Genomic DNA, 1,112,899 nt, shown 5'->3' with positions numbered 1-1,112,899 from the left:
ACTCTTTCTTCTGCTAGTGTATATTCAGTAACACATACATACATATTGATGGCATGTTTACAAGTTTTAACCAACTCTGGCCTTTTATAAATATAAAATTATTTGTCTGCTTCAAGCATTTGAATGCATCTTCCCTGCTGTCTGGTCGTCCTTTCAGAAACCCAGATGCTTTATTAAATGTCACAGTTGAAGGACAAAATAAATGACAACTTTCTCACCCTCAGCATGAGTTTGGGTCTTGCTTGGTTTCTAGTGTGCTCAAAGATATTCCTCATAATAGCTTAGAGACTAAGAGTTTTTTTTGAGGTAAATACAAGATGATTAAAGCCTTACTATCTCTATCCATTTATGATAGCTTTCATTGCTTAAATTTGAAAAAGGTAAAGGGAAGAAGATAGTGTTTTTCCTCTTTTAACAGTTTCCATAGTCTCCCTAAGCTGTTTTCCCCCACCCGTATTTTCAAACCAGAGTTTGAATTCATTCCTAAGCAACCTGTATCACCTATAGGAAGGCACTCCTAGAGCCTCAGACATGTTAAGATGACATATCTTCTCCACTGATCTGAGTTTTTTCAGTGCATGCAAGTTTTTCTTTGTGAGACGGTTCACTGTTCATCACGTAAATTCCCATTTTTCCACAATAAAAGAGAATTCCTACCAGAGAATATATATTGATGGTCATTATCAGGTCTACCCAGCAAGAATTCAACTCACAGGAAGATCCTAATGCATATACTCTCCAGCTTTTGGATCCAGACTCGCTCTCCTACTTCTGTATTTTATGTGGTTTCAAGTCATATGACAACTTAGTTTCTTCAAGTCTGTCCATTCCAGGGAATAAAACTTCAAATGACATTATATCTGGTTTATATTGGGATGTAGCAACATTTACATTAGCTGACTACAGGTTCTGTCAGTTTTGCAAGAAGAATCCATTGAAAGAAATCAGAAAAAAAAAAAAAAAACAAAACCAAACCCAATCATAATCCCTAAATACACCAAGTTTGTATTGGTGAAACAATAATATCTGACAGTTCCATGCTTCCAAAATTTTCAATATTCAGAATATTTAGGCAACCATCTGTCAACAAATTATGTAAATAAGTATTCAGCTTTTGGTAATAGGGCAGGATGGTACATTTTGAAGTTTATCTTTAAACCATTAGGATTAGCTTAAAACCCAAAGCACTCATTTTACCCTGATACCAGCCAAAGATACAAAAGGCAGGGGGAAAACTGAAAAAGAAGTTTTTTTCTTATAGGTCTTTTGTCAGCTAGTTGTTAGGGCAGAAACAGTGTGCAACTGTTATCAACAGATCTTTGTTCCATATCCATTTTAATTAATGCACACACTTTAATTAACTATTTGAAATGGTATCTGTGCTTTCTGAAATTTCAAGAAGTTAACCTTAGTCAGTTTATTCCAAACATCTGTTTGACAGCTTGCATGATTTTGCCCCTTTATGTTCATTTGTGGTAAGTATATCACCATAACCATAATTACAGTGTGCTCAGGTTCTATTTTTTGTAATACCTGTTTTGCAAAAATATGTTAATTTACTAGTAATTTAATTTTAAATCATAATTTTAGAAATGTCTTTGGTAAATAGTATAACAGAAAAACTTTTGTACTAACATATTCTTCCATTCCTTTTTTCCTTGCAGACCATTTCTTCTGAAAAAGTATTTCTCTTAGGTGTAGGTGTAAATTTCCAAAATTTCCATTGTGGCTAATAGCTGCAGTTCTTCAGCAACAAGTAATCGTGTAATCCCATTCTCCCTTCTCATAATAGGCCAAACATTCCTGTTTATCAACCCTTTCAGAAAAACATCTCAGCACAGTCTTTCTTCATTAGCTGTTCTGTTTCATTCTTTCTGTATGTACATGCATGCACACATTTACTGGGTGCTTATTTTGGATCCATGTTTGGATAAGGACCAGCTTAGCCTGACTAAATGTCTTTCTCAGTGATGTTCTATTCTGTTTACCTTAATAAATTGAGAGTAGGATGCCAGGAGGAAATTCCTCAAGTTTGAGTACTGGTATCTCCTTGAAAAATTATTTTCTCCTTTAAAAGCTCAGTAAATTTCTACAGCAGCTCTGATCATGCTTGCACAAATTCCTAAACCAGATTTTCACCAATTGTGTCAACCTTTACAGTCTTAAATGAGTATCACATATATTTCTATGAATTCTATGTATAACTTGTGCCAATAGGATCACAAGGAAGACAAAAATAGTTGTTTACTAGCCTTTGCAGTAAATCTTTTAAAGAATTGTCTGATCTAGAGGGAGCTGAACTGCAGGTGTTTATGTTGGTTTATTGTGGATATGTAGATCCACAGAACTTTTGAAATGTAGACCTCTTTTCTATATTACCTAAATTTAGACACAGCATCTTACCTATAGGCATCTATTTCTAAGAAGCTTAGCCAGAACATTTTGAAATCGAATTAGGTTGTATTGAGATCTAAATTTATCCAAATCTTCAGTCTGAACATTCATGGGAAAATATTTGTGAGTTTTCGATTGGTTCTTGCTCTTAATTGAATTAGAAATACTGCAGAAAAAATCTTTCGGGCTTTTCCCATGCCATAACTAATATAAGAAAAATAAATAAAAAGAAATAGCAAGCTTCATTCTTTGGAAAAGGTTTTAGCTAATTTCATCTAAAATTAAGTGCAGATAGTTCCTTAAATATCAGGAGTGTATTAACTAATGTAACACTAGATTGATATCCATGTGTTCTTCTATATCTTTGATCCATCCTGTAATTCTTTACCTACATCTGGTTTTTAGCAGTAGAAATAAAAATTCTGGTACCTGTAGACTGCAGAGGAATTCTGCCATCTACATCATTAAGATGAGCCTTTGCATCTGCCTTTATAAAGCTTGCAGGTAGTATCAGCTTTGGAGCTCTCTTCAATGGTTCCTGAACATTTTACCTGGCAAAGTTCACATTCCATTTAATGTTATGGAAAAGGCAAATACTCCTAGCACACTTATTCATACTTCTGTCTTCCAGCTTGAGAATTTGTTTCATACAAGGGTCTGTATGAGAATCAGAGAAGGCAAGCCAGGCAGTGCATAGAGGAGCAGAACGTAGCTGTCTACCACATGGAAGATCTGCCTAGCTGAAGGACCAGGAGCTGCTTGCTTGTTGAATCTGAGGATGTTGTCTGCTGTGGTAATACGAGCCTGAAGGTCTTTTTAAGTATATGAAGTGTATCCATAAACTACTGCAATACAGTTAATTCAGTTCACAAAAACAATAATCATGTTTAAAGTAATTTTATTGGTTAGGAAGTTTTGAAGCAAATTTTCCCTCCTCTCTTCTTCTTTTCCACCTGTGTATCCTCCTCCAGTCTTGTACTACTCCTGTGCTATGCATGGCCTTTAAGTATCTGACTTGCTGAATGCTTCAGGACTGTGTTTGACAGTATCCAGGGCGATTAAACCTGACCTTCCTGTGGCCTCCCTGGAAACATCTGAGTAATGCTAGCTACTGTATCAAATAGGTGGGGCAAGGGGGAAAAGAGGCTACTTAACTAGCTTTGGCAGCCTAAATTCTCATGTCATTCCTGTAAATGAAAGTTGTTGTTCTGTCAAATGAGATATATGGTCTCACAACAAGCATCATTAGAATTCTGGGTTTCTGAACATCCTTCTTTCACAATATTTGCAGAGCCTTTTATGCTTTTAGACATTTTAATTTTATTTTCCAAATGCAAATACTAGTCAAATCATTGTCTCCAAGGGTTTAAAATAATTTTAGACTCTAATTTTCATGCAATTAAATGTGAGTTATGCCTCACAATAAATTTAGATAATGCTGTTGAAGGGAATAAATAAAGCACCTGGATGCAAAAGTATTGTCACAGATTGACAGTTCCAGCTGCTTGGGAGACATTTTTGATTACTAAAGTATCAAGTCACTTAAATAGGTGCCATTCTGTAAGGTTTTATCACCTGCAGACATTAGGGGCAGAATGAACTTTTCTTAAGCAAAGGTGATCTGTTAAAATACTGGTTTTGATTTGAATTATACATTCTGTGGTGGTCATTTTTAATGGAAACTAGGTCTGCCTATTACCTTTTAAAACCTGTCTCAGGCTATTACTTGCTTTCAGCCTGGTATTCAGTGTGTCTTGTATTTTAATGTTCCAAATTTCCTTCTGTCATATTTGATGTCAAAATTAAGGCCACAGTTAAGCCAGAAATTCAAAACATCAGTCTCTTACACTAATTGGTTTCTTGTCAGCCATCAGAGTCTTACAAATGTGAACCAGGACAAGCTGCTTTAAGATTTTGCAGCCAAAGATTGTATTTGATGTGCTTTGGATCACTTCTTTTGCATACCTGATTTCATGCTTTTCATATTAACCCCTTGTTGCCTTCCGGCAATGCTGAAAATACTTGGGCCTGTTCCATCTGATTTTACATCAGTAGGATTCTTTTGGTAGCTTTGAGGTAGACTTTAAACACTACATGGTCTTACATTTACTTGAAACCTGTGTTACTTTGCTGACTACAGCCTAGGCTGCTGCTCAAACTTTGTATAAAACAGATTATTGTTATATGCCTCTGAAAACAATACAATAAATATTTTCTCCATGGCCAACACACTCTGAAGCAATAAATACTCTGAATGTAACTTTCCAGTAGCTCACTTTTGTAGCAGAAACAATACTGACTTTGTAGCAGAAACAATACTGACTTTGACATGCTAAGTATGGGGATTCTTCCTGTATTGCCATCTATGTGTTCTTCTGGTCAGTTACTTCTGTCATTGAAAAGGCCAGCCCATACATCTCACATGTTTGAAGCCAGTTAGAACTGAAGCTCTGAAGCAGCCCTGGTGGCCTTTGCAGATTCCTGTGCAGGCTGCCAGCATCTTTTCCTATAGATCCCTTGGAGTCTGGTCATGAACATGGCAACCAAAGGAAACAGACTTTCTTTGTGAGGATTCCAAATCACAACTGCTCTTTGGATAGCATATTAAAAAAATAAATAAATGCTATATTAAAAGTAAAAGCCTATAGCTATTTCCTTATTTTGCCTTTTCAAGGTCTGGAACATTACCTCAGCTTAAGGTAGAGTGTTTCATGATGTCAAGAATTTTCCTTTTGTGGCAAAGCTTTTTCTTCTGATACACAGAGTTCCCCTTCTGTAGAGTAGCACTCACTGCTACACTACTGATAAATGTTAAAAAACAAAATGCAGGGTAAGGTTATTCAGCACCAACCAACACATCATCCAAAGAGCATTTTTATTTTTGAAAATACATCTATATTTGTGCCATCTGCTTTTGAGAACCTGTTCAGGTAGGTTTAGGAGTACTGCCAAGTTAGATGTCTGTTTTTCCAAAGCAGTCAGTCAAGAAAGGTAGGTTGTATGAAATGCCTTCTAGAATATGTACTAGAGAAGATTAACTTGTTCCTTGAAACTGTCATCCTAATGTCATTTTGTTGGCAATCCTTCAGGATGATCTCTGTATATAAATACTTTATTCTCTCATTTCAGAAATAAGGATGATTTTTTTCTCCATGACCTACTAAATTGGGCAAGGAGACAAAATTTCAAATCCTATTAACAGAAAGTTTCAAAACTGGAACATGAACTGAAACTATGGATCACTGCCGCTGTGAATGAAGAATGGAAAAATCTAAGAAAGGGAAAGATGTAATTAACAGCAATTTAAGTTTTTATCTACTTAGGTAATAGGAATTAATACGGGGCATTTGTTGCTAGTTTTGACACACCCAAGCTATCTGTTTATTTCATCTTTCCCTTTTTTTGTACTAAGACAAATGCTGGATAAAAATGCATGTCAGTCTAACTTCATATTCAGATAACTGTTCTAGATCAATAGAATAGCCTTTAAATTATTCTTCTTTTGATCAGTTTAGAAATAGTCTTGGCAAAACAAAGAGATGGAAAATAATGATCTGAAAAGAGAACTCCCTGAACTGAAGAAAATACAGATCTCATGAAAAGTTAAATCTGTTCAAATCATACATTGCTAAATGGATTATCTTCACCTAGGGCTCTTAATTTACCAGTATTAATTGTTGATCATACCTAACAACCATGTACATACTAAAGAACTCAGCCTGGAGTATCTTTCTTTTGCATGTTATCATGTTAAAAAATTATATTCTCCTGGGGGTAAAGTCAGAATAAAAAGCCTAAATGTTATTCACTTGCATTTTAAAGATGCTAGTTTTCTTAAACATGAAGAATTCTCTGTTAAAAACTGGGCTCCAAAATCCGAATGAACAAAATATTTAACATGAAACTCAGCAGTTTCACATTAATAGATCCTGGTTGACAGTGTGCGACTTGGACGTTATTGATTACAGCTCCAATGAGATGTACTAGCTTTCATACAGTGTACAAGCAACATGTGCAGGCAAGCCAGATGCAAAATTGAAACATTATCTAAACAGAGTTGATTTCAAATGTTTCAAATGTAAATAACCCACTGGGTGGTCCTTGAGACTGTCAGCAGTCATTATTTTCTGTAGCGTAAACAGGGCTGTCAGCTGGGATTTGTGTCACAGAGATAAAAAGACATTCTTCCTTAGCAAAGCCTAGGCTGTTGTTTTTAAAGAAAGTTGTGCACCTCCATGATAGATGGAGAATACCTTTCTGGATTTTAATGAAAGTGTTTTATAAGCTGTCATGGAAACCAGAATAGGTGTCTGAACAATGTAGACTAGGAGGTAAGTAAAGGTTAATGGAATTACCAGAGTAATGGAATTACCAGAGTAATAAGCCTTAAAATTCTGACAGATCTAAATAAATACATAATTTCCATAGATGCACTCTGTTCATTCTTCAAAGTTTTCTGCAGGTAGCAAAAGGTAAACCAAGAAAATAGATACCAATAGACAGCAAATATATAACTTTGGATGAAAAAAAATCATTGTATGTTTGAGACTATTGCTTGAATTAAAAATATGAACATGATCAGTTTAGGTGATCTGAAGTATTAGTTGATCATAAGGATTCATACAATGGCGTTAATACTTAAATTCTCTAATCTGATTCAGCTATTACAGAAGAGTATTATTCCACTCTCTGTCTCTACTTAGTTCAATGGCAACTGAGCAAGTAAAGCATCTTAACGAATCTGATCTGACATCTCTTAAGAACAAAATTAATTATGTATCACTGTCTTCTGTATCAGCAGTCACCTCTTCATTTTATAGCCACTGAAATCTTCAGGAACATTGCCATTGGCTTCAGTAGATTTGGGGCAGTGGAACACATCAGTGTTTATTTCAAAAATTGATAAAGATTTTTCCAACTGATTTCCTGGAAGAAAATAAGATTTTCAGGTTTTCCTCAAGATCTTTTTTGTATTTTCTCCTGGGATTGCATCATCAGGGATCTACATTTCTGTAATTGTCCTGTTCGTTGCTGAAAAACTAGAGGACTCCACATTCTACTGAACCACAAAGATGTCTTCTTCCTATGCAGATATTTTCTTGGTGTCTGAGGAACTGAATATAGATTCTAACTTCCATGATAGAATTATCCTTTGCAATCTGTATTTTTACTTGTTTACATGGTTCAGTAAAAAGTAAGCGGTCAATTGAAAGCACTAACAATGTGGTTAATCCCTCCTGGTGCCTTGGGTCCTGAATAGGTATTACATCCCTCAGTACTTTTTGGAATAAGGAAGGAAAATGGAATCATTCCTCTGCAGTGTGACCTGAAAGTCTAGGGAAACAATGTACATTTTAACGTGATGAGTGAAAATTGTGAAAGGACTTTGAAGATCGTCTGGGCTACACAGAAGTCTGCACTCTAATCCTTTTGTAACAGGAGTATCATCACAGTTACTTTAAACTTAAACTGAATCCTATGGTTACACTTCTTTGCTCCCAAGTGGCAAGATAAACTCTGATGTATTTGACACTGCAAAAAAATGTCTCTTCATCTAAGAACCTGTGGCCAGTGATGTGGAATTGGCTTTCTTCAAACAGTCTCTTATGCAGAGATGCATGCAGGAAATGGTTAAAAAGTCAAGAAATCTTTATTCCTCTCTCTTACTTAAATCTTTATCCTTTGCTTGTAATGTTCTGCATGGCCTGTGTAGTGTTGCTTTCATGCTTGTCAGATTGCCTGCCTGCAGTTTTACCTTTCTCCCTCATTCAGTGGGCTCCTCATTTCCTCTCAGGCAGTGGACACATATTCACCTTTCTTTCACAAGGGGATTTTGTATGGTCCTTTCAACCCTTGCATTCTTTTCTTGGAAAACATAAAACCTCATCATAGCTGGCATCCTGAAACAGCATCTTCCCTTTTAAATCTAGCGCTTGTACTTAATTCTGAAGTTGTCTATAGTTACCTTTTTCTCACTACAAAACCTTTCAATTTGCATACCTGTGTAAAATAATATTGTGGCATCCCACTACTTTCTACTGCTAGAAGGAATTTGAATAATACCGCATGTTTTTGTTTTGTGTCAGAATTAACTTTAATCTAAATGACAATATATCTTAAACAGATCCATAGTTCAACAGATGAGGTTAGCAGATATTCTGAGTGCAAGGAAGCTAGAAGTGTCTTTGTCCCATATGTGCTTCAGGAGGTACAAAACAATGAGCCTTTACTGAACGTATATGAAACTTACCCAAGTACCACTCAAACGATGGCCAAATGTAAGTAAAAAGATTGTGAAGAATCTTACAGGACTTCGTACTGAAACAAGGTAACCTTAAGTGAAGTACTGCACACACAGGGATGGCAATAGTATCTGTGCTTTGTGAAACAAGTCAATGTATGTTAGTATGAATTTCTGCTATTTATGTGGGAAAGGTGAATGTGTTAATTAGTATTTATTCAAATCTATTTTTCCCAGCTCATGAATTTTAGCTTCATCAGAATAAAGGCTGTACAATTATAAGCTGAGCATTCTATAAGCACTTAGGCCAACCATCCAAAGATCTTTTGCCCCTTTTACCTGAGCACCACCCCACGCATACAGCTATCTGCCTACCATGTGCAGACCTGCTTAACTGAAATGATGACACAAGGGACAATCCTTGCATAAGGATTGAGAATTGTATGGAGGCAAATGTCCCAATTTCTGGGTGCTGAAATGGGAATGTGTTCTTCTTGGTATGTGGTCTTCTCTGATTCTTTGAATCACAGCTGTGGTTTTTGTTTTTACCAAAAGTCAGTTTTTCAGCAGAATGGAATTTTCCACAAAATACACCCTTTCACAAGAATTGTCTATTTTTTTTACTCTTTGAAAAAGGAAGTGGTTACATTTACGTCCCACACCCCCAGCCCCAACCCCCTGTCCCGTCCCCCCCCCAAAAAAGAAAAAAAAGTTGAAGGATAATTTCAATAAAAATCAGGCAAATTTAATTTTTCTTCAAATATGTTTCACGTGTTCCAGCCCCTTGAGACTTTTCTTCTACAGTTCCCAGTAGTTTTGTCATCCTGCAGTATTTCTCTAATTTTCATACATATTGCTCTTAGCTTTGTGTATATGCATTTCATGGCTGTTCCAAGCAAAGAAACTTTACTGAAATAAAAAGGGATTGAAATCCTTGCAGTACAATGTGTGCATGAGAGATACAGAAAGCTGTAAATGTGCACTTTGTGGTGGTAGTTCTTTCTTTCCTTTTTTCTTCACCTGGCGTTACTTTTCTTCCACTAAGAGTACAACAGTCTAGTAATTGTCTGTGTAAGAAAAATGCAAACTATCCCCTATGCACTGACGTGTCAGATTTAAATGTTAGAGGAAAACACACTGAAGCCAGCTGAAAATGTTGTTGCAGAGAAAGAATATTCTTCTGAGTCCTGATATTGGGTATCTTTTTTATAAGTATTTATTTAATTTATTAAATTAATGTCGGAAAGCTTTACTGCATCACTAGGTAATAAAGTAGAGGGACTGGGTAAGATAAGGGAACATTCTGTGTAGCAGTTTTTATGTGTGTCTCTGCATGCGTATGTATCTAGGAGTAGTATTTGGTGAAGAAATATTTAGACTGAACCTTGTTGATTGGATTATATTGCATTTTGCCCTTTCCATCATTATTATATTATTAGCTAATGTTTATTTTCATAACCATTCTTTTACTACATCTGTAAAAAAATAAAATCCTGCTTTGAAGTTCAGGATTATATTGTGCTGAGAATATTAGAAATTGGCTAAAGCACAGCCATGGAGGGAGGGGGCTGAGCATGGGAATATTAAGGCTGAGTGGAGCAAAAGCTAGAGATGTTCTGAAGCCCTGGTCCCATGATCTTTAATAACATAGCTTAGTTTGTCTTCCACTCCACAAACAGAACCACTGATTTTCTCTCATGAGTAAGATTTAAAGGGTCAAAACTCTTAACTTGACACTGGTGGACATATTGGCATCATTTTGTTTAATCTACTGAAAAATTTATTTTTACTCTGATTCAGAAGAGAAAAATGAGAAGAGCAAACTCCCTACATAGTCACTGGAAAGAGGTAAGTGCTCCCAGGGAGCCTCTTAGGCAGTGTCACTAAAATGAGTAAAGCAGACAGCATAGAAAATGTGGTTCTGAAATATAACCGTACCATGTGGTTCTTAGAAAGCTAGACAGAGACTTGGGTGCATGTTAAGATTAGTCAAAGAAAGATAAACTTATGGTGGAGTTCTTGCTACTTTCTTTTGGAATGTTAATAGCCCAAATTAAACAGTGGAGAGTACTCCAAATACCAGAGCAATGAAGAAGTTTACAGCAGCGATAGCAGCATTTGGAGTATCCATATTTTTTCTCAAGGTCTGCTCACTTCCCATGACTTTCAGATTACTTGTATATAGCCAAATATAACTCAGGGTGCAGATACGATGGAGGACTGATTTTGAGTGCCTGGGTATAATTCCTTCACTGATGTTACCCGATGAATCCGAAACAGAACAGAACCAAATAATATTGCTTTCTATTATAAGAAGTGTATTTTGTCCCATAGATGACAGGTTAGTGCACTCAATCAGCAAGGAGTTCAAGTGAACTGGCACAGAAAAATTCCCCCGTTAAGTAAGAATAAAGTGAATTTCTAAAGTCAGCATAGAAATTTAAGTAACCTCTATTATTAAAATTATGTCGTCTCTGGGTAAAAATAGTAAGTTTGTTCTCAGAGTCTGACAACCTTGTCTTTTATAGTCCTGAATTGAGGAGTTACATGCAGCTTTCACTTCAGAGTGGGCATGAGAGAAAGCACCATCTCCTTAGGCCAGAAGCTGAAGTTTTGGTCACACGTTTTTTGCAAACAGAAGTGATCAAGAACCAAGCTGCCAGGCTGGAAAAATGGCAAAGCAGCAAGCAGACAGATAAAAGCTGGGCATTTGTGCCCATCCAGCTCACCAGTCTGGCCCTTGCTGCGTGCAATCTATTGGTTGAGCCAGCCTTGCTGCTTATTGTTCCCCATGTGCAATGTGAGGAATATCATGTGTTTAGAACACTTCATACATGGAAGGAACTAAACACAGGCACATTTGAAAAGATGGAAGTGTATTTCAAAACCACTCCTGTTAGATTCTCCATGTTGGTAACTTGGCAGCAAGGTTCAACTTACTGCTTGTGTGGAGTTTTTTTGGACGAGCAACTTATTTTAGGGGACAGCACAGTAATATGCTGAGCTTCCTTTGGCCTCTATGGTGTTAAAAAAACCAAAAGCAAATTAGCTGTAATGCTGCTATGTGTCTGCAAAGTAATCAAAGCTGTATCCTGGAGAAGACTTGCCATCTTGGGTAAACCCCAGCTGTCCTGGGCAGCCATCACTCCAAAAGCAAACCTTTGACCCCTTTATATTTTCATAATTATATGTATGTTATCAAAAAGAAGCAGGAACATGGGAAAGAAAAAAGTTTAAAATAAGTATCTGTACTGTGGGAGTATGGTGGGGTAAAAGTGGTGAGGGCAGCAGCTCTCCTTCACAGCAGAGTGCAAGTCTCTGCAAGAGTCTATTGCATACGTATCCATATCATTTAGAAAGGCACTGTTGCCTGAGCATCTTCCTGGCTTACCCTAAAGCAATCTGAGAGCAAATAGGCCATAAAAATGGCCTTAGTGTGTGCTTTCTAGGTCCAGAGCCAGTGGGAGACCAGGCTAAGCAAATGCACCTTCTAGTTTGGCAAGTTTGGGTGCTGTCGGCTGGTAAGAGTATACAGATGCTACATATCCTAACTTGAAACATCTGAGGAAAGTAGAAGTAACACATGAACGATGAATATGGGATAGGAGGTTCTCATGCAGAAATGAAAAAAAGAGAAGGAAAAGGGTAATTTTTTGCTGCTTTTCCACTGTGGTCCTACAAGTCCTCTAGTAAATGCCGGAATGTAAAAAATATGAACCAACCAACAAAAAAAAAAAAAAAAAAAAAAAAAAACACACAAAAAAAAACATCATCAGAGACTAGATTAAAACAGTTTATATGCTAAAAAGGTTTGATCCAATTGCTCTTGAAGTCATAAGGAATTAACTTGAGAGAGTTTCATACTGAATGCCTAAGGACATTCTTATAATAAATGAGCTGCCTCACTGAACAGACTTGAAGAGGTTGGGGTAAAGTGAAAAACATTCATTTACAGAGCTGTGGGCTAATGTACCAACATTCACAGAATTACAGTGATCACAGCCCCAGGCAAATCACAGATTAAATATAACATCAATGTCAGCAAGAGCAGCAGTGGGCTCTACATTAGCTCAAGAGTAACTATGTTTACCATCTTCTTACCTCTTGGGTTTTCTTTCTAATATTTTAAATGTTCTAAATCAAATTAATTTCATTTGGACAACATGAGAAGCTGATCAAGGCTTCTTGATAAGCATTTGTGTGACATAGAAGACGCTACTGCCCAGATACCAGTTCCATCATGCGTATGGAGCAGGAGGAGTCAATGCCCAACTTGTGAGGGACAAAGGGAAAGGAGAAAGGGATATGTCACTCCTGGAAGAAGATCCTGTGATTCCAAATAAATAGAGAGGATAAATAAGTATCGAACCAGCTGAGATGGTTTTACCAGTCTGCTTCAGTAAAGAGTAGCTTCAGTACCACTGCCAGAGAACACTGGAATTTGTGAGAAAATGAGAGGTTGGGAAAGGAAGAGAAAGCTTGGGAAGAAGCTGTAGAACAGAGAGCGAAAAAGGATTGTATCAGAAGATTTGCATCACCAATTAACCACAAATATTTTGTGGCTGATGTGTCAGCCTCATTTTGGGAGTTGTCTTTTAGGAGGAAGAACAGTCCATGTGCTCTCATAAACTAAAGATAAATGGAAGAGATGTCTGTTGTTCTGTTGAGTTACCAGTGATATTAAACATCCTTTTGTTTCTCCTTATCCTCTTCCCATAAAGCCAAAAGCATAAAATTAGCACAACACAAACATTAGCAAGGCCCCCACACGCAGGGATTACACAGAAATCTGTAAAGTGTTCTACTAAGCCAGAAACATGGTCAAAACTTGGAAGCCCTGTCAAGAAAAGTGATGTTGCAAGCAAGGATGTTTGTAATGTTTGATAGCAAAACTTTCCCTCCTGTGTATTATTAATAGCGGCTCTGAGTGCTGGCCAAGGTGAGCGTGCCACAATAATGGTATGAGCAATAAGTAGAAAGTGTTCAGCAGTGAGCAAATATGTAAGCAATAGACTAGTAATCCCAAAGAAGCAGTTCTCCTTTCAGCCTTTGTGCACCTATCCCTAATGTGTGTGATTTCCAAAACCTATGAGAAAAAAGTAGAAAGTCTTAGTCAGATGTCTTCACATTCCCTGTCCTGGAATTCCTCACACACACACTCTCTTCTGGCATATTAGTTCAGTTCCTTTCAAAGAAAATTACACTTTAAAGCTCAATACAAAATTTAGGACACAGGCAAGAGAGGGAAAAAGTCAATTATTGTTACTTTTCCTCTCAGATGCTTCTGTGTCACATCACTACTATTATTGCAGGGGCCACACCTACCTACGCAGACATTTTCTTGGGAAGAGAAGCACAAAGAGTATCTTGACATCTCAGATGGTTCTGTAACTACAGAAAATTAACACAATTCATTTGCTTACATGATCTGATAGTCCTTTCTGCACATTTATGTGATGTTAAAATGCTAACATTGGTATGAGCTCCATAGATTTTAATTTGCTTTTGAATTTTTGTGTTTACCTAGCCATTAACTGTGTATCTGTACTTCACATTAGGGAATAAAATTTACCAAGGAAATAATATACAGAAGAGATAAAGTCTTATGAAGGAAGCAAATATTGAGTATAGTTTGGCTGCCATTCAAAATTGCTGAATTCTGATGCCTCAGTTCATTTCAGTGGGTGCCTTGCTCTCAATCGGTCTAAGCTGTTGTCAGTGGTAGCCAGCAGAGTAATAGCTAACTTGGCTTTTGACAGATAGAGCTTCTTGCTAGCCAGCTGTGTTAGTAAACAGTTTTGAAAGCATTTTTATCTACTGTTACATTGACAAAAACTTGCAATCATTGAAATTGAAAGTCTGAATTAGAAAGGAATCTTGCATCCTCCTTGTCTGTATTGTCAATGTATAAATACGTTGCATTTAAAACAGCATTTTTTGGTTTGGATTCCTTCTATTTTCTTTGAACAAACACTTGTATATTTTATTTGCTTTGAGCATACCATGTGTAAATGCCATTTTTTAGCATGGCTAAGTAATTGTTGAGGTTTTGCTCTTTGTCACAAACACAAATATCAGTGAGAAAAGTTTAAATGACCTCTCTTGAAGTTTGGATTTTGTCCTGAGTTCTAACAACTAACATCTGACAAAGAAAAGTAACTAAAGAAATGTATCTTTCTCCCACTGGAGTCAAAGAACCAAGCAAATAGTTGGAGAACCTAGGGTCAAGGTTCTGGATAGTTGCAGTAGCAATCTAAAATGCTGTATAGGTGAAAGATATATTCCATTTCTTTTGAAAAATACATTTAATGTACTTAAGTCACACTAGACTTTAATGAATGCTTACATTTAACAGAGAATTAAGTTTCTTTGCTGAATGAGGGCCTAAATGAAATCATTTTAAAAAATAAAAAATAAGAGTTTTCTAGTCTTGTAGATTTTTCATCTCTAATTAAGATATTGGGGAAATTGTAAGTTTTTTATTTTTTTAAGGAGAAATAGACAAAATTCAGAACAAGAAATTGTTACTTATTTCTGATTTCTCCTTCCAGGTTTTTAAAAAGTAAGCCCCACAAACTTTGAAAACAGAAAGGATAAAAACAATCCAGAAGAGTGCATAAGGAGTACAAGCAAGGAAATTACTAGAAACAGCTGACCTTAAACCAGTCTTTCAGAATGACAGGCTGCTAAAGTTAAAGGAGCAGATGGACAAGAAAAGAATATCAAAGAAAGGACAGAAAAAGTACTCAGCCTTTGTTTTAAGTACTTTTAGACATTTCTCCTGCCGTTGTGTTATTGACTTAAAGAATAATGACTTCCTTCGCTTCCTAATTTCTATAAATTATGTTTTTTTTACAGGTAGGACAATGTCAGCTTCACCATGCACAGTGTTTACAGTTGGGAATGTTTGCAAGGAGAAAAGATAACTTTATCAGATTACTTTTCGCAGGGTTTTTTCTGCAGATCTCCTAGGCAATATAAGGTTCACTGTTGAAAGATTTGGGGTGAAATCATGGCCAATGGGAATTCTGCCATCAACTTCAAAAGAGTAAGATTTCATCCTTGATCTTATTTGTTTAGCAAGAAAGTGCTTATTTTTCTATTCTTTTTTTTGTGCACAAACTGCCAGCTTTGCATGAAACAAACCATCCTGATTTCCAGAGGGCCTTTCAAAAGCCGGGTGATTGCCAAAATTGCAAATCCAATTTGTTCACAGATTGACCAGTGTGTGATCATTCCAATTATATTTGGCACATGTCAAGTGGAAGAATCAAACCTCCCTCTTTTTGGATCACGTATACACACTTCAAAAAATAAACTACCAATATAATTAGCTGCTGAAATGCTTGGCAGGTTGCCCTGAAAAAATCCCCACCAGAAGAAAACACACTCCCTTGATTCTCCCCAAGCTTGTTCTTCAATAAGCTACTCAGATCTTGTCCCTTGCACCTGCACTGATTAATGTAATCCTCCTGACTGCCTGCGGGTACCCCCAGAAACTAGTTTTCCCACAAGTGAGGTCCAGGAACTGTGTTCCATGAGAGCTGGACAATGTGGCAAGATCATTCCCCCCCTCCCTCAGTCTCACCCTGCACAAGCTGCTGGTTAGGCCCATCTGCACATCAAATGTGCTTATTGGCACCCTATTTAATAACTGTGTTACAGGTCCATGTTGAGGTTTTCTTTTTGTGCGTCAGTGAAAATGTGTGACCCCATCAAGCTGCCTGAAACCCTGTGTAGGAGCTACTTTTTCTAGCAAACATCTGCCTTACCTCTTAAAAAAGGTCCTTCTCTTCTGCCTTTTGCCTAATCCTGCCAAAAGCAAATTCACTGAGCATGTTACTTATTTTGTTGCTAGCTTGAAAGGCAAAAGATCTTCCTTTTATTTCTTTATCATTTCCATTTTCCTTCCCAGTAATTGTCATGAGAATAGCTTCAAAACACTCAGAAGCTGAGAAACAGAAAAATACAGTGCTGAAGAAGGAAAGCCAAATAGCAGGTAAATGTATCATGAAACACAAGCTTATTCAGTAAAACTACATTTTTGAGAAGAGTTTGGCAAGAGATAAAACACACCTTTGGGCTTTTAAAGCCAGTTTATACTTTGTCATCAGAACACTGTGGACCGTCCACTGCTTAATCTTTAAAAGACATTACTTCTGAAGCTGATTCACAGTCCCCTGGTGCTCTAAGTTCCACTTTGTGCTGTTAACTCTCACCCTATTTCTACAAACCCAAGTCTCAAGATTATCCAGATCCTGACCCTCCTCTATGCTTGAATGCTTCTTAGTGTTCTTTTTTAGCAAATTTTTTAAGGACCCATTTTGAGGGAAGACCATCAATTAAACTATTAAATCAGCAACATCTCATGACCATTCTCTGTCAAAAAAAAGCCCTTTTTAGGTTGAAGCAACACCTCACTTTCTCCCTAGTATTTCTGTTCTGACGATCACTTTCAATTTTATACATCTTGTCCATCTCAGTTCAGTTCTCATGTAGAACATAATCAAAGGTTACTGCAAGTGTTCTAGACAAGTCTGGACAGTTTATCTCTGGTTCATCTCCCTTACCCAGGAACAGTTTATCACAAAAGCTGCCAGATAAGCCTTGCGTTATCCATATTTGGTAAGTATTGTTGCACTTCTTCCATGTCTTTATTTATGTTTTTCTTCAAAATTGTTCTGAATTCATGAATACTGACAAATAGATCTGTAGATGCCTGGTTTGTGTTTTTCTTTCATTAAATATAGATAGTAAGTTTATTATTCTCTAGTCAAAAGCTACCACAGTCAGTGTGATGGGTGTATTTTTAACAGTTTCTACCAGACTTCCAGCTCCACGTGCCAGTTCTCTCAGTGTCCTGGGATCATTTGATCCCTCTGGCTGAACCATGGTGAACTATTGAAGACTGTCTGCCTTATTGTATACAGTAATGTTCATATCCATAATTCAGCTCTCCCCATTTTCTATCAAATATTCCCATTGAAAAGTGATGAACCACTTCATTTTAGAAGTTTCTCAGCATGGGAAAATTCAATTCTGAATTTATGTTCACATACATCATCTCATGAAATTGTGTGATATTGCTACCCAAAGACTGCATTTTGGGGAGAAAAACAGTTACACTTGTAAGGATATGCAAACCCTAACAAAAATCTTATGAAAGTAGTTTTTAGGCAGGAAACCTTGATAGCTAGTAAAGTAATAGATCTCCCTCACTCCTTTTCATTTACAAACTACTTAAAACTGAACAGATTAAAAACTTATTATTAACATCTTCTAGAGGACGTTGTGTGTTGTGTTTCTGCTTTTTAATGTAGCAATCCTTGCTTGTATGTATGGCATTGGGACACTGCTCTTCTTTCTAAACCTGTATTTCTGGATGTGTGCAAATCAGCCCTTCAAGATTGTTCCAGACAGAAACTTGGCTTCCAGACTCTTGGTGCAGAGGAGAAAGGTTTTCTTTTCTTCTTGCTTTTGACAAAAGTAGATTTGATAATGTGTAAGCCACACCACTGGAATGCAGTAAATAAACATTTAAAAGACCTATTAACAGGCTCAGCCAGTTTGTTTACCTAGCTCTAACTCAAATGACCTCAGTTTAAATCACAGTTCAGGCATTCAGCTGTGCCCTGAGTTTCTGCATCCTGCCCCCTCACAAGGACAAAGGAACTGAACAAAGAGCATCACAACATTTGGGAGTATGCAGGAGCAACAGATACAGGGGAGCACCAAAGCCTCAGGACCACATTTGAGCGCAGAGGGCACTGTAGGCACTGCTTACACTGTACCCAGAATGTGAGATTCTGGGCAAGGAGACACAAATCCACCCATCCCAGAAGTCAAGCTATTGTAATGCTCTACTGCTATTCTACTCTCTGCTCATTTTTATAAGTAGAAGGAAATGCAGGCCACAGAGAATGAAGGTAATGGACCCACTATTACAGAAATTCCCCATTGTTCTCTCCTTTCAAAGGGATAAGGCAAGAACATTGCATTTCATGCTATGAAATTGTATTGGTATTCCTCAGCTGCTGGGTTCCTCCAAGCCCCTCCTGGGGTCAGTGCTATGAATATCCCCTCCAGCACAGCAAGCTGAGGCAGGCAGCAGCCAGGGATGGCATTTGGCTTGGAGAATGTTTAGTTATGTGAACATCAGCTTTCGCAATCTGATTCATAGCCTGAATGAAGGTTGCGAGTTTGCAGGCTGGTATGTGGACACATTCAACACTAGATTATAGCTTTACCAGCTCTTTTGCTTAACTTGAAGAGGGTCAAGTTACAGTGAACATAAAAACTCTTTAGAATCCCCTGTGCATTTAAATTTCTCCCCTTCCTCCCCATTCCAAGTTCCATTCCATTAGGAATCCATCAGGAGTCCGTGTTTTAGAGAGGTAATGAAGAAAAAGAGTTATGCATATATTGTTCCTCCATGGTCACATGAAATCTGTTACTTTAATTGTCTAAAGAAGGAAAATACTGCCTGCTTTCAACTACAGAGTTAATCAAGAGTCTTAAAAGTTTTGTGTAGAAGAGAGGAAACCCCCCCTGTCCCTTCTCCCTCTGTAACTTCAGCACTAAACCAGTCATCCAGCTTTGCTTGGGCTTGTGCCTGAGGCATCCAAGAGCACTCCATGGCCTCATAAGGAAACAGACATGACTGTAGGACAGTTAGAGTGGCCTCACAGTGTCTTAATTCAGTTCATAGCCTAAAATTAAGGAGAGTTAATTGAGACCACAGCTTAATGGAAGTAGAGGTATGAAAAAGACTTGAAAAAATACCTGGTGCAGACATATGTAAATAAAAGGCTTCAAGTACTTAATAATCATAGTGTTTGCATCACAGGGAGGATTTTCTCGTAATATTTACAAGCAAATGGACAGTGTTTGTGTCAGAAGTGCACAGCCTAACCTGAAACAATGCTACTTGTGTTTGGTTGGGGTTTTTCCCCTCTGAGAAACTCTTCTTCTTCAAATATAAAGCTGTAATTGTCTTATACGTCATGGTTTCCATTTATAGCAAAGTCAGCATAGCTCCTTAGTGCTGTTTAGTGGAAAAAGAGAAAGATTTGGTTATTTAAACAGGAGCCCAGTCTCTATGGGATGTGTAAATTGTGTGTAGTTTCATGAGTAGGCATGCAGCTTTTATAGCTAAAACTGTTGATGAAAAGGGCTACAAACAAACAATGAGACCATGTATGGGGTTGTTTTAGATTAAGATTTGCTTTTTGATTAATTGTTGTCTTCTCCAAGAACAAACTGAATGTAAGGACAGATCCTGGCTCCTCCCTTATGCTCTTTGCAATGCCTTGATACAAGGTGAGATGCTGACCTGAAAATATTTGGATTTACTTTGAGATAAAACACTAAATACCTTATTCTCATTTTGATTGTTATGGTCCTAACAGATATGCCAAATGATGCCTTTTAAGTGTTAAAACCAGTCAACACCATGCTGCAGCCATCACAGTAATTGTCCCTTGCCAACAGAGCCAAAGAAATGTATAGACAGTTCACTGGTCCTTTTCTGAATGTGAAATGCTTCATCCAGGTATCAAGCAGAGAATGGTGGGTGCTGTGAGGACAAAACTAACCAAGCTGCGTGTACCAAGGTGAACACAACACTAATGTACATTAACATCAGGTTAGCACTGGGAGAATATATTTCATAGAGCAGACACTTTGAGCTACCAACCCTGTTCCCCTTCAAAGGCTGAACTTGAAAACTAAAATTAATAATTCCACTTGTTTTATCGACAATAGAAATACTTCTTCCTATCAAGCTTTCTCTCTCACAAATCTTTTTCTTTTTGTTCTACTGAAACTAATGACCTTATCATCTGTGCTCTTCTAAAATCCTCTATCACTCCTTTTTTCTTTCAAAATTGTCTAATTCCTTAAAATAAATGAAATATACTCAGAGCAGTTGTTCTGTTCTCAGCTTTTCTCAATCCATTCTTGACCTTTTTTCAATTCAGATTTTCTTCTACCTCAGACTCAAAGAAAAACTATTTATCCCAGGTGCTGCTTGTTTATTTCATCTGTGTAGAAGTTTGCTGAATGACACACAACCAGGATGTTTATATTTTTTTGAGGAATTTCATTATTTAATAGTATATATAACCTGGACTTCTTAAAGTATAAGAAAAAAATGAACAATGTTTTCACAGCATCATAGAATTACCAAACAGCCCAGGTTGGAAAGGAATTTGAAAAACTATCTGGTCCAATCTTTCGTGAGGATAGGAGTCTAGATAAGCCTAGATGTTAGTTCCTATAATACCTAAGGATTATAAAAAGTGGAAATAATGGGAATAATCTTGTAAACAGAACTGCCATTGAGTAGGTAATGTGATGTTTGATGTTTGCTGTTCAGACTGTCCTTTATAGGCAATGAAAACTTTTGCACCTTCTGTCACTGATGATCAAAGATCTGGTTGTGTAGTGTATTAAAAGAACCATCAGTTATCATTTCTTTTCAAAGGAGCATTAGTCTTGTGTTTCTAAACTGTTGGTTTCATGCAGTAAAAAAGCCTTTGGAGAAGTGATTATCCCGGGACCTGATGTTCCATACTTGGTGATGCATGTGCTTCTCTGCATGTTCTGTTGGAAATCTGTAATGTCACTTTTCCTGTTGTTGATCATCAGTATTTTTTAAGAGGACACGAAATTGAAGTATATGTGTTTAAGGCCTTATTAGCACAAGAATATTTCATGCCTGTTAGCTGTTAGTGTAGATATTCTTCTCAATTTGTATCCTTTCTGACTTACAGACTTGTTATTTTTTGCTATGTTTTTCTGTGATAATCACCAGGTTAAGACATTTGTCTCTTCAGATTTAGGTTTCTTTCTAAGAATTTCCTAATCAACCTCTCTTCATTTGGCTTCTTTTTGTGAATTATAAATACTTTGTCATTATTTTAGAAACTAAAGATTATGTCTAAGTGCTTAATTAATAACTTGGTTTAATGGCTGACCTCTAAAATCTGGGTTGATGAAAGTTTACGGCCAGACTAATACAATTACTAATTTGAAGGTGGAAATATTGTCATATGTTTAAAAAAACACTACTCAAACTAGGCATTAATCCAACCCAAAGCCATTTAATTTGATTCAAACTGTCTAGGTTTTATGACAGTGGCATTTTCCAGTTGTAATCAGATTTTAATTCATCAAAATGCACCCACCTGGTATTCTAGGTGACATTTAGTGGAGCAACAATGTAATGGTAAAATGTGTCTTCCTGAGGATGCAGACTTGTGCTGTCATCAGAGATGATAACAACACCTTTAGCTGGGCGGGCAGCCAGGGGCAAGACTGACAGCCAGGGGCAAGACTGAAAGCCAACTTGTCCTCGTCCTGCGTTGGGGAAACAGAAACACCTACTGCCACAAAGTATTTTCTATCTGATTAAAAGTTGAAATCTTTGCCTAGGACTCAGGTGGGCTGAATAAAGTTTATAAGGAATTAGGTCACTCACTTCCATGCTCTGGGAATCACCTCAGTGATTAGAGGTCTGTTATAAGACCTAGGATGAAATTAAGAATTTGTTCAAGAGAGACTAAAACTCAAATGATTTTCAGGGAAAATGGCAGTGGTGTTATAGTTTCATATTGTCTGGGCTGAACAGAGCTTCATGGTGTAATCAGGCTTCCCTGTGTTTTAGCTGTTCCCCCTATTCTGACAGCAAACATTTTTCTCTGAAAACCAAGTAGAAAAGATTTCCTTGTGACTGGTAACTGATTCTAAACAGTACAAATTGCAGGCAGGTTTTCAAAAGCATTGTCCGTCAGTTCAGTCTACCTGTGACTTTGGAAATCAAAAACATTTCCCTCCCAGCACTCCAATGACTTCCATGAAGCTGTTTAAAAATCCCTGACTCTTTTCAGGTCACTGGCACTATTCCATGGATCTGAAGTTAAGCTCACATTGTCTTACCAGACCAAGAACATTCAAGTGTTTTTTGAATCAATAGTTTTCCCATCCTTTCTACATGCAAAGTGGTTCTTTTTTCTCTTTAGTTTCTCCATAAATCTTAAAATACTGTCAAAATGGAACATAATTTGTATTCATTGTGCTTCGCATATGTTTCCCAAAGGTGCCAAAACAATAAACCTTGGATAACAGATAAGTTATTGCTGATAACTCAACCAAGAGATATATGACAACTGTGATAGCATGGTTTGCTCTTAGCAGTTATTTGTATTCTCTGAGAGATGGAAACTACCTCAGAGCCTGGGAACACAAAGCCTCTAATCCAGCTGTTAGGAAAAGACTATAGATTCGCTAAACTGCCAGGCCATAGAGATTGCTTATCTCTTTGTCATTTCACTGGGGCAAAGGCAATTATTTCTGTCAAGCCTGGGCACAGGTTTCTCTCTGAAGGAACCTCAGATGGGGAGCACTTGATTTCTCCAGGGAGAAATATAATTGATCCTATTCATAAGCAAATAACTAAGTTAGTAATTAACATGAGAAAAGCCTGTATGAAGCAGATGGCAGAAGGGAGAAGAACTGGAACCTCAAGTGACCACTGAACAGCAGGGCAAAGGCATGTGGATTTGCGGTGACAGCCTCATGCCCTCTCCACCTACATCCAAGGTCAACCAGGCACAAGCTGCTTTGCTCAGCAATGTACAGAAGCCACATCCTTGTGTGCGGCTATCACTGCTGTCAGTGGAGCAGCAGGAGAATAAACTCGGTGCACAACTGCCCGGACCCATGGTGCTTAGCTGAGCAGTCCAGGAGCAGGCAGCATCACCACGGTCTGCCTGGTGCGCACTGAAAGCCGGGGTATCCCTGAGAAGATGTGCAATACGAAATTCAAAACAGAGCAGGCTTATTTAGTCAGCAATATGTTTGCAATAGCACGAATGGCTCCCTGGTCATAAACATGTGTAGTAAATGCTTTCCAGAGACCAGCAGAGTAACTACACATCCGAAAACCTCAAGGAATGAAAGGCACCGGGATCCCTCCCAGCCGTGTAGTGTTACAGGCAACACTTAAAAAAACCACATCCAAGTTTAAAAATAAAGCAAATAAACAAGTAAGCATGTCACCCACCACCACTCCTTGGTATGTAACCTCTTACTGAGAAAGGAATTGTCAGCAGAGCTGGTTATTGAGATTGCCACACCAGCAATGTAGGTTGAAATTCACAACATGTGTTTGGAGATTGAGGTACCAGAGCTACATATCACCCAGCTGAGCTCCTCTGATAGCCAGAGAAAATGCTGCCCACCACATACCCAAATCATGTACTGGAGGAGACTCTTCCATGGCTAAGACAGCTGAGAACCACTGAGATGCTCTGACATCCCTCACTAAGTTTGGGAAGGGGGATAGAGATGGGATCTAGTGCCCTTACATAAAGCCTAATCTGGAACTTTAGAATACAAGGACCTTTTGTGCCTCTTCTTGCCCTTCTTTCTATTTAACTAGCAGACTTCCGCTCAGGAAGAGCCTCTGGTACAGTTACCAGAAATCACAGGTGCTGGCAACACAATTACTGTGACAGTGCAAGTTCCCACAATGTCACAATGGCTCATCCCACTGTTCAGCCCACCAACATGGACTCGTTTGCTTTTACAGCACATCTGGTTCTGTGATCCCAAGTTTGAAAGAATCCTGTTGTGAGATCTAAACCTCCAGAGTATTTTCTTTGTGCAGAATGGCATGAACAAAGGTCTCTGGATTTTGCATTAATTTCTCTAATCCCAAGTGGGTATGAGTGGGAGAAAAGGAGGATTTTTTAGTAGACATATCTTAGTTTGGGCCGTACCTTGCCCTATTCACATTGGCTCCCACAGCAGTGTGTTTAAGGAAGGGACTGATGGCCCCAACTCCTGTGCTGCCCATGAACCGCTGCTGCTGCACTCCCAGACAAGCACAGCTGGGACACCCAGGAGCCCCCACTCCTCGGGACAAGCAGCTTGGTGCTAGCCCTTCCCTCTTGTCCTGAAATATCCAACATAGTTCCTCCCATGCCACCAGGAATAGCTGGTGGTGCAGTACAAGGCTGTAGGTTACATGATGATCAGACCTGGTCCTCCAGCTCAGCAGTAGCTTCCTCAGGGGCTGATGCCTTGCAATACCAATGGCAGGGGTCTCAAAGGGTAAAGTGAATTAAAACCAGCTTCCCCAACTCGCCAAAATGGGATTGAAAAAGGAGAAATGCTGATTAAGAAGAAACTGGTGTTTGTGACTTATACTTGTTGAATACATGCAAATAAGAAGTGCATCAACAAGAATATTGTTTCTTAGTAGCGCTTTAAGTTATTTCATAACTTAGATACTCTAAAATGTGATCTAGCACACTCTGCCTGCACCACCTCTTATTTGCATTTAGTAAATAAGTCTCTCCCTGACCATAGTGCCTTGTGGAGGGGTGAGCACAGCCCAAGCAAACCCAGCAGAGGCTGGGCCATCACTTGCATCCAGGATGGGACACTGCTCGTGGGGGATGCCTGGCTATCTACAGACACCAAGGGACAGATGCCATCACCAACACTGCCACAGGACACACTGCCTCAGCCTGCAGAAGTGCAGGGTTTGAGCAGGTAGCTGCCCTGCTCTTCTCTGAGCTGCATTGCATGGCTCGTGTGTCCTGACACCCGTGTTGATGGGAGCAGCATGAGAAAAAGAGGATAAACAACATCCTTGCAGGCATATAATAAAAAACCCAGTAACACTGGGGTTAAATTTAAGGGGTTCTGGTCTTTATTTTGCCCACAGAACACACAGAAACACACCAGCACTCTTCCTTAGACATACTCTGAATTTTTAAGCTGTTGTGTAGTTTTAATGCTGATTAGTCCTTACAATCTTGCACCAGCAGTATATAATGTAGCAACAGTTTCCAAGTTAATAACATCTAACTCATATAACAAAATAAACAATGATTATTATTTACTGCAGGAATAATGTAAACCTAATGTCTCAAGACCATTATATTTCGTAGTCTTCATTTCTGAACTGAAGGGGAAGGCAGTAGTGACTCTTCATAGGAATGCACAGTAAACAAATATTTGGATATGAATTTTTAGCCCAGCAGCATGCCCCTGCAGGTCCAAATTCTGGTAGCAGGTTTAACTTTAGAAAATAATAACTCATCAGCTACAGAGTTTTAGCTTTTTGTGAGAAGTAATTTACTTTTATGTTCATCTCAGTGAAAAAGTTGCCAGTGCAGCCTTCATCAGAGTGCCACCATGGCACTGTTTGGAAAATACAAGTGGTGAACAGCATGTAATTTCATAGGAGGAAAAGGGTGTAAGCAGAGTTATGACAAAAATTTCCGATTCTGGTAAAAATCTGCAGTATCTAAGTAACTCAGAATCATGTTCCATTGGAAACAACGTAGTGCATCAGCATTTATCTGTTTCCACAGATCGTGACCTATTGCATTTCCCAGTCACTTAAGTGCCCTTCCACAGAGTTCAGTATTTACCACCAGGGACAGAAGTACTGGCTTAGAGTTCAAACCTCTCTCCGTTTGGAGAGACAGCGAGATACACGGTTACCAGGGAATGCAATACTCGAAGATAGTCCCTAGATGTCACTAAATACCACGGCTGGTTTAAACATAAACCAAGGCGATTTGCAACAGATGAGCAGTTTTAGTTCTGGAGACACCATGCATTCCCGCTAGCTGGAAAATTGCAGCTTTCAATTTTTTTACTTTCTTTCTCATTTCGTCCTTTCATTTCGGCGGTGAAATAATCACATGTTGAAAATTAGGAAAGCTACAGCACGCTGAGCTGCTTGAGTACCAATTCTAGCTGATGGCTGGGTTTGCTCCTGCACTCTGTCAGACCTGTCAGGTGGCTTGTGTTTACAGGAGATGACTTGGGGCCCGTCCCAACAGCTTCTCAACCAAGAGGGAAAACTGCTGTTCCTTCAGTGCTTCTGGAAATCCAACCCTTCATCTATCTTGTATGAAATTACTTTCCCACTGCAGCTCATCCACACTTTGTGCTCTTTTCTATCTCAGAGGTGCCTGGTCCCGTAAAAGCCACCAAGGCTGAAGCAGTGGAGATCAGCAGCTGGGTAGTGTTATATGATAGTGTTTTCTGCCCTGTCCCAACACAAAGATGCTGGGACCACACTCCAGCACTGAAGCCAACTGATATGGAGCAACCTGTGCTCATACTTTCTGCTCTCTCCAAAGCACTATGAGCACATGCAAGCTGCTGTTTGGTAGCATCCCCCCAACCTGTGATAACACCCCTGAAAATAATTTAGAAGATTTCTGGTTGATGCTGACCAAGATTATGTCAGAGACTGTTCCCACAAATCAGCAGCGTGGGTAACCACGCTGCTGCTGTTCATGAGACTGTGACTTGGCACTGCTACTCCATAGCTGCAGAGATACTGTATCCTTGCGCTCTCCAAACAAGGAATACAGAAAATGGATGGAGGAGTGCCTGCATTATTAAAAATGTTGATTAAACATTTAAACCTTTTCATTGCTCAGAAGTGTGAGGGCTACACATAGCCGTGCATGTTCATTATTAGTTGCTTTTTCAACTGTGTTTTCAAACATTCTTTTATCCAGCAGCTAATCCTTGGTCTTTCCTGATAACATTTCTTTTTTAAAAAGCTTGTTATGCTTTCCTGGTTTAATTATATTCTCTGTGGAATTACATCTGTATATTTTCTATATATTTTCTGCAGACAACTCCCCTCCATATCAAGAATTTGAGTTAAAATGCTGCCTTTGATGAGCCGTAGGCCTATGGAGAGGATTTTCAAAGGTAGGTATGACAGGTGATATTTTTGATCATCATTGCCTTTACATTGCAGTACTATAAATTATGCAATACTCAGGTATGATCTACACTTGCTGACGTCTAGCATTTCCTTGGACTCCAGAAGCAGCCCAGAAGGAGTGACTTTTTTGGCACAAAATGTGTTAGTTAGCCAAGTGGCTTTTTCCTTATAAAAATGAAAAATACTTGCAAACATTAAAACTCTCCCAAGTAGAGAAGAGATTCTGTTTAAAATGAAGAGTGAGAAGAGAATTTAAAGTATGAAGGAAATGCAACCAAAAAACTCTCATAGGGTTTGTGCTTACTGAAGAGGCTCTAAACCGGAAACATGATTTACCACTAAATCCCGGTTGCTGTTGCTGTTGCTGCTACAGTCCCCCTCTTATCCAAACAGCATTGGCTTCTCTGCCAGAAAACACCAGAGTCTGAGGGTGTATGCTCAAGGTCAAGTTATCCAGTAACTTTCTGCAGGGTACATTAAATCATACCTGAACCTAAACTGTCTTGACAACTTCAGTGCTCTGTTCAGCACACTGGGATGACACAAGTTTAGCTCTCTTTAAACTTTTCTTCCTTATCCCTCACCAGTAATACAACTACCTCTGGTTGTGTTTATTTGGCACCACTGGAGCAAAGACCAGCTAGACCCAGACTTTTGACAAGTCTGGGTCTAGGTGGACAAAATTAGAGCAGTATAACATAATTCTTGTATTATTTCTGTATCAAATGGAAATAAAACAGTACAACAAATAACTGGGAAGAAGCAGGCATGGAGCAAATCATTGGAAATCAAAGCTCATCACATACATAGGTGTGGATTTACTGTAAACATCATCACTGCAAGAGTATACACAAAGCATGACTGCTTACTGCTCTCATGCCATGATTCCCTTGGGACACTATAATTAGAATCATAGAATCATAGAATAGTTAGGGTTGGAAAGGACCTTAAGATCATCAGGTTCCACCCCGCCTGCCATGGGCAGGGACACCTCACACTAAACCATCTCACCCAAGGCCTCGTCCAACCTGGTCTTGAACACTGCCAGGGATGGAACCTTCACAACCTCCCTGGGCAACCCATTCCAGTGCCTCACCACCTTAACAGGAAAGAATTTCCTCCTTATATCCAATCTAATTATTAATAGTAGCTATTTTTTTTGCACTATAACAATGCCTAAGAATCCAGCCACAAGGCTGGACTCGGCTGCTCTATGTGCTCTGCAAACAGGACAGAGAGCCAGGTTGTCCCAGTCAGTTCTGAGGCCTTCAAGGACTCAGCACTGCAGCTGCTGATACTCTGCTGCTGTTAATCCTGGCTCACCTCTTTGTGCCTAGGGCAGCACTCATGAGGCATCTTACGAGCAGCAGGGCAAGCCTGATGGTGTTTCTGGGGGATCTTGATAAGGTGAGATGGAGGCATCACAGGACAAAGTAAGTTAGTGATTGCTTTAGAAAACATGAAAAGTAGCTAATAGAGACTTTCATTTTTGGCTGACTGAGGAAGGCTATAAAAGAGCAAATATGTCACTAATGTATTAGATATTATGATGTTGCAATAATTGAGATATAGTAGAAACCTGAATGAAAATCTTATCTGGTTGGATGGACAGAAAAGATCTACCTTACAGATTTAGAGAGTCACAAAAATTCAGGGACAAGCTTGGTATAAACATATGGATCCAAAGTCATGGAAGAAAACCAGTGCTACAGGTCTGAGTAATAGGGAAGATGAGTTCCCAATGACTATGGGTGAAGATGAAGGAAGACGTGTGCAGGGGAGTGTGTGTGATGGGCTGTACTAATTTTGACACCTATATATTTCCAGGAGATGTGAAAAGACCTGAGCTTTGATTTTGGGCAGGCAAGAAAAGCTCCAGAGCAGAGAAGAGAAATTCTCAAGTCTCCAGCATACAGTTGTGTTCAGGAAGGAGATTACTTAAAATTATTTGTGTCTACATGTTTGAAAAATGACATTATGTGAGAAACCTGAGGTGCACTTGTGAGCTGGTGAATGCTGCCAGCTCCTGCAGAGTGGTTTGAAAAGATCACCAGACATTGGTAATTGTCACTCTGGCACGTTTACATCCAGTTCTCTGACAACAGCCAGTCACAGACACTTGAATATGGGTTGAGACTCTCTACATTTCCCCAGGACTTCTCAGTCTCCTACTTACTAAAAAAAAATTGTATTTATCTTGTAGCACTGCACAAGTTCAGACTTTGTTCTTTCATTCCAGCTCATTTTGTTCATCTGACCATAATTCAGGATGCAAAAGGTTTAAGAAATCTGTCCCAAAAGTTTTCCTGGTAGCACATAAAATAAATTATATTTCATATTTTGAATATGTAGTACAATGAAAAAATAAAGAACAATGCAATGTAGTTAGCATACAAAACGCACATAATAGAATGATAAAAAATATGCAGTCTATCATTGTCTAGATATTTAATGAAAGCAGCCATAAAAGTAAGAAGAAAAATACCCTCACAAAATTAATGGTTACTTTAATAGGGTGCTATTAGGGCAGTACATCTTACTTCACTTAAGTAACTTTATAGTTTTGTAGTATTTACAGATAAGAACAACCACATGAACATACCTAAAAAATCAGCACTGGACCTCTTTTTCATTATCTTAAGGAGTAATAGAAAATTATCTTAGTCTGTATAATATAGTGGATATGATGATTTTAAATCAATGCAAAGAAGGGAAAATGATATCTCTCGGCTATATAGCAATCAACCTGGTTTTCTGATGTTTTGCTCACAGAAAGCTCCCGGTCATTCCCATCTCCTACAGAATAATCAATTTCCCATTAACCAAATAAAAGCTGTGATGGCAGAATATGCGTACAATGGTTACCCATACAAGCCTACAAACTACTGCTCATGTTACCTTATTTTAGCACTAATATTGTTTCCTATGTTACCTTATAGTAAACACACGCTTCAAGTAAGATAAAATACAATGCCTTGTGCTGAAGTATGTGTGAAAGATCATGAGGCACAAGGAGGTACTGTTAGACCCAGGTAATATTTCAGGAAGGATTTGACATTTCAACTGAATAGAGGCAAAAGCACAAGTATGTGTTGTTTCACAGTTTTGTCTTCGCCACCTTCCTGCCCCTCCCCAACATTTTTGATGAGCATGTTTCAAAAAGTGTTTTCCAAACCCCTGTGGCTTTGGGAATCATGCTACCTGTGAACTGAGCATCTGACATCAGGGACCTGTAACGGATTCTGGGAAGTGTTTTTATAAATCCTGAAGACAAATTTCAGTTCCTGAACTGAGACAAAAATAACCAGCTCCACAAGTACAGGTAAGGCAACACGTTGCTATGTAACAGTGCTGCAAAAGCTGAGCAGAGGCTTCAGCAGCTCACAGGCTGAGACACTGGTATTGCATGAGAAGCAAGCTCCTGCCTGAACAGGAGTTTGGCCTCCATAAGGTTCAATGTATGTCAAGGCCCCATCCTTGTGTTTAAATTTTGACTGCTGCGCCTGGATGTATGCCCTCCTTAGAGATGGTCCAGAGAAAGGCAGTGAGAATGATGAAATTCTGGAAACCTCTATCTTAAGTAAAAAGCTAGATTATTTGGAATGAGAAGAGAAGATACAAGAGACTTGCAAAGAAGGGAAGAATCTGTTCTCTGTGCTCATAATGAGCTGAGCATGCAAGTGTCCTGAACTGCACCAAAAGGAGCATGACCAGAAGGTCGAGGAAGACAGGCTGAGGGGGTTGGGGTTGTTCAGCCAGGAGAAAAGAAGGCTCCAGGGAGACCTTAGAGCAGCCTTCCAGTACCTAAAGGGGTCACAAGAAATCCAGAGAAGGGCTTTTTACTAGGGCAGGTAGTTACAGGACATGGGGGAATGGCTGTAAACTGAAAAAGGGTAGATTTGGATTAGATATAAGGAAGAAATTCTTCACTATGAGGGTGGTGAGACACTGGAACAGGTTGTCCAGAGAAGTTGTTGCTGTCCCATCCCTGGAAGTGTTCAAGGCCAGGTTAGATGGGGCTTTGAGTAACCTGGTCTAGTGGAAGGTGTCCCTGCTCATGGCAGGGTGGTTGGAACTAGATGACCTTTAATGTCACTTCCAATTCTAACTGTTCTATGAGTCTATATTATGTGATTCTATACTGTGTTGAAGTTGCAGGAAAAAAGTCAAGTTTACCATTAGGAATTTTTTTCTAATCATCACAGTTGTGAAGCACTGACTATGTGGAGGTTCATGGAGCCTGCGCGGTTAGAGGTGGCTTGACAGAGATGTCTCTGAGGAGAGTGGGATAGATCAGACGACCTCCTCCAGTCCCTTTCAAGCCTGGGAATAATGATTCTATGCTTTAATGAATGATGTCAAATAATTTCAAATTTAAACTGTTTCCACATTCCACTGGAAATATTGTAACAACTTGACACCACCTGTATGTTTAAAGAAAAAACCCTAATTTAATCCAAAGAAAATCAGTTTTAACTACAGTTTGCTTCTATCTATAGTGGCTGCTTTTCTTTCCAAATTGACATCCATATTATTAAAGCCTTATTAATCACTGTAAAATATGGTAAAGAAACTAGAGTTTTACATAGTTCTCTCATTAAAAAAAAATAATCGAATCCCACTAATCTCCCCCCTTATCCTTTACCACTGTTACCTTTCTTCTTTTTCAACAGCCACACACTGTGAGTGCTGTAATTTGTATGTGTGGCACTGCGTTTAATGCTGGACTCCAAGTCCTTGAACCAAAATCTTTCTGTAGGCAAGACCAGACATGCCACTTTGAGACTTCTAAAAATCTGGGATCAAAGGCACAGCAATGTACTGCCTTTCCACCTGATTGCTACAGTGACAAATCAGATTTGTCTTTCAGTCCCAAATTTACCACGTGAAGTGTACCAACATAATAAAAATTTCATTAAGCAGCTTTATTTTTTCCATATAACCAACTTCAAAGGAAAAAGAGAATTTGGAAGAACAAGTGTATGATATAAGAAAAAAAGATACTCCAAATGAAAGGATACTATGGAGAACTGGGACATTCCTTTGCAGAAGTATTAAATGCTTGCAGCTGAAAATTGCTCCGTAGCACTGAAAATAAGGCTAGCATTAATTAATCAAGATAACTATTTTCTAAATATCATTTATCAGCACTAATCTGTAAAAACCTTACAAGGAGTAACTAATTGCAGAGTTTGGCCTTAAATATTTCTGTTGCAGTAATGTCTTTTGCCTTTTATGGAGAGACTGTTTCTCCCTTCGTAATATTACTATCGACAGGAACCAGCAATGAGACTGAAAAATGGCACAGATTAATTGAAAGGAGACCATCTTGGAGCATTGCCAAGAGTGACCGAATTTTTCCTGGTTTGATTTGGGGAAATGATAACACCCTTTAGTTTCCCATTAACACCATGCACAGGGTGAGGCATCCTAAGAACTGTTCAGCCCCCGTCAAACCCACTGCAGGAAAACAGCTCAAGTCCCTATAAGCTTATAGACAGAACATTCACACTGATACGTGCAATCCTGTTAACTCAGGTGACAGAAGACTGATTGCATCAAATTAGATGAAAGCAAATATAAAAATTTCTCACAACTTGAAATCCTTTTTTATTCCATAGTGTGTTGCATCTGTCTTGATGAGTAACATGCAAAATAAATCCCAACTTATAAACTTTTAATTAAGGTGGTGTTTTTGGGGGGATGTATTTCTTTGCACTGCAAGAAAATGTAATGGTTTGTTCTTCACCGTAATTTCTGGTGTCTTTGTTCCATACTATTTCATGCCCATTGGATAAAACAAAGTATTAGCTAGTGAATATAGGGCCATATAGTAACCTAAATCCTGTCTTTCTGGTCAGGTCTGGCTTCTAGGAACAAACTAACTTCCATTTAGCCTTTTCATATCCTTGTAGTTGCAAATAAGACATATAAATACGGAAACAAAACTTCACTTACATTTACGTACTGGAACCTTATTGCTTATGTCTACAACAAATCCAGAGAGTAGACATCTAAGGTTCATAGCCATTGAACTTACATCTAAAGTGACATTTAGACTTCTGATTTCCATCTGCTAAAATATGTGCTTGATACAAAATCCCAACTAAATTTGAAGGATATCAAGGGTGGAAAATACTGTGGCCTAGGGGCTCAAATTCAGTCCATGACTTCATTTTGCCAGGCATGTGAGTACGTGCTTTATTTCATGTTATATTGGATAAACAATTGTGGTTAATGTTTGGCCTAAAAATGTTTTTGAATAGTCAGCATTTGGCAAGGATTAGTTTCCCCACCTTGAATATATCCTATATAGCCTGCTTTTGGTATTCAGAAAAAAATCAGAAAATACACCAAAAATTGTAAAAGAGATCTTGTGTGTCACCCAGAGAGTATCCATAATATATCTGGTCACAAGATACAAAAGAAGAGGTGGAAGAGTCATATTCAGTTGCAGAACTTTTTGAGATATTATAGGTACTGCACTGGCCAGTACAAGAGATCTCTACAGTGAAATCACCATGCCTTCTTTGCATTTAGGATTGACACTCTGTAGAGCAATTTTCTTTTACACAGATCAAACAGAAGGCATATAATATAGTCTGGGTGTAGTAACTACAATTTATGTCATTTAGTGTTCCTGGTGAAGCAAATCACCTCTATTGTAATAATACAGGCTTCCAAGAATTTTGACCAAAGGTGAATGGTGTTCATTGAAATTATTTTAAACATTGCAAACAGCAGGTTATGCATGCTACTACTATGGAGGAATTTCCTGTAATTCAGCCATGATCTGGTGATACTTAGGTTACTTTTGGCCCAACTCTCATTAGGAAACCTGATCTTCAGTGAGTAGCTTTTCTTGAACATTGTTCTGACATGTGCAATACATTTTCTGCCATGCAATTCATGCATCTGATACAAGATAAGGAATCAGTTTTATGCAAGCTGGTTCTGGTCTGTCGGGATTTTCTACTACTCAGGTAAGGTTGATTTTTGTTTAAAAAGCTAACATTTTGGACTTTTGTCTGCCCCCCAAAGTTTCAAGGGTCAAGCCATTCCCCAGGAAAGCAGTATTATCAATTTAACCAGGAGACTTTTACTATACAGGAGGTTGTGTCAATCTGTTTGTTCTCTTTCTGCTATTTTCAAGAGTGCATTTTGGTCATACTTTCTGGCTTTTCTCTTAACATATAAGTCTTAGACTTTTCTGGTTTTTAATGAGAGCTTGTTTTTTTTTTCATAATCCAATGACTTCCATATTTGAGGTTTAAGAAAGCTATCAGATATCAGGAAACCTAAGATAAAATTGTAAGACTTGTTACCACTTCAACTGCATGTAAAAACAGAGATAAGCTTGCTATGGATGACTGACTTTCCAGTCTTTCTAAAATCTTATTCCAACTTGACACCAAACCGTTACCATTCAGCCTTATCGCCAAAGGAATTAGTATGATCATCACCTGTCAGAGCCGTATTTATTATGGAGGTAATTTATAGCCTACCCTTGTTTTCCTGAGATTGGCTGGAAGAAAGAATAATTCAGAATTACTTTACTTTTATCTTATTTTACCCACAAAACACACAGTCTTACATTTTTATATGGTCTTCTGAGTTTAGGTTACCAAGTACAAACATGCCTGTCCATATTTTTCATTTTAGCCAGTCCTGCTCTCCCTGCACCGTTCTTGCTGGCTGTGAAATTCTGAACCTTAAAAATACTTCACATTTTTTTTGTTTTACTTTCTGAAGTTTTTAAAAAGTATTTTGTTACTTTTACTGATGCTTTTCTCTATGGACAGAAATTTACTTATATGTGCCTGCTAAAATTGAGGAAGCAGAAAAGATAATAAAATATGCTGTCCCTTTCATGAGAATTTCTCCCATTACAGATGTTCTTACTCTAATGATTTCCTCTAGAGCAACCCCTGGACCCAACAAAAATTGTTCTGCTGCTTGGCTTTGATGAGATTTATGGAGCAGTGGTAAACATCTTACATTCAAAGGAAGGAAGAATATTCTGAGTCTGGGGAGAGGTCACTGGTGGTGTGAGAAGAGATCCCTCTTCCCTGAGAGGATGGTGGCCACTGAGATCACAGGGTTCTGAAACAAGGAATTCAGATGCCGTCATTATGGTGACCAACTTCAAATCACCTGCCAGCTTCAGAATAAGAGGTTTGTGGTTGCAAGGCAGTTAAACTATCTCATTGCTAGGTTAAACTATCTCATTGCTAAAACTATGATGTCCCCAAAGGTGGCAAAGAGAGCATAACAGATATCACCTTTGGCCAGAGCAAAAAGTACTTTGAGAAAAAACTGACTTCAGGGTCATTGCTCCTTACTCTAACAAGCATAGCAACCAGTACAAACTGTATTGCTTAGATGTAGAACAAACAAACTAGAAGTATTAAACAACAATGGTATCCCTGGTACCACACTAAATCACTGAGGAGATCTGTTCTTGCTGTTAACAGAACTTCCCAAACTCTGGGTGGACTTTCCACCTCAAGCTTTATTTACTTTAGATTGTGAGTTTGCCTTAATGTGAACAAGCTAAGAGGCAAGGTGGGATGGCTTCCTCTCCTCCACCAGAGACAGTGATGGAGGAGTTAATTTCTTTCTGTACAAGGGAAGCAGTAGCCTCCCAGGTATTTGGACATTTGTTATGTTCAGAACAAATGAATGAAGAAGGTCCTCTAGCACATAGATGAGACTAGTTCTGACATATTGTTCCTGAGACGGCATGACAAGAAATTCATAAAGAATTCAAATGAGAAGAGCCTTAATTAGGTTCTCTGTTTCATTTTTTTCTAATAGTTCCTAATTTGCATTGTGCCTTTGCAATCAAAGCTAAGCACTGGGCTGATGTCCTAGAACTAGCCATGACAGCTCCGAAACTTCACTTTTCTGAGCAGTCTTAGAATCCAATCACTATGCCTGTATAGTTACTGATATTTTTCCCCCTGTGAATTCCTTTGTATTTAAGGACATTGCATTTCATCTATCATTTTGCCATTTATCATTGTGGAATTCTTCTTCTACAGCATTCTGTATTCACCTTTAATTTTGAATCCACTGAATAATCTCTTAACCATTGCAGACCTTCACCTCACTAATAATGCCTTTATTCCAGGCTAATTCTGAAGATGCTGAACAGCAAAAAATCCAATGCTGATCTTCAGAGGTTTCTGCTGACAGTTGTGATCTAAGCATTTGTTCTTATCCTTAGTTTGTTCAAAACCAGATCTTCATTCTAAGCCAAGAAGGAGCTATTATGTCTAAGAGTCAATGGAGAGGAATATCACCAAAAAGTTTTGAAAATTAAGGGACATTGTAAGGATCAGTTCATCCCTTATCACAAATTTAAGCTTTTGAAAACATGACTTTCATATGCCAGACACCAAAAAAGGGCATTGTAAGGAATGTAAATGTTTTGCTGACATATCCTTTTGCTTACCGTTGATATTCCTTGTTAAGGGTACCTCATCTCACGGTGGCTTAAACCCCTTTATCACACAGCTTCCTTTGCTCCTCCACTACTATGCTGGAAACTTGTAACTTTGTCACAAATCCCAGACTCCTAGCACAAGAGCACCCAGCTCCTGAATCCTCTTAAGCCCGGGTTTCCCAGGTCCCTGTTTACACCTCTGCTTCCCAGGCCCATGACTCCCACCCACCCTAGATGTCTTACCTGGAAGGGTTTTTCCTTGCTTTGCTCACCGAAATCTCTCTCACTGGAGAACTTCTCCTTTCCATTTTAAAGGGAGGCAGGTAACCAGATAGTTAGGATGGTTAGGATAGTTTCACCTTTAAGTGAAAAGATACATTTAGATACTCTCAATCAGCTCTATAGTATACAGCACTGAGTAGGAATGAAGACACTCTAAACCATTCCTGCTGGTTCCCATTTTAGGTACTTACAGATGTCTCTGTTAGCAGTCATCTTCTGCATTACTGCAGGACAGACTCTTTTGCAATGCTACTTCTGAAACTCCTCCTGGTTTAATTTCATCCCTTCTCAGGTCAAAAAAACTGGTGTTAAGAAAAACCAGTTGCCCCCTGATTCAGAAGCTGAGTATCAACTCTGAACTCATGTCTTATTGTTGCAACTATGATTTTAAAAATTACATTAATATGTTCATAATGCTACTGCTAATAGAACTTTCATGTTGCAGTAGTAGAAATGGATGTTATGGGATAATACATATAAAATATTCTTCAGATAAATAAAATATTAGCTTCTGTATGTGAGACTCTGTAGAATACAGATAAATGAAGTAATAACAATGAACTGAATCAGAAACACATTTTCATTCTTCCAACTTGCCTGATAGAAGGAAAATAATGAAAATCTAAAGAAGGTAGAATCAATAGAATTATTTTCAGAAACACTTCAGTGTGTTTCTGATAATCCCCTCAAATAAATTGATACTTTTTCAGCTCCTTTCAACTAAACTTTGCTTCCCATTTGGAGCCATGAGCCATGCTGATCCAATGCTGCTTGCCTTAGTTGCAGGAGTACTCTCGACAGCCCTTTTAAATGATGCCCCAATGGATTATCTGAACAATTTCCCAATGAAGGCAGTGAGTAACCACTGAGTGCTGAGGTAATATAATTTCAATAAATCAGTTCCATCTGAAATGTCAGATAATGGCCAAACCAGATAATGGAAATGGAATACAGCCATATCCCTTTGCAAAATGCCAGTTTAATGTGAAATAAAAGCTATTAATCCTTCCCACTCTCTAAATCACGTCAGTTGAAACAAAGCAGAATTTGTTGATGTTGAAATTGTGATGAAGGTGTAGATTCAGGGAAGCAGGTAGGTAACAGCAAGTTGAGTGGTGTGATACCTTATCCCTGAAGGGAATATGGATTGCCTCTCTCCTGGAAAGCACGCCTCTCTCCTCATGTACCGCATGGGGACTGCTCAGCACTCTGAAAGGTATTGGCCCCCACAGTTACATACAGGTTGAATGGCTTAAACAATGACCAGTGAATGAAAGATTTAGTCTCTCCTCTTTTAACTGGGCATGGAGGTAAAATAAGCAGGGTCAAACCAACTTCTCTGATCTCCAAAGGGAGTTTCCTAAGTATCTGGTTATGGTGTAGGAAACAGGGTTGAAGATGCTTTCTCCTTTTCCTGGTGAAAACTGTCATCAGTCCCCAGTGAGCAGCACAAACTGCACAGGGCAGAGGAGTCAGCTAGCAGAAGACTCGTTAACCTAGGGCTGTGGTTAGGACACATCTCTGGAAGTGGTAGGTACTAATGTGAGCCATCTCAGGTGTTGGAAAACATGAGCCATCCCCTCTCCAAGGCAAGCAGCTGGGTCATAAACTGCAACTGGAAGTGATGTTGTGGCAGAAAAGTTAGGGGGCCACTCAATGATACGAAGAAGAGGACACAGCCGCTGTCCCCTTCATCCAAGTATTTGCCATGGGCCCCCAAATTTGTCAGTGTGGGCCCTCCCAGGAAAATTGTATAGGAGAATATCTGCACTAGGGGATGGTCCAAAGATGGCATGGAGCTGCTGAGATGGCACAGTTCTGGGACATCTTGCAAAACTGGATTAATGAGTCCTCTGGGTGCTGTATGGTCATCTTATTTGTCTTCAGGAGTAGGGGCTTTCAAAAAGAGGGGAAGATGGGGGAGGAAAGGAGGTTTGTGGTTCACAGCTTGCAGTTTAGGTATCTGAAAGCTGCCCAAGTGCTGGTTTGGTTCTCAACCCAAGCTGTGCTGTGAATAGCAATCACATCTGAAAGTTTAACACTATACAGCAAGACCTGAGATGACAAGAAATGAGCTCTGTGGAAGCTGGAAGCCATAGCAACATTTCAAGGCAGAAGACAGTGTTAGAGGTGCAGAGCATGAAGACTGATGGTACTCAGATGGGTAATTGTGAAGTATAAGGAAGAGGCTACAGTGTTCAAGCTAAGAATTCATTTTGGCAGTACAGATAAATAGGAAGAAACACGTTTTTCAAGCTGAGATTGGAAAAATAGGAACGATATTTGGCAAAGTTTTTGCTTTGGTAAGGAAAAGGAGACAGAAATGGCTTGTAATGTTATATTGGTAACATTATTGCTGCCTAGTAAAATCTGTGCACTCTTAACCAGATGTTTGGAGAACAGACAGTAAATCCAGGCATCATTTCCTAAGAGCCATTAAAAACCTACTCAAGTAAAAGAAGTGAAAATTAATTTGATTAGATTAAATAAGCAAGATGATGCCTAACGTTAAAGTGAATATGCATTCAGACATCTTCCCAGATGTATAATGCAAGGAAAGGTTTACCTTTGCCTTGAAAACAGCATGATGACTCAGATATTGCCCTGGCTGAGAAGACAAAGTGGTCAAGGGAGCAGTGGTGGTCTCTGTGATTAGGATAAACTCAAACACTAACATTCTGCTCTCATCGCACTTTTAGGCACAAAAGCCCTGTTTTGACAACACAGTGCATGGTTACAGACTTTTTACCATCACACAGCTTGTTGGATGAGCTGGGATCACATGTGCACTAGTGCAGCATTTCATGGGGCACATGTAAATGGCACAGGAGAGATTAATTTAATCTGTCTTTTAAATGGAATTGTGCTAAGTACACATACATAGGTTAGCATAGGAAAGAAAACCAGGCATTTCAGCATGCACCAAATGAAATTGCTGCCCCTGAAATAGCTCCCTTTGGAGGGCCTCAGCAGGATAATGGAGATTTCTGCTGCAGGAGGCACTGGTGGGTGGAAGGTTCCTATAGAGCATGCAAAAAACCCCACTCATCCTCTTTTTCTGCAAAGAACAGTGGTGTGGAGGCTAATGATGCATCAGATCCTCCAGCTTCAGTCAAACATGTGCATGACTGTAGTCAGAGTCTTGAAATCAGGATAAAACAGACTGTAGAGTGAAATAAATGAAAGCAGAATTTGACTATACATCAAAGTTTTATGCACTTTGCTCTCTAACACTTGCATATTCTTAGGAAACTAATTGTCATTACCTGAGAAAGCAGGAAGTTCAGAAAATAAGAAACACTAATCACAACAAATTGATTTTAATGCATCTAAAAATAAAAGGCGCAGTACTTGTCTCAGATATAGCTGCAGAGAAACTGATTCATTGCACTTAATATAAAATTGAAATTCTGGATTAATTCTCAAGGGAAAAGGAGCTAAAGCAGGATCACCACAGCTCTCTCCTTCAGTGTGCCAAGGTAACTGTATTCCTGTAGCACTGAAGTTTGGCAACAAGCTGTGCTGTGTTTTGCTGCTGTATTTGGTTGAAGTTTCTACCACGTGTTCCTCCAGAAGCTAATTAAGCTGCCCTCAGTTTATTCCACTTTTCCTTTCTGACAAAGAGAGGTGGTAAGTCCATTGGATTCCTAACTGTCAAGTGTCATGACATTCAATTACTTACTAATTTTGGCCATAAGATTCTTAGAAACCTTTTCAGCTCCAGCAGTCAATGAAACAATGAAAGGTCTTGTTAATGCCAGAGTTGTCTGATCTTCTTCTCCCACTTAAAACCTTCCATAGCAGCACATTAATTGTCATTAGTCAGAACAGAAATACCTTGTGCAAAAAAAAAAAAAAAAAATGCGAAAATGCCTAAGATGCCAAGTTAATCACTCAAAAATGAACAGATTCCCAATTTTGGTGGTATAAACCCAGCCAGACAGCTCGTTCACTCACTCCCCCCCTTCTTGCCTTCCCCCTACTACCAGAAGGGCGAAGAGGAGAATCGAAAAGAATGCAACTCCCACAGGTTGAGATAAGAACAGTTTAGTAACTAAGGTATAACACAAATCACTACTGCTACCACCAATGATAATAATGATAAGGGAAATAACAAGGGAAGAGAATACATCACCTCATCACCAGCCAACCGATAACTCGCTGCCCCCAGCCCGACCAAGCACCCACCCATGCCTCCTCCAACCCCCAGTCCCACCCCTTCCAGGTAACTCCCAGTTACATCCTGGGCATGATGTGCTGTGGTATGGAATACCTCTTTGGTCAGTTTGGGTCAGGTGTCCTGTCTCTGCTTCCTCCCAATTTCCCCTCCTCCCTGGCAGAGCATGAGGCTCACAGAGTCCTTGGCCAAACCAAAACATCCTTGTTATCAGCTCTGCTCCCGAGCTGAAAGTCAAAACACAGCACTGCACCAGCTACCAAGAAGGAGAAAAATGACTGCTACTGCTGAACCCAGGACACCGATTTAAGATCACCTGAGTAACTTCATGCAGTATGACACAGCCTTTAGATATACGACTACTTCCTTTCCCCCCTACTTTCTCATGGGAAATCACCTACATTTGGGATATAAAATAGATTTACTTGAAAACTTAGGATGGAATGCACCTCTGGAGGTCATCTGGTCCTATTCCCTGCTCAAGGTAGGGCTAACTTCAAAGTTAAATCAGGTTGCTCAGGACATTGCCCAGTTGAGTTTGAGAAGGTTGTAGGAATCAGTAGATCCCTTTTCTTCTCCCAGCATATTCAGGACTGAAAGGGATCTCTGAAAAACTGAAGTCCAATTTGAGAAAATTTGGAAAACTAGAGGCGTTCCAAAATAACAACAGACTGCCACTAGAGATCAAAACATGGAATTAGTTACCTAGGGTTCTACCAGCAAATAATTAAACCTGAAAATATCATTCAGGACAGCCTGCATGGCTTTACAGAAGGCATCCAGTGAAACGATACTATCTTTTTTGGAGCAGCAGGTAGTTAAAGAGAAGGCAACTAATTTTTACAATATAAATTTACTACTACAGCATTGTATTTTAAGGCAACTATTTTTTACAGTTTTATTGCTGCAGTATAGTACTTTAACAAAAATGTGTGCATTATATGTGGAATTAAGAGGACGCATATCAAATAAACAAAAGCATGCTCAGTGACAGCTCTTCGAAAATAAATTGTTGATGGAGAGGTATCCATTAGCTAGACAGTTGCTAAAGGGATATCAGTTCTTGATCTAAAGGTTTTTATATGACTGGGATGGTACAAAATCATTGCTAGTGTGTTTGCAAATGACACAAAATTGTCAAGGTAGTAAATAAGAATAAATTTCTCTTATATAGGAGTTAAAACTATAGAGAGAAATATTTCAAGTTTCACAAAATGTGTTTCAGTTCAGTTGTATGCAAGGTAATATCGGGAATATCTACAGTCTGGAAGACAGTTTTAGAAAGTATTGTTTCAGAGAATGACTGGATGTCATCTCAGACATGAGATGATCAAGGCAAGAATCAATCTTGCCTCACACACAATAAAGCTATTTCTAGAATATTTCTACCTGGTTTGGTTTCAATATTGAAATAATGGAAAGAGTTCAAATGAAACTTTTAAAATTATTCAGAGGCTGAAAAAAAATGGTGTGGAAGAAAACATACTGCCTTTTTCAGGAATAAAAACTGAAATGTGACTTAGTAGGCAGAGGCATAGGAAAATAATTCTGATTCTGGGGAAAGAGACCTTTTGATCTGACAAGCAAAGTCATGGTAAAATTATTTTTTGTCAGCTGAAGTTAATTCATTCCTGGTGTTCCTAGCCAAGAAGGTCATTAAATACTGAAGCTCTTTGGATGGAGGGATGGTAAGCCTTGGGGTGGTTGCAGAGGACCACAAGCCATCTCCCTCCCCACAGATGAGTGACAGTCAAGAAGGCTCAGATTTGTCTTTGCCACATTAACAAGACATGAAGCCTGTATTAAGATAATGTGTCCCCCTGAGGTTCCCTGGTAGAAACAGCAGCTTGGATTCAAATGCCTACATCCAGCTGATTACTGGTGTCCAAGCTCCAGCAGGAATTTCTGACAGATTGGACTGGAGGCACCCAGAACATTGTTTATTCCTTTTCCTCTGCAGCTTGTTTCAGAGATCTGCAAGCTGCTCTGGTACTCTCAACATCTGAATATTTTGATCAGCTCTCTGACAGCGCAGGAGCTGCAAATACCAATGGGAGCTGCCTTCCTCTTTGTTATGGTTTTCTTATTTAATTTCTTATTTCTGCAAGGCTATGAGAATGGAAATACATTTGCTTATGCAATCATAATGTTCAATGTGTTTGCATGCAATCCAATGAGTCATAAGAAATAAATGCTCACAATGAACAATACAGTAGTTTATTCTGGGTTTAAACTGCATTAAAAGATGATGTTACCTTACACATATCATTTCCCTGTCCCTGGAGGAAAAGGGACATCTCTCAGCATCGTAGTTTTGGAGCCAGCACAATCCATGGCCCTGTGCTGAGCATTCCCATTGTGTGCATCAGGACAAGCACCTTGGGATTTGGTACCCTCTATCATCACAAAGCAGTGGCTTGTTTCTCCACATCCCACTGCCAAATGGGATCAACATTTGATATTTTAGAAAAAGTTTCAAAAAAACCCAAACACAACAGCTAGCAATGTTGGCAGCTGCCAAAAGACTCTGTGTTTGCCAAACCCCAAAGTGTCTCCCTCTGGCTTCTCCATAAGAGATAACCAGGGTGTTGAAATCACAGTGCTCCTCACAACCCTTCCCTCTCCTCTAGCCCTCTCAAATCACTTTCTGCATTTTAGGCAATCCTGGTGTTAAGGCAGGGCCCTCTTTCACTCACTGGCCACCCTGCATAAAGGTAAAACCCTGGTGTAGCAAAACAAAGAGAATTAGGGTCTGAAAGGGAGATTTGATTGTCATTCAGCTAAAACAGCCCCCATTTAGTTTCTCAGTAAGGGTTCGTCCTTTTTGACCCCATAGGGTGGAAAGGAAATGTTCACTTTTAATTATTATTTGCCTTCAAGAGTTAGATTTCAAAAATGTATTAACTCAAAGCCAGGGACAAATCAAACGTTTAAGCCTGAGAGTCAAAGCAAAACTGAGAGTTTGCAAATGAAAACAGAACAAGCAATCCCAAAGTCTTCAAAACAGCTCTGAGCCTACCCTGAAGCTCTGCTCATCCCTAAATTCTGGTACACGCTGGAGTTATATTGCCCCTTGTGTCCTGTCTGTGGCAGCCTCATAAAACTAACCAGGAATTTATGCCAGATTAAAAACAAGATCCTTTCTCTGCCTTACTGAATATTACATTTGGGCAGAAGACAATACCTATTGCTAAAGAAACACAGAAGTTGTATGAGAGGTTGTAATTCAGCAGGATTATATTTAGAGAAAGAGCTTAGATGTCTTAGGATTTCTTTTCTGAATGCTGTGAAATATAATTTTCATGTCCTAAAAGAGAATTAAAAAAAATGTCCCTCTTTCCTAGTAATTACTTCTGCTCAAGCATTATCCATTACCAAGGTGAAAGAAACTCTGAAAGAAGTAGACTAGAAACCTTCTGAGTACAGTCTTAGTGAACTAAAGCCAACACTGACTTAATTTCGTAGCATTTTCCAAACTGTTCCAGTTAAGCACCAAATCCTGTGCTTTCAAGTGTGTGATAATTATGGATGCCCAAATGGAAACATCAGGTTTTGCTGGTTTTAAGTCTTACTGTGTCCTTACAAAACAAATTGAAATTTGTAAGTAAAATAACTGAAAATTTGAATACTGTTGGCTGGGTACTGCAAAATGGAAATGGCAAAGATTAGTGAGATGGTGAAGATCAATGAATTCCCTAAAATTTGTGATCTAAAGACCTGATTTTATAAAGTGCTTCAAATCATGTGGACAGAAAAGCCTGTGTATTTTTACATATATACCTGGTAACATGGAACTTCAGGGTCCTGCTCCAAGTTTCTCTTATTTTAAACCCCAAATCATATGACCGTGATACACAAAGACAAAAGTTACTGCAGATGAAGTTCTGGAGTCAATGAAGTCCCAATCACTTTAGAAACCTTGAGAAAAGCAGATCAAAATTCAGTATAAAAAATCAAACCTTTATGCTATTCTGATTGTTGCATACTGTTATTTGTGGTAAGTATAAAGTGCCATAAGCTATTTCCCTGTTTAGACAAGATAGTTCTTTAATATCTAAAAAAAGTAAATTATAGCAAGTTATGATCTGAGATGAGTTATAGTAACCAGAGTTTCATGGGGTTTTATGTTAAAAGCTTCTCTTTCCCCTTGGCTTTACCCTGCTCCCTGCTGCTACAAGAGGAATATCAGATTTTCTGAAAACATGTTTAAATGGGATTTGGATAATTCATCTCCTACAGTTTGGCTGTGCTATGCTGATGATTATTTCATGCTTTGACCCCATCATCCAGAGCAATTATTCATATTTAGGGAAACATTTCAAGCCAAGCAGCTGTTCAAGTTTACTATGTAGAAAAAGGGAGGCCTTCTCTTTCTTTAACCTTTCCTACTGGCTCATATTTTGCTAGGGAGAGTAGTCTGAGAAAACACAGGGATTTTTTTTTAACTTCAATTTTATACTAAACAAGTTTAACGTACTATCCACAAATCAGTTTCGATTTATTCTAAGCATCTGTAGAATAAGATGAATGTCTTCCACCTCAGTACCACAAGTTTAAATAAGTCATAAATCACTTTTTGTTGGGGTTTGGATACACAATAGGTCAAACTGTCTTAATGTTTGTGTCAGTCTGTCATAAAAGCACTTACAAAAATCTGAACCTTTATACCTCCTCCCCCCATCCAAAAATCTATATTTACTCAATAATCTTTTTTTTTCTTTTATTTGTTGCTCGCCCTTGTGAGGCAAAACATACGCAACATCTATTTTTAGCTTTGCCTTTGACAGAACATAGTTTAAATCTGAAATGTTTAAATGAAGTTATGATGTCCATAGAAAGTCTTAAATACAACAGTGAATCTAATGGATTTTTGGAACAAAACAGTGAAAAAATAATTTGAACTTTTCTGGTATTTGGCAGTGTAAAGTCATTTTGATGGCTTTGTCCATTAAAATGCAAATTAACTCTTTCCAGAGTTTTGTTGCCTTATAACTTTTAGATTTACTGAGTTAAGTAGCTGTGTAATAAAAGTAAACATCTGAGGTTGTACTACAAATTTTGTTGTAAAACTGCTTTAACTGTATACAACTTTACTTTCAAAATAGCCCTGATTAACTGTTGGAGTTTGTGAGTTGATATTTCTTTTTACAAGAATATTTTCTTTCATGCATTGTTAGTGTAATTAATATAAATATTAATCGCTTTGTTGCAGGGTTACAGCATGTACCCCTAAACCACAAAAACTTTTTGATCTCAACCGCATTTCTGTTAGATGAATTGTGAACTTGGCTCTTCAGGCAGGTTTTCAGGATTGGGTGGTCAACAGATAGCACAGTAACTTCTGTCAGTGTCTCTGTTTTGAGTTTTTAAAAGTCATAATTGTTAGGGTAAGAAAAAAATATCTGCATTTGATTTTATAAACAGGGTATTCCAGACCAGCTCCCAGCACACTCTAGGAATTCTGATTGGGAAATTTCTGCCAGCCTACCACACAGAGAGACAGAAAGAGGAAACCGAGTTGTTGATAGGTAATAATCTTCCTCTTATTTTTTTTCTAGAAAAGAAAGCTATGGTCAAGTATCCCATAACTATGGATGTCCCAAGCAACTAGAAAATAAGTCTTGAGGTATCTGCGCCTCAGGAGATGGTGATTTTTATGTGTTTTCTTTTTTCTTTCTTGCTCTGATTGGTATCAGCCACAAGTAACGTGGATAAAAGGACTACCTGTCCTTCTTGCCACTGAAACTTGAGTAACGGGTCAGACCTTATCAATAGAGCTTCTCAATCACTGTGTAAAGAGAACAAAATTCATGAGATCCTCCTAAACCTTCTCTTCTCTAGGCTAAACAGTCCCACTTCTGTCAGCCTTTCCTTATAGGAGGGATGCTCTCTTACTCATCCTTGTGGCCCTTCATTGGACCATGTCTCTCTTGTACTGACGAGCCCAGAACTGGGACAAAGAAGGATTACCTTCTTTGTCCTGCTGTCAATACCTTGTATAATGCAGCTCCCTTCTGCAGGTCCAAACCTTGGTTGGCCTCTGGGAATTCACCCAGGCTGTTCTTCCCACTCAGATTTAAGAGGAGAAAAAAAATATTTCCTTCTGGAAGCGGTGTTCTCCAGCCATGTTTTGTTAATGCCTCCAGGGAGGTGATGGCATCAGGAACATACATGGCATATGGGGAATCAAGCTCAATCTGACCAGGGCTCGACAGCAGCAGGAGAGATGAGTGAGGCAGAGAAGAGCCCTAATGCTAAACACCTTCAGGCACCCCAGTTCTTTGCGGAGACACCTTCCACTAGACCAGCAGCAGCTGAATAATGGACAATAATCAGTTTCTTAATGGGACATTTTTAAAGCAAAATGCTTGATACAGTGGTATATGAATAGCTTTGTGGACTTGAAGGCTAAGCCAATTAAGTGTGATCCTTGATAACATAGAAGCAGATTTGCTGGCATTAATCCAATCTTATTGTTTTCCAGCAAATTAAAATAAGTAGAATTTTATATTAATATATTAATAATTTAAGAACAACCAAATATTGTGAATATTATTTTAATATTTAATAAAGAAGTGGTAGAATACTTCTTTTTTTTTACTTTCTCTGTCAAAATAGAATGTATGACATTTTTCCACATTAAATCTGATAACAGTCTGTTTTTAAAGTTGTACTTCTGTTTCTTGCTGAAGTGATGACAGGCTGTCATGCACATAGAGCTTAGCCAGGGTACAGTCTATCTTCAGCATGAAGACTTGTCCAACATACAGCCTTAGAACTAAAAACTATGAAAATAACAGGTAACACAGGTATAAAAAAGAACAGATTAGGTTTTACTGAATAAATGAAATTAATTTGTTTGCTTGTATCTGTCATAGAATAGTTCTATCACTAATATATAGAACAAAGTAAATAGTAGCAAAATCACTTACTCTGTCATTTCATTACATGTCATTATAAAATGTCCTGTGTTAGGTTTTGAATAATGACTAATGTTTTGTAATACCTTAATTTTCAGATGACATGGTATATTTCAGTTCAATTAAAAAAAAACATTTTCATCCCATGCAAGGTCACAAAAGATATAAAAAAATTATTTCAGGATAACTCAGACACATTTTATTGAATCTAGCCTTCAGTTATATATCTATCATTGCTAAGGCAATAGCAGGATCACGGTGTTGCCTTTGTAAGATTCATGCATAAAAAGAGCTCTTAACAGTGATGGATTCTTCCCAGAGGTACAGCTAATATTGATCTGCTCCTGGTGGCACCCCAAATGCACAAGATACTTTCCAAAAAAGAAAGGCATAACTTCTGTTGCTGGACAGCTTCTTGCTGAAGTTCACTGAAACCATGCAGGGTTAGGTGGAGGAGGGGGAAGGAAAGGAAGTCTACCTGAGAAACAGAGTTGAGCAAACCTTGCATCTTGGGTTGATCCAGCTGGCCTCCAGGAAGAAAAAGTACGTTCACATCTGACATAAGACATAGCACAGTAAGAAATAACCCCAGCAGGGCACAGAGATGCTTGTGTGAGAGTCAAGGGCACATGTTAACATGTGGATGGTTACCAGCAGGCAGAAAATCTGGGAAACTTGTTGAAATCTCTAGTACAATCCCCATTCTTGGAAATATGCAAAACTTGATGGCATATGATCTTGAGTGACATAATCTAATGTTGAAGCTGGATCTGACTTTGAGTCCTGCAAGAGTTAGATCAGATGAGTTGCATCCTAAATGGTTGTGTGATTCTGTGAGAAAGGTAAGATAGCTTTATTTATTCAGCCAAATCTCAAACAAGATGACTAGGCACCCATTCTGTGCTCTGGACACCTCCATCACATGTTGAAAACCATGATGCCCACAGCAGCAGAGGTGGGCACACTCAGCTCACTCTCTTGAGTGGCACTGTTAACACAGGGATGCAAACATGCCAGGAGCATTATCACTTGTGGGGTTTGCTAGTGAGGAAGGAGTGGTACCTGAGAGGAGGGGAGAGTAGCTGAGAAGATGGGGACTCTTTAGAGGGATCACCCTAGAGCAGCTTTCCTCTGTTTTGTACAGATGAAGCAACATGTTGAACGGTTCTGCTGATCTCTGCTAAGACAACCCAGCAGCTGGGTCAAGGACTGGATCAGGAACTGGGTAGGACTTCACAGCTTTAAGGTAATGCCCTGCATTCCACCAAAAAGCTTATCAGAGACACCAGCCAGTCTTAGCACACAGGTCTCTATGTGCTGCTGGGGTGCAGCTCCGCTTTATAAGCACCCACAGCCTTTTGCAACAGCTTAAGCTTGCAGATGGTTGCAAGGTGCAGCACATATCAGCAACCTAAGCTTCAGTGTGATAAAAGAAAGATAACTGATAAAGACCACATGGGCAAGGAAAGGGGAATGACCTCAGCAGGGGCTGATGGAAAAATCTTGCATCTGCTGGATCCTGACCTTTCTGCGCTGAGAGTCAACCTGGCTGAGTTTTGATGGGCAAAACTGTTGTCCTGTTGCCTCTGCTCAGCCTGCCTGCCCTACATCTAGACAGCAGCCTGAGGCAGAGGTACCTGTCAGACTCGCACAGATTGCAGCTGCCTTTAAATGAGCAAGTTGTCACACCAGCAATGGTGTGGAGGGTAGCTCTAAAGCAGAGGAAACTGAGGCAGGTTACTGATAACACTGATGGAAAAAAGGAAATTAATGGCTGAACCTGGTCTGTTGCCAGGCAAGCCCCAGCATATGTACAGATACATATAATAAAATAATTGAAAAAAAAATTACAAAAAAAAAAGAGAGGAATTATAGCAAAAATACTTAAATTGCTTTTATTTCCAGCCCAATCAACAAATATGTTCATTTTGCAAAACCTGTTGGACTTCACGCTAAGTGATACATCCAGAAAACCTGCCCATTACTGATCCTGTACAATACAGACTGAGTTCATCTTTGAATGAGTGCCCAACCCCATGCATGACTTTGAGGTATAACGGAAAAAAAGATGAGTCATTTGTTCTCAAACCAGTTTCCTCACTGGGAAAATATTCCTGTAGGTCACACAGTACTTATTTACTCAGTAAATACTATGACAGTGAGATTTACAACCACGTCATCAATAACACTGATTGACAAAGAACTTCCCCAAAGCTCTTTTATCTCCAGACAAACATGATACATGCACAAAAGGATGCAGTTAGACATTTACAGCTGAGCACGTGTGTTTGGAGCAGGGGTAGGTAGGGAAAGGGGGAGGAGTGCATGAAAAACAACACTTGAACTATTTTTCCCGTAAGATCAGTGTTTGGAGCTCCCTCATACTTGTTTTGAATAATCACTTACTTGTTTCATCGGCTGCTGAGGGCTCTTTTGATCTTTTAGAGAATGAACCGAAAAGGGATTCCTCTTTTAGAAAACTTGGGCAATTCTTCACACTCAAAACTGCACATGCTCAGTTCATTATTTTGTCTGTACCGAATGAACTAGGTGATAGCTCTCACCGGATCTGGTTAAGGACCATATTAATAATTTTCCCTGTTGTCTGAATTCACCCACTCCACATCCACCCTGCAGGAATAACAAGGGGAAAAAGGAGAGCTTGGTGGAGATAAATGCAGCTGCTCAGATGCTCCTTTTTATGGAAGCTATCCTGTATTCCATGAGTATCTTTTCCTGTGTCTCATAATGGCCATAGGATTTTATATTTATTGGTACCAATTACGCTTGGTCTTCTTTTCAATAAAACAATTTTCCATTGTAAAATGATCTTGTGTCCAAGGAGAAAGTTTTGTGGGTCCCAGTTACCTTGGAGAATTTTTTCTCAGGAAAAGAAGGCCTAACAATGCCATTTCTTCTTTCTTTTCAAATACTGGCTTTTTATTATTTTGGGTTCATAATTTAGATTTATTTTTTAATTTTGTATCATATTCAGGTGTATTTTACACTATATTTCACCAAAATATCAACTGAATACTAAAAAACACATCTTACTTAGACTCTAGAGAAACACAGAATGTTAGTTATGTTTTCTGGCCATCCTTAATACCAAACTTTTTGTCATTATCTGCAGCTGCTGAATCTACTGGTCTCTTTTACTCTGCAGGTTTATGCTGAATCTTTGAGCATTTCCTAAATACCCCAGTTCGGACAGATTAATATTGGAAAAAAAACCAAACATTTCCTCTAAAGGCTGGATTTTTTATGCAGTCAGTGCACAGAAGGAGCTACTCACACCTGCACAGGGAGATTTTGTGTGTCTTTCTTTGGTGCCTAGCCTGAAGAAATGCAAGACTTGTGGAGAGGGGTTATACCTTTTATGGGACCAACTCCATGTAATGAAGATTTCAGAAGATGCACCAGCTTTCTTGATCACCTATATAGAGAATTTGGGGTTTCTCCTTAGAGGAGAATTGCCTCATTAGGCGTGGACAGTTTAAGTGCAAACTGAATTAAGCAGCCAAGTCCCGGCTGGTAGACACAAAAAAAGCCTTGAAAACCTCTGAACATGCACACGAACTAAGGAGAAAGGCGCAAATGGCTTTAAAAATAAATGCCAGGTTGCACCAGCTTCATGATTTCCAGGGTCTGGCTCCTGCTGTTCGAACTCGTGGATTTGACAGTAATACAAAAATTGCTCAACCAAGCGTTTGCATCTTGCAGCCTGTCTGGCATTCCTTCAGCTTCGCTTCTAGTAAAGCCTGTTCCCCATCACTGAAGAAGCTCTAGAGAAACAGGGACTTTTTAACACACTGCAGAGCTTGTGCCACCATCCAAACAGGCAAAGACATCTACTGCAGCTCTGGCAAGCAGATGGGGTGTGCTGACAGACATCTCAGACAGTGCATTTACAGTGCTCTGGGGACTACTGTTTATTCCCAGCTCTGGTTTTGCAGTGCCAGTGGCTGGGAGATGAGCTGCTCTGGGGCTGCAGCACCTGACCTCCCTGGGAGCATTGCAGGCCATGGATGTGGGTCCTCTCCTGAGTCACAGAGGGAGAAGGAGTGAAGCCAACCACATGCATCTGGCTGCTGTGGAAAGCAGGGAACACAGGCAACCAGAAATGGCTACACGAGAAGAAGGTCATTGTAATGCAGTGGTGGAGACATCCTTAGTTGGGGTAAGGGAGTTTGTGGCCCTTCCCATAGGTATATGATTCAGTCAATGGCACCTATAACTATGTAGTGCACTCACCTTTAGGAATACTTACCAAATTGCATCCATGTTTGAGGCCCTGAAAGTGTCCAGTGTGATGCAAGTGTACAGAAACAAGCAACACCAGCCCCAAAGAACCATGGAATAAGTAGTTAGGTTACAGCAGGGTAGGGTGCAAAAGAGAGGTCAGAAGGGAAGTAAGAAATGTTCAGAGTGATGCATCTAGAGGCAGAGTAGAGATGGGGGTGGGGCCCAGATCTTCTAATTGTGTTTAGTGATAATTTTCTGTGAAAAATAAAATCGAAGAATTAAGCCGGACTGCACTGTATCTGCCTCATTCTGTCTTCTTTCCCTTTCAGATATACTTACTGTACACATATAAAGGCACTGAGAATACCAACAACACTGAAGAGGTGATGCCGAGTTAATGACTGTATCAGTACTAATACATGTAAGAAAACCAGATGTAAGTAAATCACCAGTGTAACAGCACAGACACACACAGACATCCACACCTATTTGTGTTAGGGCTTGTATACGTGAAGAGCCACAGACTCATCAGACTTGGGTTATGACCGATGTGCAGGGGGAAAGCTGGTGCAGCCCAGATACCCAGCTGGCACACCCGGGCATCCTGATTTCCCAGGCAGCCGTGCTGGAGCCGGTGGCAATGCTGTGAGAAAACCACTAGATGTAGATGCAGTGTTAAACTGTCACTGGTCCAGCAAAACGTGGTATCTGTCTTTAAGGAAAAATTACCTTTCAGTTCCATGAGAGGGGGCAGGTGCTTCTAAACAGAAATTAAATACCTTTTAAACGTTATAGTGATCTTGGGATTCATAACAATGACAAGAAGTGCATTGGTTGAGGGTCTTCTAATAATGTCTTACTTGTTCAACTTTTTTTTTAGAAAAGCTTCCTTATCTCTGTTGCATTATGGCCAAGTGCCATGCTGTATCACATTATCCTCCTTAAGTTATCCCCCATTCCCCCTCCAAAGCCCTCATCCCTCCTTGCAGCATGGTCACTGAGATTGCTTTGTCAGCTCACCAGGGCAGCACTCAGGGCTGTTCCTGCTGCAGGTACCACTATTGTGCTCTTCAGTGAGAGCAAAATATTGAAAAATAAATAGTAGGTAAATAATGGTCCTGTCCTAAGGTAATGAGGCTCTTTTCCTGAATGCAGATGAGGAATTCATCAAAAGGAGAAGGCTAATGTAAACTCCTTAATGTTTAAATCATCTAAATGGCCCATGAGAAACATTGCCTGGTTATACTCTGCCTCGGGCAATAGGGGGGAGCATCAGCTAATATAAATCCATCAGATCTAGACCAACACTCAGCAGCGCTGGGCTGAGCCAGCAGCTCAGCAGGTCTGTTTGCATGAGGCTGGCATGGTCAAGGAAAACAGTCTGTTAAAAGAGTCCCCTGATTGCAGTGGGCCAGGTAAAAGGCACAAAAGTCTATTGCCAAGTGCTCATTAAAGCCAGGTCCATTCACTTTCTTTCTATTAAGAAGGCACTTCTTAATTCATATTCTCCATTTATTTTCTAATGTGATATAAAGTCAGGGTAGTGGGTTTGCCCTGCAGCACTTTCCTAGTGTCTGAAGAGTAGCAGAAAAAAACATTTAGAGGGGAACAAAAAATACAATCACTGGCCAGCTGGTAATTTTCTTAAGAGAGTAAGCAAAGAGGAGAGGCTGCCTGCAGGCCCAGGGTGCTTGAACGAAATGGAGCATTCCGGGAGGCTGAGAATGAATAAAAATTGGCAATTTTCAAAGACAAACATCAGATCCAATTTATAACAATGAAGCATCAAACAAAAATACAATTTAAATAGAACCCAATAAATAGTTATTAAAAGATGTTTTGCAGTTTTCTTACTCCTGTCAATTCCTGGTATCACTGGCATTCTTATTCCTGAGCAAAGGCATCACAACATCCACATCACCAGCTCAAACAGGGCCAGGAGGCAGGTTTGAGCACTGGCCCACCAATTATCCAGCCTGTTTAACTGTTAACACACTTCCAGGCAGGGTTTGGTATATGCCAGATAAAATTTTCCCAAATCCTGCTTGAGCAAGGTTTGGGAAAGGCCACGTGCAAGGGTTGGTTCCCAGAAGACAGCATGGGTGTGACTGCATCAGGCGGGCTTCCTCTGCTTAGTCTTCCAACCTACACCTGGGTTTTGCACCCACAAATTCCTCTACATGCTGTCACACTACACTGCAGGTTTTACAAACCTAACAGCCACCCTCCTGTCACAAGAAAAAAAGGAAAGAATTAAAAAGTAGTAGACAAAACCCTCACATTTTACAGGCATTTTTAGCTGGAAAAAAATCCTTCCAGATATAATAAGGATGTCACAGGAGCACAAGCTGGGGTGTTGAGAAAGTGCAGGTCAAGCCCCGTGGAAAGTATCCTAGCTGCCTCTCAAACTCCAGGCCAAGGACCTGTTTCCAAACCTGTTTTGATGGGCCAGATGGATGAAGCCTTAAATCCCAGTGAAGAAATGTATGGTTGCTCTGTAAATACCGTGGCAGAAATGAAATGATGCACATGAATAAAGCTGAGCTCAATCTCACAGACTACAAAGCTGGGAAAGAGTCAGGAAAGGTCTCTCTGCCTTGGGTTGGGTGGACCTGCCTCACTGACACTGAACCATGTTCAAGCAGCTGCTGGGCAGCAACTGAAATCATGGTGTGGAAACTGTCCCTCAAGCCTAGGGTAACACTTTGCATTGCAGAGATTGAAGGGCACCATCTCTCTGAGATGAATGAGCCACAAAAGCCAGTTGGCTTTTTCACAATAAATAATTTTGGCAAGAATGAGTTTTTGTCCAAACAGAACTCTTCACAGCATAAGATTTTTCTTATTTTCTGAAAGTGTTGAGTGACTTAATTGTTTTTCATCCTGTATCTTGACAAAGCATTAGCAAATAGCTACTAAACTGTTTACATGCTCAAATCTCCGTCTCTAATAAATCAATGGGAAAGACATTAAGAAACATTGTGACATGTTCATGAGAAAGCACAGAGAAAAATAACCATGATTAATGACAATTTCAGAGACATTAAAGAACATGGTTTGTGTTGAAATATTTAGGATTTTAACACTTAGCTCCTAGTGACAATGTTGGTATGTGATCAGCTTTCTGAGACCTGCTTTCAGGAGTTATCCACATGCTCAGTGTTTGCTGTTGCCTTCAAAGATTATAATCTCAGTCAAGCAGAGACTCATCTTCTTGCATGTTTGCAAAGCACTTGCACAACTTTGAATGTCGCTGAAGTTAGAAGCAACAGACCCATCAACACAAAGATCATGCAGAAGATAAAAAGAAAAAAAAATCAGTCTTTAAACTGCATGTGAGTGAAAATATGTTTCCAGAAAGGAAAGAGAAAAATGCATAATATAATCCAAGATCCACATAATGACACAATTTAGCATCTCAGCAAGCTCCTGGCCAGCTGTGTAGAGAAGTACATAAACACATTATGCCTACATCTATATCTGTGTGGCAGCAATATGTGTGTACAGCCCTGAGCTAGCCTTGCTCTGCCTAGTGTGGGCAGACAACAGCAAGGAGATGGCTGGGATGGCTGTGCATGCTCGCCATGGGGTCCTCAAATGACCAGCATTACCTGCCGCTCTGTTTTCTTTGCTCTTGCTGTCTGGGCTCAGCCGTTTACAGTCACAACACTGCGTGCGGTTTGCTCAATGCAAAAAAAAAGAAAGACATTTCCCATTCTAATGTACTTACTGCAGGAGGGTTTGACCTGTTTGTGAACTGTAGGGCATGGCTACGGGAAGGACATTCACATACACAAAAACTGCATCTAGGACATTTGTGAAGCTGTCTGTGCCTTTCCTGAATATTTTCAGGGGTCCAAAAGTGAGAAAGGTATGTGCTGGGTTGAGCTGGGATAGAGTTGATTTTCTTCCTAGTAGCTGGTGCAGTGCTTCAATTTGGCTTTAGTCTGAGAATAATGTGATTTACTCTCTTACTAGTGTTAAGGGGATACAGTTATACAGCTCAGTTCTGTGTCATGCAAAGGTACCAAAGAACTAGCCAAGAAGCTCTAAGCCATATAGACATCATATTTCAGTTGGTCTAATACACCTAATGTGTCATAGAGGTTGGAAGGCAATTCAGGTATCTTGGTGTACTGCTGTAGTCTGATGGGCAGACACATGCTACTATTGAAATGGGGAAGGGTTGGAGGAAGGAAGGTATGTGAATTACTCAAGATCAGAAAAATACCTGTGGTGGAGCCAGTGTCCCAAATAGCACCCATGCACTCACACACCCCACCCTCCCTTTGCATCTGTGCAGAGGGAAGAGGAGAGGGGTCAGCAAAGCACCCAGTGAAGGTGAATAATACATTGATATCTGCTGGAAAACCATGCTTACAATTTGGTGACAGTCACCTCCTCAGTGTGATAAACCCACTCACAGACGTCATCCCCATCCTGACCTTTTAAACCTGATGGTAAAAGGCAGGATAGCTCAGTTCATTACTGCAGGTGGCTAATGAGATCCAGCACCTAGAGACCCCTCAGATGTGCTGGGGAAAAGGTCCTGCCCTTCCTGATCGTTTGTCAGATATGCTAAGTGATTCTTACCCAATACTCACAGCAGGAAGCAACCAAATGTCATTAAAGCCTGTCCTTACTGTCCAGAGACAACTGTTTAACGGAGCAGGTCACAGGGGCCGAGAGAGCTTTTAGACATTGCCAGGTGAACGACTGAAACAGCACCAGCTGGCAGGAGACAGATTTCAACCTGTGGCACAGAAGGGGAGGTATTTACTGGGTTTACTGAATCAAAGAGGAAAGATACAAATGGTAAAACTAGTGGCTTCAGCAGAAAATATAGACCAAAAGACCAGAGGTCCCTTAGTTGGGGTTACTGGGGGTGCTTGCAGCTGATGGGTGCAGTGTTCCCCAACCCCTGACTCAGGGGAAGGACTCAGGGCTAAAACATGTTTATTGAGGTGAGGGCATGGATTAAACCTCCTTCCATACTCATACAGCTGGCTTGTTACATTTTAAATGCAGAGACTTTTTATTAATGAATTGGATATCAGAGCCACCACCCCCAGTACAACCGCTGCCTCTATAGTGTTCACTATCGTGGTAGCCCTTGCTTGACCAGTCTCATCATACCCCATGGCACTCCCTGATGCACAGTGTGGTTCCCACTGGAACCTGGTGAGCACAGCAGAGTCATGACACTGACAGAAAGGGGGAAGAGCTGTTGCCTTTCACTGTGCTGGGCACAAACATGGTGTGTGTGTTGAGCTGTAGCAAAACCACTACACTGTTGGCAGCCACTTGAATGCCTCAAAGCCCCTCCTCATCCTGTGGACATCCCAGAACACTCACCTGTACTTTGTCGCTGACCCACATTTCAGAGAAGCAATTTCTAGCTTGGTTTCTCCTCTGCCACACCAGAGCCTTCTCACCCAGTTTACCTGCAATGCCATTTGAATGTGTGTTCATACTGCAAGCCCAGTAGGATGACAGGAGGTAGACAACCTGCCTTTGTGCTGAGGGGGGGTTTAATTTTAATATCTTGGAAATTTCGCAGTGTTCTTCTGAGTGTGGCTGCCTTTCAAAACGACGAAGTCTTGAGTGCAAAGGGCTGGATTATATCTGCTGCAACCTGCCATTGCTAAGTGCAGTTGACCTCTTCTGCACACTCCAGTTCCAAAACACACGTCCTGTCACTCAGCATTAAAATTTCTTTTGGCACACAGTGTTTAACAGATGTGGTATATAGATTTTCTTAAAAAATACACACATTCAGCTTTTCCTGGGGAGTTTTCACATGTGATGAGTCTGTTACATGCCAGTTATTTAAAACAAACCCAACAAACAAGTGCCAAGGTAGAAGAAAAATGACTTGATGTGGGACCTCATCAATTCATGACTGAAACCTGTAGTTCTTGCAGAAGTTTTAGCTCTGGTATGGATGAGATGCTGTTTTAGCCTCCTTCCTGTGTGTCCGTGCACAGACATTCAGAGCTCCACAACTATCCTGTGAACACTGGGACATTCCCACCCCATCTTCACTGCTGCCTCAGGTTTTTCTCTGACACATACCCTCCCTGCTCTCCTTCAGGTGCCATTGTTTTTTGCCTTTCCCTGCCTGATCTCAGCCTCCATGCTGTGCTCTCCTGCTTGGCACCTGCTTCCCTCATCCCTGCTACATTCAGCATGCAGAAGAATGATGGATGGGAAAAGTCTACAAGCATAGGGGATTGACTGTGGACGAGCTGCTACAGCAGCTGGCAGGAGACATCAGGTCTCCCACACTATGTCTGCTGGTTTAACAGGAACTTTGGATCAAATACAGACAGGACTTCCTAGGTCACCTGTTTGCAGGTGAGACTCGTCACACATGTTGAAGATGCTGGTTTTTTGAGCTGTACAGTGTCCTGAGTGATGTTAACAGATTGGTTGCAGGGAGAGGGGACTGGGGTCCTGAAGGCTGACACTGCTCACCACTAGTCACCAAAGCAGTGGGAACCACCAGGAACTGCCACCACGGTAAAAAACATCACAAGAACAAACAATTCCCACAAAACTGTAGCTTACTTTGCTTGGAAGAATTGAAACACAGTGGTGGACTTAAAGATAAAATAAATAACATATTAAATTGGAGTCATCATTCTTCTGCCAAAACCTCTGCCTGACATGTACTGTTTAACATGTGTTTATTTTCCTTTGGATGAACATGGCTTCATAGTCCTTAAAATGCTCCTGCATAAAATAAAAGCATAATATGCAAAACAGCCTCTTGAAGATGTATTGAAGATACTTACGGCATTCTCCTTCTGTAGACAGTGTCTGTAGACAGTGTTTGTTTAACCATCTTTATTCGCAATAATTAACTGTTGCTATCACTATTCTTTTTAGAACTGATTAAAAGTTGTTCTGTACTTCTTTACCAATATATTTTTAAGCCACCCAATGCTTAATACAAGTTTGTAACCTGCAGGCTGAAGTCTCATGGAGACTCGTGCACATGAATAATTCATAAACTAAAGAACAGTGGCTATTAACATAAGTAAAACTACTTGAAAGAGAAAAGTAACTCATGCTTGAATTCCTTGCAGGAATTGACCTTAATTTGCTCTTAAAATCTAGGCTGCCCTATTAGGAAGCTTTCTTGTCTGTTTTTTTTATTTAGTTTATATAGGTATAGGAAACATGGATAAAAGAAGGTCTCCAAACTCTATAAACCTTCTAAGCTAGACTGAGCTTTCATGAAGGCTGTAACTCTGTGGACAACATCATAAACCAAAGTGTTTCTCTACCTCCTTCACAGCCTCAATGTTCAATAGTTTTTGTATGACTGTGAGGAGGCAGAAGAGATGACTCAAATGCCATTAGCGTTTACAAGACGGTTCTGTGAAGCCTTAAAAGCAGGCACCCATGTCAGTGAGGCTCAGCTGTCACTGTGCATTTGCATTCATAGCGTAAAAAGCAAATCCCTGATAAGTAATTATTTATTCCCTCTATTTTCTTTAAACAGAAAGAAAGCAGAGAAAATTTTAAGGAGCAATGAAACTGAACTCAGCTGTTGCATTCACAAAGTGCCATGCATTCATCTTGCTCTTAAAAGCTGTAGGGAAAAATCTGATAAGAGTACAGCTCTCCCTCCTTTCAAAGTAAACAGTGAAATATAAACTGGATTACTTTTCATATCAGGAACATGTCACTGGTGTTTTCAGGTGTTCAGCCTGATTATGAGTTTTGGCCATTTTATTCCAGAAAACCTCCACCATTTCACTGGATTCAAATTGCAATGGAAGTAATGCTGAGGTGATGTAGCCTAAGGTCCCTTTTACTTGCTATGTGGTAGAGAAACATACTAAAAGACTGGCTGTTTCCCTCAGAAGTTAAAAATTTGCCAGTTGTAAATGTGACTTGAACACTTTTAAGAAAAATCAAATTTTATTTTTTTTTTTGAGTCATTTACCATCTTCTTACCATGTGAGGTGTCTGTAGCACCAGAGAACAAGACTGACTGCAGCTACTCACTGCAGCATGAGCACTCTCTCCCTTCTCTTGGAACTGGCAGCTCATTAGCAGCCAGTTTATCAACTCTGCCTTTCCCCAGGCTTTTGAGCCCTCTGAATTCTTCATGGTCTTCCTGCCTTAAGATAACAAATCCATAATTTTTTCTACACAACAACAGGGCATGAGATTCAAGGGATGGAAAGTGAATTTTGGACTTTGATCAATGTCTTGGATGAAGTTTAATAAATTTTATGGATTGAGATGCATTCCTGCACTTCCACCCCAAAACTCCCTCAGTTTCTGACAGGAAAAAGTATTCTTCACTATATTCTCCAGGTTGCCCCTCAGTTGAGGACATTTTTAATACAGAAGGTGCAGGGTGGCCCAATGTTCCTTAGCTCCATGCATTATAATTTTGTATCTTCACCCAGGTTGCATGGACGAAGCTGTGCCTGTGTCACCTCCTTCAAGTTAACAAACTCAAGTTATTTTTCTTCTCTGTTGTCACAGGAAACATTTGTAAACATTGCAGGACACAGGAATGCAGCCTGGCTTTCATCTGTACCTTATCAAGGTGTCCTGGCCACTAAGCTCTGGCAATGGCTGCCCTGCCACTGTCTACCTTACATCCCTTGCTGTGCAGTCCTGCCCAGCAGGATGGGCAGACGGGGGCAGGTCTCCCCCTGCACGCCCTGCTTCATGTCAACATCTTCACTTTGCAGAAGCAGCACTTCCTCCACAAGGCTTAGCAGGCTCTGCCCACCACTAATATCCAGTGAACTCTGCAAAATTAATCCTTTTTTAATTGTTCTTATGAAGATTTGAGTAAGGGTCTAGGAAAACAGGTTTGGAAAGACATTTAAAAGAAAACCTAAACAATTTGCACAGAGACGAGACTGTCTGAATATATTCCAAGGTACCTTAGTCCAACAGCTGCTCCTCAGATGCCGATGGGTCTGGATGAGGAAGTAGTGCTACCAGTCCACCTGTGGGGAAACCCTGATTCAGGCATCCGATCACTTATGGTACCCCTGCCGCATAAAAAGTGGTCCTAGGTGGCCATGTGCTTTCCACGTAGGCTGAAAGGCCTTTTATCATATTCTATAAATGCATCCCCAACACCCAGTTTAGCAAGCTGGAAACACTACTGGAGCTGGATAGGTCTTATGGTTAAGGAAGAGCAGAATTTGCAGACCCTGACTTATAGGCCCCTGGGACCTTGCTATCAGCTTGCCCTGGGTTTTTCTAGTACAAAGTTGAGCTTTTGAAGCTTCCTTCTCCTTCTGTGCTATGCCCCCTTGTACTTCAGTCAGCAGGGCTGCATGACAAGGAGCAAGCAGAGCAGCCTTGTAAAGCATGAACCATCAGAGCGTAAGTACCTTGAATAAACAAACTGTGAGGAGAGAAACAAATCCTGACTGACTTCTTGCATCTCTTGACGAAAGCAGCATGTCCTGGCAGCCTGCATGTCTCTCAGCTCCAGAGGGATTAGCGTGGTGTTTACCTGCTCTTTCCCAGGCTGGGAAAACGTTTGATCTTGCTAATGTGTACACGAGTTTTTGACAGTTGCCATGGCACAACAGGAACTTTGCCTTCAGTCTTGCTGTTTGTAACCTTTGAGGACTAACCAGCCAAGCTTCCTGACAGCATCAAAATGCAGCTTATTTTAAATTAACTTCCAGGGCAAAAAGGGCTGCTTTCAAACGATCAGACACTGACTGAGTCAGATATTCCTCTGTCAGCAAGTTTCAGCTTTCTTTCAAGGAGAGGAAAAGGGTTTTCTGTTCCCAGAGAGCAGGGAACTGGATGGTTTTTGGGGAGCTCCATGGAAGGAGCTGGAGCAGGAAGGGTGGCACTGCTGTGCCTGCACCTGCACTGGAGGAACAGGGAAACATGTCCCTCTCCTGTGGGAGTCTGTCTGGGTACTAGTTCACTTTACTTTGTGCATGGTATTTAATACTTGTCTTCTGGTAGTAACTAATGCTCCATTGTGTCCCTGGGTACTTTGTGTAAAGCCCTATTTAATCACAATAAAGGCAAGATGCTGCCAAGAACATGCAGTGGGGGATTGCAGAACAAAATCAGGAACATTTCCTGGTGTTTCACAGCTAGAATAAGAGTGCACCTACAGCATCAAGTACATCACAGTAAGGGCCCATAGCACCGGTGCCTGTGTAGTCTTTTCTTCATTCTATCTTCACGATGCCCATCTTCCTTCATATACTTGAAAACCAACATATTAAACAGGATTTATATTAGTTAGGTAGCAGAACTAATACCAGCTGATGTGGTGGTTCGGCAGTGAGTTACGTACCACAGTTGAATGCCTTCCCCTAGCCCACACCACCAACAGTGTCCTAGTGTATGGGCAGTATATTTGCTGTATGAAAGCAGGAAGCAGCTGGGGGAGACCTTCATGATTGTGTGGTGATGCCTTCCCTTGCTGTGGGATGCGAATAGTCTTGTGCACACAGGTGTCGACATGTCGGCTATCGCACAATTAAAACTCAGGACTGAAATAAGCCTTTGCTTCAATTTTCAGTTTGTGACATGCTGATCATAAAGAATGAATAATGCAAAAAAGTAAATAATTAATAAAAACCTCTATTTGCTATTTCCAGTAAATGGTGCTGTTGTCTAAATGAAGGCAATGCTGAAAGAAGAAACAATATTGCCAGTGGTAATACCCCCTGTTTTTAATGGCTCCACTTATCTGGATCTTATTTGGCTTGGAACAACTGGAGTAACTAGTTCTCAAACATTAGCATCAGCACTTAAATTTATCAAGCTCTGAGGACTATCTGTTGAGATAAACTCAGTCTACCCAAAGTGGCAACATTAACAGCACTGATGGAGCCTCAAATAGAATTGGCAACTCCTTTGCAGTGCTAAATAAAGTAACAACAGAAAATTCACACCGTGGCTGGTCGCTCCCCATGCAAACAAACAAAATTCCCACGGGGCCCCTTTTCAGGTCCTAAATGGCTTGGTGGATAGGAAACAGCAAGATATGTCCCTTTTCTGTCACAGCTAAAAGTCATGTCCTGGTTCAACCCCTTGCTTCACCTTCATCCCCATTAAAAAATTTTGGCATTAGTTTTCTAAATTTGGGAGAGGAAAAAAAGGAGGGGGTCAGAGACCAAAACTGCTCCCGTTCCCAGTCTTTAATCTATCTCTTTCATCACTGCTGCTTCTTCCCTGGGTTTGCACAATGGGGTTAAAGCCCAAAGATGTAAGAAGCCGGATACTGGTTATTCTATAACTTATCCAGAGGTACAAGCTGAGATGAATAGACCTTTCTTAGTATTGTTCAGTGCTGGTGGTGAGTTGGAGGGTAAAACTCTACCTTTCTTCAAGGAATTGCCTGTCTTAGCCTATGCTAACCGTAGCGTGCATGGCAAAATGCAGTCTGCCTCACCTGGAATAACCATAGGTATCCTACAAATACTTTACCACGCAGCAAGCACACAAACTACCCAAGCACCTTTTTACAAGCTGTCTTTTTACTGCCTGGAGCCCTGATACCTAAAGAAATGAACTATTACTTACTTAAATGGCTCAATAATTTTGCAACAGATGGCTAGCAAGTTAAATGTGAATTCAAGCAATATGAAAGTGGATTCATATTCTTATAGCTGGTTCAATAACACTGCTCAAGCTTAATCTGGAACCAATCATACTATTTATTTTCTATAGCGCGTGATTAAATTAGGGTTTTTTTCTTGTTTGTGAAACATTCACAATGGACTCCTGTTTCCTCTCAGTCTGACTTCTGATTAAGTGCCAGATAACTTACACAAACTAACCTGTTCGTGAACTGTCGATTTAGACTGGCTAACTAAGCTGCATGGCCTGGCTCCAAACTGCTGATTGGAAGCTTCTCATACAAGTCTCTTGTGACAACAGATAGCACGCTGAGGTTCATATGCCTACTTATAGGCAATCGCCAATATCTCATTTCAGGACTGCAGTGAGCTTGCCACTTGGCCCTCCTAGCACTTTGTAGGCTGTGCCAGTGAGGCCATTGTGAAAGTACAGCTTGTACTTTCCAATAGAGGTTTTGCAGCTAACTTCTACAGCTCACAGTAAAATAAACACGTACACAACTTGTCTGCCTTTTCCAACTTTGCCTTTAGCCAGCATAAATTTTTTTTAACTGAAGGATCATATCCTGTCAGAGACAATAGTGAAGCAACATTTCTACCATAGACAGGGTTAGAAAACTCATTTACTACCAGACATTTGTTCCTTGTGTGATTTTAATAAAGTAACATGTCTAAACAATAAATATGAAAAGCTAGCACAAGGATTGATGGTATAAGAAAGCTTTTTCATTAGAAAGCACCAGAAAGCACTTGTAGAGAAAGGACTCCTCTTGAATTCTAGCAAGTCTGTGTGTGAGGGCTGTGTGTGACTAGGAATTTTAATTAATTAACCAATGGGAGAAGATTGGTAGAGGCTTTTGTAGACCCTTGTTATTGATCAGAAAGAAGACAAAAAATGAAGGAAGGAAGGAAAGTAATGGGTAATGAAACAGCAGAAGCAGAACTTGGAGAAAGAATAATTCTTGTAAAAGTCATCAGATAGAAGGTACAGTTAATGGCTTTCCATGTAGGACACTAGAAGGCACCAGTGAGAAACAACTGAGAAATTGATGTACAAGAAGTTCAAGGAGTCCAGACAAGAAAATCTGGGAACTGGAAGTAGTTTGCAGAATGTAAAAATACATATTGTAGGGAAAAACAAAATACAGTTGAATAGCAATCAAAATCGATCTCTGGTACTGAAGCATTTATGCTAATGAGAAAAGAGAAATAAATACCAGACTGCTGAAACCTCTTTGGTACTGATGATGGTATAGAAAAATATTACTTAAGAAAGATTGCTAGAAAAGATATTAACAATACAGGACGACAAATATTATACACAATACCATATCATTAGTAGTGTGTATAATACACAAAAAAGCAGAACATCATTAAGGAAGATTTTCAATTCCCAGATATCAATTAGAGAGGAAAATCAGATACCTGGTTTGATAGCCAAGAAATTTCCTCATCAGTGTACAACTGAGAGACAAATTCCAGAGCAAAGAAGGGATTTGCATCTGGTCCTGTTAGAACATTGAATCATAGAAGAGTTAGGGTTGGAAAGGACAACATGAGGCTATTGTAAAAGTTCTGGCCACAGATCAACACAGATCAACAAAAAGAGCCCTTATTAAACATTTTCCAGTTTCAAAAGGGGAATGTGTAGGATACAGGAAGAGCTAATGAGTGAATTCATTGGCACTAAGGAGTTCAGAAAATTGAATGAGACTTGGAAGATAGAGAAAAAAGGTGTTACTAAGAGCTTCATACCAAGAAAAGGAGAAAAATGTAAAGAAGGGTCCTAAAATTATTTAGGTAAATGACCACATAAAAATTTTGTTGGGAGTAGGTAAAAAAAAAAAAAAAAAGAAAAGAAAAAGAGCTTTTCCAAAATTCAAGGTAACTCAGAGATCACATCTTAAAGCTGACTCTATAGCTCTAGGCAGCTATTCTGTAGTGCTCATCCCTGTATTACATGAAGTCTACAGATACCTTTGAAATTCATTGTGATCTTTATTTAATGGCTATTCTGTTATTCTATTTTCCTGGATGACAGGAAATTTTTCTGGGTGATTAAATATATTTTAGACTCCTTTTCGTCTTACAGCACTTATTCAAAGTGTTTGAGATGTTTCTGTAGCTTCATTGCTCCTCTTTCATCCCATAGATCTTGGACAGAGGTCACATCCACGGCCAGAGATGGTGCTAGAGCATACTTTCTTTTATAGCTTATTCCAGATGTCTGTAACAAATTTTGGTGGCCTTCTCCACCAACCAGATGGGGAGAGGGCAACCAGTTGAAAAGGTGTAGAACCTAACCCAGCCACAAGCTCAGGTGGGACTAACTGGAAGGCTGCACATTCCCTTTAAGTCTTCTCTTGCCTTTGATCTGCTGCTGCCTTCTGGCTTTGCTATGTAATAAGAATCCCACTATCTTTAAATATTACAGGTTTCTGCTGCTCTTTCAGCACTTCCCTGAAATTACTGAAGGATCACAGTAGCAATTTATACAAACGGTGGAAGTACAAGCTACAGTCCCCGTTTTCTTTCATTTTCACCGATTGTTCAATAATTCATGTATACTCAAGATTTCAAGTCACTTTCAAGTTCTATGACTGATAGGGTGTGGAGCTATAATTTACTTACATGAATTTTTCATTACCTCCTTTCCAGTGAATTTGGAGAAGGTATCTCAAAACTTCAATTCCTTAGTATTTTGACAAGGATCCAGTGACTGAGCTGAAATTTTACTTCAATTTAGCATGGAAATTCTGTTCATCTTCAACACCAAAAGATATTGTATTGTCATTTCACTTATTACCTTCCACTTACAATGAGTGCTTCAGATGCATTTGGCTAGCCTCCCAGTGCAAAGAAGGGCAAAATAAAGCATCAGTTTTTAAAATACAATATTCATTACAACACATGTAGTCACTATGAACGGCTAATGTGGTCAGAAATACATGTTGGTCTTGATTTACAGATATTAACTCATTTATTGGTATTTAAACAGAAAAAGTACTAGGTAGACAAGGATTGGTATAAAAAAAGCACTCACCAAGGCTCAATGAAAAAAAAAAAAAGTTTTTTATCAATATTTTATTTTCTGCCATTAGGGATGCAAGATCGAAAATCTATCCCTTAGGTTTTATCAAAAAGCCCTACTGCTTTTTTTATTGTAACATCTTAAAAACGTACATCCCTTCCAAAGTTTCATTTCCCTCCTATGCTCTGCTCACTCCTAACTCCACTATCCTCCTGCTCCAAAGCTAGTGTGGCTCTCCCTCTCTCAGAAAGACCCTCCTCTGAAACTCTTCCTCTGTGCTAACACTTTGCTGACTTGTGCATACCCACAGCAACATTAGTGCTGCTCTCCAGCTGGGTCAGGCACCCTATAAATTTACCAAAGGGTTGGTAAATTTATAGGTTGCCAGAGTTTAAGTTAGGTAGGTCTGCAAACCTCTACATGCAGACACACAACCTGCACCAATCCTACGCCAGCTAGTGCAAAACCTCCCTCATTACTCCAGTCTCTGGCAGCTCCTGCCCTTACCCAGTAAGACAAGCACCCTGAAAGGCAGCAGGCCATGTAATGTCTTATCTTGTGGAGTTTTATGACAACTAGCTACAAGGCAGCAGCATGTGAACGATAATCCCCAGAACTGCTGCAATGGAAGGCAAATCTGGAGACTGCAGTCCAGTTCCCAGAAGAGATTGCCTAAGAAAGGAAGGGAATCAGCAGTGACATTTTTTTAAGAACAGGTTAGACAAATAACTAACAGGAGTGGCAGAGGCAGAGATAAATAAACCTGCCTTTGGGCAGGGGGAGGGATTTGAAGACGTAGTACACTCTCTTTCTCCTCTGCTTTCTATAATTTGTCTAGGTACACCTATTTTTGGCTCCTTTCCTAAGCCTCCCCTCCATGCCCACACTAATTTGGATGACAAACCAGCAGAGAAGTGCTGGAATAGGAATCAGGATGGGCAGGGCATGTTTTCTTTTTCAGTATTGCCTTACTGTTTGACTTCGAGTTTCAACTGCATGAAAAAAGAATAAAATAAACACTAACTTATGTGAAGAATTACTGCAGTACAATGCGAAGTACAGTCTCAGAAATGTATGTATACAACGCACAAATTCAAACTGGCCTTTGCAGTGCAGTGCTTTTCATATTTTCCAATAGGCATAGCAATATCTCATCCCATACATTTCACTTGTGTTGAAGCAACTTGCAAAAAACCCCTCTGAAATTGCAGGGAGACTCACAAGCAGTAGTGAACAGCTGCCATTTTGATTAAATTCACTCCAAGCTCAAATTGCAGCTAGCATCTCTGAAAAGCAAAATCAAAAAGCCTGGGTTGGGAATGAGTTAGTTAAATCAAGGTGATTTCTGGTTAGGGCCCTTGCCCCACTCTCTTTTCTCAAGTGAGCCCTCAGCAAATCCAATGCTTCTTCCTTGCCAGCCCACTCATTTAGTCTGAATCCCCCAGTATCCAGAATATTCAGGGCAAGGAGCCTTGATAGTGCAGTAGCATTTTAAAGGGATTGACTTTTTTGGATACTTCTCATGATAGAGACTGAAATATCTTTGAAAGTAATACAATTTTTAATGGAGAGAAAACTGTTACGTTTCTTCACGAGGGAAAATTTCTGAAGAACTTGGAGAAGTAAAAAGAAAAAACCCTACATGTATAAATAACTTTCAGTTGAAAACACAGCTATTGGCAGCCTTGGTAAAAAGCAGGGCTAGCAGTCAGTAAGCAGAAATGTAAATTCAATAAACATGTCTGTGAGTACAAGCTGATAAAGAGGAACTGCTGTAACCTGCCTGTAAATAACAAGACTGTGCTTCAGGCTGAGTTAAGGGAAGAAGCAACGTATTTGCATTACTTTCTTACTGTACAACCAAACATAACCCTTCCAGATTTGCAAAATTTCAGAGTAACAGGCGGAAATAATGTAGCAGTCCCACAAACTGTGCAAGGAGAAAACATGGTTGTATATGCCTTAGAAAACTGGATTTTGTATTTGCCTCTATGAATCCTCCCCTCATCCATCCCAATACCCTGCCCAGCACACCGCTGCCTGCTAGACCACCGCTGGCCTCCAATCCCTTGGTCCCTGCTCCCTACTCTATGCCACAAAGGACCTTGCTTGAATGATTCAGAAATAACAAAATAAGGGTGTTTCTGAGTAGAATGTGAAAAACCACATGAACATCTACTGTGAAAGGAGCTCTTAAGTCCTCCTGAGGTCTTCACCTATTTCCATCCATTCATGTTAGCTGTGGATCTGTCCCAGGCTATCCGTTAGCAAACTCCTACCAAAGTAGGATTAAAAAATATATATATATTGTAGTGTCATGTTATAAAGTTGGAACTTGGTTTGATTACTTTTGCAGAGCCAAATTATTACATGTGTAAGTACTCTAGACTTAACATCCTCTCCCAGCAGGGTTGGACAGAGGGCACTGCCTTTTACAGTGTCACTTTTCATTTCCCAAAGAGATATTAAGTGGGAATGAAAATCACAACAAGCAGCATGAACACTATTCACCCCAAAGTCCATTATTTAACATAAGTACCTTTTGCTGTTGATCAGTAACTCCAGCACCCACTGTGAGCACAGCTGAAAGTCAGACACAGAGTTTATATTTTATCAGTTTGATTTGGTTGCTCCAACCAGTCATGCTATAAAAAGTTATGCAATAAAAGCAAAGGATGATCATGGAACAGAGATATAACAGAAGTCTAATTCATTTTCAAGTGCTATGGAAATCTAAAATCACTAAAATGCTGGTTTTCATCAACATTTTAGTAACTTTAAACTGTTTTGGTTATCTTTGAGTTTGCCTCTGCAGAAGGCAAACATGACTACAGATCCCACTTCTTTTTGTGCCTCCTTTATTCTGGTAAAATTAAATGATTTTTTGGTTTGACAAAAGAAACTGTCTTCCTTTAATGTGCATTGTCATTTGTGCATTTCTGAAAGGGCAGATGCCAAGCTCTGGCAGACCCATAATCAGAGCTGATAAAGAAGGTGCTAAAGGCCCATTCACAATATAACTAAAGCTTTGTCTGTCATGCTTTTTGTTGCATATTAATCTTCAGCCATGGTATTGTCCTGCAGTCATCCTTATAGTTGAAGGATGTACTCTGTGAGAAAGCTTGACTATGGAAAAGTTACCAGTTGTGTCAGGAGTCCTCCTGGGGAATAATGCTCACAAAAAAGAAATATAAAGTTTCTACAGTTGCACTGAATTGTCTGTTTCTCCTTGGTTAAAGGAAGGAATATCAAGCAAATCTAGGGAGTAATGATCATTAAATCATAGAATCATAGAATCACTTTCCTCCTTACCTTTAGTCAGGTTGTGAATTTGAGAAACCAGCCAATTGAAATTTCTTTGCACACATCTTCTGAAATGCAAAGGCAATGCAAATGCAATTCCAGATTTTGAATTTCACATCATGTTAAATATTTGGATCACTCTTTCAGGCCCTGTTTTTGTCTGTATGTCCTGTTGATCATTCTAGCATAATCACTGAACCTCAGTTTCATTTTGGTATTTATAACTTTCTAGGTATCTGCAAATGGAAGTCCTCCCTGGTTCCTTTTGCCTTTAGTTCCTCTTTCCTTTTGTCCCTCATTCCAAGAACTGAAGCATGGAAAATCTTCCTTTGGAAACAGGAATAAAGACACTAATTTAATTTAATACCAAAACCATGGACCAGAAATATATGCCAGACAGTGTGTGATTTTCAGGTACTTTCTCCCCCTTGCAATGCTTCTGCCTCATTAAAAACATTAATTTAAAGGAAAAGCCTGAGGGCTCAGCCGTTCCTGCACACAGTATACTGGGCTGAAAACGAAACTTAACAAACCCTTGCTTCCAGAAAGCAGTATATTGTTGATGCCTGCATGTTTTGTGGCCTTACTCCAGCAACACATTGTACTGCAAGCAGATACTCCTATTTAAATGAGGCAACTCAGAAGTGAATGTATTATTATTGAATACACATAGGAACAAAGAAACATCCTGACTGGTTCTTTACAAGCACTTGTGTATAGGTACAGTCCTATGACTGATGTTTCTATACCCATGCACTAATAGCCAAAGAGATTTTCACATTTGCAAGGGCTATTGGAGAACATCCAATTCACCTAGATCTCATAAAAGCAGTAGAGTGATGGCTGATCCTGGGCTAGCTCTTAGGCTAAAGCAAGCTTGCTTATCCTTCATAATGATGTTCTCAGAAATTGCAGGAGGAGTTCTATTAAAACATATTTGGCCAAATAGACCAGATTTTCAGCCAGGTGTAAATATAGATTAAAGTCTTCTTTTAGAGCATCATAATTACCCAGTAAAATGTGCAGACCTACTTCCTCCAGCTGAAAGAAACACGTATCTGCTTTGCAGCCACAAAACGTTGGTTTCTCTGTGTTCTCTCATCTTACTGTATTTTGACTCAGCTGAAGAGTTTCCCTCTGGAAGCAGACTCCCCAGCGAGACTTGAGCCCACTTGTGACACAATTCATAACCAAGACTTTTCAATCCATGCATCTTATTCTTTCCTTTAGCTTTCAAAGAGCAAAGCCTTTTTGATAGCAGTTTTCTGGAAAAGTAGGTAAGATTCACAGTGACCCACAGTGTGAATGTACCTGTAGATAATCACATGAAAGAGACGAGATACTCCCATACCCACCACTGCTCTCCTTGATGTGGTCCTGATGTGCGCAGTCACAACCCGCACTCCTACCCCTTTCTTTCAGATCACAATGAATTTTGTGATTCTGCATCTGGAGGAGCTGCCAGGATGCCCTGATCTGCCCCAGTGGCAGCTGTGGGAGGTAGGTGTGAAGGAAACAGCCTCAGGCATGGATCTGCAGTTACTGCTGGCTACAAAATCCTCCAGTTTACAGAACCGTGGGAAAGATCCCCTGCTGCCTGGGTACAGATATGGGCAGCATATCTCAAAGGATGGATAAAATAAACCCTCTTTGATGGACAGTTTTATTCAACTTTCTTCATCAAAGACTAAAGATATAACATGAATACCTAAGAAAGTTATATCAAGGTAACGAGCTGAAAATAAGCTTGCTTTAATGAGATGGATGTAGTTGTTTGATTATGCTCAGTCATCATTTTCAAACCTTGATCTTAATTTCCCTTCACATCTCAGGCTTTCACTATATAAGGTCAAATTTATGTTCCTATGCTCCCCACTGCTCTCAGCTTTCCAGGTTGCTTTGTAATTTACTTTTATCCTCCTGTGGGTTAATCATGCTTTTGCTTGTGTCTTCTGCCAGAAATTATTTTTGGGTCTCATTGCAATTTATTGAACTGTGTTCTTCCAGAAAGTGACTGATGACTTCAGTAAAACTTAGAAGTGGTTTATAACCAATAGAAAGTTTTCTGTGACAGAGAAATAACTTCAAGAACCACAACAGCTTTGGAGGGCTCTACCAAACACAGCTTAAGGATGAAACAGCTTGAGAAAGAGCATGTTACACAAATATTCAGTGTCACTTACATTCACAGGGTATTTCTGGAAATGATGCCAGACAAGAGTGGCATAGACACCTACGACAGCTGAGAGCAGAGTGCCAGCTAGGGCTGGCTCAAGCACTATAGCTTCTTCCAGATACCCTGGGAAAAAGGGCTGGGTGGGATCAGTCCAGACCAGAAGACTCTGTGTAGGACTGACACTGTTGAAGAAAACTGTTGGAGAGACACAGGTAACAATGATTTTCTAGTTTCAGGGTGTTTGCAAAAAAAAATCTTCTCTTCTGATGACCACTTCAGTGCACTATTCTCACAGGCAAGGAGATCACAAGGCAGAGGCACAGATCCTGTTTGGGCTTTGATCAAAACCAGGTCTTATTCCCACAGCAAGACTGCTTCAGCCAGAACAACCCATTCTGACTGTCCAGTCCTTGTCCATCAAGTGATTCACAACTTGTTGTTCACTGGCAGCAAACTGTGTGAAGATCACTACTCTATAAATGCAGTGCAGACTGTCCACTGGAGAAAAGCCCTCAAGCTAGGATGATTCTAGCAATGAAGGGTTTTAACTGAGCAGTGGGTCTGACTTCTGATGGGGAAAGATGCTAAGGCACAGTGCAATGCTTTAGATGCAAGGATGTGGCCATACCAGCTGCAGGAGTTATGGGAGAAACTCTCTCCTAAACTCTCTGTGAGCAATGGTCCAGGAGAGTAGGTTTTCTCTATAGAGTTAAAATTGTTGGATACTGCACAAAACTGCAGTTAATCTACAAAGCCCAGGATCTGTGGATTCATTCAGCCCACTTCTCTATTAATTCTACTGCAATATTGTGAAATAGTCCTGAAGCAATGAAAGGCATGAAAAGTCTGGTTATAAGCAGGAGAATTACCCTCAGACATGAGGCATCACATCAGGAAAGCTCTTACTTTTCCCTTTTCTCTAAAGCTAAACTTCTTTTATGGTGTTATTTTGCATTTGAGTTAGATATGGATGAAATTTCTAAAGCATTATCCACTGCCACTGCCACTGTCAGTTTAACGTGACTCTCTCTGCAGTTACAAATACAGGTCAGTTGACATGTGGCAAAAAGCCAAGCCCATGGCTCATGTGAATCGATCCTTCAGCTTTCACACCAGCAGGCAAACAGTTAACAGTCACCTCAGATGCACCCGGAGAAGGAGCTGCATTTGAAAGTCTTCTTTAAAGAATAGTAAATTATTTCATGGTATTGTGCTTTATGCTCTAAAGAGCCTTTTTTTCTTAAATGTCAAAATATAAAGAATAATCAAATATTCTTCATATAGAGGAGTGGGTTATAAATAAAGCTGTGCCAAAGTGTTGACTCATAAGCTTTTAAATGGTTTTTATTTACAGTCAGAACAATCTATAGAATAGACTTTACTGTGACAGGACTTTGTACTACATTGTTAACTAGCAAAATCATTTAAAGGATCACATGCTTGGATCTGTATCAGCACAGGGTGATCTTCTCCTTGCTTCAGGAGCTTAGAGAGGAAAAACAACAGGGTAAAGCTTTTTTGGAAGCATTGGCATATCAGTAGGGTGCAGTTACTATGATATACAATGCACAGTGTGGTACAATGAACAAGCTGTCTTACTGTTTATCTCACTTATAGCCTCTCTACCATAAATGTTTCTTGGTAAATTACATCTTCATAATCTTTATGCTATCTGTTATTTCATAAAGAATTTTCCTCTCTTAGCTGTTCTGGGCAATTCTCCTTTAGGCATATGCATTCAATGTCATACAAAATAACTCTGCAAGAAGTTTTTGTAACTAAAAATTTGTACCTCCTCCTGGAGATGACCAGATGTGGAGCTGCTTCCATCTCTACCAATGACTCATTCCACGATCAAACTTTTCTTTTTCTTTTCTAGTAATGATTTATCTTGACTTTTTAGGCACTGTATCCACTTTTTGAGTTCTGCCCTAGATAAGCATGGCTTTCCAACCATGCTGGGACAGAGCAGCAGTCCTTTCTTATTCTGTTTCACTGCTTCTTCTTCTGTTGCTTTCCTTACTAAGTAAACAAAGTACTTTCAAAAGATGGTGTTAGGAACTGAAATCTGTAAAACTGTGAGTCAACAGAGATGTTTCTAATGGCACACTATGATATCTCCCTCCACACACCTTAACCTTCCCTTCATCCTTAAGCAATACATTACCTGTTGTTTTTTTGTTCTTTCAGAAGTGATAATCACCTTCTTATCTATCATCCCCCATGCTATTCCTGAGGTTCAAACTGCCCAGGCACTCTCAGTTGTCTTAAATGATTTACATATCTAATTAAATACAGAATAGCTAGGATTTAGCTCTGAAGTTTGCTGTTTCTGGTTTATATCCAAAGAAGGACTTGTGTGTCTGAAACCTTATCTGCTTCTTTCAAATACAGAAGTTGTTCTTATAAAAGATTATCCCCCAGCCTTGTCATTTTATATGTTTACAGTGGTAACAGGATGTGGAGGACAGAGATGGGATCCAGAAAGAAGGTTCAGAGAAAGGAATATGTGAATGAGATCTCTGAGAAGATGGAGTTCCACAGTGGCAATGTTTTTACTCACACTTTGCTTGATTATCTGGTTAGAATTAGCACTGATAAAATTACTCATTGAGTCTGTGTGGGATCATAAAATGTCAAAAGTGAAGAATAATAAGCATCTTGGGCCAGGATTTTTCTCTTCACAGGATTTTATCTGATGTTAGCAAAGCTTTAAAAAGTTCCAAGCTTATGAACTTTCCCCAGCAGAAAAATGTGTATTTTTATAATACCGACATCAGAATTCCTTCTGTAAGTGACTCAACTCCCCTGTCTGAATTTGCAGTGAGATAAAGAAAACAACCCTATGTCAGTGGCTATTTGGCATGATTAAAGTGTGTGTGGGTGTTTCTCCCTTTGGTTAGAAAATGTTCAGAGCAGGAAAAGATAAACTTTGAAGATTAAGATTGTTTATGAATAGGTGCAAAGCAATGACAGCAGACCATGATCCTTCAAATTAAGAAAAAAAGAAAAAAGGTTTTCAGCCAACATGTTCATTGACAACAATTGTACAATTTCTTTTTAAAAGGCTAAATGTTTGTTGAGTTCTTCACTTTGATTTGGGTGTGCAGCAACAACAAGAATCAAGCTTATATTTGCTGCATAAAATGATGGACTAAATGACCACAGAGAATTTTACCTAAAAAGCAAAAAAAAAAAAAACAAACAAAAAACAAACCCAACAAACAAACCCAACAAACAAGCTTTAAAAAGTTCATTCTGACAAATTAGCTACAAAACCAGTTATCTCAAAAATCACTATTCTGGTATTTTTAAAATCATTGCATAGGAATACAGTCTCTAGACAGGGGAGAAAATGGTGTGGAAAGTACAAGAAAGCTTAATGATATAATCAGCAATACTTTGTCTATTAAAAATACAAACTCTAAGCTCCAACAAAGTTTCAACAGTGTCTGAAAGTGACCATAGGCAAGGGGGCAGCCAAGCAGCAAGAATGCTTGCAACCCTGCAATTAAAAACCAGGACACATATCCAGTTAAGAACAGAGGAACTGTTCATTTTAAGGAAGGACTTTCAGACAGTGGATGCATCAGAGAAAGTGATCAGATAAGTGATCCTCAGAGCTAATGGCAAAACTGGTATCAGCAAATAAATAATAATGTGTTTCTCGAAACAGAGCAAATCAGCTCAGGGCTGGTCCTTCCATTAAGCCTTCACTCCTGCTCACCACTTAGTATTCAGCAGGAACTCCATGATGGCTAAGCAAAGCAGAACAGGGTAATTAAATTGCTCTTTTCTCTGCCAGAAAAGAAAGAAGTTATTGTTCCAGTTTAAAACTTCCTATTGCTTCTTTCCAGAGGCTGTGTTATAGAATCATAGAATCATAGAATAATTAGGGGTGGAAAGGACATTAAGATCATCTAGTTCCAACCCCCCTGCCGTGAGCAGGGACACCTTACGCTAAATCATGTCACCCAAGGCCTCGTCCAACCTGGTCTTGAACACCGCCAGGGATGGAGCATTCACAACCTCCCTGGGCAACCTATTCCAGTGCCTCACCACCCTAACAGGAAAGAATTTCTTCCTTATATCCAATCTAAACTTCCTCTGTTTAAGTTTTAACCCGTTACCCCTTTTCCTATCACTACAGTCTCTAATGAAGAGTCCCTCTCCAGCATCCCTATAGGCCCCCTTCAGATACTGGAAGGCTGCTCTTCAGAGACATCCTGATTCAGGCAAAATTAAAGCCCTGGAGATTAGAAGCATCTTTAGTTCTGTATTTATTGTGTTTAATTCACTGTGTCCTGGAGCTGGTCAGTCAGCTGTCCGCAGAAGAGGTTCTGGGTGTCTACTCCTCTGCTTCCTCCTTCAGAAGCATCTATTGCCTCTTATATCTTTATATCTATCTGGTAATTATAACTACTTCAGAAGTTTTGTTCCTGGCTTTCAAGGTCAGTAGTTGTTTAAGGTTCAAATATACTAGCACAAACAGTTTTGCCAGTGTGATTTCCCAGAACTTTTTTTCCTATTGCCTGATGTGGCCCCAACTGCAGGGTCTTTTACTTCCCTTCCCTCCACCATAACCCCACCCAGGCAGGCACTCTTCATGTCTCTCTGTTTCAGTGTCACACAACCCATCCTCCATCCCCAGCAACATCTTCAGCTCTCCAAACGCCAGCGTGTCAAAGGACAGCTCATGCAATGCCCGTGTCTGAGTTTGGTGTGTGCCAGTCACCTGGCCAGTTAGTACATGGTGATGGCCAGCCAAGCAGACAAACCCCTGCCCTGCCTCCTGGACTGGGTCCCCCCCAAGCAACACACCCCAGCTCTCCTCCACGTGCCAGCCAGATATGTAGGCACACAGGATCATGACACTTCTTTCCCTCTGTCAACCGTATGGCCAGAGAGCAGTGGAATTTTCATGTGTTTCTCCCTTAGTAACCAACCTAGAAGTGGGTTCTGATTTGAACAGCCTCTAACAGGAATGTGGAAAAACTACCTGCACAGAAAAAGTTCACAATATTGAGATTAAGTTGTCTACCATTAGTTTCTGGGGTTAATAACCCACTGCAAAGAAGAGGGGAGGTACCAGCTTGCAAAGTGACTGTAGATACCTGCTTGATATTTTCAAGAGAAAAGCTGATTTGACCTGTTTTTGAAAACGTAAGAATATTATCATGCTGTCAAAGAGGAAAAATGAACAGACTATATATTAAAAAAGAATAGAATGTATTTTATGTAGATTATACATAAAAAGAATACATGTAACAAAACCTGGGAAATGCTATGAAATAAAAACAAGATAGTTTTACCACAATTACATAAATTACTTAGTGGGCAACTCTTACATTGTAATCTATTGTGAAGCAAGTGAACAATTCAACTCAGCTAGTTGGATCATTCTCCAGTCTTCAGTTGTCCTGCTGGCTGTCACATATTTGTCACACAGGACATGCTGGTCACTGAAAAAACACTCAGACAGGTGGGAGGTGGTTTTTCTGGATTATGGATTATTCACAGATGTGTTTATGGATACTTCACAGGCTCCAGTCCAAGCAGGGTTTGGACATTGAACTTCAAGTTTTGGGAAAAGCAAAATTAGCAAACTGGTGACTGTTATTTTGTTTCTTGGTAAAAATACTTTCACAGAAAAATAATTATTGTATGCTTACATTTAGATGTAAATGTATTTCTGATGTTATGTTTCTATTACATTAGAAATAATTCACAAGAAACATAGAAGTATAGAATCACAGAACAGTTAGGGTTGGAAAGGACCTCAAGATCATCTAGTTCCAACCCCCCTGCCATGGGCAGGGACACCTCACACTAAACCATGTCACCCAACGCTCTGTTCAACCTGGCCTTGAACACCGCCAAGGATGGAGCATTCGCAACTTCCCTGGGCAACCCATTCCAGTGCCTCACCACCCTCACAGTAAAGAACTTCTTCCTTATATCCAGTCTAAACTTCCCCTGTTTAAGTTTGAACCCACTACCCCTTGTCCTATCACTACAGTCCCTAATGAAGAGTCCCTCCCCAGCATCCCTATAGGCCCCCTTCAGATACTGTAAGGCTGCTAGGAGGTCTCCATGCAGCCTTCTCTTCTCCAGGCTGAACAGCCCCAACTTCCTCAGCCTGTCTTCGTACGGGAGGTGCTCCAGTTCCCTGATCAGCCTCGTGGCCCTTCTCTGGACTTGTTCCAACAGTTCCATGTCTTTTTTATGTTGAAGACACCAGAACTGCACACAATACTCCAGGTGAGGCCTCACAAGAGCAGAGTAGAGGGGCAGGATCACCTCCTTAGACCTGCTGGTCACACTCCTTTTAATGCAGCCCAGGATACGGTTGGCTTTCTGGGCTGCAAGCGCACACTGAAGCCAGCTCATGTTCATTTTCTCATCGACCAACACCCCCAAGTCCTTCTCCGCAGGGCTGCTCTGAATCTCTTCTCTGCCCAACCTGTAGCTGTGCCTGGGATCGCTCCAACCCAGGTGTAGGACCTTGCACTTGGCATGGTTAAACTTCATGAGGTTGGCATCAGCCCACCTCACAAGCGTGTCAAGGTCCCTCTGGACCTTGACATCTGGGACATCTGGGTTTAGAGGTGTGTGTAGAATTTTAAAAGCTTTTAAGGCTACTTGAGCCAAAGTTCTTTGATTTTTTAGATGAAAGCAGTCTTTAAAGCATCTATTAAGGCTTTTTGCATCTTTCTAGATATTTTGACATACATTCCATTTTTCTATTATTCTTACTTCTTTCTCCTGAGTCTCTGAAGTTCTGTATGTGAGCCAAGCAAATTACTTAGTCCAATTGATTAGAAAAAAATCTTTCTTTGCAATATTACTGTATTCAAAAACACCTCCAAAGACACAATTGTAACACCTGTAGGCAAGCATCATTTGAAATACCTGAAGCGAAATGTGAACATGTTTTCAGCCCTGTTAATTATTTTGGAATATGAAAATCAGGAAGAGTTGCATTGTATTGTATGCTCCTTTCTGTGTGATTCATATCTTCAAATTAAGCATTTGAAAGCCTTGCTCAGTTTCAGGTTCCCCTTGCCTAAGTACTACACAATGCAGTTTCTAGCTGGCAAAATTCAAAGGGAAGAAGACTGATGATATAAGATGGTGAGATTGCATAATCCTGTGAATGTCTCTTTCATTTCCAGAATGAAATGTCAGGCTTCATACAGCAGTAAATTATTACTAGGTTTTAACCCATCAGAGCAATGTGAGTTTGAAAGCTGTAGCAGCCCAGGGTGGTTGCAGGAGTTGGGCTGTTGCAGGGTAGGAGGATGTCTTGTTCTGCCTTCAGCGCAGCAGTGCCTCTCTCAGGAGCTGACGAAGTAATAAGAGCAAGATGAACTTGGGGGGTATCTGGGGGCTCCTGCTCACAGGTGCGTGGTGGAGGCAGAGGACAAGCCTCTGTGCAAACTGCTTTTCATAATTCACTGCATTTCAGCCTTGCCAGCCCAGATGTGAGTGGTGGGCTATGAACCCCAGAGTGGATGTAGACCTCTGCTATCAGTATCTGGCAGAAAATCAAAAGGCAGAGAAGGAAAACCTCTCATAACAGCTGACACTTGTGTGTGTGATGCCAAAAAGGCAGTGCGACGTACGGAGGATATGTGCTGTGTGACACTTGATGGTCCTGGGATCTTTCTTTTAGGTCAGCCTGGATCTGTTGCATCACTTGGAATGAACTTCTTCCTTTTTCCCATCATTTATCTCATCCTTCAAACTATCAGTTCCTCAGCACACTTACTGTCTTTCATCAGGTATCTGTGCATAGCCTCCTCCTCAGCTCCTAACATCCTCCTGTGCCATCTCAGCCTTCACCACCCTGACCTGCAGACCAGAGGGACTGGGTAGCCACCCTATAGCTCTGCTGCCTTTATTTCTTCTCCCACCACATCACAGAGAAAATAGATTTGTGACCTGCTGAGGCAGTGAGGGATTCCTATATGGAAGAAGTTTAATAGGTGGAAAACCACACAAATGCAAAGCTCACAGAAAATAAACTGCACAAATAGAGGTTAATTTTGCATCCCAGGACACTATCTTGATAGCAGCTACGGCACTAAGCGCTTCTGCAACCTTTTCTGAAGTGGCTCCTTCAACTGTCCCTGCTGCGTACAACTACTTATTAACATTTGGTGAGTCTGTAGGGAAATGTGAAATTAAAAGTCACTCTGGCTGGTATGCACTGATGAGAAAACATGGTTTTGAATTTCAAATAAAGTTTGTAGGACTGCAGAAGACTCATATAAGCAATTCCCATATTAGAGGGTGTCTTCCAGGGAATCAATTAGCATTCCACCACCTGTATCCCCACCACTGGAGAATTCAGATGTTGACAACTGTTGTCATCTCTTTACTTACTCCATTTACCTCTTGCACATCAAGTTTTCAAACATGACTGCTGTTTTCTCAACACCAGCCCTTTTATTAGTGATAATAACAATGCTTTGGTGACAGCAATTACAAAGCAGCCTCTTGAGACACTTGGCAGTCATTTCCTTTGCACTAAACGTATCAAGATGTGTGGCACCTACAATTTGACCAGAAAACAGTCCAAAAAACTTGCCCACAGAGCTATGTAGTTCTGTATCTATAAATTAGCAGACATCAGGGCAGTGATGGGGAGCCTGCACACAGGCTCTGCAGGGCAGACACACACCAAATGCAGCACAGGCTGGCATCAGCATCAGACAGGGGCTTTGACAGTGCCTCCTGGCAGGACAAGGACTATGCCTGTGTGTTGGGGATGAAAAGGAGGAGATATTTTTCATAGCTACTTTCCATACTGCACATTTCTCATGATGGTGTCCCAGACTTCACTTGCTCACAGCCCAGAAATCCAACCGTCTCCTGGGCTGCATCAAGAGGAGTGTGACCAGTAGGTCAAAGGAGGTAATCCTGCCCCTCTACTCTGCTCTTGTGAGACCTCACTTGGAGTATTGTGTGCAGTTCTGGTGTCCTCAACATAAAAAAAGACATGGAACTGTTGGAACAAGTCCAGAGAAGGGCCATGAGGCTGATCAGGGCACTGGAGCACCTCCCCATATGAAGACGGGCTGAGAAAGTTGGGGGTGTTTAGCCTGGAGAAGAGAAGGCTGCGTCCTAGCAGCCTTCCAGTGTCTGAAGGGGGCCTATAGGGATGCTGGTGAGGGACTCTTCATTAGGGACTGTAGTGACAGGACAAGGGGTAGTGGGTTCAAACTTAAACAGGGGAGGTTTAGACTGGATATAAGGAAGAAGTTCTTTACTGTGAGGGTGGTGAGGCACTGGAACAGATTGCCTGAAGTGGTAAATGCTCGAGTGTTCAAGGCCAGGTTGGGTGACATGGTTTAGTGTGAGGTGTCCCTGCCCATGGCAGGGGGGGTTACAACTAGATGATCTTGAGGTCCTTTCCAACCCTAACTATTCTATGTTTCTATTTTTTTCAGATCATTTCTGAACAAAGTGCAAGGTCTGGTTCTGAATAACAATTTTGTGGTGTCAGAAAGATCTTTGCAAATAAATAAGCTAAATCAGTAATGAAAAATACAATTTTATTTTGCTGAATAAAATCATACATGCCAGTTATGTTTTTCCTGTAGATTCTTAAAAGGAGCTCTGCAAATATTATCTCAAAAATTTATTTCAGGAAGAGAAAGGATGTAGTTCTCAAATCCTAGGCTATATTACAGATTTATGGAGATACTTGACCAGGACACAGTAATTATTTTGAAAGTAAAATTCATCTTCTCCAGTACTTACCCTTCTTGCACCAACAGAATCTTTCCTTGCCCTTCTCTCCTTTCCCTGCACACACCAGCAATCACTTTCATCAAGCTGCCAAGGTTTTTCCTCTTTGTTTCTTTAAACTCTGCTATGTGTGTGAGGTCACATAGGATCAGATTAAGCACCAAAATATGTTTTAGTAAACAGAATTTGTTTTCATCCTTCAGCTCCCCATCCACTGTTACAAACCAATCCTTCATTCCCTTAAGGCAGTATCTGAGGAAGAAGTCTCTGTATAAAAGACTTTCAACTCATGTAGGCTCCAAGGAATAAGCTGTCAAAATAATGCATTGAAGGGGGGTACATCCCATAATGCTTGTATCTATTCATATCACAACAAGGTTTATACTCTATGAACTGCTTAAAAGCTAATTCTGAATATTTTTTCTCTTTCAAAAAGTAGAATTTAGGTATTTTAGCTCACTACTCAGTAACATTTTAGCTACTCAGAAAATGCAATGGTAGAGGCACCCATAAATTTGAATAAGAGGCTCACAGACATATGGGACACCTTTTGTCATCCTCAGCAGGTCAAGCAGCTCCCTGGACTGTTTCATTTTCGTCTCAAAGATCAAAACGTCTATTTGGCCTGTGTTAGCAAGAGTTTGGCCTTGTTCCTTCATCTCCACAAAACTTTGCACTGTCTTTTATGTGCTATCGCAACTAGGACAAATTGTCAAACTAACCCAGAACACTTAATGACATTTTTGTGAGCTAGAGTAGCATCATTTTGCCTTGATTTTATAGAATCATAGAATGATTTAGGTTAGAAAAGTCTTAAGATCATTGAGTCAACCATAAACCAAACACTACCAAGTCCACTTATGTCCCTAAACGCCACATCTACATGTCCTTTAAATACCTCCAGGGGTGGTGACTCAGCCACTTCCCTGTGCAGCCTGTTCCGATGCTTGACAACCATTTCAGAGAAGAAATATTTCCTAATATCCAGTCTATAAATCTTTCCTGGTGCAGTTTAAGGTGGTTACCTCTTCTCCTATAGCTTGCTACTTGGGACAAGAGACCAACACCCACATCACTACAGCCTCCTTTCTGATAGTTGAGGTTTTCTTTACATGTATATCAGTGGGTTTCCTACAAGACAGAAGGCCAAGTTAGCCTTTGCTTGATAAACTTCTGAAAACACAGCAGAAACAGAAAAACTCATCAGAAAATCTGGCAAGTTAGAGTAATCTATTAGCATCATACACAGATCTAAGTGCCTTAGCATTTACCCTCATTGGAGCCTTTCCCCAGTATACACTGTGATTACCTTTGTAACAGCATACTAGGTGGTCCCGGGCTTTGCAATATATTTGCTTGCACTGTTTGAACAGTCCCTGGCATGTGGGTCCCGGTCTACTAGCAATCCCCCAAACTGTCTTAGGGTATGGTCTGGCAGCTGGCTCACCCCACAGCAGGCTGCATGCAGTCTCCATGGTTGGGAGGATGGGCAAGTTCAGTGCCATGTGCATAGGCTGCCTTAGCTGGTCAGCCCCAATGCTGGGCAACTCCAGCACATTTAATTCACTTGAGTAGATTAAGCCTGTGGGCTCAAAAGTTTTCTCTCTGCTTTTATAGCTGTATATTTTGACATAGGACGTTATGTTACAACACAGAGAATGTTCAGATCCTTCCAGCCCTCTGGAGCAATATCAGTGTCCCTCTTCCAGGCAGGAATTAGAACTGTGTCGTGGTTTAAACCCAGTCAGGCAACTTGTTCACTCACTCCCAGTGAGTGGTGCCGGGCTGACAACAATCGAGGACAACAATCCCCCCCCCCACCGGGGCTCTCCCCTTCCCTGCTCCCGGAGGAACGGGGAGGAGGATCGAAAGAGTGCAACTCCCACGGGTTGAGACAAGAACAGTCCAGCAACCAATGTACAACACAAATCACCACCGCTACCACCAATGACAACAATGATAAGGGAAAATAACAAGGGAAGAGAATACAATACCACCGGCCAAGAAACGAGTCCCACCTGGAAGCCCCGTGTCCTTCCAGGTAACTCCCAGTTACCCCCCACCCCGGGCATGACGTGCTATGGTATGGAATACCTCTTTGGCGCCCCGTCTCTGCTTCCTCACGGCTTCCCCTCCTCCCTGGCAGAGCATGAGCCTCACAAAGTCCTTGGTCAGGGTAAACATCACTTAGCAACAACTGAAAACATCGGTACCACCAACACTGTTCCCAGGCTGGAAGTCAAAACACAGCAGTGCACCAGCTACCACAAAGGAAAAACATGACTGCTACTGCTGAACCCAGGACATAATCCACCCCTTATTCCATACCATTCACATCATGCTCAGAGTCCATTCGGTCCATGATGTCAGGTTCCATCTCTTGTAACAATCTTTCAGGGCAGGAAAGGCTGTGTGCAGTAGTGGATCGTTGCCTGCTGATGCTGGTCGTTCCTTTACTGCGGAACTCATCCAGTTCTATCAAAGTTCATTCTCTGTTGGGATGATGGTTGGAGGGAAGTCAGGGCCAGTCGCTGGTGACCTGAAGACATCTAGTTGATGGGCTATAAAAGTATTACACAGCAGGCAACAGCATACAATTGAGTTCACTGGCTGTTTTCCCCTAAAATCAAATCCCCTTGAGGTATACATCGGACTTCCCCATCTTCCCGCATTACCCACCAAGTACATCCAGGTCCCTGAGCAAAAGCAATCCCACGAGTGGGTTTGCCTTTACCTGAAGCAGGAATAACCCAGACTGTCTTCCCCAGCAAATTCTTCATATGCACCATGGGAACTTTGTCCCCCTCTACAATATGTAAATGTTCTGAGTGGGCTGGGCCAGCCCTGTTGGCAGATCCTCGGGTGTTGACCAACCAGGTGGCCTTTGGTAAGTGCGTATCCCAATGCTTGAAAGTTCCGCCACCTATTGCTCAGTGTAGTTTTTAACAGCTCATTGTACCATTCGATTTTCCCAGAGGCTGGTGCATGGTAGGGGATGTGATATACCCACTCAATGCCATGCTCTTTGGCCCAAATATCTATAAGGTTATTCCGGAAATGAGTCCCATTGTCTGACTCAATTCTCTCTGGGGTGCCGTGTCACTACAAAATCTGTTTCTCAAGGCCCAGGATAGTGTTCCGGGCAGTGGCATGGGGCACAGCGTATGTTTCCAGCCACCCGGTGGTTGCTTCCACCATGGTAAGCACATGGCTCTTGCCTTGGCGGGTTGTCGGCACTGTGATATAGTCAATCTGCCAGGCCTCCCCATATTTATACTTCAACCATCGTCCTCCATACCAAAGAGGCTTTAACCGCTTGGCTTGTTTAATTGCAGCACATGTTTCACACTCATGAATAACCTGGGCAATAGTGTCCGTTGTTAAGTCCACCCCTCGATCACGAGCCCATCTATATGTTGCATCTCTGCCCTGATGGCCTGAAGTGTCATGAGCCCACCGGGCCAAAAATAATTCACCTTTCTGTTGCCAATCTAAGTCCATCTGAGCCACTTCAATCTTAGCCGCTTTATCCACTTGTTGGTTGTTCTGGTGTTCCTCAGTGGCCCGACTCTTGCGTACATGGGCATCTACATGATGTACCTTCACCACCAGGTTCTGCACCCGGGCAGCAATATCTTGCCACAGTGCAGCAGCCCAGATGGGTTTACCTCTGCGTTGCCAGTTGCTCTGCTTCCATTGCTTCAACCACCCCCACAGGGCATTTGCCACCATCCATGAGTCAGTATAGAGGTAAAGTACTGGCCACTTTTCTCGTTCAGCAATGTCCAGGGCCAGCTGGATGGCTTTCACCTCGGCAAACTGACTCGATTCACCCGGTTGTCTTGGTTGGTGCGATATTGCCGCCGGTGCACTGTTGTGGTCACAATTGGCACTTCTTGTTCTTCGAGTTTCAGCAACCCCACAGCAGAGGGATCTTCTGAGAGACCAGGCAAGGTGGACAGCTGCTCAATTTCCTCAGTCTCCAAAGCAGCAATACCAAAAGCCCACCGGTACCCTTCTGGGTCTTTGAAGTACCCTCTCTTGAGGTAGTCTATGCCGAGGATGCATGGAGCCCCTGGACCAGTCACAATAGGGTGCTTTTGCCATTTCCTCCCAGTCAGGCTGATTTCAGCCTCCAGCACAGTCAACTCTTGGGATCCTTCTGTCACTCCAGAAATATAGATGGGTTCCACCCCTTGACAGCTTGATGGCATCAGGGTACACTGTGTACTGGTATCTACTAGAGCCTTATACTTCTGTGGGACTGATGTGCCAGGCCATCTGATCCACACAGTCCAGTAAATCCGATTGTCCCCTACCTCCACCTGGCTGGAGGCAGGGCCCCTCTAATGGTCGTCACAGCGTTGGACACTTAAGTCGTGGTAAAAGGGATTATTCTTCATTATCACAGGAGCTGGAGTAAAATCAGCTCTTCCACTCCATCTGGGAAACTGCTCACCAGAGACCCAGAGACCGAAGCCGTAGCTCTCATGGGACGATCAGTCTTGGCCCTTGCTCCCCTCTTCAGTTCACTCACCCGTTCCTCCAAAGCTGAAGTAGGTTTTCCATCCCACTTTGTCATGTCTTCTCCGTGATCCCGCAGGTAAAACCATAGGGTACCCCGTGGTGTATACCTCCTGTATCTCCTCTCTCGAACAATAGGACGCCTTTTGTTAATAGCCGAGACGTGTGTTGGTACACGTGAGGAGCTGGATAAATCAGATAGATCGTCCCTCAATTGTTTGAGGTCCTGGGACAGTTTTTCCACAGCTGAGATGATGGAAGGGGTGAGATTGTCTTCGAACTCTCGGAGTTTATGAACCATTTCATCCACTGTTAGTGGTACTATGTCATTCCAGGTTACTGTTGCCAATGAATGGGCATATGATGACGGTGCATTCCGTGTAAGTTTTCGCCACATGGGTCGTGTACATTCAACTTCATCTGGATCTATGTGTGTATCCCCGCTATTCGGCTTGATGTGATAGATCACCTCTACGATAGCTGATTCCCTCAGAGACTGGATGCCTTTGTCCATAGTAGTCCACTTGGCCAAACGGCTCATAACATCGTCCTTGTATGGAAACCTTTCTTTCACAGCTGCCAAGAGCCGCCTCCAAAGGCTGAGGGACTTTTTCCCTCTTGCAATTACTTTGTCAATTCCCCCTTCTCTAGCAAGTGATCCCAGCTGCTTGGCTTCTGTACCTTCTAGTTCGTGACCATCGGCCCCATTGTCCCAGCATCGGAGTAACCAGGTGATGATGTGCTCCCCTGGTTGACGGGTAAAATCTTTTTGCATATTCCGCAGCTCGGTTGAGGTCTGAGGTCAAGAAGTTACCTCTTCTTCTTCTTCTTCATCATGTGATGATGACTCCTGATCAGATTCTGGACCGGGTGGTGAATTCATTGTTTCTTCATCTCGCTTCACCCTTCTTGCCTCTTTTTTGCTTGTTCTCTTGCATACAGAGGCAACCAATATTGGTACGAATTGGTCCTCTGGTTTGGCTGGAGTGATTATCACTGTGGTTTGAGTAGCAACTGTACTTGCTGGTGGGGGTGGTGCAGCTGCTGTGCTTGGAGCTGGGGTAACCGCGCTGTCTGTTGCAGTCAAAGCTTGAGCAGCTGCTGTACTTGCTGCTGTGCTTGGAGCTGGAGTAGCTGCGCTGACTGTTGCTTTGCCCTCAGATCCACAGACATTCTTTTCCTTTTGAAGGTGCTGGATAGTGTTGAACAAGGCCCTGTAAGCATAGGCCAAGCCCCAGCACGTTGCCATGATTTGTCCATCTCTGCTATGGCCAGAATGACCACACACCTCACTTAAGTGTTTTACTAATTCTTCTGGATTTTGCAGTTGGTTGGTAGTGAAATTCCAAAGTACTGGAGGGGCCCACTGACCTAGATACTTGCCCATACTATCCCACACACCCTCCCACTCATGACTGTCCAGGCTCAGGGAAAATCTCTTGGTCCTCCTACATCGTCATTTGACCCCAGACAAGACCCAAACCTGACTCTGCTTAACTCTTGAAATCAGTCGTGGGCAAAACACACTCTGTATGCGTGCTAGCATGGTGATTCCCATCACCATCAGCAAACAAGTCTCAACAGCATTAAAAGGCCATTCAAAAACTTCAAAACTCTCAAATGTAAATGGTCTGGGGGGAAGACTGGGAGGGTAAAAGGATGTCTCCTTCACAGGTTGAGCACCTGAGAAGGAGAAAAAAGATGTGTAATTGCTAAGCACTTCTATTATATACCTCCCAAAGTATGAAGGTGGTGACCACACTGGGAACATAAGCCAGATCAGTTTCATGATCAATGATTCTATTGTATTACAAGTCATTACCATAAAGTACAACGAGACAAAAACCTTAGCCCAAGCCCCACACTTGAAAAACACTAATACAGCAAATACCAGATGGAAGTAAGATATGATATACTGAAACTGTGAGATCAAGAGGAGCGACCTTGAGAGCCAATAAATCAGCATTGTGACGAGTGACTATTAATCCGGACAGATCTGTCATTATCTCAACCCCTTGTGCCCCACGTTGGGCACCAAAAGAACTGTTGTGGTTTAAACCCAGTCAGACAGCTTGTTCACTCACTCCCAGTGAGTGGTGACGGGCTGACAACAATCGAGGCCCCCCCCCCCCACCGGGGCTCTCCCCTTCCCCGCTCCCGGAGGAACGGGGAGGAGGATCGAAAGAGTGCAACTCCCACGGGTTGAGACAAGAACAGTCCAGCAACCAATGTACAACACAAATCACCACCGCTACCACCAACAACAACAATGATAAGGGAAAATAACAAGGGAAGAGAATACAATACCACCGGCCAAGAAAGAGTCCCACCTGGAAGCCCCGTGTCCTTCCAGGTAACTCCCAGTTACCCCTCACCCCGGGCATGACGTGCTGTGGTATGGAATACCTCTTTGGCTAGCCCGGGTCAGGTGTCCCATCTCTGCTTCCTCCTGGCTTCCCCCCCTCCCTGGCAGAGCATGAGCCTCACAAAGTCCTTGGTCAGGGTAAACATCACTTAGAAACAACCGAAAACATCGGTACCACCAGCACTGTTCCCAGGCTGGAAGTCAAACCACAGCACTGCACCAGCTACCACAAAGGAAAAACATGACTGCTACTGCTGAACCCAGGACAAACTGGTACCCTGGAAGTTGCATGACAAAACCATGTTAGCCTCAGCTTCCAAAATATTCTGTTCCTATTCTACTTTACCTCATACGTTAGTCAGCCCCCAGCATCAGTGGCTATAAAAACAGCTTCATAGCATCACTCTGCTGAACCAAATTAATTGCCAACACAGACTGTGATTTTGGCCCTAAATTTGAATTAATCCATTATCAATTAATACAAAGGTAATTGCAAAGACAGAGGACTTTTCTTCAATCTTTCTAACAACTCCGTACATTGAGGAATGCACAATCTAGAGCAGAGAAGCCATTAAAGGAAAGGATGCTTCATGTCGTAAGTCAGGAGGGAGCTAAACCCCAGGTTTATGAAACCTCTAGTCGAAAGAAAAGGTGCCAGTGAAGCAGCGGGACTTCCACCACAGGACAGCTACAGCCCCACCTCTCTCTGGTTATCAGTCTGTCACCCAGCTCTGTGGGCTGCCCCTCCACACCGAGCACTGGACCTGGGAACACTGGCTGTGCTCACACAGGTCTGCAGAACCCTCTGAAACAGAACTGGACACAGTAGCTCCCCTGTGCCAGTACTGCTAATCCCTGTGCCCCAGTAATACCCCCAAGCATGCACGGCCTTTCCCTCCACACTCCAGCATCTGTCTCTGAAGTTGGTAAATTTGTTTCCTGCCATGTCGCTCTCCTTTCACAGCTCTTCAAAACATTTTTCAGGGCTGAAGGCTTTGTTTGTTTATTCAAAAGAAAACTGATCTCACCAAGCTGAACTGTTCCTGGGGGTGTGTAATGACATCCTGATGACCGCAACCTGTGAAAGTGCTTATACTTGTTCAATTTTAATCACATGAACTGCCCTGCTGAAGTCAATGAGACTACACTCTGGGCACACTGAAATGCATCTGTTATTTCAGGGATTGCTACTACATCTGGTAGAGAGAATTTTATGTGTGTGTGTGGCATAGCAAAGTATCTGGTGCCCATTTGCAGTGAGTATTTCAAGTTGATCTGTAAGACTGATTGTTCAAAATGACAATAAAGCCCAAACTGGGTGGCAGCAAGTTATACCACTCTAAGGAAAGAACCAGAATACAAGCATGGTCTTTCAGCCATGACTCACTTTGGAGTCACCACGACCCAGAGAGTTTTTACCTGGGGACATTTTCCATACTCAGATGAATGCAGAGATTATAACTGCTCCTGTAGCCTCTAAAAAAAAATCCCATGCAATTTAGAATAAGTCAGTTCAATTCAAGATAAAAATAAGAACCCTGGGCTGCAAGTCCTTCCAAATGTTCTAAGCCATATACCTTTTTCTCCCTGTGTAATGGTGTCACATGCAGAAGAGTAAAGAAGCACTGCTGGTGACAAATGTAAGACAGTATCATAGTCCTGCTCCTCAACCTCAACATCATTATATTGGCACAATTTGAAACTCTATATAAGGTCTGAAAAACACTGGATCAAGCTGAAGTTGCATTTTTTGTTGTCAAATAACTTTTCCCAGATCTGTATGTCATGTAAATATAGTTTGAGTTATGCAGGCCAGCTTTCCATCTAAATGGTGCAGAAATTGAGTATTGTAGGCATTTTTTAAAATGGCAAGAGTAAAATGACTATCTGCTAGACACTGTTATTGCTCCATTTACCATCCAAAAAATGATTTCCAGTTTTATAGAATCATTCAACACTGTTTTCACTGTAGAAGTTGCACACTGATATTTTCTATTGTGCATTATTTCTAGCTGTATGAAATAAACAGCACTTAGGTGGTCCTTTTCCTGTGTTGCACCTTTCCTAAGAATTGTTTTTAAACTTCTACAGCAACCCTCTTCCCAGTCAGGTATTCAGCCACATCCCAGAAAACACTGTTGGGTTAGGTAAGGATATTAGGGAATCTGAAGTGCTAGCAATAGACAACAGCCAGTAAACACAAGCATCACTTTTGCTGCAGGAATTTGATGCTGTACTAATATAGTTCATTAAAGTCCAAAGCTAAGAGATCACACCTTAAGTGTCAGATTATGGTGGAATTCTATTTTAATGTCAAACCCCTGCCACCCTGTGCTCCACTGCATGAAGACTTTGCCTTCTGCAATCTTTATGGCCATTCTTTGAGACTTTCCTTAAAACTTGTCTTTGCTAAGCTTTCACATTTGTTTCTTATCTGTAGTTACAGCGGGATTTTCAATTTTATTTTTTTTTATTTGATTACAGTTTTTATTTATTTTATTTTATTTTGCATTGCTCAGGAGAATTTCTGAAAGTTTCATTAAAAGAAAATCAGCAAGTAGTGCAGAGAAAGCTGCATGGTCAGCACAGGATGAGCCAGTTAAGCACAATGCAGGCAATCTATAACTTGATGAAAACAAGTGTACTTATATCAGGGGGAGACAGACATGGCAGCATCCCTGCCAGATTCCTGAGTACGCTCTCTAAGCATCCATTACTGGTTCCTACCAGCAGTAGGACAGTGGGCTACTTGGATCTTTGATCTCACCAAGTATTGTCATTCATATATTCTTATTACATCCATTTTTCTCCTATAACCCATCCTTCTCTTGTGTTTGTTAAACTATGTTTCCTACTTTCACAAAGCAGATCACTTATGTGTAACTTATACCACCATTATATATATCACCTATGAATTTAGCTGAGAAAACAACCTGGGTTTCATCCTACTCAATTATGGGCTATATTACACATAAATTTTTCAGCATCTTCTAGGAGAAAACAGAAAATCTCTTTGAATATATGACATCCTCATATGACTTGCATGTGTCTGCACCCCATTTAAAGGTGCGCATTGCCCTTTTACGTAAAAAAGAACAAACGGAGTCTTGGTCATATCTTCTAGTTAGACTTCAGGTAAAGAAAAGTGAGCAAGTAACTATTTAAAGAATGTCATTAATAACTGTGGTCAAATAAACCATGATTAGCAAACTGACACCTCCTGGAATTTTTCTTTACTTTTTTGTAGTGTATACTCACTCAGAATGTCTTTAAAGGCATCAGTTACCTGAGCCTTTCACCATCTGAAGATCCTCTGTTTCTGCAGGATTTTCTCAGCTAGCAAACCTAAATTCAAAGAATTATGGAGAGATGAAAATGGAATGGTATGGAAAAACCCCCACACTATGATGACATCACTTTAGGACCATTAGTCGATCATTTTGAAACCCAGCTAAACAAATAGCCAAACATAAAGCGTCTGATTTTATTCTTTTTGTTACAAATTTCAATTTCTCAGGATTAATAAAATACAAAGAAAGAAATTGTGAAGATGGAAACATAAATATTATTCAACGAAGCAAGATGTAATGCATTCTATATATTTTAGGAGGCATTATAGCCTGTATAATAAGGACTTCTGAAAGAGGTATAAGGAATCCAGGGCCGCAGCAGCCTGGAAAGAAAAGGCTGAGCTTAAGGCCACATGTAAAATAATCATTGACTGTCTATGCACTTAGTGTAATCAGGCAGCTATAATTTATCCTTGCATTTAAAAGCCAAGCCCTATTCGATGTATAAGCTAACCCAGAAGGACAAAATATTGCTCACTGCATGAGCAGCCCTGTTGCATCCCAGGTGGTTCCTCCTCTTGAAGCCATCTTATGGTGAAAGTGAGTAAAAGCCCTTTCAGCAAAGAAACAGAAATTTAAGACTTGACAAGTGGAGACATAACAGACAGAAGAGAGAGAGAAACCCACACTCACTGCCAGGGCAACATTATCTAAAAATACATATAACCAGAACAAACACCAAGATTCTGATTCTAAGCCTGCCACAAGCCAAGGCACAGGAGCACAGACTGCTCTGTTAGATCTGCTGTCATGCCCTCATGAAGAAAAAGAAGAAATATCTCAAGCCCTTTTTCATGTTTGCAGAACAGTTAGCTATGGGCCAGTTGGTTGTAAAGAATGGTTATACAGGAGCTGCCCTCAACCCCCTTCATTTTTGTGACATAGCCACTGACCAAAGTGTCTTCTTGGTGTTCCTAGGAAAGGAGTGTGATTCTTTAAATTTCCGAACACAGCTGTTGTTGGTTTTGTTTTTTTTTTTTTGGGGGGGGTGTTTGGGTTTTCTTCTTATTTTCTTATTTTCTGTGAGTAGTTCTGTATCTTGCTGACATCTAGCAGAGTGGCAGGGTATCTGCCAGAAACACAAAGCCTGGAGATCTTCTCTTAGGACCTCTCTTTTGAAGGAGGTGGTCCAAAATGACAAGCTATGATGATTCTCAGGTGGAAAATTTGTTAATAAAAATACCTCTGACTCATTTAGCTTTATGAATTTTGGAAATACATGCAATTAAAATGCACAAAGCTCACAGGGTATGTCAGCACAGACCAGTGCCTTAGCTCATGCTCAGTGTTGCAATGACATGCTTACACCACTTTGGAGTAGAGCTAGTCCTTGTCTGCCCAAATCAAGCACGGAAAAGGAGAGCAAGGTGTCACTGACCCCATCAGTTCAGACATGCCTAGGTTAGGCAACAAGACTGTTCAAATGGAGACGCTTTTATTTTGCTATTTGCACGGCAATTCACACCTTGGTTTTCTACAGAATACCTTTTCCATGCAGACACACCTTTAGACATAGAAAAGAACCCTCAGGTGGACTTCCAAACTGGTCAGCCATGGCTGAATTCCCAAGGTAGAGAAGGGTGTAGGCAGTAGCTTTTAAAGCCCTCAGCTAAACGGTATTATTTTAATACTGATACAGTCCGCAGCCTGCAAGACTGTGTAAGAACTGAAAATGATCAGCTCTTCTGTTTTAAACTCAGGATAATCCAGGACAAAAAAGCCCCCACAAAACCCAGCCAAATAAAAACCCAACTAAAACCAACAATTGTTATATTGTTGCTATGGTTACTTGCTGAAACTCCTGTTCCTGTGTTATTTTCACAGAAATTCAGGGCAGGAGTGTGTCAATGGTGCCTGTGCTGCACCCACACACCAGTGAACTTGGCAGCTGCACCAGCCAAGGGCATATTACACAATTCCCCAAAGTCCTGACCAAAGGGTGAAGAGCAGCTACAAGACAGGAGCAGTGGTGTGGGAGCAAGGTGTGATTGGAGAGCCTTCCCGGCACACCACCAGGGCTACACCCAGCATCATCCTCCAAAGGCTTCTCCACCCAGCTTCCTAAAGCAGGCATATTCCCAGAAAAAGCTGCAGATATTTGCCTAAAAGCCCATCACCTGGGCAATCCTGATGCTAGTAAAAGAGGCATTACAAGGCATGGTTCATATTATAATAAAACAGATGTCAACAGAAAACAACAGGGGGGCAGAAGGGAATAACACAAGAGGACTAGCTCAAGCAGAAGTCTACAGTGTTGATGTTACACTGGGACTGAGTTCCCTAAGCATAGCATCTGGCACCATTTGAGTCACAACCGGATGTATAAAGTGGCCTCACATAGCCATCAAATATGGCACATATAGTGTGTGATCTCCATATCAGCAGCTGGAGATCCCACGGGATAACCCTGAAGCATCTCAAATGGAGCAGGAGGCCTGCATCTAAGCACCTAAGTTCAGGTGGGCTTTGTGGTGGCCCATGCAATTCTCTAATGATTGTGTTGACTAGACCTCTATTGGCTATGGGTGCAGTTTACACTCACTGCACCTACACTGGGACACATAACATATAGATTTATGCTGAACCCCACTGGTACTGTTAGGTGTGATGAATCCAGACATGGAGTCAGCATATGTGCATACATAATAGACTATCTAAAATGTATTGATAATAGGATTTTGGACTCTTCTGGTCTGAAGGCTCACTGAACACAATGAAGACATGGACGAAGACTAAGTGATGTAGACAAGGACCAAGTGATGTTTTTTCCTTTCAGCTTACATGCCAAGTTTTGAAGATTTAAGATCAAACACACAGCCCCTGTTAGAAAGAGCTAGTTTACATATCTGCCTTGACAACATAATATACCTTAAGTGGGCTTTGCACAAGCCCATCAGATATTATTTCTGGTGGTTGCATTCCAGCAGAGCACTGCATGGATAAATAGCTCAAAGGAAGCATTGTTCAAGAAGAGTGTTCAGCACCTTGCACTAACCTCAGCTACTTTGATACAGTTAAGTGATAAAATGATTAAAGCCAACTGCAGTATTTTAAGATTTAAAAAAAAAAAAAATCCAAATGACAACAGAGTTTTCCCTCTTTTATCCTTTTTCTTTTCCAACCCACATGCCTGGAAGAACTCCTTGTACTTGACAAAAACGCACTGTTTCTGCTGGCTTGTGAGAAAGCTGAGATCAGTTCCTAATTAAGGTGGAGTTGTCAGGGAACCTCTGTGTGTGTCCTCGGTGACCATAGACCAAATGGCCACAAGCTGCTCTACAAACAGTGAGCTAAGGATGACCAACTTAGCATGCCTCTGCTTGCAAGCAAAACAAAAAACTTCAGTGGCTCCTTACAATGGAGTTAGAATTTCCCATATCATGTTTTTAAACTAGATCTGTTCCCAGGGGTGAATGATCTAACAGAAAGGAGTGAAGAAACCACCTGGAGGATGAACTGGATTGCAGCTGTACTGAGTGGGGAGTCCCTGGCAGCATCCTGCTTCCAGGAGCAGAGCGGGAAGGAAGCTGCTGCCGTCTTTGGAAAGGCTCTGAAGACACTCTCCCTGCAGCACAGCACACGTGCATATCCACACATGTCCTCACCGTGCTTTTGGAGAAGGGGGACCAGATCTGCCAGACAGTGTGAAATCAGAGGCTTTAGGTCAGTTTCTTGCTGCCACCAGGGGGGAAGCCAGGCCAGAACCTGCTGCTCTGGGGGACACATGGGTAAGGTAATCAGCGCAGCAGAAGTGGGGCACATTCATCCACCTACCTGTTAGGAGCTGTATGGTACTCTGGTATACTTTTATCAAACAGGATCCAGTCCAGGAAATCTGAGATCACTTGGAAGTGCAAATCAAAGTGCTGTGAAAGGGGATGATCAGGAGATTGGATTGAAAAACCATGCCTGAACTGAATTAACATTGATGCTGACACAGCAGTGGATTACACCTATAAGTGAGCTCTGTGTGCATGAGTGCTCTTTGCCATCAGATATGGCTCTTTTCAGACTCCATGTTATATTTAAAAATGGAAAAGCAATCTTCACAGCGATCTCCTACTAACGTGTGTGTTTTTCAATATACATGCTATCTGCTCTTGGAGAGGTCCTGTTTTAAACACCGAGAACGACTCAGCTGTTTATTTTTATTCTCAGAGAGAAACTGATGACTTCTGTTGCAGACGAGACTCTCTCTGCAGAGCAGGATCCCGGTGGAAGACTCCAAGTGTCCTGGGTGGGTGGCACAAAGCACACTCTGGTCCATGACATGGCAGTGATAGTGGCCAGCTGTTCTCTGCAGGGGAGCAGGGAAGCATCTGCTCTCCTCCTGGAACAGCCAAGAGACACAGAAAGGGGAGAGTGAGACAGGACCCCAGCTGGGGAGCCATAAGCACAAAGGGAAAAGCAAATGCCTCTCATCAGGCCCCAGTTAGCACAAGCGTGATGAGGGAGACCACTTCCCCTGCAGGCTGCTGAAGGCTTGGCCAAAAACAGCAGCAAGGGAGCGACAGGATGAAGAGAGGGAGTGACAATGGAGAGTAAGAGCTGAAAGGGAGAAGGTAGGGGAAAAGGTGGACAGTGGGGCTTATATGCTCTGAAACCAAACAAAATACCAACCGCATCTGTCCATAAATGCATTTCAGTCTTCCCTAGTGCAAAGCTTTAGTCCAATGACTCTGCCAATATTCTAATACTCCTTACCCCAAGCCACGCATTGCTAAACCAGGGATAAATATTGTGTCTTACTGGCAAAGAAGCAAAACCTTGCTGCTGTTGTGCTGTCAAACACAGCCCCTATTTCCATGGGCAGTGCCCATTATTTGCTATGTTGAACCACGAAGAACCTGGTGCTGTGTAAACAGTGGTCACAGGCCAAGCTTCAGACCTGCACAGTGTTACGCCACTGCTGTCCATGAGACCCTCAGCGACAGGCAGAAGAGAAATATTTCATGTACAGGAGTAGTCCAGTTTCAAATGGAAGGAAAATTCCTATTCATGTGGAAGAAAATGCATTCATCACTGCAGAAGGTCAGGACTGTTTGGAAGGTGAGGGGATACTGATGTGGATCAGAGACTTCAAGTGGTGCCCTCACCAAGGGGTAAATTTTGGTAATGCTGTATTTATACTCACCAACTAGAAACTCGAGACCCACAGTAGGTAATGGCTCTGTTAGCAGAAGGATTTGGAAGTGTCACTACTTCAAATTATGTGTAAAATTGTTTAAGTGTTCATTAAAGCATTGACTATTATCTGTCTTCTTTCTCTGGAAAAGGAAAGATTTTGAGTCTTTTTTAATTCCATGCTGTGTGCAGCAGTATGGAAATGAAAGTTGATTTTGCCAGCTGACATCCTTGCCAATCAGCCCTCTTCAATCTCTAAAATCCTTTAAAACATAATAAGTTAATTTTGTGACCAATGTATAATCTCAGTCTTCCAAAAATAGTATTGACTCATAAAGGGCAGAGTGCTGACCTTAAAGCTCAGAGATGCAACCTAGCTCTTTGATATGTCATATCTACTATTCAGTAGTGCTAGAAATGCCTACATAATATTCAAAATAGATATATATCATCTCAAATAAGACAATAGTAATTCATTGTGTGCATGCTTTGACTACAGTACTTTCAAGCATCTAAGAAGTTAAAGATTATACTTTGACAATTTTGTTTAAATTATTAAAAAATAATCTAATTAGTTAAGTGATAAGTTAATCTCTTTACAGCATTCATCTTCTTCAAAAAGCTTTTGTAAAGGCTCAGTAAGTACTGACGTCTTTGGCTAGCTTGACAGGATTCAAGTTATTTTTATTTCTTGAGTGATTGTATCTCTGAGCAAACTAACTTGCCTGGTGCTGCGTGTCCTTATCTCTGAAGCCAGTGGGGACTGGAGCTGTTTATAACTTAACAACATTCAATGATACATCATACAGAAAGTCTTCATTTTTGCATGAAAAATGATGAGGAGGATATGCTGTTATTTTTCACGATCTGTAGCCTATCTCTTCACCCCTGCCATGTGCATACAATTTAAGTTGGCTGAAGCAGCAGGCTCAGGAGGGAAGGAAAGAAAGAAAAGCTGGGAACACTGTGGTCTGGCAGATGACTTTGGTGTTCTCAACAAGTCTGTGCAAGCATCAAGTGATTCACAAATGCTTCAGCAAACGTTGGCTCTGCTGAAAGCAGATCAAGGGTAGTTCCAAGCACCACAAGGAAACACATGAATCCAGAGCTGCTGCTGTATTTGCAGGTGCTCCTGGTCGGTACACACTCCTCAGAGTCATGCTTTCCCCCCCGAAAGCTGCCCCCATTCAGCAAAATGTCCTCAAGGGGTGGACTTTGCCCTTCCAGCCTCAGAGGGGTTTAGCTCAGGAAAAGAGACAGTGCTAATCCGACCACTGCCTCATCTTTCCCAACCATGCATCAGGGCTGACCATGCCAGGTGCTGAGTGCCCACACTGCACACAGACACCTGAAGACTCAAGAGGAGACTCAAATTGTGAATAACCAGCTGTGCTAGTGCCCGTTTGCATGGCAACTTCCCCTCTGGGAAGGTGCTTTAGTTCAGTCTGGGTGGGATGCTTGCCGCTACAAAATTGGAAGGATCACATTTGCTCTGTAATTGGGGTCATTGGAGAGCCACACACAAACAGGGTGCACAAACCCCTGGATTAAAAAACTTCATAATTATGGGATTTTGGAAATATTTTTTTTCTGTTAATCCAGAATGCTAATAATGAAAACTATCAGTTCATGCATTACTGAGCAACAGCCCTAAACCAAAGGATTTAGGATTTCAGTTAATCTTTTTTCTACAACATACTGCATGACTTGAGTTTGTGTATTAATTCTTATCACTTTCATAAGATCATAAGATGTTGGGCACAGATCCTAAACAGGTCAATGAAATAATTAAAAATTTTCATGTGATGTGAAAAATAAACCCCAAAACCAACCCATAATATTTAATCATTAAATTATTTATAATTTAATCATTTAATCATTTTAAAGGTGGTTCTGTGAGGGGGTGAAGTTTTTTTTGGGGGGGGGTTGCAAATGTAGTAATAGAGGCCATTGTCTAAGGAGGAACTTAATTTGTAATTACTACTGCAGTTACTCTTTAACTTTCCATAACAAGAAATTAGTTCAACTAGGTGTACATTACAGGTCTCCCTCTCAGTTCAGCTGCTACTAACATAACAGAGACTTTCTATTCAAAGCCAAAGAGCAATAAACTGAGCTTATTTTTCCCTCCAGTGAAGGCTGACTTTCACTGGGGATAAATAATTGCTTTAGACTGTAAATAAACAGCACATCACATTTCTTTGTGTGTCAGTTGATTTTAATATTGATATAATTTTCTTATTTTGTGCCTAAGGATGTTCTAGGTAATTTCCAGACCAATTCAATACATGATCCAGAAGCCTAAAATCTATATAGAAAAATTTCACAAATGGATCATGGTAAAGACTGAAATTAAATAGGTGTTCATGAATATCAAATTATCAGATATTAATTTATATTTTTTTTTCCTTGTTCCTCTTGTTCTGTGAAATCTGTTGGGTCTTTATATAATCCATCCTCATAACTATTTTTACTTCTAGGCCATAACCTGCTCTGGTGTCACAGCTGACACTGCTTGGAGCAGGAGGTTGAACTAAAGATCTTCTAAGGTTGCATCCAACCTGAATTTCCGATGGTACGATCTGTACCAACTCCATTTATCCCCCTTCTCTGAGCAAAGTATGCACATCTACACTGTTGGATCACTCAGGTCATGGGGCTGACTCCAATGCCCAAGGTATACAGGGGCACCAGCAAGTGAAAGCAGACCACTGCTACCTATACTACAACAACAGCAAATCTACACCCACCTCAAGCCCCTCCGTCCCTCTGCCCCAGACTTCTGTGTTACTCCTGGGACAACTGACATATCTGTGAGCAAGACAGGGGTCATTTTGTCCAAAACATCTGATAAGCAAGGGTTGTACTTAGTCAGCCAGGGTAAACTACCAGTGCTGCACACCACAGGCTGCCTGTCTGGGCGTGCAGGGTGTAGAAGATGAGGGGCAGAAGGAACCAGACCTGGGGCAGCCACATCCATGCAACCCTCTGGAGGGGCTCCAGAGGAGAAATCTCTCTGAGCAGCACCTGTGGAACTCCTGTGTCCCAGAGAAGGGCAGCTGAACGTCCCCAAAGTGGAGTCAGTGTGGGAACAAAGGGACAAAGAGCTCGCCTTCCCTCCCTGGCCTACTCATACACATCAGGTCACAACCCGTCCCTTGGTTTAGCTCACCATCATGAAAGCCAGGCGCTAGTAAAAACCCAAAAGCCTTGGGCATCTACTTTAAAAAAACAGTAAGTTTTTCCCTTTTTATTTTTCTCTATGAAAGATATCTTAGAAAGCCTTAAACATACTGCTTGGTTTATAGAAAGGATGCCATAAATAAGGCTCCTGTACCAGCTGTACTTGCAAAAACAGAAAATAACAAGAAATAGGTAGAAAAATGTTTTCTGACAGGTAAATTCCTGGCTGGACACTGAATAGTCACATGGGATAAATGATTAAAATCTCCAACACTTCCATCTCTTTTCCATTCATTGAGTCTTCTTTCTTGCAGAAAGAAACAGGAGTGGCATGGGAATCCTTGCAGTCCAGCAGCCAGAAGTGGACATCTCCCATCCTAAGCTGGGGTTGAACATCTTGTTAGCACCTGAGTTAATGTTTGCAGGGCAGGGGTGGAGCTGTTTGTTGAAGAATCTGGACCCTGATTCCCAGAAAAGCCCTGCAGTACAAATAGTGTGATCCTGTCCAGAGCTGCCACAACACCAGCATGATAGGATCTGACTGAATCTGTAATTTTGTTTAATGTAGCTGTTGCAACATAAACCTAACGAGGCTTGAATACCAGGGCTTATGTTTATTTGTTTTGCATAGCTTTGGAATTGATATAATTATACAGAACAGCTAAACCATTTTACTCTCATTATCAAAGATGTTATTTAATCTTCAGAGTCAATTAGATGAGTAGAAATCTGTTATCACTTTCAAGATAAATGCCTGTAAATCAAGAATACGTAGTCAGGTCATCCCACAAGTATTGGGAACACTCTTCTGTTGTTATGCAGAGCTTAGGTGATGTTGGGGTGCATTTAGGAAGCAAAGGGTATGGCATTCATGAGTTTTGTTGGACATGGCCCGACTTCACAATGTAAACAACTGTGTCAGAGAACCCACTTACAACACAGGTCTTCCCAAGCTTAGTTAAAACACAGCTCTGTAGTGTAAGAGAAACTTACTCATCTGCCTAAACCAAGCAGAAAATTATCAAATAGACTCAGCCAAACTCAGCATTAGTTTATGTATAAAACTGTTGCATATTACAGTGAAAAGCTAGAGATGGTCAAACAGACAATGAATTAAATTTATACTGAGGACTCAGCGTTGCATTGGTGGGCTCACATTTACTCTCTGGCCTGGAGATAAAAACAGATGTGATTTCACCACATCTACACTATTTAACTCTCTTGTTAGCCAAATAAGATAGTTGGGAAGAGCCAATAGCCTGTGCTAACTCCTAAAGCTAAGCAAAGGAAACATACATACAGAGCAGACTGCAGGCTCCCTTTTAAGCTTGGAAGATATTTGCCTTTTACATCTGATCTGAACAAAAGCCCTTTAGAAAGTGACAGGACAAACCACCACACCTCAGAGACAGAGTGACTGATGGCTATTAAATGTAGAGGCTTGTCCTTGGCAGGGAAACTGTCTTGATAAATTAGTTCATTTTCCCATCTGAACTCCAAAAGGAGCTCTTGCATCACAGTACTGAAGGAGATCTGAAAATACTTAGAGGGTAAAGCAAACAAGCTGTTTGCTGGTTTGTCTAGCTGTGCTAGAAACACGTTTATCAGTTTTCCCAGATTTGCATATTTCTTGTGCTTACAACAGTAAAAAGCAATCACCCTGGGGAACCCTTAGACCGCCTGTACTCCAGCAGTCTCCTTCAGCTATCACATGTTCATCAAGAACTAAACTGCAGACCCACATGCTAAGGAATATGGGAAAGACTTTAAGCTCCTCAGAATCATAGAAAACCACCAGGCATCTCAGCAGTGGCATGGAAAGGCGATGTGCAGACCTCACTCACCAGTAACTGCTAGAGAGACCATACAAGATCTCTTCCATTAATATGCATTAATATATAGGAAGATAAAATGTTGTCTTCAGTCAGATCTTAAAAGATTACATAAAGAAAGAGGCTAAACTTTGCAACCACTGATAAGGAAAATTGAGCAACTGCTAGCTGTATCTTCAGAGTATTTCACAGACACAAGAAATCCTTAGGAAGGAAGCAATCACTATCTCATCCAACTTACCATTAAAATCTTAGACAGAAGATGACAGGCTTTGTATGTTGCACGTCCATATGTTACAAGTTTTGGCACTGTGCTCTGCAGGTGATCTCTGCAGTGTTACGGTGTTTGACTGATAGATGCATCTCCTGAAGCACTAGCAGCTGTGTCCATGATAGATAGAGTTGGACAGTTACATTTAAAAGGAGCTCTATGATGAGCAGTGATTTTTTTGTGTTTCCATCTTCCTTGCAGCCAAACAGATTTTGAGAAGCTGTCCAGCTCAAAACACTGCTAGAGCTTAGTAGATACTGAAAACGTAGAGCATGTCTGCTGCCATCTCAGAAAAATATATCAAAATTGGTTGCTGGATGGGATGGGGCTTGGAGCAACCTGGTGTAGTGGAAGGTTGCTAGGTCATAACAGCGGGGTGGAACTAAATGATCTTTAAGGTCCCTTCCAACACAAATCATTCTGTGATTCTGTGATCTCCAGAGAACACCTTCACCATCATTGAAGGTGGGAAATTTTCAACCTTCCCTATTTATATCCTTCCAACTAAAAATTCACATGGTATCCGCCACTTCCTAGATACATGGACCCTAAATTATAGAATTACTATCTTCTGGCTACTATCTTCAGTAAATTTCTAATTAAGTAAGCAAAATAAACCCATTGTCATCAGCAGAATCTGAGTGACAATGAACTACAGCACCCACATTACAACTACTGTGCTGGGAAGCAAGAAATCTGATTTGAAACCTTTGCTCCAAATCAAGGAAAGAAGGAAATGGCCTCACGCACTTGCCAGTTGAGTAGCTCAACTATTGGGATATAAATTATATGTAGCAGACAACAGGCAGTGCTCTGTCACAAGTCCAGTAATCGGTGACCTTTCATAGGCTTCCTAATCTGGCATGTGTGCTCTGAGAGAGCCCATGTATGAGAATGAGCAGAAGAATTCACAGGACATAAGCAGTCACTAAGTCTCTCAACTGCTAGACCACAATAGATCCATGATGGTGTTTGAACCCATGGGTAGACGTGTTAAGCCTTGGCACCACAGCAACAAAGACTTTGCCCTGATTGATTTAGGCATCTACAGGGCAGGGAGACAGCAGAGAGAGTTTTGAGGATCCCAGTGACACACAGATAGAATCATAGAATAGTTAGGGTTGGAAAGGACCTTAAGATCATCTAGTTCCAACCCTCCTGCCATGAGCAGGGAAACCTCACACTAAACCATGTCACACAAGGCTTTGTCCAACCGGACCTTAAACACCACCAGGGATGGACCATTGCTGGAATTTCCTTAAAATAACATGGATATGTAAGGCTTTAAACCCTTTTTGGGTTCACCTTTAGATTAGGTGAAAGGGCTTTTCCATGACCAAAGCTAGCTACATATGAGAGTAGGCTAACAGTATTTTCCCAAAGGAAAATTCTGTGGATTAATATGTTTATGAGTGAGAGGGATTGTATTAATGCTGCCTGTAAATGGATAAAGTACTTAAAGAAGTGCCTTGACCTCTCCCTGTGTTGGGTGAAGTGACTGTGTATGAGTTTGGTTGGTTTGTGAAATGTTTTGCGACCACCAAGGGATGCAGTTTTACAACTGTAAGCTACGACTGCGGTTACAGGGGAAGACTGTGGGAACATTTATCCAATTTATACATGACAGAACCAACAGTAAGAACCTTTTACTGAGTGCAGAGTTTACTTTAGCACATGTAACATATGTTCATTCATAAAAGACTTCAAAATTGAAAGGGTCTTACTCTGGATCAAGCAGAGTTGTTCAAGGAGTTAACTCATTTCCTCTGCAATGTTGTAGCTGTATTTTACTGTGAAAACTCTGGTTCTTCCCCCTCCTTTTATATATCATTCAATTAATTTCATCCCTCAGACAGCATGGTAAATAGATCAGTCTTTTTTAATCACAATATTTTATCTCACCATTTTAATACACTATTACATATGTTAGGTACCAAACTTCGGTTGGATTTTCTTTATTTTTACATGTGTTAGGCATGTCAGAGGTGTTATTAAAAAAAAAAGAAGTTACTTAGTACACTTAGATGTACTGCAGGGACAAAAGGGCATAAGAAGCAATGGAAGCATGACATTGCTTATATCTTCTCCATTGGCACTGCCTGGTGTAATGCACATTGCATTTGTCCTCCCTTTAATCTCTTGTTCTCACTGTGTTATTCCATCACTTTTCTTCTGCTCCTTATTATAATAAGGCTCTCCATATGTCAACTGGAAACTGAGATGTAAAATACACAGCCCTGGTTTGATCCATGATGGCTCTTCAACCTGGAAAGTGGTACACATGGGATTTGAAAAATAGTTCTACTAAAAAATAAAGCCACCAATGACAATTATGACTGATGTATTTTAGGACGAAGATGTTTTCTGACTAAGCTGCTAAGCTGTTTAATGAAGCAAACAACCTGGAACTACAGGGGTGGGAAAGAATGCTAAGCAATCTGGCAGTGGTGGAAGAGGCTAAAAGAGGACACAAAACTGATGGGGGACTGCCACTATCAAACTTTGCTATATAGCACTCGAACCCTGAGTCTTCAAGTTTTACCTGAAGATGTGCAGGCATGCATCTTCTACCGTACAGAAACTGAGAGTGAATTGTGACCCTCACTGACTTCATCTCGAAGGCCTGAAAGTTCCCTAGTGGAGACAGCTGGTTTGAAACTGTTTATTTCCACTTAGTGGGTGCTTTACATCACTCAAATGCAGCAAACAGGACACCCAGTGGCACCGCTCAGTATGTCACAGCAAGACCAAAGCGCTCTGATCTGGGCTGCTCCTGCTTTTCAGGCAACACCTGAGCCCAGGACTGAGAGCTGCTACAGGGGAGAGATCTTAGTCCTGAGACACAGGATGTGTTGAGGATGTCCAAAATGGTCTTCTAATTTGTGTTGGGGCTTGAGCTTCCCCTTCTCCTCCTCTCTTCTCCTTGCCTTTTACCTTCCACTGCCATTAACTCCGCTTTTGCCCTTTGACCACTATAAATCAAAGGAGTGTCACTGACATGGGGAATGAGGTGGGAGCAGTAGACAGCAATGACCTAAGCGTTGCTTTGCACGCTTTATACTTTTTACCTGCAGTCACATTGCAGTAGCTCTCATTTACTGGCTTTCCAGTCTCCAGCAGCAAGAAAACGTGCCCCAGGCACATCTCTTATTAATATAAACAGTGTGAGACACAGTCTGCCATACCCCACTTAATATTCAACTGTTCTCTATTTAGTGATAACTTTAAATACCAACTGACTCAGATGTGTTTCATAAAACACCCCTTCCGTGGAAAAACTCACGGTGTCAGCTAAGGCTTAGTGTGTGCAGGATTTGCTTCTCTTGCCTTATGCATTGATGCCAGAGAGACACTGATGCCAACTGACAGGCTAAGGGATGGGTGCTGCTGTGTCTGGTTTTATTCAGTTTTATTGCTCCAAGCCTGTGCTGGGCCAGGGGCAAAGCTGGTTTGCTTGGGGTTCTCGTAATATGCTACCTTTCACTCTGCTTTCCAGAAAGAAAAAATGCAATGGCTCTCTCTTCTTTGAACATTGTAAGAGTGTATCCATAAATATGAGCTAGCTCCAAGATACATAAATATTTCAAACATAAACATATTTTAAACTTAAGTGTATTTGATATGTGACCTAAGTACATTTGAAACTATCACATAACAGTGCAGCTGCTATGTTAATGTATCTTATCAAAGGGGAGACAAGGTTGAAAAATATTGTTGATCACAATGTTTTCTGACCCTGGGAAGGCTCTTCTCTGACTCTAAATGTCATTGTTATCACCCAGGATTCACAAGAAGTATCTCACATATAAAGAAAGGCGACTGAAAAGGGTTGCTGTGATTTTTCATGAGAAATTTCTTGTGACATGCACTTTGTAGAAAAACAACTTTCACATTTTCCTCTGTCAGTGACAGGGGGAGAAAACTGGTTGAAAATGAAAAATGTTCTATCAAAAGTGTCCAGGTTTATCTTTCAGGCATGCCTACAAAACCTAGGGAATTTTATGTGGAAGGAAAATATTTGTTTATTTATTTATTTATGTTTAAAAACATTATTTCCATCCAAAAGAATCAATATTTTCAATATTGGTTTTGCATATCAACTCTAAACACAAAGCTATTGTCTAGTGACAAAACTATGTATCTGCTCTTACTAGTGGCTTTTGCATGTGGCAAGGAATGAATAAACAACTTTGATAAAGAAACTAATTTGAGTTGCTTAATAAAACCACTCTTAATGATATTCATGTGTATTCAGTCTTCTCATTATTTTAAATTAATGCAAACAAAACATGGCAGAGAGTTTTTTTGTAAGCTTTTAAAGATAAATAGATACAAGGTACAAGAAATTGGAACAAGCATGAATTAAAATGCATGGAGGCATGTGAATATATATTGTTACATTATACAGTGTCATAAAACTCCAAGGAAAAACCTGAAGGAAAAAAATTAGGACAAATTTGTCAATATGGGAATGGGAATGAGACTTTAATCTCATTACTAAATTCATCTATTGGCTTATTGCTAAGACTCATTGTCAGAAGGAATTAGCCTTCCACAAAGCACTTAAATATGTAACAATATCACATACACTATTACACATCTGTGTATGAACTGCATGTAGGAGTTCAGACCTACATGCCTAGGAACATTTAAGGCGGAATTAAGAGGAACTAAGTAGAAAACCAGCAGTAGAACCGTATTGGCAAGAGAATCACTCTGTGCTCATAACACTCAAAAATGACCATACAGCGCCCTGCAACGTGCTTGGGAAGTTGGCCCATGTCTTGCATGGTCTCTTGGGCAATAACCCAATGTTATTAAAACCCAGTGGTTTTAAACTAAAAGAGGGTCAATTCAAACTTGATATAAGGAAAAAGTTTTTTATGATGAGGCTTGTGAAACACTGGCACAGGTTGCCCAGGAGGTGGTAGACGCCCCATCCCGGAAACATTCAAGGCCAGGTTGGACAGGCCTTTGTGCACCTGGTCTAGTGGAAGGTGTCACCACTCATTGCAGGGAGTTGGAACTAGATAATCTTTAAGGTCCCTTCCAACCCAAACCATTCTGTGATTATATGATTATATGAACCCTAGTATGGTCCTGATAGCACACAGAAAACATGGAAATATCCCCACAAGAGGCAGGCATGTGCCAAGGGGAGTGCAGCTCTGCTGAAAACCCAGCTGCTCAGGTCACACGTCAGTACTTTATACATTCGCATGCCTGAATGAGCATGACGTGGATGTCACTCATGCAGCTCGACTCTTTGGTGATGACACAGCCCCTGCGTGCAGACATCATAGCAGAGTTCTGTCTGGGTAGTCCCACTCTTGTCAGGGAGTATAGGCACAAAAGCTGTTGCTTTCCCATCCAAAAGCAAAGCAGCTCCATGCACCAGAGGCTCCCAGGGTTGAAGAGGGGGATGCGCACCCAACATTTTGACCTATACTTTCTTGACACTAATGATGCTTGGTAAGATTTCTCTCCCACCACATAAGCAAATTGTCCCTGGTGGCAAAGTGGTGTATCCTGAAACTTCGTAACGAGGACAGGGAAGCCCATAGCTCATTTTTCCCTTTGTGGACTTGTTTGCCACAATTTAGTGATTGTAGAGACCAAGTGTGAGTCAATCACCACAAAAGCATTCTGATATTATAATCCCACAGAAGTAATTTAAATGACCCACAACTATACGTGAGAAACTTTGCAGCTCTAAACTGGCTTTTGTTTTCTATATAAGTAGAAAAGTGATCTCTAAGTCAGTTATCAGTGACCCCAGAGGAGGTGCATCTTACAGGAGATCACGAGTCCAAGCTGGATGCCCAGGCTGCCCCAGGTGATCACCTGTGTCTTTCGTGTCTAATTTTCAGGTGTTTAAACTACATCCAGTGGCTTTGACCTGCCTGCTGGGAATCGCCAGCCCCAGACGCGAATTCTGCCCCTATGGAAACGTATGCCCCGTATTTTCTTAAGTGCATTCCGTACTCGGGAAGCCGAAGCGACCTCCTTCCCTAAAAATCACGACGGCGGGCGTACCTCTCAGCATAGTAAGCCTTACAGGCTGCTAACGGAGAGGCGGAAGGCGCCGGCGGACCCCTCCCAGGCACAGCTCCGCGGTGTCCCGGTCGGAGGGAGGCTCCGGTGTGCCCGGTGCCGGCGCAGGGCGGCTCGGGGCCGCCCGCACGGCGCCGCCATTGGCTGTCCCCGGCCGGCGGGGCCGGCGCAGCCGCGGGCGGGTGCGCGGAGAGGCGGCGGGGCGGGAGCGACCGGTAGCGCGCACACGCAGCGCCCCGACGGCAGCGGCGGGTGCGCGCGGGAGCTGGGCCCTCGGCGGGACGCCCGCGGTGTGTTCGACCCTTTGCCTTTTTCCCTTCTTTTAGTAGAGTTTTTCTGCGGTGTTTTTCTTCTTTTCCCCGTTCCCAGCCAGGACTGGGAGCAGGACCCGCGCCCCTGGAACTGCTATGCCAACTGAACTCCGCAGGGCCGTGAGAATGCACGCCATCTCCGACCTGCACTCCTCCCTCACCCTGCGGCTCCTTAACAAGGGGCCCGAGTACCTCCGCAGGCAGATGGAGGCCAGCAACCCCGGCAGGAGAAGTGCCGTGGAGAGGCTAGCAGCCGATAAGGCCAAGTACGTAAAAAGCCAGCGGGTAATCAGCACCACGCAGGAGCCCGTCATCGTGCTGAGCTCAGCCTCGGAGAGCGGCAGCGAGACCTGCTCGGTGGAGAGCCAGAAACCCAGCAGGGACTTCGGGAGAGGGAAGGGCGCGAAGCCGCTGGAGCTGTCGAAGGCGGTGTACGCCTGCCGGGCGCCCCTGCAGCACGCCCCCCCCATAGCCAGGCGCAGCACCCCCAGGAGGCAGATGCGGCCGGACTCCCTGGTGATTTACCGTCAGAAATGCGAGTTCGGGAGAGGTCAAAGCCAGGACAGCTCACGGGGGAGCTTGGTGAGGAGGATCTTCCAAGGGTCTGTAAAGGAGAAGCAGCTGGCTTCCCCTGAGATGCCCAGAGTCATGGAGGACACCGCAGCCACCGAGAGCAAAGAGACTCTCTCAGAGAAAGATAGTGACCGTGAGCTGAGCAACCATGGAGCGGAGCAAGCCATGACTATGAGCACTGAAACACCAGGGGTATGTACAAAAGAGCATGAGGGATCCTCAAAACTGAGTATACCTCCTGAGGAGGTCAAGGAGGTGAAGAGGAGAGGTCTCCATCGCTCCCAGTCGGACATCAGCTCTCGCTATTCCAAGTCTTTCTCCGAGTTTGATACATTTTTCAAGTACTGTGGCCTGGATCAGGAGGTCATCGAGGATCTCGGGAGAGAGAACTTCTCCGTGGTGTCCGACAACATCTCCTTCAAGATCCGCAGCATCAGTGTGGCAACGTCCGAAAGCGACTTCACTAGGCACAGCGGGGACGAGGGGCTCCTGGAGGATGAACTCACAGAGCAGGTCCCGAGCAGCACTTCTGTGATTGAGCGCAATGCTCGGATAATCAAATGGCTGTACACGTGTAAGAAAGCCAAGGAGGCTAACAAAATGATCCAGGAACTGGCATGATGGCTTCTTTCAGCATGCATTGCAGCCTCAAGGTGTGTGCAAAGCCTCACCCTGTTGATTTATGTATTTCTCTTTCCTCTTTAGCAAGCGGTTGGCTTTTCTTAGTTTATTTTAGTCTTTTCATGAAGACTAAAGGGAACTACTTTGTACACAAAGTGTTCCCATACAGGCTTTTTGCAAAGCAGAAATCTATGTTGTTACAAAATACAAACAAATACATGAGAGTCAGAGTCAGTGTCTATGAGGGATGTCTGGCTTTTGCAGATTCCTGCTTTGTAAATAGCTTGTTTTCTCCAATTTCTCCTATATTAAATGGTAGAATAAAAAGTTAGAAAAATGTTCAACCCTTAATTGCAGTTGCTTAGATAACAGACAGAACTGAAACTATTACTAATTAGGTGTACACTGTATTCATACTACACTGCTACAGTTTTTCTCTCCTTACTGTCCCTCACTGTTTCCCTTCCCCCTTACACATAGGCACCCCCAAGTATCAGGAAGGCAAAGCAGAGTCGGTGCTCCTGCTAGCAATCCTATTTCCTCTTCACCTTTCTGTTGGAACCATAAAAGTTTGCTCCAGGTGAAATGCTCCCTTGCATTCACAGGCTTTTGTTTTCTGTCCTGTTTGATTGTAGTGTATTTGGCTCCTCTGCAGTGGGTTTTGCTATGTGGTTTGGCACTGGTAGCTGGAAATCCGTTGTGATGTTTGCCTTGGTTAGAGGGGTACTTCAGTGCTTTAAACTAGAGATAATTATTACAAATATGTGGCATCTAGACTTGGAAATCAATTACTTCGCAGACAGAAGCAGAACAAATGTAGCCCTGGTGAAAGTCGATATCCTGGTTATAATAAAAGCGGTGTTTATTCTCCATCTGATTTCCTAAGAAAGAACTGTATTCATGGAGCTTTTGGTATTGATGATCTAGTCGATAACAGGTTTTTTCTCCTTCCAATATGTGAAGCCCTTAGGATAGGTACCACAACTTACAGTGTGGCATTTAAAAATTGCATAAGTAGGTCTTGATACGAAGGAGTACATGTATATTTTCTGACAGTTCGTAATTGGTGTGTAAGAAGAGCATTATTTAGTATAGATATTGCTGTTGACAGAGCTTGTGGGCCTTATGAACGTAGAGAAATAAGTAGTGCTTGAGCCTCTTTCCTGTATGGATGTGGGACTGTCACTTCTGATTCCTTTAATCTATATACAGCAAGAAACCATGTACTTACTTTGAATTGGTTTTAATTATGTGAAATTTGGATCACATTTAAAAATTGAATTTTTCTCAAATGCCTGTTTTCTTCCTGCAAGTTGAGGGAGGAGGAAGGGGAGGCAGGGAGAGCCATTTTCACACAAACATTTCAAGCCCTTGTAGATAAGAAAGGTTGTCAGGTATCCAGCTGAAAGCTTAAAGAAGTGCTGTTATGTAACAGATCCTTTCCCAGATTACCTTAGAGGGAAGACAGGGCTCTCCTGAAGTTAGTAATTTCTCCTTTCTCATCCTTCTTTGATAAAAGGCCAGGGAGAGTCACAAAACAAAACGATGCAGGTGGCAGTTTGTGAAGCTTGTTGCTCATTGCAGTTGCTGGCCTTGCTATACACGCAGGATGGGAGGCAGATTTCACCACAAGCAGAAACCATGCAACAAACCCAACCATATTTCCTTGAAGGAAACCAAAATAAAAGCCTGTTCACTCCTAAATGCCCTTGCTGGGGGTAGGATCCAGGGCCAGAACCACGGTTATCACCGCAGAGCCTGCTCAGGAGGGAGCAGTTGGCCCCGTTTCCCCATCCATTTGCACAGTGCTAAGCATTTCCAGTGCTGCAGCTGAGACAGGAGATGCTGGTGACCACCCCAGGGAGCATACAGTCTGCAGAGGAGGTGCTTCACCAGGGCATTTTTTGGGCAGAATTTAAGTTGAGAGTTGTTATCACCATGTGGTTGCAGAATGAGTCCTGTAGTTCTGATCAAAATGTTCATCTTTTCTTTCAGCCCTAGTTTCTTTGACAATGCAGCATCTAGTTAAGCATCCATGTGTTTTCACTTTATCCACATATTTGGCTCTGCTTAGTTTGCTTACTGTTTACTAATGGGAAGTGGACTCCTGTGCTGCATGAGGCAGCAATGTGCCTTGCTTTCCCAGGTACATCCTTGAAAGTTCCTCATTTTACACAGAGGCTTGAAAATTGTTGCACCATCTGTGGAAAAAAGGCAGAAACCTGTTTTCTAAAATGCAGCCTTCATTATGTGTAAAACGTCTTTCAAGAACTGCAGGGCTCTTACGGGCCAATGATCATTCCATTCATATTTTATGTTCTCCGTTTAATTTTTCATAAGCTCTCTGGGACCTGGTGAGGCACCGTGTAAATAAAACAGCTATTTGAAGGGTCAGGTTCCCTAACACGTTTCATCAGAGTGATGATTGCAGAGTCTGAGCATGGGTGGAGAGCTTCAGAAAACTGAGGTCCTCAGTGAGATGGGCATTGCTGCTTCTCAGTGGCATGTTGCCTGGATTAAAACTCTGCAGTTCAGCACCTCTGTCAGTCCCCCAAACTCTTAAGAAGGGGGCTCACTCTGTGTCCTTCTTCCCGGATTGAATCAAGATTATTCAGCCTTGAGTTTCTAGTGCCATTCTTATATGGATGTTCATTATTCAAGCGGAAATCTCCTGGCAGGGGAATTTACTATGTTGGCAATTGCCATAAGCAGCTGAATAAAAGCTTTAGAGTATCACTTTATGCTTGTCTGATGTGATAAATAATAAATGACACTATTTTTTCTCTTTCTTCAGAATGCTTGACTTGGAAGTCGAACAAAACCAGACACAGGAAGAAACTCTTCTCTCATCTAGCTCATGAATGCTTTGTCCAAGTTTAGTATTTTATTATTGCTTCCTACCCTCGCCCGCCTTCCTCTTACCACAAACACAGGAGCTTCTGAGAGCACAATGACAAGTAGAGATTGTGAACTGTGCTCCAGCAAGGCAGCAAGAAACGAAAGCTCCTGTAAAAGCAAAGCATGGCAGCAGCTGCCATCCACGGTTAACATTCAGCATCAGCTCACTGCCCCAGGATGCTCTTCCAGGCTGTGACAGAAGGTCTGTGTTGTGCATCCATCTCTTTCCAGCAATGAGTTTGTCAACAGGAATGGGGGGAGAAAGTGGGAATGAAGTGGCAATGACCTCTGGGTCAGGCACTTTCTTGCAGACAGACAGGCTCCACCCGGATGTTCAAAGGCTCTGTCTTGCCAGGGCTGTTTGACCAGGGCTCATTCTGACATCATTAGATGTTGTTTGGCTGGTGAGGACTAACTGTGGCAGCTTTATCTGGGATACTTGGCAAACATGTTGTAAGCTAAATCCCTGCCAAGCCTCTCTTTCTCTGAGAGTATTCAAGCCAAACTGGAGTACCTTGTATCTATTTAGTTTGTCTCACAACTTGCTCAAGCCAGCGGGGAGGAGAAGCCTTTAAAACCCTGCCCCAAATATTTTCAGGAGCATGTTTCCAAGAAACAGGTAGTTAAAAGTAAGGGAGTGTTTTGCATTGTTACTGCCTTGCTGCAAAACAGTACAATTCACATGTACACAGGCTCTTCCACTCTCTTTGCAATACGTTTTCAACTCTGACATTGCAAACATTGCAAGGTTTGGCAGGTTGTGGTTTAGCACATTTAATTTTATGCACCATGAGTGAGCAGTGTGCTTAGGAAACTGTATCCCAGGCTATGTATGGCCACACTTCTCTAGCATGGCTCTGATGGCTCTGGAGTACAGGCTGTGCTTAGGATGTGCAGGACTGCATCCCTGTGCTGCAAGGCAAGAAGTCATGTCAGGGCACAGCAGTGGCAGCTAAATGTCCTGGTAGAGTGGAATGCCCAGCATAAACAACACCTTGCTCACTATCATCAATAAAATGCTTCATTTGGACTGGCCAAGCTAAATGTGTTTTAAAAGCTGATAAAAAGTACTTCAGATCACCAGTGTAGTGAATGAGGCCTCTACAGTAACTCATGGAATTTGCTGGCTGTGCCTCAAACATTTACCTCAGTCTGTCATTGCTTGCTAAAAAATGTCTTGCACCAAAGCATTTCTTTGTGGACACTGCAGACCACACAAAAATGCAACACTCCCACACCCCCTGCCAAAAAAAATCCCAACAGTCAAAGCCAAATCCTTTCAGTTGCACCAATGCCCCTCTATGACAGCTGCACAGCTGGCATAGCAGTGACTTGACCTGAGAGTGCTGCAGAGGTTAAAAGTTTACTTTTTACGATCTGACTGTCAGATCAGCAGCAGGAGGAGTCCAGAAACACCAACTTTCATTCTCTGCATTCCTGCTTGCAGCATGGCAGCTCCCACCGCTGCCTCTCCTGACCCAAAACAGCTGCTGTCACAGCTGGGTGGATGCTGACCTCAACTGAGCACTCAAGCTGTGTTTCTGAAGTGTTTGCCACTCCTGGTAAATACATCTGGAGGAGCAGAAAGGGCAAGGGTGAGCATCAAAGATTAAAACATTGGTGGTAGGAGGAACCTACGACAATGTTGTGCACTGGAAGAGTTTGACCTTCAGGTGCTCATCATGCAGTGTAGTTGACATCAGTTAAATTCACAGCAAGACCATCTAGGCTCCATTTTTATATCTGTTAAATGTACTTGGCAGTTCTCAGTTACAGACATGGTCTGGGAATGCAGAGCATTTGTCTTCATTTTCTAGTGTTGTGTACTAAGGTCTACATATCTGCAGTTGTTGGGATGGATGGATAACAATTCCAGATAAAATAATTGTTGAACCTGCTTTCCACTTGGGAGAAAATTAAATAGTTTGCTTGAGTGAGCTTCTGGAAACTTAAAAGGAAGGTAGTACATAGGGATATGTTTATTAAATAATGAATTTTCTATGTATATTTGTTACATTATTATTAAAGGATGATTCTCAGAAAAGTCCAACCCAAGATGCTGCTAATGTGGTAAGATCTGTGCACCTAAGGTGCAGTTTTTTAAGGGATGAGGTCTAGGTTTATTAGTCAAGAATACAACTTGGCATATCTGTTCTTTTCATGATCACTTGGCAAAGTGCTGTACTACATTAATGTTCATATGCATTTGTCAGAGCTAAGGACTGTTTTCTTTGAAAATATGGATGACTGTAGAAAGCTCAGACTGCAAGAAAAATGTTTTGTGTTACAAATCACTGCCCTGCCACTGAAGAGTGTTATTTTCTTTTGTTTTCAAGAAAAAGTTTGTTTTCAATTTCAAACTTCTGTTTGTCTTTGCTCTTTTAGTTGAGCAGCTCCCAAAAGTTAAGATGAAAGATGTGTGGGTCGTGAGTTTTCAATGTTAGAAAGAAATAATGTTTAATTTGCTTGAAAGTACTGAGCATCAGCCTTTCTCAAAATTGATGGCGGTTTTATGGCAGAGGTCAGAAAAATCAGAACTGGCCCCATAATGAATATTTTTTAACCCCTCTTTTTGTCTTTATGAACAGGTCAAGTGTGGTTGCTGTGACTTTCCACACTGATGCATGGCAAAATTTCCCTGACTTTGTTCAAACTCCAGTAGGAACCCCGGTTTATCCCAGGTATCATTTACTTCAGAGACCATGTGGTCCCATCTAAGATCTTCCCCTGACAAGCGGTAGATTCCCTTTATTCAATAATAACCTCTGGGTAAGCCAGTAACCTACCTTTCCCAGTATGCCAGAACCAGCATAGATGACATCGACCATAGATGACAATCCTTCTTTCTCTGTACATCTTGGAAATGAATAGTTCAGTACTTTTTCCAAAGAGTAGGAGCTCTGGGTTTCACTCAGCTCCTGTTGGTGTTACATGTGAAGTCTTTTCCTTCCAGTCTTTTGGGAAACCTAAAACTGGGGCTGAGGGCAAAGGCAAGTCATAAATTGAATTATTTTGTTTGATTAGAATTACGTAAACTAAAACAGTCAAATGGAGTGCAAGCATGCAGTGCTAAGTGCTGTTTCTACCCAAGTGTTTCAGGGTGCTCCAGTGCTGTGATGAGGGCAATGTCCATGGCTGTACTGTAACAGGCAAAAGGTGCAAAGTCTGGGTTTTATGGCCTGGAAACAAGTATTTGCAATAAAGGCATCAGAGAGAGACTGTAATCTTTGCAATATATTGTAAATATTACTGTACAGAAATCTATAAGCAAGAAACAGATTGTTCTATAATACATATATTACTTTTCTAAGAGATATGAGTCCTTGTATTTGGTAAAATGGGCCAAACATTACACTGATGGGGATTAAGCAGAAACTTTCTCCTGGGAGCAGGTTGTGCCATAATTGCCTCCTGTGAAGTTTCTTACATCTGCTTTTGAATCCTTGGAAATGGAGTACTGGTCAGATCTGGTATGGATGTTTCTACGTTGCTATGTTTATATTCCTGTGAAAGAACCTGTGTGCTACTGAATGCATACAAATAAAGTTATCACTCTGAAAGTTCATGGTTTTTTTTTAAGTATACTTTTCTTTGCTGTCTCTATTAGGGTACTATTATTTTAAAGTTAGAATCTCGTTAGGAAATTAACTTCTCCGTGAGTGCAGCTGATACTAGACTGTAAACATCTGAAAGTGCAGTGCTTCCCTGGGCCATAGCCAGACCCATGACTGAGAGCTTAAGCAGGTAATCTTGTAAGGAGGTGGGATGATAACTGTTAGCTCGCGGTATCAGTAAATGTGAAATATGAAGCTAGGGCTGTTCCACAGTATTCTAATATTTTTCATCTCAGAATATGGCTGAAAAAATGGACAGTTTATTTCTGAAGGGTAGTGGTTCTTTTCCAGACTTCAGTATTATATTTGGTTTTACTCACTGTCAAAAGCTATAGTGTGCTGCAGGCAATACCCCATTCATCACAGCCAGTGTCCGAAGCAGCAGGGAGTTTGAAGATCTCCTTGGAAAAAAACATTATCTCCAGAATCTTATTAAAAAGCTGATGTTTGGCTGGATTCTATTCCAGGAAGAATTCAATATATGATGCTAATTCCCTGTGAGTGTACTTTGTGAAGAAAGCAGCAGAAATAATGGTTGCATACGGTGAGCTTTTACCACAGGCCAATGCACTCCAGTTGCATAACTATCATTTTGGTATGGTCTAACCTGCTCAGACACAAGTGTTTCACTGGCCAGCATTTGAACACAACTGGAAGTAGAGCTAACTGGTGCTTGCTGTGCAGATTAGGCTCTTCCACAGAAAAATAAGAGCAACTTTATCATCACTGACATGTAGCCTTCCCCACACAGGCCCTGATTAGAATCATAGAATAATTAGGGTTGGAAAGGACATTAAGATCATCTAGTTCCAACCCCCCTGCCGTGGGCAGGGACACCTTACGCTAAATCATGTCACCCAAGGCCTCATCCAACCTGGTCTTGAACACCACCAGGGATGGAGCATTCACAACCTCCCTGGGCAACTTATTCCAGTGCCTCACCACCTTTACAGTAAAGAACTTCTTCCTTATATCCAATCTAAACTTCCCCTGTTTAAGTTTTAACCCGTTACCCTTTGTCCTATCACTACAGTCTCTAATGAAGAGTCCCTCTCCAGCATCCCTATAGGCCCCCTTCAGATACTGGAAGGCTGCTAGGAGGTCTCCAAGCAGCCTTCTCTTCTCCAGGCTGAACAGCCCCAACTTCCTCAGCCTGTCTTCATACGGGAGGTGCTCCAGTCCCCTGATCATCCTCGTGGCCCTTCTCTGGACTTGTTCTAACAGTTCCATCTCCTTTTTATGTTGAGGACACCAGAAGTGCACACAATACTCCAAGTGAGGTCTCACTAGAGCAGAGTAGAGGGGCAGGATCACCTCCTTCGACCTGCTGGTCACGCTCCTTTTGATGCAGCCCAGGATACGGTTGGCTTTCTGGGCTGCAAGCGCACACTGAAGCTGGCTCATGTTCATTTTCTCATTGACCAGCACCCCCAAGTCCTTCTCTGCAGGGCTGCTCTGAATCTCTTCTCTGCCCAACCTGTAGCTGTGCCTGGGATTGCTCCCACCCAGGTGTAGGACCTTGCACTTGGCATGGTTAAACTTCATGAGGTTGGCATCAGCCCACCTCACAAGCGTGTCAAGGTCCCTCTGGATGGCATTCCTTCCCTCCAGCGTATCAACCGAACCACACAGCTTGGTGTCATCGGCAAACTTGCTGAGGGCGCACTCAATCCCACTGTCCATGTCAGCGACAAAGATGTTAAACAAGACCGGTCCCAACACTGATCCCTGAGGGATGCCACTCATTTACTGGTCTCCAGCCAGACACTGAGCCATTGACCACAACTCTTTGTGTGCAGCCATCCAGCCAGTTCTTTATCCACCGAGTGGTCCATCCATCAAATTGATGTCTCTCCAATTTAAAGACAAGGATGTTGTGTGGGACAGTGTTGAATGCTTTGCACAAGTCCAGGTAGATGACATCAACTGCTCTACCCCTGTCCATCAGTTCTGTAGCCCCATCGTAGAAGGCCACCAAATTGGTCAGGCAGGATTTCCCCTTAGTGAAGCCATGCTGGCTGTCACCAAGCACCTTGTTGTTTTTCATGTGCCTTAGCATGCCTTCCAGGAGAATCTGCTCCAAGATTTTGGCAGGCACAGAGGTGAGACTGACTGGTCTGTAATTCCCTGGGTCATCCATTTTCCCCTTCTTGACAATGGGGGTTATATTTCCCTTTTGCCAGTCGTTGGGAGCTTCACCTCACTGCCATGATTTCTCAACTATGATGGCCAGTGGCTTAGCAACTTCATTCACCAGCTCCTTCAGGACCTGCGGATGGATCTCATCAGGACCCATGGACCTGTGCACATGCAGATTTTTAAGATGGTCTCGAACCAGATCCTCTCCTACTGTGGGCGCAAGGTCTTCATTCTCACAGTCCCTGTGTCTGCCTTCCAAGACTTGGGTGGTGCGGTCAGAGCCTTTGCCAGTGAAGACTGAGGCAAAGAAGTCATTCAGAACCTCAGCCTTCTCCAAATCCTGTGTAGCCAGTTCTCTCGAGAGCTTCCTGAGGGGGCCTACGTTCTCCCTAGTCTGTTTTTTATTTGCTATGTACCTGTAGAATCCCTTCCTGTTATCTTTAATACCTCTAGCTAAGTTTAATTCTAACTGGGCCTTAGCTTTCCTAACCTGGTCCCTAGCTTCCTGCACAACACCCCTGTATTCTTCCCAGGCTGCCTGTCTTTGCTTCCGCTTATTATAAGCCTCTTTTTTTTTCAATTGAGTTTTCCTCAGCAGCTCCTTATCTATCCAAGGAGGTCTCCTGGCCCTCCTGCTGCACTTCCTTCTGGTTGGGATGCAACACTCCTGAGCTTGTAGCAGGTGATCCTTGAATATCAACCAAGAGTCTTGGGCCCTCCTGCCCTCTAGGGCTATACCCCATGGAACCTTCCGAAGCAGGTTCCTGAAGAGGCCGAAGTCTGCTCTTTTGAAGTCCAGGGCAGTGAGCTTGCTGCACGCTCTTCTCACTGTCCTGAGGATCTCAAATTCGAGCATCTCATGATCGCTGCATCCAAGGCTGCCCTGGAGCGTCACATTTCCAACGAGCCCTTCCCTGTTGGTGAGCACGAGGTCAAGCATGGCACCTCTCCTTGTCGGCTCCTCTATTACTTGCAGAAGGAAGTTGTCTTCCACACAATCGTGGAACCTCCTGGATTGCTTGTGCCAGGCCATACCGTCCTTCCAACAGATGTCAGGGTGGTTGAAGTCACCCATGAGAACAAGGGCCTGTGAGCGTGAGGCTTTTCCTATCAGTCTATGGAGTGCTGCGTCTGCAGGTTCTCCTTGATCAGGCGGTCTGTAACAGATCCCCACAGTAATGTCTCCCATAGCTATATTCCCTTTAACCCTGACCCACAAACTCTCTGTGGACTGCTCACCTGTCCCCAGACACAGTTCCATACTCTCCAGCCTATCCCTAACATAAAGGGCAACTCCCCGTCCCCGCCTGCCAGGCCTGTCCTTCCTAAAGAGCCTGTAACCTTCCATTCCAACACTCCAGTCATAGGAGCCATCCCACCATGTTTCTGTGATGCCTATTATATCATTGATTGACTGATATTAGTGCGACATACAAAGCAAGTCTGGAAAAGAGTGAAAATTTGTGGGTTGCCTCAGCAATTAGTAAGATTAAAACTGTCTCACAGATTTGATTGGGTTTCACAGCTCACTTCGATAATCAAGAACACCAATTTTATGTTCTTTTTCATAGGTTGTAATAAGAACCAGAGGGTAGCAATCGTCAGCAGTTACCCATAAAGCCATGTGATTATTCATCAGGTGATGATCAACATGAGATAGCATGGAACCAATCAGAGCCAAGATTTAGATGCACGCACAAAGAGGCAGGCACAGCTGAGCACGCTAAGGGGAATGCTGCTCTTACTCTTTCCTGTCAACCCAACCTCTTCTTACATCACTGTTTTTCTCACTGAGTAGGAAGTCTTAACCACTTCCACATTTATTCATCAGTTTGAATTGCTCATCTTACGCCATCTCCAATAGTCCCTTTCTGTGTTTACATTTCCAGTGAACTCATTCATGTGCCAGTCATGTTACACAAGGCACTATTCCATCTATCTTCATCCTATAGTCTTTTTTCCTGAATAATGTTCCCATCCTTCTCAATCTTCTACCTTGCTCAATCTGTTGCTACCCCAAGGAAACTAAAAACCAAGTAAAACCAGTCAAAAAATGAATGAGTTGCATAGTGAAGCAGAGGCTTACTAGGTAAGAGACCAACTCTCCAGTCCTTTTTCATGTACACAGCTCTTCCTGCATAACTTAGCATATAATTTTTCATTGTTTTCCTCATTGATACTTGTTTGTAACATCATCCTTGGCTTGGTTTTAGGTCTTTTAGATGGTAAGTTTCTTACAGCTGTAGTGTGACACTTTTTTGTCTGCAAAAAGCTTCTAAGCACAGCTACTGAAAAATCAAATGCCAAATCACAAATATTTGCACAGTGAAGTAGAGCTTAAACATTCTAGGAACTTCAGTATGGCTGAATAAAAAGAACATCAGGCCAGTGAAAGCAACTTGGGCAAGCTTTGCCTGAAGGAGTTACCTGTGGGACCCAGCACAGCAAAGTATCTTTTAAACTTTTGGGAAAGATGCAGCTCACTCCTTATTTCTTGAGGACCAGCCCTCACTCAACGTTTATTTTATGCGGGAAAGTAAAATTAAGAAGTAGTTTTATCACATAATAAAGTCAAAGAACATCAAGAAGTGATATAGTCTATCAGGTTTATCTACAAACACAAGTTGAGGTGACTCTCCAGGCATCCCCTGGGTTTAAGAACTCCCTCAGAGCTGCCCCTGTCTGATGTGGCAGCAATGAGAATAGGTCTCTGTTCTTTCTCCCTGCTATAGGAAAGGATTCAATTCCTTGATGTTAGTTCTAATGCAGAGGCTGAAAATTGTGCAGTTTTTGAGAATAAGCTTTAAATGTAACCGCTGAAAATGGGCTAGTAGTCTGCATGCTCCAATTTTCCTGAATTTTTATTTATTCAGGTGATATAATTTCACTACCCTACAGTTGTTTGAAGAAAGACTGCCTCATTCCTCCAGAGCATGAAACCTCCATAGATCATCTTATATTGCTCTAAAACCATTGCAGAACTGAAGTGAAGGGATGGTAAAAGGACTCCTTTTCTGCCTGCTGATACAAAGTCTCGTTATATACTATTCAACATGATGGTTTCCTTCAATGGACACTTTGTCTAAAATCCCTGTTTACAGCTACCTATATCTGAGTTAAACTATCACCAGTAAATTCTGCTGATGTTCAGATATTTACAGAATAAATCAGTGTGTTTTGTGTTCTGTTAGCATCTTGTCTTACCCAAGGACAATATTAGACAATATTAGCAACAATCCTCAAATGTAAAATTTATGCACAAATGCTGGAGTGCATAAGCTTCTAACTCTGCTGATGAATCCACAGTACATAGGATAATGTGGCAGATTCCTTATGGAAAAAAAAAATAATATGATGCAAGAAAAATTCTGTCCCACAAAATTCAAGGAAACAAGGAAGTTATGTAAGTTGATGCATTTCCTGTCTTTCTTTCATCATGTACATAATATGTAAATCCTACACTCTGAATACTTAGCCAGAGATTTAAATAAACCAAATGTGAAAAAGGGCTTCAAAGTTATCAGCCCATTTTCCTCAGAGAACATTAAGAAATGCATTTACAGTATATCTAGTGGTTTAGCAGAGCTGGCAAGATCTGGGAAATTGCAATAAATAGCAAAAGGGATGATTCCTCCCAGAATAAAACTCAGATTATGCCTGCAGTTGGGAGGCACAGGATACTATGGTTTTAATTGCAACTATGGATTTAAATCCATTTGTAATATTTTAATTCTAAAATAAAATTGATTAAAAAATGTTGCAAACCTCTGTGTTCACAATTGTACTTCAACAGTCCTCTCTGTGTTTAACTCAAATCAACTTGCCACAGATTTCAGCTGGACAGAAAGGCAGCTGAAAAGATTTGAAGCTCTGGAACATTTATTTAGCTGTGATGGAGCCACAGAATGAAATCCCCCCAGATGCAATGTCCTTGCAGTTGAGCTAGTTACCATCTGTCAGCTGCAGATACAGCCTCTGAAGGGTGCTGAAGTGCAAAATAACACACCCTGGCCACTTCCAGTCCTGCTCTAGTGATTTAGCACTTCCCTGGGCATCTTTTCAGATTATTCTCCATGTGGCAGGAGACGATGAAGGAGTGGAGACTGCTGTGAAAGACATGCTATGAAGAGAGGGTGGTTGACCTGGACTCTAAAATCACTCACTAGAAGTTACTGTCTCAAGGATAGCTATATCAGCTTCAAGGCCTATGCCTGCTGCGTAGGTACAATGCATACCTACATACATAGATGACAGGGTTTCTTTTCATCTAACTGAATGTTCTGCTGGTTCAAACAATCCTATATTTGTCCTAAATATATTGAAAATATGTTTCCATCTTGAGTCTAGCTTACTCATTTTGGTCAACATTCTTATACATATGTATCTTTTTGAGGTATATGAGGATACATTTCTTTTCAAAGAAAACTTTTTCATGGTTCTATAAACAAAGTTATGATCCAGGTTAAAGGCATCCAAACATTTAGGACTGTTCAGTTACTGAATCTGGACAACAAACAGAAGGACACCAGTTTTCCATTCTTGCATTTTGCTTCAAGCTTGGTCTTCATCCAAATTCACAGTTCAGTGGAGGAGGCAGAAGTTCTGTGAGGAACTTACAGTGTGTGATGTGTCTGGCCATGGGTAAATGCTATGTTTTGATGTAGGTGTATAGTATGTAGCATGACAAGGTCCTGGCCATGACTGAAAAACATAAACATTGCCTGGTACAAATATTTCCATTATTAAGAGCCGTGCTATGTCAATTTCCTGCAGCCTTCACAGCCTTCCCTAACACTTTTGTTTGTTGTGGCTAACCTCAAAGACACAGCTGGAGACAAACTGATGGTGGTCTGCATAGTCAGGATTATACCTTTCTCACTGACCAAGGATGAAACATAAAGATGACAAATTCCATCAGAGCAGGAAGTAAACATGGCTGGCTCTGAGTGAAATCAAATGGAAACAAAAAATATTCAGACATAAATTGATGTATTCCATAGGAAAAAGTGTGTTGCATAGCAGAAAATCCATCAGAAGTAAGAGCAAAGCTGGCACAGCTAACCAAGGAGGTGAAAATGAAACCAGTTCAAAAAGGATTCTCAAAAAATTAAAAACACGAGGGATGAGGTGAACTGGAAAGCTTCCAGACTGTGGAAAGAAAATGTAGCTGTAATGATAATGATGGGGGTCTCAGTTGTGTGGAGCAGGCAAGAAAAATGCATCAGGAACAAAATGAAAGATTGCATATTTAGGTTCCTTGTAAATAGTTGGGGTGGGTCCACTATTCTGTGTGAGTCTAATGAGCTTTTGCGGTAGAAGAAAGCTGATGTGAGAATCATTTTAATGAGGTCATAGGGACTATATGCTGACTTTATATGATGTTGCTTTTCAGGCTCAAATTATGTGTTAATGAGTGAATTAACTTCTGGTAGCAATTGCAGCTACAAAAAGCCTTGTGATACTATAATAAAGAAGAGGGGGTGCTAAGGTATTTGGTAACATCTTGGTCTGCTTGACATGGTGTAACATTTCAGAAACACTCACAACCTTTCTGAGTCATAATTCTCTTTATCAGAAGTATCTTGGAGCCAGTTTTACAAACAGATGCTGGTGCTAAGGGTTCAGCCACATGACTCAGCAATGGCAGCTGAACCTGCCAGGACTTGTCCTATGAGCTGCCGTGACTGTCCAGGTGTGTGCTCTGACCTTGCTCCAAACAGGAGCTGATGCAGCCCAACCTGTAGGAAGTTTACAGCTAAGGTGTGTTGCTTCATTAGGAGGGCAGGTTAATACAAACAGCATCCAGCAGCACAATACATCTCACCTAAATTTAACACCCTGAGAGCTCTGTCTGCAGTGAGTGAGTCATCCCATCTTTACATTTATTTGGCTATGAGGAATGAATCACTTCTGCAGCTAGCTACCTGTATTTCAATGCAGATTATAGAGGGGGACTAGATGAGTTTAAGATAAACTACTAAACTTTGACCAGCTAAACTTAGACAAGAGCAATGCCACCCCCAACTGATGTTCATAACTTACAGCATTGTGAATGCAGCACCTGCCTGGAGCCATAAAGCCTAATGGGATTTTTAGGGAGGGACTGTCATTTTCTTCAGTCCTTTACTGAGATAAAACCTTTTGGTCAGAGTGGCTACTGGTTCTGAAAATCCCTTCCCAGGTGTGGCTGCAACAAGCTTCTGTTTGGCGAACTTCAGATTTGTCCAAACTGAAGTTCCCTGGAAGAGATGCTGCAGAGCTAATGCGGTCGTTGGCAGAAGGTTCCAATGTGGCAAAGGATATCAAGTGCCTTCAGGGTAGATGGGGCTCAGGAAGTGGGTCACAACAGTGGTACCCTAACATCAAGAGGAAGTGTAAAATGTTTGCTTACTTCTCTAGGAATAGGCAAGTTAGTTAAAGATAAGCTTAACATTTGGCATATTAATTAACTTCCATGGAGTGCAGCTGTCTATAACAAGTTCTTTGTTGCCTGCTCCCTTCAGTCTCTTCTTAAAGTTATTTTAAGCTCTCAACCTGCAGGTTAAAGTGGTGCTAACTAACTGAGCCGTGGTGACGTTTGGTATACCACTTTGACAGAGAGCAACAGAAGACAAATCTGGAAAGCAAGATGTATGCTCCTATTTCAGAAAAAAGCTGGGTCTTAAGCCAAAGAATGAAGCAATTGCTGGAAAGGCAAGGGAAAGCAAGTCAAGGATTGATTACAACTGCCTTTGTATTTTTTTCAGAATGAAAGAGGAAAGAGCGGTTAGTGAAAACAATAGTAAAGGTGTTGAGAATCCATAGGGGAAGAACATGTGAGTCATAAGTGTACACAAACCTAGATATCTAAATGGTAAGGCTGGTCAAAATATTTCCAACAAAAATATTTCATAATGAAACTTGAGTTTTATTGAATTCATGTTTTTCACAAAAGCACTGAATAAATTCACCCCTACTTCAAAAAAAAAAAAAAAAAAAGAAATTTTACTCTCCAACAACATTACAAATCTGTGGAAATCAATATATTTTTCCAGGAAGAACCACAGGTCAAAGCAAAATGTCACATACATAGAGAGGAAGCAGAATGCCCAGAGCATCTGGTATACATAGAAATAGGCTCATTTTCAGGGTGGGGTTGGTTTGGAAGGGGGGGGTCACAGAAAAGTTTTATAGACTCAATTATTACTTGTTCATCTGAACTGCAAGGAGGAAGAAACAGCTTGAGAGTGCATTTAGTGTGTAACAACTGTTTGGTTTTGTTTGTTTTTTTCTTATAGGTAAAGGCTAGAACTGCTTTGACAAAGAGTTTTAGAGAGCTCTCATTATACCATTAATCCAAAACATTCTGTACTAGCACTACTGAGTGCTGGCACTGTACCCCCTTAATCTTAACATTTCAGTATATACATATACTTTCTGAAATCTATTAATATTAAAGTTTAGTATTTGTTAGCATTCCAGTCAGCCAGATATGTTACAGGCCATTAGAGTGCTATATAAAGATTTATTACATGTATACGCTTATTTCAGTGGTAATGCACTGAAAAGGAAGCTTTCATTTTAACTCTAAAATTGGATGATACCTTATTACGTGAACATACAGCTACTGCCACTGTTAATGTGTAACTAAAAGAAAGATACTTTGGAACAAAAGTATCTGCATTTTTCAGTTGTGCTGCTGTCTAGAACTTGTGATTTATATGTGCTGTGATAGAACATTTTGTATTTAACAACTACAGTTTGCAGCAGAGAGGGAAGGCAATTTGAATTTTAGCTATATCTTTTTCGCCAGTGGTCTATTTCTCTCTCTAGATATCACTTTATCCCTACTTTTATAAAAGGTAGGTCTGTCGTGAAACACTCTTGAATCATCCAGGAACCCTTAATAACATCCTCTCGGGTTACTAAGCAATGCTATCTTTATTTCTAAGTGGAAAACTGAAGAAAAAGTAATGAAAATTCCATCAAAACTGAGAAATTACATGCTGATGTTCAAGGGAAAAAAATGTTATCTCTGAAAGGGAACTGTAAAGGAAAAGAGGGAAAAATAAAATTTAAAAAAAAGGAAAAGGGGAAGGAAGGAATTGCTGACAGCATTAGGCAGGAATAAAAATGACTAGGAAATAGGAATCCACAAAATGCTTTAAAACAAAGCCTATGACCCATTGGTAGCTCAAGGGTGTCACGTGCTGAGTTATCCTCCCTAAGAAATGAATAAATGATACTCTTAAGTCTTGCTTGTATGCTTTTTATAGAATGCTTGTGAAGTAACTATTTTACAATTAGCTCCTAAGTTTGTCCATCCTCAGCCCTCTTTCCCCCTCACATCTGACCCTTCAATTTGTCACTGTGCTTATAATGAAAATAAGGCTGCTCACAAGGTTATGCAACACTCCCCAGGGCATACACTAGGCGTACCTGAAAGTCATGCCCTGTGTTTGCCTGAGGCATTAGCTGCTCCTCCCATAAAGGGGCAGAGATTGCATCTGTTTGCAGATGAAATCTATATTATTGATTTCTGGCCATCAAGGTTCATGCAGATGCTGTTTGCTGAAACCCCAAGGCAAAGTATGAATTGCAGCACCAGGTAGACACCAGCCAATTTTTCTTGCTTCTACCATTTTCTTGCACTAGCACATTAATTTTTTAGTCTGACTTTCTGCTTTGGAGATATGTCTATGTTGTATTTCATATAAATATGTTTTGAATCTTGAGATTTTTTCATTGCTCTTCTAAATACACTAGTCCCCTATACTCTAACAGTCTGTGAAAGGTGATCAAAGAAGGAGCTGAGAGGAGATATTTTAAAAGGGAATTTCTGATCAAAGGAATGAAAAAAACACTGTGATGAGAGATATGTGATGTTTTGTCATGAGAGAATTGGCAGAGAGGGAATAATGGTCTATATTATCATGAAAATAAAGATTTGTAATAATAATATTTTAAAATACCATAATATCTCTTATTGTATAATAAAAATTGACCATCAGCTATCTGATAGCTTTTCAGCTCTTTTCCTCAGCATTTCAGACCTAAGGGTGCTTTCCTCTTTATTGTACATTTAATTCTTTCTCTGAGGTCTCCTGAACTAGTTAATTCTGAGGATAAGATACTGGACTAAATGGATCAGAATTTTTATTTTGTTTGCTTTAGAAAATCCACACACATTTTGAGGAAGAAAACTTGACTAAATTGACAAAGATTAAAAGTTGTGAAGGGCAAAACATGTAACTGGGACAACTTTCAGTATTTGTGTGAACCCACCAGGAAGCCACTTACTTTGCACTAGGCTTTGTGGTGTAGGAAGTACATCCACACAGCTTGGATCTCACTCAGAGCTGTAGGATGGTGCTCTCTGCACAACACAGGAGTGCCTTCAAACCCCCTAAGTGCTCACACTGCTTGAGATGGCACAAACACAAACCAATAGTTTATTTGTAGCAAAAGCAGTTTACATTCTAAGAGATGTAAAGTGATGACAGATGGCTACAGTACAGATAATGAGCACAAGTTAAAACAAAGCAAATATTTTCCAAATACTGCTAGATACCTTAATTTATAGTTGGGCAACTTCATTACTCAACCACAGTCCTCACTAAAGGCATTAATGGTTGTGAAAGTTCTTTAATTCTGAAAAAAAAAAAATAAAAAAAGGAGAGGTCACATTTTGTTGCCTGAACACAAATGTAGAACCGAGCCTTTCAAAAGTGAGCTGGGTTTTTTAATAGATATGATTCAGAAAGGCTAACTTCACACAGGTTTGACAGTCCGGTGCTGAAACCAAGTAGGTCCAGATAGGAACCCATCCCTTCTAGACAATGTGTCTCCTGTAGTTGGTAACTCAAAATTTTGAGAGTTTTGGTTTGGATTCCTGATTATAATATTTTAAATATAGGATCAACATGTACTCAATATTTAGGTTTCGGTGTAGGCTTTCACTGTTCTTTCAATGCTTCAATATTAGCAGTGCTGGAAGGGAAGTACATTATATCATCAAATGATTGTATGGATTTGAACCTAGCTTTAAAAAAAGTCAATAGGAGCACAATTCACAATGACAAATCTTTCTAATCTCTTTTTGATAAAGTTTCATTCTTCCGAAAGATACAAGCACACAACAGAATTATGAAATACATCTACATTTCTCCTTTCTTTCTTACATTTCCTTTTATTTTGTTCATATTTATTTTTTTTTTGACAGACCTGTTTGTAAACATGCATCCCTCATCCAATTTCTGACATATCAATCAATAAAAAGTTCATAAAATCTGAAAACCCTAGCAACAACCTGAAACATAAAACAGAGCTGCATGTGGATTCTTTCCTTCTCCAGAGTTAGAAACGCCATTCACTTTTTGGAGAGCAATATGAAAGAATAGAAGAATAGGCAGAAAAAGAGGCAGACACATAAATAATTTTAAAACATGACTAATGTTCTAAATCATTAAATGATGATTTTATCATGCCTTTGTCATATCTCTTTCCATTCAGTTTTATGCTTTGCCCATTAGGAGCAATTTCTTTCTAGAATTCCTCAGTGACTTTCCTGAGAGTTTCACTTCTCTCTTCACTGAGAAAGAAGAGCTGACAGACCAATTACAATATCACGGATTTCCCCTAATTAACACTGTCTGGTTAGCAATTAAAATGAATATCACAACACAAACATTTCTGAAGTTTGCAGATATTAATGATTTAATAATCATTGTGATATGTATAGCAACTTCCATGTGTGTTTACATAACAGAAGCACCAGAGCCTGCTGAAGTGGAAGATGATCTAAATCATGTTCGTAATTAGGCAGTAAGCCAAAGAGAAAGGGCAAATTGATAAAGTCTTCACAGTATTCATATACCCCTTAAATATTAGCTAATCACAGGGTTATTGGTATGGAATATATCACACTGGCAAGACAATAAAAGCTTTTATCTCAAAACTATAAAAAAATAAGATTTTCACCTTAGGAGAAGAAAATTTTATCAAGCAAATTCAGCTGATCCTGAATATGAATGAGTTTAATTTTAATTTTGTACTGTGATGCTGATGCTGTGAAGATCAAAATGCTGGAACCACTAAAACACTTGGTTTCAATGATTTTGAAAGGTTTAAGCTGACAATTTTAAGAGCTTTCTTCTGAAAAGTACCAGCACACTCTGTGGCCACTGAGGCTTCTAACCTCACTATCAGGGAGAACTAGGACTGCAATTTATTTTTTTTCAAGAGAGGTAGAAACAAATGTAAAACCTATTGTAGAACCTTTAGGGGACAATGATGACTAGGATTACATGGCAGAATATTGGATTTGGCATTGTGGGGATTCCCTCTGTGTCCCATGAATCAAAATGAACTTTCCACACTCATCATTTGGGATGATGGAAACATAATGTTGAATGCTCTTCTCTGGAGTCACATAAGCCATAGACCATACGCAGTGATGCTCTTCTGAGGACAACCAGTTTTGCTGTAACTGAGCTACCATGATTAACCCACAATGCAAATGAGTCTAAAAAGAAATATTTTTTCTTTTATAGTTACTAATAAATGTACCTTTTCAGTTTGCCCCTCTATTTGCTCCATGATTCCCCATATAAAGAGTTTATCCAATTCTTAGTCTTTGCTTAGAACAGGAAATGTGAAATGGGGATATAGCCTTTAAACTCCAGTTACTTTTGACAACTTCCTTGATACTTGGAATATGTCCTCAAATTTTTTGCTTGCTTTCCAGAAAGAATGTAGGATTTGATGTGTCCTTATCACAGTAAAAAAATCAGCATTTCCATGCAACAGGAAAATCATTTAAATGTCTTTGAGTTCAGTTTGATTTTCTCTGGGATATTCAAGAACCCCCATCCACAGTACCACAAAACGATGCTTTGAACATTCCCTTTACTCACTGGTACTTTGCTTAACCAATTAAAAGCCCTCAAATGTATATTCACTATAAACAAGAGATGTACAAAACCTAGGTGCAAAGCCATACAATACCTGCTCACTATGTTAGAAGCAATCTTCCTTTCTTTTCCAGCTAAGAGTTGATTTATCCTGATCTTACTTGAACAGCTGCTTTTCTGGTGCTCTGCTGCAGGCCAGGCACTGTTTGGAGCTGCCAGGCGTTGCTCATGGCACAGCAGGCGAGCTCTGGCTGAATGCACCTACAGCGCTTTGTAATGGTTGTTGTAAACCCATTAGTACAAAACAGTTGAGAAAATGTCCATTGGCAAAGGGCAGATACAACTGGCAAATGTTTACTTCAGCAAGAAGATGGAGATCTTGCCCAACCCTCTTTAAATTCAGTGAAGTAGCTCTTCAGAGAAGGGTTTTTTTTATTCCTTCCCTGTGAGAAACTGCAAATATACGAATTCACCACACCCCAAGAAAACTTAGAGCCTGTGTTATTTGGCTGGAGCCATTTATAGCTATACAAGAGAAAACATGGTTTCATAATGCCATCACTTATTCACTCTCTCTTAGCAGCCCCAGCTCATGAAGAAATTTAGGTCACCCAGATAACTACACTCAATCTCTCTACCAGCAAAGCTGGCATTTAAGAACTCACCATTAATCATGCTATATAATATTCAGGTATGTGTATGTTACAGTGCAGAGCACAAGCATGTACATACTAGCAATGGCTAATTAATAGGAGGCATGTAAAAGAATTAAGCAATAAAATACAAGGCATTCCAAGGAGATCAGTGATTCTGGGGGGAGTTTTCCAAAATCTAGGACCAATGACAGGGACTTGAACAACACATGGAATGCAAAACTGTTCACAAATTGTACTGTAATCACCCTTTGTATCTTAGGTAAAGATGGATAGATACATGTAAAATTATTACCATGGTTATACACCTGTACTAGTCTTTCACTTGTACTAAGCTCCCAGGAATGATGCTGGACTGTCCCACACAGGCACACCATACAGCTGGGCCACTATTGCACTTGGGTCCCCATGCAAGAAAACTACACCTGCCCCAGAAATACCACTTTGAGTCTGCAAAGAAATGCATGTCACCCAGCTGCACAAGGAATAAAAGCTTTTTTTTCTGCACATAATTCAAATCCTGAGGACAGGAAAGACCATCTTCCACTACCACCCCGGTGACACATCAGTCTGCAGAAAGTGTGTCACCTTGTGATGACAGATGGAATCGAAGATGACTTCAGCAAGGGCACACAGGATATTCCCCATGGGATAAGTGGTTCAGTAGGGTAGGTGGACTTGTGTCTGAGTGCCTGTATGAGAAGTGTGAAAAACCAGTGAGAACTAGTGCCCTTTTGAAGTCCTCATTTCAGCAGGACTGCTTCCCCAAGCATCATGTGCTGCTGTACAGATCAGGAACATAGGTTAGGCAAACTGTATGCAATCAGAAATTGATTTCCACATAGGCAGGTGTTTTCAATGAGATGTAACATTATGCAAAGACTGAAAAGTATGTCCACTCTGCAGTGTGCTGTTATGACATGAGATGAGGAAATCAAATACAAAGAGAGGATAGAAAAGAACTGTTTTATGGTAGGGAAAGTGGCTTGGAAGAAGTGAGAAAAGCAATGAGTGAGTATCAAGACCAGGCAGAAGTACTAGTGTTAACGGGTTTTTATATGGCATCTTCATACTCAGTCTTGGAGTATGAGGCAAGCATGGTGAATTTGTGATATATATTGAGATAGTGTCCGCCTATGACAGCATTTAGTTTGGAAAGCGTCTCTGATATCCTCAGAGAGTTATTCTCAATTGCAGAGCATGATGCATATACTCTATACTGGGCAGTGAGTCAGGTGTAAGTCTGTATCCTCTTCCTCAGCCAGTCCCAGCATCCAGCATGACTTTGTTTGTGGAAGGTGGCCTTTTGCATCTTACAGTTCAGCACCCCTCCACTTCTCCTTCAGCAGGTGCTCATCCAGAGCACACAGATCCAGAGCACACAGATTTACATAAAATGATTGAACTGATCCCACAAGTGAAGGCCTCCAGAATTTCAGTTGTGCTCTCCATGCATTCATTAGTACTGGTCACTGACATAAGCACTATAAACCTCCTGGGATATCAAATGTTTCTGTTCCCTTACCTAAAGCTCCTCAAACCATTTGTGCTTTGTCTCACCTTTTCCCAGCCTTGCAAGTTCCGGTTACAAAGGACAGCTTGTGAAGCAAGCACCTGGGGCATGGGGCCAGTGCCAGAACAGCTTTGCTGTGGGTGCCTTTTGGGAAAAGGTTTCATGCCATGTGTTAGCAGCACAAATTATGCAAGATCATTTTGCACAGCTGTGCTGGATATTTGAACCAAGCGCTCAGGCAGGGAATGAGGAATGTTCAGGAATCCACCTTGCCTCTGCCATGCCTCCATGTGACCACTGCCTCTAAGGTTTGCTTCATAATCCGTTCCTGGGCTTTACCAGCAGAGACTTAGCTGCCCTCACCCACTGAGGACCGTGTAGTTCAGAAATAGGAATCGGAGAGGGAGGGTGCTCTGATGGACCTCATGCTTACAAAAGAGGAGGAACTGCTCAGGAATGTGAAGGCCAGGAGCAGCCTTGGCTGCAGCAACCACAAGATGGTGGAGTTCAGGATTCTGAGAGGAAGGAGAAAGGCAAAAAGCAGGATCACAATCCTGGTCTTCAGGAGAGCAGAGTTTGGCCTGTTCAGAGAGCTGATTAGAAGAATTGTGTAGAAAGCAATCTTACAGGGAAGGGAGGTCCAGAAGAACTGTTTGGTTTTTAAGATCATCTTCTCTGAGCTCAAGAATGGTTCACCCTGATGAGCAAAAAGCAAAGGTACACTCCAGCCACTCCTTACTGAACTCAAGCATAAAAAGGAAACAAACAGGAGGTGGAAGCCAGGAGAAATGCAGGGATGTCTGAACATGCAGGGACGAGGTTACAAAAGGCAAAGCCCACTTAGAGTTAAATCTGGTGGGGGACATGCAGTGCAACAGGAAGGTCTTGAAGGGTTATATCAGCAGCAAGAGGAAGACTGAGAAAAAAGTGGGCCTGCTGCTGAATGAAGCAAGGGACCTGGTGACAAAAAACTAGGTAGTCAGTGTGCCTTCTTCACTTTGGTCTTTACTGGTATTGGCTTTCAGCAAGCCCATGGCCCTGAGACCAGTGGGAAAGACTGGAAATAAAAAGACTGCCTTGCTGGAGGACGATAATGTGAACACACTGGACAGACCCAAGTCCATGGGAGCTGATGGGATGCACCCACAAGTGCTGAGGGAGCAAATAGCAAGGCTACTTTCCACTGTCTTTCAAAAGTCATGGCAATTGGGAAAGGTTCATGAGGACTGGCAGAGCAAATGTCACTATGACCAGGAATGGTCAGAAAGAGGATATGGGGAACTACATCCCTGACAGCCTCACCTCAATCAATCATCTTAATGGAGCAAATAATCCTGGAAAACCCTTTCCAAACACATGAAGGGCAAGAAAGTAGCTGGCAATTTGCTACTTTTGAAGTAACAAAGGATTTTCAAAGAGGAAATCATGCTTGACCTGATAGCCTTCTACAATAAAACAAACAGCAGGTGAGGCAGTGGGGGGCAGTGGATGCTTACATTGACTTCAGCAGGGCTTTTGGCACTCTCTCATAACACCATTAATAACTTAGGTGTTGGGACAGCGTGAAAGCTGAGCAAGACTGCAGATAATACAAAGTTGAGAGAAGTGGTTGATTACCAGGGATTTGTGCTGCCATTCCAAGGGACATGACCTGAACAGGCCAGAGAAATGGGCTGACAGGAATCTCACAAAGTTCAGCAAGGGAAGTGCAAAGTTCTGCACCTCAGGGAGGAAAAGCCCCATGCATCAATAGACTCTGGGAACCAACTAACTGAAAAGCAGATCTGCAGAGAAGGACAGTGAGGGATCCTGGTGGACAACAAACTGACCATAAGCCAGCAATGTACTACATTTTTGCTACAAGGATTGTAGCAAAGAAGGTCAAGAACCCCCAGAGGTGCATTAAAAGAGGTGTTGCCAGCAGGTCAGAGGAGGTGACCCTGCCTTCCATTCTGCAGCGGTGACACCACATCTGAATCCTGTGTCCATTTCTGGGCTCTCCAGTACAACAGAGACATGGACATACCAGAAAGAGTACAACAAAGAGCCATGGGGATGATGAAGGGACTGAAGCATGTGTCCTGTAAGAAGAGGCTGAGCAAGATGGAAGTGTTCAGATGGGAGAATGAAAAGTTCAGGGGGTCTTATCATTGTGTAGGGTGTAAAGAAGTGTGTGGGGTGTCAGGGTAGAGACCTCCACATATCCCTTCCATCTTACCTGTTCTATGATTCTGGGAAGACAGCAAGAGTAAGAAAGCACATTTTTTAGTCTGTCCACCCAGAGAAGAAGAAATTGGGGTTCCAGTTCACATGGCAGCATCTACCCAATGAGCTTATCCATTGACTTTAACATAAAGCTCAGAACAACATGCTTGGCCCATACTTCTCAGAAAAATTATGACTACCACTAGTCATAGCTCTCTCAGGCTTCCCACTGCTGTAAGGGAAATGACATAGCTGAAGTGGATGTGATTATAATAGGTGCTGTGCTGCTTTGCATGGAGAAAAAGAAAGCCGCATTTTCAGAACTAACATCACTGTAAAGCTGGATGATAAGTTTGAAAATTCCTCTGGTAAGAAGCATATTTGAAAAGAATGCCAAAGCATGGCTAAAACTGCTTAATTAGATAAATTTTTGTCCCACTCTGTGGTATTAATTACCTTTGTCATCCAGTCTATTATTGTATGTTCTGAAGGTCAGACTTCAAAGTCTTGCTTTAGGTTCTTTCATTTGTTCAAAAGTACCTGGTCTCTGCCAAATTCCTTTCTGCAGAGGTTTTATCAAGCATTTATGAAATTTATATTTGGCCTGTGATTTTTCTTTTCTAAAGCTGGGGGACATATGAAATTCATCCAATTCTAATTAGTACTTTAAATGGGTCATTATCATATCTGAAATATCTGAATGAGGTTCTTGGAGCTGGCATATCTTCTCAGAGGGTGGCATATTCAGATGCTTTACTTAATATGGTTACAATGCAAGAGGGAGCTCTGTAATGTTCCCCAAAAGTGGTGCAATGCAGAAGGATGCATGCTAGACAAGGACTCCCTGGGGAGACTCAGAGCAAGCAGATGCCTAGCATGTCCACACATTGCAAGGACATTTTTGTTTCTTCAATAAATATACATGGTGTCAACAAAAAAGGCAGAGGTTTGGGCTCATGCCTTACAGCAGAGGCAAAGACAGAGCTTCTCTGCCCTCCTCTGCAGTCACTCGGGAAGGAGTAGCAGCATCTCCACAGCCTGCTTATAAGACACAGCCCAAATCCCAGCCACCTCATTGCAAAAGTGATTTCTTCTTGCCAGACAATAACAGCAGTGAAGAAACCCTGAAGGAAACAGCCCTGACAGTCTTTTCATGTTCCTCCTGCATATTTACATGTGGTTTTCCTCCACTCCTTTTGTGTTTTTCATGGTGTTTGGTCTTTCTTACCTTCCTGCTCTGGATAGAGAAGTAATGCTCAGTGCCAGCCTCTGCTGATGATCAGACCCCTTTTCAAAGTCCTTCTAAATCACACCAAGCAATGAGCAAGCCATGTCAACTGTTATGCCTTACCACCATACCGTGATGTATTTTTGAGGGCCTGGATCCTGGGTCTCTTATTTTTTTACCCATGTTGGATTCCCAGCTATGCTGCCAAAAAAGGGTTGAAAATGAACAGGGAGACGGTATCAGTGCAGACAGTCTTCCCCTACCTGGTTCCTGCCTGCTCATTTGGGTAAATGAACTGTGTGTGATCCTCTACTGATCTTACTATATTCTGCAAAGAAGTATTTTTTACCCACAACTACTTATATCATGTTTAGTTACTGGGTGGCAATCTCCAATATTATATGTTATCCCTGATATGGATAGGCAAGTCTGCATACAGAGCAGAGTAAATAGTCTACTCAGCACAGTCTCCTGCAGCCCTCTGATAAAAGGAAATGTAAGCAGAGGTGCACCTTGACCAGCTGGAGGTATGAAATGTGTTTTCAGGAGCTCAGGTTGCAGCCTGTGTAAGAGGTTTTCTTGTGTAGTGGTTAGATCAAGCGTCAGTGGCTGCTGTTCATTGGTGCATGTGGAATTAAAGGCAGTGACAGGTTAAAAAGGAAGAAGGAAACACATGGGACAGAGCAAGGAACTGGTTGATGTTATCACTCGGCTGCAAACAGCAGGGCAGGGGAGGGAGGGCTGCTTGTCCCAGTTAATCCAGCCTGTTGCAGATTCAAAGTGGCTCCTCTTCCCTTTTAACTCCAGTTCCCAGAGCAGTGAAACAAGGAAAAAAAAAAAAGTAGAAGAGATCTGGAGGTGGGCAAGGCAAATTAAGTACAGTAATGGAAGAGTGTCCTAGAGAGAGCAAGGAGAGTAAACTGTAAAATATGTTCTTACTCAAAACATGGTTAGTTTTGCACCCTGAACAGCAATTCCCTGTTTCTTCCAAAACAAGTTTAGTAGCATTCATGTTAGGGGTGGTATCACCTTCTGTTTTCTCCATACTTACCTGCATTAGAATACACAAAACGCAGCAGCAGCTAATGTTTCAAACCTGAATCCAGCCAAACAAACACAGCCTTAAACTGAGGCACATCGTTAGTCCCACCAAAGTCAACAAGCTATGGATTTGATTAAAATTTAACAGGTACATGAAAGCTTTGCTAGACTGTGATCTCCCAGTTGCTTTTACTTGCTAATTCCCCAAAGTGTTGAACAAATGGTGTACCCTATCCTTCTCCCAGGCTAAGTCTGCCTGCCAAGCTGTTGTCTTCAGCCTGGGAGAATCCAAGCACACCCATCCGTGCACACGTCATTGCTGAAACATGCCCTTGCCTGGGACCCTGTGTGGGTTACTGCCTTCTCACATCCTGCTTATCCCAGCTGAAATGAGCCAGGGTTTGGCCTCAAGCATATAATGAAGGCCTATTTTGGTTTAAATACTGTGGCTTCTAAGCCAGCTCACTTTGAGTGATTGTGGAATCAAAGAATCATAGAATGATTTGGGTTGGAAGGGACCTCAAAGATCATCTACTCTGACCCTGCTGGCACAGGCAGGGACAGCTTCTACTAGACCAAGTTGCTCAAAGCCCCATCCAGCCTGGCCTTGAACACTTCCAAGGATGGGATAGTCACAACTTCCCTGGGCAAACTGTTCCAGTGACTCACAGGAAGGAACTTCTTTAATTGAAATTTACCCCCCTCTTTCAGTTTAATGCCATTCCCCCTTGTCCTATCACTACATGCACTCATAAAAAGTCCCTCTCAGCTTTCTTGTAGTCCCCCTTTAGGTACTAGAAGGCTGCTGTGAGAAGTCCCTGGAGCCTTCTTTTCTCCAGGCTGAACATCCCAACTCTTTCAGCCTGCCTTCATAGCAGAGGTGCTCCAGCCCTCTGATCATCTTTGTAGCCCTCCTCTGGCCTTGCTCCAATAGGTCCATGTCCTTCTTATGTTGGATGATGGAGGTCAAGGAGTCTGCACTGAGCCAAAGGTTTAGGAGGGTGGTAACTTCTGTCTTGGCAATGATGCTGGAGATGGTAGCCTCTCCATCCGGCACATGTAAGCCCCAGGGGAGTGGCATGTTAGCGGCCAGGAAGAAAACATCTTGGTAAAGCTGTAATGTTATTTTCATCCTATAGTTAAGGGAATAATCCACAGACCATTCTTTTTCTTGGGCAGAGAATACACTCACTTGGCTTTGTATTCACTTTGTGTCACAAATTGACAGTGACTCCGAGAACAGGAAGATTAGGTGTGGGTGCCTCTTCTGCAGGTGTAAATGTAGGCAGAGTCTCTGTTGCCAGAAGCCTCCTCTCTGGAGTCAAGCCATGAAGTACAGTCATTATTTCTGTTCCTCCAAGATATTTAATGCTCACATGTACTTGAAGAAAGGAATATTTCCCAACCACAGGAAAATTACTGTAGGTGTGGACTGAAGCTGTAAGTTCCATTCATTCACAAGGCAGCCTGTACAAAACGAAGCAGGTTGTACAGTTCCCTTAAGCTATATATGTCCTGGGCTTCAAAGCACGTACAGGAAACATACCTACAAAAATACAAGGATTTCTGAAGCCTCAGGTTAAAAAGTGTATTACATGGCTTATTGACTTGGTGTATTATGCTCAGTCTAGCAATTTTGTACCATACTATGCAATTAAAAATGGCGAGATGCTAGGGGAAATTTAAACTGTCCTTCTCAAAGAAATACCCACATCACGACACAGAGCTGGCTTTGGGCATAGGCAAAGTAGGGAAGAAGATTTCTGGGAAGGCAAGTCTGCCATAGTTTAGCAGTGTATATTCCACAGCCTTGAAAATTCCTTTAACGTGGGCTGAATTCTGGATGCTTTTGTTAGGGTAAATTAATCCAGTCTTATGGTAGGTGCCTTATGTACTTGTCTCCAGTTACTGCACACAGAGCTGGGGCCTGGCAGTCTGGGCAAAATTCTCACCCCTCCACTGAACGTGGGCACTGTGGGTTGCTCTGCCTATGCATGTCTTAGAGTGGGTGTGGAAAAAGGCTCTTGTGGGTGTGAGGATGTGGAAAGCCTTTTTTTGTAACTTTTTCAAGTAAGCAATCAAACAGAAAAAAAACCTCTGTGCATTGTGGTTTATTCCGAAACTGCTGAGAAAATCTGGATTGTTTCTGTCTTTGGCTACTAAACTTTATTAATGTAGCCAAGCAGAAGAAAATGCAGCAGTAAAGTGTTTTAAAAGCACTGTTCTCTTTCTCTCTGTTATTTTCCAAACTACTTTCTTCCTTTCTGACTGTACTACTCATTAGACTGTATTTCAAAGACCACTAATCAGGCTAAGTGCCCATGGCTTGCTGGGAGAGATGTGGTTTAGGAAGCATACAGCGCACAACCCCATTTTAGCAGTGAGATGAGGTGGGGCATTCCAGGGGTAAGCACTTCCAGGACTTCTAGATGGAAAAAATGCATGCATTTCCTGAAATGCTGATTGCAGCGCACTTGCACAAGGCTTTCTGGAAGGCAAGAATGCAAGCCTGGAACTGCTATTCATCTTTCACAGCTCTTACTTCTCAAATCAGACAGTGTAAGTATTAGATATGGGATTAAAGAAAGAGCAATGGGGAGTACAGACCTAACTTTGGCCATCAACCCCATGTTCTCTGACCTCATTGCGGCTGCCTGCTGCTGTACCGTCATTCATTCAGCCCCTTCAGTTCCCTGTACCAGCAGGTGCTAGTCCAAGATGAAAAGAAATCACAAGAAGTATACCTTTTCTGCACTTACTAGAAACATGGAGAGGTATCAGGTCTGTAAAGAAATGTGAATAAAGACAGATTTTTTAGCTTTCTTCCTGCAACTTATATCGTGATTCAAGGTATTTTAGAGAAGCACACACAGAGAAAAGGATGACCTTCATCCAGACACCACTCAGTCCTTTGCTTGCAGAAACAAATGGAACAAGGGGTTGCTTGTTGGTAGTTGTTTGCTTATCCAGTCACTGTCAAGACCTGTTTGGATTGCCCTATCCTATTGAAGTAGCCGTGTGTTTGCAGGGCAAAATAGTATTAAACTTTAGCACTTCTAGAGTGCTTAGCATTCACCAGGACTTCACAAATATGAACTGAACTACAGCCATAACACTGATATGTGAAGTAGTGAGCTGACACCAAGGTAAGATAGCAAACGCTGCCTTCCCCGTCCTACAGATTGATCACACAGCCTCACTCAGACCGACCATGTCAAAACAAGTTTCCATGATCGTAAATCTGGACAGTGGTCCGAATGTAGTGCAATGATTTTATTTATGTTTTGGGTTGGTTGTTTTTTTAATTTTTTTTAACAGTCCATTTGGAGAAACAGCAGAAACATCACTTTCTGTGGGCAAAATGACCTTGAAAAACAGGAGCCTGGCAGTGGCAGAGGAATATGCCTCTCAAAGAACTTGCAGGAACAAATCAACCACAAATGAAATAGAACTGAAAAGCAGGGAGGATGATAAGGGTAGACTTATACCAAAAGATATATGGACACAGTAACCTCCGTGTGCTGCAGATGGGGCTCTGCAAAGTTCCGCAGTGACCACATCTGTCATCACCCAGTTCTTCCAGGGTATTACCTGAGAGCCCAGCTGCTCAATGTGATTGTCTTAGGACAGGGGCAGTGGTAGCCCTGAAGACTGTGATGGGGTAGAGAAACTGTCCCCATGTATGACAGAGACTGTATCATCTGATATGGGTAAATACCCTCTGGAGGGTGTTACCTGGGGCAAACAATGTAAGGTAGATTCTTCAGCCCTCCCTCAGTCAATTCACATCTGCAGAATAAGCAAGATGCTTATTCTACCCTGGTAATGTGTTATTTAAGTGCATTGGAAAGATGTCTCAGTATTAAACTACATAGTTGTAAAGTTGAAAACTGGCAGCTATCTCAGGTCACATGTTTCTGTTTTCATGACCTAATTCATAGTAGTTATGCCTATGAATGACCTGTCAAAATATGTAAAAGGAGAGACAACTAGCTTAAATTCTGTGTCTTATTACTGGTTACAATAACTATTTGATCATTGTCTTTAAATTGAATATTTATTAAAGGCTTCTTCTTTCCTTAATTTTAAGGGTCTTCTATTTTCAAAGCTTTGCTGTAAGACCTTTTGACTAAGGTATCTCCAGTAGCTCTGAGGTAAGCACTTTGGATGCAGAACAAGGTTGATGTTAATATTACTGAAGTGCAGACTTAAAGTTGTTCTCCCCATTTCTATAATACTGAACTCTGCTGCAAGAAAAGCAAAACTTTATATTTCTAAGCATACGAAAAGGTATGCTGTTCAGTAAAACAAGCTGCCTATCAATCACACAAACTGGAAGCAGAACATCTGCACTTTGCTATGATGGAGGCTTAATCTGACTCCACTAAGAATGTCTAACTAAGACTTCTTTAGCTTACTTGTTTGCACCGCAAATGGAATATTTTTGTGTCAACTCAATTAAGCTTTCTGTAAGTAAACGCAGGACATCAAGTAGTCATCAGGATCTGGTAGACACTAAGTCCCATGCCAGGCTCCTTGTGAAATTAATTACCAGTTCCTTAGGACTTTCCAGACAGGAGTTTGCTTCTGTTTTCTCTCATAGCAAGGCTGGACTGATAGGAAGTGAACAAGCAATAGCTTTTTATCTAAATCTCTGAGCTGTTGCGCTGGCATGCAAGGGAATAGTCTTTGCTCAAATCAAACAAGCAGGCCAATTAAACTGGTAGATTTTCCTCTTTAGAAAAGCTGTTCCCATACCTCTTTCTCTAAGTCACAAGGCTGTAACCTAAATGAGATAAGACTGGCTCCTCAGTGGGTTTGCCTTTCCTGTTGAGATATTGATATGTTCCTGCTGCAAAAGCATGGGAAACCAGGTCATTTTTTAGCTAATTTTTGTCTTTGGCAGTTAAGACCTTCTCATGTAAGGTCACTTCACTTGACTTGCTGGAGCATGCAATAGCTCCCTGATAATTTTTGTGAAGGAAATAGAGTTCTCTGATAACATGAGCTGTATCGTAAGATTTAACACTACGCTTAAAAACCTAATCCTCAAGTTAAGTGATTATGTGGAAATCTCAGCTCATTAAAGTAATAAATATTAGCTTTGTCAGATGTCAGTGCTGTGGAGGAAGGCTTGAAAATGAATACTGAAAACCGCACAAGCCATGAAATTAACACAAATAATTCAGACTATCTAATATATATATTTTAAAAAATATAAAACATCAGACCCAAATTTCCATAATAACAATGCATGCCATATTTTCTTTGTGTGTGCTTTCATTTTTAAAGAAACCTCTGAAAAGCCATTGATGCCTGTGCCTAAAAACATTAAACACTTTTCTGTTAATTGCAGACTAGTAGGAGTATCACACTCTTTCTTACATTGGTATTGCTAGTGTTTATAAAGGGGTGAGGTGTTGCACTTTGGAAAGACAAGCATGAACCAAAATAAAGTCCTATTTTCTTTTTTACTTTTACACTTAAAAAAAACAGTTTAATTTCTGGATTTAGTTAGACTTTGTTCTCAAAACATTCATGGGCACTTTAATCTCTGCCCAAATCCTTTCTTATCCTGCAAAGGCCTTTTGCAATTTAAGACTTTTTCCACTTTTGAAAAGCATTTATTCTTGTTCTGCATGGATACTTATTTTAGGTGGACATGGGAATGTCTTTCTAGCTCTGTGTCTTTTTACAGGGAAGCCTAGATGAGGGGAGAGCAACTCTAATAAGAGGCAGTACAGACACATCTGGGTTGAGCACAGCTTTTTTGGCAGCTACTCCTGCACCCTTTTGCCAGTTTACCTGGTGGAGATTCTGCCTTCAGTTTCAGATCCTTATCCACATAGAGAAGTATGACTGCAGAAATTACCTACCTCTCACCAGAATTTATTATAAAGCTTTTCCCCTACACTACAATTTTTTCCAGTTCTTACCTGACTTGGCTCTGCAAATTTTAACATGTTTCCCTTTTGTTTCCTCCAGCCCTCTCCCCCAGCACTTTTCACACATTTAACATCACCCAGCAGTAGCTGTCATCACAGTTCAACGGGACCATTATGAGGCTTAATTTACGGTGGCCAAACTGGCTTCTCTGTGACTCACATAGCCTTAGGAGCTCACATTTTCTGGTACCTGGGATAAATGGGAAAGGAGGGGAAATCTTTCAGTGGTGTCAAACTGCTGGGTAGTAACTTAGCAGGTTATTTGTGTTTAAGAGGTCTGATATATGTATTGACAGCTATCTTGGGCAACTTGTACCTTGAGAAAAATGCCCCTCAGGGCTGCTTTGAGAACCACCTATATATAGAAGGACTCCAAATATAAGAGCAGTTATTAAATTCATTCTGCATGGGCATCATACCAAGAAGTTTTGTTTTACAGCAGTGCTACCTCCAACAGTAGCTGACAACAGAAGACCATCAGGGATTGAAAGCCATATCACAAGGCTCGGAATAAGACTAATGAAAAATGGCATACGGTTGTCTGGGGAGGACCTTTCACACTCTCCTAAAATTCTGTAAAATTTGAACATAAATAATATGAAGTCAACATCATTGACCTTCTGAGACAGAAAGCCACACTAGTGATGCTAATCTATTCTAAGGATTTCCTCTTCTTTTCATCCCTTTCCCTTTGATCTTGCATAACGAAATCTATTCTAGGCAAGTCTCAATTACCTTTAATGGGTGTCTTAGGTGATGCTAGTGGCAACCTTGTAAAAAAGTACTTTGAGAATTCAAGAGAGCAGTCAATTTTAGTAATGAACTGTAATATATTTAAAGATCAGTAAAATATCTGTGCTGAAAACCTGCTGTGGTTTGTAGTGGAAATACAACAGAAATCCTGTTATCTCCTACTTAGTTGTGCATATGCTGTCCCCACAACAGGCCAACGCATCTACTGAGCTCTTTGAAAGCAAAACATTGGACTTCTGCCTGGATTTTCCATCCCTGAAAAAGGCAGACTGTGTCAAGGTAAATTTGTCAGGGCCAGCTTGAAATAACATCAGGAAAAAGTCTTTTCCACAGAATTTTTGCTCTTAAGGTCTGCAGGCAGCCTCTCATGACATCCCTTAGGTCCCATCTACCTCTCTCCTCCAGCGATTCTTTCTAAGAAGGTCTTTTGCCACACTTGCTTCTTCAACTTAGAAGTGTTACCTGGGCATAATATGAGGATTTCCTCTTTTGTCCAATGGCTTCTGGCTTTCCCAGCATCCAGAAACCATCGAGGAGGAAGGTTGCTCTTCAGCACACATTCGAAAGTCTGATTCTTTGGGAGTATGGAGCACTTGATTTTAGTCCACAGACTTCATAGGTGATCTGTGTTTCTGCTATGCTTGACATGCTCAGAATGATGCCTCACTTACAATGCAGAATCAACACATGCGCAGTAGGTTTGATACTTCCCAGATGGGTTAAGTCCATTAGGTATATACTGCACTGAAGCCTGCAAAAATATTTCTGTCAAGAAAATCCATCTGTCACAGCAGGCCCTGAAATGACCTTCCCAAGAGTCAGTGTCTAAAAATGAATTAAATTTTCACTACCTTTCTAAAAGGCCATATGAAGCCAGGAGACCAAACCCTGAAAAGAACTCAAACTCAGTCCCAAACGAGTCATCACTCTCCTTCCAGTGGTTATTTGTTTATAGCAAGTAACGGTGGAGCAGTAACTGTGGTCTCTTCCCTGTCATACACCCAGCTCTGCCATAGAGTGATCATGTTGCCACGCTGGAAAAAAAGCTGGGGGGAGAGTGTGTCTTTTATTTTCTTTTTCAAGGACAGTCTTCTGGGACATAAAATAGTATTCCTTGCATGTATTATCAAAAATGACACAGTTCACAAGAGTCACCAACCACATTTTTTGCCAGCAGCCTGCCAATTGTTTCTAATTTGGAGAGCAGCCATAAATGTTTCAACTACTGGACCTGTTTCAAATTTTTATGCTCCAGCCCTGTCAATTTTATAGATTTTATGGGCAATGAAAATACCTGACAGGCTCGGGACTGAATACTGACTTTGCCGTATCCCAGTTTATTCGTATTGTGCCCTCACAAAGAGTGCCAAGGATTAGAATATCAAGAGCTGTATAGTTTTATTCCCTTCAACTCTCAATAGTCCTGTCAAACCCTATAAACTGACAGGCTCACACCGTTCATTCCTTCATCATCATTTCACAGAGTTGAGGCTAAAGCTCCCCTAACACTGTGGCACCTCTCTTGCTCTGTGGTCCAATGTGCTCTACAAAGGTGGCTAGCTTGGCCAGAATGCTAGCTGCAGAGGAACATCACAGGGATGCACTGGCACCAGGGGGGTGCCACATTTGAGCTACCCCTGCCAGAAAGCATATTCCCAGCCTGGCCCTACAGTCCCTCCCTGCCATCCAACACCTCACAGGTCAGAAGCGAAGTTACCCAAGATAGCCGCCAGGCTTCATCACCAATAGTCAACACAGTAGGTAATACTAGCACCACACTGGGACGTGAGCAGAAGCCCTCCAGAGACCACACCATGTTCTCTCAGTCTGATGAATCCAGGCTACTGGCTAAGAAGATAAAAAGAGGCTTTATGCAGATCCTGCCACACATTAGCTTCATGAGGTGGGCTGCAACGTCATCTGCTGCTACTAAAACAAAGCTGGTTAACCACAGTGAGGCATCCACAAAACCAGAAAGCAGACAAACACCCTGGATTCTGCAGAGGCAATTAAATTGCATGCCCTGTAAGCTCTTGTTATTATAATCACTTTTGATATGAACTGTGAAACATCCACCTGGCTTTCATCCCTAACTCTGTCTGGTGTTTGAAGTTGAAGAAGAAGTGATGTTTATTCTGGGCTAAAAGACAGCTTTGTTCCAGACCAGATGTCTCATTCCCTGCACATATGTCAGCCCTGCAGGTGATATCACAGACTCAAGAAACAGCAAGTTTTGGAGCAATTTTCAAATAGCAATGCAGTGTCAAGGTATACTCAGACAAAATAATAAAGTGCCTTTTTCTGCCTCAGTCACAGCAAGTTTTGAGGGTTTTTATTCCCCAGACAGTGAGTTATATTGTGCTTTGTCTTCCATCACTATAACTGAGAATAACTCCACTTACTTCAGAAGGAGGTTTCACATCTATATGACTAAGAGTGAAATTTTAAACCAGCACATGGATATACTGGATGTTTGAAGGAGTTGGCTGGTTTAACACTTTAGTTCTTCAGGGACTGGCTTTAGATTTTCCTGTCTCTGATGCAGTGAAAGCAAATCCAGGCTTTCAATGAGTAATTTATGAATCTCGGATTTTGAGGGACAAGTTTTACTCCAGGGTTTCACATGAACATTATATCAACCAGATGTAAACAGCAGGAAGTGTCCTTATGTATTTAATCCAGCTGTTACATCACATAACACACCGGCTGATTTTCCCTTTCATCCATCACAAACAGTAACATCCTCCTTCTTGATTCTTTTTAAATCTATTTTTGGTATCTGTTATTTTTTTTTACAGCAACAGCTCACTGTCATTGCAAATATGGGTCCTCCTCAATTTGTGTTTCTTTACAAGTGGGTTAAGTTCAGATATTAAATTATGAAGAGTGCCCCAGCTGCTCCTGTCCTGGTTTCAGCTGGGCCAGCAAAAATCAGCACACTCCAAATACTTGTAGGTAAAACTTTGCTTCACCTTAAGCCGTATGACTGTCATAAAAGGGTAAATTATTATGGTCCAGATCTACGAAAGTGCCTAAAGAAGAACTTACCAGGCTTTTCAACACCAGAGAGCCATACTCCAAAACACTGCCTTATCCTACAAGGATAGGAAATCTTTTGGTGTGGCATTAAGTTACATCTTTCATATATACAAAGTGGTTCATCTGTCTTGGAAGTAAAGCATTGCTCCACATCCACAGGTGAGCAAATCCACCAGCCAAGCTTCCCTCTGACAGGTGGGAGCTCTGCACACTGTGCCACTATCACATCCAGCATGCTTCACTTGTGGGTACCTGGGGACACCTTGGGCCAATTTCTGCCACAGGTCCAGAAACAAACACATCAACTATACACAAGGCAACACTGGAGCTAGACCCATTAATAAGCAAGGAGAAAGGCACAAAGGTTGCCACACAGCACTGTAAAAACCTTTGGTTATGGATCTAAGGCACAGCATAAACCACAGTGCCCTTTTATAACTGTGTTGCTGGCCCTGTGTTAGATGGAAATTAAGATCTCTTTTTAAAAAGTTGCATCTTCAGAAGAACCATAACAGAATCAAATAGTCAAGAATAAATTCCCAATCTGTTTCACCCACCTCCAAACTTTAAAAGGTCAGAATTTCTTATTATCCTCTCTAAAGGGTCCTACTCCTGACACAGAGGAGTAAACTATTAATAGTAGGTAATAAATCCCAGTCACAAATAACTTTGATTGCTTTTGCTTTATTTTGTAATCTGCTTCCATAGTACCTAAGTGGAAAAAGCAGATAAAGTACTTTTTTTTTTTTTAAAGAAACCACAAATATAATTCATCTTCTTTAAGCATTTAAGGAACCAGTCTGCTTCTCATTTTTGTTTTAATTTTTTTGAGTTCTCTTCACTTTGTCTTTGCTTACCAGTTTCAGGGAGCACATGGTGTTTGACATGTTAAGCCAAGAAAAACTCACTCTGTGATGTCCAGCACACACATTCACAAGCCAAAATCGTGTCCACAGCCCAAGTTTAGGAAGAGTTTATTTTTTTGCTTCATACAAAATGTTTAAAGAGTATTTTACTTCACACATTGAAATTGGTAGAAACGTTGAAGTTTGAGTACAAACATACAACCTACAAGTAGTTCACTTTTCTGAAATATGTGTGTGGAGCTGGGGTATGCTAACAGCCAGCACAGAGCGGATTCTGCTGCCCCTGTTTCTCTTCTATGGAAAATGACGACATGTTCAGCCAAGCAATTATGTCCATAACTTTAACTTTTGACCTAAACTACATGAAAGAGAGGCAGCATAGCACAGTGAAGAGTAGACACATTAGTGCTGTCTTTAAGTTATATTACAGAGGATGACAGTAACACAACCATCAGAGGAATTAAGGATGGAAATACACCATGTTCAAAGTCCATAGATGGCTTGCATTTTGTGTGCAGGCCTGTATCACATTTTTACAGGTATCCTCTCTTCTGCTAATAAAATAAATTTCTGAGTATGAATTCTAATCCAGACCATTACCTTCATTCTGCTATGTAGTAACCATATGAGATTGCTCGTATGTGCATGTGCAGAAGTCTGCTGAATTAATGCACCTGCATAAGCAACTTGCTGTGCACCCACTGGATCATCTAATTGTGTGCCTGTCTATTTTTCTCTACATTGTGATCTTTGTTTGAAAATCATATATTTGAAATCACTGGGAAATTTTCTGCAGACAGCTACAGTTTCAGAAATTCGTAACTACTACCTAAGAGAAACACAGCAAAAGATTTGAATTACATTTAAGTGCTGGAAAGGAAACTTTTTGTTCTCCACTGTGGATTAACATATTGTATAATTCAAGAAATAAATGCATACAATTCCAGAGCTTCTAGTCATTCCTCATAATGCAAACAGTCTGCACACTCTGTCAACCAAGCTATTTCTTATTTCCAGGATTCCTTTTACAGTGCTACTTGCTCAAAAATTGATGAAAGATTACTTATAAAGGATAAGAGCGTTGGAGACAGAATGTTTTCTTGCAATTTTCTTCACACTTTCAGGTACTTTATTTTCCTGTTCTTACAGCTAAGAATGCCAAGATGCAGGATGAATGAATAAGAATACAACTTGATGCAGAAATATGAGGAGTGTTTCACAGAAAACATGGCACCCTATCAATCATCCAGTATACTCATCTCTTCCAGAAAACCTCATTCATTCATATCTTAATAAATAATCCTAAAATCAGCATTATATATCCTAAATCAGCACATGTTAAGATGAAACTATGCGCAATTACCCCATACTTAAGCTGTAGGTCTGTAGGTCACCTTTTTCCTTTATAACTTGATATACATCTATAATCAGAGGGAGGTCAAGCAGATCTGTACAGATTAGAACTTGCCTGAACACAGCCTCAGGTATTATACCACTTGTACAACAGCTATATGACTTTCCATGTGTAATTAACTATAGTGTTAGTGCTTAAAATTAGAGCTGTACTCATATATCCTTCATAAACTCACAAAGCTGTATGTGTAAATGGCTGACAGGTACAATTGCCATGACACCGGCAGGTGGTTCTCTTTCTGAACCTGGTACAATCCTGGTCTTCAAGTGACTGGTAATTAACCAAACAAGTCTCCCAGATGAAAGGTGAAATCCTAGCTGTACTGCAGCAATGCCAAACTCACATCAGGATGGCCAGGATTTCATTTGGAAAACCGCATTTACGTTCTTGAAAGAGAACATATTGAATTTCCTTCTTTAAAAAGATCATTTGCAGCACAAAATTTATGTACCAGGTACTACCCCATCCAGTAACCTTCCTGTGGTTACTTCCACTAAATATTTTTCAGACAAAAGCAAAAAGGTTTGAAAACAAACCTTTGTTTGTGATGACTGTGCAACTAAAACAAGAATCAACAGAACACAGGGAAATCAAGGTAGGGAAATGTTGGAAGAAAACCAGACAAATAATTGAGGTACCTGACTTTTCAGATGTGGTCTGTGCCACTGAAAGCCAGCCCAGATTTCTTATTAAATCAGTCAGATAGATAGAGGATATTGTTTCTCCCTGTGAACCTCAGAAAGCTCATAACTTTAAACCATCAAGGCTGCTACTAAAGACCCATAATCCAAATACATTAACCTATTACTCAAAGGTTGACTTAGGGAAGAGAGTAAAATCAAAGAAAGAAAACATAAAACTTGTCACATAAAACCTACAGCCTTCATCAGATGTATTTTACAAGGGTCCATTCACTGAGTGATTAAATTGTTTGGAACATTTGTGTTAAAAGTAAACTACAGATTGTCAAACTCTCTTAAATTTTCAGTAAATATACAGCATGATGTTTGTAGATGGGCATTTGAGTTACAGACCATAGAACATGTTTTTATCTAACTGTTACATGCTAGCTTCCCCTCCCCCCAACAAGAAGTCATGGGCAATTTGTCACAAAAAATTTTTTCTTGCCACATGATGCATACCTGACTATGTCTATTGTTAAATTTTGGTGGTGTGTAAATGGACTTACAAATAAAATGAATATGAAATGTGAGATTTCCTCCTCATTTTATGCATTTAGTATGTTTATTTTGGAAATTCCTATGAGTTGGGTAAACAATTAAAATATAAAATGCCAACAATCTGTAAACTGCATGAATCAAAATTATCTTTATTGCCTTAAGAGCAAATGAAAGGTAAGAATGAGTATCATCCTTGTTAGTACCAAGTAGTTCAAGAATCCAATTCTTCTCTTTGTCAGTTTTGGAAGAAGAAACAGATACCACCAAATGGAAACTGCAGTTCTTTTTTCTCTTCCACTAGAAATCAAGCTTCATATTACTTTGTCTGTCTCAGGTAAGCTCAGTAAAGAGCAAATATTTCTTTTCACTCGGTCTCTAGGTAACCATGAAAAAAAGCTGTACAGTTCACAGGGGAGCTGAGTTGTTCCAACTGCAAGGGAAGATATTTTGTGCCATCTCAAACCTGTAGTATATTATGGGCGAAAAAGTGATCTGGAGGCCAAAAACATGGGATGATTTTCTGTAACAAGCCTCTACAAAAGTTAACTCGGGGCCCATTAATGAAGAAGTATGAACTTCAGTGCAGGTTACCACAATTAGGGTATGGCTTTCTGTGCCTCCAAGAGGAAACCAAAACCTTCCACTTAACAATCAGAGTTCAGATCCAGTATTGCTGAAATAGCTAAGAGGCAGAAGAAAACATTCAACAATGCCTAAAGCAAACAAGAGGTCCTGGTTTGCTGTAGAAGGCACACATAGTCTATTACTTTCACAATGTTCTACTCAAGGCCAAAGCCTTACTTAGGCAAGTATGGAATCACACATACTCTTTTCCATATTTCCATATTTCCATCTCTTTCTAATATTTGTACCTTTTAATTCCAAACCTGGCATCAGTTCAGTGCTGATCAGGCAGCAATTAAACTATAGTCTAAAGTTACCATGAGAAAGAGAAGAGATTAAGAGAAAATGTAGAGTGTAAAGAAAACTGCTTGCTCTTACAGATGCAGGAAAGCCTTAAAAGTATTTCAAATGCTGGAGAACTTTAATAATGCCAAGATTTCTACAACTATGGTGTGGCATGGCACCCTTTCATTTGGGTGTAGTATAAACAGATAAAAGTGCTTATATGCTTGGAAGGTAAATAAGATGTATGGTACTCTGTACATCGACACAATGCCACCAATGCCTGAATAGGATTTATTTCACCAGGTCTTTGTTATCCAATAATCATCTACCTTAGCCACTTGAGGTTCCTCTTCTAGTCACCAAGAGAAAGTCTTGCTGTAGTGGGAGGTGATAAGCATTCGTCCTCCACCTACATTAGACAAAATAAGTTCAGTTGTTTTCTGGAGGTCCTTATTCTTCCTTGCTGACTTTGAGGGAAGCATGTTTTTCCAGAGTGTCTCTCTGTTGACAGTAAAGGGAGCTCAAATAATGAGCTGAGCTGGAGATGGCTGAGCCATATGAAGGCTCATCTTTCCCTGTGAGCCCTGTCCCCTATGCCTCACAGCAGAGCTGTGTTACTGACCAGCAACAGCTGCCCAAGAAAGTTCTAACGACATCCTTCTTCTAATGCACAAGTCGTTTGCTGGAAAAGTGCTACAACATCACAGGAAATGTTACCAATATTTGCCCAAATAGTTCTTTTTGCTGTAATTTTCAGTGCTGATTCCCAGGTAGCTTTTCTGCTGTAATATCTAGCCAGGAAAAAAGTTTCCTGTAGATTTCTCCTTGGTACCACATCCAGGCTTGCAGCCATTTTAAGGCAACTATCCTGCTCTTGATAAAATTGCTGAAGGAGCCAATTTTCCTGTTAGCAAGGGACTGAAAAATTTCAGAGAGGTGATGTAACAGTTTACAGTCAAATATTGGATTGTGTTTAAGTGCTGAAACTTAAGAAAATTGGTCTTATAATTATCTTCTGCTTTTCCAGATCCCAAGTATTTTATAATACATCTTTCTACAGGACTCTCACTAGGTCATACAAAACAGTTTCACACTCTGTACACTCAACTTTGAGCAGGGAACATGAACATCTGGTTTTTTGTTTAGTAGTCATCAAACCTGGCTTTTTATCTTTAAGAGAAAGACAGATTGGCTGCATCATAAAACAGAAAAGCAGTGTTATTGTGATCACAAATTTCATTGCTTCAATCTGCGCATATATTGTTTCATTTACTTTCAAATTTCACTGACAAACAATTCATTACTGCAAAAATCAAGCCATCTCTGTGAAACAATCTGCACTATTCAGTTTCATTGTGCAGCAGCTGGGAATGAAGGCAATTTAGATTGCTTAACAAATGGACAAATTCAATCAGTACAATAGCAGTAGAGCAATACTTCAAAAACCAACAATAACACACCAGTTGTAACTCTTACTATAAAGAAGGCATCTTAAAGGAAGCCAGAGCCAGGACAACAATCTGCTCAGGAGTTTTGATTCCCTTCAAGCAGAGCCCTTTTATAGTCTGTTCATTGCAAGAAGATATTGGCAGCTTATAAGTCTCAGCTTTGTGAAGTACTGCCTATCCCTGGTTTTCAGTGAAATCCGGATAGAGCTCATGGAGCAGTGTGGCTTCAAGTTTCCATTAACTGCAAACAAACGGGAGGCAAACAAATAGAGGCACTTGGTCTGCTGAGAAGAGCCAAAACATATTTCATTCTCCAGTAACCAGGAAGAATGGAAGAATATCTGCTAGATTGTGCAATTGCAGTCAAGAGGAGAAGCCACAGCAGGACAAATTGCAACCATTTCAGTTCAAAGACAGGACATGGCAATGGCAACATGTGGTAATGTAGCTGAAATCCAGCTGGGCCGATGTATGAAGCAGTGGCATCACAAATCAGTACCATTCAAATTGTAGTGACAGAAGTGATGTGATGAGAGGTAAAGGGAAGTGTAAACATAACCATATTTTGCCCTTTTACTTAAAAGATCAAATGTAAAAGTCAGTTCCCCAATTTGTACACAGTGTAAAGTCAAGCTCCAGGGTTTTGTCTTTTCAGCAGCTGCCTTCTGCTGATGTTCTTAATTATGGAAGGGATTCATGAGCGAGTTTTAGGTAAGTTTGGACTCGTTTTAAGTGGTTCATTAGCTGCGCTCATCCCTCACTATGAAATCCCACAGGATGAAGAAAATGGCTCTGCTAAATTTCAAAGGCATTAAAGATAACCCAGCCAGCCTAAGAGGCATTTTTCTTTCCAAAGAATAAAACAATGTTTTATCACTTTTGTTGCTGTGTAATATATGACAAAGCTGCAGACTGACTCTGATTGCAAGGATGGCTCTCAGGAGGTACACTTTTGCTTTACCAGGGGTATACTGAACCTGCATTACACAAAATATTGCATGAAGTTCTATAAAAAGGTATAGACTTTCTGGAAGAAAGGCCATCATCCAGGATAGATGCATAGAACTGTATGTAGCCTAAGCATTTATTACAGAAGAAATCTCTAAATCTCAGGCTATGAAAGCTCCTGGGCAGCTCTGCCATTAAGAGTACCAAGGCTAAGGTATACTACAGATGCTCTTGTTTCTCAAACTCAGAAAAAAGGGATCAGATGTTTGGCATCTCCAGCTCTGTCTGTACCAGCGAGTAACATTGGCCAGGGACCATGGGCCCTGAGGCTAACTGGCAGAGCACAACTTGCATCTGCATCAAGCTTCTTCCCTTGCTCATGCTGATGTTTTAGGAACAGTCCCTGACAGATTCTGTCATCCAGGATGTGCCTGGGCATTCCTCGTGGGACAGGTAGTTGGTGCATGCCAAAATCCATACCAGGGATTAGGCTAACATCCAGTTTTGCCAGTTGTCTGCCAGTGCTGGATCTTGTGCCCTAGTCCTGATTTATTTACTATTATCACCTTAGCTTCTATTTCTTACTACCAGCCCAATGACTTCAGATGCTGTTCTTTCCTCTAAATGGAATGGACCCTTTAGCAGCTGGAAGACAGAGATTACAGCAACCATGCCAGTGCTGTGACTAAATTAATATCACATCATGCCAGGGGGAGCAGGCATGATCTCCAAAAGCAGGAGGAGGCACCTGTGGCCTCAGCTGTAACACAACCACCAAGGTGCACAGCTGAGTCGTCTTGGTTTCAAATCCTCTCGTTGGACAGGGACAACCACAAGTATCTGGAAGTAATTTCAAAGTCCCTTCTCCTTTGGATGTTTATTTTTTTCAGACACTTATGCAAAGTGGTGACAGTGAAGGAGTCAGTACAGTGAGACTATCTGGGTCTTGCAGCTGTTACAGCACTGCTAACACATAGCAAGAATTCCCCCGCCACTGAATCATCACTATTTAAAATCAAACTTTTAAAGGAAAAACACACAAAACTTTCACTGAGAACAGAATCCCACCCCTCAAGCAAGGCACAAGCCATTGTTTAGTAAATAAGCAATCAAATTGTCAAATCAAACCATGGCTTAGCTGTATTTCTTGAGCACCCAAGACCATAAGTCAGAGCAAGTTAGAACCACTCACTAATTAAGATTTAAGCATTTCAGACTGCAATTACTTAAATAGGGGGATCACACTTCTCTCCTCATAGTAGCTTGTCACAGCAATTAGTTTAGAACTGCAAAAATACAGACATTTTTCCTCCTTATGCCCTGGGGAGTTCCCAGCAGTTAATGTCTGCAGTTAGTACAGCACAACCACTGGATGGAAGGTAACTTGTACCAACAGCTAGAGACAAGCCTGAAGGGAGCAGAGCAGATAGGTCCCATCTGAAAAATCCTGAGCCCAGCACCTGCCCTTTGCTCATTGGACTGGGTTAGTGCACACTGGGCAGGCTAAGTGCCACACAGCACTGATTCAATAGGTTTTATTTTCCTGCATGTAAATGCAACTACAGTCCTGCACACAGCAGTTTGTGACCATATGATTTTATCCCATTCATCATTGAAAAAGAAGATATTTCATAGATCTTCAGAGCTGCGTGGGAAGCTGGCTGAATATATGTGAATGCTGCTGATCATCTCACTAGCTGCTCAACACAAGATAGAGCCCATGGGCAGCAACCACACCAACTTCAGGGGCAGAGCTTAGATATTCATCCCTGGGCAAATGGCCTGGTGACAGGATCAGCAGGCTGTGGTGCAGAGGATAACAGATTTCACTTGCCAAACAGCTGAGCTGTCACCAGACTGCAAGCTACTAAAGCAGTAGTGTGAGAGAGCTACTTTTGAAAGGCAGAAGATTCCAGCTCCCTCAAGCATATTATCCTTGAGTTGGAAAGAGACATGCTCTGTCATTTAAGGCCTGCCATTCTCTGGCTCAGCACAAGCTTAGTGTTGGCTGACCCCCTACTCTTAGTCATACACACTTATCACCATCAACCTGCCTAAGCCAGCTCCCCACACTTCTCCTTCAGGACTGTGGGGTGGCCACAAGTGAGTATCAAATCTCAAGTTGATCTTCTCAGCTGAAAATTACCTACTGTGTCAGCTGAACCCCTGAGTTTCTGAGTATGCAGCCACATGCACTGATACTGCTGTGTCAGTCCCATCCCATGCTGGAGTAATTTCAAAAAGGTCATTCCGTCCATTTGGCTAGTGAAATATTCCCATCATATCTTTTCTGGCACAAGACAAGCATTTGGAGCATGCTCTAATAACCAAGCAGCAATTAATCTTTAGAAAATCCCATTGCTAACATTTCTGTATGCCTGAGTTGCTGTACCCATATATAGCCCGTAAAATGAAATGGCCTGATTTTCAGAGATGCTCAGCTACTCCACATAAGTGCCTTTGAAAGGCAGATGATTTACAAGGCTGTGCTGTTAAGCTTGTTAGCTGCTGGCTCTAAAGTTTAGAAGGCTAATCTAAACTGACAGAAATAGGAATTTTGCAGAGGGACCATCTTAGAGGAGAAATATTTTAAATAAATACACACAGAATCTATATAGAGAGATTGTTACTTGTCTGGACTATCAGCAGGGTTTGCAGTTCTATAGGTTGTTTCCACCAGAGAGAGAAACTGATAAAGAAGTCAGGTATTTCTTACGTGTGGTTCCATTTATCCACAACGGCAACGACAAAAATGCAAGTACTCATGTTCACTTCATGACACTGATTTAGCAGGAAAACCACTAGACCTGTAGTCCTCTTTCCAGTAGCCCATCCAGTAAAATGTGACCTCTCTATAACTGGAGACAAGGAACTGCTTTTTCTCCTCCATCAAAATACCTTTACTTTGGAGCCCCATGTGTGGAATTAAACAGTGCAATAAAGTTCCTTTCTCCTTGGCAGAAAGCCCCTTTTCTGCCTGCCCAAAAGCTCCAAGTCTTTCGTTTTCTTAGTACTATGCAACAAACATCAGTTTTCTTACTGATTGTCCTGTTTTGTTCTCACACAATCAAACATGCCTTAGCATGCGCCTTTTTTATGGAGGCTGATTGTTTCCACTGTTATCTGCCAAAAAGTATAGTTCCTTGTCATCTGAAAGAAGCAGTGGCTGTTCTGTCCCTGCTTCTGTGCCCACACAAATCATAAAAAAGGATCTCACAGGCTTTGCTGTGCCCTGGATGAAGACCTCTAACCAGATTCTTCCTCTGTGTGAGATGTCCTCCTTCCTATAGATTTTCCAGACAAAATTCAGAACATTCACTGACAGCTGCAAAACCAATTCAGGACCATGAAAAAAATAATTGTCCTGAAGCAAGAAATGAAAAAAAAATAATAATTCTAAAATCCCAGTTTGGGCCCAGTCTCTAAATCAGAGGGAAAGGCAGCAAAAATTATGGCTTGAGTGGGGCATTTATTTCCTTTTAATGACTAAGTGCAGAGACTGATGTTCTTTGTGATAAGGGAAGTTCAGCAAAATAGCAAACTGATGAGTAACTTCACTACTATGCCTGCATGCTCCTCAAAATTTTAATTATTCCAGTGAGTAGACAGAATATAATTTATTCTTCCCATGAGACAGAAGGCAGAGAGCAAGCTCTGTTCTTTTAATTCATTAATCTAGTAATCTATATTCCACTTTTTTGCAAATCAATTTTATCCTGCATAGAAAATGTAGCCTGGCAAGACTTCACTTCAGTGTATGTGATTTTACTAATCTCTCAGAAATCCTTGACCGCTCCACTTTTCTTCAAACATCAAAGCAGAGATCATGGCAGATGCCTTTTTTTCCTTTTGTTAGGCTGGAACTGAAATACCCCATGAGTACATGCCGTGAAATTAGGACGTTGATTTGGTAGATTTTAAGATTTTGCAGATCTCCCAAACCTTGGTTTTGGGGGTATATAGCAAATACTCCATACACATCTTTTATTAATTGGGTATTTTTAATGTTTTTTTGCCTCCTTCAAGCACCCCTCTACAAACTGTTATCAATCTCTTTTACTTCTACTACCAGACTTGCTACACTTCTGAATTTTCTCATTATACAAAAGTAAATGTACATGCATCCAGTAACAGTTCTTCATTTCTGTCTGCTTATCCTGTTTGTGCTACACATTAGAAAAAAAATACAGAATCATCTTGAGAATAAAGTACAGTTTCCTGCAACGGTGGTTATAAGAAACTGCAGTAATTGCTTATGAACCCCAGTCTTCTCATTTAATTTTATTAGCATCAGAGGCATTACATTTGCCCATACTGTTGTTAATCTACTTGTTCAGAAGCACAAACTGGCAAAAGAGCATCTCATCAATCCAAAGAATGACACAGCATCTCAGGGTTAGAATAGTTAGTCTGACCCATAGCTCATACTGTAGAGATTTTGTGATTACTAAGATCACCATAACTTCAACCATCTTGAGCACAGCTTAAGATCATGCCAAAGACACATTCACAGATGAAACAAAACTGAGCCTTATCAGGCCACATAGAAGCATTTATTTTCTGATTGAAGACTCTTTTTCTGGGTATGCATTGAAAACACTATGTATTTTCATACTCTGTCATCTAGGCAAGATCTTTAGATAGCTAATTGATTTAATTACCTTTCATGCTTAGGGAGTCTAGGAAATTATGATTCCTGGGCCTGTTTTCAGAACAAGGCAAAGACACGAATTCTATATTTCAGCCGGGGTTTAAATCCCATGTTCTCATTTCTAGAGCCCTCCATACATAACTGCAATTGGATTCTTGTCATCATGCAGGATGTGAGTAGTTACGTACTCAGCATATCTAACATATTATGGAAATTGTTTACAAGCTATATGGTCACGCTATAGTAAGACAGTAAGTAAAAAAGGAAATTTCTGTTGGTCTGTGACTAACAGTATCTTCCAACATATCAACTTTGTACTAGATAATCTACTGATCCTCCTATATGAAACTTCTGCATTACTTTTTTTTTTCAATCATCACATACATGAAGAACTCTTAATGGTATTTGTATATTGTAGCTCCTGGTCCACATTCAGCTTCTTGCTATATGTGCCAATCATATGTAAGTTAAAAGGCTCATATGTACTGACATTTCTGCAGATGGTACAGTTGAGAGGCCAAGATAACAAATGGATGTAAGCATGCAAATAATTCATACCTTAGTTGTTCTGCTTTAAATAATTCATCAGCATTCAAACATGGTAGGGGACTTCTTACCCATTAAAAAGACGTGATGTTTACTGTATGCCACACTGGGGCTCCACAAGCACCAGAATCTCCCTGTACATAAACTGGATAAAAAAGACTGGGCTAGATTAGATGTAAGAGATTAAAAAGAATATGAAGAAAGAGAGAAAAGATTAAACAAATGAAAAAGGAGACCATACTAACTAGAGGACAGCAGGTACCTGATGTGATGGTCAAAATAAGTCTCACTTTTGATATATTCTTCCCAATAATGATTTTAAGTGACCAGAACATTTCAAAACTTAAAGAGAAGATGCACCTCTTAAAGGTCCTCCTATCTTTCCTATCACCTTGTCTGGTTCTCCCCTCTTCCCACTGACATGCCTTTTCTCTCTTTTTCCTCGTCATATTCAACTTGAAGCATAAGTCCCATTTCAACTTCTGCTCATCAAATACAGCAAATGCACAAATATGCATTTTATTAGTCTTATTTTTTATGAGGATAGCTGCCTGATTTAGGATTGTGAATTCCTCATGGAAACAACTATACCGGTATATATCCACATAAGAAAGAACTAGCATAGAGATGTTGGTATAAGCAGCTTTAAATAAGTACGCCAGTCTTTACGAGGACAAAATTACCGCAAGGAAGCAAAACTAATGTGACAAAAAATATTGATTTCAATGGTATTGCTTATGTGAATAAACCTCTAGATTGAGCAATCTGTTGTGCAAAATGGACCTGCTTCATCTTGACTAAAAAGAGAATGCTGTGAGTTGCAGAGTTTTAAAATCTCACTGGACTGTCCTTACAAATAATGCAGTTTTTAGAAGAAAATCCAGCAGTGATCCTTTGCAAAATTGTCCTGGGTTCAGCAGTAGCAGTCATTTTTCTCCTTCTTGGTAGCTGGTGCAGTGCAGTGTTTTGACTTTCAGCTCGGGAACAGAGCTGATAACAAGGATGTTTTGGTTTGGCCAAGGACTTTGTGAGCCTCATGCTCTGCCAGGGAGGAGGGGAAGCCAGGAGGAAGCAGAGACAGGACACCTGACCCAAACTGACCAAAGAGGTATTCCATACCACAGCACGTCATGCCCAGGACGTAACTAAGAGTTAGCCGGAAGGGCTGGGAGACTGCAGGGTTGGAGGAGGTATCGGTGAGAGCTTGGTCGGGCTGGGGGGGTGAGTTATCAGTCGGCTGGTGGTGAGATGATGTATTCTCTTCCCTTGTTATTTCTTTTATCATCACTGGTGGTAGCAGTAGTGGTTTGTGTTATACCTTAGTTACTAAACTGTTCTTATCTCAACCCGTGGGAGTTGCATTCTTTTCGATTCTCCTCTCCGTCCCTCCGAGAGCAGGGGGAGGGCAAGAAAGGGGGGGAAGTGAGCGAACGAAGTTACCTGACTGGGTTTAAACCACGACAAAATACACCAAGACAAACATCTGATTGTGTTCTCTTGGTGCACTCTTATCACTTCCAATTCTAAATTAATAGAGGTGCATTCTGTACAACAGCTACACGTTCTTCTGCTCCTAGCAGAAACCAACACTGTTAACTTAGGAACTATGTGATTAAAGTGAGTAAAACCAGTTACTCTGGAAAAGAAAAACAAAAAATCACATTTATGTGGACTTCAGCTGTTGTAAGAAATGTTTTGATTTCCAGAAGTATTAGAAATGGTACTCAATACCACGGACAATGCCCCTGTATGTGAAATAAACCAAAATGGAGGAACTGGCAAATTCCATCACACTAAAGAAAATATCTCTATTATATCTCAAGGTATTATTGTTAGATTTGGATACAAGAAATAGATTTCGTTAATACAAAACTAATGTTACACAGAAGTACACCAAGTTTCAGAATGTAGAGCATGTTATATATGTACTACGGGCATTTAACTTACAGGTGTTCCATCCTGTTTTGATTAGGTTTTTGGTGTTTGATTTATCAGAGAAGATCATTCTAACAAGGACGTAAAATCTTCCTACCATTTGTTCACATGACATTTGTGCTTCTCATGTGCAAAATGTGGGATCATCATTTATAGGTAAAGGAACTCTGAATTATCCCGCAAGAATGAAAGAGATCTCCATCTATTCATAATTTATTCTAGTCCTGCTGCTAATTTTGGCAGTTCAGCCATTAGACACAGTCAGACAATAAAAGCTCACAGGATGGTGCCTATCTGTTGAGTTTAGCTCTTTTGCAATCGAGGCAGCAATATTCTTTTGTTAAGTAGGGCCAAATTTTGTGTACTGTGCAAACATGTTTTTAGGTCATCTATGTGCATTACCTGCTGTTGAAACAAATATAATCTATATATAACCAATGACAGAATCTAGCATTTTATCTCCAAATAATATATGCGCACTGAGCTTCAGAACCATGTTTAAACATGAGATAATAAGCAAAATACAATCCACTTTTAAAAGATTAAAGGTATTACAACCCTTACATATTTTAGCATTTTGTCCTTGTAATCACAATTATAGTCACAGGTCCAAATGAAAATTAACTGTATTAACTGACATGCTGACTAGAAGCTGACAGAAGTTATCAGTTAGTTATCAGTCAGCCTGATATGCACAGAGGTTAACACTGCACTATTGTGCTGATCAGTCTGCATTTCCAGTTCCTTTTTTATTAAAGAATTTATAGGGAACTTTTGACAGACAGTTCAACCAATTCTAATTGGTAATGCCCATTTTCACCTCTAAAAGTGAATATCCCATGGTTTTGGTCTTGGTCCATGGACAATTTTTAGGCAGCTTTCCCAATTTCCTTGCTGACAATGCTGACACAACCCCTCTTGTTTTCCCTTTTGCAGAAGTTAAAAGTACTTCTAGCACTACTCAGCCTGACAGGTACAAGACAAAGCCGGAATGCCTGATTTATCGCAGTAAACTGGGACATAAAATCATAGAATGGTTTGGGTTGGAAAGGACCTTCAGATCATCTAGTTTCAACACCTATGCTGTGGGCAGGATGCCACACCTGAGACCACATCACCCAAGACTCCATCCAGCCTGGCCTTGACCACTGCCAGGGACGGAGCATTCACAACTTCCTTGGGCAACCCATTCCAGTGCCCCACCACTCTCACAGTAAAGAACTCGTTCTTTACATCTAATTTGAACTTCCCTGTCTAAGTTTGAACCCATTACCCCTTGTCCTATTGCAACAGCCCCTGATGAAGAGCCCCTCTCCATCATCCTTGTAGGCCCCTTCAGATATTAGAAGGCTGCTATAAAGTCTCTCTGAAGCCTTCTCTTCTCCAGGCTGAACAGCCACAACTTTCTCAGCCTCTCCTCATACAGGAGGTGCACCAGTCCCCTGATCATCCTCATGGCCTCCTCTGGACTTGTTCCAACAGTTCCATGTCCTTCTTATGCTGAGGACATCAGAACTGTACAGAATACTCCAAGTGGAATCTCACAAGAGCAGAGTAGAGGGGCAGGATCAGCTCCTTCGACCTGCTGGTCACGCTCCTCTTGATGCAGCCCAGGATATGGTTGGCTTTCTGGGCTGCGAGCGCACACTGAAGCCGGCTCACATTTAGTTTCTTGTCAACCAATGCCCCCAAGTCTTTCTCCACAGGGCTGCTCTGAATCACTTGTCCACACAACCTGTGGCTGTGCCTGGGATGGTGATGCCCAACATGATTACAAGCAGTGGGAACACAAAACCTTGCACGTGGATGCTACTTCCCATTTTTCCTAAAAGATACAGATCCCTTTCAACACTAAATTCAGAAATGCAACTTCTCTTGACTTTTTACACATACTTTAAAGTGCTTTAGAAATGCAGAAGGTACAGGCTTGCAAAATGCGTTAAACTTCCACACACAATATTTTGCGGGAGAAAATGACTAGCATTTTTGCTGGGACTTTTACTGAGCAAGGCTAACCCCACTGTGATAAAATCTCATGGCAGTAAGAAAGATTCAGGTTAGGCATTTGGGCATTTTTTTTAATGACAGGGATAGTGAGGCACTAGACAGATTGCCCGAGGACATTGTTGAATATCCATCCCCAGAAATCTTTGAAAAACTACAGTTATACCTGATCCCATCTTGGGGCAGCCAGTTGAACTAGATGAACACCTGAGGACACCTCCGTCTTTATTCCCATCAAATACTCTGCTCTGCAACTTACTATGAGAAATACCAGCAGAGCAAACTCCCTCAGCCTGACTGAAGCATGTCCATTGCATCTGACAAGATGCTGTGGACAGTGGCATGGAATTCAGTGCAACAGTGGTTGCGATCACATACAGACATCTCGAGCAGCCATGCAGGAGCTCGAAGCCACATCAGCCAGGGTGGATTGCCTCTATTGGCAGATCTTCACCCTGATAAGCATGAGATACAAGCCAAAGGGACAGACAAACTCAGTATCAAATGGGGAGGAAGGATTGCCTGTAGATTTTGTAAGAAAAACACTGACAAATTATTTGCAAACGCATGGTCATTCTGCACTTTCTGCACAGCTAGAGTGCAAGACATATCTAGATTTTGGCTTTTTCTCATCAGCTTCCTGCAGGCTTCATTCCAACATGGATTATAGAATTGAAGAGGAACAGCAGGCTGGGAGACATCTATTAGGACTGAAGAGCAACAATCAGATTTTTCAGAGGAAGCATAAGAAATGCTTCATAGGATGCCAGTAATGAGCAGGAAGCCTGCACCATACTGCAAGTTCTTCAAAACAGTGTCCAGAAAGTGCTTATTGCATAACTTTTCTATTACAATTAAATATAATCATGATGATGGCAAGACAGTGTTTAATTTTAGCACCACTAGATAAAATACAGTTGACAAGTGGTCACTCTCATGTTGAGAATATTTAGTTTTCTTTATAAATTGAAACACTGTGTATAGTTCCTACTGATTATGTATTTATATCCTGAACAGATAGATTTCTTTATCATCCTAACTGGTCATCTCAGCAAGGACACTAAGATTTGAAGAACCCTAAATAATTAAATATTAGGACAAATGAGTATCACCTGGGGAGGTTGTCATTTCCACTCAAAGTATAATATAATTTAAAAAAAAAATCATGTTGGAGTGTATTTCATATGGCCTGAAAAAGAGAAGAAAGGAAATATTGCCTGATCCCCATGCTGCTGCAAAAGGGAGACAGATAAGAAATATCAGCAAATTTACACTGCCAAGGCAAACACTTTAACAGAGCCTATGATGCATGGCCAAAGAATTATTTATTAAAACCAAAGATCCTCTATATGAATATGGTATCTAACATCTAAATATTTAACATAGTCTGGTTTGAATACAGTATCTAATTTATGGCAGGCACCAAGGAGTTTCTTTTCCAAGGCAGGATTTCTGACCTGTCCGATGACTGTTCCTAAGATAAAAGACTGGGTAGTCAAAGAAGGATTAGAGTCACATTTCATGAAAACAGAAGGAATTTCTCAACACTAGCAGAATGCATCTTGTATGACCAAGTACAGCAGTACAGCTCCGCCATGAAAGACTCATGAATCCACAGAATGTGGCTCCTTCTCTGACTCCTTGCTCTGATCTCTTTGCTATTTGCACCAGCAATTAAACTTAAAAAAATGCATTTTAATAAAATGTCAGAAAACAAACATCTTTCAGTGTCCTGTATGCACTTTGTGAGGCCTGTAACCTTCCTGTTGTCAAGGTCAGCGGCCTCATTAGCGTTGCAGTGGCTGAGCTGTAGTGAATAAGCCAAGTTCACAAAGTCTTTTACAAATGCAGCTGGCTACAGCACTTCAACACTTAAAAAAGAAAAATAAAAAATGAGGCTGCTCAATAATTAATTACTGCTCCCTCAGTAAAGCAGCTATGAATTATTTTAAACAGGTTAGAGTGCACTCAACCTAAACATTTATTTTTGCTTCATTCCTTTTGAAGCCTCTAGAGGTTGTGCTGTTGAACACAGTGGGTTTCTCTATTTTAGACTAAAAAAATAGCAAGGGGGGGGGGGGGGGATCAAGGAAACATGTCATTTCTTGTAGACTAACTGCCTAAATTCCTTAGCTGGGCAAATAAGAAATAAAGCTGTGTACTTTTGGTTTTGGAATTACAACATTCAGTATGAACACTTCTGACTGTGATATTGATATATTAAGCTATATATAGACAATGAATAGAGATACATAACCTTCACTAGAAATTATGTAAATCCAAGTAAGTGAGCAAAATCTGGTGACAGCTGATGCCATGAAAGTGCAGAGTTGCAGCAAAAAAAGTATTTAAAAGATGGAAGGAGATGGATGTAGAGACCTGGCCTGATGGAGCAAAGTCTGCTTTACATATTTGGGACTTTTTTTTCTTATGATTTTGTACTGTAATCTACATGGATGCAAACTGTACAAATATTCCAGTTTTTCTCAGGTAGACTTTACATCACAGTTTTCTGCTATCTTTTTCTTTCTCAAAAAGTTCAGTATTTAAAACCATGAACATTCCAACCTTGTTCTGAAAAAAATTGTCAACATTGGATCAAATTTTTTGGTGTTGCCCCCTCCCCCCCAACAATAATCAAGCAAATTAAATTCAGCTTTAGTGTACTCTAGTTATGCTTTCTCCTTTTTCTCCTTTATAGTAAAGTTTGCCTCAAAGCTTTCCATGTCTCTGGCTTGGGGCTGAGCCATACTCCAGATCTATGGCAGACTGACTCAGGTGAGGTGATGCCTTTCTCTGAAGAAACTCTGCACTTGCCATTCTGCTGACTCAGCAAGGCTGCAAGTCCTAAAATTCAATATTATGCAAGGGAATATATCACTTCACAGAAACATTTTAATAAGAGTTTTAGAAAAAGGCTACTAAACTAAGGTTCTGATAAAAACAAAACAGAGACAAGAAGACAAAGCCATGACATATAGAAGTTATCTTTAAATTTACTATTTCATCGTATGCTTAGACATTATTCTGCTGCAACAATATATTGAACCTTTCCTGTTATTAATTCATGTACTTTAACAATGACAGTGGTTATTTGCTATAATTATATATACGCATACAAATGAACTGAGATAGGAATTTTCTCCTTTTTTTTTCAGTTTGAAGTCTTAAAGCTTGTATAGCTTTCAATTTTCCAAAGACTGAGCTTTCAGCACTTTCTGCAGTAAGCATTCCTATCAGGAAAGGCTCAGAAAATGAGGGACTGAGTTATCTTTTAATGTCAGACCGGTTTCTGTGGGTAAAACAGGTTAGTCTAGGGTCCAGTAAAGTATTATTGTGTAAATCTCACAAAGAAGGAGTATGCAGATGCTCCAGCTCACACTGCCAAGTGCATATGCTTCACCAAGAAGGGGAAAAGGAATGATGTCCTATAAGACAAAGAACAATTGTACAGGAGACATCTGAGTGTGCTTCAATAGAAGCTAGCTGCATGTTGTCCAGCCATACTTACGTGTCAGGAAGATATTTAATATCTTACATGATTGCAAAAGATCATTTGCTGAATTTCGTATTGGATAAATTTCAGTCTTTTTTTAATTCTTGTGAGAGAAAACACAGTTATGTCCCTGAAACACAGGAATGGGAGTATAGACATCAGGAAATTCATACTGGCTGTGCCTCAGTGGTTTTGTGAAAGGACAGTCATGCACACCATAGATGAAGCGAGAGCAGTTGTTCTTAAGGTATCAGATTCATATGAGCTTCCACTATAGTAAAAGTTTTGCTTCTTTCCATCATCACATAGCATATTAGCTCAAAGGATGCATGGCACAGAATCCTGATAAAATCACACTGGTTTGTTAGGTGTTAGGTATTAGGTTTGCCAAACACTAACCCACAAACTTGAGATAGAATTAATTTCTTCTGCCAAAGCACTTAATCTAAATGCTGCCACAATTTAATACGGGGAATGTTGATTTGAAGGTTGCCCAGAAAAAGGATACACACAAATATTTATTCCATTAATCTAAAAGACACCAATATTACAAAGTTATTCCAATAAAATACTTGCCAACTGTGCAACCATTTCCCCTTCTCTCCTCCCTCCCTCTCCCCCTTCCCCCCAGTGAGGTGCATGGAATCAGTAGAAAAAATCCTCCCAGCCCAGCATGGAACATCAAGTAAGAAAATATGAAATCTTTAATTACAAAATTCCTCCTTCAGCATTTTGCTGAAATTATTAAGGGATTTCTGTGAACTGCAGTTGTTTTCTTTGGCATGCAAGTTGAATCTGGAGGCTTTACACTCCTTGATAGAAGTGGCTGTTGAAAATAGGGCAGAAATAATGAGGACTAAAGCCCACAAGTTGTGGCAGGCCTTTTCACTGAAAACTGAAAGGGGGAGGCAGGGAACTTCTTATGAGTAATGTGTTTCTCATGTTTTGGAGTAAAAGAAATAATAGAGAGATGCTTGGAAATGCCATGAAAGATCTCATCAGAACTGTGAAAGCCACATAGCACTCTATTTGGGCACACAAAAGAAAAAGATTAGTTGAAAAGAAATAAAATTCTGCAAAACTTGGGTCCAGTGTTGCAGTATCCAAGAGCACAACCCAGAATATATGTTTTTTAGTACTGCTTGGTTGCTAATTCCAGCACACTGAGAGGTGCACACAACCCCTGTGACATATATACACCAAGACAGCAGCAGGCAATGGTCCATGAACATGAGCAGAAGCTGGGAATCAAATGTAGTTCTGCTCCTGCAGGGTCTCTATATGAGTCCAAATCACAGGGCTTCAGATTCTTGTTTTATCTTTGCTTCCGCCCATGCACTACCTTTATCATACGAATGGAGTCTACTCTTCCTTTATCCCTTCTCCCACCCAGCTCCACCTCCCAGCATCATCTCCTCAGAATACCCTTAGCCTGAAATTTAGGATACTGTCTTGGGAAGAGGAACCACAGCTCAGAACCACTTTTATAGTTATCACCTCCCACCATTTTTGCCACCTTTAGCTGAAACTTAATGGAAATGCATTAAGCTATTGCTGTTCTGAGGATTACCCATAGGCCTTCAACTGTGATTTTTCAGACTTCTGGAGGATGATGGTTTGGGAAGTTCTTTTTATTTTCTTGTATTTTTAGAAGGAAAATTTGTCTTTCCATTATTTCCCTGCATCACAAAGAGCAGCATAACTGGAAAGCCTGTAGTGTGATCGCTGAGAATTAAAATCAAACATAGCAGAGAATAAGAAGAGATCTAATAACAATACGATACAGAAATGGAAGCACTGGCAGGTGGGCAGAGAGTCAATTCCTGAATAGTGACTACTGTTAGGTCAGCGTCTTTCTTGAGGTCCCTGCTCCAACCTAACAGCTCTCCTGCCTGCAAACAGTGGACTGTGTCTGAAAATGTTTTTTGCTAGAAGATGGGAAATCAGTGACACCAAGCCCAGTGACATGGGCTCAGTGATATCAAGCAGACAGGCAGCGAGCAGCAGCAGCCCTTTCAGGAGCATGTGTCAGAAACAGCAGAAGACAGCACTTCATCTGCTTGGCTCTGCGAGCCCTATCTCCATGGAGAGGAAACCAGTCACTTTCTAAGATTAAAGCCACCCCTGCTTAGTATTCTCTGAGCAGGCTTTGAGGAATACACATACAAGATGGCAAATTCCACATGCTGAATTGACTTGTCCCTTTTCAAAAATAAGGATACTATGAACTGTGTGCATGCTGATAGTACTTGCGGAAAGCAGAGATATCACCCAGAGACCACTGGGATGTTCAGACATGCACCAAGCCACAGTCAGAGGAGCACCTGGCCAGGCAAGGGAGCGTTTGGTGGTCTATACCTCCTAGGGTACTTTTCCTCCCAGGTTGGGGATGCACACATATGAAAAGGTTACAGATGCAGAGCAAAGCACCTGCAGGTCCTGGTACTCTGTAAGAACATCTAGTAATTTCAGTCTTCATTCTGTCCCCACACTTGCTGGCAGCAGAATCACTCCAAAACACAGTACTAGCAGTCTCCATCAAGACTAAGGACAACAGCAGGCAATGCGCTGCTCTGTGAACTTTCCACTGTTAACCAAACCAGCACAAAGCAGCACTGTCAACATGGGGTTAAGCATTTCTCCCCCTATTCTCCCAAAATGTCAGCTTACCCCGTAATTGCCATTTCTATGAAGCCTGCAACTTAAGAGTTCAGTGCTATCCATGGTACAGTAGAGGTCAAATCTCTCCCAGAACGATTTTCTTACTACTTGAACTAAATGACCACTCTCTGTTTCCCTTTACTGGCTGCCCTTTTATTGATGAGAAAGAAAACTCATTTTTAGAGTGACAAGAGAACTATTTTTCTCCCATTTATTGTAGTATCAACCTGAAGAAACTATTGACATCAATAATGTTGAACATCATGAGAGAGGAAAATCAGGCCCCGGTGGTTCACAGAGGATTTAAAGGGATCACTAGTTCAGAAAAGATATAATGCAATTTTCTGTGACACCAACAATTGTACCTTTCTACCAGCAAGGCAAGCTTCTCTTTCAAGAATGGATTTCAAAATGTCTTTAAAAAGTCAGTATAGCCCAGGCGTCTCCTGGTGAGTGCTCGTTAGCAGGTGGTTTAGGTTAAGTAAATGAGCTAGAAGAAATCGGTTTGTCTTCTCATCTCCAATTTCAAGAAAGGCCATTTAATTAAAGTCCACCTTGTGAGGTGCTGGGCTGTCTGTAATGCTGAAATCTGCTTATTTGTACAAAATCCTGCTGATAGAGCTCATATGTTTAAGCAAAACCAGTTCACTGGAACATTTTTTAAACTAGTGTTCATACACAGAATTATTCCATGAGAAAAAAATGATTTTTCTGGTTCACAGAGTACATTTCAACTCATTCCTGAACTGCAGAGTCTACAATAGATACTGCCCAGAAACAATGAAAAAATCCAAAGGATTCTAGCGTGACATGCTGAAATAAACCCAGACCTTCAAGAGCTGACATTAGTTGTGTGTATTGTGAACAGCTGTCACATAAATCATTCCCAATCTTTGGTCTTTAGTCCCACATTTTGTTCCTTTCTAGCTATTATTTTTGCTCGTTGTTCAAATTCCTCATAATAAAATCAAACAAACACATCTTTTTTCTTATCTAAGGCAATAAATTTCTTGGCCTCTTGCTATGCATCTCAGCTGCCATGTCACCACTTCATTTAACTTCACTCAGCCATGTAAGAAATCTAAGACTGTTAAAGTCATCTTAAAATATTTATTGGAGGTTATATATTTATTATTATATTATATAATGGTCTATATCATATATTGCATATATTATACAGAGTATATGTATATTATATATAACATATGTATATGTATGCATATTATATAGCATATCTGATATAGACCATTATCTAACAATATAATTTATATGACATAATAATGCTTTATAATTAATGTATCATACAGATATAATTAAAAATACAATTATATTTTTGTTAATCTCATTGATTTTTAACAATCTGTTCATATCATATCAATTTCATAAAATATTTTCTGTCCACAAGGCATTTGCCTTAAAAAAAAACAAAAAAGGAATATTAAAAACCTTCTAATTTATTGGCATTTATTAGCAATGCACTTTGGCTATCCATTAAATATTCATAGAATCATAGAATCATAGAATAGTTAGTGTTGGAAAGGACCTTAAGATCACCTAGTTCCAACCCCCCTGCCGTGGGCAGGGACACCTTACGCTAAATCATATCACCCAAGGACGTGGGCAGGGACACCTTACGCTAAATCATATCACCCAAGGACTCATCCAACCTGGCCTTGAACACTGCCAGGGATGGAGCATTCACAACCTCCCTGGGCAACCTATTCCAGTGCCTCACCACCCTAACAGGAAAGAATTTCCTTCTTATATCCAATCTAAACTTCCCCTGTTTAAGTTTTAACCCGTTACCCCTTGTCCTATCACTGCAGTCCCTAAAGAATAGTCCCTGCCCAGAATCCTTAGAGGCCCCCTTCAGATACTGGAAGGCTGCTAGGAGGTCCCCACGCAGCCTTCTCTTCTCCAGGCTGAACACCCCCAACTTCCTCAGCCTCCCTTCATACGGGAGGTGCTCCAGTGCCCTGATCATCCTCATGGCCCTCCTCTGGACTTGTTCCAACAGTTCCATGTCCTTTTTATGTTGAGGACACCAGAACTGCACACAATACTCCAGGTGAGGTCTCACGAGAGCAGAGTAGAGGGGCAGGATCACCTCCTTCGACCTGCTGGTCACGCTCCTTTTGATGCAGCCCAGGATACGGTTGGCTTTCTGGGCTGCGAGCGCACACTGAAGCCGGCCCATGTTCATTTTCTCATCGACCAGCACCCCCAAGTCCTTCTCCGCAGGGCTGCTCTGAATCTCTTCTCTGCCCAACCTGTAGCTGTGCCTGGGATTGCTCCAACCCAGGTGCAGGACCTTACACTTGGCATGGTTAAACCTCATGAGGCTGGCATCAGCCCACTTTAAAAATCATTTCCACAACTCATATCGTAATATTACTTGGCTCCATGACTGGCAAACTGGAATTCCTTTAAAAATACTGACCATGCAGATCAGGGTGCTGACACTAAATCTTTTCAGTTGCATCATATCTCTACAGATAAACAGGCTTATCTATAGCAGGGGGAATTATGCTCTGGATCTTCACTGGAGTGCAGAATATAGTTTCTTGACATATCTTTTGGGGGATATTTTTAAGCTTGGTCATAATCAATGATACTTTTACAGCACAGAGCTGCAAAACAAAGTGCAAATCTGCAGCTGTCTCCAGCACTCCAGTTAGTGAGACTCATTATGTAAAAGTGGATATTCCAGCAGAATTTCTGTTTTATTTATGATGCCAAGCTCGACCCAAAGAAATCAGATCCCTTTGTTTTTTTCTTCTTTAACAACAGAATTTAGCTACTCATGCACAGAGAAAAATCAAAACGTTAACAAAACACCTTTTACCTTTCAGGACAGTGTTTGCTCTGAAGTGTACAAAACCACTTGGAGCACTAGATCATTCACCAAAATCATTTCAATGAGTTTAGTTGTACAAAACCCACTGGTCTTATTAGGTTTTCTTTTTTTCCATGCTGTGGAGCTTTTCATTAGTCAATGTGCCGGGACAAAATGTATCTATCTCCATCTATCCATGTATAAGCCTGCTTGATCCTGCCAAAGGGAGCATAAATATCCTATCACTCAAGAATGAGAACAAGTGGTAAAAATAATAAAAAGGAGAGCCTGCTCTAATAACAGAGGACAATGGACTAAACGCTTTCTTCCAGCACTTTCAACAAAAGTCGTGAAACACTTTAATTTCGTATTACCTCTCTGAAAAAGGAGCCTCTCCTTTTAAACCTGAGACTTCATAATGCCTCACCAAAGGGAAGCGCAGGCCAGTATTCCCCAGGCAAGCACCTGCTGCAGCAGTTCTCACATCCTCTCACCTCAGGATATGGCACAAGTCTGTCACACCCCCTCTGACAGCCTCTAGTTTAGCCATTCCTCCCCATATATACATGCACACATACTCCTTCCTGCCCAGCTTACAGGTAGCACTCAACAGTGGCACTAGATATTTATGCTTAGGCAACTAAATTCTCCTTTAATGGGCTTGAGGGTTGGCCAAGCTATCCTCTGGCTCTGCATTAACTAGATCTGTATTTATTATAGTGGAATCCTTATATATTCAGTTTGTACATGCATACAAGTTGACACTTATATGTAAGTGCCTTAACTTCTGAACTGAATCCCAGTATGCGTTCTTAGGTGTAAAGCTTTGGACAAAGTAGTCTCATCATTAACTCAACTTATACCTTTGAGGTCCTAGACAAAAGCATGATTCAGCTTTAATTATGCTATTTTTGTAATGTGTTTTGAAATAATTTGAAGGCAGAATACTTCTTGGTTTTAGTGTTAGGAAACAGGCTGCAAACTCAGAAAAGAAATGACGATCCAAGCCAAAAGTAAAGGGTTCACTATTCCTTTGTGAGACAGATGTGTTAAGAAAATAAACAACAATATTTGATTGTAATGAACAGCTAGCAGAAAATGGTCAGATTTCCCATCCTCTCTGGTACAATTTGTAGGAGACCAGCTGTGAGCACCTGAGCTCGTCTCCTGAAGGGTACTGTTGTTCCTTGTCCTTGCTGCAGCTCATCAACGTACCTTCAGGAGGCTAAAATGCGAATGTGCTGTAACCTCCTCTGGCCCTCCTTTCAAAATGCCACCTGGTGTAGCATCAGCAAGTCAGACTACAACTTACATGCTGTCTGCTTTAGCTCTTTCCTAATGAAACCAATTTAAAGATCAAGCCCCAGCCTGTCAATGAAACCCAAAATAAAAGGTATGATTATTGGGCAGGAACAGCAGCTGCTGTGAATTAGCCAAGAGGACTAGCCTTTGGCCCTGGTGCTATTTATGTTTGTGCGGAGTCCAGAGGGTGATGCCAGTGGGGCCAGTCCTTGCCTACCACAGACGCCTAGGGAAGCACAGCCCAGACTTACGTGTTTAGATCTGACCAGTCTGGCAGAATGCTTCCCATGGCAGGACTGTTCTTCTCTAGAAATTTTCATCTCCTTTCCTTATGTAAGTTGATTAAAGAAACCGTGATTCACTTGAGTTTTGTTCCACTGTAAATAAAACCAAAGCCTTAACCACAAACACTTTACATGTGCTATTTAGCAGTGTCTAAGCTGTATCTCCAGTCCGTTCTGGCTGTTTGCAACTAATCCAAGATTCATTTATTACCATTCCATGTGCCTAACACTATCCTGCTGATCTATAGAAAAAATATACATAGTAAGCAACAACTGAATATTATAAAAGGCTCCCACTTTTGCTGTTTAATGCATTATCTGACTCATATATCTTCGGATTACCACAAGGTTTCTGGAAATTAAAGTGCGGGAACGTGACTTGCATGGTACACAAGATTTTCTGGTAGGCTTGCAAGGTATCAAAGGATCAGCTCAAATTTGTGTAAGATGTAGGTCTAATAAGTGGGAAAATGGGTGTCTGGTTGTTTAACTGCTTACAGCTGGCGCATGCATGCTCTCATTTCATGTACAAGCACTTTTAGTACTGCTGTCGCAGGCTGAGAGAGTTGGGGTTGTTCAGCCAGCTCTGAGACCTTAGAGCAGCTCCCAGTGCCTAAAGGGGGCCTACAAGAAAGCTGGAGAAGGACTTTTTACAAGGGCATGTAGTGATCGGACAAGTGGGAATGGCTTTAAACCAAAAGAGGGTAGATTTAGATTAGATACTAGGATGAAGTTTTTTCCTGTGAGGGTGGTGAGGCCCTGGCACAGGTTGCCCAGAGAAGCTGTGGCTGCCCCATCCCTGGCAGTGTTCAAGGCCAGGTTGGATGGGGCTTTGAGCAACCTGGTCTAGTGGAAGGTGTCCCTGCCCATGGCAGAGGGGGTGGAACTAAATGAGCTTTAAGGTCCTTTCCAAGCCAAACCATTCCATGATACGAAAATATTTCTGCTTTTTTATTCTTTCGGGGTAATGTTAAAGTCAAACAAACAAGACACAAAGAAAACTTTTAGCACTTCATCATTCCATAAATGAGACTGATTCATAAGCAGACCTTGAATTTCAGTCTCAGAAGCCAAAGTGTGAAGCAGAAAATTCCCAGGGCAAGAGGCTTCAGCACCACAGCCTGCAGTCCTATCACCCACTGCTGCCATCTCTGCACATCATGTAGCAACGTGTCAGATGTGCACAAGGGAGTTGCCCTAAGCCCTACAAAACCCCTTTAACTGAACAGATAAACTATGTTCACGCATAAGTGAGGTTCAGTTTATTTTGTAAGCAACTGTCAACCTAAAGACAGCACTGCGGTCAAAGGTAAAGGATTCATTGGACTGCAATTTGAAATGTTTGTGGAATAACCTCAACAGAGGCATTGACTGATACAGTTTCCATCCTCCTTTTTATTTAGATTTTGTCACTAATTAATTAGAAATAAGCAACATCAGAATTACTCAATACACTCTTTTCTTAAAAAGACATGATTAAATAAAGCATTTAGTATATCAACAAGAACATCACAGACATAACACATTGCATTTCAAGCAAATGCAGGACAAGGTAAAATTTTCAAAAGCATGCAAGTCTCACAGAGATCTTATAGGGCCAGTTAGGAAATGTAACTGGAGTTCCTAAAATTATGAGTGGCAATTTCCCATTTCCCAAGGGATCTCACACCACACCAAATAACTTCATTAAAGACAAATAAAAAGGATACAGAGATTGGAATTTGACACTTTGGGAAACCACTCTGACAAGTGTGTAACTTATTGCTTCACTGTGGAAAATTTTGACCAAGGTTGACCTGAAAGTAATGTTTTGAAACAAAATCTGGGCTTATTTCAATGGCAGGCTTAATGGGCAGGTTTGGGGAGAAGCAGGATGGTGTACATAAGAGGAACCTAAGAACTTTCCCCTTTTAGTTACTAGGGCTACCTATGAGGGACAGACATTAAAATACATAAAATTCATAGCTCCTACCTAAAAATCTGGAAGACTTTTCAAAAGAAGTCATAATTCTTCTGATGCTATCTTTCGAGAAATCTTAGAACTCTGGGCAAATTCCAGACAGGTGGATGTCAACAACAGTCAGGTACTGATGAAGAAAGATAACATGTAGGCTAACTGCTTCAGAGTAACATAGATAATTGGTATGGTGGTTTTTAATCAACATTTAATTGAGTACATGCTTGGAACTTTTCAGGTCAATTTGAACACTTCTAGAATTTGTGGATCCCCTTTTCCCATCCTGTCTAGTATATTGTTATCTTCAGATATGAAATAATTTATTTTTAAGTTACTAAAACAAACCTTATAAACACAAATTTGTTCTTGGTAATTATGTTGACTACAGGACAATTTTAGCAGTAACCTGTGGCAGTGGTTACTTAATTCACTCTGACAAGGGGGAAAAAAATGATGCGTCTGAATTTCACCACACTTATGCAAGGTTGCCATGGTGTCTCTACTCCCTGAAAGCCAGATCTGGGGGAGGGCTCTCATCCCAAACATACCATCAGTCCAAACCTACTTGGCTGTCATCACTTTCAGTCTCTGTCAATAACTAGTAATAAGGTACTTTCATAATTCTCCTTTCCATGTTTATATAAAACATATTTCTGATGTGTATGACATAAAGGGTTGTGCACTAAGGTTTATACCACTCCTTAAAAGTCTGCAAAGAACACTTAATTCTCAACAGATAAATGATCTATTTGTTGTCAAGTATCAAGCTACTCATTCGATGTTGTCTCTAACAAGTGTTTTGTTTACTGTCTGGCCAAGTGCTAACTCTGCCTGATATGCCCTGGGGATATCAGCATTTCCAAATCCAACTCTTTGGAATATGGCTTAAAATGCTTTTCCTATAGAAGACAACCAGGTGAATACATTTGATTTTTAATGGAATCCCTAGAGAAAAGGGCCAAAATGTAAAGGCATGATCTCAGATGACATTCTGATGTTCCAAATGCAATTGTGAAGGTAGATGTTTTAAATATCTGTGTTCCAGCTGGCAGAGCTGCACGAGTGTCAATAGCACTTTGGCCAGTGGACCATAGGACACCTTGAAATTACTAAGCAAATTAGCAGTAACTGGAAACGCATGGGGATTTCTTCTGTATCCTTGTTCCAAACATAGTACTTGTCAGATCTTATATTTTAGCATGATAATTGGTATATTTTGCTTTTACTTATAATCTCCCCATTTTCCAAAGCATTATCAAAGCACCTGACAGGCCAGAGAGATTGTATTCACACAAGGAGGCAGCACCAGACAGGGTGACTGGTTCACCTCGGCAGTGTGCAGGGTGCCAGGACAGGCTCAGGGTACTCTGGACAATGCAGAGACCTTCCAGAGCTAACAACAGAGACTGTCAGATGAGACAGTCTTTCCTATGTCTCTTTCCTATGGGCCATTTGCTGACCAGTGCACTCTTCACCATAAGAATTTTAGAAAAAACCTTTATATTTCAACCTTATATTTCAAAAAACCTTGTATTTCAAATTCCTTTACATTTCAACAGCTATCAAATCCTGGTTTAGGCTTTTTATCCCCAGCTACTCAAAATCATAAGAAGTAAGTTAAAGTGTTTGGGTGACTAGCTTAAAAGCATGATATTTTCAAAACAGTACTTTGTTTCTTGTCTTTCTTATATTTGTCATCTGAATTTTGAGACTTGGGACATAGAGTTGAAACTTTTTCCCTGCAAGAGCTTTCTTTAATGCCATGTATTCGTGTGGGTACAAGTTTTGAGTTGGTGCATTAAAGGTATGCCATTAAAACAGAAGTAGCGGGGAGGGGGGGTTTCTTTGGTTTGAAAGTTTTCAGCAGTGATAAATCTCTCTAAATCCTATTTCTGAATGAATGCCTGTTTAAAATTAGTGTTGTTCAATGGTACCACAAAACATTGTGAAAGCCCTGTGGACTCCTAACCCTTCCTTTTGGTGGGAGTTCTTACATGCAGTTTAAACATAAGCAATACTAAACACATCTATGTTGCAACTTCCAAAGTGCTGTTTTTTTCTTTATGCTAACTTTTGCTTTCTGCAATATGTTATAAAAGAAACATTCTTCCTGTATATCTCACAGAATTTTGATTTGCTGTTCTTTCTTGGTGCTTTCCTTAACTGAAATTAAAGAAGCTATAGTCTGCAAAGCATTATTTATTTCTTGTTCATGAAAACATAATGCCCTTCTAGGCTATCTCAGTGGGGTGCACTGTGACTGCAATGCACCAAAAGCCCTCTGAAATTAAAATCAAATAAACAAACTGGGTTTACATTGAAAAAAACAATGGAAAATTCCTATTAATATGAGAGAGCGAGCTTGCAGAAAAGGTATGTTCCCTGTTCTTTGCCAAACTTCCCACTTTCTTTCTGCTCAGCAAGAAAAATAGCCCTGTTCTTTGTTTTCCTGATCAGTGACCATGTTATCATAATGTTTCTTTGTTCTCTACGACCATAAAATGTTACAAACAAGTAACTTAGAAAATTGGTAATACTGCAGCTGCTCCTTGCAATTGCTCTCACATCAGAATGTATCACTACTAGCCACATAACTAAGCCCCAGTGTTATAGAGGAAATAGCATTAGCCTGAAATTATTACAAAAGTTTTCAGGGTAAAAGGGACATTTTCATCTCCCACAGCTGAAATAAGGTGATCACTGACTGTGACCAATAAAATAATAATCTCAACTTCATCTGTAAGCCTTTGGTAACATAACAGGCAACTCTATTCTATTTGCCTTTAAAATGCCGGCACAGACATCAGTCATAAATCAGGGCCCTTCTTCTACAAATATAGAACAAAAATTATAATCTTTGCGTCTAAGTTCCCATGTTCTAAGTATAGGTATTACTTAGTGATGACAAATGTAAATTTGGCTTCCTATGTGCTTTGCACGACACTCTCTAAAATATGTAACTATGGCAGTGATATCAAGCTACATCTGTCTGCAAAAGGAAGTCCCTAAGGTAAGAAATTAAACACCTCCAGATTTTCTCTAAATGCCTACCAGCCCACCTGTGATTATTTCTGCAAGTTGAAAAATGAAGACAAAACACACCACTTCCATTTCATTAAATGAGGAAAATTACCCCAAAATAAATTTAGATGACCAGAGGGGTTCAGAACATCCATCCCGTTCCTTTAAGGGCTTGCTGGGTAAGCAAACCCCTCTTTTTTTGTTGTTATTGTTTTGGGGGTTTTGGAGTTTTTTACCAATGAGCATGTGTTACCTGAAGTGACCCATATGGAAATTCCCTACCTTTATAGAATGGTCCAATGACTTGGAAAAGTCTCCAGAAGCCTCAAATTTGGAACACAATTTACACAGTAGGTCAGGCCAAATCCTGTCACATCTCTGAAGGATTTGCAATAGCAATGGTACAGGTAAGAAATTCAGCACGAGGGCAAAAATATTTTATGCAACTGTGCATATCAGCATCTAGAGCTTTCTTCTACCTAACTGTTCTTGTGCAGCTAATCCAGTGCCTTAGAAAGCTTTAGTGCACTTGGTTGTATAAAGGGAAGGTTTCTTATCTCTATAGTTTGCAATTAGCTCTCTCTTTTCTAAAGTCTTCTGCCTTAGTAAATTCACACCCTCAAAAAATTGAGTTTAAAATAGACATAAGATATAAAAACACTTGCTGAGATGCCAGGAATTAATCTGTGCTCAGAGTGTTTCTCACAAGAGGTTATCTCTTTGATCCTCCCCCTGACACCTGGTTGTGGCTAATACTTGAGCTACAGTGCAATACACAAAAGGAATGCAGGACCCAACATTCCCAAAGTTCCATAACAACAAAAATGCAGTCCACAAACACATTTTTGTTTAAATTGTTTGAATACTCACAAACATATTGTGGAAGCTGCTTTGTCTACAGGTAAGGACTGCAGAGAATGAGTTCCCAAAGATAAGCACCAGGAAAATTAAGTTCCTTCTGCAAGTCCTATTGTGTCTGCATGAGCTTCTTTTAGGAGTTACATCACCTCTGAGTGATGTTTTAATGCAGTGCTTGTCTTACTAGAATAACTTCTATTTCTACATGCAGAGAAGTCACTTTTAATTAATCCCAGACATACAGATAAACCTGCTCAAAATGAAGTCATTCCCCACGTTTGGCAGTACGTTTCCCTGAATAATGATTGAGCTGCTCAGTGAGGGGCAGAAACCCACTGCATATTGGGGAAGTGGACCAAATATTGCATTACAATAATTAAACAGGTTCAATGAGCCCAGTATTCTAATTCAACAGAAAGTTCGATGCCAGTTTCTGTTGCAAGGTAGCTAAGAGCTTATGTTAGATACTTAAACATGAATTAGCATGCCTGAAACAAGATATCTGTGCTAGTAAACAAAATGAGTCCAGAGACAAAACCATGCAGTGAGCCTCACACCCAAAGAGAGAAGCTTTCTTCCAGTCCAAAACAGGGTCTTAGTTGCTGGGATGTGATGGTGTGGCCTGTGATGTTCCCTGAACTATACCTCAGTGTCATTTGGAAGACTTACATGTCTGACTGTGTCCAGTCCTTGGAGAGTTTACTAACATAGATGTAGCTTATGTTTCTAACTTCAGGAAGCATATTTTTAATTGAATCCATTTGTTGATAAGTGTTTCTACAGAGCCACAGTACACGTTCAGGTCTTTGCTATTTTAAGGTGTCTTATGCCAAGAAGGATGCGCTGACTCTGAAATTGTGTTCAGGAATTGCCAACTACTACTTGATCTGGGTCAAATATTGCCAAGAAAACATTCTAAGAATTTAAGTATCAGAAGACCTAGTTGCTATAGCCAGGAATACACTCTGGTATGGCGTAATTTATGAATATAGATGTAGCCAGAGACGCTGCTTTTATGCATACATATATGCTAATACTAGCTACAGGCAGTCAAACACTACAAAGGCAGGGCTTCGTTAAGTGATCTTGGTCCCTATGTTCAATTTCTACAGAAAAATTAGATTCAAGAATGAATTATATGAAAAAAAAAAACACTATAGAACATCATATTTTTCTGTACAGGGTATGTTCTCTAGCCAGGGCTTTGCATTAGCAACAATAAAATGACATAATTGGTCTTTTTTAAAGCTAAATATCTGTGTGTACATTAAAAAAATAGATGGTGTACATGATGTCTATCATAAGAAAACATTTTGAACACAGTAACATATAAAAAGAACATCTTAAGATTTGGAGGTGTCAAATCAAAGTGTAATGAAATCTCTGGGAAAACTGATACATACTGCAGTAAATGCAGGCACTAGCAGCAATTTTAAATATCCAGTAACTCTATCAGCTAAGTGGGAATTTCTCCAGACTTGAAGAAATGTGTTTGAGAGCCAAATTCACTCCAAAGTATTTTTTAAACTGTTTTTATAATCATGCCAAAATACCTGGTGTAAAAAGAATCAAAATATAGGATTTTCCTACTATTATTTGTTTAAAATAACATTTGTTTAAAATATCATATACACTGAAGACAAAAGCAATATACATTGTCTCTGGTTTTGGCATATGCAGTTTTGTCTTGAGTTCTTACTAATTTTAATATAAAAAATACAGTTTTTATGCCAAGCCTTTTTTATACACCATATCATATCAACCAACAGGAAAAAAAAAAGATATAAGTTACAGATTTTAAAATTTCTGTAATAAACATTGTGGACTGAGAAAGGGTCCTGAAAGAGTGATTGGATCATCTGACCCAGTAGAGTAGAACAGGTGAGAACTTCTAAAATTAAGACATGAAATTGTATTTCAGAACTGCAGCATTTTAAACGTCACTCCTATAATCTACCATAAACCCTATTATAATATACTACAGCCTATCCTTCAAACACTGTGTAACCACTAAGGGAGTACTAGTCAGCTGTCCATGTTCAAAATAAGATGATGTATTGAGTAAAACTTTGGAGTGGTTTTTCCTGGCTCTAGCTCTCTTCAAGGGATGGAAAATGCTTCCTAGATGTGCAGATTTCATATAGCTGAAAAGTTTTATTGCAGGACAGAACTGTAATCCAAAATGGGTTTGACAAATTGGAGAAGTGGTCTGAAAACACAGGTACAAGTGCAGAATATTGCTTTTCTGAAGTAAAACTCATTTGCAAAAAATACAGGTATGTATGTAATCAAGTACATACTCTCAAAAAAGGGTTTAGCACTGAAACCAACATTAAGATGAAAAATCAGAAGTGCCATGCTAGGGGAGGAAAGCTGTAGTGGCATCTATAAACAGAAATATGCCTCTAAAGACGTAAGGAAGTAATATTTCTGTTCTACTCTGCTTTGGTAAGACCTCATTGGACCTAATTTGGGTGCCAGCATTACAGTAAAAGCATAACAACAAGCATGCAGTATAAAAGCTACCCACTACAGTTGCTCCACTGGGACACCTTTTTGAGTGTGATATTTAACTATTTTTACAACCTTAATTCCATAGTGTTTGCATGGAAGCTGAAGAGGATGTGAATAACACTCACTGCAACAGTAATAATTTCTTGTGTCCACTGCTTTTTATGAGTGCAATAAATTGTATAAACATATAAACACTGCTCCCTGTCTTAAGTATTTCTCCAAACTTGAACTGAGTAGCAAATGTACTGCCTTCAGCAGGATAAGGCTAGAGCTAAAAATGAAGCAGATCCAAAAAATGCTTTCATTAGCCCAGAAACCCCAAATCCTCAAAAACTTTTGTTAGAAAATTCATCATTAACTAGATTGCAAATCCTTCTCCTCAGATTAACTCACTTCACTTTTATTTTTTCCATTGATATTTATATTGAAAATAGCAATAAAGAAATAATGCAGTTACTTTGAATCCTATTTCTGTCAAGAGAGAGACTTATCATTCTGCTTGCCAAATGAGCAAGTTTCTGATGGTTTTTTTCTTTGTTCAGGGCTCTGAAGCACTCTTGATCTGTGGGGCAGTGATAAGAGACTCCACATTCTTACTTTTTGTTGTGTAGACCTTTGACAGCTTGCAGAGAGAGGCAGTTACAATGAAAAGCATGTTAGCACACTGAGCATCTCTCTCCATTGTACTGTCTTGAACAAGCCATTTCAGTTCTCCATGCTGCAGTGTACCGATTTGTACAAAGGACAGACCATACTGTGTTGTTATGCAGGTACAAATGCTTGTGGCTTCAAACATTCAGTAATGTCATAAATTTCACTCAACAACTGCCAACTACTTCAGTAAAGGCCAACTGAAGCACTGAGAAGGAAACACATTCACTTTGAAATGTAAATACAGAGAAGTGTTAAGTTCTCTTCAGGTGAAGAGGAAGATTATTTCCCTCTCTCCCTCTTGGGAGTTTATAGATGCTTAGCATTTTTCAAGTTTTTGTCCAGTAATAGCACAAAAACTGTAAATACAGGGCAGTGAGTGAGCGAGCGGCAGCATGAGTCTGAATTGCCAACAGGCTTAAACCACGACAGTTTCTGACCATCATGTGGTCCAATGCCCCTGCTCAAGCACACACAATTTACATCACTTACCCCTGTCCCATGCAGTCTCCAGGCTTGGTCAGAAAGGGGAAACACTAAGACTCTTTGAAGTGCCCTGAGCTTAACCGTGGCCACAGTTCTTATATATAAATGAAGTATATATAAATCAAATACAGCCATATACTGGACTGTATAAGCAAAAGTATAGTCAGCAGGTCAAGAGTAAGTGGTTATTCTGCACTCAGCACTTCTGCAGCTGCACCTGAAATATCGTGATTTCACTTTTGGCCCCCAACACAACAGTGACAAGGACAAGTCAAAGAAAGCCCAGTGGAAGGTTACTTCATTGGTACTTCAATCCAAAGATCTGGAGCAACTGATGTACAAAGAAATGTTGAAGGAACTGCATTTGTTTAGCTTGGAGAAGAGAAGGCTGCAGGGGGAACTTAGTAAAAGTCTTCTTTCTCTGAAAGGAAATTTATAGCGAAAATGGAGCTACACTCTTTTCAGAGTTGCACATTGAATGGACAAGAGAGGATGCAAGATGCAATAAGGGAAATTCCTAACACATATGAGGAAAAAAAAACTCTGCAGTGAGGGTAACTTGAACAGGATGCCAAGAGAAATTGTGTAATCTCCATCCTTGGAGATACTTAGAACTCAGCTAAAAACAGCCCTGAACAGAACCCATCTACCTTCAAAGATAGCTCTGCTTTGAGCAGGAATCTAAACTAGATAACCTTTGAATGTCTCTTCCAAAGTGTGTTTTTCCATGAGGCTGATTTCAAATATTTACCATGAAAACAGGCACACATGTCTAACAATCATTTGTCTATTTACCTGCCAAGCAGCTACTATAGTACAGCATGAATGTCAATGCACAAGCACAAAGAACTTCAGAGGCAGGATCCTGCCTATGGCTCACAAAAAAGTGTTAGGCCTTGATAATTACTAAAACTCTACGAGTCCATCATAATTATAACCTACTGTTAACTGATACTATGCAAAATGTCTGACTAACAGTAGAAGTCTTTAAAATTAACTAGGACTGGACTAAAGACAAAATAAACAAGCTTTGCAGAACACTAACACTCAGGTTTTACAGGCAGAGAAATTTATGTCAGGGAGCAGCAAGAGATGAGGCCATTCCCTAAGGAAAGATGAGCTAGGAGCCCAGGGAGACTGCACATCCAGCAGTGCCTCCAACTAACCAGGGCACAGCCCCCGAGCATCACTGCAGCAGTGCTGGTAACAGGGTGTAAAGGCAGTCCCAGACAGTGAGGACATGAATCAGGTCCGTGGTCCCTCCAGGGACTATCAGGAGATTAAGGACACAGTACTGGAGACAAGGCTGTATCAAAGGTCCAAGATCCACCCAGGAGGCAGGAGCAGAGACATGGCCTTACCACAGCACAGCTGGGGCCAGGACTGGATGCCCAGACCTCAGCTGAAATGGAGCCCCCAGGCAATGGTTGGGATTAAGTTGAGCAGGGCCGATACTGCCTATTAGTGCTCTCAGAGCCCAGACAAACTCATGCTTTAAAGGTACATCTTGTCTAAAGCTATGTAATTAAAGTCTGTAATTATCAGATCATGTTAAATAAAAAAAAAAATGCTCGGTGGATCTGAAGGCCATTACCACAATGGTGAAATATATTTCTATCAACAGAAAAATAACAAGAGAGTGCGATCCCATTAAATAAACTTTCCTACTGCTCAGTAATAAATCAATGCATTACATCTAATATTGACAAGATTCCTAAATTCCTGTGTTTGTAGTGGTATTTCACAAGTCAGACCTATTCACTATAATATCAGAAACTGACTGACATCTTGACTTTTTTTCTCCTTTGCAGCTTGTGCACTGTGGTCACACAAAAGAAATTGAAAATGCCGTCTGGGCCAGATTCATTTCAGTAGAGTACACATATGATAAATTTGACCAGCTGTCATAGATTTCTCAACTTATTTTAGAGTAACTTCAACAATGTTATATAAGCTTCCCCAGAAATTGGAAACACTCCATCAATTGCTATACTTAATTCCAACAGATTAAATGTTGAGCACCAGCTCTGGCACTGGTTGGAAATGTGACTCTTACTGTATCCCCTACACATGTCAAAAAAACACTTCACATATCATAGCAGCATCATTCCTAGCAGTAGGAAGTTCTTCCTACCCTCCATACTATATATAGATTTCCATATTCATCTGGTACCTGAATCTGGTCTTCCTTGAAAGCACCTTCACTTTTTATTCACTTTTATCCCTGAAATCTCTGTGCTATGAATTTCCATGACACAGCCCCAAAAATGAAAATTTGAATGAAAATTTGTTAGTTTGAGTCTATGCAGAACTTTTGCCATGAAAATAAAGCAATGCTTCCCACCATGAGATGAAGTTATTGCCTGTAAGGGTGAGCATATGGGTAATGAGCTAAGAACTGCTTGAAGTTTCTTTTAGCAAAGATCACAAACTGACCAAGTCTTCTATAGTTTAGCAAATAAAACTAGATTGCTGTTTCCTAGCTACTTAAAGCTCCTCTATGGCTTACTGTTATTATTGTTGTTACTGCCCCATGAACATGTATAGCCTACCACCAATTTTCATCTGGAAGGTAGGGAGGGAAGAAGTCTGTATTCACTGTAGGCACCAGCACTTCTGCTGAGTTTTTTCAGGTATCAGAGAACACACTGGTTCTAGAGCCCCATGTGCCACAACTGCACAAGACGATTCATCAGCTGTCTGAAGTATCTTGCCTCCATGTTGAGGCAGGAGCATGTTTATAGTAAGCCCATGTGGCAGAGTTTCCAGCCCCACTATAGACCTCAGCACTGAGTTTAAAGCATGCCAGAAGCCCTCGCTCCTCTAGGAACATTGGTGCTGCTGCTGCTGGTTTTCCTTCTGGGCTTCCAATGCATAAACATGACATTCATTCACTGAAGAAACTTTGCAGCAGTGCAATTGAAAGTTAGATTTTAACCATTTAATTGTTATGTTTCTTGACAACTGAAATCAGCATACTTTTTACAAAGTATTTTTTCAGTCATGCTTCCTTCAGGACACTGGCTTTTCTCAGTGTGAGCACGTTATCATTCTGTGATACTGGTATGCTGGAATCCTGATTTCCACATTTATTTACAAGAGTGCTTGCAGTTTCCTGAGAACAGAACCCAAGGCACATGGCCGGACCACAGTTAATGATTTATCCTCCACTCTAACCTCCTTTCAACAAGTCCCTTTTCAAAGTGACACTTGCCATTCTCTGGTGGGGCATGTGTCTTTCCTGGATCCAGCCACTCTCCCTTGCAGCCAAAGTTGGAGTTATTCTTTGACTTCCTTCCCTACAGAAGGAGCAAAGATATCTTAATGCCCATGTCACTCAGCCTCCTTAATTTCTTTCTTCATTCCTTAGCAACTACTCTATTAAATTTAAGTTTTTGCCAGTACTGTAAAAATCTCTGCTTATCTTTTGGAGAATTTTGTGCTCTTAGCATCAGGGACTGTCTGGAAAGCACAAGTGTACAAAAATGAATCAAACACATTATTATTCTTATTAGTCTCATAGAATCACAGCAACTACAAAAGACCCTAAATTCTTCTATTCCACCATCATACACCAAAGAAGGATCACCTGTTCCTGGATTATTCCTGGTAGACATCTCTCTAACCTATTCTTAAAGTTCTTCAAAGAAAGCGATGCCATGACCTTCCCTAGGCAGCTTTTCCATCCTTTTACTATTCATATTGTTATAAGCCTTCCATGGTGTATCACCTGAATTTTCTGATGTAATTTAAGCCCTTACATACATGTATACACAGAGAACAAATAATTTATTTGACCTTTGCTGAAGACCTTTACTTATTTGAAGTTTGGCACTCATTTTGCTGTCTTTTTCCCCTGACAATCCTCTCTTCTTCATCTAAACAACTCTTGTTTGTCTAGTATTTCCCTGTAGGTTATATTTTCCAGACCTCTGGTCCTTTTTTGTGGATCTCCTCCTGAATTTCTTGTTTTCTTCTCCCACTAACTGGAAGCCTCTGCTTCTGCAGAAACTTCATTAACGCTGTGTAAAGACAAAGGATTACTTCCTATGTCTTGCAAGCTGTACTTCTCTTCATCTGGACATCTTCATCGAAATGGGGTGCATTAAGTATGTAGCGATCATCTGTTTGTGCAAGGGAGTAGCAGGATAACAGGTCACGTCCATTGGCTTTCTTTCATTAGCTCTTTCTTAGCCTCAGGTTTTTCTAGCATTCCATTATTTGAATTATGAAAGAAAATCACAGAGTGAAGTGCTGGACAAATTCCAGTAAAGATAAGAAAAACTGTAGCACTTGATACTAATACAATTGTCAGAGGCTTTTTAAAGCCGATAATAAAAAGACACAGAGAGGTCTGAGTTACAATGACACATACATAACTGGAGGTTTTGTTAAAAAAAACCTGAAACTTAAAGATGTGTTAAAGATGCCTGTTCCCTTCTGGGTATGTAAGAACTATGTGCAAGGAGCTCTGCTGGGAAAGTACTAAATCATTGAATCATAGAATGTTTTTGGCTGGAAGGGACCTTCCAAGATCATCTAGTTCTAGCCCCTCTGCCATGGGCAGACACACCTTCCATTAGACCAAATCACTCAAAGCCCCATACAGCCTGACTTTAAACACCTCCAGGGACAAGGCAGCCACAGCTTCTCTGGGAAACCTGTGCCAGTGCCTCAACATCCTCAGCATAAAAAATGTCTTCCTTATGTCTAACCTACTTAAACTTCCTTCAGTTTAAAAACATTATCCCTTGTCCTGTCACTACAGGCCTTTTAAGTATTGAAAGGCCGCAATAAGGTCTCCCCAGAGCCTTCTCTCCTCCAGGTTGAACAGCTACTACTTCCCAGTCTTTCTTAACAAGGAGAGGTGTTCTAGCCCTGTGGTCATCTTTGTGTCCCTCCTCTGGACCTGCTCTAACAGGTTCACATCTTCCTCATACTGGGGTCCCCAGAGCTTGATTGCAGTACTCTGGGGAGGTCTCAGGAGTGGAGTAGAGGGGGAGAATCAACCCTCTTGACCTGCTGGCTACAATCACTACAGCTGCAAATGAAATTTAGTAGAATCCACACCTGGCTAAGGCCCTCTATTCTAGTTTATACTGAAGAGAATTACCTGAACACATCATTCCCATGTGACTAGAAAAATAAGCCCTTAGGATCTGGCAGACCAAAAGAAATACTGCTAATCAGACTAAATAACCAACAGAAATGACAGATATCTTGGCAGCAGTTGAATACAATTTCAAAAATGAATGCTATGAAAAGATGTCCTCTACTATTTTTGCCAAGTTTTTAATTAAAAAAGTGAGTCATACTTCATGTAAATGTGCTTCCTAATTTTACTGACTCACTGGATTTAGTGAGCAGGAAAAGAAACCCGTTATCTGAAAAAGTTCTGACTTTCATACTCTGGTTTAAGGCCCATGGGCTAGACCTGTTAAACGAGACTGGAACCTAAACATTTGACAGCAGTTTCTGAAAATGGGAACCGACATTTTAAATGCATATCTCTATGCAGAGAGCTAAACTTTTATAAAGGGCATTTAAAATTAAATATAATTGCCTATAGCTTATCAGTAGGACTCCATCAGGGTAGATGCTCACAGAAGTCTCCCTTTTTCTGGAGCTGGATCTTTGCTTTGGAGCCACAGGAATGTAGTATCAGAGATCCACACCTCAGCACCATCTCTTAAGCACATGCATAACTATTCTTCAAATACTAGGCAGGACTCACTCTTTTCTTTCAAAAAAATGCCAAATTAGGAAGGGCCCAGAAAGCAGGGAAGGAGGCTGCACTGCCTACTACTCCTTGCTTTATGGGAGTATTAATAAGGATATGCATGTTGGTGGAAAAGGCTATTATGGTAGTGAGTGATGTAGAAAATTCTTCAAGTAATTAAAAGAGAATTTGCATTTATTTTCCTCCTTTCAGCTGAAGTTTAATAGCTCAGTTGTCAGCTACAATATTTGTCAACAAGTGAGATAATAAACTAGGAACCAGAGATTTAGAGAAACAGTTTAACTTCCACATTCTGTGTCTGCATTTGCATGCTTAATATTTTCTAGTAGCTTGGCCAAGAAAAAGTGACAGTTATGAACAAAAGAAAAGCTTAACTATGCCCTGACATCATCTGGGAGACTGCTGGTTGGCAGGGAAAAATATTTTTTGCCAGGATCCAGGCTAACAATTAACAGTATAAGCAGCCAAGTGCTCTGGCTGTAAAGGTTTACACCTTTAGGTGTAAATATAGTCTGCAGGTTTCAGCTTGGGTGGGTACAAGTAGTGACACTACAATCATCTGAGAATAGCATCTGATCATGGAAGTATGATACACAGAATCACAGAATCATAGAACGGTTTGGCTTGGAAGGGAGCTTAAAGATCATCTAGCTCCAACCGCCCTTGCCAATGGCACACATTCCACTTGGGCAGGCTGCTCAAAGCCTTGTCCAGCCTGGCCTTGAATACATCTGTAATATGTGTCACATATTACAAATGCAAATACTGATCATCCTGCCCTAAGTTACTTCTTTGGGAGCCTTTTTCAAATGGCATTTTCACATTCTCTTCATGAAGTTGCCATACGAGTTTTACAAATTTGAATTGAAGCACTTTAGGTCATTCACTGTTTCTATTTCATTCAGTTGTTTGGTTTTGTTTTTTTTAAACACACAAATTCATAAAGTAGTAAACCAGTTCGAAGTCTGCCTTCCTGTGACTACGTAATCTGAAGTGCCGTGGATGACTTACATTGATTCTGCATTTATATAGTGGTTCAATACCACTATAATTAGAAGGATTTATTCCATGAAATACAGTAAGCTATATCTGAATTAAGTACTTGATTAAATCTCTTCTGAAACATTTGGTGTTTAGACATGCTAATAATAGGATAGCATATTTAACATTGTTTAAGCACTGTAATTCCCACACTGCTGTTCTTAATACACAAACTGCACAGACCTACCATAATAAAAATACCACACACCTAAACAGCACTTTTCTCTGTGAAGGATGCCTAAACATTTTATGAACTATCCATCATTCTTGACTACAGATATAAAGGTTTTCTGGAGTTGCCTTTAGCATTTCATTAATAGTAACAGCTCAAGTCAGTCTGAGTCCAGAAATAATATCATACTACCCAAAATGGGCAACAGTTTACACATCCAAGATAATGTTATTTGAATTAGGCTCCAAGGCTGTCAGTCTCTTGAACTCGTATTTCAGCACCTTCAGAAAACGGCATGGATTATTTCATAAGTAAAATTATTTAGGACTATTCTTTCTATCAGCCATTCATCTTTACTGGCACAATAACCTTCCTCTCATTTTGGGGGTCTCATTCATTGCTAATTCCTGGGCTGTATTATCACTTCTGGATTGGATAGTACTCACATCTAAAACCTGAATAAATGGCTACTGGAGCTGCACTGTTGGCTGATTCATCTGAATGAGCAGGATCAGACTTGCACAATCATCAGCGCTATCTACAATAGTCCAGTTTCTTCTCAACATGCTGGATCGTTGAAAACAACTTGATTGCTGGGAGTTGTTAATAACACAGTCTGAAGTGATTTGTAGCAGCTACAAAACAAACTTACTGAAAAAGACAGCTAATACTACTTTAGAGTTCTGGGTTTTGTGGTTCTTTTTGTATGTTTGTTTGATTTTAATTTGAATTCAAAACTTTTAATGACAATTCCTAAAGAGTATAACATGCTTGACACTTACATGCCCTTATGCTAACACATTTCTTAATGCATACGGGAAGTGGCATTACTAAGAAGGCATGTATGACATTTATTCCAGAGGAAAGGCAGCTTTAAAGCAGAATACCTATGCTAGATCAAGCCATGTGATGGTGGCTCATGGAGGATTAAGTAACTTAACCATGGACAATCAGTAAGATAACAGCAAAATGAAGACAAAAATACAACACTGTATATATGACAAATGCAAACCAGCCTTCAAAGAGGTAACTAAATACAAATAATTGATTAAGAACAGAGTATTACATATCTTTCTGTTGCAAAAGTAGACCTGGGATACAACATTTAATTTTAATGAAAAATCCGGGACTGTATTTATTATTTAAAAAAAATCACAGTTCATTAGAAGTTATTTTCTGAGGACATCAAGTTAATTAGCTATGGTATTTGTATGTAAACAAGCCAGTGCAGATTTTCTTGCTAAGTATTTGCATGAGCTCATGTCTGCAAGTTAAGTGAAAACCTAACAACAGAAAACTTATTTTTGTTTCTAGATGAGAGAACATGGTGGGACATTTGTCTGAGACATCAGACACCATAACAATTATCAGCGTCGTTTCAGAGCTCACTGAATCTGGATGACATCTTACTGGATTCCTTTTATGCTTAATGCTTACTTGTGATTAAGGCTGTGTGCAACATGTAATATCGTTTCTCCCTTCAAATTACTTTAGTGCATTTCACTCTCAAGTATGCAAATGTCCTTCATAACCTATAAAGCTTCAGGACTGATTCTTCAAGGGCTTGCACCTTCATAGCAATAATTCTCTTCAAATATAACAGACACCATCACAGTCTTGAAGATATTTCTGTGCTAGTCCAGACACTGAAACCTCCCTAAACCCATCTCTGCTATCTAATCTTGACTCCTGGGAACTATGGATTACTTGAGGATTACCATCACATCCCATGCACACTGGAAATTTGCCTTCTAATCTAGAATTGCCAAGAAGCTTACAATGTTCAGAGGGAGACAGAAGACCAAGCTATTCAGTAGAATAAGAGACTGTATTTTCCGAAACTTTACTAAAATCATCAACTCATCCAGGTAAGTGAGTCTGATTGCAAAGGGAACATCCCCCATGACATTTCTGGCCTGCTTCCTCCTCATACACCATTGTGGTACCATTAAGAGAGTTATTCCTGATTTACTCCGGTAAGCAACCTAAAGAAGTGTGACTTTTGATTCCAAATTCATCTGGTTTAGAACTTGTCAACCCAGGTTATTCAGCTGATCTTAAACAATGAGAAAGTAACTGAAGCCCAAGGCACAGGGGCTGGAACTTGATGATCTTAAAGTCCTTTCCAACTCTAACTACCCTATGATTCTACGATTTTATGAAGCAAAAGAAGTTCCATGGGCAGAATATTCAGTCCTCACAAGCAATTACAGCACTAGTACTGTGTAAGTGTAAGCAAAATCATCTCATTTCAACTATACACTGGAAATAGATGCTCTTCAGCACTTCTTAACATTCAAGAGGCAATAGGAGCACAGCTTGTGAACAGACGTTGCTGTTTGTCCCCTCTATTCACACCTGCCCTCTAAACAGCAAACCCTCAGTTCTGAACTAGTTGAATATGTCCATAGAAAAGCCCTTTGAGGAATACTAGCAATGCTGCACAGCACAGATGATTCCTATTTCCTGCCTCCTCAGTTTGGAGTTTAACTTCCAGAGTGGTTCCTTAATTCACTGTAATATATTTGGTTCCATGATATATGTAATTAGACAATTTGACATTAAGAGAGCAGTTTAATCATCTTGTGCCTTAACATACTTTAACAGTTCAGGCATGAGGTGTTTGGGTTTACCTCTATTTTACTTTCAAATCATCATATTGTAAGCTTTAATCAGATGTGTAAAACAATACCTGTGATACTGTCGAAATATTTTCTTCATTTCACCATAAATATTATAGTCCAAGTCCTTAGGTCCCAACATATAGCTTTGGGAAGCCAGCTATACCCTGCAAGATTTGGGAACTGGAATATTCTCTGTAAGTTGTAGAGCAACAATAAAATGCCTCATATTGTTATGCAAATGAAGGCTTCAAATAAGGCAAGTACATTTGTATATGCTAATATCCCACTTCTGAGAGATTTGCATGTGATTTATGCCAAGCATGTTTTTCGTTGAATCACTGTCCTTGGAGATGTACTAGCCTAAGAGTTCATGCACTTCCTACACCTATGAAGAGGGTAGCTAGTGTAGATAGGTATTCAACAGGTCTGCTCTTGTTCAACCTGAAAAATCTCCTTCTGCATAGACACAGAAAAATTTCTGGAGCATAGCTTTACATTGCCCTGGAGAATCTTCCTGCTATCCCCAGACATCCCAGATTCTCTTCCTTCCCCTAGTGAAGGGATCATTTGAGCTTTACCATGAGTCTTCTGCTCTTGCTGGCTGTGTCAGGTGTCAAGGAACCTGTCTCATATGCAGACACATTAGTCACCAGACAGGAACAATAAAATTGTTCATACCTGAAAGAAGACAGAAAATAAGCAGGTATTATCATTAAGAATCAAATGGAGATATGTCCTGAAATACAAAGGCTCACATAAGGATTTTATTTTTCTCTCTCTGTGCACCACTGCCACCAAGAAGCTTACAATATCTTATAAATACCTCCTAAGGACTGAAAAGAAAGGCATTGTCAGGAAACAGATATGACTGCAAAGTCATTTTGACAGGCTTTGGAAACTAGAGTTTGAAAAATAATAATAACAATAGGATTTTTTTTAGATAAAAGCAAATCCAAGGACAGTCCTGGGAAGGCAGGGTTGACACACCACATGTTTTGCTGGATCGAGATTGTGAATGCTTTAAATGTGAATAAATGCTTATAAGAGTTAAGAATTATTATTGCTGCACATTGATAAAGAAGTCCTTTTCTTCTCAACAGTACTAATAGCATCTGCAGTGCTGAGACTCATAAAGCATTACTGTTGGCTTTTAAGATGATTCACAGGCCTATTTTAACAGAGAGAGGTATCTTAGCATAGTATTGGGAGTCAGCAGTTCGTCCCTTCTGATCAGGGCTCTGATACAAAATTTTCTTTATAGCCTTGAGCAGTTCACTTCACCTTTCTGTCTCATACTCCACATCCTGAAATATGAAGATACCATATTCACCTAACAGTAAAGAAACATCGTTTCTCTCCTCCAAAAATACTTCCCTTAGGACATACCTCACCTCAAAGTCACATGGGAACCAAAAGTTATCCTGTGGATTTTGAACCTTTGAGACTGGGTTAAAAGTTTTCCTGTCCTGCATGCTACAGAATCTCTCCCCACAGAAATACTTAGTGGCAAGATCAGAACCTGGATCCTCATAGCACAGACCTGAATGTAGATAATATGGATGCTTAGTGAGCTTCTGCTTGAAGGTAGAAGAAGAGTCCACTTAAAAGACAATACAGATGCAGCTCTTGCAGTTGGGAAGACCGCCTATGTTCCTATGTGCCTATGTGTCAAATGTCTACTGTATGACTTTATACCCAAAAAGCAGGTAATTCTCATTCTGCCCCCACAAAATAGCTCTTTATATTCTTTTATTGTGAACCCACAAATAATGCTGTGGCTTTAGCCCTGTAGAAAACTCTACGGTGTGCTAATTCAGTCAATGCCCACTTTGTTTTACAGGAACCTCATCCATGGCTCAGAAGCATATTCTACAAAGGAAATTAGTATTCCTTTGTAAATCACAGCAATATTAGACACATTTATGAATAGTTTAGGAATTTTACTCCACATTTTCTTAACCCTTAAATAGTCCATTCTTCTATTCTTTAGAGGTCCAATGTTTGCATTTACTGCAGAAATCCTACCATAGTAACACAGATCTAATGACTCATCAGCACTCATGGAAGGTTGACAAGTTACGGGATGCTCCACAAATGACACCATTGGCAACCTGGCAAGTTCAAATGAGAATATACTGGATCTTACTGGGAGGGAGGTAGTTATCTAAAAACTAATCACAATGAGAAAGATAGACATTTTTTCAGAAAAATTATCCTAAATCAATGAACACTGAGGACTGGGGAAGTTTCCCTGAGCAGCTGGGAAGTTCTATACAACTATATCTATGCTATATCCCTGACCTGGCATCTCAAGTATATCAGGAAAGAAAAGGGAATTGCCAGCATCAAAAATTCTCATCCTTCTGTTCCTCTGCAGTGGATAATGACACCAACCAAATGGTCTAAAAGGTTTAGACTGCTGTGAAAGGAGAAGTGCAGCTGTGATCTCTCCTCCCAAACTAACACTGCAAATTCATCTCTCTGCAGTCTTTTATTTTTTTTTTTTTGTTATTTTTAATTAAATGAGTCATACAGCATAATGTCTCTACTACTCTGCTTCAGAGCTGGAAATGAAAATTTGGTTCATAAATTCCACAAATGTTCCCGATCATAAAACTGCTTCAAGCCCCACACATGCAACAATTTGTTTAGGCAGCTGAGGAGCAAAGGAGTGGAGCCTTTGACCTTCAGACCATTTGTAATCATTCAGTCAGGAAAAGCTACATTTAGCCTTTGTTTAGCTTGATGAACCTCTAATACACATTTTTTCATGGGAGGGCAGATTCTACCTCAGAGTAATTATAAGCTTTTTCTATTAGATTTAGTTCTATTTCTCCAGGTTCTGGATGTTTATCACAGAAAAACACGGTACACTTAAATGCTTCATTTTTTTTTTCTAATCTCATGCAAAATCTATTCTAAAAATAATCTCTGTGATTCTCCTTCATTCAATTCTTTGAATAATTATTTTTACTGGTTCAGAATCCACTATTTCTAATGTATACTGTTGCCATCTAGTGTCAAAAAACAGTGGTGCATTTAAAGTTCTATTTCCCATTTTATGGGGCTAAGCACATATATCTCCACTGATCTTTAAATTAGTTTGATTCTCTTCATATCCACTCTTTTCACCTTATCAACCATTTGTGATAAAAGCCACCCAGCTCCTACCATGTCTACTACACAACTTCTCCAAGGTCAGATAGTGGGAATCAGTGCTTTGGCTTCAGTTCCACTGGGCTACCTCGGCATTGCAGCAGTTTGGAAACTCAGTGGTAACTGAAATTGTTCCCCAAAAGCCGGGAGGAATATGGGATGTCCTGCTGGAAAATGAAAGGTGATCGTAGAGGGAATGAATGTCACCTAACAAGACATATTTACAATGCAGACATTTACCTTTTAGGCTCCCTGTCCAGTTATTGGAAAGATAGAGGAACTCTCGGGGAATACCTAATCTCATCCAAAAATAGACGTGTAAAACAATTCAAATTACTAATGTGCCTTAAAACTGCTTATTAACCCTCTCCCCGTCTCGACACTCCCTCACTCCTCCCCCCCCCCCCCCCCAGCGTATAGCCAGCAGCAGGTAGCAAGCTCAGGTGGAGATATCTAAACTAGAGATGGCTAAAGCCAGATGAGATGAAACCCTCCTCAACTCACTCTCATGGGGTCTGGAAAGAATTTACTAACTGTTCAAATTTGGACTTGAGCCTGTCATTTAACAGCCCTGTTCTGAATATTCCTCATGAGTGGTAATGAGATTTCTGAGTTATGTGCTCACTGACGGCACCTAGTATCCTCTAAATCTTTCCTAATCATTTCAAGAGAGAGCTAGAGAACACTGAAGGAGGAAGGACAATTTGATTACATTACATTATTGATTAAAGTGAAGATACAGCAAAGCTGCCAAGACAATCCCCTTAGACCTGGAACCCCAAAGCACAATACAACCCATTAATTCATCATAATGGCAAGTAACTAGAGAACAGGGATACAGTTGTGGTATTTAGAAATATTTAGAAAAAGCACAAAGGGTTTTATTGGGGGTTTTTGGTTTGGTTTGGGGGTTTTGTTAAGCCATCAGTTTTCATAGAATTGAATCTATATTAAAAGAGAAATTTTGGCTCACCACAGCCCACTGGAATCTTGCCACTGATTTCAGTGATGAGGACTGCATTCTCAGTGTTCCTGCTGCCTACCCTATGAAGTAGCTACAACTCATGGAGCACATGAAGAAGAGCATACAAGATGAAAGCTTAAGCCAAAAGAGAGAGTGTCTTGGAAAGAGTAAGATTCAAGAAATGTGCAACTTTTTCCTCCCTTTTCATCAAATGTTCCTGTCTAACTATTAAATGTACACTCCCAGGTCTCATAATTCCCATGACTCTCCCCACGTGTGTTTAAATTTCTGTTAACACAGTTAGTTCTGCTTCCATATGGCACAGCAGTGGCACTCAGTTGCTGTGATTAACTCTAGGCATTGGCTGAGAAAGTAAATGAAAAGGCATGCTTTCTGCTGAAGCAATTTGTCAGTGAAGTACTGCAAGCCATATGTTTCTCTATCTTCTTCCAAATATTTGTGCTGATGTTGCTAGAAAGCGACTTCATCCAAGGAAAGGGAAACACATGATAGATTGTCCTGTGATAGATTAGTGGACGTATATAGCACTTGTCTAATGCATTTTCATCCTCTGAACTCAGTGCTTTACAGCCACTGAACTGCTGCTGCTACTAGAATTCACCAGGCTATTCTTCCCACCACCAGGACTGCCAGTTTGTGGGGCCCATTACAATCCTGCAGTGCTGGAAGCTGTGAAGGTTTTGCTAACATCTATCTCCTGATGGACTTTATGCTCAAAACATATACATACTACATTAAATTGTATTAAAAAAAAAAAAAAAAAAACTTAGAACGGATGGCCTCAAGTAAGTGTAAATAATTTCAAATTGGTTTAAATTAAGTACATTTTCTGATATGAAAATAAATTCTCCACAGACTTACTTGAAAAATCCTGTCTTTATCTCTTTAAGTCTATAATTAATCTGCTGCTTCTCTTTCTACTGCACTTGTATCAGCTAGGATACAATAAAAGGTGAGAATAAGGATGCACTGGTCTTAGATAAGGAGGATAAACCATACAGAGCACTCTGTCATCTGTCTCATTGCTCCTTCTTCACCCATGGGAAGGTTTTGTGAACTTCTGGATTTGTGTTACAAGCAAATGCAGGTAGCTCAACATCCTTAACACTGAAGAAGGCTGCTAGACCAGAACATTCCAAGCACAAGGCGACCCAGGTCTCAAGAAAATCATGCCACATTGCTAGCCATGTTGACTAATCAGTTAGAGCATGATTATGGGTGGAAACTGCCTTCAGAATCCTCATGGGAAAGCACTGGATTCACAACAGCATTGTCAGTACTAATTTACTTTCTGTAATCCCATGAAAAGTATTAAGAGCTGTTTGTTCCAGAAGTGCAGCTGCTGCAAGAACTGTGGGATGTGATTGAGGCTGCATTGAGAAACAGATAGGAGCTATTTCAGAAGCACATAACCCAAATCTCGCACCCATAGCCACAATCACTGGGCTCTATAACCTGGGGGGTCCACTAATTCTGGGTACTCGTATTTTGGCATATAGCTTTTCCAGTGTGACAGAGACATAATGTTACAGAATAACATAGCCTGTATTCAAGAGATGATGCAGTTCCTACTTCTTACACAACAACAGCAATTTGGGGACAGTCTTCATACCGTCATATTCTAACTGAAGTTACTGAGCCCAGTTCATCTCAGAGATGTAATCTCTGCAGCACCACTTTATTCCAGTTAATGTCATAGGATTAACACTCCCTAGAAAAAGTTGTTTCCGTAAGAAGCATGGAAGTGACCACCAAAGGAATAAACACCCAAAATGGTAGTTATATCCATATCATATATGAAATGTCATCTGTCACTACAGGAACGCAACACAGTCCAGCTTTAAGGATTAAAAAAACACTTTTCCCCTGACCCTCTTATCTCTGTTATGCCAAACACATTTTGGTCAAAGACCAACTCTGGAGCTGAACGCTCTAGTATCTCAGTTATAAATTACTTCTTTCCTCATACTATTTATTTAATTAAATGAATAAAATATAACTATGCTATAAAATAGAGACACAAAAATAGTACATGGCATGCATTTACATTTTAGAACTGTCAACAAATTTAATCAGGAAATTATCTACTTAATATAAATGAATACAGGAAAGCAATTAACTGTTTTTAATTTAGCAACAAATTGTAATATCTTTCAGACAGGTAAATCAGAATTATGTGCTAACTTTAATGATCAATAAGTAACTGATGCATCCTTCCAAAGCTGAATAATTAATGTAAGGGTAGAGGTTAACAGCAAAAATTAATGATCACTACAAGCATTAATATGTTCTTTCAAGCAAATTGATTTATATGTGACGAAGATTCCACAGAACAGAATTCTATGGGGTACAATCCTGCTACCACTACCTACACAAAATTCCTTGTATTTTCTGTTGTTTTCACAACTGCTGAAATCACAGAACTGGACCTTTATAACAATCATAGAATATAAAGGATCTGACTGGGCCACCTTTAAGCAAGTTAGCTTTATCTTTAAACAAATTGGCTACATCTTCACTGTATTTTATAGAGTGCTCCAAATTCCAGTTCATCCCAAAGACATACTGTTAGTGAGTAGGAGTGACTGCTAACCTCCCCCATTATATGAAGTCTTCAACTTTGGGAAGGTGAAACAATCACATAACGATTACTAGAGACAGCCCATCTTTCTGACTTACATACTGCTTTCATATGCAGCCTGCCTTCTGGTTGTTTTCCATGAAGGATACTTACAAATTGTACTTCAGCTTGTCTTCGGAAGCGCAGCTGGAATATCCAAAGCCTGCAGAGTGTCAGATCCATATAGCAGGCGATGTGTTCTGCCTGACATTTTAAGCACTCTACACTCTCAGCTTCCTTTGGGGGACACTAGTGGCATACATCTGAGATGCTTGTTACATTACACTAGATGTAAATGAATGCCACTTTATCCTAAAATTCATTTTCCAGCTGCTTAATATGACATTGTGGATGCAGTGATTTGGTACTATTTTGCTTTCTCAAAGGGCCCACAGGATGATCTAGATGCTAAAAGCCATCTCTTCAAAAGAGCAGAGAATGACAACAGTCTGGGGAGACAATACTGTCCAGGGCAGCCTTTTTCTCAGATCAGAACTGGAAAGAACAAAAGCCTCCACAGAACCAAGAAACCAACTGAAAGGAGACAGACCACCAGCCCACAGCCATCTGCTGTGTGCGTGCAAGTCCTCTGGGATTTTACTGAGGAGCAGGGTGGGGTATACACTGTCTGAAATTAAGAAAGTCACAGTAGGAAGAAAGAGCAGAAGGAAGGGAAGAAACAAATGTGAGTCAAGGAAATGTGGTTCCTGTTCCATTCTCAGAGTTTTAAAGACATTTATTCATCCTTTGGGTACAAAGAGGCAATCACTGCTGAAGTGTTATGTTCATTTAACTATGGTGTTTGCAGGAGAAAAATGTGTAACTGATTCTTGCCTCTAGATGGTGGGATGACTGTACACCTAGCTATGCAATGCCAATCTAAATAGCATTCCCAATGCTATCAGCAAGACTATTCACACTGTTTACTGGTATTTGTTAACATAAATTCCCAATTTGAAAGGCATATTGCTCACTTCCTGCTGTTTCTCTAGTCTAATATGGGTGTTAATGAGTCAGTTTTATCTTAACTTACCAGGTTTTAAAAATGATTTAATTCTTTGCATATTGCTTGTGTTCAACTAATGAATGAAATCTACATGACTTCCAGCCCTATGTACTTCTGAAAATGACTATGTTTAGTTTAATTATAATCTTCCTTTTTCTATCATCAAAATATGAGGAAAAAAAAATTTGTTACACACAAAGCCTTTAACTGTTTCCTAAAAAATCCTTCCCATTTCATTACATTTTATATTTAAGCTATCTATAAAATCATAATTTCCATTAAACATGAAGAAATGCACACTCAGATGTGACTCTGAATAAAATGCTGCTTTTGTTTCTTCCTTCTTACAAGGCAAAAAAAGAAAAAATAAAACCAGCAAGAAAATAAACCTGAAATCTGCACAGATCTTTCATGACTGTTTCTACTACTAAACTGGCACTGAATTTAACTATGAAATTTAGAATTGTAGTTGCAAATATGCAGTTGCTTTTCTTCTGTATAAACAAGCCTGATTCATTTCCTTGAAATAAAGGTCAAAATATTCCTTGACTCCCTTGGGGCTTGGATGGCATTCAAGGAAGGCTGTCATACAAAGTGGTGTTCATATTCATACAGTAATCAAAGAACAAATAACCAAATGCAGTAAGTTCAACCTATAAAGTAAACCTATTTTACTGGACAAACTCACAATAACAATAAAAAGCTACCATTCCATATTCTTCAGTGGGAAATGTGAATTTAGGGATCACAATTGTGACCACTACTATGAATAAGGTTATAAAAGTATATTGTGCTCCTATTTCACAAAATATATTACTTTTTCAGACTTCCTCTGGCTAGCGCTTCCACAGGGAACTCTTTACAACCACAGATCACAGAGGATTACTAATCACGAAGGCTACTAATAATGAGGCATAGGATTTCTGATCATGTACTAATCTCAAGCAGATTTTTGAGTAGTTAAATTAGCTGTAAATATACAATATATACACCATATAGAAAAACCTCTATAATAGTCAACTTTCAGGTTTGGTTTCACTCGTTAGAACCACTTATCTTTGCATCTTTTCAAGAAAGGAGAAAATTATTCCAAACTCCATCACTCTAACACCTTACCAACTAAAGGCTTTGTCAGCTTGCTTGCGGTTTCATGTCTGGGTCAGACTGATAAACCATTGCTGCCACTCTCCTTCTGCAGCACTGCAAATTACTCTTTTAAAACCAAACAGCATTATGTTATTTATAACCACAATGTCTTTCTAAAAAAGCCTAATAAGCAGGCTTACATGTGCACAAAGACTAGAGAAAAACACTGACTTCCAGCTACTGCAAGGAGGTGGTGCATTTTAAATATGACAGTGACTCCCTCTGGCCAAAGCCATGAACAGCCTTGAGCTTAATAATGAACTCTCTTTGAAGAGAAAGCCACCACAACTCAGAACCTCCTGAGAAACGAGAGAGTGAAAATGTGAGGTTTCAAAGTAATTACAGGTCACCTGGAAAGGATGAAAGCATAAACTGTATCTACCCATCTATCTTTCACTATTAATGGCAGCCATATCTCAAAGAAAGCAGCCATTAAAATCCAATCTGATACACAAATGTGGATGATGACTCAGTGCTCCAAAGCTGTTAAAACACCACTTCATGTCAAAAAGTCATGCAATTTTGTTCTTGTTTTAAATCCTAGAATGAGGTAATAAACATAACCCATGCTACTAACTACATTTGTAATAAAAACAGAGCATCAGGGCAAAGGCTGCATCCCATAGAAGCAGACACACACACCAGAAGAATTTACAATGCTCCAGTGCTCATCATGTGATTACCCCCAAACCCTAATTCTGCTATCTACTTCTACAGAAATAACAGCTTTTATTTCTGTAGAAATCTCTCTCTCTCCTTCTTCCTTGTGCCCCTACCTCTCACCAGACTCTTTCCCTCTTTTACATCGTCAAAACTGCAAGAATATAAGACATGGAAACCGAAAACGACGAAAGCTCAAGAAATTAAGCTGCTCAGTTCAACATGCAAAATTTACCAGAGACACATTTCCAGTAAGAAAGGAAGACTTTCCAGTTCTGAAAAATAACACACGTATTGTATCAAAGTAGTCAAGAAATTGATTAGGTTGTTTTAGAAATTACTCTGGAGTCTACTGTGTCAGTGGAAAGAAACACTAATTTTAAGTCTCCAATCAGGCTTTTTATTATACAAGACATTTTCTCTTTCCTTACTGTGCATCTGCAGTTCAATTCAGAAAGCAGACCTGAAACAATGTTTAGGAAGCCAGAACTACATTTCTTTGACACCATTGAGCTGAAGTGCAGGAACTGAATGTATGTGTAAACCACAAACACATATATTTTTATCTTGAATTGCTGTAAGTTAGGATTCTACATCTCACATAGGTGAAACATTTAGATAAAAATGTGATTGTTGGCTTCCATTACAATTATTGATTGATTTCTCACACTGATTCTTTTCTCACACTATCATAAACAAGACAACGTAAGTTGACTAATAGAGCTGTTATTTAAGGGTGCTTTACCAGTATAAGCAAAAGCTAAGTTCAGTTTGGGTTGTTTTTTGTTTTTTTTTTCATCAAAATGCTTTTGTTTTTATTTCCTAAATGGCCAGGTTTATGCAAGTAGTGTTACTGTTACATCAGATACAGCTTCTGCTGTTGAGATAAAGACATTATCAATAGCATTAGTAATTGGTTTTATGCAATTCCATTAAGCAGTGGTTATATCACAGGCATAGCTAGATGGGACAGAAGCGCACTATAGACAGATGTTGCAATTACAAGTAGATATCCAAAACAAGGTCTGTAGGGAATTTCATTCTGTTTGTTAGACCACTTCTGCAACGTAATCTTTAATTCTTAGCGGGTCTTTCCACGTTCCTAAAGATCCTGCTTGTTTTCTAACATCTACGAATTTATGATAGATACACTCTATTCACTAGAGAGATCCTGTTAGTTCCAGATTTTTCCACCAGAAGTTAAATTTACAAATTACAATTTCTTGTTTCTATTTTTCTTTTTTCTCTTTTCTTTTTTTTTCTTTTCTCTTTTCTCTTTTTTCCTTTTTTCTTTTTTCTTTTCTTTTTCTTTCTTTTCTCCTTTTCTTTTCTTCTTTTCTTTTCTTCTTTTCTTTTTTCTTTTTTCTTTTCTCTTTTCTTTTTTCTTTTCTTTTTTTTTCTTTTTTCTTTTCTTTTCTTTTCTTTTCTTTTCTTTTATTTTCTTTTCTTTTCTTTTCTTTTCTTTTCTTTTTTTTTTCTCTTCTCTTTTCTTTTCCTTTTTTTCTTTTCTCTTTTCTTTTCCTTTTTTTTCTTTTCTTTTTCTTAATAGACACTCTATTTGCATTTTCTCAGCTCTGCCACTTCCGCAATCCTCCACAGGTTTTCTGCTAGTATCTTTAAGATAGCTTACTGTTTAAGTAACCCAATTTATCAGGTCCAGACAAACTGATGAACATCTAATTTCTCTGTTCTCTAGTTACCTTTCTCTGGAAACCTCTATTTCTCTCCATCTCTGCCTGCCTCTGGAAACCTAACCTTTGCAGCTAGCAGTTCTGTCAGTCATCTCCTTTAGCTGAGCATTTTAGTAAACACCAAGCATATCACTCTGTTGAACAGTAGACTGATAGTTCAATATTCTTCTAAGCCTTCCTAGTATCTCTAGTAGTTTTCATTCATTTCCCTGCAGTGAGATTCAACTACACCATATAGCCCCCTTCATATACTGATTAAGCTTCTCTTTCACATTAATTATAGATTTCTTTGTTACAACTCTTCCTATGGGAAAAGCTGAAAGGAAGAAAAGAGGAAAAGGAGAATCTTTCTCCTGTTAATCCTATAGATTCATTTTATATCTATTTTAATTATAACGATATTGTCTCCAGTTTTGATCCATTTTGTCCTTGGGCCGCATGTCTCTAGTTTTTGCTGCAGCAACCACTTTCTTTGAGGAACATATTTGAAACCACTGATCCAAAACAATTTATTGGTTGGATGGATGTATACAAATAAGGCAAAAAGCTGGTAAGTTATGAATAAGGCAAGTCTGCTTCTAAAACTGCTTTTTTCTCATGTAAGGTTTCAAGCAGAAGGTTAGAAAATCTCTTGCCATCCTTCATTAGCATAAACCCAATGAACCTCACTTTTATAAGTAATTTCTTACTGATTTCTACAGCATGAACTGCCATGATATTCCACCTCCTACAGCAGATTCCTAAACTAGTTTATTTTCTTAGCTATCTCTCATTTATATAGGCAGAGCTCACATTCTGTGAAATTTCTTTCCCACAACTTAGTTCTGGCCTCACATTTCCCCCACTGCGAGTGAGTTAGTTGCAGTATCCAACCTGTCATTGATCAAGCAGTGTAATTTCTGCTGGTGTCCTAGTGCTTTCAATTAAAGATTTATCTCAAGATATGGTACATGCTGCTTTTCAGATTGTTTCTCTGGAGTTAAACTAAAATCATGTTTTTCACTGCAACTTCTCCTGTTTTGCCCTTAATGTTATTTCCCAGCAAACTGCAACCTTTTTTTTTTTTTTCCCTAGAATCATTACTAGTTTTCAAAATTCTTTGCCCTATACTATATAGCGTTTTTCCCACCCAAAATAAATATGTTTTTTGCATTTGCCAGCAAACTACTGTAATAAAATATATCTCATATTAAAATTCTACATCCAACACTGGTTTGTGTATCGGCTGGAAATAATTACATCTTTGAATGCAATTGTTAATAACCTACTGTATATCTGTGAATTCAATTTTTCACAAAGCTCATGTAAGAGGTTTCTTTTCATAAAGGCTTTCCATTATCGAGGGTCTTTGGAGAGCAATTTGTCTTATTACTTCACATCTCTGTGGACCAGGAAGAGCCAAGAGGAATCCTGGGACTGGCGAGGCAGAGGCCTCACCATCCAGGGCCTGCTGCATGGGGCAAGCAGACAAACGCAGGCTCACAGATGGTGGCCAGGTTCTGCCAAGGTCCAAGGTCAAGCTGTGAAGTCAGCATGCAGGTCTAATGGGGGTCCAGCTCAGCAGGCTGCATGGCCAAGTCAGGCTGGGGAACTGCTCTCCACTGTTCCAATGATGAAGTGGGATGCCCTAGGCTGTACCACCTCTGAGCTGTTCCTGAGCCCGAGCAGCCAAGCCTCCAGGAAGGGGGATGCTCTTGTATGTGCCTACAGTTATCCTAACATGCTTAAATACTTATCTTCTCACAATCTGGGAGAGTGATAAACCTAATGAAGGAAGAACAGCATCATGACCTTTTGTTTTGGCAGTACTGATGATAAAGAGTTAATAAAAATAATGCCAACCACAAATGAAATTTCTGAAGAACTGTGTAATACACAGGAAATCACACATTGAGTAATATTTTGGCCAATGATACTTTTGTCTAAGCTTTGCTCTGTTTTCCCAGATTGGGAGCTCTCCTGAAAAATGGAACTATAAAGCAACTGGCTCCTTGGAAAAATGACAGCTGCTTGGATTATGTGTTCTTTTCCACTTTGTTTTGTTTTTTTTTTAACCTATAAAATATTATGACTTCTGTGTTCATTGTAGTAATTAGCTCCTTTCTGCTGTCTAATGATTTTATCGCTGCTGTATCACTTTCCCATTTCTTTTTGTTAGCATTAAATGTTGCTAAGTAACTGATCAGGCTGTGGTATTATATGGCATAGCTACTCCATTCTTTGAAATATGTATAGAGATTACTCAGCAAAATGAAAATTACTCTCCTGAGGGAGAGAAGGCCATTTACATTTATCATAATGTACATTTTAAGAAAAGGTGAAAGGGAATCCTATAAACATGACGTCTACTTCCAAACCAGGTATCTCAGGAAGTACTAATACTGATGAATATTGTTTAACTTCTCCATGAGGTTACCCTAAACCACACTAAGTAACACATTTATTTTGCTTTTAATCATGTGTCTCAGCACTTACAAGCAAAGTAACCTAAAATCAAAATAGATTGCCTTTCTATCAGTGCAAAGTCATTTAGGGAATTCACCTTTGCTGTGACTTATTAAATAAAAATCATACTCTAAGTAATTTAATAGAGAAGATGGAATTTTCCATTTTATTTAGGTCTTCTAATTTCATGTCAATGTGGCAATGATCTGGTGTCTCACCTGTACCACACACATAGTCCTTCTATCAACAATAAGGGTAACCATTCCAGCTGCAGAACAGGAGACCACATGGGTTTAATGCAATATTGACTTTACATCCCTCTGACATAATCAAAAGTAATTAACAGCTACACTGCAGACCAGTTTGTTCAATTGCGACTGCAAAGGCTTAAACTGCTTTAGCATTAAGTAAAATGTAACAGAGAAGGTCCAGATGAGGACTGTAGCACCAGAACAGAAAAATCCACATAGAATTTTATGAAGAATGCCTGAAACAGAATGCTGTCAATCATTATTAAATTACTCAAGAATTGTTTGAGCTGCTCAGATTGATTAGAATAGTGTTCAAAGTTTCCTCATTTCCTCCTCAAAGTTTCAAGTTTCTATTATGTTATTTTACTATTTCACATCACCAGAAAATAACACATTCTCTTTAGTACATTTTTAACATAGACTTGTGCTACACGTAAAAAAAATATTTCAAAATAACTGTCAGTCTTCCTGGAACCTAAATACCCCAGATGAATTTTTTACAGGTAGGAGTTTGGACTCTTGAGATTGCAACTCTTCTTTCCACAGGAAATACATCTAAATTTGTTCATTTGAAAATGTATTAGCTTTTGTTAAAAAAAAAAAAAAAAGAAAGAAAAAAAAGAACAAAAACCCCTCACTAAATATAAAATACTAAAGAGCGAAAATACTTCTGTTAAAGGGTAGAGAGATCTTAACTTGCCATAGAGGAGATGGCTTCACACTAACTGTGAGCAACAATCACTTTACATCTGCTTGTTGATTAGCACAGGATTTCTAGAGGTTTGGACTGAAACCACATGTACACAGAGTCTTCTAATAAACGGTTGGGTACTAGAAAACAACACAAATAAAACCCTCACCGTTGCAGCTCCCTTTATGTATAGCTAATATAAACATGCTGAAGCCAGCAGGTCAAAACCTGTAACAGCTGGGTATGAGCAGCAGCGAATATTCACGGAAGGGAGCTCTCAATTATTAAAAGTACCTCAGCTATTGACGACTTTATTAATTGAGCAGCACACGCCAAACGAGGGGGCACAGCAGTCACAAGCCCCGCTAGCCCCGCCCCCGCGGACCAAAACATTGACACGTGCGCCTCGCTCCCCCCATCACGTGACGTGCCGGGCCAGTGACGCCACCGCGCCCCTTCCTCCAATGGCGTAGGGCGCTGCCGGGTAGCAACAAACGCGGCAGCCGACAGCCAATCAGCGTGGTGCGGGGCGCGGCGAGCGCAGCCCCATGTTACTTCCGTCAATAGCGGCGGGGCCGTGCGGAGGGGTGGTGCTGTCGTGCTGAGGTGAGGTGAGGCGAGGCGGTGGCCGGCATGGCCGGGGCGGTGGGGTCAGCGGTGAGCGACACGGCGTGCGAGGGGGGCGGTGGCACCGTGTGTGTGAAGCGTGCGCACGGCCTGGCGGGTTTGGGTCTCGGTCTGAGGGATGTGTGCAGCTGCAGTCGTGTGGGACAAGGTGTTAGGGTCAGGGCGGGCACAGGGGTTTTGGAAGGAGCCGGGGCTAGGAGTGAGGAGCAGTACGAGCTGGTGGAGGTGTCTGGAGCCTGCCTGGAGGAGTAGGGTGGTGGCAGTGTCGATAGGCTGCATGGGAACAGGAGCAAACATGGCTTCACTAAGGGCAAGTTGAACCCGTCAAATTTGGTGGCCTCCTACAGTGGTGTTACAGCATTGGTGGGTAAGGGAAGAGCCACTGATGTAATCTGCATGGGTTTTTGCAAGGCGTTTGATGCTGTCCTGCACGACATCCTTGTCTCTAAAGTGGGGGACACGGATTTGACAGAGAGATGACTTGGTGGTTAAGGAGCTGGCTGGATGGTTGCACTCAAAAGAGTTGTGGTCAGCGGCTTGACGTCCAAGTGGAGACCAGTAATGAGAGGTGTTCCCCAGGGACTGGTACTGGGACTGGTGTTGTTTAATGTCTTTGTCAGTGACTGTCCCGTGTTCAGTTATTTTTCTCGTTTTAGTAGCTGATGCAGTGCTGTGTTTTGGCTTTAGCCTGAGAACAATGATGGTAGTACACCAGTGTTCTAATCGTTGCTGAGTAATGCATACTCCAATCAATGACTTTTCAGTCTCATGCTCTGCCAGTGAGGAGGGGCACAGGAAAGCCGGGAGGAAGCAGAGACAGGACACCTGATCCAAACTGCCCAAAGGAATATTCCAAACCACAGCGTGTTATAAACTGGGGGGAGTTACCTGGCGGGGCCGAGATTGCTGCTGGGGTTGGGCTGATATCAGTTGGCAAGTGGCAAGCAATTGTATTGTGCGTCACTTGTGTTTATTGTTGGAATTTTTTCCCTTTTTAGTTTTATATTATCTCCCTTTGTTGTTTCCCTTATTACTATTACTAGTGGTAGCAGCAGTGGTTTGTGTTATACCTTAGTTACTGGAGTGTTCTTATCTCAGCCCGTGGGAGTTACATTTTTCAGTTCTCCTCCGGATTCTGCTGGGAGCAGAGGGGAAAATGGAGGGGAGTGAGCAGTTGCGTGGTTCTGAGTTACCAGCTGGGCTTAAACCATGACAGGAGCATGAACAGTGGGATTGAATGCACCCTCAGGAAGTTTGACAATGACACCAGGCTGTGTGGTTCGGTTGATACACTGGAGGGAAGGGATGCCATCCAGAGGGACCTTGACACACTTGTGAGGTGGGCCAATGCCAACCTCATGAGGTTTGACAAGGTCCTGCACCTCAGTCGGGGTAATCCCAGGCACAGCTACAGGTTGGGTGGAAAATGGGTTGAGAGCAGCCCTGAAGAGAAGGATTTGAGGGTATTGGTTGATGAGAAAATGAACACGAGCCGGCTTCAGTGTGCACTCACAGCCCAGAAAGCCAGCCATATCCTGGGCTGCATCAAAAGGAGCGTGACCAGCAGGTCGAAGGAGGTGATCCTGCCCCTCTACTCTGTTCTCTTGAGACCTCACTTGGAATATTGTGTGTAATTCTGGGGAGAGGTATTCCAGCCTTCTGATCACCTTTGTGGCCTCTCCTGTGAAGAGAGGCCCAGAGAGTTGGGGTTGTTCAGCCTGGAGAAGGCTCTGGGCACACCCTAATACCTAAACGGGGCCTACAGGAAATCTGAAGAAGGACTTCTTACAAGAACATGTACTGACAAGACAAAGGGGAATGACAGAGGGTAGATTTAGTTTAGATATTAGGAAGAAGCTCTTTCCTGTGAGGGTGGTGAGGTGATAAACCAGTTTCCCAGGGAAGCTGTGGCCTGCCCTGTCCGTGGAAGTGTTCAAGGCCAGGTTTGATGGGGTTGTGAGCACTCTGGTCTAGTGGAAGGTGTCTCCACCCATGACAGCAGGGGGTGGGACTAGATGATCTTAAGGGCCCTCCCAACCCAAACCATTCTACGATTGTACAGAGTACATTCTTTCCTCAAGGTAATCATTTATTTTTTTTTTTTTTTTAAGGTTAAAGAGAAAATTGAAACATCCACAAAAGTTTCACAATACAATACACAAATAATCTTGCTGCTTCTACAGAAACCATGCCGTTTCTGGGGCAAGACTGGAGATCCCCTGGATGGAGATGGATTAAAACAGAAGATGGATGGAAACGATGTGAACCCTTCAGTCCTGCACTTGAGGATGGGAATAATCAGTTGAAGGATATCAGTCACACTGTGTAAGTTTGTGTTTGTTTTCTTTTCTTTAAAAAGAAAAATAAAATGATTCTGCATGAGTTAATAGCAGGTGGGAAGCCAGAGAATGACTTAATATCAGGCTGCAAATGTTTGTGGTAAATGATATCATCTGCATATTCTGGAAGTATACAAATGCAACCATGTGTTTAGTTTAGTTAGACAGACAGGAGACCCCTATGGAGATTGTCTGCCTCTTGTAACTGCTTTGCAGGTTGCCTGTTTTAGGCAGATGGATCCCATCTTATGTTGTATGTCCTAAAAAAAAAAAAAAAACAACCCTGTCAAGTATTACTTAAAAGCTAAATTGCAAGTGCAACAGGCATATTTAAATGTTACCTGGAAATGAATGAAGACTTTCTGTTGACTGGGTGTTGGATTAGGACTGTTTGTTTAAAGCAGTCCAAAATACACAGTAATCATAATTTTAAGGTAATTCTCTAACACAAGATATGTCTGTGTATGCTGCTGTAGAACAGGTGAGAAAGATATGTTAAAAACAACTAAAGTAATACTTGTGGCAGATGCCCACAGACTGGTGTGATACTGTGATTGTCAGTAGCTCTGTCCAAACAGACTTCTGCTTGGTTTCTCCATGAAGAAGTAACTCTCAAGGATAGCCTTCTTGGTCTTAAACTCCAGTGTAATGTGCTAACAGTGAGGAAAGGGAACTTTCATTGTTTTGTTTTTAGTCCAGTAAATCATACAGTAACTGATCTGATTCAGAGGGAATTTACTGGCAAAGTAGGACTTGCTGTAGTTGTACACCTGTGTATTCTAAATTTGTGAAATAAACTTCAAGAGGGTTATCAAGCAGTGAAGAATTGTGAATCTTTTCTTGACCTGTTGTTACTGCTTTTTTTTTTTTTCTTTTTATTTGTCAATGATCTTACTTGGGCTTATTTTTCTATATAGTCTAGCCACTCTGGATACAAAAAACTGCATTGTCTAGAAGAGTGTTTAGTAAGCCTCTGACACAAAAGTGGCCTTAAATACACCTGAAAAAAAATCTTTTCTTTCCTCTTTTGTATATCTTTAATATAATTGGCAAATGAAAGGAAATCTAATTTAGCTTTCATAGCCATTTGCAGTTACTAAGTAATTATATCTTGTAGGTTGCTTCAATTAATATTGTTTGGCAATTTGACAGAAGTGATCAGTATCTTTATGGGTAACATTAAGACCTTTGCTCTTCTGAACCTAATTAAATAAATATATATGTTTTCAGAGATCAAAATGAGGTATTTTTATTGCTTCTTCAAGCAAGAATACTAGATTATCCCCCCCCCCCCCCTTAGACTTGAAAGAACTTACTAATGATCTCCTTTGGAGTTGTCTTGCTAGAAACTGTTTTAAGTTAACTCCTTTGGGGGGGGGGGGGGGGGGGTGGCCAGGCAGGACATGAGCATTAGAGGTCAGAGGACTGAAATAGGTACATTAGTTTGAAGGGACTGGCTGTGAAGTGCTCTGGCGGGGGGGAAGCTTTCATGTTTTGGGTTTCTTAGGCTAGTTTGATAATTTACCAGAATCTCAGACTCTGGGACCAACCTAGTGCGTGGCAGATGCCCTCATCTGTAGCAGTTCCTCATCTTCATCTTACTTACCGCTTACTTAGCGAAGCCAAACCACACCATTGTCTTTGGCCCTGTTTTAAATTTTATGCTGCTTATGTCTGTTCAGTTAAAAATGTATGTTGTCAGAACTTAGACTACAGAATTGAAATTGGTATTTCTTGGCAATGTAGCATTACTTAGGAGTAATTTCGCTACCACTTGACCTTCCTGTCTATGACTACAACTTGAGCTTCATATCTATGACTTGAACTTTGGATCTATGAGTTAACCTTTGCTGCTAAAAAGCAATTAATGTTTATTTGCACAGTATTATAGAACCCTTTAGGGTGGAAAGGACATCTGACTATCATCTGGTCTAAGCACAAAGGAGGACCAGTTGAGGTTGGATTGTATAAGGCCTTGCCCTGTTGAGCTTCATGCATTTCCAAAAATGGAAATCCCTCTGGATTCATATTCTAAGTTCCATTACCTTCACTGTGATTTTTTTTTTTATTTGTTTGTTTGTTATTGCGCTGTCCCTACCCCCCAATCTCAAAATTTCTCTTATCACACACTGTGTCCATTACCACTTGACTTATTACTGCCCATCTCCTCTAACCTTAAAGTCTAGCTCTATCTTATTCATACCCTTATATTAGATATTGACAGTGATCAGATTTCCCTCCACCACCACCTCAACATTGAACAAGCTCTGTTCTTACCCTTGTGTGTCATGTGCTCCAGTACTTGATCACCTTGATAACTCCCCACTTGACTTGTTCCAGTATGACTATGTTTTATTGTATCCTTGAGCCCCAGACTAGGCACAGTACTCCGGATGCCATTTCTCATGTCAGATGAAGGAGGGCGATTACTTCTTTCAGTTTGTAGAATATACTTTTGTTAACTGGGACTAGGGTGCAGTTGGCCTTGTACAACACAAGGGCACACTGCTGACTTGTGTTCAGCTTGTTATGCACAAGACCTCTGCCTCCTTTTCTGCAAAACTGCTTCCTATCCAGTCTATAGCCAGTATATACCTGGGCATGGGATTCTTCTGTCCTATGTGTGGGACTCTGTATTGAAGTACAGCAGTGTACTGTGTCTTGCTGGCTGGTTTTGTGTACCATTTTAAGCTATTTGGAAACAGTTATCTATGTATATTGGATAGACAGCTCAGCTTAGGATGTTTGTTAACATGATGTAGCACTAAGTCAGAATGAGGCTTGATAAAATTCTTCCTTCCTTGTGAAAGAAGCATAATAAACAATACATAAATACTTACTTGTCTCTTCCTAAACTGCCCTGTGCAGAGGGATCATGGTGTAAGCTAGTCTGGCTGTCCTAACCCATTAATAAATAATATTTTTCATCAAAATATTCTGTAGAATCACTGCTAAAGGTAGTACTTGAGTATTTCATTCTAGGGAGCAGTTATGGCAGTTTCCTTTAAAAAAGAAATAAACTCAAGATATGTTGTTGACTGAAACATTCTTTTACTTCTGTTCTCTCTTGTGAGAGAAAATATACCTAGTTAGTTACTTGCCAGGCTTTCTTTTATCCATTACAAATACTTTCTCTTCAGAAATTAAGAAGATTGTATCACCAACAGATTCACAGATTAACCTTCAAGATGTAAATAATTTACTTGAAAAATATGTTTCTTTTAAAATAGAAATTTTTACCCTATTATCTTAATTATCCAGTGACGTGATGAACCCATTTGATGAATTAATCAAAAAGGGGGTGGATCCAATGATTGACTGATTGATGGCTTGGCTTCACGAGCAAAGATTTGGGAAGGGCTTTAACCACGCTTACTACAAGCACGATGACCAAGGGCATGTGGGATATCCAAATCTGGTTGGAAAAAAAGGCTGCTTAGGCAATCAGGAAGTGTCCAACCATGACTGTCAACTCCTGAGCAGTCTCGAGCTATCCATGCACTGGTCCGCCCACACGCAGCATTGGATCTGCAGCTTCCCATGCACCTTGTCACCTGCTGTTTAGACCCTCGCCTGTCCATACAGACAAGTGAGAGTGAGCCCTTCCAGCCTGCGCAGTGGATTTTTTTTAGGTGAAGCACAGCTTGCGCAGAACCGGCCCCACCCTTTACACCTGAGGTTTAACTGCCAAGGCCTAGTTAGCTAGGACGGTTACAGCAAAGTCCACAGGTCATAGGTTTTGTAAGAGTGCCCTTCTCTTTGATGGAAGACCATACAAGGCTAGACGAGCTCCGTCAGCCTGGGTTTGAAGATAGTTTTCTTGAACAAACGGAATTATTTGTGCAGGGGCAGTTCAAATAATTTGAAATAATGCTGCAGTATTTGCACTTTAAATTAGTTCAATTTATGGAAACTGAGGTGGGAAAAAGGGGACCCTCAGTTCTGCAGCTCTTATTTGGATAATTAATGGTATGTAACAAGTGGAGAGTGCCTTGCATTCAAGGTATGCAGGAGCTGAAAATGTGATTGAGGCAGTGCTCACTTAAGTTCTGTGGTCATGACTACCTGCAATTTGTGCCTATAAATTCTAGCACAGATATTTATTTTCAGTGCCATGGCACTGAGTCCTGGAAGCTTGATGGGGGAGAGAGCAGCACTGCCTTACAGAATTGTATGTAAATACTTCTCAGTAGCCTGCAACTTAGGTGTAAAGCAGTTTTATACTTTCTTTTAAGGTAAAAGAAAGCAAGAGCCATTCTATTTTGGTTCTACAAAAATCTATGACTAGATTTCCATGATGGTGGTAGTCCTCTTTTTGTGTGTCAGGCTCATATGAGCTGCTTGGGCTGGCAGGGTAATTTAAGCCTGGTGTCTGTTGTCCAGTTCTGTGAGACACAGTGTTCATAAAAGTGGTTTTGGCACTGGAAAGAAGTCCTTAAATTTGAATCTAGTTTTAGATAATTTTGGCATTTAACAAATATTCTGTAAGGTTACTTGGTGCAACTCAGGATTTTCTATGGGTCAAGCCGTAAATGGCTTTCAGTCTCTTCTAAAACACTCAGTGTGCTCCTGTAGGTGATTGCATGACTTGAGATCATTCCTTCGCTGAGAAAAGAAGCAATAACTCAGAACAATTGGAAGGTCAGATAGCCCTGTCTAGTTTTCCAGCATTTTAAGTGTCATACCAAGAGGTTAAATACTGCTATGAAATTACTTTTTTGAAAAAGCCAGAATTCTTGGATGCTTTATGTAGGCTACTGTAGTCCTAAGGACACCAGGTACTTTGCTTTTGTAAGCTTTAGAATAATTTCTTAAGTGTATTATCAAGACAAGAAAGTGAGAATAGCTGTGAATTGGCAGTATTAAGGATGTATTTAAATCTTTCCAGGTGCACTCAGATGTCATGTGTGGTATTATGGTAAAAACATTAAATTAAGGCTTATGTTATACCATATGGCAGGTGCAGCGCTTGATTTGGTTTCCTGTAGCTTAGCTTGGTGTTAAGGGGTTGCTTTTGGAAATGGTGGAGCAGCTGTGTTACCTACCAAGCAGCTTTCAAGGTTTCTGGAAGGAAGGCTAACATTCTGGGGATGTGCATGTATTTCTGTCCTGTTCTGCTGATGTCTGTGGTACTGTTCTTTTCATGGTAAGAGACTCAAAATTTGTTGAGAAGAATGGTGATGGTTACAGATAAGTAGGGAAGGACTCTTCATGTAAGGTGGGACAGAACATGAAGTAAAGCCTCGTATGAGCAGATCCTCAGAGGGACCAGTTAAATTCATCCTTAAAGTGACACGAAGAATTCCAGGAATGTCACAGGTGAATTTGAATGTCAGCAGAGGTGTTTGAAATAGCCCTCTTCATCCTCAAAATTCCTTCTATTAATTGACTGTCCTTAAACTGCCTTTTTTATTTGATGCTTGAGGAAGTGCATGTTATTGGGGGTGGGGAGAGGAGCTTTAAATCACTTCAGGAATGTTACTGGTCTGATTTGCTTTCTAGGGACACTTCCTCTCCTCTCTGGGAACAAAAGAAGGAATCCTGCCAGAATAACCTTCCTCTTATAATCCAGGCTTTCAGGAATGCTGCCTCCCCCACTCTCCCCATCGCACTGTGTCAATGTGCGTGGGTGTTTCTGTTCTCCCTGAATTATATTGCAGAGTATCAGGCCATAGCTCTCCACTCTTTTCTGTTGTTAGGATAATAAAACTGTTTGGGCTTTGGGCTCTATTTCTGATTCTGCAGCAACTTCTCAGATTCTGCAGTAACTTCTCACATGATGACAAGGTGATTCAGTCAATATGCAAAAACATAATTAATTTAATCATTTTAATGAGCTTTAAAAGAGAATTAATTTGTGATAACTTTGGAAAAATCCAAATGAATTGGACTGTTAAGTAATCAAAGTAACTTGTCAGTGTTGATAGTCAGCTTTTGTCAGTTGCCGGTTCCTTTTCTTCAAACTTTTGCTGTTTGACCAGATACAATGTTTGGCAGTGTTGCATAGAATAATGAAGTCATTGAGTCATTATCCTCTGCTTTAAAAATGGTAGGACATGAACTAAGGCCCTCACTTTGTATTGAGGTCTGTCTGGATGTAGAGGTATGTTAGCTTCTTTCCCAGGATTTAAACCAAAGACAAAACCAATTTTCTATTTCTGAATCTTCTTAACTTGTGTATTTTTGAGTTGATAGTATTTACTGATTAGAGCAATGGAAAAAACAAGGCTTTTTTACAGTGTTGTTTAGTCATCCTCTCTAACAGATGGTTCAAGCCTTAAAATTTTAATTGTAAAGCTAGTAGCACAGGCTAATAGAATTTGTTTTTTTGCCACTTAATGCCCAAATACAGGTTATTTCAGAATGAACTGGTGTCTTTCAGTTTTAGTGTTCAGCTGCTGCTAGTGAAATTTGAAGTTACTAACTAACATTGATAAGTAGATTCATCTGACAAATTCAGGTTAAAAAAAAAAAAGTAATGAATGGGAGGAGTTTTATATATAACCTTCTGGTCAAGGAATAATAATGGCAAAATCCAGTAGTCCTGCAGTACCTCAAACTTCACTACTTCGTATCCTTAGTTATATTGGCTATCTGTGCAAGAGTGGCCTTCATAGGAAGTATCTTTCTTCTCAGTACTAGAAAAATGAGCACCCATTCTTATCTGTATTGCTGGTCCTTCTAATTATCTGCAAAAATGGAAAACAAAACTTTCTGAAACTGCAGACTTCATGTAGCACAGACAGCTTTTAAGTGTAAATGGATTTTGGAAAGGGTAGTTTATCCAGCAAAACGTTTTTAATAGTTTCTTTGTGTGTGTGTGTATATATATATATACACTATCTATATAATTATTCAGTATAGTACTCAGTGTTAGGGTTCATAGTTACCTGTCAGTGGCATGAGTAGGAGTCTGACATCTACATTACATACAGTGTTGTGATTTAGGCATTTGACTTTCTTTGCCCTCAGGTTGGCAGTAGTAAGAGAGATGCTTGTCTTTGCTGGCTTTCTGCCTGTGCAAGGATGTGCAGTAATTCTGTGTTGACTTTTACCTGTGTGCACAGTTTTTCAAGGCTTGGTCCCTTTCACATAATGAACTTTTGTACACCAGACCTTTGCAGACAGGCAGTTACCCACTTAGTACTGTCTCCTTAGCAGTCCTTCCTAAGTGTCCGCAATGGCTTATTAAGGTACTCATTAGTAAGATACTGTGGTGTGTTTAATAATTTTGACACAAAATTCAACCCCACTAGGAGGAAAAGAAGACAGCTTCTCATAAGATATGTGTTGCTGTAGACCACCAAGTAGGACATCATCATTAAAAATATAACTTTTATTCCAGCTGGCAGACTTTAATACAGAGGGTTATGAGCCATTTGCATCTTAAATATGTAATCACTGCTGTTTTAATTAGATGTGTTTATTTCAGCATCATAACTGGTGATGGTGAGGATGAAGCAATATACAGTACTGAAGACTGTGAGTTTGCAGCCAAGAAAAGGAAAAAAGATCATTGTACGAATAACACACAATGTAAGGCTGGTTTTTCATTTATTTTAGGAGACTTCTGTAGGTTCAGCAAAATTGTATAATAGCCATTAATTTATATTCATCTATAGAGTAGCCTTCTATGTTTACTTCTGTATTGGGAACAAGTTCTTCTGTCAGAAGTGGTTAAGTCTTAATTGAACTATGGCATTGATCGTCTGTTGTGTGGGGTTTGTTTTTTCCCAAAGGTAATTAATTTAAGAATAGTAATTCCTGAATAATAAATGTCTTCTAATACTAACCACTATTTTGTGGACTAGTTCTAGATTAAATTATTCTGGATGCTTTTGGGAGCTTCTTACAAAAGCAGCTTTATAATTGGTGATGCAACTTCAGAATCAGTTAATAAATAAATGCATTTTGTAGTAATACCTACAGCTCTTGGTGAAGACTTCATCAGTATTGAATTTCTGGAAGAAAAATTATCTCCATTATTTGTATATTCCCAAAATTGTAACAGAGATGGTCTTGCAGAAAGCTGCAAGCTTCCCCAGGCTTGTCTGAGCTTAAAGTGTTTCAAAAGTTTCAAGTGGCTTATATTTAAGAGCGTGCTTTCATTTGATGCCATGCTACAGTTCTGCAAGGTGAAGGTCTGCCTAATTGCCTTTATTAGTCTTGTATAATTGTCTTCTTTGCAGTATTCTGCAACTCGTTCAACCAAGTGAGTACAGAGCAGGCACCTTTACAGAAGAAAACAGATTAGAGGGGTAGAGTAGTCAGGAACAAAAAAGTTGTCTGTTTCTGTACTTTACTGGCTTAAGTGCTAAAGAGCCTGTTTGGTTAAAAAAGATGAGGCATTTCGTAGGAGAAATTGACTGTTGTTGGTACACAGTCGACAGAAGTTGTGTTACATCTGCCAGTTCTGTGCCAACTCCGATTTATAAAATTACTTAATTCTTCCTTTATTTTTTTGAAGTATGTAACTTCTGAAAATTTGTAGTCATTCTCTTCAGCCTTTATAACTTCCTGTGTTAAAACTGTTTTACCATCACTCCTGTCTTATGAACCATTTTATTGGGCATGGTCTGTTTTGTTCAACTTCTTTCTAAAGCAGAAGCCTAAAACTGCTTATATTTCTATTTTAGGTTTTTATCGTGAAAAGTGGATCTATGTTCATAAAGAAAGCACCAGGGAGGTAAGTCCTACATGCAGTGGGTCAATTCCTACAATCTTTGTGCTTCTCAATCAACAAAATAGGGATGGTTACAATTAATCATTAATCCCTTCCAAGTGTTTGTATAAATCCAACAGCTTAGAGTAAAAAGTTAAGTAGCAGAATGAAAAGTAGCAAGGAATGAGCATACTTGAACCAAAAAAATTCAAAGCAACAATTTAAGCTTATCTGAAACTAATTTAGAGGGACTGTAATTTTCCTTACAGCTTATAATCTTTCTTGACTTTGAAATGGCTGTTTCACAACTAGGAAAGTTGTTTTTCAAACTGGATACTGAATTTTAGGGCAAAATGACAAGAGTAAGAAGGTCTTGATAAGAAACATGTGAAACATGCCATGCGAGAGCACTGAAAATAAAATCAAAACAAGCTCAGGTATACATCTGAAATGAAATAGGAAATGCTGTTTAAGTCATTTTGTCATAATGCTACATTGAGAAAGGTAGAGCTAAAGTTTCATAGAAATCTGCTTCCTGCTGTTCAAGGAAATGTACTTCATGTTAGCATGTTTAAGCCTAACTGTTCAGCCAGAGAACAGCCACAAATATTTAAATTTCAACATTACTTTTGTTTTCTGTAAGTGCTAGTTCCTGCTGTTAGCCAGCCAAGTTGTGCATGTTCTAAGTATGCAGCATGCTTGGGTCTTGGATGAGCAAGCAGTGCAATCATAAATTCAGTCATTAACCAATAGGCAGCAATTACTACCGCTCTTCAGTGGGTAGTTAACTGTCTCCTGTTGCTGGATTTCATTGGCTTGAATTGTACTGCTATCTTTTCATCACATAATTTACCGAGGAAGTCTGTGTAGGAATAAAGTTCAGATAATTATTTATTCCTCTCTTCCCCTGTGCTGATGAGCCATACTAGCGCGCTGCCCTGCAACTATCTCTATCACCAATTGTAGGGTTTTTTCTAGCCTCTTTATGTTCACTCCAAGTCACCCATGTGGCTTTGTAGCTCTAACTATACTTGGCTTATGTGACCCCATGTCATTTTAGGCTGCTGCTACCACCCTAAGTAGTTCCACAACTGAAGCCTCTAAAACTTCCATTTTCACCTTAAGTCACCTGTGCAGAAGTTATCAAAAGAAAATGCAATTGCTCTTGGTACCTAAGAAAAATTGTGCCTAAAGTTTTAGCACACAGAAAATAAATTGTAGGTGTTGAGACCATTTGTTTTTCCAGCCCCAGGTGCAAGTAGCTGTGTTCTTACCCTTAAATATGAGCATAAACTCAGACAGTTAATGCTTACAGTTGTAAGCTCAGGCTGTTGTACAAACAACTCTCCCTTGTGCTGAGGCAAATGGGGAATGTGATTGCCATGAAGAGAGTGCCAGCGCGTGCCCATGCCATAGTAGAGTAGATTCCCAGGGCACTCAAATAGCAGTGATTAGAGATTGCATGACTAGTATGAATTTAAAGGCCTTGCTGTTGAGTAATAATGCCTATGCACCTGTTAGTACCAAATAGCATATCTGGTTTCATTTGTTCTACAAGAAACTAAATAAATCTTTAGTCTAGATCCATTATATTTCCAGGGAACATGGTATACATAAGCATTAGTTGCATAGAAGAGTGCTTTATAGAATATTTTCCTCAATTTTATCTTTGTTTCTCTCCATTTAAAGTGTGTTTATTCTTCCTCTCAGAGACATGGCTATTGCACTTTGGGAGAAGCTTTTAACCGCTTAGACTTTTCAAGTGCAATTCAGGACATCAGAAGGTTCAATTACGTGGTCAAAGTAAGCTCTTTATTTTATATGCCTATTTTTAAAATGCTTTTGCTGATGTGCCTATGTGTATAAAAGAAATAATTTTGCCCTGAACAGCAGATTATTTGTGATTGTAATACCATGTTCATATGTAATTTATACTGATGACACAACTTCAAACTGAGCAATTTTTCTTTGGTGAAAATTCATTATATTGTTCTGTGAAAGCCTATAGCTTGAGGAGGATGGTGATGGGCAGTGTGATGTGTATTTACAGGGAAACACTGGTAGTAGTTTCTCTTGTCATTCATCAGTCTGTGTGGTGAACTCTCTTTAAAGGCAAAATAATTCCTATACAACCCAAAATAGTAAAGCATAATTCATCTTAAATATACCACATTTTAAATGTGTTTAAAATAGCAATTTCCAGAAGACTCTTTGATTTGTAAATATTCTGCAGTTTGTTTCTTCCGAAGCTTCTTAACAGTCCTGCGATTCATGGAACACTTAAGCTAGGATGAGATATAGCTGCCTTTACCTTTCTTAATATCCCTTAAAGTTGAACCTCCACCCTTAATTTCCTCTGTGTCTAACCAGTTACTCCTTGGAAGTACCTGTTGTGGGAGATACTGATCTTTCTCTAGCCCAAGTTTTTTGTCTTCTAACTTGAGGTAGTAAAGTGCTTTTTCCAACTCTTAGAGAAGCTCAAAATGTGAGAAGTATCAAGACTACAATTCAGTTCAGCGGTAAGGCTGTTCACAAATTATGTAGTGATTGGAATGCATCCAGAACTTGAAGAGGCACAAATTAAATAAACGTATCAAGAGAACACCCTTACCACTAGGTCGTAGAGTATTTGGAGAGAAAACACTTTCTACCTATCCTTGTAAAGCTGGGACAGTGTATTATACTTCCACAAAAACAAGAGATGTGGGACCATAGGAAACAAAGCAAAAAGGATTTGCTTCCAGGCCAGTGGGTAGGGTGCTTGCTTGTTTTATTCCCTTGCAGTTCTGTTTTTGATATATGTAGCATTGTGCTTTAGAACATTGCCTTGTTTAATGCTGTTTTGGGAGCAAAAACAAGAACCTTGATCTTTCCCAAGGCTTTTCAGCCTCAAACAGTAGTAATTAAAAAAAGCACCTAAAGAAGGTGATTTGCGTTATAACTTCAGTACCAAGTGTCAACTTTAGTGCCTCACTTGAATGATGAATATGTAGAATGAATCCAGAACTAGAATTTTATGTGGTTTTGAGATGTTGCAGTTCCTGAGCTGGGTTGCTCAAAAGATTTGGTGGGAACAAAGTCTAACATTGACCAGCCCATTGACTGGTTTCTCCTCTGTTCATTAGCCAGGCTTCAAATTGTTGAGAAAGGTTCAATACTTTAAAATTCAGAAGTTTGGTGTTGTGATCCAAACCGCTCCTACAGTAGTGGCAGATGTGAAGAAATGAGGATGGATTTAAAATAGCAGGCATGTTTCCAAAATCCTTTTGACATTTTAGAATTTATTTGCAAATTCTTAAATTTTTTTTTTTGTTTTATGGTTACAAAAACTTAACTATGTCTTTGCCTTGGTTTCTCTGAGGTGATGCAGGCCACCTGACACAGATGTACAGAAATGATACATCTTAAGACCTTAAAAGTTACTGAGCTGCTAAGAAATACGATCAACATGAATGACAGCTGCTGCTTATTCTGTAGCCATAGAACTTGGTGACTTGAGAAACATTTGTGACGTTGTATCTAACAAGTTACGGCATCTGTAATCCAGTCCAATCTGTAGATGTCAGTAATATGCGAAGTTGCAGCAGATTTATAAAATCATCCCTTAATCTGCTCTATCAGGTTTTAAGCCAGTTTGCAACTGAGAAGTAGGTCATCTCATGCCTATCTGCTGTACATAAGTTCTCATTTACTTCCCTGAAGTTTTTAGTGGTGGTGATGTTTTCTGTAGATCTCATTTAATGCAGTGCAGCAGTTCCTATTGCTTTTCCTCTAAGAGTTATTCTTAGTTATACATAAACACAATAATAACAAACTTCTACGTGTGTTCTGCTTGTTTCATTTAAGATAGCAAGATATAAATCAAGATAAATATCAAGCCCTACTGGATAGCGTTTCTTTGATCCCAGACCACAGAGAGGATTCATTTTGATTCTCTAACTATTATTAAATCATTACTAAAAGTTAAATAGATATCTGCCCAGTACTCTTTTAAGGAGGGATGTGAGGGAAGGAGGTGGGATCAGCTGTTTTTCTATACTTGTTTGTGCTGTAATACAGAATCATAGAATGGTTGGGGTTGGAAAGGAGACCACCTAGTTCCAACCACGCTGCTGTGGGCAGGGATGCCTCACATTAGATACAGTGATCATTTCTTACCTGTTAAATATCTGATACATTAAGTTGGATATGGTTGGTCTTTTTAAAAGATGTTGCCATTTGAATAAACAGTTGATCCAATCAAAGTTAAACTCTCTAGTAGACAACATAAGCCATGGCTATGCACTGTAAGACTGAACTCGTGTCAGATGCTTGTACTCATGCACCTGGTAAAATTGTCCTAATCTTGCCATATTAACCTTCAGTGAAAAGGAGCTCTTTATTAAAATAAGCCAGGTGGAATTTGTTTCTCTGATTTGAACTTTAGTCTGAGTCACATAACTGAATTTTTTAAAATTAATCCAGAGAAATGTACGTACTTGCTTGAACTGGCAAACTGCCAGGGACCTCTATGTGTGCTCCAAATTATTAATCAAACTAAAAGTCTTTGAAAATGCCAATATAAAGGTCCTGATATCTAGTCTCAAAAACTGTATAAATAGATTGCTTATATTTAAATACATCAGGAGAATTATTCCCTCATTTCATAGCACATAACGTTTTGTCAGGGAACATGCAGAGAAGCCAGAAGGAACGTTATTAAATCAGGGAGAGAACAGGTGTATTCTCTCTTCTTCCAAAGGAAAATTAATGTTGAATGTACTGTCAAAGCAGTGTTTTAGAAATGAAGATACAAAATAATTTTTGGCAGGCTTTGTCCTTGTCTACCTCTGTGCCAGTAGTTGATGCTACAGAACACAGATCTGCAGGTTAATGTTTTGAGCACTCTGTAGGGGATGCTATTTTCTGCTCCCTGCTTTCCCTTTCTGATGTATTGAGAACACTTGTTCTGAACTCAGCATTATGAATAGCAATTGTAAAGCTCAGTGCCACACTTTAAATAGTCCTTATCAGCTGCAAAACTGAATCTAAAATGTAAAAAGCAAAGATGTCTGAGTGGAGCAAGGGCTGCCTCTAGTAGATATAGCTTGAAAGGTGTGGTTGCTCCATCCCTGGTAGTGTTCAGGGCCAGGTTGGATGAAGCTTTGAGCAACCTGGTCTAGTAGAAGGTGTCCCTGCCCATGGCAGGGGGGTTGAAACTAGATAATGTTTCCAACCCGAACCAGCCTGTAATTCTATGATTCACATGCAGCAAGAACTTAAGCTATTCTGGTTACTTGCACCTAGACCATTCCCACTGCTCTCACTGTTCTGGTCACAGTGGTTTCAGAAAGAAATGTGTGGGACAGCTGGGAGACCCTTATTATATAGTTAAGGGAATGTTACTAATACAGTATGTATACTGGTCGTTATTAGATTACTGTGGTTTCTTCTACCAGCGACCTGAATGTATGAGTAATACAGATTTTTTTTTTCCCAGTTTAGATAAAATACATTTTGTATTTTACCTTTCCATTAGTAGAATGTAGTGGACTAAGTCCATCACACCTCAGTTTGACCAGTATGATAGTTTTACTCTGAAGTTGAAGTCAGGTAGTTGGTATCTGTTCAGGGTGATGCTCCTTGCAACCCAATCTGTCAGAGGGTTCAGGACCTGGCCACATCAAAGACCACATTTCTGTCAGGAGCCTCTATAACAAACTCCCTCCATTGTTTCATTACAGCTTATAAGGACCATACGTGTAGCACTGCATCACACATGTAAACAGTAGTATTTGTATTTGAACATTTTGAAAATGTACATCTCTTCATGAGTTGTTAACGGGCTGCCACTGGGAATGCCTAAAGCTTTCCATGTTTTTCCTCACTTTGTTTTCTGAACTCCGTAGTCATGTTTTCACAAAATAGGGTTGCCATGCTTCAAGCTGTTGTAGGTGAATGTACATACTGAAAGTGTTTTGAAGACCTCCTTTACTTGTGTCATTCCTCTGACTCTTAATTCTTTGTCCTAGCTTTTGCAGTTAATTGCAAAATCTCAGTTAACTTCGCTGAGTGGTGCAGCACAGAAGAACTACTTTAACATTTTGGACAAAATTGTGCGGAAGGGTAAGACCTAAAGTTTTGTTATCTGGTTGTTTGGATTTAATCACTGTGACTGAAGTATCAGTTAGGCTTTTTGTTTGTGGTTCCCCCCCCCCCTTACTTCATTACTATTTTCACATTGTAAGACAACAAAATAGCAATATTAACTTAGTGAAAGATTTCAGACTCGCATTCCCCCAGTTGCATTAAGTTGTTTTCTCTTGATTATTGAATCACGTCTGTTAAAACAGATTGCTGCTGTTAAATGACAGTTAGATTCTATTCAGAAACTATTAGATGCAATTAAATTATACTCTTTATGAAATGTGAAAGTTTTTATATTAGCAACATGGGGTTTCTTCAGTTTGCATGATGCACTGAGATTTAAAGTACATAACTGCTTTTCTTTGTTTGTTTAAAATAAACCAGCTATTGCATAATATTGAAACATTTCTGATAACCACACTAAATGGAGATGTAATAACTATCAACTTTGAACAGATGAAATTAGATTTGTAAGTACTTGTTCAGCATTAAGTTTATTAAATGTATAGCATGAAATCTTAATTGTTGAAACAACATTAATGAATGTCATGGTTGGAGTTAGGGCAGCTGTTTGAAACAGCTGAGTTGTAATGATTTCCTCAAAAAAAAAAGTGTTGATTAACTTGACCTAACTGTATTACCTGGATTAACTCAGTTAACCAAAATTGTATTTTTTGTTTCATTTTCCAGTCATGGAAGACCAATATAATCCACGATTAATCAAAGATCTTCTACAGGATCTGAGTTCTACTCTCTGTATACTGATTAGAGGAGTAGGAAAATCTGTGTTGGTAGGGAACATCAATATTTGGATTTGCAGATTAGAAACTATCCTTCTGTGGCAACAACAACTGAAAAACCTTCAGATGAACAAGGTATGTTATTAAATCATGCCAGAAAAGTAATTGGAGGGGGGGAATTATATTGAACGTTGTTCACTCACAAATCATGAACCAAAGTTTCATTTGTTTTATTTGGCTTTACAAAGTAATATAAACTTATTAAAATGTAATCAACTTCATTTTTTAATGTTTTACTAGCTCTTTTCTCATGAGAGCTGCTGCTGTAGTGCTGCTTTGTGATATAGATGTCATTGTTTTCACCCAAATGAATTTCAAGATGTTTGTCTATGGTTTACTACTTCTTAGTAGAGCAAACATAGAGAAAAAATACAGATTTTTAATTCCAAAGGAAATGTTCTACTACAAAAAAAAAAAAAAAAGTAATAGAATCATCGAATGGTTAGGGTTGGAAAGGACCTTAAGATCATCTAGTTCCAACCCCCGAGCCAGGGGCAGGGATACCTCACACTAAACCATGTCGCACAAGGCTCTGTCCAGCCTGGCCTTGAACACTGCCAGGGATGAAGCATTCACAACTTCCCTGGGCAACCCATTCCAGTGCCCCACCACCCTAAGAGGAAAGAATTTCCTCCTTATATCCAATCTAAACTTCCCCTAAGTTTTAACCCGTTACCCCTTGTCCTATCAACTACAGTCTCTAATGAATAGTCCCTCCCCAGCGTCCCTGTAGCCCCCCTTCAGATACTGGAAGGCTGCTCTGAGGTCCCCACGCAGCCTTCTCTTCTCCAGGCTGAACAGCCCCAATTTCCTCAGCCTGTCTTCATACGGAAGGTGCTCCAGTCCCCTCATCATCCTCATGGCCCTTCTCTGGACTTGTTCCAACAGTTCCATGTCCTTTTTATGTTGAGGACACCAGAACTGTACACAGTACTGCAGGTGAGGTCTCACAAGAGCAGAGTAGAGGGGCAGGATCACCTCCTTCGACCTGCTGGTCATGCTCCTTTTGATGCAGCCCAGGATACGTTTGGCTTTCTGGGCTGCGAGTGCACACTGAAGCTGGCTCATGTTCATTTTCTCATCGACCAGCACCCCTTCTCCACAGGGCTGCTCTGAATCTCTTCTCTGCCCAACCTGTAGCTGTGCCTGGGATTGCTCCGACCCAGGTGTAGCGCCTTGCACTTGGCATGGTTAAACTTCAGTGTTACTGGGGAATCAAGAAATCAGAAATAAAATATTCAAGGGGCAATTTAACAGGGTTATTCATTAGCACAATTGCTTTTTGTAAAAATGGAATAATGACTTCAGCATCTGGAGTCTGATCATGTGACTGTTCAACGCATGTGGCATGCACTGTTCCAGCTTTTTATAGTGGAAACTTCTGATGATAAGCAGGCATTCTTTTTAATCTGTCTGGGTTGCTCCTGGAGGAAGAAATGGTGCAAGATACTGCTCACAGTAAAGTCATAAACCTGTTTGGTCTGTTTTCATCTATGAAATTTTGAAATTGCCCTTGCTGTGTGTGCCAGGTATCTGAATAAGACAGCTGATTTTGGAATAGAAAGGAGAAATGGGGAACCCAGTCTCAGCAGTTTTCATATGCCAAGCAACGACAGCATAGACAGTTTTGAGACACTGCCGTTGCTGTATTTGTTTCTTTTCAGCATGACACTTCCATCTGAGCTTTTTTACATTGGTTGAAATAACCAGTGAGATGTCTTGCATCTGTAATACTCATATTCCTGAACAGGACGACAGTCCCAGAGATGTATATAACATGTGAGTGACACAATGGAAAGTCTAGTCTATAAGTGAGATGAATAGTTGCGAAATAAACTGATGGAAGTCAGAGCCTGCTGGAGTACGGTTGCTGAGCTGCCAGTGCCTTATGATGGAACAGCTCTGCCGGGTGTGGCTGGCAGCTGTCCACACTGCCACCTGCCCTGCTGGGCTTTGTGCCTTCTGGCAGTGTAGGCTCCAGATTCAGTCATGCAGGAGTTGTGCTGTAGGTTACACCCTTAAAGAGAAAGTTCAGCAGAGTTTCACTCCCAATGAAAACTTTCTCAGATCTCTAATCTATCACACCCCCCTCCACCCCCCTCCACCTTGGTTTTCTCCATTTATATATGCTAGGAACTATCTCCAGACTCCTCTGCATGTGACTTTCATAATGCTTTCATTCTGTATTTCTGTTTTTCAGTCCTACATAGAATCCTAGAATGGTTTATATTGGAAAGGACCTTAAAGATCATCTAGTTCCAACCCCCCTGCCATGAGTAGGGACTTCTTCCAGTAGACCAGGTTGCTTTATACTAAATTCTTTAGTTGTCTTAAGGCAAATTGGCATTTGCTCTGTTTCATAATAAAAATTGAGAAATTGTAGTTATCCTACAAATTATAAATGATTAGTGCATACCTTTATTATAGTTAGGGGTTTAGCATACTTCTCAAAATCAAATTGAATATATCATAGTTTTCAAGACCTTATACTCTCGAATTATTTTGAGAAATGTTTTAAAATTATTTGAAATGTAATAATTTAGTATATGTTTATTTTAACAGTAGAAAAGCTGTAAGATATTAAACTGCAGCCTGTAGCTCCTTCTGTACCTTGAATCATACAATTTTCAGCAACAGCAGTTAGAGAAGAATGGTAGCCAAGTGATAAAGTATCACAGAATTAACCATAGATATCACTCAGTGGTTTTGTACAAACTGAAGTAAGACCTGAGACGCCTCTATGGGAAGGATCTTATTTGTACCTTACACTGAAGTTTTTTAATGAAAAGTCTTCAACTTTTACTTCCAGCAAGTCAACAATGGTCTTACACTTATCGATCTCCCTCTTCATACACTGAGAAACATCTTACACAGGCTCTCTGATGGCTGGGATGTTATTACTCTGGGTCAAGTGACCCCAACTTTATACATGCTCAGTGAAGACAGACAGTTATGGAAAAAACTCTGCCAGTACCACTTTGCAGAAAAGCAGGTAATAAACTCTATCAAAATGCATGAATTTTGCAATATAGTATACTAATGAAGTGTGAACTTGCACTTTTTGAGATAAAAATGTAATGGTGTGCAGTAATGGTGAAAATATTCTGTTTTGGGGGCTTGTTTCTTACTGAAAACGGTATTCAGCATGTCTGTGAGGTGAGGATAACTTTTGGGCTCTTTCTTTACATTATTTAAAAGATTGTCTACTGTAAGGTGTTTTGTTTTAAACCACACAGTCCCCAACAGGTGCAGTAGAGGATTATCTCTAAGGTGTTTCTTCTTTTAGTACCTAAAGTAGAACTTGTTTTACTAACCAAGGTAGGCAGACAGATTGCTCAAACTTTGAGACTACACAACTGTCTGGTCAAGCCAACATTCTATTTTTGCATAAAAGAATAGAACAGACGCTTGAGATTTTGAAATTAAGAACACAAAGGAAAATGGTACTTTTCTGTCACTTCGTCGTAAAAAGCGTTGAAGTAATCTAGGAATGCCTCCAAAACCATTTTCTGATGGTAATATATAATGGGGCAAAATCAGACAACACCACAGTTTTGAGGCAACTGCAGTTGTTGTGTTTGTTCTTTCCAGTGTAACATTTCTATCTGAGCTGTTTTACATTGGTTGAGATAACTGATGAGTTAATCATCAGTTCTTCCTCATCAGAGCTGGAGGAAGAACTTCAAAAACCTAGGACATTCCAGACAGGAGGAAGTGAAGACAACCATTCTTAAATCTGACAGGTTAAAATGGTACCGTTTGGTCAGTGACCATCAGATTAAGTATTACTCACTTCCATCTTTCCTGTTACAGTATCAATTAACCTAATGTACAGTTGACCCAAATAAGAATTTGGTTAGATGACGGGATTTGGAATGAACTTCATGGAGACTATAGACAAAGGCAAACTGAAAAACCTTCCTTCAGAAGCAGCTCAGAAGAATGCAAGGTGAAGTTATGAGTATAAGAAGTTTTAAGTTTAACGTAGCACTTGAGTAGATTTTGAGGCTAGATGAGGTAAGCTTTTTGAACAGTGACAAAACTGGTGGAGAGGTAGCTGCTATACTCAGGTAATGCTGGGGGAAAGGTAATTTAAGCATTTTATTAGAAGCAGCTAACCTTGTGCCTTATAAGGGGCACTTGTACATGGTGTTTTCAATGTATTTGTAAATATCCATATTCAGTTTCTCATTAGGTTATTAATGATAGGCATCTAATGATTATGTTTATTTTCCAATGCAAAATTCTGCTTTTTCTGTGTAAAAGTGTCCTACCTTAATAAGCTACAGAGTCGCGGTAGGTTGTTTTTCCTGTCCTCTGCAGTATATTGTTGAACTATTTAACAACCACAAAACTATACTTAATAACTGAAGAGCACGTGGGGGGGGGGGGAGTACTCTACCCAGGGAAGCTATTATGAAACAAAGCGTATCTGAAATCAGAAGGGCAAAGCTATTATGCCCATCTAGGCACTGTCTTCTGAAAAAAGAAAGCCTTTAATGTATTGAGTATTAATCCAGTGCAAGTAGAACAGAAGCTTTTACAAATGCATACTTAGTAAACCTTGGCTGTGTATTAAGCTGAGAGGAAATAGCTCAATTATGCATCTTTACATGTAGATTATGTCCTTGAAGTACATGTATCACTGTTATCCTCCTAAAAAGGTCATAAGTAAATATGAAAAATAATCATGTATATACTTTAATATGAAAGAAAAATCATTATTTAAATCTGTTGTTATTGTCTTGACAGAAAACCACTGTTTGTAATGCACAATCATTTTTTTAAAATCTTACTCCTCACTTTTTTTAATATAAAATTAATTTCTTACCAGCTATAAATACTGGTTTTGTTATTTGTCTCTTGACTATAATTAGAGTCATTTCAAGACAGTGGAGTTGATCAGTTGTGTATGGCCTACTTTTTTTCTTGGCAAATATGCCCCCTCCTATTTTTAGTGGTTTACCTTTTTTTTTTTTTTTTTTTTGTGGCTAGGTGTCTTTCACTGCTTTGCAGATGTATGATGTCAGATCACTAACTTCAAAGAATTCTAGTTACAAAAATCCAGTTTAACCACCTTTTTTTCACAGACCTTTACCTGGGTTTACTATTTTTAATGGTTTAAAAAATATATTAATTTTATGTCTAGTTTTGTAGGCATTTGATTCCATCAGAGGAAGGTCACATTGACTGGAAGCTGATGTACTTTGCACTACAGAAATATTACCCAATAAAGGAACAGTATGGGGACACCTTGCATTTCTGCCGCCACTGTAGTATTCTGTTTTGGAAGGTAAGAGCTTTGAAACAGATAGTCAGAAATAAGTTCAAACAGCTACTGGTAATCATCTGAAGGGAGAAGTAGTAAGATCGTCTCGTCAGCTTTCTCATGTGAAATGTGATCAGACAACTAATATCTAACTTCTAAATAATATATAAAACTTCCATATAAAATCAGTATTAAATTCCAAAGTTGTTCTTTATCTAGCATTCTTATCTCTTGGTATCTGATAACCTCAGTACTTAGAATTGCAAGGAAAAGTGACATGTGGAAAGAGTTGCGCTCTGTGTCTTGTATCTGTTTAACCTCAGGCAAAGCTGTTAAGAACTTACATGAAGTTAGCAATTTTATGACGTACCTTTTCTAATGATGGCATTGCAATCCATGTGTCCCTAATGAGAATTTATTACTATGCTACTTCTACCATATTGGTGTAAAACTATTTCTATAGTCTTTTTTCTGTCCTTTATGAAGCTTGGAGGAATGTTTGAAACTCCATTCAAATACAGTGATTTTGATGTTTACCATGCAGCATATTCTGTTTTACAGGATGATTTTAATTTCTCTAGGACATTTTCATGTTTAGCTGTGTGTGAACACATAGTCCTGCTTTTACTTTGTGTTGCACCATAATCTAGCCTTCTAGTTAGTGAGACTTCTTTAATTTTACAGCTGAAAGACCAGATCTCTTAGTACTAAGTGGGCAGCAAAGAGAAAGAAATGTTTGAGAAACCTATTTGATAGAAATGAGTTGTTCTTGTATTGTCTTTCTGTGATTTTTAGGAGGAGTTGCCATGTGAGTGTGGGGTGTGTTGTTTTTTTTTTTTCTTTTCCTGTAGAAAAAAAACCCTAGTCTGTTTAACAGGATGAGCTGGCTTTCATACAAGCAGCATGTTACTGAATTGTGTTATCTTTAAACTGAGTGTTCTTGATATCATAGGAGTTCTTCCAGGTACTAATATGTTTTGCTAAATTAATAGTAGGAAGGTAGGTAGTCAGAATTGGCTGCTTTTGTGAAAGGCTTGGGCATTTGCTGAAAAACCTGTGTCAAGGATGACTAAGAACTATTGATGACAATGAAGTAAGTCTTAAAAATGTTGCTCAGTATGTAAGTTTTCTCTTTGAAACTGGAAAGATTAGCACAGAGCATGGATGCAGGTGGGAATTTCTGGTATCAGATTTGTTTGGCTCATCTGGCTTTGCTGTGTAAAGGGGTAATGCTTTCTAGAGTAAATTTCTCTCGTTCTTATTTTGGTATAATTAAAAGCATAGCACTTTAGTATTAGGAATGAATAAAATGTGTTTGGCATTAAATGTTTAATTTTGGAGGTGGCATGTGCCAGTAAGAGGCAGTGAACCTGTACAGGCAGATATCTCGTTACCTTGACTACTCCAATCTACTACTGGAATAATAGCACTCATTTTGTGGTTTTATATTTTTAGGGAAACACAACAGAGTAAGTTCTGAAGGTACTTTGTTTGGATTGGTGAGCAGTACCTACTAGATCACCATTCCAGTGCTGACTGCCTCATCCTGGAGGTTTGGACAGGTCTTAAAAGTGATGGTGTGGTTACAGATTATGTGCTTCTGCATTAAAATTATATAGCAGGTTTTTAGGATTGGCTGTTTTAACAAGAGCACAGTCAGCAGGTTGAGGAAAGTGATTATTCCTTTTCACTTGGCACTTTAAATTAGACTGCACCTGGGATATTGCATCACTAGGAGTTCCCAGTATAGAAGACACACTGATAAACTGGATAGTGTTCAGGTGAAGGCCAAGTAACCAGGGAGGCTTGAGGACCTAAGCCTGCCATGAGAACAGCTGAGCAAAGGAATGGTGTGACCACAGAGGTTGTGCAGTTTCAGTATCATACTTGATTAGACAGATTATTAAACACATATGAGTGGTTGACATATAATTGTATCTATAATGTACAGATTGCTGTTCTCAGCTGAAGATTTTACTCTGCCTAATTCCATTGGTGTGAAGCAAATCAAAAAAAAAAGGAAAAACAAACTTTAAAAAAGAAATCGGTTACTTTACAGGGAAGAGTAGCAAGTGTTTGAATCTTTAAACGAATGGAAGCACTGGGTTCTTCAGGTAGTTTGTGATATGTAAAAAAACAGTTTCTTCTTTTAATGGCACACTTAAGAAATTGGGCAACTTTGGCTTTCAAGGGCATTTAGAAGAACTTCAGAGAGCTGAGCATTTCCTGATATTGCATTTTCCTTCTCCCCCTCCCCCCCCCCCCAGCCTTCAAGAACAAAACAAAACATTGGAATAGCTGCAGAGGAAAAAGCACTTAAGGGATCAGGGCATGGAGAAGACTGGCAGAGGTTAAAAGTAATTGGCTGTGTTAGTGCTAATAAGAAATGTGACTGGTCTCCATAAATTATTCTCAGAGATGGAGAAGGGATGAATAAACATGAGACTACTTAGAGAAATTATTTAAGCTAATGAGCTTCCTTGGTGCACATAAATTGTAGAAACTAGTTGGTAATCTTAGGCTGAGAGTTGAGTTTCTAAGCAGTGGGATTCAGAAATAGCCTCAAAGCACAGGCCTAGGTGGTGATAAGAAGCCTTCTCATAGGTTTATGAAATGGATAATATAATTGCTGGCAACGTGAGAGGGCTACACACAAGAAATTCTTTCAGTCCTGCATTTTGTGTCCATTTAAAGAAGGCGTTGAAAAAGAAAGGACTGATGGCTACTGAATTGAATTAGCACACAGCTGAAGTAGGGAAATGACTTTTCACATTCCAGTTGGCTATAATAATGTTGCTGTTACTTTTAACAAATCTGTAAGAGCTTTTCAGGAAGTGGCATTTGTATTCCTGCATTTGTTTAAAACCTGTGAACATAGTAATGTTAAATACAATAAGGAGACTCCTAAATTCGCTGGGGAAAATAAAATGCTATAATAGAACATCTTGTTCTTTTCAATGTTAAAGGAAGGAATGATTATAAAAACCTCTTTGTATTAAATTACTGTCTTTCAGATGTAACTTCTTGGATTTGTCTGTGATGAAATTGGGGAAAAATATATAATTTCAGTAGTGTGAAAGTAATGGCAGACTGATTATTGACTGATGCTTCAGTGAATGGTTTTTGTGTATAATATTTCTTCTGTTCCACTAGGCAGCATTGCAATTATGGGCAGTTCTTTTATTTTCTTAGCTCACTCAGTAGTACACTTCAGTTATCCCAGAGGTGATCACAGACACTGAAATACCTTTTCTTCATTCAGTATCCTGGGCTTTATGTGCAATAGTGAGATGGTTTTACATAAGTGATAATGCTTCACACTTGGTTTTAGTCTTCCTGGGGCTTGTGCTGGTTTTGGTTCTCCAGCTGCTTGTGATTTGCCACAGGAATAGAAGACTGTTTCTAAATGGTGTATGAACAGTAGCTTCAGTAAACTTTAACTCTGCTTCTTTTACTTTATGGCTCTCCTTCCTGCTTCCTTGTTCACGATCTCAAAGGACTACCACCTTGCTTTGTTACTCAAGGTATTTCCTGTGTGTCTCGTCTGTTTTCATTGCTGACTGTTCTGTCATGTCAAAGTGAATAATGTGTCCATTTCTAATTGTTTATACTGTTTTTGCTTTGATTTTTACTTTTCCCATGTCAGTTTAGCAGCAGGAATACTTTATTTCTTGTTTCCCTGTTAGATAAGTTAATGCTGGCTTCCCATCTCAGTTATTCATCAGCTTTGGTTTTTTATTATTGCCATATTCCCTGTTAATGCCATTTAAACTAGGGACCAGAATTCAACTTCCAATTAATATATGTGCATAGTATCAGTGACATCAGCCAGATTTTGCTGAGAAGTCAGTTTATCTGCAGTGTTTAAAAACTCCCTAATGTATTTCATTCAGTATTTAAATCTTAACTGAGGTTCTTGTTACTCTTTTAACTTTCTTTAATGCAAAGGTACTAAAATTGATTTTATTCCATGTGGAATGCTGTAGTCCTACATACCTTTAGGAAAGCCGGTTCCCAAACAGACTGCATATGACTTGGGAGAGTGGGGAGAAGCAATTATAATGTTGCTTTATGAATGAAGAAATGCTGGAAATGATTACACAGCAAAGGACTATAGCTTCAAAGGTGTTATGGGAGCTTCTTAATGTCCAGTTATGATAACATTTGAGGAGGAAAACAAACTACATTTACCAGTAAACACTCCTGGTGCATTCTCTTGTTAATTTAGAAGAGTTCTGTTTTAGCTTTAAGTAGGTGCACTGAAAATCAATAGTATTTGAACACTATTTATTAAATGTAGTTTCAAGGGAAATAACATCCATCGTAATTACAGGGAAGTTGTGCTGCTGCTTTTCAGTCCTTATCACTTTTTTTTTTTTTCCCCCACGATAAAATTACTGCTGTTCTTGATAACTAAAACCCCCCAAGAACTGATCTTATGAGATTTTTGTTGGGCCTCAAATCCTGACTGAGCAGAGCTTTCGGAAGTGTTTTTATGATGATGTGCAGAGTGAAGCAGATACCATATTACAAATTCTGTCTAAAATATTTAGCAATATAAGCAAGCACTAAAAGCGGATAAATCCTAGCTTCTTTCCCAGAATCCTGATTCTAATGGTGTGTTTCCCTGGAAACTGGGAAAGTAATGACAAGACATTCACATGGCAATGGGTAGAGAAGATGATAGTTCATTAGCAGCCACCTTTGCGCATGTTTCTTGCTGTGGTGAATCTTCCTTGCAGTGGTCATCTCAAGATGAAGGTGTTAGGCTTCACACTTCTGGTCTTAGTTTCTGTTCTTTCTGATCTGCAACATGCCCAGATAGGCAGTTCTACGTGGGGTCTAATCTATTTGTCTGTTCTCTTGTTTCCTTATTTGTTTTTCCCTCTGTCATGAATTGAACAATTGGTTCTCAGGTGATGTTAAAGCAATTATGCTAAAAAGTGGGAGGCTGAGGATGTGATACCACATGATATTTTCATGTAGTATAGACTTAATGGCCAAATACAGATAATACATCTATTAAAAGGCTGAGTAGTATTTAGAATTTATTTCACCTAGTGTACTTTGGTGTTGCAAAGACTTTGGATGGGAATGTGGCATCTTTGACAGCACTTTCTGTATGTAGGTTTCCAAGTGAGAAAACGGTTTTGCTTACAGGTTCTTTCCTTCTATTAACTGAATTGCATGTAACTTCATTTCCTGTGGAAATGAAAGAAGTGAAGACTGCAGTGGTCTGCAATCTACTCACCATGTATTTACTCTAGTTTTCTTGCCCCACATGGTGAATTCATCAATACTGGTGGGAAAGGGAGAGAAACCCTTTAAAAGGGGTTGTTGTAAGGTTCAGGAACTGTCCTAGGAAGGATTATTGTAAGGAACTGTAAGGACAGTTCCTGAGCCTTAACAACATTGCTGATCCAGGCATTCAGCCTCTCCGCTGAACTGTGGGGACCCTGTTAATACATCTGTAGCATTTCTTTCCTTTAGAGGGTCCTTTCTAACATTTCATTTGATGGGGAATTTGAATCTTAAATGGACAATTGTGCTGAGTTCAAGTTTCTGTAATATTAAAGGAAGCACTGCAGACTTAGTGAACTTGTAATGGCAAAGCCTTTTCATCCTGTCTGTCTTCTGTATTCCCAACTTGCCTAGATGCTAACACCTGTTTTAAGGCAGTGCTGTCAGGTGGGAAAAAGGGAGGAGTGAAACAGGGAGTGGTGGGAGGAACAAGCAATGCAGAAGAACTTTAATGACTGGGACTTCAAACACGCTGTTCAGGAGTTCTTTCAGGAAGTGTCTGCTACTCTTCCCTTTGAAAGCACAGAGCTCATTTTCTCCCTGAAGTAGCAGTTGATTGCAGATTTTCATTAAACAGATAATTTAGGTTCAACAAAACAGCTGCTCTTTTTTATTTTTAATCAAAAAATAATGGATAGGGAATATGAGAGGTTTTTCCAAGTGCTCTAACTCAGATATTCTGGTTCTGGTAGGATGAGAGAGGTTGGATTTTCTTCTGATATCTGAAGCTCCCCAGCACTACCACAGTCAAACTGGAAAGGCCTGTTCTCTTAATTGTTTTAGACTAAGCTGTTAAAGACAAATATGGTGAATTCTTAAAGTGAGTTCCTATCAGTTTGTTTCCAGTGGAAATAGTTGCAACTGCCTAGCTGTGAATTTTTACCCTTTTTTTCTTTTAATTGGGTGTGGGGGGAGACTGTGAGTGTGGAAAGAGAATTTACTGCTTTCTCCTTTATTCTGCAGGATACGGGACACCCCTGCACAGCCAGTGATCCAGACACCTGTCTCATGCCAGTATCTCCTCAGCATTTCATTGATCTCTTCAAATTCTGAGATGTTCAATAGCTGTTCTCCTGTGTTTGTGGCTATTTCTGTGAAGAGTCAGGCAGGCTGCGTTATGCTTTTTGTGCAATATATTTAAGTGTAATGTTCTGTTGTAGTTTAAAACAAAAAAATGATGTGGAGGGAGATTACCAGACAGGTTTATTTGGTGTATTGCTTTTGGGGAGGAAAGAGCTGAGGAGGAGGAGACACATTAAATAAATTTCTTTGTCAGGAAATCCACAGTGGACTTCTTTTCAAGTCCAAGAAAGACCATTTTAATCTCAACTTTAAATCCATTCTCTTGGCGCCTTAATAGTTGGCTAAAATTATGTGAGGGAGTTTTGAAAATGTGATGGAAGAGCTGAGCTACTTTTGCAGGGACCAAAGGAGGAGTTTTCTGTTAATCCTTCTTTTTTTACGACGCTGTTTTCAAAACACCTCCATGTAATTTGCACTATATTAAGAATAAGCCAATATTATCTTGGATTCTTAATATATCAGTTACCAAGGAGGCATTAATTATTGTGAGGTAGTGAATGAAATATAGCTGTGGTTGTATCTGTTGTTGGACCTATGAATGAAGGAAATCAACTAGTCTTTGTACATATATTACACAAAAGCATTTATTTTTCTTAAAGACTTTAATAAGCATATAACCTATCTCAGCACACCCTATGTAACTTGAGATCTGGGGCTACTGCAAAGCGAGATTTTTTTTTTTTTTTTTTGATGGTAGCTACAGCCTTCATTTATATTGTTTGTCTACAAATGCAACTGCATTAATTCATCTTCTAAGAAGAAGACATTACTGAAATTCATTGAGAATGGAGTTGCTCGTTTCTAGACTGGTACCATGGCAGGACATTCTGCTACCACCAGGCACCCTGACAACTCTTTACAAGCTCTGGGAAACTGAGTGTCAATCTGAGCTGAAGCACCTTTGGCCAAGTTAATCAGATGCTAAGTTCTCCAGGAAGCTGTTTTCTTCTATCCTGTAGAACAAAATTAATTGCTTGGCTCTAGGCAGGTAAAGGAAAAATTAGGGAAGTTTTGGATTTGTCAGTGAAACTTAACAAATAATATGTAATTTACAGAAAAAAATAAATCATATACTATATTCTGCACTTGCTTGGTCTGAATCTAGTTTTGTACAGTGTAATATATCACATTTTTATCTACTATTCATAGAAGTTTCCTGTGCATAGAGATGAATCAACTTGAATGTGTAAGATCTGTAGTAGCTGGGAATGGAACGAGCAGCATACAAGCAGTCCACGTGAGACTGTTGGGTAGCAATTGGTTGAGTTAGCACTTTTTTTTAATAGGATAGCTGGACTAGGCTGTGCAAGAGGAGGAAAATATTTGTTTCCTCAGGAGAGGAAACTACAGCCTTACCCATTGGTAGATTTTTCAGTACAGGGTTTTATGTGGGGTTTTTTGTTGGGTTTTTTTTTCTTTCTGCTATGACTACAGTAATGATCAGGTGTGGAGCTAATGACATCCATTCTTACTCCAGTTAATTCACAACAGTGCCACATGCCTTACTTTCCTAAGCACTGTGGAAGCCACTGGATGTGGTAGGGAACCAGCAGCTCTTCAACAATGATTTGCACCCCATTTCTTTAATTAATATAATGGTTAAATAAACCATTACATGTAGACTTGCTTTCCTGGCTGTTATTACCCTATGTGACCCAGGTAACCTTGACAATGGATGGTGATGGCTGGTATCCATTAATCACTCCTTTAACATGGTTACAGTTTTGCTACCCTTAACAAAACTCCCTGTAAGTATTATTATGTAGATGCTACCTGCTACCTCTGAGAGCTTTAAAGAAAGGTTCTAAAGTCAGGATCATCTCCCTCTACCTCCTGATGCAGCCCAGGATACCATTAACCTATTTGGGGCAAGGGCCTACTGGTTGGCTCATGTTCAACTTGGTGGTCACCAGGGTGCTCAGGTCTGAAAGCCAGCAAGATGAGTTTTTACACCTTTCTTCCACATGAAAAAAACAGGGGTGAAGAAACCTGTGCACACATGCCAAATGGCACTTCACTGCAGGGCTATCACAATTTATTTTTAATCTTAAATATTTTGAGTGCAGAATCACACTGTAATGAGCGCTGTTAAAAGCTTTTAACACTGGGCAAAACTGAGTGTTGGGACTAGTTCCACAAGCTGCTTAACTATTTAATGAATATATTTCTTAGGTTAGGCAAATACCAGAGCTTGATTAAAAGTGACTGCATGGTCTGAAGTCATTGGATGCATAGAAGCTAGATTTTAATTATGTCACCTAAGCAAGTCATGTTGATGGATTGTTTTGGTCTCTTCAGGACAATAATTTTGGTAATGCCTCACTTGTAGTAAAGAACGTAATTTGACAACTCTTTATACCAGTACTTACTCGTGTTAACCAAAGTGTTTGCTGTAACTGATGACTAGGGTTATACCTTAAAGTAAAACCTCCACTCTGGCCTCCTGTGTCCTGGCTGTTACAGGCAGAGTCAGGCAGGTGTGCTCTCCTAAAGCAGTTGCAGTCAGCTAGTCAAAGTCACCCATCCAACCAAAATGAGAAATTACTAGTTTTAGGGATAATTTCCATGGAACCATTCTTCCTCAGGCATTTCAGCTTAACCTGTGCCACTCCCTTAGAATACGTAAATTTTTTCCAGTCCTCAGTCCCTGTTTGATGTTCAGGTACTCACCTAAGAGAAGCAAAGGGTCAGAGCATCACAGCCCACTGCAGGCAGCACCTGCCCAGCTGTGTCGCAGCATAGTGACCATGTGCAAGTACTCCAGCATATGCCTCTCTAGGAGAGGGGATTACAGCCCTACCTCCCCTTTTCCCAGTAAGTGGTCCTGATAAAGAGAATTTTTCCCCTTCCATATGTTGGGCATGAGTAACTATTACTCTTCAACTAAGGTTGCCAATTCATTAAAAAGATACCACTATTACATATGGAAAACAGTATCAAATATTTGGAAATGGTTGGCAAATTACAGTATTAGCTGTAATAGGCTCACACATATATTCTGAGACTAAGTCTGCAAGGCCCCTTTGGCACAGCTTCTGAGTGTTCAAAAGAGGAATACTGGGGTAGGTCTCACTCATTCCAAAACTGGCAACTTCTAAGTGATGCTTAAATTTCCAGATTTACAGGCTTAGAGGTAATAAAACAGACAAACAAAATCAACCTCTAGCATGTAATTCCTCCCCTAAGGGGAAAAATAATGTCCTGACACTAATAGGAAATTATCAGGGATTTCAGGGAAGGATGGGGAAGGCTCTCTGAGATCTCAGGAATGCGTGAGAGAGCAGAGAAGAGGAGGTGGCTGAGAGTACAGTCTTTGAAGAAGCTGTTTGGAGCTGTTTAGTTCAGGTATAACTTCAATAGTTTAATCCCACCATCGCTTAAATTCTTGCTGCAAGCTGACCTACTAATCCTGTGTTTAAAGGCACAGTCTTCTATCACCCACACTTACCTGCTAAATTTTTGATCAATTAAGTTTAATTTATAGGCATATTAACAAGAATGGATCTGGAGAAGTGCTTGCTGTGAGTTACAGAGCATCAAGGTTAAAGGCATCCAAATCCTTCATTTTGTCCCTGTGCACAGGGGACATTCTTTCCAGTTGCTCATCATAACCAAAAATCCTGTTCTTGAATAGGATAACCAAGAAAAAACACTAAGAAAGAGGACTAGCTGTGTGTTAGTTCTGGTTCTCTAAAACACTAAACCTCCAGCCTAATAGTAAATATTAACAGTAATTCCACCGGTGTCCCCCGTCATGTCCCCCCCCAACACTCTCAGATGTTCTGGACTGCTTAACTTTTCTTTATACTGTGCTTCATTCCTTTATGCCAGAATATCCATCTGATCCTTCACATCTCTTAGAAACCTCCCCCCCATCCCCAGTGCAGCTGGGTCTCACCACACAGGTCAGGAGCCCAGATCTTCCACCGTGGCTGAAGCTGCTAACAGGCTGTCCACCTCGACCACAGCACTTGGTTCAACACACAGCAACAGCCATGCCATGCAGACAGGGGCAGATGCTTCAGGAGACAGGTGAGTTTAGAAAACAAGAAAGAAAAGCAAGTATATTTCATTAAATCCCTAATTTTCAACATAACCCTCCCTGTGTGCAGCATTCCTGTATGTGTAGTATGACTCTGGGAACCTTGTGCTCCATCCTATCGAACAATGGTTTACTTCCTAATGGGAAATGATGCTTGACTTTGTTTTCCTTTGTTTGTCCTGTCAAATGTTCAAAAGATAAAGTGTTTGCAGGCATTAAACTGAAGGAAAGTCTGCTTCAGAGTAGGTGTCCATCATGAGAGGAACAGCAAAGATTATGTCTCTATGTACATCGGAGAGGATGTTTGCCTATGTGACCCAGAAAAAGCTAATAGGGGACAAGTACAAAAGCCAAAGCAAGGAGTAATTATATTAACTATTTTGCACTAAGAATGCTTTAGCAGCAAAAAAATAGTAACGTACCAAGTACAGTATTTAGATTCTAGATACATGAGTCTCCCTCTTCCTTTCTCCAGCACAGACACACTGATGTTTTCTCTGCCACTCCAATACCAGAAGCATTTTGCAGTGTGATCTTGTGGAGAATCGTAAGGCTTCTGGACAAACAAGCTGTCAAAGACAACAGTATTTGGGGGTTTGATATGGAACTGGTGGAGCAAGTCCAGAGAAGGGCCACAACGAGGATCAGCAGACTGCAGCACCTTCCATATGAAGATGGGCTGAGAAAGTTGGGGCTGTTCAACCTGGAGAAGAGAAGGCTGCGTGGAGACCTCATAGCAGCCTTCCAGTATCTGAAGGGGGACTACAGGGATGCTGGGGAGCGACTCCTTATTAGGGACTGTAGTGATAGGACAAGGGGTAACGGGTTCAAAGTTAGGGGAAGTTCAGGTTAGATGTAAGGAAGAAGTTCTCTACTATGAGGGTGGTGAGGCACTGGAATGGGGTGCCTAAGGAAGCTGTAGATGTCTCATCCCTGGCAGTGTTCAAGGCCAGTTTGAATGGAGCTTTGAGCAACCTGGTCTGGTGGAAGGCATCCCATGGCAGGGGGCTTGAAACTAGATGATCAGGTCCTTTCCAACCCAAAACATTCTATGATTCTGTTTCAAGGACAGAGATAAAAGCTAAGATAGACCAGAAGACTAAATCAGAGCTGGTTTACTACATACCTCAAATAATTAAACCAGCCAATTCTCAGAAAAATTCTTTAAACTCAACTATTCAGTCTTCTCAGTACAAGGGGTTAGAGCAACTAAAAAGCAAAACATCACTGATTAGTTTCAGTAGTGGACAAACTTGTTTACAAAATACAGCTAGGTATTTTTCTCTGCAGTGAGTAATGCTTTTTCTTTTCCAATAGCAAACTCACAGTTCAAAATGTTATTAAGCTTTCACTAGTGTAATCTGGGTCTCAAAAGCATAAAAACTGAAGTGCCAGCCAGGCTTTTGCCAGATTATTATGGACTTGAAAAGATTATAGTTGCATCTTTCAGTAAATACTAGACAGAGAAGGAAGATTTCCTTCCCAAGTACAGAGCAGGCATTCCTTTATTCAGTACTAGTGCTAAGATTTAGTAAATATCATCTGAAAAACCATCTTCTCCTTTTGTTTACTGTTAATATTTCATGTCATTTTCTATTATTTACACCCCTGTTTTCTGATTGTTTTCATACTCATTATTTTGAAACTATAGAAGCAGCATCTTTTCCTGCTATTATGCTGGTTGCACTTAACAATAAATGCAACTCTCTCAGTTTCTAAACTGTATTCTTTGCCTTGCTGTCTGATTTCCTGTGTTGTATGGTGCAGAGCAGTCATGCTACAAGAAATTGAGAGACATAGACAGACATCTAATGATACACACCTTTGCAAACTACCACCAGCAACTTAAGCCTTTTAGGACATTATTTTTCTACTTCATAGTGCTGGTTTCATTTCCCAGCTATCAAGCATTCTAGGGGAAAAAAGTAAAAACCAGTAAGAATCAGACTGGTTTGGGCTGGAAGGGACCTTAAAGCTCATCCAGTTTCAACCGCCTGCCATGGGTTGGAACACCTTCCACTAGACCAGTTTGATCAAAGCCCTGTCCAACCTGGCCTTGAACACTTCCAGGGACACAGTTCGCACACTCTGGTAAGGAACATTTTGCCTAAATGTTCCCTGCTTATTTAGACAACAAGAAAGCCAGCAGACCAGAGTGGAAGAGCAAGAAGTGGACAATACGCTTTTGTCTATAGCACTTGACTGGTAAGAGGGCTGCATTTCACTTTTGTCACAGTCCAGGACGTGCAGGTCTCACCTCGTTATGGGGCCCACATATGCAAGAGCATTCCAGGTCTTCCAGTTTACATGTAGCTGGTGAAATTTAGGGAAGGAATGCTGCTCTGCCCAAGCTTTCATAACAGCCAATAAATGAAACAAAAGTAAGAGTAAAGTTTAAACGAATAAATACCAGTTAAAATATTTGCAGTTTGTCAAAACCAATGAATTCTTCCCATTGTGAAAGCAGTGTGTGATGCTTTAAGTCTAGGATGCTGCAGCTTCTGAGACAGCGTGATTTGGACAAACATAGCTATTACTTCCTTGGCGGTATTCTACAATGATGCAAGTAACAGCTATGCAGATGGAAACAGATTCATATGACAAATAAAACAGGACAAAAAAATTATCAAAGAATAAGGCATTTCAGTTCAAACTAAGTCTTTATTCATATGGAAAATACTACTTTTCTTTTTGCAAATGATGCTAATAAATAAAAATACTCAGAAAGAACCTTGCTTAGAGTTAAATGAAGTGACTAGTTACAGCCACACAAAGCTTTTAATTCCCGTTAAAACCACGCCAACAATCATGCAGACTGGCTACAAGAAAGCAATATAAACTATATTTTATTTTGTGCAATCTTATCATACAGTCTTAATGCTACCTTCTTCTAAACCATTTCACAAAGATTGAAATGCAGTTTCAAAACAAATATTAAGGGACATATTCTACACTTTTAATCCACAACAGAGCTGGGTACAGCGTAAACCCATAAATGTATAAGAAGTTAAGCATCTAAAGAAGGTAAAAGAAAGCAGACCCCATTCTGAAAATTCAGACATGTTTATAAACATAAGAGAAGGAAAGCTCACACCCATGAGTTCTCAACAGACAAATACATTATTAAAGCATAACAATAAATTATATTAAATTTTATAACGTTCACCCTTAGAATGGTTATTTCTGAGGAAATCTCACTTAAAAAGCACACGAAAATGTTCAGCACTAGGAGCTAAACTAACTTTACATATCTCAGTTTCCCACTTGGATGCAATTTTGTTTTATAACAGACTTCAGCTTTGTGATCATATTTTTTATCATATCAATTTAAAAATAAACTGAAAAATGTTGCTGTGCATCAAACACATCATCAAGGTGAGAAACAGGCACTTAACAGTATAATGTGCAAGGCAAAACCTTTACTGGTCACAGTATAAATAGTTTCTTCAGGAGGGAAATTAAAGTTCTCAGCCCATATTTGAGAGCAAAATATTGAGGGCTGTTAGCAGATTTTTTCCCTGTTCTTTTACGTCAGCACCAAGAACCAAACTAAATACTAACTTATGCCTTAGAGGGTATTCCATAAACTATAAAATGCAGCATACTTTACCCAAGAATACTAATTCCTTCCTATAATTAACCTCAGCATATGTACTTGCCAATGGCAACTACAGAGTTTACTCACAGACTAAATGATGCAAGATAAATGCTACCCCTTTCTCCTCTATTAGTATTTTTTCTAATACATAATGCCAATTTTAGAAATATATTTGCCACTTACAAGATCCTGTTTTGCAGCACAGAACACTGATGTTCCTTTACATAAACTTAAGAACAATGTTTTTTAACATCCTATTAATATCAGAAAAAATAACAAATATTTTGCTACTGTTTCCCTCCAGGCACATCTCAACAGAAACCTCAAAAAAAAAAAAATAGCTATGCAGGAACTGCAAGGCGGAAAATTAGACATGAATTTGAAGAGAGAGGAGAAAGAGAGCTAAGAAAGGAGTAATGTGTCAGAAACAGAAACAAGGGACAAGCTCAGAAGAAAATTGCATGCACCCCTTTTCATCAGTGTAAGCTTCTTGCAAAAACACATGTAACAAGACATCCATTATATAAAGGTATAGGCTTTCCTGAAAAATGCTGATTTTCTCTGAAATGCTAACCTGATCTTCCGACCGTACCGGCCCTGTTGCTAGGCAGTCAACAAGTCTTCAGTTCGGTTACACCAGCTTAACAATCAGGAGAGAAAAGGCCTGCTGATCATTTCTTATGAAACTTTTGGTTTCATTCTTTTTCATAAATGTTAAAGTAGTATTTATATAGGATATAAACAAAATGGAAACCAACTTTGGATCTGGCATCAGCCTCACTGCTAATGAGAGACAATATGCTAGAAAGAGGCACTTTTAGTATTCTTATATACATTTCAAACCTCAAGTTTAACACTTCTCCTTCTTTTACCAAAAAAAAAAAAAAAAGAAAAAAAAAGTATCAGTAGCTAACAAGACAGAGCTTTATAACAATGCTTCGGAAGTTGTGTGCATGCACATAGTAGTAATGGCTCAGTTACTCAGTTACCCTGAAAACACCAGAGTATAATTCAATCACTGCTTATGGGGCAGGGCAGGGCAGGAAGGAACAGCACAGTACAAAGCCAGAAAGTTGTTTGTAGCACAAGGACCAGCTACAGTAAAAACGAAAACATGAGCCCTCCATAAGAAGCAACTTATCCCTAGATTCAGGACTACAGATACTGAATATTGAGATCTTCTTATACTCTACTCACTGCTGCTTTCCAAATTTTCAATCATTTTTGGCATAACATGCATCTTAAAAGCTAAGCAGCTTAGCTTTGTCAAACAACGTTCAATATCAAAACAAAAACACCAAAACAAATCTCTGGAAGACCCCATTTGACCTGACTATTGGTGAAGATCCTGTGATGGAAGGAGTAACATTAGAATAGTATTTTCCCATTTCATACACAGTATAGCACATTGTGACAGTTGAGCATCTCGTGTGCACAAGCTGAAGCATATGCTGAGGCTGAAGATTTGGAAAACAGTCTACCATACAGTCTTAAGTATAAGCATTCCCCCTGCAAGTGACAGATCAGTATTCTTAGTTAAAAATGGACAGCATCAAAACTCAAATTTTGAGTGGCCCTCAAACACCAGAAAAACCCCAAGACCTCAAGCCAGTAGAAGCTCCTACATAAGGCAGTCAAATTTACAACCAGTGTATACATTCACTAAGGAATAACATTTATGGTTTTTTTTTGGTAAAACCAACAATCTAACATACTGCAGTCTGAATGTGAAATATAGGCACAAAATAGATTCTCTACTTTTCTTCAGTGTGGAAAACATAGCTATTTAACAATGTATTAAGAAAATTTACTATCAGGTGAGCAAAAATTTGTAACAATCTGAGTAAAATAAAGTACTGTATAAAGGTGCAATATTGAGCAGATTTGATTTTGGTTTAAACATACAAGTAAATCATGGAACTCTTCTCTTCTTATCAATAAAGTATTTCATACTATCAGTATCATTCTAGTTCTTCCCAATTGTCTGTAAGGTTACCTTTGCTTTGACGTCTAATACTAACCAGCTTGCCAGCTGATTTGATACTCCACCTAGAACTGTTTCCTGAGCTGGCCAGGTTGGTGTATTTTGTGGAGCCTTTGGTTTCATCTTCCCAGCCTGACCAGGCTGTATAGTCACTTAAAGCAGTTGCTGCATCACTGGTAGAGTCAGCAGCGGTAATCTGCGGTGGTTCCCATCCCTCAATCTCATCAGGTTTCCTAGATGGGACATTCTGCTTTATCACCAAACTGTCCCAAAAACCTGGCTTCTTTTCAGACTTCATCTCTTCCTTTAACTTTAGGTTTGTTCTAGAAAGTAACAATGATGAGGTGATTAATGCCTTCATTTAACAATGCATGTAATAGTTCTTAATAAACATTTGATTGATTTATTATGTTTTACAGTAAGGAATGCTAATCACACAGCTTATGACAGCACATTCATTACTGTCAGCTTCAGGGAAAACTTCATGCAAGCCTAAACACAGTAGAATCTTACAGTGATAAATCATAAATCGCCTGAGTATGGCTGTTTCCTATTATAAAAGAGCTTACTCCCCACCACCACAGGGTGAATTGCAAAGAACTGCCCTTGAGAAATGTATGAAGCACTAAAACAATTTAGGACTTTAACAAAAAAAAAAAAAAACAACCCCAAAACAAACCCAGAGATAGGACAGTAGAAGGAATACGAAAATGTTTTGTCTACCACCAGCTTTAACAATCACTCACTGTGTTTCCTAGTTTCATACACCTGTTATCACCTTGCCAGTTCAAACTTATACCCTTAAAATAACTGATGTACACAGTATTAAGACTTTAAAGATATCAACATTTTTTTCATAACAATTTGCACTGTATTTTGAAAACAGCTGTTTTGTATTTCTGGTAAGAACTCCCAAAATTCTCCTCCCAAAACCAAGAAAAAACAATCTTTGTTGCAATTTTTCTCTCAAAGAGACATTTGAAAGGCTACTTATATTATTACATTTCTTATCCCATTAATAACCTTCAATCTGAATTATTTCTTATCCCATTAGGAACCTTCAGTCTGAATTATTTCATATCTGCAGCATGGAGTATTTAAAATACAGAAGGTAAAATGCTTGCCCATAAGTTGATATGCTGGGTTGTGTAGGTAATCAAATAATGGACCACAGGGAAAGGGTGAATACCAGTGGTGAAACACACGACCTTCAGGGTTCAATGAGCTAAACAGCAAACTGAAAGCATCATCTGCTGATAAATGCCTCAGCCACAAATAAATCATCACCGAAGTATTTAAAATATTTCTATTAAAAGAGCTTTATCCATTAAAGCTTGATGCTATCATATTTAAATAGAAGCAACTGAACCAATACCTTTAAAATTACTTCTCCTTTGCTGAATTTTGAATGTAGGATTATTCAGAATTTCCATCTTGCTAAAGCCAGCAAGACTCTGAATGCTTTTCTCATATCGTGAGTAGCACACATGAAAAGTTGTATTTTTCTTTAAAAGTCCTGGTATATAGTTACAGGAAAATACCCCCAACCTTAAAATACAGGCAGTTTTCATAGTAATGCTAAAACAGCTTTCCACATTTGTGGTACCTCTGTTTTCATACTTCCACTCTATTCATTGGGTTGATTCTTACATACAGCATCAATTGCAAAAGACCCTTAAAGCAACCTAGCATCTTGGTAACACTCATAGCATTGTACAGGCAAAGTAGCTGGGAACTTCTGGGAAGTTTTATTGAACAGGTTCAAATGAAAATGGAAACGTATGTATTTACATTCTAATTTGTTTATACATATCTACTTGCACTCTGAAACACCTAGATTTCAAAGTAAACTGGAAACAAAATATATTACAGCAAGTCTTATCAAAGCTAATATTTGGCTGGAACAGGAATACTGATAAGTGTCACATTTTTTTCCTGTTTGTAACCAAGGTAATTAGGTAGCACATGTAGGTAAAGCCTACCTATACTTGTAACAGCAAAACATTCTGTCTTGGGAAGAGGTCTGTGCTGTAGCAGAGCTGTTTCAAGTAAACACCTCAGTTTCAACAGTGAACAAGTGCACATCCTGGTATATAGCTACTCCACTTAAGCTTTTTAGGTGTAGGCAAGACCTCAAAATAAGAAGTAAAGCATGTAAAAAAAGGGATTTGTAAACTCACCAGAATTAATCCTGAAAAAGAAATGGGGAGGTTATGGTCCTCTTACTCAAACTTTTACTCCTTTTCTACAGTAAAAGATTATTATGCAGCTAAATTCCCTTTTCTTCCTGATAGACTTAAAAACCATCCTTTCCTAATACAGCATGCCTGACTCATTGTAAGCTTAACAGACACGCAATTTTGAAATGCACATAAATCCTGCTCTGCGATTTAACTTTCAGGAGTTGAACACTACTTGTTCTCAGTGTCTATCTTAACTATTTTGCACAGCTATTTCCTATTCCAGTTTCTGTATTTTAATAGCAGAAAGACCAACTGTTTTTACTCACCCTTTGGATTTTGGAGACTTGCATCCTGCTAGCAATTGCTGTTCATCATCTTTACTGAACATAGATGTCACTTCCTTCCAACCCCGGAAACTTGCACCTTGAACCTACACAGAGAAGTAAACATCCTCATGAATGTGAATTACAGAGTTACAAGCACAGAGTAGGGCTATCCTTGCTGACTCTAGGTGGCTGACAGGCAGCAGTGGCACTGCCTCTGCTGGGCTATGTTGCTAGGAGCACAGTGGCTCTATACAGCTTGCAGAGGTTGGCCAAAGAACAGGCTGGGTTAACTGCAGCAAGAGCTCTTTCCTGCTGAGCACAGAGTATAAAACCTTGCTGGTTTGCAGAGGCTGGCAAGTGATGTTGGTGAGGACAGCTGGGCTCCTGGATGCTATTCTGCAGGCACAAGCTGCTGGCTCCATTTTAGTATATGACTCCAAGAAGTGAACCTAGACAGCTTAGGAAACAGGCTAAGGAGCTGCGCTAAACAGATGAAACACTGCTAGAAAGGGCCACAACAGACAGGACTGAATTATGAAACTTTTAAGATTTAGCCTGCTTTTCACTCAACACTCCTATTTTCAACTCACCAAAACTACATCTTCTGGCCTTGCAAGCAAAAACCGCAAGAGCACTGGCTCACCAGTGACATGTAACACGTGGCACTGGTGCGCTACAGTGTGTTCTCTACATTTACCGCAACCATTAAAAATATAGCATAAATTACCTTTTCAATTTTGTTAGAGGTTTGATTCGCTCTTCCCAAAGTGGAAAGAAAAGGTATTGGGGTTTTCATTCTCACAGCACACTTAGGGACTCTAATAGAAATGCATGCATACATGCATGCTGAACACATGAATATGAAAGTTGCTGTTCTATCAAGCAGGGTCTAGTAAGAATGGCAGCATGACAGTCTGTCAGTAGTACTTGATTACATTAAAAAATGCAACAATATCTTATGATGTATAATAAACAATCAAAACAAAATTGTAGTTGCCAACATGAGTGAAGGCTCATTCATCACCTATTATTATGCTTCATTCTTTTTGAAGAACTTATTGGTGCATATTAGTATCAACTTGACATTTACATTTTAATTGATTACAGTTTATAAACGGTACAGCCACACAAACGTGTGAAACACCACCTGCAAATTGAGCACAAACACCCGACAGGAATATAGTGTTACTGCTAACCCTTCAACTCTTCAGAAACCCACGATCTCTACCACAGGAGTAAACCAGCACCCTTGTTATCGCACATTAGTCATGGAGTATTTCCATCTCTTGTTCTCCTGTTTCACTATGTCCTGTACCTTCACTTCTCACCCACCTTTCCTACTCACATCTCTGAACCACCTCAGCTGATCTGACTCAGGAGGCATAGCAGGTCCTTTTTAGGATTAGGAGGAAGGTCTGACACAGACTCAGTTTCACTTTGGTTAGATACAAACAAGTATCCATCTTTGGGCAAAGCTCTGGAGAACTCTGAAGATGGAAGGCTGAGCAAGCTGAGAATAATTTCCAGCTCTTGTTCATGGGATACGGACAGACTAGGTACACGAGAGCTAGGTTCACCACAACCACAACTCTCTTAACTGCTCTGCTCACCTCCTCCTAAACTCATGCCTAATCTTACCATAACCCACAGCATTCCTCATGGCTTCACAAGAAAAGCAACAGTTTCTATATATTTTTTTTTCACTGTGAGAATAAAGTGAGTGCAGATTATAATAAACAAACCCTTACATTTAATTTAATGTTTATTTTTGATTAAGTTAAAAATATGTAAGCAGTGAACTTCAATTTGGTGTCCCTGTGGCAGACTCACCATACCCTTCTCACAGAAGACTGGTACTGTCAATGGTATAGAACAGAACCACACAAGCTGCTGGTGATACCTTGCTATACAAAATTCTTGTGCTTAAGCTAACAGCCCCTCCAGGCAGTACTCAACATTTAATGCTTCTGTGGTGTAAATAATGGTCTAAACCCTCAATCAAGGCCTAATGCCATTATCTGGTTTTGTTGTTTGGTTAAATTCTGTAACAAGTTTAACATGAGGAACTGTAACTCCGATTTGGCTTCGTTTCACTACAAGGCACTTCATCTACAACAAACTTTCAAAAACAGGAAGAATGCCCAAGAAGTTACCTGCTGAAGTCATCTGTTTAAAGAAAGAAAGAAAGGGGGGAAAAAAAGAAGAAACTCTAGAAAGAACTTAGCTTTTCATCTGTTAAAAAACAAACACTTCATCTTCTGTTCTCCTACTCAAACTCTACTATTTCAGGCCTTTTGGGAAGAAACATTTGCTACCGCAGGCAAACCCACAGTTAGAAGCAGCACATAATTCTTACTGCTTAAATCCTTTAGGTCTTTAAACTGGAAAAAAGGCCCAAATATACATCAGTGATCTAATTTATACCTATGCATGTCTCTCTTCACTAATGATGTTTCATCAAGCCACTGACACATAATAAGTCTGCAGGTTAAAACAAAACCAAAACAAATAGCCAGCAACAAAAAGAAACAAACAAACAAAAAGGCCCCTAACAACAAATAAACACCTTGTTACTGTTTTTCAGACAGCAACTTATTACAGAGAACTAGTTTATTTTAAATTATATGTGCCTTTACAGAACAGCATTAATGTAAGACTATTTGGAGAGAAGCATTCATACATACACTTAATGCAGAAAAAGACTCGGTGTAAAAAAAGAATACACCTACCCATACACTTCCCTTTAATCTAGAACCTCATGCATACTTCACTGATACAACTCCAACCTTTGCTGCAGTGTTTCGGACACCCAAGCAATCCTCCAGCCAGAAAAACAAACAAATGCCACCAAAACCATCTCCTAATAAAATCATATCAATATCTTGCCACAAGCTTTCCATATTTTTAACTTCAGATATTTTTAATCATAGAATAGTTAGGGTTGGAAAGGACCTTAAGATCATCTAGTTCCAAGCCCCTGCCATGGGCAGGGACACCTGATACTAAACCATGCCACCCGAGGCTTCGTCCAACCTGGCCTTGAACACCACCAGGGATGGAGCATTCACAACCTCCCTGGGCAACCCATTCCAGTGCCTCACCACCCTCACAGTAAAGAACTTCTTCCTTATATCCAATCTAAACTTCCCCTGTTTAACTTTTAACCCGTTACCCCTTGTCCTATCACTACAGTCCCTAATGAAGAGTCCCTCCCCAGCATCCCTATGGGCCCCCTTCAGATACTGGAAGGCTGCTAGGAGGTCTCCACTCAGCCTTCTCTTTCTCCAGGCTGAACAGCCCCAAATTTCTCAGCCTATCTATCTTCATATGGGAGGTGCTCCAGTCCCCTGATCATCCTCATGGCCTCCTCTGGACTTGTATCAACAGTTCCATGTCCTTTTTATGTTGAGGACACCAGAACTGCACACAATACTCCAGGTGAGGTCTCATGAGAGCAGAGTAGAGGGGCAGGATCACCTCCTTTGACCTGCTGGTCACGCTCCTCTTGATGCAGCCCAGGATACAGTTGGTTTCTGGGCTGCAAGCACACACCAAAGCTGACCCATGTTCATTTTTTCATCGACCAACACCCCCACATCTTTCTTCTCAGGGTTGCTCTGAATCTCTTCTCTGCCCAACCTGTAGCTGTGCCTGGGATTGCTCTGACCCAGGTGTAGGACCTTGCACTTGGCATGGTTAAACTTCATGAGGTTGGCATCAGCCCACCTCACAAGTGTGTCAAGGTCCCTCTGGATGGCATTCCTTCCCTCCAGCGTATCAACCGAACCACACAGCTTGGTGTCATAGGCAAACTCGCTGAGGGCGCACTTAATCCCACTGTCCATGTCAGTGACAAAGATGTTGAACAAGACTGGTCCCAACACTGATCCCTGAGGGACGCCACTCGTTACTGGTCTCCAGCCGGACACCGAGCCATTAACGACAACTCTTTGTGTGTGGCCATCCAGACAGTTCCACCCATCCATTTGTGTGTGGCCATCCACCAAGTGGTCCATCCATCAAATTGATGTCTCTCCAATTTAGAGACAAGGATGTCATGTGGGACAGTGTCAAACGCTTTGCACAAGTCCAGGTAGATGACATCAACTGCTCTACCCCTGTCCATCAGTTCTGTAGCCCCATCATAGAAGGCCACCAAATTGGTCAGGCAGGATTTCCCCTTAGTGAAGCCATGCTGGCTGTTACCAACCACCTTGTTGTTTTTCATGTGCCTTAGCATGCCTTCCAGGAGAATCTGCTGCAAGATTTTGCCAGGCACAGAGGTGAGACTGACTGGTCTGTAATTCCCCGGGTCATCCATTTTCCCCTTCTTGAAAATGGGGAAAATTTAATTTCATTTAGCCTGATGCTGACTAACAGATATCTTTAAGAACAATTATTAGAGACGTTCTATTCAGCATCAGGCAGATAGTATGTGCAGGTCTCCAGATAAAATTTACAAGCTCTGTACTCTTTCCCCCTGGATGTAAATCAGTATGTATATTCCTATTGTACCATTCCTTCAATATTTCCATAAGTAAGTAGGCCCACGATGGATCCATGGCATTTGGTAGGTATATACAAGGGTAATAACTACGTAGCAGATTCTAACTGATATATTCTTCTCTCTACTAGTCCTTAGTGGAAATGTATACTAAACCTTTAAAAAATACTTCCCCTGTGTATTTATTTGGGGTTTCCAAAGCAAGCACTGCCAGGTTCATCTACGTAAGAGCATCAATGTCTAAGCAGACCATATTTTGCTAATATCTGATAAAGCTTATTGCACAAAGCCTATTGCATATTAAATGCACTAGTCTGAAAGAAACCCTTTAAGTGCAAGAGTAAAACCAGGACCTCTGCCTATTACACCAGCATGGCTCTTCTGAAGCATCTTTTCACTCAACTGAAAAGGAGAGAACAGCTCACTCTTGGTAGTCTTCCCAGTGGTACAATACTTAAGAATATAAACCTTAACAAAAAAGGAGGTCAAATACTTATTTCGCACTTCCATAAGCTTTTTTCTAACTACTGTTTACGGCAACAATCTTTGTGACTACAGCTGTCACATAACTTTGTCATGTGCTACAAAAAGAAAAAAAATTAATAATAATCCCTCAGAACAGTCTGCTGCATTTCTATATCTCTTTTCAGTGTCCCTTAAAGACTTTTAACCTTCTGATAAGTACAATCATCACCAATGCAGCTGGAACAGCTACAAACGTATCTGCTGGGAGGTACAGGCCAGGAATGAGATCTTCAAGTCACCATTCTCTAAAACCATCATTTTGACATGCAGCAGCTGCATAGCCAGAAACTGCTGGGAACCATCACAGAAAAGGGATTAAGTGAATTCAGACAGCAGATCCTTAAATGGATACCCTCTATTCAGAGGGATGCACCCTCCAATATCTCAAAACAATGATTCTTGATGTTGGGAAAGAGGACCTAGAGACTAGCCAAGCTGTGCTCTTCCTTGAGCAGCATCTCCCACTGCCACAGCCAAGGATAGACTGACAGAGCAGATGGGCCAGTGTCTTGATTCAGAGGATTTCTTACATTCTTACAGACCACATGGAGAAACACCCAGATCCCAGACCAATTAGCTTACTTGAAACGGATGTCTAAGAAAGGTCAGTAAGTAAAGAAGAGATGACGTTTTGGTAAGCTGACTCCTCACCATACCGGAGGTTTATTTTATGTAAAGAGAATGGAAAGTTATGCAAAGTGTGAAAATACAGTACTGGTATGGTGTAAAGCATCAAGCTACTTGCAAAAGTTCTGTATTTCATTTTTATGATGGAACTGTTTACACAAAAGTACTACTCCTAAATTTTCAAAAGTTTATATACATAACTGACTAGCTTGTATCCTCAAACCTTTAAAGTTTTTCCACATGGCAGTGGAAAAAGAAATAATTCAACATCCAAAGTTCACAGACCCATAGAGTCTTTACAGCTGGAAGGACCTCTGGAGACCATACTGCCCAAAGCAGGGTCAGCTTGAGCAGATTGCCAAGGATCACACACAGCCAGGTTTTGAGTATCTCCACAGCTGGAGAATCCACAACCTCTCTGGCCAACCTGTTCCAGGGCTTCATTACCCTTATGGTGAAAACATTTTTTCTGATGTTTCAGTGATATTTCTTCTATCTCAATTTGCACTCAAGAAAAGAGCACTATTAAGAAGGACTAGATGTTAGAAAGTCAAAACATTTAGAGGACCATGTTGAATGCTGCAGTCTACAATTTTTCCAAAATGCCAATGAGAAACAAAGCAGAAACTTCTCAAGATGCCATTTCAGTATTCTGTGACATAGGATTGCACACTGGTCTCATACCAGTTTGACTGCAAGACCATAGAGTATGCCCATCAGAATAGCCATTAATAAAGTTTCTCCCACACCTTCCATTTCAGATTGTGAAAATCCATGCTGCACAACACCATGTGCAGTCACCTAGAAGGATCAGTAGAAGTGAAACCACACATATATTACTCCATCAACTCACAAACTACTGTAAAACCATCATCACCATCTGCACCAACAGACACCTAAAAAGCTCAAGCCTAGAGCACAGATTCTTCCCATTCAGTAGAGGAAATTCCAGTTTATGAATTACTCTTTCTCCACTATGAGAAAGCTGCCATTTAATTAGCGTATCTTCTGACACTAGGAGTACAAGTAGTCACTTCTAGAACACCATGTAAAGGATGCAGTCTGTATCCCTAGTCTGCTGTTTCTCCCCCTCGCTACCCATCCCACTTCTTTGCCAGTGCTTCAGTATTTGTGCCCATCTGTCAGGAAGATTCCCAGAGAGAAGTCTCACGAGGTGACAGATCTGGTTTTGCTGCTGAAAAAGGCAGTCCCTCACCTGCTCACATTAATACTGCCTTCCTTACCCTACTGTTTTGTACTTCTGTGATGATGTGAAAATAAAGTCTAACTCACTAAGCCAGCAAAAATTTAATACATTCATTTTTGCATTCTTTTGGGTTTGTGATAAGAATCAGCTCATAAAAGATGTCAGAATCAGTCACCAAAGAATGTGGAAGTGAGAGGCAATAGTACCTTTTCGTAGCAGCAACTACTGTGTCAGCTCAAGCACCCTTCGGAAGTTGCAGCCATCTATTCACTTTCTTCCATATACGTCTTAGTACATACAGTAAGGCTTCCCCTAAAAGTTTCACTCTGTAAGCTCAAGCTTTATAGTAAGATTTTTCTGCATTTTTTACCCATATTAAAGTGAATCAACAGTACATAAATTGCATATGTTGACTACAGTTTTTCTTTCTTTAGCTAAAACAGGGAACAAAATGTCTACTGACATTTTACTTTATATACATATATATATTTTACTTTATAAACTGCCCCAGAAAGGGACAGCTCCTCTTAAATTGGAGGTCTACTACAGAATTGAAAGGTTTTATTACCAAAAAATTACTTTAGATGTACCATATTTCACCATATCAACAAATTCTAATATTTTACATGACATTTAGCTTCCTATACTAGGCAAACAGGCAAGGAAAGTCAAAGTCAAAGAGTCTACTGGCAAACAGTAAAGCATCACCAAGAAGACTTTTCAGGTAATTTTACTGTCAAAGGTACATAGTTCATTATTAGATCCCTACTGGGGGCAAGAAGGTTCATGGAAAATTAGGCTAAAATGCAATGAACAAGGAATACTAACTAAATAAATAACTAAAACTAACTAATAAACTAAAGCAGATCAGTCCTAAAAGCAAATTTTAAAAGTACATTGCACAAAAAAGCATGTAGATACAGATGAACATAAACTAAAGAGGAAGACTAGATGTAAATTTAACTGAAAACAGTTAAATCTGTCCATCAGGTGGATGTGGTTAATATACACAAACACCATATTATGGGGAAAACAAACAAACAAAAAAACCCACAGAAGTCAATCAAGTCAAAGAATAACAGCAAAGATTTGGGACACCATGTTACAGGTACACGACAAGCTGTCTACATTTCAAAGCAAGAGATTCGAGTAAGTTTGAATTTTACTGACTCTAAAATGGTACTGCTTTATGCGTGGGTACCAGTATTTTCAATATATTCCTGTTAGACTTTCTTACTTCCCAACTGCCTGGCCAGGAGGGCTCTGGAGCACAGAAGTCATTCTCTGTAGGCTAGAACAAGCCACATAACAGTCTTAGCAACCAAAAAGAGAAATTACAGGGGATTCTTGCTGTATACCTGCAGTGAGAATCAGCATGGTTAATGCCATTGTGCATTTAAGCAGCTAATCCCTAAAAAGTCACTACTCAGCATGTATGAAATGATATTTCCAGAAATTTATATTTTGGCCAAGTTTTAGCAGAGCTTCACAAGTATTTTCACAGAGGACTGGCAACTGGTGAATCAAAACCCTCCAGCAAAGTAGCAGCCCTCCACAAATCACTTGCAGAATTTTCTGTATAAAAGTAAACAAAAAGAATGGATTTTCCTCTTGACCTTGATTGAGAAGAAACAGTTGTTTATTCTACGGCTTCCCTCCTTCCTCCCCCTGAAAAAAAAAAAAATCAACCTAAAATAAAAAGATAGACATGGAATTTTCCATCTATACATGCCTCACAGCTAAACAATGTTACAACTAAGTGGTTTGTAATAAAAAAAGCTTGTTCCCACATTATAGGAAACCTATTGCTAACATGCAAGAATTTAAACAACAGAAAGGTAAAAAACACCACCTCCTTCCCCCCCCCCAAAAAAAAAAAAAAAAAATTGTCTTCCAGATATCAAAGCATTTGAGAGCAGAGTTCTCAACCATCCACTGGTCTGCACACCAACAGTTATCCTGGTGCGCATAAATTGAAACTCCAGAATCTGGCCCTACCAGAATGTCCCAACATCTCCAATTTCATGACTAAAAGTACATATTTTGTTTCTCAAAATTATCTTATTCTTCGCAAAAGCTGGCCTAATGACACCTGTAGATGTAGTCTCTGCTGTACTTTTAACTCAGAATGCAGGTGAGACCCCCAAGATTAGCTTTGCAGAGGCCAAAGGGCCAGGCACACCATGAGAATAGGTTCCAAATCCCTCTGTTTTGCAGAGCACCACTAGGGGGTTCACAGTTCCTCACTTAGAGATGTCATGAGGCTTTGTAACCAGCTATACCAGCCTTCCAGGAGAGCTGTGAAGGAACTAGAAAAAAAAAATCAGCACTGCGGTTAGCCTGTCCTCACTGGGCAGCTTCCTGCATGAGCAGGAACTAAGACTATTTTCAAACCTCCACCTCTAGCCATTAAGACTAGCTCCCACTTTTGCACCTCGAAATCTAGGCCAAAGTCTTTCCTCTGCAAATGGGCATCATGACTGCCTTAAAACTCAGGCTTTAAGAGACCAGGAAGGCTGTCTCCCTAAAGGGCACACATACCTTTCATCCACTGCCATCTTCTTCAAGAACTTTGTTGTTCTTCCCCATACTGCTTAAACATGAAGACTGTTTTATCTAAGACATGCATACTGAAAAGGCCACACATATAATTCATCAGTCTTCTATCAACATATTAAAGATTTTGGAATTTCTAGAATATCATTGTGCTGACAACTTCTAAGATGACAGAACAACCAAATAAAATACAAAAGTGCTTTCAGAAAAAACAATACAAAAAAAAATAAAAAGATGAGAAGGAGAAGGTGCTTTTTCGTGAATACATTTTTAAGACAAAAGGACTTGACTTTAAAACATAAAAATATCACAGCTCAGTGGTCTGTTTAGTAACTTTTTAAAGCCAAGACACACTCTTTGCAAGCCTTCCTGAATGACTAAGTAAAGGCCAGAAATGTTTCCATATAAAATAGATTACTTTTAGGATTCTTTTCCTAAACATTCATCATCCAGCATGATTTATGTTTTCATAAAAAAAATAATGCATTTCTTCTAAAAAGAAAAAGGTATAGTACAATCTGACTTCTATTTTCTGTGAAAATCATGCTGCAGCTGAAGTAGAACAAAAAGAGGTAACAGACAGATGTTCAGTTTATACATATTAATGTAAAGTATCCTATTACACTAATGAACCTATTTTTAAATGCTTTTCTCTTTACCTATGGAATTTCAAAACAAGCTCTAGCATATCGTAACAACTTCTAGTTCTTTCATCTTCTACTCGTGTATTTTAAGAACATTAAAAAAAAAAATCCTGGATGCATATCAAGGTAAAAAGAAAAAAAAAATTTACTTGTATGCCTACTTTTCTTTTCTGAAAGTGATATGAGATAAAGTCCTTAACCTCTTGTGGTCAGAGAACCAGCTGAGCTACACAGAATGGAATAAATAACTCGTCTTTTCTACTTTTCATGTTTTCATTGTTGGCTACAGCTAAAGTTTAGTGCTTCCTTAGACTTCAGTTATTCCTGTGACATCTTATTTTCATTTTGTGTTTTAATACCTATCATGGGGAAGAAAAAAAAATTAAGATACCTTTCCCTTCCCATTAATGAAAAGAAACAAGGCAGCTTTCTAGCTAATACTGCACTGCTGATACTACTTCAATGAGAATTCCACAACCAAGGACCATACTTAATTATAAAATCATCAGTGAAGAACATAAATACACTCCTTAATCAGGCTGTAAAAACAGGTAACTTCCTAATATCCATTGACTGAAAAATATATAAAATGTTACACTTCCAAAGAACATGTATTTACCTTTGTTGCAAGTTGTGACACTGAAGATGAAACTTCATCATGAAGAAACTGGTCTTTATTCTCAAAAAAAGGATAAAGACAAAAAAGGCCCACAGTCAGTTTTGGTTGGACAATTACCAGCGACACATTTTAGAGTATTCATAAATGCTTTTGTTCTGTTCAGCCCATCATAAAAGAAAATTGACAAAATGTGATCACAATGAAAAACTCGGTGAACACCACTACTAAAAAAGGAAAAGTGAACAAAACTACACTTAGAATGATGAAAAATGTTGCACCAGATGCAAAAACCAAAACCAAGCCCTCACAAAACCACAAACCCCACACCCCAAAGAGAGATCAAGAAAACACCTTCATCATAACAATTTTAATACAATTAAAATATCTACGCCAATTTTCTGAACACCATACTAGGTGATGGTCTACACAGTCTCTGTAGGCTGGGGGGAGAGGAAGCATTACATTTACTGAACTCAAGGACAGACTTTGGCCCACATCCTGTCCCCTCCATTTAAAACTGAAGATTTCTGAAGAAAACCAGAGTACTAGAGATTCTTGAACGTAACTCCGTAGGGCAGCATTTCTGTCCATCTCTAGATTAAGCTGGCGTCTTAGTACACTCAGGCTATTCTACTGCTATCAATGTTCTTCTCAAGACTGAGCAGGTAAGATCAGTGTCAGGAGTACTTTAAAGGCCAAAGAAAGATACAGAAGTGGGGCATAGCATACAGAAATTATGTAATTTTCACTTTCTTCAGCCTGTGTTTTCATAAGAAAAACACTACTTTGTTTTTTTTGCTTTATATATAACTGCAAATGCAAACAGTCCCCAAGTACAAAACAAGGCCAGCTATCTATAACTGAACCAAAACACATAGTATCCCAGCTCCTACACATTACCACGTAGCTCCTTCACTTTGCTAACACCATCAGAAAGAAGTGATAAAGTCACCATGAGAAGCATATTTCTAGTCATGTCAGGGCCCAGAGCTTTGTCTTGAGCGAAAGGCTTCAAACCCCATGCATCTTTTTTTGTTATATTTATTTTTTAATATTAAAAAAAATATTTTTATTTATTTGCCTACTAATATTTCCACTTACTTTATAGGCAATCCTTTATATTATAAGAGGGACAAGGATAGAGTTAGGAGCATTTCTAGAACAAGTATAAATACCATCACACTATAGTTCAATAATAACTGTGTGTTGAAGTAATCTGTAGATAGATAGCTTTACTTGTTGGGGCAGAACACAAAGTCAGGAACTCCTATTATCCAAAATGAGACTATTACTTCCTGTGGATCTTAACAAGTTATTTAACTTCTGGATTTTGGTTAGCGGTCTTTAACGGAGGATATTATTGTAGATAGGATACCAAAAAAGACGAGTTAAGACCTTTCTTCTCTAAAATTAAATTAAATTAAGCCCCCCTTTTCTCTCTTTAATTTCTTTCACTTTAAGAGAATTATTGGCAATGTTTTAGACAGAAACCCACACACATACCATTTCAGCAGTTTTCTTGTTTCTCCTCAACTGTTAGCTCTCAAACTTTTGGATTAAGTTGCAAAGTTTTAGACTTAACACGATGGCATTTCTGCTTGGACACAGGGTGAAAGCTAGAGAACACTTCAAATCTTTCCAGGGAGAAAAAAAAAAAAAAAAAAAAGCAAGAACTAGAAAAGCCTCAAGGGGAAGTATGGTAAGAGGGTAATTCATCTCAGACATCCAGAGCTGGCAGAGCTACCATTTCAACAACCAACAATATCATCTCCAGAACACACAAGACACTGTTGGTATCTCCCAAAGACATAGCACCTCTTATTTTAATTCTTCCAGCTCTCCAAATATCTTAAGAAGGATAATAAAAATATGAAAGCGCATAGAGATTTCATGCTGTACTACAAAGAAGGGGAAAAAGTGGATGTGTGGAAGCATACAGCCTCTAGCAAGCCAGAGCACAATGAAGTAACAGTGTGAAGCAACTTTCACAGTGAAAATTTATAGGGGAAAATTGAGAGAGGCAATGAGCACCTCATAATATAATGCCAGCATAATAAAATGTGAATACCATTGTTGATAAAAGATGCAATTCACAATAAGTAGACAACAAAAAGAGGTATTTATTTGCTTTAAAAGTGTGACAACTAGGGCTGTGTTTCTGTGCTAATGCAGTGCTGCTTCTCATGGTCATAGAAGGTGCTGCCTCATAAGGAATGAGACAGTATCCTGCAGTAACTATGCTTGTGCAGCAGAGGCTGGTGGTAAGAAGACAACACAAAGTTGAAAGATACAAAACACAAAGATTAAAAGATATGAAACCGTCAAGAAAACAACTGGTGTGAATGCAATATCTAAAATGCATTTTTTTGAGCAGAAGACCCATCATGTATCCATAGTATCCTTTTAAGGTACGCTGCCTAAGAAAATGAGACTTGGACAACAGTAGTGTGCTTGTGATGTCCATCTTTACATTCCATGTCCTCACTGGGAAGAGTCAAGGAGAAAAGGCAAGAAGTCATATACCACCCACCTTCACTTGTTACCCACAGAATAATTTACATTTTTTAGTGATACACATTAGTACACCCTCTCCCGATAAATATTCTCTACTTTTGTTACCATTCTGAGATGAGGGAGACTACAATTTGGTTTTTCAAATCTTATTAAGGGGGCAACCTACTGTACAGCTACACATAAAGAATGAAGATGACTTATCATGCTCCCCAATATGCTGCCCTTCAACACTTACAAATTATCTCAGTGTATTTTAGTCTGGGTGGTTTACAGTTCATTTTTTTACTTCACCTTGAAAGAAAAATATAGACCACATTATAGTATTTAGTAACTAACAGATGAATAAATGCCAACACTAGTGGGAAATGCTGATCAGCAACTTGAATAGCCTTCCAGTTCTGGCAGGGGAAGGCTGGTATGCACAGTGTGTTTTCATAAGGAAACAAGTGCCCTTTTGTTGGACATACTGCAAACCATAAGGTACTCAAGGGATTAATTCAACTAGCACACAAACCTTTTTGTACAGAGATCAAAATTGTAATCTACTTCCCTCAGCTTCCTTTGTGGTAAAGTAATTAATTAGACTCTTTAGATCATTCACTTTCATAATTCAGGCCAAGATAAGAAACACTGGACATCAAAGTGTTAAGGCAAATAATAGCATCACCTCACCCTGTATGCCCTTTTTTTGCTATAGTCCATAATGGTGTATTATTGATTTTCTCTACCCATTTGTGGAACCTTCTTATCGTACACACACTAGCTGTCAAAGCCAAGCACATGTAAGAGTAAACAAGCTATTATTAAAAGAGAAGGTCCTTTAGGTACAAATTCTTGCCCTTATACTGACCTATTATATCCTCTCTGGCTATCATCACATCCCATCAAGGACTGAGTGTAATTTAAAGTCTAGGTTATCATGCCTGTAAGTGAAAATTAGATTATGAACCACAAACGTATCATTCAAGTGGGAAAAACCCCAAAACAAACTCAAGAGATACAATCCAGGGTTAGAATTTAACAGAATTGCCAGTATCCCGCAAACCTCATGAAGTAATTTAGAAATAGAAGACAGGAAGGTTAAAAAAAAAATTAAAAAAAAAAAATAAAAAAAAAATAAAAAATCACTCAGGAAATCACAAACCTGAAAGTTAACCTCTGAAGCTGGAAAGAGTCCCAAAACACTGATTACAAACCAAACAGTTGAACAACTACATATACACAGCCTGGCCAGAAACAGCACAGATTCGGAAGAAGAGATCACACTGCCAGATCACCATCTTAAAATAGAGCTAACAAAAGAAACCTTTTCCTTGGGTTTGAGTAGGGTCTTGCTGTAACATCAAATGAAATGAGCAGATGTCACTCTGCCTAATTTTAGAACTGAATCAAAACCAATGCAAAATGCCCTAAAACATGGGTGAGAAGAAAGTTATCAGTTGAAGATCAGTGGCAGTGAGCCTCATTTTCTTCATTGCACCTATAATACACACCTGGAAAAGATCAATGTGTGACCATATGCTTTCTAAGTCAGGAAATTGAGGCAGCAGTGATCAAATATAAATGGGCACTGAAACCAGTATACTGTTTTGAACTTTTAACATTACTGAAAAATAAAGCTGAACTATACCTGAATTCTCACACCAAGCTTAACATCCTCTTTGAGGAAAAACAAAGTTTGCAACTTTAACAAATAGAGGATGCATTACACAGTCATACCTAGCTTTCTTCTGGAACACGAGACTATGAGTCCAGCAAACATAACTCCATGCTAAACTGTGAATTGCCTCTGCTTCCTTCTGGCAGAGGTAGCCTCGACTGAAATCAAGATTTCATTAGTCTTGTCCGTATTTCATCTACTGATAGATCTCAATCTTCCATTTTTGTGTCCCTAAAGCAAGTAACTGAACCAAACTAGCCATCAGGGCAGATGGTGTAAACTGAAAATTTCCTATTACTATCATCAACAAAAAATGTTAACCTGGGCATTTCTGAAGTCTGTTCATGCTCAAGACTATTTCAGTATTTTAAACTCATTTTTCTCTTTGATAGAAAATACTTTTCCACTCCAGACTGCTCACTACACTTAAACCATCTACATTATGACAATAAGCCATTTTAAACAGCACTATGACTAAATAGTGCCAGTGACTCTTATCCTGAATGTTTCTTCTGCCAGCCTTGGGCAAAACTGAAAATGCTTTGTCCATAAATTAGACATTAGGAAGAAATTTTTTACTGTGAGGATGGTGAGACACTGGAACAGGTTGCCCAGAGAAGTTGTGGATGTCTCATCCCTGGAAGCGTTTGAGGCCAGACTGAATGCGACTTGGAGCAACCTGGTCTAGTGGAAGGTGCTCCTTCCTGTGGCAGGAGTTTGGAACTAGATGATCTTTAACATCCCTCCTAATCCAAACTTTTCTATGATTCTATGATAAAGAAAAGGAAAATTTAAAAATCTAAGTATGTTAATTACACTTTCATCTTGAGATATATTAAGTAGACAACACTAATTTTGAAACATGCTTCTAAAATATAATTCATCAGACCACTGACTTTAAAAGTCTGGACTGCTATTTCAGATACAGCCAACAACACATCCAATGAATTTAGAAATGTTTCCATCTTCCAGGCCCTAATCTTTGTTAAGTACCTATTATTCAACAGACTGACTGGAAGATGAAAACCAGATTTCATATGTTTACATCTTTCAAATTAGTATTAATACTGAATAAATCAAAATTAAGATGATGCTCTTTCCTTCAGCATCCACAGCTGTCAAGAACTCATTTAGCATTTTTACAAACTTTGTTCTATTCAACCACTTCAGTTATTGCTTCACATTCCACTACATGTTAAAATAGACTAAATTATTTCCGTATTTTTACTGTCAATTGATACAAATGGGCAAACATACTGGAGAAGATTAATTTCAGAATGTAAGTATTTACATAAGAATACTTTTGTAGTTCTGCATTTTATTGGCATTACAAAGAGAAACATCAGAACACCAGATTCCAGTGCTCTCTGTTTCTACATCAATACATGAGGTTATTCTATTAATTGTTCACATTATTGTGCATCTCCGTAGTAAGTGGTTATAACACTTCTTACGCAGACTTTGCTTCTCTGAAATATTTTTGGGAGAATTTTACTAAAGATTAAGCACCTTAAAAAAATTTAAAAAGCTCAGCTCATTAAGAATTTAGTTTTACCCAACATACAATCTTTCAAATATGTTTCAAGAAATGGAAACACCTGTATTAAGATCAAAATACCATCAGTGTCATTGATGAAATAAAATTAAAGTCAAATAATTAATTTTACTTTAGTTGCTGCAATAATTCAAATATTCTAGTGAAGTTTTCAATTTTCATGAGATTTCTGACTGATAAATCTGATAATTATTTTTAACAACTTATTCATACTGGAAGTTCGTATTTCCTTTTTTCTGATCCAGAAAACAAACCAACAGATGCTTACTCAAAAGATAGTACCTGACATACAGTTTTTATTCGGTCATGGCATTTGCAGTTAAATTATGTATCTTTAAAAGTACTTGCATGAGTAATGGCAATATTTTCATAGTATAATTTCCGCAAAACAGGTTGAACACATTATTTTTGGTTATAGTATTCACACAGACCCATCCTGGAGTTCTTCACTCCAGAACCAGTGGCAAAACTTGTTGGCAATGTATATCTCTGATGATGACAGAACTGAAAGATAGTCTACCTGGCAATGTGTTCAGTGACTTCTAAAAAGTCTACTTAAGTTACAGATGTCCTCATGCAATCTGGCAAATAGTTTCTATCAAAGCAAGAAAAAGAAATATAAACCTATTTTGCCAGTAAAGAATTAATGAGATATAAAAGATCAATTCTTTTTCAAAGAACACATTTTTTTAGCTCATATATAAATAGTAGCAAGTCCAGCACTGTTAGGAGAATATGGTGCCAAAACACCTTGCAAACCTCCATGAAGACACAACAAATAGCTTAAGGAAAGTGGATCTCAAGCAGTTGAGAAGATAGTGGTTTTGTAGATCAGTAAAAGGGGATAATTCTGTATTAGACTGGAGGAGAAGACAGCCATGGCTCACGACAAACTGAGGCAACCGGAACTGGTAAAGCAGAACTGGCTCGAGGAAAGATACAAGTGATAAAAATGACAAATGGGGGAGAGGAAGGAGATGTACGAAGGAAAACCTTGAAAGCAAGGACAGAGATTTAAATGTAAATTTCCTGAGACAAAGGGAGGCCAGCTGAAGAAACGGATATCAAAAGATGAGGAGGACTTAAACTTCATGCCATAAGCAACAACATTCAGGTACGGGATTTGCAGGGACTAGGGGATGGGGAAATGCAGCATAAGTATTAAGAGCTGCAGAGGAAGTAATCACCACCAAGATGGGAAGTGAGGGTCTGCACAAGAATTTCTGCTGTCTAGACAGAAAGAAAAATAATAATGTTACCAAAAAAAAAAAAAAAAAACAAAAAACCACACACCCGAACTTGGACTTTTATAAAGGAAACAGCAGTAAAGTATCGGACACAAATTCTCTTTTGCACAACAGATAAAAAACACTGACAACCTCCAGCTTACAGGCTTGACTGAAAGAAAGAGATACTGATGTTGCCTATAGCTGGAGGCCAACCATACAGTAAGTGCTTTGTAGGACTTCTAAGAGTCAGAATAAACCCACAGCAAGAGGATAAGAGTTGAGAAGATCTGATCCAGGTCAACTGTGTAAAGATGATGGTATAAATGAGGAAGTGAAGCACCTCAGAAATGAAAGGGATTAAAAAGAAGAAAGCCTAAAGCCCCAAAAGATACAGTCAGCTCTGCAGTCTCCTGGAAGACTGTAAGAAAGAAACAGGACCCACTCGAGAAGCTGCTGAAAGATGAACGTGACAAGAAGGAGGAAAAGCAAGAAAGGCAGGGCAAGGGAGGGCTCAGGAAAGTCTCTGCTGTCAGTCCCACAAGCTAATGCTCAAGACTGATGACAGAATACAGGTGATGGATTTTAGCCAGGAAAATGTCACTGAAATGTCACAAGAACAACTCTAATGAAAGGAAAAAACAGACTAGCAGAGAGAAGAAGGTATGAAGGAATTACAAAAGTACTGCAGGCAGAGCCTGAGACACACTGAAATGGTTAGAAAATGAAGGAAAGGCATTAGCTGGATTAACACTGTCTGCTTTATTTTTTAATTAAAAAAAAAACCTCATTCAACGTATTAGTAGAATATAAGAAATGCTGCTCAGCTCCCACCCATTCCTGCACGGCCTGTCTGAGTTCGACTCATTCCAAGATGAAAGCCAGTATTAAAATTGTACCACAGACTTAAACATCTTCATTAAAATAGATAACTAAAATTCTATACAGCCAACTTTAAAACATCCAGTGAGCAAGTCTAAACAAAACTCAGCATAAAACATACTTTTAAACATATTCTCTTTGAACATAACAAAAAATACTATCAGGGAAACAGATCAAGGCTAAGGATCTGAAATATCTTTACATGAAAGATAAAGTTGCATTAGATAATACAGGTCAGCCTAACAACCTACAATACAGATGTATTTTGAAGTTGAGTACCATTTTACATCAGAGCTAAGTGCAATATTGACACAGCATTGACATCTCTGAGAACTGACGAAATGACACCAGGATTGCATGAAGGAGAACTTCGCATGACTGCCACAGCATCGCCTTCCAGAAGCCAAAACTCAACATTTTTCCCTTCCCAAAAATATAACTACGGCTTGAAACATAATGACTATATTACAAAAACTGAATGCAAGTTTGGCGTGCATCACTGCACATTTCTGGCATATTTTGAGAGACACACACACAAAAAAAGGCACATTAATTTCATTTCATAACGTGTGTTATTTGTGTGTGTTAAGTTGCCTTCATATATTAATTGTAACTTCAGCCATTAAAGCACCTTCATTGCATGAATTAAAAACTATTTATGCTTCAAAGCATAAATTAAAATTAACTTCTAAGATTCAGCCTAAAACTGTCTGGTCTAAAAAAAAACCCATACACATTTATTTACACAAGTACTGTTGTAAAATTTACTTGTCTTTCTTATCTCAGGAAACACCTTACTGTTTTAAGTAAGTGTTAACAATTCAAAGCACTTGTATGTATGCAGGAACTTTTGCTAAAAAGTGGACAGAGGCTGACAATTCCCTCCCATTGCAATTTTCATGTTCTAAAATTTGTTTTTGTTCTCCCCGAAATAAAATCAAACCATTTTGTATTCCACAAAACCAGAACTGTCAAAGCTTCTCTTTTCAGATCAAACTAAGCTTTTCTATGTAAAAATTATAAAATTCTACAAATTCAAATGTCTGCTTGAGTAAGCCCCCATCAGGCTTCACAACCAAGATGATCAGAATTTCTGTACAGTAACAAAGGGTGCTTTGGGTTGTTGTTTCTTGGGGTTCGGGGGTTTTTTAACTTATAGTAGCCTAGCTCTTTGTTGTTGTCTGTTCCTGCAATGTCCTAATTATTAGGTTGCACAGTGAGAACTTCTTCACTCCTTCTCAGCTTTAAAGAAGCAGCTTATAGCACCAACATCTCATTACTCTGGAACACTTTCAACCTGGTCTGTTTTAATGGCACAGATGCGACTATCCATTTCTTTCTTTTGAAGTAGAAACTTTTAGCATTATTTATAGCTTGGATAGCACAGGCTTAAGGATTTTCTTCCCATTTGCCCATTAAAAATAAAAATAAAAATAAAGACACAATATAGCTGTTGAGGAAAACAACATATCACAAATCAAAGTAAAAATGTGATGACTGTGGTTCATCTCTTTTACCAAATGATATATCAGAAAAGAGGAAATTAAATCTAACAGTAGATTTCTGCATGAAATCTAATGCTGGGGTTTCCTAAGTTACTGAAAAGCACTCAAATTATCCGGATTTTGGCTTTCAAGACAGAAAAATAGGGAAGCCCTGGATTCTTTTCCTCTTGATGAGGTAATCCTCCATTCACAGTCTAAGCAGGCTGTACCATGACAGCTTAAAAAGAGCAGAGGCTGAGGAAGACTGAAACTTTCTCATGTATAGCTAAGGTACCAAGAGAACTGCCCCCTCACTCCTCCAAGCTCTGGTGGTGCTACTGTCCTCCAAAATCAGGGGCCTGGACAACAGGTCAGGACGCAGCAGCAGCAAAATGCAGATCATTACCAAATTCCGCTACACATTACTGGATTTTACTCTCTTGAAGTCATTTTATTGGGAGCAAAACCAGGTTCTGATTAAACCTCAAAGATATCAAAGACTAAAAGGAAGGTCCTAGAAATGAATCAGCTATAACAAGCAGAACGAGCACCTCACACTTTCTCCTTGACACCTGTCCAAGCCATGTTTTAGACATACTATAACTACAGCTGACCTAGAAGCTGCCTTTGGTAGATCACAAATATTACAATGACAATCAAGTGTCCATAGTTTTCAATATAGTCTATCCTTTCTTAAAGCGTACATACACTCTAAGATAACTACTAATTTAAATATTTTGAGGGAGGGGTTGGGGTTTTTGTTTTGGGTTTTTTTTTCCTCTCAGTTATCCAATCTTCTTGACTTTAACAGACAAAACAACTAATAGCTCATGGTCTCCACTTTCTTTGCCAAACTACACTACAACCTCTCTAACTTTTCCAAATCCTTTATCTTATATTTCATTTAGTGCCTTAGAATAATTTGGTTTTTTCCCTGCCTCCTCCAATACAAAACAACATCTTTTATTTTCCAGTGCCATTGGTAATAGACATTGAGGGAGTTGGAAAGGACTTTTCTTAAAATTTAGGAAAATGGCAAATCATTTGCACCAGAAATTATTGTCATCATCACTACAAATTGAGACTGCTGCTAATGGAAGAGAGGTCCAGGACAGTAAATACAATTGGACAGGACAAAAACAAACAAACAAAACCTCCAAACCCAAATAAAAGGAGGAAAAAAAAAAAAAACACACCAAATCAACAAACAAACAAAAAAAACCACAACCAACATCTGTTACTAAAGTAGAGAATTGGGAGAATTGTCAGGACAAGACACGATTCTGAAGAATCATTTTCTGACTGGGAGGCTAAGGTCAAGGAGCCTCAAAGAGGATTTGGAGTATTTGTGATACAGAAGAGCAGCAGTGGGATTTACTAACCAATTTAACTAATTTACTTTTAGTGGGAAGCTAACCTTTGGTGTGCAGGGAGGTTTTCAGGAGGTTGGCAAGTCTAGGAAGGCTGTGGATAGCAAAAGCCAGCAGCTTAGTGAAAGCAGTGGAAGCTTCCAAGCACCTGAGGTAGGAACTGTAGTAGAGAGAAGTTAGATGTTGTATGAGAGTCTGTGAGAGATACTTCAGGTGGCCTCCAACACCACAATCACTCTTCATTCCCTGAAGAGGGTCTCCAAAGTTAGCATCTGTTCTTCCACTCTCATAGGAGAAGATCCTAATCATCCATATGATAGCTGCTGCCAAACAAGTAGCAACAGCTAGAATTCTAATGCAAACTGTTCAGGGCAGTGCAAACGAGGACTGGGGAGCAGACCAATGATTTTGCTCACTGGAAGATGGAGGGAATAACAGATGCAACTGGGAGAGGCAGCTGCCACACATGCTGACAACCCATAGCAGCCAGCAACCAGAAACTCAAGCAGAAGGTAGATTATCCAGATGCCTACTTTGCTTGGAAGAGCTGGAGTGCAGGAGAGTCACAGGGCAGTAAACTAGGTGGGTTTTTGTACTTTCTTTGGAATACAAATCTCACCAGTTTGTGGCCCTGAGCAACTGCTTGGGCTAGGTATGCCGGTCTCCTGCAATTTCTCATACATCTACAGATACTCTGTGGCAACAGAAGATCAGTTCGGCAACAAAGAAGTACTGGCCCATGTAACAGGCTTCCGAGCCGGATTGATGCCTACTTGTTAAGTTTTTGAAAGCAAGTCAACAAAAATTCTTTTAGCAGTTTTGCCTGATACCCAACCCATACCCTCCTTATCAGGCTGTATTTATTAGGCAACCAGTACTTTGAGAAAGTCATCGCTGATATTTAACTTATCATTTAACAATGAAAGCTTTCGAATAAGGTTAGGGCTTTTTAAAGATAGCCAAATACCACTACTGAAACTATAGAAAAAGCAATCCTATCAAAACACCAGTGCTTCACACAAACACGCACACATCTGCAAATGAAGATCATGTTCTTGCAAATTACCGTTTAATGTATTGTGCTTAACAGACGGGTTGCGGAGCCCCTGCCTAGAGCTGGGAGAGAAAGTACCCTGCGGTATGAAGCCACTGGAATGAAGGACAGCAAGTCTCAGCAGTGCCAGAGGCCGGCTGCTGGAAGAAAACAGGGCAGGATAGACCAATAAGCACCCCAAATTATGGGGTGAGAGTTGCACGCCCCGCGCAAGCACCCTGTTCACCAGCCACAGCCAGGCTCCCGGCATATCCAGCGGTGGGAAAAGTGATTACTCATGCAGCCATAGAGGAGCGGGAGCACGGCGCGGGGCCGAGCTTCACGACCCGTCCTCGGCCGCCGCGGGGCTCCACCGCCGCCGTCGGCCGTCCCCACCCGCCGCCGGGCTCCGCGCTCCTACCTGGGGTGCCGAAAAGGCGGCGGCGGCGCAGGCGGCGGCGGGCGGCGGGCCGCGGGGACGCGTCTCCTCCTCCTCGGGCGAGTCGTCCAGCAGAACTTTGCTGCTCTTGTTGAGCTTCCACATGGCGGGCGCGAAGGTGGCGGCTCCCGCCTCCCTTCGTCCCGGCGGAGAGGGAGCCAGGAAGCAGCGGGTGATGCCTCCGCGGCCCCGGCCGGGGCGGCTCGGCTCGGCTCGGCACAGCACGGCTGTCACCCGGCCGGGGGCTCCCGGGGCTGGAGGGAAGGAGGAGCGCTGCCTAGCGGTGCCGGGAGCCCGCCCCCTGCGAACGCCTCGCCCGCCGGCCTGCTAGCGGCCCGGGCCCCCCCACCCGGCCTGGCGGCTAAGGGGAGCCGGGTGTGAGGAGGATCCCGCCCGCAGAGGCGGGGGCGCCTCCTCCCCGCTGTGCCGCTCCTCACCTGCCACCGCTCCCTGCTCGGGCCGCCTCTCACCGTTGCCGCGCTGCCATATTTGCGGGGCGGGGGCAAGGAGGGAGGGAGGGGGCTTCCCCGTCACTCCGGCAACCGGCGCGGTGCCCGCCGAGCTCTGACAGCGCCGGGCCTCTGGCGGGGGTCGGCCCTCCCTTACAGTCAGACCCTGGCAGCACCCCGGGTCTTGCCCCGCAGGTGAAGAGCCCCCGCAGCCTTCTGCTGGCACGGGAAGGACCCCAGGAACAAGGTCCCCCTGAGGGCCCGTTCAGGTCCCGCCGAAGAGGGGCCGCAGGGTGCAGTGGGTGGTGCGGATGGCTCTGCCCAGGCAGCGGTGACCGCAGAATATCGGCGCGGGGTACTCTGAGGTGCAGTCGAGCCTGTCCGTGGTGCTGGGGCAGCGGTACCCCCACGACGCCAGAGGCGGCCCGACACCACCTTAGATGGTCCAGAAGTACCAGCCGAGCCCTCCCCGCCACGGATTGGTGGGGTGCACCTCAGGAAAGGCAGGCTCTTCAGCTATGCCCCGCAGCCTGGGCCGAGACAGGCACCGCACGTCTTCCCCTTCCAGCCTCCTTCGTCGCGAGGAGGCCTGCAGCCAGGGCAGAAAAGCCTGGTGCATCTAGTTGGGAGTCCAGTGTGTCCCAGTAGCTCCCAGTTAAGTCGCTGAACGGTACGGATTTAATACCCTATGTACCACCTGGTATTTTCAACATGTCTCGTTTCAAACACATAGAAATGGCTTCAATGGCTTTGAGCAAACTGTCCCTGCCCGTGGCAGAGGGGTTGGAACGAGATGAACTTAATGTCTTTTTCAACCCTAGCCATTCAGTTATTCCATGATTCTATGTGCTACCATACTTTTTCATAAAAATCCCCACCCAGGCACTCATTTATCCATAATTTTCAACACGCAGTTAAGGTTAGATGCCCAAAGAACCATGGAAGTATACTAAAAAGACATTTTTGGTTGTTCTGCTTGCTTAACATTACTGTGATTTAATGAAAGGCCATAACCCTCAAGCATCCCTCAAGAAAGACACACAAGTCTTCTTTGATTGCCTGATCTGCTTGGGGGCCACACAGCAGCAATTTAGCCACAGCAATGCTTTGCTGAGGGTGTTTTCATCTGCAATGTGCTCCTACCTGCTAAGCCAGGAAAGGGCTCACCCCAGGGCTGGAACACCATCTCCCACAGGCTGGTTGCTCCATGTGCCACCCGTGCATAAGGAAAGTAGTTTTAATTCCCTGTCAGTGGCATATGGACACCCATGGAGTCAATTACAAATTAATGAAAAAACACCACTTTTTCTGTAATAAAACACCCAAATCCGTAACCATGAACTTCAGAGGCATTATGGCTTCAACTATAATCTCGCTTCTGTACTGATTATGGATTTCTGTAATGGCTTAGGAATGCTGTGTAGCTAACTATAATTTATTACCTAACTGCACAAAAGACACATTCACTTCACTTGAACCTGAAATCATGGAATTTACACCAATTTAGTTTTAGACCTTGGTCTTGAAAATGAACTTTACAAAATGATATTGATGTGCATAAAGCAAGTGCACAAGTGTTTGAAGGACTGGAAAAGCCTATAGTTTTACAATGTTTACACATAAAATCCTCTTCATCTCATTTTCAATTCCATCTCCTGCAAGACTAAAACCAGAATTCCCTTTCACATCTTCTGTTAATATTAACCACATCTCAAGAGGGTAAGAGATGAAACACATTTCAGTTATGAATGACAGATCAAGTTTAGTATGGTTTTCTTCTAGAAAGCTGGGTCAATTTATAACTAGATCTTTAACCTCTCATGCCTTCTTCAAATTTATAAACAAAAATATTCAGTAGGCAGAGCTGAGAGTTTATAATTTACTTTGACACGTTTGAGTAACTTTAAGTAGCAAACAACAATTTCATTTGATTTGAGTATTGTATTTAGACCACTGAAAAGACCAAATAAGTTTCTTACAGTTACCTGAAACACCATCTCTACCATTAGGCTTGAATCCTGCAAATACTTATGATTCTGCTCAGTTTTGTTCTCACAAATAAATCCATACAGCACTCCCAATACACACAAAATTAACTATATGGCTTTGGTCTTTTTTAGTTATATTAAGTTTTTAATTTGTTTCCTTAGGTTTTCTCTTAAGATTTGGATTTCAGTGTGAAATCGTGGCGCTGGTCACTAAAAATCAATCCAGTTGACCTGAGAGAGGTGAGAATTTCAATCCACATTTTCTATTTGTCTCCAAGACCCAAGGCATGGTTGAGCCTTGCCTCTTGTTCTTCTATAAAGAATATTACTTTCTGTTCTACAGACTTTGTGCTTACAAATGTATTATTTCCTCTTAAAATTAATTATACACATATAATCCAAAGATTTTTCCAGAATAATAATCTAACATCCACAGACTGGAACTGCCCAGGATGAAAAAGAATACAAAACAAATACAAATTTTCTTCTTCTAAGCAACTACATTGTTATGTTTCTCTCAGTTGCATGCAGAGAAAGGCTGTGAAATCCCCTTTTAGGAACTCCTTGCATGGTGTTTAAAATGTTATGGACATCTTTATAAATATCATTATGAGGAAAAATTGATGATTTTGTTCTGAAGGCTCATCCTGTCTCCCTTAAGACATGCAAAACAGAGCAGGGATTAAAAAAGAAAGCAAGAAAAGTAACAGAAAATGCAGCCTTTGTCTCTGACTCCCATGTTTCATGTTTTTGAAAGTGGGAGGCTGAACTGTTTTGGAAGCAAAGCCAGACAGCATGATTTTAGCAGACACTTCATGGCCTGGCAAAACTTTATGCTACTGAAAAACTTGTTCTTCCTTTCCTCTTTTATGCCAGGCTCTCACCCAAGAGAGAAAAGGGTGGAGTTCTTTTGGCGGAATACACCAGGCTTTCAGGAGGCAGAAAGCCAAAATGGGAAAGGTAGGAAAGAGCAGTAAACAGATGATCCTCTGCATCATACCATGTAACTGCATGACTTTTAATGGCTTCAGTGTTCATCAGTGACTTCAGGCTGCAGGCCCTTTGGATGCTGCCATGCTGTCAGGTACGCACACAATATTTTCAGGTTCTTTATCTATCCCGATAGCCCTCAGGGTTTGCCTTGCAAATCCTTGTTGATATTCATGGTGTCACTCACTCATCTCTTCCACAATCAGTATTTTATGCAAGGGTTCTACCACCCTTTACAACCTTGCCATAGATGCCTGTTCTGAAATTCTTGCAAGCTGTGCAGAAGTGACCACAGCTGCAGTGCTGCTTCTCTAAACAAGAGGTAAAAATAAGCCCAGGAACAGTGAGACACACTGCTTTGGAGACCACACATCCACCATTGCTGCCCCACCAGCAACCTCTCAGCTGTACTTGGCACTCAGAGTGTTTAACCAAGCTGTTGGAGACTATTGCCAGCAAGATGAGGTTCATCGCTTCCCAGCAGTGCTGGGCATGCATCACAAGCATTAGAGAGACAACCTTCTTCTCCCACGGTGTCCCACTCTTAGTCATTTTATGGTGAAAACTGTCTTTATGGCAACTTTTCTAGAACATAGCACAGGCATTGGAGTATCTGTATATCCTTTCCTGGATTCCTACCACCATTTAGAAGCAAGTGTTTTTCACTTTCTGGAAGCTGATAATGCCAGATACCTACGCTGGAATTCATCCTATGAAATTTTAAATGCCTAGATGTCTAATCTCAGTTATTCTCCCTTTTGAATTGGTGGACAAAAACACTGTGTGGTTTTGTCTTTTCATCTTAGCTCTCTTAGGTTTTTGCTGTAGGCATCTAGTGATAACCATACCAAAATTCACAAAAATAAGCAATGCCAGGGCTACATCTTCCAAAATGCAAAAGGGGAAGAGGTTCAGCAACTAGGAATAACAGAGTCCAGGGAGGGCAAGACTTTTTTCTTTGTGTTTTCCCCCATACTTTCCAGCAGCTCCCTAACAATACTTTAAGCTAAAACACATGTAATATGTATGAGGGAATACAAACTGTGTGATATGATGTGCAATTTTAATGCATATAAATTCTAGATGACTACAGTACATGAGTTCTGCAAGTCATCTCAATGTCTAAGCTTACTCAAATAAAATATTTCTATTTCACCCTTCTATACACATGCATAGGTCACATTTATTACAGAAAAACTGTTCTAGAGCAATTTGAGGAAGATTGCATTTTACTTTTTTGGAACTTTGTGTGATTTTGGAACTTAAGTGCAATTTCCAATTAATGTAAGTGGTAAAATATAGCAGTTTTAGGAGCCAGAAAACACCCTAAAATGGTCTAATCTTATTTTCTGAACTCTTACATGACTATTTTAAGCCTTGCCAATAGAAAAGTGAGGTCCAGCCCTGTAAGGGGAAGGAAATCTTTTGTCCCTAGCCAAACTCCATTCTTATTGATGGCAAAACCAATTTGATTTAAAATACTGACATGTACAAGAAAGCTGTTTGTGGCCTGGCATATAACTTACTCAGTATGGTCCTTTGTCCAAAGAAAATATGTAAGAGAAAAGCAACATACTTATGGAAAATATACATATTAAAATAATTGACAGTTGGTTGAATCAACTGGAAGTCAGTTCAAGAAATACAAAAAGTCTTAGAGGAAACATATTCAGTGCATTTAAATGCATGCTAAATTAATTTATACTCTGTCATTACAATTTATTATAGAGATTTTATGTCCCCAGGGATGACATAGCAAAAATAGAACAAGGCCTGAACTGATGATAACGATTTTTAGACACAGAAAAATGCTCCTATGAATATAGACTGACACTATGCTTTAAACCAGAAATCAGTAAGAAGAAATGGAATAAGCGTATGTAGAAACAGACTGGAAAGGTAGGTAGACCAAATAGAATTGCTTCTTCTTATCAGCTAATAAACAAGGAGGTATTCATTTAGTCGAAAAATAGTGCATTTATAAGTGAAGAGGAAACAGATATTTTTCAACTGCAAATTCACACTTTCTGAAACAATTTCCAAAGAATGTTACCAAATCAGTACTCAAGAAACAGGAAATTTATGGTAAGAAGAACATCAGGTTAACACAACTAAAACCAAAAAAGCAAACACAATGTGTAAGACTCAGATTTCAGGAAATATACTAATTTTCACAAGCTAGATGTTAATAATAAAGCTTTATGCAAATATATTCCATTATTTTCTTCTACAGGATTTCTTGCAGTAGTGTAAATCAATTCTCTACTGGAAATAGGATATTAGATAAAGCATACCACTGGGACACGCAGCCTCTCTGGTATTGCATTCCTTTTCTTTTCCACCAGTCTTTTTCCAAACTTTTTCCTAGGAACAAAAGAGTTTAACCAAAATGACCTGAAACAGTGCTGTTCTCTGCAATGCGTACACTGGATTGAAGTGCACTCAGAAGATTGCAAGTACTAAAATTTCATTGTGCACAGGAAACAAATGTCATAGTCTGATGTGAGTGTAGTCCCCATTTTTTTGAGGTGCACTGCATTTTGTATTGCGTTGGTGTCATGGTTTAAACCCAGCCATTGGTCAGAAGCAGTTTTTCAAGATATTTAGTTCATTTACAGTTTTGACTTATCAAAACCTAATGAAAATGCAAAATTGTGAGACTAACTTTTGAATATTGAAACCTCAGTGTATAGTGCTCATGAGAGAGATAGCCCAGACTCACACAAGAATATTAAATGTAATAGAACATGCATCATCCTCTAGATCCTCAGTGATCTGCTTTGCAGGAGAGCTAGTAAAGAGTTAAATTTAAAGAAAACTCCCTAGCATTTCATTTGAGTCAACAGTAAAACTTTAGTAGCAGATTTAGGCCTTCTCTGCCTGGAGAAGTGGTGATCTCAACCTGATACACCAGCACTCCAAACAGGCCGAGCACTTCTACTGCAGATAGGGACTTCTGGTTTTTAGTTACACTGTTATCTGAGCAAGTGTATTGGGGAAAAAAGGGGACTGATTTGCCTACACACAGCTATCTTAACAGTGCAGCTGCTCTGGCCATGACTGACATCTCTGTACTATGGCGGTATGACAGGCTATAGCAGAGAAAGACTCAGTTTTCTTTGGAGACACAGTTCATACCTGTTACCTTACAGTTTTGGTCCAAATATACAGCACAAGGACTCTAAAGAGTGCAAAGGTCACCTCCATGTTCTTTCTTTGCTCAGAGGGTTATGAGGCCAGTTCTCACAAAAAAAAAAAAAATCTGACAGACAGAAGAAAGTGATTGGCAAAGAAAAATACTCCAGAAATACTCCAGTTTAATGCTGCTTCTGCCGGTTGACATTGGCAGTGGAAAGATAACAAAGGAAACTACTCATTGTGGAGGGAGAATCTCAAGACACCAGTATATGACTCTCCTGGGGCTAATTATTCTGCAAGTATTTTGCAGTGATGCAGTGAGCGCATAAGCTCTCACTAGACCATGCAGGAAGGAGCTAAAAAGTTTTAATTAAGTCCTATTTAAACCATGTTAGCTGTCATTCTCCATTTTAGTGCCAGCTGCTATCCAACTGTAACCAAACCTTCCGGCCCTCTGAGCAAAGAAAGGGCTGGAGTAAAAAAGAAATACAAGGAGAACAAAAAGTTGATTTTGGGGGACAAGAAAGGTTAAAGGAAATGTGTGGAGAAGGGCAGCCTCCAACACTAGCAATCGCTCCTGGAATGTGTCCAAGGAAGTGATGGATGCTGCCCGCCAGTGCTCTCTATGTTGACATGAGAAGATGAGAGACTAGAAGCAGGTGATGCAGTTGGCACTGTCTCCCTTTGCGTTTTCTTCTAGTGCCATGAAAGGCTACTTTGGCCATGACTGGGAAGACACTGATGAATAGGTCCTGTGTTTATTTGCCATTGTGTAACAAATGATCATTAATGAAAATGTTTTGGAAGAATAAGTGTTCTTCAATCTAGCCAAGACTGAAATACTGCTCTGCAGTAAGAAAGCCAGGGGTTTTTATAACTCACGTGTGACTTAAGAAGAATTTTGTTTACTTGTAACTTCTACCCTTTCCTGACATTTAAAGTGTTCCTTATTTGCTACATTAATAACGGGCTTTGGACATGATAAAACAAATTACATGCTTCCTTTATAGTGCAGTTTCAGTGCAATGATCTGAAAGTGCTTACTTATGTATTAATGAATTAATCCTGAAATATGTATCTCTCAAATAATATCTTCATATCTGGAAACTACATCTTATCTTTTTGCCTCTTTTTCAAAGTTTGCTATTACTGGAATCAAACAACAAATCGTGATTAATAATAAAGTGCTATATATACTGGAAGCCAAAATACACAGATTTTTCTAGCAAGCTTTGTGAAATCTGTTACTAAGCAAGCAGCAATTTCCTGACTTTGCATTCTTGCTGTTTAGCCACTAGCCCACTTTCTTTCCCAGTACCACAACTACACTAGCAAGTATTGTTGCAGAAGTCAAGTAGTCACAGACTGCATTTCTACAAATACCGTTTTTTAAGAGATCAAAGCCCCAAATTCTTCTCGTCTGAGTGATACAACCTCCCCAAAGCCACGTAAGCTTTTATCCAGTCTACAGCCGTATAAAAGCATAGATGCTGCCTCATTTACATTTTTCCTAACAACCTTCCAGTTCCACAATGTCTTGTTCCCTCAAAGCAATTTTCCTGTTGCAGTTTTGATTTATGTTGCTATAGGATCAATGTGATATGAAAATTTAATATTTGAGAAATACTTTTTATTTCTCCACTGCTAGCCCAGACTGCGGGCAGGCAGACATTGCAGACATTGCCTCACATAAATTGAGAAGACACTTAAATACCATGGTTCTGTCGGGAGAGAAAGAAAGAGTATTAATCTCCTCACCCTAGAGAGAAAGGAACGTGTGAAGCTATTTATGGTGCAGCTGTAGAATAGCCACATTTATGAGGAAAACAGAAGAGATGCAAACCTAAAGAATGAGAAGAAATATTGCTAAAAAAGACAAACATCCTTTTGGAACAGTTAAGGAATACTTGCTTTAATATGGCTGAATCAGGCAAAAAGTCCATTTGCCTCAGCCTCTGGTCTCTGACAATGGTGTTTAAGAAAACAAAAAAGGTGCAGAGCAAGTTCAGGGTGATACTTGCCCTGGCATATCCTGCCAGCATCAGCTTCCTATTCTAGAGGCCATATCATCATCTTCGGTTTTAATAAAACCGCGTGGACTTTTCTTCCATGAGTTTTCACTATGGATTCTGCTTTTTACAATGATGCAAGTCCCACACAGACAACTTAGCTTGTAAGCAACAGAATAAAAGGAATGTTAATAGCATGATAGTGTGGGACAAGGTTACCCCCAAAAATCTAGTCATAGTCCTATTGGTGGAACAATGCCATCTGCTAGAAATGTTCCCTGTGTATTGCCACAGGACAGCCCTGTGCCCATCTGAACAGCCCCCTAGTTTCCACCTACTTCTGCATACAGCCAGAGTGCCCAGCACTCGGCTATGTGCTTGCTTTAGCAAAGACTTTCAAAGTATGATGGAATTTATAGTAATTTTTCTATTGCTGGCAAAGGATAAAGGTCTAGCCCAAACTACTAAGCATCTCATGTCCTATTGTCATTATAAGATACAGACATATAATCTATTAAACATTTCACAATCTTTAATCTGTGAATATGAGAATGCCAGTAGAATACAGAATCCAGAATTTGAGAAATATGCTTGGTTTCTAATTTACACAAGTATAGAATTATACATCATACAGAAACATATTATGGAAGCATATAATTTTAGCTAAATCATAGAATTAATTATAGAATGGTTGGGTTGGAAAGAACCTTAAGATCATCTAGTTCTACCCCTCTGGCGTGGGCAGGGACACCTTCCACTAGAGCATGTTGCTCAAGGCTTTGTCCAACCTGAACTCTGCCTGTCCTTGAACTCTGCCGGGGATGGGGCAGCCACAACTTCCTTGGGCAGCCTGTTACAGTTCCTCATCACCCTCGCAGTAAAGAACTTCTTCCTTATATCTAACCTGAACTTCCCCTGTTTAAGTTTGAAAAAAAGAATGCAGTCAAATGCACTGAGAAATTAAAAGATTGAAGGGAATTGGAAAACTTAACAATATACTAGCTGAGCAGCAAAACAGAGCCAGTTGTGTGGCACATGGAGTTAGAGTTATGTCTCATGAAATTGCATCCATATATTTTCCATAGAATTCAGTAGCATAAGACTTGCTATCCATGGAAGTTGAAAGTTCTAAATAATTTTAAAGCATGTTATGGTCACCTCAGTGTGAATCTCTTACTCAGAACAAAGCATTTTGCAATTAAGAATTTCCTTACTATACTTTGGAAATCTTGAAAAAGTAGATTAAGCTATATTTATCCCTCATATTTATAGTCTTGGTTTCACTTTGATTACTTTGCTTCTGAAGTAAAGTATGCAAAATTAAATTAAAGTGCTTTAATTCTGGACCAGTGTCCACACAGGATTAAAGGGAGCTGTATTAATATACTTCAAAGTCACACCTGTAGTTAGTTCAGAACATTTTCCTGAATGTGCCTACACGATCAAGGCTGGTGTGACACACAAGGAGGGGAAACTGCTGTAGCCCTGGATAATGACAGAGTAAGAAAAAGGCCTGTAAATATTTCTACAGAAGTCATTGCCAATTTTTTATTATTAATTAGTTTTCTAATAAAATATGCAGGAGTCAGTAGCATTTGCCTAAATTTGCCTAGAGTATTTGCCATTCCTACCAATTTGCTTTAGCACAAAACAAAAATGTTCCCACGCACAGGCCAAGATGCTTTTTATTCTATGCTTAGACCAACTTGCTGGAATCTTGTCTTCATTGACATGGTTAATAAAAGTTTTCATTGACTTTAGCAGAGGAAAAAGAACCCAAAGAAAAACTTTTAAAAATCCTATCTGAACACTGAGGCAGCTCTCACTGGAGCTCCAGCCCTTGGAAAATGCTGGTCCAGTTTTCTGAGGAGGTTTGGGTTTTCTGTCTAGTGCTGTAGATATAAAAAGTAGCCAGGATTAGAGTTCATAGCAGAAGCATGTCCTAATCATGACATTTTTGTTAAAGTTAGTCCTTGGACACCATCTCATAGAAGCAATTCTATTGATTTTTTACATACTTTATCCAGTTGTGTAGATACATTTTGGAAACATAGATAGAAGTTTATGTGGCTGGCTGCAAATTTGCTTGGCTCTAACCTCACCTTTAATTCTTCTCAAACCAGGACTCAAATACAAATGGGTTCCCAAATCAACAGGTTTTCAATATTCAGTTGTTGTTGGTCATTGTACTCAATACACTACCATGTAAATCCAGCGTGGATCACCAAGGAAACCGGCGGCTTGCTGCCTTACAATTTTCATAGTGTATCTCCAGTGAGACACCAATCTACAATAACTGAGATTTTCCCCTTTTTTTACAGCACTTAAAATTTTAGTTCCAAATGAATTTTTCCCCAGGCGTTCACTTGTAAAATGCTCAGTCATACTTGACAGAAAGGTTCACTGTAAAGCAGATACAGGTGAGATGATAGTTACTCTTTAAAAGCTTATGTGCTTTGTATGTGTTATGCTTAATGTAGGTCAGGTAACAGAGATTACGTCCCTTATATTTGGGAGTAAGGGAATATAGAGTTTGCTTCAGCCACAAGGGGTTTATTCCAATCTAGGAATTCAGTTTAGGCTAAAGCTGCATGGATTTATACTGGCTGAGAATTTGCTTATGCTGTAAGAAGCCTACTTTAATTTAGAGAGTTCAGAGATTTTAACAAAGGCTTCAATTATCTTCTGGATGTAAATTTGCATACCAGTACTTATTTCTCATAAGAATTTTGTAACATAAATTTGCATAGTTTTTATTTAGATTTAAAAGAATGTAATTTAATGTTTTTTTCATAGCTTTTCCTTCCTTTACTTGATCTGCTGATGGTGAGTTTACATGTTAAAATATTACAGTTATCCCGTAAAATCACTTTTTTAAATTCCACCATATCCTCCTCCTGGCTTTAGTAGTCCCAGTATATAATTTGCATAAATCCTTTTGCTTTTAGTATCATGATAATTTACTATCCAGTGTAGCTTTACATTTGGTCAGGAATTTACATCTATTGCTAGCAACAGGAAGCAAAACCCCTATCAGTTACTTGGGATCAAGAAATTCATATGCTTCAGGAAAGGTGAAGATCAATATCAAAACTAGTAAGTTTACTTTCCTATGAGGACAAATGTTTAGATTTATGAATAGCATTACAAATAATTCCCTGTTGTCTGTTATGTGGTTGTATAGAGCTGTAATCTCATAATCCTGCTTCTGCAAAACTGTTTTTCAATCTTCATGTTAGATTTGGCAATTGTTGATCTTGAAGGTAAGCAGCTGTTATGTGTGTGTGCAAAGTCAGTCATTCTGCCTTTAGCTCTCAAGAAATATCTAGTAAGTAAAGTTTCTTTTGTCTTTCAAAGCAAATAACATCTGTTTTTGTGGGGAATGAATGCCACATGTTTTAGTCATCCTGTGCAAGGTTTCTGGGTGAGTTCAGCAGAATAGGAGCCTGCAGCTGATCAGTTTGCCACTGCCTTTAAAGGCAAATACTGAACTGTTTCAGATAGTGTGGGATAACTCAGCTATCAAGCCACCAAATTAATCAATTTATACATGGCTGATTTTAATGCTTCTTTTGTTTTCTTTGCAAAGAAAGAATTGGCAACCTAATGCAGTATTGTACCACATCTTTCTTGTTTAAGCTGATGAAAACCCAGCAGCGAGATAATTTCATTGGGAAGGCAGCATATCCCATTAACCTAAGATTGGGAGCAGGGTACCTAACTGAGCAGCAAACTCCCTAAGCACAGGGTTTGCAAGTTTCCTGCACTGCAGCATCCCTGGGTTTAGCAGCACATGGTTGAGGTGAGACTGGAGGCTGGTGCCTGCCTTACATCTTTTGCAGACTGGTATTAAGAAGGAAACCATCTTATTTCTGCTAAGTTCCTTCAAATAGGTTTTGGTTGTCTGTCCTGCAGTGTCTTTCCAGTCTGCACAGATACAGTAAGGGTGATGCCATCGGATGGGTGGCTCAACAAGGAGGCCCACTGGTGGTACAGCAATTCCCAGTTTGGTCAGTGACCAGTGTGCCCATCTTAACCCACTGCCAGTATTCCTCATGCTGTTGAGAAGAGGTGCCCAAAAGGCAGGACTTGAGCCCACAGAAATAAAGAATTTCTCCCATGACTCTTCTATAAACCTCTGCCTGCTGCCTATCAGAAGTCATGCTGCCTCTGTCTTCACCACCACTGCAAGAAAGAATGACATTTTTTTAGGGGGCATGTACTTGAATCTATAAAAAGTTATATATTTTTCTTTTTTGACTTGAGCCTTGTATACTGCAGAGATCTGGAAGCATAATTTTATTGTGCAATAATTTAAAAGTTGGCCATTATGTTCTCTCTGACAATAAGCATAACAATAAGTAGGCAAGCAAAACAGAAGATCTTAACCTAATTGCAAAAAAAATCCAAAGAAACCCTGCTAGTCATAAGTATATGTAGAGATTTTCTCTATTGAATGACCCTGCTGGGAAATGCCTAAGTAAACAAGTTAATTACACCAGCATATAAATCAATAGATCTCATCAATAAAAATACCCATCCTAAAACTGACACCCCTCTACAAAAAAAAGTCACTGATGCTTCTCCTGAGAGTCTGTGGAAAAATTAATATGACAGTAATAAAGCCTAGCTTTCACTATTCAGTACAATCCCAAGCAGGGGTTATAATGTGTGCAATGAGTCAGGGAATATGTCACAGAGATTTCATGCCCAAAAGGTATTTGGGCTTTTTGTTTACTTGAGCTTTTTTTTTTTTTTTTTTCTTTCTGAAGGCAGGAGAGGTTACTAATGTTGCTTAGTCTTGGATGAGAAGCACCATGTCTAACTTGTGCCAACACAGCTGCAGAGTGACTTAGATGGTGAATATTCCTTACTCACCCTGTATTGGCAAGGCAGCTGCATTTCTAACTGGTTATTCCTAGATATGCTTACTAGAGATGCCAATTATGATGAATTACACTTTAGAAATGTGATATAGTCTAAGTGAATATTGGTTCCTTGGGAGCCAATAGCCCACATGATGTCTGTATGGAAGAGTTCCTCATTATTCCAGCAGAATGACATCTCTCCAGGTTGTACTGGCCTTTCTCTGGGAGCACATGTTGCTCCTGAAGCAATATTAGTTAGATCAGCAGTACAAAATATCCTGATTGCAGGGTAAACATCAATTTTTACCAGTTTAATTAGTAAAAAACAGTGGCTTTGCCAGTAAATTTCCTACACTGATAAAGTGATACTTGGCAGATTAGATTAGTCAAGTGCATTGGCAGGCAGGACAGAGTACAATCTGTAGTACCAACGTGTAGTACCAGGGTAAGACACTTCAAGGGTAAGCTTCACTTCTGACTCCAATTCTGCAACTACAGGATAATGAAGGAGAGTCGTCATTGCAGCAATCCAAAATTTCAATCTCAGAATGAACAAAACGACTATTCATACTAAAGGAGTCACATTTTCTGTCAGCTGGAATCTTTACTTGTTTTTTATGCCTTTGTCAGAATCAGTGTGGTATTGTGCTATAAATCTGTATGTTGTTAGGTTTAAAATAATCTGTAAGAAATCTGTCATGCTCATTACTATTACCCTTTTTGTTATCTGCTATCTTAAAATTTCTGTGAATGAGTAAGACATCTATGAGTATGTAATATTATAAAATGCATAAATATGCCAAGAAAATAGTTTTGCACTGTGTCTTACTGTAGCATTCATCTCCTAGAAAATGGAAGTGAGTGTTTTTTAACTTTGGCATTGAAGAATGATTTACAGTGCCTTACAAATGCAGTTTCTAAAAAAAATTAAGATGCTCTTCATCACAGTTAGAGGCACTCGTATTCAAAACTTTCTTGCTGATATTTTTGACTTCTGTGTGACCAGTAATGCTTCTTTGTTAATTATAATGTATGAAAAGAGCACTTTATGAGAACACTGCACTGTCTCAACCGAAAATCTGAGAGCACAGTGCATCTCCTATGCTATCAGAAATAGCAGTCCATCATGATTATTTTCGCATGAACAGAAAACAAACTCTTTTGTAGCATTTGCTTTTCAGCTAATGAATATCTTGTGAGGTTAGGTGCGTTTCAAGAAACGTGACCCTACATGTTATTTTTCTTGCTCATTACAGTGGTCAGTAGCTCTTTCATATAATCACAGAATCATTCAGGTAGGAAAAAACCTTTAAGATCACCAAGTCCAACCATGAACCTAGCACTGCCAAGTCCACCACTAAAGCATGTCCCTAAGTAGCACATCTACATGTGCTTTAGATACCTCCAGGAATAATCACTTCTCTGAGCAGCCTGTTCCAGGGCTTGACAGCCCTTTTTGTGAAGAAATGTTTCTTAGTATCCAATCTAAACCTTTCCTGGCACAACTTGAGGCTGTTTCCTCTTGTCCTGTTACCTGGGAGAAGAGATCAGCACCCACCTTGCTACAACATCCTTTCAGCTAGTTGTAGAAAGTGATAAGGTCTCCCCTGAGCCTTCTCTTCTCCAGGCTAGACAACCCCAGTTCCCTCAGTTGCTCCTCCTAGGACTTGTGCTCTAAACATTTCTTTTTAAGCTATTACATAGAAATCTAAAGCTTAGCACTGCCAGTGGCTATGCTGTTGTTACCAGGCTGCTGCAACATAAAATTTGAGTCCTTTAGGGAGGTTTGAAAATTGTGGCTTGAAGCTATGAAATTGTGGATGAAAACTGTATTGAAGTTTAGTGAGGTCTAACTGAACTGGCGTTGCTGAAAAGATTTTGGATAATAATTTAACTTATGGTATAGTAACAGAAAAAATATGTGTGTTATTAAGTTTAGGACATAAGCTGTAGAAAGCAAAACAAAAGGAAAGGTAAATTTTGTATTTAGTCCAAAATTGCTGTGTATGGTGTATGATGTGACCTGCAAAGTGGCCGAGCTACAAATTTGTTATATCCAAATACAGTGTAACAGAGCAAGGTAGAAATGTCAGGGTTGCATATCCTAGAGCTTTGTGTGGCCCCATTTTTCCTTAAATGTTGATCTGGGCATGGAATAGCATGGGGTTATAGGAAAAAAAAAAAGTAAGAAAACCAACACAAATGAGCTGTTATTTGATGTACTTTTCTTCTAGGGAATCATTCAATTTGTAAAAATACATTTTTCTGGTGATAAAAATACTTCATTAGTCTAGGTTGGTTTTGATCCACTTACCCTTCACCCTCCCCCACCTCCCTCCCACTTGCAAATACTATCAGGATTGAGAACCTGGCTTTTCTAAAGGTCTGCTGGGCTATGTCTGCAAAGCAGAGCTCCTGACCTCCAAGATCTCATAGCAGACCTGAGCTGCTCATCCCAAAGTGTGCAGCAGGCTTGCCTTCCTTGTGCTTAGCTTTCCACAGAAAGCACCCCCATACCTGCAGGCTATAAGGCAGACACAGCATGGCTCAGGCAAGCTCCCTACGAAGTGTGAGTTCACCTAGCAGCACATAGAGACACAGCCTTCCAGAGACAAAGCAGAAGTTCAAGATGTGCGCAAAGGGGGAAAAGAGGCTGAAAAAAAGCCCTGGGCAATTGAATCAAAGCTAGAGAAAAGAAGGGCAATCACAGCCTCAGTATTACAAAGCACCTTATTCTGCTCCCTTACAAAGCTGGAGCAAGAAATGGAGATGGAGCAAATCTAATCAAATCTAGAAGAATACTTGCTTAGTTCTGAAAGAGGGAAGAAAGCAGATCAAATGAACAAACATCAGAGAATGAAAGTTCAGATGACAAAAATGAAATACAAAGTGTTTACTTATTTGTTATTACTGCAGGTATTTATCTCCAGTTTACACTTTGTTTTGTTCTGTCACTCTTACCAAATCTTAGTTCACTCACTTGCAAAATGAGTGTACTACTTACTTAGCAGAAACCTCCCAAATATTAGTAGCTGGGTTACATTCATTACCTGGATCAGTGTTTCAGAAGCACTTTTTGAGATTTCTGAGTAACAGGCGGAGGAGAGCCTCTTTCATTGCTGTTGTTGCTACTCTGAGCTTTGGTGAGGTCATGTACTAGGGACAGTGACCCGTTTCAATCAAATTCTGTGTTTGTCATGTGGGAAGAGTTTGACTGAGAACTTGCAGGGTTTAGCCATAAATGTGAGCACAAGGAAGGACTGTATTAGGATGTTTAAGGAGGGAAAAAAGGATGATGAATATTTTAAGATCTAGATATTATTTCTTAAAAAAAAATAAAAATAGAAATCCATGCTTAGACACCTAAAGGAGGTGGAATTTAAAGCCACTGAACAATTCCAGATGTCACTATTTTCAAAGGAAGCCAGGAATACTGTAGCCCCCCAGCACCCGGAAACAACTGGCCTGATACTTATCTATGGAATCAAGTAAGCCATTCATTCAGTTTTGAAGATGCTGTCTGTAACATCTGGATATCTGAAACACCATGAACCTCCCCAAACCCTTTATTAGTAGCACTTAGCCTTTTCTAAACCTTGGAAGATCTGTGAGACAGCTTTCAGTAAACAGCAGTAAAAACATGAGGAAACAGGTTTCTTCTTTTCTACATGGTGAAATAACTTCCTAAATCTCATTCTTTCAGATCAACAGTTGGCAATGCTCTGGTAGAAATACTGACTGCCAACATAAAAATGTTGGGCCGGAGTCAGCAGACCCAGCACACTGTAAATATTGAAACTCATGGAAAGAAATGCAGCGTGGGAGTAATCTTTTACTCCCTTCTGCATACTTCTAGGCACTTTCTGCCCTTTTGCACAGCTGTGAGGGGTTGAACATAAAGCAAAGCTCTGTTGGAGGCTGCGAAGCAATGCTGGAAGCGGAGCAGAGCAGGTGGCTCCATTTGCTTGGCTGCCAAATAGTTTAAAAGGTACCTTTAGCCACAGTGTGTGGGGTGGGCATTAAATGAGATCTGTGTTTGTACTGCCCAGAGTATGGCTGAGCTAGGATGCTCATTGACTAATAATGCAAGGTGGAGATTGTCAGCCCTAAAGAGACCCTAGACCACCCTCTTAACCACTGCAGAGACAGCCTGGGCTCAGGGAGGCATCCATGCTGGGTCAGGCAGAGGGCATCAAATTAACTTTCAGCATATCTTGTGTACAGGGGGCATCCAGCTATTGCAAAGATCAGAATAGACACTCCCTGAGATTTATATACCAATAAATAGAAAATACCCTTCTGCCTCACAGGTACGTCCTCCATGTGGTCCTTTCCTTCAAGGCTTAATAGTCTATGGAGAATAAAAGAGCCAGTGAAATGCTTTACTGATTTCTCTTCAGTTCCTGATAGCTGGTGACTGAGGTAGATGACGCCACCTAAGTGAGCATATTGTACCTCTGTACACAGATGACTGAATTAACAGCAGTAATGATGCATCACGCGCACTCATTTCCTGCCAGCTCAAAGAGGAAATGATATGTGTTGGTTGTAGATTAAAATACCACAGCAAGCCAATCCAAACGGATCACCAGATTAACCTGATTACCAGTATGATGTTTCCTTCTTGTGTCATCAGATCCCCTTGGTTTTAGCTTTTCCTTGTATTTTGGGGGTTTGTTTGTAGAGCTTAATAGAATTTCCCAAACTGCAAAAAGGTGAAAAAGAGAAAGTATGTATTTTGTTAGTATGTTTTGTTGATGTAATTGTTAAAGTCTTGAAAACTGCACTCCCAGCCAATATTACCAGAGAAGAGCATTTTCTAGACTCAGGTTTAGCCTTCTGTAGGCTCCACCTCAGGTATTCCTGCAGGAACAGGACATTCTTCCTCTCACAGTGCCAGCTGACAGAGCAGTCCTGGTGTCTTTGAACATAAGCAAAAAGGGGATTAAAACTTCCAAAATGAATATGATGGGTGAGACAAACCAACCAGGCATGTTCATTGTTTCGTTACATGAAGCTAGGAAAAAATTCAGTGGAGGTGTGTAAGTACTTTGTATTGAATTGCATTAAAGCCTGAAAGAGCACCCTCTTTCAGTACAAAAGGTTGGGTTACATCCAGGAACAAAAGAAAACACAAGGGTGTTTTTTTTATAAGGTAAGATCTTTTTCTTAGTGGGGTGGTAGTTTTATTTTTGGTAAAGGTCTACAGGATATCCTCCAGGGAAAGCCAAAACTAGAGCTATAAGAGTGTGCCGGGCAGTGAGTATGGTTTTAGAGCAGGAAGGGAACCAGATACACTCAGAGCATGCTGATAATTAGTGCCGGATAGGAAATAGCAGAACTAGAGGTTGTTTGGGTTTTTTATAAATATACAAAATCCAATCTGTATTTGCATTTGTGTTCTACCAGAGCTCATGAAGTCTTCATCTACTATTAAAAATTGTCCCTGTCGCTGAAGGACCAAAGAAGCCTTCATACCCATGGCAATCACACTCACACAAGCTGCAGGATTCTGGGATGACAGCTCTGAGCAGACAAGACCAAGAGAACAATTTCTCCCCCATTGAAGGTGTGGTGGCCTGCCCACCAGCCTGGCTGGCAAGGGGTGGGTCTCAGCTCGCAGGGCAGCTCCACGCAGTTTGAATAGTCAAGGTCACTGAGCTAGTCTCGGAACCCAGTGATTAGAGAACCTACCTTGATCTGAAAGGAAGTAGAAATCATCCAATCCACTTTACAGGACTCTTTCCCACTCCCCAACTGTATATAATAAAAGTGCTTCTGTGACTGGGCAGATGCCATTCGTTCTTATGAAAACAGTGATTGAAAAGCCAAACATCCACACAACCTTTCTTATCTCACATCTCCAAGACAGATTGTATGAAATACAATGGCTGGTTCTCTTTGCAATTTCAGGCAGTAATTGAGCCATATTTCAACACATACACACACACTTAGACATACTTTATCAAGGTTTGTATTGTTTCTGTACAGTTTTATCTCTGCACTATCACTGTATTGCTTTCATAAGTGCAGTGAGTGCAAGGGAAACCGTACCCCTACAATGGTGTTACCATCTTGTGTTTTTCAAAATTAGGATTTAGTTACACCTCGTGTGAAATATGGTGTGAAATCCCTCTGAAAAGACAGGTACAAGAGCAACAGACCACAGAGGAGAAAGCAGTGAGGGTGGGAGTGCCACAGTTCAGTGATGTAAGAGATACTTGTGGGTTTAAGTCTTCTTGTTACCACCCCCCCCCCGCTATTTCTACTACCCGTCATTCTCAGGGTCAGTAGAGGGACTCAGAGAATTACAATATATAAACATAAACCTTGAAGAAGATGTCTTACAGGGTTTTTTTATGAAACTTGAGGTGAGTGGCTTGTACCATAGGCACTGAGATTCCCTTTATACAGGCAATAATTTGTGCAATAACAACCGTAGGACAATTGATGTCCTGTAGAATCACCTGGGGCTACTTTGAGTAAATTCACTAAAGAAAAAAATGTGATTTTTCCCCATCACCTTTAATAATAACTTTAATATAGTTCAGCTTTCTGTGAGTACCTCAAATGAAAATGGTTTACTGTTTTTCAACTAGTCTGAAGCATCTATTTCCCTTTTAGTGATCCTACATTCCAGAATATGACAACCTCTGAAGAAACTTTTCTGCAGGAAAGATCCGTGCAGCCACTGATGAAAAGCAGTTTTCCATCACAGAGCTAACAGCAGCTGCAGTGGGTCACACCAAAGGTCTAGCCTGCTGCTGGCTGACAACAGCCAGTAGCTGTTCCTCAGGGGAAAAGTATTACAATATAAAGTGCTTTTTCTCCAAGTATACCTTCCCTTCAGCTTCCAGCAATCTCATTCTTAATGAAACTGTTAACCCTTCTCCTGCAGCAATGCACATTTACATTTCAGTTTTCCAGTGCACAAAAAAAGTGTTTTCTTCTTTTATTTCAGAAATTTGCCTGATGACTTCAGTGAATGCTCCCTGTTTCTTGAATCCATGCTGTTAATGGCTTTAAAGACTGCCCTCAAATCTGTCATCACTCTTACCTCTTTCAAGATAACAGAGTCCCTTTAGATGTTTCCATTTCTGCTTTCTATGGCATCTTTGTGACCATGGTCAAATGTTGCCATCAAAGACAGGCATCATCTCCTGTACCAGGTTCTGTTCACTATATAAGGTGGAAAAATGAAACAGTATGTGGTATTCAAGATTCAGCTACACCATGAATTTCTGTAATGGCATAATGTTTTCCAGTTTGTTCTCTAGCTATTTCCTAGCAAACCCTAATTTTTCATTTCTGTCTGATATTTCATTACCATTATACACAATGAATCCTGGGGCTCCATTATCTCCTTTTACTGCTTAACCTTTTGCATGCCTATGTTAAGAAGTGAATCAAGCAACTCACTTCCTAAAGAACAACAGTAGAACAACCTATATTAATATCCTAAGGAAACACCTTAATTAGTGCCTTAGTCTGTCCTCTGGCATGTACCCACAGATAGCAACCCATAACACTGCTGGTGCCCTCAGTGCTACTACATCTGGGGTGCACAGCCTCAGATTCATCATATGCCGTAAGCTATTTACTTGTATCAGTTCTGCCTGCCTGCATTCAGAGATGCAAGGGGGCTATTGGATGCCTCTTTAGGGGGGAGAGAGGTATAATTTCTAGAAGAAAATAGATTCCAGAAAAATGGAAATATGGTAAAATTAGAAATACCTGAAGTAGCTACATGCTGGCCAAACCCACACTTTATTCAGTTTTTCAGAAATTATACATATCTTGGATTAAATGAAACTATAGACATTGTGCAGATAAAAAAAAACCTATATATCTATATGAAATAAGTATATTTTTTTTTTGGGTTATGATGAATACACTTTGTATTGCATTCATAGCTATGAGGAATGTAAAGTTACTTACATATGTATTGTACTTGCTAAGATGTGTCTTCAATAATAGGAAAAGAAACACTGAAAACAAGGCACAGCTGTTTCAGTGCCTGACAAAAGGAAAGGTATGATTGTATATGTAAATAGGTTACAACGCAATAGAGGGGAAAATTTTATTTCTATAGAAGCTAGGAAAACAAATATGCAAATATTCTAAGCTTTCATTTATACGTTAATTATACTGTAAATAAAATCAAATTATTATCTCATTGTTTGGTCCAAGAAAAAATGTTTCATATAGATGTTTGATTTCGTTTTTTCTTCAAATCTCTGTGGCAGGTGAGGAAAGAGAACAGGAATGGGAAAAAAAAACCAACTTTTCTCTGAGAACTTACCTCTTTTTCTAGACTCACAGATTTGTGTGGGATACCCCACCCATAACATTCTTCAAAATAAACAATGTAAATTTAAACTGTTAAGGTACACAGTTGTAGAGTGAATGGTGAGGAAAATAATCCCATACTGAATTTTGGCCTTATGAAAAGGGATTCAGAAGAGTTCTTTACATGTAAGGCGTTACAGGGCAAATGAAAAGCAGAAATTAAATGTATATTTTCAGCATATTCAGTATGTATTTGGGCTACTTCCATAAAAGTAACTGCAGGTCTGCCAAAAAACTAGAGAGGGAGGAGGTCAGCCTCAAATATCCTGGCAGGACTGATGGCCATAGGCCCAATCAGCATCATGCATACTGAGATTTGCAAGACGGAATGTGTGTTCAAGGACAGGATCTGTTTCCCTGCAAGAAACCCTGCACATCAACCCCCTCCCACGAGCTCCATGAAGGGCTAGTAGCAGCAGCTTCCCCTCCCTCTGCCACAGAGTTGACAGTACTTTCCACTTTGGTGATGGGAAACTTGGCTATCTTGATGCTGCTGGAAGACCTCATATTGCCTGCCCTCAGGGCTCCTCAGTGCTTGGAAGGTCTCTGAAACAGCTATTTCAGAACATTATTTGGGTGTACATCCTCACTGGATGCTCCTATTTCAGAATACGAGCTCCTTTTGAACTGACTGTTACCCACATTCAGAACTAATTCAGAAACAGTGTGGCTGCATGGAGACTTAAAACAGCTATTAAAAGTTTTATATACATACATGAAAAAATACATATATATACTTTACGTATATATATTCTGGAATAATAATTACAGCTGTAATTTCTGCATCAGATATAGTTATTCAGGAATACCTCTTCCAATGTATTTCCACATGGAAATGAACCCTGACCATTCTACCTGTATTTTCCTCAATCAGGTGAAGAAAAATCCTTCTGCTGAAGTCCTGGGAAATGAAATGAAAACCCTTTAAAATAAAACACTGCTCTAAAATGCAGTTATTTTGACAATACATCAATCAAAGGTACCACACTTTATTTCTGGGCCCTGAAGACATGAATTCTGAGCTGTAGTTTTTGTTGCGTCATTGAGTTACTCATTGCCCTAAACTTAACTAAAGATGATTCATGGGCAATTAAAGTATGGCAAGGAACATAAATGCCATTTAGGATGCTGAAATAATACAGGAGGTTATTTCTTTGACACTCTTATTCAGATTGGGATTTTCAGGTGCTGACAGTGGGTGCTGGACCCTGGTTCTCAAGGGGTAATCTCAGGCTGTGTACTTGGGTCTCAATATCTCACTTAAACCAAAATTACTTGGTTGTTCAAACACCCCACTACGAGCCAGCAGGTTTCTCAGGCAGGGAAACCCAGGCAGCAGGCAGGCGTTGGCTGAAACCCAGGCTCACCAGCAAGGCAGCATGGATACAACCAGTTTAAACCACACTGTGCAGCTCCTGTCCCCGTGCTCAGGAACAATTTGCTGAATTTCTGCAACAGTCTACAGGCAGTGCAAAGCAGGCAGAGTCGGCTCTGTCCCTTTGTGCCTGAAGGGCACTGCCCAGGGGGCCCTTTTTAGCTTTTATCTTCCATGTTTGCCCTATGCAGCTTCACAGTGAGGTGCCTACAGGAACAAAAACACCACTGAACCAAAGGAGTGAACCTTCAGATGTCGGTATGTATAGTTTGGTGTACTTATTCCGGTAAGGACCAGTATCAATTCAATGCATTTTTTAGTAACAAAATATAAAGACAAGTTTCTGAAAGAGTGAAAGATATCAGTGTGTAAGCTTAAGGTACTCGGGCAGCTATCCTTTTTCCGTACTCAGCAGTCCCTTGAAGGACAAGTCAGAGAAACTGCCAAGCTGAGGTGCTCTGAAGTGCTTTCTAGAAGAGACTTTCTGACCATTGCTTGTTGATGAAGATCACTTAGCTCTCAAACAGGTGCTTTTACAGCATGTGGTATAAACAGCTCTCCAAATATTTAGGCCTGTAATAAAACTATAGCACACAGCAACAAGAAGGCTGAACTTTCCCTAACTGTACACTCAAAAGGTAAAATGCTATGCCTGTCAAAAGACACGTCAGGCTGTTGGGATTCTCGTAGTTGCTCGTAGGCTCTCGTAGGGCTCGTAGGCTCTCTTAGAAGGCCAAAGGGTTATAAATAACCATGAAGTTAGTCTATTAATTTCTTTACCAACCCTGGCCAAAAATAGGCCACTATTTGTAGAAGAGAGATAAATACTGAGTACAGAATGAATAAATTGATATTGAGAATCAGGAGTTAATGGGTATTGAAAATGTATAAATTATAGATATGAAATAATTATGCAAATTATATTCCTTCATCCAATCATTTGTATAGTGGAAACTTATACGTTATCTTACAGGGTGACTGCGGTGGCGAAAACAGTCTATTGATGTAGAGCCTCTAAGTGCTAGAAGTAAACACACTTCTGTTATAAATGACATCATCTTCCTTTCAGGAACCTCAGAGCTTTTAAGTAACATCTTCAGGTGGTCCTTGGACATATGGGGATGGACAATCTGAGGCACAGAACTGGCATGGGATGTTAAGTTCTAAGGTTTCCTTCCTCTGAAGTCCATTTACCAGTTGCACTGCTAATGGCAATGCTTGGCTTATTGCGTTCCCATGCTCATCACCCCTAAGCTATCCACTGCCCCCAGCCTTGCTGTGCTCCTCAGATATGGCTGGACAGTTGCTCATACAAACGCTTTCAAACAGGTCACTAACCCAGTTTAGTTAAAGAAGTGTATTAAATAACTGTGGAAAAATAGTTTACTATTGCAGAATTTATCCTTTTATTTGCTTTTATTTTTTTTTTAATAAGATGATTCACTTGGTGGGAATGCATGGTGGCAGGAGCAAGCACCAGCAAAGGGGCTGGGAACAGTGTAAGCCCCCCAGCTGCTGTAGGCTACAGAGGTGATGTAGAGGATCTGTGCTCTCCACATGAAGGACTCATTGAGTCTTTCTCTGAGTATATGAAGATGGCAGTCGTGCTCTGAATGCGCTGCTGAAGCATTGTATTGCAGGAGGTTGGGTGAAATCCAGCAAATATATCTTTGTTTTTCAAGCTGGTCACACAGAATTCTCAGTGGGTTTTATGGTTATGCTGGCTGCTCTTTCTTCAGACTAAATGAGCAAACAATTAAATATCCCACTGCTCAGTCAGACCTAAAACAATGGCAGTGGCTGCCAAGGACAAGGCTAAACATAAACACTAACACGGGGAATTAATTAGTTTGGGGTCTATATGTGTGTGTGCTTACAGAACAGGCAGAATTTCAGCAGAAAGCCATTCAGACAAGGAGAATCACATTTGTAAGTGAGAAAGAAAATCAGAAGACCACTTTTTGGTCAGAATGCTAATTGAAGGTCAGATTTGGAAATACAGAAAGGGAAATTGGCCGTGTATGATCTTTGTGCTTATGAGAACGTTATTTGCCAATAAACATAATCAGATCCAAGAAACAGCTGACTGTCCTAATTTTCTTCTATTGAGGAGGGTGCACAAGTCACTGCACACAAGGCAAGTGCTTGTGATGGAAAAGAAAGAAGGTACAATACCTGATCTGTTGCATTTCAGGACTCTACTTGGGTATTTAAAAGTTGCACATTAGCTTGAAATCAGAAAACTTTGCTATCCTAGCTCTGAGCTCTGCTGAAATCCCTATAGCCCTGCTGCAGCCTGGCAGCACTGACGCAGCCCTCCCTGCAGCCCGGGCCAAGGCACAGACTTACTCATCACTCAGCTGTGTTCAGCAGAAACTCAATTGCTGAGAGCTGTAATGGTGGAGAACCTTTTGCTACTACATGGGATTTTTGGGTGTATTTCTTGCATGTTGAAACAAAACTGTAGCTCATACAAAAGGCTTTCATATGAAACTGGGATGAGGTAACTTGAAAATAGGACGATTTCACTGTCTACCAGGTACCCTGCCAACACCTGTAACGCATTAGCCATGTGCATAATGAAGGTAATGGGAATTAAAGTGTAGGCAGCACAGGACTTTACTGGCTATAAGAGACAGGAGCATCCCCCACCTCTCGAAGGATAAATGAAGCCATCTTGTACACCAAGATCCTATCTCCTCCGCAAGAGGAATGACAATCAATCCATGGCTTGTTTGATCTGGTTGTGGATGTGCTAATCATCAGTGTGAGATACCAAACCACTAACAGGTCATTATATTTTGTTATGCTTATAATGCAAAAGATTCTCATTAGCAAAGACTTCAAGTGCCCTTGCCTCTATCACCCACAGCCATCTTGATCGCATAAAATGACAGCTCTGCCTGCAACAACTTCCTTCCCATGGGACTAGTCTGAGATTAATTACTAGTTTTAAGGGTATTGCGTAACACACAGGCTTCAGTAGGTTAAACAGCTGCTGGAAGCTACCGTTCCTCAGGTTCAGAATGGTAGAGGTGCCCGAGTGTTTTCTAGAGCAAGTGACCACTGATAATATTAATATATGACATTAAGTAGCAATGATGGCTGAATTGTTCTTGCTGAAATGTAATGAACACAGAGGAAGCATTTTAACAAGGAATAAATGAGCAGTGAATTCTAAAGTAATCCCTGGAACAATTATTACCTTGCAGAGGCTTTCCTTTTCTCTTTCATATTCCGAAATCTAATTACATTTTTCTGATTTTCCTCCCTTCTTTTTCCAAATTCATACTCCGTTTACCCTATCATTCTCATTCCTGCTTAAAACTTTCTGCTTCTTTGCACAGTTCTTTTCAACAAAGGGGGAGGAAATCCTGTGGTCCCTCATTTTACTACTCCTTTGTAGTGAAATCAGGAGAAAATACAGCAAAGAAGGAGATGGAAGCACTCTTAAGTTTCTGCTAACTACTGTTGTCACTGACATTTATGTTTGTCTGATTTACACACGTTCTCATTAATACAAATAGTAAAGGGGAGAGCTCAGCAGTGAAGCTACAAAAGTTTACAAGTTGTTTTCACGTGTTTATTGCTTTGTTAAAACCCAGCCCCCCCAGTGAGCTTCACAGATTATTCCTTGTATGCTCCACTGACAGCAAAATGTAAATGAACTGCTACAATGGAAGAGGTGGAATCTACAGAGATCACAGTGTTAACACGTCTGTGCTCCTGGTGACAGGACAGAAAAGCAGCAATTTAGTCATCGAATGAGTAGTTTTTCTGCCAATGAAAACCTTACTGATCAAAAGTTGTACAAGGCTATATCCAAGAAACATGTGCCACAGTCACTAATTCTTGAGTACAGTACCCAGCAGTACCAATCACTCAAGTGAATGGAAACAATTTCTTAAAAAACTAAACCAAACAATCCCCTCCAAAAGAGAAAGAAAGGAAAAGAGGATGTGGAAACACACACACGCACACACACACACAGTGTTATTTGAGGAAAGAAGTATCAAACAATATCAAAAATATTAGCATATAAAATAGGAGTCAAGAAGAGCTCTCCTACTGCCCCCTATGTGGCCCAGGAGCTGTAAGGGAGATGACATCCACAAAATAAGGAAAAAGAAGCTTCACTACCTGACGTTTCCCTTCTGTAACTAGAAATGGAGACTATTTTTCCCTTTACTCCAAGAAAGATGGAATTCAGAAAATCTGTGTGGTTTTTTTCAGCTTTTAATCTAGATGACCTTTCCCCCTTCCATCTACAGCTCATGGCCAGATCATGGTATTTTTTTGTGTCTCTGCACAACATGCTGGATCTTCAAAGAGTGCCAAGCACCACATGGAAGGCAAGTTTACTTTCACCTGCATAGTTTTCAGGGTAAAGGTAGGTCTTGCCCCAGATTATACCCTACACTCCTCTGTGAGCTGGCCACACTGTGAGCTGCTTGTGGGTGAAATTCACCCACAGAAACTTGACTTTCTAGCCCAGAGGTGACATCTCTTCAGGCAGCATCTGTAGGAATCAAACCAAACTGGTTGGATAGGCTGCAGGTTTTGCAGGCAAGCAAGCACACATGGGTTGGCCAGGCTGCACTTACACTCGCTGTGCTGTCAGTTGAACATACAGAAAGAACATGTGTATTTTACCAGTTCCACACAAGTCATTAGATCTTTCTTTGCAGTTACCAGTTCATACCATGCTCAGAAATTCTGGAATAAATAAACACTGCTCAGGCACTTCCAGCTGTAGGAAATGGGTCTCAAAATAGATGCCTCAAAAGCCATCTATTCTGAGTTCTTGAGCCCTGAGCAAGTTTAATTTGTCACTCATCACATTAGATTGCAAGGCAGTCCAGGCTGTTATATGGAATTCCACAATAGGAAAGATTTATGCGTATTCAAATACAACATCTTCAGTCTACTGTGCAGCCAAGGAAGTCAATGCTTATTTATCACAGTCTCCTGATACTGGTTCAAAAGGCCATCACATTACAGACAGAAATAGAGATACAGTCTGCTTTCCCATCACCACAAGTCAACAGCGATGACAAGCCCACTGGCAGACAATTTGAGTGTTCTCCTAAGCCTTTCATCCCCAAACCAATATTTCACTGTTTTGGCATACCTGTTGCATGGATAGAAGGAGATATCCTGAGTTTATTCAAGGGCACTTTAAAGTATCGAGCCTTTTTTTCAAACAGTGGTCCCAGCACAGGCTGGCTTAAAGCAGCTTTCCCATCATGTCAGACCAGCAGCTGAAGCCTGTACCTCTTCACCGACCCTCTTTCTCCCCAGAGGCATATGTGCAGTCAGGAGGATGAAGCCAGTCTGACCTCAATAGTTGGTTGTTGGAGAAGGTGATGCTGGTTAACACAGCTCTTCTAGGTGTCTGATCTACCCTGTGCATCACTCTTGCACTCTAAAGAAACTGCTCTACAGAAGGAGGGTCAGGCTTTTCACACAGACCTGATGGTTTCCCGTAGAGAGTCCAGTGTTGGCTCAGGGGAGAGCACCTACAGAAATCCTTCCCAGAAAGAGACCTACTGCAAGATAGGAACTATGATTTATTTCTCTGACTGGAAGAGAATTTCAGCCTTGGTCACTTAATGCTGATTTGACATACATATGTCATATATCCTGTGTTATGCTCTGATCTTAGAATTTTCTAGGGGTTTATGCAGGTCTATATTTGCACATTTTTAAGCAAATTACCCTTCCAGAGTGACAGTTTGTTATAGAGAACAACAACTAAAATAGCAGAGTGCAGGCCAAATTACTGGGCCTCATAGGAAGGCTTAGGCAGGTAGATTAGGATTTGGTTCTAACCCCAAATGCAGGAATTTGGGTATTTAATTGTAGCACAGTTTTTCATGTCAATGTGCCAGGAGCAAAAAGTGTCAAAGAAAGAGGCTGAGAGAGCATGGACAGTATGGCCTCAGGGGTAGCACAAGGAAGAGAGGAGATCTGTTTGGAAAACATTTATTTAGTTCTACCATAATTAGAAAAATAAGAATTTGTAATGGTACAGCACCTAATTCAGCTACATGATTATACTCCTGCACTAAGTCACATTTTGCTTCTTGACTACAGAAGTCAAGGAAAGGGACCCTCAGGTAAATAGTGTACATCCCTCCTCTTGTGTCTGCTGGAAACAAGGACAGCACCAAAGGTGTTCTCAATTCACATCAGCCCAAGGCACTCACAACAATAGTCTCTAAGGAAGCAAGATGCAGGTGCTTCCTTTCAGGTCAGATGGGGCTATGGAGCTGCTGGAAGATGGATTTCACTTGTCATCCTCAAGGGAACTAGTCCTGATTCACATCGATGTAACCGAGGACATCACCACACTGGAGATTAACAAGCGATGTTCATTTAACTGCTTAACAGTAATTGCCCAAATACATTTCACTTACCAATGGGAAATACAGAGTAGCTCCAAATAGGTTGTATGCTTTCTGCTGAAAGTTAGATGATTTTATATTTGCCATAGAGTAATAGTGTTCAGATTAGCAGATGCTCTGCTGTAGATAACACATAGTAAATTCAGAGAATACCATGCCTATAAATATGTAATCCTGAGAGCAACATCAAGTTCAAAGGCTTAGGAAGCAACAGAAATAGGTTATTCAATAATTAAATTTAATTAGGATTCCCATCAGAGTGGAACAAAAGAAATAACTAATAATCTTATGCTAAGTAAACAGGGTAATTAAGTTTTCATGTGTTTGTATATTTAGAAAACCCTTCAGCTGTGTCAGGTGAGAGGGTTATGCTTTCTTCCCTGAACTACTGCATTTAAGACAAGCTGTACCTTGGAAGGCTTTTTTACTAGATAAATGGAGAAACTGCTAGGTAATAGAGAAACTGTTGAAGGGTCCAGATGGTTCTTTGATGCAGCTGTTGACCTGGTGAGGGCAGGAATCACAGATCCATGCTGGAGGTTCTCAGCTTCTTCCTCTGCTGTAGTGTGCTGGAAAAGTTGCTTTTATTTCCTCATTGTCGTGGTTTAAACCCAGTCAGGTAATTCGTTCGCTCACTTCCCCCCCCTTTCTTGCCCTCCCCCTGCTCTCGGGGGGACGGAGAGGAGAATCGAAAAGAATGCAACTCCCACGGGTTGAGATAAGAACAGTTTAGTAACTAAGGTATAGCACAGATCACTACTGCTACCACCAATAATAAGAATGATAAAGGAAATAACAAGGGAAGAGAATACAACACCTCAGCACCAGCTGACCGATAACTCGCCCCTCAAGCCCGACCAAGCTCCGACCGATACCTCCTCCAACCCCGCAGTCTCCCAGCCCTTCCGGCTAACTCCCAGTTACCTCCTGGGCATGACGTGCTGTGGTATGGAATACCTCTTTGGTCAGTTTGGGTCAGGTGTCCTGTCTCTGCTTCCTCCCGGCTTCCCTTCCTCCCTGGCAGAGCATGAGGCTCACAAAGTCCTTGGCCAAACCAAAACATCGGTGTTATCAGTTCTGTACCCAGGCCGAAAGTCAAAACACTGCACTGCACCAGCTACCAAGAAGGAGAAACATGACTGCTACTGCTGAACCCAGGACACTCATCTTGAGGCATACTTCAGTTCCTGTTTTGACTTTGGTTTCTCTGGGCTGCTGTGTGAGTGCTGGTGGTTTTCCTGTTTACCCTTGGAAAGCAGCAGCTCACAGATGCTCTTTCTGAGCCTGCCCTGCCTGTGCCTCAGTGCGGCGGGCTCATGCTGTGGGTGCTCTGGTTTCTGCCACACCAGCCCATAAAATGCCTTTGCCATGTCTCATGACTCCTTTAAACAGAAGAGAGCTGCAGCTTTAGTATGTCAGGATGTTGGGGGGTTTCACTGCATTTTGAAGGGGTGTTGATTTTGTGATTTTATTGGTAGCTCCAAATCCCCATCCCATAGCAGTTCACTTGCATTTCTGATTGCAATCTTAGCAAGAGAGTGGGCTTCCATTTTGAGTTCTTATAGATAGATATACCCCCCGCACACACACTATATGTTCATATATGGATGTGTGTGCATGTGTATAAGTCTTCCAGGAGCTGTATATTGGAGGTTTTGGATAAATAGTGCATGGATGGTGGGCAGGAAGGAGATTCAAAAACCCCTGACCTTGGAGCAATTGGGCTCACTTTCTTAACCTTTCTGACTCGGCTCAGCAGCTCCTTCCTCACAGTGCTCTGGGAAAAAATGTAAAACTTGTGAGGCCCTGAGTAAAATTAAGTTGCAATTTGCTCTCTGCTCTTCAATTGCTTTTTACAGAAGTGCTATCAGGTGAAGTAACCAGTGCTCTAAGAATCTATACATTCTGTAATGTTTATATATTACATTTATAAGAAGCTATACATCAGTGTTCTAAGGTGAAGTAAGCAGTGTGATCAGCTGTGCAGTGTTGGCTTGTTTTCCACTGATATATACAGATACGCTATAGTATATAATATACACTATATATGTAATACATATGCTTATATATGTAATATATATTGAAATAAGGAGGCACAAAAGTACAAAATGTAATCAGTTCTAAGTAATGTTAAGTTTGATGGCTTTGTAATGGAAAATAACTGCGGTACTTGAAGGTAGTTGACAGTTTCAGGCCCTCAGGTCCTCAGCACAAAAGGTGTGAGAAAAGCAGAATAGAAGGACAGGACCCGGAGTATCTGGGACTAGCAGATGTCCAGGGTGGGCACAGATAAACTGACTGATAAGTAAAAGGACAGGATGATTGCTATGCTTGAGGTGTTAATAAACCCATTAAGCTGGTGTAAGCGTCTACTAGGGAGTATCCGGGACTAGCAGATGTCCAGGATGAGAGCAGTTAAACTAACTGGTAAGTAGAAGGCCAGGATGATCGCTATGTCTGTAATGTTAATTAAGCTTGTTGGGAAAAGTAAACGACCCTTAAAGACCACCACATTTTTGTATGCATGCCGGAAACTTTTTGGAAAATGATGTAATATTCTCAGTGACCATCTAAGGATGACCTGTACAGCAGTCCGGGGACACACGTTAGGAGGAGCTACCCCCCTTGTCCCCCAGCGCCGCAATAAAGAATACCTGCTTGTCAACTTGAAACTCTGCTGGCAAGTTTGTTCCTGGAGTTTTCTCCGAATCAATAGACATATATAATATTTATATATGTGTAATAATAGGTTTATATATAGAGAGATAAATTTTTATATCGTTATTTATTGCAATACACATAACATGCATATAATGCACGGTATATCTATTATATGTACCTATTATAATACCTACTAATATTATTATGCATAATAATACGTGTATACATAAAAAGCTTAGCTGAAATATGTGATCTGGCAGGTTTGGCTTGTGCTCTTGCAGTGGCGGGTAGTTTTGTTACTGATTGCAGTGCAGCGTAGCTCCTCAAGAGGAGGCATGAGGAGAGCAGAGGTGCCTTAACATTCCTTCTTATAGAATTTCTAAATGAGAAACAGCACTGTGGTGTCCAGCTCTTGTTTCTCTTCATTTTAATACTGTTTTTCCACTGATAGCATTTTCTGGCTAAAATGTATTGATGGCGATAACAGCAGCTCTTTTAATGTTACCACTGCTCCCCATGCCACCTCCTTCAGTTAAATATTGAATAAAGATTTTTGGAGGTGGCTTCTTCCTGGGGAGTGGCGGTTAGTAGGAGATTTCCCTGGAAGTGGTAAGATTTATGTCCTGGGATATAAATCTCTCTTCAGTGCCACGAAGCTGTCTCGGTACAAACATCTGAAGAGCTGATTATCTGAAGTACTCCAAAACTGTTTCTTGGGCATCATGTGCTGTTTCATGCTTTCAAGACAACATCTTGACCATTGCATTTGTTTCTTATGGGAACAAAATCAGAATTCTTTAAAAAAAAAGCATGCTAATTGCTACACAAAGGACAGTGAAGTGGTGGCCAAAACTTCAGACAGGAATTTTCAGAAATAGCTTTAGGCAACTGGGCATGGGTAGAAATGTGGATTGCCAAAAGCAGTGATTGATTTCCCAGTCTCCAACCACAACGACACGCATCTAATCACGCTAGTCTATTTTTTTTTTTGTCTTTTACTTTTGTGTTTGTGTGTTTCCATGGAACTACTTTCATGAATTTTATGACAGATCTTCCAGTTTCTTCATTTAAATTGGCAAAATTCGAGGAATGTGGTTTTTTTTGGTTTGTTTTTTTCTTTTTTTTTTGAAGTATCTTGAAAGTTCATACTCTTACAAGGACAAGGCAATAATAACACATAAAAATATGGATCACTAAATAATGTCTCTAATTTTTTCTTTCTTAAGAAGCAACCCTACAACATAAGGAAAAAATCAGTCTGTAGAACCCAAGAGTTAAACAGAAAATTATGGGGTTTGTGGTGCCATTTGATGGCAGATTTATGTGAATTTAGACCCAAACTCAGTGAAGTCAACACTGGGACTACCGTGGTCAGGCAGACCTTCTCTGCTGTCTGTGGAGTGTTTTCACAGTGGGTTGATGCATTATGACTGGTGAACACCTGCTCTCTCTTAGCACATTTAAGTAGATCCACAGGACATAGTAGTCGGAAAGCATCTTACTGATAAATGAAGTCAGACAGGAGAAACTTGCAGAGTCAAGACTGAGCAAACAGCATGGACTACCAATTAGGTGCAAGCAAGGAAAAAATGAAATCAGTTTTGATGCTGAAGGGCTGCCTTGTTGAATCATTCCCTCTGGTAATGAATGCTTCAGGGTGCTACCAAATGCAATGGGGTTGAATCAATGTGAGTAAATGCTGAATTTTTTCAAAGCCATCAAGCAATGTTGGAGCTTTTATATTAGGATTTATATTTAGGTTTGGTGTGTTTTGAGATACCTTCTAGCTTTTGTCCTGCAACTGCTCCCCACTTTATATTCTATGATGTTCCTTAGAAAGGATTTTATTTTTTAACAGCTCCATGAAAATTATGTTTCATGGAGTCACCCTTCACTTCAGCATTTCTCCCTGACAAACTGCTCCTAAAGAGCAAATTTTCATTTGCTCATATGTTAATTACAGAGAACTACTCTTCCCCATCCCCTGGGTTGTACCACTAAGTGTAAAAAGGCCCTTCTTGGTGAGTCATGTACACAGTTATATACTTAGAAGGCCACTAAGTATATAGAGAAACTTGTTAATGGGTTTTAGTTTTGTTACTTTGAGTCCTTCCCATAATAACCACCTATATATTTTGCCTGTGGGTTTGATCCTGTGATGATATGTGTATTATACAGGGGGGAACTTGGCTTACAGCTGCTCTAGGACTATCTTAGTGAAGAGGTGTTGTCATTACAGCTGTGTGGTGGAGGGGAGAGTGCTGAGTTTGCTCTGAACATAAACCAAAACCTCCCAGTGATGCTGCAGGTTCGCTGTGGAGTGAGAATACTCTTCTGGCAGGAGTAGCACAGGTAGGTGTGGGCTTGACCTTGTGGTGGTTCTGCAGCACCCAGAATGCTCAGGGAGGGTACGTGTGGCATTTGCGGGTACTCTCAGCCATAACATGGCAAATAACATCTCTCACATGGCATTTCGATAGCATGAGTTTGGCACACAGTTGCCAGGAGTCTTACTGGGGACCACCATTTCTATGGATGGAAATTACTTGGGGTGTTTCTGACAAAAGAAGCAATTGGTTTTAACTCTTCCTCTCAGGGAACTTAAATGGAGAGATGGTGCTACACTGCAGGACCTGAGACTTTCTACATTATTCCAATTGATCTCTTCCTAGTTTGTGGTTGTTTCAACACAGAGGAATTTCTTGAGCCTTGTGCTTCCATAACGGATGTTACAGAGGGAGACATTTGAGCTGTTAACAATAATTAAAACAGTTAAAGAAACATATTGGTAGCATAAGCATATGTACTTAAATCAGCATTGTGCTAGATGTACTAAATCTAAATGTTCAAAATTGGAATGACAGTCCAGAGTGAATGAAAACACCAACGCTGAACACCTTCCTCCCACCTTTGTACACAGAAGTACTTCAAGAGCAAAGTGAAAACTCTTCACCATGAAGGTGTTGAGGCACTGGCACAGGTTGCCCAGAGAAGCTATGGCTGCCCCATCCCCAGCAGTGTTCAAGGCAGGTTGGATGGGGCTTTGAGCAACCCGGTCTAGTGGAAGGTGTCTCTGACTATGGCAAGGGGGTTAGAACTGGATGAGCTTTAAGGTCCCTTCAAACCCAAATCATTCTATGATTCTATGGAATCCACTCCAGAAATCCCCTCTCCTGCCTGTTGTATAGAATAGATTTGCTCTATGGCATATGCATATGGGTAGGATTTACAAAGCTGCTCATCATGCCTCTAGACTTGATGTAGTTTCTGTTTCTATATATTGCAAAAGGAGCAAATCAGACCACTGTAAAAAAGCCTTGCCCTCATATTCAGTCCCCCCAGCATTTCCTACAGTAGTAATAACTATGTATTTCACTGCATGCCTCCTGCAAGCACATTAGCAGACAGAAGGATGTATTACATGTGAAATCAGAGTGGGAGACTTCAGCACACCAGAAAGAGCCTTACCCAGGAACTTTTGCATCAAGTTTATAACCTCTGCCTACTTCAAAGATATTTAGAGTTGTTTCAAAATGACAGAGATTACCTTATTCCCATAAGGTGTTCCACAGATGAGGCAGTTTTTGGCAGGGAAGAGGAAGATGATTCATTTGGCTAAACTGCTCAGCCTCATTGTATGCTCAGCTGGTAAACAGCAGTCGTACCCAGACAGACTCCCAAAGAAGAAAACACCTCATTGCTTGTAGAAAGGAGGAAAAATTTAATTTGCTAACATTTTTCCAACCCTAACTATTCTATGATTCTGTGATTACAGTTTTCATGGAATATAGAAAATAAACAGCAGGTGCTAGGAGTTGGTTTAGTCTCATTTTCAAGACTGTTCTCTTCCACTTCTTCCTTCATCTGTTAAGCACAGATGCTTAGCAGGGGTTGTCTGAATCCTTCCTTGTTCCTGCTTTGTGAAAGTTTCCTGATTTGGCAAAAATAATTGTTCATTAAAATTTTTTTTGTAAATGCAGGAATTTGCACAGGTGGATTTGTGAACACAGGCACGTTATGGGGATGGTTTAAGGATCTAGTCTGGAATTCTGCCCTCAAACACCTTGCAGTAATGGATATTCAGATTCAGTTATTTCAAAGAACAGGGCTGCGAGGCACCAGAGATTACATAAAATGAAACATGTACATCATTTTTATGGAAGAGCCTCAGTAGGCAACATGGAAAAATGATGTACAGTGAATCAAAGCAGATCCTGAGGGCACACTAAGCTCCAGACCCACTTTCTCTCGCAGCATGTTGCTGGCTGTGGGATGGCTGCACTCACATGGGGAGCTCATTTATACTGACTTGACATGTTGGTGAGGGCTTTCATGGAGGTAATCACCTTCACCAGGGCAAGGGCATTGATTGTCTTTTGCAACTATGGTAAAATGATGCCAATTTTTAGCAACAGATATTTAAATCTAAACTCTTCCACATGTCCAATTGCAAAAGGCATCCAGTATTTTCAGAACACTGGGAAAAACAGTTCTGGTCTGGTGCTTGCCCAAGTCCTTCGAGTTGTCTTAGAGCTGGTCAAAAGAAGAGCTGGATTTCAACAGGAGAGTAACAGGTAGGTGGAACTTTTCACTAAATATTTTTATCTTCTTTTCTTTTTTTTTTACTGGTTCTATTTGCATCCAAATTTCTGAAAGAAAATATATAATTTCTCTGCTCTTTTGATCTTCATACATTTCCCCATACTGGTCATGTGGGAACACTGCAGAGGAAACCTGCAATAACATTTTGTCTGTCACTGATCAATAGCACATGAAATAAAAGCTCCATTCCTAAATATACCAGGGATTTCTGCTATCACATTAACTTTACTTTACCTTACCTTAGGCATGATATTGAATAGTAGATAAACAAAAATAATCAGAGTAGTGAATTGGACTGTGTATCTAAAGCCGAATGCTAGAACTGGGCATAAGATGGACAAGTGGAAAGAGTGAAAACTCCAGGATGGGAAGAAAAAACAGTACTGAAAAGAGCAGTTATTCACATAAAATTATTATACTATTGCCTAAAAATGGACATGTAGGTGCAGAGTTTATGAAGTTTCATAGCAGAACAGTTACATTACAAGTGGCAGCATCCCTGCTCACTGTTAGCGTGTTTATAGAATGATCACAAAATCACAATGTTTTTTGTTGGAAGGGATCATCCAGTTCCAGCCCCTCTGCCGTGGGCAGGGACACCTTGAACTGGACAGGGTTGCTCAAAGCCCTATCCAACCTGGCCTTGATATGTTAAGTATGAAGTATGAATATCTTGGAATATATCTTATGTACCTGAAACTGGGCTCCTGCACCAGTCACCTTCTGGTCAGCGGAGTCTCATACAGAGATCTGTGTGAAATGCCTCAGTAAAGGGCTTGCCTTGCAGATGTGCAGCTGTGACTGCTGAGACCAGATGTCCAACGATGGAGGCTTGCAGTGGGTCCAATGACCTCACATTGCTGGGGCAGGGGGAGGCACGTGTAGACATGTGATAGTTGCCTCTATCCACCACCACCCTGTGCGATGGCAGACTTGCTGAACTGAGCAGTCAGTTATTTGGGTATTCAGTTGGGTATTCACTGGAGATAATTATGTTTGTTTACCACTAGCAAATAATTTTCTACAGAGCAGAGACAAGATCACAGCTCTGTCTCAGAGTTTATCATGGAAAGGGGAGTTAATGAAATTTAATAGATTACTGATGCTGAAGTCTGCTCAGTCTGCTCTTACTGTTTAATTACATTTGTTTCAGGAGTCACGGCGAGAACAGTGCTGGAGATCTGTGGTTAAAGTTTTTGGCCTCATTTCCCACTCTAGCTGTTTGCGTACAATCATGCTCCAGCTCCTGCTCCCTTGGTATCCCCCTGTCCAGCTCTTCTGCAGCAGTGACCTGCTTATCCTGAGTCCTGCTGCTGGAGCACCTCATGGGGCTGTGAGGTGGCCAGAGCTGGGGACACAGCACTCCTGGAGATAAGCTTGGTGCCACCTCCAGCCTTTGTCATCCTGAGACAGGTGCTTTGACTGCTGGGCTCTGGGGATGAGCAAGTGTTGGCCCATGTGTTGGCTGATGACAGGATAACCAGGCACCCCTGAGCCTCCTGTGCAAACCAGCTTTATCCACAGTTAACTCTGCAACACCACGGTCCGTGTTACACACCCACTAAAGCATCACCAAGCTGGGCAGCTGTAGCTTTGCAAGAGTGCTCTGGCACAGAACATAAGGTATGTCAGTGAAACAAAACCCACTTGCTTTTTGTAAGGCAGCAAAGGTGCATGCTGCAGGCATGGTGCCCACAGTCAGTGTTGGTGAGGAGATAGTTGGGTCCACGGGATTTATCAGCTTTCCTCTCTCCAGTTTGCTCAGTCATTCTGTGCAGGTCATATTTTCTGCACTTCCTATTTGTATCACTTTCCTCTGAGCTCTGTTTAACTGGCCCACGTCTTCCTTGAAGGGTGGTGCTCAAAATGAGACACAGCGGTCCTGCTGGGCCCTCATCAGCACAAGGCAAAAGCAGAAGGACTCTTACACATGCCCTGCAGCCTCCACCCCCACCCCTGACATCCCCATGGGATTGCTGCCTGCTCCCCCAAGGATCTGACAGTGCTGCCTGGTGCTGTGTTTCACTCCATCAGCCTTGTGCTGCTCCTCACCCTGTGTTCACACAGCTGATGCTTTTGCCACAGCATCACGGGTTTTGTGCTTGTCCTTCTTGAGTCCCACAGCTGATCTGAGAGCACTTTGCAGATTTCAGATCGTTGTGAATTCTGCTCCTGTTTTTCGGCTCCTGCAGACCTTCCAAGGTTGATGTTTTATGCATACCCACTCTCATAACATGAGTCATTAGTAAAAATATCAGGCAGCCCCCATTCACAGCAACGTGCTGCAGCCCCGGGGGGGCTTCCCCCCCCCCCCCCCCCCCGACACTCTTTCTTTGTAGACTTTTGGACAAGATCTGTAATCTCATTACTGTGGTTCATTTGAGTGCTTTCCTCCAGCTTGCGTATGAGAATGCCGTTTGCAACCATCTTACTGAAGTCATTATGATGCTTGCTCACTCACTTATAATATTGTCTAAGAAGGAAACTCGGTTGGTTGCACATGGTTTATTCCTGGTAAACAAGTTAGCTGCTGTTTATCCTCTTATTTTCTGTGGGTTTGCAGATAGCTCTGATTATTTGTCGAGTTTTGTTAAGTGTTTGCTGAGCACCGCTGAGTGGCAAGCTGATCCTAGGCTTTTCCATATGAAAGGTATTTACCCTTTTTTTCAGTCTTCTGACATCTCCCATCCTTCAAGAACCTCAGCTACAATCACTCATGGCTCTGAAACTCTTTCAGCCGAATTCCAAACCACTCCAAAGTGAATTTCTTCAGGCCCACATGATAATAGCATAGTTATTATGTGAATGCTTGTTCACCAGCTGTAGCACCTCTCAGTTAAATGGAAGCAAATGGATTCTGGTACTAAAATATTGTTTATGTATACTTAAATAACCATATGACAATTATATTAATTAGACATCAGAACTATTAGATATCACTGTTTCAGACTTGGTGTGTATGAAGCATCTAAGACACTGCAGAATTACCTTCCAAAATTATCTAATACAGCACGGACATTTTCAGCAAAGTTAATGGTCCAAGTGATTTGGTTGTTTCTTTGTTATCACTGTGCAAGCACAGTGATAATTTTCCTGCTCTTTTTATTAGGAGCTACTGGCAAAAAAGGCAGGAAAAAAATCCATTGCTCATCTTTGGCTTTCCAGAAACACTAACAGGTCACTGGAGTGGCCTGTCAAATTTTCCTTGCTCATTTGCGTGGAAAGTAAATTGGGGCAGGAAACCGTGTTTAGTACATGTATACCACAGCAGGGACACCTTGGGGACCTCTGCAACAAGAGTAGTAGATGTTCATTCATCAGGGACTGATATCATCTGTGGCTTTAGGACACTTAACACACTATTAATGCAGCTGGAGGAAGGGAAGACTGCTGAGTCACTTGCAGATGGCTGTGGAGTCAGATGACTTAAGATCTTGGCAGGTTTTGATCTTTTCTCAGGAGCAGAGGATCTTCAGCACTCAGGAGGCCATCACTTCTATTCAAGAGAACTTCATCTTAAGCCACAGGCCATTTTTTTTACTGTTGTATTCTTGCCTATGGCAGCAGCTCATATTCTTCCATGCAAAGGCCAAGGGTCTCCAGCTCAAGTGCCTGATGGTATCAGGCAGCTGAGGGGCTGTGGTCAGCCAGAGTAACCCATTCAGCCCAAATCAGGGCAGGTGTCTGCCTGGGGGAACCAGCACCTGGAGCACACAAATCCTGCATGGGGAGCCACTGGCTCCTCTCCCACTGCCATCAGCAGAGCAGAAGCATGAGAAAAAGGAAATACTATTACCTGCCGATTGCAGGAGAGGAATGAAACAAGTACTGGAGGTCCTCATCAGACCAAAATGTAGAGCTTGAGCTGTGTGCTCCATCTCCCTCTCCTCACCCTCTCTTGATAAAGTGAAGTGAATGATTTCAGGTTCTTGGCACCACCTCAGCTCACATAACACAAAGCGCACACAGCATTTTATTTACAGTGCAGCACAGACCCGCAGATAATTCACCCTGAGTGATAGTACTCAATTACTTAGAGATGCCTGTGTTGAAAATAAATGACAATTTTTATTTATGGAGAACTTCTCACCAGTCACTGGGATTAAAGAATATAATAACCAGTAACATTTTACTCCAAACATTGTGTTAACAGGAAGAATACCATAGTATAGGCATTGACAAAAGAATATTTCATTTAAAGGGCTGTTTGTTAGATTATGAGTTCATGAAATCCAGTTTTAAAGGAACCATGAAAATCTAGGTAAAGCACAGCTCACTTCTTAATCAAATCTCAGGGATGATAGTGAAGCTTGTGAGTAATATGAGGTGGCCTGGGGCTGGAGAGAGTTCAGGGCTGACACATGCAAGATCGTTTGCTGTGCTGCTTCATACATCTTTCAACATGCATTACATGATGCTGGCATGTGCAGTGTCTCTAACACTACTTCTGTCTGTAAAAGACTGCAGATGACACCAAGTTGAGTGGTACAGCTGACGTGCTGGATGGAAGGGATGCCACCCAGAGGGACCTTGACAGGCTTGAGAGGTGGACTTAAGTGAACCTCATGAAGTTCAACAAGGCCAAGTGCAAGGTCTTGTCCCTGGGTTGAGGCAATCCCCAATATCAGCACAGACAGGGGGATGAATGGATTAGCGCAGCCCTGTGGAGAAGGACTGGGGGGTACTGGTGGAAAAAAACTTAACTATGAGCCGGCAGTGTGTAAAAGCCAACCATATCCTGGGCTGCATCAAAAGAAGTATGGCCAGCAGGTTAAGAGAGGTAATTCTGCTTTCACAAGATCCTACCTGGAGTATTGCATCTAACTCTGGGGCCCCCAGCAAAAAAAGACACGAACCTTTTCAGGCCGGTCCAGAGGAGGCCATGAAGATGACTGGGGGCTCGAGCATCTCTTCTATGAAGACAGGCTGAGAGAGTTGGGCTCTTTCAGCCTGGAGATGAGAAGGCTCAGGAGAGACCTTTCTCAGGAGAGAGGCCTTTCAATATATAAAGAGGGCTTATAAGAAAAATGGAGAAAAACTTTTTACTAAGGCCTGTAGTAACAGGGCAAGGGGACACAGTTTTAAACTAGAAGAGGGTAGATTTAGGCTTGACATTAGGAAGAAATTCTTTACTATGGGGGTGAGGAGACACTGGAACAAGTTGCCTTATTATTGGCAGTGTTCAAGGTCAGGTTGGATGGGGTTTTTAGTAACCTGGTCTAAGAGAAGATGTCCCTGCCATTCCAAAGGGGTTGGACTGGGTGATCTCTGAAGGTCCCTTTCCACCCAAACTGTTCTGTGGTTCTGTGCTGCTGTTCATGACTGTGACTTTGTTGCTTGGGAAAACCAAGTGTCAAGAGCCATGTTATTTTTTTGCTGTAACAGCAAGTTCAGCTTGACTTTTGGTGGTGAGAAATTTGATACGTAAGCTGATCAATTTTGGCTTGGATTCATCTTAGCTAGCTCTGGGAAATGAGATGCCTGTCAGAAGCACAGACAAAGTAGGGCCCTTCCATAATCAGTGGAAAGAAAAAGGTCAGGACAGAGATGCGGAGACTTACTAAAGCTCAGCTGTACTCTGGTTGCATAGGCTGGAAGCAGCGACTGAGGGGCTCTTGTGGCATCAAAGGGTCATGGTAAAGCAAAGGTTTTGGTGCCATTCCTCCACCCTTCCTCTCCTCACCTGCAGCGAGGATCTCCCATGGTGCAGCTGCAGAGCACCAGGGGGAGCAGAGCACAGTCCCATGCATTTTCTTTTCCCTTAGAGCAAAGTTTGCTTATTAGAAAGAAATATGGCTCAGCTATGCCAGGGAAGGTACGTGGTGGTTGAGTTATTCATGGGCAATGATGATTCTGTTCAAGCTTTCATGCATTTTGTCTTTATGTGCCACCACCCCTGTTGGGCTGAGAGTTCCAAGTTCCTGCAATTCATTTCTGAAGAACACAGAGTGAAGGGCAAACCAATTTGTTATTTGCCTTTAATTTTTTTTTATGAAGATTAAAATCCTTTCTCAGCAGCAGGGTCACTCTGCCTTCCTATTTCTTCCTTACTCTGCTTTAAATAACTGCAACAAGATACAGCCAGGAAAATTGCAGGAAAATATGAAAGAAACCCCAGACATTAAAATGACTTTCACGCAAGGAAGTCATCCACACTCCTTCAGCTCATCCCAAAGCACCTTTTAGGCTGCTGTCAGGGTGGAGGTGGCCTCCCCAGGACCTCTTTCTGTGTTTGTGGAGTGAGCTGAGAGAACTGGCAGACTCCAGTTCTCAGACAGACAACCTCCCCATCTCCTGTGTAAGCCGAGGTAAATCTCACCCATCATTTCTGAATAGAAGCATGTGGAAGTACCCACTGAGACTTAATTCAAGCGCTCATTCTGCTTGACATCAGACACCTCCTCTGACCAGCCTGTGTCCAGTATCTCCCTTGCATGATGGACTTCTTCAGTGGGGGAAACATGAAGTTCCTAAAAGCTTTGAAAATGTGTGGATTAGTGAGTTTAGAGCACTTTGCACTCATAAAAAAGACCACTTGCAAAAATGCTGCTAAGGAGGTGAAGTAGCACCTCTTCCTGGGACCTTTTTGGCTGGTTTTATGCTTACACTTATTACAGAGACAGGGACATTCTGATTCAAAATCAGTGACACACTGCAGCACAGGATTAGGCACCTAGTTAAAACTGAGGTGAACATAGCCTTAGGAACCCCATTAATCTACTGTTTGATTGAACCACCTTTCAGCTACCTTATTAAACTCTGATAGTTGTAGAAGAGTAATGAGAAAGTAATATGAAAGACAAGACTGATTTAGGGCATTATTTTTTGTTGTCCTTGAGTACTCATAACTATAAGGGGAAAAGTCATGTTACCCAAGGTAGGAAAAGATGTGACAAGCGTTAATATCTTTTTTTTTTAAATCACTAATATATTCATAGGGAAGTGCTATTGCACTACACAGCTAAAACCATTTCTCAGCTAAATCCTTGTGGCCGCATTTGACTGGAGCCAGGAACGTGAATTATCACTGACACACGGCTCTGCACTGATGAACTCATAGTACACCTTGTGATTGGAAAGACAATGCAGACATAGAACATTTTAAGAAGGAAGTTCCCACACAGCGTCAGCACCCCAGTTTTCTTGGCGGTATTAATTACCATTACAGCAGCACCTGAAACCTCAGCTGAGGCCAGATGTCCATGCATCTGGCACTGTAAAAAAGCATGGTCTAAAATGAAGGGCTCCTCAGCAAGGCACCAGTGGCATGAGGGTTATGCTACCAGAACGACCCCCAGGCCATGTGGTACTTCCATCAGGGGCCGTAGTGGATACTTTATGAACTAGATAGCAGCTTTGTACAACATGGAACCTCAGGGTAGCTGAAGGACAGAAGAGAGCCCACCCAAGAGATCTGGCTCTTCAGATTGAAGCCTATCTGCTGAATAAAAAGACATGCACATAATTTAGGGGTGGAAGAGTTAATATTCTTGTTAGTGTTCTGTTCTTAGTTTGATATGCAAACTAGAGGCTCAGTGGCATGGTGACATTACCACAGCCTAGTAAGTGACAGAGCTTCTTGATAACTAGTGGTACTACTTGGTAACTACTTGGTAACTACTCCAGTTTTCCTTCTTGGTCTACGGCATATTTGGAAATGCACAATCTACAATGCTATAATCTCCAGTTTGAGAGATAAATAATGTTCTAGAGTGATAATTTCACTGCAGAAACATAATTTCCAGAAGATGTGTGGAAAAAATGTTAGAGATGTTGCCTTCATTTTATGCTTTCCTTATTAGTAAATGAATGTCACCTTGAGTAGTTGTCCTCAATAGCTACTGTTGTCTGTCCTCTGTCTTCTGTCCTGATGAAAGAAGACAGAAATTCTGCTTCAGATGACTGTGCATATATATGCAACAGAGTTTTTCCTAAAATATTCAAGTGAATATAATAGACTTCACGTAGCACAAGAAATCACGCTTGAATGCTCTCTGATATTCACTAGCAAAACCATTTATCTCAAACAAGTCTCCCGTCCATGCTACATCTATTTGAAGAAAATACCAACCATGTTTGATTTTCTGATTATTTAATGCATTCTTTTCACTTGCCTTTAGGACATGGACTCAGGTATACAAACCAAACAGCTACATTATCTCTTGGGATACCTTCTCAGAGAATAAGATAATTAACTTGATGTACCAAGACATCATTTAGCCTAGCGAAGTTACTGCTGTTAGAAGTGGATTAGTTCAGTTAAAATTGTTTGGCGTCAAGAGATATTAACTTATATCTGCCTGATATTAGAGGTAAAACCAATCTGATAAATTTTATGAAATGGCTTTTGAAGTGTATTTGTAAAGAAGGTTTAATATTTACTAGCTTAAATGGTACTTCCAGTTAAATATTTCTACAAGCTAGGGAAGGTAAAAGGTAACTCCTGGAGCGTAATTCCTCAAACATAACAATTTATATGCCAAATGAAATCCATTTCTGCTGATTCTTAAAAGCTCTGCAAAACTAAGTAAAGCAGCATTAACCTCCCCAAGCTCACCAGGCTCCTGACTTGAATCAGCATTCAATTGTTGATGAATTGCCAAAATTTTTGAAGCAAAAGCCATATACAAAAGTACAAATACGTTTTAAATGTAAATACTTTTTGGGGAGATCAAGGAAGAGATTAAATACCTCAGTCTGGCAAAGGATATAAGGATGTTCCTTAACCCCCATTTTGACCTCAATAGGACATAAACATATGCTTGAAGTTTGCCATGATCAGACCTTTGAAGAGTAAATTTGCAGTCAGGATTGGGAATTGCAGCATGGAGCAGTGTCCGTGTCCTGCATAGATTTTTGGAGCCTAGCCACATACTGAGCCTGCAGGCTGGACCTAGATGTCTATAAACATGGCAAATGTATGTAGGGTCCAGGCACATGGCACACTGAGCACAGGGATGGGGACAAAATTAGCTAGCTGGCAACTAGGAGGAAAACATCTTTAGCTTGTCCTCATTGTGTATTGGGCCCCTTGCTGTAGCAGATGCGGAAGAGGGACAACTTCATATGGTCAGCTTCCTTTAGAAGTGAAGAGCCCATGGGACCATGCTGGTTCTTCTGAACATGCTGAGCAAAGGCAGAGCACCATGGGCTCCTTTGTGAGTTGCCTTTCCTTCCTCTGCCAAGGAGTATTTGCTCTAACAAATAGCAATCACTGTGTTCCTGAGACCCATACCTTTACTGAGCCTCCCCACACTTCATTTGTCTATTGCCTGTGTTGTCCTTCTGTCATTTTCAGTGGTGCCAGATAAAACTTTCAAAACTGTTCAAAGCAACTCTCATAGAAAAAATACATAGCCCTCAAGAGTATCATTTCCATGATACAGTAAAATGGGAATGTCCCAGTGGTCAAGTTATTAATTTTTCTATTCTAGTATATCTTCTTAACATTATACTGTTATTACTCTTAGCTTTTATCTAACAGAAGAGTTCATATTAGCATAGTAATGGTACTGAAAACAGCTAATGATCTTACATTCTTGTTGCATGGGGGCAGATCAGTTCACAGCAATGCAGCTGCCCAAAGTCATATGCATTGATTAAAAGGCCATTACCATGGCATATTGAGGGTGGTGGGGAGGTCACACTGTATATCTTCAATCAGTGTGATTAAATGCTTTCCAGAGTTATCATTCTTACTTTTGTCAAATGCATCAAGTATTTTGTTTCATTTCTTGTAAGTGAAGGCAGAATATTCCATAATATGATTTCTTTTTGTTTATTTCAATATAAGCAGAAGGCCACACAAGATGGAGGTAATTTGTGGCTTGGTATTTTACAAAAAATGACCTTGTAAACACTGATTTTCTCATCTTCTTCAGTGTAACAGCAGTTGTGGGGGGTGGAGGGACATTTCTTGGAGGGTGTGAGAACTGGAGACAGAGGCAAGAACAATTTAAACATTAAAAAAAAGTAAAAATTTCCACCTGATTCTATGCGTGGTTTGTAACGTTTCAATGAGTAATCAAAAGGCTTCAAAATATTCAGCTGTGTAGGATGCCCCTTAGTGGCTGAATATAAACAGTGTTGACAGAAGAAATAATTTTAAACAGAGGAAAAAACTCAAAACAATATTTGTATTTAGTAACTGAGAACAAAGGTTTTAAATGCTAACATATGCATGAAGAAGCTACAGAGCATCAGAAACAGTTGGAAAAATGCAAACCAATAGTAAGAGAACATTCCTGAATAAGCTACTGCATCAAGTGAGTAGAACAAGAAAGCAAGGGAAAAGGAGGGAAAGAAAAGGTCATCTCTATCTTTATTTTAATCAGAATATATATTAAGGGTTGAGTGGGCTTTGCAGAGGAATATAAGTAGATACTGAGCGCTGTAGCGAAACCCAACCTATTATTTTTACTGATATACTTTCTAGAGTAGAGAGTTTCTGTACACAACTAGACAGTTACCTGGTCTGCTGTTGCAGAAGGCTACCAGCCTGTTCTACAATACACAGACATTTAAACACAAAAGGCATCAAGAAATGCTTAAGATTCAATAGGAAATATTAGGGTGCACAAATTCTGTTATCCACACAAATGTACATATCAAGTTAGATAGTACAGAGAGTCTATGAGACATTATTTTTACTTGGTCTAACTCTTGTAATAAGGAATATGTTGCTTCTAACTTTGCCTTTTCAAAGTCAGTCTTTGCATGTCAATTAGCAAAAGCTGCAACAAGGTGACACTAATGAAGCATGGCACCCCATCAATCTGTTTACACCTACTCCAATTTTAACAGTATTTTATACCTTTAGATCTCTCTCTATGTATACACTGGATAACAAAAGGAGTCCATTGTATTTACAGACAGTTCATCTTATCTGGAAATCTGATGCCTCTGCTTGTCATTTTTCTTTTTGTCTTTCTCAAAGAAGTCTGTAATTCTTCCATCTTTTTAACTTTGCATGTAGAAATCACAGCTGCAAAGTGTCTCATTACTGCCACACCAGCAACTGAGGCAGAAAAGCCACTCATCAGCACTGTGACATAAGCCGTTACTTCTTGGGTCACATCCCAGTGCAGCTTAAAGGGTCAGGGGAAGTCTCTTCTGTTGAGTTAGCTGGTGTGTACTGTAGCTGGATATACTGATCCCAAACATTCCCAGTAGCAATGCTGTCCGTTGCAGCACTGTGTCTGATGAATTGGTAGCAAGTCTTCCTGCAGCTTGAGTCTACGGGAGAAACACGACAAGTTATTACACTCTGATTCAGCTGAGTGCAACACAAACGTGGGTCTTTGAACCTACAAAAAGGTAGTGATTTAATATAGTATGACTGCTTTCTGCTGAAGAGTATTTGGCACACTTTGGAAGGCCCCCCACTTCCTCCTGTTTTATCACTTTGAAAAAGAAAGAACACATTTCTGAGATGATTTTTCTTTCATTTGTAACTCAATGATTTCAATAACTTTAATGGGGTTCCCTCTGGTTACATGGCTGAGAGGGATAGCTGAGTCAAGCATGGAGGCTTAGGCCAACCACGGACTTCCTTGTTCTGTGAAGTACAAAGATCTCTTTCTTCCTGCAGATTAACTACTGACACACTGATGCTCCCTTGAATGTTAGTTACTAATTCAGGGAAGTAAGGCTAAAAGGGATCGGTAGCATCTTTTATTAGCTCTGCAGGTAGGACTAGACCAAGCAGTTTTAACACAGTCTCTTTGTCAAGTCTGACAAAGAAGCAGGAAATGCCAATCAAAGTAAAGATAAAAAAAAATAACTATTTAGTGATTACCTGAATAACAATCAGAAAAGAAATTAGGTTACTGTTGCTTGCCTAGTATATGTGATACACTGGACTACCCAGAGATCAAATTATAAATTCCTATACATATTAGCACCGTGAGTTAAAACATATCATATGTCTTTCTAGTTGCAGCATTTCTTATCTGAAATGATGACTAGGCCTCAAATAGTTATTTTGTTTATGCTTTCCTTTGCAGTCCATGGGCAGAAGGCTTGGCACCACTGTGACAGATTCCAAGGAGCCTGATTGTCACTTCCAGATTCCAGGTTTTTTATGTGAGCTTAAATAATCAGAGCTCTGACCTTGATAAATGTGGCTGACAGTGTGGCTACTTCAGCAGCAGAATAAAGACATTCCAAATAAAATTACTGTAAATATCAGAAGATATGCAGGGAGGAGTGAAAGAAATTCACTGCTAGGACTGAAACACAGCATCCTTAGCTCAGCCTCTCAACTATCACCTCTCAGCTACTACATTCTATGATTTTTGATGCAGAGCGGTGAGATTTTCCAACAAAAGGGTATACACTCCGTAAATATCAAAACCTGGGGTACAGCAAGGAAGATATACTTTGGTATACATATTTTTGGGCTTGTTTATTCTCAATTATTTATCACAGAATCATAGAACAGATAGGGTTGGAAAGAACCTTAAGATCATCTACTTCTACCCCCACCCACCATGGGCAGGGGTAACTTCCACTGGACAGGGTTACAGGGTTGCTCAGGGCTCTGCCCAACCTGGCCTTGAACACTGCCAGGGATGGAGCATTCACAACCTCCCTGGGCAACCCATTCCAGTGCCTCACCACCCTAACAGTAAAGAATTTCTTCCTTATATCCAATCTAAACTTCCCCTGTTTAGGTTCTAACCCATTACACCTTGTCCTATTGCTACAGTCCCTGACAAAGAGTCCCTCTCCGGCATCCTCCATCCATCTGAAAGCCCCCTTCAGATACTGGAAGGCTGCTATGAGGTCAGAGAACCTGAGCCTTCTCCAAATCCAGGATATCTGATTTAAAACATTTTCTATGCATGCTTTTATTTTTTTCTTCATATAATGATTGATGGTCTGGTCCCCCAGTGTTCCAGAGGTCAGTACTGACTGAGGTTTATCATAGCCATAGAAGCTGGTTGAAGTGTTTCATTGACAGCTCATTTGAGTCGCTTGGGAACCCAGCATCCTTCCCATTAACATTTTCCTACTGCCCCTAGCACAAAAAGCCATTGCAAGAGAAAATGATGGAGAAGTAGTTTCTGTTCAGGCACTGCAGATAGATAAGCTTCTTTCAGGTGTTCTGCATTCAGTATTCCAGCATGATACCAATTATCAAGAATTATCATAATTCATTTACTTTTCAGCAGAGGCTTAATTAAGACTTCTTTGAGTTGTTATGCAAGTTAACCCACCAGAAGCCCATGTTCCCTTGGGTTGGTCATGCAATAATTTGAAATCAAATCAGTCTGAGCAAGAGAAATACTGCTATTTCAAAGGTCTAATTAAAGGCAGAGAAAAAGACAGAATTTTCATACCTGTAACAACCTCATATACCCAGGTGTCATTCTCTGGAGAGGAAAAAGCATGGTTATGGCAAGTAGAATTTCAGTCCCTACAGTATAAAACACACAAAATATTACTACATCTCAGGTATTCTTGTCAAATTGACCTCTTAATGAAACATAAGATTAAGTCTAATATGGTTCACTACAATGCCAAAGCGCTCCAAGAGGCACAGTATGCAAACATTTTTTCCTCACCTGATGATCTTTTCCCTCGAGCCCTTTAGATGCTCAGGGTCCTAGGGATATATAAAGCCCAGCTCCTGTTGCATAACCTGTCACATGGGATCTGTCTGCACCGCCTAGGTGTTGGCAGAGCTGTAGCTCTCCTGCCTGGGGCCAGGTATGTCTTGCAATATTGGAAAACTCTCCAGGAATGCCTAAAGCTCATTAAGAGAGCAGGGTGACAGCTGGGCCTAAGCCTGCTTTATAGATAGCACAGGACATAAAAAAGGAGGTCATAGCATTTTGTGTCGTGAAACCACAATGCAAATAGGATTGGATGGCTTTTATATAACTTAGAGCATATATTTATACCCATAGGATGACCTGACGGGGTAGGAAGCTTAATGTGGTCATGACCCGAGTTAAAAAGATGTGCTAATATAACAGAGTTATTTGGAGACACATTTGAAAATGAATTCTTTTTTTTTTGTCTGATAGTGTTCTCTTTTACTCAGCATATTGCCCCTTTTTCTACTGCTAAAGCTTTAACACTAAAAATACCTAATCTAATACTTATTATTACTGTTATTACTCCTTTCTGTTAACTGTGATTTATTTTCAGTAGTATAAGATGGATTCAGTTCTGCTTCTGTGATCGTATAATAAACAATGTGAGAAGAAGTGGTAAAATATAATCTAAAAAAAAATTAATATCTCCTTCTTTTAGGAGTGTCCATGAGTAGACTGTGCTGAAAAAGCTCCAAAGCTCCTTTTCCCCATTATCAATACATGCACCTTTGAATATGGATAGCAAGGCAGAATTTGGCTCCTGTTGCAGTCATAATTCTAAACATGTAGGGTAAAAATCTTTAGGTGGTAGTGCACCAACATGAGCCCACATCAGTTTTTATCACAAGTGATAAAAAAAGTGATCCACACAGAACAGTGTGGATTTATATCCCTTTAGTCTCTGCCACAGCAGCCTAAAGCTCTCTGAGAAAAATTCATGCAATAAAAAGAGCAGAAACATGAAATGTTTCTACCTGGAAAAATACTCTACATTAGGTATTTCACAACAATACTGCTTATCAAGAATTCCCAGAACTTCATAACATATGCTTCATTAATGTTAGATAAAGGAATGCTGCTGCTTTCTTCAGAGGCTCTGGCTTGCATAGCACACACTGGGCAGAACTCTTTTACCTCTCGCTGCACCACGTTTATACCATATGAACCCTGTCAACACCAGTGAAGCTGTATCTCATTCACAAAAAGGGTCACTTGAGTTGAACTCGTCCTATAGCATCACTGTAAATGCTAAGAGCAAGAGACTGGGGACCTGCCAATCTGTTGGTTATTTGTTTAAATATGAACTTGCACAGTGATCCCAAGCCAAACCTTAAGCACTGTGTAACTTAGCTACAGGAACTACTGCATTAACAGGAAACAACATAAAACTGGGAGCTGACCAATGGTAATGGAAAGCATAGCAGTAATTACAAGTCACTGTACCTGCCCAAATGAATTTGGGATGAAAATCTATGCTATAAAAAGGCAAAGGCTTTTTAATTCTTCTTGTTTCTCACCATATGACCCACACTAATTTCCCGCACAACCAGGAGAATGCCTGGTCTTGCTGCCCAGAACAGGACAAGGCTAATGCTCTGGAGTCCTGTTATTCTGGAAATACACAGCATGCTGAGTTTCCAGCCTTTCCTGTGTTCATAGGAAAATGTACATACTGCAGTATCAGAGTTTCAGGAGTGGCAAAAAACATGTTACTAACAATTTCTGTCACTTTCTGTGTAATTTTTTCCATTCAAAGAACAGTGGTGAGATTCCTGTGGCACAGCATTCAGGAAGGGAGAGCTTTCCAACCAAGTTTCTTTGTGTGAACAATAAAAGGGAAGGGAAAGAGTATGCCTTGAATGCCACAACTGTCTCTAAAAATGATTTCTTGGCCATACTCAACATATCTGAATTGCAGAACGCTTTCCGTAATTGCAGGTGTTACCCAAATGTGTATTAATGTCCTGGGAACTCTGAAAGAATAACCCTCCCAGGCTGTTCGGGGAGAACCTGGAACAAACAAGGGGCTGCCTCAGTTCCTTCTGAAGTTCAAGACCCTTGAGCCCTGGCTGCCACAATACACAGATGACCGTGCCCCTCCGGCCAGGGGAGCAGCTAACAGAGGAGGAAAAGCACCAGCAGCCAAGGGCTCTTTTGGCAAATACACGGGGATCCCATGTGTAACACAGATGGCTTGCCTCGTTCTTCTACTAATGCCTTCATTGCTTGATGAAGGCACTGTTTTCTAGTAGGCATCAAGCAGATGAGAATGCAAATGAAATGCTGACATCTTCCTCATCCCAGAGTTAAAGACAATGGACACTTTGAACCCAGCTGTCAATATCCACCACCTTGTGTTCTTCTTCATCAAGAGGAGAAATCAGTAATGACATGAAAAGCTTTTCTGCAGTAATCCTGTGCCTTTAGGACCAGCAAGGCCTGCTTCACCAAATGCAGCAGGAATCAACCAACAGGAACAACTCCTCTTCACACTGTTAGAAGCCCTCCTGGACTGGCACTCCCTGAGAAGCTTTTTGCGCTGCCTGTGCTGCCTGCAAGCATGTCCCTGCCTCTCTGGAGCATGGTACAGGGACACAAGTGTGTCACCCATCACAGCTCAGTGGCAAGCAGCAGGGCAAGCATAGTAGCATGGGGCCCAGGCCTTTGACAGGTTTTGTAGCCCACCCTGAGACCGTGTTGCTGACCACCCCAAGACAGATGCCTTGGATATTTAGGTTCAACCTACACTGTAATCATCCCAGGACTTGTTTTCTCTATGTGCCCCAGGCTTTGTTAGCTTCTCTGAAAGAGACAGCTACTTTTCCCATCATCCTGAGTTCACTTTCAGAACCTTAAATAAGTTATCCTCTAAAATCAGGCCCAGCTCCTGGTTTTCCTTGCTGCCTGTGCTCCTTACAATGATTCTTATTTTTCAGTTCATTTTCCCAGCTCTTTTCCAGCATATTTACTTTTATCCTGACAAAATGGCAACTACATCATTTCCCTCTACAACAATATTTCAGTGGTCAGCAGGAAGAGGGGTTATGTGGGTTCCTAGGTGAACAGCCTGGGTGCAGCAGGGTCAGCCCAGAAAGTCCCTTGCAGAACGTACACAAGTTGTACTGGGACCTGCTCAAGCTGCTGCTAGTGGTTCCTGCTTGTGATGCTGTTATTGCTGGCCAGGGCTGGTGTTTGCTGACCAAATGCTACGCTCCAAGCATGTGTATTATTTGGGCTCCAAGCAATAGAGGTAGAAGCAGGAGAAAGGCAGGTAATTCTCCCACTGCTGCAGTCACTTCCTATGAGAACCCACTATAGCCACATTACTGCCTTTGCTGGGGCAAGGCCACAGGAACAGCAGCGCAAGAGCAAGAACAAGAGACCAAGGAGGGGAAAATCCTCCCCCATGAGCAGCGGGATTGGGTACCCGCAAGTGCCATGGGAAGGCAGGCTGCACACCTGCAACAGGAGGCTGATGGCAGCATGCAGGCTAAGGCATCAAAGGACACGTGGTGGCAAATGTGCATGCTTATGGGCATCAGTTTCTTGTGACCCACTATATGCTCAAGTGGTTGGAGCTGATGCCTCCCGACAGCTTCTGCTCCTACCTGATGGGTAAAGATTGCAGGCAGGACACTGCAGGGCACTGCCTACGTGCGGTTGCATTTCTGAACAATAAAGTAGCTTAAAGCAAGAATCTCCACTGGCTTCAAGGGTCATTAAGCTTGATTTACCCTAGGCCTTCCACACTGGTACAGGGGCAGCATATTAAAAGAGTATTTCCCATAAAGCATACACAATTTTTGTTCTGTGCATGGACAACAATAGCAAAATGTATTCTTCTGAAGTCATAATATTGAAAATGATTTAGATATATAACTAAAGTACTTTCCAAAATTCACCATCCTTAAAGAGGTCAGGGTGGAGGAATATGGGCAGGATTCTGAACCTACCAATGGCTTCCACTGTGGCTTTTTGCGCAGGATAGGAATAATCACAAAGTGCTGTCCCTGCAGGGAAATAAACAAAACAAACCATATCAAGAAAACAAGTCAGCAAATCTTCCTCTGCACACAACTGTATAACTAATCCTGGGCTTTTGACTTCAATGGTGTCGTGGCTTAAACCCAGTCAGGTAATTCGTTCACTCACTTCCCCCCCGTTCTTGCCCTCCCCCTGCTCTCGGAGGGACGGAGAGGAGAATCGAAAAAAATGCAACTCCCACGGGTTGAGATAAGAACAGTTTAGTAACTAAGGTATAACACAAATCACTGCTGCTACCACCAATGATAATAATGATAAAGGAAATAACAAGGGAAGAGAATACAACATCTCATCACCAGCCGACCGATAACTCGCCCCCCCAGCCCGACCAAGCTCTGACTCATACCTCCTCCAACCCTGCAGTCTCCCCAGCCCTTCTGGCTAACTCCCAGTTACATCCTGGGCATGATGTGCTGTGGTATGGAATACCTCTTTGGTCAGTTTGGGTCAGGTGTCCTGTCTCTGCTTCCTCCTGGCTCCCCTCCTCCCTGGCAGAGCATGAGGCTCACAGAGTCCTTGGCCAAACCAAAACATCATTGTTATCAGCTCTGTTCCCAGGCCGAAAGTCAAAACACTGCACTGCACCAGCTACCAAGAAGGAGAAACATGACTGCTACTGCTGAACCCAGGACAAATGGTTATCAGATCTGAGAGTACATCCTTGCAAATCATTCCGTGCATTACTTAAAAATTAAAGGTAACCTAAAAGGAATTTTGCCTAAAAAAAACAGCAACTAAACCACCAGCTTTGTAGGTGTAACAGGATGGGCACAGCTCACAGAAGGAAGAAATGGTCCTGCCCCAAAGAGCCTACAATCCATGGGGAGGCAGATGGATGCCACCAGATGGAGGATCCCAGGAAACAAAGAGAGTATATTGGTTGACATGGGAGGTAATGTTCTCAGCTCACTCACAGTCAGATTGTTTCCAAATTGTTGTAGGTGGTGCACCAAAGCACAGTGTTAAGGAGGGATGTGAAGGTGGTTAATGAATTTTAAGATGTTAAGGCAGGCAAGGAACAGGAACAATGTTAGTCATCTTGTTGCATTACACAGTAATATCTTTACGGTGCACAAAAATAGGGGGATGTATTGGAACGTGGTGATGATGGAAGTAGGAAGTACTGTCAATAAAAGAAGACTGCAATACTGTGCAGATGAGCTGACGCACAGACAGACAATTGCAGATAGTTCAGTCCTCAAAGTCACCCAAGGTTACAGACAGGCAGCAGCAAGAGACCGTGTTGGTGAGGTTTATGGAGTTACTATTGAAGTAGCAGCTTAAACTACTCATTTATTTCCTGGTGAGAATTGACTCGTTCTCTTCCCACAGCTCCATGGCCAAGCAGTTAGTCCTGTATTTGCAGCCTGCCTACCCATAGCGCCTTGATGCCATTGAGGGATGAAATAATAGAAACTGACACAAATTTAACAGCAAAAGAATAGCAGAAAATCAGCTGTCTTTCTTGAGCAACAGCTTTATGCCTTGCTGCTTCTGAGGCAGGTTCAGAAATCAACCAGCACAACATGTTACCAGAAAAGCTGGAACACGATGGGCTGTGCTTGTTGGCCCAAGAATTTTCTGGGTGCATATTGGTGGGAAGATTTCTCTATAACAATTGTTCTGGGAAGGATCACATCTGGCAGGCAGCAGACAGACTTTCAGTATAAGTGCAGAGTCACAGTTAACCCTGGAAAGAGATGGCAGCAGAGCTCCCTTTTTCTCATGAGTGTAATGCACTGTCTTGCAATGATCCCAGTATTCAGAGCACGTACCAACCACTTCAGTAAGGTAGCACACTGGAAGTACACATAGTGCAGTCCTGACAGTTTCTGAAGAAGGTGGGTATCATCATTTAACAATAAGGCACTTTTCAGCACCAAGACACTGATGATCCAACTAGGGAAGCCTATGAAAGCTACATCTGTGGATATAGCTAGAAACATAAGACTCACAAGACACATCATTACTCAACAGCATATCCACTCCTGTGTTTGTGTGTGCCAATTAGCTGCTATTAATCCAAGACCATGTATTATTTGTTGCTTTACAGGAGTGACATACAATGGCTGCTATTTTGCAAAGAAACAAGGCATTAGGCTCTTAGGCTCTTTCCTGTGAACAGCCTGTAATTTTGTTTCCATTTAGAAGAGGAGGAGCAAAGAGGGTGAGCTTGTGAAAAAGAAAGGCATATCCTCTCACTCTGCTCCCCAAAGGCCACTGAAATCAGTGTCTACATCAAGACACCCACCAGATATCGGCTCCCGTGCCAGGCTGAACAAGTGTTCATGGCTAGTCAGTCCTCAGTGGGTGCTTTTCACTGTCAGAGTTGATACAACAATCTGTGGCGAAAACTCTTTATGTTGTGTCCTTTGCTGCTTCTGTGGCTGATGAGACAAAAAGCTGGACTGTCAGACTCCATGTCCATGGGCATCCCTCACTCCCTCTGCAGAATGTCCCAGATCATGAGCTGCTCCATCACAGCATCCCATATATCTTCTGCAGCCTGATACGCAGTGTACAGCCATACTGACCTGCGTAAAGTTGTAACCTGTCCATTGTGCATGTACACACAGCCGAAAGGCTACCGAATTTAAACCACTTATTTGTAAAGAGCTGGACAGATCATTCCCAGAAGTTCTATATTGCTACTGGGGAATTTTATCAACAGTAAAACTGTGCATGTGGGCAGGTGCATATGGAACTAACTATTGAGCAGGGTTCTTCTGCCTCCAGCTCTATGTATGTCCCACATTGCAACCCTATTACCCACGTGCCAAATCTTCACTGTGAACCACACAAAGGAGAGAGCTTAAGAAGCAGCCACCCGACATGTAATTCCAGAACTGCAGGTATTTTGGTATGGCAGCTGAAGACAGGTAAGGCAATGCCTGTGAATGACTGTGAGGCTTGGCCATATTTTATGTGTGAGAAAGACCCTAACATAGAGTATCCTGCACTTTTCTGTAGCTAGGGACACTTTTGATTTGTTTCAAAGCACAGGCACAGTGTGAAACAATAGCTGCAGTAGGGATCTTTGGGGTACCAGGACTCTGGAATGGAAAAGGATTCATTCTAAGAAGATAATATAGACACATTCAAAGCATGACCATAATTTTGGTTTAAATTCTAAAGCACCAATTTACAACAACTTCGGTCAATCATTTGTCTGGTACATCTCTGTTCTTTTCAAATAAAACTTTCAGATAGTCAAAATGTGTGGGTTACTATATTCCATATGGCTTTATAAATTGTGAGTCATGAATCCTACAAAGGCACCTGATCCACCTTCTAAACAAACCTGTAGAATCTTCTTTTTGGAAAGGCTGGAACTTGTTCTACATGTGATCACAGTTAAAATTAATCTGGAGCTATTATCAAAATGTAGGGTTTTGTTGACATTTACCGTTCTTGCATAAGCAAATGCATAAGCAAAACCATCAAGAGATTCTGAAGTCTTCCTTAGCAGTCTGCTAGGTAGGAAAGTTACTTACGTTTAGCGGTAATTGATATTTAGATCTGCAACATCAAAAAATCATTTCTAATTTAGACACTGTAAATGCTTTGGTCCCTCCTTGCAGATATAAAGGCCTGAATATATATTACTATATGCTGTGTGTTGTCAATGCCATAGGCCAACTAAACAGTCCACCCCAAATTCTGATTCCACAGAAGTTCTATCAATTCTCTTGTAAGACTTGAAACTGCAATATAATAAATTACTGGAGGCTTCCAAGTATGATAGGAAATGCTTCAAAGCTTTAAATTAAATTACATAGCTTTAGTGGGAACCTGGCTAGTTGAGTTTCTGATATCACACACCTTCTGACCTGTCCCCTCGTTTTGTTTCCCTGTAGTTGCCTTCACATTGCTGATTACATATGGTTCCCATCTCTTACTATCCATATTCCTATTTAAATGTCCTAATGCCTTAAAGAGACATCTATTATTTGTGGCATGGCATTGTGCCAGCACGGTTGTGGCTATTTAACATGATCAGTAATCTATTTTTAGGTGTAATCCTGCATAAAGGTACATGACTTATGTTGTGAACTCTCTAGGTGAACACTACGAGATACTTTCATCAGCATAAGAAGAGGGTAAAACAAACTATGTGGGCAAGAAAGCATGAAAAAGATTTTAATCAAAAGAGCAGCATTTCTATAATGTTTATTTTTTCATTAGTCAGTCTTCATTCTGATTAAGTGCTGTGGCTGTCTGACTGTGAGGCCAAGCAGAAATGATTAAAACGGAATTCAAATTACCTAGGAGTGGAAAACAAAAAAACAGGGACAAAGCAGTGAGCACTTGTACTTAAGCATGACGAACCGCACTTAGCAGAGTTCTCTCTTAAGAGACTGTATTTCTCAGGGCACAACACTGACAGCCCACTAGGACCAGATGGTATTCACCTAAGAGCTCTAAACCAACTGAAGGATAAAATAACACAACTGTGAGCCCTGGTGTGTAACCTCTCACAGGGAATTGCCTCAGTGCCAGGCAACGGGAAGGTGGTGAAATAGCTAAGTTTTACAAAGGATTCCAGGGGTGATCTGAGGAACTATAGACCAGTGAACCTGATGTCCTTGTTCAGCGCATCAGTAGAACCACTGCAAGGAAAAGAACGAGCAGACATATGGAAAAATGTATAAGGAAGCACCCCATTAAGCTTCTGTAAAGGAATGACATACTTGACATACTTGGCTTTTTTTTTGTGAGGAACTGGCAAACAAGCAGACAAGGTGTACCAAAGTGCATTTTTAAAAGTAATTGGGAAAACAACCCCCACACTTTAAAAGAAGTTTCATGGGCTAAGAAGATCCTCATTTGAATGAATAAGCAATTAAAAGATATGAAAGAAAAAGCATGAATGCAAAGTTTTCTCACTGGAAGGAAATCACTCAGACGATCCTATGGAACTTTGTGCTAGGATCTGTGCTACTCAGCAAAGTCTTAAATTACCTGGAAAAGGTGATGAATAATGCGGTAACAAACACTGCTGATTCTACTACTTTTATCACAGGGACTAAAATTGAAAGCTGATGGTGCAGAGCTGCTGAAGAGCACTATGATCACCAACAACTTGTGGTGCACGCAATTACTTGAACTGATAAGGACCATTCAGGAATGAAGTAACAGGTCTATGAAGACGTCAGCTCAGTACCCAGTAAGGGGTCAAAAAAGCAATTGAATTACTTGGAAAGGACTAGAGAAAAAAATCACAGCAAACTTCAAAAAAGGCATGGTGAACCTGCATTTTTAATAATATGAGCAGTTTTGGTCCTCCCATCTCTGAAAGGATGAAGCAGACTCGGAAGAGATACAGGAAAGGGCAGAAAGGATATAAAGAAAAGTAGGCAAAGTTTCTTCTTTACGAATGAGCAAACAGGACTCTTCAAGTTGGATGTGTCCTTTTACTCTTCTTCCCTCTTTCCTTATCTCCTCTCTACATCTTCCTGTCGATCTATATTACTGTGTTTTTACCCAGACCTGGAGATAAAAGGGAGGGTTTCAAATATAAGCTTCTGGGATTTTCTTTCCTCACTCAAAGAGTTAGAGAGAGGGCTTCCTCCAATCTTCCTATGCTCCTCCTCCAAGGCAGGAAATGCAGTTCACTGCCCCAGGTACGTAAAGGAAAAAAACCCTCCATTGAGTTTTTTATCTCCTTCCTGCATCACAGCCTTAACAACAGACCTTCACTATCAGACATTGATTTCTCCAGTTTGCATGCAGAGAGACAGTTGTCAGTACATTGCTTCTCTGTGAATTAGGAACCACTGGGACAGATTGTCCCACCTGGAAGTTACTTTCAGAGTTGATTGCAAACTCCTCCCATTTCACAGCATACAGAAATCTCAGCCAACTGCTTTTCCCAGATGGCAAAGTTGCACTACTAGATAAGCATGGTTTAGTGTTACCTCTCACTGGGAGTTTGTGTCATCAACCGGAGCACAGATACTACCATAGTGAGGGGGTGCAAATGCCCTGGCTGCTTCATCACAAAATTTAGCTCTAACCAGCTTTTGACTGATAGAAAATTTACTCCAGCTTGAGGGTAACGTTCATGGATTCCCACTCATTTGAGGCAAAGACAGATACTCAGTTACTGGGAAATGCACTGCTTCAATTCCTAGCTCGTACCACTTCAAAGACCAGCGCACAGTTCACTTCAGGAGGAGCATGGCTGAAAGCTGCCCCTTGTACAGGCTCTACAAAGACTTTCCACGAGGTGGGTACCAATGCATTCCTATGAAACTTCTACACAAAAGCCTTTCCCTGCTAGAGACAAGCACGGGAAAGGCTTTTGTTTTTTACACTGGCCTATAGGAAATGTCCAATTATGCATAATCCTCCTTTGCTTGGTTCCCTACAGTCAGAAGCACTCATCTTGGTTAACTTAGTGTCACATATTTTTGTGAACGTTAGAAACTCTGTAGAAGGCTGAATGTAGCACTGTGGAAAAAAGACTGACAGTCACTATAAAAATGCAAAGCACAGCCAAGGGAGGGTGCTTTAATTTCAGATAGTTGTAAAATTGCTTAGCAAAGATAGTTGGGAATTTGTTTGTGTTTCTTCCCAAATGCAAAGCAGAGGTGAATGGCTGTGTACTGATAAAGCCATCTGTCTTGTGGGTGCCTGGAGGAAGCCTCTGCACCAAAGCAATATTGCCAGTTTTACAGTTAATATCCTGGTGCACAATACTCTTGAGCTGAGAGTTGGACCACAGTCATTTCCGCCGCCTTAGGGCATACCACAGAACAGCATGCTCAGTTGTAATGAGTCTTGCTCACAAGCACAGGCTGCCAGATTGGGAAGGGGAATGAATATCCTTGCAGGGCATAATGGCAATGTAAGCACACCATTCTATGCACTGATATAATATCCGGGTCCACGGACTCAGATTTGAACCCAGAGAAGAACAGCAAATGTAGGTAGAATGCTTTATTTAGATACATTTTTCAGATGACTTACTTATCCTGGTGTGTTGCTTTTGGCTGGTGTAGAGTTAGTTTTCTTTATTGTAGCTGTTATGGGGATGTGGTTTGGATTTGTGCTGGAAACAGTGTTAATAACACAGGGATGTTTTCATTATTGCTGAGCAGAGTTTACACACAGTCAAGGCCTTTTCTGCTCTCACCCCACAAGTGAGCAGGCTGGGGGTACACAAGGAGTTGGGAGGGGACACAGCCGGGACAGCAGACCCCAACTGACCCAAGGGTTATTCCAGACCATGTGGCATCATGTTCAGCAATAAAATCTGGGGGAAGAAGAAAGAAGGGGAATCGTTTGGAGTTACAACATTTGTCTTCCCAAGTAACTGTCATGCATGAAGGAGCCCTTCTTTCCTGGAGATGGCTGAACAGCTTCCCGCTGACAGGAAGCAGTGAATGAATTCCTTATTTTGCTTTGCTTGTGTGGGCAGCTTTTGCTTTACCCATTAAGCTGTATTTAGCTCAACCCAAAAGTCAGCTTAGGGGCTCAAGTGGCAAAGTCTGACCTAGTATGGGTTTCTAACCAACAGTTTACAGTTTTTGTAGTATTACAGGACTCTTTTCAGACTTCTGTTTGACTTCTAACAAAATACCATGCAAGAGACTATTGTATTAAGCATCTATGATTTCTGGGTACTGGTAGTTACTATGATTTTGATCAGCCTTGGACAACTGGAGCTGCATCAAGGTGGATAGAGAGGACCCTCAGTTATTATCTGAAAGACTAATTATCCTCTTAAAGATACTTGCTCAATGCCATCTCACCTTTGTGACTTTCACCTCCAGAATTTCCCACCACTCTCATTTGAAAGTGCAGCCCTCAAGTTATCCACAAGAATGTTGTTAAGCACAGAGAAGAATGGGTCTGTGCATCACCACTGCAACCTACGATGGCTCCCTTCTTCCCTCCTGTTCACATCACCTTGGTAAGTCATTATTGCCAGTTGCTTCTCAGGATCTGCAGATGTTCAGGTTCTCATCCTACGGTACCTGCAAGGTAGTTTGAGACTGCTTTTCACTCTGTGAAACAAGGTGGAGCCTTGCAAATGATGAAGAAAGGAGACGGGCATGGGACTTCAAAAAACATAGAATTGTGGAATCGTTAGGGTTGGAAAAGATCTTAAGATCACCTAGTTCCAACCCCCCTGCCATGGGCAGGGACACCTTATGCTAAATCATATCACCCAAGGCCTCGTGCAACCTGGTCTTGAACACTGCCAGGGATGGCTGCTCCAAGATTTTGCCAGGCACAGAGGTGAGACTGACTGGTCTGTAATTCCCTGGTTCATCCATTTTCCTCTTCTTGAAAATGGGGGTTATTAATTGCTTGAAAGAGTCCAGCGCAGAGCTACAAAGATGATTAAGGGAATGGAACATCTCTCTTATGAGGAGAGGCTGAGGGAGCTGGGACTCTTTAGCTTGGAGGAGACTGAGGGGTGACCTCATCAATGTTTACAAATATGTAAAGGGTGAGTGTCAGGATGATGGAGCTAGGTTTTTTTCAGTGATGTCCAGTGATAGGACAAGGGGCAGTGGGTGTAAACTGGAGCATAGGAGGTTCCATGTGAACATCAGGAAAAATTTCTTTACTGTGAGAGTGACAGAGCACTGGAACGGGTTGCTCAGGGGGGTTGTGGAGTCTCCTACGTTGGAGATATTCAAGGCCCGCCTGGACAAGTTCCTGTGTGATGTACTCTAGGTTACCCTGCTCTTGCAGGAGGGTTGGACTTGATGATCTTTTGAGGTCCCTTCCAACCCTTAGGATTCCGTGATTCCGTGATTCCCTTTTTCCAGTCATTGGGAACTTCACCTCACTGCCATGATTTCTCAAATACGATGGCCAGCGGCTTGGCAACTTCATTCACCAGCTCCTTCATGACCCGTGTATGGATCTCATCAGGACTCATGGACTTGTGCACGTTCAGATTTTTAAGATGGTCTTGAACCAGATCCTCTCCTACTGTGGGCCCAATGTCTTCATTCTCACAGTCCCTGCGTCTGCCTTCCAAGACTTGGGTGGTGCAGTCAGAGCCTTTGCCAGTGAAGACCGAGGCAAAGAAGTCATTCAGAACCTCAGCCTTCTCCAAATCCTGTGTAGCAAGTTCTCCTGAGAGCTTCCTGAGGGGGCCTACATTCTCCTTAGTCTGTTTTTTATTTCCTACATAACCGTAGAATCCCTTCCTGTTATCTTTAATACCTCTAGCTAAGTTTAATTCTAACTGGGCCTTAGCTTTCCTAACCTGGTCCCTAGCTTCCCGGACAACATCCCTGGATTCTTCCCATGCCACCTGTCCTTGCTTCCACTTATTATAAGCCTCTTTTTTCAATTGAATTTTCCTCAGCTGCTCCTTATCCATCCAAGGAGGTCTCCTGGCCCTCCTGCTGCACTTCCTTCTGGTTGGGATGCAACACTCCTGAGCTTGCAGCAGGTGATCCTTGAATATCAGCCAACAGTCTTGGGCCCCTCTGCCCTCTAGGGCTGTATCCCATGGAACCTCTCTAAGCAAGTTCCTGAAGAGGCCAAAGTCTGCTCATAACATTCAGCTATGCCTTTGTGTCTCACTACCTTGACTAGGGCACATGAAATGTTTCTGGCTTGATACTGAATTTTGATGTTTTTTGCTTCTCCATAAGGGAATTGGACTGGGAGAAAGGATGATGCCAAGGCATTTTGACAGAAATGCTGCTTTTTTCCTTAAGGCTTCCAGTGTAGCAGAGAGCTAAGGGACCTTTCAGAATCCTGCAAAGTGCATTATGCGGTAGCACAGAGCCAGAATCTGGGAGCTGGAGCCTTTATGCTCTTTATATGTGAAAGCTTTATACAGCCACAGGTCAGATTCTGGCTAGAGCAATTAGACTTTCCTCAAAGCAAGAAGCAGAACAGCATTCTCCAACTTTATTCACACTGAGGAAACAAATTAATGTGTTGTCCTGAATATCTCTTATCCTTGTCTCTTTTTCTTTTTCAATTACTAGTACAAATCACTCCAATTTTCTCTTCTGCCTTTGAACTGTGGGCTCCTGCAACTGGTGCAGGCGTGGTACTTCCAGTTGCAAGTTGTTTTAAAATTCTTTTTCTTTCATGTTTAGCTCCTGTATGTCGTGGTTTAAACCCAGCCAGACAGCTCATTCACTAGTTCCTCCCTCTACTCCCAGAGGGACAGAGAGGAGAATCGAAAAGAACGCAACTCCCACGGGTTGAGATAAGAACAGTTTAGTAACTAAGGTATAACACAAACCACTACTGCTACCACCAATAATAATAATGATAAGGGAAATAACAAGGGAAGAGAATACATCACCTCATCACCAGCCAACCGATAACTCGCTCTCCCAGCCCGACCAAGCACCAACCCATACCTCCTCCAACCCTGCAGTCCCAGCCCTTCCGGGTAACTCTCAGTTACATACCTGGGCTGTGGTATGGAATACATCTTTGGCTAGCTTGGGTCAGGTGTCCTGTCTCTGCTTCCTCCTGGATTCCCCTCCTCCCTGGCAGAGCATGAGGCTCACAAAGTCCTTGGCCAAACCAAAACATCATTGTTATCAGCTCTGTTCCCAGGACGAAAGTCAAAACACAGCACTGCACCAGCTACCAAGAAGGAGAAAAATGACTGCTACTGCTGAACCCAGGACACTGTACTAACTGGCCCTGCTGTGGTTTTGCTGGTACTGTGCTTCTATGTTGTTATTACTCCATTGTTTTTCCACTGTGTAGCCTTGGGGCCAGTCCGTGACACAGCCTTGACTAAAGGGAACAGTGAGTGTGATGAGCAACTACAATGAACTGGGAATCCCACTGGTGGTTCTGTCTCATAAGGATCCTCCTGAGAACCCATTCCTGTCTCCCTCTGGACTGTGACAGCTCTGGGCAGAAAGTAACTGGGACTTGTCGTTGCCATTTCTAGCTCCAACAGAAATGCTATCACTGCCTGCATGATACCGACTGCAAGCTGGCACTCCATTAGCAGCAGAAATTGGGAGATTAGACTGAAATTTGCTTAATATTGCTGACAAATCCTTTCACTGGTCTCCAGCAATAGCTCAGGGTTTAGACAGTTACAGTTGATATTGAGAGTGAACATGCCTGTGCTTTGGCCTGGAAATCTGCCGAGAGAAGTGCTTCTGTAAAAACCTGAAAATTTACATATCCCACTGTAAAACTGTGAATGCAACTTCCCAAGTAAACTTCTAAGTCTCTAACCTGTTCTTTTTTTTCATCAGTAGTCAATGAACTTATTGCAATGATCCTCCATTAGTGGCTGGAATACAACACAACAGAAAAGGACACACTAAGCACCTTAGTTGTTAAGGTTATGGAGCACAGCTTGCAGGAAAAGAAAGAAGTAAGAACTTCCTTTGATGTTTAAAATAAGGAATCTTTTGCAACAATTATTTTAACTAATGCCAATCATTCCCTGCATGCAACAAATTGAAAACACACAAGACAAATCTTGAGAGGTTGTTTACTTTGAATACTTTTCAATTATTCTGTTTCCCCTTACGCATACTCCAAAATACAGTTCTATAGTTTTTTGTACAGTGTATTTAGTTTGGGCTCTTATCCATACCTAAAAAATTTAAAGTTTGTTCTTGTAGAAAACTGAAGAAATACTTGTTGACAGCAGCAGATAACCATTACACCTTGTGCTATTTAGATTCATGTGAAGTCGCCTAGTGCTACAACCTTATGATCAAAACAAAACCAGCATGTAAGACAATGAAGTACCTGTTAAATACATTAGTAATCCACTAGATTATCTCAATTTTCTCTTTCCAAAAAGGAAGTATAAATAGGGAATCATGACTGAATGATGCTATTTCTCTTTGGATCCCATAAAGATTAGTACTAGTACTTGACATCATTCAGCATTTTAGTAATGATCTGTAAGTAAACATAGAATCATTGCTGGTAAAATTTGCAGATGACACCAAGATTAGCAGATAGTCAATATTAATGTGAGCAGTACAGGCACACAACATAATCCATCATTTACTGAAACAAGGGGGCACAAAATCACAAAATGGAATATAGAAACCTTTAGAATTAGATTTAAATAATGTTAAGTTTGATGGCTTTGTAACAGTAGCATTGGAAAATTACTGAGTTGCATGATACATAGAGAAAAAAAATAGAGTACAGCTAGAGAACATACTGAGAATTCTCACAAGATAAATCGTTATAGTTGTGACATAGTTTAAGAAAAACAGTCTAGAAGAACAGGACACAGGGATAAGGAGTGTCCAGGAACTGCAGGTGTCCAGGATGGGCTACAGTTAAACTAACTGATAAGTAGGAGGATAGGAGGATTATTATGTCTCTGGTGCTAACGAACCAATTAAACTGGTATGAGCATCTACTGCGCATGCTTCAAAGGCTGCCAGAAGTGATGAAGATTGTTGGAAGAAGTAAACGACCCTCAGAGACCACCACCACAATTCTGTACGCATGCGGGGAACTTTCTGGAAAATTATGCAGTCCATACGTAGCCTCATGAATATGTATGTATGCCCAGTGGCTATAAAAGGACGGCTTGTGTGGCAATGGGGAGACACACGTTAGGAGGAGCTATCCCCCGTGTGTCCCAGTGCCGCAATAAAGGATACCTGCTTGTCAGCTTGAAAACTTTGTTGGCAAGTTTGTTCCTGGAGTTTTCTCCGTATCAATTTACTAATCTAGACACAGGCAAAGGAAACTGACATTAATATGGTCAAACACAAAGTGACATTTAAGAACAAGAAGTATGGAACCAGAGAATAAACCCTAGAAAGCAAAAGACTTCAAGAGTACTTGTTTACTGTGACAAATAATTCAAGATGGACTCCCTATAAAAAACTATGGCTTATAGTGGACCCACAAACAATGAAGTAGTGAGAAAAAAATGACAGAATGTACAAGAGAGCCACAAAACCAATTCGGAGGCTGTAGAAAATGCCTTAAATAAAAAAACTTTAAAGGTTTACAGTAGCAAAAAGGAGGTTACATTATAGCTGGTCAAGGGCCTAGAGCACAAGTCTTACGAGGAACAGCTGCGGGAACTGGTGGTGCTCAATCTGGAGAAGAGAAGGCTCATGGGGGATCCTATTACTCACTTCAACTACCTGAAAGGAGGATGGAAAGAGGAGGTGGCTGGTCCCTTTTGCCAATTAACAAGCAATAGGACAACAGGTAATGGTCTCAAGCTGTGCCAGGGAAGGTTTATACTGGGTATTAGGAAAAATTTCTTCACTGAAAGGGTAGTCAGGCATTGGAACAGGCTGCCCAGGGAAGCAGTAGAATCACCATCCCTGGAAGTGTTTGAAAATCATGTAGGTCAGGCCCTTAGTGACATGGTTTAGTGGTGGACTTGGCAGTTCTGGGGTAATGGTTGGACTTGATGACCTTAAAGTTCTTCTCCAACCTATTTTATTCTGTTCTATGATTGATGCAGCATTCACAAAACTTTCACAGACAGAAAATAGTGGATGAAGAAAAGCACACCAAGAACTAATGACTGAAAGTTAAATCTAGACAAATTCAAATTTAAAATAAGGCATGTATTTCTAACCATGAGAGTGATTGAGTACTGGAATAGATGATCAGAGAAGGGGACTAAGTCTTCCTTCCTCGATGTCTTTAAATTAAGCTTGCCTGTCTCTGCAGAAGACTTGCTTTAGCAAAACCCACAATTTGTGCTTTTGTCAGACTGAAGTTACTGGTCTTCACCCTGAAGTAAAAGGAAAATTTATGACCAGGGACCTACATGGGGTCAGAGAAGATAATCTCATGTCCTTTTTAGTCTTATCCTCTATGAATCTATCAATTTACTGAGGGAGGTCAAAGGAAAAAAAACTTCTGAGTGATTTTTGCCATCTGAATAATGTGATCCATAGCAGATGGTAAATCATCCAGTAATAAATATGTGTCAGAAACTATCAAGATGAATATATTCTTGCAATGCCTTCTAATTTAGAAATTTAGAGTTATTTAATATTTTACACATTAATTTTATACTGGGTAATTGAATTAATGTGAAAGGGTTAAGCAGACAGGCTAATGAAACACTGTGCCACGTACTTAGCTTAATGTGGTTGGAAAAATCATTGCACTTTGGTCTGTCAGTTAGCAATCACAGGTTTAATTGAATAACATGTCAAGTATTTTAAACTGTTTGCCAATGTAAATAGAATCCAGCACTACAGTAACGGTAATAAGCTAAGACGCCTTCTCTGAATTCCAATCAGATTTGAACAGGACCTTCATTTTAAGCTCCAACATGCCAGACAGAGATCGAACAGTTATCATTATGGCTAGAGAGTTAGGTGATTACCCCTGTGATTCTGTAAAAAATTTATTTGCTATTGATTTACTCTCTAGAACACAGGTAATGGGTAATCAGTTTGATACTCCTAGCAATGGTTACTCCTCTGTGCATTTACATTCACTTCCACTTCATTATTGTGACTTGGAGGAGGAATAAATCACACAGCAATCTTTTACTGAGTCTTCTGTGAAATGCTGGAGGCCACTTTGTGCATGATCGCATGAAGGGAACAGGAGGAAGAGTGGGAGAAGCACCTCCTCAGACTGTTGTGCGAGTTCCAAGCATATCTGTACAACAGCTCCTTACTCTTCTCCTTCTCCCTTTTACCAGTCCCAGGCAATGGCTTCCCAACAGTAAATATGAAAGCAGCTAGGAGAGTGGGGTCATATCCCTGTCAAAGTTGCTTGCCACTGCCAGATCAGCACCAGAAGCAGGCAATGTTTTGGTCGTGCAACACATACTTTCCCTTTCTCAAATGCAGTAAATGATTTTTCTTTTTTTTTTTACAAGATCCAGATGCCTGCAATGCAGATGTTTCTCACTTACCTGTTTATGCTCCCATAACAGTCAAATATGCAAGTTCTTCTATATATACTATTGTTCTTACCCTAAAACAGATGTCTAGAAGCAGTCAGTTTTATTGGGCTGTACAAGTATCTATTTCATCCCAGTGACTATAACGTTCTTTAGGCAGCTCAGATGGAAAAATCTACACTGTAGACATCTGAAGTTAGGAGAAATTAATCCCACCCTGCATGTTTCCAAGCTCTCCTTAGGCAGATGAACACTGCCTCCACCAAAGCGTCTACTATGGAGAACCAGGTCCCTGTTTTACCAGACTGATCATGCATGCAATGTAAAATTATTATGCCATTTTTAACTAATCAGCAGCTTTGCTTACATATTCTATCATATTTTGATTATAGTTAAGTCTATTACGCTCCCATAATGCACTGGCACCTCAGATGTAATAGAAATTCGTTGTGTTGGGTGCTGTGCAGCAGGCCAAACCCTGCATCAGATTGCTACTAGTTTAAAAAGGGAGAAAACAGATGAGAAAGTAGGCAGATTGATGTGGGAGTACCCAGATACAATAAGGCACCATTAGTCAGCAGAGTAGGCAGTTGTTTTATCACACTACTGACCTAGCTGTTGCCAAGCTTCTGGGCAGCATCATGGCATAGGAGAATTTTAAAAATGAAAGGAAAACAATAGCAAGACTGCTCTGCAGAATGCTGTGGGAAAAAGCAGAAATGTGTTAATCTGAAAATGTGCCAAATGGGTGATGGAATCTAGTACCACAGGCTGAGAGGATGGAAGAATCACCTGTGCACTGACTGAGGGACTAAGAAGACTGGCCAAGATCTTGAAAGTAAAGAAAAGCAGTCTGCAGTTGATGCAACCTATAGCGACCTAGAGTTGATGCAAAATAAAAGAAGCTTTTGAACCACAGATCCACTCCTTCTCTATTTTTGTGTAGTCCCCCTCAATCGTTTTTAAATAACATTTATTTATTTATTTATTCTGTATTCTAAACCAGGATGTAGCATTGCAGTAGTAATGTAGAAGAGAGCTACAGCTTTCTTATTTATTTTGCCAATGTATACAGCTCATTAAAATGACTACAAACTAGTAATTCTACAAAGTTAAGCATGTACTTGAAGAATGACCTTGACTGACTCTGGTGCATATACATTGTTTTCAAATGACCACAGAATATATAGTTTTTTCCTAGATTGTTAAGAGATAGGAAAAATATAAGCATTTGTAATTTTCTGCTTTTCCTTTATATTTTATACTGTATATATGTAGTGTTTTCCCCCCAAGGTTTAGTTCAGCATATATCTAGCAGTTTAAAAATACAATTTTTTTCATCTAAGAAAAACATGTATTGAAATTGTGAAATACTGAGACTTTATAATTAGCCAATTCAACAAAATTTACTTAGATGCAATGCAGAAGATAAAGTAGTTACCAGTGAAGCTAAATTAACTGCACAAACATGTGCAATGCAGCTCTCCATAGGTGCAATCTAGGGATGAAGCAATTCATCACAAAATCTACCTAGCTATAACCTGAGGTTGGCCTAAATATTCAATAGAATGTATTTTTCCAGTGTTAAATTTTGCTGGTTTTTTTTTCATTACCACTTTTTGTTATTATACTTAGCCTGTAGCATACTGTACCAACATAACACACATCACTTTCCACTCTATGTCTGCGGACTGCTTTTATGATATAGCAGATGGTACTGGGTGAAATATGTTTTCTCTGATCAAAGACTTAACCATTTCCTGCCTTCATGCTGCCACTCACCAATTTTTTACTTCCTTGTCTTTTAAGTCTTTTTTTTTTTTTTTCCAGATGCCATTTTAGAGTTTCAGTCTACTGAATAGCAGCCCCTTGCACTGGCACAGGGGAGAAAAAACAGCTGTCATAGAAAGCACATTAAGAAATTTATAACTCTACATGATAGTTAAAATACTATATGAAATATTGCACCACTTACAAAGAAGTAAAAATCTTTAACATTAGGGACTGATTCCCACATTACATATCCACAAAAGGGAAGAATTAAGGTCTTTCTTACCATGTACCTATTTACAGAGATGGCTTTGAACTCACACCCTTATATACAAGCATTTCATGACTACAGATGCCCAAAACAACTTCAGCATCTGTGGTTGTCTTTGTGTATGCAGCCCAGGTAAAGGAACCATCACCTCCTCAGACCCTGATTTCTTTCCCACTGTGCTGCAATTCCTTCCTTACTGTGTAATGCTTAATTATGCAAACCAGAAAGTGAACTCTTGAAGCCACATGCAGGCTTCTTTCTAGCTGATCCTTACATTCTTCCTACTGTTAGAGCCCATGTATGTTTTAAAGCCAAGATTTTAAAATTCTGTCTTCCCAGAAGTTTGAAATATGCTGGTAACAGCATGTACATGATACAGTTTAGTCTGAAGTTCTCTGATGCAAAGTCCACTAAAAACCCCTCTTCCATGCCTCAGAAATTCCACATGACACTGCACATTCATTAGACTGGATAATGCGGAAGAAGGAAAACTGTAAAGCCATCTCCTTTGCCATTTAGAAGTTTAGCATGAAAATCCAAAGTGATAAATGTTTAATTGCTGTGCTGAAGAAGCCATGCATAGTGAAATGGAAAACACACTGTGTTCACTGGTGGATATTAATTTAAATTTTTCAGTTTTCATATCCCAGCCATTATGGTTACATCACTTCTCAAATAAACCATAAAACGTGTAGGGAGATTCAGCACCATTTCTTTGAGAGAGGAAGCACAGAAAAGTGGCCTGGTATTAAAACTCTGGTGTTTGAAATCTTTTTGACTGCAAATAGGATGTTAAACACCAAACCAAACAATCCTCCCCCCAACCTATACTGGAACCTGGGGTTGTTCCTGCCCAGATGCAGGACTCTACACTTTCCCTTGTTATATTTCATCCAGTTATTCCCTGCCCAACTCTCCAGCCTGTCCAGGTCTCGCTGGATGGCAGCACAGCCTTCTGGCGTGTCAGCCACTCCTCCCAGCTTAGTGTCATCAGCAAACTTGCTGATAGTACACTCAATTCCCTCATCTAAATCGTTGATGAATATATTAAATAATACCGGTCCCAGTACTGACCCTTGAGGCACTCCACTGGTTACAGGCCTCCAACTAGACTCAGCCCCATAGACTACAACTCTCTGGCTTCTCTCCTTCAGCCAGTTCGCAGTCCACCTCACTACCTGATCATCCAGACCACACTTCCTCAATTTAGCAGTGAGGATGCTGTGGGAGACTGTGTCAAATGCTTTGCTGAAGTCAAGGTAGACCGCATCCACCGCTCTGCCATCATCCATCCACCGTGTTATTTCCTCATAAAAGGCTAAGAGATTGGTCAAACATGATTTCTCCCTGGTGAAGCCATGTTGACTGCCCCTCATAACCCTCTTATCCTTGATATGCCTTAAGATGGCACCAAGGACAAGGTGTTCCATCACTGTTTGGTATGTTTGTTTCAGAAACAAATGCACTCTTATGCAACTGCATTTATCTACAATGACAATCTACAATTTATATGCTTGAATTTGGTCCAATTTTCTAAACTCCCCAACATCTCAGATTTTACTTTATCCTCTGCTCTTTATAATCCCTCTTAGTGTAATAGTGGCAGGTTTGATAAGTGTAAGATTCAGCTTCTATCGCAGGTCATTTACAAAGACATCAGATATCACTGACTCTAGTTACGTTCTGAAACTGTTCCCAGGCTTTCTTTGTTATGACCAGCTGATTTCTACACACAGAATATAAGGCTCTTACAGTGGATTAAGTGAATGGAAAGAAGAGAGTCTGAAAGCAATCTTTTCCCCATTATTAGCCAATTCAAGCAAAGTATATTGATGTGAGAAATTTTACTTACAGCCTGAGATTAGACTACTGATAGTACAAAATATTTCCATTTGTCAAAGATACCCAAATCTGCTCTTCTGTATACAGCTTTGTAAAATTCAGAATAATTTTAAAATTCACTTCAATATTATATGAAATGTCCAAGCACCCTAACAGAATCATAGAGAAATTAAGGCAGTAAACAAAGCTGTGAGACAAGTGCATGAGTACTTGTGAGATGAGTGTGTGAACGTGTGATAGCGTGTGTTAGGCTGGATTAGTTGGTGAGCAGATCTGTAGGGCAGGTAAGAGGGCCCAGGATCCAGGCAGGGATATGAGAAAGGCTGGTGGCCTGTGCTGGTATTTAAGGGATCTGTGAATGGTAAGCTTGTGATTCCAGGAAGTGAAGGGCATAAGTGTTTTCACTCATGAACTTCAATTCCAGTCAGCCAGAGAAGATGACTACTTGTAGTCCTGTCAGGGTTACTCATGGGTGGTGTTGTTAAAGGTGGTGCCCTGCCTGGGGCAGACTGTCTAGTCAGCCATGTGAGTGTCGTGTATGTGTCCTTGCTCATGTGGTAAGCATCACTATAGCCTGAACCTGGAAACATGAAAGCCGTAGTTTCTTCCACTGGTGTGGGACAGAGAGACATCCCGGTGTCCAGGTGCACCAGCCTGGGATTTAGAGGACATGGAGGAAGAATCCCTAGGTCCTGTGGTCCACATTATAGCGTTCCCCAGCAGTCACTTGAGTATCATGAAATGCAGGTACTATAGTTGTTTGTACGGTTCCAATTTGACCTGATTTGTATTTGTGTTTCAAAATACTGTTTAATTAGATGTTCTCATTTATTTTTTCATACCCATTGTATACAACAGATGCTGCTTACCTAAGAAGTATATCCTGTTTGTGCAGTTCCTAGGCCTTATCTACTGCAGGATGTTCAAACTTTAATCTGAGGATGAAATTATTAACTTCCTGTGGGGTCTGTCAATAGAATACCTAAGTGCTTAACATTCAAGTGGCATTTTCTTCTTTCTCCAGATGTAGGACTAACATACACAGCATCTCAGTGAAACGTCACAGCTACAGTTCAGTGCCTATGTGTTAGCAAGTCAGGAGCATTAAAACTGGGAACACACCATTAGTTTCCCCTCTGCAAAGTCTGTTTTAAATATCTTTCCTAGCAGATACAAACCAAGTTCTCCAGAGTTGCACACAGCCGCCTTAGCCACACCTAAGACCACTTTTTCTGTATCTGCAATCCTTTAGCATGTTACTGAACCCCTTTTAACTTCTTGAATTAATGAGAAAGATGTATGATTGTGTTTTTCTTACATGTTTTTGGCCATCACTAAAAACAATGCTTTGCAATAGAATATATCACTGAATATAATAATGAAAAAAAAACCCAAAGCAAAAAAGCCATATATATATAAATATATATTTATATAGTCTTGTTGAAGCATATGTTGAAGGAGATAAATACGTTGCTCCTATCCTATTCATAAGGAAACTAAGACAGAGGTATGAGAAATGGTTTGCTTTGTACCACCTATCAGGTGAATGACTCAGCTGAGAGAAGAGCCTCTCATGAAGCATTTTTTAATTCAGGATTTCAAAACATTTTACACCCATGGATATTATTTACCGTATCGTCTACACATGGATAAATTCAGTTGCAGAAAGACTGAAAAATGATCAGTAAGAGAACCCAGACCCATAATTCTGCAGTCAGTGAAGCACATTTCATTGTAACAGACTGGGACATGGAGCATTTCTGAAAATGCCATTCAAGTTTCTGCATAATTCCAAACAGTTCCTACATGACTCCCATGTAAAAATGGATTTATTTCCATAATTTAGTTGTTTGTGCAGTAAAAATGGATTCCACAGATGTATTGTTGCTTAGATTTTAATATAAAAATATATATTTTTTTTCAGATAAACAGATATATCAGATAAACAAGAAAAGTCAAGAAATAAAATCTCCAGAAACAATCAATTTATGAACAACAAAAAAACACTACACTTTTAAACAAAGTACTTGATACAGACTTTATCATTCCAGCTAAGTCCCTTATCTTAAAATGAAATGTACATAGTAATCCAGCTGAAGACTCAAGACAGACAACACGCATACTCTTGACCAACCATCAAAAATCACATTTAGTTATACCCTGTTTATTGTCTTCTGGAGTTTGTAATACAGAAGAATAATTTATTTACCTGAAGGTGTAGAATGTGCATTGACATTGCTCTTCCTGAACAATTGCTACTTGGTTAAGAGTTTGTATATTAAATTTTAACCCAGTGCATATGGACACAAGCAAGGGTTTATTTCCTGTTCTTCACAGGAAGGATATCTGTAATCCAGTAGTGAAACAGAGACGTGATTATCATGGTATGATCTGAAACAAAGAAAACACATTCCTCCTGAAATACCTTTACAACGTTTCTGAACATTAAAGACCTGTATGAACATCTGTTTCCATTCCATATTAGCATTTTAGTAAAACCAATGCAGATATTGGAGCTTAAAGGCTAATACATATGAATTTCTAGATAAAAGGTACATTTTCTTTTAGGAGGTCAGTTACTTGTATAGAAAATTATTTTGGTTCTATTCTGCAATGTCCTATTTGTATGATTCAATAATTCATTAAAAAAAGGAGATCCAAATGGCATGATCATATTGGTAAGGCTAAAGAGTGCAATCTTCTCCACTCCTTTCTGTCTGCAGAGTAATTTCACACATTACTATTTCACTTACAATAGCACTCAGAAGGCCCAGTTGAGAATGAGTTGTCTTGTACAGACAGCTGCATTAAAACCTCAAAATGCCACGGTTTCTTAATTCAGAGATTATCTATGTGACTTTATTTATTTTTAATGACAGGACATTCTACAGTACTTATCACATAATATCACATTTAAAATGATTCTGTAATGTTATGCTAATATAGCTTTCACAGTTAATTTCCTTTTCTTTGAATGTTCATTCAAAATTTAAAAAAGAAAGGAAAAAGTATAAATTTAATAATTTTAGGACCTGTGCATTGTTAGCACACAGTGACCGTATTACTTCCAGTCTGCAAAATGTACCCCCTCACTCCCCACAATGGAGATATATATATAAAGGACAAGCCTCCTAAAAAAGGGAGTTAAAAGAAGCTTCTAGCTCTTCTGTGAGTGATAATTTCCTAGGCAACAAGGGAGGAGTATATCTGAGACTTGATACTAACCAACAAAGGGAAAATGTTAATAGATAATGGAATTAAGTCGATGAGTAGAAGCTAAATGAGTTAATAAATAGGAGGTAATGACTTTTTTTTTTTTAATTAGGTGATCACCTATGCTTTAATAATTGATGTGAAATGGGAATTAAGTAGCCCTCATTTCAAAAGATACAGTTTCCAACCAGCAAATGGAGCATTACTTCCAATGACAGCTCTTCTCCTCTGCTCACTGCACTGTGCAGGGTCATGAAGGTCTCTGGCTTCCTTTTGCAAATGGCCACTAACTTTCTGACAGAGATCAGCCAAGCCCCCATCTCAAGAAATGTGTGTCTACTTGACTTCTAAACATTCTCTTCCCTGCACTTCCAGAAGACTTTAGGTAGGGGTAAGTACCTTTTGTTAAAGACCACCCAATAAATGGAAATAGTAATACGACATTTTGTTCCTTTTTACAGTCTGTTTTAATCTCCTTGGGGATTTTCTCTTCCTACAATATTTTTTCAGACCCTACCACCAACCTTGTTTGACCTTTATTTGATCTGACTGCACATATTGGGATGTAGGAGCTTAAGACAAAAAAGAAACTTTTTTCTTCATTGTTTCTTTTGGTTGAACCCTGATTCCCAATATGAATAACATGCTAATAGGTGTGAAGGAAATACCAAAGCATGATCTTGAAACAGTGTTTTTAAATTTGTGGTCTGCAGACCTTGGGCAGCCCATAGCTTTACTCTAAAGGGTGTGTAAAAAGTTGCTAAGAAAAGCAAATTCATCAACAGCAGGCATTAACTTGCCAAACTGCCTACCGCCCAAGTAAGACTTGGCTGCTCATATATATATATATTTATATATATATGAGGAAATAAAAGACATATAATGGTATGTTAACTTTGTGAAGTTTACTAATGGAAAATGTACACTTATATGAAAGGGAGAGATCACATCTCATTTTTCTCCTACTCTTTCCTTCCTTGAATTAAAAATAAAACTGAGCAAAACATAACACCCATTATGCCTTTCATGCTGGTATCTTAGAGTAGAATCATAATCATGGGAAAAAGGGTTAACATAATGCTCCTTGAACTACCAGGAAGAAAATAGGTTTCTTTTGTAAAAATACACCTTGCTAAAATTAAGAAAAATTGTTTTCTTTTCATCATGCTAATAAGAAATGACCTTTTCTTCTAGTACGTCATGCCCCAGTAAAAACAAACAAATCAGGAAAAAGGCAAGATAATCAGAAAAACTTGTAAAATAGAAAATAGATTACTATAGTGGACTGTACATCTTTATAAACAGCCCTAACCTGTATTTCTATAATAAGAACTTGAATTTGCTGAGACAACAAGTTTTTGTAATAACTCTTTTATCACCTGATCACTGGGAATGAAATTTAAAGTTAAAAAAAAAAAAAAAGGGCAAGATGACCTATTTTTGAGCCAAAATTAGGGAAAAAAAGGATAATTAAAAGCCTTATTCATGGTAAAATTTGAGAGCACTATGTTCTCATTCACTGGAATTAAAGAATTACAAATAGAATGCACTGTTAAACTCTGCTGAGGCAAATTATTATCTACCAGGTGTTTAAATATCCTTTAATAATTTATATCAATGTATTTTCCTCTTTCTTATGTTGTTGTATCTCATGAATATCAAATCAACTACTACTGTTACAACACCATAAACTTGGAATGAATTAGAACTGAGCCTGGAGTGACAACGGTTCCTAAGGAAAAAAAGTCAAATGGAAGAGTAACTACTTCAGGCTGTATTATCAAAAACATGGAGAAATTTTAAAAATCACTGTTCTGGTTTTGTCTGGGACAGTAATTTTTCTTCCCAGTAGCTGGTGCAGTGCTGTGTTTTCAACTTTGGTCTGAGAATAATGCTGATAACACACAGATGTTTTAGTTGTTGCTACGTAATGTTTACCCTGATCAAGGACTTTTCAGTTTCAGGCTCTGCCAGTGGGGAGGGGAACAAGAAGCTGTGAGGAAGCAGACACAGAACACCCTGCCCAGACTAGCCAAAAGGGTATTCGATATCTTTCGATTCTCATCCCCATTCCTCCGGGAGTGGGGGGAGAAAAGGGGGAGAATGAGCAAGCAGCTGTGTGGTTCTGGGTTGTCAGCTGGGCTTAAACCACAACACATGCTCAGTGTATAAACTGGGGGGAGCCACCCAGAAGGGACCAACCGCTGCCTGGGTTGGGCTGGGTATTGGTCAGCAGGTAGTGAGGAACTGTATTGTGCATCACTTGGGGTAATTGGGTTTTATTCCTCTCTCTTTTTTCCTATTATTATTATATTTTATTTGGTTTCCATTACTAAACTGTTCTCATCTCAACCATGGGGTTTACATTTTTTTGGGGGGAGTGAACAAGCAGCTGTGTGGTACTTAGTTGTCAGCAGGACAGTCACTCAGAAAATTGTCTTTTACTTTTCAAGAGACACATACATAAAAAAATTAGGGTAGTTGCATGGATTTGTTTCTAATTTTCTTCTTTCCTTTTCTCTCTTCAGTTTGACATGTTTTGCTATATTAAAGTAAACAGAGCAGCTTGCCTCAAGGCTGCAAAGCTAAACAATATTCCCACTGTATTGAGCAGAATTTGGATAGCACCTGTAAAGAATATCCTGAATGTGGTCACTTCAATAGTTCCATTTTGATTTAATCAACAGAAGCTGAATTAGGTCATTTAATAAAGGACCTGATGAGTCCTACTTAGTTCGCAAATGTGTATTAGATCCAATGAGACTATCTGATTATAATTAAGATCATAGAATCTAGGCTTGAAATTAATTATTGAATGCACAGAAGGATTTTGGTCCATGTATCTGTGGATATTTCAGATCTATCAATCAGAACCTCAAGGGTTGTCATACTCCATATCAGCATTTTAAAGAATACATATGCACTTCTGTAAAAGTGTCCTTTTCAAAATGTGAAATGTGATCAGCTATGATTAATGCTACAGGCAGGAATTCTCTCTTTTCTGTCTTCACAACGCACAGCATGTAGTAGGCTCCAGTTCTGACTGGGATCTTTAGCCAGTATCAGTAAATTATTTAATGATATTGCAAGCAGCAGTCTCTTTGAATGTTACTGCTAAGCGTCTGATGGCTATGGTTATATTTACTCTGTTGCCACACTACTACCAGCTCAGTCATTACTTGTCAAAAGACTTGGTCACAATCTAAAATGGTTGAGATTCCCTCATGCCATAGCAAGTGCTCTCAACTGTGATTAAATTCTTTGGGAGTCAAGACAATTCAGCACACCTATAGATTTGTCTGATGCTGCAACAAAAGTGCTAATGACAAGCAACAGTGACTTTTTAAACAAAGACTACTTGTAAAATGAATTGTTATACCTTCAATGCACCATGTGCTGATCCCACATTCACTTGAGGAACTATTAACCATCCAAGAAGAAATTCTACTAAAATTATAGGGGTTATAATAGAGAACAAAAGAAGCATGAGTGAAATCAGACTTGTGCCTCAGGGATGAAAAGATTTAGTAACTGAATAATTTTTCTTTTTATGAATGACTTTCTAAAGTATTTTTTATAAAGAGTGACTTTATGTTTTTACATAATCAAATTTTTTAGAAACTTAAACCAGAAGTTCGTATTTAAACAAAACTAAATCTGTAAATCAAACTTTGGCATGCAAAATTGATGTGTTAAAGAAGCCACGTAGGTGACCAAGATGAAATGATGAGCTTTATTGATTCTTATGCATGGAAAATTAATGTTTAACTGGATGAGTGAAATCTCCAAGATAAACAAGTTAATTCCTGTGATTTAAAAAGTCCAAAGAGAATGTAAAACAATTACAACTTTAAAAATATTGTTTTAAGAACCTGAATAATTTTGTAATCTATAGGTGCTGCAAAGTATGAAAAGTTTCTATACTGATTATAACCAAACAAGAAACAGTGAATCTCATTGTATTTTCACTGGGAATTATGCTTTCAGATCTTGTATAAGCATATATTTACCACTATGTAACTACTTATAGCTTCTTAATAAAAAAACAACCAACTGGACAAATCTGAATTTTAATCCACACAATAAAGAACATCAGAGAATGAATGTAAGTGAATGGGTACCTACCAGGAGGCATCATGGATTGTTCTTGGAACTGTTTCAAAGCATCCTTCAATCTCTCAATATCCTGTAGCAATACAAGGGATTTCAACCGATGTAGAAGTGTCACATCTGAGGAAGAGATGGTGCGAGATTCAAGATACTGCAAAAGTTCTTGGGCAGCTGCTGCATTTACAGCAGAATCTGTGCATCTTGATTTATCTGAAAAAAACAATTGGAAAGCCAGATTAAAAATGTTCAGTAAGTACAGAGAATATTTGAAATTAGAATTTCTTTTCAAAGACAGCATCTTCCTTTTTACTATAATGTACAAATATCTGACACTAGGGAGCAGCTTGTTCCTCCCATTTTTTCTTAAATATTAAAACAATGGTAAGAGGACAAAGTATCAAATTCCAAAAGTAAAAAGGACTCTAGTATTCATACTGATTGGAATGCAAGAGGAATCTAAATTTTCAAGACTAGCACAGTAAGAATGTGTAATGAAGAAACTCTGCTGTGGCCAAAGTACTGTGTTTTCGCTCCTGGCACATTGTGTATTTTAAAAGTATACACACACGTGGAGATAGGGAGCAACTCTGCTGCAAAGCACTTCTGGAGGCATCTTGTAATTGTACTTTTACATTTCTATTTAAAGAGCAGATATTACAGCATGTATTACAGCAGAGAAGGACACATATTATTTCTACAGTACTAAAGCATAAATTCATTCTTCCATTCCAGTAACAAAGTCTAGTCTGTCCCTTTAGCCAGGCTCATTTTAATTCTTCTGTTTTTTATCTGCAAGCCAACTGAAAGGAACAAATGTTTCCAATTCACCTTTCTGATGGAAGTAAAAGCAGTATAACCTACGAGACCATTCGAAAATGCTGCTAAAAGCAATATCTTCCAATTTTGTCTAAAGAAAAAATGGGGGAGTGTTCAAGTCACTCAATCAGAAAAAGCAAACAACATAATGTCAGTTCTATATATAAACTGGGATTTGCCTAACAAGGAAGTTAGTCACACTCTGATTTATGGATGTGACATCTTATCTGCAGATGAACTTACTTTTACCTAAGAATCTCTCTCCCTGGAGTCCAAGGTCCTCACTGGCTCAACCTTCTGATCTGAAAGTTTGACACTGGGGGTCTGCCAAAACCTGAATCTGACTTCTAGGAAAGCTGGAACCTCAACACTTTTTCTTAGAATTATGGAAAACTGACCAAGTTTCTGTTCTGGGTCATATATTAACAGCAGAACCGTTAACTGAGTTTGCAGTCTTGCTCAGTTACTCTGGAATTCCACTACAGCAAATGCATGTAGCTTAGCATACATTTAATTAGCCATACAACAGACGTAGCAAAATTCTTATTTTTGGTGATGGAGGTACACTAGCCAGACAGTAGGATGGATTTCCAATTCTAGGCTTAACGTGAAGACCTGACACAGCAGAAAATTATCAGTAAGCAAAAAAATTCTATGCATAAATCTTGAGAAGAGAAAATAATTAACATGAAATCCCTGATGTCATTTTAACAGGGTTTTTAAAGTCATTCTGTAGTCTAAAGATGAATTTTATGGGAATGGATGCTGATAGCTCTGACTTAAGATGGACTCATACAGATAGGTAAGCTGTTTAATATTCTTCATTCAGCTTCACAGAGACAGTCAAGGCCATACCCTTTGAAAACTTTTTCACTGTTTTTTTTCAGTTTTACAAGACAGTTACCATTTTAAAGCTATGTTCTGAGCTAAGCATCTAAAGCCAGGTTGCCCTTAGGAAAACATATTTAATTCTACATGATACCAACATAATCTGGTGTATGTACGTGTAAGTACTATAGCACTTACCGTTAAAAATTCATTATCGCTGAAAAGCATTTAACATAACCACCATACAAGCAGCTTTTAGGAAGGCAACAAAAGAAAAATAGAGTAGGAATTTCTCTGATTTTAGTGGCCAGATGAAAATTCAATGCATCATTAGGGATAACATCCACGCAATCCTTTCTAAAGTGCTACGGAATGTGCATTGAGCATCAATTTAATCTCATTCACAAGTGCTTTATGCCAATATGCTTTCCCACTGCTAACAGCTTCTTCCCCTTTCCTCTTGGATGCTGTCTGTCTAGATTTCCTTATATTTTTCAAATCAATTTCCTCCTGGGAAGCAGGACGTTCTGAAAAGTAGGTTGGTTCAGAGATAGTAAGGCTGAAAGTAGTGTAGGATAGCACTTATTGCCCTCATTTGAAGCTCTCTGAAAGCAACCAATCCTTCTGGATGATTGCTTATAGAGGAACGAAGAATTTGTTCCATTTTAACCATTACACTTACCCCAAGTGTGCTGGAAGTTTTAAAAAAGAGCAAAGAATATTATGTATATTTTCAAAGACAGAGAAACAAAGAGATTATGACCACTGTTTTTCATATTGATGTGGATTCTTACATATTCATGTACACACCAAAAAACAGGATAAATACGAAGTACTTGCATGTCTTACCAAGCTCAAAAGGGACATTTCTCTATTAGATCTGCCCCATTCTACAGGAACAATAACTGCACATCTATTTTCCCCTACGTGGTAATAAAGAGAAAGAGTGGTACATACTGTCAGCAAAATAAATTTGTTGTGTTGCCTGCAGGAAGTCCAGAATACTATCTGTCTTTTCAACTATGTCTTTTAAGCCTGCTGCTTCTTCTCTGTTGTTTTTGGTTGGCTGATAAGTAAAATCCACACCGGTAGTTTTTGTTACCAAGCCAGCTGCTCTCATTTTTTCTTTCTGTCGCTTCTTTTTCATTTTCCTCTTTTTGTTTTTGCTTATTTTGGGACTGTCTGTCTGCTGCAGCTGTAAATTATCTCGAACAAGAGTCTCTTGCATTCCAGAATCTGTTTGTTCTCCACGTAAATTATTAGAGTTTTGTAAGCTGCTCTTTTGTTTCTTCCTTCGAATGCGCTTTCTCTTGGTTTGTCCCTGATATTCCTCCTCTGCAGATTTAAAAGAGACATGATAGTTGTAAATAAGAAGATCTGTAATAAGCATTTTAGAACTGCATACAATGAAATATTACTCCCTTCAAATTCTGTGACATTGGACTGGCTCTAACCTTATTTTTATGCTTGGAATGCCTTTTAGTACTACAGTGTCAAAGCCAACTTTTATGAATGCATTGAGTAAGAAGTCAAGTTCTTCTCCCTTCTGCTTTCAATAAAGACTGTACTGTCCTTCATGCTACATACTTGACATCACATTTACTTTTTCAAGGCAGAAAATAAAGCTCTGTACAGAGAGTGAGGTCAAAAGAACTGCCAGGACAAAAAACAGTACAGGCAAGCTGAGGCACATGGAATGACGGAGCTGCCTCAAGAGCCCCACAACACTAATTGGTAGACTTGACCAAGAATGCAAGAAGAATGCATATGATTCACAATAAAAGATGACAGCGTTTATATCTACTATATCCCTCTACGATAGTGCTGTGCCTTAAAAACACGAGATGTGTTTCTGATTCTTCTACTTTCTCCTCCTTAAACATCTTCCTCCTTTGGGATATCTTAATGCTAGCTTTGCTTTGGACATCAACTTTATGGGGAAAGCATGCAAGGCATCAGTGACCTTGGCAAGTAATCTCTGATCTCCTTAACAGCCTGTCTTGGTCTGTCATTCCCTTGCTACATTATAATTTCCTTCCTAGCTAATTCTTCAAAAGGCTCAAATGTCATGGGAAAGAAGTCCCTCCTGCTCTTGAAGACAGCTTTCATGCTTCTTTACTCAGATCTTATCCCTGTACACAGAGCCAGAGTTCTGAAGTCTTCTCTGACCTTGAAATGGCTGCCCCTCCCACACGCTCACTTCTAAGTGTAAACCCTCCTGGCACTAGCAAGGGAAGACTGCCAGAATCCATCTTCCCTTTACTGCAGTGCTGCTGAAGTCCATATTCCTGCCTGATTAACTGAAATACCCTCTTTCACAACCTATCAAACTCCTCAGACATTTAAACAATCATGGAGCGCAAAATGCCAGCGTTGCTCTAAAGTCTTGCTCTAGGAAGTTAAGCCATTTATCCTTTCCTTAGCCTCTACCTGCATGTTTCTAAATTCCTCAAAGTGCTCTGAGCCCTGTGCTCTTATTTATCTGGTTTTATGCCAATCCCTTATTTACCTAGTTTTACGCCATTCCCTTACGGTCAAAGAATCTTTGTTTGACACAGAGCAGGAGAGATACCTGAAGCCCAATGTTTATTTCCAAATGGTATGCAAAATCGCCTGAACCGCCTCTGACATTATCGGTTTGTTTGGTTTTCTCATCACTCCTCCCCCTACCAGTCTTTGCCTCTATTTTCTCCATGGTTGGAGGCCCTCTGTTTCGTTTCTGTTTCTTTTTCTGTCTTGAACTCTGTCAGCTCTGAGCCACTTTTTCTCTTTAAATATCACTGCAAGACTTTTAGTTCTTTAGCTGACAGATGACTCACTGCAAAGCAATCTTCCATACTTTCTATGAAGAAGGCTGCACAAAAATAAATTTGCTGTATTGTAATTGAACACCACAGCATGTTAAAGACACACCAAACGTCACCTCATACCCACAGAGTGGAATGTTTTGCATGCATGGCATTTGAGCTAAATATCTTTTTACATGATTTGGACATATGGGATGTGGGAAAAATAACTTCTGTGTCGTCCTGTAGGAATAAAATATCAGAACTGAAGGCAGATATGAATGGTGAAAGATGCCATAAACAAAATATCAGTGTTTCATCTTAAGATCTAATTTGGATTTTCATGTTATAATAGGTGAATTTCACTGTAAACATAGATATATTGTTCTGTGAAATTTCTCAGTCCTCTGTTAACCTGAACCACACTGTTTGCTAATAAAGCTGCTCTAATCTGTGCTCTCAGCAAAGTGGCCCAATGTACTCTTTAAACATCCATGAATCACTAAATCTCAGCAAAACTACAGTATGTTGTGTTGCCAAGAGCCCCCAGCTAGTTTGAAGACACTTGAAAAAACTGGTGCAGAAGGCAGAACAGGGCTTAAGGTGAGTCAAATCCAGAAGTTGGCTTATCCTTGGTAGCTCAGGACAGCAGAAGGTCTGAAAGCTGTCAAAAGGCAGAATGAATGTAGTCTTCTGATGTGTATGTTATTAAGATAAATACCCAATGAAAGGGAATCAGAACTGTGCTAAATTTTCTCCAACACAGAAAACAAATCAAACACAAGACTTTACCAAGTTCTCTTGAGGACTTAAACTGGCATTCCTCTAGCAGTTTTTGTCATTCTTTGCCTCATATTTTAGTATCTCTTTAGTATCTACTGCTTCATGCATGGGAGCTCCTAGTGACTCAACATCAGGAACAGATTAAATTAGAAGTTGACAAATGGCAAAGCAATGCACACAAAAGGGATTAATTTGAACAACTCACTGCTAGGATTAGAGTGAACTGTTACCAGTTTGGGAAAAACAAAACAAAAGCCAGACCTGTGCATCCATATGGAAAGCTCAAGGAAAACATTTGCTCAGTGGGTATCAGTGAGCAAAACAGCAAACACCTTGTTTGCATACATAAGAAAGAGGATGGAAAGTAACAGGAAAAATATTCCAAACCTTATACAAATCTGTTGTACTCTTCAAGCTTGTAACACTTGTTTCTTAGCATAATCCCAGCATAGTTACACTCTGGCAGACAAGAGAAGGACTCTTAAAGAAGATATCAGAGAAAGAAACTTCAAAAAGATTTGTATGATTTGACTTGAAAGAAAGAATAATAACATGGGCTCTGTCTCTGTCTCCTCATGCAAGAACAAGGGGACATCTAATTAATCTGAGCAGTTTCACAAGCAAATAGAAGAAAGTACTTGTTTTACAAACAGTTCAGTTAGCTTATTGAATTCATAAGTGTGTGGCATGCACAGGAGTCCAGGTCTTAGTGGGATTCAAGAGCTGGTTGTTTATATAGCCACAAAGACTACCTGATTATAACAGCTATGCTAAAATATAACTAAGAGTTGTACAAGAAATATAAACCATAATGTTTAGGTCACAGCCCACACAGTGATCTTAACAAATTAAATGTTCTGTGGGATTCACCTCCCACAACTTTAGCTATCTGAAAAGAAAACACTTAGTGCATACTTAGACCTATGCTCCCTCTGATAAACCAAGAGATGCTAGCATCTTCAGAAAGCAATTTACCTCATCCTAAACCAGCTGGGATAGAAAAGCACCCTGAAGGTCTTCATCTCTTTCTTCCTTTCCTTTAACTTCAGAGGAAATGTAGACAATGAATTTGGACTAGATGCTTTCAACAACTGACAAGAATCAGTCTCTTTTACAAAATTTAACAATATGGAGGATGGTGCTTCTTAACACGAGTCTGCTCATCACACTGATTTTTACTAACAAAATCCACTGTTTTATGAAACAAAACCAAAACTGATTCTCTACACATTGAACTAGTAGGGAAGCCTAAAAGAATGTCACTAGGTATAAATTTTGTTCCAGTAATTTTTCCCTCTGTATGAAGAGGTTTGCTATGTCAAAGCAGCATAATTGTAACGAATGCAGGGACTATATGCTACATAAGCAATTTTAAGGTGCTGAATACACACACAACGTCGATAGGAGTATCAGCTTTTGGACTACACTAACTTATAGCCACACCTGCAGCAACAGCTTGTCCTAATTCCACAAAAACTGATGATTTTTTTTCCTTCTTTTCCATAATAGCCTGTCTCCTCTCTCCCTCCTAAGACCTGCCTCTGCTCCACAAGTGCCCTAATTTATCACATAATCCAATTATGCAGGAGCAATTGGCTTTAACCTGTTTAGTCTGGACCTGGTGCCCTCTCAGACTGAGCAAAGTGCCTTCCAGACAGAATGCCTATATACATTTTCCAGCCATAGTCATAAGTTCATAAGGATTTATTTCAGCTTCCTGACGTTTCCTCCATAAGAACTGTTCAGAGTTTAAAATAACAGATTTTTTTGGTGTTTACTGGTTTTGCTTTTCCCCTTTCTGGATTGTTTTTGTCCAGATTACTTTCCTGATGCAATTGACCATGCAGCTGCACAGTCACGCTAGCCTGACTGACAGAATGATGTGGAAGTGGGAATGAGCTGCCTGAAAAGGAAAATCAGCACCAAAAGAAAAAAGTCATCCTCTAACTGTCTATCTCATCTGGTTTGAAACATTAAAAAGTTTTCTCCATGCAAACTGTGTGTCTCCTTAACACACCAAAGGCAGAAATATGCCAAAAAACAGACTTGAAATGAAACAGAGGATTCGGTTTCTAGATACTGCTTACTGAATTTTGATAATGAAAAGTCAGCACATCCAGTTTACATCTTCAAGGAAAACCAGAAAATAATAAAAATAGTGATTTACATTAAGACTCTGAAGAAGCTGATTTTTATTTATTAACTTCTATTATATTAGCAAGTTAGTTTGTACTTATCATCAAGGCAGCTGGAGACATGAATAGATCAAATCCAAAGCTAAGAGAAACAGCTGACTGTGGGCTGACTCCCATTCAGACTAACCGTCAGCACAAACACATTGGTGGCAATTCTGTGACTGAAAAGATGAGCTTCCTCAAGTATATCTGTATTATTTCAGTTCCTTCAGACAATGTCAGATGGAAACACTCAGGGATAGCATCACAGAAGACAATGAACAGTGGGAGGCTATTTACTTAGGTGTTTGCAAGTAAAAGGCAGATAAAGTTCCACGGTGTGTCAAACTGATATATGGCTTTGGGTATCTGAGAATAAGCTGGTAATACTAGGGATTTTTGAAAATCAGGTCCCTAAATATTAGTAGAACAAGCCTTTAGAACAGCCCATTAAAAAAAATAATAAATACAGCAGACCAAGGAAAAGATAGTCAAAGAATATCCTATGAGCTTTAGAAACCTCTGTTGACTCCAGTCAATACTGCAGCTGGCTCTCCTGCTCAAGGACCAAGTAAGTCCCACAGTAGGCTTTCCAGATGTTGCTCACAGTAACTTTGCTCTTTTGATCAGATGAAACAGGACGTATGACTGCCCTACTTTTTCACCCAGATTAAACTCTTTTCTTCTCCCTGATATACTGGATGGTTTTCCCACGGTGTACCAAGCAGTCAATGCAGAGGAATTTAATTTTGGTTTAGGATCTTGCAAGGGAAAAAAATAATGGTATCTTACTTGGAACTAAAAATAACAGCAGCTATAACTTGGCCAAGAGTGAAAAGCTGTGGCTAACAAATGCAATAAAACGTAATGGCTCATTAGAATAAAAGCCAAACTGGAAAGATCTCAGGAGCACAAGATGACACTAATATTTTTAAACTTTTTTAGGAAATTGTTTCAAATCATAATTTGAAGTCAGAAGAAAGCACACTCCAAAGGTCTTAGTAATCTTTTGACATCAGAGAAAATTGCAAAAGACTGGACAGGGATAGGGACTATCTCTTCTTTGAACATTCATGCTATGTCTGTATATTCACAAGTGAAGAATTCATATGAAACTAGCAAATGCTACATAGCACAACAGAGTACTACCTCTTGGATTTACCACAAATCCAATTAACAGTAATGGCAATAATAGTTAAAGGCAGATATCATGGTCTGCAACAGTTTTTAATCCTAAATGTTTATCTGACTGTATATACCTATGAATTTGCCTTACTTATAAGCTATGTCAAACTTCTGCTGTAAGAGGAACTGTACTTGGTCACAACCAACATCTACCTAGTACTATAACATTTATCAGGCAGCAGTCATAAGCTGCATTCAAGCTAAGGATTTATACATTGGTATAATGATGTTTCTTCTTTTGTACTTTTTACTCTAATAATTGCCATTGCTTTATTTGCTTTTTGAATGCTGCTGAGTGCTGAAATGTTTTCACAGCTATTTATCATACTGCAAAATCTTACTCCTGCTTGGCAACAGCTAGTTCTGAGCCAGCCATTTTGCAGGTGGGTTTTGGCTGGTTATTTTTTCCTAAGAAAATCACTTGACAACTATCTAAAATGTGTTTCATGTCCAATTTTTGAAAGATCACTCAATGTGAGATCATGCTGCACCCAACTCTTGTCTTTAGCGCAGTCAATATCTTTGTAGCTATCAGGACACCTTCGGACTCCACTCTTTACTTGACCATCTATAAAACTCAAGCCTCCAGCTGTGACCTCCCTGTTTTGAGAACCACTGCATTCTGTTCATTTACCTATTCTGGGACTTTGTTTCTCATGCTGTGTCCATGTGCCCCCTGTGAAGGGCTTGATCAAAAACTTTGTGGAAATTCAAGGAAACCACATCTGCTGTAGCACCCTTATCTACATATTCCCTGGCTCTTCAAAGAATTCCAAGATACTTAGACATTTCCTCTTTGCAAATCTCACACTGATCTCTCCCATGCAGATCACAGGTTTCCCAGCATCCACAAATCTTATTTTGCATTATAATTTGTGCTAAACTGCCTAAAGCAAACACCAGGATTACAGGTTTGCAGGTCCCTGATGATTTAAGAACTGTTTAAAAAAACTGGCATCACACTATCCAGCCACAAAGTCTCTGATAACATGGCAATTTGAAAAGTAAGTGGTTATGCAGCACTATAAGTAATGTAGGCATTTTAATTTCCCTTGAATTCTTTCAGAAATTTTAGGTGAATAAAATCTGGTACCAGTGATTTTATTGTTTCTCTTATTGCATGACCATTAAATCACTTCAGTTTAACATATCCTCTGAGAAAGCCCAAGAGTGTTCCAGCATGGGATTCCTCACGATTTTTCCCCACAGATAACATCAAAGAATTTCTTTAACTTCTCTGAAACAGCCCTCTTTAAGTACTCCTTCTACAGCACAATCATTGGCTCAGAAGACTTTGTAGCATTTGCTCAAATATGCCTTAGCCTGTCTTACCCTGTTTTTACATTTAAAATATGATTTGGGTGTGAATTGAGCTTTTTAAAGGACATCAACTTCTTTGTAACAACTTCCTTTACTCTGTTGTCTAGCTCTGCTGTTTTCCTTTCACTTTTCCCCAGGGCTTTCATGACAGGTGGTGGATGCTGGCCTCGAATATCACATACGGTGTCCTTAAGTAGCTTCCACACCACCTGGTACAGCTCTCTTATCTTTTTTAGGTTCTTTTTAGCAAGTATCTTTATTTTTGTGTAATGTCCCTTCTCAAAATGGATCACAACTGCTGTGTTTTTTTTGTTGTTTTTTTCTGTTGTTGTTTGAGTAGGATGTTGAACCTAATGCTTGCTGTAGCCATGTGCCTCTTGTGAGTCAAACTCCATCCAGAACAAAGAGCCACATTTCCTCTCAGAGCCCCACTAACCAATGCCTTGGGTATGAACTTTTCACAACATCCTGATGTGAACACACATGGAAGGGATAAATGAACAGAGATAAATGGAAGATCCCACTACCTACCCTCTGCTGCTTCTCTGATCTTTCAGCACACAGCAGTGAGTGTTCACAATCCCACCTGGATATATGATGAAAGAGACTCCGAACTTGCTTTGCGTTTTGATATGTAGACTCAGCCACTCATACACTGACCTAATGCATCCAGGAGATACTAGAAACCATTCCAACTAATAAATTAATTTTTACAATAACGTTTCAGCCTCCTGCTACTTCATGCAAAAAGCCATGCTTGATGAAGCCCCCAAGGTTTCTTAAGAAGCTTTTCTGATACAGATTCTGCATCCTTCAACGAATTAATTTTTAAACAAAAGCAAATATTTTGACCTCTTATTGATCTTTCACATTATTTTTTAAATTTCAAGCTCACTGTCTTCATTCATTTTGTTTTTTTTTTTTGGGATGGTGTGCAAACAATCTGAATCAGTCACCACTGTACAGAGGCATCACACAGCACTTCCTAAATGGGCTCAGGGGCTCCTCTAAACCACTGTTGATTCAGTTACAGTATCTCTGTGAGGAAAATAAAATCACGGAGCTGAGTACATTCACAGACATGAAAGAAGAACAGATTCAATGGCAAATGGTAACTCTTTTGAAGGCTACTCAATCAGAAACGCTTAAGGATCCTAAAGCTGTCTATGGAGTTTCTACAGTTCAGCAGCCACAAAGACTAATTGCTACTAAATACAGAAATCGTCTTAGTCTTTAGCTAATAAGATTACACCTTTGTATTTGAACAGAAAGCATCACCATGAATTAGAAGAGGAGATTTGTAATGTTTATATCAAAAAACCCTGGAAACGTTTTGAACATTTCATGTCATATTTACACTTAAACCCTCTGATTTTCCTTTAACTTTGCAGGACACAAACACACATTCAGAGTTTTATTTAAAGTATTTCCCCCCCTCCCCAGAGATGGTTTTCAACCAATGCTTAAAAAATCCAAAGCTCTTCCTTTGCTCAGAATACAACAGAAATGATAAGAAAAGCTGCAATCTTAAAATCCCGTTCAGCATTAAAAATTTTCTTTCCAAATCTACCAGCTAAAACAGTGTAAAGCATAAGAAGTTATTTAGACTGCAAGACCACAGACTATTAAATGATAAGCAATCTAATGGAAAACTGATATCTAGTTTTCCCCTGTGATAAAGCAGTATCAAAGAGCAGAAACTACAAGTAAAATCTTTTGTACAAGAGCTATCCAAAAGTACACAGACACTGACATAGTAAAATGAAGATACTCAGCAACAAAACCCAGCCCAAATTTATCAATTTCAGTTATCAAATATTTAAATATGATACCTCAATTCAATTTCTGCAGCATGTCATAACATTTTAAACTTTTTACACAGCATCCAATAACCTATCACATTTAACCTCACATATGAAAGAGCGGCCACAACCCCAATTTATTACATAGTCCTTTCAGTAAAATTCTAGTTCAAAACACTTTGGGAAATGAAAGTCTGAAAGAATGTAAACCTATTTTAAACTATTTCCTTTATCTATGTATCTTTGGATCTTAACTCTGATCTGAATTAAATTTAATTACATAGTTTCTAACCAGCTTTGTAAAACCATGGATGTTTGAAGAAAAGGGTTCAGCTTATTTTTATTAATCACAATCTAAATTAATTACATTTTAAAGAATAGTTGAAAATATTAATGTAAGTAAATTCTTAATGACTATGAGCTCTATGTTAACCTAATTGTAAATATGCAGAAAAGTATGCTATAAAAATGAGAAAAACCACAGGGAAGATCTAAACAGTTGTATAAGCTGGTAATGTGCCAAGTTGTAATAGATGGGAATCTGGTGCCACAGCCATCCCAATGATGTAGGTTTACTTTAACCATGTGCTGCACTGCAATGGGGCTCTGCTGTGGCCAGAGCTGTGAGGTCAAACTTCTCAAACCTTTTTCCCCTCCCACAGTGAACCCTCCAAAACAGCTTTTAAACAGGAAAGATAGGTTTTATTAGAATAGACACTACAACAGGTGATTCTGGGGGAAGAAAACTCAATATGAGGAAAATTAAAACAATTTTAATGTAGATACATTATAGTATCTACATCTTGCCTACTACATTCTCATAGATGAATTCTCTTTGCTTAGGCTTGCTTTCAGTCCAGCACATCAGCGAGTTCCAGAGTTGCAGAAGAGCCTCCAGTCTCCTTTGAGTCTCTAGGGAAAGTCCTTCTGAAGCCTCAGTTCCTGCTGTTCTCAGCAGACACCTGGTCTCTGCTATACACAGAGCTTATTCCTTGGCCACCATCATGCTTCCCCAACCTGTCTGTCCTTTATGATCCAGAAAGTTATTCTCTCTCAGCAAATGCCTCCTCATATCCCAAGAGCTCCATCCTGGCTCCTCTACTGGGCAACTACAGCTTTTCAAAAAATGAAACATTATATATGACATAAACATGTGATTATCCATAATAAATGGAAAAAAAGACAACAAACTGATACCATCTGCTACCCAAATAAATGTTTGGGCAGTGACTGAAATAATTGTTACATGTTCTCAACAAGAGATCACATATACTCTATCTTGCTAGGGATTAATCCCACTATACATCATCAGCTTTATACTATTAGATCACCTATTTCTTGGCACAGCAAAATGCAACTGTAATAACACCAATCATTCAGTCTTTGTAATTTCCAGGATTTCTTGTGCTGCTTCCCAAAAGAAAAACACTTAAAATGGCAAAGCAAGCACAATGACTTGTCTATTCAGCTTCATAAAGTGTCAAGTTCTTTTTAGTTTCCATTTAATCCATTGAAAAATAGGAGTTGCTCTGCATCTCACTGAAGCATAGTATCTTCTCTTGAAAATAAGAGCGACTTTCTTATTGTTCTTCAGTTATACGCCATGGTCTGTGGAGTACCCCTGCTACGATAAAGGCAAATGTGTTCATCTGTCTGTACTTGACATTATATTTCATACAAAGTTTAAAATCTGTCATCTGCTTGCAGAACAGTTTTCATCACATGCTGCACCCCCAATCCCAATTAGTGGTGATGCTATTACTTTTTTTTTGCTTAGTGCACTGCCTGACATGTCCAGAAACTGAAAATTTAATTTTAATTTCCCACTTCATAGAACTTTAGTATCAATAGCTGTAATTCACAGGCTACACATAATATGCCATAATATGCATACCCTTCTTTGGTATATCTATATGTGTACTTAGAGGTTCATTACTAATGAATCTCTCACATGCTTTCATGAACTGGCTGATGTATACTACTATTAACCCCATTGGGAGGAAGGTAAATCCCCTTGTTGAAACAAAATGCCAGGGAAGGAATAAAAAGGCTCTCAGAGCTGATCCTGCCACAAGCATCTAACTTGAACCCACAAGCTTTCTTGCAGGCAGGATGTTCTCCAACAGTGAAATACCCAGCAGCAGGTATGAAATCTGTGAGAGGAGGAATAAATCCAGGCCTAATAAGCATCTCTCTAGGGCTTAATGATGTTTCCTTTGTGCATCTTCCACAGTCTAGACAATAGCTTTGGACAAAGAAATTGTGATACAAGTCATTTGGCAGCTCTGTCAAAGCTCTGACATAGGAGGCTACTGTACTACTGTGTCACTGAATATAGCCTGGGACAGACTATAACTTGTAAGTACATCAAGCTGTATTGGGTACTGTCAGTACATATGGCATTGACCAAGCAGTTAGTTTTGAAGACTTTTTGGACTTAGCAAGGTGTGGAAACAGTGTTCTCATGGGAGAATGCATAATTGGTACACAAACTCTGAATAATCCTGAAAGACAGCAAGGCCATGAGAGGCCCAAAGAAGCTTAAGCAAGCAAGATAAGAAGAAGCTGGAATTCACTGAGTTAATAAGAACTGTGGACTGTTGGCAAGCTTTTGAGGTCAAGTTCTCACACCTGTGCTTAACCAGTTATATGCTAGTCACTAAGGGTCTTCAAGACATGTATCCAATCATAATATGCCAAATCACTGTAAGTGCATGTAAGAAATAGTATATAAGGAGTTAAGGCTTTGTAATAAATTTGGCAATCGCTTGATCACATTGATCATCTCTGCGTTGTCTATGACTCCCGCGTCAACAGTGAGGACAAAGTTTCAAACACCTCCCTCTCTCCGCCAACCCATTTTCTCTGTCTTAACTCTAAATTGACTACTTCCAATTTGAAAGAAGGAAACAAGTGTAACCAAGCAATGGTTTAACCCTGATGGACCTGGATAGCACAGCAGTGTACTTTGCTGTCCCATCAATCCTTTCAGACTTGTTTTGCTCTTTGTGACCTTTTAGTAGTAATTAATAACAATATAACAGTTTTACACATGATTAGGACAGCAGAGGAAGCTCAGGGCAGACCAATACCTAAAGAGGTCCAACAACAAATCTGCAGAGGGACTTTTACAAGGGCATGTAGTGACAGAACAATGGGGAATGGCTTTTTTACTGAAAGAGCCATTAGATTAGACATTAGAAAGAAATTCTTTACAATGAGACTGGTGAGGCCCTGGCACAGGTTGCCCTGAGAAGCCCTGGCCGCCCTATCCCTGGCAGTGTTAAGGTCTCTTTGGACAGGGCTTTGAGCAACCTGGTCTACTGGAAGCTGTCCCTGCCCATGGCAGGGGTTGGAACTACATTATTTTTAAGGTCCCCTCCACCCCGAACCATTCTGTAATTCTGATTATTAAGCCAGTTGCACAAAGTGAACATGCTGGATGTTAGATGCAAGGAACACCCGTGTATACAACAGATACCCGAGAACAGTTTTTCAATTGGTTTAAGCAGTAACAGCCTCTTTAACTAACAAATGTGTCTTGTGGAAAAGAGAAATAATCTCATTGCAAATGCAAAAGTTTTGCTAGAGTCAGAAACTGAAGCTTCATTTGGCCTTTTTCACCTTGAGAACACACAAATTTTTAGAGCTGATGCAGACTGGCTCAGTAGGTCTCTTAAATTTAAAGAGATGCGTGTACTTCCATAATAGTTTTATATTTTACATGACTGTTGCTGTTCCTACCTATACAAACTATCCAAAGGCTTTTGCACTATACTACCATTGCTTCTACAGCTACATCACATGCTATTCAGGAAGCGTGTGAAAAAACATTGCATATGCATCAACCTGAGTATTTTCTGTGGGGACACAGGAGACCAAAATTGCTTTCCTGGAAAACAAGAGTCTTTATACAAAAAAAGTAAAACCTTATATGGCTGCTTATTTTCTGAAAAAGTGCTTTTAAATAAACACCCCAAACCATAACCAACTGGAAAAATACCCCAGAACAACCCAACCCAATGTACTATGTTTTATACAGTTCCTAAAGGTTTTATGCACAGCTCAGCTCAGTTTCAATTCTTTCCAAAGGACAACTAAAGAGATGCAAAATGGACCATGAGAAAGCGAGTCATTTGCTTAGGCACTGATGAACAATAAAGAGAAAGCAGGGCAGAAACTCAACAAAATTAACTTATTTAAATAAAAAATAAAGCCCAAGAAAGCTGCAGGAAAGTTCAAGCTCTCAACACATCTCATTAGCAAAACGAAGTTTCTTAGGGTTTCACTGGAATGCTACCAATGGTTGTTAGGTTCCCCCTCCTGACTCCTTCATAAAGCTATCTTTAATCAAGCTGGACAAGAGACCACACAGTGCAGGTTTCTGTCTTCTCAAAGAACTGGTGGTTTGACTTTGGTAGTCAGTTCCTTTGTTCACAGGACTTTTTTAATTCTGTAATACTAAAGAGTTCACAAAAACCTTGCAGTAACATGACCAATAAGCAGCAGCAACAGCTTGAGGTCCTCTAGAGATAAAGGCCCAGAGCCCTGATCTCTCTAAAGCAGGACTGGGAATAGGGGCCACCTAGATGGAACATGTGTCCTGCTCTGTGGTGTTGGCTATTTCTCCAGCTGAGCAACATCATGGGAGACTGCAGCCTGAATTTTACTCCTCATTCATTCTCTGTACGAGACACATGCCAACCAGGACTTCATACAACATTCACTTCTGTTGCCTTATACTGTAGCAGGTACAGAGAACTTCCACTGTACTAACAAGCACAGTGACACAAAAAGCTGGCAGAAGTTCACCAGAAAATAGACCACAAACTGCTCAAAATAATTCAGGGCTTTCCATTCACTTGGCTTTAAAATAAGTATTTCACTACAAGCAAGTTTAAGTGTATGGAATTACTGCCATTAAAAAAGAAGGTATAAAAAAAGGATGTATAAACCCCTTGTAAATCCATGTGAACTAACAGATAGTCAATAGACTAAAAAAAACAGTCAATGAAAGTTTATACAGCTTGCAATAAAACTGCTAGAGGCTTTTCACTTTAATACACAGTTAATCATGAACGTATTTAATCAAACAAAAATGCTAGACTTTGTACTGGCAAAGTACAAGCACTGCAGTTGATCACTACAGAACACTTCCAAGTAATTTAACCATTGCATTTTTATTTAGATATTTTTCTGCATATGTACAAAAGTTATAACACCATCTCTAAAGCTTTTGCTGAAATTCCCTATGCAAATCTATGCAGTTTTGCACTAAAAGTGTGATGTTTATTTTCAAAAGCAAATATTTCTGATTATTAGTGGATGCTGAATACCATTACAATTTCTAGAGATATGTAAAAAAACATCCAACTTAACAGTTTTTCATTCACTAAAATACCTTACAATCTTCTTGAAATTAGAAACACAGATAAACATATATGTAACATATGTGAAGGAACCACTGCATATAACATATGATAACCTTTCATCCTTCCTTGATATATTCTTTCTCCTTTTCAGAGAAAAAAAACCAATTCGCATCCTAAGCTGTATAATACTTGGCATCAAAGGGTCCACCCATCAATGACATATTCAAGATTATAGTACCTAATTTCAGCTAAGCAGCATTTCAGAATAGACTATAAGTACTTCACCAGGCACCTGTATGCCTTAAAACAATCATAAGCAAATATAGTTAAAGAATCAACGAAGAGCAGAAAAAACAAAAGGGGGATCAGGAAAACAGGGGTTAGAAGGAAGCCCAAACTAAACACAAAAAGCCCAAGAAAGAGTGAGTTAGTAATGGAGGAAAATGTGAGATTTCCACTGGCAAGTGCTACAAAGGAGATGCCAAGAAAATCTGTCATCTCCTTTATTTTAAGGGAGAGAAAAGCTGGAAAAAAAGAAGATTAAACCTGGATCCTGAGCTGAAAGAGGAAGAGCTGTATCGTCTTATTACTTTAAGTCTTCCTGTCTATCCTAAGGCTACGTATTTCTATTTCTTAAGGAGCTCTACCAAGCACAAATTAACATTTTTCTCCTCTACAGTGTTCACCTATATACCAAATAAAGAATTGCTGAACAAAGAATCAGTCAATCCTTTCCTCTGGCAGGAGAACATGAAGCATAGACACTATGTTCTTTTCAGTAAAAATACTACAGTTCAGCTAAGGCATTTAACTGGGATGTACAAACTACCATAATACCCACTTCCCTTTCTGTGGTCACGTAAAAAGAGACAGGCTCCTCCAAATGGTAAGTCTGATCATAGCAAGGTTTTATTGTCATCACTTGTTATAATATCACTAGATGCTTCTCTTCTCTCTAAATGAGCAGTTTAGAGGAGAATTCTTGTAAGTTTCAGTGAAGAGGTGGAATAAAATTAGGCTCTGGCACAAGTCTGTTCTATTGCAGCAGTTCAGCGTATGAAGTGTTACAGACCTGCAGACCAGCCCTGCAGTTTGCCACAGTTGCTGCTTCTTTGTGCTCATTTATCAACACCATCTTAATTTCAATCACATTCTTATATGCATATTATTGTTCATGTCTTTATACATTTGGGCTTCCACAGCAGAATCTTTACCATTTTACATTGCTTGTGATATGAAAAGTGTGTTGATTCGAGCATTCAGTAAAGTCAAGCTCCCTGGGGAATGTCTTAAAAAAGGCACACACTGAATTCAGCTACCTTGTCTCTAACACCAACAGAACTGTTTATTAAAATAGCACACAAAGATGTTTGAGCTTACTGTGTTAGCATCAGTACAGATAATGGTCAGAGATAAAGACACAAAGGAATAACTAAAATTGAAACCAGATAAATAATGAACTTAAAATTTAATGGAAAACTAACTTCAATTTTTTAGTTAGGTATAGAAGAACTAAGGCTTTTTAGTATATTGAATGAAGGCAGAAAAAGAATAGTTGCTACACTTGGGCACTAAGAACTATTTGAGATAGTTTCACTTTATTTGCTGCTTCCCCTAGAATGCTATCTGGGTAACTACAGACAGAATTCCTGTATTTAATGATAGTCAATTTTCATAAAGTTTCACAGCAAATAATTTTTATATCAACTAAACAGCTGCATACCTTTGTCATTCTTGGAAATCGTATCTTACACATCATTTTATAAGCAGAATAACAAAGCACTTTATTAAAAAAATATATGTAACAAAGAGTTGCTTCTAACTCCTCATCTTTAGAGAGACTAAGAAAAGATGTTTCCATTTGTAAATATTCAAGAAATGCTGATACACTAATGGAGTGCATACTAAAAATATTACCATAATTTAACAGCCTGTGATCATATTGCAAACCTAAGCCATACAGATAAGCAACTACCTTAAACAATTTAAAAAGAAGCATGAATAGAATTAAGCTTACCATAATGAAGATGTATTTTTTTATTAAATGTTTGTTAGGTTCTCTTTAAGGTGTTGCAACCATTGCGGCTCCGTTAAGATATTCAATCTAGTTAGTCTATTATTCAAGCTATGATAACAAGGTTTTAATCTAATATTATAACTGACATTGTGACAGTGCAATTTCTATTTGCCAGTGAAAAGTAAAGCAACAAAATACATTTGTTTTTTGCGGCTATCTGTGCCAGGATGGTGATGTTCAGTTCAGTGTTAAATTCACACCTTGATCCTCTTTCCACATCACCCACTGAGACTAATGTACTAAATGAATTTGAATTGGTAGAATCTCTTTCTAGCAGTCAGGACTTCAGGTCACATGTCATTTTTCATCCTGTTCTACACACCTTGAAGTTGAACTTACCAGTGAATTAGATTTATGTTGCATTCTCTCAATGCTCCTAGCATTTATGAATAATCCCCTGTAAAAAAAGCAACTTAAACCTTTCATTCATGCTTATTAGATTAGATTGGTGAAAATTTGGTATCATCCGCCTAAGGAAGCAAAAATAGTTGCGTAAAACTGGTTCTGAGTTCTCTCCTACTCCCTCAGTATCAAGATGCAGAGAGTTTGCAGGGTGAGGTGTATGGAAGTCTTGCCAAGTATCATCAACCCACCCTGAAATAAACACCTCTGAGAAAGTAAGGTAACTTAATTAGAATCATAGAATCATAGAATCATTAGGGTTGGAAAGGACCTTAAGATCATCTAGTTCCAACCCCCCTGCCATGGGCAGGGACACCTCACACTAAATCATATCACCCAAGGCCTCGTCCAACCTGGTCTTGAACACTGCCAGGGATAGAGCATTCACAACCTCCCTGGGCAACCCATTCCAGTGCCTCACCACCCTCACAGGAAAGAATTTCCTCCTTAGATCCAATCTAAACTTCCCCTGTTTAACTTTTAACCCATTACCCCTTGTCCTATCACTACAGTCCCTAATGAAGAGTCCCTCTCCAGCATCCCTATGGGCCCCCTTCAGATACTGGAAGGCTGCTATGAGGTCTCCACACAGCCTTCTCTTCTCCAGGCTAAACAGCTCCAACTTCCTCAGCCTGTCTTCATACGGGAGGTGCTCCAGTCCCCTGATCATCCTCGTGGCCTTCCTCTGGACTTGTTCCAACAGTTCCATGTCCTTTTTATGTTGAGGACACCAGAACTGCACACAATACTCCAATTCTTATGGAATAGTGGAGAATCAGCAGAACAGGTATGATTTCACACGTGACATTAGACCAGCTAGGCCAAGACTGGAGATGTAAGACTACTGTTTAAAATATCTGCATAAAGAAAAGGAGGGAAGTGTCAGATGTTGGCATTGGCCAGCTACTGTAAACTAGCAGATTCATTCACATCAGTACAGCTGTGCTGGTTGAACCAGCTGAGAGTCTGAGAACACTCAGATTACACGCAGAGGAGTTTGTGAGGAGGAACATCATCAGCTGGATACAAATAATCTAGTACTGTGAACCACAGATGCAGCTGTTGAAGTGATTTGCTCTTTATCAGGAGAGGCGGTATCTTTGCCCTAATGCCTATTTGCATAGCTGTATACTGCCAAAGCAGCTGGGGGCTGAAACTAATGGTACATAAATGCAGCAAAACAATACACAACTTTGGCAACAATAAGAAAAACTGCATTAGCTTTGGTCAGCCAGAAGAAAATGTAGTTCATAGCAACTGAGGATTCTTGGAATGCACTGACATTGCCTCTAGTGCATTTTGACTAGATTACAGCAATAAATCTGTGTATGCTGGTATTTCTGTCTTTTGCTATATCAACGTAACTTCCATTTTTTTTCAGCCCTCTGGGGGGTGGGACAGATTGCTGGGAAAAGAAAGGGTGAATGAGGCTGATGCACTGCATGTGGAACACAAATCATGTAATTCTGGGCTATCATGATTCTACAATGAAATAAGGGACTTCTCTGCATCGGTCTAGTACACAGAAGGCTCCAAATAGAGTTCAAATTACTAGCAAGGCACACTCCAGTCATGAACTAATTTCTACTTGCAGCAATAAAATAGAAGTTAGACAGCATGAAACTAGCAAATAATATTATTTAGCAAAAGTGTTGGGAAAGGGAGATGGATAGAGGATGATATTTAAAGCATCCTTCAAAGGCATGGGTTGCAGTTGCCTAGAGAGGGTCAGTACTTCAGAAGACTGCTACCTTGAATTTTGCAGAGTGCAGTAACAAAGGATGCAAGAAATTTCCCAAGAGGAGACTGAATGGAGACACACTACTGCATCAATGTGTGGCTGTAAGCCTGCAAACAACCAGAAATTACAATAGCTGCTATAACAGAACAACAAAAATATGAGGTCATTGGGTAGGCCCAATTCTGACTTTCAACATGAGACAGCAGCATTTTCTGTATCTTATACAAAACAGTTACATAAAACTGTTTTAGAAAAAAAAACAACAACACAAACCCATAGTTACTACTACTCCCCACACATTCTTTTTCCTGCTATCTTAACTGTCCTGGCCCATATTTCTAATCAGCCATACCGATTGTAAATCCTTTCATGTTAGAATCAAGCTTTCTACTCTGTTTTTAAAGTGTCCAGAGTATTTAATCAGTACAGCAATATATAACAATAGAAATGCTGCATTCAAACAGCTTTCACCTTCCCCTGCTCCCTTCTTTCTTTTTGAATGAGAGACTTGAAAATACTGCATTGGAACAAATCTTGTTAAGAGAGAAAGAGCAACATAAGACCTAACTGCAAGAGAATGAGCCAGGATCACATTCTCGTGCTTATTCACAAATGTGTCGTCTCTCAGTGGGTATTTGGGTCTCAATATGCAGGACAGCAACATACTGCTTTGGTTCCATACCAACATGTTCACAAGCAATAGCAGAGCAGTGGAGGTTATGAATTTACATACAACCGAACATACAACTGATAGCCAGAATGAAAATATCATGTATTATTAATAGTGATCAGAAACCTCTCCAAGACCTACAAAACAAATTTCCTTCTTTTACAGGTGGCGAACTGAGATACAGAATGATGAAGGCTTTGAGCAGCCAGAGACCAAACCGTAAGATTACTGACATGCCTTTCCCCTTAATCCAGCACCCTCTTGGCCTTACCTTGCTCCATGATGATTTAAGTACAAAAGCTTAGGTCTTGATTATGTTTTTGTTATGAAATAAGGAGGTGAAAGTACTCAAACAGTGTCAGATATTCAAAGTGTTGGGTGTCTGCTCAAGTGAGGCAGTAATTATAACAGTGCTGGCTTTTTGCAGAGATCTAAGGTGGTTCTTGGCACCACTCTCTATTTCTTACCCTTTCTGATCCTTTGCCTACTGTCACTATGACGACAGGAAGCCTGCAACACAGCTGCAAGGAGGGAGAAAGGGGGAGCACACTCCAGCTGAGAGGGGAGAAGGCACTCAGTAGGTGGGGGGCAAGAACAGAAAAATGATACTGGAAGCTAAAATGAGGCAGTCAAGAAAGAAGAGAACAGGAGGCCACAGGTGCCTCTTCGTTCTGTGAGGCGCATCTGTTAGATTAAGGGATGATCAACCAAAATGTTTATCATCATTGTAATGTAAAATGAAACAGAAAGCAAGAAACAAATAATGCAAGAGAGATAAAAGGCCTTAACTCCCTCTCCTCCTTCTTCATGTACTGCCACCTGACCAGTGGAACCTACTTCAACCAAATTACTTTTAGATTTATGGACATGTAAACAAGACCAGATTCAGTCTGAGGCCCTGACTGTATCATGGTGGAAAAAGAAGAAAAAGGACAAGAGCCAACATAGAAAGTGAAGGTAACAGCCAGAGTAAACATATCTTATTGAAAATGCACTTGTCGGTGAGTTCTGACTCTTCTTAAACACACACCTGCCGTTTTTTTACATTCTTTTTACTATGTTAAAATATAAAGGCATAAACCAGGATTAGGAGTACATTGTTTTCTGCACTACAGAAAAGCATAGGAATGAAATCTCATTTCAGAGGTACATTTCTGTTACTCAAGTATTCAAGTCTTTCTCAGAAGCATGCAGAAAGTTAATTAACACTTACAGCATCTAGAAGTGTACTTGTTTACAGTTACAGAAATACAAATCAAAGATCTTTAATAAAGCATTACTATACAGCTATGGACTGCTAAAGTAAAGCATTACCAATGTATCATATTGCTAAACACTTTATTTTTTCCTTAATACATTTTCAGCATTTACAGCCTTTTGTAACATCACACGTAAATTTGGACTAAAAATCTGGGGCAGAATTCTTTGCCATTCCATTTCCAAAGACATTTTCCACAGGTGTTTTGGGTTTTGTGGTGGTTTCTTTACTTTTTCTTTTTCTTTTTTTTTTTTTTTTTAGTGGTCTACCAATGTCATAATGTTAGAAAGTATCACACAAGAACTACTGAAGCCTTCAGCAACGTTAAACAACTCCCAGGCCATACCATGAAGCATGAGTTCTGTAACAGTCCCATATGCTTGCGGATATATTGGCATTTAGGAGATGTAAATAGTAACAGAAAGTGGTAGTTGGAAATGACTGGTTTCTACAATGTATGTAAACCTAGACTAGTGATTCATACTTACAGTTTAAATTGATAGCCCCATCCTGTGTTTAAAAACCCTCAGAGGGCAGCAGTGAATTTCACAGTCACATTCAGAAGGTTAAGACTTGTTTGTTGTGAAATCAAGAGAGGTGATTACTCGATTCTAGCTGGCTGCTTGACAGATCACTGAAATTGCTTTTAACACTGCTGCAGGATATGGTAGTCTGCAGATATTTTCTGTTAGTGACTGATCAATCTACACCTACCTCAAATGTTTATAATTTGTATCACATGCAGTACACTAAAGAAAGGTTTCCAAAAAAGAAGTCAGCTAGCTTTTGCAGCATGGTACATCAGCAAGCATTTCCTTTTAAGCTTACATTTCATTCCTTGGTGTCATTTTCAAAAGGAAACCTTCTCCTGTTCAGACAGAACAAGATTTTAAAATTTTCCAGAGCAATATTTAATTAGATAAGTTGATTTGATTCAAGTCTTTCTCACCCTTGCAGTTTAATTCCAGTGATGTAAGTCAAGTGATATCGGTCGCTGTAAATGAGGGCACTAGCGGGTCCAGATTTTTTTAAATCAAGCCTGAGATAACAAATGATTAAATACTTTATCTTTACTCTGAAAATAAAAATGCTTATTTAATCTTATTCAATTTCAGAAAGAAATCTGTGGTGATTTTATCTGTTAGGAATGTCATTGCATCTATCAACAAGTACAAGGTCTGCAGATAGGATGTTCAAGGAGGGAACATCTCAAGTACAGAATTCTTCACCAGCATCTCTACTTGTAGTGGCATCTTTCGCTATAACTGGTTCCCAAATGTCAAGTACACTTAATCAGAAAAAGAAACTGGCTGTAGAGGAGAAAGTTGCTTAGCCTCACAGACATCTCCCCTTCCAAGTTATTGATTAATCTAGAAGCACCAGCAACATTATGGAAAGGCTTATATTAACAGCCTTAACAGAGGTGTCATTGCTGCTACAGCTTGCTTTCTGAGGATGACATACACAAGAGAATGCCTGAAGTTTTAGGAGCTCAGGAAAATCTGCCATTCACAAACTGGCAGTGAATTTGTGAATTTCTACAAGGACAAACCTGAATTACAGAAAGCTATCATCTGTATTCTTATCACACACAAAGATACTGCTTTTATAATAGTGACATCCAAACTGGCAAAGAATTAAAACCAAAACATCCCAAATTAACTAGATGAATTCATTAATAGAAATAAAAAAAGACTTAGCCTAACCACTAGAAATACAAAAGAGCCAAAACCCCATATAATCACTGTTTCTTCCTTGCTGAATTACTGAAAACTGCTTGTAAAAGTAGTAACTCTTTTAAAGATAAGTTTTCAACCTTCAAGGCCAATCATCCATACTAGAAAAGGAAAGACCCATGATAACAAGTCTGAGGAAAGGAAAAGAGCAAAACAAACATTACAGCAATAGTTCCAAAAGAAGTTGAATGTTGGACAGGAAAAGTATATTTATTTTTATTTTTAGCAAGTTGTAAGAAAAATCTGGACATCTGCAGCTCACATTAACTTCCTGATGCTATCATTTGAAATATGATTTGGTGCATCTGTGTTGCAAGGCACTATTCTACTAAGTTAGGAGCTGTACTTTAACATCTCATTACTTGGAGATGATTGCTTAACACCTTTCATTATTCAGGCATACTTAATGAAGTCTTAAATTATATGTGATTTTTATCTTTTTTTTTTCAGTGGAATAAAACTGGACCAAAAGAACTTTATTGCTTTTCCTTTTCTTTTTTTTTTTTTTTTTTTGCAAATGCAGAATTCTTACCCGCAAATTGACGCAGTTCCCTCAATTTGCCTGTTTTTTTTCAACACATGGACTTCTTGAAACCACAAATACTACATGCAGTACTGGAGTTCATATGATTAAAAGAATGCTGTGAAAAGGGATATACATAAAAGAACTACAAAAGTGACTTGAGGATTGAAATAAATATCTTCTAGCAATACACAAGTGAATCTGTTTATCTAATCAGGAAAGATTGATGGTGACTTGATTACTATGCTGCTTTGGGGGAGGAAAACACTGCTTAACAAAGGCTCTTAACTCAAATGGAGGAAGGCAGAAAAAAGGAATTTTCAAACTATTACCGTCCACCACCCCCCCAAAAAAAAAACCTGCACCCCCCCCAAAAAAAAAAAAAGAACCCACAACAACCCAAACAAACCCAAACCAAAACAAAAACACCATGGGGAGGCAAATTTACTGCTAGAGCAAATTACCAGAAAGTATTAGAGCCTCTGTGACATCTTTGAAATGTGCATGGTAGTGGGAGGTGTCCCAGCTCATAGCAGGGAGGTTAGAACTAGATGATCTTAAAGGTTGCAAACCATTCTATGTTTCTATTTCTTTCTCCATTTCAAACACAAACTGCTGAGCTTCATATGGGGTAAGACCTTTCCAGAAGTACAGAAGATTAAATTATATGGTCTGATGATCCCTCTGGTTTGAAGGCTACAAAAAGATAAATAATACTTCAGTTTCATAACTGGTGCTACTTACCAGCCAAAAAGGTTTCCTGCCAGCCTTAGCTGCTTAAAACATATTGCTCCCCTGGTGTGGTGAGTATATCAGTTCTGTAATGTAGCACATTCTCAACCACTTGCCAAGAACGTAAGGAGTCAACACATGATTCATACTAGCATCTCCTTAACAACAAACACAGGCTTAAACATTGTCTTCCTAAAATGGCTGCCTTAAAACTTAGCTGAATCAAGGCACTGAAGACCAAGTTAAGAGGCTACCTGATTATGCCTTTACCAAATTTATCTTTTGCTGATCAGTAAGTCCAAACATTTTTGCCATCAGAACCAAACCCCAGGAATGCAGTAGTTTTTACAAGGTCTGCTGAGGATCAATCCCCAGTGTCACAGTTTTTCACTAACATGGCTAATCATTTCCTGGGATGCATCTCATTTGAATAACTCTATTTACCCGCATGTAAATGAGAGAAATCTCTAAATTCATTCCCTCACCTTGAACCTCCTGCTGCAGTAATAGTGATTCTTTTCAGTATTGTCTTGACAGAAACAAATAAAAGCAACAGCCCACAGGCCAGCTACAGTAACAACTGACTCGTATGCATCTATCATGTAAAACTGCACTGTCTCAACCCAACAAGCAAATTTAACTAGGTGAGGAACTGTCCCACGGAAGCACCACCTTCCACAGTATTTCAGGCTTGCCAGCTACCAAAAGGTAGGAAATAAATGGGTTGCTTGCTTTTATTTCTCTAACTTGACATCTTCCCAGCATGGGAATGGAGCATCCAGGCTGGACTCTTACTTGTAGCTAAAACTCTGTCTCATAACATGGCCATTAGCAGCTAGGAAAAAGCATAGTTAGGTCTTGCTCCTTGTCTATATAAAGGGTTTAACCAAAACTGGGTAGGTTATCATCAAGATAGTAACAACAGGATATTATAGGATGAATACTGTACTGAAGTTCAAACATATGAAGGAAGAAATGAAACTTGACAAGTACAAAAAGACTGAGTTATGAAATTAAAAATTAGAAAAATAGCCTAAGAACACTTTTTTTTTGAATTCTCTTCATCTATTCTTCCAGGTGCCCTCAGCTACTGCATATTCCTAAACTCCTGTGTGCACAGTCTTTTTATTTTTCACAGTCTTTGGGTCAGGAATTTGCTCTGTCATGTATCTAAACCCACCAAATACTACTTTGTGACTACATAAGAATATGAATTTAATATTAAAGCACTTGAGAGAGAAATTATAATTCAGCACACTGTTTTGTGCACAAATAAAACAATTTTATATGTTATATTCTATGATTATAGTTTAAAATATGCAAGAAGAAACATTGCTGGAGAAAAAAAAAATAACAGTTTCTCTTTTAGAAGGAATATGGTTACAATTTTAGCTTTCATATTTTAATACAAGATACAGTATTTCCTAATGTTTGCTTATATTAAAATAAGAAACAAGAACTCCACAATCTAAGTTCATTTTCTTAAACTGAAACTCCAAAACAAAACAAAACTAAGCTACAGCTTCCTAGTAAGTTAAGGAACATGTAATGTTTCTTGGATTCTCCTTTCATACAGAGTGCCTTTTTAAACATGATGATGTGTCTCTAAGTGACTTTTGAAGAAATATTTCTCAATAAATAGATAATAAAAATAAATTCATTTTGATGTCTGATTTAAGAGCTTTAGGCTATGGGGATATTGAGTTTATGACCAGAATTTGACAGGTGATAACTTCCCTGTAGCTTGAACATTATACATTTTTAATGCCCTTGTCAAAAGTATAAAGTTTATTGCTAAAAGGAAATTAGCAATACATTAACAGGTACCAAAGTCAATATGAAAATCATGTGAAAACCAAAAGAAATTAACTACACTATTTCCTCCCTTGACTGTTTAACTCCTGTTACCCAATTCAGTTGACAGAAGGCTGACATGATCACACCATCTTAATGACTCGATTCCTCCAAAACAGGCAAGGGAGCTTTAAATAATTAGACACCTAAGTCTAAGAATGTTGGATAAATGTATTTTTTATTTTCTTGAAAGACAAGGCAGTCTTAGATTCTTCTTCTCATTGCTACAGGATCATCAATCACCTGCTTACGTGAAGAAAACAAACCTCAAAAAGCAGCTTTATTCCCACCACCTCTGGGAAATTTATGAGAGAATTACACAAGGAAGCCAAGACCCTTCACAAGACTTGAAGCCCCAATGCCATTAGTCATTTACCCATGTGTCACGAGGGGGCTGCGTAATGTTAACACCATAATTAGTCACAATTTATTTGATGCAACAGAAAAAAAGTATTTAAAAGTACTTGAAAAATTATTTGAAGTGCTAAAAAAAACATGCAGAGACAGATGGAGAAAGACACACTGAACTGAAATGTTCACAGAGACCGGCTTTGCCTTTTTTTTTCTCTCTTGTTCAGAAGATGGTTGGGACAAAATTAGCTGCATCCTGACAATATCAACCATGATGTATCAATTAGTTTAAAGAAAAGTAATAATGGAGAAGCCCAGACATATTTTAGAGCTGACAAGGACTTATTTTAAGTTATACTTGTAATTAACTTCAACTTCTAAATAACTCAAAACCAGTTGATGTTTCAATTCATAGTCTAGTGACAGAATATTTAATTCTTCCTCAGATTAATTTAACAAAATGTACTATCAGCAATGGCATATCTATTCTTCTTGATAATCTTGTCATACTAATTCAGATAGACATGGATTTTCTTTTCCTGATTTATTGAAAAGGCTTAACAAATCCCACTGATACATAAAAAAAGTTACACCTGAAACATGTTAATCCCAAAATGTGATCAGATTATTTTTATTAGACAAGTCTGATAACAATGAAATTATTTTCTGAATCAGGTTTTCATTTGTCTGAATTTCTACAGAATTTATTTGCCCTATTTCTAGGTCCAACGACTAGAAAAGGCTAACAAGAGAGCCTTTTGTTACCCATATATACAACATGTTCCATTTTCACGAAACACAGCAGAAGATAGCCTCTTAACCTTCAAAATATGTCACATAGACAGTAGTAGGAGTAAAACAATGCAGCACTAGATCTGCATTTCTGCCTTATGGAGCTGCTTCTTTGGGAACACCTGTGGCACTTCTAAATGAAACAGAATACATAGAATGTTCATACATGCAGACTCCCTCTTTTTTCTTCACTGTCAAAAGCTCCCATTGGGGCTTTCTTTTATCCTTTCAAAAAAAGATCCACAGGATATACAACTAAATCTAGGTGATGTACAAAATAAGCAATCCACAGTGTGGTTGCCTGAACTGTTCCTTTAGTATTTTATGAGCACCGCCTGAAATCACAGCCTTTGTCCTGCAAGAGATTTTATGTATTTGAGACATAAACACAAGTAAAGTTAACCATGTCCCTCAGCCTTGCAGGATTAGCACAGATCTTTAATTCTTTAATCCATATTTAGGCAGAATAAATAATAAGGGCCTTAAGCTGCAGCAAGAAAGATCTAGCATTAAAGGGTAGTGAAACACTAGAGCAAATGGAAAAGGGCATATAAAAAAAAATCTATGTATGTGGGGTTTTTAAGATCAAATTAGGAAAAATACCTGGCAAAAATGACATTTACAGTCAAACCTACCTTGTAAAGAAAACAAATTAAAAACCTCCAGAGATCACTTAGAACTTCATTTTTCTGGATTCTGTGATAAATTGTAAAGTCAAGGAACAAACCAATCCAAACACAATTCTCCCAAAATTCTAGATGCATTTGTTAACGGTTAAAGTGGCTGAAGTCCAAAACCTATCCTTCCTGAACACTGAGACTAGGATCAGCTAAGAGAGATCACCATCCAACAGTCAATACTGTCACCAAGCAACACCAGAACAGTACTTACTGCTATCATAGTTGAGTAAGTTTGTTTTGAAATACTAGAGGAAAATGCTAACTCTACAAAATGAGCAAGTCTCGTCACTGTTCAATAATCTATCCATTGTAAACCCAAATATTTATATGACCTTAAAAAGGGACAATATAACACAATCCTGAATTCTAGTCTACTTTTCTGCTGTGCAATATATCAACATATAATATGAACCACATACGGATTTATTCATAGATTTTCAACAGCAGCTGTGTAAATTTCTCACAGAACTTCTGGACTGAAACCTTAATAAGGATATACCTCCTTTGCAGCAGTGTTCAGAGGCTTGTGTTCTAATGCTTTAGAAGTCACTAAAGTTCCCCCCCTGTACAAAAGTGAATGTTACAGGTCTATTTAACTACAAAGCATGATGAGACTTCATTTAGTTTTATTAGCATAATGCAGAAGAAGGAGAATATCCCTCTAATATTTGAAAGGAGATCACATCAAAGAATAAACAGAGATTATATGGCATGGAGAGAAAGGGGGCTTCATTATCAGAATAAGCAGCTGGAACTGATTTCTGTGCTGGGAAACAGAAACCCAACAAACTGTCCAAAGAGAACTATGTAATTCAAAAAATTTACAGACAGTATTGAAACAGACTCTGGATTCTGAATATGAATCCTACCTAATGTAAAGAGAAAAGTACAACCTGGAAGCTGTGCTTTAGAACAGATTCCTATCCATAACCCCAACAGTATCAAGACTCACTGTTACGTTGTTTTGATAAAGTCAACTTCTCACTCAACCCAAAAACCATCTTTAGACCATTTCACCCCAAGAAAGAACATTCTTGATGTGCCACCAGTCATGCTGTACTTTGTTTCAGTCTCTTAGGCTACTTTGATAGTTCTGCTTGTACTCAGGTTCAGAATGGAGATCAGAATAGAGTGCAGACCCAATTTCCAAGCCAGTAATTCACCCTTGTGGGTACTGCTTTCAAATGCAAGGAGCATTTGCCTTTCTGTATCTGCAGGTTGTATCTCTGATTTTCCTTACAGTTAGGCAGTGTCCAGGTTGAAGTAGATATAGTTGTTCAATGAACACTACATATCAAGTGTTTTACTTCAGCAAGCTCGCCTGGATATTTTGTTGGCTGTAGACTGACTGCCCTAGCAACAAATGACAATGATTTTGGACAAACATACACAGCAGCATCACAATTGAAAAAAAAAAATTAACTTGTCTTATCTAAGCTTAGGACTTCCTTCTAAGACAGACAGAATTCATTTAATTCTGGCAACATCATTCAGAAAGCCATGTTTCTAACTGATGCCAACTTAGAGCCCACTTCTTTACAGATCCCGCACTGCTTCTCTTGTATCTTTTGACAACACTAAACACTGGTTTTGAAGTTACCTGGTCACAGTTTCTCATCAGAAAGCTTGTCAATGCTAAAGGTCTGGAACCTCCCCTCATCAACTCCAATCAGGCAAATGCCTGTTCTAATTGGAGAGGTAAATTTGGAAGGTTGTTGTTAAGACTTTGCCCAATTCCTCAGAACATCAGATGTAAGACTAATTAGAACAACTATATCTAACATTTACTCTTAAAAGTAATATGGCTGTAAGCAGGCATAATACGGCTATACATGGGGCACTTCAGCGGGAGGAGCTGAAGACTTTGTCCTCAGTTAAACTTTATGTAGCTTCAGTAAGCTGAGTGACACTGTATGGCTATAACCAAGTGAGGAATTTGGTCTTCAAACTCTAACAATGGAACTGACACTGTATGGCTATAACCGAGTGAGGAATTTGGTCAATGGAAACCAACCCATAGGGATGCACATCCTCATTTTGCAAAAGAGTGACACCCACTGGCAGCAACAGTTTAAATAAGTAATTGTTGCAATCTGGGTCTACTTGATAAGAGTTGTTAAAAAGTTTCACTTGAGAAAAATTCATCATAGTAACAACCATACACACTTACCTGTTGAGTCAGCACTACTCTCTGAGGTTTCAGAAGCTGAAATTCTAGCAGCATCTGGAGTATCTGCAATGTAACCCTCTGGAGGAAGATTCACTATGTACATTCTCTTTGGAGGCACAACTGTATTGTCACTACCTACAAAACAGAAAACATAAAGCATCTGGCTACTGATTTCAGTATAGATTTTCTCAAATGTTTTCCCAACTACAGCAATGATAATATGTGGTCTCAAAAATCCTTACAGATAAAAAGAAAGTGAGAGAAAGTCAGGTTTAGAACACTGAAATTATCCTATGACAAACAAAACTGCACCAAAATCTGCAACAGCTACAGTTAAATACTACACAGATTAGCTCTTCCCATCAGAAACATTTTTTCTCCTTGTGTCAGACAAGTTTTCTACTCCAATTTCAGAAGAAACTTCCATTTACAGTGATATTTTAAGAGACATTCTACACATTTTTCCCCATCCAGCATGAGCAAACACTGCTTCTTTACAAATTGCTTTATAAAAGATGGATGGGGAGATTCAAGCTGATTATAAAGCCATAGAAGAAATAGGAAAAGAATCACAGAACTGTGGGTTGTTGCAGACCTTTTAAACATAGCCTATGCTTGTTTCCCCTTGGCTGCCCAAGCATCTCTTCATCTTTTCTCTGTTTCTTTCTGTGTCTGTATGTGTGTGAGGGAGGTGGAAGTGTGTCAAGCACCAGTTTTCTAATTACTCCACTGTATAGGAAATCATCTGTGATGATGGCAGTAGACCATTTCTGTGGGACTTCTTCCCCCTCTAAAAGGTATTTAAAAATGCATTCAACTTTTTATTTGCTCACCAGACAAGAACTAACTCTGTTGGAATAACAGACGCACCTCTGCTCCAGTTACACAAAACCAGTCCAAATAGCATATTGTATTTTTTTTTTTTTTCTCAGCAGTATATCTCAACCACAGGGAAACAAAAAGCTTTCCAGAAGGCCAGGATGTAAGGGTGCCTCCAGATGCTGCATAGCAATTTCAGACAGTTCAGTGTGGTGGTTTTTTTTGTTGTTGGTTGGTTTTGCTCCATAACCCAACACAGACACAGAACTAGCCTTCCCTTCATAGGGGACATCACAGTATCACAGTATGTTAGGGATTAGAAGGGACCTCAAAAGATCATCTAGTCCAATCCCCCTGCCGGAGCCGGAACACCTAGATAAGGTTACACAGGAATGTGTCCAGGTGGGTTTTGAATGTCTCCAGGGAAGGAGACTCCACAACCTCCCTGGGCAGCCTGTTCCAGTGTTCCGTCACCCTCACTGAGAAGAAGTTTCTTCTCAAGTTTAAGTGGAACCTCTTGTGTTCCAGTTTGTACCCATTACCCCTTGTCCTATCATTGTTTGCCACTGAGTAGAGCCTGGCTCCATCCTCGTGACACTCCCCCTTTATATATTTATAGACACTAATAAGGTCACCCCTCAGTCTCCTCTTCTCTAAACTATAGAGACCCAGCTCCCTCAGCCTTTCCTCATAAGGGAGATGCTCCACTCCCTTAATCATCTTCGTTGCCCTGCGCTGGACTCTCTCCAGCAGGTCCCTGTCCTTCTTGAACTGAGGGGCCCAGAACTGGACACAATATTCCAGATGGGGTCTCACCAGGGCAGAGGAGAGGGGAAGGAGGACCTCTCTCGACCTACTAACCACCCCCCTTCTAATACACCCCAGGATGCCATTGGCCTTCTTGGCCACAAGGGCACAGTGTTGGCTCATGGTCATCCTGTCGTCCACTAGGACCCCCAGGTCCCTCTCCCCTACACTGCTCTCTAACGTCGTTTCCCAACCTATACTGGAACCTGGGGTTGTTCCTGCCCAGATGCAGGACTCTACACTTTCCCTTGTTATATTTCATCCAGTTATTCCCTGCCCAACTCTCCAGCCTGTCCAGGTCTCGCTGGATGGCAGCACAGTCTTCTGGCGTGTCAGCCACTCCTCCCAGCTTAGTGTCATCAGCAAACTTGCTGATAGTACACTCAATTCCCTCATCTAAATCGTTGATGAATATATTAAATAATACCGGTCCCAGTACTGACCCTTGAGGCACTCCACTAGTTACAGGCCTCCAACTAGACTCTGCCCCATAGACTACAACTCTCTGGCTTCTCTCCTTCAGCCACTTTGCAGTCCACCTCACTACCTGATCATCCAGACCACACTTCCTCAATTTAGCCGTGAGGATGCTGTGGGAGACTGTGTCAAATGCTTTGCTGAAGTCAAGGTAGACCACATCCACTGCTCTGCCATCATCCATCCAACGTGTTATTTCCTCATAAAAGGCTAAGAGATTGGTCAAACATGATTTCCCCCTGGTGAAGCCATGTTGACTGCCCCTCATAACCCTCTTATCCTTGGTATGCCTTAAGATGGCACCAAGGATAAGGTGTTCCATCACTTTCCCAGGGATGGAGGTGAGGCTGACCGGTCTATAGTTACCCGGGTCCTCCTTCCTGCCCTTTTTGAAGACCGGAGTGACATTTGCTTTCCTCCAGTCCTCAGGCACCTCTCCCGTTTCCCAAGACTTGGTAAAGATGATGGAGAGTGGTCTAGCAATGACTTCTGCCAGTTCCCTCAGCACCCGTGGGTGCATCCCATCTGGACCCATGGATTTATGGATGTCCAGATTGCTCAACTGATCTCTAACCCATTCCTCATCGACTAAGGCAAACCGCTCCGTCGACCTGACTTCATCTAAGGTCTCAGGGGTACAGGGCTCTTCAGGACTGCCTGCAGCAGAGTAGACAGAGACAAAGAAGGCATTCAGTAACTCTGCCATCTCTGTATCTTCTGTCACCAGGGCACCCATCCCATTCATCAGTGGGCCTACATTGCCTCTGGTGTTAGTTTTACCTGCCATGTATTTGAAAAAGCTCTTTTTGCTGTCCTTGACCCTTCTCGCCAGGTTTCATTCTAAGGAGGCCTTAGTCATCCTAGCTGCCTTCCTACATCCTCTAGCAGCAGCCTTATATTCCTCCCAAGTGGCCAGCCCCTCCTTCCATGACCTGTAAACTCTCCTCTTCCACTTGAGCATACCCAGCAATTCCCTATTTAGCCACGCAGGTCTCCTGGCCCTCTTCCTTGACTTCCTACGTGTCGGGATGCTCCGATCTTGAGCTCGGAAAAAGCAATCCTTGAATGTCAACCATCTTGGGCCCCTTTACCTTCAAACAGCCTTGCCCACGGGATTTCCCCTAGCAATTGCTTGAAAAGGCCAAAGTTTGCCCTGCTAAAGTCCAGGGTTGCAATTCTACTTGCTATTCTACTAGTCCTACCACACAAGATCCTGAACTGTGACTGTGAGGCCGCTCTCAGCTGCCTGTAGAAGGCCTCGTCAACTTCCTCACCCTGATCTGGTGGTTTGTAACAGACACCCACAACAGTATCCCCCCTGCCAGCCTGCCCCTTAATTCTCACCCACAGATCTCAACTCGCTCATCATCTGCCCTTGGACAGAACTCGGTGCATTGTAGCTGCTCCCGCACATAAAGAGCAACCCCACCACCCTTCCTGTCTGGCCTGTCTTTCCTGAAAAGGACATAGCCCTCCATGACTATATTCCAGTCATGTGAGCTGTCCCACCACGTCTCTGTAATTGCCACCAGATCATAGTCTCCTGACTTAACACAGGTTTCCAACTCCTCCTGCTTATTTCCCATGCTGCGCGCATTGGTGTACAGACATTCCAGGGAGCGAGCTGAGCACACCGATTTCACCCTAGGATTATAGGAGGCCTCCCAGTCTTCATCAGTTCTGGAGTGCTGCCCCACTGGGGCAAGCCCAGCAACAACCCCATCCCCCTTCGAATCTAGTTTAAAGCTCTCCAAATGAGCCCTGCTAATTCGTGCCCCAGCATCCTTTTGCCTCTGTGAGATAAACCTTTCCCACTTGTCATTGTTCAGACTGGTGCCCTATAAAACCAGCTGTTATCAAAGAATCCAAAGCCCTGCCTGTAGCACCAGTCTCGAAGCCAATCGTTTATGAACTGAATCTTCCCATTCCTTCCCACATCATCAGTGGAAGATGGAAGGAGTGAGGAGAAGATCACTTGAGCCCCAGACTCTTTCACCATCCACCCCAAGGCCCTGTAGTCTTTCTTCATCCCCTTCAGACTGCAGGAAGCAGCTTCCCCCCCACCTGTCTGGAAGATCAGCAGTGGGTAGTAGTCTGTCGGGTGCACCAGGTTGGGGAGCACCCTAGTGATATCCCTGATCCGGGCTCCAGGCAGACTACACACTTCCCTATGATGAGGGTCAACTCTGCATATCGGGCCCTCTGTTCCTCTCAGAAGGGAATCCCCTACTCCAATGACCCTTCTTTCTTTCTTATCAGAGGCATCTCCTTATCAGACATCTGCTCCTTTAAAACACATAGCCAGAACTGGTTAAGATAGTATCTTTGGCAGGTGGACACAAATTAACTTCCTTACACCACAAGCTTGCTTGAATATCCCAGATGATCTGAATCTATTACGAAGCTACTATGATCAAACTAGTAACTAAACCTTTAAAATGAAGTCCAGCCCAACCCAGGACAGTCTGATAGAAATTTCTTGTTAGGCATCTGTTTCTGAGGTGTAATTGAACTATTACACATTGCATGCAAATACATAATTTAACTATACACTGTCATTTCTCAGTGAGCACACTTCAAAGAGTTCAGTATGACTGATCATTTTAGATATCTATGATGAAGTACATTTCAGAACATTCAAGGTACTTTTGAAAAGCTACATCACAGCTGTTTTCATCATCAGGATGTAATTATTTTGTTTTGAGAATACATTAGGAAGTTACTGCTTTTTCTTGAACAAGCCAGAAAATTTCAAACTGATATTGATGATGCTTATTTTAAAGGATAAGAAAGGAAAAGAAATAAATAATACAGAAAGATGAAGATCAATTACATGATTTGGAAAAAGATCCACTAAAAATTAATGTGGCATAATTCTTCAACAGATCCCTTTCTATGAAGATGATGCCAAGTCACTGAACTGGCAGTACTTGCATTGATTTCCACCCCCCCATCCCGGTTCATTAATGATGAAGTGCTAATTGGCAACAGTTTTAAATTACAGGGATGTAAAAATACTCCTTGAGTTACTTCTTTCTGAACAATTTTAATTTTTCTGTTTTTTTTCCCCAATTTGAATTTAAATTTTGTAAAGCAAAGATTGCCATGAGAACTTTAAACTCAATTTGCAGCAGTCCTGCCTAACTCAAATCCCTTAATTTTAAAAGGAGTAGATATATTGGGATAACAGCTTCCCAGGACAAAACAGTTATACACGACAGAGTTTGGGGAAATATCTGTAAAACCTAATCTTACAAAGAACAGTAACAACTTTTACTATGTAAATGAATGATGAATCAAAGCAATTTCAAGTTTAAACAGGAGTCTCCAAAAACCATATTTATTCACTCCATCTGCATCTTCAAGTAGTCTGCAAACCATAAATCAAGCACTAGTCTTTGCTAATCCTGTGCAAGTATGTAAAACCAAACTGCTATCATATCATAAAAAAAATATACACACAACTGTATAATCTCAGTGTATCAAATCTCCCAATCTCAAACTATTAAATATAGACTTTTCTTGGCCTGGAGCCATAGTCTCCTTAGGCTGAGATTGCTTGGGTATAAAATCATAAACATTGCTGCAAAGCAAATGCTTAAGCTTATAAAAATGTGACATAAAAAGTTTTTCTTTGATTAATGAAAGTAATCAGATACTGGAGATATTCAAGAATACTCTCATTTCCAATAGTTAAAAAGTCATGAATCCCATTTTTGAAGTTTTATTTTATGGAAGAAAAAAAAGCATCTAAAGGTTACTTACAAAACTATAAAGACAACAAGCATTACTCTTAAAGGCAAACTAAGAATACAGAATAAATATTTTGAATTGTCTCCTATACATGTTCTTCTCCACGATATTCCCCACACTAAGAGATCCTTTGCATGTAAATCAACCTTGTGCACAGAGTAAAGAAATGCATCTAAACTAGTTACCAAGGTTGCACCTGTCAGTATGTCAGTAAATTGCCTACCTATGTTATCCCTTGCTATCCTACTGCAATCAAGTATTGGGACTTTTAAGAAGGAGCTGAGGGTAAAGCTTCCAGCCACGTAAGGCTGTCAACCGCCCAGTCTGTCATTATCTCAGGTAGATGCAGGATATTTTATTTTAAGGCTAGTTTTCAGCATCCTTAAACTTTCCCCTACCTGCAGCTCAATGCTGGTTGTTGTGGTTTAAGCTCAGCTGGTAAACCGGAACCACGCAGCCTCTCTCACTCCCCCCACTTCCTCCCCCTGCTCCCAGAGGGATGGGGAAGAGAACTGAAAGAATGTAACTCCCACAGGTTGAGATAAGAACAGTCCAGTAACTAAGGTATAACAGAAATCACTGCTGCTATCACCAATAATAATAATGATAAGGGAAATAACAAGGGAAGAGAATACAACCACTCACCACCCGCCGACTGATACCCAGCCCAACCCCAGCAGTGATCTAACCATTCTAGGTAACTGCCCCCATTTTATATACCAGGCATGATGTGCTGTGGTATGGAATACCTCTTCAACTAGTTTGGGTCAGGTGTCCTGTCTCTACTTCCTCCCGGCTTCCCCTCCTCCCTGGCAGAGACTCAGGAAGTCCTTGGGTCAGAGTAAACATTACTGAGCAGCAACTAAAAATATTGGTGTTATCAGCGCTGTTCCCAGGCTGAAAGTCAAAATCACAGCACTGCACCAGCTACTAAGAAGGAGAAAAATGACTGCTACTGCTGAACCCAGGACAGTGGCAGATTACACTAGCATGGTTTTCAGATCTCCAGAACACAAAGCAGGCTTAGGCACACCTCAAATGCAGAGCTGGCCAGACTTGTTCGTATAATCTTGGTCCTTTGCTTTCTGGTAAGCCTGATTAAACCCTGGGCAGAGACTGAATTGCTTCCAAGTTTCTAAGGTGGGGTGACCCTGGCTAGCAGCCAAACTCCCCTTACACGGGATGAGGGTAAGGTACAGAAAGCATGGGAAGAACAGGAATGAGAGAGCTCATATGTCAAAGACAAAGGAGATCTCTTACCAACTACTGCTGTAGGCAAAACAGACTTGGAAAAATTGATTTAATTTAGTGCCAATTACTCAAAATATTTATTTACTGACTCAGCCATTGGGAAACAGAAGCAAAAATTAAAAACACAAACATTAAAACACTTCAGAAAAACACCTTTCCTCTCCACCTCATGTTTACTCCCAACTTCTCTCTTCCCAGCTATCACCTCAGGTTACACTCAGTCCCTGCAGTGAGGCAGGGCAAGGCGGTCTTGGAAGCTGTTTACAGTATGCATGTAACAGCTTCTCTTTGCTGACTCTTCCTTTCTACTCTTCCCCCGTGCCAGTGGGGGTTCGCCAGTGGGGGTTCTCCGTGGGCTGCAGTCCTTCAGGAGCATTTGATCAATCACAGAGCACCTCCTTTGCCTCTGTTCCTGCTGCTACTTGTCAGTCCTTCTTGTTCCATCCTCTCTTGGAGTGTTCTCTCCTTTCTCACACACGTTTTTCCAGAGGCACCATCACCTCTGCTGCAGGGTTGGGCTCAGATGTGCCCTGCAGTGGAAGGGTTGGATGCAGCTGGAACTGGCTGTGTCTGGAGAGGGGCAGCCCCAGTGTACGCACTCATTAGAGCTTCACAATGGTATACTTAGATCTCTTCTTTCCCATGAAGAACTTCTCTGCAACTCAAATCCTTGGTAACCCACTGCTGTGCTCCCACAGGGCAGGACTCCTGGAGCAAATATATTACTCAAGTCCAGAACTCCGCTGGAACATCTTGCCACCTCCCCCAAACGACTGTCAAGTCAGCCTAGCCTGACCACAACTGCGATGTTTCCCACAATATTATCCCCTGGGAACACCCAGCTATCACCTCTCCACATGGAAGAGTTCACTCCGCAAAAGAGGTCTTTACAGAAAAGTGAAAGATGAGTTCGATGTAACACCTTCTACAAAAGTCATTATTCTTAGTAGGCACTTACTGTGTGGTGTTACAAAAGATGTAGCATGGACAACAGTAAGGCTCTAAAAAGGTACGTTATCTCCTTTAAGAGGTTTGTATTAAAGTATATTTGTACTTACTACATAAGCTAGAACATGACCATCTTCTAGCTATTCCTCATTTTAATTACATTTTATTACTGAGACTACAACCTGAAAACCATGACAATCCCCAGTGCACACATACAACCCTTCTTTATTCTTTACACAATATGGATCCAGTATTACTTTCTCCCTCATTGATTTGCAAGACAAGTGTCTTTAAAGACAATGCACATGCAAATCACAGGCAAGAGAGTTTTGTCTCCTCCAAAAGACCTTCATAAATTTAAGTGTAGCAAAGGTGGTATCAATGACTAATAGCAGAACATACACACATTGAGGGTCTTCCTGACCTGTGGTACTGAAAAATAGGTACTTTTCCAGTTGATCAATGTGAAGGCATTAATAGTCCTTCACCACCATGAATGCTGTAAGAAATCTGTTAATCCCAAACACACTCCGTTGCCCAGTGTATATACATTTTTGGTCTGATGATATCCAAGTTCTTGAACATCAAGCTATAGTTAGTCTGTCACAGTAGGTACATCAGAGTAACTTAAAGAACACGAGCTGTTATATGGTGTGCAATCATCCTCTGCTCACAGGTTGACTTTTACAGGATTGTTTTCCAGTCTCAAATCAACACACACAATACAGTGCTTTCCACAAAGTCAGAACCTTTTAGCTCAAGTAATCTTCTGTGAAATCAGAAAGTACAATCCTTTTCCTTGGTGTACTGCATAATTCCTGTTGCTTGACCTTAGCCTGTTGCTTGACCTTAGCCTTTGGCAGGATTCTCTCCCTCAATACTAGGTATGTCACATTGGGTAGAGAGAAAAAATTATGGTAATAATAAACAACCTAGCAAAGAATGGACAGTCACTGATTTGTTTTACTCAACATGATAACCATCACATAGTAATGGAAATGTTGTGCTGCTTTGCTGGGTGATTGGGATAGCTGATGAATTATTTCTGTACAAATTCACTATTGCAGGTAGGAACTTCCCTCTCACAAAATTATGGAAATCCCTTTATGGAGAGCTAATAAATATAGTTTACTTTTACAGTCTAATTCCTTTAGCTTGTTTTAATACCTCTAGTGCACAATATTAGTAATTTAACTAATAGAAAAATTTCTCTCATCTGCAAATATCCATCCCCTCATTACCTGAACTTTACTGGAATAAGGAAAGTCACTCAAACCACTTTGGCTTAAGAAAATATACTCCTTCCAAGGATTCTTCATCTCTTTCTAAATAATGTCCATAAGACATTCAGTAATATCATGTTACATTAGTTGCTACTGTTACATATTTTATTGGCACCAGTACCTGTAACAGAATACTGAAAAGGTATTTTCATCTGCAGAGTTTCTTCAGCTTTAGAATTTTGAAGATGTCTGCTATTCTACTTTAAACAGTAAATTTACCTGTACACCAGGTAAAACTTCAAAGCACACAGTTCCATCCTAAAGGGCACAATTACATAGATTCAAACAACAAATTAATGCAAAAAAAAAATAATAATCAGGTAATTAAATAGAGCCATTTTCTCTGGCTCTGAAAGTCCACAAGCAGCGAACTGTTGGAGAACACCATGGAGAAGTAGTACATTATGCTCACTTACTTTACTGCTATACTCTCTTTGACACACTGTGGTCACTACATACTAGTGGAGGCAACAGTACTCATGTGTTTTTGTTTTTTTTTTTTTTTTTTTACTTACCTTAATTTCTGCTACTTTATTCAGTTATTTTTAAACAGGAAAAATCTGCTATCCTTTGATGTTCAAGAAATAGCATGTTTCCACTGCATTCCCAGGCTTATTATAATGTTTTAATAATAATAATTAATAATAATAATAGCCTAGCCATATTACAGCAGACTGTTCCAAATCCTTAGGATATACATGTGCCGTTTATGTCTGGTAGCATGTTGTCACTCAAGTCAGCTCACTCCAGCCTCCCTTCTGACACTTCATATTACTAGAACTGTTTCACTTCATTAAAAAGAGAAAGTCTAGATAAAAAGAGAAACCTCCAGATAAGAGGTTGCTCCCTCTTCTCAAATAATGGAAAGGATTATGAAGTAAATGCAGTCAGGAGTTATGGGAGTCTTTCCTAGGCATTCCTTTTTATGACTTGGTGACTCAGTACACTTGATTAGATAAATAAAGCTAGGTCTGCAAGACTTACTTTTGACTGAAAATTTCTTTTTCTACCCATAGCCTTTGGTTCCTTGGCCTGTGATGACTTCCACCAGTTATCACATAGATGAGCAAAATGATTTCTGTTTCATCCCACCACTGTATGATCATCTGTAGCTAGTCCTCGTGACCACCAGGCTTCTCAGGAGCTCAGATGAGTACAAAGTTTCAGTAGGCAAATCCCTAGGGAGGTAATGTTTGCCTATGGCTTCGGGTCTGGAACCACCTCCTAAGCAGCAACCCCCAGCTCTCTCCCCTGTAGAGCATGCAAACTGAAGAGAATGCAAGAGGAAAGGAGTAGCTGACTGCCTGCCTTACAGTTCATCCCTTCCAATGTACTAAGATAATTACATTTTCAGTGAAACTAGATACAGTCATTCAGTGCTGCCCATGGGTTTGGTGGGATGGATTCCCAACCCTTTTCAACTAAGCACATTGCAATATTTCTTGAAAGAAGGGTTTACTTAATATTTGACAAGCTACATTTCAGCCTTCCTGTTCAAACATAAGTATGATTAGAAAGGAGGGAGAACGGAAAGAGGAGTAATGACAGCATACAAATGACTGATGATCCATACACTCATCTTGCATTAAATGTCTCAAATACTTCTACAAATATTGCCAACTTAAGTTGCCTTTTTGTTAAGCCCTCTGTACTTTCGAAAAGCTGCCTACATTGGATTTTATTGATTATGTTTTTAAATACTTTTTTGCAATTCAAATTAACTTTCCATTTTATTAAAATCTACTGTACTCAAGTTCAAACACCTGTGACAGGTCATCTTGACAATTCCTTATTTCTCAAAGCTGTCTCATTTACCTCCTCTACAGGCTCAGGTAAGTCTTTCCCATACAATAGCATTTTACCACACTGTCTTAAACTTTCTTTCACTCTAAAGGTTAGTAGTTTATTTCCATAAATACATTTGCGCTTCTTACACTTTTGATGGCTATGTATTTATTTCAGTGTAGATTGCATCTTCAGTATAAAACTAACATTCTCTTCCACTCAATACCAGGCCTTATCAGTGCCTCATGTGTATGAACAGCAGGAATTCGATTTTTTTCTTAAGACCTGAGACAGGTGTAAGACGACCTAAAAACTAATAAAAAGTTGTTTTTTTTTCCTATTTTAAACTATGCCATACATCATTAAATATACCTATATAAATGAAAACAACAAAAGCCAAACCACAAACAAAAAAAACCAAACAAACAGGTAACTGTTTTCTTTTGCTTTTCATACCTTACAAGCATTTTTTTTTTGCTTGTTTATTTAAAACACAGTTTTAAACCATTCTGGTTTCTGTTAATATTTCCATTGGAATAACTGCAAGTTATCAATTAAATTAATGTGGTCAAACTTGTGGAGGGGGCTTGATGCTCAGAGGACTAGAGCATAAGAAGAAGTAAACAACTTGAAAAAAATCCTCAGTACTTCCTCATCATTGTCTTCTTCAGCTTGATGAAAAACAAAGACATCAGAAGGAAATTGAGGTCAATAAAGATATACCCATTTTACAAAGCCTAAAGCTGAGATGGGAAATCCTTTAAAAAAACACAAACAAAAAAAACAAAAAACAAACAAAAAAAAGAAAAACCCCCAAACAATTAAAAAAACCACAAAAACCGAAAAGAAAAGAACCCCAAAAAACACCACCACACAAAAAAGTCAAACAAGAGAACTCAAATTTACTTCCCTTGGCACCTCCCACATGTACACTAACTTCAAGGGATTTTTTTGACACCTAGAAACGCTGTATTATGATCTATTTTATTGGAGACAGGAGTTAGCATCATAATAACCCAGCCTCAGTTTCATTACATCAGAAGTGGCAGACATTCTTTATCAGACAGAATAAAAGACAGATTAAAAAGAGAAGTAAAAATCCTTCTTCTTCTTGTTCTCACTCATCATCTGAGGAGGAATTTTTACCTATGAACCATTAAAACATCTACATTCCCTTAGAAAAGTAATGAAAACAAAGCAAAATACAAAGAGAGACTGAAGCAGGGAAAAAGCCCTGATCAAGAAAACCAAGAAACAGAACACTTGCAGAGCAGAATCTGACAATAGGCAGGTGGCAATTTAAAGATTACAAGACAATCAATTCAAAAAGTGGTAACAAGCTATTTTATGTGAAAGTTGAATATACGAGGTAATGATGAAATCAACATTCATCTAAGTATTACTGAAAAGCTCCAGTGTCTCATATGTCCTGGTGTATGATTATAGGCAACACTGTGATTAAGTGTCTAAGAATTCTAGCTGCATAAACAAGAGAATAAAGCTATCTTAAGTTAGTACTCAGCTCAATTATTTCTTCCAGTGCTGCAGATCTTATTTGTTCAACACACTTTTCAAAAGCCAAATACATCCCTGTCAATCTATCTATCTATATATTTTGAATAAAAGCAACAACACTGAATCTAAAAGACCATGTGTAAATTGCAATTAGTTAATTACCCTCACTGATTAAGTGATTATGTCATTACTGGGACTTACCTGGAACTAGACCAGAAAACAAACAGATGTGCTCATCAGAATAGAAATAAACAAAGTTTAAGGTTTTGAACTCACACACACACTTTTTTAATTCTATAATTGGAATTCATCAGCAAGAGCCCATTCCTGTTTGCATACAAAAATAATGCAAACTCCCAGAGCACAAAAAAATATGAAAAATCATTTTCCCAGAACATAGTTCAGTACTAAGTCCAGATAAGCATTTCCACTTTTCAGATAGTGGTTACAGGGTACAGCTGGTAGGAAAGACAAGTAGGAAATTAGTATGTTAAGAGCAGAAAACATGAAATTTGACTCAGAACAACTATGATTTTGACAATGGCAGCATAAGTAATAAACTCCCTAGTGTAAATGGGAACATGAGAGGCATCTCACACAGCCTGTTTTGTCATCAATACACCAAAATTACTATGCTACAGTTTGAGCCACCTCAGGACTGTCTATCAGCCCTTCTCTAGTTGAAACACGACCATTTTATTAAGTCCATACACAAGCCACCTTTGTTTCCTTTCTCCAGATAATTAGTTTTCCTGCAGCTGGCTACATTTAGGTTTAGAGCTTGTTTACACTTGCAGCTAAAGCTGGCATTTTCTACTCCAATTAGGCAACTGCTACATACTAGATGAACTGCTTGTTAAATTGCCTTCAGTTATCGCAGAGGCCAGCAAATTTCTCCATGACAGCTAAACTGTTTGAAATGAAGATGCAGAAGAGCAGAATGAGTGAATGTATATACATGAGAACACTGGAAAAGGTAAGAATCTGCCAACTAGCAGGAAACAGGTAAAAAAAAAAAAAATATATATATATAAAGTAATAACAAAAAAGCATTGCTAGGGGAGCTGGAGACTGAACTACAAGGCTGCTTCTGTCACAACAGAAGTTACAGATATTATACATGCAGCCCATTCACTCTGAGCGGAGACAGGGTTTTTTCTCTGTTTGGAGTTTGTGCGTCTGCCCCCCAAACCCCAGATCTCTACATTCCCTGCAAGCACGCAGCTACCAGCTTGTAAATCTGCTTGGGCACTATTTCTACCACAGCCACCAGAGGTTGGTGTCTTCAGTCAAATACTCACTTCTGGATCTATCTGTCCCATTTTCACAGTAGAATGCCACTGTAATACAGCATGTAATGAGAGAATTTTTTAAACCCTTGAGAGAATAATACAGGAGCGTGTGACAACACTTTGTTGTATAATAATTATAAACTCCACTGCTCTTTAGCTGATTCACAATAGACAGCTTTTCAGAGTAATTAACTAAAAAGAAGCAGAATTGCTTAACAGTTCTGAAGCTGTTTATTGCATTAGGTACTGCTAGAGTTTAATTTCTCAAACACAGGCACTTCATCAATTTGATCAACTAAAAGCCAGGGCTGTCCAGGCAAATTTTTTAGACAAGTTCTGTCTTCTAGGCACCTCTGTTACAAGTATAAGTTTTCTATATGGCTGCAGAAAGACAGGATTAAGATGAGTAAGGATGCAGTCCAAGTGTCCCAGTGATGATGTCTTAAACACAATGTACAGTCAGCATTAATAACTTTAATAGAAAAATTAAGAGGGACAGCAAAAAAACACCTATGAAAATTACACAGCTGCACTTTTTTTTTGACAGGAATTCCGCAAATAGGATAACAATGCTGGGATATTTCACAGTTGATAGATATTTATTTAATGAATATGGAAAAAATTGCATTTTATCTATTTATACAACATGTTTTCCTTTGTAAAAACAACCAAACCCACTAAAACTTAGGAATAGTAACGGTTGAGTATTTTTCTGCATTACCTTTTACTTAAATAAATGAAGGAAACAAAAAAAGATCAAATAGGTTGTCTCCAAATGATCCAAGACACGAGGCTTTCTGCATTCCAGTTCCCTTTTTCAGAATTAGGGAAAAGACAAAACCCAAAAGTGGAACAGCATGCTTTACACTATATATTTACATATATATATATATATATATATATACATATACACACACATGCTTTATTCTATATAATTTATAGAAAATTTGAATACTATACATTTCAATTGCATACAATTATCCTTCTTCAACAACTCTTACATTTTAGTTTTTATAGGGAAGATGCTAAATATCAGTAAATCCCAAGTCCTTTAAAAAGCAGTTATAATTCTGGCCAAGAAAAAGGCCTGAGACTAAGGAGGCCATTAAAAGAGCCAACTTTACATTTTGCAAGTATCTGGTCAGAAGCACATGTTTATTTGAATATATAAAGGTATTAAAAATGATTGCTGAGATTTTAAAGTATCAACAGAAATCACATAACTGCAGATCTCAAGAGAAATACCCTCCATGAAATTAATCCTTGTTGCAAGTAGATCCTGACCTATCAAGGGCCAGAAACAAACAAAACCAATCCTCAGAACAAAACTTAGCCAAAACCCATGCCCAAATGAGTAATTCATCGTTAGAAATGCTTTCTCAGTCTTTTGCCAGACACTATTTTTTTTGTGCGAGTTTTTAAGCATTTATAACACTGGACTTGGAAGCATCTTTGCTAGCTTAGGGAAGAATAAATTAAGTCCTCTTATTTGTAGGACATTTCAGTTTTCTATTTCCTCTTTTAATACTTTGCCTGCCAAGAAGGCTCAGGTTTATTACATGTATGTTTATCTTCAAATAGTTTAAGGTAATAAAGCTGGTTATCTAGTCCCTCTTAAATTTTACGTTGAAGCAAGAAAAATTGTTTTCTTCCATCTTCTAAAATTAAGAACTATAGCCTTTGCAATGGAAGAGTGAAGTTCCTCAAGGGGAAAAATAGTTAGCAAGGCCCATCTAATTGCCTTGGGGTCAGAAGGAGCTCCTATTTTAGTCACATTCATTTTTTTCCACTGATGGTAGAATAGCATAAAAACAAAATGCTATTTAGGACAATCCAAAGGGAAAGTACATCTTAATATGCCCTTGAATGGCAAATTTGGCCACAGGCAGGTGGTTGGGTTTTTTTTGGGTTTAAGTAATTTAAAATAAAAAATAATTCTATTTTCAAGAGATAATACATAAGTTATTTGGGGTTCAGAAATGTGGCACCTCCCCCTAATTTCTCAATACCTAACAGAACTACCACCTTGCTAAAAAAAAAAAAAAAACAAAACCAAACAGCACTCAGAAGATCACTCTGTAGTCACAAAGAACAGTGTCCTTCAGATTTCTCCTTCAATCTCCAGTTATTCTGGGTCTTATTATAAGCTTTAGTTCCAGAACTATATGAGGAGCTTTATGGAACAGCTCTTTCTGATATTAAATTATTGATCTTCCAAAATTAAATGAGAACCAGTCACTAGCATGGGTCCTGATCTTCTAAATACTTAAGCATCTCAACTTCAACTTGATCTCAAAAAAGGAACATAAATGCAAATATTCACAGGATATCAGAGTATGGTCTTTAAATTTTATGGGCTTAAATCCCTATTATGCTTCAACAGCAATGCTGCAAACTGCATTTCAATAAATATCAGACTCTGGGGGGTGTTAGCTCATGCAAATCAGTAATGGTATTTTCACAGTTTGAAAATAACTGTTAAAGGCAAGTAGAACAATGTGATGAGTTATACTAAAAATTGTTACTTAATCCTAGAAAATACTTGGGACTTAAGTCAACTTCTTTTCAAAGAAATCCTAGTTTCTTATTGACACTAAATTAAATTATTCAGTACATTTTGTAGGACTGAAGTAATCACTTACAAACTAGAAAGCAACCTGTATCCACACACAAAAATTACCTAATTTTCCATTGTCCATCTTAGACTACTGCTACTGAAATGATCAGCTGTTTCCTAATTATGCCTATAAGTTTTGGTGTACAAGAAAAGTTACTTAAAATACTACATGATCAAAAAAATTCAGTAAATGCCTTCATGTTTTTCTTCATGGAAGACCACACAGCTCATTGCTCCAAATCTTATAAGCTTTTCACTAAAGATATATTTTCAGTGCCCAATGCTATAAAATCACAATGTGTATATGACTATTCATGCAGGACCTCCTTAAATTTAAATGAAACCACAGTCAGAGAAGAACAGTTAAATTATCTGTTGGTTTCATAGATGGTAACTGGTTTCTCTTTTTCCTACAAGTTTATCACTGCAACCCTCTTCAAGGCATTTTTTTGTTTTGTTTTTCTTAAGTATACATTTGTAGAACATCACTCAAGGCAGAATCCCTTCTGTACTACCATAGGATTTGCTTGCCTCCAGCAGAAAACAAGCTCAGTCAGTTTGCTGTTAATTTTAAGAACATTCTTGTTGCTTCACTGTGAAAATCCTAAACATGGAACTGTTCTTTTTGCTCCATGTTTGTTCCCTTTCCCATGAGCTACATTTTTACCTGTATTAGGATTCTGAATCAAATGCTTTTGTTTAATTAACTTGAATATTGTACTAGGAACCAGGTATAAAAACCAAAATAACAAAATAATCAGAAAATTTATTCCCCCCCTACCCCCACACTTCTTGTTTGCTCCTACACCCCCTCATGAGTTTCAACTCCAGCTGACTTCTGGCCTTATAATTCCATTCCAGCATACTCAGGCTGTATTTTTCTGTATTTTTCTTTGGTAGCTAATAAATACCCACTCTGACCTTCTCTGTACTTCTTTTGTGTTGTAAGGGCCCAGAACTCCCTCTTAACTGTTTGTACTTATGGCAGGTCTCTGATATCACAGAGTTGTTCATCCAGACTATTGTGAAGAAAGAGCTGCATATGAAAGACCTTTAAGAAGCCACCTCCAAAAGGGCTCACCTCACATCACTCAGGAGCTCCTTTTAAGCTGAGGCTTTTAAGCAGCTCTCAGCCTGAGCTAGACTGCAGCCATGCCTGTGCCTGGGCACATACCCTAATTGATGCACACTCTGACACAGACTTTCTACAATGGCTTGACCTTGGACCTGCCTTGTCACCATAGACTTGCCTGCTGTTATGGGACAGCTGCTGAGCCTGGTTACTGTTACCACACATGCTCTGCTGTCTTTTTTCAGGTACTGTAGGACCGCTTCCATGGTGCTGGCACAGCTCCTGTGCCTGTCTTGACCCAGCTAGCGTTACCTCACTTTCTCCTTGCTGTTCCCTGACACATCTGAGCTCAGTCAGGCATTCTGCCACAATTGCTTAGCTTTCTGCATATCAAAATGAGCCATTCTTGTGCTTTGTAGAAGGTTATTCTTGAAGATCAACCAGCTCACCAGAGTTCCTTTGTAATTCAGACAAGTGCTCCATCTGATGCTACCAAGCAGAACCCTGAACAAGACAAGTATCTGTTCTTAGGTAGTACAGGGTTGTCGTGGTTTAAACCCTAGCCAGACAGCTTGTTCACTCACTTCCAGTGAGTGGTGCCAGGCTGACAGCAATCGAGGGCCCCCCCCCCACCGGGGCTCTCCCCTTCCCTGCTCCCAGAGGAACGGGGAGGAGGATCAAAAGAGTGCAACTCCCACAGGTTGAGACAAGAACAGTCCAGCAACCAATGTACAACACAAATCACTACCGCTACCACCACCAACAACAATGATAAGAGAAAATAACAAGGGAAGAGAATACAATATCACCGGCCAAGAAACGAGTCCCACCTGGAAGCCCGTGTCCTTCCAGGTAACTCCCAGTTAACCCCCACCCCGGGCATGACTTGCTGTGGTATGGAATACCTCTTTGGCTACCCTGGGTCAGGCGCCCCGTCTCTGCTTCCTCCCGGCTTCCCCTCCTCCCTGGCAGAGCATGAGCCTCACAAAGTCCTTGGTCAGGGTAAACATCACTTAGCAGCAACTGAAAACATCGGTACCACCAGCACTGTTCCCAGGCTGGAAGTCAAAGCACAGCAGCGCACCAGCTACCGCGAAGGAGAAAAACGACTGCTACTGCTGAACCCAGGACAAGGGTTCTAATCCCACCACTCATTTTGCTCACTTCTTTCAGGACTTTAGTCTCCTGTCCTGGGCCACATTTGCAATCCTTGTTTGTTTGTGAGGTTTAGCTGAGCACCTCCTGTAAAGAAAGCTTTTTGTACTCTCAGGAAAAACACCTTTTTATTTCAAGCCAGTTTAACAACCTCTTTCAGTATTGGCAAAATTTGGGTTTAGATGAACTGCAACACAAAGCAACTCACACTTCTATATATACTTGGTGCACAGAGCCTTTCACCCACAAGTAATAACACAGCTACCTCATTTTGCAACTCCTCCATCTTTTGGCATAGCATCCACATTTTACAACCCATCTGAAAAAGGACTTTTACTTATCTGTCAAAATACTCATGTACCACTTTGATTGCATAAACAGACATAAAATAACGCTCTTCAGCAGGGTACATACCCTAACAGAACATAGTGCCTGAACTGACGTTTGACTTCTCTTGGGTTTATGCTCCCCATGGGCCTTCTGTTGCCACATGAGGGCACGACAAAGCACTGTATCACGTATTCCCACTAATGTTTAGGAGTATCTCTAATAGCAGAGTTCTACTAGTATGAGTAATTTTCTCACTATTCCACAGACATTTCACCAGAGACAGTTACAGGTTATACTGAAGTTTTATATTAGCTGCTGCTGAACGCTGCATTCATGCACATACACTGTTTCTTGCCTTTCACAGGACTTAAGCACTGACCTCAAGTATTTTAGGTATTAAGTACCACTAGAGCTTGTATTCAAGTTTTTCTGTTGGTATCAATAGATTAAAAAAGTAGATACTACACTGTTCTCATGACAAGTAATTATATTTAAAAGTGTATTATCAGAAAAAAGACTATGTAGTCTCACCTTGAACTGATTTGCAGGATGTATCAGTTGATGTGCTAGCATCTGCTGAAGTCTGAACATTGGATTCTGAGTCCAGATTTCCAAGAACAACCTCCTCTTTTCCACTCAAAGTATGCACAAAAGAAGATGATGAAGTTTCAGCATAGAGTCTTTTCAGTACTTTTCCTATGAACACTGTGGGGTAAGAAAAAAATATTTTAAACAGAAAGAAATGCAGTGTTTTAAAAATAACTGGAGACTTTAAAAAAAAACCCAAGTAATTGATACAAGATAGTTTCCCTCCTATTTCATGCAAGTCTGTCTTCAGTAGTCCATACCTCTCACAGGCAAAACTGAAAATAGTACATTAAGAGTCCTAAACTTCAGTCAGAAAAGCAGCTTCAAAACCCCAGAGTTCACTAGCAAGGTTACATTTAAAGTCTTCTATTTGAATACGTTTTGGCAATAAATTTATGCAGTACATTTACAGACTAAACATACATATTAATTTCTTAAATTTCTTTTAAAACCTTCCTACACAAGTGTTATAAGGCTGCTCAAAATGCAGGTCTCTTCTGGCACAGAGGCACTGCAACTGAATCACTCGTTAAAATCAGTAAACTACAACTATTCAATCACATGGAAAAACTAGAAGTAGACAGGAGCAGAAACACATGGTAACCCAATTATTTCTACAGAATTAGCAGTATTCTTATACGCCTCTTCCTCTTATGGGCCCCTTTCTGACGACACTGGCAATCTGCTACTAGTTACTCAATGCAAACATCACTTGATTAAAGAAAACTAATACACGCAAATAATATGAAGACGATAGTTTTGTTGATGAGTATATGTATGCATGCACATCTCAAACACTTGAAGTTACATATAAGAAAATATCAAGTAATACTAAGAAAGTTTTTATCTATTGCAAACATCCCCAGTTTCATGAATTCTAATCAGTCAAGCAGATATTGTGGGACGGGAGGAGGAGGGTTAGAAAAAAGAAAAAAAAAAGAAAAAAAAAAGAAGAGAGAATTGAAGAAAAACATGCTCTCTAGACTCCAATTTTAATATACAGTGTATGGAGACTATACAAGCAAGTCCGTGCAGATTCTTAACAAAGCAATTTTGCCAAGAGAAAAGGACTTACAATGTTATAAAAATGGCTCCTACTGCAGCCTAACAGAAGAACATACTATCATCAGGTAACTGTCTTCAATAAATTGCTTTCCTTTACTACTGAATAAAATCACCTTCATCCTTGAGCCACCAGTCCTGATGGACAAACTTTGTCTCCGCGTGTATCTTGGTGATATGCTTCAATAGTCATATAAATGACTATTTATGGGGGAGAATGTCTTGTTAGACATTTTTTTTAACTCTTACAAGCATACATGAACAATTTTTGCTTGTGTTCAATCTCTTGAATAATCATAATATCATAAAAAAATCAATCTCTTGAATAATCATAATATCATAAAAATCTTGAATAATCATAATATCATAAAAATCATGAACACTTTTTGCTTGTGTCCAATCTCTTGAATAATCATAATATCATAAAAATCAGTGACCTTATGAAAGGCCTATGGTAAGGTGTAAGCCTGAAGAGATACTTGTGCAGAAAGCTTGTGAAGCCTAAATGTTAGTTTTTCTACACATCATTCAGTGACATGAAAATACCTGTGACAAGCTGCAATGATGCCCTCCATCAAGTAAGCAAGCAAGCACAATCAATTTTGAGTTATGGGTTAAGACTGCTGTTCAAAGACAGACAGACACTGACACATTACTATATTCTTTTCATAAGATTCCCTTGCCAGGATATTCTACAGCTAGAAAAACAAAATCCACAATTGCTCTCCTCAGAGGACAACTAGAGAAAGTAGGTAGAAACAAGCAATATAATAAGACGAAGTTAACTGCCCTTTGCAGATCTCGAACTCTAAAGCAACTTATCCTAGAAGTTTATCCTGGATCCTTTCCCTGAGTACTGCTACTAATATTGCAGCATTTTAATGAACTCCAGTAGAGCCGTTACTAAATGTCATGGTTTGATGCTGGTAGGCAGCTAAGCCCCACACAGACACTTGCTCACTCTCCCCCATCCCACTGGAGGAGACAACTTGTGGGTTGAGATAAAGACAGTTTAATAGGTCAAGGAAAAGCCATGCACACAAGCAACACAAAACAAATTTATTTACCACTTCCCATCATCAGGCAGGTGTTCAGCCATCTCCAGGAAAACAGGGCTCCATCACATGTAAGGGTTACTTGGGAAGACAAATGGCATCATTCTGAATGAGCCACCCTTCCTCCTTCGTCTCCCCTTATTATATGCTGAGCATGATGCCATATGGCATTGGATATCCCTTGGGTCAGCTGGGGTCAGCTGTCCTGGCTGTGTCCCCTCCCAGCTCCTTGAGCAGCCCCAGCCTACTTGCTGGTGGGGTAGGGTGAGGTGCAGAAAAGGTGGCGACTGTGCAAGCTCTGCTCAGCAATAAACAAGACATGGTGTATTATTAACACTGTTTTCATGACAAATTCAGAAAACATAGCACCATCGTAACTGTTATGAAGAAAATTAACTCTAGCACAGCCAAAAGCAGTACATAAATTAACATTCAAGCACTTCTATTGAGGAAGCTGTTCTTCCAAGCAAACGATTGAGATACTGATGAATCTATATATGGAAACACATTTTCTCCAAATCTGCTGAGAGAGCCAGCCATCTCATAGCTACAGTGGAGTTTATGCTCCCCATCTGGAAATATGATTTCTCTAGTTATCTGTTCAGCTATCCCCACCAAAAAATGAAAATAAAAATCACTTTTTCTTTCCTTTTTAAAATATAGGGATTATACTCACATTATACACACATTAGCATTGCTTCAGAAAGCAATACAAAACCAGTTTGAAACATTCATTCCTTCTCATTCACATGGGGCTCTCCCATCTCTAATACTTATTGCTTCAGAAAGCAAGCTGAAATAAAGCCTGCCTTTGGAGGCTGTGAATACTGAGGAAATTACTCTTTCACAAAAACCTCTCTTGCTTAGAAAGAAGTATTTAGATCAGCTGCAGTGATCTTCAGCAAAGATGTGGTTTAGCTGCCAGTCCAAAGCAGCATCCAGTCATACAGGCTGGAGCTCTCAGCAGACACAGGAAGAAGCAGCTGGGTGCAGTGGGAGAGTTCTTTACTGATGCAAAGCTTTCACACCTGTGTCAGCGCATATCAGCACTGCAAGGTTGGCTCTTAAGACAACTAGCAATTCCCAACCACCACAGCAGAATGGAAATGATCAGCAGTGACAGGTAGGCATCACAAGGTCCCTGCTTAGAACCTGATGTATTTCAAGCTTCTGAAGACAGCAGGAAGCCATGCATCCCAGTACACCTTCCTTGGGAGAATGAAGGAAATGTTGCCACTAGAAAGCAGCTGACAAAACCTGACTGATTCAGTCTGAAGTATTTGGAACCCCAAGTATATATATTCTAGCCTGAAGAAGAAGAAAAAAAAGTATCTTCCTGCAGCCCAAAACTTTTTGAACAAGTTTGTCCTGCGTATCAATGAACAAGAAAATTAGGCTCTGAGGAATATCTCTCCTGCCATACTCAGCAACTTCACATGCTCCAAAGAAGCACTCTGCAGTTAAGAGACTTGGAGCTGAGCTACCAAAACATTTTTCAGATGACAGAGGATGCTCTTTCCTCAGGGTCTTATTGCTGCAATTACTTAAAAAAAAATAAAATTCTGTGATGTCCATGAGCATTGGCTTAACCACAGGAGGTTGGTCTTGCCTGATGCTACAGAGCAGTTGTTCTGCCCTAATGAAAATGATGCTTAACCTGATGTCTTTGGCACTATGTGGGATTAGAAATTAATCCATCTGGTAAAAACTGCTCAAAGCCTTAAAAATAACTACCTCTTGACAGGAGATTAGCAGCGTAGCAAATTCAAGGAAAAAGATCCACCGTCAGAGACATATCTAAGCTATAGGATTTCCAAAGTGGAACAAGACTTGCTCTCACCATTCCTGGGGCACAGCCAAGTACATATGGTTATTTGCTGCTGTTATTTTCCAGTCAACATAACCAATGGAGGATCTGTGCAGATTCATGTGGGCTTTCAAGAGACCAATCCGGGAACACTTTTCCAAGCAGACTGATGTTTCAAAACAATCATACACAATTGAGACATGTTTTTAAAAAGACCTCAAGAAAAGATGAGGGAGACCGCAAAAGAATGAGGGATACACTATCTGGAGTCAGAAGCAATGAAAATTGCCACGTGTAGATACAGCATTAATGCAACAAGGTACGAGGCAGCAAATTTAATATATTCTACTGGATATGTTTTTGAGGACATTCTTGAAAATTGTATTCACATATTACAAGACCTGGTGTTCCAGTCCGGAAGAAAAAGAATACTTTGAGGTGAATTATCTCTGGAACATTGCCTTGAACCAAACAGGAAAGAAATGTGAACAGCAGTAAGAAGCAAATTACACGGGAAAAAAAGGAAGCCTTGTTGCACAGACTACTGCAGATACATATCTCAGAACAAAGTAGCCTCTGGAACTAACAGATGGAAACCTGGAGTGAGAGAGGAAAGCAGATAAACTAAGCTGTTTAGGGGCCAGGGATGGCAGTGATGTGGATACAGCTGAAAGCAACACAGAATGTTTATTAGCATTAGTTCTGCATTGCTTTCAACTCTTCTTACTTCCCTATAAAATCTTAGACAGCAGATGGTAATCCAGTAAGTTTTATAGGGAAAGAATTAATGATAGGAAGACTCCAGTTCACCCAAACTACTGTAAGTCTTTAAAAACTACCACAGCAGCTTATCGTGTCTCTATTTCTCTGAGGTTTAATTGATAGCTCATTACTTTCAGCCTACTGAAGACTAAAAGTGTTTTCCAAGTTCTTCTGCAATGTGAAGAAAAGTTTCCTCATAGCTATATGTTACTGAAGGAAGACATAGCTCTGAACATGTGACATGTGACAACTGGAGGAAGCTCTACGCCTCTATGTTAGATGAGATGGCCCATGGACCACCATGTTTTGGAGTTCTGCGTTATGATAGCAGACTTAGTTGCTATTTTAGTTCCAAATAGAGTGGATTCTTCATTGCTGATGACTCCAGAGTCCAACCACAAGTACAAATAAAACTGTAAAGAACTTTTTGCCACATTCAGTGTGCTTTTTCACGTCCAGGAATTTGACAGGCCTTCAATACAATGGTAGATTATTAGCATTGAAAACAAGACACTGAAGGTGAATGAAGGCAAGAGAAGCATTAGACTTTTTATAATCACCATCTAAAAATGACTTTGTGTTCTGAATCTACCTGGATTTGATAGATATCAGACTGTGTGTAAACATGTATGTGGTGGGGGGGGGGGGGCAAGAGTTGTGCATGCTATACCAGTTTTGTGGAATAGATGGAAAACAGTTCAAGATTATACAAAGGAAACTTCACAGTGTTAGAGCTAGGCATATGGTCAAAAGGACGTACTGCACAGTAATAATATTAATAGAAATACCTGGCCCAAATCCTGAAGGTTTAAAGACAATCTTTGCTCCTTTGCTGTAGGGAAAAACCAGGCTCCAGCAACACTGTTTCCATTAATAAGATTATGAAGATTAAAGAGAGAAATATAAGCTTATGGACCAGTGGTTTTTTTTTTAGCCTTTTGGATTTGGAGGGGCTCCATACTTAGGGGGACAAGCAAACATTCCTAAATGGAGATTACTAAAATGGAGGTGACTACAGATGAAATCTTGTGTTTCAGCAGTCATGAGAGAGACTGAGCCACTAGTGTGATGGAGGTCACATACTATGACAATGTGATTCAAGACACTATTTGGGCAAGTATTTTTTTAAGCTGAGACAGGAAAATGAACAACATTCATACATGAGTCTCAAGAGATCTCACAAAACCCCCTGTACAGCCTTAAGCTGGCTGTGTACAAACCAGCTGAACTCAAACCTAAAGTAGACATGGAGAAAAGCTTTTACAATAGCCAACAAGGCATAGAACAGCAAGGAGAGCTTGCGCTGTTCAGTGCAAGCAAACAAATGCCAAAAGAATTTTAAAGGGTAAGATTATATTAGACCATGACACAAAAATATTAGAAACTAATGGTGAATGAGAATTTCCAGTCTCAACACACTGATGAGCATCTAGAAGTATTGTAACATTCTACTAAACGAACAGGGAAAAGCAAAACACTGTAGAGAAGTCTCTTATATTGAGCTCTAACTCCTACAAACACTGCAGGGCTGACTGCAAAAAGAAAGGACTAAAACCAACTACACTGAAGACTGCTTTTAATACTATATTCTTCGTAGATCACTCCAGGGTTCCTTACATTTGGTTACTGACATGTATACAAACTAAGCCAGAGACCAGATGTATGTGATCATATTGGATCCTTTTATTTGTTTAAAAAAAAGTAGACAAAAAGTTATCTTAGTTATGACAAAGGTCACCAGGGAAAGTTTTCCTAACATAATGGTGGATCTGTTACAAAAAGCAGATTTTGTACATACATTATACATACATACATTATATGAATGATATATTTAGGCCACTGTATGACAATTTAGACCAAAAAGAACTTAAAGCTAGCAAAAAGGAGTAATCACATGTCAAACAATACCAGGTGAATTGACTTTCATTAGGTAACACTACGAGGGACAAGACAGACATTCATAAAGGAAAAAGCTGTAAGTTATACCCACTGCTTGGCTGTTGCTTTTTTAAAAGCTATAAAAACCACGTCATCTTAATGCATTAACCAAGACCTCAAACTTCACTTTCTGCTTCAGTAGTTCCTAAGGCACAGTCATGCGTAAGGACAATTCGCAAAAAATGCATAACATGACCCATTTAGAGCATTAGGAAAAGATTTTCAAAGTATCATAGCTGAATGGTTTGGGTTGGAAGGGACCTTAAAGATCATTTTGTTCCAACCCCCATGCTACGGGAACGGTTGTTATGGGACACCTTCCAAGAGACCAGGCTGCTCAAAGCCCCGTCCAACCTGGCCTTGAACACTGCCAGGGATGGGGCAGCCACAGCTTCTCTGGGCAACATGTGCCAGTGCCTCACCAGCCTCATAGGAAAGAGCTTCATCCTAATATCTAATCTAAATCTACCCTCTTTCAGTTTAAAGCCATTCCCCCTTGTCCTACCCCTATATGCCCTTGTAAAAAGTCCATCTCCAGCTTTCTTGTAATCCCCCTTTAGGTACTGGAAGGCCACTCTGAAGTCTTCCTGAAGCCTTCTCATCTCCAGGCTTATCAATCCCAACTCTCTCAGCCTGTTTTCATAGGAGAGATGCTCCAACCCTCAGCTGTAGCTCAGCTTCCTCACATTAATCCCACTGACATCAAATTTCCCACTTAATAAAAGGAAGCGTAATTTGGCTTAGTGGCAAATAACACACTTTTAACAGCCAACAGTGGATGATTTTAATTTGTAGAGCCCTTGTGCATTCATTCAAATATAATTATATTTAAACACATGAACTTTTCTCACAGCACTATCAAGAGCCTATGCCATTTTACAGTGAAGTAAGTGGGTACTTCCATAGTGTCAAAAAAAAAAAAATAAATCCACTGAGGTCTTGTGTCTCAGACATAGAGGGCTGTAAACACAAGACAAAGAGAGTAGCTGGTATATTTCTGTAGCTGGAACAGAATATATCAGTTGGAAGGGACCTACAATGATCATTTAGTCCAACTGCCTGAAGCAGGAAAAACTCAATCCTAACAGATTTACAAACATGAAATGCCTACATATTCTAGTCTTGTCTTTTTATTTAATTTCAGAAGTGAAACAATTTTACTTTCCAGCTGAAAGCATGCAACACTATGAAAATACCCAGCCTGTATGTAATTGAAAGCACTAAATGTTCCTACTGTGCAATGAGCTGAAGCTACACCAGAAGATGTATCTTTCCAGGAATTCCTCAGCGACAAAAAAGAACCAGTATTTTCAGAAATGAGGACAAGTTACAATAGGTACAAAGTAGTTCCATAGGTAATTCTTGACAACTCATGTGTGGAAACAGTAAAGTGCAAATACATCAGAAAAACTGAAAAAGCACCAGGTCTCTACTGTCTGACATAATATAAACAAAGCAAAGTATAACTCCAAGAAATAGAGTGTAGAACACATGCTGGCTTGTGATACAAATTGTGAATATCCAGAATATTTCTACTACAATTTTTTGAGAAGATTAAAAAGCCTCTTTCAAACAAATGCACTGTTTGGCAGCTCTGTATTAAATTGACACCGCTGACTTTCTTATGTACATAAGCAGACTACCCACAAACACACATTGGAATAGCAAGGCAGATTTATAAAGGGTCTCCTGGGGTTGACAGCATGATTAAAACTCAGTTAATACCACAGACTATAAGAAAAGCATGTTGAATAACTAAACAAAGTTCTGAACAACATCAGAAGTGTTCCTGTCCAGCTGAGTGTAGGAGGCAACAGTTTCCTCAAAAGCACTTATGTGGAGAACACTTGCCACGTACTTCTGGCTACTTGCCATGCATACTGTAAGCACCCCCACCACATTTCTCAATTGGTTGCCTTCTGCCTACTCAGATCCAACTTGGGCAGCAGCAAGAATAAAAATCAGTGGCATCAAGAGCACTGAACACATTAGAACTCTGTGAAGCTTGTGCATTGCCCTACTTGGTCTATCTCTCCTACAAACATAAGTTTTCTAAAAAGGGAAGAGTCAGGAATTTCTTCTGAAACCATTCCATGTACAAGATGTGTTAATACACTATTTCTGCTAAGCAGAAGAAAAGAGCACAGCAGAACAGAAGAGGATGGAAAGAGCAGACAGAATGATAATCCACATGAAGAACATATGGACAAGGCTTCATTAAAATGTTCAGTTCATCTTTGCTAGTGCAGAATTACTCTCTGATATTCAAAAGGATTTAAATCCTTGAAGTTTCTTTTCTTATGAAAGTATTACATCTCCTACAGAGGCCATGAAAGGTGGTCATAAAAATCACAGAATGGTTAAGCTTGGAAGGGACCTCTGGACATCATTTAGTCCATTAGCGCAGAGTAAGCTCAACTACAGCAGGGCCTTCCCTAGTTGGACATTACAGTTTCATTGCCTGGATAATCTCCTCTTCCCTAATCACAGATGGACAGTCAGCTCTTGACCAGAGATGCTCAAGGGGACCACCTGAAAAACTGGCTCTTGAAAGAGAGAGACCTGGATTTCATTAGGACCCAAAGCAACAGGGTGTAAAAGCATTTTAAGAGACTGCTACATACAGAGAATGTTAGCCAGACTGCCATTTTTACCACCTAGCAGCTGGAAGACTGATGATAACTTCTGGCTAGGAGCTACTGTCCATTCCCTTAAGCCGCTCCCCACAAACATACTTGCCCTTTAACCATACAGGGAAGAATTTCTTGTTTTAGGTCTTCTGGATTCTTTCTGAAGGAGTTGCTCAGCTGGCCAAACTGATGGAACAAAGGTCTTCGCTCCGTATTTTTTTTTTTTGTCTAATACACCGTGATTCTATGTATAGCTCCGTAAGTCTCAAAAAGACAAAGGCACCTAGTTATATTGCAGAAGCTAGGGGCACAATTCAGGTAGCATTTATGATGCCTAATTGTAAGCACATGCAAAGCATTATACTCTGTTTTTACACATCAAACAGTTCTTCAGATACCTAGCGTATTCAAGGCACCAATTCTGCCAAGCAGTCACCTCGTGTCTGAGATGTACTCAATACAGATGATACTGCAATGCATATAAGCCCTCATTATAGTCAAAGGAAATCAATACATGGTATCTCTGAGGATAATTAGATTTATTAATCTTGACCCAAATTTCATAATACACATGCATTGCTCCCCAAAAAAACAAAACCTCCAATTATGAACCCCCACAGCCAAAACCCCACTAGCAAAACAAAAAAGATGTAGCTGAAAGCTCAAAGACCCCAGAACCATTGCTAAAAGTGGCAGAGACCAGAGGCCTGGATTAAGTCAAGAGTATGTGTATGTGCACATCACACACGTTCTAGCACTGAGGGCAGTGACTAGCTTTTTAAACGTTAACTTCATGAATCTTTGAGTAGAGATCACTTAGCTGCAGAGAAGATTCCCAGACTTGAAATATGGGTTCAACAGCTATCAACAGATTAACAAACAAAGTAAAATAGAGGAATTAACTAGAACAAAGCATTCCACAGCAGCTGAACAGGCTATCATTTTCCCATTCCTCCTTTCCAAAAATGTTCAAGCTGCACAAAGATATGAGAAAAAGAAACAGCATGCAGTGACATGCAATTACATCCTGTATAGCCTGAGAGTTCACATCCTAAGTGTGTATCTTATATTTAAGAAGGGATGCTTCAAGTCAGAAGAAAGAAAATGGAAACATAATTTTTCTGCTATGAATGAGGTCAGCTTTACCAAGACTGACATACTTCCATTCTGCCATAGATAGAGTATGAGCAAACCAAAGCAAAGCACTGTCACCGGAATAACAAAATTTGAGCTATCCAAAAGTGGGGAGAAACATGAAACATGCAGAATTCTAGCTGTGGTGAAAGTGCAGTTTCATATAAATAGGAATGGGAAGCCTCCAATTTTACAGTATTTTGCTTTGCGTTCAGTCTGCAAGCAACCCTTATCTTGCATTGAAGTGATGGTAACAGGCTCTTAGGAGGGCAGCTAAAAGACAAAACAGGATACAAGTAAGGACATAAAATTCAGGCTGAAGCTGGCTATCTATTGGAAGAGGTACTTGTAACCAAACACAGAAGCTAACATCTTACATGATCTTGTGTTTGGTCAAAGAAGATGACATTCTGCAAATTATCTACATCTTCAGTTTTCACACATCAGATTTAACTGCATGTATCTGTGTATTTATAGTCCTTGCTTCCAAAGAGCACTATTATTATCTTAAATTCTTTCTTGAGAAAGATACAAAGTAATTTTTCAGCTTCAGATTTCAGAGTGAAATTCACTTGCACATTAAGGTCAGAGAAAGCACTAGGCTATCTTGTCTGAATGACTGGAAGAAGTAATTTTACGCATATACCCAAACTGAGACCTAACAACTTGTGTCTTAATAGTTTAAATTTAATTCAAAAGACTGAAGAACCTTTAGGAAGTGGAGGAACTCAACAGCTCACATTATTCCCCCCCCCCCCCCCCCCCCCGTGCTTAATTACCTTTAGCATAACACACGCACATGCTGTGTTTATTACATTTGCAAAGCTTGAGGCTTTTTTGGCCTTGGTTGTTCTTCTGCCTCTCCCTACTATATTAAGGAATCTTGTATTACATAGTAATTTGTTTCCTGTAAATATCTCTCTACAGGTTAGAAACTCTGATTCTGATGAGTGCCTTGGTCTGGAAGGCACAGTCTCTCAGCCTCATATACCTTACTTTTAACTATCTGCCTTTGCAAAGAAAGCACTTTTTGAACAAAGCCTGTTTGCCCCATTTCCCCTGCAAGCTATTATCATCTGGGTCAGCAGATGTCAAGGAGGGTGGGCTGCCTGTTTTTCTTATTTCTGGAACTACAAAACTATGGAATTAAGACTGAGTAGGAATGCCATGGTGAAATATTGATATCACAAATTATTATTTTTAACTTGACTAGCTCCTTACACAATCTTTCAGTTCTACTAGCCTCATAAGACTTGAATGACAGCTTAAAGGGAAAAAATTGTACAGTTTTTGACACAATTTCTACATACAAGGTGGGAATGGTCCTCTTTTCCAGTTTTATAACCATTGACACTCCATGTAACATAGATTGTTTTAACTGCTAAAGCTATTATTGCATATTTAGTGGGATAAAGGAGAACCCACATGTACTGTTTGAGAATCAAATAACAGAGGGATTTACCTGTATTCAAGGTCACATGAATTCTGTGCTTGAAATATTAGCTATCAGCTGTCTGCGTTTCAGTATGGTTGCTAACCAGAACATCACAGGGAGCTGCACAAGGAGCTTAGATGCTGCTACACATCTCATGTGTAATACTAGCTTCGCAACATCAAGGTTTGTCTCAAGACCTCTGACATTCTCACTGACACAGCATATATTGGTGTTCCATGTACCATTAGAATATAAAAAACAGATGCTAATTGCCTACACTTTACTCCTGTCATTCTTCATTACAGCTGGAGAACCACATAGCATAAAAACACGCCAGTTTTCTGCTCTAATATTGTAGTCCATAAAACATTGCTCCATTTATCTTTCCAACTAGGGCTGATTTTTAAAACATATGGAAAACCACTTTGTTATCCAATACTCGGTAATATACCATTCTCCGACCTTTGAGGCAACTTTTGAACAAGAGCAACTTAAGTATATAGCACATGTTAGTAGGGTAGAAAGGAAGGAAAGGAAAATAATACAGTGATTACATATCCCACATTTATGTATTCACCTAAATTAAGGCGTGAGTGGCAATGGGAGAGTGATTTACCACTCAAAGATTGAACTTTGTGCATGCAGGCCAACACAGTTCAGAGCAACTGCAGATAAAAACCAGTATGTTATTCACTACAAAGAGCAGACATTTGTTTTCTCTTCTTAGCTCAGATGAAATGAATTCAGCTTCACCAAGCACAATCTCTGTGCCACACTGCAGTTTCAAATCAGTAAGAATGGTGTTAAATCTGTCAGCAAATTCTGCATGACTTTGTAGTTCAATGAGAATCTGACTAATAGATCGTGCCATCCTGTCTCAACAAAGGCTTTAGAGATCTTTCAGTAGGCCACCTTAATTGCAGCCACAAGCTCCCAGACATCTCATAAACTTGACAGAGATGATAAAAAGCTATATAAACATCACAGTGAGAACATCAGGCTTTTGTTCTAGCTGTTCATAAGAACCCTGTCTGCCTTGTAGAGAAACCTGGGAAAGTGCTAGGAAAATACAGCATCTTCACCATTATTTCAATTTGTACGTGCTATCCTTTGTTCTAAGCATCTTTCACAATACTTCACAATACATTTCTCATACTGCACCATCAGCCTGATCTTACCCAGTGTAATTAAACAGACTTCTCTCAAAATATCTAAAGATATCTAACCCACCCTTAATAGAGAAGCTCAACTTTGCTGAATATTACTATTAATAATTATTATTAATAATAATTCTGGCTACACGATGTTGGGCCAGCTCTAAACCATGACTGTAAGCAACTTCTTTTTCCTCTCTCTTCTGAGACAGATTTGGGGGGGAAAGAAGAAGCAGGGAGGGTGCAGCTGTGCACTTACAATATCACTGGGCACCAAGGCCAGCTGCCTGCCAGCACTGTTGGAATCTTTCTATATTTCAGAAAGTTTAAATCTTACTGCAACCTAAAGAACTTTTATCCAGATGCAAACAGCATACAGCTTGAAGTGAACATGAAACTACACCACATACATGGGTAGTAAAGTTAAATGTTATGGCAGATGCTGGGGTTAATATGGAAAAGAGACAGATAGTACTATAATGGCCTAAAGCACTGCCATAAGAATAGTTGAAAACAGTTTTAAAAAAGTAATTTGGAGTTCAGATTACTGAAGAGAAAAAAAATCTGGAAACTTTAAAGAGACAGCTTGGTCCCTCTGCTCTTATGAAACTAAAATATACTAAAATATAAACTCAATATACCGGAATTTACAAAACAAACCATGAAGCTGGCAGGGGTAATATCGCTGAGCACACGCAGAAGTTCAACAGACTGTGTGTCATTTAAGTTTAATTTAAAAGGAATCATCGTAAGTTCATATTATATAAAATACAAATACAATTGAATGTCTACATAGCCTTCTTCAGGGAGTAAATGTATCATCCTTTGAATATTTGATTGTAACATAATATCTAGCAATTTTTGTAAGCAACTCCACATATATGTACAATACAAATCAGTATTATACCCAATTTCCCATCATTAAAAAGGACTGTATATTTCAATGAGAGAGAACTTTTTTTCTCGTTCTAGTCATAAAGGAAATCTTAATGTAAGCTATTAGGCAACCCTCAATAGCAACGCAAACTTCCTAGAGAATAGTTTTCAATCTTTTGAACTAAAGTCAAATGAAAACACAAGATACCACACATGCCTACCGGAAATCACAAGCTGCACTGGCCTCAGCTGGGGTTGAGTTAATTTGTTTCATTGTAGCTAGTATGGGAGTTGTGCTGAAAATATGGGATTTTGGATTTGTGCTGGAAACAGTACTGACAGTACAGGGATATTTTAATTACTCCTGAGCAGAGCCTGAACATTGCCAAGGCCTTTCCTATTCCTCACTCAACCCGACCAGGGAGTAGGCTGGGGCTGCTCAATAAGATGGGAGAGGACACAGCCATGACGGCTGACCCAAACTGACTCAAGGGATATTCCATACCATATGACATCATGCTCAGCATAGAAAGACAGGAGGATAATAAGGAAGAGAAGGGCATCCAGAGTTACTTGTCTTCCCAAGTAACTCTTACGTGTGATGGAGCCCTGATTTTCTGGAGATGGGTGAACACGTGCCTGACAATGGGAAGCAATGAGTGAATTTCTTGTTCTGCTTTGCTTGTGTGTGTGGTTTTTGCTTTACCCACTAAACCATCTTCATCTCAACCCACAAGTTGTCTCAATTCTGCCCTCCCTATTCTCTCCCCCAGCCCACTGGGGAAAGCAGCTGTGTGGGGTTTAGTTGCCAGATAGAGTAAAACAAGGAGACAATCTTAACTTTAGATTGAATGCTCTGAGGTAGACCATAAATTCCAGCAATTTACTGATAAATTCAAAACTAGTGTTGACTGAAAGGCACTGCACACTGATTGTTTAAAAATTTAAAATAATTCCAAACCAGCACACCAAAATGGCAGCTCCTTCCCCACCTACAACCTTCAATAAACAACACAAGTATGTACACTCGTTACTAAAAACATCCTAGTATGTTTAAGCAGAATCCTATCTACCTCTTGTGGACCATCCCGCCTCACTGGAAAGCAGGTAAGAATGGCTCCAAAGCGTAATTTCTAAAAAGAAAACAACTAAAAACCCCAACTCCCTCCCCCCTCCAAAAAAAAACCCAACCAAACCAACAAACAAAACAAAAAAAACAACCCCCATCCACCCAAAACACAGAACCCCAAAGGCCACATGGTATCAGGCTCCACATATTCAGCTATGTGTAAACATGAGTTACCCTCAGACTTTATAAATACATTGTATCTATTATTTCTTCCTCTCCTTTCATTACCATTGGACTTTCTTCTTGGTTAGGTTTCTCATCCAGACACAATGTTGAATTGAGCAACAAAAAAAGGCCTAATGTTCCCCCACACTTTCCCAAAGGTTTTAATGGCAGAGTCAATTACACTTGGTCTAGTGCAACCTCTACATTTAATCACAAACAAGACATCTGTGATTTATTCAGCTACAATCCAAATACAATTTATGTCTTTAAGCTGAAATAAATCACTACTGAGAGCAACATACACTGTTAATTGTTTGAGGGGTGAGATACCTCTCCCAGAGCAAAAGAAAATAATGTTAGGCATCAAATTCCATTTCTAATCAGTATTTCCCTTACTGATAAACATATATGCATGAAAGAAAAGACATCCACCCTAAAAACCCTGGGTTTTATCCTTTTTTTTTAAATTTTCTTTCCAGAAAAAAGCCTCAAAGTATTTTCCAAAAATTGAGTTTAATTCCCTCCCTCAAAAAAAAAAAAAAAATAAAAAAAAATTCAAGGTTATTGTGGTTTTTTTTTGCAAAAATGAAGCTGTTTAGTATTAGATATGGCCATTGAAAAAGCCAAACCAACAAAGCAACAAAACCCTAAAACTAAGGGATTGCCATCTCATTTCAATCCTTATTACAGGTATAAGCTTCCTGCCCCAAACAGATGAAAACAGCACTCCTCTATGCAATATTCTCACTGTTTAAACTCCTGCTACTGTTGTTACCCATGACTATGAATTAACTGTATTTAATTTCCAGTTTAATCTCTCAAATAGGAAGTCCCTGTAGTACCACTAGATCCCCCTTCGTACAGCATGCTGACTTTTGTATCACTTCTTACTAACGGTTATGGTCAATAATGTGTCCTACACCCATACCAGTATCTTAACTCTACCTTTCAGCAGCTGGAGCGCCATTCTGCAATCCTTTACGACAGCATTACCTTAGGGCTCTACAAACTTTCAAGAATGAGTACTACAGCCTTAAAAATGCAACTGATGATGTTTTAGCAGCTATAAATTCTGAATTCAGCTGTTCTGGAGAGGATAAACATCCCGTCAGTAATGCATATAATGACAACTGCTAGTAACCCTAGCCCTGTTATCAATCAGTGGTACATGAGCAACTAAAAAGCCCCACAAAACTCAAAAACCTCTGCACTCTCAGAATGCACCTGCCCAACTCTTTCCTTACAAAGTGCATTTCACTTACCTGCACTGCTAACTGTCTTTCTGCTATTTAGTTTCTCTCTATTAACCACTAGACCCAAGACCTACAAGCTGTTGATCATCCCTTTATTCTGTATTATAGTCCAGCTGAGTACAAAATAAAAAAAGTGTCAGTGATCACTTGTAATGCAGACAAAAGTTTTATCTTCAGCATCTTTGACGTACTCCTATAGACAGCAGCAAAATCAATCTTCAAGAGAAGCATCTAAACCTTTTTCAGCTTTTTTTGCAGACACCTGTCTTTTTGAAAATGTATATAGTTTCACACAACATAAAATCAACAATTTCCTATTTGCTATTTGCTACAGAGGCTGACCAGATGAGGTTGTAAACTCTTCCAGTTTTCTTACTGCATCCCTGGTGACCACATGGCATCACGTCATTCTATTCCTTGCTGTGTTTTCTTCCCAATCTTAAGTCATCACTTCTTAGAGTGGCTGAAGAAAACATGAGTGTTTCATAACTCTAGACAGTAAACACAGTCACTCAACATGATAATTTTAACTTTCTCTTCTACCCTACTGAAACAAGTAGCTCTGTATTTGCTGATGGGTTTTGAACAGTTAGAGTGCTTTGGAATTTGTTTCCCCCCTTCTCAGTTCTAGAGTCACCATTTATTTCCAAATGAATGAACTCACTCAACTCCCCTTCTCCTACAAGACATCAACCTGAAATCCTCTGGTTTTCCTCAAAGGAAGTAAAACTAGAAGGAAAGCAGCTGTTCCATCTTGTCAACCTCTTATAGTGCAGCTGCATCTAAAACACAGATAACACTAGTCTGTTTTTATATTTCCTTCAAAATTATCACTAGTTGCAGTCAGCCAGAGCAAGCAGCTTCAACTTTAACCCTTGCTGTTAAGTCTCACCCTCATGTTGTTCTCACACGAAGGAACCGAGTTTCAGGACGCTGGAATCGTTTGGAAACTCAGAAGCCAGCTACAGTCACTACAGTAGGCAAACATTCAACTCTCTTACAGCTCAGCCCTACTCAACACCCCTTAAGGAGAAGATTTCACTTAAAGAACACCTGTATTTTCATTATTGCATTCTTATAAAGCCATGTCTTACAAAGGCAAACCAAACAGACTGACGTTATGCGTGGATAGAGGAAGGCTTTGCTTTTCTTTGCCAGCACGGTACCATAGTTATTTCGGAAATGTGCTAACTCGCTTTCTACAAGCCAAGCTCCGCGGTCATTAACAACGAATACACACGCACACCTGAGAAGAGGCGCTCATCTTAAGGCACTCTACAATTAAGAGAAGCAATTATTTACACTCCCTCCCCACGCCCAGGCAGCAACAGGCAGCACAGCAAGAGCCCGGGGTCCTGCAAGGCCGGGGGTACCGGACAGCAGCTGCTAGGAGGGTTCAGACACTGAGGCCGCGCCCCTGTTGCCTCCCCCGCCCCTTCCCCAGCTTCACCTCAGGGTCCCTCCCGCGGGGAGGTGGCTCCAGACCCCCTCCGCCGCGCTCCCCACCCGCGGGAAAGCACCACGGTGCGGGCGCTGCCGCTAACCGCCGCCCTGCAGGCTCCCACCGCGCCCGGCGCAGAACACCGGCCCCGCCAGGTCTCACCTTCCCTCCTGCTCAGGGACATGGCCCCTGCAAGCGGCCCGACCTGGCCCCTCCAGGCGACCGCCCCGAGCTCGCGCTCCTTCCTGCTCGCAGCCGGGCCTGTCCGTCACCGGCGCCGGCGGCGCGCCATTGGCGGAATGGGCGGCAGGGGCGTGCCCGTGGAGTCGGCTGGGGCCGCGCGGCCCCGCCTCTCTCTCCCTCCCGCCCGCCCGCCCGCGGTGGCCGGCGCGGTGCCCGCGGGCTCCGGCAGGGGGAGCGCGGCTGCGCAGAGGCCGGCGGGCGGCGGCGGCGCCCCGGCGGGGTGAGTGGCGCCGGGGTGATGCTGGGCGTGCGGCGCTGCTCCCGCCGCCGGTCCCGGTCCCGGTCCCGCTGCCGGCCGGGCGTCTCCTTCACCTGACCCGGCAGCCCCCCGCGCAGCCCGCGCCCGCCGCGTTAATAATGCACTAGAATGTCAGCGCTGAAAAAGGTACCGAGAGGCCGAGGGACAGGAGGGCAGAGGGGAGGGGGCCGCCGTCGGGGCTCGCCGCTCGCGGGATGCCCCTCTCCACTTCCTCAACTCAGGAACGGGGCTGCCGGTGCCGCTGGGACCGCCGCCGTCGGGGACCGGTGCCTCGGCAGCGCAGGGACGGCGCGCCGACCGCGCCGTCGGTTGTGGTGTCCTCTCCCAGCACCGGGGCATCCCGGCGCCGCGCCGGCCGTGGTGGGGTCTCTCCGTGGCGGGGTCTTGCCTCAGCACAGCCTGGGCGGGACGGTCTCGCGGCGGGGCCAGCTGCGCCGTCCGCGGCGTGCGGAGTAGGGGAACGGGGATGGACGGACGGACAGACCGATCTTCGGTGCGGCCGGTTTGGCCAGAGAGAGCGGCGGGGCAAGGGGTGCTGCGCGCGGAGCCGGAGTACCCGTGGCAATTTAAATTTGGGGAGTGAATAATTCTCGGGGCTGCCCCGCGAGGAGGGGCCGGGGGAATCGGTGCTGCGGCCGCGCCGCCGCCTGCACTTATAACCGCTTTTCCCTTCCTGGCAGCCGCGCCGTGCCGCGGAGGACACGGTCACTTCGAAAGGGCCGCGCTGCGCCCCTCGAAGGGAGGGAGGCGGGCGGACCCCGCGCCGGCTCCACGCATCTTCCATGCAGCAGACGTGCAGGGCGCGGCGCGGCTGGGGAAGTCCGCGGGAGCGGAGGCTGGCGCAGGGCCCGCTCTGCGCGCGGTCGCCTGGGCTGTCGCGGGTGGGTTTCCCCTTGAGGAGAACTGTGTCAACGGCCAGCTTGGCTGAGTCCCCTCGGCCCCTTGAACCACCGTCTGCCGGAGAAATAAATGAATTAACCGGCATCACCGCAAGAGCGCTGCGCGGTCCAGCTCTCCAGCTCTCCCCTCGGCGCGGAGCCGCGCACCGCCAGGCGGCCGCCACCTCGGGGTGGTGCGAGAGCGGCGCCCCCCCCCCCCGGCTCTGTGCAGTGCAGGTCGGGGAGTGGGGGGAGTCCTCCGGGAAGCGGGGAATGCGGTATGGACTTTCTCCTACGGCCCCTCTTTCTGCCGCCTTCGTAACCTAATTCTGACACTGCCGGTGCCCTAGTTCCGATAGCGGTGCCGGTGCGATGGAGCGAGGCAGTAACGCATCTGCAACTGCTTCGGCCCCAACTTCCCTGAAACTTCCAAGGGTTTCTAATCTGCAGCAGTTTGCTTCCGAATGTGTTTCAGTACGGCACAGGCTCACACCAGCTTAATGTGCCTTGGGAGCAGATGGTATTTGAATCCCTTCCAAATTAAAGCACTTCAGGACGAGATCAAGTGCTCCAGTCACTCCAGGTGGTGTGAACCCAAGAACAAGGCTGAGAAACAAAAGTGCCCTTCTCGATACTGGAGGGATTTGTCTTGTATTACTGGGTGCTTCGGAGTGGCATCACGAGCAGAGCACTGGCAAAATTTGAAACACTGGGTATCTGTAGTCATTTAGGTAGTAGGTGGCTGCAAGCAGGCTTCCTGCTAGGAGGAAGGGTCACCTCAGTGGGACCAAGTGCAGGTCTGAGTGCATGTGACTGAGTAATCTCGTGTGGGGTCTTAGTTGCTGAATGCTTTGGACCGTAGCTTGTGATATGTGAGGGGTGCATGCTGGTTGTACGGGCTTGTGTTTGAAAAGCAACTCCGTGGTAGAGCAGGGGATGATATTATTTTATAATGCAAATGCAGTTGAGGCATCAGCCTTTCACATCTGTGATTAGCTTCATTTCCATCTTTGCATTTTATCTGGGAAACAGGTAAAATAGGAAGAGTAGTGGTTTTATATTTCTGTGCTTTCAGCAATAAAACAATTATACTTCTATGTAATTTCCAGATGGTTTGCACAAAGCATTTTCTTTCAGAATTACAAGTTTTAATTTTACTGCGTGTAGCTATTTTTACAGTGCTAACCAGATTTTATCATTTATATTTGAAAGGCTGTGTCCCTTCCCTATCATTTTGCCTGCCTTTCAAGATGTCTGATATGTGGTTAAAATGGACTCAGATGATGATTAATATTTTTATGAATTACAGTGTTATGCATTGGAGATTTAATTCAGAGTGCTGTAGTCAGATCCTGTGTGATCTGACATAATATTCCTAAGTTAAATGCATTTATTACGCCATTGTGCAGTTATACACAAAGTAAAAACTAGGACTGTCAAATGAATTTATAGATTCTATTTTAGATTATTTTTAGCTTTTCATTTTAGTACTATAAAGTGCTATTTGCATTTAGTTGCACATATACCTGCTTTGCTCTGTAATGGTGTAGGGCTTACCTCGTTGTTAACTTTTCAGAATTTCCAGTCCCTCTGAAATGAGTTTAAATTTCTGGTACAAGTTGAAGTTACTTTTGGAGTGAAGTCATAAATACTTCAAACAAACATTTAACAACCAGCAAACACAGACTGCTTTTGAAAGAAGTATTGAGGAGAGTGTTTTGTCAATGGAACACATAAAGCCACACAGTTGAATCCAAGATTTGCAGGATTGCTTGTAATGTTCCTAATGACTTAATGGACTGGGATTTCACATTTGTGCAGGGCAGTCTCACCAGTAGTAATGGCGATATTGCTGGCTATGCCAAGCTGTTACAAGAAAAAGTTACCAAATTCAGACAAAAATGTCAAGAAGGTACATTATGGCTAACTAAAAGTTATGTTCTGATAAATTCCAGTATATGGAACAAGTTAGTTTAATATGAGCTGGTAGGTGTGATAGGAGAAATGTATCCCCGAATAGGGAATTCATACCTGATCCTGAGGAAAACTTAGATACTCAGGTTCCACTGTGCCTAGCATCCCGCCCAGAGGGTAGCCTCTGCAGGCTTTCTTGAAAATCACCTGTCCTGGCCAAGGTACCATGTCACAACAGGTTTTTTTCTGACAGCAGATGTTCTAATAGGAAATATATATAGTGCAGTATGAATGACTAAATTTCAGTTTGATTGAGAGCTTTGGCTAAATTACGGACATTGGAGTATTTATTGGGATAGTTTTGCGTGCATTAACAAAGGCAGTAAAATGTTATTTTACACCTGCCTTTGGCAGGAACTTTTTTTCCCATTTGCAGTTACACGTAGTCAAAGCAATTTCCTTGTATAGGTATGTTAATCCTATGAGTAGTTTTGGTAATAAAAAGAACATTAAAGTAAACCCCTGTTTTTTTCTAAGGTGCACTGTGTTGCAGAATGACTCTAAGAGCAGAACCATAGAGCCCTGGAGGACTGTGCGAGCAAGGCAGGGGGTGGCCCCCACAGGTAACCGGAAACAGGACATGGGAGGAGAATGTGGAGGAAGCTGTGTGGGGCTAACCAATACTGTTATGCCAAGGAGGAGTGGCTGAATACCACTCCTATATATATGTGAACTGTGTCACAAATAAAGTAGAAGTTTGCTTATCACCCATATTGGGTTGGCCTGTCTGCTTCTCCTCGCCGCTTACAGTACTGTTGGGATGTATCAGACTTTTCAAACTATGTCAGTCAAACAAAATCAGCTGCTTCAGTTCTACTCCATGAACAAGACAAGTCTTATTTGCTGCTTTGGTTCATCACTACAGTGAATTTATTTATTTAACCATACGTAAAGAACGAGATGAGTACTAATGCAGAAAGTTAGTGTTAGCACATCCATTATTGAAGAGAGAGTTTCAGTTCATACATAGAAATGTATTATATAGTCCAGAATATCCCAGCTGAATTGAAAATATTCTGTTTGCTAAATGGGTAGTTATGTTTGAAAAACTACAGGGGAAAAAAAAAAAAAAAAAGTAGTTCAGTTTGCCTTGCAAAAATTCATAGTCATCCACGAACCATATGGCTTTCCTAACTCTAGTAGAGAAATATCGCTCTGCATAGCAGATACAGTATGTCAACAGCTATGATCAAATATAAGTAGAAGTGGGCATGGATGAATCAGAACCTTTTTTAAAGCAGAGACCTGTTGAAGGCCACAACTTCTCATATTTCAGTCCATATATATCTCCATTTTGGAATTATATTTCTCGAAACAGATTATCGCTCATCACAGCTACTTCCTGTGGTAGGGGCCAAAATGATTCATTAAAGTAAAGTACTCTACCATGGTATTTATTTAGGAAATGTCAAGTAGCAGTTTATTCATTTAGTACATGCTCAGCTGTGTTGAGAGGATGGAAATCACCGCACTTAGATTTCTCAGTGTTTCTATGCATGCATAGATATTTGGTCTCACTTGGCTTTTATCGGTTTCTCACTGTACTTTTTAAATACTTCTTTTGTGCATAAAATTTACTTATCTTCCAAGCATTTTTATTCTATGTTTGTCATGTTTCTCTGTCCTTGCCAGTTTGAAAAATGAACAACAAATTGCTTCCAATATGGCATCAGCCTTTAGCCCTCTTGAATTTTTTTGTCATTTTATAACCATATAGTCTTATGATCTAAAAATACTTTCTTTCCACTTTTGGTAGTCAATATACTATACACCTGCAATTAGCAGAGATGTGTAAGGTATACCACAGATAAAGGCTTTTATCTCAAAGGAGAATTGGCATCTGTTTTATTTGGTAGATGCTGCTACCACTGTGTGTAGATAAAGCAGATAAATTGACAGTAATGAAACATGTCAAAAATATGGCCAAATACATACATAAATCCAACAAGGCAAAAATCAGACATTTAGGGATTCACGCTGTCCATATGCACAAGTAATGGAATTCTAGATTCCTAGAGTGATTTGGGTTGGAAGTGACCTTAAAGACCATCTAGTTCCAGCCTCTGTGTTGGACAGGGACACCTTCCACTAGAACAGATTTCTCAGAGCCCCATCCAGCCTGGACTTGAACACTTCCAGGATGGGGCATAAAAGAGAAATATACACCAGAGGTTTCTATCTATAGTTCCTTATCTTAGGTCTTTCGTAGCTGTTCCTTCTGCACCCAGACCCTTCTACGACTCTCAGTTTTGTAGCTTCCATCTTAAATATTCTCTTAAAAAAGTAAATTAGTTATGTCAAAGGAAAGAGCATTTTAGGGTTGTCAGATTGACCTGAGCTCAGTTTGAACACAAAAAGTTGTCGCAAGCCGAAGTTTGTTCTAGCAGATGTAAAGGTTAAGTCATGATAATGAAGTTGAAAACAGTTAGGAAAGCGTAAAAGTAAGAATCACAAATTCAGGGAGAAATTGGACACTGGTCTCTTGTGGAGTAGTCATTTGAGGTGTCTCTGATACATATTTCATCTTGGAAGCTGAAAGGCTGCTTGTGTGGTGTTCAGTCTCTGGAGTGCTGCCTTTCAGATGGATCAACTCTCCTGCATTGTCCTGGACAGTAGCAGGTCAGTACTGAGAATAACAATTAAAACCATTTATTTGTACCATGTCTTTATTATCTATCTTCTTTAATTTAGGTGATACTGTATTTTCAATAATCCCTAAGGCATGGGGAAAAATGCAATTAATTGTTTAAGCTTGTCTGGAATCTCATTGCCCTTATCATACCAGGGTGTTCTAATGTGTTTCCTACATGAGATTTATTTTTGTGCATTGGAAGTCACCTGAATTAGTTTCCTGTGATTGTTTACTTCTTGACAGTATGACTTGCATTGTAAGACTTCTTAATGCCTTAATAACATTATGCAAATGACATATAATAAAATATCAGCAAAGTCTCTAGCAATTCTCGAAGTTTCACAACTGGGTAGGCTGGTGACTGTTCATAGAAATCATATATGGTATTACTAATGATGCATATAAGCAACTTGGCCTTTCAGGAAACTTTTTCCAAATAATTTCACTCTTGCAAGGTCATTTTTAGAGATCCTGCAGCTGCAGGGGTACAGAAGTATCTTACTGTATGATTGTGTGTTTTACTGGCAGTGAGGAGTTGAAAGAACTTCCCATCTTTCACGCCTGCGTTCTAGTTTCACAAGTAGCCTGTAAAAATAACACTGAACAAATAGCTTCAATCGCCACAAGTGGGAGGCTATTTTTGACTCTCTTTTCCCCTCCTGAATGACAGACAGCAGAGAGAGAATCTCAAGTAGTTACTACTCCTTTTATTTCTTACAGAGCAATATAAAATTAGGGGGTGGGGGGAGGAAGACAAAAATCGCAGAGGATCTTCCATTTTCACATTGTTATTGATTTATGGCTTAGTAAGTCATTTGGATGTAAAGCTACAGAACATGAACACTCTTCCTCTATTGAATTTGTGTAAACAGAGGCCAAGTAAGATAAAAGACAACACTTTTGCTTCATTCATGAAAAGTGAAAGACTTTCCAAAGAGCATCAGTATAAGGCCACCTTTATTCTCTGCATAACAGCAGATTTCACTTTAAATGAACAAATACATTCTTTAGTTTTAGGGATTGATAACAATTATCTTCCCTGATGAGCAGAAAGGAGAACAAAGTTTCCTTTTCTTCTTTTGATTTACTTTCCTTGATCTTGCAGCCTTTCAAATACTGCATAGTTGAAGATACAGGAAGAATCTGGGCCTTTTTCTTATGCTAGAAGAGGAAATGAAAAAGCACAATCAAGTTTCTTGAAAAGAGTATGCATCTGTCTGAATTCTTTATCACACCCTTAACCAGGCTTCCTCATGATAACACAATATAGAGGAAATAATATGTAGACTTCAGAATGCTTTTTTTTTTTTTTTTTTAATTGGGATATGAAGACATCGCATAGGAAGATGTTGCGTACGAGTAAGAAATATTAATATCCTCTAGCTGGGAAGCCTTTGGGCTCTCATTGGTAAGAGTGACACAAGCTTCACCTTCCCTCTGAAGGAATATTCAAGCCCTCTGATGTTTTTAGCCCTTGCTAGCTGTAGGACATGAAACTGATCCTCTTTTTGATGGTGACTTGTGGCTTTGTTAACCAGCATCTGGCCTGTTTTTTGGCTATTTTGGGGTTATCTTTGCCATAATGTTGTACTTAAAGGTAAGATATTTTGAAAATATGATCATTAAGTGTTCTTGCTACGCATTGTATACACTATAATTTGATTTTTATTTCAGCCTGATATTTTGATATCACCTATTTGATGGTCTGTTTACAAATCGTGTTATTTAGGAATAGCTACTAAGGTTTGTATTCATGCCGCAAATATACAGAATTAGTTTTCAGAGCTAGATAAGTTACTGGATTTAAAAGAGCCACTCTGATATTTAAGAGACTCTTTTAAAAATAACTAATGTAAGCATTTTCTTAGTAGCTTAACAGAATTTTAAATTTACTCTTCCTTTCTGGAATTCAAATGGATAAACAGGACTCCTGATTTTTCCCTGAGAGTTTTAGTATGTTGAGTAATTAAAGTGTTACATATAGACCAGTCATGACTCCTTTACAACAGTTTATTTAAATGGTGGTGCACTAAGATTTGTAAATCAGAGTGATTTTGTCACAAGTTATCTGCATTATATGCAGAAAAAGCAGCAGTACCTATGAAAATGCAGCGTTACATTTGCTGCCAGCCCCTGGATTGCATTGGATTCTATAGCATCTCCCATCTCCATGCACATCAGCCTTTATTCATTATGCAAGAGGTGAGTAAAAGTGAATTATTTTGATGAAGCTGAAGAGGGATGCAATTAGTTATGACATCCTGTAGTTTTATAATAATATGGATAGTAAGTAATTCGATAGTAGTTTTCTTAAATGGTAATTTAGAAATTACTACTCCAAAATCTTGATGTATATTACACTTCTAGAAGAGAAAACTTGTCTCTCTTATTTTTTAGTCTTATTCTTCCTTTTGTAAAGTGATGTATTCTTATATTGCGTTGACCTTTCTTAGGAAAACTTGAACTATCTACACTTCAAGATTTCAGCTGCAATGAGATGTAGAAGGTTCTGTATTACTTCAGGAATTCAAAGGTACATACACTGACCTTTGAAAATAATGAAATAGATGACTGAAGTATTACAATAGATCTAAATAGTTAAATTCAATGGTTTGAAGGTCTGATATATTTCTTTTCAAATTAAGAAGTGATAGATTAATTTTGGGTGCTTCCCAAAGTTTTTCTCTTTTTTTTCCTCCTTAAAAACATTTCTCCACAGCTAAAATAAATTAGTAAAGGTTAGATAAATCAGTGGAAATGTTCTTATATCCACCAATAAAAGATCTCTTATAGTATTATTGTATGTTCATTCTTGAGGTCATTTATAGTGCAGACAATGTTCTTTTATATTGTTTGGGTTTGAGTTTTCTTTCTGAAATAGATTTCATTCTTTTTCTTAATATTGTATTTCAAAATAGCATTTTAATATTTTAGTGCTTTTGGAGATTGTACATTCCTTATTAAATGTCTCATCTGATACATTAATATTTTTAACATGTACTGTGCTTGTGATTTAGAGCAGGGTAAAAGTCACTCTCAAATACTCTTGTTGCAGATAAATTATGAAACACACTTCCTTTGCTAACCAGTGTCAGGCCTCTGATCAATTGCTTATGAATTTAAATTTCTTTTTACTTTCCAAAACTGTCTTGAATTGCTGTCCTAAAAATAATGCAGAAAAAGCAAAATACAAAGCAGAGAAGTGCAGTGTATGCCAGGCTTTAGGATGCTGCTTTGATCAATAAAATAGAAAAGTTTCTCCTATGTAACTATATCACATTCAGACTGCAGTCTGTTTCAGAAGCATCTGGTTGTAGGTAACCTTCTGTTTCGTTGCATACCCAAATAAGTAATACATTTTATTTTAATTTTCATTTTTTAGAAGGAGAACAAATGCCTTTTCTAAACTTGTTGGATAGAAAATTTTCTATGTCTTTATTAATTTATTTAAATTACACTCCATTATTTTAAAGACTTTGTGATATGCTTCCTAATTTGATGGAATTTCATTTAAAATGTTCTGACAGATGTCCATCTGTTACTCCACAGCATGTACATGGACACTGAAACTTAGCAAACTAGTGTGATGCCCAAGAATCAAGAGAATGTGTGAAGACCTACATTCTGATTACAGTGTTGAAATGAAATATAACATTTTGCTTCACTGCTTGGAAGATTAATTGTTCAAAGTGGAGCTTGTTGTGTTAATATTTGCATATTCCTGCACTTCTTAATTTGCAAGGTATCAGCCAAAGGGAGAGCAGACACAAGAGCAAGCCCAGGTTTTGGAAGGGTTTAGGGAAACGTCGTGATACAATTTGGCACCAGAAGAAAAGGAGACAAATGATCAGGGATATAGATGAAAGGGAGTATACCAGTAGGGTAGTACAGGGGATGACTATTTTGGTGTCTTGTCCTGGTTACATGTAAAGGGCAGGAACAAGCTGCACAACATCTCTTTCCTGAGGTATCGTGCATGTTTCAAACTGCATCCTGAAAGACTGACAGTCTAAAATATTCTCATGTGTACAAGATGAAACTGCACAGACTATAGAAACAGTCATCAGCATCATAAAGTGCATCTTGATATGTAAAAATGTATAAAAGGGGCTCAGCTGATATGAGGTAGCTGCCAGGCTGTGATTGTAGTTCTTTACTTGGAAAACAGATTACCCATAAAATAGGATAACTTGTCAAAAAAACCCCAAACAAACCAGGACATAATTTATTGCAAGAAAATGTTACACTGCTCTAAATTTCAATTGCATAATTGCACATAATGATGAATAAAGTTTGACTCTTTTCAATATCTTTCATGGAGTTGTTCCAAATTACCCTGAAGAAATACCTCACTTGTTATTATCACGACTTGCCATGTAAGCTGCATTCTTCTTGACCAATGGAACAATTTTTTCCCTATGTTTCTGAGTTTGGCGCACAGGAGCAAAGTATTCTTGGCAGCCAGGCTGTTCCCATGTGAATTTTTCTTGGAAAGACATCAGTGCGATTATTAGTCTTAATATTTTTTTCAGAGCAAAACATAAAACTGCCTTCTCCAGCCTTGTCCTCCCTTTGTAAATATGTCCAGCTCTTGCAATCACTGCCACTCGCTAAAGATTTGCAAGAAGTTCCAAAGTAAACAGCAATATATGGGCATACAAGATGTCCCTGTTATGAAAGAATTCATGGATACAGTGAAATATTAGTTAGTAAAATCCTTTTGATGTGTTCCTTTAAAGCTATCTATGCAAATTGAACATCCAGTACTACTATTTTTTAGCTGTAGCTCCTAATGCTGTGTGGTTTGATGTAGAGGATTTTGTGGTGTTCTTTTTAATTGATCAATTAATTGTTCATGTATTTTTTTAACACAAACCTGTGCTGGCCTATATACCATAAACCTGTTAGCAAAATTGACTGTATATATAAGCAACAAATTCTGGTAACATCTAAGCATTTATATACCTTCCACAAACGAGAGTGGAGAAAGGGTTAATACTGCAGACCTAACAGTAACTTTTCTACACCTTTAGTATCCTTAGATTTCACAGAAATTTTAAAAGTACTTTAGACATTCCCATAGGAAAAAAAAAAAAAAAGAAGATAAAAGAAGTGACTAAAGTATAATGAAAGAAAACAACACAAAGTGGAAAGTCAGAAGATAATGTGAATGAACAGTACTGAGCAATAGCAAATTAGTATTCATAGAGTCATTATGAACATGAACCTAATAATAATTTCACTTTTTTTCATATGGAGGCAGGTAATTGTTCCTAAGTACAGGGAAAACCTTGTGAAGTGAAAGACTAAAACAGAATAGAACTGATTCCTGTAAAAACTGAAATATAACTTACTGGTTATCGAAGGATTTTTTTTTTTTCCTCATGTGTGACTTAACATTTTTATTCAGAAATCAATGAAAAGAATTTCCTGGAATGTTGCCTGTTGTCACCAGGAAACAACATTTTCTTGCATTTCCTTGATAATAACATTTTCATTGGTTTTCTTTTTTTTTTTTTTTTTTTTTCCACAGCAGGCTACTTGAGAATTTCAGCTGGTGCCGAAGTGATAAATTTGTGAATTCACATAAAAATACCTTCCATGTGTTTGCGCCTGAAAGTGGACTTTGCTTAGTTTCTTGATGCAGTAAAAGGGGCTAACTGAAATCTCTGTTTCCATTTGTGGTATGGTCCCTAAAAAAATTGTAGGCTTTCTCTTGCACACTGGCAGTTTATTTGCTTTACCTGTGTTTGATTCTGTGCCATTTGGGAGAGTTGGGGGGTGAAGGAGAAAGCAGCATCCTCCTTTTTGACAGGAGAAAAAGTTTTGATAGCACTGGCTTGCGCTAGTGGCTAAATGCAATTTGGCTGCCATTTGGGACCCAGCATCATTTGAGGTGCTGCAGCATCTCCAAGAGGCCCATGCATACAGACATGGCTGGTACAGCACAGGCTGGTTGATGTCAAGATCAGGGGCACCCAGCACATCTCAGGGGGCACCAGCTCCCCAGGGTGGCCTTCCCTAGCAACTGCTGAAACGCTTAGGGCTACGTTAGGGACTCTAGGTAACCACCCTTCTATCCTTCAGCCATTGCTGCAGAAGGATCCTACGTAACCTGTGGGTCATGTCTGACAACTTGATACATATCTGCCAACCTTAGGTATCTTGAGGTTTCTCAAATAACACAAGGCATCCATATGTAAGCAGCCAAATCCTGCACTGGATGTGTGGTGCCATCACACCAAAAGGAGCTGTTTAAGAATCTGTACCTAACTGTACGCATTGACTTTGATGGAAACAACTTAACTGGGAAACAAATTTGGAACCAATGGAACCTAGAGATTTAAATGCATTTGTGTTTGTTATTTCATGTAATGAGTGCACATGTAAAGTGCTCTCCAGATACCCTTGTAGAACATTGAGCTGCCTGTGTGCAAATTTGAGCTGCAGTTGCTGAGACTTCATCTTATTTGTACTTAGTTTTTGCAAATTAGCCTCCTTGCCGGTGAAATCTAGCCATCTCAAATATCTGAAATGTTTGAATTTAGACATTTGAGTTACGGGTGAACAAGGAAGGTTTTTCCACTGCACTCAGACCTGAGTTTAGGTGCCAGCTGGTGAGGGCATCCCTAAGCACACACCTTGCAGTGAGCAGGGCTTTTGGTTTTAGCATCATATTTGGGCAGTGTCATATTTCAGTTCTGTAAGTAAGCTGTAGCCTTACCTAGAAAAGAGTGACTCGAGTGTATTAACTCTTTGAGAAAAATGTGCTTTTTTTTAAAAAAAAAAAAGTAAAACAAGTAATTTGGACAAAGCAAGTATGGACATTTTCAAGTCCTAAAGAGTGAAGACTGCCTACAACAGAAGCTGTATTTTTTCTCTTCAGTATGTTGTATACGAGCAAATAATCTATCTTGCTATTTTTATTGTAATGGAAAACTGGGAAACAGCATTTTCTTCTTGCTCTTGTCATAAATGTAGGCAAATACCTCAGAACGCAGGTCTGGGATATATGCTTACTGGTGCCTGAAGAGAGAGTATTGCCAAATATTTTCCTCAAGGTTTGCAGTGCCCTTTGTTAGCCTCCCCTTCCACTGAAGGTGTGTCAAGTGCCTGAGACCAAAACTTCACTGCACAGGGTGTCATAGTAGCGCTTGCCTGACCAATTGCACTGTTGAAGCACATACCACCTTTGGGGCTTGTGGCTGACTGTATATTGTCTGCAAGTGGGCAAGCCCATTTTTTGGTGGTGTCAGTGAGTTCCCCATCTTGCTGACCTTGCTGAGAGCTGCCCCAGTCACTGGCATAATGGGAATTACTCGAGTATTTTGGGCCATTCCTCTGTTGGCACCAGACAAGCCTGAAGGAGGTGCCTGAGGGCACCTTAAGATCCCTGCCTTCTCCATCCACGATTATTAATGTCTTCAGGCTATATTAATGCTGAGCAGCATGTCGTATTTCACTGCCAAACCACAATTTGCCTCACCACTTGGACACCAACTTCCCTTCAGGTAACAGTGGAAAACTGCAGTCAGCTTCCTCTCTGCTGATCTCCAGTAGAGATCGAGAAGGGGGACAGATTTAGTATTTACCCTGAACAGGACTGCTTGTGCTACTCCATCATTTTTAGAAATTTCCTTTGAAAGAGCTGACAAGGCGTGACCTATTTTAAATACTGCTTCAGAAGATGAAATTATTTTTGGTTGAAATGAAATCAATAAGCAGTATTTAATATAATGCAAAGTTTAAGTGAGCTAAAAAAAGTCCAGTGACCCTCAGTATTTATTGTATGTGTCAGGACTGCTATGACAGCCTTTATTAGCTAATTAATATCCCCTTTCTGTAAATCAGACAGCTTACTAAATCCAGCAAAACCTTCTCACTCTGAAGTCTTTCAAAGGCATGAGTGCAGGTGTGGTATCTCCTCCTCTATTCCAGGATTCCCTTTCTCCTTCGAAGTACCTATTGCTCAGATCAGCAAACCTTGTTCTTCCTGGATTTCTCATGTTCATCAGGAAATCTTCACAATCCTGGTCCGTGCAGCCCACCAAGTGGTCTAGTAAAATCCTGATTTGTGCCTCCCTCACCTGTGCTGCTATGAACTTCTCCATACCGGTACTGCACGGCCGAGCTTTGTGGGCATCGGGTTGTGTAAAGCAATACACTTGCCTTGCCTTACAGAGATCACCTTTCCTCTGCCCTTGCTCTGATAGTCAAAGGTCTCAGAGCGGGTTGTATTTTCCCAGCAGAGCAGCGTTTTTTAGTTCTTTGTAAAAAATAATGCAGCTCTCCCTTGCTAGCTTTTCTCCTGCCAATGCTTTCCTTTGCTGTCTCCTTACCTCACCATTATAATTCTAATGCTGTTGGTTCTTTTGTTTGCTGTATTGAATATTTTCTGAAATAAATAAGAACATTGCTTACATTTGTGAATAGTGCTGGTCCTGTATGTGTGGTACTAGGAAGTGTTGCTTAGCAAATTCTGTGTCTCTTTGTGAAATATGTTAGCTCCTTTTCATAATTTACACTGTTATTTCTCACAGTATTTGATCCATTTTACATACTTTCAAGAAATGGATTTTGAAGAAAAGAGAAACTGTGATCAGGTGGACACATGGACCCAGTTCTTTCTTTGAGACATTTGTTGCTGGGTATGAGATCCAGCTGACTAAATGTGCATATTGTAGGTGCCTCCATCTGGGCAGTAAGAAGCGGTTACCAGTACTTCTTAGTTCCCTGTGTGGCGAGTGGAGTGAGATGAGCAGCCCTAAGGGGTGATTGCAAGCTCACTCTAAAGCAGTTTTGCTGCATCACATCTGAGAAGTTCTGGCTATGTCAACACCTGAGCTGGAGATGGCCAACTCAGAGGTAAATTCCACTGGGGAAATCTACAGGTGGTCTTTTTTTCATATATTCCAGTAGAATTTCAGTTCTAGTGTTAAACGAATCTTGAAGGAATTAATCTTTTACTTGTAGTTTCTCACTGTTGCTAAAGATGCTTTTAAAATCAGCATCTGTGCATAAAGACAACTGATTTTTCATTAGTGTAAGGCTGCAACTGAACCCACTGTTCTTACACATTGAATTCTGCAGGAAGCTGAAGATTGTGCCATAGCATTGCATTAACTTCAAGTTGTATGTCCTACCTCATGCACACCCTTTTGTCATAGCAGAAAAAAGTCTGATTTAGAGTAGACCCACAGAAGAGCAGGGTTGGGATTTGTGTCTTCTTTTTTTTTTTTTTTTTTTTTTTTTATCATTAGGTACATTTTTTGCCTGATTTTCTGCTTAGTGATTCTACTCCTTGCTGAGCAACAGGAGGTTAAGATGTAGAAAAAGGCTGTTTTGGAGCCTACTTGGAACATGCCAATAATAGCAGTTGCTGGTAACGATTCTATTCCTTATGAGTACATGACATGCTCCTTCTCTCTTGTGTTAGAAGCTTTAAATGTTAGTAGCCAGGAAGTGCCAGCTTTCTAATTGCTGCCTGTAGTTTAATACATAAAAATATCAGAAGCATAAAAAAAAAAGTAGATGGGTAGAGAAATGGTGTGCAATTAAAAATTAAGGAATATAAGGCAGAGGCAAAAGTGTTTACTTGGAATGCCTTATACGAAATGCTTTTGGTTCGAGTATTAGTAAGGGAAGTTTAGCAGTTATCTTGAGAAACATGCTTGTGTTCCCTCACCAGCTACATTTGAACTGGGGAGCTTTGATCTTTAAGCTGATCCTTTTGACAAGAAGATTTTTCATTTCTAGGTAATTTCTGATTTCAAAATGCTAAAAAGCAGAAAGCCATATAGCGACCTGTAAATGCTATCTGAGTCCATAGTGCTCTTGGAGCTTATGCCTCCGGCATTTACTTGACTGATCTGCTGTTGGTTTCCTAAGTGGCAACACAGCACTGTGTTACCTTTAACTTATCCCAGAGTTAAAATAACAAAACAAATAAAGTGTAAGAGAAGTTTCTTTTAAAAGAAAGAACAATTCTTGCACATTTTAATTCCAGTGGAACTTATTTTGGCATTTTTATAAGCTAAACCTGCTGCTGACCATTAGAATGTTAAAGAGAAAATGATTATGCGCATCATTATGTTCATACCTATTGACTTTGTCAGTAGCAGATATATCTGACAATTTTCAAGGTTTTTAAAAATCATTTTAATGAATGAAGCCCTTATTGTTGGGATTCAAAAGCACATGAAGTTCTGTTTTGCCAGACTGCACACACTGCTAGTTTTAGAGGTGATACAGTTTCTTTCAAACTGCGTAAATGTTAGAAGGTTTCAGCTGAAGATTCTTGGAATAATTCAGAGTAAGACTTTTAATATATAAAAGTAAAAAAAAAAAATATGCAAAACGTTCTGTAGTTGGATATTTTTAATACCTAAAAAGGCCCTAATAGATATAGGCATTGCTCCGTATGACACTTCTGTAAGTCATCCTAGTCCTACTGAGTTCAGCATCCTCAACTGGAACATAAACATGTTCATGCATAAATATGAGTCTTCTCTGTTGTCCTGTAAGCGTGAAATCAAATAAATTTTGTGGTTCTTGTATTCCGAAGGCATTACGAATCCAGGACTTTTTGTTCCTACATGGAGCCTGTATGCTTTGTGTTTAAGCTGCATGGGCAGGTTACATTTTTTGTGTCCAACTGACTTCTAAACTGGTTTTGTTGATTTTGATTATGGAATATTTAGTTTAGCCTAGTTCTGCAGGGTACTGAGGGAAAAGAAGATAACTGTAATACACATGACTATTCTTCCAATCCTCATAAACATTGTCATTATTAATTGTATTCTAGTACTGTAGAGATACATAAAACATTTGCATTTTTTTATTCATAAAGAGAAATAAGTAATAGATGTATAGATTGTATAGATTAACTATATTGTATATATATAAACTATATTGTATAGATTAACTATATATAGATGTGGGCGTATCTATAGATCAGATTTAAGCAGATAAATAGTACTTCTTAGGGAAGATGACTGTAAACTTTTCTTCTGCACAACAGTAGCTTGTATGCATTGTCACCATTCAGGCAGTAAATTCTTCGGTTAAAAGTGTTTCACTGCACTTTTGTATAATGTTCACTTGCAAGGCATCTTGGTGTTTTCTACCAAGCTATTAAATGGCACTGTTGTGTGTATCACTGTCCTTGCTTCTGTCAGGCTTCTTTTCAGTTCTGAGAGCATAAATGTTTACTTTTGAAAATTGCATTCTTTATGGCCTATTGCTATGATCAGCTCTACAATCTAGCTACAAATTCTTGAGGGTCAGTTCATGATTAAGATACCTGAATATAGTTGTCTACCTATAGATGAGGAGATTCAGCTGCATTAATTCAAATATTTTCAGGAGCCCTATGATATTCCTGGTGCCTCTCAGCTACTATGATAAAGGACCCCAGTCCTTCTTAGGTCCTGTGTAATGTCTCCCAGCCTTAGGAGAGCTCTTGAATAAATACGCAGCGTCAGAAGTCATTAGACATCTGTCTTTATGCACTGACTCAATCCCTACATGCCTAAAATCCTGCTATAGTGCATGGAGTTCTGGTCAGTATAGCAAAGGCAACTGCAAAATTCAGCTGGTCAGCCACTATGTGGGCAGTGAACTTAAGCTTCCAATGGTTTTCAGATGCTTCAAGTTGCCCAAGATATGTGCATGGGTTATAACTTACATTGCAGGACCTAAAGAGGGTATATATTCTTTAGAAATGGCAGTTGGAGGTTAGGCGTGATATCTGAGAGCAACTGCGATGACACTAGACACTGGTACATGAGCAACTGAACTGAGCACTGATCTTAGGCACCATTGACTGTACTGGAGGTGTAGACACTTCGATAACTGCAGTAACCTGCATTGTAGGTCTGTGAGTTGAGGATCTGGCTATTAATTTAACGTAATTTTCTTGTTTGGCTACTTTTCTGTGGTAACTCAAGACTTCATTGTCAAGCATATAAGAGAAACTAGTAGTCTATCAACTGAAGAACCCCTTCCCATAAACTAATATTTTCTGCTGTTTGGCCTTAAAATCTTATTCATGATTTTTCACTTGAAATCCAAACAATACCATTTCTGTGCCTGCTTAAATCTTTGAACAAGCCTCACTAATTTTAATGGACAAACATACAAGCTGGTTCATACCTAGGACTATGATTGGCAAGTCATGTCTACAAGCTCTTTATTGAGTCCTTTGTTGACCTTCCACTACCAAAATGTTGCTTCAGTTTCATGAAGTCCAGAACTTGGAAGTGTGGGAATCTGATATATATGGTAGCCTTCCCATCAGAGTACAGCTAGGGAGCATGAACAGAAACCAGGTCCTAAGTAAAACTATATAATAACCACAATAAAAATACCTCACAATTCTGGATCATTGAAGGTTTTAAATGTGTTTTGCAAATCTTTATTAATGTCACAACAGAGTGAAGTGTGTATTGTTAGCTTATGTCCATGTCCGTGGGCATGAGTAGTGAATAAAAAAGAAGCTATAAACTCTTCCTGAGACATTGGGAAAATCATTCATACAGTTACCTTCTACTTTAGCTGGATAGTAGTGCTTCTTCTGTATTCAGTGGGGAGCTGGGAAGCTATGCTAGCAGGGAGGGTATTGCTGTTTAAAATGGCAAGTGTGGGGTGGTTTTGCAGCCAAAAATAATGTCTATAGGGACTGAGTGCACACTTATTAGCATTTATCACAATGTGTGGAATTCATACAGTGCAGATGTCTCCATCTGAGCTTGTTGCCCTTGCATTTCTTTACCGTCAATGGAGGTCTAGTCACTGTAAAGTACAATTAATCTCATTCTAAAGTAGGTGTCTGAATAGATCAGACTGACTGCAAAGGACGCATGAGGGTGAGAAGTTCAGATGTAGAACTGAATCTCATCCTACCTGTTCCGTGGGCAAAACTGCTATGATTTAGTCTTTAAAAATATACTTTTAACTTTACTGAAACGCAGTTAGCACACCAGATGTAGAAGTGTCTCAGAATAAGTCTGTTCTAAGAATTTACCACAGATTGTCATATCAGAATTTTTATTTAATTAAAAATACTGAATAATTGTTCCATTATTTTACGCAAACATAAGGTCAATACCCATTATGTCTGTGTGGGTCATCTGGTGCAGCAAGCACCGGATAAGCAAGGTGATAAACAAGGTTTCACAGTGGAGGACTGAGGGAAATTTCTAGGGCTTATTAATTTCTAGGATTTCTACATTCTTCCTTAATATGATCTCTTGGAACTTTGTTCATGCTCCCTACCTATCTAATGCAATACCAGATGCCCTTATGCAATGATGCTTATCTCCAGCTGGCACTTAAGGAAGGTGTGATCCTCCCTATAGGTTCCGTGTCTTAGCTCCCATTGTGCAGGTGACTCACTTGGGTACTGGTGCCTGAGTGTCTCGGAATGTCATTGAACATAATAAATGGACAGTTAATGGGATTTGCATGACAATTAAGGTCTGTAAATTTACTTGTCTACATATAAGAAGGTGCCAGTACACTAGGTGTTTACGTTTTTCTGGTGAATTGATTTATTCAGCTCATCATTTAATGTAACAAAACATGTATAATCAGGAGATGGAGGAGAGGGTCAATGTCGTGGTTTAAACCCAGTCAGGTACTACCTTGCCACCTCCCTTACTGCAAAGGCATCTAAACTTGGCAACCTCAGAGTCGAAAGTCATATTTGTTTCCAAAAATACCTCAAACAGCACTGGACAGCTGCATTTAAGCAGCTGTATTGATTCCTGGATCTCACCTGAGTAGAAGAAAAGCTTTATGCTAAGCATATCGGTAGGCACATATGTGTAAAAACTGATGTCTGAATCTTTTAAACTCAAAGTTATCCTCATCTAGAAGAAAATCATATTCTCAACAATAAGTTGCCACATAGAGATTTTCAGAGCAAGCACAGATCATCCACACTGGAACAACACAGATATCCTGACCTGAGCTCTCATTCTCATCCTAATTATCTGTAGTTTCATCCTGCCCTCTTTCTTTCACAATTATGTCCAATTTTCTTACTGGGAAAACACATTAGTTTTTTTTTAAAGTGAGTAGGATTTATGGTATATTTTTTTGTTATTCTCCAGAATCAAATGTTACATCTACAGCAATAGCTAGATATTGACATTGTAACTCACCAATTAATCCAAGAATTATTTTAGTGGATTTTGACACCTTTCAAAAGACTTGGAGATTCCAAGCAGATCTCTATGGAATTCAATTAGTGATAGTAATTTTCACACAGCTTTTGCTGGTAGGGAAAGTCTAAAGAGTCAGCAATACAGCAAAAAATTCTTTGAAATTCCATTCCATATTCAAACAGTAGATAATTTAAATATGAAGAAGAAACATTATGTTGCTAATTCACACTTAAGTGGATGAATATTTAAGCCTTATGTTTGCTATGAAACCACAAGTGGTGCATTGTGGGATATCAATTGCAACAGCAACTGATTAAGTGATTCATGTGGTGTTTTTCGTAAGGAATAAATGCTCTGAGTGTGGCCAGTCAAGCCACAGAACTCAGATATTCTGAAACCCACTCAAGTGATGTAACTACAAGGCATGTATTTAATACCTTACATTTTAAAATCAGTCATAAAATGTTAGTGCTTAAGCTTAGAAAATTTCAATTGTAAGCTATGTTAATTGGGAAGGGCAAGTCCATTAGTACCAATCTGGATTTAGTACTGATTCCAGAGACCTTACTCTTACTAGTGAAAATGCCAGGCAAGAAAAAAGGCCAGAAGCAGTCTGCCAGTCAGGGACTCCACAGGAAAGGCAAATAATAAATGGTGGGAGTTACAGAAACAATAATGTGAGTCATGTTAAGAAGCTGTGTGTATCTAAGTGGAGCAGTGGACAAGTGTGTGTTTGCTTTACCTGTAAGTCTGCACAGCAGCCTTATATTCACCATCACCATCAGAAGCACTGTAAATTGCATAACTACATGAAGGGGTGGGAAAGCAAACTGTAAGGTAGTATTTCTTCTCATCCAAAAGGTGTGAAGCTGCATGAGGGCAATGTAATAAGCCCTGCTGTGTCTGTGAACAAATATGCTAAACTGCAGTTTTTAGTGTCTTTTCTTGCCACTTCTGCTGATGAGCTTAAGAGCTTGGCCAGGGTGTATCTTGGGAGAATAGCAACTCATTGTGCATATTCAGAAATGACATGACTGGCATTTAAGAGGTAACTATAAGGAATTGACTAATATTTCAAATTGAATGTGTAGAAAAGAAGCTCTCTGTTATGTTATGACCGCTGTGGAATTTATTCTAACACTTTAGTGTCTGTAAACTCATCAAGGCTTATAAAAATGTCAAATGCAAATATCTTTTTGGATTAACCTATTTTCTTAATTCAGGCACTTTGATTTCTGTAGGGGAGGATCACTTCTTTGTCTTGTATTTATGAAGAAATTTTTACTTGGTGAGAGGGTAAACAGATTGGGATGATGGTATGTTACAGTCACCTTGCCCTCACTTAGAAAAGATGTACATAAATAACTAAACAGAGGATAAACCAAGTTGCCTGTTGTGTGCAATTTGTAGCAGTTTCGTAGTTTCTTATGCTATTAGTGTTATAAGACAATACTGTGATGGCGTTACTCATAAATGCAAAGGGGAGTTTTGTTCAAAGCCCCAGTCCTGATATTAATATCACTGTGAGTCTTACTGGTCCACATATGGATGGGTTTGTGATTTCATCTTTTAAAATCTGTCAAGCATTGTTGTCTCTTTCCAAGAAATATTTTTAGATCAATTCTATTAAATGTTTTAGTGTCTCTTTATGTGATTGCTTTTGAATCTAGGCATTTCTGTCCTAAACAGCGAATGAAAAGCAGCCTAGCAATGCAACCTCTTTGCTTGCTATTCAGATTTTCTTTCTGAATTTACATCGGTATAATAAGAATATAAAATGAAGATTTTGAAATGCATAATGGATATGAGTATGGTAAAAAATTACTCTAGAAGTGTGAATAGCTGTTGTAAAAATCAAGAGTTGACAAAAGAAACCTACATTATGTTAAAGAGAAGTAGTTCAAAATATGATCAGATTATTAAAAGAGCATAATGCAACACTAAGGTTCATCAAATGAGAGCTTATACTGTCTACAAAACCTTTCATTGTATGGCTTGTGGCTCTATTCCTCTTTCTGCCATTTTCCTTTTTACTTGCTTTTTTTTATCACACTCTTAATCATCCATTTCTCTACTCTTATCTGCACACCTTTGTCTTTCAGTTCTCATAGTTGAGCCATGCCTCTGCTTCTGGGAACTTCTCTGTTAGCAGTGCTTTTCAAAGAGCCTGTGTAACCTCCCAGAGTCTATGCTATTGGAAACACAGCTTTCCCAGCTGTTAGGGACTTGTATTTCACTTATTTATGACCAGTTGTCATCAGCTGTTTACTCAAGATAGCATGTGAGAAGCTGACTTGAGAAGGGAGTGAGGAGCCAGAAGAGTGGTGGACATGGCTGCGTTCAGAAAGGCCCATTGTAATGGCCTAGACTTTTAAACATGCAAGTAATTTCATTCATATAACTGGTCTATTGATTTCTATGTGTTTGCTGCTAAAGAAAAAAAAAAAAAGACTTTCCTGAACATGGAATAGTTCAGGAGTTTCACAGAGTGATCAAGTGCATCTTCTAGTCAGGAGGATGTCAAAGTATTGACTGTTGAAAGCTAGGAGTATGTCTCCAGATAAGGGTCGATCTATATCTTCACTTTTCTGAAGTGTATTCTACTAACCATGGGTGAAAGCAGGGTGCTAGTGTTACATGGGCTGAGGTCTGAGCTGGTGTAGCCATTCTTGGCTTAATCTCTAAAGGATGTGAGCATTTGGTCAAGTACTGAGTTAGTAAAAATCTTTATATTTGCATTAAAGAAATTAAAGCACTTTACATAAATTGAGTTTCTGTCCTACTGTCTCAGAGTTTTTTGAAAGTAATAAGCATGTTAGGGACTTACAGAATTTAATTCTAGTCTTTAGGAATGACTTAAATAAAACAGTGTCATCTTCCCAGTCAATAGCTTTGAAAACTGCTCATCAGCAAGGAAAGTAAATTATCAAAACTACTTTAATTAACGTATCCTATGTAAGCCTTTGGCTATCAGACTTTCGCTGTCTAAATCTGTAATTACATATTGTTATCCCTTTACAGATTAAAAGGTTATTCCTGCTTTGAGCTTTTCAGGTTGTTTTTTTGGAGCATAGATTTGATTTCCCTGTTAAATTTTAGAGACTGAAGTAATGTCTTTTTTTCTTCCCTCCTGGGAAACACTGAAATATTTCCTGCTTGCAGTTTCAACCCCCTCTTGCACTTTTCACTGAGGACTTCATGAATCTCTTCTGAGCAATTCTGGATGGGGCCTAGACGCTGGATATGCTCCTGTTGTTTCCTTTATCTTGTTCTCTGAAGTAATTCAATGTCCTCTTGCATGTATGCTTAGTGAAGCATGGCTGCTGTTACCCTTAGCAAGACTGGAGTTTCCTCAGTCATTAAGATGGCGTTATGTACAAGGTGACAATTATTTATTTTTTTTGCATTGAATGGATGAAATAGGAGTCCTTTTTGTCATAGTCACTGTGTAATTTAAGGTTGTATCCTAAAAGTTTATTCATAAGTGACCAAATAAAGGCATTTCCTGTTTCTCAACTTTCAGATGCCTGACTTCACAACCTAAAATATTTTATTTTCATTTACTTTCCTAGATCCTTTTGGGCTAAAAAAAATGGTTTTATTTTTTATAGACTTTGCATCAGCAGTATGCTACCACACACCTTCATGCTTAAGAATGCCATTTATCCAAGAGAAGGAGAAGGCTTTTATTCTAGTTAGACCAGCCATGGGGAGAAGAGAGGTAATAATTCAGAATGGTGGGAAAGGCCTTCAGCAGTAGCATCACACAGATACCTGGGTGACTTTGAGAGGCAGTGTACCTGCATGGCATAGTTTTGCTGTATTTCTCTTACCCTTATTTATTTCTATTGCAGTAGTGCATATGTCGAAAGGTCTCGTCTATGTTTGTTTCTCACAATCTGTGTAACACTGTCTGAAAGAAGCATTCAAACTGTAGTGTCTGAGGTTACAAAACAAGTGTCTTCTCCTCAAGGTGACACTGTGCCAGACAAGGTTGTGCAGTTCTGCTTCTTGGGACGCAGGCAGGATTCAGAGGACCTGCAGACATGAAGCTGGAAGGAAAGGTACTCTGCTTCTCAGAGCCATGCAGCTTCCTCATGGCCAGAAGAGCAGCAAATCAACAAGTAAATAGGTAAACAGATGAAGAAATAAAAAATGCAGCAGAAGCGTTTGATGATGGTTAGTTATTTTCTTCCTTTCCCCCCGGTGTGGCTGTTCAGCTGCTCTAGTGACATGATGGAACAGGCGTGCTCAATAAACAAGTGTTTCACTAAAAATGACTCTTAGGAGTACAGCATTGAGGACTGAAAAGAATCACTTGGACCAGTGAGATAACATCTAACATCATCATATATCTTGTTAAAACTGATTTTAAGTCCTGTTTTTATTCATTGTTGGTGATTTTAATGTTTGTCCTTGTTTTGTATTTTGGAAAGCTCTTCTACATCTTTGCAACTCCAAGTGTTTAAAGTGAACCAAATATTTTTTTTTTGGCTATATCAGACAGCACTCCCCTTCCTCACCCAGCTCCATGCTGTCAGGATGCTTAAAGTATTTTTTGAGGAAGTGGAAGACCAATATTCAGTTCTTACTATTCATAGATTTAGTGGCTTAACTTAATTTGTCATTTTCACATCACTAGTCAGTGCTCAAGATAAAAGACTATTAGCTGTTTTCCCCACTTTCATTAAAATATCACTCTTATCTTGAGAAATGGTTTTAGGAACTCAGTATTGTTCCAAGTAAAGTATCTAAGTTATCAAATTGTTCCTAACTAAAATTAATTCTAAAGCAATGTATGCAGAGTAGAAAAAAAAAGTTGAAGAGTGCTATCAGGCTGACAACAATGCCCTGTGCTATCTGATACATAGACAAGAAATGTCAGCATTCAGTGATCTTCTCCAAGTAAAAATGAATTTTTTTCCAGGGCAAGGCAAAAAAGTACCTCCATTATTTATGTACCTTCTGAAGTTTGAAACCTGCAGAAAATTATGAAGAGAGCATTTCAAAGGAAATGGCAAACATTTTATATTGGAAGTTAATACATGATAGGAATATAAAGGTTACTGCTTCTTCCCCATTCGGGGAAGGGTAGCTACAAAAGGGTAGCACTGAATATAGACATTACTTCTATTTGTGGAATTATCCACTCAAATGAATTAACTGTCAAAGTTAGTTTCTTGTTTGCAGTTTTGGGACCACACACTCTCAATGCTGCTTCAGCTTCCTCAACTTCACAGTACAGCTTCTTTCTTAGCTCCCTCTAGGCTTTAATTGCATCAGGATTCCTCTCCTAGACGTTGCGATTGATACCACAGAGTCCTCTGTCCCATTTTTTTCTTTTTTCCAGGAGTGTTGACGGTAACTTGATAGGTCTAATTCATACTCTTTCATCTTGTGAGCAAGATGCATCACTATCAAAGAAATCCCTTTTCCTCACATGTTCAGTGTAGTATCATGAGAACTTACAGTGTTTCCATTATCATTTGGCTTTCCTTCTCTTCCTTTTGTAAAAATATTCTATCCTGTCTATAAATATTCCAAGTCTGATGGTGCTTCTGCTAGGTGTCACACTGCATCCACCACTGGTAAACGCATGCAAATGGTCTAGCCACCCACTTGAGGCACTGCAATTGGGCAGGTATGGTAACCTCTTATGGTTATGTTATAGGACATGGTCTAGAAAAAAAAGATGACACTGTGGGTACAGATAGATCTTCACCTATTCACAGAATTTAAGGCTGAAAATACTACCATGAATACTTAACTTGCCTCCTGAATGTTGCTGGTGAGCGACCAATCAATAATTCTCAACCCATGCTCCTCTCAAGACTGCCAACTCATGAAAAACTCATGAAAGTCTGAAATTAAGAAGTCTACTATTGCATCTGCCAGAGCAAAATAAGGCATTTTCTGGAACTGCTTACCAGTGACTGCCACCCATCAGTCAGCAAATAGTGGGAGCTTCCTTCCCTAAAATTTCATCCAAGAATTCCTGCCTCAAGTCATCAAGTTCTTGAAAGAAAAGAGAAGTTACTGTTTTACAGAGAGAAAAGGAACAGAAGTAGACATGAAATGGGGGGGGGGGGGGGGGGGGGGGGAAGAGAAGAGAAATGAAATAGATGATTTACTTTTCAAACAAGAGGAATTAAGACAATAGCAATGAAGTAGTCATACAGAGAAGACGGAATAGTCAGATGAATTTCCATTTCTAAGCGTAACATGTGGCCAGTGCTGATTAGGCAGGTTTAATTAGTCTCCAATCTTTTCTTCACCTGTTCTACAAGCCTCTCTTCCTTCCGTATGTAATCTATCATTACAGGGAGTGCAACAAGTACAGCTGTGTTCTGCTTATCTTTTCTATACATTAACACACATAAAATAGTGCTAGAGGATAGCTCATAAATAGAACATTTTCCACTGCTTTTTGCTTGTCCTTGTACTGCAGCCTAGGAAAAGAGAGGAGTTTTACAGTGCACTTTGAAGGTTAACAGACCTGAGCTTTCAGAAACCTTGGGGGTAAGTGACTCCCAATCTGAGCCCCTGTCACAAAAACCACCTTTTCATTTATTCCATAAAACCACAGTTGAGCATCACTGCAGATCTTGGCTGCAGTAAGATTTCACAGGGACAGAAGCAATTTCTTAGGTGATATAGTCCCAAATCACACAAGACATTGCATGTTGCAGCAAGCATTTGGCTTCCACCTGGAAACCGATTGTATTTTCATTATGGCATAGAAGAGATTCAGGTGCTTCCTGACTTTTTCTTCGAGGTTTTGAATTTGGGGCACAGGACTCTTGCTATGAACTCTGAAATGTGCCTATCTGCTTGTGACAGGAAGTGCTTGTGTAAGAGTTTCTTCTGCTGGGGAAGCAGTAAAGCAGGGTATTGGGATGGCATAAACACTGCCAGGTATTCATCAGCTTTTTTGTTCTGGGCTGCCGTTTCAAGTGATGATTTACAGTCCCACTTCTACCTTCCCTACTCTGCCTTTCCTATTTTATCCTGCTTCAACTGTGGATCTTGGAGAAGGACAGATGTTCATCCTCTTCTGCTATAGGGCTGTTTGGTCAGACCAGGAAGTCTCAGTCTAAGGCAATACCCTCAGTGTGGTGACCAAGATACTGAATAACGGATTTTCTGCTGAATTTGAAGTCTGAAGTGTAGTGTCTTTTGCACTCAACCTAAGGTTCTCTGAGGTCAGTGAACAGTCTTCCACTGGGTAGAATGGCCTCCGGATGTGGCCCAGACCCATCAGCTAGAAAGGATATGGCTATGTTTTAAGAAGCAGGCAATTACAGGTTAAGTAGTCACTTTCATTTTAAATAAATGAAAACTAAATAGGCTAAATTATCCTCTGGGGTCATTCTGTTGTTTTCAGTGGAGTTATACCAATAACTGATTTGACCCAATATTTTGTTTATAGGAGGGATTATGAAATGCTAATTTTATTGGTCAAATTAGTGAAAACTAAACAGACTTCAGCTTTGTTTGTATGGTTAAGCAATGTAATTATGAATGCTGGAAGAGACAGCTCAGCTTAATGTGGAATACTGAGCTCTAACTAAAAATGTATAAGTGAAACACTTTGTTGGGAGTACATACTGTACGGAAACTGGAACATATTTTTGGACAGCATCCCTGGCTTTGCAAATCAGATGCTAAGATTCAGCAAAGATGAGTCTTGAAGGTAAGAGATGCTTTAGCAGAAGGAAATTGTAAATTGGGTGTTAGTCATGGATTGCATTGCCCTGTGAATGAAAGTTCAGCTGAAGTAATTCAAAATTAATGAATATATTTAAACCAGTTCTAATTCAGTATATTAAAGGAATCTACTGGTTACTTAATTTATTATATGAATGATACTAACCTGAATAAAATTGCCCATGTTGAAATGGAGTTGTAACTGTGATTGATTTTCTTCTTATTGCCCAGTTTGGCCAAAGCCAAATCCTGGCATCATGTCCTAATACCACCCTATAGAAGATCCCACACAGAAGCAGAAATTAACATAAGCTTACATAAGCAAGTCACGTTATCTAAATTCCTATCTCTTTTAAAGCTGATTTGTCAAGACTCAGTAGAGAGCTTGGTATATAATGCATTATGTATACTAACATAACATGGCCGTTTCACAAAATATTTTAAAACAGACCACTATATGTTTTGCAAAGGGAATTCTATCAATAGGGCAAAGCATATTTTTCAAACTGTCAGTGTTTGATTGCAGGTTTGCCTTTAGGTGCTTTTGAAGTTATTAGAAAATACTGAGAAGACAGAGTTAGCTACGTGAAGATCTGGATAGGACCTCTGAAGTGGAATGCTAAAAATGAAAATGTGTACTCTCTTTTGGTTTTTCTGTGCTTATGAAAATGTGCCCAATAGCATTTACTAGAAGTAGAGGTGCTCCACTAGCTTTTGTCATCTAGCTGAATAATTGTGGTTTATGCTGATGTATAGCTCTGCTCAAAAAACCCCTACCATACTCATCAGAATTGCTAGCAAAGATGAATTGTGTGACTACTCTTCTGGCTAATGTCCGTTAGGGCAACCACACAGTTCTCTTTATAGATTCTATTACACCCCTCACAGGTAAGCAGTGATTATATTCACCCACCAAGCCTCCTACTCTCTCATAATATACCTTTAGCTCGCTGTCAAAAATATTTCTTGAGTTCAGGTGATTTATTTTTGATCAGAAGGCATTCAGAAGCGATTGGGAATCCTTTGTTTTTATTATACAATTTTTCTTGGTAACCAGTGAGGAGAGGATTAAGATATTAAGCCTTTGCCTCTGTGTGAAAAATTTATAGTTTTACAGCCTCTTTTTCTAAAGAGGACTCTTGGTGGTATTATTATTATTTATTATTATTATTAAAGAATGACAATAATACAATTTTTTAATTACTTCAGCTGAACCTTTATTTACAGGGCAATGCAATCCATGGTGAACACCCATATTGCAGCTGTTGTTGTATTATTACTATTATTCCTATAGAGAGGCCTGTATTAGCAGACCAGAAAATGGTTGGTGATTTTTTAAAAATATATAGGCAATCATCTATACTTAATTATATAAATGAGTAGCAATGAGAGGTAGGTTTGTATAGTTCTATGAAGTTTCTGGCCACGAGTCCTTGCTTAAGATTGGTGACACAGTTATGGAATTAATAGCATCTCTGTCCCATTTCTGATTCCCCTGGAATGAATCCTCCAGGTGTCAGGTCTGATGCCTAGTCCTGTGTCTGGATGTAAGCTCAGCCTTTAACCTACATTACGACCAGAATCTAGGTGCTGTTCCAGCTCTTATTCCAGTTATTCAGTTTTTATTCAAGTTGTCTGTTTGAAGGGTCTGGATTCTCCATTTTGTTGTTCTCTAGTTACTGTGTGGGTAGTATTTAGCCAGTAAGACAAAACATTAGAGGAAAGTAATTTACAGCTACAGCCAATTTACATGTTTATCTGGTTATACACTATTTTATGCTGCCCTTTGCGGACAAGCCAGTGACTTATTTTTTCAAGGGATAAAGCCAATTAATTTTAAGAAAGTTAAATATTTTTAGTGAAACATCTCCAAACTTCTTCTGGCATTTCTCAGTAATTTTGCCTTCTCCTCTCCCCTCACTACCCTGTCTGCTTCTTTCTTCCAGCTATGGGTCCCTTTGGACCTAGTTCAGAAACTGGGATTTGGGTTAGCCCTGCTTAACCCTGCTCCTTCCCTGATACTTTTCCTTCCCCAGACCTTTGCCACTGCCTCCTCACTGCCTGTTCCTCCTGGGGCCCAGTCTGGGGAATTCCACCTGAGTTCAGGCACAGCTGGGCCTGAACTCAGCTCAGGCAAAAGTTTTTCAGGCAAAAGCCCTTATTTTGTGCCAAACATCTCTGTTCTTCAGCTGACCAGTTAGCCCAAGAGTGCACCACTAAGGTAATGGCCAAATAGGCAAACAGTTTGCCTGTTAAATACAGGAAAGGACCTTAAGTTACATACAAGGAAAGGACCTTAAAGTCATCTAGTTCCAACGCCCCTACCATGGGCAGGGACACCTCACACTAAACCATATCACCCAAGGCTCTGTCCAACCTGGCCTTGAACACTGCCAGGAATGGAGCATTCACAACTTCCCTGGGCAACCCATTCCAGTGCTTCACCACCCTAAACAGGAAAGAATTTCCTCCTTATATCCAACCTAAACTTCCCCTGTTTAAGTTTTAACCCGTTACCCCTTGTCCTATCGCTACAGTCCCTAATGAAGAGTCCCTCCCCAGCATCCCTATAGGCCCCCTTCAGATACTGGAAGGCAGCTATGAGGTCTCCACTCAGCCTTCTCTTCTCCAGGCTGAACACCCCCAACTTTCTCAGCCTCTCTTCATACGGGAGGTGCTCCAGTCCCCTGATCAGCCTCGAGGCCCTCCTCTGGACTTGTTCCAACAGTTCCATGTCCTTTTTATGTTGAGGACACCAGAACTGCACACAATACTCCAGGTGAGGTCTCACAAGAGCAGAGTAGAGGGGCAGGATCCCCTCCTTCGACCTGCTGGTCACACTTCTTTTGGTGCAGCCCATTTAACATCAGAGGCTTTTGGTTGCTATCTGGTGTCTGTGGGACAATTAACTGGAAGTGTTTATTCCTCTCTGATGGTTCAACTCGTCAACTTAAAGCTATGGTTTGACTGTACTGCACTTAACTAGCAGTGAGTCCACTGTCACAGCACAGACTCAGACTGTTTAGTTGGGAATTTTCAATGTTACTTCATTATTGAAACCATCTCATCCAAATAAAAATGATACCTAAATAGAAGATGTTTCACTTCTAAAATAGTCCATTTTCAATAGTTTTGACTCATAAATGGATTGATTTTTAAAACTTCACTGTGGACTGCAGTTTCTTTCCCCCAGCCCAGGAAGGGTTGATGTGGTATTTTTTGATTGCTTATTTTTATAGTTTTATTAGGCTTTTTCTTAAAGTTGACAAGAAACTGATGCAAGTGGCATCCTTCAGTTGTCATTTAAGTCACAGGCTAAGGTACAGGAGGAAAAGCTTCAACTGGTCTAGCAAATGAAGGTTATAATGTGATTTCCAGGCTAACTGGCACTGCAGTGCAGTGCTTAAAATCCCTTTCAGCTATGATATTAAAGTCTCAGGGGTGCCATCGCGTTGCAAAAATGCTGGTAAAAGGATAAAGTTACTTGGTGTTTTGTTCTCTCATCTTTGTTCTTTGTAGCTCCTGGTAGCCTGTGGAAATTAATACGCTGGAATTGAGAGTATTGCTTTTTATTCTCTCTGTTCAGAGAGATTCTTGTCCTTTCTTTCCCACATCTCTTTGAAGAAAGAGGAAAGGCAGAAAAAACTCACACTTCAGTGGGCTGGCTAGATTCAAATACCAGCCATTGTTGGCCTTTCATTGGTGTTCAGCAATCATTGCAAGATTGTTTTGGGAGCCCCTCCAACACATGAATTTGCAATCTGCTGATACATATGCCATGGAGTTGAAAGTGTTTTTCATTTATGAGGAACCTCTGAGCATCGTTATGTTTCCTGCATTGGTTCAGGCCTCTGCCAGTGTTACCCCTTATATTTCAATAGCAGAGATGAGGCATTGCTACTGCTAGATACCAAACTCATTCTACAGACGAACCTACTGTATGTGTGTGTGAAACATTTCACTACTTCTGTAATTACAGTGTCAAAAAATATAGTATCTAAAGAATTGCCATAGCATCCAAACCCGTTTCAAATGTACATACAAGGTTATGCTACTACTCATATACTCACAGTTCAGTGTTACTAAAACATTGTCGGAAATGAAGCATTTCCAAACCATACCCAGGGCATGGTCTCCTTAGGGTCCAGAAGATAAAGAGTCTGAAATGCCTATTAAAAAATAAGTTGCCTTAAGAGTTCTATGAATCTTAAAAGTTGGTTTCTTTTTTTATTCTGAAATAAAAAATAAGATGGCGTAAAGAAGTTTGGTTTTCAAAAACACCATCCTCAGTTTCAGTTCTCTTTCTTCGCGAATGGGAACCATCTTTGTATTCTTTTACAGCGAATGTTAAAACTGTGGTGGTTTTGGGGTGGAGACTGTGTGCATTCCACCCTGAAATCTACACAAGAAAAGGTCATTCCTATCTTTTTAAAAGACTTACATTCATTTGCTTTCCTGAATAAATGGTCCCAGATATGACTTAGCAGTTGTACAGTAGCAGTGATATGGAATTAAAGGTTTCCATAAAATGCTCTGGATATGCCTAAGCTAGCAGTAACTAAGCCTTGCAAACTACTATCAAATAAGTTAATACAGAACCCTAAACAAAACAGGCATTTTAAAGGTTTTTCGAGACCCAAGACACATGTGCTGAGACAATAGATACAGATTTATAGCTACAAGGACGAGCATCTTCACTGATGCATAGGGATCTTCCACAGTAAAAGAACATAGTTGCCATAATTACCTTGAATGTTTGTGAAATTCAAATAAGCAAGGGAGGCCTAAACTTGTAAATTCTTACATTCTCCAAGCACCTCCTGTATGGAAAAGATTGTTTAGGAGGAGACTGGTTGTATTAATGAAAAGGCAACATTGCAATGACCTGGCATTGTAGAAATACATTGTACTTATGATTGTTTTTACATTCCTATGGAAATATGTTCTATAGTTAATAAGTTTGTTGCAGAGAAACATTTTCAGACACAAAAATGGTGGCCATCCAGCTTACTCATCTGCAGTAGTGTTGCAAGCTCAAGGGACCTCAATTGTGAGCAATAAAAATGTGCCTTAAAGTTTCCAAGATGCTTACTAGCTCTTTTTCTAAGCTCTTCATCAATAAATCAATTGAAGTGTTAGATGGTTACTTGAGCAAATGAGAAGGTAATGACTCAGTTTCACTCTATGCCTAAGAAAAAGATGATTTTTTCAGCAATTAGCAGTTTATAGCCAATTTGTTTCTCACTTCTGTGTGCTCCGTCTCTCAAGTTTGGATAACCTTTGCTACCCAGTACTACTTTAGCCTTTGGTGGATACACATGGATAAATAGACAAACTACTCTGTAAAAAGAATTGAAAAACATCTTCTGCCTTCCCTATTAGCAGTGAGAGCATATCTTTCCAAACCCTACATTAGAACAAGTTATCATACAGAAGGAGAAAACTTTAATTCACAAACATTGCTGTTCCCTGTTTATACTTGCCCTTTCTGACACATAATACCAGAAACACCCAGGAAGAACTCTCAATTTGTAGTTTTGCTTCTGCTTGGGTCAAAGTCTAAAATAAAGCCCAAATGTATTATCTATTTTGAAAACAATTCCCCAGACTGCCAGGTTAAAAAATGAGCTTATATATGTCAATAACATTTACATTATTATATCTCATAGCTGTAAAACACCATCTGAGGGTGAGATGTTTTGCATTCCCTTTTATCTCCTGTATTTCCTACTTCAACATTTCCTAAGTTTTTTGTTAGATGAAAGAGTAGTAAGCAATTAGTAATGTATTAGCTGAAAGTAACATGAAAACATCACGTTGGTGGATGTTTTAGTGTTCAGTTCTTAGACACATTGGTTGTATTTGTCTGAGTTACTACATACCCTTTGTCTTCAAAGGGAACTTTAACCAAATGACCCTCTAAAATTACATTGATATTTTCCTGAATCAGCAAGGGGTCTAGCATCAAGCAAGGAATATGTACAGCATTGAATGTATTTTTTGATTCATAGGTTCATACAAAAGCTTTGATATAACAACTCTTTGGAGGAATTCAGTTAGTGTTGGCAGTTTGGAGGAATAAGAAAATTCAGGATTAACAACTGGCCATGCATACTCCTATGAGAAATTGTTCTTTATAATCCTGTTGAGTTTTCCTAATTTTTGACCCAAATAGTAGTAAGTTAATAGTCAAGGTAAAATTGGCCAGGTTCTTTGTTACACAAAGGAAATGTGTGCTATGCAGATGACTTAAATTAGCACGCTCACTTTAAGGCACCTTTACCAAAGAAGTACTTTGAGAGATCTGAGAGAAGCACCTGTAAAAGCCATGTGCACTCTCATGCCCAGCAGTGCTGTGCTTGTTTTTCAGTCTTGTCTCCCAAAAGCAGAGTCCTCAGTCCTGAGATGAAGCCATAGAAACTTTATCCATCACCGGGGGTGAGGAGAGAGTGTTTTAGAATTCGATATTAAGTGGCTAGCATGTTGAACCAGGCAGCTCTTCAATTAGCTCGGTGTGAAGCCGTATAGAACTAGCCAAAAGGGATGCTCGGTGTCCTAAATAGATGTGACCTACATTTTAGACCTCTACAAGATTTAGATACATATGGCAGGGACCTCCCTCTGCTCTGGATTTGAATATATTAACTTCTTATAAACATGTATGATCACACCCTTTCTTCCTTTTATTTTATTCAGAGGTTTTATTTTGAGGTAAAACCATTGTCCTACTGTGTTTTTTGGTTCTGTTCTGAATCTTGGATTATTCACAAAAGCCATCATTTTGTCTTTAGTTTCCCCTCCTGCCTGAAATCAGTAACTACTCTCAGCTATTTTTTGTGCTGAGGGCCTGCTGAGGAGTTGGGGAGCACTACTAAATAAATCAAATTTAAATAAATTAACCCAGTTAATGCAATCTTATCCAAATAAATCCAATTTGTTATTTAAAACAATAAGTAATAGTATAAAGGATGAATATAAATAATTACATCAAAAATTATTAATGAAGAACTACTAGTTTTGATAACATTGTTTCTCATGCTATCTCCAAGCCTATCTCCAGAGCTGAGGGGGAGAGGGATGAAAGGCTTTCACACAGTGGGAGACCTTTCCTCCAGGTCATGGGGAGCAGGAAAGCCTGTTCTTGTCCTGCATACCCGTTTCTGATGGTTGTGGTTTTGAACTTCAGCTGCCTGGGCCTTGGTTTCTTTCACTCCTTCACAGAGCAGCAGCCTGGAGATAGCATGAAATGCTGGCTCTGAGGCCAGAGGAGAAATGAGATGCTGCAGCCCTGGGGCAGCCAGGTGCTGAAAGAGCCTCTGACCTCCTCCCCACCACCCTTTCTGCCTGTGAGCCCCTCTTCCCCTGCACTTACGAGCATTGCCTGCGGGGATTAGACCTAAAATCCAGTATTTCAGCCCAGCAGGATGAGTGGTGGGTCTTGGAGGAGGGGTCACATGAGGTGCTGGTGGCTGCCACCCTGCCACAGGGGTCAAGTCCACCCTGTCCTCAAGTCTGTGGGTCAGTCCACCTGGTGTTGTAAGTGTAGGGCCAGGCTGTGCTCACCCCACTCCTGGCTTGCTCTCCTCTTGTTTCTGTACTTCAGAGCTTGTCTGGTGGGCTTCCTTCCCAACTCTTGGTAGACATGGGTCTGTGGACAGCACAGTTGGTTAATGCTGGTGTTGTCATTAACTACCCTTTGGGTGGACATACTGCTGTTGGGCATCAGATCCTATGCTATCTGTGTTTGGTTTTTCTTGCCTCTGAGAAAAAAATTCCGAGAAAGCCAAATTGTTGCTTTATCCTGTAATTCTGAACTCTTCTTCCCATGTAAGACCGTCCTGGTAGCTCAGGTAAGCTGATGCCTTTTCTCTGTGAGCCAAAGGGGGAATAAACACTGAGAAAGAATGTAGGCCTCACTGGATAGACTAAAACTCATGGGAAGCATGCATGAATTCTCCAGCATCATACAAACTGACTTGGTATCTACAAACTGTTTATTAAGCTAAGAGAAGAGGAGCTGTAATTCAGTGTTCAGTGGTGACAGGCAAGGCAAACTAACATTTGATTTCTAAAGGCTATGGGAAAAAAGTGTTTTACTGGTTTCTGAAGAGGAATGAACTTGTTTTAATTTGATTAGATTCAATTTTGCTAAAGTAAAAGTGCCCTATTTCTACTGCAAATCAAACCAAAGATCTTAGCTTGGGTTTAAATGCCAATATATCTAACACAAGTGGGTTTGGCTGTGTCTACATTGCTATGTGCAGAACTCAGTAGATCAAGACTACTCTTGCTGCATATCCACAATTCTTGCTTGCAGCAGCACACCCTGAGATCTGCTCTGATGCAGCCCTGTATTCTGGGAGGAGAGAACTTAGGTGCTCCTTTTATTAAAAGGTGACCCCATCCCTCAGGTGCCCTTACCTCAAGAATGAGTGGTTCTGAGTCTTCAGCTGTTGTCTTTGCCTTTGGGGTGTTGTGGCTGAGAAGATGACTCAGTCTGCTTTCTTGTAGGGATTTTTGAGTCTTTCTGTATGTTCTTGCACGGGTTTCTACCGATACCTGAGCATCATCCAGGACACATGGTACCCATCCTCATGCCAGCACTGTGAGCGGGGGGGAATGCTATTGCAGAGGAATTGTGGCACAGAAGACTGAAGTCTTTGGGCTCGCTAAGATGCTATGGCTGTTAAATACCAGTGCACTCCGAGTTTAGCACTGCAGTGCATTAGGAGTGTTTTGAAGTGCTCTCAGTAAATGGAATTACAGATCTGTAAGGCAGCTCTATCCTTAGTGTAGCCCAGTCTACAAAGGGTGTATGTAAAGAGCTAAATCTTCAGAGAGCTGTAGGCAGGAGATAGGCGTGCAAATCAAAAAAGTCCTAAAAGATAAAGAGTTTCTGTTGGTGAGGCTCCACCTGCTCCTAGGTGTTGAAGTAGCCTTATTTATAGGGAGAATTCATGGGAATGTTTCCTGGAACCCACATTTGCCACTACCACGTGGGATTTATCTGGGTGTTATTTGAAAGAAAGGACATACTTTTGCAGTTTTGCAAAGAAAAGCAGCTCCAGGGCTCATGGCTTAGCACTTTGATCCCCAAAGAGAAATGAGTTTCTTCCACTGTTTGCTGGAAAGCTCCTGAATTCCAAAGGAGAAAGTAAAATTCAGCCATTTCCATGATCTCCAGTAAGTTGCTTTAATGTTTTGGTTTATGTGGGACCTATCCTTAGGTCCCTCAAATTTCTTTAGATATGGTGTAGGAAGCCTAAACACTGGCTCTTGGATGTTGTTGATTTGAGGTGTCTGGACCATCATTTGGAGAAGAGCTAGCTGTCTGTGCTATGTCAGGCCTTGATCATGTCCTCTCAGGTCCACGTTATCAGCTGTTTCTTCCCGTCTCATTTTGTAGCTTCTTTCACAGATGCTTGGACAAATAACTGCAAGTGGGTCAGCATCCTATTCCTCACATCTGCCCAGGGAACCCCTCAGGGTTCTGCTGGGGATAATCAAATTTTGCCATGAAATTCAGCTTCTGTTGTTTCCTCAATTAGTATACCAAGGGCAGGGTGTGAGTACACAACACAATGAGCCTGAGTTATGGCGCACTGACAAGTACCTGCTTGTCAGCTGAGTTGCCGTGTTGTTCAAAGTGTCCCCTGGACACCCCTAGAGCTTTGACATGCATTAATTTAACAACAGCACAGTCTTTCAGACATGATGCCTGCTGATGCATGGGTCAGGTGTGTGGGGCACACACAGATAGGGTCACCTCTATAGGTCTGATCCATTTTAGGTATCTCAGATTCACTGTGAATGTACTGTATAGTTTTACCATGTGGATTTCTGTTAGTGAATTTCCAAATGAAATTTAAACAACCTTTCCAAATAGATGCACCTTTATACAAAACTTGTCTGACTGCATTGCTGAATTTATTGATTTGACCAAGGAGATACTAGGTATTAGAACCATTCTTTAAACTCTTTTTCTTAGCTATATGACATTTCTTTTTCCTATGGTAGTATCACATTTCTTGAGTTGTGTGGAGTGTTCAGTATAGTAACACATTGCATTTTCCACTCAGTGGACTTCTGATTACCTATGTTGCCATGCTGATTATCCTAAACAAGCTCAGTTCTTTCCTTAATCTAATTGCTTATATGAGTTTCCAACAGATAATGTCCATCCTACTTGTGAATGAATGACAAGGTGATTCAATTACTGATTGTCTCTCTTTTCCTGTATCTTGCATGTAAGAAGCAAAAGGAATGCTATAAACATTTGCAGGGTATGATGGCAAAGCTGAATACATCAAAAATGTTTTCCATAGTATGGTTGTTAACATGCAGCATGTGTCCTTGTGCTTGCTTGTTTCATGCAACATTGCTGTGCTTAATTAAATTAAAAGCTTCTTGGAACTGTGGTTTTATTTTTGCCTTATGCATACATCACAAGAGCTTAAAACTTATTCCCTTTTTTCCTCTTTCTCTTGTTTGCGTTGGAGTCTTCTGCATTTTTATCACATTTCCCCCATTGCTATTAATTTCTTACCTTAAGGTTTCTCATCCTCCGAAGCATGAGGATGAGAAGGTCAAGTTCATAGAATCATAATATCACAGATTGGTTAGGGTTGGAAGGGACCTTAAAGCTCATCCAGTTCCAACCCCCTGCCATGGGCAGGGACACCTTCCATTACACCAGGTTGCTCCAAGCCCTGTCCAGGCTGGCCTTAACACTGCCAGGGATGGGGTAGCCACAGCTTCTCTGGGCAGCCTGTGCCAGTATCTCACCACCCACAAATTCACCCAGTGTGATGCTGCTGCTGGGGTGGGTATTCCAGGCGACGCTTGTCATTGCCCTTGCAGTGGCATTTCCGAAACCTTCCTTAACTTCGCCTTCTTCACTTGTCTGCCATGCAGTGGCAGCCAGAACAGCCCCAGGTGTGTGTGGCCATCACGTGTTCTCCTGTGGCCACTGTGTGTGCCGCCATGGCCATCATCGCGTGTGCCACTGACCACTGTGTGTGTCTTCGTGGCCATTGCATACACCCCCGTGGCCATCATCACGTGTGCTCCCATGGCCATCGTGGGCGCCCCGTGGGTCGGTGCTATGGGGTGGCTGTGGCCAGGGACGCACACCTGCTGGGCAGAAAGCAGCAGTTCACATCCCAGAGGGGAATTGGCTGTGCCTGACGGTGCGCCTGGCCGGCTGGCAGAAACCCCTGCGCATTAACATGTTTTCCAGAAAGCTCTTTGGCTGCTTGCGTGCAAGGAAGTTTTTATGGCTGGTACTTGGCTGTTGCAACAAGCTAACGAGCAGAGCAGTGCTGTTAAAACTGGAGGCAGTTATAGCGCTCGTGGGAAGAAAGGCACCGGAGCTACCAGCATTACCGCAATGCCCTCTAGTGCCGGCTTCCCTCGAGTGAGAGCGGTCATGGGGAAAGCTGCTTTCATCCTCGCCTCTGCCAGTACAAGGGAGCCCTCCCCACAGACCATGCCAGGAAAGCACCGGCCTCTAGATGCCTGACCTTTTCCTGCCAGGAAAACATTTACATGGGAACAAAAAAGGGTCTGTGAGTGTGTGTTATCTAGATTAAATTTCTTTAAAGTTTATTTCTTTCTTTCTTTCTTAAATGGGCTGAATAATTGTGCAAAATTACAATAGTTTTCGACTGCAAGATTTTCTTTTCACTGAATTTACAGCTCAAGAAAGAAAACCTCTGAGGCCAAAGTCCATTTTAAATGTCCACGTGCTGTTGGGATTTGATTTAGTTTTATTACATTTAAAGAATCAATATGTTACTGTAATTCGGAAAACACTTGAGCTGAACTAAGTGTAGGAGTTTTTTAGTTGTTAATTCCTTAAGTAACAGTGTTGTAAAGTACAAGAGCAGGACCTGAAGTACAATTTTATGGTATCTGGTGACAAAAGTCACATTACACATTAAACCACATTAGCTGTAAATAAAATGTCATACAACACGCATACAGTAGATCATTGTGCAGCTCTATAGGTTTCTTTTTCCTTCTGTGTTGCTCTTTGTTGGTTAATATTTCTGTAGACTCTGTTTTATTTAAAGGTATATGTAAAACTGTGGATTAAAGTTCATTCCAAAACTCATCACAGCATCATTTACAAATCCTGTTTGAGCCATCTGCTTTCTAGGTGTTGACCTATGATTACACATGGTGAAAAATGAACAGGGAAAGTGAAGATGTGATGGATGCAGTAGAAAATGCAATTTACATTATTTATCTCCCATACTTTAAGAACACATTTCAACACCAGAAGTGTTTCTTCAGGAATTAAGGTTGGAAAACAGGAATTCCATAGAAAGAAACTTGAATATACCAAAGGAAATTAATCCGATGTTTTCCAGATGCATGTGTCAGATTGGGTGAAGCTTATTGTTTTTTTATATATTATAGATCCACTAAATTTGAAATGCTGAGGGTTGTTAGTTTTAATGGCTTTCAGTTCCTGATTTGCTTTGCAAGTAAGTCACTGGCCATTAGAGCAGGCTACTTCTCTTTGCAGTTATAGAAGCAATTAAATCACCAGAGAGCCTTCCACTCACAGGCTATGCCTGTGATGTAAATACATGTCCTTGTAAGGAGGAAGATACACGTCATCCTATGTAAAGTAACCCAGTAAGAAATACGTTATGAGTGATTCATAAAGACCATGACCTTTTTCAAGACTAGCAATTTAAATATATTTGGTTGAATATACAGCAGCTGTAATCTTGAAAGCTATCTTCTTTATGCCATTGTTTTCTTGTCTCATATTTCTTCTGTAGCTTGTCTTGCTGACCTAAATGAAAATCCTAGTATTTTCAACGTTCTTTTCCTAGATGCTTAACTACATAACTAACAAATGCTGTGGTTTCTCTCAAATAGACCAGCTGCAATCATGGAATGACCTCTAAAATCGTGCTTTCAATTCACCACCTCTGTGTACGTGGCGCCAGTGTTATTTATCCTCATGGCCAATACAAAGAACCTTTTCCCTCTGGACTTGCATGCCATAAACTTCAAATACAGATCTGTTTATTTACTTCTCCTGTTGTGTTCAAATCCAGTCACACAGAAATTCACCACCAATCCAAATTACAGAGAAAACTAGGCCCATTAGTCATTCCTTTACAAAATAAAAATAAATAGTAATCAAGCTTGAAATTACTCAAATGGAGGCTCTAGTTAATATACCACTGATAAAAAGCAAGCAGACATTTTGATTTTCCTAAAGCTGGTCATCTGATAAAGGTTTAGTAGTGGGAAAACCACAGCAAAGAGAAAGAGTATAGAGAAAGATCTATAATAGCTTCTGAATTGTTACATAGCTTGTAATGAGTCAGGCTGGGAATGAAACAGCTGGGAGAGGTCTAAGAGTTGCAAGTGTAAGAAGGTGAGCAAGGAAAACCTCTTTTTTTCCCACTTGGAAACAGAGGAGCATCAGCTAAAACTTGCAAGTGGCAGGTTTGAGACACGTAGAAGATGAGGGCTCTGCCTACAACTTACAGGTAAATTATGATACTCCTTGCTGCAGTATCCTTCAGGTGCCAGGAGTATCAGAGCTTTCAGCTTGGTCCAGCTGCCGACATCTTCTGGCTGCTCTTGAGATGCCCATGACACTTCGCTGAGGCTGGTGCAGGATCTGCAGTGGAGCCCATGTCTAGGGAGGGAGCTAGAGGCCCTGTGGCATGTCACTGGGCACACAGCATCGGTGGCTCGGGGGTCACGGACACCCCACAGTGAGTGCCAGGAGTTTGGAGGCTCTGATGAGATGTGGCAGGTCAGCTTAGTGGGTGTCTTGCTCACTGGAAAGGTGAAATGCTTGTTTTGCTGGAGCATGGGTAGTGGGTAGAGGAGGAGAATCTAAACGGTCTTAAAATGGAGCAAGAGCTGCCTTGTGACATGAACCAAAGAAAAGCTATTGAGTTTTATATCTGAGCAGTGAAATGAGGAGAAGCATAGAACCTGCAGGTTTTGATGCCCAAAATTCCTGCTGGGTTGCCAGGATGTATCAAATCTGAAGCATTTTAGATAGGATTAGCTAGCTTTATGGGGTGGGGGCAGTTTTTTCCCATTTCTTTGTGGCAATTTCAGTATGGGCTTTTTCTAGAGGGTGGTGCTGATGGTGAATTGCTGCTGGCTCTGCTGGTGTGCATCTCACCTGGTGCCAGATTTCTTGACTGTTCAGCCTGGAGAAGAGAAGGCTGCGTGGAGACCTCATAGCAGCCTTCCAGTATCTGAAGGGAGGCTATAGGGATGATGGGGATGGACTGACTATTCATTAAGGACTGTAGTGGTAGGACAAGGGGTATCAGGTTAAAACTTAAACAGGGGTCGTTTAGATTGCATATAAGGAAGAAGTTCTTTCCTGTTAGGGTGGTGAGGCACTGGAATGGGTAGCCCAGGGAGGTTGTGAATGCTCCATCCCTGGCGGTGTTCAAGGCCAGGTTGGACAGAGCCTTGGGTGACATGGTTTAGTGTGAGGTGTCCCTGCCCATGGCAGGGGGTTGGAACTAGATGATCTTAATGTCCTTTCCAACCCTAACTATTCTATGATTCTGTGATTCTATGACTTCACTGGTGCTGAGGAGCTGCTTCAGGCCACCACGAGGGAATGGAAACCCCATTTTGAAAACCCCATTCTTTTAGCAGCAAGCATAGGGAAAACCAGCCTGTGGACCTGCCCCCCCCTGCCAGCACACCAGGACATGCAGGAAGGGGATGGGGAGGACACCCTCAAGGTGAGAGAGCAGATCTGGCTCTCTACAGCCAATGGAAAGACTCAAGTGTGTTTCATGTCAGTGGCCAAGACTAACAGAATTAAATGATGTGAACTGATCCTGGAGCTGGTCCTTTTTGTCAGCTGCAGAAGCCCAACCTGCTTTCTAAATGCCACCCCTTCCTCACACACTCAGATGCAGGGAGCCAGGGCCTAATTTGCTTCCTGGATCTCAATATACAGCACTTTGGCTTGCACAGATATTTCTGGAGCTGTATGCGTGCTCTGCTGTGTTCTTTGCCATTGTCTCTCTTTCATCTGTGTGTATGGAGGAGAGGATTGATAGCTTCCATGTGTTCACTCTGCATTAGCTATGGCCCTGTGCCCTGAAGAATAGAAGTTATGGGCATAACTGCACATAAAAGCAGACAAGAAATGCCTCTTCAGTAAGTAACTTGCTGTTACTTACCTGTGCAGTTTGCATGTTTTCTGCTTACAGTGACCAAAGGAGAGTTTTCCATCACAAAGCCAGAAGTGCATCTATCTTTAATGGTTGGCTATAGCCAGTCTTACTCCTTCTGAGTCCCAAATCCTCTCTTACTGCAATGGCTTTATATTTACTGTGGATTTCATGAAATGCTGTAAGAGGGCTGCATGAGCTATGAACTCCCTTGGAGAACCACATTGTTTGACTATTGCTACACTTTATTTTGCATATATTTTCCCTCATAAAGCTCTGCACAGTCTGTAACTTACACTAATACTAACATTATTTTAATGCAGTTGAAATTGAAATGAGTTACTCCAGCAGTACCGGAGTTTAACTGACTCTCTGTTGAATCTGGCTAATGCTTTATAAAGTAGTGCATAATTTGGATCAATATACAATGACTCCAATTTGCAGTTTATGTTATGCTTCAAAGTTTTCATAAACTGTCTTTATATTCTTACGTTTTCTTTTATAAGTAACCAGCCCTGTATATGATGCCGAACTACTGTTTATTATAAATAAACATGAAATACATGATCCTAAATTAATGCCAAACACAAAAATTAGCTGCAAGACTAGAGTTTTCAAATGGCAGCTTGTTTTAAACACTCAAAAGATGCATAACCCTTTTTTGGTAAATGTCCAGCAAGCTGCAATAGAAAAGTGACTTGCTGAATTTGTCATAAATAGTCAGGCTTCATCCCGTGCTCAAGTAATATAATCTAACTAAAATATCATGGTTCCTAATTACTTACCTGACAGAATTTGATGGCACGTTTGCAGAGCTAGAATCATGGAATCAGTTAGGTTAGAAAAGACCTTTAAGAACGTCAAGTCCAACCGTTAACCTACCACTAAGTCCACCACTAAACCATGTCCCTAGAGGCTAGTTTTGCCTTTTTAAACTCTAGCTATGTGGCCTGGAGCTTTTGTGGGCTGATTTAGTCCAGTTAGCTACAGCTACTAGATTGTGTAAGTATGTATATATGTGTAACTGTATATATACAGAAGCTAAGGCACCTGTCACGGAATTCAGCACTACTTCTCATCTGTTTCTATGTGAGCAATTCTCCCCCCAGCTATTATTCAGTCAATGAATGTATGATATCATGTGTATTGTATGCTATTTTCTTAAGCTTCAAATAAAGAAATCAATAAATAAAGTTCTGAGTTGGATTTACCATTGCAGATTTAACCGAGAGTATGCATAAATATACTTCTTATAACTTTTTTTTTTATATATGTTTCCTATATATGCAGGAAGATTTGTAAAGTACAGTTTGATTACTGTGGTAAATGGTGCCACTCACTCTTCCTTTATAGAGTACTGCATTATACCACACTAGAAATGCTAGCTAGTTTGTGTATAGACAAAGGCACAGCAGACAGCAAGACAAGGCTATTTCACCAGAGTCTAGATGAAATCAAGCACATAGCGTATTTGTCCCAACCACTAACTAAACAAAAACTCTCATGGGGCTTTAAAAAAACTCTCATGGGGACTCTACACTGAAAGGGACAGAAGCACTCGTCTGCCGGCCAGACCCCGTCTCAAGGGAGGTGTGTTGCCTACCGGGGGCATGGTTCAGGGATGTCGCAGAGAGGCTGCCTGCTCTAGTAAGTCCCATGGACTATTAGCCACTTCTGGTGATCCATGTGGGTGCTAGGGATATAGATAGTAGTAGCCTGGGGAACATAAAGAAGGACTACAGAGTCCTGGGAGAGGTGGTTAGGGGCCCTGGAGCTCAGATAGTCTTTTCATCAATTCTCCAGGATACAGGGTAGGACCTAGGAAAAGGTAGGATGATTAGGCAGGTTAATAAATGGTTAAAAGGATGGTGTCATAGTCAGGGGTTTGGGTGCCTTGAACATGGGACCCAAGTTTGTAGGCCAGGTCTAGTGGGGGATGGTGGAGCTGGTCTGATAAAGAAGGGAAAGAGCAGTTTTGGTAGGAGGCTTGCCAGACTGGTCAAGGAGGCTTTAAACTAGATGTGTTTGGGGAGGGGGGCATCATTCCATCCCAACACACCCAGTCAGTTGCCAGCACCTATAATAAATGCTCGGAGCAATGTAGAGATATTCCAGCTGCTCCAGCCAATGAGCTGGCTTCATTTGGAGCTCGGCTCAGATGCCTCTATACAAATGCCCGTAGCATGGGGAACAAACAAGAGGAATTAGAGATGTGTGCACGTCTATGGGGGTATGATATAATAGGCATTGCAGAAACATGGTGGGATGGCTCCTTTGACTGGAGTGTCGGAATGGAAGGTTACAGGCTCTTTAGGAAGGACAGGCCTGGCAGGCGGGGAGGGGGAGTTGCCCTTTATGTTAGGGATAGGCTGGAGAGTATGGAACTGTGTCTGGGGACAGGTGAGCAGTCCACAGAGAGTTTGTGGGTCAGGGTTAAAAAGAGAGCAGCTATGGGAGACATTACTGTGGGGATCTGTTACAGACCGCCTGATCAAGGAGAACCTGTGGATGAAGCACTCCATAGACAGATAGGAAAAGCCTCACGATCGCAGGCCCTTGTTCTCATGGGGGACTTCAACCACCCTGACATCTATTGGAAGGACGGTATGGCCCAGCACAAGCAATCCAGGAGGTTCCTCAATTGTGTAGAAGACAACTTCCTTCTGCAAGTAATAGAGGAGCCAACAAGGAGAGGTGCCATGCTTGACCTCATGGTCACCAACAGGGAAGGGCTGGTTGGAAATGTGACTCTCCAGGGCAGCCTTGGATGCAGCAATCAGTGAGAAGAGCGTGCAGCAAGCTCACTGTCCTGGACTTCAAAAGAGCAGACTTTGGCCTCTTCAGGAACCTGCTTAGGAAGGTTCCATGGGATACAGCCCTAGAGGGCAGAGGGGCCCAAGACTGTTGGTTGATATTCAAGGACCACCTGCTACAAGCTCAGGAGTGTTGCATCCCAACCAGAAGGAAGTGCAGCAGGAGGGCCAGGAGACCTGCTTGGATGGATAAGGAGCTGCTGAGGAAAATTCAAATGAAAAAAGAGGCTTATAATAAGTGGAAGCAAGGACAGGTGGCATGGGAAGAATACAGGGGTGTTGTCTGGGAAGCCAGGGACCAGGTTAGGAAAGATAAGGCCCAGTTAGAATTAAACTTAGCTAGAGGCATTAAAGATAACAGGAAGGGATTCTACAGTTATGTAGCAAATAAAAAACAGACTAGGGAGAATGTAGGCCCCCTCAGAAAGCTCTCGGGAGAACTGGCTACACAGGATTTGGAGAAGGCTGAGGTTCTGAATGACTTCTTTGCCTCGGTCTTCACTGGCAAAGGCTCTGACCACACCACCCAAGTCTTGGAAGGCAGACGCAGGGACTGTGAGAATGAAGAGCTTGCGCCCACAGTAGGAGAGGATCTGGTTGGAGACCATCTTAAAAATCTGCATGTGCACAAGCCCATGGGTCCTGATGAGATCCATCCGCGGGTCCTGAAGGAGCTGGTGAATGAAGTTGCTAAGCCGCTGGCCATCATATTTGAAAAATCGTGGCAGTGAGGTGAAGTTCCTGACGACTGGAAAAAGGGAAATATAACCCCCATTTTCAAGAAGGGGAAAATGGATGACCCGGGGAATTACAGACCAGTCAGTCTCACCTCTGTACCTGGCAAAATCTTGAAGCAGATTCTCCTGGAAGGCATGCTAAGGCACATGAAAATCAACAAGGTGCTTGGTGACAGCCAGCATGGCTTCACTAAGGGGAAATCCTGCCTGACCAATTTGGTGGCCTTCTATGATGGGGCCACAGAACTGATGGACAGGGGTAGAGCAGTTGATGTCATCTACCTGGACTTGTGTAAAGCATTTGACACTGTCCCACACAACATCCTTGTCTCTAAATTGGAGAGACATCAATTTGATGGATGGACCACTCGGTGGATAAAGAACTGGCTGGATGGCCACACACAAAGAGTTGTGGTCAATGGCTCAGTGTCCAGTTGGAGACCAGTAACAAGTGGCGTCCCTCAGGGATCAGTGTTGGGACCGGTCTTGTTTAACATCTTTGTTGCTGACATGGACAGTGGGATTGAGTGCGCCCTCAGCAAGTTTGCCGATGACACCAAGTTGTGTGGTTCAGTTGATACCCTGGAGGGGAGGAATGCCATCCAGAGGGACCTTGACACGCTTGTGAGGTGGGCTGGTGCCAACCTCATGAAGTTTAACCATGCCAAGTGCAAGGTCCTCCACCTGGGTTGGAGCAATCCCAGGCACAGCTACAGGTTGGGCAGAGAAGAGATTCAGAGCAGCCCTGCAGAGAAGGACTTGGGGGTGTTGGTTGATGAGAAAATGAACATGAGCAGGCTTCAGTGTGCGCTCGCAGCCCAGAAAGCCAACCGTATCCTGGGCTGCATCAAAAGGAGTGTGACCAGCAAGTCCAAGGAGGTGATCCTGCCCCTTTACTCTGCTCTTGTGAGACCTCACCTGGAGTATTGTGTGCAGTTCTGGTGTCTTCAACATAAAAAGGACATGGAACTGTTGGAACAAGTCCAGAGGAGGGCCATGAGGATGATCAGGGCACTGGAGCACCTCCCGTATGAAGGGAGGCTGAGGAAGTTGGGGGTGTTCAGCCTGGAGAAGAGAAGGCTGTGTGGGGACCTCATAGCAGCCTTCCAGTATCTGAAGGGGGCCTCTAAGGATTCTGGGGAGGGACTATTCTTTAGGGACTGCAGTGATAGGACAAGGGGTAATGGGTTCAAACTTAAACAGGGGAAGTTTAGGTTGGATATAAGAAGGAAATTCTTTCCTGTTAGGGTGGTGAGGCACTGGAATAGGTTTCCCAGGGAGGTTGTGAGTGCTCCATCCCTGGCAGTGTTCAAGGCCAGGTTGGACGAGGCCTTGGGTGATATGGTTTAGTGTGAGGTGTCCCTGCCCATGGCAGGGGTGTTGGAACTAGATGGTCTTAAGGTCCTTCCCTACCCTAACTATCCTATGATTCTATGAAAAAAACCCTCTAACAGTTATAGAAACCCCGCAATGCACTGAGCAAGTCTCATGAGAATCAGAAGACCCTGGCTCCTTTCATTAATTTTCTGAAGGGGCATTCAGACTTGTGCTGATGGAGCCGGTCTCCCAGGGGAAGGGAGGACAACTGCTACATCATTTTGGTTCTTGGGGTCGTTGGGCTTGATTTCTGCGCTATCATTTTCCTTCCCCTGTTTGTATTGTGAACAGCAATCCCCACAAAACATGCTCCAGCTGAGCTCTTCAAAGACAGTTCCTTTGTATCAAAGTCCAAATTGCTCCATACCTTAAGGCGATGGGCTAGAAATAGAAAGTTATTTTGCAGCATCTGAGGTCTCCCACCTAAATTCTAGAATTTATAAAATACACATTAATTTTCCTGTGGGGTTCATTCTGATAATACGCTTTCCCACTAGTACAAAGAAAGTGTGCCAGAGAGCAGACCCTGTTTCTAGCAATAAAACAGCTGCAGCATTCCCAGCCACATGGAGTGATGTTCAGTTCTCTCTCCTTGTCGGAAAGGGCTCAGCTACCCATCTTCCAGTTTGCTGGCAGTTGGTCTGAGCATCTTAGTTCTTACTTTTGGAGGAAATCCTTTAGCAAAAAATAATTTAATCTTAATGAGGTGAGAAAGAATGAATGGTAAAGCTTGCTGTTGGGGGTACTTGTCTGAGCAAGAGAATAATGCCTGTATTGTCACCGCGATTACAAATGCTTAGTGCTCCATATTCAGTAGTTCCATACACTACAGGAAGAATTAATAGTCAACTATCCCATTCTATGTATTTGTCCTTCTCTGGTCAAAAACAATAAAAAAAAAACAAACCCAAAAACATCAAGAAAAAAGAATTTGGCCATGCAAGCTGGAAGATGTGTAGTAAGAGGAATCAAGCAGTTCATAATAACAGAGTTCACCTCAGTGTCACAGGATGCTGGTTTTTTGAATCTAGTCAGCTATGGCAACAACTTAAATCCTGTTTTGTCAACTCCTGTCAGAGTTTGAAGGATTCCAGCTATATTTTGTGGGAAAGAGCTACCATAGGCAACCATGTAGAGGGGAAAATTCCAGCTGGAAGTCTAGCAGCCTGAAATTGAGTGTCTAAGAGAACAAAGGTTCAGGTCATATTGCTCCCTCAATTATTTCCACAGCCAAGACAATGCCCCTGCTCACTTCAGCAGTCTCGTGATTCCCATTTTATGCACCTGTTTTCATGAGTTTTATAGAGAAAATGCATTTGTAGGTCCCTAATGGAGTTTTCCTGGTTGCAGTGGGCAACCAGTGAAGTATTGAGTCTTGCAGCATCTGAATCCGTAAATATGTCTCCCATTTTGCCTTCCAATCCACCAATAAAATATATAGGACTCAGCAGGCAGTAAATATATAATATCACAGTTATGCAAAATGCAGAGTTGCGTATTAGGGAAATTATTTTAAACATATAGAACAGAATCATAGAACCATAGAATAGTTAGGGTTGGAAAGGACCTTAGGATCATCTAGTTCCAACACCCCTGCCATGGGCAGGGACACCTCACACTAAACCATATCACCCAAGGCCTCGTCCAACCTGGCCTTGCACACCGCCAGGGATGGAGCATTCACAGCCTCCCTGGGCAACCCTTTCCAGTGTCTCACCACCCTAACAGGAAAGAATTTCTTCCTTATATCCAATCTAAACTTCCCCTGTTTAAGTTTGAACCCATTACCCCTTGTCCTATCACTGCAGTCCCTAAAGAATAGTCCCTCCCCAGAATCCTTAGAGGCCCCCTTCAGATACTGGAAGGCTGCTAGGAGGTCTCCACTCAGCCTTCTCTTCTCCAGGCTGAACACCCCCAACTTCCTCGCCTGTCTTCATACGGGAGGTGCTCCAGTGCCCTGATCATCCTCGTGGCCCTCCTCTGGACTTGTTCCAAAAGTTTCATGTCCTTTTTAAGTTGAGGACACCAGAACTGCACACAATACTCCAGGTGAGGTCTCACAAGAGCAGAGTAGAGGGGCAGGATCCCCTCCTTCGACCTGCTGGTCACGCTCCTTTTGATGCAGCCCAGGATACGGTTGGCTTTCTGGGCTGCAAGCGCACACTGAAGCCGGCCCATGTTCATTTTCTCATCAACCAGCACCCCCAAGTCCTTCTCTGTAGGGCTGCTCTGAATCTCTTTGCCCAACCTGTAGCTGTGCCTGGGATTGCTCCAACCCAGGTGCAGGACCTTGCACTTGGCATGGTTAAACTTCATGAGGTTGGCATCAGCCCACCTCACAAGGGTGTCAAGGTCCCTCTGGATGGCATCCCTTCCCTCCAGCATATCAACCAACCCACACAGCTTGGTGTCATCGGCAAACTTGCTGAGGGCGCACTCAATCCCACTGTCCATGTCAGCAACGAAGATGTTAAACAAGACCGGTCCCAACACTGATCCCTGAGGGACGCCACTCGTTGCTGGTCTCCAACTGGACATTGAGCCATTGACCACAACTCTTTGTGTGCAGCCATCCAGCCAGTTCTTTATCCACCGAGGGGTCCATCCATCAAATTGATGTCTCTCCAATTTAGAGACAAGGATGTTGTGTGGGACAGTGTCAAACGCTTTACACAAGTCCAGGTAGATGACATCAACTGCTCTACCCCTGTCCATCAGTTCTGTGGCCCCATCATAGAAGGCCACCAAATTGGTCAGGCAGGACCATGTTCACTGTCATGCTTGATCCGTGTTCACTGAGGGACACTAGAGCCAGAGAGGCAGCAAATGGGATAAGCATGGTGGTGGCTCTGACTGGGAACCTGGAAGCTAAACTAGTAAGGAGAGGGGAGAGAGCATCTCTTGTTATCCACAGGCCTGGCAAGTGGCTGGTCTTGAGCATATTGACCTTAATGTTGTGCCTTTCTAATATAGGCAGTAACAATCTTGCTCTTCAGCTTGGACCATTGCATTTCAGTTCAGACTCGCTGAGAACTTGTGGTGGTTATGAATATCAGTCTCTGCCAGATTCTTTTGCATAAATAATCTATTTATTTACCCCTGGCATCTTGCTGGGGTTGCTGGGTATATGTCGCTTCTTCTCATCAGATACTCCCACATCAAGCAGACTTTAGTGTTTCTTCATTATTCTGTATTGTTCATTGCAATTAATGCTCTTCCGATCATTACTTATGTGCTATGCTTTATTTTGGATGTATTACCCCACATAAAATACTGTCAGTGAGGACTTTCTGGAAAAAATTTAATTAGTTAGAAGTTCAGGTTTATTGGAAGAAAACACAGTTCACATAGGTGGTTTGACACATCTCTTATTCCTGCCTAAGACTTCACATTTCTTCTGTATGCACATTGTTCAGCTGTTCTGTCAACAGACAGAATGACTATGGTTGGTGTTTTTTATTTGGTGATAGGTCCTTTTAAAAACAAAACTCTGGACACACTGAATGAATGTAGCTTACATTGTCCATGCTCTCAAAGCAAAACTTTGTACAGGTTAGGAACTTAACCTATTGGAACATCATACTTTCAAAATACCTTTTGCCCTGCTGCATGGAGACTCACTTTCCCAAGAGCTTGCAGCTTTCCTTCCATTCCTGATTTTTCTCAGAGATTTGTCATGAGGATGACTTCCTGGGAATAGATCTGTTCACAATGAGTGAAATTTTTGTAGGCTGGTCATGGTGTTGCAAGTGAGAGCACTCTTGAGATACAACATGAACACAGCTTGAAAAGTCAAGAAAAAACTCAAACCCAACTGCTTAAGATTCCTCATGCTGAAAAAAAGAAAGTGTGCTGTTTCTGAAAGAAGCTCCTTGGAAATGGGAATGAACTGTTTAGGGATCATCTTTTCCTTTGAAAATGGGTTAAGTATTGTAAATCCTGCAAATTTTCCAGCAGTTCTGCTGTACCTTTGTGAGTTCTCCCAAAATGTGGCAAATGAAGATAATCTAAAGTGTGATGTATTATTTTTAATTTTTACAAAATTACGAAATAGTCTTTAACTGTTACAGAAACATTTTAATGGAACACAGAAACAGAGTTATCTCCCCATTTTATTTCATAATGCAGATAAATTAAGAAAGTAATTAAAGTGTGGCTAGCATGGCTACAGAGTTTTTGAGGAACAAAGACTTTTTCACTCATTAAAAAAACTGACATAGAATATACGAAGGTATTTTAATCAAAAGTGCTGAGATGTAATGAATTGAATCAACGACTCTCTTAATTTGCTCCTTTATTTTCATTATATTTCAAAATTAATATTCTTTTTTAAGCAGAGATGGTCTTCCCAATTTTATACTCTCTGAGAATACTGGAAAAACTGACCATAAATTGGAATTTGTACAATGAACTGTCAGTGAAATTTGGCTTTGTTCAGAGGTCTGAAGTAAGAATTATGCTACATGTAAGTCATTGTCGTGGTTTAAACCCAGTCAGGTAACTCATTCACTCACTCCCCCCCTTCTTTCCCTCCCCCTACTCCCGGAGGGATGGAGAGGAGAATTGAAAAGAATGCAACTCCCACAGGTTGAGATAAGAACAGTTTAGTAACTAAGGTATAACACAAATCACTACTGCTACCACCAATAATAATAATGATAAAGGAAATAACAAGGGAAGAGAATACGACATCTCACCACCAGCCGACCGATAACTCGCCCGCCCAGGCCAATCAAGCACCGACCGATACCTCCTCCAACCCTGCAGTCCCAGCCCTTCCAGATAACTCCCAGTTACATCCTGGGCATGACGTGCTGTGGTATGGAATACCTCTTTGGTCAGTTTGGGTCAGGTGTCCTGTCTCTGCTTCCTCCCGGCTTCCCCTCCTCCCTGGCAGAGCATGAGGCTCACAAAGTCCTTGGCCAAACCAAAACATCATTGTTATCAGTTCTGTTCCCAGGCCGAAAGTCAAAACACTGCACTGCACCAGCTACCAAGAAGGAGAAAAATGACTGCTACTGCTGAACCCAGGGCAGTCATATTACGGCCTCTGTAGACAATGAGATTGTACAACTGTAAGTTAATGCATAATTGATTTTATCTTGGAAATATATACTATTGCTCTTCTTTGTATAAGATGAATGGATGTGACAGACAAAATACTGTATTTAAAAGACAAAAGACAAATCAGTGTCCTTTGATTTCCTCCCTGTTGTTGTGATAAAATCTGGTGTTTTTTTTTTTTTTTCCTTATTTCCTCATACTGGGGCTCTAGCTAGGTTTCCTGATTTTCTCCCACTGAATTTATGGTTATTTATTATGAGTAGTAGCAGTTGTATTACCAGCAGACTTCACCTTAAGAAACCCATCTGGAAGTGTGCATGTTCTGCTGAACCTGGCAGGCAGCTAACAATCAAGCAGTGGCAAATTTTTGATCTCTTTGAATAATAATTATACTAATAATTGTATTTAGAAGAAAAATGGCAAAATGGTAATAAGGGTGTGCATCCTTTGTTAAGGAGATGCACACAGGAACAGCAACTATGTGTACAACAACCTTGACTCTTCCAGGCACTCCTGTTTTTCCAGCATCGTCTTTCCCTTTCTGTGGCAGAAGTAGCTGAGCTGTCCTTGATGTCTCAGCAGAAGGCAGACAGCTCTCCATGAAAGCCATGAGCCTGCCTTGGATGATGGGAATCCTCCAAGCTTTTCCACATTATCAGTTCTGGGTAATTTTCACCTCCCAAGAGTTATGGAGGAAACAGCTGAGGGAGCTTCTGAGCCACCAGTGTGAATCCTGCAGAGCTAAGAAACTTCCAGAGACTTGGAAAAGTGCTGATGCAATTCCTATGTAAGGAAAAAAAAAAAAAAAAAAAGAGAGAAAATAAGACCTAGAACCCCCCATTTGCATGAATACAGATTTTAGTATAATATTACATATTATAAGAGTTAGCTTGGAAAGAGCCAACAGAAAGGATATGTTAACAAACATAAATAATGCCAGTCGATACGGTTTGATGGCAAGGAAGTCTTGTCAAATAAATCCATTACTTTTCTTTGACAGGATTGCAGATCAGTTGATGAAACAACTGTGGGGATACAGAAACAGATTCATTTCTCCAAAGTATTTGGCTTTATATTGCAGGGTATTTACATTAAAGCCTACAGCTGTGTTAGGAGGAATAAACAACTGTCTCATTTACAGGTTTGACCATGTATTTTCCTAGAGAGGATCTGCAGAGACTTGTTACTGACTGAAAGCTGCTCAGTGATTTTGGCAATGTTCTATATGAAAACATGGCTGGTAAAGTGTGAGGAAGGCACATAGATGCTGTGAAATTGTGTGAATTCTTCTACAAATAGTTTTTGTTCAAAATTTTTTTTAATTAATCTAAGCGCAATATAATGAATTGAGAATGAAGACTGAAGGCATACCAGGAAACAGTATTGGGCAGAAGCTGAGATGGGCACAATTTGGTCCTGGAGAGATTCTGATTAGACAGAAAAGGATAATTTTTCACAATGAGAACAATCAGCCATTTCACAGTAATCTCCCCAGGGAAGTGGTGGACTCCGTAACATTGGACACTTCTGAGATCTGGCTAGACAGAGTGATGGGCCATCTAGTCTAGGTCATGTTCTGCCCAGAAAGGTTGGACCAGGTGATCCCTGAGGTCCCTTCCAACCTGGTATTCTATGGTTTTATGAAATTTTGTCCCTAATGGGAAGGGTGGCCATCCAAGTGCTGCATTTTTGCTGGTGTCATTTCCCAGCAGATGTGTAGCTGCTGGTGGAAGATCCCAGGGGGTCTGTCTGCAGCAGCAGAGGTGCAAAGCTCTGTGAGGGGCATTCCAGGAGCATTATCTGTTGCTGTGGAAGGGATGGTGGAGAGGTTCCCAAGTGGCTGAACACAAATCCTTTAGCCAAGTGAAGGGGTCTGACAGGGGCATGCTTTGTTGCCTTGCAGGCAAAGGCACAGCAAGAACCTGTAGCTGGAAATTAAGGCAAATTAACATGTGCTTTTGTGTGGGCCTTGGGGATTTATCCACAGCTTTCCATGTAGAGCTTGCAATGTGAACATCAGGCCAGGTAAGATGGATGATACAGCAGGATGAAGCAGATAGTAAGGCTGAGGCTATCCACCATATTTACTACTCTTCTTTTCCAACCTCACAGTACCTGTGACTTTTATGATCATGGCAGTTTTCTTTCCAAATGTGCTTGTTACATCTCTAAAGATGTCCATCCAAGAGGTGCATTTTGCCCCTCAGGTGGGGTGTATGGCATTTCTCAAAGTGACAGTGTTACTCTCTAGCTCTAGGAAGAATTTAAAATAGAAGTAAACATGACTGCCTTTCTTAATAAGATAATACAAAGTCCAATCCAAACCCCCTTGAAATCACTGCAAATTGATTGATGTTTCAAATGCTGCAAAAAAGCCTAGCGAAATACAAAATGGATTATGCTAAATTCTGAAAAAAAACAATAATGAGATGTATACAATGATATGCATTTGAGGTACTGCATATGAAAGGATATTGTAAATCTCTAGTAGCATACTTTCAAATGTAAATATTGATATGAATGCTTTTTTAAAGCAAACGGTTATACTTGACAGCAAAGGCTGCAATGGGATTTAGAAAAATTCACATTCATTTCTGTGCATGTAGGCTGGATAAATGTGTGTAAATAATTATAAATATTATAATGAAAAAATCTTCCATGCCTTTCATCATGTAACACAAAAGAAGCAAAATGCAAACCTGAGTAGCAGGTGACTGTAATATTTAAACCAGGAGAAATAAGCAATTTGTTTTCAAAATTCAGGAGGCACAGAAGTCTGGCATGAAACGTGTATTGATAAAATAGTGTTCATCTAACTACAGTGGAATCATTTTCATTTATTTTGAGCCACAGAGTACGCTGCTGTGGATCCTGTGTAGTCAGCCTTTGCAGTCAATGGAGAGAACAGGCTTTCAGAGATGGCTCATCTGTCTTCCATAGAAACCCATCTGGATCTCTCTGTTAGGGTGCCTGCTTCTTTCTGTTGCCTACAGAAAGCACGAAAACGAGTCATATGAATACCACATGCTATATCTGCAGCACCTATACAGCTGTGGTGGTTTGTCTTTTTGCTACTGCCAGTCTCTCTGTGGCTGTTCATGGTCCCTGCCGTCTGCCTGGTGGGCTCCTGCCCGCAGCATGGTCTCATCTCTGGGACCACTGCTGTGAGGAGATGGGCTCACCTATTGCAGATCTTGGCCCAGAGCTGTTGTGTTGCAGCAATGCTGCCTGCCTGCTTTTAGGTTTTCCTCGGGGGCACAGTCACTTGTTTCTAAACAATCTGTTAGTTGTGCGTCAGGGGATCTGACAGCATCATCGCCAGCGGAGGAGTTAAGGGTTATATCCTGGCAGTTCTCAGTGTTCACACGTACCCTACCCATACTGTGCCTGTTTTTTTAATTTCTGTACCAAAATCACAGGTCTGTTGAAGGACTCCGCCTATGGAGGCTTCAGTGGTCATTTGGGAGGCTGCAGAGTATGAAGAGATGTGAGCATGGGGAACAAAACAAGGAAGGAGTGCTGGTAGATACCAGGCAGCTTTTGTTGGGTGTCAGGCAGGCTGAATTACAAGAATTCATATTCATGCATAAAATGCTGCCAACTTTTGGATTTTGCTGTCATTCTTCATCCAAATTTTACAGCTTTTGAGGAAGAAAGAAATTGGTCAGGTAGAGGTACACAGCGACAATGAACTAGTGGTTGTAAAGGCAGCGCAGTTCCCTGGGTTAAAGGAGGGTTTGGTGGCGCTTCAGCACATTATTGGGAGCCTCTCCTCTGCGGATGGCTTTGGAGCTTGCTGCATCAGGTAGAGCTGTTGGACTACTGTTACTGTAGCGGTGGCATCCACTGCTTTCCTGATCTGTCCTCATAACCACCTCTCTAGTACTGAAAAGGTCTTGGTTTACTGGGACTCTCAGACTTCTGTCCAAACCTTTGGGTGCCTTGGCCTGACTCTTGGTGGCACTCAGACACTGCTGAGGATTCAGAGGCCAAGGCTGAGGTCTTCTCTGGAGGGCTGAACTCTGTGGTGCGGTTCTTGCCTGGCAGAGCTGTTTTGAGACTGTGCTGCAAACAGCTTGTGCAGAATTCCTTTATATTTCTCCCATGCTGACTGTTCTGTTTTACTCTTCAGGGGCTGTGACACTTTCAGTTAAGGATAGGCAGGCTCCTGGTAAAGACATTATTACATTAAGCAGACTTTATTCTTAGGGAAAACACGAGGGAAGAGGTGCAAACAACCCCTCATACATCAGTATCTCCTTTCCTTGAAACAAAACAAATGATGTAAGGTTGCAATAAAAACCATAAGCAAGGCTACAAGCTTGCAAAGTGTTCATGAAATAAACCAGAAATGTTTGAGTTCCCCATGGCAGATCCCCAAACTGTCATATTTAATGTCTACCATTAGATCAGTATGTTAGTTTACAGGCATGAAGGGAGAAGTGAGCTAGCTGAAAAAAATATGCAGTGTCATGTAAACATGTATTAAATGGTATGAATGGTAAGAGCAGGATGTGCTGTGCAAAGTCCATATACCAAGGCAGAACAATGAAGATTGATTTCACTTTAATTTTTGTATGTTTCGCATCAATATTATGAATGGTTTGTTTCAGTGAAATAAATGCATTGAAATGTTCTGGATGTTAAAAGCTCCCCTTGAAAATACATAGGGCTGTTTTGTCAGTACGTTGGCAGTACATTGCATAGTGAGTTGCTCTTTGTGAATCTTTGTAGCAACTTCTGTCCCCCTAATGTGCCTACGTCAGAGCTCTCTGTTTGTTCAGCATTACACATTGTTAGGGCTTTTAGACATTGTCTCTTCTGTCACTCCCCAGACATATTCATTTAAATATTTTTCCTTTGTGTGCTTGCATGCCTTCCTATAAAAATATTTGTATTTTTCAGTAAATCTCACACTTCCAGTTAGTTGAGAAATTATGTCAGCAGAAGTGGGAAGTTGTCACTAGAGAATGGTGTCCTGCAGCTAGAGAGCCACAGTTAATGTTGAGGCATTCGTTAAATGTAAAAGCATTTGTTAAAAGTAAATGTAAAAGCAGAATAGACAGGCTCTGAATGTGGGGCATGTATGCTGTGACAGTAGTTACTTCCAGTGACCTCCCTGTCTCTTACACTAAAGGATTAATTATGTAGATACTCCCTCTCCCCACTTTCTCTGTGCATTACTACAGCATTTTCAAAAAGCTGCGTTGTATGTGCGGCTCATGAATGAATCTATGCATTTTAGTCACCCCCTCACTCACTGCATCAAAATGTGAGCCACTCTCCATCTGGAGTAAGGAATGGAATATCATTCCTATCTTGGCTGACAGCTGTGAAATACATCCCTCCGTCTTTCCCATTTAGTCTGCAACCTCCCCTTAAATTTTAGTATCCACTCCAATTGCACAGTACCTTAGACATTACGGTGATGGCTGCTCGGTGACAGCTGCTATAGAAAGTCCTAATACAGATGGATTGTTCTCCTCCATTCACTCCAGTTCCTTGGTTTTATTTTCTTCGATTTGACCTTCATTTTTAAACAGTGTCAGGCTTCTTTTTTCTCTTCCCAGGGATGCAGGAGCTTACATACTAGAGATCCTACTCATGCAATATCCTGTCTATAACAGCTTCCTCAACAGACAATGAAACTCGCAGTTGCTGGACTTGTAATTAAATATGCCTTTGTGGGAGAATTTTCTGAAACTACTTACAGCTCCATTTAATTTTAGATAAAGAGCATATAAAATAAAGAAAATATTAATTTTATATAAAGAGGATACAAACTTGTAGGCCAATGCTGTGTAGACTTTATATTTTGCAAACAAATAGCTACAAAAATGCTTAGCCAGATAAATGTGTAGTGTTTCTTTTCAAAATGGTTTTGTTTTCTGCTTTTGCAAGTCAATAAATGAAGTCCCACCAGATTAGCTATATTTCTCGAATTCCTCTGTAGCTTTTGAAAATTAGAAATCATCCTTCCTTGCCATTTTTATCCTGAGGGAACTAAGCTGCTTGAGCAGCATCAATAGGTGTAGATACTTTAGCTCCTATAGATGTCATTTTGCTATGAGCAGTTTCAGAAAAGAATCCATCTTCTTGTTAGAAAACATACTTGGTGCCAAGCATGTGCTACATACACCTCCTTCTGCCGTTTGCCTCGTATCAGATAAGATAAAAGACTGGAAAAGGCCCAGCTGAGAAGTAATGCGCACAAACAAGTGGTCCAAGCCAGGATTCACCCCTGTTGCCTCCACCTGCCTTCAAATAATGTTTTCTCTGCTGCTTTACTTCTTTTTTGATCCTTGCCATAGTCATCCACTATGGACTGCACATTGCACCTAGATTTAACTCTTTGCATCCAGGTGACCACTACTCTCCTGACTTTATTTTGTGCTTGCTTCCCTCCTTCTCCCAGGTATTTTCTTGTCTGGTGAGCAGTGTAACTGCAGCCTTCCTTCAGTCAGTTTTTACTCTTGCATTTTGCTTGCTAAACTCCATCCATGCTCCCTCGTTCCCTGCTGAAGCGCTACCCTGTTATTCTCTCTATTCCATACTCTTCCCTCTTCATGCTCACTACTGCAGCTGGTAGTATTATGTGATACAAATAAAACAACTGATTAACTGATTAGCTCTTTTCTCTCTTTGTGAAGCAGTTATATAAACTGATTCTATTTGTTGTCAATTTATGCACAAGCCTTTGCTGAGCAGTTGAGATACATATTTTCTAGTCTGTGGGTACTTCACAAACTGCTTACTTTGATTATTAGCTTTTCAGTGTGCGATTAGTCATCTAAATCACAGGGTATCAGTACTGCCAACTTTAAACATTACAAAATCATGAGTCAGCCTCAAAAAATCAGGAGATTGTTTAAAAACGATGTGGTTTTTTTCCCTATTAAAAGTACTTTTGCAGGTTTTTGTTTTTTTTTTTTTTTAACTTGACTTCTTTAGGTTTCATTCACTTCACATTTCCAGGTTTTTCTTTGCAAGTGTGGATTATAAAACTTTTAGTAAAGGAAGTTATCTTTATTTTGAAGTCTCCTGATTTAATGATCTGATCCTTAAGAAGAAATTGTGGAAGATAAAACAAAAACACAAGAGCTGACAGTGCTGTACTCTACTTTCTGTTATCTTACTGAACGACTGAAAACTATGATGCAGAAAATAAGGAATACCAAAAAAAAAAAAAAAAAAAAATTGGGATAGCAATTTTCCATTTTTATTTAAATTCCATTAAAAATCTTCACACTAAAAAGTGCTAGGCTCCAGTTTTCATTATTGATGCTCCTGCAGCCTTTTGAGGAAAAAAATATTGCCTATAGGAGGCTAACTCACTCATATGGGCAATAGATCAAGCCACAGAAAAGTCTGTGCCACTCATAAGTAACCAGCCATCAGCCTTTCACGTGAATGCCACTGTTAATGCGCATATATAATCTTAGCAGTGATGGGCTGCCATCCTTGAACAGCTAAATCACTTAGGCATCTTTGTGCTTTAATGTACCAAAAGAGTTCTCCTAGTTCATGTGTGACCAACCTGTGTTCCATATGTTACTCGCCAGGACAGCTCACATCACTCTCTCCCCGTGGCCTCCTTTCAATGGTGATGGGGGATTTAACTGTGTACCAGATATCCAGCTTGCTACCAGCCACATCTCTACCCCTGTGGTCCTCAAGGAAGAAATTAACCTTCGCTGCCATCAGAACTGGCTCATTGGTTCGTGACTCACTTTGGTGTGACAACACCAGGCAGAGGGTTTCTGGGTTTCTAGGTTTGAGGGCACCAGACAGACAGTGTCTAGGTTTCAGGTTTTGAAGGCACCAGAGGGCGTCTGGAGATGTAGCCACTTTTTTCCTTCCTTGTGCTCCATCCCATTCCTCCAAGCTGCTGATGCTGCTTCCATCACCAGGACTCCACCAATATAATAGTGGAGGAGCACAAAAGGGCAGTCTGCTCTGAGAAAAAACTTTAAATATGACTGTGAGCCATCTGTCAGTTCTGAACTCTGTTAACGTTTTGGTGTTGCTCATTACAAATCAGAAGGGAGGGTCTCTTGCCTAAGAGAAAGTATGTTTATACAAAGTCACCGTTACAGCAGGTAATCTAAGTAAAAATAATAGAAATTTGCATGAAAGCAAGGTAAATGTCATCTTTAACTCATCTTGAATTCCCTATAAGCAATAGCAGGTGTAGCAAAGTTAAAGGCACAAAACCTGAGTTTAAATCCCATGGAAGACCAAATCCTTTTGCTCACACAGATACCTTCTTTATCAAATTCCCCTAATCCCAAGGTAGTGTTTGCTTTCAAAACTAATTTTCTCTATCAGTGCATCTTTCTTTAGAGGAAAGACTATTGAAGAATTGTAAAGAATGATTAATTGTCAGCTTTGAAATACCTAACTGCTGTACCTTCCTGAATGCATCTTGGAAACAAACTGAACCTAGTTTTTGAGTCAGACTTCTTCATCCCTCTAAGGCTTGATTTGTTTTTTTTACCTTTTGTTTAAAAATAGGAATAACGAGCAGGTCCTCAGATATTCTGAAGATAAGGCTGCACAGCACACCCAGCCAGCAAAGAAACCCAAAACAGTCTATCCTAGTAATGGACAAGCCTTCATGGTGCCTATATCTGAAAGTGTTCCAGTACAGATAGGCCAATTTAAGACATATTGTGATAAATAAGAGGAAACATGACAGTAGGATATTTTGAACCATCTGGCACACCTGTGTCATGGATCATTAAAATGCCAACCTTTTTGGTCAAAACTGAAAACTCTGAAGATTGTTCCTAGCCTGAATGATAGCCAGTGAAGTCTTCAGCAACTTCTGAGTATTATCCATTCTCTACTCTCCAGCAGATCTTTTCTGTCCACACTATTGACTTTTCTTTAGCAGACACCTGAATATCCCTATAGGTAATTCTAGCTAGAACTCACCTCCTGAAATCTTCTGTTTAACCCCTGGTACTGCAACGCTTGTCTGTACTTGACAGTAACAAACTTTGGAAAGACTTGTATGTCCCTCTATTTCTGGCATTTGTGTGAGAACAGGTTGTAGTCATCCCAGTGCCCATCACCAGCAATGCATGCAGTTTAACATTTCCACAAGTTCAGCACTCATTAAGGTGGCAGCAGTCATAAACAAACTACTTTGAAGACTGGGCAACTTTTAAACTACTTTTCCAGTAGGCAAAGTAATTTCAAGCATTACAGGCAGGGAAGTACCCCCAGGTGGCTCAGTCTTTTACACCCAGGTAGCGGTGTTCTTGGAGGGCAGCAGATAATACATACACCCCTGTAGCACCTTTCCTCTCTTTACTTGTAAGATAAATATATATATATCAGGTCTTGGAGGCTGGCAAAGACAGCAGTCTTTCATGACTGTGGCCCCCTGACAGGCTCCAGGATTATCTTCCCTTCCCAGTCTTGTCCGCACTACGGGTCTATGCTCAGATTTTCTTCTGTTGCTTGATATGCTCATCCTTCAGCAACCACTGCCTGTTTTACAGTTCTTTGTGGGCAGAGCATTTTTCATCTGGCTCTGAGGCACTCCTGATGGCTTTGACAGAGCTCAGCACCTCCTGGCACACCTTAACTAGTTGTTGTTTGGTGTGAAAGTCAGGGATTCCCCATGCTGCAACATGCCTTCTCACCATGTCACGGAGAGAAGGGCAGGCTGGTTGCCACTGTGCTCCTCCAAAGCCACCCTCAGGGTGGTGGCAAGAGCCAAAGCACTGATTGAGCCCTGTATTCCACCTACCACTGGCAAAGCATCACTGCACTAGAGCTGGTTCCAAATGAGATTCAGCAACTTGCATTATGGTCACCTCCCAAGTGGTTTCTCTCCCTCTCACATGCCAGGTTTTTTACTTTGCATCAGAATTTATTCCCCTATTACTCGGTCTTGACCAGCTGTGTCTCCCAGGCTCCTTGATCATGGTAGCAAATGATGTTGTTTAGCAGCCTCCTACCCACCCCATTCAGTTCTTCTCAGTTTTATCTCAGCAGCCTTTCCACATTATTTGCATGAGTAGCTTAGTTGAGTTCAGGTAGCAAGTGCTATCACAAACAAGTCACCACAGTACCTGCTTCTAGGCTGGAACGGAAGGGCTAAAGATGCTACATTTATAAAAGCATAAGGTCAGTGTGTTGGAACTGCCACTGTTGAAAGTGCCAGTATGGATTCATATAATTTCCCTTTGAAATCAGCGTAAGGTGTGTCAGTGGGGACTGTGCAAGGTGCTAAAAGTAAATATAGCCATAAGAGTTTCTTTGGGCACATCTGAACTGGGGGATTTTCAACTGGGGGATTTTCAGTCCTTTCAACTGAGTACTCAGGCCAGACCATCACTGTTGGACGGAAACCCAAATGCAAAAGTAGAGAGTGAGCCATTATGTGTTCCTCTCTGCTCTCCCATCTGGAGCATAGGATCGGGACTTCTGCATTAGCTTTAGAGCATTTTTGAAAGAAAAGAAAAAGGAAAACAAAAAGAGTAGCAAAGGAGAAATCTGCTCTGTTCTTCTCTCTGGATAATGCACATTAATAGTGCAGCTGCCAGCAGTGCTTTGGATCAGACTAGATCTGAACTACAAAGAACTGTTAAAGATACTTTAAAGAACTGTTTCTCATTTCCTCTTCCAGACAACTGTCTGGTTAATAAAAGAAAAATAAGGATTTTTAAAAGTGAGTCTGTGTATTACTGGTTTTAATGATGTGTTATTGCTGTCCTCTGGCATCTTGCATGGGATGTAGAGAAATAGGCACCAGGTACATTAGTTATTTTGTAACTACAGCCCTGGTCTTCTGTAAAACAACCCTCAGGAAAGAACAGAGATGCAGCAATATATGATTAGACTGAGAACGGAGAGCTATAGTGCCTTTGTCGTGTATGCAGCGGCTTCTTTCAAGGCATGAGGAAGTCTTGTAAATCACTGCATGTGGAAAATAGCATGTTAGCATAAGGTAATAATCATAATCTCTGATAACAAAATGAAAGACCATTAATTTTAACATTATAATACTTACTGAAGAAGAAGTTTTCTTGAGGTCAAAGTGCAGACAATAGAATGTTATTCCATTGCCAGAATTTCATAAGATACTGTGAATTTATCTACAAATGAGACCATATGCTACAACATCTAATCTTAAATTCAAGAGCAAGCTGCCTAAAGAAAAATGATCTTTGTTTGCAGTACAAGGACAAGACCAGCTTTGGAGCAGCTCACTTGTGAAAGATGGTAGATGCAGCCAGGGAAATGCAGTTAATACTCTTAAGTCCAGACCCAAAAGGATCTTAAGTCAGGTGCCTGTCTCTGGGAGCTGAACTCACAAGGTGTATCTAAGCCCTAGTTTATTATGGAGTAGCTTCCGTCCCTGGCAGCTGAGGAAGTCTAATTTTCAGCCCTTGGAGGTGTAAACATGAGTCATAATAAGTCTTGTATCTGCTATGGGTTATTTTAGAGAAGAGCTCTGCACTGCATTTCTGTTGAAATTCAGCTACTCTACAGGAGAAGATAAAGATTTTGCTGTCTGTTCAGGGCTCTCCAGGAGCAAAAGTGTGTAGTTCTGAACCCTGCTTCTAGCACTGCCTTGGGTATTTTTATTTAGATAGTCATTGAACAAAATCTGGAAGCCATCCAGCAAAATTTCACTGCCTCAAATATTTTCTCTAAAGAAAAAGGTAGGGAACTGCTTTACCAAGTGATGCCTGGTCCTTGGCCTGCCTTTTGCTTTATGACTGTTTCACATATGTGAATGTCTTTTATGTATAATAATCATTCACTGTCTCTGGCCAGTGAGACAAATGGCAGAAATGCTACTAGAAATAGCATATTTCACATATATAAAGTCTTTCAGTGATACGGCAGTTTTATAACGTCACCCACATTTCATAAACTGCACATAAATTCCTTTGACAATCTCATAAGAGACATCCACTTTGTCAGACATAATTTCTGAGCTTCTTTTATCCTTACAGAGCATAGGAGGGTTTTTCACAGGAAGGAATCATTCACACAGAGTAGTTTCACTGTCCTGGGGGCTTGAAAAAATTCAGGGATGTTTTAAGGAAAAATGACAGCCTCAGTATTAGGCAAAGATAACTTATTGGAACTTGAATTTGAGTTTCAATTTTAAAAAGAAATTATTATTGCTATATCAGTACTCTGAGAAATTATCTTTATACCCATCAAAGTGTAGTTTAGCAGTATGAGCATTCCAACATGGGTTCCTTCCAGGACTGTTTGATGTTGCCAGATCTGGTCCCTGATTTTCATGGCACTGAGCAAAAAGTTTCAGCTGAAAACTCTCCTGATTCTGTCCATGTCTCCAATTCTTTCAAAGTAATTATTTACCTTTCTGTGAAGTTTTGATGTAAGTTGAAGTTCTAAGTTTTCTCTCAAGCAAAGCAGTATGGTTGTGACTGCCTCAGCTCAGCCAGGCAAGGGAGTCCCTGGCCTGGCCTGCTTCTGCCTGCTCGTTGCCTTCACACCTCCACTAAGGTTATTGTTCCCACAGCTGTAGGGTTGTCCTGACTAAAAGACTTGGTTTTACTTTTAAACACCTCACAAAGGTGTTTACTGTTGAAATCAGTTTGTTTAATCAATCTTGTTTAACTTAGGGTGAGATCAGAAGAGAATGTTGACCCTACCTGTTTCAAGGCACTGGTCCTGCTGATGTCAAATGCGGTCAATATGCTCTGTCTCACCTCCTGCTCATTCCTGACTGATCATCATCCTGGCCCTCTCACTGAGGCCGGGACCTAGCTCAGTAAGCCAGCAGAAGTTAATTTCTTTCTTTTTTTCATTTATTTCTGTCTTTGTTTTCTGCCAGCTCAGTGAACTGAATGGGCTCAACATCAGTCTGGACAAACAGCCAAATGAGTATTAAGAGGTGTCTGGGCAGTGGATGAGAGGAGTAGGTCAGCCTCTTCTACCAGCAGTGTTAGCTCACCTCATCTCTTCTAGTCACCTCCCAATACTCCATGCTGCAAGTGGGGCATCTCAGCAGCTACTGTCTCATGGTCTGACAGCTGAGCTGCCTCCAGTGCAGATGTAACTTCTGTGACAAGGACAGTGTGGGTAGTGAGGGGCAGGAACCGCAACAGCCTTTCCAAGACTGACCATCCTCAAGGCTGCATGAGAGCCCTTCTGTTTTCTTTCATCCCATATACCTAGCTCACTGGGTTGAACAGGTTTTCTATGGACTTTCTAAAATCAGCATTCACAATAAGCCCTAAATTATAATCATGCATTCCAGATGCTATTTTGGATTAAACCAGCTATAAAAGGATAATTTTGGAGAAGGAGAATGAGCAGGTGAAAATACTGAAGTTATAATGACATCAATAGACTTAATTGTAGCATTTGCTGCTGTGAAAAATATAAGGCTGTCTAATCAGTTAAAAAATGTGGGAAGACTAAGGAGTTACTGTTTTGTCTATTTCCACTACCATTTTTAGTGTTTATTGGATAATTTATCTACGATACCATGTAGAATGTAAAGGTGTATATAGAAATATATAAGCTAATTGCGTGTTTGGGCAAAACACAGACTGATAATGCTTTTCTGAAGTATCAGAAAGCATGAAGAATTCCAGGGTTTTAGGCTGTACATTTATATTTTCTGTGCTCTTCTTATTTATCTTATCTTATTTATCTAATCACCTCCTTGAAAAAACACCACTACTCTGTTGTAGTGTCCTTCACAGTAGTAAATCAGAAATTTTATGTGTAAACTACAAGAACAAAAGATTATTGTTCCTAGATGTTGTTATAACAAATGTCATCAGTAATATACTGGGTTAATTTGAACCATATCCAGACTAATTTTTATGCTCTAGCTGTTTTTGGTAATGATCGTTTTGCATCACTTGGTAAAGCCATGTTTGACCATTGAATTATTTGAACTTTATGGGGTTTTGCTTCTGCACTTGTGGTGTTGGGCAAAACAACAGGGAGCAAAGTTCTATCCTCCACATCCTAGGAATGATGCTGCATGTTGTTTTTTTCTGTTCTGCATTTCCTACATTGTTGTAGCTCTTTAGAGAGTAAGGCCAAGTTCTCATCACATTTGCATTAATGGACATAAAAAATGTAGTAATTATAGCCAGCACTTGTTTAAGAATGATAAATAAGCCAATTACATTCCCCCTTTCTCTCCCCGTCCAAAGCATTCAGATAAAATGCACACACCTAAATGGACTAAAACCCATAAACGTATGTATGGGAATATACACTATATATTCCTATTTTCCTTTATACCCTAGGCAAACCTATCCTCTTATTCCAAGTGCACCTGCTCAGTGTAACTGAGTCATCAGAAGTGGTGTTGCTGTTGGTACAGTTCTGGAGTTACAAGCATCCTCATGGGACTGCTTCTGCTGTAGTGAGTGTTATCCTCCAACTTTTCTCAAAGCAGTGCCTGAAGGAGGAATTTTGCCCTTAGACACTAAACATAAAAATACTGACCAGGTCTTTCAGAACATTCATTTACTTATATGAGCAAAAATTTGTAATACTGCTGTGCATCTATATAATATATATATGAGGCACTAATAATTAGAGGTCAATACAAGCAAATATAGAAACAAGCATAGTGTATTCTACAGTTTGCTTGTTTGAAATGTTGAAATTTGTTGGGTATTCAAAGTAGCAGTAATCAAAGCCTTCTTTGTGGATTTCATAAGCTGATGAGTAGACATTTAGCTGTAATCTTCTGGTGTCCAGTCTGGCATTTCTCTTTCTCAGAAAAAGGCTCCAGAAGTGTCGAAGATTTAATAAACCATGCTCAGGGCCACCATGAAGTGGCTGGTACTTACAGGCTGTTGCAGAGAATGCCAAACATATGAACTGCATAGGTGCTGATGACAGCATCATAGTTTTATAACTCTATGAAATAGCAAATGGGGACAGTTATGCTTTTTTAAATGCAAAAATGCTTTTTTCATTATGTACTTCTGTGTTGAATTTTTCAGCTGAAATATATATACACATTGGTTTTGAAGTTGTGACCCAGACATGTATGTGTGAATGATACTAGATTTATTCATTTACTAATAGTTACTAGTAATAATGTCTATGCTGCAACCTGACTAAATGCTAAAGCATATACTTTAAAGTTAAGCATGGGATTAAATGTAGACATACTGCTGAATCAGTGACTTGTGAATGGGTATTAATCACAACAAAGTACTTAATTGTAATGAGTGTCTGCGTGCTGAGTCAAAAAGCAAGCACATGATCCCTGGAGTATTTATTGTATTATTCTAAGGCTAATTAATACTACTCTGTTACATGCTTACTCCAGTGATATGCCAGTTTTTGTGAGTCTTAGTTGTGCTGACATTATTGTGCAAATACCTCAAACAAAGTCTTATTGCATTGTTTCACCCCTAATGCCTCTTGTTAAATCTGTAACCACATTCAGACTTTCACTTTTCCATGTTTTTAAATGTCTGATTTCCTGCAAAGAATGCCAAATATCTGTTTCCTGTTTCCAATTGTTCAAATTCGTTGTTAGGAAAAATGACAAGCACACAATGCATGTCAATGAGGAATCCAGTGCTGCTGAGTGGACCAACATTCATATTCATGATATTTTCTTTGTGATGGAGAATAGAACATGTCATATCCATTAATTTTAATGGGCTATAGCATCAATTAATTTTTTTTTTAATATAAGTGAGTAGGAGAAAGGCCTTCAAACATATTTGCATCAGTAACACAATGTAGAAAAAACTAAGTATTGCCTTTTATGATCATATACATAATTTTGCTATTCCTCCTGGTCTCATTATGTTAGGTATGGAAAATATGGACAGTAAATAACAGCTCACCTTTGAAAGGCAGGAAACTTTTACTTAGCTGCCACAAAAAGTCAGTGTGGCATTTAAAGGAGCATCCTTTCCTGAAGCTGGATCAAAGGGAATACCCATAGGTATTGAAGTAGTAGTTTATTTTATTTAACACTTCTTCCCCCCCCCCATTTGCATTGATATGAATTTCCATACTGTGTCACATAACAATAATGTTTCTGTTCTAGCTCACAGATCACAATATTTCCTATTGGTGTTGTAATGATTTTTGGAAATGTCCAAAGACTCCAACCATTTAATAGCACTATTTCATAACATTCACTCCAAACACTCCAAACAGCAAATTAGCTGCAGCTACCTCATGGCTGTTTGTGTGTTTGAATAATAAAAACCGGTCTAAGGCAGTCTGAAATTCAGTGGGATGTTTCATTAGCTGCACAGAATATTTGTGTAAATAAAAAGGCCACTTACACTTTGGAGTCTTGGCTGGTATCAAACCAGAATTTTTGGTAGCTTTTTTAGTAGTGTTTTGGCTAGAATAAGCAATACAAATAGTGAATGGCAGAGCCCCTTAGTCTTTTATCAGGACAGCGCAATGGGAACAGGCTGAAGCAATTTCATTGTGAATTCTAGGTTCTGGTCTGAAGAGGGAGAGTTCAGTACATGATAAAAACGAGTTGCTGGTGTTTACCAGCGATGAGGTAACGTCAGTGCTGATGTGTCTGAAGATGGGAAGACCCACGAGAATAATTAAAATACTGCAGCAGGAACTTCTGTCAATGGAGATGGTTTGGCTACTGGTCAAGTGCTCATTCTTTCATATTTTCGGCAGACCAGGCTTGTCAAACAGACTGATTGTATAGTGCAGCATTGCGTGACTTAACCTTTTCTTCTCAGGAGGTGACATTTCCCTGAAAGCAACATGAAAGGAGGAATTAAAAATAAACAGGCTGTAAATAAGCTGTTTTCACATGGATAGCCAAGACAGAAAGAAAAAAAAATACCTCTAAAGCTACATTTATTTTAGTTTGTTGTTAAGAAAACACATATTTAAAAACTGTTATTCCACGTATACGTTTACCAACAAAATATGTTTCCCTACCCTTCTACCAGTTCTTGTACATATTTCTCTGATGGCAGATGAAGGCTCTAAGAAGTGTCACAAAAGAACAGTAAAAGATTTGTCTGGGTCAGAAAACCAATTAACTCTGTGCAGCCTCACTGCCCCTTGCAAGTCTTATAAAACCCCCAAAGCATACAGAGCTGAAGAAAAGGGTAATTGTTTTGTTATAGGTGAGTACTTAGCATGCTGTCCTGGGATGTGGTCAGCACTTGTCCAAATACTCCTCTGATTAATTCAAAGTGAGGTGTCTACCTTCAGTCTTCCTTGTTCTTGGGAGAATGCAGTAATCCACTCCCATGCTCTAACACTGGGGACATTTCTCTGTGAAAGTCATTCTGCATTGTACAAAATGCTTACATGAGTTTTAGTAAAGAGACAGGAACTTAGCAAGTCCTCTGACTGCTCAATTGTAGAGTTCTTCGTGATCTAACTAAAATGTTGCTAATTGTGTAATATCAAGGAAGTCTTCACCAGAGAGGATAAATGTTATCTCACAATAACTGATAATGGCAGCCCTTTAAAAAAGCTGGGCATCTGTGGCGGGTGATTGACATGCAGCTGTCTCCCATACTGTAGAGAAGTTGTGCCTCTGTTGCCTATTGCTTTACATGTCAGGCAGCACTGTCATTTCAGTGTGCAGTTTAAGACTATCGCCAAGTGTGTACCAGGTCTTTGATGACTGCCAGCTTTGTAACACTTCTGGGGATTCCTGAGGTTCCTCTTGGCTCCTTCCACAGCACTGGAGGAGCATCAACTGCAGAGAAATAGGCACCTGTGTGCGTGTTTGACATCTATGTTTTCACCTTTATAGGCATAAAAAATGCCCTCTCTGTGTTTGCATCTTTGGGTTGTCTAGTGGTATGTAGACCCTAAGCTGATTAAAGTTTAGAGCAACCTATTGAAGCTACATAGATTTAACGGGGGTATCATCAGCTCACAGGTTGAAACTGCCCTGATGCTATTCCCATTTTGTGTTCTCAAAAGCTGCCTGCACAAATTATGCATTCTCCCTCCTCAAAACTCCTCTCCAGAAGTGTAACTGTTCAACTGGAATTGAAAAAGAAATTATAACCTGCTTACTGAGACCTATCCTTGTTCCATCCCACCTCCAGCAAAATTTCCCCAAATGACTGGGCCTTGCAATAAGCTATTATATTGTTCAATATTGAATGAAACATGGGTAATAAAGACAAATTTATGTCTTAAAGAGAATGCTATTATTTCTATAAGAATGCCTGCTTTTGGGGAAGGAGGTGTGGGTAGTCGCTTTGTGTTCTGAAATCTATATCCCCCTGTGCTATCAAACATTGCCAAGGGCACGAACAAGGCACAGGCATCCTTCTCTGTTTGTTCTCTTTGCATGGAAGATTTGTGTAACCTCAATCTATGAAATAAGTATTCCTAAAAATAACCTTTCCTTCTCTGTTTTTCTGCCGTCACTTGCAGTTGTCCATCAGGAGTGAAATGTCCCAGTTCCGTGCATGCATGAATTCTATACTGTGCTGCTACTTCAGTTTGTGTGTGGGGCCAAAAGATAACGAAATGGACTTAACTTGCGTGGAACAGCAAAGCAGTCATTCCCAGTTTTCAGGACATCTTTCACTGGGCCAGGGGAAATGGCCAGATGAAACTGCAGACATCTCATTCATCTCTGCAGTTGTCCCAGCAAGGATGGAGTGTGCTACTTATGTCTGGAGTCTCAGTTTCTCCAAAGTGACAAATGTATAGAAGCTACCTTTAAAGGGTAATACCAGATAGTTTTAATAGATAGCCTCTGATCCAAATGCAGTGGGGACTTCAGTTTCTTCCACTTACAAAGGTGACTTCTATTTTGTAGCTATTTATAAACTTGAAGTTGGATATAATAAATAGCTTCTAAAAGCAACCATATGTCATAGTTCAGCTGCTAATAAATTACAAAGTATTAGTTAACTTCCTTGCTAGTTCAAGTCATGATTCACCATTTCTGGCACAGGAGTTATTCTTTGATTCACAGTGGGAAAAATCTTTTATACCAGGACCATGAATGCAGGTAAACTGGCTGTTTCTTTTTTAATTTTTGTTGTGGTAACTTTTGCACTTAAAACATCCTTTCCCACCATACTCACAAGTTTTAAACAGAATTTCTTTCTATATTTGTGACTCCTACACACTAGAATTAAAGAGGCCATTTGGGAGAGTTTTGTTGCCAAGTCCTAGCACAAAATCATGAACTTTAATTTTTAATGAAGATTAGTTTATTTCTAACAGAGATGCAGGGAAGGACTGTTAATCTATTTTACGTGTTTAATGGATTTGCTTCTGCAGTGCAAATACAGTTAGCAAAATCTTTTAAGATCTGTGTGCCTCACACAAATATCTTAAAGACACTCCAGAGCAGTGAAGAGAAGTAACACTTGGGATTCCCTGGCATTTACCTCATATATATTATTATTATCTGAATAATCTGTACTTTTGAATCACAGAGTTATGGATGTTAACCATTAAAAAGACTTCTTGTGACAAGCCACAATACAAACATATTTCACAACACTGCCAGACTAAAACCTGAGGGACCAAGCCATGGCTGGGTTTGTTCAGCAGTGTGTGGGTGAGATGCAGACCAGGAGACATCTTAGCTCTCTAACAAAACTTTCCCCTCAGTTCAAGAAGGACAGGGAGCTGCTGGAGAGAGTCCAGCGCAGGGCAATGAAGATGATTAAGGGAGTGGAGCAGCTCCCTTATGAGGAAAGACTGAGGGAGCTGGGTCTCTATAGTTTGGAGAAGGGGAGACTGAGGGGTGACCTTATTAGTGTCTATAAATATATAAAGGGGGAGTGTCACGAGGATGGAGCCAGGCTCTACTCAGTGGCAAACAATGATAGGACAAGGGGTAATGGGTACAAACTGGAACACAAGAGGTTCCACTTAAACTTGAGAAGAAACTTCTTCTCAGTGAGGGTGACGGAACACTGGAACAGGCTGCCCAGGGAGGTTGTGGTGTCTCCTTCCCTGGAGACATTCAAAACCCGCCTGGACACATTCCTGTGTAAGATTATCTAGGTGTTCCTGCTCCGGCAGGGGGATTGGCCTAGATGATCTTTTGAGGTCCCTTCCAATCTCTGGCATACTGTGAAAACCTGTCAGGGGTAAAGTACTGCCCAGCGAGGCCCCAGGGTCATGGTACAGGCTGATGCCACCAGGTCCAGCCCTCTCCCCTGTGGACAGGCACCTCCACTTCTCCAGCACTGGTTTTGGTGTGCTTGCTGGTGACTGTTGCTGAGTCAGGAGGATTTTTTATCTCCATGTAGGCTTGCTGCAAGCTATTGCAGCCCCAGCCAGATCTGCCTGGTGGGGAATCAGCCCTGAGCACTTTGGAAAGAGCAGCTTGGCGTGTAGGATCTGAGCTGATCCATGAGGAAGACTAAGATTTCTACTCAGGAGAAATAACTGAGAAGATGAGAAATCTCTGCAGCATGGATGGTGGCAGTGATATCTGCAGTGCATATGCGTGTATGTGCGCGTGCTGACAGCTTGTCAGCCGACTCCAGCGAGTGATAAGTGAGGGGAGGTAGCCAGGACCTATCTGCTAAAGGGCTTAAAATTCCCTAGCCTGAAAACATTTACTGTGATTTGCTGTAGCCTTGCTCTACACTCACTTTATCTTCACCATTTTGTTGTGTACCCTTGTGACACTGAGGTAACAAGAATAATACCAGGGCATTCTTTTCCCCAGGAAGACTGCTTTCATATATGCAGCTTTATTGTTTATCCCTACCACTGTAGTACCATGATCTCCAACTAGGAGACCTCACAGTCTAGACATTGCAAGGCAAATACATTGTGTAGAAATAGATTACTGCAGGGGGAAAAAGGAACTATTATCATGTTTTGTATTTTAGAGAATGAAAATGAAGGTGTTTGTTCCACTCCAATATATATAGCAACCTCTAGAATTTTTATTTGCTCAAAACACAATCAGATATGTAAAGATGAATAAATCGTAACAACTCAGTATCTCAAGTGATCCATTCCATAGTCCTCTTGAATTCAGAGGTGTAGCACAGAGACTGAGTTAACCTCTGCAGTTGCTGTAGGACATGCAGGATCTGTGCTCCTTGCAAGCAGTAAACTCCTGAGGCAGCTGGTCCAGTCAGCAAATAAGTGTCTGTCCCACAGAAGGGAATATCTGACTGTTGCTACCCATTACTTCCTTTTTGTGACCTGTGAACAAGGCTCAGTCATCTCCCAGCCACTGGAAATCACTAGCTGCCACTCTCCACCTCTGTTTTTGTCAGTCTCCAGCTTTGAGGGTAGTCACTGGCCATCCCTCCATCAGCACAAGATCAGATTTGGGCTCTTGCTCCTGCAGAGTCTCTGTGGAGAATTTTGATCAACCTTTGGAGCATTAGTGATCTGCTGCAGTTACTTCTGCCTCATGATCTACGTGATCTACACCAGAGACAGAGTATCTCACATTTAGGTATTACCATTAGGGAGGAGATGCTACTGCTGCTCATGGTGGTAAGAGGCAGATGAAATGTTTATGACTTCTGGTTTACTTCAAAACCTGTTTCTCATGTCCAATTCCAGGGCCAAGTGAATTTTCTTATGCTGGTTGCTTTATGCATAGTGCAATGAGTGTACATATGATGAGTTGGTTAGGAATACTTCATCTGAAGGGAAGTTGAAAATAGTTGGTTTAGTCCCAGAGTTATCCTCCTGTTCATTTGCTTTTGGAAAAAGAAATAACAGCATCAGCTGAAAGGTCTTGATCTCTTTCTCCCAGCAATGTTACCCTGGGAGGGGCAAAGTCAAAATCTCTCAGATTCAGAGCACTTTTGAGAGCATCATCCTCTCTCGGATCCAAAGAACTTTGACATTGCTTGTTCCAGGGTTTTGAAGGCCTAGTTTTGGACAATGTTGCTATTATTTAAACAACCAACAGAAGCTTTACCAGTAGACCTGTATTTATCATGCTGTGTTTAGTCTGAGGCATCTTAAATAATTTGTGGATTCTCTTGTAAGTGAAGCCAATTACGATAATTGAACCTGGAGGTCACAAGTGCATGGATCTTGTTCTTTCAATAAGAAGAGTAAACTTCTGAAATGTGAAAAATATAAAGGAGTTTTTGCTGTTGCTGATATATCGTTCTCAAAGTGTCTAAATAATGAAGAAGAAATCAAAAAGAAATAGGGCTTGTGCTGTTGCTAGTGCTGCCACTTATTTTCCTATACTATCAAATAGGGAAAAGATTGTCTTAAGGAAATATTTTGGATCAGTCCAGAGCTAGATGTGCTGTTAATTCCAGAGTGCATAGCGTTTTTTTCCCCACAGGCTTACCTAGTTAGTCAATTTAGTCTCTGTATTATATTCTCATGAAAGCTATGTGTGGGGATTATACTTCAGAGGATAATTTTTAAAAGTTTCATGTTTATAAGTACTTGTTAATCATAGAACAATTATAATTAGTTCATGCTAAGGCAGATTCATGCTAACATGAATCTGGAATGTGTCATACTGATAATCATGTTTTCTTTCCTGGGCCATTAAAAAAATTAACAGACCTGTGTTTTAGCTTAACTTTGCATGGGGACTTGGGTAAAAAGGAGTAATGAAGCCAAGGACAGTACATGGAGCTCAGCTGTGCTATCAGGGGTCATCATAACACTATACCTTTTCTTCTAGGGTTGTTTTCCTTATTTAGATTCAGAGATACCAAATAGATTATGCAGTCGGTGAGTTATTCATTGCTTAAAAGTCTGTCACTTTTAGTTGAGAACTCTGCTAAAGAAATGTTGCTCCTGTTGTTGGTGTCAGTGCTTCCTTTAATCACAGAAAGGGCTTTAGAAAATTTCCATTTTTGAGATATAATACAACCTGAAAGAACACATATTATTAGGGTGCTGCAATGTTTTCAGAATATTTGTAAGATTTATCTTCCTTAACCCAACATTTCCTTGGATACAAAAAGCAAAGGAGACAATATATGTATTTAAATGTGATAAATGCATTGATACAATATCAAAGAACTTGATATATGGTAAATGCAATTTAGCATTTTTCAGTGTAACTTGTGCTTTTGACAAAATCATCATGTTTTATTGATGTTATTGGTATCTAATTGGGAATGGTAGGCTAAGGTAAAGGATGGTAAAAGGAGAAAACACTTTTGCTCAGCATCCCACAAATCAGATGAATCATTAGCAACTTCTGTTTTGACGTTAAATCAGCACGAAGGTTCACCAGTATATATGTGAAATTGGATGTTGAACAACAGCAATCTAGTAAAATCTGGAAGAAACATAATTGGACAAGTCTGGGCCATCTCGTCAGAATACAATGAAATCAACTGCCAAGACAGGCTTCTTGCTCTCACTGCTGTGGGTGGGAGACATTTTGGCAGAAGCTGCCTTTGCAGCAGGGTGCAGCTCATCAGGAGCTATGGTGAAAGGCTGTTTCCTTGGGAAGGCAGAGGAGCTGACAGCTAGCAGGGAACGACTGAAAGGTCTTGCAAAATCTCTACTGTTTTCAGCAGCATGAGATACACATGAAAATTGATTAAAATTGTCTGCTTGCGCTAGCTTTGCCATTATAAGCAGGTGACACATGAGGGCTTGGGTAAGTCCTGGGAGGGCAGGTCCCTTTAATCCCGATGCTCTCTTCCTCCAGAGTCAGATACTTCAAGGACTGATTTTACAAGTAACTTGGAACTGTTGCCGATGCCAGTGTGGTTTGCATCGGTAGCAGCTTAAAGTGAGACAGAATAGACCCACTGGTAATCTTAGGTTGCTTTTGTGTTCTTACAGGAACTGAAACAATAACAGATATTTGTTGATACACTCCCTACATACCCCTTTAAATGCATAACTGAATATAGTTATGCTTGTGAGAGAGAGTGGAATGAAGTTCAGATTTAGCTTCTTGTAGGTTGAATCAACTGCATATTGTTAGGAAGCTGAAGTCAACAGCTTGATGCAGCATTTCAGCACCTGGTTGCATGAACCCGTCTGCTCGGAAAGAAGAAATATGGTAATGCTGTAATGATAAACCTGTGATTTATGATGGTTTCTATCACCCAAGAGCTTGCGAACAGGAAACCTTGCCTACTTTTCATGCCCTCTGAAGAAGATACTTCTACAGACTTGTTAGGTAGTCGACTGCTGTGAGCAATCAAATTCTCAGTGCTTGGCATGGCCAAAGGACGTATTCTGACTTCCCAGTCTTTGGCATCACTGGATTTCTAGGATATGAAAAGCAGAGATAAATACCATAATCTCAGTTTCGGACCTGAAATTCAAGTTGAGGTTGCTTCCTTCTGGCAAGTTAAGAACCACAGTATAAATCCTTGTTAACATTTGCCTTGAATTTCACCTGCAGAACATTGAGAATCATGAGTTGGGTGTTCTGTAATTTTGGACCTGTGAGACACTTATTTTCAATTGACTTACTTTTCAGCAGAAAAACATGTAAAAGGACAAGGGAAACAGTATCCAGCTCACTTTTCTATGGCCATCAGGAGTCCAATTATAATTGGAGCAGAAAGCAAACATATTAATCATTCAGTACTGCAACTTTGTGCAGCAGATCCTTTTTAAGTGAGTAGATATCCATTTCATAAAGGTATTTTCCCATATTAGAACCATTTTGTTTCACATGTTTCTGCTTCTCTGTAAGTTTTGGATTCGTTTTTTAATTGTGTTACAGGTTAGTACTTTCCAAACTTAACATGATTTTTTTAGGAATTAATTCTAGTTCTTGTTAAAAGCAAGCTAAAAAGGTATTGCATGGTGAACACTCAGAGGATCCAAATGTTTTATTTTTATGAAAGGAAGGAAAGTTTCCAAGCAGACATATAAAAATATGAACGAACTTTAATAGATTGTAAACATCTATGTGACTGCTCTGTTTTCTGTATACCTGCATTACATATAGCTACAAGTAAAAATCTGGACACTAATTATGGCAAATATATATGTCTCTAAGCACAGCAAGCTGTAGTGAAAAACAAATGTAAGCAGGTCCTGATCAACGTCCACTAGCATCAGTTAGACTTTTTCAATGAATTTGAGGAAGCTTTCAACTTGGCACCATGAGCAGACTGTGTTCCTGATAAATGTGATTGTGTAACTGTATGCTGTAGACCAGAGATAATTTGGCTACTGCTAGGGAAGTACCTTGATGTTAAGGACATACCACCTGCTGTATTATTTATTCTGCTTCTGCATCTATGCATCCAGTTTTAATTTAGTATTGCAATGCCTTAGTTCCCAGCTGAGAGCTTATAAAACAAGTGAAGGTTAAATCATCAGTTAATGTAATTGAAACCTGTTTCTCTTTTGCTGAGGAAAAAGAATATTGTTCTAAAACTATATTCTATTCTCTCTGTTTATTTCCCTACATTTGAATCCCTCCAGTTGCTCCCATGTTTTGATTTCTACAGCAGAAATCATTCCTTGTCTGATTTGGGTGAAGATTCTCACTCAAATTACCTGTGCAGGTAAAGTTGCAAACCACAACCCCCCCCCCAAAAAAAAACAACAACAAATCAAACCAACAAACAACAAAAAACCCACAACAACAACAACAACAACAACAAAATCTGGGGATTATCTGTGAAATTAAAAAAAAGCTGTGAGCCATAAGGCATTTTAAGGAATAAACTGGGGATTAGAGCATGCAAATGAATGAAAGGAAAGTAGCGGGGGAAAGGAGAGACATGTTGAGGGAAAGGTGAAAATTTTGCTGAGGAATTCTCCTGTCATTTTCCCTATAGAGAAACAGAGTGGAGAGAAAGTGGGAGGAGAGCAGTGTGAAGAGGCTCTTGGATACCATGGAGATGGGTACAGTGTAAAAATCTGTATACTGTAGATAAGTAAGTGGGAGGTTGATATCAAACTCCTACCAGCCAGAAACTGGCTTTGTGCAGGGTAAACATGTGAAAGGGCTGGGGAGAAGGAAACATTGTTTTAGCTTCTGCCATACTGTTTGCCTATTTAACACTTAAGGGAGAGAAGGGAATGGACAAATAAATGCTTTTCCAGCTTATGCTTTTTGGTATGACTACTCTCTTACCTATATACAGTCTACCAGGAAGGAAAAATTATGTTCTAGAGCTTTTTTTTTCCCCATTGAAATTATCTCGCTACTCCAGACCTGCTTTTTCTGTCTCTTATTTTAATTTGTCTTGATTTGATTAACTGGCTCCTCATAATAAATTCATAATGCTTCTCCATGGTTCGTGAATGTGGGGAAGAAAATGTGACAGATTCACTAGGAACTAAATGTTACTTTATGTCTGAGTAAGACAGTGTTTTTTTAAATTCAGTCTTTGTGTTACACTGCTTTGAAAGAGTGTCTCTGTTCATTTGAGGATTTCTTTGTTCTCTGCTTCTAATTTTTATGCTTTTGATGCCTGTAAGTCTCTGCTGTTATTTATATCCATGGCCATAAGGCAAATGCTACAGTGTGTACAATGTAACATTGTACCCCTGAGAATTATTGGGGTTTTTAATTTTAAACTGTAAGAAACACTGTGGAATGATGAATGTGCTTTTCAGAAGATTGTTATTCGTGCTATTGATTATTCTTAAAATACAAGCTGCCTCTGAATCAAGGTAAGGCAACATGACACTTTGGTTCAAGTCCCCCTTTATTCCCTCAAATAGTCTGCCCTGAAGCAAACAGGCTAGCTTTGAGACTGCTTCAAGTGAGAAGGATTTATACTTAAGGAAGCAAATTGTGTAGACCCAAAGAGATGAGAAAGGATGGTGATTAGCTGGTATAGCTGAGCATGCAGAAATTTGGAAGTATGGAATGTCCACGTGTTCCTCAGCTTGGTCTGCCTCCTGCCGAGATTGTTTCTGCAGGCAGGAGCCGTAATGTCAAGTATCTTAACTTCAGCATGGTGGGAGCTGCTTAAACAGGGTTGCAACAGAGTGAAGTAAAAGACCGGTGCACATCTTGGAAATAAGTGGCTGTGAACCTATTGTACATTTACCTTCTTCCCTCAAAGTTTGTGGACTTTCAAGAGTGGCCATGGGTAACCCACAGGGTCTTAGGTCATGTCTAGGGAAGGAGGCACTCATCTGGCTTTCCTCCAGAAACCCTGGCAGTGACAGACCTGCACCTCTCCAGGACAGAAGTCTACACGTGTGTGTGTGTGAAAGAGTGTTCTAGAAAGAATTTGAGGAAAATATGGTTCTTAGCAAGATGTAGGTAAAGTAATGTGACAAAGCCCCAAATGTGACCATAAGTTGTATTTGCAACAAAGCAGTTTCCTGCTATTGTGGTTGATATGTACCTCTGGGGATCTGACTCTATTACCCTCTGCCTAATAGCTGGTGCTTAAAACCAATTTGTTTTCCCTTTTATCCACAAGCTTAACTTCAGAATTGTGCCAGAGCAAGTGAATTACATTTGTAAGAGCTTACATGTAAATGCTGTGCTTTCAGTAGAGTTTAGAAGAGTTGGGGGGCGATACTGTTCTTATCTCAGTCAGTTCTATCCACTGTTTTTTGTCCAGGAAAGCTTTTTTGTCCACAGACTGACTCTTCAAGTTATAATGGCAACAAAAGCTCGGTTTTGCGATGTCCCTGCCTCTGCATGTGTGCATTCAGGTGGAACCATGGTGCAGCAAGTTTCTTAAGACTTTAATTTGTTGTGTTTTAGGACACACAAGCCAAAGTGTCCATCTCCCTGGGGTTGCTGGTGAATGTATTGGAAAAGTCCTGCAGGGTGGGATGGGGACAGTGCCACTGTAGGGGTGCTGTGTCTGAATCTCAGCTGTCTCATCCCTAGCTATTAACCTTGGCCAAACAGCAATAGCAGTCTTTGTGAAAAACAAAACCATCTCTATTCCCTAAAGTGTTTCCAAAACTTAATGCAAGCTGTGGTGGTGTTTGCAGTCGCCCAGCATTTCCAGACAGTGGTTATGCCGTCTGTAGAACCTACCTTTAAGGGTTCATATTGACCTCCAAGATAAAATTTAAAGAAGAAATCTCAGAGCATGATTTTTAATTGACTTGTTTTCAAACATGGAAAAGCATTTAAATTTCAAGCTACAGTTTAACTGATGTTGGTAGCATTGTAGAGGTTGTAAATTATAGATTTAAAAGTTTACAGATTAAAATAAGGTCTTGAGTCCTTCAAGTACAGGTGACTGGCTTCTGGTAGGAGCACCGAAGCTGATTACCTACACCAGAACAAGTGACTTCAATGTGTAAATCTGTGAAGAAGGGTGAGGTCCTGCTATAAGAAGGGACCAGTGATGATAGGGGCTTCTGCAGCGTTTCTTGCTGTCTACTACCAGTATCTCAGCATGGTGGCCATAGTGGACCACAAACCTGGGATCTTCCCTGTCACCATTCCCTTGAGTTTCCTACTTAGGTTCTGGAGTTTTATATTGTCTGCTGGAACTGGCTATGTGAGGATGGAAATGCTGTGCTTTGAAGTTTGGTCCTGAGCGATTTATAAAAAGATAGGTCTTATTACCCTGGGGCTGTATGTGCAAAATCACAGGAACAGCAACATCACTGACTGATAGCATACTCTCTAAGTTGGGCATATTTAATTATGTTCTTACGTCCTTTTACTGAACTTTTTAATACTGTAGTCTACGGGAGAGGGTGAAACTAACATTACAAGGAGGTAGTAAGCAGTTAATTTTGTAAGACTTCTCCGTGTGCAGTTCCTAATAAACAGGGTTCACATTTGCATTGCATGATAGCTAATTTGGATGCAGTATGAGAACACAAAGCTTGATCAGATATGGACTCTAGCAATCATTGGCTCTTGTTCATATGATGTTCAGATGTTATGTACATTAACATCTGTTTCTTTGTTGCAACAGGTTCTGCCTGGCATACTGCAGAAGCATTGCTGTATTTTACCTGACAGGAACACAGGTAAACCTTTTTCTTAATGATTAATATTCTAACATGATTTGGAGGAATGCAAACATGAATTGGATAATATTGAGAAGCCTTGTTTGCTATTTATGGTCACTGAAGTTCTCTTCAAGGGAGTGACAACTTGGTGGTTTTGATGAAATTACCTTCATTTTTGTGCATTCTGTTAACTTCCTGGAGCTGTTGCTGTTGTAGAGACTGCTATCAGGTCTTGCTTTTAAAGGTATTTGTATGAACCCCTGAAGCATCTCTGTTGTTAATTATAGAGTTCCAATTTTGGCAAGAAAGGGGTTTAACGCTGAAGCCTGCAGTCTGGTCCTGTTGATTCGTAAAGGCGTTAAGCACTGAGTCTTAAGCATAACTCTGACTGCAGATGAATGCTTGCTTTATGCTTTTCAGAGACTAGAGGAGTAGACTAAAGGAGTAGACAGAAGGAGTATCACTAGTGATGCCTTGCTATTGTGCAGGAGGAGACTTAAAGTAATATGTTTGTGGCCAAAACAAATCAGTTGTTGAGAACGGTTACATGGACAAGAAGAAAGTGATGATTTAATTTTTTTCATTATAGGGAAATAATTTTTTAAAAATCTTTTTAATAATTTTAAAATTGGGTGAAAGTGTTAGCATATGCAATTGTGAATTTGGTTTAACAGACTAATTTCAGAGAAGTAGGAGGAACAATATAGCTTATTTTTAATCGTAAAACATATGTGATTGATTGCTTGCGGCTTCTAAGGCATCATTTCCTCTTTCCCAATGGCTAACATTGAAACACATCAGTTTGTTTCTTGGCTTGCTATTACTTGTATTTCAGGCACTGTCTGAGTTTGCACTAAGGGTAATTGCACAGAGAACTTGACAACTGTGTTGAAATGTAGTGTGACCTGTGGTTACCTGCAACTGCTCAAATGAGTTCTGCATTCAAAAATCTCGTTTCCATTTTCATCTGTGATTATGGAAGAAGTACCATAGTAAGACAATTAATAATACATGTCTGCTAGCAAGAATTTGAAAGTTCATAACCAGTGAATAGATTAGAGACTTTGGCATTCACATTTATGTCAAGCTTTCCTGAAAACTTGACTAAGGACTCATGATATAATGACCTCAGCCCAATCTATGTGCTCCCGTGCTGATGTCCCATGCTGATTGTCTTATATTTCAAATAAAAGAAAAAAGAAAAATCCAGGTTCCTTTGACCAACTCTTCTTGACTTGTACAGATATGTATACAGTGGATATCAAGGCTAGTGTTACCTGAAGTGATGGCCTGGAGTTGGGCAGTAAGACTGTGAACACTTATCTGCAGAGGGAGAAACATGCCTTTGTAATCAATATCAAGAAAGCCATTTATCTAAAATCCCAGTCACCTTCAAAAGTGCTTCCATTGGGGCATAAGAGAAGGGAGGAGCTTACTAATGTAAAATTAGCTTTTGCAAATTTTGAACTAAGATCTCTGAAGAGAGAAAGCCTATCAGGTTTTGGTATGTAACAACTGCTGTACAACTCAAACATGCTTCGGTATGAAAATAACTGTAACTTCTGTTGCTTCTGTGTGACTGCTGCAGTTAAGTATTTCTATGGCTACCTATTATATAGTTGAGAGTTGCCAGCAGATGCAAAGTAAATGATGTCAGTATTTCATTTTCCACATTTTCTCCGTTCATGATGTTTAAATACTTGGCAGTGAGAAGAAGACAGATTTCTGTACTGTGGATTTTTCAGCTTCTTTCTGGAGGAACAATTGAATTTTTGAGTATTATTCATGGAGTCCATTGAGTTCATGAGATACATGAACCATTGACTTGTTTGATTATGTCTGAATCAACTAGTCCAAACTAAGAAGGCATTAATTACGTTTGTAATAACACACATTTGTGCATAAATATGGAACAAGCTATTTACGTTCAAATATATGTATCTTGTATAATCTTGTCCAGCTCCATTCTCATCACGTGAGCCAGGAAAAATTGCCTGATTGCAAGCTGTAGGTCTATGTCTGTGGTCAACAGCTGCCATTTGGAGGACTTTAGCAATGTGCAAACTTAGGTGTTCTTCCTAATGAGGAGAGAAGGATAAAGAGAAATGGAGTAGGGGCAGGGATGGGGGAAGAAGCTTAAGGTGAGACCTCCGAAATCATTAGGGAAGAGCACAGATGCTGCAGGGAGTAGGGATGTGTAAAAGGGGGATATACAACAGTAGTTTCCCTACTTGTTTATATCTATTTAACAGTTCAGGCATGGCCAGGTTGGGGGTCCTGGGCTCCTCAGTCAGGAGTGCCCCCACAACCAGCCTGTTTTACAATGTCAGCACAGGAGCTGAGCCCCAGAGAAAGAATTATAGAATCAACTGGGTTGGAAAAGACCTTTAAGATCAAGTCCAACCATTACCCCAAGACTGCCAAGACCACCACTAAACTATGTAATTGAAGGACTCATTTACACAGTTTTTGAACATTTAGAAAGAAACAAGCCTTTGGGAATGATGGGGCCATTGCTGCCAGGCCATTCCTTTATCTGGCTGCCCTTCAGACCTAGCCTTACCTTGATTCTTGGGGAATATATACAATTAGCCTCAAAAGTAGTATGACCCCAGATTGTCAGTATGCTAGAAAATTGCTTGTCCCTGTGTCCCTTTCTACACCGTGTAAAGAGTTTGAAGTTGCAAGATTTACTCTGTCATTCTTGATATTCTGTATTTGTAAACTGGAGAAAAGAGCTGTGCATGGAAAAAAAGATACATTTGAGTAACTATCACCTTCCCCTGGTGACAGTACTTCTACCATGAACTTTTGTTCTCAGCGCTTATAACTTGGCTGTAAAAACAGAGCCTTTCAAAAGGGAGGATGAAAAAAGTAATTCAGCTATTCCACAGCAATGCAACTTGGAAGAAGGCCCATATTTAACAAGATGAGTTGTTTCGAAGGTTAAAGAATGATTCATTTTTCAAACATGTAAAACATTTACAAAATCTCAATCTCTAAATAAAGCTGCTAGTTGACTGCTTGCATTAAGCTTTCCTAATAGTGATGTTTCATTCCTTCAGTGTTATTTGCAGCTTTCCATTAATCATAAATGTATTTTCATTACTAAATTAAAAGTTCATATGGCATACACTGGCATAATGCATGCTCATTATCATGTTAACTGATACCCAGAACCTCTATTTGCCACATACTCTGTGCCTTAAGAAGCAAAAGATCTCAGAGCAGACACCTTTATTCAGCATTTACTTCATAAATGCCAAGACAATAGTAGAAGAACTTTATTGCTATCCTTTCTCTGTTTCTTTCCATCTCCTGTAACTTAACCAGTCAGCAACAGCTGGGATGCATTAGCAATTATAAAGTTAATTGGAAGCAAAGCAGTTACATGCTCTGTACAGGTGTTACTAACAAGATCATAAGGGGAAACAGTGTGAAGGTGCTAATGACCTAGTGGGGAGCAGCTTGATTATTTTTCTTGAATTATAACCATCTCTCTCTCTGCAGCTCCACCTGGGAGAAATAACCCACACCTTTTGATGGACATCTACCACCCTCTGTGTACACATACAGCCAATACTAATTTCCTTTATAAGTATTTCCCAGCAACAACCCATCCCCTGCCTACGGGAACTCTTCAGCCAAGACAGAAGTCCCTCTTGTTACTGCATAGTCACTTCTGTAAACCTTAAGCAGATGCTAAGGCTGTTCTTCCCCACTTCCTTCCCCCTTAGCAAGTTTTTTAGTTATGATAATTGTGCAGTAAAACCTGACTTATCAATGGGACTCACTAACAAAACGTACTCTGTCCAATATTTACCATTACTGCAGCTGTTAAATGGACATTCTTGCGCTGTAGAGATGCTGATAGTTGTGTGCCTTGTTTACCGCTGTTTTGTTCTTGATCCACAATTATTATTTTCTGTCATGCAAGGAAATTGCACAGCTTCTGTAGTATCCTTTCCTGTTGTAGCCATGGGTTTAATGTTGTGGACTGCAAACTTGCGCTCATTTTTTCCACTGAAGATCCCAAAGGAAGGAACGAATCAATAGTCACTAACAGTTTCTTTGGTTGATTTGTTCTTTGATACTTTAAGCTTGAATTTACCCTATCATGGAGAAGTAGAATGTAGATACAGTAAACATCATCTACACCTAACGTACTGACTTGGTTCTGATAAATAGCTCTTTTAAACTTTGAACAATACTCTTTCAAATAAAGAAAAAAAAAAGGGAAAGAAAAAAGATTTGTGCTGATTTATGCTGTCTGAAGTTTCTTCATCACCCATTTTCAGGTCAGCTCTTGAGTGATGACATTGAACTTGCACAAGATGTTAAAATCTTCTTTATAATAATTCTCTTTTGTCCACTGTACATTGGAAAAAAGGTGTGACCAGTGTTCTGCTCTCTGCAAAGAATGAACGATATCTTTTTGAGAGAGCGGTACTTACTTTATATACAGAAGCAGGAGTTTGATAATAACTAATCTCTTCATTGGGTAAAGTATAGCCCAAGACAGCAATGTTTCATTCTTCGCTTGTTTGCTTTTCTTCCTCTTGCTTGAAGATCAAATACTAAACAGGAGAAAAATCTAAGAGAGTATTAAAAATAATTCTTGCATTAAAGTTTACTAAATTGGATAAGAAAACTAATATTGCTTTTATTCTTAACTAAATCTACAACTATATTGTGGATTGGTGCTCAAAAACAATGTGTTTTTTAATTAGCACAGTTACTAGAAATACAGTTACATTACTTACTAACTGCTAGTTAATTCTTTTGTATATATATTTACTCAATTGTAATGAATGTTTGTAGGAACAGCCATCCAAATGACTATGTGTATGTATGAGCTTACAGCAGCCAGTTTGATTTCACAGAAGGAATTGCAAGACAGTGTTCAGAAACCAAAGTCCTTTTACAAGAATAATTTACCATATTCACGAGCATGTAATCTTCCATCTGAAAATTTTGAAGTACTTAATTAATTGTGATGAATTTTTGTCCTGTGGCATTGAGATAAAAAAATTTTATTCCTCTGTTTTGTAGACACGAAAGTCAGATTACCAGCTGGTACAATGCAAGAATATTCACTAGGGTTATGTATCATCCTCTTTAGAAGTTCTTTGCTTAAACTGAGATTGTCCTTTTACTTTCAAGACATAGCTATAGATTTTTAAACAGTTCTTGCAGGTTTCACCTGCTGTCTGCTTTCTGAGTTCAACATGTGTGTTCTCATTCAGATGTTCAGCTGCAGGCTGCCTGCTGATACTTTCCAGCCTGGTTTCCATGGAAATGGGAATTAGAGGGTGAAAATAAAGCAGAAGTAAGTATTCTCTTAATCTTCTAGTTAATCCGGAAGTTCTTACAGCTTGGTACCAAGGTTGTTTTGCTTTCAGCTGGCTTGGCATACAATGCCAACTTCTGAAAAATAAGAAGTAAGACCTGCCAGGAGAGCTGTTATGAGCAATATTTGTTACCATAACTCTGTAGAGGTGTCAGGACTCACCAGAAGAATATGAAGAAGGGAGAACTGGACTGTGCAAGCATAAACTGATGAAAGGGTGCGAGTCAGAGGTGATAACCTGTGACAGAACTTCTTTCAAACATGGCTTGCATTGTGGAAAATGCTGACAGGAATTAATTGACTAGTGCTGCTTGACCCCGGGGAGGAAACCATCCAGTTAGGAGAGCATCTAATTTAAATACTCTGGGCTGAAAGTGAAACCAAGGATACCCGCTAATGCATTCAGAATATAATTTAGGGCTCTCATGTTTCCCTAGGCATTCCTGCTCTCCTTTTTTTCCTTCACATTACTGGCACTACCAACCAGCAAAGTCAGGATTGTGGGGCAGTCATTGTACAGATGGGGGTACAGTGGGATATAATTTCTGCTTATTGCGAGCAGCATATTCTTATATGCACTCTTCTGCTTTTCCTCAGTGGCTGAACTCCAGCTATGGCTCTGTGTTAGCCTGTCCTTGGGAAGAGAAGGTCCAGGATCTTTAGGCCAGATCTCTTTCTTCTATCTTGGTCAGAAGTGGCCAGTCAAGTTAGCATGGAGTCAGGAACGGGGAGGGAGCAGGCATACATTATGCCCCAAGGACAATGAGCTATACCTACCTCTTTCTGACAGAGGATTTTTTGGCCTTTCCAGGCCTTTTATTCAGCTTCCTCATCCCCACTGCTGAAAACTTCCTGATATGTATCCTGAGCCTTCCTTGTGGCAGCTTAAGCTCATTAACTTGTGTGGACAATGGTTGCTTCTTATTTCTCAGATCCTTGCAAATATCTTTTGTATACCTAAAGACTATTCATCCTGTCTTCCCTCTAGTTAAATTTTGTCATCTGGGTTAGCAAGTTCCACTTCTTTCCTCTTTCATGTATGTTGCACTAGCATGCCTCTAAACCTGGCATGTTTTGTTTGTAACTTATTGAAATAGGAGCCTTTTTTCACCCCCTGGATTTCTTAAGAAGAGAATACATGTGGTATAACAGTTCTCTAACATGGCACGTGACAGTTCCCTAAACATGGCATCATCTTTGATAAACTAATGTCCTATTTTTAAAAAACAGAAAAACTGTCATATACTTTAGCCTGTGTCGTTTCTTCTTCCAGAAGACTTGGTTGACTTGAAAAAGAAATGCTTTTTTGTTTGCTTGTTACTATTTAATACCAGTTCAGTTCTGGAAAGGGGACAGTAGGGATGAATGTAATTTGAATAGCTAAAACCAGAAGGTTTGAGTAAAGATACCAAAATCTTTTATTCTAATATTTGAGTGGGTGGGATTTCACTTCCTGATTTCCTGATTCTCTTCCCTGCACCACAGCCTACAAGATGAATATAAGCCTATTGCCCAAACTTTGTTTTCCATTAGGGTTTTTGTTACCCCTAGCTTTTCTCATATCTACAGAAGATCAGCAGTACAGGCAGCATAGCAGTAACGGACCAGGGCTTTGGTTCCACTTCACCCAGGGATTATGAATCAGGATAAGCCATGACTGGCACTGAAAACCAGGTAGTTTGCAGTGATGCTAATAGGAAACCTGCAGGCTGTGAAAGAAATTATCTTCTAAAGTTAGTTTGCATCTTCTGGGTCATTTTAGACTTAGTTCTGCTAGATGTTTAGCTGAAATAAGGAACTATTAATTTTCAGTCTCAAACCAGCCAGAAGACTATCTTGTCTTATTTGATTTGTATCTAGGACTTTCCAGCTTAATCCACTAAAATATGGTCTCTGTGGTGCAGAAATATAGGCAGTTTGGGGTAGACTCAGATCTTCAAAGGGGTCAAGTCTATTATATCAGGATCAATAGGTCCTCAGACTTCAGTATCAAGACTTAGAGGCATTGAGCTAATAAACACAAATAAAATAATTGGACAGGGCAGACACATACCCTTACTCTGCTATGTGTGAGCATGAAACTGTTTTAAGACTTCATCTGGTGAAGATATCTGTGCCATTCTGCTTATGGAGTAAAAAGCGTGGTCACAGTACAGTGTGCTGGTGTTCGAGTCTTTGCACAGTGTCCTAGTTGGCTGTTAGCACAGTATGAAGTCCTTTTTGGAGTTCAAGTTCCTCTGCTACAACTAGTTCCTCCTGAAAGTTCCTCTTAGTACTGTTCTGAAAAGTCACAGTTGTGTTTCATCCAAAACTATGTAGTCTTAAAAAGAAAAGACTGAGCAAGAGATTTCACTGATGTTTAGATGTCAAGTTAAAATTTCCAAGATAAATAAAATGTGCTCCCCTGAAAGGTGAGTGCTGACTAGTCCCTGGGCTCTCAGGTCTGGATATAAACGGTTAGCTGTAAAATAGCACTTTCACAGCAGTCTTGCCATCATGAGTAGGGGGAGCAGGGTCTGAAGAAGGGGCTCTTATTGAGTGAAGCTTAATTCTAGAGGCAGAAATGTGAATATATGTGTTTGCAGTCTCTTTGCCTAACATCGTAAGAGCCCCTGTGGCTGAAGGTGTGTAGGAAGGAAATTTTCTCCAGAAAACAGCATTTCTTGCAAGAAAGCTTACTTGACCTTTATTTCTGGAATGTTTTGTAAAACACTCCCCGTGTGTACAGCTAAGTCACTGAAGGAAGAGAGAAGTGCAAATCAGCAGCAGCAGCAACTGCAGGCAGCTCTGGTAACGGGTCATGTTCGTACTGTGACTAAATACTGCTAAATGAAAGCACTATGTAGAATGACTGATTTCTATATGTCAGAGTTTAGGATTTTTATTTTTTAGTGCTTTCATTTATTTGTGAAATGGTTGCCCAGGCAGTATATAAGTCACACGGACTGAGGGGGTGTATATGTGTGTCTCAGTGTACTATACACATGCACTTTCTTGCAGAGGAACATAGTTTTGAAGTCCACTGCCAAACTGTATGATTTGGCCAACACAGTCCAATGTGTGGGTAGAGTTAAAGAGCATGTAATTGAGCAGAGGAACTGAAAGATAGACTCATACAGTGAGTGAGGTAAAATGTTAGTACTGTTTGCTAGAACCAGTCAGTGGTGTGGAGCACAGGGAATTAGTCTGGATCTCAGAGGAATACAGCTGTAATGCTGGAAGAGCCTTGGATTCATTGGTTTCACATGGGTAGAGTAGACCATACTGATATTTCATTACCAGATAATTTTTTGTAGGCCAAAAAATCCTATTCTCTCGCATTTTAAAGGTCTCAGGGTGCCTACACAGAAGTGTCTGCCTTCCCTGTTTCAGTAGTGTCTTGCTTCTCTCCAACTGCTTTGAGGAAACTTGGAAGAAAAGACAGATCTCTTGGCTGGTATGCATTAATCGTACATAATTCAGTTGTGTAAAGTATAGAAGTAATAGATATGTATTATTTGCTATTGATTTCTTAACATGTTGGTTGTATTCCTTTTTCCCTTAAATCAAAATTCAACTGTTTAAGAGGATTTTTGTCATAAAAATATGTCCTTTCAAAACCTAGGAAGACTCCCTGTCCTGAGAGAAATAAGCAGTGGAAACAGCATCAGAAGTGCTTTCTCCCAGGTTCACTTCAGCTGTATTGTACTCCCCAATTTTGAGGAAGGTCCTCAGGGTTCTGAAGATTAAAAGGGATGTGGGAATAATGGGTTTTGTCATAAAAGCTTTCTTACAAAAATAATGTAATTGGAAAAAATAAGGACTAGAATTCACCTTGCTAACTTCTAAAAGGAAATCTGTTTCGAGAAACTGTGGTTTGCTTTATTATGTCTTTCTCCACTACCACACCCCCATCCACCACCCCTTTTTACTAGAAGAGTGTGAGAGTATGGAGGATTGGGTTCTGTATCTAAGGTGCTCACAGTGTTAGATAACTTCTGTTTTCGTAACATGCCCGAACAATGTTTTTCTGCTGTATGGCATGATGCTTAATTTGGAATAGTCTGTCACATGCTTTGGGCTTGTATTTAACTCCCTAGGATTGAATAATAGGTTTGAAAAGGTGTAGCATACGACCCTCCCCATGATTAAAATCATGAGAGCTCTCTTTCCTTCCAGCTGTGCCTTTTCCAGAAAAGGACATCCCACTTCCACTGACGTACTAATGGAGACCTCATTCAGACGTACCTGTTTTCTTTCAGCTGCCTTTATTAACATACATTTTTTCCTGCCCTTCCTATTTCTTGTATTAGCTTGTGGGATGGGAGTACTAAAACATACATTTCATTATCAGAACATCTGAGCTGTTCATACTTTCCATTTAAAGATAAACTACAGTGATTTTCTCTGTGCTTAAAATGCTTTTCCTGTGCTAGAATGATTTTATTTCTAGTATTTCTGTATGACGTGGTTCTCCTGTTGTTTGGATACTATAACATAATAGGTACTATAAATAACAGCTGCTAATGTCTACAACCCTGCACAACAGGCAATAATTTAACCACTTGTCTCCCTTCATTCACAATGAGAAATACCAAACGCTTCCACACCAATAATGTATACAATCCCCAAAGCTGTTTGTGATGCTCATTGTAGAAGTATGTTATGGGAGGCAGTGCTGCGCCCTTTGCACTTGAGATTAAACAGTAGCAAATGCTTCCACACATGTGGCTTAGTTGTCTCAGTATGACTCTGCATTGTGTATGACATCAATTGTATCTCCAGAGAATCTCTCCCAAACTGCCAGCCAAGATGAGTGATGCTGTTAGGCAGGGAAAAGCAGAGGAAAAGCCTCTGCTGTGCTGAGGAACAGCAAAACCTGTCGTATTAGCTTAACCTTCTCGAGTCAAAGATCACTAGGACAGGAAAGAGGCAGAGAAGGTGAAGATGTTTCACCATAATGGAAGGTGATCTTTCAGTATACTTCTGCGACAGTAATTCTACAAGGTTAGGTACATGTTGTTACTCATAGATTATACTGATTTTATTAAAAATCTGTTTGCTAGACTCAGGTAGCTAAATGCTTAAGTGGGGAAATGTGAATTTGTAGTTGACCAAAGCTGCTGTCCCAGGTTCTTTCAGGTCTTACCTGGACACAGCTTCAAACTGGGGAAGAAGTGGGAGGTAAGAGTACAGTACCAGAGAAACTACTAGAAGCATAGTTCACAACTGTGCTCATCTGACAGCAAACCCCAGGGATGAATCATCTGAAGATTTTCCATGGTCTATATAGGAAACCTAAACTTACTGGGGAATAACCACGGGGGCATTTGCAGTCTGTCTTACCTTATATAATGGCTTCTTGAATGTCCTTTTTAAACTGAGGACTGAATCTCTCTACTGTACCATTAAAACTTTTGGTGAGCCAGGAGCCTCCATACTGAACATGGGCAGAACAATGCTGGAGGCTTCAGCTGACAGAAGTTTAATTCATGAACCACCTTCACAAATATATTTGGAAGTTGTGAGTCACAGAAATCAGCCCACAAGGCATAAGAAATTACATCATGGTTAAGCTGTAGGTGATTATAAATGTAAGGGATGAGATATTACATAAGCTTCGGGGAAAGGGAAGTATATTTTGAAAATGCTTCAAGTACTTTTTATACTCATTTGGAGAGCAGCTGTAGGAAGCAATATGAAACTGAAAAGCCTGAAGTAGAAGGACCAGCATGGTGTGGATTGTTACTAATGTGTGTTAAGGATGCGTCTTTTCTTTTGCTCCCATAAAGACTTAGAAGTCATGTTCAGTCATGAGCCCCTCTGTGCTGGGACTACAGTGATCCATATTTCATATACCTGAGTATAAGACTTGCTGATGAATTGTATTTGCACCATATATATACATATATGTATGTATATATAACAATTCTTAAAAAAAAAATCATTGGAATTTGTTGCCCAGTGCTGAAATTTCCTAATTCTCTCCTGTTTCTATGGAAACTGTAATAGTAATATGACACAGTAAACAAATGCACTGTGTTATAAACCTCCTCTTTAGCAGGACATTAATTTTATTCTGGTGACAGCTACTGTACATTTGACAATCCAAGTCATATATTTCATTTTCACCTGAAGATGTGTCTTCTAGCTTTGGGGGGTTTTCCTTTGGTCTTTAATCATTTTCCTAACTCAGTGATGGGGTAGTATGTGCCAGTGGTTAGTACATTACTGCTAGTAATACTTGTTAAGCTCACAGGAGAGTACTTAGTAATGTTTACAAAGTGCTTCAGAAACAGGAAAACCTTGAAGTGCAGAAGTGCACTTGTTGCTAGCTAATGCAGAAAATAAAACCCTTCTTTTGCCTGTGATTCTTTTGAACATACTTATTCGGCATGGTCTTCTGGGGCATAGCTGGAAAGGCATAGTCTGCTGTCTAAGAATAAAGACTGTGCCTTTCGTGGAACAAACTGTATCTCACAAAGTGGAGTGTCACCTTCAGCAGCAATGCACAATTGCAGTCCTTGGAGTATTTTGAGATCTGTGTATATTCTGGACTGCCAAATGCTGCAAGGAGGCTGACCTCCACCTACCCCTGCTCTACTTGGCAGCACTGGCAGGTTGCAAGGCAGGAGCATGCAGTGCATCCCCTGCAGTGCTGAGGACAGTGTGTCTTGCAGGCACGTGCATTGAACCGGTGAGCTTGAGTCAAGGAGACCAGCAACAAAATTCCTGTATGATTACCAATTTTGCCTTCTGTTTTAGAAATGAACCTTCCTTCATGTGAAACCATTTTTAAGATGACTTACTGCTGCTGAAAGAGATAGTCAGGTTTTCAAAGATTAAAACTGTGTATGAATTCTTCCAAGTGGCTTAGAGAATGATATACCTATGCTGCACTTCTGGAGTGGTTTATGGGGAGTGAAAAAGTCAGAGTTCTAACAGCCAGAGTTAGGGTGGTAGAAGCCTAGCTTGTTTTGGTGTGATGAAGAGGTTACTGGCCCTCAGTAACTGGGTGTTTACTCTGACCTCTTCCTCTGGGCTGCAGGATGGCAATGAGTCAGTCACCTTTATTTCCATTTGTAACGCTAAATACACTTCACCAACTTATAGAGAACTTCCATGAGATAAGTGAGATACTTTTTCTTTCAAAATCCAACTGATAGCTTTATTTAATGGTAGGTGCTTTTAAAAATGATCTAGAGAAACTGATGGGGATGGGGCAGGCTAAGAAATAAAAGATCTTGTTCTGAAGAAACACGAATCATCATTCAAAGCCTTCCTGCTGTTCTGGTGGTGGTAGGAGACACCGAACCCCCAGTCTGTGAGGTTGTTTTTTTTTTTTTTTCAGATTCTTTAGCATTATTCTGAATATCATTGTTGCTACAGGGAGTGAGATAGTCTACCTGAGTCAGAAACATTCATTAACCACCCCGTAATGAGCAGGGACATCTTCAACTACATCAGGTTGCTCAGGACTACATCCAGCCTCACCTTGAATGTCTCCAGGGATTTGACAGGGGCTCTTCAGGTACTTTCTCCTACTTCAGAGGGAGGGAGCCTCCCAAGCTGAGACAAGCTTCATCATCACTATGAACTCAAGGTGCTAATGAAGGCAGATCAGCCTGCATGAGGAGAGAACGGGATAGGTTTTGAAGGGGATAATCGTATTTTATCTTGTGTTTTCATAGGAGGCAGATTGTAAGCCTTCATTATGATTGTCTTTCCATTTCTTGGGTTAACTTGAAAAACAATAGATTGCATCGTACATCAGTCAACATATAAAGGGAGCTTTCAAGAAAGACAGAGTCTTTTTATTGAGGCCTTTAGTGGCAAGGCAAGAGGCAATGGCTTTAAAGTGAAAGAGTGTAGATTTAGATTAGACATAAGGAAGAAATTTTTTACAGTGAGAGTGGAGAGACAGTGGAGGAAGAGAAGTTGTGGATGCCTCATCCCTGGAAGTGTTCAAGACCAGGTCACATGGGGCTTTGAGCAATCTGGTCTAGCGGAAGGTGCCCCTACCCATGGCAGGGGGTTGGACTAGGTGACATTTGAAGGACCTTTCCAACCCAAACCATTTTAAGGTTCTATGGTTTTTCTTGGTCTTGATTGGGCTTCATGTTGCTTGAATTAAAATTCAAAAAAAGGGTAAATTCTGAGATAGGTTTGACGGTTTGCCCTTTTAATTGGTGAGAGATTCACCTTCATAGTAAAAGGCAGATTTTGGCCTTACAGTGGACATCTTCAAAATCTCAACCTTGTAGCTATGAAGATACTACTCTATCCTTGCAGACATTACAAGTAATAGTTGCTGGGCTGTATTCATTGTTTTCTGTTTTTCTACTGAAGTAATTTATGTGTGGAGAGGCTGTAGTTATCGTTCTCCTTTTTAAACTCTACCGTTTAAGTCCCTGTGGAAGACATCCTATGCCATTTCATTAGTTTTATTTTGTTGAGTTGTAACGCAAGTGCATCACAGATCACAGATATGTTCTCTCATATTTTGTGTTTTCCTTTTCCTTAAGGCCTTTCATAACTCGGGATAGTCAATAACTCCAGTCTTCTCCCATGGTGTTAGTTCTTTTTATCCCTTTTATTTATTTGTTTTTTTGACGGCTTTAGCACTTTATTAACTACTTTGCTGATTTCCATCCCTAATGTTTTGCAGTTCCCTATAGGATTTTATGTGCTTATTATTGTGTCTCTAATTATTGTGTCTCTAGTTTTGCTGCCTTTCTTTCTTATCTTCGAATTTTGTTCTCTATAAGTTACCTGAATTTTTATTTCTGTTCTTTTACTCATGTAAGAAACTTCTTACGTTGATATTGATAATATTTACAGTTGAGTAATGTAGTCTTTTGGGCTGGCAGATTCTTAGCTATTTGACATTGTGCAATTCTCGGAAGATTTCTCTGAAAAAACCTTCTAGCATATTGTCATGCAAGTTATTGATAAATTACTCTCAAGAGTAAACTACAGAGCATCCTTAATTGTCACAGACAGCTTTGCTTGGCATTTTAGAAGAAATATGGCTTCCTACAAAATTCTGTCATTATTTAACTTGATTTTGTTGCCTTGTTTGATCTTTTGACTAAGGTATAAATGCTGTACATTTAGCTGTACCCTACCCTACACTATTCTTATTAATTTCAGCCTTGGAACTTTTAACATGAAAGCTTCATTTATGTTATAGTTATTGACTTGGGATGCACAGATAATGCTGGAAGTTCAATGGTCAATGAGTAAATGATAGTAAAAATCCCCAGTCTACGAACTACAGTGACCTTTGATTATTTCTGCATGTTATATTTTCGTAATGCAGCTACCATTCCAGTGATAATCTTCTGTTTTTGTTACTTAAGTGTTTTCAATTGAATATGTTCACATTCAAATTACACACTGAGAAGTAAATCTGTAGGAGTTTAATGACTCTGTTTTCTTATGCTATACAAAATAAACAAATACAGTTAGGCATATTGCTGCAGTGTGGATTTTGAACATTAAGGATTTTATGTAAATGAATTAAAGGGCATATATGCATATAGTAAAGGTTGCATAATTGACTTTCATCTATTTTTTTTCCTCCTGCAGATTTCTTAATATTAAAACCTAATCAACCTTTTTTCAGCCTGTGTGTGCTAGTTATTTTTTTTGGAGTGAAGGGGCCTGGAGAAACTGTAGTTGAATTCTAACTTCTTGAGGTCTTTGGAAGCATTTACTTCAATATTTTTTTTAATTAAATTCTCTATTGGAATTTAGGTCTGACTACTAGTTTGCAATCCCAAAGTACCTTTGTCTTCTGTCAGTCGCGTCCAGTAGTGCTTCTGGGGAATCTACTAATGTAATATTTTAAATTTCAAGGAGTTTGTGTTTTCTCAGGATTACATGGGGTTGGGGGTTAACAAATGCAAAGATTATTTCCAAATGTGTCTGTGTGGATTAAAATGGCATGGAATTGGCTCCTGGGCTTTCTGTCGTCACAGATAATAATGGAAAGTATATGCAGGCCTGACTCCTTCCCTGATGAGGACCTGATATATCAAAGCACTTGAAAGTGTGTTACTTCAAGGGCACTGGTGAAAAATATTATTGGCAGAACGATGTATAATGGAGGATTTTGAATAAATTAAGAACAAAAAAAAATTAGCACAGGAGTACACTGACTGTGGTTGAAGAAAGTTACAGTATTGGTGATAAAAGAAATTAGAGGGTTTAAATGAGTATTTCTATTCTGTATTTGACCTTTCAGGTTGAAGGCCTTGTTTTATGCAAGTCAGTTGGACTTTCTGTGCCAGAGATATACATGGTGTTTAGAGGAGCAGTGAAGAAGAAGAGGGTTTTGGCATTATAAATGGTGTTCTTAAAACTGATGTTAGTACATTAAAGTTCAGCTGCTTGTCCTTTTTAACTAATCTTGGAAAAATGGATGGGCATGCAGAAAGGAAGGAAAAAAATCCCTTAAGATTTGAGTAAAATGCCTTGCAGTACACTTAGAGCTTCATCTTTGGCTTTTCAGAAACAGGGGTGTATTTTGGTTGAACCGGATGAGCATTGCTCCAGAGTGAAAGCATGCAAAGTTCTTCAATTTATCGGAGAAAAGTAGAACAAGACACTGCATATAGGCAATTCTTTTTCCGTGATAAGGACAGTGATGGAAATGGCCAGTGGAATGCCCATTTTCCACAGCAAATTCTTCAGCATTGAACAACTCCTGCTCAAATCAGTTTTGTCACATACCTGGGTTGACCCTTTCAGCTCACAGAGACGAGGTCTCTTGAGTCAGAGGTGTATTTCTAGAATATGTGTGAGCCATGCACTATGATACCTAGCCAAATGATAACCCTTTTGAACAGCAGCCTCCCTAGCCTTTCTGACTTTGGTTTATGGGAATTTGCAGGGTACTTGTCATTCAAATATCTTGGTAATGCACTTCGGGTAAATCTAAAGATCTGTGCCACTTACTTACTTGCACAGCTGGATGTATGCACTGATTGCCCTTAAGACTGTAATTGCTGTTTGCCAATTTTGCTAAATATAAAACTAGATGTTAGGTGTAGTGAGATAAGCACTAAATTTTAAAAATATTGAATTGTTTCCCCTCTCTTTATTATTACATCTACATTTTTTTTTTTCATTATGTGTAAGTTTTCTGCAAATGCTCTGGGCATTGGTGTTTCAGTGGACAAGATGCAGATGCAGCTGCCGATAAGACCACTACATAAGAACTGGTGTATACCTCCTTAAAAGGTCATGATTTAGACAACCAAGTTGACTGGAGTTTTTGTGTAAAATGTAGATGTCTGTGGAGAAATGGAGACTGAACTAGTGATTTAATGATCCTTTTCCAGCTCTTTGTGAAACGGTGAACGGTATGTGAGATGCTTTTGTAGTAATTATGGTCTTCGGGATCAGGCCAAAATGCTTTCTTTATCACACCCTGTTACCTGTAGAATGTAGCCTGCATATTCTCCTGAAAATTACACTTAAATTACTCTTATTCCCAGCTGTCTGTGACTTCAGAGCTTTTAACTTTTATCTTGATATTATCATGGATGGATCTTTCTGCCTCTAAAGTGATCATTAGTTATGCAGATGAACAAGCTGAAGAGCAATTTCATAGCAGTGCTTTTGAATGAATCTGGATGTTAAGTGCACTACAGAATAACAGGATGTCAAGCTATGCTTCACTGAGAGGTGCAGCTGTACACTAGAGCCATCCTCCCCCCACACCTTTCAGAGATCCTGCATCACAAAATACTCAAAACCTTTTATAGTCTAGTTTTACACGAGTAAAATGTATGTGCTATGTTCTAAAGTATCTAATAGCTGAATTCAAAGTCAAATTTTAAAAGTATGCAAATATTACATGCTTATGATGTGTATGATTGTGACTTCCATGGGATTTAGTGTGGAGGTATGTTACTCAAAGCATGAAGAAGTGTTTCCTGAGCAGAGTAGTGCAATGTTTTTCCTGTTGTCTATGAAAATTCTGACACTGTTACAGTGGGACTTTTAAAATAATATTCTAGATAAAGAAGGGCTCAGGTTGCTGAAGAATTCAGGTCCGAAGTTGTTTTAAAAAAAGAAGCCCTAATTTTTTGAAAGTATTTTTACTCCATAAGTGCCTCGCCTACACAAGAGAGTAATTAAGCAAACAAACTATATTGCAATAGCAATACATTTAGTTGCATTTGGTTCTATTTCTAGGAAAATATCAAACATGGTAAATCAGAAACATGTAAATTAATTTAATCAGATGTGAGAGCAAAGGTATGTCTGTTAAATGAACTGTATCATTAGAATTTGAATCAATATTTCTGTAGGTATTTCTCAGGAACAATCCATGCAACCAGGTAAAGTTGTACAGGTTTTAAGTGGGTTCCTGACAGGTTACAGGTTTTCGGCGCAGGTGGACATTTCAGGATCGATTGTTAGGTCTTATTTACTTAATAGTTCCTGGGGATGTGTGCGATTGGTGGACATACATTTGATTTCGCATTTGAGAAAAATAAGTGGGAAATGAGGAGAATGTCTTATTTTCTGTCAAAGGGGAGTTACTTTATTATAGACGTGATTATGTTTTGTAAACTTAATGGTCACTCAGTCACAAAAGTTCAGTCTTGTCATAAAAGTGTAGCCTTGCCAAGCACACCCAGAGTAGAAAAACAGTAATCCCCACAGTTGATGTGTTGGAAAATAACCTGATAAGGCTCCTAGGCTTTACGGATTTTGTAAAATAATTTCTCTTCCGTGCAACTATGAAGACCAATTCTCCTATGAGTTCTATGCCAATGAGCTTGTCGTTTAAAAGTGAATCTACCTTTGCAGGCTGGAGGTATTGGCAAGGCAGGCTGCAGTATCATGCATGGCAAAAAGATTAATTCAAAATTAGTGCAAACCATGATTGTTGACAACCTTTTAACTGAATTTTATAATGGGAATGATAATTTGTGCTTCGGAGAGTGGAACTTTTAGACATCATTAAAAACTAAAAGCAATTACAGTGACTCAGAGAAATAAATACAATAATTTAAACTAGAAAGGATGATGAGGCAGTAATTGTCTGTGAGCTGTGCTGCAGAGGCACTGCAGGTGGTACGAAACTACTCTCTTGGAGAGCAGGGCCAAACCCGAGCTGCCTTTGTACGTATGCTGAGAGTGCGGCAAAGGGAGGTCAACTGGAGGATGAAATCCGCTTTCGGGGGGTAGCTGAAAGAAGGACACATCTTGAATTACTTATGTTCAGTCATCAGTTTATTTCCCATAGTGCCAGTTCTGGCCTTTGATAATATCATATTTCAGCAGTGATATTAGAATCCAAAAGTGAGAAATTAATTAAGAGAGAGAACAAAATATTGTTTTTCTTTGTACTGTAGCAGTCCCAAAGGTCTTCTGGAACTTCTGATTACTCTTACTAATGTCTCCACAAACTTACTGGTGATGGCACCACAAATTTGGGCTCACGTTGCCAGAGTTATATGTGCAGCTGCCTCCAAAAGGGCACTGTTAAGAGGGGCTTGGCTGCCTGTCCTTCCCCTGCAATCCTAAAACTGATGTACATTGGTGCGGACATGGGAAGAGCCAGTCCTGAGCTGGGCTGATGGACCTTACGCTCCCACATCACTAAGCTTGTGGAAACACCTGTGCAAGCACACAGTTAAGAATAACAAAGAACCAATCCAGACTAAAACTCACTCTTGCATCTTGTATTAATTCCCAGCTGTGCAGCTGCAAGTCCCACTGCGAAGCCACAAGAACCAAATGGTCAAATGCTGGTGTAGCAGAGCTGCCTCTCAGCAGTACTGTACTATCTCTCAGGCAATTCCTAGACATGGACAGGTGGTGGCAGAGGTAAAGGAGAAGACCCATCAGCAGCTTCCTGGATGTAGCAACCTAATTTTGGAGCAGTTGTCCAGAGCATTGTCTGGACAGGTTGTGCGTGTTGGCCTCACAGTAAAAGGATGTTCCCTGACGAATTTTACATACTGGTGTTGATGTAGCACAGATCTTTGTGAACAGAACAGGCAATATTGGGATAGGTTGTTTATAACCTATGGCCTAGGACTGAATACCAACGGGTCTTTGTGCAAGCTAGATTTGGAGGTTCTTGCTGTGGTACTAGAAGAGTAATCTTGAGTATCCTGAATTCCTGACAGTGATCGGAATTATTCCTTCTGTCTCATTTCCAAACTGTCCCAGCTATGGTTTTCCATTTCAGTGCTACTTACTTCCTTAGTTACTCTCTATTTCTCCTTGTCAGGCTCCCTGCTCCTGATTTGCTCCTTGCTGAGGAAGCCTGATTCTCCACCCCTGAACTTCCTGTTGCAGTCAACACTGGTGTTCCTCGGAAACCAGAAGTGCTTTGAACCCAGTTTCTTACTTTGGCTGTTCTTAATAAGAGTATATGATTCTTGGAGGGGAAGAAAAGATTTCTAAGTAGTGATCTGAGCCTGCCGAAGCCAAGTAAAGCTTCATAGGTTTGGATTAAGGCAGGAAGTGTTAACATATTCTTGGTGTTCGCACTGCACTAGAAAGGCTGTTTAAGAAGTTGTATATCTGTGTGGAAAACTTGGTGCCTGGAAGAAAAGGTCACAACCTCTTGGTGATCACATACACATATAATAATGGGCATTCTCGACTGCGGGCATTCAGGTCTCTCAAGAGAACCTTAAAATATGAACAGGATACGCATATGCCCTGAATTCCTTCTTTCTTCGCAGTGTTCACACACACATCTGAGATCTTCATGGTTACTCCGATAAAAAGGCAAATGAAGGTGACAGTGACCTACTGAAAGTAGAGACTATATTATTCTAAAGGTCTTTTTCAAGTGGTAACTTTGTTAATGCCATATATTCTGTACTGATCTTTGGCCATTTCCTTGGCTCAACCACTGTTTGTGTGTTCTTCACCAGAGTTGTTCAAGTGCTTTCATCTTCCTTTTAATAGTTGGATCTGTTGCAGCGAACACTCCACAGTGCCATCTTGGCACAGCCATAGTGCCTCTGCTGGAACTGGGGGGAACTTGGGATTTGAAAAGGGCATGGATGCTGAATCACCCACATCTTGAATGGTGATGAAAAATAGTTACAGTGATTTACAGCTTGCTTAAATTTTATGACAGTAGTAATGCTCTGGCAAGCATCTGCGAGAACAGGCAAGGATGGATGAGCAGGACTGGGAAAGGACAAGGTTAGATCCTGCTACTGTCCTGCCAAAGCAGGGGAGTCCTGTGCCTCAGTGGTTATTGCATCTCCTCCAGAGATTTCCAATTCTGCCAGCTTCTTCCTCAGCTTCTGCCAAATGAACTTAATTAAAACAGAAATAGATATTTTGCAGTGGGGCTACATGTAGCTACCTCTGTAATCTGAGGAAAATGGCAAAATTTCATGTAGACAGACAATTTGGAGGAACTGAGAAGGCAGCAGTTTTTCCACTCATAGATTTATTGCTGCAAGGCAGAAAATGATAACCCTGTCACGTAGGCCAGTGGCATATGGGTTAGTCAAACTATTTCTGTGTGATCATTGAGTACCTTGGTGATCATTGCAGAATTAGGGCAAGAGACCTTTGTGTGTAGAAAGGATTTGCCTACAGTTAACTTTTTAGTGCATGAACTGTTTTCTCCCGATTGCATTACAGAAATGTAGATTAGCATGTACAGAAATTTAATTAGGTTGTTATCATGAAACAAGATACAAATGGGAAATATGTTTTTCAAATTTCTGTTTAATGCTTTAATGCAAAATCTTTCAATGAAATATTAACGCAAGAATATTTTTCTTGTTATCTCTAGTATTATTTCTCTGCTACCTGGGGATAGAAGGAAAAGGCTTATTATTGTTATTCCAGTTAAGGTTCCATACACATTATTCATGACAGCACCTTAAATTTTGAATATCTTGGGGTGAGTGGAAATTATTAACTCGTAATCTGTCCTGTTAGATCTATGCCCAAAAGCCCAAACCATGTAAGGAAAATGCCAAATGCAAATTTCTTTCAGTGAAATCTTGAGGCCTGAGGAGGAAGGCATTTTCCTCCTCTTACTTTAGTTTTGTCAATTAATATAAGTATCTCTCATCATGGGAATTTTGTGGAGTCTTCCGAAGAAGTGTTATTACAGCATGACTCTAGCAAAAAGCAGAGGCAGCAAACATTATTAATTCTAGTGTTCACAGTGCTCTGAAAGTTGAAATAAAAAAAGGAGTCAGCCTGTGAGAAAGAGAGGCTGTTTTTATTTTCAGTCACATTAGAGATGCAGCTACTTAACCCCTTTGCACACATTTGCTATGTATGTACACAGCTGGACCAGAGAAAACCTCTTCAAGGAGGTCTGGATGGGTATCAGTGGCACAGAAGAAAACATTGTCCTTAATTAAAACGTGACCCTATGCAAAGTAGGAGTCCCATGGAGAGCAAGAGTACAGTGAGGTTATAATTAGCATAAACACTCAGTTAAAGTGAACATCAAGCATAGGAAAATTATATATAACTGACTGAACTCTTGAAAATCAGGTTGTTAAATCATGTTTAGTGTCTGGGAATTTGATATTTTACTGTAGTTCAGTTTTTGCCACCACCCCCACAAGAGGCCAATAGTCTGTTTTTTTACTTAAAACATCTATTGCTACTGCTGTTCCTGAAAGCAAAAAAGTGCCCTTTTATGATATTTGACAATCATATTTGCAACACTTAGTCCCAAAATGAGAAGAAATTCTCTTCCATGCCTGCTAGTTCAAGCAGTGCTTCTCGTATAAAATAAAGTCATAGAATCATTTAGGTTGGAAAAGACCTTTAAGATCATGGAGTCTAACTGTTAACCCAACACTGCCAAGTCCACTAAAACCATGTCCTTAAGTGCCACATTTACATGTCTTTCAAATACCTCCAGGAGTGTTGACTCAACCACTTCCCTTCACAGCCTGTTCCAATGCTTGCCAACCCTTCCAGTGAAGAAATTTTTCCTAGTATCCAGTCTAAACCTCACCTGGAACAACTTGAGTCCCATTTCCCCTTGTCTTACTGCTTGTTACTTGAGAGACCAACAGTCACCTCACTCCATCTTTCTTTCAGATAGTTATAGAGAGCAATGAGGTCTCCCAAGACTTCTTTTCTCCAGACTAAAGCCCAGTTCCCTCAGCCGCTCCTTGTAGGACTTGTGCTGTACACCCTTCACCAGCCTTACTGCCATTTTCTGGACATGCTCCATCACCTCAATGTCCTCCTTGTAGTGAGGGGCCCAGAACTGAACACAAGATTTGAGGTGCAGCCTCACCAGTGCTGAGTACAGGGGGACGATCACTACCCTCGCCCTGCTGGCTATGCTGTTTCTGACATAAGCCAGGATGCTGTTGGTCTTCTTGGCTTCCTGGGCACCAGCTGGCTCATGTTCAGCTAGTTGTCAACTAACACTCCCAGGTGCTTTTCTGCCACTCTTCCCCAAGCCTGTAGCATTATATGGAGTTGTTGTGACCCAGCTGCAGGACCTGACATTTAGCCTTGATGAACTTCATAACACTGGCCTGGGCCCATTGCTCCAGCCTGTCCAGATCCCTTTGTAGAGCCTTCCTACCCTCAAGCAGAAAAACACCCCTGCCCAACTTGGTGTCATCTGCAAACTTAGCGAGGGTGCACCAGATATCTTGTCCAGGATATTAAACAGAGCTGGCCTCAATACTGAGCCCTGGGGAGCACGAGTTTGTGGAAAGTCTGTGTGGAGAGACCATTAGCTTCATTTTGGGAGTAGTTCTTGTCTTGGGTTTTCCACTTGCCTGTGCAATTGTCAGTATCTCCAACAGGCTGTCCTTTCTTTCTCCTTCTTGCATATTGTGCAGCCTTTAGCTGTTTGCTAACTAACAGCGCATGCTCTGCCTCATTTGTCCATGGGAAACATGTCTCTTTTCCTTAAAAAAACCATGAGAGATTCCTTCTACCCTATCCTTTTCTCATCTCAGCTTCTTGTTGCTGTTGTATGTTAGTGTCAGGCACAAGCTCCAACTTGACCTAACTTCTCTGCCATCTTTGGCAGTGCTTCCTAGGAGGTCCTAACTTCTGCCTGTATTGAATGGAGAAGTTTGGGTTATTGGAAATCCCCTTGCTGAAGTATGAATTCATAATGGTGGTCTAAGAAGTTACTTAATTCTGTCATTGCTTGGTGATGCAAGAGCTTTAGCGGGCAATGCACTACTTTTGACCACCCCTTCTTCAAGGTAAATCCTTGAGAACAAGTAATTTTTCTAACCCTCTTTTTTTTTTTAGTTTTGTACAGAGCAAATAATGCTTGTCTTGGATGTAAAGCTTCAGCACAATGCCATTTCATTCAGGGGTGTTAGCTGCAGCTTTGTGTTCCTTCAGTAAGGAAATGACTTCTTCAGCTCTCTGCTGGAAAGCTGAATTGGTGCTAGATGAGTAAGCAGTGGTAACCCAGGACAGTGCATAACAGACAGCAAATTAGTCATGAAAAGGCCCAGTGCACAATCTAAAGTAAGCTGTTGATCACCAAGTTGCCTCACTAGTAAAAATAGATCAAACTTGTGAAAAGGTCACCATGCATTAGCTTCCTAAAGTATAAAAGGAGACTGGTGTTGGTTCTGCACACCTGGTCATTCCATGTTCACAGAATCATTAAGGTTGGAATTGACCTCTGGAGAACCTCTGGTCCAACCCCACTGCCAAGGCAGGGACACCTAGAGCAGGCTACACAGGAACATGTCTAGGCATGTTTTGGAGAGGAAAATTCCACAACCTCCCTAGGCAGTCTGTTCAAGAGGTCTGCCACACTCAATTTAAGAAGTTCTTCCTCATGTCGAGGTGAAACTTGTGTTCTTCCAGCCTTCAGTGCATCACTAAGCAGTCGCAAGTTGCACTGAATTAAAAACATGTCCTGAAATAAATCATTCTAGAATCACCCTTTGTAGTATCCAAACTACCTTGAATTGGCTAGTCATTTTGCACAAACTCCCTGCAGGCTGAAATGAATCAATACATTAACATGAGCTTGCAGACTTAACACATCCACACAGGAGGTATCATCGTCATATGAGTTTTCTTGGTAACAGAACTACCAAAAGCCTTGTGTTTCAGACCATGTCCTTGCACATAACAAGATACAATATATTTTAATCAGTGCATCAATTAGCCAAGAGATAAAGGCTGTGAACTACTGTTCTTGACTCATATCTGAGATTTACTATTCCTGGTTTGGTCCAAATTGCACTTCTGAACGTGTGTCTGCTTGCCTTGCACACATGAACAGTGGATTAATAACAGGTTTTCACATCTCTCCATAATGCTTATTTTTCTAGTCAGAACTAGCCTCAAGTTCACCAATAGATGGTGTCGAAAGTGCTCATAATTCTGTAAAGATTCATTCAGATCATAGCTTTACTGTAGATAATTCTGGCCTGGAATAAGTTACGTAATTTGATAGAAGCTTTTTATTTGGTAAATTAAACAAAAATACATTCAAGTATCTTCACTAAACAAGTCATTTGACAAAAAGACTTCCTTTTACCTCAGCCATTCTTTGGTGCTCAAGCATTAAAGAAAAATTTTTGGAATATACTATTGTACACAGCTGTTTGGTAGGAGGAAGTGGGGGCGTCTTCAGTGAAACACATACGTTTTGCATGCAGAGACTACTATTTTTGTTGTGAATTAATATTCAGTTTTGTTAAAGTTAAAGCGAATAAAGAAGAAACAAGTGCTGTGATGAACAGATTCTTGACAGTTACCAGTTCGCTGAAAGTGATTTCATGACTAAATGTCCTTGTTTAGTATATAGCCTGCACAATTAATGGCAATGTGTACCTCTCAGAGAATAACATGAAATCCAATATGAGTCAGGGATTTATTTTTTTCCTTTCCAATATCATGCTGTTATGCTTTATTATTCCTGAATCTCTCTGTCATGAAATGTGAAATTAGATTTGTTTGGTTTTATCTACTCGGCATTCTTAAGCTTTGTGACATAGAATCTACAAGTTGAATGTAAATGTTCTTTATATTCATTTAGCACTTCAGTAACGTAGTCTTCAGTGTATAAAAGAACCAGGCTTACAGAACAGAGATCAGACAGAATGAATAATAAAGTATGCTTTCTTTTTAGAGGTGAAATGAGTAACTACTGTGTAAGTTTAGTAATTGTAACTGTCTTGCTCTTACCTGATTTTCTCCCTCCTGCATTCTGTCAGGGATTGTCTTTCTCTAAGGTAGCAATTTGCACTCTTGATCACTGAATGCTGATCTTATAATGCCACTGGAAAATGGGCAATACTGAAACAGTCGTAGAAATATCATGACTTGGGCACTTACTGTCTTGTTCTGCTGTGTCCCTTTACCTACTGCAGGAAATGAGGGGCTGGGGGGAAGAGATGGTGCAAGGGTGTAGCCTTCCTGTGAGCAGAGCAGTCTGCAAAGATTTGTTCCTTGTTCATTTGGAGTCAAAATCCTTACAAATTGCTCCACCTGAGGGCAGAGAAAACCTTTTAGTAGACTAGGGTCTACTCCAGGATTTGGACTGCTCCAAATCTGTAGAGGTAGATTAATACCACTTGGCTAGAGGAAGGTAATTTTGATTCATGGTGTAGACAAAAGGATTTCAGTCTCTTCAGGGAAGCATAAGCCAGAAGATTTTCAAAAAATGAATGTGCTTTCTAACCTGAAACCCTTCTGTAGGCAATCTGAAAGTGCAACTGTGCCTGGGCATTTTTAATTAAAAAAACCCCAACATTCATAACAACATATAATGCACTAGCACTAATATGCCATAATTAGCAATTAAGTCCATTCTCATTGCACATAAGAATGACCATGCTGTAAAGCCTCTCTTCTCAAAGTTGTTGGAGCTCTCCCCCTCCGCTATTCTCCTTGAGCAGGAGACCATGTCTGCCTCCATTGTAAATGATAATAGACCTGGTGGGAATTGCCTGAATCTGCACTTGTTTTCTCTTAAAAAAGGAAAATAACATTTTACTGAAGACCATTTCTCCTGACTGCTCAGAAGCAGTGGCCAGGTTGCTCATGGTGGTGGTTGCTCATGCTTCTGTCTTTTCTGATGCTTATATAGCTTGAGTTTGCTGTTTATTTTGCTCATATTCTCACTCTCCCAGTGCCTTGTTAAACATTTTATGCCAGACTGATAAATAAGAGTTGTCTGTCCTTTTCATCCAGCCAGATATGTCTTTAAATGAAATACCTGCTCTGAAGGAAAAGAAAATTGGGAACTGGAAAACAAGTCAGCCTTTCAACTGAGCAGCAAACTGCAGTCATATGTTTAAGGACAGATTTTAATCCCAGTCTAAAACCACAATTCATCTGTATTTTGGCACGCTTCTGGCACAGAAAGGACCAGGAACATCAAATGCAGCTTCTGAAAGAGCATTTTTCTGCTCAGGCGCTTGTGTGGTCCTCCTGACTGTGACCAGACTCATCATAGCTCCTGACAGCTGGACTGGTTATTTCACAGAACTAAAACAGATTTAAAAGCTTTTCCTCATGCTATTTTTTTCCCTTTAATTCTGAACTACTGAGTTCCCATTTTTCAATAATATATATAAAACAGGGTCTTACTCTTTTTTTTTTGTTTGTTTGTTTGTTTGTTTTTTATAGAAATGAAAATTTTGCTTTCATGGCACTTTTTAATTTCAAATAAGTCAGTTTGGACCTTTGATATGCATTTTGCAGTCAGGGTAAAATATGGATATTAAAGATGGAGTTGGAGGTTTAAAGACAAAAATATCAGTAATTCTGTTGATTATGAACCCAGAAGGTCTATTGCAATTGCCCTGATTGATCTTTTATAAAATGCAGTTCATGGGATTTCTTTTAAATAATATTTACTTGAAATGGACTGTAGGCAGGAAAAATATCTGATTATGATTTAAAAATACACAGCCATTTTAATAAGAACTATCCCTTTATCATTGCGTTCCCAATGCACATCTGAGCCAGATACTGAACAATAGTTTCATCTAGTACCATTTCAATCCCCAGTAAAACATTTTGGTATCTATTACAAAAGCATAAATAATACCTAGTGCCTTTATGGAAATTTATATTACTCATTAAGCTGAAATTATTTCATATTTCCTGATGTCGTGGTTTTGTAGTTTTCAGTCAAATAGTCATTTACTATCTTTGTCTTTACGGGTATTTGGGTTTCCTGATAATGGCTTTGTTTGGAATTGCAAACTTTTTAGTTTTGAGAAAAACAGGGCAAGACACTTGGGAAGTTCCTGACAATAATTGTAGATCTTTTACACTGAAAAATGTGAACTCATTAAATTTAACATACAGTATGCAATTATAGGCAGGAGAGAGAGTGTTAGATTATTGGTTATAGTTTTTCTTCCTTTTTTTTTTTTTGCCCCTCCCATTATAGGATTGATACCGTTTCTAGGGCTCCAAAGAAATAGCACAAACAAAAATCCAATTTTTTCTAAATAAAATATTCTTTAATTGTTTTTCTCAGTAAGGACATCTTCCACCTCCACACTAATAAGCATTCTTCTGTGCCTCAATAGCTACCCACTCACTTTTTCTCTTTAAAGAATTGACTGTCCCAATTACCATTGAGGATTTTCAGTCTCTCATTAAATTCAGAGCAGCAGGCAATTTAATCAGGTGGTGATCAGTGTAACATTACAGAAAATGACCTTTAGAAAGTGTATCTTACAAATTTGGATACTCTGTTTTATCAAACATATTCTTACTGTTTAGTTCATTTACAGTTCCCTTTGGGGGAAAAAAGTGACTTGTAGACAGCTCCTGTGTATGCTAAAAAGTACAAAAATACGTTTCTCTGTATTATTTGTCTTCAGTTTGAAGTGTCAGCTCTTGCACATCAAGCAAATATGAAATTTCTCCCCATTTTGGAGAAGTTTAAATCAAACATGGAGATCACTGAGGACCTGGGACATGGGCTACAGTGTCATTACTCAGGTGAAAGCCTGGCTTCTTTTTTTTTCCTCTAGTCAGAGTATCATTTCCCATAGTTGCAGAGAAGGAACCCTCTTGTAGATGGAGGTTTTACGTTTCAAGTTGTGACTCAGAGTATCCCCGTGGGCTGTGGAGCGGAGCTCAGGCATCCGTGGGAGCTGCAGAGAGTGGAGGGTGGTGCTGCAGCCGTCCCAGCATTCTGCAGGGCTCCACAGGCTCTGCAGCATGGCTGAGGACACTGCGGCTCAAACAGCTTCTGGAGAGCCTTTTTCCAGAAATCCCTGGAGACTTAGGGTATCACTCTGTTAAAACGTGTGGTTTGTCTAGGGCCAATATACAGAGTACGAGAGCTGCCAGGCCAAAAAAAACCCCACTGGCATAGCGGGGTTCGGCATGGTGTAGCTGTAATAAAGTATGCTAAGCCATTGGTGCCTGCGTTCGCTAGAGTTGGTAAATTATAACTATCCCCTCGAGATGAGCCATTGCAAATTTAATTTAACAAATTTAGTTGTTGTCCTGGGTTCAGCAGTAGCAGTCATTTTTCTCCTTAGTAGCTGGTGCAGCGCTGATAACACCGCTCTTTTCAGTTTTTAGTTGTTTTAACATGTTTTTAGTTGCTGCTCAAATATTTAGTCTGACCAAGGACTTTGTGAACCTCATGCTCTGCCCGGGAGGAGGCGAAGCCGGGAGGAAGCAGAGACAGGACACCTGACCCAAACTGACCAAAGAAGTATTCCATACTACAGCGCATCATACCCAGGATGTAACTGGGAATTACCCGGAAGGGCTAGTTCACTGCTTGGTCGGGCTGGGTATCGACAGGTGGTATTGTATTCCCTTTCCCTGTTATTTCCTTATCCCTTATCATTATTATTGGTGGTAGCTGCAGAGGTTTGTGTTCTACCTTAGTTACTGGACTGTTCTTATCTCAACCAATGGGAGTTAACATTCTTTGGATTTTCCTCCCCGTCCGTCTGAAAGCAAGTTGGGGGGGTGGGGCGGGAGGAAGTGGGGTAGTGAGCAAGTGGGCTGCGTGGGTCTGAGTTAGTGACTTCACTTAAACCACAACAGTTGTGTAGTACGACCAAGATCTAAAGCAACTGTATTTCCCATATTGTATTCAGATCACAAATTCACAAATTTGGGGGTTTCTTTTTCTTTTTCTTTTTTCCCTGTTCATGAGACTAGAAATACCTTAGCCCTTAAAAATTCAGGAATTTGAAGCCTGACCCATAAACTCCAAACCCTAAAATAGCTCAGACACAGGGCTCTTTATGGGTAAACCAGACCAGTTAAAGCTGTCCATTCATATGACATTTTGAGGCTCTATATCTAGAGTCTGCATCACACAAGGTGAATAACAAGCTGAATAGGTAGGATTGGACTTCTAGGAGAGTGCATATATTGCCTCTTCTCCTCTAGCAGTAATGCAAATTGGGTGTATGCCCTGGGCTATAAGATCCAGTGTATTTTATATTTCTTTCTTAGGCACTAACATGCTCTGAGGATATAAATATCTTTTTCATATTATATTACACTGAGTTATGTAGTGCGACATTATTGAGCGCTGCCAGCTAGAGAGGAAGATCGGACATCCTCTTCCGTGCATGTTGATTTCTGAACTCCTTTAACAACATCATCTGTTTCTTCAGATAGGCCTCTCCAGCATAGCTGTATTGGAAATGTGAAAGTGTTTATGTCAGAGAAGCAGGACTACAAGTACATTGTAAGAGGCATAACCGAAAGGTGTCTTACAGCAGTTCTGTCTTAATTTTGATGACAAAATCTGAATCAATTCCATGCATAAAAAGAATGCCAGTTTCATGAGATCAGAATTAACGAAGATACACCAATTTCTTTCCTCTGTAGATTAAAGAAATGAACAAAACCCACTGTGCCAAAATATGCATCCCACTTCTATCCTTTCCTGTATATCCTGAGTACACACCCAGGAAGAGAAGTTGACAGTGAAGCAGTATTTAATAATCTTTCTGTCACAGTTATTGAATAACAAAAGTTTTCTGCAAATGAACCTCAGGAGAGAGACCAAACTCAGCAGTAACTAAATGGAAATTAAAAACCAAAAGAGACAACTTTCAATGGCTATTTACCTAAAAAGAAGTGAAATTCTCTGTGCTGTCTTCCAGATTGAAAAGAACTTCTACAAAATATGAAACCAGGACATTAAAATACTAGCCACTGATTTTCAAACAATACTGTAAGTTCTTGAATATTTTAGGGTTCTGCTTTGAGCTGTTGTCTCTAAGCAACACAACAGGCAATGTAGCAATGTTTCATATGACTATAAAATATATCTACAGTTCTTTTCACCTAAATAGTGAAGTTGCTAAACCTTTGGAGACACCTATGTTAAACAGTGGATTAGTTGGTAAAACCCAGAAGATTGATTTTTTTCATTCGTCACTATGAGACTCAACTGAGAACGCTCCTCATCAAAAAACAGCATTGAAATGGGGGAAAAAAAAAGGTAAGATTAAGAAACAGTACACTTTTAATACCTTACAGCACCTGAAATTATCAATTACTTTTTTAGAAAAGATACTGTGTTTATTAGAAAGTGGTATTAAGGATGCATCCTTATCATAAGGATAAAGATGTGAATTACTGGCTGTGTAACAAAGAGATGAATTGAAGAAAGGTCTGGAGGGAATTTTACAGATGTCCTAGTCATGAGAAACTTTGCAAAAAGCTTGTGAAGCTGCCCACAGATTTGAAGCTGTGAGAAATCTGAAATGCCATGGATGACTGTGACACTGCTTAAAATTGCTGAGGTTAATGGGCTGCATGGTGGCTATTATGAATGTCACTTAACTGCACTGCTTTTACAGAACAGAGTTTTCCTCTTCCAGTGATGTTAATTATGAAGCATATGTATTCTGAGACAGCATAATGGATGCTATTGTTCCATTTGTGAAAACACTTGATGTTTATCGGTGCTTAAGGGACAACATGCTGCATAATTCTGCTGTACTTAATTTTATATTGTACATAATATAGCACCACATTTTTTGCTTTCCAGTAGAACATCACAGTTTTCTTTGTCACATTAGAACAGTAAAAAACTGTTCTCACTTTTATTATGGTCAATGAACCTCATTCAATACTTGTGATTTTGGAAAATGAGTGAAGGCTTTCTTCAGCCTGGTGAGTATTCTTTCTGAAGAGTATCAGTCTGATCTTCAACATCTCAAAGTTTCCAATTACTGTTTGGTTTTTTTTTTCCCACCAGGTCTCCTGTCTTTTATCCCCTGCAGAACTAATTTGGACTAAATCAAGTCATAAGCAAACTTACCAAATATCATGAAACTAGTGCCATGGGCACAAGAGCTGGTAGATGGCAACAGCTACAGAGGGTAGAGTTCTAACATTCCAAACAGTCTTAATTCCTACCTCTTCCCTTCTTTTTCCTCTGGGCAATGTAGAAGAGAGGCTTTCAGGTTTGCTCTGGATATGTATATATGGATGTCTTAATAAAGAGCATTGAAAATTTGTATGTGCTGGTTTTGGTATTTTGTTCTTGTTGCCATGAGCAAATGAAGGCAGCAAAGACCTCTTTCACTGATGTGCGTCACAAATCACTTTCTACAGAAAGAGAAGATTTCGTCAAATATTTGTTGCCTCTGTGTAGAGAGATACTGCTCTAAGGTTTGAATTATTCCTAGATTTTTCCTGCTGCCCCCTAAACCCCATACAATTGATGCTGACTGTATGAGATGTCTTCTTTCCCCCCACCCCATAACCCACTTTCAACTTACTGAAATGTCTTGGATTGAGAAAGATTTTCATTTACTATAATGACAGCAAATTTTAGAATATAATAGAGATTGACTACACTATTTTAGGAGCTGAAGATCCCTTTTTTTCTACAACGTGTAAATCCTACGAGTTTTTAGCAGGTTCAAAGCTTAAGTAAAGTACGTATTCCAAAAGTTTTGTCATTTGAGCTGCATTTAGCCATTTCTGAGCTATTGTGAATAAAACATTCCCTACCTCTACCTTAGAAGCAAGGAAGCATTGATTTGGAGACAAGTGCTTGAAGATGTGCTCTACTATTCATCTCTGAGGTATTAAATTACAGAAATTCCTGTAACGTTCCTCTCCTTCATGCCCATCCCTAAAAAAAAAAAAAAAAAAGCAAACACATTTTCAAGAAAGCTTAACTTAATAGTATTACAACAGTAAAATTCACAGCTACTGCTCAGGTCTGTCCTGTGAGTACTTCCAGACTGGATAAAGGATAAAATTCTCTCCCCACAGTGGTGTGGCAAAAAAAGGCAACACTAATTACATATTGTGACAGATTGTTTTTAAAGATGTACCTCACAAAAATGGTGGATATAGGAAAAATGAAAATAATAGTTCAGGAAAAAACTGTGGAAGCTGTTGATGTTAAGTATGACTAAAGCACTGCAATTGAGGAAGAGCCCCACTGGGTGCTCCTTATGCATGCTCTTAGTAATTGTGTGGCTTTGGCTTCCTTTGAATGATCTATCTGCAAAGGTAAAAAGTAACCAAAATGCAAATTTTGTTTTGTGAACTGAGAAATATCTTTCAGCCTCTTACACATACACCTTTTGAAAATGTCTTTTTAATCCACAGTTCTAATTTGGCTTGGACTCAGTCTTGTGTGACACATCTCTGAAGTTGTTTTGATTTAGAAATATATATATTTAGCTTAGTACTGGCTGAGAATTATCTTATGGTCTATGTAAGATGGATGCAGTCCCTGAAAAATGCCATTGGGATAGACAGAAAGCTATTCAATCTTATTATTTTCAGAAAAAGATGATTTTCTCAGCCCAGTAAGGCTTGTCTTGATACTTCATTTAGAAGGTTGGCCCCATTAACCTGCATGATGTGCAAAGTATGAGCTAATGCTGCTGCTGGTGTCAGTGCTCTTTTGGATAGAAGAGGCTAAGAGCCTGCAAAGTGCAGACTTAGTTTCCCTTTTATTATCATTGGAAGGAGGCATGCTCTGTAATGGGGCTCTATAGGGGGAAAAAAGTTCCCTTCCCTCCCCAGTCCCATTAGTCCAGAACTGTTGCTTCACCAGTGCAGATGTCCAGCTGCCTAGCTGGACTGAGGCACCAGGCTGCCTGCCCTGGAGTCTGTAGCTCACTCTAGAACAGAATAGTTATTTCATTTGGAAAGGACTTACAACAATCATCTAGTCCAACTGTTTGATCAGTTCAGGGCTGACCAAAAGTAAAATCACATTAGGAAGGACAAGCATGTTATTATTTACTGTAGTGACAGGACAAGGGGTAACGGGTTAAAACTTAAACAGGGGAAGTTTAGATTGGATATAAGGAAGAAATTCTTTCCTGTTAGGGTGGTGAGGCACTGGAATAGGTTTCCCAGGGAGGTTGTGAATGCTCCATCCCTGGTGGTGTGCAAGGCCAGGTTGGACAAAGTCTTGGATAACACGGTTTAGTGTGAGGTGTCCCTGCCCATGGCAGGGGGGTTGGAACTAGATGATCTTAAGGTCCTTTCCAACCCTCACTATTCTATGATTCTATGATTCTATGATTAATGGCCTGTATACTTGCATACACTTAATGTGTATGTATTTCTCTTGAACTCCTCAAAGCTGAACAGATTATGACTACAGTTCTTTGAAGGAATGAAAGGTCAATTATAAAACTGTGGGAATAACAAAGCATTTGTCAAAACACTGTGCTGTCAATTGTGCGATTGAAATGGTCATATGTATCCTTTCTTTTCCTGCCTTCTTGGTTGTATTGCCCATGTTGTCACTGTAGCTCAAATTCAGAGGCTGTGTTCTGTGCCAAGTGCTTCGATTATGCGTGGAGTCATTGTGAAGACTTGCACCCTGAAAGTTTCATTAAATTGTGTCATTCAAGAAAACTATGTTAGGCCCAGACATGTTTGGTGTTTAGGTTGATGCTTAGGGAAAATCCCATCAAACAAGGTAACCCTGCTGTCTTGAGCAAAGCAGGAGAAACCTTGAATGTTCAATGTAAGAATTCAGAAATGGGCTATGTGTTATGAAATGTAGAAGCACATATATTCATTTAGTAGTTTTTGAATGTTAGGATGGTAAATGATAAAAAAAGATTAAGTTCTTACTGTTATCAGGACACAAACTATAATGTAACATGACATTAATTTACCTCATTCAGTGGGTTTTCAATGTTTCTATATTGAAAGCCAGTGATGTGAGACTTGTTTTCTGTGCTACCTTTTGTGGAACCCTTATTCCAAGAGCCCTGGGACTCTGGATCGTAAGAAAATCACTAAGCTCCTTCTAGTATCTGCAAAATCTGACATTTTCTTCTGTATTTATTTCACTAATCTCTGTCTCAATTCTGTGCTGAGTCTGTACAAAGTCACCGAAGAGGCAGGAGCGGGATCTCCCAATTGGCAACTGGTTCCCTGGTATCTGTTTTAGATCAAGAGGCTACAGGATCTGACTTTGTAGTTCCTGGAAATATATAGTCTCTCCAAGCATCCGTCTCCCCTCTTATGAAATAACAATAAAAAGAATATATTCACAAAGGTATTTCAGGGGTTAAGGAATCAGTGTTTTGAGTAGCTGAATGCAGAAGTGCTTTGTATGATTAAGTACAGTTTTAATTAATTAGCTTAGGATTTTGATAATGTTCTTTGTGAGGTCCTGCTGTGGTTCATTTAGAAGAATGCTGTGTGCTCTTCCCATGGGAGTGTAAAGGATGGTGTGCCCAGAACATGACCACAGCCCACATCTCAACACATCCAAAAGAGGCTGGACTCATTAGCTACTATTGAAGTTCAGTTACTTTGTATGTAAAGATGTTGGAACCCAGAGGAAATATTGGTGCTGTTCGGCAGGACAGTGTATGTGACTGTCCATTATTTAATAGTGACTGCCTATTTTCCTGGTGTTCCTTTTGGTCCTTGAAACTGATAGACCAAATACCTGGCTTGAAGTATATCTGCTATAATTCTTGGCATATAGTATCCTGAAATAAAGTTTGGGGGTCTTCCCAACTGGTTCTTTGCAGCCAGCTTGCATCCTTATTTGGGCTACTTGGGGGATGTCAAAGGGATACAGCATGAGTCAGACCCAATACCCTAATTCCTATCTAACTGATAAGAAGTATAAGTAGTTGTGCAAATTTGTACACCTACACAATAACGGCTTCATTTTCCAAGCTGCTCTTCTGGCTGAATATTACAGATAAGGTGCTATTTAGAAATGCAGTACTGACTGTGATGGGTATAAATTGCAAGTAACCATGCCAAGGGCAAGTATGGGTCACTGTCCTTTTACATTTCAGGAGCAAAGAGAAGTCTTTGGTGAGCATAGCTGTTCTTCAGTAAATGAAAGACAGAATTGCAGTCTCTTTTATGATAAACTCAAATAATCCATGTGCATGCCAATCTTAGATTTTGGAGGCAGCACCCTTCAATTGCAGGGGCAAATGTGCATTTGGATAAGAAAAGTAGACAGCGAAGTGTAAATTTTGGCAAGAAAATGTTGCCTGCCCTGTTTTTTCACCTTAAAGAGGAAAGGGAAGAGAGATTATTTCTTGATACAGTGTAGATGTATCTCTTCTTCCAAGCTGATAAGCTTTTGCAAGGTGTTACTGCTTTCACAGAATGGTTGAGATTGGAAGGGACTACCAAAGGTCGTCTAGTCCAGCCTTCCTTCTCAGTCAGTGCTCTGAGGCCACCATACTTAACACGTCTCAAGTATTTGAGGAATTTTAGCCACAGAAATAGTTCCCCACTGTCAGACAATCAGGACTCTCTACTTGTAGGTGAGTAGTCACCTCTGAGCCTTAAATTTAGCCTCTTGACCAGTGCAGATGCGGAAACTCAGGTCCACTTTTAACTTTTCTATACTTTGTATCGTTTCACTTGTGCTTACCTTCAGTTGTTAGCGCTGTGTCTGCTGGCTAGCATGATGGAGCCTGATTTCCAGACTATGGCTTCTAGATGCTATGGAAACAGAAATAAATATTTTTTACCTTTTTTTTTTTTTTTCTGTATTTTATATTATGTAAGTGCACTAGTAACAATGCATGGCACCAGGAATGCAGTAATTGAATGTGCTGTGCAGAGCTTACTCTTTGTTGCTTAGCAATTAAATGTATGCACGCAGCAGCAGCACTGACAAAAATGCTAATAAAAGGTGACAAGTTATATCGCCAGAAAAAAATTACACAGTTAAGGAAAAAAATCTCTGACGAGATACAGGAGCAGCAGCAAATGGTACATACTCACAGATTGTGTCCCTCCTGAAGATCTTCAGGTACCGGCCACTAGAGGGGCTGAGATGATGGGAATAGGAGGTATTCACATTTATAGCATGGGCTACAGACACACAGTTGTGCAAACATCATGGTAAGGCTTTTTGTTGTTGTTGTTGTTCCTTTATTATTTGTACATATTTTTTATCTGTAAAATGTCTAGAAACCTGTTCTGTTTTCTTTGTTTCATTCTCTTTCTTGGTGTTCAGGTTTGCAGATTTTTCACAGCATCTCTTTCAATTGAATTTCTGACTTTCCTAGCAGATCCTTCTGTCACAGTATAAGGTTTTATTTATATAACATGATGCAATCTATCATGTTAATGTAAATAGATTTCTCTATAAAGATGGTTCTTTAAGAATACCAAAATGCTTGTTTTTCCTTTTTTCCCCTTAATTCAGAGGAAACATGAACTGCATTGTAGGCTGCAATTTTCAAAAAAGCTCAGCATTTAAAGACTCCTTTCTTTCTGAGATTTGTATGTTTAACCTTTCGCTCCTTCACTCTCATCTTTAGTCTTCTTCCAAAATTCTCTGTCACTTGTGTTGTGCTCAGGAAATGTACCACATCTTGGACTGGCTAATTCTTATTAAAACACTTGTTTTGCTGTGGATAAACGTAGTTGTCAGGCTTATTTTAGGGCTTTTTCTAAAGCAGTTTGACACATTGTTGCATGAAATTCTTTTCATTACATTGAGAATCATTTACAGGCTGGAAGTAATTGCCCTTAAATTGTTTATTAATGTCTTTGGTATTTAGCAAATATTTCTAGTTATGTGCAGTATTTCAATTCTTTTTCTTCTAACAAATTTTTTGTTTTAGAGGTTTTCCTCATTAGATCTCTGCTCACCAACATGCTGATTCTGCACTTGACAGTCTGCCTGCATAGTGAATTACAGTATCTGGGCCCAATTTTGATCTATTTATATTATAGCCCATTTCATTTTAACTGAATGCAAGTACTAATTTGGCCGTACTTGCTTTCAGAGTTATCTCAAGTTGTGCCAAATCATCAGACAGTCCATTTGGAGTTTGGCGGGCTTTGCTGAAGCTCCTTCATTTTTGGTCAAGTGCTATTGAAAAGTGCTATTTTTCAAACAAAAGTAGCCTAACTTTTCACTTAGTTCAACAATCCCAGTTTCCTATCCTGTGCCTTAGCAAGTGAGATGGACCCTGAATCAGTGCAGAGCAGATTGTATTCTGTGTAAATAAAATTAATCCAAACTTTTTTTAATTCAGGCATTATAACTTAATAAAAACTCAGTAAAACTAATGATGAAAAATCAGAATACCACTTCTCTTCCCTGGCTGATTTTTAGGAACGTATCGGTAGAACAGTAATTGAGATAATTCTGTGCACAGAGCATTGCTGTCAGAAAATGCAAGCAGCAAAATTTAGAGAGGTTTTTTGAGCTAGCTCTCCTTATGTTCGCGTCACTTGTTATGCTTTTATTTTTTTTTTTTCAAAAAGGAGTCTTTTAGGAAGAGTTAAGCAGGCAGGAATTATTCCATACAGGTGAAACTGTATCTCAACCCCAAACCAGCTAGGGTAAGGAAATGATAGTGCAAGCTAGGGAGCAGAAAACAACAGATCATTGTGCTAAAATATCTTGAGTACATTTGATTATGATCTTTTTAATAAGATGGTGTACAACTTGCTCAGGACATTGAATCAAACACCTGGAAGAGAAAAGGTTTAACTCTACTGGGATGATACAAACCCAGATTTCCCCGATTTCTTTTTCCCTCTTCCTTCTACTCCAGTAAATGTTAATCATGCCAATATAAGCTTTGAGAGAATCACCTTGATTTGTGAAATGCTCTTCTCCGAAGAGGAGAAGCTATTTCCAAGTAAACCTGTGGTATCCCTAAGTAACAAAATAATTCATGCTCTAGAAAGATTTTTTTAAACGTATTTATGTGTTCCTTCTTTCCCATGTTGCCTGCAATGACATGTAAATACAGTGTATGCATGTGTGTATATATGTATGTGTGCATAGATAATGGAATGTGGAAAAGCAAATGCTTTACAGAAATGTCTGCTTAAATGTCTGCCTGAAAATGCATGCAGTATATTCTTTTTTAAGTAGCCTCCTCCTGGTAGTGCTTTCACTCAGATTCTCACCATTCCCATATAGTGTTCTGTAAATACCCTGTGAGAATGACTAGCAGGGAGGATGATCTTGCATAACAGGCAGCTGACTAATTTAGACCAGGAACATTGATCTACAATGACTGAAATAATCTCAGTCTTTTTCTGATTTTGGCATTTGAAGTTTTGGGATTGCACTCATGGATACTTCTGTAGCTCAGTTTCCGGAAGTCACTGTTCACATATTCTACCATTTTCAGATGGTATGTTCCTGGCACATAGAGAAGGCTATGTTAATTTTTTGTAAATTACCTGTACCTTATGCCACTTCTTTAGATATATGCCATAATAGACTATCTTCTCCATCTTTCCACATATGTTACCTTGTCCTTCATACTTTATTCACCTGAATACTGTCCCTTGACCTAAGCTATTCTTCTCTTTTATCCGATTAGATTAATTCAAGGTTTCAGAAAAAGGCTGCCTCTAAAAACTCACTGAAATAATGAGTCTGTTGTCCATCTCTCTCTCCTCTATCTTCTTCAGTTTTGGACCACCCAAGTAAAGACTGGGACTGTGGGGTATTTCAACAGTACATTAATATGCCACTTCTGGGGACACCTAGACCCCTGGTTTTTGAGACACTAATTTCAATTAATGCCGGACACTGCAAAGCCAGACACTGCAAAAAGGCAGGACTTGCTCAAGGGCTGGTCTGTCCTGAGTCTGAAGCCAAGGGACGAAGCTGAGCTTGCAAGGTGGGATTGTCTTTGAGCATAAATGATTGCTAATCAGTAGAGCTGCTTGGAGATTAACTCCAGTGCTTTCATTTGATTGATACTCAGCTTTTATCTATGGCTGTTTATACAGATACAGTGCCATTGAATAATATGTGTATGTGTTTGCAAACACATGTGAGTCCACAGGGCTCTTTGCCACTATTGAGTTTGCTTTTCATCCATGCTTTTGCATTTCTGTTTGAAGAGACCTTAAAAAACTTCAAATACACTGTTATACAGATGCTACATAAATAGACATGTATCTTATATTCTTTGCTACCACAAAAATATGACTCATCACTGCAACTAATTTTGTATTGAATAAAGGTGAATTGGATCTGAATTCCTAAAGCAGGAAAAAAGTTAGTGAAGAAATTACTGTGTAGTTTGCTGGTTTTGTTTTAGGCAATGAAGCCCTTAAAAAAACCCAGTGCTTCATAAATATATGCCCATTACAAAATCCCCAAACCCAGAACTGCAGAATCTGTTGCCTCTCCTTCTGTTTATTTAGCTTTGTATTCTTATTGCAAAAATACGTACTTAATGGGTAAAGCAAAGAAAGAGAATATGTTAAGAAATGAGTAACCAGGTCTGCAATTGAACTTCATAGGAAAAGGAACATTCATTTTTTTTCTTTTTCCCCACAAACATGTCTTGCTTACAGTAATCAGCTAGGCAGTTTTACACAGGTTCACATTAGCTGCTTATACTTAACTTGCAGAATGCATCATTATGAAACAGGTAAATTTGTTTAAGTCAAAATTTTCTCCTTTACTAAAAAATCACCAGGACAATGTGATGGGTAAAATTTAGAACATTACTGTATAATAAATGAGTAATCTGAGAAAATGTAATGCATAGACAACAGTCTCTCCTTGCTGTACTGTTGCTCAGATACACAGCTTGTCTGAATCTAAATATATTGATTTATAAAAAGTGCATATTTGGTGATACATACCCTGTCAGCCTGAAAACAGTGAACAGGAAGAACAATATTGATATAACTGATTGCCTATTTGAATAAGCCCTTACAGAAGTACAGTAAGCTGCACTGGAATGAAGCTTTAAAAAAATGACATTGTGATACGTGTTTTGGCCTGTGACTGAGAGAAAGGGGAGTTCAGAGACATCCACTCAAAGGCTTTTTTAAATTTCTGATCAGTGGAGAAGAGGAGCTTTTCTATGAAATAGCTTGGCACAGACCTGACATCCCAACAATGGAGAGTATGCAGTTAGACTTGCTTATCAATTTTAATGTGTGTGATTTGGTGCTTTCAGGCTCCTTAACATAATTAGTATGTTGCTGGAGATATTTGTTCCATCAATTGTTAGAAAAGAGTAGAATCATAGAATCATAGACTGGTTTGGGTTAGAAGGGACCTTAAAGATCATCTTGTTCCATCTCCCTGTCATGGACAGGGACGCTTTCCACTAGACCAGGTTGCTCAAACCCCTGTCCAGCCTGGCCTTGGACACTGCCAGGAATGGGGCAGCCAGAGCCTCCCTGGACACCCTGTTCCAGTGTCTCACCAGCCTCACTGTGAAGAGCTTTCTCCTAATATGTAATCTAAATCTCTCAGTTTAAAGCCATTCCCTCTTGTCCCATTACTACTTGCCCTTGTAAAAAGTTCCTCTCCAGTTTTCTTGTAGGCCTCCTTTAGGTACTGCAAGGCTGCTCTAAGGTCTCCCCAGAGCCTTCTCTTCTCCAGGCTGAACAGCCCCAACTCTATATGAGAGGAGCTCCAGCTCCAGCTCTGATAATCTTCATGGCCCTTCTCTGGACTCGCTTCAACAGGTCTGCGCCCTTCTTATGTTGAAGCCCCAGGTCTGGATGCAGAGCTCCAGGTGGGGTCTCACAAGAGCAGAGTAGAGGGAGAGAACCATCTCCCTTGACATGCTGGCCAAACTCCTTTGGCTTTCTGGGCTGCAAGCGCACATTGCTTGGTCATGTTGAGCTTCTTGCCAGCAACACCCTCAAGTCTTTCACTGCAGGACTGCTCTTAATCCATTCTCTGTCCAGCCTGTAGTTGTGCTTGGGGTTGCCCCAACCTTGCACTTGGCTTGGTTGAACTTCATGAGGTTTGTGCTGGCCCACTTCTCCAGCCTGTCAAGGTCCCTCTGGATGGCATTAGTTCCCTTCAGCATGTTGACTGCATCACACAGCTTGGTGTTGTTGGCAAACTTGCTGAAGGTACATTCAATCCCACAGTACTTTGTTCTTTGCTTAGTAGAGAAAGTCTTGCAACAGAAAAGATTGTAAACATCCTTTTTGGTAGCCTTGCCATTTAAAAACATTTATTTAACTTTGTATTAACTATTGATGCTGTTTGCTGCTGAATATAGATGTGTTTATCAGTGTATTAGTGGGAAAAACTTTGGTCATCTATTTCTCACAAGATGCTAGTGGTAAGGAGTTCATGAACCCTTTCTCTTTGGAACCCATTCTCTTCACCAGAATGAGAATAGCCTTCAATCTGTGGCATTTTATGGGTGCCACAAAATCAGTCTGGCATGCTTATTGTTGGAGAACATTCAAAGAAAGAGGTTTGGGGGAAAGCTTGGGTTTATTTTCAGCTGTTCAGGCCTTGCAGAAGGTGAGGGAGCTGAGGCTTGCTCCCTTCCAATGGAAATCCTTGCCAAGCTTGGAGTGCTGTCCTGAGTACATGCTGACCTGTGGATAAATAAGACATGAGTCTCAATTACACCATTTTAACAGATGAGGGAATATTTGCCCTCTAGATGGAGCTGTCCACTTGTGTTACAGCAGAGTTGACTACAAGCGTACAGACAGAAGATGAAATCTTTCCCCTGGAAGAACGGTCAGCAGAGCCCCGCAGCCAGCAGATGCTCAGCTCAAGTATATAGGATAACAATTATAAACTCTCCTCTGTCTGTCTTAGAGATGTGGGTATGGTAGAATAGGCTACAGGGCAGATTTCCCTGTTTATAGCAGACTTCTTTCCCGTGCTTCCATCACTGGCTGTTTTCTTGCAGGCTTTCTCTACTCCCTCTTCTTGTTCACAGCTTGTGGCTCACTTTGTCTCTTAGATCTTGCAGGCCTACAAAGTTGCCATTTCCTCAGCTTCTTCCCTGTCTCTTTAAGTCTATCTGCCAGCTGTGTTCTATATGATAATGACTTTTTTTATAGCTGTGTTTTCTCTGTACTGTGTACTGAATTGTTATGATGACGAGTCTGCACCCTATGTGTCTGTGCTTTAGGTAAAGCAGAGGCATGTCTTTTGTATGCTTGTAGCTTTACTTTGAATAATTTCTAAAGTATAATTTATAGCTTTACAGGTAATTTGATCCCTAACTTGGATTAATTTAATTGGAACAAGGTCTGTGTTTGTCTAAATATTGTCCCATTATAAATTTTCTTGTTTACGGATTAAGATACTCTGCCATATCTTGTAAAGCTGCAGCTGATGCCCTATGTGAAACCGTAATTAGGGCTGACTGGTTCCCAAGAAGCTGGGGCTGTGAATTTTCATTGCACTGGGTATATGTGTTGAAAAACAGAAGAAAATATGTATTTGTGCCAACCAGCTTGTAACGTATTTTAAGTAACTTAATAGTTGGTACACAGAGGTCACTTTATTTTTTTGGCATTTCTCCCAGGAGAGAAGACAGGAGCACAAGTAGCTAGGCAAGAGTAACAGAGAACATCTTAAAAGTCACAGCAGCACCCTCCCAATAAATATCAGCTTTTTGGTATATCACCTTTCAGTTACTCAGCTTTTATAAGCTCCTGCTAAAATGCTATTCTACTTTTGCCAAAACCTGGGCACACTTGCATTTAGTAAGACTTCATCAGAAGGAAAACCTCTTTCACATTCTTATTTATTTTGAAAACTTTAGAGCAGAGAATTGTTCAGAACTATTCATATCACTTTCTATGACTGAAATAGATAATGATGACTTCTTTGAAGGCGTGAAGTAGTTGCCCTGTGACATATTTGTCCTTGAAGACTGGAGATTTCAGGCAGTGGATTAATTTTTAAACCGCAGCTGAGTCCTTTGAACTTCTAGGAAATACTTTCCTCCCTCTTCAATATACCTAGTTGCTGTAAATAGAAATTATGCGTGAAAAAATGACCACTGCTGATTTGTTGTTTCATGCGACATTTAATGCATTGGCCAAAGTCTGTTAGTCTGAAAATGAGGGATTACAGGAAAAGCTGTTTTTCAGATGAGCTGAGAAAGTAATGACATAGCAGACAGTATTCAGAGTTCTTACAGGTTGGAAACCTGATTTGAATACTAAGTGAAATTTGCATATCTGTCTTTTAGGAAAGCATTTATGATTTTGGTAAGGCTCTGCCTGTGACTTTTGAGGGTCTTGTTTATGTACTTGGGGCTGGCAATGCTGGAAGAGATTATGTGCAACTGAGTGTTGAGGGGGCTATATATCCTGATTCAGCAGTAGGAACAAGCCTCTGATGGCATTGCTTCTTTACCAACTATAGCTATAGTTCAGTGTAATTTCTGCTGAAGGTTTCAAGTATTCTATCTGCATGTCCCGTTCCCAGTGAGCACTCTACTCTTCCTGAAAAAAGAGGAAAAATGTTCTCAGTGAAACTTTCTCAAAGGACCTCACTGAGAGTATAAAGAGTAATATTAAGAACTTGGACCTAAAGGGTTAATGAATAAAATCAGAGACAAGGGAAAGCAAAGGGAAATAGTTGAACTGATAAAATGTGCATTGATTTACCTCTGTCAGATATGTCACCTGGTGACTAGAGGCAATTAGCTGTAAGGAGGTATTGAGGGGAAAAGAGGAAGAATAGGCTACTTAGAGGTAGGAGCAGTAGCCAGGGTGGTTCTGGAAGCTTTTCAAAATAACAAGCAATAGCAGGGAGCATAATCACCTGTCATGCTGGGAGGAACTTAAGTAGAAAGCTACCTGCAGTAAAACAGTAAAAGTAAGAAATGTTTTTAGTGACTGTCAAGGACACAACCACTGGACACAGTTTTAAAGAACAGTTTTATGGTATACCAAAATGACAATGAATTCAAGAAGTATTACAAGTCCTAGCCAGTATGACATTTATATACAAATACTGAAAGGAAGAATCATACTGATTACTGTAAGATAAAGCAAAATAAAAACCAACCAAACAAATATGTATAGCTATTTGTTATTACAACATAGAGGGAATCTAATCAGGGAAGATGAACTTTTAATTTTCTTGGAAGTTGGAAGATTTACAATAATACTAAGTATTCTTCAGAGTTTGTCTTGCTAAATCCATAGCTACTGCTTCTCTTCTGGCATCCTCTACCACATTTTCTCAGTTTCGGCTTTGCACTGGCCAAGAGCAGAGAGCTGTTCCACACACACTGATGAAGATGGGGTCTAACAAAGCATTTCCACTACAAGGTTTCTGCTGCAATAATTGACCTCACACACAGATGTGTAATAATAATATACCTCAGCTAAGAGTCTAAACTTAAAAAGATAAAAGCAACACTGCTAAAAGGCTTATAAACCAAAGAGATTTTTTTTTTTTTGTCTGAATAATTTTGGTGCATTTGGTGAATTTTAATGCTTATGGAAATGAAAGATTTTCTTGGAAGCAAAGCAAGTGTAGGCAGTAACCATAGTGACTTCTACACATAGCAGCTTTGCCAGTGTGCTTCAGTTCTAGTCTGCAAAATCCTAGTTATCAAACATTTGTAGGTTTGTATAGGCCAATATCAATGAAGGGTTGATGAAAGAGGGCTTTTGTCCTTTCATGAAAGTCTAGAATCAGAGAAACACAACAGTCTTTTGCCAAGTGTCTCACTGAGGTCAAATCTAAATTATGAAAGCATCAAGGGTTTCCACTGTGAATATTTATGTTATTGCTGATGCTTTTCCTTTGCATGCTGGCAGGGTTAAATAACCTATTGGTGATACTGCATTTTTGTCATATCATTCTCTGGCCCCTCAGCCACACTTAAAGAAGAGCCACTTGACAGATGTACTATAATATGCTTTTCTGAGCTACTGCTAGAGGATTTTACTTCTTCCTTACCACTGTTAATGAGTCATCTTGGACACATTGTCTTTCTTCAAGAAATATGAAACTTAATAGCAATAATCTACTGAAAAAATATTTTGACTATTTTATTTTCTATGTCAAAAATAACTTCCCTATTTTTAGTAGTCATGCTAAACAGTCCTTTCACTGCCCATTTTGATTGCCACATCTTATGCTAGAAAAAAATAGAATTAGAAGTTGTAGTACGTGATGGTTTGGGAATTTTCTTTTGGGATGGAAGCAAAATGGAAATGTCGGCTGATAGAGAAGGCAAAAGATAAGGCCACCTGCCAATGTTTAAATAGCATTCAGAACAAAGAAAAAGGCAACATTATTGCGAAATTATTCTATATTACATTGAATGTTGCAGTATTGATTATTGTATATAATTTCATTAAATTTCATTCCCTATCCCATGTTGTGAGTTTTTATTCTGCGAAACAGGAAGCATTAATATAATTCAGTTAGACATCAACCCACACAGCATGTTTTGACTTCAAAAGGTCCAGACAGCTGTTGCAGTGCAGCATACATTTAATATTGGGCTTGAATAGTACTCATATTTGTATACTGGAGGTATGACAAAGCGTAGATTATGTGAAGCAGAATTTTTTTTACATGCTGGACAGTCAAGACTACATCATTATTAGCAAATAGACTGGAAATATTAAAAAGAACTTGTAGGGTATCTACTTCTGGCTGTGACTTGGCGGCAGCACTTCTGCTTGGAACCTCACATCAGTGAAATGTTCCTTTGGGCTTGCCAGTCCCTGTGAAAACCTTGAACTCTGCAGCTGCTGACACAAGTCTCTCTCCGCCTTCCCCTAAGTCCTGTTTATCTGCTTTTCTTTTTCCCTGATGCTTTTCTTCTTGGTTTCTTACACAAAACCAAATCTCAAAGGCATAGTTTTCATATTCCCTGGGCTAAAACCTCAGATCCTCCTTTCCTCTTTGAGCAGGAGTCCAGCTTGTATTATAACTGAAGTAAAAACAGTTAAACTCGGTATAGAGGTAAGTAGAGGAAATCTTATTCACATTATTTCCAGGAATTCAGACTTAATTTAGTTGGAGTATTTTCACCTCAAACTGTATGACTGGATCAACCAGAAGCTTGATCGTGGTACTGTTACCTTATTAATCTTAGTACCTATGGCTGATTGTGAAGAGTAGCTTTTTGCAGTATAGATATATATGTATAAAGAGGGTTTGCCTGATTTTGAATTTCCCAGCAGATAAGAGAAAACTATTATTGGTTATTTACAGTGCTTGTGCAAACATGTAAGCATTTACGCCACTCGCTTAAGACTTAAAGCCTCAAACCAAGATGTTGTAATTCATCATTACTGAAGTCAAACGTGGAAATGGAGGTTCTAGCTTCAGAGGAAATGAATGTTTTCTCCCCTTACAAACTGCTGACATGAGCAGGTCATAAGCCTATAGTGTGGTCCCAGTGTTTTTCTCTGAAATGCTGCTACTGATCACATTGACAAACTGCCGATACAATTGTACTGCTTGAACATGTATTAGGTTCTTCAGCTTTTCAGGGGAGAACAGATTTCTTGATTTTAGATTTAGCCAGAACCTGATCATCCTTTGGTCATCTTCAAATCCTTCCTCTTTGTTATTTTTTCTTTCCATAGATTTTAGAATGATTTCTTAGAGCAGCATCTTCAGTTTTGAAGTGAAGTCTCCTGGCCATTTTTCAAAGATGCCAGGAATGTGTAAAATCCAAAACCACATAAGAAAAGATTGTCTCATATCACTTGTTCATCTACTTGAACTTCTTAGAAAATTGGGAAAGAGAAGGGGAAAGGGAAGTCAAAGCAAGAAACACAGGACTGCAAATGAAAGAATTGTGTTTGTCATAGGACATACATCAGAAAACAAGACGATAGAAACATAAAAAACCTGTCATTTATCACACGTCACTGGTAACTATTTTTATCCCAAACAAAAAGAGCTCAGATGGTCTGCACAGGTATTCTCATACCAGTGGTTTCTGAGGCAGTATTACCTGAGAAATGTATTTGTAGGTTTGTTAAAAATAATGCTCCTGCTATCAAGTTTGTTAAAATTTAACAGTGAAAAGTTGAGATACTTCTTAACTGTTGTAAGCTTGCACATCTCTACAGGGAGAGCAAGTGTTTACTGTTTATTTTTATTTTCTAATAATAATTTTGAGATACCAAGTTCTTGGGTATACTCTGAAAATGCTACTGCAAATAAAAGGCTGGAAGCTCTGAAAAGGAACAAAGAGAGGGTAGGCTATTAAGCTTCTAAATTAAGCCCTCTGGAGATATTAGTAGAAAGAAAACCATGAACTTTTGAAAGCAATCTCATTGTCTTTAAAAGAAGGCATTAATTGTACTTTTTTGTGTTATTGTTGCTATATGGTCTTTCAGGATTGTCTTTCTTCTTATCAGTATTATTGCCATTCTTCAACCCATACACAGAAGTGTAGCCAGAAATTTTTGCAGTCTTGGCTCCAAATGAGCAAGTGATTGTTGTTCACAAAGCTGGCCTGCACGCAGATACATCTTCCACCTTGGGGATACCTGAATATAAAGAATTTCTGACATGCTAAATTGCAAGAATTGTCTTTTTTTCATGTCATAAGTTTATGACCATACCATAGCTTTGCTGGTCAATGTTAGGATGATTTTATAACCTTAATCTTCAATGAAGAAAACTATTTCCATAAATCACCTGTCTGACAACAAGAATGTTTTGTCTCAACAGTATAATTTATACAGAATCCTGATCTGAAATGCCCTAAGAATTAGATTTATAGGCTATGAGGATGAAGCCTCCTAACCATCTGACCTTTGGCACTTTCTACCAGGCACCATACAGTATCAAGGGCTGCGGTAAAAAGGAGTATTTCGTTACTGCTTTTAATAAATAGTATTTTGCCCAAACTTCCGGCCCACAAATATTTCAACTTATCTTCTTTTCAAAGCAATGGGGAGTTCCACTAAAAAGAGAATAACTTAATAAAATGCACAGTTTCAAATGCTGAATGACATCAGACAGAACTTTTCTATCCATTTCTTCCAATCTCCCAAATAACGGTGATTTATTTACAAGGGTCACTAGATGCAAACCATGGTTGTCCCTTATCGGTCTACAGCTGGGTTAACCAGGCTTTGAAAAACAAAGACATCCTCCTCCCCCTTAAAAATTTTAACCATATCTGCTCTCAATTATTTGAATATTGCTATGGAAATGAAAAATATTTGTTTTCCCATCAGAACATGTCACTTTTTATTTGGTAGATTTTTTTTACACCTGTATTCCTAATGTAGTGTGAAATTAAAATGAACATTCATGTTTTCTTTGGGAGATCAACATTACAGCTGATGATATAGAAATGAGCTTATGAATGGGGCTTTTTCTTGATTGTTTTAGCCATTAAGTAATAATTTATTGTGATTATTATTATTAAGAATTTACTTAGGTGTGATACTGGCAACAGATATTTCTACCTTTTTGTTGGGTAATAGGATTTTGACAAGTAATTAAAAACTACAGATTATTCTTCATCATTATTATTATATTATGGCAAACTACATTTAGCCTTATGTGGCTGAAATCTCCCTTTGGAGTTTTCCATGTCTTGTTGAAAAGCAATAGTGATAAATCTCAGAGATTTAAGGAAGAATCTTTGCTTAAGTACAGCAATGTGATGCATCTTGTAGTAATGTCTGTTCAATGTGTCCAATCAGTTAGGTTCAGCTCCTCAAGAGATTTTAGACAGTAAGTAGACCTGGCTAAACTGAGGAGGATGCACTTCTTAGTCCTTCTTGTTCCTGGCTTCAGTAACTGTTTTCCTACTATGTTTCTGGAAAAGGATGACATGCAAAGATTCATTTTATTTGTACTGACTGTTGGTTGTTTTCAGTTTAAAGGAAAGCATTGCAATTCCTGTTAGTATATTTTTTTCTTGGTTTTGTATTTCCCCACAGGTGTATTAATAAGTAAGTAATAAGTAAGTTACAGTGACACTTTACTGGAGATGACAGGGTTTCTTGCAACACAAACCAGCAGACAAGCACATTTAATTGAAGCAGTTTGTTCCACCTCTGTGTTAAAGAAACAACCTACTGAAATACAAGTAGGTGTTTTAGAAGGTAGCATCCTCCTTTCTCCTGCCTTTCAGAATGGAGTTTCAATAATCCATTGGTGGTTTATGACTTAGGTTTTAGTTCTAATTTGTGGAAAATCTTGACATTTTAAAGTAGATCCAATCTGCTTATTCTCTGCCCAGGAATGTGCAGATTTATAGACTGGCCTTAATGCCTAGAGAGATTTAGTTTCCAAGTATGCAAGCGAGAATAAGCCCAATGAAAGGAACGCCTATAGGAATTTCAAAAGTGGCCAAAGGACATTTAGAGTTATGTTAGGCTATCTGAGGGAGGTTTATCATCCCAACTGTAAAGAAAAGACATTAAGAAGGGTAGAATATTCTGTTGTGTTGTCTGCAGTTTGGTCCGATGTCCACTGCTTGCCTAGAATTAGATGATGTGGCCTATGACAGTCTCCCCCCAGACTAAATATAACAGCTTTCTTTTCACTGGGGTGACTTGTTCTTTCAGTATAGTCCTTCAGGCAGTCCTAAGACAGCAATATGTATGTGGTATTCTCTCATGTATATCCTTACACAAATGGGAAACATTTGGGAGTGATGATCCATTCTCTATAGCACTCTCTCTTACAAAGCCTAGAGGCCTTTAAGCAAAGATTAGAACCATCAGAGCATCTTTCACTGGACCATGTCTAACACCCTTTTCTGCATAGGAAAGCTGTGTTCTAAGCTCATCACTGTGTGGTAAGCTCAAAACTAGTTTAAGGAAAAGTGGTGAGATCCTTTGGCTCAGATGTTAAAAAGGTTATTGTTTTAAGAAAATGCACACGTTACTACTATGTCCTGGAACAGTGTTAAAAGTTTTTGCACATTATCAAGGAAATCGGATATTTGTTTTTTCCAAAGGCATGCTCAATTTGATGGGGCAGTGATGAATATTCTTTTTGCTATTTTCTGTTTGTTTTGTGGGTTTTTGTTTGTTGTTTTTTTATTGCTTTTTTTGTTTGTTTTGTTTTGTTTTTTCCTATTTTATCATCTTTTAGCCAAGAGAGAAACTTCTGGACCATCAGTTACACTCACACACACTTCCACTTTCTAACTGTTTCTTGTGTTATCTTTATCTTTTGTCATGGAAACACATGTTAAATATTTATGCCATCTGGACACACAGAGTGTATGCTTTTCTGCTTCCACCCAATATTGAAATGAAGGGGTTATGATCCCCAGAGTCAAAGCTGCATTTATGTCTTTGCCTAGGCAGCATATCTAGCGACAGTGGCTAGTGTTCTTTTGAAGATGAGCAAAGGAGGATGGAGAGAGGGTGAAGGAAAGCACTTGCTAGTGTCTGAATTGCTATTCAGTGCTCTGAAATGGCTTTCTCCATTGTTTTCAGTCTCTGAGGAAGTAGTTCTCTTGAGGGTGATTTTAGAAAACCTGTTCACTTTTCTGCTTTGACAGCATAGCTGTGTCTTGGAACCATGGATGATGCGCTCAAGTTTTGTTTTCACCCCATCTAGACCTGATGTGAGTCACTGTGGTGGGAATCAACTCTGCAAGAGTCACTTTTATTATTAACATTTGCATTGCTTGCCTTTGGGACCCTCCCTATGTGTAATACAGACATTACTAAAGGGTGGCCCCTGTCCCAGGTATACTACAAAGCAGATGTAAGCTTTAACACAGGCCATCTGCAATGGAGAGGATGGTTTTTCAGAAGTGAACTCTCTTCTGATGGAACTACTCCTGTGGAAATGTGTATAAAGTCATTTAGGGTTTTGTGCTTTTAAACTTTAAAATTTTCTCCCCCAAAACCCCAGCTTGACTGTTGTTCCATTTTGCAGTGTTCAAGCTCTAATGTGGATGGGTCCTAATGTTATGCCTCTCTGTCACTGTATGAGGAATTTGTTTAGATGTAGCTCAGTCTGTTCAAAGCAGGCCTACATAAACCCAGATTTATGGAGATCCTGTTGAAAAAATGCCCTCAGGGGAAAAATGCCCTTAGGGCCTTTTTTGAAACTGGTGACTTTCTTTTGAACTTCTTACCAACTTCTGCTAGGAAAAATATTAAATGCGAAGTTCTTAAGCAATTTGCTTTAGCCCCTAGGCACAAACTAGTTCCCTGTGGAAAGGGTGGAGAAGCAAGTGAAGCCTTTATCACCTTTAACTCTCCTCATGTTAAAGCAGGCAGATGGAAACTAATTTCAGCTAACTGCATCGTAACATTTCCCAAATATGTATATTTAATGGAATGGTTTCTCTTAAGAAAACACTGATCTGAGAAATTAAATCCATGTAGCTTGAGCACGAAGCAAATCAGTCTAGCAGACTGGATTTCAAACAGTCTAAGGATGTTTTGTTACAGAGTTCATTTTCCAAGCTACTGTGACAAGCAGTTGCTAATTCTAAAAATATTCTCTAAGAGTGGGCTAATTTATGCATCACTGAAGCACTGGTCCTTTTTGCTTTGCATTTGCAAGGAAAGAGGATATGCAGTCTTTATTATTTGTTAAAAAGAAACTGACAGCTACATTTCTGAGCTGAGAGTGATTTTGTTCATATCTACCAGTACCCTGTAGAAGGCATTTTAAAAGGTGCCACTGCTGTGTACTTATGGTTTATTTGCCTTTACTACCTCTCTAGGATTTTTTTTTCCCCAGTTTTTTTAATGAGCTCCACCAGACAGGTTTAATGTTTCCTTTCATATCCAGCCTTTTGGATGATTATGCAGGATTCATGATATCACATCAGCAGAAGCTGCTATAGATTGATGGGACCCCATCAACCACCCTGCCCACTCAATATTATAAAAATTTATGTCGTCAGTGGTCATGACGTTGGGTAGGAAGTTGCCCATTTATGGATACTAGAGCAAATGATATCATCACAATAGGTGGCTCCTGTCTAAATAGGATCATTTGTGAAATGAGATTACAGGCATTTATCTGGGAAACAGGAGACAGAGGCACCTGCTTTACGTAATTGATATCCTGGGGAATTATTGTGTACAATAATCAAGAAAAATCTTCATTTCTAATTCTATTATGTTGGAAAAAAAAACCACCTTTTTTCTGCCTGCATAAAACAAACCCCACTTCCACATGGAATAAGCTCCAGACCATGTTTTCTATTATGCTTGAATATATGGGACATGCATTGCAATCCTATGCTTGCCACACTGCTGCAGTATACTTGTTTTGCAGAGCTCTGTAGCAGGCTAGTCAAAGCTGTGACTAACCAGACCCTTGGATACATACTCTGATCTCTGGCCTTTATTTTTACAATGAATTTGATTTGTTCATTGATCACATATTTTTTCTGATTTGTGCGAAGCTTCATACTCTGTGTCTGGATGCTGACTGCAATACAGCAATAGTCTTTGATACGGTAAGTCAAAGATGACTCATTTCTTACTCTTGTGCCTTCAATTTTTACTTTCTACAACACCATCTCATCAGGTAGAAAATTATGTGTTAATTAATGTTGAAGTAGTTAATTTTCAACAGATGCTCTTCCCTTCCCTCCCCCCAGTACTTTGCACCATGTTATTTTTCCTCCTCATGAAAGCAATAGGTTTCAACTGTCTTTAATTAAAATGCTTTTGCTCTATTATTTTTAATAATATTGCTGACATTTTTTCCTAGTCTTTAATTGCAACAATAAAAAAAAGAATAGATCATACACACAGATTTGGAACTTAACGTGATGCTAGAATACGACAAGTTCAGTTCAATATTAACCTTTATTACAGTGAACACAATTGGAAAAGCAAGAATCTTTTCGGGGATTTATACTTTGGATAAAGTATAAGGATTTCAGTTTTCATTTGAGTATTAATACAGTCAGATACATCCAGTTGCAAGAGCCTTTATTTTATGTGAAAGCAGTGGAGAGAAAATGCCTTGCAATAAGACAGTTTTCTTTGTAATGCAGTGTGCAGGAGATTCAGTAGTACTCCTTATCAAGTGCACTACATGAGATAAGAACAGAAAACGCCACATATTTGCTGCACAGTGGTAGGAGCCTTTACATTATAGAAATGTTGCTAACAAAAATGCTGTCGAAAGGAAATAATTCTTTACAGAGGTTTAAAATAGTGTTGTGATCACACACATAGTATGCACTCTTTTGGATAGCTAGCATGAATTTTACAATAAGGGTTAAGATATGATATAAGAATTACTTGGAGAAACCTATCTTTAAGCAGAGGTCTGGAGGATCACTAGGTTACTGGGTCTTCCTTAGTGAGATTCATTCAATCCTGGCTTTAGAATCAGCAACTTTGCAGCAAGTGGACAATGTTCAGATGGCTTGAAATGTTTTGGTATGGGGAGTATTCTCTGCATGCATTTTTTATTTCCTCCCATATCTTAAACTTTTCAGCAGTAGAGGTTTGGGTTTTTTTCCACCTTGAGTGCCAGTCCTTCTAGTTTTGGGTATACCTATCAAATAAATGGGTAAATTTGTATTTGCCAGTAAAGGTTTTTGATGTTCAGGTAAAATAGCTCACGCTTTAAAAGTTTATGCAGGAACAAAGCCAAAAAGGAAGAAAAGTGCAGTCTGTATGAAATCAGAACAAAGGTACAGCCTAGCTGTTATCAATTCACAAGTTGTAATTACTGTTGCTTTTTCACTTCTGCGGAGAAGTTTGAAGGTTTGATTTCTGTAGTACCAGTGTGATTATTTTACAGGCATGCATTAGTATCAGCTCTTGCTTTTGCTCATTATTAGTTAATGGATCCATATCTGTCATGTTTCCTTGTCATTTGAGACAGCCTGCATCCTTCTTATTTAGCAACAAGTGATCAACGTGATCATATAGTGCCCAGTGCAGTACATTTTAAAATGTATCTTCTGAAATGTGAAAACAGTTAATGCATATTTACTAGGTGTTTAAAATCTCTGTGTCCAGCAAAGCTGGTGACTGCTGGCATCCTTTTTTGAATGAAACATGATATTTTAAAATGCTAGAAGGCAGGTGAAGGTACTTCAGCACATGGACCTATTAAACAGCAGCACTCTGCCTGACATTACACTTTGCTTTAGCAAAACCCCCACAGAATAAAAGCTATTTGGTTCTAATAGCTACATAATTTGATCTGTTTAATATGTTTCATGGAAGTTATTTCACTGTAAATGCCTCTTAAAGTGATCTGGAAAAATTAAGGTATTTCCACAGATTTCATTTATGCATGTTACACGAAAGCTGAAGCAAAGTGCCATAAACTGAACGTAGAGGCCAAATTACATGCTCTGTAATACAGGCACAGAACTGTTATGAAGATTAGCTGATCAAATTTCAAATATTGAGCAGTTTGCAGGGTTCATCTTTTAGAGAATAAATAGAAAGAAATGATTGTGTAGTCACTGCTTTTTGTAGTCCTCCTACTGATTTGGAATTTTATTTTAAAACACATTGCACTAATAATTTTCTGCCAGATTTGAATCTCTCATAATTTCCTACACAAGGAAAGCAGGTTTGGCAGCAGCTTTTCAGAAATAATAAAATAATTTTAATTAATAGGAATAACTGGAGTAATAAGCATGCCGAAGGGCATAGAACTGAAAGTATTCCATACATTAAGCACAAAACAGTATATACAGTTCTTAAATGAATTAAACCGATATAGAGAAGGAGAGATGCCCATAACATAGATAATACAGTGTTTCACTTTTGCTTTATTTCATAAGTTTTTAAATTATGCAGGAGTCATACAACTCTATGACATAGATTACGTCATATTAGTTATGATCCATAAATTTTCCTATTATTTGTTGGATTCCATTACTGCCAATATGTTAGAAATCTTAGCCATATTTTTCTGAATAACTTTTTGATCTATATGCTTGGAATTTTTTGTTTCTTAGCTACTTAATTTTACGTTCTTAACTTTGTCATTGCAATGAGTTATATAGTTTATAATTCAGTTCTGGTTTCAAGGAGAAAGGCTTGAATTTCAGCTGGAGTACATCAGTAAAAATCACAAAGAACTGGACTTCTGTACATTCAAGTTTCACAAGTGTAGTATAAATGAGAGCCGATAGATGTCTTTGATGTGAATATAAAGGGAGCTCAGTGTGCACACAAAGGAAAGAACAGGGGATCCACATTTTTATGTTTTCTAGTTGCTATCAAAAATACAATCCTAACAAATTGTTCTAGAGCAGTAAGGAAAATGAGCTGGCTTTTTACAGTAATTTAAAAATGAAGTTCTGTTCATTGATAAGAGCTTAGTATAGCACAGGGTCTATGAGTGCTAGCTTCATTTTCTTTGAATACCATAGACAATACATATTTTCTTTTTATATATACTTCAGAAATTCTACCCAAGGTCAGTGCAAAGGGCAGGGCAAAACCACACATCCTTGACTGGAGACCCCATGGCTAAATGCAATAGAATTGCTTTTAGTTTCTCATTGTGTAATATAAAATATTCATATCTGCGACAATGAAAGATTTGCATGGTTTGGTCCAATACAAATTATATCTGTCAAATAATTGAATTTTCTTTGAGAGATGCGCTTGAAGAAATATATTAAAGCCTGAAAATTACACAGGACAGGGTGAATGCCAGCAAAGCATACAGAACACAGCAAAATAGTTCAGCTTAGCAAGCTATTAATTCCACTTAGCAGTACATTACCAAGGTACAAATAGGGTAACAAGTCTGTTACTGTCTGACAACCCTCACAGTAGAGCATTTAGTGATATATAGAGAAAACCACATAGTAGTTCATAGATTTCTTTTACTGAAGGAAAGTGAAACTTCATCATAGTCACCATTAACATCTTAAGAGAAATAGTGTTCAATTAATACATGTTTCTGCAGTGTTTGTGGTAGCAGTCATTACTTGCAGTATCAAAAATCACAGATTTAAAGGTGACCATTGCCCATCAAAAGAAAATGAGAAAGATCCCAAGCAGAAAACCACTTAAGGATCATGCATTTCCATGCAATTTCTGAGAAAGGCATTCTTGGTTATCAGGTTCAAGTTTTAGCTGATCTGTATAGTAATGTATTGTGAAAACAGACATATATTGTCTGTCCTAGCAGCTCTTACCACTCTGTCTTTTGACACGAGAGCAACAACATCCTTTATATATTTCAGTTCATTTTCTAGGTGACTTGCCATCATCAAATCCTTGGTATCTAGGGCTTGATCATGCTTCTGCTGAAGCTGATGGCAAAACACTTACTGGCTTATCTGGGATCATGTTAAGGGCAACCCACCATTTAGTAATAGAGGCCAGAAAACAGGAGGCTGCTTTCTCACTTGTCATATCCAGGTACAGTTTTCTGTGGGCAGAAATCTCACAGCAGTTCACAAAAAGGAAGAGCTCTTCCAGACCTCGTGTGCTTCACCCACGGAGAGAGGAGGGGCAAGGGCAGGCCAGACACGTCAAGATAAATGCTCCTGTTACATAGTGCATGTGATGGCGTAGCTGGGGAGCGTGTGGCTTAGGACAGCCAGCACTCCTCAGGCTGCCCAGCTGGGAGCAGCATGCCTCTCTGTAGCATCGCACCCCTGCTGCCAGGACTCTGGTGGAGTCCTGTGCTTTGAATGGAGGATCAAACAGGAATACAGGTGTTGATGACCAGATGTTAAGTCAGCATACAGCCACGGTAACTCCTGTGCTGTGGCTTCTCCTTTGCATGATGACAAGGAAACACAAATGGAAGTAGTTCATCTCTTGTAGAAATTTTGTGGCAGGGTTGGAGGGGCAATGAGCTTGGCATTGCTTTGAGGTGCGGGTCCCATTCAGTGTTCTTGGTTTTGAGGGAATTGGGCTTTTCCTAGGAGATTCTTGTTCTTAGAAAGCTCTTCTTTGTGCTGTCTCTCTCCTTTTAGAGACAAGGCCTGGGTTAAGCACCTCCAAGCCTCACATACCTAACCGTTCACAATGGCTGCATGGCTAGGAGAACACACAGAATTCAGGGATTATTCTATACATTTCTTCAGAGGTGGTTTTTAATCCACATTTTCTTCATTTATTTTTAGTCCTATAAATTTGATCAATGGCTTTTTAAGTGGGGTACTGTCATCTGAGCAATCCTTGCATCTAATTTATTTTCCTTCCCCCTGCACAACTGCTGGTACAAGTAATAAGCAAGAACTAAAAGAAATTAAAGGCATATTTTTTCTGTTCATGTGGTGTGTTTGACGGCATTTTGTATCTATCCTGCCTCACTGCTCCCTCAGTGCAATCATTTGGCTTCTTCCCATTTGTGCAGGCAATGCTTTCAGTAGCAGCTGAAAGGAGACAGCGTCTCAAACCAAAAGGAATAATACTGTAATGTCATAAAGATTGGCAGGTTAAATAGCTGAATCTCACAGAGAGTTTTGATTTTATTGATTAAATGGAGTCATCATATTTTTCTCATAAATATGTAGTCTGTATACATTTTCATAGAGTTACTAAAAGCTTAAATTATACCTTACAATTAGACAATTAATTTGCGCTATTGCTCTGAACTGCCACCTAAGTATTTATCTCCCCCATATTTTAGCTGAAGTTTTGTCACCATCTCATTATTCCTTTAGCAGTTCACTTCCTGCCCACAGACACTTGTTGCTTCCCACTCCCTGCCCGAAGTACGCCCAGTTGTGCTGACTTGGCTGTTTTCTGTGGCCACACTCCAAACCGCAGCTTTGACAAGACTGGCTTTTTCAAACTACGCAGAGAAAAGCTGAACAGGGCTTTTTTTTTTAATTATTTTTTAATTGTTTTTCTTTCTTGTATGCATGCATAGTTCCATTTTCTTTGAATGTGCCATTTCAGAGCTCCATTTTAAAGCACACCAGATCACTTGTTGCAGAACACAACTTGAGGTTTTTGTGTCTGATAGAGGAGAATATCTGGAGCTATGAGTAAGACTAACTTCCAGTAAAAACCTCTTAGATCTAGACCCAAAGAAATATTAATAAGCTTCAGCTTATTAACCTGAGCTAAATGTTGGATTCCTAAAATAGATCAAATTAATAACCTCTTGTAAGAAGAATAGTATCTGCAAGATTTTTGCAACCAACTTTGTTACAGTGTCTCTCTTCTAAATGCAGAGCAGGATGGTTCAGTTATTGTATCACTTCCATCTAGCAACTCCTATAAAGCAAATGAAAAAGGAGGACTCATATTTTCTATAGCAGAAAGCAAAGGTGAGTCCCTGCCCCTAGCATTTACAGTGCAGCTGTCAAAATGGCTTCAGCAGGGTGATGAAGCAGGTAAAATCCAAATTTAAGATGGTGAGCTAACAATGCCAGCAAACCCACTTAGGTATAATTTTGTGTGTGTGTGTGTAATATGTGCTAGAGAAGTTTTATGGCAGAGGACACTTTTCAGCAAAGGATGTAGTAGCATTGTGTAGTCTTCTGGGTGTTCTTTGGGTTTCCTCCACAGGAAGGCAGTTCCATGACCATGCTCTAAAATTCTATAGATTTTGGTGCTTTTCAGACCTTCATGAAGCTTCATGGTTCTTACTAAATTCACATCAATATTAGGATTGTGTCTTATAATGTGATGTTTCCTTGTAAAGAAAGCAGTTGTAGTAACAGTTTTGGTGCACTAGATGAAAACGATTGATCTTCCCCTTGGTTTTAGTGGGCTCTGGGATAAGGCCCTGTGGGAAAAGGGAAATGCCTTCTAACGTGGGAAGCTCCCTTTTCTGGGACTTTCCATGTCATTTCAGCTTTCTGTGCTTGGTGTCCCTCAACACTAGCTGTAGTACTAGTTTCATGGATCCCTCATGCACTTGTGCTGTGAGTGCCTGCTTCTTGTTATTCTCCTGATTCCCAGATGGGACAGAGCTGTCTAAACAGCAGCTGCTTTGTATTAAACCCCTCAGTGTCTGACCTGAGCACAAGGGTTTATGGCTATGTCCATGATTCAGCAAGCATGAACACACACATATATATTTATTATAATATAATCTTGAAATTCACTTCTGATTTCTCTTGTTCACCTAGAATCTCATGTCTCCTGTACCTCCTGATCTCATACAGGAATGCTGTTATGTTTGAGCAGAGGCAGGTATTTGTATGCACACACACATACACACAATCTCTTACTTTTAGAGAGTCAGAAAGAACAGTGTCTTCTCTGAGATGCTGCCAGATAACATGGGCCACAAAAGCCAGGGAGGATGCTAACAACTGCCAGGTGCCTACCCTCACTCAGCTCATTGCCTCGCACTGTGACTGTGCATACAGAGCAATCAGTAGCCAAGCCTGACAGTGGAGCTTTACTGATGGACTCGAGTTCTGGTCCTAACTCTTTTAAATGTGGGGGCACAATTCTCAGATAAGCCCTTTCATTAACTATTTACATTTTAAATAACCAAATCAGTAAAAGGTGGATTTTGGACTAATAATCATTGTATAGTGATGGGATTCTGAAGTGAGTAGCGCTGTTGATAAGTAGAATTTCCAATCTTAATTTATATATGAATAATTAAATTACTTCCCCAAACGCTCGTGCAGGACTGCAATTTAACCAGTTCATAAATACTTCAGACTTCACTGTTTCAAGCAATGATGCTATTTATTCTGATCTTTGAAGGCCAGGCCCCTGTGGGACAAATATGTGATTTTTCAGAAAAGTAACAAGACAGTCATCCTGGCTTTTTACCTGATTGATTTCTCCGATTCAACTATTTTAATCTCACTTATATGCTCATGCCATTAACAGCAGATAATAGAATGATGATTAGACATTAGGAAGAAGTTCTTTCCTGTGAGGATAGTGGGGCAGTGGAATAGGGTGCCCAGAGAATCTGTGGCTGCCCTGTCCCTGGCAGTGTTCGAGGCCAGGTTGGAGTGGACTTTAAGCAACATGGTCTGGTAGAAGGTGTCCCTGCATATTGCAGCGGGGTTGGAACTGGATGAGCTTTACGGTCACTCCCCACCCAAACCACTCCATGATTCTATGAAATCGCTCAGATATTTGGTAAAAAATTCTAGGATATATACATTATTCTCGATTAAAAAAAAAAAAAAAGAAGAGCAGGATGAGTTTGTCAGTAATTTAGACTGTGCTGAAAACCTTTTGGGTTGTTAACAGGCCATGCAGTTTCTTTACAAGTCGTTCTTGGATGATTATACTTCCCCAGGTAACAGAAGGCTGTCTTATCTGAAATAGAAGTGTAGGAGTTGCCCACCTGATGTATTTAGAAAGCAATACCAAAATAAATTGATAGAAATTGCATCTGATGTTGTCCATAAATGTTCCTGTCTGTGCTGAGGAAGAGGTAATTACCCTCACAGAAGGGCAGGCATTTCCACTGATTCACTTCTGCCAGTTTGCTGGAACTCTGAAGACGCCCAGTGAAAGAGACACTGCAGGCAAAAACCACTGAAGGCACCCAGGGAACCTGGCCACTAATGCCCTCAATTACAAATCTCTTCTTCAACCATATTTTCCATTTCTTTAGATTTTAAACCTAAAATTATAACAGTAGTCAAGTAAGAGAAGACTTAAAGACATAATAAAGAATGCAGATTTGCATTAGTTTCCAAAAATTAAGATTTTGAAATCAAAAATATATGGAAAATACTGCCACTGCTGAGATCAGGTTTGAAACTATTGTAAGGAAGTACTTGAAAGTGAAACACTTTTAACACATTCTGCACTTACTTGTATTTTATTTTTGAAGCACTGAGAAAACCAGCTAGCCTGAAAGGTGTCATGTGTGCCCCACTGCATTGAACATGAGGATTAAAGAGGTGAGATCACATCCACAAGTAGCACAATCAACTCAGATATTTAAAATTGTATTCCAAAAGAGTACTGCTATAATGTTAATTTAATGGCACAATTTCTATTTTACTGATTTCTGTTCCAAATTCCATTAGCAGTTAGGTGTCAGGAGATTCAATCATTGTATTTTTTTCTTTAGCAATACCAGTTTTCTGAATACAATATGAACATTTCCTCCCCTGTCTCTTAAGGGTGAAATGAAATAAAAATATAAAATAGATAATATAAATTTATTTTTTTTTTGCTTTCTAGAATTTTCATTCATGTTAAATGGTCGTAACAATTAAGTTTAACTGTCTATCTCCAAACGGGTTACTTTGAAAATAAAGGAGGCCGCACTTGAATTTCCAGGTAGTGCAGCATTAAGAATCCAATTTGGGGTAGTCAGTTATGAAAAGAAGATTTCCATGGAATTGCAAGCTGGGGGACTGCATAGCTCCTTGATCATGTGGGTATGGCACCTGCGCCCCTTCTCCAAGCGAATTCAGACAAAGCTGACGTGCTTGAAATGTTTTCAGAGATATTGAATTTTTTGAACATATCAAAACGGTATTTGGTATTGAATAATAGAGATTCATCCAAACAAAATGTTTTAAATTAATGTTTTCGTGCTTAAATTTAAGTGGTCTTATTCATGCAGCTGTGATGTGTCATGAACAGAAAAATAACAATTGAGAATTAGATTCCTAGCTACTGTTTCTGACGCAGAAGGGGACACTGTGATTACCGTGCTAGCAGCTGTTCTCTTCAAATGAAGGACACTCTTATGGAGAAATTGTACAGAATATGAGAATAGTAAAATAAAGATGTGTCCAATTAAAGGGAAGCAGGGATCTACCAAACCTTCCCTAAACCTACAAAGATTCAGAGGTCTGACTTAGTATTCTATAGATTGTTTTCAAAACCATGTTTTTGTGATTTTCATTTGCTTTTTTAGGAAAAGGTTATAGGTCCTCTCAGTGAAATCACTGGGGCATTGTCTTGTACGCAAAATCAGATGTGAGAGTACCCTCATATCCACCTAGAAAACATAAATGTGGCTCTTTCTGCTCAACACATTGCCACCTAAAGCTACAGCCTTGGCCCTTACTGTCTTGTGAAAAACATCTCTTAAAAATCACATTCAGGGGCTTAAACTAGGAGAATTATTTGCTCTTCATACATTCAACACCAGGTTAGACAAAATATTAATGAGGATGCTCATGGAAAGTTTTAAAATGCATGCTCTAAAACACCCTTTGTTTTCCTCTCACATTTTATGCATCAAATGGGAGCTGGACAAATCAGGATTATAACAACCTTGTGTCAGCTGGAAATGTTTTCTGGAGACTTTTTTATAGCTTTCTTTTCTCTCTATTAAGAGTAAAACAAAAATGGTGTTGCATTGGAAATGCCAAGGTTAAATAAAAACAAGAGCTTAGTATACTAGATACTGGACAGATGTATTGTGTTAATAAGGTATGAGTAGCATACGCTGTTGAGGGAGGGAAAGAAGTGAGCTCGTTGTCCAACAAGGAAGCATAAATCTGAATTGAGAGCTGAAAGATCCTTATTTTCAGCAAGATAACATTGACTGATGTAGTTTAATAAGTACATGTTTATGTATCACCTTCTTGTAAAACCTGAGATCTGGTTTGGTGGACATGTTAGTGATTTAGCACTTATATGAAGATCACCTTTTTAATCACTAAGGCATTAGTTTAAATTATTGCATGTTTACATGACTGTATCTAAGGCTTAGTCTGGAGAATTGATTTGATTTGCCTGTGTGTTAGCTTAAACTAGATTACTTATTCATACAAAATGGCCCGTTTCCCACCTACTCTGCTCATGGTGTTCTGCTTTCACTTGTCACTGGTGTACTACAAAGGTTAAATGAGCTTTTCCAATACCAAAATCAGTTGTCTAGGCAGAATGTTGGAATCAGTTTCCCTATGCTGCTATCAGAGTCTTGCTAGATAACCTCGAGCAGGGAAGGCTTTCACTGTTTTCAGCCTGCAGAGATAACAAGGAACACTGTATTTTCCACTAAGCTCTTTAAAAAGTTTTTGAAATATTGCTGTTATGAAAGACAGATAAAGCTTCATCTGTTAACGTCTTCTGTAATTCTAAGCTGTGATTACAAACCTCTACAATTGTGATTTATTTTTGTACTTATGACTCCCTTTTTTTTTAGGAAAAATTTCTTCACCAAGAAGGTGATCTGGTATTGGAACATGCTTCCCAGGGAAGTGGCAGAATCACTGTCCCTGGAAGTGTTCAAAAACTGTGAAAACCTGTAGATGAGGCCCTTAGTGACATGGTTTAGTAGTGAACTTGGCAGTCTTGAGTTAAAAGTTGGGTATGATCTTGGAGGTGTTTTCCAACCTACTCAATTCTATGACTCTACAACTGTATTCTATGATTCTGTCCAGGCTCAACGTCACTCCTTCATACCCAAGTCCTCTGCTTCCCACACTTCATGTGGCACAGGCAGATGGGGAACAGGGGTTGGGGTCGGTCCATAACACTTCCTTCCTGCTGCTCCTTGCTCCTCATGCATTTCATCTTTCTGGATAAACTTGCTTCTGCATGGGGTCTTCACAGGCTGTGGCACATCCACAGGCAATGTGGGTATGTTCTCCGCCATGGAACTCTCCAGAGGCTGCAGGGGGACCCCTGTCCTGGTGCCTGCAGCTCCACTTCCCCTTCCTTCTCTCACCTTGGTTCTCACAAGGCTCTTTTCCTCACTTTTCCTTCCTCGCTCCTCACTTTTGCGCAGCACTTTTTGCCCTTTATTAAACACACTTCCCCCAGAGCACCATTGCCTCTGCTGCAGGGTTGGCTCAGCTGAGCCCGGTGATGGGTGGGTTGGAGCCGGCTGGAGCTGGCTGTGTCTAGCACAGGGCAGCCCCGGCCTCTCCTCACAGCGGCCCCTGGAGCCGCTGTGGTCAGCGCCTGTGAACCTGCACCCGGTATAGTGCTTTTTTATTTTTGGTTTAAAAATGTTTAAAATCAAAAGTTCTTAATACATCTGATTATCACTGTATGGAGCAGCAATTTAAAGAGCCTTAGGTAACACGGCTGGTGTGTAGGTAATGATGTGTAGGCAAACCAAATAGAAAATTCAGTAATGCAAGTTTTTTCTGCAGTGGGATCCTGCCTTTTCCTCATGAGAGGGAAGGAGCATAGGGCAGACCTGCATGAAACATGAAACTTTGACCTGAAATGTCAAAGTTGTCCTGAATTTCGTCTGTTTAAAACCTCATCTATTTTATTCTGATGACTTTGGGGGTTTTGTTGAACTGATTTTTAAAAGTGACACAGAAAATTTCCAGGTGAGGAAACCCACTTTTTAATGAAGTATTCCAAAATAGCTGTGTTTTGGTAAATTTGATTGTGCTTCAGTTCATAAAAATTAAGTTTTACTCTCCTGTAGATACTTCAGAGAAAAATCCTCAGCCTTGACACTGTAGATCAACTATTTCCAAATATTTCAATATCAGGGAAAATGTATTTGCAGAAGCAGTAAGATTCAAGCCTTTATTTTTCTTTTTGTCCATCTTTGATATGGTCCAGACCATGAGAGATTGTACAGCATCCAACATGGTAAAAATCGGCGGAAATGGTCATAAGAGCAGCCTATATGTCTCTGTGTCTTCACCTCAGCCCACAACAAGGGGAGGAGTCTTCCCTTGGTGCTACAGAGGAGACCAGCTGTGGTTGCTCACAGGGAACGTCTCCCAGCCTGAGGAGAAATGCCTCACTGGCAGGCAGCTAGTCCACTTGCCTTCTGGGCACTGCACAGCATCCTATCTTCCAGGAGCTTCTCTTTGAAGGAAGTGCCAGGCAACATGTCTCCTCCTTTGCAAGTGTAGGTCTGACCATGTCCCTGGATGTGCATTGCTCTGCAATGTATCGTTGTCGATTATTTTCCAGATCACTGTGACTATAACTTGATACCAATGCTGAGTTCCTTTCCATACTGCAGGGAAGGAAAGAGACCAAAATGGTTCATTTCTTCAAAGAGGTACCACAGTAACGTCAGAACTATGCACTTGCATGTTTTTAAGATTTCTGCTGTCAGTGACACTTGTGTAAGAAGTCCACAGAAGCCTAAATGTAGCCTTGTGTAGCCTACAGATACATAAGAATGAACATTGTGCCTGTTTAAACTATGATTTATATGAAACCAAGCTCAAAACAAATATGCAAGAAAACTATATGATTCCAAAAGAAAGTCAGACACCAAGAAAAAGTGTGGCTGTGATCTCTTGGGACTATAGTGATGACAGGAATGTAGATAATACATGCAAGCAATATGTATAATCTGTACAGTCTGTGATGCAATTAAACTATCTGAACAGACTCACTCAGGACATAGTACAGTGTGATCATCCTTTTTAGCAGGCAGATAGTTATGCCTTCTGAAGAAGCTGTCACCATGTTATTCATGGTGATTTATTGTTCTGTGGTGTTGAAATGCAAGATGTATTGTGCCTATTTTCAGTTAATGCCTTTTCTTTGTAGGTGTCTTGATTTATCTATATAGCATTCTTTTGATTATTGCTGTTGAGTAGGTAATCAACATACATTTTTTTCTAAAAAATCTCTGATTTTGCTGCAGATCTGTTGAGCAGTTTCAGTGGGATTGACCATTTCCTTAGTGCAACTTTTGATTAGATGGGATTTTTCATACCCCTTTTCATCAAGCACAGATCTGTTATATACAGCAGTGAAGAGATAATAATGAGGAATACAAGAGAAGGCTGCTCTATCGTGCAATGATGGCAGGAGATCGATATGTGGGCTTTGGAGAGCTGTGGTCCACAGTACAGAAACCTCTGCCTTGAGCAATTCCGCCTGTGAAATAGCAGTGCTGGTTTACAGCCAAACATCTATTTATTTATATATTTATTAGTATCATTCATCAGCTTTGGCTTCAGGCTTAGACAAAAGCCACAAATTACCATAGATTGCCTTTCATTTGTTAAACTAAATCATATTCATTCAGCCAGAATGCTGCAAGAGAAGAAGGAAAATGTTAAGAAAAGTGACTCCTGAAGGTAGACTAATAGCATCTATACAGACAATTAAGCTTACAAGGAGATGCACATGGTGCAGACTTACTCTTGCCAAAGTTTCATGAGCAGGCATCTCCAGATTCTGGACAAAAAGGTTGCACCACACTGTGTCAATCTGTGCTTCTAAGGCTGGCTGTCTCTTAGATGCGTGGTCATTCATTAATATCAGAAGCTTTGCTCAGGCAGAACTACTATGCAACATATTGTGCATCGCTGCTCCTTGCTCAAAGTGCTTAGGGCTAAATGCAGCTCTGGCAGGAGCATTAATGTGTTCATTTTCTACTTTATTTTATTTTAATTAAAGAAAGTAGTAAAGTTGTTTGAAGCAGCTTGCATTAAATACACAAAATGCAACCCCCCAGACAAACTCACTTAAATATTCTCACAATCAATATGTTGTATGCCAAAGTGGTAAAGTAACTAAAGGGAGACTATTGCACTATGCTGTCTGAATGGATTTAAGAAATATATTGTAAAGCTGTTTATATTTACAAAATGATCTCTCCTTGTAATTATGATGTGCTTACCAAAACTCACTGTGCAAGGTCCTTGACCTTGATCCGTTGCTGAGAATGTATGTACATAGATATGTGTGTGTACGTGTAAGTATACACATATATAGGAACAACTAATGTGAACCTGTTGCACGCTTCAGCTACCTGCCCCAGTCTTCATCTGAGAACACCTCTGAAGTGAGGAAAGATCGTTACCCTTGTTTTAAGAATTAAACAGAGGCTCTATCTCTTCTCTCATGTCCCTTAAGAAGCCTCTGGCAAAGCATGAAATTAAACCCATTATTCACCAGTCTCACACTACAGCCATAAACACTGACCTGAATGATGGACACACTGCAGCAGTATTCAGTCTTTCATAAAAGTTATTCACGATTTTCATCCCACATCCATTAACTGTGTGTGACAAAATTCTATGACAGCTAGCACAACCAATGCGTTTTCTCCAACAAGTGTGCTAAAATTTCATATATCCTGTGCTGACTGAGCCAGCCTTGACTACCCAGGTAATTTGAATCTCTGGAAAAATTGGGTCTGTATGCATCTGCGAGGAGAGAAGATCTGGCAGACATCTGTGATCTCACCATTTCTAAGACTGAGATTAGGAATATTCAGCTGTGATCCCTCTGCAATATGACTAACATAGTCCTGGGACCAAATAAATTGTGAGGACCGCTGACATTTGATATACAGACCTGAACCATTTGAGTCTGGGAATAGATTTGCCTCTTAGCTGAATATATGTATGGAAGGGTCTTTTCTGGTTTGTCTAGCATTCAAGTCATCTTCATACATGCATAAGCATGACATTAAGTCATTACTGGGAACTCAGTGTGTATTAGTAATGTCATAATCATGCTGAAGTTCAACCACTGTATAATGCAGATATGTGCTTTTAGTGCAATAGTTTTAATATCAAAGAACACACCTATAACTGTGATAAAGCATTTTTGGGTTTGGCTAGCCTCTCATAAAGTATCACAGTTAGTAAAAATAGGTGTTAGGCATGCTTCATGGATAATAAAATCTTTATCGGGTATACTACAACTAATTTTCTCCGAAGATATGTCAACACCATTCCATCTAATTTAATCTGCCATTGCAGTAATGTATGATCATGGTGTACACATCAGCAACTGTGTGCCAGGTGGTGCAGTGCACTCTTCCTTTCTAAGTGCTACTTCCTGGTGTCCCTTCACTCTGACTTTGATTAATAAGTAGCACAGCTAGTGAAAAACATTAATAATTTCCCATTCTCATTACCTTGTTTGGGAAATGGGTAAGGGGTACAGGAAAGGGGAAAAGAGACTTCAAATTATTGTATCCTTTTCTGATTTTCCAGCAGTGTCTGTAAGTAATCAGGAGGAGGGAAGCTGTGATCACAGTGAAGGATGTGAAGCTAGAGTATTTGAGGTCACATGGCTCTTTTGTCTTTTCCTTTAGGTGTAATACAGAAGAGTTTAAGAGATCCCTAAAACAGCAGCTTAGCATTATGTCCTTCAGAAAAACATGCTTTTGTTGGTATCTCTTACTCCTTGAGTAAATTTTACTTGTGTGAGAAATGGCCTTAACATCACTAAGATTGATTATGTGGACAAGAATGGCACATATAAGCAAAGGTATAAGATGATATTAGTGGTTATCTGAAGCCCAAAAGTTAATTGCACAGGCATTGCATTAGTTCTCCTAAGAACAAAAATAAATCCTTTTTTAAAAATTTCTTACCCTCTTTAGAAAAAATCAGCAATGTTAACTATTTCTTATCATCTTATACATATCTTCTAAGATGTTTCCCTTTTGCATGTGTATCCATCAATTTTAACTTTTTTTCCAGGAGTCCTTTTGCAGGCAGAAATGTATCTGTGATCCTGTCTGTGAAAGAGAAGCAACTGTAAGCAAGTTCGCTGCTTTCAGCCCTGATGCATAGGTTGGAGAGCCTGTAGTGTAAAACGAGCATCTGTGTATTCACCCTCTTCTGAGTTCCTGTCTTTTCACAAATGCTAAAAATTACATCTGGACATGAACGAGACACAGTTACTCCAATTTTCATGTTTTCTATCAATTTTGGCAACTGACTGGAAGATGCCTTGCTTTATGAATTAAAGGATTGCTTTATTAATTAAAGGATTGTCTCTGTTTTTAGATGCATTCTGATGCAAATCTACAGAGAGCTATAGAATCTGTCTGCATCCTCTGGCAGAGCTCTAATGCCTGGATGTTTGTTATGAAGATCAGAACTAATAAAACCGATGCATCTTTTTAAGCCCTTAATTCTTTTTTAGAGCTCAGAAGTCTCATAGTTTTTATCCATTTCTTTAATCCTCATCTTCCTTGACTAAGCAGCCTTAAAGCAGCTAGTTGTTGTGGAAGGGTTAGACACCACGATGGCATTGTGGCACACAATGCACCAGGAAAAGACCTCATTATTCTGAAGGACCTTTTATGGAGCCTGACATGCGTTTTCCTGAAGCAGTCCCCAGAGAGGCTCCTAAAACTGCAAGGGCCTCCAGCCAAAAGTTAACCACAGTTGTCAACTTTAGTCTGCTTGAATAGCACATGCAGGAATGTATTTAACTTGTCTGTACCCCAGGTGATGAGGCAGTGTGACAGTCCTGCTCTTTGGTGGAAATGAAGCAGAAACTATGTGATGGGGAAGCTGCTAACTGATAATTTCCCTGGCATTTTTATTTCAGTAGAAAAGGAGGTAGAGTTATCTCTGTCACTGGGGTAAGGGACATCTTTAGGAGAGGACCTGAGGGCGCTGAGGTCAGTTCAGCTGGCAGGCACTGTCCCTGAGCTGCTATAGCCAGGACTGGGTAGAAAATCAGGGAACAGCAACCCAGCTTGCGAAGCTACCAGCTGACACAGGTCTCTTGATCCCATAATGAAAAGAGCCCTCTGCCTCTAGCTTCAGATCTGGCATAAGGAGATGAGCCTTTTTTAATGGATTCTGTGTTTTGGCTCAACTTCTTAAGAGGTTCTTAAGAATAGTCTCTGCAGCTGCATGCTGTGAGTCTCTTGTCCATTTGAAGTAAGAAGGATGCTGAGCAGGTTTAGAGCATAGTGTCTTATCAAAGCAACATCTCCCTGCTACCTTTAATTCTCCCATGGGCACCTTTTACACAGGCCAAGACAGGGTTCTGAATATGGACAAATATTCATATGAATGCATAAACACTGCATCTAAAGCAAGTGTGAAGATGGTACCAAGAATTAACAGCACATTGAGTAGAGCTTTCAATTATTCATTGACAGCCTACTTATATTCCTTTTCAGTGTTATACTTAGAAGTGTAACCATGCGTTTTCTACAGATTTTATGGATTAGAAAATCATAAAATTAGCCAGTCCATAAATTAATCCTGATGTAAGTAACTCATCTATAAAATGGAAGCTTCCTATATGGAAAAGGAATGATTAATTTTGTTTTCCTGGTTAAAAAAAATCCCTCAGGTGCTTTTCTGTTTTCTGCTGAAGCTGAAATTTTTTAGTCCTCTGACAATGTCTTACGCCCTCCAATATGTCTTGTTTCTATGGAGACACCAATGAACTGCAGCTTGCATTCTTCTGCATATCACAATACAAGGTTGCTTCAGAATTTTCCCTGTGCTTCACTCTCTTCTCTGTTAATTAGAAATTAATCAATAGGTTCGGTGCTCTTGTCTCGTACACTTACATATGCATGCACAGACACATATGATCCCTGTGACTGTGGGCCAGCCTATAAACACAAGGTATACTTTCAAAGTTTTATTTTACGGAACAGTACATTTTGTCTTGACACTTATAAGACCATAATTCTAAACTGTATGGGGGGGGGGGGGGAAGATGGATATCTTGTATGCACTAGATGAGATGGGAGGATTTTATGACACTTCATGCTTTTTAATAATGCGAAGGACATATGGAGTTCTGGCATGTCCTTAAAGCATATTTTTTTGATCTTTGAATTTATTCTCTTACTATAATCTGAGTTATTGTTTGGCTTCATTGTATGGCCTCCCTCCTAACTTTTATGTGAAATTTAATTTCCCCCTTTATCCCTCCCATCCTGAATGGTGTGTTATTTCATGGTGGCTCTGTAGCTCTAGTTCTTCAGGCTGTATCTTTCCTTCCCTGTGTGTGCAAGGCTTCCCCTTTGGGACAGTGGAAAGTAAACACTTGCGTGGCAGAACACAAAGTGTTTGCAAAGAGCACAAAAAAGAAATCATGTAAATTCCTTTATTATTATTAAAATGCACTATGAAGTAAACAATGTTTTTAGTTATTAAGAATCAGTGAGACTTCAAGTTGTATGCTACTGTTAGTGAGCCCTTTGAAGTCAGTAACAAGCCTTTTCTTCCTGCAAGGTAGTCTCAATTATTTTCTCCCTGTTAAATTCAACAGGTAAGAGAGCAGCAGGCTATGCTGGTGCCCTGAGCTCATATCATACTGACGTTCATTTCCAGTAACAAGTCAAAATAGCATTTGCAGAGGCCTCATAACTGATAAATGTTTACGTAAACCAACTGGTGATGGCAACAGATTACATCTAATGTTCAGTTTATGGACTCGTGCCAAGGTGTATGCTGAGTAACTTTTTTCTCATTTCTTCGTTGTGCTACACAGCTGTGTGTCTCCTCTTGCTGTCTCATATGCTGATTGTTGTCTCTTCTAGACAAAAAATATATTTTTGTCTTCCTTTTTTTTTTTTTTTTTTTTTTCATTTTTTTCCAATTTATGGAATTATGAAGTTGAACTGTAGTTTTTAAATGCTACAACAACTAGTAATCCAATGAAAAGCAAAGAGTTTTGGTAATATACTCACTGCTGAACTAGTATTTCTTTCCTGTATGTTTTTATATATGTTTATACGTTCATACATACAGATATGCGCATATGCTTGCCTTTTGTTACCATTTTTATAGTTAAACAGAAAAGCAAAAAGTACAAATAAGGGAGTTTTTTTATATGTGGTTTCAGAAAGAATGCTTTGTTTGAATGCTAACCGTATCCTGGGCTGCATCAAAAGCAGCGTGACCAGCAGGTTGAAGGAGGTGATTCTGCCCCTCTACTCTGCTCTTGTGAGACCTCACTTGGAGTATTGTGTGCAGTTCTGGTGTCCTCAACATAAAAAGGACATGGAACTGTTGGAACAAATCCAGGGGAGGCCACGAGGCTGATCAGGGGAGTGGAGCACCTCCCCTATGAAGACAGGCTGAGAAAGTTGTGGCTGTTCAGCCTGGAGAAGAGAAGGCTGCGTGGAGACCTCATAGCAGCCTTCCAGTATCTGAAGGGGGTCTATAGGGATGCTGGAGAGGGACTCTTCGTTAGGGACTGTAGTGACAGGACAAGGGGTAATGGGTTAAAACTTAAACAGGGGAAGTTTAGATTGGATATAAGGAAGAAATTCTTTACTGTGAGGGTGGTGAGGCACTGGAATGGGTTGCCCAGGGAAGTTGTGAATGCTCCATCGCTGATGGTGTTCAAGGCCTGGTTGGACAGAGCCTTGAGTGACATGGTTTAGTGTGAGGTGTCCCTGCCCATGGCAGTGGGGTTGGAACTAGATGATCTTAAGGTCCTTTCCAACCCTAACTATTCTATGATTCTATAAATATTTATTGCACTCTCAATTTATTTCAACTGTTCAGTATTTTTGTTATCAGACAGAAAGTAAGGTTTAACCTTTAAATGGACTAGAGCATTACTGCTTTCTCAAGGATAATAATGGTAGCTATGCAAGCTAGCACATAATGGTTAAATATATCCTTGCTTTTCACAGAAGCTACTGGAGCTGGAACAGAGATGAACATAGCTTATTAAATATAGCTCTTATGAAGACTGCCCTATAATTACTGTGATTTTTCTTTGTATCATTATGATCATAGGCTGATGAAAACAATGAATCGTGTGCTTTCCGGAGGCCAATAACTATTCAGCTGCATAAAGAGATCATACCTAGAGTAATAAGCCTTTTAGTTTTCTTTGAGTAGTCTATGTAAATAACACACTACAAAGGTTAAATAGGTCTTTTTACCAAAGCTCTTTCTTTCACTGATAACAGTTAAAAACTTACAGGAGAATGCTCCAAAGAGGACCAAGAACACTTCATTCCATACAAATCTCATACATATCCATGAGCAAATCTTTTGATGCTCTTTAATTGAGGCTAGTTTTTAATGTATAAAAGGGGATCTGCTGAATATTTTTCATGTCTGGAAGTGTTTTCTGAGATGAAAACCTCAGACTGAAATGACCTATATACCCAAAATGTTATGAGTGCAAAAGTGCCCAGTTGTCCTTTGCTATCAGCTCTGACACTTCACAGATCCAAAATAGATCCAGGGACCTGGATTCAAGTATTTTTCCTATTTTCTAACCCATGAGAGATTTCCATGCTTTTGGGTACTAAAAGGAGAACAAATAGCAAGGGTGTGTTCTTGTGATCTAAATTGTCTCCCCAGGTCTGTGTTGATATGACTGGAAAGGCAGAAGACCTTGACATAGCTGCTCTATGTCAGGAGTAGCAAACTTGAGTTTTTTAGCAAAGATCTTGGCCAGTGCTGAAAGTCCATTGTTTTCAGAAGTCCTTGCCTGAGAAGCTTTCCCCGTTGTGTATTTACTGATAATTAATGTTTCAGGGGCCAGAATTTGGACAGTTAAAAATGTAGTTGCTAGTGTCTACTCAGTAATGTAAGATAATAATTTTATTTTCTTGTTTTCAGATTTTGTGAGACAATTGAGGTGCATTGGAATGGAGCAGTATTAGTTTCAGACTTTCAGTATAAAGAAAGTGTGCTTGAGAACAATCAGTAATTTCAAAGACAAATTTACGGTTTAAAAGTCATTGCTGTTCACTGTTGTGCTTGTAGAGATGGAAGTAGGGACAGGCATGTCTGAGATCAGGGCTGGATACCTGCCTTTTTCAAGCAACCTTCCTTCTGCAAACCAAGCTAGCTTTATACTAAAGACATTAGTTTCGTTGCCTTGGCTACATGTACTGGAAGACTTATCTGAAGCCTCACGTTCCTGGTGGTTGTTATACCTTCTCATTTCTAGCCTAATTTATTCTCAAATGTCTGTTTGCAGGTCACCCCTAACTATTAGGTAAAATAAGTCTTTTCCTTGTGTATGTTTATTTGGTTTTGATGTTTAACAGAGAGACACTGCTCGTGATTCCCTTAGTTATGCTGGAAACGTATTTGAACTGTGTGTCTGTTGTACATTCATATAAATTCACAGTATGTGTGTCTATTTAAGTAAATAATATTATCTTCTATTTAATATTATTTGTTTGTTATCATGTACCCTCCTGGACAGCTTTTAAGCAATGTAATGGTTGTATCAATTGCATGGAGTTAATTCAAATATCTCAAATCTGTAAGGGTAAACTACGGTATGAAATAGGGATGATGAAAAGATAAATAGAAAGGAGAATTGAAGTAAATAGTTTAAAACCCATTCTGAAACAAACCCAAACTTTCCTGTAGGTTTGGCTTAAACAAGAGCAAATACACAAGCAGTCAGCTTTGCTATGCCAAGGTTTCCCAAATGGCTTGCAGGTAATGCCACAATTAAACATCAGTCAATTCTACAAATAATAACTTATTGAAACCAATTAAAACGAACGATTTTGACAAATGGGCTTTTAGGCCTTGCTTAGAAAACTTGGCTGATGACACATTCTAGTTGTCCAATGAACAACTACAATGATTGGTCTCTGTTTCAGCCTTATTTAACAGTTTTATTAATCGTATTAAAGAAAGCAAGTGAACAGCATGTTAATGAAGTCAGCAGATGATGTAAACAGCAGGAAACAGAAAATAGAAGATACTTAGAGATTAGAAACATGAGCAAGAGGAGTCATCAATGTATCATATTCAGATTGAGTAAAAAGAGAAACTAATGCAGCTGGGATAAATTAGTTCAGAACTGATTTTTTATGTCCAATACATATTAAAATATACAGAAATATACACACTAAATTACAGTAATTTTTCTTTTTTTTTTTTTCCCTTGATTGAGGAAAGTCCAGTTTGCAATCAGCGTAATACCTAAAAGGGCAATTCTGTCTTTGGAGGAATATGTAGATAGATTGTGTAGAAGAGCAGATAGGTAATTATAGAATCATACAGTCAGCTAGGTTGGGAAAGACCGTTAACATTACCAAGTCCAACCTTTATTCCAGGACTGCCAAATCCACCACTAAACCGTATCAATGAGAGCCTCATTTACACAGTTTTTGAACACTTCCAGGGATGGTGATTCCACCACTTTCCTGGGCAGCTGTTCCAGTACCTTTTGGTAAATAATTTTTTTTCTAATATCCAATCTAAACCACCCTTGGCACAGATTGAGGCTGTTACCTCTTGTCCTACCACCTGTTACCTGGGAGAAGAGACCAACCCGCACCTCACTATAACCTCCTTTTAGGTAGTCGCAGAGAGTAAATTGCTAAGTTAAGTTTTGCACAAATAGGTGGATTGTAGGAGCAATTTGCCTTTGTTCAAGAAACAACAAATAAAAATCAGTGTTTGAATGACTGATTTAAGAGGAAAGACTGAAATGTAATGACCGAGCAAACAAGGAATGGAGAGGAAGACTAGTATAATCCTCATGCATTAAATATCTATAAGCAGAAAAAATATTACTAATTTAGCATTACCACTAATTTGATATCATACCAGGAAAATGTTCTTTATTAGGTGAAAGCAGCCTCTTACCATATTACATCAAGAATTAAAAAATAAATACTTTGAGGCTGTAAAGCATAACCTAGTGTCAATCAATGGAAGCCTGAAATAGGCTGTAGGCTGACACTCACTGGCATATGGAAATGCTGAGTCTCTTCAACACCCCTCAGCATGAATGTGTGTTGCAGAGTCCTGGAATTGTTAGATCCAACGTATTATTTTATTTTATTTTTTTTAAATCCTCTCCTTCCCTAACAATATCCAAATCATAGGAGAGGAGACTTCCCAAGTGCTCCATTCAGTAAGCCCAGTCCCACACAAGCTCTAAAATACTTCCCCTTCCCCAGTGTGGTGACATGCATGCTGCAGGTAGACTGACAACTGCCTCCTCCAGTTAGAACCTAAAATCCAATACGCTTCTGAGCTTGTTTAAAATGTGACTAACTTGATCCTCAGCTCATGCATTGTCAAATCCCACTTGGTGAGTCTTTTTCCTGTTCCAGCTGGAGATGAGCCCATGCTGGAATTTTGGAATCTAGATTTTATGTTCCAAAACTGAACAAAGTGGCTTGGACTCATTTTCAGCTTTAGTCTCCCAAACTGCAGTCATGTCTGTAAGTAAAATGCTGAAACACTAGTTGTCTGGGAAAAATGAATGAGTGATGATTTTAAGAGAGATGCTGTGGCTACTCAGTGCAGTAGCTTCCAGCTTTTTGGTGCTGTTCCCAGAAATGCTTCAACCATGCCGAGGAGCTCAATTCTCTAATTAAAAAAAAAAAATTGTATCAAATATTTTTCAGCTTTACACTCTCAAATTAAAGCTTAAAAACCTCCAAGGAAGGAAAGGAGGCCAGATTGGAGGGGGAGGAGGTGAGAGGAAGGAAGCGGGTGGAGAAAACCACTATATTCCCAAGATGCAAGGAAAGTTGAAAAGTAGAAGAAAAAATATATTAAATCAGTGTAAGCTAAGAGGTAAGTTTAAGGCATGTTTTTACATTGAATGTATGTTTTGTTGGGGTATTTTTAGCAGTAAAATTCTATATACTTTAAAAACATTTCAAATACATTGAAGTGAGGTAATTGCTTTAATTTCAATTTCTTCTGCTATAAACTTGATCTATATTTTTATTAAGACCTATCAAAGGATGTGTTGTGCTGGGATTTTGCTAATTTTCTGCTGTTGTTGGTTAAAACTGTCTATTACCTTACCAATAACCTACATGAAGTGAAGCAACATCCCATGGCAGCAGGCAAGGTGTTTTGTTGTAGAGCTCAGCTGCAAAAGTTAATTGTTTATGGAGATTTAATGGGCACCATGCTCCTACTTATCTACCTCACTGTAATTCAGCAGTGGATTGGTGTAGCTTAGGAAAAGAGCCTCTGAAGTAACAGATTTTGATATAGTTAGGAAGATAGTTGACCTGTGTTCTTAACTTGAGATCAGAGCCGTGACTTACATTGTTTATTAGCGTTGTTGCTGTTGCTATTGCTACTTGGTGTGCTGCCTATACAGAGGTGGTATAAGTTAAGTTTTGATCAGAGACCGCATGCCAGCAGCTGAATAGCAAAGTCTGGTGCACTTAAAAGCTCATTTATTACTGGTATGTTTGTTGCTATACTGCCAGGAGCCTGCCAGAGATGCAACAGAATAAAAATATCGCTGATTAATGTGACTGCTTGTGTTGTAACACCATGTGGTACTAAAGACTTTGTCACAGATGAGTTTAGAAAGGAAGGGAACAGCAATCTGGAAAAAATAGAGGCAGGTATAAGGAGGTTCTGCATAGCTGTATCAGAAGGGCAGAATGGGCAGAATGGGGAGGCAGAGATATTCCTGTGCCCTCCAGTATATATCTAGTGCTTACTGCATATATGGACCAGGTTGTTGGCAGCACTTTTCTCTTTGAAGGTTGGGAACAAGGTAGGGCAAGTGTGTGACAGCTGCTGTAATGGCAAAGACCAGAGCTCTCAGTAGTTGGTGAAGAACAATACAGGAGAGGGGGTTTGCAAAAAGTGTTGCCGCCTTCCTCTCTGATCCTTATCCAGCTTCTGCTGTGTCTTGTCCTTGCAGGCTGGAGGTAGTACTGTGCTTAAAAGCTTGTGATGTCTCAGTTGTTCATGAATTTATCCAGTCTTGTTTTCTAAGCTGTTTACATTATTGATTTCAGAAAACATGTTATAGAAATGGGTTCTATAAATTAATCACATTGTCTTTGGTTTAGGCCTCCTGTTTGAGGATTTTACAGATTGCCTCAAGTGGTTTTACTGTGAAAAGTTAATAGTGTATCTGTGCTTATCATTACCACCTTAAGATATCTAGTTATAGGCTGAAAAATTGTGGTCTACTTAGATTCTCCTCCATTCCATATGGTCATCCTCGTCCTGCTCTGTACATAAAATGTGTAGCTATGCTATGTTTCTTCAGTGATTCAGATGAAAATGTTAGTGGTTTGCTGCCTCCTGAAGACATGTCTGTCTAATGACTATCTCCACTGGATTCTGTCACCATTTAGCCTTCCTTAACTTTTCTAAATTTTTTTTCAGAGTTGAACTGGATGCTTAAATATTTCTACACATAGCAGTTACATAAATATATGCATGGCAGCTGTGCACTTGAAGTTGAATCTATTATAGATGAAGAGCTTGAATTCCACAGTATTTGTACTATTTTTATTCAGGCACATCCCGAGAATTTAGTATCAAATGGCCTAATTCTGCTCTAACTGACATTAAAGACAGTAAGTTAAGCCAGAAACTCCTACCAGACTCCATAGGATCAGGACTGGTCACACCTACTAGAGAACAGAGATTGACACCACATTCAGAAATGTTCTGAATTGTGCATGGAGTTAGATAATAAGAAGTGCAATCTTTTGTCTTTTGTAGGAGAGGAGACTTGGGAGAAAGGTAACCACAATGGTACTGAGGACTGCAATCGCAGGATTGAGGAGAGCTAGAAGATGGTGATGGCTGAGCAATCTTACGATGGAGGAGAGCTGTGAGGAGTAGGCAGGGAGGGCTGGCAGGCAGCCCAAGAGTAAGGGGAGTGAGAACAGAGCCCTGCAGGCAGGCAGGCAGGCAGGCAGGCAGCAGCTGCAGTTGCAGACCCCCAAAGGCGGCGGGGGTGCCACTGCATTAGCCAGATACTCTGATGTCAGAAATTCTTCAGACATCCAAAAGGCCTTGGATGACTATGAAGGTGAATAGGAATTTGGCATCCCAAGGCACCTGTGCAATTTTCAGCCTTAAGGTGGCTCAACAGAAATAAAGGGCAAGGTAGAAATTCTGCAGGACAGACTAGACAGCTGATGATTCCAGCAGTCTTTATTTTGTTCTGTATAGATTAATGGAAAGCATTTTCCTCAGATATCTAGAAACCATGACCTATATTTTAAACAGAGTATTAAATAAATAATTAAATGGCTATTTAGTCACAACTCCGTCACCAGACAAAATTATCCAAATGAGGAATTAACCATAATTATATTCTTCCCAGTACCTGACATTTGTTTTTGTTCTTTTCCTTGTGTGGACATTTTGAAGAGGAAGGGATCCCTTTTAAGATGATACTGTTTAGTATGGGACTAGAATTAAAAAAATGTTTAAAATAGGTTCTCTGTAGCACTATCGAGAGTTACCTTCTTTGGACATTTTCTTAAAGTCAGATGATTTTGCTCATTGCTAATGCAATAGGATAGAAGTGGAGGTACAATCAGGTTGTTAAAAAAGCCAAATGTGAAAATGACTCATTTACTTGGAAACTTGCAGCAGCCCAAACAAGTTGATGTGTTGGTATTGATACATCATTTACCAGGTGTGTTGCATCAGCTTCACTTCAAAACAGATGCTAGACGTAGAGTGTCACGAAGAAATTCAGGCTAGCGTTAAAAATGTTATGCTTGGCAGCACTTCGGGAAGAAAAGCTGCCTCTGATACTGCTTATTAGAGGATTTATACAAATGTGCAGAGAGAATCTAGCGAACTAACGGCAAACTGAAGTAACGTGTTATTGCGAGCCTTGCTATATCCTCTAGCTGCCCTCGCTAGACAGGCAGTACCTCTCTGACTCTGACTCTGTCTCTGACTAGGACAAGGCAAGTCTTAGCAATGCTTCTACTTCAACAGTTCACACACTCCAGTATTCAACCAGATGCAGCTGGGTCAGATTGAATGGAAACACAATGTTTTGAGCAATGTCAGGCTCTTTGACATGAGTTTTGCCAACAGTTCTGCTTGTAACTGGAAATACTAAAGGTTTTCTCAATGTATGATGCTAAATTCTGTCCATTTCCTAGATCATGCCAGAAGTGCATCTTCCCCCTATTAATATATGTGACCTATCCTTATTAAGTATCCATAGATGCCTAATTTTTTCACTTTCCAGACAGTGTGTATTCCTCTGTGTTCACTAGGGTTAGAAAATAGATGAATGTGCATAATGGTGGAGAAAAGGACTAAAGACAAATCTTTTCTTTTTAGAAACTGATCCAGACTGTCAGAAGATGCTATGCATAAGGCATAGTAGATTACACTTCACTAAAGGTAGAAAGGTTTGAATGCTGAGTGGATTGGAAAAAGCAAAACATAATTTCTTGCTATTTTCTTCCCAGCCAAAAAGTCCCAAAAGATCTTCTATTCTCCACAACCATTTCTACCCCTGTAGGGAATGCCTCTGTCTCCTCAGGCAGCCCTTCCTGTTTCCCCAGTAGGTCCTTCCTGGTCAAAGAAACTGTGAGTGCTGCTCTGTAATCACAGCAGATGTTAGGAACCCACAAAGTTCCCAATGTGAACTTCATCCCCTTGCTTTTCATCACTGCTAGGAACACAGACAGAAATAAGGCCAGGTCACTTTATTGTGATCACTCTTATTTCTGAAGACATTACTTAAATATTACTGCATAACAAAGTGTATTAAAGTGTCCAATCTGCACTACATTTTTCTTCATGGTCTTTCACATTCAGAGGTGTAGTTCAATGCAAATATGATGTGTGGTTCTCTGTTCTGGCAGTGTATGGGCACAATGTATTCCACTGTTGGGTCTGGTTTGCTTCCCTATAGGACTTTTTCCTTGAAAGAGTGTAAGTTGGAGTAGAAGGGGAAGCAAGAAGTACTGAAAATTGTTTACTATCTCTTAGAAACTAAAAATGTTTATTTTTACAGAATAAATATTTCTGAAGTCAAGGAAGAAGCTTTAACACACAACTTGAGAGTAGTTTTGCCAAATTTATCAGCAGAAGAAATAACAAGTGCTCTAAATAGTAGCTTTCATGTATCCAAGAGGAGCTGAGTATTTAGTTGTAAAGTGACTTTCAGATTTTGGGGAAATGTACTGTTATTTTCTGTGGTTGTGACACTAACATACCTATCAATATTAAACGACTAATGACAGACATCCATCCTGACTTTTATGGCCATTCAAGATGCACTCCAGTGCCCTTTTTCCCAATGCTCTTGTGAGCTCTCATGAGCTATAAATAGGCAGGAAAGTGATTGGCATTGTAAACTGAACTTGTGGGCAAGGAAGGGATGGATTTGAAAGAAGTTCTGCTTCTTAATTCTCTTACAGTATCTATGCTTTGATTTGGATAGATGAAGGAATCTGCTCTTGGTTTGAATCAGTGAAGAAGTATTGGTTGCCTGGAATAAAGAGGGAGTTAACTTCTGTGATAGTTTCCTTCCCCTTCAGTGTAGCTTAGCATGCTCAGGTAGGCCACAAGAAACTGCAAATTCCTTCTGCAAAGGTAAACTGTGTAATGAAGAAAGAGAAACATATTTTGATGGGAAAACAGCTTATGTACTATTATCATTTTATGCTTCTATAAATGGAATAATAAAACAGGACTGAAGTATCTTTCTGACCATGCAGTGACCTCTAAACTTTATGTACAAAAATGAGTTGTTTAAAACACTGGCCAATTACCTCACTCCCCAGTGGCATTCAGTAAAAGAAGGATTAGACAAGAAAAGGTTGACTGAACCTTCAGTTAATAACCATCTTTAAAAAAAAATAGGTTGTGGCTATAAGCTTGCTATATTATTACCATCTTTATTTAAAGAAATTGCCTTGAGTGGAAAAGACTTTCCTTGCCAGCATTTGCCCCAGAAAGCTGCCTTGTACATGTAACCACAGCACAAACGTTGGCACAAAGTTCAAGATTATCAGGCAAGAAATACTGTATTGACCTCCAGTGCCAAAGGTGTCTTTGAGCTTTCCAGTTCTCTTGTGGCAACACAATCATGTTTTGGGTTTTTATGCTGGGAATGCATGTTCAGAAGATGCTTTAAAGTGGAATTATTTGATAGAATCTTAGAAACTGTTGAGTTTGAAAGGCATCTCTGGAGATTTTCCAGTCAAAGCCTACCTGCTCAAAGCAGGGTCCTGAGTGGGTTGCCCATGACACTGTGTCAGTCAGGTTCTGTGTATCTCAAAAGATGGCATCTCCAAAACCACTCTGGGCAACACACTCCAGTGTTTGATCCGCCTCACAATGAATGTTTTTTCTAGTTTTTAAGTAGAATTTCCTGTATTTCAATTTGTGCCCATTGCCTCTTGTCCTGTCACTTTATACCATTGAGAAAAGTATAACAGCAGGACAGTTAATTTGTAAACTGTAAAAAACTTCATTACTTGCAAAACAAACAGAGGAAAATATAAGAAATAAAATTATCATTATTATCATTACTCTGTTCTTTAAATCTGGAACAATAATATCCACAAAAAATAAAAATAAAAAAAATAAAGAAAAGCAGACTGAAATTAGTGGAAAGTATATGTGATGAAAAATCAGAACTCAATGCTTTGCTTACCTATTGGTGCCTTTACAATCCTTCACTTTCAAAGTGCTCACTGAACAAGTTCAAAAGGTCACTGTCGCTCAATTGAATTCAATGCCATTCTAAACCAACTAATTTATAAGACTAAAAATCAGGTCCTGTGTAATTTTGCAGCAGTATTTCTCCTTTGTTTCAGAATAACTTGTGAGCTGGATTATCCCAGTAGCTTTGGTTAGAGTAGATGCAATTGTCTCTATCACCATACTTTAGTCAGAAATATATCTCGCTACAAGAGAGTTGAGTGCTCATTCTCTCTTGGAAGTAAGTATGGAAGATTAAGATCTAGGACAAAAGCCTTCAGGTGTGGCTTATGACCCAGGAAGTTAACCCCATCATGATCCACTCTTACATTTAGAGCTAAGCATGAAGGCAACCCCTGTGCATTATTTACACAATATTAATGCCAGTAAATGAGTAAAGATTTTGACTGTCCTCCAGTACCCATTCCGTAATACATGTTTTACTGGGGAAATCTATTCAGAATCACATTTGTTATTCTTGACAGTAACCTCTTTCTCTGTCATCTATTATGAAAAACAGCCAACAGTTTTTGTTACTGTAATTCATGAGCTTAGGTCATTCTTCGGGGCTATACATAGTGCAAAGGATAAATAGTCAGTATGGTTTCTTTCATTGCTGTGAGCATTTTGGCAGCTGCCAGTGTTTCATCAGAGTAGTGCTGAATAAGACTATATGTATTTTGATGGCTTGCACATATTCCAGTGATCTTTGAATGTAAAAATGCATATATGAGTGTGCTTGATTACTGTCTACAAGAAACCCCTTTATTTAACAGATTAATAATTTCTTAGTCTTTGAAGAAGAATTTAAGGTAATCCCATGCTCACACAATGGGATGAACATGGAGAATAGTCAATATTTATTACAGGTAACTTTTGGAGCTTTGCTTAATGTGGCAGGGGTAATAATGCCTAATTTCTGTTGTCTCCCTTTACTGCCTGTGAGAGGTTTACCTCTGGCTTTCCCCAATGCCTGTAGAGGGAATATTTCAATTCCGTTTTATGGACATGCACAGAGTTAGATGGAAACACCTAAAATTTTTTAAGCTGCTAAGATTCTTGGTAACTACATTAACAGAAATATTCATGTCACTCTGCAAAACTTTCTGAATGGAGAAGCGAGGTGCAAGTTTATTTCAAAAAAAACCCACCTTTTCATATGGTTGTAATTCCACTGAATATTAACACTGTCCTGATCTCAGGTGTAAGCAAAGGTAGTGTTCTGCTCAGCAGTTTAGAGTGCCAAAGATATGTAAGTCTAATATTAGGCAGAAGTCTCTGGAAACTAAAATGGTTTAAGGTTTTAAGATTTATCTCTTGTTGCAATACCACCATCACCACAAATGATAACATTTTTCTCTAATAGCTATTAATATTTTATAAAATAAGTAAAGGGAGATGAGGCACTCTTCTCCAGTGCAAAAATTGTTTTAACTTGATTTTTAAGGGCATGAGTCTTTTATAATCTGAATTTGTCTCTTTCACTATGCAGCACAAGTTATGCTTCAGAATTGTGTTCATCCTGTTTTCCTGAACATAATTTTTCTGTCACTGTGCTACTGCCAGTGAGTATAATAGAAGTCCTTTTCATGTGTGTTTTTTACTGATAAATAATTTGGATAATATAAATGAGATCACAAGGAAATTTTTGATGTTTTTGTGTATTTATCTTTGCAGGTGTACTTGTATTAATGTCAGATGTATTCTGACTCATTCACATGCATTCTGAAAAGCTTGTTTCCTGATTCAAATATATATTGATATATATCAGTGAAGCAAAATGGCGGCAAAATGTATTTTGAGCTGTTTTACAAAGCCAAGCATCTAAAATGATCAAACTAGATCAAATTATCAAACGAATTCTATGAATACATCTACTAAAATATAACTTTGAATTGCATGTTTTTGTGTGGGAGCACATTTTTCTGAGTCTGTCTGCCAGACATTAATCCAACTGAGCAACAGTTTAGATTGGCTACCTCCTATAAGCTATTGCATACTTCTGTGGAAGCACTGACTCTATGAATGCAATTAAATACAAAAGGCCTGGAAATTAAATGTTCTTTTGTCAAAATTAATGCTAAAGCCCACGCTGAAGACCCAAGAGCATGATAGCAAGGACTGACATATCATACTAAGACTCATTTTTACCAACTATAATTTCTTTTATAAATTCTGGAGTAACTTGCGACTTACTCAAATTTTTGAACTAGTTTCCTTTCAGGTGAACATTTCCCACTGGTTCCTTTATATGTGGACTTTCTCTAGATAAAAATGTCAGTGGAACAAAAGAAGGGAACATTCTAGCTGTGAAAGAATAGGAATTATCTGTGAGAGTGGGAAGCTTGAACATCTTGGAAGTTTTTTTCCTAATGCTTTTTAGCATATTTTGCTAAAAAGCAGATGCTTCAAATGTGAGAGCCAAAAAACAGTCATGTGACAGGAACTTGATAGAACAGTAAAAGCTGTCAAAGCTAGCAAAACTGTGTAAAATATATGTTTAAGCAGAACATGATTTCGTGCTCTCTCAGCAGTTTAGGCATGTCCTTGCTGGTCTACTGTTTAGAAGTTTTATTCATTTTTGGTGCAAAAAAGGGCAGTAAAAAAGCCACTGGAACATAATGGTTAGTAATTTTTTTTTAACTCTGTCATTTGTCATCTTTCCTTCCAATCTCATCAGCATTTGAGTAGAATAATTGGCATAACAGGGTATAGTTTTAAAGTAACTTTATTGTAAAATATTCTTTAAAACAACTCCAAATAAAGATGTCTGTGGTAGACACCCAGTATATCCAGGAAACATTGCAAGCATGTAGTAGAGGGCTGATTAATAGGATCAGTAGATAAAATAAGCACTTAGGTACAATGCTTCCAGATTTCTTGTAAAAATATAGACATAAGGAAAGTAGGCAAAAGAATTCAGAATAAGATTTTAAACAAAATCAAACCAAACATGTACTACTGCATATGCTGTATAAGCATAGATGCTACTGGGAAAACAATTGCTTCATCATCATTGGTTCAGTCAGTCAATGGATACTCGAGACAGTAAATCAGTGGAGTCTGTCATTATAGAGAGCTCATTATGAAACAATTTCAGAGGTTAGATGTAAAAACTTGTCATATGAGTTTAAGTGAAGAATAACTATTAACTTTTCAATATTCATCAAAGGCACAAAGGCCATGTTTAGGTTTTCTAATGGTTATGAATAAACTGCATTTTTATTACTTATCACTCCTAAATAGCATTGTTACAATTCAAGCAATAATTACAAAATGTTGATGACACCTCCTGAAAACTGAACTGACTATGCAGGATTGCATGTATTTGCTTCGAAAGAATGATAGACTCATCAGTCTTGAAGGAAAGTGTATGCTGAAAATATGAAGATATGAAATAACCAGTTGTGGAGCTTCAGACATTAGGGGGACTTGATTTCAGAGAAGATAGACCAGCTATGAATCTCATCATTCACAGCTCAGAGAACACTTAAACCATCTAGTCTCTCTTACTGCACTGCAGGAATTGTCACCCTGGTATGTTTTCATAATGCTTTTTGCAGTTTATGCAAAGGCATTTAAAGGTTTCTATAATTTTTATAGAAAGATTATTCCAGTAAATTTCACTGTTAGGTATGGCTTCCCAATAATCTCAAATTAATCTTAGCTCAGCTTCTCCAAAAGGGAGCAAACAAACAAAAAAAAAGAGAAGATAACAAGTATTATAACAAGTATTAGTAGGCAAGTGACTTCTTACCTCCAATTAAAAAGAGTGGAGGCACAACTTCATTGTTACACCTTCATGTACATATTGTTACACCTCCATGTACATTATTTTTCTTAGAAGCACTGGCATATATTTGAAAAGATTGATTCACTTTTGTTCGCAATAATGGTTCAGACTTCAGCTTCGAGAAAGTATGTACCTGTATCTTTCAGTGTAGCAAAATTTGCTCTACTAAATTTCATGTGCTGGTGCTCTTGTGTTCTCATACATCCAGTGTGGTGTCTGTGCTAGTAATAGCCTTACATTTGTTTTATAGTTTATGGCTATCAAGACAAATTTTTTTTGTGTAATAAAGGCAATATGCACTTTCCAGTTCTCTAAAATTTGTTATATTTTGTGTCAGGTTTCCTTACAATAACCATTATCTTTGACATGTAGCCTTATCAAATGCTTCCTGAAAAATGCATACCGTCCACCTTACTTTCTTCTCTCTAACTGCAGCATTATCTTCAAAGAGTTCTATCAACTTCTTAGTTATGCAAGACATTCCTATTACACATTCATATTGGCTCACTCTAATGGAATTAAGCTTTGCTTAGTGCTCCCTTGCCAGTTGCAACAAAATTGTTCTCAATATGTGTTAAAAATATTAATCTAGCTGGTGAATATATATTTTACTCTATCTCATGACTTATTTGAAAAGTGGTGGTCTCAGCCTTTTAGTTTTTCAGGACCTGGTTTTGCCATCACAGAGTATTGATTGTGAAAGCTCAGGAAATGCTTTGCTAATTGGAAACATTAGTAAGCAAATAACAGTCATGTACTTTAATGACAGAAGCACAGAAGGAAAACAACAAATTTCAGAGGGTGCAAGAGGAGTCTAGAATTCATGATAAAATTCCCAGTGTTAATCAGAAAACTACAAGAACGCTAAAGAAAATCGACCTTATAATACTGTAAGTATCAGACCTTTAAAACTAAGGTGCTGGAAGCTAGGAGAACTTAAAAAATATAATAAATAAAATACTGATTTCCCCTCCCCCCCCAAATAGAAGGGTACTGTTTGTTATGTTCATTATTTTTGTGCCATAGGCATAATTGCATTTTAATACTTGAACTGCATTTATTAGTAGATTACCAAATTAAGTACTTGTTTGGAATGAAATGCAATATATAGATATAAAATTAGGATATTAACTGTTTATTAATGGTGCATCATCAAGGCTGTTACCAAACTAACAAATATATAATCCTAAATTATAGAGTTTAATAAAAACTAATACAAAATGGGAAGTAAAAAGAGGCTTAAAGACGCAGTAAAAATAGGAATAGTCTTTTATATCTCTCTGAAGGCAGCTTACAACAATGCAGGCATTATATGGCAGAGTGAAAAGGAGTAAAAGGTAATGATATCCTTGCATCTTGGAAATGGAATCATACTTTTGCATCTGTGTTCATCTTGGAGGGAAGAAACATGTAAAAAAGAAATGCATATTTTTTTAGGAGATAGAATATTATGCTAAAAACCTTCTTTCAAAAGTCTAAACAATCTGAAAAAAGCATGTTTGTAGAGACTGATTTTTTTTAATTATTATTTTTTTTTAATATTGGAGAAATGTTTTGGTTCCCAATGGCAAATGGATTTATTATGATAGGTGTGAATTTGATCTCAAAGAAAAGTTAACAAGACTTCAGAAGGCTGCAAATCGTAGAATCATAGAATAGTTAGGGTTGGAAAGGACCTTAAGATCATCTAGTTCCAATCCCCCCACCATGACCAGGGACACCTCACACTAAACCATGCTACCCAAGGCTCTGTCCAACCTGGCCTTGAACGTTGCCAGGGATGGAGCATTCACAACTTCCCTGGACAACCCATTCCAGTGCCTCACCACCCTTACAGTAAAGAATTTCTTCCCTATATCCAGTCTAAACTTCCCCTGTTTAAGTTATAACCCATTACCCTCTGTCCTGTCACTGCAGCCCTTAATGAATAGTCAATCCCCAGCATCCCTATAGGTCCCCTTCAGATACTGGAAGGCTGCTATGAGGTCTCCACGCAGCCTTCTCTTCTCCAGGCTGAGCAGCCCCAACTTCCTCAGCCTGTCTTCATACGGGAGGTGCTCCAGTCCCCTGATCATCCTCGTGGCCACCTCTGGACTTGTTCCAACAGTTCCATGTCCTTTTTATGTTGAAGACACCAGAACTGCACACAATACTCCAAGTGAGGTCTCCCAAGAGCAGAGTAGAGGGGCAGGATCACCTCCTTCGACCTGCTGGTCACGTTCCTTTTGATGCAGCCCAGGATACGGTTGGCTTTCTGGGCTGCAAGCGCACACTGAAGCTGGCTCATGTTCATTTTCTCATCAACCAACCCCCCCAAGTCCTTCTCTGCAGGGCTGCTCTGAATCTCTTCTCTGCCCAACCTGTAGCTGTGCCTGGGATTGCTCTGACCCAGGTGTAGGACCTTGCACTTGGCATGGTTAAACTTCATGAGGTTGGCATCAGCCCACCTCACAAGCGTGTCAAGATCCCTCTGGATGGCATTACTTCCCTCCAGCGTATCAACTGAACCACACAGCTTGGTGTCATCAGCAAAATTGCTGAGGGCACACTCAATACCCCTGTCTGTGCCACTGACAAAGATGTTGAACAAGACTGATCCCAACACCGATCCCTGAGGGACGCCACTCGTTACTGGTCTCCAGCCAGACATTGAGCCATTGACAACAACCCTTTGCACGCAGCCATCCAGCCAGTTCCTTATCCTCCAAGTGGTTCACCTGTGTCAAATGCTTTACACAAGTCCAGGTAGATGACATCAGCTGCTCTACCCCTGTCCATGAGTTCCGTAGCCCCATCATAGAAGGCCACCAAACTGGTCAGGCAGGATTTCCCCTTAGTGAAGCCATGCTGGCTGTCACCAAGCACCTTGTTGTTTTTCATGTGCCTTAGCATGCCTTCCAGGAGAATCTGCTGCAATATTTTGCCAGGCACAGAGGTGAGACTGACTGGTCTGTAGTTCCTTGGATCGTCCATTTTCCCCTTCTTGAAAATGGGGGTTATATTACCCTTTTTCCAGTCGTCCATACTATAAATCACACATACTATAAAGCACTGGGAAATAATCCATTGATTATGTTGTGGAAGATACTCAAAACTCAATATTTTGGTGAAAAGTGGATATTGTTGTCTTGCAGAACTTTCTCAGTTGACAAATAGCCACATTGTTGTCTAAACTGAGAACAAAATTGGTATCAGGAAATTGAGTGCTGTAACTTTAGCAAATTATAGATCTTTCTTCCTTCCCACTTCAATCAATGGGGATTCTCATCTGCTGAAGTACAGTTAGTGTTGTTCAAAGAAACATGTTATACTTAGATTACATGGGAAGCACAATTAAGACAAACCTAAATTATCCACATTTGCCTTTTACTTATCACTTTAGAATTGTAGATTTGTTCTGATATTACTTAAAACACAGACATAGCATTTTCAATAGGATGGCTCGCTAAAACAATGAAGCATCACTGTTAGCTTTTTTCTTGGTGAAACAGGTTATGTGTCAGACTCTTTTCACAAGTAAAAAGTGATAGATCAAGAGGAAACGGCTTCAAGTTACACCAGGGGAGGTTTAGATTGGATATTAGGAAAGATTTCTTCACCAAAGGGTTGTCAAGCATTGGAACAGGCTGCTCCGGGAAGTGGTAGAGTCACCATCCCTGGAGGTATTTAAAAGATGTGTAGATGTGGCACTTGCGGACTTGGTTTAGTGGTGAACTTGGCAGTGCTAGGTTAATGGCTGGACTTGATGCTGTTAAAGGTCTTTTCCAATCTGAATGATTCTATGTTTCTATATACCAATCAGTTTAGGACATAAGTAATTTCATCAGAAATCTCATCAGTTGTTAAGGAGTGGCATGTCACCTGGAGATTTTTTCTTACAGGGTTATTTTGTTGTTGACCTCTTATTGTCTTTGAGAAAAACAGGGAAAAAAAACTGAAAGGCAAGATGAAATGTTTTCTCTTACTAAATATTTAACAAATTTGAGTATATACAAGCATGAATTCTGATTCAACCAGATGCTTTCAGATCCGTGTCATGTATTATTCAGACAGTGGAAAACTGTTAGAACTGGATGGTTTCATTTTTTCTAAAAGATGTTGCAAAACAGCTTCAGACAACTGACAACAGTCATTAGAGATGGTCTTGTTTTTTCTATTAAAGATATGTGCTGTGTTAGTACCTAAACCATTATGCTAGTTTTAATATAAAAGCAGTTCATTAAGTTCCTTACAAATTTGGCTTACTCAAAAATGTATATTCATGATTTTTCAAAATACTTTTCAGTGAAATATTTAATTTGCTGTAAAAATCTCCCTTTTGCTTCTGTTTACCACCTGTAAAAGGAATGGAGAGACCAGTTGATAATAATACCATCAGATCTTGCACTGGCAGGGAAAATATGGTTCTTGTTAGCACATTATGCAGTCTCAGGAGTCATCTTCTGTGTAAATGAATGTAGTGGCCCTGAAGGAAGCCAGACTGACAGGGCTCTTTACTCAAGTCTTCCATTCAGGCTATGTGCAGTGCAGGGGGCACCCTCACAACTACCCTTCTTATGTCCTGAACTGAAGCAATGAAAGGCAAATCACTGTCCATGTTGTCTTTTTCCTCCTCCTCAATGGATTTTTTTTTTTTTTTTCCTGGGGGTATCATTAGAGTGCATTTGTCAAATTATAGCTCTTTGAAACAGGAAGAAATCTAACTCATTCTTGTGACAGCTTATTCCTTGCTGCTGTTTTTCTAGGGTTTTGTTTTGTTAGAGTTAAGATGGTGAATAGCAGGAACTTTCATCATCTGGAATAGAGAAAGGACTCCAAACGCCAGTGGATTTGACCAGCTGCTAGGGAAAGTCATACTTGACAGATTGGTTTTGTTCTGGCCATGGATTTTCCAATGCCTGAATATCTTTAAAAGGGAGATTCTGGTTTGGGTCTGTGTGCATACCATACATTCAGGAAACCCAGGCTTTGTCTGAACAATAAATTTATTGGGGAAACATTAGCAACCTGTTTTAAAATGTTCTTTTCCTAATAACTTTAGAGAGCTCCCTTCTGCATTGTTATTACATATATTACTTAATGCAGACAGAATGATTTTGCCAATTAACTGAGTGTCCCGGGTTCAGCAGTAGCATTTTTTCTCCTTCTTAGTAGCTGGTGCAGTGCTGTGTTTTTGACTTTCAGCCTGGGAACACCGCTGATAACACCAATGTTTTTAGTTGCTGCTCAGTAATGTTTACTTCGACCAAGGACTTTCTGTGTCTCATGCTCTGCCAGGGAGGAGGGGAAGCTGGGAGGAAGCAGAGACAGGACACCTGACCCAAACTAACCAAAGAGGTATTCCATACCACAGCACATCATGCCCAGTATATAAACTGGGGGCAGCTACCCAGAAGGGTTAGATCACTGCTTGGTCGGGCTGGGTAACGGTCAGCGGGTGGTGAGCGGTTGTATTCTCTTCCCTTCTTATTTCCCTTATCATTATTATTGGTGGTAGCAGCAGTGATTTGTGTTATACCTTAGTTACTGGACTGCTCTTATCTCAACCCGTGGGAGTTACATTCTTTCGATTCTCCTCCCCGTCCCTCGGGAGTTTTGAGAGAGCAGCTGCATGGTTCTGAGTTACTGGCTGGGCTTAAACCACAACACTGAGTTAGTTTTGGAAACAGAATGGGCCACAAGCACCTAGCTGGATTTGAATAATAATTATACTACTTTAATGCCATGAAAAGTATTTATTTCTGAGGCTTAATAAAACATCAGTATAAATTATCTAAAAATTGGAGTGGTGATATAGCCTCCTGACATATTTGGAATCAGAGAATTTGTTTGGTTCTTACAGAAACCTTTCTTTACATTGTTGCAGTTTATTTGGATATGAAGTTTCAAAACATTGTTTTGCTTAGTAAGTAAAAGGCAAAAAGTACTGTCATAGTTTCTATTACTAGACTTTGTTTGTTTACTAAAGTTTCATGTTTATTTTTTGAGAGGAAGGAAAAAGTTCACTGAATTCAACAAGAACATTGTAAGAGGAAAAGGGTCCAAGAAAGTGAAAACATTCGTATCAATACTTTCATGTATCACTTGCTCTTTTCTGGCTAGCCAGCAATTCTTGTAGCTGTTGACAAACTGGAAGAATCCATTTAACTCTTTCAATAATTATGCTTTAGACCTAGTGTTAAAAAAAAATTCTTTAGTATTTGAATAGAACCATAGCTATTAACATAGGTGAAGCCTTTCAGTTAAAATCTTCATCTTGGTAGTGATTGAGATTGTTTTGAGTTTCTTCATGAGACATGTATAAAGAGGCTTGCACTCTCCTTGTTCAGCCAGAATATGCTCTTATTTGAATTTTGTAGCAAATGTACATTAAAACAAGCTCTTTACTCAGGTTGCACTGTTCATCTCTACACTCTTTTTAGTTATGTCAACTCTTCCTACCTGGTTCTCTGGCCTTTTTCAACCTCTTTTTCCAGGGATGACAATTACTTCTTTTTCATCCTGTTATAGCTGTAGCTTCCACCAAGTTAATCAAGAACATTGATCTTATGTATGATTAACAGAAATGCCTGTATCATTAACATAAATAGTGAGAAAAGTTCAGAAGTTTCATTGGAAGATATTAACTCTGTGGGGAAAAACAGAAAGTGAAAACTCATAAATTTAAGATGTAATCAATTGTTTTGAGTTTTTCCTGTGTGGAGTCTAAAGAATCTCTGCATGATTTCTTTGGTGGTTTTTTTTTTGGTTTTTCATTTGTTTGTTGTTGGGGTTTTTTTTGCGACTGTGTCCTGGGTTTAGCAGTAGCAGTCATGTTTCTCCTTCTTGGTAGCTGGTGCAGTGCAGTGTTTTGACTTTCAGCTTGGGAACAGAGCTGATAGCGATGTTTTGGTTTGGCCAAGGACTTTGTGAGCCTCATGCTCTGCCAGGGAGGAGGGGAAGGCGGGAGGAAGCAGAGACAGGACACCTGACCCAAACTGACCAAAGAGGTATTCCATACCACAGCACGTCATGCCCAGGATGTAACGGGGAGTTAGCCGGAAGGGCTGGGAGACTGCAGGGTTGGAGGAGGTATCGGTCGGAGCTTGGTCAGGCTGGGGGGGCAAGTTATCGGTCTGTTGGTGCTGAGGTGTTGTATTCTCTTCTCTTGTTATTTCCTTTATCATTGTTATTATTGGCAGTAGCAGTAGTGATTTGTGTTATACCTTAGTTACTAAACTGTTCTTATCTCAACCCGTGGGAGTTGCATTCTTTTCGATTCTCCTCTCCGTCCTTCTGGGAGTAGGGGGAGGGAAAGAAAGTGGGGAGTGAGCGAACGAGTTACCTGACTGGGTTTAAACCACGACAGTTCTTTTTGGCGCCCAACGTGGGGCACGAGGGGTTGAGATAAAGATAGATCTGACTGGATTAATAGTCACTCGTCACAATGCTGATTTATTGGCTCTCAGTTGTTCTTGTTGATCTCACAGCTTCAGACCGTTGTAACTTACTTAGAGCCGGTATTTGCTGTGTTAGTGTTTATCAGGTGTGGGGCCTGGGCTAAGGTTCTTGTCTCACTGTGCTTTATGGCAATGGCTTGTAATACGGGCGGGCTCCAGCAGCAGGGCGGGACGGACGTGGCCGTGGACTTGTACCTGGCCGTCCGGCTGCTCTTCACCGTCCTGGCCCTCACCCTACTCTCCATCTTCGTGAGGCTGCGGGGAGCCGAGGGGGAGCGGCCCCGGGAGCCGGCGGCTGCTGAAGCGGCCCGGGAGAGCGGCCCCGGGGACCAAGCGGCGGCGGGAGCGGGGCCGGAGGCCGCGAGGGGACGGCTGCCGGTGGAGGAGGTCGGGGCGGTAGAGGAGAGGAAGGAAGCGGCTGCCGAGCAGCGGGAGAAGGCGGCGGAGGAGCCGAGCCCCGCGGAGGAGCCCTGCCGCCGAGCCCCCCCGCGACGGCCGAGAGCATTTCCCGGAAGCCGCCCGCCGAGCCCCAGGAGGATGCAGGAGACCACGCAGCATTTCCCAGCAAGGCAGAGGAGGAAGAGCTGGACTCAGGAAAAGAGAAGCTGGTGGTGGGAGAGCCGGCAAGCACAGCAGCTACACCAGCCCCAGTGACACAGCAGCTGCACCAGTGACAAGTACAGCAGCATCGTTTGAGAGTTCTGAAGGTTTTGAATGGCCTTTGGGTACCCTTGGGACCTGCCTGCTGATTGTGATGGGGATCAGCGTGTTGGCACACACACAGGCTGTGTTCTACCCACAACCATTTTGTCTGATCTCAAAAGTTAAGCAGAGTCAGGTTTGGGTCTTGTCTGGGGTTAGACGACGATGCAGGGGGACCAAGAGATTTTCCCCAAGGCTGGAGAGTCATGAGTGGCAGGGTGTGTGGGACAGTATGGGCAAGTATCTAGTCCACTGGGCCCCTCCAGTGCTTTGGAAGCATTGGAGATGGAAGGCAGCTGTATGGAGTCCCCAGCAACAAGCTGCAGAAACTGCTGAAGGGAACAGTGAATTATTTTGAGCCTGGTGGGCCCATGGCACTTCAGGCCATCAGAGCAGAGATGCAACACAGAGATGGACTCATGATCGAGGGGTGGACTTAGCAATGGACACTATTGCCCAGGTTATTCACGAGTGTGAACACTGCACACAGTCTCTCCTGCTCTGGAAGACTGTTACAAGAGATGAAGCCTGACATCATGGACCAGATGGACGCAGCAGCTTTATAGGGACTGGTCCATGCACTAAGATAAGAGTGCACTGAGATAAGAGTGATGGTATATTGAAAATGTGGGATCTGAGCACGACATGAATGGTATGGAATAAGGGGTGGATAATGTCCTGGGTTAAGCAGTAGCAGTCATGTTTCTCCTTCTTGGTAGCTGGTGCAGTGCAGTGTTTTGACTTTCAGCTTGGGAACAGAGCTGATAGCGATGTTTTGGTTTGGCCAAGGACTTTGTGAGCCTCATGCTCTGCCAGGGAGGAGGGGAAGGCGGGAGGAAGCAGAGACAGGACACCTGACCCAAACTGACCAAAGAGGTATTCCATACCACAGCACGTCATGCCCAGGATGTAACTGGGAGTGAGCCGGAAGGGCTGGGAGACTGCAGGGTTGGAGGAGGTATCGGTCGGAGCTTGGTCAGGCTGGGGGGGCAAGTTATCGGTCTGTTGGTGCTGAGGTGTTGTATTCTCTTCCCTTGTTATTTCCTTTATCATTCTTATTATTGGTGGTAGCAGTAGTGATTTGTGTTATACCTTAGTTACTAAACTGTTCTTATCTCAACCCGTGGGAGTTGCATTCTTTTCGATTCTCCTCTCCATCCCTCTGGGAGTAGGGGGAGGGAAAGAAAGTGGGGAGTGAGTGAACGAGTTACCTGACTGGGTTTAAACCACGACAGACTGGCAATGCCATTGTACGGATGGCATCATTAAAACAGGAAAGGAAACTCCATGTTTACATATAAATGATGGTCGTTTTGCTACAGTAATGATGAGGAGTGCACCATCACATTAGAAACTAAGAAGTTTTAATTTTTAAGATTACATTGATAATTTTAGAAGTATGAAAAAGGTAAAATCAGCTGCAAATGCTGTTAGGTCCATTTTCACACCATTCCATTAATTTTAATAGAATTGAATTTACTTGCTATCACCTTCCATGCCAGAGTGGATGCTCAAAGCCAGATACCATTAGAAATACATTTTTGAGCATAATTTTTACATTATAAAAGCAATGGCAGCATATGGCAGGGTAAATGTGATTTATAACATGAGCTGCACAGAATATTTTTTCTTATGAGGACTTCAGTAAATGTGCTGACATGGACTGCATAGCATTTTAAGTTATGTAATGAAAACCATGGCATATTGTGAGAATGCACCTTCAGAAATAATGCATATATAGTTTCAGAGACATGGAATTTGCCCATGCTTTTGAAGCCAAAGCACATCAATATGATTTATGTATCATCTGCATTTGCCTTCAAAGTTTTGTCAGGATTTTTGTTGTTCACACCCATCTGTATCACTTTTTAAAATTATCCTTATAAGAGCAAGCCACACACTTCAGACATGTAACACATCAAACAGCACTGTCCTTTTTATCTAGGAGGCATAGTGACCCATAATTAGTTTTGAACACCTTTGCAGTTTCACTCTAAGCATGATTCTCCAGAAGACTTCATCCAGTCTTTATGTCTCTATGCCAAAGTGCCGGTTTGCTATCAGTCAGCCATTTGCAGGATTCAGACCAGAAAACAAAGATGATTCTAACTGAATGCAAGAGCCCTTGTGAGGATCAGCACCTTGATGGTCAAGGTACTGGCCCTTAGAATATGAATACTGAGTCCTCAGTTTGATCCTGAGTGCCACGATCCATGTGACACTAGACTTAGTCTCTTCATACTTTTCTCTCAGCTGTAAATGGGACAGAAAAGAACCCAAATAATACAGTTGCAGGTGCTGGGTAATTATATAAAACAGCAAGTAAGTACTATCTGTAATTTCTAAAGACGCTTGCTGATGTCAAGGTCTCTATTATTTTTGAACCTGCTATGCTGCATCACAGATTTTCACTGAAGAGCTGAAGAATTCAATACCCATCTGAAAGCAATCTCCCTTTAGTACAATATTTATCTTTTTCCTTGCTTGGTATGCTTGAAGGATTTGTAATTGTTTTATTACTTTCTACATTAGTTTGACATATTCACCTATTAAAGGAGCTTTGTAAAAACTGCAGGGTATTACAAGAGAGTTTTCTTATGGTAGCAATCAATAACCACACAACTGCTTGAGAACATTGCATTTCTCAAAAACACACTCTTGAAATCTTAAGGTCCTTTCCAACCCCAACTGTTCTATGATTCTATGAAAAGTTTTCCATTCAGAATTTTGCTAAGTACATCTATGTCTTCCGAAGAGCCATACTTCACAGTTCTTTGTATGTGATGAACATCACTGGTACTGATGCTTAGACCGTTTGTAATGAACAAGCAGAATATGTCCTCTATAAGGTTTTGGACAAACGGGCAAAATTTAAAGCCTTCTGCTGTCTATCATATTGAAAGCTTATAAATTTGGGAGAAGAGGGAGTGTTGCCTTATGGTTTCTATATCTAATAAATTGAAAGACGTAGTGCATGGGCAAAACCTTTGTTGTTGTTAATGTAGTGTGGGTAGACTGTTATGAGGAAATCTAGACAGATTATTAAAGAAAAGTGGGAAGAAATGCCCACATATCTTCCATTAATGTAACTTTAATAGATCAATCACTTTGTAGAACCACTGTCCACTCAGGAAGGCAGCTTGTGATCTATTTTGCAAATCTACCAACTCAGATCACATTCACAACTCTGGGTTTTGCCATATGGTTGGGGATCTCAATAGCTATGACCACTGCTTCTGCTGTTGAAAGATAAACCAGTAATAGCAGCAGGAACCGAAATCTGTCTTCTTGTGGGTGAATGAACTCGAATGCCATTTTGTACCTTTCTGTAAATGACTGTACATTTAGAGGCAGAGTAAATTCACATTCATTCCAGTGTAAAACCTTTCATTACCAGTTTGGTTTTCCCGAGTGAATTCCAAACATTTGTAAGAGGTTTTGAGTCAGTATTCATCAGTTTCATTCTCAAATTGCACAGCCACTGGAGAAGAATAATCCCTGAATATTTTGCAAATCCTCCAAAGCTTTGAACTTATATTGGAATTTTCTTATCAGTAAAGTCAGAAAACTGATTAATCCAGCCAGATATTTTAATTGTTCTGCTAATATATCAGTTACCAAGTCATAGTATCATACAGTTTGGATGTTTTTAAATATTCATTAATTCAAATACCAGTTTTTGTGGAGAGCCTTTCCTTAGTCAAATGACTTTTCTTTTTTTCTTTTTTCTTTTTTTTTTTTTTTTTGTAGCAGGGGGACTCGTCTGCACATCTACATTTATAAAAGAATCATAGATATGTCTGGTTTGATAATCTCAAACCCCAGTACCAGGAAATTGTTTTATTTCCCCCTTTTTAAAAAGAAGTTATCTTTAAAATGTTGGATCAAATTTTCAGTTTTCCTCAGCATTGATCTGACAGGGAATTTTCATGACTGAGATCAAAAGAATTTGTCTCTGAAAGGATATTTTCTCTCTCTATTTGCTGTTATTCCTGCTAGTTTGTTAGTGTTCAACTGACAGCTTTCAACATTCTGGAATTGCATGTGTGCAGCATTCTTCTCAGTGCTTTATGTTTGCAGAATATTTTACACTGGTGCACATTAAGAAGGGATGTCAAGTCAGCATACCAGTAATTCAGTTCTCTACAATTTTTTGCAATAATCCGTAACATCTAGAGCTGGTGAGGAACCTGAACTCTTTCATCATAACGATATTCTTTAGATTTTATTTGATTTTTTTTTTTAAAGTATGTGTTTGGAAATTAATGCTAGCTATGACAGCCTTTATTGGGTATACTTCAAATGGATTCTGGTTGACTTGCCTCCAAATGAAAAGTGTGTATGTAAAGGCCAAATAATGTAAATGGCAATTCATAGCAGAAAGCATTATCTAAGGCACTGAAGTAGAGTTCTAGCTGTGCAACTGCACAGATTGCTGGCACAATTACAGGTATCTGTATTTTAAGGCAGTACGTTATTTGTTATCCCAGCTTGGACTCCAGCTTTAGTGCTTCACAGTAGGTTTACTGCTCACACTTTCTATGCTTTCTTTGCCTGGAGTTTTTGTATCACAGATACTACTGCACCTCTTTCCTTTTTGAGAGCAGCAACATGAATGGAGAATCGCATGGCTGAGTAAATCAACCTGTAGGAGATATAGGACATACTCAAGCAAGCTCTTCATGTTGTACTTGTCAGTGGGTCTGTTCTATAGTTTGTAAAAGATGTTATGTTCCTCACAGTAATGAGTACTTTCTATCAAGCTTTCATTGAGAACTGAGAGCTGTATGGGAGCCCAAAATTAACAGAGCTTTGAGGTAGTGCTGCCTCAACCTTTTCCTTATAAAGAGGATCCAAATGGCTTTGAAGTTCAAAAAGCCAGGTTCCCTTTGGCTGTGAACTGGAATAATTAATAAAAGCTCCAGAAAACTCCAAGTGGCCAGGTGAAGCAGAATGGAAATATAACAAAATTTATAGATTGATGACCTCCTCCCTGTGACCTTGCAGGATGATTTTTCCTTTCAGTTATTTCCTTGCTTCTGTGTTCCTGAAAACTCTGACAATGCTTATTGGTCCTTGGCACTATCTTATTGGTTTGTTCATAACCCTTTGCTGATCTTAGCAATCATTCAGACTCTCTCTGAGCTGCAGCACCTGGGTGTGCTCTCTCTTTGCCTTTTCATGTCTCTGCCCTGCAGTAACTGAGGCTGCTGCATTTTCCAAAGAGACATGCAAATTCTGCTGACTTGTAGGGGAAACCACCAAGCTGTCACTCCTTTTAAAGGAATGAGAACAGACAAATTTAACAGGTTGATCAAAAGCAAAGAAGCAGTTTTGCAGATATGTGGACAGAGTGACAATGAAGAGTCCCCTCATGATTATACCATATAGCAAGTGTGTTAGTTGTATACACTGTATGAAGTTTGCCATGTATGTGACTATATGTATCCAAGAGTGATACTAATCTATTAATGTGTATATTTGTATATTGATTGAAGTTACATAATATATTCTGTTAGGAGATACTGTGAACAACTTAAAATGTATAAAAATGTTTAAAAGGATATCAGAGATTCAGAAGACACACAGTATCAAAGGGATAAAACATTAGCTCTTTAAAATGATGATGCATCCTGGAAAAGCCTTCTTGACTTGTGGAAGTTCACTTAATTTCTTGCCACTTAATGTAATTACTGATTTAGGCACTGAGGAACAAAGAAGCCAGTTAAAAAAAGACTTGGGGTAGACACCTTTTCTCCCTTCTCCTCAGGCCTAACTCAGCCTGGAGATCTCTCCTGGTGTCTTGGCCTCCAGTCCCCTTGCTCCTGCTGCAGGGCACACTCACGCCTTTTGGGTGTGAAGGAGGATGGGCTCAGGACCTCATCACTTCTTTTTGCAATTCCTTCCTTCTTACTCATCAGCTCTGCTTTGGTGGGGACCTTTCATGGGAACCCTTCCTCCCAACATCCCACATGGAGCAGTGACATGATGTTTGCCATGCTGCAGAACCCTGATGCTTGTGCTCAGTGCGTGCTGTAAAGTCATTGTTTTTTGCATACTAATCACTGTGGAGACCATTTAGTGATAGCCTGTCAGCTTGTTAAGTGGTCACATCTCAAAGTGGCCTGAGTAGAGGTGGAGTGGATGGAGCTGAAACTGAAGCCTTAGTTGTAGGAAAGTTGCTCAAAATTACTTCTTTTAAAGGTGTGTTCCTTTTTTACACTGCAAATTTGTTTTGGCTTGCTTACTTAAGAACTTATTTGTTATTAAAAAAATGCCAAAGGTAGGATGATCTTTGAAATGATCTCAGAAATAGCTAGAAAAAGCCACAGGCTACCATTTGCTTAATGTTTCCTTGGTTTTCAGTGGAACTAAAATGTGGAATTACTGTTACAGCAAGGGCCTATTCAGGTAGGATAAAGATACGTAAGCATGCAAGGCAAATGTCTAGCATCAATGACTGTTCTTTTAGATGATGTTGTTCTTCCAGGCTGCCCTAAAGGTATATATCCCTTTTAAAAATGAGCATGTCTAATAATGTTAGAATAGCTATAAAATGACTTGAATTTTTTTTTTTTCAGACAGGTCCCGGTGGCATTAGTGCTCTCTTCCATAGGCATAGTTTGAGTGCCATCTCTGATGTTGGTCTTCCAGGCCAGCTACCTACTGCCCCTCTGGGCTTTCCTGAGTAATAGTGCTTTGTTTCTCCCATCTGAATATCTGAATTACACAATCCCTGTATTTCAATCAATAACGTAAGCTATGTTGCAGAAACTTAACAGGGTGTTTTGTCTCAGTATAGTAATTGAGTCATATATCCACCCAGTTGGCCAGGTTTTCCATTTGTGTTACTCAGCAGAACTCTACTGAAATTTATGAACTAAATTAATAATAATAGCTCAGAATTGCCACAATTGTTTAATCAATATAAGTGTTTTTAAAATCCTTACTACTATATTTTATTTTGTCAGTTAAAAAAAGGAGTAGACATTGCTTTATTTGAGGCATAGTCTTATATTCCCATTTCAGTGTAAGGACCAGATGTCCTTGTGCTTTATAGCCAACTGCTGTTTTTTTGTAGGCCTTGTATATTGGTTTACATAAACCTCTTCTGAGGCAGGTGTCTTCCTTTTAGCACGGTAATTTCTGATTTACTGAATCAGACCTAAATTCTCGGATGCATGTGAATTGTCCAGAGAAATCCAATTGAACCACGTGAGGCATGTCCTAATGCTCATTGTTCATTGGTATGCATGAGCTCATTCAAGGCAATGGCAGTGCAGTTCTTCCAGGTGCCAAGAGCCTTCTGTTCATAGGGAAGTCAATAGAAGTGTGAAAGGTCTCATCACATTTGGAGAGTGAGTCTACAGACATTATCCATGTGCACACACACGCACTCATGAGGTTTCCAGTTTCTTGCCCAGCCTTACACTGGGTAAGTAATTTAAGCCATTATCTGGCTGTGCTTTCTACAGTAATTCAGACATGAAGAGTTCTCTCCAGTGTTCTTGGACATTTAGTAATACTTACCATGGCAACATTTCTGGTTATTGCAAACTTTGTCACTTTGTGGCATTATATTTATACTAAGCAAAGCACTAAGCATGTTAGCAATATAAGATGCTTGAAAATTATTTCCATGTTGCCTGTAATTGTCAGTACTAGTAGGTTGGCTGTTCACACTTGAAAGCTTGTGTTCAGTAATAGCATAGCTACAGTGGTGGTTCCTTCAATATTTTACGCTAGCCCTAAGCTTAATCCTTTTGTATAGCAAGTGCATTTGGCTTCTGCAAGGAACTAGTCTCCAGATCAGTCTTTCATCCTTAACCATGTTTAATAATATCTGTATAAAGACTTCATAAATGTATAAATGTATTTAAATCAGAAATAATAATTGAACAAAGGAAAACCAACAAATCTTTCTAATCTGCTCTCCTAACTTGTGTTGTTAATTCTGCACTGCTCATTTCTGTGCTCTCCAACCACTCTGTATGTTGGCTAGCACCATCTGTTTTGTGACAGCAGAAATTGTGCTAGGAATCTCTCTGCATGGGGCTTGACTTTTCCCAGTCTTCCATGGAGCAGCAAATACACATTTCTAAGTACTGTAAAATATATATGATGCATTGCTCGTTTATTTCAAACAACAGCAAAATAGTATTCTCAGACTGTGAAGATAGGATCCAAATTGATTCATTCAAAAAATGTGAGTATTCTCTGTAAGACAGAAAGTTATGTATTAAATTATTTAAAAATTGGATATTAGGAAGCAGAGATGGGAGACCATTTAGGAGAAGTGGAGTTGAATAAAAGAAGTGGTTAATGACTGCAGAGGGGAAGCACACCAACAAAATCCAGCTTGAATAATACTTGTTTGTGGCTGACAATGCTTGCTTTGGGCACTCTTACTAGATGTTACTCTTGTGAAAGTTTTAACATGTGTCTTGGAACACTGGAAATTAGACATTGGGGTTCAGCTTCTTAGTTACATTCTTAAACAGTAAAAAATAATATCAGTTATATTCGCCCTTATTTTAAAGTTTATATGCTGCAAAGATGCTACAATGGACCACAGTGGATCTGGAATTCAGGAATAAGCTTATCTAAGTGTGGGCTAAGCCATTCTGAGGTGGATGCTGAACCTGGAAATGCACAAACTAAAATAAAAGTATTGTTATCTCACTGTCAACAAAAGCAAACATTTTCTTTGCTTTCTAGGCCGCTGTATGTTACTCACCGATTGTATAGAGGTGCACTAGAAATCCACAAAGTATCTGCTTTCATCAAAAGTGCTAATCATTTGGTACTTTTTAATATAATAACCTAAGGTTTTAGAGTATAGTTTTTCCCAGGAAAGACAGCATGCCTGTTACCACTTTCTTTTCTTTTTTCTTTTTTATTTCTTTAAAGGATGATTGTTTTTGTGACTTAAAAGGAAAAAAGATTCAGTGCAAATTCAATATTTTGAAGCAGAGAAAACAGACGTTAAGCGAGGACACGTTTGAGTGAAGTGTCCTCAGGAGAAAACATGCTAATAGATGTTCCAATAAGAGAGGAAAGTTGGCCAGCTATGAGAGAGATCATAAATAAAATAATATTTCTTTTTTGTGTTCCACACAACCTTCTGCTATATTACTTCAATATCTGTAGTGCAAATCCAAAACATATTTTCTCTGTTGGTTGTTCATGATCAGATAAGAGAAGTTTATGTTACAAGAGAACATAAATATCACAAGATCATCAAGGCTAAAGGTGAAGACAAGTGTTTTATGCCTTCATCTAATCCTGTCAGGGTGAGATTTTGTTCTTGCAAATAGCCAATACGATGGAGACTAATAATTGTACTTTTCATTTAACTATCATTTCCCTGCGGTCTTTAAAGCACATATTTCCATGTTGTAAGTATGAAAAAGGCAATGGATTAGTTGTGCAAAATGCTTTAAACTGTAGATTGTGAAATGCCTCCCAGGAATGTGTGGGCTTCTGTTAAAATCTTAGTTCTGATTAACAACAGGAAAAGAGTTGTTTCCAGATGCATAGGGAGCGATGTCTCTTTCATAATGAGATATTTCAATGGAAGAACAGTTGGAGCATATTCTGAATATATTTAGTTGCAATCTCACCTGCTAAAGTATTTAGCTATTAATATGGTAGTTAAAATTTTACCTCTGATGTTGTGAGATAGAAAGCTAGCACTTAGTTCTGAAGCAAACATCTTAAAATGCTTAAGCTGGAGCTGCTCTTTCTCTGACCACTGTTGTGTAAATATATACAAAGAAGTCAGAAAGAAAAGATGTTTTAAAGTTAGATTTAAATGTTTCTTATAATAAACATTTATCAGTATGAATGTCTTCAGTCACTTGGGAATTTTCATTTCTGTCCTGAACTGATATCCCAGGATGTCACAAAATATGAAGTTACACCATTTTGACAGATCTTGATATGCCCTTAAAGTCATATTGAACTTTATTAACATAAAGTTACCCAAATTTGTATTTCTAAAGTCCTCAAAGAATGCTGTATAATTTGCCACAGCACTATTCTGAAAGGAGGGTATTCTAGATCCAAAATATCTGTGCTATGCTTTGTTGAAGGAAATTAGTCTTCATTGAAACTCATAACATTATATTAAAATTCCTTGATTTGAACTGAATTCATATCTAGGAGGAGGTGATCAAGCCTGAGGACATAAAGATTGTTCTATGTTTATTTAAGTGTTCTTATTACTGTGATCAGTTATTCCATAATACAGCTTTATGAACAAATGGATAACTTGAGATTGCACCAACCTTTATGGTTAAGAGTTATGCACAGGTATAAGTGTGAACAACCTAACTGGAATTCTGAAGAGTGATCTGAAGGTGAATAATCCAGTTTCTGTTTGTGTGCTCCAAATACATATGTGTAAGTAAAACCACACTATTGTGACACAGTTCCTTTTCAAAGACGACAAACTTGGAGTGTTTGTGAATGAGTAAGAAGAATAAAAGAGTGTGCAACATCTTTTATTGACTGGTTGTAACAGTGACCTGATTAGTTTTTTCTGTCTCTGTTATCTGCAGTGACTCTTAAAACTAAAGTCTAGCAAAGAAAGCCTAAGATGTCTGCATAGTAGAAACTGCAATGTTAATTTTTAATTCAAAACACAATGTCTTTTAGACAGTCTGAGACTAAAGGCACTCTCTAAAGGAAAATGCTTGTTTTTCCCAGGCTGTAAGTTGGGTTTATTTAGTAAAGCTAGGTCTGCATATAACAGAGCAGAAAATGTCACATTTACTTTGCGTGCACCATGAGCCAGCCAGATGTGTGAAGTAGTTCTGGTTACATCTCCATGACTATGTCCAACCTGGTAGTCCACGCTGCATGGGATAATGTATTTATTGGGTTGTAGCATCATTCCTTTCTCCTGTAGACCTGCCTCTATTACTCCAGGATGATGTAACTGTCTGTACTGGATTGCAGAGTTTAATATAAATTTATGCTGGGAAAAAAAAGTGTCAGTACAAGGAATTAAGAAATACTAGTAAAGTTCACAGATAGAAAACACATCCAGTATTGATGGAGGGCCTCATATTCTGTCTGAATGTGCTTCTGAGGTTTCCTCATTGTAGCTCCAGATGTCAAGAGACAGAGACTAGCTAATATAAAACCAGAGAGCACCGCAATTCTAGAGTGAAGTATGGAAAAATTTGTGCCAATATCATATGATATATATGTTCAGTGTTTTTTGATAGGAACATGTTAGCAGAGCAGAGGTGATACAGAGATGATGAATAAAGATGTAAATGGGAGTCAAACCCTCTATGCTGAAGAGCATACTTCCTGCCTTGTATGAGGGAAGTCGGTTCAAAGCTGACTGGCTTATTTCAAACCAAGATGTAGGAAAGGAGGGATAATGGAAACAGAAACACCTGTGTCTTTGCAAAATTGGAGGTACAAAGGTGAGTAAGAAAATGATCGGATCTGATCCAATTGGCAACATCTCATAATACCCTATAATCCATCATAAGGTAACTATGTGAAGCATTGGAGGAACAGGAACATGCATGAGATAAAGCCTGCCTTTCCTTGGATTAGCAGGCTGAATGAGTCACTAGCATTGCCAAGTTAGATCAGGTGGGAGGCATCACAGCAAACTGCCAAATGCTTTTGAAACAGCATGCTCATGGGACTGCATGGGCTCCTGACTCACAGCATGTGTTGAAGCACTTCTAGCGGAAAGACAGTGCAAATCCTGCCGTTGCTGAGAGATAAGCATGAGACGAATCTCATCCACTGCAGGCCAGCCATACATCCATTCCTATTAACACATTCCAAGTCATCTGTGTCCTGACCAGTTACCCTGTAAATAATTTTTATGCAGTGAACCATTCCAGCTCTTGCATTCCTGCTCCTGGATGATATGAGTTGCAGGTCTGATGAGGTGAACTCTACCTGTCCTTGGCAGACACTGTTAATGAGGATGACTTAATGACATCTCCCTTTGATACCGTCACTCTGTGCTCTGTGTAATAGTAGCTAGTCATGAATCTGTTTTCAGAGTAAATTTATATTGATGATGTAGTTCTTTTAAATGGTGTTCTTCAGCTTTATGTTCTGTTCGTCCTTAGTCTTTCTTTTTTTTTTTTTGCAGCCTTGTTTTTGTGGTCTTATTTCCTAAGCAGGCTTGGTTTATGTGATCACTCTGTCTAACAATCCCTTCCCTCATCATTATGAACCCATAGCTAAAGTTGACAGAGGAATACCTCATTCACCATGGCAGGAGAAGGTAGACTGCAAGATGGATTGAGGCCAGTTGTACGATGTTCAAGAAGGCTAATTGTCTGGTCCTGCACCTGGATCACAGCAACCCCATACAATGCTGCAGGCCTGGGAAAGAGTGGCTGGAAAGCTGTGGAAAAGGACCTGGGGCTGTTCATTGACAGATGGCTGAACATAAGCCAGCTTGTGCCCAGGCAGCCAAGAAGGCCAAAAGCATCTTGGTCTGTACCAGAAATAGCGCGGCCATCAGGGCCAGGGCAGCGGTCATCCCCCTGTATTTGGCACTGGAGAGGCCACACCTTGATTACTCTTTTCAGTTTTGGGCTCCTCACTACAAGAAAGACACTGAGGAGCTGGAACATGTCCATAAAAGGGCAATGAAGCTGAAGGGTCTAGGGCACAAATCCAATGAGGAACAGCTGAGGGAACTGGGGTTGTTTAGTCTGGAAAAAAGGAGGCTCGAGGGGACCCTATCGCTCCCTACAGCTACCTGAAAGGAGGTTGTAGCAAGGGGGTTGTCAGTCTTTTCTCCAAAATAGCAAGTGATAGGTCAAGAGGAAATGGCCTCAAGTTGCCATAGGGGAAGTTAGGTTGGATATTAGGAAAAATTTCCTCACCGGAAGAGTTGTAAAGCATTGGAACAGGCTGCCCAGGGATGTGATTGAGTCACCGGTTCTGGAGGTATTTAAAAGATGTGTTGATGTGGCACCTAGGGACATGGTTTAGTGGTGGATTTGGCCATGCTAGGTCTGTGATTGGACTCAATGATATTAAGGGTCTTTTCCAACCTAAATGATTCTATGATTTTATAGTTCTAAGATGGGAGGGAAGAGTAGCTCAGTTAGAATAATTTGTATATGTTAGCACTCAAGTCAATATTCACAATGTGTGTGATACTCCATGCAAATACAGTGCATGGAGTATCTTGGTGTGATGTCAAAGTTCAAAATGCTCATGGAAAGTGTTGTTAAAAGGTCTATTAGGGAGGAACATACAGGCCACAGGAATGAAACAGGGAGACTGCAGTGTGAAATGTGGAATTTGAGTAGAATACAAAAAGGTGCTGTAAGATGGAGGTGTAACTGGGGAGACATGGAAACATGATGTGCATCTTAAAAGAGATGGTAGAGATAAGGATCATGGGTGGTGAGAAACAGGCAGTGGGGAAGGTGGAATGTTGAATGTTAGGATGAGAGTCAAATTGCATAGCTACATTATTGTTTAGGCTTCAGATTTAAAAACAAACAAACACTTGGATATAATTTTTGATCTTGTCATAAGAAGATATTTCTTTAGGTAGCTACAACTGAAAACCAATAAAAAAAATTGAGATGAGTAAACAAATTACACCAAAAGTTTGAGGTTTATGGTCTACTGTATGGAATAATAAAATCTATACAATTTGTTTTGTATCCTTCAGTCTTAACTTTTCTATTAAACACAGAGCTAATAAACACTGATAAATACAGAACTTTAATAAGGTTAATACTGTGATCTAAGTGAATTGTTAAATAAATAGGTTGAAGTTTACTACTTCTTCCATGAAATTTTATTTTTAGTTTTGAATCAGAAATATATTGTTTCCCTTGTACATATACATTTTAAATACATAGCCATACATGTTCCATTTACTATTTTGATGGTGTCAATTAAACTTTAAAGCTTTTTTAAGTTTTCCATATGGGCTATGCTTGTTTTTTACAAAATTCATTTTATTCTTCCCTGTAATAATTTTTGAGACTCAAACAACTTCATGATTTACATAGCACCGATAGTGTGCATGGCAATCTGTGTAGATTCCTAATCTTCACTGTCATCAGGATAAGTCCCAACATGGAAATTTTCAATCAGCATTTTCACTGACCAAGATGACTTTCCCCTTTGCTGTCCCTGCCAAGAAGGAGCCATATCTCAGATAATCTCCTAAATTCCTTTATTCTTTCCTGGACCTCCATCCCACAGCAGCAGGTCATTGAATGTGACTAACACGCCTACTGAAAAATCAGAATTTGAGTTCATTTCTGTCAGTTCATCTTGGCATGAGTGAGGGAAGTTACCCTGGAAATTAACAAAGAAGGTGCAGCAATGTGATTGCATTAATGGCAAAGAATAGCTGAGTCAGGCTGGCTGGTTGGGTTTTTAGTTGTTTGGTTTGGGTTCTTTGTTTTGGTGTTTTGTTGGTTTTGGGGTTTTTTTTTTTTGGTCTTTTTTTTGTTTGGGGTTTTTGTTGTTGTTTTTTTTGTTTGTTTGTTTTTTTTCCTGTCCTGGAATAGTCTGTTGGAAAAAGCTTTTCAGAGAGTTCAAAACAAGGCACTTATTTCAGTAGAATGAATTGGCTGCAAATCTCTTTGCTTTGCTTGGTCCCTAAAACCACTGGTGGAGGTGAGGATGATGGTGCCAGCAATCTCAGCAATCTGATTCATGCATTAGCTCTTCTTTGAGGACAGTGGTCCAGGGTGGGATGTCCTCCTCAGTCTGAAACTTTGGGGGTCACTTCTCATGTGCTTCGATGCACCCGCCGTCAAACCAGGAAGATTCTCTAGTCCTGCCATACCAAGAGCAGATATTTCCTTGGGTACAAGGAAATACTGATCTCAGAATCTTCTCTTCTGGGTGGTAGTCTGAAGAGACATTCTTCATTTTTCCACCACAAGCTCAGAACCTTGTGGTGCAACAGGGAGAATCAATTTACCCATTTCTTACATTATTTCCTCACTGCTAGTATTTGAGCTTTGACTCTTGTCTCCATGTAGGACGGAGAGAGAGATTTTAAAGCATTGATACATTGTGAGACTTGTGTGTGGAGAATGGTAACGATGTGTTATACTTCAAGCTAATGCTGCACATTATAGATTGTGAGTATGGGGACAAGAAATAAAAAAATCACACAATTTCTTTCATTTTTTCCTCTTATTTTTCATCTGAGCTAAAAGAAAGGTTACAGGGATTTGTCTTGTTCATAGTAAAGTGAAAGTTAATTAAATACTTTTCAAAGGACTATTGAAATACTCAGATTAAAAGCTCCAAATATGGCAAGTGTGAGGCACTCTTATTATTCATTTATTTCAAGCTGCTTCAGGATATATGGAAAATTCAGTTGTAATTTAGAAAAAAACAAACTAATTGCAATTTAGGATCAATTTTTATTTTTTGGGGGGAGGAGGGGGATGATGACAGGGTCATCTTTGAATTGAAAAACCAACCACAAAAATTACAATGGCAATTAATGAGCAGAGTTTTAGTGATGTTCAGTGCTTCTAAAAGAAAAAAAAAAAAGAAAAATTAAGAAACTGCTCTCTTGCACGCTCTAAATTATATAGAAATGCAGCCTCAAATTTTCTTTCTGCTTTTAAGTCACTCTCTTTATCTGGGCCTTACTGTCTTTTCTCTGGTTGAGTTGATCAGAGCAGGATACTGAGGATAAGAGTGGTGACAATGCATCGTGCTTGCTTAGTCTGGAGCTCTAAAGATCTGTAAGACTGTTTCCAGTGCTTGCCCAGTCTGAGCTATGCAGTGGTTTGTCTCAGTGAGGAACTGGCCAGTTGACCTTTTCCTTAGACAGTATCTCTTTGCCTCTGGCCAAGGGAAGCCCAGAGTTGAATTCTTTGTCTTGGGTGACTGCTTTCTGTTGTGAAATAGCAATAGGGAACAAGTTCTGGACCGTGTTGTTATGTATTAGCGAGGTTATGAAATGAGGTTTACAGATCTAATATTTATTTTATTAATGTTTTAGAGTTCATCTTTGAATATCAATATAGAGGGTCAATATTTATGAGAGATGTGTGTGTGTTTCCAGATTGCTCAGTGCTGTGGTTTCTGAGTACATGAGGTGCCGAAGTTATCAATTTGACTGTGATGCCAAATTAGACTGTAATGCCCTTGAGTATGTTTTCTCTAGATCAGGCAATAATCTCCATGATTACGGGCTCTGTTGTGTATTAATTGACCATGACTTGTTATGCATCCTAAACTGAAGATGCATAACCTATTTCAAGGTCAGTCATCTCCTAGCCAAGTGTCTCAAAAGGGTGAATATTGATGAATTCCAGTGTTAAAGGCAGCTTTCTCTTTAATAATGTAACACCACTCTTACATGCTTTTATATAACACATCCAAAGCTTGTCTTCCTTAGATCTTCTTAACACAGACATTTGTAGCAAAATTTTCAACTTTTTATAATTAATGAAGAGAGACAATAAATTATTAACTTTTAAACTATGACTAAATGCCTTTGCAAATGGCTGTTTGCTGGGGATGTGCAATTTTAATTGTGCTCTGCTGAAGATGTCTGTAAAGATGTGGAATATTAGTTGTGGTGTCTGCATGGAAAAGAAGAAATTGTACAGTACAAGGAAAAAGAAAATTCAGAATATGTAAGAGGATTTAAATTAGTGGGCACTGGAAATCAAGCAGCTGTTTGCATTATAGTCTTGTCTTCTAGCCATTTTAATGCTGGTATATTCATAGAATCAACAAGGTTGGAAGACTTTTAACATCGTAAAGTCTAACCATTACTTGGCTGGACTGCAAAGTCCAGCACTAAACCATGTTCCTAAGTGCCTCCAGCAGTGGTGATTCCAGCACTTCCCTAGGAAGCCTGTTGCAATGCTTTACCCTTTTGGGGAAGATTTTTTTCTTAATATCCAACATTATTATAATAATCATAATTTCCTAATATCCAGCATCTAAATATCTCTCCTGTAGTCAGGGACACAGACCTGGTCACAGTATTCAAGGTGCAACCTTATCAGTACAGGGGGATTGTTATTTCCCTGGTCCTGCTGCCATACTATTTCTGACGCATGCTGAATAGCACAGGAACAGTCACTGGAATAGAACTTAATATGAATTAGAAAAAAATAAAGTCATATAAATGGACTAGACAGGGGCAGATAAGATTAAATAATTATGAATAGTACATGAACTAGTATGCCAATATTATTGTTTCTTCATTTACAGAAATTTACTGTTGAATTGTAAAGTATTCAAAGTTCTTCCTGCTGTTGTAGCTGAACTAGAACAAATACTGCACTCTACCTGATACTTTGTGGGTAGCATAGCACTTCTGTCTTAGAGGAAAAAGATGAATGAGGAGCTGCTTCTGTGCTTTTGACGGATGAATAATATCTTATATTCTGAAAGCTTCATTTTTCATTGCATTGCTCATTTGATGTTTGTTGTTTAAAAACTGTGCCTCATGCATTTTTAAATCATTTTGTAGCATCAACACACAAATCCCCACAACACAGGGTTACAGCTGAACACCTGTGTTTTCTAGCTGTATTGGGCTAATCCAAGCCATGCTGTTTCTAAAACCAGATCGAGCAGTACTAGAAAACTGGCTCTATATACAGATATAATGTCCAGTTCTGAAGCAGTGCGGACCTGATACTGTGACTCTTTACTCCCTTAGACACACTTTATGTTGCCAGCTCAAGTATGTTTAGCCAGATGCCAAATGAGGCTGCAGCTGAGAATAAGGTTTTAAGAGAGAAACTGTACAAACTAGTTTTCTCTACTATTTTTATATTTTCTTGAAAGAAAAAAACTGTGATAATATTTAGTGCTGTTATACACTAGCTTCACAGGGTTTTCCTTGAATTGTATTGAAGATTTTGCAAGATGTATAAAAATGTTCTTTATGATTGGAAAGAATACAAATCCCCAAATGAAGAAGTTCCTGAGAACAGCTATTTCCCTTAAATGATTCAATAGTCTGCTCATTTTGAGGTATATTGCAACTGGGAGACAAACTATATTTTTAGAGAAGGAGGTAGGAGGAAAGCCTTGTTATTATATCTGGTATGTTCCTCATCCCCCAGTTCTAAAATTAAATCCTTGGTTGGAATTTAAGCTGGATGCCTGAAGCTGGCTATAAAAACCAGAATTTCTTCGTCCTTCTGAATGAACTAATTTCACACAATACTGGTATAATAGAGATGCCTGTACATTGAACTGATCCCCTCTGCTGTCTTTTATAATGAAGGTTGAGAAACAGGTAGGTGGGTTTATGTTTGCCTTCTTTCAGGTCTGTATATCAGATGAGATTAATTTTGCCCTTAAAGTGACTTTATTTTCTGTCTTCATTGTGAGGCAACTATCTTGCATATGATTCAACATAGTCATATACATTTCATTATATGAATCAAACTCTATAGTGTTTGTTGCACAATAAAAAAAGACCCCTCCCCAATGTAAATTCAAAATCCAGTAGACTAGCTGGGGAAAGCAGTTCCTTTCAAGGTCATTGCTTGATTTAACTTCTTATTCTGTACACTGCCCATCTCACCTAATGAATTATGTTTAGCTGTCTGCAGAATATATTGTTCCTCTCCTTTTTCCCCTTTTACATTTAACATCACATTCATTGATAATAATAATGTCCATAAAAATATATAGCCATAGAAAAATGTTGCATTCTTAATAGGGCCAGATATTTTGAGCCTAAATATTCACAGCAGGATTTCAAAATGGATGTGATTTCTTCAAAGAAATCAGATAAATACAGCCATAACACAGTTATTTGTGGTTGGGCGAACTTTTCTCTCTCATCTCACTGAGTATTATTTATCTAGAGGCCTGAGGAAGCCTGTGTATAAGAGTGTGCCTCATCGAGGAAGATCCTATGCATGGATGTTTAATGAAGAAATTTAGTAGATAGGTGACTTTCATATTGGAAATGAAAGACAGCTTTAAACTAATTCAGTGATAATGGGAATTGTATGGCTTTTAAGCCATTCATCTCTATGATGGGATGCTTCTAGCTGTGTGAAGAATGGAGATGTTTGGCTCAGGTTTATCACGGAATGTGAGCTAACCAACAGCCCAGATGGCTTCCTAGGGAAGTATGCTGAGAAATACCCTCCTTGTGTATTCTACAGCTTCTCAATCTTACAACTTTTGGGTGAGTGTCTTAGATCCAGTGCCCGCTGCCATTCAATGAGTAGACACTTCCTAGATAAAGGGATGATGATTGCCTTGCCATATCACTACCATGACATTAAAATTCTTTAGGTAAGGAAGTAGTTGAGGATGAGTCAGGGGCAAAGTGAGTCCACAAGAAGACTCAAGTAATACTTACGAATAAGAAGGACAGGAAGCCAAGCTTACAGAGAAAATGAAATTCATAGGTGGACCCATTACAAAGTCTTTTACTTTTTCCTGGAACAAAGATAAACTGCATGTTTCCTATTGTGGCTGTAAGAATACACTGGGGTATCATCAAAGGTCAGTGAAATAACTTAGTAAGTCCAACAGTTTCTACAGTGACTGATGCAGGTAACAAGTGCTGAGGCTACACCTATGATCTTTGACAGTGGACCCCTATGTTATCCTCCCTACTTTTTTTTTTTTTTTTTGTAATGTATTAAGTATTCTATGAGTCTGTGATTCTACGATTCTACTGTGGTAAGGTGAATTCTCCAAATCCCACAGCAGTGTTTGCATTTTCATTAGTCAGAGGATAATATAAAGAAGGTTGAGTGCAGGGACAAGAAAGTAGATATTTCTGCTCCCAACTGAATGTCCTTCTAACAGAGATGCAGAATCATATTGCCTCTTGTGTCTTAGCTACATACCTCTGTGAATTTTTTAATTCTTTACAATTCAGTGCAACAGCCAGAATGGGACCAGTATTCCCCCTCTATCCTTTCCTTCAGCCTGATAAATGGGTTAAGTTCCTGCGAAAGGAAAGGTGTGACAGCAAAATCCCTTTTCCTGAAGAAGGCTTTGGAAGAGACCTGTTTTCCTGCTTCTTGGATAAAGGCAATCCTAGGCTGGTTTAAAAAAGATGAAAACAGTTCCCTTCCTTTTTACTCATCAACCTTGTGTTATCAATGGCAGTTGCCACTGATGCTGAGATCTTATTGCTGAATTAAAGGATTTTAGTGTCTGAAGTGAGCTTTGAGCATGTCTTTCTGGGCGTGTCTACTTATTCTCTGATGAGAATGTAGCTGAAGAGATAATGGTTTAGAAACTCAAAATGGCAGCAGCATCTGCCCATTAATGGCTCTTAGGCAAACAGCTTAATAGTTTTATGACACTGTTACTATAATACAGTAGATTTTTCACTTTTTTGTGTACCAGTTGTATTTCCTCTTCTATGCTCATTCCTTTTTTCTAACAGAAAATTAGATAAAATAGAACCACTCTGACTTTCCAAAGTATGGCAAGCGAATTCTTTACACCTACATATCCTAAACTGAAAACAGAATAAAAGTCTTTTAAAGTATAGTGTGTTTATTGTTAAAAGCCAAACAGATCTTTTTTCCCAAGTAGTTAATGCTAATGCACCTTGCTTTTATTTCTGATAATAAAGAATATAATTACCACAGTAATGTAAATCAGATTTAGATACTATGGGACCAGATGGCCCTTATTTCAGCCAAGGTAGTTGGACTGTGAGAGGTGACTCCAGAGGTCCTTGCAGATTAAATGGTGGCAGTCTATAACCACTACAGAATATTTTGGCAAAACTTCTAAAGCACCTCACTTTCCTGGATTTTTGTGTCTTTTTTCTTTTTTTCTTCATTGAACACATGCTTCACATCCCTTCCCCATAAAGTAGCTCTTTAAACTTTGTAGATGATTGCTTTTATTTCCAAGGCAAATCACTGGCAGCTGTTGCAGAGTGATTCATGGGGTCTACTTTTAAACAGTGATGCCTAATCATTATAAAATGATCAATCTGGGGTTTTATTCTGCAGAGGGGACTTTCTGTGCTATGAAAAGGCATAAAGCATGTGACAGGGATATTTTGGTATGAGAATATAACAAATTCTCTGTCTCGTAGCTTCTTAGATTCTCAATCTTCCCCCAAACCTTAAACAGCAGCATATAAAGCTTACTTACAGAAACTGTAAGTTGCTGACACATCTGTCCTGTTCTTTATTTAGGGTAAGATTGTGCCTGTTGGCATAGCCTTGAGCAAGAGGTGGTGTGTGAACTGCATCATTGTAATGCCAGCCTAGGGAAGCATGGTGACTCAGATTTTCCTCTGAATCACATTTTCCCTTCAACTTCTTCCTTGCTCTGAGGGAATAGTAATTTACTTCTGGAAATTAGTATCTCTCTGCAGTGGCACAGCTGTTCCAGCCAACAGCTCTGGAAAAAGCCTTCAATCTCCACCTATTCCTCTATATGTTTCTTCTGCTCACCTGTTTCAAAGATACAGCTAGGTAAAGTCTGCTATACTCCTACACACACAGGCCTAATATCTTGGTGGTTTGCATAGGGCTCTAATTGCCGGGTTCTTCCATTCTTGTGTGGGTGCACACTTGCAGACTAAACCCTAGAGAGAAGATTCCAGATATGATATAGCAGCCTAGAGAAAATAAAAGCATTTTATATTGGCTCAGTCATCCAAGAAAAAGAGGACTGATAATTTGGAAATTTTGCACCAATCCATGAATTTAACTTTTCTTTACCAAACAGCTTATAGTTTTGTACAGGAAACAGGTTCAGTCCTAATGCAGTCTCAGACAGAACCTGTCAGCCTCCCCCTCCCTGACTTTTGCTAGTTTGAGTGGGAGCTTCTTGACATTTTTCTTGGTGACATCAGCCTAAGGAGGTTTGTTCTGCCATTGCTTCACATGACTAGCACATCATCTGTGGAACTGATTGGGCATCTAAGAACTTACACAATTGTAGTAAGGATGGCAGGGTAGCTGAATACCAGTTATCAGCACCAATTATGTTATAGGGTATTTAATTTTTTTTATTTTATTTTATTTTAACACATCTATGCAAAACTTCAGCAGCTCAGGTCTAAATATGATGTACTGTTGCATCTTGAGTTTATTTTGATATTATGCTGCAGTATCAATCACCTTGCTATGTAGGACAGCGTTGATGAATGAAGCACACACACCACTTTAAAATTATGATTTACTTAACATAAGTGTATAGTAACAGATAACACTTTGTAGAGGATATCTGAATTTCAGAAGCAAGCTGTGAAAATCAAACCAAAAAACACTGATTTTCCTCTGCTTAAGGAATGTCAGGCATTAATCAGGCGCAGCATCCTAAACCAGCAAAGATACTGCTGGAGCAGTGCTCTCCCTGTTTTTTCATTTGTGCTCATTCTTGTAGGGGCTATGATCTTATATACCTTCTTTTTTTCTCCTTTGAATTTTCATTACATGTAGCCAGTTTTATGTGTTTTTGTTTATGGTTTTTATTTTCTTTGTTGTGTTCTAAAAGCAATGCTGAGCTCTCCAAGTTGCAGTTCTTTTAGGAACATTTGCAGTATGTGCTTCCTCCCCTGGGCCTCAGTGTTATACTGAATCTGTTCTCTCAAGACACCTGTTATCACACTGTGGTTTTACTCTCAAGGACCCCTTCTAGAATACAGACTTTATTATAACCATACTGAGCAGTTACTCGAACAAAACTCTGCAAGGCTGCTGTTGACCATGCATCATTGCCAAGATCCAACTTGTACTCCTGTTGTAACAGAAGAGTCACTACATTCATACATACAACAGTCTAGACCTCAGTGTTTCATCTTTTGGTGGATAGTGATCATTAATGTTTTTACATTTTGTACTGATAAGGAAGCATAATATTTATTTTACTACAGAAAGAGGAGGAAACATAGAAATATTTAGGATAAGGCTTTTTTTTTTTTTTTTTTTAAGAGTTAGTGGAGCCCTGGGGGGATAGCAACCCTCTATGACACAAATGCCCTGCTTGGTATCTCCAGTGTATATAAATGTTGATAACTATTCGAAGGTTAAACAGAATGCTACTATAAATTGTAACGTACTTTCTAGCTTGTTTGCCAAATAGACCTGATTCAAGCATTGCTTCAACAGTGCAACATTTTTTCTACTTAACTGTGTTCTGCATCTTTTTCAGTTTGAGATCATTACCCTGATGGGGAATCAGAAAGAACAGAGAATGCTCTTTATTGTATTAAAAAAGTTGTCATGAAAATCTGTGTGCTGATTACAGGTTTGTTTTTTTTTTTAATAGAATACGCGATGGTGCAGTTACAAGAGGTTTGCATGAAACACCATGCCATATAATACAACTGTGCTGGTGGCAAAACAGCACCTTCAAATGTGCTGGTTTCAGTTGCTGGAATTTTGGGGGGTTTGGTTGGTTGGTTGGATTTTTATTTCGACTTGATCTAGTTTATAGCTTTCTTAAAAGGAACGGCTTTTTAGGTGTAATAATCTCTGGAGGGTTTTACCAACTCAGGAAACTAGAGGATTGACACCCTGTCTTAAGGCATTGCCTACTAACACAACCCAGAAAGAGGTACATCCTTTTCATGACATGCTGTTGGCATTCCCATTTACTTTGTGGTTACTATTAAAGCCCAGATTTCTATCAGCCAGTTCTTGCCTATCAGTGTGTTCCCCTATTTATATTAGTGCAGATGTTTGTATCAATACTTTGCCTACTCTCTGCTGAATTTTATCTTCTGAAATTTGAACGCACTGAACTTTGTCAAGATTATTTTAAATTCTGATGCTATCTGAAAAAATGCTTTTTGTCTCTGGAGTGATATGAATGCAGATCATCTGCAATTCTGTAAATCGTTGTGGAAAATGTATTGTAGTCCCAGATTTGGGCCTGCAGTGAAGACATCCTACAAGTTTGGTGACTCCAAGTTTGATAATGGCAGGAATGTTTAGGGTTTTTTTTTCCACTGTTGTGTTTCTCTGTAGTAGTGGTTATATTCAGGTTATAATTAACAACAGTGTTTATCAGAATTTGCAGCACTATCACCAACAGTAAAGTCATTCTTACATTTCCTGATCAGCAGGCAATTGATTGGCTTTATTACACTTGGCAAATTCTTACTAGCTGTTTATAGATTGTCTTATTTTCTTTTATGTCTTATGTTTTGATAGCTTATTTTGCAGTATTTTGACTCTCGAAGCTAGATTAATATGTTTCTAATTTCCTCAGCCTTTCTTTTTCCCAGTAGATAGAGATGTATTTGCTGCTGCTTTCTGTTTTTGAAGGGGATCTCTCTGGTTTGAAACTGCTTTTGGCTACTTAGAAAAGTTCTTTACAGTTATTCATTCTTTGAAGCCTGGTATGTCTGACATTTCAAGATATTTTTCGAATTCTTTTCCTTTTCTGGCCTCCTGTTTAAAATGCATTTAATTTGGTAGCTAGTTATAATTATTTTTTCTGTGTATGAAAACTGATGGAAAGTGTTAAGCACTTCAGACATCTCTGTGTATTATCCATATTTTTGTCTTATGTCCAATTAAATAATAGCCTCTTCCTTTCTTTTGTCTTCCCATGACTGCTTAATATATTTAAGACTTTTTCCTCATTGCCTTTTATGTCTGTAGGTGATTGAAACACATTTTGCACCCCAGTCTTTTGATTTTTATACATACGGGGCATGTAAGCTATCCATTATGCTTATCACATTAATCATGTGCTCTTTTTCTGTTTTCAGGTTATTAAGAAACTACTGATGCACTTAGAATGGTCTCTTCATATTTTTTCTACACACACTTCAAAAGGCAGCTGCTTTTGTGTATTCAGTGTAGTTTCTTTCATTAGGTAGTGGCTCTCGCATGCTCATTTATCCTTTAGGTTATCTTCTTGAAAGATTTTATGTGGCTTTTTTCCTCTTTTAATCTGTTTTGGTTGTTTTTTTTTCACTCAGAACAATGATTTCAAATATTTCTTTCATACAGTAAACTTCATTACTTCATGGTGACCCTGTATTAGCTCTGCACTTCCAGCTGATTCCCCTGTTAGTTAAAACTACAATGGGTCCTCCCCAGTAGCTTTTTCCATCTCTTTAAACTTACTGGACTTTTGCACTAAAAATTTGATGAATTATGTGTCCTAAAAGAAGAAAAAGAAACAACAAACCAACAGATAGTCCCCCAAACCCCTATGTATTCCTTGGCATTGACTATGTTTTCTCTTGCAAGGTCAACCCAGAGACATTCAATAGGTCATTAGTTCTTCCTGAATTTCAGAATAAGTGTTCTAGGTTTGCAATTCAATACCTCCTTGCCCAGTCTTATTAAAAAGCAATTTCTTTCACTGTATCTCTGTTATATTTATGATATGCATAGATGCTTTTATGTTTTCCTTACTAGTACCTTAATATCTGGCATTTGCCAGAACATTCAGATAAAATTCCATTATTCATACTTTTTCTTATTTCTCTTATAGCCTTACCTACTATGTCTAATTTCTGTTTTCTGTAATTACTTATGCTCTTCTTGCAACCGCTTATTACTCTAATAGCAAGACATCATTCATCTGCCTCATACCCCAGCTAAAAACTTTCTGCTTCCTGTTAGGTACTTTCAGTTATCTTGTGGTCTTTAGGGAGATTCTTGAGATTTAGTTTCCCTTGGGGTTAACATGGGGATTGCTTGGTTGTTGGATTTTACTGGCACAATGTTCCATTGTTTCTAGGTTTTAAGCTTAATAAGCATGAACAATCATTTTGTCTGTCTTTAAATCTTCTCCTTAAAAGGGTAAGGTATATGTGTAGATGGCTAATACTGAGCTGAACATCTGACATAATGATACAAGAAACAGCAGGATGTTAGAGGTAGCCAAATGGGAGTAATTTACATGTAGATGATCCATCCTGTCCTTTGGTGACATTCAGAAGATGGCTACATGACAGACAGCGGGACAGTATGAGTAATGAACAAAAGGGAACTACTAGGTGAACAGAACTGAGGATCAAAGCAGGATGTAGCAGGGCAACTGTAACAGAATCACCAATAAGGGTAGAAAGTTAGCAAAACCAGAGCCAGTGAAGAAATGGAAAATGGAGTGGGCTCTTTATTTGGGTGGTACAAGGGATGAGTTTGATAAGAGAGTTGGGGAAGGGAGTATAAGATGAAGCAAGTTATCTACTTAGAGCTGTTTTGGGAGTACTAGTTGAGCATCTTTCTCATGATGAGTGCAGTCTGTGACAGGACACTGTATCTGTTGCTGCTGTGGCCATGCTGGTGTCTGACTGCCTTTAGCAGCCAAGATGCTTGCCCTAAGGCCAGTGAGGGACCTCCTAGAAGAATGGACTGGACATCCTAACAGAACTCTTTTAAATGCACTGATCTCAAGGTTGTGAAAGTCTGTAGACTTTGCAACTTCAGCTCAGCAGCTAGGGAAGGGAGAGAGACACAAATTTGATCAGACTGACAGAAAGAATGGGTATGTGCTTTGGGGCAGCCAGCACACAGTACTGGCACATAGCCAGGCAGCAGCTATTAAGAAGCCTGGGAGAAAGACTGGGTGAGTTTAGGAAAATATAGGTTAAAGAAGAATGAAAGGAAACTGAATTACTACATGAGGGACTGTTGTACAGGATGGACCTAGAATACACTAGTAAATATGTAAGGAGTCAGGACATAATTGGAAACAAAAAACAAAAGAAAAATGCTTTCATAGCCCCCACTTTTGGAACAATGTATTTCAAATCCCTGTGGATTTCCTCTGACACATTTTTTGGTGAAGAGAAATTATTTATTTAGCTTCCTCTTTCCACAGTGAATCATCCTAATCTTTCAGGAAAATAATCATCACAAACTTTAGACTTGAACTGTGATAAAAATATAATTTTTTTCCCATTGCTTTTCTTTCAAACTTTATCTGCAAATTATTTCTATTGTTCTGACTTGGCACTGATAAAATATCACTCTTATTCTCACAGAACTAACATCATCTGCAAATTATCTCCTTTGTTCTGATGTCTTTTCCATAAAATGTTCATTGGCTTCACCTATGACAAGCAATCTTTGTGTCATTCATTTGGGTAAAGATTGTAGTATGTGTGCATCACAGCTCTAGAGCTGTTATTGTGCTGATCCCAGATGAAATTTTCTACTGTACTCTAGTGTGCTGTGTTCACAAAAATAAAAACAATTAGGAAAATAAAATTTTATTGTCTAACCAAATGTATTTCACTTAAAATTCAAACCATCTTGTAAATGTTTGGGAAACATTCAGCAGTTTCTAGTCATGGAAAACTCAGTTTTAGCCTTCATGCTTACTTGCTGCCATAAGATAAAGTAGTAGTGACCCCATCTGAACCAGACAAATAAGGAGGTAGGAGCCAGTGGCTTTGATTCACAAGGTTTTGACACTGCTGTGGTTGTAAATGGTACCTTTGTCCCTGCTGTCTTACCTGCTGGCCTTGGTAGCCTTGTCATCTGCATCTCTTCTCTCTTGTGACCTCAGGTACTTCAAAAGCCTATCTGTTGTCTGTATGTCATTCAGTTCAGAAAGACTAGAAGACTAAAAAAGACCAAAGCCTGAATGAAAAAGACCAAAGCCATCCATGCAACTTGACACACTAGAGGGCATCAATCTGACTTCAAGTCATTCTCTTTTAGCTCAAACAAAACCACAATCAGCATCCCTACTCATACGTCACTGAAGTTGCTCTTCCCTTAACCCAGAAAGACCGCTTTATCTGTTTCTCTGTAAAAAAGGGTCAGCATGGTTAGATCACTGTTAATGTTCTGAGAAGCTGCAGTTAATAAGTAAGTCTCCTTGTTTTCTTTGCAATTTCGTAAAGCAAATTCTACTGTTATGGATAAGAATTGCTGAAATTTATTACTGAAGTGGAAAACTAAAAGATAAGGCATAATGTATCTTAAACAAAGTTGCTTTTTAATCACTAAGTTTACACAGTAGCCATTTTGTGTCTTTTTTCTTTGCTATCTCAGAGTGCACTACAGTTGAGCACAGTAGCTCCATATACTGTTGCTTTTTCAGGGTACAAAAATGGTTTTGATGACTTTACAGATGCTGCTCCTCCCATCTATATTATCATCTTCTTTTTGCCTGGCAACTTCCTATGATATATGGTAAAATCCATGAGAAAAATCAGGTGTTATATTGTGAATAAAATAGCTATTCATGTCAGCCTTTATGTGGAAAGTTTAGTACATATTTGCATGGAACACTTGTACCATAAACTTCATGCTACATTATTTTGTAGACTATATATGAAAAAAAAAGAAAACCACCCAGCTTTGAAATTCTCTATCATATATTGATTAAACTTATTAGGTAGTTTTTTTATTTTTTTTAATATGCTTTTGTCTTTATAACTGAAATTACTAAGATCTGCCCTAAAATGATCTAAGCTAGTTTTCCATGCAGCAGCAACAACAAAAATCTCACTTTCAAGTGTGGTTTGTAAGACATATGCTGGGATCCTCTGAGGTATGTTCACTTCCCAGTAACGTGAAGTACCATTTGCTGTCCCTGTGGGAATTGACAGATATTGAATGTCAAGCCTGTCACTTGTCCATTTGTACATTTTTACTTTAGGATTGTGTCATATGGGGGAGGAATGAAACTGAGAGAATGGAAGAAAAGTGCATTTGCAGGAAAGAAAATACTTTTCTCTAGAGAGACTGATATATTTTTAATTGCAGCTGTAAAAAGCACTTGTCTGGCATAATGGCTTTGTCATGATGCCTTGCATCAAAGAGCGCTGGTTCTACAGCAGCCTCTGCAACCTGAGAGAAGCAGTGGTAGGTGCTTTTGTAGCCTTTGCAATCTCTGTGCCCTTTGTGCCTGGGTGACTCAGTCGCTTCAAATACCTCTATCAGTTTGTGTGCGTGCACTGCACGCAGTGGACAGCATAACTTTGCCTTGCATTCACCATTGCCTACAGGCATATCCACAACTACATTCTTACTCTAGATAGCATGAGCACTGAAAGGAAGATCATTACATGTATGCTTTCCTTCAGATGACAGGGAAGACAGTAGGTTATATTAGAGATGGAATATTTTAAATAGATAGATCTCTTTTTCTGTCCAGTATTCTTCTGGTAGCTGGCAGGAATCTGAGGTAGGTGTTATCAAATTTAGGCATTAGTGCCTATCGGGTTTTCTAATGTAATGACTGCTCTTTATGCCATTTTGACAACACTTGAATGTCATGATTCCTGTTATATGAACACCTACTTTATTTCTCAGCCAATGCAATCTAATATATTAGTATGGTCTCAGTTGATTTGTAACAGTGTTGTTTTTGCTTTATGATGAGAGATTAAGCAAATAAATTTAATAAGATTACTCTCATAGAAGGGTATGAATTTCCAGCAAATAGGATTGTGGAGCTAATTTTCTGCAACCAGCCCCTCGACCACCTTACCTAAAGAAAACACTGCTGGTCAGCATATCAGCTTTCTTCATGCCCCTTCAGGAAAACAAAAAATGACAGTAAAGACAGAGACAAGCAGATAGAGACCTAGTCTGTACTCAAGGAACAAGAAGCCCTTTTGTAGCTTTAATAATGACCATGAACATAATTATATAGTCAGAGCAATCCCAGGCACAGCTACAGGTTGGGCAAAGAAGAGATTCAGAGCAGCCCTGTGGAGGAGGACTTGGGGGTGTTGGTTGATGAGAAAATGAACATGAGCTGGTTTCAGTGTGTGCTCGCAGCCCAGAAAGCCAAGCGTATCCTGGGCTGCATCAAAAGGAGCATGACCAGCAGGTCAAAGGAGGTGATCCTGCCCCTCTACTCTGCTCTCGTGAGACCTCACCTGGAGTATTGTGTGCAGTTCTGGTGTCCTCAACACAAAAAAGACATGGAACTGCTGGAACAAGTCCAGAGAAGGGCCACGAGGATGATGAGGGGACTGGAGCACCTCCCGTATGAAGATAGGCTGAGAAAGTTGGGGCTGTTCAGCCTGGAGAAGAGAAGGCTGCGTGGAGACCTCATAGCAGCCTTCCAGTATCTGAAGAGGGCTTCTAAGGATGCTGGAGAGGGACTCTTCATTAGAGACTGTAGTGATAGGACAATGAGTAATGGGTTAAAAAACAGGGGAAGTTTAGATTGGATATAAGGAAGAAATTCTTTCCTGCTAAGGTGGTGAGGCACTGGAATGGGTTTTCCAGGGAGGCTGTGAATGCTCCATCCCTGTCAGTGTTCAAGTCCAGGCTGGACGAAGCCTTGGGTGAGATGGTTTAGTGTGAGGTGTCCCTGCCCATGGCAGTGGGGTTGGAACTAGATGATCTTAAGGTCCTTTCCAACCCTTACTATTCTATGATTCTATTATTCTTTTCCTTCCTTAAGGAAATTAAGTATTTATTATGCAGGAGTATTTATTTCTTACACCTTTGGCTGTGGTTTTGACCTTATTTTGTCCATGAAATTAGAAACAAATGACCACCTCTGATACCAGAAAGCTAAGGGAAGAATTTTTCTTTCCAGTATTCTGCTTAAGATGCTATTATGCCCTGGCTCATGTACAGGTTTTCAGAGAAATATAGTTTACTGAAAGATTATTATTTCTTTTAGTTCTCTGTGAAAATGTATGTTAGGACATTCTGACCCATACCCACATGACTATAATGCCTTTATCCTCCAGTGACCACTTGTTCACATTCAGAAAAATCACAGTCCTCTCTCTAACTACTTATTGAACAGTAAACTGTCAACATAAAAAAATAAAATCACTTGATGATACCCACTGGAGACAAACAGTGGAAGCACTTACAAGAAGTTTTGAGTGCAAGGCATTATTTTATGATTAGATTTTAAATGCACCAGAGTTTTGTCAAACATACCTAACTCACTCAAGCACAGCGCTCTTTTCTTCAACTTCAGAGAGAAAGGAAAATGCAGCGGCTTTATGGGGGGAACCATTATGTTAAGCCAGTCTGCCTGGCTGCTAGGTTGATGATAGGGAAAGAGTGACAGCTTCGAATGATTAGACAGCACTGATTATTTCACTAAGGGCCAAAGGCAGGGACATAACAGATTGCAGCAGCCTTTTGCAGTTTACTTTTTCATTAAAGCAGCACAATCTGATTCCTCCTGCTTCTCATTTTCTACCTGAGAAAACTCTTTACAAAAATAACAGAACCAGTTTGCATCAGACACAGCAATAAACGTATCAATAATATTTAGGAACCTTCTTGTTGGATGGTAAAAGCATGAATTTGCTTTCATAGTATTTAACATATTGCAGGTTTCATCATGCTTGTGACAGACAACATTACTAAATGTTGATTTCTGTGAAGAAGGGCAGTGATGTTTGTTACGTATTCCATGACTAGGGAAAAAATCCCCCACAAAATCAAAACATACCAGATTTTGAACTTTACATAAGGAAAAGGAACAAATTCTGTATAAAGCTGGATCAGCCATGTTTCAGGATTTTGCTGTGTCAGAAATTTTTTTTTTTTGTTACAGATACTGAACTGTATGAACTGGTGAATAACTTTTATGGAGTCCTCCCTTGTATCCATGCTCTTTTTATGGAACAGCTTTCTGGAACTGGGCTTTTTCCATGGTATACATGGTCTTATGTTTTCATAGGAACTATATGGCATCACAGAAGTGGCTAGGAAGCTTATTTGCTGGGGAGAGAGGATGCCTGAGAAATGGGAGCAGCCCATTGGTTGCTCATGATCAAACTAATCAAACTGTGAAAATAATGTTTCCTTTTTCTCTGATAAACTGAAGTTAAACATTTCAGCTTCATCCAAGCTTGGTGTAATTTAAGCTACAAAATGTGTTGTGGTTTAGTTTTGCTCCAGTTGTATATACAAGCAATTGCTGAAATGCTGAACATGGATTTCCATTGGATAGAAATTCTGATATGTGTTAACTAACTTACCTTGTAAGTGATGCTAAGTACCTAGTACATCAATGAATTAAAATGTTAATTTAAAACTAGTCTTAATATGTACAATAAATATATTATCAGAAGGAAATATGGCAATATAATTCTGTTCAAAGATGTGAATCTAGAGGCATCCTGGGGACGAAATCTGTGTCAGAGGCAGCTTCATTCCCATTGTCCTACTGAAGTACTAATCAAATGACTGGTAATAACAGAAGCAAACTATTACTTTGCTTAGTACAGGTAAATATATGGTTGTGTGGTTATATGAAGATAAGACTGCATGTTTCCTGCCTACCAGATAGAAAAGAGGAAGCACTTAAAGGAACAAGAAAGAAATAGTTGTCATATAGAAATGTACAGTAAAGGTCTTATATTTTCTTGTGGATGTGGGTTGAAAGTTCTCCAAAGGACAGTCAAGGTCTAGAGAAATGTTCTGAAGAACAGTGATTTCTGTTCTGTTAAAAAAAAAAATTACTTTGGTTTTTCAATATTGGTTAAAAAGTACTTTGAGATCACTAATTCTCTGCAAATTTAAGGGATGCAATCAAAGAAAACATTTATAAATGTGTTCTGTTCTTTAATCAAACTGTAATTAACACCTGGTACATATCATCCATTATACTAAAATTCTGCTGAATATATCGACTCTGATGACTTGTTACTACAAGATTTGCTAGTTCAAAATTATGTTTATGCTGAACACTCCAATGCCACATTATATTTGGAAAGCAACCACTTTTTCCATTAATGCTGGAACTAATGAAAGTATGTTATACGTTTGTGACCTACGTTCCTATGGTACACTAGCCTGGTCCTCCCTCCTCCTGTTCCTTATAAATAACCTTCCTCCCACCCAAGAAAAAGGAATAAGGAAGTCTTCACTTCCTCTGTAGCATCTGCTAAGCCTCCCTATTCACAGTATGCTTGGCTCTCTCCCACGTGCCCTAAATCCCAGCTGCTGGGGAAGGAGCAGCCTGTATAATAGCTGATTTCAACATAATACTTATGCTGATTGGGAGACCGAACAAATCTAATAGTTGCTGAGCTTGCATGGCTGCCTTTCCAATAGGGGTCTTAATTTGGGTTTCTGTTTCCTCTGCCCAGATGCCAGTATCCTCACATCTTTTAACAATTTCTTCTAAGTGTCAAGCTTCCCAGTGGATGAAGGTGATGGGAATAGTGTGTAGGAGAGACAGAGAATTGCCAAATGGTCAGATAGTTTAGTCACATATATTTAATCTCCTTATCAAAGCAAAATTTAAAAGGAGAATGAAGTGGGAGCAAGGGAGCAGCTTGTATGTGTGTCCTGGTCCACAGATGGACTTCAGGTTAATGGCACATCAACACTGCTCTGGAGACTCCCCAGTATTTCTGGATTTACTCTGAAGCAACCCCATTCCTTCTATCCTATCCAGATCTACCTACAATTCACCCCTCTCTGATTCCACAATTACTTCCCCTACCCATGCCCCACAGTCACTTATCTCTTCTTCCACAGTGTGCCTGCTCCTGCAAAACTGTGTTGCCGGCCTTGGTCCTATTTCCTACCCCAAACTCCCAGTTCTGTGATACCAAACCTTTCCACCTCCACTTCTCCTATGGGATGCTGCTGAGCTCAGCATTCCATCTACCTATTTCCCCAGCCAGGTCCAGGTACTGCTATTTACACCAGTATGTCTGAGATGATGCATTGCCCTTATGTTCTGGATTTATTCCGAAGTCACTTGGACAGACCTGTTGTCTGCTGCAACATGTACCTTTCCCAGGGCTTCTTGCTTGCTTTGCGGATATCGACGTCATGATTCTTGCAAGGATAGAGACCTGTTCACAGAGGAGAAATCTGCACAGAAATGACAGTGAGCACTTGTGTGTGAGCCCTGTAGTGATCAAGAAAGGAGTGCTTACTTTACAGGAGAAAACATAATGGGTTTGACAAGTAATACACAGCAAGAAGGCCAAGAAGGGATATGATTGCTCTCCATAAATATATCAGGGAGGTAAACGGCAGGAAGAAAGTAGGGTGATATGGTCTAAATGATATTGCTGGTATAAGAATAAACTGTCCATGAATAAATTGCAGTTTGCAATTTAGTAGGATGGTTATAACCATCGAAGACTGAGGCTCTGAAACAGCATCGTAAGAGCAGGAGAAACAAAAAGAGCCTACCTAGGCTTGGGTGGAATTTGTCACATCATCAATGAGGCTAGGAGAAGCTCAGTCTCAAAAGCACTAGCACTGGCACATCACATTTTCATCTGTAGTGCCCTGCCTCACGGCACACTCCCACACAGGCCAGAGCCAGGTGGAGAATTCTAGAGGGTTCTTAATAAATGCCTTGAACACTAATAATATTGCTTTCCTTGGTGGTGTATCTATCTATTAATGTAACCTGTTATCATCTTTGCCTTCTTTTCTCCAGCAGCTGTGAAATGATTTGATGGTTTTAATTATTTTTCATAATAACCCCCAAATTCCTCTCTTGATTAGCTTCCTAGATGAGATTTCCATTTAGTACATATTCTCTAACTTGGTGTTTGGTTTCCTTGCTAATTATCTCACATTTTTTCTGTGTTAAGCTGCATTTGCCATCTGCTCAGCCAGTCACAAAAAATAATAGAAAACCTTTTGAATCCGATTGCATTCTCTTTAATTACTGTCTCTGTCTCCAGTTGTGTTATTACATATTGGAAGATCTTGGGCCAAATAATTGATAAAAACCAGTGAGATTCCTTTGATTTTGGCTGAACCATGGTGACACATACTGAGATCCTGATCTTTCACTTCCTAATGTTGTATATTTTAAGTTCTCCATCTTTCAAAAAAATAAATGTCTGAGTCATGCTTCTCTCCATCTTCAAACACACTATTGCTGCTGTGTTTCCCACACTTAGACTCAGCTCCTACTGTGAATGAGTATTTCCTTTAGCCATACCCTGAGTGTACTCTCTCCAGGGAATTCATAAGAAGTTAGCAGCACTTCCAGACAGTCAATGTGAACTGAGCATTCATTTGTGGCTATGCATATGTGAACTTCTGCACATGTTTTGCAATGCCAAGTGCTTACAACATTAAAAAAACAACCCCAAAACCAAACAACAAACCACCTTTACATTCTCATATGTATCTTTTCTTCTTTTTCTAGCTCTACTCTTTTCAGCTTCTCAGTGTTTATGAATACAATTTTGCTGCAATTATTTTAAGCCTTACACTTACTTGGATTCTGTGGTGTTTGTTACCTCCTGGTTGAAAAGTACCTTATTTGATGAAAAAATATGTTCTTTTTATGAGTTGGTCTCTTCAGTCATAGATTCTTGTTACCAAGCTCCTTCTCACAAAGTCCATTCTTAAGCTTTGTACATTTCTGCATCTTTTGCTAGATTCTATGAAGGAAAATCTCTTTCATGATAGGCTGTTTTATTTCTAAATCAGCTGAATTGTATTTTGGAGCTATTGCATAAAGACACCTACCATGCAAACTATGGAGTACTGATCTTTTCACTGTGGAAAAGTGTTTTGTATAAGCATAACCCTCGTAAATTGTTAGTTCTAGCAGTGTGACTAAAATTTCATGGGAAGGACACAAAGTCATAGGGAACACAGGTTTAATGCAACATTTGATCTTGTGCATTGGCAAGAATAATGCTCTTATCAAAGGCCTTTTTAAAAACAAAGTTGGGGCTTCTAGTTACCTGCCCAAGCAAGCTGAAGAACTGTTTATAAACCCACCTGGATTTCCTCAGGGCTACCAGTTCTTTTGTATTCCTAATTGTTGTTTGTACAATTGATGCCATTGATCTCCATTTTTCTGCTTCACAAAAAGAAGTATCAGTTGAATGGTAATTGTAAGCATCACATTCAATGCCTGCAACTGCAGGTAATGCCAATTTGGGGTTTTACCTAAAGCTTTGTTTGAGAAATAATTTCTTCTCTCCTCTCAAATATAATTTAACTTTTTCACATGAATACTTGTCTTTTCCATTTTTTTTAATTTAATTATGCTGAAACTTATCACATTGGCATAATCAGAATATGTACATTGTGATCTCTCTTAATGGACAGAAAATAGGGTAAAGAGGAAGGAATAGATAATATAAGTTTCCCTTATTTTTGATATAGAAGCATTTAAGGCTCTCCTTAATCTGGGCCAATTTCATAGCAGATGCATTTCAGAAATAAAAAAGCACTTCATTCTGCTGAAATCAGTGTTAATATTTACCTGTTTGCTTTTGTAGGTTTTGCATCCTGTGTAATTATGTGAAAGGATGTAATTTCATATCCAGAATTGTATTTTACTATACTGAAAAATCATCTAATTATTTCTTTATTTAAATGCTATGGGACCAAATGGAACTAAAATTATGACCCTAGAGAAAATCTTGTGTGCCTTCAGAACATGAAATGATAAAAAAAATATGTGCAGAAGTATTTTATGAATATTCTTAAAGTATGCAGATTCTTCCAGGTAGTTTAGATGTTAAATGATTTATTTTTTTTTTTGGATTGTTATTAGCAGCATAATACTAGGATGGACCACTCACACCATAAAATTTCATGTAAGCTGAAGAATTTACAGATCTAACAGATAAATTTATGTTATTACTAGTGGCTCATAATTAGTTCCTGAAGACTGTACAGTTATTAAAAAGGCATGAAACATTAATGAAGAATTATATATATTGTGAAAAGTGTTTCTGCTTATAGTCTACCTCAGCCTGAGGTACTCAAGTCAAGCAGTGCTTGTCCAATTGCATCATCCAATAACTGAAGTAGTTTAAATAAGAAAATAACTTAGGTATATAGTGCTGCACTATAGCTATGGTAAATCATGTTGTTCCTTTTTTTTTAGGGATGAAGTACTAAATCTAAAAAACATTTCATACCTGTGTATGTCTGTTTTCTGTTGATTAGTAATTCCGTGGTGTTTCTGTGATTAAGACAATTTAGCATTATAAACTACTCATTTATGACATTAATTTGTGAGCAACTTCTGTATAATTATTTCTCATTTTACTGTTGAAAGTTGAATCATATTTTTTCTTTACTTGTCTCTTGCAAGTAATTCAATATTATTTCCTTGTTAATAATAATCTCCTTAGTCTCAAATTTTCAGGAATTTACCCCTTAGTTACATCTTGTAAATTTGATGGAGGCCAGTAAAACTGTAGAAATCACATACATGCATGTTCATAGTCTCTAAATTCATGCCCAGCCCTGCAGATAACGTCACTCAGGTGACTGTTTAGGGATCAATCAGCAGCATTTGCTATGGTTATCTAAGAGAAAAGGCTGCATTAGCAACAAACTTCTTGTGAGTGAAGCAAATTTTCTCTCTTTTAAATGTTCAGGCAGAAAACCAAAATGAGGATGGCAGTTTCTTGGCATAGACTTTGAACACTGGATCGTGAAGAGAAACTGCTCAACTGATCTGTGATTTTTCTTTTTCTTTTCTTTTCTTTTCTTTTCTTTTCTTTTCTTTTCTTTTCTTTTCTTTTCTTTTCTTTTCTTTTCTTTTCTTTTCTTTTCTTTTCTTTTCTTTTCTTTTTTTCTTTTTTTTCTTTTCTCTTTTCTTTTCTTTCTTTTTTCTTTCTTTTCTTTTTTTTTTTTTTTTTATGTAAACTTGCTTCCAGTTTCTTCTTAGGGCATAGAGAAAAGTTCTTATTCTAAGTCTGAAAGAGACACAGTAAAAATGTCATTTAATGAATTTGGAACAGAAAAAATGGTAGCTCTCAAGAACAGGGAGAAATTGATTTTGCTTTAAACTCAGTTGACTGTAAGAAATTACAGGCACTTAATATGGACTAGTGTCTTTTCTGGGCTTCTGCTTTTTTACTGTCTCGAAAGTGATGTGCAGTTATACAATTTCATCTTACTTTTGACACAACAAAGTGTTTCATTTCCAAAAGGCAATAATGTGCAGATGGGGCTATTAACAGTATCCTGCCCTTAGGCTAGACTGGTCAATGAAATTTGCTGCAGTGATGATAATGCCAGTGATTTGTACTTAATTAGCTGAGTATTTTATACATTAATTTAATCTGGAGACTTTTATGAGGGTTTTAATATATTAATAACAATGTCTAAAATACTTGCAAGGCTTGTGCTGACATTCTAATTTCAGTGATGTTTAAGAATCGGACAGAATCATCCCATATGAGTTTGGGTGTTTGCACTTGAGGTTCCTTGAAGTTTCTAACCCACACATAGAGGTCTGTGCTAGTTAGCAGTTACACTTCTGGCACAGTGCATATCAATGATTTTTATTTCAACCTTAGGGGTCTTTTCAATGATTGTGCTCTGTACATAGACTCTTAACACTGCAGATCTGGCTTAACACTGCAGATCTGGCTTTCCTTGCAGCTAACTATTAAAGAAATCACCAGACCATTACGAAAGGATAAAGGAAGTGAAGGTCAAATCAGTGGTAGAGGATGCTAGCTTGCTGCAGTAATCTAAAAGGTGAGGTTGCCTGAAAGAGGTACACATTGCTGTGTATATGATGCACTGAAGAAAGAAAAGGGACTTCTACAGTTGAAAAGAAATAATAAATTTAAATCTGCTGTTTCAGCTTTGCTTTGGGCTGTTTAGTGTTGAATTTATGAGTGTTTTTGCAAAACTATTAGAATATTCTTCAGTCACTGATTTCCATATCTCAATTTTAGCTTCATGAAATATCATTAGACTCTCGACTTCTATTTTTTTTATTGCAATTCTTTTTGTCAAAGGATGTGTCCACAGTTCTGTTTAATGTTTATTTAATTTCAGTTGGAATTTTGGATTGGTTTTGTTTATGAATGTTGATAATGAATGTTCATTATGGAAAACTTAATGTATAAAACATTTATACAATCATAGAATCATAGAATAGTTAAGGTTGAAAAGGACCCTAAGATCGTCTACTTCCAACCCCCCTGCCATGGGCAGGGACACCTCACACTAAACCATGCCACCCAAGGCTCTGTCCAACTTGCCCTTGAACACCATCAGGGATGCAGCATTCACAACTTCCCTGGGCAACCCATTCCAGTGCCTCACCACCCTCACAGTAAAGAGCTTCCTCCTTATATCCAATCTAAACTTCCCCGTTTAAGTTTGAACCTGTTACCCCTTGTCCTGTCACTACAGTGTACATATTTCCAGATATGCTCAATTTTGTACCTTGTTCCAGCAACAGGGCTTAGCCAGGTATGAATGCTCAGTCCACCAGAACAAGTTAGGAGCTTGGAGCTGAAGTTCGTAGTTGTTTTACAGAAATTGAAACTTTTTTCTGTTTTGCTTGACTCACTAGAAAGTTTCTGTTACCCCAAATCAATCATTATAGAAAATAATGCAAAAGATAAATTTAAGCACTCTTGTTATTTTGAGCTTAGGTCTCAGTCCTGCAATGAGGTCTTTGTCCCTTTGTCATGGTTATGATAGAGGTCACATGTGTGTATATCCAGTGAGATGAAAGCATTTGAAATCACCAACAGTGCAGACTGGGTTTTCTTCAGAGAATGTTCAAGATGGAAAGGGAAGCATATTTTTTGTCAGTTCACTTTTATATTTTTCATATTCAGTTTATTAACACTTATTTGGCAGCAAATGCCATATAGGAGAAACAGATTTTTGTTTCTTTTTTTTTTTTGTTAAATCAAGTTTAATGTTTCACACTGAATTTGTGTTTCTTGTATATTTGCCCATTCCCACCTGAAGACAGCATTTCAGATGGAGAACAGAGATTATATGGAAGCTCTTCTCCTGAGGTATGCAGATGCATTTAGAAATACCACTAGTTCTCAGAAGTTGTTAATAGACTAGTCAAAACAGAAAGACTTACAGAGGATGGCTCAGTGCTCTAGCAAACAAGCTTTGTTTCCCCCAGCCTGTATTTAAGAAGGAATCTGCAGTGGATTCCCCCTCAGGACAGTAGGAAAGGCTTATACAACAGATCGCTCCTTGAGCTATAGTCTCCAGCTGTTGGGAGACATTGCCTGGCATGTCAGAATTTGCTGCTGTAACCTCCTCAAGTAGTCACTTAGGATGTGAATCCACTGCATATTTGGGGCTGAAATCCCTGCATATCCACTGCATATTTGGGACTGAACGAGTTCAAAGCTTTAGTCATGTGTCACAGTCTTTTTGTGTTTGAGTGCTCTTTCATTAGGAGCTCAGAAGTGTATCTGCGGTAGTGAAGTCTGGCTACACCCTGGCCTGAGTCGGTACAGCTGGTAGGTTAAAGGGATTGGCACTTCAGATACTGCAATCGGAGTAGTGCCCAGTTCTGGCCCCTGCCCACCCCTACACCATTATAAGACACACAATTTGAAAAGTGTCCAGAGGATGGCCAACAAGATGTGTAGCTGGAGCATATGATGCACATGGAGACACTGAAGAGGCCTGGATTTGTTCAGAGAGGAAGCTAAGAGGAAAACAGAGCTAATTGCTGTCTGCAGCTGCTTAATGGGTCATTACAGCCATATGGAGTCAGACTCTTAATGGACATGCACAGTGAAAGGACAAGAGGGAACAGGTGATGCAGAAGGGAAATTTCAATTAGACACAAGGAAAAAACTCTTCATGGTGAAGGTGGTTAAACACTGGAACAGTTGCCCAGAGTGACTTGATTCTCCTTCCTGGTGGATTTTCAAAACTTGAGTGGGCAAGACCCTGAGAAATCTAATGTTACTTTGAAGTTGACAGTGCTCTGAATTGAGGGATAAACTCCTAATGATCTCAGGAGGCCTCTTCCAACCTGTACTATTCTAGGTTTATATACATTACTGGCTTTACATGAAGGATGTCATTCAACAGTCTTGCCCAGGTGTGGATACATCCTGGACTTGATCTCTTCCCCCTTCCAGTGGATACATCATATTTTTTTGTACACCCTTTGTATTTAAAATTACCTCCTTAAATCTGTCAAGTCAACTCCCCACTCAAATGCTTTTAAAATCTAATTGAGAGAAAAGAAGAAAAGAGTGAAAAAAATCAATTTAACCTTCAAAGTACCAGAGTATCAGACTGTGTGATCTACTCTATGACTGTGCTGTCCTTTTCTGCATTTTTTGCCATGTATTTTTAGCTCTTTGTTATATCATGCTCAACTTCGATTTGTTTGTTTTTATGATGCTCTGAGATTATTGGTGAAATCTCTTTAAATGAGCAAAGTGAGAGAAGAGGGAGAAAGGCAGAAAGTAAAGGAATAACGATAGATAGCCTACTATCTACTAGTAGATAGGCTACTTTTGCATTAGTATACTGTTGAGATTTGACCATGAACCTACAGAACTCCCAGTGGCACTTGCATCAGCTCCAGGGGCATTTTGGAGTGAGCCTCTGGTGCAGATTGTCTTCAGTTTTGTATTTCACAGAGCTCTCATGGGTCCCCACTCTCACCATTTTTTATCCCCAACCTTACTCACAATGGTGTTTTTCATGAAGATGCCACGATGCGATTAAGGGGTGGTAAGTTTCTTCCCCTCAGCTATGGGGAATATGACTCACTTTAACCTTTGAATGTCAAAGCTAGCAAAAAGAGTGTAAAAATGAGCAGATAAACATGTAGGTTTGCTCTGTGTAAACACATCTTCTGGTCTTTTTTAGACTCATTCAGGTTATTTGGACTCTCCACTTTGATACTGTGCATTTGAAATGGGTATCAGAAATGTGCTAAAGCACATAAATTGTGTTGCTGTGTTTATGACTGCTCCTCTGAAAAGAAAGTATTTGTGTTCAGATCACCAAGAGAAACATTAGTTGGTTTCTTTTTTTGCCTTTTCTTTGAGTGGTTTATAGTTTGCTTTTTATTGCTTCAATTATTTTTGTTTTCCTATGAAAATATTTGATTGTCTGATCTCATAATTCTTTTCTCAAATCTCTTTTGGCATGGTTAATGCATGGGCAATGTGTAAAATCCATATGGAGAAGGATCGGATGTGCAAGTATTGTGAATAGGTTCTGGCAATGCTTTGAGCATGAGCCTTATATTTTTATCTGTGGAAAAGAATGGGCTTTTAGTAGTTGCTTTATACATTTCATTGGATGTCAGTTCATTTGCTCAAAAGGAAACAAAGTTTGCTGCCAGGCTGGTTGATTTTCTTCTGCTTTATGCTCACTCTATTTTAATAATGGCTATTCTGTATTCTATTTTTGTTTAAAGTACGTTCTTTCAGTATCTGCCCTTCTCAGAGCTACTCATTCCGCATGCTCTCACTTTCCCAATATAGCCCAGCTGCTGATCTCTTGCAGGCAGTGTCTTTTCCTATTGTATTTTTCGTATTCACCCAAACTCTAGTAGATACTTGGTTTTGCTAAACCCAAGGCCTGATGCTGGGCAGTAAAAGGCCCTTTGTTATGAACAGTGCAGTTAAAAGGAAAGATTAAAGAAAGCTGAAATTGCAAACACAAGGAATCTCATCCTGAGAGTGGTCATACAATAAGTGACTAGCAGTGAGAGGCAGGCAGGAAAGTAGGCTCTTATGTTCAGCAGGAAACGCTTGTAGAAGTAGTTTCAGAGGGATGAAATACATTTATTAGCTATATCCACAACAGTTCCAAACAATTGTTGTTATTGCATTTTTAGTATGTTCTGCATGATGTACAGACAGCTGGTATTTTCATGTGTAAGCACTATTGTTCAGAAGGATTAAAAATAATAAAAAAGAATAAAAAAAGGTTTCAGGATAGACAGATCTGTGTATATATGCACACACTCATAAATGTGTGTATACATTTATATGTATAACTGCATGCTTTTCTTCAGACTGCATAACTTGAGATATTTTTTCTTTATTTCTTTTATGACAGTTTATGGAAATAGGCCCAAACAATATCTGAGTCCAAATATAGTTGCTTTCTCTTCCTATTATACTACTTGTCAGCAGTCAAAATACTGTAGGAAATAGTGGTTTTGTGTAGTGTCATTTTGCTTATTTTTACCACTTCATAGTTTCAAACGGTTGTAAGGAGCACTTGGATTTCACTTGCTTTACATGGATCATGTGAATAGGACTCTTACTGCAAAGGCAGACCAACAAAGTATCCTTGACTTCATTCTTATGTTAGCAACTGCTTAAAGTACCTTTAGTGAAATTCCTGTATATAAGGATGAGATGAGATCTCATTTAAATCCAGAAAATAGTGCTGCCCAAAATTAAGCCAGTGGCATTCTTAGAAATATATGAACGTTGCAAAAGTGTAAATATACTGTTCTTCCTGGCAGTTGAAGGGCTCAGGTCATGCGCTGTATGAGGCACTTACAGCTTTAAGATACAGCTAAGTTGGAAAGATTCCAGGGGAAAAAAGGCTAGTTGTTTTTTGTAGGTGTCTCTCAGTGCCTTACCTACATGGATGACTGAACATGGAGTGGGAGACCCTCCATGGGATTTGCTATAGCATCAGGGTGGAACAGAGGAGATGAATGTGAATGAGAAAACCCTAACAGACATGATAAAATCTTGCTGTTTATGCTACAGGTCTGTCACGCTGCCATTTCAGCTGATGGTATTGTGCAATGATGAGATATCATAGAGTCAGAGAATCATAGGATTGGTTAGGTTGGAAAAGACCTTTAAGGTATCAACAGGTGGAAAAAGCTACAGATAAATAAAAAGATGTAGGAGAAAAAATGAAAAGAGATAATGGAAAACATAGTTCATAATACAGCTTTTATTGGCACAGTTATAGCCATGTATAGCCATGTTTAGTTGCTAATATTGGATTAAAATCCTGAAAATGATAAGAAGCCTCACAGTTTAGCCTTAAATTATACCTTGTTTTTCAGCTGCAGTGAATCTCAATATAATTTATGCCTACCCTATGTCTCTAAGCGTCACAGAGTTCTGTTTCACCGACATCAGTACAATGATATAAAGAGACATTGATGAAATAGTGTCAGCCTCAGCTGCATTTCTTGCCATTAGAAACAAAATCTAAAGCACTATATGCTATATATCCTTTCTGGACCTTGATCTCTTTTTTCATGGATCTTTAAATTATTACTATTATGCATAAATGAAAGTGGAAAAGAAAAAGCAAATCAAGAATTGTTTTCTGTGAGGCCAACCATAATTCTCTGTTAGACAAAAAACATTTCTAGCTTTCCCCTCACGCACTGAATTCTGAATTCAAACAGGCAGTAATAATAAGTAATTAAATAACAGGGGTATCTTTTTTTCTGGCCATTCAGTAAATAGATTTAGACAATGATGGATGGAAAAAAGATAAATATAAGCAATAGAGAACATATGTTTGTAATTAAGATTTAGAATACTACAGAGAAGGGTGGCAGCAGAAAGTTGCTGCCAAGGATTTCTGGTACTGTTCCATGAAAAGAGACATGATCTTTTACACAAATGAAGTGGGAATACGAAACCTGATGTTTTGATTTACAAAATGATGTGGCATTATTCAATGCACAAAACCTGATGTGGTATTATTCAAGGGATAGTCAGAAGGGCTGACTGCACCCCTTTTCTGAATGCAGTGCTGAGGTGACAAGTCATCTCCAACACTGCATCTCCCGTTTCCATATTATTTCTTGTCATACTGTCACTTCCATGTATCTTGGTCAAAACCCATCCAAGTTGGACTCCATGACCTGGATAAATCATAGAATCATAGTCTAGTTAGGGTTGGAAGGGACCTTAAGATCATCAAGTTCCAAACCCCTGCCATGAGCAGGGACACCTCACACTAAACCATCTAACCCAAGGCTTCGTCCAACCTGGCCTTGAACACCATCAGGGTGGAGCATTCACAACTTCCCTGGGCAACCCATTCCAGTGCCTCACCACCCTAACAGGAAAGAACTTCTTCCTTATATCCAATCTAAACTTCCCTTGTTTAAGTTTGAACCTGTTACCCTTTGTCCTATCACTACAGTCTCTGATGAAGAGTCCCTCTCCAGCATCCTTAGAAGCCCCCTTCAGATACTGGAAGGCTGCTATGAGGTCTCCACGCAGCCTTCTCTTCTCCAGCCTGAACAGCCCCAACTTTCTCAGCCTGCCTTCATCTGGGAGGTGCTCCAGTCCCCTGATCATCCTCATGGCCCTCCTCTGGACTTGTTCCAACAGTTCCATGTCCTTTTTACGTTGAGGACACCAGAACTGCACACAACACTGCAAGTGAGGTCTCCCGAGAGCAGAGGGGCAGGATCACTTCCTTTGACCTGCTGTTCACACTCCTTTTGATGCAGCCCAGGATACAGTTATCCCTGTTGAGAAGCCAGTGTACTTTAAAGTGTGGTTAAATATTAAATATCAGCCAGTATTCTCTTTAAACTGATCCGAAATAGTAGTAATACTGTGTTGTCTTAGTTTTATTGCATTATAAAGCTTGCATGGCTACTTTGAATTGTAATTTCTTCATAATGACAATTTTTTATCTTTCATCTGGCCCATATGTTGTTTTCTTTATTGTAGTTCTTTATAGTATATTTTATTGTACTTGTTCAAGCCATACAAGAAAAGTGCACATAAAGCAAGGAATGGTGAACATGTTTAGCAGAATAATTTACCTTTACTCAATTTAAAATTGAATGTTGAACTCAGCTGTTTGGAGAAAGTATGTTGGCATTTACATATCTGGTTTATTACTTTTAGTTTTACTTGTCATTTAGGTTAGACAAGAAAAAACTCTCAAAATAAAATGAATTTTATTGTAGCTAGGGGGAAAAAGAGCTTGTGTTTTCATGATAAATTAATTTCTTCAGAAGATCTTTCTCATGACCTATTTTGTCAGCAAGTTCTTGTATCTGGGAAGATTACTTATGTTGGCTAGACCATTTCAAAATGATAGAGTGAGAATAATAATATAAATACAGGTTTTCCTTGTTCTATTGATTTACTGGGTCCCAAATCTCTGAACAATCACCCATCTTTGTCATTTTACTTTTGAGAGCAATGACAAAGAAGTTACATGTATGAGTGTTTCCAAAGAACGAGCATCTTTGTTAAGTGCAGCTGATTAACAACATACTCATTGTTAACAACATAAAAAGAAATAAGTCCTGCGAAAGTATCAAAGTATCATTGTAATACTTTAGATGAATCACGTATGTAGAGTCATAATCCATTACTAGGAATTATGAGAAGAAGTTTAGAAATGTATTTGAAATATTTTAATGTCCCTGTTCCTGTTCCATCCAAACATGCAGTACCTTAAGCACTTTCATTCAGATGTCACTCCATTCAGCATGGGCCACGCATTATCACTGTTACAGTTGGTGGGAGACTTGGATCAGGGAACTGGTCTTACTAAGACTTGATTTTATTCTGTTATTTTTTCTGAAGGACTGCGAATTCCAACTTGCATATGGGTCAACAGACAGTGTTTTCATTGCAGACAGGCAAACTGCATTCTGGGCTGTCAAGATGAGTATCATCAGCAAACTGAGGAGGTTATTCTTTACCTCTGGTGCTGGTGAGTCTACACCTGGAATACTGTGCTCAGTGGTTGGGGCTCTCTGCTTCCAGAAACTGGAAGAAATTGGAGGGATCCTAGCAAAGGGCCCTCTGGTCAGAATAGTTGAAGGAACTGGGGATATGTAGTCTGTTGAGGTGAAGATCCACAGCAGACAACAGCAATTTGAAGAGTTACAGACAGGATGGAACCAAAGTCTTTTTGGTGGTGCAGGGTGACGTAACAAGGAAGAATGGCCACAAACTGCAGACTGAGTGATTCAAGTAGGACCCCACAAGGCTGATGCACCACTGGAGTAGGCTGCCTGCTAAGGCTGTGGGAATCTCCATCCTTGGTGGCTTTCAGACTTGATTATCAATGCCCCAGCTGAGCTGAGCCTGTGTTGGTGACAGTCCTGCTCTCAGTGGGAGGCTGGATGAAATGGCCTTCAGAGGTCTGTTACAATTGACATTTCTCCCTTTCTGTGAATGCTAGTGTGAAGACGTAGCCTAAGACCTCTTACAACATAAAAAAGGAATGTGTACTTACATAAAAATGATTTACTGATGTATCTCATGCTGAAATAGATTTCTAAGGCAGGTTAGGTGCTGTTTCTTGTCATGAACTGGAAAGCCACCTTAACCATTTAAGACTAGTTTAGCTTTTGAACGTTAATGCTGAGACACCCAAACTTAGTTGAGCTGCATCTCAGCCTAAGCAATGTCATTTCGCCTGGTGGAGTGGTAAATTTTTGCACTGTTGTCATGTCCTTCATTGCTATTATCTGCATCCAGAACTGAAATTAGAAAGTGTTCAGATTAGTAAACATGTTTAGTATTGAGCTATATTCCTGAAAAGTCTTTCTTACCATGATACAGCAATATCCTTACAGAGAAAAGACATTGTAGTAAGTTTCAAAGCATAGTTTCTTTACAGGATCCTGAGATTTCTGTATAGTGTAAACCTAAAAGTACTTGAATGTGATGTTTTGTATAATTTTAGTCTTGGAAACTTAGAACATACAATGTTTTAACAACAACCATAGAATGTACAGGTCTAAATAGACTTAATTATTTTTCTCTCTCTCACACGCACACAGAGTGGGTCTGTGGAAACCAGTGCTCAGTGCAACTTCCATGTCATGTTCATGTGTCCAGCTGAAGTGGTTGTATTTTTATTTGTCACTCAATCTGTATGTGTCAAGCACAACAAAAAGGGTATCTAGCCTTCTCCCAAACTACAAACTACAAATAGGGAAGTTCATAAACAGGGGGTTACTGGTGAATCATCCACATCTGCAGACGGCTTCTTACCATTGTAGAGAGACAGGCATTGCTGTCAGTTCAAAATGATTCCCAGCCTCCTCTGGAAGGCACACACTAATGTACTAAAAGATACAGACATACCCCCCTTAAACTCTCCCCAGGTATGCTGAGGTAGGGGAAGAAAGACCTAGCTTGCCCAGGAACATGGACCTTAAACAAACACCTGAAAAGTCAAAAAAATGGTAGGGATAGTGCTTACGCCTAACCAGCTTTTGGCCAATTTTCTGGTACCAGTCATAGCTGCAAGCCTTATTTTGCAGTTAGGTTGCCTACCCTGCTGCAGATGTGCAATATTGGCACTAAGTTAGGTAGTGAGGAAAAGAGGGAAGCTAACAATTCATAGTGTGGAGTAAGGACCTTTGGAAGATGGTGTTTAGAGCTGAAAAAAGTCAGGCAGATTCTTTGAATTGTAACAAAGCAGTGAAGCAGTTGTTAGCAAGACATAGAGGATTAGGAAAAAGTCAGAAGTTCAGAAACCAAGTCTCAGCTTGTTCTTCCTAATTAATCAGGATAATAAACTGCACAGAGACAGGCAGGCCCTCTCAGTAGAACCTCACAAAGTCTTTGAATTAAAAGGGAAAAAAAAAAATCTTCTGAGCTGCTTCCTCTGCATCACTTCAGATTGTGGCAAGAGAATTTTTCATCCAGCAGTGAAAGAAACAGGCCTGTGCTACCTGAGACTTTCCATGCTTTTCACTGGGTGGGGGTTCTCAAGCTTGCCGTTAGGGTGGTCTGAGTTTATCAGATCTGCTGAGGATGTTGGCTAGTCTATCAAAAGATCATTCAACTAAATGTTTCATAGTGCTGAACTGCCTTAAAATCAATTCCTCTATCATGGAACTTTATGCTGTTTTAAAAGTTGTGATCCACCTATCAGCTGCAGAGTTTCCTGGATAAGCATATATTTTTTCCAGTTCCTTTCCTTCATGCACACTACAACCCCTGGCCATACTAAAAACCCAATGATTAACATTTTTAAAATATATGAAAGACGTAGGGTCAGGTACCCTACAAGGCTCCTGTGAGACAGTCTCCTGTCTCTGTGGGGAAAGTACTTCTAAATAACTGGCATGTCACCATGACGCTATAAAGGTCAATCTACTTATTAGGGGTATGTATTTCATATTCTAGGTTTCTGCCATTATTTTTTTTTTTTTTGCCTTTGACTCCAGATCACAGCCAAAGTCGAATCTCCTATTTGTCATTCAAGGGGAAAAATAATTTCAGAAAGCTTTTGAATAAATATCAGGCATGTTAAATTGATTTGTATACTGAATTTGTGTAACAGTGTCTCCATGCACACGTGTATGTTTGTGCGCATGCTTTCACATGCAGATATATATTTGCTTCAGCATACCCGTTGCTGTTAGAGATGTAATCTTTTTCAGTTGTGTGTTAAAAGGGAGATTTGAGAGTTGTGATTTAAAATATACTGTGCTGTCTTGCTGTAGTAGGACTTTTCCCAGTACATCAGAATTATCTGCCAACTTGATTACGTTCCCTGTGATTTCAATTGATTCTGGTATTTAGATTCTAAACAGAAACTTTGTATTACAGATTGATGCTAACACCTGAAAGTAGCTCAATCTCGAGGGATACTTTAAAGCTTCTCCTCCATGTGTGTATAAATGTGTACGTTATGCAAAATAAATTTCATGACAGCCAACTTCCCAGTGGTGGCGTGTGAATAGAACAGTAATTGTATATTTAGAGACTGTTGTTTGTTATGATGGAGTTTTATTTCCTTCACTTCTATACTTGAATATTTTGCAGAGCATAACTGCACATTTACATTGACTGTTTGTCTTCTTTTGCCTGGGAGGGCTTGGAAGTCTTTTATGAGAAAGAAATACAACAACTCTGTCTCTTATGGTTTGCTACCTCTAATAATAGAATATTAGCAGACTTAGACTTTTTATTTGAGTGGCTGTTGTCATTGCAGTATTGTACATCTATAAATACAAAAAAAAAGTCATGTAGAAGAAGAAAGTCCTGCTACGTGAATACATTCAACTGGAGTCTGTGAAGGTGCCAGTTACATAAATGTAGCTAAACATTTATATAGTTCTGTTTTAAAATTCTTCCTACAAAAATTCTTTTTTGAAAGTTGTTTTGCAGCTGTTTAAAAATGGGTACTGAAAATACAATTGCACTTTTCATGCTTTGAGTTCTATAAGTTTTGTTATATTTGTATGCAATTATGCCAGATTTTAAAATCAAGAAATTATAATTTATCTCTTTTTTCTTTGCAGAGTCACAGTGTACACTCTGTGGGGAGCCTGAAGGTGAGCATGTTTTTCTAATAATATTTTTCAGATGAGCTAGAGGTGAACACTTGACTCAAATGACACACACGTACAATAGCCTGGAAAAAGTATCTGAATGATGAGAACCAGTGAAAGACATTCTTCCCTATGTTAAATATCAAAAATGAATTGAATTAAGCTGAGTAAAGCACAGTACATGCTCCAGGCAGGAAATATCTTAAAGGACAAATACTCCATTAGAGCAAAAATTGAAATATTTACTTCATACGCTTTTGTGTGTTTGTCAAACTAATTTGGGGTCAGAGACAGTGTGAAGAGACATTTACGGACATCACTTTGAAGATGGAAAACAAAGAGACTGGACATAGAGAAATGAGAACATGTTTTCATAATTGATAGTACATTTACAGATAACTATGAGAGGCTAACACTTTTTAGTAGATGAAGTGAATAAATATTACTTCTGAAATAAAGATGATTAAGCAATAACTGTTTTTCAGTGCAAATACATGCCCACGTGAAGGTGTTTGGTGTTTTATTTTGTTTGTATTATTTCCAGGTGACTAATTAAATGCCAAGATGAGACCCACAATTTACCTAAATGAACATGACTTTTAAAGTAGGCCATTACTGAAGAAAATCTCTTTAATTTATTTATTTATTAACCTTGGTGCTCTTAGAAGGAAAATGTCAAAAAGCTGTCCTTAGTTTCAAATCAGTCATATAGAGTCTTTCTAAGAAACATAGTCCAAAACAGCAAATGCAAATGCAAATGCTGGAGCAAAGTATATTAATAAAATAAAAATAAAAAAAAACATGATAACAACAATAACATCAACAATAATAATGATAACAATAATAATAATCTAGGGTGTTCCCAAAGTAATTCAGTTTTATTATCTTGAATAGTTTCTGAAAATAAAAGAAAAAATTTGGAATTTCTGACTTTTCTCTGGAGGTTTCAGAAGTCTGAGATATTCTGTGGCTTGTGCTTTGCATTTTTGGTATCTGAGGCAAATTTTAAGATTATCAGTTAATGGTAGATACCATTTGCCTCTGGGTTCCATTTTTACTCCTTTTCAGATAAAAAAAAAAGTAGAATTCAAAGTTTACTATGTACGTTAATATATGTTAGTGTATCAAGATGAATTGCCAACTTGTAGGGCAGATGTGCCATGGTGTAGGCCTCCTATATTAATTCCAAGTAGTAAGCATAGACTTGTACATGGAATAGAAGATCTGGAGAAACCTCCCTCACTTGGGAGAAAGATAAAGGCTTCATATCTCACCCTTTCTGGGTTCCTCTGAAGCTGTTTGTGCCATTTATTGAAAAAAAACCCCACAGGCAGCTAATGGTGAGTTTCTGAACATCTACCTTCTGCAAGAAAGGTGGCAGGATGGAAGTGTATTGCAAGCCACAAATTCTGGTTGTGAAATTGGTCAACTGCAGTCTTCACTGTTCTTGTGATGGTTTGTCCTTTCTCTAACCATCACTCCCCTTTCAAAACAAGCAGTTTGTGCTGCACTTCAGGAAGCAAATGCATTTGTCTAATACATGTTGTTGCAAAGCTATGGGACAAATTGCGTATGTGTAATATAGAGCAAAAAAATAACAGATATGGGAGGGATCTGTGTCACAATACAGATTTTATGTTTCAGCATTTCATTTCACCTGTAGAATTTGTAGATGATTGTGTGTTGTGTCCTCCTTTGCAGCCCATCTAAAGGGAATGAGTTGGGAAACACTGAGGTCTCTAAGAATCTGCCTTTTGTATGAGCTGCAAAGGCTTGTGCTCTGTTTCAAAAATCATGGGTTTATGGGTTTGCTCTGAGTTATTGACAAGCACATCAGCTACCATTCTTGTCAGTCAGAGATGTTTGAAGACCAAGAGGCCTATTTGATACTGGGAGGAAACTAAAGCTGTAGGAGGCAGAGCTGGTGTTCTGATAAATCCCATTAGTGTAGATGCTTTGAGCCGCTCCGTCTTCTGGAAATGCAAGAGCAGCAACGGCGTATTTTCAGACAAGCAACAACAGTGGCCTTTGCAGAAGGGATTTGCAGTTGACACATTATGTTGGTATGGTAAACACTGTTGGGTTGGTTTACCTTTTTTTTTTTTTTCCCTGGTTAGATTTTAAGTGAGGATGGCATGTTATAAACACATCTAGCTCAGTCATTGTGGCAGCCAGCGTACTCTGTTAGACTGATGTAGCCATGAGAACTTTCAGGAACAGTTATGCCTATTAATTCTCAAACAGAAGTTTCTGTTCTTTCTAACCCTTGGTATTGCTTCACAGAAGTTTTTGAAAGGACCATCCTAACAAATGTAATTTTCTGTATTACCAAAGCAGTGAACAAGTAAGTTTGATGGCAGCTAAGATTTCAGTATACCACTCTGCCTTCTCAAAGCCTGTGCAAATGGAAGCTTTTCGTCCAGTCTTTTTTAATATCCTTCACAACTCCAGTATTGAGTTACTGTTTCTATTCATGGATTTTGCCTCTCTGTTTTACGATTATTCAGTTTCTTTCCTTCTTAAAGATGATCGGGCAGTCCTGCACAATATCAGTACTTCTCAACATTTGAAAAAATAGACACCTCTACACATTCTTTGATAGCACAAACTTTATCTGAACACACAGATCTGGAAGGCACGGTATTAAAAAGGAATACCACTGAAGCGGGATGTTTCTAGTGAAGTCTGAGAAGAATTGATACAATGTCTGACTCTGTCCAGCATTTCAATCTGTTGCGTGTTTCAACAGAAGAAAATAAGGATGAAGATACAACTTGTTTCAGGTAGTCCTTTAGCACCATCTGCTAGTGGCAGTTAAGGGAGACAAAACACTGGGAACGCTGGCCTTTCATCTGACTCTCTGTTGATAGGGTGTCCTGGGTTCAGCAGTAGCAGTCATTTTTCTCCTTCTTGGTAGCTGGTGCAGTGCTGTGTTTTGACTTTCAGACTGATGTTTTGGTCTGGCCAAGGACTTTGTGAGCCTCATGCTCAGCCAGGGAGGAGGGGAAGCTGGGAGGAAGCAGAGACAGGACACCTGACCCAAACTGACCAAAGAGGTATTCCATACCACAGCACGTCATGCCCAGGAGGTAACTGGGAGTTAGCTGGAAGGGCTGGTGGGCTGCAGGGCTGGAGGAGGTATCGGTCGGTGCTTGGTCAGGCTGGGGGGGCGAGTTATCAGTCGGCTGGTGCTGAGGTGTTGTATTCTCTTCCCTTGTTATTTCTCTTATCATTATTATTATTGGTGGTAGCAGCAGTGATTTGTGTTATACGTTAGTTACTAAACTGTTCTTATGTCACCCCGTGGGAGTTGCATTCTTTTCGATTCTCCTCTCTGTCCCTCCGGGAGTAGGGGAAGGGCAAGCAGGCAGGGGGAGTGGGTGAATGAGTTGCCTGACTGGGTTTAAACCACGACAGTTCCTTTTTGTCACCCAATGTGGGGCACAAAGGGTTGAGATAACGACAGATCTGTCCAAATTAATAGCCACTCTGAATGCTCAGAGTGCTCACAATGCTGATTTATTGGCTCTCAAGGTTGTTCCTCTTGATCTCACAGTTTCAATATATTGTGCCTTACTTCCATCCGGTATTTACTGTATTAGTGTTTTTTAAGTGTGGGGCTTGGGCTAAGGTTTTTGTCTCATTGTACTTTATGGTAATGACTTGTAATACAATAGAATCATCGATCATGAAACTGATCTGGCTTATGTTCCCAGTGTGGTCACCACCTTTATACTTTGGGAGGTATATAATAGAAGTGCTTAGCAATTACACATCTTTTTTCTCCTTCTCGGGTGGTCAACCTGTGAAGGAGACATCCTTTTACCCTCCCAGTCCTCCCCCCAAGGCCATTTATAGCATCATTTGAGAGTTTTGAAGTTTTTGAATGGCCTTTTAATGCTGTTGAGACTTGTTTGCTGATCATGATGGGAATCACCATGCTAACACACATACAGAGTGTGTTTTGCCCTCGACTGATTTCAAGAGTTAAGCAGAGTCAGGTTTGGGTCTTGTCTGGGGTCAAGCAACGATACAGGAGGACCAAGAGATTTTCCCTGAGGCTGGACTGTCACGAGTGGCAGGGTGTGTGGGATAGTATGGGCAAGTACCTAGGTCAGTGGGCCCCTCCAGTACTTTGGAATTTCACCACTGAACAACTGCAAAATCCAGAAGAATTAGTAAAACACTTAAATGAGGTGTTGTATTCTCTTCCCTTGTTATTTTCTCTTATCATTGTTGTCGTTGGTGGTAGCGGTGGTGATTTGTTGCTGGACTGTTCTTGTCTCAACCCGTGGGAGTTGCACTCTTTCGATCCTCCTCCCTGTTCCTCCGGGAGTGGGGGGTGAGGGGGGTGCCTCGATTGTTTCCAACCCGGCACCACTCACTGGGAGTGAGTGAACAAGCTGTCTGGCTAGGATTTAAACCACAACATAGGGTCAATGTTCAGGACTTGTGATTTTAGTAGCTGAGATAAAAAACTGTGGAAATTTGTTTGCACGTCCATGGGAGAGAAAACCCAGGTTGATGTTCTTGCAGTTATTAAAGCTTTCTCTCCTGTTACTGTGATGCTGATAGCAATTTCCAATTTATTTAGAAGTATTCCATGATGTAAATAAGATTCTCTGTGTAGAAGCCCCTAATGCATTATGGCAGTGGTAGAATACACTGAGCAATTATGCAAAGACTCTTGAGTAAGTAGCAGGCAGTCCTATGTACAGTTCACTTTGTTATCTGGTACTTCTTGGTCCTGTAATCTAAACACAGACTGTAGCATTCATTCTACTGGAGATATTAAGTGGCAAATGTCCTTTTAATTCCACAGCATTTAGTAATCAAGTCTGGCCCACCATGCATTTTGAAAGATACCAATATGCGCAAAGGCTATGACTAACAGTACTCTCTACTTTTCTGGGATCTATATTCACTTTAACGTCATAGAAAAAAGACTCATATTTCATTAGGAACAGTTCAGTGAAGATGTCTAGTTAGGATGATAGTTAAAGAAAACAATCAAAATATGAATATTTGTAAGGAATGAGGTGGAGAGTACAATGCAGTACATCCCCACTTGTGCATGCTAGAACTATTCTAGCCTGAAATACTGAGTTGAATTTTTGCTTACCTCTACTACCAGAGAGGAATATACAGAAGAAGTTAGGAATCTAGAGGCGCATAGTAAACTTTACAAGATACATAAGGAACAATCCCACATGAATGAATATTGACATGGTTTACCTTATGTAATTTAGAGAAGGTACCACTTAAAAAAAAAAACAACAAACAACCAACCCACCAAAATAACTCTACTGCATTTTTCTAGTACTATGGTAAATGAAACATCCCGTTTTCCATGGGAACATGGATACCATGTGTTCCAGTTTCTTAGTATATCCAGACAATGTAAACACTGAAGACTGAAGCAAGTATAACTGCGAAAAGCATGTGCAGTTGTGGAACTTGCTGCCACAATGTGACTTCTGAGATTGACCTCTAATTCAATTAACACTGGATGTTTCAGTGAAAAGCAAGAATGTTATGACAGATTTGGGATAGAGTGAAGTGCAGTTGTAATCGGATTCTTCTTCAGTATCTCAGATCCCTTCTGGGAAGTGGTATGCACCTACAGTTTGAAGGCCATGTAGTGACAGGACAAGGGGAGATGGCTTTAAGCTGATAGTGGGTAGATTTAGATTAGCTATTAGGTAGAAGTTCTTTCCTGTGAGTGTGGTGATGCATTGGCACAGGTTGCCCAGAGAAGTTCTGGATGCCCCATCCTTGGCAGAGTTCACGACCAGGTTGGACAGGGCTTTGAGCAACCTGGTCTAGTGGAAGGTGTCCCTGCCCATCACTGGGGGGTTGGAACTAGATGATCTTTAAGATCTCTTCCAACTCAAACTGTTCTGTGGTTCTGTGAATTAAGTTTGCCTAGGTTGGTGGTAGATTTGTTGGCTTAAAGATTGTGATGGCAACCTCAGAACAGTGACTTTCTGTTAATTAGTAAAATAAAAGTTCCGTGTAAAAGGAAAGTTTAGATGAGACATATTTATTAATGTAACTCAAAGTGAACACTGTTGGTTTTTTATTTTCTTAAACTCGTTCAGAAGTTTGAGAATCCTCTGATAATCATATATTATCTCTCAATAAATCCAAGTGTCAGAAGCTTGGTTTTTACTATTGATTTACATTTTCAAACTAAGATGCCAACATAATTTTTACTTTCTCTAAGAAATTAGTTTATGTAAATTTTTAGCCAAGTTACAGTAATGCAAGAGGATGTCACTCATTTACTTATGCAGAAATTTATAAAAAAATAGGAGTTTTAATCTGAATAAAAGTTGAGGATGGATTTAATTGATTTTGGGGTTTTTTTTAGTAGCACACTTTTGCAATCAAAACACATAGTACTGTTGAATTGTTTGCATTTGCTTGCAAGACACATAAAATATTCAATAGAATTTGGCAAATACAAGAAATACAAATAAATGACAGTGCCAACAAAAAAATCTTACCTTCCTTGAGGAAAAAAAGTCTTTTTCAGGTGTATCAATATTAGAGTGGGGCTTCTCAGCCTGCAGAAGAGAAAGCTGCGTGGTGACCTCATAGCAGCCTTCTATCTGAAGGGGGCCTATAGGGATGCTGGGGAGGGACTCTTCATTAGGGACTGTAGTGACAGGACAAGGGGAAACGAGCTCAAACTTAAACAAGGGAAGTTTAGATTGGATATAAGGAAGAAGTTCTCTACTGTAAGGGTGATAAGGCACTGGAATGGGTTGCCCAGGGAGGTTGTGAATGCTCCATCCCTGGCAGTGTTCAAGGCCAGGTTGGACGAAGCCTTGGGTGAGATGGTTTAGTGTGAGGTGTCCCTGCCCATGGCAGGGGGGTTGGAACTTGATGATTTTAAGGTCCTTTCCAACCCTAACTATTCTATGATTCTATGTTTTATCTCAGGAGCTACCAGCTTTGGGTTCTTCTGTGCTCTGGTTAATACTAGTTAAGGTTTGGGGAAAATTAAGTCTGTTATTTTTTGTATTGTTGATGGAGGGGGTTAAAATAAAGAATCCGAATGGTAGGTAGTTCAGAAAAATACCTTAAACTTGGCAGTATGTCTTAATATTGATGATGTTCCATCTGGGTAGTTCTGGCTTTGAATATGAACATTTCCCTGGGTATCTAGTGGAAAACTATTACAGGCATACTAATAACTCTAGGGAATTTTGCTAATCTTCATTTCACTAATCTTAGCAATCCACACAGAAAACTGGCAGTTTTACCACTGTTAGCAATGACTTTTAAGAGTCCTGTAGTCTTTTTATACTTATGGTGTATTTACTAGACCAACAGTTACAATAAAATCTGAAGTTTTCTAAGGAAGCAAAGTCCATTTCAGAACACATTTTCCTGATTTTAAATGAAATCTACTTTGCTGAATTTTATTATTGCTTCTTCTCCTGATAATTATAAAAATATCACAGTTGTTTGTTCAAAATGGAAATTTTCTTGTTCTGTATTTGTAACACTGAAGCAGTTAAACAGATTACTGTTCCTGCTATCAACATTAATAATAATAATAATAATCTGAAGTGATTGACATAAGGCTGCTTTTATTCAGTAATGTATGAAAAAAATTATGTAAATGATGGGTCAAGGTCTTTGATCTTTCTGCTTTGACACGTTTGTATGTCAGCACCTTGGTTTTGGGCAATGCTCAGGTTTGGGTGCCTGTGTGAACTTCCTTGTTAACAGTTAAATAGTTTCTAGTAAAATCACTGGTAGTATGAAACCTCCTTCTGTTCCAAGAATTGCTGATCAACCTTTAATTTCTCTAATATTTTAGCTGCTGCTCTCAAAGTAAAGTGATTTGACTTTTCCTCTTCATGTAAACTTTTCCAAGTTGCATAGGAATGTGTTGCTATCATTCTTTACTGTGTAGTCTGTAAAAATTGACTATTTCTTTAGTCTTTGAACAAAAGGAAATATGCAAGTTAGTTACATAAGATATTTTGCTTAAATAAAATAACCTTCAGAATTTAGACAATGTTCAAAATTAAATATTTCAAATCTCTTTCTCACTAGGCTAATCTGTCATATTTTACTCATTAATTACTTTAGGATAACCAGTTATAGTATACTCACAGATGCATTAGTCTTGAACTGTGCTAAGTTTTATACAAAATGAAGAGGTGAGATGTGTATTGTGATTTTTAGCAGAGTTACAGGATGCTTTGATTCAAACAATATTGAACAACATGTTGCTACTATATTTTCATGTTACCTGCATTTGGACAGACAACAAATGCTGTCTATAGTATTCCTGCTGCTTTCTCTGAAAGATTTAGTTGCAGAGAAAGCCCTCAGTGGCTAAATATATTTGAAATAGTGAAAGATTTAATTTTGAACTCTTCTAAATTATATACTTTACTTTTGTATATTTTGCAAGGTTATACATGGCATTAGTAAAATTAATACTTTTGTCTATATTCAAGGAATAAAGTTCCTATAACAGGGCATAAAGTTACCCATGTTATTTAGTTGTATTTAAATCAGAAACGGGATACTTAAAGGACTAGGGCCTCTGTAAGTTAAGTTTGAGATATAGTGATCTCCATTTTGGTAGATTTCTTTTGCAGAGATTCTTCTGTAACTGAAGATAAAGGTCCTAAAATAAAAGATCTCAGGTGCATTTAAAAAAAATAAATTATTTTCTTTACAGAAATGTTTTCCATGCCTTAAACTGTGATTTATATTCAGGCTAAACTAAATTCAGTGTTCAGCTCTTTCTATTCCTCATATGTATGGGGAACAGCTGTACTCAAAGCTACTTTCTCGTCCTTTTTTTTCTATCTACTGATTCACTCTCCTGGATAGTGCAAATAAAAAATAGAACAAAACAAGCAAACAAAAACCTGATTTAATTTGAACAATAGGATGTAATCCCAGATGCTGAAGGTATTATCTGTACATTGATTTTACATTGTTGTGATTGAAAAAAAACCCAAACAAAACCAAACGCAGGGACCATCTCATCTTTCTTGCTCCAATATGAATAAATAAATGAAAAGCTGATTTGATTTTAGGGGGCAAGGGTGAGAGGTGGCCTTGAAGGTCATGGTCAGCACACACTTAAGACTGTATGCAGCCTCAGTAACATTTCCTCTACCCACAGTGAAGTAAATTGCATGTTTTATTTAGTGCTACAGACTTCAGCATTTGCTGGGGTAGGGACCAATGTGAGTAAGGTCAGTGCAGCCTAGAAGATGCTGATGTTTTAAATTTAACTTTGAATAAAATTATGTATACATACAAATTTCTTTTTTTCCATTTTTCTTATTTTGCTGTTTAGCACTTTTTTGTATTACATGAAATGTCCTGTTTTTAGTATGCTCATGTGTGCCAGATTTGTTTGCTGTATGTTAATTTCTGCAGTAGCATGTTTCTCTTAAAGATGTTATTTTACTTGTATCATAAATGAGAACATTTACTTTATAGAGTAAACTGTCTGTGGTTTCCCTTAGCTTCTAATTTTCATGCTTTGCAATGCTTGGGATTTGTGTATTCTTTCAACTGTAAAACTCTTTTGTGCATATACATAGCAGATCTCTTTAAGTTGAACAGTATTGTCTCCTGAATATTGCCTGCAGCTTCTATCTTACTTTATATTTTAGAAAGATTCTTCCATGCCTTTGTAGGATAAGAAACATAGTGGATTTCTGCCAAAAGAACATACAGATTACTTTTTCTAAAGGGAGACCAAATTTCAGCATTAATTCCTTATTTAAGTTAATAATGATTTGACCAAGTAAAGTTGAAGTGGCAGATCTTATGGTTCACTTTTAAATTCTGCAGTGTATAGCTTGGGGTGGACAGCTTGCAAGCTTTGTGTGACTTTCACCACATCATTCCCTGGATCTCTCCCTTAGTCCCATGCTCAGGGCATGCCCAGGTGGTCCACCTGCCTCTGCAGATTGTTGGCTGTAAAAGTCAAACATGAATGAGATGCAGTGCTTCATAATATCATGGGATCTTCTGTGTGCAAGACTAAGTTACTGTTTCTCAATCAGTGTTTAATTTTTGCAGGTGGGGGGAAAGTCTTAAAATAAAAATCAATGGTTGTAAGGTTCGAGCAGCACAGCTCTAACAGAAAACAAAGAAAAAATTCCCTTCTTATCACCACACACTGACCTTCAAGATCAAATATTTGCAATTCATCTTTTGAAACCCTATGCACAAATAAATTATATGATTATTATTTCACACATGTACACATTCTGTTCTGACTGAGCAGATAATGAATGATTTTTACTTTGATTCTGGATCATCAATCTGGAAAGGTGAAGAAACAGTGTACTAGGAAAATGAAGCCTTTTCTGAAGCCAAAAACTGCATTAATTTAGAAGAGATTTCCATGCAGAAGGAATACTGACTTCTCCTAGAATGTACATTTGCATAAATCTTAGATAACTTCTAGCAACATTCACCTCAACAATGTACGAAAATCCTGAGCTCTTATGCAGAGCTACAACTGGTATTAGTGGAAATATTATGTAGAAAAAGAGCAAGGACTTTCACAGCAAAGAACTTCAAGAAGAATTATTCAGACTTCTGTACCTGCTGATTATTTTCCAGCAGCTTTCTTTGCAATTTTAGTCACTGGCATCAGCACACACCTTCTAAAATATTAAAGCCAACATTTGTCTGTGATAATATGTGACAAAAAAATAACTTTGATTATGTGGTTAGAAATACTTTTTCATATCTGCTGATTGTCCATGAAAATTAAAAATATGATGGCAGCAATTCTGTTAATAGCAATTAGTTTGTGCAGCTGAATGTTAAGCAACAGTGCTTGTCTCTGAAAAATATTTCTGAAAAGTCTCGGTGTGGTATTGTTCCAGTGACTTGTAAACCTGATTTCCAACTGCATCTAGAGGCATGTCCTCCACTGTGCAGTTACTAATCCAGTGATAGATTTACAGGTTTTAACCCCATACAATATAACTGAAACTCAGTGAGTCAGTGGGTTCTCTACCTACAGCTAATTTTTCTCAGTGGTTCAAATCAACTACCACTGTGTGCCTCAGCGTGCTTAATAAAAGGAATAAGTAGTTACATTAATGATGCATGAAGGTCATGGTTCAGACTTTGTTTTACTTAATGTAACCCTTACAAAGATAAAGGGACAATTTATTCTATCATATATAGGACTTCAGACATGGTTTAATGTGGATGAAAAAGAGGTGTATTTTTCAGTTTAGAATGGACTCAGTTTTTAATTAGAAACTGTTGAACTCAGTTTCACTAATGTCCATTATCAACCTTTTTTATGAGATGGACTAATTATTACAACATGGAAATAATCCTTCTTTCAGCATGTGTGGAGACAGTAACTTCTCAGGGTTTTATTTTTTGTTAAATTCTCATGATACCATTACATTTTCTGTTTGTCAAGTGTATCATGACAGTGTCCTTTTTAAGAACTGAATGTTTGTGTTTGCAAATCAGACTCCATTCTGAAAAGAAACTTCTTAAACTGTTTCTCAGCTAACAGTGTCGAGATTCCATCTCAACAGTCTTTGTGCTTTAGCAAGGGAATGCAAAACCATATTCCTGATGTAAATTATTGTAAGTTATCGGTTTCATGAACTGAAATAAGCCTCTAAGCTAATGTCATGAACGGCACCATGGAGATTTTATTTTTGCCTCAGTAATCTTCAGTTCATCATATTGATATATCGGAAAATGAATTCCTTTACTGATAAAGAACATGTGGGTGTTTTCTTTTTGCACTTGTTTTCCTTTGTATTTACTGTGTATAAGTTACTTTAAAAATATTGTTCCTGCTAGACATAGTAATTTTTGCTTTTCTGGCCATAGTAGCGTATCTCATAAAGTGGTTGTTTAATCATTTCAATATTTGCCTTGTATTCCAGAAACAGCATGGGGAGCTGGAGGATATTACGGAAGCTAAGCCAAAATATTCTACTTTTTTAGTCTATGCTAGTATGCTAGACACTTTAAGGTCAAGAAAAGTCCATGTGCCATATTCTGGCCTTTCTGATTCTTGATACCGTAAGGTTTACGTGTGTATTATTTTCTCTAGCTGGCCAGCTGCTTAAACCCAGCTTGGGAGAGGGTTTCTTTGAATGATTTATTTCACATTGTAAAAATGCTTATAGAAAAGAACATGCTATGAACTTTGGAGGCACCAGTAATTTAGGAATTCTGCTTGATATCAGAGGTCTCTGACTGTAAAACTAGGTTCTGAGTGCCCTCTGGTTTAGGTATGGGGCTTGTTTATACTTTATATTACTGAATGTCTTCTAATTGATCTAAAACCTAAAAAAGGTAAAGGAAGAAATGCTTACTTTAGACACAAGGCTAACAATGTATGGGGTTAAACTTCAACTACCATAAATTTAGTTGTTGCACACACAGACGGAGAGATATTTCTAAGGGCAAACTCAGCTTTTTCAGGAGTCGGAATTCCACTTTTGGTAAGCAAGCAACAGATTCACTGACTGATGGAGGACTTCAGGTAGCAAAGGGATTGAATTCCACATAACAAAGGAGAAACCAGAGTTGTGGAATGGAAGTTTGGGTTTTAGATGGTGGGAATTGCACAAGAGCAGAATTGTGAAACCATAAAGAACTTCTGCACTACCATCAAAGGATGGTCAAAAGCAGCAAGGAATGAGTGGAGATGTCTATCTGTGTTTTATTTTTATGACACAGTGTAAGCTGCTTTTCTTGTTCTGGATCATGAGTTACGTCACAATAAGGTAAGTGTGATTTATATGCAGAATCTTCGTAGATCTTATTTGTCTATTAGCATTCAACGTCTTTAACCTTGAAAAGGTGAAGTCAGATTACCCACAACCCAAGGCGAGACAAACTTTTTCCTGATCCCCCCAAACAACATATCTGAGCTCCAAGTTCTTATCCTGTGAGGTGGTAGCAGAGAGATCATGGGAGGAGATTAAACACACCCATTTATCTTACTGGGGAAACCAAATACAACAGCAGCATCTAGGAGAAAAGATCAACTGTGAAGGTAATAGAGAATGTAACAGAAGACAAACAAACTCCATCATTGGAATTCTTGCTCTGTTCCATTGATGCAGTTTTTCCCAGCCTCACAGCCCCCAGATGTTGGTGGGTTTATCACCTGCAGTAAATCTGCTGCCATTTTAGCATTTTAATGTCTGTGGAAAATGTTCTCTTCTAAACTCTGTATTACCTTTCTGCCATGATTTCTTCATGCTAGCAAGCTCCAGATTTGATGTGTCTGAATGACTAGGCACCCCAAACTGAAATTATTAACTTGTTTGAAATGGAAAGGCTAAAGAAATTTTGCAGTAGGATTCTTCTACAAGACAGGTGAAGCCAAAAACTTTGTTCCTGTAGCTGTGCTCTATTCATAATATTATCTTTTAGAAAGATCAGCCTCTGAATATGAAGACATATAAAGACTTGTGCAAGATCTGGCTTACTTTGCAATAAGTTTTAACTAGACATTGATGAATCAATCATTCCAGCTCACACAGGAAAGAAACAGGCTATTTGTTACTGCCTCAAAGAATGATGGAGAGAACAGGCAAAAGAGTTGGAGGAGGATCCGAAGTGGAACATTGACTGAAACAGAAAAAAATTACAGTCCTAGCTGACTGTGTAGTTGGATACTGCTCCTGCTGGCTGATTGCAAAGTCTTCCGATCAAAGTACACTTCATATTGGGTCTAAATAACTAGCATTCTGTAGCAAACGTAAGATATCCTTACAACTAAAAATGAGATTACCCATTAACATGTGATGAATTATATTTTCAGTTGAATCTTTAAAAAAACCCAAACTCTAGAGATGTAAATACAGTACTTATAATTAAAAAGAGATAGGAATGTTCCATATTGTATTTTGGGACACTTCTACAGATCCATTAGTGGATAATATATCATATTAAATAATATGTTATTGTAGTTAGAAAAAGAAAATTTTACAGTCAGTATATATGGCTTTCGGTATATCTTTTTTTTGTCAGAAGGTATTTTTTCTAGAAAAAACTTCTGCCAGAGAATTAAGTGGTTCTAACTAAGAATTAAAAAAAAAAAAAACAACAACAAACAAAATTTGGATGATTTCTAAGGTTTAAAAGCTGTGGTAGTAAGCAGTGCAATTAAACGCTGCAGTTTATTTCTGAAAGATACATAAGAATCCCAAATAAGGGCATTTTTTGTTGTTTATTAACAAGGGGATTTTCTAATTATTTATTTTTTTAATGTAGTAAAAATAATGTGTCATATTTTAAGCTATTGCAAATCATCTGTGATCACATCACACAACGTTATGCCATTCAGTAGGCAGAAATATGACTACAGTAATAAAAGGTTCTGAGGTGGAACCTACATATATAGCTAATTTTAAACACCTAATGCTTACACTCAGGATGTTTATACTCGTTTTGTAGTGATTATTTGGTTACTAAATTCTAAATTTCAGATAACATATAGTATGTTTTAGTTAAGTTGGGAGAGACCTGCTCAATAAGCTTTATGATCTAAACCTGGCTCAAATGTATCCAAAAAAGAAATTTGTGAGTGGAGGTGACACTATTTAGCAGAAGCAACATTTCAATGTAATTTGAAGGAATGAATGATAATTGTTTTCATACTAAAATGTGGGAGCGCAGCAGGCCAATTCCAGGAAGTGCCAGGATCTTCCTCTCTTATTGGCTTAGAAAGAGATAAATGCATTGTAAATATTCACATCTTTGATGTTCCTTATAGATCATTTTTCACCCTGTGGTAAACATCTCTCCTGTCTCACCCTGAATTTAGTGCCCTACGTCTCCACACCATTCTTCTTTCTGTTTCCTTGCAGCATAATGCATCATACTCTGTCTACTGTTAATATATGCATGGTGGAGGATTTTGTTTCTTGTTTGAACAGGTAATACATTGATTAATAAATGCTGCATAATTTATTGAAGAAGTCATTGCTCATACGGTGATAAGCTTCCTTGCAGCACTGAACTTTTGGCAAGCTTCTTTCTGACTGTAATTTTTGATGGGTAACATTGATAGAGCATCTCTCCTCAGGAGAAGTGACTATAATTAAGACTAATTTTAAAGAGGTGACCTGAAATTCTAATTTGAGGTTAATTTTCAAAGAAAAGGTCAGACTCATTGAGAAGAAAACTGATACAAATGTAGGGATTCAGGTGACAATGTGCTCACTAATGTTTTGTAAAATAAATATACTCAGTAGCTGATTGACAAGCTTGCCTTTAGAAGATGTGAGAGACCCTTCAGTCCCTATTCCACTTAGTTCAGAAGAGGGAGACTAAAGCTTAGTCCATTTTACAGATAAATGCCCTGGTCTGGTTTATAGGCTAACGCAGAACAGGTCTCCAGTGGCCTCTCCAATAATTCTCTTTGAGACAGTAATTGGTTGTTTATTCATAATGGTACGAGAGAAATAGATAAACATGTAAACCAGAAATGGAAGCAAAATTCAAAACTCTTATGGTTCTGTTTATAAGGAATAAAAATGAAAAGAAGAAGTGCATGGAGACAACAGCTCTGTTCAGTGAATTATTCCATTTTCATAATTTCAATCTCTTTAATAGTTCCTATGATTTACTTCTTTTCAGTTTAAGATAAGTTAATGTGGATAATAAGATCTAAAGCATGGCCTCCTTGTATGCATCTCAACATGTTTAAGAGACATTTGCAGAAACATCACGTTTCGGAGAGACTGCACACTGGATTACTAGGTGTAAAGTCTCACTATTTACAAAGGCAATTTTGCTGAATATTATTTTGAACAATAAAAGGAGAAGCTTATTGTGCTAGTTGCCAGTTTTCTGAATGGAGTTTATGATGCTGATATCAGTCTGTCTGGTATGGATTCTCTTTGACAGGCAGCTTCCTTTAGAGTGTGACACTGAATCTACTGTGCACACTGAGGTGCTTGAGTATACAGACCTGGCTAAAGCAATAAGGCTGCTGGTTTTTGGACAACTGCCGCACCAGCCTCGATCTGTACAACCTTCATCAGCTCCCAAGGGTTAATTTCAAACTGGGCATAAAGCAAGTGGCTTCCCACAATGGCTGACTAATCCAAGTCTGGCCACTTAATGTGATTTTTGTGCTTTCAGTGTATGTGAGAAACAAAAAGACAGTACTCTGTTCTTTGACATGTTTTGTTTACCCTTAAGTCAATTTGTGTCTCTTGCCATTCTACGCACTTAGTAGTGAAACAGCCTCGATCCTCAAAACACATCTGTATGTTTACATCAAGTAACAAAGGTGAGCTCAAGGGCTGCTGTCTGAGTGCAGATCAAAGCTTCACTGAGTGGGTTGGTTTTCAGTTTTGTTTTTGGTTGTTTTTTTCTTTTTTGTAATGAGAAAAAAAAGGTGCTAATGTAAAGAAACATTATTTCTTTAATTAAGCATATAGCAGAAATTAAACATAATTCTGAACGGACATACTAGTTTCTTAAGTAAGCTTGATATCCAAATTCATTCCATCATTTGTCTCTTTTCTCAAACTGATGCACAAGAGAAGCCTGGCTAAACTGATCTAAAAATTATTTTCCTCTCTTCCCTCTCAGTTTTCCTGTTTGTCTTATTTCTTCCAAGTAGACTTCATAAAAATCTAAATCACACAACCGAGTATTAGGACTTGTGATTGTTTTGTTTACTATTTTTTTTCCAGGTCTGTACACTTAAAGGATAAGGTAGCTCAATGGGTGGACAGAGAAGAAACTTGCAACAAGAGTAATAATTTCAGACCAATATATAGTTCCAAATTTTAGTAGAGAAAAGTAGTAAATATTTTTAAAACTCCTTCATATCATTCTCTGCTTCCACTGCCTCTTCCCCCTAAATGCCCATGAACTGCACTCATAATACCACCACAAGTGTCATACGTTAGAAAGTATGATGCTTGACAGAATTGCCCTGGAGTCACAATTACTTGGGTATGTGATGATGAATGAAAACTGCCACAGCTCTCAGAAGATCAGCAACAGACTGGCAATTGTTTGATCAACTGTGCAATCCCTATTAAAGCTCTGGTGAGACTGGAGCGTTTCAGTAGCTTCAACAGTTACAGGATACAGGCGTGTCAGAGATTTGGCTGTTCCCAAAGCACAGTAATGATGTGGAGAATTAAAAACCCTCACTTGCAGAATTGCAGTTGCCATGCTGTGTCCGGAATGCATATAACCCCAGGATAAATATTTCAGTAGCTGAGGACGAGCAAACTACCTATCAACACCTTTTCTAGAAGGTGAAATAATCTATTCTAGGAGAATATCCAGAACTGGAAAAAAAAAAAAACCAAAACCAAACCCCAAACCAAAGCAGGATAGAGGAAGGAAGCACCATGGGAGCACCAAAAATACTGCTGGTGCAAGACCACATAGAAGCTGGGCTTCTAAGTTAGTCAAAGGATGATTATCACAAGACACTTATGCATTCTGCTGTTGACCTACTGAGCTATGAGGAGAATGACAGCCATCTTCTGCAGGCTCTCAGGAGACATTCTGAAATGCATGGTTGTCAGGTCTTGAACCAAGAGCAGCATGTGCAATTTCAAATACAAAAATTCAACTGTGAAATTGCTGGTTAGTGTCAACCAGCAACCTAAGAAAGGTTAATACATTATTTGCTTAGGTGTCTGCTCAGCTGTGCAATTGAGCACATGATTTGCCTTAAGCAGTTAAGTTTAAATATTTCATTACATTTCAATAATAATCGGCTGAAGCCTGTGTTGGCATTTTTTGTTGAATTAGGTATTTTTGTTTGACAGCTGTGAAAAAAGAAATGTTATTTATTTCATAGATCAATAGGCCTGCCCCACCTACCATTGAATTCCTGTTGAAAAGTATTGGCTTGGCTCATAGTTAATTCAGCCTTAATTGTCAAGAATGTAAAACTGACTACTAGAGTGAAGCTAAGTGAAATGGGATGATAAAACTGGGGATTTGGGGCTATCTATTGGGAATTGCGAGGGTACATGTATGCATCTCTTCTGTGCTGTATTTGAGTAGTCAAACTGCCAAAAATAAACATCTTAAAATGTTAAAAACCCAAGGTATCTGAAGTGGGACCTGTTTATGAAATAGTTTCTGTATGCAAACCTCTATTTTAAAAGCCTCTTTCCATGAGAACATTGCTGCTGTTATTAACTGACAGTCAGGATGCTTACATCTATGTTATCAAACTAGTGCATTTTCTATATACAGATATCCCATGATACCTCCAAAAGTTAATGCATCCTCTGTAAACACAGAGAATGAAGTTTAGTTTGCTATTGAACAAAGCCTCCTTTCAGGTGTCTTTGCTGTTACAAAAACAGTCAAAGTCTCTTTTTCTTGCAAGAGGCATTCACACAAAAGCATGTATGTATCTGAAATGAGTACTTTTATCACTGTAATCAATTTTGAGTTTAATATGTTTAATTTAATTCATTTACTATTTAATGTAAGACTTCTGTGGTGGGAAGGATGAACGGTGAATGACCTGCAAAACTCTTCTATTTTAACTGTACATTCTAAAAGCATTTTACAATCAATTGTATTTTTTTTGGCATGAAAACTGGCATTCTGGAAATATTCTAGCATTTGATACTGTTTTCCATATATACATCAAATTCTTTTGTGCCTACAGCTGTGTCCATAACTTTCAGTGTGACTCAGTGTACTGTATGTGTAAGTGGCCTTAGTTTTAAATGGTTTTAGTCTAAAAACTTATATTCTCATTTTAGACACAAAACACATCACAGCTATAACTATTACATCACTTGAACATTCGAGTTGTACTAATATTTACCTTTTCCTGCAAAATGATGGTGAAATAGCTGAGGAAAAATATTTTGACCAGTTTTCCTACCACTTGCTCACACGTGCTATTTGTTATTACCTTAGGTTTTTATTTATTTTTCTGGTCATTCCCAGGAAAGCATCAGGAAAACGTGTTCTGCAAGGGGAGCAGCTCAGGATGATGACTTCTGTCGTGTTAGTTATGGATGAAGATTTTTGATATGTTTTGCCTTTTGCATACTCTGTTTTGTACACCAATCCATCATCTTGTCCTCCTCGTCCCTTTAGTCACTTAAAGCAGTTCCTGAAGAATGAGCTGCCTCTCATGAAAGAGCTACAAGCTCTTTTTAAATTTTTTTAATAAACTCCATAGTCTGGAGGATTCCTGGGAGGAATTCTGAGGAACTTGTTTTTTGTTATTAATCTTTATAGATGTTCATAAATTTAATCCTAGACTTGTTTCCAAAAATTAAAGTTGTTTACTCAGCTGCAGCACAACTTACCAGTGACAGAATTAAAAAATGAGTGGACCAAATTGCTTTAAAATGCAAAATATGGTGACCTATAAATTAACCTTAAAAATATAATTCAAAAGGGTATTTTGCTCTAGATGTCTGGTAAAGATAAGGACTGGAAGAACATGTAAACCCTGAGCCCCATTCCTAGTAAGTCCTAGTGGGTTATATATCTCTGCCGCATACTGCAAGTAATGGTGACTCTCCTCCACCCTCTGCACCTTTCATCTCTCACTGCTGTAGGCTATTCATCATCTTACAGATACAGTTATTGTCCTTCTTTCTCCCCCAGCTCTTCTCTTTTTGTTGTCATCTTTTCTCATTCCTCAGCAACTTCAGGATTCTTCAGACTCACCTTCAAACCTTGTATGTCAAGCCTGCCTACAGCTTGGCTCACACTTGGCCCTGCTGTGACTTGTTTACTTTGATTTAATTAAAATGCACCCATCCAGAACTCTGGGCACATTACTGACTGCCCGCCTTGCAGAACCTTTAATTTCTGCAGTATTTTCACACTGCTTTCTTTCTGTGCCTGGAACAACCTCCGTCTTCAATTACAAGCAACCTAAAATTTCTCCTTCAAAATCACCTTTGAAGCCTTGCTAGGATTTAAGTACCAAACCCCAATTTTTACCTTCTTTAGCCAGGCAGGAATTAAATTTATTTCAGTCGCTGAAGAAATAAACTACAGGAGTTAGAAGCTTTATGCCCAGGTCAGACTAAGTCATTATTTGTGGATTCTTTTTTCCTGATGGTGTTAGGATTTTTATGCTAGTGTCAGGAGAGTACCTTTATCATATGAGCACTAATTCCTGTGCTATGGCTGAACAAAGCCTGTTGTCCTCTATTATCTAAGAACCATTCTGATGGGAAGATTTAGCAAATGGAAAAGTGTGTCTTCCTAAGTGAGCAAGTGGTTAATCATGTTCAGTGATTTAAAAAAAAAATAAAGTTGTGACTTCCTATATACAGAACCTTGGCTTTATTCTTAAATGCCAAGAACATCAACATCACTCCGTTAAAAATGAACAACTCAATTAGGAACCTGAAAAAAGGGAATTTATTAACCTTTTGGATGTATTTGTTTTTTCAAGTAAGGGACCTTTCTTATCCCTCTTTATTTCTTTTCTTATACAACTGTAGAATCAACTAGGTTGGAAAAGACTTTTATTTCTCTCTCTGTTTCTAGTTCTGCCCTCTAAGCTCTTTCTCATCCTTTCTTCTCACTCCATCCTAGCACTACTCCTACTCTCTGCATATTGCTCATGTATTCTGTTTTTTTGTTTGACGTTTTGTTTTTTTTCATACTCTATAGTCATAATCAAGCATACTGCAGCTTGCCTGCCACTACAAACAACAAAGAGAAGTAACTCTGTGTGTAAGCAGTTAGGGCACAGGGGCAACTACAAAACAATGGTCAAAATGCAGGTCAATTTGCTTTTGTTTCCTCACCAAGTGGGGGACCCCTGAAGCAGCACCCAGGCTAAGGCACCCAGGTGGGAATGCAGCCACTGTGGAGCTTGGTCCATGCTAGAGGATCACTGAACCCACTGTTTTCACATGTATTTCAGGGATTCATGCAGGCGTAATTCACCACTGTGCTTTGATCCTTCACACAGCAGCGCAGGAGCCCCAAGCATGTTTTATACGGTGCCTCTGGGTCTATCACAGCCCTATCTTTTTAAAACACAATTGTTCTACTTATTTAGCATGCAAGACTAACAACAATTAGTATGATATATACGTTTTTCTATACCCCACCTGCAAGTCACTTGTGTGTGTTTACAATCCTTCTTGTCCTTCTTTCGTTACGTTCCCACGCCTTCAAGACCGATGATCTTTGTTTAAAGACCTCTATGAGGTGAGATGAATCTTCACTGACTGTAAAAGCCATGACAGAAGCAGACATCACAGAAGACTGCCGATATCAGCTCTTGGTCAGAAGAATCCCACCCTCGGCAACTCTTCCAGTTTTCTTTGAAATGTGTTCTGGGAAGGCCTGGATCATTTGATCCAGCAGTTGCTCAAGACCTGATACTGTCTGGATTTCCCAGTTCTGCCTCTGGAGCCTCCACAGAGACTCCTAATGCTCTCATTTTTGTGATTAGAGAGGAGGGAATGTTTCTTGCTTATACATTGCTGGGTGACAAGAGTAATCACTGATACTGGAAGTAAGTGGTTTAGTACTTACAGGCGTACTAGGATCTTAACTCAGCACTTTGGATATAATGTGGATTATGCTTCTAGGTTCTCTAATAGTAAATGCTAGAAAGTATTTTAATTTTGGTTTCATAATTTAGCAAGACTTTAGTTCATGATCAAAATATTTATCTTCAGCATGCTTGATTCCATATTTCTTCTAGCGTATGTTACATTTCTGTTTATTCAAGTATGACCTAATATTATGGGTTTGAAACCAAAAATGAGGTCTTTTTATTAAAAATATTTTTATTCTATTCAGAGAATCACAGAATGGTTTGGGTTGGAAGGGACATTAGAGATCATCCAGTTCCAACCCCCATGACATGAGCAGGGACACCTTCCACTAGACCAGGCTGCTCAAAGCCCTGTCCAACCTGACTTTGAACGCTGTCAGGGATGGCAGTGTTCCAGTGTCTCACCACCATCATGGTGAAAAAGTTCTTCCATTTATCTAATCTAAAGCTACCTTCTTTCATTTTAAATCCATTTCCCCTTGCCCTATTACTGCTTGCCCTCATAAAAGGTCCCGCTCCAGATTTCTTGTAGGCCTCATTTAGGTACTGGAAAGCTGCTGTAAAGTTCCTTGGAGCCTTCACTACTCCAGGTTGAGCAAGCACAACTCTCACTCTGCCTTCACAGCAGGGGTGCTTCAGCCCTCTGGTCAGCTTTGTGGCCTCCTCTGGACTCACTCCAACAGGTCCATGTTCTTATGTTGGAGGCACGAGAGCTGAATGCAGTACTCAAGGTGGGGTCTTGCGAGAGCACAGTGGAGGGAATCACCTTTGAAACCTCTGTGACTGAAGAAGAAATTTTATTTCCTACAGGTTAGAGCATATTATATATCCATTTGGTAATATATAGCCAGCCAATGTGATTAGTTATGTAGATCAAACAAGGGAGATGTTTTTAGCAGTAGAGGTTGTGGTCTAACGAAAGCTCAAATTTTTATCAATTCTACCCTATTTGGATTCTGTTTTTTTTCTTGTGTTGTAAATGAGCACAATTTTATTTAAAAGATATTTTCCTTTTTAGTGCATGTTTTGAGGTTCTAAAAATTTTGCTTTGTTTGTTCTTGACCTGCAAGTAAATAACTTTTTTCTCAAATGTTTTCTAATTATTTTGGTGTTTGTGTACAAAGGCCAATTAAAGCAGTTTTGGAGAAGCTGGAAGAATTTATTTCAGAAGCAAAAGATTCTTCCTGCTAATCTTTACTCTTCATACAAGCTCTGGGCTTGAGCATCCTGTTCCTCAACATACAATCTTAACTCCTTCCAGCTCCCTTACAGCGATATATTCTGACATTGAAAACTGCAGAAACAAATTCAGAGTACAAAACCCTTTGAAATATTCAAAATGCACAGTATTTCATCTACTTTTATAGGTATTTGCTCTATCAGCTGATACTACAGTTACCTTCACAAAGGCTTTATCATATGAACAATGTTTCATTCCATTGTTTACTCACATTCACTATCTTTTCACCTGCAAATTCAGCTGAAAGTTTGACCAAAGAAGCAAAGCAAAAATTTATTTTAGCTTGACAAGAAGGGTAAGTAGCTGCCATTTAAGTCTCTTAAGAGAGAAAAATGGATTGGACTAAGTAAATAGAATATGTTCTGAAATCCTTTGTATACAATTTAGAGTTTTTATTAATATGTTTCATCATGAATTTAGTTGTTTCTGGCTCTATGAGATCAGTCAAGGTTATTTCAGTTTAGTGTCTTCTTGCTGGATAAAGCTCAGTGGCAGTGCCTACACTGGTGTGCCTTTGAACACAAGTAAGACTCAAAATCTACTGGACAGGGTCCACAGTGTGGCTTGGATTAATTGTACCCATTGGTCTAGATGAGTTTGTTAACTAATCACTCTTACTGTACTAGCAGTGTACTAGGACAGTGGCAACCCTCTGACTCTACACCCCAGACATACAATTTTGTTGCTTTACTGTGTACCATCATGAAGACTTTTCACATTCCTTAGTCTACTTGAGTAGTCTAGAAAATATATTTGTGTCAAAAAAGTTCATAAGATCATAATCCTTTATTTTTCTCATAAATCTCAACATAATATCCAGCCTAGTGTGAGACTGCGGTAATTAAACTCTATACTGAAAGCTATGTGCTTCATGGATCACTGGATATGCTAATTATCTTTTACTAGGATTGTCACCTGTATTTATGTTATAGTAAGCAATGGAATAATTACATGTACTTGGCAAAATCAGAAGTTATGAAGGTATTTTAATTATGATGTTTTGTTGTTTTTTTTGTTGGTTTTGTTGTGGTATTTTTTTTTTAATAAAACTTTAAAATCTGATTTTTTTTTCTGTGCACAGCTAAATGAAACCAAAATCTTAATCTAAGTAGGTCTGCTGAGTCTTCTGTTCACTTAATAAAGTGTATAATTGCAAAGTATGACATGTTTTCAATCGCAGTTCATTTTACATGTCCTTTTATCTTTCTCTAAGTTGGAACAAACCGTTCAAAGCTTGAATGGAATAAACAGATCTATTTTGTGTAATTCAATAACTGCTGAGAGATGGTTCATATTGCACAAGCTCGGATGTTATCGATACTGTTTTTCTTCACTGCCATGGTACAAGAGTACTAACTTAATGTCATGAAAAAATAGATTAACAATTGTATTGCAATAGTTTTCTCATTTACAACAGTGGGTTTTAGGAGCTTCTTTAATTTTATTTTAAATTTTATTTTTAATTTTTATTTAGCTATTAGATGCAAGCAGGGAAAACAGGCAACAGAATAAATATGTATGAACATCCACTTCCAATGTTGCCAAATTCTTGTTTGTATTTTTTCTGAAAATAACATAATGATAAATGTGACTTCCTTGTCCCAACTTCTTTAAAAAAAAACAGAGGGAGAGTTAAGCTTGTTGCAAAATTAATACAGGAAAATCACAGGAAGATGTGGAAGGTAAAAGTAAGAGGCTACACCTGTCTGACCTCTGTATGGAAATAAGCAAAAGTTTTATAAACAATAAAAATATTAGGTCAATTAGAACCTATCACTATTGATTATATTTTTCCCCTAAAAGACTTTGCAATTTCATGATAAATAATCAAGCTATTAATGTTATTAAGTGTAATTTACCATAGGTGACTTTTTGATGTTTTGTCACACATTTGTGTGAAAAATGATTGTTTCTATAGAATTTCCAGGTGAGGAACTTCTCAGGAAGCTATACACAGACTGATGGGTTTTTTGTTTCTCTCTTGGGTTGCCAGAGAGTCAGCTCCCCCAAACTGCAAAACAAAGTCTGGTCCAAAATTCCAAGTGAGCTCACTGAGAATGCAGATAACAGAAAGTGAAAAAGAGAAACTTTGCTTTAAGCAAACTAATGCTTTTTAATAGAAAAAAAAAAAAAACATAAACAAAAACAAAACAAAAACAAAAAACACAACTTGTGATGATATTCTGATTCCCTATTTGTCTACTTCAAAATGCTGTATTATAAATCACAAAGCTCTTACATGCTTTTCACTCCAGCACAATAACAGCTTACCTCAGTTCTGCCTCTGAAGGGTCTAGATATTCTTCAGCACTTAGAGGTGTGTGGATGGTTTATCTGTTCAAACGCAGGTATATGATTGGAGTAACAATGCAAATTTTGAACCATGATAAAACTCTTTATGTACACACACCCCTAAGAGAATCAATATGTCTTCAGAAGGACGCAATTTAAAAATAAAATTCCACTTTATTTGTAATAAAAGAAATGTCTCTGGTGGTTTCCCTGGGAGCAATGATGACCTTTTGGTTCTAGCTGCGCTACATCCACTCCTACATAAATTTGAGTACTTTGAGTATTTTTCAGATCTTATATCTTTTTATGATCTTTTAGGGTTTTGGGTTTTTTTGTTGTTTTTTTTTTCTCAGTTTCCTGTTCTGTCGTGTTGTATTTACCAGTCTGCCCTATTTTGTTTAAGAGTCATTGTTCTTTCGTAAATGAAACAATGCTTATTTTTGCAGAAATGTTACATATGTAGGGAAAACTACAGGAGTCCCATTATTTTAGCTTGAGATGGTTGTTCTGAATCAAGTTCTACATCAGTAGGAGTTTTTCCCCTTTTAAAGTATACTATGTGTTTATGTAAAAAAAATCAAAGCCTGATTCTTGAGCAGGATATCCATATAGCAGCTGAGTAATCAATATCATGCTGAAGGTCTTGGTTTGTCCACGCTTCTGGACATCAAAACAGAGCTCTTAATATTCAGAAGTGGAGTGGAAACATATGGGACAGGCTGATTTAACTTTGTAATATGCCTTCATTTTGATAAAATTGTTGTCCCAATTATCTCAGAAAGTTAGGTAATGTCAAAGATGAAATCCACAACCTTGTAATAGTTTAATGTGATGGATTTCACAGTCCATTCAATACTGTATTGTTTCATAGAATAATATAATCATAGAATATTTAGGGTTGGAAAGGACCTTAAGATCATCTAGTTCCAACCCCCCTGCCATGGACAGGGACACCTCACACCAAATCATGCCACTCAAGGCTCTGCCTAACCCAGCCTTGAACACTGCCAGGTATGGAGCATTTACAGCTTCCCTGGGAAACCCTTTCCAGTGCCTCACCACCCTTATGGTAAAGAACTTCTTCCTTGTATCCAATCTAAACTTCGCCTGTTTAAGTTTGAACCCGTTACCCCTTGTCCTGTCACTACAGTCCTGAATGAAGAGTCCCTCCCCAGCATCCCTATAGGTCCCCTTCAGATACTGGAAGGCTGCTAGGAGGTCTCCATGCAGCTTTCTACACTCCAGGATGAACAGCCCCAACTTTCTCGCATATCTTCACATGGGAGGTGCTGCAGTCCCCTGATCATCCTCGTGGCCCTTCTCTGGACTTGTTCCAACAGTTCCATGTCCTTTTTATGTTGAGGACACCAGAACTGCACACAATACTCCAGGTGAGGTCTCACAAGGGCAGAGTAGAGGGGCAGGATCACCTCCTTCGACCTGCTGGTCACGTTCCTTTTGATGCAGCCCAGGATACAGTTGGCTTTCTGGGCTGCGAGCGCACACTGAAGCTGGCTCATGTTCATTTTCTCATCGACCAACACCCCCAAGTCCTTCTCCGCAGGGCTGCTCTGAATCTCTTCTCTGCCCAACCTGTAGCTGTGCCTGGGATTGCTCTGACCCAGGTGTAGGACCTTGCACTTGGCATGGTTAAACTTCATGAGGTTGGCATCAGCCCACCTCACAAGCGTGTCAAGGACCCTCTGGATGGCATTCCTTCCCTCCAGCATTCCTTCAATAACAGCATTGTCAGCAGAGGTTTTCAAAGGCAAATTTACCATTATATTCTTCCCAGTCTTTAATCGTCTCATTGTTTAAGTAAATACTTGAATGTCTGCAGCTACTAAGTTGGCATCTCCAGCTATAATGGATTCATCCCGGTGATTCAAATAAATTAGAAGCTTGAGGTGGCTTCATCCATAGTTGTTAGTTTAGAAATCTCATGTTAAAAGTGGTATATATTACTTGCTCCTACTTGATTCATCTGTAGTGGACAATATTAAATGACAATTCAAATAGATGACATCAAGGAGAAAAGTAATTCAGTCCAGCCTCTGAGCTCTAGCAGGATAAATTATACCTAAACAAGCTGTGCCAGCAATATATCTGTACTTAAAAACTTCCAAATACATGATTCCTGATTTCTTTTACCCCAAGAATTGAGAAGTTTCTTCTCTAGGGGAAACTGAGAAAACTTTGCCACTGAACAAAGCAGATCACCCTTTTGTTTATAACACATTTTTGCCTGTTGAAAGAATGTTACTCAGTATTCTCATTTTTAAACTAATAAAATTCTATTGCTTGAACCTTTGCTCACAGGTTATATTTTCTACTTTTTTTTTCTAAACTCTTTTACTGTTCTCTGCAATTTTCTTCACTTTATCTCCATCTTCCTTAAAATGTTGCTGTGGGAAGAGGACACTTCAGTACTTGGAGCTCAGTGGTGCTGAATTGAGCACAATTATTGCATCTTTATCTGCTCAGCTGCTGCTTTACCCTTTTACTCTGTGTGTTATGACTGTGTTTGATTGCTGTTTTCCAGCCTCAACACTTGGTGCTTGCTTCTACTGAATTCCAACCAGCTACTGAAATTTCAGTCCTAGTCTAAAAGTAATTTTTATTCCAGTCTCCAATGTGCTTAGAACCCCTCTGCACTTAATGTAGCAATCAAATTTGGGCTTGTCTTTGTCATTACTTCAGTGGAACTGATTAAAATGCTTGGTAGATCTCAGCCCTTACAGTCCCCAATCTAGTCCCAATTGAAATCCTCTTCCAGTTTGACAGCAAATCATTGATAATTGTTTGCTGAGAGCAATTTCTCAACTGGTTGTCCACCCACCTAATGGTGATTATATCACTTGCATTAGCCTATTTATGAGAGTATTATATGCAATAGTGTCAGAACTTTAACTAAAAGTCAGGATATATCATATCTACAACTTCCTCTTTATCCAGTTAGCTTGCCACAGAAAGAAAGTAGACTGGCTTGACATGATTTCTTTTTGACAGACACATATAGGTTGTTTTGCCATCTTCTAAGGATTCACAGATATAATAGGTTTGCCTCAAAGTCAAGCTCAGGAAGTGCAGGCTGGATGAGCAGATGGTGGGGTAGACTGAGAACTGATTACATGGCAGGTCTCAGAGGGTTGTGGTCAGTGGCACAAAGTCTAGCTGAAGACCTGTACCTAGCTGTCCCCCCACCCAAGGGTCAGTACTGGCTATGGTATTATTTAACTTATTCATCAATGACTTGGATGCAGGGATAGAGTGCCTCCTCAGCAAGTTTGCTGATGATACAAAACTGAGAAGAGTGGCTGATACCCCAGAGTGCTGTACTTTCATTCAGAAGGATCTAGACAGGCTGGAGGGATGGGCAGAGGAGAACCTTTTGAAATTCAGCAAAGGCAATTGAAGAGTCCTGAACCTGGGGAGGAATAACTCCATGCACTAATACAGACTGGGTGCTGACCTGCTGAAAAGCATCTCTGTGGAGATGGACCTGGGGAATCCTAGTGGACAACAAGCTGTGGATGTGCTCTTGTGTCCAAGAAGACCAGTGGTATCCTGGTTTCCATTAGGAAGAGCATTGCCAGCAGGTCGAGGAGGCAATCCTTCCTCTCTAAGTAGCTGAATAGTCCTGGTGAGGCCCCACCTTCATTACTGTGTCCAGTTCTGGTCACAAAGAGAGACATGGCACTCCTGGAGAAAGTCCAGTGGAGGACTGCTAGAATGATTGGAGCATCTTTCCTTGAGGCAAAGCTGAGGGAGCTGGGCCTGTTCAGCCTAGAAAAGACTCAGGGGGTACCTGATGAATGTGTCTAAGTATCTGAAGGGAAAGTGTCAAGACAGTGGGGCCAGATTCTTCCCAGTGGTGGCAAGTGATAGAGCAAAAGTCAGTAGGTATAAACTAGACCACAGGAAGTTCCACCTGGACATGAGGAAGAACTTTGTTACTGTGAGGGTGAATGAGCATTAGGAGAGGTTGCCCAGAGAAGTTGTGGAGTCTCCTTCCCTGGAGATAGTCAAGAGCCATCAGCACACAACTCTGAGCAATGTGCTCTGTGTGACCCTGCTTGAGAGGGAGGTTGGACTAGATGACCCCCGGTGATCAGCCATTTTGTGATAATGTTTAATACTTAACTCTAAAGTTATTAATTTGACTAGGTGCTTCTCTGTTAGCCCTGAGAGGTTTTTGTTTGTTTAGTTTTTTTCCTTCTCTTACAGGTCCTTGATAAATGCTTACTAATATTCAGAATTACAATGGGTAATTTCCTAAAAACTCCAAAATGAATATTTTCAATCTCTGCTCCAGTGCTTGCATTTGACTGATCCACATCTTTTTTTTTTAATAGTTTCTTCATCAGTGCATTCTAGTATCCTTGTTAAATTAATTCTCTTAAGTGGATCTTCACAATTTGTAATTTGTGTGAAGATTTAGGAAAAGGCAATGAATAGTTTAGCTGCCTTTTTATAATTTGAAATTTGGTCTCCATTCACACTTGCATTCTTCTGTTTTCATCATTCCTGTATAATTATGGACCTTTTGTATTGCCTTTTCTTTCTTGTTCTAATAGTACCTTTTTGTTGTGTTTTTTTTTTTTCACTTTAGCATTTTTGATTTCATGTAAACTACTCTTTATCTTCTGTGATATGTGCTTGTTATCATATGTTTCTATGCCCCCTTTTCTTCTTTCAGATCATCAAAGAGCTCCTGGCTCAGCCAGGAAGATATTTAACTTTGCTTCCTCTATTTCCTTCATATACATACAGTTTGTCTTTGTGCATTTGATAACAAAGAGTGCCGTCTTGCTAATGGGAATATTTTCAAACTATATGCTCAGATTAATTGAAATATGGATTGCTGTTTTTCTACACTTACTAGGATGTATTCTACTAGGATGTATTCTTTGAGTAAGCTAATAAATATTCAACTTTGTTTTCTTTTAACTAAGAAAAAGCAAGACAGGTTTTGAAGTGTACACACAAAGATGAAAAGCATCTTGTCGCATTAATGATAGCAGAAACAGCAAAAGATGCAGCTTTCAGCAAACCAAGTGACTTAGATTAGCAAGCTGATAGTTGTTTGAGGTTTTCTATAGCTATTCACAAGAACATTCAGTTCTTCTGCACTTGATATTTTGGTCCAGAAAGTATCAAGACTGGCTTAGCCAATTGGCTTGCATTTTCTGTTCCCAAAGGTTAAGGCTGTCAGCAGGAATTAGAAGATATTACCTCTCAAAGAGACAGATGCTGTCAATCGCATTATCAGTTACTTTCTTTTATGTAAAATAGCAACTCTCAGCAACTGCAGAGCCTGGAATTCAGTAGGAACCAGCAGCTGGAAGATGTTGCCTTCATTAGTGCCTCCGATGATGCTGTCACTCCTAGTTCTTGGTCTTGTATTAGCCCTGTTTCATAGCACCAGCTACCTCTACTTTCTCCAGCATCTCTATCTTAATATGACTACTTCAACTTTTTCTTTTATGAGACATTTGAGGTATTTGAAGTCCATTATCCTTATTTATTTTATCGAACCTTCTAATTAATTAAAATATTAATTATAATAGCTGTTTTCCCAATTAATTTCCTCCCTCTAGATCCTCAATTCTTCACTATTAATTAAAATTAAATCTGACGTAGCTGCAAGCTGGATCAGTTAAAGGGAAGCTCTGTCCATCCTTCTTTACTTCCCAGACCTCCTATAGTGATATTGAATAAACTGGACTCTTCCTTCTTCCTGAATTCAGAGGAAATATACTTCTTATGGAATATAACACTTTCTTTTTTTGCCTGCCCTTAAAAAATTAATCGTACCACTCAAGTCACTATTGCAGTTCTGTGATTTGTCTCACAAAGAAATGGTGAACATAATCTTTCTGTAACTCTGGTGGTTTAGTAGACAGATAAAACATTCTGTCTGAAGAGAAAATGATTTCACAAAGAATTCCAGAGAAGAAGTATGTATACGAGGGTCTAGTAGAACTTTAAAATACAAGGAGCAACTTGCCTGAGTCAGGAAATAATTTGAAAGCTGCAGAGTGTGGGCACTAGTTATTTTTCAGTCAGCTGAAACACTTTCTTCTCTATGGGAAAAATGTTATCATGCAGCAGCAGGCAACAATACACTTTATTTGAGAATTTTTGCCAGATAGCATTGTAAGGATTTCCAAAGCTTTATATAATATCTCCCCATTTATCTTGATGCTGTTTGCAAATGCAGTAAATTCAGAAAGCATTGCTGCAGTATTTTGTGTGAATTTATTCCTATTCTTTCATATGCTTTTTTGAGAGTTAATCTCAAAGTGTGACTATCCCTACTCTGATTGCTTAGTTTTCTTACATTCAGTCTACTTTTGTTTCCACAAATGGCAATATTTATGGTGAAAGACATCATACATGTTTCTTCATAAGAAATTCTCAATAGGTTTTGATTCTGCTAGACTTAATCTCATACGTACTCATTTACACAGATTAGAAACCTCTTTGGCTCTACTTATATATATATATATATATAAGTGTATATATATTTATATATATATAAACATATATATATGTTTATACTAGTTGATATATAAACTTACCAAAGACAATTTATAATCTAAATAATTATCAAAAGCAAGGGGGAATATTGTTTGTGATTTCAATGCTTGAAGTAGGAAAAGTATTCTAACCATTAGGGACCTGCTAAATCACTCTGAGAAAAACACTGGGAGAAGCCAAAACTCTGGGAAAATTGCCTGCTTCTTGCAGCTCCTAGATGATGCATTTTTACTTATTCTTTCTACAAAGTGTCACAAATGCAGTTTTTTTTCTTTTCTGATACCTAAATTGATGCAGTGGTGTCTGCTGTTGAGAAATGCTGAGCTTCCTCAGCTGGAACAGAGGGCACTGGTAAGGCCGCTTTGAGTATCAGATGGGATACATAAAACAGAATTCTCTGAAGGATTCGCTCCTTGGCAGTTCAGATTGATGTTAGTTGAAACTTCTGACTTTTTTTCTCAGTATTCCTCAGTTTCATGAATAAAGTGGGGCATAAAGAAAAAAAACAATTTGTGAAATACTCAAACTCGAGTTGAATAATCTGTGAGGCTAATAGCTACAGATGTTTGACTGCTCAGTGAGACAGTAGAATATTATCTAGGAACATGTTAAGTGAGCACCCACCATAATGAGTTCTGAGTGAAGCCAGAACCCTGTGGAAAACAGAATCAGGTCACGTAATTCAGAGCAGTAAAGCTGGGGCAGCAAATTGAAGTACCCCAGGAGCCTTTAATTCTTCCACTTCCTATTGAAAGGCTCATTTATGAAAATAATGGTCTTTAACGCATTTTATGTGTGTGTGGACATATTTGCAGCTGGTTGGTTGTTGTTTGTGTTATAAAGTCTAATTAACTGTCATGCTGTTCACTTTTTTTGATGGAAATAGGTTTGGTTTTTTTTATTTTTGTTATGTGAAATGGTATCTTTTAGTACCTTTACAGACTATCAAGCAGCTTGTCCTAATTTTCACTGTGAGCAATAGATTCTGTCCAAAGGGAAAAACAAACAAAAAAAATCCAAAACAACAACAAAAAAAAAAAGAAAAAGAAAATAAACAAAAAAACCCCACCCCACAGCTGATATGTCAGTAGGAGCTGTAAGCAGCAGCTGTGAGCTGTGGACACATACTTGAGCCTGATGAACACTCTAATTTATTAACCTAGGAATGCATACAAAAAAATCTTCCAAAGAAAACACTGAAGTGTGGAAAGGCATGTCTTCCCTCACTGTCCTCTCCTAAGAGAGCTGTTGCCAGTGCTTGTGCCAGCTTATGAAGTCTGGCAATTGGTTGACAGTGTATGGCTTGCTGGACCACAGGCCTAAGTAGAAGAAGATAAGATTATCTCTACCACTTCAGTTATGAGCATAGGCTTTTTCCTTGACATCTATTTACTCTATGGGGGAATCATGCTCACCATAATCCACAAGAGAGAAAGCTGGGGGAGGAGCACTGCAGATAACGTGCCAATATGAAGCAGTGGGACCAAGAAATATTCTCATAGCAACCTCACCATGGTATGTAGTACAAACCTAAATCCAAGCAGGCAGTTGTGCATAAAATAGCAAAGAAACTCAAAACAGAGCATGTGGGAAAATATCAAGGGTATACTTCAGAGAGCACAGTTCATTGTGTCTCTTGCCTCTGTCAGATTGAACATCCCTCTTCTCAGAGCCATTTCTGAAATACTCTGCAAGACTGAAACACAGATCAGAAGTCAGGTCCAGTGAAATCAACTGCTTCCTCCAACAAAGCAGTGCAGAAGAGCCATCAACAAGTCCTTATGAAACTTTGCTTTAGAAATACATTTCCTCTGAACTGTGTGGGAGGGATGAGTAATAGGCTTTCACTGTGTTTCACTCATATGCTCTTTCATCCCAGAATGGATACACAGTAATTTTCTGGAATCTCAGCAGTAGCCCAGTTGCTTTGCAATTCATCAAAATTGGCTATTCTTTATTTAAATAAGTATTAACATTTCTTCATAGGACTTTAGATATGAAGTGTTGGCATACCTGTGTTTAAATATTTACTAGAATTTTCATGTATGTTTTAAAATATTGAAGATCTGTCAGATGAGAGGCTAGACAAAACTGTTGCTTTGGAACCTGTGAATAGTATGTGCTATGTTGGAAAATCATAATTTACCTAAAACTTTGGTGCAAAGTATTTCAAATGCAGAGATTATCTGTCTTTATTCCTAAAACTGAGATAATTTGAAACAGAAAGTGAAGAATTGTTGAAAAGGGGAGCTACCTAGTTATAATTTCTCTGAAAAGAGTTAGCTATGAAGGTCATGTTCCCTGAGGGAGTTGCATTTCTTTCTCGTGATTTATGCTTTCCCCTTTCAGGTATTTTTTTACTTTCTCCTATCTCATCACAGTAGATAATTCCATTCTGTCCTCATCATACCTGATTATTTCCACCTGTGCATATATATATGCATATATATAAATAAACACACACATGTATATCATATAATATGCATTCATATATACATATATAGATACATACACCCATTTACGACAGACCACTTTAGTAACTGGCCTTAGACTTTTAGTCTACCTACAAGTTGGCTGTTGGATCCCAGGTCTCCCCAGTTAGCAAGTGGCACAGACAAAACAGCCCTGGAGGCCTGAAGCCTTGCTCTGGTTGCTTTGATGCAGACCTCTCATCCTATTTGCTATGTAGTCCAGCTTGATGCTCGATAGCATTCACCCATGCCCACTCAGAACAGAGATGCATCGACACAGAAGGTAGATAAAACAGGATTAAATGTGTATATAGAATAAATTGTGGTAATAAAGCACAGAGCATGGTCACACAGACATACTGTGCAGTCCCCTATTTCCAGCTAAATGACCCTTTTTATCCCATCTACCTTCTGTGTTCCCACTCTGATACCTCCCTTTCTCCACCTTTAGTCCTTCCATTAAACACCTCAAAGTTCACACTTTCCCACAATCTCTTTATCTCACTCCCAAAGTTTTACACAGTCTCCAAAAATATTCTTCCCTGACAATTCCACAGTGAGTCTCCTCATAGGCAACCACCCCATTCAGCATGGAAGGTGTTCACACAAGGGTGTTTCTTTCATGGGGTCATCTTGGAGGGTTTCACCCCAGGACTATGTGCTAACCATTCCTGTTGGTAGTCTTAGGGAGTAGGAGATCCAGTGAGACACTTTTGACTGGTTAGGTTACTTGGGTTCCTCTACCGGGCATTGCTTCTCCAGTCCTTACTGAGGTCTTTCTGTTTATGCTGATTAACCTTTGATAAAGCACTGGAAAAACCTTCACCCTGCCCACAATATGTAAATAATACTGCTTTGTGGGAAAGAAGTTACCTGTTTTCATTCTTTGAAAGATGTTGTCAGTACACTACTGGGTTGGGATTTTTGCTAAAATCTAGTACTAAAAAATAGATTACAAGCACAGAGAAGATTTTTCGGAAGTTTTAACAATCAAGAGTTGATTACAAATATCAAGGGTAAGAGTTCTCTAATCTCTCTTTCAGTTTGCAGTCTTCTGTGGTGGTCTAGTATTTCATCCAATGCAAAGCCATTGTGTTCTGCCTAAATTCTGACTCCTTAGTACTTGTGAAGTCCATTTTCCATGGCTGAAGATTCACTAAATGTCCAGGATTAACTCTTGCTATCTAAGTCCTATTTAAGCTGTATCACTTTAACATGCAATGACATTTCAAGGTCCTTTACACAAGATGCTCGTTCATTGAATACTGTGATGTCTAGTGCTGATCAAAATGACTGAGAGCATAATGGGGAAATAAGTGAGCTTCCCATTCTGATTTAGGTCAAAGGAGAGTTAGTACCCTTGGCGGAGTTGGATGCAGAGCACAAGAAAGACTGTGATATCTGGAGAAGAAATGACAAGAAACCTGGCCACATGTACTCTCAGAGAATGTAGGGTGCAATCAGGTCTATTCAAACTTCATTAGAGTGTTTAAAGTGGGCTACACAAAAAAATCTATTTGGATTTGTACTGAAAACTTGGAAGGCAAACAGTGTGTATTAATGACAATGAAATATAATCAAAGAATGAAAGTATAAAGTTGAGCAAAGCTTATATATATGTATATATATATATTCAGGCTATTAAAGTTAGTTCCTGAAGGTTAAATACGGTTAGAGAAGAACCGGTGTAGAGTGGGAGCAACATAACTATTAGTTACATACATATGTTAGTACACACTTGTACAATACTGTCTGAAATCCGTGTAGAACTAAGTTTCAGTGTCTGCTGTGATTGAATTCCAGACTGCATACATATATGATGAACAAGAGTTTTTATTTGTTTTTTGTTTTGAGGGTTTTTTTGTTCATTGTATGGACAAATTCCCATCAAAAGCTTTAATGCTTACTTTAAGTTATTCCTTAACCTAAAAGTGTATTAACCTAAAGGTGTATTCAGCACTCACACCTAACGTGTGAACTAATGGAAAAAATCAGTGTCCTTCAAATACTTCTTTAGTTTATAGGAGAGAAATATCTACTCCGGAAAGCAACACTATTACTTTACAAACCGTCCTTCACAGGGAAGGTCATCATAAGATACTCAACACAGAGATTCATAAACTGAAGCAGATGAAGATGAATTTTACTTTGGTTTATAGAAAAACATGAACTTATATCAATCTTACAGGATGGGTAAAGCATAAATCTGCAGCAAAGAAAGGCCAGTAAAAAGACCAAGTGTAGTAAAGAGATTTATCTTTAGACGTGATTATGAGGTAGGCAACAAGTCAGTAAAATGAGAGATGGTAAACTTCTATTTTTAGGACTGAGAATTTGGGAAGTTAAGGGGGGTGAGGAGGGAGGGAGAGAATGAGTCTAGATAACTGGTGCATTAAAGAGAAAAAGATGAATTCTGTGATGCTTTGGAGCCATTTAGTAGGTTTGTGTATGAAAGGAGAAAGTTAAAAAAGATAAAAGACACTGAAAATTCTGGTCTAAGCCAAGGGTAGGTATGTGTGCTGGTGCTCAGTGGGGAAGCAGGTAGAAGGAATTAATCTGATTTAATATGAGGTTTTGCAATTTGGATTTTTGTATGAGAATGAGTTGTACAAGAAAATCATCATAATCAAGGAAGAGAAGGAAGAGTGTAACTCATCTGACCTCAGCTTTAAGATAAGGTAAAATTGTGCCTTAGGGTTGCCTGTTTTTCATCACTGACTTTGAAGAGAACCTAGATGATGAAGGCAGATGCAATGTCTGTATTAGATATCTATATTTGGTCAGTGAAACACCCTATTCCCCTCCAACCTGCATTTCCTATGCTAATTTTCATTTATGTAGTTCATCTTTGTAACCTAAGGAGAAAAAACATATGAGGCTAAGAGAACAGGTGCTGAAATTTTCATGTGTTTTCAGCTCTTTAATGAGTGTAGTCTGTATCAAAACTGAATCGTGTGTTACAGTGCCCAAAGCTGGTATCTTCAGGCCAAAAAAAAATAAAAAAAAGGAAAAGAGGAAAGCAAAACCATAATCTACTCATAAATGCATGGCCCAAATCCTGTGTGAGAAGAGAACCCTTGCTAAGACACCTGCACCACAACCGTTTCCCATTTTCCTCTCCATTTTCTCAAGCTATGAGCACACAGACAGTTCCACGAATAATTAGGGCTCCTGTCAGCTGCTTTGTTTTGCTCTGGGGGGCAAAGAAGAGTTAGAAGAAATCAGGAAAACAGATATAGATTTTCAGTCTCCACTGTACTAAATAAAAAGTCTATCTGTGTCTTTGCCGAACTTAAAGAGGACATGAGGTCTGTAGATGAATATGAGTACATGTTCAACAACACATACATCGTGCTGAAGACCTTTACATGTAGTATTACTAATATGTAATTATACAACTAGAGTGTTAAGACAGACTGAAATTTGTGATGGGCTGTTAAAAAGTTAAGTAGTAGTTATACTAATTTTTATTAGCTTTCCTTCTGAAATGAATTTCAGAGCCCCTCGAGTATGCCCAGTCTCTTTCCATCTCCAAACTTTCTGTTTTCACTATGTCAAGTCTGCCTCCTGTTGTTCTTTCCTTTTATTTCTTTTCTCACACATTAAGAGTATGTGACACCACTGCCAGTGAAACGTGTGGAGAATTTAGAGTGGCTGTGCTTGGTAAGCCCAGATACTAAAAATATTACCCACTTATGCACCCCTGCTGTTACTTTTTTTTCTTAGCTTAAGGATATGTGGCTTTGCTGTCACTGTGGTGCAGTGTAATGGAGACAAAAGCTGGTTGTCCTGCCCTGGTCAAACAAAAGATTTTTACAGATGGTCCCTTAGGGATGTTGTTACTGGGACGGCCAGCTTGGGATTCAGCAGATATTCTGGCAACAGTGTGGGTGGGAACGGCTCCACCTGCCACACTTCTCCCCTCTCTCTAGCACCATGTGCTGCACAGCATGATATGGGGACCAGGACTGGAAACAACCTGAAGAAAGAGACTGTCACTCAATATCCTGATGTCACAAGCAACCATGTCACATAAAACAGTAAAAGTGTGGAGTTACACTCCTAAGCTGTGGTAGAATCTGTTTCAAACCTGTTTAGCGAGATGCTCAGAGTTGTTCAGGTGCTGACTGGAGGGAATGATGAGTAAGAGGCTAGAAAGGTGATAAATTTATTACTAGAATAAGTAAGAATAAGGAAGTAAGAGGCTGGGGAGAACGAATTGTAAAAAGCAATGAAAGCACAAGGGTAATGTACTGAAAGGTTTGACTTGGCAGAGAGCAGGCAGGGTGAATGGATATGCAAACCTTAAATGCTCTGAACAGATCCACCTTTGATCACTGTGGCAAACTTAAAGTTTGCAAATATATTCAATTGCTGACAGTTTATATCTGATTATTCACCACTTGCAGTGAATTGGGAAATAGCAGCATATTTATAAAATCTTTTTTGCAGGTGAAGTCATTGTGATAGTTCTGTATTATTGTGATAGTTCTGTATTATTGGGAAGCTTTTGGCAATGTGAAATCTGAGGACAGAAATAAGAATTGTACCTTTCAAACACAGGAATAATTTGTTCCTTTTCATTATTTAGCTCAGGTGAATTATCCCCCCCTTCATCTCCCCAAATATAAAGATTGTCAGTATAGATAAAAAGAAAACGCATATTATCCTAGCATTTCACCTTACTTAATTATCTTTTCTTTAGTGAGGTGTTTAGCATGGAGATAAACATTCCATATATTATCTACACAAACAATAACGTAAATTAGTATTTATTGTCAACCTAACCGTAAAAGGTACCAATTTCTCCTCCATCTTTTAAAGATGCTTAGTGAGATGTGAAAACTTTTCTCTGCCTTAAACTCTTGTTCACAAATTCCAGGGAAAAATACAGCTTCTGAGTTTATCTTTCTTTTTTTTTTTAATTTTCTTTAATGACTGAAAACTTATCTCCAATCAGCTATTTAGTTTTCAGACAGTTAAGACAAAAATAAAAGCCCTTCTTAAGTATAAAGAAAATTTCTTGGTAACAGGATTGGTCTTTATGTTGAAAAAGTACTGACCAATGCAAGGCCTGTTTTGTTTTAATGGCCTTAGTCTAATAATGTGGTTTTGCTGCTGGAGTTGTACAGTTTAATTCCCACTGATCATGAACTTAGGTAGAATATAAGTACATGCTGTGTGAAAAAAAAACACCAGAACTGGTCTTCTGAGTAGGTCAGTGTTAATGCTGTAATCATACAACCCTCTGCCCATGTTCTGTCTAGCTCACAAATGTTATGTTGTCTTGATACCATCCTTGAACCATCTGTTCAGTCATTCAGCTGTAAAACGAATGCACATTCTATAATTTGCTTAAGTACTTCTCTTAAAATTGGTAACATTCATGTCTCCCTGAAATATAGATTTCCATTTAAAAAAATAATAATTATCTAATTGATTTTTTTCTTACTTCTGCTTTGCAAAGAGCTTTGAGGTGTAGCACTGCTTCTGTAATAGTGTTTTTAAACGTGCCAGCATAAGTCTATTGGGAGTAACTAAGTGTAAATATCACTAATGAGTAAACAAGTGTTTCATCCAGGTTGGGCCATACCAGTGTAGGGAATGTTTAAATCCTAGAAGAAAAAAACAAACAGGAAGTGTGGTGCTGCAAATTATTTTTTTTGCTTTGTGAGCTATTTATTTCCAAATTGCTTGCAAACCACATTATGAATTTGTCTTTTTCAAAATGCCAGAATGTTGAAAGGTGATAAAGCAAGAGAAAATACTTGGGGTCAAGGAAGCAGTAATATTCATAGTGATTCTCTCTTATTTATAGCATGAACAGATGAATTTAGACTCAGTTTGCCTATTTGTATGTCTGCTACTTAAATACTTTTCATTGGTGTTACAAGTCTGTCAAAATAGAAAATACAGTGTGAGGTACAGGATTTGGGCTGGTTCCCTGCTTGTGGGTGACCTTATCCCAAGTTTTTCATTGTGTGTGTTGCTTAGTCTCTTTGTCTTCACAGTAACAGTAGTTGTCCACAGCCATGTATGTTATGAACTGGTCATCTGGATTCCTTATGTTGTGCAAATCCCATGCCTGGAAGCTGTATCAGATGCTCTCTTTGATCCCTTTCTGTTCACTTTATACCTGTCCTCTCTGAAGTGCTTCTGGTCATTGCAGGATCTGAAGAATGAAAACAGCCTAAAACAATCCTATGATTTTAGCCCTGACTTCTAATTAATCTCTGTTTTTATTCCCATAGAGATCTATGATCAATTCCTAGAAGGCCCTATAACTCATATAAAGAGCACAAAGAATTAGAATGCTATGACAACATGCTGTAGCAACAGGGAGAGAGTCCAGTTCAGCTTTCAACTTTTGCCAGCGTTTCCATAAAAGAATTTATTTGAAGTTTGTCACATACTTGCCAGCTAACTTTCCCTCCTACAGGAAAAATCTTAAAGTAACAATATTTTCTTTCAAAAAGCTATGTTTGGAAGCAAAATCATTGTGGAGAACTACTTTGCACAGAATAGCCTGTGAACCAAGTATGCTGGGCTTATGTGACTGTTTAACTGTCTAATGAAAATAACTGTCACAGGTAAATACCTCCTAGCATTCCCTAAGTGAAATTTTGCTCACTTTCCAAAGGGAAAATATTAAGGACAGTAAGAAAGTGTCCTATAACTGCCACTAAACTTTCAAGCTCAGAGTTTGGTTGTAGTCATGGCTTCTTCATCCACTTTTTTCTAGCCCTCTGGGTGCCCTGATTTGCAAGGCAAGAATACCCAAGTTTGTGACATGGTAAGAAGTCACACAATGCTTTGTCCAAGTCTCTGTTTCAGATGACTTCAGAGGTCAGGATCTCATAAAGTATTACATAGTGTGGTCATGATTCAATTTACATGCAGCCAAAATCACTTTCCCTAATATTTATTAGTTGTTCTTAAAAAAAAAATATTAAAACTAAGTAAGATTTGAAAACTCTGACAAGTCAGGATTTCAGACTATTATCCTGACTCCTGGTATTTAACCTTAAACACAAGAGATTAATAAATTATGCTCTCTCCTGGCTACTTATCCACCAAATTTGTGTTGCTTTTATTTATATATTTTTTAACTAATGTAAGGCAGACTAATATTTCAGATTATGTAAAATGTATGAGGCTTTAGAAAGGTTAAGTTTCTAGTCAGCTTTCAAGGCTTTACATCATTTTAATGATGTCTTATTGAAAGAAAGAAACAAATCCTGGAAGGAGTTTGAAACAATAATTAACAGATTGAAGGTGAGAAAAAAAAAGAAAAAATATTCTGCAGCCCAGGACCCTCTCTGGTTAATGCTCTCTGTCTGAGCCACGTTTTCCTCTTCTTTCAAGCATGTATTTCGTATGCTTAATACAGCCCTCAGACACTCCTGGTTTTTACTGGAAAAAAAACTTGACAGAGTATATTCACCTCTGTAAAGATCACCTGTGCCTCACTCTTAAGCTTCTGAAGTCTGAGAGAAGTCCTAGTCCTGCTGAACACAATAGGACTTTGGCTGCTGGCTCAAATGGCTATTTTGAAAAATTCTTTACGTTTTGCATGGGTGATCAAAGTTGTGCAACAGTAAGACTGACAAGGAGACAGTCCTGCTGCGACACTTGTGCTATAGCTCTTAGAAGGACAAAAGCTTAAAATTGTTTCTTACAGAATTCAGAATAGTAGAGATTGTCTTTGCACATATATGTTATCAATAAATACATTTGTTTCAACAAAGAAGCCTGGAAAATGTCAAGCCCAGAGGGTGAATATTTTAAAATGATGATGTGAAAACAGGAATGAGATTGGAAAATATTTTACGACCTCTATTATAGCAGATTCTGCCATAGTAAACAGTATAATACCTTGCAGAAATTTCATTCTACTCCAGCCTGTTCTGAAGAGATTTCAGTAACAGTCTGGCTAGTTTGTTTGTTTTGGTTTGGTTTGGTTTGGTTTGGTTTTGTTTTGTGGTACAGGAAGACTACACTAGACAAGGCCCTTGTCACTGAACTGGCCATTCATCAAGATCTTAACAGTGTGGCATTTCACAAGTGTCTGTGCAGTTTACAGTGCATTATAGATTGCTTTTGTAATTGACTGTTGCTTCTTTGTCATGACAGACTGGAGAAGAGATGAAATAGGGTACAAATAACAAAAAAAAAAAAAAGGAAAAGATAACATTTATGTAATCAATAAGCCATTAATAAAATGTTAAAAAGATTTTCCTTACAGCAAGATTGTATGGCCTATGATAACTTTTTCACATATCCTGCCTAAAACAGACTCTGCAGACTCTAGGTTGAATTAGGTAATCACCTTGTGATCACCTTTCCCTTATCTTTGTTTATTCTTTCAAAATCACAATTGTAATCCAACCAAAAAGAGGCAATAAATTCCAAAAGATGAACTGTCTTTTCATTTCTGCGTGTGCAAGGTCCCAACACAGAAGGACCTCCAAAAAAAATCAAACGATTGACGCTAATAAAGACTGATAAAACATCCCAGCACTCGATCAACATCCTGCGCTGAAATATGTTTTCAAAGCTTCCTCTTTGCATTACCTTTCCAATTCTAAAAAGGAAGAATAAAAGGCATGATAGTGAAATATCATAAAACCTAAGGGATTGTTGGAAAAAGTTACTGCTTATTTTTAAAATGAAGTGTGAAACCTTTAATAAGGTAAAGGTATTGTGAGGTACATTCTAAGAACTGGAGAGTTGCAGATAAACCCTGAGTATTTGAGGGAGAGACTGGAAGGAAACCAAATGTCTGAATATAGTCTTGCCATATGTTTGTAAGGCACTGTGGGTGTGATGAATACCTAACAACTTTTATTTAAGGACTGTTTCACCAAGGTCACCTTTCTGGGTTGTTTGCATACCATTCAGGTGTAAGTGTTCAGGGAATATACTACATTACAGTACCTGATGCATAAACTTTTGCCTTTTACATAATCTATCATTCCATTGGTGGTATAGTCATAGTGAAATTCTGGTTAGCTACCTTTGTAAGAAATTTTAAAAGTAAGGCTGGAGATCTACTCTTGTGTAAGAATAAGAAGAAGAGCTAAGATGTAAAATCCTGGCTGAAGTGCAATTATTACATGTTTTGACAGGGACTTAAGTGGATGAAAGACCTCTTACCAGGTTTTAGCTGTCATTCTAACTGCATTCAGGTTTGGAGCAGAAAGAAGGGGCTTCACTGATGTATCTGCATGGCTGTTAGGTGCTTTGCTGCTAATAAGCATGCCTTTGATTTATATAGATGGAAAGTACATGTGATATGACAGCTATTTTTTTTAACATATAGATATAGAACCAAACTATATTCTGTGAGTCAGATGAAATTTAGATTTTTCCCCTTGAACAGTCAGGACTCTTTCTGTCCAGGATGCAGTGAATAATAAATAATATCCAGGGTTTGTTTCTTGGTTTTCAAATTAGAGGTGTATTTTGGTATGATATCATTAAACAGAATGAAAAGTTAATTAACAATAACAGATTAAATTTGTATATATTCGTTAAATACTAGTTCTCAGCATAGATTTTGCAAATATTTTATGTAGCTGTAAAGTCTGATCACAGTTCTCTTACCAGCTCTTTCTAGATTACTAGGAGAGCTAATAGATTACTGTCAGGATTTGAGCCCAGTTCTGAAGTGTACTGATTTGAGAGTTGTCTTCTAATTACAAATACTAATATTGCTGGTAGGAATGGCATCTAGCTGTGTGGCAATTCCCTTGTTCATTGTTCTGACATTTCTAGACCTAGTATTTCAGTGTGCACCTGTGCTGTGTCCCTAGTGAGTTTATGAACTGCACAGCTGCTCTTGTTTGCTGTTAACAAGTCTCCCAGTCTCACGCAGTTTTCTGTTGTGTGGAAGATTGCTAGATTTTGATCAGTGACTCTTTCTCATCTCAGCATTGAGGACTAATTGACTATTTTGTTGTTAACTGTATTCAGCCCTTGTCTCAAAATAAAACATCATTTCTTGTTTTAGCTTGCTTATGTTTTAGCTTGCTTTATGTTTTAATTCCTTTTTAAGAGTCTGTCCTTATTTTTGTTCCAAAGAATAACTTTTGTTTGGTGACTAATAACGTCATGTTTAGTCAATATGATTCTTAATATCGTTGCTCAGTCTGTGTTTTATGGTAGATGATGTTCCAATCACAGCATGTGCCCTGTGTCCCGTGTGGCTGTCCTTTATTTAAGTAATTTTGATCTTCCCTGGTGATTAGTTTTGCAACAAATGCATGACATTATGCCACTTTGGCATAGCCATGGGTATCTCATGATTAGAGCACTCTAGGGTTTTCTGCTGTGTAGGCAGCACTCTTTTATGCGGTTTCATGACATGAACACTGTTACCACCCTGTGTCTGCATCCAGAACTCTTTGCAGTTATGTTTGAGATCTTGCAGAAGGAGATAAGACATCAAGAGAATTGGAAAAAGGCAATCACGCTGCTTGACTGTAAACAGAACAAAGAGAACAATCTGGCAATTGTTGTCAGTTAACATAAATCCTCAGAAAAATTCTTGAGCAAAAAGTCAATTAGAGTAGAGGAGCAAAGCACTAGCTGTCATGTATCTTATATTTGATGCAGTACTGTCTAGGATACTTTTATTAAGAACCTGGATGATGGAATAGAGAGTGAGTTTCTTGTATCTTCATATGATCCAAAACTGGGTAAGACAGCTCATACACTGGAGGATGGGATCAGAATTCAAAATGATACTAACAAAGTGGCAAAGCGTGTGAAAATATACACCAGGAATTATTTACTGCAGTGATACACAATGAGGACAGCTGCTTTAGTGGCAGTTTTTCACAAAAAGATGAGCATGAGACTACAGTGCTATGAAAAATTCAAGCACAAGGCTGAAGCATAACTTACAAGATGTGTGAAGTAACCCTGTAATCAGGAATAAATAAAGCATCTGGTAGACTAGCCAACTAGAGAGCTGCGTTGTACTTCAAGAGCTATGTGGGCCAGTGAAGACAGTCCAGAAGAAATTAATGAGATGGGTTACAGTTCTGGAAAATTTGGACTATTTTGGTATTGGAAAACACTTTAAAACGGCAGTCAACAAAGAACTGTCACAGATTTCTTAGTAAGGGATGGAACCTCCACTACTGGAAGTTTTTAATATCTAGGCATACAAATTGGTATTGGAAACAATGTACATACCATTTATTTTACCTGGGGGCTAAGCAGATAAACTAAATGACCTTCGAGCCCCATTTTTCTATTCTGTGATTATTAAGTGTAAGTTCAAAGTTTTGATCACAGATGAATTAGACACTAAGTAAGTGGTTAATATGTGTTCATGGGTCATTACATACATAGAGGTTGACAAAAAAGTCAGGGGTTAGGGGGCTGATTCTTCAGGGCCAGAGAGCCTGGGTGACCCAGTGCAGATTGTCCCCTCATCTATGGAGCATGTTCACACGGAAGCCTAATGCAGACAAGGCCAGCAATCAATCAGGTCCAGGGTCTGCCCATAGGTTCCAGCCTGGAGCAAAAGGAGATGTAGCCAGAAACAGGGCTGGAGTCACGGCTATAACATGGGTCCGAAGTCCATCCAGGAGGCAGGTCCAGAGACAGAATGAGCACAGGCTGCAGCCTTTGTCCAAGGCACCCATTGAGAAGATGAGCTACCAACAGCACAGGTCTTGGGATCACCAAGGAGACAGGATCAGAAACACCCACACACCCACAGCATTGCTCAGAGGGGAAACTGAGGGCTCTGAAGTGAGCTGAAATGGGCTCCTCCTACCCCGATGGGGTGCTGTGCAGATTGTTGAGGGCTGTTAGTGCCTTCAGGGGCCTGACAAAAGCAGTCATAAAGGACTGTGCATGATTTCCATTTGTTCTTGGTGAGGAATCCCGGCTTGATAGACACAGAGGTGCATTGTAATTATCATACAATCTCTTCTTATTTCAGAAACAAGAGGTTTAAATTCCAAGCACGCAATTCTGTATTGTATACATTAAGCATATTATTTTCATAAACTAAGTTGTGTAGTTAGGAATATTTTACTAAAGCTAAGTAAGCAACAATGTGTTAAGGCTTTTGTTTGACTTGGACGGTTTTGGCAAGCCTGGTGTAGTTACCCAGATGGAGTTGTCAGTGTTGCTGATGTTGAGATATTAGCTAATATTTGTGATAGACACTGGTGGAGGAATTAGAATTCTTCCATTGTCTTCTAACCAAGTCACTCTTATAGCTTTTTTCTTATCATCTGACCTTGTTTGTGCTTATACGTCTATCAAGGAACACACTCCTGTCTGATTTTATTACTTATTTTAAAGATAGGTTCTACCATTTTCCCCCATATTACCAAGTAAATTCAAGGAATAAAGGAAAAACTTATTTAAGAGCAGCAGAATCAGGACCTTGGAATAATTTAGCTGGCAGAATCCCACATCAACTGCAACTGAATTTATTCTTGAGTATACTAATGTATTTGAACCCTTAAATCCAGGATATTATATTATTTTTCTCTTTACTAATGCCGTCCATGCACTACAGTGGTGGTCTTTGTCATTTTGGGGGTTTTATTTTTCCACTGAATTTAGACTAAATATTCAATCAGAATATGAAAGTTTTCTGTTGGATGGTTTGTATTCAGCTTGAACTACTTGGTGTCACCTTGACGATAAAACTGGGATAATGTAACAGGTGCATATTGTCTTGCTCTTCCTCACTGTTTTTCAGATGTTATGTTTTGGCATGTTAGTGACTGTCAAGGGAATATTATTGATCTGCTGAGACCTCTGCTTCACTCACATTAATTTGACTATTCTTTTGTGAAAGATGAGTTCCTTACAACTTCCCATTCCTAGCACAGTATATTGACCGGGTCTTTGCAGCTGGAATTTAACATTATTTAAACTGCACCTCTAAATTACACAGTTTTTCTTTCCTCCTAAATGTGTTCCTTTCTTTTTTTTTTTAATTCTCCCATCATAAACAATTTAGTGAATAAAAATCTAAATATATAAATAGTTAATTTACTTTGAAAATGCATTTTAACTCATTATATTTGATATAGCAGAAAAAAAGCAAAACCTTTTGTCATAAAAAAAACTTAAAAATATTTTAAGGAATGAGACAGAAATGAACCAATTGACCTTTTTATAAGAGGAAATGAATTAGTGGATCCAGGCAATACTATATTTTCAATCATATTTCTGAAAGAAAAATCCGATAATTTTATTAAGTTGAGGAAGGAATAGAGTGGAACTCAGTAGGGAAGTGACATGCTAAATGCAATAGAAAACTGGCAGGCATCAGTTAAACCTGATGTATCCAGTATCCAGAACATGATCTCCGGTTTCCTTCCTTTAATTTGATCTGTGATTCAAAAAAGCCTTTCATATCATCCAATTTGAAAAATGCACTTTTATCTTGACTTAATTTAATGGAAATAGCATAGATTTAAAAACTCTTGAAGACACAACAGTCATATAATCCAAGTAACCTAACTGTCCTTGGTTTAAGTAAAGCATTATTTCTAAAAAGTCTTAATTTGTGTCTCAAATAAATTTTACTTAAAGAACGAATGAAGCTCTGCTTTGAACATCAGTTTTATATTTCCCTGTAGTTCTCCTTATTAATACTCCTTTATATCTTTGAAGTAGTAAGCAGATTCAAGAATAAACTGGTTTTTTATCTGTGTTCTAATTTAATGTGGAATTCAATAAAGAGGAAACAAAACTTGGTGGAATTTACCACTCATTTCTCTTACCTGCCTTATGAGGTGGCTTGTGATTACCTTATCTCTTACCTGTTGTGGGAAAGACATTTCTTCCAGAAACTTGCACTACTCTGGTAATGACTTAGGAGAGTTAGCTACTATACAGACCCACATGTAGGACCTAAAATATATAAAAATCCCCTGTGGTGCCTTCCAGAATCACAGAACCAATGGTGTGTGAATTTGGAATGAAAAGAAGGAAAATGAGAGTGCATGTGGAGGAACACATACAACCGAGTGAGGTTAGCGTTCAGATGGTATGAAAAAAGAGTGATGATAGTGAAAGGTCGAGCTTTTGGAAGCAGAGAAACAGTGGCCGAACATATGTGCATGACTGAGTGACCACTGTTACAGTTTCTGTACAATGCTGCAATCAACCTTGACATCTTTGTGACCATTAGGAAATTTCTACAAATAAAGTATTGCACGTACAATAATTTTTGCAAAGTCTTGTACAGACAAAACTGTACCTTAGAATGCCAGTAAGTAAATTCTTAACTCTGATTTTAATCCTTAAGAGAAAGTAAAGTCAGACCTTGTGAAGAAATAGCACTGAATTCTGGAAGGGAAAAAGTTTTCTGTCTCAAAGTAGTGATATCATCTCTCTTGAAAGGAATGTGTTTCCATGGACATTGACAGAGTATGAAAAGTTAAAATTTCAAATGCTCATTAATGTAATCTAGTTTTACACTTCAGGTGATACTGTTCTGAAAGAAAAAGATATCTTTGGAAGTCTGTGGAATATAACTATGCAAATACATGCATAGTTACATAGGTAGGTACAGATATATTTCACTAGCAGAAGCTCTATGAGCCCAAGAAAAGAGACATCACGTTTCTGTCTACGCTAAACCAATTTTGCTATTTTCTTTGCTATCACTGAAATTTGAAATTATATTAGTATAATTATGAGTGCACTATATGGGATGTGCTCTTGCTTCCATATAACTCAATGGCAAAATTCCCATTAATTTAAATGGCAGTAAGAAAGATCCCCAAATGTTCCCATTAAGCTGTTCACAAGCTGTGCCTCCTTCATGTTAACCAGCAATGAATTTAGTCAGTGCAGCTGATCCTTTCACATTAAAATAATAATAAACAGATGTGATGACAGCCTGCCATTTTTCATTCCTTCAGTCAAATGCCTGATGTGATGGACTGTGTGATTTCCTCATTTAATGAACTGCCAGCTGAAGATGCAAACTCTGTAAGAGACACAAATCAAAAATGTTCACAAAAGAATCTTTAATGTAATTTAAGAAATATTTTAGTGAAAATGGATTTGTTCATTGGCTTCCTTTTCAGACAAATACCTTGTTGAGTGTTGTATGTTTAAATTTAAACTTGTACATTTGAGAGAAGGAAATGGAAGAAGGAGGACCAACACATTCAGCTGTTTTTTTTGAGTAATGCAACCACATGTGCTGTATAACCAATAAGTACAAAAATTCAAAATAGTAGAGTGGCAGCAGACTTCGTTTAATACAGATTCATCAAAAAGTCACAGGCATCATTCTACTTTTTTCCCTAATTTTCATGTATATAACAGATTTTTCTCCCTCTGTACATTATGAATTACGTTAGGTCCAGATTACAGTAGTCTTCTCACGTGTAACTGTAATCTGTGGAACCCTTTACATATTTGGGCAGAGAAAAGAGCAAATCTTCCTTTTCTTCCATGGCAAATACTGTCTAAGGCTTTTTCCTCCTTCTCTTTTGAACCCTTTACTCACATTTTTTGCTTTTGAGGACACTTAAGAAACTCTATTATTTTCCATTAGCCAACTGTTCAGAAGGAAAGGACAATGAAAATGTAATATTAACATGTCATGACAGAAAAATTGTTAAAATGGTTTTACCAGAAACCAGTACTGTTTTTCAGATAGCCAACAATGTTCATTGTAATTTGATTTTACTTTTTTTTTTTGCCATAAAACTCTTGTAACTTGATCTATTATAAACTACATAATTCTCTGCATGGATTCTTTCCTGTCATGCCATCATTTAAAGTTTTCCCTGTTCCTGAAGAAAACAGGCTATGAATCTGTGTTACATGGAAAAATAGCTTGAAATCAGCCATCTAGTTGAAAAAAGCAATCCCTGGATGCATCCCTATATGTCCTTTACCAGTAGAGCCAGTGCACAGTTTTAGAAACCATGGAATTTGATGCAAGATGACAAAAAATCACAATGTCTTTCCAAAAGACTGATGCACAGATATAAAATCATGGAATCAGAATCGTTTAGGTTGGAAAAGACTTTTAAGATCATCACATCCAACCACTAACCTAACACTGCCAAGTCCACCACTGAAACATGTCCCCAAGTGCTACAGGTACACACCTGGCAGTGGCAGCAGCGCCGACTCTGCTCGAGCGCAGAGAGACTTTAGGCAGCTTTCACTATCACTTTATAGCAATGATGGAGGACGCCTATCGTAAGTGGTACATGTACTGTAATCTGAACCCCCTGAGGTTCACCACAGCCTCACTGCCCCATCTTGAGCCAGGATTTCCCAGAGGACTACCACAGGCATGCTGTCCTCACCACATTTGGAATGCAAAAATCATGCACATAGGTTTTTGAAGAAACATTCATAGCTGAATTGTGGCTTATAGCATTGTACTTTTAAAGAGATGCTTTAGTACCACTTTTCAACATGACATTCTTTGTTCAGAAACCCTTCCTTTTACAAAAGAGATTTCAACACAAGTTTTTACTAGTAAGTAGTAATTATTTTCTTACTAATTCCTATAAAGTTCTATATGTAAATCAAGATTAAAAACTTACGAAAGAAGACCTGTAAAACTTTGATCCTTGAAAATCTTCCTCAATTCTGTTTGGTTTAATGTGTTGGTTTTTTTTTTTTTCTCCCATATATCAATGCTCAGTGCTCGGCTAGATGAGCCAGAAAACCTCATTTGCTCGGATAACAAAATATGACCCTGAAACAGCATGTTATAATTGATTGAGGGTAGAATGGCAGCCTCTTTTTTGCTGACATGTTATAGATAGGTTTATTGTTTCAGGAATAAATACATACTAAGATGCCATCTTTGGGGTTGTGACTTGACCTGTTTCTTTTTTAAAGAATGTGATAGAAATCTGCTCATTAATGTTGCTTTTCATTTTCTACTCTCGTTTTCTTTGAGAGTGTTTTCACAAAAGGCAGAAACATTGACCCATAGCTCTTTGACAATACAGGTTGGCACCGAAGAATATTGCTGATATACTACAACAAATGCTACTGTGTTAAATACATTGAATTAATAATAACTCTAGCCTGAAAACTTATGGAAGCATTTCCAGGACCTAACTTCAAGCTTCTAAGTGTGTGCTTAAATTGGACAGTTAGCTTAACTGTGGCTCAAATATCATCAAGAAATAGATCTGGTCTCCCCAGAGCTAGGAGTAGGAGTCTAATTTAGGTACCTCTTCTTTCTGTTACCAGTTTAGGGAGTCTGGATACCTAAAAATAAGCATTGTGAACACCCCACAAAGGCCCAGTTGAAAACTTAACATTTGACAAAACCAAGTAAATTAGTTGTGTTATTTGCAGGTTAAAATAATCCCCCTCTAGCTATTGCTGTGATTGCTGAGAAGCTTTAAAAAAAGCTTTCTGGCTCAGGTATTGTCCTGATGCTCATTTGCAGTTACTAACATCTCTGTACCTTTTCACTGAGGACTTAAGTGTTACTTAGCTATGATTTCACAATAATAATGCAGAAGTTACGATTTAGAGCACTAGGAAGGTCATGTAGACTCCATAAGTAACACAATAGCATTATTCACCTGTTGTATCCCACTTCACTGTGTATTAGTTCCACACTATCAATCACTGTCATGTGGGAAAATTGAAGCACAAACCACTCAGAGACACATGCTGTTCTACCAAACTCCGATTTGCTTAACCCTGCTACATAGTAAAAGGTAACACATTAGGTATAATTGCTGAGTTGAAGTAGTGAAATGTGGCGAATAGTAGAGCTGTCTTCTCTGTCAAGGGAGAAGGATGACCCTCAGGCTCTGACTGGGTACAGCAGTCCTAACCAGGGCAGACATAGCTGAATCCATTCTTCTCTCTCTTCCTCTGCTCCCATTTTTGCACGGGCTGTTGTTCTCAACCAATCTTGTTACCTCCATTGTATTTTCAGTTTATTTGGATTGTTTGTGTGTTGAATGTATATTCTTTGTCCCCTTGTCCCGTAAAATGGGTTCAGCTCATTCCTTGAAGTTGTATTCCTCTGACGACTATTAACTGACTATTTGTGGCTTGTGTTCATACCCTCAGGCTCTCTAATACCATACCATGCTTGTCTCTTAAGCTTTAGTTATCATATCATGCTTCAACTCTCAAAGGCACCCTCTATAATCTTGTGATTGCTCAATCAGCAAGGGACCCCCAGTAGGTATAGTACTACTGTAAAAACACATTTTTGTATTTTTCTCCATCTGATCCAAACCAGAAAATTTATAAGAGCTAACATTACTTGGTGATGCAGAAAAGTCCCAAAGACAGCATCAAAACATCAATTGACACTTTTTCCTGACAATTTCCTAATCTCCTTGTGTTGCTCATGACACTATATAGCCAGACTGACATCAATATTAAGAAGTGTTTTCTTCACAAAGAAGATCATTATCTTTGATTATCACATAAGATCATCCTGATTTTCTGCATTTAAAATTGGTAATAGACCTCAATAATCTTATCAGTAATCCAAGGGATAATATTTAGTATGAATCAATACTTATGGGCAGAGGTACAGCAGATTTTATTGTGTCCTTAAAAACAACGTGGTCATTATAGTAACACCTGTTACTATATGGACTGCATTTTTGCTATATATATTACATTCAGAAGACTGTATTTATTTTTTTTTTTTAGAGATGAATATATAGGATATATTCAAAACCTCCATGTTCTCACACTTTTTGGATATTCTTACTTCAGGCATTGTTCAGCTAACAAGGCCTTTTTAGGGGAAAGGAGGCTGCTTTTACAGGATATGGCAGAGTAACATTAGACAGCAGCTCAGTTTAGTCTTTCCTCTGGTACAGTATACACTGGATTAGCCATACCCACAGTTTTGAATACTGCCTTAGTCATTAATATGCTTTCAGTGTCCATCTTTGAAGAGTTCTGTTACATGAGACATACCTGACTCCCTCCAGTACTTTGTACTTCTTTGAGACATGAAACACCCATAAAATATTAGGGTTTTTTCTTTAATATTTTTTCAGTTTGACAAAAACTGGTGGAATATATTGGCAGGATGGAACTTGTGAAATTAGTCAAGCATAATGTTCAAATAATTAAGAAGAACCCAGTATGCTGTTTTGTAACTTCCAGTGTTCATTTGTCTAGCCAATAGTGGATGGCTATTATATCCTGGAAGTTTCTGTCATGGTATAATTGCATGCTTTTACTTTTATAACTTCTTCATCCTCAGAAGAACAGTGTTACTTGGGCTTTAGTTGGGTTTTTAATGCTTAGAAGGCTGTGTGATGTTACCATTTAAAATATTCAATCCTAGTTGACTGAATATTATATGATTCATAGTTTTATTTTCATGTCCCAGCAAAAAAAGCCACAATAGCTCACTGCGTTTAAAGGACAAAGATTTTGTTGCCTACTTGTAGTTTTTCAGGACCTTTTTTGTTTTTTTTTGAACAGTGGCTTTATAACTCATTGGCAGCTTGGTATGAAATGAATTGGACTTGAGAGATTATGATGGGGGCAGAAAATTATTTTGCCACAAGGAAAAAATATGGAATGTGAAACACTTAATAAAGCCCCTATGAATGATTCAGCCTATTGGTCAATAAATACACAGTGCCAAAGCTAAAATATCTTGGTTTTGTTTTCTACTTTAGTTTTTAACAAACACTGAAACTGTCAGATCATATAGTTCATTATGCTGGCAAATAAATACAGATTGCCACAGCTAAAATACCCACGGGTTTGTTTTGCACTTGATTTTTTTAGGAGAGATTTGCTGTTGTTTTTCAATAATACAGTCTCCTGGTTAATAAAATATTTCAAAATATTTAGTTAGCTGTTATTATTGTTCCTCAGTGTTTAGCCTCATAGAAAGACTTTGAGTCTCACAAAATACACAGACTAGGCAGACTGACATATTAATACTTTCATACCAGGGAAGAGAGTGAATTTAACCAGCCAAGATGCATAGAATATTTTTAGTTTTTATCTTCTACTAATATCGATTAAAAATTCCAGAATACCAAATTGTCGCTGGTGGTAACACTCATAACATAGTTACTCAGCTGTTTTGCTTACCTGATTCTTATTCTTTCTGTAAAGTGTATTTAGGGAACATGTTGGGGGGTTAAAAAGGACCACTGCAAGCTTGTTTACAAGATGTGGAGCTCCCACATCAGTTTCATTTTAGCCTTTTTCAGGCTTTCAGGATGATGGAAAAAGAAAAAAAAAAAAAAAGTAAAAAGAAGATTTTCTAGGCTATGTAAACCAAAAAGCACCACACTGGAAAAGAGAACTGTACGTAAACACATTTCCAGGCATGATAAAAGAGCAGGGTGCAGCAAGAAAAAGATTTTATTGCTCTATAACTTTTATGATCAAGTACATGTGAATGCAGTAGCTCTACATCTTCAGCACAAATGAATGCCATACCCACAATTCCAGCAACCTTTATTCTATTGAATTACTTCTCAAAGCTTCCACCTCTCTCTTTTCATGGTCTTGCTGTTTTTTTTTTTCCCAAGAGAAAATAAACAGAATATGACATGACCTCCCGTCTTTGGCTGACTTTTCTTCTCCTTTTACCTTTTTCATCTTGTTGAGAGAAGTTTCTCCTTCTCTTTTCTTCTCTCACCTTTCCACTGCTTGAATTTCTGTATCATTCATCTCTCCTTTGTAAGATCATACCTATTTTAATACCTAACTTTTCATTACTTGTCACAGGCTGTAAGAGACAAGGTTTCCACTATTTAATGGAAACTTCTAACTCCTTGCTAATTCTTCTTGATTTTTCTGATGTTTTTGCTCTGATGTCTTTCACAGAGTAATGCTTGTTTTAAGAGTGACCTTTTTTTTAAACTACACCTGCACAGCTCTGGGTACAAAGAGTTTTACTTCTCACCTAGCAGACAGATGTGATTACAGTAAGCCAAGAAGTCCTGATTCCACCAACCTAAGATATACCTACAACTCGGAATCTGCTCTTTCTTCTTAGCTGTGATTCCCACAGGTGGGGAAGCTATTTACTTAGAGCTAGCTAATGGGAGAAACAATCACAAGAGCATTGATTGACTTCAGGCTGTGAATAGCTGGAGCAATGTGTGTAAATAGGATATATTTATTACTGTCCTCTGCTGCTATTTTAAGACTAATGCATCTTTACTGCTTCAAAAATGCAATCTCTTTCAGAAATCTGGTGAGCTTTTCCTACTGCAGTGTGTGATTAACATATAAACTATGTTTTTCATGTGGGCGTTTAAATCTGGCAGTCTGCATGCAAAACATCCCTGAGCCACAAGACATCTCTAAAAGCATATAAAAGACACTGCCGTAGTCTGAACATTTAATTTCTTCTGATGAGTTACTACTGCAAGAGTTTATAAAGAAAATACCCATGCATACGTCCATTTAATGCATAAAGAGAGCGCTGCCACAGAACAGCATCATGCCAGTTCTTGAGTAAAAAGCAGCCTGGGTGAACATTAAATGTGGGTTAACTGAATTAACCAAAGGAAATATGGCTGTGGTAGTGAAGTTCACACCTCCATAACCTGTCTAAAGTGCTCACACTGTCAAAGTAATGTTAGATTTATTCTGAGCTAAGACAGAAAATGCCACAACTTTTCCCTTTTTGAAAATCAAGCTGTGACAAACAGGATGCCAAATGGATAGTCTTTTCTATTTCATCATGATTCAACACTGTAGATATCTAAAGATGTAGTGCTGAGCAGAGATTGTAATCAAGCCCCTCAGTTGGATTTATCGTGATATTTTTCAGCTTTGCAAAAAAAAAAAAAATGTTTTTTTCTTCAATTGTTTTAAAGTTATGATAAATAACACATAAATGGATCTTAAAAATGCTTGTCATAAGCAACAACAGTCATCCAACAAGCTTGATTTTCATTTCTGTGTTTTAAGAACAGAAAATTTTCTCATGGGTTTCACAGTTATGAGAATGACTGGTCAACTTACAGATTAGGCAACTACAAATGATAATTCAGGCCACAGAATTAATAAATGTATTTTATAAATATTCCACAAGTTTAGGAAAAGTATTTCTATTTTTTCCTGTGAATTATTACTGACAGTAGAAGGCTATATAAGAAATAAATACTAATAGACAAACCTATTACTGGAAGAAAAAGCAAATGTTTAAGATTCCATTGGTTTGGAGGAAATGCTACCTGGTTCAAATATTATTGTCTAAATAAAATCCCTGGGGAAAGAAAAAGAAAGTCATTGCTTCAATAGGGGTAAAATATTCTTCCCTCTTTTTCTCCCTTCTTGCTATGAAAAATGCATGCTGGAGTCTGCTTTCATGCTATTTATGTATAGATTCTAAATGCTTCCCTGTTCTAGCTCCTCAATAGTGAGGTTATCTTTGAGCTACATTATGGACAGCTTTGACAGTTGCTTTAGTCTGGCAAACAGTCTTTGGGACTGGGTTTCTATAGGGAACAAAATAACACAGGTGGACTTGCAGTACTGATTTTGTGACTAATTTCTGAGGAAGTTCTGAGTAAAGAGTGTTTTCTACCTTGTTCTTAATGTTAATTTCCCCTTTTGGCCAGCTTAGCTATAGTTCTTCTCTCTGTGGGTGGGAAAACTCCCAGAAGATCTGGGAAGATTCCTCTGGTGATATCTGTAGGTATGACCCTTCGATTTCACATCTAGTACAAAAGAGTTAAAATAAGAATGGTGGTTTATACACAGCAGAAGAATCTGATCCAAATAAAATCCAGGATGTGTTTTGAGAGCAAAGCTGTAGCTTGAAAATATGTTGGTTTAGGTCAAACGATGGAATATTTTTAAAAATAAATCTTTTTAAATGCATCTTATAATTAGGAGCTCTATGTAGTTGCAACAAGGCTGATACAGAGTTCAAGGAGCTTTCAATTTTTCCATTTGTTATCTCTAGTTGCGAGAACTAAATCTTTTTTTTTCTGTGAAATCAGTGCTTAAATTGCAAGAAATTCACATGCAGTGGTACAGGATGCAAACTAGACAGAAGTGGAAAACATTTTGTTCTAGGGTTCATGAGCCAGTTTTACCCCCTCTGGGTACAGACTCTGTTTCAGGACATTTGAATAACAGTATAAAAAAAAAAAATAAATGGGTTCCCTTTGTAGCTAAATGAACTATGAATTAAATTTGTTATCAGATGACCAGTAGCTGCGAAACATTTTCCAGCTGAGTAAGCTAATAAACCTATTTACTCTTTCTGCACCAGCAAGCACAGGCCCATTAGCTGCAGATGCCTTCGGCAATATTCTTTGACATATAGAAGGTCATTCTCCTTTCATTGTCTTCATATCTTTATAGTTTAATGGTTAGCAAAAAGAACAGCTGCAATAGTTCTACTGAGTAGCTAATTAGTGATTTAAAATTGCAGTTGTAAGATTTGTATCCCCTTTAACCTAATTCTGATGGATTAGTGCTCTATATGCATTTACTTTGAAAACTCTTGATTTAAACTGAAATCACCTGTGCTAATTTAAATTGTCAGAGGCTTTATTAGAATTTGGTAGCAAAAATACCTCACACATCAAAAGACCTTGCTCTTGTTCTCTTCTTTGCTATTCAGCATTTGAATGTTCATTTACAAGAACCCTGTCACATGGTGGATCCTGCAGAAGCTAATGGGTGATTTCACTTACCATGTCTTTTGCTAAGTACTGCATACTTTCCCCTTTTCTAATGAAATGGCAAGACAGGTTTAGTTTTCTAATACATTTCTCAGAAACTGTTGCACCCTTGTAAGCTTCCGCTGTACTAAAATGAAAATGCATTATTGCATTTATTGCCAGGATGCCTGTGTTTTCTTCAGCAATTTCAGTTACGGCTGCCACACTCATTTTCTGTGCTCTCTTGCAAATATTTCCCAGAAGGATGCCTCCTGTTCACAGTGCAAGTTCATGACACAAGAAACATCAGCAGGAGACAAAAGAACAGACTTCATTTTTGCTTTACAAGAGAGATAAATTTCATGATGTTTTTCTTGTTGAATCTATGGAGTGCTGCTTCTGGACCTAGGAGTTGTTCTGCTTGATCAGAGCAACAGTTGTTTTAAATTCATATTCTACTGCAGGGAGTAAGATACCTGAAGGAGAAGAACATATTCTTACCCATGCCATGTAGAAAAAGCTCTACTGCATGTTCTTTCTTTTCCCTTCTAGGGAATTTTTATCCTGCCTGGTAATATCCAGTAGTTCCTATTATTGCCTCTGTTTTCAATTTTATTTCCTTTTTATCTCATTATTATGCTATATAAGCTCCTCAAGCTCAACAGAGGGATTTAAATATCTGCTTACATTTCTTTGGGATTCTCAGTTTTCATTTCACGCCTCCATTTGAGTAGAGTGATTTCCAAATTTCTACAGTTCTACCACGCTGTGGTAGAACGCTTCTGTAATTGCTTGTACCAGGCAAAGGGTGAATACTCATAACATGTCACTTTTACTAATGGCCTAAGATAAATTTCATTAATAATTATTGTTATTTTTACTGTTAGTATTGATAAAATTTACTAGACATACCTTGAAGTTAAATGATAATAAATCCCTTTTTTCATTCACTCATTTTTCTGTGTTCTTCAGAGATGCCCAACTGTTCAGATTTCAGCCAGGGGGAAAAAATTGTTAACTAAATTAAAACTAAATTAAAATTAATATTGACAGTGAACCTTGAAACCAGCTGCAAGGGACTTTATGTCATCAGATGAACCTTCCTGCCTTAAGGCAATTTATTCTGGAAGAAATATGGCTGGTTATATTGTTTCTTGTTGCTGCATCAGTACTGGGCCTTGCTATAGATTAAGAAATCTTTACCTTGCGTAGCCTCCATTTCTGTGTGGTCTTTGAGCTCTGCTGGCATCGACTTTTTTTGAATGGAAATGCTGTCCTTTCTTTGGGTTGCCTCACAGCTTTTGGCATACTTACTTTGATAGCAGCAGAATATGATCCCGACTTTGCTTCTGGTTTTGCTTACAGCCTCTTCCTGGTGTTAGTAGGATTCAAGTGATTGGTCTTGGTCAGATCCTTAAGCTGTTGTTTCACAATTCTGTGGTTAAAGTAGGTGTGAGGAAATTGCAAATACTTAGGCAAGAGGTATATAACTGTATGGCATAGTAAAGTGTTTTTCAATGCCTTTAAAATTCTTATCTCAAGAAATATCATTTCTTTTCTACAAAGAGTTTGAGTTTGAAGAGCTCTTCTATAGATGAAAACTCCTGTTTATAAATACATAGGTCCAGATTATTGTAAGAGCTCTACTGACTTCAGCTGTCTCCATCAATTTCCGTTCTCTGCAAACCTGACCTCTAGACACAGTATTTGAAAGCTTATATTGTTGGAGTTGTTGTTCCATACCATACTTTATTCTGTTAAACAGTTGCCTAAGAATCTTATTTTCTGAATTGGTGACCAAAATGCCAACAAACAATTCTTCACCCTTCACATCTGGGGTGAGTACAAAATCCCAGAACTTCCATTAAAAAATATACCAAATAACTGCTAATGTAAAATTTTTGCACTGAAGGAGCATTATTATAGAGAAAACAAAACATGTGAGATCAAGAATATACACAAACCTTGAAATAATAAGTAAACCTTAAAGCGTGGTTTAAGAATAAGAATGGAGGGACATTATAGAGGGACATTGGCTACAGTATTCTTGTTAAAGAACCTGTCTCTTCTGCTCTGCACTTTCATGTAGAGAAATTTACTGGTGCAAAACAGTTGTTTCACTTACATATGCATAGTCTTGTCATTCTTTAAGCAATTTTTCATAAGAATATTATGCCAAAATCTGAGTGGACAGACTGGGTCTTGAATCAATAAGACGTTTTGCTGTGTACCTCGTGACCTGTGCTGCACCTTTAATGGTGCCTTAGAAACACTGTCAAAGACCTTCACATTCTAAAGCAAGCTTTCTTTGAGCAGAATTTCGAGCAAACAACACTTGAAAACGGAAAATGTCAAAATGACTGGGCTAAAATTACTAGTACTTGTCCAATGATTTCCCCCTGGCCTCCTTGTCCTTGCAGGGGTCTTTTCTTCCCCTCTTGCTCCCAGCCCAGGAACATTTCAGCCAAGTCCTACAGTGCCTCAAATTGTATGCAGTCCCTTCTTCATAACTAGGAAAGTTTCTCTTTCCATGGAGCCAGGCTGGGTTCCTGTGCTCTGACAGGCATACTGACCACGCCATCAGCTGCTTGAGCCCTCATCACTCCTGTCCCTCCTCCTCTGGCCCTGTGCTGGAGAACTGTCTCACAGAGCACATTTTTACACTCTCCTGGAGAGGATCAGCCCTGCCCTTTCTCCACACACTTCACCAGATGGATGGTACAGCCACCAGAATGCAAACAATGGCTTTCTTCCTCTGGCCAACCATTGCCTATTGAAAGAATGCATCATATAAAAACAATAAATAAAATAGATATTTTCTGTCCCAGTCGAAAAATTTTTAAGGAAATTTCAAAAGACAGTTTGGGGACCAGATGCTGAAATTGAAAATTATACTATGCTTCCTTTTCTGAAATCCTTACACTGACATTTCTAGGACAATCCTAGCTTGTCTTATTATGAATATATTACAATATTCACAACTTCTGATTCAAATTTAGCTTTTTTTAAGTGTCTGAGTCCCATATATAGGCAACAGAGAGAAGCATGTGTCATTGAAGACAATCACAAGGATCTTTCCCCTCTGTTGACATGATGGTGCTTACTTCCAGAGGAGTGATTCACTAGGTGTAAATTAGGGAGCTATTCAGTGTTTGGCTTTCTCTGGGGACCAATTTGGACTAAAGCTAGGCCTCCTTACATGAATGCTTATTTTTGTCACAGCATTGACGTTCACTGTCTCCACAGCCTTCCTCCTGGAGTTCTTGGGCTGTGGTATGACTACTGATGTTAAACTGATTACCAAGATGATCCCTCCCCAAATAATGTCTTTTGTAACTTTGAAAATTTCCATGGCATGATTTACCATGCAGCCCCACAAATTGCTGCACACCCAATATTTTGTCCATTATAGTACCAGATCATAAATTTAACTCACTGCTCCTAGAAGCCCCATGCTAGGTTTCAAGACAAAGCTAAAGCCCCACAGCCTGACAATTACCAATGCCCTGCCAATGTCGTTTTGGTTTAGCTACAAAAAATTGAATTTCTGTACTTCTGACACACTTGAGCACAGGTTTTGTGTGGGCTGTTCACGCAGTTTCTATTGTTGCTAGAGACAGTTTCAAAGTCCTTTCCAGTCAGAAAGATCATCTCAGTTTTCATATGCGTTCACAGCAGCAGTAATAGGCTGGTGAAATATGGCTAACTGGAAATGTAAACTTTATGAGCAGTGTCTGAATTTTTAGCTCAATGGCATTAGATAAGACAAGAAGGGAAAACAGGACTGTTGAGTTTAACATGAAATAGACCTCAGGAGTATGTCCTTCATTCTCCTTATTTTTGTTTTATTTATATTTACTGAACTTTAAGAAAATGAAAAATAAATAAGTGTTAAACTAGCATCTTCTATGGGTTTGCATCCCTGAATGCAATGTTCCAACCCCCTGCCACACCAGAATTCTGGAGGAAGGGAAAAATATATTCTCTTAATTTCTCCAAATCCTCACCCTTCCTATCATACCATGGGTTTTGTTTGGGTTCTTTTAGTAATAAGTCAGATTAAGGACTCAAAGGAATAATGACCTGGCAGAACTCCCATACAGACAAGAAAAATACTGTCATATTGTACCTGAGTTCTTAATGCAACTTTTGTCCTGCTGATCTTTGCAGTGACTTCCTTTCTGATGCACCAAAGGACTACTTAACAATTGTTTTTCTGTTGACCTTAGTGAAGACTACCTGCAGCATTCCCAAGCTTCACCTAGACTTCAGATTTCTAAGAAATCAAAAGTTACATTCCTGAGCAGGGTGAAACTTTACGACTAAAAATAACTATAGCCACGTGCATAGAAATAACATCAGTGGTGTGCTTAGAAACAAAATGGTAGTGTTACTAGTTGCTTATGACTTAAGATGAAAGAGCAAACCAGGGCTTTATTTCTACAGCCTGTGTGTAAGCAAGGAATAAATTACATTTCAACTTTATCTTATAAAGCAGGTGTAAACTTACGCCAGAACATGCAAAACTGCATATACGCAAAGCCCTTTTTATGTCCATTGCTTTTGCTATGGTATTAAGGTTTCTGTCTGACACTGTTCCTTTTGGTCTCAAGTTGCTTTGAATTTAATGAGAAGCTTCAAGGAAGAACCACACTGTAATCTATAAAAGAAGATTTTGTTGTTTTTTGTTTTTTTTTTCTACACAAGTGCTTCATTTAGGTTTTAGCGTTTGCCACAGTGCTTCCCACAATTCTGTGTTGTTCTGAATTGTGATATTCAATTTGCCTTTTTTACTCATTTCTTTCAGTTTGGTCTAAGCTGAATCAGCACAGGAACTGTGTGAATATGTAGTCCATTATGTATCTTCAAATATTCCTTCATGTGAGCTTTGAGGAGCCTTTTAAACTTACTCTTCTTTATATTTTTAAGCTATCTGTATTGCATTGAAATTCCTCTTATGTTGACAGAGCAGAAAATATATAGGTCCACCACTGGCTGACTGGCAAGGACCAATCTAATATTAATTCACAGTATTACTAGTAGATCCCTGTAATAAACAAAACATATGTTTTCAGAAAAATAGGGCAAGAAAAGAACAACACAGAACAGCCAGTCTATCCCCTGCCTCCACAAGATTGGGGACGCTGAACAGATGTATGGTCTAACATGGATTTCAATGCTTCCAACAATGGAAAGGCCATAACATCCCCAGTAGTTCTGTTTCTTTGCCTCACTATCCATGCTGTTAGAAAGTTCAGCTGTTAGACCCAAGTCATCCCTGTTTCAAAATAAGCTCCTTAATTTTTGCGTATGAAAGTTGAAATTGATTCTTCCTTCCCTTCAGCAACAACAATTCATGCAATTGAAAGCTGATATTGTACCCTGTTGGTCTTATCTCTGATAGACTTAAAAGCAACTGCTGTTTCAGTCTTTTTTCATAGGTCATGTTTTCCAGAGTTCTGATCAGTCTCTCCTCTATACTCTATTACCTTGTTATATCTGCACATGGCTGAGGACCTAACCTGTTCTGGATGTGGAAAGAGAATGACTTTCCATGCCCTGTAGCTTATGCTCTTACATATGTGTCCCACTATGATGCTTATTTTTTCCAGAAACAACATGATATTGTCTACTCATATTTAAGTTGTGCTAAACTGTAACTGTAATAGCAAGCACTTTTTGTGTAGAGCAGACACTTGACAACTTGTCTTCTATCTAGTGTCCAGCAATTAATTATTCCCTCCTTAGTTCATTATCTTATACTTGTCCTTACGGAATCCAATCCTATTTTGTTTACTTTTTCCTCAAGAAATTTCTTTAGTTTTTCAAGATAATTGGAAGCCTGTCTTCATGCTGTCCCAGTGATGTGCTGTCCCACCTGACAAATTGCCGTCACCCATTCATCATGAATGGGGACGCTCCATTTCAACTGTGAACTACTAAGTGCAATACAAGATTTTGACTTTCCATCAATTCTATCTAAATTAATTTCATCTAGAACGTGTCTTTTACACTGTTTGATAACATTGTCATGTGGGCCAGTGTCAAAAGCCGTACGAAAGTCGATGTAAAAGATACCTAAGTTTCCTCCTCTCTTGAGAGACTATTCTGGTGCAAAAAGAGATCAGACATTCAATTCTAGACAGACTAAATATTGCCTTGTATTCTTCCTAGTTCCTGTACACCATTACTTGTAAAATTTCTCCCTTATCCAGGATTTCTAATTAGTACAGCTATATGACTAGTCCTGTGCTCCCTGCCTTCTCCCTTTAAAGGTTTAAGCCCTGTTTTCCCTTTTTAACCTCTTAACAGCTAGTCCATTCTCCACGAGATCTGAAGTAACCTAGTAGCCTATGATGTGAAATAAATGTTCCTATTTGTCCTACGAGCCACAGCTACCAAGGAGCAGTATGCTTCTGCCATAGCAGAAACCTGGGAGCCCTCTGCTCCAGGTATTTGTCTCTAGTTACCCTGGGCTCTGCTCTGGGTCTAGCCAGAATGAACAGTACACAGCTAATCATAGAAAGGCATAAAAAAAAACAATCCTTGGATTAAAAGGAAAAAATTTCTATAACTAACAACTATATGTTTGTCCTCCATCTACTTATAAATGTCCTGTAAGAAGTTGTTCTGCAAATTTTCCATAGTTCTACTCAACGTTAGTCCAGTTGTTTTCAGCTCTGTCTTCAGGTATAATAAATTGCCCCATGGATATATGTCTTTCTTTGTTGGTTCAGGAAGGAGACTAAACGTTCCGCATATACTAAATATCTAACTCTTCATAGGCTATATGCAGACCAGTAGTATTGCTGGGAATAGGCAAACACTTCCTGTATTCCTTGATCTGGCATTCTACGTCTTTTATTGTTGCCTTTGTGCGTTGTATTACAAAGGAAAAATTTAATGTGCAGCTAAAATCTAGGAAGGCCAACCTGTGCTATGCCTGTGTGTAGAAAATGATTTCTTTTTTTTCCTTGAGACTCTGAGAACTCCCAGATTATGAGCATTGCTAAATGTAATGCAGTATCTCAGTTTGATTTTTTATGCTATTTTTAATTCCAGCACCTACTTTAAATAAAGTACTGTGCACCAAAATACCAGGTATCATTTTGAAAACTGCCCTCACAGTTAGGGTTTGAAATAGTATATATTAGTTATAGAGATTGAAGTGATTTCTGATTTTTGAAGTATTTTATATGTTACTGATTGTAGTTTTTCCCTTGGTCAAAATTGAACAATGTTATTTGAGAGAAAAATTCAAAGAAAGATGAAGCATATTATTCTCCCCCTTTTTTTTCCTTTTCTTTCTTTTCTTGAAGCATTTTGGTTCCTGGGCTCAGGGATGAAGTTTGGAAGAATATTTGCACAATCATTCAGCATTTTCAAGTTCTTTATATGAATTTTTCAGATCTTGTTTCTAACAGATTCTGTAATAAAATAATTACTTAAATGAAGGGAACCCCTTGGGAAGTAATCAGAGAGGTTGAGGGCTCTCTGTTTTGCAATGCCTGATCATTTTATCCATTCTTTGAGGAGATAGCCCATCAAATGTAGAATATGCAGCAACCCAGATGCAAAGATTCATTTATATGCTTTTCCTGTGTATGTAATCAGCAACAGCAGTGCTCACATACCAGGACCATGCACCATGATGGTGGTGGTGGTGAAAATCTGAGATTCAACTGGGAGCTCACACACACAGCTGTCTCACTGGTAGAAGGGTGACGTGATCTCCTTTCAACAGCCTTGTCAATAAAGTGATATTGATAATAATCCATCTTAAGGTACATGCGCAGTACTGAAGACATTGTTAAAAACTACGAGTCTTTACGAGGAAGAGAATTAGGGCAGATACATAGGTTATGCATCTAGTAGCTGAATCTAGGGGCAGAAGGGAACTGGGACAGACCCAGGAGTAGTTTTCTGGTGAAGCAGCTGGACCTGTACGTCACAGGTCGTTGCTCCATTGGTTTAACTAGCCTGGCACTCTCATTGCCATAACATCCAGCTGCTGTCTCAGGACACAGTGGCTGCCTGCAAAGCAAAGGCTTAAAAAGGAGAAAGGAGTTGTCAATGTCATAATATCTCTGTGATGAGAAAAATAAATATATTTTATATTTATAATGTGTGAGGAGGAAAGGAAGAGGCCAAGACTAGGCAAGCCTCATAAGGAAAGAAGCAGTAGAAGTACAATGTGAAGAGAAGTATGTGGGGACAGATGGTGTATGTCCTTGGGACCTCAAAGGTTGAGAGCAAACTGTACTTCACCATTGCTGCTTCTAATGGCTTAGAACCCATTTTGTTTGGTTGTTTTTTTAGTAGAGAGCTGAATCTACTAAAGTAACTTAGGGCAGATATGATAAGGATACCTTCAATCATAGTTAAAGACATATCGATGTTATCAAATTCTTGACACTACAGAAGCTTGGGTGAAATACTATTTGAATTTATTTAAAATCCATTCAAGAACTGGAAAGCTGTACATTTTCTTTAGAATACAGAAAGACTTGAAAACCAAGTCTTGTAGTGCTGTCTCAGAACAGAAAGAGAAAGGTAAAAAATTCAAATTCATTTAAAGTTGTATCTTTTCTGAGATTATAAAGCCAGTTCTGAGAAACCGTCTTGCCTGAGGCTGCTGACTTCAGTTTTCTCTCATCATTAATCTTTCTTACATTGTGTGTCATACTCAGTTGCAGTAAGACAATTAAACTAAGAAATGGGAAAGATAGATAGATATTATCCTCTCCACTTCATGTCAGTGCAGTAGTTTTTTTAACAACTAAATTGTTGCAAGATTTGTAGGACACAGAAAACATAGCTCCCTTTCATGAAAGTAATTTCATTCATAATAAGTGTGTGAAAATGACTGGATCTTCCAGAATCTTTCTGAGCAAGAGTAGTAAAATTTACACGTCTTACAATTTTAACAGCAGATCCTCTCATAAGGTTCAGTTGTATCAGGTTAAATGCTAAATTTTACACCAAGACAAGAATCAAAAGTTGTTTAGACTGCTTTTCTTCCTTTTGTTTTTATCTTTTTTATGTTGTAACCAAAGTTCCTGATAGGCACACTGTAACATAAAATTAGAAAGTAGTGCTACCAAAATAGATTAACATTGCCAATAAAAACAAGTGCTACCAGAGGGTTTCTTTGAGTTTTCTAAATTGCAGGATTTATTTTATTTTGTTTATGGATGATGTCCAGAGTTGTGAGGTTGTTTTGAGGGTTTTATTTTTATGGCTCTCATATTATCAAAATTAATGTTGCATGGAATTTCATATTCATAATATACCCAGATGAGAAGACATTGTTTCTACAAAGTTTAACCAGTTCATTTGGATGAAGATCTATTTCCATATCAGAGTTGGCTTTAAAGAAAGAAAACAATGCAGCCTTCCTATTGTGTTAAAGTAAACTCTAGAATATATAATAAGTAGATATGGTAAAATATGAAAGCGGGTCTTCGTAGTTTAGAAAAGATGAGCTCAAATTATCCACTGCAGACCAGACTTTGCAGTTAATTTCAGAATATTCTGGTAATGTAGTTTATATTCTTTTCCTTCCATTTTAAACTGCTGATTTTTAAAGACTGTTCCCAGAGAACAAAGCAGTTTCAATGCATTTTCTGTGGGACAGCTTTTCAAAGCTGAAGGTGGTCAAAGTGAAAGAGGCCCATGACAATTTGGCTGCTTGCCTGTTTGCATATCAGGACCCCAAATTAACTTGTGGCTCACAGGTATGTATTCTGGGTTTAGAGATGGTGATTGAACTGTTTGCTCTGTTTTACCTGTGCATCCATGCATTTTCAAGACCAGGTTGGACAAGGCCTTGGGTGATATGATTTAGAGTAAGGTTTCCCTGCCCATGGCAGGGGGGGTTGGAACCAGATGATCTTAACGCTCTTTCCAACCGTAACGATTCTATGATTCTATGATTCTACAGTAATGTTCAGAACAGTCATACCTAGGATTTAGGTTAAGATTAAATAGTTGTGATTTCATCTAATAGTTCAACATTTAAAATCTACAAAATTAAACGCTTTTGGTGGTGAACCATGTCCTGCACTGGAGTGATTCCACTGACTTCAGGGGGTTATATGATGAAATAACTTTCCTCCTCTGGTTATATTCTACATGAAAAATGTTGAAAGCATAAAGCTGTGCTGAAAGCATGCTAAACCAATCAAGTGAAGCAATCAAATCTGGAAATGCCTGTGGGCAAAAGCCAGATCAGCCTTTACTTTGTTCCCTTGTGCATAGAGATTTTAATTACATTATCACAAACTTTTCCCCCTGAAATCCTTTCTCCTGCTTCATGGTCTTTTCTTTCTGAATTCAGTGCAGACTTTACCCCTGTGAAATCAAAGGGAGTCCTGCAGTCGTTTCTGATAGAGCTCTAGTGTTTATTACTGAAAACATTGACAACTTTTTTAAATCACCATTTCAGAAGCTGGCTATTGCTCAGTAAATGACACATAAGCAGCACATCATTATGCAATTGTTATTGTGTGCTGCCTTGTGTTATAGACTGTTGACCCATTCTCATATTCTTTTTTTTAAATGGTAGAAGTTCCTTTGTCCCTTTGTCTCCATGCTGGCCTCTTCCGGTGGGAAAAGGTCAGTTAGTTAAGAAAGCAAGTTCTGTGAATTATATTTTATAGAATCATGGAATAGTTTGGACTGGAAGGGACCTCAAAGATCATCAATTTATTTGTTCTGATAAAGGCTTCCTCCCAGGAAAACGTATTCAAAGAAAGCAACAGCTTGGCATGATGTGGACCTGTCAGCTTGGGCCCTGAAGCATAGCAGCTAAGTTCAAATGGCTTTGGACTACAGCTATTAATCTTGAAATGGCTTTTTAGCTCAGATGCAATGTGTCATGAATGCGTCTCTGCTACTTCATGATCCTAGTCATTGTGCGTGGGGTCAATAGGGGCCTCTACAACATGCTTGCCTTCGCCCCCATTTCTAGCATGCTTAAACACAGGCACAGGCATGCTTCTTGCACAATGCCACATAACTTGCTTGGAATTTATGAACTTTCCTAATTTCCACCACTTTCTTTAATAGCCTGGCTAGTCCATACTTCTCTTCATTGCATGAAGTGTGGGAACCAGTGAAATGAAGTACCTATTTCGTGATTTGAACTTTTGTAGTCTGTAGCTTTAACATAGTTCTTATCTTCTTTCAGGCTCTTTATGCTGCTGGTAGAGAAAAATACATTTTCTGTCTTTTTTTTTTTTCCCTGAAACCAAATCACATCAGTTTTAAATTAAAAGTTTCTTTAGCATTTTTCCCTTGAAGTTGTCTTTCACAAGATAGGCCTATGCCAGAATCCATCTATATACTGAGTACTGTGATACAACAGGGCAAAAGGAAAACCTACACTTGCTACTCCTCTCATTGACATCACTCTTGAGAAAACTCAATAAGAGCAGGACTGTGGCTAAACGTTTTCAAAGATTTAATTAATTTTAGCACAGTCTCTTCAGACATTGCCACAGGCTTGGAAAGGTTCAACTAAACATGAAGTTTGAAGAGGCACTAATGAGAAAATAAAAAAAAACCAAACAATCACCATTTTATTGTAGCATAATTTTTTAGCATATATGTTGACTGATTATCTTTGAAATATTAAGATTAATTTTTCTTCATTTTCAGAGTACACAGAGCAGTTTCAGAGCAGTTGTCAGAGCACATTATGTTTCTGAACTAAGATCCGCATGAGAGCTAAAATACCATTTTGCAATGGAAGCTGATTTCCTTCATGTCTACATTATACAGCTGGTACCCCAGAAAGGATATTTTTCTGAGTCCAAGTATTTGTTGACCTGACGTAAACTTTAAACCTCCTGCACAGTACTCATGTATAGTGACAAAGTGATCCATTTAGGCTTCAGTGTTTTAAAAGCTCTGAGTTATCTGTGAAATTATTCTTTGAAATACCTTGGAAGCAGAATAAATACCAAACAGCATTACTTACATTTGTGTTGTTTTACTAGTGTAAGCCTTGAATTCTGTTTTAAGACCAGCGCCTAACAAATTCCTCATGCTTTCATTCTAAGACCTTAAGATTTTTAGTCCTTATATTGGAAATATATTTGCCTTTCATGTAGAAACTTAATTTGTGGGTGTTATTTGGTTGTGGTTTTCCAAATTAACATTTTACAATTTAATGGCTGCTTTTTTTTTTTTTTTTATCCTTTGTTTGTCTTCTGGGATATAGAAATGCTACATTCCTCTAGCACTAGTCAGTCGCTCTTGTATACCTATTTTGGAGATTACAAACTGTGCCAAATCTCTTCTGACTTTTCCTTCTGGAAAGGCATTATCTGTCAGCAAATTCTTGGGCTTGCCACATGGAAATCCTGCAATTTCAAGATTTTTTTTTCCTTTTAAGTACCTAAGTAGACTTTTTTTCCCACTAGCTTTTGAAAATCTAATGTACTTAAAAGACTCAGCTTGTTTAGTATAACAGGAACTGTCCTAATATTTAGTAAGTCACTGAGTCAGCTTTCTTGTATAAAGCTCAACTTGGTACTTCAGTGCTCTACATGTCAACATATAAACATAGTTATTTAGCCTTTCTGAAACCAGGCAGGGCATCAAAGGCTTGAAGGACTGCTTAATAATAAGTGCTCAGTCTTATCTGACAAAAGGCAAAAAAGACAGGAGAATGAATATGAAAAAATATTGTGGCTTGGCCAGCAGAAGATAATGAATGATATATGAAAGACCAGATCAAGCTGCGCACAAATCTGAAAGCAATCTGACATGAGTTAGAGGAAGGGAAGTTGATGCTGAGGTGAAAATGAGAGAAAATTATCTTTTGTTTAGAAACGCCTGCTGATTCAAGAGCTTATGTTTATAGAAATCTCAAGGAAAAAGCAAAGTCACTAAAAACAGGGAAAGTATGAGAGAAAAGGCATTTCCAGAACAACAGAAAGAATGAGATCAACTGAAAAAATCTTACAACACAAAGAAGCAACTTCCGAAAGACATGTCATAGTGTTTGACATGAATAGCGGCGTGAAGTGGAATACATGAATTTCACACGATTTCTTGCCTTTCTCATGCAGAAAGCAGATTGAGAAAGGGACTGCAATAAAACTGAGCAGATACATTATTTTGCAGTTCACTTTTCAGGAAACTGCTGGGTTTTTTTTTAATTATTTTACTTTCTGGTATAATATTATCAAGCCTCCTCATTTGCCTGGTGCTTCCCTCCAGAATTGCGTCAGAAGTTTTCACAAATGTCTCAACATTACATTAAAAAGTTAAGTTTTATTTAGCATATTTTTACTTCATTTATTGTATGGTTTTTTGGTCTGGAAAGTTTGATAGCTTGAGAGTCATGGTATCACCATATCATGATGTGTATCAGGTTATTACTTCTCCTTAGTTATGGAATACATATGTTCCACATTAATGCTAAATAAATTTAAGTTTCAAATTTTCGTATGGAAAGAGAGTGAGATTAAATGCATAGGTTGGATTCCAATAGACTCTCGAAACTGCAGAAACTATTTAGAATCATAGAATGTATTGGGCTGGTAAGGACTTTAAGATCATCTAGTCCCAGCACCCTGCCATGGGCAGGGATGCCTCACCCTAGACCATGTCACCCAAGGCTCTCTCCAGCCTGTCCTTGAACACTGCCAGGGATGGAGGATTCACAATTTCCTTGAGCAATCCATTCCAGTGCCTCACCACCCTTACAGTAAAGAACTTCTTCCTTATATCTAACCTGAGACTATTCTGATGAAAAAGGGAGCATGTTGCTCAGGACTGTGTCAAGAGGGCTCCTGAATATCTTCAGGGAAGATATCTTCAGGGAAGACTCCACAACCTCCCTGGGCAACCTATTCCAATGCACAGTCACTCTCTGAGTAAAGAAGTTCTTCCTTATGTTCAGGTGGCACTTCCTGTGTTTTAATTTCTACCTTTTGCCCTTCATCTTCTTGCGTGGCACCACAAGAAGAATCTGGCCCCATTGTCTTCACACTCTCCCTTCAGATACTTACACACATTGATCAGATCCCCCCTGAGCCTTCTCGCCTCTAGGCTGAACAGGCCCATCTCCCTCAGTTTTTCCTCATAGGAGAGATGCTCCAAACACTAAATACTTTTTGGTCCTTCCCCCAAGTGACAAGTGATAGGAGGAAAGGCAACAGTCTCAAGTAGCTCCAGGGGAGATTTATATTGGATATTAGAAAAAAATTCCTCACTGAAAGGTTGTCAAGCATTAGAACAGGCTGCCCAGGGCAGTGGTTGAGTCACCACCCCAGAGGTATTTAAAAGATGTGTAGATGTGACACTTGGGGTCATGGATTAGTGGTGGAGTTAACAGTTAGACTTTATGATCTTAAAGGTCTTTTCCACACTGATTCCATGATTCTAAGGTGTTGCCTATTCAGTGATCAGTCATGCATCATTTAAAAAGTGCTCCTGAGCTTAAAAATGTTTGTAAACATAGATGTAGACAGTTGTAGACAAACATAGTTGTAGACAGATGTAAAATGTCAAGTATATTAGGAAATTTGTTCTTTCACTTCTTTCATGGCTAAACCAGCCACACAAGTGGAAGTCACTGAGGAAAGTATGAGTAATGTTTGTATTGATGTTTCTGAGAAACTTTTTCATTTATTTGTGTGAGTTTGTTTTATGTATGTACACAATGAACTTGAGCGGGATTCAGCAGCTGTAGCAGTCAAAGTTACAGTGTCCCTGTAGATACAGAATGCCTTCCTCAAACCATTGGGACTATCACAAATGTGGTGAGGACAGCATGCCTGTGGTGGTAATCCTCTGGGAAATCCTGGCTCAAGATGGGGCAGTGAGGCTGTGGTGAACTGCAGGGAGCCCAAATTACAGTACTGATGATAGGTGTTGTCCATCATCACTATCAAAGTGCTAGTGAATGCTGCTGCTAAATGCTGCTAAAATCTGCACTCGAGCAGAGTTGGTGCTGCTGCCACTGTCAGTGCTGCATCCATCACTGCAGGAAACCGGGGCTGGGATTTCAGCCATAATGTACTTTTAAGTTTCCTGATGAGAGCTACTTTGGAAAGCATTAATGTTCTGATCTCAAGATGGCTGTATGCAGTTGGAGTTTCTACAGCAGTTTCTGATGTTATTTAAAAACCCTGTATGAGTTTGGATAAACCAGTCCTGAGGCCATGATTATACTAGGAAGCATGAAGAAGACAGCTTGTTTGGGATCAGCAGAACGAGAAAATGAATTTATGATGGCTTTCAAAATGTAAGGAAATGGGGTTTGGAGATTTTTTTATTTTTAATTGGTGGTTGTTTTTCTTTTTTTTTTTTTTTTTTGGTTTTGTTTTTTTTTGTTGTTGTTTTTTTTGTTTGTTTTTTTTTTGGTTTGGTTTGTTTTTTTTTTAAAGCAAGACATTAGTAAAGAGATGAGGCAAGCATAAATTGTAGAGGAAGAGAATCAGAGCATGGTGCAGTTAAAGTGGCCAGGGTCATTAAATCCCAGATTCTTCTACTCTGAAGTATGTTATCACTATGAACATACTAAAGAAGCTCAGTCAAGCCAAACTAGACAAGGAGGGTATGTTAACAATCAGCTCTCTCCAATATCATAAATACTATTTATATAACCTAAAGGTTTTATATTATTAAATGAAATATGAGCATTTATACTGTATAGAAGGTGGTGACATTTTAACCTAAAAGCCCTGCTAAATACAGCTTCAGGAGCACAGAATTGAAACTAAGGACAATATATTTAATTAATATTTGTTACCCAAGGGGAGGGAATCCCAGAAAGTTGGCTGTGTCTTAAGAAAGCTTTTTGTTTTAGTAAGCTCTTTAGTAAATCTCAAAGTGTATTTTCCTCCCTTATCACGTTGTTTTGAATAGAATCTTTTAAGGATAATGTGCGTTTGGTAGTATTACCAGCTTTGTGCTTTGGTAGTATTACCAGTTGTGATTATCACAACTACTATGTAAGGATAAATTTACATCTGGAATAACAGGATTTTAGGTTTCCCACTGGCTTCTTCTGCTAAAGCATATCACATAGCAGGGGAGAGGCTGCATTACATAAAAGTGCCTTCTGTGTGAGCTTGTAAGACTGATTTCTATAGGTGCTTAGGTGTCTGGATGGAGAAATTTGTGAGGATACAGCAGGCTGCAGAAAGCATGTGCAGCAGTGTCCCAGACACTGATAAGCTCCTGTGATTGGCAGTCTGACTAACTGCAAGAACTGATAAGCGTGGGGCACCAAAAGTAGGCCACATCTGGCCACCTGCCTACGCTGACATCAACAGCCACTTGTGTAAATAGGACCACATTTAAGAGGGTGCTGCTGCTACATGAAACTAGGCTGTAGGGTTACATGCAGACCTGATGAAATGAAGGATCTTTTAAGGGACAATGTGGAAACCCACCTAAGAGCCCTTATGTGCTGTTACCACCTCATGCCTCTGCACTAACAGCTGGGGTTATCCTCCCAGCCATGCACTAGTGGTAACTGTGAGTCAGTGTGCAAGCGCAGAAGTGAGCTGTGTGAGCAGACATGCATGGGCAGTGTGAATGGTTACCAGCTATCATTAATAATAGTTGGATTCTATTAGTTCTTGTGGAATAATATGAAATGAAAAGGCAAAATATAAAGCTACAAGCATCATCCTGTACAATTGTACAATGATTCTAAAAGAGTGGAGAAAGCTATCAGTGAGTTTTTACACTAGAGGCTAGCAGGAAAACGGTTGGTTTTGTCCAGGACTGAGATCTTTGAAACGGCCAGTTAAAACGAGGCTATCAGATTTAGCAACTGCAAACCAGCTAATATATGTCTATATCATCCCCATATTATTATTGTGGCTATCTCAGATCCACATTCATATATGTAGATTCTTTTCCTTAAAGATATTTTCGTGGTGAGATTCAGCTCCAAATACTTATACTATAGGTTATGTAGGGAACCTTCTAAGCATGCACTGTATTTAATGAGAGATTTTTTTCAATGGAAAGAGCTGTTCTAACTATTCATCTGACCAAGACTGATTTCCACTTTTTGATGTAATTGATTGATTCAATTTCCTCATTGAAGCTAATGGAAGCTCAGGCACCTAACTCACACGAAGACACCTCTACTGAAGAAAAGTAAATTTTTATCCCATTCTTAATGATGTCATAGTAAAGAACACTGACAAAATGAAACCCTGGTTAACACCGCAGGTGTGATCTGCCTCTCTCAATCTGATGCAAATTTTAATCGATAGATTGACGGTACTAGGTTTGTTTGTTTGTTTTCCTTTGAATTATTTCCCAGAGTAAAAGTTCAAACAAGCAGTGCAAGTGAGCAGTGGGTGTGTGACATGGTGATTCTACTCCTGTGAATTCCTGAGTGCCACATTTATGCTCTTTTTTCTTCTCATTGGGGAAATTTTCACATGAAAGGTGTACATTCTCATTAAAATAATAACCATGCAGTTAACAGAATTAGTGGTAAATTAATGTAATAATATGTCAATGAATCATAGAATCATAGAATAGTTAGGTTTGGAAAGGACCTTAAGATCATCTAGTTCCAACCCCCCTGCCGTGGGCAGGGACACCTTACACTAAAAGAAAAATAAGAAAATAAGAAAGAGTATGAAAAGAAATTTTACTACAGTAGGTTAGGGGCACAGCGGCAGGATAATGATAAATTGTGCAGACCCAAGTCTGGTCAACGGGACTCTGTAAGAGTTGCCTACTGCAAAAACAGCTTTTTAGTTAATAATACATATAATTTCCAAAGATGAAGGAAACTTTCCCCCTCTAGAGGCTAATGCAAAGAACTGCTTACCTTCTCCTAGTTGACCCCCTGGATTTAGATTTGGGTAGAACCACATTAAACCCAAAATCTGCGTGGAGCCAAACTCACAATCCAAATCCAGTCCTTGGCATTATATGTCAACAGTTTTCACTGACCTGATTGTCAAAGCTATAGTTAACTGTACGTTAACTTCTGGTTAATGCAAAGCCATTTCACACATAGAGGGGGTGTCAATGACCAGCTGCAGTGCAGTGCTCCACCTAGGCATGGATGAGGAGCCAACTGAGAGTTTATAGCTCAGAATTTCAGGGTTGCAGGGACAGGTGACATTATAGTGGAGTCTGCTACAGGCTGCCCAACCAAGAAGGCTGAGCAGATGAAGTCCTTTGCAAACAGATAGAAGTGACCTCACGTTCAAAACCCCTGATCCTCAGAGGGCTTCAACCACCCTGATATCTGATGTAGGGACAACACAGCAGGGTATAAGCAATCCAGGAGATTCCCGGAATGAGTTAATGATAACTTCGTTCTCCAAGTGATAAGGAAGCCAATGAGGAGAGGAGCTATGTTGGACCTTGTGCTCACCAACAAGGAGAACATCAGGCTCATAAACATCTAAGCAACCTGAAGGTGTACAGGTCCATGGGACCCAATAAGGTGCATTCATGGGTCCTGAGGGAACTGGCAGGTGAAGTGGCTAAGCCACTAGTCATCATATTTGATAAGTCATGGTGATCTCGTAAAGTTCTGACTGACTGAAAAAGGGGAGAAGAGAAGGCTCCAGGGGGACCCTAGAGCAGCCTTCCAGTATCTGAAGTGGTACTACAGGAAGGGTGGAAAGGGACTTTTAGGGCATGTAATGACAGGACAAGGGGGAATGGCTTTAAGATGAAAGAGGGTACATTTACGTTAGATATTAGGAAGGAGTTCTTTCCTATGAGGGTTGTGAGACACTGGAACAGGTTTCCCAGAGAAATTGTGGATGTACCATCTCTGGAAGTCTTCAAGGCCATGTTGGACAGGGCTTTGAGCAACCTGGGCTAGTGGAAAATGTCCCCATCCATGGCATGGGGGTTGGAACTACATGAGTTTTAAGGTCCCTTCCAACCCAAATCACTGAAGATTCTATGATCTTCAGCCACTGCAGATGTATGCTTGCTCTTTACTTTCTTCTTTGTGACTAGCCTAATTTTCTGAGTGGCTGGACCTTGCTCCTTTCTTCCTGTTTAGAATCATAGAATCATAGAATAGTTAGGGTTGGAAAGGACCTTAAGATCATCAAGTTCCAACCCCCCTGCCATGGGCAGGGACGCCTTACGCTAAATCATATCACCCAAGGCCTCGTCCAACCTGGTCTTGAACACTGCCAGGGATGGAGCATTCACAACCTCCCTGGGCAACCCATTCCAGTGCCTCACCACCCTAACAGGAAAGAATTTCCTCCTTATATCCAATCTAAACTTCCCCTGTTTAAGTTTTAAGACGTTACCCCTTGTCCTATCACTACAGTCTCTAATGAAGAGTCCCTCTCCAGCATCCCTATAGGCCCCCTTCAGATACTGGAAGGCTGCTAGGAGGTCTCCACGCAGCCTTCTCTTCTCCAGGATGAACAGCCCCAACTTCTTCAGCCTATCTTCATCTGGGAGGTGCTCCAGTCCCCTGATCATCCTTGTGGCCCTTCTCTGGACTTGTTCCAACACTTCCATGTCCTTTTTATGTTGAGGACACCAGCACTGCACACAATACTCCAGGTGAGGTCTCACGAGAGCAGAGTAGAGGGGCAGGATCACCTCCTTCGACCTGCTGGTCACGTTCCTTTTGATGCAGCCCAGGATACGCTTGGCTTTCTGGGCTGCAAGTGCACACTGAAGCCGGCTCATGTTCATTTTCTCATCGACCAGCACCCCCAAGTCCTTCTCCACAGGGCTGCTCTGAATCTCTTCTCTGCCCAACCTGTAGCTGTGCCTGGGATTGCTCCAACCCAGGTGTAGGACCTTGCACTTGGCATGGTTAAACTTCATGAGGTTGGCATCAGCCCACCTCACAAGAGTATCAAGGTCCCTCTGGATGGCATTTCTTCCCTCCAGCGTATCAACCGAACCACACAGCTTGGTGTCATCGGCAAACTTGCTGAGGGCGCACTCAATCCCACTGTCCATGTCAGTGACAATGATGTTAAACAAGACTGGTCCCAACACCGATCCCTGAGGGACGCCACTCGTTACTGGTCTGCAGCCGGACATTGAGCCATTGACCACAACTCTTTGCATGCGGCCATCCAGCCAGTTCTTTATCCACCGAATGGTCCATCCATCAAATTGATGTCTCTCCAATTTAGAGACAAGGATGTTGTGTGGGACAGTGTCGAACGCTTTGCACAAGTCCAGGTAGATGACATCAACTGCTCTACCCCTGTCCATCAGTTCTGTAGCCTCATCATAGAAGGCCACCAAATTGGTCAGGCAGGATTTCCCCTTAGTGAAGCCATGCTGGCTGGCACCAAGCACCTTGTTGTTTTTCATGTGCCTCAACATGCCATCCAGGAGAATCTGCTCCAAGATTTTGGCAGGCACAGAGGTGAGACTGACTGGTCTGTAATTCCCCGGGTCATCCATTTTCCCCTTCTTGACAATGGGGGTTATATTTCCCTTTTCCAGTCATCGGGAGATTCACCTCACTGCCATGATTTCTCAAATATGATGGCCAGCGGCTTTGCAACTTCATTTGCCAGCTCCTTCAGGACCTGTGGATGGATCTCGTCAGGACCCGTGGGCTTGTTCACGTTCAGATTTTTAAGATGGTCTCGAACCAGATCCTCTCCTACAGTGGGCGCAAGGTCTTCATTCTCACAGTCCCTGCATCTGCCTTCCAAGACTTGGGTGGTGTGGTCAGAGCTTTTGCCAGTGAAGACCGAGGCAAAGAAATCATTCAGAACCTCAGCCTTCTCCAAATCCTGTGTAGCCAGTTCTCCCAAGAGCTTCCTGAGGGGGCCTGCATTCTCCCTAGTCTGTTTTTTATTTGCTATGTACTTTTAGAATCCCTTCCTGTTATCTTTAATACCTCTAGCTAAGTTTAATTCTAACTGAGCCTTAGCTTTCCTAACCTAATCCCTAGCTTCCCTTTGTTTAAGAAGACATGAACTTTATTGACTTCATGACCCAGGTGTCTGTGCACATCCACAGTGGCTCCTGAGCTCTCCTGCCCAGTTATTTGTTTTTAGTGAAATAAGATTGAGTCTAACTGTGGAAGTTTAGCAAAACAGAGATACTCAGATCCTGCTTGTGATATCTATTACTTAGAAGCAGGAAGAAATATTTTAGAAGCAGGAAGAAATAATTTATTTTCAAAAGAGTATGATTTAACATTCATTTATCTTCTCCTAACCTTTCTAAGCAGGTATCAGTTCCCAGAGATGGTTTGGCATTTCATCATCCCACTGACAATGCCATGGAGAGTCCTTAATGTTAAATGATTTAAATGTGTTCTGCACCTTAAATATGTTTTCCTGTGCACTGTAAAAATGATCCCTTTCTTTTGGCATTGGTACTCTGCCAATGAGTGTCAGTGGCAGCTATACCCTGCTTTGATATTTTACTGTAAGCACAGCGCTAGGAGTACCATGCGAGTGCAAGTCAAAGGTTGTGTACTGGATTTTGCAGTGTACACCGGTTTGAAATATGAGGAACAGAGCCCTGCAGGCAAGGTATAGACAGAATTACATCTTGCTAATCAGCCTTAGGAAAAAACAATTATCTTATTGGCCTGAAAAGCTTGTACCTTTGCCAACATCTGTTTTAAACTGAGCTGATGAAATGAATGTGGTGTGCCAAAGATACTACTTGCTGAGAAGTATGCCCTCTTTCCCTTTTAAAAATCATACCATGCTATGCAACTGGAAGTCAACTTTATCATCAAATCAATCTTTTTTTCTACTTAAATCAAAGACTTATAGTATGAATTGGGAATGGATTGCATGAATATAATTCATTGCTAATTTCTACTGTGGACATGCCAACTGTTTTGCCTTAAAAAGAGGATGGAAACATGCTTCATTTGTGTGTACTCCACTTCCATTTCATATTCCTGCTGTTTGCTTAGGAAGTCTTATGTGTGAAAATAAAAGTGAGTGGTGCCAAATCAGGGCAATTCATCAAATACATGGAATGGAGGCAAACTGGATTCCACCTGACCAGGTTTACTTAGTTGAAAATCAGTCCAAGAAACTGCAAAGTCTTCTCAGCAATAACAAAAAATGTTTTTCTCCTCCCCATGAAGTCCATAGAGGAGTAGAAGAAATCTTGTGGCAGTCTTTCAGTCACAGAAAAGGTTTCTTTCGATTATAACTGCAGTAATTGCATGTATTGAAGTCTAGCAGGGAAATGGTACACACTGTATTTATCTTTATATGGGAAACTTTACATTGCCAGCCTATGCAGTGTCAGTTCATATCATTCTTTGTGAAATGTAATGATGGAATTGGGGCATGTGGATCATGATTTGTGGGTTCAATATACCATAAACTATTCTGGTTTCAGCTAGCAAAGTAGGTCTGATTTGATTTAACAGTTCACAAAGGACACATGTGCTTGGGTGACAAACTACCTTGTTTTCAGTTAGTGTAGATTGACTTGTTAGAAAATAAACACAGCTTCAATTTACATCATTAGCTTAACATAGAATATTACAAAGCGGTGCTGTTTTTATGCTGAGACAAGTGCCTAATTAATTTATTTTATCTGCATTAGTTTCAAGATATAGCATTTTCACAGTGATTTCTGCTGCAAGTCAGAATATGTACATGTGCTTTTCAGTACAAGTCCCACTATTTTTGGTTTGGGTTGCTTTTTTTTTCTTATAAATCCCAGTGTCTGAGAAAATATGGTTTCACTGCTAGAGGAAGAGGACGTTTTTTTCCTCCTTTCTATTTCTTGAAATTTAAGTTTCTGCATCAGAATACCTTCCTCAATAAAATTGCATAGAACAGATGTTTTCAAACACATTATTGCTGAGGCACGGTGTGTGCACAATGCCAGCAGTTTGGGCAATTCAAGAATTACAATTTTTTTGAATGATCCTTATGTGGCTGCATCCAGTCTGTTTTCAGACAGCAGTGACTGCATAGCTAGATACTCCATTTATGCATAATATGGGCTTGGTAGGGTTTTTATGGGTTACTAGGGAGCAACAACATTCGCCTCTCAGGCTCTGGAAGGAAAAATGCTGGAATGAGTTTTTCTTTCTGCTGTACATTACAATAAAGTTTGTTATGATCATAGAATCATAGAATAGCTAGGGTTGGAAAGAACCTTAAGATCATCTAGTTCCATCAACGCTTGAGACCCCACGTACTGGAAGTGTTAGGTAATGCATGCTGTTCACTACCCTGGATTTCAGAAAGTAATTCAGTCAGTTATCACATTTTGGGTTGTTTTGTTTACAACAGTAAGAATGTTCTCAGTCCTCAGGAAATTTCTGTCATTTAAACAGTTGTAAATTATTAAAGCAAAGCACATTTTCCTCTTGTTTCCAGTAGAAGTTATATATCGAGGAGTTCATTGGTAAATATTTTCCCAATAATTTCTTAGAGTTACTTACTGTATTACAAGTTCAGGCTTTCTTTGGCCTAAACCATTAATCTAGAATCTTGTACGCATTGATTATTGCAATCAGGAAACAATTTTTTTTTTTTTTTTTTAAGATAAAGTAGTTTAAAAATGGTGCTAGAAGTTCCTAATAAAGTGCATAAATTGCCCAACAACCTTTTTGCAGGCACTGCTCCTAAATACATTTAATTCCTATAAATGCCAAGTGAGCTTATGTGTACACATGTCAGGGTAAATTGGTCAGTCACAATCTGCTTGCTGTGCTTTTCCAAGAGAACATAGCTACTGCATGCCTCTGCCATCCCACTTGTGCAATGATGGGAAGAAAGACAATCTGAGGGTTGCATATGCTATCACGGCGAGCTAATTGGGAACTGGTGGACTCCTCCTAGCAATGTGCTCACATCCCTGTCTTGCATGACAGAACGCTACCTACAGAAGGGGGTTTTGGCTATGAATGTCTGAGAATTAGCCTTACACCTTGGTAATGCAGTAGCAATCCTAACTGATCTTGTGTCCATACTTTATCAGAGCTAACTACTCTTAGTTCTGGCTACAGATTTACAAATGAATCCCTGGGTATAACTCCTCAGAGTTACTAAACACATACGTTCTGTTAAGAACATGGAATTTCCAAAGCTGGGACAAAGTACTTCAAAGACAAAACTGTGAATTCTGGTCCCAGTGCAAGTTGGAGAGGGATCATTCTGATGCCATCAGTGCTACTGGTCTGCCTTCCCACTCTCTCTTCAGATGGGAGTCAGCCAGTGAAGCCCTTGTTTACGCCTTACAAGGCCAAGCAGGAATACTTCCAGTTCTCTTTTTTTAAAACAGCTAATTTTTTGGGAAAAAAAAAATATATGAAAGAATTAACACTAAGATAGACAAAATTAGGTCTATTATTTTTTGTGATCAAGAAAGAAAATCTTATTTTTAAAATGGTATAATCTAAAAAGCATTCTGCAGATTTCTAAATATTGTTCTTATGTACAATCTCAGAAGAAATGCTTACACTGAAGATGCAAGCTTCTGAGACCATAGGTTCATTAAAAAATACTAATTCCTATTAAATTCCTATTTAATTCCTATTTTATTGCAATATGTCTGTCTTAAATTATTTCTCATAAGTGTTCAAGACTTTCATCTTCAGATCTCATTTTACATCTTTACAAAACTGTGGAAAGCAAAATCTCCATAATGTAATGCTAAGTTTTCTGGTTTTGCTTTTCATATATATATCTATATATATATATATATATATATATATATGACTCAAATTTGATGTTGATGATAATGTGATATTTGGTATCAGGTTTGGTTTTGAATTTTCAGATTTTTTTAATATTAAATTAGTGTTAAAGATTATTTTTCACTGTTTTAATTTCAGATTTGGATTCTCTAACAGGGCATGCATTTCCAGGTAAAGTGGACAGTTAGATTAGATTATGTTCTGTGTTTGGTCTGGGTTATATTGAATTTATTGAGTTTTCCTTTGTGGGGGGTAAAACTTAATTGGTGTGCTTCTGACAGCATTTTGTTACATGTCAAAATTATACTATTAGAGTTTTTTTAAAAATTCAGATAGATGAAGAAGTAGCTACTACATGCACTAGTTTGAAGAATAGAACTGAAAGTCTGCTTTAAATGTTAACAGTGGTATCTTTAATATTAAACAATTCAAAGCAGGGAGAAGCATTAATCCAAAATACCAAATCCTAATGAAAATAATTGAAGTTAATTCAAGCTTGTACATGACTCTGTAAGGAAAAAAAAAGAACCACCTCTTAAGGGAAGCTAAGACGCAAGAAATACAAGGCTGAATTTCTAGTTCTTTTACTAGAAATATATAGGAAACAGGTTTTGAACAGCAAGAACATAATTTCAGTAGAGAATTAAAAAAGGATGAGAACACAATTATGTTAATTTGCCTGTATGCATCCATTTCTATGCTGTGTGGAAATTAAAAATTATTCACTCAATTAAAAATTTTAGAATCTTACAACTATAATTGTTTAATAATTCAAACATTTGGGGTTGGGAATTTTTTCACAGAAATATAACAGTGGAAAAATTGGTGCTCAGTGATCACGTGAACTTCTGTGTTACTTGAGTAAAACTTTTGGCACAGGAGGAATATAAGTGAGCATTCCATAAGATAAGGTAAATCTCTGCTGCAAATGTGCAGATACTTCCTCTACTCAAAATTCTCTTGCATAATCCTCCAAATGAATAGGTTGTGAAAGCTAAGGAATATTTTTTTGTACCCTAGATTCAGTCAAATTTTGTGATTGTATATATCATTAGAACAATATTAGTCTTCATTATGTAGTTGGCTTCTAATGTGTCTATTTCATAATATAATATTCCTCCTTCAGTTTTTGTTTAAAAAAGTATTCTTTAAAATCTATGGGACAGTAGATTTATTTTTTTGTGGTTTCCCAAGCATTCCTTCACTGTGGCATTAGATGTGCTGCAGGAATCTCAGTAGAACAAATGATCAAAAAACTATTAGAAGTTTATTATCATGAAATTTGTGTGCAGTGTGGAGCAGATCCAGATACAGAGTCTGTCAGAGCTATTTGTACTCAAATACAGCAGCAAACAAGTGATGTCTGTGTGAGATGTCAGAAGATTGTAAGGGCAGATTTTGCCATTTTCATCCCAGATGAGGAGACTATGCGTAGTCTGGTTTTCCTTGAGTAAGGATACTCATGGTACTGCTTTATAGGTCCATCTTGTAAACATGATCTTCAGAATTGCTGTCATATATATGCATGTATAAACAACATAGACATTGAGACAAGCAGTATCAGTGTATTTTTTTTTTCTTTTTAAAAATTGAGTCTTCTTTTGTTTTTACACAAATATTTTGTGTTACTAGATAGTGCTGTCATGGCGTGTCCCATTCTTACTCTGAAGTATGACAATCTTAACATAATGAGAATGGCCTATACTGACATCATCCTTACTGTGTATGGAAAATGTCCTGAATTGCTAGACAGGTAAATTATATGCCTGCATTACCTTCCAGGTGTAGCTGTACACAAATGGCCTGTTATGTAGCACAGATGTAATAGAAGAGTATAGGTAGCTGAGAAAAATAAAAGCCTGGAAACAGGGACTTGACTTACATAGATCTTTGTTTGGAGACTCACTGTATAGCCATGCCACTGGACAGCTCACAGAACTCTAGTGAAAACAGTTCCCATTTCATGATTTGCCAGGGTGGAGACATACACTTTTCACACACAACTGTAAAAGCAGCAGAATGTCCTGTCTTGCTTTACTCACTTGCATTTAATAATTAAGTCATGACACTATTCTGCTAAAATATTGTAGACTGTATATTTAATTACAAATGTAGCTGTATTAAACATTGAAAGGGATGCTTATGTATCTGGTTATACTGGAAAACACTGAACACTAAATCTGTCCTGATATCTGTGTGTAAACGTGGTAATTCTATTTAACTCTAGTAACTCTATATGAACTTCAAGACACAGTAAAAATCAAATGCTTCTTCAATAGCAATTACTTAATTAGATGAGATACGTCCAGATGATCTTAGTGTATTAACAGGTGGTTTGGATCTCACACTGAACACAAAGCAAACTCAATTGAGATTTACAGTTATCTCACCTTGGGAAAAGCACTCTGTCTGAGCTAATCCAGCAAGATTCATTAGCAAGACCTCTAACGTACGGTGATCCAATAGTTTTTCACATGACCCTTGACCGAAAGCAAAGCATGAAACAGCTCCTTTCCAAAAGTCACATAACTGTGCTGGTGCAATGCTGAGTGGGTGCTAACCCCAGACAGAAAGCTAAACTTCTGACCTAATCACACATTTCCCAGGTGTTTTGCATCCAGATGGCTTCAGATTCATGTGAGCTCAATTAGGATGTAACTGCTTGGTGAATTTCAGGTGAAGTACTTTCCCTATAACCACTGGCCACTGTATCAGCTTCCCCTGTGTTTTCTGTACATGTGGGCAATCTCTGCTACTTCAGAGACAGATCAGAATATAAACCACACCAAAGTATCTGTCTGTTTTTTATGTGAAAGGAAAAATAAATTTTTTATAACCCTTGCAGTTGATTAGCTGAAACCCTAAAGTATGAGATTTGATTATAGTCATTGTCTTAATGCAGAGCTGCAAGTGTTATGGGCATGTTGAGAACTTCCAGAACCTGGATTAAAGCATCTCTTTTACAATGATATCTAATCTCGTCCTAAAGCTCCAAGCGATGGCGAGTCCACCAGCTCCCCTGGTAAGCTGTTCCAATATTTAATTACCCTTAGTGCTAGGAAATTGCAATGTTGTGGAAAGGTTGAATTTGTCTAATTTCAGCTGCCAGTCTTCCTTTTGCTATGCCTTTGTCACTAAGACTGAAAAGTCTCCCTTTTTCAGATATGTTTTCTGAACAAGTGTCTATGAAATACTGATTTGCAGTGTCGTGGAAAAGGATCCACATAGAAGTCTGTGTTCCTTTTCTGGCTGTGCCACCTGGCTTAATGAAGTTATTGCCTTGATCTGCAAACCTTGATCCTCCATATCTTTAGATTATCACAATTTTAACACCCTTATGACTACTAAACAATTATAGTTAGTAGTCAAGACATCTCTCAACTTTCTTTCTGGTAAATTGGGTATGTTGTACTCTTTAAGGCTCACACTGTAAGACTGGTTTTCTGACAGCTGTCCGAAGAACTCTCCGTTTTTCTCAAAAACTATAAAGAATATGTTCATGTAGAAATTTTGTAAATGCTGTATATAGAAGAAAAGTAAATTTGTATTTGTACATTACACTTCCTTTCTCACCCTTCCTTTTTAGGCATTTAACTACAGTGCACAACTGCCAGCTCAGGTTGCAGTGTCCGTGTCAAGCAATCCAAGTGGTGATCCCAAAATTTACCTAATAGAATAGGAATGAATGGTTTTCCTCTAGTTTGATGGGGTTAACATGAGATAAGAGGAGGAAGAGAATGCCTCTTTTGGAGCACAGCAAATCTAGCCTCTTCCAATCTAGTTATACCTCGGTGGGCACCTAGATTTGGGTGATCATTATTCCAAAGAGAAAGGAGGATTAGCTAGCATATATGTCTCTAGGGAGCAGGATGAAAAAAAGGGATAAAGTCTTCAAAGTCTGTAAAGATATAACAGTTTTCCTGACTTTCAGGAGCCTGCTAAACAAAAAATGTGGTGCTGGTAGTCCCTGTAACTGAAGGCTTTTTCTCAGTCTTCTTAAGCAAGTTACCCTTATTTCCTTAGATAATTACATTCCTTCATAATCTCACCCATGCCTTCACGGTAGAACCTTGAGAGATCTGGGTTCCAGAATTATGTTTTTCTATCTAACATGTAAGTGTGCCACAAAACTGGCCAGATTATAATGCATTTAAACCGTTCCTTGGGCCTTTGTCTCACAGAATAGAATCTTCCATGGTGTAGGTCTTTATTCCCAGATGTTCCCAGTCTTCTATTTATTTGCTTTATAACACATTTTGGTGGCAGTAACTTGTCCAAGCTGTTGTAGTACTTTGTCCAAATAAATTATTTGCTTTCTTTATAATTTTTTTTTCCCCTCAGTAGTAAGGAAAAGATGGTGTTTTGGACTCTAGCTTTTACTTGAAGAATAAGTTATGTATTTTATATAACAGACTTAATAGTAAGACTTTGGATAGATGCATAAAACTGCAGTGTGTATAAAGGCCAAACTGAGGGATCCCTGGCTCCCGGGGGAATTTCCTTAGGAATACACTGCTTATGAATTGTGTCTGCAGCAGCATAGCTCTTTCATTCATTGCATTCCTTTTCCGTGCAATGGCCCAGATATAGAGAATGGCTCTCTCACAAGTCCCTTTGTAGACAGAGAAAATACTAGTTGGGGTTTTCTTTAGATATGAGCTCATGCCTTGGAATTGCAAAGGCACCAAGGTATTTATTGCTACACTGAGTTATGCCCATTCAACTGCATATCTAATAGCTGTTGTATGGTTTTCTTTCCAGTGGCTGTGAAGCGTGCTTGTGAACTCTTGTTCTGATTGCATATGTACTAATTAGCTGCTGTCCGAGTTAGGACTCTACAGTAGATAATCCAAATGCACCTTGTGCCTCTGTTGAATTTACTTCTAATTCAGCCTTGGCACAGAGTGTTTTCTTCTTTCTTTACTAGTACCCCAAGGTATCCAAACTTTTCAGTAAGATTTACAGACTTTGTTTTTCATTTTGTTAATGATGAATTCTATTTTGTCCAACTCTTCTAAATAAGCTGGGGTTTTACAGAATACCTCAGGGACAAATCTGTGACTGATTATTTATTCTAACTGTTCTTCATTGTGGAAGATGTAATGCTAGATTTCAACTTCAAAATGCTTCCTTTTTTGTTTTTGAAAGTCATTTAACAGTCTAGGGAAAAGGCTGTTGTCTTCAGCACTATTGGTAAACCTAAGAGAGCTAAGTGAAATTAGCATTCTCAGGTCTTCATATAATAGCTCTAACTGTGATAGGAATTTTGTACGTGCAGTCCTCTGGGAAGTGTTTAGAGAAAGAGGGTCTCAAATGCTAATCAAATGTGAACAAAAATATCCATTTTAATTCCTGGGTGTATCTGATCAAAGTAGTTGTTGGCAACCTGCTCCTTTTCCAGAAAAAATAATACCTTGTCCATATAATAAGCATCATTTCACAGGTTAGTTAATAGCCTACTGAACTGTGCACTTTCCCATTCACAGATCTGCTAGGTCTAAAAGTTAAATGGACGTTTCATTCATTACATCAGTAGAGGGGCTTTGTGGCTGAAATCAAAGTTTATCTGAAAGCGTCTGCTCAACCGTATTATTTGCAGTTACTGTAGTATTGAGTCAGAGGTGCAGAAAGTCTCATCTTTATCCTTTTTCTCTGCCTTTGCCCAAAGCATGTCTAAGGTTGGGCAGATTGTTAATGAAGAATGGATGTTTTAGAACAAATAACATGGAGTGGTATCTAGTACAAGAATATCAACAACAGAATATCAAAATTTAACATTTTTTTTATTAGAGTTGACAGATCTTTAAAGAATAAATTTTGGAGATGTTATTTCATAGATGCTTTTGGCTATCCATCCTCTTGATTTTATCCAGGCAAATGCCTGCCCAATGAATTGAAGTCTGGAAAAATGATTGTAGGTTTTTTCTTTCCCTCTAACCTTTCTACTGAACTCTAGTGACATTATTTTTGATTTACACCAAATTCAAAGAGAGCAAGACATTTCAGCTTAGGCTGAGTACATGCTTGATTAAAAAAACCCAACACTAAAAACATAAAATGAAAGACATCAAACCATAATGGGGTGAAGTATGATGAGCTAGTAGACAAAGCAAAACAGATCACTCGCAGTTGAACTCCCTTTGTTCTGTAAAATTCAATGGACAGGGCTACAAAGAAGAAATAAGCCTTCTTTCATCTATTACACTTCATTTGGTATAGGCCTTATCAGGTTTCATAACGTTTTTAACTGTTAATTTCTTACACATCTCTGTTTGCACCTTGACTTTTTTGTCTCAAGTGAAAACTGTAAGGAGAAAGCTTCTGTGTACAATATACTTCTTTTGCCTTTAGAGTCTTAATTAGGATGTAACTGTGCACAGTCGTGCTGTTCAAAATATCAGGCTGCCAGATGAACCTGTGGGTAGAAAACTAAGTACTACGTACCAAAGTGATAAGTCTGATATGTGGATTTGCACTGGGGAGAAAGACTTAAAAAATTATTTCAAAGGGATAGAAACTTATTTGCATGTCACTGAGCAAACCTTTCCAGGAATCTGGATGCATTCAGCATGTGTACTGGGGAAGCTGAGCTGGGGCATGCACAGCGCTATGTTGTATCCCTGCTCCAGAACGCAGACTTAGTCATGGAGTAACAAAGACAGGAAAACAGACAAAAATGACTAATTTTGCAGGAACTTGATAGTTGTGTGAATTTCATTATTTAAATATTAAGTTATCTATCCTCAATTTCACCTCTTCACCTTTAATATGTGGAAAAAAAAAAGGGGGGGGGATACAAACTTTTCTTGAAAATGAAGTAATTTCAGAATTAGAAGGAGCTGTATACTCTTTTAAAATTAAGCGTTCCCCACAGACATGATGCTGGTGCTTTGCGACATGAGTTTATTTTAAACTTTGGATTAGTTGATCTCATTTCTTTAGTTCTTCAATATGATTTATAATTCTTCTACAAGAACTGTATAAATAGCTCTTGGTAGAGAGGCACAGATACTACCACTCCTTACCTAGACATTTGTATGAGTTATATAAAGTCTTGATGAGTTCTGCGTAATTCTTGGTCATATCTAATATCAAGTTAAGGATTAATTTTTAATCATACTTTTAATTTTTTTTTTTATATTTTACTAATTATTATTTATAAGTGTTCTGGGATATTTCATGCTAAGGGTACAGGAAGAATTAGAGTACTTACATACCTCATTTGTTACCACCAAACAGAATTAAAAGGAAATAAAATTTTAGAAAATAATAGCTTGGACTTAGTTAGGTACTGCAGAGCTACATGATGTTTTTCTAGTTTGCAAATACATGAATTCATGGCTTGATTCTTCTTTAAATAGTCATTTCTCTTTAGAAAAATCTGCAACATAATTATTTGAAAGCTGCAAGGGCAACAGTAATTATGACATTGGGTTTGTCAAATTACCCCGAATGTTCTATTAAGGCAGTGATTTGTCTGTGCTGTCATTCAACTATTCTTGCTCTACATTTAGCCTGTGCTGCTGCTGGAAATTGTTTTGAGCCTATTATGTTGTTGAAAATCTTAAATAGCCCCTGCACTTCATAATGTTAACAGAACCAGGTCAAAAGAAGACTCTGAATTGTTAAAGTCTCCTTGAAGAAATATATTCAGATGTTCTAAACTAATTCTATAGTCCACAGGAACTCATACAAAGAAAGATATTAAACTGGAATTACAGCCAAAGGCAAATCCTTAAGGAAGATAATTTAGATTTCAAATTGAAAAGAGGACAGCCATGTTGGCTCAAAGCATAAATTTGACTTAATCTGCCAAAGTGTGGAGTTGTTATAAATTCTAACGTATCTATGAAGTATTGTGTTTAGCTATTGAGCCTTCAATTTTAGTTGAAAACTTTGCCTCCTCACTTAAAATCTGTGTCCTTTAATTTCCTCACTTTCATAACATGCATAAGATATAGCCTTTTTAACAGCTAAATATCGAAAATGCTTTAAAATTTTAGTAGTTGCTTTGGTAGTTGCTTTGGTAGTTGCTTAAAATAGACAAGCATGTAATACTGCATTGTCAAGATTTCTATTTACTGTGATTACGTACTGTCCAATGCTAATTACGTGTTTAGGCCAGCTTGTAGCAGCTGAAGGTTGAATCTAGAATATTTTATAAAATAAGTAGTTCATATTATTACACATTTTTCTATGACTTAGAACTGTTTTCCAGGGCACAATATGAATCATGACCATTATGATCCTCAATGGCCACTTAAGTGATCAAGCAGCACTCCTTTATGAAATTCAGTTCTGTGTGTAAGCAACAAGGAAGATTTTTAAATGATAGTTTTATATTGTAGTCTTAATTATTCTTTAAATATTGCTTTCTCAAAGATTATTTTATCTAAAACAATGCCACTTCAGGATATTCTTTAAATGTGATTATATTTTTGAAATTTGTGTTTGTTTCAGACCTTTTTTTTCCCCTTTCTCCAAATGAGCAGTCTCAGTTTTGAATTATGAAAGCTATACCAAGGAGAATAGGTATTCAGATAACTCTCTACAAGCCAACAAAATGTGCACAGAAGTTTAATGTCTTGAATAGATCAGCAGTCAGGAATGTCATTGCTTTTACAAGATTCTTAACAAGAACAAATCATACTGCTGTATAAACGTATTCTTCTGAAAATATTAAATGACACTGGTCAAAGTTATAATGCCATACACAGTCTTTGCCATTTCAAAGTAAAATTGATGATATAACTTAAATTTTATTTTTAACATAGTTCTAGAACTGTTTTCTGATTCAGATCTTGGCCCAGGAAGCGATCATAAGGATCAGAGATGATAGCAGCTAGTGTTTTCCAGAGCTGTCTCTACCTCTGTCTAAATACGCTTGTGACTCCTATACCCAGAAATTTTGGATGTGGTAGTGTGAAACTTCTCTGCCAAGATCAGTGACTTGTGTATGTGTGTTTGATTTTAATGCAAGACTAGGCACAGTTAGTTAATATAGAGATGACTTTTTATATTCCTGGTGGTTAATACTCAATTTTTTCGAGGAACAGGATAGTTACTATTCTTTCTAGCTTGGCAGGCATACTCAACCTGCCTTGCAGGTCAATAACTGGAAATTGCTATGATGAAGTCTGTGAGAGGGGATTGCAGAATTTGTTCTGTAGGACAATAAAGGCTAATGTAATTCATTCAAGTAATGCTCATTTATTGTGTATGTTCAACTGCAGGATAAAAATACTGTTGTAATAATTCCGGAAGTAGGTGTAATCCTTTTTTTCTTTATATCAGCTGAACACTTAAGCCATCATCAAAGTGCTAGAGGATACATGCTGAGTTGGTATGAATTAAATAGGCAGGTTCTGCGTATTTGTTTGCATGGAGGTAGAAATAGAGAATTAGTGCTTTGTGTCATAGCATTTTTGTCTGGAAAAACACATGCATTGCATGGTAGTTTGATAAAAGCCACCTAGCTGCCATGGATATTTTTTATGTGGCTTTTATGTGAAGTTCATGAGTGACATATATTGCATCTCGCGCATAGATCCCTGAATTTCTGCTGTCACGTTTTCGTGTTACCTACCTACAGGACAGTTGATTGTGCTCCATCACCACAGCTGCTTTTCCAACTACCTGTGTCAATTCCTGGTTTTGGTGCACTGTTCAACTCGCCACAATAAGAAAATACCTTCAAAGTTGGATAAATTTTCTATAACCTAATATTATGCTTAATTAATTTGCAGCTGTGAAGTTAACAGCTTAGTGTTTCTATCTATCTTCCATATACTTGTTGAAGAAAGATCTGTGAAGAGTTGAGTTCCTTAGGGTCCCTGTCAGGGGCTCAGCACAGGAGAACCTTGGAGACAGAGCCAGCACTTCATTACAGAGTCTATCAAATGTAGTGGCCAATACAGCTTGCCTTCAAAAGCATTCCTTACCCATGCACAGTAGGTGATTCACTTGCTGACATCAATTAGATGCCTCCTCCAGAAGGAATTTTTCCAGCATCACCGAGAAAATAGTGTGAGATACTATTTTCTGAAAGTCAAGGATTGCAGGCTGGCAATCCTAAACTTCCAGTAGATGATAGAATCCGACTGTGCTCCCCCTGATCTTTCCATTTAGACCACAGCCACCAAGGTGTGGAATTTCCAAGTACCTGTATTGAGAATTTTAGGTCTAGTGTTTCTTTACATTCTTATTTTAAAACTTTTACACAGACTTTTCTTTAAATTGGAAACTATGGAGTCATGTTTTAAAAAAGTACTTTAAAGTGATTGAGATTCACAACAAGATTCACAGAACCATTGGGGAAGCAAAAGACGGCTATGGGAAACTGTCAGCAGTGTGTTAAATTAGTAACTGTGTGTAGGCTCAATATGAGATTTAACAGGTGCCCCAGATAGGTTGTGCTGACTCTCTGCATTGAAGTGAATCTTATTCTGGTAACTATGGGGAGGAAGGAGAGAAAGAGGGATTTTGCCAGCAAAGGAGCTGCTTCTGCACATTCCAAAAAGAATCAGACAAGCATAACAGCAGGCCAGCTTCAGGTGCCTTTCACTGGATCTCTTGCACTTTAAGGAGAACCAAGGGTTGAGGATGGTAGAGAATCCCATGAAGCACAGCTGAGAAGGAAGCATTTTATTAGCTTACACCTGAAACAAAAGCAATACCTTCCTCAACATGTTTCCAACATGTTTTGTCTGTTTACCGCGTCAGAGTCTTAGAAGCACTTTTGTATTTTGTAAACTGCAGTGACAATGAAGCCCCTAGAATGGAAAGCAGCTATGTTAGCTAAATTATGTTGCCTGTTGCTATGGGAACAGTAGCTCACAAATTTTTATGTAAGCGCTTGAACTACAATTCTTATGACATCTTATTCTAATAAAGAAATGTTTATACATCACCCACCATCAGGGTTTTGCTTTGTTTTAATGACAGCATTGGGCAGTAATCCCCAGGAGCAACTGCTGAAATAATACACCATTCCAAAGAAATATTTTTCATAATCATTAACTGAGCAATTTTTGAATTGCAACATAATTGGGAAGACATCAACCTTTAAATCTGATTTATATCCCCATTGCCAATGGTTTAAGTACATACAGCTACAGGAAAAAGCAGTCTAACCATTGTTGCAATTAGGACTTTACCTGCCTCCTTTTGGTATCCCTTTTATATCCTTTTTTGTTTTAACTTGAGATGTAGCCAGGAATATTCAATATTAAAATTGGCTTGGAAGTGTAGCTTAAGCCCTCATGCATTTTAAAGAAAGCCTGGTTTCCCATTATATCTTATAAAGCATTTTCACTGAATCCAAACAAACATTTTTTTTTCCCCTGCAGAGAATTACCTGCATTCTCACTTTCCACACCATGCAAGATGCACCCACTGTAACTGTTCATTTCTTACTCAATAAAATAGTGCTATATTTGTCTCAAATCACAAATTAGAATTTGAAACTCATTTTCCCCATAATATTATTTTATCAAATTATGTAGTTGCTAAATGGAGGATTATGTACCTGCAAGAGATCAGAAACAAGCCAAGCAAAAGATGTTTTCCCTGAAACACTGTATTCACGTTAAGCATGTGATCCAAATAAAATGGGTAAATGTTATGAGAAGAAATCATTTTTTATGAATAAGGAGATGCACTCACTAAAACATTTAAGATATAAATATAGGAAGCATTTTCCCCTTAAAAAAAACTATTTCTCAGTCATAACATGTAATAACCTCATTAAACAGAGTGGTTATCTTCTTTGAACTCTTCAGCTTCCATTTGCCACCATAATTTGTCATCTAGGTTCACTTGTATGGCCATCATCTCAAAGACATCCCAGAGCAAGTGCATTCCTTGCGCAAGCAAGGCATGATCTGACAAAAGACTTGCACAGTGTTCCTCCAAGCATTTTGAGGGTCATTGCTAGAATATTTATTACTGTACCTGCAGGAAAGGTAAGTAGTAATAAAAACTGTTTCTTTGGTCTTTATTTTTTTTGATCAAACCTTCCTTTCCTCTTTGTAGGTGTAATTATCCAGCCTTTCCTATTGTAGGACAGGGTCATCCCTTTTGGACACATCTGATCTGAATCTGACATGTACCGGTTCAGTGAACCATATCGTTCAGTGCCTGTGAATACATCTGCCATAGTGAACTGAAGTGGGCTGGAATGTGAGTCCCTGCACTACAGTGTGGTCACCCAAGTAGCTGAGTGCCGGCTAACTATGCTGTGTTGCTCACACAGATTTCAAGAACTAAGGCTGGCCATACATCTTTCTCAAAAGAACAGTTATGATAAGGCACCTTATTTGTGGAAGTGGAAGAGGGATGAAGTGATTTCAGTGTTACAAGTAAAAGCTGTATAATATCAGCCTACCTCAAAGATAGTGTGGTGGCCCAGACCCATTTTATTTACATGTGTTGTGGTTTAGCCTCAGCCAGCAACTCAGCCCCATGCAGCTGCTCACTTGCTCCTGCTGGTGCGATGGGGAAGAGAACTGGAAGGGTAACAGTAGGAAGAAGCATGGATTGAAATAAAGACAGCTTAGTGGGTAAAACAAAAGCTGTGTGTACAAGCAAAGCAAAACAAGGAATTCATTCACTGCTTCCCACTGGCAAGCAGGTGTTCAGCCATCTCCAGGAAAGTAATGGCTTGGGAAGACAAACACCATCACTCCAAATGTCCCACCCCTTCCTTCTTCTTCTCTCCTTCCTTCCCCCAGGTTTATATGCTGAGCATGATGCCATATGGTCTGGGATATCCCTTGGGTCAGTTGGGATCAGCTGTCGTGCCTGCATTCCCTCCAAAATCCTTGTGCATCCCCAGCCTTACTTGCTGATGGTGTGGGGTGAGAAGCAGAAAAGGCCTTGACCGTGTATAAACTCTGCTCAGCAATAACAAAAATGAATCTGTGTTATCAGCACTGTTTCCAGTACAGGTCCAACCCACAGCCCCATACCAGCTACTATAAAGGAAATTAATTCTATCCCAGCCAAAATGAGCACAATGTGTAAACCAAACCCATGCAGGTAACCCTGACCAACAGTCTGTACTTCCACAGAGATATTCTGTCATTCTGACTATTGCATTTGTTTCTTCTGTGGCCATCAGATAGCTGAGTTTTCCCCTTTAGGGCCTACACAAAACTGTGGAGCAGTTCTTTCCCTGGTATATATTATCGTAGTGCCTTTGAAATTAATTGAGCCATGACACTTTGCAGGGACTGAGAAATCACAGAATCATTAGGGTTGGAAGGGACCTCTGAAGATCATCTGGTCCACCCTCCTTGCTCTCTAATACCTGTGGAACTTTCTGAAGATATATTAAAAATCTAAGTCAGAACACTCCGATGTATTTTTAAAAGAAAACCTTTAAACGCCCTTCCTGCATGGTCCCATAAACAACTTTCCTTGCATTATAAGTTAAATAAGTTTTGTCACCAGGAGCTTTTCTGCAACACTATCTGTTTTGCAGTAATTTCTGCAGTCTTTCTGCTCCATTTGATTTTTCTGTTACCGATTGGTATCACTTAAGATGAAGAATAAATTGCGTTCTTTCAAGCAAACCCAGTTATTGTTCCAATTAAGAAGGTGGCAGGACTCCCAGGTCAGGATTTGCTTGATGCACTAACTTCTGCCAAGGTGGATTATCACTGTGTTTGTTGGTAGTTGCACATTTTAATGACATTAGTGAACTTCATGTTTTGAATAGACGTTGCACTATTCACTCCTCGTAATCTCTGAAATGTTGCATGAGGTGTTCTTATTTTACTGTGTAAGATCGTAGCTTGCCTGTGTTTTCTTCACCTCTTCTGTATTTTAGTGCTTAGTTTTTAAAATATTGCATGCAGTTTATATGGCCTTTTGCAAACCTCTCCTAACACAAAATGTTATGCAATAGGAAGCATGTCTGCAATAAGGATTAGGGAGGTGATGTGAATGTTTCAAGCTTTTTATGTCTTTGAACAATCTTTTTTATTTATTGAGACTAAAGTATATTTTGTAAAGAGGAGCTTTCTCAGATACCAAAATCTTATTTGATTTGCACAATACAGCAAATTATTTTTTCTTGAAATACAGGCGTGCTAAAAAAACTGAGGTATTTTTTTATAGTTAAGTATAAAGAGTAAGTTTTTAGTCTAATCTTTTTTCTCATCAGTGCTGGATATGCAAAGAATGCTAGATAAGGTTTTGGGTATGTTAGGACAAAATAGAGGTATAAGCTATTGCTGTCTTCAACTGTTTTCATGGTAGCCTGTATATTTAATGTTCCTAAAAGGTATGAAGAATTGAAGTTTTATGAATCTGTAGAGGCTCCAGACCAGCCTTGGCAAAACTTTCTTCTGGATTGTTATGGTAACTCTTACTTTTCTCAAACACTGACACAAAGTTCAATATCCCTAAAAATTACATCACTGCTTTGCCTGTTTTCGTTACCCAACCGTGACATAGCCGTAAGTATGAGCGTGGGTGGGGGATTTCATAGGGCCTCCCTTGGAGCAAGCAGGTCAGTGGTTAGGCAGTGGAGTAGCATAGCCTGTGGCAGGGCTGTGGATGCTGGAATCTCTCACTTCTGAGTTTGCAGATCTGGGTGTGAGCAACACCACAGTCTGTTAAGTGTGTGGGTATGAGAAATGGCAGGGCAGTGGCCGTCCCACCTTTTGTGCCCTGGCCTCCAAGCTTTGAGTTATTCAGCAATATAGGAGGCTTAGCCCACACTGAGCACTTACTGCCCTGGATAATTTGTAGGCCAGGTCTCAGGGGCATGCAGTGACATCAGTCAGGTGGCAAATGAAAGCTGGGCTGCATAGACTCATATAGGCACTGTGGTATAAGGCTTCCCAGTGCGAATCAGTGTCCCTGCATGTACAAGTTGCCTCCTGGAAGGGTTCAGGGTAAGAAATAGCACAGATACAAAAGACTATTGTTAGTAACTACAGTCTAGAACTAATTGTCGTATTTGTTTTGCTTACAGTTTCACTTCTTTTTTTTCCTAAAAGAATTTTAAGTCTTCCTATGAACTGGTTTAAAACTGATAAGGAGAAGAAACGATAAGGAGCAGGAAACGCAAAGGGCTCTGGGAGGGCAAGGGCTGTGGCTGTTTCTTGCCAGTATGCTGCAGACTGGCATGGAAGATTGTGCTGTTAGCTGCCAAATTTGGAGCTTGCAAAAGAACTCAGTTTGGAAGAGAAGACAGCAGGGAAGAACTCTGCTTCCAATTAGTCACTAGTGTGTGTACCTCTTGTGTTAGCCTGAGTGTTCAGGGGGTTGTTTTTCTATGTTGGACAAGAAGTTTTGAAACAGTGTTTTAATTTTTGGCTTTGCTTCTAGAAAAAAAATTAAAAATCAGCTGGTGTTTAATTTTCCTGGGGTTTTGTTTGCTTGTTTGTTGGGTTTTTTATATTTTCAAGGAATTTCCCGTCAAGATCTTTAGCGTGATTTGCTTTACGTTAAGTACCTTATTCTACACTTGAATTTATGAGGTGACATTCATTTCACCTGACTACATATTTACATTGTAAATGTCTGTGTTAATGCTAGTTACCCCAGACTCACTTTTCAGTAAGTGGAGAGAAGCAAGTACTTTCAGGATATGATTCATCTGACCTATTTAAGATGTCTGTTTTAGAATTGGATGAATAGCATCCTATTCACCCAACAGCACTTTATCTCAACATTGACTATATATGGACTTAACACCATTTGCTAAGATTTATTTAGGCAGTTGAATCTTACTCCTGTTGAGTCAAGTAAGCACACTAGAAAAGTTCAGGAAGTAGGACTTCTAAAGTACTTTAAAGTATGTTGGTATTTTTGTAGAATTCTACTTGAGTAACATAAATCTTTTGGCAGATTTTAATGAATGATAAGTAAAATGTATTTTCCATCAGCTATTCTCCATAAGAATTGCTAATGTATTAAGTATACAACCAAGTCTTAATCAGGATAACCGCTAAGCAGGGTAACTTGCACAGAATGAATTCCTATTTAGGCAAATGGAAATACTGAAGTCTAATTTCCCATGAATTGTGTTCACTCTTTCACTTTTCACTCCCCTCTTCCCAGCACTCCTTTACTGTCCCACAGAGCAGCCTATAAAGTAGCAATGCTGTTCCTACCCTGCAACTGTGTGAGCATTGCCCAGCTGATACCCATGTGCCGGCTGGGCCCTTGGCTTCTGCAGGCTCCAGTGTCATGGCTGCCTTCTGTCTCAGTGGAGACTCTGTTATGCATTTCTGTATTTGTTTTCTGATTTTCACAAATTATCTCTAGGAATTCTTTTTCTCTTTTAAATCAGACCATGAGTTCAGTTAGACAGTGGGGAAGCTGCCAATTGTCAGACAAATGGACAAACTGATTGCATAAGTCAGATCTTCTTAACAGTCTATGCTAAAAGTACAAATAAGACATATATAAATAAGACTACCAGAATATATAGTGAAATTGTGGTTGTGGACATCTACTATCAATAATGCTGTTGAATATGCAGTAGGGTTATCCCTAAATTAGTATTTATTTGAGTGGTAAATCTTCATAACACAGTGTCACAGGTATACATCCATACTCTTTAAAGACAGGGTTCGGTCAGTGTTCATAGTAAATCCTTACCTGGAAAAATGCAGGCTTTGCTAATTGAGAATCCAGTGTTAGAACTGTTATTATGTATTCTCGTTGCCAGTGAAGGAGGCTGAGACACACACAGTGTTGACAGTGAGCATGGGGAACACAACTGAAAGTGGACTCTCAGGAGAAATGTTGGTTCCAAGCCGCACAGGCTGGGAGTGAGCAGGGGCAGACCTTGTATGCTGCTCACAGCAGGCACAAGGGACCTTGCCGCGAGGAACTATCTTCCACTTGGGAACACTTAAGGTGTTGCTCCCACCAATCTCTGCACTGGGATTACTTAGTTCAGCTCAGCAGGACTCCTGTCCTTTGGACCCAGCTTTACCCTGCTGTTCCATGATTTTTGTGAACTTTGTGAAGAATAAATTTTAGCTGAGCTGATACCTGGCCCTTTCTAACACAAAACATTTGGCAGCTCCTCAGGTGGATAAATAGGCTTAGCAGTGTTAAAATCAAGTCAGGTCAGCTTAAGGTGGCTGAGGCTTGTTCCTGCACTGTAATTCATGTTTCTTTTGTACCTCTGTACTGTTAGTCATGCATGAATTCATTCTGCTCAGGCTCCAAGCTGGTCATTTGTGAGCAAGTTTCAAGCCAAAAATCCATGTGACCATAATTAGTGCGATACAGTATGGAGCTAATAAGACCCTACCGGGAACTGAGTTGAAGCCCGGTACTGTGCTAAAGACAACTTGCATGGCTATTGCGTAGAACTTGGCTCAGACATAACCATCAGAGCCTGCATTTTTGCAACAAGCTATATACAAGACCCTCAATACTGAAAATCTCATGTTGTATTTTACCTGCAGTTTCATGAAGGAAGAGCTGACCGAGACATTGGGCTAACTAATAAGCCTTGCAGAAGCACAGGATTCAGAAAACACCATTAAAGCTGATGATAATTCTGAACAGCACCACTTCAAATATGATCTTTCAGATGGATTAGAGTGCCGCTTAAAATGCACTTTTAAAAAGCGAGCTCTGTGTCCAGCTGCCTGAGAGAAGTCTCACAAGTACTTCTAAAGCTCTAATCATGATGCTGTGCTTTTCAGGCCTTTTTTTTTTTTTTTTTTTTTTTCTGATACTGGCTTAAAAGGTCAGAGAGTTCATGTAACATTCATTACTTTGACCTAGCAGCATCAGGCATCTGTAACAGTTAACTCTGGGGCTATTATTCTCTAAACCCTTGGAGTGAGGGCTAAAAGCCTCAAAGTCCTAAGCTTTGAGTTTTCTCATGTTCCAACAAAAAGATTTTGCTATTGAAAATGACACAAACTATACCTCAAGTGTATCAATAAGGTCATAATGTAGGGTGAGAATAGAAGAACTAGAACTGACTGCCAGCTTTAATTCTTACACAACTAGAATACACAAGTGCATATTAGAAACACAGGATTTGGGAATTTTGGTGGTTCTTTTTTATTATTTAATTTATTTATGGAATAATATCTGTCCCTAAGGCTTAGTGAAGTGCCTCTAATCAGTAAGGCATCCGGCTGAATAAGAACTCACATTAGACATTTTACTTTTATTTGTCTCCATAGAAACTGAATGTTCAAATGTGTTAAGTTATTTTTGTCTTTGGAGTCTTTATATGCCTCAGTATTTGGACATGTGCTCAGGGGAAAAGCTGTGATCTCAATTGAATTGTGTTGCCTTATGTACCATCACCAGGTGAATGAGATGTTTTGGAATGACTGGTGTCACAAAATAAACTCTGGAAAGAGAAACTCAGAACTCGGTATTGCAAATAAACTAACCCTAACATTCCACCAAATTACAAAATCTGTACAGTGAATTATATCCTATTCAGAATATCCAGAGCCAGCATTTTGTCACTGTTGTGCCTTTGAAGTCTAATTGAAATTGGGGAAGGCCATTGAAAGATGGTTGTCAATGTGGCTGTGTGAAATTTAATCTCACTCGGTACTTTGTTTCTCATCAGAGACATCATAATTCCTCCGAATCAAGGAAAAAGACCATTGCAGCTGAATTAAATCTCATTTCATTTGGCTGTTTAATATAGAGTTTTGTTAAAGAAAAACTGTTGTGCAAATTAGGAGAGCTCAGATAATGAGGAGCTTCAGAGAATGGCTCAGTGGTAGCTTCAGTAGCAGCACTTCAGAGAATGACTGCTTTCAATCCTATGACTTAGGCCAAAAGCTGGTAGTTATTTTTATTGGGTTTATTTGGATAGAGGTAATGTCAGTAATTCAGTTGCTGGGTGGTGTTACTGTACTGAATTGGTAGATATTGGTATTAAAGTTTCATCACTTCCTAGTCAGTAACCAGACTTACGTTCTTTTAAAATAAAAATATTTTTACTGCATGGAGGACAATTAGAATGACTGATGATAAAACAGCAACTATAAACAAAAATGAAGGCAATATGAAGCCACATTCATTGTGTCATATAATAGCTTACATTCATTTGTTGTTTGCTGTGGCAAGTCAGAGAGAAAAGGAGGCAAAGGGAAGCCATAGGAAGTGCAGGAAAGATGACGCCTAGAACATAGTGACAGACAGAAAGAATACCATGCAGAGCCAGAAAATTGTCAACATGCAGCAGAGAACAAGCTCGATATTTATACAGATGCTGTGACATGAGCACAAGCACATATTATGTCTCCATAGCAAAGAACTTTGCTGCCTCCAAGCTACAGCACAGGAAAGTCTCTAATTTCTTGTCAAAGGCTTCAAGTTAACTAAAGCTCAGACACACCTTTAGTCTACAAGTGATAACAATCCATGGGATGCTAAGAAGCAGTTTTAAGGAAAGCACAGTAAGCAGAGTTTCATGGAGAGGTATACTGGAAAACAGGTCAGATAGCGGAGGAAAGGAGTACACTACTCTTATGTTCCAGATAGCTGTGTACACTCAGAGAGATGCCCGTTAATTGCATGATACCGTGAAAAAAATGCCATATTTTATGGACTAAATCCAGTTCTACAAGTTTATATTTTCTTAGGGTACACAAAGTCATTTTTTTAAGACAAGTAAATTTGTGTTATCAAATGAACAGAAGGCAATCTATTTATTAAACATACTGAGCAAAGAGCATATGCTATGAATGGTGTGCTATCTCTATGCAAAGGGTAGTCACTAAATCATATGAACCAGATGCTAGCATCTTGTTAGCTAGAAAATATCTGGCTTCTGAGCAAGCTGTACTTTCATTGTTCCAGTGCCAGACTTGCAGATTTCTTGCTTTAAGAATGACAAATATGCCATCTTATTTTTCTGAAGTGAAAATTGAAGCAGATACAATGCTGTGAAAGAATACTCAAGTATGAGAACTCTATTCACTCATAAAAGATGGAGAAAGGTTGATGTATTATGCAACAGAGCTAATAGTTTTGTAATCTTCAGTACAAATGTGCAGTATTCCAAATCTGTATGAGCCACTTGTTAAAACCTAGGATCACAAAAAAAACAAACCACAAACCAAATTATAAGTCACCTCTGCAGAACATCTGGCCCATAGCAATGCCAACCTGGAGTTGCTCAGGGCCTTGTAAAGTCAAGTTCTGAACATCTCCAAGCATGGAGATACCTGCAGCCTTACTAGAAAACTTGCTCCAGTGTTGGACAGTCCTCAAGGATGCCCTGTAATTCACATTTAACTTGATATCCACCAGGAACCCCAAGTCCTTTTCTGCAAAGCTAACTTGTAATCAATTGGCCACCAACCTCAGCTGTGGCAAGAGGTTATTACATGCCAGGTGCGGGACTTGGCATTTGTCTTGAGTTTATTACTGTCATGTTTCTCTAGCCTGTTGGGTCCTTCTAAATAGCAGTGCTAATCTCCAGCATACTGACCTTTCCCCCTAAACTGATACTGTTGCTGATGGGGGACTCTGTCCATTCATCCAGACATTAATGAAGGTGTTAAGTAGTACTGACCCCAGTTTTCACCTCTGGAGATGCCACTAGTATCCAATCACCAGCTGAACTTTTTATTAGTGATCACAACACTGCAAATCCAGCTGTCCAGCTGATCTTCCATTCCCCATAAGAATGGATAGTCCACCTATCCAAACCCATGGCTCTGGATGTATGAATAGGAGTTAATTATACTAATAATACATGTAGTATTTCTGAATATTAATGAACTGCATTTGTGTTATTCTCACTGAAAACGGTAGCTTCCAGTACATGATTAGTATTTAGTCAGTATGCTAAGATGTTTCTGGCTATGCAGCTGTTTCCACTTCAATTCAAAGTGTCTTTGGAATGGGGTGTTTCAAATACAGATATTACCTTATTCTGCATTTGAGTACTGTTCCAGATGGACTGATAAATGATTATTTCTGAAAGCAATATTATATGGCAAAATTCCTATAGGCCTGATCCCAATAATACTGAAATCAATGAAAATAAACCCATCAGGTATTAAATGAGACTCGGTGAACTCCCAAGGTGACATTAAACAGATGTAGTTACATTACTGAGGCACTGGTAAAAACAGCAGTAGAGTATAAAGGAAGCATCTTAAGTACGATAGTGTTTAAACTACTTAAACTGTAGTTTAAACCTGAACCTGTAGTATTTCATTAAATTTTCAAGATTTCACTACAAATATTCATGATACTAGTCATCGAGAATTCAGATGGGGGTAAGGCAATAACGCTTTAGGCCAGGATCCTAAGCAAGATAGTCAAAAGAATTTTGGAAATGCATGGGGTATTTAAAATATGCATTATAAAATTTATCACGGTAGATTTGGGTCCTCGTCCTGCAATATTGATCCATTTCTTAGTGCAGACAGAGTAGGTGCTGAATTAGTATTGAGACATTATAGTGAAAACCACCAAAGAAATATAAATATTTTCATACAAAGATAAGCTCTCGTGCTTTCAGAAATATTCAAGAACAGCAGTTTTGCTGCATTAGCTGTTTTGGGGAATGCTTTTTCCCTTAATGATCAAATTGGAAACTTGCTTACAGCAAATTTCAGTCCTGTAGAATAATCTCAATCATAAAGAATCCACAAAAGCACTGTTATTTGCATTTTGTAAATTGTATGCTTTCACCTACATATTTGAAGGTTTTCAAGTAATACAGGATTAGAGATGGTTCTGGAAGTTTTGAGTCACATATGAGCACTTACCCTTATGTGTTAAGGCCAGTATAGTTCTGCTCCTAAAACCCTGCTTTGGAGATGAATTTACATGTATTCTTCTAGGGTTAACATTCAGATTCCAGAAGGGATTTTCTAGGTGGAATCACCCTAAAAAACATATAAACCCGAAACAGAAGCTAAGACTGGAATGACTTGTTTTAAAAAAAAAAAGAAAAATAATAAAAAAGAAAAAGCATTTTAAAGGGCCCTGGAACTGAAATGATTCTGCTCCCTTTTTGTAAAACAGATGCACGTTATTTAAAATAAAAGTACCTCAAAGTTTTTCACCAGTCTTTCATAAAACCTTTCATTAACAATGAGACTCTTAGTGCACTTTGTACAGGAAGGTGAAGTTCCCGAACAAAAAGTCAAAAGAGTAATTTCTCTGAAAAAGCTTTTGTAATAATTTGAGCTGAATCCTTGGATTCATTTGGTCAACTCCATCCAGCTTTCTGCACCAGAAAGGAAGCTGAATAACTCAGATCTGTTTTGTCTTATTCTTACTTTCAGGGTACATGTTTGTTCACTTTGATATTATTATCCAAAAGCATCATAAACACACATAGAAAGATCAGATCAATAGTATAATCTACTTTATTTCTGGTATTACCTTGATTTTTCCAAAGTTGCAGTAGTTCTTTCTTCATTGTTTGAAATTGTTCCTGCTAAGAAGCGCTGTCACGGCTGAGGGATGATAGAAGGTACTGCTTTCTTGGAGAAATTCTGCATTAAATGTAGGTCATTGGAACTGCACTGAATTGAGGGAATTTAGGATCGTATGCACACAGCAGCTTGGCTAGCAGGACTGTCATGAAGTGATGATGAGGTCACTACATGGTCATGAGAAAGAGCTGCCTCTCTCCTTCCTCCCTGCTGCCAGTCAGGAAAGGCAAGCTGCATAACACTAGTACAAAGCACCCAAGCAATATAATCAGTATGATTACCTGCCCAACATTGCCAATTTTGCTGTGTGAGAGTTATCATAGTTATTCCTTTGTTTTTAAACAGAAATAGTATTTGTGTTTCTGCTAATAGTACCTGTTTAGATTGTAGTAGCTCCATGTGACTGATAGAGTACCATTCCTCATATTCACTGGGGGAAGAATTAAGGGAGGGAAAAAAAAAACAAAACACATATTTTGTAGTCTAATGACTGCTGTATATTGAGATAGACCAAATTTGGAAATTTCTGTATCATGAACATGAAATATATACCTTTCACATCCATTGGCTTTTCAGTTGTACAAAGGTACATTAAAAAATTACATTGCACATGCATCTTTAAGGATATTGATTAGACTTTTATGTTCAAGTGATACCTCTGCAAGTCTGTCATCTTGATATTAGATTAAAGCTATTTGTATTGCTAAGGTAGCTGGAAATGTACCCTTACACAGCTTTTGAAGCTGTTATTCATGAAGTGTCAGTTACTTTGACCACTTCAGTAGAGAAAGAAGTGTGACATTTGAGTTTTGTAGTTCTTAATATGCTTTATACATGTATTATTAATAATAGGATAGGAAAAAGTGAAGATATTTGTTTTAGGCAAGTGCATTTCTTTGCTTTAGACTGTCACAATTACTTTAATCTTTAGATTTGAAGTCTGAACGTAAACTGAAGATCTGTTATTAAAATCCTGACAGGTCGTGCAAGATCTGATCCTGGATTATGAACATCTCTTAAAAACTGAAATGCTGCAATTGCACAGAATTAAATGGGAAATCATATACAGAGAGTGAAGTGAAAGAGATTTTGTAGAAATATGTTCTTTAGTTTGAATCTCAACAGTCTCAAGGTTCTTCACTTCATTTTTGTGCTTCAAGTTGGAACAAAACCCGTGTTGGTCCTGAATTTTTTATATTTTCTTCACTTTACACTTTGGATTTCAGCCGTCTCTCTAGCCATGCCAGAGGTTCCTCACTACCTGGGGAAACAGTATAGTTTAGAGTGTCTTTGGGTAGGGTGCAGGAATAAGATCTGTTTGTGTATGCTTTATTAAGACCAATGTGTTGGTTTTCTGTTTACTTCAGTGAAAGAGAATTTACTGCTTGTGCTCCTGAGTGTTTTGTGCAGCACGTATAGCATGGTCCTGTTCCCAAGGTAAAAAATAGTTTTCAATAACCTGTTTTTTATTTTTGCTGAATCCAAAAGACAGATAGAATTTTTCCCCCTTTTCTAGCCTTTTTGTATCATCTTCAGGGAGAATTGCTTCTGCAGTGTGAGGAAGAATAAGTCTGTTAAATAAAAATACAAGGAGAAAATAAGTAGTGTGTGAAATCTAGATAGTTTTCCTGATTGCGGTAGCTGTCATAGAAGTTACAAGTCCTCATTTCTAAGGTTTCCGTTCTTGTACTTTTACTTCTTTGAAATAAATCCTACGAAATCATATGTAAAATACAGTTTAAAAAAAAAAAAATTAAAATCTCAGGATGAACCCAAATTTTGGGACATGCCAGCGTCAAGACATTTGCTTCTCCACCTTTTAACTAGCTACCTTAAATACTTAACATTTTCTGGTTTGGGCTGACAGCTAGCTTTTAATCAACCATGTCAATTTGTTCCTGTCTTTCCATTTCCCCACCAATTTCTGATGTGACATCTTATCAAATGTCCAGATAAAATACTGACAGATTGCTTTCATCACCTTTCTATCATCTGTTTTGTTGGTCACACTTTCAAAGAACTCACTCTGATTTGTTTGGCAAATAAATATTAATGAGTGTGGGATTTTGTTTTTTCTGTCCTTCATCCCCTAAGAAGTAGACACTGTCTTCCTTAATGATTGATACGAGTGATTTGTCTGGACGATAGGTTGGTCTAAGGAATTGCATTTTTCGTTCCTTTTCCTTTCTTGAACTGTGACTAGTGCATGTAACTCTTTTCAAGTTGCTAGTCTGGAGCAGCACAAACTTCACTAAGGCAGTCTACTTCTGAAGGCCAGGTGGAAGCCACTCTGGTGTCAGGGAGTAGGCGGAAAAAAAACAAACCAACTTAAAAAACATACATGTGTTCAAGTTTACTGGTATCCTTTTAAGCTGAACTGTCACCTGCTGTAAGCAACTTGTACAGGGAAAGCCTAGAAACCTCCTGTTTGCAGTTTCAACCAGTTAACTGTGTTTTGCAGCTGGTGGCACACTGCTGGGCATTGTAAGCATAGCGTAGAGAAATCAAATGTTAGGCTCTGTTTCTGAAAGTTTAAAGTAACTGTTGAAAACTGAAGGTAGGGCTGTTTCATGGGGTGGTGGTTTTCACTGTCAATATCCTGCAAAACGCAAAAGGTAGGGGCAGACTCTCAAACGGCAGTCCCTTGGCAGGGGATCACACAGCTCTGCTCCACAGGTGGTAGGTGCTGCCTTCCAATTCTCCATGCCTACCTCCAGAGCAGGAGGTGATCAGGAAAGGGCACATGTTGAAGCATTCAGAGCAGGAAGGGAAATAGCATGTGATGCTGCCAACCAGCTCCCAGCTTCTGAGCGCTAGGATTTCTGCCTGATACATGACAGGGCTTTCTGCTCCTCCCAGTGCTGTCAGTGTGTGGTATCACGAGTGCCTCTAAAATATAAAATCCTAGAGGAAGTTCAAAAAAGTCAGCTGCCTGCCATGTGATTTTTAGGTGGTGGTAGAGCTCAGGAAGGATTCAGAAGTCTAGTTCTCCAGCCGTAACTTTTCAAAGCATTTACCACGTTACGATGAAGGGAATTTTCTGACCAACCAAGCTACCAGTAAAGAGCAGAAGATGCTGGAAAATTTCCTGACCTCTCTTTGCAGCTGATTCTACTGATGCCCGTGTTTAAGGCTGCCTGAATCTCATACCTATTCATAAATTAGTTTCTTTCGTTTCACAGTCTCCAATAGGGTTACAACTGACATTTTATTGACTGAATTCAGGGACTTTTCTCTGTCCTAAAAGTCTCCTATGCAAATTTCTGGAAAGGTTGATGTTAACTTTTCTAGTGTTGAATTATTGGCCTACTGTCCCACACAAGGACAACAGGACATATGACCTACTTAAGTAAGGATCAATGAAGGCTTGATATTACTTCTTTGACATAATGCAAATATATATGTTTTGCTAATGAAAGGTATTACTTCAAAATTGATTCTATAATATAGTTTAAGTGTGTGGATCGTTAAATAACTCTCATAGTGCAGAGTCTCCAGAGCCGTTCTATTAATTTCCATCCCTTTATAACTAAGAAAAGGATATTTTTCAATTATTTAATCATTTGATTATCTCTCTATTTCATCTTGTAGAGAAGGGCAAAATTTAGTATCATTCCTTGGATTTGAATTTAAATACAGGTATGAGCTGGCTTAATTAATCATCAGTGCATATGATTAAACAGTATAATACCTACCAAACCAATTAAAAGATAGCTAGCACTGTCAAAGCAACTTGGCAGTTTATAATGGCTGGAAGATAAGAATAAAGACATAGTGCTTGGCCTGCAGAGCTTCTATGGCTGTTTTGTGTGCCTGTTTTCCCAGCAGCAGGGAATGCACAAAGCAGAGGATTAAGGTACAATAGCTGAGTGAGCCAAACAGAAAAAAGTTTTAACGTCTCTACTTACACCCAGTGTACTATATTCCTGTAAATGTTTTTATTTAACTTATTTTTATGAAGGAATATATATATATAGAAAAGCTGTATGTTTTCCTATATGAGAGTGCAAATTATAATATCCATATGTTTAATGACAATGGTACAAGTAAAGACTCATTTTAAAAACGTGGGGTTTAGCTTCCAACAATGATCATTTTAAAAACTTAAAAAACCTGGGGGGATGGGGTGAAAGATGGACAAAGAGATTAATTATCCCATACATGGTTTTTTTAATGAACAATTGCACACTGCTTTGGTGTCATTAGATTTAGTGAGTCTGAAAAGAAAGTGATTTTCACATATTTATACGTTTCTCCTTTGTCACTATAGTATGACAAGATTTATTATAAGGATAAAATTTAGTAGCATTTTTCATTGCCAATTAACTATAAACGTTGCTCGGCAAATTCTGTCCTTTTCATAGAGGCAGGAAGGAGTCTGTGTGGTTCTAGCTGCTATATAAATAAATAAAACCAGGATTAAAAGACCATGCTCCACTCACTCCCAAAAGTCTTATTGTAATTGCGTATTTAACAGCACTGACATAAGGTGGTTTTGTATCAGGTAGAAAAAAAATTGTGATTTAATTGAGGTATGTGTTAATTCTGCTTCAGCGGACATTTCAGACACGAGTCCCCAGGGAAATCCAATCCCAAAAAAAAAGAAATAGAATCATCTGCAGATGAGGCTCAGCTTTTTATTGTGCTTTTCAAAGGACAGGCTGTGCTTAAACACAGCCCCAGGTCCGTGGTATCCAGCGTACTAGCAAGTCACGCAGTTTTTACATGCTGCAGCACTGCCATTCAGAAATAAGTTAAATAAAGAGCAAACTCGAGCTTCTCTCCATGGCAACCACTGCATTGCTTGAGCCTTGTGCCGCTTCCCCAACAACTGCACATAGGAAAATAAGCCAGCAGCCAGCACAGGGAAAAACAACAGGGAGAGGTTTATAAAATCTGCCCAGGCTGTCAGGAGTGGACTTTGTGTAGGCTTTTAAGGTATGCGTGTTTTAACTCTGTTTCAGTGTATTCTGAAGTATGTAGTTTGCCCTCCCTGTAGCATAGGAGGCAGGAGATAGGGGACTAATGGAAGAACTAAAGCCTGGATGATGCATACCCTTCTTCCGCTCTTCCCTTCTTCCCCTCCTTCTGCCTTAGGAGACAGCCTTGCCCTGCTCTAGGTCTCATGGTCAAAGGGCAGGCTGCTCCAGGGGCTTTCCAGGGCAGTCAGCACCAGGTTACTACAGGCAGTTCTTCCCAAACACATAGGTGCCAAGCTAAAACGACCAGGTAATAATAAAGCAGGCTGTTGTCAACAAGTAACATGAATCCCTGAATTGCATTCAGCCCTGCAAAAGTTGTCAGTTGTACCTCCTTAACCTCGTCCGCTGAATCCATTTTAGTAAGGAAAAAGGGCCGTAGTAAGGCTTCAGCTCAGCCCAAATGTGCTAACATTTGAATCCTGGGGAGGAAATGAGAACAATATTTGCATGCCCACTCCAATCCTCTTTACAAGTTTTCAGATAAAAATATTAGTAACAGGTAGACATCATGATGGCATAAATGTGGTCTGTGCTCTTTTACAGTTTTACACTTTGAGCAGACATTTAAGCAGGGCTGACAGCGTAAGCTGCTGTAAGGACCAGGTTGGCAGTCCTCTAGCAGCATCTTTGTCTTACACAGTGTTTCTGATATTTTTCCTGCTTAATAAAGTTCATAAAGAGTTTAAATTTGGTGGTGTTTCCTGCAGCAGTAGAGAACAAATTTTGTGATCTGCAACCACACCATATGAAGGCCCTCCAGGTCTGTGTCTGCTAAAGCATTCTACATTCTTTGGTACTTAGTACCCTGTGAGAGACAGAAACTCTGCATGCAGACTTTATAAGTATACACTAAGCAAGTATACATATGTGGATAAAGTGTGCACTTTGCAGCTGTATATATATGTAGTCTTCCTTAGCCCATCCCCAAACCTGATCATAAAAAGATTTTCAGAATTGCTTTAAATCCATTTTATGTTCTATATATAATGTTAAGCTTATTTTATATTAGACAAACATCTTGTTACACTTTGCAAATGTGCTACCCAGAGAATTGCTAACTTATTAGCACTGTGGCAACCAGCAACCAGTACTGAATCAGGAGATAGGTGGCTATTTGAAGAATGAATGCAAGGATGAGGGGAAAAAAACAACTTTCTGCTTTGTTGTTAGGGATGAATTGACTATAAATGTCTTTGTAGAATACTTTCTTATCAGATCAACAGGTCAATTTGCCAGGCAAATGTTCTAGTCACTGAATTAGAGACACACACTCTTCATGGGTCACTGGATACTTAATTATTTAAACAAGATGGAACAGCTTCAGCTGGAGAGAAAATAACATTAGCCTGGTGTTTAGGGTACTCAGCTGTCACTGAGAGATGTCAAGTCCCTGCATCAAAACAAGCAGCATATAGGCACCAAGCAGGGCATCTGACTATTTATTTGCCTTTTGGCTGTTCTTTAATAGCAGTGTTTACATCTCATCTTCCTCAAGAAAATCTCTGAATCCTTGTTTTTGCTCCAATTAAGATAAAAATTGAGATCCAAGCCTCTTTCAAAAGTATTATTTATGAAGAAGAGGTTAGCTAGCAAGACTTCCAAATTAACTGCTCAGAAGCAATTTTGGGTCATCTTTCTTTTCTACTGAATATGCAAAATCCGGTGAATTTAGTAAATTGAATTTCTTAAGGGAGTGTAAATATGTGCATATAAGATTGGGAGAATAGGGGGAGAAAAGGAAAAAAAAAAAAGATACCATGAGAAGAGTAGTCAGAAACACTTTATTGATGCCATTTTCCAGAAGCTGCTTTGGAATTTTTCTTTTGTTAATTTAAAGGAGCATCTGCATAGCTGCAAACCCTCTGTAGCTTGTTTCCTATTCACAAACATTTAACAGCTTTGCTCTTCTACCATGCCTTGCGTGGGAGATGCTCTCTGCTAGGTGATCTGACTCACTTAGAGTCAGTCAAGGTCTTTTCTTTCTTTGTGGGACTCCTGCAGATAAAGTGTTAGCCTGCTTGGAAAAGCAGAGGAAACAGCTCAAGTCAGTACTTGAATGTCTTCCCATTACCAGTGAGGGTTATCCAAACATGTATTTTCATAATTTCAGGTTTATGGTACCTTTCTACATGTAATGAGGTATGTATGTCACTCTTAACACAGACATTTTAGAAAGCTGTGTTATTTGAGGCTAATTTAGGTATATTTTACAGCTGGCTGTGACAGCTCTGTGCTATAGCATAATTCTTGAAAGTTTTTCAAAGGTAGTTTCTTGGGGGGAACAGAATCAGGGTGGAGCTTCAGAGATGTGTGCAATAGCAGGCTGAAGGTGCAGAAACTTTTCTTTTGGTTAGTGTGAGTACCACATGCAACCCGCTGACTTCAGCAAGAGCAGTATTTTCATGTCCAAAGGTGGATCTGAGCCTTCATGACAGAGTGTATATGTCTTACCCTCATATGGTTCCTGGAAATGGCTGTAATAGGTGTTTTACAGAGATGTGTGCAAAAGCTCAAAATCACTTCAAAGGATAGTTACCCTTTGAAGTAGTCAGCCAAGACTAATTACTTTATCAAAATTTGAAGTGACATACTGAAGTAGTCATTTGGATGCTGTACCAAGATAATAAATGTTCAGAATGAGCCTTACTTTGTATGTCTGCACTATTCTAATGCCTCTGCCAATCACACACGCATCCTAAGCCATCTTTAAACTAGTTTATTAAGTACTGATTTCAGAGCAGTCAGTGTAGACTACAGCTTTGTGTGGTTTACACAATGCACCTGTTTATTTGTATCCTGAGCTCAATATTTTGTGGCTGCAGCAAAACATCTGGAAACACCAGCTTGGAGGACCCATTGCTGACTACAATATAGTCAGAAACCTTTTGTGAAGCTGGGGGAGCCACTTGTTGGTTCTGCGTCTAAAGGACTATTTTCTCAATAGACACAAGTTTGCCCTGTCCTACTCCAGGGCAAATGAAAGTTATTTAAATGTGGCTAATGGCATGATGACCCACAGCTAATATACCCTCCTTTGCAACAGGCTTATTAACTGAGACTCATCACTGTGCTAATTGCTTTTCATATTACAAACATAAGCTATGCAGGATTGACAAGCAAACACATGTTGGCTTATAAATAACTATTCAGACATATAATGAGCCAAATTGTTGTGGTGGAAATGAGAGTGAGGCAGACACTTCTTGAGCCCAACTGTCTCCTCTGATTTTCCTATAAAAGCCTGAATACTGTGTGCTTCAGATGGAATGTGAAAGGGATTTGGGATACTGAATTACTTTAACTGAGTTTCCCTCTGCTGCTTTTTCATCTCAATGGAAAGCATCCCAAATCTCAGTTTTTGATTTGGCGTAAAAGAGCAAGAGTAAATCCTTTGTCTGTTGAAACACAGAAACAGCTAGAGACTATTAGTCTGCGAAGAGCAACTGGCTCATTGCTTCTGTCTTTAACAGTTCTTTTGTGTTCATAGCTTATCTGAAGAATACATTAACCAGGGATTCAGGAGACCTAGTTATTAAAACTAAAGTAGCCTGTGGCAAGATTTCTGTCAAAAGAAAAAAACAACCCTTACTTTACTGTTTCCCAGCTCATAAATTGTGGATAATGATGCTGACTATTCCATTATGAAATCTGAGATGTACTGATGAAGAGAGAGATACATATTAGAGAGAGATATTTTTATAATCATTATTTATTTCTTGGTTCACTGAACAATAATTATTGAGTAACATCTAGTGCATTTACATATTAAGATAGGAAATTTTATAGATATCTTGAGATGGCTGCTTAGTGCAGAACATTACAAATAGATTTTGAGGGAGTAGATTAAATAGGTAAAAAAATGCCTAGCTTCTGTCTCCTGAGGGGGCTTAGGTTCTTCCTACTCACTACCTAGTACAGCATGTTCCAGATGAACAAAATTAGTGGTAAGATATTTGGTTCTGAGGGAACATTAGAGATAGTAACAAGTGTAGATCTGAGATCTAAATCTTAGGACTCTTATGTAGAAAATAGATCATGCTTAGATAGATAGGCATCATCTATATTGTATTATATATGTGGGTAGTCAGACTAGATTCGAGAATATAGATACCCTTGTAACTCTAGCTCTGAAAGTGAGTGCTCTAAGTCGGAAATAGGAAGTTCTTGTCAAAATGATTGCATAAATTCTGGTATCACACATCTACACCAGAACAAAGATATGAGCCTTATTATCTGAACATCATCGATTATAAGCAAGCATTGATTTCACAAGAATAATACAAGTGTATATAGTTGTGCACAGAGATGAAGCAGACGGTAAATGCCTGTAGAAAAAGAAACTATCACACAGAAAGTTTTTGGGACCCTTTTCATCTCTGTGGCTTTCAATCTTATATTTCTAGAGAAGAAAAAGCAAGAAGAAAAGCCAAAAGAAAGAATTAGAGGATGCATTTTGGAACAGTATGTAATTTAGTACAGATTGACTTAATCTCCATATTAATGTTTATCACATGTTAAAACATTAGTTTTTGGTGAAGAATAAAAAGAAAAATCTAATAAATGAAGGTTGGGAAGGTAGAAGGAGAACTACTTGATTTCTTCAGCAATAGTTTAGTAACAGCTGTAGCACAGCTGAGTTCTTACAAGTGTAGTGGGAAAAAGCTACTCCATTAATGGCAGAGTATTTATCTTATGTTGCTCTCCAGGCTCTGAATATTATCTAAGTGCTTTGTGCCAAACATAATAAAATGGCCAGGATTTTCATTACAGAAAATGTAAATTGCTGAAGGCAAATACATTATGAGGGATATTGTCAATGGGATAATCGTGCACTCCTGCCATTAAATTACATAAAATATATGTATTTATGAATATGCTAACCCTCTAGACCATTACCTGGTAGACTAACTGGAAAAGTGCACTGAGAATATTTTATTCTTTTTGTCTTTTTTTTTTGTTTTGTTTTTATTGCTGCGTAGCCTGTACAGATCACACATGACAATATATCTGAAAAGTGTTATAAATTGGTCAGGATGCCAGTCTTCGCCCAGACTATTACACAGTCAGACATGTGTAATAATGTCATTTTAAGAATTACAAAATCATTTGCACAATAAATTTGCTTGCAATTAAAGTGAAATGAAAATTTTCTCCAGTCAGTGTAACCAACTTAACAAAGTGGGGGCCTTTGCTAAAAATGTGACTATTGACTGTACTGGATAAATCTTTGAGTATATGGCAGCTCAGATGCCTAGCACACATGTGGACACCTTAATTGTGTAGTTAGTAAGGAATTAAATCTCACATATAATATCTTGCAAACGAACAATAAAATGCAGCCAGGTGTTCAGAAGTTTTATGTCTTCATATTAACTGGTCAGATGGCTGACATTTGCTGCCCTTAACATTCCATCATGGGGTAGATACTGTAGCTATATCTATGTTAGTAAACTAAACACACCCAGGAATGGTGCTGGGCACTGAAACCATCTGGCATTGTCTGACTTACCTTTTGTAAGTCTGTCAGCCTCCAGAACTTGCCTGTGCACGTAGGTGCTTGCATGCCAAATGTCCATTGGGAATGGTAGAGATCTGCTTAGCTCCCTGCAAGGTTCTGATCCCACAGCACTACTGGAAATGCTTTAGGACTTTGGGTTTTGTTTTCTTTTTTGCTAGATGGCACAGGCAAAGCATGTGAAAACACATGTTGCAGACAATTCCAATGATTTGTCCATGGATCTCACTACACACCAGAGAGTGGGAATGTTCCTGGGCATTGTTTAATTTATTAGTGTTCTTAGAGCTTATAGATAGCACTTCTCACCTATACAACTTGCAGGCTTTTCCTCTGAATTCAGCATGGTACAGCTGGACTGGAAGAGTGTGATGGTGCTGTGATTAAAATGTAGCAATGTGGTTACAGATGAAGAAAAAACCAACACAAACACTGATCCCCAAAAAATCAAGAAATAAGGTTCACTTTGCTTTGTGTCAACCTTCCCATAGCTTATGATGGTAACTCAGTACTGGCACAATGATGCAACATTTCTCAGGGTTTTCTAGTTATGCACACAGAACACTGGCAGGGGAGGGTAAATGATGCCATGGAAACAGAACTTACATATTGCCTTGAGCAGGATGGTACTGAAGTGTAGGACTAACAAAAGCATATATAATAATTATGTTAAATATAGTCTAAATGTGAATGATTCTTACATGGGAATAGAAACTCGATAAATTTAGGTTTGCCTATTTTCCACCCCCACTCCCTGAAGATCTATCTCACAGGACAGAGAAATATGAGATTATTATTCTACAACAACATGCATACTGACTTTCAGCAGTAAGATGGGGTTTTTGTACTTTATTTGAATACATTCTCAAGTCAAATTTCTTCCGATTGTTTTGCTGTAGGAATAATACAGTTAGCTTTAAGTGTGCTGAAAACCTCTCCCATCATTGACTTCAGTACAAACTGAAATAGTGATAGCAGATAAAAGAAAAAAAGTAAACTCAAATGATCACATGCAGATAGCCTAGTCAAAGGAAGCCCACTAGCTTTTGTAGTAAAATATGGATTAGGTGAATAGCAACATTTTATTCTCATGCTTGTGTTGCCACTTTCACTTGTATTACTTCAATTTAAGCAAAAAGCAGATTGTTTCCCTTATTTCATCCTTTTGTTTGTTTTGCACATGACTTTTTTCTCCAAGTGTTACTGAAGTGTTGCAGCTACCAACAGATTTCTGTGTCTGCATGCTTTATCTAGTCTTTACATTGCAATGTCTTCATTACTGCAGCATCTCTTCCCGTATACTTGAAATTAACCATCTAGCTATTCAGCATCATATGGGTGAAATATAATTCTGTATCCAAAATATTTAACAGGATTTAAGTTTCTGACCCTATTAGTTTTGAATGAGCTGTCTCAGTATGATAGGATGTCTGGAATGTGTGGTTTAGCATGTAGGGCATGAAAAAGAAAACAGTTCATAACTAATAGTTGTTTTCTATTATATTTTATAACCATCATATTTGCAATCATTGTATTTATGAGCCTGCAAGCTGGAGAAGAGCAGGCAGAGATCAGGGGAAATGTAAAGGCAGCAGCTGTCTCAGTCTGCCCTGGTTGCAGTGCCAGGTAGTGAGCAGCCATGCAAGGACAGGCGGATAGACACAGCCCTTCCATCCAATGCTGCCTACCCCACTCCACCTCAACACTGCTTCCCATGTGCCCATCACAGCCACTTTTGCAAGGATTGCCTGAATAAACTCAGAAATAGAAGATCACGGGCTCTCTTTGAAGGGTACAGCTGTATTTCATGTAAGAGATATAAAGTAGCTGAGGCAGAAAGACTGCCACTTGCCCAAGGTTTTAAATCAAAGCAGCAACAAAACCAGCAATTAGGAGCCATGAGTTCATGATTCACAGCCTTCCCTCATTGCCTGAATGCTGCCACTTCACCATTCTTTTATCTTGTTTCTGTCTTTTTATTATTATTTTTTTTTTCAGAAAGTTAACTGCAGTTGTGAATTGTAATTCATCTTCCTTTGAAAGCCCAGGGCATGAAAGCCTGGACACACACTGTAAAGCATGGCCAGTGGTTCAAGCCTGTCTCTTGAAAATTGAGAACAGGATATTGAACTCAGTTTTGTGTATTAAAATGAAATATTTATCACAAGAAATTTAGGGAAAAGGATCCTGAAAGGTCAAATTTTCCATTATGGTCTAGCATCAGAAAAGACAGCACTTCAGAGAAAAGCTGAAGTAAAAAAATTACTTTCTTCTTAACCTTGCTATGTGGACTCTTCATTTACTTCAGCAAACAGTCTCCTATTGCTATTCGACCCCTTGGCCCTATTGACATTCTACCTTTTTTTTCCTTTTAACTTTCATTAATTCTTCCACACTTGCAGGTGCACTTTTTTTGCATGTTCAGAGGCAGCTCTGCAAAAGTAAAATCTTTACAGAGGGAATTCTTTTGTAGCTTTTTGCACTCTCTGATTCATTCTAAAGTTCATTTAAAAAAAAAAAATGTGTGAATCTTCCACTCACTCCTACCTGATTAAAGTTAAACCTTTACTGCAGCTTCCCAGATGCCTTCTCTGCAGTGTATGGTCTGGGTAAAACCTGAAAGATATTTTTTGCAGCTTTCTGATTGCTCAGCCTACGTATCTTATGCCTTTATATTCCTCAGTCATTTCAGACTTTCAGCCAATGCTTTGTTTGAATCCTGTCCATCCTTCCCTTGCGTTTCAGTCATTGTTATCAACTCATGTTTGGTTTTAGGAACAAAGGAACCCCCTCACCATGAAGGAAGAGGTCTTTTATGAGGTTCTCTTCTAGTAATTAAAACAATGTTCTCCTTCTCTTGGGTTTCCCTTGAAATATTTCTATACCTTACAAAGCATGATTAAACTTGCTTTTATTTCGCCCTTAAAGCTTTGTAGTTTGCCTTGTTCTTGTTGCTGTTATCTGTGAAGAGCTCACATCCCAAGTCTTGCATCCTGTCCCTTTTGCACCAAACACAAAAATGCAGAAAATCAGCTCCCTGTTACAAACACAATGCTCCCCAAATAGAAGACCCAGAGAGGGAAGTGAGATGGTATGCACTGCAGACTGATGTTCAGAAAGCAAAAAACAAGTTCTACAAGTTTTAGTGTAGTGCAGCCTGTATGAATCATGAAGAGGCCTTAACGGCAATACCAGAAGAGTAGGGAAAAGAAAGCACTACACTGAAGAAATTACAAAAGGAGATAAGTAAAAAAGGCTTGTGATGTGGCACCATTTCATCTCAGATTTTAATTTTGATGGACAGTGATGGGAAGTTGGATGTAAACTTTTTTTCATGGTGTCGTGGTTTAAACCCAGTCAAGTAATTCGTTTGCTCACTTGCCCCCCTTTCTTGCCCTCCCCCTGCTCCCGGAGGGACGGAGAGGAGAATCGAAACGAATGCAACTCCCACGGGTTGAGATAAGAACAGTTTAGTAACTAAGGTATAACACAAATCACTACTGCTACCACCAATGATAATAATGATAAAGGAAATAACAAGGGAAGAGATTACATCATCTCACCACCAGCTGACCGATAACTCGCCCCCCCCAGCCCGACCAAGCTCTGACCGATACCTCCTCCAACCCTGCCGTCTCCCAGCCCTTCCGGGTAACTCCCAGTTACATCCTGGGCATGACGTGCTGTGGTATGGAATACCTCTTTGGTCAGTTTGGGTCAGGTGTCCTGTCTCTGCTTCCTCCTGGCTTCCCCTCCTCCCTGGCAGAGCATGAGGCTCACAAAGTCCTTGGCCAAACCAAAACATCCTTGTTATCAGCTCTGTTCCCGAGCTGAAAGTCAAAACACTGTGCTACACCAGCTACCAAGAAGGAGAAAAATGACTGCTACTGCTGAACCCAGGACACATGGTGCCTCCAAATAGGCTCCAAATAAGTATTGACTCAGATTAAGAGATACTCTGAAAAGTACTCTGAGATCTTAGAAGGCAGCAATAGAAGAGACCCATTATTGGTCTGCTGAGTCATTTCTAATGCAGAATATTATCTTCATAGTATATTTTTCCATTGATGTAGTTACATGGAAAACAATTTAAGCAAATTTTTAAGATTTGAAAAGCTGTCTTCTGGGCCTTGCTTTGTTTTGTTTGGTTTTTCTCACAAAGGTGGCTTTGCCTAGACAAAACAAGACAGTTGACATATCTGAAGTTTCAGGACTCCAACCATGTAGTAAACTAAAGTCTGTTTTTATTGCTAATGATTAAAATCAGGAAAACAAAAAAGCAAGTGGTAGCATCACCTACTGCAACCTTGTAACTCACACAGAGCCTCCAAATTTCACATTAATTCAGCAAGTGCAAGTAATACAAAAAAAAAAAACAACAAAAAACCACCGTTTTCTGTAAGTTTTTTAAAAGTTGTTTGGGGTTTTCTGGGGTGTGATGTTTTTTCTGTGTTTTTTTTCTTTATTTGCGTTAGAATTTTTAAGTGACTGTTGAGTTGGAAAGTCTTTCCAATTCTCTGAAGTTAGACACTAAATGTTTAAGGGGAAAAGGCAATATCTACACTTTAAGTAGTCATCTAGACAAATAAAATGGAACACAAGATCCTCTATTCCTTAGATCAGACTAGATTCAGTTATATATACTTCTTTGATGTCTTAGATACCTGCTGCCCATTTTCATTTAGGTCGTAACTCTGGGGAAGGAGATGGACACTATCGCATTGTTCGGTTGTACAGGAGTATTATTATTATTTGACATAAAGAGGTAAACTAGTGTCTCACTCAAGCACTGAGTTGTCAGTCATCAGATTCTGTTTATTATTATCTAAAGAATTGGTTAAATCTTCTGTGGTTCTTAAGCTTATACCAGTTCATTTTAAAAGACATCCTCACTTGTATTCAGCATTATTCTCCACTTTTTTCTAGGAATATGTTTTCCTGTTTCTTTTCAGAAAAGCTGGTTTTTGTTTTTTTTGTTTTTCAGGGGGGGCTTTTTCTTCATTTTGTTTTTTTTCTCCCCCCCCCCAACATATACAATGTTTAGACATGTAAAATCTGTAGTTGGACCTAGGATGAAGGATATTGAAATTCTACTTAATTCTAATTCAATATAACCCTTCTCCCCCCAGTCTTAAATTCTTCAGCCAGATTGGGTGGTTCCCATGGCGAGCCTGTCTCAGAGCTGCAAATTCTGCCTAGCTGGATCTTCGTGCTGCAGCCATGCTCCTAAGGAACAGAGGGAGGGATCCAAAGCAAAATTAATTTGTTTCCCCTGCTGAGTTCTGGTGAAGCTTTGTTGGGATCAAAACACCTTCATAAAATATCTTGACTCCAGTGAAAAGGAGCCAGAAAATGCTGGATATTTTTCCAAGCAACATTGGTGTTAGCAAGATTTCTTTTCAGTTTTGCCATGAATACTTGGCATTATGCAAGTGCTTGATTGGTATGAACTATTTCTTTTTCATCTACTCATGAGTTGTCTTTTACCTTATACGCTATACTTCTAAAATACTTTTCAAGCAACTGTTGGCCTTTCACCCATTTCAACAAATTCAGACAAAATAATATTCCTTTTAATTTTGCTGGTATTAACATTTTTCCCACCAGTGGTATGTTCCCAAGCAGCTGTTATAATAAATGTACTGAATGTTTGGGTGTATTGATACATCATGTTATAGGAGGCTCAGGATGATGAAATAGATGTAAGATTAATGAAGACAAACAATGCAGTGTTGGTAGCTGACAAAAAAGTCTTGAACATGTTTAGATAAATAATCTCATAAAGAATGCAGGTTAAATACCAGGGAATGTTAATTACTTACAATCTAATGAGGAAATTAATTAAAGCACAGCACAAGTACAAAGTAAGAATGCCTGTTGCTTTTCTCAGCAGATAATTGGTAGCTTTGAAATACTGAGCAAAGCCAAGCCTGAAACATAGAAGATTATTATAGGACCTATTATTTCATGTAGAAGTGAGTTGTGGGCATGTATCGAAAAGAAAGTTAACTTCATACAGGAGCCTTTAGAAAAAATGATACATATTAAAAAAAAAAAAATAGAAGAAAGAAATCAGTAAAATGGTACATGCAATGAGATCCCAGCAACTAAAGCAGGCCAGACATGTAGTTAGAATCATAGAATCACAGAATGTTTTGGGTTGGAAGGGACCTTAAAGATCATCTAGTTCCAACCACCCTGACACGGGCAGGGATACCTTCTACTAGGCTAGGTTCCTCAAAGCCTTATCAAACCTCTTCTTGAACACTGCCAGGAATGGGGTGTTAGGCAATTAGGCAATTAGGATTATGAATCATTCTTCCAATTATTTTCTGAAAGGTTACCTGCTCAGTGGAGAGATTGAGCAAAATACATAATTTCTCAGTGTGAATTATCAACAATAGGAGAAATATATTCTTGGCTAAAAAAGTTTGGACTTCTTTAGTTGTGGGTTCCCACAACCTTCCCAGTTGTGGGAAAGGTTAAGGAAAAGGTTTTGTTTGTTGTGGGAAAGGATCTTAGGATCAGGGAGATGGTAACAGTCTCAAGTATATGCTGCTACAGTAGGATGTCTTAAAGATTTCAAACAGAAGGACTCTAGTAATCTGTTATAAACATGATGTTCCGGCTTAGTGTGCTGGCTAGAGATTTTTCCAACTTGCGATTGGCAAGCAAGCAGCTGGTTTCTAGCACTATACCTGTACAATTTATGTCTTATAATCTGATAAATCATAATGTAAGGAAGTTTCATTTTTCAGACTGATTTTTTCCTTTCTGTAGATGTATCATATTCCTTCTATTTATGGTCAAATGGATAGAAGGAGTAATGGTTAGGAGAAATGAGTACAACACACAGACTGAGCAGTGATTTACAGATATCATGTTAGTTCTGTGTTTGGGAGGTATTTTAATGGAGTTTTGCTTGTTATTTATAACTTTTAATTGGACTTTTGAGAAGAAGAGAGATGTTGCCATGTGAGAAAACAGAGAACAGTTGGGGATGTTCTAGGGGCTCCTAGGTATACCTGGGACTGGTTCCATGCATCCAGAACACCAGTAGTAAAACTTAGCAAATGGCAAAGCAAGCCCTGTCCTGTCCTGCTGTCCTGGACAACATTATCCGTGGACACAATTATACTGCCATCAAGTGTGATTTCCACAGATTAGTTGAAGTAGTTACTTCAGTACCAATGGCAACAAAGCTTCTGCTGTTCAGGTTTCAGGGAGCGTTCTACCAGGACCCTGCGTATATTCCTGGTGGCTGAAGCCCAAATTGCTATTAACAACTGTTGGTTCCTAACTGTATTAAAGTTACATGTGCTATGAGCAAACCCTAATCCATTGCTGATAGAAAGACATAGGATATTAAGCAAGTGTGTGTATGTGTGAGAACAGAGGCCTGAAGATGAAACAAAGCAGTTAATCATCATCCCATGTGAAGATAGGCTGAGAAAGTTGGGGCTGTTCAGCCTGGAGAAGAGAAGACTGCATGGGGACCTCATAGCAGCCTTACAGTATCTGAAGGGGGCCTATAGGGATGCTGGAGAGGGACTCTTCATTAGGGACTGTAGTGATAGGACAAGGGGTAATGGGTTAAAACTTAAACAGGGGAAGTTTAGGTTGGATATAAGGAGGAAACCCTTTCCTGTTAGGGTGGTGAGGCACTGGAATGGGTTGCCCAGGGAGGTTGTGAATGCTCCATCCCTGGCAGTGTTCAAGACCAGTTTGGACAGAGCCTTAGGTGGCATGGTTTAGTGTGAGGTGTCCCTGCCCATGGCAGGGGGGTTGGAACTTGATGATCTTAAGGTCCTTTCCAACCCTAACTATTCTATGATTCTATGATTCTATGATCATGTTGTAGATGGAAAACTACAGAAGTGAGCTTGACAACATAGGAGGCCTTGCCCTCACTACCTAGTTGATGCAGTAAAGTTTGGGGAATGGATTTAGGTGGAACATTTAGTGTTTTTTTTATACGAGTGAAAGCATTCCACCAAAATATATCCTGTTCCATTTATTTAAAAGGTGCCAACTTTTAGCCACTGATAATTCTCCTTTTACCTATAAATCTGAAAACTTCAGATGAAGTTCCATGGAGAAAAGACCCCTTTTACATCCCTTTTATAGAATGACCTGTAAAATAATATCCTCATATATTTAGGTGGTACAAATGATGGTAATTTCAAAGTAAGTGCAGAGGATATTCAAACAGGTACTGGAACTAGATGGTCTTTTAAGGTCCCTTCCAACCCAAACCATTCTATGATTATTTAGAGGACTGAACATTTGCTTTGTACTGTAGTTTTTCACTGTCAGACAACTTGTCAGGATTGCAGGTTTTAGAACTGCAACAAAACTGTGTGGTGGGTTGACCCCAGCCAGGAGCCAAACCATCTACAGAGCTTTTTACTCATTTCTTGCTCATGGGACAGGGAGAAAAAAGAAGGAAGGCGAGGATATTCTTGAACCAAGCTAATGACAGTTTAATAGGAAAAGCAAGAGTTGCATGTGTGAGCACAGAAAAGAGAGGAATTCATTCACTATTTCCCAATCAGCAGGTCGATGTCCAGACACTCTATGGAAAGCGGGGACTCACAACCCATAACAATCACTTGGGAAGACAAGTGCCATAACCACAAATGTCCATACTTCTTCCGCCTCTTCTGTATGGGCTGGCACAAAGAAAGCTAGCTCCATCCCAGCTGGACCCAGCAGAAACTGAAACTTTCCTTTCTTCCTTTTCCTTTCTTCCTTTTCCCTTCTTTCTTCTTTTCTTTTCCCCTCTTTCTTCCTTTCTTTTCCCTTCTTTCTTCCTTTCTTTTCCCTTCTTTCTTCCCTTTCCTTTTTTTTATTTTTTCTGTTGTCTATGAAAGGCTGAAGAGGTGTATGGCCAGTAATGGCAATATGACAAACCCAAACACATTCTGCTTTTTCTGTTCTATTTGACATTGCTTGTCTTTTGGCATGCTGAATCAGCCTCCGTTTGTCTTAACGAATATTTACTCATTTAAATTCATTTCAATAGCTCTAACAGAATAAACTAGAAAATACCAGGGCCAGAGTGTCAAGATACTTTAAGCACTTGATAAGAGTATGAGGCACTTGCTTTCTAACCTTAAACATGACCCAGATAAAGTAACAGCTGACAGCTGCTTCTCTAGGCTGAATCAATATCAAAATTAGTGGGGTCTTCTAAGGCAGATTTCCTTCTCTCTTTGACTGAAAGAAGAGACCTTGATACATTGCTGCAAAAAACCTTAGGTCTCAATGAGTTGATATTTTCCAAGAATACTAGAAAAAAAGAAAAGAAAACCAGAAAAACAACAACAAAAGCTTTGGGTATCCATCAAGGAGTAAGTCATGTAAAAATTCCTCAAGAAATCCAAAAGGATGGGATGAATACAATAAGGCATGCTCAGAGGTCATGTTTGGAATAAGAAATTGCAGTCATGTGTACAGCACAGAGCATAGCCATTGCTGCTTTCAGAGGTGATCATCCACACTAACATCCTGTGGGAGATGATTCCACATATAAGAACTGAGAATGCAGCAGTCAACTTTAACCCGTTAAATGCTTTTCATTCTAGAAATTGATGCCTATAAAGTGATTGATTATAATCCTGCTTCTCAGGTTAATATCTTTTTGCTGCATTTAGTTTTAGCTGCGACTTTCATGCAGTCATATTCTTCATGCCATATGTAAATACATGGTATGTTTTCACCACAAAAATGGCCTTTGCCATGTTCCTCTGGTCTGACTCAAAATAAAGTTTAACCAACTGAAGGTCTGTATGAACAGACTGCATAATTCCACTCAAATTAGCTTTTTGTTCTGGGTCCAGGGAATGAATACAAAAAGTTGCATTACTTTCAAAATAAAGCCATTAGTAGTCATTAAAGCAGCAGTCAAAAGCAGGCAGCATTACAGCTGCACAAAAAAATGGAAGTGGAAGTCAAACATTACTACTAATCACTGCCATTGTCCTGAAAGAGCAGAAATTAAGCACTGTTTTAAACTCATTTTAAATCCCATTATTTGGAGACCAAATTGCTAAAAATGTGGAGGCCTTACTCACGGATTTCTATAGAACAAAAACAGTTTTGCATTCTGAAACACTCACAAATGGCCTTAAGAGATACCAATGACAGCCTAGGAACCATATCCAGTTGCATAAGTAAATAATGGGTGTATAGAGGCAAGTACTGTCTTGCTGGTGTCACTTGGCTTCAGTGGGGTGAGAAGCTGACAGGTTATTTTATTCCCCTTGCACTTTTACTCTGAGATGACAAAAGAGAGGTGAAAGTTTTGTGGTAATGGACACCTCTCCTGTGGGAATTGACAGAATTTGCTAATTCGTTTTCATCCAATGAGATTGTCACCCCCAGCCTGGGCTTGATTTGAGCAGTGCATGAGAAATTAAAATCTCCATATTCCATTTGCAGCTCTCTGCCCTTTCTGGTGCCCCTATTTATGGACTTAAATAAACAAAGGTATGGAGAAGCAAAATGGGCCCAACAGTAATCGTTTGTTTTCTGTTTGCAATGTGAGCTTGAAGACTCTTATGCAAGCATTTCTTCTCTTTCCCCAGAAAATGTTGACGCGGGAGTCACTGACAATGCAGAGACGATCAACGTGATCAAACGATTGCCAAATTTATTACAAAGCCTTAACTCCTTATATACTATTTCTTACATGCACTTACAGTGATTTGGCATATTATGATTGGATACATGTCTTGAAGACCCTTAGTGACTAACATATAATTGGTTAAGCACAGGTGTGAGAACTTGACCTCAAAAGCTTGCCAACAGTCCACAGTTCTTATTAACTCAGTGAATTCCAGCTTCTTCTTATCTTGCTTGCTTAAGCTTCTTCGGGCCTCTCATGGGCTTCCTGTATCTTTCAGGATTATTCAGAGTTTGTGTATTAATTATGCATTCTCCTGTGAGAACACTGTCTCCACAAGAAAATGCAGCCGTGAAATGACTATATGTAACTTCCCAGCAAAGAACAAATGTTTATGGACATCCTGAACTGTTATTAAAGTAAGGTTGGTCAAAAATAGGTTTCAATTGAAAAATACTGTGTTCACAGTAATGATACTGCCCAATGTAACTCTAAATTCAACTGTGTTAATTTCCTTTATATTTTGGGTCTGTGATTACCAGATCAAAGTGAGCCTTGGCAACTGAACTTGCTTACACCATTATACTCCTAGCAAATACAAGCTAATTCCAGGTACTTTTACCACCCCCAGACTATGGCTTAACTGATTTTACTTACCTTACAGGCAGATGGATAGTTACACCAGCAGAGCTGATACATTTAAGCACATTAAACCATCAAAATTTGATCAGGTATCTAAAGCATTATTATTCAACTTTTTTTTTGCTGAATTTGTCAGCTGTGTGAGTTCCACCAAAGAACAAATTGGATATATTTCTGACTGTGCAATGTTGCCAAGGCATGAAAAGGCCAGGCTGACACCTGTCCAAAGTATCTTTAGCTTATTTCAGGTACAGGAGAAAAAAGAGCTCATGTGCTTAATGTCAGTGATTTTGGCTCTCTGTGTATTTGCCCTCATACAGACCTCAATGAGAAATTCTTCTCATGAACAAGGTCTGGAAGCTGTTTTACTTGGGTTGCTCAAGTAGGATTAGCAACACATAAATGTGAAAGAAATTTAGGTCATCCTCCTCCCAGTGTAGCAGCTACAGACATAAATGCAGATAAGAAGGTGACCTTAACTAATACCACCTTTGCTGAGAGAGCAAATATTTGTTTTCAGTTTCTCCGTTCCTTTTTAACCAATCACAACAATCTGACTTAATGTCATTTCGCTCTAAGCCATCAACTGAAGAATACAGGTGAAGAGCCCAGCCAATCCCCCCCTACCCACCACCACCACTTGTCCTTGGAAAGGTGGGCTTGGTAGTGATCAGTCCAGAGCTGCCCCCTCCTCTCCATTATTAATAGAAGGCAAGGGTACCCAGGCTTCAAGGTGCTTCAGTGAAAAGCCTGTGCTTGTGAAATGAAATGAAAAATTCCTTTCTTCTGGTGAGATCAATCCAGCAAATTTGAGGATTAGGATCCAAGCATGTGCACACCTTCTTGCAACATCCTAAATATTGATTCTGCCCACCCCAGATTGCACAGTTTATCACTTTACTTTCCAGTTTCACTGGCCACAAACAGAATTGATTCTCCTGCACCTTCATTTCTGGTTTTGTCATAGGGAAAGTCTAAATTACCTAGCAGCTGCACAGGTTATAGTTGAATGGCACCACCACCAAGCAGAAAGGTGCACCTCAGCCCCAGTGTCATTGGTTTTAAAATGTGTTGTGTCACTGTGTCTGTGTATCCTAGGCAGTTGCAGAAATAACTATGTACTACAAGGTTTCTAGAGCAATCAGAGAGAACCCGACGAGGGTTGCACTTACTGTTCAGATTGCTAAGTAAATGCAGTGAGAAAGCTGTCTGTGGTGAGGTAGCCAGCAGAAAACATTTTTAGAAGTTTCAGTTTTTCCAGATTGAATATGTGTTGCTTCACATCTCTTTTAACTTGTGAAAAAACTCAAAACTGTACAGAATTATTTTAAAATATAGAAGTTTCTTTCATTTTAGACTCTTAACAATTGTATTAAGTCTAAGTCGGGATTACTTAATTTGAAGTTGAAGTTTGCTATGGGAGGGGAAAAAAGTTTCTTTGCTGTTTCTAATTACTTTCAGTCCTTCATTAAAGACATTGTGGTATTTATAACTCAGTATAGCATACAACTGGGAGTACACATGCTTGCACAAAGTCTTCAGGTGAGCTTTAACCTGTAAAATATTACTTGCATCTCAACAGTATTATGGCTGAGGGTGGAAGCAGAAGAGGAAGAAAAGAAAGGAAAGAGTGGTGGGAGAGGGTTAAAAGGAAAAAAAAAGAAAAAAATAAAGCAGATCTCTGAAGGAGATGGGGAAAAAAAGGGCTATAGGACAAGGGAACTGGTTAAAGATGAGAAAGATGAAAGGACGCAGATGACAGAACAAGGCTTGCACTGCAAGTGCACTGTGGCAGAAGGGAGGAAAGGAGGCTATGGCAACTAGTGACCAATCACCGGAAAATACATTAAGTCTAAGGAATGGATCTGAGCCACTGAGCATAATTTCAGTAGTATCCACAGGACAATGAAAACAAAGGACAAAGAAATGAGGTATCCTGATCCATCAGTCTTTGCCTGCTATACCTGCTCCAGACCTCTCTTTAAGAGGTAACCTTGTTGGGGTTATTGCTATTTTTGAGAGGGGAAAAATGGCTCATTTAAAAGGCGCTGGCGTTCCATATCTGCTTATATTGCCAAAAGGAAGCTACATATTATATTTTATGTAATCATATTTACGAAACTTAAAAAAAAAATTTGGTATCAGTCATATCAGTCATTTAGCATCCTCACGGCTAAATTGAGGAAGTGTGGACTGGATGATCAGGTAGTGAGGTGGACTGCGAACTGGCTGAAGGAGAGAAGCCAGAGAATTGTAGTCTATGGGGCTGAGTCTAGTTGGAGGCCTGTAACTAGTGGAGTGCCTCAAGGGTCAGTACTGGGACCGGTATTATTTAATATATTCATCAATGATTTAGATGAGGGAATTGAGTGTACTATCAGCAAGTTTGCTGATGACACTAAGCTGGGAGGAGTGGCTGACACGCCAGAAGGCTGTGCTGCCATCCAGCGAGACCTGGACAGGCTGGAGAGTTGGGCAGGGAATAACGGGATGAAATATAACAAGGGAAAGTGTAGAGTCCTGCATCTGGGCAGGAACAACCCCAGGTTCCAGTATAGGTTGGGGAACGACCTGCTAGAGAGCAGTGTAGGGGAGAGGGACCTGGGGGTCCTAGTGGACGACAGGATGACCATGAGCCAACACTGTGCCCTTGTGGCTAAGAAGGCCAATGGCATCCTGGGATGTATTAGAAGGGCGGTGGTTAGTAGGTCGAGAGAGGTCCTCCTTCCACTCTACTCTGCCCTGGTGAGACCCCATCTGGAATATTGTGTCCAGTTCTGGGCCCCTCAGTTCAAGAAGGACAGGGAGCTGCTGGAGAGAGTCCAGCGCAGGGCAACCAAGATGATTAAGGGAGTGGAGCATCTCCCTTATGAGGAGAGACTGAGGGAGCTGGGTCTCTATAGTTTGGAGAAGAGGAGACTGAGGGGTGACCTTATTAGTGTCTATAAATATATAAAGGGGGAATGTCACGAGGATGGAGCCAGGCTCTACTCAGTGGCAAACAGTGATAGGACAAGGGGTAATGGGTGCAAACTGGAACACAAGAGGTTCCACTTAAACTTGAGAAGAAACTTCTTCTCAGTGAGGGTGACGGAACACTGGAACAGGCTGCCCAGGGAGGTTGTGGAGTCTCCTTCCCTGGAGACATTCAAAGCCCGCCTGGACACATTCCTGTGTAACGTTATCTAGGTGTTCCTGCTCTGGCAGGGGGATTGGACTAGATGATCTTTTGAGGTCCCTTCCAATCTCCAGCATACTGTGATACTGTGATACTGTGATACCAACCCAGCATTTAAGTGTTAACAAAAGTCATCATCAAAATTGGCTTGTGTAGGAATGAATATATTTGAGCCTTCCTTCTGCACTTCTTTCAACCTTTTACATACAGAAAAACCCATACGCATCTCATCTCTGGTAATATAGAACTTCATCATCTAATGTCGAAAGACTTTATTGAAGATTTTCAAAGCTGCAATTACTAATAGCTAATTTCAGTTTTCAGGGGAACTGCTGACTTTGCCCTCACAGCCCAGCAGGGTCAGAGGTTTTTCATGCCAAATGTCTCCTACCATGGTAGATTGGTGTAACAAATGCAGTTGTTCTCTAATGTTAAAAGATCTTATTTACTGAACATTTGAAAGACAGGGACAGTGCTCAGACCTTCTGCCTTACCATAAAATAAAGCTGTAAAAGCGTCATGCCATGACCTGCTAGCAATAATGGTTATAGATCTGATTGTGTTTTTCCAAACAGTAAAGGAAATACAGTGGGAGCATATGTAGTTGTAACCAGAAAATGGAAAAGTTACAAACCCCATGTTTGACATTAGAAATTTCAGTAACTGTTAGGCAGAGTCTTAAAGAAATGCATTTCCTCAAAGTGCATTTGAAATTAATTTGAATACTGAAAAGGCTAATTTCATCTAAGTTTATTTTTTCTAAATGTATGCTTCATTTTCCATGCATGTGCAGAAGATAGAAAAAAAGATCATTAAATATGTACACCCTTGCAGTAAGACAAAGTTTCTGTGTTTTATCTTCACAAACCAGGGAAGTCCAGAGACATTCTTTTGTGAGGTGTAAGCCAATTTTTCTGAGTATACTCCTCTTTCACTACTGGACTTTGTCCTACACTTTATCCTGGCATTCTTCCTCACCTCGGTCTCTTTCATATAATGTTTTCGTATAATTTCTTCAGGTGTTTTAATAGACTCAGTGAGCAATTTATTTCTCTGACATCACAGTTAAGCCTTTGCAGCTGCACAAAATTGTTCTAACTGTGTTCCTGACCTGCATTTTCATGTTGCCAAGGCCCAAGGTAAACTTCTTGGACCTCCTCAGGTGTCTGCTGTGGAGGCAGCTACAAGTCCTTCTAAGGGCTCTCACAGGAGGTGGAAGATGAATGCATATAAAAGGCAGTTGTTGCATTTTACCTAGGGTGAGAAAAAAAGGATGGATTCCGAAGAGCTGTAGGAGGGAAGAGCTAAAGGTTTTTCTGGGGTATCCAGGAGTCTTGGGCTCACAGAGTAAGGGTCATTATTCACAATAATTATCTAATATATCCTTTAATATTCCCACTTTTTAAAACTGAAGCGTTGGGATTACTCTCACAGTTACAGAAAAGCAATAAAAGGTAAATGGCTCATTCGGAAACTTGACAGAGTCATTCAGCTTTCAAAAATTGAGGAAGAAAGGGCTTTTTAGGAATTTCATAGGCTATTTGAAGCTCACGATCACACACAGCTGTGCCTGAGCACAATGTGTTATCACTGGCTCACTCTTTTTGCTTGCAGTTAGGGTTGTTAATTTTGATAAGGGGAGGTAGAATTATTTAACTGAATTAGTAATTTCAATTCTAGAATGACTGAAGAGTGAATTTGCTTTAAAACTCCACTGCATTATCCAAAACCTTTTTGCATTTACTACTTGAAGAGGGGCAGGGAAAACTTGCAGATCTCTAGGGTAAATGGGATAAGGCAACTCAGAAAGGCTTCCAAGGAGCAAACCAGCCCTGGCTGGCTCAGAAAAGGCTGCTGTGGGAACCAAAACCTTTCCGGGTGATCACACAATATTGCTAAGGCAACCTATGTTTTGTGGATGATTTTCAGCTGCCAAAACTGGGATGTGTGAGTTGGTGCTGCCAAGATCAAGACGACCCCTGACAACTTCTGTGATCCCCTGCAATATATTTCATTTTATGCTTTTTCCAAGATAGGACCTGGGGGATGCAGCCAGCTTCTTTCCCTTGATTCAATAGGCTGTATGCCTGGCAACTCTATCTGATAGTTGAAGCCTGGTTTCACAGTCCTGCTATCTGGAACTATGATGTATAAAAGTAGGCCAGATGAAAGCAAGAGACCAGGAATTGCTCTGTCCTGCTTTTAAGGGGAGGTGGGGAGCGTGACTGTGGTTTTGGCAGTCTTGGTAGTAACCTGAGCTAAGTAAAATGCTGGGATTCTTCAATATTTATTAGCACAATATATAAGAGAAATGTGTTTGTGTTTGGAAAGCCAAACAAGTTGTCTCTCTCGGGCACAACTTAATATGAATAATGAGTTCTCTGAGTTATGAAATGGTCAAATGAAAATATTAAAAAAGCAGAGAACCGCATCATGCTGCTGGAAAAACCCATACTGTAAGGCTATTTGAATTTCTGGCTGCTGTGTCTGAAAATGGCATAGCAGAGTAACAAAAATGTACAGAGAAAAGAGAGAAGGATGATGAAAGATTTAGAGCAGCTTTGCCATAATAAAATACTAAACAGATTTATTCGTCAGTTTGGAAAAGGCAGGACTGAGGCAGAGATATATGTCTCCACAATTTAAATTATGTAAGCATAGTGAATAGGGATCAATGATCCATTATTTTTCACAAGCAAAGAACTAGGGATACCTAATTAAATTATCAGGCATCCTGATAAACAAACAAAAAGGAAATTCTTTTTCAAATAAAGCATAATTAAATTGTGAGGTGCACTGGCACAGGATGCAGTAGAGGCTATCAGCATAAATGGGCTCAGAGAAGATTAGATGAATCCGTAGAGGATAGATCCATTGATGGCTATTAAAAACTATGGTCTAGATTAAACTTCTATCTCAGGAAGTCCCTTAAGCACTGATTGCAGGAAGTTGGAAAGGTATTCTAGCAGTGTACATGTTTGCCTTGTTTCCAACAGCATCCACTTTGAGCCAGTGCTGCAGCCAGCATACCAGGATAAACGGATGTTTGCCAGATCCATCAGGAACACATTTATGTGTGTAAGAAAAAATAAGAACAAAAAAGGAGAGGGCATGATGAGAAAAAACAAAAGCAACTTAATTGAACAGCAACTTCCTTTTACTCTTGATACTTTTCACGCAGGCCCCTTACAAAGGCAGCCTCAGTAACCTTAAATCTCCTACTATCATCTGTAATTTCTGCTTCAACTAGAATTTTCCCAGTCATGCTGTGCTTCCGTGTATTTATTGCTTCCCAGAATGCTATCAAAACAACTCACAAGAATGTTCTATTGACAATATTGCCACCTGGTCTGCATCTGTAGTAGTAAATTAAACAGTGCCAGGACAAAGGCCCAACAAATAAGAATTTGGTTATTTATAATGTTGGTTAGAGAGGTCCCTGTCCCAGTTTTAAGTTTGGGCAACTAATTTTCACTGTCCCAAATAATTTGCAGGCTAGACTAGGGATTTAGCACAAGCAAAGCACCATTCCCAGTCACAATTTGAAGTTAATGTAGTAATGGAGGCAGCCTGTTCTTGGATATATGGCTAGACCTTGCCAGTTGGCCTCATGGCCAGAGAAGAGACCTTTGCCATGCCTAATTTACTACAGAGATGATGTATTATTTATTGCATGTAACCTCTTGGAGATCAAGGACTAGGTTTCCACAGATAACTTTGGCCACTTGGGGAAGGTCCAAACCAAGCCAATTAGCTGTCCTTTAGGAGAGGTGAGGGGCCACAGTGGCACCCAGGCATGCAAACATTTGGTCATTTCCCTTAGGTCAGGATTGGCTGAATGACAACTCTCAGTGATACATAATGATGTAGCAGACTGGGGATGTTTTGGCGAGGCTCAAAGGTCACCTGCTTTAACTGGATAGCAGGCTAGTGGATTTTGAGATGCAGGAGATATCTCTTCTAGATCGTTGAGTATCTCTGGTCTGGAGGAAGCGATTCGGTTTTCTCAGATGACGTAGTGATCTGGTGAGAGTCCTGTATTCGTACTCTGGACACATTTTATGCTCTGTAATCAAGTGATCAAATGAAGTCGCAACTGCTGTCTAATCCAGACATTTTAGGGCCTACGTTTTCTTTCATCTGTTGTCAGAGTTAATATGCCAGGTGCTATACAAGAGAGAGTTAAAAGAACAACAGCTACCATAGGGAGCTTAGAGGCTGAAAGAAAAGCACACACAGTGAAAAAAAATCAGTGGGAAGTCTAGAGCAGGCCATATAATAAATAAATTAAAATCCAATGAACTGAGAAGTTCAATATCAGTTGCAGTTCAGTCTTACTCTTGTATTGTGATGGAGAAGGTAGTTAATTGATTGTAAGTCTTGCTGATGTGAGTCTTTTAAAGGATGTGAGCAAAAACTTCACTGAGACTGGGGCCTATTTTGTGGATGGCTAGGTTATGGGAGAAGTATGGTTAGGAGATGGAAACAGCATGTCTGGTTATTAAGAGCAGAATGATAGAATGATTGAATAAAAAGTGAGCGCCAACACAGAAACATATCTTGGTGCAAGACTTTGAAGGTGAAGAAAGAGAATTTAAAACTGGTATCTCAGTCTCAGAGAGTAGATTGAGTGGTAAAGAGTGAGATGATACAATTTGAAAGATGGGTAAAGTCATCATTAAACTGAGGAAAAACAGCAATATCAGATGGCTTCTGTGCAGTGACTGTCAAAATGTTCCCTGAGACCATAGGCAGACAAGAACAGGATAGAGGAGACTGTGTGTCCGTTAGCTAGTATAGAAACTTCACTTCTCTGACCCAGAACACAAAGTAACATCCTACTGACCTGCAATCCAGTACCAAGTGCAGCTGAGGCACGATTCAGAATTGACCCTCAAGAGATTGGCTGCACCTCCTTTAAGCAAGTGTCACACAGCTGTAATATTGTGGCCTTCAGCAGTTTCATTATGTTGGACTGTAACCTCTTCTCTAGAGATGGAAACCTGAGTAGGAGAAGCTAAGGCTCCTTCTGTGCTTGTAACTCATCAGGAACACATCACACACCTGAGCAATGGCAGCAGTCATCCCTACCACAGCTCAGGCCCTTGGCCAGATGAGGTCCAAGCCAACCAGAGCTTCCCTAGGAAATGTCTCCTTAGCAGGGTAAGAAACAGCAGAAGCTGGGGCCCACTCCTGACACATCCAGCTGTTGTGAGGACAAAAGCTGTGCCCTGCCAGCTCGATCTTGGGCACTGGCCCATATCATTTCCCACTGTACTTGTCATAACCTCAGAACTGAATGAGCCGTCTGGATCTCTTAATCTGGTTCCAGCTAAGCAATGTCTACTGACATTTCCAAGCTTAATTCTGGAGAACTTCAGCTGTGAAAGGTTCCTATCACAGCCTTGAGTGTCTCTTGTGCAGTGTTGCATGTTGCACTGGAATACATGACAGATCCATTTTTGAAAAAAGAAAATGAGATATTGCATGTAAATGAAAGTTTGTGATCTCCTATTTATGCAGATCACAGCATCATTTTACTATACATTCAGCTTTCACAGAAGCAGACATCTTTGCACTTCTAAGCCTGTTATATTTTGTCACTATTTTGAGTCCTACTGAGCGTGAAGATTTCTCCCACTATTGTTTAGTTTCAGTTTCCAAGGCAGGTTTTTACTTTCTTTTTAGACCAGTCTATGATGTAGTAGTTTGTATGTTGAGAAAGGATTTTAACTAGTAATTGTGTCCTTTGCCTGTGGTCTGTGTGTTCTGTACATTAAAACCTTAAATTTTAAATCATCCTATTTTCATAATCTCATTTTTGTCTGCAGTTCATTGCCCATTGAAACATTCCATGCTAAGACTACCATTTTCCTCTATGCCTGCTGTTGTCGAACATTCTATCAGTAGGCAAAGAGCAAGCTAAAATACTATAGCTCTAGGAGACAGAGGAGGTGAATGACATAAAATTAATGCACACATTTTGTGGCACTTGAATTTCAGCATGCATGAGAATTCTGTGATAATCTGACTGACTTCATTACCATGAGATATGAAAGTTCCTCTTGTACTCATGAATGAGGCATATGCTTTTCATTTTTGTGGCCAATAATAAAAACAGTAATTTCTGGGAAAATGGTAAACTGAATAAACAGACCATGTATGTCTGCCGCAGAATTTGAAGTACAGTTTGACCTCACACAAAGATATCTTTGTAATACTGAAGAGCCACTGAGACTTCAGATTAATTTATGCTTCATAAGTGCAGAATACAAAAATTGAATCTCTTCAAGGGCTGAAGGACCTGACAGTAGCCTTCTGAAAAGACAGTCTAAACAATGAATTAGTGATGTGAATAGGTAAAGTCATAAAATATAAAGAAATAAGAAGTACTTATGCATAGGAAGTAAGCTAATCACTAAGAAAGAACTACTCATCCTTCATGCAGATTCACAAACCTAAGGGAATCACAAAGGAATTCTAAGTTCCTTTGAAAGATTTGCAATTGACTCTATTCAAAATAGAATATAGCTTTTGCAGGATGGAAATTCTAACTTTTTTGTGCTCTCTATAGGCTCTTCTAGACAACAGGCTTACTGACACTAACAAATGTATTCATGTATTCATTTATTTCTACCAGAAAGAAATGAATTCTAATCTTAATTCTATGGATAACAGAGGCAGAAAAAGATTTACAGAACTGTCCAAATTTGCACAGGAATTCTTACAATAAAGTCAAAATCTGACTTAGGGACCCCATTGCATGACCTTTCACTTTCATTTTGAAAAGGAAATTTTTTTTATTTTTTTTCAAACGTACCAAATCCAGAAATGTTTAGTCTAAATATAGTCTAGTTTTAGCCAAAGCTTGTGAGAATAATGCCAACTTCTTGCCAGGGAGAAATAATGTTCCACATTTTATTTTCTTTGGATCATTCTGTTAGGGTTTCTGAATTTATATACATGATATAACCTTGGAATAAACTAATACCTTCCTTTTCAGAAATGCAAAACTACCGTTCCAGTGTAAAGATTCTTTATGATGAAGTTAACAGTAAGATCTTCTACCTACTTACATTAATGTGAAGGAATCTTACAAATATTTTTGTTATAACTCTCATTTGATTCCATACTCCTGAACACCAAATTAGAGGACAGGCATATGAGTTACACAATATAGGCAAATCATGTGAGCAAAATCTCCATGGAAACTGCCTTATTTGTACTTTTATTTAATTAGAGTTGTCCACTGCTTCTCCAAATGAAATTTATTTAAATTCATGCACCAATCATTTTTAAAATTGTGTCTGACTTTTTATCCGTCACTTAATGAGATCTCATGTAGGCTGTATTTTAGCAGAGAGTTTATTTAACAATTGAGTTTATAAACAAGATGTTTATTTGACAGCTCAACTTATTCAACATTCTTAATATTCTCAGGACTTATTTTTTATGCAGTATCTACAGATTGTTATCACTTGTATATTCTTAACATCATGAATTTTCAAGCCCAGGATCAATTATTTGAAAATATCTACATGAGTATATTCACTCATTTTTTCTTACTGTGAGATAATTGGGAAAAAATCATATGAATGTGCTATCAAATAAAAAGGGCAACCAAGACAAGGAAATACACAAAATGCATATATTTGTTAAATGGAGCATTGAAACAGGCAAAACAGCATGTCTGTTGTGAACTGAATCACAAAAAACAGCTTGCCTGATACAGGGATTGAGGTGCTCTTAAGGAATGTCTGAGTTGGTTCAAACCGCGTGGGGATATGAGGAATATGAACTGATGTGAGCTCTTTAGGAGTCATCAGTCTTCTGTTGTGCACTACAGAAACATGGTCTGCAGTACCTGATGTTGTCTTTCTCTGAAGAATTGCTGGTTGAACATACAGTGAGAGGCTATGGAGTATTCTGCTCTTTCACTGTTCTTTTGAGGTGTCTATGCTTGCAGCACACACAGATGGCAAGAAAGGACACAGTGGAAAGCTGTATATACTCAGCTTCCACTTTTTCCACCAAAAAATATTGATAATAAGGCAAAAATGTTTTTTAAAATATTTAAAGATAGTTATAATGTACTTACATGAAATAGTTTACTGTGATATTTTGTATCCTATCTAATCTGTGTATTCTCAACCCAATCTTGTACCTTAAGGCAGTGTTACTGACCCAGTTTTCTATATACAGCTCCATGTTAGAAATATCTGAGCTAGGTGCCAGGTCCAAATTAATTTGTGTGCCAGCACAAGAGCGCAATGCAGAGGTGACAAGTTACAGTTCTGAAAGCAGTATAGGCACAGTAGCAAATAGCTGCACTCAAGCAATGCAGATTTCTGAGCAACTCGCTGCAGTCATACAACATAGACATATTATCTGAGCTTGAATATTTGTCCAGAATTGCAGAAGTTGTCTTTGGCACAAAAATAAATTTTGTTGATAGGAGAAAGTCACCAGGAAAGCATTATCAGAGTTCGCAATTACAGAATTAAGAGTGGCCTGAGAATCACAAGTGGCATTATTTTCATTAGAGGTGGAAAGAGCTATAGGTACAACTAGAAGACTAACAATAATGATTCTTCCTGTAATAAATACATTAATGCTAAATGGCAGTAGAATTCAATGTGACTAAGGTAAGCTGAAAAGAACAATCTAAGAGATGTTATAAAACAGGCATTTATGAATATTATAACACTAGTGAGTCGAAAACATCTGGCAAAATAAAAAAAAAATAAAAAATAGAAGAGTGCTAGAAAACTGGCAAAGAGGAATAGATACTGCAGGTAGCACTTCAACACCTTCGCGGCATCAAAACCGAACGGTAATAGGTATCATTGACTGGATTTAAAAAATACTGGAGAGTTTATAACTGGATATACAAAAATATCAGAGTTATTTAATAGCTACTTTGTTTCTGTCTTTTCAGAAGAAGAGGGTGGCGATCTGCTCAAGTCGAGCTTCAGTTTTCCAGGGACGCCAGAGGAGGAGCTAGGTACAGACACCATCTCTCAGATAACTTTACTGCTTGTCCATCCAGAGGCGGGGTGTGGAGGCAGGAGGCTGCTCTGTTGTACAGCTTTTCTCCAGCCACAACGCCCACAGCATTAATGAGAGGCAGTGTTAATGAAAGTGGCCAAAAACTCTCAGTTCAACCCATCTGGGAATTTCTTACCTGCTATGTAAGGGTAGAGAATCAAAAGCAGAAAAGCATCAAATTTGGGTAACATCCAGGTGACCAGTAATTCAAAAGAAGGCGTTCAAGGAAATTATCAACTTCCCTTCTTCTGTCTTGTTCTTCCTGCCTTACCCCTTAAAGAATATAATAATTGCAGAGAGAGTTTTTAATGTTACCTTTTATTTTTAAAAAATAACAGAATTAAGAAGAAGGCAGAAACTCATAGAGCCCGTGAATGAAATCTTTATACCTCTGTCTCACAAAGCTAGCAGAAAAAAGACCCACTGGCTTTAGTGTAGCTAGGTTTACCCCTTTTAGATTGTGCAAAATGGAGTTTCTGGTTTATGTGAAATCATCATCCATTGCGTATATTTATTTATATGCAACTATTTCATGTGGTTATTTTTGCATGAGAAATATTGAAAGTAGTTTTCCATGTGTTTGCTGTAAAATCTCCCTTTACTCAACACGAACATACTTATATTTCAAAAGTTCGTGTAACAGTAATTTTTCTCCTTTCATGCATATGCTTCTGTTAATACATCTCAACAGTTTCTTTTGTGCTATTAGGATATTTTTATATTTGACAAGCACATTATAAAATCTTGCCCTGACCTTATTGGTGTGTATTGATAGGAAGATTAATCATAGTTGATATTTTAAGAAAAAAAAGCCAACAAGTAGAATAAATTCAGGCAGGAAGTGTCAGGTCTACATAATCTCCTAGAACAGGATTTTCTAAAACAAGTAGTGTTGTCACTCAGTTACACTCAAATCAGGGAGTTCCATGAATATTCAGTGTAAAAACACCTGTATCAGATACTGTTTCTTCACTTAATATTAAAAAAAAAAAGTGAAAAAAGGCTAAGGAATAAGATCCAGAGATCGGCCAGAAGGATGTGTTAAGGAAGAGACTGAAGAACCTTCAGGCAGTTTCTGCCTTAATTAAAATAGTGTAAGAGGGAAGATAAGGTTTAAACATGAAGCTCCCTAAAAATCTCACAAATGAATCCTATGGCAGGGTCATGGAATAAGATCAAATTAAGCTGAAATGAAAAATTAATTAAGCTGAAAGAGGGTAGATTTTTATTAGATATTAGAAAAAAAATCTTTACTATGAAGGTGTTAAGGCGCTGGCACAGGTTGCCCAGAGAAGCAGTGGGTGCCCCATCCCTGGAAGTGTTCAAGGCCAGGCGGCATGGGGCTTTGAGCAACCTGGTCTAGTGGAGGGTGTCCCTGTCTATGGCAGGGGATTGGAACTGGACGAGCTTTAAGGTCCCTTCTAACCCAAACCATTACATGATTCTGTGATTGTAAAAATGAGGACATCTCTCGGCCTTCTTGAATATTTGGGGGTTTTTGCCCTTCTTCCGCTTTTGGCAGCACACAGGAAGGAATTCAGGTGTCCCAGGATAGAATTATTCTCATCTAACTGTTGGAAAATAATTCAGATGTAGATGTCTAAACTATATGTATCTGGACTTCCTTTAGAGTCGATGAGTGATAGATTTTTCTAGGACATAGCAGATTTGTCCTACTTTAGAAGCCTAATGTAGGGTGAGATGAATCATGCCCTAGAAGTATGTCAAAATTCTCCTTCCCATTTGGTTGAGAAAGAACTGCAGAATTTTGGAAGCCAGAGTAAATGATGTATAAGTCAATAGTATTAAATGTCAGGTGCCTACAGGAGTAAGTACTCTCGTATGAAACAGGCAATCAGAGATATGTGCTAAACTGATCAATCATCCAGCATCCTTATTAGGAAGATGACTGGGAATAAGTCAACAGGAATGAGGAACAAGAAAGTAAAAAAAAGAATAAAATTGCAACCAGACTACCAAGAAACTAAACTGCTTTCAAAAACTTCAGCTATTTATGGCCAGAGAACTGGGAAAAAAAAAAAAGCCAAAAGCAAGGAAAGATCTGTCCTTGCTCCTGAATTTTTGGTCCCTGTTGGAGTCCTCTGAAACTAAATAACAAATATTGCTGGGGGAGAAGTACGTGGCTTTGTAGAGTACATATGAATGGGGAGAAGTACATGGCTTTATTATCCTCAGAAGGAAATCCTGTCCTCCTGACTCAGCTGCCAAACTGTAGATGGCCAAAATAGGTGGCCTGGATGCCATCAGTAATGTAAAAAAAAAATGATGTTCCCATTTTCTTTTAGAGAGAATCACTCTAAAACAAGGAGGAGCATACTATGGAAGATGGAAATTGGGAAAATTTTGTAAAAGTTTTGGGATAATCATTTAATTTCAGTGTAGGCAAGCTCTGCAGTTACAACTGTGCTAGTGATGAACACCTCTACAAACAGCTGGGACACATCTGTCTGTGCTCCAGTGTTGTGCTCTGTTACTTGAAGATTTGAGTTCAAATCCATGAACTGAACATAACATTAGTGAAAAAGGTACGAGCTATTAGACTTTTCTCTGTCTCCATTTCTTCTTGCTATTGCACATGTATAAAGTTAAATATTCAATGGAGAGAAATCTGAATCTGGGTTGATACTCTAATCACTGGGCTATTGGGCACACTCTATATATATACCTCAATAACTATGTAATTACTTTGTATTAACAGCCTCAGGCTGAAGGACTGCTTAGAGACATTCATTCCTGAAAAAAAGAAAAACACACAGAAAGGGCTTTCCTTGAGAAAAAGTAATTGCCCCAAGTAAAGGCCGAGAAGAGATGATATTCTTTAAGGTAGCTCTCACTGCAGGGCCATTCATTATTCTAGACTCTCACTGTCCCAGGGAGCTTCAAGTTACTATCTTTGGTACTGAGAAATCTCTGCCTCCAGGCCCTTATTTGTAGAATGGGTTTAATATTTCCTAGTGAGCTTTCAGGGCTTTAGTGGGGATTAATTAATATTTGCACAGCATCTCACCAGAGTGAAAATGCTGAATAGTCACTAAATAATGTTATTAACACAATGATCCACTGCCTTAATTGGGAAAGGGTATCAAGGGGTAGGACTGATCTCAACTCTTTTACATTATTGATTCTATAAAAGACTATTCATTAGTTAGAACAGGCAGAAATACAATGGATTTCTTCAAAAGAAAGCTTACCCAGACATTCATAATCTGCTCTTAAGAATATATTTCATAGCTTTTCCGTTACCATTTATTTGTTAACAGAGTTCAGGGTGATAAGTATTGTCATGGTTACAAGATTCACACTCACACCAAAAATTCCCATTCTTTCATTAGGAATATCTCAGATAAGCAACCTGATAAAGGTAGGAGGGCATGGTGATAGGAGCAGGAAATCTGACATGCATGACTCGAGCAGCTCACCCTAAGTCTCATGGAAACTGGAGTTCTTAGAATTCCAAGCTTTCTTTCAGCTGGTGTTATAAAAATGAATAATGACTGTGTATTAGAAAGAAAATGTTATGAAACTACTCTTTTTTATGCAAGCTGGAAACTTCTGTCTAATTTACTTTAGGTGTATATAGGGTAAATCAGCAATTTGCTTTGGGTGTCAAAAACAAATAGTGCAATCTTAACAAGAAATATATGGGAAAAGTGCCATGTTCAAATAGCATTCAGATAGTAAAACAAACTTGTGAACAGGGAAGATGGGGTGAACTTTTCTTTAAATATAGATTTTAATAGGTAGTACATGCACAGAGTAAAAAGGGAAAAATAAATTATTGAAAATTATTTAAACTTCTTTTTATAGGTAAGAAAACATTTATTTTACACATGTTTAATACTTGGCAGCTTCTAATGTTATGCAAAGAGAATTCACACTAAAGGTTTTTTGTTTCAGTAAATTACTGCTTTCTTTTCAGGAAACGATATTGAGCTGGTGTTACAAAAAAGGTTAAAATCTATAAAATAGGTTGCAGTTACTAATAATGCTTATAATGTGCCCCAGTTGCAAAGTAAACTGTAAGGGTGTTTAAGGGCGGGTTACAAAATGTATTTTTATTTCACAGTTGATGCAGTTGATGCTTTTGATTAATTGGTACAGTTCAAGTGTCAGACAGTAACTTATGGTTATTCAATCACTGCTGATTGCATGATCAAGCCTTTATGACCTTATGTGTTTAAAGGAAGAAAGGATAGAGGCATTCTTGAAATAAGAAATAAATAAAGGCCTGACTTTCCCAGCTGTCTGTCATCCAGCCCTCCTCAGTGCAGTCAGTGTCTGAACACTTTGCATTTTTCATGGGATTTAACTTCATATAACAGGCACAACAGGAAATTTTCCCAAGGGCAGACAAGGGGTTGGCAGTGGGTGCTTGGTTCCCTCCCGTGCCAGATCCACCCAGAGCATCTAGGGATGGTTAAACAGCTGTAGACTTTGACTGAAGCTGGTGGGACTTCAGGCAGACACAGGGCTTGATCACAGAATAAACTGCTGCAGTGACACTTATCCCTTTAATTCGCAGGCACAGTAGCAAATACTTTATTTGAAATTCTTAGATGGGCATTATCCCACAGACTGTTTCCCTGCTTTCTGACCTAAACTCTTGGTGATACAGAGTTACTTTTATTCTTGTAATATGGGGAATTGAGGTAGGGAGTCTACAAGAGAGATCCACAAAGCTTTAAGCCAGTGAGGCAAGATCAGGGCTCTCCGTGGCCACTGTCATCACTTCCCATGGCCTTATCCTGGACCATACAAAAAAAAAAAAAATCATGGCTAGACAAGAAATCTTGACTGCAGATTTCCCAAATTAATCCTCTAACCAGAGGGTTATTTTTCTTCCATATAAGAATATGTAGACAGGCGGTTTGGTATGGAGATATAAGTCTTTTAAACTTAAAGGAGTTTTTAAATATGTGATGCCCCAAAATGTCACTGTTGCTTATTGTGACTAGACAGACAGATAGATGAATAAATAGTCCTTTTCTGTTAATTCCTTCATACCTCTAAATAATTCCACTCCACATCCTTCCTTTTCCTGTACCCAGAAACTAGTAAAAGTAGTGTAGAAGTTTACTGATGTGATGATTACGACCACAGAAAATGTTAATGAAATAATGGAGAATGTTTTTTGGAAAATAAATTTTGAAATTTAAATTCCTTTTAGTTATGCTTGAGAGCGTATTCTGTGAATTACTCTCAGTCATAGAACAAAAGAATATCCTATGGCCTAAAATCCCATAAAATCATGCTACCTATCCTGCATTTTAATTATAGGTTGTTGGCAACAAATGCTTACTAACAATCTGCAGACCAGAAGCTATTTCTAATAATTAAAAACCTCTTTATGTCAGGTAACTCTGCAAAAATCCCATTAGGCCCAAGGTCAGTTCACAAATAGGAGCATATATTTGTAAGGATGAAAGATTAAACAAATAGTTTATTTGTAATGAATTATTCATCCGTTTCTACTGCAGAATACAAAGAGGGTTAAGAACTTGTTACTTTGCCAAGGAAGAAATGGTTTTGTTCTAAATGATATGTGCATTATGACAGGGCTAAGGAGGCAAGTTCTGTTGCAAAGGAAATTTGTTTTTTCCAAACTGGGAAGCTTCATCCCATTGTTATATCACATTTGGACTACTAATTCCAGTGTCTGCACTGCAACCAATGAAAGACCTTTAATGAAAGGTGAAAAACAGCTTCGGTTAAGTTTCACATATGGGATGTAGGATGTTAGCAAAGGAGGGACATTTTTCTCTCTCTCTAATGCCCTAGTGACCTCTGTAACACTGGGTGCATGTTTTGCCCACAGTATTTACTTTCCCATAGAGTATGCAGCAGTTGCAGTGAAGATGAGAGACTGACTCATCTGACTGCTTTGCTGTGCCTGCCTTCTTCATCAACTGTCTTCAGTGTATGGTCTCCTTTCAAAAGGATAAAATGTGCAGCCTTTTAAATGTATTCCCATGACGGGCGTTTTAAATGGTGTGGTCTGCATTTACCAAGAAAAAAAGTTGCCATGCTCTACCTTCTTATTCCGTATAGGCTGCTTAGGCTCTATGCAGAGCAGTACAATTTGTATTGGCACAACGAGGGTAGTTGGCAGTACTTCCAGCATGGAGGTACATGAACATGGCTGTCTCCCACAGTGCTGGCCACGCAGGCCACTGATTCAGTTTGTCTTACTAAGGGAATTTGCACTAGTGTAACTAGTGCAGCAGGGTAAATACCAAGAAATAATGCAAATACAGCTCAGGTGAGTTCAGTTGTCAGCTTTCACCATGAATTTCTTATGCAATTCTGTTGTTTTTTTTCCATCTTTTTATAAAGTAATTTCTGTTTATAAAGAATCAGACAGCAGCACATCCTGTCTCAAAGAAGCCAAAGATATGGGTACTTACACGAACCACCACCTTGTCCCAGGAGCAGGGCTTGCAGTTTAAAGTCACTGCCACATGGAAAGACTGGGTGCTATTAGTTGGGGGAAAAGGCAATTAATATTTGCAATGTTTCTCACAGACCCAAAACAGAGCTCAGCCAGGCAGAAAAGAGACAGCATCCAGTCTGAGGGTTATGAAAAGAGGGAGATTTTCTGCCTGTTACTATGGCAACAGGTTTAAAAGGAAACTTGTCATCAGGCTACTATTTCTTCCTGCACCCCATAGGAAAACCAGGATGAGACCTCCTCCATCTCAGTGGGTTGAGCCGAGCAGAAAAGTTCACAATACAATGACAAAACAGCAAGAGGCAGCACCAAGGGAGTACAGCTGAGCAGATAATGATGAACTCCAAAAAGTAAAAGAAGTAATTGTTTTGGGTCAGACCAAGGCTGAAACTCTAAATTTTTTTGTGAATGAAAAGTTAACAAAAAACTGATGCTGAAGCAAACAGAAAATCAAATTATTTTCTTCAGTTCTGACAATTTAAAAGCTGTATTGAATTTTTTTTTTTAAGGGGATTTTGAAATAGAAAGGTGTTTTAGATTGACAATAGTGGCAATAATCAATGCTTTTGAGAATTAATGCTTTGAGTATTTCTTTCCCAGAAGAGCACTCCGTAAAATAAGCAAAATCTTTAAAATATATTGAGGCTTTAAAGAAATAATAAAAGGCAATTTAGAAGAAATGTATGATAGTTACTTTTGCTTGGATATAAAAACATTAGTTCTTGCAGTCCTCTCAGAATTACAGAGGATGGTGAACTTCATCTGTGATGTAGCATCATAAATAAAAGAGAAATTCAGAGGAATTGCAGAAACACTAAGCAAAAAAAAAAAACAAAATCATTCTAGGAAGTTCATAAATATCATCATAATTTCGTTTGTTTGATTTTCAATTAAGAATTAATGATTAGAAAAGAAACCCCAGAGATTTGGTAGTCCCATTTATGTGAATGTTTGGTCCATGTGGTTTGGATCCTTGGGGTTAAATCTTGGCCATTGCACTATCAATGGCAGTATTTCAGCAGAACTGATTTCATCCTTTCATGCCATCAACTGGGGAGCCTTCCAGTCTTCTGATACATTTATTCTGGTTGTGCATGAATAGTGCTTTCTGTAAAATACAGCCCTGACTAGAGGTGATCCTCCTCAAATGACACCAGGATTCATCGGTAAACTGACCAAGAACTTTTCTTAGCAAATGTTTAGAACTAACCCAAACCCCAGTGAAGTTAATGGGAGATCTGTCATTGTCACCAATGTGACAAGGATTTCCCTTTTATTCCAAGATGTGTAGATTCCTTAGGAATAGGTAGTACATTCCTTTAGGATGTACTACCTATTAATTTGGCTTTCTTTAATTACTGAGAAAATTGTTTGTTTTAATGACATCAACAGAAACTGATTGTCTCCCATATTTGAACTAGTAACTGCAAGGAGCAAAATTTTCTCCTTCAGAAAAAGAAGTCCATAAAGCCAGGCACAGTAAAGAACAAAAGAAGTTTAATGGTGCTGAGCTAGCTTTTCTTCTCTGTGTTTGGAAGCATTATAACCAATTTTCTTATAAGCAATTTTTTAATGATATTCACATAGTGAAGCCCTGGTTGACTCCATATAGCTGTATTTCTGCAGAAGAAAGCTTTTGTGCTGGTCAGTTTAGGTCAGTCTAATCCTGATACTTTATATTTTTTCAAAAACTTTGCATATCATACATACTCTGTGAAAAAATTTTAGTCATAAATCATTTAATGGACTTACCTCTGTCACAGCACTGTTGACAAGGTGTACAGTAGCAATGTACTTCAAACTTGAAAGCAACGTGAAGGTCTGTGTGCCATATACCAATCAATACTAGGACAGCATACACTTCAAGCCAATGGAAATTAATTTTTCACGATCCTGAGGACTCCCTGCATCCCTCCATTTAATCCCTGGAGCTTCTTGCAAATCCCATATCATCTCTCATATATTTCTGTCCTGTCCTTAGTTACAACAGGGGCACAAAATTGTGCCTCTCATGCTCCCCATACAGTCCAAGTGCTTTTCTTCCACCTGTAAGAAGTTTCCACATTTCCCCTTTATCACATAGGGCATGCTCAGTTTTCCATGGCAGGCAGTCAGTGCTGTAACCCTGCTTGAACACATCACTGATCACAGCTTTCCACAGTGATCACAGTTCTGTATGCTTTTCTTCCAGTATATTTGTACTATATGTCCTATGAAATTCAGTGCTCCCATCTCCTACCATATCACCTCAAAGATCCTGTTGTCATTCATCAACAGTTATTCTGCACTCATTTGACTATTTTCCCTTTTAGCTGATCATTCTTATTTACCTTAGAAATAAATCCCTTGGGATGTTGGATTGCAGGTCTACTAATATGTTTTTGAAAGACGGATGGAAAAAAAGTCAGAATTGGTGTGCTGAACAATATGATTAAGTGCCATCAAATATTTGCAGACATTTGCATCAGTGCTCTGAACCCTGGCTGTGTGGAGTGAATGGCAGCACTCCACGTGCTACTTACTTCTCCCTTTGGGTTTTCTGACTTTGCTCAGAATTGGTATGTTCTGGTCATTGATGCTGTTTTAGGAATATAATTTACATGTCCATTTTTATCTAACATGGGAGTTATAAAACCATCTTACCCTTAGTCATTATTCATCATGTGGTAACACTGAATTATCTTGGGCTGTCAAATCATTTTCCATGCTTTAGCATTAGACATGCGGCTCAGATTACCTAAATTTATGTAATTATGATGTATTTTTCTGCCTCAGAACAGCTTTCATTGTAATCAGGAGAGATAAATATGTATATGAAGGGTGCTATTCATCTGATATTTTTTAGGTATGTACTTCATGCCAGTTTCTCACACTCTGAAAAACTACATTCAGACAGCATATTTGTAACAATCTTTGGCCCATATTATTCTTGAAACCATATCTATATGTTGAAGAGTTCCATTTACATAGTATGAAACTATGATGGCAACACTTTAACTGTATGGATTGATCACATCCTGTAGCTCTGTTTAATCTACTAGTATAAACACAGCCACAGGTGCCTACCACAAGGACTGCTCAGGATCCTGAATAGAGAAGTATTTCATTTTCTAGCTTAAGTGTCAGAATAAGACCGGAATCGACATGCAGCTCATGGGTAGCATTTGACAACCTTGGGCATTTTAGAGTTTGGCTTTAGGTCCTCCTGCCTACTTCTCTCCTTTGGCTGTGCAGGGAGACTGGGTGTATAAAGCACCCTTGTTGCAATAGTCCTGAGAGAGCAAATATTACCTGTTTTGAGGGGAATATTTCCTCTCAGTGTTCAGTATTTCAAGTAAGCAGCCTAGATGTTAGAGAGGAGTTCACAGATAGGTGAATGTACTGCATGCAGTGCAAATGCATCAACCCAGTGTAACAGAAAATACAAGTCATCTTCTAAAGCTGGAGGTTAAAGTCAAGTGGTCACCCAATTCATAATTTTATGTAAATTTTATACAAGGGTGCTGTGCTATATAAATAGGTTGGAAATCTCAGGAGACCAGAACAACAGCTTAAGGCATTTCCAGAATTTCTTCCTTGCACTTGGCACATTAGTCGCTCCTCTTAATCCCTGGAAGTATTCTTTTTCAAGGTTAGACTGAAACAGAGAAAAATACTACAGCAAGTTAATGAGGAAACATTAGTGATCATCTAATGCTACTTACCACAGTCCTTGTGCAGACAATTAATTTTAATACTTAAAACTTACTTGCTTGATTGATATACTTGTTTTTACATTATTTAACATCTGTATTGGTTATAGGTTATACTGTATTTTTTTTATAGTGTGTTTCAACACTAGTTGAACTGTGTGAAACAGAACAAGGCAGCAGTCCTGTTTTCTATACCACATCTTTTTGAAAGCTGGATTAGGTATCTCTTTTCAGCAATGCATTTTGCTGGTTGCAGTAGTAGAAAAGAGCTATTTCTTTTCCAATGAAAAGAAACATCCACAGATGTTTCAGGTAGGTAAGCAGTTTACCAATGGGCTTATAAGGTTAAAGCAATTTAAGTTAATATTTCAGTAGAAAAAGAAGTGCTTTGCAATAAATAAATAAATAAATGAACAGATAAAAGCAAAAATCAGGCACCATTTAGTAGTTCCAGGAATTATTATTATGCTCTGAAAGCTTGTTTTCAATACATAACACACAATAAGACTTGTACAAAAAGATTGATGGAGATATGCACTCCTTTTGAATGTCAGAGAGGTTTCAAGTGGTTTTACAGATTTTCTTTAGCAGTGTGGTGGGTTGACCCTGGCTGGATGCCATGTGCCCACCAAAGCGCACCTTCCCTTCTTCCTGAGCTCAGCTTTACTCCTGAGCACTTTACCTTCTTCCCACCAGTGGTCCAGGAGGACGGGGAATGGGAGCTGTGGTCAGTTCATCACACGTTGTCTCTGACATTCCTTCCTCCTCACACTCTTCCCCTGTTTCAGCATGAGGTCCCTCCCATGGGAGACAGTCCTCCAGAAACTAAGAAAAAATGTGACCAGTCCCTTAAGACACAGGCAAATGGACATTTGCTTGGAGTAAGAGAGCAAATCTAGCATCAGAAAGTCCAGAAGGAAAAACAGGGGAAAAAAGCAGGAAAGGACATGGCATAACAGGAAGGGAGTTTAAATAGATAGGAAGGGATCCCATCTGTCAAGATTAAAGGTTGACATATCTGTACAGTAGGTTCTGAAAAGAAGAGGTTTAAGGGATTATCAGGATTTTGGAATTACTGGATTCTCTCTGACATAACAACCTACGTCTTGGTCTAGGTCCCCCCCCCAGTCTTCATGTATTATCTGGCTATCCACTGTACTATCTCATTATCCAAGTCAATGGAAAGATTTCATTTTTCTCTGATGAAACTTAAAAAAGCCATTCCTGTGCTCACATACATATTTGGGTTACATTTATTTGTTCTTCTGCCTCCCTCCAGTTCTTTGGTTCTGATGGTGGCACTCTCTTTAAGGGGCTAGACATTAATATTCTCAATTACTTTACTTTTTAGTGATCACTCTAAGAAAACTTAGGAGCTGCTGGGAAAAACAAAAAAAACAAACAAACAAACAAAAAAAAAGCAATAAACAAACCCACAAAAAACACCACTCCCAAAAAGCTTACACTTTCTTCTAGATATCATTAAAGGCTGTTTATGACTATGATAGTCCTGGGATAACGGTCGAACTTGATGATCTTAAAGGTCTTTTCCAATTTATTTGACTCTACGATTTTATGATCTTCAAGCCATAGACTAAAATTCCAGTCCAATCTGCCATTATTGCGTTAATCTGGTATTATTATACCAAAATCCTAAATTTATTCTTAAAGGGTTGAGAAAAAAACATTATTGTTGTAGCTCTATGAATTTTTATGAATCATCTGAGCTGCAGTCATTGACCATAGACACACTTTTACCTCCTTGCAAATGCTAGGAAAGCATGTTAGCTTAATTGAATTTTAAGCTAGCTCATTTTTCTTTGTGTTTCTGGCAGGCTAAGAGCTAGCACATGATCAATTACACTGGTCTGGTACTGTACCATAATTCATTCAGCCAAAGCTCAACTGTTTCTTTGAGCCCTGATACAGGCCTCCTGAAGAAAGTTAACTAAACAGTACAAAGCACAGGTGCCTTGATAAACTTATATATTATAATGCAAAATTTTGAAGATTTTCAGAGGGTTTGTAAGAAGAAGTGGTGGGCATAGGACTAGCCCGAGACGTAGAATAGGTTTGATGTCCCAAGCAGAGCCCAAACCTAATGAGAGTGATGAATTTAGATGATGCATGTGTAAGCAATCTGGGACTTTATCTACTATCACTTACTCTCTATGGCAGATTTAAGAGGGGGAAACTACTTTTGGAAAATGACCTCTCCTTAATTCAGTTTTTATTTTGATTATGTTTATTAAATGCCTATAGTAGTTTCTAGATACTGTGTTTTAAACAAAAAAAAAAAATCAGATATTCCACAAGGCACATAAAATGCTATAAGTCTGTGAAAGCAATGTTCAGAAAACTATTTTTCTGTAGTTGCACTGAGCTAGCATCACAGGGAGTCATGAGGGATGGAAAAGCTGTTGTTAGATTATCCATTGCAGTCCAATCAAATCATGATGTCTCATATTCCTAGGGATGTAACAGAATGAAAATGTTTAAAGCCTTCTGGGCTGTGTTTGATGCTGCGTGAAGCCTACAGAAGGGACTAGCAGTTGCATGCAAAGGAACTAATTTAAATGAGTTTCTTATTCCTGTGTGACTCTTTCTTTTGTTCTGGATCTCTGCCGTGCTGCCATGCTCTTATTTTTTTATTTTTTTTTTAATGCATTGGCAGGATGCAGTATGAGAGTTCCTTCATTCATAGGTACGCAAGATAGTGATGAAAAGCCCTGGGGTTGACTCTCATCATGCTGTCAGTTTGACGAAAGAGCCTCCTTCCACCTCCCTCTGGCTCATTCCACTGTGAAAATGAAAATCAGCAAATCCACAAGCACTTTGGAAAATGTTGCCTGTATTCAGTTTCCTTTTCTGTAAAAGGAGAATAGTGCCTTCCACATCTCCTGGGATTGTAAGAACTGATTCAGTAGTCTCAGTCAGATGCTTTGGGTACCCTTTATGGGAAGCACAGACAAAGTTCAACATATGGACCGTTATTAGTCCCCTGATAATATTTGGTAATATGCTGAGTTAAGTACCATTAATTACAGTGCTACTTATGTGTCTGAATCCCAATGCACTGTTATAATTTACTACCTTATCTATATACAGCTATACTTTTAATTGGATAATCAAAATTACGTTATTTAAAAAAAGCAGTTTATTTCCTTTTTGTAACTACATTTATGCAGATTATTATAGTCCAAGTAGTACAATAGACTGAGTAATCAATACTTACAAGTTTTTATTTTAATGTGAAAGTAGCCAAGAATTAAGTTAAAGAATGCAGGGTATAAAAAAAAAACACAAAACAAACAGAAGCAAAAAAGGAGATATGTACACACACATCAGTTTCACACCATGATAAAAACTGGAGGTGGGATCTGGACCTTTAAATCCATTTTTGACTTTTGTGTGGCAGAATTGTGCCTAGGATAAAGAATACTTTATTTCTTAATTTAATACTACATTCATTTTAAAGCATTATGTGGAGTTCTGTTGAAATTAGGATGCAATAAAATTATCTAAGCATCTTCCACCATAGGAAATTTAAAGCATTTAGGTTATAAGATTGCTGATGCTAAAGATTTGCAAGAAATGCAAGTCAACTTGCATTCTGTACTGAAGGTATCATGACATAAAACTTATTATTTGAATAAAAATAAAGAAATATGGGTATTGATTTGTTTAATGACCAACTCTATTGAGTTTTTACCAGCAGTAGGAATATGATTTAGGAGAGTTTTGTCATATGTTTAGAAAACCCTCAGAGTGCTGTTGGCTACTGTGTTATCCCTACAGGCTGGTCTCCAGTGTCCAGTTATGTTGTTATATATAACAAGCACATATGCTCTGGCTTCAATTCTAGTTGAAGCCTTCAACTTCCTTGTATTGAGCACCTGTGCAGGATTATTTAGATTCTTTAGAGCAAATTTGCGGAAAAACTCTACTAAGTGGGTTTTATAAACACTTACGCATCTGTCTGATCCTCTAAAAGATTGTCTTGCATCCTATTTCTTTGTCTGCTTCTGAAATGTTGCTTAAATAAGCCGAAATTGAAGAAGGAAAGTGAATATGAAAATCAAATTGAAGCATTTCTGGGTTTTTTAATTCTCTGTTTGTAGCATTTGACAGCTGCAAGGAATTAATTGTATGAGAGAGAAAAAAATCAAAGGCTTGAGTATCAAAATCTTTGCTTACAAACTACTATTACTTAGTAATCATGCTTGTTTAATAACCCCAGCTTGGAGCACATGATCCATAGGAACAAATAACTGAGTATATAAAAACCTGTAGCTTGTACCCAAAGATGGGGGGTTTATATCATGAATAATATAGAGTATTTAAATAAATATTTTGTATTTTGGACATAAGGAAGAAAAAACTGCCTAATAAGGACCTTAAACATATGGTATTATTGCTACTAGACTAAGAATAAATGATGTTCAATACTTCTGGACTAAGGATAAATGATGTTCAAATAATATGAAATGCTTATTCATGTTTAGTGATACAAAAATAAAACTTCATTTCAGCATGTTCATATTCTTTTTCTCTTTGCTGTTTATTATTTATGCTTATGAATAGTGAACTTGGGATCCTAAAGCTGAGATTCATTTAAGAAAATTAAGTTCAGTTTGTGTTACGAAAATGGCTCCATGGAGAAAGGTTTAACTTAAGATGCCCAACTTAGAAACCACAGAAATAGAAACTAGACCCATGTAACTTAAATGACTAACCACAAAGCTTGACATATGAATTCCAAATATCAAGTAATAAACAGAATACTTGAGTGTATCCGTTAAATGTATTCGAATACATTTTCATAATGAATAGCTTCATAAAATGTAGCACTCCTAGCAGACAATTTTGCAAACAGGAAGGAGGCTGCATTCACCCCATAATTTGCTTGTAGTGAGCAATTTTAACCAGTTTTACAATGGTGAATAAAATTCCATGAATGGTCAAACTTTCCATCAAGAACATAGAGAAAAAGTGATTAGTTTTGCAATATTCTTGGATTTTGTGAGTTAATCTTTTAATCAGACATATAACATAGGTTTTATGTGTTCTCCTGACAGACCAGCAGTACTCATGGTCACCTTCTCAGCACTTCAATGAAGAAAGATACTCTCCTGCTTCGAGGAATATGAAAGGATTATCTGGTAGTCGCAACCAACCACAGTTATGTTCAGCTCATACCTGTGGCTTAGCATCCCCTGAAGATTGTGAACACACCCACGACCATATTCACCATGGGCAGGAGCCAAGGCAATCCTATCTTCTCAGCCCCACGGAGAGCTGCCCGATGGACCACCATCGTTGCTCGCCACGCAGCTCCATTCATTCTGAATGCATGATGATGCCCATGGTAATGGGCGATCACATGTCAAGTAGCACTTTTCCCAGAATGCACTACAGCTCACATTACGACTCCAGAGACGACTGCGCCATGTCTCACGGTAACCCTAAGATTAACCGTATTCCTGCAAACCTTTTGGACCAATTTGAGAAACAGCTTCCTCTTCACCGGGATGGGTTTCACACTTTACAGTACCAGAGGACCTCAACAGCTGCGGAACAGCGCAGTGAGAGCCCGGGAAGAATACGCCATCTTGTTCATTCAGTCCAGAAACTTTTTACTAAATCTCATTCTCTGGAAGGATCATCCAAGGGCAACGTTAACGGAACAAAGGGAGACAGTCGAGGGGATGACCATCATCACGGGCACCATTCCAAGCACAGCAAAAGGAGTAAAAGTAAGGAGCGAAAACCAGAAAGCAAGCATAAATCTGGAATGAGCAGCTGGTGGAGCTCTGATGATAATTTGGACAGCGATAGCACTTACCGTACCCCTAGTGTGGTAAATAGGCACCATACAGATCATATATCCCATTGCTATCCTGAGGCACTCCAGGGGCATTTCGGGGATCTCTCATTGAAGACTTCCAAAAGTAACAATGATGTGAAGTGTTCAGCTTGTGAAGGGCTAGCTATGACCCCTGATGGTAAATATATGAAAAGGAGTTCTTGGTCCACGCTTACAGTAAGTCAGGCTAAAGAAGCATATCGCAAATCATCACTGAACTTAGATAAGCCTCTGGTTCATCAGGAAATCAAACCTTCCTTGAGGCCATGCCATTACCTTCAGGTAAGAGGAAGATTTTCTTAAGACTTGTAATGAAAAAGGATCACAGTTTATGCCATAGTTATCAAAAACAATACAAGGATAATCTGTGTATCTCTATGGCTCACCTAGTGCAGATATTCCATGAAAGTGAGAAAACTAACTTTTGTCTTTGTTTATAGAGACAGATTAAAAACTGTAAAACTGCTGTGATATAAATTAAAGTCAGTGGATGTGTTTTCATCTTTGGAGCTCACACTGAACATCTTGATAAAATCCATATGTCAAAGTAAAAAGGGGCAGTTCTCCCAGCAGTCTGCAGGCTAGAAAAAGTGTTTTGAATACATCTGTGTATGAGCAATCTTAAAAACAGGCTGTGTGGAATCCTGGTTTTGTGTTCTTTTATGGCTTTTGTCCATGTGTTTGTTAAATTACAGGAGAATGGGTTTGCTGGTTTATTCAGTTGCTTTATTGTGAGGATGGCTACTCACAAACTTCCTTTTAGTGACAGGGTCACCCAAGATCATATTGAACTGAGCCTGTTTGAGACCATACTATAAGCTATCCTTGTTAAAAGTTACATGGGTACTTTAGAGAGATAAATATTTCAGGCCTGGCACTCAGGACTATTTGTGGTGATGTTCAGCACACTTGTTTTCTCTAGCAGCAACCAAGATGCTCCCTCTTTCCCCTACATTTAAACTTATACCTGCTGCTTGCTGCCATTTGCTACTCTAAAGTCATACTAATTATGATGCTGCATCATGATCTGATTCATTAAGTGATATGGGTATAAAAATAGAGCTTCCAAAATACTTTTTATAGACATTTACATCGTTAATATGGCTTAGGTCCAGCACAGTGCCATGACAAGTGATGTTAGCATGTCAGAGTGTACAGAGAACTGCAGTGGGAGCAGAGCAGAAAGGAGTGAATAGCTGGGATGATAACATCTTCAGCAAGCTTTGCTGCTGGAAAAAAAACTGATATACAAATTTTCACTTAGGTATTTTTACCAAGTACAGCCTACAAAGCCCACATTGTTCTGAGTACCTCCTCTTTTATTTCTTTTTAAGGAACTTGTCATTATTCATCACTTAACTGATTCTCACATTAACATTGGAAGCCTCCACTTCAGATTTATGCATTTCAAGATTTTCAGTTCCGGCAGGATCTGCAGAAACCAGCACAGACTAGAGACAACTGTTGTAGTTATTGTGTAGGGTTCTCTCTCCTCTGAGCTATAGGGGTCCAATAGTAATGAGACACACTTGAAGAGACAGATCTTTTCAAGTACATATGCAGATATCCAGGATCAGTCTCCCCTTCTGAAACACAGAAAGTTCCTTATTACAGAGAAAGGAAAATGAGATTGCAACCCTCATAGCATTACCATGCAAATTTATTCCGATTTTGTCTGGCAGCTGTGATATTTTATCATATCCAAGTACAGTTATCATGTATCTAAACCAATCTGTTCTTTCCTGGAAATTTTTAATCTAACTCAACAAGACGAAACTGGAAGTGCATCCTATGCAGAGACTTCCACGTGCATCTGTGTTCTAAAACCACATGTACAGCTCCAACACTGCAGAGAAGGCTAGCTTTTTGCTTACCATGGCATACTCCTACACAGACAGCTCTAGTTCCTCTACATCTTTGCCAAATTTTGTGCTTTCCTTCTCATCATGTTTCACTGTTTCTTCTTCCTCCTTCTTTAGATCTCATTTTATTTTGCAGAACCACTGGTTTTCACTTTTTATGGATCACCTTCTTCCTCCCAACTTGTATCAGCATCCTCAAGTGAATGTGAAACACTGAATTCACAAACTAACCTGCTTATTGCTAAGCTTTAGATCAAGCTCAGTGGCAAGCCTAGGGAGCATATTCTTGACATTCATTGTTTTAATAATGTTAATAATGTTCATCCATCTTAAAATCTAGGCGAAGTGAACTTAAATTTTTGCTGAGACTTTATGATCTTTGGTTTTGAGCCCTTTTACAGCTAAGATAGTTGCCATTCCCTATTCACAGGGATCCTATAATGGAAATTTTTTAAGACTTGAGTACGCAGTTACTGCCATGAAGAATCTATAGCCATGTTCAAACCAATAATACCAGGAATTCTATAACATGAATAGTCTCATTACAAAATAATAAAATAAAATATATGTTCTGCAAAATCTGAATATACCATTCAGACCATAGATATCTTTCAGACTGAGTAGATGGCTTATTCACTAGCCTAAGTTCAGCAAACAAAGGGACCCTGCTCTGTCAATGTCATAACTAAATGCTTAGTTTGGAAACTTCTGCTTTGCGGGATGCAGTGCTGTCACACTGTAGTCATTAAGACCAGAGATATAAATTTCATTATTAGCTCTGCCATGAACTTTCTCTCTGACCCAGGAAATGTAATCTGTTAATCACTGCACACTTCAATTACTCTATTTGCAAAACTGAGGAAGGATATTTAACTTTTCTTATGGCAATGTAAGAAGCATCAACTAGGAAAGGTAGAGAAACATGTCAGGATCCCTAACCAGGACAGTTTACTGCCTTGCTCCAGAATATCTGGCAATGAAAATTCAAGGGATTATGAAGTTGATTATGCAGCAGCAGAATTCCCTGAGGTGCACAAGTGAACAGATGAGTGTAAAACCCCAGGACCTTCACAGGATCTCTGTGTTTATGGCATTATAACACATGATATTAAAACACACGTGATGTCAGCTATATATATTTAAATTGTCTTTAAAGCAAAGCTATGAAATTATAGTCCTTATAGATGAATACCTAAACATGCATCATAATAATGAAAACTCTTTTTCTATTTTTACATATTAATGTTATAAATTTGTAATATATATATGGCTTTTATTCTGTTACCTAGTTATATAGAACCATAGAACGGTTTGGGTTGGAAAGAATTTTAAGATCATCTAGTTCCAACCCCACTGCCATGGGCAAGGGACACCACACACTAGACCATGTCACCCATATGAGGATTCACTGTACCCAACTTACTTTTCTGTCTACTGGTATCCTTCTTGATATTTTTTCTTTTAATGCTTGTGTAAAATATTGATACTTCTGTTTTCCACAGAAGAGTTTTGATAGACAAAGTCCCAAATGGGAGGACCATGGCAGTGTCTTAGGCCCGTGCTTCAGACCATGTTGTCTGTATTGTTTTTCTGGGCTTTCATTTTGCCTTCTAGAGTAATTACTGAGCTCCTTCTTCCTTAAAACTGAAACTCTGAAGAGTGAACAAAGGAAATTTCTTTCTAAGACAGAAGCTTTTACCAAATGCAGAGATACCTGAAAACAGGAGATGTCAAAAGAGGTTTTGAACATATCTGCAAATTATATGCTTGTCATGTCCTAGAGTTGAATGCAGATGTTTGTTTAACCTGGTAAATCTCCAAGTTCAGTCTCTTTGAGCTCCTCTTTTACAGTTTGACATTCTCTGCTCCTCCACAGATGGTCCTTGCAGCTGGGGGATCTCTTGGACAAGTAGTATGCTGTTGGAAGTAAGAGGTGATTCAGCCAGAGTGCCTTGCTCTAGCATGGGTGCTCACATAGCCTTGGACAGTTTCAGAGAACTAATAGAAATAAAGCTGCATAAAATAGTGATTATTTTTCTCATCTAAAGTTTGGATAAGATTTGCATTACTCCTGTCACAGTGGAGGTGGTGGAAGCATGCAGAAAGAAAGGAGAGAAGAGTGGGAAGCTTGTTTGGGCTCCAGCTCATTGTTAAGTCAATTTAGCTGTAATGTGAACCAGACGGTCAACTAGCACCACAAGAACAGACAGCAGCCACTTGTAATTGTACACTAATAACATTTATCAGTTCTCGTGAATGATTAACAGCAGGTTTTATGCATTAGCCTTTAATTTCTGTTTTGAATGCAGATAAATTGAGCTACAAATGCATTTCTGGGCACCAAACTCTTCTGTCATCTCACTCAGCAGGCAGAATAGCCCAAGTAGATCACACATGCAGTAAAGCACGCTTTCATATAGTTTTAGCCATAGCAGCTGCTACTGTTTTATGTGTCATTGTAATTTTAATATAAAATATGTTAAGAAAAAGATAAATGAGTTGTGATATCTCTTCTGTCTTCATCAGCTGTTTTGGCTAATTAATCTCAACACATATAAAGTGCACTGACTTTGATTAATTTCACTCTGAGTACCAGTGAGGAGCAAAAATTTTTCAATATAAAAAATGGATATGAACTAGATAGCTGTGCTAAAATGATGAATGCAAAAGTGTCGCTTCCAGTTTCCAGAACTGAAATACTTGTTAAAGAAAAGTAATTCCTACAATAAAACCAAAAGACTGGCAAGAGCATAGCACTCACCATCACTGAAGTTCTGGAGCACAGTGCTATGTGTCACTGATTAATATTCCTTCCTCAGCCATTCAGCAGCCTGTGAAGCAGCAATCAAGCAAGGTAAACATACCACAAGGTACAGTGAATGAATCAGCACTAAAATAACATGTTGTTCTAAAAATGGCTTCAGCCCACTCCTGTCTTCCTAGTGCAAGTACTAGCGTCATCCTTTACAGCAGTGGAACTGCTAAGCATGTGGGTAATAATGTCAGCTGTGTACTCTGCAAGATGAAAGAAAAGCACAAGAGTTCGTCTCTTAAAAAAAGAAAAAAAGCAGTAGTTTCAACAAGGTTCTTTGCTGGTTTAACTTATGCCTACATGGAGAAGAGCTTTGAGGACAAACTGACAGATGGATAGGCATTAAGCCCTCAGTTACATTTTTCCAGGAACTCTGCTGGGGACAGGATGGATTCCCACAGATCCCATTGCCCATCCATGGGGTGGATTTTAACTCAGTGCACTTTTCTCAGCTATTTGTCTTTGTGAAATTAGATCATGTCTGTTTGCTCGACATAAATCATAGAATCATAGGATGGTTCGGGTTAGAAGGGGCCTTAAAACTCATATATGAACTAGAGAAACTACATCCAATACTCTACCAACTGACGCATACTGTGGAGCTAGCCAGAGCTAGCAGAGTTTGGATACTAGCTCCCCATTCACTACCACCCATGCTGTCTTCACAATGATTTATGACCAGCCACCACTCCAGAATTAACTGGCTTGTTTCCACAGCACGAAAAGCTAGTAGAGATAGCAGGGTAGCTGGGTGGTCTGCATCCTAAATCAGCATGGACATGTGCTGTACCATTTTGATTTCTACACCCTCTTACAGTCCCACAGAGGTGTCTCAGCTTGCCCTGTGCCCTTCCAGTCAGGAGTGAAGATGTGCAAGAGAGACCTGTAATGCCCAGACAGTAAGGAAAATGATGGGACAGTTAATGGCCCACAGCCTATTCGTAGTGTTAATGTCAGCATGTAATTTCTCGTGCAGCACCTGGGGCCACTGTGGAGTTATTCCCCAGGTCAGTGAGGGTGGAATTCTCCTATAAAGAGCAAGAAGCTCAGCCTTGTTCTGAGAAGTACCTGTTCAAGAAGTACTTGTTCCTTGTAATGCTCTCTCCCCCATTATATCTGAGGTATTGCACTTCAGATTTTAACACCATTAAAAAAAAAAAAAAAAGAGGATTTAGTACAGCTGACACTTCCCTGTATTCACAGAAGGCTGATAGTTTTGTGCATCAGAAAACCATATCCAAGGAGAAAAGGAGGAAAAAAAGGGGGAGAAAATTAATACATTCAATGAAGGATAGTGTAAAGCTCTGACCAAACACTTGTCTCAGTTATTGGTATCTTGTATTACTGTGTTAATCAGTGATAGAAGACAGTACTGCTCCCATGCCCATGTACGCTCATATTGACTGAAATTATTGCTGAAGCTTTTTTCCAAACAAGAGTAGAGAGATTTCTGAGTTAGTATTTTCTAAAAGCTGCCAAAATGAGTCCCTATTACCATTGAAATGTCAAAGCCCAGAGTAGAAAAGGGAGGCCGTGATCCCACTGCCCTTTAATCAGGGGGAATTGTCCTCCTTTATAACATTAGTACAGTGTGTTGCCAAATTGTTTTTCAACATTTACTTCACTGAAGCTGAAGGCTGACCTTTGCAACTGTTACTCAAAGGTGTCTCTGTGTCTGAAGAAGTTTTCAGCCAGGAATAAGTTATTATTGTATACATTCAGGCCAGTCGCATCTATCAAACAGGACTGCCAGGAACACTCATTCAGGGCTGTAATGACTGCAGGCTTGCTGCTTAGGGCAGACCTAGATCCTCTCCTGAGCAGTCTATGCCATTTTTTCTGCAAGTAGTTGGCTGTAAAAATGTTGAAGCATTCAGAAATGTTGCTTTGTTTTAGTTTTTGCTTTCTGGTTTTGGCCATCTCACAGTGCTGTGCTTAAGGGTTGTTTGTTAAAGTGGAGTTGCAGGCGTGTTTAAACGGCTGAATGTCTCAATAAACAAGGTACTAATAATACTGCCCTGGTACTTCTGGCAGGACAACTGGTCTTCTGAAAAGTGTGCAGATAGTTAAGTGTTATGCAGTAGATAGGGAAAAAGTACTAATTTTACTCTGTAAGCTAAATAATTACAGTCATCTGGAGTTAACTGTTCAAACCTTAATTTTTAGTTAAAATGAGAACAATGAATGAAGGACAAATATATATACTATATAGCCTTTAAAATTGTTTATGTTTTAAAGACATGCACTGTTTTTTTCTGTAGTAGCCTTATAACAAACAGAAAAAAAAATAAAGGTTGTATCATTTCCTGCTTAGATTAAACAAGACACTGTTTAGGACAGGCCACCTTTTGGGTTGGCCCTGATATACTGTGTTTACCCCTGTCTAGCCCTATAATACCTCTGCAACACTGGAGTCCTTGCTACATCTGCAACCTCTGTGTTTTAGAAGTGTTGTGCCTTGTAATTATGTTGGGAGCACCTCCCCTTTTGTTTCTTTAAGGGAATTTTTTCTCTTACTCTATACTTCCGGGACCATGAATGGTCTGTGGGGTCTTGCCCCACTCACACAGGTAATGATAAGGTAACAACTCTGAAGTGTCTGCAGTGGTAAAGGCAAATATATTTCCAGGGGTCCTACAGGTGATTTTGGCTGACAGGTCATGCAAATGTTGAGAGTCTAGACTGAATTTCTGAAAATGGCAGGTGACCTCCAGCCCCAAGCAGGGGTGTATGCCTCATGCACTCTGAGAGTCTTGTCTCCCACAGTTTTATTAGTCACAAAAAGCAGGCTATTTTTCTTCATTGTGCTGTGCAGATAGCTGGGCTCCATTCACTCTGCAAATGTGGTTCGAGCAATTCAGTTTACCTTTCCCAAGAATATCACAGAATTACAGAATCATAGAATAATTTGGGTTGGAAGGGACCTTCAAAGGTCATCTAGTCCAACCTGCCTGCAATGAGCAGGGACATCTTCAACTAGATCAGGTTGCTCAGAACCACATCCAGCCTGACCTTGAATGTGTCCAGGGATGGTACATCCACCACCTCTCAGGGCAACCTGTGCCAGTATTTTATCACCCTCATTGTAAAGAATTTTTTCTCACATCCAGCCTGATGTGAGATCTCCCCTCTTTTAGTTTCAAACCATCACCCCTCATCCTATCACAACAGGCCCTGCTAAAAATCTCTCCCCATCTTTCTTATCGGCCCTTTTTAAGAACTGAAAAGCTGCAATAAGTTCTTCTTGAGTCTTCTCTTCTCCAGGCTCAACAACCCCAACTCTCTCAGCCTGTCTTCATAGAAGTGTTCCAGGTAGCTAATCATTTTTGTGGCCCTTCTCTGGACCCCTTCCAGCAGGTCTTTAGCCTTTTGATGCTTGGCTTTAGCAGAATTTGTGCTGTAGTTAAATTAGTTCAATTTGTAGCAAAAGATGTAAAGGAAAAATATTGAGAGGCTGTATAGATCTAGGTTCCTTTTTAAATGCAGGCAAAGCCCTCCCTTTATTCCAAGCTCATCTCATGTCAAAGTTCTGGCACAAGATCTCAGTGACCTCCAGGCTTAGCAGGCTAAAATCAGTTACAGTATGGACAAGCCCACCACTGCTATCTGACTGCCCTTCACTCCACTATATCAAAACAGCACAGAATCCAGAGAGTCCCGGAGGGACCCAGCAGCATAGCAGAGGATTTGCAGGTGGCTGTACTGCAAAGGTCTTTGCCAGCAATATGAGCACAGCGCATCATGATGTGGGAATTTGGCCAACATTCATCCAAACAGTATAAGCAAAGCCACAGATTCCTCACAACACTATTTACAGTATTCAACCATCCTCAGATTACAGTTCACATTGTTGCTGGAGAACCAGTTAGGTAACATGGTGCTGGTATTTTTGTTTTTGTTTTTTTTTTTCCTTTGAGTTCGTCACTGTTGAGATACAAGTTATAAACTATTTAAATGAACACTGTTCTGTAGAAAATACAGTAGTGGCCGAGCAATCTTGAGAACACTGGGCAGAAGTCTTCTTTCTATCAAGGATCAGGTAGCTTTTCGTGTGTTGCTTGGAATTACATGTGAAAAGCTAAAATTAGGCAGTAAATAATGCTGGTTCTGGTTTGCCTGTTTGAACATCTCCCAGCTGGAATATTATGTCTGTGTTCTGTGATCTGCATGGGTGTCCAGTCCATTCCCAACTCCCAAATTCCTGAATTCATGTAGTTTTCAACCTAATGTAAAACAAATGTTGTTTGGGATCTTTGTGATTTTATTCCTCTTCCTGTGGTACTATGGCTGTTCATAGCAAAGCTGGAGAGAAGAGCTGGTGAGGCAAAGATGCCTCTTGTTTTCTCAGATTAGCTCCTGCTGTGATGGACAATGTCAACAGACTTTTGGGGAATGCTGCAAGAACTCTCCGTGCTTCTGAGCTGTCAAGAAGTTCAGGGAGTAGCGGGAGGCATGTGAAAATTAAAGATAATTGCAAGGATTGTCATTGTTAGTGGTGAGGAGGAGCCCCTGGTGTATTTGTAGAGATTTTTGAAATGGCTTCAGTGTATAATTCATATTCTTCAAAAAATAAATAAATAAGCAGATTGAAAGAAGCACAAAAAAAAATAGTCCAAAATGTGCACTGTGAATGGTGCTGAGATGTAGACACAAGGTTAGCTACTGAGGGAACAAAGTTTTATATTCAGATAGACCTATGGGGTCTAGGGTCCACATCCACTTAAAAAGGTAATGTCATTAGTGTTAGTAACTTCAGAAGAACATCCTAGTAATTGTTCAGTGATCCTTCTCCAGCAAAATTTGTGAAAACACCGGAGATCCGGCTCCCACGACCCATTATAACATCAAGGAAACTTTCTACTATGCTAAAAAGCATTTCTGTCTGCCTTGCAAGATTGTCATCTACTTACATCTACTTGCAGTGGCACACAAAGGCTGTTTTTTGAGGCTCCTTGAAGAAGGCGTGATTTAAGAGAAAACATCTTACCTATGTTTTAGATTGTGTCCTATTTTTTTCATTTTTGGGACATCTTCTTGACTAGGCAGAGAAAGCATACAATTACAAAAATTATATATCTACTACATAGTGTTTCTTACCCTGCTTTATATCATCAGTAATCTAATTTCATCCACAGACAGCTTCTGATAGTAAAATGTGAAATGTATATTTCTAAAATACTATTTAGGTCAGAATGAATATTTCAGTGCATTTTACATCTGCATGTTAATTAAATTTCACAGGACTGCTATGAGGTAGGCAATGCTCATTTTAACCTTTGAGAATGAGAAGGATGAGGAAGCAATAGCTCCCGCAGCTGAAGCCATATATTTAGAAATGTTTCATTCTAAATAGTAAAGAGATATGCCAGATTTTAAGCAGATCAGTAGTTTAGTGGTGGAACACCTCAAAAATTATGGAAGCTGTGAGCAAATGTCATAGAAATGGGTGGAACAACAGGAGCAAATCTGTTTCAAAATGACAATGAATGTTGCTTGTTTGACTTTTTTTAGCTAAATACTAAACTGAAATAAAAAAAAAAACCTTGAATTAACAGTGGTCAAAGTCCAGAAGAATGAGCATTTCATTGGTTCTTCCAATTTTGACATACAAAAGTGGGTGCCCACACTGCTGGCACTAGTTCCTGGATGGGAGCCTAGGTTTTCTATCTCTGATTAGATATAAGGAAAAACCTTTTTCTTCCTGAGTGTGGTCAAACACTGGAACTGGCTGCTTAGAGAGATTGTGGAGCCCCCATCTTTGGAAACATTCAAATCCCAGCTGGACATGGTCCTGGGCAACCTTCTGAACCTGACCTTACCTTGAGCAGGAGGCAGGACTAGAGCCCTCCAGAGTCCCTTCCAACCTCAGCAATTCCATGGTTCCTAGTTTGCTCCGAAGGTTTGGTGAATTCATCCCTGTTTTCCCTGACAACAAGCTGATGCTTACATGCAGACTATGCAATCAATTGGAGAATCGGGGGACAAACTTATTACCAAAGTCCAGTCAGGGGTCCAAAATCCTTTTCTTCTGAACGGTCTAATCTGAGCACAAACAAGACACCCAGCAGGAAAAACTTCTAGCAAAACATAAGGATAGTGACTGTCTTTCTAAAACAAGGAAAATCGTTTTCACGGTAGCAAAGTTTCTAGAATACCCACTGTGAAGATGTGAGTTCAGTTTCTTCCTTAGCTGCAAAGGGTCAAACCCCATCTTCTCAGTTCCCCAAACTGCGTTCTGAGCAGCAGGCTGAAAGGCAATTTGGAGTGGAGGAACTTTTTTTTTTTTTAACTAAGCTCCCTCATTCCAGGTAAAGTGTCTGGAACACTTACCTGGAAGTTAAGTGTTAAGTGTTGCAGAGCAACACATCCTTTCTTTGTACATGAAGTCCTTGTTTTCTAACCAGCCCTCCCCAGGCAATCTGTCAGTGTCCCCTGAAAAAGCCATGAGTTACAAAAAGAGGAGGAGAAAATGCTAGTTTATTTATCAACCCTAAGTAATCTCCTTACCAAGCACTTCAACTGCTATGGATTAGAAGGTGAACAATAACATCTTCCACTTCCATACCCGTTTCATCATGGAAAGGAAGAATAAGGCTGCTCAATTCTTTGGAAAATAAAAATCTCAATTTGTTCTGTCAGAACATAGTTTTAGGTTGTGAATGGGAAAATACAGAACGGCCTTTCTACTGCCTGTAATCGCATACAATGAACCCAAGAAAGAAGTCCTTTGCATTTTGGTTGCAAATTACAGGGACCTTTTGGATGCTACTCTGAAGGAGATAACTCTCCTAAGAGCCTTTTATGGGGAATTTGGGGTCCTACCTAAAGTTCTGGAGGTCACTCTCAGGATCAGCTCCATAAAATGTAGGAAGTTTTAGGTACCAGGTTCTTTAATAAAATTGGTGCTAAGTGACTAATGTAAGATATCACACTGAGTCAGCAGCAGAACAATTAAAAATCCCAAATATCCTGAAGCTCTTTGTGCTCCTCACAGGTACAGTGCATAAAATTTATGAAAGAGACTCATCATTCTCTGTAATAGTTATAACCATACCGGCAACCGGTAACAAAAATTAAATGAAAAGATCGAGAACTTGTCAGCTCATTGTCTTACAAAAGAAATTCGTATGGTAATATGCAGTCTAACTCCTCTGTGGAAAGAAACTACCCATAGAAGGTTTCATGTTAACATCTAGAACAGGAGGAAGGCCTTTTTAGACATTATAAATATCAGCATTCATCACTATATGCAAGTAGATAATTAGGGTAATTATTCCAAATTAGCAGCTGCAAGCCCTGCAAATGGGGATTTCAGGGACTGGTAACTATTGTAAGAAAGCATTTCTGCGAGCTTCAAAGCCCTTTTCATGTTCTGGAAAATGCACATTTAATGACCCTCAAACATGCTGTTGAACATTTTTATTAATATTTCAAAATAAAAATCTTTCCTGCCCTAGTGTAATGCTTCTGCTTTTCTTTAAAACTATGTTGGGGTCTACAGTGGCTGGGATTTGGAAAGATTTTTCCAAGTATTTAATCTACCAGCTGAAGTAAATGATGAACAAAGCTGAGTTGGGGCTCAAATTTTGCTTTGCTGTTCTCAAACCATGAGGAGAAACAATGTCAAGGGCCCTTTCATTAGCTTTTGAAGACAGCAAAAGGACTGCAGCTGTTTTCCTAGGCTTTGCATGAAACCTTCTGGGAGAACACATTGTCAGACTTGCTTGCCAGGATCCAGAAGCATTTTCCTTGTGTTCCTTGTATTCTGCTCCTTTGAATGGCTCAAGGGTAAAAAAATACACATATTTTAATTTTGATTAATTTTTTTTTCAACCATAAATGCTTCTGTGATAGTCAACAAGTTACTCTGATTAGAAAGGGATTCTTGGTGCATCTGTGTGAGTACATCACAAGCACAAATGAAGCGGGCTTTTGCAGTTTTTAACTCTTACGTGAATTCATTTAACTTATGAATTCAAAAAGCAAAAGAAATGTAATCAACAAAAACCAGCAAGGCACATAATTAAGATATGTCCTCATGAAGCTCCTTATCACAGTGAAGAAACTTAACTTTTTAGATACTTTAATGTAAAAAATCAGTCATTTCTATCTTTGAAAGTAAGATTTCAACCTCAATCAACAAATAAGCCTACATTTACTCATTTAAATCAGTCCTTATCTAGTTATTTGAACATGAAATTTCAGAAAAAAGAAAGTTGGGAAACATAATATTTTTTCATTTGAATAAAAGTTTATTGATCGATGTCTTTTTGAACTTTCTATTTAATTATCTTCAAGCCAAAATGAAGGAAAGAAATTTCAAGTCAAAATAATTATTCTATGAAAATGTTACAAAATTTTTGGGGAAAAAAAAAGCACAACCCCACACCATATTAAGACTTCACATAATCATTCAGCTTTAAGCTTTAGGGCAGAAAATTCAGCAGTATAGCTTTCAGTGGGCCAATGTAGACCCCAGTAAATGCTTTTTCACCATTTGTATTTTGGTTTTAGTTACGCTGACATGCAGGTAATAAAGAAGATTTAAAAGTGAGAGTAGGTTTGTATTATATAAATTAATTTTTCTTAATATAGCACTTTTATTCAGATTTTTACAGTTAATTGTGTTGCCAGCTGCAGATAACGAGAAAAAAGCTCAAGAAAATATGTTTATTTTGTATACTACAGGAGCTTGGCTGTTACAACTATCACAAATGTGACTTCTAAAATCTCAAAAAACCTTCCTCCAACATTAATCTCATGCATACTAGGTATAGGAAAGAAATTAGGATGATGCATTGCATTTACAGGTTTCAAGTTTGGGAAGATATTTGTGCTTCCTTCCTAACCACCGTCCAAACCTGAATAATATGAGAAGTTTGTTTCTTCGCATGATCTAACCCATATATCATTTAGTTTCATGCTCTGTCCTATTACTTTATATAAAACTCATAATTTTTTCTTTGATATTTGTCTCTAACATTTTTCTGATCTTTGCAACCTGTTTCATCTCTTCTTATCTCACTTCTTCTCCAATCTTCCTTTTTTCTTTCCTGAGCTTGTTTCTTTAATGTAATATCTCTATCTTTACTCATTCAACCTTTCTTGACACTTCCTTTTCTGCTTGATCCCTTTCTGGGACTCCAAACGCCAAGTCTGTTCACCTAGTGTGTGACTAATTCAAGTATCCTGACAGGGCAGTAAAGATGTCAGGCAGATCATGTTAGTTATTTAAATCTGATCCCCAAGACTGATGAAACCAATGGGAGCATTTGCTTCAGCTCTGCAGTGAACTCTGTCTGTTTGAAAGTCTTCATTAAACATCCTGCTTTGAAGAAACTCCTTAATATGTCTTTAACTGGAAGTTCAGATTTATAGTGTATTGGTAAATAATGCCATTGTACTGTTTCATATATATGAAGTCATTAGGCTGATAAAGAATTGGATGCTGCCAAGCTCATCAGCCCTGGTCCACTAATGTACTCTGTCACATCCTTGTTTTTAACCATGAGTCATTATAATGGATTTCAGAGAGTTGCTTATAGCCTTTAAGTAAATGCTTAAGTGTGTTTCTGGATTAGGACCAGGGAACTCAGCAGCTTGGAAGATTAAAGAAAAAAAATAAAAAACAAAGACTCAGCAATATATAGAATCATAGAATAGTTAGGGTTGGAAAGGACCATTTACTTCCAACCCCCCTGCCATGGGCAGGGACGCCTCCCACTAAACCATGTCACCCAAGGCTCTGTCCAACCTGGCCTTGAACACTGCCAGGGATGGAGCATTCACAGCTTCCTTGGGCAACCCATTCCAGTGCCTCACCACCCTCACAGTAAAGAATTTCCTCCTTATACCCAACCTAAACTTCCCCTGTTTAAGTTTGAACCCGTTACCCCTTGTCCTATCACTACAGTTCCTAATGAAGAGTCCCTCCCCAGCATCCTTATAGGCCCCCTTCAGATACTGGAAGGCTGCTAGGAGGTCTCCATGCAGTGTTCTCTTCTCCATGATGAACAGCCCCAACTTTCTCAGCCTGTCTTCGTACAGGAGGTGCTCCAGTGCCCTGATCAACCTCGTGGCCCTCCTCTGGACTTGTTCCAACAGTTCCATGTCCTTTTTATGTTGAGGACACCAGAACTGCACACAATACTCCAGGTGAGGTCTCACAAGAGCAGAGTAGAGGGGCAGGATCACCTCCTTCGACCTGCTGGTCACACTCCTTTTGATGCAGCACAGGATATGGTTGGCTTTCTGGACTGCAAGCGCACACTGAAGCCGGCCCATGTTCATTTTCTCATCAACCAGCATCCCCAAGTCCTTCTCCACAGGGCAGCTCTAAATCTCTTCTCTCTCCAACCTGTAGCTGTGCCTGGGATTGCTCTGACCCAGGTGTAGGACCTTGCACTTGGCATGGTTAAACTTCATGATGCTGGCATCAGCCCACCTCACAAGCATGTCAAGGACTCTCTGGATGGCATTCCTTCCCTCCAGCGTATCAACTGAACCACACAGCTTGGTGTCATCAGCAACTTGCTGAGGGCGCACTCAATCCCACTGTCCATGTCACCGACAAAGATGTTGAACAAGACCGGTCCCAACACCGATCCTTGACGGACACCATCCTTGATGGACATTGAGCCATTGACCACAATTCTTTGTGTGTGGCCATCCAGCCAGTTCTTCATCCACCAAGTGGACCACCTATCAAATTGATGTCGCTCCAATTTAGAGACAAGGATGTCATGTGGGACAGTGTCAAATGCTTTGCACAAGTCCAGATAGATGACATCAACTGCTCTACCCCTGTCCATGAGTTCCGTAGCCCCATCATAGAAGGCCACCAAATTGGTCAGGCAGGATTTCCCCTTAGTGAAGCCATGCTGGCTGGCACCAAGCACCTTGTTGTTTTTCATGTAAGTCTTTCTGTAAGTCTTATAACAGGGTTGATTTCACTTTGGATTAGAAAATATGCTCCTGCTCAGTTCTCTGTCAACTTGTGGTGCAGAGAGATATCCATCCGCCAGCTGTGGTTTATCCAATTACCAATCTTACTACTTGAGAAAGCACCTCAGCTGCATGAAAGCAGCCTCAATCAAATGTGTTAATAAGTAACTGGTTAGGTTTCTGGTATATTACAGACTTTTATGCAAAATAAGCTATTATGTAGTTTGAAATAAGAAAAAAGACAAATTGCCATATTTGGGTTGTTTGGTTTTTGTTTTGTTTTTTTTTTCACAGAAGTTTGTCATGAATCAGAATCCTATCCATTTATGCCAAAATCACTGCCTAAATTAACTAAAATCGTTCACCTTCCTGAATAGCAGCTAAAGACTGAAAGGAGTTGATAAAAGTCTCTGAAGTGCTCAGCTTTTAGATCTGAAACACCTGATCAATTTACTGTTGTCAGATGAAAATCTGTGTGTAAACTTTTAAGAGGCTAAGATATAAGATAAGGTACTTCCTGCAATGTAGAGCATGTCTACAAATACATATTGCAGCTCGGCTCACAAACCATGACTTGATTGTTCCTTAGGTTCTAGTATTTATAAACTGAATTTTTTCCAATCTTGGAGTTGGAATTATGTTTCCAAATCATTTGTGGACCTTAGAAATTTCTTTCTAAGTGATCAGTTTCTGAAGAATAAAAAAATCATGACCCATCTTTGTAAAATGACAAATTAAAGAATAATGCACATTTCACATTGTCTCATGGTCCCATTAGGTACCTCAGGATGAATGGGGAGGATACCCAGCTGGTGGGAAAGATGAAGAGATCCCCTGCAGAAGAATGAGAAGTGGGAGCTATATTAAGGCCATGGGAGATGAAGAAAGTGGAGACTCTGATACTAGTCCCAAGACATCACCAAAATTAACGGTTCGACCAGAGTCATTATTAAAATCCATTGGACAAAGACCACTGGGAGATCATCAAAAGTAAGTTTCATGTGCTGTGTTGTCCTTCTTTCTGAACGTTGCCATGACTTGGGTAATTTTTCTTTGTGTTTTAATGGTCAGCATCCCTGAGAAAATATGATGCTGTTGTTAAATATCTAACTTTTGTGTCTTTGTTTTAAATTAGCTACAGTTTCTTGTGATTATTGGATGAAAACCTGCCATGTTCCTTCATCCATATAACAAACCTGCTACTTCAGAAAGAGTTTTTTTATGTCTACTGAAGAAAATATATCCATTTTTATCAGAAGTTAAAAATTCTGAATTTTTCATTGTTATAAGGATTGTTTTATAAGTTTTTGTTATTTCATTGCTTTCTCTGAAATGGAAAATACACTATCTTCTACACTAGGATCATAACAAATTTATAATTCTATCATATATTTGTCATCTTATACCTTTTTTATCAGTAAAAGGCTTTGTGTATCAGCTATACTATATCATACTCCTTTAAACACATTGTGGTGGGTTTTGTTTGTTGGCTTTCTTTTTTCATTCTTACTGTTTACAATATGGTCTATTAAATAACTAAAGAAAATTTTAAAGCTACATGAAAGTGTGTAGTTATATATGTTTCTCTCCCTTTTGTCTTTTCGGTATATCTTTTTTATAAGTTCACTATACGTATATTTCTAAAGACATTTCCAAAGCGGTAGCCTGATTTCAAATCTACAGCTTCTATTAATTTGACTGGATGTTTCTCACAGCTTAGAAAATTGATCTTTTTGCCTGGGAGGAATACATAAAATGAAGAAATTAAGAGTGAAACCTTTGATTAAAGGTTGTTTATTGTTCTGTAGATAATACCATGTATAGTATGCCATAGGGACTCACCTTTTCATAAAATAAAACAAAACAAAAACCTCAGGAAAAAAATCTTTTGGCTTAATTAAATTGAACTATTTGGTTTGCAATCTGGAAGAAAACCATCAAGTTTCACTATTACTAAATTGAACAGTTTACAACTCTGTTGTTTCAAATGGCTTACCCTCACATCTCTGTAGCCTCAATTCAGATGTACAAAGATGTCTGTTCTATAAGCTGCTGTAAGATTTCTGAGAGACCGTGAAACAAGACTAACAGGTTTCTGCTCTCCCTTGGCAACTGAAATTCAGGCAAGATACCCTAAGGCATCTCAAAGACTGCCAGAAACCTATGTTTAGGCAACTGAGCCAATTTCTGAATGTGAATCTGAAAGATTTGCTAGAATATTAGTTCCAGTGATGAAAATGTGGCCCATAACATAAGTATTGCTGGCAGACCTGTACCTGGCTAATTTCCAGTGATGAAAAGAAGAGCCCTTACTGACAATGGGTGGAGGCAACATTTGAATTTTTTATATCCTCAGTCATCGTATCTGGGCTGAATTTTGGTTTTGAGGCATGCTGGTTACATTGACTGGTTCAGGCTGAATATGTGGAAGTCCCTAGGAAACAAATGGTGGTTAATTTTCAGCTTGTGAGTGCTTGTCAGTGGGAGTTGAGGTCTTTCAGGATGAGGAGCCCATAATTTATCATCCGTGGTAGAGATGCGTGTTGTGAATTTTTCAGTCCTGTATTTTCTCATAAATAGTTCTGAAAGCTGTGGGTCCTGCAAAAGGGCAGTTATTCTTGTGGGATAAGATGTTCTAAGTGAAAGTGATCTAACATCTGCGGCTTGTTAAGAGTGACCCTTCTGAAGGCAACAGGATGAGAAGAGAAGAGATGGTCGACTTTCTCAGACTTCTACACATCAACCAGCTGTCTTCCTGATGGTAAATTAAACATTTCCAGAACACAGATCTGAGTACAGAAACCTGATCATGTACACTGAGAAGGTTTTGGAGTATTCCTGGGCAAACTTGTCGACTGGGTCTATTACCACTGTCCCAAACAGCCAGGCTGTGTTTCCTGGGCATTGGCATAGGCCAGGGATCATTCCCAGAAGGCAGTTGGGAGCGTATATCATGTCCATTCTAGTACCACAAACTCAAATTTTTCTCAGAGGCAGTTCTAACGTTCCAAGTACTTAGACTGAATAAAACATATTCTTCTGTTCTGTTCTTTTTCGGCTATGGTTGGGCCTTCCACAGATGAACGTAGATAACAACACAAATTTTCCAGTGAGTGGCGGGTTGCCCTAGACTCCTACAGCTTATAAACAGATACAGACAGCATCTAGACACAAGTATTCAAATAAAGACTGTTTCAAGGAAAAAAGTCTCTCAGAACTGTTAACTCCTGAAGGCAGATGGTTATTAGTAGGTCAATACCAAATGTATCTTCTGTCAATTTTCTGTGTATTGCAAATACATGGCTCAAAATATAATTGATTAAAACATAGGTACAATGCTGATGCCGTATATTGACGCTGACAGCTGTGCCTTTTCATGGTCCCAAAGGATTTAATGGCAGTTACCACTAACAGTAGGCAGAAAAGGAGGAAGCTTTTTGTAATACTGTGAAATATTATTAGGGCTCTGTTGAGAATTTGTCACAAACACTGTACTAGGAATAATTGAGCAGCCAGGCTGCTCCTGGCAGATATATTTTATATCCTCGGTTTTCCCTTAAACTGAGGGGCAGCACCTTGAATCTGCCAGTCTACCATGCATGTTTTTCTCCAGTGAAATTCAGGCAGAAATCTGACAACTATTCTGGTTCTTGTATGTCTCTCTTGAAAAAAAAAGAAAAACCTGTAAATTCCAGCTGTCCTAAAGCAGTCAGAAAATGTCTTGTCTCACAGGAATACAAAGGGCTGATCCTAAACATGGTTTTCACTACCAACCATCTCATCCCAGAGCATCTCTGTCTACCTGTCACTGTGGATACTTCTACATCTGGTGGATATCTACGAAGGATGTAGCAAGGAATGATGGTTATGGAGCCTTCCTTCCTCCTCCAGCATAATTCAGTAATCCCATTGCATGCGGAGTATCCTTCGTACAACTGATTCCACTGCAGAGCCAGAAGCCAAGATTTTGAACAGCATTCCTGCAGGGCTCAATAGCATTTCTGGCATGTATTATGAGAAATTACATGATTCAAGATGTCAGCTGCATTAGCTGGCTTTTTAGCTTGTTTACCAGGATGGAGGGAGCTAATGCATAGAAATAAAATAGATATAAATAAATACTCTCTTAGTCTTCTGCTTGGGTGCCAGGATAGCTCAAAACTGAGGTCTGAGAGAATACCAGTAAACCTGTAATAAACACCAAATAGCTGTGGCAGTAAGAAAGCATGTATTGGCTACCAAACATATGTAGGTGGGTTTCATAAGAAGAAGCCTAGTTTTCTGTCACTATCCTGATTAGGATAAAATGAAAATTAGAACAGCCTTCACTTAACCTACAAAAGACCTTTGACGTGTGTACACGTTTCTTCTCTGAGTTTTATCAGGCATCTTTTCAAGGAGTTTTTTTCCCATTTAAATTCTGCTTCTATTTTGATGGAAGTAAGCCCCTAGTTGTTTGGTTTGTGTTGCTCAAAGATTCAGGAAATTGAAGATTAAAAATTCATAAACAATAAAAATGCATGTTTGTATCTAAATACATAATTTTATTTAACAAGATGCAAACAGGTAAATGTAACTGATTTAACAGAAGCACTAAAATTCTGAAATCCTTTCTTTTGAGTTACTCCTGGAAAGGACTACATTTTAGTCTGAGTGGGAATAAAAAAGTGCACGGACTGCCACTGCTGGTTTATGCAGATGACAGAAGCAGGGCATGAGCCCATCCACTGCCACCTGATCACCACATCTGTTAAAATGCTCACACTGCCAGCACGGTCCCCAGCCTGCTCTCATCCTAGGCCACCTGGCTCTCTTCTAGGCAGTGCCCAGGCACATTTCAGGAATAATCTGATGGATGCAGACACCTTCTCTATAGGATCAGAAAGTGTAACTTTCCAGGTCAGTTGGGCAAAGGGTCAGGTAATGAATCTAGCTTATTTCTGAGTATAGCTTATAGCCTTATTGACTCAAATTTAGCTGGATTCTTTTTACATTAAATGTGCCTAAATATCTAGATCACCCACTGAAAATACATTTCAATTCTTTCTTTGTGGATGCTCTTTCAAAAGACTAAATAGTATGTTGCACTACTTTGTCCTATAACATTAAGTTGAAGGCCAGTGTAATTTATTATGATTATGTAATTGTGTTTGAGTGAAATATAATGTGATAAGGCTTGCTGTGGTGGAGACAGGACATATACTTGAACCTGCTTCCTTTCCAGCTTTCTGCTTTCCTGGAACAGTACCAGAAATCCCATTTATTGTGGAAATTATCTTGACTCCCAGTAGTTCCAAGAGAAAAAAAAAAAAGGACTTTTTTTTTGCATTATGATTAGCCATACAAAATCTTTCAGATGTCAGTTTTGGTATCCTCTGAACAAATACAGGCCTTCTGGAGGTGCAGTGCAAGCCATTTCAATTCAGTCCAGTTTTCTGCTGTGCTGTGATGCTACTGCAGATGGAGTTACATTGTGTTGGAAGGTAGCTTGCAGAACGGAGTTGGTAGAAGGGTGGTAGTGTGCTGGTTGGTATATTCATTTACAGTAAAGGTCAAAACAGCTGAATGGTTTATGGAACCATTAGCTGAAAAAAAGGGAATGTCTGTCCTAAGTAAGTTTTGTGCAATTCTGGAAAAGAGACTGCCCCACGTGATTTGTAAGGGTAACCTTCCAACCTAGTAAATGTAATTTCTCTGTATTTATGACAAACCCAAGCAAAGCTGAGAGATGGAAGCATCACAGACACTGAGATCCAGAAAGGAAAGCAGAAAAAAAAAAAAAATAAGAATTTGGGACTATGTGATAGAAAACCAATTCTATGACTGAAGATAATACTCCAGTTACTTGGTCCTTCTTCTTTTCAGGAAAAGTGTACTTAATATACCGATTATGTAATGAACAGGAGAGCACTGTAGAAATAGCAAGTCCCGTTTTCAGTGTCTCCTTTTTGAAGTGTTGCGAAAGACTGAAAATTGCCTAAGCATTTAGTCAAAAGGGAAAACTATAGCATTTAGCCCAAAGTAAATATACTCTGTTTGAAGATCATACTGGTATCACTCACACAAATGAATAGTTGTGCTGTGCTGAAGTTTTCCGTTATGATCTGAAGTGACTCATGGGAAACTAGATACTGCAAATATGATGATGAAATAGGTTTAGTTGCAATAAAATAAAAACAGTCACATCAATGTGGACTTTTGCTTTGTGAACCTCTAATGGCAGACTTTACTGTGGCAGCTGGTAGCCCACACACCTTAAGCTGATGAGTGAGCAGGTAGGACAAAAATGTAGTGTTTCAATGAGGAGGAAAATCTGCTATCACACAGTATCACACTACCACAGCACAGTACCACTAGTACTTTAATTTGTCTTGGCTATGTTCTCCACCTAACCCTCTGCCAGGTTTTGGCCTCCTATGGAAGAAAGCATCTCAAACTTGGAGTTGAGGTCACAGAGAAAGCCATGTCTCCCTCAGGTGTTTAGCAACCTTGCCCTGGATATTGTTAAAGCCCATAGCACACTTGCAGAGCACAATGCATGTCCATATTTCAGCTACCCTTCTTCACAGCCTACTAACTCAACACAAAACCCACTTTATCCAGTATTTTAAGCAAATATGCATAAGACAGTCCTGAAATGGTTGATATGTTTTCTGGTCTTATGGTAAACCAGACCAAATCAGTGATCTGAATTAAAAGTAACCTTTGCCTCCTCTTCCCTTTTTCAGAGTGAGATACTGAATCTTTTCATGGCCATACTAACTTATGCTGACTTAGAGAATATCTTCACTATGTCCCAAGGCATGTCCACATGTTCACTTCTGCAGATTTTTATGGCAACAAAAATGTTGCCAAAGCACACAGCAAGGGAGTTAAACTGCAACAAGACGATCTGACAGCACTTAACTGCCAGAGCCCTTGGCTCAGCAGGAATCGTGGACTAGCACAAGCTCTTCTCATAGATGGGACATCTCCATTTTAAAAGGGGGAAAAAAAAAACAAACAAAACAAAAGTAGCATTTGTAACCATTAGCACTAACCACAGCATACTTGCAACCTGAGAAAGTGAAAAACTGAATGAGAAATTTGGAAGCACAGCATAAGACGAAACCTCTGTCTTTTCATTCGTCTTTGACCATGACAGTGGCAAGGCCATATTGTTAACTAATGGACAAATCTGTGGGTAGTTTTCCTAGAGAAATTCCACTTGGTAAGTACACAGACAGAAAGAAGTCTTGATACTGCAGGCTGTAGGTAAATGTGCACATGTGATGAATGAATGTGCTGCAAAAACATCACAGATTGAGAGTTTAAGCTCAGCTTCCTTGCTGGAGAAGTTAATGTCCTATTCCAATGCTATCCATTGCTGCACACCAGTGATGCAAGCTTTTTTTTAATTTTTAAGGGTAAACTTCAACTTACCATTAACTCTTCTTCTGCATTTTAAATTAGGAATGGATTTGAAGCCATTCCTGAGAAATATCTTCAATAGAAGAGATGGAAAAAATCACTAGAAAAGAAACCTTCATCTTTTATATGCTTTTTATTTATCTTTGTTTTTTTTCTTCAATCTTCTGACTCTAAAAAGCCTCATTACACACTTCATTAGTAGCTTTCTGAGGCCTTATAGTGTAGTAGCATCTACTCAGAGTCTCTGAGGGGTGAAATTGGAGATTTACTGAGGAGAGTTTGAGGGCTAATTGCAAAGCCTTATCAACTAATAATGCAATCAGTAGGCCACTGGCACAGTGATATTGTTCTCTGCTGCAGTCACTAAGATCTGGGTTAGATTAGTCCACAGGGTTAAGAGGAAATGTTGATGAAGGGCAGTTAGTCATCTGGCTACCTAGGAAGTATCTTTTACAGTGTCAGAAGAGTGTCCCCATCCTTTCTTCCTTTGCAGAATAATAGGAAACATTCTTAAGCAGTGTTAGGAACCTTGTCCTCTTAGAAGTAGTACAGTTTGAAACCTGGGGAGTAATAGACTCCAGATCTCCTGCCTCATTGTAGAAAATACCAGCTTCATGTTGTAGGGCTGAAATGTATTACCCTGGATTAGGGATGGAAGGGGGATCCTAAAGCTAACAAAGTGTAGTCTTCCCAGGAATAAAACAGGCTTTTGTCAGATAGGCACAATTATGTGATGGACTGCAGTGAAAATTCAGTAAGATTCAGGCCAGTCTCTCAACCACACACACTGAGATCCAAGAGAAATGTGTTTCTGGTTCTTATTCATTCTTGCTTTCAACAAACATGTTAGTTTTAATTTGAAAGGATTTGAGAGGTGTTTTTCTCATTCATTTAGTTTTTAATAAAAAATATTTAATAAAAACTAAATGAGACTGTAAAGTATGTGTGTAGCAACCCTTCTTCAGGCAAAGATTTGAAAATTAAGATACTTTGGTTAAAAAGCAGAAATCATGTATGTGTTTTCAGTTCTCATTCTGCCCTTTTTTTTTTTCCCCCACAAATTACATAATCTCGTTAATATCTTCAACTTCTTCATGAAAAGGTCATTTATTGGCTTTAATGGACTTACATGTATGTTTAAATTAAGCTCATGCTCAGATGCTTTACTGAGTCCTGATGGTCTATATTTGTTCCACCTAATTTGAGATTTTTTGCATATGTACATGTATATATACCGAAAGCAAATAAAAGGGGGGAAAAAAAAAAAAAAGATAGCTTTCTGCAGCAAATTATGAATCTTTGGATTCCATAATGGATTTAGGAACATACAGCAAATATCTGAGTTCTGCTTAGATCCTCAGATCCATTTACTGAACCGCTGCAAGAAGTTTAAATGCCTCTAATTTTTGCCATAACATCTGCCTGTTTTGTTGTTGCTGACCAATTTGCTGCCTACTCTCCAGGGCAAGCTCAAAATAGGATATTGGAACAAGACTTTTAGGATTAGCTACATGTGCACATCTGTCACTTCTTACAAACAACAGCTCTGAGGTTACATTTCCCACATCAGACTTTTTTCTTAGTACACACACATCCTGCGTGATTTGGAGGACAGGCTTGATTGAGCCTACATCCTCTGTATCTTTGCAAGGAGCGATCAAACCACCAGACTGTTTAACTATTCTGGATGATTTCCTCTTATTCTATTCTGCTTCATGTTGTACAAAATCCCTAAATACTTACTGACGAGAGAGATTTTGTCCTAGCAGTGATTAGTAGGCATTTCACAAGGACAAAAACAGCAGCCACCACCTCTTTCCTAACATATTCCTGCAACAAATCAAATATGGAATATCTTTCAGGCACCTTTTTAAAAAAATGGTATGAGTCAATGGTGAAATATGTATTTATTTTGGCCCAAATTCTCATATCTATCAGTGATCAAAGAGAAATCCAGTCTGGCAAAGATTAGAAAATAAGTCTTTGCTACAGAAAAGTTCACCAGATCTATGAGTACTTTCTTTTTTTTTTTTCAGAGCCACCATACTAGCTGTGCTATTCCAAAGGGAGAATCAGATTTAATGTCTATGCTCTCCAATGGGCTGCATGCAGGCACATCTGTGCCCCTTTGCAGAGCTCTGTTGACTTCAGCAGGGATCCACAGAGACACAGTATGACTTGCAGCTGCTGTACAATGGCACTGCTCACTAAGCTTAATCATTCGATTCTGGTCAATGAGTTATTTCATATACCTAAAAAGACGTAGTTAAGATAGATCCAGATAGAGAAATGAATATCCATTGAAATGCAAATCCTTCAATCAAGCAGGTTTTGATAACTAATGCTACTTGCTAATCCTACTACAACCCTTTTAGGTGCCCAAGATGAATTCTTTTACAAATTTTATCTTTTTGTCCCAGAATTATACTTCTGTATTGAATATGCTGATTTAAACAGAAGTGATTGTACTTTCTTGAATGTTCCCATTCATTCTCATATTTTTGGACAAATGCAGGCATGATCATGAAAAGAAAAAGGTATGATTTTAGATTATTACAATTCCAAAAATTAATTTGATGGAAAATGGACTTTCTTTATATCTGATTCTTTCTTAATAAACCTGATAGACCCAGTCAGACTCAGAAGGTGACTTTCTTGCTGCAACTTTCAGAGGCCTAGGAAGGTTTAATTCACATTGTGTACATTCTTGACTCAGGGTACACTGGTGGCTGAACATTTGACAGACAACAGGTACTCTGGGGGCTGATTGCTATTTTGAATGTGAGTAGATCAAAAAATGACCTTGTCAAGCGTATGACATTTGCTGCATTGCTGGCAACATGTTCATACTTTTTTAAGCAAAGGTATTAGGTTTATGACAAGTATATTATATCAAGTATATTATATCAATCACTTGTTATAAAACACAGATAGTAAAAAAAAAAAAAAGCAGCAATGTGACAGAAATTCCTTTCCCAGGAACCATATGCCCCATGTCCCCACTAGGGCTGTATTGACTGCCAAGTGCTTTTTCTCAGGCAGAAGTTAGGGGGGTTCTTTGTTTTGTTTTGACCCTGAGTTAGCTATAAGCTGTAAAACTATGTCAGCCTCTAAATATGGCATTTCAATGTGTCCTAAACGTGAAACCTTGTTGTTTTATTGTCAAACATACCTTTTAATCAAATGACAAAAAGATGCAGTGGCTGCATAAATTATGGAACAGTGTTGTGCATTGTAATTCTAGCTTACAGTATTACTTGTCATATAGCAATGAGACTTCAGGAAAGATGCTACAAACCGTCCTGGGTATTCATCAGCATCAGAACTCAGTAATGACAAATCATGGGATGAGTGCTGCACGAAATGATAGACTTCGAGTGGTACAAGGTGCTATAGTACAGATCACAGTGGGAATGCCCCAAATCCCCCTGCACCATATGCTGAAGTCATTGGACTGCTTCAGGCACTGTCCATGGTTGTATGACCTTTCTAAAAGTTATATAAATCAATGGAATGTAGGAAAAAAACCCAAACCAAAACAAACAAGGTTAGCTGTTTACTGGCTATAAAGTAAAGAAAGCATCTTACTCCTTTTAAAAATGCACAGCTAATAGAGGAGGAAATAGGTGGCTAAATAATAGATGGCTACAGAAAAGAAAATAAGAGTCCTTCTCTTATCATTAGTCAGTGCTTGATTGCAGCTATTGGATTAGCTTACATGATTGTTCCTTTCATTAAAACGTGTTCTAAATAGCTCTCTAGTTCTACAAGTCTTCTGTTACAATGGCATAAGTAGGGAAAAGATCAGGAGATGAAGATGTGCTCTTCCCTCTCCTGAAATCTCTTGACAAACATTACTGAATTCTTTCTGGTTACAACATAAATAAACTTCCTCCTGCATTTTTATTGCACTGAGTTCTGTTAAGGATTGCTACAAGACATGTCAAAACAGTTAGTTTGTACATGAAAGAGAAGAGTTTGTGGGTTTATGGAAGCTAATGTCCTCAGTGAGAGAGCAGGATTAGACGGCTGTAGCAGGGGTGAGCTGGACTCTGCTGACAGAGATGTTAAGGGTACTTTTGTAATCTGCAGAGGACAGAAGTAGGAGAAGTGGCTCAATTCTGGCTTCTGCGAGTGTGTTTTGGGAGATCTTGAGCAGGACAGCTGTGAGCTAGGTGTTAGGATTCTAGGGAGCAGTAGGGATTAGGATCTGAGCTGGAAGGTTACTACATGGGTTTGCTTCATTCTCAAATGTTTCTTTGTGCTTTGAGCCTTGCTTACAGCTAAGATGCATCTCATTAAATTGATGACCTGTTCCTAGCTGCCCTGGAATTCCTCTGAAGCCAATGGAAAAGGGAAAACAACCCTTGAGGGCGAAAAAGCTTTTAAAGGGGAATCCATGTCTACAATCTTGTCTTTTTGGAAAAGCAACTGAGGAAAGAGCTGTCATACTAATTTAATATTTTCTATTAGCCTCATCTTCTTCCTTTTCCATAGTCCTGAACTTTAGAGTCACCTCCTTGATGTTAATGTGTGTATTTGTTTTGTGGTCCTGGAGATGAACTGTCAGGGCATCTCATTTACTCATGTTTCTTTTGCCCTTCTTCAGTGATCCTCTGGAATATAAAATAATCTACTACAGAGGATAAAAGAAAATAATTTTATCAAAGTGATAGTGCTGTGGTGTTTTGGGAATGAAGGCCAAAGCTTATAGATAGAACGGATGTCATTAAAAAGCCAGCATTTACCAGTGTCATGTGGTGAGTGTTTCATAGCACTGATGACAAAGAAAGTTCCAACAACAGATAGTGACATGTGAGACCAATATTCCCATGTAACTTCTGGTTCTTTGGTGTTTTGGTTCTGGATCATGTTTATAGCAAAGTCATCGTTTTTACCATGCATTGATATGTTTATCCTAGAAGAGAAATTTGAGTGTAGATCTTAGAAATGAAATCCAATCATTTCTTTTGACCAGGAAAATTTCAAAGTATTAATCAAATGGAGATGAAATTCCTTTTGCAGCCTAATATATGTAACACTTATTTTGCTACAGTCTTATAAATCAATTGCTCTTCTCTGTTAAGTGAAAAATTATTTAACTATCAGGGAATGTCCAAACTCATCCATCAAAACTCTGCAGCTTAGCAGCACCATAGAATACTGGGCTTCTGTCCCTAAGAAATTATTGCTGTAGACATTGTTGATTGCATTTAACGATAGCAATTCCTCACAAGAAACTGGAATGTGCATAATGAAATACTAGGTTGCTGAGCATTACTTAGCAAAGGAGACAGTTATCAGGAGCCAGTTTAAATTAATTAATTATTAAATATTTTAGAAAAGTATTGCTTCCATCTTTTCTTAATGTGGCCTATGTTTTAATGAAGAAACCTCAAACATCTCTTTCACAGACTGTTCCTGAACTCAGAATCCCAGATTTTGCCACCTAATTACAAGCAGAAGGTCCAGAGGGAACTCATCTAACTGTTTTAAAAAATGCTAAATTAACAACACCAGGCAGATTTGGTAAAACATATGCAAAAATCAGAATAACACAAAGAAGGTGATAAACATCAGCCTGCTGCCTATACAGGAAGGGAGGTTTATTTATATCCAGCAACAAAATATACATAGGAAGGCCCTACACCACTTCAACTGTCCTATTATATTTGTCTTCATATCTGTGGGAACAAAAAAAAAGAAAGTGCTGCTACAGTTCCTGTTTTCATCACCTAAAACCAAATTAGACCCACTATCAGCTATCTTAATCTGCAAATCACTTCCACTGTAATGAGTTAATTAACCTCTGATCACATGCCTGCATCAATCTCATGCATTTTCATTTTGGTTTTAGCAGTTACAGCATAGTTTCACCATAGTTTACCTCCATCATGAAGTTACAGAGGTATTCCATAGAAGTCACTGAATAAAGACAGGAACAAAAAAAAATAGTTTTTTCTCCATGGAAATTTCTGAAGAATTAGAAAAAAAGAAAAAAAAAAAGCCTTTCTTTCACCAAGATGAAAACAAAACCTCTCCTTTTTCACTGAAAAGGGCAGCCTGTCTTAGAGGAGCAGATAGCTCAGCCATTACCAAATGCCCTGTGGAAGCAAGGCTATGTCTATGTTGACCCTGAGATGGCTAAGTCAGGGAGAACACATGGAAGTGCTTGAGAACTGATCTCCCAAGTATAAGGTCAGAAAGATCTAATAAACTTGTATGCTCTTGCAGCTGGTGATTTGAGGGGCCCTTGGGTCATCACATGTCCAACATCAAAGGACATGGCCACACAGGGAGCTGGAGCTGAACACTATTTGCTTCTCAAAGCCATGATTAAAGGTCTGAGATTCCTCACCAAGTGCTCCTCAGGGACTGAATCCAAAATCAGGTTTTTTTCAGTTACTGAGGGAACCTGAGTCCTCCTTCAAGCATCAGCCTATAGTCATGCCCAGTGTTTGGTAAGACGAAATAAGGTCTAAGAAACAAGGTCCTGGTTTGTGCCTCATTTTGCACTGGGAGTTGAACCTGTGCTTTCTCATTCATTGAGTGGCCTGGTCCTTCCAGAGAGGAAGCTTCCCCTTTCACAGGGAAATTTCTGACAGCCCGGATGTGTCACAGCCACTGCTGGGCTGAGTAACTCTGCCAGCTCAGCGTGAAATAACTCTGGTGCCAGTATTGACAGATGTTCAACTGTCACAAATGTATTGTTCCCAGAAACTGTGGTTTTGTTAAAGTTATCTTTAGGGAATAAATATTAAAACTGCCTTTTTACCACATGCAACCCGGCATTATCTGTAACATTAATAAATTTATGCACTGATGTCTAGAGATTACTGTCACATGACTACTAAAATCTGATTTTCAGAGGTTCTCAGAACTCTGGTAAACCTTGGTTGTGACCTTCATTTTTTTTTTATTTTGTATTCAATGCAATGTATTTCTCTTTGACTTACTTATTTTCCTGGAATTACGGATAATGTCAATATATTGAACATAAACTACGAACACTATTATACCCTTGTAGCGAAAGCACACTGAAAGGGTCTCAGTGTGTTAAGGTCTGTCTTCCAAACTGGGAGATGTGCTGTAAGGAAAGTGTTTCTAGAGCTTTGTGTGGTTGCTCTGAGTACCTTATTAATCTTTTGCTTTTTTTTTTTTTTTTTTAGCTGAACATGGGAGATTTTGATCTTTTGTAAAAATATTTCAGTCCTTTGAAGATAAAAGGTCTCTTGATGCCTAACACCCTGATGAAAAACAGATGACAAGTAGCAGATTTTGTCTATGAAGAAAGATTTTTAGTTACTTTGTTTTGCGCCTTAGCTCTGCTTCTTGTTGCTGTTTGACCTAGACATTCTCTTTTAGGAAAGTTCGACATTAATAGCCAGGAGGATTAATGATGTTTAAATACAGTGAACACTTAAAATTTCAATCATCTGAGTAGCAGATCTGCAGATAGATTCTCTGCCTGTGCTAAGGTGTTTCACTACAACAGATCTGTGATGCTTTATAGACAGAGAGATTTGGACCCTGGGGAATGGATTTGTTAAGTCTCATACAAATGGCTGTCTTTAGTATCCTGATTGATTCCATCTGTAGTTTTACACCCTTTCCTTTTTTTTTTTTTTTTTTCCTCTTTCCTTTGTAGTCAGAGCTACCTTCAAACTGCAAGTGACGTGCCTGGGGGTCACAACCTGGATCCCTCTGCAAACTACAATTCCCCAAAGTTTCGCTCAAGGAATCAGAGCTATATGAGAGCAGTGAGCACACTCAGTCAGGCCAGCTGTGTTAGTCAGGTGGGAAATTCTTGTTATAACTTTTCTTATAGGTTAATTGCAGATGCAAGAGTTGTTACTAGTGGATGGTTTTAGTTGTTGGGCTTTCTTTAATTAATACCTAACTGAGGATGCGAATTGCCAAAGTAATTCAGTTCTAAGGAATGCAGCCCTTGTGCAAAATTTCAAGGGAAATACTGAATGCTAGAAGCAAATGGGCACTATCACACACAATATTTTTCATATATTTTCATTAAAAATATAAATACTGTTCTTTTCATTTTCAGCCTATATTAAATATTTAAATCTTAAGAAGTCTCAGACTGAGCATAAGAGGCACACTCCTACAATACTTACCCTCTGAAAATACCTACTCTCATTTCAATAAATGTGGGTTGCCAGATTAAGATATAGATGGAAATAATTATGTTCCAAAGGAGCAGTGATTCATTTCTAAACTCAATCCCTCACTCTTCTTGAATGAAAGAATAGTCCCATCAATTATTCAACGTATGGGGACTTCTGAAAAGAGACATTTTTCCACTCTGTTGATTTTATGTTGCTTAGTTAGTACTAATTCATGTTCAAGTGAGATACGAGATACGAATCAGGCCTGAAGTGCAAGCAGCCTTATGGAGTATGTTCATATTCTGCTTAGCGGAGGACTTTACATAAAATTTCCACTGTTTCTAATGTTCATTGGTCCTATCATTTCTTTCCTGTGTTACTTCATGACAGGTGGGCCCTGCTCTCATCTCAGACATGTGTTACTTCATTTTAATTTGACCATTTAGTGAGACATTAAAGGGTATAGTAGCTAATTATGCAAAATGGTTATCTTAAAAAAAGTCTTTTTTTAAGAAATTTTATATTAATTCACATTCAGTTTGTACTGCATGGCTATTCAGGCCTGGATTCAACTCATCTGACTTGAGGCTTTTAACTGAGGCAACGACTAAAGCTTCCTCTGTAGTTAATGGAGTGAAAGACTTTCTTCCAGGGCAACACGCTTCCCGAGCGGGCTGACAGCCCTCTGAAAATGCTTGTCTCCACTGACTGTAGAGAGTTGGGAGGGACTAGTCACCTGACTGATTCCTTTCAGTCAGATTCCTTAACTTACGTGAGATAAATCTAAATATAATCTTGCATAGCACACATCAGAATTACACAGTAATTCATTTTCCAAACCTTTCATTATTTTACAGAGCTCCTTTGTGAAACCTGCCCCCATCATTCTCATGCCTTGGTTTTCATTACTCTGGTTTGGTTATTTTTTATCTTTATTACACTCCGGTTTTGAGAAAGTTTAACAAGAATTAGATCCTACATTCAAAGTGGTGCTGTTGGCTGTCATGAAACAATGCTGTAATACAGAACTATTCTAACATATTCTGCCTCTTTGACCATGGCTGTGCATGGATATGTTCACTGAGATGTCCATAATGACTAATGGGTTTCAGCAGCGGTTAAGATTCTTCATTCCTGTGTGCATTACCTGGAAAGATGTCCACCATAGATTTCATTTGCAGGTAGATTGCTCAATTGGCCAGATTAACTAAACCTGCTGAATATAGTTCCTTTCTTTTCCAGTCTTCACTAACCTGCATAATTTTATGTCAATCACATGCTTCTCACCTCACAGTCCAGCTATTTCCAGACCAGTAATAAATTATTTAATAGATACTACACAAAGTAACTGGATTAAAAAAAAAACAACAACAACAAAAAAAAAAGTTCTGAACCTTTACTGTTCCCTATTCTTTTTCCATGATGCCATTGTTTTCTTGTCCCACATAATAGCAGTTTGTATAATTTGTGGTATTTTTAATGCCTTTTTTTTTGTGAGATCTTTTTTCACTCTTGACTAAGGGTATAGTCAAGAAAGATACTGGGTTCCATGGCATATATTTTAATTTAAGTTTTAAAACTTTGATTTTTCTGTTGCCAATGACCTTAGTTTGAAAGAAGTGGTTAAGACTTAAATTGTTTATGGACTAAATTGCCATAAATTCCCTGATCAATGATGTATGCACAGTATTTCAGAGTAAGATTTTTTTTTTTTCCTAATCTTTTCAAGATTGCATTAGTCTACTTAACTTTATTAGAAGCAAATTTTATGAAGGGTAATGTAATTCCTTTCAGGAGATGTAGTAGCCAAAATGTCTTACATGAAATTAAAATATCAGTTATTCATTATCATCAGAATTTCCACATGAAATTTCCATTTACTTAATCAAGATCCTCAAATGTTTGAAACATTCGCATTCACTGTTTCCATAATGAATAATGTTCTAGAAACAGTAATAATGAAAAATGCACTTAGCACTTAGCAGCTGTTTAGAAAAGGTAATATCAACTGGATGTGCTGTTTAGTGATGCTACAAATTTAACTTGGTATTTATAGTGATTCTGACTTCTAGCACTCTCTTTTTTAAAAACAAAAATGTCATCAGGAGGTCCTGCTTTTGTCTCTCCAGTGTTAAACTTCCTATTTGATTTTGGATTATCATAATTTTGAATTATTCTAGTACATTTATAAGTAGTTAGGCCTGACTTCAAAGAACTTGTTAAAAAAACTTAGGTAGAATCTAGGCATTCATCTTCAAAACTGCAATATACAGTTCCCTATTGAGAGGTTCCCTAAACCTGGCCAGCCTGCCTAAACACTGTTTATCATAAAAGCTACCTAAAAATGTACAGTTTTGCATCATGGCCAGCCTGCAGGCAGTAACAGCAGGTAGATGCAGTCTCCTGCCCAAGCCCTGCAGGGAGCTGGAGAGGAATGCTGAAATCCCACAGGGGGCTGACCTGGTAGGTGATGCAGGTAGGCACATGCAGGGTGCTCTGACAGGCTGGGATCCTCAGCACGCCTGGTGACACAAGTGTCAGGCTTAAAATAATGATGCTAAAGAAAAAGTAGCAGTAGTGGCTGCATTTTGTTCTCCCATGGTAGTTGAATGGCTAACCCAGGTAACCAGGAAATGAGGTAGGTTTAGGGCCATTCTCAGCTGAAGCATTATTTTCTCATTTGACCACTTTTCACTCTATTTCACACAATAGCTCTTTATTCACTGGACAGAAGTCTAGAGGCAGTATTTCTGAAACCTTTCAGAAGCATCACCTCCTCTGAACTTACATGTTTTTGACTATGAGATACTTCCTTGAGCCCCTTTATAGTGAGAGGAAGATAACCTGTCACACAGGCTAAATGTCCACATGAGCAGTAACTTTGCTGATAAGTGAGGAAGCCAGGCAATCCACCCTCACCTTTTGAGGCTTATATTAGTATAGCTGATTTCTGTTCTCCTGTCTTGGCAGAACATGGATTTCTATCAGCACAGAGTGATCCTGTTGATTCCCATTAAATCATGCATTTACAATCCTCTGGATATGCCAAAAAATATTAAACATAAAATCAATTTTATGGCATGTGTGATGTACTTACTATATACATATAAACAGCTGATATAAGTTAAAAAAATGTGAATGTGATCAGAAGGGATTACTACATTTTAACTATTTGCTAAAACAGTTCTTCATCAATGTACAGGTGTCCATTTGAGATGTTGAGGCCGTGATGATCACAAAAAAGCAAGTCAAAAATCAAATGCATTGTTGTTGTTTATTCAGATGAGTGAAGCAGAGGTTAATGGGCAATTTGAATCGGTGTGTGAATCAGTGTTTAGTGAAGTTGAAGCTCAGGCAATGGATGCCCTTGACCTCCCTGGATGTTTCCGAACAAGAAGCCACAGTTACTTGCGTGCCATTCAGGCAGGCTATTCCCAAGATGATGAATGTATACCTGCGATGGCATCTTCCAACATCACCTCAACTATCAGGTCAACCACAGGTAAGCAAATTACACTGACCCAATGTTCTGCATGTAAAAATATGTCTTCTTGTGTTGTAAAGGGATGTTTGACACTGGAAACAATTTCCCTGTGTAGTGATAATTTTGACACCAGTATTCTTACATTTGTAACATGCTGTTGTGGCTACAGCCTAAAATAAGCTCCCTCTGGGGAGAACCCTGTAAACATAATATAATGACCTGGAATTTTGACCTCCATTTTCCATATAGACAGTTACCCAGATGCAACTATAAAAATACAAGTTCAAATGGTATCATTTAGCTATTATCAGACCTTTAGGTATTTTTATCTCTCAAATAATTAATCTTCTAAAGGAGACCAATTGCACTGATTTTAATTTAGGCCCTTAAAGTAACAAAAAAGAGAAGCAAGATTTTAAATATTTGCTCTAAATACTTACAGGCAATTAACTACACAGGTAATTAGCTACTCACTCTTAGAAAAGGTCTAACCAGTTTTATCAATACTCTGAATCATAAACTTTATGGAACGCTTTACACATCAGCTATTATTCATCAGTAACCATTATTCATTGTTGTACAATTCACTGTTAGGGTCTTCTAAAATTTTTCAAGCAACTTTATTTCTCTTGTGAGTTGTTTAATAAAGATAATAACTTTATGCATTTTAGAATATTAGCATTTAGTCTTGGTAGAGAAAATATTGCACACATAGCAATTAAATAATTAAAATGATATCTATAAGAAATACATATTCTTTCTTAAGTGATCCAAATTCACTTTATGTCTCAAAATACATTAATGTCAGTTCCTAATGATGATATTTTCTTTGCCACATACTATGAAATTGCAGTGCAGGCTACCCATCTGCAAAAGGTAAAAATAGAGCTCAAGATGTATCATGCAAAAATACTTTTTAAGTTATTTGCTTGACATATCTGTTGTATGATAGATCAGTGGGAGATTATAAAGCAAGTAAGCCGAGGTTGAATAGCATAAATTTGCATTTCAGAAGTAACATAAAATGTTATTTTATCTCAAGCATAGTATTTTAATTGCTGTATATAACTTTGTGTAAAATCAGAAGTTGTGGCTTACAGTGCCACCTCTAGGGAAACTTTGTTTAATTGAGATGCTGTCATGATACAAAATGAGATTTTATTGCTACCCCAGAGACTAATTTTCATCTCTGTCATATGTCTGTGTGATTATTATGAAGTAACCTTCCATGGCAAAAGACACAACTAAATATCTATTTTGGTGTCTGACTCCAGATACTGAACTGGAATACTTTCAGAATTACTTTGGTTACCAAGTTAATTAATTTTAACCTATGCTGTTTTGAGTTTATATGCTAGATAAGCCTAAAATTCTTGCTGAAAGGAATTTATTTTATTTTCTCCAGGACAAAAAACAGCTGAATAATAGAATATGTTTGGGAAAATAACCAGATTAGGCAGTAAATATGTTTGCAGCCCAGTGTTTTCATACCTATGAGAAATGATTCACATTGATTAGTGGTCTGCTGGTTAAATACTGTGGTTTTGAAAACCAGCCTTCGTTTCATGGCTTCTCCCACATCTTGGAAATGGTTTATCAGATCGATTTTCTTGCCCAAATATGTAATGTTTCTGCTTTGTTGTGGTGAGGTGATATTGACATTCTGGAGCAAAAAAGGATGATGTGAGATATTTTCCTGAGCCAAAACCGTTTCCAAGCCTGTGCACTGTATGCAGTTCTGAGTGTGGTTATGTATTCAAAATAATACCTCTGTATCACTAAGCAAGTTTGACCTCAGCTTCTATGTAAGACAAATGTTCAAATTAGAAATATTTATCTGATTTACAGGAAGAGTAAGGATTCTGTGGTTCACTATTAGTTAAAAATTTCAGTTGCCAAATAAGTTCTTCTTTTTAAAGCCCCAGGTGCAGTTCTTCCATATTTCTCTCTTCAGCCCCTGTCCCTGTGGAGGGAGATGCTTCCTTTGCTATCATTGCTATAACTCAGAAAACTCTTACTTCTCCAGCCCTGCCTGAAAATTGCAAAAGAAATAGTTACCTGAAATGTGGAAATGGTGTTGTCAAATATTTGACATTTATGTGGGCTTCATTCAAATAAATGTCAAAAAGGTCGAAGTTTCACATCAGCATTCATTTACAATTCAGACTTTTGAATTCCTAGGAAAATTACATTGATTCCTTTTTGGCTTCTGATGTAACAAACTCTTCTTGGAAAAGAAACTAAGGCAATTGCTTAGAATATTAACAGGCATTGCCATTTAAAGATTACTTGAATTTTTAGTGATATAGGTCATGACTGCCTCTTATCAATGTTGTAAAGCAAATCATAACACACAGGCTTAGCTAAAAAATTAATTCATATTAAAAAAATCTAAAACAAAAAAAAATATTTGATCTATGAATTCAATTACAAAATTATGGAATAATATAGCTTGCAGTTTCCTAAAATGTCCCTAGATGCATTAACAACTTGTAGAAGGTAGTAAGGTTGCATATCATGAACATTATGTGAGACATTATTAATAGTCTCTGTTAACAGGGTTTTCTGGTAGATGGAACAAGACCTACCAGGAGCTAGCTCTTCTTAAATGTGTACAAATTTACAGAGAGAGCCGATGGTCCATTGGTAATATCTATGGTACTAATGAACACATTACTTTTGCACCGACCCATGTAGTTTAATAATTTGTGGAAACAAACTTTTCCATCTCTGATGGAGACTGTATGATAACACACAAAGCACTATCTGTTGCTTCAGATATAAATGAATGAGAGAAGTTACAATGCAGAGGAGGCAGTCAGCATAGCTGGCACACTGTAAGCTGGATCTGGACTCTGTGTGACCCCTGCTAAGACTCATATTTCATTGTGGTTAGGGCTTTTCTAGCCATTCCACTTCATTTTGTAAAGAGAGAATAAACCCAGTGAAAAATACTTTGTGTTAAAAGCCCTGAATGACAGCACATGCTTTCTGTTGCTGAACTGTATCCAGTTGCAGCTGTCAGATGCACAGCTGAGAAAATACAGCTCCAGCTGCTGCTGCCTCCCACCTCATCCCTCTATCACAGACAACATGTAATTTCCCGAATAGGAAGTCACAGAGCGCAGTAGTCATCCTAACTACTATTGTCTTATGTCTTTGCTACTCTTGCAACAGTGGTTCACTTTTCAGGAAGAGTTCATAAAATCTGGGTCACTCTTCCAGGTAGTTCCAGCTTAGTTCCCTGTTGTCTAAGCCTATCTACATGTATATATGTTGTACTGTCAGCTTGGAAGTCTCCTTCCTCGTAACATCTGGGTAGTGCAGCAGACCACTGTGGGAGGTACGCAAGCTACCCGAGGTATCAGACTGTGCCACCACCAGCTCAGTGTGTAGTGAGCCCTGGCTCTATAGTCCTGCTGGGAAACAGAGGGCACTAGGCTGGGAGCAGTGCTGCAGTAACGTTACCCCACCTGCAACACCTAGCTTGTTTTATTGAAAAGTAAATCAATCACCTTGGTACAACTCTGGATTGTACTATGAAGATATAACCAATGAGGAGGTCTGGAAGATATTAACAAACAACTCTACCCCTTTTTTCACCTTCACCTGAGAATGTAATTTTTTTTTTTTGTAACATGTCCTGTCTGTAGAAAGAGTCTTGTGTATGACTTACTCCATATGTTATAGAGAATTTCAGAATGTTTCCTCTTGTTTTTTTCTTGCTAATGTTGTTTGGTTTTACCCTGAATGCAGAAATATTTGCAATGGTACTGGAGGTAGCAGTTAGGTTTGTCTGTTGTGAATCAGAAGAACATGCTAAAACCCCTTCTCTGAGACAGAGAATCATTTGGTATTTGTATATTTGGCCATCCAGGATAGCCTGAACACCGGGTTATCTGTTTAGATGTGGGAGGCACACTCAGTTTCTTCTGATGGCATTAGTACACATTGTATAAAAACACTTTTGCCTATATTGTGAGAGATACTGCTGCTTTAGCCTGCTGCTCAGGTTACTCAGCCGTCAGGTGGAATATCTGATCAGTGAACATTTGAAGCAGCTAAAGCAGAAAAGACTAAAAATCCAATAAGGATGAACTGAAGCACTCCAGCCATTGGTACGGAATCCTTCTCCAGCAACAAGCACTGGGTAGCCTCAGTTAAGTTCTTCAGCTTTCAGGCTGATTGATAAATAAAAGAGCACAACATTTTCAGTTTCTTAAAACTTCACATTTTCCTCTAACCCAAGTATTTTGGCTACAACTGTATTTTTTGATGAATGGGACAATGATAGAAAAAATACACCTAGCTATGGACTTTAGCAAAGTGAGGTTTGGGTCACAGTACATAAAGACTTCCTGGATTTCTGTCCTATGTTAAGTGTCAGTCCAAGATCACTTCTGTTTCAGGGAATTCAGCATGAAGTACTGCTGATTTCAAAGGATATAGTTACTATCCTTAAGTGGCCAGTATGTTCATCATTACAACTTCGTTTTTCTAGAAAATGTAGCATACTGCAAACCTGTCAGATCAGTTGTATACGCACCTCCTTTTACCTAATTCGTAGTAGGTGGCTCTACTAAACACACTCTTACTAAAGAGTCCACTGGAAAACACGAGTCTTTTGTCCACTTTACTTTTCTCAGCCAGTGAGACTCTGCTTGGCGATGAGTAAACTTCAGAGAATTCCATGCTTACTGAGCTATTGAGCACTGATTCCAAAATCAATTAATTCAAACAAGGTCACATTGCATGAGGGAGTTTTCAATTACAGCTCATACAATTACTCAGAATGCCTGAGGAATTGCAGGTTTCCTTTCTCCTGACTTAAAGCTATTTTTGGCTTTCCATTTTTGAAATAAGGGGCTACATAGGGTGAATTTTTAGAGCACATGTTTGATATTTACCCACAAAACCCTCCTTGACAATAAATAGATTACATGGTCATGTACCTACAAACATAAAGGCATAAGAATATAGTATTTCATTGTGAAGTTGTACTGTTCCATGGCACAGCTACCCCTGCAGACTGATTCTGGTTGCTATCTATCTGAACACTAATGACAGTAGGTATTGTTTTGGGGTTTGTTATTAGGTTCAGGTTTTTTTTCAAACATATGAAGTGCCAAGGGAAGGAAAAAGTTTAAGTCATCATGCTACTATTGGAGTTCAGTGAATTTCAGTGAAGGGTCACTAAGAAGAAAGGCCACTAAGAGGAAAGGTCTTGAGCTTCTCTCCCATGAGAAAAGGATAACATAACTGAGACTGTTCAGACTGGAGAAGAGCGTGTATCTGGGGGGAAAAATTAGTCTTTAATTCTTTTCAATAGATTGAAGTTCTGCTGCTACAATGACACTTGCCCTTGAATAGCAACTCTACGTGGTGGAAGTGACCCAGGGAGTCATATAATGATGGAATGGCTTGGGTTGGAAGGGACCTTAAAGATCATCTATTTCCAACCCCCTGCCATGGGCAGGGACATGTTCCACTAGACCTAGTTGCTCAAAGCCCCATCCAGCCTGGCCTTGAACACTGCCAGCGATGGAGCATTCACAGCTTCCTGGGGAGAACTGTTTCAGTGCCTTATCAGACTCACAGTAAATAATTTCTTCCTAATAACTAATCTAAATCTACCCTTTTTCAATTCAAAGCCATTCCTCCTTGTCTTGTTACTACATGCCCTTGTAAAAAGTCCCTCTACACTTTTCACTAAGAAGAAGTTGACACTAGGAAGAAGGTGACTAGGAAGAAGGTGACTTCTTCCTTCACTAGGAAGAAGTCCAAGGTGTTCAACAGAGGATAGCCAAGGAGCCATTGCAACTGTTCCTAAGTCTGAGATTCCCTGAGATGGAGTAAGGCTGTGCTAATCGGGGCTGCCTGGCCGCTTAGTCTCTTCACACTGATGAAGCATGGAAACAGTTGGAGCAGTAGCCAGGAGTTTTTCATAATTTTCATTCTCCTTGGTACGGATGATCTGCAGAGGCAAAGATAAAAAATTATGTCACTGCCTACCATCTATGGTTAGTTTGAAAAATGTGTAATGAGTGTTTTTCCTTTCCTCCTGCTGTTCTGCACTTGACATAATTCCTCCGTAACCTATTAGATTTGCCAGACAGCTGGTTCTTTCTTTATTAAAAAGGATACACATGCTCTCTCCCTGGCATAATTTGGTTTTAAAGCTGTTCTGTGGTATCAGTTTTCACAGAGTTTTCTCAGCTTCATTTTCTGTATGATATTATATTAAAAAATGTATAAGAAAGAAAAAAAAATCATGCAAGGCAGGCAATTCACTGCTTAATGTTTGAAGCCTTCCTGACATGCTAGAAATTAACCATGGCAGAGGTGAATCTCAGGCCAGCTATTCAGCTTGAGGTTGCCAGAGGGTTTTGTCCTCAGGTGGGTCTGTGCAGCTGGGAAATGCTCACAGTGTGGCTGTCTGGGAGTTCATCGAACTCCATTGTAGTTGCAATAAAAAAGAAGGCAGGACCCCTTCCTACCAGTTCTTCTCCTTCTGTCTTACTCCATGAATGAAAAAGACCTCTAAGGAGTCTTCTCAGAAGCTCTGCATATGTTTAGTCATAGTTTTTGTTGATGGCATATATGTCAGTAGCCATAGTAAATGATATGTGCTGGAACTACAATGCTTGATGTGCTGGGTATACAGACATCGTTTTGATTGCATTTTGACGTTAATTTTTACTAGCTCGCATGTAATATTTTATCCATCACAGCCTCAGTCCATCAATTAATGTCACTGATACATAACTGTCTTGATGTTGACCTTATATTCATAGAATTGCAGAATCACTGCCCTTGGCTTTGTTATGCTTTCAGTGCAGGAGGCTTATGAGCTGTGTTCTGCTCTACCTTCTTTACAGTAAAAAAATTCTTCCAAAAACTTGTGTGTGGAGCCACAAGGGAATTCTTCTCTTGCGAGTCCTTGCAATGGCACAGGGGCCAATAGAATGTATGTAAGAAGGAGGAAAGCTGCACTTCAAAATAACAACAAAATTCTTTACAGCAGGTCAGATCTCACTTCCTTAGGGACACTTCCAAAATGTCCACTGGCTAGTAAAGCTATTTCCAAAAATGTATTATCAGGCATTAAGGGAGGGAAGTTCAGGTGCTTTCACTACTGTTCTGCCTTATGGCAAGGACATTTTGATTAATGCTAGCCACTTAAAAATGTGCTACTCCTGAAGAACATTATTTCTAACTTCTAAAATTGCCTTTTCCAGAACAGAATGCTAGTAGGCAGCTGCCACCCAAATCCTTCCCAATAACAGAGGCATCTGAAGGTAGAGATAGAACAAGTTCTTCACTGTTTAAATAAAGCTATATCTAGGTTTCAATGTCTCAGGGTGTTCAGTGTTTTCTATGTTTCAGAGTTGCCTTTAGTTTTACTTCCTGCAAATTTTATGGGGGTTTCAACATAAAAACCTCTTGGGATACTTGCAGATCTCTGCCAGCCTCTCAGCAGCTTCCATCCTCTATTTTCACTTACCTGAAACTGAGCTTGTACTTAAGTCTCCATTTCTGTGTCAGGAATTTTATTTAGGCTCACATCTGCCCTAGAAGGGCAATTGATAAACCTGAGACTTAAAACATAATTGTAAGAGGATTAAAGAAAATAAAGATGCTGAAATTGATTACATTTCAAGGGCACAACCAGACAGAATTAGCCTTTGGCCAGGCAGGTTATTTGAATAGTGTGGGGTTTACTTCCAGATTAACAGAGGTGCTTTCATGCAAACTAGTAATCTTAAATTCCCATGACAATAAATTCAGATTAGTTAAAGGCACGTGGCTAGTGACATTTGAGACGCCCACTTGGGACCTACAAGAGAGTTACATCAGTTTAGACAAGCAGCTTGTAGGCTAGGCAGGAGCTTGTAGGCTATGACCTCTAAAAAGGTGTTAGTAACCCATGTTTAGGTGATTTTAACTCAGACCAAATGTAGCATGTGGATTCTATTGCATCAACAGAGTGAACACTGAGGAGCCTTATACTCACTTAATAGCACCCCAATACTTACCAACAAACTGTACTCACTATAGAGCCAAGGTTTAGCCTCAGTATACAGTCCATGAAAATATACACACCGGAAACCAAAATTATAAGAGCAAGACAAGCAGCTCATTACTGCTCCTCACGGGTAACTAGAGGACCTCCAAACAGGGTTAGGGAAGATATGAGTTTGAGCTGAGTAACCTATCATTCAGCATTCTAGACCTGAAAATGGAATATTAAGGATATGTTAATGAGTCACTATTTTTACATGTTACCATTTGGGGTAGTTCTGTGTCCAGAAAAAAACATATATTTCCACTCTTTGTCTTCTTCCCACACTAAAAAAAAAAAAAACAACAACAACAAAAAAAAACACATTAAAATTTAATTCATAAAAATTCATCTCAGCAATTATGTATATTTAAAATGTAACTGTCAAAGACAGTCACATTCATGGCCTATTATAGTCAATGAAATGCTATTTGTTTCCTTTAGGACTGGTATCTATTATGAAAGAAGTTGTCTTCTGGACATCCCTCTTTCTCACTGTTGTCTACACAAATAGCCTAAAATGAGAGCATAGCATAGCTAGCTAACATTTATAAATCTGAGATAAACATCACTCCTATTGAAATTGCATTACAGGATGAAATCAAAGATTAAATCCTGGTCCCACTGAAAACAAAGATAACTGAGAAAGCCATGCTCTGACATACAGGGTTGAGAGCTCAAAGCCCAGAAGAGCCATTTGCTGCACGTAAATGACAGGGCTGGCAGCCTGCAAGTAGCTTTCTGAACAGTCATTTTAGCACTGGTACTGACTCCATCTGCATCTTGGGTAAAATGATTTCTTGATTTGACGACTGCCTATATTGTTACCAATCTCAAGACTGCACTCTCAGATTGTGTCCAAACTTGTAGCTCTCTGTAGATTTAAAGAATGATTTAAAGGTATTGAATTACCTTTAATTAAAATATTTTGTAAGCAGTTAAATTCTTTAATGTAGGACCATTATCATAATGCACTCTTAAAATTATTCTACTGTGAAGCACTTCCCTAAGATTAAGTGAATAAACTGTTTTTCTCCTCCTATTCAGTTTAGAATTCCTTACTGTAAGTTAAAGAAAATAACAAGCTGCACGTAGCTACAGAAAGAATGAGAATAGAAAATACACAAGCAAAACCAATTGTAAGCCTACATATGTCCATGAGTGGGCTTAGGAGGCTGATGGCAATTATGTGACTTGAGTGATAAGGCTATGTGAGAGTTCAAGAAGAGATATTTTTATTATTTTTAAGTACAGCATCACATCAATATGGGTTTGATTCAACTGAAAAATGTTTCCAAATTTTCTATTTATGTCAATGTGAAAAGTAAGAGTCCAGTAAGAGTCTTTTGGAGCTCTTTTTTCTCTTTGTCTCTTACTGTTTTGATCATGTGACAAATGCCACCTGTATTCCTGAAGAGCTGCACAGAGTATATGTAAAGGTCTTTTCTGAAACCAAAAAACTGAGATGGTGGGGTTTAATGCAACATCAGTATTTTAGAGGCACAAAGGAACTATTTAGGAGAGCAATACAGCTGTCAGCACTTTGCCATGCTGCCTACAGGTTGCTGGTTAGGCTATAATTTATCGCTAATTAACTGATCTAAAATAGAACCTTTTGTAACTTGTCCATCAGCAATCCATGAGGTTTGTGTTGCCCACATCTCTTTTAACTTTGTCAATGGCTTGCAGTTTCTGATCTTGATGTCTTGTTTGATTTGCATTTCTGTTTTGTGACTAACATTAATTACACTGCCAAAACAGATTTTATCATTTATGTAATATGGGCTGCCTACAGACCTAAGTTTCCTCAGTATGGAGGTAACAACTTACGCACTGAATGGCTTGATTACAGTAATTCCTTTTATACTGTTCTCCTCCTAGGAGAGAGACTATAGCGTGTACTTCAGCTTTTTCCAAATTTAGTGGTCACATTTCCACTTAATTGCTAGCTTCATGTACAAAAGCAGATAGATGTGTGGAACTTAAGCCTAAAAGGATCTACTCTGAATATCGAGTCTAACCTGGTGCACGCACAGATTAAAAACCCCACAAACTCAACCAGCAATTTTGCCTTACCCCAGTAAATTCTGAATGAGGTTATGTGTCATGCTAAGGATTTCAGTCTTTTTTTCACAAGTGCTATATCAATTCTGTTTAGCAGGGAGATTTCAAAACCAGATGCTACTTAAAAAATAGCATTTTATATGGGATTCATTTGACAGCAGTGACTCAGTGGTGTGCTGTTTTGAAAAACTCTTAAAAATAGTCACACACAAAAACCACAAATCTTATCTATGTCACTATGTTACGATAATGGTCCAGATCCTGGGTTTATGTGAATTGGTCTGATTTCACTGACTTCAATATCAACAACTTCAGTGGGATTAACAGCATGTTAATGTTGGGCAATCAGTTTAACAGAAATAAATTGCATTTAATACATCTGTGGACATACAAAGGGATCTTGAACCAAACTATTACTAGGTGGTATGTAGTACCTCAAGCAGAAGAGATAAAGGAGTTGGAAATTAGGACTCAGTCATTAATGCAGGCTTTAACAGCCAGCTCAGAGGAGATGTGGAGCAAAGGAGGTGAAGCTCTTGCCTTTACTATGAACACAGGTAACAGAAGAGAGGAGAGGTTATTTCCCAGTGCATATCAGAGTCCTACCAGTGCTGTCACACAGACAGAGCTTTTATCTCACTGCTTTAGTCATTTCAAAATTAGATATGATCTGAGCTAGTTGTCCTTGATTGTCTTTACAGTTGATGAAGAATAGTAAGCACCTGCATAGGATGATTCATTTCCGGGTAAAATAAGTATCTAAGATGGGTGAGAATTGCACCCCGGATTTCTTGTTTTTCCCCCAGTAATTCTAGAAGAGATCAGACAACTAACTTAGACTTGGATGACTGTTTTTTAAGTGACTAATGTGAGGTGAGATGGATTACCATGTATGGTTCTCAAATACTGTCTTGAAGGTATGATATAATTCATTGCTACTAAAAGATTCTACTTTACAAACCAGCACGGGATGAACGCAGCATTTTAACCCCATGGGCTATGACAACATAAGATTGTACATTAACATCTTACTTTCGGATGTAACAAATATCCAGGCTTACTTAACCATAATACAGGTAAAATGATTCATCAGGCGAAAGGTTAGGAAGTTACAGTTGCCTACCACAGAAGCATTGTTTTGGGTTATTTAGTTTAAATAAAATGCAGCCCATCATATAAGCTGTGCTGATAAAATTCATGTATGCATAAGCAGTCTTTCCAATAAAATAGCTCATAAAAATACCACTGTGAATATATAGCTGTTTCTCACTGCTTAATCTGGAAAGCAAGAAACAGGGCTCTTTTCACGGATACCAAGTGCAGAAAGACTCTTTCTCTACTAAGAAACTACCTGGTCCCTTTAATGGCTGGGATTCATTGTGGAGGGCTGAATGATAAAAGGGAAGAAGCAGGAAGATACTTTAGTAACTAAAGTATGTGTCTGATTATGTTTGAAGGAAGTCTATCCAAGATTGGATTAAAAGAATTAACTTCATTTAAAGCAAAATTGTTTCTTGAATTTCAAGCACAGTGTGACATTGGCAAGTTTTAATGGCTATTTGTGCAAGGTTTGAATGTTCTTACAGTTCAAAAAAATGGTTTCATTACCTTACAAATTAGAAACTCTTGAACATGGACAGCCCTCAGAAATGACAGGATCTTTCACTAGCAGAGGAGCAAACGAAGATGTCCAGGGAGAAGTGGAAAAAAAAAAAAAGGGGTGGAGGAGCCTGGACTGTTTGAGAACATGATGTGCTGACGTTTCAGTTTAAGTGCAGTGTGGGTGTGTTTGAGAAGTCCTTTGAAGGACTTGCATTTACATTCAGTTATCACTGCCTATGATCAGGTAATGGACTAAAACTCTTGTTTTCTATCCAGAGCCTGAGCACATACTGCTCCAGCACTGTAAAGAGAAAGTAGACCCCAAATCACTGGTGTAGGTCTTTGAGGTGGCCGCTGAAAAACATCAGACTTGGATCCAAACAAACTAATTTAACTTCACCTTTTACAGTCATTCTAACAGATCACTTTTTCTTATTAAGTAGCCAGAGACTACACATGTCAAAACTAGGACTTGTATTCTTATCCATGGCTTGGCAGAAAAATCATCAAGAGTTCATTCTATTTGTAGCAAATAAACTCGTTTTGTGGCTGTATTTTTTTTTTCTCTAAAGATCTCTTTGATTTCTTAATGGTCGTTTTAATGTTCATCACTTTGTTTTGAGAAGTAACTGTATGCATTCATATGTATATTTTTATTTTAAGAGTATCTCAGAGGTCCTGATGACCATGGTGGAGCATAGGGATAAGATTTCAGGGCATTTCAAGGACAAGCATGTTAGATGGTACTGTAAAACCCTTTGGTTAGAACAGTATTTATGATGGTCAAAAGACTATACTAATAGCTGAGTAGTCTTTTCATGCAGGATTAGATTTAATTGCGTCGTTTCATTATAAGGACTCTTTCTTCTTCAGAAACCGTTTCAAGGTTAGCATTCACCTTCCCTGTGGAGAGCAGAAGTTCCAGCATTAGCCTGGGGTCTGCACCGTGTTCCTCTCAGGGCTGTGGTTCCTCGAGGAGCACTGCCTGCAGCAGCATGCCTCCAGGGCAGATCCACACTCCCTGCAGGGTAATTATCCTCCTTCTGAATAAACCTCCTTATAAAACACAAAATCCAGTTTACTCTTGCCATCTGTCATTAGGGACAACTGTTTCCTTTAATTGATGGTGCTTTCATGTAAATTCATCATCCAGTTAACTTTGTGATCTCAGCCTAAATAATGTTATTTTGACTAAGTGCTTAGTGGTTATACTGATTTGTAAAACCCCCTCAGGTAACTATCTTGCAAATGGACCATCAGCAGTGATTTATTAAAAGGCTGCCTTTTGAAAGGTGTTCCGAATGTCACCTGCGGCCACTGATATTTCATCAAATAGATCATGTCTCTCCTGCCTTTTGTCTTTGAATATCCATAGATAACCTGAAGTTATCTCTAAATTGAATTATTTTAGTCATTTTATTTCTAGTATTAACTGTTGGCACTGAAATGTGGGCAGAGTAACTGACATTTCTATGGCTGTAGCAACAGTAACCTTAAGGAAGGTTACTCAAATGGAGTGTAGATTAGGAGGCTTATTCTGCTTCCAGCTATATATCAATTAAATAAAAAACAACAAAAAAATCCTGTTACTTCTGAATGGTCAAGAAACTTTCATTGGATTTCTATGTTATGTGTCCACACCATCAAATTGCCTGTTCTCTAGTGCTGGGGTTGTCTTCCTGCTTTCTCAGCAGTATGGCCATAATATCTGATGCTCTGGTTCTGACCAGTGCTTCCCAGCCAGGATCACAAAGGATGTAAGAGAAATTATTGTGATTTACAGAACAGGTCAGTTGTAGCTGTCTCTGGGCCAAATGCAGCACTGATAGGCAATCTTGTGTATGTGAGGGTCATCTGGCACTTAAGGTATCAATCCTTACAAACCAAATCAATGTTTTGCACTTTTTCCTGCGTGAGTGACAAATTAACACGTTATGCTGCATTGCTCCCTGCTTCTTTCTCCGAAACAATTTATACCTGGTTTTCATCATTGTTTAGTCTAACCCACTGTGAAGCAGCACAGAACCATTTTGGTTTCTCTAACAATGTCCTTCCCTAAAGGAAAATCCAGTGGAGCTGATTGCACATGTTTAAGTTGAAGTGAAGGAAGTACCTAAACAGTTGATACTTTGATCCAAATGGAAGTCTGAAATATCCACATAGTTTAGGATTAGAACAGTTTTTTACCATTTTTATAATTTTTGTTTCACAATCATAAGCTATCAGATGGGCATAGACTGTATCTTATAAAAAAATATTTTTCCTACTTTATTAAAAAAGGAAAAAAAATCAGCTTTCTATACTAAGATAACCTGTGAATATAGTTGGCAGGAAAATTTTAGTTTCTTTTTCATAGTTCCCTGTGTGTTTATTTTAAACTTTAAAAAGATATTTACCTCTTGTGCCATCCGCTTTCTTTTCTTTGCATTTCAGAGCAGCTATAGATTTTACAAATTGATTAACAGCGTGGCAGAAGGCTGTTGCTTTTACATTTCTTGAGTCTCATTGCTCAGCAGCAGGATTGGTAAGAGAAATATCAGGACTGCCCAGCACATGCATGCTAAGCCACTCAGAAAACTAAAGAAATCAGAAATCCTTGGTGCATTTCTGTGAGCCACAGAAACAAAAAACAGTTGTCCAGGACTGATGTTTTATATGTCAAAACATGAAGCATGTCTCTGCTTCTGCTGAAGTCCACAATTTAAGTCACTCGGAAGTTGTAGTGCAATAGCTCTGCTCTCCTGGTGCTCTGCTTTCGCACACCGCTGTCCCCACGCTGTGTTTCATTCCCGGCCTTTGTGATGGCTGTGACACCCAGCTTGTCCTGCTTTGACAGAAGGCAAGGATCCTCTGTCCCAGTCTTCTTTCTCCCAGGCAAACTTTCAGCCCCAGTACCATAGATGGAGTTACTCTAGCACTGCCCTTGGCCAGCACGCGGTTCCCTGGGGCTGCATTGCCAGCACCAGCCCTTCCACTAAGGATGTCAAAACCCACCACAGCTCTGGAGTTACTAGAATGATGGACCCCAAAATGGAGAAGATATGAAGCAGTGATGAGGAGGTTTTATATACTTACTTTGAGCCAATAACCACTAAGGCCAATAAAATTTGTGAGGTAGTGGATGATGCAAAGCTGATAGGAGCTCCTGTCCATCAGCATAAGAAGGGTATGATAAATGAAAAGGAAGTTCATTTTCTGTTAGGAAAAGAACATATTTCTTCCTATATATAATATGTGGTATGTGCGACTGCTAAGGCCAAGAATTGAACATGATAGAAAAAGACATTGCTGTTGATAACAGGAACATTCACAAGTGTTTCCATGATTAATGGAAAAAAAATTGAAAGTGACATAAAATTTTATGCTTCAAACCTTAGGCCAATATTTATTTATTAGAGACCTAAGACCACACATGAACAGTAAACTATGGATTACAGTCTTACTTTTCTCCTTTAACAAGTCCCTAATCTATTATGTAGTCATAACTTAAGTCAGCAACACATACCAAGTTTATCTAAGACAATTTTGATCAAATTATTCATCTCAGTTATCCCATTTACTTCACTAGAACTGCTTGAGTGATTAAAGCAAATAAAATTGGGTGGCAAGATTTGCTTCGTGAATTCAAACCTCCATCCTCTTACCTGATTTTGTTACACTCTCCAATTAGTCCCAGATTTCTGAGACTCTGAAACTTGTTGCAGATATGAACTCATTAACTGGTAGAGATAAAATTTTTATTCCCTGCTCAATATTTGATCTCTGGGACTGTAGCTTACAAATTAATTGCATTTCTTCCTACCATATTTCACTGTAAATATGTAGCCAGTTTCTCACAAACTTTCTGTCTTTCTCCTGATTTCTTCTCCTTAGTGAACCTTTGTGGGATTTTCAATTCCTGTTTAGTGCTCATGATCAAATGCTTGCCAGAATACTGCAGTAACTGTAATACTTGCTGCTTTAAGACATGTCACTCCACAGAATCAATCAGAAATATCCAGAATAAAGTATTCAGTCCTTGGGAAGGAGCAGTATTATGGCAACTTTCTTCTTACTAAAATAATTCACTAAGAACTACTGCTTGAGCTCATAAGACACTGTCTTAAAATCCAAGCTTTAGAGCCTCTCCCTTCTTTCTAAACACTCTCTATTCCCTAAAGCATCTGAAAAACATTGGGTTTTTCTTCTTCTTTACTGCTGGTTACAAAACTGACAAGAGATAAGATTGGTGATAGGACAACAAAACACCACTTCAAAAAAAGCACAGTTTCACACTGAAGAGCATGTTTTCACGTTTCACTCCCTTAGAGTAATTTAGCTCAGAGCAAGACTTCCTTTCAATTCTACCAGAATTGGGCAGCATCAATAGTAATTTAAAACACGCTTCAACTGAAGGTTTTCACTTCCTAGCTCTGCCTCACTCTCTTTTATTTATGATCACCCTTTCATTTATGATTATCAAGAATGAATATTTAAGAGATCTTTTGTCTAGGCTCACTTTTCCCACAGCCTAGCCTGGCAACACAGGCCCAGCAGTCCCAGATTATTAGCAAATTCCTAAACTTGTTTTTTCTTTCCAGAGAGCTGCAACATACCCTTATATCAAAACCACAGTTCCAAGGTTACCTGAGTCACTATTGCCATGTCCAGTGCATTTAACAACACCAGAAAAAGGCAAACCTTTTCCTTAAGTCAGTCATTATCCTGGTCTATGCATGTATACATCATGCTATTTCACTATCATTGATATAGGAAAGCATAATAATTTTCTTTATCTTCCTGCAATTACACAGGAAATTAATTGGACTTGATTTTCCTGTACAGGAATACATACAGCTATACCATGACACATTTTTGTATCAGTTTCTAATTTTATGAATTGTGATTATATGTGCTAGGGGAAAAACACTTGCATAACAGAAATGCTCACATTAATACCAACAAATCATAGTGGGCTTAGACAATTAGAAAATTCAGCTGTGTAATATTAATGACTAAATATCTATCTCTATGATATCTCTAAAATTTTGTCAGAAAGCACTAATGGCAAATTCTGCATCTGTAGAGCTTTCTTGGATGTTTTATTGAGCCTTTTGCTGCAATACAGAATCTATGTTAAACCAGCCTCAGACCTGTTCTGGTCATCAGACTAAAAATCATAGTTCTGCTCATGTGTCTTCAGTTCTCCCACTGTTCCAAACCTATTTTCATATCTATATTTCCATATTCTCGCCATTTAAGTATATCCCCCTTCAGTGTATGTTCTAAGGATTTAAGGCTTAATGTAGGATAATAGATAAAAAGTCACTGCTTTTGGTATTCCTTGTGGTTTTTGCTTGTTGTTGTCCAGGTATCTAGCAGCTTTGCATATAATGTCACATTTTTTGCATGCCTGGAATTCCTTTTTTAACTGTATTGTGGATAATTTTGTAACATATGCTTCTTGTGTAAGTAGCCAATCTTGCCTAATTCCAGCCAGTACACCTGGAGGTGTTTTTACAGATTGAAGTATTGCATACCATAAAGTAGAAGTTTCTGAATAGTTTCATAACAGTATATTGATGCTACTTTCTTAATACACTATATCAATATACAGCCCATAGTTCAGGTGATAACAAAAGGGGAAAAAACAAATCTTCCTTTATTTCTCTTATCAGCTTTACCCCATGCTGAAACAACCTCAGAAGCCCTAGTGTGCACCTGCCCAGTGCAAGTCTTAACACACACAGATCTTTACTGACTCTCTCAGCTTCACTGTAACCTGAGACTCTCATTTGCACCCCTTGCTTCATAGCTAAAATAAAGTAATAAAATGTTTCTGTGAATACCCATCTGACTCCAAAGGACATTTTCAATTAGTAGTGCAGTTCACAGAGCGCTATGTTACACTGTCTTCATTTTAAGTAGCATAATCTTAAGGTAATTTCTGTCATGAAGGTTGTCAGATTAATCCTTTTTTTTTTTTTTTCTTTTCCCTTTTTTTAATTTTTTCTATAGCTGTAACTTACACAAGTTACAAAAAAACACCGCCACCGGTACCCCCTCGTACCACTTCCAAGCCACTGATATCAGTCACAGCACAGAGCAGCACAGAATCCACCCAGGATGCATATCATGACAGCCGGACTCAGAGGATTTCCCCATGGCAGCAGGACGGGCGAGGGATGTACAACTCCACTGACAGTTTGGACAGTAACAAGGCCATGAATCTTGCCTTGGAAACTGCAGCTGCACAGCGCCATGCATCCGAGAGCCAGAGCACCTCAATACGAACCAGTGACAAGGCCATTTTGGTGTCAAAAGCAGAGGAGTTTCTTAAGAGTCGACGTTCCTCTATAGGGATCCAGGTAACCTATCATAACATCTGTCTGTGATGAATTGCTTGCCTTCTTTCTGTAAATAGCATAGAATGAGCTGTTCAGCTTCACTGGCTCTAATAATCTAACAACCAACCCCTGGCTGCTTAGCATGAATTGTAATTCACATCATGGCAGCATGGCTGTGCAGAAAAGTCTTCAGCTGATATTCTGTACCTGGAAGAAAATGAATGAATAAATCTCTAGGAGGTTACCTGTCATTAACACTTGATATGAAAATTACACTGCAGAGCTACAGGTGAACAGCATGTTCATCTCCTTCCCTCCATGAATTCACAGTCCTTTTTATAGAATTACACAAGCTTTAAAATTCTTGACTGTATTTTTCCCATTATCTTTCTGTTCTGACCTTGGAAAATGTGTAATGCTGCTGGATCTTAAAGCTACTCTACCTAAAAAGAGTCCCGTCCCTCCCTTATTTTTAGTTGTGCTGGGAAGAAGGTACCAAGGAAGAGAAAGAAATGTGCTAGTGCCGATAGAGCATAAGCACAGACAACAAATAATGAAATGACATTAATGAAAGCAGTCTTTGAGCATTCCTCCATTTGTCCATCAAAACACACAATATTTACTTCACCTGACATAACGTGTGTCAGACTGCAGAAAGCTCAGTCACGTTGTGTTGTTTCAGCCAAATGAAATAAGGCAATTCCAAATGCAAATTGTGATTGATTGCTACTCCTTCTACTAAATGGAAAGCACTAGATAGGTAGCAATGGTCATTTGTATAAATCTCTAGGAAATACCAGGTAGTACTAAAAATCAGGAAGTAGAATTTGCGAGGAATGTGAAGTCCTTTGAGACACAGGAGCAGAGATAAACTTAGGCTTCTCTTCTGCTGAATATTTAACATAGGTGAATAACCCCTTTTACAGCACTGGGTTCAGTTCTGTGCTTAAAAACCTCTGCTATTGCCAGACCAACTATAGAGAAAATGCCATGCATTTTGGCGTTGTTACAGGTGGTGTGGAGACAGTAACAGATCTTGGAAGACAGCAACTTAGATCTTGAGAAGGTAATGTAACAAAGCCCAGTGAGAGAGTGCTCATCTACTAGGAAGCATACTATTTTTCTTTTAACAGTAGTAATTCCATTTCCATTAATTTCACAGGAGCATCAGAGAAAAGTCTTTGGGTTAAGCACATCACAGCTACTGATTGAACTTCATTGTTTAACATCTTAGTGTGATACAATTATATGGTTCCACAATGTATTAAGACTGATAGGAAGGCATAGGCTTTGCCAGCAAGCTGCTAGTCCATTTTGTGACATAAAAAGCATTTGCTTCTGCTTCTCTAGATGCAGAAGAATAGAATGCAGTTTAACAGCAATGGTAAAATATTCAGATGTCTACTTTTCAAATGTTTTATAAAGCAATTAGTGTATCCTAAATTGTTCAGAGAGGGGCTTAGCAGATAACAGTGAAAAGCTCAAAGAAGTAGCAAATAATTTTTGGCACCTTTTAGCCCCTAACCTGAAACTCTCTTCAGAAAAGGAATAGTGTCTAGTGTTGTTCTTATCTCTTCTATTCAGCAGCTGTGCACAGTAGCATTTAACAGTGTTGGTGTCTTTCTTCAGTCCTGGTATTTCAGCAATTGATTCTGAAATTTTGATTGCATCACTTGATCCTGTTTCTTACTGCAGGTAATGACCAGTAACTTTAAACTGGGCTCTGACCCTTCTTGGTATGTGGTTAGTTTAATAATGCATGCTTATATTGCACAAAAACATCTGTGCAATGATTTCCATGGAGGCAGCGGGTATTCTGTAGCAACTTTGCACCTAACACTTGGCCCCTAATACTGGTCCTCAGGTGCACACGTTGAAGAAGGCAAATAAAATACATTTTGCAACGCCAGGCCTTAGAAGGATGAGTGAGTTGTTTGTTATCTTTTGAGAAGTATAAACTGCTTGGTTGTAACATTTGCCATTAGATAAGGTTAAAATTGCAAAATCACCCTCAACACAGTATCCTGAGGCCACATTTTAGTTTTTCGGGCTTTTTTCAGCAGTAAGTTTCAAATTTCACATTAACGTGAAAAATACCTTTCACTCCCTTGTGCATTGCTAAGCAGAAAATGCATTTGGTTGTTTCTGTTGCCAGGTTTGTAAGGAATAAAAATACAAGGTAGAATATTCTTATTACAAACTACAGAAATAGTAATTTATTCCCCCAAACACAGTTGAAGAGTTTAATTTCTTTTAGACTTCTGCATCAAAGCACCTTAGAAAGGGATGTTTTTTATTTGCATATTTCCTTGATTGACTAAATTACTTGTTTTCTCATTAGCATGCCATGCCAGGGTAATGCATTGAATTTGCATTTATTTGCATTAATTAATTTCCTATCAGGATGGTTAATTTGAGCATTTTTTAATGTTTCATTCCTTTAACACATTGGTGTTAGAATGCTTGCCAATGGAGCTTCTTACAGGAACAGAGAGGCATGAAGATAAAGAATGACCAGCGATGCCTGTCCTTGTGCAACTGCTATGCACACAGCCTAGGGCTCCCATGTCTTTGGTATATATACTTTCTGTAGTGTACATGTAAGGAATAGAAGTCCTTTTAAAAAGTCCTGTCATACTAGACATGTGCAATAGGGGTGGAACTCACACACATGGGGAGCCCAAGCAACTAGGACTTACAATGAAGATCATAGCACCCCATCTGCATGGACAGAGAACAGCACATATATGGTAATCCAACCCACAGTATATTAGCCCTATTCCAGGTGGGGAATTTTGAACAAAAAAAGGTTTAGAAACAAAGCTTTTTGAGAAAATAGCTGCTGGGCTTTTGGCTGGGTTTTTTCACTGCCATATTTAAATCAAAAGGAATATTGTCAGACAAGTCAGTAGGCACTGGAAAAAATGTTGCCTAAACTCAAATGCATTGTGAAATACTGATTCTGGGATTAAAAAATTAATCAGCATTCTTAAAAATACATATATAAAAAAAAAGAATGAAACTCTAGTAATTCTAGTGGCTATAGTCTTCATATGTCTTCTATCATGACAACAGAAGACTAATCAAAATATTTGAATTAAACTGGAGGGTAGAGATTGTCTAGAGTAAAATAACCACTAAGTCAAAAACAAGGTTATTGCTAATATATTTTCAGGGATTTTCCTTGCTGTTTTGTAAAGCCTTATATATATGCTAATGTTTAACATTCAAACTGCTGTAGTTATAAACCATTTGTTATTAAAAGAATTTGGATTGTGAAATATATGAGAAAACCTGTCAAGAAGATGCTTCTTATTTATTTCAAGTGTTTCAAAACATGCAGTCCTTTGTTTCTTCTCCATTTAAAAGATATCAAGGTTTCTCAAATGAACAGAAACCCTGGAAGCAGATGAGATGCAAACAAAGGTTTTAAATGTGAAGGCTGATTCATGATGGTATTTTTAGAGATAAGCACATTTTAGAGATAATTGTAGCATAGAGAATGGACTCTGTCATCTTCATTTATTGTCAGGAGATCATGCTTCAAAATATCTAAGTTTTTTTTTAATCTAGGAATCTTCATTAAAAAAATCGTTCTTATAAATCAAAGCTGTATTCATGAGGATTAGTGTAATAACTCACCTTCTTAATATTTTGTGTCAAAAGAGGATCTTCTGCATAGTATTTTTATATATATTTAATGAGATTATTAACATTGTAAGATAAAAACTTGTCAAAGAAACTGCAGTCTCATGCTGGAATTTCTCTTTAAGGCAAAGCATTTTTACCCACATGGCATTACTTTGATGAGCATCTACATTTTCTTTATACTGTTTAGGTTATATCATCCTTGTCATTGCTCTACTTAAGTGTACACATAGCAATCAAAAGAAATATTAACATTGATTACACTGGTCTTTGGATCATAAGTGATCGAAAGTTTTAGAGGCAAGCATTGTTCATTCTCCTCATAAACACACTGTCAGACTGTACTTTTGTAAGAACATTGAGTGAAATCCTTGGCCTGCAGAAGTGAGTGAAAGTTTTGATAATTTTTCTGTGGCACAGAGGCTATAACCTAGCCTTTATAGTTAACATTGACCTATACAGTGTATACATATATGAGTCAGGATTCACAGGCTTAGCTGGTTAGCCGAGTTCCCAACCAGCGGTTGCATTTTGGTCTCCTTACTTGTCAAAAAGCTTAGCAGTTGGAATTACAGTTTGATTCGGAGAAAACCCCAGGAACAAACTTGCCAGCAGAGTTTCAAGTTGACAAGCAGGTATTCTTTATTGCGGCGCTGGGAGACACGGGGGGTAGCTCCTCCTAACGTGTGTCCCCGGACTGCTGTACAGGTCATCCTTAGATGGTCACTGAGCATATTACATCATTTTCCAAAAAGTTTCCGGCATGCATACAAAAATGTGGTGGTCTTTAAGGGTCGTTTACTTTTCCCAACAAGCGTAATTAACATTACAGACATAGCGATCATCCTGGCCTTCTACTTACCAGTTAGTTTAACTGCTCTCATCCTGGACATCTGCTAGTCCCAGATACTCCCCATCCCAGGTCCTGTCCTTCTATTCTGCTTTTCTCACACCTTTTGTACTGAGGCCCTGAAAGCCTGAAACTATGTCAACTACCTTCAAGTACCGCAGTTATTTTCCATTACAAAGCCATCAAACTTAACATTACTTAGAACTGTACAAGTACATTTTGTACTTCTGTGCCTCGTCTCAAGTTAAAGCAATGGCTGTTTTAAAGACATCTTAATTTTTACTCTTTTCACAAATTACTGTTGCTTGTTTTCTTAACTGCCATCTAACTTAAAGAAACATTCAAGGTGAGGAAGACACAAACTGGTGCCTTGCAGAATATTTGTTTGTTCAGAATAATTTGCCACTTAGTACTAAATGCACCAAAAAAAGTTAGGAGCAGCAACTGCTGCGTGCGTTATTTCATTGTTACTATCCCATATTAGCATGACACAAATCTTGTTCCTAACTCTGGCATGCATTTTTAGTGCTTTCTTGAAAGACCGTCAGAAGTTCTCACCCCATTGTAGGATATTCTTGTGGTAATTAGCACTTACTGTGCCACACAACCTGTTTGATCTGTCCAGGTGTTCTGCTGGGAATTAGTGGAGTCGCAAAAGGGAGCCCTGTGGTGAGGCACAAAAAAATCACTCAGGCGTGGAAGTGTAGGTTTGTTTGGTGGCTTGTTAGAATCATAGAATAGTTTGGGTTAGTTCCAACCTCCCTGCCATGGAACTAATCCCAGACCAGGTTGCTAAAAGCTCTGTCGAACCTGGCCTCAGATGAGTTCCTAAAAGTTGTTTTGAAATATTATGTGGGTTTTTTTGACTGATAAAATTATTCCATCAGCTAAGGAAAGCAGTAGCAGTTAGTACTATGGTTTTATTTGAAGTATTTTCCCTGCCTTCACTGTGTATGTCACTGCATACAAATGAGATCTCCCTGTGACCAAGAATGATTATCTGCATTCACAATTACATGTACTTGATCTTGTGTCAAATGTAGTGGGTTTTTTTCCTTTTTTACTTGTTATCACTGAGAAGCTTATGTAAGAGAGGAAAGGTGATTTTTTTCCCTTCCTGTGCATCATCACAGAGGTTGTTTATTAAATTCTAATTATAGAACAAATCCGTTACAGCAGTGAAAACCCATTGAGGGCAGTGAAGTTGCATGGGGAGAGATAATGTGGCCTGAAGGACTCTTATTACTGATGCTTATGAGAGGGAAGAAAAAGACACCAGGTTAAATCTGTTTTCTTATGCATTGAATATATTAACTTCAGACCTCCCTTAGAAACAGTATGTATATGGAAGCTTGGACTCGAATTTATAGGACACTAAAATGTTATGTTGCAAAGCTCAGGTTTAAGAGCAGAATAATACTTTAATGCAGAGATAAGGGTTGCTTTTAAGTAGTTAAAATTTGCAGCTAAAAAAAGCTTAGTAAATACTTTGAAGGAATAATTTAGTTGATGGATACTTTTCTAGAATGAGTGCTTATAAACAAACTACCATTGATTATTACAAGCAAGTTATTTGCAATAATGATTTGCATTTATTCAAATAATTTTGTTTTCATATAATTTATTTGCGGATCATTTATTACCAAGGCAGTGTCAGTATCTGATACTTACTTTTCAAATTTTGGGCTGGTTCAGTCAGCAGTGACTGATCACAGAGGATTCACAGTAATAGTATTGTCTTCTCCTTGTACTGGCAGCAAAAAACATGGAGGGGAGTATTATGCCTTTGTGACAGGTAAGACCAATAAGACAGAAATAATCTCAAAATGCTCCCTTATGGTTACTATGGATATTATAAGCCTTATAGGCATACTATAAATCCATAAACCAACATTTTTCATGGCATAAAGGGCCACATTTTTAAAGAAGTTTTAGTTCTTCATTTGCAAAGAGAGAGGAAAATGACCTGCTATATTAGATCTATTCCACTACTTTCTTCTGCTTTTGGTCAGTGTCTGGCTATTTTTTTGTTTCCTCTTCTATGTGAGACTCACTCATAACTAGATAGACATATAATTCATCACATCATTTTTCTTTACTGAGATTGTGGGACAATTTGCAAATGTTAAGCCCTTTATAACCCATGCAAGTATTAAAACAGTAATGAATCACAGAGAATAACACCAGATTCATTAAGACTTATTTGAGTTTCAGGAGCTACACTATCTAACCAAATGTATTACTTTTTCTTCTATGCTCATTTGAATCTAGCCTGGCCAACCTGATTAAATCTAAAGAGTTTCCTGCTGTCTTCTAGCAGGAGTCTCATAATATCTGTCATTCAGAAATGCAATTTATTTGTTCAATTTTCACTTTGTGAATGCAAGTTATTTTTTTATTTTCTATTTGTGTTGGTATTTGCCTCCTTTTTCCAGATTTTTGTCGTTGTTGGTCATGGAGGTTGTTACAATATTTGAAAACCTAGGTTACACACACAAAAAAATTTGGCATTCTCCTGCTGTTACAAGGCACAGTGAGGAAATGAAAGCATTAAAATATTAAGGCAATCATCAGACCATTTAGTCAGTGTCAGCCTTGGAAAGCTGAAGGGAAGGATAATTTGGCAAGAGTTCATATTTAGAGTTAAATAATGTCATTTTTATTTTGATACGTGGGCCATAATTTTCCTGATAATTTTTTTTAATAAAATTTTAGAACAGATTATTTCATTTATGCCTGTAAAGTCTAGGTGTCGATTGCATATTGAGCAAGTTAGTCAGGATATACGTCTTGGTGAAATACCAATAAGGAAGTGCTTGAAAACAAGTAGATGAAAAAGACTTTTTCTCAATATGTTCATCATCATGGCTTGACTTTGAGAACAAAAATTTGGGAAGGGCTTTACCCACGCTTACTACAAGCGTGCTGATGACTAAAAAGGCCAATGTGGGATAGGCAAATCCAGCTGCAAAAAGCACAGCGAAAGGTCTCCTTGGGTGGTATAGGCGGGGCGCGATCCTTTCTACGTTGTCTTTTCTCCTCAAGACCAGTTCTGCATGAGTTCTCAATATGTTGAATCAATGGAAAGATACCAGCCCATACAAAACATAAAAGGGAAATCTGTCTCCACACATTAGAAGCAGAGTTCAAAAGGAGATATGCTATATCTGTTACTAAAACAGACAAAGTAGCTGGCAAAAACAGATAGGCTTTTGATATGCATTGTGGAAGAAAAGTGTGTATTGCCAGTCTTCCTGCTTTGTTCCACCAACATCAATTGGTCGAACTGATTTTTCATGGGGACCTTTGCTTGCTTATATCTTTGGGCCATCATGTTTCCAGCAGCACTGTGAGCTGCTTAGACATCCTTGTGAAAGGCAAATGTCTTTCCTCTGTCCATTGACCACTGTTCACCTCCACAGTGTTACTAGCTGTATGTTAGCCCCGCAAGTATGGTATCATTGACCTTCCACATCCAGCAATCTGGCCTTCCCTTCATCCCCTAGGATTCATTCAGTAGGTCCCAAGGAGCATAGGATATAGAAATGGTAATCTTAGGGATGTAAGTCTATAAAGGAGATGCAGTCTATGAGGGAAATGCAGTTGGTCTATGAAGGAAGTGCATTCTCTTCCAGCCTAAACCATTCTATGAGCTAAAGGTGAAGACTGACATGTGGGGAAATGTCAGCTTGGCTTCTTTTGTCTGGCTTCAGCTCAGATCTGGTCTGACACACAGTGTACTGTCCCTCCATGCTGAAACGTGAATAAGCAGGAAGCCCTGTGTCCCCATCTGCTCTCAGCTGCTTTCTAACACCTACTAACACCTACCAAGTTCTTTTCCCTTTTCAAACTCTCAGAATTGTAATGCTGTGGAGCCTGTCTTGCATCATTGACACTATTATATGGTGTTACAGTTCATCAGAACAAGTTCAAGAACCTTGATCAATAATCCCACAAGTAAAGATGTTGGTCCTTTCCTTTGGACCCAGTCCAGTAGGATCATAGAATAGGTCAGAATCATAGCATAGTTTGGGTTGGAATAGTCTGTAAAGATCATCTAGTTCCACCCCCCCTGCTGTGCGTAGGGATACCTTCCACCAGACCAGGCTGCTCAAAGCCCCATCCAACCTGGCCTTGAACCCAGCCAGCAGTGGGGCAGCCACAGCTTCTCTGAGCAACCCAGTGCCTCACCACCCTCAAAGCAAAGAATATTTTCCTAATATCTAATCTAAATCTATCCTCTCTCAGTTTAAAACCATTCCCCCTTGTCCTATCCCTACATGCTCTTGTAAAAAGTCCCTCTCCACATTTCTTCCAGTCCCCCTTCAAGTACTGGAAGGCTGCTCTAAAGTATTCGTGGAGCCTTTTCTTCTCCAGGCTGAACAAGCCCAACTCTGTCAGCCTGTCTTCATAGCAGAGGTGCTCCACCCCTCTGACCATCTCTGTGGCCTCCTCAGGCCTTGCTCCAGCAGGTCTGTTTCCTTCTTAAACTGGGGGCCCTAGAACTGAACACAGTGCTGCAGGTCTCATGAGAATGGAGTAGAGGGGGAGAATCACCTCCCTCAACCTGCTGGTCATACTCCTTTTGATGCAGCCCAGGATGTGATTTTATTTCTGGTCTGCAAGTGCATATTTCTACCTCATATTCAGTTTTTTATCAATCAATATCCCCAAATCCTTCTCCTCATGGCTGCTTTCAATCCAGTCTCATCCCAGCCTGTACATGTATTTGGGATTGCATTGACCCAGGTGCAAGACCTTGCACTTGGCCTTGTTAAACTTCATGAGTTTCTCACAGACCCACCTCTCCAGCCTGTCCAGGTCCCTCTTGATGGCATCCCTTCCTTTCAGTGTGTCAGCTGCACCACACAGCTTGGTGTCATTGGCAAACTTGCTGAGGATGCATCAATCCCACTGTCCACATCCCTGACAAAGATTTTAAATAACACTGGTCCCAATAAGGACAGCTGAGGGACACCACTTGTCACTGGTCTCCACCTGGATAGGGAGCCACACTTCTTGAGTGCAACCATCCAGCCAATTTCTTATCCACTGTCTCCACCCATCAAATCTATGTCTTTCCAGTTTAGAGATAAGGATGTCATGAGGGACAGTATCGAATGCTTTGTATTGCATCCTGATAGATGATGTCAGTTGCTCTTCCCTTATCCACCAATGCTGTAACTCCACTGTAGAAGGCCACCAAACTTGTCAGGCACAATTTGCCCTTAGTGAAGCCATGTTGGCTATTCAACACACTCCGAGCTGTCAGCTAGAGCAATCCAGGTGTGCTGACTTCATCATGCTATCTGCGCTACAATCTTAAGGTCACTAAACCTTGTCAGAAGCACTGCCACGTGAGGCTGTGCACAGAGACCTAAGCTTCTTCAAGAATTATGGTCCACCTGTATATTCATTTCCCACCATCCTTCCCCTTTCTCTCAGCATCCTTCCAGAAACATGGTGGGATTGGGACGATGAAGCTGAAAGCAGCTTCAAAGGCCATTGGGCTCCTTCCAGAGGTGCCTGTGACTGCTGCAAGGGGAAAAGTTATACTCTTTGAATCCACATGTGGAGTGTATGTATTGAAAAACTGGTTGCTGGTATTTTTTGATTTAACAGGGAAAATATTGTTTAAAAGAAAAAGTCAGTCCTAGTCTTTTTCTTTTTTCCTGACTCCCTTGATTCAGTATAATTTGCATTCTGCAGCACTCGCTATGTCTGTGTCAAAGACTTGGGGGTGGTGCAGTGGTGGGGAGTGTTATATAAAATCCCACAGAAACTTGCAAAAGCAATGTGGTCTTAGTTACGAAGAGAACTCCACTGTGAATATATTTCAGTAACTGTGCTTCAAATGAGAATACTATAAAAAATGCATAAATTACTTGCTTGATATAGCATTTTCAAGACCATGTTATTAAAAGAAATGAGATATGGCATTCTGCTGTATCCCCCACATCATTTAAATGGTTCTATATTTGTCCACACAGTTGTCGATAAAATTTCATTGCAGTGTTTCTTTTTATCACTTGCAAGTTTATCAGGCTACTTGAGATTTTATTTTATTTTGTAAATCAAGACTATAATGAGACTGTTTTATAATAATATAAAAAGGGGCTATCCTGTGGATTCCTTATTCTAAGAACAGCTCTTCCAGACTAAGCTTATTCCCTGCCTCCACTGAACTGAGTAATTGCATCTGCTTAGGTTTGAAATAAGGAATTGCACAGCAGAACAGAAGTACTTGTGCAAAGCTTCATCAAACACAGCACCAAAACAGGGATACCAGTCTGAATGCATATTTCATTTATTTTACTGTGCTAGGTGTTTCTTAGTGGTAAGAGAGGAAATACGTCATTAATTTTGAATGAGTGCAGGTAGAAATAGTGCTGAGTTGTCAGCGCTCACTCTGCAGATGTATTTTTTGTGTTGAATTAGGTGGAAACAGCAACTGATTCAGATACTGAAAGCAGAGGCCTACGGGAATACCACTCTGTTGGAGTACAAGTGGAAGATGAAAAAAGGTAATTCAAGCATGTACAAAAATCTGTAGTGTTTTATAACACAGCACACATTTGTAAACAGAGTTAATAACAAACATCTGGCAAGTGCTGCCCCTAAATAATTCTTCTATGCATGCCAGTCATTTGGCAAAATTTGTAGTGATTACTTAGCAGTTGCTTAATATTTAGTTAACTTTGCAGTTTTTAATTGGAGGGAAGGAAGTGAAAGTCTTACATTTAAGTAGTGGATTAATATAATTTCGTTATTGGCAGAACAAAGAGCTGTATATTGGAATACCCTTCCTTTGATAGGACCCCTCATGCTGCTCCAGGCTTTTCCAGTCCACACAGGGGGAGATAATGGTTAGGATAAAACCCATGGTACCTTTATCCTAAATTAGAATCGTCTTTGACACTTCTTCTCTACCTTTTTAAAACTGCTGGCCAATGTACTAACCTACAGGTTATCCCTGTCAGGCACAGCCTTTAAGTGCTGGACTGGGACCATTATTTCATTTCATGGAAGCTGTCAGACAGTATCTACATCCTAATTGCCTTTTACCTTCATTGACTAAAAGTAATTTGAAACAATAGGCTCAGATGTGAAAAGATTTCACAAATAATCTTTGCTTCTCTAACTTTTTAACATAAAGCTTTCCTAAAATGTCATTATTTCTATCACAATAGAAAACCAACATTTAATGGTTACCCTATGAGACAAGTAAAAATAGAACAGTAATAGTCTTAAATTAGTTTTTCAGATTTTCAGAATTTATCTAGTTATAATTCTTAATTTTTGAAGTATTTTATATGTGTACTTTACAGACTTCTATCAGAAGATGTAACCTTGCAGCTCTGCTAGTTATTTCCAGTTCATTTAATAGTGATACATGGTACTTTGTAGTATAAGAATAAATCAATTTTTGCTTCCAGATATAATTTAAATGATTTTCTTTTGTATCTTTGCTCAGATCAATGATGCCACTATGCATTTTGGTTTTCCTCTCTGTTGCTACTCACTGTCTTATTTTAGTGAGGTATGCAAAAAGGAAACATATTTAACATAAAGTCCAAGGAGAAAACCAGAATTCATTCACTGAAACATCATTCTGTGTCTCTGTATAATCACACATGTATTTCTATGTCTTAATCTCTTTTCTTTCTTCCCTCTTCACCAAGGCACGGACGATTCAAGCGCTCAAACAGCGTAACAGCAGCTGTCCAGGCTGATCTGGAACTGGAGGGCTTTCCAGGACACATCACCATGGAGGACAAGGGACTTCAGTTTGGCTCCTCATTCCAGCAGCACTCAGAGCCCAGCACACCCACCCAATACAGTGCAGTGAGAACTGTACGGACACAAGGACTGTTCAGTTACAGAGAAGATTATAGGACCCCAGTTGACACCTCAAACCTTCCACCACCAGAACCCTGGCTAGAGCCTGCCATTGAGACAGTAGAGACTGGTCGAATGTCTCCTTGTCGACGGGATGGATCTTGGTTTATGAAGTTGCTGCATACTGAAACTAAGAGAATGGAAGGGTGGTGTAAAGAAATGGAAAGAGAAGCAGAAGAAAATGATCTTTCTGAAGAAAGTAAGAATATTTCAGTATCTTTTCTTATAGATGTCTGCCACAGTAAGAAATCTGTTAGGGTGAAGTTGTAGGCTGTATCTTTTCCTTACTCATTTTGTAGTAACAAAGATATAAGATCCATGTCCTGCAACTGATGATACAAACTGTCTTTTCCTGGAGTAAGGTTCTGTAGCAGTTGAGGAGCCAACTGTAGCATCTAGTGCACGATCGAAGTCTGGGTATTAGAGATGGCTCAAATGGTGCAACAGCTCCACCCACAGCTCCACCTCTGACACATTATTCCCACTCATGCCTTCGGTGCTTGACTCTCTGCCAGAGCACACAAGGTGGTCCTACATGGACATCTTTTTTTTGCCATTTTCCTGAAACCTGAGCATTTGCCTCTTATTAATGATCAGCCATTTTTAACATCTTTTCATTTCTACACAGGCACTTCCGCCTGTCATAAAGGGTCTGTTAGAAGTACAGAAAGGAGTAGGCAAAAACAGTAGTTAAAGCACTTCTGCAGTTACACAGGTATATGTGCTGTTAGATAGTTCAGCTGCATTTTCTTATTATAGTTTTGTCAGGAATCATTATTACTCTCTCACATCCTGTGAACATCTTGAAAGGAGTGATGAGATAAAGTGAAAAATAATGTAGACTATTTTGGAACAAGATCCAAGCCAGCACTAATGATAGTAATATATCAAAGTGGTCCTAGTACTCAGTAGCCAGCTCCCTGTGATTCCCTCTGAGGTCAATTATCCTTGCTCTTCAGGCTCAGTTTTTATAAATATTTCAGTCCCTGCCAATCTGAATTATTGTCTCATCTGAGATTTTCTCAGATCACAAATTAGTTCATATTAAGTTTTCTTACTAGCATCTTTTCCTGCACTCTCACAAATCTCACCATTGCCACTGAATACTCTTTCCCAATCGTCTTCTTTTCCCCTCAGTGAGTTCTTGCCATGATCTACCCTCAGGTCTTGAGTCAGGCCTGCATGGTGACTAAAAGGCCAATTTCTTTTTCTTGCACTGACCTGTTCAAAAGGAAGAATGTCTAGGTTTTTACTTCATCATTTTTTATTTTACAGTCATATTTCTCTGGTATGTTATGTACAAGTCTGCCAACACAAGAATAGGGGTTCGGAGAGCATATGGTTGCTTTTCTTCCTTCAGTCTCCTCTGCTTTCTGGAATGTGGTTTTTGTCCTTCTTTTCATCATGGCAGAGCTGAGCTGACAGCTTTCCATTTGCATTGGTATTATGAAGACTAAAACCCTCCTAAGGGCTGTTATAGTACAAATAATATAATATTTTGCTTTGTTTAGCTAATGTTAGGATTTCCAAGCCTTCTTTCATAATGGTTATTTTGTTAACAATTTGTTTTTTACTGCATGCGACTTCTTTTTCAATCCCCAAAACTTTGCACTGCTGAATACTGACATTTCTGTGCCATCATTAAGTATCCCAAAGCACCTGCTTCCAACATTGCTTTTTACTGATGCGGGGATATCAGCGCTTACAATCGGACACAGCAGTTCAAAGAACAAGACTGATCTCTTTGGAAAGAGTAAAATTATTAGGGAGCCAAGGGGAGAAACACACAGCCAGTCAGCCCCTCTCCTTCCCTAGGAGGCCAGTGGGGAGTCTGCAGGCAAGGGTGTGGGCTTTTCCTACCTCCTCTCTCTGAAAGCTCTTTCTCATGAAATGTGGCTATCATGTCAGTACTCTTTCCTCACTAGAAGGCACAGTGAAGGAGTTAGCTGTGTTATGGAATATGACACTGTACTACATTAAGAAAACCTGGAGGAGCTTGTTTTAGCTGACTGCTCATTCCAAGATGCAGAACTGTCCCTCCCATCATGTGAAGTGCTCTTGCACTCCAGAAATAGTCTGAAACGCCTTGCTGCATGGGGAAATGGAAATTAGGAAGGGAGTTTTCAGGAAATTGTACAGAAGGACATGAAGACAAATTGGATTTTGGTAATTTTTATTGACATTTGGAGTTAGTGACACCCTTTTAACCTGGAACATTTCAGTTAGAAAACAAAGTATCAGGACTTTATATTTCCCCCTTTGCAGAGTGACTCTACACTGCAAGAGAAAAAGAAAGTGCAATTCCCTGATACACAGTTACTAAAGCACAATGGAAATAGACCCTTGAAATTCCCTTTTTAAACTAATCAAAATGGGTTAATTACCTGTGTTTGGGGAAACATTTTGACCTCCCTAAGAGATTAAAGAAATTATTATAGAATAGGTCTATATAGCATATGCAAAACTAGAAGTTTGTCTTCACCTGATTGTCAAAAGACTTCTGATTTTCCCTTTGATAAGACTCATTTCAAGAGATCTTCCTCAAATAATCTCCAAATTACATTGCCTTTGAAATGGGATCCAATATAAACTTAATATAGCTTATATCAAGTGAAATTAAGTTATCAAAGAATTATTTTCACTAAGGGAATAGGTTTCACAGCATTTTAAAATTTCAGTGTGAATGTTTTTTTTTTTCCTTTTGACATATTTTATATCCCCAGTTTGAGCTATGAAGGTTGAAAGGTATGTACCCATGAAAACTGAAGTTTAACAATATCCCAGCATGAAATGTATCTTGACATATTTAAGCATTTGGCAGTTCCCTGAAGAAAATATACGCAAATGGTGGAGACAGAAGCAACTGAATGTGTTTTCCCATCTTCCAGCAGGAGCTACTATTCCCAAAACACTTCACAGCAAAGTTTGCACATTCAGACTGTCATTGTTGATGCTGAATCATTTATTTTTGGCCTGGTTATATTAATTGTACCTGAAGACCAAATATAGCTTTGCATCCCTTAGGAGAAGGCTGTCTTTATGACACAATTTCCATTTTGTTTTAAGCATGGGAAGAGTTAAAATAGAACTGTATTTTAGAAAACAATTTCATATTTTGTGTTAACACAATAGCCTTGAGATCACAGAAAGCTGTCTGATTGCTGTATTGATTTTTTCTTTCACTGTAGCTTTTCTCCCATAATGTTGTTTTAAGACCTTCACTCATCAGGTCTTAGGAAAGGAGAAGATAATCTTTACAGCAAAAATAACATCTTTTTTTCACAGAATTTTCTTATTTGGTCAGGTGCCATGAATTGTATTTTTGAACCTTTGCAGAGTTCATATATTGTTTGTGGGAGCAGTTATTTGTGTTGTCAGTATTAATTATAACATATATAGATATATAAAACAGATATGTGGCTGTAACTGTTCCCAGGGTAAGTCATCCAATGATTTGCACTAGCAGGGTGCTTCAAGCAAAGATAACGTGTTTCTCAAGGGTCCTGACTGGAGTTTTGGCTTTACATCCTGAAAATTGTGTTTGGCTCTTAGTGGTGTATCAGTGATGAAGAGAAAAACACTCTCAATTGTCACAAAGCTATTGAAGGCCAAAAGGGCCAGGACTCTGACACCTGCCTGTAAGCTCTGTGATGAGAGCAGGGAGGGGGAGAGCAGGCAAGCCCAGGGAGCTGCAGTGCCTGCTCACAACTTGTAGGTAACATCTAGCAGAGGGAAGCAGGAGACATGCTGAGCTTCTGAATGTCACATGCTTGGCTACTGAAGTATTTCAGTACATGGTTCAAAGGGAGAACAGCCACACAGTTTACTCTTATATAAAAATCCTAAGGTAGGTAAAAAAAAAAACAAACAAAACCAACCATAGTATAAAGTATGCCAGCAGAAAGAAATTTTGCTGGTATCATCTGCATTATGGTCAGGAGCTCTACTGGAATAGCTGGCATAGTAAAGTGAACTCTAGTGGGGGAAAATTGGCATTAGAGTGGGAGCTCAAAATATCACCCTCCTCTCCCCTTACCCCTTCATTCTGTGGATGCTGTATTTTTCCTTGGTAATACTTTGGCTTATATTTCCACAGTATTGCAAGGGCTTTAATAACAGAGCCAAAAAGTAACAGAAAACATAGAGTTAAATCTCCCATGCTTTGAGAACCCGCACCCTCCCGCCTCCTCCCACCCAAAAAAAAGCCTACAACTAATTTTAATATATTCATCAGTCATCCATAGAAGCTTTCTTAGGTGTTTGACCAAATACAAGTGATCCTTTAACCAAAGAGAAGTGATTGACATGATTTCCTAATGCTTTTTGCAAACCTGTCCTTCAGGAACTACTGAAATTTATATTTGGAATGTTGTGAATGACTGTAGAATGTCTTAATTCCCCTGGAACAGTCTTTAAAGTACCATAGTGTGGAATCCGATAATTTCTCCTAACATTTGTATTGCTCTACTCAAATTTTCTTCTCTTTGATCTCAGCTCCATTAAGGTAAGAAAATCTGCACCAAGTCCCATTGGTGTGCAAAGACTCCATTGCCTGACCTGCCCTCCAGAGCATTGCAAACTTGTAGCTGTGCCATCCTAAAATGTCATCTCACTCTGAATGTTATACATTTATTATTGCACTTACTTGCTGTGTTGATAGTAAGACATATATTTCTGAAGATTACTAATTTAGGTTTAGAGATTAGCCAAATATTATGCCATGCTTTGAGTTAGGAGGATAAACTAAATGCCTGCCAGTTTCAATATTTTTTCCAAGCACATATACTCTGATTGTTTGTGGGGAAATTTATTTAAGAGTATAGAAAAAAATGGAACAATCAAATGGAATGAAAATTTAAATTAAAACATGTCATTTAAATAAGCAGTAATGAATGCCAGAAGCAGATTTATCGTTAGTAGTTTCTTATTGCTGGTGCAGCAGTGGCACAATTGAGCAAAGCTTTTAACCTGTCAAGAATAGAGTTACAGCATAAGACTATAATCTTGATTCATCAACATAGATCTAGTTTTCCCCCCTCTACCTTTGTGATAAGAAACCATTTTCAATTACAAGATTTTGTAGCATTCCATAACCAATGCAACATATATATATATATATTACTTGCAATTTTGTAATACACTTATTGAAGGGGAAAAGACCCCATTGTGTTAATTGTGCATGTTGCATAGAGGCAATTTACAAAATCTCTATGCTGCATATAAATCCTGAGTCTGCTTCTACTGAAGTCACGGGCAGGGTTTTGTACGTTTTCAGAGTAGAAGCCATACAGGACCACACAACAAAAATGAAGTGCTTCATATGCTGCAGAGAGCAGAATGATTGTTGTGTGACTCTCCTCACGTTCAAGTAAATACAACATTATCTTAATGGAGGGAGGATATGGATTATATGAAAGTTATATATATTTGTGTGTGTTGGTAGATTTTATCCTCATTTATCTATAAGCAAATTCTTCTAGGCATTACCAAACATCTCAATTTCTCTAGCCTCTAACATACATCATTCTTTCATGGAGATAATCAATCTGCACTCATCAGCATAATTCCCCAATGCATGAAATTAATAACAAGGCTTTGGCTGTCTATTAACATTGTGCTAAAGATTATGAGTTGAAGTGTTTTAATATTTCAATTTAATTACAGCAAAGCAGAGTAGCATGAATATGAGAGATTGTAACTTCTATGTTTTCTTACATCTGATTTACTTATTGAAATGGAAAAAGATCTTTAGTAAATGGTCGGGCTGTAATTACAGATGTGTATTCACTGCTGTGACTCAGTGACACATGCAAGTAGCCCAGAACTACTCTTACATCCCCAACTGATGTGTATCACACACTTGGAGGTATTCCTGGCCAGACTGGATAGAGCCTTGGGTGACATGGTTTAGTGTGAGGTGTCCCTTCCCATGGCAGGAGGGTTAGAACTAGATGATCTTAAGGTCCTTTCCAACCCTATCTATTCTATGATTTTATGATTCTATGATCACACTAAGATGCTGCATTGCCAGTCTAAGTCTTGTCTGGTCTGACTGGGCTTTAAATCAGCAGGGTTTGTTAACATTCTCCTTCAGGATAATGAAGATAAAGCAAACATTTATTTAATATGGGGGTTGGGGTAACTGTGAGATTCACAAAAAAATTCTGTCAAGATCAACTTTTCTGCAGTTGGGCAAAAACCACTGCCTTTTATTCAGGCTATGCATTTGAGCTATGGACTATAAAATTCAGTGGAGGATACTAAAAATGAACTTTACTCACTCTGAAACAAGCACTACAATCATCAGCCTACAGAATCATCCTCAGTCTCTTTCTGCTCAGTGAACAGCTGAACACAGTGTGGAACAGGCAATGTCAGGGACCTGCTACAGCACAATTCCCCATCCTGGCAAAGAAGGGACTCAGACCCCATGCTGGGAGTTCATTTTATGTCCTGAGCTACAGAGCACCAAGGGGAAAGTGGAATACAAGGCTATTTGCCACTTAAGTCTGTGCCTTTATTAAAAATACTAAAAAACAAATTAAAACAATTTGTTTCAGATAGAATGAAACATTTATTATTCTTATTCTTATTATTATTATTTAGATTTTTGTATGTTTGTTCAGGTTTTAACACCCAAAACATTGCTTTCCATATACCAATAACTCTGTAAAAGAAGATGAGGGGTTTAGTGATCAAAAACCTCAAACAAATTAAAATGCTTTATTCCAGCTGGCCAGCAAAGCAAGGCAAAACCAAACCTCAGTGAATTACTCACTCAGCCCTGAACAACTTCACCCTTTCACAAAAAGGTGACACATGGGACTGATGATTTAGGCATACTGCTGTTTAATTTAATGATGCAGTGCAGCTGTACTGTTTGTCTAACAGAAAACGGAATAGAGTTTGAGAACCACAGCTCTACATGTTAACACATGTTTTGAAAGTTACAGAGTCTGTTTCTACAGAACTTGAGCCTAAAACTTCTGTGCCTAAAGCTTATCTCCTGCTGCTACCTGTGGTTAAGCAGATGTTTCACTAGTTTAGAGAAAAGCAACATAAAAACTTAATACCTCTAACAGAACTACTGTTTCCACATGCCATTCAGTCCCCACCCGTACTTATTCTAAATAACAACAAAATGTAAAGCCCTGCCAGAGTTGAATGTTTTCTGTATCACAGGCTGTAGATCCATTCTGCTGTGCTATCTGTATCTTCATTCCACCCTCTGCATCCTGTTTCAATTATCAATTTGTTTTCTTCCAATTAAATTAAAAGATGTCAGAGTAATTCCTGTCTCACACCTACCTCTGCCTCTCTCAGGCTTTACCTTAACTATTGTTTAAAGATCTGGAAGTTCTCCAGAAAAAAATCAGTTTTCTATTGAAACCCCAGCTTATAATGCTTTTTAAAGTTTTGCTTTTTTTCAGCTTAGAGATGGATGTGGAAGAAAGGAAGTGTAGGAAAGAACATGTAGGAAGGAAGTGTAGGAAAGTATATTGCTACCTACAAATTATGGTATTTATCCCAGCAAATGTGGGAGTCTAGGAGGAGTTAGATTCCTAGGGATAAGCCACTCCCCTTAGGCATTCCAGCCAGTAGAATGAAACAGGCATCTCCAGTAAAAGATTCAGCTCATCTGAAAGTGAGTGCCTAACATGGAGGAGCTGATGAGCTTGGATTGCTGATCATAAAGCACCCGGAAATGTTGATTTAGGCAGATGACTCTTGGAAGTAAAATCAAGTAAAATGAATTTTGTCCCTTTCTCCAATGCTTAGGCACACTGTAAATTGCAAGTTCACTGACAGTAGGGAAAGCTCAAGGTACTGTGGGGTCTGATCATGATCCAGCAAAGACCTGAAGCACTCATTTTTGTCCTACTTTGTTGGAAGCTCCTATGCTTAGGACTTTGTGTATTTCCCTGGATAGGCAACCTGTAACTGCTGATGCTGGTACCAAGACATGTTTCAGAGACATGATTCCTCTAAGGAGCTCATCCTTGTGGCAGGAATATCTTATGTTACAGTGTAATATATTAGCCCTACCCCCAGAACACAGCTCACCCAGGGATCATCCACACAAGTGAATGAAGTCATTTGTGACTACAGAACTAGAAGATCTAAAGTACATGTAAAGTGCTTTTTGACATTGGAGGGAACAGGCATCTAACTGATTCTTGAGGCAAGACTATTTCAACTGATTTCAGTTTACATGAGTAAATGTAAATGGAGGGGCAGGGGGTGTAATTTACTTTGAAATTTAAGGTTGTTCTCAAAAACATGAATGTGTGCTCACTTCAGGAATCTGTCTGTACTCCCTTTTCTGCTTCCTTAAGCAAATACAGTCTTAGCTGTTCTGACATAAATATATCATTTATTATTGCCAAAGAATAAGGTGCCTTTCCTATATCTCTCTCTTTTTCCAAAGAGTAAGAGCTTTCCTATATCTCCATCTTTTTCAGAAGTATTTTACATATATAATAGCAAGCAACAAAAACAAGTATTTACTTCCCTTATAAAATAAACAGTAATTTACATAATTTTTTAGCTGCATTTTGCATTTACTGCCAAAAAACACCTATGGGTAATAATTTGTCTGCATGCTTAGTCCTAGGTAAGATCCGCAGTGCTGTTGGAAGTGCTCAGCTCCTCATGTCTCAGAAATTCCAGCAATTTTATTGGCTTTGTCAGCAAAATCTGGTAAGTAACTGTGTCTGGCCATTCTTGAAGAGTTTAATGCTATTCATCCATAGATATTCCACAGAATATAACTAAATTTTAGAATTTACTATTTTTACATCAAAGGCAACAACAAAAACACATATAGTGTACCCAAACAGTAGCATTCTGAAATGTCATTTTCATGTCTCAAACTTTGTCTTACTGCTCCTTTTTTTGTGTTTTTTTTAATTTAAAGTATGTTGTTAGGATATTTTTTTATATATTTTTCCAAAAACCCTCGGAATTTCAGAATTTCAGCCTGGCTGTTTTGTCTTTTACTTTTTTCTGCCTTTATTGAGAATAAAATTAAAAAAAAAAGAGAAAGGAAAAAATGCAAATTTTCTGATACATAATATTGTGGCTTATTTTTGCAGTACCTAAAATAGTAGTTGTATTTCTGGTAATGAAGGAGAAAATTTTAGCACTACAGTAAGTGGAGAACAGTAAAATAGCAAATTAGGGGAGAATGCATGTTCCAGCTTTCTACCTGTCTGAAAATAGGACTGATCTTGGAAACAAGAATATAGATAATGTTAATAAAATTGGGTTTCGTAATTTGCATCGCCAATTATACATAAGATATCCTAGGGCTGAAAGAACAGATGCAGTCTATTCCTTGTGAGAGTTAACTGCTATTGTTCTGGAAGTGCATCAGAGACTAATTCAATTCTAAATGTTATCTTCATTAATATGACAGCAGCCATCCGTGATACACTCATTGTGGCAAGATGATACTAATCAACAGAAGAACGTAATTCATCTAACTACAGCTAGTGGTAGAGCACCTTTCTTTGGCTCACTTGGAAATCAAGTGTAATTTTCATCTTTTGACTGCCCTTACACCATTATGTATTAAAAGGGCTGAATTCTGTTGCGTGCATGATATCAGACATGACCTCTATGTCTGGTTAGATACATTTCTTTACATGCTAGTATTTGCCACATAACTTCTTAAGGCAAAATGTTAATTCTTCATAAACCTACTTGTTACTTCCCATCCATAAAATTAAACGTCCAGAATTCCTGAAAATGCAATCAAATATTACTGAGAAAGTCATGCCAAAAATGTCCTACTCTCTGATAGAAAATGGTAAGATATATGGTCCTCATTAGGAAAGAATCCAATTATCCACTTCAAAGACTCTGTCAAAACAAGAATTTTAATAGCTGTTACAAAGTGACAGAGGAAATATGCAACGTCAGGCAAGCAGGAGATGACCACTTTTGAAATATGAAATACATTATGTCTGCTCCCTATCTAGTCATTTGTTTCACAGCGAAAGGAGGAAATCTTCATCAATGTCTAAAAGTTTCTCACTGCAAATTTCAAAGTGCCCTCCGTTACCTGATTGATTAAGCTATGCAAACTAAGATTTGGAGAGCCTAACCTCCTCTCCACTTCATTTATCTTCAAGTGAGTCCAGTACTTGTGCTCAAGAGCATTACTGTAATAACAAGGGCAGCTCCTGCTCAGCACGGCTGTCAGAGGTTTGGAAGCACGAACAATTCATTACAGCAAAAGCAATAGGAGCACATTGAAAAATCTACAGTTTTGCAGACAACATGACCAAAAAACTGGCAAGATTTTATTTCTCTCATTCTTATTTGGATAATAAACCTCTGAACTCCGTAACAGCAGCTTTATCCTACTCTGAAGATGTAGGCTCTGAATATTCCTTAGCTTCATTAAATCAGCAATGGGCTCTGCAGAAAGCAGCAACTGCAGAACTAGACTTTTATCTCATTCATGTTTTGAGGCTTTTCTTCCTATGCCTATCAGCTGAGTTTGTTGTTAAATAGTCACTTAGTGAGCAGGCTTTATATATGCTCCTAAGGCAGCATCTCTGTGCCCCACAGTAGCGCTGCCAGATAGCACCTTTCCCCCATTTGAAAACATGTAGCACTTACAGGACTACCACACAGCAGTTTCTCTTAACACTGTTCAACAGCAATAAGCATAAAAGTAGGACAAAGAACAATGGTGTTTACTTATGCCAATTCAAAATGCAGCAGTAGTTTAGGAAGAGGAATATACTTACTTCTACTGAAATTTAACCAGGAAACTCGCCCATCATCTATGGACTTTTTCTAAAGGGTCATGGGATCTTCAAGTGACACATTTGATTATGTTGTGGGTTAAGATTTCTTACCAAAGATTTTCGCTTAGGGTAAATCCATAGAAATATAGGCTTTGATGAAGTTGTTTTTAAGAATCTGGCTGGCTGTCTCCTGCAGCGTACTGTTCCACTAACTGCTGGAGAAAAAAAAAATCACTACTCCCTTCTGCATTATTCACATTATCTCTTGTAACACCCTGTTTTTAATTTGACATACCCTCCTCCATACACTCTAGTCAGCACAGATCCTGCTCAGCTCGTGAGGTCATCACTCAATATGTCATGGTGCTGGGCAAAAACAGAGTAGCTCAAGCACCTGCTAGATACTGCTAGGCTTTAAGTGCTTTAGGCTTCCTTCAGAAGGAGGGCTGCAGACCTGAATTGCAAAGAAGGTACAAACAAATTAGCAGCTTCTGAGAAGGAACTGGTTTAAGCCAATCTTTTCAAAACTTAGTTAGCTGTAATAGTAATCATTTGCGCCAGCGTTTACCCATGGTCTGCGGATCCATAAGAAACAGCAGCAGGAGGCAGCCCTCTTGTGTCCACGCAATGCATGGCACACTCCTCTGCAAGCAGCTGCGCTGGAGGTTGCGATCTTCCCAAACACAATGAGCAGAGTGGGGTGAACAGAGGTACAGGAAAGCAATTGGCCTTGATTCAGAAGGCAATGACATTTCAATGAGTGGCATAATTTCATGACTGTTTAGAGGAAACTGGGAAGAGGAAATGAGAAGACCAGGCTGGAGAGAACAGATTGCAATGTAAGATATAATGTTATGGGACTATCCTGGCAGATTTCGTACAGAAAGTCAGTTCCTGAAGCCTGAGATGTTGACCTCTGTAGAGTAACTAATACACTGACATAAATTTTAAATGGTTTTGGAGCAAATTGGGATCTACCCAAGTAAGTTGGTTTTGAGGAACACTAATCTAGAGATGTATCATGTTTCCCAGAAGTCTGTTATAATCTATATGGACAGGTCTGCTGAGTCCCTGAAGCTTCCTAGGAAAAGGAGATGTTCTTCTAGTGAAGAAGACTTCTAAGTGGATAGGTTTTTAGGCTGCTTCTTGGCCCAGATTCCTAAAAGGGTTTAGGTATGGGTCACACTTCATGTTGTAGTGCCCAGCTCCAAAGTACTCAGCTCCCACAGTGGCATCTGCAAACCCAAGTTTGAGTAGCAAGCCCTAGTTTAAGACCCTAATATGCAAGGGAGAAATTCAACAGAAATTCTGACTTACCTGACAGGTTTTAGGCAACTATATGGAGTTGTACTGAATATCTAAAACACTTCTTTGTCCACTACATTTGTGAAAGATGGGGTACATAGCCTTGCTTCAGCAATAACACCAGTGTTTCTAACATGGTAAAATAGTCTTTACAGCTTTCACACAGAAAAGGGGAGATGCAGAGTCCCTTTGGCCTGATTTTGACTCCATCCATTCTGTAGACACTTTAATGGCTCCCTTCTGCACTGAAAGGGAAGAGACATTTCTCCATCATCTTCACAGAGGTGTTGACCAGTTAAGCCCTATTTCATTAAAATGACAAAGCTGTCTTCTTGAACAAGTACCAATACAGAGAACAGGGTTAAGTCTGCATACAAAATTGTCTTTTTTATCCAGAACTGATACCAGGTTAATGGTCAAATGGAGGTTCACCTTGCTAATTGTTACCACCATTGTTTGTTCCATTAAGTCTTGTGCACATAGCGCCACTTAATTGCAGTACCTGTGTGTAGTGTTTCCCAATGCCTCAGCATGATTCGACTCTATGGAGAACAAAAGTCTACCATCCCCCATCAAAATTCCATGCCTTATGTATACATTTGAAAATGCAAAACAATGTAAACATTGAATTCAGCATAAGCTGACTACTTCTTCAAGGCATTATTTTACCTTCTGATCAGCTACCATGAATGCAATTTTTAACCAGAAAGGCTTCAGGCTGTCTAGAATACGAACCACGTTCCCTTTTCCTTTAATAATCACCAGGCAGAGGCTTGCTTGCTCCTATTTAGGAATGCAGGTCAGCACAGCATATGGTGCTAAGGAGCTTCCCGTGCTGCATGGAATCAGGAATGCTAGCGTAAGACATCCAACTCATTCATTTTTGGGTTGTGTAGGAGGCACAACTTTCCAGTCACAGCTCCAGGCTGTAAAGTGCATGTAGACTTAGCACTGAGCAGTACTGTAGCAATGTAATCTGGCGTGATGCCTTTGCTGCCTCAAAGCATGTTGCTTAAAGCCTTCTGGTTTATTCAGATTGTCTCTTTTGTGACAGGACCCGAGTGCCATGCCGAGGCCAACTTCCCAGGACCTAGCAGGTTTCTGGGACTTATTGCAGCTCTCAATTGAAGACGTCAGCATGAAGTTTGATGAACTGCACCATTTGAAACTCAATGAATGGAAAATAATAGAATCACCTGAAAGGAAGGTAAGCAGACCATGGACAATACCATTTACTCCCCATTTGTAGTCCTGCAGTCTCCTTGTCTTAAATACAACAGTGAATACAATAGGTTTCTAACTCCAGAAAGTATCTAATTGGTACGGCCCAATTTATACGTGGAAACCTTCATCAGATGTGAGGGTTTTTTTCTTTTTAACAATGATGAGCTGAATTGTGTAACAAATAAAATGGATTTTACTAAGTTAGTTTGCTCCGTAACACTTTTGTTCAAATTACTTAGATTTGCATTCTAAAGACTAGAACTTAAATATGTCCTGATTAATTCAGAATGAGGACAACAGCCCAAGAATCCAATCAAGGTAAACTCAGCACTGTTCTACATTTGGGGCAGCTCAAATCTGAGCACTACACTGTTTAATCCTGCCTGCACGACACAACTGATACTGGAACAGGACTGAGTTAAACGCATGTGGCAAAACATAGCACAAGTCATACTAAGTCTTGGCCCACAAAGACTGGGGGACAGAGAGTCATTCCTGCACATCTGCCCTAAAACTCCACCACCTGGGAGACACCCCAGCCACGATGCTTACAAACCGAAGGCGGCATATTGCCCACAAAAGCAATGTAATTCTGAAACTGTCTTCCCCTTTCTAGAGCTCAGCCCCTCACCTTGATTATCCCATTATCCTTCCTGATTATTTTATCAGTCAGATGAAGACAGCATTTGGTTTGAGTCAGTACTGTTGGCCTCAGGTGAATACTTGTTTGGTTTGGGAGGAATTAGGAGGCATTTTGACAACTTTTTCATTTCTTCATGCTCCTCTTGGATTTTAATTTTCAGCCAACGGGTTGGTGGATGGTGAGTTTGCAACTCTTGCTTACTAGTGACAACTGGAAGTAAGAAATTATTATAGTGACAGCAACAGTGATGTTCCTAAGAGGGAAATTACTAAAAGTGAAGGGAAAAAAAAAGAAAAAAATGATGGGACAGCAGGAATGGAGCCGTTATGTTCCTGTCTGAAAACAGGAAACAAAGAAAATTAATGCTGGAAGAGATGGCTGTCATGGGGAATAGCATCTTAGGCTGCTGCACTGTTCCTATTGAGATGAGACTGTAGAACTCTGTTCTTAAATAACATTAATTATTTAGACTTGGCTAAAGCATTTTGGCAATAGACTCGGAATTAGTTTAAAAAAAAAAAGACCGAACACTGAGCAGTGTAAACCATAGGTGAATCAGTTCCATTTTTGTATTATTTGAATCCTGCTGTGCATCAAATTAACTGTGTTCTCCATAAGGAACAGCCCATACTCTGGACTATTGCTATTACTCTAAGAAGTGATATAGCAATCGATCATAATAACAATACTGTACACATGAAGTTGTGGAGTCTCCATCTTTGGAGCTATTCAGTCCAGTATTAAATATAATGTTGAAAAACCTACTTTAACTTCAAAGTTGCATCTAATTTCAAGTGGGTTTTGAATACGGGTTGTACAAGATCACCTCCAGACATCCCTTCCAATGAAAAGTATTCCATGATTCTACATCTGATTCTATGTTATCTTTTTCAAGGCTCTTATTTCATATTTCACCATCTAAATGGAGTAAAATATCAATTTCATACTTCAAAACAATTCTTCATTTCAAATCTGCAGAGCAATTTACAGCTACTTTGGTACCAAAATCTTCTGACTCTCACTTTGTAATTTGATAATTCTTCACTATAATTTTCTTTTAAATGGTCCAGGCTGGCAAGCAGAACAATTAGCCCAATGTTCCCTCTCTGGCTGGTGGTTGCATGTTTCCATTCAGCAATTCATGGAGGAGACTAAACTAATACACAGCTGCTATCTCATATCCAGCTGAGCCTAAACTCAGTATGATTAATTTAATTAAACATGCTGTCCTGCTAATCTTAGACAGTCTTTTCATTTGATCAGACCACACAGATGCGCTGAATTCTTATTGGAGAGCCAGTGTGTGTTTCTGTTTATAATGGATGTAATAATGTGTCAGCTAAAATTAAAAATTCATAAATTCTTATGAAAGGGAGGTATGTAGATTGCATGTGCCGGATACCTGCAAGGCCAGTAGAAGAAGTTTTTTAGAAGGCACAGGACTGCAGAATTTGTGATGGCTGCTGAAACAACAGGGTGTTGCCAGTGTCCCTAGTGCAGATAGCTATTCATCTAACCTATTAGTCAGCTGACTGGAGAGCACAACTTGAGCATGCTTGATGTATGTAGCCAGTATTTTGCATTTCATGTCTTTGATTTGCATGCTCTACTGACAGTATCTTCTGCACGCAGTTCACCCTCAGTTTTAATACCCTGTTGCAGGAAGAAAGAAAAGTTCCTCCTCCTGTACCAAAGAAGCCCCCAAAAGGAAAATTCCCTATCACAAGAGAAAAATCTCTGGACCTACCGGACAGACAGCGACAAGAAGCTAGAAGACGGCTAATGGCTGCTAAGAGAGCAGCCTCTTTCCGGCAGAATTCAGCCACAGAGCGTGCAGACAGCATCGAGATATATATCCCAGAGGCTCAAACCCGGCTTTAAAGACAGAATGCTGCAGAGTTCCTTTTTTAAACAAATGCTTGTACAGTTTGTCACTTACCTGGTAATTTTTGTCTCATTCTCTCCACTAAATATGCCCTTGCTGTTGTGTTCTTTGTGCCATAAGCACAGTGGAATGCTTTTGATTTCCTCAGAATTTGCTGAGCTCACCGCAAGAACGACTTCTTTTTGTATTTATTGTCTGACTTACAATCAGCTACAATGGATAGGGCTTGTCGAGACCTGACTTATCCAATATATTCTCAGAGGACAACAAGAAACACCTCTTGAGATGGAACCCAGCTTACTTTTTTGTTATTTATATTTTTATAAAATGTGTGATAATTAGGGATAAGAATAACAAACTATAAATGGGTGCATCTCACCATTCACTAGAGGCATTAGCTAATCCAAGTAGAAGGTGCTACAAATGTAAAGAGCAGGAAAGAAAGAACCCATTTATCTCTCTGACCTCCAGTTTCTTTTCCTAGAACCCAGCTAACATATTTACCCATGTGCTCTGCCACTCTTCTCATCTTTGTTACTGCAGAATAACATTAGGCCTCTCATGTCATGTCAAGTTTCTGGAGATGAACAGGGATATCCAGCCACTAAAACTCCAAAGTTCATCAGAAACCAAGAAGCGTACAAGTCTGGTGGTGGTGGGAATGCCCACTGAGAAACGTTTGCTGTTAGCAGTATAACGACACTCTGAAATGTAAGCAAATTTATAATGCAAGAGGACTTGAGTGATGGGTGAAAGGAAAACGGAAGCCTTAAAAAGTTAGATCTTCTGTAGCAAGATGTGTAAAGAAAAAGTTATACTCGCTCCTTCGGAACACTCATTGCATTTTTAACAGTTCTTTTCTGTGTTAACCTTTATTTTATAAATGTTCTCTCTTTCATTTCAAGAGCTGTGCTACATGGAATATTTCAAATGCTCACAATGTTCTAACAATTGAGTTTCCAGGGTATCCTTGAGAAAAAAAAAGAAAAAAAAAAATCTTGCTTGTTTAAAATGCCAGTTGTGATGTTGTAAACAGTTTAAGAAATATGAATGTGAGTGGTAAGTATATCTAAGTTTAAATGGTTATGTTAAGGTAAAGGTGAACTGTGGTTTACAGCTGTATTTTTTTTTTAGAACTATTTTTCTATGCAGTATCATTTATGGCAAGAAGAAGCTTCTTGCTTGCTTCAGACATAAAAAATAAAAAATGTGGTTGAAGAGATAAGTAATTTCCAGTTATGGAATATAGGAAAAATCATATATTTTTGAGCCTCACATTGTCAGAAGAGAGAAGTGGTAACTGCCACAGGTAAGAGGCTTTAATTTAAAACAAATTAAGACAGAATTATTCCACTTCACCTACCTTCCACAGCAACTGAGCAACCCAGCACTTAGAAGTCTTCAGGTGAAGACGCAATAAGACGAGAATCCCACAGCCCCCAATTCCAAGGTTTGAATCCTACTGAGCACTACTTTAGGTCAAAACAGTTCAAACCCAGTGAGACAGACAGCCCCAACTACCACATCCCCTGTATTTCTGCTGTAACAAATGCAATGTATTTAGCCATAGGCAGAACAGCTATTTAATTCTACTCAAGCACTTTGGTTCTTCACCTGATGAGCACTTTAAATCTGAATCCCATGCACCCTGCAGCCCGATGGATGACTGAAAACATGAAGTATTATAGGTTATGCAGATCTGACATTGCTTCAAATCTGTTTTGGTTTGTTTTGTTTAATTTTTTCTTTTTCCTTCTCTTTTTTCCTACAGTGTGTAGTATTAAGCATGAGTTCTGTCTTTGGAGCACAGCTGATAAGGCATGTTTAGCTTCAAGATATGAATTTGTAGAGATGAAGTTTTGAGAAATTTCTGTGAGGAGAAAACCCTCTAAATCGAGCCTGATATCTGGTATATACTTTACCAAATAGCCTTAAACTATATTTGGAAGCAAAAACCAAGACGAATGTATATCCTTCCAAAATGCAAAAAAAAAAAAAAAAAGGAAAAAAAAAAGAATAAAAAAAGAAAAAAAAAGAAATCCCTGAGGTATTCTTCTATAGATGAAAACATTATATTTCCCATCCCTCCTGTTTTCAAGGCATTTTCTATTAAGGAAAGAGCTGAATCCTAGGTAGTGTACAATATCGATGCTGCTTCCTGTATTTGTTGTACTAGTTTAAATAAAAATGTACCTGCAGACATTGGCATCTTTAATCTTGGAAACTGATGTCTTATTCAAAGTGGAGCTGCTAAGTAGGAATATCCACACAAAACTAAAGCCAGTGTCTTTCCTAGATTCAAGAAATTTAAAATAGACACACACCCCTATACATACATGGCAGCTGATAGGTATTGTCTAATTTTCCTGTACAATTCAAGGAGAAATCACACTTGACTTACTCGCTTGAAAATCCCCACTTACAGCTCTGGGTCATGGGATTAAGACAAGCTGTATTTGATCCTGCCACTAATCAGACTTTATAAAGACAAATGGTAAAAATAACAGATTACAGATAAGCTTAGATCCCAGCTGACCTAATAATGCTGCCTTGGGGCAGTCCATGTAACTCCTTATTTTAGAATCATATTTTGATAAGGTTCTTTATGTGTTGAAATTTTATTGGTTGTTCTCTGGCAAAAATAGGCCTGCGTGAATGATGTCAGCCCATTTCCGATGCCATTATGGGAGAAATGTTCAATATAATCTTTGCATATCTTTGATTTCTGTTGGTTCTGCCTTTGTCCCCCCAAAAGAAAAAAGAATCAAATGTTAACTAGATGCCTACTGAAAAATCTGATGTTATCTGTGCATGTTACATTTCAAAGTGCAATATATTAAACTGTTGTACAGGTAACATTCTATCATTAAAGGCAAATAAGCCATTTCAATTTACATGTTGTACATCTGGTTAGTTTAGAAAAATAACATTATGCTTATCATACTTGTGTTGCAAATAAATCAAAGTCAAATTGCTTCAGTCCCTGACATGAGAAACACAGCACGTGGTATCCTAATATACGTATAAACAGATCAATTGTAATCTGACCACACATCATAAAAATGTAATTCATTTACAGAACCAGCGTAGGAGGAACATAAAAATAAGTGCAAAGATAGAAAGTGGAATGCTTTCTACTAAAGAGACTTCTTGGTGTAGACCCACACAGAACAGCTGGATATAACAAAATAGTCCAGTGTTTAATTAAATACTAATTGGACTGATATATATTTTCACAGATAAAAAGTATAGAAAGTCTTTGTTCATTTCTTCATCACCTGTGAAACACAAGTATAATAAACAGAATTATGACAATTTAAATAAAGAAAAAGACCTGACTGATAAAATTGTTGATATTCACCATACTTATTTTTGCTTTGTGTATTTTTTTGGATTTAAAATTCTTTGTAAATTGCTGAAGTACATTATCAAGTGGTTTGTTATTTCATGTTGACCTGATTAGAATGGCCTTTGGCAGCGTGCAGAGACTAATAATGTTGTACAGTTTAATACCAAAACCTGACATTTTAATTCATGCTTGAACCTTGTCACTATGACAGATTTGAGATCAATCAGGAAGGAATTAAAGCGTGCATAGGAAAGTGTGTGGATTTCATATATATGTATAAAATACACCTCATATAATGGAAATTATTTGTTTTAAAATAAGCCCATGTCCTGCTGTATCAGTAAATTAGTACTCCAGTTTCATCTTCTTCAGCATTGCATCTACTATGAAGTGAGGGATTGCTCGGTCTTTGGGTGGTTTTGCAAGAAAAAGAAGTAACTGCTATATTATGATGTGCCATTCATGACCTGCAGTCTCCTCCTGCCCTGATGGAGCTATGCCCCTGAGAGGCTCCTGGCCCCATGTGCCGTGGGCAGCACCACCGCTCCCTGCCAGGGCCTCCCCAGGCAGGTCCATCTCAGCCCCCCTCGCCAGCAGCAGCATGCCTCCAGATCAGCCCATCTCAGCCCTTTGCATTCAAAGCCTTGAGCCTGCTCTGCCTGGTTGGTGGGTTTGACGTCCTCCTCGACATTTCAGTGTTCGGGCTGGGGGCAAGGAAGCACACTGGGGGCTGACCCATCAAGCGGTGGTTTGTGCATGTTAATTTGAGGTCTGAAGCTGGTTTGGCAGCCCCAGGTGTCAAGCTGTGTGCGTTGAAAAGCTGTGAAATCCTGTGTAGCAGGAGCCTCAGTATTAGCTTAAATGAAACGCGAAGCAGCAGTACTCTCGTTATTCTTCCCAGAGCATCTTACGATGTTTGCACCTGCATTTGAACTGTGTTCAAGGTGAGGCATATCAGCAAATCCCCTGATGTCTAGTGAGTTGCTTCCTGGTGTATGACAGGTTGTCACATTTATACAGTGCCTTTCATCCAGAAGGATCTCCAAGCACTTTATTAGCCAGCACACAAACTCCAGGCTGAGCTGCAGCTGGGGCAGGTTACCCTGCCCACGGCCTGGTGAGCCAGCACAGCAGGATGCTGGGGGCTCTCCCACCTGTCCCATCCTGCCGGGAAGTTTCCTTCCACACCACTCTTCCAGCACCCAGGAGGACCCTTACGGTCTGAGGCTGTGCCAGAAGAGAAGCAAAGACTCTCTGAACCAAGAGCACAGCAGGGGCAAGGCCAGGGCTCATACTGTCCCTCCAGGGTGTAGGCAGGGAATGGAGGCATCAAATTGAATTTCCAGAACAATACCTGCTTTCTCCATCCATGGCGATGGCAGTGAGGGTCCCTGTGGTGTAGGAGCTCCTCTGGGAGGGTGCTGCAGGAGAGCCCTGGCCACTGCCAGAGGCAGGAGCTGGTGGCACCAGCAGCTGGGCCCTCTCACAGGGGATCTTGGCAAGTGTCTCCTTTACAAGCTCATTTCCTCCTAGCTCTTAGTGGAAAAGATCCATCTGGGGCACGTGCTGCAGTAGCAGCCTTCCCGTGTGGCACAACTGCCAAGCACCGTGTTGTCTCTCCAGGTCTGCCCTCTAGACAATGTAACAGGAGGGTTAATGTGGGATTTAGGCATAAGGATTATGCTTTGTTTTGGGCAGCCTCGCCTCTCTTCACTGAGACTCAGCTCTAACTGTAAGGGTTCTTTGTATGGCAGAGCAATGGAGATACCTCTCTTCACTGTCAGGATAAGCCGACTACAGGCAGCCATTTCATACTGTAGTTAACAAGAAGGCGATATATACACACCGACAATTTGTCGGTGTCATGGTCTCAGACAGTAGGACCCAGGAGCCACAATCAACACTCATGTTCCTGTAGACCATGCTACTTTCTTGCAGATCAGTCTCAGCACAGACACACATGGCAAGTCCACTGCCCAGTGCAGCCCCACAGCCCATCTGCAACTGCTCACCATTTTCACCTCCAGGGACCATCTTTTGGGAACAGTTGTTTTATGGCATACTCACATGCACACAGATGCCTGGCAGGAATTAAGCCCTCTGTATAGAAATACAGAAATGGCTTAATTTATCTCTGAAATGCAGATATCTCTATGGTGTAATGCTGCAGCTGTTTAACTACATAATGGGCTGTTCAGGACAGACAGTATAAAACTGAAATTGAAATGAAAACTTGCCCAAAAGAGGATTTGCCCAGCATATTTAGGCTGATTCAGCTCCTCTTAATGAAATAAAATTCTAATGGCTGCAAGAAGCCATGGCATTCATTATATCTAAAAACCATATTCCAGATCCCTTGTCATTAAATGCAAATAGCATTTCATAAATGATGATCACAGAAGAAAACTCCATGTTCATAGTCCCACCTTTCCACACATGGGTGTTTCTCCCATTGCTTTTCATTGCTGAAACAGAACTGGGCTTTTAAAGTCAGGTCGTAGATAATGTAAATTAGTATGTCTACATGGCTTGCTCTTTAAATTAGCAAACACAAAACAGTTTTCATTAGCTGGCAATTTAATTCTCTATTTCATTAAGGCCAAATCATTATTTTTATAAACTGGTTTTGTTGGACAGGATTTTTTTACTTCTCTACTACAAACCCATGAACATTTTCACCTAAACTTAAATGAGGGGGAGGTTTATTTGAAGATATGGTCATTATTCACCAACACAGCCCGTCAGTGAGGATTTTCCTTCTTCACTTACTCTTGTTCCATTCAACACAGCATTTCCAATTCCTAAAGCTGAACTGTCATACAGGTTTGTATTTTTGTGAAATGAGATAAATTATTGCAGAGCTTCAGGCTAAGTTCTGATGTCAGTTGATTTAGAATCAATACTAAGAAATTGAAATAAGAAAGAAATGTAAGATTTGGATCAGTATGACTGAGATCAATACCTGACTCAGCAAGTCCTGCTGTGGTAGAAAGGATGCACTGTTTGAGTTAGAGAGTGTGTAATTACTTTGTAGGATACGGTTCTTCCATTCATGTAAGTCACAATCAAGCAGAGGACTTGGTAATAGGTTCAAGTGTCTGATGATTGTCCTCACAAAGAATTACTAGCTTTGTTCATAGTTACCTGTGGAATCCACATGCTCATATCCATGCTTTGACTGACCATTTTGAGGTTTAATAGTATGGCCATCCCATTTTAAAAGGGCTCAGCATGTATGTATTCTTTAGTTCAATTTATATATTGATTTTATGAATTAAGAAAATTTCCCTTTCAAGTAGCCTGACTTATACTGCTCTAGAACTGTTCTTTCCTGAAGAAAAGCCACTATGACTGTGCAGAATTTTCTGTACAGAGACAAAACTCATACTTCCATTTACCATGTGACATGCCAAAATATTCAAGTGTGGCCTAAGGACTAAATTAAATGCCTCCTATAGAATTTCAAGGAATGTTAGAACCAGGAAACTAGCTGTTTAGTTATCATTAAAGGTATATATAAATATATATAAAAAATATATACATAAGAAATCATATCAACAATGAGGATGAACTGAGTGCCAAATATTCACCATCTGTATAAAGCTACACTTCACTAGAATTAAACTATTTTATGTAATTCTCTTTCTCATGCTTTTATGGTTCTTTTGATAAATTCTATTTAGTAGCATGCAGGATACCTAAATTGAATGTACAGAATGTTGTTTCATTGCTACAATAATTTCTTGCTTCTCAGTAATATCTTCTTTACCAGAATGTTATTTGTTACTTTGAAGACATATTTGAGAATTGGTTTATTATTGAGTTATTCTTTTTCATGGTTCTCTACTCACCTCCAGCTGATTGTAAGAAAATATGCTTCACTATTTTGCCCCATGGCTCTTTTATGAAGCTGCCTCTTTCAATTGGTTTATGTATTGTTTATGTTCATCTCCTGTAAATAATTCTGCAATTAAATTTTTTGAGAAAAATAGAGTACACTCTTTATTACCTTTTAAATTTTGCATTAGTTAAAATATGCCATTTCCAATCAGACAATTGTAGACCACACTAAGTCATTACTTTAGATACGTAGCCCTTTGAGTGTCAGGAAACTCATTTCCAATAAAACAAGTTTGATAGGGGTTTCTCTGAGTTCAAAGTAAGGCATGTTAAAAATCTGACGGAATTTGGCAAACAACTGAATCAATCAACTATATATTGCCATTGATGTACTTTGATTTATAGTCATTAGTACTATAAGTACAGAATATCATGCACTGATTTTGAATCAGATCATTGTGTGTCGTTAACAGAAAGAATAATAGCCTCTTTTGCATGTAAAGCAGACAAAATTGAATTATTTATGATTCTATTTGTAAACTGTCATTATTGGGCAGAAGTAACTGAAAGAATTTGTTTTGGAAAGGTGAATCCTGGAGCCTCTCTGTATGTTTTTTGCCATTTGTAACAGAATAACCAGAAGACCTTTTAGCCCACTTTATGTTTTTTAGCTCTTTCCAGAACAGACAAGTCTTCTATTGCGAATGACTTTAGCATCTCAGCAGAAAATTTGATCAATTCTTTGCATTGGCCACACTTCTTGTTAAGACAAAAGCCACAACAGGCATGAAACAAAGATGTGTGGAGTCTCTGAGTCTGAATAAAGGAGGTACCAAAATTACTATGATAAATCCAAATTTATTTGGCATACAAAAGTGCTTTCTTGTATAAATCATTGTATTTTTATTGTTCATTTATTATGTATACTACTCTAACACTTAGAAATCCTGGCTATGGACCAAGATAACTCTGCACATTTACAAAAGTAAGAGATTTTCCTTAAAAAAGGAAAAAAAAGTATACACCCTAGCTATTAGGTGAGAAACAACAGACAGGCAGATAGAGCAGAGAAAACGGGAAAAAGAGAGATGCTATTAGCTAAAATGAATAGCAGTAGTTGCAGCATCCTAGCAGTGCATCAGTTGACAGTCATTTCATAGGCACCAGCAAAAGAGAGGATAATGAAGAGGGTCGGAAGATACCCTCAGGGACCTCTTCCCAAGAAGGGAGTCCAAGAAAGGTGTTTGAAAGTTTAGCACAGAGATGACGAATTTTGCCATCATGAGTCAAGTGGAGGTAGAAGCTGACATCTCTGTAATTAATGAATGATGCTCGGGACACCATGGACAGGTGAAATATGAAGAAATGTTAAAGGTCTTGGCAGTAAGACCAATAAAGTTAAAGATTCACTACTCTGCTGGCCCATATGTATAAAGGAATTTTCATCTTTAATACTGTTGTGGAAGACTCAAAACTTTCCAGCTACATGTCAGCAGTTCCAATGAAAATGAAATTTAGAGAGGTCATTAGAGCAGCTTAGTGCTTCTTTTTGTCTGTCCCCTAACAGTAGATGTTATTAGCTGCAGCATCACTCACAGCAGTTCTGTACTGACAGTTACAACTTAGAAAGGCCTTGATCACTTCTAGCTGAAATTCCAATAACCATTAGCTTGTCTTAACCTCCATGAGTTCCCTAAAATAAGATGATCCTTCCTGCAGTCTGGAAAGGATCTCGGGACTAACAAACAAGCTGTTTCTTGTACAGTGATTTTACAGATGGCTGACAGTCATTGCTGATGAACTAGTAAGGTCAAGCAAAGCTGAAGCATACATGTGGCATATTTTATTTCAATTGCTGAACCAAATAATCAGGTGCAGAGTACATGTTCTGGAATTAGCATATTTATTCCAGTTGAACTGCACTGACTCTGTTAGTGGGTTTGTGGAAGGCTGTTACTGTTTAAGCCACAGCAGCACAGCTGAAGTGTGAAAATTCTAAGATGTAGACAAGTGCCTTACATAACCTATTCAAGCCCTAACACAATCCCTGGATAGATTCTGCTGTAATTGCTTAAAAAATCAATTTATGAGTAGCTAGAGGATAATACGATGATAAAAACCAAGCAACGTTGATTTGCCAACATCCTGTCACGTCAACCAATTAAATTTTCTTGTTTGACAGGACGAATGGCCTAATGGATTAGGTAAAAACAGTAGCTCCACTTCATTAAGGCTTTTGATACAGCTCTAGTGTTACAATTTCATATAAAACTAGGAAAATATTGCCTAAATAAAATTGCTGTAAAATTAAATCTGATGAAGTTGAAAATGCATATACAAATATCCCTGACCCACGATGAAATCTGAAAAGCTTTTGAAGTGAGAGGGAAAAGGAGAATCTCACAACAATCTAATCTGCTTTCAGTACTAGTCTGGAATTTAATTGAAAACTTTGATGATTTACTGAATTTAACATTAATCGATCATGTGATGCCAACCTGGGAGCAGGTACAGGTTCTATAAAAGATATGATCAAAATTCTCAATGATCCCAAAAAACTGGACACACTTTCTAAATCCAATATGATGTAATTCAGTGAAGAAAAAATGCAAAATGCTACACTGAAAAGATGTGATCAAGCTCCACTGTCACAGAATATCCATTTGAGTACAGCAAGGAAGATGTGGGCTCTGGTGGATCATGAGCTAAATGAGACTCAACCTGATGCTAAATCAAGACAAGATAAGTCACATGGTCTTAAGGAAAGGAGAAATCTAATAGTGAGTGTATCAGTGTATTATTAAATTAGTGTGGCTTAACAAATTATTGTGCTGTGTAATCATCCATGTATACACAATCTTAAATTGTGGCACACACACATTATTGGCCTTGACATTGCAAGCCAAGCTGAAACAAATTACCCATAGAAGGAAGAGGTCTTTAGATCCATAAAAATCAAACTGGGGTATCTGAGGCATGGCTCATCCTCCTCCATTCAGGCTCCTCAGTAGCCATTGCCATGGGCACTGCATTTTGCTCTGTGTCAAGTGCCTAAAACCAGGCTGAGCCCCTTTCGGGACTTGAGTGGAGATTGTGCATGTCTCTACCCCAGGTTTGAACCATGACAGGGCAGCAGCAGAGGGCAGGGTGCTTCCTGTGTACTGAACTGCCTGTGTTTAGGAATCAGACTGTCATGTTTGGGCAATGATGGAATACAAACTCTCTGAATCTTGCTACCATCATCTTAGCCACTTCTACTCAAGTCCTGTCTGAGATGGCAGAAATTACCCTCTGAATCTCAGGCACATGCTCAAATGCAAAATGTTAACAAGTGAGATAGATAGGCAGAAGTGTTTCAGAATATCTAAAAGTGTCACTGACTCAGTCCTCAGTCACACCACTGAGGAAGTGGCAAGCCAGATTCTTGGGGTGTAAGGACTTCTCTTGTATGCTACAGAGAAGTTCTTGCTTCACTCTGTTCAGTACTGGTAAGGTATTAGTTAGAGGATTAAATCCTGTTTTGAAGGAGTGGAGAAGCATGTACCAAAAATTCAGAAGAAAGTAACAAGGATTATAAAAGATTTAGAAAGCATGACCTAAGTAAACAGAGTTCAGAAAATGATCAAGAAAAGACTCAATTGGCTCAACACAGCAGTTATGAACTGCTAATGCAATTGTTTCCCCATTCCCTGGAAGGTTATTATTATAATTACCATAAAATTCTAGCTGTTTGTTTGTTTGCTTGGTAGTGAATCCTGGAAAAACTGTTTAGCCCAAGGATTCAATAACACAAGGTAACAAGCATACCCTATGCAACCTTGCAGATGTATCTGACATGTCAGAATCCCCTGGAGAGCCACAAGAACTCCATGGGCTGCACACATGCTCTGAAAGGGACGTGCCCAGATCACTGGTCCCCTCCTCTCACTTAGCTCATGATCCTATTTATAAGCAACTGGTCATTTGCAAGTGTAAAAGAGGTATTCACCCACCAAAGTTGTGATTGTAGCTTTCCTTAGGCAGGTCCAGGCTAGCCTCGACAGCAGCCGTGGCTGGTTCCTCAGCATCGCCTTGCTTGCTTTTACCTCTGCAGGCCTCAGCACAGGGGGGCATGGCTGGATCTTCACTTCTCCCATATATTAGGCCATCTGTCAGATCACAAAGGGAGGAAGCTGGGCCATCCTTGCATAAAAGACCTTCATACTAAGTAAAGGAGTTGTAGAAAATTGGTGATAGCTGCTCAGTCAGTAACATCCTTTCCTCAGCACAAGGTTCATATCCTTTTTCATTATTAGCAGGCACTGGACTGCTTGAGATATTGCAATTAAGGGAAAAATCAAAAGAGAGTTTCTGCTCCATATGAGGAGAAACATCACCTCAGCCCTTACCACTGAATGGAAGCTCAGGTCCTGACCAGGTGGAGAAGTAATTAACATGATCAGCCAAAATCACCAAGAAAGTCCTTGTGGCTGTTTGTGGTTATTCTGTTCCTCACGATCCACACTAACTCACCTGCAGACAGTGTATAAAGACACAGAGGGGCTTGCTGTCAGAAGGACTGTGCAACCATCGCTGCTGTACTTGGTTCATCTCCTTGCAAGTCAACCTTATCACACCACTCACTGCAGAGCTTGGCACTGAAATGCTTGAGAAGGACAGGGCTTAGGTCAATGGAATGGAAAATAATGACAAATCAATTTAAATGCAGATCCTTGAGGAGTGTATGATAATAGACTGCTTAAAACAAATTTAAAAAGGAAATTAGCTTTGGTAAGAATTGAGGATTCCAAGTATTAAAATGTGACATAAAAGCAATCACAATAGCGGTGATAAATCAGGTTTGCTAGATAGGAAATAAATCACGAGTGAGCAGTAAGGGAAATAAATCACGAGTGAGCAGTAAGGGAATCAGATGAATGCTATGCTTTGGGGTTTGAATATGTCAAAGTAAATTTTGTAAAATATTTCAAAATTTATGAAGCATTGACAACATCTTACAAAAAAGCTGGCATTTAGAGTTTTATGAATGTTTATATATTTGTAAGAGTTTATGTGGTTTTGTATGTGTGTATGTATATATATATACATATGTATATGTATATATATAATATGTATGTATATATTTATCCATACAGAAATAAAAGACAATCAACTGTAAATTTTATATATATTTACTTTTTTTTAAAAATGGCAAAAAGATTCTATTTGGTTTGGTTTGTGCATGTCTGTGTCTCAGGATAAAACCATTTGCTTGTGTAAGTTATGGAAAGTGGAACCAGAAAAGGTGCATGAGAAGAATAAGGCTGAAGAAAGGGAAAACCTATACATAAAATCAAATACAAGTGCTACTTTCCTTATTCTTTGCTTATTAGGAATATATGATTACTTTAGCTGATTTGAAACAGGGTTTTGCCATAATTCTGCTTCAGGGTGAAAAAGCATTTTGGGGTTGATTCACACTATGCGTCTGTTTCTACAGGCAAATCCCAAATTGAATACACACATGTATATTGTGTCAGCAAGCAAACAGTCTGTGCATGAGGAATGGGCTAATTCATGCATTTTGACACCTTTCAGCCTGAATTAGGACAGGTAGTTGTATCCTTTTAGAGACAAACTGCTATATAACAAACTCAAGATCTTTTATTCCTCCACTCAGTTTGACTTCCTTCTCCCAACATGTTTCCAAAATGCGTTTTAACAATCGACTTATTTAATGTGACATAGATTAAACACAATTTACAAGAGCATCCTCATTTGCAACAATTAGTAAGAAGCTGTAATACTCCATTAGATTCTACATTTTGAAGACCAAATCAAAGAAGAAAAAAGCCTAATACCTGGAGTTAAATGTGAATCTCTATCTATTCAGTCTGAAGGGTCATTTAAGGCCACGTGTACCAGCTGTGACAGAACATGTGCAACATGCTTGCTTGTCTCCAAACATCAAAGTAAATAAGTATAATCAAAATGGTGTAAGTCAGGGGTTACGTGGTTCTCCCTTGAATGAACTGGTCTGGAGGAGAGCAAGGTTATAACAATGGAAGGCTGGGGTTTGTGCAGGGGAGACCCTAAGGAGCAGATGGCAGCACTTCATGGCCACTTGAAAGACTTCTTGTAGGAATCCTCTGAGGCGTGTTTACTATCTGTGAAGAGCTTCACTTCCATGACTCTTACCTTGTGAGACCTAACAGATTGCAACCCCTCCTTGGCTTCTGTCTGGGACCAAACTTTTCTCTTCTGGAAAGCAGGCAGAATAGCTAGCCCAGGGACTGCTCAGTATTTGTCTTTATTGTCACAAATGAAATACTTGTTAACAACTTCTGTGATGATATATCTTGTTATCTGGTGTCAGATGCTTCATTGAGACCATTGACTTTTGTGAAGAAAGATTAAAGGCTTCTGGTGAAGCTGCTGTTGTATTTTCACCTGTCCGGAAAGGTTAGGTGAGCTCACAGACAAGATGAGTGATAGCTGTGAGTCAATTCATGAAAGGGTGTAGTTTGCAAGGTAAAACATATGGGGTAAATCTATCATGGGGAAGTGGGTGGGAGATGTCAGAGATGGATAGGAGGGAACAATAACTGCTCTTCAGTCACAAGCTTATTTCCAGTAGCTAAAAATGAAAGCTGATTATAATCAAAATAGGATCTAACTTGCTGTAATTGTCTTGCATTAACTTACATTCCCCTGGGAGATCTGGATTTCAGAAAGCTTAAGAGGGGCTGTCAGCCCTTTCACCCCCTGCCACACCACTGGGCTCTCTCTGCTCATCTGCTCCCTTTCTGGAGCTCTCAAAAGGTGTAACTGTTATTTTCTCTTGCTCTAAACAAACAGACGCTATCAGGGGCCTGGAAGCTCCCTCCCGGTGCAGCTCTGGTTAACAGCAAACCTCCTTTGACCTTTCTTGCTTAGTTTTACCTTGTTCTGGAAGGAACCTCACTGCTTCTTTCATTGAACCAGTATAGGCAGTATAATAAACCAGTGTGCATGTGGTTCTCCCACTCTTCTTTTTCAAGAAGGAAACACAGAAACAGATTGAAGGATGCCTTTGAACACCATCTGGAGGGACATCGTGGGGAGGCACTATGTTCTTCAGTTCTTTTTGGATATGTCAAACAGGAGGGAAGAAGCATTCATCAGTTTCATTTTGCTAGTCTGGAAAGCATGAGGAATGACAGGAATACACCACATCTCCTTCCCAACCTGCCCTCCTGGGTGTCTTTCCAAATGCAGGCTGCATGCAGTGGAATTGCTGCAGCTGGGCTGTGGGGCTTGGCAAAAGGCAGAGTGCAGCTGCTGTGTCCAGCCAGCTCGACCTGTGCTTCTGAACACAGCCCTCAGTGGTTTAGAAATTTATACTGCCACCCATTGTTGTACCTGAGCACATCTGCCCAAAAGAGATAGCAAACTCCTGATGAACAGGTTTCATTTGCAGTAGCACATTTCCCTTCCTGGAATCCCAGCTCTCCATCACAGCAAACAGGTACATTTGGGAATAACAGGCTCTGAAGTGTGTCTGCATAGGTTAGGGTGGAAATGCTTCTCAAAGGCAAAGGGTGATCAGACACTGGAGTCATTGTGTCGTGGTTTAAGCCCAGCCTCTCTCACAGAAACCATGCAGCTGTTCACTCACTCCCCCCACTTCGTCCCCCCACCCCGCTCCCAGAGGGATGGGGAGGAGAATCAAAGGAATGTAACTCCCACGGGTTGAGATAAGAGCAGTCCAGTAACTAAGGTATAACACAGATCACTACTGCTACCAGCAATAATAATAATGATAAGGGAAATAACAAGAGAAGAGAATACAACCACTCACTACCCACTGACCGATACCCAGCCCAACTGCGCAGTCATCTCACCCTTCCAGGTAACTGCCCCCAGTTTATATAGTGGGCATGACGTGCTGTGATATGGAATACATCTTTGGTCAGTTTGGGTCAGGTGTCCTGTCTCTGCTTCCTCCCAGCTTCCTCTCCTCCCTGGCAGAGCATGAGACTCAGAAAGTGCTTGATCAGACTAAACATTACTGAGCAACAACTAAAAACATCGGTGTTATCAGCGCCGTTCTGAGGCTGAAAGTCAAAAACACAGCGCTGCACCAGCTACTAAGAAGGAGAAAAATGACTGCTACTGCTGAACCCAGGACACATAGGAGTCTCTTTTCAGTGCATGCTTTTTCTCAGCCAAGAATACTTTAGCCTCAGCTTTGTCCCTTTGTCACAAGGGTTTTGCTCCAGATGTTGTCAGCATGTCACAGTGGGGCAGAAATAAAAATTCAGGTCTTCATAACCTCTGAAGCATCCACTGCCTGACAACAAGATACATTATACCACACAATTGGGAGCAACTGCACCTGCAGGCAGGTGCAATGGGAGCTATGATTCCTATAAAATGAGATGAGAAGGATACTACATTTAGGACTGCATTGGTATACCTGGACAGTCAGTGTATGCTGCTGTGATAAAGGATTCTGCTTTCCTGTAGACAGAGCTTGCAAAAACAAAAAAGGCGTCAAAACAATATATCAGCAGCTGGTGCGATGCAAGGCACCAAATTCAAGAATTTTCTTCAATGGTGTTGATTCCATTCTTTCTCAGAGTTTGGGGGGTTTCAGGTTGTTATATAGTTCTGCAAGTGTTTCCTTGCACCACGCATCTGCTATTCAAACACCTTTGCTTTAATTTCAATTTCATTTCCTCCCTTCAGCTTCATCTGCTATAACATCAGGTATGCACATCAGGCTTGCATCTGTGTGCACAGACACCAGCACACACCCCACCCCACCCCCCCACCCCCCCCGCCCCGAAACAAGTGTGTGTGTAGATGATAAATTCCCTTTACACAAGTGTTTGCCACTACTGTAGTTCAGGATCAGTTTTCCCATGCCAGTTGTCAGCACGTGATGAAATTATCTGGCAGGATATTTTTAAGCAACAAAATCCATTTCTATAAGGAGGACAAGGAAGAAAAGAAAGTGCATTTTGTTGGTATTTTTAAATATGTGAGAAACATTTCACCACCACTGTAGCACTGAGGAACTGCATGGTGTGTCTGGAGTAAAGCTCAGCTCTGCATGAGCCATGTGTGGAAAGCAAAACACAAGCAGTTTGTTCATGGAGTTTGGCAGCTCCAGGGAACAAAAACCATATAGGGCCCAGCACAGGGCAGGATGGGAGACCAGGATTTTCCCTCTACTTGTTTCTCCCAGTTTTGAAGAGACTGGGAAGGAACTGGGGAGCTTTCAGAAGACAGGGATTCTCTGTGGGCATCCTTCTTTGTGATTTGCTGTCTAGTGCCCAGGACTCAAAGAAATCTTGCTCATACTGAGGAAGGAGGGGAGCAAGCTTGGAGCGGAGGAGCAGGAGAAGAGACAGCGGGTAGGAAGGTTATGCTCCAGGGAACAGGCAGAAATAGATGTGAAAGAAGTGTTGAAGGTGGCCAAGGCCGGCTGCTGGGTTGGAGCAGGCCTTCCTCCCTGGCCCAAACTGACTCCAGGGCTGCTCAACATAAACATGAAGCTACTCCTAGCCAATGCCTCAGACAAAACAATACATCAGTACTCAGCTATGTCTCAGTGCTCCTAAGAAACCAGCTCCCATGGATGCCAGCAAAAATGTTGGCAGGACATGAATTTTAAGTCCTTTTAAATACTGAAATGGATTTTAGCTGGGGGGTAGAAGGGATGGGAGTTTTTAAGTAGACTGCACTGAAAGCCACTTGCAGGGTGCTTATAGCAGAAAACAAAACCTGTCACTCACTCAATAAAGGCTTCTCCTTAGGCCAAGAGAGCTGGTAGAGAGCAGGATGAGCAAGCTCCTGGCGAGGGCATGGAGGGCTCCTCAGAACTCTCCCTCCTTTTTGCTTTTGCTATGTAATGTGCAAGTGTGAGAAGCTACAAGTAATATCAGAGATTTACAATACAGCAAGTGAGAAAATACATAATGAAATTAAACGAGGTTCCTATCCCAACACAGAGGAACTTCAATAATTTTAATTAATGGCCAGGAGACACATTACAAGGTACAAGACAAGCAAAGAGGCATAAATGAATAAATAAAAACATCAAGAATGCTGAATCATAGAACAATTTTTTCTTGTTTTATTTGTTGTTTTTCATTCATATTATGAAAAGCACCCCACTCAGAGGTGTAGGTAATATACAGATCTTGTTAATGCTTTAAAAGGAAAAATAAGATGAACAGATCAAACCCACTATAAAATGTCACAGATGTAATTTAATTTCAGTAATGCATAATCAGTCATAGTATGTCAGGGAGCGCCAGGAGTATACTTGTTGAACATAAGTCAAGACAGGTATACCAGATGTTACAAAAGTACATGGTCACTCAGGCTTTGATCTAGGGAACAAACAGGCATTTATTTGTTTGAAAGGACTGCATGAGGACTTGTGTCAGAAGCATTTGGGAGACATTTCTGAATACTGGGGTGGAAATGCTGTTAATTTCATATGGGAAGAAAAAGTACAATCTGAGAATGAAAATTTGTGGTAAAAATCAGGACGAACTGTGACAACAGGAAAACTGACATGAAGAAATATCTTCTCCAAGGCTGCTCTCCGCTCCAGGGCACCTACACAGGCAATGGCCAAGCAGAAGAATCACTGAAGGCAGCTTTGCACTGGCTGGTTTCAGTACATGCTGAGTAGGTTTTCTCTAATGAGGAGAATAACATCATTCAGTATACTTGGGGTTGGAAAAATCTGCTGTTCCCACTCTTGAAACATTAATTAAGTATCTGTTGTGTTTATCCACCTAGAGAAAAGACACAGAACAGTTCAGGATTTACTTTAATGGGCTACAAATGGATTCTCAAAGCACTAATAAAGGATCATTTACTGGAGTCTGATGCTAACCAGGATACTAGTGGGCATCCTAGTTGAGAGTAGGGAGGATAAAGGATATTCCTCACCATCTGTAGATGTCATCTTCCATAAAATCTTGACAGAAGTTTCCTTCCATTCTCTAGCACCATGATGGATTAATGTAGTGCCACTGCATTAAAATTACCACCTCTTTATTTGGATAAATGCTGTCTACACCATAAAAAATAACAAAGATTGAGAAACCAAATACAATTTAAAAAGCCATTCCACAATGAATTGTCCAATCCATTACTAATTTCTTCCTATAATAGCCCAGTTTTGCAAATCATCTCAGCACCAATGAATCAGAATATTCTGATGGAATGAAAAGAATGATGAAAAGAAAAAACAATTTAAAGCAAGTATTTACAATGTAAAACAGGTAATAAAGTAAGTTCATCTTTAATTAAGCTTAAAAAACGTTCCTTGATATTTTTGATGAACAATTTACATTCATGTTTGCCAGTGTAATGTAACTATAAAGAGTCATGCAAGTCATTAAATTTCAGAAAACGCTTCAGGTGCTCATAAAAATAATCTGTTTAGTTTATACAAAAATTCCCATCTAATCCACCCTACCCAAACTCAGAAAACTGGCATGTCACCTGATTACAGTATACCAGTATTGTCCAAGGGAGGAAATGCTGGGAATTAATAGACTTCTTGATCTAGCAAGGAAAAGTGTAGCAGGCAACACAGACGGGGAAGCTACGCTGCTCCAAACTGCGGAAAATGTGCATATTTTAAAACTGACATTAGTCATTGGAACAAGCTGCTAATAAAAGAAGCAAATTCTTCTGTTCTTCTGGCCTTTAAAAGCACAATAACCGGCTATTATAAGCATATTATAAGCACAATAACCGGCTTTCTGAAAATAAGCATAGTCAAACTCTGCAGCGGCCAGGTGAAGGGGAGCAAACACCTTAATCATAATTTTAATTATGCCTTCATAGTCAGAGTCAATTAATCCAGGCAGGACAAAAATACCTTGGCGACTCGAGGAGGAACGACCGATTAATAAAGCACTTAGCCCTCCCCCTAGGGGTCCAGGGGCAGTAGAGTCTACCACCGTTACCTCTCCAGTAGAAATAGTTACTGTTCTTGCCACGGCCAAATCGACGCCTGCACTTCCACTGGTTGCTGCTGTGAGTTCATAGAGACAGCCATTGCATGTCGCTGTGTTGTCGGGTATTTCGGTGCCGCGCCCAACTCACGGCACTGAGCGTTTCCCGACAGCGGCGTCCCGTCTTTCTTGAATCTTGACCTGCAATCTGCAGCTTTATGACCAAATTTATCGCAACGGTTACACACATTTGCAAAAGATGTTGATGGTCCTTTTTTCTTTTGTGGGCAATTCCTTTTCAGATGTCCCATTTGCCCGCATTGATAACATCTCCCCTCCCCAGGGCCCCGGTTTCCTTTCCCTAAGCCACCCTGCCTAAGTGCCGCCGCTAGAGCAACAGCATGTATGTTAGCTCGTTGCTTTTCCTCTTCCAAGGGAGCTTTCGAACATATATCAATCATTTGAACCAAGGATGCTCCCTGTGGCAGAGTAGCAATGAGTTTTTTACATGTGTGATTAGCATTCTGAGTAGCCACCTCCTTTAACTGGGTTGTCTTAATAGCCGGATCTATATCGGGGGTGCTGTCGATTGACTCTCTTATTCGATCCATAAAGGTTAAGAATGATTCATTATCCCCCTGCTTTATCTGTAAATAGGGAGGGTTTGGCTTTCCCATCTGCAGTAACGCATGAAACGCTTCCAGGGCGGCAGCTTTACTTTGTGAAAGCACCCGGGGAGGAAGGGCAGCCTGCCGTTGTGGATCCCTATACCCTCCGCTCCCCATCAACATCTCTAGGGTAGCAAATTTTAGTGGATCTCCATCTGGCAAGTGGACATTATCCAATTGTTTTAGCTCTAACCTCTCTTGCCATTTCACCAGGAACAGGGTATATGCAGTAGCCCCCAAGAGGGTCTCCATAAGTAACCTGATATCTGCCGGAATAAGCTCTTGATATTTCATAAATGCTGTCATTTGTCGCCTTACAGCAGAATTAGTGGCTCCATAGGCCATGACACTTTGTTGCAATTTCGAAACCAGATTCCATTCTAAGGGCGTCCACTCTGCCCCGTTTTGCGTAATTCTAATCGGGGCCGAGATCAATGGTTCTAAAGTGACTTTTCCACTCAAGTTAGCTTGTGTAACAATCCCTTTCCACCTTCGCCCCGTATCAAAAGAACGATCCGTAGGGATATATTTATCCTGTCCAGTAGGGATATATCCCTTTTCCCTTTCATCTTCCATCATTCCCTCATCTAATTCATCCTGCAATTCTTTTCTCTCTCTTTCTGTTAACCCTTCTCCCACCCCATATAAACGTTTTATTTCCTCATGCCCATCTTTAATCGAAAGCTTCCCCTGCCTTATCGCTTTCTTAATCGCTTCTCGCCCTCCCCCTTCCAACCTCTCCTTTTGATCTAGTTGCCTTTCGATGTTTTTTATCCCTTCCTTAACTGCTTCCATAGCTTTCTCATACAACTTTCGCCGTCTGGTTTTGTCCCCATCCTTATCCAGTTCCTGCATGGCTGTCATTAACTCTGTCATTTGGCGTCGTTGTTGTCGTAATTCTTCTAAAAGTTCAGCATAAGGTGACTTTTCCTGAGGGTTACCGTGCTCGTCGGGTGGTAGCGGTACGTTCTCAGGTTGCACTTCCATAGCTTCGGGCTCAGGGGGTGCAGATGGTTGCATGTGAGACCTTTCTGAAGGGTCCCAGGGGATGATTATGTCATCAAACTCCCCTTTCTTATTCACTGGAGCCTCAACTTTCTGTTCAGGGGGACTATAGGGAGGCACAGGATCGGGGAAAGAACCCCACTCGACTAAATCCGAGCCCTTTAAGTCTGAGTCTTTCATGCTCCCACTCAACGCATCCTGCAATGCAGCCGCAATTTCTGCATCTGCATGCGCCTGGTCAATCATGAGCTTAACGGAGCAATAAGTGCGTGCTAGCTTCTTTGCCCCCTTGTGCCCCGTCTGAACGCTCTCCCGTAATTCTTCCCCTATTTTGCGCCATTGATCCTTCGAAAATAACTGTCCTGTAGATTCTAGCAACCCCCTTCGCCTGCACCAAAAAAGAAAGTCCACAAGCTCCTGCCGGGGTATCGAATACCCTGTCTTCTTTGCTACGCTTAACAGTCCCTCTATCATAGCCTTTTCTATCGCTGATACAGCGGAACCCATCCCGAACCAGACCGCAGTCTGCCTGACTCACCGGTCAGCCGTGGCCACGTAACTCAACTTATTTGCCTGCTTCTCTCGAGCAGCCGGGATCTCCACCTTCTCTCGTCCGCTTCTTCTCTGCTGGTATCACGTCGCGGTCACCAGAATGCAGCGGCCAGGTGAAGGGGAGCAAACACCGACACGATGTACATTTGCAAAAAGCTCCGTTTATTGCTTACAAGGCTGCTCTTAGTATACTGCTTTATGCTTCCTTACACGCGATCACGCACTACTTGATTGGCTGCCTCGCTTCGTCCATGAAGTGTTCACGCGCCGCTATTCCTTTTCTGATTGGCCCTAAGTGTTTGCGTTAGCTTGGCAGTATATCTTGTTTTGCGGTTACTGGTATCCTGTTACGGCATTCCTATTTTGCTGATTTCGACATTGCTTCTTCCCCTGACTCGGGGTTATAAGTTCATACATGTTCTCACAGCTTGCTGTAGACCTGTCCGACTGTCCATGCTCGACCCCCAACAAAACTCAAGTGATGAAGCCTGATAAAGGGAACAACTGTGTGATTATTAATGGCTTTTGATGTGCAGGAGGTTAGATTACACGCTCTAGTGATATCATCTATCCTTAAATACTCTGACTAAATACTGTATTGTACTTGATTCCAGTGTGATGATCAGAATTCAAATCCTTCTTTTTCTTCTCCATTTTATGTTTTTCTTCAGAAAACAGGGAGAAAATTGCCATGTGCCTATTACTGCTTTGCTATTTTCTACCTTCCTAAACCTTGATAAGAAACAGAATTCACTGTACAAACCCCTGACAATAATATAGCATTAATAAAAATGAGAGCTGAGGCCATTATGTTTAACATAACAAAGTCCACAGAAATAACAGACATTCATTGTACATGCTGTAGCTTTATGGACGGGGGATAAATGACAAGTTTTTAGCGACTCCTCAGGAGCTTCAGATCTCATTTCAGTTCTACCAACAAATAAACACTAGGGATGTTTAAGTAACTGTTTGCTTTAAAAGCTTATTTATTTGATTGAAACAGTAGGGGAATTTAAATTCTGCAGATCTGTGTCATCCATGTCCTACACTAGCCTACTGCCTGCTACATCTTCTTCAGTAGTATTACCATACCTGCTGGCAAAGCAACCTCCCACTGCATCTCCCATTCCTGAATGATTTCTACCATTGAGTTAAGTTTAATGAGAAAGCAGATTTGTTAATTGTGGCAAACTTGAGAAGTGTTGAAGTGATGCAAAGAAACAGTGCTAGTGCTATTTCCCCTGGGGAGTCATTCTGAGGTGCGGAGCTGTGTCCTTTTTAGACAGGGGCTTTCTAAATATCCACGTGTCTGGTGCCATGCTTTCTGAATAAGTCCTGATCTTACCCTGGCAGCACTGCTATCTTCCAGATAGGAACATTCATGTTGCAGAATGACTCTAAGAGCAGAACCATAGAGTTCTGGAGGACTGTGCAAGCAAGGCAGGGGGTGGCCCCCACAGGTGGACAGAGACCGGACCTGGGAGGAGAATGTGGAGGAAGCTGTGGGGGCTAACCAATACTGTTATGCCAAGAAGGAGTGGCTGAATACCACTCCTATATATGTGTGAACTGCGTCAGAAATAAACTAGAAGTTGCTTATCACCCATATTGGGTTGGCCTGTCAGCTTCTCCTCGCCGTTTACAAATGGCGCCCGAACAGGGACACGGATTACAGGGCCCTGGTCGCTGGGGACCCGGATTATAGGGCTCCGACTAGCGGGGACCCAGGATATAGGGCCCCGACTAGCGGGGACCCGGGATACAGTGCCCCGGTCGACAGGGACCCGGATAAAGGGCAACGGCCGACGGGGACCCGGGATACAGGGCCCCGGTTTAACGGGGACCCGGGATACAGGGCCCCGGTTTAACGGGGACCCGGGATACAGGGCCCCGGTTTAATGGGGACCCGGATACAGGGCCCCGGTCAACGGGGACCTGGGATACAGGGCCCCGGTCGACGGGGACCCGGAACGGCGAGAGAGCGGCGCCAGCGGCAGCGGCCGGGCAGCGCGAGCAATGCTGCTGCGGTGGCGTGACGGACCCGGGTGCTGGGACTAGCCGAAAAAGTCCGCCGCTGGGGTGAACCAGACACTGCTGCGTCGGGAGGCCGATCCGGAGACCGAGATTACAGGACGACCCAGAAGAAGACGATCCGGAAAAGGCTGGCCATGAAAATGGACCGAGACGTAGCCCTGGATTTATTACAGTGCTTTTTATAAAAGCGGGGAACTGAGCCTTGAACTTTTACAGTGCTTTTTATAAAAGCAGGGAACTGAGCCCTGAACTTTTTACAGTGCTTTTTATAAAAGCGGGGAATTGAGCCTGAGACTCTAAAGCAGCTAGCAGGTCTAGTGGCTAGGGAAAGCTAAGAGATTTCTTTTGCAGATCCTAATACAATATTTGAGAAGAGTGAGTGGCAAAAGTTTGGTGATGAACTATTTGACTCTGTGCTTAATGATTATAAAAAGGCAAACTCGGTAAACCACGGAGGGAAGTAATGAACTGTATAAAAAGATGCAAGGCAGAAAAGAAAACTGCCGCGGTAGCAACGGAGAAACTAGGAACAGACGTCCCCGGTCGGTTGAAACCGGGGGAAGATTACAACTCGTTCCCCCCCCCCCCCCCCCCCCCCCCTCGCGGGAGCACAGGGTTTCCCACCCCGCACCCCCCCCACCCCGCACCCCCCCTTCCTTTTCTCCCCCTCCATCAGAAGGTGCCGCGGAGGAGGTGTAACCCCCTGCTCCCCCACCACCCCAGTTCCGAAAGTAGGGACTGTGAAAAGGACAGAGAAAGTATATTAGAAGGGATACGTATGATAAATGTCAAGGAATCCGAAAGAAAGAGGGCGGTGCCTCGGCGCCGGATCGATTGCGGCGCCACTGTGAAGCACGCAGTAGAAAATAGGGATCATGCGCTAGCGGGAGATTTAAAGGAGCCGCGAGCCTCTCCAACCCACTACGCCCTAGAGTGAAAAAATTTTTAACTCAGTCACGGAGGAGCCAGGTCTGCAGATGGCCACATACCGAACGGGAGACATCTGATAAGAGAGACACAGCTGCGAGCAACGGAGACCCCGAGTTCGGCGCAGGATCAGCCCCCGAATCCCCTGAATCCGAGCCAGATTTATATCCTCTGCTTCCAGACCCTGACTCTTCGTCTCCCGGGTCGGTCTGCTCAGACTTACTGGCCCTGGAGACGCTCAGTTGTAACAATGGGTAACCAAAGATGTGATCATTACTGGGGAATTTTCTGCAATGGGCATTTCTGCATATCCTGTGTTTACTACACAGCAGGGGGCTAAAGGGTGGGAAGCTCTTGATCTCAAAATAGTTAAGGAGGCCTGACAAACAGTGACCACGTATGCGTTAAAATCCTCTTTACTCAAGCTGTATATATTATGATTTTTTTCTTGCAATTGACAGGGGGAGCCCATACAGTTTCTCTGTGATACTCATGTACTAGAAGTTGGTAAATAAAAGTATGTCCAGGTTTCTATCAACCCTTGGAGACCTCTGTAGATACTGCTGGCCACTTCTTCCAGCACAGGCTGGCCACCTGTGTCGGAATGAGTGTGCATTTTGGTCAGTATAAAAGCCCAAGCCTCATACAATGTGGGGGAGGCAGAGCCTCTGTGGGGACGCCTGCTAAGGTTGAGCCTGCCACCTCGCACTGCAATGATGCTTCTCGGAGCTGGTTTGCTGTTAGTCTCCACAGGGTCCTTGTGCCACGTTCTGTACGTGGGACTGTAGTGGGAGTAATGATGGCTTTTGCAGGGACTCAAAAAAAAAAAAAAAAAAAAAAAAAAAGGGGGGGGAGAGAGAGTAATGATGTTACATTTAACTTTAACCTGTCTACTTCTGAAGAACTGAAGAACTGATAACCTGGGGGAGGGGGTGTATTTGTGTCCTCCTGCCTACAGGTCCATGGCGACTGTCTGCAAAGTTTGTGAAGCCCTGCCATGAGCTGGACAGACGAATGGATAAACCTGGATGCCTCAGCTACAGGAGCTGACCATGATTACCCCAAGCAGAATGAGATAGAGGAAGAGAAAGAACAAATAACTGCAAAACATCACTTGGGGACAACTGAAAAGTAACATCCTGAATATGTGTGCTTGTAAAGTAGCTATATTAGAGGTTGTGATTTTGTGTATAAAACCACCTGTATTTACTAGCTAGTTGCTAATAAGAAACTGCACCTTGTATTGTATAGATTTGTCACTTATAAAAGAGATGTTAGAGTATGGAAATTTGCAGTAGCTGCTAGAAAATGCTAAGGCAAAAGCTAGAAAAATTTTAATACAATGGTAGTGTTATAAAGCAGGTGATGGAACAAATTTAAGAGGGGGGGAGAATTCCACTGGTAAGAAATTTCTTTGGCTAGTCCCTCGCTGCCATCAGCATCTTCAACATGCTGCTGCACCCTGTAATAGTTACTCTGCTAATGTAAATTTGTGTGTGCCTTGCTGTAGTAGCGATTTGTTACTGGATAAAACAAAAGGGGGGAGATGTGGAGACAGTGTTCTCACAGGAGAATGCATAATTGGTACATAAACTTTGAACAGTCCTGAAAGATACAGCAAGGCCATGAGAGGCCTGAAGAAGCTTAAGCAAGCAAGATAAGAGGCTGGAATTCACCAAGTTAATGAGAACTGTGGACTGTTGGCAAGCTTTCAAGGTTGAGTTCTCACACCTGTGTTTAACCAATTATAGGTTAGTCACTAAGGGTCTTCAAAACATGTATCCAATCATAATATGCCAAATCACTGTAAGTGCTTCAGCTGGGGCCTTGGCTCAACTAAGCAGACTGGGTTGCTGAGTTGCTAAGCAGACAATTCTACATCGAAGGCAATTCCTGATTTGTTTTAATGTTGACTCTGTAAGACATGCTACACTGCAGAACCTTTTGTTGTTGGAACAGGGACATGGATGTGAAGAGTTTGATGGAATGTGTTGTATGAGTCTCTCTGATTATGCTAATTCGATGCACGCACAGCTGAGAACCCTGGCTCAGCTTACCCAGCAATAGTAAATGAGCAATATCCTAAGAATAACTAGATGGCTGTCTTCACGGGGCATTACAGGTTGAGTCAAACACTGTTTAAAAGTATTGCACTTATGTATCATTGATTAGGTTAATCATCGTAGCTATTAGACTTGCTTATAGTTGTGTGATAAAACAGGTGAACAGATTAACCCATAATGCCTTGCTTGCACAAAGAAAAAGGGGGGAATTGTTGCAGAATGACTCTAAGAGCAGAACCATAGAGTTCTGGAGGACTGTGCAAGCAAGGCAGGGGGTGGCCCCCACAGGTGGACAGAGACCGGACCTGGGAGGAGAATGTGGAGGAAGCTGTGGGGGGCTAACCAATACTGTTGTGCCAAGAAGGAGTGGCTGAATACCACTCCTATATATGTGTGAACTGCGTCAGAAATAAACTAGAAGTTGCTTATCACCCATATTGGGTTGGCCTGTCAGCTTCTCCTCGCCGCTTACACATTCATGCATCCTTCCCAGCACCAGATTGTTGCAGAGCCTGGGGAAGACAAGGCAGTCTTGGCTGCCCAGCTGGTGCAGGGTGCTGGCGGGGAGTGGGACACGGGGCAGCAGTGGCCTATCCCCTGAGGCACCAGGAAAGTGCTGGGATGAGATGGGTTACACTCACACCTGAAAACTCCACAGGCTGGCGCTTTGATTTAGGCATCAAAAAGTTAGCCTGCAGTGTCGCAAAAGACGAGTCCGGCCCACGGTAGGAGTCTGCGAACCACTAAGAGATGCAACCCTGATTCACCGTTTGGGGCCGGTGCCAACAAATCCTTTCTCCTTTCATTGTAAGAAGCCAGGATTTATGTTCAAACACGGAGACAGAGTATCATATCCACACACCACCCCTCTATCTCTCTGCATACACACAAGAAGCGCTGCAGAATACTCCCGGGGGCTTTGCAGTTGCTGAGCATTAAACAGAAGTTTAAGGCGTTCTGCCTCCAGTAACAGCACTGTGATTTCCTGGCGGATTGGAAAAAACGCTGAGACTGGGAAACAGCCGACACCAGTCCTGTCGGATTACAGCTGTTTGTCCTTCCCTGCGCCCCCCGCTGCCCCCGTCGTCGCGTCCCTCCTTCCGCTCCGTCGTCCCGGGTCCACTGCTCTCGGCACAGACAGCAACGGAGAGACGCGCCGGGCACGGGCAGGGCCGCAGCGCCGCCGGGCAGCGCCGAGGAAAGTGCAGTTCATTTCTGTACTCGGAAGTGGGTTTTAAAATTAAAAAACACTAAGGCTGCAAATACAGCCCCCTCCCGGTACCTAGAGGGGCCGATAAGAAAGCTGGAGATGGACTTTTTACAAAGACGTGTAGGGACAGGACAAGGGGGAATGGCTTTAAACTGATTGAGGGGAGATTTAGTTTAGGAATTATGAACTTCTTCCCTGTGAGGGTGGTGAGGCCCTGGCACAGGTTGCCCGGAGAAGCTGTGGCTGCCCCATCCCTGGCAGTGTTCAAGGCCAGGATGGATGGGGCTTTGAGCAACCTGGTCTAGTGGAAGGTGTCCCTGCCCATGGCAGGGCGGTGGAACTGGATGAGCTTTAAGGTCCCTTCCAACCGAAACCAGTTTGTGGAAAAAAAAAACCAACACAAAAACCCTAAAAACAAAACAACACCTCCCCAACACCCCCCCCCCCCCCCCAAAAAAAAAAAAAAAAAAAAATCCAACAGTGAAAACTGAGAGTTCAGGTGAATCCTTCAAAAAGTGACCTAGGGCCTCAGCTGCTTTTGGGTGCTGAGGCTGTCTGGAATCCACTGGCAAATGCTGCTTCTACAGTGAGAATTTAGGGCAAGGAGAATTTGCCAAAAACTGACAAACCCCATGAAGAGATGTACAAAAGGGTCAGGCCTTTTAAAGAGAATGCCACAACCAAGTATCCACCTGGAAGACACCATCCCATTCCACTTAGTTACCCATTAACCTCTCTTGCTGTGGTGTATTGTAATGCCATTTTGAAAATTATGTCTTAACCTTTAGCAAGTGAGACATAGCAAGAAAAGTCTTTCATAGCCAAAATACTCTTTGGAAACAGCACCCAAATCCTTTCTGAGCAATGAATTTCTGAGTACTGACACTCAGAAGAGTTTCAGTCTTAAATATTTACTTTTATAGGGTAGCTATGCCACCTCTAATAAGGAGCTCTTGATAGTTTTTATTATGAAGCTTTTATTACACAGCTGAGTCCTGCCCTGTGCTTGACCTTACTTGTAATAATTACAAATCATGCATTTAACCCATTAGTGGATAACCATAGTAGGGCAACTATTAATTATTATTTTTTTTTAATGTTTCTTATAGGCTGCTTTTAGATTATACAAAGTTGCAAAATTGACCACTCAGGAGCAACAGAAAGGAATTGCAGAACTCTTGTATAGGAATTTAACTGGCCTCTCTCGGGTAACACTACATTACACTTATGAGCAACATGTGGCTGCTTGTCTCCATGGCCATGCAGGGCCCCACAGACCCTGTGCTGTTTGATGGATGTTATGCCTCACGACCAACCACCAGGCAAAGCAGCATCCCTCACACCTGCCTCAAACCAGATGTAGACTTAGACATGAGAGTATAGAGGAGGACTCCACAGATGCATTCCCCAACCTGTTCCTGTGCTCCTACCTCCTGCCCCAGGTGGGCAATGTTAAGAGGGCTTTGGCCCTACAGCTTCTGGAAGGGGCATGGGAGCTGGTCCCTGGCTGCTTAGGGAGAGCCTGTAAAGCCAAATGCAACCACAGGGTGGAGGAAGAACTGTGTTACCAAAATTGCACCCAGAAACCCAGACTGGTCATACCTTCCCTGGGGAGCACAGCTCCTGTCATCCCTCAGGAACGCTGCTTCCAGGAGCTGGATGCTAAGCCCCCTTGGCTTCATTAGGGGAGCCTTTGGAAGAGCTGTGAGATATATCCATGGATGAGTTTGGACTATTAATGTTAAACTCTTGGTTTTCTGAATACCTTAATTTCTGAAAGAATTTAACTTGCTTTATCTGGGGCTGCTGCAGTAGGATTTGTGAGTAATCTATTTTGATTAAAGAAAGCAAACAAAACGTGGAAAAAAAAATGTTAATTTGAGCTGCTTCCTTCCTTCCCAGCAGAGTCTGAATTCTAAAGTTTCAGCTTTGAGTCAGCCTCCATCCATACGGTGCTGTGGGGTGTATGAATGGGTGGTATGGGAAGATAAAGACTCCTGACATTAGGAAGCCAGCTGATCAGCAGACTGTGCTGGCTGACCCTTTTGCCCCACTGGCCCTCTTCCACCATGGACACAAATGTTAAGTGCTATGAAGGCATCTGTGTGTGCTGTGGCTCTGCCTGCATCTTCATGTAGTTAAACCCCTGCTTAGGGGGGTTAAGGTCTCCTGGGATCCTGATGGATACAAGGCTGAAGACCTGAAGGATGGAGCCATTGTAGATGTCTGTTTCCATTGCCCCCTTCTCCACAGAGATACACATTTGGTACTAGCTATGCCTTGAATACTGGACCCTTTGCCCTATATTCACAAGAGAGACACCTACCCTCTGCACTGCTCCAGACTAAGGAGGGGCAAAAATGAGGTAGCAAGGGCCTCAGAAATTCCAGACGAAACAAAAAAAAAGCACATCAAACAAACAAAAATATTCAATTAACTGGACAAAGAAGTTATTTAAGAGCATACAAGTGAGCTAGCTAAGGAGCTATTGATCTTGTCACTGCACTGTTACCTTGGCAAAGCCTCCTGAGTTACGCTCTTCTCCAACACATCAGCTGTGTGTGCAGAGCTCAGACTTATCCTTTGGCAGGTCCTATCCCAGCCATACCTTGCACCTGACTGTGCTTTCAGGAGAGCAGGATGGCATACTCTCTATGGATCCCAAGAGCCTGGAGCAGCTGGAGTGACCTCCAGAACTCTGCAGAAGTCTGCAGATTAGTCTAAAGGCAAAAAGGAATGTCAGCAGAGAAAGTGAGAGAGAATGAGCTGATTTTTGCTTCCTATATCAGAGGTATAATATCATGCTGGTTTCTTCTTCAGCCTCTAATTGTCACATCCAAGTAGATTAAGAAACAGCTGCTGCTTCAAGCTGTCTTTGGCAAGTACACAGAGAATTCAAGGCAGTTGATGAAGTGCCAACCACATTAGCTTTGCAGCTGATGTGTCCTGATATGTTCCCAGCCAGTCTGAACAGCATGGTGGGCTACTGGACATGCAGTCACTGTGGGCTGCAACCACAGGTCCACGGCTATCTGGAGTGCCAGATGCAAGTGACATTTATCTTCATTCTGTCTCTCAAATAGTCTCAGTACAGCAGGTGATCAATCATCTCTTCCAGAAAAGGGCTGAAATCCCGAAGTCCTCAGAGATGGTGGGGAGAAGGACCTCTCTTTCTCCCTCTTCCTCAGCCTTGCTGTGACACTCTGCTCCTGTGTTGTCATGAATCTCTCCAGCTGTTTCCATCTTGTCATGGAGGTTGCTCTGTGCCCTAAAATATCCATGTGAAGTGTCACCTCTTCTTCTAATGTGATGCTGGATCATTTGATGTGGCCTTCTAGAATGAGATTACAGCATTGGTGGATCAGGGAAGAGAAACTGATGTAAATCTGTCTGGACTTGTGCAAAGCATGTGACACCGTCCTGGAGGATGTCCTTGTTTCTAACCTAGAGAGGCATGGATTTGATGGATGGACCACTCAGTGGATAAGGAATTGCGGTCCAAGGAGTTGTGGTCCAAGTGGAGACCAGTGACGCGTGGTGTCCCTCAGGTGTCGGCATTGGGACTGACACTGTTCAACATCTTTGTTGGCGACATGGACTGCAGTGACACCAAGCTGCGTGGTGTGGTCAACACGCTGAAGGGAAAGGATGTCATTCAAAGGGACCTGGACAGGCTCAAGAGGTGGGCCTGTGAGAAACTCATGGAGTTCAACAAGGCCAAATGTGAGGTCCTACACCTGGGTTGGGGCAACTGCAAACATGGATACAGGCTGGAAGATAAGTGGGTTGAAAGCAGCCTTGTGGAGAAGGACTTGGGTGTATTGGTGGATAAAAAACTGAGTATGAGCCAGCAATATGCACTTGCAGACCAGAAATCCAGTCACATCCTGGGCTGCATCAAAAGAAGCATGACAAGCAGATTGAGGGAGGCAATTCTCTCCCTCTACTGCACTCTTATGAGACCCCCACCTGCAGAGCTGTGTTCAGCTCTGGGGACCCCAGCATAAGAAGGACACAGACCTGTTTGTGCTAGTCCAGAGGAGGGCCATAAAATGATCAGAGGCCTAGAGTGCCTCTGCTATGAAGACAGGCAGAGAGAGTTGGGCTTGTTCAACCTGGAGAAGAAAAGGCTCCAGGGAGACTTTAAGGCAGCCTTCCAGTACCTATAATGGGGCCTATAAGAAATCTGGAGAGGGACTTTATCCAATGGCATGTAGGGATAGGACAAGTGGAACGGCTTTAAACTGACAGAGGGTAGGTTTAGATTAGATATTAGGAAGAAGTTTTTACTTGTGAGGGTAGTGAGGCACTGACACAGGTTGCCCAGAAAAGCTGTGGCTGCCCCATCCCTGGAATGTTCAAGGCCAGGTTGGATGGGGCTTTGAGCAACCTGGTCTAGTGGAAGGTGTCCCTACCCATGCAGGGGAGTTGGAACTAGATGACCTTCAAGGTCTCTCCCAACCCAAACCTTTCAATGATTCTATGATTCATGCCATGATTCTGTAATTCTGTGTCTTTTGAGACCCAGATAACACAAAGCTCAGCTGCTGAGAAACATTTCCTACAGAAGGCACTTTCTCTCCATTGACTAGAGGGAAACTGGGGAGATAAGGGTCATCAGTCTGAGTTAGACACCATTAATAACCTTCCTGAAAGCCTCTAGGATTTCTATTCTCCTTTTCTCCTCCACTCACCAATTGTCTAAAGGCAGAACCAACCTGTGAAGATTTGTGCCTTTTCTTTACTTCAACCAATCTTTCCTATAAAAAGTATATATTCAAGTTGCACTTACAGAGAAGGTGCCTGAAGCATGCATTCAAATGAGAGAAATCACAAGCACATTTCTACTTGTTTTTCCACCTGCTAGGTATATACCCATGGCTTAGCTTAAGGAAAACTCCATAATGTCAACTGATAAATGAAACAAAAATGCTGATAAAAAGAACTCATATCATTTTTTGTTTACCTGGGACAAACCATGCTTTCATATCAAAGCAAAGTGTAATGCATCATCAATGCTTGATTTAAGATATACTTATTAAAATGAACTAACATGTACAGTAAACAAAACAGCTAACACGTGTTAGGGAAACCTGTGGTAGAAAAGCAAGTGGCTGGCAAACAATGCTTTCTCAGAGTCTAAGCAGACCATCAAACTTCAGTAATAAATATTTTGTAACATTATCTTATTCTGCGTATTTACTAAATCATAATAAAGAAACTGAAAATTAAGGCTCTGTAAGACACATCAATGAACATAATCTCAATTATTAACTATAATATGAAAGCAAGACTGAGTAATAAGGCATCAAAGTGCAACACTGACAAGGGTGTGAAAGGGTGTTTTAAAGTAATTTTGCACTTGTTTTCTAACAACTGTCAAGTTTAATATGGACAAACAAGTTCCATATATAGAAACTCTTCGCAAACTCAAAAATGAAATTCCTACTCTTCTTTTTGTTTTTCTGATGCTTCTCTAGAGTGCTTCTTCCACACCAGAAATAGAAACATTAAATACAAATCCCTGCAATGAGGCAGTCCACAATAAATGTTCACATATTTAAAACTGATATTTTATTTATTATGCCTAAAATACATTTCAGTTGGTTTAGGTTTTTTGTTGGTTTGTTGGGGCTTTTTTCCTCAGAATCAGTTTTGTCTCCTCTTTTTTTTTTTCATTTTTCCTCTGCAGAGGCTTGTAATGTATTGAACAGAAAAGATGTTAAACCCTAGACATTAAACATTTGCCTGACAGTCTGAGGACTCTACCACGTTATCTGGGCTCTGCTCACTACCTCTGTTCTCTCAGCTATACTCTCTTCAAATATTGACACTGGTCTTCATACACAGACATATTTGTATTTTAAATACTCTCCAATTCAAAATCTCCTTGGATTTTACAGGGTGTATTTTCTCTCCTCTATGTCAGGCAGTTGTGAAAAGTATGATGTAAATCATGTGTGGTACAGCCTTCAGAATCCTCAGATGGTGCTTAAGGAAACCATTGCACAGGAATTCATAAAACTGGGCACATAAATGTTTTTATGTCTATGGACTTATATGGGCTCAATTCCATATTTCTTCCTGAATTTAATACATTTCTGCTGAATTATCTTCTGATATCTTTTGCCATCCTATTGCGCATCTGGCAAGATGTCTGGGCTAAAAACAGATACAGTGTCAAGCCATTTGTTCCTGCAGGGTTGTCAGCCCCTGGAGTAACATCACTTAGCTGTTGGGAAATGCTAAATAAGAAATAAGTAAGGCCTCACTTGTTGCTTAAATTTTGTTCTTCATGTGAAGAAGGAGCTCTTTTAAGCATTAATTTTAGAAGAGTTAAGATTTAGCTACAAAAGATTCCCTTCAGACCATCTCAAGCTGTTATCCTGTCAGCAGGAAAGCAAACATACTACTAATTAAGCTGTCATAGCCTGCTCTGAGAAGTCAATCTTTAAGCCACTCTCTCTCCATCTTTCAAAGTAGTCTTATACAACCTGACCTGTCAAGTGTGAGCAAGCCAAATCATAGGAAAGGAATACCAGGGGGAAAGATTAAAAGACTATGGCATGGAGATGCTGGGAAAAGGACACCCAGGAGCAAACACACAGCTTTGGATAAAGGGCCTTGTAACAGAAAACGGTCATAGTTTGGCAGCAGAGATTTGGGGATTGGCACATGGAAGACAAGAGTTACAGGCTGGATGATTGTTGTCCAGAGACATAACAATCCAGAAGAGAAAAAACATTGAGGATGTATTACTTTGCAATAGCAGGAGATGGGAGGTGGGCAGTGGAGTGAGGTGAGAGGGGTTTGAGCATCAGGCCTGAGGGTATTGCAAAATAGAAGAAGGGAGCAGACATGACAGGAGTGTTAGACAAGCCTGATGACACTGATGACATATGCCCATCCCATGCACACACAAGCACCCTCCCAACGCCTTCTTCTTGGGCAAGCAGCTACTGACAGTGTGATGGTGCACATTAAGAAATGTTTGCAGTAGCAGGTTAGCTGTTCTTTCTGTTGAGTAATCACTGTTCAGTGACAGCTAAAACTGGTTTATTCCAGCATAAACATTTTCTGTTGAGTGGTTGCTGCAACAGCTTGATCACATAGGGAATGCCTGCACAGCTACCCTAGTCAGAAGTAAGATTATGACTCCAGGCACAAAGAATGTAGGACATACCTCCAAAATAATGTTCAGGAAACAGAACTGTAGAAAGAAATTTGGAGAGCATTCTGTTAATCTTTGTGTGCAAACAGGGGGTTAGAAAATAGAAATTGCTTTTCATAGTATTTTTCTATAGGTTGCTGGTAAAATACCTACAAGAATGCTATGTCCAAAAGGATGGAGATTCAAAAAAAAATTAAGATTGAAACTACAAAAACTTGCCATAGATTGCTTAATCATCCTAAAAGCTTGATCTATGTAAATGATCAAAGATTAAAGGCCCCTTGGTCACAATTTATAAATGCCCAATCTAGTTGTTGAAGGTATAATGAGATTCAGTGGCTGGGAGATGAAGCTAAACTAATTCAGACCATAAATAATGCTCTCATTAGTTATCTGTGTGCATATTAACTGTTGAAATAATCTATCAAAGATTGCTCATCACTAAAAAGAATTAAATCAACATTGAATTTTTTATTTGATAGACATGCTTTAATTCAGCAACATCTATTGGGCTTGAAGCAAATTAATTAATGGATGTTCAATGACCTGTGTTACTTAAAAGTCTGGAGTAAATAACTGTAAAGCCATATTAATCACTGAGTTCTTCATTTTATCCACTGCAAATAACAACATCATAGCTTGGTTATGTCTTACAAGGCTTAGGTCTTGATTTGGTTTTCCTAATCACAATATCAAGACATCCTTTGCAGAGGATGCATTCTTCCTCCCACAGCCAGCAACAACCCTAAAATTGACCACTGGAACACATCGCGTCCTCTAAATTCTACTGCCACCTTTGCCAATGAGTCCTCATGGAGATCATACTGGGATCAGATAGGGACATTTTCACTGTTGGTCAAAAGGAATACAGAGAAGGTGACATTATCTGGGGCTGTAACTATATCCTACTGAAAGGTGTTCCATGACAGTTTTATTACTGTTGCACCTTTTAAAATGCATTGCAGCGCAGCCTGGGAACAATGTGCTCATTTGTCGAGACACTATACATCTAAGCATGACTCTATTAAGCACACAGCCAGGTATTTTGGAAGCCTGATCATCACTCTGCCTTCTTTTGGCTGCAAGTGATACACTTAACCTTTCTGGGACTATGTGTCAAATGACAACAATAATCTGCTTTCTAGCGGGTTTGGAACATTAGGTTATGTTATGTTAGTGCACTGCAACTTGAAGTTATGTCTCAGCATTTCACATAGACCAGCATAGTGACTTCTCTTTCACCTGTATTGGTGATGACTGAACAAGCAGCATAAAAGCATTTTTGTCACGAGCTGACTTGCTGTGTGCCAAGAACCATCAAAGACAACTCATCTTTAGTCTGAGAAAGAGACATTTCGTAAGACTGAAAGTATATCCCATTTTTATACATCAAATGATACACTGAAGCTTGGGGAATTGGACAAAAGCATTAACATGGTCATGTGGTGAGCTACTGGACTGTTATGTTTATATGTATACTTTATCAGTATGATGTCTCCCAATTCTATCTTGCTTTCCTTAGTTATCTGTTAGCAGATACTGGCTTTGCATCCAACAAGTATAAGTAATAAGAATTGCATTTTCAGGGAGAAGGCTGCTTCAATTTACTGCTAGTTGCATTTGGTGCAAAGTTGGGGTTTTTTTCTTCTGCCAGTAATAGCTTGTCGTGGTTTAAACCCAGTCAGGTAATTCGTTCACTCACTTCCCCCCACTTCTTTCCCTCCCACTACTCCCAGAGGGACGGAAAGGAGAGTCAAAAAGAACGCAACTCCCACGGGTTGAGATAAGAACAGTTTAGTAACTAAGGTATAACACAGATCACTACTGCTACCACCAATAATAATAATGATAAGGGAAATAACAAGGGAAGAGAATACAGCACCTCACCACCAGCCAACCGATAACTCACCCCCCAGGCCCGACCAAGCTCTGACCGATACCTCCTCCAACCCTGCAGACTCCCAGCCCTTCCGGCTAACTCCCAGTTACATCCTGGGCATGACGTGCTGTGGTATGGAATACCTCTTTGGTCAGTTTGGGTCAGGTGTCCTGTCTCTGCTTCCTCCTGGCTTCCCCTCCTCCCTGGCAGAGCATGAGGCTCACAAAGTCCTTGGCCAAACCAAAACATTGGTGTTATCAGTTCTGTTCCCAGGCCGAAAGTCAAACCACAGCACTGCACCAGCTACCAAGAAGGAGAAAAATGACTGCTACTGCTGAACCCAGGACATTATCCACCCCTTATTCCATACCATTCACGTCATGCTCAGATCCCACATTTTCAATATACCATCACTCTTATCTAAGTGCATGGACCAGTAGCTATAAAGCTGCTGAGTCCATCTGGTCCATGATGTCAGGCTCCATCTCTTGTAACAGTCTTCCAGAGCAGAAGAGACTGTGTACAGTGTTCACACTCGTGAATGACCTGGGCAACAGTGTCCATTGCTAAGTCCACCCCTCGATCATGAGTCCATCTCTGTGTTGCATCTCTGCTCTGATGGCCTGAAGTGCCATGGGCCCGCCAGGCTTAAAATAATTCGCTGTCCCCTTAAGCAGTTTCTGCAGCTTGTTGCTGGGGACTCCATACAGCTGCCTTCCATCTCCGACGCTTCCAAAGCACTGGAGGGGCCCAGTGGACTAGATACTTGCCCATACTGTCACACACACCCTGCCACTCATGACTGTCCAGCCTTGGGGAAAACCTCTTGGTCCCCCTGTATTGTCGTCTAACCCCAGACAAGACCCAAACCTGACTCTGCTTAACTTTTGAGATCAGACAAAATGGTTGTGGGTAGAACACAGTCTGTGTGTGTGCCAACATGCTGATCTCCATCACAACCAGCAGGCAGGTCCCAAGGGTACCCAAAGGCCATTCAAAACCTTCAGAACTCTCAAACGATGCTGCCGTACTTGTCACTGGGGCTGGTGTAGCTGCTGTGCTTGCCGGCTCTCCCACCACCAGCTTCTCTTTTCCTGAGTCCAGCTCTTCCTCCCCTGCCTTGCTGGGAAATGCTGCGTGGTCTCCTGCATCTTCCTGGGGCTCGGCGCGCGGCTTCCGGGGGATGCTCTCGGCCGTCGCGGGGCTCGGCTCCTCCGCCGCCTTCTCCCGCTGCTCGGCAGCCGCTTCCTTCCTCTCCTCTACCGCCCCGACCTCCTCCACCGGCAGCCGTCCCCTCGCGGCCTCCGGCCCCGCTCCCGCCGCCGCTTGGTCCCCGGGGCCGCTCTCCCAGGCCCGTTCGGCTGCCGCTGGCTCCCGGGGCCGCTCCCCCTCGGCTCCCCGCAGCCTCACGAAGATGGAGAGTAGGGTGAGGGCCAGGACGGTGAAGAGCAGCCGGACGGCCAGGTACAAGTCCACGGCCACGTCCGTCCCGCCCTGCTGCTGGAGCCCGCCCGTATTACAAGCCATTGCCATAAGGCACAGTGAGACAAGAACCTTAGCCCAAACCCCACACCTGATAAACACTAACACAGCAAATACCGGCTCTACTTAAGTTACAACATTCTGAAGCTGTGAGATCAACAAGAACAACTCTGAGAGCCAATAAATCAGCATTGTGACAAATGACTATTAATCCGGTCAGATCTGTCGTTATCTCAACCCTTCGTGCCCCACGTTGGGCGCCAAAAAGAACTGTCGTGGTTTAAACCCAGTCAGGTAATTCGTTCACTCACTTCCCCCCACTTCTTTCCCTCCCGCTACTCCCAGAGGGACGGAAAGGAGAGTCAAAAAGAACGCAACTCCCACGGGTTGAGATAAGAACAGTTTAGTAACTAAGGTATAACACAGATCACTACTGCTACCACCAATAATAATAATGATAAGGGAAATAACAAGGGAAGAGAATACAGCACCTCACCACCAGCCAACCAATAACTCACCCCCCAGGCCCGACCAAGCTCCGACCGATACCTCCTCCAACCCTGTAAACTCCCAGCCCTTCCGGGTAACTCCCAGTTACATCCTGGGCATGACGTGCTGTGGTATGGAATACCTCTTTGGTCAGTTTGGGTCAGGTGTCCTGTCTCTGCTTCCTCCTGGCTTCCCCTCCTCCCTGGCAGAGCATGAGGCTCACAAAGTCCTTGGCCAAACCAAAACATCGGTGTTATCAGTTCTGTTCCCAGGCCGAAAGTCAAACCACAGCACTGCACCAGCTACCAAGAAGGAGAAAAATGACTGCTACTGCTGAACCCAGGACATAGCTGCATCACACATTGGCCTAATAGAAGGTCTATGGTGTACAGATTTGCTCAAGGATTTCTCTTTTGTAAAGCTTTTACACTGCTTTTTCTGCTATTAAGAGCTAATGAATCTTCTGCATATGAAATCATGCTAAATAGCAGTCACAGAAGTCACCACTAATTGTGGAGAGACAGACAATGCACACAGCTCCTTCTCCAGCTCCAGGCTATGTCAGCTAGAAAGCCATTATGGCTCTCCTGCCAGCTGCTATAGTTCCCTCCCAGCTGTTAGCTGAGCTTCTTATGGAATTGTTCCTTACCTACATGGACTTAAATGTGACAGGTCAGAAGTGGGGTACTGTTCGAAGTAACCCAGCTCACTTTGATGGGCATATAAGCAACTCAGGAGCAGATCAGAAGGGGCAGGAAACTGCAACACAGATGGTAGGGGAAAGGAGAGGTGTTCAGCTAAAGACAACAGCTTCTGGTAGCAAAGCCAGAGCTTCAAGTGAACATGTGCCCCAGGTTTAGTTTTGCTTGATTTCTCATCTCTCTAAAATAAGGAGCGCAATAGGAAGTATGATTTTCCTCTGGCAGCTTCTACCTATCCAATTTTATCTGCATACCTTGCTATTAATGCTGAATTTTAATTTGCTCATTGAGCACTCTAAAAACTCCCTTCTTTGTTCTTATTCACTATTCACTTCCCACTCACTTCTAAAGACACTGGCCTTGATTATATTGCGATTTCTATTATGCAGCAGTACCACTCTAATTAGTACTTGAACTTATTCCTTACTGTTACTTCGGAAGAAGCTGGAGGTATTTTCTCACTTCCATTCTTCAGGTCTGTTCATGGAAAATTTACCTTATGTGATTGAGTTTTCAAGCCACAACAACTCAAGTCACAAAGCCTTAATAGATTGCACTTAAGTAATTTGTTGCTATGACCAGTGTATTCACTCACTTCTTTCATGCTGCTTCCAGCTACAAATGCCAGCTCCATACAGCACAGAGAATGGTGAATGAATAACTACTTAAATGGGGTAAAATAAGAAGTGTGTATCTGGATCATTTTGTTTGGGCTTCAGGCAAAGATGGCATTTTATTACTTATTTCTGTTGCAATATGTTGTTGATCAGATTTCCTCAGAAATCTGTCATTCTGAAGTACTCACCATATTTTTTTGTCTTTGAGTTTATTCTCTTCAGCAGTGGTAATGATTAATCTGATTCCCTTGGCATGCAGCTTTAAATCCAGTGACTTCAGCAGAATGAAACTATAACCTTAGCAAACAGAAATCTATTGCCTTGTCAATGCAGAGCCTCTTTATATGTGCTGAAGGGTTGAGTGCTCAGCAAACTCTCCTACAACAATTTCATGAGCACACCTGCTATCTGCTTGGCAGTCAGTTTGAATTCTGGTAGTGTAGGTAAATTTAGATTACACCCCTTTCTGTTCCTGAGCTGTAAAAACATTTCCTGAGGGATCTTTTATTTGTTCCCTTAGGAAACTTGAATTTGCCTCAAGACCAAATCAGAATAACTTGGCAGCTAAAATCTAGATTCTGATAACAGACTCCATTGGAGATGCTGGAACAGCAGAGATCCTGCACCTCGCCACTGACAAACTGTCTCCCTATAACAGAGGTGTTGACTAATTGTCTTCTCTTTTTGTTCTTTTTTTTTTTTTCCCAGACAATTATTTCATTTGGATTTCTTATATATAAGATATGCCTGACATACAGGGGTTTTGGTCTTCTTTTCCAAATTGCTGGTAAAGCAGGTATCAGTTTTCTGTCAATTCACAAAATGAGCAACTTGAGTACAAAGCTCAGTCCAGACTGTCATCCTTGTAGAAAAAAAAAGTCATCTGGTTACAGTGAAGACCTCTGTCTCTGAGTGGGGCTTTTCCCTTGTAAACTCCCACTTTACTTTTGAGTCTCTGTCAGTGTAAAACTTCAGAATTATGCAGAATATAGTCTAATTTTCCTTGTGCTGTATTTTCAAATGCCTAAGTCTTCTGAAATAAAAAGATGCAACAAACAGTACCCAACACTCATCTCCAGCATACTGAGTGCACCTAGTAAGCAGATATAGCATTGTGCTGTAGCATCATCATGTTCAAAGAAAGGAGAGTAGGTATGTAAGTGTAGCACACCTCAGCCTTCAGACTACTTCCATAGCCCACTGGTCACCAGCGAGGCTAAGCCACAGTCTAACCTTTTGAACATGAGGAAATATTTACATATAGATTTAAAAGATTGCAGCCTCAGTCCACAAAGACTGACTCCAGTTTTTCAGTGTGAGGAATCCCACTGAAATCTTTATAAAGCTGAGTGTGAACTATTCTAAGAACTAGGCTTGAAAAGCCTGTTTGTGCTCCTGAGTAGCCACTGCTAATCACAACATCAAATAGTTCTGAGGGAAGCAAGGTAACAGAAGCTTGTTTCTTATGATTCTTCCCCCATAAATTTCTCTCATATTTCTGCAACATACTACTCCCAGCTGTCTTGCATGGTTCTTAGCAACTTGCAGAGCAAGCTGCCCCTGTGGCTGCATCTAGCAAGGTGCTGTGGGTTTTGGGCCACCTGTGATAACTGATGAGCCTGTAGCCAAACAGGCTACAGAACCGTTGTTTTGTGGTGCAGCCTTTCTTTTCATGGGGGTACTAAGCAGCAGCTCCTTTAAACTAATTTTTATGAAACTTTGAAGAACATATTAGCTTTGGATGATGCTGGCCAACTGGTTCAAAAGGGACTATGAAAATCTCATGTTGGCTGACGTGCAAATGGTAAGATTACATAAAACCTTATTTCTTTAAAATTTTGCCATCTCTTGACTGTGTGTTTTCCTTTAAATCTCCTTAAAATGCTCTAAAGGCTACTATAATGGTTTATATCCATAAGCTGTTAGGATTTATTTCAGTGGTGTTTTGATTAAGCCTGCAAGAAACAGGAAAGAGTAACTTGGAAGCAAATTCTCTGCATATTTTTCTTTCTTTTCTTCTCACCCTTAAAATATATTATTTCCCCTCTGTGGATATGACTCTTGTCAAAGTTTTACCCTTCATCTTAGACTGTGTGAACCTACAGTAGTATGCAAAAGTCTAGTGAAATAGTGCAAAGGCCAGTTTACATTTTACTGAAAGTGAAAATTCAGGAAGGATGGAATACAATGAAATGGAAAAAGCGTACACAAGGCATGTCCACAAACTGGTATAAATTAGTTCATTGGTCATGTGCTGGATGATGCCTTCTGTTTCATCACACCACACAGTTGCTATAATGAAGTAAATAGCAGACAATGATGAAAACTCTAGGCTCATTTAACACTGACAGACTTGTGGCAGACATTAAGTGCTTGGCTACTGTCCACTGCCTATAAAGCTAGCTTTGGGGAGAAATGAGGTATTATGAAGGTTTTTCAGCACCAGAAGCTTAGTTAAATTAAAAACTGTATTAAATATTGTAAGAGATTGGATAAGTGCTGTTTACTTACATTAATATGGGGTTGTGGAATTTTCTTAGGAGTATCTGAGGTAAACACTTAGCATCTTCTTATCCTAAATTTAAATAGGATACATAAAAAAGAATTTACATCATTTGCAAGTCTAGAATAACCTGACATAAAGGAAGCTCACTCTCAGCTGGTATTAAACATATCTTACATTTCTTCCAACTACCCTTAGCAATATGTGTTAACAAAAATTATTTTTCTTTCCATTTGTTTTCCATTTCTAATATTAATCGTTGCTTTATACTGTTGTCACTATTACACAGTATTGCAACTTGTAATATAGCTGAATGTCTCCACTTGGATGAAGCTGAATACAGGAAATTAGCTTGTCACCTTCCATCCTCTTCAGTGCTATGGACTGCTAATCCCAAAAAGTCATTTAAGCTGTTGAGAACCTCGTCAACATTATGGATTTTCTGTCATTTTACTGAAATTCACAAAATTAAACTTACTAGATTGCTGGCTGAGGCCACAGAAATGTTCCTGGGTTCTGCCCACCACTGCCAAACAGTAATTGTAAGGTCCTTAACTTCATCTCAGATAGTTTTCATGTGAGAGTTTTTGCTTGAAGCTGTCTGTGGATTCTACTGAATGTTCTGGTTTTGTCTGGGATAGCTAATTTTCTTCCCAGTAGCTGGTGCAGTGCTGTGGTTTGGCTTTAGTCTGAGAATGCTGATAATATACCAATGTTTTAGTTGTTGCTCAGTAATGCTTACCCTAACCAAGGACTTTTCAGTCTCTCCTGCTCTGCCAGTGAGAATGGGCATGGGAAGCCGGGAGGAAGCACAGACAGGACACCTGACCCAAACTAGCCAAAGGGATATTCCATGCCACAGCACGTCATGCCCGGTACATAAACAGGGGGAGTCACCCAGAAGGAAGCAATCATTGCTCAGGTAGGCTGCGTATTAGTCATCAGGTGATGAGCAATTATATTGTGCATTTCCTTTTAATTTTATATTCTCTCCCCTTGTTACATCCCTTATCATTAATATTATTATTATTACTAGGAGTAGTAGTATATTGTGCTTTAGTTATTAAACTGTTCTTATCTCAACCCATGGGATTTATGTTCTTTCCATTCTCTTTCCCATCCTGCCTGGGGAAGGGGAAAAGGGGCTGAGTGAGCAGCTGTGTGGTGCTGAGTTACTGGCTGGGTTTAAACCATGACACTGAAAGATGGTCTGAGTGGTAACCTGGGATCAAACCTTTGCTAGATGCACACTGGTATGCCAATCACTGGCTGCTTTAACTTGACAAACATCATTTTTGCCTGCTGGTAAAGTCCCTAGTTTCTATTTAGGCAAGACTACCTGGACCTAAATAAAGCTCAAAAATTACAAGCATACATTCCATAAGACAGACACAGGTTTTTCTTTTGATTCCTGAAGAGGCACTGGAGGCACCTGTGTGAAAAAAGAGAAAGAAGGACTAGAGATTCTGGGTAAACCGGAAACACCAGTTAGACTAACCTTCATGACTACAGCTGTGAAGCAAGAGCCTAACTACTAAAGCAGAATAACTTGTGCCAGTGAACATTGTTAAGACACGTAGATTGGTGAGGGAGGAATAAAAAAGTTCAACTGCAAACCCAAGCTTGTATCATCACCTCATGCTAGTTACCTGAAGCCAACCAGAAGCAACTGAGGTATTTATAACCAGGACTGGATACAGTTGGTATCACTTATTATTGCTACAAGGTAAAATAAGTGGTTATAGTGACACCAGTGATGCTGGACACTAGGAGATGAAAATCCTCAGGGAGGAGCATGAAGAAGCATTGACTGACCAGGGCTCTAATAGAGTTAGGAAGAAGACGAAAACTAAAAATTCATGATTAAACATATTTAAGCAGTGATTCAAGAGACATATTTATGGTACATGGAACTTAAAGAGAAGCGTGCAAAATGGAAAGAGACTAAGAAGGCTTTGCAGTGAGGTATGAATTTAAGGGGGCAAAGAAGAGGTGAAGCAGCAATATCTTATGTGTTGTAGATTAATTGCAGGACTAACAGGAGAGAGAAATTGAGATTTAGAGAAATTCTTGAGAGAAGTTATTTGACACGCAGTAGCGATCTTGAGAGTGTCTTGTATTAAACCAGAAATAAATCAGGATTAGAAGAAAAAGGGATTGGATATCTTTCCTTGAAAGGAAGTAAAAGAATGAGAAGGGAGGAAATACTGAAGGAATAATTGCCCAAAGGCTGTACTTGGTGAGGTTCAATTAAATAGTGGACAGGGAATGGCCAGACGTCACAGAATCAGCATGGGTATGACACACATCCTGAACTGTGTCTACACCCAAGAGAGCTTTTTTAGTGAGACTGGGAAATATGGCACTACTCAACAGTGGTTGTATGCCTCCAGCATTTTCATTATCTGTTCATAAAGTAAAGAGAAATAGGGGGTAATCTTGAGACGGACTGAGCAAAAAATCTCCAGTTCTCACACATTATTTTAATTATCTAGAAAGACTGGTAGAAACAGCCAGTTTCAAAGCTGCAGTTTTTCCCCACAGCTGGTAGATCAAAGTCTGGATGCTCATCAAACTGAATTTTTTTTTAATTTTGAGACTACCAAGTGCTTCAAGGCAACTATCATCACTCCCTTTCTGGAGCATAAGGAGTTAACTCATTTAAAACTGACCATAAGTAAAACAGAAAAAGAGTTTGCATACACCAGTGCTGATCTCTGAGTACTGAGGAAAGCAAACCAGCCTGGGTAGATTAATAGGTTATGCAGTATAAAGTCTTTCTGAATCCTTGGCACACATGAAAGCCTTGTAATACAGGTTTTCTGAAAGAAGTCAAGTATGCTTCCTACTAGCTGATAGGAAAAAATGCCTAAAACCAGCATGTTCAAAGTGCTCCTTGGAGTAACTGTAGTTTGCATGTAGGAATACTGCATAAGTACTTGTTGGACAAGAATCAGGAGAGCTTTGAGGGTAGGTGTAAAACATTAACAAAGTGAGATTACACATTTGGTATTGCCACAAAGTTTCTTGAGGCAGGCATGTAGTAAGCCTCCCACAGACTTGAAGCAAAGCTCTCACAAGTAGTAGTAAACTCCCATAGACTTGAATGCAGACTGCAGATTAATAAGTGGTAAGCAATCAAATTTCAGTTTAAAAAAAATAATTCAAGAAGCATGTCACTGAAAATATAGGATTACATGACAGGTCAGCACAAGTTGTTCATATATGCATGGATCTGTGTCTGCAAATGTGCAAGCTTTCTAAAGCTTTGGGAATAGGGGGCTAAAACCTTTTGAGAAGTTTAAGTAACAGCAGATTTTTCATCTATTGGGAAGATTACCAGCTCAGTGATCTCTCAGGCCCTACAGCCCTTTTGCCCCTTCAGGGTTAGTAAATGAATCTGACCATATCCAAAAGCTTCACACGAATCCACTCTCCTTTCGTGCAAAGACAAATCCTTCTATGAGGATTTGGCCAGCTTGCTAGTGCACATCATTAGGATCTCTGCCACTTGATCATGAGTGCGGTCTCTGCCTTAAATAAGTATTTTGGCTGAAATTTCTTTTCCCTGTATTTGCTGCTGAGCCTGGGCCTGCTGTGCTCGACAGAGAAGAGGTTTCTGGTAGTGCAGTGGGAGGTGTGCTCTGCCTACGATTCACAGCGGTGACACACAGGTGTGTGGGCACAGCTTCAGCCAAACCCTGGTGTCCCTTAGGGCTGTCTGCAGAGGAGCTAGGAGGAAAGGTGTAATGCCCCACATCCAGCACAGTAAAGGGAGACATGAGCAGTAGACTTTCTTTCCAGGCTTTTCCCATACACTGCTGAGGCTGGCTGCCCATATCTAAACTACTGAGGTGGCATACGAACAGATGTCAGTTTTCACAGAGATCAGAAGGGTCCATCAGGGACAGGGTATCACATTAGCAATCACAAGCAAATGCACAAATGCCTCCTGCCCAGTTATCCTGCTACTGTGGCTGGACCCAGCTTTCCACAGGGAATGGTGAGATTTCCCTCTCCCTACCTAGAAACCGAGCACATGTCAGACTTCCAGGACTGGAGCACCTGTTGTATGAAGACAGGCTGAGAGAGCTGGGGTTGTTCAGTCTGGGGGAAGATCATTATAGCACCCTTCTCTTCCAGTACCTAAAGAGACCTAATAAAATCTTAAGGACTTCATGCAAGGGCATGGAGGGATAGGACAAGGGATAATGGCTTTAAACCGAAAGAGGGTGGGTTTACATTAATATAAGGAAGAAGTTCTTTACTGTGAGGGTGGTGAGGCACTGGCACAGGATGCCCAGAGAAGCTGTGGCTGCCCCATCCCTGGCACTGTTCAAGGCCAGGTTGGATGGAGCTTGGGGCAACCTGGTTTAGTGGAAGGTGTCCCTGCCATGGCAGGTCAGGTGAAACTGGATGATCTTTAAGGTCCTTTCCACTCCAAACCGTTCTGGGATTCTATGACTGATTTCCCAGCTCTGGTCTCTCACCACAGGCAGACCCAGCTCAGGATTTTGATTGTTCTAGACAATCCTCTGTGCAAAAAAAAAAAAAAAAAAAAAGCTGTGGCTTGTTTTTTTTTTTGGTGATGGTGGTGGTGGTTTTGGTCGCTGTTTTGGTGGAAGCACCAGGTCTGTAGTGGAACTGAGCCTTTCCCTGGCAAAAATCCCAGTCACTGCAATCACTCATGTTGAAGCCAAACTGCATTGTGGGTGCGGGGCTGAAGCACGGCTGAGGTTCAGGAACCTCGCTGGTGAAGCTCACAAGACTCAGCGAGGCTGAGTCATTGGGCTGACAGCACCAATTTTCACAAGTATGGACAGAATCATGTAGCAGAACTCTGACATCATTTAATAATTTGCTGTCTTAAATGAAACTGGATAATTACACATAAAGGCACTGGCAATGGCATCGCTGCTACTTTTTATTACTATTGTTGATCAGGTATCTGTTAATTATTATTAACCTGGTGGTGGTGGTGGTGAGCCTGCTGTTTGGTGAAGAATGGCGCATGCGCAGAAGAGCGTCTGGCGGCTGCGCTGTGGAGGGTGGTTGTGGGAAGTGCTGCTGGTCGGGTCTGGCCGGGCGCTCCGGGGAGACGGTGGGGGCGGCTTTGCCGCTCGGGGCAGTCCCGGAGCCGGGAGCGGCCGGCCCCCATCTCGGGCAGCGCTGTGGATGAGGAACTGCGGGTGTGAGCGAGGTCTGTGCGCCTGGGCCGGCACCCCAGGTCTGCGTGAGGGGCTCGGCGGCGTCGGGGCGGGTGGGGACGGGGTTGTTGTGCCGGTGTTTGCGTGGGAACGCAGGTGCTGCCCGCGCCGTGCTGCAGCTGGGCTTGGTCCGGTGGATCGCGCTGTTCAGGGCCTGCTCCTGCCATGGGACTGGCGTGTTTTACCCTGTTTTTCCTCCGGAGACTGGGGGAGGAGGGTGCTACTGGGACTCCACCTTCGAGTCGGTCTAGTCCGGTGTGAGGCTCTGGGGCAGGAGTGGGGTCCTCAGGCAGAAGCTGCCAGCCAACTCCCCTGTCTTGGAGAAAGGCATTTGCGAGTACAGGTCCTTACGGGGTGTGGGTTGATGGTGGCGTTTGCTGCATGGTGAACCAAGGCTGGGGCATCTCACCAGGGGATCTGAACTCGGTGGTCGCTGTGGCTTTTTCATCTAGCGCCTACCAAACTCCCAAACGCGTTGCAGTTTGGAGCGTTTACAGACTTGAGTGGGTCTGTTACCTGGCTTTTCCCTCCCCACAAATCCTTGTTTTTTGAACTACAGTGTATTCAGGAAGTTTCAGGTAACTTGATGCACTTACTGCTGGGCTGTTCAGTTAATGACACGAATGTTGTTAATAATACACATTAATGTTGCTTGTCTGCATTCCATACTCTTGCATTTTTGCAATATGTTTTCTGTTGGAAAGTGGTTTAATGTTCAGAGACTGATTGCAAAGTCTTGGTTTGAGATAGGATCCTGAAAGCCCTTTTCTATGTACATGGTCCTGCTCACTGAATTAAGTTTTTAGTTTTATATCCTAGGTCTGTATCTGAATTGCACCCAAAGCCATAGGAAGTGGTGGAAAGTCAGTGAGATAAAAGCAGAGGAGTAGGAGAATAATAGCATAGGTGAATAACTGCTTGTTGCTGTTGAAGTAAAAGTTCCGTAAGTAAGAAAACAGGGCTTACTTCTTTGTATTTACTTCTTTGTATTTTCCTCTTTCTTGCCTTCCTAATTTGCCCTCCTCAGCTTTTGTTTCAGAGCACTACTTTGTGCTAATACAGATTTTGCAGGCCAATTGTTAAATGCGTTGTTAAACACACTTAAGTTTGTCGTTTGTTTTTTTTTTTTTGTCTGTCTGCCTGTCTTTGGGATGAATGTGCCTAATGCAACAGGACTAAAGTTGTAACTGCAGGGGAAGTGAGTTCTCTATGGTTTAGAACCTATGTATATGGATGACTTAGAAATTCACTTTTTTTTTTTTTCCTCCTTGCTCCAGATGGAAGAGTTCATGGTTTCTGATTTGCATAATAGCAGGGGCTGAATAGCCATAAAGGAGACTATAGTGCGGGTGAGAAGTGTCAAAGAAGAAGAAATGAATCCTACAAATGCTGATCCAGTGTTTGGGACCACTTTTGAATGGGACTATCTCTTATGGGAAGTTCGCTTGACATTTTTAGCTGCTGGCTTTTTAATCTATTTGGGAGTATTCCTTCTGTCTCACTGGTTGTCTTCATGGATAAGTACCACTTATCATGCCTTGTATGCAAAGGAGAAGGTGTTTTGGAATATGGCAGTCACACGTGGTGTGTTCGGACTTCAGAGTTGTGTTGCTGGGCTATGGGCTTTGCTCGTAGATCCTGTTTTTCATGCTGACAAAGTGTATTCACAGCAAAATTGGAGTTGGTTTAACTGTTTAATAGCTGCTGGATTTTTCTTGCTTGAAAATGTAGCTGTTCACGTGTCCAATGTTATTTTTAGAACATTTGATGCGTTCTTGGTAGCTCATCACTTGCTAGCTTTTGGTGGCTTGGCTGGTCTAGTGATTAATGTGAAATCTGGACATTATCTGCCTTTGATGGGAATGTTGCTGGAGATGAGTACTCCCTCAACATGCATTTCCTGGATGCTTTTGAAGGTAAGACCATGGTAATTTTGTTTGTAACAGTTTTCATATATCTCACTTTTCACAGGTAATCTGTGCAGTTCGTTTAGGTAGCTTTTAAGTAAAACTGCATTCATATAATTGGGACCCATGTTACTGTGATACCTTCTTTTTGTCATCATGATATTTCTGTAGTCCTTCATACAGGTTTTTGTGCGATAACGTGTGCATGTGGATAGTGAGATGGTATAGATCTGTTCTGAGTTTGGGGTGTGGTATGCGTGTGGAATATCATAGCTGTACATGGAAAAAATGCCTGAGAGTGTGTGTTCATGAAAGCTGGGTATTTGCATTAGTTCTAGAGATTCCTCAGTTCACTATGTTGAAGTAACAATCTCACTTCTGCATACTTTCTGTTCTTGTTTTTCTAGGCTGGCTGTGCTAACACCTTTTTCTGGAAAGCAAACCAGTGGGTGATGATCCACCTGTTTCACTGCCGCATGATTCTTACTTACCACATGTGGTGGGTGTGTATTTTCAATTGGAATTCTGTGGTAGAAAATCTGGGACTTCTTCATTTTACTGTTCTATTCTCGGGATTATTTGCCGTTACACTAGTACTTAACCCATACTGGACGTACAAAAAAACTCAGCAACTTCTGAACCCAACTGACTGGAATTTTGAAAATAAAGCAGTGGAAAACGGAAAATTAAATGGTGAAACACATCAAAAGAAGAGGATGTGACACTGAAATAGCTGTTTCCTTATAGGGTGGCAAACGAATACAATGCAGAATAATTCTTTGCCTGTGAAATAGAAGCTGTTGCATGAAGCTCATTAACATAGTGCTTCTTTGCTGGTCGGATTCTGTGTGCACCAGAAGTATTTTAATGGATTTTTGCTGTTTTGTATGTGCATACACACAAGATAGTCAACCTCTTAAGATATACACCAAAATTTTGTCAGGTTGGACAATATTTCATGATCTAGTAGTGATGTGCTCTCTAATGGCATCCTTTGTCCTAATGCTTCCAAGAGGCTTTACAGTTAATTTGGCTATTAAGCTCAGCTTGAATCAAGTTCAGCTTGAATCCTAGTTCATACATGTCAGAGATACTGTTACTGGAAGTTACATTGTTTATTAAGATCAATTATGATGTGAGTTAGGTATGCATGGGTACCTAGTTCCTGTGTGCCATTTAGTCATTCCAAGTGACTGAATTGGTCAGTGGTAGAATGCAGTCACAGCTGGGGTGTGGGGTTTGTTTTTTTTTTCTGTTTTTCGTTTTGGGTTCTTTTTTCCTTATTTTAAGCGCACTTGAGGAAAAGGAAGATAATTGAGTGTTCGCTGTCAAAGTGAGTTTCCAGGTTGCCCTTAGTATGGGAGGAGTTCATATCCACCACGAAGATGCATGTGGGGATGCAGGCATTTATTATGCTGGTGGTCTAGCCAGGCGATCATAGTGGTCACTTCTGGACTTGAAGTCCATAAAATACAAAAGACAGCAACAGAATGTTTGGCTCCCTTTCTGTGCTTGAAAAGATTGCTGGTTGATTAGTAAAATTATTTTCTTTGTAGGTCCCACGTGAGGGGTCATGTAATTAGTTCTATTAGTACTTCTGTCGTGGTTCCTCTTATTTTTTGAAGTTTTCTTAGTTACAGAGGGTTTTAGAACCTGGGGAGGCTCCTCTGTGGGGGAAAGCCTGTATTGCCTCCTTTAAGAGTTCAGTTGTTCTTCTACTGGTTTATTTTACTTCAAAGACCATACAAAGTGACACTAACAGTCCTTTGCACTTTATCTGCTACGTCACTAAAGCTTTCCTTGACCTAAGGAATAGGGTCCCTTTTCAGATATATGGACTTGGCAAATTGTGGTGAGTGTTCTCCCACTCATAGCATTTCTCTGATGGTTCCAGGGTGAAGTGTTGGACCTCAGGTGAAGGTCTAATGATCACGGCAGAAGACAGTGACGCCTAGTGGTAGGAGAATGACAAGGCTTTTAAGTAGCTTTGTGCCCTGAGCTAGGGAGATAAAAAGCCTGTCGTTTGAAACTTTGTTTTATAATGTGGTGTGACTGCTACACAGATTTATTTTCCAAAGCAATAAGACTGGGCAAGCCCGAGCTATGAAGAATTTTAGGTCAAGGCATATGTTAGAGGCTTTATGTGCTGCTCTGTAGTGGAGCACATTTTAAACATGTGAGGGAAGCGCTGTTTAGTGTAAACAGTACCATGTTGTTAATTTTTGGTGGAAATGTTCTTGATTTGATTCTGAGTGAAGGGAGGAAACTAGTGGTCAGGTTGCTGTGTTCCCTAATTTAGTTCGTGTAAACACAGAGTTAAAGAGCTGCTCTATGAGGGAGAGGAAACTTCTCACTATTAAGTCACAAATATAAGGCTAGATGTTGTTGATGAAGTGGTGAATGTCTGAAACTGACCATTCAGAACCAGGGTAGTAATTTTGCACAGCAACCCTGTCTGTTGTTCTGTTGATACTCAATAAAGAAATCTATATTTTGTCTACCTTCTTCTAAGCAGGCCAGAAGAGGAAGTGGGGTTGAGGGGAGCAAGTGGCTTTGTGGCACTTAGTTGCTGGCAGGGGTTAAACCACAACACAGTGTTTTGGCACTATAGCCTATATGAATGCCATTCTACAGAGAAAAGGGTTCTCTAAAGCTTAGAACTATGTGCTTCTCCTGAGGAGCTGTGTGTGGGAGAGTAATGTTGAAGGTGCCTTAGAAGAAGGCAGGGGATGGATTCCTTGGGAACAACCCAAATATGTGATCCAAATACATACCTTGCAGAATCCAGACATCTCTTACAGGAGTTCCAGAGGAGAAGGCAGGGGTTAAGTCATCAGGTATCAAAATGCTGGTGTACTCTGTGCAGCTTAAAACTGGAAGGTTTGGATTCAGTAAAATTAGGTGTTGTGGTTTAAGCTGAACCCAGGACACTACGTAACAATTATGAAAAATTCAGCTATGGAATTCTGAAGAATCCTAGCAGAAAATGAATGCATTAAAAGAAAAGTAGATTTTGGCCAAGTATGTGATTCTTATAGTGGCTGGCTGAAGGAGGTAAAGTTTCTATGTGCTAAGATAAGAGAATATGAAGGGTTGGGGCTAGTAGTGAATTTGGGAATGAAAATTGAAATTCAGTGTGATCCAAGTGGCACCAGGCTTCTAAAGTTTGGTACTTTGTTTTATCAATTTGTGTAGTGTTAATGTGGATTTTAAATATCTCATTAAAAGTGTTTTTTATTACTACAGTAAGGAAGTTTGGTTAGTGTGCATCTTAGCAAGATTTGTTTTCATGCAAAGACTGTTATGGCATATCTCAAATCTTTTTCATGTCTCAACTATGTAATTGTTGACCCCAGATCACCTGTTAACTTAAACATTGCTAGATCTACTAGAAAAAGGGAGCTATGCAATAAAGCAAATAACAGCACTCATTTCTGTTGGTTTGAGTGCACCTTTACAGTCCACTTAAAAATACAACAGGACATAAAATACAGCCAACCTTAATTGTTCAACTTGATGGCCTGGAGTTGGAGTTACCAGTTCTGTTACACAGGGACTTTTATTATACTTGAGTGTTTTCTTTCCTGCCTTTTGTTGCTCCCTTTAAGGGGATTTTCTGGTTTGTGATTGTGGCTGATTGTCTCATTGCTCTGAAACAAGACTCAAAAAAGTTCTCTAACTGGGGGAGTTGGTGTCTAATTACCTGTATAAATAAGTGCTGCTTTTCAGCCCGAAAGTAGACTAGCCATAGTTTGTTTATAAATTTTGTTAATGTGAAACTAACCCCAGTCCTGTTCGACCTCTCTTGTAATGCCTCATCTACAATCTGATGTTGAAATATTCACACTTGGCTTCGGTAGTGGCTGCATCAGGTCACAAGGTGTGCTGCTGCCATGACTTATTCAGGGAGTCCTGTTTGTGTCACCTTTCTGACTGAAGCTTTTTAAAAAGCAAAACCAAACCCACAACAAAGAATAAACTGTGATGGGGGTGTTTGGCATTTTTTTGTTGTTTTTTTTTTGGGGGGGGGGGGAGTTGTTGGGGGGGGCTGATATTTTTGTTTGTATTTAAGAAAAATGCCTGATCTAAGACACCCTGGCCAGACATCTTATTTTTACCATCTTCACACAGCATTCCTAAATCACAGTTTGCATGTGCTTCCATTTGTGTCCTGTCTTAGTTTTTTTCCAAAACCTGTCATCCTTTCCCTTCCACCAATCTTTCAGTAATATTTACTGTCACTTGTAGTACAGTTCATGATCTTGAAGCAGGCACATTGCTACAGTGATATCTCTGTCTGATAGTTTTCAGCATGTACTATTGTGCCCTTCCTCCACTAAGTGCAGTGTCCAAGTCTTTCAGGTTTTCTTGCTTTTTCCTGGTAACACTGATAAAGTATTGCTGTTACATACAGTAATAAGACACCTTTCTTAACCTCAGGGAGACTCCCACTCAAAGTGAATTTAGAAGTATTAAGCAAATTCAAGTTTGCTCTTATATAATAAAAGTTTGTTGAATGGTACAGCATCTTTACACTGTGTACATAAGTAAAAGTATTTTATTGAATAATTGTCTCCTGAGTTTCATTTACTCATGACAATGTCTATTTTTTGCTTGCTATTTGTTACTTTAACAGTTTTTGCAGTGCACACACTAAAACAATGACTTGTTTTGAAGTACTCATTAAACTCGACAAAGGCAGTATCATATCCATGTAAATAGCTATGAAACTTTGTAAACTTCAATATTTAACATATTTAACATACAATATTTAACATACAGGAACTTGTTTAGTTACATGACTAGAAGCTGTGACATATGTAAGTATGTATTAAAAATGGTTTAAAAGAATCACTTGGAAATGATCTTTATGACTTGTTTCTTTGAAGTGTGGGTTCCATTTTTTTGTTAGGCTCTAACTGTGAAGACACTTCATTTGGTACCACATGACACTGCATGTTTTAGTATGGGCCACCTTAAATTAAAAACAACAAAACCCACAAAGCAACAAAACAAAAACCCCAAACTTGTTTCATTGCTAAATAAAAAAATACAGTTTAAAACATTAAATATATATATTGTATGGTGCTTTGAAGGAATTAATTCCTGATGGTTTTTAGTATTAATGAGTTAAAGAAAAAAAAGCATTGATACTGGCATTTTTAATTATTATTCTGAGAATGCATTGTGTAAGCAACTGGCTGGAATGATTTTGCTAGTTGCTCCTGTAGTGAAGCCCCAAGATTAACTTATGTTCATGTGTAAAGCTCCACTGTGGAATGTGTGTGGGTACAGACTGGGATGAGAAGAAGAATGCATGCTAGTATTTGTATGAATAAAGTCCTTTTTTTTTTTTTGTAAATAATCTGTAAAAGGAATTTAAATGTTACTGATGTTTTGCTAGTCAGATGTTTTCAGTTAACAGGTAAGTATATTTTACTAAATAGCTCTTGTTGTATTCCCAGAAAAGCACACTTACACAGGCAAGGTTATTCAGCAATTACACTTTTTCAGTCTTGTGTCATGGCACAAAAAGTAACTGATGGTCATTAAAGTAAATGATTCCTGTTTCTGTAGGTGTCATCATCCAGATGGCTTTCCAGTGTTGGAAGAGTCATTACATGCTTGGGATCTGATTGATGAATTAGCATGTGCTGCTAGCAGTGGTGTCACAGAGTGAAACCAAGTGTTCGTGCAGCACATAGAGCCTTCCTCTTTCCCTTGAGTAAAACCATGCTGAGTGAGGTAGATTGAAAAAGATAGTGATGCAGCGAATGTGTAAGGACATAATGGTATTCAAGGATGCAGAAGACAGTCCTCTCTTGAAAAGAGAAGGACCTGCTCACATGTCCACAAAGAAAGCAAGGAAATGGGTTGTGCTCTGTGCATGTGCATGTTCTGATGAGTCAGCTGAGGTCACTTCTGAGTCCTTAAGGACATGACCTGAGCAGAGAGAGTGGAAATTTAATACTAGCTTTATGAAATATAGGATGCAGTACTTTGAAATATTTATTCCTCATGATTCTAGCTGCCTTTGCTCCTTTGAAGGCTTAGTTCATAGTAGAGGTCTGTATAAGCCCTCTGACACTGTTTTCACCAGTATGTTCTCTGACATTTTACTGTCAAGACTAGAGTGAGGACGTGCCTTGTCTTAGTACCAATAATTGATTGTGGCAGCTCCAGGTACTCACTCAGACTGACTTTTATATTGCTATATAGATGTGCAATTTCCTTCTCCTGCGTTACTGCTTCTGCTGCCAAAACCAGTTTACCATGTGGGCACTGCATTTTGTCACCAAAGCTGTGCTCACTGAAGTTTAAGCATGGGGCTTGCACTGAGCTGGGGGGAAATATACCTGAGGAAGTGCTAATTTTGTTGGGGGACTTTTGTTGACTTTCCTACATTTCTGTGCCATGAAGTTCTGCTGTCAGGATTGGACAGTAAGAGTAAATCAAGGTGACTACTACACTATCTTGAAAAACAAAGCCATGCAACCAAACTACACAAGTACAGAGAAGCAGCTTGCATAGAGTACACGTGGAGCATCTGACACCAGCTTGATCATCTTGTCTTGTCGGTCATGTTTACAGGAAGAAAGCAGCAGTAGCCTTACTTAGGAGTCATAGGATATAAATATGAAGAAAATTAGGATGCTTTGGGATGAGGTAGCTGAGACTATTACATTGTACAGTGCTGAGCAGGTTGCAGTTAGACATTATAAACGTAGACTGTGAGATGCTTTAATGCTTTTTTTTGTCAGTAGCATACTGCTTTAAGAATCTTTGTGACACTGGTTAAGGAAAAATTTGAGGATTGTTTTTAGGACATCAAAGTTCCCAAGCAGTATATTGCCCAAGACTGAAGGAGCCAACAGTGTGTTCTAATTTATAATAATTTATTCTTGTATTATCATTGCCTTTTTATCTTACACAATTATATTTTAGCCGTGGAGTCTCTTTTGCGTATTCATGAATCTGCTCATTTATTTTCCTTATTTTCCTTTTATTTTCCTTTTTTATTATTGTTTTCTTTTTACTATCCTAATACTTTTTATTTGCCGCTTTTCCTACTTGAATTCCTTTTCCTTAAATATTGGTGGCTTAGAGTCATACACAGTACTTCATATGAAGTCTTCTCAGAACCTTGCTTGTACTTCTTTTCTGCCACTGGAAATAGCTCTGTCTCAGCCAAAGGCTGCATTTGTCTTTCACGGTTGCGTGACCTTAACGCTTCATGGTCCAATCGCAGGGTATGGTTGAGCCCCCCACTTGAGGTGGTGGTACCTTGGGGAAGCATATGTAGAAAGAGCAAAACCATGATGCAGGCAAAACGAGTAAGGAAAAAAGTGAAAGAACCAACTCTGCAGGCACTGTGGTGAAAGGAGGAAGAAGGGTAGGCAGTGCTCCAGGAGCCAGAGCAGATTCCCCTGCGGTCTCTGGAGGAGCCCAGGGAGGAACAGGTTTATCCTGAAGGACTGCAGCCTGTGGGAAGGACCCACGTTGGAGCAGGGAAGGAATGTGGGGAGGAAGGAGCCCAGGGAGGAGCTGTTGTGGACTAACCACAGCACCGGTTCCCCATCCCACTGTATCTCTTGGGGTGGGAGAGATAAAGGAGCTGGGAATGAAGGAGTCAAGTTGAGCCCGGGAGAAGTGTGTGTGTGAGGTGTTTTTACTCTTGTCTTTGTTTCTCACCATACTACTCTAATTTTAATTGGCAATAAATGCAGTTTCCCCAACTTGGGTCTGTTTGGCCCATGACAGTAGTTACTAAGTGATCTCCCTGTCTTCATTTTGACCCATGAGCTTTCCATCTTATTTTCTCCCCCTGTCCTGTTAAGGGGAGTGAGCAAGAGAGTGGCTGGGTAGGAGTCCAGCTGCTGACCAAGGTCAACCCACCACAAGAGGTTGTGGCATCAGCTGTACTATTGCTCGTGCACCACCCGTGACAACGAGGAGCTGATGTGACACAAGGACTCTGGTGCTGAGGAATATTGAAATTTAGGAAAATTTGTTCCTAGTCTGCCTGAATTGGCAGTCTGAGAATTTGACTTGCGAAGTCTCCTCGTAAGCAGAGACCTTTTAAAGGCGTTTGTGAAAGAAGTTGTGCAGGTAAAACATCACAGTATTATAAAACTCAGTTGTCAGGTTAACCTGTACTGGTATGCTCAGAATTTACAAACTCTCCCAGTAGGGGTGCTGGTTCTTCAGGGAGACCTGGACAACAGACCAGCAGTGAGCACCTGATTAGAATGTAAGTGAGCAATGCTTTTATAAAACCAAATGTTATTTTGATGTACTAGTCTGAATTTAAGAAAGCTGTGTGGTTTGTTTTTAAAAATATTTGTGAACATAGGTGTATATATATATAAATTTATATATAAATTTAAAAAAGTATTGACACTCAGCCTTGTTTGGTAAGGGCAGTAGAGGGGATCTGTAACTTTACAAGGCTCCAGCATGAGCTCAAGTTAAGCAAGGCTTTGTGAAGTCCTGGCTTTCAGTGGTTTCTGAAGGATTATGGTAAGCAGATGACGTACTGTTTTGTGGTGGGGGATAGTTGAGAACAGGAGAAGTAAGTTTTTTTTATTTCTAGTGGATGAATGAAAACTCCCTAAGAGAAAATGCTGATTGTAAGGAGAAGGAAGAAATCAAGAAAATCAGGCTGCACTGGAGAACCTGGCAACCTACATTTTAGTTGCTTGCTTCAGATTTCATGCAACATTTTGGAAAGCAAGCCATAGGAATGGTTCTTAGGCATCATAAATTTCAGTTTACATTCAATCACCCCAGTCTCCACGGAGGTAGAAAAAAGGACTGTCTTTTTCACAGCAGTGTGTCACATGGGGCCAGGACACTGCTCAGTGTTTGTGGTGTCCTTAAGATGCCCAGAATGCATGCTGGAGTAGTTACAGGATCTGTGGCAGCTTGGAGAAGAAAGGTAGCTTTGCTGAAGCTGGAATGGGTTGCGCAGGGAAGCAGGCACTAGAACAGGTTACCCAGGAAAGTTGTTGCTTTCCCTTGCCTGGAAGTGTTCAAGGCTAGGTTGGACGGGGCTTGGAGCAACCTGGTCTAATGGTAGTTATCCCTGCCCATGGCGGGGGGGAGGGTGGAACTAGGTGATCTTCAAGGTCCCATCCAACCCCAACAATTCCATGATTCTGTGAAGCCCCAGTAAGCACCGATGACAGGAAGTAAATTCTGGCAAGGTCTTGTACATGTATCACCAGTAAAACAAATTTTAACATCATCTTCCTAGGAGTTGGTTATGAAAAGCATCATGTTAACCCTGGAGAGAGCCGTTATCTGAACTCTGGCTATCGACACATAATTATGAGTGGATAAATAATGAATTTCTGATTGCAATGATTAAGGTATTAATTATGACTGCTGTTAGATGTTGCCTTAAAAAAACTGCAGGAAGAGTGCAAGTTATTTTGGAAGTTAGTTTTGCTTTTTTATGAGTTGATCTGCTGTTGTTGGATTTGCCCAACAAGGTTTCCGCAGGAACCTTCTATCAGAATTACAGGGTATTTATGTATGATGACCAGAATCAAAGAAGTTGTTGTCAAAGATCAAAAGGATTCAGGGAAGAAATAAAGGAAGAATCTGAAGTTTCTCTAGCAGTGAAAGATAATTATGAATGAGAAAACCAAATGCACATGGATAATGAATTGGCTGCCAAAAGGAGAAGGATATCGCTAGTAAATTTTTAATCATGGAATTGAGTTAGTTGCACTTAGTCTAGATACGTACCTGTTCTTTATCATGGCCTTTAATGATAAGCAGTCATGAAACAGTTTGCCCAAGACTGATTCCCAGCCATTTCAGCTCCTGAAATGATACCTGCAGGAGTGTGAAGTGCAACATGTTAAACAAAATTACACAAACAGCAGGATGAAGTGGTCTCTTTGCCAGAAACTGAACTGAATGCCATAGTGGTATTCCTGGCCTCCACCTTTACATATGACCCAATTTTCCCTTCTCTTTCTTTTGTAGAGCCTATAGAGCTATGTGAGAATTATGTTAAGTTCCCACTATGATGAACTACATTAAAAAGAAGTAACTTTGTCAAAATGAAAGCATTTTGGAAAGTAATACTTTTTAATATTTAATTTGTAATTCAGGTTGTATAAACCCACATGAAGATATGGGCTACTTAACATACATTCATATTCACAAACTGTAGAATGAAAAATGCAGGAAAAAGGTGGATTAATCAAGCATCATTTGAAACGCCACCATTTCCATATCATGTAGTGATAATGAATTTAGTATACCTGGGCATGTTTCACGACTGCTGCAGCAAAAGGAGCATGACCAGCAGGTTGTGGGAGGTGATTCTTCCCCTCTGCTCTGGTTTTATGAGACCCCACCTGCAGAGCTGTGTTCAGTATAAGGACGTGGACCTGTTGGAATGAGTCCAGAGGAGGGCCATGAAGATGCTCTGAGGGCTGGAGCACCTCTCTCTATGTAGACAGACTGAGAGAGCTGGGGTTGTTCAGGCTGGGGAGATGTTAAAGCAGTGCCTAAAGGGGGATTACAGGCAAGCTGGGGAGGGGCTTTTTACAAGGACATTGAGTGGTAGCACACGGGGGAATGAATTTAGGTTAGGTATTGGGAAGAAATTTCCCGTGAGACTGGTGAGGCACTGGCACAGGTTGCCCTGAGAAGCTGTGGCTGCCCCATCCCTGGCAGTGTTTCCGGTCAGGTTGGATGCAGCTTTGAGCAGCCCGGTCTAGTGGAAGGGGGTTGGAACAGGATGCTCTTTAAGGTTCCTTCACCCCAAACCATTCTATGATTCTATGAAGATTAGCGACTTTCACATGGAACATGAGATACAGTTCCATGACCGGTGCCGTGGTGCATCCTCGCACGCTGGGTTTGTCTCGCGTGTCACCGTTCTTCTCCCCTCCCTCCCACGGGGCTGCCTCCGGCCGCAGGTGCCCGTGGGGGCCGGGCCCGGAGGCGTCGGCATCACGTGCGGATGCAGGAATGCGGCGGGGGTCCGGAGGGAGCGGGCGGTGTGCGTGGAGGCGGTGACCGCCCGCCCCGCCGCGACCGGCGGGCTGCTGCGCCAACCGGGAGGCGGCGGCGTCCCCCGCTGACCCAATGGCGGCGGCGGCTGCCCGGGGAGGCGGTAACAACAACGGCGGCGGCGGCGGGCGGGTCTTCGCTGGGACTCAGCAGCTGCTCTCGGCTGCGGCCCGCGGGCGGGGCGGGTGACGTGTCCAGGAGCGGGGGAGCCGCCGGAGCTCCGGCGGGGCGGAGGGGAGGGGGCCGGGTGGCGGCCTCGGAGCTCCCGGTGGCGGCGTTGCTCGCGGCGGAGGAGGTGGGTGCTCGTTCTCTTTGCGGCTGGCTGCAGCCGGCGGGGAGCGCCGGGGCTCGCTCCGGTGTGGGTTAGTCACGGGAAGTCTGGTTCTCTGAGGCTGGCTCGGTGGGGGCAGCCTGACCCGTCCCGGCGCTGCGGGTGCCTCGGAGGGGCTGCCCTGCCCGGCTCGGTGCAGGAGGAGAGGAAACGCGGGGTTTGGCGAGCTGCTGGAGCGAGGCTGCCAGGATCGTTAGCAAGCGCATATACTCTTCTCGAACTTCCAGCTCTTGATCCCTGGTGAAGTCTCTTCCCCAGGGTTTTCGCTGGGGTTTTCTCTTGTGTGTATCTGCCTCTTCGTGTTCGCGGCACCGGGAGCTGCCTGGGTCCAGCTCCTCTCCCCTCTTCAGCAGGTATGGATAAGGCTATTGAAAATCCAAACTCCTGCGGGGACGTGAGTTTCTTTCCATCCCCTTTCTCAGAAACTGCGTTCAACACCAGCTGTGTAGATGGCATCTTCAACTAAACTGGGTTTATTGAAACGGGATAAATACTTCGGCACAGTAGCAAATGTCCATTTATGGTTTTGTTTTTTGTTTTTTTTTTTGTTTTGTTTTTTTTTGTTTTTAAAGAAGGTTTTAAATTGTCCTTGGTTTCTTTGTAATTAACACTTTAACTGTTGGAGGAGTTACAGAGTTGCTTGTGGTGATCCTAGACAATATAGTTACTCTTCAAAGATGCCATGTTGTAAGGCAAGAGCAGCTTTTAAGGCTGGCCATTCACCTGGGCCAGTGAGTTAGCTTTGTCAGTAGGCTATACCGAGTGCTTGGAAAGACAGCTATTAATAATTTGCCCATAGTAAAGGCTTATTTTAAAGGCCTTTAGGTGGTATTTATCCATCCTAAATTTCTTCTTCATTTAAGAATTTGTGCAATCCTTTTTTTTTTTTTTTTCCCAAAGTACAAGGGTCCTGGCTTTTATTGTGCTAGCAGGTTTGAAGTTGTATAATTACAACATAGAAAGTATCTTCTTTAATTCTTTCAGTTGTACAATTTAACTGCTACCATAAATGGTGTAGGGTTTGCCTTCATGAGTCAGGAAATAAGAAAGATTGACTGTTTAACAACTGTCTTCTGCTGACTAAGCACAGAGGGGATGTACCAATGTATGTTAGTTTGTGACTGTTGTTATTGTAAAGAAGCAATAATAATGCTTTCCCAAAGCCATTATTGTGCTTAGTGAACCCCAGCGAGTGTCCCGTTCTGCAGCAGAAATGAAGTATTACATCTTTCAAATTTTCTGTTGGTGCTCAAGCGACACAGATTTATTGCCTGAACATGGGACTTGTTGGGCGGCTGGAACTGCAAGCCCATTATTCAGGCAGGGGTTCTGGCTGTTCAGCTGTGTTCTTCAGTGGGCTCGTCATTCTTTTCACTTGGGTGATCTGTTTGATCTTGATAATCTCTCTGACTTGCTTTGTTTAATCCGTCTTGTCTTTTTCTTTCCTTTCCACCCTTGGGCTCAGTAACTCATGAGCTAGTTACGTGTGTTTGTCTGGTTATGATCATTAGTTCTTTAGGTGCTACAGTAAAATGTGATATTTCTGAAGGCTTTACAGTGAGATTTCAAGACTTCTATAATATAGTCCATGGGTTTCTGAGCTTCCCTGTTGTACTGTGTGTGAGATATGACTTACTATGTGAGTGGCAGCAGGTGTCGTGTGATGGGGCAGGCACTGGCTTTTGTGGCTGATACCCACGGGTGGATGTGGTGGGAGAAGAGGTTGTGGAAGCAGATAGATGCTTGAGGCATGTGCTGTCTGTCAGCTCCTGCTGAGTGCAAGAACCTGGCAGGACCCTGTAGACCAGGGCTTAGGGAGTTCATACACTACAGGATACAGAGAGGAGGTGTAGTGCTACGTGATGAGTGTGTGCAGGCTGGTCTCACAGCTCTGAGACATTGAGACCAAATGCACAAGTCTTGTGCTACTCCCTGCAACAGGTCAGTGGTGAGCACACCCAGGTAGTGAGGAGGCAGTTGCTTCCCTCAAAGCCCATGCACAGGAGTCCTCTTCTCAGTAGCAAGTGGTTACTCCCTGAGGTGGGATATGGTTTTGCTCATCGGTAAACTGTGGCAATCATTTCCTAGAATAGAATACTGTGAAACAAGATGTAGCATTTATCGAGATTTAACTTTAAAAATCCAGAGTATTACTTAGATAGTATTAAGATTCTGATTTTTATTGTAATTGAAACTACGGTACCTCAGCTTCTTGGTTTATTTCCTTCTAGCCCATTAACTTCAGTGGAAATGTACTGACTTACACCAGCTTGAAATATTAAGTTTAAGCACTTACTTTAGTCATATGTCAAATGTAAAAGGTTCTGATTATCCTAAACCTAGTAGCTGCATAGAATTGTAGAATAGTTAGGGTTGGAAAGGATCTTAAGGTCATCTAGTTCCAACCCCCCTGCCATGGGCAGGGACACCTTGCACTAAGCCATGTCACCCAAGACTCCATCCAGCCTGGCCTTGAACACTGCCAGAGATGGAGCATTCACAACTTCCTTGGGCAAGCCATTCCAGTGGCTCACCATCCTCACAGTAAAGAACTCCTTCCTTATATCTAATCTAAACTTCCCCTGTTTGAGTTTGAACCTGTTATCCCTTGTCCCATCACTAGAGTCGCTAATGAAGAGTCCAGTCTTCAGTAAGGTATAGCCTTAGTTTTGAGTAGGCTGAATGTTAGATATAGCAGCAAGTTACTCTTTTTAACAGCATTTTCTTGGTTATTTTATAGTTTTTTGGTTGGTTTTCAGCTGTTTAGGAATCCTTACGTAGCTGAAGGAAGACAACAAGCTTATCTAAAACCTGAAAGGCTCTTGTCAAACTTCATAATTGTTAATGGAATGTAATGCATCTGAGAATAGTGCATTACTCATTTGTAAAACAGGAAGTCTATTAACTGCTTCTATGTAAAGTAGAAATTATTTTTAGAACCCATTGTAAAAAAAATTATAAACTTTAGTCTATTTCTGAAGAAGCCAGGAAGCAAATTCTGCAATCCAGGAGGAGAAAGAGTAGTTTTGTTTCAGACTTTCAGGTTAAAATTTATACGGTGTGCAGAGCTGCAGTCAGTTTGTTCATGCATCTATAATACTACACTGGTCTCTGTTTTGTATGTGGTAGAGAAATGAGCCATGCGTAATACTTATTTTGTTCATTTTTACATATGTAGAGTAACAATTTTCTTCTGTAAAGTGACTTATGATTCATGTTTTGCTTTTTCTTGAATTATGGAATCATAGAATCATAGAATAGTTCAGGTTGGAAGGGACCTTCAAAGGTCATCTAGTCCAGTCCCCCTGCAATGAGCAGGGATGTAGAATCATAGAATAGTTAGGGTTGGAAAGGACTTTAAGATCATCTAGTTCCAATCCCCCTGCCATGGGCAGGGACACCTCACACTAAACCATATCACCCAAAGCTCCATCCAGCCTGGCTTCAAACACCGCCAGGGATGGAGCATTCACAACCTCCCTGGGCAACCCATTCCAGTGCCTCACCACCCTCACAGTAAAGAACTTCTTCCTTATATCCGATCTAAACTTCCTCTGTTTAAGTTTTAACCCATTACCCCTTGTCCTATCACTACAGTCCCTAATGAAGAGTCCCTCCCCAGCATCCCTATAGCCGCCCTTCAGGTACTGGAAGGCTGCTAGGAGGTCTCCACGCAGCCTTCTCTTCTCCAGGCTGAAGAGCCCCAACTTTCTCAGCCTGTCTTCATACGGGAGGTGCTCCAGTCCCCTGATCATCCTCGTGGCCCTCTGGATTTGTTCCCGCAGTTCCATGTCCTTTTTATGTTGAGGACACCAGAGCTGCACGCAATACTCCAAGTGAGGTCTCACAAGAGCAGAGTAGAGGAGCAGGATCACCTCCTTCGACCTGCTGGTCACGCTGCTTTTGATGCAGCCCAGGATACGCTTGGCTTTCTGGGCTGCAAGCGCACACTGAAGCTGGCTCATGTTCATTTTCTCATCGACCAGCACCCCCAAGTCCTTCTCCGCAGGGCTGCTCTGAATCTCTTCTCTGCCCAACCTGTAGCTGTGCCTGGGACTGCTCTGACCCAGGTGTAGGACCTTGCACTTGTCATGGTTAAACTTCATAAGGTTGGCATCAGCCACCTTACAAGCATGTCAAGGTCTTTCTATTTTACAGTTTTAGGTTAGAACTTTAGAAGGAATCTCATGGGGAATTGTCTTTACATCTAGAGGCTATAAGACATTTTGAAACTGTCATTCCAGCTTCCTATTGTCTTTTACAGCCACAAGTGCATTTCCTTACTGTCCTTGGATGTTTCTTATGGAATATCTGTTGCTGCAGTTTTCCCTTAGAGAAACTTCCTTTGAGTTACAGTGTAAATTAAACACTGTGAATGCAGTTGTTGAATGTGTCTTACTTTTTGAACATTTTCTATGTTATGATGGGGCAGTAAATGAAGCTTCAGTGATAATGGTATGAATTAGTCTCATTTTGTATATATTCTGCAACATGTGGGTGAGGCTTTTTCCGTATCCAAGACCACCTTTTGCTAAAATCAACATTCATTATAGCTATTTTTTCCACTCATGTTCCTGTTCATTCAAAGTCTTTGTTGTTACACCTGCTAGTGAAAAATTAATATTGGTAATTTTGTTTCTGAATCTAGAAGTAGTTTAAAGCGTGGGAAAGCTGCACGCCTTGGTGCTTGGAAGTTAGTGGGGATTTGTAAACTGAAGCCTGAGAATTCCTTACAGAGACTGCAGGCATATTATGAAGGTGCTCTTTATAGTAAGGAGGCACTCTTTATAATAAGGAGGTGGGAGGTACATTAGTAAGATAAACGGAAGTTCTCAGTATGGATGTATACAACTGTCTTCATACTTTATGTTTTCACATCTTTCTCAGTAATGTTGTTGTGTACACGTGTGGTTTGCAGAGAGCAGAATCTTGAGACTCAAGATCTGTCACATATCCATGAAAGGCAACTGCTGCATTATTAGCACCTATTGAGATTTAAATCACTTGGACATTTTTTTACAGTAAAGAATCTGAATTTTATTAATGCCAAAATACTTCAGATTATTTTGAAGCCAGGGACGTGTAGAAGTACAACTTGTTTTTCAAGGGAGTGATGACAAGTAATGATAAACAAGGTTTGAAAAGTATGTTTTCAAATGTGTGGTTTTTAGATCAAGAACTTGACTCGTATTTTATTCTGAATTGCCTGAATCAGCAGGATTCAGTGTGGGAAGTGATGCATAACTGTGCAACATTGATCAGTGTCCTGCATGTTTGCTGCTCAGTCAGGAAGCCTGAAGCTTAATGTCAAATGTGTGGGTGAAGCAGTTAACGAGAAAATAAGTTGTTCTACTTATGTGGTGCTGAATAGGGGCATTATCTTGGGAAAATCTGTTTCAGTGACTTGCTGTACTGTACAATACTTGTTACTTGGGACTGAACCATGAATGCAAGCTATTAGGATACAAGCTCAAGGTCAAACATTCACTGTTGTTTCTGTTATGTACTCTCTTTTCTCAAAAGGCTTTCAGCAAGATTTTTTTTTTTTTTTCCTTAGAGATAGAGAATACATCTCAGAAACTTCAAGAAATAGGGTAAACATTATATTCTCATCTTTAAAACTGGATCATAAGTTATGGAGAAGTAGATGCCAATACTTAGGTTTCCTTCTAGGACCACATAATAAATATTATTGTACATAATATTTAATGTTGCAAACCACAGACTAATTTGAGTCGTTAAAACTTCACCTTTGGGACTACAAAAGGTGAAGAAGAGGTTTACTTAATCATTTCCAAATCAACAAGAGAATGAAGACGGCAGATATTAGGACTAGATGCTGAACTTAGGCTTCCATGGAAAAATGCTTTATACATTATACATTTTTTTTAAAATTAAAGTCTGTTTTGTGCAGGTGTTCTTACTTGATGATTTAATGGCTGCATTACCTGGTTTCTGATTTATTTGCATAATATTTTGATGTTACAAAAAGGAAATAAATGAAAATTGTTATTTTTCTAGAGCATGCATTATGACTGTATGATTAGAAATGTATTTCAGTATTTTACTCAAAATATTTTAGGAACACAGGAATAAGACTTTGTATTTGTATTAATAACTTTATTCACCAGGTGAAATAAATGTGTTCAATTGGACACTTCTGTAATCATCATATGTAATGGGCTGTCCTTGATGAGAAATGCTATGATTACTTTTTCAAGGACACATTTTCACTTCTTAGATACTACTGTAGGAAGTGTCTCTGTCAAGATTAGGTTTGCAGAAGATGGTAAGACTGATCTTCAGATCGGTGTATCATTTCACTTGTGTCATGGGAAAGAGCTTCTGATAGAAATTTTCATGTTGTCATCACTATCTTGAAAGACAACCCATTCTTTGTAGAACTAGAGGTCATGGATTTAATGCAGGTTTGACTAGGACTTTCTGCTTTTGCCAAGAACTTGATTTACTGGGGAATCAAAATAGGTTTCATGAGGGGTCATTTTCCCTTTGACAAAAATACTGTAATTTGCATAGAAGGCTCATCAGAATTACTAGAATAAATTACTATTTTTGTGCAATTTTTTAAATTAAAAAGCATTTATAAATCTCTGCATTATAATTACATATGTATAATAATATTTATGCAGCTGATCCGTATGCAGGTTTATAACACAATTGAAGTGTTATGCCACATTGAAGGATCTTCTCTGACTTGACAGAAATCTTGCTGAGGATGTTTCCAATTAAGGTAATACTTGGTTTACAATATTGAAAGGGTCTAGTCTGGATAAGTTTAAAAGAGGAAATTTCAGAAATATGATTACTTTTTCAGATGAAATTACTTGATTGCAGTAAAATTTAGAGCAAACTAAGGGAAATGCTCTTAGTATTCATTTATATTTTGTTTTGCGATAAAATATATGAGCAACACAGATTATGATCTTGAACTAGTGATGCAGTCTTCTAATTTGTGTGACACAGAACAAGAAGAAAAACTCTAAACCAGTCCCGACTAACAGTATGTGATGACACCATTCAGTTTTAATTCTTTGGATGCTTGTGATTGTTATGGTACGCTTGATCTCCAGGATGGCCTATAAAACCCAGGGTGGTGCCCCTCTTCTTCCTTTGGGTATTCAAACATTGCCAGCACAAAAGGCAGAAGCAAAGGCTTATTCACTAGAACTCAGGTGCCCTATGTACATGTTCAGGAACTTGTTCTTTTCTCTGGTTTCAGTAACTTTTTACCCATACTCCCTCTCATTCCATGAATATTTGTAGGTCTTAGCTTTCCCATCTATAAGTTAAATATAGTGCTACTGAGTTTAATAAAATCCAATGTTCATGTTGGGTTCAGCAAGGTCTGCAGAATATCATTATGATCTGGGAAGATGTATTACTAGATGGGTGAAAACTGGTGGGGCGATTGTGTTAGAGATGACTAGTTGGTTGTAACTTACATGGAGGCTGGTAACCGGTGGTGTGCCTCGCTGTTTGGAACAGATGTGTCCTGTTTTATGCTATGTGTGAATTGCAAGTCAAGCAATCTGCAGTTGCTCATGAAATATGCAGGTGACACCAAACTGGGAGAAGGGGTGAGCAATGGATGTGCTTGAGATAAAGGCTTGTCTCTCAGGAGGACATGGTCAGGTTGGAGGAGCTGGCTGGCAGGAACTTTGTGAAATTCAGAATGATGAAGGCAAGGTTGTGCATGTAGGAAGAGGAGCTGCTCCAACAGAAAGGTTCCCCTTCACTCAGCGCTTCTCAGACCACACCTGGAGTATTGCATCCAGCTTTGCATCCACACCCCACCCTGCCCCAGTACAAGAAAGATGTGAATAAACTGGAGCAGGGTCAGCACAATGCCACCACAATGTCAAGGGGTTGTAAGCACTGCCCTGTGGCAGAGGCTGAGTGAGCTGGGCTTGTTCTGCCTTATGACAGCCTGCGTCTGCCTGCTGGCAGGTTATCAAGAAGGTGGCAGGACAACAGGCAATGGTCATAAACAGAAGTAAGGGTGGTTCTAACTAGGTATAAAGGCAATGTTTTTGTCTAGGAGGATGACCAAGCAGGAAAACGTGTTGCCTGGCAAGGTTTGAAGTCTCTGGAGATTTTTGGGATCTCAGTAGATAAAGCAGCCTGGTCTCACCTGATAGATGACCTGGCTTTGAGCAGCAGGTTGGACTACATGACTTCGGAAGGTACCTGTCAACTTGAATGAGTCTGTCAAGCAGTGATTCCCTATCTTGCCTTGCAGTAATAATCTGTAGAGGGGAAGAACATAAAGACTAAAAAATCCATAGTGCCTTCTGCTTGTGTTGTGGGTAGGAGCCCTCAGGCATATCTGAAAATGCAGTCTTTGCTTTCTTCCTCCTTTCCCCTCCTTCAGATGATGTACTGAGCAAGAATCAGCTTTAGCTGAAGAAATGTTGCAAATAATACCCTTTAAAAAGAAGGAATAGAAAACCAATCTTCAGCCATGTTCTTGGGGTTTGCTGCTGCTTGTCCAGGGTTTGCTGCCGCATTGTTCTCTAATTTCGAGTAGGATGCTGCTTGGTATGAAAAAGGGTGGCAGAAAATAAAGTGAAGTAGTGTTTCGGGAAGTGGATTGAGCATGCAGTCTGAAAAATGTACCTTTCTGTGCATCTGATATTGTTTGCGTTGCAGCTGGTAATAGAATTTCCCCTGACTTTGAGTGAGGAACTGGGCTTTGTATTTATTTTCTACTTGAATGAATGCAGTTCCTTATCATTCCATTGCTTATAATTTAGGTAATTTTTTTTTTTTGATAAGCTGAAGAATAAAATCAGTACAGTATAGGGCTTTTACCTATGGATAAAACCAAATATACATTAAAAGAACTAATGTCCAGCTTTGATACAGCTTCATTCTATGGTTTGCAGTATGTGATGATAGGCTCTCATAATATAAATGCCTGCTTCATTCACACCCACTGTAGTATAAAAACATTTCTTAAAAATACCCTACAGTTTGTGTTTCTCAGGAATGGTCTTAAATGGAGAACAAATTGTAAAAAAAACCCTATTTTTTTATTTTTTTTCTGTTTAACAAAAGCTGTCTTGAGGTATAGGGGGGAAAAAGGAAATTCATCTTTTTTTTTTCCTGCATTCTCTTCCTTCCTTGCTTCTCTGCACCCCCAAAACTGTCCATATATAAAATTTCAGCCAGATTTACTTCCCAGTGGGAGTTCTGTAGTTACAGCTGGAAGAAGACTCAGCTGGGCATTACACAGCAATATTCAGTAAGTGACATGAACACAGGAGGATTTTAGACATTTATGGGCTTTGTCTTCGCAGTTTGTGGTTTGTTTTTTTTTTAATCTTTACTTATTTAAGTTGTAGGCTTTCAGGCTTTCTCAGAGAAGGGACTTTGCAGCTTGCCTGTGCTAAGCTTTTTCCATGAGTCACAGTTCCTTGGAAATCAGTCTCCTTGTTTCATTTTTCTGTTTTTTTTTAAAAAAGCGCTCACTGGCTCATTCTTTCTGCAGTGTTGAGTGAAGAATCCCAATGTCACTGCAGTTACAGTGCACACTCCTTAAAGAGAAGGTATGTTGCCTTTTCAGTTCTTAGGATGATAGAGCTGGAAAACTTGGCAGCGTGTGCCCCTTGGGAGCTCAGTGTGTAAGTCCTGTGCCACGAGGTCTGGATGCTGTGCTGTATTGTTGTTTTGGTGGAGTTTGCATCAGTCCTGTTTCTGTTACCTATTGACTATTGTACAAGTAATGACTCCTGGAAAATAGTTTTGATCAAGTGGAAATGCAGATGTTGATCAGTATTTGTATTCCTGTAGCTGAGAACTGGTGGTTTGTTGCTTGTCCCACAATTAGAGGAAACTATTGAATGAAATCTGATGTGCAGCCATAGCTGAGAAGCCTAGCCCTGAAGGCAGAAGGAGTTACCAGAGGTAATGAGAGGCAAAACTGAGTCACAGAGAGAAACACTGGTTTTCTTCTATAGTCTTTGGCCAAGCATGCAGGCATCTTTGTTTCTTTGCTAAAACTGCCTGTTGCTGTGGAATTGGGATTTTAGTCTAATGGATGCCAGGCCACTAGCCTCTCTTACATGGGTATTAGCACCCTCAGATTCTAAGGTCTGCTGTGGGACATTGCAGGCTTCCACTTCCTTCCATGGAAGTCTGACTAGCTTTCATGGACGAAGGTGAGGGCTGAAAGGTGGAAATTTTGATATGTGTTGGGGATCTGTCCTTGGGGATCATTTCATAGTCAGCTGATCCTGGTTTCCAGTGTGAGTGCCATTTGAGGTCTGACTCCTTCAACTGCATGGGACTTCTCTCTGGGAAAGGAGCAGTTTGAGTCATTAAATGGAGGTTATACTACCTTTGAGAAATAAGCTTTATATGGGGGAAAAAGGCTCTGCATTTTTATAGCCCCTGTGTCACATCCAGTACATCAGGGCAGTTGTTCAGTTTTCAGATTCATATTTTTATAATGCAGTACACATGAACATAATAATAGCTCATGTATTTCACGTTTAATAGGTTATATTTTCTATTTGCAGTCTCTAAATTCCTTTGGAACAAAATTTTAGTATTGTGTTTTAAAAGCACATAGCTGTTCAATTTCCTAAATAAATTTAGGTTAAAGTAAATAACATCTACTCAATGGTCATGGCATTGCATCTGGAATTCAGTACTCACTGTTGGGTCCCAGTACAAGTGGCGAACTGAAGCCAGTCCAGTGATTGCCACCACCATGGTTGTGGGAGAGAATAGGTCAGAAGAAGCTCAGGGAACTGGGTTTGTGTTGTTTAGAGAAGAAAGGCCTGAATGGGGTTGAATTGCAGACCTCTGCTCCCTAAGGTGGGCTTGGAAATAAGGTGGAGTCAGGTTTTTGTCAGGGGTACACACCAGGAGAAGGAGAGGCAATGGTTGCAAGCTGCTGCAAGGGTTATTCCAGTTGGACATAAGGGAAAAACTCTTTCCAGAGTGTCTGAACAGCACAGGAGTGGGCTGCTCAGGGAGGGGGTGAAATCTCCACTTTCATTGGGTTTCAGAACTAGTGTAGAAAAAGCCTTGAGCAACCTGATCTATTTCTGGAGACAGCTGTGCTACCCGTATGTGAGAACATTCAGAGGTCCCTTCCAGCTTCTTTTGAGCTGTGATTTCCATGATAGTTTTCTGAATGCACCTCTGTAGCTATGTGGTGTGCAACTGGTTTAGCAGCAGAATCTGTGGGTAAACCACTTGAGTAACAAATGCAAACTGTGCCATATGCTGCTAGTCAAGTTAAATCATTTATCTTAATCTTGATTTAAACATCTTCGACTTGAGTTAGTTCCCCTGCCTCTCAATAGAAGAGTGAAAAACTTCTTTTTGAAATAAGGTTCTGTCAGAGATCATTCATGAACAAGCTATCTGCTTGTCAATTATTTTTATGGACGGTATTACTGGAATGTACAATACCAAGCTCTTTTCGCTGTTTCAGTGTTTTCCTCAGCATCTAAAAAGTAGAGAAAAATATGTGGAACTTCAAGATGAATTAATGCAATGCATAAGTCAACACCTAAGGCATTCTTAAGTGAGAAATTGTATCTTTCTTCTTGTGAATAACTGCACTGTTCAGATGGGAGCAAGCAGGTCAGTGCCTAGGGCTCCAACACTGGCTCTGTGTCTTTCCTTGACACAAATCTTGTGTAATTTGAAGCATGTCACTGTGAGCTAGATCAAAATAGAAAACAAGCTGAAAACTGCCATAGCTCTGCATGTTGTTAGTGAGGAAGAAGCGTATTTTAAAAGTCATTGTTGAAGTTAACTTCCACAGGTGTTTAGAAATTTGGAAAATTTAGAAATTTAGAAATATGGCCTTTTAGCTACTCTCACAGATGTATGTGGAAGAGATGCTGAGACTTAAGTGTCAGGTTTCCTGGTTATTGCATGTTTCACACTTGAAAATCTATGTCGCGCTGATGATGCAACTTTAAATGAATAAAGAACAATAGCTTTTTCTTCAGACCATAATTTTCCCTCATTTTGGCTGACAGTTTTGGTGTGGCAAGGCACATTCCAGACATTTGTAAGCATGAACACGCCTCTGAGCTCTGCAGATGTAAATTGCAGAGGGAGTCTTTAGAAGGGGCACTGTACAGTGGAAGCCTGTAATGGAATATTTTGCGTTACAGACAGGTGTTGTAAATGTGGATGAATCCTTTCTGAGCCTTGGCTCTGAAGCTACTTGATTTTGTCTGGATTAAAAAGTTATTTAAATATTACTTATTAGATTTATTAATTATTTGATTTAAAAATTAACAAAGCTTTAGACAATTTAAGAGGAATGTTGTATGTTCAGAAAATGCAAGTTGTTAAGAATTGTCTCATCATATGAGGATCTTGAGCTACCAGAGTTGTTATCATTCCTGGCATGTCTGCCCTGATAATTTGGCCTTGCATGCTTGATGTCAGGGAGGTAAATTGCCTGGTACCTCCTAAGACTGGATCCTTTTCTGAGGCACTTCCTTCTATTCAATGCCACATCTTCTGTAAGTGGCAATTGATTTGATGCCTGTATCCCAATTCATTTATAAAATTATAAAATAGTTAGGGCTGGAAAGGACCTTAAGATCATCTAGTTCCAATCCCCCTGCCATGGGCAGGGACACCTCACACTAAACCATGTCACCCAAGGCTCTGTCCAGCCTGGCCTTGAACACCACCAGGAATGGAGCATTCACAGCTTCCCTGTGCAACCCATTCCAGTGCCTCACCACCCTCACAGTAAAGAATTTCTTCCTTATATCCAACCTAAACTTCCCCTGTTTAAGTTTTAACCCATTACCCCTTGTCCTATCACTGAAGTCCCTAATGAAGAGTCCCTTCCCAGCATCCCTATAGCCGCCCTTCAGATACTGGAAGGCTGCTAGGAGGTCTCCACGCAGCCTTCTCTTCTCCAGGCTGAACAGCCCCAATTTCCTCAGCCTGTCTTCATACGGGAGGTGCTCCAGTTCCCTGATCATCCTCGTGGCCCTCCTCTGGACTTGTTCCAACAGTTCCATGTCCTTTTTATGTTGAGGACACCAGAGCTGCACACAATACTCCAGGTGAGGTCTCCCAAGAGCAGAGTAGAGGGGCAGGATCACCTCCTTCGACCTGCTGGTCATGCTCCTTTTGATGCAGCCCAGGATACGCTTGGCTTTCTGGGCTGTGAGCACACACAGAAGCTGGCTCATGCTCATTTTCTCATCGACCAGCACCCCCAAGTCCTTCTCTGGAGGGCTGCTGTGAATCTCTTCTCTGCCCAACCTGTAGCTGTGCCTGGGATTGTTCTGACCCAGGTGTAGGACCTTGCACTTCGCATGGTTAAACTTCATGAGGTTGGCACCAGCCCACCTCACAAGCATGTCAAGGTCCCTCTGGATGGCATTCCTTCCCTCCAGGGTATCAACCGAACCACACAGCTTGGTGTCATCGGCAAACTTGCTGAGGGCGCACTCAATCACACTGTCCATATCAGCGACAAAGATGTTGAACAAGAACGGTCCCAACACCGATCCCTGAGGGACACCACTCGTTACTGGTCTCCAGCCAGACACTGAGCCATTGACCACAACTCTTTGTGTGTGGCCATCCAGCCAGTTCTTTATCCACCGAGTGGTCCATCCATCAAATTGATGTCTCTCCAATGTTGTGTGGGAGTGTCAAACGCTTTACACAAGTCCAGGTAGATGACATCAACTGCTCTACCCCTGTCCATGAGTTCTGTAACCCTATCATAGAAGGCCAACAAATTGGTCAGGCAGGATTTCCCCTTAGTGAAGCCATGCTGGCTGGCACCAAGCACCTTGCTGATTTTCATGTGCCTTAGCATGCCTTCCAGGAGAATCTGCTCCAAGATTTTGCCAGGCACAGAGGTGAGACTGACTGGTCTGTAATTCCCCGGGTCATCCATTTTCCCCTTCTTGACAATGGGGGTTATATTTCCCATTTTCCAGTTGGGAACTTCACCCAACTGCCGTGATTTTTCAAATATGATGGCCAGTGGCTTAGCAACTTCATTTGCCAGCTCTTTCGGGACCTGCAGATGGATTTCAACATGGACGTGTGAGTGTTCAGGTTTTTAAGATGGTCTCGAACCAGATCCTCTCCTACAGTGGGCCTAGGGTCATCATTCTCACAGTCCCTGCATCTGCCTTCCATGACTTGGGGAGTTTAGTTTATTATTTCTCCACTGTTCCTTGATTTTCACTATGTCCTTCAACTTACTGTTTTATACTTTGACTATGGGGGCTTTCCAAGGGCTAGAGCTGTTCTGTGTGCTGTAGCCAGCAGATGTGGTAGCTTCTTGAGGTTAATATCTATGAGCTGTGCAAGAGTAGGACAGAAAATTCAGCATTGTTTCTTCCACTGTCTTGGACAGCTTTTGGAAACTTACTTTACCCCCTCAGCCTTGTTCTGAAGTGTTTTTGACTCTCAGTCTCTTGAGTTAGAGTGAAAATAGGTTTGGGGCAGAGTGTGTGCATTGCTCACCATAATAGGTCCAGTCTTCCAGATGACACTAGACTATCACTATTAATTATATGTATAAAATGTATACTTAAAGCTTGTGATTTCTGTTTGCCAAATGGAGAAAAGCTTTATCAAAACTGAGTTTCTTAGAATTTTTATCCCTCTCCTCTTCATGAAGATTTTGAAACAGTGTATGTATTCCAAGCAGGCACTAAAATAACATGTTTTAGTGATCTGCTTGTGATTGTCACAATGGGAACTGCAGAGTACCAACTAGTTTTGAAAACTTCATCTTTCTTCAGCTGGCTTATTGAGATCATTAAAAGAATTGGCTCCAGTACTGAGGGCTGTGTACATAAAAAATTGCACTAAATGCATTTTGAAGCCAGAGGCCAGGCACATTTCCTCTCTTCCATAATGATATTAGCTAATATGCATGAGCTTGGCCAAACTGAAAAGGAGTGTCTCAGTATTTGGAAACTATGTTAATCTACAAACATGTTCCCTTCATTTCTGCAGGGTTTTTCAGTCTGCTAAAGGCATAGTGGATATACTAGGATGGACACAGAGGAATTCCCTCCACCACCACCAGAAGGTAATTGCAATTGCTTGGGGTTTAAAGCCAATTTTCTTGTAACCATTTGTTAAGATTTCCAAACTGTTTTAACTCCCAAATCTCCATTTCCCCGTATCATCTTAAGACTTGGTCACAGTGATATTTTATTGAAACATGATCTCTGGTCATCTGCTGTCTTGTTCTTGGACCTTGCTTGCTGCTGTTGTGAGAACATGATGGAAGAAACCTGGGGAGCGACTTGTCCTTATAGTCCAAATCTGCAAATACATGTTTTCTGTGTGGACCACATCATCGCACCTTTGTCATGTGCTGTGGCATTCTCAAGTGTTCATGCATGGGGTACCCTGTAGAGAAAAAAACAAGTGAAGCCTTTGGCATGGGCAGGATATTTGGACCTGTGTTTCAAATGCCTGGACAAGTTTGGAGCCTGAATTGAGAGGACAGAGAGGGCAAGTTGTTTTCTGTTAGGGCATGTGCTGCTTCAGCCAAGCATACTTTAATCTGGGCAATGCCTGCTAAGGGCAATAGCTGAAGGACCTTCTTCTGATGCTGCAGTTCTCTAGCTACAAGCATTCCCATGGGAAGCAGAGGGGAAGCATGCACAGATGAACCTCTGTGTGGTAGAACACAGATTTTTGGGAGAGTATTATGTATGCTGGACTATGGAGCTGGTTCTGTAAAGTTAGTACTAGGCACCCCTTGCCTTCTATATGCTGGTAGCTGTATGGCCACTGGCACGGCCCAGGTTTCAGAAGCACAAATGCAGGATCTGCAAAGACACTGTGTCATTGTCTTCAGTGTTTATGCTCTCTCTAGGAGAATATTGCATGTGGCAGTTTTTTCCTGTTTGATTTCCTGTAAACACACCTTTATGGAGTGCTTGTTATTATGCATTTTAAATCTTAAAAGCATTTGGCTTCTGGTAGGTAGATGCTGGGAGACTCCTTAGGAGAAGTATTGTATGGTCATCCCAAAGCACAATTTTATGGAGACATGAGTTTTGCAGGCCTGTGGTTGAACCTGGTACAGCTGGTCTTATTTTGGTAAAGGTGCTAGCACAGTTTGTACAGGTAGTGACTTTCCTATAAATTTTTGATCTGTCCCTTATATACGACATCATTACTTATGGACTTTCACTCTATTATATTGCTTATAAGACATTATTGCTTATAAGACATTTTACTTGTTGTTCACACAGAACTTATACCTATGTGAAGCCACTTAAGTATGAAAGAGGCTTTATCTTAGTTTTGTTGTTAGGAGTTTGGGAATTTTCATCATAGATCAAAACTGCTTTCTCTCTGTCTTAGACACTGCCACAGATAGAGATCTTGTACTAGATGCTACCTAGGAAATTTGTAATATGAAAGAAGCAGAAAGTTATGAAATCAGCTTTTAATGGGTTGGATTTCTGGCCAGCCTTATGTACAGTTTTGTCAATAACCTCAATTGGATATCATTGAGGTTATTGTTGACAAAAATGCTTTTCCTGTCCTTACTCTAATCCTTGTGGTCAGGGCCCTGAATTTAGCTCTGTTTTGTCTAGTGACAGTTACTGTGAAACTCTTTTTGTTGGGTTATCCATCTCCAAAGCAATGTAGTGCAGTGGGGTAAGAGGCATCCCTAAAGAATCAATATTTCCACTTGAGCAGGGGCTGCCATATTTCAAAGACAGCTAATAATTGCAGCAGCAGCTCCAGCTTTCTGCAGCATGTCAGTGTGTGACTCTGACAGAAACTGAGTGATGTAGTTCAGTATGATTCCAGAATTCATGTCCTTTCTTTGCAAAGCTGTTTGTAACATGCTGAACTATGTGTATTGTGTCCTTACCTTCAGAAATGTCACTCCTTAATAGGCTGTTAAATAAATAATTTATTTAACATAAATATTCTGCTCTACCTGATCTTGTGTCAGTGGATGCTTTCCTGTCATCTCAAAAAGCTTTGAAACTACTGGAACTTGTATGATGTGTTTTTTTACTTTACCATCGCTAGGTTTCTTAAAGCATATTAATAAAGGGGATATCAGTGAATATAAGTTTTAACAAGGATACTAAAATACACTTTAGTTCAGTTCCTAGGTAGCTCTCATGAGCCGTTTTGCAGGTGGAAAATAAGTGAGGATTTCAGGGCCGAGTACAACTGCAAATACTCATAACAATTGAAGGAAGGAAACATGTGCGATGTTTGTAATGAGTGAGGGATTTTTTTTTGGCATGCATAGACACTGGCAACCCATAGTCCCTGCTCAGAAGGGATGAGCAGCAGAAGCCAGTGTTATCTGAGAGGTGGGTGCATGGGTGGGTTATTGTGGCTCACAGTGAGGATGAGGCTTATGCTGGGTGCAGGACCCAGCATCATAAAAAAATATTTTTAACTTTTACATAATCATTTAAAAATCCTGAACTGGTGCCACAAATGAAATCAATGTGGCTTTTGGTTTTGTTTTTTTTTTGGTGTGGGTTTTTGTTTGTTTGTTTGGTTGGTTGGTTTTTTATTTTATATTTTTTTATTTATTTCTTGTGACCTCACGGGAATTTTTTCTCTTACCTGTTTGTTGTCCTAACAAATCTAGATGCAGTATTGAAAGTCACATGGGTTCCTTTCCATTTACAGCTGTATACCTTGAACTGTAAATCTCAATTTTATTCTTGTCAAGTGGGTTCCTACAGTTTTAACAATTCTGCAAACTTATTTGTATCAATCCTAATGTATCTGAAGGGGAAAACTAATGGTAAGCCTTCAACTTTGCCATGGGGATGTTGTGAGAATGTCTATGAAAGCTGTGCAATTAAATTCATGTTAAATAATGTCTTTTCATTAACAATAACTGTCTGAATCTATGCCTTGTTTCAGTTAAGGTACAGTTAGAGTCAGTAGCAGGGCTTCTTCTTCCACTTCTTGATTGGGAAAAACTACATGAGCTAAAATAATGGAACGGAATAACATATTTTACCTTTATTTAATTAATTTATTATGCTTACACAACATATCTGCTCATAGCTGTTTGGACATTCCGTTCATGCATTGTTAACTAGGTAGTGGCAAGTCTGTGCTAGTTAATTCCCCTACCCCACAGCAAAGTAAAGTACTGAGTAACTTTAGAAAAATTAATGCCCTTATGCTCCTTCCTCCAGGCTACTTTAAAGAGTTGTTTCTTCTAGCTGTGATTAAAAATTCCCTGATATTTTTCTCTGTATATGTTGAATGAATTTATTTGTTAATAACCCAGGAGCAGTTGGATGCAAAGACTTCCTTTTCTAAGAGCATAATCCAAAAAATTGACACTTGAGATGATAGTACTAGTTTGTGTTCCCTTCTTTAGTGTGTCTGTGCATATAAATGTATGCACAAAGTGCTGGTATTTAAGATTTCATACATTATATGATGTGCAAGAGGAGACCAGTGATAGGTGGCATTGCTCAGGGATCGTTACTGGGACTGGTGCTTGTCGACATCCTTGTTGGTGACATGGACAGTGGGACTGATGTACCCTCAGCAGGTCTGATGGTGCCACCAAGCTGCATGGTGTCTGGAGGGAAGGGATGCTATACAGAGGGACCTGGACAGGCTCAAGATGTGGGCCAATGTGAATCTCATGAAGTTCAACAAGACCAGATGCAAGGTCCTGCATGTGCCCCATCCCTGGCAGTACTCAAGGGCAAGTTGGATGGGGCTTTGAACAACCTGGTCTAGTGGAAGGTGTCCCTGCCTGTGGCAAGGATGTTGGAACTAGATGATCTTTAAAGTCCCTTCCAATCCAAACCCTTTTATGATTCTAGAAGAAAAATTCCATGGCTGTTTTGTAAAATAGAGGACAATTCTACTATGCTCAGCAACAACAATGAAATAATAGTTTTTAAAAAGTTAAATGAAAATGGCAAATTTTATCATGGCTGTAAGTTATAATTATGTTTGTAACTGATTGCTGTCATGGTGTGTCCTTAACCAAACCCCTTTAGACAAAAAAAGGGTATGCTGTGCACTGCAGACTAAGCAGGGAGGAATTAAAAAGTTGATAATTCCAAGAATCAGGAATCACACTGTGCTTCTCCTGTAGAGGAACAATCTGCGCTAGCTGGAACTGGAGCCTGGATGTTTAATGGTAGGTTGGTGTTTATGTGTGCCTGTGCTTGTGCTATTACTGCTTTATTAGGATATGTAGTCTCTGGCTGTTTTTCATTACTTTAAAAGCATCTTAGTATCTTGCAAAGTGGAAGTCCTTTTCTTTAGGTATGGGCGTGAGGTGTTTATCAGGGCCTGTTTCAAGCAGAAAACCAGCTTTCTTTGCTCAACAGGATGGATGCCTGACAAACAGATTCTTGCCCAAGGGAAGCTGGGGTGGGGTGTAATCTCTGTGTCAGATAGGCTTCTGGTTTGCATTTTCGTCTCTGAACATGCCTGTTTCTCTACTTCTGGTACATGGCTGTACATCTTGTATGATTTCTCTCTGAAAAGTATTAGAAAATGTTGGATGTCTTTCCTCATACTGAGTATACTTGTGAAGATTTCATCTCAGTTGTCCTACACAGAGTTGTCTGTTACAGTTGCAAGACCTAAAATAAGCTTTAAGCTTTGTTTTATAATTGAGCCTATCAAGGTAGGCTAGTATATGGTAGTGAGATTTGGAGTACGGCTGCATCACAGTATAGTTCTTGAATCCTGAACAAATAGTATACTTTTCCCATAGGAATTAACAGATTATTTATATTAAATTTTTAAACTGAAATACTGAAATTTTAGTGTCCATACAAGGACATTGTGAGAATTAATTTGATAGCAAAGTGTTTGTATTACTGCCAAATACTCTCCTCACCTGAAAGAGGATCACTTGTAACTCTTCATTTTGGAAGTATCAGGTGCCCTTAAAGACCACGGAGTGCTGATGTTCAGTCACCCACACCGGTGTCCCAAATACCATGGGTAAAGTAGGTGAGAAACATTGTTCTGCTGATATTTGGGATTTAAGATGTTCTTCAATAGAATGAAATTGGTCTTTTGAACTGAAAATAGACTGAGGGTATCTTCTAGACACTGATCACAAAAGCATTTTGTACACCTTTTATATGTAAATGTTCAGCTCCCTAGGGCTGTGAGTGGCATATTTCTTTGTTCCTGATGTGCTGAGACACAGCAAGGAGGCCAAGGACTTAAATCTGGATATCCTGTATGTGATCGAGTGCTGTGATTGTCTTTCTGTGGTTATTTTTTGTTGCTTGCCTGGCAGTGCCGGAGCACTAAAATAGTCATAGTTCCTCTGTCCCTGAGAAGGAAGTCTGGCTTGAGTCTAGGCATAACAGTGAAATAAGAACAACGGTACTCTTGGAAGAGTTCCAATTGGGATGACTTTACATATTCTAACAACAACAACAAAAACAACAACTTTGGAAAAAAATTTTGGTTAACCTTAGTAGGGAGCTGCTGGATGGCTGCCATGTTTTGCTGTAGAGACACTATTTCTCTGTCATGTATGTATTTCTTTCGTATTATTTAATTACCTTTTGTGCTGTTTAGTGAATGATCTCGTAGTTTATTTAGGTTTTAACTGTTTAAAAAGCTAATTTTGTGTCTGAGACAAAACGATTCAATTGGGGCTTTTATGATATTGGCAAGAAAAGCATCTGTATGTTTTACAGTTTATTTTTTGGAAGTGAAGAACTCTGTGGGAACCTAAGTTTGTATTTCAGACTAAAGTAAAATAAAAAGATGCTACTTACTGTGATTGGGGGATTGAAATAAGAACACTGCTTAAATTAAAATGTATCTGAAAAGGGAGCTCCTCTTGGGCTAAACAGCATTGTTTGTTAGATATCTATTTCCAGCATACAGACAGTTACAAATGATGGTAAAAGGGGAGCCAAGATTTCAGAAGAATGAGAACAGCATATGAATTGTAGTTATGAATGGTCCCTTGTTTTTCAAGCTGGCTGTAGCTTGTTGGTGTCTGACAGCCCATCTGTAACAGAACAATTTATTTATTTCTAAAGATCACATTTCTCTCAGTAAATAAAGGAAAATGTATTGTTTAAGGTAAGGATCAATTATTTTGTGTGACAATTCAGACAAGCTGTGTAACAAAGGCTAACAAGAAAATTCCCATTGCAGGAATGCAGCTATGGTGTCACATGTCACTCCTAATTATGTGGTTTTTCTTCTAGCCAAGTGTATTTGAGCCTTGGGAAAAACAAGACATAATAAGAAAATGAATAGGTTAATTAAAAACTTATTTCTGGTTTTAGTATCTACAAAGAAAATAGTTTAAATGTAATTATATCTTACTCTTTTTTAAGTAGTACAGTAAAGTCTTCGCTAGATAAATATAATGTGTTAAATGATCAAATGTGGTTTACTGTCAGATTTCTGAGAGTCTGACATCATCCTTTGATAGTAATTGGTGTTTTCTTTCTGAATAGTAAGTTACAGTTGTGTTTTCCTATTCACTCAGCTGCTCTGTAAGGTGGCTCTACTGATGGTGCTAGCTGTGTGTGCAGGGGCAAGGCTCAGACAAGTTGATCAAAAAGAGCAATTCAGGATGAGATAAAGGGCTTCCAAGGGATTGCAGCCCTTTGGTGTGGAGCAACTAGTATTGTTTGCTTTAAATACAAATTGCAAAGGAATTTGTAGTGATTTTGGGGTATTCTTTCAATGGGTATTTGTGTAAGCTAAGTTCTGGGATTTTAATTTTGGACAGTGAGCCAACATATAAGGAGAATTATTTTTTTTCTCTTGTGCTTTTGCCTTTTTAGGACTCTTTTTGAGCATTATTAACTGGCCAGGATAGATTGTGCCAAATAACTGAGGGATTTTGTGGCTTTTTTCAAGTTTTGTTTCGCTGATGCTGATCCCAGTAAATATTCACTAACCATGACTAAAGCCTCTGTAGTGATTCTGCTTTACAATTTACTGAGAGAATAGCTGCTTTTACACATTGTTCTATTTCTTTTATGTTGCTCATGAGCACCGGTAAAAACCTGAGTTATGATAAGTTAAATAAAATATCTGAATTAATGAATGAAACATTTATTAGGTGCTGCTTGCTTTTGCTGCAGAGAGGAACTGAAACTATGCCAAGCAGTATGAGGAAACCATACTTGATAAACATCTTTTCAACTCTCCAACTCCCTCTATAGATTTTCTTTTTGATTCCTCATTGAAACAATCTTTCCAGGAAATGTGGCCATGTCAGTTTCATCTGAATGAATGCAGAAGGTGATTTTTGTCTGTCAAAGAAAGTTTGTTGCAGGAATACACCTCATTGTTAAATGTTCTGTTGTTAAGCTAAATAACTTTGGTTAGGTGAAAGTATAATAGTTCCTGCAAAGAGTCTTCTGTTATGCTGGTACAGTTTTCTTCAGGGGCTGAAGAAGGACGTGTGCTTCTCTGCCACAGGAATGCTGACACTGATAGGAGGCTTCCCAGTCTCTGTATTTCCCAGTTCAGTATGTCTGAGGGAGACAAAGGGAAATGCAGGTGCTGTCCTGGGAGCAGTGAATTGGTTCAGTGTAACATGTTTGGAGTATCTTAGCAGTCTGCTGGATGGCAGAGAAAGGCAGAAGTAAAATTAACTTTGGCTGTTACTGCTTTTTGCCACTTGTATATCTGGTGGTGACCCACTTGTTTGCATATGAAGAACAGTTGCCAGCAAAATTCTTAAGAAGGCACTTCCTGTCGGAAGAAATTTCTCCCTGACTTCCATATGGACTGGCTGAAGCTCTGGTTCATGAAGTTTGGTAGTGGTGGTTGTCTTTGGGCAATGTTGGGACCAGGAGAGGGGTTCCTTCCCACTGGATGCCTAACAAAATGAAGCAATGAGAAGGACTGTGAGGCTGATGGACTGAAAGGTCAAGGAAATGCCCTCACTGCCCAGCTCAAGCCAATGTTGTCTAAGGCGATAGAATTTCTGTTAGATGCTGTGTTAAAAGGGTACGGTAAAACCGGATTTTGGAGACTTCAGTTAGTGAGTCTTGGTGTAAGAGCTACTGTTTTCTTGGGTTTACTTGAATTCCACAGGTGTATAACAGGACCGTAGTACGTTAGGGCAAAGAAGAGCAAGACATATTAAAAACATAATTAAAACAAATGCTAAGAAAGGGGATGCTATAAAGCTCCCCATTAGTTTCTGGGATAATGGATTTGTCAAGCTTTGAATGTATTAAACTTTGTTTACTAATCGGTCTATCTGTTTAGTGTTGGGTGAAGGGGTAATGGCAGAAATAACTAGGTCAGAAACCAGATTTCAGTATTGTCCTGGATTTACAAGACACAACCATTCAGTTCCAGTCTATAATATTTTCTGTAGTAGAAGATGCTGTAAGTTGCTGTAACAGTTCATTTCTAGATTGCTTCCTTGCTCAGAACATATTGAGGAGAAAACACAAGTAGTTAAATCTAAGCTATTTTTAAGCATGTTAACAGATTGTGTGCAGTGCTCTGGGAGTGTTAGATGGAGTTGCTGTTGTGGAAAAAGGAACCTGTGACAGTGTGTCCAAAAAGACAGATTGAGCCATGAAGCTGCATGCATCTTCTGAGCCCAGGCTGGGCCATTGCCACAGAAGGAGTCTGAGCATATGAACAGCTCTGATACTGATAAGGAAGGCCAGGTGCTTTTAGGTGTTCAAAGTGCTGCTTTGGGGAGTGCCAGCAAGTGCTTCAGTTGTTGACATTGCTAGATAAAGAGTTATTCATCCTGGACTGATGACCCAGAATTTACTTATCCCTTTGCCTAAGTTGTGTGAAGGTTCAGTCTGGGAACTATGTACAGTTGTTGGCAAGGTAGGGAAACAAACATGATCCAAAAATGAAGTCGGATCCCTTGCTACTTCATATCCAAAAGTGTGTCAGCCTGGTAGAAGGATGTTGCTAGATGTAATCCAAGGCCAAATACTTAAGCTTTTGCTCTGGATTGGTTTCAGCTCTTTTTAGTATGATATATGGTTGATGTACCTGAACCCTGTGCTTTTTTTTCTGTAGAACTGGAATCTAATACTCTCTCTTTTAGGTCTCCATAGTCTCTTTCTGCCACTTCCTGCTTCACAGGACTCCCAATTACTCTTACAGTCTTTGCAGCCCAAAGTATTATCAGTTGATACAGCAGTTTCATGTTGCTAATTAGAATGAAACAGACTATTAGAAAAATGCATATTCCTCATACCATTGAACTGTAAGTGCTTCAAAGTAAAAAGTAATTGTTTGGAAAACTAGATACTGATAAATGATGTCTGCTAGAAGATGTGAAGAAATAAGTAACACACCAGACTGCTCCCACTGGTGGAACTTTCCTTTAAAATGGTTGTTGTCTCACAAATACATCAACTGCATGGTCAAAACTGCATTTTCTAGAAAATTTTCCTTTTCTTCACATGATACTTGTATGCTGTGGTTAGTCAACGTGCTCCATCCCTGCACTGCTGGAGTTGGATGTTTCATTTTCCCAATGACTTTGTAGTCATCCTGCTGTTTCATTTCTGCTTTATTATAGCTGTGTGTTTTTCCCGTTCCGTGTGTGGATTGTCCATTTGGCAGCATGTCCTAGGTGAGTTCAGCAGCTCATATGCACAGTAGCCGATGCTGTGCTTGGTTACACGGCCAACATTGGCACCTATCTCTACCAACAGACATGTCATACAGAAAGGCAGCTTTTGTGTTTTGGCTGCTATACCTCATGTTAGATGCCTGGTGGCATTTATACGAATTCAGACTGGTAACCTTGGTACTATTAAGTATTGTGTGTATCAGTTTTCATAGAATCATAGAATAGTTAGGTTTAGAAAGGACCTTAAGATTATCTAGTTCCAACCCCCCTGCCATGGGCAGTGACACCTCACACTAAACCATGTCACCCAAGGCTCCATCCAGCCTGGCCTCAACCACCATCAGGGATGGAGCATTCACAGCTTCCCTGGGCAACCCATTCCAGTGCTTCACCACCCTTACAGTAAAGAACTTCCTCCTTATATCCAATCTAAACTTCCCCTGTTTAAGTTTTAACCTGTTACCCCTTGGCCTATCACTGCAGTCCCTAATGAGGAGTCCCTCCCCAGCATCCTTGTAGCCCCCCTTCAGATACTTGAAGGCTGCTATGAGGTCTCCACACAGCCTTTTAATACTGATGGAAAGCTAATAGGTTTTTACTATGGGTGATTGTTTTTTTGGCATAGGTGGGGATCTGTCATGTATTTATGCAGATTTCTAAATAATGGGTGTACATTCTTTACAGTATCTCCTTTTAAGACCTTTGGTTGCTGCACATCAGCAACACTTCTTGATGAAATTTTAGTGGCAGGTTTTACTAATATGGTGCTGAGGTGGAAAAGACATGCTCAGGATTAGGCTCAGCCTACATTTCTGGCTGTGGCTGGCAATGCCAGTGTCGCCAGTGTGCCGAGTCTAAGGGCAATTCAAGTAAATGGTCATGAAATGCTGATTTTTCCATAACAGCCTTTCTGATTATAACATAGCCAGAACCAACAAACAACTTGTGGAATTAAAGGTGTACTGGTCTGGTGTTGCTGCTGCCACTCTCTGGGCAGCCTGGTTCATATCTGATGTTTTTATTTCTGATAACTTCTGATCAGACTTGTGATTTTTTTTCAACTTGATTATTTTAATTTTTAGCCAAATTTAGGCTTAATCTTTAGCTGTGTGAGTAGTTTGTAAGGTGTAATGGTTTTGGTATTTGTAAATCTTTCTCAACAGTTACAGATCTGGGCTTTGTTTCAAGAAATAAGATTTTTTTAGTATTAGGCATGCTGTTGTTAGCAGTCACTCTCTGATACTTGAGCAGGTAGATTCATCGTGGTTTTGACTTCAATTTTGAGTTTTGTTTTTTTTTCCAGAAGAATAATATCTATTGTGTATGCTTGACGACATAATTAGTATGTAATGTATGTATTTATGAAATACTAGAGAGACAATTTTGCTGATTTGTTTGTTGTTTATTTGCAGGGAGAGCCTACTAATTCATGTGGTTTTGCTTTTGTTTCCATCACTGGAAACACTTTTAGCATGAATGTGTACTGTTTAGTTTTGTTGTATTTTTTTCTGTAGCTGTTTTCCCCAGAGAATTGTAACACTGACGTTGTGGTCATGCCTTGGATGTGAGCATGAGCTGTTTGTAATTAGCAGCGTGCCTCTACCCCAGGGACCTGGGTTTCCTGCAGCTCCAGCTTAGCACAACTGCAGGTGAAAGGGGAATGAAAGTCCTTGTTTCCAATCTGCTTCCATGGGAAAGACTGCTTACCTGTGTGTGTTTGTATGCACAGTTTTGCTTTAGATGTTTCTTCTCCCCAGGAAAAAGGATGCTTTGTACCTGTGTGACTGTGTGAGGAGCTGATTTATGGATGCCAGTCGTATGTGGCAGGTCTCATGGCGTGACTTGAAAGTGTCAGTGAAGGGCAGTGTCTGCAGGAGCACTTGCTCCTGAAAGCCAGGTTTGCTTTTATGGGGTCCCTCCTGCTCTGCCTTGTCACCCTGCATACTTCACACCTCTCCCTGAGCAGGTGCTGGTAGAGTTGTCATTTGGGGAAGGGCAGAAGAGAGATGTGGGTACCAGAGTGAGAGCTGGGCTTATTCAGCCTGGAGAAAAAATCTGGAGGGGATGTTTTACAAGGACATATAGTAACAGGACAAGGGGGGATGGCTTTAAACTGAAAGAGGGTAGGTTTAGATTAGGTATTAAGAAAAAAAAAATTCCTGTGAGGCTAGTGAGGCCCTGGCACAGGTTGCCCAGAGAAGCTGTGGCTGCCCCATCCCTGGAAGTGTTCAAGTCCGGGCTGAATGGGGCTTTGAGTAACCTGGTTAACGGAGGGTATCTCTACCCATGGCAGGGGGGTTGGAACTAGATGATCTTTAAGGTCCCTCCCAACCCAAACCAAGCTTTGATACTTCTGTTATTTAACTTCAGCTTCCTCTGCTGATACTGAAGTGGTGGTAGCAAGTGGGAGATGCGAGTGGGTCGAAAATACCATGTTACTTTCTAGCTGCAGGAATGCAGTCTAATCAGTGCTAAAATGCAGGTTGAAACTAGAAGCTGTCCAAGTGGTGATCAAGTCTCTTAAAACCTTTTTTTCAAGTTCCTGCTGTATATGAATCAGCCATCATTTTCCAGAGGTTTACGTAGTCGGTCAAAATGGGAACGTCTGCATGCATGGGTGTTCCTAGCACAAGGTTCACCTTCCTGGCAAATGCTAAGCCTCTGTTACAAAATTTCATCCAAAATAAAATGTGAAAAGCTTGAGAGCCCATTCATCATGAAGCACAGTCAGCATGGTATATTAGGCCCCAAGTGGTTAGTTTTACAAAAGTCATGATAACTTTAGGAATGAAGTTATATCGTGGTATCTGCATACTTCCATTTCTTGAGTGCCTTGCACGCTACATAAAGAGCTGGGCAGATTGTAACCCGTTAGAAATAAGGGTCTGAAAAGGCAAGTGTCTCACCTGAGAGGTCTCTGGAATGTATGAAGGATAAGTATTCAGAGTGATATGCCTGGCCATTTGCTTTGATTTACAATCTTTGTAAGTTATCAGATTTTATAATACATATAAGTATTTTGAGATAGGAAAATTTTATTTTTTTTTATACTGAAAAGTTCTGCCTGTTTCAAGATACTCAAGAGATACTCAAGAATATGTAAGAAGCTGAAATATTTGGGGAATTGAGTTTAAAGGAAGGTGGGTCCATGCAATCCCAAGTGTCTTGTTGCAATCCAAAATACATGAGTAAAAAAGACAGATGTTTTAAGTGCACTTTGGAATAAGAACAAGCAGCTCCTGCCCGTCTGCTTAGTTTCAACTGTGTCAATATTAATATTTTTCCATTAAATAATAATTATGTATTTTCCATCTGAAGCGCTGATTTTCTTAATTGTTCAGTGTAATGTGGTGATATGGTAAAAGCGACTAAAAATATTTATCATTAGGGGAAAAAAAAGAAAATTTGACATTTGTTGAATATACAAGCTAGATTATACTTTAGAGGGACACCCCCATCCCCTCCCCCTCAGAAAACAAAAGTGTGTTGGAAGAAAAGTGAGTGTTAGATGGGAAAAAGGAAAAAGTTTTCCCTTCTGAGGACATGCGTGTTTGCCATATTCTGTAGTCTTTAGGAAATTGTTTATTATGGATTCCTTCAAATCTAATAGATGAATTTCCTCATTTTGTTCCATAGTTCCCTGCTAACTTTAAAATATGGGACTGCAACTGATTGTAAGGATGACATTCCTAATTATACAGAAGCCTTCCTTCGATTCTTTCAAACCTTAAAATGTAACATAAAATATTCATATTCTTTGATGGCAGTGTGTGTCTGTTTATGTCTAGGGCTTCCAGGTTTGTTACTGTGCTCCAAACTGAACTGTTCATGCTTGGAGTTCTGTTCTTTCTTCCTTTATTGTGGTTTTCCATGGAAGAAATTCAGCTGACTTCTTGAATATCATCTCTGGTTTATACAATTGCAAGAGAGGACAGTTTTAGGATGCTTCCCCCTGTTTCCTCCCTGCTGTGATTGCACTGTGTTCAAAGTGCACTTGGTAAGTGCAGAGCTATTCTGTCTTACTTCTCTAAAATAAACTGTTGAAGAAAACTACTATTGAAGCTTCACTAACTTAATCTCAGCTTTAAAATTAATGGTACTCTTCTAACTCTTTAGCTGTATTACACTGAACTATAATTTAAGGAAGGCAAATGGGAAAACGGTGCAAACAATGGTTTGCAATTGGCAGATTTTTGTTTAAATTTGCTTATGCCCCAGCAGGTCTCTGTAAACACAGCCTAAATTAGCTTGGTTTTGAAGTAAGCTAAAGAAAAAGTAATTTCTTCGAATAACACCACAGAAAAACCTTGAAAACCCATGTATTGTAATAATAATTATGAAAGTATATATTCCATCTTCTAAACTTGTACTTTCACACTTAATTGAACTTGAAGGAAAGTTTTCCCCTCTATCAGATATTTTTCTCATGCTTTAAAACTCTAAATAGAAATTTTTAGAAACAAAAGAATTTCCCTGAATTATTAGCAAAGCAAATGCTGCAGAACAGTATTGGCATAAGATGAAAAAGTTTAATCAGTTATTGTATTCTCATTGCTCTGTTTGGCACATGTGAAGTTTAGGATGTGAGTAGTGGAGAAAGGGCGAATTCGATTTTTAGTAACTAATTTAATTATTCAAAGTAATTCTAGGTAGACTCTGTACTGCCAAGCATTCTGATTATTAATCTGGCAAAAAAAATAATAAAAATGCATTTTAAAATTGGGTAAAATGAAAAAAGTTGTTCTCCGTGTGACTTCGGCGGGCAAGGGATTGTCTTTGGGAATTCCCTTCACCACAGTTTTTCTCTGCAAGCACAGTTGCTTGGAAGTGCACTTTTTGTGTTGATCCTTTTGATTTACAGGTAAAGGGTTGGAAGAACTGGGGATTTCTTCACGAGCATGAAATTCTGCAAGATGTATGACATAATCGGTATTTATCTGAGGTGCTGGGCACCTCTTCAGTTGGAGCAAAAAGCTGCCCACCCCCTTTGTTATGAAACTACTTCTTCCCTCATGAAATAGTATGCCCTTGAGAGTAAAAGCTTAAAGGAGAATATTTTTGTAAGGTATGAGGCTGAAGGGATCAGTAAATTTAAAGGGTTTAAGTTTATACCTGCAGAATTGAGAAAATGCAGAAGTGCAAAGCTGAAATACACTTTTAAAACTTTCTGAAGTTGGGGGTGTTTGTCTCCAGTGTGCCCTTTCTAAAGGACATGCAATCTGAGAAAGGAATTTATCTCTCTGTCCATAATCTTTGTAATCTTATCCCACTGTCCCATCAGTGATCCAATTTAGGAGATCTTTTCAGGCTGTTGTGCCCAATTACGGGGCTCTGTATCTTGTTGATTTGTGATGCAAAGTAAAGGTTTCTGAACAAACAGAAACAGGGCAGCATTAACAGCCATAACAGGAAAAGATTAGGTGGCATCTTAAATTACCCAAATTGAGAAAATAAATTCCTATGTTAAGATTTCTTCCCACAATCATAAAATACGGGTCGGTTGCTCTTTTAGAGACAATGGAGGGCCGGGCATGTTGAAGGGGATTTGTGCATCAATTGCCCAGGTTTTGCTCCTAGGTCCCGAGTCATTCCTTTTGCCTTTAGAATCTCAAATTACCTTTTTTCTGCCAGTGGCAGGTCTTGTCTGTCTCTGACAAATGGCCCTGCACTGGACTTGAGTGCCTAGGGAATTGTATCAGTGTAGAAGTACTGGAGTAGAGAGTTATCAGGTGTCTGATACCTAAGTTACCTTTATATGCCCTCAGGGAGTACTTGGATCCAGAAGCTCCCTAACCTAGCTCAGAGGTGCCTGCTACTCCTGCAGTTTTCCCTGTGTGGCTCAAACATTTTGTTAAGTGTACATGGTTTTTCTTTTGCTGATGTCTAGAATTCACCTCCAGTGGGTTCATGGCTCTCAGCTGAGCCTTGCTTCAGCAGTGCCCCAGTGTACCGAGTGGCCTAATCCTGCAGGAGTGATCAGCTCATTCCTGTAACCTCATCTTTCCCCCCTCCCACTATACAAAGTGCAGACAGTGCTACTTTATGTATTTGAAGGGGTTGCTGCTGTGGTTCACTTATATAGTACAGTGGGAGGAGTGGCAGATAGCAGTGCATATACCTGGGAAGTTCTGGGCTTGTGGCTGTTACTTTCTTGTGACTGCCATCTACCTACTTATTTGTCCTTGTCTGCATGACTTATCAACATTTCACACACTGGTAATCACAAAAAGCACTACTATTACACAAGTTTGCATTTTCCAAGTATATGCAGGCACACTGAAAACGAAGAAATGGAAAACAAACAAAACAACAGAAATAAATCAACGCTACCACCCCCTTTTTCTTTCTTTTTCCCATTACTGTCAAACAGCAAGTAGTACAATCTGGTCAGATGGATGCTGAATTGGGAAGAATGCTGTGATTGTCTTGAATCACTTGGAAGAGCTCTGCAGGATATTTTTTTTCATCTTTTAGCGGAAAAAAAAAAAATTGGACAAAAGCAAAACTGAGAAGCCTTAATCCAAAGGCTGACTTTGCACAGAAGGTTTTTTTAAAAAGCATTAACATTTAATTAAATGTCCTGCTGCCTCAGCCATAAACCATGACAATATATGTAGGATAACCCCTTTTTTGTTCATTAGTACTTCTGCAATTAGTTCACTTTTTCTCCTGCAGAGAGGCTGCATGAAAGATCTTGTTATGTGTGGCTGTGATAAAATATGCTGGCTCAGCCTGCCTGAAGAAATAGAAGCCTTGGCAGGAATGCTGATTACCGTGACAATCTAAGCAGCCTAGAGCTATGGTTTGTGTGGGTTTTATCATAAAGATACAAAAAGTGTCCTGGATGGTAGAGTAGCTGATAATATCCTCATGACTCAGGAGACCCAGTTGTCCTTCCAAGACTTTGTGTTTTTCTGTTGTGCTGCATGAAGAGGGGTGGGGGGAACCCTGTCAACTTCATGTATCTTTTTGTAGCATATTGGTGTATTTACATATTTATTTTAATATATATTTTTATGCTATGGTTACCTGTTTTTTTTTTTTCTAACATTTTAAATACATTAACACCTGTGTAAAAGCTAGGTATTGATCGTGGGTTTAAGGAAGAGCTTGAGGGGAAAGTCAGCTTGCCCCAAAAAAATTCCTCAGATGATATTTCTGCATCAAGGGGAACTCTGGTAAGAGTTTCTCCTCCAGAAGGTAAGAGAAGCAGCTAGGGCAGGCCTAGGGAGGGAGGGATGGATGAAGTCCTTTTGTGTTGGGGAGCTGCAGTGAAGGCTTCTGGAAGGAGGGAGGAGGCTGGTGGGTTTGGGGAATCCCTCCCTGTAGCTTGTTTTCCTTTGACTTCTGTGTGCAGTGTCTCTGACAGAAGCTTTGGATGCTGTGAGCAAGCTTGTGTTGTGAATGCATGGCAAAAACAATGGTAGGTAAGGCAATGAGGGGGTTTAAATCTTCATAGTTGTCTAGGCTCCTGTGGTTAAGAACAATAGCACAGAGGGAAACTGCCCTGCACTTCTTCCTGCTCCCCAGCAGTGTACAGTGGCAAATCTGTGCTGCAGGGTCTTCACAAGCAAGGACAAAAAACTCCACACTCCCACTTCCTGTGCAGTATTAGGGTGTAATTGTTTCAGCCTTTACTTCTTCAAAGGTAAGAACTGCAAAAATCAATCCCCTTACCTTCAGTGAGGCACATCTTGTGTGTGGTTGTAGGGCTAATGGCATATTTCATAAGGTCGTTGGTTTAAAACTGTCTCAGGCTGGAATAGGAAAACCAATCGTCTGGTGTCTCGTGATGTGTGTGAAAAAAGTTACTGTCATTTTGACGCTGTTAAGAAATAATAGACTTTGAAGTTTCAGTTGGAAAGGAAAAATGACGTGAAAGTATACAGTCCCAAAGTCCCTATACAAATAAATCAATTTGTGAATTTTTCTTGTTTAAAGAATTGGCTACTTAAGTGTTTTTCCAAGTGTTTTGCTTTTGGTTCATTATGGCAAAAGCAAGTGTATTTGCATTATCACTTCTGAATTGTTTTCCAAGTCATTTAATTATTTACACTAAAGGATCTATTGAAAGCTGTATGAGGTTATCAACATGTCAAGGAGCTTTTGTTCTGTTCCAGTAACCTGAAAATTGAAGGGCTCATTGTATAAGCTTCATTTGTAATGTGGAACGCTTACTGGTCCCATGAAATCATTATCAAGAGCAAATAACCAACAGCATATCTTTCCGCACAGTTCTAGAGCGTGAACCAAAAGCTGTGGGTACAAATGCTGAAGAGGAGGATGAGGGAGAGCAGTTTGACTTTGACAGTGGAGACGATATACCAGAAGCAGACAGGCAAGCCTTTGTGCCACCTTCGGCTGGTCCTGGAAATAACATAGAGCACCAAGAGGCTAATGCCACAGGTGAGTCAGCCTGTTGGGCTGTGCCTCCACTAGGCTGAATAGACAAGGTTGGTTATAGGATGCCTTTTCTTGACAATGCAATAAAATTACTTGTAAGAAGAGGTTTCCATGGAGATACCATACAAGTGTTCTGAATATTCCTGCTGGTTACACTCATAGTAGATTTGACAAGGCAAATGACCATCACATGCAATTCCTGTGAGGTTTCCCATCCAAGTGTGGCATCCAAGCAAATGGATTGGTCTCAGTCACAGTGTCATGCTACAGGAAAACTTTATGCCCTTGCAGCTCTAATGTCATGTGGATGGCTCAAGGTAAGCTGCTTTCACGGCTAAGCTTGCTGGTTGCTGATCTTAAGATGACATGCATAAAAATAAATGGAGTCTGAATGTATGATTTTTGTTCATAAGCAGAAGTCTTATTTTATTAAAGCATTTCTTACAACGCATGCTAATGTTCTCAGTGCTGAGGTGTAGTCTGGAAATTGCTGTATTCTGCTCAAATTGACTACAGCTGATTTTTGCTGACTTTGATCCAATTTCCTGTTGCAAGCAGAGTCATTTGTGCTCATGGCAGTTAAAGATGGGTAACTCTTCAGGTGACAATGCACTTTGAAAGCCTGGAAGTTAAATACCCCTTTCCATGAAAATTTGTTGTGCTTTTATGAAGTTGTACTTTTAGCTCAAAAACTTTGATCACAATTTGCTTCAGAGGGGCCTTTGGTTCTGCTGTGCCTTAGCTTGTCTCAAGAAATACCAGAAACTTTATTTTCACAGTGGAAAACTTGGAAGATTATTTTATTTTCTCTTCTCTCAACAGAGAATTTTCAGGACTGTTCTTTGAGGACTGTCCTAGTGACCTTGTTCTCTCTTCATGGCTATTCCTAAACTGTTTCTTGAATTTGTGTTTATAAGATTCAAATTCATCTAGAATCCAGATTTTAACCTTCAGGGTTTAAGGCTGTTTTGAGACATGTGCTTATGATAAGTACAAGAGGACCTTGACAAGTTGTCAGAAATCCTCCTATTCAGGATTTAGAAACCAGTTTTTCCATAGGCATGCTTGCAACCCAGCTTGCTTCCCTGCTGTTGCATTCTTTCTCTGTAAAATGGGGAGGATAGCACTACTGTGTGGGAATTCTATGAGTTTGCCTATTGAAAGCAACTTGTATAGCAAGGATCATATCAGTGTTTAGAGTATTTGCAAAGAGCAATGTTAAGCAGCTTGAACAGGTATGAAAAATAAAATATTAATTTTTGTGTGATTTTTTTTTTTTCAACTAAAGGTGCTGGTAATTTAGAAAGCAGTGAGAAGCTGCAAACATCAGAACCTGTTGCAGAAGCCACTCCACCCAAAGTCAATCCCTACTCGGTCATAAATATTTCACCAGTACAAGACAAAGAGCCATCCTCATCGCCAGAACCCAGTCCTCAAGAAGAATGTGCAAGTTCAAACTTCAGTGGGTATTCGGTTCCTGTCCCTTGTGGCTATGCTGTGCCATCTAATTTACCTTTGATACTGCCAGCGTACTCCAGTCCTGTCATAATACGCAGTGTTTCTGTAGAAGAAGAAGGTACTGTACTTACCCAACTTACTTTGTTTGAAGGGGAATCCTTGTTTAACTTCAGGTGCCTGTGCCGTTTTGTATGTGCTTGTGTAAATTCTTGTGGAGCACTCAGCCTGGATATGTGTGGGAAGTTTTGTGTCAAAATAGAAAAAGAACTCTCTCCTATAGTATGAATTAAAATTTCTTGTCAGACCTGAAAGGAAAATGCTAGCATATTTTAAAAGAGTTCCTACAGGACTCTGCTTGCGGTGCAAGGGTTGAGATACCCAAGTAAAGTTTCATAAGAAAAAATGAATGTACGCTGTCACTTCTTCAGCCTTTCTTTAAAGGTTTGTTTTGCCAGCACTGTATTACAACATATATAGTACAAGGGAGGACTTCTGTCTTACCTTAACACTAAGAATGTTAAGGCTAATTCCATTTTAAAGTAATGAAATAATTTCCAGAGCCATAGTTCAGGCCAAGTGGTTTCCTCTCCCACTTTACCATGCTTGATCTGGGTCCTGGCAGAGATCCTGTCCCTTTTATCTTTCCTATATGCACTTCTGTTTGCTTGTTTATTTTCCAGCCCTTGTGGATTTAGTGTTGCTGTGGGATTTTTCCTTGAAGGTTTGACAAACTCTGTTTGTTCTGTGTGTTGTTACAGAAAAAGGAACGCTCTCCTATTTTTAACCAGAATTTGCAAAGCTGACAACTTAATTTCAAGAGAGCAGGAGGAACAGAAAGCTCCCCAGATCCTGCCTTTCCCCCTGCCCCCCTTTATTTCTTGTATTTTGAATATAACCTTTGCTGTCTATCACCACCAGGAATATTGGCAAATAAAAGCAAATGGTTGTTATTACCTGTAGAGGAATATACGTTTAAGAGGTTAGAATTAAATGCATTAGACATGGTAATTTCCTCCTAACAGCTCGTATGCCAAATCATTACATCTCTGAATTCTTTCATTTGCAAAAATGGATTGTGTGAAGAAACTTCTTAATCTTGTATAGAACTAGATTATTCATTAGCAATGAACTAGTAAAATCAGTTCCTTACGCTAAAATGTGCCTTCTGAACCATGCTGACATTTTGGTGATGATATATGTTTTTCTACTTAACAGGTACTCAGTCAGCAACTGAAGAGTGTCATTATAATTCTGTAAACTTGGAGGAGCCTCAAAACAGGTGATTGTCAATTCAACATGTTTAAACTACCTACAAAGCTTCAACTCCTAAGAAAGCTTATACTTGATAAATACCTGATTTTTACTGTGTGACACTTCCATGTTTACTTTTTTTTCCTAACTCTGTAACTCTGGTTGTGTACCAAAATCAGCAGCGGTGGAGGTCTCATACGTATAAATGTGTATAATATTTTTGAAGGAGCTAGGTTTAATTTTAGTCATAGCAATGTCAGCTGCAACAGACTGCTGGAGATCTTTTAGTGTGGCCTGCTGCTTTCAGAAGAAACACTGCCAACACTTTGTTGGATCAGCCATGGCCTTGGTAGCTGAGTCTTGAAAACATCCAAGGATATAGATGTTGCAGCTTTCCTGGGTAGTCTTCCCTGCTACCCTTTGGTGCACTTTCTGCTAATGTCCAAACCAAGTCTTTCAATGTGCAGTTTGTTGACCATTCCCCCTTGTGTATCAGCTGACACTGAAAAAAGCCTCAACAAACCCAGCCTAAAACTCAAAACCAAGTTCAAACCAAAAAAACCAAACCCCACCTCCATCACCTCTAAAGCTGTCTTTGTGATAGTTGTAGCTGCTGTTGGATCACCCCATAGCATCCTTTTCACCAGATTAAATAAGCCTCATGTCTTCTATGCTTTAGTCCCCAAGTCCAATTTCTTCATAGTTTCTCAAGAGGTAGCTTCAGTTTCTCCACAGCTCTCTAGAAGGGGAGTGTTGGGAAGGCACTTCACTGCTTTCTGAATTTTCTGTGTTCTGGTGGAGGAACTCTGAAGCAAAATATTTCTTGAGATGGGAAAGGAAGCATTTTCAATTCCTTTGCTAAATTGTTAGACTGTTAAATAGAATAGATTAATAATCTCCTAATTACATGCTGCTGCAGCAGCATTTTTGAGTAATCAGCAGCTCCAGAGTGGGAACTGAAAGCCAGAAAGATATTTGTCTTGTCTTCACAGTTGTTTAAAAACATTGTGGTGTAGCTTTTAATGGTTTTATTTTATGGGCTTTTTTTCAAGCGAAGATAACCAGGCTAAGAGAGAGGATGATGCACTGGCCAAGTGGGTTGCAGATCCTGCAAATACAGCATGGATGGATAGTAAGTATCGGTGAGCACCAAAGTACAACTACAGGAGAATGTACTAAAATCATTGTGTATCTTATGCGCATGTATGTGTTCCAGAGCCAAGTTATACCAGTTAAAACATTTGATGGTAATAAAAGTGTGTCTTTTAGAATAAAGATAACATTTACTTTTCCATAGAGTGCTTTTTTGAGTCCGGAGTCATTCTTCACTGTCTTAAGGAAGTCATTTGGTTCCATCAATACGTGTATAGTGGGAATTTGCTTCGGTTCGGAGTCTGCTCTTTGGCTGTATATATCTTATTCAGTAATTGATAAATACGCTCTTGGAGAAGGTGGAAAGGAAGGAATTGATACTTCTTCTTGATTTGTGCCCTTGGCTGGCAGCTGTGCTTTAAACCAAAATAGAGACCAGTGGTTGGACAGGTTTTCCTGCCTGTTCTCAGCTCTTTCCACAGGGCTGGAGGTTTATCTTGAATGTCACTTGAAGTAACTGAAGAATTTGCATCCTTATTCTACCTCTTTATGTGCCACAGCGATTGTTACATTATTTAGTTTTGGGTCTTTAAAAAAAGTCTGTTACAGCTTCTCTACAGCTGTTCAGTAAGTCAATGAGCAGCCCTCGACAAGCACAGAACATAACATAGTGCTGTAAAAGGAGAAAGAAATATTTGCTATTGAATTGCATTTCTTTTTGCAGGCTACCAAAGGTCATAATGAACTATGCAGATAAAATAGTGTGAAATTTCACAAATTCCTTATGCTGTTTTTGTGTGTTATTGTATTATTTGAATTTATGATTGGATGTAATGGCAAGTGCTAGTGGAAGTTGAGTTGTATCTCCATTGTATTCACATATGCCAGTATAACCTTGATTCTTTAGAATGGAATATTTCAGTTGGAAGGGATATGCAATGATCATCTAGTCCAACTGCCTGACCTCTTCAGGACTGACCAAAAGCTGAAGCATGTTATTAAGGGCATTGTCCAAATGCCTCTCAAACACTGTTACTTGGTCCCATTAAAATTCCAGGGGGTTTCTCATTTGTTGTTTACTTTATTTTCTTTTCTATTTTACTTTTAGACCCAGATGAAGTAATTTACGATGACGTGCCCAGAGAAAATTCAGACTCTGAACCAGGTTTGAGGTTTTTGTAATATAGCCTTGTTGAAAGCAGGGTAATACAGAATTATGTGTGTGTATACTCAATAGGTGTGTTAATTAAACAGTTAAAATATATGTAAATGGATAAAGACTGTCCATAATCAGTAGGTCTTATGAAATTCAGAATTAAACTAACGCTTGAAAGCCTTTATCTCAACAGGTCTCCTACACCACTCTTCTCAGAAGCTGAATTACACTTTATTCTATAGATACTGTCCTAAATGCTTGAGAATTCCCTATATTAGAGAATTAGTGTTGCGTGTTGTAGCTGTAGTGACCTAAAGAAGGCAAGGTAGGTAGGAAAAGGATGTTTTAAATAGCTAAATAATGTATGATAACGTGTCATTGTCATGGTTGTACAGAAAAATGCTGTTGCATGTTCTCCTTCAACATAAAAATATGTGATAGATGGAAGCGCTGCTTTTTACCACCCTGAATGTGATGTTACAGAAATGTTTTATTTCAGCTTTGAAGTGATCCAGTCCCTGATAGTTTGACCATGTTTGCAAGGGACAGAACAGATCCTAAAGTTGTTGCTGGAGCCAAGATTTTACCTTTATTGGGAATGGTGGAGCAGAGGCTCAAAAAGCTTGAGTTCTCACTCAGATCTGTTTTTCAGTTTTTGGTTATAGTGAAAACTATGCTTAAAGATTGGTTGCTATTAACTGATGTGTTTGAGTAGATCGGCTTATTGGGAACTCAGTATCTACTTGCTCTCAGAGGATGTAGGAGTCTGATACTTAAATTGTAATGATTCAAGAAAACACTTCAGCTTTCTTCTATGAAAACTGTATTTATTTTTTAAGCTGTAACATTTTCATTTCTTGCCCTTAGTGGTGTGCAGGCAAGGTGGTTTACAAATTACGACTGAAATTTGTTTAATTTATTATTTGAAGTCGTTGTGTTAGATTTGTGACTTATTACTGGAAGGTCCCACAGTGGGCTGCATTGCTGTGGGCAAGGACATCTTTGCATTGCTGCTGCTCAGTCAGGACTTATTTACTATGGTGCATGACTATTTGTTGTACTAGATTGCCACTAAAATGTTTTCTTCAGTAAGTGCCCTTTAAGGACAGTCTGATATACATAGAGGTTTAAAAAATTTCTGAAGATCTCATTCTTCCAAATTAGAGGATATTTGTCTGTGACAAAGACAATTAATATTAAAATAATATAATTGGTAAAAATGTACTTTTTAGTCCCAGAATCCAGGCTTTAGGTGGATGTGTAAAATAAGTCAGCTGTTCTTTTGAGTATGTTTATTTTCTCTCTTTAAATCTTTAGTATCAGGCTGGATTACAGGCAAGGTAACCTGCAGATATGGGAGACTTCTAGTGGCTGGTGGAGTTAAAGGAATGATAAGTCATGAAATATCAGTGTATTTTCTTATTAGTTTGATCTGTTATTCTTGAAGTAGTGACATTTTCACTTGATTCTTGCAATGTTTTAGCATTTGTTGTTTGAGCTGCTGCTGCTGATGTCCCTAAGACAACAAGCCTTCAAAAGGAAGGATGCTTCTCAGCTCAGATGTGTATTCATAGCTACAGTTTGAACTTCCTTTGAATTTCTTCTAAAACATGTTGTGGGACGTGGACATACTGGTGCAGTTCGAGTGGGGCGTGTTTTTATGAGGATCATGGTGTGTACCTGTAACACTACCCTCTTTCAATACTCTGTTTCAACAAAGGCAACCTACTTTGCCTGCTTGACTATTGGAATTAATTTATATTTTAAAATGTGTGTACCAAAGTTTAAAGTTCTTTGTAGTACGTCCTGAGCAAGTTTTCTTACGTTTAAACAAACAAATTTCAATGGGGCTTTTAAAATTATTATTATTATTATTAATTTTGGTTTAATTCTTGCAGAGGAAATGATTTATGATGATGTTGAAAACGGTGACGATGGTGGAAACAGCTCACTGGAATATGGGTGGAGTTCAAGTGAGTTTGAAAGCTATGAAGAGCAGAGTGATTCCGAGTGTAAAAATGGAATTCCCAGCTCCTTTTTGCGAGGCAACCACAAGAGACATGTATGTATCCTGCAGTGCTGCTGAGTCACTGAGGTTACCCTCATTTCCAATATTTGCCTTTCTCACCTTTATTTCCTGTCTCAATTCAGTTTCAAATACCAACAGCATCTTTTTAACAGAGACATGAATCAGTGTGGGTGTGACAGCCCACAATAAATGTAATGGGGAAAAGATGAAAACATTCAACAGAAGCTCCTTAAAAATAAACAACTCAGACTGGATAAAAGTGAAATTAACAATTATTTTTGCTTGTGGGCAGTTCCTCACCTTTTCTTCTTTTGCAGCTACTGAGTTAGTATAAGTGGTAAATGAGTGTGGAAAACAATGTGAAGAACAAATGGGGTAAGCCTGACAAGACTTAAAGTCACAAAACTGTTCACCAGTGTTCCCTTTCTGTGTTAAATCTGTATCACCTTGCTTGCTTGAAGGCAGCTGAGCTTAAAAAAAAAAAAACAAACCCCAAAATAAAAGGTTTTTGTGATCAAAGAGAAGTCTGTAACATTTATTAAGAGAAAACAGAGGTGGCCTGATTAAAATGATCCATCTGTGGCACACCTCTGGTCTAGCATCTTTGGCTCCGTCCCTGCTGCAGGAGGCAGGAAGACCCTGATGGCGTGGGTGCCTGCCCTTGCTGCATATATCTGATTATACACTGGGAGGAGCACCAGGCTCCCACGCTCTCACTGCTTTGGCTCCTCTGCCCTTTCCGTGAGAAGGAAGTCTTGCCTGGGCAGCGGGCAGCCTCTTGCTGCTGGTCCCCTGCTCTGAACACTTGGAGGATGGAGGTGCAGGGAACAAGTGGGGACAGGCAGTCACTGCAAAATCTTCAAGGCCCCCCAGTATGTGCTGGCTAGGGAGAGACACCCACTAACCACTTCACAGCCACATACTGTTAGCTGCTCCAGCACCCTATGGCTGGAGGATGGTGGGGGTAGAGGCCAGGGTATTCTTCTGCGATACCCTTATTTTCATTTTGCAGTCTCTTGTGATGACAATAAAAGCCTCATTGTCTGTGTATCCTTCCAATACACATTATCTGCTCTCCCCCTACCTCCATCCCCTGTTGCCCACCATTTGGAAAACGGAGAGTGAGCGGTTAACTGCAAGACCTGAGCTCACATAAATCAGCACTTTGTAAGCTGAGTGATCATCCTCTAGTTCTGTTTTGGTGTGTTTTTTAAAATATTTTCCTGTTATCTGTAGCTTCAGCTTTGGCCATAGTCATAGGATTCTACTTACACATGTGCACAAAGTGAGATTTAAAGCAATTTTTTGACACTGTAAATATACTTTCATCTGTCACAGGAAACTGTTGGCAGTCAGTTGAGAGTGATGGTGCTAGGATCAGGCAGTGTCTGAGTAAGCGACTGAGGAGTGGTGGAGCAAAGAGGTGTACTGCAGGGTACTGCCCTGCAGCTGGCTTTTCCAGCCTGTGACAACAGGTTTTGAGGGTTGCCTTGTGAGGATGGGGATGAGGAGCCTATGAACACATGACTTGGTGGATGGAGAAGTCAGAGGGGCTGCTGCACCTAGATAGGTTACTGGGAAGTAGAGAAGTCAGGAAACTAGAAAAGGGGTTTGGTGGAGAGTGAGGAGAGATGTAAACTTTTGGACTGCTGAAATGCAAAAAAAAAAACAACAAACTCCTCAACCCTCCCTGCACTGGCACTTCAGCACATACGGAAACCCCTCCATTTCATACCTTTTCTCTTCCATTCCTTGCAGTAACTCTTGCTTCTCAGCTCTTGTGATGCGCTGGGAAAATACTGTAACATCCATCTCCTTCTATAGCCTTTCAGAGCCTATGAGGGACTCGCCTTGCTTATTATTACTGGTGTCCATTGAAAAGTATGGGAAGGTTATAGGTGGGATATTTGATTTTAAGTCCTGGTATGACTTTCCTTAAAATCACTTTTTTTTGTTACGATTCTTATTTATTTATTTAAGGGTGGGAAGGCTTTCGTTCTATTCAATATTTCTAATCTGTGAACCAGATGCTGTTTTTAATTAGACTGCTATAATGCCAAAATCCTCATGCTGGAAGTAATCGCATCCTGACCCAGCCTAGTTGAGCTAAATGCTGGACCTCTCCACTTGTTTTCAACTCAGTAGGCCTTCTCTTTCCTCGTGCTTTCATCTCTTGCCAAATGATTCTGTTGACATCAAGTTGAGGGGGTTTCCATTGGACTTCTATTATAGGGTACACCAAATATTTTTATTGGTTTTCTGGTTATATTTTAACCTCTTATATCTGGCCTCAAAATCTTTTAACAAATATTAATTAGTATTCCAGAGCATTTCTCTGCGATGGTTTCCTTATTTTGCAAATGGATATACTCATGTATGAGATGGTTACACCCATGGTCATACAATGAGGCTATGACAGATGAAATTACACAACTGTGTATCCTCCTCTGTTAGCATCTCCTTACCCGACTCACTGTCTCCATCTTTTCAGGTACCAGCAACCTCAGGTTCTTCAAACTTTAAGAATTCTTCTAATTCACTGTTTCAAAGGACAGTCAGCAATGTGCTCATTAGAGTGTGTGTTCCAACAAATGATGCTCATGGTTAAAGCTGATGCATTATTTCCATACAGTGTATGAGATGTGCACAATATAGTTAACACACAGTTAGCTTAGCCTAAGTGACTGTTCCTCTCTTCACATAGTTGCCAGCATAGGAGAAAGGTGCCTGCCTGGGTTTCAGAAAGTTCAGTGATGCACAGGAGTGATGGTCCCTTTGTCAGGTTGGAGCTTCCCTACACGATAATTTTCCCTCAGTTGTCTGTGTATCAGTAGGCAGATGGGGCAATGTGCATGATATACTTGAGTGCTTTAGCATGAAGTTTGCACTACAGGCTTTTTGAAAAGATTGTGTCTTTTTATACACTGTAGCTTTCACATGACCTAACACGTTTAAAGGAGCATTATGAGAAAAAGATGAAAGATTTGATGGCAAACACTGTGGGAGCAGTAGAGATTCAGCAACTAAAGCAAAAACATGAGCTGAAGGTAGTTGATTTTTATAACTAGCTACATTTAACTGATTGCTTTTCCAACACAGGCAATGTTGTCTCTTTTTTAATAATAATTTGAGAAAGCAGGCAATAATTTGTATGAAACTAATTCTAAAAGTGCTGGTTTATTATTATGCAGTTTATCTTAAAAGTACTTTGTCAAGGACCTTTTCTCATGCTTGTTTTTAATGGTAACAATTTCAGAAAATGTGATTGATAGGGCATCATTGTCCTTCCCTGCTGACCAGTGCCCTTACTGCAGAGCATGAGCAAGGCGTACAGCTCTGAGTGAGGTCCAAGAGTTAGCCTGGCCCTGGCTCTCTAGCAGTGTGGGATCAAACTGTGGGAGTCAGAATCTCTCTGCTCTCCATTCTTGAATGGAGCTGGCATGAAAAGACTGGGGTTTTGCTAAGAGCTTCAGCTCAAACAGACAAATTGCTTGATTACAGCATGACAACTTTGTGTGTGTTCTGATGTCACTGATGATGTCAGCACAGCTCTGGCAGTAGTGGGGATTTTTTGACGTTGTGGCATTTTGGAAAAACAAAAGTGCCAAGCAATTCTTTTAATAAACATTTCTTAGCAAAGCAACAGGAATCCTTTTTTACTGTAGTAATGTACTACAAAATTATGCAGTTCTTAATTTGAATCAACTTATTTCAGTCATGAAATTATTCTGAAGTTTTCTTCAGAACAATGTTTAAGAATATAGTTAATATAGACCTGAGTCTAGGGAATTAATCTTCAGATCAGAAATATGTTGGCAGAGTTAGTAGGACATTGGAAGATGGGAAAGAACCCTGGCCATTAATGACCTGTTCACAGTTCATTTGTTTATTATATAATGTAAATCTGAGCATTTAAGACTATTTTGAGTTCAGATTTTTGGTGCAAATTTTTAAGCATTTCTGCTATTTTAGGCTTGCATACAACGTTGCCATGAAGTAAATGCCTTTCTACAGGTTTGATTTTAAGAGAAAGTACAGGTGCTCAGATCTGAGCTTTGATGGATCTGTGTACTTGCAGTATATTACTTTAACTTTGGGCTGTATTTATAGCCTAAAATACTTGACAGTGTTCTTTTGAAAGGTATTTTGATCAAAAGTATTTTGCATGGTGTGCATGCTAAAATGCATTCCTGTTATTCACTGAACGTGTAGACTGTATTTTTTTTTAACAGATGCAAAAGCTTATGAGAGCTGCTAGAGAAGGTACCAAAGATGGGCTTGAGAAGACAAAAGCAGCTGTGAAAAAGGGTCGTTCTTTCATTAGAACAAAATCTTTCATTTCTCAAGGTATGTGCCATTTACAGTGTTTGTTACTTTTTCTGGTTATTTCTGAGACAGTAAGTGAGTAGCCTAGTAGGTTTTTGTACGGGGAGCTGAGTACCGGATGCATGAAATCAGCTTTATATCAGTAAAGGATAGTATACTAGTTAGTTCAGATGACAATATGGTCAGTGCATCTTCAGCAGTTTTACGTTTGGGGCAAGAATCTGAGTGATCTGAGAAACCTGAGGACCACAGGGAAGGATCCACTTAAAAACAACAAAATCCCAGTAAAACAGTGCCGTAGGTTCTATCTAGGTATTGATATATGGGGGTATGGAAATTATGTTTAGGTACTAAGTCTGTCCAGTTCCCTCCATTGAGCAACTCCTGAACGTCAGGAAAGTTTGCTGTCATGACATGGTTTTTAGTGGAGTGATAGCTGACTGTTTAAAAAGTCTATTGTGGTCAAGGAATAACAAACATTTTCTGTGCTAAGGAGTTGAAGTAGGGGGAAGAGGCCGTTCTGCTTTATCACTGTTTGGTGATTTCTGATGAAAGCTGAGTTTGGATTGGGAAAACAGAAAGTGGGTTGAAGTCAAAAAGCTAAAAGTATTTCTATTCTTTCTCTAGTTAAGAATAAACATCATCCCTTTGTCATGAGCCTCAGCAGCAGCAGTCCACAGTTAAGTTTTGCAAGAGGTAGGGGGTAGTAACTGAATACAAACTTATTCGTTCTTAGGATAAGTCCAAGAGGTAGTATGTATTTCCTTCACATTTCTGCACAACTAATTGAATGGATGTAACTTCAGAGTACTATTTTAGGAAGCTAAAACCGCAAGACTAGAACAAGGGGTTTTTAGTAAGCAAGCTGACATGAAGCTGCATCCTATCTGTAAGGACCAGGACACACCTTATATCCCTGTCATGACCTCTAACTTCTTCTGAATTTGCCTAATTCACAGACAGAAAATAGAAAGTTAGTTGCACAGATTTCAGCGATCAAAAAATGTATCCTCAGTGTCTCGCTGTTGCACTGGAGAAAATTATCAGCTTCAGCAGGTCAGTGTTGAGTGAACCTGGCATTCTGCCTTGCATTTCTAGAGGTTAGGTAGCAGACACAGCGTATCTGTGGATGGTTTAAACCCGCAGCCATTTACCAAATCAGCAGGGAGCTGGTGGCAAATTTGTCAAATTCCTTCCAGCTGACAAATCTGCTTCCCTTCCCTTTTTGTTCTGAAACAGTTTCTCATACTGTTCTCTATTCCTCATTTGCTCCTGTCTGCTTGTTTGGCTGGCTGTATACTGCCACCTGTCAGTGCACTTTGGTGTTGCTGTTTGCGTAAAATTTGCCATGAGAAGCAATGCAGAGCCCCCTATTCTCCTTTGTGATAAAAGCCAACATTTTGGTACATTTGGTTACCTACATTAGTTCAGTTATGGAAGGGTGTGTGGAATTTTTAAGCTGGATCATATCGTGGGTGTCTTTAATTTCTTCCCATAGGTCATTTATTTCAAAAGTGCTGGCCCTTTAACAACAAGGGTTAAAATACTGCAGCAATATTTTAAGCCTAGTTATCATGCCCTGCACTCTGGACAGCCCTGTTGTGGCTGTGAACAGGGAGAAGAGGTCAAGCAAAAGATAGGCTGTCTCATGCCAAGTGGATGTCAGGATACCTTTGAAAGATGCTCTGTATTAGAGTGCCTATCAGTGATGGTATTTGTGATTCACAGGTGATACAGAAGTGCTGGGAAATTTCTTTTGTTTGGTGAGTGAAAATAAGACTGTGTAATTATTATGCTTGGATGATAGGATCTTTTATTTTTATTTTTCTTATTTTCTTCATTTAATCTGCATGTTGTGTAAGTTGATGTTTTGGTTGTTCAATTCCTTGTAGACCATAGATCATCATGTCTGGAAGAAGAGGAGCTAAATTTATTTATTGACGTGGACTGTATGCATACAGAAGCAATTATGACTCCTATGCCTGAAGGATTATCACAACAGCAGGTAGTAGGCTTTTAGAAATATGGTCTTCTGCCTCTTTTTCCTCCCCTTCTGCTCTATATCCATGTCTCCCAGGTGCCTTGCTCTTCAAACATACTGGTGTTCAACATAAATCAAGTGGACATCAAATTCGGAACTGAATAAGTAGTTCGTTTAAAATTAGTATGTGTGCATATGGTCGTATCAGTCCTGAACACAGCCAGACATGCAAAATGCTGTTTTGCAGTATAAAATTTTAATAATTATGTTGTTTCATTACCTGAACACTTAAACTAAATGTAGTGATTTTGAATGAAAAAGAGTTTAAGCATTTTTGAGTCAGATGACATTTCTGTAGATGTTGTGGGATTTCTATTTAAATGTAGAAAATATCCTGTATTCTCTCTGTATTTTAAGGTTTCTTCTGATTTAAAAAAGAAGTAATTTGTCTTTAATAAAGTCAAGTCTACGCAAAGAGTAGATTTTGCAGTTTTGCACCTCAAACTCCGTAGTCACTGTGGAAACCTGAAGTGGGCATTCCAGCTGGAGAAGGTGAAGGCCAGGAGCGCCTTCGGGCCTGGACTGCTCGGCCACGAACAAGCAGACTTTACGGATATGCTTGTTTTAAACAGCAGGTGGCACGATCGCTTTTGTTTAAAATCTGGTGCCTGTTCAAATACTATGTCCCAGGTTGGTCTCAGTTGTGATACCTCTGCCCCTGGGACCCTAGTTCTTACCATAAGTTTTTTATGTTTGTGTGCTACTGTTACAAGCAAAAAAAGCGAGTATAAATTTAAGACTTGCATGCAAGCCTCTTGTACGTTCTGTTTTTCTATTGCAGTAACTTGCAGGCACTATCAAGTATCTATTTTGTGTATTACAAAGCCTGAAAAAAACAAAACACTTTCTACAGATGTTTATTATTTTCAGAAGAGTGAGCTGTGACTAAAAGTAGTTTCCTTTACCAGAGCAGCTGATATAATAAAGAAAACACTGCTAAATCCATTTTAAACACAAATTAGACCAACTAATTTTACTGTATATGTTTTTAAGCAAGGTCTGAGATAATTTTGAGGTCTCCTTTTGAAATGCCAATACTTAAAAGAAAATCCTCTCATAACCTGCACTTAAGAATGCAAATCGTGGAGAATTAAAGGCAGCTGTGATAGGGAAGGCAGGAGGCCACGGAATAAGGAGCAGAGAGAAGCAAGTCTGAGACTTGAATTTCATGGTCATTTAGGCTAGCTGAAAATAGCAAAATAGGCAGTTTTGCCTTCCTTTCCCTTGCAGTTGTTGGGAGTGGTTTCATCCTGCTCTTGTGCTGTCTTCTCCATCAGAGTCTCATTTTTTAAAGCTCTGGAATGAGCTGGATTAGGAAATGGATGGGGTGAACACAAATCCTTAAACCCAGCAATAACAGAAGTTTAAATTTTAAACCAGAATGGTTCCCTAGTCCTTTCTGTCATGTTACTTGCGCATGCATGCAAAGTATGTTTCAGCTGAATTACAGAAGCAGGAGATAGAAAAGGTGTGATAAATAGCCTGTAGTTTGTAAATATGAAATATGATAGCATTTCTTGAAGCTCTTACTACTTTGTCAGTAGGTATGAATATAGACAAGACAGGGTTTTCACTTATGTATGGTAATGCCCAAAAAAGAATGCTGACTTACTTAGATACTTTCTCAGTGGTACAGTTCATATGGCCTTGCCAAAAGGCAGTTAATGTTTCCTTTTTTGTCCTTCAGGCTACTCCTAATGAATTTCTAAAACAAAACATATTAACAAAAAAAGAGTATTAATCTTGAAGACTGACTGAAAACTGGTCACCTTTTTTATTGCAGCAGTTCACTGAAGTAGCCAACATCATTTTTATACCTATTATTTATATTAATGCCTAAATTTATACATCTAAAATTAAAAGACAAGTTTCAAAAGTAGAGCTTGGAATTGCAACAGTTGGCAAAGTTTATAGATACAGATACAATAACTGTTGTGTTCTTTAAATAAATCATTTTAGAGTAATAGTAAATTTAGTTACTTTTGAAGAGGTATGGTGGTATTTTATTGCAGTTCTTCTAGTTTTTTTCTATCGCTTTGTGTTTCTTGTGGTTTGTTAATGTGAGAATTTTATCATCAGCATTCCCAACTCTGATGAACATGTTACCTGATTAGAGTTTCAGACAAGCCTTTGTTTCTTCTACAGGTTGTGAGAAGGTATATTTTGGGCTCTGTAGTTGACAGTGAGAAAAATTATGTGGATGCTCTCAAAAGAATCCTGGAGGTACCTTAGTATCTTTTTAATTTTGTAATTTGGAAATTTGAAAAAATAATCAAATCTTTAAAGAATCTGTAGTGTGACTTTCATAGATTTTGCTACAGATGCTTTGTGCCAAATGTTTAGACATTTTGTGTGTGTACTGCTACATGAATTGGGTTTTTTCATTTAAGTCTTTTTTGTTGTTGTTTTCCCCACAGCAATATGAGAAGCCCCTTTCAGATATGGAGCCAAAATTACTGAGTGAAAGAAAACTCAAAATGGTCTTTTATCGTATTAAGGAAATTCTTCAATGCCATTCCATGTTTCAGATTGCGCTGGCGAGTCGTGTATCTGAGTGGGACTCTGTGGAACTGATTGGTGATGTCTTTGTTGCTTCAGTAAGCATATGCATCCAACCAGATAATCTGTTTTTATTTTATGCTTGCTGTTCTATCTCCCTATCTTTCTGTCTAATTTGGCCACATAATTCCTGTGTTCTCCAATGCCTGTGGCAACTGTCAGAGTATGTGTGTACCATACGGGTAAAGAAACTGACACCAGCACTTGCCTTTGGCTTGGTTGGTAGATGTGAAAGAATTAAGGGCAGAAATTTCAGGTTTTGAGCAAGCTTGCAGACATTTAGGTAAACAGTTTTGGATTTTTGGAAAATAGGTTCACAAACCCAACAAAATTAAGGTGAGACTGAGGCTTAGCATCTCTTAAAAAGTTGGTAGTCATACATAGTATGCTTTTTGGGAGTAGAAAAAAACATATTAGGTGATGTCATGAATTCTTGGGGTGTAACTGAGACTGGGACACAGGTAAAGAGTATTTGTAAAACAGTATCCCACTCTTAATGGAAGTCTATCCAGTAAAGGACCGAACTACAGAGAACAAGAAATGTTCTTGGTTGATAGAACAACATTGTTCCTACCACTGGTGTGTGGATGGAAAAGGTTGCCTGGCTGCTAGTTTACTACCTTTTCATGCCTGCCCTAAAAGAGCTGAGTTATGTATCTCTGAGTGCTTTGACCCCATTTCAGTCAAAATGAAGTGGTTAGTAAAGATCTGCTGTTTAAAGCAAACCTGCCCTGTTTTGACTGAGAAAGTTAAGTATTGTTAACGAGACTAGCTCTGCAGAAGAAAGGGATTACTAAGGCAATGGGCAGCAGTCTTGCCCTTCATGCTGCTGTTTTCAGGCCACACAATCTGTCTGCTTTCTTGGTAAACCCTTACCAGCTGAAGATGGGGCATTGAAGGCCCTGGGACTTTGCTGGTTCACCAAGTCTGGAATATAGGCAGCCATGGGATTGTCAGGGCATCCCAGCAGCTGCTTTGAATCTCAGTGGATGCCCTTTGATTGCCTATAGTCCTCAGGCTCTGCCCTAGTGTTGTAGCCAAGATGGACCTATTTCTGTAAATTTACATTTCATCATTCACAGCCGTTACATCTTTAGATTTCCAGACTGTCTTCTACAGAGAGTATTTTGAACATCACCAGTACTGCTGTAGCTCTAGCACTAAGCCAAGCAAAGCCCTTAACTGTGAGCAAGGCGAGTCCTTAACAGTCTGAATTCTGTCTAGTTAAGCTTTTGGGGATCTTTTGTATTTATAGTTAAGGTTTACCCTTTTCTCTTTTCAGTTTTCTAAATCTATGGTATTGGATGCATACAGTGAATATGTAAACAACTTCAGTACAGCGGTAGGGATTCTCAAGAAAACATGTGCCACCAAACCTGCCTTTTTAGACTTTTTAAAGGTGAGTTTAATCTTAAAACAGCTGGGCATTTGATATAAAAAAGACAGTGTAAATTATAAGTTAGTATTACCTGTCAAATTTTCTCCTGCATATTGTGTGACTGGTTGTCGTGGTTTAAACCTAGCCAGACAGCTTGTTCACTCACTCCCCCCCTTTCCTCCCTCTTTCTTTCCTTCCCCCTACTCCTGGAGGGACGGAGAGGAGAATCAAAAAGAATGCAACTCCCACGGGTTGAGATAAGAACAGTTTAGTAACTAAGGTATAACACAAATCACTACTGCTACCACCAATAATAATAATGATAAAGGGAATAACAAGGGAAGAGAATACAACATCTCACCATCAGCCAACTGATAACTCACCCCCCCCTCCCCAGCCTGACCAAGCACCGACCGATACCTCCTCCAGCCCTGCAGTCCCAGCCCTTTCGGGTAACTCCCAGTTACATCCTGGGCATGACATGCTGTGGTATGGAATACCTCTTTGGTCAGTTTGGGTCAGGTGTCCTGTCTCTGCTTCCTTCCGGCTTCCCCTCCTCCCTGGCAGAGCATGAGGCTCACAAAGTCCTTGGCCAAACCAAAACATCATTGTTATCAGCTCTGTTTCCAGGCCAAAAGTCAAAACACAGCACTGCACCAGCTACCAAGAAGGAGAAAAATGACTGCTACTGCTGAAACCCAGGACACTGGTTTTATGAACTTTGGTTTCATGTTTTATGGATTTGGCACAAAAACCCTCCCCAAAGAATTCACTTCCACTACTATATTTTCAGAGAATAACATGATGTTAGATCTAGGATGTATTTTGAAGTGCAAAGTAGTTTTGTTGTTGTTCAGATCAGTTTATTGGTGTTTGCATGACTACTTGTGAAGGAATCCCTGTTTTGCCGTTAGGTGAGCTTCAAATAATAGTTCAACATATGAGGCCTCTTTCTTATTTGTGATTTATTCTAACTTGTGTAGTGTAACTAGATCTCAGTTCCATAACAGTTTCCTAGTATTTTAGAAATTGTGTTTCCAATTTGGGATTGAAATTTAAAATTTCTGTGCAGAATACTTGCTACCCTGATGAACATGATGCTTCTGATGATGTGCACAGAGCGCTTGGTACATGCAGTAGAAGTTCTGTGAATCTCTAGGACTGATATCTTACAGAGGGTATACAAAATCCAGTGCAAGGCTTTTAGGCTACCTGTGACCCTGCTGGGAGCTTGAAATCTCTGCTTGTTCCATTCCCCAAGAGTCCTGGATTGAGTTGTGCCTCTCAGAGGCACCCTGTCAGGTCTGTTGCAGTGATCCACCAAACATGGAAATTGGGTGCCCTAGGCAAACTAAATGGTGAAGCTCTTATGTTGCCTAGAAAGAGGACTGATTCCTAATATGTCTTCAGATCTTGAAATTAACCAACAGCTTTTTGGAGTGTGGCCAGCACTCCACAGGGTTATATGCTGGAAGCCTTTGGCCCCAGGAAGATCAGACTCTCTATGAGCGCATTGTCATTTCATAACTCTTGCGCTGTTAAAAGCGAGTTGTTGCAATAGAGGCATAATTTATACCTTTCATCACTGCTTGTCAATGCTGGTGCTGTTGCTACTCAGAGTTGGGGACTGACAGCTGAACTCTGACAACAGAAGATGTTTCTACACCTTCTTTTTTTTGTATGTGTGTGCCCACCAATATTGAAGACCAGAATCTTCCCTACTGCTGTTTGGGCAAAAAAAAAACTGTTTGTAGAGATAAGCATGGAAACAAATTGCAGTGAAGCTTGATAGTTGTAGCAATAATGGCAATTTAAGCACAATGGCAGTTCAGTATTGTTTGGGGTGCTTTGGTTTTGAATATTTCCTCTACTCTCCTTATTCTGGGTCAGCTGTGATTATGGCTAAAATACTTCCAAATGTTGAATAGAATTATACAAACAGGGGTTTTCTGTACAAGCAGATGAAATTTGCTTGGTTTTATCTACCAGTCCTGATAATCAAAGTAATGGATTCTAATGTTTTTCTTTCCAGGCATAAATCAATGTTCTTTTCCTTAGTTACCTTTAATAAAGAAAATGAAAATTTCTTTTTGTTTGCATAGCACTGAGATTATGATGTTTTTCTTAGATTTCCTTTTAAAAACACATAGGTAGGTAGAGATTTATAATCTTTTAGCCCCAAGAAATAGAGCAGCAATAGTAAATTACAGTCAATAAATCAACAGATCACGCTTTTCAAACTTGAACAAGTTCATTGCCTTTGTAGTGCTTGAAGTTAAGCAGACGTTTCAATGCCTTGCTTATTTAAAAAGCATGAATGTGCTGTATCAATATATGCATGGGTGCTGCATTGCTGGTGTGGCTTTATCCCAGCTGTATTGATTTTAGGAAGTATTTCAGGCCAGTGACATGCCACATTTTAATAATGATTTTGAAAAAAAGATTTAATATTTGAAAATAAAATCTTTATAGTAAATAACAATAAATTTACAGTACCACTGTATAAATGATGTAGAATAACTTTCATTCTGTTACTGATGAAAATACATTCATGGAAGTAAACAGTGTGTGTGGCTTTCTTGCATTGCAGCAGTGCCAGGAGTCAAGCCCAGATCGAATTACACTGTATGGTTTAATGATGAAACCTATCCAGCGCTTTCCACAGTTCATTCTACTATTGCAGGTAAATGATAAATAAATAGTCTGATTACAGGGACAGGCAGTAAATACACAGCAGGAAAATCTTACTAAACTAGATTTACGCTTGGTTACTTGATAGGTTAGATTTAGCTTTTAAATCACTTTGCAGTAAAACCGTAGTTCAAATGTGCTACTTGTTCATAACAGTTTGTTATCTAATCGCACTTAAAAACACCACTAGAGACTTTGTGTCATTACTTCTCATATAAGAAAAACACAAAAGGATGTAATTCATGTTTCAGATAGTTCAGAATATATGTGGGATATAGACTGAAAGTGCACTCTCTCGCTGGCTGCTTTGCTCAGAGGATCTGCTTCAGTGTGGTACAGATTCCTTCTGATCTGCAGCGTCTTGGTTTCCTTCCCATGAAAACTAGGGTTTGACAGGGAGTCTTCAGGTCTTGTCTGAGCTGGCAGTTAAGCTGCAGAAACAGCACAGTTCGCCAGTGTAGACCTGCTCCAGACCAGCTTAGGCCATTTGTAACTCTGTCCAGATCATGGCAGGTCCATCCCAGTGAGCGCTGAGAGTTAGCTGTGTTTTGCAGGTGCCATAGAGGAGAGAAGGCTTTGTGGTGTAGGTCCAGAAATTACTGTGGGAGAGAGGTAGCTGTGGGAGAGAGGTAGCTGTGGGAGGAGCATGCAGGTGGGAAGCCATGGTGAGAGTTTTTGAGGTAGCGGAAGAGATGGAATTCACTGTAGCAGGAGATTTTTAAGTGCTGTGGGAAAGGAGAAAAAATACAATTCAAATTGTTCCTATTGTATCCATACAAAAGGGAAAGACTTTGAGAAATTGTTGTGACCACCATGAACTAGTTTGTTCTACTTGAGGATGAGCATGCTGTCAATGTGTTAGTTTGGAATAATAACAGTAATAAGGATAATACAATATTATTATGACAGTAAATGTCAGAAAAGTTTTAAGTCATTGTTTGTGGACACCTACATATTATACTATAATATTGATTTTTCAAGTTGTGTTTAATATTATGTTCATCTTTTTCATTTATATCTACATTTGCAGTTTTTATATTCGTTTTCAAGTTCCTTCATTGTAATTTTGCCCTATAAATTAGCTGTATGTGACCCCATTTAGTATCTTTTTCAAGAACTATTAAGATAGTACAGTAAGCAGTGTGCTGTCTGAATATTCATTAGGTGTTCATTGGTCTTATTCGTTAGTGTACTCAGGTAAAGAACATTGTGGTAAACTGTACATCCTGTAATCTTTTGAACTTGACTTTGAAATGAAATCTGATTTTTGTTTGTTTTATCATTTCCTCTCAGGATATGTTGAAAAACACTAATAAAGGACATCCTGACAGATTACCACTACAGATGGCTCTTACAGAACTAGAAACACTGGCAGAGAAGTTAAATGAAAGGAAAAGGGATGCAGATCAGCGCTGTGAAATAAAACAAATAGCAAAAGCAATGAATGAACGTTATCTGAACAAGGTGAGAAAAGTAGGAGTGTGTGATGGAAGAGTTAGTTTCTGGGCCTTGAGAGATCTCCAAAACAGACATCAAAGAGATACTTGTGGATTTTTACGTAAATGTCAACAACATGGGGTCATTCTAGTGGTAGGTTTGAGATGTGACCTTGAAGAGACTCCCTCCTTAAACCATTGTGTGCTGGAGTGAGTGGCATGCTGAAATAGCAGCAGTAGTATTGGTGTTCTGTGGCAGTGCTGGATAGAAAATTCTTATGCATTTTTCTGCATGGAAAAATTCAACTATTAATTTACCCCAGAACTGAGGAATTACTCCTATGTAAAGGATGGAACCAGTTCCTTATACTGTATTGATTCCAACTACGGGTCAGTTCCAGATGTGCTGTTGAATGTGTCCAAGAGCTGTCTTGTTTAAAGGAACTTCCCAGTCTACTTCACTCATGCATTTGGATCGTACAGTAGAAATGTCTTTAAAGAACTGTAGAAGGCCTTCAGTAGGAAGGAAGGAACAGTCTTCTTCATCTGAGTTTGTTAGTAGTTATGTGTACTGTGGAGATATATATATATGCTTGTCTTATTTGCATCATAAATGGTTCCTCCTTTCCTATGAGATGGGGCATAAATGCTTCAATTATTGCTTTTGTGAAGTTACAGATGATTATACACTGCACTCATCCTGGGATGGAGTAGTGGGGGCATGCTGAAGGACTGCAAGGAGGATTTTTTTGTGATGCATAAAAGCGTAGTTTTTAGGATAATAGTAGTCAACCAGAACACAGTTGTTTTAAGGTATTTATCAGAAAAGGGTGCACAGTTTTGGAACAATGCCAGGCAGAGTGAAACAAGCGGTGAAGAAGGTGCATAGGAAATGAGGAAGTTATGGACCATTTTGTTCTCTTGGCCACTACCAAAGGTGGTGTTTGACCTGTGAGGGATTAGTTCATACTTGCACACAGTGCTGATCTTCAGCCCTTGAAGGCCAACAGCAGAAGATATTTACATGCCATGCGTCTCTTGTACATACGATCTTTTTGGCAGTCTGATCCTCCCACCCTGACCTCCCATTTTGGGACAGCTAGAACCACATTTAGCACTTAAATGGGCTGTGAAAGGTGGGATGAGGGAAGGAAACCACAGAAATTATGGGAAATTTTTCTTCTTGTTGTTCTTTTGCTAGGGGACCTTTATCTGTGTGAAAGATTCTCAGAGCAATTACATTCCATATTAAGACTGAAAATCCCTGCAGGCCATTTTGGTGGCAGCAGAAGCTGCTATTTCTCTAAATGAAAAGCAAATTAATAAAGAGGCTTAATTCACTTGGCAAATCCACCTGTGGGCACTTATATGAGGATGGCAAGTGATAACCCGCTGTATTTTCTTTTACTTTTTTTGCACCAGATGTTAGATGTGCCCTGCATAATACACAATGTTGATTGTTTTTAAAATCTAGCTACTCAGCAGTGGAAACAGATACCTCATCCGGACTGATGATATGGTTGAGACGGTTTACAATGACAAAGGGGAAATTATCAAAACCAAAGAACGACGGCTTTTCATGTTAAATGATGTGCTGATGTGTGCAACAGTAAATATTCGGTAAGACAATTCATACTTTTTAAATGAGCATTCCAGTTCAGCTGGAAAAAATAATGCTTTTTTAAAAATTGTTATTGTTGTTTTTACTATGGTTAATGATCTTTTTAGGAGTAGGTATAATAAATGGATAACCAGCTTTGTTGCAGTCCTTAAGATAGAAGTGCTCTGCGGTCTCTAGTTATTGCTGTGTATTAGTGTTCAGCAGAGCACAGGCATGCCAAGGTAGGATTTTTCTCCTCCTTAAGTTCATACTGTCACACACTCTCAAATCTGTAACTTGACATAATCTGCAAATTTTAAAAAAAACAAAACAAAACACAAAGCTAATGCATGTGGCCAGAACAAACCTGGAACTCAGTAGCAGAGTTCCAGCTGGGGAAAGCTTTTATCTCTGAGAGCAAACGTTGAAGGATTAAAGCTGACGTGCTTTGAAAAAAGCTTATTTTCATAGCATCTTCTGTGTTTTAGTTGGCTGTATTTCTGTTACTATATCTCTGTGCATGCCAAGGTCACACTCGCATTCAAGTGCTTTATGTGATGGTGCCTTTTGACAGAGAAAATGTGGAGCATTAATAATCCAAGAACATCTTTTCTTAAGCATAATATGGGTTGGTATCTTAATTTATTACTGAAGTATTAATACAGTACAGATTTTTGTAATCATGTGAATGCTTGGTTTCATGTTAGTGAGAAATGCATGTAATAACTGCACTTCAGAAAATTAACAAGCTTATGTAAATTATCCTGTAATTCTTTTCCTTTACGAATTCTTCAGTTGCTTAGTAACACCTGGATATTTTCTCATGGCTGTTTGCAAGAATGTTGCTTTTAACCATTCATATTTTATCTTCTTCTATACTATTATTGTCTCGGATTTTCTGTATTTGTCCCTGAAGTGGCAGTGTGCAGTCTCTTTTCATTCTCTATGTGAAAAGTTCATGGTTATGCCAAGTTTTTGGGTTCCTTATGAAGTCAACAGTTCCAGTTATCACAGCACTGTTGTTCCTATGTACATTAACTGGTTATGAACAACTAATTGTGCATGAATGTGTCATGGGGGTTTCCTGACTCCAAGAAAGTTTAATAGTGTTTTTCTCTAGCAGTTAAGGTTTGCTTTCAAACCTGCTTGTTTATATAACAGTGAGTTTTTAGAGTAGTTAAACGCACTTTTAGCTTTATTCACTAGCAAAGGTTTGTGAGTTTCTTGGCAAAAGAGTGGGGTTCCAACTGCAAGGTGTGTGTGTGTATTCCTTCATGATTTCATGGATTGCTTTTAAGGTGGAAGAAACTACCTTTGTGTCCTGGTGTCCATGACATTTTGTGATGCAAAATACAGTTAGGAACTGAAGGAAATCATGTGCCAGATTTGACATGACCTTTTCCTGGTACAGAAGTTTTTGTTCAAATAAGTGTATGGTATAGAGTGTGGCATTTGCCTGTTTGGCTCACGCAGGATGACCCTTATTTCTCTTCATTTTATCTGTATAGAGGTTAGGCATCTTACGTAAGCTAGGCTTCTGTTATAACAGTGGTTTTCAGGGTGCATGCCTGCAGATTTCCTCTGGAGCTGTAGACCTCAGAAGCTTTACATGTACATGTAGCTGCACAGTATGTATCAGCTCACTTCCCTTAACCATCTTTTGTCCAACCCTTACAGAAACAGTCAACATACCAGCAGCCTGAGGACCTCTACTGGTTCCTCTGTAGCTGGCAAAGACATATATTTCTACAGAGTACATGATCCTCAGAAGCTCCTTCTTCACATGTAGCCTAGATGACTGGTTCAAACTGGAGACCCAACTTTTAAGTAGCAGCAGTTGGACAGAGCGCATGCTGTCCCTAGTGATTGAACAGCTGTGTCCTGCCTAGTCTTGTTTTCTTTCTTCTGAACTAGATCAAAAGTTTACAAATATTTACTTAAGCTGTGGCACTTGTGGTTTTTGTTCATACTCGCCTCTTCATTGAAAGGAGAGGAGTGCTGCTGGATCTCATCCTCACTAACAAGGAGGATCTGGTTGAAGCAGTAAGGGTTGAGGGCTGCCTTGGTTGCAGCGACCACGAGATGGTGAAGTTCAGGATCTTGTGTGGTAGGACTAGTAGAATAGCAAGTAGAATTGCAACCCTGGACTTTAGCAGGGCAAACTTTGGCCTGTTCAAGCAATTGCTAGGGGAAGTCCCATGGCCAAGGCTGCTTGAAGGAAAAGGGGCCCAAGATAGTTGGTTGACATTCAAGGACTGCTTTTTCCGTGCTCAAGATCGGAGCATCCCGACACGTAGGAAGTCAAGGAAGAGGGCCAAGAGACCTGCGTGGCTAAATAGGGAATTGCTGGATATGCTCAAGTGGAAGAGGAGAGTTTACAGGTCATGGAAGGAGGGGCTGGCCACTTGGGAGGAATATAAGGCTGCTGCTAGGGGATGTAGGAAGGCAGCTAGGATGACTAAGGCCTCCTTAGAATTAAACCTGGCAAGAAGGGTCAAGGACAGCAAAAAGAGCTTTTTCAAGTACATGGCAGACAAAACTAACACCAGAGGCAATGTAGGCCCACTGATGAACGGGATGGGTGCCCTGGTGACAGAAGATGCAGAGATGGCAGAGTTACTGAATGCCTTCTTTGTCTCTGTCTACTCTGCTGCAGGCAGTCCTGAAGAGCCCTGTACCCCTGAGACCTTAGATGAAGTCAGGTCGATGGATCGGTTTGCCTTAGTCGATGAGGAATGGGTTAGAGACCGGTTGAGCAATCTGGACATCCATAAATCCATGGGTCCAGATGGGATGCACCCACGGGTGCTGAGGGAACGGGCGGAAGTCATTGCTAGACCACTCGCCATCATCTTTACCAAGTCTTGGGAAACGGGAGAGGTGCCTGAGGACTGGAGGAAGGCAAATGTCACTCCAGTCTTCAAAAAGGGCAAGAAGGAGGACCCGGGTAACTATAGACCGGTCAGCCTCACCTCCATCCCTGGGAAAGTGATGGAACACCTTGTCCTTGGTGCCATCTTAAGGCATATCAAGGATAAGAGGGTTATGAGGGGCAGACAACATGGCTTCACCAGGGGGAAATCATGTTTGACCAATCTCTTAGCCTTTTATGAGGAAATAACACGGTGGATGGATGATGGCAGAGCGGTGGATGTGGTCTACCTTGACTTCAGCAAAGCATTTGACACAGTCTCCCACAGCATCCTCACGGCTAAATTGAGGAAGTGTGGACTGGATGATCAGGTAGTGAGGTGGACTGCAAACTGGCTGAAGGAGAGAAGCCAGAGAGTTGTAGTCTATGGGGCAGAGTCTAGTTGGAGGCCTGTAACTAGTGGAGTGCCTCAAGGGTCAGTACTGGGACCGGTATTATTTAATATATTCATCAACGATTTAGACGAGGGAATTGAGTGTACTATCAGCAAGTTTGCTGATGACACTAAGCTGGGAGGAGTGGCTGACACGCCAGAAGGCTGTGCTGCCATCCAGCGAGACCTGGACAGGCTGGAGAGTTGGGCAGGGAATAACTTGATGAAATATAACAAGGGAAAGTGTAGAGTCCTGCATCTGGGCAGGAACAACCCCAGGTTCCAGTATAGGTTGGGGAACGACCTGTTAGAGAGCAGTGTAGGGGAGAGGGACCTGGGGGTCCTAGTGGACGACAGGATGACCATGAGCCAACACTGTGCCCTTGTGGCTAAGAAGGCCAATGGCATCCTGGGGTGTATTAGAAGGGGGGTGGTTAGTAGGTCGAGAGAGGTCCTCCTTCCCCTCTACTCTGCCCTGTGAGACCGCATCTGGAATATTGTGTCCAGTTCTGGGCCCCTCAGTTCAAGAAGGACAGGGAGCTGCTGGAGGGAGTCCAGCGCAGGGCAACCAAGATGATTAAGGGAGTGGAGCATCTCCCTTATGAGGAAAGACTGAGGGAGCTGGGTCTCTATAGTTTGGAGAAGAGGAGACTGAGGGGTGACCTTATTAGTGTCTATAAATATATAAAGGGGGAATGTCACGAGGATGGAGCCAGGCTCTACTCAGTGGCAAACAATGATAGGACAAGGGGTAATGGGTACAAACTGGAACACAAGAGGTTCCACTTAAACTTGAGAAGAAACTTCTTCTCAGTGAGGGTGACGGAACACTGGAACAGGCTGCCCAGGGAGGTTGTGGAGTCTCCTTCCCTGGAGACTTTCAAAGCCCGCCTGGACACATTCCTGTGTAACATTGTCTAGGTGTTCCTGCTCTGGCAGGGGGATTGGACTAGATGATCTTTTGAGGTCCCTTCCAATCTCTAGCATACTGTGATACTGTGATACTGTGAAACAAAAGTATGACTGTTGCGAATAGGTAGCTAACAACCTAAACATTAGCATTTAGGTACTGTTCTCAATAAATGCATTTTGCTGATTTCTCCCAGGCATTTAACTTTTGTTCTTTTCTGTGAAATAGACCTCTTTTTATTCACTTTAATATCTCTTTTGTGACAAATATCTCTTTATGACAAATATATGTGCTTAAATGTGCATAAGGGAATGAAGGAAACAAAGGAAGAGGTGTATTAATGCCATTTCTATTCCAAGTGAGCTACTCCAGTGTGCTCTTCCCTCTGAAATGCCTGTTGTGATACACATTTCCTTTAGCAGCAGCTCACATGGGATTACTCTCAGAAGCCACAGCAGATCTTCTGTAAAGGACATCCTAGGCTGTGAGGCTCAGCAGAAACGTTGGCTCATAAGCCCTTAGGGGGTTATGTTGCCCTTCCTACTGTCGGTAGTCATTCAAAGATCCCATCATTCATACTTCTCTAAACATAGCAGTCACTTCATTTGAACACTGTTTCAAAAGAATTAGGAAAATATGGAGCCAAAGTATCATCCTAAGCACTTGTATTAGGATATCAAAATGCACATTGGTCTTACAGGATGGTCATTTATATTTTGTTAGAGAAATGTAGGGACTGTTATTGGCAGTCCTATGCTGTTTGTAAGCAAGACTATCTGCACCTGCATATCTGGTCTTTGCACTTCAGGAAAGGTCAGTCTCAAAAGTCAGCCTGATGCATGTATCTGTTTCAAGTTCTGCATGGCACTCAGACTGATAAACAGCAGATTTTAGAAGCTAAGATAATAAATAGGATGCATTAAACATAGTTGCTTGTCACAGCAGTAATTTGTGCACCTTCCAGCTCTTCCTATGAAAGCAGTGGCACCGTGACAACTGGCCAGAGGTACTTATTGAAGTGGAGTGTACCACTGGGACAAGTGGAAGTCATAGAGTATGGCAGCAGTGAGGGCCAAGGAGACAACTGCAGGTTTCCACCCCAGCACTCTGCTGAGAATGTCATCATTAACTCAAAGCCAAGTAAGTGACAAGAGTTACTGACTCTTACAGACTTTTTTGTTAAAATCATGTTTGAATTTCAATGGGTTACTGAAAGCAAAGGAAAGCATTTTGTGCATGAAGACTTCTGTAATGTGAACCATAATACAACTTCTTTCTTTGGAAACTCTGAATCCATAAACTGGTAGCAAGTCTTCTTCCTTGAAACATGAATTACTCTTATTTGTCCTAGTTCAGAGTTTGATGCACAAATGCATATAGAGTTTTAAAGCATGAATGTGTGTGGGCGTGCAAAAAGGTTATTTTGGTGTTGTGTGCTGGCTGTTCTATGGTAGCTGGTCATGCATATGTTCTTTATCCCATAGTTAAAGCAAGGAAGTTTCAATAAAAATGACTGGCCACCCTATTGCTGTGAAATAAGAGTCTGGACACAAATAGTTATGACAAGGTAGAAGTTGCCCATACATAGTATTGCACCCTTACAACATAATAACAAGTGTTTCAGAAAAAAAAACTTGAATTTTAATTTTAATGAATGTTTTTGAAGCAATATGCCAATAGGTAATTTCCTCCAAGTTTCTCTCCAAAAATGACCTCAAGCTCTGAAGTTTGCAAGTTCTTTCTGTAGTTGTTAATCCCTCCTACAAGCCTGCCAACTGCCCTCAGGAGATATATGAATTTCAAGAATTTACTTGATAGCTAGCTTTTCATGTATAATGTTATTTTTATAGTCTGTATTTTGCCTAAATACTGTACTTTTATGTGCATTTAATATATTTAGATTATGATCCCTATTAATGGACTAAAAGGTACATGAATTTTGGTGTTAGCTCAGGGAATTATTTCACACTATATTTCTTTAACATTGCAGCATTGGAGTCATGAATTTTCCCACAGTTGTGCTGAAAGGAGGCATAAATGTTATGCCTCAAGATGGCCTGAGGTGCAGATGCAGCATTTAATACCCCACGTATTCTCCAGGATGGTTATTTTCAGGTCTTCTTGCTCCTCCCTTTGTAAATAGCCATAGAAAATTTTTGTAGGTACTTATGTATCAATTTCAAGGGTGACTTCATTCTTGCAACTCCTTTTAGCATTAATGGACTACTCTGACAATATTAAAGCTCTTCTATTATCATTTACCAGCTGCTGTATTCATGACCCTGAGAGGAGTCTAATAAGGGAGCATATTACTTAAAACTGGGAGTCTTTCTCATAGGTGAGTGTGGGAGGAACAGCTTGTTGAATATTCCTGCTGCAACTTTGTGCAGTGGCTTCACAGCTGATTATACCAAATCCTTTTCTGTCAGCAAGATCAGATGGGGATATGGAGCATGAGGGGAGAGAAAATAACTGTTATCCAAATATTCCTTTAGAACCTAATTTAACCTCTTGGCTTCGAGGTTTTTTCAGCTTCATGATGTTTAGTGACAATATCACACTTTGTACATCATTTGTAGCCTCAACCTTCAGATTAAATGGCAGTTAGGTAAAAGATGAGTTGAACTAATTGTTCTTTTGGTAAGTTCTGATTGTTGTGTTCAGCCTTCTAATAAAAGGGAACAAAAGATAAGAAATAAAAAGGCTATGAAGGATACTGGTTATACAAATGAATAAATCTTCCCTCAGCTTTAGTCAAACATTTCTGCCAGATGGCCCAACTAAAATTAATATAACCAATCATGAAAGCAGAAAAGCATAGCCTTGCCATTTGCACGTACTGCTACGTGTGCGTTAGCTGTTACTCTGAATGTAGACTTGTCTAATTGGCCTATATAGACAAGTTTGAATACACACCTCATTGTGTTAGTTATTCTATAGAGTTGCCCCTTAGTTTCAGTCTTCTTGGCTGCTAAAGATTACAGAAGCTCAGAAAGTACAGCCTTACTGAAGAGAGAAGGGGACTGGTAAGACTTTGTGTAATGGTCCATTGTTGCTTGTTAATTTGCATATACCAAGATGCTACATTTTATAGTTGATGATGACACAATCTTTATTATCGTATTGTTGGTGAGACTATTGGGTATTTACCACAAATTGCAAAGCACATCCCAGTGGCCTCATCGTATGTGGTTTTAATAATATCTAATGATCAAGAACAATTTGGGATGCTGCAAGCAAAATCTTCCTTCGATGATGTAGATCCATGTCTCAAACCTTCTATTCAGTTCATTTCCAGTTTGCAGGAACTGAAGAGAGAAAGAATAATGATGATTCTATGTAAAAGCGTTAAGTAGCAGGAGAAAGTCAAGTATTCTTCTGGTATTCTCACAGTATTGCTGTGGTTAGCAAGGATTTTTGATGGGTTCTGGTTATGTCCTTAGAATTACTGGTCATTAGTTATATTTCTCTTATCATGGTAGTTTCTTCTCTGCCAAAATCCTTTTTATGAGGAGCCAACTGTCATTAGCATATCTCTATTTTCTATTAGCTAAATGAAGTTTATGCTTTCTGGCAGAATAGTATACTTTAAAGATGCAAACTTTACTTTGCATGCTACAAAGAAATTAATAGCTGAATTTTAATTAATCTCATACAAGCTGTAATATGCAGCTGCTGAAAGGTTGATAGGTTTTATTGGTACATATAAATCAAGGACATGCTTTAGTACTGTTCTAAGGTGGAAAGCAAGGGCTATGTGAACTTGGCTTTTATTAGGCAAAATCCTCAATTTGCAGCTTTCTACCCAGCTCTGCTTTGCATACCGGTCTTTTGTCTCTGAATTCTAGAGGAGAACACATTCAGCGGCTGTTAAATTCACTTTTTCTTTTTTAAGCCCTTTGTCCTTTGATAGGAGAAACTGTGTGGACTGAGGATATGGTAGGAAAAGCAGGAAAGTTTTCCTGGAGTGTATTCTGCTATGCTGCTCCTGTCCTTGATGTGCTTTTGCTTTATTCCTGTTGTTCTCCTCTATTCTGAATTTCAGTATTTACTCTGTAATGGGCTTGCTTGCATGTTTGTGGGTGAGTCTCGCTACTTCTGTACCTCAGTTTCGCCACGTATAAAATAAACTGTGCTCTGGGTAGAAACCCTAAACACTAGAAGCACCTTGGGCATCTAATGCGTCCAGAGGGAAGTTAATGGAGGCCACTGATCATTTAAACATGTCCATAGGTAACTGGGATCTTCAAATATCATGTTACCTCATAGATGAATTTAAAAAGGAATCAGTGACCATTCAAATACTAGGTTATTGCTAAATATTTTTTTTAATTAATTTTGTCTTTCTTATTTTAGATGCTGTAAGCATTTAAAGCAAATTAACATGTTTGTTATCTTTTTTTTTGTTAACATATGCTGCTTCATCCTGAATAATTTTAGTACTTGAAGGGATTTATCTGCTGGCTATTTGCTTGGCTTTTGGTTTATTAGAGGGTTGGGGTTTTTTAGTTAGCTTTTGAGGCAGTTTACTGCATAGCTATATTCTAGGAAATTATTCAGTCAAAATGGATGAGAAGCTGAATCAAATTTATGGAAAGAGGGCACCAAAAAAGTTCAGTGTTACCTGCGTTCTTCCAATAAAAATGAGAATGGGTGAAGAGCAATGAATATAGCTTGGTTAATATGACATATTTTAAATATGCCTTCTGAAAATGTAAAGCGTATAGTCAATAGCAAATTTGTAACTCTTCAGCAAAATGTACTATATTCCACTCTAGGAGAATCAGAACCTTGCAAGTCATCCATCTATACATAAAATCACTGAAAATATAGTTATTTATTATGCTTCTTAAATGTGAGTATAGGAGCAAAAGCCAAATATACTTTCCAGAGATTCAGTTTCTCAGACTCCTGACATCTGTTATTATGATTTTGCAGCACTTTATGCAAACTGTTGATGGTTTATGAAATGTGGTTTCTGTGCTGAGATGGATGCCTACCTTTTTGGTGCTGCAGTGAAAGCAACCACCCCAAGTTGTCCATTCTCTGGTTCTCAAGAACAAAAGGGGTGAGCTGTAAAAGTTTTTCACAATGATTTTATTTAAGAAGACCAGACTAAAGAGAGTCTGTAAAAGCAAATGGAGAGAGCTAAGCATCCTGCCATTTCTGGGTAGGAAACCAGTGCCTGTCAGCAGTATTATACAGCTGATCATGAGACATATGCAGCATAGCCTATGACTTAAACAAAGAACTGTTTAATTTGAGCCATATGGCTAAAGGCTGAAAGAGAAAAAGACCCACCTGTACTATATATCATGCAGTCATTAGATGCAAGATAACAGTAAAATAAAAAAAAAGGGTTACTGTGTTTATGGCTGCATTTTAGTGGTATTTTTTGTTTCACAGGTTTATAAATCCTAACTGATTATCAAACCTCAGCACTGCTAAACCATGGCTTCTCTCCTTTCCTGGTCAGACTTGCAGGAAGACATTTGTACTCCAGCTTCCATTTACCTGTGGCTTTGATCTCTGTGGGTTTTGTTTATTGTCGGTGTAGTAGTGACACAACCCTGAAGTGCAGGCATGATTCCTCTCATCTGAGTTTCCTTCTATGTGGTGCAGTTACTTCTTCTAGGTTTGCAAGTGTTGCCAGGGAAACAGGTGTGGATGTTTGATGGGCTGTAGTGTGCTCATGTGTTTCTGTTGATGTCTCGCTCAGTGGAAGGACAGCATTTCTCAAAAACGGAGCTTGTGCTGCTGTGATTGCCATCGCTATTAAAGTGAGGCGGTTTTGCTGGTTTGTCTAATGAGAAATATAGACTTGGGGAAGACAAAAAGTTGTCAACTTTATCATCACTTTGAGGCTGGACAAATGCAATGCAATGTCTAGGCATATCAACTCTAGTGTTGGTGATAAGGTTTTAAAAGGATGATGTGTCATGAATTGCTAGCTGAACTAGCTAGCTGAACCTCTGTGAAATATGTATGGAGTAATAATGTAAATTTTTATGTTAAAGATATTAAAAATAATACTGTACACTAAAGGATATCTACTGTGTTCATAAGCATAGACTAGCATTGACATAGAATCATAGAATCATAGAATAGTTAGGATTGGAAAGGACCTTAAGATCATCTAGTTCCAATCCCCCTGCCATGGGCAGGGACACCTCACACTAAACCATATCACCCAAGGCCTCGTCCAGCCTGGTCTTGAACACTGCCAGGGATGGAGCATTCACAACCTCCCTGGGCAACCCATTCCAGTGCCTCACCACCCTGACAGGAAAGAATTTCCTTCTTATATCCAATCTAAACTTCCCTTGTTTAAGTTTGACCCTGTTACCCCTTGTCCTATCACTACAGTCTCTAATGAAGAGTTGCTCTCCAGCATCCCTATAGGCCCCCTTCAGATACTGGAAGACTGCTATGAGGTCTCCACGCAGCCTTCTCTTCTCCAGGCTGAACAGCCCCAACTTCCTCAGCCTGTCTTCATACTGGAGGTGCTCCAGTCCCCTGATCATCCTCGTGGCCCTTCTCTGGACTTGTTCCAACAGTTCCCTGTCTTTTTTATGTTGAGGACACCAGAACTGCACACAATACTCCAGGTGAGGTCTCACAAGAGCAGAGTAGAGGAGCAGGTCACGCTCCTTTTGATGCAGCCCAGGATACAGTTGGCATTCTGGGCTGCAAGCGCACACTGACGGCCCATGTTCATTTTCTCATCAACCAACACCCCCAAGTCCTTCTCCGCAGGGCTGCTCTGAATCTCTTCTCTGCCCATATGCTAACAAAAGACCAGAGATCTAAATAACACCAACTTGGCCTGTTCAACTGGGTGACATTAAATAGTTCACTTGTTAAGTGGATATATGTTTCTAGTTGGCAGCTTGGGTGTAGAATAAATTAGGTGTTACATGTTTGTCTCACCCACTTAGGATGAGAGTCTTCTCTTTGCCTTTTGTATTTGTTAGTGTAGTTATAGGGCTTGATGTTCACCTCCTATAAGCCTTTTTCTGTGTTGCTAGGGGTCTTGTCGATGAGTTGACAGAGTAGTAAAATGAGTAGAAACCAAGCTATAAGCAAGCGAGTGTGACTAGGGAGATAGGCTCCTCAGCACAATTTCTGCATGAGTTGTTATAACTAGTCTGTTGGGAACTCTAGGGAAAACCTTTAGCACCTTGGCCAGTTTACAATCACCGGCAGACCTGTCTTGAAATCCCTGCAGTACTTTGATCATTAAACACCTCCATATGTGTACTTTCACTGCCTGTTTAAGTCAGTGCTTATCTTCTTGCATCTGGTTCCTCTCTTGCCCTTCATGCCCATGCAGGTGCACCTCGGAGATCCTGTGCAGCCCCTCTTCCTCTGTGGGAGAGGGCAAGAGCTTCCAGGTCTATGATATCCTCAGCCTTTCATTTTGGGACCTGTGAGAGGAAAGGGCCATAACACCTCTTTCACTCTTAAATTCTCTGGTTCCAAGATTTCCTTCCTCATGGGAATAGAGGCAGGAGCTGGAGTTCCTCTGATCCATACCTGCAGTCAGCACCTAGTGCAGGAAGACACTTGACTGTTGGCCTGGCTAGAGAGATGTTGAGGAGCTGGGCTATGGAGTCTGCATTTGTCAGCGTATTTGGGTTCCGGTGTTTCTCCCTCTTGTCCCCTACTGCTTTTGCTTACTTCAACATATCTGGTACATTACAGCTGCTTCTGTCAGCAGGAAAAATATTTATGGCATTTTATCTGTCAAATTCCCTGTTGGCCAGGATTAACTGGAGTTTAATATAATCCTGAAGCCATGTTCCTAATGTATGAGCTACTTGTCACCATCTCAAGAGGCTTTGCATTTCGTTGGTGTGCTTGCATTATTTTACTCACAAATGGTATAGCATTATGAACTTAATACCTTATTCAGTATTTGTAGTTGCAAGCTGTTGATTTTATCTTTATAGTGCTCAAACTGTGTGAATAAGCAGGTTTGCGATTGAACTGTAGTTTTTGTGCAACCTGTTTCTTCGGTATTCAGATCTGATACAGTGAGCATACAGCGAGACAGGTCTCAGCATTCATGTAATTACCCGTTGAAAGCAAGGTATTAGCAGCTGACAGGGAGGTGAAGCCTGTTTAAAATACTTTGTAAGAGTTGAGACTTGGGAGGTTTATTTCCCAGCACTGTTCTATGTGTACTGGGTGGCATTTGGTTCTTTGTGATCAGGACTTGAACTCCCTGTCTTGCATGGCAGTTTGAATAAATACATTAAAGAGTTTTAGAGGCTCAGATATCGGACTCAATAATTAAGCTTACAAAGATTACTTTTAGGTGCGTACAAGATTAAAATACGATTAGACTAAATAATGTCATTTCATGTTTATGATAATGCTCTTCATGTTGGTTGATGATGATGGGTCCTGACTGTATTGTTAATTAGGCTTGCTTACTCCGGGGGTTTATTGCTTATCCCTTAATATTGTGTATGTGTTTGTGCTGCTTCTTTCTGCACTGAGTTACTAAGCCTAATTTAGGGTTATGCTTTAAAGTTACATGTGAGTAGCTGCTAAGCTTTTCATTTATGGCTGCCACTTGTCTTCTGAGGTTGCTCCTGACTTCCCATTTGCTTCAATTTCCAAACCTGGAGACTGGTATACTCTCTAAATATTTGTGTAGTTTGGACCTGAGAGTCAGGTGAGCTACAGTTGAGCTACGGTGGCTCAGATATTTTGGGTGCGTGCAAATGTGGAGATCATGAGTTGGATTTGATGTGAAAGAGAAAAAATGGGTAAGGCATGAAGTCTGCTTTTCTCTTATGAACTTTAAATTGACCTATGGGCTTGTTTACATCTTAAACTAGGATTTTGGATTCACAAGACTACCTTTTTTTTTTAATTATTATTTATTTCACTGAAACTCCAGTTGGCCATTAAAATGCTCTCACAAAGGAGAAACGAGAAAACAACCCACCCACATGCTTCTCTGAGGTGTCTATGGAAACAGGATCAGCATGAGTGAGCAAGTGGAAGGACACAAATAGGAGGAGGGTGGTGCTGAAGGAGCTGTCAGGGGCTTTGCTTACATAACTCAACGTGCAGGAAGCTTGTTGTTCAGCATCTAAAAATAAAATCTCATCTGCTTTGTCACTGGCTTTAATACTCATGCAGAATTTCCAGGTGGAAGGTGTCGGAGGTACAGAGCAACTCCCTTGTCAAATACACTTTCTGGTGCTGGTGCTTGGATTTGTCAGGTTCTGTGCAAGAGAAGGTTTTGGTGCAGCAGGGGATCCTCATCACTGGCCTTCCAGAAAAAGCTAGGTGTTCTGATGTAGAGGGTTTTGTAAAGAGAAAGGGAATAGTACTTAAGAATGGGCATCAGTTATCAAGTGCTAAATGAATGACAATTCATTGGAATCCAGGTATTCCAAATATTCAGAAACTTTTTGCCAGCTCTTTTTAACTGTTACTGAAATAAATTGTTTGTATATAGAAATGCCACATAAAGATTTCCTTTTCCACTTTCACTGAGGAAATCAGTTCCACTAGACCTCCTCAGGAAGAATGCTTTTCTCCTTTTGACAAGTTCTCTTTCCCAGGGCAGCTTCAAGGTGTTTGTCCTGTGTGTTTTGTGTACCAGATCCAGGAGCATGATCCAGTACCAAGTGTAGGGGAAGAATTTTTCAATTGCAGCTATAAAATCTTGGCCTTTATTAATGGTTTCTGGTTTTCTTTCTTTACATTAATTATCAAGATCTTCAAAGAACAGGAAGCTATTTAACTTCAGGTGTAACGCTGTCTCAGACTGTCTCCATTCTTGTCCCTCATGAAGGTGGGTATCTTAAAATTGAGCAGTGGGGTGCCCATCATTGGTTGATGGAAAAAAAAAAATCTGTGAAACATTTCCAGGAAAAAAGTCACTTTTAAAACAAAATAATTGAATATTTCTAACTGCACTTAAGTAGCTTTAAATATAATACGCTACATTGTCATAGTTTAACCTAAACATGTTAACCATCTCATGACATCTGCCCAGTTTATTATGAATTGATCAAGAATTCATCTGGTATTGTGATGCTTTGCTTTCCAGAACACTGTACAAGCTTCTCAGGTTTAGACACGTGTTGCAGAAGGGGCCTAATCTTTTATTATTTGTTCTGAGTGAGTAATTCTAATACAAGTACTAGTTCAGACACAGCAACTTTTGAAGTCACCTCCCACATATATAACTTCTCCCCCACTCCAGGTGATTTTTGTGCCCAACGTGAGGGTTGAATCTTTTCCAAATCTCTTCCCTTCAAGCACTTGGTGTTTCAGTATGCTGCCTGGATGCATACAGATGGCTCTGTGGGAGGAAGCAATACAAATTTGCTCAGGCTCAAAGACTAGATTGCAAGTGGCAAGTCAAATTTGGGATCCACCAGCCTTTCAGAGTAGCCTTCGGACCTGGCATGTTCTTCAATCTCCTCAGTAATTTAGTGGTACCCTTCAGTAATGCTGGAATTATAGTCAGCAATATAGCTTTTCTCAGTTTTAGTTATGGTTTTCACATGTTGAGCATTTGTGAACTTCTGTTTTGTGTAACACCTAGTTGACTTCAAGGCTCTGTGTGTCTCAGAAATAAAGTAATCTTTCAAATGACCTTGAATTCCCATGATGCATCAGTTCTCACTTCATGTCAGTATGGCTTTTTATAAAGCAGTTTGTATTGATGTACTGTGGTTTTGAACCATGTGGAGCAAAGGTCATTACTATAATAATACTCAAGGCAGATCTTGTCAAGATTGGTTGCTTTGCAGTAAAAGAGATACCCACGAATGTATCTATTAACAGCCTTTGTCTTTAACATGATATACAATACAGAAATGCTTGCAAGAATAGTTGTGATATTGAGAATATACTGAATGAGGCTTTTATTTTATTTGCATGCCACTTGTTTTTGTGTAATGCTATTACATGAAAAAAAAAATCCTTCTAATTGGGAATAAACAGGAGTTTAATACAGGAAGGGACCACCTGAGCCATTGTGTTTGCTTACCCAGGAAGAGACATATAGGTGACTACATCTACTCTAGGCATGGCAACATTATTTTTTTTTCCCGTTTTGTAACATAAATCTGTGATAAATGAGTAATTCACGAGTGAGGATCAGAACATACAGGAAAAGCTAGTGGAAAATGTGTACAAGTAGCAAATCACCATGGTAAATAGATGTGTCCCTTAGTAATTCTTTGAAAGGAAGGATAGGGTGTGATCAGCGCAGGATTATAATATCCAATATGCTTGTGGTGCCCATGATAATTGAGAATTTTGAGGAACCGGATAGGCAGCGGTCCCAAGGGAGAGGCTGCTCTGCCGGTGCTCATTAAAGCAGCTGCCTCTGTGCAGGAAGAGAGCTCAGCTGCTGGCTGTGCTCCCTAGTAAAACAGCCTGCTGCCAAAGGGGAGTTCTCCCCCTCTGCCCGTACCCGAGCATTAGCACACAGGTACTTCTCTTGCATGTGTGTATTCATGCACAACTTCCCAAATCCGTATATTGCCTAAACCAACTGACTTTAACCACACCCAGGGAATTTGCTGCAGGCTTTGAAAATGCCTGGATGTAAATGGGCTAAAATTGCTTCTGTTTCAATAACAATTACTTCAAACCAGGCAGGACTAGTGAATTTAAAGCTGCTGTGCCGAAAGTAACTCCGGGAAATGAGCAGGTAAATAAGTGTTTAGTACTGTATTCAAATGTATCTTGGCTAAGGAGCAATCTTACATAGCAGCAAAAATCAGTTTAAACTTTGACCGCTTTTCTTCCTTCTAAAGCAAGTGGCAGTTTTGTTTTCTTTTTTAACCTTGAATATATTTCACAATAATGCTGTGCATGGAATTAGGTATTTTGCATGCATTACTGGTGTTTGGCAGTGATCTTGCCTGTTGCAGGGAGGCACGAATTCCTCTGGTAAAATTGTAGCAACAAAGGAGCTGATGAAAAAAATTCCTGCTAACTTACATGTGGCCAAGATTTCACCCTTGATCTGTAGGCGGAATGCAAAAAATGTTGCCTCCAAAACCCCAGATGTGGTTATTGGTTACAGCACACTGTGTTCTCCTCCCTGGGCACACTGTCCCCTGTAACACATAGGATGTGTAGAGCTGGGGAGAACTTCCTCTAAACTCATGGAAGGTTGGGGTTGGTTGGTTTGTTTTGTTTTTTTTTCATATTGGAAAAATAAATTGTTTCAGAGCTTGATAATCAGCAAGAGTAGCTTAGAAATAGGAAGGAAATGGTTGCATCATTTGTGAAACATTTCAAAGTACAAAAAGAAGCCAACCACGTTAACTGCTTTGGAGTGAAGCCAAGAGTTTTTCAGTGCTTTCTAAAGGGGAAAAAAAAAGGTGAACACCCACCCCAAGATAGCCAGCAATCAAATGGTCAGGGAACATGTGTGGGCTGAAGCAGCCAGTCTTTGGCTTTGAACTGAGAAACACATCTGATGAACAGATTAGTGTGCCCCCACCTCCTTCACCCCAGAAGAACCCTCCATCAGACAATTCTCAGCTATTTAACTAGGAGTCAACATTTCGTTAACCACCAAGAAGCTAATCCTATGTGTAAAGAGTAACTTTACAGGACCCCGTTCACAGATTAAATTATTGTAACTCATTATCCAGACACAAACCACATGGACAGTTCTCAGCTGTCCTCTGAGTCCATCGTTGCTGATCTCTGAAGCCTAGTGATTTTTCTGTGTTCCGATTTTGTGCCCACTAAGGAATTCCATGAAAGTACAATATGAGCCGTAGCTGTTGATCTAGTCCTTGACTGACTATTAAAATTTCTTCTTAATTTGGCCATTTCTTTTGTAGAGCATCAGAGATGGAGCCAGGCTCCTTTAATTATGTATTGATCTGCTTTTTGGCTTTCTTTCCTGTGCTGCCAATGTGATCTTTAATGAATGAGCCTAAAGTGACTTCTGTTTCATTTTTCTGTGTGACAGAATTTCAGATGCCAGGTTAGTTTATTTGCTTTGACACTGTTATTTGCATCCTTTTTATCTTGACTTATAAAAAGCTTATAAAATATGCATGGTGGAGACAAAATAGACTCAGATGACAATTAGTGAATGAAAGTCAAGATTTATGCCTTATTCCCAAATCTGGAATGAGGATATTTGTAAGAGCGTTTGTAGCTCCAGGAAGAGGATTGTAGAGGACAGCTCTTTTCAGGCATGCTAAATATATATACACTGCACAGGGCAAGTCCATCTGTGTAAATAGTTAAGTTTTCCTTATGGCCTCCTTTGAAGACTGTGGCATAAAGTCCTCTTGGGTCTACCTTGCAGTCATTCTTTTTCATAGTGTGGAATAAATGTGATGATCTTTTTTTATGGACTGATTTGGTTTTAAGGGTAAGAAAGGCTGGATTGTTCTTTTAATTAACTTTCAGAACAGGCAAAGAAGGGTGGATGAAAGTTGCGTCTATTTTCTGGCTGGGTAAATAGTAGTAAGTGCCGTAGTAAGTCACTCCCCTATTTAGTGCTTAAGGGCAATACACAGAAATTCTTTCAATGATTCAATTTAACAGAAGATTTAAAGGCAAGAGAGTAATTTGAAAATTTATGGGAATGTGTTTAGGTTCATCTGCTTAGGTTAATGTTGCATTTTCCTGCAGTGAAGTGAAAAATTCAGAGACAAAGTAACCCATAACATTTTCCTTTAGACTTTAAATTTTGTTCTCTTCAAGGTTTAAGGCAGACTCCTCCCTTAATATAGTGAGTTGCGTTAAAGAAAACCATCCGGTGATGTCTTCAACCTGTATGATGCCTCCAAATAGGTGCATTTCTTCAGAAAATAGTTATTTTGATATGTAACTGACAACATACTAATGATTTAGGATGAATTGTCTTGTGTGTGTTTATTTTTCATGTTTATTGTAGCTTACATTATTTTGATAGCTTTGTATTTGGCTTGTTGCGCTCTGGTTTATACGTTGGGCCCTGTAGCAGACATACGAAACATAGGTGCTCAAAATGTCTTGGCTGGCAGCTGTCCTGAGTCCAGCACTGACCTGCCTGTGTCCCTGCTCCTGATCTGTCTACAGAGTGGGTAGCCAGCATCATATTTAGATTCTTGCCAACACAGGTTTGAAATCCTTCTGCTCCAGGGAAATTTGCCACCCTTAAGTAGCTCCAGAGTTGTGGTAAGGATGAAGGATCTTAGTTTGGATACTATGCTCTGTGAGCTAAATAATCTGTGGGGGTTTCCTGGAAAGATAATCTAGCCCAGTTCCTGTCATATAGCCAAAGGGAAACATGCTGAGTCTGTATGAAACAGGGTGGGGCTCTTTACAGAGAGAGAGTGCTGTTTCCACAAGAACTATATACCCATCCTGCTCCTAACATCACGTCTGTAAGTCAGAGTGTATTAGCAAGAAGCTTTGTGCATTTTAAGTAGACAGTTTATCTTACTATCAGTATAATTTTGGAATGAACGTTATCTTAAACACATGTATTTATTGATGGCTAGAGCAAAATGTTTCTGTTGCTGTTAAGATTTGTTGCTGGTCTCAGTGAAAATCCTTTCTTTCACTTGACCATGGTTGCAATAAAATTTCAAGTGATTCAGTGAAATTGCAGGCTCATGTTAGAGTTAGGATGTGGGTATATGATTCAGAACTGCCTTGCAATCGATTAAACAAATTGAGTTTTAAACCACCATAGTGAAGGATACAAATAGCTTTTTTGGCTTTGCTGTGTGACCAAAAGCAGCCTTCAGGAAGGATGTTTAAACTGAGGTGTAATAACAGCAAGTCTGCTGCTTGGTGCTAAGCAAAACTTCCATGTCAGCAGGAAATTCTGGAGCCAGTGAAGCTTCAATGTTTGTCATAGTTCTAATGCATGCTTGTTAAAACTATATATAATGCTGTCAGTCATACTAGATGAACAAACATGAATTGTCGTTGTAGATGTGGAAGGCAATAGTAAGGTGAGCTAAAAGGATATGTCTATGGGAATGCCTGTATGTGTGAAGCTATAAATAAAATACTACTACCTGTACTTTCCCGAGATGCATTTCCAATTATCTGTCTGCAGGGATATTAAAATGGAATATCAGTGATATGTGTATAAACAAAGCACTCTGATTTTTAGACGTAATGAAGACCCTAGCTGCACATTGGTGTGTTAGTTGCTTTTAAAATCTAAAATGAGCATCACTGATTTTGTTAACCTTGCTTTTCATAGTGCTAAGAATTAGCAATATATGTTAATATTATCTTTGCATGCTTTCCTCTTTCAACCAAGAATTATATCTTTGTATATAACGTTATGTTTTTATTCATTTTAGACAAGCTCTATATGGGACCAGGGCAACTGTACCATGATCTGCAGAACCTTTTACATGACTTGACCGTAATTGGTCAAATTAGTCAATTAATAGGCAGCCTTAAAGGAAACTATCAGGTAATAAATAAAGCTGGATTTATTTTTCAAATATGTTCCTGTTGTAAAGTACCATAATTGTCTCTCCCTAGGAGCTGTGTAAGGCATTTTTTAGTTCTCTCTGTAGACTGTAATAATTTTTACCTCTAGTAATTAATTCACTTTAAACTATTTAGCATTATGAGTAGATTATAGCGGTCTGTCTAATCTTGTTTTTCTTTTTTGTTTTTAAGTGTAAGTGGATACAAGTGTCTGCATTTGCTCAGTAGCTGATAAGCTTATATGGGAACACAATTACATTTTGATCTTATGAAAATGCATTCTTGCAGTTAGACAAGGTAATAGAAGGATGGTTATTTGGAGGGAGCTCTTGATGCCCATCTGAGCTCGTAATCCTGGCTATTGGGAGGAGCTGTTCTTAAAACTGAGTGCAAATCACAAAAATATGAAAAGGATTCTTAAGGGAACTTCGAAAGTAATTTGCTTTGGCTTTCTTCACATTCCTTTTATTTAGCTTCTATTCTGGCAAGTGGATGCAATAATTTAACAGTGAATTTCAAAATAAGTTATCCACAGTCTGAAGACTTAAAAATAAAAATATATGTATGTATGCTTTTTTGCCCTTTGTTTTACTTGCTTTATGTATGCTTAGGCACAATTTTTAACTCTTACCTGCCACCACAGGCTGTAAATATATGTGTGTGAATATGTATATGAAAGCTGAGTTTCTCTTGGGATATCTTGTCTTCAGAATCAAGGGCATTAAATAAAACAAAGTTTTGTGAAAATATGTACTGTGAAAGAAGTTTATGGAAACAGTATCTTTGGACAAATTTCACAAGTATCTGAAGGTAAACTTCAGCTGCATTTTTGGGAATATGTACAGCAGAGATACAATAAGATGTCACCCATTAAGATATACAGAACCTTTCTGGCTGTATTTCTAGTCAGAGCCTTACCCATTTTCCCATGGCAAGGAGGTTGGAACGTGATGATCGTAAGGTCCTTTCCAACCCTAATTATTCTATTAAGGTATACAAAACCTTTCTGCCTGTATTTCTAGTCAGAGCCAACTATGTTCTGAAAACTTAAAATTCATCAATGTTTCCAAGTAGAGATGTTTTATCGATAATTAGATATGAGATAATTAGAACAGTGTGGTTGAGGAATGAGGTCAGCTTCCTTATTTCTGAAAAAGACCTCAATTTTCACAAAATTCTGACTGGAAAATTAGTGTACTTTTGTGTGTGAATACCTGTTACTATTGATGCTTTAAGTGTCACCCAGGTGTGCTTTTGCCTTCTGTGACCAAACACTCTGCTTGCTTATTAACTCAGGATATTAGTTCAGCATCGTATTTAAACAGATTCCAGCTGCACAGGCAGCTTTCATGATGGCTCTGTAAACATTTTAGATCAAAGATTTGAACAAAAACATATTGGCAGTATGATTTGTAGATGTTTTCATGAGATATTCTTTAGAAACAGGATTTGTGGGTTTTGTACAACTCACTGAAATGAAGTAAAAGTGTTGTGTGTACATCTGATGCGACTTTACATAATCTGAAAAACATTTGGGAGTGTCATCTGTATATCATCAAACTGAGCAATGTGAAATCGAATCATCAGATCAGATATGTTGGAATTTTTTTTTACAGATATTTTTGAAATGTGTTTTCAAATATGGCTAAATTTTCCATGATTAAAATGTGGATTAAGTGAGGCCTAAGTGCCAGAAATTGTTATATGCAGACATCACCTTAGCCTGTTGGAACTAGGCCAGTAGGCTGGTATTGAATCTTAGCTGTTCTAATTTTTCAGAATTTAAACCAATCTGTAGCCCATGACTGGACCTCAGGTTTACAAAAACTGATTTTGAAAAAAGAAGATGAAATCAGAGCGGCAGATCGCTGTAGAATTCAGCTGCAACTCCCAGGAAAACAAGACAAGTCAGTAGTAATCTTGATTACAAAACTTTCTAAATGGGCTTATGTATTAGACATAGAAGTATCAGGGTGTATTTGGGAGTCTTTAGTTTTACCCCTTTTCTGTCTCCACAGTTAGCTTCTGACTTCTGCTGTCATGCCACAATGTTGGAAACTTGCATGTTCCAGGGCAGCATTGTAGTTTTTCTGTTCCTCAGCCCTGCATTCCAGGTGCAGGAAGAGAACAACTGTGACAGTGACATCTCACAGGCAACACCCACTGTTATATTCTTTCACCAAGGGAGTGTTCTTCTTGTACCATGTCATGTAAAGTGTAAGAAGATGGGTGTATAGCAAATCATAGCCTGAATGCTTATATCAGAGCTGTGTCTTTGCCGAAGTATTAGAAAATAATGAAGGTTCATCTTACTCAGTGTTTCTAGCCTTGACTGAATCTCATACTCAATGGGTTTACAGTGGCTTATTGTTTTGGGTTTTTTCTGTCTTGCAGGTCTGGGCGGCCCACTTTCTTTACAGCTGTGTTCAATACATTTACCCCTGCCATCAAACAGTCCTGGATCAGCAACTTACAAATGGCTAAACTGGCCCTTGGTAATTCTTAGTTACTTAAATTTCCTGTCAAGTTTAGGAAGCTCACAGTGTGCAGTGTAGGGTTTGTTTGTTTGGGGTTTATTTAATTTTATTTTTATTTTTTAGAAAAATTACTTTGAGAAAAATTTGTCTGCAGATAATAAAATTGCAATACAGTGAATAGTAGTGATTGTGTATCACTACAAAGTAATGATGTTATATGTAGGATGGGGGTTATGAAGGAATAGAATTTCTATAGTACTTTAATAATGTGGTAATCATTATTAGTTATTATATCTAAATTTAAAAGAATGAGATGCCCTATAGGACAGATAGGTGAGGAATTATTCTGTTATAAACTTATTTCTTCAGATCTTACGAACTTTACAAACTTGGAACTTCAGGTTCACATTTCTGAGTTTTACCTCAATGATTTTAGCTTGTAAAGCCAATGGGTTCATTTGGTTAGCTTTCTGAACGGGAAATAAACTCATGGGTGTAGTTCTAATATAATGCACTGCTTCTGTAGTTGGATATGTAGAACTTGAGTTTTTTTTGGGGGGGGGAGCTTTTCTATTTTAACATAAGTTTGTAGTCTTCACTAGAAGGATTATCACAAATAAACCTGGTCTAAATGGGAGCAGTAAAGAATGTGCTGTCCTGTGATGTTATTAGTTACCTGTGTTTGCACAGAGGGCATAAATTTCCAAAGATACTTGGGATTTTGAATGTCTGTGTTGAGAAAGATGAAGGCTATGCACTTTCTAGAAAGCAAAGTTCACCAGCACATCCTCAAAATACAGCGTGGTATGGTACTTCAATGGTATTTCAGTGAAGGCTGGCAAAATAACAAAAATAAGAAAGAATGGATGTCTACATCATTCCAGGAGGAGAATCCTTGTAGTTTTGAATAGTTATGATTAGTAGTTAGTAATGATGTCACGCAGGCAGAGAAATGCTATTTGCAAATCAGATTCCCTGAGGTTTTCTGTCCTATTTTAATAACCTGGTTGACAAGATCATTAAGAGAACACATTTTCCTAGTGAAAGGTTCTTTTTTTGCAGTATCAATATGTATCTGATCTACTATATTGAATTTTTGCTCATATTTTTATGCTGTCATTCATGCATATATGGCAGAAGAACAGCTTGATCAGTATTAACCAATCCTGACAGAATTCTTTTCTATTTCCGTAGAGAGGTGTTAGGTGAATGTTCAGTGTAAGCATTGTGGAATATTTGTTGTTTGTTGTTTCCATTGCAGCTGAGGATAACCTGTTAGGTTGGTTCTGTGTAGAAGATGATGGAAATCAAATCAAAAAGGAGAAACATCCTCTTCTTGTTAGACACATGCCAGTGATGATGGCCAAGCAACAGGAGTTTAAGGTGAACAGAATTTCTGTATGAGATTACCCTTGCTTTTTTTTTGTGTGATATAACTTCTAAAGAAAACCCTATTGTAAATACATCTATTTGTTCATATTTATTATTTCTGTTGAGTTACTACTTTGATGTAAAACCAGTTGCAATGGAAGGTCCAAGAGGGCTACAGGAATGCAAGATACTGCAATCTTTGAAGCATTGGGAAACATAGCGTTGACTTTCATATAGTACGTAATCTTTTTTCGGGTGTAAGCTCATCATTCAATGAAAGCAGAACTGCTGGGAGTTATGAATTGGTCTCAAAGTTTCCAAGTGCTTATTTGAGGCTCCAAACTGTCCTGCAGTTTACAAAGTGCAGGAATCTGTTGTCCATGATAGCTGTCCTGTACTCGTGTGACTGTGTTACAGTGTCTTCCTCAAATTTCTGATTTTCATTAGCACACTCAAATGATGCTGTAAATGGTCGCGGGGCGGGGGGGAGGCAGGACATGCTGAGAGGGTAAAAGAATGTCTCCTTCACAGGTTGACCACCCGAGAAGGAGAAAAAAAGAAGTGTAATTGCTAAACAAAGTATAAAGGTGGTGACCACACTGGGAACATAAGCCAGATCACTTTCGTGATCAATGATTCTATTGTATTACAAGTCATTACCATAAAGTACAATGAGACAAGAACCTTAGCCCAAGTCCCACACTTGAAAAATGCTAACACAGCAAATACTGGCTCTAAGTAAGGTGTGATATACTGAAACTGTGAGATCAAGAGAAATGGGGAGGAGAATCAAAAGAATGTAACTCCCATGGGTTAAGAACAGTCCAGTAACTAAGGTATAGCAGAAACCACCAATAGGTATTGCTACCACCAATAATAATAATAAGGGAAATAACAAGGGAAGAGAATAAGATACCACCCACCGAAACGAGCCCGACTGAGAGTGCCCTTTCAGGTAACTCCCAGTTACCTCCCCAGGCATGAAGTGCTGTGGTATGGAATACCTTTTTGGCCAGTTTGGGTCAGGTGTCCTGTCCCTGCTTCCTCCCGGCCTCCCCTCCTCCCTGGCAGAGCATGAGACTTGCAAAGTCCTTGGTCAGAGTAAAACATCATTGTTATCAGCTCTGTTCCCAGGCCAAAAGTCAAAACCACAGTGCTGCACCAGCTACTAAGAAGGAGAAAAATTGACTGCTACTGCTGAACCCAGGACATACAGAAATAGTCTTAATGGTTCATTTTTTAAGGTAATATGTCAATTTGAAGTCATATTGACCTGACTTTAATGCTGAAAATAAGTACAGCATATCCGGACCAACAGATGCAAGGGAATGGTGCTAGGTACTCTTTTCAACAATTCTTCATCAGGATTTCTTACTGACCATCAGTCAAGCTTGTGCAATAACACTAATGGTAGTAAAATTGTATATGGCTAGAATCCCAATGTTAAATTGACATCATTGTATGGATACTGCTTAGAGCAGTAAGTCTGCAGACCTCTTTGTTAGGACAGCCTACACAGGAGGGAAGTTCAGCTGGCAGCTTCACTTCCAGCATGAGTATACAGGCCTGGATATTGGGGGAAAATGATTTCTAGCTGCAAATGCACTTGAAACGTGTCCTAGTGTTAAATCAAACCATTCCTTTGATACTGGTTTTCAGAGCAGAACTGTTGTTTACAACAGCCAAAGTCTACTGAGAGTCTCTGGTCTCCCATACAACCATAGTTATTCTTCTCTTTTTGAACAGTCAGCTTTGAATACTTTCTAAAACCACCACTGGTGAAATAACCCAGCTAATTTATTTTTCTGCAGAAACTTAAAATGTTTATGTCTTCTTAGAGCCTATGTGTTTGTAAGTCCTGTAGCTCCATGCCAGGAGCCTTGAAGACCCAGGCTAAACTCCTGTAATCAGGTTACAACAGGATCTCCTTCTTTTGAAAGGAAAGGCATGTCTGTGGTCCCTACTGTTGGGTCATGGCCTTTGCTTTGATCACCTCAGGAGAATACAATGTGTGGCAGTATTTAGCTGAGCTTTGAGTCAACTTTACCAGTTTTACAGCTCCTTAAAATAATGTGGGTGTGAGCCCAGCTATAATGCCTGATTCTCCTAAATCCTCAATATTACTGAAAAAGATGATCTAAGTATTATTGGTGGTTTCCTTCAGCCTTAGCTATGGTTTGGGTGTTAGGCCACAGCTTGGGGTGGGAAGAGACACTTTTCTTGGCTTGTTACATATCTGCATGCTGCTCAGGCTGCTAGTATAAGGAGCCTGTTACAACTCCCATAAGAGCAAGTTTACACCCCAAGGCAAAGAGCTTCTCTCAAGATTGAAAGTTAAACTATGAGGGTTTAACTGTGGAAACACATCACTGGTTTTGACTAAGATGCAATGTAACACAGAGAAGCAACAAGCAGCCCAAGAAATATCCAGCACGCAGGCCGTCTTGTCTTTCACTAGTGATGTATTTAGCTGTCACAACCACTGTAAATCACCACTATGAGTAGATAGCTTCAGCATCTGTTAAATGAGGCATGCTACGACTGGCATGGATAGTGCTTTATTCTTTTTTCCATCTATTGGTTTCCATCTTTTATCCTTCTAGTGAATTGCACTTCTGAAAATTAAGTAAACTGGGAATTTAGAAACCTTAACTTAAACCTGCTCATTATGGTGAAGATGTCTAAGTTAATGCTAACCAAATTGTCTCTAGTACTGCAGTATAATCACCATGACATTGATGTCTAAGACAAGAACATTACTGTTAATTATAGAGAATTTTGTCTAAAAATAGGTGTCACACCTCATCCAAAACCTTTTTATTCTCTACACAGTTATGAATTGATAGTATATATTTTTAAAGTGCTTATGTAAGCTTTAGGGAGCTCTGCCATGGATATTGGGGAAAATAGAAATCTACGGCTGTTCAGAAAAATGCCTGTTTTCAGAACCTTGGTGCTTGAATGATTTTCAGAGTTGGGGTGGATTTAAATATACATCTTGAGTCTGGTGTTGCTTTCAGATTTTTCTTAAATGGCTTTCATAATAAGATTATGAGTATGGTTATTAATTTACTGACATGATGACATGAAGTTGGGAAGAGATTGGAGTAGTATGGTTGATGGTGTTAACATTCAAAATGAGTAACACACCTGGAGAAATACTTTGAGGAAAACCATAAAAAATAGAAGGGCTGATAGTCAGTAGGATGGACACACAAAGCATGCTCAGGCAGAAATAAAGAGCTTCACAAGTACAGACCGAGGAGGTGTTTGAGTAGAAGATCTATAAAACTAATTTTTCATAAGCCAGTAGGCTAAGGATTGGTTAAGAATGTAATATTTTTACAAAGAGAAAATAATCAATGTGATGTGTACAAGCTTCAGAAGAGATATTCATGATGTATTGCTGCTAACAGCTCTGCTAAAGTGAGAAAGTTCTGCACTCTCAAATATATGAAGCCAGTTTATCTGCCGGAGAGATGCCAGTTGGAAAAGGGATGATAAAAAAATTTAAAATAAAGAACTAAAAATAATTTTTCTTAAATTTTAAAATGTAATTAGTTGATAATAGTTGATAGTCCAGAAGGAGAGACTCGCACAATGTCAAGATATTTCAGCCTCATGTGTAAAAGGATACTGCAGAAGGGAGGTATGTGGTGGCAGAGATGAGAAGTAACAGACTAATGATCATGGCAAGGATGATATTAGGTTGGATTGGTTCTTTTGTGATTCTTTGATATCTTTAAATGCCGTAGTTAATTACAGACTAAATTGCGCAGAAACAGGCACATCTTCTTAATGTGGTGACTGCTCTCTTTTCCTTTGAAGATTGAATGTGCTGCTTATAACCCTGAACTATACCTCTCTGGAGAAACGGAGTCAGACTCCTGTGCCATGGAACATGGTTTTCTTTGGGTAAGTGTAATCTTAAAAGCTAAAAGGGGGCTGTCTCCTATTCCTCTGCTTTTTTTTTATTTTTTGTGACTCTCCACAACATATGGATCTGAAATAAATTTTGGGATTTTTTTTTTTCTGTTTTGTTTGTTTGAAGATGGACTTCTATAAAGGATACCTAGTAATTTTGTCCATGGGATCTCCCTGTTCTCTGTAGGGTGTTGTGTATGTGTGTGAGATTTATTAGTGTGGCACAGAATGAATCCCAAAGTGCTGAGCACATTCAGGAGTGAGTTATGTTCTGATTTACAATGAGGGCTGCTAAAACCCATATGAGCTCACACTGTCCTATTGTCTGTTTTCATGTTTTAAAAATGCTTTAGCTGTAAATAATCTGTTTAAGTCTGTACATAGGAAAAACATATTCTGGCATATTGTAACAGCCCCATATATGCAGATATTCCAGCAAAGTGAGGTAGCCAATACTTGAAAAAAAAACCCACCACAAAACAACAAAAAACCCTAATGATTTCAGTAGCTTTTCTTGTTACTAAAATACTGAAATTTTAAGGGAACCCTTGTGAAATAAACGTAGAATTTAGAAATAGTCTTTGTCAGTGGTCTTTTTCATGGTGATTCATGTAATTTCTTTTTGCTTTGTTATTTGTAAACAGTTATCACAACTATATGCCAATAAAATCTTTCTGCTGTCACAAAATGTTCTTTCTGCTTGCTGCATGTTCTCATTTCATATAAACGGAAAGAGTTGCTATATAAAAACAGTGTTGCTTGGGCAGACGTTTATTTGTTGGGCTTTATTGTGGTTTTTTTTTTGTTTGTTTTTTGTTTTTTTTTACTTTTCCCAGGTCTCTAAAATGTACAGATTTGTGGACATATTGATGATACTTAGTTCTGGATCAGGATGAAATTTAGGACTCTATTTCAGCAACTTTACAAAAGGGTTTATATTAATCCCTCTTTGTTGGGACAGAGCATTTATTTGTAGGCCTGTTACTGTGTAAAGGACAAGCCTCAGCTATATTATTTGTTTTAAGAGTCTGAGATGACTTGGAACACTGGTTATTAATATATTACCATTGCTTATTATAATTGCATCACATTATGTATATACATGAGTAAGACATCAGAATAGGCCATAATATTACTTCTTTCAAAAAAGAACTGGTTTTGTGACTACAGAGGGGAATTTTGTGTATATAATGTTTTGATGTCTCTTGTATTTGTGCTGAATTATTGACTTGTTTATGTCTTAATGCATGAAAAATCATATTCACGCATCTGAGATGTGTTCCTCAATTAACATTCCAGTCATTCCTTCTTATTAACGCTTATCTTCCTGAAGACAAGTATCAGTTGATCATCTTTTGTATTTTTATTTGTATATTCTTTATTTTATTTTTATTTCCTCTATCCAATTCAGATTGGCAGTTGTACTAATCAAATGGGCCAGATTGCAATAGTCTCATTTCAAAACTCCAGCCCCAAGGTTATTGAGTGCTTCAATGTGGAATCACGGATTCTCTGCATGGTCTACATACCAGAGGAGGAGAAACTGAAAGAGCAAAATAAGGCTCTAGACTTGGAAAATGTTCTTGCAAAAACTGCTAATGTGCCTACTATTTGCCTTGGCATGGAAGAAGGAAGGTAATTCTTATTTTTAGTGTATGGTGTATTATTTACTCATTAGATTCACTATTCTATAGCAAAATTCTGTGAGACTTCCAAAAACAGTTTTCTTTTCTAAAACTTTTTTCTTTTCTAAAAAAAAGTATCTGTGTGGTATCCCAGTGACCTCAATTTATCCTTTCCATCTAAATAAAGAAATGTATTTACATGATTTTAAAATATACTGTATAGTAGTTGAAATTAAAATGTGTATTTTTGAAAGGATTAATTCATCACACATCATGTTTGAGAAATATAAATACTACTTTTATAATGTTACAACATAATCTTTAGCTATTGGAAAATTTTCAGGATGACGAAGTGTTAATGAGGAACCCATTGACCTTCTACACTGTGATACTGTGCAGGATTTGTCATGCAAATAAATAATATCGCTGTTTACTATTGAACTGTTGACATGAAGCATTTTGCTCTGTTTGAACTGGTGACCTTACTGAGTCATCACTTTATTTGTAACGAAGAACAAAGCTAAATTTATAGGTCAGTAAGCAAACAGATCTTGTTATAGCTAGTGAGGGCAAAAAGTATGTAACTACATGTGATTTCTGAAGGTGTTGCTAGCCTGTATAAATGAAGGAGAACAAATTCTCCAAGGAATATGTTTCCAGAAACCCTAGCATCTAATTGTACAGATTATCTTTGTTTGTGAAGTGCAATTAATTCCATGTTTAACTATTGAATATTCCTAGCATACCCATGGTAATAATCTTTAGGAATGGTTGGGAATTCTAAGTATAATTGATGTCTGGTAGTAAGCTTTTCTTCTCTCTTCCCTAGTACTCCAGGTAATACTTAATCCATTTAGTATCTATTTTAGTATTTATTTTAGTATTTATTATATATAAGCCATTTAGTAGAAGTTTTATTTGGCTTTTTTTAAACTCATAGAAAGTTTTGAGTAGACTCATAATAAGGACTTTCAACAGAATTTTTATTATGTCTCATGTTTCTCTAGACAAGATAATATAAAAGTATTGTCATATGTCAATGTTGAGTAATCGCAAATTGTCTCCATAAGACATTTTGGAGAGTCAAGATACTCCTTTCCATACTCATCTTCCTATGAAGGGAAGGAAATTTTTTTTTTTCCCCACCAGTATTTTATTCTAAACTTCTTTTTTGCGTATACTGGTAAGAATTGAATAAAACATCATTTCACAGGTTTATTTCTTCTTGCTTCTTTTTAATAGTATTTCTATTTACAAAAGTTGCCAAGGCTCAAAGAAAATTCGACTCCAGCACTTCTTCACTCCTGAGAAGTCAACTGTTATGAGCTTAACATATATGTCTCAATACTTGTTTGCTGGCTTGGTAAATGGAAACATTTCAATCTACACAAAAGCAGAAGGTAATGTAGTGATATCATTTGATAGCATCCTGAGGAACTCACATGTCTCTGTATTTTGGCAGAAGTGGTTTCCCACTCATGTTTTCCAAAAATTCTCTGTAAAACTACTGTATTAAGGTTACTGTACATGTTAGAACTTCTGAAAAGACTTTTTCTCTTGTTTTGAAGGACAGTAGAAAGTTTGATATTCTTCCTACTTTTACCATATGATACATGTGAAAACTGGTGTGCATTCCTTAGCTTAAAGCCTAAGATCTTCAGTGTTACAACAGTCCAGAAATTTGTGATAAGAGGCACTATACTGTATTTTACACAGCACAATGCTAATTCCACTTGACTACTCTGGATCAGTGTAAATGAAAGACAAAAGTTTCCTGTTAGTGGAGATTCCTGTATATCTCATTTGAATTGACAACTCCATTTTTACTGTTCAGATGGAAGTCTTTTCTGTGTGCGTGGCTCATGCCACTTACAGTAGAAGTCCTTTTCCGTTAACAACACAGTTGTTGTTGTTGTTATTTAGTATTATTTTGCATCTAGCTAAGTAATTGGCTAAAATAATTTGAGTAAAGGAGAATCACAGAATATTTCTGTACCAGAACTGTATTTTCCAGAGCTTGTTGGGTGCTGTCTGTGTACTTCCAGTGTATCTCACTAACTTTCCTGCAGTAACAAATACATGTATAGTTAGCTCAAAATCAGCAAGGCTTTACTCAAAGTTTTAAACCTTAGTATTTAAGATGTTAGGACAGAGACACCTAACCTTGTAAAGTACAGAGCCAGCAGAGATCTGGTGTACCTTATTAGCATGAGCTGCATAACAATGGTTGTCATACTTTTGTAATGAAGTGGGCCCTGTAACAGTGCAGTTGTATTTGAGTGGCACAATACCAGTTCCTTTTAATTTATTTATTCTTACCACTGTATAGTAACTGTTTCTTTGTTTTGGAGGCACAGAGTGAGGCCTTGATCCTACTCTTGTAACATCATTTTTGATGTTTCAGTTTTTGTGCCTGGATAGGGTAGTAAAGTGAATCTGTCATCCTGTCTGAAAGGGATTGGTATATTTAAGCTGTTTGAAGACTGTAATTGCTGTCACTCAACTTCTTCCAGAAAAGACCACTTTAAAACCACAAGCGGCATCCTTGGCAGTATAGGTAAGAAAGGATGCATGGGTTGCATATCTATGGAGGATGTTAAGCATGGGGCATAGCTGTTAACCAGACTGAATTATGTTATGCGCTGGACTTTTGTGCAGCTAGGTATTCAGAGACTGCAGCAGGCTCTATATCAGGATTGCTGAAGCTCTGAGATGGGAAATAAACATTCATGTTTTTCTGACTCATCTTGTAGTGCCTTTCCTTACAGTTGGGTCTGTCTGTGTTATTTAAGTTCTACATGCTTCATGAAAGTTGTGCACATCAGCTGTTCCTGTGTTAACGCTGATATTCCTTAGAGGTGGCTGTGGTGGTCATGTGAGACAGTGAGCCCTGGAGGGCTGTTTTTATGAGCACTGACCTATTTTACCCAACAAAGGAATCCAAGCGGAGAAACAGGAGGAAGGGGGAATGCAGCCTCCAGAGAGCTTTGTGCAATTTGTGAGGGTCACCTTCTGTTCTACAGAGGAGTTACTTTCCAGCCATGGCCTTCAACTTGGGCTTTGGACTCTCAGCATAAAGGAAATTGAAGGATGACTTAGAAGTCAATGTGAAATATGGTCACTGTGTTACAAGGCTTCTTTATTTGAAGCCTGAGAAGTATAAATGCTATAGGATGCATGGGTAAAATGGTTGTGCAGCCTGTGTGGGCCTGCGTGTATGAAAAAGGATAATCTTTCTTCTAGGATGAAAGTCCACCTTGCAGTCTCTAATAGAGTTGTGGTCCTTGTGTCTTCCTCTCTGGGCAGAAAGTGTAGTGGGTCAATGATGCCTTCATGTATGTAGCCAAAGACCCATGACTTCTGTCATTCAGGTTCAGTACCCAAATAGCTCTAATTCCTCCTGTTTTCAGATGGCTCAATGCATGTGAATATCTGGCTTGTTTGCAAACAGCAGGCACTTTCTTCTGACTTTCTTCACAAGAGAACTGTCAGATCAGCAGCCACTAGTGTGCTGACTGCAGTAAGTCTTGACTTGAAGTAATTTAAAATGGAAACTAGGAAGTATGTCTAGTAAACTGAGGAACACATGCTGTATTAGTGGGGGAGTTGAAGGTGCACAGTTAGATTTCCTCTTACCAGTTAAAAAGTACTTCAGCCTGAATATATATTTGAATATAAATTAAAGTCCTGTGAAAATTTTGCAGAAAGACTAGGATGTAGGTCAGCCAATATATTAATCCTAAAAATAGGAACCCTAATAATTATGCTCAATAATCTTTAACTTTATGTGGGCAAGAAGACTAGTTTAAGGCATGGTGAAACAGCTAATGCATTAAATGTTGTTATATACAACAGGAGTGATGGCGATGCTGGTTGTAAAGTTTCTGACTTAAACTTGTTTACATTGATATTACTTGTTTACATTGCTATTAACTCTTACACAGTTACCAGTCTGAAATATTGTGCATTTAATGTTTGCCTCAGGCTAATTATTAGGAATATTTCCAGGCAAAGCACTTTTAAAAGATGTTAAGGAAAAAGTAATTGTACTGTTTTTGTTTGAAAAACATAACAAAACCCCTTTGTGATGATAGCAGACAGCCCAGCAGATGTGTTTTCTGAGTGATGTAATAGCAAAAAAGGTCAGTGCTTGTTTGACTTCCATTCACAACAGTATCTTAGGAAAGGGAAACCACAATCTTTATATAATATAGGTGTATTGTTCCTGATATTCTGTAGTCAGTTCCAGCTGCTTCCTTCCTTCTGTATGCTGATAGAAGAGCTGCTTCCTTTCCATGAAGTCTTGTAAAGAGTATGGAGAGGAACAGGAAAAAGAAAATAAAAACTCAGAATGATTGTGGCAAAAATTAAAATGTCGGTAACTTCAGAAAGAGTTTAATTAAGATCAGAGAACAGATGCACAAAAAAGACGTTGCTTTGATTGCAATAGCTATCCTTTCAGCACGCCTTTGGCACGAGAAGCCTTTCACTCGTGTGTAGAGCACCCACAGCAAGTCCTTGCAGATTCACCCCCAGAATTAACTTCACAGTGCTTCGTGTGCTCAGTGATCCTTCCTCTTAGCTCTGCACTGGTGAAGCTGCACTTGGGGTGTTGAGTCCCATTTTGGGGCTTCTCAGTGTTAAGAGACATGGATATACTGGAGAGAGTCTAGCACAGCGCTGTTCCAACAATGAAGGGTATGGAGGACTCTCCAGTAATGACAAGCTGAGAAAGCTGGGGCTGTTCAGCATAGAGAAGAGAAAGATCAGAGGAATCTTGTCGGTGATCGTAAATATCTGAAAGGAGGGTGGAAAGAGGATGGAGCTAGGATGTCTTCAGTGATGTCTAGTAACAGGACCAGAAACAATGGGCACAATCTGAAACACAGGAGGTTCATTTTGAACATCTGGAAACATTTTGTCACTGCGCAGGTGACCAAACACAGGAGCAGGTTTCCTTGAGAGGCTCTGTCTCCATCAGAGCATTAATAAAAAAGGAAAAGGACCAAAACTGAAAGGAAGTTAAGTAGTAAGGGGGAAACAGTTACAACAGTGAAGGGGTAGTAGGTCAGTTCAGTAGCAAGATACCTCAATCCATTTGGCAAGACAATTGTGTACTTTGACCAATGTGGAAAAGAAGGAATATGTGGAATGTAATACCACATATACTGATACCAATCTTCAGAGCTTGGGTGGATCCATGCACTTTTCCAGCATGTCTGAAGAGTGTGGTTCTGGCACATGATCTACCACTTAAAGTAGACAAGGTGAGAGCTATTGCTGTGAAAAGTAGGGAATGGCGTTAGGGAGAGGACTACAGCAGTGATATTGAAAAAGAAATAAATACTGTTGTCTTGACTGTGTAATCACTGTTAGCAGTATCATCTAATACTTGTTACCAGAAGTATGTTGACAATTCTGTTGGTTTTATTTGTGTTTCTCATGCTGGAACATCCAGCACCACCCCTCTTTACAATTTTAGGTAGAGCTCTGTCAGCTGTTTAACATGAAGACGTTTTGCATATGTAGGAAAGAATTACTCTACGCATGTGTAGCACAGGAATTCCTGGTTACACCTTGTTTAGAAGAGCAGACCCAAGTGTCTAGTCTTACTTCCAAATGTGCTAAACTTTCTACTTCTGTAGCTACCATCTTACTCCTGAACAGTGCTGAGTTATGTGCCATGTGATGGAAAAAATGTTTGTGCTCCACTGCACAAATTATCCAACAACCACTGTTCCCAGGGCTGTATTGGCAGCTCTGTTGAAAGCATCAATAGCACTGCTAAGCAAGAGAGGGAACTACCAACAAAAAAAGCATGTTTGTTTCAGCTCAATTGAAACCGCAAAGAAAAAACTACTGCAAACTTTAAAAAAATTTTGACAGATAAACTGTATTTTATTCGATTATCAGACTTCAGAGCACCATCAAATATTTAGAATACTAAATATTAATTAAAAATTCTAAATAATGGTAAGCTCTTAAATAAATTATTGTAAAATAATATTTCCCTTAAGTTTTATGGAAGCAAACCACAGAAAGATAAATAGTCAACATTCTGTCCCATAAAATGAGCAAATGAGCATTGGTTAAAACTTTTGCTATCTGTTTAAATGTAAATGAAGGATAACTGATTTTCTAAAATTCATAAAAATCGCAAGACTAATAACAAAATGCACTAATGGAAATAATGTCCTTATTCTTTAAAGGCGTAGAAATATTTTATGAGCATAAGGTACTTTACTTTGATGTCCAATACAGGCATTGCAAGATACTATTCAACACTGGAGTATAAACTATGGCACGTAACTATTGGAGAGCTAGAGCTTGCAAAGGATATCACAAATGGTGGCATAACACAGATCTGTTAGCGCATTGACAGAACAGTGTTAAAAACTGTGTTCTCATGTTTTAAGTATTTATCTAAAAACCACATATCAGAAGTTATGATATCTTATTTCTAGAAGCCCCTAGAATTGTTTTTGTATTTGACCCTGTTCTCAGATTTTGGAGATGCCTGTCATTCCTGGAAATAGCTGTACCTACAATTCATATAGATGCCTGTATTCTGTTACATTCATGTTATAGAAGTTGCCTGAGATTGCCATGTCCTGTGTACTATGTGTTTGGTGTATCTGTAGTAAGAGTCCTTACCTGCTTTGACATGGTCAGGTTAAGATCTCGGTCAACTAAAACTTGCAAGTAATTTTTATGTGTTGCTATTACTTGTATGAGCTTTCCTAACAAAGTAGAAGGAAAACCCCTATCTCTTCTCCCACTGTTTCCTTCCTGTTTCCACCAGTGTCAGGCTTCAATCTTGTAATTTTCAGGGTGCAGATTACTGATTTTTTTCCACATACAGACTAGCCTCTGGTTATAGGATATATGTGCCACATATTGCATCTCATTCAGTATCTATATGCTTAGAAGACTTTATTGTCTATGGCTTTTTAGCATTCTAGAAACAATGATGACCATAAAACCTGTGCTTATTTACAGAACGTAAGGCATCAGTTGCACAGAATTTAAGACAAGCCACACTTCTGTGGGCTATCCTGTAGGTATTCTCCAGTCAGGTCTCCAGGGGCCACATTATATACATCTCCATTGCTTATTTTTCTTTTATTCAATTCCTTCTTTTCAAAAAATACTTTGCTTGGCTCCTTGCACTGGCTTTGTCCTATTGCATGCCTTGAGATTTTGTTGGCAAAAGTTTTAGCTGCTCTTCTTGCTTCTTTTCTTTTTTCTTAAATCTGTGACTAACCAAAGATTTATAACATCAAACAAAGCTGTCCCATATCTTTTGCAAGTGCTGCACCTAATTTTAAACACATATATAGTGTCAGTTGTTGAGCCTGCTTGCATATCTTGAACCTCCAGGTGTTTGCACAAGTAGAGTAGAGATAATACTTCTTTTCACTTAGATTTTAGAAGCAATGAACTTTGTATCAGACATATAACATGAAATGGCCAACATCGAACATGAAGTCTGTGCAGGCAGGTATTGAATGGGGTCTGCAGAGAGTGGAAGAGAGAGATGGAAGAGTATTATGTTTTCTTAAAGGTGTGGTTTATATAGTCTTGGATCAACTTGTGAACTAGACACATACTTGCTAAGCAGTTTTGGTGGTGAGTGATAAAATTCTTGGTCAGCAACATGAAGTTACGATCTTGCTTTTAGTCAGCAGCTGTGGTTAAAGTGTTCACTGAAGTATGTTGGATTATCAGGCTTAATCCCCTGCCTTGCTTGAGAGGATTTGTACTTGTGCTTCCCAATCTCAAGAGATTTCCCTGGCTGCCACAAAATAGGAGAGAGATGCACAGTGCTTAATTTCTCCTCCTGGTGCCATTCTACTTTGTATACTTAATTAAGCTTTCACTGAGGCAGGGACCAGAATACAGCTGACCCATCATTAAATACTGCCCTAATTACCAGACTAGAGAGTTCTCCCCCTGTCTATCCTGGCTTCCCCCCCCCCCCCCCCCTCATTTGTCTCAGATGCTGTCTGGTCTGGAAGACAGCGACATTTGCAGGAAGAAATAAAAAAGTATTACAGAATAATTTTATCACATGGCTAGGGTGTCTGGGTATCTTTGTATTTTTCCAGAGCTGATATATCAAGTGGGATTGCAGTTTCTCCACATGAAGTCATGGTGACATGAAAGACAGATCTCTATCTCACCCTTTTCATATGTCCAATCCCACTGAACTCTGAAAGCTAATTTAAGTGCTCTGCTAACAGCACCAATGGAAAATGGATTTGTGTGAAATGAGTTTTGATATGTGTATTTGTTGAATCAAATATTCATAACACTGATAGCATTCATAACACTGGTGATATTGAACTCATCTTCTTACCTTGCAGTGTTGTTTTAGAACTTTTATTTTGCAGTCAACATTCACCTGGCACCATTACTAATTTTCCTTTTCACACAAAATTATTACATATGTTAGATAATACTTTTAAATAAGACTTGATCAACATTAACAGCCTAATGCTCAGCCATCTGAGGAGCTGCTTGGAAATTAATGGCACAAAGATCCAGATTTAAAAAATAAAAATAAAAAAATTAGGTGCTCAAAATTAAATTTAAATAAAATTTAAGTCTGAGTCCACAGTTGGGATCCTGAGAATCCTTATTCACCTGTCACTTTGGTATCAACTGTATCTTATAGATTAATGTATAGCTTGAAGGTATTTAAGAGAGCTGTTGAGTTCCATTAATGTGTTGGGTTTTTTTTTGTTCTGTACATTAATGTGGTGTTCAGTGTGAAAATACAACTTTATCTTTCAGAAGAATCTTTATCCTTCAGAAGATACAATAAGAATGTACTAGAGTTATGCTGGGTTTATCCTAAAAAGGAAACGAGGGTGCTATGTACTGGTTGCATTTACAACTTCTGCAGTCATCCTGACTTTGTTAAGTTATGCTACACACATGCACACAGCTCTGCTCTCTGAAGGCTTTGCACTGAACTGCCTACAGTGGTTACAGCATTCGTAGGGTATGGGCAGCTTCCACTTGAGGATTTGAGGATAATGTGGTTGCTAGCAAATGAAAACTTTTCAGAAGTTTCTTTATTACTAATGGTACATATGAGTCATGAAGAACACAGACTGACTTTGAGATTGCTGGGAGAGTTTCAGGCTAATAACTGGAAGCACTCTTCTTACTTGCAAAGTAAAATCATGAAAATTATTTAGATAGCCTGAAACTCAATGTCATTTTTACAAAGATGCTTAAAGAAGAGCCACATCCTGAGAATGACTAAGTGAAGGATGTATCATGCAGATGGCAGAAGCAATGAGAAGTGCTCCAGAACTGAGGCTTCTTACGTTTGTTTCTGCTGTTATTGTGAAGCAGGAAATTTCATACCCCTTTGCCTAAGCAAATAATAAAAGATACAGTTGTTACCGGGGGGGGGGGGGGATAAAAAAACCCTTGTACTTCAGTGCCTGACTAAAGATGTGTTTATGTTGGTATCGTCAATCAAAATGTAAGCAGTTAATGACTTGAAACCAGTGTTGATGGAAAATTTCTTTAGCTTATGCGGGTAGAAGGCTTTAAAGAGAGGATATAAGGTCTTTTAACATATTTATCTCGATTTAAAAAAGAGATACTTCAACAGATTTTGATATTACTAAAGTATAGTGGATAGAAATGCAGCCTTTGAGACCTTATGTCAGTGAGTGCTTACAATAGAAATAAACTAAAAGTATTAAAATTATTATTCACATATTTAGTCTGTCAATCTGTGTCTATAAAAGACATAGCTGCAACTATGTCAAGAAGCCTGTGTTGCTAGCTCCTAAATTTTGGAGAGAAATAACCTGCTAATCCTTGCTCAAAGAAATGTCAAGTGAGAGTGACCAGAGCAGTAAGACATGGTGTGCAGGTTTTATCAGGTCTCTGAATAATTGATTGCACCACATACTCATGCATAATTTAATTTGGATCTGCCAAATACACTCCACAGAAAACAGTGTGAGCTATAGCGAGGGTGGGGGGCTGGGGGGAGATGGCAGGAAAAGCAAAGATATGGTGCAAAATTAAGTTTTAATCTAGCAGGAGGAAATTCATTCCATGTACTTTTAGAGAGTCCTCTGAGCTCGTTAGAGCCTACAGCACAAATCTTGCTGACTACTTTTCACATGAAAGATGATTCTGTCCTAGTTAGAAACTTGAAATAGGTTGGTTGTGAACTCCTTCTGAGTGGGGGGAAATCATATCAACCATGGCTTTCCAGCTGTATTTTCTCTGGAAAGGAAAACAGAACAGCAATGTGGATTTCTTGTTTATCAATTAATCCAGATAAAATCTGTTAAGAAACAAATACATGAGTGTTTGGCTTTGTTTCTTCCCTTTAATGTTGTATTACCCGTACATACTTGCCATGGAAGCTAAAATTAAACACACATAAAGAGCAGTGTAGCTTGAAGTGGCAGCTTGCAGAGGTTTGAGCAGTAGGTAGGTTTGCAGAGGTAGTGTTTTCAAAACTGTTTTAAAACAAAGATTACCATTTTGTTGTGAATAACCTTTGTTCTTCTTTTTTATTGAAGATGGGACTTGGAACGCGGAACCTCAGAAGATAGTTAAACTGGGGGTTCTACCTGTTAGAAGTCTGCTTGTGATGGAGGAGACCATTTGGGCTGCATGTGGTGGGCAAATTTTTATAATCAGCACTGTGACACATTCCATAGAGGTAAACGCTTTTAAAATCATTGTTCATATACTGTGCTATTAAGTGTAAGTGGTATATTTTAAATGTTAAAATCTATTTAAGAAGCTTTACAATTCACAAAGCTTTTAATGGAAAATGTTTTCAGTTCTGTTAAATGCCACTCTCCCCAGTTTGAAATTCTGCCATAGTGCTCTCTGCTGATGCCTCATTAGACCTAGGTTTGCTTCTGTTTTCCCCCAGGTTTCCATAAGGTGCTTAGAACTTGCAGAGTATCTGGGGCAAGAGGTGAGCTTAAAATGAGTTCTGAGTAAAGGCAGCAAAGAAGTGGGTGGCTGTAGTAATTCCTGTTAATTCCAGAAGAAGGTTTAATTAAGAGACAGCGTCTACATAGTTAGATGTTACTTGTACCTTGCGATGATTTCACAGTATATTTCTTCAGAGTTTTGCATTTCAGTAGGCTACAAAAATTTGCTTTATATAAGAACATTATCCCAATGAATAATCATTAAAATGTCAGCTTTTCTGGAAGGAGAGGAGTGTTAAGGATACAGGCTCATATTTGTCACCACATTTTCCAGCAAGTGTTAAGCCCTCATTTCTGTCAAAACTGCAGCCTCCACCAAAAGAGTGTCGTAGTGGTCTAACGTTTAGAGTTTACGAAACATTAGAAGTTAAATCTCTCTTCAACCTACAGTACAGTTACACTGAGTTGCATCATGTTTACAGCCATGAAGCTCTTTCAAATGGGAGTTGTGATGAGCTCACAGCCTCCTTCTTTGTGTGCTTTGTCGCTGCTTTTTTGTTTCATTGATGATTGCGTTTTCTCCCAACAATTGTCTATTTGGTACAATTGATTCTGTGAGTCATTGTCATGGGTTTGCAGGGAAATAGCTAACATCCTAATTCCTCTGTCTGTATCTGTACTTTCTGAGAGATTTGTTTCATCAAGCAGATGCTCCGAACATTTATTTTCCTACTTTGTTTTTCTTTAAGGCTTGTTTTGTTGATAATTTGAATGGTATGATGAGGGAAAGATTTCTGAAAGTGATGTGAGTAGGTGCTTGAAACAGAATTTTATTAGCTTTGTTGGGGGGGCAGGGTAGCTGCTGGGACACCTGGTTACTGTCCTACAGACTTGGATGATGAATCTCTGATTCTTACTAAGAAATACATAGTGACAGTAGGAGATTGCAGCCAGATTGTTCCTGTGTGAGGTGGTTACATACAGCTAGAGCTGTGTAAATAAGTTTGGCAATTCTGGCCTAATCCTATCACAAAGCTCTTCCTAGATCTGGTGGTAAGGCTGCAGATTGGGCTGGGCTGTTTTAGCACAGGTTTTCTTTTTTTTTTTCCTTCTCTCTCATTTTATTTTTTATTTTTTTTTTAGACCGGCTGAGGGTAATCTTTATTCCATAGCAGATTTGGAATCCTATAAATTAGGTTTGGATGTTACTCACTTTTCCTGGTTTTTATCTTCTCTGATATGGATAAGGCTCTCAATTCACTTGTTTTAATGATATGTTACTGTAAGAGAATGTTGTAGGAAATGTCTTTTATTGGCACAGTGCCTCAAACTGGCACAATGCCTCAATCCCCTTGCCAAGGGACATGGGAGAAACACATCAATTGCTGTTATATCTTCACTCTCCCTGTGAAGAACAAATTAGTCCTTAGTTTTGTACCTAGATCCGACAGTTGTATTGCTGTTTGGTACTGACTTTGATCCAATAGTGGTCTCTGTGCCTGTAGACCCTTATGCTCTGCAAAGGCTGTATGAGTTTTTTTAAAAACAACAGATAATGCCAGAGTATTCAACAGAATAAAGTCACCAACTGAATGGCATTCCATCCTGGTTTGTTTGGTCTTGCTTTTAAAACTTGGCCAACTATACATGAGTTCCTCTGAAATGTTCAGTAGGAGAAACAAAACAAATGAAAATCCCAATAACATAAGTGTATGGTGCCTGAGTACTGTAACTTCTTTAAAGAAGTCATTTGTTTTACCTTGTGGACAGTGGTACCATTATGCATCTCTTGTGAAGCTTGAGAAATCACGTTTCAGTTCTTGGCGCAGTCAAGCACCCCCTCAGAAGAAATACTCCAGCTATGCCTGGTGCTGCTGAAACAATAGTGAGCTTTATAAAGTAGTGGGGCTGTGCTGCTGGGCAGGCCGACTGTGGCATCCAGAATATCTTTTGCAGCTCTCCGGTTGCTACAGAGTTTGAAAGAGGCAGCCTGAGGGAGAAAAAGCTGGTCTCTGACTAGAGAGGAATGTAGGTATAAAAACTAGAAGAGAAAGGAAAAATGAAGTTCAATTTACTTGTTTTTTAAATTTTCTTTTAACAAAGGGACTAACATTTTTTTCCCTTTGTATTTCTTGTTATGAGTAGAAAACAAATGAAGAAAAAGGCCAGATACTGGTTTTCACATTGACACATAATTAAAATATGTCGAAGTTACCCTTCATACAAAAACTTGTGCTTTTGTAAAAGAACATACAAGTTTGCGGTATCTTCCTGCTCCATATTGGAAGTCCTTTTGAATGAGAAGAATAGTTCTTTTTACATGCTTCTTGTGGTGTTGACAGTTTTACTTTAAATGTGTCTATGTGTTTCAGCAGACAGCTCTTGTCATGGCTTAAACTCAGCCACGCAGTCTCTCTCTCACTCTCCCCCTTCCTCCCACCAGCTCCCGGAGGGATCGGGAGAATTGAAAGAATGTAACTCCCACGGGCTAGATAAGAGCAGTTCAGTAACTAAGGTATCACACAAACCACTGCTGCTACCACCAATAATAATGATAAGGGAAATAACAAGGCAAGAGAATACAACCACTTACCACATGCTGACCAATACCCAGCCCAACCCAAGCAGTGATCTAACCCTTCTGGGTAACTGCCCCCAGTTTATATACTGATCATGACTTGCTGTGGTATGGCTAGTTTGGGTCAGGTGTCCTGTGTCTGCTTCCTCCCAGCTTCCCCTCCTCCCTGGCAGAGCCTGAGACTCAGAAAGTCCTTGGTCAGACTAAACATTACTTAGAAACACCTACAAACATCGGTGTTATCAGCTCTGTTCCCAGGCCAAAAGTCAAAAACACAGCACTGCACCAGCTATGAAGAAGAAGAAAAATGACTGCTACTGCTGAACCCAGGACAGCTGTACAACGGCAGGACAGACTAAGTGGGAGTATAATGACTTGACTGATAAATTGGAATGTGACAAAAATGCATGTAGAAGTTGTTTACAGTGGCACCAGCAGAATTGCCAGCTGTGGTCAGAGAGCTCCAGAGAAAATTCATTTCTTAGGATCCGCTTTGTTTTTCTTATAATTTCAAACAGTGCAAGTTGCTGGTCAGGTTCACTTCAGTGGCCTGGGATCTGTCCCTGAGAAGTTTTCAAAAGTCAGTTGGTCACCTTTGTAGGGATGTGTGAGTCTGCAAACAGAACTTAGTCCTTAAAAACCTTTTTTTTTCAACAAAAAAGGATTTTGCATCATGAAAGTATCAGGAAATTTAGTCAAAAGAGCTGTTACTGATTTTGAAAGATGTTATTCACGGGTGAGTTCTTCTGTTGAATAAATTGTATGATTTTCAAATTGTGTATATGATTTGGTAAAGAATGAGGAAAACAGTGAATATAAATGTGCCTGCCAGATGTGCTTACCTTGCATTCCACAGTGGTGTTATACAGAGAGTCAAGAAGTAATATAGTAACACTCGGAATTTGAACCGCTTCCTAATAGCTGAAGAGAAACTTTTCTGTTCATTTACTAAAACCTGAACATATGCAGAAGTGTTAACAGATGAAAAGAAAAAAAAAAAAAATCCTCTTAGTTTTAAGCAGCCACTTTCTCAGTGGAAAGCACTACTTTATGGAGTAATAAGGCATGAAAAGAATATTAAGTGCCTACTAAGTATAATATCAAAAGTTACACTTTGTGAAAGATTAAAGTTCTCTTATTTATCTATGATCTTAGCCTGGTTGTTTAATTCAGCTGGAGAACTTGAACAGTGTATCTATAACCCTAATATACTCAAAATATAGCTGCCTTAGGCTAAGAGCTTATCCCGAGCAACATGTAATTTAGATTTTGATGCAAAATGACTAAATGTAACTCTAAATTGCAATGTATAGAAAATTTAGGTGTACTTTATGTAGTATGAATATTGGAGCAGATATTTACTTTCATATCGCTTAGAAAGAGATTTCTGTCCAAGGAACAGTTTGTTGTTTATTTAGCCAAAGAACTTTTATGCTTATCATAATAGCTCTCTGTATTTGATAATAGCTGGCACAACATTAAAAGGCTGTGTTTAACTTCAGAGGCAGTTTACTTTCAATATAAAACTGGGGGAAAAAATCCCTACTTTTTGTTAATAATTAAAGAACTTTGCTACAGATCTATCTTGCACATTAACAGGGACATGTAGAAAGGTTTTGGCCTTCGTAGAGCCAGGTAGAAAGATTTTGGCCTTCATAGAGCCATGCAGAAGTTTTCACTGGGAAGGCACTAGACCAAGGGAAACATCTATCCTCAAAGTCCACCTTCAGGTGGATTTTGTTGCTTCTAATGAGAAGTATCAATATTTTGAAGGACAGAAAAAAAAACACCAAACTAATACTATTGAAAATCAGAAGTGTCTGAGTCAAAAAGCAAGCCACAGTATTAAGGCTCACATAGGTGAGCAAATAACTGTGTATTTATATCCATAAACTATCTACTATTTCTGAAAATTACTTTTTCCTTGATTCTATTATCTGTGTTGTGAAAAGACCACCTAACAGAACAAGAAATTTTTTTATTGTTTAAAGAGGAGTTCTGCTGTAGATCAAAGTAACGTATTAGGAAGAAATCTGCCCACTCATCTGTACCTCATCTGTGGTAGTTTTCCCAAAGGAGTATCAATAAAGAAATAAAACTGCCTTTTAAGTTTGAGCTGTTGCAGGCTTGCCAGCCCCTACCATATAATAATTTTAATAATTACAGTATCTAAGTTGCTGTGAAGTCACTCTGTCTTTAGGCTGAGAATCCTTCCATGCTAATGATGATGTATTTTCAAATAAGGGTAAGATGAAAATTAAAACATCATACACAACAGTCAAAACGTGTCCTGAGCAGAGGACACATGCCCTTGACATGGAGGACAGAGATACAATGCATGCACTAAAAAGCTGCTAAAGAAGGTTGAGTGATGTTCCTCAGTTCCCCCCAGAGTCATTGTTTTTCTTACAGAGCCATTTTGAAGCCCATCAAGAGGAAGGGATGGTCATCTCCCACATGGCTGTTGCTGGAGTGGGAATCTGGATTGCCTTCACATCTGGATCTACGCTTCGCCTGTTCCACACTGAGACACTGAAACACCTCCAAGATATTAACATTGCCACACCTGTTCACAATATGTTAACAGGTAGCTGAATCACATCACGTGATAACATTTTTGTTTTGTCTTTATCACTGTTATGTACAACACTCTCCAGAGTGTTGTAGATTAGGACAGAATCAGAAGGTCTATCTAGGACTTTGAGTCTGATAACCGTCTCATGACTATTTGATTTAATAAATCACAGCCTGTTGCTTGCCCAGAAGAGCAATTTGTGCAGTGAGCTGGTTGAGTAACAGCTGTCCTCCTCAGAGGTTATAAATGTAATTATACAGATAAGCAGGTGGATTCTTCTGTTCAAGTAGGGGCTTTGGGTGTTTTTTCGTGGCTGAAGCAGCAGGACAATGGAGTCTACCATGAAAATGTGTTTGCTTTGCAGAGTTTAGCATTTGCATCTGGAGCTTACTATAATGGAGTCCATTTGCCTAGGATTTGGACCAAAACCCACTTGCTTAATTTTAGCTATATCTGTAGTCCCAGTGAACTCAGCTGAAGCACTCACATGATGCCAGTTCGAGTGTGTTCAGTGTTTTGCTGGTTGGAACTTTAATTTGTTGAATAAAGAGGTTGATCTTATAAGTAAAGATGGAACCTGTGGTTGCTGGGATAAAGTTTAACAGATCTTTAAGAGTTTTAAAACAGAAGCTTATTAGAGACAGTTGCACTGGCCTGTATCAGTTTTGAAAATGAATGGGTAGGACCTGAGCATCAGCAAGCACATCAGGTGGGAGCTGTGGCATTGCTAGCAAAAGGGATAGACAGAAAAGTGATGCTGGCGTGGCTGAGTGTAAGTTCTCCATGAGATGATAACCATTCTCTCTGTTTCTCCCTGTTTATAAACTGCAGTGGACAGAGCTGCTGCAGTTTTTATGGGCAATGTGTGCACCAGCTTTGTCACTTTGTTTCTAGGAGAAGCCAGCACTTCACACACTGAGATTATATTCTAACAACAGTTAGCTATAAATCTTGGTTCAAAAGTGATTCACTTCCTCAGTCTTTATCTTCTTTTCATATTTTCTTTCAGATGGCATTAGCTTTGCAATAAGGTCTATTTTAAATTGTGTCCATTTATATTATGTTTTAGACAGGGTGTTTTTTTTCATGTGGTGTTTGTAGTTCCAACACTGAGCAGCAGCAAAGGGCCATCCTTCAAATAAGTGATTTAATTAAATCATCAGTTATGCAAAGAAATCAAAATCAGTTATAAAAAAAAATTAACTTTGATTATGTTCTGCTGTTTGTAGCGGGGGCGGGGGGGGAAGGGAAGTAGGGCCTCCCTTATGTGTTTTCTGCATATAAAAACTTCATAAAAATTAGCTTTAATGTTCACTGCCATGGCAGTAAAACTGCAGATGTAAAAAACCGTCTTCTTTAAGAAAGTTTTAGCTAATTATATCTCCTTGGTTTCACTTTTACCTGAGTTCCTTTTTTTTTTTCCCTCAGTATCTTTACAGACAGCATGCCATGAATGGAAATGGAAATCTGTTTCAGGAGTAGAATATTATTACAGCAAACGTTCCAAGGGAGAATCCATTCTAAAAATGAAATTCAGTTATTTCAAAGCAGCTCTTGTGGCTGTTTGTATGATCCCTACAGTGCTGCAACAACAAAAGCTAAAAGTCAGAGGACTAGGAGATTTACATAATAAAGCAGCAGTAAGGACCTTTGGGAACTAAAAGCAGCCAAAAAATAAATCAAGGTCTGTGTAGTATATTCTGAGATATAAAAAAAAAAAAAAAAACAAAATCATCAAAAAAACCCCAAAGTGAAACAGAAAAGGAATTAAATAGACATGTATTTACAAGATGCATATTTGCCTTTACTGAGGACTTACAGAACTTTTATTTTTAAAGGAAACAGCTCTGCTAGTTTTCTGAAATCCGTCAGGAATTCTTTAATATGCAAAAAAAATAACAGACAAGTAAAAATTCAACTGCTATCAAAATGAAAGAGAAGAAATTGGTGTCAAAATATTGCTAAGAGTCTTAAAAGACTCTTGGTATAACTCCAAATAAGCTGGACTTATTTTGCCAAGATTTTAGTAGGGACAACACTATGTAATGTTGACCAGATAGGCCACTTGGAGATGTTGTTTGTGTCTTCATTTAAAGCAATGTAAATAAATAAGAGGAGTATCACTCGTTGAAGTTGATGGAATAATTTTGTTGTTATACAGTAGAAATAAAAAATCCTGTTGCTGTCAGGAATGGTTACTGTGAATTGCAGCTCTGTATTTAAAGGACAGCTGTACTAACTAATTAAGATAGAGGAGTAGGAGGTTCCCATAACCTTAGTAACTAGTCCTCATAGCATTAGATTTTCCTAGTTTTGCTCTTAGGAGAGGGCTGCTCTAAATACCACTGTCTGCTCTCCTTGTTGTAGAGGAGAGGAAGGAATTTACCTCTCCTCTTGAGGAAGAGAATCCCACAGGACAGAATCACAGAGGAATGAAGTGTAAGGGAAATGGCATGATTGTCCTTACAATTTGTCAAGGTTTAGTAATACAAAAAGCAGGCCTGTGTCTGGCAGAATCTTTTATCTGCTGGATGTAACTTTGTAAATCTGTGGCAGTCTACTTATGAAGAATGAAGCTGGAAGGGCTCTTGCTTTCTGGAGTTATGGGAAGTTTGTGTGTAGGAATGAAGGACTGGAAATTAAACCAGTGTCCTGGAGGTAACTGTGGGGTAGATATTTAGTCCAGAGCAGTCTGCAGTACCTTTACTTCATATATCATCAGAAATACTTTCTAATAATGTATAAGAAGCTCGTGTTCTGTAACAAAACGGCAAAAAAGAACAAATGCTATATGAGAAATGAAGAGAATGGTTAAAAGAGCAGTGTCATTGTTATCGGTCCAGGTAACAGTTTATTTTACTATTTAGTAAACAACAGTACAAGTGGCCAAGTGCAGCTCTCCTAGCTGAATAGACGGCATACTGAACAGCAGAAAAAAAAACCAAATCTATTAACATTTGAAGTCAAATATATCTACTAATGCAGTGTACTTCATTTGTAAAGCAAGTTTATGCTTCGTGTTTATGATCTTTTGTGATCTGTGGTTGAAATCTCCACAAAGGCAGCTTTTTGCTGCCTTTATCACAGTGCATCAAAACCAAAATCATGCTGTATATGAATAGGCTGCCCATTTGTTTTGTCGTAGTCACATTCAATATTTCGTTATTCAAGAACATCCTTGAACATGTTTTTTGTTTCAGCTTTAAGAGAGTTTGTCCTTTTAAAGTGTTTATTGTGACCTTGATACATATCATTTCATTGCTTGTATGGATGATGACAGGTTACTTTTTCAACGAAGAGGTCATTTCTGCTGAAGGTGCTGTATTCTGTTTATATCCATATATCCCCTAATGGTATATGTGTTTCCTGGAAACAGATGAGAAAGGCAAAGAAAATAAAGAAGTATCATTTCCTCTGCGTGGAAAACAAACTCTACTTTGAAGCTTACAGCTTGCTTTTGTCCCCACCCTACCAGATGTCAGACCATAAAATGCAGTGGGTTTATGATTTTACTACTGGGAAATGATAAAAATATTGGGGGAAACTTTAGGTCAGCCCAATTGATCTGTACAGTAGGCTTATTTTTTATATAGTAAACGCAGCATGGTCATGTAAGGGGGTATGCACCAGTATGCCCTTTTACCCACTTATGGCTGGCTTCAGAAGATCTATATGGGAACATATGAGGATTTACCCAGTCTGGTGGTGGTTGTAATTGAGACATGAGAAAGTTGAACAAAGAGCAAAACATAGGCAATAAAGCCATTTGTCCATGTATAAGTGTAATTGCTGGCTTTGTTCTTCCTAAAGTTGTTCTAGTCAGATCATTTGCAGCGTTTAACAGCTGTCTGCATTGGGACAATGTGATCTAAAAAGTGTCCTTTAAAGATTAGAGTATTTGATTAGGTTTGGCATTTAGGTTTAACATTTTCCCTTTTTGTTAATTTCTGTGCTTACTGTATAATGCATTCTGCAGAATTGGATTTTTTTTTTTCCGAATTTGAAATATATCAGAAAGTCACAAAAAACCCCAAACTAAAGAATATGATTTCAAACCTTGGCTAGCAGATAAATTAATATTTTGAACTAGTATTTCAGTATTTAAAAAAAAAATTAATTTTTTATATATATTTTTTAGTTGTTACATGCTATTTCAAAGTATATTTTCAGATGCAGATGTTTCCTGCCTTTCCAGGATTTCAAAGCAGGTGGTTTTTCTTTTGACCTCACTATAGATGGTTCATGCCTGCAGTTATGCTCAGTGTTTAAAATTCTAAGTTGCTGGCTGATAATTTGCTGTTTTCACCTATGGAAACAGCAATGCATATAACCAGTTTTACCTGGTAAAAATTATTGGTTAGAAGTTGCTTCAGGGTTGGAGTATGAAATAATGTATAAAATTTTACATTTTAAATGCCTAAAAAAGCATTAAAGATCTTTTGTTTTAAATTGTGAGCATCATGCTTCTGTGTGGGCTTTGAGAGGCAACAGTACAATTGGAGCTTTTGAAAAAAGCTTAAAAATTGTACTTTGATCTGTTTGTAGTTTGCAAAACAATCTTTAAGTAAAATGGAGTGAGAGTTAGGTAACCTGCAGTTACTTTGCACTTGCTGTGGCACTGGTTGTGGTAGAGGACTCGCATGTCATATGTAACTTGACCAAGCCTGAGCTCTAAACCATGGAATTCAGATGCCAGTTTTTGAAAACTCCCGTGTACAGAAGTGTTTGAGCATCACAGTTTGAACTCCTTTTGTGCTGAAGGAGGGAGTGCTTTTTGTGCCTTGTTTTGGAAACTAGATTAATCCCATTAATATCTTAAAAAATCCAAATTCCCCCCCCCAACCCCAACAAAATGAAACAAAAAACAAAAAACCCACACCAAAAACAAACCAAAAAGCCCCAAACACCCCCACAAATAAAAACCCACACCACACCAAATAGAACACCACCAAAAACAAAACAACCAACCAAAAGACCCCATCAAAAAGCAAATTCCAAACTTCGAAAGGCTTCTGATTTACTATAGACATAGACCATCGATGACTGTTTAGCTGAGGAGGAATGATGCAGTCCTTCCAGCATAAACACCTACAGTTTATGGAAAACAACATAGGTATCTGTGAAGGTCTGCATGAGCAGATGGAACCTCTTCAGCTTACTTGTGCTTGTTACACCTGCCGAGGGTGACTTAATCATCATGCCTTTAGAGTATTTTAGGATGTGGTTTTGAGTAGACAGAGCTGGGATTCCAAGTCTTGCCCTGCATGTGTATTTTACAACACACCATTGCTGGGTTAATTGTAAAGTTCTGTGAGGAAAAACTTGACCTGGTCTTTCTTCTGCTTTCCAGCTGAGTGCTTTGGGCTTCAGTCAAGCTGCTCCTCCCCTGCTTTCCCACTGGGTCTGTGATTCATATATTCTTGGATGTGATTTGGCTCAGCTTCAAGGAATGAGATGGAAAATGCATTTATTTCTGATACACCATAATTAAGGTCCTTTTCCAAAGTGTGGAACATGTGGGTTCATCCAAGTTGTATCAGATGTGGAATCCAAATGCCCTACTTACTGATGAAGTGATTAACAACTTGAAAGTTGTGGTGAAGATGGGAATGACTCCTCTCTTGCATGTAAAGTTAATCATAAATGCAAGAACATGCAGGGTTTGAAGTTGGAGGATTCCAGCAGAATTTAAATGCTCCTCCACATAAACTTAGGCCATGGCAAAAAGTTTGGGCAAGCTGTAGTTTCCATTTCTGAAACTTGTCAAGGCCATTTTGAAAATCCATCTGAACATATTTAGTAAGCATTGCAAGCAAAACCTTTGTTTTCGTTAGGAAAATAACAATCCTATAAATAATATATTGTAGAAAATCACAGAATCATAGAACAGTCTTGACTGGAAAGTTACTCTGGAGTTCATCTCATCCATCCTTCTTGAAGCAGGCCTGATTAGGTCTGGTTGTTCAAGGACTTGTCCCATCAAATTTTTAGTATCTTTGGATAGGATGGAGATTCCACAACCTCTGAGCAACGTGTTGCAGTATTTGACCACCCTTATAAAGAAGGAGCTTTTCCGTACTTGCAATCCAAATTTCCCACATTCCAAATTTGATCTGTCTGATTGGGTCACTGTGCACATCTGAATGGAATCTGTCTGTTTTCTGCACACCCTCCCATCACATAGGTGCAGACAGCACTTCTTTTAACTTTTCTTTGTACACTATGTGCTCCACTCTCCTTGCCTTGTTTGCCTTCCACTGGACTTTTTCCAGTATGCTGATGCCATTCTTGTATGGGGGACCCAAACTCAAACAGGGGGAGACAGGACTTGTGATACAGTTTCACAGAATAAAAACTAGGAGAAAAAAGTAATTGTGAACAGGTTTGAGTCTTGAGTATAATGTGTTATGGCAATATATTGTTGAGTACTGTGAAGTGAAATGCCTTTCAGTTTTATTACTGAGAATATACAAAGTCTATGTATAAAAGTGTACTTTTAAGAGTAATCTATGTCTACTTTTAGATACTGTGGTTTAGAGATTTAGGAAGAATATTTCAGAAATTTAATAGTATTTAAATTTTCATGTGTGTAAAGTTCTAATACCACAATCCAGCAAAATATTTCCCTTTTTGATAAGTGCTTTGCTGAATGAGAAGATGCAGCTGACTGTGTGTGTGTCTGAAGTGACTTTGATCTAGGCAAAGATTATTGCTCTAAGGTAACAGAGCACTTCCTGAACTCTGCAGGGCAGCAACGTATTTCTGTGACCAGCCTCCTGGTGTGCCATGGCTTATTGATGGTTGGAACAAACCTGGGTATAATAGTAGCGTTACCAGTGCCACGCTTGCAGGGGATTCCCAAAGTAACTGGTGAGTGAAATTTTCAAACAGATCAAGTCCAGTGGTTTTATACTTAAGATTTATTTTCTCTTCTGACAGTAGTTTAAGTAAACCTACCAAATTGTCTGCATTGTTTAGATATATATCTGAGCTTTGTGATGAAATGATATTTGTTGTTCTTCCTGAGCTTTGCAGTATACCCAGACACTTGTCTAGTTTTGTCTCAGTTGTTTGAGCCGGAGCAACTGTTTTTCTTTAGGGCATAAGAATAGGATAGGCATTAATCCTGATGGAGTACAGTCAAATATATGGGGATGAAAAGAGAATGCAAATAACCTTTCTTCCAGAATTGGGGAAAATAGATGCATTAGGTTTAGAGACACAGATGCTGAAAACATAGTGTGTTGTCTAGCTGTTTATTCAGTAAACTGGTTTTATGCCCTTTCTCCCCAGACAGGAGATCTGTAATATATAAGAATATATCTTTCATTTTTATGACAATGATCAAGATTTTTGTGTTTTGGAGAGTTGAGTTACTTCATATTACTGCATTTGAAATACAAATGCATGAATGCTGCTGTATGACTTTGCAAATGTTTAAGGTACTAGGAGAAGCAGGATTTTAGATGTCTGGTTAGTAGGGGCTTTGCACCAGTGTTTTGGATGTTTAGGGTTCGCAGTTCTGCTCAAGCTTTGCACTGTGGTGGGAAGCTGGCAGGTTTTGAGGCAAGCTGTCTGAAACTTCTTTGGAGAGAGGGTAGAGCTTATGTAACTTTGCAAAATGAAAACTAAATCCTCTGTGTTCAGCAAAATATGCAGTGATAATCCAGTATGACACAGGATAAATGTGGAACCTATGTTAGTTGAAAATAAATGCAATACAAGAAAATGCATAGTTGCAGAATCAGAAAATCTGTCATTTTATTCTTTCATTGTCTATTTTCATTGTTGTGGTTTGTATCATCTGTATGTTCTTGCATTTATTTTGGATTAAAATTTGTCATATTTCACAGATCCATCAACGTTACATTTAGAGATCTGTTTTTATACTCTTTGATATTGTGTTTGGAATTTGAACTGAAAAATTGTGAATTTTTCCAGTTTTGCTTCCAATAGTGATAATTCATCTTTATATCATTGCACTTCCCATAAAAGCAGGATATGTTTTATTACATCCTGGACTGCATTAGGGAGTTAGGGATGGACAGAGTGATTTGTAGGGTTATGGGGTTTTCCCTTTGATAGCCTAGCTCTTTCCCATATTGTAGCTATTTTTGTAGAATCCCACTTTTTTTCCTCTTCTTTTCTGCTGTAAAAGCCACACATACTGATATTGTTATAGCTTCTGAATTTGGCCATACACAATTTGGGGGGTTTATACATTTTAATGATTTGCACAGTGTAAATCTTCCTTGGACCACAAACATCCCACTGTTTAAATACTTTTTTTTTTTTAAAAAAAAAGGGGGAAAAAATAATGGTTTGGTCATTTCCTTATGAATCTGACATGGTAACTAGACAGCCATTTCGAGGATGAGTTTTAATTCCTGCTGCATAGTGTGGAGGGGTCTGTTACAGTGAAACAGGTGTTCCTCTCTATTTCGGAGAGGTACAGAGGGACAAGAGGATTAATTAAAAAACACGGATTACTGGAGAAAACTCAGTCTTACATTTGTGAGAACAGAGCACAAAAGTAAGTCAAATTAAATTTATAACGCCATGTTTCAGGTGATTTACTAGTACAGTCCTAAATCACTTGTGGTACATTAAATTACTTTTTTTGTGCTTATTTTTTCCAGTAAATTGTGTACACACAAGGCAGAATAGGGTTTTAAGAGTTACGCTATTCTGAGAAAATTTCACTAATCATGGTGAAACAATGTGCTAAAATAATGTTCTTTAATTGTCTTTCTCTTTTGGCTTCAGGAAGAGGAATAGTGTCGTATCATGCACACAATGGTCCAGTCAAGTTTCTTGTAACGGCTGCATCTCTAAACAAGAAGAACAGAAACAAATCGCGGAACAGCCTGCCTTCTGGCTCCGAACCTAAAGAGGATGACCAAAAGAACGTTCTGCACAATGAAAGACTAGGTTCTTCCCTTAGTAATGCCCATGACACGGCAATTTGGCTGGGGGGTTCAGTAGGATCCATTGCACAAAAAAGTGACTTGTCATCATCTTCTGGATCCCTTACGATGTCTCATGGATCAAGTTCCCTAGAACACAGGCCAGAAGACAGTAACATTTATGAGCTTTTGAAAGATCAAAATATCTCATTTAAAAGTAAAAGACAGAGATCCAAAAAAATGAAAGCAAGTTCAGTATTAGTCATTTCTGGTGGCCAAGGACACAGAAGAGTGAACAAGAAGACCAAGCAGCAGCGACAAGATGAACTAGTGTCTTCAGTGATGGTCTGGCAAGTCCCACTATTAAATATCTAATTGAACTAAATCCAAGACACCTTCTGCTGTTAAAAAAAATCTGATATCCTTTTACAGCAGATGCCAGCTTAGGACCCAAATGGATAGACTTTATGCACCTGGAAGCAATTTCAGCAGGCTGTGATCACAGGATTAAGAGTTGCAAGATAGTCTTTACATACTTAGAATATTCTGCAGTATTAAGGTATCGGAAAATGTTCAGCAATTGATGCTGTCCTTGATACTCAGAACAAAAAGGATCTGTTAGACACTTTTAAATGGTTTTAGAATCTGTACCTTATTTATATTCACATTTATAAATATCATAATTATGTTCTATAGCACTTAGAGAAGGCAAGGAACACATGCCATGTCTCATGCAGGTTTTTGCCGATGTAAATCAGCTGTTGTTTCATTTTCCAATTTGGCATATTGCATGGACTGTAGATTTTAACAAATTAGCAAATATTTTTAAACAATAAATAGTCTAATGCAAGCTAATAATAATTTGGTAATTACTAGAATAGTTTGTAACATTGTATCAAAAGCAGAGTTTGGTCTGGACAAAAGCAGTTATATTAATTGATTGGTATTTGTTTATTTCAACATAGAAAATAGATTTTAATTATTATTAATATTTCTAATGCTCAGTATTATTAAAAATGTTGCAGTACAAAATGCAAATGCATGTTCTTGGTAGGTGCAATGTATCTGTGACTCACCTTCATTACACAGAGAAAGTTCAAAAGATGCTATGGCTTACAGAAAACAGAAAATACAGGTACAGGGCCACTGTGCATTGTAGTGCTGTTAACACATTCTCCCCGGCAACTCAGTACCAAAGCTAGACATGGACTATGCCATTTTTAAGGCAGATGCACATCCAGTAAATTAATAATGAAATTGTTAACTGGGGAGAAAGATACTAATATTGGAATATCTATAGGAAGTACAGGGTAATTACTGTGGGTGTAGGCCCTACATCAATTGATTTGTGCTGTGTCCTCAGGCAAACGCCAGTCAAATAATGTCACAGCACAACAGCAGAGATATGGTCATATCTTAGTGGTGGTCACCTCTTTCCAGACAGAGTTTCAGCAAAATGTGGTCATGTAAATAGATATTGTGAAAATAGCATGCACAGCTTCATTCACTCAGCTGAGGAAGCAGTTGCTTTGGTAGTGTTAGAGGGCTGAGTTCTAAAAAGAGACCTAATTGTCATTTCTTAATGAATCGATGTATTTCCAAAAGAAACTCTGAATTTGGGATTCCTACAGAAATTGCTTTTTGCGCTACTGACTGCACATGTGAAATACAAGACAAAGCTTTCAGCTCACAAAGATGTTGTGATGAGACACATCCTGCAGTCAAAATATGTTTAATACAGATAACATGTTGAATTGAGTCACTGGAAACATACTTTTCCCTCATCAATAGACTGAAAAATGCAGAGAAATGAGGATGATTAAGTTTCCGCTGAATATGTGAAGAACTCTAATACTGCCCAACAGTAAAATGCAAATTAAATATATCTGAAGCAGAACATTTGTCAGATATATGTAATGAGTGGAATCAAGTAAAACTTCTGGGTGCTTTGCTACCGTAATTATTCCATATCCCGTTAAGGAAAGTTACTTGGTACCACTGAAATTATTTCTGCTACTTCTAGAACAAGCTCCTTGGTTCCACCATGTTTTGTTTCAATCTGCCTAGTTTAAATCAACATCAAACATAATTAGAGTGCTTCCCAGCATGAGACAGTTCAGGGTAAACAGTACTAGAGACTGAATTATTTTGTTTGATATGAGAAAAAGTTTTGGTTGGGTTGGGGGTTTTTTGAGGGGGGTTTGGTTTTTTTTTTTTGTGTTTTTTTTTTATAGTGTTTTTTACTATTAAGTGTTGCTGAAATTTATTTTCTTTATTTTGCAGCAGATTTGTGTATATCTTAAATTTTCAGTCTGTTTGCTCTAATAAGCAAACTTCTACCAAGGTGACCCCAAAATCACTGGCTGGGCTGATTTAGTAAGTTTGACAGAACACCAGAGTAAGGTCAGGTCTTCCTGCCATCTGCCAACTAGTACATGGGACAGAGGGAATGCCAGCACAATCAGTCTTTGCCTTCTAGGTGGCACCAAGACAGGCATTTCAAATATCAGATCAGCACCCTGGTTTCATCTTAGAGGTTTTACCCACACCCTACATTCCTATGAGAACAGGTTTCTTGAGCCATAATAGCACAAATTTCAATGAGTCATGAAGGACACTTGTTACAGATGGGATTGTAGGCTTAGGGTCTTCATTATTGTTTTGTGCTTTTATTCTGTGTCTTTTGCTGTGTATCTTGCGACTTCAGTTGGGTATTGTCAGTGTTAGCATGGGCTTAGGATTGGCATGAGTCCTGGTGCAAGAAAAAAAAATAAATAGGGCAGAGTGCCTCTAAGCCAGGCAGCTGGCAACATTTCCCCAAACTTTTCCTCTTCTCCCTGGCTTACTGCCTGGGCTTGCCCAGTTTGAGGGATTAAGGCCAGTTGCATTTTTTACGCTCTTCCATAGCTATGGCCCTGGGAGCTGCTCTTTGCCCACCGTGTGGAAGTACTACCTTGTACAGTTTAATGTATGTATATTGAAAAACAAGTTAAAAGATTCTTCTGTGTATAAAGCATATATAACCTAGTATCCCTTTGCTACACTGCAGTAAAAAGACCATAGTTTTTTTTCTGTATGCTTCTTGGACGTGGGATTCCACATCTGTGCCTTTGGGACTACTCTTGCGGATCTTTAGGAGCAATAAGCAGAGTCCACCATACATTCAACTGGAAATACATACATGGCATTATTACAGGATCTGCTAGGAGTAACACATGAGAGTTTTAACGTGAAATTCATCCTATCTACTGGCTGAAATGTAAATTTCTTCAGTTTTATCAATAACAGTAGAAACAAAGTATAAATCTGCTCCTCTGTTGCCAGTATGACTTCAGTAAGAGCAGAACTGGGTCCCCCATTTACATTATGCCATTTTGAAAATATGTATCTACTTATCTTACCTGTGAAGCAAAACAGAAGCTGTATGTCTTTATAAATATACATTGACATGAACTAGATTTTTAGTAACTAACTGAGCACAAGGTGCAATGTTTATTTTCTAATACTTAGCTAACTGGTGTTACCTTATTATGGAAACAGGCAGGAACCAAAGTTTCTCTTACAGCTGGCGAATAGTCCTTATAGCTGTTGTAGACTGTGCTGCTAAATAGGTTGGATTTTGCTTTCCGATACTGCTTTTCTAGATAAATAGAAGTTATAGAAAATACTAGGAAAAGAGGGGAGCAAGTGTAACCACTATGGTATCTATATATGTTTTCTAACACATAATAATGTCTTTTATAACATCAGCCATACAACTTGTGTATTTATGTTCAAAGTATAAACTGAGAGAAATGTTTAATAAAAGATGTGATAAAAATTAACTTCAGAAATACATTTCTTGGGTCACCGTTTTAACTAGGAGACTAGAATTTGTACCATGCGTTAATGAATAACATACATATTAATGGACTCATGAAAGGGAAAATAGGTATGTGATTAGGACAACGAGGATGTATCTTTTTAGGTTTTTAGTTTCTACAATTTAAATGCCAGCAAATGGAATTTCTCAAAATGATTCAGTCTCTTAGAATAAGTTTGACCGGTGTATCAGTGTACCCAAATAATGTTTAAGCAGTAGAATTTCTACTGTGCAGTCTACATTGAATTTGGGCAGCATGTATGATGCATAAAAATGAGAGGAATTAATATTCCAAGTGAGTGTAATACAGCAGAGTGTTAACAGAGGAAATTAATTTTCAGTTGCTAACTGGCAATTCTTTCTAATTAATCTGCCCTAAAGAGTATATACAGAGCCCCATGACTGTGTTTAAATATGGAGACTTGTATTCATCAGAGTCAGCAATAGCCTTTTTGCATGTACCTGCACTTTTATAAACAAACAAGAAGAATTACTGATTGTGCATGGTTGCTAGTGAGGCCTGCCTTTTTGTTCCCATTCTTACACATCTCTTCAATATATGGTTCTGAAAAATGTCAGATCACAAGAGTGCAGGATAGTGTATGTTCATGCATCTGAAGACAGATTCTGTCCCACAGGGAATTTACTGCTCATTATTTATGGGTTTGAGGCTGAGAGCTAAACATTGCCCATTGGAGAGAAAACAGTATTGAGAAGTATTTCCTGAACTACGCTTCTGTGCTTAAACTTCAATGTTCCTCCTCCTGTTTAATTTTCTGAGCACGTAAAGACAAATAGTTTTTTGTAAAATGCATTTGGGGGAAAAATCTGTGGTTTGAAAGGTGCAGCTATATTGGAGGGCTCTGTAAGAGTTCATCTGTATTGCAATGAGTGATACCATGGAGTTGATATAGTATTTTTAGATTGCTTTATATATATTCATAGTAATAATACTTCACATAATAGTCCTGTTAGGCAGATTAATATAATCTGTAGCTAGGAAGAAGCAGAGTTGAAGAATGTTTGCCTGACTTGAAGCTGCATTATGACTCTGTGAAAGTACACAGATTAAAGCCACTACTGCTCTTTAAGCCCATGATTAGCCCTTTAAACTGCCTCCTTCTTGCAGGCATCCTGTGCGCGTGGTTGTTGAGACTGTGCTAGTGAACTGGCCAGGAGTAGGGCAGCAACAGGAGCACTGATCTATGATCATAGTCAGTAGCTGGCTGTCTGGAACTCAGCCTGGTCTGGGCTGCTCCCATCAGACAGCACTGACAAGGCTGCTTATCTGGGATATTTTGGGTACTGATTAACAACAAGAATGTAAAATGTGTGGTCCCACTTGCATAATAGGCTCTTTGCCTCTGGAGTCTTGATGCTAATGTGGCCTGACATGTATCTATACAAGCTACTTCATATGGGAAGGTTGCCAGCAGTCTAGAACTTGAGACCAGTCTCTTACGGTCAGGAGACAGAAATACATATGAGCATAGACTTGATACCAGTACATACGTGTGCCAGTGGCTGGGATGAGGAGTCTTCTTGTTACTCTGTGATAGTTCAGCTGCATGCACCATGCCACAGCTCAAAATTCTGGTTTATTTATAGTTGTATGTAGAATCTACATCCCATTTCCGCACAAATGTGGATCTATCTGCTATTGATTTAAGAAGTCTAGCTCAATATCTTTTCCCAATTGGTTTATATGCTGCTGCCTTGTACTTGTGCTTACTTGATCCTAGGGTTTTTCCTGAAAGGCCTGCCTGGCTACCAAACTGCCAGAAACACTCTTTGTCTCCTAAAAGAAAGAATCAAAATAGCAACACTGAAGCAACTTCAGATGAAAGGTTCTGAAAATTTCCTAGGCAAATGAGGATTTACTGTGTGCCTCCATTTGAAATGCAACAATGTCGATGTATGACCGAAAACACCTCAAGTGCATTGGCCAAGCTCCATAAACCACATTGTAAAGGCAGTTAGTCTTTCACAGCATGACCTTCAAAGGCGTTCAAAGAGAATTTTCTTTTTCCTCCAGCAAAACAGGCCTTGACAGCAGAACTGCAAGTTCTCGTGTTGTATATATTATACTCCAGGGATAATCATGGTTATTATTAACGTGTGTCCCAACCTGGAAGATGAGTGAGAACACCTAGGATTAAAATGGCACACCTTGGGGGAGCTGAAATCATTGTAAGAATTCACTGGAAATACGATTTAAGGAGTATTTTGACATCAAAAGATTCAGGTGAGCCTCCAGCGAAGTTTTATCAAGCACCAACATACCTAATTTCCACTAAAACCTCTACATGCCCAAATGAAGATAAAAAGAAAGGTTTTGAATTCAAGAAACCATTTACAGCTTTGCTACGGTTACAGAATTTTAATTTTGCTTTCTATTATTCCACGTTGGAGAGAAATTCTAGGGGTTTCACCTTAAGCATCAGGGTTGCCTTGAATTTTGGCACAAAAAAATGCATTGACCCATGACTTCCAAAGCAAAAGGCAGAAGTTGTTTCCTGTGGGCTTTTCTGATTTGTTCTTTCTGTGTGCATTTCAGGTTGCAGAATGTGCCTCTCAGACTGCACTAAATGCTTTTTTAATGTTCCCTTACTGAAGAGGTTTGTTTTGTTGTGTTTTTTATATTCTTTTTCTGGAGAGTTGGGTAGTAGAGACTACATGCATTAATGAGGATTACCCCTAGTTTGGACAAGATTTGTAAACACAGCTTCTCTGCAATGTTGCTTAGAGCAGTCTCTGATGCCCTTAATCCTGATCACAAGCAACTGACACTGTCAGTTAACTTAAGCTGCTTCTACACTGCTGAACTCAAGAGCACTTGGAATGTTCCTGACGCACATCCAGAGGCTCTGTCAGGTGAGATCCGTGTGCTAGTCCATGCCCTGCACAAACCCTGCTGTCTGGGCACACAAAGGTGGCTATAGCCTACACCTGTACACGAGGAGGTCTCATTGTCACACCAGTATTCTGGGAGAAATGTGCTGATGACAAGGTGTTTTGCTCACAATTCATAGTCATGGATGCATGTTGATGAGACAGGTGGTGGGACAACCCATGGCTGGTTATGGCTGGATAATCTCAGAGCACTGTACAGAGCAAGGGTTTGTTTTTATTCTCTTCTTCAAATTCTTTGGGGTTTTATTATTTGTTTTGGGAATTATCTGCTACAAGCTGATAATGCCCCTGATGCAACCAGCTCTTTCCATTCAGTTCTACTATTTGGGTATTTTACAGGGATGTGTGAAAACTAACGCACAGACAGATCAGCCAGGGTTAGCATTGGGTGTACACAACATAGCCTACCTAACACACCTACAGCATATATGGTTTTTGTATTGCAAATACACAAGTAGTTTAGGCATCTTTGGCTACTCAGCAGAAATACAATAACCATTTTGTCTGTGCAGCAATAGCATCAAAACAATTCTTGAGGATGTTGTGTTATAATACCAAAAAGCATTTTATGTAGGAGTGTTCAGCTGTCAAACACAGCGTGAGCAAAATGACTTGGGTTTTCTGTTTGTGCTTTTTGTTGCCTTTTTTTGTTTTGTTTTGGGGGTTTTTGTTTTTTTTTTTGTTGTTGTTGTTTTTGTTTGTTTGCTTTGCTTTTTTGTTGATTTTTTTGTTGTTGTTGTTGTTGTTGGTTTGCTTTTGGGTTGTTTTTTTTTATTTTGACTTTTGGACATGGACCTGAGCTCCAGCTACTGCAGGAACCACCACCACCAGCTACTGCCACTATGTGTCTGATCCTCTGGTATGCACAGGTGGAATGCTATGGAGTTTCATCTATGCCAGTTTCAGAATTTTGATGCTGCAATGTTTATATTTTTCTAAGACAGCCTTGTGCCAATCTAAATCACAAAAGAATAGCTTACCAACAGCTATGCATCTGCATAGACACTGGCAGCAAGTCTAGATTGTGTAGGCACACAAGTCCTACCTCGTGTGCTAGACATGTGCCCACTGGACTCAGTGAGTGAAGGCTGCAAAGTCCACCTAACTGCCCGGGTAAATAACTGAGCATGGCACCATCCTCAGCTCCATGCTGCCATGGGTACACTACCTGCACAGTTCTACCTTGCTTGCTTGCTTGTAAAAGCTACCCTGCATATCCCTGTGTGAGCTATGTTCTGAGCCCATTATCTAGGAAGGTTTAAAGCCTCTTGGTCCATAGGGTATGGGTTGAGTGTTTCATTTGGGTGAAATAACAATTTTGTTAAACGATTCCTAACCCTCTTAAACAAGAAATTCTGTAGCTTCACTTGACAAGAATCAACCCCCTGAGACTAGGCTAATTAATTTTTAATGTGATCTGCTGGCAAATTTTACTGAGGAGCAGAGAATTTGCTCCAGCTACCAGGTAGGCCAGACCTACAGAACAGCCTCAGAGCTGGGAATCGGAGCAATGAAGCTGCTACTGCAACCAATGGGAGGAAGAAAAGAAAAGCAGTACCTCTCCCAAGAAGAGCAGAACCCTGCTAAGCGCTGAGGAGATGTACATCTCTCTGGCTCAGGATGCCATTTGGTGTCCCTATCATGAGAATGGCATTCTGCTTTACTGTCCATTTCAGCATCAGAGTCATCACAGTCTGACATCTTCTAGGAAGCAGAAATTCCAAATCTTTTGTTTTGCCTGATTTAGATTGAACAGACAGAAAGGTGTAAGATGAAAAAACATTGCTATTCATATTTCTTCATCTGGATTTTATTATTTTTCTTTTACCAGAGAAACATCTGATAATTTTTTTTTTGTTCCAAACTGTAATCCCTTTTTAATATTGAGCATTTCTCCTGGTATGTGAAAGACAGGATGGGCTGTGTGTGACTGGGCAGGAACTAAGGTTTCTGGGACAAAGAAAACACTCCCCTTCCTGCTTTTATTCACCTCACTGTGCTCACCACTCTTCTGTTGTTGCTCCTGGCTAATTGCCCCTTGCAGAACACAGGTATCTTAGCAAGTGTTGATGGCCAGTAGCAGCAGTTAAAAGCAGTTAGTCCCTCTGAATATTCTTCATGCTGGCTGGGCTACAGAAACACAAGACAGACACCAAATTGTGTATTAGGTAAGCTGTGTGATTACCCGATTTCTTTAGGACAGGTCTGGGACAATCATTCTACAGCTGTCTGTAGCTACACCAGTCTGACTTTACAGCTAATGGAAAGAAACAAGGAATATCAAAGGATGATTTACCTCATCCTAAGATAAGGTGTCTAAGATCGGTGAGAAAACTGCCCTCCAGACAGGGTTATTCATTTTACATTAATTATAAATGGAGCTTCAGGGAACTCGAGTTAAGTAGGGAATCTGAACTAGAACTGAGATGATTTCTACAACAGGTATCCCAGTTTTTAGCATCATCTCCAGTTCTACTGAAAACTGAAAGGCTAGTTGATGAGCAGCCTTGTCCTTCACAGGTTTCCCACGGAGCAGTATTTCAGAGAAATTGTGCTAATAGGTCAGCAACTTGTGTTTTTACTGACTGTGTTTTTACTGAAAGGTTTGATGACAAAGGGTTATAGGGTACCAGAAAGAAACTTAAGAGGGGGTGCAGCACACTGAGGCTCACAAAGGTAGGGAATCACTGCCCAAAGTTAAACTTTGAGAAAGCAGAACTGAGGTCATTTTGCCCACTCTGCTTCTAGCTGTGTCCAGTGAGGGCAGAGGATAAAGTCTGCAACAGCTGACTGCTAAATGACTTCTCAGGCTAGGACATCCATGGAGCCTGGATTCTGTGTAGGTCTTTTACTGGCTCCAGCCACAGGGGCAAGTATGGCCTCTAAACACACAGTGTGCTGCTTCTTATCCACCATTGACTTCCAATCCTTTACAGAAACTGTAGCTCAGACACCTCTGTGTACACATGGACTAAAATGTGATGTGCCAGTTAAACCCAAAGAGGAGCTAAGCAAATCTGTCTGTGCTGAAAATCATCATATATTCAGAAAGCATGAGTCAGAACAATCTCAAATGGTCTCAGATATGATAATGCTGCTACAGTCACATAACTCTTGGCAGTCAGAGTTCTGAACAGAAGTCAGGCACCTCAAGGGGACATGATCCTCCACAGAGGAATAGAACAACAGGGATTTTTAAAGCGAAAATAATTTCCCAGACCTGTATCAGTTGCCTAATTTCAGTGTCATCTTGAAATATATGGTATTTAAAGTAACATGGAACAGCAGGAAGATTAGTTCCTGATGTCAGGAGAGAAGAATTATTTCTGGCAGGTTTTAATGGATCTGTGAAATCATCACATGGAAACTTCTTCCAGCCAGTTAAGAATAAAAGCACATACAGAAATTAACAGTCCAATCATATAATGGGGCCTAATTAGGGGACAGCAGGAAATTCACAATTATGCCAAAGCCACATGTTGTGGTCACCAGTTATTCTAAGATCCCTGCAATACTGTATGATTCTTAATTATCTTACAGCACCAAGAAGCATGCTGGCTTCTCTCAGTAGAGATGAGACATGACCTCAGCTTGAAAATCAGCCTTCTGGTTAAGCACAGCATTGAAGTGCACAACATGAACAAAGCCAAAGGTTTCAAGTGGCTACAGTTACCCAGTATCTCATCTGCTGAGTATGTACACTCGGTGTACAAGTACTGTGTATATATGAATTGTCTGACTCCTGGAAGGCTGTCTGGAGACAGGCAAGATGGCCTAGTCTTATAAAGACCATTTTGACTTGACAGATGAAGATGTAGCTGCAGTCAAATCATAGAAATGTTTACATATTTTATTTAGAAAGAAGTCCCAAAACTTAGGTGTATGAAGTCCTGATATTTTGAGGTTTCTTGAATTCTCATTTTCAGGTTTTTTTCCCCTCAGCTTATCTGTTTTTCTCTTTCAAATAGGCTGCATTATTATTCATGTTTCCCCTTTAGTTACCTGCTGTATTTAACACTCACCCATTTGATGTTAGTCATTCTGTACTTGTGTGTTTGTTCTTGTTTGTTGTCCTTACTACAATCAAACCTAGACAGTAATTAAATAAGACCTAGATATCAAGCACTTGAGTGTATTAAGGGCTAACTCAACACCTATGAGTTTTAGCACAACTAAAGTAAAAAGGTAGGATTAACGGGACAAAATGAATGGGAAGACACCCAATCATGCTTAACCACCACCACTATGATGCTGGAAGAACATACACCCCCAATGGTTACATTGCCAACACATTGGAAATGAATGGTCAGGTTTGGAAATGAATGGTCAGGTTAATTTGAGAGAGGAGACAGTAGCTTTGCAAGTCTGCTCAGAAGTGTCTCCACTTGCTGGGCGGCTGCAGGAGAACCAGTCTGACGGGACCCTGGAGTCAGTGGAAAGAGAGAAAAAGAAAAGCTGCAGATGAACAGTGTTTGGAGACAGCAGTATCACAGGAAAACTATACATTGCAATGGCAACATGATACATCCAGGCACCAGCAATGGTTCAGAAAGGCTTAGCACAGTGTCAGTGCCTACTACCCTGGTAGAAGTCAGATTGTGGCCCACAGTGGGACTTGAGCTAAGTACCAGCGACTGCACTGGGTGCAGATCCAGGGTACAAGTAATATAACACGAGGGCTTTTTTCAAGAAACTGGGAAATGGGTTTAATTTTGGGAATCCCGATGACAGCCTCAGCATTGACGAGGACAAAATGGGAGCCTGACACAAACTGCAGTCAAACGGAACCCACCTGGCCTCTACCTCGCTGTGTCTCCGCGGGCAGAAACCCGAATAACCCAACAGCTGCGGTTGGAAACCCTCCCGCAGCGAGAGACGGGGAGCTCCCAGGCGAGGTGGGAGGCCGGGCTGCCGGAGGGGCCGTGGTCAGCCGGGCCGCCGTGCCCATCAGGCCGCCGCTGCAGCAAACCACACGGGCCCTGCCTTAGGAAGGGGAGCAGCAGCTACCTCAGGAACTGCTTTCCCCACCCCGCTATGAGGTGAGGAGCCGCCGTTTCGCCGCCCGGCGGCGCCAGGAGGGAGTTTCTCCTCAGCAGGGGCAGGTGGGGCCGTTCTGCCGCCTGCCCCGCCTCACCGCAGCGGGGGAGCGCGGACACCCGGCCCGGAGCGCCGTCGCTTCCCGCTTCAGGGGCTGCCCCTTGCCGGGCGCTGCTGCGAGCAACAGGTCCGTGCTTTTTCCTCCCTCCGCCAGTGCGGGAGTGTGTCAGGCGAACAAAGGGGCTGAGCGCGGCCCCGCGTCCCCTCCACGCAGCGGCCGCCCGGCCCCTGTGCTTCAGCCATTTGCGTCGCCTGGCATCGCACCGCCGCTTCCCCAGCACCGCTTCTCCTTCCCGGCTTCCCCTACCAGCTCCGACTCCAACCGCCGCTGCGCTGCAGGCAGCGAGGCGGCGTGGAGGGAGCTTCCCCAGAGCGACGTGGGGCTCGCCGGCCGTCACCCAGAGGTAAGCCCCTGCCTGCCGGGAGAAAAGGAAGAGGCAGCGCGGCGACGAGCCGGGAAGGGGTCGGACACGTCTAGGAGGCGGGGGGCCGCGGCTGCGGACTCGGGACGTGCCCGACCCCCTCCGGGCTCCCCGCCGCGGAGCCTCCGGGGAGAATCGATTCCGGTATCTGCTTATAGCTGAGGTAAAATACGCGCCGCGGAGACAACGGTAGCCCTGTGGGGAGGTTCGGAGCACCCTCAGGTTTAATAGTGCTTTTCCCTCAGTACCCCTTAATCCATCTCCCTGGAAGAGAAGTCCAAGCATATATCCGTATCCCTTCTCTGTATGTCGCAGAGGAGCCAAACGTGATGCCTGCGTATTTTGTTATCCTGCTGACCTACTAAAAATCTGAATGACTCTTTACAATAGAGTATAGAAATGTGTAACAGCATCAGATTGCTTCCCGCTATAAATTCTTCATGGCGTGCTTCCCCATCCTATTAAAAACACATGAGAGGTGTGAGCCCTGGGTGTACACACGAGTGCATGGCTTTGCAGGGTGGAAGATGCCTGAATAAAAGTCCTACTGAGTTTCGTTTGTCCAAAGCTCATAGTTTTTTTTTTATGTGTGGTCTTTTAAAGCAAAAAAAAAAAAAAAGAAAAAAAGACAGCTCCCAGACCCAAACTTACAGATGGCAGAAATTGATAGTATTAGATCCTATAGCCAACTTTTTCCACCTATCTAGGAGAAATAAAACCTTCTAGAAATAATATTATATAAAGCTTTTCCACATCAATAGAAAATTAGAACAAAAAGCTAGAAAAAAGTAGGGCAATAAAAAAATAGAATAGCAATAAAATAGAGCAATCTTTTTATATGATCTGAGAAGCTAAAGAGCTCCGTTTTTCAGACTTAACCATCTGTCTCCCAGAAATTAAATGGAACGTTTATGGAAAATAGTAATTAAATTGTCAGTAGTATTGACAAAACAATATGTGCTCCCCTGGTTTAACTCTGGCTCATCCTGCCTGTTCTGCATTCTTCTCTTCCCAGCACCCATCACACAGCATTTATTCACACTTTAATTAGGACATCCAGTGCATGCCAGTGGGATCCTCCAGTCATCCACTGCTAATGGCAGTTTCTGATGAGAACCTGCCAAGAGCCCAGGACTGGTCCCTTGCCTGCCCCAGTTCCCCCCAGTCTGCATGGCCTTGCTCCTGGCAGTAGTGACACTGAAGTCAATGGTGGCTCTTTTAGGAGATGGAGCTCACAGGACTGTGCCTTGTTAATATCAAAAGATTGAAATCCTTAATAGCTTCCTTTCTTCAATGAATGCTTTGCTTGCATTGCTTTTCAGTGTAACAAATCGTCCAAATAGATGGACAGATCTGAAATGTCCATAAATATTAGAGCACCATTACTTGGCAGGAACATTCAATGAAAGCCATTAACTGGCTTTACTATAATAAAGCAGGATTATAGTATTGGGGCTGGCCTGGGTTACTGTAAAGACAGTGATGTGGTTAGATGACTGGATGCAGATCCTACTTAGCAGGGGTTTTGGCATCCTATAGTATCCTGTTGCAAGAGGGTATTAGGGGCAGCTGGCTGCTAAAGAAGGGTGTAATAAAACAAGAAAGGAAATCCAGCAATTTCTTCTAATGTAGAATTAACATTTTTTCTTTTTTTTTTCCTGGTGAGATCCTGTATGGATTTTGCAGGGATTTTGCTATTTATCCCTTCTGAGAGTTTCTGCAGCATTGCAGTTAGGCTATCTCTTTCCTGTGAACAGAATTTGAGAAGTTATTTTATACCACTTCACATCCTTGAAAACGCCCATGTAAAAAAATGAGCACATTTTCATTGTGTTTTGATCTTGTTAGTCTTCCCAGGACATGACACTTTTATATCTGCTGGGTTACTTTTCAATTAAATTGTCATCATCTGTTCTTTCCTGCTTCTGTTTTGGTCTCAGTGTTGTTTTGTAAGAGAACAGGCATGATTAGTTCCTTTCATTGACAAAGAATTACTTTATGGTAACTCAGGATTTGACAACCAGATGAACCTAATGCATGACTGATCTGTCACTGGGTGGGAAGGGATCCTGCTCCTTCCCTAGCCTGGGACATACATTATTGCCAGCTTCCTTGTGCCAGCACTAGTAACCGTGTGATGGTACAGTGAATGGATAGAGATTTTGCCTTCCTCCTGCAGTTAATGAAGCAAGCACTCAAGTTGACATATGTCAATGTTGGTATTATGAGTGGTGGTCCTAGTCCTGTGACCAGAGCATTTAAATCTGCATGTAACTCTGCAGGATCAGTACCGTACATTGGTGTGTGTTTTCCTTAGATAGCGTTAGCAATTAAGTGGCATTTTTTCTGTCCTTATCCTAAAATGCAACTTGGATGCTAGCCATCAATTCTGGCTTTGAACAAGTTACAGGACTGGGTCAGTATTGTATATGGGTGATTGAGTGTTAATGCAACAAAGAGTTGCCTGGGTCCTTCGTTCTGCACTGCATGTTTGGTACTTTCTAGTGTCTTATTCCTCATCAGTGAGGATAGTAGGAATTCGTGATCAGTTAGATCAGTTTATTTAATGCAAGGTAAGCTAAAATAAAACATCCAGTAGTTCCACGGATTTTGCACTCTGTGGCAGGGAGAAGAAAGATGTGTCACATAAATGCTTTTCAGGTGCAAGGTTTCATGAACTGCCATTGCTATGCCTCTGGCTAAACCAGACAGGTGGACAACCATTTTTTATTCACTCAAACACATCAGAAACCACAACCTTTCCATACAAATCCACATAAATTGGACAAGCGGTTTCCATGCTGTTGTGTTGTCTGTCACAACATGATTTGCATTAATTAATAGTATTGAAGTTACCTTACATGTGCACATTCACAGATTAGCACAAGCTGTTTGTTGTTTTTCTGGACACTGATTCCTCCAGAAGTATTTTGAGGAGTAAGGTTTGCATATGGATCTCAAAGTGCTGGAAGGCTCCTGGATTCCTGAATCATTTCAGCCCATCAACATGTCAGAGATCTGCAGTATTTTTCTTCCTTTTCCATTTTTTTTTTTTTTTCCTTGGAAGCAGCTCTGCTTTCCTCTCCCTCTCTTGTAAGTAGATTGGAAGAGCAGTCCCCAAGCTCTGGAGATAAACTATTATTTCTGTGACCCATATTTTGAAGTATTGGGAAGAACCAAAAGCCAGCCCTTTGCTACAGGAACAGCGTGCGAACAACAGATGTTCTGATTCTGTCAGTCAAAGACAAATCTTTTTATGGTAGAGCTCTTCTCTTATCCTGTAGCTTTCTTTCAGCTCTCCTTTACTGCAGCTCCCCGCATTGCCTCAGTTAAAAAAAAAAGCTACACGTACATACACATTTGATTGTACAGTTGTGGTGAGTTGACCGTGGCTGCATGCCACATGCCCACCAAAGCTGCTCTATCACTCTCACAGAGGAAAGAAAAAGGCTCGTGGGTTGAGATAAGGACAGGGACAGATCACTCGCCAGTTACCATCACAAGCAAAACACACTTGGGGAAATTAATGTAATTTATTACTAATGAAATCAGAGTAGGATAATGAAAAATCTAAAAACACCTTCCCCCCACCCCTCTTCTTCTTACGCGCAACTTCACTCTCAGTTTTCTCTACCTCCTCCCAAGTGGTGCAGTGGGTTGGGGTCAGTCTATCACACATTGTTTCTGCTGTTCCTTTCCTCCTCAAAGGAAGGACTCTTCACAGTCTTTCCTTGCTCCAGCCTGGGGTCCTTCCCACAGGAGACAGTCCTCCAGAATTCCTCCAACAGACTACAGTTCTTCATGGTGTGGGTCCCTTCCACAGGGTGCAGTCCTGCAGGAGCAGACTTCTCCAGCATGGGTTCCTCTTTCCACTGGGCCACAGGTCTTGTCAGGAGCCTGCTCCAGTGGGGACTTCCCCAGGGGTCACAGCCCTGCTCTGGCATGGGGTCCTCCTACAGAGGTGTTAATTGCTGTTGCTGATGGTCTTGGTCTTGGTCATTGGTGGATCCATTTTGCAGCCAGCTGGCATTTGCTCTGTTGAACACAGGAGAAGCTTATAGCAGCTTCTCACAGAAGCCACCCCTGTAGCCCCTCGCTGCCAAAACCTTGCCATGCAAACCCAGTACAGCACTGTAGGAAATCCAGATGCTCATATAGTTAATGGGAATTTTCCCTTGACTGCAACGGGGATGGGATTTAAAGTGATGTCAGACTCTGGCTTTATCAAAAAGCTCTGTGAAACTTAGGTGGAAATTTCTAGCTGCAGGCTACTAGCACAAGCCTCATTCTCTCCAAAGCCATGGAAGTGGGCAGTGCACAGATACCTTCTTGATTAGTAACAACTGATAATAAGAGTTCTGAAGGAGTTTGGTTTTCACAGCAGATACAGAAACAATAAAGTAAATGTCACTTGAGTGTATTGCTTTTGTGAGGTTTACAGTCAGTTAGTGCCATGTGTCCCAAGAAGTTTACACTGTAATATAGGAAACAGAGAGAAGAGTGTTCATGTGTATTCATATGATAAAATTCACTGGTGCTGCTTGTCATTGGTTAGGATGAGGTCTATACCACTCATTCTTTGTGACAGAAGACTAGAAGTCCTTCATGATGGGCAACAGAGTTGTCTATGAGATTTTTAGCCCAATGCCTGGACAGTGTCCCTGCCAAGACATTTTGGCGCCTTATGGGAAATAAATGCTTCTATTGTGTGCCCAAAATTGAGCAGGTTTTCAGAGAACAGTAGCTGAAAAGCTTCAATATCTGCTTTTGGGAAATGTTGATGTGTAACTAAAATCTCTCCCTAGTCAGAAGAAACTATAGATTTATGATTGAAGCATCAGAACTTCAAAATGGTCAAGAACCACAGACTAGGACCTCTGAATCTCTGCTTCTCACACATCCCAAATCACAATCATAAAACTAAACATCTCTTTGCCTCACATCCTGATTGAAACATCTTAGTTCTTACTCCAGGTCCCGACTGTTCAGCTCTGCCCAGATTGCTACCTAATAAATGCAAGAATAGCACTGTGACTATTGCACATGATGTCAATTTAACTGCATGAAATAACAAGTGTTTATCCTGTAGCAATTGAAAAGGGCATGTTTGAGTCATAGGTTAGTCAGCCACACTACAGTCTTTACTTCTGTCTCAGGAAGTCCAAAAGTAGATGGGACAGTCTTGAGGTATCTGTGATCATTATCACCATTCACAATTGTGCTGCTAGTCTGTATGTCTCTTCAGAAAAAAAATATCATTTTGGTAAAACAGAATGCTCCCAAGTCAGCAGATATAAAAGTGTAGAAGACAAAGAAGTGAAGTCCAAAGTGAAAGGCAGCATGTATATTTCTTCAAGGTATCCAGGATGATGCATTTGACACCTGGTTTTCCATCAAGATCCTTGGCCAAACCAGAGAAACCATAGTTGTGAGACAGATGATTTGAGCTGAACAATGCTTTGACTTAATTCAGCCAGAAGTTATTGGCTTGGTACAAGAGTAAAATTCTTTGGCCTGTTCTTGCAGGAATAAGATTAGCTAACCAGACAGTCTTTTCTGTCCTTTAATTTCAGGCATCTGAACTGTTACCTATCTGGCCTGCTAAGAAAAAAAAAAAAAAAAATTGCCATGACTGCTACTGCTGAACCCAGGACAAGGTATTAAATTGCTTGGGCTGATTTCTAGAAGTAAAAGTTCGGTATAGTCAGAGAAATCAGTGCAGCCAGAAGGTCTTTGCCTGAACACCCAGACTCAGCATATGAAATTCATATTATGGTAAGAAAAAATGTGTCCAATGCAGAAGGTGTCAGACCATAGCAGTAACAGTATTTTAATAGAAGCCCATTGTATTTCTATCTTTGAATGACCAGCAACTGTTACTTTCTAGCAATGTAAATAACATCCATTACAGCCAGTTTTCTCTTCTTCCCCTGTTCAGTTCTGATGACCACATGTTGCCTCGTATTTTGTTAAGCCCCTAGATACATAGCTGTTGTGCTGCTAAAAGCGTTCCCATTGCTTGGTGAGATCTGTGCTGACAGCCTGTAGGTACTTCTGGTAGTAAAGTCTTGCCACAGAAGTACATATGACTCTCTAGCATGTGTGTCTGCTCTGAGATCAGCAAAAGCATTTTTCAGTCCTAGCACAAGCCAGAATGGCTTGGATCTCCAGACAGTGTAACTGAGCCCTGCCCCACCCAAGACAATGGGAATAAGTACGGGAAGTTCTTTTTCATCAGGGAACAGAGCCCAGGATACTTCTTTCTCTCTCTCTGTAACTTCTTTTTTTCTTGTTTCTGTGAAAAGTAATACAGTTTCAGTCTGAAGGACAGTAACCCTTCTTTCACGGTCTTGATGATTTGGGCACTGAGTTGACATTTGAAGCTTTTAATCCTTTCAAACAAAGGAAGGAGCATCATCAGGTTTCTCATGGGGCATGGTCAGAGCTCTAACCATTGTAGAGAAAGGTGAAGTAGCAACAAGAGTCAGTACTGCTGTCTTTTAAAATAATTTAGGTTTATTTTTGAGAGGATTTTTGGCTGAGGTACTCAAAGCAAGAACTGACACCTCCTGACCACAAAAGGTAAGCATTTCATCACCATAGTCTTCGGTGTTTTTCTACTGGCTAGCCCTTGGTAGTTCTTGTATGCCATTATTTGAAGATGCCAACCAATTGGCATCGAACTGTACCCACACAATGCATAAGGGTACAGAACCTGTCCATGTGTTCCAGATTCCATTCCAGGAGCTGGTTTCAGGTAGATCAGCAGTACTTTACAGCTCAGACACACAACATCTGTCTCTGCCCTTGCAGGAGAACTGGGAAGTGCATCCCACTCACCTCTGGGATCAGTTCTGTGTAGGAATATGGCCCCATGTCTCTCCACATTGGCCTGGTTTCCATGAAATAATAAATAAAAGAAGTCAAGCTGCCATGAGTAATAGTTAGCAGTTAGAGGCCTAACAGGAAACTCTACCAGCAGCATTTATGCCGCAGCAGAAAGAAGTGTATGCAAGCTAAATCTTTTCCTCCTTCCAGATTAGGGCTGTCATGCTGGAGTTTTTTCTTGCTGTCTCATCTGGCTGTCTTAGGTCTTGTATTTCTGTTGCATTACCATCTGCTGGATAAAACTTCCCTCAGAGTCAGCCTTTGCCATGCTTACCATTGCAGCATGTCTCTCCATCTTTGAAACCAGTCCAAAGTCTGTGTAGAGATAATGTCTGCAGAAACCTGGAACTATTTTGTAAATCTAACTAGATGTAGTGTAATTTCTATCTGCAGCTAGAATGACTGTAAACCTTAAGTTTGAAAAAGTATCTGGGCAAAGAAACAATATATGATCTCCAAAAATGAGAAGGGTACCATTCACTGTGTATCTGAAGGACCTCTGCCTTTCTAAGCATTGTTTACTTAACTCATCAAGAAATGAATGAGCCTGTTCAGTCTTTAAAAGTGAGTCTTTTCTTCTCTTACGTACCTGGTTCCAAGTTTGCCTGGGAAAAGAAGTGATTTAATTATTCCCTCTCATAGAAGTTTTCCTTTTGCTTTCTTTTACTAGGCATAATGTTGGCTTTCCTTTGAAATCTATTGTTTTCTTAAGTTCTGTCTTTCTCAAGCTCAGTGGTGACGTACTTTGGCAGATTTCTGGTGCTTTGAGCTCTTTAATCTGTATGTCTTTTCCATAATGATATTAAAAGCAAAATTCAGCTTTATTTTAAAACAAGGAACTTAATTTCCCTCAAATTAATTGGCCCATCTTCTTTATCAAATGCATAACATAGCAGGTATGTTGCAAGAATGCAGTATGTTCATGGAGATCAAATGCTCTTCTGGATTACAAAACCAAGCCTGTTATTTTCAAAAATCTATCTGAAGAAATCTGCTGGTTTGTTTGACTTTTCTCTCAGTGGATGTTCTCATCCCCCTTTATTAGTACCAACATTGCCAAAGTGTTCTTGGAGACTCTGAACATGTTTGCAATTATTTATTTGTTGACAATGCAGTTTAATGCTGAGAAACATTTCTGCTATAGACATTACAGCAGTTAATTGCACTAACACTCAAGGCTTTTAATCAGCACAAGCTGATGCTTTGCTTGAGGTTAGTAGTTCTGGTGTATGGCAATTTCCAGAATTCAAGGTCAGAAAGAATCACTAGATCAACTAGTCTTCTCCTGTCAAATTTCATTCCCCCTGTACTCCCAAGTGCCTTCCAGCAAGGCACACACTCCTGATCTGCTTCATCGCATAAGAATAAGGGTTTTCCCATATCAGATCAAATGTCCTTCTAGTCTAATGTCCTGCCTCACACTTGGACCATAATCCAGTACTGAAATAAGTGTGTAGCAGAGTAAAAATGTGTGTTTCCTCGTGGGATACTGCTTCATCTGTGAATATTAATACTTTGACCATTTTCCAGTTCAGGATCCTACTAAGATGGACACAGTTTTAGAGTTTAGCATGTATTTTGTCACTTAAATAGATTGCCTTCCTCGAGCCCTTTCCTCACTTTCTCATTAGTTAATGTGGATTTCAGTGTCCACAATATGCTATGGTAGAGTTGTTTTTTTTTACTTCGTCCCTCAGTAGTGTAAATATTTTGCTTTGTTTATGCTATGCTTCTCCCCCTTGGTTTGTTTAAGGCTTTCTCCATTAGCCTAAGCAAGCTATTAGTATGCAGAGTTTTCATGTGCCTACACTTGTGCACCCTCATCAAGTCACAGAGCAAACATACCAACCCTGAAGTGTCAGCACTGCATTTCTGAGGCTTACTAAGGCTTGCTCTACCTGTTCTCCAAGCTGTTAGCACAAGCAGCCTTCTCTCCAAAGCTGTGGAACTGTGGCTGTGAGCTGATGCCTAAGGTAGGTATCATCTTTTTGCTTGGGAGCTGGCTCAAGAGTGGTGTACACTATGTGGAGACAGAGTAAGCTCATGTCTGGTTGCAGAGTGCTGTTGCAAGTCTCTCACTGAAGTGTTTTTCTATAGCTCTCAAATAATTTGGTACTTTTATCTGTCTGAAATCCTCCCAGATTTCAAAATGCTACTACAAAAATGTAAAGCCTGGAACATCCATCCATCTGTAGGTGAAAGGTAACCTTTTCCCAGTATACACATTCAAGGACTGCATCCATCTTTTCAGCTGTATCATTGTGCTGGTATGTTATGCACAGCTGTACACTGTATGTGCAGAGCTTTATACAGCATACACAGCTGTATATATAATGTTAGATGCGTCCTGATACGATGGAAGTAACCAGTCTTTGGTTTATCACAGACACAACCACGTGCTCTCTCATTATCTAGGACTGTAATTAGGAGGTCATGTCTAGAGGTAGCACCAATTCTCCATAAAAGGTTTTGTTTTGTGCAGTGTGATATTGCTGTGCCATTATCTCCTGATCTGTAGCGCATTGGTGATGAAGACATCACATCAGCCCTGGAGTTTTCCCTGAAGCTATTGTAATTACTCAAAATCTTGTTTATGACTGTTCTTTTCTTGTTAGTCTTTCTTTCTTCTAAGAGATACTGGAGAGGACTTGCACTTAACCTGTGCTACGCTGGCTTTTGTGGAAGTGTTATTTCCTTTTTGGTGTGTGAACTCCTGAGAGACACTGCTCCTCCCTACTTGTGAAGAGTCTAAAATGGAAGAAACTCAAAAGGATAGCTTCCTTTTTAGAGATTGTCTCTGTGGATATTATTCTTAAGAAACCTTTTCTCTGATCATAATGACTGCTTAGAACGTGTATATTTTTAGTTTAGATTTGCTAACTATAATATTGATTTCATCAGGCTTTCGATAATATTTTTATTATGACTTACTTCCTCTCTCTCTTCCTCCCTGTCCAGACACACACAGACTTTTCTTCCTCTGAGTTTCTGATGAAAAACTGCTGCCCACATATTTCTTGTGTGGCCTGTAATCATAAGCTGTTTTTCTTAAATGTTTATTTATCTTTATGGTTGTATGAAAATTAATGCAGTTAAGAGATAAAAACATTCATACCTCCATTACATGTGAGAAAATGACAGCACCTTGAGATGTCACAAGGAAGCTGCGTAGGCAAGTTAGTATTGGATGCAATACTACAGAAGACATACATCCATCCACACTAGGATTGTATTGTAACCCAAACTTTGAGAACCCCTAATTTAAAAAGGGAAAAAACAAAACAACAACCACAAAAAAAAAAAAGGAAAGAAATTTATTTCCTGCAATTTTTCTTAAGGTGTGGCACTGAAAGACAATTCTTTCTTTCTTTCTTACAAGCAGGAGGTTAATCAAGCAGTCAAGATCTAGAGTTTAAATGCGTAATAGGATGCAAGAATTCAAGTGCTTCAGGCCCTTTCAGAGAAGTCCCATCTCAATGCTCCTGTTTTCTCCAGTGATGAAGACTATGAAGAGACCATTTCTTCTCCCCACCCCTCCCAAGTTTCAAAGATCTGTTCAATGGGCAGCATAAAACCAGAATGTATTTATAATTATGCAAACCTCTCTACACTTGACTGTGCCCTCTAGAAGACTCGGCATTCAAGGCTGAGCTGGATGTCTTCGCACTGGCCAGTTCTACTTTTAACAGTCATCTTCCAGTTTTTAAAATAAATACAAGGGATGTTTTCTCTCTTTTGATGATCCTACCTCTTGGATTACTTAGTCATCTCAATCAGATGATGCTCCTGTCCTGCGGAAATTCTCTACTGGGATGAAATTTGGCAGAACAAGTTTTTGCAAAAAGCATTTCCTGGACTGAGGTGGAGCAGAATGGCATTCTGTCAGTTCTGATGTAGTGTCTCTTGGGGAAGATAGCCTGCTTATGTAAATTCGAGTTATGGTAGGGAAAGCACTACTTTCATTAACCCTGAGACTGAGTCAAAGCAGTTTTCATTTGTGAACTGGAAAGCAGTAACTCAATCCCTCCTACACGTGCATATTCCACAGAGAAAGTGGGTCTTGCTAGAGGACAGGGTCAAAGGTTATTGGCACTGCATTAAAAAAAAAAAAAGAACAAAAAAGAAGAAAAAAAACAAGCATTTAATTGGATTTTATCAGAACTGCCAAATGAATGCAGTGCCAGGAAACTACCTGCAGCTCTTCATTACAGTTGCTCTGTCAGAAAAAGCTGTGTGGCTTTATCTGTGCTGTTACTTGAGCAATGTCTCACAGCATCTGAGGTTGGGGCCACACATCCAGGATATTGTGTGTCACTGCCAAGTCTGTAAATATAGTTCATGTTTGTTGGCAGTTCTTCTGTCCATTGATATTACATCATCCCTAGACCAAACCCATGATAATGAAAACAGTTTTAGTCCAAGTAATTCAGCTTCTGACTTAAAAGTCCCCAGTATAAAAGGTGACATCAGTCCACAAATGCCCTGTACTCTAAACAGCTTGCTTCCTTTTCCAGTACCAGTTCTGTTTGGGAATTTTTGATAAAGGTTCTAAAGTCAAACTTGTTTTAAGCCAAATGAGATTGTTAGGAGCTCAGATTGTTTTGAATCAGCACAGCTATCAAGTATCTTCTGCGATTCTGTATTTTTTGAGTGTTCTGTGTCACCAGAACAGCACTACAACTCTTTGATCTCTGTTGATAAGAAACAAATGAAGGAGTTCAGTATTGTATTTCCATCAGCCTCTTTCAGCTTCCTGTTTTATACTAAATCCATGACCTTTTAACTCAGATCAGCCGTGTTGCTCAATAATGGGAAGGTTCCACGATTCTCTGAATTGGTTTTTCAGCTTCATCGTTGTGTAATTCCTGCACTTTGTTTTCAGCTAGACAAAAGTTCTGAGATTGCTGGAGCAGTCATTGCTCTGTCATTGACAAAGTCCTCCAAACCCTCTTACATCTTTCCTAAGTCTTCAAACTTCCCTGTAGAGTGTCTTGTTGCCTAAATTGCATGCAGTGCTTTGATTCGAGTCTTTCTCATATTCAACATGAATTTCAACATACTCTTGGTAGTTAGCTTTAAATATACCAGAAGATAATATTCTTCAGAATTCTGCTGCTTGCCATTAGCAAGCAGTACCATCAGTCCTTCCTCCTTGTGATTCCTCAAGATGTTAACACAGGTGTTTTGTAAGGACTAACTATGGTGGGTGGAAAGCTTCTAAATAACATTTCAGTGTCGAGGCAAAGAAAGACGTCTAAGCAGAGCAGACATCTGAATATGGGAAAAGGTGTGATTAGTGTGTTTGTGAAGGATCTCGCCCTTTTTATTTTCATTAGGCACGAAAGTTGAAAAGATCACTTGTTCTGGGTGCTGGTTTTAAGAACTTTGATATCTAACTGGTGATTTTCTTTCGAGATACAGTGCAGGAAATACGTTTCACCATTTGGAGACACTATTGGATTACAGCTACTGGTTTTGACTTCTTACATGTAGTCACCCACGCTTTTTATTTTTGGTAGCATTCTCTTTCATTCTTTCTTGTTTCTCCTGTAAAATCAAGCAGTAGACTCAGAGCTTGGCACTATCTGAAGCTGCTCCTTCCTTCTTGTAAAGGGGGTACATAAGTAGGAGAAGTCAGAAGTGGTCTCAGAAGTGACGGATGTCTGAATCCAGGAAAGATAGTGAGAGCAATGGGGGAAAGTCTGTTAGCACTCTTTGCATGTTCATAATTGAGGGCAGGCTCTTTAGAGCTGTAGCAGGGTAAGGATTGAGTATTAGGGTACTCAGCCCAAGAAAAAGCAGAGGAGATGTAAAATGTTTCAATTGCTTATGTTACAAATTATATACTGATAGCAATTTTCTTAATGTAACAGGACATCAGAGCAGCACCACATCATTCTAGGTGTTTTTCTAACCATCTCTATTTGGCCTTTGTCATTTTGCCACTGTCAGTTACAGTAGCAGCTCTTGAACAAAGCTAGATCAGGGCTCTAGAAGGCCTGAAGCAGAAAGCAGATTAATCTCAATGTCTGCAGCATAATGCATCAGGATTAAAATGACTACATAGTGAATTTAGTACTGTGAAGACTTACTGAAAACCAAAATCACATCAACAGGGATGTTACCCCATTTAAAGTATTAATGAATCAGTATATCTTCCACAGACACACTGAGTGTCTACACAGATCACTGCATTTCTCCTTGTCTAGTTAAAGCTACAGAAAAGTCAGCAAAACCTAACCTACCGAGTTTTGGTTTGGACCTCAGAAAATATGCCACTAAGGCTTTCCAAAGTTCATAAAATGTCACAGAAAGTTCCAAAATGCCATTTTTTTTAAACACCTGGATGAGAAATACAAGGTTTGTGAAATCTACTAATTCAAGTAAAGAGTTTCTAAATGCTGTTCAAACCTTGTTATGGTTTCCAGGGCTCTAATATCCTGAAATCAAACCTCAGTATTGATTTATTGGCTAACTGAATGTGATCAAATGTAGTAGGAAGTCCTTCACAGGGCAAGTGTAAAAAATAAAAACCTGTAAGAAGAAAACTGATCCTGTCATTTAAGTGAAGTTTGCTTGTGCAAGTATGGGCTTCTAGGTTTTATGTCAATGTCATGAGTGTCCTGACAATGTCACTTACCAATTATGCTTTCATTAAGAAAAATCAGAAAGTTAGATTTTCCTAATATTAATTTAATAGGGTAAATAAATCCTCTCTGCTGAAAGGAACTCACAAGGTATATTTTACATAGAAATGAGTGTTCCTTGAGGATGGGAAAAACCTGTCAACAGGGATCTTAATGGAAATTAGTAACCTCCTTTAAAAAAGAATCAGAGCTACAGATACTTATTAAATGAAATTAAGTACAATTTGACAATTTTCATGCGTCATTCATCCAAACTTAAACCGAGCCTGGGAAATTTGTAAACAAACAATGAGGCAAACAAACAGCACTTTGTGAAATTCTAAAAGCTACATTTGCGAAATGGTGATACAACTGGGTGGTGATTGTGTTGACAGGGACTAACCTACTCACAGTCATGCCCTGTGCCCTGCCATTTTCCCAGAAGAAACTTCATGTTCTAATTATCTATTGTAATTTTTGCTCGCTTCTACTTTTTATTAACAGAAATCTTTCAGACGTCTTTCAGACATGAACAAGTCCCTATGAAGTCTGATTTACATGTCACTAATACGTTACAGCTACATACACTGTTATGTACATGCCAGATTGCTTTTGTCATGACAACACAAAAAACCTTTTGATGTGTTTTGTAAACAGTTTGAATCTATTAGCATACTCTGGTCACTTTAGGATACTGTAGATATCCTGTTAAAAGAAACATGGCTCTAATAGTCCTAAACTTCTGAGTGAGCTGAAAATCTATCAAGTTTAAAACTAATCAGCTGTTTTAAACTTTCTTTTAAACAGGGAGAATGCGTATGAGGAGCAGTGATACGAAGAAACCTTCACAAAGGTCATGTAAAGAAAAACTTGGCTAGTGGGGAATCTCCTTCCAGAGCAGATTGCAGCCACTACCTTCCACTGAAGTAGTTGCACGAGGTGAATAAATTATGACGGTACTCCCAAGTACCTGCCTGTAAAGGATGTTTTTCCTCATTGCCAAGCGCAGCGTAGGGACCAGTTGCCATGAAAAAGATGCAGTGCGTACAAACTGCTTCACATTTTTCCATAGCAACAGGAAAACGAGAATTGCTTTTCAGGCTGTTGGGGTGCTCATCGGGGCGATATCCCCTCCCCTCCCCAGAAAGAGGCCGTGTTTTCGGGGGTGACCTAGTGCAGTTAGCCCCGGGCAGCGGGAGGCGGCAGACCCGCAGGACGGATCCTCCAGGGAAAGGAGAAACGCGGGTTTAGCCCCGGAAACCAGACGCAGCCCCTCCTGCGAGAGCGGCGGCTCTGTGTTAAGCCGGAGTAGCGGGGAGGCGGGCTGGGCTTCGGGAAGCTGAGCGCTCTCCGGTTTCCCCGCAGGTGATGGCCGCCCCGCTGCGGCCCGGAGCCCTCCTCACGGGCGCGGCGCGGCGCCGCCACAGCTAGCGCGCATCCATGGAGGGCAGCAGTGCCGCGGAGGAAGAGGAGAGCGGGGCCGGGCCCGGCGCCCCGCCGCCGCCACCGCCTCCCACCCCGGCCGCCCCCTGCGGCTTCAGCTCCTCCCTCTGCTTCAGCGCCACCGCAGCCGAGCCGCAGCCGCCTGCTGCTGGGGGCCGGGTGGTGGAGAGCCAGTGGGAGATCAACAACGCCGCCTGCCAGCCGGAGGAGGAGGAAGAGGCCGTAGGGACGCTAGACCGTCCGGCGGAGGAGCCCGATCTGGTCATCGAGGTTTCGGGGCGTCGCATCCGGGCGCACAAGTCGGTGCTGGCGGCCAAGAGTGACTACTTTCGTGCCCGCGCCTCACGGGACGTCCTGCGTGTGAAGGGCGTGAGCTACGGGGCGCTGCGGCTCCTCATCGACTATGTGTACACGGCCCGCATGGGCGAGGTGCGGCACGACAACCTGGCCGAGGTGGTGAGCGGCGCCCGCGTCCTCCAGATGCCCTGTGCCCTGCACTGTGCCGCCGAGGCCATGCGTGCCCAGCTCCGCCTCAGCAACTGCTACCAGCTCCTCTGCCTGGCCAAGAAGCAGCGGCTGGCGGAACTGCGGGAAGCTGCCTACCGCTTCATGAGCGATCACTACCTGGAGGTGCTGCGGGAGCCCAGTGTCTACGGCCGTCTCAGTGGCACTGAGCGGGACCTTATCCTGCAGCGGCGCATGGAAGCCGGCCGGCCCTGCTTGTTGGTGGCCGAGGTCAGCGATGCTTTTGAGCGGCCAGGTGGTAGCAGCCGGCCACAGAGCCGGGAGAGTAGCCGGCCACAGAGCCCCTCCTCCGTGGTGTCACTGGAGGAGAGCGGCTCCCTCATCCACTGCTACCAGGAGGCCAGTGGCGAGTGGAGGGTGCTGACGCGCCTGCCTGAGGAGGCCAATGCTAAGGGCTGTGCCATGTGTGTCCTCCACAACTACCTCTTCCTAGCTGGGGGCATCATGGTGGGGCCAGCAGGTGGTGAGTCCCGGGCCCGCCTTTCTGACAAGGTCTTCTGCTACAACCCCCTAACTGATACCTGGAGCCAGGTGCGGCCACTGGCTCAGCCCCGCTCGCAGCTCAAGCTGCTGGCCCTGGACGGTTACCTCTATGCTGTGGGGGGTGAGTGCCTCTTCACTGTGGAGAGGTATGACCCACGGGCAGACCGCTGGAGCCCTGTGGCACCCCTGCCCAAGGGTGCCTTCGCCGTAGCTCATGAGGCCACCACCTGCAACGGGGAGATCTATGTATCAGGAGGCTCCCTCTTCTACCGCCTGCTCAAGTATGACCCCAAACGTGATGAGTGGCAGGAGTGCCCTTACAACAGCAGCCGCCGGCGCTCTGCTGACATGGTGGCCTTCAAGAGTTTCATCTATCGCTTCGATGTGAGCAGTGGCCGTGGTGGGGAGCAGGGCTCAGGTGGTGGGAGTGGCGGTGGTGTTGAAGTTTTCCGGTACAATACAGTGGCCAAGCGCTGGAGACAGTGTGCCAGCCTGCGGCCCAGTGGTGGCCCCATCCAGCCCTTCCGCTGTGCCCCCTTGGGCAACACCATCTACTGTGTCAACCGGACCGGCACCCTCCGCTTCAACCTAGCCCAGGATGGTGAGGTGGAAGCAGATGGTGGGCTCAAGGGCACCTTTGATGGAGAGCTTCTTAAAGCTCCGTTGGATGCCAAGGGTGTCCTCCTACCCTTTGTGCTCACTCTCCCCGAGAGGCTGGACAAAACAGGGGACCAGGAGGGCTCCCTCCCACTGTGAGGTGGCCAGCCTGGTTCTGGCTTCCCAAGTGGGGAGCGGGATTGCAGCTGTGGGGGAGTACAAACTCCCCCCTGCAGAGGGGACCCTCTCTGCCATGTTGCAGAGAGAGGGGACTCCCCCTTTCCTCCTCTCTGCTCCCAAGATGTTGAACTGGAGCTACTTGGTTGTAACACATCTGGTATTTGCTGTGCTTTGTGTGAAAAGCCAAGCACATGAAAGGAAAAGCTGCTATAAAAAGGATGACCTCTGGGTTATGTTTGTGCCAATTCCCAATCTGAGAAAAAAAAACAAACCAACTTCTTTACACCTGGATTTCTGAAAGATTCCTGACAACAGTGTCATAATGGGATGTTACTGATAGTATTGGTTGTGTGTTTACACGTAATTGCAGTCTGGGCTGGAGCTTTTTCTGCCATTTGTTTTCCTTCTTTCTGGGATTATAGGGAGGGATAAACACAGCATAGTTTAGCTGCATTTGTTTTTAGGTTAAACCAACTATTTCCTGTGCTAGAAAAGTATAGGAAGAACATCTCCATCACAGCCTTTCATTTCTGGTGCAATAGAGGCTTTAAGGAAGACGTGGCACTGTGTGGTCCCAGGAATTTCAACCACAAAATGATTTAACAGATACCAGACTTAAAGTTTTAAGTAACACAAATGTGTGCCACATGTTTATACTTGGAATAAACAAAAATAAACAGAAAAAGGCAAGTTACCTTTTTAAAATGTGGCATATCAGATATGAAATGTTGATATGTTCTTTATTTGAAACAGGCAATGGTTTCTGTATAGAAAGTCATAATTTTATTACCTTTTTTATCAGAGATTTTAAATTATAACAGAAAAGAACTGGAGCTGTTCAGACTGCAACTGATTGACATGGCCATGTATGCCATTAGAACTGGGAGAAATACTTTGTACTTCAAGCTGCTCTTTAATTAACTGCAGGTCAAGGAAGATTAACCTAAATCAAATGTAAATTCTTTGAAACTGACTGCAGACAGCTTAAATATCTCACTGTGTGTTAAGTATCCTGTGTCAAGAGGCTTTTCCAACTTACTGCAAGACCATCAGAGGAGGACATGGAAAACAGGAATGTGCTACACATGTTGATTGTATTGTGCACTAGCATGATGCTATTTCCCTATCTTTTGGTTAAGAGACTGCTTTATTTATTTCACTCCAATGATTGCTGCAATCAGTAACTCATTAATTACAGTATGTGCTGACAGCATATGCTGTCATTGAGATTCTGAACCACCCAAGAGCACTGTTTGTGGAGTACCATCCTAATGAGATGAAACCATACAAAGCTTCTTGCTGTCTGTGGGAAGTGGGTGTACTTTTTGTCATGTTACTCAGAACTGAAAAAGTGTAAACCATGTAAACCGTCTACACAGACAGACTATATTGAAAAGGGCACATGGATTTATTTTATACATTTTATATAAGAAAAAAATCCATAGGAAAGGCAAATGTTTTATCTTTATGGTAAATCACTGAGAAACCTTTTCTGAAAAAAAAAAAAGAATCAATGTTTTTGCTGGTATATTGCTCTATATTCAGCCTGGAACTGGCACGCACTGTGGAAGGGAATGGTTTATATTCAAAGCTGTAGCATAGATTCATATTTTAGAATGACATAGGGACCTTACATCAAAAAAAGCAGTTCTTTTTATGTTTTATGACAACGTTTCTGTTAAACAGGACATTAGCGTTCCTTTACATTACTGCTAGTTCCAAAAGAAGGCAGCAGGCTCTGTCCTAAGAGACACCATCATCACAAAAAAGAATAGTGGAGTTTACAGGTACTTCCTTCCTTCACTTTCATGTGTTGTTTTTTTTTTTTTTAATTTTCTTTTTTTCCTCTGTCTTGCATGGGAGTTTAATGCAGCTGAGCTGGTTAGCCATCCTGTAGAAAACAGTGGTCTACTCCTAAAAGTTCTTAGCCAAGCAAACCTATTCCCTAGTGAGCTACCTAAAGCATCAGCTATGTAAGAGCTATAGGCCTGAAGAGTATGATGCTTAACTTAGCCTCAGTACAGGTTGGTGCAGCGGAATTTAATACCATTCACTGAATGATGGACTTAATTCGCAGACAAAAAATCTTGGAAATATTGACTCTAAATTAAATTACAGCATTGTAGCTTGAGCAGGAGAGAGAATCTGTGTTTGCCTTCAGTATGTTAACTGTGGAAAGTATTTCAAGCTGTGTAGTGAAACACTTGTGTATGTCTTCAGTTTAACTATGTGCCTACTAGTCCAGATTTTGAATTAGCAGAGTCACCAGGAACACGCAAGGAAATGTCTATCTTTCAACGTAATACAATTTCATAGTTCAGAATACTACGTAGTATATAGTTCTTATACTACAACATAGTGATGAATCAAGCCAGCTGTTGCATTCCTATTAAGCATTTATTAAAATGAGTTTTGGGAAGTCACCATGATTTAAACTGCAAAAAGTATGTCACAGAACTATAGAACCATAGAATAGTTTGGGTTGGAAGAGACCTTAAAACTCATCTAGTTCCAACCCCCTGCCATGGGCAGGGACACATTCCATGACACCAGGTTGCTCAAAGTCCCCTTGAACCTAGCGTTAAGCACTGCCAGGGATGAGGCAGCCGCAGCTTCTCTGGGCAACCTCTGCCAGTGTCTCACCGCCCTTACAGGAAGTAATTTCCTCCTAATATCTAATCTACATCTCCCCTCTTTTAGACATCCATGAAAGAATGAAATATATCCTTTCTCCCAGTATTTTTTTGCTGTACACCATGAAGAACAAATTTGGAAATAATCTTTGCAGTAATAAGCATTCTGTGAACCTGCAGTGGTTAGTATTTTTGCTAGCTCCTGTTATTAGAAAAGGCTGAATCAAGTGCTTACCCACTTTCACTGTTTACACTGTGTAAATGAGGGCAGAGTCTGGTCTTCATTAGTAGCTGTCTGTCAAACCTGTTTCCTTTGTGTGTTCTCTGCATAATCACAGCCTGATTGACAACAGAGGCATGTTGCTAGCCAGGTTTCCTACTGTGTGGCCTCTGTTTTCTCCCTGGTGAGCCTGAGGCAGGTTTGCCGAGTTGTTTTTTTCTCCTAGCTATATCTTCAGCATATCCAAAAACCCCCACCAAACCTGGGTGCTAACACGAGAATTTAGAAATTCAGGTGTTTGAAAATCAACATTGTCATTCCAGAATTCTTCACAACCACTATCTCTTTGACATGCAAAGGTTCTCTTCTGTCCATACAGAGCTGCCCAACTCTGAGCAGTTACCCACCTACCAAGCTACTGCCTCAACTCCTTTGAGACTAGATGGGACCTGGAAGCTTCTGGTTTAGTATGGTTTTATGGTGCCAGCTAAAGGGCCAGCCCATCGCTCCTTCTCCTCCCCCCCCTCTTCTCCCCCCCCAAATTGTGTTTGCATATATGTTGCTTTTAAAACAGAGCTATTTTATCTAATAGCCCAAAGGCTACTGTGTTTGCATTGGAACATAAAATCTCAGAAATCATTGAGGTAGGGGAATTCAAACCCTCATCCTCACTGACTGATATGAAACTAGATGGAGAGACATAGTCCTCTCTACTGTCTATCTTCTCCATGAATCTAGTCCCCTTCTCCCACTTTTAATAGGATGTGCAGAAGAGTTTTTCTGCTTCCTCCTTCCCAGAGTACTCCTGTTTTCATGGTCATCTGCTACAGGATGCTTGCTTGAATTCCCGCAAGCTGAGTAAGGACTGAACTCAGGCCTCCCACTTCATGTGTGTATGTTCTTAACTCTAGATGACTAGAAGAGGAGTGTTGGGACTGCCTCCTGTGGCTCTTTTTCATGCAAATTCTCCAAAAGCGCGCATAGGCTTCTGCACAGCAAGGTCTGGGTAGATTCCAGGCTCCAGCTCTTTGGTGGGTAATTCAGGACACATTTAGTACATGTTACTGCAATTGGGCAAGTTTTCTTGTGGGGAAAGCTTTTCCAGGCTCTGCATTTAGGGTTGCCAGTCTGAGCAGGAATGCCAGGCACTGCATTGGAAGGCCAAGCAGGTAACTGGGGTGCTTCTCATGGCTGACACCTTGGTAAAGAGGCACTGCAGTGCCTGACATGGAAATGCTGAAAGCCTTCATCACATCTAAAACTGAATCCCCGTTTCAACATAGAAACAAGCCATCTTAGCAAATGCTAATAACAGATGGAACTTAAGTATTTCCATAATAAAAAGAGATTTTAGTTGCAACAAAGGCACGTGTAAAAATTCTGTTTACACTTGGAAACTAAGTCAAAGGAATAATTGGCAAAAGAATAACCCTATTTGATCAAGACAGGCACTGTTAAGCAACATGGGAAGGATGCTAATCATACCCTATTTGTGAATACAGTTGTGCAGTAGGTGATGTAAATACTGTCCACAAAAAATTTCTATGTAAGTAAGTAAGTACCTGGTAAAATTTAAAGTGATAAAAGAATAAATTATTCACATGAAGCTGTAACTCTCCTGTGCCGTTTGATTGGCTCTCAGTGTTGTATTCCCATTATTGCTATTCATGAGGAGCTATTGCTTTTCCAGCTTTCCAGGGTCCATTCCATTGACTGCTCCATAGCTGTGTTACCCTTCATTATCGCAGAACTTGACAGTGGTACCAGAGTGATTTGCTTTTTGTCTGCACTGACATGTAGTGCTTTCTACTTGAATGAACCTATAAGATTTAGACAGAATTGTATCTTTGGGCTTTTGTTTTTCAGTGGCATTGCTCCTGGGAAGCTTAAGAAAGTACAAGAAGGAATATAGTGGTACCTTTGAGCAGTTGTAGTAACAAGGATTTAATGAATTTGGTTCTTTGTCTGCCATTATTCTGCGTACTAGAGTTGCACTGGATTTAACAGAACATCGCTGTGCAGCTGTTAGGAGTATGAGCCTGGGTATTATTGTAGCAAAATATGTTTTTGTTTAAGTATATTTACTGCCTCAGCTACTACTCTGAGATAATTTAATGCAAGTTTGTAACAGTTCCACACATTTAGTAGACTACTGGAACTATTCTGGCTTTACATAACTGCTAATAAAGGCAGAGACTGACACACAAGTTCAGAAAATTGTGCACTCAGAATATTATAATCGCACACTTTTTATTTGCTTTGGCCTGCTGAATGCTGAGAGCTGGTGGAACGAATCTGTCAAAAATAGGAATCAGCAGGTGTGCTGGTTTTGGCTGGGGTAGAGTTAATTTTCTTCACAGTAGCTGGTATGGGGCTGTGGTTTGGATCTGTGCTGATAACACAGGGATGTTTCAGTGCTTACATAGGGACAAGGTCTTTTCTGCTCCTCACACCACCAGCTGGGGGTGCATAAGGAGTTGGGAGGGGGCACAGCTGGACAGCTGACCCTAGGGAGCCCAAGGGATATTCCAGACCATGTGCCATCATGCTCAGAATATAAAGAGGAGGAGGAAGAAGGAAGACGAGGTGGGGGGGACATATGGAGTTACGGCATTTGTCTTCCCAAGTAACCCTTGTGTGATGGAGCCTTGCTTTCCTGGCTGAACGCCTGCCTGACAATGGGAAGTGGTGAATGAATTCCTTCTTTTGCTTTGCTTGTGTGTGAAGCTTTTTCTTTATCCATTAAATTGTCTTCATCTCAACCCATGAGTTTTCTCACTTTTACAGTTTGATTTTCTTCCCTATCCCAGAGGGGGCGAGTGAGCAAGTGGCTGTTGGAGCTGAGTTGCCAGCTGGGGTTAAACCAGGACATCAGGCTATTTTGGAGAATCTCTACCTTTCATAGATTATTTAGTAGGAAGAAACAGGAGTGTGGGGCAGAGGGATAGAAGAGAAGCATTAGGAGTAAAAAAATACCTATTCTATATCCAGCTGAAACAAACAGTAGGGAAGGGAACCAGAGTTAGTACTTGAGTCAGTGATGACTACAGGGACAGGTTTTTTCAAATGTTCTTAAATAGCCCAAGTTTTTTCCAAATATCACAGTATCACAGTATGCTAGAGATTGGAAGGGACCTCAAAAGATCATCTAGTCCAATCCCCCTGCCGGAGCAGGAACACCTAGATAAGGTTACACAGGAATGTGTCCAGGCGGGTTTTGAATGTCTCCAGGGAAGGAGACTCCACAACCTCCCTGGCAGCCTGTTCCAGTGTTCCGTCACCCTCACTGAGAAGAAGTTTCTTCTCAAGTTTAAGTGGAACCTCTTGTGTTCCAGTTTGTACCCATTACCCCTTGTCCTATCATTGTTTGCCACTGAGTAGAGCCCGGCTCCATCCTCGTGACACTCCCCCTTTATATATTTATAGACACTAATAAGGTCACCCCTCAGTCTCCTTTTCTCCAAACTATAGAGACCCAGCTCCCTCAGTCTTTCCTCATAAGGGAGATGCTCCATTCCCTTAATCATCTTCGTTGCCCTGCGCTGGACTCTCTCCAGCAGCTCCCTGTCCTTCTTGAACTGAGGGGCCCAGAACTGGACACAATATTCCAGATGCGGTCTCACCAGGGCAGAGTAGAGGGGAAGGAGGACCTCTCTCGACCTACTAACCACCCCCCTTCTAATACACCCCAGGATGCCATTGGCCTTCTTGGCCACAAGGGCACAGTGTTGGCTCATGGTCATCCTGTCATCCACTAGGACCCCCAGGTCCCTCTCCCCTACACTGCTCTCTAACAGGTCGTTCCCCAACCTATACTGGAACCTGGGGTTGTTCCTGCCCAGATGCAGGACTCTACACTTCCCCTTGTTATATTTCATCAGGTTATTCCCTGCCCAACTCTCCAGCCTGTCCAGGTCTCACTGGATGGCAGCACAGCCTTCTGGCGTGTCAGCCACTCCTCCCAGCTTAGTGTCATCAGCAAACTTGCTGATAGTACACTCAATTCCCTCATCTAAATCATTGATGAATATATTAAATAATACCGGTCCCAGCACTGACCCTTGAGGCACTCCACTAGTTACAGGTCTCCAACTAGACTTCGCACCATAGACTACAACTCTCTGGCTTCTCTCCTTCAGCCAGTTCACAGTCCACCTCACTACCTGATCATCCAGTCCACACTTCCTCAATTTAGCTGTGAGGATGCTGTGGGAGACTGTGTCAAATGCTTTGCTGAAGTCAAGGTAGACCACATCCATTATGTTGTTACTGTTACCGTTTTGCACCTACAACGCAAACAACCACAATTTTTGTAGGTGTCTTGTGCTTTCTTTTACGTCTTAGTGGATAAACCTTGGGCAAATTTGTGAAATCATGAAGTAACAATGTCGATGCTGCCACTGACAACAGATTAACTAATGCAAATGCTTTAGACACTGTTCACAATTCAGATGAATTATACGTGTAACTGATGTATTAACAATTTCATTTTTGAAGTATATATAGGTAGAGCTTTTTATGTACTCAGACTTGTGCTGTAATAAAATAAATACATACAAAAAGCTTATGCTCCTCCTTAGGGATTTCTGGGTAACTCATGTTTTTTCTTTATCATCTATCCAATCAGTTACAATATTGTATTTGTTCCTATAAAGCAAAGACAAAATTATATGGATTATCATAAAAGTAAAATGTTTAGGAAATGCTTCTAAGGCTAAGCAAAAGGGAATCTTCATGTCACAGTTCCCCAAGTATTTGGAACATGAAATTAATGTAAACTCCAGTTAATTTTCTTTTCTTTCTTTTATCTTTTCAGTATGTTTAAGAACATTATTTATAAAAGTTACCTGTAGGTTTTCCCAGGATACTCTCCCATCTTACTTCACGTCAGATTTTTGTCTGGAGTAGAGTTACAGCATTGTAAGTAAAAGCAGAATCAGACGCAACTTGAATTTTGTACTTTGTCTCCTACATATTTTCTCATCAGATATTTTGCTTGAAATGAAATCATATCACCTGTTTCAAAACTCCACGATCCATAGAGAGACCAAGTGGGGTTGGACCTGCTGTCGTTTCCGTTACTTCCTTAGCTGCCCCAACACGCAAGCTCTACCTGTTTCAGCTTTCTTACGTTTCTTCAGAACAGCCAAATTCTGCCACTGGTTAAGGCAGGTGTCCTGGGTTCAGCAGTAGCAGTCATTTATGGGGAGGGCAAGAAGGGGGGCGGGAGTGAGTGAAGGAGCTCTGCCAGGGAGGTCAGGGCGGTTGTTGAGTGGAAGGAGGTGGCTGCCAAGCAGCAGGAGAAGGCGGCGGAAGAGCCAAGGGGAGCGACTCTGGGAGCCAGCGGCTGCTGAAGCAGCCCAGGAAAAGAACTGTCGTGGTTTAAATCCAGGCGTAGAGCTCCTTCTGGAATACCTCAAACAAATCTCTTAGACTGTGAGAAAACATATTCCATTCAGCCAGAGTTTGGAGTCTCTTGTAACTTACTGGGGGCCTTCACTGGAAAAGAGAAAAGCTCAGATAAGAGTAAAACTTGGGCAGTCACTAACATGAATGTGGTGTTTTGTTTTTTTTTTTTAACTTCACCAGAATGTAAATTCTTTAACTGTCATTTTTCTCTGTGCTGAGAACTAGACACTGGGAAGCTTAGTGCCAGTATATACTCATGCTTGGTTCCTTCACCATTTTGGATCTACATCTCTCCAGATGCTTGGGCCCCAGGCTCAGGCTTCAAGTGTATCCAGAGTCTGGTAAATGATGTGGCTCGATCCACTAGTTTGTGTCATGTCACAAGATTAGTTTTCCAGTTCTCAAACACTGAAACCACCAGTTGTAGCACAAAGGACTCAGGTTTCAAAGTCCTCTTGGTTTGGGCATGGAGGATCCCCCATTTTCATCTGTTTCCAGGTACAATGCCTGCGGTTAGCATCACTTGTGTTCATGTATTGGACTTCAATAATTACAAAAGATTTCGTATGAAAACATCTGACGGTAGATGGTGTTGACTTGCATTCCCGTGGAGAAGTCTTCCTGGAAAGGCAAATCTGCTTCAGTTCCTAGGCAGCACAAGCAGGGAGGTCATGTGTACCTGGGAACTTCCGTGTCATACCCAGTAATTGTCTAGGGTGCAAAACAATGAAGTTGCAAAACAATGAAGTTGCAAAACAATGAAGTTGCAAAACAAGATGTAAATGTGATGCATGGACCTACCCAGTGGATAAAGAATTGGCTGGATGGCCGCATGCAGAGAGCTGCAGTTAACTACTCAATGTCCAACTGGAGACAGGTAATGAGTGGTGTCCCTCGGGGGTCAGTGTTGGAACTGATCCTGTTCAACACCTTTGTCGGCAACATGGACAGTGGGATTGATGCACCCTCAGCAAGTTTGCCAATGACAACAAGCTGTTTGGTTCGGTTGATCCGCTGAAGGGAAGGAATGCCATCCAGAGGGACCTTGACACGCTTGTGAGGTGGGCTGATGCTTGGGGGTGTTGGTTGATGAGAAACTTAACATGAGCCAGCAGTGTGCGCTTGCAGCCCAGAAAGCCAACTGTATCCTGGGCTGCATCCAAAGGAGCGTGACCAGCAGGTCGAAGGAGGTGATCCTGCCCCTCTACTCTGCTCTTGTGAGACCTCACTTGGAGTATTGTGTGCAGTTCTGGTGTCCTCAGCATAAAAAGGACATGGAACTGTTGGAACAAGTCCAGAGGAGGGCAACGAGGATGATCAGGGGACTGGAGCACCTCCTGTGTGAAGACAGGCTGAGAAAGTTGGGGCTGTTCAGCCTGGAGAAGAGAAGGCTGCGTGGAGACCTCATAGCAGCCTTCCAGTGTCTGAAGGGGGGCTATAGGGGTGCTGGGGAGGGACTATTCATTAGGGACTATAGTGATAGAACAAGGGGTAACAGGTTAAAACTTAAAGGAGGGAAGTTCAGGTTAGATACAAGGAAGAAGTTCTTTACTGTGAGGGTGGTGAGGTGCTGAAATGGGTTTCCCAAAGAACTGCTAAGTGCTCCATCCCTGGTAGTGTTCAAGGCCCTGTTGGATAGAGCCTTGAGTGACATGGTCTAGTGTGAGGTGTCCCTGCCCATGGCAGGGGGGTTGGAACTAGATGATCTTAAGGTCCTTTCCAACCCTAACTATTCCATGATTCTAACACTCTCTTCAAACCTGTGTTTACAGCCTATGGACAGATGCACCCATGGTGGGTGGGGACAAACGCAACCAACTTAGTAACTAGCAATACTGGGACCATGCCTAGAAACAAATCCAATTTCCATATCAAGGTTGTGCATTCTAGGCACCTGTAAAAAGAAAAAGAAAGAATTCATAGACTAAATAAAACCACGTGTCTAAAAGTGGGTCAGGGGAGCAACAGGCATTTATTACTCAGATGTGATAGTACCTGGATGCTCCATTTTTAAATAAGTGTGAAAAGCATCTGCATCTGATAAATACCACCAGGAGCAATTATTAGTGAGTCAGGTCAGCTGCGGAGGGGAGGGAGTGTGGTCTGACAACTGGGATACCTGCTTGTCAGGTCTCTCCTGTAGTTAGCAATGACAGAAAGGAGCTGAGTAAGTGAGTTTTCTCTGAATGAGAGCTGTCTGACCAAGAGTCAGACAGCTCTTAGAAGTCCTTGGACAGGAGAGAGAAAACAATGTACTCTTGGCAGTCTTATGCCATGCCCTTCATTGCTGTGCTCTCAGTGTGCTGGCAGCACCAGTTCTCATGAATTCCCCAGTTCCCCAGTGAGTAGGTTGCTCATGGAGAGTTTTGAAGGTCATGTCTTTTTCTCTTCCTTCTTTTAATTTCTTCCTTTTTTTTTTTTTTCCTTCTATTTTCCTTTTATTTTTTATTTTTTCTCCTTTTTTATCTCAGGTCATCCTCTCTCCTCCCCCTTCCTCTTTTTCACCCCTCTCTATTCCCCCCTCCATGCCCCAATTGCATTTATTACTTAGGTGTGACAGATTTCTCAGATGTTACTCAGATTTCTCTCTCTGCTTGAATGTTCCAATAGGTCATACAGGAGGGTTGCGAATTTGGAAAAATTACATATTGGAAACCAGTGAAACTCCTTTTCCTTTCCTCAGGGGCAGACTTTCCTTCCCTAGCCTGCTAATTTTTTCCCTTAATAAAGCCCTTAGTTAGATGAAGTGGGGAAGACTTAATCCATCTGCTTCTTGGCAGAAAACTACAATAAACCAGGAGCTGTTTGCTTCCTCAGGTAATAAACAAAGCTGTGAGCAATTAAATTACTTGTAATACAGACTCAGGGAAACAGTTTTGCACCCTGTGTTAAGCTTACCTGTGCTTTTTGTCACTGCAGACTGCAGCCAAAGAACAAGTTAACTGCAGGATTAAGATACTGACCATGTAGGAGGGCTATGAGGAATGAAACAAGAGCATAAACTGCTGTAGAATTCAGTTAATTCCCACACCATTTAGAAACTATTATTTCCATGGCTGGGTCCTAATTTATTAACAGCTTGTTAGTGCACTACAGATGAAGCGGGGTGTTGCGTGTCCCCCCGCTGCTTTGCAGTTCTTTGCACGTGTGAAAAATGACTGCAGAGTTTGTAAGTAGAAAATCTGTAGCAATTTTTTCCCATTTTGCATGGGTAAATGAATCTGTCATCTGCAATGATGGATTATGTCTCTTCCATAGTTTTTCTAATTAAAGAAAAAAAAGTTGAATCTTGATTAGAATCAGAGAAATAAAAGCAGAGATTAATAATAACTTTAGGGAATGCAAGTAAGACAATCAATTTTTGCCATCATTACCAGTCTGCTTTTAGATCATAATGAAGTTCTAAGCAGGCAGAGAGCCTTCTTAATGTGATTTAGGCTGTTAAGAAAACTCAAAATCGCACAGGTACATGAGAGATCTCCTGGCCTGGGAGCAGTGTGGTTTGAGAACAATCATAGGCTAATTGACAGAAGCTGAACCTCTTTCCTTTCTGTTCTTACTCCAGTTTTGTGCTCCTTTTGAAAGCAAATACTGTGATTTGATAGAATACCTTGGAGGTACAGTACTCTATCACCCTATCCTAAAACAAAATGAAATGTTAAAATACTAAGGAAATAAAATTAAAGAAACCCCTTAATTCACCTGCAGCTTCCTTCATATCTCCTTGTTAGGCACTAATTCAATTAATTAAGTGCTATTGAAATGTAGATTCTGGCTATGTCCAACTCTGGCTTGCCTTTCCCAGGGTTGGAGTATAAAGGTATGTCGATACTGCATATTGATGTATATAATGTTTGTTTGAAAAGGCCAGTCCAAACAAGTATAGCTGTCTCTCATGCAGCTGACTGATGTGTTAGTGTCAAGGAGCACATCCCACCATTTAACGTAACGTCCTTGCTGTCATTGCTATGTTAGACTTTTCAAATGGGTTGTCAGCATGTAGGCATATATCTGTACACTGATCACTATATATGCCTATATTATGCTTTTATCCCAGTCTAGAAAGGGGCATTGTGCCTCCAGGAGAGAAGAGGAAGGAGCAGAGGCTGCTCACCTCATACTCCCTGTTGTAAGCAATGACTGGAAGGACATGGGAAACACAATTTGTTCTGGCTTCCACTGCTTTCCTGACCAGACTGCCTGTCTCAGCGCCCACAGAATGGCGCGAAGCCCTATATTCCCTCTCCCAAGAACAAGAGAGGTGCAGCGGCTCAGTTGTTACTTGTTTGTAGGTCTCTAGGGAGAGCGCAGTTCCAGGCTTTCTCTTACTCAAATTACAAGGTTGCCCTTCATTCCCAAGAGCCAAGAAAATAGCTCGGCTTACATGTGGTAAAAAAGAGCTTGTAAAAGAAGTTATTTTTGAAGGGGCAGTGGAAAAAATCAGTATTTGCATTGGCTATTCTTGATGTTGCTACTGTATTTGAAACAGCTGGAATGTACTGTAGGTCTCCTCATCAGCCCCAAGGCTTCCTCATGCACAACCTAAATGTGAAGGGATCCAGGCAATAGGTTCACTTCTTCTGAACTTGCCCTGCTCTCTGAGGATATTGGAAAAGGCAAATGAGCCCAGCCAGTTGAGTTGACTGCAGGAGTTCATTTTTCAGAGCTAGGCAGAGATCCTTTGCGTTGCTGATGGCAGCAGAAGGTCAAGAAGGTGCATGGAGCAAAAGGAGGCTTGAGTGAAGCATTCTCAGCAAGAAGAAATCATAGGTGCAGATTACCTGGGAAACTGTTCCCTGATACATTTTTTCTGACTCCTACATATGTGTGCACATTCTCAGTCTGAAAAAGGAAAAGACATAATTGTATGAGTGATGAATCATACAATTATGGAATTATGGCTGCTTTCTGCTGCTCTTCCATTAGGAAAAAGAGTCATGAGGAAGACCTGGTTTTATTTCTGGTTCTGTCATAAACTTCCATGTATTGCTGAAGAAAAGCTGTTTCAGTTTTCTCTAAAAAGTGAGGGTGGGGATGGAAGGGAAGTTGATTAATCCCACCAGGCAGTGGAAATAAATTCTTCTGTTTTTTTTTTTTTTTTCATCAGTACAGTAAAGCACCTTGGGAATGTTGGTGCTATCAGAGAGTGCGTTATTTTACTGTTTAATTGTTTTACTGTGTTTGCTCCATGTGAACAGAATGTTTTCTTCTTGTTGAGCTGAACAGTGTAAAAGTGGAGTGAAACTGTTCCTACTTTGGTCCCTATTTGTGATCTTTTGTCCCCGAAGCCAGGACTCTCCTGGGTTCTGGAAAGGCAGCAGGATGCCTATACAGATTATCTGTGGTGGAGAATCAATGTGAGTTACTGCACAGACATACACAATTCGGGAGTGGTAATACTGCTGCTGAGGCCATTCCTCCACCTTCACCTCTTGCCCATATACTTTATACTGAGAAGGACACACAGTCAGGAGAGAAGTGGGATGAAAAAGTAGAGTTCTTCCTCATAGTCTCTTCTCTGCTCCCTTAATCTGAAATGATATTCAGTGCTTTGCAGTCTGCTCATAATTAAGGTTCTGCGCTCACAGCCCAGAAAGCCAGCCATATCCTGGGCTGCACCAAAAGGAGCATGACCAGCAGGTCGAAGGAGGTGATCCTGCCCCTCTACTCTGCTCTTGTGAGACCTCACCTGGAGTATTGTGTGCAGTTCTGGTGTCCTCAACATAAAAAGGACATGGAACTGTTGGAACAAGTCCAGAGGAGGGCCACAAGGATGACCAGGGGACTGGAGCACCTCCTGTATGAAGACAGGCTGAGGAAGTTGGGGCTGTTCATCCTGGAGAAGAAAAGGCTGTGTGGAGACCTCATAGCAGCCTTCCGGTGTCTGAAGGGGGCCTATAGGGATGCTGGGGAGGGACTCTTCATTAGGGACTATAGTGATAGGACAAGGGGTAACGGGTTCAAACTTACACAGGGGAAGTTTAGATTGTATATAAGGAGGAAATTCTTTCCTGTTAGGGTGGTGAGGTGCTGGAATGGGTTGCCCAGGGAGGTTCTGAATGCTCCATCCCTGGCAGTGTTCAAGACCAGGTTGGATGAAGCCTTGGGTGACATGGTTTAGTGTGAGGTGTCCCTTCCCATGGCAGGGGGGTTGGAACTTGATGATCTTAAGGTCCTTTCCAACCCTAACTATTCTATGATTCTATGGTTCTATAAATTGTTAACTTTTTAACTTCAACTTTTTAAGATTTTGGGGCTGTTAATGTCTTTGTCTGAACTCTAGCAGTCAAAAGCACTGTGCAGGTCATTAGAGTCCTGTCGTGGTTTAAACCCAGTCAGGTAATTCGTTTACTCACTTCCCGCCTTTCTTGCCCTCCCCCTGCTCCCGGAGGGACGGAGAGGAGAATCGAAAAGAATGCAACTCCCACAGGTTGAGATAAGAACAGTTTAGTAACTAAGGTATAACACAAATCACTACTGCTACCACCAATGATAATAATGATAAAGGAAATAACAAGGGAAGAGAATACATCATCTCACCACCAGCCGACCGATAACTCGCCCCCCCAGCCCGACCAAGCTCTGACCCATACCTCCTCCAACCCTGCAGTCTCCCAGCCCTTCCGGCTAACTCCCAGTTGCATCCTGGGCATGACGTGCTGTGGTATGGAATACCTCTTTGGTCAGTTTGGGTCAGGTGTCCTGTCTCTGCTTCCTCCTGGCTTCCCCTCCCCCCTGGCAGAGCATGAGGCTCACAAAGTCCTTGGCCAAACCAAAACATCATTGTTATCAGCTCTGTTCCCGAGCTGAAAGTCAAAACACAGCACTGCACCAGCTACCAAGAAGGAGAAAAATGACTGCTACTGCTGAACCCAGGACAAGTCCTTTGTGTGAATTCAAACATCTAGGACCTCCTTTCTTTTTTTCTTCTATATAAAGTCCTAAAAGGGTGAAATCTCATTACAGCATTGAAGTGTTCCTTTCTGTAAGCTTCATATTTCTTTTTTTTCAGGAAAATAAATAAGAATAATAATAAAGTAATAAAGTTAAATCCATAATATTATGGGGAAAGAAACAACCAAACACACTCCCTGGAAAGGTTGCAGTGTCATTAGACTTCGTAGGTCTTGTCAAGGGCTGCAGATCTGGATACATGAAAGCAAGACAACAGTGCTGATTTGTGCTTCCTGAAAAATCTCCTTGCTGGGCCACTTTTGACAGTGTCTTTCCATGTGCAGTTGTAAGGATCTGAGGTTGTAAGGATCCCTACAATGAACTAGCCATCCCTGTGGCAAGACATGTTAAAACATTTTTGTTAGTGTATTTCACTGAACAGCCAATTCTTCCTTCTGCCAGCCAGCTGGTGATTGCCACATCATCTGTGGGTTAACATTGCAAAGCAAAGTATGGGGTAATCCTGGCCAGTTCCCCTCAGCAATGCAGCAACTCCGTCCTCACCCAAACTAGCTATCAAGGGTGCTTTGCTCCATTCCGCGGGCACAGCCTGCTTACTGAAACAGCTGCTTCCTGCCCTTCTTCCCCATATAGCTTCCTCTTCCTTTCAAAACTGGAAACTTGGAGGTCTCTAAGCTGGAAATCCTGTTAGATACTGTTTTTTAACAAACGGTGATACTTCTGGGTGTTCAAGCGTCCTGCATAGCCTCTTGCATTCACCTTTGTAAGCTGTTTGGGAGGAGGGAAAACCCATGAAGAGGCGTTACAGAAAGAATACTTATTATCAGTTTCCCCTTACGTCCACTTGCCAGTTTTCTTCTGGGCAGCTGGCCTACATCTAAATTAAAGCCAAATATATCTAAGCTTAGCTGGGTTCTTTTCATAGTAAAGAAGGCATTTTCCTGCAGGCAGGATGGGGCTGCTGGAGACAGCCTGTTGATCCAAGCCAGCATTTGTGGATATTACTTACTTTAGACTGATTATGCTTTCAGCAGAAACCCCACTTAGGAAACCACACAGTGTGCAGGTAATTGGAAACAGAACCCGGCACAAGCATCTTCGAAAGTTTAACTCTGGGCTTTGAGTTGTAAACAGAAAAGGCCTATGGCCCTGCTGTGAAATGCAGTTCCCCCAGTAAATTTCATGAAGGAAGCAGAGACCACATTATTTTCTCTCTCCCTATATAGTTTTCTTTTCTCTGTTTCTCTCTTTGATCTAAAAACACTGTGGGACAGCTCCTTTAATTAAGGGGCAGTAGGCAAAGATTTGTCTACAGGGCAATGTTTATGTTGACACTCAAAGCTAAGCCTAGGGGCTTGCTTTTTCCTCACCTTTTTATTCTATTTGGAAGAACAAGACATTTTTCATATGACCCTTTCTTAAGGTTATAATGTACCTTGTTTTAAAGGATACCTTACCTCCCTACTCCTACCCTCCCCCAAGGAGTTTGTGTCTAGGCAGACTGCACACACAAGACACTTCCTGTTGTATTCTCTGGTGTTTTTATGGGCACAGCACCAGTGGTAATAGTTTACATAATTATATATAAGAACCATAAATTTCACTTCTATGTCTGTTGTTAAGCAACTATGATTTCAGTCATTTCCTTAGCGTCTGTGTTACTTCTCCGTCTTACACTATTCTTCTCTTTTCTGCTTTTACCCAACTCCTTTTACTACTCTTTTTACAGTGCCAGAAGTGAGCACAGTTGTAAGCAGATACATTTTCAGGTGAAATTATTCTAAGGTTTTGTTTTAAAACAGTCACATGCAAAGCTTCCCAGCTAAGGAAAGGACCGTTTGATTCACCCTGCAAAATATGACTTTTCATAATTATTGGTGGCTAAACTCCTACTCGTTCAGCATCTCCTAGGTGACAGTGACTGCACGTACTGCAAGATCTTTAAAATAAAATATCACATGGTTACAATCACTGGTTGATTCATGATGATGATAGTGGGGTTTTATATCTAGCCCAGAGAGCTCCAAGAGGCCTCTGGGATTGTACGTACTGTGCTTGCTAAACCAGCTCAAAGAGATCCACATGAGACTGAATTTCAAGCACTGGTGGTAGTATTTTAAGTTAGGTTGTCTATCTGACCATTGCAAGCATCAGTGGAATTGAACTAGACGTAGATAAAAAGAGGGGGAATATCTGTCTAAAATATCTCAGGACAAAGAAATAGTATTTTGAGTCTTTTGATGAATGTTCCTCCCACTGTTAAAAATAAAGTTCTCCCAGAACTAAATTACTTATTATGGAAGGAAACAAAACTATTGCCTTGCTGCTAGTAGGTGGCATATAAATTTAAATAAAGCAAGCAATAGTAAAGCAAAAGACATGTGCATAAACATGTGAACTCATGGGCTGGATGACAAATACTGCAGTGATACTGGCAGTGCAGAGGCGCTGGGGCACGAACGGGGGGATAACAATCTCTCGGGTAGATGAGACGTGACGGGAGCATAAGCATCAAGGGAAGATCAGAACTGTGCTCAGACAGAAGAGTGTTCCCACACCCAGCCTTCAGTTTCCTTTGCCAGCATTGCTAACTGCTACTCTACTAATGCCTCTCTAGCATAAACAGAGTGGAAGCTTGAGAGTGACAGATGGATGTCTGAGTGTTTGAGAGCTGTGCTCAGCCTCCCCCGGGTCACCACCTATTTGGTTGCTGCTGCCTGTTGTGCTTCCTTGAAATCAGTTGTTGCATCAGAAGACACAGCGTTCATATATTGTGGTTTCAGATCAGGACATGGAGGAAAGCCTGAAATGCTTGCAAAAATGCAAATGGTTTGTTTTTCACCATTTGGAAGACTTGAGAGCGTTTGTAATTTTGGATGCCCTGGCAAAACATCATTGAGCATTATCCACTGCATAAGCCACTGCAGGCTTAATTTAAATTAAAAAAACACTGATAGCATAACATTCATGCTGCATGCTGCTCTTCCTCTGTCTTGTTCCTCATGGCTTCATTTAACTGCCTTGAGTACTGCTCCCATTAGCTCCTGCCACATCAGGAGTGGGCAGTGGAGACGGAGGAGAGCAGGCAGGGAGAGGGATTAGGCTATAGTAGCAGAGACATTGGCTGTGGGAGCTTGTTCAGTTGCATGGTGAAAGACAGAATTGTAGCCCATGTTACAGCTCTACATCCTATATACAGGGTAACAAATCTACTGGCTTTCCACACTGTTTCCACTTTCTGGGCTATATCTGAAGCAGATCAGCTCTTACAGACATGCCAAGAGTGCCCAGTTATGCAGAAAGCCGCAGTTCCCTGCTGCATGCAAAACCTCTGATGCCCTGAACCCCTCCCAACCACTCTATCTTCCCCACATTTCTTCATGGCAAAGTCATGACCCTTACTAAGCACATACAAGACAGTGGTATCCCTCCTAGGAGAATTCTCATGCTTTCTATCCATGCAGGATGCTTCCTCCTTGTTAATTTTCCTGGGAGGTATTTTGTGCTTCAGACTTTGCAAAAAAATTAGAAAACCAGAGAAGATAAATGTTTCCCTTCCTCCTTTGTCTGTGTGTGAAAATGAGCATGTGGGATTCTGCCTCTGCTGCTGCACAAAAGGGCCTTTCTCTCTGCCCGTCCCCAGGCTGAGTTTCCTCACTGTTCCCACTGTTCTTCCCTTTGGATACCATTCAAGGGACAAATTGGAGTAACTAAATGTCCTCTGCTGTTCAAAGGGGTCATTGCAGCTTATATAAAATACACCGACTCTTTAAAACCACAACCAATTCATGAAAGTATGTTTTTCTGTGTAACATGGTTAATTTTTTTCTGCATTTGAATAGCTATAAAAATTTTTAGATTATTGTATTGTACCATACACATGCACTAGTTTTCTTCCTAAATACATATAAAATTTCCTCAAACTTTAACTAGAATACCTGCTGTATCAGCACTCTTGTTCTTAGCTTGACTTTTTGTACTGACATAGTCTTACTTATTAAATGCCATACCCAGGTGAGTCAATGGAGAACAGGTCATTTTTTACTGTAATGGAATAGAATTTTACCCATGGGGTTCACTGGCATTATTTTGTGTAGAAACTAAGCATATGTCAGTGCCACACTGGTGCCATATTTGCAAACAAGCACAGAAAGAGAAATACCTCAGGGAGCAAATCTCATTTAATGACTGCCAGAGATATTAAAAATGTGCCTTTTCTGGAGGGCTTTGTTGTAACAGGTTAGAATTTAATGAAATGCCTTGGCTTTACCTTCTCTTTCAGAATGTCTTGAAATTGTGTAGGAAATTGCAGGGCAGACTTGAACAAACTGACTGCAATATTGTCAAGGGGAAGTAGCACAAAGATGGTAAACAGTAAATGTAGAAGAACTGGAAGGTGAGTTTTCTTCCCTGAGACTGCCAGAACAAAGTTGTCCATCTCCTGGACATAACAAAAGGCTAGTTTTCTTCCACAAGATTCTGAACACCTATGCCTGTTTTAACCATTTGGTCTCTCTCATGCTTGTCTCTGGTATCAGTTTCCTTCCGTTTCCTTTTCAGATTTTGCCTTCTGCGTCACCCACATGGAGGCCAAGTGTGCCTTTTTGTCCCATATCCCGTGGCTGGGGATAAAAATGAATTTCATGACAACAACAGGGAGTTTGCTCTTCAGAGCTGTTTTATCACACAAAGTGTCACAGCATGCATCTTCTGTGGATGGAGTCATGCAGTGATTAGATATTGCAGAAAGCAAGTGGCCTCAAGTCAGGCATGAAAACTGTGGGCTATTCCTAAGTGGAGTAAAAAGCAGGGCATTTCCCTCACACCTTAAGCAAAAACAATGAATGGCTCAAAATGCTGCTCTTATGGGTAAGAACTAAAATGTGAAATGGAGGTAGGGAGCAGCTGGCCAGGTGACAGAATCCCAACAAGTCCCTTGGGGTGATTTTGGAAAGGAAAGGATATTGATTTACTGTGGGATTCTGTTATGTACCAAAGAGAAATTTGCTATTTAAGGAAAAGTCTGAACAGCAGCATTATTTGTAAAATGGGGATTAATTACACTGCTCTTCTTGGCAGGGGTGAGACCAGCTGAAATACTGCACCTACTTTCAGGCATTGTCCTTTACTGGAAATGTGGACTCACTGGGGAGAATTCAGAGGGCAGCAAAGGGAACATGAGGTTTAGGAAGTAAAGAAAGGCTCAGAGCACTGTCTGTGTCTAATCTAGAGAATGAAACACTGAGTGGGGAACATGAGAAGTCTTTCATTATGTAAAAGGGCGCTATTAAAGATAATGATCAGTTGTTCTCTTTGTTCGTTTAGGAAGTGCAAGAAGAGATCAGATTAATTTTTGCTTACACTGCAGCTAAAACAATTTGGGCTGGATACTATGAGAAGTTTGTTAAAGTAGTCATGCCTAAGGATTCACAACATCCTCATTTCTTTATTGGGTAATTACTAAAAAATTCAGTGCTTGAAATGTGCTTTAGATACACTTACTCTATGTTTTGTAAATTCTTGAAGTATCTTCAGGCCACACAGGACTGCTGAGCAATTTCTAGATAAATTGAACAAAGATGTCATGTTTCTAACAATTTATGTTTCTAATTAACTTGAGAGCACTGTCTGAGAACTTGGAGTCTTAGCTTTGGAGAGAGCTAAACATGCTTGTACTCTAATAAAACACAGGAGAAAAGTAACTTAGAAAATCAAGAACCCTCAAAGAGAATAAAATAAACATGGAGAATGGTTGATTGATGAAATGATTAATGAAAAAAAAGTCTGAAGATACTGTGGGGAGGAGCAACTGTTGCTGGAGTGTGAGAAAATGACCTGGCAAAGTGAGGCATGCAGATGATGAAGGAATTTCTTCCTAACAGAGCTGTAAAAGAGCCATGTGGAAGTGAGAGAGTGGGCAGATAAAAGCAGTGGCAGATGAAGTGTAGGTGGCAGCAAAGAAAAGCTGCAACATACATGAGGATGAAGTAATAGATCTCCTTCCCCCTTCCTTAAATTACTGGATAGGTGGTGGATCTAGTTTGAAAGAACTGTAAAGGAGAAAGCATTCTATAATCTGGACCTGACCTTCCCAGCTCATGGGGAAGACTTAGTGTTATCATAAGTCATTGGCTGTCCCCATGCCTGCCTGTTCAGAAGCAGTTTCCTATTTTGGTCACCACAAATACTCAGAGGTATCTGGAGCTCATGTTCCTTCTCCTGTGACAGCCTGTGTGGACATAGAAAAGTCTCCTCTGCTTTGGTTTCTTTCCTTTGGTTGAATCCTGAATTTTCATGTTTATGACTCAATTCCTTTGTTTTATTCTGTTAGTTATCCTACAACATACTGTTCTCCCCTGCTCCAATTACAAGCTTCCAAGATTACCGGTGACCTTTCCTTAACATGCACAAGCTGCTTCACCTCCATGCTACTCCTGTGATGCATCTCTCACCCTGACCTCCTCCAAATGCTGATATTGCTTCATGTTTTTTAATTTTCAATAAGTGCCGCATTTTTAAATCTACCACGTTCTGTGCTTACCAGCCATATATATGTACTAATAAAATTAACAAGGTATGGCTGTCATGGCTGATCCCTAGAACTACTGGCATGGCCATGTCTGCACTGTAAAGCTATATCCTAGCTAGCAGAACAAGAGGGCCACATCCAAACCTCCATGGGCAATGCCTTGCTTAGGTTAAATCCTTCCTCTGTTCAGGAATTGTTTGAGAAAGTGCCATGTGGACTTGTCCAAAGGTGCCAAGGAACACTGTAACAGTATTGATGACTGAATTAACATGCTTTCTGGTTAGGTTCATGAGTAGCCAGTGTGTTCTGCCTTCATAAGCTGCTTTTGGAGAAGGCTGGTGCTCCAGGGTCTGATCCAGGCAGACATAAACAGGCTAACAACTCAGCCAACCTTGGCTTGGCTGTTGTCCTTTTTGTCATGAGCAAGTCTAGTTTGTCTTCATCTAGCAGGGCTACTGAGCCTCACCATGCTTGCTCCTGTGCAGAGCTGATATGAAAAATTAATTTTCCTGCAAGTTGGTAAACATCAGGGGTCTGATTTTTCATAAGCGTAGAAACAGACCATGGAGTTGTGTGGGACAGCTTATGGCACTGTCTAACCATAATGTGACCAAGCTTTCCTAGAATAGTTAACTTCAGAGATCAAGGTTTATGCTTCTCTCTCCTGCATGAGGTTTACTGTGCTGATAACCTCCCAGCCCACATTTTCCAAACTTTCAAACTTTTGAAGCCTTTGCAATTAATACTTTCTGGCTTATCATTGTAACTCTAGGCTTATGCATTTAAGTTAAAGCTGAAATTTTGTCACTTGAACAGTGGGAGGCTCCTGGAAAAGGTCTGATGTTTTCAGGTAGGTGGTTGTAAAGTTGCTTTACAAATCTAATGAACCTGAGAGATAAGCTTATGTTTTTCCTCAGAAGACTACTGCATATTTTGTTAAACACAAAGCTAAGAAAATGTGTCTCCTCTGAGAAGTAGATGCAGGGACCATTTTGCCTACCTCTAAGACCTCTGTAACTTTGACATCTATATCCAAACTACTTACCCTAGGACAATAATTTTCAGACATTTACTTCAGAGTGGGATGAATTCCATTTGTGAGGTGGCCTTCTCCACTGGCAGTGAAGATAACCCATAGTAACAAGTTCAGGTACAAATGCGGGGATAAGCTACATAATAACAGCATTGTAGGACACTCACCTACAAAATGGTACATCATCAGCTGAGGATCAACTTTGAATGGATTAGATGAAGAACAGTTGTGCGTCAAAGTGAATACAAATCAGAATGATGTCTTGGATCAGTGGTTATGGTTCTGTCTGTGAAGTGCAGAGATTTTTGTTTCTTGACCCCTTGTGTACAGGTGAAGATCAACATTTTCTGTAGATGTGGATCTATGAAGCAGAAACAGGGCAGGGAAGCTGATGGATTTCTGTGAGTGGTTGAGCACCCAAGCAGACCAAGCCAGAACTGAGAGGTCTCCAAGGACTATTGCTTGTTGGAAACACTTTCCTGAGGGATGTTGGCATTGCTGTTGTCTGTACAAACAGGGAGGAAATACATGATGCTGCTTGTATCACCTCATTTTGTCCATGTCCTCTGCTGTGGGTAGGTGAAGCTGTGGTTCTATATAGTCAGAGTTATGTGAAAACCTTCTGGTTTTTATTGGTAGAACGCAGGGACTTTTTTTTTTCTTTTTTTTTTAAGGAGTAGATACCGAAGAAATTGGGGCTAGAGGTTCTGTGCTGGCTTTCTGGCGCAGTTATTAGTAGAATTTAAGTCCCCTTATGAACCAAGTTCCAAATTCAGCTTGCACGCTTAAAACTCCTCCCCTGGGTTCAGCTGTAACAGTTGTTTTTCTCCTTCTTAGTAGGTGGTGCAGTGCTGTGTTTTCGACTTTAGCCTGAGAACAATGCTGGTAACACCAGTGTTTCAGTTGTTGCTAAGTAATGTTTATTCTGATCAAGGACTTTTAGTCTCATGCTCTGCCGGTGAGGAGGGTCACAGAAAGCCTGGAAGAAGCAGTTAGGACACCCGACCCAAACTAGCCAAAGGGGTATTCCATACCGCAGCACGTCCCGCCCAGTATATAAACCACGAACACTCCTTTGTGGTTCTGATATTTCAGACGACTATTTGCCGTTGTGATTAAGTCTCCTCCGGAAATGGAGGTTCTGAGGGCGGACCCGGCGTTCTGAGTTGAGAACTTCTTGCCTTGGGGCCCCATCTAGTGGGTAGTGGCTTGCACTGAGCAGCACTAGGAGCGACTCGATTTGTATTGCTTTGAGAAATAAAAAGCAGTGAAAGGAGCTGATTTGAAGATTCCCTACGGAGTTTAATAATCGCAAATGAAATCACTGTGTTTTCATTCTTCTCCTGCTGATATTTGGTTTCCGTGTCTCTCCATACAGATGATGTTACTTGGCATTATGTGCTGAAGCATTTTCATAACATAACTGTGAAGTCATCCATAAGTTAAGAGGCTTATTAGGTAACCTTGAAAATAGGAAGCATTCCAGCAGCACTTCAAGGTCTGTCAGAGCCAAACTTTTAAAATATGTATTTTGTCTTGACAGAACTGCTCATGTACCAGATTGTTAAAATGGTAAATATGTTCAGACATGAACTTTTTGTTGTACATATTTATGTACAAGAAAGTGGCTTGAGAACTGGAACAAGGTTTTATGGCTATATCCAAGTTAGTTTTACAAATGACATTTTTCTAGTCCATCTGTCAAATGAATTTAGTGAGCCAAATTTGTACTTTGCTTGCATTTACGTTGTTCAGTGTAACCCAAGGAAGTAAGATGGATAGCTAGACAGAGCATATGGCCCTAGCTGCCTAAAAATTTGAGTTTGTTTGGTTTTTGCTTTTTAAATAAAAAGGAAAAGAACGAAGAAAATAGCTAAACTATCTGGTAAGGATTAAGCTGTTTCCTCTGGCAAATGTGTTTTACAGAACTAGCTATTTGCAAGAGGGTGTCTGTATATATACCGATCTTGCAGTCTTTCAATTTTAAATGAACCCTGACAAAAGCACTTTCTGAAGAGTTTCTGTGCTATCTGTGTCTTCAGAGAGTATCCTAAGGGATGGAGACTTCTGGATCTCTATAACAAGGCTATTTTGAAAAAAAGTATTTCATAAAGGATAGGCTGATTATTTTCATTAAGCTGCATAGCAGGGTTATTTAAAAACTCTGCATGAAGCTCCCAAGGTAGAGATACTGGAAGACAAATGAGAGTCTGACTAAAATAAAAAGAGTATTGTTGGGAATGAAACTGGTGAACCATGATCTTGCATTCCTCTTTGCCTTAGTTTGGCATGCCTTGAAAATCTGACTCTTCAGTTTATTGTTTATAAAGGAATAAAAATTTTAAAGGAGGCATGTGTCAGAGTGTGTCTCTGTGTGAAAGTGATGGGCAAGTGATTTTTTTCCTTACTGGCATCATATCCATTTGTATTATTTTATATTGGTTTTCAGCCTCTCATTTAGTCCTTTGCCTTCTATAACCATCATACATTTTGCAGCACACTCATAGATCCCTCTTTTGATAGCTAGGTTGGTTCTACACTGTCTCAGGATTCATGCAGAGAGTAAGATCTTTAGCCGTGCAAATCCTGGAGAAGCTTTAAATTCATTTCTGGTGTGGAGAAGCTCTATTTTTTTTTTTTCATTGTGTTTCTCAGCCTGTAGCCCCTAAAATGGTTTCCAAAATATGTGATCCTGGAAAAAATGACTTTCAGGATAAACAATCTGAAGCTCAGTGCTAGAGTTCCATCAGCTGGAATGGTCCCGTAAGATCCATTGCACTGACAAACAATCATCCTAGCTCAGCTCCCCAGAACAGGCATGAAGGGTTGACAGAGGTAACTGCTGATAAGGTGTTTAGGAAACACAATTTGCAAGAGAACCTTTGTGTTACACCTGTATCCCACTCTAGACTGGGTGAATGTCTTTTTCACTATGATTTCTGTGTTCCAGAAAAAGTTCTTGAATTGAAGCAGTACTGATACTTGTGATAAATGGAAGTCCTTTTCTTGCCCGTATTGAGCGTCAAGTCCTGGGCTTGGGCTCTTGTGTGTTCTCCTGGCTAAACATTTTCTATTTGATATTTGACTATTCAAATTTCAGAGAAATTGGGCACAGTGTCAGAAAGAGTCATCTGGAGAGGGAAGATTTAATCCCTTTTTTAATCCTTAATAGGAGGAGAAGAGGTGCTCCTGAAAACATGGGTCTGTGTGCAGAAGATGGTCAGATGCAGGGTGGAGTGCTGAGTCTCAAGTTGCATGGCCAAAGGCTGTGGCTGTTTCCTCTCTCAGCTCACAGGGCAGGCTGCCTCTAAGGATGCCTTTGGAAAATGGTCTAATGCTTCCTTTATGCTGAGGAAGATCTTCTGACCTTGGGCTCAGGCTTGGTGAGCCAGTAGCAGTAACAGCTATAAGGCTGGTGGGAGCAGCCTCATATCCAGTCCTTTGCCTGGTTTGTGTCTGACCTCTCATATCTTCCTCAAACTGCTTGGTTACAGGTCTGCCCCTGCACCCAGGGCTAATCTGCTATCCTGTGCTTTCCCAGTCTGAAAGGGAAGGCAGAAGTGTAGCCTAAGAATTCATAAACAATGTAAATACATCCTCAGTGTAGCCTGAAACTCCTGCTTGGACCTGAGAAGCCTTTCCTAGCAGTAGCATATACTCAGATGTACTTATGTGGAGGTAATTTCTGTTGACTGGAAGCTAATATTTCATATAATATAAATACGAAATTTAGTATGAACTTTGATATTTCTGGCATATATTGCAGCATGGAGTTTAAATAATTGGCAATACTGAAATAATACCTCATTGAAACCTGCCTATTTGAAACTAGGTTTTGCGAATTATAATATATTGCAGAAGTTAAATGAGGCTTTAAAAGAAAATTGGCCAGCTTAATGGTCCAATTGTCTAAGTGCAAATTCACTACCATGGAAACAGTGCTCTGTTATTTCTGATTCCTTACTCATAAAAGCTATATTCTGTGTTATAAGGCAATAGACATTTCCTAATCAATGCAATTTTACTGGTGTCCAACACTATGCAATGTGTTTGAAGAGAAGCCAGAGGCATGGAGGAGGCTTTTACCAAATTTCTTTCTCACATGTAGTTTTGGAGTTAATAAGAGCTTCTCCTACCCTGCCCGTGGCCCCATTTCAACATGTCCCGGGCCATCTGTCCCAGCCACTGTGATGACGGAGCAGTGCTGATCTCCAGCTCTGAGCACCACTGAAAAGAGCCTGGCTTCATCTCCTTTACACCCTCCTTTCAGGTATGTATACATGTTCATATGATACCCAGAGATTTCTCTTCTCCAGGCTGAACCGTCAAGGTCTCTCATACTTGCCTGGTGTGTCAGTTGCTCTAATCTCTTAATTATCATCATGGCATTTCAGTGTAAATGCTTATGTATGTAAATTTTAATAATGTGCATAACAATAAATCCAAAGATTGTAAATGAAATGCCAGATGATAGTGGCCAAAATTATGAAGTCATTAAACTTCCTTGAATGTTTAAAGAAATCTGAGGTGATTCTGAGTATTATTAAACACCTCATATAGACAGTCCGATCTTTGGACAGGTACTGTTTAAATTATTTCCTGGAGGGTGTTGTTGAACTTTGTTGGTGATCTTTAACTGTAATGTTTCTACCTAGAAAGATGTCACTGTACTTGTCTTCTCTTCTGATCTCTTCTGATCCTCTGATCCTTCTGATCCTCTTCTGATCTGTACATTCTCTGATTTATCTTTCCTTCTTACTTAGTTGCTGTTCCCTAGTCTTTTTTTTCAAGAGATTACATTCACCAAGAAAATGTTCATTAGCTTCTGGAATGCAAATCAATTTTTTGACCTTTTCCTCTTTAAGATCCCTGGTGCATATTTTATAAGTGTTGTCTTAAAATAAGAATGACTTTATTAGACCAGGCCTAGAGGTACTTTTAGTATCTTCTCCCTGTCTATGACAAATGGCGGGTCCCCAGGAAGGATTTAAAGAACAAACCAGATGTATGTGTTATGGCAGCTCCCCAGAGTAGTTTCTATCCTCTCATCAAATTTCAGGTCAAGGGCTCTATGAGAGGAATATAGTACCTCTGCAGCTGTGAGGAATGCTTTCAGGACCAGCATTAGCCCACTGTGTTCCAAGTGCCTATGGGGTCCATCAGTAGGGTATGTGACTGTAAACAATGGCATCAGAAGACTGATGGATGGCATCATCATTAGTGATAATGCCATTAGCCTTGGGTGAGATGGTTTAGTGTGAGGTGTCCCTGCCCATAGCAGGGGGGTTGGAACTAGATGATCTTAAGGTCCTTTCCAACCCTAACTATTCTATGATTCTATGATTATGCTGGTAAGTTATAGATAACCCTGCTTGTTCTGTGTCTCTGTGACTGGTGAGAGTTGGTAGCATTGTCTTCCTCTTATTCCCTGGGCTGGCACTAGTAATGTGACATCTGGACATCTCACTTTTCTTTCTTCA

The 1,112,899-nt window shown here is 39.7% G+C and overlaps 8 protein-coding genes and 6 long non-coding RNA genes across 47 annotated transcripts; 9 read left to right on the top strand and 5 right to left on the bottom strand.

Moving 5' to 3' along the window:
- Nucleotides 1-47,849: 47,849 nt before the first annotated feature.
- LOC134167484 (uncharacterized) lies at nt 47,850-62,361 on the bottom strand. The gene is made up of 2 exons (XR_009966203.1): nt 61,854-62,361; nt 47,850-48,096 (listed from the first exon to the last, which is right to left on the bottom strand). It is a non-coding gene; the product is annotated as an uncharacterized LOC134167484 (long non-coding RNA).
- Nucleotides 62,362-100,177: 37,816 nt separating this feature from the next.
- Nucleotides 100,178-101,497, top strand: LOC134167524 (uncharacterized). Its single transcript, XR_009966215.1, has 2 exons — nt 100,178-100,385; nt 101,206-101,497. It is a non-coding gene; the product is annotated as an uncharacterized LOC134167524 (long non-coding RNA).
- A 7,682-nt stretch (nt 101,498-109,179) lies between these two features.
- On the top strand, nt 109,180-114,690 carry FAM110C (family with sequence similarity 110 member C). The gene is made up of 2 exons (XM_062626202.1): nt 109,180-110,585; nt 113,348-114,690. Exon 1 carries the CDS (start codon nt 109,456-109,458, stop codon nt 110,551-110,553), a length of 1,098 nt encoding a protein of 365 aa, XP_062482186.1. The 5' UTR covers nt 109,180-109,455; the 3' UTR covers nt 110,554-110,585; nt 113,348-114,690.
- Nucleotides 114,691-141,822: 27,132 nt separating this feature from the next.
- Nucleotides 141,823-150,965, top strand: LOC134167523 (uncharacterized). Its single transcript, XR_009966214.1, has 2 exons — nt 141,823-141,889; nt 149,488-150,965. It is a non-coding gene; the product is annotated as an uncharacterized LOC134167523 (long non-coding RNA).
- Nucleotides 150,966-209,921: 58,956 nt separating this feature from the next.
- Nucleotides 209,922-238,960, top strand: FBXO25 (F-box protein 25). 4 transcript variants are annotated; one of them, XM_062626264.1, is made up of 11 exons: nt 209,929-210,376; nt 210,479-210,620; nt 218,067-218,170; nt 219,271-219,320; nt 221,007-221,099; nt 225,308-225,401; nt 226,113-226,297; nt 229,032-229,214; nt 231,372-231,515; nt 234,989-235,015; nt 237,756-238,960. In XM_062626264.1, exons 2-11 carry the CDS (start codon nt 210,484-210,486, stop codon nt 237,843-237,845), a joined length of 1,107 nt encoding a protein of 368 aa, XP_062482248.1. In that variant the 5' UTR covers nt 209,929-210,376; nt 210,479-210,483; the 3' UTR covers nt 237,846-238,960. The 4 variants fall into 4 exon arrangements, with proteins under 4 accessions (XP_062482250.1, XP_062482251.1, XP_062482248.1 ...); XM_062626266.1 differs by lacking the exon at nt 221,007-221,099 and having other exon boundaries at nt 209,922-210,376; XM_062626265.1 differs by lacking the exon at nt 234,989-235,015 and having other exon boundaries at nt 209,937-210,376.
- Nucleotides 210,976-241,886, bottom strand: LOC134167511 (uncharacterized). Its single transcript, XR_009966209.1, has 2 exons — nt 241,774-241,886; nt 210,976-211,104 (listed from the first exon to the last, which is right to left on the bottom strand). It is a non-coding gene; the product is annotated as an uncharacterized LOC134167511 (long non-coding RNA).
- Nucleotides 241,887-244,558: 2,672 nt separating this feature from the next.
- TDRP (testis development related protein) lies at nt 244,559-273,525 on the bottom strand. Of its 2 annotated transcripts, XM_062626280.1 has the most exons (4): nt 272,836-273,525; nt 260,691-260,750; nt 250,009-250,112; nt 244,559-247,822 (listed from the first exon to the last, which is right to left on the bottom strand). In XM_062626280.1, the coding sequence occupies exons 1-4, from the start codon at nt 272,956-272,958 to the stop codon at nt 247,477-247,479; spliced, it is 633 nt and encodes a 210-aa protein (XP_062482264.1). In that variant the 5' UTR covers nt 272,959-273,525; the 3' UTR covers nt 244,559-247,476. The 2 variants fall into 2 exon arrangements, with proteins under 2 accessions (XP_062482264.1, XP_062482265.1); XM_062626281.1 differs by lacking the exon at nt 260,691-260,750 and having other exon boundaries at nt 272,836-273,522.
- Nucleotides 273,526-347,462: 73,937 nt separating this feature from the next.
- ERICH1 (glutamate rich 1) lies at nt 347,463-423,205 on the bottom strand. Of its 2 annotated transcripts, none has more exons than XM_062626274.1 (6): nt 423,121-423,205; nt 405,057-405,234; nt 385,426-385,556; nt 355,975-356,352; nt 353,389-353,583; nt 347,463-348,441 (listed from the first exon to the last, which is right to left on the bottom strand). In XM_062626274.1, the coding sequence occupies exons 1-6, from the start codon at nt 423,140-423,142 to the stop codon at nt 348,368-348,370; spliced, it is 978 nt and encodes a 325-aa protein (XP_062482258.1). In that variant the 5' UTR covers nt 423,143-423,205; the 3' UTR covers nt 347,463-348,367. The 2 variants fall into 2 exon arrangements, with proteins under 2 accessions (XP_062482258.1, XP_062482257.1); XM_062626273.1 differs by having other exon boundaries at nt 385,426-385,560; nt 405,061-405,234.
- A 194-nt stretch (nt 423,206-423,399) lies between these two features.
- DLGAP2 (DLG associated protein 2) lies at nt 423,400-886,699 on the top strand. Of its 26 annotated transcripts, none has more exons than XM_062626224.1 (16): nt 423,400-423,586; nt 504,768-504,822; nt 648,934-648,966; nt 731,462-731,494; nt 787,621-787,686; nt 802,970-804,039; nt 820,154-820,365; nt 834,434-834,581; nt 838,191-838,410; nt 856,118-856,467; nt 867,383-867,468; nt 868,627-869,042; nt 877,452-877,543; nt 881,963-882,115; nt 882,936-882,953; nt 884,438-886,699. In XM_062626224.1, the coding sequence occupies exons 1-16, from the start codon at nt 423,569-423,571 to the stop codon at nt 884,654-884,656; spliced, it is 3,189 nt and encodes a 1,062-aa protein (XP_062482208.1). In that variant the 5' UTR covers nt 423,400-423,568; the 3' UTR covers nt 884,657-886,699. The 26 variants fall into 26 exon arrangements, with proteins under 26 accessions (XP_062482208.1, XP_062482211.1, XP_062482214.1 ...); XM_062626235.1 differs by lacking the exon at nt 423,400-423,586 and adding an exon at nt 734,226-734,345; XM_062626236.1 differs by lacking the exons at nt 423,400-423,586; nt 504,768-504,822 and adding exons at nt 541,056-541,441; nt 734,226-734,345.
- Nucleotides 534,567-536,582, top strand: LOC134167510 (uncharacterized). The gene is made up of 2 exons (XR_009966208.1): nt 534,567-536,236; nt 536,322-536,582. It is a non-coding gene; the product is annotated as an uncharacterized LOC134167510 (long non-coding RNA).
- A 45,512-nt stretch (nt 886,700-932,211) lies between the features above and the next one.
- CLN8 (CLN8 transmembrane ER and ERGIC protein) lies at nt 932,212-935,487 on the top strand. Of its 2 annotated transcripts, none has more exons than XM_062626275.1 (3): nt 932,212-932,301; nt 933,586-934,224; nt 934,623-935,487. In XM_062626275.1, exons 2-3 carry the CDS (start codon nt 933,682-933,684, stop codon nt 934,935-934,937), a joined length of 858 nt encoding a protein of 285 aa, XP_062482259.1. In that variant the 5' UTR covers nt 932,212-932,301; nt 933,586-933,681; the 3' UTR covers nt 934,938-935,487. The 2 variants fall into 2 exon arrangements, with proteins under 2 accessions (XP_062482259.1, XP_062482260.1); XM_062626276.1 differs by having other exon boundaries at nt 932,223-932,328.
- Nucleotides 935,488-945,410: 9,923 nt separating this feature from the next.
- Nucleotides 945,411-1,059,468, top strand: ARHGEF10 (Rho guanine nucleotide exchange factor 10). 2 transcript variants are annotated; one of them, XM_062626222.1, is made up of 30 exons: nt 945,746-945,933; nt 955,092-955,149; nt 960,581-960,656; nt 978,405-978,575; nt 979,861-980,148; nt 981,246-981,309; nt 982,334-982,413; nt 983,482-983,538; nt 985,428-985,591; nt 988,489-988,605; nt 989,791-989,905; nt 991,777-991,889; nt 994,071-994,148; nt 994,343-994,522; nt 995,767-995,883; nt 998,453-998,545; nt 999,847-1,000,017; nt 1,001,464-1,001,609; nt 1,006,769-1,006,944; nt 1,021,125-1,021,240; nt 1,023,040-1,023,167; nt 1,023,655-1,023,755; nt 1,024,999-1,025,120; nt 1,028,937-1,029,023; nt 1,030,444-1,030,667; nt 1,031,900-1,032,057; nt 1,041,220-1,041,362; nt 1,046,576-1,046,750; nt 1,053,486-1,053,608; nt 1,055,505-1,059,468. In XM_062626222.1, exons 3-30 carry the CDS (start codon nt 960,620-960,622, stop codon nt 1,056,017-1,056,019), a joined length of 4,059 nt encoding a protein of 1,352 aa, XP_062482206.1. In that variant the 5' UTR covers nt 945,746-945,933; nt 955,092-955,149; nt 960,581-960,619; the 3' UTR covers nt 1,056,020-1,059,468. The 2 variants fall into 2 exon arrangements, with proteins under 2 accessions (XP_062482205.1, XP_062482206.1); XM_062626221.1 differs by lacking the exons at nt 945,746-945,933; nt 955,092-955,149 and adding an exon at nt 945,411-945,544.
- On the bottom strand, nt 1,055,287-1,064,595 carry LOC134167509 (uncharacterized). 2 transcript variants are annotated; one of them, XR_009966206.1, is made up of 4 exons: nt 1,064,410-1,064,595; nt 1,063,978-1,064,157; nt 1,059,169-1,059,311; nt 1,055,287-1,055,567 (listed from the first exon to the last, which is right to left on the bottom strand). It is a non-coding gene; the product is annotated as an uncharacterized LOC134167509 (long non-coding RNA). The 2 variants fall into 2 exon arrangements; XR_009966207.1 differs by having other exon boundaries at nt 1,064,424-1,064,595.
- A 2,880-nt stretch (nt 1,064,596-1,067,475) lies between these two features.
- KBTBD11 (kelch repeat and BTB domain containing 11) lies at nt 1,067,476-1,084,950 on the top strand. Its single transcript, XM_062626261.1, has 3 exons — nt 1,067,476-1,067,920; nt 1,082,260-1,082,391; nt 1,082,818-1,084,950. The coding sequence occupies exon 3, from the start codon at nt 1,082,893-1,082,895 to the stop codon at nt 1,084,657-1,084,659; it is 1,767 nt and encodes a 588-aa protein (XP_062482245.1). The 5' UTR covers nt 1,067,476-1,067,920; nt 1,082,260-1,082,391; nt 1,082,818-1,082,892; the 3' UTR covers nt 1,084,660-1,084,950.
- The last annotated feature ends 27,949 nt before the right edge of the window (nt 1,084,951-1,112,899 follow it).

This window comes from Pezoporus occidentalis, unplaced genomic scaffold, assembly GCF_034315485.1.
Source record: "Pezoporus occidentalis ecotype Australia unplaced genomic scaffold, CSIRO_AGI_Poc_V1 ctg29, whole genome shotgun sequence".
Lineage (NCBI taxonomy): Eukaryota > Metazoa > Chordata > Aves > Psittaciformes > Psittacidae > Pezoporus > Pezoporus occidentalis.
This window is presented reverse-complemented; position numbering and strand designations above follow the sequence as displayed.

Excerpts from the sequence above, each read along its gene's own strand:
- FBXO25 (XM_062626264.1), top strand. The coding sequence starts at position 210,484 with ATGCCGTTTCTGGGGCAAGACTGGAGATCCCCTGGATGGAGATGGATT. Across the intron at positions 231,516-234,988 it reads GTAGTATTCTGTTTTGGAAG|GACTACCACCTTGCTTTGTT; the intron begins GTAAGAGCTTTG and ends ACGATCTCAAAG. Across the intron at positions 235,016-237,755 it reads ACCTTGCTTTGTTACTCAAG|GATACGGGACACCCCTGCAC; the intron begins GTATTTCCTGTG and ends TTTATTCTGCAG.
- TDRP (XM_062626280.1), bottom strand. The coding sequence starts at position 272,958 with ATGTGGAAGCTCAACAAGAGCAGCAAAGTTCTGCTGGACGACTCGCCC. Across the intron at positions 260,751-272,835 it reads CCGCCTTTTCGGCACCCCAG|AATAAAGACCAGTTTCTTCA; the intron begins GTAGGAGCGCGG and ends CCTTTTTTTGAG. Across the intron at positions 250,113-260,690 it reads TGTCACAACTTGCAACAAAG|GTTCAAGGTGCAAGTTTCCG; the intron begins GTAAATACATGT and ends TTCTCTGTGTAG.
- FAM110C (XM_062626202.1), top strand. The coding sequence starts at position 109,456 with ATGCCAACTGAACTCCGCAGGGCCGTGAGAATGCACGCCATCTCCGAC.
- ARHGEF10 (XM_062626221.1), top strand. The coding sequence starts at position 960,620 with ATGGACACAGAGGAATTCCCTCCACCACCACCAGAAG. Across the intron at positions 989,906-991,776 it reads AAAATCTTTCATTTCTCAAG|ACCATAGATCATCATGTCTG; the intron begins GTATGTGCCATT and ends AATTCCTTGTAG. Across the intron at positions 994,523-995,766 it reads GTGATGTCTTTGTTGCTTCA|TTTTCTAAATCTATGGTATT; the intron begins GTAAGCATATGC and ends TTCTCTTTTCAG.
- DLGAP2 (XM_062626224.1), top strand. Across the intron at positions 731,495-787,620 it reads AACAGGGCATGCATTTCCAG|AAGAAGAGGGTGGCGATCTG; the intron begins GTAAAGTGGACA and ends CTGTCTTTTCAG. Across the intron at positions 877,544-881,962 it reads GGCTTTGTCAGCAAAATCTG|GACCCGAGTGCCATGCCGAG; the intron begins GTAAGTAACTGT and ends CTTTTGTGACAG.
- KBTBD11 (XM_062626261.1), top strand. The coding sequence starts at position 1,082,893 with ATGGAGGGCAGCAGTGCCGCGGAGGAAGAGGAGAGCGGGGCCGGGCCC.
- CLN8 (XM_062626275.1), top strand. The coding sequence starts at position 933,682 with ATGAATCCTACAAATGCTGATCCAGTGTTTGGGACCACTTTTGAATGG. Across the intron at positions 934,225-934,622 it reads TTTCCTGGATGCTTTTGAAG|GCTGGCTGTGCTAACACCTT; the intron begins GTAAGACCATGG and ends TTGTTTTTCTAG.
- ERICH1 (XM_062626274.1), bottom strand. The coding sequence starts at position 423,142 with ATGTCCCTGAGCAGGAGGGAAG. Across the intron at positions 405,235-423,120 it reads GTCCCTGAGCAGGAGGGAAG|TGTTCATAGGAAAAGTACTG; the intron begins GTGAGACCTGGC and ends CTTACCCCACAG. Across the intron at positions 353,584-355,974 it reads ACAAATTTATTTTGCTGACA|ATAAATCAAGATGCACAGAT; the intron begins GTATGTACCACT and ends TGTTTTTTTCAG.